The sequence below is a fragment of the Schistocerca piceifrons genome, chromosome X (assembly GCF_021461385.2).
Source record: "Schistocerca piceifrons isolate TAMUIC-IGC-003096 chromosome X, iqSchPice1.1, whole genome shotgun sequence".
Classification (NCBI taxonomy): domain Eukaryota; kingdom Metazoa; phylum Arthropoda; class Insecta; order Orthoptera; family Acrididae; genus Schistocerca; species Schistocerca piceifrons.
In genome coordinates, this window is record NC_060149.1 from 135,807,507 (window position 1) to 136,960,939 (window position 1,153,433).

General features: G+C 42.9%; 3 protein-coding genes, 1 non-coding gene and 1 pseudogene across 5 annotated transcripts; all 5 read left to right on the top strand.

Annotated features, from left to right (window-relative positions):
• Positions 1 to 106,422: 106,422 nt before the first annotated feature.
• Positions 106,423 to 929,780, top strand: LOC124722217 (circadian locomoter output cycles protein kaput). Its single transcript, XM_047247412.1, has 11 exons — positions 106,423 to 106,605; positions 401,488 to 401,678; positions 639,700 to 639,794; positions 765,321 to 765,410; positions 865,058 to 865,267; positions 884,011 to 884,198; positions 896,282 to 896,388; positions 903,399 to 903,540; positions 909,341 to 910,789; positions 924,264 to 924,364; positions 928,459 to 929,780. Exons 1-10 carry the CDS (start codon positions 106,550 to 106,552, stop codon positions 924,334 to 924,336), a joined length of 2,601 nt encoding a protein of 866 aa, XP_047103368.1. The 5' UTR covers positions 106,423 to 106,549; the 3' UTR covers positions 924,337 to 924,364; positions 928,459 to 929,780.
• LOC124723786 lies at positions 403,443 to 403,560 on the top strand (annotated as a pseudogene).
• Positions 469,732 to 469,805, top strand: Trnat-ugu. Its single transcript has one exon. It is a non-coding gene; the product is annotated as a tRNA-Thr (tRNA).
• Positions 929,781 to 968,834: 39,054 nt separating the features above from the next.
• Positions 968,835 to 1,022,809, top strand: LOC124721252 (probable 28S ribosomal protein S6, mitochondrial). 2 transcript variants are annotated; one of them, XM_047246119.1, is made up of 5 exons: positions 968,835 to 968,952; positions 970,869 to 971,008; positions 978,941 to 979,102; positions 987,032 to 987,131; positions 1,020,682 to 1,022,809. In XM_047246119.1, the coding sequence occupies exons 1-4, from the start codon at positions 968,908 to 968,910 to the stop codon at positions 987,126 to 987,128; spliced, it is 444 nt and encodes a 147-aa protein (XP_047102075.1). In that variant the 5' UTR covers positions 968,835 to 968,907; the 3' UTR covers positions 987,129 to 987,131; positions 1,020,682 to 1,022,809. The 2 variants fall into 2 exon arrangements, with proteins under 2 accessions (XP_047102075.1, XP_047102076.1); XM_047246120.1 differs by having other exon boundaries at positions 987,032 to 987,127.
• A 95,733-nt stretch (positions 1,022,810 to 1,118,542) lies between these two features.
• On the top strand, positions 1,118,543 to 1,128,755 carry LOC124722218. The gene is made up of 2 exons (XM_047247413.1): positions 1,118,543 to 1,120,128; positions 1,128,737 to 1,128,755. The coding sequence occupies exons 1-2, from the start codon at positions 1,118,543 to 1,118,545 to the stop codon at positions 1,128,753 to 1,128,755; spliced, it is 1,605 nt and encodes a 534-aa protein (XP_047103369.1).
• The last annotated feature ends 24,678 nt before the right edge of the window (positions 1,128,756 to 1,153,433 follow it).

A 1,153,433-nucleotide genomic window follows, 5' to 3' on the forward strand; every position in this document is an offset into this window, starting at 1 on the left:
TAACTAACCTAAGGACATTACACACATCCATGCCCGAGGCAGGATTCGAACCTGCGACCGTAGCAGTCGCGCGGTTCCGGACTGCGCGCCTAGAACCGCTAGACCACCGCGGCCGGCGGCAGCGTACACCCACAGTATTCTCGTCTATAAGCGCGACTAGAAAAACGAACCACTAAGGAAACGAATTACAGAATTATACAGACAATTTTATTTTGAATTATTCCTTTGAGTGTATGTTTTATTTAATTGATACCTGTGGCAATAGTGACCGGCTTAAAATTATCTGAGCATACTAGATTCTAGGATTATTAATCTGTTTCCTTTCCAGGAAGATTTCTGCAAATTTTATAAACTGTTATGAGTATTTTTTCAGACATGGCTCAACCGAAGATGCAGCCACCACCCTTTCCGTCATATAGTAGCAAAGGTGAAGCCTGGAACAAATATATACAGAGTCTGTAGCAGCATTTCCTAGCGCATCAGATATCAGGTGATATGGAACGGAATCATTTTTACTCACTTATTCAGGCCCCACTGCATTTCAACTACTCCAGAAATTGTCACCTACATGTGAACCTGTGACTCTCTCGTATTCTGTCATTAAAGAAATCCCCAACAAACACACTACAGGCCATTAAAATTGCTACACCACAAAAATGACGTGCTACAGACGCGAAATTTAACCGACGGGAATACGATGCTATGATATGCAAATGATTAGCTTTTCAGAGCATTCACACAAGGTTGGCGCCGGTGGTGACACCTACAACGTGTTGACATGAGGAAAGTTTCCAACCGATTTCTCATACACAAACAGCAGTTGACCTGCGTTGCCTGGTGAAACGTTTTTGTGATGTCTCGTGTAGGGGGGAGAAATGCGTACCATCGCGTTTCCGACTTTGATAAAGGTCGGATTGTAGCCTATCGCGATTGCGGTTTATCGTATCGCGACATTGCTGCTCGCGTTGGTCGAGATCCAATGACTGTTAGCAGAATATGGAATCGGTGGGTTCAGGATGGTAATACGGAACGCCGTGCTGGATCCCAACGGCCTCGTATCGCTATCAGTCGAGATGACAGGCATCTTATCTGCATGGCTGTCACGGATCGTGCAGCCACGTCTCGATCCCTGAGTCAACAGATGGGGACGTTTGCAAGACAACAACCATCTGCACGAAGAGTTCCACGACGTTTGCAGTAGCATGGACTATCAGCTCGGAGACCACGGCTGCGCTTACCCTTGACGCTGCATCACAGACAGGAGCGCCTGAGATGGTTTACTCAACGACGAACCTTGGTGCTCGAATGGCAAAACGTCATTTTTTCGGATGAATCCAGGTTCTGTTTACAGCATCATGATGGTCGCATCCGTGTTTGGCGACATCGCGGTGCACGCACATTGGAAGCGTGTATTTGTCATTGCCATACTGGCGTATCACCCGGTGTGATGGTATGGGGTACCATTAGTTACACGTCTCGGTCACCTGTTGTTCGCATTGACGGCACTTTGAACAGTGGACGTTACATTTCAGATGTGTTACGACCCGTGGCTCTACCCTTCATTCGATCCCTGCGAAACCCTACATTTCAGCAGGATAATGCACGACCGCATGTTGCAGGTCCTGTATGGGCCTTTCTGGATACAGAAAATGTTCGACTGCTGCCCTGGCCAGCACATTCTCCAGATCTCTCACCAACTGAAAACGTCTGGTAAATGGTGGCCGAGCAACTAGCTCGTCACAATACGCCAGTCACTACTCTTGATGAACTGTGAGGTCGTGTTGAAGCTGCATGGGCAGCTGTACCTGTACACGCCATCCAAGCTCTGTTTGACTCAATGCCCAGGCGTATCAAGGCCGTTATTACGACCAGAGATGGTTGTTCTGAGTACTGATTTCTCAGGATCTATGCACCCAATTTGCGTGAAAATGTAATCACATGTCAGTTCTAATATAATATATTTGTCCAATGAATACCCGTTTATCATCTGCATTTCTTCTTGGTGTAGCAATTTTAGTGGCCAGTAGTGTATTACGAGACACAAATGCATGATACTGCTGCCAGACATAGATTTTTTTTATCGTTTCAAGAAGTTAAGTCAAAGCTATAAAGAGTGGATTACTCAAATACGAGGCCTGAACTACGAACGTAAATTTCATTGTGAAAATGACCAGTGTAAGAAATCTTGCAGACCTACCAATTCGCGTTATCCTTATCGTGCACTCCCCTGACAGTAAATTAATGATTGACCTTCTTAATCTAACAAACCCATCTTTACAATATTATCTGCCATTGGATTGGGCATTTGAACAAATTCATGTATCTGCTGAACCAATACATTGTGAGGACGTTGACATATTCACTACTTGGAAACAGCCGAAATGGCCTAGCGACCGGTACAGCCAAACCCGGAAAATACGGCTCGGACACTGTGCTCGACTGAAGCAGTCAGTAAAGAGATTCAGGAATGCTAAATTACAATCTTGTTTACTACGTGGCGTAAATCACAAAAGAGACAATTATGTCTATCGGAACGCACTTTGAAACTATTGTACAAAGACCGGCCATAGGTCTGAGTGATCAGAAAGCTGCACAGCCGACAACAAACCAGACATTCAAACATACTGCAGTGGTTAATAATTAAAGTCAATTAATGTTCATAACGAAGATGTAGAAATTCTAAAACGTTCAAGGCCGAAACGTCACGTCAATGCGATCATTTCTATCAAGAGCAAGTCGTTACTGGTAACTGTTCGACTTAACAATGTGCCGATAAATTTTCAAATTGACACAGAGTCGTCAATTTCAATCGTTAACCTACAAGTGTTCCGAAAATTAGAACCACCCAAGTCAGCAGAGTTTCCGAGTTCGCTGCTCAGTTACAAAAATCTGAAGATTCCAGTAAAAGACAACTTTCAACAGATGTTACTTATTAACAATATGCCAGAGAGACTACAGTTTTGGTGGTAAGTTCAAATAAAGCAACTAATTTACTAGGACTGGACCTCTTAAATGCTTTGGGCTTCACTATTCATGAAGGAGATAGACAAATTCCAACTGACGTTCAGCCGGTCGCTGTGAACGAGCGGTTCTAGGCACTTTAGTCTGGAACCGCGCGACCGCTACGGTCGCAGGTTCGAATCCTTCCTCGGGCATTGATGTGTGTGATGTCCTTAGGTTAGTTAGGTTTAAGTAGTTCTAAGTTCTAGGGGACTGATGACCTCAGATGTTGAGTCCCATAGTGCTCAGAGGCATTTGAACCAACTGACGTTCCAAATGGAAAGTTAAAACAGCTGTTGCAAAATATGGTGATTTTTTTTCGAAGCAACAAGTAAGATCAAAAGTTACGAGGCACACGTTATATTGAAGTCGAGGGCGGCACCGAAATTTTGCAAAGCTCGCAACATTCCTTTTGCGTTCAAGCTAAAGTAAAGCAGGAACTCGACCGTCTTGTTGAGAATGATGTTATGGTAGCAATAACAAGTAACCGACGGGCAACACTAATCATTGTCGCACAGATACTGAACGGCTCACCACGCATCTTCGATGGTTAATGCTCAATCTGTTACTGACTCATATTCTACATATTCTATTGCCAAGCCGAAAGATCTGATGTCAGTGGTGTGTACTTTGTAAACTGGACATTAAAGGAGGATATTTACAAATCCCTCTAAACAACGATACGAGGAGATTTTTGCCGACAAATACTCCATTTTGTCTCTCTTACAAAAGATTACCCTTTGGAATAGCCAGAGCATCGGGTTTGTTCCAGCGGTATTTCCAACAATTAATTCGGAAAACTCTGAACGCTGTCTACTATTTTGATGACGTAACTGTCTCACGTTGAACTCCACAGGAACTCTTACAGAATTTGGAATCTGTTTTCAAAATTCTACAGGTGGCAAATCTGAAATGCAACAAAACAAGTGCTGGCCGGTGTGGCCGAGCGGTTCTAGGCGCTTCAGTCTGGAACCGCGCGACCGCTACGGTCGCAGGTTCGAATCCTGCCTCGGGCATGGGCGTGTGTGATGTCCTTATGTTAGTTAGGTTTAAGTAGTTCTAAGTCCTAGGGGACTGATGAACTCAGATGTTAAGTCCCATGGCGCTCAGAGCCATTTGAACCATTTTGAACAAAACAAGTGCAAATGAAATGACACAATTTCAGAGGCTTTCCTGGTATCATACAGATATGATTTTATGTATATAGTCTGAAGCGGTGAGTGAAAATCAGTATCAAGGCCGAGGATCGAACTCAGGTCTCCTCTTACTGAGGAGGTGCGCTGGCCGCTATGCCACCTTGGCACAGCCGTTCAGACAACTGCACGGATTACCGTGACACGCCTCCCTCCTCGATCCAAGTTCTCACTGCCGCCCCATTCTACATAGATGCTCATGTGCTATTCCAGAACACGGAGAGCCTCGGCAATTCTGTTCGTGACACGCCTCCCTCCTCGATCCAAGTTCTCACTGCCGCCCCATTCTACATAGATGCTCATGTGCTATTCCAGAACACGGAGAGCCTCGGCAATTCTGTTCGTGTGTAAGGGGAAATTTGAAGTAGGTTGGGGCGGCAGTGAGAATTTCGATCGAGGAGGGAGATGTGCCAGGGTAATCCATCCAGCCAATGTGGCTTCTTGGCTTACTCACCTGCCTAGTAAGCAGGAGGCTCGGGTTCGATTCCCGGCCTTGGTACAAATTTTCACTCGCCGCTTCAGTCTATATACATAAAAACAAGTGCATCTTCTTTCAACGCGAAGCGCAATACGTAGGACACTAGAGTCTGCACACAGCATCAAGCCGACACCGTAATATATTGACGCCTTTAAAAACCTTCCGGCTCCCAAGGACGCTAAGCAGTTATATCCCGTATTGGGACAAATAAATTGTTATGAAAGGTTTATCTTTCACACGGCTTCTGTCAGTGAAACACTACAAAAGCTGTTAAGTAAAGGCATCAAATGGGACTGAATCAGTGAATGCCAACAAGTCTTTCTTTCTTTCTTTTGCTTGTGCCTTTTGTGCCGCTGATACACAGGGTCGGCATGGTTCATCGGATGTGGCTATGTTAGTTGAGGGGATGCCCTTCCTGCCGCCACCCTGTACTCCCCAGGAAGGAATTAGTGTACCCCAACTGTCTGCGACTAGTGGAATCCATGGAATAGTGCGAAAGGGTTCAGATGTCTGCGATCCGTGTAACCGAGGCGAGACGTGGGGACCAGCCCGGTATTCACCTAGGGGGATGTGGAAAACCGCCTAAAAACCACATCCAGGCTGGCCGGCATACCGGCCCTCGTCGTTAAGCCGCCGGGCGGATTCAATCCGGGGCCGGCGCGCCTACCCGACTCTAGGAAGCAGCGCGTTAACGCTCTCGGCTAACCTGGCGGGTAGTGAATGCCAACAAGTATTTAACAAATTAAAACAATGTTTCCTTGACGCCAAATGTCTTACGACATATGATCCGAACAAAATGTTCACAGTTGCTGCAGATGCTTCAGACTATGGAATTTCTCTGTTCTGTCGCATCAGCATATGGTTTTGAAATATTAGTTGCGTTAGTTTCTATGATTCTGACAGTGGCACGAAGAAATTATAATCAGATCAAGAAGGGGGCTCTCACGATTATATTTGCAGTCCAAAAATTTCATGATTGCATTCGCGGATGTAAGTTTATCCTCCTCACAGACTACTAACTTTTAGTGGCTATCTTTGGACTGAACAATACTGTTCCGACATGGACAGCTGAACGTTTGCAACGCTGGGCACTACTACTGTCGAATTACGATGATTAAATTGTACTCAAATCCACAGCACAACGTGCGATAGCGGATTTGGTTTCACGTATGCCAATAGTGCAAGACAAATAGTTTGATTCATCAGCTGATGTTTGTTTCTCAATAGATATCATCAGTGAAGATACCATGGAAAATTTCCCAGTAGACTCAGACTTAATTGCCAAACTTGTACCTCAAATTGCTGTTTTGTCTAAGACCAAACATCATACTCAGACAGAATGGCCTACTGATGAGAAGTTAAATTTTACTGGAATGCGAGGAATGGCCTTCGTCTGCACAAAGACGTCATACTGGTACACTCATAATCTGCCATGACACCAGTGGTTATCCCTGCGATGTTTAAATCTACGGTACTACAGACGCTACATCAATGCCATTGGAGCATTGCTCGTACCAAGTGAACTACCAGAGAGCATTATTACTGCAAAAACACTGACAAAGACATTGAAACGATGCTGGATAAATGCCACTTATGTCAAAATACCAGTCCTCTTCGCCTCGACAATATTTTCCATGCCAGCAGGCATTGGAACCCAGGGTCACATCTGCATAATGATTTGGCAGAACCGTTTATGGAAGCTATTGGCTCATCCTCGTTGACGCATTCTCAAAATTTCCATTTGTGATACCGCTGTCGTCGGTATCTTCAACAAAGGTTATACAGGCTTCTCTACTGAAGTATTGCCGAAATATATTATCACTAATAATGGCACACAATTTTCTTCTTAGGAATTTATACTACTGCGTGAAACGATCGGCATTACACACTTCAGAACTCCAACGTTTCATCCTGAGGCCCACGACCTCGCTGAAAGGTTCACACAAACTTTCAAGTCGCACGAAGCTTGTTCAGCTGTAAATAAAGACAGTGTTTTAATGATCTTCTCAGTACAGAGTCACTTCACCTGAGGCACAATCTCCAGCTGATAAACTCCAAGGAAGACTGCAGCGAACATTAATGTCAATTTTAAAGCCGCTCATGCATCCACAAGACGAACTTAGAGAGCAGTAAAACCAAAATTTTGTGGCTTAATCACCCTGCATTTATTTCAGTATAGCCGGCCGTGGTAGCCGAGAGGTTCTAGGCGCTTCAATCTGGAACCGCGCGACCGCTACGGTCGCAGGTTCGAATCCTGCCTCGGGCATGGATGTGTGTGATGTCCTTAGGTTAGTTAGGTTTAAGTAGTTCTAAGTTCTAGGGGACTGATGACCTCAGAAGTTAAGTCCCATAGTGCTCAGAGACATTTCAGCCATTTATTTTAGTGTACAAGGATGGGAAAAAACATGGGTACCAGGTATAGTCACAGAGCAGCTCGGAAATGTCATGTATAAAGTTACATGTTCAAATGGAGTCGCAATGCGCCATAATAATGAAATCAAGCTGCACTGGGCTCACATGATATACACAAAACTCTTAGGCTGTTTTCTTTTACAGAGTCAAAAGATATAACCAGCCGTGTGAGGACCCTCGAACGCAGATGGCAGCCACCCCCGTCATCACATCCAACAGCAGGCCCAGCTGCAGCCAATCAGCAACGAACCGATGGAAGGGGATGTCATGCTTCACACCCCATACTAGCCTACGGACATCGAAATGGCAACTGCTTGACTGACCGCCTCACCGTAGTTTTGTGAGGGATTACCACAGTGCTGCTGGTGAATGACAAGGGGAGCAAGATATGTGCACAAACCAAATACGCACGTCGACAAGCGTGGAAGCAGGAAGCTAATCAAACCAGCTGGCCTCATAACTTGTCCCCCTGCCCGCTCCCCCGCCGGCCGGGGTGGCCGAGGGGTTCTAGGAGCTACAGTCTGGAACAGCGCGACCGCTACGGTCGTAGGTTCGATTCCTGCCTCGGGCATCGATGTTTATGACGTCCTTAGGTTAGTTAGGTTTAAGTAGTTCTAAGTTCTAGGGGACTGATGACCTCAGATGTTAAGTCCCATAGTGCTCAGAGCCATTTGAATCATTTGAACCCGCTCCCCCCCCCCCCTTCCCCTCGACTACCCCCCCCCCCCCTCTCCCCGGGGGGTGATGTTGTGTAAATGGCTCAAGAGGTGCATATCAAAAGCACGAGAGGCCTCCATCGCTCACCAGGTGACCTCTCAGTTCAGAGCAGCCATCTCCAGAGGGCGCTCAATAATCAGAATCACTTTCTGATTCCGTAGGCACATCCACCACCGCGTCCTATTCGTCCGGCGATAGTGCTCCCAGCCTCCAGAAAGAGCAGTGTCAAATGGGGACTATTTTGCTTCCGCCTAGTACTGACGTAAATGAAGTTACTGCCGACAGGTAGAAAACACGACGTGCCGTGGACACACTCTTAGTTCAGTATCTGCAGTCATTTCAATTCCTTGAGCCCACAGTTCCCGCAGATCAGCTGTTCTGACAACTGCCAGCAGTTTCTGCACTAGGCTATGCAGCACAGCTGTTCAGAAGAGAACTTCGACTTAGCATTCGCTGTTTACGGAGTAATACAGACAGTCAAACGAGTGTCTGCATAATACATTTAGTCATAATGACAATAACATAGACTGCCAAGAGGCAGCAGTGTTATTTAGATCTCATCACATTAGTCGTAGGCCGGCCGCTGTGGCTGAGCGGTTCTAGGAGCTTCCGTCCGGAACCGCGCTGCTGGTATGGTCGCAGGTTCGAATTCTGCCTCGGGCATGGATCTGTGTGATGTCCTTCGGTTAGTTAGGTTTAAGTAGTTCTACGTCTGGGGTACTGATGACCTCAGATGTTAACTCCCATAGTGCTTAGAGCCTTTTGAACCATTTGAACCACATTAGTTGTAGGAGGACTACAAGTACGACACATCAAACTGTTACCGGAGTTAAATACTACATAATTAGTGTATTAGTAAATGTTATTTGTTATTTCTTATTGTGTTGCCACATTTCCATCCTAGTGTCGCTATGACAAGCAAGAGTCTAATTTGACAGTACTAGCGTGCAAACTGCCACCCCTTTGAACCACAGTAGGAAATACTTTTCTGCTACCGTTGATGTTTGGGCAGAAATGATGTTAACATTCAGTAAAAACCTTTTAACAGTATTCTTATGACAAATGACAACGGCCACAATGGTTGAAGTAGGACCTCCAGCTTCAACATGAATGAAAACTAGAGTGCGAGCAGAACCGCATTTAGTCTAGAGTGCAGTGTTTCTTTCTTTCATCTATCCACTTATTACTGAGAATAATGCCTAAAATTTCCACTTTTTATATTTAGATTTTATTTTTATTTTATCGGTATTCATCTCAGCCAGAAGCCAAGATGTTGTGGCTTTATTTTAATGACTCAGCGACCTCGTCTGCGGGAACGGTTGCGTAGAAGAGCAGAAATCTACATGTGATGTTTCAGGAGAAGTAGTAAATATTTCAGGAGGTGGTAGCACAGACGTATTCAAATAAAACGTTCTATGTAAAATGTGTTAAATTTTTATTGGGTGTAGAGATACAAATGCTAGCAAGTAACTCAAACAAATACCCACAGAACGCGTTAAGCAAAGGCAAATGATTAAATTCGATGTTAATTTTCATACATTCCACCGGCGACCTCAATTCACTTTCGAACTATCTTGACACCACCACTTGTAGATTTTCTGAGGTCACCTTGGCGATCTTTTATGAGGCAGCACTATTCATAAACTAGCCAACGGCCTTGCCGCAGTGGTAACACCGGTTCCCGTCAAATACAGGAGTTAAGAGCTGTGTGGCTTGGCTAGCACTTGGATGGGTCACCGTCCGCTTCGGACTAGCGCTATTGGCAAACTGGGCGCAATAAGCCCTTGTGAGGCTAATTGAGGAGCTATTTGATTGAGAAGTAGCGGCCCTGGTCACGAAAACTGACAACGGCCGGGAGAGCAGTGAGATGACCACATGGCTCTCCATATCCGCATCGAGTGACGCCTATCGGCAGAGGACGACACGGCGATCAGTCGGTACCCTTGGCCTTCCGAGGTCTGTTACAATTCATAATCTGAATAATCAAAAAATGGCTCTGAGCACTATGTACTTCTTTGGCGACATGTTCGAGTCCCGGTCGGGGCACACATTTTCAACATGTCCCCAATGAAGTACATCAACGCCTGTTTGCAGCTAGGGTGTCCATTTCATTATCATTTCATTTCTAGCAAAGCTGCATGGTCATCCACGGTAACTGTTCTTTCGGGAACAGATACTACCGTCATATATAGTTAAAAAATTCAGTTGTGAGAACTCAAGCACAACTTCAAGACTTGCACTTCAAAATAAAACTGACAATCGATAACTAAACCCACAGCAGTTAGAGAACCAAGACGCGAAACGAAAGGTTATCTTTGTGATATGTGTGTATCTCTGTATCCAATAAAGATTATACACGTGTTATATGCAATGTTTCATTCGAATTGATCTATACTACCACTTCCTAAAATATTTAGTATTCCTTTTGAAATATGATGTATAACATGAAGAGGACAAGCCACTGACTTACAGTAAGATGGCCAATTCCCTAGGGAACTCTATAAGACATTTTTGTCGAATGCTGCATACCTCCTTTAGTTCATCCAGTTCTTATTGGATAGGACAGTGCTACCGTGGCAGGGTTTGTCTAAGGGTCAATGTCTTCAAATTTTTGTACGGTTTGAATAATGTCTAGCTGTGAAAATGTTCAGTACTTATCGCAAGCAAGGGAAAGAGGAATATTACATACGACGAGCCATTAGAGACAGAGCACAAACTCGAATTGGATAAGAATGGAGAAGGAGGAATTCGGCCACGTTCTTTTTAAAGAAACAATCGCTGTATTCACCTTCATGACTTCAGATAAACAACGGACACACTAAATTGTGCTGGCGTACGGTGATTTGAACCCCCATTTTCTCGAATACGTACCACTGGTCTCGGTGTTATTGTCGATTAGTACCAACGCCCATGGTTGAAAACTGAAATGAATAAAATTATTTATGTCGCAGCATATTGTGAGTGAAGACATATACATTAACCCAAACTTCCCAAAATGTCTGTCCCGTCACCTTAACATGCGTTACGAGTTCAAGAGTACGTATCCCATGTCCTCATCTTCTTTCGCTCTTTCGAGTCTAAATTAATACAACAGTAATTTATGTTCGGCGGCTATTCAATGTTCTAACCACAGAACGGGTTCCTTTTTTATTATCACACTCAAAAAAGTTTCTTAATATTATATATAGCTAATATTAAGAATTTTTTTATTTTAGTCAGATAATGAAAAAGGAATCCGTACTGTGGTTAAACATGAAATAGCCGCCATTTCCATGGCGGTCCATTGATGGTGACCGGGCCAAATATCTCACGAAATAAGCATCAAACGAAAAAACTACAAAGAACGAAACTCGTCTAGCTTGAAGGGGGAAATCAGATGGCGCTATGGTTGGCCCCCTAGATGGCGCTGCCATAGTTGTTGTTGTTGTGGTCTTCAGTCCTGAGACTGGTTTGATGCAGCTCTCCATGCTACTCTATCCTGTGCAAGCTTTTTCATCTCCCAGTACCTACTGCAACCTACATCCTTCTGAATCTGCTTAGTGTATTCATCTCTTGGTCTCCCTCTACGATTTTTACCCTCCACGCTGCCCTCCAATACTAAATTGGTGATCCCTTGATGCCTCACGACATATCCTACCAACCGATCCCTTCTTCTGGTCAAGTTGTGCCACAAACTTCTCTTCTCCCCAATCCTATTCAATACTTCCTCATTAGTTATGTGATCTACCCATCTAATCTTCAGCATTCTTATGTAGCACCACATTTCGAAAGCTTCTATTCTCTTCTTGTCCAAACTGTTTATCGTCCATGTTTCACTTTCATACATTATCCTTGTTTTGCTTTTGTTGATGTTCATCTTATATCCTCCTTTCAAGACACTGTCCATTCCATTCAACTGCTCTTCCAAGTCCTTTGCTGTCTCTGACAGAATTACAATGTCATCGGTGAACCTCAAAGTTTTTATTTCTTCTCCATGAATTTTAATATCTACTCCGAATTTTTCTTTTGTTTCCTTTACTGCTTGCTCAGTATACAGATCGAACAACATCGGGGAGAGGCTACAACCCTGTCTTACTCCCTTCCAAACCACTGCTTCCCTTTCATCTCCCTCGACTCTTATAACTGCCATCTGGTTTCTGTACAAATTGTAAATAGCCTTTCGCTCCCTGTATTTTACCCCTGCCACCTTTAGAATTTGAAAGAGAGTATTCCAGTCAACATTGTCAAAAGCTTTCTCTAAGTCTACAAATGCTAGAAACGTAGGTTTGCCTTTCCTTAATCTTTCTTCTAAGATAAGTCGTAAGGTCAGTATTGCCTCACGTGTTCCAGTGTTTCTACGGAATCCAAACTGATCTTCCCCGAGGTTGGCTTCTACTAGTTTTCCATTCGTCTGTAAAGAATTCGTGTTAGTATTTTGGACCTGTGACTTATTAAACTGATAGTTCGGTAATTTTCACATCTGTCAACACGTGCTTGCTTTGGGATTGGAATTATTATATTCTTCTGCCATAGGTCAAACGGATATCAACTGCGTTTTTTTTTAAAATAAGAACCCCCATTTTTAATTACAATTCGTGTAGTACATAAAGAAATATGAATGTTTTAGTTGGATCACTTTTTTTCGCTTTGTGATAGATAGCGCTGTAATAGTCACAAACGTATAAGGACGTGGTATCACGTTACATTCCGCCAGTGCGGACGGTATTTGCTTCGTGGTACATTACCATTGTTAAAATGGACCGTTTACCAATTGCGGAGAAGGTCGATATCGTGTTAATGTACGGCTATTGTGAAAAAAATATGCCCAACGGGCGTGTGCTATGTATGCTGCTCGGTATCCTGGACGACATCATCGAAGTGTCCGGACCGTTCGCCGGATAATTACTTTAACAGGAAGTGTTCGCCGGCAGGGGTGGCCGAGCGGTTCTATGCGCTACTGTCGCAGGTTCGAACGGTGCCTCGGGCATGGATGTGTGTGATGTCCTTAGGTTAGTTAGGTTTGAGTAGTTCTAAGTTCTAGGGGAGTGATGGCCTCAGAAGTTAAGTCCCATAGTGCTCAGAGCCAGGAAGTGTTCAGCCACATGTGAAACGTCAACCACGACATGCAACAAATGATGATACTCAAGTAGGTGTTCTAGCTGCTGTAGCGGCTAATCCGCACATCAGTAGCAGAAAATTGCGCGAGAATCGGGAATCTCAATTACGTCGGTGTTGAAAATGCTACATTAACATCGATTGCACCCGTACCATATTTCAATGCACCAGGAATTGCATGGCGACGACTTTGAACGTCGTGTACTGTTCTGCCACTGGGCACAAGAGAAATTACGGGACGATGACAGATTTTTTGCACGCGTTCTATTATCGACGAAGCGTCATTCACCAACAGCGGTAACGTAAACAGGCATAATATACACTATTGGGCAACGGAAAATCCACGATGGCTGCGACAAGTGGAACATCAGCGACTTTGACGGGTTAATAAATGGTGCGGCATTATTGGAGGAAGGATAATTGGCCCCCATTTTATCGATGGCAATCTAAATGGTGCAATGTATGCTGATTTCCTACGTAATGTTCTAGCGATGTTACTACAAGATGTTTCACTGCATGACAGAATAGCGATGTACTTCCAACATGATGGATGTCCGGCACATAGCTCGCGTGCGGTTGAAGCCTTATTAAATAGCATATTTCATGACAGGTGGATTGGTCGTCGAAGCACCATACCATGGCCCGCATGTTCACCGGTTCTAACGTCCCCGGATTTCTTTCTGTAGGGAAAGTTGAAGGATATTTGCTATCGTGATCCACCGACAACGCCTGACAACATGCGTCAGCGCATTGTCAATGCATGTGCGAACATTACGGGAGGTGAACTACTCGCTGTTGAGAGAAATGTCGTTACACGTATTGCCAAATGCATTGAGGTTGACGGACATCATTTTGAGCATTTATTGCATTAATGTGGTATTTTCAGGTAATCACGCTGTAACAGCATGCGTTTTCAGAAATGATAAGTTCACAAAGGTACATGTATCACATTGGAACAACCGAAATAAAATGTTCAAACATACCTGCGTTCTGTATTTTAATTTAAAAAACCTACCTGTTACCAACTGTTCGTCTAAAATTGTGAGCCATATGTTTGCGACTATTACAGCGCCATCTATCACAAAGCGAAAAAAGTGGTCCAACTAAAACATTCATATATCTTTATGTTCTACACGAATATGTAATAAAAAATGGGAGTTCCTATTTTAAAACACGCATTTGATATCCGTTTGACCTATGGCAATGCCATCTAGCGGTCCAACCATAGCGCCATCTGGTTTCCGCCTTCAAGCTAGGCAAATTTCGTGCTTTGTAGTTTTTTCGTTTGACGCTTATTTCGTGAGATATTTGGCCCGGTCACGATCAATGGACCACCCTGTATAGCTTCCTCTGCTACAGAAACTTAGGAAAAACGGAAGTTTTTGTGCTCCAAACCGCTGAATCGAAAAGTGCTGCGTGTTTAACCCCATAGACTCTCCACTCAGTAGCAGCTGGCAACAGTCGGCAGTCAGCACTATGCGGCGATCAGCTTCACTTCTTATCAAGCTCAGGTAAGGAATGCCGAGGCTGGTAAAGTATACTAGCGGGCTACTGTATACAAGTGCGACCTAAAGATGGTCTCTCCATTCTTTTTTTATTGCGGGCGCCACCTCGCATTATGCTTCTGTGGAGGGCGAAGACATGTCGGTATCCAACATAACTGGAGGAGAAGATGCTAAAGGTTCATGTGGCTTCAGAGCGGCGATGCAGCTCGGTCATTTGAAGTTTATGTTGTATGGCCTGTTTGGGCGCCAGTTCTTCGAATGCGGAACAGTTGGTTTTCCTTAGTGCTGGTGTGCCCTCTAACCATGTTTGAATGTAACAGCTCCAACTTTAAGAAAACTTGCCATCTTGATTGATTTTATATTAACTGAATAGTGAACGGAGAAAATGTTTAGTCCTCTCTACTCGATAGTCCCCCATTCAGGCATGGCATTGGTGGTGTTTTTTGTTCGGAAAAAGTTAGTTTTTATATCTGAACTGATTGATTTAATTACGAAGGTCTTTAATTACACGGTTGATAGGTCTGTGATTAGTACAAATAAACTCTTCATCTCGTTAGCAGCATGAATCTGTAATCAGTTTTTCTGGATTATTTTTATATCACTCTCTCTCTCTCTTTGTTTTCTGGTACAGGAAAGGATACTCTCGTAGGCTTCGCCACATGTTGCGTCTGCCCACGGAAAATCTATGGGCTACAGAATCAGTGGTGCTGCAATAAACTTTCATTCGTGTGGGTTGTCACCATCTGTGTGTTTGAGAGTAGGATGGCAGTGGTTACTGTGAGACCGGAGAAGTGGGATAGCGTCAAGTCATCGCTTAGTCGACAAATGAAGGTGGAGGGTCATTGGTGTATTGGCGGTTGTTCAGACGTAGACCCAGGTGAGCAGGTGGTTAAATTTAGTCCTTGTGTTGTGATTATGTTTCAGCAATGGTTTACTGTTACAGGTTATACATACTGAAGATTCTGCTAACGACAGCTAATGGCTTAAAACTGCACCGTAACCGGTATCTGGCGTTGTACATTCGAAGAAATAAGAACACGAATCGTTATCGATCACCACATACCATCACTGTACGAAATGTAAGGGTGACTTCATCAGTTCTATGGGCAAAAGACTTCATGGGGGTTGTTGTACGAATGCGACGCGACCAGCTGCGTGCATTCCGGACGCCGGCCGTCGTGTCAAAGTTCCGTATTCGTAGTAGGCGTGTACACCGCATTGAATTTCGATGGAGAATTGGTGTCTTCGCATACCGAGCACGTTTATGTACATCTATATGATTGCTCTGCAATTCACAATTAAGTGCCTGGCAGAGGGTTCATCGAAACACCTTAAAGCTGCTTCTCCACCATTCCCCTCTCGAACAGTGCGGGAAAAACGAACACGTAATTCTTTCCGTCGAGCTCTTATTTCTCTTATTTTATAGTAATGACCATTTTTCCTTATGTAGTTGGGCGTCAACAAAATAGTTTTACCCTCTGAGGGGAAAGTTGGCGGTTGAAAGATCATGAGAAGGTCCTGCTGCAGCGAAAAATGCATTTGTTTTAGTCCGCCACCCTAATTCGTGTATCATATCCGTTGCACTCTCTTCGTCATTTCGCGATAACACTCGTAGAAAATGAGCTGCCCTTCTTTGAACTTTTTCGATGTCCTCCGCCAATCCTATCCGATGCGCAGAGCAATACTCCAGAAGAGAGCGGACAAGCGAAGTGTGCGGAGTCTATTTAGTAGACCTATTACCTTTTCTAAGTGTCCTGCCCGTAAATCGCTGTCTTTGATTTGCTTTCTCCACAGCATTACGTATGTGATCGTTCCAATTTAAATTAGCCGGCCATTGTGGCCGAGCGGCTCTAGGCACTTCAGTCCGGAACCGCGCTGCTGCTACGGTCGCAGGTTCGAATCCTGCCTCGGGCATGGATGTGTGTGATGTCCTTAGGTTAGTTAGGTTTAAGTAGTTCTGAGTGTAGGGGACTGATGACCTCAGATGTTAAGTCCCATAGCGCTCAGAACCGTTTGAACCAATTCAAATTATTCGTAATTATAATCTCTAAACATTTAGTTGAGTTTACAGCCTTTAGATTTGTATGATTTATCGTGTAACTGAAATTTAGCGGATTCTTTTTATTGCTCATGTGGATTGGTTCACACTTTTCATGATTTAGACTCAATTTTCATTTTTTGCACCATACAGATATTTGGTCTAAATCGCTTTACAGTTCGTTTTGATCATCTGATGACTTTACATGACGGTAAAAGACAGCATCATCTGCAGACAATCTAAGAGGGCTTCTCAGATTGTCTCCTAAATCTTTTATGTAGATCAGGAACAAGCTGCAACGCAACCTTGGCGAACTCCAGCTATATCTTCTCTTTTACTCGATGGCTTTCCGTCAATTATTACGAACTGTAACCTTTCTAACAGGAAATCACGAATCCAGGCAAAAAGTTTCTGGGAATCAAAAAATTTGGAATCAATTTGACGTCCCCTGTCGACGAAACTCATTACCTCGTGGGAGTAAAGGGCTGATTGTGTTTCACAAGAACGACATTTTCTGCATCCGTGTTCCCTATTTGTCAATAAATCGTTTTCTCCGACGTTATTCATAATGTTAGAGTAAAGTATATGTTCCAAAATCCTACTGCAAATCGACGTTAGTGATTGGGTGTCTAATTGAGCGGCTTACTCCTATTTCCTTTCTTGGATATTGATGTGACTTGCGCAACTTTCCAGCCTTTGGGTACAGTTCTTTCTACGAGTGAGAGGTTGTGTATGATTGCTAAGTATGGAGCTATTGTATCAGCATACTCCGAAAGGAACCTCACTTGTATACAGTCTGGACCAGAAGCCTTGCCTTTCTCAAGTGTTTTAAGCTGCTTCGCTACACCGAGGACATCTACATCTAAATTCTCATGTTGGCAATTGTCCTAGATTCGAATTAGGGAATATTTACTTCGTCTTCTTTTGTGAAGGAACTTCGGAGAACCGTGTTTAGTAAGTCTGCGCCGGCCGGGTGGCCGAGCGGTTCTAGGCGCTACAGTCCGGAACCGCGCGACCGCTACAGAATCCTACCTCGGGCATAGATGTGTGTGACGTCCTTAGGTTAGTTAAGTTTAAGTAGTTCTACGTTCTGGGGGACTGATAATCTCAGATGTTAAGTCCCACAGTGCTCAGAGCCTTTTGAAGTAAATCTGATTTAGTAGTACAATGACAGTAGACAATGTTCTGAAGTTGATAGGAGTCTGAACTCATAATCATCTTCCAAACATTTGCGAAAGTGATGCAATCCTACAAGACAATGTCTGTGTGTGGAGTGGTATCCGTTTAAATGAACTTACTTCCAAGTGGAAGAGTGAATATATGTCTACAGATATGCACATTTTTATTGTTGGACGATAGGTGCTGATTTCAACGTACAAAACGAAAACGCTTGGATGCCTACTACCCGTCTCATTGAGGAATATCTCGACAGCAAAAAACTCATCGGATAGAGTAACCCACTCGATCAGCCCATCTAGATCTACATCTACATTTGTACTCCGCAAGCCATCTAACGGCATGTTATAGTCTTAGGTTGAGATTTCAATTTACCAGATATAAACTGGGACACTCAGATGTTTAGGACGGGTGTTAGGGACAGAGCATCGAGTGACATTATACTGAGTGCACTATCCGAAAATTACCTCGAGCAATTAAACAGGGAACCGACTCGTGGAGATAACATCTTGGGCCAACTGATAACAAACAGACCCGAACTTTTCGACTCTGTAAGCGCAGAACAGGGAATCATTGATCATAAGGCCGTTGCAGCATCCCTGAATATGGAAGTAAATAGGAATATAAAAAAAGGGAGGAAGGTTTATCTGTTTAGCAAGAGTAATAGAAGGCAGATTTCAGACTACCTAACAGATCAAAACGAAAATTTCTATTCCGACACTGACAGTGTTGAGTGTTTATGGCAGGCACAGGGCACAGGACATATTTGGAGCGCTCTCGGAAGGCCTGTAGCTTCTCACTGCCCACATGGTCAGACTATTGTTGCACCGAGGGCACAATTTCAAGGCGTATGGTATTCACTTCCTTAGAGAACCACTTATCTCTGTGTATTTGATATTTCTTCTAGGAACGATATCATTCGATAATCGTGTTAATTGAGCTGTAGCAAACAACCACAGCCATTATTTGGAGCCGTTGTGGTCATGCATGGGGTTGAGTGGCGGCCTCCTGAAACTACCGATTCCACAATCGCAAATACAGCCTTGGGATCCAGACGCAAGCGAGATGTAATATCAGGAACGATAAACCGCAGTCGCAGAAAGCCATGAATTCCGACACGTGTTTGTAGAATTCTCTCCGTGTTACAGGAGCATTACACGATCGTCTCGCAAAGAACCAACATTCAAATGCGATTTCTGAACGAGAAACTGGCTGTGTCTGTTATATACAGAATGTACAAGAGACGGCAATCCTCCGACCTAACTCCTGCGATTGCTCTGAGATGCTAATCCTTTGCATATCCAAGCGTGTACTACACTTCATGCCAATTTGATGTTTGTTACATGCCGCCTTAATGGCGCTGCAGTTTTATTGTCGACCAGTATAGAAAATCGAAAGCAAAAGCTCGACTTGTGCGGACGACATCAGACAGATCGACCAAAGCGTGTGAACTGTATCCCAGAGCACCGAGCCGCGCGCGGTAACGTAGAGGACATTCGAATCCCAAGTGCTTTAGTTTGCTGAGTTTTGTTTTTGTTGAGCCGGCTGGCCGTCGAGCCGGTGAGTTGCTGGCGCGTGTATGGCGGCAGGGGGCGGCGTGGCGCCGTGTTCCTGTCTGTTCACGACTCCCGACTCCTGTTACACCGCATGACAAACGCGACCGGCCGGGAATATACCTCTCCTTTCACCTAGCCCACTGTCGAACTGCCCGCAGCCGGACCGGCATTTTAGGAACGATTTATAAGCTCTCGATTTATGGCCCGACTCGTATGTGGGACTTCCATTACCTTGTCAGAACTCATTGCGGCAGTACATGATAATATGCGGGGGCACTCTTGTGACGTCCGTAATACGAAAAATGTGTTCCCGCAGACTGTATATTCCCGCAAACGGATGGGTGGATGCGATGCACAGAGTGAATGTGTTTATGTGCTTTCCAAGCCAGCAACGGATACTGAGTGTCAAAACAACTCGGAAAGCTCTATGTGAACGTGAGTCCCATTTGCTGAGTTTTTATTGTGATTTTTCTGCTTCAAAGGTACAGTTTCTTACCACGACGTATGATGGTTTAGTTGACACCTATTTCTCGATCATAATTTTGCAATTAGATCTATACAATCTAGATACACATTCCACTATTATGATAGCCGAGCTGATTGCCATTTTGGAAACCCTGGTATTCACACAGACAGTCATCAACAATGATAGTACTTCAGCCCTACAACTGATTAGGAACCATTATACGAGGGCCACTCCAAAAGAAATGCACACTATTTTTGTAAACATACAGTTTTCATTCTGCATGTGTGAAAGTTTTGCAGTGTGTAGATAGATCCTTCCCGCTAGTTTTCAAACTTAGTTCACCCTGTTCCCGTGAGTGGCGCCGTCACAGCATGTCTTCAAGATGCCTGCTACACTTGACGTTCGTCAGAAGCAACGTGCTGTCATAGAATTCCTGTGCTGTGAAAACGAGACAGTGGGAAACATCCACAAGAGGCTGAAAAAGGTGTATGGAGATGCTTCTGTCGATCGCAGTACAGTTAGTCGGTGGGCAAGCATGTTACGTGATGAAAGCGGGCACGGCAATATTGAGGATTGTCCTCGCAGCGGCAGGCCTCGTACTGCACACACTCCAGACAACGTGCAGAGAGTTAACGAATTGGTGACTGATGACAGACGCATCACAGTGAACGAATTGTCACGCTACGTTGGGATAGGGGAAGGAAGTGTTCGCAGAATACTGAAAGTGTTGGCGTTAAAAAAGGTTTGTGCCAGGTGGGTTCCCAGTATGTTGACAGTGGCTCACAAAGAAACAAGAAAAACGGTATGCAGCGAACTTTTGGAACAATACGAGAATGGTGGAGATGAATTTCTTGGAAGAAATGTGACAGGTGATAAAACATGGCTCCATCATTTTTCACCAGAGACGAAGAGGCAATCAATGGAGTGGCATTTTGCAAATTCACCCAAGAAAAAAAAATCACAACCACACCTTCTGCTGGAAAAGTTATGGCTACGGTGTTTTTCGATTCCGAAGGACTCTTGCTTGTGGACATCATGCCAAGTGGAACCGCCATAAATTCTGATGCATATGTGACGACACTGAAGAAACTTCAAGCTCGACTGAGTCGTGTTCGACCACATCGGCAAAAGCAGGATGTTTTGCTGTTGCACGACAATTTACGGTCACATGTCAGTCAAAAAACCATGGAAGCGATCACAAAACTCGGATGCACAACACTGAAACATCCGCCTTACAATCCTGACCTGGCTCTATGTGACTATCAACACTTTGGGAAACTGAAAGACTCTCTTCGTGGAACAAGGTTTGAAGATGATGATGCCCTTGTGCACGCTGCCAAACAGTGGCTCTAACAGGTTTGTCCAGAATTTTACAGTGCGGATATATACAGACGCTGGTTCCAAGATGGCGTAAGGCAGTTGAGAGGGATGGAAATTATGTGGAGAAATGAAAATATTGTTCCTGTAGGATGTATCTACACACTGTAAAATTTTCAAACATGTAAAATAAGAGATGGATTCAAAAAGAAATAGTGTGCATTTCTTTTGGAGTGGCCCTCGTAATAGTTGTACTAACTCCATAATTGCAGCATTGATCAATGTTGTGTATCGGGTGCAGGGGAACTATCGCACCATCGTGACAGTATGGATGAAAGGCTACTCTGGGAAACCTACCAAAAGAAGCATCTCTACATGGGGCTATTAAGTATGATAAACTACCTCTCACAGATATAATACCCATTCTCAGAGAGCGGTTGCGTCGAGCTGGCAAGAGGGATGGTCGAGAACATCTAAAATCAAAAGCAATCACTACGCACCAATACATCACAAGATTCTAGGAGTACCATGGTGCAATAAGCACAAACATCGAGGAGTTTCACGACAGTTATACCACGGCTGAAGTTTAATCACCGGAAGTTCAACAAACATCTCTATCGACTCAACCTAAGCCAAGCCATATGTTTCTACAGCTTCAAATGGCTCTGAGCATTATGGGACTTAACATCTGAGGTCATCAGTCCCCTATAACTTAGAACTACTTATACCTAACTAACGTCACACACATCCATTCCCGAGGTAGAATTCGAACCTACGACTGTAGCGGTCGCGCGGTTCCAGACTGAAGCGCCTAGAACCGCTCGGCCATCTACAGCTTCCTTGGAACAGATATCGCATAAACATACTTGAAAGTAATCTCCGGGATCCTGCTCATCTGTCTCCAAGCAGCCTCAAAGCCTTGTTAACATCCAACGATATAGCGACGTATAAAATACTAAACGAATTCCTCTACAGTGGCAACGCCCCGGCATAGCTCCTACCATGCTCATCTAATGCTCTTGGTAATTATAAAAGCAGGGGACGACTAAAGCACAATTAACTCACTATATTCCCATGTGCTACTCAGCACGATATGCAACACTCAGCCTATAAATGTACGTCACTACGTACCTCCTACACGTATGTGTCTGAATACTAGTGTATCTCTACGTATGGTTGTTGTAACCAACTCTGGTTCTTGTATACTGCTCTCGTGTTCTATCTAGATGGCACTTACTGACCTGCAGAGATATTCAATTCTCCATCCGCAGATTTTGAAACAGTACTTAAAGGATATACAAAGGAACATTTTACTGCTAATTTAGATGCGTAGTCATAAATATGGATTAATATGGATTGCATTGAGAATATACTCAACTTGAACCAACACTGATTTAACATTTCTTATTGTGTTATCAGTAGGAGTATACGACTTAAACGTTTGTCTAAAGAAGCTGTAGTACTGCATAACATTTCCTATTTTGAGAGGACTTTATGAGCACGTTCCGAAAGGCAATAAACTAAACAAAATGTTTGCAATTCAACTACGGTTCTTTCCCCAGTTGGTATGCGAGGAACCCCACACTGCAAGAGCGACGATAGACCGGTGGCCTTTTCAGTCCTCAACAAGAAGAGTTCCTCGAGAACCTATTACTCAACCATGTCTCTCTTCCTGTATCCAGTATCTTCCTTTTAGGCTCATCAGAAGTGTGTAAACACAAAATAATATCAAGGTACTTAATTTTTAGAAACTGGTGTATTTAAGTTGTAAGAGTCTAACGTACGTGATGATTAAATACTTTGTTCCTGTGCACCCAGCTTATATTATACATAAAGAACATTTTGTTATACAGAATAACAAGTTATACTCATTTACGGAGGTTTTTGTGGTGTTCAATACTCTGAAACTGTCACGATTGTCTACAAGAATCGTTTGGCTCTGGATGCTGACTAACTGGTTGGATTAATTTGGTTATCACGTTCTTTATTGCGATTAACGCTTCTAAATTGAGGAGATTTTACATAAAGAGCATTTTATGGATAGTGAATAATTTGTATTCTTAATAGTGATCACTATGTTCTTTACTGTGTTTGATACTCAAAACTTTTACACCAAAAGAGCATTTCGTTATGTGTATTACACAACTGTTTAAGTTAAACCTTAGCCATGCTGTGGGATTTAAGGTTCTCCTTGCAGAGAACAGCGTTCATGGGTCGTATTTTCAAGCTATGTGGCTTTAAGAGGACGTGGATAATACGACTAACGACAGGCGAAAGTTCTCATAAAAAATCTGGTGTCACTAATACATTTATTACGCAGGCAACACTATCTCTAAGATATACTGACACATTCCCACACATTTCTATACAATCCAGAAAGGTTGTTAATATGTCGCAGCTCGCAGCAGAAAAATCTCCGTTGATATCGTATCACTAACAGCATATCCAGACACTCCGGGATGATGATGGCATTGAAACAGAGGATGACACGCGTAAAGCTGACTTTGTATTCTTTTCATGTTTCGCACACTGAGTGGTTAATTGAATTGAAACTCATTGTAATCTTTATTTGCATTGTAGTGCTTTATTGCTGCTTTGGTCTGAAACATCACAAGACTTTTCCTTCTGAGTCCCTCAGCACGTAAGTGCATACTTTTTCTTTCCCAATCGTTACTAAGGTCAAGCTTATTTCAGTATGCAAAATCTTTCTTATATTTCATTGGTTTTTAATCCTACTACATAGCATTGTTGTCCGCTTCTGTAGCTCGGTGGTTCGCGTGTCTGGTTGATGTGCGGATGACCAGGTTTCGACTCCCGGTAGTGCCAGCGACTTTTCCTTGCTGGGAGAAATGGTGCGATGGGCACGCGCCTCGTGAAGCCAATTGAGCAGCCGCTTGAATGAGAAGCATCGGCTCCAAGATCAATACAGTCGACTATGACCGTAGAACAGTGTGCTGAGCCTCGCCCTACGTACCGCATCCAATGACGCCACTGGCAGCGAATGACACGGCGGTCTGTCGGTTCCGATTGACCCAGACGGGCCAGAACGCAAATCTTTGCTGCATAACCCGACTGAAGGAAATAATGTTCTACAATACTACTTCGCGATACAGACCTAAATAACCCTTTACAGACACTGGAATTGGTTTTCAGTCATCCGTACTTCTGTGATTCACACTATGAGTTTGATGCTGAATTATGTGATTACACTTAAATTGATAATGAATCTAAATCTCATGTGCCTTCCGATGGACTTCCTGAAGGGAGTGATGGCAAAACCAAATTTTACATTGTAAAAATCATATTTGAAAATGGTGTAACATACCGTGTGTAAGTCATGTGTCCGAATTCTAGGTGAAAATATTATTGTTCATCTTTCAGGACTCAAAGGTGTTACCAGGAACGTTGAAACTGCAAGTACTTTGAAAGCCTGGCATTTGTTTGTTTCTGATGCCGCAAGCACAGAAACGTTCAGGGGACTACGCCCATGTTAGGCAAAATAGTTGGATTTATTGAGTGAAATGCTTTTACTTGGCTTTTCTGTTTGTGAAGATGTGTGAAGTCAGGTCAAGAAGATGTGGCATTGTTTACTTCGAACGGGCGTGGTGGGGACATATTTTGTGTGAGCGAAGTCAGGTCAAGAAGATGTGGCATTGTTTACTTCGAAGGGGACTGGCAGGTTCAAATGGTGCAAATGGCTCTGAGCACTATAGGACTTAACATCTATGGTCATCAGTCCCCTAGAACTTAGAACTACTTAAACCTAACTAACCTAAGGACATCACACAACACCCAGTCATCACGAGGCAGAGAAAATCCCTGACTCCGCCGGGAATCGAACCCGGGAACCCGGGCGTGGGAAGCGAGAACGCTACCGCACGGCCACGAACTGCGGACGGATTGGCAGGGACATATCTTGTGTGACCATGAGCATTCGCTCATTGCTTCATAGTACCTCCTCTGAGATTAATAATATGATACTCTGTTCAAACGTTCCTAATTTTTTTTTTTTACGATGCATCTGGATCAGGGAATGGAAAGCTTGACATGGTTAACGCAACTCCGGGAAGGTTGGGTTTGACAGCCGGATCACCCACGGAGCTATTATTCAGTACTCAGGTAAATCAGTAAGTGACCAATTGTAATGTTTTCTGCCAGACTGAACATTCTGAGGTCAACAGTGTCATTATTCCGAGGTTCAGAGAGAAGATCTGATTCAGCAACATATCAGAGGCGGAGAGCTGATACGTGCGAGGAATGGTATGCACATTTGTCGAATAAGTAATTCGGAGCACATCTTCATTCAAGACGCACAGAAAATCAAGATCTGAAATGTTCGCAAATCATGCAGACAGCCTTATAACAACCAGAAACCTGTGCGAATAATGCGAGGAACCGATCGCACATTTACGGGGCAAGTAAACTTCAGCATATCCCCAGTCAACACGCATAAGAATCTGAAGCGTGCGCAACACATGCAGACAGATAAACAGAAAAAGGTGCCGAATGTGCCGCATTTTTTATTGTACCCGATATGTTCATTTTGTGGCTGGAAACTGCAGTTAGTTTGGTCCAATCAAAAATTATATTTTACGTTTTTCTCATGTCTTCATATAACAAATAATTTTATTGTATTTGCTAACTATTATTTGATTTTGCATTTTTGAAGTCTGTGAAACCGCATAAGCGGGGTAGCGCAGTGGCTAGCACACTGGACTCACATTCTGGAGGACTACGGCTCAAACCAGAATCCAGGCATCGTGATTTAGGTTTTCGTTAGTTCCCTGAATTACTAAAGGAAAATGGCGAGATGGTTGCTTCGGAACGGCACGGCCGTTTAGCTTCTCCATCCATCCCTAATGCTAGCTTGTGCTCCGTCTCTAATGACCTCGATGTCGGCCGTTGTACACTACTCTTCTCCTCCTCCTCTGTCCTCATCCACAGACCAAAGGACAAAAACAAAACCATAACGTCCTAGTTCCATCGTCTTCTTTACAATTCCGCGAACATCTTAGTTTCGTACGCAGACAGGCATTTCCCACACCAAACCAAATTTATTACTGAAGAAAATAACAAATAACAGCACTCAAACATGTCCTTATTATTCTTATATTGTTTTAGGAGCAGACCTGCAGTCGCCCTTTGCGACGGAGCTGCAACGGCGTTCCCAATGACTATGTGAGATCAGCATATTTTGCCTTCTTCCAAAGCATCATCTCTTATGGAATTTTACTGTGGGGTAGTAGCTGTCATGTAAATGACATTTTACTTTTACAGAAGAAAGTAATAAGAATAATAACGGATTCTAATAAAACAGAACATTGTAAACCTCTGTTTATTAAATTGCAGTGTCTTACAGTAGTAAACATATTCATCTATAATGTTTTAATGTACATTAGAAACAATGTGTCTAATTTTGTGTTGAGAAGTGATATTCATAGCCATAATACTAGAAACAGAACCATATCATAGATTATCAAAATCGCATAACTCTTACCTAGTTCTTGGACTAAGGATGTTTAATAGACTAAGTGCCGACTTTAAAGAACTGCCTGTAAATATCTTTAAAGCTAAATTATACAAGCTACTAGTGAACAATCCGTTTTACTCCATTCATGAATTCTTTGAAGATGAAAATACTGTATTCTAACGTGTACCTATTTTATGTAAACCAATTCACTTCGATATAGTAGTTTATGTAGAAATATATGCTCTTGACTTTGTCTATTGCTGCAATCAGCCGAACGTCAGTAAAATTATTATTATTATTATTATTATTATTATCAGAGAGAAGGTATCACTCAAATGAGAAATCACCTAGACATTGTCCAGCGAGTTTGCGCGGAGGAAAAGATATTCAGTTTGTATTCGGGAGATGTAGTGCTCAAATTCCTGTGTGCCAGTCCTAGCATCCAGGTATTACGTGGTTTCCACAAATCTCTACAGGCGATTGCTTGCAATGTTCTTTTAGATATGCTACGACCGATGTCCTTTCCCTTCTTGTCCATCCCGAGTTAGCACTGTATCTGTACTGGTCTCGATGTTAGAACTTCAACCTCTTATTTTTCATCGTCCTTTCTACACTTTAATTATTCCAATAAGGCAGAAACACGACCACTCCAAATGTGACAGTCCAATAGCAGTATTTACTTCAGCTCTGGCAGAATCAGAGTATTTACTGCTGGATGCTGTTGCAGAATCGGCAACCTTATAAATACAGTCACAGTATGCCAGGACAGCAAAGATTAAGCATCGTGCAGCGCCTTGTCGCCCCACGAACATTCATTCCGGCGAGTCTGCCTCGGATTCCCCTAGAACGACCATTCATTACTGTGAGGTCACATGAATCACTAATCGCCGCCCGCGGCCCCTCTGCTGAAGGAAAGGACAAGAAACATTATAGTTTAACGTTCCGTCAACAGCGAGGTCGTTAGAGAAAGAGCACAAGCTCGGATTACGAGAGGATCGGGTAGAAAATCGGCCAAACCTAAATCGGGAAACCTAAATTAGGATGACCGGTCGCGGATTTGAACAGTCGCCCTCCTGAATCTACGAGGTGCATTCAAGTTCTAAGGCCTCCGATTTTTTTTTTTTTCTAATTAACTACTCACCCGAAATCGATGAAACTGGCGTTACTTCTCGACGTAATCCCCCTGCAGACGTACACATTTTTCACAACACTGACGCCATGATTCCATGGCAGCGGCGAAGGCTTCTTTAGGAGTCTGTTTTGACCACTGGAAAATCGCTGAGGCAATAGCAGCACGGCTGGTGAATGTACGGCCACGGAGAGTGTCTTTCATTGTTGGAAAAAGCCAAAAGTCACTAGGAGCCAGGTCAGGTGAGTAGGGAGCATGAGCAATCACTTCAAAGTTGTTATCACGAAGAAACTGTTGCGTAACGTTAGCTCGATGTGCGGGTGCGTTGTCTTGGTGAAACAGCACACGCGCAGCCCTTCCCGGACGTTTTTGTTGCAGTGCAGGAAGGAATTTGTTCTTCAAAACATTTTCGTAGGATGCACCTGTTACCGTAGTGCCCTTTGGAACGCAATGGGTAAGGATTACGCCCTCGCTGTCCCAGAACATGGACACCATCATTTTTTCAGCACTGGCGGTTACCCGAAATTTTTTTGGTGGCGGTGAATCTGTGTGCTTCCATTGAGCTGACTGGCGCTTTGTTTCTGGATTGAAAAATGGCATCCACGTCTCATCCATTGTCACAACCGACGAAAAGAAAGTCCCATTCGTGCTGTCGTTGCGCGTCAACATTGCTCGGCAACATGCCACACGGGCAGCCATGTGGTCGTCCGTCAGCATTCGTGACACCCACCTGGATGACACTTTTCGCATTTTCAGGTCGTCATGCAGGATTGTGTGCACAGAGTCCACAGAAATGCCAACTCTGGAGGCGATCTGTTCAACAGTCATTCGGCGATCCCCCAAAACAATTCTCTCCTCTTTCTCGATCATGTCGTCAGACCGGCCTGTGCGAGCCCGAGGTTGTTTCGGTTTGTTGTCACACGATGTTCTGCCTCCATTAAACTGTCGCACCCACGAACGCACTTTCGACACAGCCATAACTCCATCACCACATGTCTCCTTCAACTGTCGATGAATTTCAATTGGTTTCACACCACGCAAATTCAGAAAATGAATGATTGCACGCTGTTCAAGTAAGGAAAACGTCGCCATTTTAAGTATTGAAAACAGTTCTCATTCTCGACGCTGGCGGTAAAATTCCATCTGCTGTACGGTGCTGCCATCTCTGGAACGTATTGACAATGAACGCGGCCTCATTTTAAAACAATGCGCATGTTTCTATCTCTTTCCAGTCCAGAGAAAAAAAATCGGAGGCCTTGGAACTTGAATGCACCTCGTACTTCCAGAGTGCAGCCCCTGCAACGTCTCGCTCGTTCCGTTGACTGATTCATGTTCGTAGCTGCTGGCCACCGAAGCTTATTTGCCCCTGGCAGTTCGTTTACGCTCTGTGGTAACAGTTTGTGTCTTGACGTCATTCAGACGTACTTCAATAGACTCCGGAAGACAGTCCTTACAAACGAAAGATCTGACACTCGACTTGCTGTTAGCCGCCGCGCTGGCTTAGCATTCATTACCTATCTTCTGCTAAGCCCCGTGCGTCATGTTACAGCCAAAAAAATTGATCTTTCGTGTCATCGACTTTTATCCTAAAAAATGAAAACTTCGCGCAGCACCTAGATGCTGTACGCCTTGTTCATACTAGGACGGGCTACAGTTTTATTTGTGACATTATTTGAAGCAACATTATTTTTAAGACTTTTTCTGCTTATTCAGTACTTCATCAATGATAAAAGAGAGAGACACAAATTCATCTAACAAAGAACTTGTAGTTTCTGAAACGTGTTGCAAGCAGAGTGATAACTAGGAATTGAGATAAACCGCCAGTGTAGGCTATTTGGTTGTACAGCCTGTTTCAAAACGATACCGGAAATATCGAGCTAGTGAAAATCTAGCCTTAAGAAACAAACTGAGTGGCACTGGTTACCATAGAAAACATGGGAACCGAAACGTACCAGCACGCAACCTGAGCAGTACTTGTCTCCCTCTTCTAGAAATGTACAGGTTTTTATAGATGTATGGGCAGCCATGCGTATTTTCAGGCCCTTGATGAGAAGAATAATGCTGTAAGAATAGTGCAAGACGAGGTTGCAAAAATGACCAATACCTGGATAATAATTTTCTGTAACTCATAATTATCTCTAATCAGTCTCTTTTGTCCTTCTTTCACTGCTTCCCTTGCCGTTCCTTCCGTAATTCCCCTGTATTAAATCTCCTGATCTCTGCTAGACACGCCATCTTTATTGAAGTTAAGTATCTTGTGAAGCTTAGTACTATTGGAAAGCTCACATAGCTTAACTTTCTATACCTGAGAACTGGGGATGGCCACTCGCAGAATTTTCAAGAAGCAAGGTTTCACTGTAAATCCACATATTTTTGATCCTCTAGAAGTCTAGAGTTTATCTCTTGCGAATTTTTGTTAAAAATTCTCTTGAGTCAGTATTTAGCTCAGTTTCGCCATTTACAGTGTCAGCAATTTCTCTTTTTCTCCTTGCAGAGAACAGCGTTCATGGGTCGTATTTTCAAGCTATGTGGCTTTAAGAGGACGTGGATAATACGACTAACGACAGGCGAAAGTTCTCATAAAAAATCTGGTGTCAAATGGCTCTGAGCACTATGGGACTTAATCTGGTGTCACTAATACGTTTATTACGCAGGCAACACTATCTCTAAGCTATACTGACACATTCCCACACATTTCTATACAATCCAGAAAGGTTGTTAATATGTCAAAGCTCGCAGCAGAAAAATCTCCGTTGATATCTTATCACTAGCAGCATATACAGACATTCCGGGATGATGATGGCATTGAAACAGAGGATGACACGCGTAAAGTTGAAATACTAAACACCTTTTTCCAAAGCTGTTTCACAGAGGAAGACCGCACTGCAGTTCCTTCTCTAAATCCTCGCACAAACGAAAAAATGGCTGACATCGAAATAAGTGTCCAAGGAATAGAAAAGCAACTGGAATCACTCAACAGAGGATAGTCCACTGGACCTGACGGGATACCAATTCGATTCTGCACAGAGTACGCGAAAGAACTTGCCCCCCTTCTAGCAGCCGTGTACCGCAAGTCTCTAGAGGAACGGAAGGTTCCAAATAGTTGGAAAAGAGCACAGGTAGTCCCAGTCTTCAAGAAGGGTCGTCGAGCAGATGCGCAAAACTATAGACCTATATCTCTGACGTCGATCTGTTGCAGAATTGTAGAACAAGTTTTTTGCTCGAGTATCATGTCGTTTTTGGAAACTCAGAATCTACTCTGTAGGAATCAACATGGATTCCGGAAACAGCGATCGTGTGAGACCCAACTCGCTTTATTTGTTCATGAGACCCAGAAAATATTAGATACAGGCTCCCAGGTAGATGCTATTTTTCTTGACTTCCAGAAGGCGTTCGATACAGTTCCGCACTGTCGCCTGATAAACAAAGTAAGAGCCTACGGAATATCAGACCAGCTGTGTGGCTGGATTGAAGAGTTTTTAGCAAACAGAACACAGCATGTTGTTCTCAATGAAGAGACGTCTACAGACGTTAAAGCAACTTCTGGCGTGCCACAGGGGAGTGTTATGGGACCATTGCTTTTCACAATATATATAAATGACCTAGTAGATAGTGTCGGAAGTTCCATGCGGCTTTTCGCGGATGATGCTGTAGTATACAGAGAAGTTGCAGCATTAGAAAATTGTAGCGAAATGCAGGAAGATCTGCAGCGGATAGGCACTCGGTGCAGGGAGTGGCAACTGACCCTTAACATAGACAAATGTAATGTATTGCGAATACATAGAAAGAAGGATCCTTTATTGTATGATTATATAATAGCGGAACAAACACTAGTAGCAGTTACTTCTGTAAAATATCTGGGAGTATGCGTGCGGAACGATTTGAAGTGGAATGATCATATAAAATTAATTGTTGGTAAGGCGGGTACCAGGTTGAGATTCATTGGGAGAGTCCTTAGAAAATGTAGTCCATCAACAAAGGTGGTGGCTTACAAAACACTCGTTCGACCTATACTTGAGTATTGCTCATCAGTGTGGGATCCGTACCAGATCGGGTTGACGGAGGAGATAGAGAAGATCCAAAGATGAGCGGCGCGTTTCGTCACAGGGTTATTTGGTAACCGTGATAGCGTTACGGAGATGTTTAACAAACTCAAGTGGCAGACTCTGCAAGAGAGGCGCTGTGCATCGCGGTGTATCTTGCTGTCCAGGTTTCGAGAGGGTGCGTTTCTGGATGAGGTATCGAATATATTGCTTCCCCCTACTTATACCTCCCGAGGAGATCACGAATGTAAAATTAGAGAGATTAGAGCGCGCACGGAGGCTTTCAGACAGTCGTTCTTCCCGCGAACCATACGCGACTGGAACAGGAAAGGGAGGTAATGACAGTGGCACGTAAAGTGCCCTCCGCCACACACCGTTGGGTGGCTTGCGGAGTATAAATGTAGATGTAGAGGAAACTATGCTAATCTTAATTGATTTTGCAGTTTACAACACCTTGCTACCTACTGCCACGCGTAAGTGGTCTTATTGAGAATCGCGGGCCCACTGAAATACCTCATCGCACGGCGTCTTAAAATGATGTAATAGAGTTTGCTCGGCTTCACTTCGACGCCTTGGGACGTTATACATTTGGTCTTCCGTACGACTATAAATACTTTAAGTTATGAGGAATTTAACAAACTACAGCTCTTCTGTTTGGAGGTTCTCCCGTATTTCCCATCAGCAAGCGATTCCGTTTTGCACAAAAATTTTTGATTAAGCTAAAGCGTTCTTTGCGCTTAATTTTAGGTGCCTCCCTTTACATGTATATGATTCACGAATCAGTATATTTCTACTCAACAAGACTACACAAATAATTCTGGAAAAAAACTGATGTGACCAGAAACATTACAAATTTCGATCCTCAGACATTAGATACCGTCTACAATATCACGAAGTTTTTATTTTCATTTTGAAATACTTTGTATACAAGGAGCGCAAGAAGGGTTATACCATACAGTTGCGAGACTGAAAATGTAAAAGTCATGTTATCGTCCAGATAACTGCTTCTTCTGCAATCTTAGACTTAATAACATGGAAGATAAAACTTATGACTTGCTAGACCATGCTATAATGAGTAGGGAACGGATTTTTAGGTAAATAAATATTTTTGGCTTATAGATAAAAAACTGCGGCTAAGCCAGACGTTCCCTTAAGAGCAGACTTTAATCGTACACGAAAGTGTATTTCACATAAAAATACAAATTCTTGTAGTATTTTATGTAAATAAATATTTTAAGTAATTCTGCTAAGACACTTAATTTGTCACTTTTATTTGTTATAATTTTCAAATTTAACAAAAGAATCTCGTATTGTCATATTATGAGAACGCAATTTGAATGAACTCCACTCGTAAATGTACTGCGTAGGGAGTGACCTCCACCATACGCGCTGCTCACTGTCTGAAAGGGGAGTCCCTTATGTATGATGTGGTCTGATGACGCAATGTACATAACAGTCTTCAATCAGCCCTCGTCTTCAGAACGAAATTTTCACTCTGCAGAGGAGTGTGCGCTGATATGAAACTTCCTGGCAGATTAAAACTTTGTGCCGGACCGAGAATCGAACTCGGGACCTTGGACCAGATGGTAGAGCACTAGCCCGTGAAATGCAAAGGTCACGAGTTCAATTCTCGGTGCGGAACACAGTTTTAATCTGCCAGGAAGTTTTTTAACCCTCGTTTTGTTTAAAGCAGAGCGTTTATACAATATGGTATCTTAAGTGAAGTGATTGGCGATATAATGCCGAAAGTAAACTCAAGTGTTCGTTCTCGTTTGCAACAATACGTTACTGAGTTTAGTGGCGCCTTACAAATGATGGAATAATTCTATCGTGTCAAAAATGTGGGAAATCGATAAATGCAGCTCAGCGATCACACATTTTGCAGCATTCGCCAGGTAGTAACCATAGAATGGCCGCTTCACGAACAGCTCCTAGACATTTACATAGGTCTGCAACTAAAAAACTCCGTAGGATTTTTTAACATTTTCTTATAGATTTTGACCTCCCAAAAACAGGAAAAATATTCAAAAAATTTGATCACATAGGTTTTTATGTACATTGCAGTACCTATGTTCATTAGCAATAAACCTATGTGGTTTTTTTTTAATTTAATAACTATTAAAATTATATCAATTATAATTGATAAAATGAACTTAAATTTAAAAAAATTAGAATGTTAACTATTCTTTGTTACCACTTGCAGGTTTTACCGTGAAGTCCTGGGCGCCAGAAGCAAGTGCAAACAATCTTATTGTTCAGCTTTATCGTGTTGCGACAAGTCAAATGACGATTTGTATCTCGCATGAAATGAAGAGAAACTCTCAGTAGACATATTGCTATTCAAGTGAACAGTGCTGTTGTTTCTGTCTAGTCATGGCTACAAGAGGTTGTGTTATTTCTCCAAACAGTTTTTGTTATATCTGTGGTGAATACACCATTAAAAGTCAACAGAGAAACATCAGTGATTTCTTGAGGAAAGTTTATTTTGATTACTTTAAACTAAAACTTGGTGATCAAGATAAACCATGGGCCACGGATAAGGTGTGTAGAAGATGTGAAGAAGATCTTCGTTTGTGGTTTAAGGTTAAGAAAAATGCATTTCGATTTGGAATTCCTATGATATGGCGTGAGCAGAAAAACCATACCACTGATTGCTACTTCTGTTCAGTTGACGTAAAGGGATTCAATTCAAAAAACAAAAGAAGCATCAGTTATCCTAACCTTGACGCAGCTATACGTCCAGTGCCCCATAGCTCTGAAATACCTATCCCACAACCACCTTCCACTTTGGATGAATACCCGAGTGAGTTGGAGGACGGAGTTACGTTACCTCCTCAGGGTGAATCAAGCTCAGATTTTTCTTCAGACGAAGATGAACGGCCTTAACTATTTTCTCAAAGTGAGCTCAATGATCTAGTAAGAGATTTAGGTCTTTCAAAAGATGAATCCGAACTGCTAGGTTCCAGATTAAAAAATAAAAACCTTTTATCATTTGGCACCTCATTTTCATGGTACAGACACCGAGAAAAAGAATTTACCCAGTTTTTCTCAAAAGAAGGAAATTTAGTTTTTTGCAATGATGTGGAAGGACTTCTGGATGGCCCCTATTCATTGAGTCATCCAAAGCTAGTCTTAAAGTAGTAGTATTGCACAATGGAAATAAATTTTCATCGCTTCCGATGAGACATTCTGTGCATATGGACGAAAATTATAATGATTTGGCCACTATCCTGGAAAAAATAAAATATCAGGACCGTCAATGGATGGTTTGAGGGGACTTCAAAACACTCATGATGCTTTTGGGTGAGTAGGCACCCTATACTAAATACCCATGCTTCTTATGCTTGTGGAATAGTAGAGCCAGAGAACAGCACTGGACTAAAAGTGATTGCCCACCCCGAGAAACTTTAAAACCTGTAGAGAAAAATGTTATCAATACTACTTTGGTACCACCAGAAAAGGTTTTGTTGCCCCTCTCCATATCAAATTGGGGTTGATGAAACAATTCGTAAAATCGCTGGAAAAGGATTGGGACTGATTTAAATATCTATGTGCAAAGTCTCGAAGTTGTCAGAAGCAAAGTTGAAAGAGAGAGTTTTCACTGGCCCCGACATAAGAAAACTTTTAACCGACACCCTATTTGTGGAAAGTATGAAGGAGAAGGAAAAAGAAGCTTGGGTATCGTTCAAGGTAGTAGTCCGAAAGTGTTTGGGAAATACTAAGGATCCTGAATACAAAACCATTGTTCAACGGATGCTAGCAGCATACGAAGCTCAAGAGTGCAAGATGAGCTTGAAGGTCCATTTTTTACACTCCCACATAGACAGTTTTCCTGAAAAGTTGGGAGCTTAGGGTGAAGAACAGGGGGAACGGTTTCACCAGAATATCCGTGATGTCGAGAGACTGTACCAAGGAAGATGGGATGTCCTTATGCTTGCTGACTACTGTTGGATGCTTAAGCGGGAAACTAAAGAGGGAAATAGGAAAAGAACTCGGCGAAGTATCAAGGAAAAGAAGAAAAGGTTTCATAAAACCATGAAAAAGTATAATATTGATACTATATGTAAAAAATAAACGAGTGTTTTTACAAATTTTTTGTGTTTGAATTTGCAAAAATGCCTTATGTGATAGAAAAAATGGACATCACTTCTGAAATAAGCGCATTCTAAAACATATAATTCAGTGAAAATATCTCACGCAACTGACAAAAAATTTTTTTTGCAGATCTGTATTATTTTTAGGAGAAGCAGCTTCCTCTTCACATACACTAGTTTCAAAATGTTACGAATATGCAGATTTATGAAACAGTTTTGTTTCCTGTGATGTTCCTTTATACAAACCGAGACGTCCAGCGCTCAGAAATGTTCTTACGAAGTACACAAGTTTTGGAACACCAGTAGAATCAATTGTATGTACCTGCCTATTAAGAAGAAATGCTAAGAGTGATTAGAGCAGAATGTGACAATAAAAAAAATGCGTAAGCATTGACGAATTACCAGATTCGAGCGGTAAGAAAGTGGAAAATGCTGTGGTAGGTGAGTTCGAAACTGTTGAAACAGTTTCCAAGCGGTGTTTTCTAGTAGCATGTAAAGGAGTACCAGCATCGAATCTTGAAACAACGATTCGCTTATTCAATGAATCTCTGCAACTATTATGGCCGAATGGGCTGAAATCTGATAGCGTTTATTCTTAGTTATGGATACTGCTCCATATATGAAGAAGGCATCGAAATGCCTTCCTTCAAGCTTCCCACACACGATATACTTATCTTGTACAGTATGTGGTTCACACAGATTATGTGGACAGATACTTGCATTGTAACCTTAAGAGGACAAATTGATCTCAAAAGGCTAAAAGGTCCTTATGAAAGCGCCAAGAGCTGATTTGCTTAGCGCCAAAAATTCAAATCTTGCACTTACGTCTAGACCCGTAGTTACTAGTTGAGGGACATGAATGGAAACAACAGTGTATTATGCAAACAATTTTGAAAATTTTAAATCGGTGATTGATGAACTAAATAAGAATTACGTTTCTGCTATTCAAATTCTTCAGAACTTACTCAACGTCACTACACTAAAAAGATGAACTGCCTTACATATCAGCAAGTTTGAAATTTTTGTTTCACTCTTTCAAAAAATAAGAAACGTCAACCAGCTTTTTGACAGAGACAGTTAATGAAGTTCATGACGTTGTGGCTGTGCCCTGTTGTAATGTTTTGTAGTCCCAGGCTGGCTGAGGTGAGGGTAGGTGGCCGGTTTCCTCCCACTACAACACAAAATGCACATGTCGTTAAGATACACTTTACTACAGCAACCAATTGAGTACTTAACTTCACTGATGTCCAATCCAAAGATCTGTGGTTAACAGTAATCAAATAAGATGTACTAATTCTGCAATCTTACCCATATCCATATCACAACTACACCGAAGCACCAAAGAAACTGGTGTAGGCATGCGTATTCAAATACAGGGATATGTAAACAGGTAGAATACGGCGCTGCGGTCGGCAACGCCTGTATGCCTGTAAGACAACAAGTATCTGGTGCAGTCGTTAGATCGGTTACTGCTGCTACAATGGGGGGCTATCAATATTTAAATAAGTTTGAACGTGGTCTTATAGTCGGCGCACGAGTGATGGGACACAGCGTCTCCGAGGTAGCGATGAAGTGGGGATTTTGCCGTACGATCATTTCACGAGTGTACCGTGAATTTTTTAGGAATCCGTTGAAATATCAAATCTCTGACATCGCTAGGGCCAGAAAAAGATCCTGCAAGAACGGGACCAACGACGACTGAAGAGAATTGTTCAACGTGATAGTAGTACAACCTTTCCGTAAACTGCTGCAGATTTCAATGTTGGGCCATCAACCAATGTCAGCGTGCGAAGCATTCAACGATACATCATCGATATGGGCTTTCGGAGCCGAAGGCACATGAGTGTACTCTTGATGACTGCACGATACAAAGCATTACGCCTCTCCTGGGCCCATCAACAGCGACATTGACCGGTTGATGACTGGGAACATGTTGTCTCGTTTCAAATTGCAGAGAGCGGATGGACGTGTACGGCTATGAAGACAACTTCATGTATCCATGGAGCCTGCATGTCAGCAGGGTACTGTTCAAGTTGGTGGAGGCTCCATAATGGTGTGGGGCGTGTGCAGTTGGAGTGATATGGGACCGCTGATACGTCTAGATACGGCTCTGACAGGTGAAACGTACGTAAGCATCCTGTGTGGTCATCCGTATCCATTCATGTCCATTGTGCATTCCGACAGACGTGGGCAATTCCAGCAGGACAATGCAACACCCCACACTTCCAGACTTACTACAGAGTGGCTGCAGGAAAACTATTCTGAATTAAAGCACTTCCTCTGGCCACTAAACGCCCCAGCCATGAACATTATTGAGCATATCTGGCATGTCTTGCAACGATCTGTTCTACATATACATAAATACTCTGCAAATCACATTTAAGTGCCTGGTAGAGGCTTCATCGAACCACATTCCCAATAATTCTCTATTATTCCACTCTTTAACAGCGTGCGGAAGAAAACGAACACCTATATCTTTCCGTGCGAGCACTGATTTCCCTTATTTTATTATGATGATCGTGTATCCGTATGTAGGTCGACATCAGCAAAATATTTTCGCGTTAGGAGGAGAAAGCTGGTGATCGAAATCTCATGAGAAGATTCCGTCCAACGAAAAACGCTTTTGTTTTAATAATGTCCACCCCAAAATCTGCATCATTTCAGTGACACTCTCTACCCTATTTCTCTACAATACAAAACGTGCTGCCCTTCTTTGAGCTTCCTCAATGTAATCCCTCAATCCTATCTGGTAAGGATCGCACACCGCGCAACAGTACTCCAAAAGAGGACGGACAAGCGTAGGGTACGCGGTCTTCTTAGTAGGTCTGTTACATTTTCTAAGTGTCCTGCCAATAAAATTTTCTACGCGTTCCTTCCAATTTAAGTTGTTCGTAATTGTAATACCTAGGTATTTATTTGAATTAACGGCTTTTAAATTAGACTGATTCATCGTGTAACCGAAGTTTAACGAGTTTCTTTTAGCACTCATGTGGATGACCTCACACTTTTCGTTATTTAGGGTCAATTGCCACTTTTCACACCATTCAGATATCTTTTCTAAATCGTTTTTCAGTTTGTTTTGATCTTCTGATGACTTTATTAGTCGATAAACGACAGCGTCATCTGCAAACAACCGAAAAAGGCTGTTCAGATTGTCTCCTAAATCGCTTAGATGAATAAGGAACAGCAAAGGGCCTATAACATTACCTAGGGGAACGCCACAAATCACATCCGTTTTACTCGATGAATTTCCGTCAGTTACTACGAACTGTGACCTCTGTGACAGGAAATCACAAATCCAATCACATAGCTGAGGCGATATTCCATAAGCACGCAATTTCACTACTAACCGCTTGTGTGGTACAGTGTCAAAAGCCTTCCGGAAATCCAGAAATACGGAATCGATCTGAAATCCCTTGTCAACAGCACTCAACACTTCATGTGAATAGAGAGTTAGTTGTGTTTCACAGTAACATTGTTTTCTAAACCCATGTTAACTGTGTGTCAATAGACCGTTTTCTTTGAGATAATTCATAATGTTCGAACACAACAGATGTTCTAAAATCCTGCTGCATATCGACGTTAACGAAATGGGCCTGTAGTTTAGTGGATTACCCCTACTACCTTTCTTGAACATTGGTGTGACCTGTGCAACTTTCCAGTCTTTGGGTACGGATCTTTCGTCAAGCGAACGGTTGTATATGATTGTTAAGTATGGAGCTAATGCATGAGCATACTCCGAAAGGAACCTAATTTGTATACAGTCTAGACCAGAAGACTTGCTTTTATTAAGTGATTAATTTGCTTCACTACTCTGAGCATATTTACTTCTACGTTACTCATTTTGGCAGATGTTCTCGATTCGAATTCTGGAATATTTACTTCTTTTCTTTTGTGAAGGCATTTTGGAAGACTGTGTTTAGTAACTTTGCTTTGGCAGCACTGTCTTCGATAGTATCTCCATTGCTATCGCACAGAGAAGGCATTGATTGATTCTTGCCGCTAACATACTTTACATACGACCAGAATCTCTTTGGATTTTCTGCCAGGTTTCGAGACAAGAATTCGTTGTGGAAACTGTTATAGGCATCTCGCATTGAAGTCCGCGTTCAATTTCGAGCTTCTGTAAAAGAACGCCAATCTTGGGGATTTTTGCGTCTGTTTAAATTTGGCATGTTTGTTTCGTTGTTTCTGCAACAGTGTTCTCACCCGTTCTGTGTACCAAGGAGGATCAGCTCCGTCGTTTGTTAATTTGTTTGGTATAAATCTCTCAGTTGCTGCCGATACTATTCTTTGAATTTAAGCCACATCTGGTCTACACTGTATATTATTAATTTGGAATTAGTGGAGATTGTCTCTTAGGAAGGCGTCAAGTGAATTTTTATCTGCTTTTTTGCATAGGCATGTTTTTCGCTTATTTTTCGAGTATTTGGGGATTACAATATTCAATCTCGCTGCGACAACTCTGTGTTCACTAATCCCTGAATCGGTTTTGATGCTGGTTATTAATTCAGGATTATTTGTTGCTAAGAGGTCAAATGTGTTTTCACAACCTTTACTATTCGTGTGGGCTCATGAACTAACTGCTCGAAATAATTTTCAGAGACTGCGTTCAGCACAATTTCGGATGATATTTTATGCGTACCTCCGGAATTAAACATGTATTTTCGCCAACATATCGAGGGTAAATTAAAGTCACCACCAACAATTATCGTATGAGTCGGGCACGTGTTTGAAATCAAACTCAAGATTTCTTTGAACCTTTCAGCAACTGTATCATCTGAATTGGGAGGTCGGTAAAAGGATCCAATTATTATTTTATTCCAGTTGCCAACAATGACCTCTGCCTATACTAACTCACAGGAACTATCTACTTCAATTTCTCGAAAATATAAACTACTTCTAACAGCAACAAACACGCCACCGCCAACCGTGTTTGGCCTATCCTTTCGGAACACCGTTAGGTTCTTCGCAAAAATTTCGGCTGAGCTTATATCCGGCTTTAGCCAGCTTTCAGTGCCTATAACGATTTGAGCATCAGTGCTTTCTATTAACGCTTGGAGCTCTGGTACTTTTCCAACACAGCTTCGACAATTTACAACTATTATACCAATGGTTCCTTTATCTACGTTCTTCCTGTGTTCAGCCTGCACCCTTTATGACTGAAGCCCTTCTTGTCTTTTCCTGAGATCCTCTAACCTAAAAAACCGCCCAGTCCACGCCACACAGCTCCTGCTACCTGTGTAGCCGCCTCCCGCGAATAGTGGACACCTGACGTATTCAGTGGAACCCGAAACCCAATTACCCTTTGGCGCAAGTCGAGGAATCTGCAGCCTACACGGTCGCAGAACCTTCTGAGCCTCTGATCCAAACCCTCCACTCGGCTCTGTACCAGAGGTCCACAATCGGTCCTGTCGACTATGCTGCAAATGGTCAGCTCTGCTTTCATCTTGCAAGCAAGACTGGCAGCCTATACCACCTCTGTTAGCCGCTCGAATCCAGAGAGAATCTCTTCTGATCCAAAGTGACACACATCATTGGTACCGACGTGAGCAACCACCTGCAGTTGGCTGCACCCTGTGCTCTTCATGGCATCCGGGAGGACCCTTTCCACATCTGGAATGACTCCACCCGGGATGCACACGGAGTGCACATTGGTTTTCTTACCCTTCTTGTCAACCAACTTCCTAAGGGGCCCCACAACGCGCCTAACGTTGGAGCTCCCAACTACCAATAATCCCATCGTCTGCGATTGCAGGGATGCTGCAGGCTGAGTGGTTTCCTCTGAAACAGGACAGGCGACAGCATCTGGCTCAGCGACAGTGTCAGCCACAGACAGCACCTGGAACCAGTTTGTCAGACAAACCGGGGAGGCCTTACGTGCGGCCGCCTGGGAAGTCTTCCGCTGCCTGCTTCGCCCCAGGGCGACCTTCCACTCGACCACAGGTGAATGGTCAGCCTCAGTGCGAGTAGTAACTGGGTTAGCCACCTGTGAGGACTCGGACGTGCTGGACGTCCGCTGGATCCCCAAGGCCAGCCCACAACAGTGGTGCCCATCCACTGCAACCTCAAGCTGTGTGACCGAAGCCATCACATCCTGAAGCTGAGAGCGAAGTGTCACCAACTCGGTTCGCATCCGCACACAACAATCGCGGTCCCTGTCCATACTAAAGATCGTGGAAAACTAAACTATGCAGATAAACGGACTATCGGCACGTGCTGCTCAACTCTACTCGAGGCCCTGACGGAAACGCAGGAACTATGTCTAGTATTACGCAGATATTCGGAAACCTAACTACCGAAACACTCAGGTGAAACTAAATAATTTGCCCCTGATAAGGAACTTGTAAAGTGTCACAAAATCGGTTTACTTTCCGACACAAACTAAAACATGACAACTGTGGCTATTAGATATTAAATTTACACGCAGAAACTCAAGAAACTAAACTGTTAAAGCACACAGATGATACAATAAAATTCGCTCCTGGTTAGGAACTCGTAAATGACACAAAAGCGGTTACTTCCTTGTTGCTCCGTCTGTCTCTGTCGGCTACTGCTGCCTGACTGTTCAGAAGAGATCTGCACCCCCTCGTACTCTCACGGATTTATGGACAGCCCTGCAGTATTCGTGGTGTCAGTTCCGCCCAGCACTACTTCAGACATTAGTCGAGTCCATGCCACGTCGTGTTGCAGCACTTCTACGTGCTCGCGGCAATGTTTCCTAGTGCCAACCGGTGTGCTGACGAAGACGTACGCCAGCACGCATGGCACTGAAAAAAAAAATGACTCAAACCTCCAAAACTGGAACCTATTAAACTGAAATTTAAGAGTGTGTTCGAAAACAAATGGTGGATATCATGCTATGTGTAAAAGTGCCATGGTTTTTGAAGGGAAAGCATGTGTGTGCCAGTGATATTCCTCTGAAGAAATGTACAAGACTATCATCATGTGATATTGAAAGTTTCTTGCCACGGTATCGTGCACTTTTTGGAGACAACCGACATCAGTTTGTGTTGGAAAATTTGGAGAAAACTTTCGTGCTTCACTGAAAAAGCGAGTTGTTTCAGTGCACCATTGCGTCAGCATAATTGGTGAATGAATTCTTAACACAAATACTTACGGTTTTGTAACTGAAAAAATATTTTGGCATTTTTTACATAATTTTTTGTGTTTCCTACATAACAAATAAAATATTTTAAAGTTTTATAGCACATAAAAATCCGTTCCCTCATAATGAGGAACCGATGATCATCCCTGGAAAAAGATCTGAAAACATTGGAACGTAATGTAAGTATCTAACGCAGATCAGGTGCAGTTTTGAAGTTTTATTCAAACCCATAGGCTATAATTAAAATTTTAGCTTGGAATCGAATAAAAATAGAACACACATTTATATAGAATTCTGAGTCTATTTTTGTATCAGCTACCAGCTGTTAATGCAAGTTGTACATATTAAGAAATGCGCCGTATACTTTCAGGTCAACAGTGGGATGGTTCCCTAAATCACGCCATGGCTGCAGTCTTCTCGCATCATTCCCTAATTGAGAAAGCCTTTAATAATCTCGACCTTAACTCTAATACGATTTTGTTCACTTTACCTGTATGCAGCATCTACCAGCTTGAAGTCTGGGAAAGTGGGCAGTGTAGGAAACACAAAAAATATGTAAAAAATGCAAAAATATTTTCTTTTCAGAATTACAAAACTGTAAGTATTTCTGTTAAAAATTCACTCACTAATTATGCTGACGAAATGGCGGACGGAAACAACTCGCTGTTCCAGTGAACCACGAAAGTTTTCTCCAAGTTTTCCGAGACAAACCGATGTCGGTTGTCTCGAAAAAATGCACGATAACGGGGTAAGGACCTTTCAGTATCGCCGGCTGAGGTGGCCGAGCGATTCTAGGCGCTACAGACTGGAACCGCACGACCGTACGGTCGCAGGTTCGAATCCTGCCTCGGGCATGGATGTGTGTGATGTCCTTACGTGAGTTAGGTTTAAGTAGTTCTAAGTTCTAGGGGACTGATGACCTCAGATGTTACGTCTCATAGTGCTCAGAGCCATTTGAACCATTTGACCTTTTCAGTATCATATGATGATACAGAATCAAAATGGTTCAAATGGCTCTGAGCACTATGGGACTTAAGATCTGAGGTCATCAGTCCTCTAGAACTTAGGACTACTTAAACCTAACTAACCTAAGGACATCACACACATCCATGCCCGAGGCAGGATTCGAACCTGGGACCGTAGCGGTCGCGCGGTTCCAGACTGAAGCGCCTAGAACCGCTCGGCCACACCGGCCGGCTGATCAACGCAAGCATTCATCTATCCTTAGGGACTATGTCGACACCAACATGAAATTTATTTTTCTTCGGCACCATGGCATCTACCAACAGGACAATACAACATTTCACACAACTCGCAGTGCACGTGGGTGATTCGAAGAACGCCAGAACGAGTTTACTGTAGGCCCATGGCTGCCAAATTCACAGAATTTAAGCCCAATCGAGAATCTGTGGGACCACCTGTATCGGGCTACTCGCGCCATGGATCCTCAATAGTAAAATCTAGCGCAGCTGTTCACGGGACTGTTGTCAGCATGACTCTTTCCCAGTCGCTACCTCCCAGAAAATCCTTCGACTTTCTTCTTCCACGTCGTGTAGCGGTCCGCGCTGCAAAAGATGGTTATTCAGGCTTTTCACAGGTGATCACATTATAGCGGGTGGACAGTGTATGAGAGTTCCTTCGTATGCGTATGGAAATGGAAATGATCGTTTGGCGTCATTGGCCGGGAGGCCCCTTACGGGGCAGGTCCGGCCGCCTTGGTGCAGGTCTTATTACATTCGACGCCACACTGAGCGACCTGCGAACGGAGGGGATGAAATGATGATGAAGACAACACAACACCCAGTCCCTGAGCGGAGAAAATCCCCGACCCAGCCGGGAATTGAACCCGGGCCCCTTAGAACGGCACTCCGCCAGGCTGACCATTTTTTTTTCTTTTTTTTTCTCCATTTTGTTCGATATAGTTCGTTGCGTTTGGTCTGGGTGGACATCACAAGACATCCGTTCAAGTTGATCGTTGATTCCTTGACTCAGTTTTTTTTTATTGCAGAGAACGCACAGCCCTCTGACCGAACACGCTGACCTACCGTGCCGGCACCATTCAGCTATCTGGACGTTTCCGTATCGTGTAGGTGACTGTAATGGATGCGGGTATAGTGTAGCGTCATGTCTGTGTTGTATGATGATGAGAGAAGGGTGGGAGTGCAACCCGGTGCTGGCACATAGCCTCTCGAATAGCACCAGCGGGACCGCCCTGTTTAACGTCATCATCAAGGGTGTCACATACCCTTAGTTCATGAGACATTGCGGAGAGGTTTGAAATTTAGCCCAGGGCAGTGGGGCTAAGAGTTATGATCATGAACGGTACACTACCACCTCTCTCCCCCTTACCAGCTGGATGCTGGCAGTCAAAACGTCATCCACTAGTGTGATTCCAACCGGCTTACCTCCGAATGGAGCGCTACAGCATAAGCAAACACTAGCATCCTCGGCTTCGCAGGCGGGTCCGGTGGGAGTGAACTAATAGCTTACTAATAAATCTTCTTGATTAGAGCGAGAAAATATCACGTACGAGATCTGAGGCAAAACAAACAACTGGTGGTGGAAATCTGTGTAGTTACCAATCGTTTTCCATTTACGTTGTCGCCTTCAAAATGTTACTCCTTTGGGTCCGCACAATTATTCGTTTGTTCCTTCCACTGCTTAAAACCAAGCAGTTTTCCGTGAGACTGCGTGACAGATACCGTTTTTGCCTTGTACTGGAGTGTAAAAACACGCTGTAGTAAACTGTCTATCGATGTTGTTGAAAGATATCGCAATGTAAGGACAGAATTTACTAAAAAAAAAAGTCGGGAACTAATATGCAACGATACATTTTTGTTTAGTATTGCGAGCACATTTTTTCTGCTGTTTAAAAATGTACCTAGCGTTTCAGACAAGCCCACGCCCCAAAATCCAATGAAATCAGGAAGATTTATTTGGCAGACTGTGCAAAGGAACTACACCAGAAACTCTTTTGTGTTATCTGTTACGTATAAATACCCAAACATCTCTTCACGTAGTCAGATTACAACGATAGGTGCACTTGAGAATCGTACACAAGAAATATCGACTGAGAACGTCCATCACAAGATTCAAGGTCAATGACTGGTTAGCCATACCGAACATTCACGGTAATTTTTGGCTGTTACACAGTCATTAACAGGATGCACTGGACAGATAAACTCTACAGAGTATGGATGGAAGATTTCTCCTTGTTATCAAAGTTTTATTTATTTATTTACTTATTTTTAATGCGGCATGACAGTCTATTCCTCTATAGTCAAGTGTGCTACTCATCCGCGTGGAGAGTATCATCCCAAACAAAACTTGTTGATGCAGCTGCCACTTTAGTGCCAGTATATCAACTCCATCGTCTAGGAAGGAAAAAGGTTACCGGGGATACAGCAAAAAGAAAAAGACATAAACGAAAGATTCAAGGTTCCATGTATATGGTGATCCATCAGCTAGAGCTATATCAACTCAGGTCACAGTTTCAGAGCGACATAAACACTCGTAGAAAATCGCGAAGCTAAAATGGAGAAACAGAGAGCCGGGAGTCAACACAATCGTGAAACGAAGGAAAGAACCATCACCGTAACAGCACCTGCCTTGTCTTCATTTACAATCCTGAAGCGACTTTGAACAAACTTTCGAAGTGCTAGGTGAATGTAGAACGATATTAAATTATCACTGAAAGAGAAAATACCGCATGCTACTATGGAGATCCACAGAACGCATAACACTTGCTGATGTGTACAAAAACAGAACAACTCTGCACAAACAAGTATTAGGGGGACCTGAAAGTAATGTCGTTTTGCGCACGTCGATATTCGTTTGTCATGTATTAGCTCCTTGTGCACTTCAAAGTCCTGCCAAAGACATTTTAAGTTTAAAGTGACTTGTTTACTCGCAAATAACTGACTCTTAATTTTTTTTGCAATTCATGGTGATATGAACAGCTAAATACCATAATATCTACATACCCGGCGTCGAATGCTTTTTGAGTTTCTCAAGGGTAGCAACGGAACACTTGTTTCCAAAAATATTTGCGATGTTTATCCAAGTGCATTAGACGTTCGTAAATGCTAAAGGTGGTATTCTCAATTCATATCCGGTAATTTTGATCTTTCCGACTCGTATCGAACGGCAAGACCAGCAAGTTTAGACTATGACACATTAAGGGCGTAAGTCGAAGAAAACCCTTGTCAGACAATGGATGAACTGTCAAACATTCTTAACCAACCTTCTTCGACCATCCAAGAACATTTGCAGCAGATTGGTAAACGAAAACAAAGCTAAAGCATCCACCACATTCAAAGTATTGCTTCAGCAGCACGATACAGAATGGTTTTTTGATCGCTTAATCAGTGGAGATGAAAAATGGGTCCTCTATGATAACCCACAACAAAAAAGGCAGTGACTCTCTCAAGACGATTCGCCATGAAGTACAACTAACAAAGGGAGGCCGCCAATTGTGAAATTCAGATTCGATTCATACTGCGCATAATAAAAGCTCATGGCCAGAGGAGTAATGCGGCAAAGCACCAAGATGCACTTCTCAGCCGTTGTCGAGAAAATCGACAGTTAAAAGAAACCGTTGCGGTGAAATACTCTCTACGATTATTAATTTTCCAGAGCGTCCTGGCGCAGCGGTAAGCGCTCGGGTTCGTAATCTGACGGTCGCCGGATCGAATCCCGTGCCACGCAACTTTTTTTTATTATTAGTTTTTTGTAATTCAAATATATATATATATATATATATATATATATATATATATATATATATATATATATATGAGTTGCTTATGCATGTTGGTGAAGGCGGATCGCTCTCCAATTGTACCGCCTCCATTTTTCCGTTTGTTTAACAGGGTGTACCAAAGCTCTCCCGTCCGCACTGATTTTCGACGATGTTATAAGTTGCACTAGGGACCGCATCTACCTTCTTTCGAAGTTAGCTGGCAACTACGCTGTTATGCGGCGGCTCGTTTCGGCCCATTCAACATCTGTCCTTCAAGTGTAACGAGTGAGTAACGGAGTTTATATTTCATGCCTGCCACCGCAAATTTGACTTACGCTATACGTATTCGTTTCGGAATATCGTTTCTACGTCTTCCGTTAACTATACGTGGTTAACATTATGAAGACAATTAATAACATTTATGAAATACAACTTTGTTTGCGGAAAACATAATGATGTTCGAAGTCGACAGTTTTTCCACGACAAACGACTTTCAACAACTTATTATATGCATAATTGTTGCAACTGATTGCCGGGAATTATATATATATATATGAATTACAAAAAGCAAATACTAAAAAAAAAAATTGCATGGCGCGAGGTTCGAACCCGAGCGCTTACCGCTGCACCACAACGCTGTAGAAAATTATTAATCGTAGAGAGTATTTCATCGCAACGGTTTCTTTTAACTGTCGATTTTCTCGACAACGGCTGAGAAGTGCATCTTACTGCTTTGCCACATTACACCTCTGGCCATGAGCTTTTATTATGCGCAGTATGAATCGAATCTGAATTTCACAATTGGCGGCCTCCCCTTGTAAGCCACACACCAAAACGCGCTTTTGTGAATTTGCTGGAGTATTCGACGGGTCGTTCACTTTGAAGTGCTGAAACCTGGACAAACTCTGAATATAGACCTTTCCCGTGAACAACTCGATCGGTAAATTAGTCTTTCATTGAAAATTGCCTAGTGATTGTTTACAGAAAAGGCGTTATTCTGCAACACGATAATGCAACACTGCACTGTGCAAGACGAGCCATGGGAAAAATTAGCTAGTTGGGGTGGGGAGATACTGCTTCACTCACCACACTCGCCCACTGGCGGGACATCGGATTTAGATTTATTCCAATCGCTACAACATTTTCTTAGTGTCAAAAAATGTGAAAAAGTGAATGATGTCCAAAATGCCATCTCCAGATATTTTGCTCGAAAGCCAGTTGGTCTTTATCGATCCGGCATCGAAAATTTGCACTCTAGATGGCAAAAGGTTTTTGATAACAAAGGTGTTTGCATTGCTGACTAAAAATAAAAACTTGTTAACAATTTATGTGTTTCGATTTAATGTAGAAATACATTACTTTATAGTCTCCCTAATACAATATCGCGACGTCGACGGAGCGATTTAGGCAGAAGCACATTCCCGGATAGGAACGGAAATCACGTGTGGCATCTTCAAAAGCACCATCCTAGTGTGGGGCTTCATTGATTTAGAGAAAACATGGAAAACATTAATATGGATGTCCCGCCGCTCGAACTGTCAACACAACTGGCACTTCTAAGAGTATCCTACGACTTCAACATCGCTGACAACGGATTATACACAATGCTGGTGACTACTTTGAAGGTCAGTAAAATTTTGAAACACGTATCTATTTTGTACGAACTGTAAATATATAGTTGCCACTATTAAAGTTCCAACTGTCGTATAAGGTGCAGTCAAATGAAAATGAGGCAGATGGAAAAAGTAAGTAAACTGTTTATTATTTCAAAACTAATCGCCATAACTGTTGATACTATTATCCCCTTGTGAGCCAAGATGCTCAACGCCTTCATGGAGAAATGTATGTGATTACCCACGGAACCTTGATTCTACCAAAGCGTGTACCTCTTAGACCGAAGCAAATCGAAGATCACGAATGTTTTTCCTCAGGGCTCCAAAAGGGATCCGGACTGTATTGAGAATGTATAAGAGCTAAGAAGACCTTACATATCCTCTGTTAAGTCCTGATCTCTCCCCATGGTATTTACATATTTCTGGAGCACTGAAGAAAAATATTCGTGGACGTCGAATTGCTTCGGACGTAGAGATGTACGGCTGGCTACAATCATCGTCCGTAGGCAACCGCAAACATTTTACCATGAAGGCATTGACCATCTTGTCTCACAATGGGATTAAGGTTACGACAGTTACGGTGACTAACTTTTAAAATAATAAACAGTTTACTCAATTTTTCGAATCTGTCTCTCTTTCATTTGACTGGCCCGTATAAATAACTTCTTTTTACAAGAAAGTTAGGTATTTTGTGTCTTAATAACTTATATGGCTGCCATTACAATGGCATGTTCTCACTTCTACGAACATCTGGAAGTTAAATAGTGGCAACTATTTATTCACAACCGATACAAGAGATTTAAATGTTTTCACTTGTTTCTGTCCTTCAAAGTAGTCACCAGCGTTGTGTTGAACCAGTTTCCAGCAATGTGGAAGGCGTAGTATACCGTTAGCAGAGCCTGTTCTGTTGATGGTGCGAATGGAGCGGTCTACTGCCTGTCGAATCTCTGGAACAGTTCTGAAGCGAATGCCACGAAGCGGTTCCTTCATCTTCGGAATCAAATCAAAGTCACAAGGACTTACGTCCGGGGAGTATGGTGGATGGTACAATATTTCCCAGTCCCATCGACCGAACAGAGCAGCCACATCTCGCGCTGTATGCGCCCGCGCATTGTCGTGCAAAATAATGGGTGGGTTGAGCAGAAAGTGTCACCGCTTCTTTCGCAAAGCTGGTCGCAGGTGATGCTCCATAAACGAACAGTAATTCCGTGCATTGACGGTCTGCCGTGGAGGAACGTAATGCGTTAGGATAACACCAACACAGTCGTACACGAGAATCACTATAACTTTCACCGTTCTCGGGCTCTGACGCACTTTCGACTTCAGCGGCGACCCATACTGACGCCATTCATTGGATTGGCGTTTCAGTTTTGGCTCATACGATGCGGCCCATGTGTCATCCAGTGTTACGATACGGCGTAAGAAAGCCTCTCCTTCGCGCTCATAGCGCTCTAAGTGCGCCTGAGCAGCGTCGTAACGCATCCATTTCTGCATTGCCGTGAAGTCATGCGGAACCCATCGTGATGCAGTTTTTCGCATGCCCAGGGGTTCCTTCAGGATGCGAAGCACAGTCGTATGCGCTAATCCGGTTTCGTGGGCGAGCTCACGAATCGTATGGCGTTGATCACTGTCCACTAACGCGGCAACAGCATGCACTTCTTCTTCAGAGACGCTAGGACGACCAGTCCGATGCATGTCTGCCACAGTTTGCCGACCTTCGTTGAAGACTTTTACCCAACGTGCCACTCTTCCGTACGGCAATGCCGATCCCCTGCACGCCTCTTGAAGACCTTGATGACACTGTCGTGCTGTACGACCTCTGGCACATTCAGTCTTCATCCAGCTCCGTTGTTCCTGTTTTGAAAACATAGTGACACCGTTACGTTAGACCGCTCGCTCCCAATTGACTGTTTTTCCCTCGATTAGGCACACGCCGGTGACGTGGGACGGGCGAGTCGTTTTCCTCGGAGGTAAGGTAGGTATGTCAACAACGTGTGCTATCAGCGACAATAGCAGATTCCATGGCATAGTGTCTCCACAGCAGTGTTGCCACTACTTAAGTTCCAACCTACGTATAACACAAAATTTGAATGAATGATTTCTCTCATGGTTTTTAAGTATGAAGCAACATATACTCTATGGAGTAGAAAAAAAAACAAATCAATAAATAAAGGTCTTTTATTTCACAATAATGTAAAATCTTTACTTCAATTTCAATTTTAAATTTTTATTATCGGTTTTAAAACTAGTAAGTGTGTGACCACAACTTTCCATTTTACTGAAATGCCATTAAAAAGGGGCTGACACACTCAGAGGCAAGAAAATAGTAAACTAGTAATGGATATGAAACGAGAGCGGGCACTAGTAGGGTGGTTGTCAAATGGTGAAATTACCATGAAATTTAAATTTTTTTCGTACGACCACATATGCAAACCAATTACGAGAGAGTTATTTTACTCATTTCTTCCCTGAACTTGTAATGGCAATCTATATTATTTTCCTTTCTGTTAAGTATCCGTTAAAATAATTGATTATGAAAACTGAAAACATTAGCATTTAGCAGTAGTAAGTAATTATTGTCGTTTGAGACGCTATTCATGCAAAGTAGTACTTCGTTATCTGCACTTTAAAATGTGTAGGTTTAGCAGTTTTTTAAACAGAAGGGAAAGCAACAGTCTTCGATAGAATTTGTCAACTTTATCCCCATCTTTGCTGTTGGTCAGATCTTAAAACTTTCCAGGCTGTTTTTCCTAGTAGTGCTTCGCTCCCTTAGTGATCACTACACATGCGTTTAAGGATAGCACATGGTTCCTTCCGAGCTAGGGGAGGTCGTTACGTCCGTTAAGCGTGTCAGAAACTCCCTTCTCCCCATGCACAGCACAAGCAACAAAGTTGGGGTTCCCTCAAGCTATGTCGTTCATGCAGAACCCATGTATATTCCTATACTGCGCCTATACAAACTCTAATTTAAATCCACATGCATTTTATTACGAGACTTCCGAAAAAATCGAGGAACGTAATGCGTCACCTTTTAGATCAACATTTCAGTCATCTAGCCCGCCCGCTCTCTTAACCATGTGAATGAAATTCACCTGTGGTTTGCCACGTGATCCACTCAAAAGGCATTTACAAAGAATGGGGTACAATGGTCGAACAGCTGCTCATATACGACACATATCCGTAGTCGCTGCTAATCGACGTTTGAGGTGATGTAAACAGCGACGCCATTGGATCAAAATGGTTCAAATGACTCTGAGCACTAACGGACTTAACTTCTGAGGTCATCAGTCCCCTAGAACTTAGAACTACATAAAACTAACTAACCTAAGGACATCACACACAACCATGCCCGAGGCAGGGTTCGAACCTGCGACCGTAGCGGTCGCGCGGTTCCACACTGAAGCACCTAGAACCGCTCGGCCACAGCGGTCGGCTGAGGTGGTGTAAAGAGCGTCATGACTGGACGATGGATGACTACAAACGAGTGATTTCGAATGTTGAATCACGCCATAACATGTGGAAATTGGACGGAAGGGCTCACTGTATGGGGGTGTTTCTCGTGGTTAGTGTGTGGTCCTCTTACTGCGCTTAAGAAAACGCCAGATGAGGAACGGTACAGTATTTTATCGTATTCCGTACCGCATGCAGTACAGGAACAGTTAGGAGGCGATAATTGTTTGTATCAGCATTTCAATGCATCCTATCAGAAAACAGCATCTGGGAGGCAATTGTTTGTGAATAATAACATTCCTTCAAATGTTCAAATGTGTGTGAAATCTTACGGGACTTAACTGCTAAGGTCATCAGTCCCCATGCTTACACACTACTTAACCTAAATTATCCTAAGGACAAACACACACACCCATGGCCGGGGGAGGACTCGAACCTCCGCCGGGACCAGCCGCACAGTCCATGACTGCAGCGCCCCCGACCGCTCGGCTAATCCCGCGCGGCTAACATTCCTTAAATGGACTGGCATTCCCAGAATCTCGTGCTGCGACTCTTTAGCTTTCGTCCGCAGTCGTTCAGACACATCACTGGTAGTGTCCCCTGCACATTTCAAGCCGTCTGCATGATGGCTTCAACTTATTTAAGACCTGTTTTTTTTATATGTGGAGTGGATATCTCAGTAGTTGTTCGAAGTCGCTAATCCACACCAGAGGTGTGGCGCTCTAATAAAACGTGGATAAACCCCATATAAATGTCGACAAAAAGGAGTCGGGATACTTTTGATAAGACAGTATACCTTGCCGACGTCACACACCTGCAAGGTAGGATATCAGGGAGAAATGGCTGAGCCATAGTCTGAACTCTGGGTGACAGTCTCCAGAATGGATTTTTCACTCTGCAGAGAAGTGTGTGCTGCGAAAAACAGTTTTCGTGTTCATGCTCCGATCTGACGCATCTTTTTTAATCTGATAGGAAGTTTTAAAACAGCACTGTTTCCGCTAAATGAAAAACAAATGTCATCTTACATCGTCTCGAAAGTCAATTTAGTTTCCCCACTCAGCTTCTGTACTTTGGAAACGATGTGGAATTCTGTAATTTTTGTGGAATCCACGATCGTAGCGTAACTGGATTGCCACTGCCTGCTTACAATCTGCTATGACGTGTGAGTGAGTATCTGTATCGAGTGTATGACTATAACGAGTACTTTTTCAGTGACGTTTGATGCCTATATTGGCATGGATGAATATGTAATGCTAAGAAGGAAGGGGGTCCTCTATGGCACTGACACGTAATCTATTTTCTCGAATACCACCAATAGACCACTACAACTTATTGTTACCGTTCGACGGTGGTATTATGAACAATATTATAGCATTTCCTCAGCGCGTGAGCCCCTTGGTTGTCGTTTATTAATTTGATCTACAGCACTGACTCAAGATCTGTTGATGATAAACTTAACCTCTCCTTTTGCCGGCCAAACAACAGTGATTATAATTTGTTCCGACTCCTGGATTCGATCCCGCTACGTTCTATTAGAGTGCCACGCCTCTGATGTGGATTAGCGACTTCGAACAACTACTGAGGCCTGCACTCCAAATATAAAAACAGATCTTAGATAAATTAAACGCAGATTAGCTCTCTCGCGTCATAAGCGAATTACTACACGCTGGCAATATTGGAAGTTTTGTGTCTGTTACAGCTTTTGTCAGTTCCTCGTTCATTTTTCTGGCCCCGTAATGAATAGACCAGTTTTTGCGGCAGTTTCACTTTTGTTGTGCAGCGTCCCTCGCACAGAGCGGAGATAGCGCCACTGCTGTGTGCTCACATAGCGGAAATCGTGGCTACGCAACCTCGACAATGCCCACTGTCACAAACGTTCTAGAAAAAAAAGTGTTTTCCTCTGGTCTGCTAATAACGAGTTAAATTACTGTGATATATAACTCTGATATTAATGCTATACCTCTACCAATTCATTCACCAACAGGTCTGTTATAAAATTGTTAAACGTAGATGTGAATTAACCAATGTTAACTGACGTTAGGATTGAAACCACGTGGAACTACGTCGTTGACAGGGCCCCTGAATGCATTATTTATTTATTTATTTATTTGAATGGCTCACATCCAGTGTAAATATACAGGTATATAACAAGAATACAGAAAGACAAAACTACATATAGAACTAACTAAATGTCAGCATCTGTATTCCTAATCCATATAAGAGCTGTATTGTCAGCTTTCCTGACGTCGCTCCAACTCCTCTAATAGGAAGACAAAGGGAATTCATCTCTAATGTGCTTGATTGTCTGGTTCGGAGCACCACCATCACAAACCGGAGACTCTGAAGCACGGCATTTGTTAAGTGAGTCCGAGCATAGACTGTGCCCAGTGCGAGCTCTATTCGATTTTACCCATAGTTTTCTGTCGAGTTCTGTGCCAGCAGTATCACAGTTATACTTTCGTAAACATCAGGCTCTTCAGAATTTTCAATAAGTTGACAGTTCTGATCCTGCAGGTCTGTCACTTCGATATTACTGGCATCTAGCTGTACTGCTTGCCATAACTGTGAGTTTCTTGAACTGAATCTATTTCGTCGTAGCCCTGGTATGTTTTCCTGTATGCCGCACGGTCTTGGGCGCCTTGCCACGGCCCGCGGGGCTACCCCCGTCGGAGGTTCGAGTTCCCCCTCGGATATGGTTGTGTGTGTCGTCCTTAGCGGTTCAAATGGCTCTGAGCACTATGGAACTTAACATCTGAGCTCATCAGTCCCCTAGAACTTAGAACTACTTAAACATAGCTAATCTAAGGATATCACACACATCCATGCCCGAGGCAGGATTCGAACCTGCGACCGCAGCGGTCGTGTGGTTCCGGACTGAAACGCCCAGAACCGCTCGGTTACATCGGCCGGCTGCCCTTAGCGTAAGTTAGTTTAAATTAGATTAAGTAGTGTGTAAGCTTAGGGACCGATGACCTCAGCCGTTTGGTCCCATAGAATGTCCCAAAACTTTCCAATTTCCAATTTCTCTTCCTGTATGGGCAATTTCAGGTTCTCCTGTAGCTTGCGATATTCCGTAAGCAAGGTCTCGCTTCTATGGGTTACGGGTGGATAGACGTTGCTCATCAGAGGAAACCAATAAATAGGTGTTGTCGGATTGTCCCAATTATTAACCACATAATGCGGTTCAACTGGACGTCGTTCAAGTTGGTTATGACGAAGAGTGTTTCCGTTAAGTTTCACTCTGAGCTCCGTGTTAGCTTGTTTATTGTCCACTATCGCGGTATCTCTGATTTTTCAGAATCTTCTACACATTCAAGATATTCCGTGAACTTACGCAGGTGGAAAATGGTTACCAATTTGAAGAGTAAACTAAATTTGCTCTCATATTCGTGTCTATTTATGCAGCTGTACTACGTATAGTGTCGTTGATGATGGGACAACACACACCAATAACAACGAATTCAAGGCGGTTTTACGTTGTCGAACTTATCATTTCTCCAGCTGAAAGACTCAGTGAATATTATTTGCACTAACCCATTCTCTAAATATTGCAATTACCGAGTAGTTATTTTTTTACGCTGCACATGTGTTTACAAGCAATAGTTTGATGCTCACCCCATCGTGGAGAGTTTAAGGTTTAATAACTCTCTTCGTTTTACGTCAGAGAGCTTTTTCATCGTGTGTATAGGTGACTGCTGAGCTGATGGAAGCTATATTGAGGAGTGATAAGCAAGTGGACGAAATTCTTTAAGCGTAAGCAAATTATAGTAATGTAATGGGCAAAATAATTGCCTACTGACTGGTTAAGTGAGTCCGTTTATTGCAAGAAGCTCCAAAATGAGAACGAAGGCAAGAAAATAGGATTTTACTTCCCATCAATAAAGAGTTCGATAGCGACGAATCTCAGGCTCTCGTAGATCAGGATGAAGAAGTAAATCAGTAACATCCATCTCAAAATCAACTTGTCTTTCGCCTTAAATTACTTAGGGAAACAACGAGAACTAAATCTACGTGGCTGAATGATATTTTGAATATCGATGCTCCTAAATTCGACATCTCTCTTGGTTTTACTGTAGAATAATTATCAAGCCGATGGAGTCCACTATAGCGTGTTTATATATCGTAATGTGGGACTTTCTCGCAGCCTATGGAAGAGGTTTCAAGTGGCTATGACTAAATACTAGGAAGCAGAGTAGATAAATACTGCTGTTCAAAATGAAGGTAGGATAATAAGGGTGTTGGCAGACGGAAGACAGCTAGTTGCTATGAGCCGGATTTGGTCGCTCCTCCACATTTCTCTACATAATAATTTGTGGGGAGCAGGGTTTCACGAGAACTGTTAAGAAATATCTTTTCAATCTTGCTATAAAGGTCGCATTCACGAAATGAGAGGCACGACAAGATCCCACCAAATACTCAAATATACTACTTCTGAAACGCGGCTATATATGTTCCATCTGTGTACAGCAACGAGCCACTAAGTTCTTTGGAAAGCTGGAAGGCAAAAGACTTAATCTGCAGAAATGCAGGGTCTCAGCCATCACAGATAAACCTATACAGTAAAAATTCACTGGAAACTAACTATTGTTCGTTCCAAAGAATATACAGATGTATCCAATAGCGTGTAAACACTAAGGTCACTTTTTGCTACGACTGCAAGGTTGATATTTGGGAAGGGGTTTTCTCTAGGTTGTAATACACTGAAGGGGGAATATACCGGGTGATCAAAAAGTCAGTATACATTTGAAAACTGAATAAATCACGGAATAATGTGGATAGAGATGTACAAATTCACACACATGCTTGGAATGACATGGGGTTTTATTAGAACCAAAAAAATACAAAAGTTCAAAAAATGTCCGACAGATGGCGCTTCATCTGATCAGAATAGCAATAATTAGCATAACAAAGTAAGACAAAGCAAAGATGATGTTCTTTACAGGAAATGCTCAATATGTCCACCATCATTCCTCAACAATAGCTGTAGTCGAGGAATAATGTTGTGAACAGCACTGTAAAGCATGTCCGGAGTTATGGTGAGGCATTGGCGTCGGATGTTGTCTTTCAGCATCCCTGGAGATGTCCGTCGATCATGATACACTTGCGACTTCAGGTAACCCCAAAGCCAATAATCGCACGGACTGAGGTCTGTGGACATGGGAGGCCAAGCGTAACGAAAGTGGCGGCTGAGCACACGATCATCACCAAACGACGCGCGCAAGAAATCTTTCACGCGTCTAGCAATGTGGGGTGGAGCGCCATCCTGCATTTTGGTCTAATAAAACCCCGAGAAGGAAATTGTATTGTTTTATGTAAAATAATTTAACGTTTATTATGTAACGGATATTGTTGTTACTTTATTTAGAACGTGAAAATTCTCAAACTTTGATTATTTAAATATGTTAAAATGCAAAATAATGTAGAATAAGCTGTAGCCAATCAGATGGACGGCTTAAGGAAAGGGAACAGCACTAGTCAGTTGAGCGAGTATGTTCGGCCCTGCCTCGAGATGACTGGGTGTTTGTGTCATCATCATTCCTGAAAGTGGCTCGATTTGATTGAGCAAAGGTTGGGAATTTGTACGGGCGTTGATAACCGCGCAGTTGAGCGCCACACAAACCAATCATCATCATCATCATCATCATCATCATCATCAGCGTGTTCGGCGCGCGGGAAACGCGGCCAGGAACGGGTAGAGGGACAGCGCTGGTGCAGACGCGGAAGCGGACAGCTCGGCTGGAGACACTAAAGTGCGAGCGCGCACGGAGGCTTTCCGGCAGTCGTTCTTCCCGCGAACCATACGCGAGTGGAACAGGAAAGCGAGGCAATGACAGTGACACGTAAAGTGCCCTCCGCCACACACCGTTGGGTGGCTTGCGGAGTATAAATGTAGATGTAGAATGTCACGGCCAGTAGCCTTGCACTAATGTGCTTTCTGACAAATAAATAAAGAACAAAAGTAACTATTATGCACTAAACTTTACAATAAATATTCTATTACCAAATGGTTCAATAAGGTGTCATGCTGTCATCGTTCAATGTGTTTTGTGTGGAGAAAATGATGATCTGATGTTTAACTGAAAATACTGATAATTTAAATTTACTATATCTTTTCAACAAATGAAGTTACAGAGTTGATATTTACAACATTCCTCATTTTAATGATGTGCTTCTATATGAAATGTCTATCGTTAAGATCGACTAAAGCGTTCAGATTTTAGCATTCAGGTCTTTGTTACAAAACTTGTGAATTTCACTTTAACAGTAAATCCTAAACGTTTATAGATCTGATCGATATTCAAGTTTTATTGGGATCACCATGAAAATATATGAAGAATGGTAGATTAAAATTTCTGTGGCTTCATTCCCTGCATTACTACAGAATTAAATATTTTTCAAAAATGTTTCCCTTTATGGGCGATCTTAGGTGCGCCATATTTAACACTGCTACGTCTCTATGGCCACAAACGCCTTCTACTGGATTTCCCTATGACGTACGCTCTCGTCTGTCTCATTCGCACACTACAGCGCTTTGAGGAACGCGGTCCTGGACGACAGGGTTCGTTTCACAATTCCCGTAGGCTGACTCTTTCGGCCACATATTTAAATGAGAGCGCAATGTTCGTTATCTCACAACGGTAACGCCTTAGTACAGCACGGCAACTGACATGTGAGCTCGCAGCATCCTCTGGACGTGTTTTATCGAGACAAACGGTGTGCAGAAGGCTTCGGCAGAGTGACCTTTATTGTCGGAGACCTGCAGTATGTCTACCTCTCATGCGACTTCAAAGAAGGGAACGTTTAGAGTGGAGTCATCAACATGCCGCCTGGACGGTCGAACAGTGAGCCTATGTTGTTCTCACAGGTGGGTCCCGATTTAATCTAGGGAGTGATTCTCGATGGATTCACATCTGGAGGGAACGTGAACCCGTTTTCGGGACTCGAACATTGTGGAAAGAGACCGATATCGAGAAGGATCCTTAATGGTGTGGGCAGGATTTATGTTTAGCACTTGAACCCCTCTTCATGTTGTACAGGTGAATCGGCAAGGTTTAACCGCTGTCAGGTATCGTGACGAGATCTTGGGACCTAATTTCCAGATGTTGCGAGGTGCTATGGACCCAGACTTCGTATTGACGGACGATAATGCTCGACCTCATAGAGCATGGGTGGTGATGTTTTCCTGGAAACGGAAGATATTGCACGCATGGCGTGCCTACTCTCTCTCCCGTTTTGAATCCCATAGAACATGTCTGGGATGCGCTAGGGAGACGGCTTGCATCACGTAAGCATCCACCAACCACTCTCCAAGACGCGAGCAGCTCTGCAGGAAGAATGGGCGTTAGTGCCTCAACATTTGACTGACGACATCATTCACAACACACCCTGTCGTTGTCAAGCCTGTACTACCGCCAGAGGTGGCACCATCCCGTACTGAGTACACTAACCAGGTGTCGGAATGTTTGTGCAACTCTGTTAATTTAGAAAAAAGGAACAACATTTTTGTCTACCGTTATGCATGTTGAATTTGTTTACGATCTGTATTCTTTACATTGTTTCGACTTTACTATCACCTGTTCATACTGTGGCAAGATAAAATCAACCTTGAAAAATTTCCGTTTGTTGCTTTAATTTTGGACGCCAGTGTATAAACAGTCGCAGCCACGTTTTGTGGCGAATGGTCATGGTTTAGAGCAAACCTTTGCGTCAAAAGCATCTGATTTTCTTCGAATGATGGTGCAACATCCACTGCTTTATGGAAGCGACCATTATCATCCTGAATGAGAAAGTTTAGATTTCACGGCACAGCAGCTATTTGGAAGCATGCTGTAGAGCAAAATGTTTCCATTAACATTAGCGTACATTCTGTCACAAAAAATGGTTCAAATGGCTCTAAGCACCTTGGAACTTAACATCTGAGGTCATCAGTCCCCTAGACTTAGAACTACTTAAAGCTAACTAACCGAAGGACATCAAACACATCCATGCCCGAGGCAGGATTCGAACCTGCGACCGTAACAGCCGCGTGTTTCCGGACTGAAGGGCCTAGAACCGCTCGGCCCATTCTGTCACAGCACAAAAGTAATGTCCAAGAAGAAAACAGAAAATCCAGGCCACAATACGATTATTTGTGCTGGCTGATGTGATTTTTGGAGATTAAAGAATTCTTGTTTATGAATCAGCAACAGCAGTAGCACCAGTTGCACGTCCAGCAACAGCAACAACAGTGGCTACAGCTCCGGCAACAGCGACACCAATAGCAGTGGGTGTGGCTGCACCAGCAGCAGCAGTGGCAGGAGCTGCAGCAGCAGCAGCAGTATCTCCATAAGTAGTATACACGTACATATTTTTCATCGTATATGTAATACGTTGCGACTAAGGTGTCTGAGGTTGTTATTGATGATTTCAGGGGACCAAAATCGATAAATGTTACTTTTTCACTAATAATTTCGTATTGTTTCAGTATATGTTGTGTATCTGCAGTTTCTTTCCTACCCAATATCGTGTAGACCCCCCCCCCCCCCCCACTGGCCCCCACCCCCCACCCCCACTCCCCGCGCACGCAGAAGTGAGAAGTGTCGCAACACGACGTGGCGTGGACTCCACCAATGTCTGAAGTAGTACTGGAGGGAATTTACACCATGAATCCTGCAGGGCTGCCCATAAATCCGTAAGAGTATGAGGGGTTGGAGATCTCTTCTGAACAGGACGTTGCAAGGCACCCCTGATATGCTCAATACTGTTCATGTCTGAGGCGCTTGGTGGCCAACGGAAGTATTTAAACTCAGAAGAGTGTTCCTGGAGCCACACTGTAGCAATTCTGGACGTATCAGGGATCCCATATGACTCCAACTGCACACGCCCCACACCATTACGGAGCCTCCACCAGCTTGAACAGCCCCCTGCTGGCATGCAGGGTCCATGGACCCACTTCCATCCGCTCGATACAATTTGAAACGAGACTCGTTCGATCAGGCAACATGTTTCCAGCCAACAGCAGTCCAATATCGTTGTTGACGGGCCCAGGGAAGGCGTAAGGCTTTGTGTCGTGCAGTCATCAAGGGTACACGAGCGGGCCTTCGGCTCCGAAAGCCCATATCGATGGTGTTTCGTTGAATGGTTCGCACGCTGACATTTGTTGATGGCCCAGCATTAAAATCTGTAGCAATTTGCGGAAGGGTTGCACTTCTGTCACGTTGAACGATTCTCTTGGGTCGTGGTTGGTTCCGTTCTTGCAGGATCTTTTTCCAATCGCAGCGATGTCGGAGATTTGATGTTTTACCGGATTCCTGATATTAGCGCTACACTCGTGAAATGGTCGTACAGGAAAATCCCCACTTCATCGCTGCCTCGGAGACGTTGTGTCCTATCGCTCGTACGCCGACTATAACACCATGTTGAAACTGCCATTGTAGCAGCAGTAACCGATCTAACAACTGCGCCAGACACTTGTCTTATATAGGTGTTGCCGACCGCAGCACTATATTCTACATAACTCTGTATTTGAATACGCATGCCTATACCAGCTTCCTTGGCGCTTCAATGTATTTTATTGTTGCTCAAGCGCCATCATATGAAAATAGGTTTGCTCTGTGCGCTCATGAGATCCAGTAGCCTGTAAATGGGTCCCAGGTTTACGAGACATTTCTTGACTTTCGAGAAGCCTTCGATACTGCCACCCACCGTCGCTAGTAAACAAAATGAGCTTACGAAGTATCAGTTAAAATATATAATTGTGTTACAGACTTCCTGGTAAACAAAACTCAGTCCTTGACGGGCCCTACGTTGAATGCGGAAGGAGAAGTGTTATCTGGGTTTATAAGCAGTTGCAAATACAGCTAACGCCGAGTGCAGGGTGGTGGCAAATAAGCCGACACCCTAGAGGAGCCGATGGCTTAGAGCGATGGAGCTGTTTTAGGTGGGGAGGCGGTGCCTTCCGTGGAGAAAATGCCTCTCTAAAATTCACTATGCAGCGTCAGTTCTCCACATTAAGGACTGCTGAAAACATGTCTGTGACAACTGAAATAAAATCTAGCAGAGAGTTTACTAAATGCATCCCCTCGGTGAACTAAGAGGCAGATACGATATTAAGCCGGGCTTTCAGTTTCTGAAAACCAAAAAAGGTCATAGTTGACAAGGCCAAAATAGACTGATTCAATCATAAGATAATGACCTTTAGGATCACATTTGTGACGGTCTACACTTAAACAAGAAATGAGGACATTGACCTGAAGAACGAGCCTCTATATAAATCGATTAGTGGCATCGCAATGAAAATGATCTTTATACACATTGAGAACAGAAGGGCCGGCCGCTGTGGCCGAGCGGCTCTCGGCGCTCCCGTCCGGAACCGCGCTGCTGTTACGATCGCAGGTTCGAATCCTGCCTCGGGCATGGCTGTGTGTGATGTCCTTAGGTTAGTTAGGTTTAAGTTCTAAGTGTAGGGGACTGATGACCTCAGTTGTTAAGTCCCATAGTGCTTAGAGCTATTTGAAGCATTTCAGAACCGAAGGAAGTTTCTTAGTTTGTTAATTAAGTCCATATTCCATGGATCATAGCTGTGAACTATCGCTACAGGGTGGAAGACGTGAGTTAGATTAGAACTGTAATACTTTTGTCAGCGAAACTTTCACTTTAATCTTCAACTATCTTTAATTCATTTTTTGTTGACATGATGATTTATACCTAACGCTATGTGTCGTTTCTCTCTCTCTCTCTCTCTCTCTCTCTCTCTCTCTCTCTCTCTCTCTCTCTGTTTAGAGTTTCAGAAATTCCTCTGTGAATTAGAAGAAATTATCAAGCCATCAAGCCGATATGATTTCTGTTTGAATTTAATTTTATTATCTATTACATTCTTGACATCATACGGTAAGCAATGAAAGATATTTATTGCTGATTACATCTTTCCTTACCACTTTAAGGCCAAGTGATGGATAGTACAAGTCATTTTTCTTTTATTATTACATTTATGAATCTTGCTGTTGTTTTCGAGCTGTGGCGTTATTGGAGTATCTGAGCCATGAGGAAATGGTGGAGTAATAGCACAACGATGAACTGGAAACGTACTCTGTTCAACAAATTAAAGTCAGGGAGAGAATGGCATTAGATTTCTAGATCACAAGATATGAAGGAACACAGTCAATCAATTGAAAGGTCTCTCGGATTGGTTACCTCTCCTGAGACTAATTTTAAACCATAAAGTTGACTTAACAATCATTCAAGGCAACGAGTAGTAGGACAGTGAAGTAGTTGATTTCTATAGAAAACTGGATTCGTAAATCAATAAGTATAAAATAATTTTTTAAAAGAAATATTTTCCTTCCGTCGGCTGTTCTTCTATTTCATTGCAGGTATTAATTATTTCGCCCTCTTTGGCATTACCGTGCCACATCATAATAAAAATTGTCATTCTTACAGTATGTTACGATTCACACTTCAGTGTGGTGAAGAACATGTGGTAGCCTCCATTCTAAGAGATTCGCATTATTGTATTTACAACTATCAAATATATAATGTCCATGAATAAGATGGATGAGAAAAACGCTTACGCGGGTTTCTTCGCCGTATCAGCATTCACAAGAAAGACTGTAGGATGATGTAGACGACTTCCATTTGTGACTTCAACGCAAGAGGTACCCGTAGGCCTGACAAGGTGTAGATATGTGGAAGGGGGGCTGGTGAAATCCCCAGGGTCCAACCCTCCTGTGGGAGGAGGTAACTCTCCCGAGGCTCGGAACCTCCAGGGACAAGTCGACAAATATCAGACTGCTAGTGTCAAATAAATTTTGTATCATATAATACATAAAAGCACCAGCGTAACCAATCTCTTAATTTCCACTTCATTTCTTTAGTTTTGTGCCATACAGGCCAACTGCTTACAGTTCTATTTCGTGTTTAATGTTGAATAGATACTATTTTGTTTAGACAACATGCGCTAAAATCATCTTGTGATGGAGTGAAAAAGGTGCTTCCTTTAATTGTCATTGGAAATACAACCAAAAAAATTTCCCCAGCAAGTGTACACAGCAACAGCTGTGAAACGTCGTTATAATTTGATAGGTTTGCCAACAACATTCGCACAAGGTGATTGACACCGAAACAGAGTATACAGAAAATATTTTGTATTCAATAGTAAACACAACATAAAATATTTCCATTTGTACATAGCACTCCTGGGAGAATCGTGATGATGATGAAGTCCCATACTCCGTGACGGAGCGTAGGGGAACGACACGGGAGACCCGCACCGCCGTACTAGGCAAGGTCCTGGTGGAGGTGGTTTGCCATTGCCTTCCTCCAACCGTAATGGGGATGAATGATGATGAAGACGACACAACAACACCCAGTCATCTCGAGGCAGGAAAAATCCCTGACCCCGCCGGGAATCGAACCCGGGACCCCGTGCTCGGGAAGCGAGAACGCTACTGCGAGACCACGAGCAGCGGACGGGAGAATCGCAAAAGTGAATAAATGAAACAACATGCAAGAGGTACAATTTTCCAAACTGATGTTCGGAAGTAAAGATGTAATGTTCTCCTTTTGTTCGTCCATAGCCAACTTCCATGTGAACTCTCACGTTACTTGATGTAATGTTATTTCTTGGTCAAAGCGGCTTGGTCTTCAGGGGTTAAGCTCAGAAAATTGGAGATCCAAATAATGGAAACCTTCTCGGAATATTAGAGCTCTTGAGCCACTATGATCCAGTTCTTGCAAAACACACTATCAATGTCAGAGACAGACAAGGAGCTGGAAAGCGTTCACAAGTGCATTATCTGTCAAGATATACTCAGAACGAATTTGTTTCTACTTGTGTCCATCATGTCAGAGGTACCATCTTGGAACCGACATAAAATGAGAAATATTATTGAGTTATTGTTGATGCAACTCCTGATTCAATTCATACTGAAAAAATAACATTCATTCTGCGTTATATTTCCTTCAAGTAGGTAACTCACAAATATGAAATCTATTAATGGCTTTTAGGATTCGTAGACTGTAATCAGAAAAGGCGAATAACTATTGCACATTTAATTCGATGAACACTTGTGAAACAATCAAATCTTATCAGCGAATGCAGCGGATGAGGTTATGATAATAGTAATATTAGAGGGTCTTGTAAAGGAGCTCAGACATATTATCTTTAGTGAAATCCTCTTGCAAAATTTTCTCTGTGTGCTTGTCGTAGCCTTATGTGGAGCACTTGCAGCTGAGGGTTGTCATGAAGTAGATGCTTTTTCCGGAGTGATACGGCTTCTTAGAACTACCTCAATAGCAGTCCGCACCGATGGGAAATTGTGAAATAGTGCGTTGGAAATTCTTTATATTCCATTATGAAACGTCCCCTTAGAAAAATTAATGAATTACTGTGCTGATAAACCTCTTACGTTATTTGATTTTCAAACAGCTGAGCACAACTGAACGTACTCAGACATTTCGCTCTCTACTTATTCTGATCAACACTAAACTGACACACAATATTTTTAGCGCAACGCAATCTGATTTTCAAAAATCCCTACAAAAGATTGGCCCTGACTAACATTAACCGATACCTTTCACAAATCACTTACCTCACAAAAATCTTCGTTACTCGAACTACTGCAATACAGCGAGCGCCACTACTGCCCGCTAAATAAAAGATTCAAACTACTGAAGGCACTAACTACTGATAGGCATAGTTAGCAAATGAAAGATTTTGATAGAGAACAAGCAATGTATTTACCTTAATAGTGTTCAAAAGTCATATATATATATATATATCAGTTCATATATATATATATATATATATATATATATATATATATATATATATATATATATATATATATCAGTTCATGACATCCAGTCTTACAAATTTACTGTCTCTGATGGACACACGTCCAGATCATCCGCTCTCAAAACTCCTCCATCTCTCTCCCCACATCCACCGTTGCTGGCGGCTCACCTCCAACTGCACAACGCTACGCGCTGTTAACAGCCAACTGCCCAACACTACAATAGCAAATTCCAACAATGCAAACCAGCCACAGACTGCACACAGCACAAGTCAGCGATTTTCATACAGAGCGCTACGTGGCGTTACCAACATAAAAAACCTAAACAGTCTACTTACACCATAATCGTTAATCGTTGGAGTGCTCGGGTTGACACTGCAATACCAATTGCAGTTCACTTAGATAAGATCATCATTGCTATTGAAACTCTCGGTAAGTTTAATTTGTCAGCTGAAATACTGTATGCGGTGCGGGGTGTTTTGGATTATGCGATATCATTCAAGTATTTATTCATGGCGTCAGCTCAACTAAAGTTGTTGGTACCGACTGACTACAGAAGTAAATTACTACAAGCTGGAAATACTACCAGTAATGTTGAGGTAAAACACTTTGAGAACTTATTTAATGACTTAAAATGTCTTCGCAAAAATTAGAATGACATCCTCCCTGATTAAAGTTGTTGCCAGTGCAATTAACATCGAGCCTGAATTCCCGGCGGTGTGCACTGAGAAGAGGAGATCATTTCATTAGGACCATCTAGTGTCTAACTTGAAAACCCGATACGAAGCAGTGAAGATTTTAATAGAAAAATTAGGGTTTTATGGAAACACTCGAAGATGATTGAAGATCAGGTTGCTGAGGCATGCAGGTTAAATATCAATGAATACCGTAATGACGTCGCAACAGATTTAGAAGACATTAAATCTTTGAAATTGACATTAAATTCGCGACTGCTACGGTCGCAGGTTCGAATCCCGCCTCGGGCATGGATGTGTGTGATGTCCTTAGGTTAGTTAGGTTTAAGCAGTTCTAAGTTCTAGGGGACTGATGACCACAGATGTTAAGTCCCATAGTGCTCAGAGCCATTTGAACCTTTTTTTTTTTGTTTTTTGACGTTAAATCTTTGAAAACAATTCGTACTTCAAACTTTGAATACATTTCTTTCCAACCATTAGAGCTCTTGAATGAGATTGCGGGCTTTCGAATTAATAATTGAGGTGTTGTGGTGGTGTGGTGGCCCTCAACTACGTACCCTCAGACTCAAAGTTGAAATATTAAAGTTTTGGTTGGTTTCGTTGTCTAGGGGCTGGGATACGTAGTTGCCACATTACAAGCCAAATACTGCTGAGTCTACAGTATACAATATGAATATACACATGAATCGAATGGTCAAAGGTTCCTATCACTCGGCAATTGCGAATGTAATGTAGAAATTTATAAACGAAAAATTGCAATTACATTAAATCTGCAGGTACTATCTTAACGACTTTAAATGATGAGTACGATAGTAGAAGTACTTTTGAGAATGCCGTATATTTCCTTCAAAACACTTATTGGTGTCGATGGTCCAGAAATCAAATAAAATATAAGTTGAATAACAAGGAAACAATAGATTCCTATCGCATGTAATTAGTTATGAACAACAACATAGCTCGCGAGATGTTCACTTCTAAACGCATACTACGTCTTCACTCTAGGAGCCACGGAAATCACACAAGAGCACAAGTCGGCACTACGAAATATTTCTATCACGTGCGACCACGCGCAAACCGCTCCAAGTCCTTCCCGCGACTCTGCGTCCATCTTGCCGTCGCGTCTAGCACTTCCTGTGTCCTGCGCGACTGTCCCTCGCGCCACACTGTTCCAAACCACCACCGTGTCCTCTCTCGAAACGATACTCTTTTCCCACTTCCATTCTGTCTCCCCATTACGAGCGCTGTGATTGGCTAGAGCGCTCGCGCCATGCCTTCAAGCCAACGCATCTTTCACAAACATAATGAAATACATACTGGATTTACATTTAAATAACTAGAAATTAAATAAATATTCCTTCGGATGAGCCATAAACACGCTCTAACACACATTATTAAATACATAAACAATTTAAACAAGCATATATCAAAGGAACAGAACAAATGGTAGGGCCGTAGCCTAATGTCTCTGTGCTTTCTAAAACACAGTAAATATTTAACCAATTTCTTCATGAATAGTATATATCGGGTATAAACAAAGACATAGACGAATAAATATCTTTATAAGCATGCTGCTACCATTTTTTCGTGTCACTGTGGAGTACTTACGGCCTGACGCGATCAATAGTAATCGGCCACTTTGACCTCCAATAACTCATGTACTATTCATGTTACATGCCTGTAATTCATACCAATTTAGCTTTACACTAATAGCTTTATAAAGACACGTCGATCGACAAAATCGGATGAACCGTTTAGATTTTGGAAATTCGTTGCTGGGTGTTACTTGTATGATTTATCGTCAGGTACTAAACTTTAAACTAACAAAGAAATTTAAAATCTGATTACACCATCAGAATCGCCGTGCACATAATAGTAATGTACATGTTTGTTTTTGAGGTATCATGATTCCTCTGGCTACTATTAATTTCTATATGAACTGTGAAATGCCTGCCATTAAGGTTTTTACAAAGTCAGCCATCTTTGACCCTCCCAGTGCCCAAGTTTCTTTCATCAACACAGTGTCGCCAAGTAATTCCCAGCCACTCGGCTGTCCTGGAGCACGCGCTGGGGCTCCCCTCATGCTCAGCTAACGTTGGGCACCACGTGGTTGCTGCCGGGCCGCGGCTTTGACAAACGTCCTGCGCGGCCGCCCCAACTCCGATCATAGAATATTTCCTGGGCGCTACAACTCGCCCGTTACCTCACCAGATGCAACAGCATAAGTCGCGCACCCATCTCGGATGAGAACAAACTCAATCTAACAAGGGAACCTCCCCATCGCACCCCCCTCAGATTTAGTTATAAGTTGGCACAGTGGATAGAGCTTGAAAAACTGAACACATATCAATCTAGAAAACAGGAAGAAGTTGTGTGAAACTACGAAAAAAATTAGTAAAATATACAAACTTAGTAGTCCATGCTAAGACAGGCAACATCAAGGACACTGGTCCCGTGGTTAGCGAGAGCAGCTACGGAACGAGAGGTCCTAGGTTCAAGTCTTCCTTCGAGTGAAAAGTTTATTTTTTATTTTCAGTTTATGTGACAAACTCTTATGTTTTCATCACTATTTTGGGAGTGATTATCACATCTGCAAGAAAACCTAAATCGGGCAAGGTAGAAGAATCTTTTTACCCATTCGCTAAGTGTACAAGTTAGGTGGGTCGACAACATATTCCTGTCATGTGACGCACATGCCGTCACCAGTGTCGTATAGAATATATCAGACGTGTTTTCCCTTGGAGGAATCGGTTGACCTATGACCTTGCGATCAAATGTTTTCGGTTCCCATTGGAGAGGCACGTCCTTTCGTCTACTAATCGCACGGTTTTGCGGTGCGGTCGCAAAACACAGACACTAAACTTATTGCAGTGAACAGAAACGTCAATGAACGAACGGACAGATCATCACTTTGCGAAAATAAAGAAAGTAAAATTTTCAGTCGAGGGAATACTTGAACCAAGGACCTCTCGTTCAGCAGCTACTCACGCTAACCACAGGACCACGGCGCTGCTAAGCTCGCAGGCTCCTTGATGTAGTATATCTTGCTTATGGACTACTCAGTTTGTATATTTTACTAGTTTTTTTTCACGGTTCCACACAACTTCTTCCTGTTTTCTCGATTGATCTGTGTTCAGTTTTTCAAGGCCTATCCACTGTGCCAACTTATAACTAAATCTGAGGGGGGTGCGATGGGGAGGTTCCCTTGTAAGTAGTGATTCTGGACATATCCTCATATAGCAAGAGGTAGGAAAAGGTAAGGCTCCCAAGAACATTGTCGAACATGATCATGTTGGTGGTCCACGTATTATTATGTGGGAAGGCATAATGTTGCTTGGATGTGCTGGTCTCCAAATCTTTAAACATGGTGCACTGGCAAGTCAACGTTATTGTGCCACTGTACTCCTCCTCGTGTTCATCTTTTCAGGGGTGCATTTGGTCCTGACTTAATTTTAAAGATGACCATGCGCAACAGCATAGAAGAGCGCAGGTGGAGGGACTTTTGGAACGAGAGGATATTTGGCGAATGGACTAACTTGCCCGTTCCCCCGACTTAAATCCCATCGTTCACGTGTGGGGTGCGTCGGCTAGACCTTTGCAGCACGCCCACATGAGCCAACGACCATCCAGCAGTTGTCAACCGCACTCGTGGAGGAGTGGAGCGGTCTGCTGCAAGACCTCCTTACTCCAGTTAAATAGCAGGTACACATTGTCAAATGTGGGATAGGAGATTTTCACTTTTTCAACATGTTCATATGGTTGGAAAGATTGGAAAACGAAGTTTTGCCAACAAAATTCATGTTGTACTCAAAAAGTTTTTTTTTCCGAAAATCCCAGTGCCTTGTGCTCTTATCGCTTTGATGTCCATTTAGTTTTTCAAAGAGCATTTCCTACGAATTTGACAATTTTTCTCTGCACCCAGTGCTAAGGACGTTACTGTTCGACAAGAAATATCAATTTTGCAGACTTTGTGCAAAATGGCAAAATACCTAGTTTTTGAGCACTTTTATTTCAGTTTCTCTTTATGTAGTAAGAATATCTTATATATTCTGTTATGCAGGGTGGCCCATTGATCGCGACCGGGCCAAATATTTCACGAAATAAGCGTCAAACGAAAAACTACAAAGAACGAAACTTGTCTAACTTGAAGGGGGAAACCAGATGGCGCTATGGTTGGCCCGCTAGATGGCGCTGCCTTAGGTCAAACGGATATCAACTGCGTTTTTTAAAAAAATAGGAACCCCCATTTTTATTACATATTCGTGTAGTACGTAAAGAAATATGAATGTTTTAGTTGGACCACTTTTTTCGCTTTGTTATAGATGGCGCTGTAATAGTCACAAACATATGGCTCTCAATTTTAGACGAACAGTTGGTAACAGGTAGGTTTTTTAAATTAAAATACAGAACGTAGGTACGTTTGAACATTTAATTTCGGTTGTTCCAATGTGATACATGTACCTTTGTGAACTTATCATTTCTGAGAATTCATGCTGTTGCAGCGTGACTACCTGTAAATACCACATTAATGCAATAAATTCTCAAAATAATGTCCGTCAACCTCAATACATTTGGCAATACGTGTAACGACATTCCTCTCAACAGCGAGTTGTTCGCCTTCCGTAATGTTGGCACATGCATTGACAATGCGCTGACGCATGTTGTCAGGCGTTGTCGGTGGATCACGATAGCAAATATCCTTCAACTTTCCCCACAGTAAGAAATCCGGGGAAGTCAGATCCGGTGAACGTGCGGGCTATGGTATGGTGCTTCGACGACCAATCCACCTGTCATGAAATATGCTATTTAATAAGGCTTCAACCGCACGCGAGCTATGTGCCGGACATCCATCATGTTGAAAATACATCGCCATTCTGTCATGCAGTGAAACATCTTGTAGTAACATCGCTAGAACATTACGTAGAAATCAGCATACATTGGACCATTTAGATTGCCATCGATAAAATGGGGGCCAATTATCCTTCCTCCCATAAAGCCGTACCGTACATTAACCCTCCAAAGTCGCTGATGTTCCACTTGTCGCAGCCATCGTGGATTTTCCGTTGCCCAATGGTGCATATTATGCCGGTTTAAGTTACCGCTGTTGGTGAATGACACTTCGTCGCTAAATAGAACGCGTGCAAAGATCTGTCATCGTCCCGTAATTTTTTCTTGTGCCCAGTGGCAGAACTGTGCACGACGCTCAAAGTCGTCGTCATGCAATTCCTGGTGCATAGAAATATGGTACGGGTGCAATCGATGTTGATGTAGCATTCTCAGCACCGACGTTTTTGAGATTCCCGATTCTCGCGCAATTTGTCTGCTACTGATGCGCGGATTAGCCGCGACGGCAGCTAAAACACCTACTTGGGCATCATCATTTGTTGCAGGTCATGGTTGACGTTTCCTTAAATAACGTAACTATCCGGCGAACGGTCCGGACACTTGGATGATGTCGTCCAGGATATCGAGCAGCATACATAGCACACGCCCGTTGGGCATTTTGATCACAATAGTCATACATCAACACGATATCGACCTTTTCCGCAATTGGTAAACGGTCCATTTTAACACGGGTAATGTATCACGAACCAAATACCGTCCGCACTTGCGGAAAGTTAGGTGATACCACGTAATTATACGTTTGTAACTATCACAGCGCCATCTATCACAAAGCGAAAAAAGTGGACCAACTAAAACATTCACATTTCTTTACGTACTACACGAATATGTAATAAAAAATGGGGATTCCTATTTAAAAAAAAACGCAGATGATATCCGTTTGACCTATGGCAGCGCCATCTAGCGGGCCAACCATAGCGCCATCTGGTTTCCCCTTTCAAGCTAGACGAGTTTCGTTCTTTGTAGTTTTTTCGTTTGATGCTTATTTCGTGAGATATTTGGCCCGGTCACTATCAATGGACCACCCTGTATATCCGAGTCGAACATCTTACTTTGTGATATTCCATTACCCTGTGTGCAATCGTGTCATTCCTGGACATCTGTCTATTGCGATTCGTAATTATTAGTCGAAGTTAACCTTCAGTGCATTTTAGCCATGACTCACGCACATTTTTAAAACTACGTTATTTACTCATTATATACATTAACCAATCTGTGAGAGAAAACTGAACTATCATTAGCTGAAACAGAGAAACCGAAGTAAGTGGCTAATTTTAATTGTACAAAGAAGACATGCAATACTAATGAAACACGGGTAGCTTTATTATAATTAAAAAGGTATTAAAGTTTACTAACACTTATTACTGTCACTTCTGGATGCGTAATACTTCCGGCAGTCTACTTCAACTTTTGCCGTACTTGAGATGGACAAGAGAGTCACTTCCGACGTTTTGATGGATCAAGTTCCTCGCTAGCACCGGAAAGGAATTGAGTAGTAGATGCGGGGTAAGTAGATCGAGTGGGCCCAAATAGGCCTGCTCTTCCAATAGTGAGTCGACCTCTTTCATATCGCTGATTTCGACGTCCATTTCCTCAATAATTTCCGTAAAATCTACTTCTTCACTTCGTATGTAAATTCTGGCACGTTTACACAGTTGAATTCACTGCAGTTCTTGCAACTGGAAGAAAATTTCAAATCTGCTTTTCTGCAGGAGCACATTCCGCCGTAACTCAACTTACACGAGCACGAAACAACGTGTAGAAGTAACTCAGGTGGTGGACCTTGGCTCAGTTCAACAGGCCTCTGACGTTGTTTACTGTAAATCCAGCTCTATTTCTCAGCAGGTTTCGATTCCCATCCAACTATGGACTTGCTAGTAGCTCCGTAACGAATAATGTTGCGCAGCTTCTTTTCTCGGTGACAACATCGTAAAATTCAGTTTGCTTTTTGTGGCAGACTTGACGAATAGCTGGTACCGCGAATCGTCTAGCGTCTCGAATCTGCTGACACATTCATTATACAATGCGATAGTAAACTACTCTCCAGCTGTTATTATTTATTTACGGTAGCGTCTGGTTTCGTGAATGTGCCATGTGCTGAGTTAAGGTGTTCGTGTTTCTTTTAATAATGTGGCAAAACTTCGATTTCCCTTGATCGAAAAAAGCGGATGTTGTAACACATTAATTAACGACGAGAGCTAGCAGAGTCACTGTAGAACTTCTAGGATGCAGTGCAAAACAGCTAGTCTTCTGCACTTCCTCTTTCTGTCTTTAGATAAAATAAGTCCTCTATGTTTTGTCCTAAGCCAGTCATTAGCAGAAGGAGGTCAACATCTAACATGGCTGCCTTAGTAGGTACTGAATGTAATGTCAGTGCCGGTCCTGGTGGCCGCGCGGTTCTAGGCGCTGGAGTCCGGAACCGCGGGACTGCTACGGTCGCAGGTTCGAATCCTGCCTCGGGTGTGGATGTGTGTGATATCCTTAGGTTAGTTAGGTTTAAGTAGTTCTAAGTTCTAGGGGACCGATGACCTAAGATGTTAAGTCCTATAGTGCTCAGAGCCACTTGTAGTGTCAGTGATGCTGTATATGTTATCTCTGCTGCATAATGAGATGTTCAGTTCCAATGTATAACGTATAATATAACATATTTCTAATATACAAACAGACACTGGAATAAAAGTGCTCAAAAACTTGGTATTTTTCCATTTTGCACCAAGTTTCGAAAATTGTTATTTTTTAAGGAACTTCAGCGCCGTAGTTACTGGATGCAGCAAAATGTCGTAATAATCACCTTGCAAAACGTCGTAACAATCACCTTTTTAGAGAATTATGTGCTCTTTTAAAAAGTAAATAGACACCAAAGCGCCAGGAGCATAAGAAACAAATTTTTTGACTACAGAAAGTTTAGACAACATACGTTTTGTTGGGAAAACTTGGTTTCCCTATCTCTCCGGTCATATGAACGAGTTAAAAATATAAAATCTTATATCCCACGCTTTGCGACGTATAGGTTTTTTTCAGACAGTTTTATTGGACTAACCTTATGGTTGGTAAGGGAGCACGTTGCAGAGCGTGCATTCCGACCGTAGTTATCACACACCCTATCAGGAACCATGTCCCGCCTTTTGTAATGTCCAGGGGGCCGTCATATATAGCAGTGATTTTAGTGCAATTATTATCTTTGAATAAGAGTGTTGTTTCTGTTCGCCTCATTCGTTTTTTTGTATTCGGTGCTTTCTTTACTTTATTGTAACAGTTCTTTCCACGTATGGTCCAAGTTTCATTGAACTTCGTTACTTGGCAGCGTAATATCATGCGATAGTGGATAAGTTTTGCACACTGGTGTAATTTACACTGATAATTTCTGGATTCTTCTTTCAGTATCATTTGTCTGTCGTTGCCATCTCATCCTCATACCTACGTCCAGGTGATTTGTCATTCAACGATGCAGGCTTATGAAAGTTCTTCACAATTTTTCCAACAGGGGCTTCGTGTACATCAATTTTTGCTGTGATTTTATCAAATCATAGAAGATGAAATTAACAATGTTGAGACATCCATAATAAAAAAAATTGAATGATGAATAACAGTGATGAAAATATTATGAAACTGTAACGTACAAGGATTTGTCTTCGTCCCTGAAGATCCATCTGGCTTTTAGAGCAGTGGTTACCAATCTGTTTTATACTATTACTCCATTAGATGTCAAACAATACCCTCAACAGAGTTTATCACCAAGCTAGTAATATGCGCATGTTTTGGAACCAATAAATAATTAGTCAATGAGATGATGGGTACTGCATATTAGCTACAAATCGTTTGCAACCTAGTGAAAGTCTCTGGTTGTGAAACAGATGTATACACAACAGCATCTGAAATTCTCAGCACTCACCGATGTCCAGAAGTTTTCTCCGTCAGTCACTGTTCAATTGTTGTTCATTCTTTCATTCTTCAGTTGTTCTCTTAACGATCGAGTCAGAATAATAGATAACAGTAGTATACCTACGCTACTTCTGACGCACTTTGTTTACATTTGTGACGTCATGTGACCCATGTCAGCACCCTACCCATGATGTCACAAACCAGGCCCTCCTTATCAGCGAAGTCATCATTCTTATCAGTGAGTTCATCAGCCTCATAAATGGCGTCATCATGACATGTCACGCCCCCTCCTGTCTCCCTCTCCATTTCCCTCCACTCTGACCTTCTCCAGCCAATCACAGCACAGTGTTATAATGAGACAGTCAATCATAATTTAGCTGTGGAATCACACAAGGTTTATTTTAAATCTCTCCAAGTTCGAAAAAATGCAATTTTTAAAGAATTCTGTGCAGCGAAATGTTTAAACTTTTTTGCTTTAGCGGTTCTGTTGAATCGCATCACAACTGAAGCTTTCAAGGCTGAAAATGAGGAGTAGTGATTAATCTTATGTTTTTCCATTAGCATCCTGAAATGTTTTTCATAAAATTAAATACATAAATCTATTTGTAAACTATTAGAAATTCTATTACGTCTCCTATACATTTTTCTAAAGGCATCTGCAACCTCAGCAACAGTTTCTGTCTTATGGCAGACACCTATGCATATATGGGTTACAGGTCACTTACTGTCAATACATATTTATAACCTGACTTGTATTTGGAATATGCAGTCAGGTCAAGCAAATCGGATTACTGAAGGCCATCAATTCCTTTCATGATACAGACTCTTTTCAAATAAACTTTGCATGTTGAACGAAGCTATTTCAGCCTTCATGCTGATTACAATGAAATCAGTTACAAGAGCAAGATCTCGTGAGAATGAGGTATGAGTAGTGAGGCATTTCTTTGTATAATGTGGTTCTGAAGGGTAACAAACAAAAAATGCTCTAGATATAAAATACATCAATTAACATGTTACATTTCTTTCATTGCTTAAAAAACATAACATTGCAGTTCTTCCAGTGTTCAAAAACAACGTCCATTTCGTTCATTGATACCGTATGGGATAACTCGCATGTGACAGTCACATTATCACTGTCCCGACAACTTCACATTTAACTGTCCAGTCACTGGTTTGTGTTGGTTGACGGCCATTTTCGGTCAGAGGGCAGGAAGTGAGGGGCAACCCATGTTCTCAATATTTTGCACATCATAGTCTGGCAACAAGTCTTCAATTCACTTTCTCAAAATACTTCACATAAACACGCAACTCAAATGGAATAAATATGCTTAAACAATCCAGTGCCATCTCCAAAGATACACCAGCTGAGACCGTACTGTGATGGTGATAATTTCTCATCAATCAACTCATAGTAGGGGGTTGTCCACTGTAGAATAAAACACCTGAAGCAACCACACTGCTCCGAGAACTACGCAACATTCCGAAGAAAACTATTGTATATGGTGCAGAATCCTTGGAAACCAAAGAAGACCATAAATGGTTCTGAAAAAAGGGAACATATCACTGAGTAGTCTCGCGCTATTAAAAAGTCCTAAGCATGGGAGAAGTTTCTCTCTTACTTTGAATAAGACATCTGCCTCCTGCAATAAATACACAACTGGGAACTGTCTCACAACTCATATACAGTTTCCAGATGAGGCCACAATCGAGAAGTGTCTTATCAGCGTACTGAATATATAGCAATGAGAAAACTCACGAAAACTCAGACCCTCTTCCTAAGCATGGGGCAAGTCTTTTTTCCATCTTACCTTCAGTAAGATATCCGACAGATTACTGATAATCTGTGGCTGTCAGGACTTCTTGTATAATCTAAAGACATAAGATGGTCGCACTTCCTGTCCTATGACCATGACGTCACTTCCGGTCGACAAATTTCGAGACTCCTTTTATATTTAAAGGGTTAAATCTCGCACATATGGGTATGTATTGTTACCCAGTTAGTTAAAGGCGCCATATCCATAACAGAATCGTGAATAACCTGACAGTATGCTATTGTATTTTTTGGTAACGGTTTTTGCATTTCAGTTCTCGTATCAAAAACAGACAATTTCAGTGCTACTACATCTTGTCGTGAACAATCGATTAAATGGATGGGGCACATCTGGAACTTTGTACGACTCACTAGCGGATTCTCTGTCCATAATACAGCGACTGAAAGCTGCAGTGCATTTCATGCGCTTGCGCAGTTTATTTATGCTAAAATCGACTGTATAGTTCTCTTCAGGATATTTAGATGAATTTCGATATACCTTCAACTCTATTATGTATTTGACACCGAATATTCTGCAAGCACTAGGAATCGAATTCCTGTTTGTCGGAAACGCTAAAATTACGTATGTTGCTACTTCGAGCTCTGTACTGAATTTAGCGTGCCACGTCCATGTATTAATTTTTGGTGCAACACATTCAATCAAATGATAACGAAGGAATGCTAGAATATGGTATAAATCATTTTTAAGATGTTTCATAATGATACTTTTCTTTCGCAGACACACGTATTCTAAGTCAATATAAGTAAACGCTCTGGTTAGAGGACTGTTTGAGGAGATTTTTTTTTCATTAGATAGAGACCAAGTCCATTTTTCCTATTTGGTCCTAAGTACAAGCTGTTTTTTTCGCGAAGTGCTGTTGCTACCATTGTATGATTATGACTGCATCTCAGTTAATTGTTAGCAGGCAGTCTTTGCATCATTAACTGCCTTAGCAATCCCCGTCGCTCCACCAGGTAAACATCCAAGCTCTGATAATGTAGAAAATTTTGTTTTGTGAATGGGTAAGATTAATTTTGCTTTTGGAGCTACTTGTGAAGGAATTTTAAAACTATTTTCACAGCTATTATGAGATTACCGCCCGGCTTCATACACTTTAGACTACTTCAAAACTGTTTTAATTAATTCGTTTATTACATTCCCTGCATTCATCTCCTTGTTCTTCTTCTCCATCTATTTCAGACGCATGCCCATTTTAACTTTAGCTTTCATTCCACCAGTCACTGCTAAGGCAGTCAATTTTTCACTGAGATTAACAGTCTTTTGTCTTCACTCTACACCATGCTCTTTCAGTCAGAATCCAGCCTGTTCGATGTCTTGTCAGACAAGCTGTGTGGGTGCATTGCATAAGCGATGTTGTGTTCCTTGCTTGCTGCAAATGTTGGATTATCTCCGACCTCACCTGCCTGTTTATCCAGTCCATCAAATTTATTCCCGGCTGACAGTTAGAGTAGCCCCGTATATTAAATTATATGGGTAAGTTGTTACTACCACGATTAAGGAGACGAATTCCGCCTCACGAGTGATATACTAAATTCTGTGCAATGATCAGGTGCTGCAAGGCAGAAGGATCCTTAGTACCTTTGAAGACGCAATTCAGGAAGCATGCACTTCAACTTCCCATCAGTCCTACTACTGATGAAAGTGGGTTATAGCCACACAATCGCAAACACGGTGAACAACTTCCAGATACATCAGATGTATTATACCTGGTCCTTCCTACTGTGCAAAAACGAATGTGATTATTTTCTCCTTCATGAAAATGGTCTAGCGAAAGTTTGAATGAATGGTCATTCACAGGTAGATGTTGATGGAGGTGATTTAGTGTGTCACAATGTAATATACTGGGGAACCAGGGGATTGCATAATCTACTGTTTAAAATTAGACCTTCTACAAGGAGTTACACGGTTTGAGATCTTGAGAATTACGTTAAAATTCTCAGGGATACTACTGCTCCTGTACTACTACTGCTTCGCAGGCCATAAATATATCAGTATCATTAAGTGTACTGTTTTAGAAAAAAGTGGTGGTGAATTATTACTGACAGACGATGAGATGCATACTGATATTACAGAGATGTTACGAGCACATATCAGTTTTGTTCACTGAAATAATCCGAATGAATTGGTGGAACGATTAATATTCTTGCTAACATCGAAAGCAGTGGGCAGTAAGTCACATGATAATGAAATAATATTATTGAAGAGGAGCTTCATGAAACGTTGATTATTGTTTAAAGTTTGCAGTGGCTGAGGAAAACAAGGAGAAAGCCTTAGTTTCGGAATGGGAAGTTGCGTATAAGAGCATTAAGTAAGTTGAAAGACAATCGCAAAAGTCGTGTTTCGTAAATTTGAAAGCTTTGGAAACGATTCACATAATTATTGTGTGGAATGAAACCGAAATATGATGCTGTGTCACCAAGATAGAACATGCTTTCTAGTGCTCAATAATCACATTTTGTGCACATCAGAACTTGCTGATTCTACATGTATGTTTCAGAAAGTCAGAATTTTGCTTCTCCCATTCCTTACTTTTGTTCTAATTGACAAAAAAAGTCTCTGATAAATTTCATCTCAATCCAACAAATTCTAGGCGACCCTCAAACATTTTGAAGATGGAACATAGCTCCGCAACACTTATTTCTGTTAAAACGCATTGTATTCTTCTGTATCTCAACTGTATACTTGTCTTTCGTGATAATAATGTATGTTATACATTCAAGTAAACACAGCAATTGTTTAAAATCATATTGAACAATATTACTGAAAAGTTCATTCGAGGCATTGAAAAACCAAAATGAAAAGTTTGAGAAGTATCTAGTTTATTTTCGGCAATACACACATTTTCAACCTGAGAAGCATTTTTTTTATTTATAATAATCTTACAACATTCATAACTGTAGAATAAAATATAATTTAATTGAATGAACACTGATTATTATTTGATCATAAGAGACGATTTAGTATCAGCTGGGTATTTTTTATGGTCTCCAGCAACAATCTCTAAAACAAAATGTTCCTCACTTTTGTCTTGTGTGTGAATGTTATTGTAGTTCTGAATGAGTTTGTCACCTCTTTCATCATCATTCACAACAACCATCTCCTCAAGCTTTTGATCTGCACTTTAAGAGTCTTTGAGGTGAAAATTAGTACTAACAGAAAACCTCATAAGAAAGTTTTCGATGCAGGTGTAACAAAAGATGAAAATTCAACATTCGTAAAAGAAGACAGATCATTTTCGCGCATAATATACCTTTTCGTGTGATTTTTTTGCTTCTTCTTCATCACCTTTTTCTAATTAGAAGATAAATTGACCTATATTAGCTTTGACCTTCGTTGAAACGTTATCATCAAAGAAAGCTAAAGCCACAGTTTCTGGAAGTAAGTACCAGAGTTGATTTGATTTTTTTTTCAACAGCCTTACTGATCACTGGTTCAGTGTCATGATAATTTATCAGTTGGCTCATAAATAGACAATCACGGTAAGGTGTCTTAACTGCTTCTGTTGACAGAAACGAAACTCGGACGAACACACGTGGAAGAAAAATACAGATTCTTGTTAACGGGTTCCGGTGAAACTGATCTTGAAGCATGTATAGTTTGAATGGATACATGCTCTTTGAAGCCACCTAGAATGAGTTACAGCTCCTAGGATGTGAAACGCCATCACATTCTTTGGAATGTTGCCAAGAAAGATCACCGTTAACCCCAGCAGTTCTCGGTAATCATTTCGTGGTTGCTTCTGCGTAGAGAGCTGGCTTTGAAAAAATCCGAGAATAACAGATCGTACATCATCAGATGTTTCACTGCTGCCGGTTATGCAAGCGTTCTTGTCGAGTTTCGGCCAAGTTACTCTACATTTCTTGAAAAGTTCCAAGTCCGGTCCAGAAGTCGCTCCCCTCAGTTAATCGAAACAGGTCCGCAACACCGCTTCAGAACTGTGATGACAGCAACGGAGGTATGATAGGTCACTAACGAACAATTTTTCTACATTTTTACTGCTCCATTTAGTCGACCTGCTTGCTGTCGTGTAACAGCAAAGTTCTTGCGTTTTGTCAGCTATATCCTACTTCTTTACTGTCTGATAAACAGCCATGACTTGATATTCTCCTGAAGATGTTGGGATTTCAGGGACTCCCAATAATTGTTGCTTGACTTGAAAGGTTACTGATATCGCCCCACTGTATGTACCTTTTTAACACCTTTGAGCGCTGGGAGCAACTTCTCATCGTAGTACAACACTACTGCATGACAATCATTCAGGTTTAATTTCTGCTGAATTTCTGCATGTTTCGCTTCTCTAAATTTTTTCTGAGACATTGAAAAGAAGTTCGATTTTAACCATGTTTTCAGTTTCATGTTCGAAAGCATCTGCAGCAGCCGTTAATATTTAAACCCCATTTCTGTCCCTGATTTTGTACCTAACAAATACTTCAGAGAGACAGGGAGTAAAAAACAGCAATGTACCTTGAGTTTTTGTCTCTGCTAAAACTTTTACTCTTAATGATATTTGTCGATAGACAACAAAGTAATTTTCGCTGTCATTACTACTATCACTTCCTTCCCTTCTTGATGTTAAATGATACTTGTTAAACGAGGGTTGTCGAGAAAGTAAGTTCCGATCGGTAGCGAAATGGAAATCACTGGGAAAATCCGGTAAACCTTTGCACAGATGTGTTGGGTAGTGTCTCAAGTATGTCCGTTGATCGTGTCGCGTCGCTCTTTTAAGTTTTGAGTGAACCGTGATCGCGTAAAGATGCATAGGGAATAGCGTCCCCCACCAATTACCAGGGCCTGGTTAGCGATTTCGCCTGTGTCATGCAGCCCACATAACACAACTGTCGAGCAGTTCCTTCTTCATGCCAATTCTCGGCCGCACACTGCAGGGGCAATGAAGACGCACTTGAAGCATTTCCGATGAGAAATGTTTGATCACACACAATACAGTCCGTAATTGGCTCCCCCTGAGTCTCATCTCTGCTCACAAGAACGGCTGGCGGCGAAGACAAAATTTTTCCACAGACAACGAGATGCAGACCAGTGTAGATAACTGGCCGAAAGCACAGACGGCTGCTTTCTATGACAAGGATATTGGAAAGTTGGTACAACACTACGACAACACTCGAAATTGGAGCGGCGACTATGTAGAGAAGTAGGTGGAAGGTGTACCCAACTGTTGCAAATAAAACATTCGTGGTTTTCACTGTGGTTTCCATTTTGGGACCAATCGGAACTTACTTTCTGGGCAACCCTCGTATATTAGGATTAAATATTATTTTATATTACGAATAGAGTCTTAAAGGAGGCTTATTAAAATAAGTATTTCTTACAAAAACTTTAAGTAATAATAATGAGTGTAAAAAAACTTTAATGAAATTCACACAGTAAAAATTTGAAAAATCTTCGTCGATGAGGGTCGTCATGTAATTGTTCTATTGAGCTAAAATTTAGCACATACTGTTGTGTATTGATTGGAACAAAATAAGGGGTGGGTGCTAAACTTCTAGAAAGCTGCAAAATAGGGGCCACCCTACTCTACGTGGTGGAGTGCTATAAAAGCCGGAAGAGTCACTGCAATAGCTTTGTCATTGTTGCCCCACCATCAGAGTCCACTTCATCATTGTAGTTGCCATCATCATTCATCACTTTTTCCGCAAAATGTAAGTGTACCATGCTCTACATATTACAACTAATAAAATCTATATATTTTGTTTATCAGTTACTTCTTGAAATAAAGGATATTACGGATTCCTATGCTTGCATGTTAAAGAACTCGAAGCATTTGGGTATCAGCGGAAGTGCAGTACGCACCGAAAGACTATCAGCCTTGGAGAAGGGACGGCGCCATCCAGTATTTAGCATGAGACGTGTCAACATCAAATCTGTAGTGGTGATGATGGTTCATCAGAAAGACTGCAGAATATATCCGCCATCAATACTCTTGAGCGTCAGTGCAGGTGAACTTAATTTTCTCAACAGCGGTGCCACGTAATTGATTTATCACTGAAGATTGAACAACATGAACACAGTTGATTCTGAAAATGGTGATATGTAAATTTTTTTAAGGTTCCGCATCTCAACTGGTAAGAACGGAAAGCTTATAGTATCATTTTGTTGTCCGTCCGTCCGTCTTTCTGTCTGACTGTTAAAAATTGTTTTTCTCAGAAACGGGTAGACGTGTCAAGCTGAAATTCGTGCCACATTCTGCGATCTTCTGTCACTTAGTGGCGTAGGAAACTGAAGTTTCTTAATCAATGTAATCAAAAGATATGAGCATTTATGTCATACACTTTGATACTCGTGACCTCACTCATCAAAATCTTCAGGGTACTTCCCTTTGGCCTAGAATCATAAAATTCGGCGGGAAGCAACGTTTCACAGTAAAGTAAAACTCCGAAAAATGTTAGTTCGTAATTATCTCAAAAAAATTTTTTTTTATATTTATTATCCAACTGTCTGTATGTCCAGCTGTCTGTTAAGACCCATGTTCCTCATAAATGGGTAAACGTGTCAAGTTGAAATTTATGTCACTTACTACGGTCTATGGTCCCTAGGTAGTGTAAAATAGTTAAGATTCTAAGTTAGTGCAGTCAAAAGATACTGCCATTTCTCTAGTTATGACACATATTGTAATACTCGCAAACTTATTCATTAAGACCTGTAGGATACTTCCCGTCGACCTAGAATTATGAAATTTGGCAGAAAGGGAGCTTTTACATTAGAAGTATAGGAAAAAAGTCGGGAATTGTTACTCTGTAATTATATTACACAAAAATTTCCTTTTGTCAATTGATATCCTATTCTAAATTTAAAATTAAAATAATCTCGAAAGTCTGCAATTCCCGTGGCCGAAATCTTGCCAGTATCAATGTCGACAACGGAACAAAATCGTCGAGATTCTCGATTCCCAGGATGAATGAAGCGTCTACAGAAATAATTAAGTTTGCAAAGAGACCTAAGCGAGCCCTACTCGCATCTGGCCAGACTTCTGTATGTGGCGAGCAAAAGAAAAATATCATTTCCTATAGACAAAGAATCACTAAGTGGATCTATAAGAGATATTAATATTAAATCTCTAAAAGTCATTTGTTAGGATTGTTATCTAAATGCTTTTTCATAAATATTCCTTTATTCGTATGCAAAGAACAATAAAACACAATACAGGTGTTTATAAATGAGTATCGGAGTTTTAACGCTTTATAATATTTATTACATTAAACTTACAGTTATAAATGATATGTCAAATGAAAGAGCAACTCAAACAATTTTACCAAGAACCTTATAAATGTTCAATGTGAGCACCATTTGTCACACGGCACACATTCACTGTACCCAAGCGCTGGATAGGCCGCAAGGGGCCCAATGACAGGGCTTGCTTTGCATGGCCTCCACGTTCACCCGACCTAACTCCATGCGATTTTTTACCTTTGAGGTTTCATCAAGGATCGTGTGTACGTGCCTCCGCTACCAGCAGACCTCCCTGAATTAATAAACCGGATTGAAGCAGCTGTTGCTACAATCACTGATGATACACTTATCAACATTTGGGAAGAACTCGGCTATAGGCTTGATGTGTGCCGTGTAACAAATGGTGCTCACTTTGAACATTTATAAGGTTCTTGATAAAACTGTTTGAGTTGCTCCTTCATTTGACATATCATTTATAACTGTAAGTTTAATGTAATAAATATTATAAAGCGTTAAAACTCCGATATTCATTTATAAACATCCTGTATAATATAAAACCACAGTGTAATATTAACTACAGAGAATTTCACACTGCATGAGTCCGATGTTCATCAGCCACAATGACACGGTCATTCACTGCAAAAATTCTTCTATGTCACAGTGTTCGTTCAGATTACTGCAAAGCAACAAGCGTTCAGAGTTCTACCTTTCCACACATTCACAAAATTCATACGCCACTTCAGATTAGTCTTGCACCTTATCATCTCTGTTCTCAATCTGTTGAGGGTCTCCCAGGCACCTTATTGGAAATGGCAGCCTGATGGTAGCTTGTCTTTCGCCATCCGTAATCCTTCACGAGACTTTGTTCTCCACAGCTCAGATCGGCGGGCTTCTGTTGAAGTTAGGAATGGTGCTGTTGTAGACAGGAAGCTTTTCCTGGATTTCATTCGTGATATAGAACCACGAGTTCCGAACAATGGATGTCTTGGATCTGTTTCCTGCTTGTTATTTCCATGCTCTGCTGCCACATGTCTTCCTACATCCGGAGGTGCTACTCCCTCGAGTGGAAAGATCTTATTGACTGGAGTTGGTTTTAGGCACACGGTGACAAAGCAGCCTCTCTCTTTGAGAGCCACATCAACATGGTTAGCATGTGCAGAATTCCTCCATACTGGGCTGGATTACTCCGTACTGGAGAAACACTGAGTAAGTGCGGATGTGTGGAGGACACTGGGCTACGTGCCACACATGGTGTTTGTCAGTTTGCGGTTAAGATAGTTCCTGGTGCCTGCATTACGTCTGGCGTCTACACAACGATGCTTGTACGTTAAGACACGATCCATCTTTAACCCTAGGTTGTAAGGTGGCTATGATTTCGCATCTTACAAGCACCCATCCACATACTTTGCCTTGATCTTTTTTTTTTTTTCGTCATCAGTCTACTGACTGGTTTGATGCGGCCCGCCACGAATTCCGTTCCTGTGCTAACCTCTTCATCTCAGAGTAGCACTTACAACCTACGTCCTCAATTATTTGCTTGACGTATTCCAATCTCTGTCTTCCTCTACAGTTTTTGCCGTCTACAGCTCCCTCTAGTACCATGGAAGTCATTCCCTCATGTCTCAGCAGATGTCCTATCATCCTGTCCCTTCTCCTTGTCAGTGTTTTCCACGTATTCCTTTCCTCTCCGATTCTGCGTAGAACCTCCTCATTCCTTACCTTATCGGTCCACCTAATTTTCAACATTCTTCTGTAGCACCACATCTCTAATGCTTCGACTCTCTTCTGTTCCGGTTTTCCCACAGTCCATGTTTCACTACCATACAATGCTGTACTCCAGACGTACAACCTCAGAAATTTCTTCCTTAAATTAAGGCCGGTATTTGATATTAGTAGGCTTCTCTTGGCCAGAAATGCCTTTTTTACCATAGCGAGTCTGCTTTTGATGTCCTCCTTGCTCCGTCCGTCATTGGTTATTTTACTGCCTAGGTAGCAGAATTCCTTAACTTCATTGACTTCGTGACCATCAATCCTGATGTTAAGTTTCTCGCTGTTTTCATTTCTACAACTTCTCATTACCTTCGTCTTTCTCCGATTTACTCTCAAACCATACTGTGTACTCATTAGACTGTTCATTCCGTTCAGCAGGTCATTTAATTCTTCTTCACTTTCACTCAGGATAGCAATGTCATCAGCGAATCGTATCATTGATATCCTTTCACCTTGTATTTTAATTCCACTCCTGAACCTTTCTTTTATTTTCATCATTGCTTCCTCGATGTACAGATTGAAGAGTAGGGGCGAAAGGCTACAGCCTTGTCTTACAACCTTCTTAATACGAGCACTTCGTTCTTGATCGTTCACTCTTATTATTCCCTCTTGGTTGTTGTACATATTGTATATGACCCGTCTCTCCCTATAGCTTACCCCTACTTTTTTTCAGAATCTCGAACAGCTTGCACCATGTTATACTGTCGAACGCTTTTTCCAGGTCGACAAATCCTATGAAAGTGTCTTGATTTTTCTTTAGCCTTGCTTCCATTATTAGCCTAACGTCAGAATTGCCTCTCTCGTCCCTTTACTTTTCCTAAAGCCAAACTGATCGTCGCCTAGCGCATTCTCAATTTTCTTTTCCATTCTTCTGTATATTATTCTTGTAAGCAGCTTCGATGCATGAGCTGTTAAGCTGATTATGCGATAATTCTCGCACTTGTCAGCTCTTGCCGTCTTCGGAATTGTGTGGATGATGCTTTTCCGAAAGTCAGATGGTATATCGCCAGACTCATATATTCTACACACCAACGTGAATAGTCGTTTTGTTGCCACTTTCCCCAGTGATTTTAGAAATTCTGATGGAATGTTATCTATCCCTTCTGCCTTATTTGACCGTAAGTCCTCCAAAGCTCTTTTAAATTCCGATTCTAATACTCTATCCCCTATCTCTTCTAAATCGACTCCTGTTTCTTCTTCTATCACATCAGACAAATCTTCACCCTCATAGAGGCTTTCAATGTATTCTTTCCACCTATCTGCTCTCTCCTCTGCATTTAACAGTGGAATTCCCGTTGCACTCTTAATGTTACCACCGTTGCTTTTAATGTCACCAAAGGTTGTTTTGACTTTCCTGTATGCTGAGTCTGTCCTTCCGACAATCATATCTTTTTCGATGTCTTCACATTTTTCCTGCAGCCATTTCGTCTTAGCTTCCCTGCACTTCCTATTTATTTCATTCCTGAGCGCCTTGTATTTCTGTATTCCTGATTTTCCCGGAACATGTTTGTACTTCCTGCTTTCATCAATCAACTGAAGTATTTCTTCTGTTACCCATGGTTTCTTCGCATCTACCTTCTTTGTACCTATGTTTTCCTTCCCAACTTATGTGATGGCCCTTTTTAGAGATGTCCATTCCTCTTCAACTGTACTGCCTACTGCGCTATTCCTCATTGCTGTATCTATAGCGTTAGAGAACTTCAAACGTATCTAGTCATTCCTTAGTACTTCCGTATTCCACTTCTTTGCGTATTGATTCTTCCTGACTAATGTCTTGAACTTCAGCCTACTCTTCATCACTACTATATTGTGATCTGAGTCTATATCTGCTCCTGGGTACGCCTTACAATCCAGTATCTGATTTCGGAATCTCTGTCTGACCATGATGTAATCTAATTGAAATCTTCCCGTATCTCCCGATCTACAAACACAATTAGGTATCATGTGATAGGTTGTACATCATATATATGAATATATAAAGGAGACTGACATTGTCATGTACGCCTTGTAAAGAATTGTTAACGCTTGCTGCATGAAAGGTGATGGAGTGTCTTTTTTTATCAGAACGGCGTAATGAATGATTGCCTATACTAGTAGAGGTTGGAACGACAGTGGAAATGAAACGGCAAGCGGAAATCAAGACCTGGGTGGAAGGCCCACACAGATGTGTTGGACCCGCTTAAACATAGGAAGTAGCAATACAGACGTTGGGACACCTGAGCGCTGGGGCACAATAGAGTCGCGACCGGCCGGTGTTGTAGCCAGACAGGATGGACTATACTTCGGAAACTACGATAATCTTGGACGCAGCTGAGAGGAACGAGGAACCGTCACCTTGGAAATCACGCAGGCTGGGTTATTTGGTTCAAATGGCTCTGAGCCCTATGCGACTTAACTTCTGAGGTCACCAGTCCCCTAGAACTTAGAACTACTTAAACCTAACTAACCTAAGGACGTCACACACATCCATGCCCGAGGCAGGTTTCGAACCTGCGACTGTAGCGGTCGAGCGGTTCCAGACTGTAGCGCCTAGAACCGCTCGGCCACGCAGGCCGGCGCTGGGTTATTTCTGCGGATTTTTACTCAGAAGCATACCATTGTACGAGTATAGGTTTTTCCTCGCAAACTTTCCGCGCTGGACGATAAAAGACTAAAATATGGTTGATCGGCGTTCGGAAGAACCTGTATGTAGAGAGGGAGAATATCCCGTGATTTAGGGAATATAGTTCTTTTTCGGAATTACGAGGGTAGGGAGCCGAGCCTTGCTGGGAAGCCAGCGGTGGAGAGACGAGGTATTCCGTTGTGAGCGCCCGCGTGTGAAGGTCGCTAGATATCAACTTTGATGGTACAGATAGACTTGCTGTCTTTATCCTCAGGAGAGTTTATAGTTAGAACAGTTAGGCACTGTACTGTTGCGAACCTATACGATTCCTGACTTCACTTCTGGGTTGGAAGTCGTAATTGAGTATGCGGCGTCCATTAATTGAGAGCACTTCCACTGCCTATACTTTCGTTTAGACGTTATCTGAACTCCGTTCTTGTGGCTGGGAGTTCGCGTTTCTCGTCTGTAGAACACAGAGAGGAGAAGACAGTATTAGAGTATATTAGAGGACCGCCTTCTGCCATCCTAGTGTTTGAAAGAGTTTATTTGTGACTGGAGTTCTTCCTTCGTCGCAGACGAGTACGAGAACCATCACTTCGACGCACCGGACGCAGTACATACGGTGATATCGCAAATTGCTTCGGCTTATCAGGGCTATAAAAGCTAAACAGCTGTGATCACGTTAGTTTATTTCTACTGAGATTCCATACAACCGTAGATCATCTTTGAAAATAGTGTCTTCTATTGTTTGGTACGTAGACGATGTCAGTCATTTCGCGTTATTGAAATTAGATCGCGCAGTCATAATAAGGGGCAGAGTTGGGCAATTGATTAGTAATTTTACTTAGGAAATGTAAACTTTGTAATATAAAGGTTTTTTAATCTACAATAAATACATAAGCAGGAACAATGTTTATCATTTAGTAGTATTAGTTGCCTTAATCATTCATTTATGTTTAGGTTGTGTTTTATATGTTTAAAGTCCATTAAGAGACCCTAAGACCTGCTTCAGGGGTAATCAGACAGGGCCAAATCTTCATTTGAGCGTTTATTATTTTCGGTTGCGCACGTTTATTTTTACACCCGCCTGGAGTAGCATCTTGGAAGGTATTGGGTGTGGCACAGTGATTTAGATTGCGTCCTTGCCAGGTGATGTTCAGCTTTCTTCTTGCCCTTTATTGAGTACATGGAGCGCACAACTTGAATTTTGTCCGAATTGGATACCAAGCGGTTGTCGTTATAATTGATAGCAAGAATCTTCGAGATCAGATGTTAGCTTCGATTCAATTACAATTGTCGCTCCCTGAGCAGCGACAGTTTTGTCATCAGCATCGATGAAGGAGGAACACGTTCCAGCTTTGAATGGCTGTTCATTGGTACTTATCTTACACACAGACTGAAAATAAGTCGCAACACCAAGAAGGAGTAGGTGTGTTTCTACGTCTCAAAGACGATTTCTATTAAAAATTTCGCGCCAGTAATATAAGAGTGGCATTAGTGGTGCCACTGTGAAGACACAAATCAGGTTTGCTTTAAATACATGATCTAACGGTCGTGAGCATTAGTTACCTTTGAGATTGGACACGGTGAGTTGATGTTAGTCAAGAACGCTCTTCAGGAGACAAAGACGCCATTATCAGCACCTCACTGAGTTTGAATGGGTTCGTGTAATAGGACTACGAGAAACTGGATGTTACTTCAGTAGGAAGTAGGTTACAGTACACTTGTTCGCCCACTGCTTGAATACTGCTCACCGGTGTGGGATCCGTACCAGATAGGGTTGATAGAAGAGATAGAGAAGATCCAACGGAGGGCAGCGCGCTTCGTTACAGGATCATTTAGTTATCGCGAAAGCGTTACGGAGATGATAGATAAACTCCAGTGGAAGACTCTACAAGAGAGACGCCCAGTAGCTCGTTACGGGCTTTTGTTGAAGTTTCGACAACATACCTTCACCGAGGAGTCAAACAGTATATTGCTCCCTCCTAGGTATATCTCGCGAAGAGATAAAATCAGAGAGATTAGAGCTCACACACAGGCATACCGATAGTCTTAATTTGCACGAACAGTACGAGATTGGAATAGAAGGGAGAACCGATAGAGGTACTCAAGGTACCCTGCGCCACACACCGTCAGGTGGCTTGCGGAGTATGGATGTAGATGTAGATGTAGATATCGCAGGAAGACTTGCAGGAATGTAGCCGCTGTACATGATTGTGGGCTCCTGACGTCTACGTGGTACTACCCTGAGGGAATACTATCGTGTTCGGCGTATGGTTCTGGAGCATTGTACTGCATCTACAGCAGCAATTTGAGCGGCAGTTGGTACCAGAGTGACGCAACGAACTGTTACAAATCGGTTACTTCAAGGACAGCTCCAAACCACAAGCCCTGTAGCGTACATTCTTCAGGCCCAAGACCACGGCCATTTGCGACTTCAGTGGTGTCAAGCGAGAGCTCATTGGACTGCAGGGAGGAAGTCTGTTGTGTTTTCTGATGAAATCTGGTTCTGTATCGGTGCCAGTGATGGCCGTTTGTTGGCTAAGAAGGCCAGTTGGGGGCCTGCTACCAACCTGCTTGAGTACTAGTCACACTGGACCTACACCTGAAGTTATTGTCTGGGGTGCGATTTCATTTGACAGCAGGAGCACTCTCGTGGTTATCCCACGCACCCTGACTGCAAATGTGTACGGCAGTCTGGTGATTCGACCTGCTGAGCTACCATTCATGAATAGCATTCCAGGGGGTGTTGTCCAACAGGATAACGCTCGTCCACATACCGCTGCTGTAACACAACACGCTCTGCAGAGTGTCGACATGTTGCCTTCACCTGCCCGGTCACCAGATCTGTCTCCAATCGAGCACATATGGAACATCAGCGGACGACAACTCCAGCGTCACCGACAAACAGCTTTAACCATTATTGTATTGATCGACAAAGTGCAACAGGCATGGAACTCCATCCCAAAAACTGACATCCGGCACCTGTACATCACAATGCATACATATTTGCTTGCTTGCATTCAATATCCTGGCGGTTACACCAAACCAAACTGCGTGCCGACGGAGTATCGCCTCAGTTGTGCGACTGGATTCGTGATTTCCTGTCACAAAGGTCACAGTTCGTAGTAATAGACGGAAAGTCATCGAGCAAAACAGAAGTAATATCCGGCGTTCCCCAAGGAAGTGTTATAGGCCCTCTATTGTTCCTGATCTATATTAACGACATAGGAGACAATCTGAGTAGCCGTCTTCGACTGTTTGCAGATGATGCTGTCATTTACCGTCTTGTAAAGTCATCAGATGATCAAAACGACTTGCAAAATGATTTAGATAAGATATCTGTATGGTGCGAAAAGTGGCAATTGACCCTGAATAAAGAAAAATGTGAAGTTATTTACATGAGTACTAAAAGAAATCAGCTAAAATTCTATTACGCGACAAGTCACACAAATCTGAGGGCTGTAAATTCAACTAAATGCTTAGGGTTCAAATGGTTCAAATGGCTCTGAGCACTATGGGACTCAACATCTGAGGTCATCAGTCCCCTAGAACTTAGAACTACTTAAACCTAACTAACCTAAGGACATCACACACATCCATGCCCGAGGCAGGATTCGGACCTGCGACCGTAGCAGTCGCGCGGTTTCAAACTGAAGCGCCTAGAACCGCACGGCCACACCGGCCGGCAGTAATTAGGGATTACAATAACAAATAACCTAAATTGGAACGATCACATAGATAATATTGTGGGTAGAGCAAACCAAAGACTGCGATTCATTGGTAGAACACTTAGAGGGTCTCCAAAGAGACTGCTTACACTACTCTTGTCCGCCCTATACTTGAGTACTGCTGTGCAGTGTGGGATTCGCATCAGGTGGGACTGACCGATGACATCGAAAAAGTACAAAGAAGGGCTGCTCGTTTTGTATTATCGCGAAATAGGGGAGATAGTGTTACAGACATGATACGTGAATTCGAGTGGCAATCATTAAAACAAAGGCGTTTCAATCACCAGTTTTCTCCTCCGATTGCGAAAACATTCTGTTGGCACCCACCAACATAGGGATAAATGATCATCACGATAGAATAAGAGAAATCAGGCCTCGCACGGAAAGATTTAAGTGCTCGTTTTTCCCGCGTGCCGTTCGAGAGTGGAACGGTAGACAGACAGCATGAATGTGGTTCATTGAACCCTCTGCTAGGCCATTTATTGTGAATAGCATAGTAATCACGTAGATGTAGATGTAGATGTACACCAGTTATTAATGTACCAGCATTTCACATTTGCAATGGCTTATCTCGCCCTTACGTTAACCTGTGGTCTTGCAACGTTAATTACTTCAATATGTTACCTAAACAAATGTATTCCCCATATTTCACTACTCTAAATTAATTATTTTTTTGTGTTGGATCTTTTTCTGTCAGCGTGTGCTATTGGAACCAGGGTACTTCCCTGGGGAAGGTCATTATGCTGTATACGGCATCGACTCTATCTGTCGTTTAGAATGACAAAAATTCGTCTGTTCTGAGTAAACTGCGTTAATCGGTAGGCCATATTTGTTAGCTTCTTTATTAGTTTCGTATATTTCACTGTATCATGACTAACTGTAAGATTGCTAATGGCAACTCCTGCAGTCTGCTTTTATTCATACCCTTCCTGTATGTGCTGCGTTAAATGAAGTATCTGACTAGTACATGACTTTCAGGGTCGGATCAAAATCATTCTCTCGAGAACTTTAAGCAAACGGTATAGAAACTGATACGGGTCTGAAGTTGTTGGGGTTATTAGGTTCTTTGCCTGGTTTAAGCAGTGCGACGACTTTTGCCTTGCCCCAGATCTTTTCGATTATCATTCTAGCAACACAAGTGCTCGTCAAGTTCAGGATCCACTTGATAGTTACAGGGCTAAAGTTCTTTATTTGCTATGATCTCATGTCATTCAAGCCATCCATTTTCTTACTTTTCATCCGACGATTAGTAGCTCTCGTTTCTCAACTGTGAATGGAGTGCCAAGAAGATCATTCCCTTCCTCACATCGAGTTTTATTACTTTTGCTCTTTTTATGGTTTTGCCATTCAACAGCAGTTGGCGTGCTATTTCGCCAGGGGTGACCTTGCTCATCCCTGACGGCAAAACTGTAGGATCATCGTTAAGTTTTCTCAATAACTTTCAGGCTTGTCGTCTACTGCGTTTCATGTCCAAACTTTCGAGGAGATTACGCCATTTTTCTGTTCGTGATGTTGGCATGGCTTGTATAAATTGTTCTCCTGTTTTTATTATCTCTTCTGAGAACCGATTGTTGTCGAAGAGCTATTTGCAATTCTTAAGAAGCACTTTTGAGTCTTTATCAAGTCCAGATATGCTCTTCACTACCTCCACAAAACCTCCAAAATTTTCTCGATCAGGACTGATTTTTGTGACTTCCTTGACCATGTCCTGACAAAATCATTCCCATCGAGGTTTTTTGAAGTCGATCTGTCTTCTGAATACAACATTTGCTGGTTTAAAAACTATTTCTACAACACATGTAAGAGCTCAGTGTTGTCTTCTTGAAAATAGTTCTGCAGTATGCTTCTTGATTTAGTGAGCAATATGTTCGGATGCAAAAATATTATCCGGGTTTCAGCGAGTTCTTCATCGTCCATTGTGAAAGTAATAGGGCAATTTGGGTCACGTATTAGTTTTTAAGCCTTGCATTCGGCCTAGTCTTCTAGGTGTTTCCCATTTGTGTCTGTCTTCTTATGTCACCAAGAGGTATTATGACGACTAAAGTCACCAATTAAAAGCTTTGTTGCCTAGGAGTTAAAACTGCAAGTTTCTGTCAATTTGGATTCCTTATTTGATGGCTTGTAGACAAATGTAACAGTGCAAGATTGAGTTTCTGCTGTTAGGAATTCGATGTCGTCTACACAGTTCATATCTACCGACAGTTTTGTGAAAATTTCACTCCCATATTGCCCATCAGGTGTCTCTAAGGCAAGTTTCATTCCATTCCTCTGTGAGTTTCTTGGACCAATAATATATAACAGTTATATTTCATGCAAATGTCAAGTACTAGTGCTTCCATCTCTGCTGAAATTTCTTCAGTATTACTGGAGAATGCTACTTGTGCTGGCATTGACAAATGCCGTTTTATGTGTGCCGTCGTAGTGTTTTTGGCGGTGGGGGATTAACCCGTTGAGGTTGCCCTCACCGTTATCCTGGGTACGCCCGATTGTTTTATAATTTTCGAGGAAGCATATTCAGAAGTGAATACCAAGATAATTCACTCACTTATGAGGGAGAGACTAATAGATGCTGAACACTTTATTGCTTCTGAAGTATACAATAGGTGCGAATGTATTTATTACACTGAACTTTTTTGCATCAGTATAAGAAATTTATTGACTGCTACATTAAAGGTATGTTAATTACACTCAATACAGCTTGCTCAAAAAATGCAATTTAGTGTCATTTCGATTTTATTAAGGCTGATTCAGCAATCAAAACTTGGCTGTCTAATGGAAATATCTCAAATATTTGATCAAACAGTAACAACGCACTGTTTGCAACAGACAATATTCTCAAATGTATTGAATATGAAGTAGAATATGTATCAAATTTATATTTTTGTACTGTATGTGACACCATAAAATGTCAAACGATTTGTGCAAGAAGTAAAATTTCACTGTGATTTATTGTATGAAAGTTCTTTATAATAAATTTTATATCCATTGTTTTTTGTGTATTATTTTCCTTTTCATTCTCTCGGTAATATTTTATAATGAAGAAGGAGATGTGTACACATTCCTTTTAAGTTGTGTGGCCGCAAATGAGAGATGAAATTTAATGACAAAGCAGAGGTAGAAAGGAAGAGAGATATAAGAGAAGAAATTTCATGACATGTCGGTGCAGTGTTTACTGATGTGGAATATTATGCAGTGTGTATGTTGGTAGGGGGAGGGAAAGGGAGGGGAGTAAGGGTACTTAGGTATGCAATTGACAGAAAAATATATTTTAATATAACCCAACTTTACATGAATAGACTGCCTCATTTTAATATTATACTGATGAAATACAGAGGTGTGTGTGTGTGTGTGTGTGTGTGTGTGTGTGTGTGTGTGTGTGTGTGTGTGTGTACGACACAGTTCGAAGGTAAATAACTTTGAACATAACGCTGCGTTACGCAAATATCTTTGACTTTGGCGCTTATTCAAGGGAACGTTACACGATCCTTTGCGAATACTGCGTATTTCTTTCGTGAAGGTAAGTAACGTGTGTACCAAGTTTGGTTGAAATCGATCCAGGGGCTTAGAAGGAGATGTTGTGGACAGGTGCATATGTGATATATACTACACACACGTATATCTGACTCTCTGCTGTTTTACACCATCGGACTCCAAGAGGATGTTAAATTTATCCGTAGTGGCTTAATCTTAGGTCTCGAAACATGTTGACGAAATCATTGGCTCACTACAGCGCTCTTTCTTGCGACCTGTTTGAATCATTGAATGACACAAATATGAGAGAGATTGCACTTCGTATGTTTAAAAGTATCCCATGTCAACAAAATGTAGGAAATAAATACCAATATGTCGCTTTCGAACGATTTTACGTCACCCCTTCTCATTCATAACCCCACCCCCACTGATAGCGGGGAATCTTGGTACCACAGTATTTTTTACAAATAATAAACGATGCTCCCAACAAATCTGATTGAAATTGCACCAGGTATTCCTGAGTTATGCATCAGTGTTACCTTGTTTACATTCCCACTTCTATGGGAGTAGGTAGTTTCTAAGCTCAGAGTGCTTCTCTCCAGATAGTAAGCAACAAGTAAACCCACAACTCTTTAAAGAACGGAGCTCCCGTGCATAAACAGCTGCAAAGGTCTGATATTTTACAAATGAGTTAACGCGTTAAATATTTGACGTTAACCATGTAAGCGAGAAAAAGTTTAGAAATGGTTTGAAACTATGGTAAGGTTTGCTGGAAGTCAATAATTGCTCTCACTGTCAAACACTGGATGAGTATAGTCTGCGTAATTTGGGCTTGTTTTAAGAAAACTTAGTTTTTCACGCATCTCAGTGTTTATGATACCTTGTCTTCTGAACTATGTGTCGTACAATCGTATAATTCGGCTGGTACATTCAGTAGTGTATGTGGATACTATCTGCAAAATGTGTTGCGAGTAGAGTTAATAGTAATAAAATTAAACGTCATACCTGATACGGCACTTTTACTGCATGAACAGCGAAAAGGTAGTAAGGAATAAACTTTTTTCCTCTCGTCATTTTACGGGGATGTCAGCAAGAGAAAGTTATTCTCAGATACTGGATAATGAATATACTCTGGGTATTTGAGTACAGTGCGTTAAGTTTCTTTTTCAGATCCACTCTCGTCCCTTTCAGCAATGAGTTCTTACCCCAAAGATGTTTCTGTTCATATAGCAAGTGATATGTTAGCAAGTTTGGTTGAGATCGGTCCAGCAGTTTAGAAGGTGATGGTGAACATACATACAATCATGAATTTTTATAAGATACAGTCCTACAGATAGAGACGTGATTTCCATTCTTACAGTGTCACACACATTACTTCAGTTCATGTCCTTCAGTAATGTCTTAAAATAATCAAGCTTTGGCTGATTGACTATCCTCCTAAACTCAAAATTTTGTGTAGTGATCAACATTAATATTTGACATAAGGATCTGGAAATCATAGTCTGAGAGCCCAATAATTTTGTCCCAATAATTTTGTTCGTTAGATCTGTCTAAAAGGATATCATCCGTCGCTGTTGGAATAATTGTTTAACCTAGTTGGACACTATTCGGTAGGAGTTCACTTGAATGATAATATTACTGACTGCAAAAATTCTTACTGGGAAAGTTTTGAAAAAATTCGTGTTAAAATCTCGAAGAACATATACTGTAAAAATAAACCAACACAGGTTCAAGGTGATTTTTGAGTAGACTGATATTTCCTACAAGTGAGCGTTGCACATATATGGTCTTTAGTGAATAAGAAAGACAGAAATCAGCGGACGAGCGGGAACGACGTTCTTCAGATGAAGAACAACGTCGTTTCCACACAGTCTTCCTTCTTATTTCATTTTCTGAATTAGCGTACAGTATCCCATACATGAAATTGAATAGCTCTGTTATACTGGCAAACTCAACTTCTCTTGGAAAGGTAAGATCTACCGTACAAGATGAAACCATTTATCCTTTCCATTGTGAATTTTCGGTTATTATTAACAATAAATCGTCCTCTTTTAAATGTCATGCTGACTGAGTTGGAGGACAAACGACGAAAATGGAAGCCTCACTAAACTCTATCGCAACCAACCTTTAGCACTGAGTGCAGGCATGTGGGAAAACTGGACTTTGTTCCACATAACACAAATTGGTCGAAATATGTAAAATATGTATACTAGATTTACATAATTTCCTAGTTATAAATTTCGATTTACCTGCATTGTGATTTGATTCTATGATCTAATTTAGTTCGTTACGTGTAAACTGTCCCCCCTTTTTTCTTTATGTTTATTCAGTCCTTAATTTTGGTATTCGCGTCACGACATCACTACTAAAAATGCCATTTACTCCGTAAGATTCGCTCAACATATTTTCCCAAAATTATTCACCAGTTTGCTATTGTCCTTTGCGACGATAATCAATTTTTGTTTGTTGATTGCCTCGTAAGCAAAACCCGGTTCACTAGATAAATAAAAGTTTTAGAACATCCGTAGTTCGTGTTTTCATTGATTAATGAAAATATTCTCCCAAGCTGCAGAATTCGTCAACAAGAAGGACGGGCTGGCAATGATTAATTTTCAGTTGAAACCTAGTTCATTAGCGACGAGCTCTACTGGACAACTGGTGTGGGAAATTGGCCAATCCAATGTCTTATTAGGGAACCATCCCAGCATTGGACGTTAATGAGTTAGACAAACTATGAAAATATAGATCTCTGACTGGGATTAGAATCACGCTTCTCCCTACGGGTGCCCTCAGTCACCTTGCCGGGCCCGATTTCTTTTCCTTTTTTTTCTTTTTTTTTAATGTGTCAAACCCATAGCTTTATCTTTTGTAGCCAAAAAGTACGCCTCATTTAATTTACGAGGCTCTCATGTCAAATTTATTTGCTTACTCACATTAAGAAAATCATTGTGAGGAATGTGAGGAGTGTATCACTCATTGTACCATATGATATGACTCTTTCGTTGTTTATCATTACGTTGACAAATGGAGGACGAAACAAATGACTTACATGCAACTGTGCCAGCAATAGTAAACAGGAACATATTTTTATGAGTGTAAATCCAGATAACTCACAAAAATCTGGTTCTTGAAATGGTGAAACTCAGTTTTCACAGAATGACCCGATTCTTCTGTCGAACACGTGCCAGTTGTGTTTCTTAGCTATTTAGTTGAGCTGATTTGTGATAGTTTTGCCTTTTCTGAGAACCTGTTAGTTTGGCGTCAAATGAATCCTACATACTAGAGCGGTATTCCAAAAGAGGCCGCACATGCAAGAGCAGGCAGTTACATCGCATAAGCGATGCAGTTTATTAACGGTCTGGGAATACCATAAGTGTAACAATTTACTGTAATTAAGCTAATGTAGACATCCCATATCTTGTCTCCACATATCTTTTCTCTGCTCCAAGCATGTGGCAGATTCAAATTGCTTCTCATTACTCAATTAAACACACAAGAGTGATTTTTTTCTATATTTAAAAATCTTTGACGTGCCTTGCATCGGACTGAACCTTTACAAAATCCGTGGACATATTAAGAGATCATATCGGCTTAAGGAAGCAACGAAGGGAAGCAGAGCTATCAGGAGCTATCAGTCTGGCATCGAGTTCGTAGAGACAGAGGTGGACGAGGACAGAGGAAGGAAACAGACCGTAGTGCAGTTCATGGAACCATGCCAGCATTCACCTGCAGAGACTTACAGAAGCCTAGCTCAGGGGTCTGGCACGAATTTTAACCCCTACCCTCTGGAGATGAGTCCAGGCTTCGCACCAGCTTGCTCGTTGGCTGCACTTACTGATACAGGAAAGTCTGTACCATCCAAGAAGTCGATAAAAGATAACCTTAGAAATATATTATGAAGATTAAGGCTAAATGAAGATTCATTATGACGTATTTTTTTGGGTTTCACGCTGGAACACTGGAGCACATTTATAAAATTTCTCTCTGTCAGAACGGGCCGTCAGGGGCTAGCGGTACCGACCACCCGTCATGCCATCCCCAGCCCATAGACGACACTCAATACAAATATGGAGGGGATGTGGTCAGCACACTGCTCTCTCGGCCGTTGTCGATTTCCGTGACCAGAGCCTCTACTTCTCAAGCAAGTAGGTCCTCAATTGGACTCACAAGGGGTGAGTGCACCCCGCTTGCCAATAACTCACGGCCAACCCGATCACCCATCCAAGTGCTAGCCAAGCCCGACAACGCTTAATTTTGGTTCTTTGACAGGAACCGGTGTGACCAATACGGCAAGGCCATTGTCTTTATAAAATTTAGTATACTCAACACTAGCTTGTAATACAGATAAATCTACTGTTGCGCACTTCACGAGCCGCAGAAATGTAATCGTGTTTAAGGAAACAAATAAGGAAGCAGAAAAGATTAGAGTTTAACGTCCTGTGGACTACGAAATAATACAAGCGGAACACCACATCGCGTTAGGAAAGAAGTAACCATCCCGGCAGTCACGTTACGTGATTTTAGGGGAATCATGGAAATCCTAAATCTTGATGGACAGACGACGATTTTCTCAAATACGAATCCACTGCCTTACCTCAGCAAACGAATAACGAATCACACGTTAATTCAGTCACATGTTGTAAATACTGAGACGCAACAGTGCACTGGTACATTGTAATGAACGATCACATAGCTTTATTTGCAGGTCAGTGAAACAGCAGACTCCAGTTAACTGGTAGTGCTCTAAAAACTGCAGTTTGTCTACAAAAGAGATTTGCTTGAAAACACTTGTACCCCTACGTTGGAATGCCGCTGATGTGTGTGGTCGCCACATCAGGTATGACTAAGGCGACTCTTCGAGAGTGGCACTATCCAACATGGTCACAGAGAGACTGCTGTGGGATATAAAGTTCGAAACACTTGGAGAACTAGTAATAGTTCAAGAAAAACGTACTTAGATAATTCCAACAATTCGAATTCGACTATTTTAGGTTAGGTTTTACAGTGCTTTTTATTGGTGTCGATTGAAATTACAAGTTTACTGATATCAGTCACAGTTTATTTTATTTTCACGACGTGATTCAGGGATTTAGATTACCATCACCTGCATTTATGTTAACTGAAATGGCTCTAAGCACTATGGGACTTAAGATCTGAGGTCATCAGTCCCCTAGACATAGAACTACTTAAACCTAACTAAGCTAAGGACATAACATGTATGCATGCCCAAGGCAGGATTCGAACCTGCGACCGTAGCAGGAGTGCGGTTCCGGACTGAAGCGCCTAGAACCGCTCGGTCACAACTGCCGGCTTTACATTAATTAAAACGGCATGTAGATGTTGAAACGTCCCCTTAGAAAAATTATTCATGACTGTGCTTAAACTGACATACAATATTTTTTTTAGCGCAACGCAATCTCACTTTCAAAAATCCCTACAAAAGTATGGCCCTGACTAACATTAACCTATACCTTTCGCAAATCACTTACCTCACCAAAAATCTTCGTTACTCGAACTACCGCAATACAGCGAGCGCTACTACTGCCAGCTAAATAAAAGATTCAAACTACGGAAGGCACTAACTACTGATAGGCATAGTTAGCAAATGAAAGATTTTAATAGAGAACAAACAATGTATTTACCTTAATAGTCATAATATATATAGCAGTTCATGACATCCAGTCTTACAAATGTACTGTTTCTCTCACTTCCCCACATCCACCACTGCTGGCGGCTCGCCTCCAACTGCACAACGCTACGCGCTGTTAACAGCCAACTGCCCAACGCTACAATGGCGAGTATTCCAACAATGCCAACCAGCCACAGACTGCACACAGCACAGCCAGTGATTTTCATACAGAGCGCTACGTGGCGGCGGCGTTACCAATATAAGAACCTAAACAGCCTGCTTACAATGTTGTGTTTACCTCCTGTTCTGTCATGCTATATCACATACACTTCGTATGAAAACTGTTTACGAAGTGTATGTGATATAGCACGACAGAAAACAAGGCTGTGGCCACTGGAGACAATGCCATTGGTTAAACCAAAATGGTACAAATAACACGAACATACCGTATTAATACACAGTAATCTACCTGCCGATGGAGGTTTGAACCTTTGAAACGTGTAGTCGGGATAGAAAAAATTGTGACTGATAATAATAAACTTGTTGTTTCAGTCGATATTCATCACTTCGGCTTTCCGAGGGAGGTTTACGAAAACTCTTTAGTTCTGTACACTCCGCCTCTGTGTGACAAGAAAGCTGAAATAAGACCGATTGCAAGGTGTATAATATGTAAAAATTGTCGATCTGGACTGGGAATAAAGCCACAGTATTCAAAAGATGACCCTTTATTAATTGACAAATTATAACTAGTAACTGTAAGGATAAGTCATTAATCCATAAAAATAATTAATTAAAAATTAACAAACAGAAAGGGCAAGTACCTCCAGTTTGCTAGAACAAATATTAATCTTTCCAAGAAGAATTAGGTATTCACAAAAAAAGACTTGTTCAATTCAAAATAGTGTTTGATCCCAAAATTTCTATCCTTTACTGTATGGCCGGCTCTAGTCTATGAGAACGTCAACGTCTGTATCTGATTGCGATCACATACACTGTTGTCGATCATAAAATAGAGGATAAAAATTTTGCGATCTAACACTGTTCAAAAAATAGTTTAAATGGCTCAGAGCACTATGGGACTTAACTTCATCAGTCCCCTAGAACTTAGAACTACTTAAACCTAACTAACCTAAAGACATCACACACATCCATGCCCGAGGCAGGTTTCGAACCTGCGACCGTAGCGGTCACGCGGTTCCAGACTGTAGAGCCTAGAACCGCTCGGCCACTCCGGCCGGCTTCCAAGACTGTTCTTAATTTTACAAAATTCATTTATTTCATTGCTGTTTACATCATTGTCCTGATGTCAAACTTCAACGTTAATGGGACCATACGATTATATTAGTTGGACATGGCTTAGAAATTAAATAAAAAATAGAACGAGAAAGAACGGTGTGGGCAAATTTTACAAAATTATGGTTATTCCTTTTCTGCTGTACAGAGATAAGTGTGGATATCAATGCGTGAGAAAGAAAGAAATTTGCACATAGCAAGTCTGAAGTTCTTGGGTTGACATGAACAGAAGTGTATCCAAGGCAAAGGAAAATTAATGTCATGTTAGGCATAGAATTAAAACTATGAACTTCAAGAGAATGTATGCGACTTTTAGTCTGTAGAAAAAGTGGATAAATCACTTGCAAGGGGAAGACCTCAGACACGGCCAACCGATTTTGCTCAAATTTGGCAGGTCGCTTGTGTACAACCTAAAACGAAGGACTCTAAGATATTTTGGGTCAACGCCCTCACAATTTTGAGAAAATCACCCCTAAAAGTTATGACGAGCAGTCGACTCAAAATTGGAGTGATCGATAGATAATTGTAAATAGAGCATTTTTCATAATCAGGTACGGGGTCCGCAAACGCAGACTTTTCCAGAAATCGATGAAAGAAACTTTTACAACTTCTGTACCCACATGTTAAACGCTTTTCGCGGACTGCGCCGATACCGTAACGGCCAAGGTAATTGGCTGGGAATGCGAAAATCCGTGTTCGAATCTCGAAGAAACCTAGCGGATGTTATTATTTTCGTTTGTATGTTTCCACACCTCAATTGATAGGGATAGGAGGATTAATAAGGTAAGTAAATCAATAAGGAATGATAATAATAAGGTAGGCAAATAAATTTCTTAAACCTCTTGGGATAGTAAACAACTAAAATGTTACTCCAGGCCACTTTACACTCGCTCTTCCAGTCACTGTTACGTGTCCTCACTTTTCTTCGAACAACTAGACGGATGGTAAATGTCATATAAATATTCGAAACAAATATACTCATGGCACCAAGAACATCTAATGAATGCAATCTTTCGACAGCTGCACTGTTCCTTCCGAAGAGTTGGCGGAAAACAAACTTGGTTTACATTTAAAAATATGTCTGTTTCGGGAATTAATTTTGATGCGTGCCACGCATACGATATCATTGCCTGAAAAATCGGTGCTGAAAGTTGGTTATGAATTATGCTGTGAATAGTTATTGCATCCGTGCGATTGTGCAATTCCCAGCCAGTTACCTTGGCCTGTGTTTGGTCGTTGCGGACGTCACATGACATCCGTTGAAGTTCGTTTGTTGATAGTTCCACTCAGTTTTTTTATTAACCCTTTCGTGGTTGATGGGTCATATATGTCCCACTAACTTGGAGCGCCAGTTCGAGTGTCGGGATATATGTTACCCAGCTCTGCACGGTGCTGCCATATAGGGACGACTGTACTGAACCTAAGAAAAAAATCGGGACTGCACTGTAAAGGCAATAGAGAAGCGGTGGCTACTTTTGTTGACTGGCGTGTATATATGGCTGCTGCAACGCCACTTATTTGTGTCATTCTTCAGTTTTCATCATTTATCACTTTCCAGCGATGTCTGAAGTAAGTAATTCATCTTATTATTAACTTAATAATCATTTTTTAGTACAAATACAGTGTGGAATGTACTTCTCAGCGACTGTACTATCTTATAATCGAAATAAAATTAGTGGGACCCATGTGTCCCAGCAGACATTATTTGTAAAGATTAGCAAGACAATTGATTAATGGGTATTCATCGAGGAAAAAGAGGTGATCAATGCCCACTTTCTTCCCAGCAAAGAGAGGAGTCTCTAGTGTGCCAGATGACGTCCGGCTCGTGAACGTAGGCAAACATGTACCGAAAGACAGTGGCACTAGGAAGCGATGCAGATTCTGCAGCACAAACTCTAAAGAGAAGAGAACAAAAGTTGTTTGCACCGCTTGTGGTGTACCACTCTGTGCCACACCATGTTTTTCCAAGTTTCATGGAATGTAAAGTTTTGTAAGTATTGATCATGTATCATGAAAACTGAAATGTAATGAATATTTTTTACACTGGCTCTACACAAATAAAAAGATTACATGCATGTATAATTTGTAGTTATTTTATTCTCTGCAAAATCCTGTTTATGGCTAAAAAAATAAAATTACAAAATCAGTCAGTCAGCAGAAAAGATATCTTGCGTTGGTTCATGGGACATGTGTGTCCCACTTCCTGTTGTGAAAAAATGGTGAACTTAAAAAATATTTTGGTGGTGAAAATATAATAATGGGTCTGAGAAAAAACTGTTATCACCTTAATATTTTAAAAATTTGTAAAAAATGAATTTTATCCATGAAAGGGTTAAAGAGGCCAACCGGCTCTCTGACCGAACACACGGAGCCGGTCCGTTGCGCTATCGGTGTTGTCAGCGAAAAACGTTTACCATGTGGGTACAGAAGCTGCAGCTGTAAAAGTTTCTTAGCTCGATTTTTGGAAAAGCGTGCGTTTTCGGACTCCATACCTGATGATGAAAAATGCTCTATTTACAATTATCTATCGATCCCGCCAATTTTGGGTCGACTGCTCGTCACAACCTTTAGGGATGATTTTCTCAAAAACGCGGGGGTGTTGACCCAAAATATCTTAGATTCCTTTGTTTTAGGTTCTCCAGAAGCGACCTGCCAAATTTGAGCCGAATCGGTTGGCCGTGTCTGAGGCCTTCCCCTTGTTAGATGATGTTGACAACACTCGTTTTGTCAAAAAGGCGAGAGGACCGGAATGATTAAGGGAAGCATGGAAGGACCGACACAATCAATAAGAAGAAGCTGAAATAGCCTACGTGGCCTAACGCAGACTGTCGTGCCCGTTGGAGAGTACAGACGGGAAGACACATTAGCGAGGAGTCGCCGCGGCCGAGAGCTTGGTGCCGACTGGCGGCCCGGCGCGCGCTGCCGCTGGCGCCATCGCGGCGGCGACGGCGCGGGGGGCGTGTCCCGCGGCGGCGGCCCGCGCATGCGCGTGGCGGCAGGGCGCGGGGTGGGGGGCGGCGTCGCGGCGGCGTGCGCGCCTGCCCAGTAGTGTGCGGGCAGCGCGCCAGGCGGCACGTCGCCAGCCGGCATGTGCTAGGGACGCAGCCACCACGGAGTTCCTCGCGGCACCCACTGCGAGCCAATGCGCCGCCTTCTCGGCTGCGGGCGCTGGCGCTGACCAACACGCCATGAGCCAGCTGGGGACGGTGTACGCCACCAAGCGGCGACGGCGCAACGGCAAGAGGTGCGTGCTGCGTCGTCACGTGCTCGCGCTCGTCAGCTGATAGCCTTCGCGTGACGCCGGCTGGACACTCTTTCCCTTCCCGCAGCTGCCGACGTTGCGTGGACCCGCCGGCTGAGCCTCTAGAACGGCTACTTTGTCGAACGCCTGGGGAATTACACGCGTCTCGCCTCTCTATGCTCCTCTCACGTCTCGTCGGCCACTACAGAGATTATATGACTCTACGTGGGCTGTTATCCGTATCTGATACGACTGAGCCAGAAATAATAACACGTTGTTTGGCGTGAACTGTGTCTGGTTCTCGAATGATATAGGTTAAATATATGCTCGCAGTGAACGAACTGTATATTTTTTGGAAGTATCTGCTGACCTTCTTTTTGTGTTAGAAGTCACTACAACCCCTTCAGGATTGACGCACTCCTGTTCTCAGTGCTTCATCCCAGAATTCCATTCTCCAGAGTGGTACAAATGCTTCGATCTTCCATTCGTACTGATACAATCGATTTGTGCTGGAAGAAAAATTAAAATTCTCTCCAGTGTGACCTACAGCAGGGACATATTTTACCTAGAGTAAGCCATTTACCAAACGCACATTGACAATAGCAGAGTTTTCTAATTTACGTGAGTATACTACGTTGTAATTGGTACCTCTTCTGTATCCCATGGCACGTGCAATGTTTTAGAGGGTGGAAGTTTTTCGCTAGTCACTGGGCACTTACTCTCTTGAGGCTACGCCATTTCTGGATAATGAAATGCCAGAGACCAGAAAAAGCGCCTCCACGATAATGGAACTGCCTGGACTAATTACTTCGACTCTCGGAATATTTATCCATCGTAAAGTTATGAAACAAAATTGCTACAGATCGATTTGAATTCATAAATAAATAATTAGTGTGAAGGACGCAACTTCGTTTTAAATATTAGCACGTATTCGATGGAAACGTCGTTCTATGAAAGCGTTTGTAAAATCGTAATGTATTCAATTACACTGCACTATTGGAACTCATTAGCGGATCAGACATTCTCGTAGCCGCAATAACAATTTCTCGGGTGCTTTCTTTTATTTTATTTTTTTTGTGAGATCAGTTAGTGATATTAGCGCTGTTTGAATAATCATAATACATAAATTGCTTTGAAACGTTTCAGTTATTATTTCGGATTTATACAGAAAAAATATAAAAGATTTTATTACGCCAGGTGTTATTTTAAATTAGAGTCGTCTATCCCAGTGGACGCCAGGGATCTGCTAAGTTTGGTCAAGAAATCTGTAAATTGCAGTTTTACGGAAATATTGTATGTGCATTAATCTTTAACAGAATGCCGATGTATCGATGAGTCGTTACTGTCAAATTATTGTTGCACCAAATTGTGTTCGCACGTACCGTTTCAAGTACTAATGTGCTTATTAATTTTTGAACTGAGGCATCGGCGGTGACACAAGAAGAATCCATCGATTTTAGTAAAAATGTATCTTCGGGAAAAGTAGCTGAGTTGGGATATCGGAGGTGTACTCCCCGGCAGGGAATGGCCAGTCTTTCTCTCACGCCGAGGTCAGTGTTGAGCGGGGAACACTTCTTGCATAATGCCCATTGATTATTAGCCATCTTAGGTTCCCGGGTACCAATAACCATATCTCATCGATTACTGTTTGCCGAGAAGTAATCATAGTAGGGGGCTTTTGTGAGAAGCATGTCTGTCATTAGGTAGCGTGTAACATCTACGCGATGAGGCTGGAAAATGAGGAACTATTATCACGTGAGTCACAGATTCCTGACATTCATCCGAGCGTCTCAATTAATGATTCTTTTTTGAACTGGTCACCTACTGTTCGGGGTCTTAAAGTAGGGTATTTTCCGATGAGTGGAAGTCTCTTCTGCATGCAGATATGGGTGGCGGTGGCGTACCGACTAACTCGCAACATTTCCAACAATGCCCATATTCCACTTCGCTGATGCGGTCGTGAATTAACTGACTAATGTCCTCCGCTACCGGACGAATTTTACATTTAATTAGTTATAAAATTAATTTTGGATCAGTTAGTATATTAACGTTTCAAGAAATATTATATTTTTACATCTTGTACTTCTACCAATAGTCGAAAAGATTATACCCCGCAGTAGGTACTTCATATTAATAACTGTTAATGAGTACTACAATTTATGTTCCACAGAAGCGTTTAAGCCGGCGATTTTCACTCGAGCATTCCTGCAAAACCGCCACTGTACGCAAACAAGATTTCCTGCTTCTTTGGCAAAAAATGAAATACAATCATGTGATACATAAAGCAATTAGCAGTCAGTGATGCGATACAGCAAATATTTGCGGAACATTTCGAAGAGAATCGGTTCTGCACCAATCAGTATTCATCCGTTACTAGTCAAGTAAATAATTCACCCTCGAATCTAATACCAGCTATAAGTTACTAGCGTTCACCACACTATCATTTACGCAGCAGAATATAATCTCTTTTCATTGTTTTCCTGCAATTTAAACGACATTTAGACTACCTCGTTAGAGATCAGAAGTGCAGCAATCATTATTTGCATCACAATTGTGCCGAAAATATCCACATAAAGTAGGCTTATGAAAAACTTTTTGGTGATGCTTTAGCTGAGTCTACGACTTTAATTGGAGTCTAAAGACAATGTGTAATTCATGGTGGTGACTAAAAAAATACGTGACCTGCAGCCAAGAAAAAGCTATTTCGTGGTATTCTGAAAGTGCAGTAGTTCCCGTTATTTTGCTACAGTGCAGTTCCCTGTGTAAGCCAGGGAGTATGTCCGAATCAATGAATAACCTGAGTGAGTAATGGGACCCATTAGTTACGGACCCAGATCTGCCACACGATGTGCTGCGTTGGGTTGGAGAGTTCTGTAATTTAAAAGCGTAAAAGTAAGCAATAACACATAGTGACAGAGTATTGGGCGTATTCTTCAGGACAAAATACTGATGCAGTGATTCGTGACGTCTGAGATGTTCACATGTTTTCAGATCCACGCAAAAGTCGTATGTTAATGACAATCATGTGCCATTGACTGTGTAAGCAGTTGATCACATCGTATGGAAGAATACATATGTCTTGATAATCTTCTGCTCCGGAAGCGCTGTTGATACGAAGTTTATTTGTTGCAATAAAGCACGGACTGTCGTACCTGAGGAACAAAATCGGTTTGGGTCGGCGCCTTTGGCGGCTAGTTGTCTGGCTAGTAATTCAGTTAGCCGCACGTCTTTTCGTAACAGTTGATTTCTGTTTGACAAAATATAGTAGCAGCTTTCTATCTAAGCAGTCGCTCCATCCATATCTGTTTGGGTGAGTGAGATCATGTGCTGGAGAAGACACAGACACACTAGCCCCTATTGAACGATGCCACCTAAATCCCTGTTCTGCACGAACCGACATTCGAGTTGGTTATTGCAATACTTGACGCCACAAATTTAGAATGTCTAAGATATAATCTACCCATCATGACTAATCAGACTATAGATGTGGTACTCGGCTTTTACTGACGAGTGGAAGTGGATAAGCGCACTATATTCGTTACATTAAGTCGTCCCTGAAAGATCAAATACAATCCACACCAATAATGTGTGGGCAGATCTTGGGAATCTTGGGTCACACATTTCGACTAACTGGCACACGTAGAAAATATAAGTGTTTTGAATAGCCTTCCTTAGTGAATAGCTAATAGGCTGTACAGTTGTCTCTGATTTCCATTCGGGATGCGTAATGCGCCACTTACTGTCTCTTGCACTAATGATAACGGATGGGTCTGAACTCTCGCCAACAACGAAGCGTTTAAACTCGCAATCTTGGAAGTAACAACATTACACTATCAAGCATTTTGAAACAATTTCAGTAAAAACACGATGTACGATGCAATCAAGACGACCTCCCAGTACCCCTAAATGTTTATCGCCAAATGCCAGTTACGAGTCATTTAGTAAGAAATGAACCAACTCGTAAAACTGTACCATCCTGCAGCCATGACTTAGCGGAATTTATCTACTGTTAAATCTTTACATATTGAAACAGATTAACTTTTTTATTTGCATTGTGTTAATTAATTGCTTTGGTACAATTACATGAACTCTTTCAAATGTTTATTTAAGTGATTAGTTTCTTTCGGTCAGGTTATGTTTCGATTCCTCATCATTCCTCTATCAGCGGTGTTCATGTTTTTTTCTTTCATTATTTCTCCTGCCTGACTATATCTGAATGTCAAAATACGGAGAAAACTCTTTGTTAGATATGCTTCCCTTTCATTGATGTGAAGCGGGATTGCGGTAGCCATTCTGAGATTATAAACGCATTTCTAACAGGATTTTAATGTGAATGTGCTATGTTGAATTCAGTGGATTAACCTCTGTTACAAAACGATCTGTATGCCACAGACGTTTTATGTTTTGATGTAACAGAAATACGACGTTGCTAATTCCTTCTGGAGCAACTATTGTCACGGTTTCTTTGATTTTCTTTAAAGGTACGATTCTTGGCGAAATTCTACAACGGCACTTCAGAGTAATACTGCATGGCTATACGGGGATCATGCACTAATAACATTTTGCTTCATATTTTCCTGGACATAGATGTCGATGTTTTATGTATTTGTTGTGAACAGAAATGACAGTATACACGTATGGAATTTTCAGGATCGCTTTTTAAACAAATCTAGCCAAGGGGTTCACTTTTTTCTTTGACACACTGTAATTAAAAAACCAACTTACAGCTATAATTTATGTAATTAGTTTATATTTCTGCGTATTATAACGTTAAGGTAGCGTGGTAGGAACAATGCGCGGGTTGCAGGGTTTTTATCCGAAATTACCACCTAACGAGGAAGTGTTGCGAATGAATTATTCGGCCTTTTAGCGCTTCAGACCCTTCCGCTAGCGTAGCCCTCTACGTTTTCTATTTATGATGCGTTGATAATTTTTCCGGAACTACAGACCCACTCATGACGGATGATTGACACCTGCAGCGGCATGGTCCACTGCTTTTCTACATACATATCAATCATCTTTCATTACAAATGACAGTCACTTCATTGTTGTCCTGTAGCATACATTGAATTTAATGTAACTGCTTGAGCAAGCAGAGTAGATAAAATCACTAACTGGCTTATAGACAACAGATTTTTAATAAACGTAAACGTGATCCGTAGTAGGCTGTAATGCGATTCTAATTTAATGGTACGATTAGCTAATTTCGACTACCTGTCATTGTCAAGCACATTTGTAACATGTGTACTTTATGTCATTTTAAAATCACTTCTAGTTACAAATAAAAAATAGCCATATTCTGTCATTTTTACTTGGAATTAAGAATGATTTGAAAATGACTTAAAGTACAGATGTTACAAATGTGCTTGACAATGATACGTAGTTGAAAATAGTTAATCGCACGATTAAATAAAAATCGCATTACAGCCCTAGTATGGACCATGTTTACGTTTATTAAACATCTGGAGGCTGTGGATTCTCACAGATACAAAAATTTTAACGACGGTAGATTGTTTCTTAAATGCATTAAAACAAGGTACGTAAAGTTTATGTCACATAGCTCTAGTAAAGGCAACACTTTATTATTGCTACATGATGAAAGAATCATCCAGTTATTTTAAATTTCTGGGACTGACGATAAAAGGAAAACGTTTTTGGAAGTATCACATTTAGTATCTTATCCAGGAACTAATCATCTGTGCTGTTCAACTACACGGTAATTTGATACGCGGTAGATTGTTCGGTTTTATTATTTTCAAACTATTATGTCCTTTGGCATCGTATTTTCTGGAACTAAGCCAGGACAGTATACATATCCACTGAAGGATTTGTAGGTAATAGTAAGACTCACTCAAAAATAGCTGCCGCATTTACACATTGAAAACTAGATGAAAAACCGAATTGCACAAATGTGTCACTCCGTTATATATTTATAAAAAGATGAGCACTGTTTCGTAGGTATCATTAATGTAGGCACTGAATAGTAATAAAAAGTGATAGTGATAAACATCGGACTTAGGTATCTGAATATAATGATTGAGCTCTTTTCATTCTCTACAGCATTTCCTCCTAGTAGAGCAGATCCCTTTATTGCGTTTCACGTATATGAATACTGTCGCGAATCTCGTGTTTTCTGGTTTTTAATCAGATTTCTGTGAACTGTACGTGAATTTATTCGTTCCATAAACGGGGAGCTTTGACTCAGATGGACCCACGAAGCCTCAGAAAATAGATAAACAAACAAAATCCTGCGGTCGCTTCATGGGATAAATTGTAGATATGTTAAACAGTGTGGGACGTACCACATGAATGTAATTGCCGGAGGTTGCATTTTAATCATTTCTGACACTGGTAATAAAAATGACGCGAAGCAGGGGTTCCGGTTGTCGCATAAGTGAAGAAACGCAAGCGGCGAGGCCATTTTACAAATGGCCCGCGTCCTCTTCCGCAGATACTAAATGTCTCGTTAAGCATTCTGCCTGGGGAGGAGGGTCTCTTACGATATCCTTATCCAACTCTGCTGTGCGCGCGCCGTGAAATAACCTTGGTTTTATTTCGTCAGAAATAATTATGCACTGCTATAGGTACGATGACAAAGATTGGATTCACTGCGTTTGTGAACTCATGCCCTGTCCTAATGACGCTCAACCTTCGTCTTCCTTCCTTCCTTCTAAACCGTTTTGTACTGCGCCTGTGTGTGTGTGCACGTGCGCGCGCGTTTGTGTGTGTGTGTGTGTGTGAGAGAGAGAGAGAGAGAGAGCGTGTGCTTCTCTTATAATTTATTCTTCTGAAATATCAAATGACAGTTTTTTATTTTCGCAAACGTGTTAAATGTTGTCCCCAATACCTTCCGCCAATCATTTTAAGAGCGCCGAAATGATTTCAGTTACATTTAAATCCTGAATAACTAACCGACGAAAACCACACGTCATTCTCATTTGCAGTTACATGCGGTATACACTACATGGACAGCAACAATATTTCTGAAACGTTGTAAGAAGTGGAAACGACGTTTTCTGCAAGTTATACGATAGTACCCAAAGAGGTTAATATTTTTTTGTTTGTTTATACTTTAGTACTCGTATTATGTGCCTAAACACGTAAGCAATTATGTGTCCTTTTTCCCAAACGGGACGATGTAATTTTTACTGCCATTTGATGGTTGAGAAATCAGTGTTTGATGCGAAACTCTTCGCACAATTATCCGGGAAATGTACTAAATATGACGCGGAAATGTGTCGACTCGCTACTCTCTCAACCTGTTAACATGTGTGTATTCGGTAGTAGACATGAAACTGCGCTCTGCCGGCGGGCGGTTCTTTCTTTGGCGTATTTCCAGAGTTTTTTTTAACTACAGACACAAACGAATGGTATATCACAGTACTCCTTTTTTGCAAAGGTTTTTGAATGTCCTTAAAAAATTGCAACATTGCATTTGACAGAATAAGTTGTTGTTTCGTAATCTGAACCGTACAGTAAAATAATCTTTAGCGTCCTATCACTTGCCAAAAACTTTGTTTCTATATCTTTAACTGTCTATGCAATACGAGAGCTGTTGTGTAGGATACGCTTTGAATATGGCTAGAAACAGTTTTTAATTTGCGGGGCTATCATTTGTACATTTCGCTAGTGTACCTAATAGTGAAGACACGTCTTGTTAACGCAAAGTAATATAATTCTTATGAAGCAAAAATGGCACCAATAAAGAAGCAAAAGAACAAATTTCACGGTCTAAAACATAAACATTTCTGTGAAACATTCTCAGGTGATCCTTCGCGGTTCGGAAGCCAGAAGGTAATAAATTTTGTTGAATTTGTTCTGAATATTTGAATATCACATTATCACCGGTCTCTGGGATGCAAAACGGATTTCTTCTGCTGTCATAATACGTATTTTCAAAGCTTACAGAATGCCGTACAGGCATACTATGTTTTAAAAAGTTGTTTTAAGGTGCTGCTTTAACGGTTTCCAGAATTATTTACGTCCGTTGTTACTTGCCTTCCGTTTGGTGTGTGAATTTCTGTGCGCTGACTCACGGGCGGTTCGATACCTGCTCGGCTGGGCTAGCGTCTGTAAGCTGCGTCGTACCAGCCGACGATGTTTTCCCCGGCAGCTCGCATTGCCGATCTTACCATTCCTTCTGCGAGTTCTCAGCGCTAGTACTGGGAAGCTACGCGGAACGAAAAACAAATGGTCTGGCCTTACTGTCACTTCGCTAGTGCCACCTTGTCATCACTTCTGCCAGACATCATCTGCTACCGCATGACATAAATACAAATGAACGTTTATTGAAGAACTCACAAAAATAGTCACGTAGTCCATCGCTGTGGTATGTCGAATGCTTTTATGGGGCTTCTATAAAATTTCTTGCTGTTCCGCTTAAAGTGTGTTAGTAGTGTGCAATTATTGCCGTCTGATATCCATACAACAAACCGACAATAATTGTTTTGAACTTTGCTAAGAGACCTGTGACGAACTTCAACCTTTCATGCATGTCTTCATTTTCTTTTATAGTTCTGTATAACTCACTTGTAGCAATTCAAAACAGTTATGTTTACCTTATCGAACAAAACACGAACAAATACTTTTAAGTCATAACACTCGAAAAGTTTAAAAATGAAAACTTTGATGCAGACTGGTGTTTCTTTTCTAGATCAATAGCTCTTATCAGAATGCAGTTGAGTCAGTACCAGAGAAGCCGAAAGATAAAAGGATTACCGTCATTATCGTTCCAATAACACGTGTCTAAATAAAAGAATTGAATATCAAAATCAAACTATTTATGTACTGATATTCGTTACGTTGTTTCTCCAATTTCCTTTGTTTCATTTGTGGCAAACAATATCAGTAAACAATAGTCTAATATTTAGATGAGTTATAGACGAAATCTGCCTCAAATTATTTCCCACTTTGTAAGTTATAGGGCGATATAGTACAAATATGTATATTAAAATATGTAGTCCCACTTTTCCGTGATATTGTGGAGTTTCACAGTGTTTAGTTTTTCTTCTATGTTTTGTCAGAATCTGTTATAGTCTTAACTATGCCTATCTTGTGTCAATACATAATACGAGACGGATCTCGACTGACGAGAAATCGACACATAAAGTTAATGACTTACTCGTAACATCCAGTAAGGCAGAGGAATAATACTTTTTTCTTACTGCGCTAATCTTTATGACACACCTAACGTGTTAAGCGTGTTATTTTCATGAAATTTAAATAAACCATTAGATCTCTTTGTATCTTTATAATTTTGTTTTCATGCTGCATTTATATTCTTTCACGGTTTCCTGATCAAAGTGTTGAACATTTTAGCATCGCCGATCGTGGATTTCGCGACTTGCTTCGACCATACATCAGAGTGGCTAAAGTTTTTGTGATGATGATGATGAGGTCCCGTACTCCGAGGTAGTACAGTTATATCTGTTTCAAACAACTCTAACTTTAATCATTATCAGATTTCGGACATCCTTCGTGCTTCCGTGACATGTAACTATTAATAACAGATCTGGCCCAGAATTCTTCGTACGTAATGTCAGAATCCATCCAAATGTACCTGGTTTAACCGTCGGTACAGTTATGGTGGCGATTTGTATATCATTTACGACTTGGCACATCGTAAATGTCACCACATGATTATGAGTTCCCAGAGGTGCAAATTTTCTATGCAAAATTAAACAGTGCTAAATATTAATTCTTGATGATTACTTTTTCTGTTAGAGTTATCGGTAATCTGCTTAAAGTACCGTTCTTCCGTATAAAACAAGATCACGCCGTCTAAGTATTATACAATTTCTTCTTACAGTTGTTCGACATACGCAAAGTCTTTGAAGGTGTTATACGAAGCCGTGTCTTCAACTGAAGACGAGAGACGTCTGTTATTTCCACAGTTAAAAAAAAAAAAGAAGGATTCGTCTAGAAATCACGGTAGTCGATAATGGGGCGTGTTAATACTATTAAAGTTTATAAGGAGGTATGAATGGGTTATCAAAATGTAGAACATTTCCAGTGGTATTAATTACTTTAAATTCTGCATGCGTGTGTCTCCTACTTCATTGGTGAACATGGAACTACAATCCGAGTGCTTTTTTCATTATTTCTCCACTTACGTGCTAATCCAGTGGTCCCTCATCATGTTGTGGAATAGGGACATCACCATATTACCTAATAATAAATGATTATTTGATAAATACAAACTGAATACAGCTGCACTTATACTGAAATTTATTTGTTTTGCGACGTCAAACGTCGTCTACAGGTTTGATAGTCATTGTTAATCGTCGTTCTAAGCCGGAAGCACGTTCTCGGTGTAAGTAAGTACAACACTCACAATACTGCGTTTTCCGCTCTTGGATATGATGCTGTTATGACATATAAGTTCTAAATAATCTGTTACATTTTATAATTCTGTCCTCAAATCTTTTTTTCGATTTCTGATCTTTCTGGAACTAGGGCTTTTGAATGAGGTTCCCAATTTGAAAGCAAAAATGCCCAGTGTAAGTTTTGGGGTTAGTAAAAATGGAATTCTTCTTGTCGTATGAGGGAAGAGCCAGTTTAATGCGCTATCGATAACAAGGTAAATAGAGATGTAGGTTTCCTGAATACAAATCCAAACTGTTGATGAACGGACTAAGTTTTAAATTTTCGCACCGTCGTAGGTATGTCTCTGAACGAAGGTAATGCACTGTCTGAAGACCGACATACAGAAAAAGTTCTGAAATATTTTTTGCAATAGAGTAGTTTTTTGTGTCTATTTTGAGTGGTACAGATAACGGCTTTTGCAATGAAAACATTAGTCAGCTTGTGCGACCCGAATAACATACCTGCTCTTTTTTTGGGGTAAAAATCTATGCGGCTGTATTGATTTAGGTTTTACGTGAATTCCCTAAATCACTTCAGGTGAATGCTGGAACGGAGCCACGGTTACTTTCTTCCTCCGTCGTTATTATTACTACAAATGTAATGACCTTGATGTCCACAAGACCTCAAAATCTGACCTTCATGTGCGGTCCAACTGGGACAATCCCATAACCGCACAGCTCAATAGCCATCACCTGGGTCGTTTCTTCACTAAACCTGTACACTGATCTATTTTTATTTTCTTCTTTTATTTTTTATGGTAAATAGATTGTTTGTACTCGATGTTACAACGGATACTGGAAACGTTTCGCTATGTACACACATTTATCTCACATTTTAAACAGCTTCCACTTTTGTTAGCCCATCTCGTCTCCCTCCAAACAAATAAATCAAATATCTTCTGACAGCCGGGAACATTACATGCCATACCTGATAGAGTTCTTCATCCCTTGACAACCGTTTACTCCAGTCTTGACATGCTAGAACAATGCAGAATCAATAATATAGGATAGGAACTCAGTAGCTACAAAGTATTTGGCACAAATTCTTGACATACTTACTGAAATATTGTCACGATCAAATATGTTGTTGCTGATTGTAAGTTAGAACAAACGGCGCGATGGATGATCCAGCTGTCTACTCCCGTTTTCGACGGCTCTTGCAACTGCCTCTGCGACTCAAGGGAGGCATTGTTTCACGTACCATCTCCGAGTGAATTTCGGGCGTCATATGTTTCGACTCTTAAAGCGAAGTAGGTAGCAATCATTCATCCATTTGTATCTCGAGATTTCCGTGCTCGGAAAGAGGTGTCTTCAGCTTGAAAAAACACTTTTTTTTGTAACTTGTTTAGAATACTGTGGGAGAAAGTGAGACTTTGTTGTCTGTAGCAGTGTTCGATAGGATAGCGTCACTTTAGGGTATCTCAGTCATTCCCATGCAACACGGCCGCGCGGTGTAGCCGCGCGATCTTTGGTGCCTTGCGACGGTACGCGCGGCTCCCTCCGTCGGAGGTTCGAGTCCTCCCTCGAGCATGGGTGTGTATGTTGTCCTAAGTATAAGTTACTTTAAGTTAAATTAAGTAGTGTGTAAGCCTAGGGACCGATGAGCTCAGGAGTTTGATCCCATAGGAACTTACCACAAATTTCTAAAAATTTTCCATGCACCACGAACAATAATGTGCAACGTAATCCTCTGCCAAGAAGAACAATGTTTCCTCTACTGAATTAATGTCGCACAGTTATACGATTTGGCGTTGTAAACAGACTGAAAGACTCTCCTGCTCTGAATCCACTAGTCCATTAGTCTCTCTACTTCAGTTGTATTTCCTTAAGTGATGAGTGAAGAATATCTTCCGAAGTGAAAAGTGTCACCCCTGCACCCCTTAATGTCTTGAATGCGTTAGTATGATAGAGGGAGGGGGGCGGCCTTATCGGAGTTTAAGGGAAAATTCCTCAAAGCAGTGATGCACCATCATCTTTCGAAACACACTGTACCTCAGAACATCTCACCACATTGCTTTCCTCCACGCCGACATCCTTGGTCGACAGCTCTACTACAATTAACAGGGGAAATCAAGTTCTTAGCTAAAGTACACGTACGGCTAGTTTTAAACATGCTGCCGTAAACCCCGTATCTTGTTATCCTAAAACTTCGCATCGAAGAACTTTTCTGTCGTTAATATAGCATTATTTAATGAGATCAGTCAGCTGTTCAAGGAATAACCAGGTTACTTCAGTACCAGGCACGTGCTGCATTTAATACAGAACTATCATCAGTGATAGTCTAATTCACTTTCTTGTTTCTGGCCTTCGACAGTTTTAAATTTTTTCTTTGTCGCATTCATCCGTTATAAGCAGTGTTAATATAACTAACTGGTGCCGGTTTCACAATAGAAGAAAAAGGCGTTTGTCACTATATTACTAATATTTATTATTACCTCAGAAGGGATATGCCGTTAAATAATTAAAAAAATGGTTCAAATGGCTCTGAGCACTATGGGACTTAACATCTGAGGTCATCAGTCCCCTAGAACTTAGAACTACTTAAACCTAACTAACCTAAGGACATCACACACAGCCATGCACGAGGCAGGATTCGAACCTGCGACCGTAGTGGTCACGCGGTTCCAGACTGAAGCGCCTGGAACCGCTCGGCCACCCCGGCCGGCCGTTAAATAATTGTCAGAGAAATAAGTAACCTGATGGTTGCGCGGGTGTCGAACCTCCGATGCAAAAGTTCGAGATTCGATTTCGTTCTGATGCTTAAAGCTATTTTTATCCCTTGTAGTGCGTTGTGTTTGGGTTCCACTGTGTACTGTGCTCGGAAGAGCCGTTTCACAGGACGATGGAAAGTACTGCTTACGGCTTCAGAGAGGACAGTGCCCAGCAAAACAATGTCATAATCAAACTAGCCTCCGGGTTGATGGCCACTTTGTTTACACACTGCCAACGTAAGAATTACGAGATCAACTGCTTGACGTAATATGAGTATCCACTTAATACGGTATAAGGCCGCCATCTTATCCAGACATAGTCTGAATTTTGCTGGAGGCGCTACATATAAATCCTGAATGGGTCAATGTACACCAGTTTATGCCAACCCTCGCAAAGCTGGTGATCTAATTCTTTGAGAGCCGTCGAACGGCAGCAAACAGTCCTTAATATGTTTCGCCATAAAGACGGCAATGACTCAGCAGTACTCAAACGCGGTTTACGTGGTATCTAGGGAAGGCGAGTCATCGCATCCTCATGCTCGTAAAACTGTCCTTTAACATTTATGCACGCGGTAAGGTGCAGTCCCCTGTTGGGTACAACGCCCGCGTCGTTGAGCAAACTTTCTCGCCCAAAAGAGTCTTAATAACCTTACTGGTTACCTTTTCTCGCAGTGTTACCTCAACGTTCTCAGAAAACTACGAAATAACAAGACCAAATCAGCACAGAACCTGCACTACACTTCACATTTGGAAGGAGACGTTCGTATAGCACGCTTTCTCTCGTGTAACCACGCCATAAGGTAGACGCGAGACTAAAAACATACTCACATAACGACACGACGTGTTTCATTAGAGTTGTAAAAATACCGAAACCTACCATAAGAAAGCGTAGACTACAGACTGAGTGACTTGGCACAGTGGTTAGCGCCCTGGGCTGGCATTCGGGAGGACGACGGTTCAAACCCGCGACCGGCCATCCAGATTCAGGTTTTACCGTAATTTCCCTAAATCGCTTCTGTCAAATGCCGGGATGATTCCTTTGAAAGGACACGGTCGACTTCCTTCTCCATCCTTCTCTAGTCCGATGGGACCGATGATCTCGCTGTTTGGTCCCCTTCCCTCCATATCAACCAACCATCCGTAGACTACGGTACTTTTCCTAGTTGCCTGGGCAGTAAAGATCGTAACGGCGATACCATCTCGTTACATGTGTTCCATAGCTATCGGGTGTTACCCCATTTCGATCCCTTTGTCTGCGTACACGATCAGTGTCTTACTAGTTTCCACTACAAACCGGATACGGTGAACTACCTAGAAACTGAGTGAAGATATATAACGGGCTGCGTAACATACGGAACATTTTCATTCTGCATCGTAATTATCTTGCCTGTTACTTAAAAGTAAACAATATTTACAGCACAATTGAAATTGTTAATTTTTAGTGCAGGTTTTATTCCAAAATTGTTTATCTGTAACGTGAAACAGAGGGCTGTTCTAGTGAAATGAAAAAAGATACAGATTTATCATATAGCACTAGACAACGCAATTACCTCGAAAAAAGGTGAAATGAAAAGAAAAGGCAAAATAAAAACGTATGAAGCGTTACTTCAATACCTTTCGAGCTTATATAAAAATTTTCTGTTGTTCATGAACAACCTTCGCACTTATCAATAAGAACACGAAAATCTTGCCTTTGATCGTGATGCAGAACGTCCTATTGAGTACAATATAACAGCAATAAATAGATAGATTTTTTTCTCTTTGTGCATGTAAACTGTACTTTCACCAAAAGAAATTGTTTTTGTTACATACAAGCCCATAAATTTTGCGATCAGCTCTTTTGTAGTAGTTATAAAATACATTATATGTTTTGTAAGGATATAAAATACAGAATGGACTAACAAAGAAAAATGTGCGGTGCTAAACGTGTACCCAACAAACAAAATGAGTAGTCGTCAGCTCCTAGTTTCTCTCTGACACAATAATTTATGTTTCTTTCTCTATCAATGCTACCGGTAATCCTACCATTTACTACATCACTTATGTACTGCACCGAAACCACTGAACGGCAGTTTTGGTAGGGCCCAAATCTAGTTCCCATTGGTTAGTAGCCGAGGTTTTGTCTTTCTTTCGAGAATAAGGCATTATATTTTCATAAAGTTGCTTTGCAAGAACATCTTCTACAGTAGTTGTAGGACGAATGTCTTGAACGTGTAGTTACTTTTGCACTGCTTTCTTCGGTACTGTGTTTCTAGACACATTAGAAATCCGCAGTACATATCGTGCCTGTGTTATCCTTATTAGAGGCAAACATCCTCTTTAACGCTCTGTAAGTCCATCTTTATTCAAGATTGTTGCGGGACCTCGACTGTTCAATGTAAAATATCAAATCAGAAGAGCTTCAGTCGTCGAAATTTCCAGCATTATTTTATTTGGTTTGTGCAACCAGTTTCAGTGTTAAATTACACCACTTACAGACTCCATAATCGAGGTGTGGGAAGAATCGCACCTCTTGTAGAGTCTAAATAGGGGCCAGCATACAATCACTGGTCTCTGCAGTTTTATTCTTAATACAGCGATCCCTTCGATCATCACTTGCTCACAACTGATGATCGAAGAGATCGCTGTGTGACGAAGACATCTATCTATTGTATGCTGGCTGCTATTTCGGATGTACAGGAGGTGGGATTCTTCCTACACGTCTGTTAGTGAGCCTGAAGATGGCGTAATGTAACACTGAAACTAGTTAGTTACTTGTCTATTGATCAATCTCACGGTAATCGTTATGATGTATAACGTGTCAAGTGCATAAGAAATTCACACATGAATCAAGGTCTTTTTTTAAGCTTAAATTTTTTGTACCTACCCCATTCCCTTAAATGGCACAAATTGCATATATTGTACTTAAAGATTTATTTATTCCTTTTCAAGAATTCATCTGTGGGAGAGAAGTAGTTGTCAACGAGACATGATTTCAGTTTATTTTTGAAACTATTACTGCTGTCTATCAGAAATTTTATTTAATCTGGTAATTTATCGAAAAGTTTTACAGCAGCGTGTTTTACCCCTTTCTGTGCCAAAAAAAGGTTTAATAGAGGATAGTGTAAGTCTTTCTTTCTTCTGGTATTATAATCATGAATGTCACTGTTGTTTTTAAACTGGTCCATGTTGAGAACAAATTTTGTTACTGAGTAGATATACTGTGAGGCCGTTGTGAGATTTCCTAACCTTTTAAACAGATGCCTACAAGATGTGCGATTATGAGCCCCACACATTATTGTAACCACTTTCTTCTGAGCAGTGAATACTTTTTGTCTAAGTGTTGAGTTACCCTAAGATATTATTCCGTATGACAACAGAGAGTGAAAATATGCAAAGTATGTTAGCTTATTAATATCTGTATCCTCAAACTTGGCAATTATTCTGATTGCAAAAGTTGCTGAACGTAGTCGCTTTCGGAGATCCAAAATATGAATTTTCCAATTAAGATGCCTATCTATATGTACACCCAAAAACTTGGTATGCTCTACCCTGGCTACTGACTTCTGTTCATGTGTTATATTTATTGAAGGAACTGTACTCCTTGCAGTAGAAAATTGGATGTACTGTGGTTTTTTTTTTCAAAGTTCAGGGTAAGCCTATTCGCAGAAAACTAATCAATAACTTTTCCAAGGACATTGTGTCTAACATTTTCTATTGGGGTTTCTTTTACTGGATTAATAATGATGCTTGTATCATCAGCAAACAGTGTCAGTTTAGCATCTTGTTTCAGATAAGAAGGGAAGTCATTCACATATATCGAAAACAGAAGGGGACCCGATATCGAACCCTGTGGAACACCAGTTGCAAAAATAAAATAAGACTGAAAATTTAGTAGGCTCAAGGTGTTTTGATTGGACATTCCCTCTTTAAAGCTCTCCTTTCTTTATCAGTAATTGAAATTGTCTTCCATTATTTCACACAGAAAAAAATTGTTTTCCTATTAACTGCCGTGTGTGTAGCCGAGCGGTCTGAGGGGCCTTGTCACGGTACGTGCGGCTCCCCCCGACCGAGGTTTGAATCCTTCCTCGGGCATGGGTGTGTGTATTGTCCTTAGCGTAAATTAGTCTGAGTTAGATTAAGGGGGGTAGGACGTCAAACGAGCCGACTTGGAGCAGGAGAGGCCTCACAGGACATTTTAATTTCCACTGTGTATACTTTTACAAATAAATTCATAAAACTTTGTCAGCATCACCAGGAAGGATTCAGGATTCACAGTCATTGCAGTGGAAGATCAAAAACATAAAAAAATAAATTTTTTTCCGTGTGAAATTTTATCATTCTTTCACTTACTAATGGCTGCATTTTTTGCTATAGGTACACTTTCCTTATATTTTAAACTTCATGTTTAGAAAAAACACAAATTTTCTAGTTAATTACCTTAATTTTTACCACAGTTTTTAATAGATTTGTAAAATTCTAGAGTTTCATACACCTTTCAGTATGATTTGTATGCCGTGCAAAATTCATCGAAGAATCTCTCTTACTTATGAAGAAAAGTGTACCTATAGCAACAAATGCTGCCATTAGTAAGTGACAAAAATGATGAAATTTCACACTTAAAAAAGTTTATTTTGTTATGTTTTAGAACTTCCACTGCTGTGAGTGTAAATTCTGAATCCTTCCTGGTCATGCTGACAAAGTTTTATGAATTTATTAGTAAAAGTATAGGCAGTGGAAATTAAAATGTCCTGTGATGCCTGCCGGCCGCGGTGGCCGTGCGGTTCTGGCGCTGCAGTCCGGAACCGCGGGACTGCTACGGTCGCAGGTTCGAATCCTGCCTCGGGCATGGGTGTGTGTGATGTCCTTAGGTTAGTTAGGTTTAAGTAGTTCTAAGTTCTAGGGGACTTCTGACCTAAGATGTTGAGTCCCATAGTGCTCAGAGCCATTTTTGAATCCTGTGATGTCTCTCCTGCTCCAAGTCGGCCCGTTTGACATCTACATCTACATGATTACTCTGAAATTCACATTTAAGTGCTTGGCAGAGGGTTCATGGAACCACAATCATACTATCTCTCTACCATTCCACTCCAGAACAGCGCGCGGGTAAAACGAACACATAAACCTTTCTGTTCGAGCTCTGATTTCTCTTATTTTATTTTGATGATCATTCCTACCTATGTAGGTTGGGCTCAACAAAATATTTTCGCATTCGGAAGAGAAAGTTGGTGACTGAAATTTCGTAAATAGATCTCGCCGCGATGTAAAACGTCTTTGCTTTAATGACTTCCATCCCAACTCGCGTGTCATATCTGCCACACTCTCTCCCCTATTACGTGATAATACAAAACGAGCTGCCCTTTTTTGCACCCTTTCGATGTCCTCCGTCAATCCCACCTGGTAAGGATCCCACACTGCGCAGCAATATTCTAACAGAGGACGAACGAGTGTAGTGTAAACTGTCTCTTTAGTGGACTTGTTGCATCTTCTAAGTGTCCTGCCAATGAAACGCAACCTTTGGCTCGCCTTCCCCACAATATTATCCATGTGGTCTTTCCAACTGAAGTTGTTCGTAATTTTAACACCCAGGTACTTAGTTGAATTGACAGCCTTGAGAATTGTATTATTTATCGAGTAATCGAATTCCAACGGATTTCTTTTGGAACTCATGTGGATCACCTCACACTTTTCGTTATTTAGCGTCAACTGCCACCTGCCACACCATAGAGCAATCTTTTCTAAATCGCTTTGCAACTGATACTGGTCTTCGGATGACCTTACTAGACGGTAAATTACAGCATCATCTGCGAACAACCTAAGAGTACTGCTCAGATTGTCACCCAGGACATTTATATAGATCAGGAACAGCAGAGGTCCCAGGACGCTTCCCTGGGGAACACCTGATATCACTTCAGTTTTACTCGATGATTTGCCGTCTATTACTACGTCCTACCCTCCTTAAGCAGTGTGTAAGCCTACGGACCGATGACCTCAGCAGATTGGTGCCACAAATTTCTAGATTTCCCCATTAACTCGGCTTGCTGTCATGACCTTGGCTGGTCCCGGCGGAGGTTCGAGTCCTCCCTCGGGCATGGGTATGTGTGTTTGTCCTTAGGATAATTTATTTTAAGTAGTGTGTAAGTTTAGGGACTGATGACATCAGCAGTTAAGTCCCATAAGATTTCACACACATTTGAACATTTGAACTGTCATGACCTTATGTCCTATTAACCCCGCCAGTATATTTACGTCTGTTACAGCGGACGTGTCAAAAATGTCGATTCAGTCAATTTCCTGTCGTCGGAAGTCAGTAATTTGGGAAACGACAGTACACCGACGTAGTGGTACAACAATCACAGACGTTGTGGACAGTTCCCAGAGGTGTCGTATCGTAAGGGGAAAAGACGACGCCAGCGTGTTAAGAGATAAGTCAGAAAACGAGTTGTCGGTAGGACGGTGGCGGTGTTGCTGTGTCCATCCCCCCGTGGGTGGCGGTGGCGGCGGGCAGCTCGGCCACGAGCGAGCCTCGGTCGATATTGGGCGCCGCTGCAGGCCGGCCGCCGCAGCGAGCAGCGCCAGACGCAGCGCCGCAGTTGTGATTGAGGCGTCGCGTGCCGACTCAGACGCAGCCGCCATCGCACACGCATCTCGCATTCTCCCATCGCCTCTTCCCGCCTCATTTTCCCGCCATTCCTCCCTCATTTCGCCCGCCACTAATGTAAAAACTCTGTCGAAACAGAAGCTTTAACCATTATCAAACACCAACTACTACTCTTTAATGGTTTATCAGATCGTGTTCATTGAAACATTTCCAGAGCATAAGGCATCTTCTTCGTAATAATACATTTTCGGGTTATCCCACTCAGCTGTGTCTTTATAGCGATCGTACTTATTTTACGTTATCGATTTCGAAATTACACGGGATGTGTACCGATGTTGTTTTATGCTGCCTGCGATGTTATATCTGGCCTTCAAAATCCACGCCCGATATTTTCAAATTCTCTCGTTCTCTAGGCGCAAGCTACCAGTCCTACAGAAAAATTTTGTGGAAAATTTAAAATAATTAAGTTTTTTACTGGGATACGTTTTTGCTACAGCCTGTAGTTTTCGATTTATTAAAGACGAACATACAAAAGTGATCTCCAAACGCACCCCCACTCCAACATCCAGCCCCTCCTGTTAGGATGTGTGGTATATTGTTCGTGGCAGTACAAAAATTTGCGACAACACAAATTATTTCCCACATTCGACCTTTTTTGCCTTAATTGGCTGGCCTTATTACGCCACCGGCTTAGTCGAGCACTTAAAAATTGTAAAATTGACGTTTTTGTAAATTTTACGTAACAATTCTGTGAAGATATATATACTAAGATGGTATCTGTTCTTTCGGACATGTCCGAAAGAACAGATACCATCTTAGTATATATATAATTAAGGCTCACCGGCCACTTGACCGAAAGAACAGATACCATCTTAGTATATATATATAATTAAGGCTCACCGGCCACTTGACCATCTTCTTCTGTGCGAAAGAACAGATACCATCTTAGTATATATATATATATATATATATATATATATATATATATATATATAATTAAGGCTCACCGGCCACTTGACCATCTTCTTCTGTGCGATGGCACAAACAGAGCCCGAACTCTTACGGGAATCGGCAACGCGCCGCGAGTAATGAGTGTAATGGGCGGGGGCAGTACGAATGTAGTGCGGGACAATACGTTGAGAATGTGAGTTTCGCGGGAGGCGTGCCAGAGATAAATCCCTGCAGTCGCCCTATCCTCTGTGTCCTCGGTGGCTCAGATGGATGCCGGCACGGTAGCTCAGCGTGTTCGGTCATAGAGCCGGTAGGCCTCTGTAATAAAAAAACTGAATGGAAGGATCAACCACCGAACTTGAACAGGATTTCTTGCGACGTCCGCAACGACCAAACACAACGATCAATAACGAACAAAAAAAAAAAAAAAAAAAAAAAAAGATGGATAGAGCGTCTGCCATGTAAGCAGGAGATCCCGATTTTCATCAGTCCCCGTTGACGTATGTCAATGCCTGTCAGCAGCTAAGGGTGTTCATTTCATTGTAATTTAATTCTGTGAAGTTTAACAGCACAGAATAAACAATTAAGTCGTTCCATTCATCAGGCTTTCTGACTACGAAATTATTGTGCTTGTAAGAGTTCAGTTTAGATCGAATTGTCAACGTGATTTACTTTAGCATACCGTTTACAAAAGTCGTTTTTCTTTTATTGCCCACACGGGCACGTTTAAATTAATACTGTTAACGAAATAGTCGACTACGCTGAAGCGTGTAGTCGGAAATTTTTGTACAGTGGTAGGAGGGAGTGCCACGAATAACATGCTAGAAATCCTGACTGGTGAGGGATGAGTGTGGGGGTGGAGTCGCGTTGGAATGTCACTTCCGTACGTTTTTCTCGGATAATTCGAAAACCGTGGCCTCCAGCGATAACGTATCCCAGTACAAAAGTTAACTACATTAAATTTCCAACAAAAAGGTAGGGTTCATTTCTTCTGTAGTAGTAATAGTTTGCTCGTAGCGAGTGAAAGAATATGAAAATCTCGCACGTGGTTTTTGAAGGTCATATTAACATTGCGGTTTGTGAAAAACGACATTGAGGGGCAGCTGAATCACCATCTACATCTACATCTACATCCATACTCCGCAAGCCACCTGACGGTGTGTGGCGGAGGGTACTTTGACTACCTCTATCGGTTCTCCCTTCTATTCCAGTCTCCTATTGTTCGTGAAATGAAAGATTGTCGGTATACCTCTGTGTGAGCTCTAATCTCTCTGACTTTATCCTCATGGTCTCTTCGCGAGATATACGTAGGAGGGAGCAATATATTACTTGACTCCTCGGTGAAGGTATGTTATCGAAACTTTAACAAAAGCCCGTACCGAGCTACTGAGCGTCTCTCTTGCAGAGTCTTCCACTGGAGTTTACCTATCATATCCGTAACTCTTTCGCGATTACTAAATGATCCTGTAACGAAGCGCGCTGCTCTTCGTTGGATCTTCTCTATATGTATGACTCTATATGTATAAATCCACTCTCAGACGTTCATATGATTGTCCAGATCAGTGTATGCTGGAGTGTATCGTTCAAGTCAAATAGTGCACACGTAGAAGAACCATCGTGCTAGCGAGTTTTATAAACAGATGAGCCAGGAAGACGCTAATGTGCGCATTCGCCTTTGTATGTGCACAGTATTTGAGTTGTTCAATATACTCCAATAGTGACTGACTTGCACCGCCTTATGTAAGTCTAAGAACGGAGTTTGTAAGATGAACATATCTTCGGAAACCTCCTATGCCACCTCATATTTCGTTCAGTGACAAACAATTAAACTTTGTATATGTAAAGTAACATGCAAATGAACTCTGAACTCAAACCACAGAGTAGGACGCTGTTTGATTAGAAGAAAACACCACGTAGGAAACAAAATTGCTGAAACAGTATTGCATTTTCCTTTAAACTCTGGAGAGCGACGCCAAACAAGGCATAGTGGAAACATGCAGTGCAATAGTGTGTGGTAACAGTTAATATCGTAATACAGCAGTGGAAATAAGTCATAATCCAAAGTAAATTACTGCAAGTCTGTTCCATTTCAATACACAATTTACCTACAAATCTACCTCAATAAACGATCGACGGACTGCATCACAGCTCAGCTCATCTTGAGGTTACAAAGAACTAATTTCAAAATTAATAAAGTATTTCAGACTATTATGCCGTGATCGATGGGATTGCGCTTCAAAACCCGACGTTTTCGTACCCATCTGAGTGAAATCTCTTCGACCACGGTATAATAGCCCGAAATATTTTATTAATTGTGACAATTCCGTCCGTGAAAGTTTACATTTTACAAAGAACTGATTTGTATTGCAGGAGCTGTAGCACAGTTCTTGACATAGAAGACTACTTGTGAGTGGCAGTGTTGTTTGCATGTCGTGGAATCTCTAAATAACTTTCCTTCGGGTCAGATTCAATTGATAAACGCAGTCAGATTATCTATTTGTAGTCTTGTGGCAGGATAAGATAGCACGCATATTATATGATACACAGCTCCGAAATCGATAACATAGCACAAATATTAATCTAATCATGTATCATTCGTAAGTACATATGAACGCCCAAGTAGTCAATGTGGTGGGATAGATAGCACAAAAATATCTGTTCGTGTCTTTACTAGTCTTAAGAAATATGAGCAGCTTTGATTCTACAACTCGTCCTTCTACATCGATTGTCTTCGGAAGAGAATTAGCTGTAATCATGGCTCTTACCTGAAGAAAACAGTGTACACATAGAAGAAACATTTTGCAACCTAACTTTGGAAGCAGATGATCTCAGGAGACGCTAGAGTACACAGGCTGTCTTGTATGCGTACACCACTTGAATTGTCCGATTTTCTTCCATGATAGTTCATTCAGACGTCTATATAGACACATTAACATGCGCTTACATAATTCCAAAACCAAGAAAGTAGTATAAAAATCGTAAATTAGAACAGCTGAGTGGAATAATCCGAACATATATTATTAGTTAATACAGCTGAACGCCCAAGACGTCTCTAAAGACCTCGATGTAGACGGCGTGCAACTTTAATTATTCTTCCTTGATTACTTACCTAATTTCTCCTATGAATTACTCATGACTGCTGTTCGACTGCGTAAGATCACCACCAGGAACTCTTACAGAAAATATAAGATAATTTCATAATTTCAGAAAGGATGTTAAGCACCAACCAGACGTTAAAGTTGCTGGTTCGATTATTAGAATCAAATCTAATTCTCCTGAGTAAATTTTGGCAATTAGTAATCCAGAGACAATGTATAAATTTTCAGCACCTACGTCTCGTATATTTCACAAAAGGATCCTCGAAACGAGATAAATGATATAAGAGACTACAAGGAACCACACAAATGGTCAGTTCACCCCTACTACATTCACTAATTCTACAAGGAAGTATGTGATGAACGATGATACAAAACATTCGCTACAACACACTGTTTATACGTAAACAGAGATAAATTTTTATTCGTACCCGGAAGTAGTGCAGTGACGTATATTTTGGGGTCACATTGGCACACTGACGAGCCCGACAGCCGAGAGTGTATCAAATTAATCTCTTATTTCTTACGAACTCGCAGTGCTTTGTCATTTATTTGCTATGTGTTTATGACAAAATTCTGAAAAATACGTTCGCTCAGCCAGTGCCGTTATGTGAACAAACAGTGCATTTTGGCTTAATTATGAATCACTTTAACCTAGTTCATGCACGTCCCTGTCCACGCTATACACGGAAGTTGTAACTAGGCAACAATTTTACTTAGTACTTGTCTTATTCTGTTCCAAAACTGAATGACAGATATGTCAGTGTATGCTGACGTATCCTTCCTAATATTCTACTCTTGCTCTTGTAGTCTTTGAAAAAAATATAGGGCGGCTAAACGAACTGATTTATAGAATTTCTGTTGGCTGTTCACTCTAGAAGATCTCGTAGGACTTCTTGAGGAGACCAACTGAACTTCTTTTCTACAATTTTTCATCTATAATGCTCAGTTTTATGATCTTGTGTTGGGTAATTTAGCCGTTTACACATCCACTAAAGTTTCCATGGATTCTTTTGAGCATATTTCTCATGAGAATAGAGGTTGCGGTGTTTCTGCCCCAATTTTTTTTTTCCTTCTTCAATCCGTCACTGTTGTCTAATAATACCTACTCTTTGAGGGTATTAGACTTCAACTCACCTTATTCATAGTCATTTGACCACTATGAATGCTCCTTGAAATATACGATTATTTTTAAACTGCATTTATCAGTGTTTGTATAAAGATATAAGAGTGTCCATAAGTTGCTCACAATTGTGCTTAAAGAATGCAAAACTCTTAGCAATTAAGTGTTCCATAAGAGGAGGAATACTAATCTCTGTCGCCAATTCAATTTCATGAAGATGTGCCACCACCCATGGAATTGTCTCCTAAGAACGTCTGAGAAAATGCTGCGAAGTTAAATATCATCGTTATGTATTTTTATCAGACTAAAACGAATGCAGTAACAGAAAGGTCAGGATGGAAAGTAACTACGCTTTTTCGTCCAGTCGCTGGAATTGTCTTCAAACCTTGTCCTGAAATGTGAAATTTCTTTGATTCTGGTATTCTGTTTCATAATCGATTGCAACTTTCCTGTTATTTCTGTTCGAAGGACAGAGCCATTGGATAGGGCCTTAGGAGACGAACGTGATCTCTTCTGTAGCGGTTTTCGGATATTTTACGAAGTATATTAACGAATTTAAGTATTCTTTTTTCATGTTAACGCTGTTCTTTCTTTGAGCTTTTGAACACTGAGTCTACGAAGACTACGCGAATGCATGTCGCATGCCCTTGTCATGCCCTTTATTCAACTTACGTGTCTCTACAATCGGCGGAAACCAGATTTACTTGCAGTCAAATGCGAACCTGCATTCTTTTATCTAGGTGAGTCCAAAATTATTCGTAGCACGAAGATTCGTTCCTGACTGAATATCCTGAGATCGAATTTGTGCACCAAAACTTCATGAAAGCACGTCTCCCAAAACTGTGTTTAGTTGGGCACCGAGAATGGTTCCCGTGCCATCTGCAGCACCGTGAAACGGTTATTCTCATAAATTCATTGTAATTGGCATATTAGTATCATAGTCGGATAAATGTATTCTGTCAGTCTGCACCAGCTCAGTGTAGAAAATAGTTTTTTACAGGTCCAGTTTTAGGGTGTGAAGCGACGCATAGACTGCACAATTTATCACATAATATTAATAGGCTAAACAAATGAAATTAACGAAATGACGTCTTGAAGCCCATTCTTATTTGGAATAATACGTTTGTACGTAAATAAGGGTGAATTTGACATGTATGTTATACCGGGAACAGATTTTAGTAATGGAAACTGACACTTTATGAACAGCACTGCTTCTTCTGGGCTACATCGTAATTAATTTTATGACAGTTGTACAGGTGTTAAAGAAATATGAGTAGTTTCATTACAGTCTGTCACTTTTCAACTATTACTTTCACCAAAATTTCAGTCAGTTATACTACCCCATAAAGTAATCAACAGCTTCTACTATCCTGTTTTGGGCAATTAATCTTTAGTCTAACGGAATTTGAATTTCGAACTGTATACGTGTGGTTAGGTTATCCGAACACCTGACCTCATAACAGACCTCTCAAAAGAATACTCCTAGTAAATGGCTGACTGGCTGTGTCTTCAGCTAGCTATACCATATTCTGTCTGTTTATTTGATTGATCCTTTTTCCCTTAAATTTATTGAAATGTATCGTCCCTTCTTCTTTTTGATGAAGCAGTCTCAGATATTCGTTAATGCTTAATAGTTTCACAACAAAATGACTTCATAAATTATTATTTCTGCTGTAAAGCTTTTCTCTAAGTGCATAAAATATTTAATGACCTATTAAAATTTCTGTTTCTGGATATTGTAGTCCTCGATACAACAAATTAAATCCTTTCAGGAAGGAACAGGAACGCAAAAAATGTAGCTTTTTTCTTGTATTAAACACTTTTAATATTTTTATGCAACGTTTGTAAGCACTTTTCTTAACCCCAAAATTTTTCCGTGAATTTATTGATTGGAAAGTCATGTACGTAAGTGTGGCAGTAACTGCCAAAATCTGTGGTGTTATTCTTCCTCCTACTACAATGACATATAATATCCTCAGTAAAATGTTACGTCAGGTGATACTGAAACCTTCTTACTATAGTTGCTTCTCAGTCACTATTGCATTATTATCACTGCAGCATAATCAACAATGACATACATAATTTACGAGATAAAAGAAAAAGGAGGCAGAAGAAGAAGACATACACCATTTCAAAAAAGTGTAATAGTCTGCCGCATCCGTTGTCTGGTTTGTTTCGTCAATGAAACTTGCAAGTAGCTAATTTTTTCTTACTTAGTTCGATGTAGCAAAGGATTGTCCTTAGATAACATAAATAGCGTCCATTCTGAAAACCTAGATGTACACATGAGCAGCCTGCAAAGTAAATTTTTGTCATCACGTACTTTACAGGTCAAAATGGCGGCCCCACTATTACCACAGATTTTTGTCTCCTTTTTCAGAATTTCCAGTGCAATGGTTGAGGCATTCAGAACATTTTATGGTTTTTCCCGTCTTTCGCAGATCTACCACAGTTTCCTGGCGATCGCCTTCGTTACTGTTTAGTAACGCTGGTAGGCGTTAATGCAACACTATAGCAACTGAAGACCTTACCTCAGCATCCTACCGGACAAACAGATTCACAGCGTGATCAGATACCAATGTTCATTATTCATGATTCTTAACATTTAGTTATCGCTTCGGCAAATCAGTGTAAAATATTAAGTACATGCAGGCTTTTATGTCTCGTTAATCTTTCCCCTTGAATACATCAGTTATTTATCTCAAACGAACACAGGTGTCGAAATATAACAAAAGATGTGATTCCATTTGCTACCTTGCTTTCGTAACAGTGAGAGTCAGTACACTACTAGAGAAACTGTTACACGGTGAATTTGTCTTTATGTCAGTGACTGCAGAATTCTATTATTGGAGAGAAACATCCAAGAGAGACAATGTGGTTGCTGTTTTTTCTGTGAGCAGAGTGAAACACTTGTTTAAATGACTGAGTTTCACTTAGTGTTTTTCTTTGTTGGTAAAGAAAGAAGCACCACCAACTGCCCCACAATAACCTACAAGAAATCATCACACATTTCTAAAGCATAAAGGACTTCTGTAAGTACTTACATGGTTAGAAAGTAGACTGCCGTACAATAATCTCATTCACAAGAACGGCTGACGTGAAACATATGTCTTATTGCAACAGTCAATTTTGAATTTTTGCCATTCTCTTTGATGATTTGTGCTTTGCTCTTGTATCAGCTATGCAAACACTTTGAGAATAATCCTTATTTTGTCAAGACTCTCACCACTAACGATGCCGACGCACTTCTTACGCAATGACTCTAAAACTTATTTACCTCTTTCAAGAGTATGAGTGAATGTTTTTCCTCTGTTTGTTACTTTTTTACTTCGTTGTTCGGATACAGAGGTGTGCTTCAGCTTTTCAGTATCACTTAAACCTACTTTCCTGTCATGTCAGGGAGATTTACAGATTTACAGCTTGTTTTTATGGCGTTTCATTTCCCATTTGTAAAATAGTATTGTCAATATGTATTTATGACTTGTTAAAACAGGTCTTTGCTTAAAGCCCCAATGTGTGCAAATAAATACTCATTTCCGTCATTGAAAATCTTTCGTCATAAAATCTGTTCCCTGCTGCCAGGCGAGGTGGTTCGGTGGTTAGCGCACAGGACTCGCATTCGGGAGGACAATGGTTCAAACCCGCATCGGGCTACCCCGATTTAGGTTTTCCGTGATTTCCCTAAATCGCTCCAAGCAAATGACCGGATGGTTCCTTTGAAGGAACACGGCTGATTTCCTTTCCCAACCTTGATACAATCCGACCTTGTGCTCCGTCTGTAATGACCTCGATGTCGAAGGGGATGTTAAACTCAATCTCCCTTCCTTCCTTCTGTTTCCTGCTCAAGATATCGTGGTATTTCTAATCACATGGCATTTTCATCCTCTTTAAGCCTGTTTATAATATCCGTGAAGCAATATTGAAATTTTTATATATTATCCACTATTTCATGTACAGTTATTCTTGAGGTGAAAAAATACTTATCTGGCATGTTCTTCAGATTTGGGGAAGAGTAGTAGCATAATGATAGACGTTAGTGGCATTCTGAAGACGGGAGATTATTTTTTTGGTATGAAACAACCGCGAATGCAGTCAACGCCTGAGAAGACGTGCGAGGAAACAGATATTATTTAGTGAGCAAATTAGTTTGGTTACCTATTCTAGATAGTTAGCAACTTCAGAAATATGTTAAAGCAAAAACGTGGATCTACATCATCCTACAGATATTCCAGGAAAGACTACATACAGATTATTTTGATGGAAGTCGAAGAAATAAGAGCCTCTGCCATTTATGGCAGGGTCCACTGTTGCTTATGAACAGAAAGGAAATAGGAAATTAGATGGGCATTTGCATTTCTGGTGAACAGACTATGTTTTCAGCGACTCATCGGCCCTGTTTCTTAATCCTAACATTCATGCATCACTAAAAAATTTTGTGTCTCTCTATAGCGCAAGATTTATAATAAAGTTTCGCGTCCAGCTTTGTGTGCTTAAATGCATTATAAACAATTACTGTGCATTATCTCACAATAGCTCCTTCTTAATACTTTACTAAGAGCCTATAGTCGTGTTATCGTAATAGTTCAAGCAGCTGCACGTTTTCTAATATGCGAAATAACGCAGTAAGAAGAAATTATACTATTGTTACTGTCCTACCAAATTTTTCTGCAATTTTTTTTTCCAACACGCTTAGCGCCAATATTAGAGTGACTCTTTAATCTATATTACAGACGAAATATTCCCTTACCTTGCTATACTGAATCTATATTTCCAGTTACTTTGTTATCAATTGGACGTAAAATTCTAACACAACAGGAAAGGAACCATTTATTGTTAAGGGGGAACTTCTCTGAAACGACTTCTTTCGATACTTTCGCACTAGTGTTCCGAATTTACTGCATGTTGAAGTCTGAAAACTCCAAGCTGCACATGGTGACGTTTCTGAAAGATAAAGGCACTTGTACAGTGTTGTCATTACTTATATTAAAATTAGAGCGGATCTGCTTTGTAGTAGAGTTTCGTGATTCACATCGGAACGCTGTCTCCGTTTGTAAGGACCTGTTGCTCTGCAGCCACAGTATCTTTCCGTGTTCACATTGCGAGTTCTGAGACTTCTCAATCCGCACGCTCCAATATAAAGAGCCCCGCTCTCATGAAATAATCTCCATCTTTCGTCTTCAGTGCATTTTATGAATTTATTAATTTACGATTATTCCGCTACAATATTATATTGACTGCCACTATCGTTCATAAGCGTTTGTCACTATTCGAGGAAAAATTAAAGGAAGAATACAAATCTAAGCTGATCTACCTATTTAGTGGAATGAACGATTTAACAAACAGTCTAATGTAAAATCTCAAGATTGAGAAATTTTTAAAAAAATGTTTACGTGGAACGTGATTCCAAAGCAAGATGTAAAACTAAAACATTCTTGGAAGGAAAATATATTAGATGTTAACTATAATTTAACAACATACGCTCTGAATAATTTTGTATCGACGTGATATTAGAACATATTACAGAGCATCGCATTATTTCTTCAGTATATGTGTAATAACATTCTATTCCGCTAGTCAGACTTATAGAACATACTGTATCGGCGTAATGGTTTTTGTAGTATATTATGGGGCTCATCACTAGGCTGACGTAGTAATTCATCAAGACATTTGGTCTGCTTCTTAATATCTTAATTCACAAAAGAGAAGACGGTATTTGTTGTAAAACATAATATGCACACACTTAACTAGTTCTATTATGTATTTCTGCAGATCGCACAACAGTTCTCCCCTCGTGTATCAATACGCCAACGCTAAGATAGGAAAACAGTACTTCCCCTGGCATATAGCAAACAGTAACATCAGCTGCAGATGGACTTCTGGAATCTCATAATTTACTGCGTCATATTGCAATCTTCAGTCATCCGTTAAGTTTCGGTTCCTCTGTCTGCGTCAAAATAAACTGCATATCTACAAAATCAGCACCTGCTAATCCCAGCAATGTTTACTCCCAGGTCTTTGGTGATTCACATATTTTCTTTGGACGAAGAGGATCTGTCGGAAAGTTTCCAGTTAAGACATGGTATGAACCGTGTTCTTTGTGATAATACCACTTTTATTATATAGAACAGTATTGTTTAAATGTTATCCTGATACCCATCGGAAATATTTTCTTATTAGATTCACTTTGAAGTTCTCTTGTTCTCCCTACGGGTATAAAGCTAATAACATGAAATTTGTAAGCACAGATCGATACCATTCTATTGAAGGAAATCGGTGAATCACATTTATCATAAATGAGTTATCTACTTTACACTCAGCAGATGTTTTTGGTGGCGTTTGTGTGCAAATGATCAGCCAGAGTGATAAACACTGAAAGGCTCTTATGTATGTACTTATCCACTTCTGTGATTTAATTGGCATTCATAAAATTCGCAATTATACCTAGCGGCAAGAATTATTTCACATGGTTTGTATTAATTGAGAGTATATGGATTTTTTGGTTCATCGCTTCTGAGTCGTTTCAGACAGTCTACGAAACGTTTCGTGAGTATAAAAGACCAAGAACGATTTGGGCCTTTTCAAAAGCTGATGGGGTGTACAAGATTTGAACGATAACGCAATCTTTGTAACAGATTTTAGCGATTTTCTCGTCCATTCAGAGTCGTCATGTGGTAAAAATATAAGAAAATATGAAAATAAATCAGCATTATTCGATTCTGGTATTGGTCATATCTAACTCGGGGTGGACCAATGCAATTAAATCGTGCTAATTAAATGGCCCTGTAAGAATCATCTTACTCAGAATGCTGGTGTTTATAGTTGCGCTGTCTTCCTCGGCAAGGATATGGAATCTTCATCAACAATGTCACTATAGATAGGCGAAGAAAAAACGAAAAAGAAATACGTGCTTAGATAAAGCAGGTCTTCTCGCAGCGGTCGTGTACCATCGACTTCCAGGAACTTCTTACCAAAAGGCAAGCTACTTGCAGACGAATGGTGTTGCTGTAACATGCTGTCTCATGCTACAAAACCGATGGTATGTGATACTGAGGGACGAATTCCTGCCACATTATGAATTCCCAGAGCGTTTCCGGTCTACATTTCCTTCTTCATGTCTTCCTCTAACAACGTTATCGCATTCCATTGCCCTGAGACGATAGATACCATCGCCTTCCTGCACGGTCGGCAGGAAATATGGAGTATGTCGTATGACAGTACAGTGTTTCTAAACTTTGAACAGACAACGTGACTGCAGGAGAGATAAAGTGTGAATTCATCATAATAAGCATGCACTGTTCTACCAAAGAAGAGGAACACCCCTCTGTATGATACATCGCACAAACCCGAAGAAAGTATAATATCTTCTTGCTTGCTCATTTCTGCTCTCCAGTATAATAAAATAAGCTTTGTGTCATCTTGAAATACCTATTGAAGAAACATTTCAGTGATTGCTTTAAGTCCTTTTTCTTAACTGTTATGGTATGGATTTTTCCTATAAAGAAATAGGGAATAAAGATGGAGTTTGACATTCCGTTGACATCGATGTTGCCAGAGACGTGGCACTAGCTCAGCCGGACACGAAGTTGGGCCAGATCCACGTTGACATCAAGCCATTTTGGGAAATCATAGAAAATCTAAACCAGAAGTCTTGTGTGCTACCTCGTTGTAATCATTTCCTAAATAGTAGCTGACACATTTACTTGGATCACTGTGGATCCCTTGCTGTGATGTTTGGCACACCTCTGTTCTACAAAATAATGTGGTTAACAGACGACTGAAATTCGTGACTTTCCAGGAATTATCTTACGCTGTTAATAAATTGAAGTGATTAATCAAAAAAAGACTAAAAAGAGGAAATTAAAAATATTCTAAGTGCCATTATTTTCAGAAAACTCTTTTTCAGTACTGTTTTGTTCTAGGTAGTTTGTTGCAGGTGTCAACATATGGAGAAAGTCTTTCGAACATGAGTTAGTAAATAGCACATGGTTTTGTGCCAAGATGTGCTTCCCTCTGGAGTTCCACAATTTAAAACATACGATAAGTATTTTCTGTTGATTACAGTGCTACCAGAAGTACCGCTAAGTGGTCAGCGCGGCTAACTGCTATGCGGAGGACTCGGGTTCGATTCCCGATACTCTCAGTGATATTTCTTTGGTATGAGGATTGGTACGAGGAACACAGCTTCGTGATGCCAAGAAGTTAATTGACCGAGTAGAAGCGGCTCCAGGTCACGAAAACTGTCACTGGCCCAGAGAGCGGTGTGCTGACCCCACGCCCCTGTATGCCGCATACATTGACAGAGGATGACATGGCGGTTGGTCGGTACTGATGGCCCCACCATGGCATGTGGACGGAGTTTACGTGCGTTTACGTTTGCAGTTCTGCTACTTAAAAACCTAATGCTGTATTTCTGCACTTCTGTTATCACAAATAAAATGTAGTTCATCAGTATTAATGACATTTATTTTGTCATCTCGTGGAATCGGGTGCACTGCCAGTGGTCTGTGTCTTCCCAACACAATATTTCGACGTCGTAACTTGGAGTCGTAGGAAACACCTGATGAAGACGCCGAGTTACGATGTCGAAATATTGAGTTGAGTAGACGCAGACCACTGGCAGTACACCCGACTGCACGAGATGATACCGAAACGCAGAAAAAGTCTAAGAAATGAGACTTATTTTGTCAAAACTGACGTTCTTGAGACTGTGGCTGTGTACAAAAAAAAACAAGCTAATTCTTGCAAAGTTGAAAACAGTGACCGTCCATAAAGTGCTCGTTTACACAAATATCGCTGTTACCAGTTTGGAACCGCCAACTTCATCTTCAGACGGCTGTTCACATTTATATTACATTTGTTTTTGTATACATTATTAGTAGGAAAAAAACGGCTAACAGCTAATGTAAACAACAACAAGCGTAATATACAGGGTGAGTCACTTAACGTTACCGCTGGATATATTTCGTAAACCATATCAAATACTGACGAACCGATTCCACAGACCGAACGTGAGGAGAGGGGCTAGTGCAATTGTTTAATACAAACCATACAAAAATGCATGGAAGTATGTTTTTTAACACAAACCTACGTTTTTAAATGGAACCACGTTAGTTTTGTTAGCACATATGAACATATAAACAAATACGTAATCAGTGCCGTTTGTTGCATTGTAAAATGTTAATTACATCCGGAGATATTGTAACCTAAAGTTGACGCTTGAAACCTCCGACGTTCAGTTGCGTGTTGTAAACACAGCTGCAACATACATCGCGTTTCTACACAACGAGCTGCCAACGTTGATCGTGGAGGACGCATAGATTGGCCAGCCCGTTCTCCTGATCTTACACCTCTGGACTTCTTTCTGTGGGGTACGTTAAAGGATAATGTGTACCGTGATGTGCCTACAACCCCAGAGGATATGAAACAACGTATTGTGGCAGCCTGCGACGACATTACAGCAGATGTACTGCGGCGTGTACGACATTCATTACGCCAGAGATTGCAATTGTGTGCAGCAAATGATGGCCACCACATTGAACATCTATTGGCCTGACATGTCGGGACATACTCTATTCCACTCCGTAATTCAAAACGGAAACCACGTGTGTACGTGTACCTCACCCCTCATGGTAATGTACATGTGCGTCAGTGAAAAAGACCAATAAAAAGGTGTTAGCATGTGGACGTAATGTGCTGTTCCAGTCTCTTCTGTACCTAAGGTCCATCACCGTGCCCTTTGGATCCGTACGTAATTCGGTGCTCTCCGATACACACGATCGAACAGCGGAGGAGTGGTACTCAAGCGTCAAATTTAGGTTACAATATCTCCGGATGTAATTAACATTTTACAATGCAACAAACGGCACTGATTACGTATTTGTTTATATGTTCAGATGTGATAACAAAACTAACGGGGTTCCATTTAAAAAAACGTAGGTTTGTGTTAAAAAACATACTTCCGTGCATTTTTGTATGGTTTGTATTAACCAATTACACTAGCCCCTCTCCTCACGTTCGGTCTGTGGAATCGGTTCGTCAGTATTTGATGTGGTTTACGAAATATATCCAGCGGTAATGTTAGGTGACTCACCCTGTATATACATGAACGGCCATCTGATGATGAACGCGTTCGTTGTAAACTGTTAACGGTGCTATTTGTGTAAATAAACAGCATTGTTATCAGTGATAATATGCTGTTTTGTTCTATTGCGAGTACCCGCATAAAAAATCTCTTATTGGCATTAACAACCAGTCAGTTTCCTGATATGGACTTAGAATATTCTCAATAAAGTATTTCTTTCCTAATTTGCCGCATTATTTTATGCGGTGATGCAATGAACAGCATAATTCAGTGGTATGAGAATAGCTCCTCAATTGTTTGGGTACAAATCAGTTACCTACAAACAAACATACATTTTCTTTTCATTCTGCTGACAAATGTCAGGTCTGACACTTAGAATTTTTTCCATTTCCACTCTTCAACTGTTTCTGTGAGCAAATTCGGGATTAGTATCATGAGAGCAACTGTGAAATTCGTGCACGTCGAATACGAAAATTTTAACAAAAATTCATCTCTGTTAACCTACGAATCGCATAAAACGCATTTCCGTTCCGATGCCTGTGTATTAGTGACTCGGTACTTTGATGTCTAGATAGAGCGTGTCGAAGGGACTGTTCAGAGACTCGGCTGCTGTGTGAGAGTGCAGTAATTTGGTTTAATGAGGAATGCGAAAGCTTGGGAACAAACGCAGCGAGCGCGGCGGGTACTTTGCCATTGGACACGCGCCTAGTGAGGCGAACCCAGTCTTACTCACGCCTTATTACTTCATAAAAATCCCAAGACTGCCCAGTGGCCTACAAAACCGCTTAAAAATCAAACTCATCCGGTGAAGGCGGCAGCTGCCCGTGGGAACACGCGGATCCTGCACTAATACACGCCAAGTTTCCAGACATTCTGTTTCACGAAAGTCATGAGATGAATAAATCTCTGCATTCTTCATAATGTGAAATCAATTATGCTATATAATAAGAAGAGTGTTCTGGTAGAAAAATAAAGCTCTGCAAGAAAATATCACGCGAGGCGGTGCAATAGCTGAGGCCTTGGACACGTACGCGGAAGGATCAGCGATCAAATCCCATTCGATCTTTACTAAATCAGGTTTTCAATTGCTTTTCCAAATCGCTTCAGGCTAATACCAAACAGCTACTTCAACAGGTCAAGGACGATTCTTCCCTCTAATCCTCGGCAACTGAATCTGTACACCGCCTTTAATTACTTCGATGTCAGCAAATGTGAAGTTCTAATCATGACATTATTTTCCTCCGTTTACGTATTTGAAAATCAGACGACTTCCTCAGATCACTAACTTTCTGTAAGTAGTGATAGTGCTGTTTCATGATCATTTACAAACATAGGTTTTAGTAGCTTTCCTTAAGCACAATCAACATGCAGAAACGTATAAAGAGGTTTACACATTGCAAGAACGTCAGTATTTTAGGAATCAACTTCGTATTTTTTAAATAGGAATAATGTTAGGTATGTTGGAAGAGGTTAGTTAACTATCTCTCTATTCGTCCAAAATGTGTGTAATTTTTTGTATAACTGTCTTGGATTTGATATCTAGCAGAGTTGCTGAGATATTAAAAACAATTTTGTATCGAAAGGCGAATGTTACAGCAATGTCTCGTCGACTTTGGGGTGATTAGAAATGTAACCGTAGCTTAATTCGCCAAGCAAGTCACGACAAACATAAACCTTGATGGTGTGTACCGAGACTTCTCACAAATACATATCCTGCCGATATGAATAAATCCAAAGTATGTTTCTCACGAGACAATGTACATTCCGCATACAGATTCACTGTGTATTCATCAGAAGACTGACTGTCAATATTAGTATATTTGTATTGTGACCTACATGGGACGCAGCGAGGATTTAAGCAACTATCCCAACTTTAGATGGCGTACGAGGATTTATTGCGGTAAAACGTACCGCAGTAATTACAGTTCTTAATATTATTGTGTAGGTGAACTACATCGTTTATTTAATATGGTCATAATTACCTGGCTTAACGGTGTTTAATCCGTGGGGGAGTTAGTTACGTATAGAAATGGCTTGCGAAACAGGAAGGAGATCCGCTCCGCGTGTCGGATTAATTAGAGCTGGTACGATACAGCGGTCAGCCTCTGTGCGATTTTTAGAAGGATTCCCTCACCGCAATTGGCAAATATTTGACGAGCTATAACGCCCATAGCAAAAGTTAAAACAAAGGACAAAGCTTACATGTCGTTCACAGACGGGCGTCGTACACGTTACAATCACTAAACCCATATCGCCATTTTTTGACATAAATAGATTGGTTTTAGATGAAAATATGCATTGAGAATGGAAGATGATGATTGTATAGTGATCACAGACTAGTATGTGGAATGTACTGACACCAATTATTGGCTGAAATGAGAATATGACGGAAGAAATAGTCTCTGGCCACAGAAATGTTGATAAATGCATTAGTATCACGTGAGCTGGCTGCAGAGAGTTTTCAACGTTACATACAAAGACGACATTCTGTGTAATCTTTCAAGTAAGTTCACTCAATAGAAATTAAAAACAAAACGTTTGGAACTGAAACAGTACGTCTCCATCACTAATTAATAGTTTATTCTCCAATAGTGAATACTTATTGTGGTATTTTATGGCAACAGAATTTGCGTTTACACTCCTTATAGTGACGTTATTGTAACTGTCTATACAGAGTCATACCGTGATGCTGTTCCAAACTTTCAGGGACGATGGAAAAAGGTAAATGTATCAATCTGAGCTAAGTAACACAGGTCCGGAAACGGGCGAGTCGAATGGCATAAGTAAAAGTCTACTAAAGTTCCGCGGTAGTCTTGCGCAGCGTTCTAAGGGCCCAACTTCCGAATCCTGACTACGACGTACAGAATTCCCGATGAATACACCCCGATATTGTCAGATAATTTCGGCCGTTGATGGACTAGTAACGGCGCAAGTAACTTGATCTCAGAGAGACCGAAAATTCTAAGTCTGCAGCACAGTAATAACGCAATTCATTTACCTGAACAAGTTTCGCAAGCTGCTAAATTTACAACAGTTGTTCAAAATGACGTTCCCTACCGTCACACAAAGCTGTGTCGTTTGAAAAGTGCCGGAGACAGCGAGAATTCTTGCCAACCGATCTCCTTCAGTGTCGACAGGCGTCGACATGGCCTCACAAGAAGAAATCAAGTGCGATGAGATCAGGTGAACGTACCGACCACGACACAGGACGTCCTCTGCCTAACCACTCCTCAGGGAATATCTGATCCAGGTGTTCACGAACACTCTGTCAAAAAGTGAAGCGGGGCTTCATCATACTGGAACCACATCCGTTGATGGATAACAATTGCGGTTTGTTCCTGGATCCTGGGTAGTACAATCTTAGCAACAACAGTGCCGGAACATATATTGCTCTGTCAAAGGCATCAGAACGATTTACACTTAAAACTTTTGGTGGTTTCCGGACTTGGGTCACTTACCTCAGATTCGTACATTTATCCTTCTCCGTCATCTCAGAAAGTTTGTAACATCATCACGGACACACACTGTATAAAGGGAGCGATTTAACATCACATTTGACCGCTATAGACAGGATAAGCGTGTGTTTCGACATTCCAAGAATGTATTACTGCAACTACGTTCAAGTTACCGAGACAAACAGTACGACGACAGTCATAATTCATCAGAATCGCTGCCAGCATTCATAAAAATGTCGTGAAAGTCGATAATTCAATACCTGCTGGTCACGAAAGTGGACTCTCATTGTCGAAGCCCTAGAGGGGCGAGACCGGGTCAGTAATATCTGACGATGATAATGAGTTCTTCCCGGTTCCTTGTACAAAATGTGTTGGTTAAATGTTCCAGTATGCCCATCATGATTTAGTTTTTCACTAAATCACTTGAGTTGTTACGATGGCTCCTTAGACGAGGACTTGGTCGATCTTCCCACAGTCTTGTCCATGTGTTGCGGTGTAATAGTCTCGACGTCCAAGAGACAATAAACTCTAGTATCTCCTACCTCTGCTTACCATTTTTGCTTATAAGTCATATCATATAAAATACACCGATGTATTTCAGATGCGGCACTAAAAATATAGCTTCCAAGTCAAAATGTTTAACCGTTGTCATTTACGTCACTTTTTTGCGTCGCTGAGATAATCGGGCGTTCCTACACGGATGTTCCAGGCAAAACTCTTTTCTTCCCTTTCGACTTCTTTTGCTGTCTATGCCAGGATGATATACCACTGGAGGACGCAGAGTGTTTTTTTCGCGTAATTTGGAGCTGAGAGGTTCCTTATGTTTCTCTACTGTTCTAGTCCTTTGGCGAGATTTTTTTATAGAATTTTTCGTTTCGCATTACATTAATAGCGTATACGCATTTATACTGATATTATTTATGTCTCAACTATTATGACTGATCCAATTTCATTTTTAAGAATACAATAAGCAGGTTCAAAAAGATGTAGGCTGCAGTAGTTATTCCGAAATGAAGAAGCTTGCACAGGGTAGAGTAACGTGGATAGCTGCATCAAACCAGTCTCCGGACTGAAGACCACAACAACAACAACAACAACAACAACAACATATCTTACGAGTGCGCACTGCAACAAATCATTCGTTTCTTTCTAACAACTTGGTAATCTGACACAAGACTCCATTGCATCTTTCGATTTTTTTGTTTGAAAGAAGAAGTCTTAGTGAGAAAGAGTAGGGTAGGTGTGGGTAAAACCCTTTTTTTGGTTTTACTAAATATTTAAAAAACTTGCAGCAATATTATATCAATTACACGTTCAACACCCTGTTTGATATCTTTGTAATATTGTGTAAGAGTTTCATTGTCGCCCAATTATTGTTAGGGGAGTAATCAAAGTTTTCCTAAATAATAACTTTCCGTATTTTGATCAAGTACTGTAGAGTGCCCTTAACATGTAACAAATGTGAAGGACAATAAATATTTGGCCTCAGCTTATTTATAAAAGTAACTGACTCACGGAAATTATGCAGACCAACTGTTTGAATATACACGGTTTTTTTATATATAAAAAGTGCCACATCTTGCTACAGGAGGTACTATTGCTCAAAAGCAGAAGAGAAGTTCCTATAACGATATGTCCGGAAAGCAACCATTGTTGAGATATTCGTAACTGAAGATCCGCAGTTCATAACCTGTATTTTATTTGCAGATGAAGCAGGCTTCACAAAAGATGGTACAGTATATTACCACAATAGGCATGTATAGGCAGACGCAAATACTCCAGCAATCATGGAGGTGAGACATCAGAATAGCTTCAATATCAGTGTATGGGCAGGAACTGTCGGTGACAGATTTGTAGTGCCACACACTTTACCAAGCAGATTAACAGGTGCTGTGTATCACGGATTTCTGCGTGATGAACTACCAGCGCTATTGGAGAACGTTATCCTTGCAGAAAGCTAACAGCTATTTTTTATGCTTGACGGGTATCACCCTATTTTCTACCCAAAGTGCGACAGTACCTCGCTGTAACGTGTCATGGATGATGGACTGGTCTAAGAGGTCCGGTAACGTTGCCTCCCAGTTTACCGGAACTGAATTCGTTCGATTTCTGGCTGTAGGGACATTTAAAGGCATTCGTGTTACGCCCAACCCATCGACAAAATGCAGACGTTACAGGAGCGTGTGCGCAGTGCATGTGAGGCAATCCGAATGGAACTAGATACATGTGAAACAGTGCGTGATTCACTGGCGAAGAAAGGCTCAGTTATGTGTCAGGATGCCTGTTAACCACATGTAACACTGCCTAGTAGTGTCTGCCTCTATGTAACAGACACATGGGAGTGAGAAGACAGATAGGCCGATATCCCAATAGATATTGTTTTCCCGACATGACATTATGGGAACTTTCCTTCCACTTTTGACCGATACTGCTTGCTGTAGGAATATGTGACACTTTTTCAACACTGTGTGTACAAAGTGTCCATGTTTGCTATTAGAACCAATCCTAGGACAGGAACGTTTCAATGGCGTTATGCCAGAATTCAAGTTTATTTCAAATGACGCTGTCTGTATGTCGGGCTCTAATCTCTTTTATCTTATTATAATAATTGCTACGCGAGATATTTTATGGCTACAGTAGTACTATCAATTAGCATTCATCGAATACCCGATCCTCTAAATTTACCCAGTTTCGCGAAAACAATGAGCCGTTCTTTCCAAGATTTCCATTAAAATTTCCAGAAAATCCCTCCTACAGTTTTGTATGAACTACACCGATCTGTTGAGATCATGTAAGTGCGACTCTGAATTCGTTCAGTGTCTGCCGACATGCCTACCTGATAAGGACTGCAAACGCTGGAACTATGTACCAAAGTTGATCGCACTACAATCTTGTATTCACTTTTATTTACCTAATTCTCCGTACTTAAAAACCTTCCAAAAAATCTAAGTCCTCCATTCAGCTTACCTACTAGAGATTTTTCGTGTTCGGCCGAATTCATATCGCTCCTTCTAATATATTTTACTTGATTAAAGTCTTCCGTTCAGTTTCTTTCTTTCTGTGTGTAAAGTCTAATCTCGAGAACTACTCTAGTGATTTTGACGCGGGTTTCATTAATAGACTGATTAAGGAGGAAGGTGTTTGTATACAGGACGTCTCAAGAGGAATGGCCAGTATTCATGGGTGTGATGGGAACGATCATTCGAAGCAAAAATGTCTAGCAAACCTTGGCTGTAAAATGCACACATTAAGAGGTATGAGCACTTCATCTTCGATACTGTGAAACAAATCTCTTCTTCTGTAAGCTCGTTGCTTTCCACAATTTGAGAGGTAGTAGTATGGAGCCAAAAAAGGAAGAAATATCCAGTAAACACCGACTCTTAAGACCTACGAGTACCTATTCATCACAGCTGCTGTCAAAAATTATCTCTTCTACTAAACAAGCGCATTTTAGAGCCCTTGTTTGTTTGACAATTTTTTCATGTTTTTGTCCATACTACCTCCTCTCAAAATATGGGAAGCAAAGAGCTTGCAATCGAAAAGATTCGTATTAGAACAAGTAAGCCCTCGGTCACAAATATTAAGTCAAAATTGACCAGGTTTCGACGGTACTATGAGCGTCGTCTTCAGAATTAGACTAACTGTTCTAAAACATTAGGTATATAATACATTAATAAAATTAAAGTTTGTACTGACTGGAAAAGATGCAGTACTTACAAGTCACATATTAAAAAAGATCTAAGCCCGACTATTCATGACGTCGCCTTTCGGGCTTAGATCGTTTTTAATATGTGACTTGTAAGTACTGCATCTTTTCCAGTCAGTACAAACTTTAATTTTATTAATGTATTATATACCTAATGTTTTAGAACAGTTAGTCTAATTCTGAAGACGACGCTCATAGTAGCGTCGAAACCTGGTCAATTTTGACTTAATATTTGTAACCGAGGGCTTATTTGTTCTAATATAATTCTGACACGGTCATTGAACCTTAGCAGCTATGTTCAAAGAAAAGATTCGTTTCACATAATCGAAGATGACGAAGTGTTCATTAACTATTAAGGTATGCATTTTAGTGCCCATGTCATATCCCTGAATACTGACCATTTTTTCTGGAACTTTCTGATAATTTGTTACCGGTACGCCAGGTAAGTCACCCGGCAGTAGGTAATTAGTACTACCAATGCGGACCCTGGGCAGGTCACTAGTTATCACTAAAAATTTAAACAATGTGACGTTCTCTAGCAGTCTGACACTAATCTTGTGATTGGTAAATATCGGGTTCTTTCTCTTTCTTATAAGTATTACTTTGGATTTTTCAACTTTTAAAGACAAACGGAACTACAGTGAACTCAACCGGCACATATGCACCATTCTATCGCTAGGCAGTACTAGGGAACGAAGATTTCGGGAAATGTTCGCACGACTCATTTACGTTCTAAACGTGTTTTGGAGCGCATCTGAGCATTTAAGACCTAGCATATCTCATAGTAGTGAATTCAAATTTTTACTCGTGTATTGATATTACTACACAGTTCATAATGGCGACAGACTGACAGAGGTGGATATTTATTTAAAAGCTTTGAAAGAGTCTCGGCAGTATTTCGTTGCAGAACTTTTTGTTTCAGCTCACAGAAAGCACTGAGCTAAAAACAGGACATGATAATCCGCAACATACTCAGTATAATGCATTTGGCGATTGAGGCGACATTATTTCGGCGGCGATAAAGCAGCACAAATTCGTGTAGTCTGCTTTCGAGCGAAGCAGTTCCGAACGCAGGTAGGGGTCCCCTATATCCTGTCCCAGATTGCAGGAAGGAGTGGTGGCCGTTATAAAGGACGAGTATCGACCGTGACTTCAAGATACGGTCAGGCGTCGCAGAACTGGCCAGCTAACTACAAGTTCCACGAAATTGTGTCACGGTCTCCACATACCACTGCACTTCCACGTAAAGCCTGCGTAATTCTGACACTGTGCAAGCAAGTGACGTAAATAGAAGCGGCGCTTCGTCCGCTGTTTGTCAAAGGAAAGTTGGGATTCTCAAGAGTGACTGTCATTAACTCGTTGTTCCGCTCCGCAGGAGCTATGTTGTAAACCATTCTCACAGTTCGAAAAGATCCTCGTATTTCATAGGAGTGAGTATTTCCTCTTCCAGAACTAGTTACGAAAAGTTGTGCCCGTTCTTCATTTTTTTCCCAAGAGCATGCTTGTTTCCTGCCGACTGTTTTTGAAGAGCAAATAAATCATCAAAGCTGCCGTATAACGGGACTTTCATTCGGGAGAAGTGTGTTTCAAATTCGCATTTAGGTTTCGAGTAGTTTTCCTAAATCACTCGGGGCGAATGCCGAAATGCTTCCCTAAGGAAGGTTGCCGTCGATTTCGTTCTTCATTCTTCTCCAACGCGAGAATTCCTACTGTAATGACATCGATGTAGACGGATTGTTTGATTCAAATTTTCCGTCCTTTTTCTCCCTGTGGTATAATGGCAACGAAATGCAGGGTGGCCGAAATAAAAATTTCCTAGAAAGTGTTATCGGTATTTCATGACAAAAAAAAAAAACGGCTCTGAGCACTATGGGACTTAACATCTGTGGTCATTAGTCCCCTAGAACTTAGAACTACTTAAACCTAACTAACCTAAGGACATCACACACATCCATGCCCGAGGCAGGATTCGAACCTGCGACCGAAGCTGTCTAGCGGTTCCAGACTGAAGCGCCTAGGACCGCACGGCCACACCGGCCGGATTTGATGACAAGGTAATCCGAAACGATACGAGTCAGACCACTTGAAAATTTTTTTCAAGTGAAATCTAGCCTGTAGAAAATTCCAAGGTATTGCACAGGTTGAAATTAAAAGGTCGTCGTATTCCATCATATAAAAAAAGAAGTCCGTATTATTTTTACTGCGCATGAATTAATTCTACTAGAGCAAGATGTGCGTGTTCATTTCTGACGCTAGTTTTTTAATCAACGGTTATTAGGCCATATGGATCCCCAGTTTCTGATTTCTTCTGATGGACCTTGGTTCAGCCTGTCCAGCAGTGTAAACTCACAGAACAGAACACGGAAAGTTATGCATTGATATATCCTCACCAGTAATTGTAACAGCCGATATAATGGTAAGAACCGCATTATAAACGCAAATTCCGAGTCAGTTTTATTTTGATTAGCCTATCGGTCCATTGAAGTTATGTCGTAAATAGCAGACCATTGTGCCGTGTTGGCACATTAAACTAGATTAACTGAATGTTGAACTGACTAACTGTTGAACAATTAACACAAGTATATAATTTTTCTCAGATGCCAGTTTTATAAAAACTTACACAAAATTGCCAACTCGTTGGTATCTTGTGAGATATGGAGCTGAAGTAGCTGCGCATCGGATCAACGCCATTGGTGTGGTACACCATGCAGTCTTAGTGGGGGTTTTAGCCAGTTATTGCCATCCGTTTAGACGAATACTACGCAGTTTGCCATCATTGCCTCAGAAACACAGCAGCCAAACAGATAAGTACGGAAATACGCAGAACATAATTTATCAGATTTCCAGACAATCAGCACACACAACTTCCCTCCACTTCGATTAAAATGACGCTGGAACACCGAGAAGGGTTTCTGGCCACCCCACAGAAGCAAAGTTTCCTCGTTCGTGGACATTATAATGGCGGGATAAAGTCAGGAAGTGACCTTACTTGGGTTGTGTTGAGTGAAACGCATTGTACTCACTTATTAATAATTCTGACAAAAACTTAAAAGAAAATTCTCAAATGTTAGATGTTGGTAGATGAAATAAGAAATTAACCTTTGAGAACGTGGAGAACTAACAGCGAGTAAGAAATAGGTTATAGACACAAATGTGCAGTTGATAATCATATTTTTGATTTGAATAGTATGCTGTAGCAAGTTATTTTTATAATCTATTGACACTCCTGATACATTTTATAATGTGAAGAGATACTTAAATAACTTAATAAATATTTGGAAAGGTAAATAACTATAAAATGGAACGACGGGAAAAGGAATGTAAAGGATAGCAACGAAGACTAATCATGTTTCTATATCATCACTGAGAAGATGTCTCCCAAGACGAATCCATTTAGGGAAGGTAGTAACTGTCGTCAGATTTAGGACAAGTGCACAGGGAGCGTATTACCTACAGGTGGTACACTAAATTGCATCAACTTTTTCGAAGTATTTAAATGACGCTTATGATCTGCTGTTGTATGTGGAGAAGTTGAGCTAACTACTACTCAGATAACATCAGTAACACTTATTTTCAAAGTTGCTCAGATACGTTGTACGTAACTAATATTTCCTACGTAATTCAGTCTGTTATATATAATTTTACTAGTTTTTATTACCAAAATAGCTTCTTTGATCAGGAATAGTTAATAACTTAAATGTCGCTTGTGATAACTGCGCTCGCTAGAGTACTGCAATGAATATTTTCATCGTCCCTGCTGTTCAAAACATAAAAACAAAATCCAAATATAGAAGGAATGCCTCCATTGAACTAGTGGGGTTACCGTAAAAACATGACTGATTATTTTCGGGCTTTCATCTATCTATATTTATGAAATAATAAATTTCAATAATTTGCCTCTTTCCGTAGACCTAGACAGTTATCACTCAATGACTATCAAAAATATGTACATTTCTCTTACTTGCAAAAACTCTTCTTACGCAGAATATTTGATTTTAAGATCCCGTCGACGACGAGATCTGTGGAGACGGAGCACAGTGTGTACTGGATAAGGATGATGGAAAATCGGCCGTGGCCTTTGAAAAGGAACAACCTTGCACTGAACTTAATTGTTCTAGGGAAACATTGAAAACCTAAATCAGGAACGATGCACACTGATTTGAGTACGAGTTCAGTACCTTAACTTTGTTCGTATCAGTTATAATCATTTCAGGATACTAATTGTCCATGTGGGTCCCTGAATCTTATAGAAACTGCCAAAATTGTTAATAATTACTGTTATTTACAATCGTTTGTTTAATAGTTTACAAAAACACCGCGTGAGCGCGTGACTTAAATTTATATACATTCAATGCTTTCCATTGCAGTATGCTTATTACATAAATTTATTTCAGAAATAGTTGCAAAATTTTTTTTTTCGAAATGGACGAAATGGAGCAAGAAATATGTCGTACCCTGTTCGAAGGAACAAGGATGTAGCCAAGTGTGTGTGTGTGTGTGTGTGTGTGTGGGGAGGGGGGGGGAGGGGGGGATGGGGGGGGGGGCTATCCAGAGGGTCTGGTCCCTCCCATCACTTAAATGAAATTATACATGACGTATTTTTCATGAGTAATAGAAGGATATTTTGACTTTGAAACATACAACGAAAAAGTAATACGCACTATCGATAGACAACAAGGCAATCGATAGATGAAACTACCGCCCATTCCTAATCTAGGCCGATTTTACACTATCAAATTTATTGGACAAAGTTGATTTGTCCGTTACATTGGACGCAATGTTATAGGGAACTTTTGTCAAAGTCACCTTTCGTCCAATTTATTTGATCAAATCTAGCGCCCCGTCTTAGATTTGATCAAAGAAATCGTTCGTCTTCCGTTTACTGCAGTGAGAAACGTAACTACTGGGAGCTCTAACATTGCTGAAGCTGTCTGCCATCTAATGGATATCAATATGGCTTCGAAATTTACATGGTGATTGATTGAAACAGACGTGGCAGATGAAGCACTGTATAACTTGCGACATCCCGAATACAAAACAGAATAAGAACAAAAAAGAAATTGCGGAGGCCATAGACCATTGTCCACTGGCCGCGAAGTATGACCAGAATGTACCCCGGAGGATATGAAGGAGAAAAATCTACAACTTTTGTAGAAGTAAAAATATTTCTTAGTGGCTATAGTACGTACTAAATAGTAATTTGCCTACAGAGATTCCTACTTCAGTGCTTTATAAATACCTTCACACGTTTCTGGTATTATTTTCGTTAATGTCCACTGCGGTATTCGAGTGCTATACTGCAAACTACAGTGTCTTTCACCTGTTGCCAGAAATCTGAGTGTCATGGTAAGTCTGTCTTTTGTGGGTATAGCATTTGTGAGGTGAGTGTTCTGCTTGGTAATATGAGGAGCCAGTTTACTGAGTACGTACTTAAATGTAGTCTCGTCCATTCGCAAGTAATTTTCATACGATTTTACTTCCTCGATTTGCAGCTCCCGTAACAAATTTTGTTCGATGCTTTCATTATTTCGCCAAGAAACTCACGTTTTCACCCCAATACGTTTCCTTTTCCTTTTTTTTCCGTTCGTCTTCCAAATTCAAACACAATGCAGTTGTACGTAGAACACAACTGCACGTCATAGTAACAAGTTGTTGTCCACCATCCTGAAACTTTGACGAAATATTGGATGCCAGTGTAATACCAGTTTCTGTGCCACATCGAAGGTCTTTGTCAAAGATCTTTGTCCAATACTTAACCAAATTTCTTTGTCTAGTAAAGCGGATAGTATAACAACCCCCTTAGACCAACTACTGTACATTGTTGGCCTTTCTTGTGCTCAGTTGTTGTTTCGCTAATCAGTTCAGTTCTTACTTGCAGTTGGATTAATGCAAGTTGTGCCGTTTATTGTTTTTGTGCTGTGTGCTTTTATGACAATTTCTAATTACGGATAAGTCTGTAACAAGAAAGAAGAGGAAAACCGATTTTGATTCCACCTCTAGCGTTATGATGGTTAAAAGTACGTACGCACTACTGTAATAGCCTAATTACCTATCTATAGCTGTTTACTTTTGGCACTAGAGTAGTTATTTGGAGACTGGTAGATCCTTGGGGTTGCAATATTTCAGTATTTGCAAGGCAGCGGATCGGTAAACATCATTACAAAAAAACATTATTTTAAATCCAGCGCATAACATTACGTTTGGTTTTGCCTGAGTCGTCCAAAAATTACGATTATCAGCGAAAACATCGCCCAAACGTCGATAGCTGCATTTCTTTATAAAATTAGCTCCAAATTCTGTCATTGGTAGCCCAAATGGCAACATATCGCCCAATCTAGTCACCCGGGCGGCAGTTTAAATACGGAACGATAGGGCGGGGGAGGGGGAGGGGTGTATGCGGAGAGCGCAAAAGGGTGTGTGATGATCGTTTCTATAAGATTTTTTCGGCGGGCTCTTGAATTCGTCCGAGCTAACAGCGCCCTGCATCCCCATATCTCCCGTTCGTGCAAAATCTATTTACGCTCTTGTAATCCTAAAATAACTGAAGCCAGGAATTCCATGAATAATTAAATCTTAAGAGATGCACGCATTCGTGCGCTATCAGATGACCAGACAAGCACAAGTAAGATAAAAGCATGCAATCTCAGAATTCCTTCTTTTGTTGTGAATCATTTTATTTTGTTTTAAACAATGTACAACAACCAGTTTTTCCACATTCTCGACCGACCGAGTTAGTTCTTCATGTCGAGATGCTGAGCTAGCAATCCCTGGATTCAGGAGGCGAGACAGTTCGATTGCATCCGCCGGCAACCATAAAAATGGGTTTCTGTGGCTGCCCGTTTTCAATGGTGGCGTTGGGCGCCTACTATACGGCACATCCAGTTCTTTCCGAGTTCATTTCTTTATTGACAGATTCCAATCCCCTCACCTGCATCGAAAGTGAGCAGAATATCTCTTCGGAGACTTCCAGCACTAAAAGTCACACGATAAATAAATAATAATCGAAATTCTTCTCATTTAGCGTGATGCGTTTATCTGTAATAATCAGGGGTCCCAAAAAATTCACGTTCGTTCATTTCTGATCACATCCTCAGCTTAAACAGAGATTGAAAGAAGAAAAGTGTAAAATAACCAAGGAGGGTGAAAGGAGATTAAAGTATGAGTGCTTCTCAGTGGTTTGCCAAAATACAGCACTCCTAAGTAACGATATTACTTGCACTATTAAGCATAATAGTGTAATATTGTGCACTAAAGGCAGGAAAAGGTGATTAACGTGCAAGATTGAAGTGTAATGTGTCATATTAAGTACAAAAAAATCAAAATATGCAATATGCAAGAAATTTACTTCCTGTAAGGCAAAGTAAGCAAACACGCGCGATAAAAGCCTTAGGCTGCATGTAGTAATAACATGGTTCTCACTTGTTTAAAATGACTAAAATTTTATCCGACCCGCATCAACAGCCGAGCCCGCTGGCTCGCCACTTCCGGGATGTGACAGTGAACCTTATATTAGATGACTGAGGTGTGTTTTTACGTTCAGGAGGCAATACATTACATCATAATTCGTTTGGCAATACAGTGGAGTTTTCATATTGCTCAATAAGGAAATATTTAATTATGCGTTTAGGTATTTCTTACATATTGTTCAAAATATATGTTACACTTTGTTTAAGAAAAGCTTTTGTTGCTTAATTTTTTGGCCAAATATTATTTGTATTGTGCCTCCCGAAAGCAAATTATGTACGTACAAAAAAATATTTAAAAAATGATTCCAGAACAAATGAAAAACACGAGTCCCTTTAAGATCCTCTTTCACAAATCGGATCCCGCACCCCTCTTTTCACAAAATTCTGGCTACGTCGTTGAAAGGAACCGTCGTGTATTATCCTAAGCGATTTAGGGAGCGAGTCTAGTGCCTTGATCACCGTAGTTACTCGGCTTCGTGTGAAAAATTTTGAGATGTAGGTCTCTTAGCATAGTTCAACGTTTGGAGCACATTCTCTTCGATGTATTTTATGCTGGTGCTGATGCGACAATCAGCTTCGATTTGGTACAAATTGCTGTCTTCCCATACGGTATCTTTACCCCACGATACATATGTATGTGTGTGTGATATGGTGCTTACAGATATGGAGGAACAGTGACATTATTTCCTCACTCAAAACAAACCTTTAGATTATTGATAAGGTGGGCTTTTTGTGAGAGCTAACAGAAAGTTCTCCAAAAGTAACATACGCAGGAAGTAGCTGTATTACATAATGTTACATCCTGCACATCGATTTTCATGAGGGTATCTTTCCAAATTAAAAAACTTTTATTGCCATGGGATCAGGTTTTAAAACATCTTGCGTATTCTGTTGTTCACTGTAATACAATGAAAACTAAATAATGCTTTTTCACCGTTTACGTTGACATTTTTCATTTTTAAAATGGATAACGGAGATGACGGGGCGGCTATTTCGACACGGTAAACTTGCCATCTTTATAAATTAACCCCTATAAAAACTTTAAGGTTCCCGACAGGCGTGTTATCTGTCAATATTTTCTATAGGTTCAAAAAACGCCACGCGAATGCGCAAACGGTTGTCAGACTATTTCATTAAATTTCTGTATATTTCTATACTTTATGTCCAGCCAGACGAAAGTGTTTCGTTCCTCCCTGACACTCACTAGTTGAACCTCGTAGAGCATTGAAAAAAATAATAACTGCTGCTGTTGATTCAGCAACTTCCGGTGTGTGGGAGTGAGTAAATTAGCTAACATCTCACTACGAAAAGTCTTTCGTCAACTTTTACTAGCATCTTGATTATACACTGCAATCAGGTGCTACTATTTTATTAAAATATTTACATACTGCAGTGATACCCGAAAATGCCGTATTGAAATAAACGATCTTACAATTATACTTAATATTTCCTGAGTTTTAGAACAGACAAATGTCATAGTCTTAGTGTAGAACATGAATTCCTTGACAGTAAGCAAGTTACGTACATATGGTTATACACCAAATACAGACGTTACCTCGTGTCTCACACAGCTGTTTATTTTTGATCTGATTGTTTGTATGAAGGCCTCCCGAAAGCAAATTATGTACGTACTATCACTTCAACCATACTTAATTCTTTTCGAACCAATGGATTATATCTCTTCAATTCCTTCAGAAAACACGTCTAAGTCACACAAATACCTATCAGTAATCAAGAAGTTATGCAAGCACTAAAGAACGCGGGACTAACAAAAACATCAGCACACTTCAACACAAATTAGTAAGCAATCGAAACAAGCAAACAAAAATAAAAAAGACGATTATTTACTAAATTACGATAAAATTATTATTCACTCATATAACTTTTTGGGAACCAACACAGGTATATTGCTGCTCAGGTGCTAAAGGCCTCACCAGATTTTTTAGACCAATACCTGTGCTCGATAAGTTTGGCATGTATCATAGAGCCGTACCGATTTTATAACAAATTTACTTTGGTGAAGATAATATCTGCTCTTCAAAATTTTGTTCCAAAAGTGTCCTCTTCCAGTAGCAAATAATTTCGTAATTTTACCGCTGAATATATTAGTGTCGAATTCTAAATATCAGAATGTACCCTACTAGACCTTTAAAAAAACGGTTAAATAACTTAACAAAACCTTGCCTTAAGAGATAGTTTAAATTTAGTTGAAAATTGTGCTTATAATTCCAGATAAAATTAATAGTAAAAATGGTATAACAATGGAGAGAATACGGTTAGTCGCTTACTGTAGTGCACATCACAATTCTTACATATTAAATACAGAAATTTGCTTCTTTTACACATGGCCCCTCTGTATTACATTTTATTAAATGTAAATATCTAACTGTTTCGACTCAGAATTTAATGATTATTAGACTAACATTTTGGTGGGAAAAGGGGCGGAATATCGGCTGAGTTCTGCCTTTCTTAATCTTCTATTCGTTTTTGTAGAAACTTTCCTTTTCGTTCAGAATTTTAAAAGTTGTATTTATTGTAAGATCAGTGATTGGAAATCTTAAATATTTCCAGTGCCCGTTGCCAGTAAGCGCTTACGGACTCTTAGTATATGAACAGACTACCTGAACTTTCTCGCGTGATTCTTCCTTGGCATAGCAAATTGAATCCTTTCTTACTGTGCGAAGTTGCTGTCCAAACTTTGTTAACGTGAATATGCAGTTTTCACATTTAATTCCGTTATAATGCACATCACACTGAAAGAGCAAAGTAAAAAGTTGTTTATGGAAAATTATGAAATGCAAAAAGTGGACAGCTCATAATGTGTGTCGCACTGGATAAAATGCCGTTATTTACACAGATTCTCATGTCCTATGACCATCAATTTTATGTCTGAATATTTAAATTTATAACGTTGCTACCTTCCATGTTTATTCAGTGTAAAATCATATGATAACTTGAAGTTAACTGTCCCGTTCAAGGAATCCATATGTTCGTTTATAGCCGACTGCTTATTACTGTTTAGATATTCCATTATTATATGCGATTTGTAATGGAAAAACAGGCATTTTATTTTCGTTGGTGAATTGTCAAAGCGATTTATAGTTACATTTCACTGCTTTCCATGATGAAGTTTGATTCATTGTAGTATAGTGCAAATTAATTTCCGTCTAGCCTCATACTTATGATTATCGCTGTTACTCCTAAGCCCAAATAAATTGTTGACGATGGTTCTCAGGGAATAAATTTACTGTGATGCTATAGTCACTATTTGCAGCTGCTTAAACATGTACCTACAAAATGTACGTGCATGAATCCCACATGTAATTACAATTACTTCCTTTAGTACAATGAGTATTTTTCGCGTGCGTGAAGAAGCACAACAAAATACTGCCCCTTAGGGCTTCATGAATAAAAAAAGTTAAATATGTTAACTTCTTTTCTATGTCCTAGAAGTTGGAAACGCTTCATATGGCAAATGTATTTGAACTACATTTTAGAACGTTTATTGTATGACTTTCACAGTTTAAGATATCACCCATATGTGCATTAGAACTTTCTCACCCGTTTACAGTATTTTTTCCTTGAAATACTAAATTAATTTAAACAGAATATTAGGACTGGAGCTGTCAGTAAATGATTGAAACGGTTCCAAAATTGCTTAAAATCGGAAAACAGGAAGTTTCGTAAGGCGATTATTTGGAAAATTGAATATTTCCGGAATAGCGCGAGAAATCAAAGATGTGCAACAAAGCCGTGTAAATTATAGCTTCTCTAGCGAGTGAGGAGACCAGTGGTTAGCACACTGGACACGCTTTTTGGCGGACGGTTATTCAAATCACCGTCCGGCCATCCAGATTTAGGTTTTCCGTGAGCTCCCCAAATCACTCGTAGTGAGTACCGGACTGTTCCTTTGAAAGGCTGCGGCCGATTTCCTGTTTTATCTTTCTCTAGCCCGTTATTTTTCTTCATCTCCAGTGACCTCGTCGTCGACGAGACTTAGAACCTGTATCTTCCTTCCTTGTAACGAAACCCTAATTTTCCTGCCTGATAACATCCGTATTAGATTATTACTGGCAAGTGTGCTGGTAAGTTACATTTTCTGAGATGGAAACACAGATTTCGTGAGAAGTATTGCAGTGGTTTTCTTCTGTCCGAAGTATCTAAAACAGCTATGTTTCCAAACGAGACATGAACTAGGGCTTACGCGATGTATCAAGAGTTTTTCATTGCGCTTCCATAGTAAGCGATTACTAATGATAAGAGTTAAATAAATCGAACGTTTTACAACGTTATACAGCGAAACCCTCTTTAAAAAAAATCGTCATTGCCAACAAGTGAATTTCTTCCACCGACCCTTGGCGTAAAGACCATGTGCCACTAAGCCACCAGGCGTTTAAAAGTCGTGAGACACCGCCATATGTAAAGGAAAATCAACGTGTTTCAGTCTGGCCACTAAAGTGACAGGATAAATAAATTATCACAGCTCACACGGAAGTTTGCTTAAGCAGCTGTCAGAGCTATATGCTAACCGATTATCGAATAACCGCGTCGGTCTGTTGCGCGTATGCGGGTCGCTTTATAATACCATGAGTGCGCTTGATTGATGACGTGATAATGGTGCTTCAGACACCGTCGCTGGACAGTGTATGCGGGTTTTAGCGCTCCTGGATTACTAAATGCAAAGAATGTGTGTCATCAGTTCCCTCAACACCTTATAGTCCATTCCTTAGACTGATAAATTGCCTTACAAGCTATTCTTCCGGTATACGGGCGCTTCGGGTGGCGAAGCGACCGAAATCCACGAATGCTCGGCAAGGAAAGGGAAGCGGCGGGCAAATGCCGTTCCCGGCGCAGTTGTAATCGCTGCTGTGAGATGCTTACAACGGAGCCGTCTCGAGAATTATCACTCGCCACACGCAGAACGTAGCTGTCCCTCAAGGGCGAAACACGTAAATCATTGGCACTTACGTAACAGCTGTCAGCCCATTGGCAGCTCTGGAAAGCAGTAATTACGGAGTAAAAACAACCGTGCTTACTGTTACGCCTGTAATTCAGTTGTATCATCTGTTACGCATTCGCTCGTGCGCTCCCAGGGATGCAGTTGCTGTCGGACGCAGACTGGTTTCAAATGGAATGACGCCACGCTGAATAAAGCTGATCGTAGGGCAGTGCCGCTGTCTCCATTAGGACGCGCTCAGCGATCAGCGACCTGTTGTATATTCCTGCCGCTGTACGCATACAGCTTTTGTAATGTAGACGAAATATGAACGTTTAGCTCCCCGTCGATGTCGTAAGGATCAGTCCTGGCTGGGCTAGAGGAGGATGGCGAAGGAATCATTCGCCCGAAGCCACACGGGCAAACTATGTAAATTCGAAATACTGGTGGCCATTCGTCGCTTCTGGATATGAGTCACTGCGCCATTTCACCCGGTTTCTTCTCTGTTTTCATGTATCGTTGCAATTTTCCTTGTACAGGATGATAAGAAACAATTTGAAAAGTTTGTAAGGTTGTTGCAAGGTATTATGCGCTGAGAAATAATTGTTAAGAAAATAATTCGACACGTTGCGCCGTTTCAGATTTAATTAACATTGAAGTTAGCCAATCAGGTGGTTTCGCCCGCCAGATGCAATTAGCGTCAGTTGCTTTCATAGCGTAGCATCGTAGACGATAGCGCACGAAACTGCCCAGCCTTTGGCTCGGGTCCGATCCTTACTACCGAGCCGTGTCCAATTTTTGTATCACTCTGTTGATCGGTTTTAGAAAAGCAAACGAAGATCACGACTGGTGACAACGCCATTGGCGAGCCGCTTGAATTTGCGCGCGCAACGGTCAAATATTGGCTAACTTCAACGCTAACGAACTCGGGGACGGCACAAACCTATCGAATTATTTTCTTAACAATTATTTCTCAGTGAAACCTACCCCACACCTCCCTTAAAAGCTTTTTAGACTGTTTCTGATCGCTTTGCACAAAAATGTATCGAATGAGTGATCCGTTCTGACCATAGTTACTACTTACTGTTGAAGCTGCGCGAGGATTAATTTGGTGGAATTTGTTTTACGAGAAATGGACCCCTCCTGTCGTGTGAACAGACACAAAAAAATTTTCAGCATATTTTATATCCAGTGGGATGATGTTCAGAACCAGTAAGTTAAGTTCCTTTCCTTTTTGTTTTCTTTTCTTAAGGACAGAGATTATCGTCACCTGCAAATAGTCAAATATTAAAGCAATAACTTTGACACGCGTAATGTAATTCTTGGATACCTAATTTTAACATACGACCCGTTATGACACAAAACAACAGAGTTCTTTGAGCAATTAAATACGGCAATAATATTTTAAAAATGAAAATATGTTAAAGTAACTTATTCATTCCGAAAAATTTTCATCGTTTCTAGGAACTGACTACCGATTTATGAACGTACAACTCAAAGTCTAAAGATCTTGCGCTGTACTCAGAAACATGTAATTTTAGTCGGTATGTAGCTTCTGATGTCCTTTTTTTTATTGTATCAACTTGTTAGCAATTTTTTACGATGTGAGTAATTGCAATAATATAGATTCGTATTTCAGTATGTTGGGACGGTAACAGAATCAGTGTATACCTCCGGAGATACATATACTGTTGGTTACATTCGTTATTTGCAAATTTACTTTTCATATTTCATTGCAGTTGTTGCAGTATGTACCAGGAAACTTCTAACTTTAGTGAGACCGGTCATAACGTGTTAATTCAAATTATGATGCATGATGAAAAGTTCTCGGCCAGCACAAAGGTGGCGAGGTTTTGTTTTGGTATGTTGGTACACTCTCAATTTGATCTGGGTTTGTGTTCATAAAATATTATCGCAAACGCAAATTCATCCAAAGTTAACAAAACTCAGAAAGGTAACTGATTATTCAGTTTCAATAGCTGACAAACGAGTATTTGAATTCAAACAAGGCCGTACATATTTTGAAGTCAAAAATATCACAACCCTACAACTAGAGATAGAAGCACTGAGAAAGTATACAATATTCAATTATACGGCAAACGATCAGAGGTACGTGAAATATTTAATACCGTGGGTATATGGGAAAGAACATTAAGGTGCATTATACCTGACAAGTTGTCTATGAGGAAGTTATATACAAGATGGGTGTCGAATTTTTCGAGGTTAACCAAGAAGAAGCGAAAACGAATTTCTCAGCATAATTTGGACCATTTTAAAAAGAATTTAACTCATTTTTATGTGCTAATTTTTTTAATTGTGGATACAGCGTCGGTCAGAAAAGCAACAGTGCGGGTGGACGTTGGTGGTCCTACACCAAGATAGACGATGTCGACCTTATCTGTGGAAGGACTAAAACCAGTGTTCCCCTGGCATGAAAATGAAGTTATTTTTATAATTATTGTGCATGCGAATTAAGCAACAACTGGCGAAGACCAATCACAACTTCTGGCAAATTGACGAATAAATACGTGATAGCATACCTGGATTACAGAAGAAAGTTCTTTCATCAGGACACTGCACCTACACACAAAATGGCTTTGGCGACGGGAAATATAAGGACTTTACGGAGGAATAGTTGGAACATCAACTATTTTCACACGATTTGACACCCTCTGATAACCTCCTATTTGCACCGCTAAAGAAATATATGGCTAGAAAACTGTTTGAGCGCAATGTAGAGGTAATGGAAATCGTAGACGAGTGTTTTGAAGACCTACCAGAACTGCAGTTCAAAGATGGGACTACTCACTGGAAAAACTTAATAGAGAGAGGCTACATCGAAATTAACGTATGCTCTTGATCTGCAAATAACTGTATTTCACTTCCAAGCTGGGGAATTTCCTTAGCCCTTACAGTCATTACTGATGGAAAGTTGGTTGGTTCCCAATCCACCGGAAATGGAAAGCAGTAAAGTTTTATCTCAATTTTAGCTGCTTAAACTGAACGGTTTTACTTTCTTCGAGCACATAAGCCTCTTCCCTTCGCGAATGCAAAGTGTTGCGTACTAGCCTGCCGAAGTGGTCGAGCGATTCTAGGCGCTACAGTCTGGAACCGCGTGACCGCTACGGTCGCAGGTTCGAATCCCGCCTCGGGCATGGATGTGTGTGATGCCCTTAGGTTAGTTAGGTTTAAGTAGCTCTAAGTTCTAGGGGACTGATGACCTCAGAAGTTAAGTCCCATAGCGCTGAGAGTCATTTGAACCTTTTTTTTTTGTTGCGTACTATGTGTAGTTGTCTTGTGTACGTAATTACGATAACCTCGTATAGAGTGTATTCATCATTTTTGTTTCTGTTTTTGTTGTCCATGCAAATGAATGGAAAAAGGGAAAGTAGTTCCAGCCTATGCCTGCTTCTCTAGACTATCATCAATGACGCCGTTAAGCTTAACGTCCTCATCCGATCGACGGATCACCGCTATTACATAATTCCATTGCATGGGACACTATGGAAAGGTATGATATTTATCCTAGGATATTGGCGCATTATTTTAGGATAGGGGCTGTGTGACGCTATCTCGTCTTTCCTTGGCTGTCAAATTCTGAGGGTGAAAAATCTTGCCGGCCGGTGTGGCCGTGTGGTTCTAGGCGCTTCAGTCTGGAACCGCGTGACCGCTACGGTCGCAGGTTCGAGTCCTGCTTCGGGCATGGATGTGTGTGATGTCCTTAGGTTAGTTAGGTTTAAGTAGTTCTAAGTTCTAGGGGACTGATGACCACAGATGTTAAGTCCCATAGTGCTCAGAGCCATTTGAACCATTTTTTTGAAAAATCTTTCTTCACCGGGAAGGAATCGATCACATTCCGATCGCGCACTATAGCGTTTCTTGTTTGTCAACGACGTTGGTTACGTTTCCCTATTTTTCTTAATTCATACTGTTTTCATTCGTAATAATAAGCATATTAAGAATATTTAAGAAGTTAAACCACGTTTTACACACCTTCTAAATTCTCCTGAATAATTACTGGTTAGGCGGGTAGAGAAAGGATTAGAGATTTCTCCGCTCCACAAAAGAAGCAATCGTCAAGTGTCACATGCCTGGAATCTACTAAGTCAGCTGTGAGCACGAACTAGTGCACATCAGTGGGACGAAGCAGTTTGTCAGTACACGCATAACGAAGCTCCATGGATACACATGACCAGGACAAAATAACAAGTCGTTGGAGGTACAAAATAACAATGAGTGTATCTGGCTTATAATGTTCCGGTTAAGCTTGCGTAATAGCTAGGCTTTCACTTGCCTTCAAGAGGGAAAAAGAAAAATGATTTCGATATGAGGTAGCCTGCCATGCAAATAACAGTTATGGTCTTGGCTGCCAGAAGTAGGCGGGCAAAAGGGCGGAGCAGCACATTTAGCGCATAGTCTAGCCTTAGGCGCCGCCGGGTATCGTGGGAGAAGTACCACGTCACGACACTGGCTTGCTCTTCACTCGACAATATTTCCAATTAAAATTCAAATAAAAATCATAAGCTGTCAGCTTCCTCCTCTACACTCCTGTGATTTAGTAATGAGACGAGTTCTGCAGCATTCTTGAAAAGTGGTACCAGTTGAAGAATGGAACATAAGTACGTAAGAGTTAAGTTTATCAAGTCGCAACCAGTATGTTTTATATTTACCGGTTTCGCTATTTCATTTTAATTGTGCATCTGAAACTCTGGAATTTAATACAGCTAAGTGTGACAATATGGTATCTTACGCTGACATTCAAGAAATACTTAATTTACAGTATGGTGACTTATGCTTAAAATACAGTAGTTAGCTCAGTGCATTGGTGGCACCAGAGATTAAGTTGGCTATAAAACAGTACCTGCAACGTCTACGGCCATGTGCATCCTAAGATAATGTACCACTCTTATTGAGAGAGATGAGGGCCTATGTACATGCTCATTGGTTCGAATCTACTTTGCGAAAAACCAGGGCATTTCAACTACTACACTAACATCGAAGTAAAGTAAAGTATTGTCATTTGTCACAAAATTAATACTGCTACGGCAAACAGAAGTTTACTTTTATAACGCCGCTTTTATAGGCGTGTATAGCCTATAGACACGCCATTTCTGCAATGGACAAAATTTAATTGTGCTGCAGTATCTATCAAAATACATATTAATAAATGTACCTTTAAAAATCTATTTACAAATGTATCGCCAAAAACATATATTCAAAAGTACAGTATCTCAAAAATATATCTATTAGGATAATACAGAATGTTGCTGACATACTCTCTTGAGTGATTATCTACAGCACCTGTTCGAATAATTGGAAGAATCCACTCAAGTTAAATTCGTTCTTTTAATTCAACAAATTTTGCGGGATTTCCTTCTTTCCCATGAAAATTTCTACCTCTTCCAAGACGTTTAGTAAAGGGCCTTTATCTGCGATGTGGATAATTGTAAACATAAGTTACAATATTGTAAATCAAATACGTCCTTTAATCTCAATGTAAGATTCCATATTGTCATACTTTGTTGTTTTAACTTCGAGAATCTCTTACGATGCTTTTGTAAAATTATGGTGTCGTACCGGTAAAAATAAAAAGGACTGATTGCGACTTGTGACAATCCTGATAAACTTAATCCCAAGAGTTGCAGTTTGCCCTGCAGGCAATGCCTGCTCTCGGTATGTAAGAGTTGATCTACGCATTAGTAAATACTTGCAACAGTGGCCCAAACATTGGCCGTTATTACAAAATGATAGTGCAGTCTCATACTCCGATAATTTTTATTAATAATGCAACTGCGGTTCCTATACATTACACTAACCAACCTTGGCAACGCGAAAAAGTGGTAGCGCATTCAGTTTCAAACAAATGAGCGTTAGTTAAAATTATAGGAACAGAAGGAAATTCCTTCACTGATAGGTTCTGCAACTTGCTATTGACTTCACGAAGTTAATTGAAAGCTGCAGAAAGGAAGAAGGTTCCAAGAGAATGGTGACAGATTGTTCGTCTAAGATGTCAAAGTATAATAAGACATCCATGTATAAACTTCGAAAAACGAGTTAAGATGCAAGAAAGCCAATATGAAACTGAGCCGACAACTACTCATCAAACACGAATCTTCACGTTGTGCAACGGCCGTTCAACGTGCTGATATGGTGTTTCTGGTACAGTTTCAGATTCTCTGACATGTCGATCTTAAAACTGCCTCTTGCTCAGGTACCTGGTGTTCCAACTTATTTCAGTTAAATTTCTGATTTTCTTTATTTATGTATTCACTCGAGTCACAAGCATACATATGGGATTCTACAAATTTCCAAATTCAGCTATGGAAATGAAAAGAATCTATACGTAAACAGGCATACAAATTTGAAATCAAACACTCTTTGTTCATAAATGAGCAGCTGCTGCACCTCTTTCTTGAGCTTTGAAAAACTCCTCTTTCTTGCAAAAATCAGGACAACATAAACACTGATTCAGATGTTTCGTTGTCCATACCTCCATCCACACAATGTTGCCCCTTGTAATCATCCTCATCTGATTAGGTTGTCCTTAGGTTTGCCACTGCCCGTTAGTAACCTGGTCAGTGCTGTCCAGCCCGGTCCAAGTTGCATCCGGCTGATAAGCATTCTGCTGGGTTTAGCCCTGCTAGTGGGTGATTTATTTTGGCTGTTCACAGTTTTTCTCTGGTTTTCTTAGCTGATGTGTTTAGTGAAGATGTTGACTTTAAACAGCTCTTCCTAGACTTCAACCCAAGTCTTGGTGGATTACATCCATACAGTGGGTGTAACTCTTTTTCTTCGACTCTCTCTCTTTCGGCATTTTCTGCTACTTTCTAATAGTCTCTTTGCTATATAGATTGAGTCGTATCGAAATCATGAAAACATTTTTCGGACCAGTTTTATTTTCGCCTTGCGTCAAAACATGTAAGTAGTTAAGTGTACGATAGTTGTTGGGTGTCACATGTTAAGGTAGATGATGAAACGGAAAATATAGTGTAAGTAAACGTTTTAGTGTATGGTAATTTTTGGGTATCACGTGTTATGGTAGATGATGAAACGGAAAACACAATGTAAGACATCACGTTCACAATATAACATTCATTATTATCATCCGCTACTGAATCGACAGAAGACGGTACAGCGATCCAACGTACGAAGGTTATAGTATCATCATAAAAGTAATTAGCCAAAGTATTTTGAGCAGTATAAACAAATAACTATCCTGGTTGTATTATATTAAAAATATACGGCCCATTTTCCTCCCCACCTTGTGCCATCCGAGACTGTACTCTGCCTCTAATTATGTTGTCGTCGATAGGATGTCAAACCCTAGTTCCTGTTTCCCTTCCTTTGAAATAACAGTAGCCATTAATGATCGGAGGTGAGGCGTGTCGGTCATTCCCAGTTCAATTTTTTCTGTGTCCTCATCGACTAAGTGGAAGATTAGACTGTTTTTCTATTTTTATTTCTAATATACGATACGCAAACCATTAAAACACACGGAACAATATTACGCAATTTATAACTTTTCACCACAGTTAAGATTACACAGACGCTCTCCCCCTAGACTGCATATCTGGTCATAGAACAAAATGTCATATCTGTGGTGAACAAAGTATCATCAACTGCATTTCCATCCGCTCTAAACAGTTTGAAGCAGAGGCTGCGTTTTATGTATTCTCTTCGTACTCCATTTGCGGATGGCCCACGTGAGAAACAACAGCCGGTGCTTCTTGCCTGTTTTTTGTGTCATGCTGACTGTGTAAAAACTACATAGGACATAACGTAATTTTAAGAATAAGTCTTCAGTGATACAATACATATCTCATGTAGAGTCTTCCATGGTTGACTGTTGATGTAGTTGCGACATTTCCACTCACGTTCTGACTAAACGAAACAGTGAAGTTTAGACTTTCTTACTCGGAGCCCGCGGTCAATGCATGGAAAATGGCAGCATATGGAAGAGTACTTAAATAAATTTTCGTATAAATGATTGCTCTGGAATTAACACTGAAGTATTTATACGCTTTTTATCCCAGTTACAGATCACTTTTTTTGTATATCAAGGTATTAAATTCGGTCCGTAATTACCATGTCCTGCTCTACAAAATTCAGAGGCATCTCGTCGTACAAAGTATACCAAAATTACAAAAAAATTATTTAATAAACGAATGCACAAAAGAGTTTCAGTTGGAGTTAATAAAACTTAATATGTTGTATTATTATAATTAAGAGAAGGGTAGCTTCATTTAACACCAATATTAAATAGGCCACAAAACAAATTTAAAATAACATTACTCCATTTAAATTGTGCAATGTTATTTTAAATCTGGTTTTTAATATACTTATTAATAATGTTGTCCACCCCCGGTAGCTGAATTGTGCCGGCACGGTAGCTCAGCGTGTTCGGTCAAAAAAAACTGAGTGAACAGATCAACGAACAACCTGAACGGGTGTCCGCCACGAACAAATTCAACGAACACTATAGAACAAAATGAGATTTAAAAAAATGGTCAGCGTGACAGATTGTAAATCCTCTTGGTCCGGGTTCGATTCCCGGCTGGGTCTGGGAATTTTCTCCGCATAGGGACTGGGTGCTGTGCTGCCTCATCATCATCATATCATTCTCATCGCCTACAGGTCGCCGAAGTGGCGTCAAATTGAAAAGACCGGCACCCGGTGAACGGCCTGCCCGACGTCGTGGAGGGGGGAGGGCTAGCCGTACGATTAAATAAATAAATTAATAATGTTAAACAAAGCCTCCCTTCCCTATAAGCTCTGACGCCACGTTCAGTCACATCCCAAATATGTTCGATCGTGCTCACGTCTGGAGAGTTGGGGGGCCAGCATATCAATCACATGTCACCGTTGTGTTCCTCAAACCACTCCATCACACTCCTGGCCTTGTGACATGGCGCATTATCTTGTTGAAAATTGCCACTGCCACCGGGAAACATAATCGCCATGAAGGGTTTTACGTGTTCTGCAACCAGTGTACGATACTCCTTGGGCGTCAGCTCCACTGACCCGTGGATGCCCTCGCCAATGTTCCCCAGAGGATAATGGAGCCGCCGCCAGCTTATCTACGTCTTGCAGTAGAGGTGTCAAGGCGCTGTCCTCCTGGAAGACGACGGATTCGTGCCCTCCCATTGGCATGATGAAGAAGGTATCGGGATTCATCAGACCATGCAGCGCAGGAGTCTAGTGCCGATGGTCACGTGCCCATTGCGGTCGTAGTTGCCGATGTCGTGGTGTTAACATTGCCATATACATGGGTCGTCGGCTGCTAAGGGCCATCGTTACGAGTGTCCGGTGCACTGTGTGTTCAGACACACTTGTACTCGGCCCAGCATTAAAGTCTGACGTTAGTCCCGCCACAGTTCGCCACCTTTCCTGTTTCACTAGTCTGCTCAGCCTACGACGACCGACTTATATTGTATGTATTGTATTGAATGTTAACCGGGGACCTAGAAACGACGGAGAGGCTCCGTCCCCACCGCAGCCCTAGTGGTCCACAACCCCACGACGACTACCGCAGTCCACTTCACCCCTCGGCCGCCCCACACCGAACACAGGGTTATTGTGCGGTTCGGCCCCCGGTGGACCCCTCCCCACCCCTTCCCCAGGAAACGACTCACACAAGACGAGTGTAACCCCTTATGTTTGCATGGTAGAGTAATGGTGGTGTACGTGGAGAACTTGTTTGCGCAGCAATCGCCGACGTAGTGTAACTGAGGCGGAATAGGGGGAACCAGCCCGCATTCGCCGAGGCAGATGGAAAACCGCCTAAAAACCACCCACAGACTGGCCGGTTCACCGGACCTCGACACAAATCCGCCGGGCGGATTCGTGCTGCGGACTAGGCGCTCCTTCCCGCCCGGAAAGCCGTGCGTTAGACCGCATGGCCAACCGGGCGGGCTACCGACATATATAATGAGGGGTGGCCACCAAGCACCACGACGTCTGGACGTGGTTTCAGCTTGGTTTCGTCACGTGTTGAAAACACTCACCACAGCACTCCTCGAACACTCAACAAGTCGTGCAGTTTCCGAAATGCGCGTGGCGAGCTTCCGGGATATCACAGTCTGCCCTCGGTCAAACTCAAGATAGACCACGCGCCTTCCCCATTCTACACACGGACAGCACGCTCGCTAATGCTGCATGCACCGTGCGTGTGTCTGACTAGCAGTTATTCCTCGCCACGTGACGCTGCTATCGCCTATACGGGTTTATATCGATAGTACGATGCTGGATGTTCAGTGTATCTCAGTAGATATGACTTCATAAACACTGGGAGACGTGGAAAATTGGCTTTTGCATAAAATTGAGCACAAATTATCTACACTACATTCATCCAGTGTTTCATGCACTGTTTCCAATAAACTTTATGCATAGTTTCAAAATTTTTTCGAACTTCTTCTCGCTTATATTCTTAACGTCAAATCTTCAACAAATTATGTCTTTTGTGAAGTAATTAGACAAAAAATGGTTCAAATGGCTCTGAGCACTATGGGACTTAACATTTGAGGTCATCAGTCCCCTAGAACTTAGAAGCACTTAAACCTAACTATCCTAAGGACATCACACACATCTATGCCCGAGGCAGGATTCGAACCTGCGACCGTAGCAGTCATGCGGTTCCGGACTGAAGCGCCTAGAACCTCTCGGCCACCGCGGCCGGCTAAATTAAACGTTTGAAGCTGTTTTATACATGGGAGTTCGTGCCGAGGGTTTACTGGTTGTAGTACAGGGGATGCACAAAAACACATTACTTTCCTTCCCGCTAAATACTGGTAAGTTCGAGCAACAGTGATGAAGGGGGATAGCGATCACGCACGCTTTTCTCAAAAGTAGACCACAAATGCTCAAACAAATTGAGATCTGGAAACTGTGGTGGCCAGTTGATATGCGGTAATTCATCGTCGTTCTCACAAAACTAGCTCTGGACGATGCATGCTGTACGAACATGGACCCTGTCGTCTATTTAACACAGTGTCACCACTAGAGAAGAAATATTGAACCATGGGATGGGCCTGATCAGCCAAAATACTCACCTAATCCTTGGCAGTAATCCAACCTTGCTGAGTAATCATGGGGCTCATGAAATATCACGATATGGCTGTCCAAATTATTAGCCAAGCCCACGACATGTTCAATCTTGGGACGTAAACTCGACCAGAATTTGGAAACAGTGCGAAACAAGACTCATCCGATCGAATTTCTTTCTTCCATTACTCCATAGTCCAGGTTTTATGGCTTCGGCATCACGTTTCCCTATTAAGGACATTTCCATCAGTGATGTTTAGTTTTGGAATGCCAGCTCGCCCTGCAGTTCTCAGCTTTTGGAGCTCCCTTCGTGTTGTTTTGCTGCTGACAGGGTTCGCCAGTGTGACATTCAATTATGCAGTGACTTTTGTAGCTGTCGTCCTCTTATTCTTCGTCACAATCCTCTTCAATGACCGTGTGTCACCTTCACTTAATACACACTTTCGTCTGCTTTATGACTTAGCGGATGATGTTTCTCTGCTTTTCCTGTAGGTGGTATATATCTTCCATGCGGTGCTTCTTGGAATACCAAAAACTTCATCACCTTTGGGTACGGAAGCACCCATCACACGAGCATGTTCGAATTCACTTAGCTTCCACGTAATGCACTCAAATTACACAGAACACTGTACTCACCACGATTGATACTTGCAACGTATGGAGTACATCGCACAGGTGCCGTCCGAGGTCAGATACGGTAGCAAAACCTGAAATTTTAGCTAACATCTGCATTTATGTTCAAGCATGCATTTCTCGCGGTGTATCCATATTTTTGCCCAATCAAAATGGTTCAATTGGCTCTGAGCACTATGGGACTCAACTGCTGTGGTCATCAGTCCCCTAGAACTTAGCACTACTTAAACCTAACTAACCTAAGGACATCACACACACCCATGCCCGAGGCAGGATTCGAACCTGCGACCGTAGCAGCAGCGCGGCTCCGGACTGGAGCGCCTAGAACCGCACGGCCACCGCGGCCGGTTTTTTGCCCAATCCTTGTATAATATGCTAGGAGTCGCACGAGAGCACTTACATCAAGTTTTATTAGGACCAACTGAAACGATTTTATTTATTCATTTATTAAATAAATGATTGATGCAGAAGTCATGTCAGCTGCTATGCAGCAACGACACTTAGCTTGCTGTACTGTACGCATTTTAGTCGTCGCTGCTCGGAATTTATAGAGGCAGCACGACAGTTACAACTGTCCATGTGTTACTTATATTTTGTATGTATACGACGAAGGTTGTTTTGCCCCTTTTTTGTGTCTGTACCATTTTTACACATGCCGACTCGATATGATTAGCAAATTGTGTGCGCTCAGGTGCGTGACTATTTCGTTTATGGTTAAGCTGATTTCTGATGCCTTGTCTTTTGATTTTGGTCTCTTTTGTATTAGAAACCTCTAAATACTAAAAGTCTGAAAATTGACAATACGGATCTAAACTAATGATTTGATGTATAAAAAAATTTCGCTATCTGTAAGTGGAATAATAAATAAATTAATGTCTTTCTGGATCACTGGTAAGATTATGTTGCGACTACGTCGTAGCTTGTCACACTCAACAATTTGCCAGAGAGTTCATAGAACCACTTTCAGCCTATGTCTCGACCGATCCACTCTCTAAGTGCACGTGCAAAGAATGAAAACCTACATGTTTCCATGCTCTGATTTCTCTGATTACGATGATGATTGTTTCTTCCTATGAAAGTAGGAGACAACAAAATATTTTCGCAAATTTGAGGGTGACTGGGTCCACAGCCATCGTAAAATTTTTGCATGAAATCATTCCGCTTTAGGCTATTAAAACATTGTTTATTGCACGCAGTAAATAATAAATTCATTGCAATAAATAATTTTCAACAGCCTAAAGCAGAATGATTACATTAAAAAATATTTTCGAATTCGGAGGAGAAAGTTGGTGATTTAAATTTCTGGAAAAGATTTCGTGACAACGAAAAATGCCTCTGTTTTAATTATTGTCATCCCAACTCGATTATCACATCTGTGACTCTCCTCCGTCACTTTGACCTGGTGAGGATCCCACACCGCGCAGCAGTACTCTAGAAAAGAACGGACAAGCGTGGAGTAGGCAATTCCGTACATATGTGGCGTCACTGAAATGTCCAGCCAATAAAACGCAGTCCTGCTTTCGCCTTCTCCACAACATTTTCGGTGTGATGTTTCCAGTTTAAGCTGTTCATAATTGTAATTCCTACGTATCGATTGCATCGCCAACCTTCCTATCTGTGTGTTTATCGTGCAACTGAAATATAACTTTTTTTTAATCATGAGGAGGATCTACCACTTTCTGTTGTTTTAGGATCATCTGCTACTTTTCTACTTTTCTCACTACACAGATATATTGTCTAAATCATTTTGCAGTTCTTTTTTATCTTTGGGAGACTTTAATAGACGAAAATGACAGAAACACCTGCAAATAATCTAAGAGGGCTCCTCGAATTGTCTTCTAAATCGTTTATGTAGATGAAGAACTGCAGAGAGTTCTTTGAGAACACCAGATATCACGCCAGTTTGACTAGATGAGTTCCTGTTAATTACTACGAGGGCGTGCAGAAAAGTTATGCCTCCGAATTTTTTGTGAAAATTCTTACGGCTCTTTAAATAAAACAAACGTTATTAACATTCTACATCCTTATTCTTCACGTCTACGTATTTATTCCTGAACATAGTCACCCTGGCGACGAACACATTTCTCCCAATGAGAGACTAGTTTGTTGAAACCGTTAGTGTAGAATGTTTGACTTTGTTGAAGGAACCACAACCATACCTCTGCTTGCACCACTTTATCACCATTGAAGTGTAGCCCTCGAAGGTGTTCTTTAAGTTTTGGAAATAGACGAAAATCGGATGGGGCCAACTCGGGACTGTACGGAAGATGATCGTAGACAGTGAATCCAAGGCGTCGAATTGTTGCAGATGTCGCAGCGCTCGTGTGTGGTCTGGAATTGCCATGCTGAAAGAGAGGATGCTCCATACGTGGACGAACTCTTTGAATTCGAAACTCAATTACTGTACGCTGCTACTCACGCACCGACGTAGTTTCGTTAAACACTGCCACACTAAGCGCCACAATTTCGAACCCTCTAGCGTCAGATGGCTGAAAACAAGCAGACATGAAGAATAAAGATGTAGAATACTAACAACGTTTGTGTTATTTAAAAAGCCTTAAGAGTTTACACGTAAGATACTTGGAGGCATTACTTTCCAGCAAGCCCTCGTACGAAAAGCGAACTTTCTGAGAGGAAATCACGAATATAGTCACACAACTGAGATGAAACTCTTTAGGCACACGATTTAATTACAATCCACGTATGAGTAAAGGTGTCGAATACTACGCCTAGTTGTTTCCTTTCGTACCTCAATCCTCGAAAGTTCTTCAGACCGACAATGTTTTGAAAATAATCGGAAAAAAAATGGTTCAAATGGCTCTGAGCACTATGGGACTTAACTTCTGAGGTCGTCAGTCCCCTAGAACTTACTACTACTTAAACCTAACTAACCTACGGACATCACACACATCCATGCCCGAGGCAGGATTCGAACCTGCGATCGTAGCGGTCGCGCGGTTCCAGACTGAAGCGCCTAGAACCGCTCCGCCACTCGGGCCGGCGAAATTAATCAGTATCTTTGTTTCTGTCCAATGTTTGTATTCCGCATTTCCAGCTCGCTCGTCAGATCATTTATTTTATACAGTGTCGACCATTTTAATCCGTAAGGAGGAATAAACTGGCATAGAGATGGGATATAGCAAAATGCTTTAGATAAAAGTTGTAGGTGGCATAAAGGGTCACGCATTGCTACTAATGGCCGTGACATTGAACATAATTTTCAATGTGATTTGGAGGTTAAAGTGATTTTTTTTTAATGGAAACTCTTACATTTAATTCAAGATTTGAAAACAGCGTCAAATTTTAGGTATAAAATGATACATTATTGAAGGTCATGGCGAAATTCAGTGAAGGTCAAATAAGCAGGCACGTATGTTTTTGAAAACAGCCACGAGTCGCACTTTGTATTTTTTATTTATGTATTTTTTTTCGAAAACTTTGTTTTAACAGTCTCTCCCGCTTCAGGCAATGCCTGCTCTTGCTAAGCAAATACGTCTTTTGTTCTAGAAGGGATTAATTCGAATTAGACGAGGAATACAGGAAAATACAATGTTAGATGCAGACTGGAAGGGGTACAAGGGGTCACGTATCACTAGCAATACCCATGATTTTAAAGGTAAGTATGAAAGGTCATTCGAAGGTTGTGTTTTGTTTCATGAAAACCCATATTTGTGAGTTCAGATTTGAAAAGAGCAAACTTGGATTTGAACTTTAAGTTCTAAATAACGTATTCATTGGCGAAAATAAATAAATCACAGCCTTATGTTACTGTGGCATTTGCAAGAGAGAACAAACATAAAAAACGTAGACAATCGATTTACAAAGCGCTGAGTGAGTCCACTCGCGTCTCATTCCGCGGTATGTCACTTCGAATTTGTATCTAACATTGTATTTTTGTGTATCCCTCCTATATTCTAAGTTAATCCCTACCGGAACTAAAAATATGTTTACTTATTCGACCTTCATTGAGATAGCCATGACCTTGAAAAATGTATCATTTTATACGTCAGATTTGGCGCTCCTTTCAAATCTTGAGTCAAATATATGAGTTCCCATTTTAAAAAATCACTATAACCACCAAATCGCCTAGAAAATCACTTTCAAGGTCACAGTCATTAGTAGCAATGCGTGACCCTTTTTGTTACCTACAACTTACAAGGGAACCTCCCCATCGCACCCCCCTCAGATTTAGTTATAAGTTGGCACAGTGGATAGGCCTTGAAAAACTGAACACAGATCAATCGAGAACACAGGAAGAAGTTGTGTGGAACTATGAAAAAAATTAGTAAAATATACAAACTGAGTAGTCCATGCGAAGATAGGCAACATCATGGAGAGTGGGGGTCAAATAGCGCCCTGGTCCCGTTGTTAGCAAGAGTAGCTACAGAACGAGAGCTCCTAGGTTCAAGTCTTCCTTCCAGTGAAAATTTTAATTTTTTATTTTCAGTTTATGTGAAAAACTCTTATGTTTTCATCACTTTTTTGGGAGTGTTATCACATCCACAAGAAAACCTAAATCGGGCAAGGTAGAAGAATCTTTTTACCCATTCGCTAAGTGTACAAGTTAGGTGGGTCGACAACATATTCCTGTCATGTGACGCACATGCCGTCACCAGTGTCGTATAGAATATACGAGACGTGTTTTCCTGTGGAGGAATCGGTTGACCTATGACTTTGCGATCAAATGTTTTCGGTTCCCATTGGAGAGGCACGTCCTTTCGTCTACTAATCGCACGGTTTTGCGGTGCGGTCGCAAAACACAGACACTAAACTTATTACCGTGAACAGAGACGTCAATGAACGAATGGACAGATAAAAACTTTGCGAAAATAAAGAAAGTAAAATTTTCAGTCGAGGGAGGACTTGAACCAAGGACTTCCAGTTCCGCAGCTACTCATGCTAACCACGGGACCACGACGCTCCTGAGGTCACAGTCTCCTTGATGTTGCCTATGTTGCGCATAGACTACTCAATTTGTATATTTTACTAATTTTTTTCATAGTTCCACACGATCTGTGTTCAGTTTTTCAAGGCCTATCCACTTTGCCAACTTATAACTAAATCTGAGGGGGGTGCAATGGGGAGGTTCCCTTGTTAGAGAAAACATTTTGCTGTATGTCATTTCCATCCGAATTATTCCTCAGTGTGGATCAAAATGGTCCACCTTGTATAGCTAGAGAGAAAAGCTCAAAGACGCTATATTCCAGAAGGCAGTATATATGCGTTGTTCTCCCTTTAAAATCGTCAGCGTTGTCTGCGTTCAGCCACCAACGCTTGACTCCAATTCACAGCACAATCTAACGACGAACGCCTCCCCGATTTCGAAATCCTAGTTATCTTTTGATTCCTCCAATTCGGCGAGACCTTCAATGGCGATAAAGAAACGCCGGGTTGTGGGAGGGAGAAGCCAGAGGCGAGAGGCGGGAGCCTTTAATTGCCATCAGTGAGCCGCTGTGCGCGTGCGTGTAACGCCACGCAAGCGCAGCGGCCGCGCTCTCTGACGTCGCGTCGTGTCACACGAAAATGGCGGGCCGCTGCCCCAGGCTACAAACTCCTTGCCAGCAAGCGTACTTGTTTCAAGATACTCATAAATTCACATAAACTCAAATAAATAACAGTAACTTAATAATTTAGGTCTCGAATATTGTAAAATTAGCCAAAATGTTGCACACATGCTCTGTCTGATCGAAAGTATCCAGAAACCTGTTAACAGACATTACAATGAAGTGTGTCTTCCCTTCGCTTTTATGACGGTGTGAACTCTGCTGACGACATTTGCAATGAGGTGTCTGAATGCTTGTGGATGAACAGCGGCCAGTTCTTCCTCAAGAGTCGAAACCTCCCACTTCCCTCTCCCCCCCCCCCCCCCCATACTTACCTGTTGGCACTACAAATGGTTCAAATGGCTCTGAGCACTATGGGACTTAACTACTGTGGTCATCAGTCCCCTAGAACCTAGAATTACTTAAACCTAACTAACCTAAGGACATCACACACATCCATGCCCGAGGCAGGATTCGAACCTGCGACCGTAGCAGTCGCGCGGTTCCGGACTGCGCGCCTAGAACCGCACAGCCACCGCGGCCGGCTGTTGGCACTACATATGATGGCAGGTAACGTTCTCTAGATATTCTCCAAACCTAAACCATTTCATCAGATGCCATATGGTATAGTGTGATTCATCGCTCCAAATATCCGCCCCGATAGCTGAGGGATGCCGGCACGGTAGCTCAGCGTGTTCGGTCAGAAGGTTAGCTACCGTCTGTAATAAAAAAACTGAGTGAACGGCTCAACGAAGAACCTGAACGGGTGTCATCATACGTCCACCCCGAACAAATTCAACGAACAATATAGAACTAAATGAGGTCAACAAAAAAATAAAATAAAAAAGTGGTCAGCGTGACAGACTGCTGTCCTACGGGCCCGGGTTAGATTCCTGGCTGGGTCGGGGATTTTGTCCGCTCAGGGACTGGATGTTGTGCTGTCTCCATCATCATTTCATCTCCATCCGGCGCGCAGGTCGCCCAATGTGGCGTCGAATGTAATAAGACCTGCACCAAGGCCGCCAAACCTGCCCCGCAAGGGACCTCCCGCACAATGACGCCAAATGCTCGTTTCCATTTTTTTTTTCTGTCACTCCAAATCACTCGTTTCCAGTCATATGCTGTCCAGTGGCATCGCTCTTTACACCATCTCAAACGTCAATTAGTACAGACTACGGAAATGCGTGGATTTTGAGGAGCCCCTCTGCCATTGTACCCGCTGTTTAACTCTCTACGCACAGTCGTTATAGTAATTGGACTGATGCCTTTGAAACTCAGGAGTGATTGTTGCCCCTGATCTCATGCGGTATTTTACGAACACTCTTCTCAGTGCCGTCCGTTAATACGTGAGGTGTGCTGGTCTTGTTTTAGCTGTAGCTTTTTCTTCGCACTTGCACGTCACAATCGCATCACCATGAGTCTACTTTGGTAGCTTCAGCAGGGTTAAAACGTCCCTGATGTGTTCGTTACTCAGGTGACATCCTATGACTAGTCCACGTTCGAAGTCACTGAGCTTCTCTGACGGGCCCATTCTGCTGTTAAGGCTTCTCCCCTGTCAACGTAATACTCCCTGCCTCCTTTTACTTTGGCGGGTCCGCCTCTGGTGACCTCTATTCATTACATGAGAGTGTTTGGGAACCTTTGATCAAATGGTGTATGAACGACGTTGATGCAACATTAAACCAGAGTTTCAGAAACAGAATTTACACCTGCAAACAACTGAATTAGATACGTAAAGTGCAGATAGCAACCACCATCATGATGGTGACGGTCTGCGGTGGCATTGGCTCCACGAGGCAACAAAAGCGTTGGGGAGGCATCCCGATATCTGACTGTTCAATTGCCACCACCAACTCACGGAGAATGGACAGAGCTGGGCCCAAATTGGGTATACTCGCTCTAAGCCATCCCAGATGTGCTCAACACGATTGAATTCAGGTGGCCTAGGACAGACGTACAAGCATCCTCATGTCTTTGAACTGTTCCTGAAGCCACTCTGACACTGTTCGGGGGCGATGGTGTGTCGCCGAGTCTTGCTCAACATATAAATCGCTCTTGGGGAGCGGTAGGCTACTAAATAAATACAAACGACCAGACAGCAGGTTTCCATATCGTTCGCTTGTGAGAAATAGCGCAGACGTGTCAGGAGCCTCATTCCGTTCCACTTAAACATACCCTGCCTAACCGGTACTGTGCTGGCAAGCGGAATTATTTGCCTCATTAGTTTTCAAAGCACTCGAACCATGTAATTGGTGTGTACCAACATGTAGCATTGATCCAAGGGAAATGTTCACTCGCTGCATCTGTTCATATGCTAAACTGTGGCCTTTGAAGCAGGCGTGGATCCATGGGACGGAGGGTTGAGAGGGTTGTGGGGGAGGTTCACGGGCCCCTCCACCAAAAAGATAAAGCACTGCTCTGATGTAAGCAAATTATTATGATTGTAGTAAAACATTTAATACAGTATATTTTATCACAATTGTTTATCATTATTTGCGACTACTCCATTACGACCACACAAAATATTTAAGAATTGGGCTTTTGCCATCCCTTGTGTCAATATTTCTTTCATTGCCTTCCTGTGGCTTCCTTTTTCACTTTAGACCATTTCGTTCGAGTCTTTGTCTTTGGTTTCTCCTTTTAGTTAACTTGCCATTTGTGAATTTTGGACATGAAGATTTCGTTCTTTGGACATCTTCCGGTGTGAATCCTGCCACTTTCAGATCAGTCATCATCTCGTTAATGCATTTCATTGTATTACATTAGCGTTATTCTTGTAGTCAAAGAATTCGACTATTTGTAAGTCTGTTTAAGTTCATACTTTCAATGTGCCCACAGAACCTTATCTGCATGTTCTAATGTCACTGTGGATATATGTGTATTATTTTATTTCCTGTTTGCCTGTGATTTGGTACTGTTCGTCTACAAGTTTTGAGCCCAGAATGTCTCTCACGATTTTGCATTTTTCCTCATTGCTTTGAGAGTATGTTTACATGTTAAAAACTATTGTTCAAATGGTTCAAATGGCTCTGAGCGCTATGGGACTTAACATCTGAGGTCATCAGTCCCCTAGAACTACTTAAACCTAACTAACCTAAGGACATTACACACATCCATACCCGAGGCAGGATTCGAACCTGCAACCGTAGCGGTCGCGCGGTTCCAGACTGAAGCGCCTAGGACCTCTCGGCCACATCGGCCTTCAAAAGCTATTGTTACTGATACATAGAGGCACTCTGATTTAAATATTATAAGGTCATAGTTTTGTACACTAAGAGATACAGTTCTCACTCCAGATATTTTGGGTAGGTTCGTATGTAGCTTCCATCTTTTGGCATCTAATTTCGTTTGCTTTTGTTTCGATTCCATTTCCCTGAACAGTTTCACCGACGTGTTTAAACTATGAAACTGGTTTTATTTTTCAATATTTCATCTCAGTGAATTTTGGTTCCTGTGTGTTGCAGGTCACGATTCGGTCTTCTCAAAAATGTCTAGAAACCGACTTGTTCTGCAGTTTCTTTCAAGAGTTAGTCCTGATTTTGGACTGATAAAATATCGCGAATTGCGGCTACTAAACCGTCTTCAAGTGCTACGTAGTCTGTAGATAACTTGTCTCTTATCTGAAGTGTAATGACCAGAGGTCCAAGCCGGAGGGAACCTCTGTACCCGTAAATCAAGCAAGAGGAGGTCCTGGTTGTTATTGTGCAGCGTCCCATTGGCGAATTACATGGTTTGGATAAAAAGTAGTGGCCACACTGCCATAACGTGAAGTACGTGCGTCACATGGCATTTCTACCGTCTGTAGCTGATAGCAGAAGGTCAGTTCAGGTAGTGCAGTGAGCGGCAACGATTATGTTTGAAACAGTTGCTATGTGTACAGTCTGAAATTGTGGGAAGCCAGTTCAAACATCCTAACAGTATGAAACTTCCTAACAGTATGTTTAGGAAGCACGAACAACATGCGAGGATCATGACTGAAGTGGCACATGGTCGAAGGGCATGTTTCCTTCTGTCATTACACCCTACTATCCTTCATGACCATGCACTATGCCATACGGCGCACCCAGTGCAGGAGCTCCTGTGGACATGGGGTGGGAGATACTGAAACATCCACGTATTCACCCGATTTGAGTCAGTGCAACTACGGCCTGTTCGCCAAAATGAGGAAACCTCTTCGTGGCGGGTGCTCCAGCACGACAGAAGACATCGTCTGTGCCATAAGGCGGTCCTTGCGAGACATCGACAGAGATGGATACGCTGGCGGTTTACGACGCCTTCCATCTCTGTGAGGGAAGGTGATCGAGATGCGGAACGATTATATTGATATATTGACACCATTTAATAGGGTGAACGTCTGTCAATGAAGTCTGGTGTGAGTTATAGCCTAGCTGCCATTATTTTTTATCTAACCGATGTATTTACTACAACTTGGCGCATCTATCCGCTGGCAACCCCTAGCATCAATACTGTTTTGTCTACGAAAGTTGTAATGTGGTTGAGGCAGTTTCCCGGAGTGACGTAATCACGGCAGAAGCTTGAAACCATATCTTGTGAGAAGCCCAGAGTCCGCACCACCTTAGAGGCGGTATGTCTCACGCATCTGATACCCACAATCTACCTGTGATCAAATGCTATGATATCTTGCGCCTTCCCCGTACTGCGCTCGGCAGTCACACGTACGACCAGGGTGGAATCTGACATCATCTCATTCACGCCGAACTATTCTATTGCAGATTTAGCGAGCGACAGAGCTCAGTAGTAAGGCACTGGCCTTATGTTTTGGAGGGTGGTGGTTCACATTCCAGATTTATGTTTTCCGTGATTTCCCTAATTCGGCAAATACCATGCTGGCTCCTTTGAAAAGGAGACTGCCAATTTCCTTTACCAATCAGAGATTGTGCTCTGTCTCTAATGAACTTGTGGATGGTGGGACGTTGAACCGTAATCTTCCATTCTTTTTCTCCTACGTAGCAGTTACCTCTAATTCAATGGTTCATGAATGACTTACCGGGCATGTTTGAAATGTAAAAAGTTGGTGTGTTAGTTACAGTACCATCGAAAAAATTTAGGAGGTTGTTCGGGGATATTTTTTTAGTATTTTCGCATAAAAGAGACGTAATAATGTAATTATTACAGAGTAACAATATGTTACAGAATAGTAATGGAATTATGATTTATTCGGTTCGTCACCTTTGTTTCTGTGAAAACACTTTCATAATAGTGATTAAGCCCGTAGCAGCAGAAAAATACACCCAGATGTTCCATGACATCATTTTCCATATACAGAGGCAAGGCAAGGAGGTATCATTTTGCTGTGTACAAGGGCATGTGGGAATTTAACTGTAGTATCAGATGAAGCTGCTACGGATGCCTGCGTGTAAAACACAATTACCCCAGGAGCTGCCCCTGTACATCCATTCACGTCGTTGTTGAGGCACAGAATCATGTAGATGTGGGAGGAGGAGTGATGTGGATAAATAACAACAATCTGTGATCTGTGAACAAACTATACGGCCGTGGCGTACTCCTGGACATGGGTAACCTGCGTATCCCGCATAGGCTATCTCAGAAGATCTGGATGTCTGGAAATTCTCCAAACCAATCGTACCACTCATTCTTCATACCATTGTTCAAAAAGGTTCTCCACTTGACTGCGCGAACTATTGAACGATAGTCCTTATCGCCCATGGAAGTAAAATCGTTCTCACTATATTGAATGACAGGTTGAACACATTCTTATTTCCGCAAATGTATAGGCTTATTGCAGGCAAGAGAACTCCTGAGACCGGCCGTTGTGGCCGAGCGGTTCTAGGCGCTTCAGTCTGGAACCGCGTGACCGCTACGGTCGAAGGTTCGAATCCTGCCTCGGGCATGGATGTGTGTGATGTCCTTAGGTTAGTTAGGTTTAAGTAGTTCTAAGTTCGATGGGACTGATGACCACAGATTTTAAGTCCCATAGTGCTCAGAGCTATTTGAACCATTTTTGAACTCCTGAGCAGATCCAAAGTATCCGGCAGATGATAGAGAAGGCAAATGAATAATATAACATCAAGATGTTCATGTTCTTCGTGGATTACAAGAAAACTTCCGAGTATGTGAAATGGTCAAAGCTGTGGACTATCCTCCTCGAGATAGATACGCCGAGACGTCTGGTATACCTAATCCGGCAACTGTACATTTCGAACACAGCGACAGTAAGAATCAGTAACACCTTCTCAGATACTTTTTCTACTATTGCTGGCGCCAGGCAAGCTGCATTCTCTCTCCACTGTTGTTCAATGCATATAGTGAGCTCATTATGAGGGAGGTTCCTGAAGACGGCATAGTCGTAGGTGGCAGAAAATTTAACAATCTCAGATATGCACATAAAACTCTGATAACTACAACAGAAGTACATCACCTGGAAATCATCAGGCTAATGTTGGCCGAATGAAGCAGAGAATATGGTCTTGAAATCAAGAACACAAAGCCCAAAGTGATGATGCTGATCGTGTTAATAACAGACCTGACATCACAAGAACTGCTGCGTACGAGGTCGTCAGGCGCTTCGAGTATCTAGGATCTGTTGTCATTGATACTTGAGACTGAGAGCCTAAGATCCGCAGGCGCATGTCGACTGCGAGGCATTCTACAGCAAAAGTTGCTCACTTCTGGAAGGATACCTCCACAACTGCCAAGACAAAGCTCACCTTCGTCCGAACTCTAATCTTCGCTATCATGATCTATGCAACAGAGGCCTGGACGATGAAGACGGCGGATCGTCGCAGGATTGATACTCTGGAAATGTGGTGCTATAGAAGATTACTTACAAGGGAACCTCCCCATCGCACCCCCCTCAGATTTAGTTATAAGTTGGCACAGTGGATAGGCCTTGAAAAACTGAACACAGATCAATTGAGAAAACAGGAAGAAGTTGTGTGGAACTGTGAAAAAATAAGCAAAATATACAAACTGAGTAGTTCATGGGAAGATAGGCAACATCAAGGACACTGAGATCGCAGGAGCGCTGTGGTCTCGTGGTAACGTGAGCAGCTGCGGAACGATAGGTCCTTGGTTCAAATCTTCCATCGAGTGAAAACTTTAATTTTTAATTTTCAGTTTATGTGACAAACTCTTATGTTTTCATCACTTTTTTGGGAGTGATTATCACATACACAAGAAAACCTAAATCGGGCAAGGTAGAAGAATCTTTTTACCCATTCGCAAAGTGTACAAGTTGTTGGGTCGACAACATATTCCTGTCATGTGACACACATGCCGTCACCAGTGTCGTATAGAATATATCAGATGTGTTTTCCTGTGGAGGAATCGGTTGACCTATGACCTTGCGATCAAATATTTTCGGTTCCGATTGGACAGGCACGTCCTTTCGTCTACTAATTGCAGGGTTTTGTGATGCGGTCGCAAAACACAGACACTAAACTTATTACAGTGAACAGAGACGTCAATGAACGAACGGACAGATAATAACTATGCAAAAATAAAGAAAGTAAAACTTTCACTCGTGGGAAGACTTGAACCAAGAACCTCTCCTTCTACTGCTGCTCACGCTACCACGGGACCACGGCGCTCCTGAGCTCATGTTCTCCTTGTTATTGCCTATATAGCACATGGACTACTCAGTTTGTATATTTTGCTTATTTTTTCACAGTTCCACACAACTTCTTCCTGTTTTCTCAATTGATCTGTGTTCAGTTTATCAAGGCCTATCCACTGTGCCAACTTATAACTAAATCTGAGGGGGGTGCGATGGGGAGGTTCCCTTGTTAGAATACCATGGACAGCGCAGCGAACTAACGAACGGATTCTGAGGCAGCTCAATATCAGAACAAGACTGTCGACTCTTGTCAGTCAAAATCAGTTTTGCCAGAAGGCAAAAAGAAAACGAAAGAAGGGTCATAAAAGGAAAAGTCTACTGCTGAAGCCTATTGGACGCCACCATTGCGGTGGATAAACTAGATTAAGAACGTGACCAGAATGGGCTTGCAGCAAGCAAGTCACCATGGCCAAACAGAGCTTATTGGAGGGGGTTGTCAAGGGGCTTACCACGTGATGCCACTGTATACTTGCTCTCGGCTAGACAACAGAGAAGAGAGAGAGAGAGAGAGAGACTGACACTCTGTCTATATAGGCAGATTCTTATATCGTTCAGACATATAATTTTGAAAGCAGCTGAACTGAAGCTGTTCTGGTTTTGTCCTGGCTCTCACTCCAATGCGTTTGTTATTTCGTTTAATCCTCCGGTGCCTGAGTTGCATTTTGCACTCGTACTCCGCAATGCACCTCCATCAGCAAGGCGCTCCCACCGACTTGATACGAGGCCACTTCGCTTCAAAGCTCTCTTACACACATCGTTGGAGTAAAGATGAGGTCTTCCAACGTTATACGAACCTCCAAAAAGTTCTGTATCCAATAGAAAATTAGATATCTGTACAGGATCCACAGGGCTGACGTGGCTTAACCATCTAACTCGTCAGTGATTGAGCAAGCTAAACATATTAACGGCACATGTTCGCTTTTGAACATCGCCATTTGGTACTTGGTCTCGCCGAGAGGCCTGAAGGAACTTCGCGAAATGGCAGACTTTCTTTTTACACTCCTGGAAATGGAAAAAAGAACACATTGACACCGGTGTGTCAGACCCACCATACTTGCTCCGGACACTGCGAGAGGGCTGTACAAGCAATGATCACACGCACGGCACAGCGGACACACCAGGAACCGCGGTGTTGGCCGTCGAATGGCGCTAGCTGCGCAGCATTTGTGCACCGCCGCCGTCAGTGTCAGCCAGTTTGCCGTGGCATACGGAGCTCCATCGCAGTCTTTAACACTGGTAGCATGCCGCGACAGCGTGGACGTGAACCGTATGTGCAGTTGACGGACTTTGAGCGAGGGCGTATAGTGGGCATGCGGGAGGCCGGGTGGACGTACCGCCGAATTGCTCAACACGTGGGGCGTGAGGTCTCCACAGTACATCGATGTTGTCGCCAGTGGTCGGCGGAAGGTGCACTTGCCCGTCGACCTGGGACCGGACCGCAGCGACGCACGGATGCACGCCAAGACCGTAGGATCCTACGCAGTGCCGTAGGGGACCGCACCGCCACTTCCCAGCAAATTAGGGACACTGTTGCTCCTGGGGTATCGGCGAGGACCATTCGCAACCGTCTCCATGAAGCTGGGCTACGGTCCCGCACACCGTTAGGCCGTCTTCCGCTCACGCCCCAACATCGTGCAGCCCGCCTCCAGTGGTGTCGCGACAGGCGTGAATGGAGGGACGAATGGAGACGTGTCGTCTTCAGCGATGAGAGTCGCTTCTGCCTTGGTGCCAATGATGGTCGTATGCGTGTTTGGCACCGTGCAGGTGAGCGCCACAATCAGGACTGCATACGACCGAGGCACACAGGGCCAACACCCGGCATCATGGTGTGGGGAGCGATCTCCTACACTGGCCGTACACCACTGGTGATCATCGAGGGGACACTGAATAGTGCACGGTACATCCAAACCGTCATCGAACCCATCGTTCTACCATTCCTAGACCGGCCAGGGAACTTGCTGTTCCAACAGGACAATGCACGTCCGCATGTATCCCGTGCCACCCAACGTGCTCTAGAAGGTGTAAGTCAACTACCCTGGCCAGCAAGATCTCCGGATCTGTCCCCCATTGAGCATGTTTGGGACTGGATGAAGCGTCGTCTCACGCGGTCTGCACGTCCAGCACGAACGCTGGTCCAACTGAGGCGCCAGGTGGAAATGGCATGGCAAGCCGTTCCACAGGACTACATCCAGCATCTCTACGATCGTCTCTATGGGAGAATAGCAGCCTGCATTGCTGCGAAAGGTGGATATACACTGTACTAGTGCCGAAATTGTGCATGCTCTGTTGCCTGTGTCTATGTGCCTGTGGTTCCGTCAGTGTGATCATGTGATGTATCTGACCCCAGGAATGTGTCAATAAAGTTTCCCCTTCCTGGGACAATGAATTCATGGTGTTCTTATTTCAATTTCCAGGAGTGTATTTCGCAAAGTGGTCGTCCAGGCATCTCTGTCACACGCAAACATGCTGAATGTCCAGCAACGATTATTCGAGGTTTGTTATTTTCTGTTTGCAGTGTATTATCGGAAACCATTTTCTTGAGACTGGGCATAACTGCAGTTAATTTACCAATTTTGTAGGTGACAACGTCCAGTGACACCTACAAGTTATGGTGAAGCGTGTGTACGTGGAGCTGTTTACTACCTCCAAAGGACGTGCGATAAGGGTGACGGAGGCGGAGCGCCTGTGTTCTTGCTATAATGTTAGTTTCCTTGAAACTAATGCCTAAGACCAAATTTCCGTAGCCGGCCGCGGAGGTCATGAGGTTCTAGGCGCTGCAGGCCGGAACCGCGGGACTGCTACGGTCGCAGGTTCGAATCCTGCCTCGGGCATGGATGTGTGTGCTGTCCTTAGGTTAGTTAGGTTTAAGTAGTTCTAAGTTCTAGGGGACTGATGACCTAAGATGTTAGGTCCCATAGTGCTCAGAGCCATTTTTGAACCAAACTTCCGTCACACGGCTGATAACCGATCGATGAGGTGCTATAGCTATTGTACGTTACACCTGACCTTTAGACGATTAACGTGTTTGTCTTCGAAGGATGAAAGTTTTACTGAGATGACAACCTTAAGGTATCTGGGTAGTTGTATTATGTTCATGAATGAACACAGCGTTGCCTATGAGGGGACTAGTGCGCCGATCCACTCAAAATGCCTCAAGGGCAGTTTGAAACAGTTTACATTGTTTCTTGATACATTACTGGCCATTAAAAGTGCTACATTAAGAAGAAATGCAGATGATAAGCGGGTATTCATTGGACAAATATATTATACTAGAACTGACATGTGATTACATTTTCACGCAATTTGGGTGCATAGATACAGAGAAATCAGTACCCAGAACAACCACCTCTGGTCGTAATAACGGCCTTGATACGTCTGGGCGTTGAGTCAAACAGAGCTTGGATGGCGTGTACAGGTACAGCTGCACATGCAGCTTCAACACGATACTACAGTTCATCAAGAGTAGTGACTGGCGTAGGCGTATTGTGACGAGCCAGTTGCTCGGCCACCATTGACCAGACGTTTTCAATTGGTGAAAGATCTGGAGAACGTGCTGGCCAGGGCAGCAGTCGAACATTTTCTGTATCCAGAAAGGCCCTTACAGGACCTGCAACATGTGGTCGTGCATTATCCTGCTGAAATGTAGGTTTCGCAGGGATCGAATGAAGGGTGCCGGCCGTAGTGGCCGAGCGGTTAAAGGCGCTACAGTCTGGAACCGCACGACCGCTACGGTCGCAGGTTCGAATCCTGCCTCGGGCATGGATGTGTGTGATGTCCTTAGGTTAGTTAGGTTTAAGTAGTTCTAAGTTCTAGGGGACTTATGACCACAGCAGTTGAGTCCCATAGTGCTCAGAGCCATTTTGAATGAAGGGTAGAGCCACGGGTCGTAACACATCTGAAATGTAACGTCCACTGTTCAAAGTGCCGCCTATGCGAACAAGAGGTGACCGAGACGTGTAACCAATGGCACCCCATACCATCACGCCGGGTGATACGCCAGTATGGCGATGAAGAATACTCGCTTCTAATGTGCGTTCACCGCGATGTCGCCAAACACGGATGCGACCATCATTATGCTGTAAACAGAAGCTGGATTCATCCGAAAAAATGACGTTTTGCCATTCGTGCACCCAGGTTCGTCGTTGAGTACACCATCGCAGGCGCTCCTGTCAGTGTTGCAGCGTCAAGTGTAACCGCAGCCATGGTCTCCGAGCTGATAGTCCATGCTGCTGCAAACGTCGTCGAACTGTTCGCGCAGATGGTTGTTGTCTTGCAAACTTCCCCATCTGTTGACTCAGGGATCGAGACTTGGCTGCACGATCCGTTACAGCCATTTGGATAAGATGCCTGTCATCTCGACTGCTAGTGATACGAGGCCGTTGGGATCCAGCACGGCGTTCCGTATTACCTTCCTGAACCTACCGATTCCATATTCTGCTAACAGTCATTGAATCTCGACCAACGCGAGCAGCAATGTCACGATACGATAAACCGCAATCACGATAGGCTACAATCCGACCTTTATCAAAGTCGGAAACGTGATGGTCCGCATTTCTCCTCCTTACACGAGGTATCACAACAACGTTTCACCAGGCAACGCCGGTCAACTGCTGTTTGTGTATGAGAAATCGGTTGGAAACTTTCCTCATGTCAGATCGTTGAAGGTGTCGCCACGGGCGCCAACCTTGTGTGAATGCTCTAAAAATCTAATAATTTGCGTATCACAGAATCTTCTTCCTGTCGGTTAAATTTCGCGTCTGTAGCACGTCATCTTCGTGGTGAAGCAATTTTAATGGCCAGTAGTGTATAACAGATCGTTAGCTGTGAATTATGATTACATTCATCTATTTCAATTGGGGCAAGCAGTTTTCATGCTATGTACTTACAATATTATACGCTGTCCCGTTACATTAATGTGATCACCTGTCAAACGTCTGAGTAGCCACCTTTCGCAGGGCAGATCGCTGCGATACACGCAGAAAGAAAGTCAGTGATGTTCTGAAAGGTACCGGCAGGGATATGGTGCTATCCCGACTTCAGTCCCCTGGACAACTGCTCTAGTTTTCTTGGTTCAGGATCCGTACCGCGAACAGTCCGATCGAGGTGGATCCACAGATTACCGATTGGATTTAAATCCTGCGAGCTATGTGGCCAGAGGAGTGGGGAAAACTAATCCTGGTGCTCTTAGAACCACCCACGTACCCTGCGAGCTGTGTGATACTTTGCATTGTCTTGCTGATAGATGCCATCGTGTCGAGGAAAAACAGATTTCATGCAGATGTGTACATGGTCCCCAAGGATAGATGCATATTTGTGTGGATCTATTGTGCCTCCATTATGGTGAATTCACCCAGGGAATGCCACGAAAACATTTTCCAGACCATTAATCTCCCTCCTCCAGACTGGATCCCTTTGCTCTCAGAAGTTTCATGCTGTACACGCCAACGGCATCTGCCCGATGGAGCATAAAACGTGAGTCATCTGAAAAGGCCACCTGTCGCTACTCAGTGGACGTTCAGTTCTGATACTGACGTGCAAATTACAGCCTACGTCACAGATGGACAGCAATCAGCATGGGTGCATGATCCAGGCACCTGCTGCGGAGGCCCAAACTCATCAACGTTCGCTGAACGCTCCATGAGGAGACACTGTTCGTAGCTCTTTGATTCATCTGGGCCGCCAGTTGCTCAACAGTAGCGCGTCTATTCGCTAGTACACATTTCCGCAGCCGTCGTTCACACCTGTCATCTATGAAACGTGGTGCACTACAAGTTGCCTCAGAGCCGGTTTTGCATAGCACCATTTTGCCACGCACGGTATAATTTAACCACGCCGGCACACTTTAAGAACTTTTCTGTTTCGGAAATGCTTCCACCGTTGACCCGATAGCCAATATTCGTGCCCTTTTGGACGTCAGATAAATCGTTCCGTTTCCGCATTACGACACTGACTGCATTGTTACGCGCGTCCGTCCTCTCCCCCCAACGCGCTTTATATACCCTTCACTGCTAGTGCTGCCAGCTGCCGCCTGTGAGTAGTTACTGCGATGTAACTAAACCGTGTATATTTTGTGCTTTAACAAGGTTTCCATTTGGAAGACGATTGAAATGTGTGTTTGGCGTAGTCATACTTAGTGTAAAATTCCGCCATATGCTGCAACTGAAGAGTCAAGGAAGTAAGGAAGGAAGATTAGGATCTAACGTCCCGTCGACGACGAGGTTGTTAGAGACGGAGTACAAGCTCCTATTGCGGAAGGATGAAGTAGGTTCAAATGGCTCTGAGCACTATGCGACTTAACTTCTAAGGTCATCAGTCGCCTAGAACTTAGAACTAATTAAACCTAACCAACCTAAGGACATCACACACATCCATGCCCGAGGCAGGATTCGAACCTGCGACCGTTGCGGTCGCTCGGCTCCAGACTGTAGCGCCCAGAACCGCACGGCCACTCGATGGAGAAGGAAACCGGCCATTTTTTTTTTCAGAGGACATATTCTAGCATTTTCCAAAAGCAGTTTCAGGAAACCACGGAAAACTTTAGCCTGAATGGTCAGAGGGGATTTGAATCTTCTGTCCCAGTCCATTCTCTCACCACTGCGTCACCTCCAACATTCTGAAGAATCAAAGCGGCTAGAAATAACAACAGTTATCACAACATGCATCATCTGCAGGAAAACCTACGAAAAGTACTCGAAAATCACAAGTTATTTTACTTTTTGGATATAGTTCCTCTGGCCACTATTCACCTTTTATCATTGGAAATTAATCATCAAATCAAATTTTTTCCCAACATCTCGCGCAATGCGTGCAGTAACTCCTTATCCGCAGGGGGATGCCATTCTTTCAGCCAAGGCCTCGCTTGTCAAAACAAAAGAATACCACGTCTCCTATTATCAGGGCTGCAAATGACCATGTTCGAGACCTACGCCTACTGCAGCTAGTTAGTACACCCTTTGAATTACATCCGTCAAGTTTCAGGCATTCAGCGGCACAAGTTCTACTTCTTATGCTGACTTGTGAGTAGAATGCGTGCCCGAAATTAATAGGTTATTCCTTTTGATGTGGATATGAGAAGAGTCACATATTGGTTACGCCTAACCGAACCGAGCGGGGTGGCGCAGTGGTTAGACACTGGACTCGCATTCGGGAGGACGACGGTTCAATCCTGCGTCCGGCCATCCTGATTTAGGTTATCCGTGATTTCCCTTAATCGCTCCAGGCAAATGCCGGGATGGTTCCTTTGAAAGGGCACGGCCGACTTCCTTCACCGTCCTTCCCTAATCCGATGAGACCGATGACCTCGCTGTCTGGTCTCCTTCCCCAAACCAACCGCCTAACCGTGACTGTCACTATTGTAATACTCGGATACCTGTAACCAGTCACTGTCACTTCCATCTCCACTATCCGTTTCGGCAGATTGTACCTCACTCGTGAGGTGGAGTTGCTTAAATTAACGTTACATTGACAGTCTGTGCATTTCTGGGCTACCTGTGACTATCTTTCATAGACCACCCGCTGCTTTTCCGACTCATATTTGCTGAAAGACGAACAGATTTTTATCTTCAGGGCTACATGCGTACAGACGTAATTTGTGTCCTGTGAGTCACTAGGTTCTCACACTATAAAGCATTCCTTCTACCCTTCATAGCCGATCGCTGTGGTCGAGCGGTTCTAGGCGCTTCAGTCTGGAACCGCGCGCCCGCTACGGTCGCAGGTTCGAATCCTGCCTAGGGCATGGATGTGTGTGATGTACTTAGGTTAGTTAGGTTTAAGTAGTTCTAAGTTCTAGGGGACTGATGACCTCAGATGTTAAGTCCCATGGTGCTCAGAGCTATTTGAACCATTTTTTTACCCTTCATAAAAATCGTGGCAGTATGGGCGAGAGCGTGGCTACGAGCAAGTGAAAGAGGGAAACGAGGAAGAAAGTGTTGTCTGTGGGTAGAAGAGATACAAGGAGAAATGCACTGAAATATCGACGTGTATGCCTTTGATTACGTTGGTCATCTTGGTGTCGTGCAAGCCACAGCTGAGCAAGGTGTGGAGGAAGCCTATATTAAAATCCTGTACCATATAAAAAAATTTTTTACACATTTCGTTAGCGTCGGGAAACCAACTCAAGAGTTTACAATTCACAATGGAGTGAAACAAGATTTTAACTTTAAAAAACAATGGAATGAGGATCAAGACCTAACAGCCTGAGATTTTCGGATTGTACTACTGGCAAATAATTTTGAAAACTACCGACGGTGGAGTACCGGATCTCGCCTTGGGATGTCAGGCAGTGCGACGGAGCACAGACTTTTCCAAGGCAAAAGTACGTTATACGGAAATTTAGAGCTACACAGTGAGGTGTAAAAAGGTCTTTGTTAGGATTTACAAGGAAAGGCAAAAAAAGAGCAGAAGACGTAAATCAGTTACCAACTTCAAGGACGTCTTGGAGAGAACAGTTACTATGACATGGCAATGGACCAGCCACGCTGCCAGAATATATTATGACCGCTGGACAGGGGCGGTGCTGGAATGGAGTCCAAGAGACGGAGGCAGAGCACGAGGAAGACCGCCACACCAATGGGAGAAACACCTGCGGAAGATCGCTGGAGTCAGCTGACCGACGCCGCTCACGCCCGTTCCTCGTGGAAGATGAAGTACCAGTACCTGGACCAACCACGTCATTTAATGATAGACATTGCTAATGATGATGATGCTGTTAATGATGTTGCGTATTTGAGATGACGAATAGGGACTCTCTGGGAGAGATGAACGTACGCTGACAATTGAAAGTCGTCTAAAATGTGTGATATATCTGTTTACATGTCTATGCTGGTGGCAAGACACAGCAATGATTCTATCGTTAACCTTTCTTATCTTTATGTACCACTTACGCGTGAGATACTGAACCATCGCACTACCAATCAGGGCGTTTTCCAACGAGCACAAGGGCACTACAAATAACATAGCCCCAAATTACACGAGTAGTATATTCGGAGGCAAAGTAAGTTCGTGACAAAAGTGACTCACTTTAATTAAAAGCAGAGGACGGGGGATACGAGATGCGTGGCGTAGGTAGCTCAAATCTAGCGTCGGCCAGCTAATTAGAGTGGTAGGGCGACTAGTAATTTCTGAGAGAGTGGCAGCGCCGCGTTTAGGGCCCTGCCGGGACCGCGAAACGCAGCGCCGCTGCCCCTAGGTCGCAGCCGTGCCAATGGCCCGCCTAAGCGCTAATGGCGCTCTGCTCTGGACAACGCAGGGGGACTTTCCGCCTACTGAGGGAGCGACACGGCCGCTTACGGCAGGGGGAACGGGCAAGTTCTACGAGAAATACGCGCGCGAGAGGTAGAAGGGGCGTTCAGTAAGTAATGGAACACTTTTATTTCTTATTCAGGAATCCAATTCGCCATATTATTACTCACTCTCATGGCTACAAAACCCTATTTTTCAACATAATCTCCGTTCAATATGATGGCTTTATTCCATCTTACTGGGAGGCGATGTATGCCCGCATGCTACCACTCCACTGACCGACGTCGGAACCAACATCTTGCTGCTTAAATAACCTCCCCATTAGCCATGTACTGCTCCCCGTGGAGTGCATCCTTCATTGAGTCAAAAAGATGGAAATCGGAAGTTGCGAAATCCGGGCTTTAGGGTAGACGAGGAAGAACAGTGCAATGAAGTTTTGTGAGCTCCTCTCGGGTACGCAGACTTGTGTGACGAGACATTGGCGAGCAGAGCCGGCCGAAGTGGCCGTGCGGTTAAAGGCGCTGCAGTCTGGAACCGCAAGACCGCTACGGTCGCAGGTTCGAATCCTGCCTCGGGCATGGATGTTTGTGATGTCCTTAGGTTAGTTAGGTTTAACTAGTTCTAAGTTCTAGGGGACTAATGACCTCAGCAGTTGAGTCCCATAGTGCTCAGAGCCATTTTTTTTGGCGAGGACAAGGAGTGTTTAATTGTGATCCGTCGATTACCTCGAATGAGTGTGTTCGCATGTTCAAACAACGCAGGAGTCACAGCTGCGTGCGGCCGGCTGGCACGCTCCATATCGGACAGGTTTGATGATCTCGTTGCGATGATGACAGACCCCTGGCCCAACGACTCACCGTGCTTTTGTTTTCTGGAAGGTATCCGTAGACACTCTGCAAGCGCCAGTATATACACACATCAGAAAAAGTCTTGCATCACCCCGGTTCCCAGAACTCCTGAAGATAGACGATGACTGTGGATATTGTATCACACACACAGTCCCTTTGACTGTTCAGAGGTGTCACTAAAGATGTAAACAACCATGCATGAGCAGCGCCTATTAGACGGAGGGGGTCCGACAGTCGATCAGTTCCAGTCATAACACCAGGAAGAAGGTACACGACTCTTGCTGTCTGTAGTTCAACCCTGCCTAGACGGTCAATACCGTGGTTCCATCGCGTCCGCATTGTTACTTTGTGCCAGGAAGGGCTCTCAACAAGGGAAGTGTCCAGGCGTCTCGGAGTGAACCAAAGCGATGTTGCTCGGACATGAAGGATATACAGAGAGACAGGAACTGTCGATTACGTACCTCTCTCTGGCCGCCCAAGGGCTACTATGCAGTGTATGACCGCAACCTACGGATTATGGCTCGGGAGAACCCTGATAGCAACGCCACCATGTCCAATAATGCTTTTCGTGCAACCACAGACGTCGTGTTACGACTCAAACTGTGCGCAATAGACTGCATGATGCGGAACTTCACTCCGACGTCCATGGCGGGGTTCATCTTTGCAACCACGACACCATGCAGAGCGGTACAGATGGGCCCAACAACATGCCGAATGGACCGCTCAGGATTGGCATTCCGTTCTCTTCATCGATGCGTATGCCTTCAGTCAGACAATCGTCGGAGACGTGTTTGCAGGCAACCCTGCGAGGCTGAACGCCTTAAACACACTGTCCAGCGAGTGCAGCAAGGTGGAGGTTCCCTACTGTTTCGGGGTGGCATTATGTGGGGCCGACGTACGTCGCTGGTGGTCATGGAAGGCGCTGTAACGGCTGTACGATACGTGAATTCCATCCTCCGACCGATAGTGCAACCATATCGGTAGCATATTGGCGAGGCATTCGTCTTCATGGACGACAATTCGCGCCCCCATCGTGCACATCTTGTGAATGACTTCCTTCAGGATAACGACATCGCTCGACTAGAGTGGCCAGCATATTCTTCAGACATGAACCCTATCGAACATCCCTGGGATAGACTGAAGAGCGGTGTTTATGGACGACGTGATCCACCAACCACTCTGAGGTATCTACGCCGAATCGCCGTTGAGGAATGGGACAATCTGGACCAACAGTGCCTTGATGAACTTGTGGATAGTATACCACGACGAACACAGGCATGCATCAGTGCAAGAGGACGTGCTACTGGGTACTTAATACTGGTACGGGTGTGTTCAGCAATCTAGACCATCACCTCTGAAAGTCTTGCTGTATGGTGGTACAACATGCAATGTGTGGTTTTCATTAGCAATAAAAAAAGGCGGAAATGATGTTTATGTTCATCTCTATTCCAATTTCCTGTACAGGTTCCGAAACTCTCGGAACCGAGGTGATGCAAAACTTTTTTTGATGTGTGTATATGCAATGCTCTGGTTTTCCGCCAAAAGAAACTCAATGATAGCTCTCCGCTTGGAACGAAGCTACGCTACAGACGCCATTTTGAAGATTACGTATAGCGGTGCCACTTATCGGAACTTCTTTAAACTATATATATATATATATATATATATATATATATATATATATATATATATATATATATATATATATATATAAGGGAATATTCCACGATGTTCCACAACAAATTCTGCATTTTTTCCAACCGAAACTTACATATGTTGCAGTACTTATTGAACGCTCCTCGTATTTTCTAGTGAGAGAGGGCTCGTCTTTGTTCGACGACGCTGTACATGCATTTCCCAACAGTGGTTGAGAATTTTGTGCTGTGCATTTTTTCTCGCAATGAAGCCAGCAGGAACGCCATATGTAAGGCAGAGAGGGCCAGGGCATGAAGTTTTTCAGCAATGGAACATTCGTAAATGAAATCAACACGATCCCGTTCGCGTTCCTGACGGCCTGAATTAATAAAAGATTAATATTAAGTAAAAAATCACTCTCTAATGTTCTACAGCATTATATTTATTTGGTCACGAACCTGTTTTCGGTTTCTTAGACCATCCTCAGGAGATAAATGAATACTACTAACACAAACAAAAATTATGTGCGACTTACACAGATGTCATTTGTAGAGGAGATACAAAAATCACCTACGACACAGGATTCACACTTTGCGCGAAGAAGAACACCTTTCTACTGAGGCAGTTGAGCAACTTCTCGAAAGTCTCCTACTCACCAACGCCATATCTCTTCAGTTTACTGTACTTTGTGGATGACTCGTGTCCTGTTTTGAAATCTACCACAAGGCGGCAATTCAAAATAAGTGATACAGAATTGTTAAAGCCACAGAGTACTTCAAGTTAGTGCACTTGAACTGTGACGAACATAAAATTACATACTTTCATAGTTTACTGTAAGTCAGGGTACAGTTGCAAGGGAAAAAAAACGGGAAATAGGCGAGTAACTTATCCGATTTACTGGTTGCTAAGATCCGAGGCTGCTGTATTTCGCCGGCCGGTGTGGCCGTGCGGTTAAAGGCGCTTCAGTCTGGAACCGCGTGACCGCTACGGTCGCAGGTTCGAATCCTGCCTCGTGCATGGATGTCTGTAATGTCCTTAGGTTAGTTAGGTTTAATTAGTTCTAAGTTCTAGGCGACTGATGACCTCAGCAGTTAAGTCGCATAGTGCTCAGAGCCTTTTTTTTTTTTTTTTTTGCTGTATTTATTAAAAGAAAATACCTGATTCCACTTTCTGGAGTCTCTTTTCTTTTGACCAGTGGTCATGGAGCGGAGTTCAGCTTTCGATAGACTCCACTGCATACAGTCTAGCATCAGTTATGTCGTTACTGTCCGTATTTTCTGTATGCAAGCGGTGCCTTTGTCATTCCCGTATTTGTGTATTAACACATGCCGTTTTGCTTTGAACAACGCTACTGCACTGATACACGGCGAAAACTATGCAACTAAGAAACAGGCACTATGGAAAGATGTAGAACGTGCAAAAAAAAATTACGATTGTGCTGCTAAGTTCGTTGACGTGCATCCTATTTTATTTCAAGAAGTTGACCACGCCATGAGTATTTATGCATCAGTAGTCGAACGATCCTGTTTCAATGTATTACATATGTACGGTGAAAAATCTCGCATAAAGGTTCTCTATTTACGTATGGACTCTATGTCTTCGTTTTTTTGTGCTCTTACGCATTATGATTGTGCGAAACTGTTATTATAGACGCCATCACACCTCGCTTTTTCCCGACTCTGCTGTGTGGGTCATAATAATAATAATGCAAACGCAAACTTGTTTAATGTGCTGTAGTTTGATAATGCTGAAAGGGGCGAAATGACTTAACTGATAATTAATAAAAAAAATTTTACTTCAAAATAAAGACATGCCTAAACAGGGAAATTACTTCCTTTAAGAAACGGTATTGGGCACAGTCCATACCTCCATCTTAAACTGGTGGTCAAAGGGTTGCGTAAGTAATTGGAACGCTATAAACAGTCCAATGAAATTTCAACAACAGGCTCGATGAGCTTTGACGTCTCATAACATACGAATATTTTTTTTTCTCGAAATATGTGTCTAAGTACTGCACTATGGACAAAGTTCAACACTCTAGTTGGCTGGAAATCCTCAAGATATCTAATAGTCAAATGTCAAATGTGTGTGAAATCTTATGGGACTTAACTGCTAAGGTCATCAGTCCCAAGCTTACACACTACTTAACCTAAGTTATCCTAAGGACAAACACACACACCCATGCCCGAGGGAGGACTCGAACCTCCACTGGGACATATCTGATAGTGAAAACAGTATTTCGTTAATGGCTAACATCATGGGACTTCGTGACTATGATAATATGGGAAATCTTATACAGACGCTGTCGTTCTCTATTACTAATTAACGTTCAGATTTATATCTACAACGCCATAATCATTTTCACGCACAGAGAATTCTTAACTAGCTGGTGCAGTACGTGCTTTATTGTCAGATACCTCCATTAATGTTTGTGTTTAATGGCGGTATCGGTTGAAATGCTTGCGTTTCGTCTTAGGTATTCACAACTTATTGGATCAACACGCAAATTTTCAATGAAGCATGTCTTCAGCCTTCTCATGATGAAATTTTGTAAGTTCAAAACCAGTTGTGGATTTTGTAAACCTAATCAGAACACATTTAGAAGCTGGTAACTGATTATGAAGACTAGAGCTACAGGGTAAGGGGGGTGGGGGGGGGGGGGGGGGGGGGAGTCGGGCGGCTGGATCCATAACAAATGGTTCAAATGGCTCTGAGCACTATGGGACTTAACATCTATGGTCATCAGTCCCCTAGAACTTAGAACTACCTAAACCTAACTAACCTAAGAACAGCACACAACACTAAGTCATCACGAGGCAGAGAAAATCCCTGACCCCGCCAGGAATCGAACCCGGGAACCCGGGCGCGGGAAGCGAGAACGCTACCGCACGATCCATAACAAAGCAAATTGTTAGCCACACTAATTTGTCAGTCAGAGATACTGGTGCGGACGTGAGGTTAGTTGCTGCAGTTACCAAATCGTGTGGAAAGCTAATTAGTGACCAAGAAGTACAGGTTTTTTGCAAATAGGTAAACATGAACGTAACTCTTAATGAAGAATATACGTCTTCTTTAAAGTTATAGTTTTGTATATTCCGTTGGCATAGTGGAACACTACCTCACCTACACAGAGTGAAATCGGCTGCGAGTTTCTCAAAGGGATCACCAAAAGAAAATACTGAATTGATCATATGAGAACTGCGATGTACAGTAATCAGAATGGTCGGATGGCGGACAGCAGCGGTTGACGCACTGCTCCACATCACTCTAAATGGTAACTATAGACAAGTTTGTTTGCGTGGCCATCATAAGACTCGATGTTTTCGCTTCCATATTATTACATTAGCTGAACTTGGAGAGTGGTCTTTCGTCACCAGTCGGTAGCGGCACTAGATTCACTGTAGGCAGAGAGATACGACTCGGGAACATTTCGCAAAGAATTAGCAGCGTCCGTCCTTAATAATCGGTCCCGATCAAGAAATATCTGGAAATTAAGAGGTGCTCAAATCACGACAGATGACCTCAAAAGCAAACCGGGCGTTCCAGATAGCAAGAGCACCGTGTTATCGCCTCTCGACCTTGATGTTTCTGTCCTAGGGGGGGTTGGGACTGTACTTGGAAACAGCAATCACTGATGATGTACTTGGCAGCAGCAATTCATATTAATGGTTTGCGTGTATCACACGGCATCTGATGCGATCAGTGAGGGGCACCACAAAGTTATGTGGTGTCACGATAGCAATTCAATTATCACGGTATGGGCACATGCGTGTCCCGTTACTCAGTCACGGACTCCCAATCTAGCAGACAGCTCAATTTAATCACTTCGGGCATGTAGCCTGTATACTTATGATAGCAGCGAAGTTACTCAAGTGCTTTGTACTCTTCTACAGCTCTTCTCCTCGAGCCGATGTAAGGTGCGTGGAGGAGGGTACACCGTAATCCAAAATTATTTTCGTCCCTTCCTGTTCTATTCAGCGGATGTTCCGTGGAAAGAAAGATCGATAGTCTCTGTATAGTCAAGCATTTCTGTAGTTTTACGTCGTAGTCGCGAAGTGAGATATAAATTTGGCGTACTAATTATCGTGTATCTTAACTCGTATTGTCTTCCCCCGTAGCGGAATGGTCAGCGTCGAGGGCTGCCATGCGGAGGGCACAGGTTCGAGTCCCGTTACTGCCAATAATTTTTCCTTGGGGGGGAGGACTGGTGCGGGGTACACTCAACCTCGTGATGCCAATTGAGGATTTATCTGACCGAGGTGTAGCTACTACACGGTCTGGAAAGTCTGCCGAGAGAGCGGTTTGCTGACCATATGACCATCCAGACCACTTCCGTATGACGCCGCCAGAAAGAGGATGACACGGCGGTCAGTAGACATCCCTTGGACATTCACAGCCTGGTAAGAGCTCGCTTGTTTTTTTAATTTTCGAATAAAACCGTAGACTATGGCAGTTTTTGTAGTACCATTGGTCAGTTAAGATTGTAACTCATTGCCTGTACATTAACTGTGTTGAATACCTATCGGACGTAACCTCATTTCAACCCCTTTGTTTGCACTTGTATTGGAACTGGATAAAGGTCTCCAAGATTCTCAACACTCTTTCTATAGCGTCTCCAGTTCGAGTTTATTTAGTATATCTGTGATGCTCTCGAGCTAATATAGGCCTAAACACGTGAGGAAGAGCGCAGCTCTTCTTTGAACCTTTTCTCTGCACATTTCCGTAGGATTCTCTGTCTAGCATCTGCGTTTTTCACTGCTAGATTAAGCGGTCTTTCCGGCTTAAATCCCTCACAACAGATATTACGATGTAGTTAGCAGTTGTCATTGATTGCAGTGCCTGGTCAGGTGTAGCCAGTCGATATAGCTGGTGTTTTAATACCGTAGGTGCAAACGAAACCGACGAGTACATGTCAATGAAACACGCAAATAACCCTATTAAACACAGGTCTGGAAATCAACGGTTTCCCCGAAACGACGCGTGTACAAGCGCAGTAAAGCCAATGTTACTACACTGTTAATGTCTAACGCTGCGTTTATGATGCAACTTTACTGCTGCCTAGAGTTTTAAAACTACCATAGGCCATCACAGACTATCATAAGTAAGCGAAGACTATAGCAGTTTTTCTAGTACCATTCGTCAGTTAAGACTGTAACCGCGTTACCTGTACATGAAGTGTGTTGAATACCTATCGGGCGTTACCTCATTTCGACTGCTTTTTTTGCACTTGCGAACAATGACCTACTACGTTCCGCTAGAAAGCGGAAGCGGTGAACCTTCTATAAACTGGGTGATAGTGTATAAAGAGCTACGTAACCTATGTAACATCATTGATCTACATAGTTATTCTTCTGTTTGATATAAAGTAACAGCCCTTAGTGCAAAAATTAAACTGTCGACGTTTAATTCAGGTTTTATTCGAAAATTGTTGATATGTAACGTGAAACAGAGGGCTATTGCAGTAAAAATGAGGAACAATACATATTTTTCATATAGCGCTGGAAAACGAAATTTCCTGCAAAAAACGTAAAATTAAAAACAAAAAACACAAGAGAAAGAACATATCAAACATCGCTTCAATACTTCGTTGATCTTACATGAAACATGTTTCTGTTAGTCATAAACAACTTTCACACTTATCAGTAACAACAGGGAACTCCTTCCTTCGATTATAGTGAAAAACGTTCACCATAGCCTTGGTAACCAAGGCTATGTATACGCCGTTGCATAGCGAACAACACACGTATTGTAAATAAATCGCTTTGGCACACTTCACAACATTCTGTCAGCTAGAGCGTCACGAGTGTGCTTTACACTCGATGTTTTTGTTTACAATTCAAAGACTACCCATTGCTTAGTGGATATAATGTAAAAGACCTTAGATTCAGTGGTGTTGTGTGGCTAGCTCAAGGCATTCAGCTCGATACCACTTCGTCCCGTTGCATGCCAGGCGTTTTATGTGTAATTGTTTTTGTTGTTTCTTACTGTAAATTGCGTGAGATTGTAGTGCCACTGTTGTGTTGTTATTGACAATAAGAGTGAAGGGAGAGGGTGCCAGCATGTAGCCTACTCCTCTCAAACAACATCAGTGGGACCGCAAAATGCATGACGGACGGACACCATCAACAGTTCAAAATACTCTCACACCATGGGGCACAGCGGAGGGGTGTGGTATTTCTCCCAGAGCATTGACGCCAGGACTAATGACAAGGTATTCTTCTCTTATTTTCGGACAAATGCGTCTAATGAACATTTCTTCTGTGAGCGGCATTCGAACCGGGTAGCTCTAAGTCAAACGCCAGGGCAGGATTATGACTAGAGGGGCAAATTTCTGTGAAAGTGGAAGCATTTCGTATCGTGAAGTGCCTGTCACCCCTTTCCAGGGGTGCAGTTGGTCCCACCTTACTCCTGATGGATGATAACGCATGGCCCCACCGAGCTGTCATCGTGGAGGAGTACCTTGAAACAGAATAAATCAGGTGAATGGAGCGGCCTGCCTGTTTTCCAGACCTAAACCCCATCGAGCACGTCTGGGATGTTCTCGGTCGACGTATCGCTGCACATCAAACCCCTACGACACTTCAGGCACTGGTGCAAGAATGGGAGGCTATACCCCAGCAGCTGTTCGACCACCTGATCCAGAGTATGCCAACCCGTTGTGCGGCCTGTGTACGTGTGTATGGGGATCATATTTCATATTGATGTCGGGGTACACGCGCAGGAAACAGTGGCTACATCGCGAAGAAATATTCAAAGCAGTTATCATCCAAGAGCAATGGTAGTTACGCACATACTAGACATCAGTTCACTGATAGGCTACGGGAAATGCAATTCATCGTTTCAATACACTGATCATGAAACTGTTGGACAAAGTGTACTGGAATATACTTAAGTGTTCGACATTCGTGTTATGTCAATGGATACATAGCTTGTTCAAGGAAAGGGCAGCACTGCATTATCACAGTTTTACTTAATGCTAAAAAATCGGAATTAGGTGAAACTCTAATAATGACGCAGAATATCTTTCTAAAATATTCTTACGTAATTACCAGTATCGTGTTTTTACGAGGAATCATGGATATTCTGTAGCATTTTAACATCATTTACGTAGGAATCGCGAAAATAAGATTGCATCTTGCAGCTCACTCAGAAGCATTTAGGTTGGCGACCTCGCCACAGTCCATCCGTTAATGCAACCGTAGCAACTCTTTGTCCCACCTATAATGTCATTTGCAGATAGAAGTGTAAGGTGATTCGCTTTCTTGAGTCTTCGTAGGGGAACTAGTCGTGTCGAATATTGGGTATGGACTGCCAATCTTTTTTGACATCACAAGAGGACAGTCATATATGATGTGGTGAAATGTGCAGCTTCTCCAGAATTTTTTGTAGCTTTCTGTTCGTGGAATCCATTACTCGTCAGTAATTGTGAGTTGCTGGCCTCGAACATGCAAAATGAGTGTCTCCTTGGACCTAAGCACCGACGAAGGTCGTGTGACGCTTGTAGACCATGACAATGAAAAATCTCAGACTTTTCCGATATCCTTTTCTTACGATTGGTAAACTTTTTTTTTTTCGAAATAAATGTTAGATCGATGTTTCATCCAAGTAGTCTCAACAAGTAATTAGAATTTCAGGTATAATCCCAAAATATTTGGGGACAGTCACAAAATAGTACCGCAGAAACTTTGCAATGCCTACTGAAATATCAGAATTTTTTAATGTATTAGGGCTATCTAGTATTAGGCTACAATAATCCTGCCACACAAACAACCTTTTTTCACAAATACGGGTAGTATGTCAGATATTTATAGAGATTAGCTTACCGAGGACGTCAAAAGTACGTCGAAACATGTTTGGGACACAAATAAAATTATACATTATAAAAATTAAATATTTAAACAGGATTCTAGTAAACTGACAGTGAATATTTCTGTATCATAAAACACTGCGGTTCCAGCCACTGAATGGTCATTCTGGTTAAACTGATCAGCTTTTTGAGCGCATTAAACTCGTTCGTGATGTTATAGTTGCTCCCATAGTATACATAACAAATTCGTGCAATAATAGGTATTTCGCTTCTAGAAAAAATACTGTTAAGCAAGCAAGATCGCTGTCCATATCATCAGCCTTAAAGTTAAAGTTCCGCTTCTCGTTGTAAGTCGGAAATATATGAGTGCATACAAATTGTGTAGTTTTGATGACAGTGATTGCCTCTGTATATGTGTCACTGAGACTTGGCTTATCACCCTAGTGACATCCGAATTGTAAATTATTGGGCCTTTTCACGACAGTGCTCTAAATTTGTTCTACCACTGAATCGACTTTCGCTTGTGCTCGCCTTATATTTCTGTTATCTATTTCCGCCTGGTTGGGATCCACACACTCCCGTAACACGAGATGATACCAAGCCCTATTGCGAAGTTATTTTGGGCTGCTACCGCATGGTAGATAAGAAACTCATTCCTTAGCTTCAAGTAGTAAACACTGACCTTTCAAAGCTATTGTGTTTGCTTAGCTAACATAACAGAAACTAGTTTTCAGTTTTGATATAAGCATTATCTAACCAAAAGATTTGGCTGTAGTCTCCGAATACTGTTTCGAAACTTCCTCCAGTTTAATACTGTGTGCCGTACCGGGACACGAACCCGGACCTCTGCATTCACAGGGGATGACCTCACCGGCGGAGCTACTCAGGCAGGTGCCTGGTCCCGCCTTACAGCTTTAATCTACCAGTATTCCTGTTTCCAATCGCCACAGAATCCCAACCTGTGTAATGAGCAAATGGTCCTACGTGATATTAGGTGCTTGAGTGGCATCTTTGAAGCGATGAATGTTCAGTGTCGGTAGAACAAACAGCGTATTTCCTATTTCTGAAAATGACAAGGGCCATTTTTGACAACTGCGTTTGCTTCGACTGCGTGATTCCGTGTAGCGAAACTCGATCAACATCTGCATGGCTACTCTGCAATTCACACTCAAGTGCCTGGCAGGGGGTTCATCGAACCATTTTCATACTACTTCTCTACCATTTCACTCTCGAATGGCGCGTGTGAAAAAGGAACACCTAAATCTTTCCGTTCGAGCTCTGATTTCACTTATTTTATTATGATGCTCACTTCTCCCTACGTAGGTGGGTGTCAACAAAACATTCGGAAGAGAAAGTTAGTGATTCAAATATCGTAAATACATCTCGCCGCAAAGAAAACCGCCTATGCTTCAGTGACTGCCACCCCAACTCGCGTATCATATCAGTGACACTCTCACCCCTATTGCGCGAAACCACGGAACGAGCTGCCTTTCTTTGAACTTTTTCGATGTCCTCCGTCAATCCTACCTGGTAAGGATCCCACACCATGCAGCAATATTCCAGCAGAGGACGGGCAAGTGTAATGTAGGCTGACTCTTTAGTGGGTTTGTCGCATCTTCTAAGTGTTCTGCCAACAAAGCGCCTTCCCCACAACATTATCTATGTGGTCTTTCCAATTTAAGTTGCTTGTAATTGTCACTCCCAGGTATTTAGTCGAATTGACAGCCCGTCAATTTGTGCGATTTATCGTATACCCAAAACTTATCGGATTTATTTCAGTACCCATGTGGATGACATCGCAGTTTTCTTTGTATAGTACCAAATGCCGCTTTTCGCACCATACAGAAATTTTCTCTAGATCATTTTGTAATTGGAATTGATCGTCTGATGATTTTACAAGGCGGTACATTACAGCGTCATCTGAAAACAATCTAAGGAGGCTGCTCGGATTATCACCTAGATCATTTATGTAAATCAGGAACAGCAGAGGGCCTATGACACTACCTTGCTGAACGCCAGATATCACATCTGTTCAACTCGATGATTTACCGTCTATCACTACGAACTATGACCTCTCTGAGAGGAAATGACGAATACAGTCACACAACTGAGACGATACTCCATATGCACGCAATTTGATTAACAGTCGCTTGTGAGAAACGGTATCAAAAGCCGTCTGTAAATCTAGGAATATAGAATCGATCTGAGATCCCTTGTCGACTGCACTCATTACTTCATGGGAATAAAAAGCTAGCTAGCTGTGTTGCACAAGATCGATATTTTCTGAATCCGTGTTCGTTATGTATCGATAAGCCATTTTGGTTCAAATGGTCTGAGCACTATGGGACTTAACATCTGAGGTCATCAGTCCCCTAGAACTTAGAACTACTTAAACCTAACTAACCTAAGGACATTACACACATCCATGTTCGAGACAGGGTTCGAACCTGCGACCGTAGCGGTCGCGCGGTTCCAGACTGAAGTGCCTAGAATCGCTCGACCACACCGGCCGGCCGATAAGCCATTTTCTTCAAGGTGATTCATAATATTTGAATACAGTATATACTGCAAAATCCTACTGCAAATTGAGATCAGTGATATGGGCCTGTAATTCAATGGGTTACTCCTATTTCCTTTCTTGAATATTGGTGTGACCTGTGCTACTTTCCAGTCTTTAGGAACAGACCTTTCGTCAAGTGAGCGGTTATATATGATTGCTAAGAAAGGCGCTATTGTGTCTGCATACTCTGAAAGGAACCTGATTGGTATATCATCTGGACCGGAAGACTTGCCTTTCAAAAGTGATCTGAATTGTTTCGCAACACCTAAGATATCTAGTAGTAAATGAAGCAGGCAAAAAGGAATACAAACGTCTCAAAAATGAGATCGACAGGAAGTGAAAAATGGCTAAGCAGGTATGGCCAGAGGGCATATGTAAGGCTGTAGAGGCTTATCTCACTAGGGGTAAGATAGATACTGCCAACAGGAAAATTAAAGAGACCTTTGGAGGAAAGAGAACTATTTGTATGAATATGAAGAGCTCAAATGGAAACCCAGTTCTAAGCAAAGAAGGGAAAGCAGAAAGGTGGAAGGAGTATACAGAGGATCTATACAAGGGCGATGTACTTGAGGACAGTATTATAGAAATGGAAGAGGATATAGATGAAGATGAAATTGGACATACGATACTGTAGAAAGAGTTTGAAAGTGCACTGAAAGACCTGAGTCGAAACAAGGCCCCGGGAGTAGATAACATTCCATTAGAACTACTGACGGCCTTGGGAGAGCCAGTCCTGACAAAACTCTACCATCTGGTGAGCAAGATGTATGAGACAGGAGAAATACCCTCAGACTTCAAGAAGAATATAATAATTCCAATCCCAAAGAAAGCAGGTGTTGACAGATGTGAAAATTACCGGACTATCAGTTTAATAAGTCACAGCTGCAAAATACTAACGCGAATTCTTTACAGACGAATGGAAAAACTGGTAGAAGCCGACCTCGGGGAAAATCAGTTTGGATTCCGTAGAAATACTGGAACACGTGAGGCAATACTGACTCTACGACTTATCTTAGAAGAAAGATTAAGGAAAGGCAAACCTACGTTTCTAGCTTTTGTAGACTTAGAGAAAGCTTTTGACAATGTTGACTGGAATACTCTCTTTCAAATTCGTAGCCTCTCCCCGATGTTATTCAATCTGTATATTGAGCAAGCAGTAAAGGAAACAAAAGAAAAATTCGGAGTAGGTATTAAAATCCATGGAGAAGAAATAAAACCTTTGAGGTTCGCCGATGACGTTGTAATCCTGTGAGAGACAGCAAAGGACTTGGAAGAGCAGTTGAACGGAATGAACAGTGTCTTGAAAGGAGGATATAAGATGAACATCAACAAAAGTAAAACGTGGATAATGGAATGTAGTCTAATTAAGTCTGGTGATGCTGAGGGAATTCGATTAGGAAATGAGACACTTAAAGTAGTAAAGGAGTTTTGCTATTTGGGGAGCAAAATAACTGATGATGGTCGAAGTAGAGAGGATATAAAATGTAGACTGGCAGTGGCAAGGAAAGCGTTTCTGAAGAAGAGAAATTTGTTAACATCGAGTATAAATTTAAGTGTCAGAAAGTCGTTTCTGAAAGTATTTGTATGGAGTGTAGCCACGTATGGAAGTGAAACATGGACGATAAACAGTTTGGACAAGAAGAGTATATAAGCTTTCGAAATGTGGTGCTACAGAAGAATGCTGAAGATTAGGTGGGTAGATCACATGACTAATGAGGAGCTATTGAATAGAATTGGGGAGAAGAGGAGTTTGTGGCACAACTAGACGACAAGAAGGGACCGGTTGGTAGGACATGTCCTGAGGCATCAATGGATCACAAATTTAGCATTGGAGGGCAGCGTGGAGGGTAAAAGTCGTAGAGGGAGACCAAGAGATGAATACACCAAGCAGATTCAGGAGCATGTAGGTTGCAGTAAGTAATGGGAGACGAAGAAGCTTCCACAGGATAGAGTAGCATGGAGAGCTGCATCAAACCACTTTCAGGACTTAAGACCGCAACAACTACAAGATATCTACTTTTATGTCACTCATGCTAACAGCTGTTCTGGTTTCTAATTCTGGAATGATTACTTCGTCTTCTTTCGTGATGGAATTACCGTTATGATTCGTCGAAATCGAGGAGTACATAGTACGTTCATTTACTCCTGCCCAGAAATATTAAGCTTCTGCGACCAACAATGAAATGGAAGTGGTGTACGGGCTCGTCCCCGAGGCCGCGTTGTGTCGTGTTGCGTGTGCGAGCTGATGAACTTCCCTCCTGGGACGCTCACCACCATTCGCAAATTGAGCTGCACCCCTAAATGAGCAACCTGCTTATTGTTTTGTTTCCATTTTTTACCCGCTAAATGGATAGTGTATAATTTATCATGCGCGCGTGCGGCGCACGCCACTCGCCCGCATCCACTGCCGCAGTGTTGCCAGTAATAAACATTTCTAGCCGTAATTTCACCAGAGTTTTCTCTCCCTGCTGGGACGCCGTACTGCTTTACTGCTTTGATAGCGATTCCTTTTGTTTTAATTAGCCGGGTTCGCGGCCCGTGTTCGTGATAGTTTGTGCGCGGGTTCCCGTCCGAGTACTGAGGCGGATCACGCTTTGATAAACGGTGCTCCATCCAACGTCCGCCCACACTGGGCGTTATTACAGGTCGCGAAGTTAGCCTCTGATCTGACAGCTGTCAGAGAGGGAATCGTACTAAACGTCCATCGCTTAAGTGTTAGCCTGTAGTCGTACAGGGGAAAGAGGACAGACGCTGGACTTCCAGTCGATTATAGAAATATTATTTTGGTAGGCTGGTTTCACCCTATAAACTCAATTACAACCCACATATCTGTGATATGACTTCTGAAACCACTTGTAGTGGCATTTTCACGGTATTCCAGCACGTGAGAAAGCACTAGTATCAATCAAGCACTCGTTGTAATGCCAGGAACATCAAATTAGCATTCCTGAAAGTCCTAAGCCATAGTTTAAGAAAAAATGGAAGTTATACTTTCTCTTTGCGAGCAAAATATGGCCGGCCGCGGTGGCCGTGCGGTTCTAGGCGCTTCAGTCCGGAACCGTGGGACTGCTACGGTCGCAGGTTCGAATCCTGCCTTGGGCATGGATGTGTGTGATGTCCTTAGGTTACTTAGGTTTAAGTAGTTCTAAGTTCTAGGGGACTGATGACCTAAGATGTTAAGTCCCATAGTGCTCAGAGCCATTTGAACCAAGCAAAATATGTGATGATGGTTCAAATGGCTCTGAGCACTATGGGACTTAACTTCTGAGGTCATCAGTCCCCTAGAACTTAGAACTACTTAAACCTAACTAACATAAGGATGTCACACACATCATGCCCGAGGCAGGATTCGAACCTGCGACCGTAGCGGTCGGGCGGTTTCAGACTGTAGCGCCTAGAACCGCTCGGCCACTTAGGCTGGGAAATATGTGATGATTTTGAGGTCATAACATGAGTCAAACAAAGGGATTCAGCATCCCAGTTTCAATTAATAGTAAAATTCACAACATAATTAGTGAAAAAGTAAAATTATTACAGCCGGCCGGTGTGGCCGTGCGGTTAAAGGCGCTTCAGTCTGCAACCGCGTGACCGCTACGGTCGCAGGTTCGAATCCTGCCTCGGGCATGGATGTGTGTGATGTCCTTAGGTTAGTTAGGTTTAATTAGTTCTAAGTTCTAGGCGACTGATGACCTCAGAAGTTAAGTCGCATAGTGCTCAGAGCCATTTGAACCAAAATTATTACAAAATACAAGACAATTGAAGAGTAAATCTAATATTCATGATAAAAAAGCAAATAAACAACGTGCTTCAGCTTAGCTAGCGATCCAGCAAGTAGTAATGTACTACAAATCATATTACACAACTTTTGCAAAAACCAATGAATTTCATATATTTGTTTTGCTGGCCATCTTCCGCAGCAGCTGTAAAAATCAGTTATTATTGGTATCTCCGTCTTAAGGTAACTGTAAGCATTTCGCCTTTATTTGCAAAGCATCTTCTGTGGTCATTCTGTTGTTACAGATTAAAAATAGTATTTCTTAGGAAGTTGACTGTCCACTTTACTTACGGTGTCTCTGCATCTTGTTCACATATTCTGCAAACAATTGGTTTCTCCTTTGTTATCGGAGGCTGAAATCGGAAGAAACTTCGTTGTACATATACACCTCGCAATTTTCTGCCTGTTTGAACTTTCTCTTACGCTGCATTTGCGTTATTTGCACTTCACTTCACTTTTGTAAACAGAACTGCAGTTCTGCAGTTATGTGTGATCACATTGAGCACAGTATTACAGTGCTGGTTTATTTGTTTTTCACATGTGTCGTGAGCTATATATATATATATATATACCGGGTAATCAAAAAGTCAGTATAAATTTGATAACTTAATAAACCACGGAATAATGTAGATAGAGAAGCAAAAATTGACACACATGCTTGGAATGACATGGGGTTTTATTAGAACCACCGCATATTGCTAGACGCGTGAATGATCTCTTGCGCGCGTCGTTTGGTGATGATCGTGTGCTCAGCCGCCACTTTCGTCATGCTTGGCCTCCCAGGTCCCCAGACCTCAGTCCGTGCGATTATTGGCTTTGGGGTTACCTGAAGTCGCAAGTGTATCGTGATCGACCGACATCTCTAGGGATGCTGAAAGACAACATCCGACGCCAATGCCTCACCATAACTCCGAACATGCTTTACAGTGCTGTTCACAACATTATTCCTCGACTACAGATATTGTTGCGGAATGATGGTGGACATATTGAGCATTTCCTGTGAACAACATCATCTTTGCGTTGTCTTACTTTGTTATGCTAATTATTGCTATTCTGATCTGTCTGACATTTTGTGAACTTTTGTATTTTTTTTTGTTCTAATAAAACCCCATGTCATTCAAAGCATGTGTGTCAATTTGTACCTCTGTATCTACATTATTCCGTGGTTTATTCAGTTTTCAAATTTATACCGACTTTTCGATCACCCGGTATATACAGGGTGAGTCACCTAACGTTACCGCTGGATATATTTCGTAAACCACATCAAATACTGACGAATCGATTCCACAGACCGAACGTGAGGAGAGGGGCTTGTGTAATTGGTTAATACAAACCATAAAAAAATGCACGGAAATACGTTTTTTAACACCAACCTACGTTTTTTTTAATGGAACCCCGTTAGTTTTGTTAGCACATCTGAACATATAATCAAATACGTAATCAGTGCCGTTTGTTGCATTGTAAAATGTTAATTACATCCGGAGATATTGCAACATAAATTTGAAGCTTGGGTACCACTCCTCCGCTGTTCGATCGTGTGTATCGGAGAGCACCGAATTACGTAGGGATCCAAAGGGAACGGTGATGGACCTTAGGTACAGAAGAGACTGGAACAGCACATTACGTCCACATGCTAACACCTTTTTATTGGTCTTTTTCACTGACGCACATGTAGATTACCATGAGGGGTGGGGTACACGTACACACGTGGTTTCCGTTTTCAATTACGGAGTGGAAGAGAGTGTGTCCCGATATCTCAGGCCAATAGATGTTCAATGTGGTGGCCATCATTTGCTGCACACAACTGCAATCTCTGGCCTAATGAATGTCGTACACGCCGCAGTACATCTGGTGTAATGTCGCCGCAGGGTGCCACAATACGTTGTTTCATATCCTCTGGGGTTGTAGGTACATCACGGTACACATTCTCGTTTAACGTACCCCACAGAAAGAAGTCCAGAGGTGTAAGATCAGGAGAACGGGCTGGCCAATATATGCGTCCCCCACGTCCTATGAAACGCCCGTCGAACGTGCACCTCACCCCTCATGGTAACGTACATGTGCGTCAGTGAAAAAGACCAATAAAAAGGTGTTAGCATGTGGACGTAATGTGCTGTTCCAGTCTCTTCTGTACCTAAGGTCCATCACCGTTCCGTTTGGATCCCTCCGTAATTCGGTGCTCTCCGATACACACGATCGAACAGCTGAGGAGTGGTACTCAAGCGTCAACTTTAAGTTACAATATCTCCGGATGTAATTAACATTTTACAATGCAACAAACGGCACTTATTACATATTTGTTTATATGTTCATATGTGCTAACAAAACTAATGGGGTTCCATTTAAAAATACGTAGGTTTGTGTTAAAAAACATACTTCCGTGCATTTTTTTATGGTTTGTATTAACCAATTACACTAGCCCCTCTCCTCACGTTCGGTCTGTGGAATCGATTCGTCAGTATTTGATGTGGTTTACGAAATATATCCAGCGGTAATGTTAGGTGACTCACCCTGTATATGGGGGGGGGGCTGTAAAAATTCTCTTTAACTGCAGCAAGCTTAAGACGGAGAATCAGTAATAACTGACGAATGAATTTAATTATCGTAGCACCCTGCTATCCTCAGGCAGTTCTAGAAATGCCGAAAACGAATTAGGAATTCAAGAGACTTACAAACGTTACTAAGGCCTTGCGACAATTTTCAAAAGCAAATTACCTCCTATGAACATACACACACACAATTTTTCGTATCTGCACAGGGCGTGATTTCGTCGTAGACCATCACTAGCGACAAAAAAGTTACTACGAGTATATTAGCCATCAATGGCTCGACTACAAACCCGGGGAGCCGAGCCGCGCGGCGTAGCCGCGTGGTCTAGGTCGTCTTGCTACGGTTCGTGCTGCTTCCCCCGTCGGAGGTTCGAGTCCTCCCTCGGGCACGGGTGTATGTATGTTGCCCTTAGCGTAAGTTAGTCTAAGTAGTGTGTAAGCCTAGGGACCGATGACCTCAGCAGTTTGGTCTCGTAGGAATTCACACACATTTGAACATTTCGGGGAGCCGAGCCCCGGAAGAGAGAGCAAAATTCGACTTGCGGGTACGTCTACGGGGGAGCAGAGGTTCCGACAGCGCGTAGAGACGAGCACGGAGATAAAGGACAAATGTGACCAGCAGGAGTGATTGAACAACTAAGTACGCGAAACAGAGCACAGGGCGAGGCGTAGGGCAGGTCTGAGGTAGTTGAAACCACCGTAAGAACTGACGGGCGCTGGCCGATCGTCGCCGACAGGTGAACACCTGGGTCAGTGGTTCCGCCCATGCAATGCTTCGTGACAGCTTGCCGTACTACACTGCTGCGAGACGCACGCCAGCTGATCTGCGTCGAGGTCGGCATGCGAGGGTGGGGATGGTAAAAAGGTCTTTTATTGTACCAATTTTAAACAGTAGGTCTGCGGCCTGGACTCTCACAAAAGAAAGAAGTTACATGTAAAAATAGAAAACAGAGTAGGAAAATTATTTATGAGGACAAAGAAATGTGACACAGTGTTGGTCATACTGCAGTGAAGAGCCTTGTAGGAGAAAGCCTGCAGCTTGTAAAACTTAATAACAATGATAATAACACAAATAATAATAATAATAATAATAATAATAATAATACTTGCTGTTTTCCGGATTACTTTATTCGCAATGAAAACAACGGACTTGATTCTGTACCTAACTGCCTCTACAAGCCTGCGGCAAGTTCGTCGTATCTTGCCATGTTCTTATGAGCTGTTGGAACAATTTGATTACGGAAGTGGAACTTCTGCATGCTGAATGAACGATAATAGTAGCGTCTCAAAAATTTCATACAGAGCACTGTGGCGCAGTGGTTATCACACTCCACTCGCATTTGAGTGGACGAGTTCCCGGGTTCGATTCCCGGCGGGGTCAGGGATTTTCTCCGCCTCGTGATGGCTGGGTGTTGTGTGATGTCCTTAGGTTAGTTAGGTTTAAGTAGTTCTAAGTTCTAGGGGACTGATGACCATAGATGTTAAGTTCCATAGTGCTCAGAGCCATTTGAACCATTTTTTTGAGTGGACGACGGTTCAAATCTCCAGTTGACCATCCGGATTCAGGTTTACCTGCTTTCTCTAAATCGCTCCAGGCAAATGCCGGCGTGGTGTCTTCGAGAGGACACTGCCGGTTTATTTCATCATCTATGGAACAAACCGATGTTGTGCTACATCTCTAAAAGACCTCGATGTCGACGGGACGTTAAACTCTAATCCTTTTCCCCTTTTCCTTCAAAATTTTGATGGGTTGTATTGAAGCAGTGTAGCTATATAATTGTAGTCATTGACATATGTTAGCACAATGACTCTCAGCCTGGAGGGAGACGGCTCGAATCTGGCTGCTGTAAAAAATTATTACTGAATTTGACCAGAAAAGGGTCAAGAAGTGGCTGCGTATCGTTCTTGATTACCAGATTGTGTTCCAAGACCGTGTGTTAAATTCTGAACCTTTAAACATTGTCTTCTGGTGTGATGTCATATCAAAATGCTAATGGAACACCACAAGTCTCATCAAAATCGTCTACTAGACACAGTTCCACAACTGACATTACCAATACCTCAGAGAAACGTAATAGCTAAACACCAGTACTAAAATCGGTTGATAGGTCACATTCTGAGGCGTCAAGAAAATTTGGTAACGGAGAGAAGTGCCCGGGGTAAAAATTGTAGGGGGGGGGGAGGGGGCGGACGAAGGCTTTCCAACGGTAAGCAAGCTCAAGTGGAGTAGCTCAAGTTGTAGTACTTATCCATAGGATGAACTAGCTTGGGAGTTGCATCAGACCAGTCTTCGTACTTAAAACCCCAACAACAATACTTCAATCTTTCTTCATTTCATCTGAAGTTACAAATTCATTTTTAGAAGGAATACTAAGCAAGAAATCCATCTTAAAAATATTCTACATCAGTTTGCATAATCCTCACTTGAGAAGTGCGAGAACGGTATTAAATTAATTAGAGCAATACGAAAGCATGGGGGCAGACATCGTTTCTGTATCGATTTCGCCGACGGAACAAGAAGAATGTTCGATAATTTTAAAAGTTGTCCTCTGCTATACATTTCACGTTGATTGGTATTCTGCGGTCGTATGCTTAGACATATGTGTTTTAATGGACTTAAATGGGGGGGATGTACTGAAACTATGACTAGCCGTTAAACTGGAACTTTTCTTTTCCAAGACTACGTCACTATAACCTCTCCAGCCATCGTAATGGATATTTCTTAATTTCGAGTGCTAAGACTCTTTTAATTGAGTCTCTAGCTTAATGCAGAGCTCACTGACTCAGGAAGGATAGGTGACGAAGACCAGAATGGAATCCGTACTCCGTGATAACAGCCACTAGTCCGATATACCGGCCAGTTTTTTATACGTGCATAACGAAATGGCGGATTGAACCCCAGTCTTCGTCTCACAAACAGAACCCAAGAACCATTCAACCATACGAGCGTACACAGAACACTGCTCTGTGGAAGACAATTCACAGATAAATGTGTACATGTCTTTGCTCCTTCAAAGCAACTTTTTTTGTCGTGACACAATTGTAAAGTATGTGACAAATCGTGGGTGCGTGATTCTTCATAATTAGCGTACCCTACCGATTTGAGGAAAATTATGAATAAATAAGTCGTAGCATTGGGTGTAGGAGTCCTACAAACACCCATTTCCCAACTGAAATATGCGTTTGTGGAGATTTAAAGTGGAACGACAACATAAAGACTGTTCTAGAAAAAGCTGGTATCTGACTGAGAAACAAACTCATCCACAAAATGATTCTGGGAAATTTAAAATATTTTTGTCTCCGTTTGTCAGTGACTGCCAAATGTGAAGTAAATGGTTCAAATGGCTCTGAGCACTATGGGACTCAACTGCTGTGGTCATAAGTCCCCTAGAACTTAGAACTACTTAAACCTAACTAACCTAAGGACATCACACAAATCCATGCCCGAGGCAGGATTCGAACCTGCGACGTAGCGGTCGTGCGGTTCCAGACTGTAGCGCCTTTAACCGCTCGGCCACTCCGGCCGGCAAATGTGAAGTAATTTTCAACGTTTACAAATCATGTAAATTGCAGCACAGCGAAAAGTAGTTTCCTGTAATAGCTTTTATTTTTATGTAGTATGTACACAGGGCGGTCAGAAACAGTCTGAAATGCTTGGGAGGTTATTGCAGGATAGGTTGTGCTGAGAAATAATTGTTAAGATAAAATGTGACACTTTGTGCCGTTTCCGAATTAATTAGTATTGAAGTTAGCCTCAGACAGTTGCGCGCAAATCCAAGTGGCCCGCCATATACAACTAGCGTCAGTTGTTCTCATAGCATGCATGACAGCGCACGAGATAGCTCAGCTTTTGGCTCGTGTTCGATCCTTATATCCAAATTTTCTATCGGTCTCTTATTCGGTTTTAGGAAACCAAATGAAGCCACGTTTGACAACACCGTCTCCGGAGGGACCGCTTGAATTTGTCCGCACAACGTCCTGATTGGCTAACTTCAATGTTAATTAACTCAGAAACGGCGCAACGTATCGATTTTTTTCTTAACAATTATTCAATTATTTCTCAGCACAACCCACCGTGCAACGCCCTTAAGAATTCATCAGACTGTTTCTGACCATCCTGTATTTTTAGAGACAAGGCAGAGCTAACGTTCTCCGCATCGGTCTTCGACATACACCAGCAGTCATCACGTAGAGATTTAGATTACGTGGAAAACAGAACGTCAGTCATATTTAACCGTTTGCGTAGCTGAATTTAGCAGCAGCCTGTTTCATAATATCGCCATCATGTTAGCGAACTCAGATTTAGCCGTGTACACGCTTATCCGCAGATACCGATTTTCAAACTACAAATAAACGGAATTAGCAATCTCAAATGCACTCTGAAACAGTGATCACTACATTCCAGAATTTGCTAACGGATTAGCATTAGAAAATACCATAAGATTCGGACTGATTTCTGTACATATATACAGATTGTCCCAAGTAAAGTGTACACTGTTAATTCATGAAAAATTGACCAAGACACTGAAACATTACCTTCAATGAAGTGTGAGGACTTCGCTGCCTGGTCCATGACTTTGTACTTTTTGTACACAAACTATCTCACACTGATGAGCGAAGCTCAAGAATTGATCGAATAGGTGTTTTGCAATCCATTTCTTTTGTAGATGAATTACATTTCCTTAAGCTTCTTTCAACGAATCTGTTTGCCAACTGTTTTTTTATAGTTACATATACAAGGTGGATCACGTAAGACGTAACATCCCTTTATTTCCTGAGCAGTTTCAGATACCGAAACGAGGTTTTCCGCAATTGGATCAATGCTGTAGGGCACATAATGTTTTGTGTCGATAACGCTCTGTACTCTGGCGTCAACCAAGATATTGAAACAAGTATGGCTTTTTTTGGTGGAACCTTATACTTTTCATAACTGCATTCAATAGCTCTTTAAAAAGACAATTACAGTGATTTAGCACTTTTTAATATTGTCTCCGAAACCTTTCGCAAATAATTCGTTAAATGTGCTAAAACTGGAATGCAATGCGGCCAGAGTTTGCTGTTGTGGTGTAAACATTGCCAAGCAAAGCTCTCATGCCAGGATCCGTCGTTATACTGGTATTTAGCAAGAGAAGCCTATGCTACTAAGATAAAATGTCGTTTCCTATACGACAGAGATACAGGGTCAGCTACGTTTTTTGTATTTGCAACTATGTCAGATGAAATCTTCTGGCTCACCACCATTTCAAATTTCTGTACATGTCAGGGTTGTTGTGGAACAACTACAGTTTCGTCAGGCAGTTTTCCACTTAAATCCTCCCCGTTGCTGCTTACTTACCAAAGCCGAAACAGAAACATCGGTCGTTCATATTTCACAATGAAAAATAGCCCTATTCAGGGAGAGAAAGAAACTGTATTAACGTTCCTAGAATTGAAAAAAGAATATCTGATCTGTTTTTTTTTCTGGAGACGCCTAAAAGCTTCTTGAAGGTCAAACACCTGTTGTCGGACAAACGTGTCTATAGATACTACTCGAAATTGTAATCAGACGGAATTTACTTTAAATAAACTTAATATTTTATTCAGAATGACTGACAGCATGTCACCCACAAAATTAATGCTTTTCGTAATGAATCATAGTTTTATAATCCATTAGGTCTACAACTTTACTTCCGCCGTTTTGCAACAGATGGCAGTGGTGGCAAGTAGTGGTGCAGGTCGCGAGTCGTGTCATATAATAAGCTTACACATCTGTAAACATAACGCAATCAAATTATTAGTCAATTTGTGGTTACATCATAAAGTTATTCTCAATTGAATATGTAAACTTACGAGCCCAGTTCTCGTCATTTGCGGGAAGTTTTAATTTTCTGCTTTAACATGAAGATGCCTGCTGCTGAGGCTCATAAAATCTTGGGTAAGACCTATGGTGAAGCAACTACTGGTGAAAAGCTGTGCAGAGAATGGTTTCTACACTTCAAGAACGGTGGTTTAGACGTCAAAGACCGACCTGCCGGTGGAAAAGAGGTTTTTTAAGCTACTGAGGCCAACGGAAATGATCACAGGATATCGTTATATAAAGCAATTGATGCGTTTGAGCCGACCACTGAAAGACAAACGGCCACAATACAGCGATAGATATGGAAAGCTGATTTTGAAGCATGGCAATGTTCGACACCATGTCGCAAAAGCCGTCAAAACATACTTGTAAACGTTGAAATGGGAAGTCCTGCCCCACCCATCATATTGTACAAACATTTCCGTCTCTGACTACCATCTTTTACGATCAACGGCAATGGCATGGCTGACTAGCACTTCCGGCCAAACGAACAACTGCAAAATTGGATCGACGCCCAGTTCTATCGCCGCGGGATTCATATGCTGCGCGAAGGATGGGAGAAAGTAGAGGCCAGCGATGGCCAAAACAGTGAAAGATGAAGTTCTTATAAGTTTTTCACAATAAAGCCTCGAACTTCGAGAAAAATTACGGAAGCAAATTTGTGGACCCAACACTTAAGTATGTGCTCAAATTCCTTACCATTGTTAGCGAGGCTCATTTGCAGTCGCCGTTCGAAAGATGAAAATACGTTGCGTGCTGTGGTGATTCGACATCGTATATTATCTGGCGTATTTGGGGGTGGTGGGAGGGGCGGATTCATGATAGACCCCATCTTTCAGTGCTCCCCATAGAAAGAAAGCAAGAGGAGTCAAATCAGGATTCCTGGCCGACCATTGTAATATAACATTACGTCCTAGCCAACGCTCAGGATACTTTTCATTCGGCGTTTGCGTTTTAGCACGGAAAGAGTGAGCTGGGCACCCATCATATTGGAACCACGTACATTGTCGCCTATCCAGTGATGCCTCTTCTAGAAAAACATGCAAAATGCTCGTAATAAAGCGTGCATACTTATTTCCATTTAAGACCCCTGGGACGAAGTAAGGTCCCACAGTGGAATTTCATATGTCGACACACCACACGTTTCGCTCCATCGTCGTTGGTGTTGTATCTGACGAAACCAGCGCGGATTTTCTGCTGCCCAGTAGTGCATTTTACGAAAATTTACGTGGTTCGTAAACATTGCTTCGTCGGTAAAGAACACACGTTGGAAAAACGTAGTGTCGTCTCCCAGACGCAGCGTAGCAAACCGATGAAATTCTATACGACGTTCGAAACCACTTCTGTGGCCTCCGTGATAGAGTGTCAAGCGTGGAATTTACCGTGTGTCGTCGCTAGATGCGTATGACACTCGTCTGGCTGCTCTCACATTCCTTGGCAATACGTCTCGTGCCATGATGCGTACTCATATGCGTCATGGGCAGAACATCTTCTTCATGTGCTGAGTCAGCTGCAGTCTTCGTCCTCGTCCTCTATTATACAATGATGTGGCCTGTTCGCGATAGTGTGCACAACTGACAGTGACGATCATGATAGTCTACCTTATACCGCCGTACCTTCTTGACGGAATTCCTTTGACATTCGCCGTAGAAAAGGAGCATGTCTAGCTTCTCCTCATTGGTGTACATGTCTGCATGTAAGGAATGTTGAAGCAGAAGTGACCTGCCGATAGACGATATAAATCCTTTTAGTTCTGCAGTTCAGTCAAGCAAACAGTCGAAAGACTTGATACAGTGACGTAGTCTGACATGAGCGTGTTTACAACAAAATACTTGATTCCGACCGATTGGCCTTTCAGTTTTAGTATATTTCTCGAATTCTTTTGCGAAGAGATTCAGCCTCGAAATTAACAACCATTATATCGTCGTACTCGTCTTTTCAAGCGCTTTCGGATGCCGCTAAAACAGTATATTACTCTATTTAAAAAATCATGCTTGCTTCAATATCTCGATCGATATGAGAGTTAAGACTCGTTATCACATAACAATAGTACATGTCCTTTAGCGCACTATCATTTGCCGGAAACCTTGTTTTGATATCTGGAACCATTCACGAAGAAAAAGGGGTGTTACGTCTTACGTGACTCATCCTGTATGTAGTCATTCCCGATTAGGTCACTCGGCACGTTTATTAAAAAATATTTTACGCTTGTCAGTGTTTTCAGTGATTTATCGTGAATATTGTAGTCGAACAGTTGTACCCTCAAGTTTACATGGGTTCACTGTAACAATATTTTATTCTTGGTTAAAGCAAAGCTTTAGAAATATGCAACCCAAATTGTTATTTTTTTTAAAAGAAACAATCTCCGAGTTTTACGAGAATGATGGAAAGTCCGCAGCTCGTGGTCGTGCGGTAGCGTTCTCGCTTCCCACGCCCGGGTTCCCGGGTTCGATTCCCGGCGGAGTCAGGAATTTTCTCTGCCTCGTGATGACTGGGTGTTGTGTGATGTCCTTAGGTTAGTTAGGTTTAAGTAGTTCTAAGTTCTAGGAGACTGATGACCATAGATGTTAAGTCCCATAGTGCTCAGAGCCATTTGAACCAATGATGGAAAAGTGAAGTAGAACAGCGAACATAAGCTTAATTCATTTCATACAGAATATATTCATTGAAATAAAATAGTGAGAAATACGTCCATAACTTATCATATGGGCGTGCTTTGTGGGTGAGTATAGACAGCAGCAGCGGACTGTAGTACTGTATGTTTACTGCGAGATGAGAGAAAGGGCCTGTCTGGCACAGAACAGAGCAGGGATCTGCCGCACTATTGTGCTGAAAATTAGACCGGAAGTCCGTACCAGCAGTATGCGTTCCGCGTCGCGATATGTCGCCAGCCTACCACCCAGATGCAGGAGCGGTTGGCGCTCGCTGCTACAAATAGAACCCGCTGCTCTGTCATGTCTGCGTATTTTTTCAGGTTTCCGCACGAACTCTCTGTATATCATTACATATTGTGGTCGAAATACCATTTTTCAGCAGGCGATCAGTCTCACTTTGAGTCGTAGCTCGTGACATGTGGTGGCTTAATAAGTGATTTGTGTGTCTCATGATAACACAAATCGCTATTGTTCTAGCAGTAATTATTTCGCTACGGACTATTTTTCATCTTATTAGGCGACCTGACAAGTACTAGTAGAACAAGCGGAATTTCTGTAGTCATCATTCATAAAAATTACACTGTTCTACCAGAGACCAACAGACTAATCAATAAAAGTGAGTAATTACTACATTATCTGTGACCCAGTGAGCTTTATAATTTCACTCCGCAGTATAAAATTTCAGAAACGAAGAAGACATGTGTACATGGCATTCTCGAAGGTATCGTCTCATAAACCTAGACCTTCGCCATCTCTTCTACGTGATCACATGTATCTTCATTCTAAGTGGCAGCATTAGTTCGATAATGTAATTCCGCGATATGAAGGTAGCCAGATAGTCTAACCTTCCTCAGTTAGGTGAGTATATTTACGAAAATATTCCAAGAAGGGCAGCCCGTTTCGTGTTATCGCGCAATAGGAGTGAGAATGTCACTGATATGATACGCGAGTTGGGGTGGCAGTCACTGAAACAAAGCGGTTTTCTTTGCGGCGAGATCTATTTACGAAATTTCAGTCACCAACTTTCTCTTCCGAATGCAAAAATATTTTGTTGATACCCACCTACGTAGGGAGAAATGATCACCATAATAAAATAATAGAAATCAGAGCTCGAACGGAAAGATTTCGGTGTTCCTTTTTCCCATGGGCCATTCGAGAGTGGAATGGTAGAGAAGTAGTATGAAAATGGTTCGATGAACCCTCTGCCACGCGCTTTAAGTGTGAACTGCAGAGTTATCATGTAGATGTAGATGTAAGCTTCATTGTTAGTCCGACGATATCTGTTTTTGTCTCCCATTGCTACGCTGCCTCTTTGCATGCATTCTTGGTATCGGCCACAGATACTCCATAACTTTTTCTATCCCCATTTATTAGTACTTTCCTCTCTTATCATAACGACGTTTATGTTCAGCATATTTATGCACTACTTATCAATTACTTTTCATCAGTGGTTAGCATCTCAGGATCATAATTTATATAAATTACAAAACGCGTAGCCATCTGTTGAATTATTCGGCCGCAAAAGTGCTACTTGCTTAAATCATCAGCTGAACTGCAGCATCTGATGCTAGAGCTGTTTTAAAACTACATGAAGAATTCCTATCTGAATTTCTGAGGGAAAAAGCAATAACTTTGTTCACCTATTCTAAACGATAGAAATAAAACTTTCATAGCACTCTAACAACGACCTGAAAGGAGCAAGGCCACATATACATGATATCAGTAATAACATTTTGATATATTCTCAAGATGTGTTCAGAGCACTCCTTTCACCCTGCTGACCCCTCTACGTGTCATAGCATGTGGCCTCGAGGAAACACGGAAAATGGGGAGCACCCTAATCCATGACTCCTCAAATACCGCCCACTACTCAAAGAGACCTTTCAGAGGTGAAACCGAAGCACGATCTGCGCAACTCGCTCCATAGCATAGCGGAAGTGTTCAATACATGCTGTCACGTGACATGGCGAGCTACATAGTATCCTTGAGTATTTCTCATTCGTGAGAGACAATTATGAGGTTAGACGAAGGAGATGCTTAACAAACTCCAATGGCAGGCAGTACAAGATATGCATTGTCCACTACGGAACGTTTTGGAGTGGACATTCCAGTAAGATTAAGGCAACGTATCATTTTCATTACAACGAAAAACCCAAAGAAATAAATGCTCATAATGAGGCATATCGACGGTCACTTCACGCTGCGTTCGCAACTGGCTTGTACAATACTGATATAAAAGGCAGATGTCCACGGGCTCTACCTGAAACTATTCTCGAACAGTTCAGAGGCGAGGACCTGGAGCGTTCCCTTGCTGAAGATACAGAGAAGCTGTGCGATGCTGCAAGAGAATAAACGGGGACACGTTATTGGTCAGTAGGTTTCTGTATCGTTCGCAGATGAAAAATAATGACACACGCGTCATGAACATCATACACTGAAGAGTTAAAGACGCTGATACACCTGCCTAATATCGTGTAGAGTCCCCGTGAGCACGCAGAAGTGTCGCAACATGACGTGGCATGGACTCGACTAATGTCTGAAGTAATACTAGAGGGAACTGATACGATGAATCCTGCAGGGTTGTCCATAATTCCGTTAGAGTACGAGGGGGTGCAGATCTCTTCTGAACAGCTCAATGCAAACCATCCCAGATATATTCAATAATGGTCACGTCTGGGGAGTCTGGTGGTCAGCGGAAGTGTTTAAACTCAGAAGAGTGTTCCTGGAGACACTCTGTAACAATTCTGGAAGTGTGAGGTGTCGCAGTGTCCTGCTGGAATTCTCCAAGTCCGTTGGAATACACAATGGACATGAATGGATGCAGGTGATCAGACAGAATGCTTGCGTACATGTCACCTGTCAGAATCGTATCTAGGCGTATCAGGGATCCCATATCACTCCAACTGCACACCCCCACACCATTACAGAGCTTCCACCAGTCTGAATAGTCCCCTGCTCACATGCAGGGTTCATGGATTCATGAGGTTGTCTCCATACCCGTACACGTCCAGCTGCACGATACAGTTTGAAACGAGACTCGTCCGACCAGGCAACATGTTTCCTGTTGTGACTTAGCAAGACAGCCAAGTCACAACGAGAGGAAACCGAAAGGCACGCGTTAAGCTCACGCAGATTGGCGTGAGGTCTGGAATAGTTAAAAGGAAATGAGAACTTAGAAAATGGACGCAGTTGCTGTAATACTTAACTTTAATCCACATTTGTAGAACATCGCTCTTGATGATACATTAATAGAATCTCAATATCAATTGAATACGGCGCCTTGCTAGGTCGTAGCAAATGTAGCAGAAGGCTATGCTAACTATCGTCTCGGCAAATTAAAGCGTAGTTGTCAGTGAACTGTAGCTAGCTACGTCGGCTGTACAACTGGGGCGAGTGCCAGTACGTCTCTCTAGACCTGCCGTGTGGTGGCGCTCGGTCTGCGATCACTGACAGTGGCGACACGCGGGTCCGGCGTATACTAATGGACCGCGGCCGATTTAAAGGCTACCACCTAGCAAGTGTGGTGTCTGGCGGTAACACCACATTTCCAGTCATCAACAGTCCAGTGCCGGTGTTGACGGGCCCAGGAGAGGCGTAAACCTTTGTGTCGTGGAGTCATCAAGGGTTCACGAGTGTGCCTTCGGCTCCGAAAGGCAGAAGTAAAGCTGTGAGGACGGGGCTTGAGTCTTGCTCGGGTAGCTGAGTGGTAGAGCACTCTCCCGCGAAAGGCAAAGGTCCCGAGTTCGAGTCTCGGTCCGGCACACAGTTTTCATCAGCCAGGAAGTTTCAAAAATATGAAGCACTCTGAAGATATAGTTGGATGTCAATGTAATATCGTAAATCTCGTAGACGTACACAAAACCGGTGGGTTTGTAAGTAAATAGAGTTCCAATTCCTGTGACAGTTAGTACGGCCACTAGAGTGCATTAGTTAGTGTTGATTCGTTACCACGTCTGGTATGGTATATAAGAGGTGTGAACACCACCAGATGTTGAGTGATTGCTCTAAAGGATTCATAGATGCCGCGTATCCGAGTGAGGCAGAGTTATCAGCATTTCACAGAGTGTGAAAGTGGCCTCATTGCTGATCTCCATCGACCAACAGGTCGAATCGAGTAATATCCAGACTGTAACAATGGCCCGATGTTGGACTGCATGAGAACATGAGAGTAGGCATACTCGTCAAGGTTCCAGTCGACCATGACTAACAACCGCTATTGAGGATCGCCGTACTGTGCACCAGGCACGTTGTAACCCGTTCGCATCTGCGCCTGCCGTCTGAGAACATCTAATGGACTCCCTGAAGCATTCTGTGTCATTCTGCACCACTGGTCGGAGATTAGCAGCAGCACTGGTCGAATGAAATTTTTTTCACACTGTTTCCAACTTCTGGCCAAGTTCACATCCCAAGAGTGAAACATGGAGAGGATTCGACAATGATTTGGGCAGCCATACCGTCGTATTCCATGGGTCACACTGTTACTCTGCTAGGGTGCATTATTGCCAAGGATTATATGACCATTTTGGCTGATAAGATCCATCCGATGCTACTGATGATGCTGTGTTTCAAGACAGCAGGGCCTTTGTTCACACAGCTCGCTTCGTCCGGAATTGTTTTTGTAAGCACGAGGAAGAATCGTCGCATCTTCCCTGGCCACCACTGTCACCATATCTCAGTATTATTGAGCCTTTGTGGTCTACTTTGCAGAGAATACTGCGTGATCGCTATCCTCCTCCTTCATCGTTACCTGGACTCGCCAGTATGTTGCAGGAAGAATGATAGAGGATTCCCTTGATCACCATACAGAACCTGTATTTATCTATTCCGAATCGACCGTAAGCTGTTTCGAATGCCAACTGGTTTCCGACACCGTACTGGGCATGTAAATGTGTTGTGCTTTTGGTGTTTCCATATTTTTGTACAACCAATATAGATTTCTGTGAGAGCTGTTGACGAGTCGTCCATGAATACTCTGAAGAAGCAAACCGGAAGAAACTACGTACAATTTAGTCGTAACTATTTAAATGTAGTTCTTGACAACGACATATTGCTATAGCGAGGAACAGGGATTTTAGCAACCCTTGGCATCAGTAGCTAATTAGTCTAAGGAGAACGTGAGATGGCGCCATCGCGATAGACACTTTCAAGAGAGATCGAAATCCTGTGCTAGACACAGAAACATCGCATATGCAGTGAAGAGTCCCGGAGAGGAATTGACTAAGCATTTCCAAAACGGGGAAACTAGATTATCCTGCTACCATCTAGTCCTTCATGAATAAGGGACATTTCCGTTTGCAAAACGCGTCATCCAGTGCTTATAATTTTGGGGCGTTAGACACTAAAGCGAAATGAAACTAGTATAGGCATGCGTATTCAAATATGGACATATGTAAACAGTCAGAATACAGCGCTGCGCTTGGCAACGCCTATACAGGGTTATTACAAATGAATGAAGCGGTTTCACAGCTCTACAATAACTTTATTATTTGAGATATTTTCACAATGCTTTGCACACACATACAAAAACTCAAAAAGTTTTTTTAGGCATTCACAAATGTTCGATATGTGCCCCTTTAGTGATTCGGCAGACATCAAGCCGATAATCAAGTTCCTCCCACACTCGGCGCAGCATGTCCCCATCAATGAGTTCGAAAGCATTGTTGATACGAGCTCGCAGTTCTGGCACGTTTCTTGGTAGAGGAGGTTTAAACACTGAATCTTTCACATCACTATGCGTGAAACTTGCCCGTACGCGTTCAACCGTTCATTCGCTCACTGCAGGCCGACCCGTTGATTTCCCCTTACAGAGGCATCCAGAAGCTTTAAACTGCGCATACCATCGCCGAATGGAGTTAGCAGTTGGTGGATCTTTGTTGAACTTCGTCCTGAAGTGTCGTTGCACGGTTATGACTGACTGATGTGAGTGCATTTCAAGCACGACATACGCTTTCTCGGCTCCTGTCGCCATTTTGTCTCACTGCGCTCTCGAGCGCTCTGGCGGCAGAAACCTGAAGTGCGGCTTCAGCTGAACAAAACTTTATGAGTTTTTCTACGTATCGGTAGTGTGTCGTGACCATATGTCAATGAATGGAGCTACAGTGAATTTATGAAATCGCTTCAATCATTTGTAATAGCCCTGTATAAGACAAGTGTCTGGCGCAGTTGTCAGATCGGTTACTGCTGCTGCAAAGGCAGGTTTTCAGGATGAAAGTGAGTTTGAACGTGGTGTTACAGCTGGCGTACAAGCGATGGGACACAGTATCTCCGAGGTAGCGATGAAGTAGGGATTTTCCTGTACGACCATTTCACGAGGGTACCGTGAATATCAGAAAGCCGGTAAAACATCAAATCTCCGACATCGCTGTGGCTGGAAAAAGATCGTTCAGGTACACGACCAACGACGACTGAAGAGAATCGTTCAACGTAACAGAAGTGCAATCCTTCCGCAAATTGCTGCAGATTTCAATGCTGGACCATCGACATGTGTCAATGTGCGAACCATTCAACGAAACATCATCGACATGGGCTTTCGGAGCCGAAGGCACACTCGTGTATCCTTGATGATTGCACGACACAAAGCTTTACGCCTCGCCTGGACCCATCAACCTCCGATATTGGACTATTGACGACTGGAAACCTGTTGCCTGGTCGGACGAATAACTTTTCAAATCGCATCAAGCGGATGGACGTGTACGGGTATGGAGGCAACCTCATGAATCCATGAACCCTGCATGTTAGCAGGGGACTAATCAAATTGGTGGAGGCTCTGTAATGATGCGGGGCGTGTGTAGTTGAAGTGGTATGGGACTCCTGATACGTCTAGACACGACTCTGAGAGGTGGCACGTAGCTAAGCATCCTGTCTGATCACCTGCATCCATTCGTGTCCATTGTGCATACCGACGGGCTTGGGCAATTCTGGCAGGACAATACGACACCCCACACTCCCAGAATTGCTACAGAATGGTTCAAATGGCTCTGAGCACTATGGGACTTAACTTCTGTGGTCATCAGTCCCCTAGAACTTAGAACTACTTAAACCTAACTAACCTAAGGACATCACACACATCCATGCCCGAGGCAGGATTCGAACCTGCGACCGTAGCTGTCGCGCGGTTCCGAACTGAGTGCCTTAACCGCGAGACCACCGCGGCAGGCAATTGCTACAGAATGGTTCCAGGAACACTCTTCTGAGTTTAAACACTTCCGCTGTCTACCAAACTCCCCAGACGTGAGCATTATTGGGCATATTTCGAATGTCTTGCAACGTGCTGTTCAGACCAGATCTCCGCCCCCTCGTACTCTTACGAATTTATGGACAGCTCTGCTGGATTCATGGTGTCAGTTCCCTCCAGCACTATTTCAGACATTTGGCGACTACATCCACATCATGTTGCGGTACATCCGCTTGCCCGTTGGGGCCCTACACGATGTTAGGCAGGTGCACCCTTTTCTTTGGCTCTTCAGTTTACAAAGCCAAGCAAGAAGTTCGTTTGTTTATTTTAGTGCGGTGTAGACAAGAAGGCCTGTTCTGTAAGACTTCGTTATATCTGTCAATTATTCTGTTACTCTCACCAGCTCTAAGCTATTCCGTATCTATATTCCTTTCGTGATCATAGCAGACGGCATAATGACAAATCCTTAACTTACAAGAAGACTGTTATCCTCGAGGTATATTTTCAGCAAGAAGAATTTTACTTTTTCAAATATTTAGTTTACAAAAAAATCCGTCAGTTTCATCAGTCATGGGAAAAACTTCAAAAGATGAAAATTTCTTTAGTTTTGACTGACATTGAAGAAGACAATCATGTCGAGTTTAAAGTGAAGCTGAAGAGAAAGCAGGAGCCCCTAACCTCTTCCACTCCCTCCCTCACACCCACCCCATCCGCCAAAAACAGAGCTCATTCGGTAAGAGCATTGGTGAGGACGCAAGGTTCAGGGTTCGATTTTCGGTCAATCACACAGAGTTAATCTGGCAGTATGTTTCTCGACAGAGCACAGCGAAATATTCATTGTGGACGGAGTATTAACTTATCACAATGGTTTCATACAGTTATTATCTTTAACTGCCCGAGGGAGTTCATGTAGGTAACGCAGACATTTTCAAATTCTTGTACAAAGAAGAGCTGCAAAGCGTCGGGATTAGACGTGGCCCTTCTTGCGCTGAAATTTTCACCTCCCGCGGCCACGTAGTGTGAGACGGCGCGTCACGAAGCAGCGGCACGCTAGATTAATCAACAGCCCTCGTATCACATGCACAGCCGCGGCGCCGGCAGTAAACGCTGCACCTTGTTAGCTCGGCTAATGTGTGCGCACGGCCGGTTTAATGAACAGCTTTCTGGACGTCACAGTGACCTGTGAATGCAGCTAATTACATCGTCTTGCTGGCGCTACGAAGGAAACACAGCATCGACAGTGTCTGCGCCGTCCAGTAGCCCTTAAAGCCAAATATACTTACAGCAGCAATAACTACAAAGTATGTGCTATTAAAGATACGCATCCCCGTCCGGGACGTATCCCTAGCATTTGTACGAGGCACAGTTTCTTTTTCTTTCTTTCTTTCTTTCTTTCTTCTTCTCTCAGCAGTCTTGGATGTTGCTTCCTGAGTTAAAAAATGTTCAAATGTGTGTGAAATCTTATGGGACTTAACTGCTAAGGTCATCAGTCCCTAAGCTTACACACTACTTAACCTAAATTATCCTAAGGACAAACACACACACCCATGCCCGAGGGAGGACTCGAACCTCCGCCGAGACCAGCCGCACAGTCCGTGACTGCAGCGCCTGAGACCGCTCGGCTGATCCCGCGCGGTCCTGAGTCCCTAACGTGTTTTGGGGGCTACGTATGTCACTCGATAAAAACGGAACCCTTACAGGTTTACTTTGTTGTCTGTCTGTCAGTCCGACTGTTAAGAGCTCTTTTTTCCTCATGAAGAGGTAGACGTATCAATTTGAAATTTATGTCACATACTAAAGTAAATGGTCCCTTGGCGATGCCAAACAATTAAGCTTCTACGCCTATGAAATCAAAAGATAGGCCGCCTATATGACATATTTTGATACTCGCAAACTTACCAAAATCTATAGCGTACTCCCATTGACCTAAAATCATGAAATTTGGCGGGAAGCAAGGTTCCACGATACAAATGAAGGAAAAATCCGAAAAATGTTAATTTATAATTTTTAATTATTTATTTATTTACTTTTTTTGCCGTCCGGAGTGGCCGAGCGGTTCTAGGCGCTACAGTCTGGCACCGCGTGACCGCTACGGTCGCAGGTTCGAATCTTGCCTCGGGCATGGGTGTGTGTGTTGTCCTTAGGTTAGTTAGCTTTAAGTAGTTCTAAGTTCTAGGGGACTGAGGACCACAGCAGTTAAGTCCCATAGTGCTCAGAGCCATTTTTTTTAATTTTTTTGTCATTTGTTTTCGGACTGTCTGGCCGTCCGTCTGTTATGTACAACATTTCATAGCCTCCGAAAACGTCAACGTTTCACCTGCTAATATCTATGCGCTTCTCAGTTGCTAAATCTATCTTTCTTTCATAATTCGTGAACAGAAAAAGTTTTTTATCCTGTGTACATTTTTTATCCGCCTATATAGGTTTGAATACACCCTGAGTAAATTCTTACAGATACTTTTTGGTTTCCATAATCTTTTTCCTTTAAAGAAGAAATGACTTCTTTTCCCATCCCGTGCCAATCCCAGCTGATGCTCTGTCTCAGATTACCTCCTCGTCTGCCGATATTGCGCGCACACACACACACATACACATACACACACACAGAGAGAGAGAGAGAGAGAGAGATAAACAAAAGCTTTGCATCACACCTTTATTTCGAAATACATGTAACGGAAAACAAATAGGCTTTGAGGCATGCCTATATATTCATTTCCGATGTGTCCAACTCTATAAGTCAAAAAACAAACATATGTTTAACGACAATATCGTCTGTTTCCCATAAGGGGTGCTCGAGGGGGGGGGGGGGGGGTGTTTCACAGCACTCCTGGGCAACGTCAATACGTGGTTGAACGTCCCCTTACTCGGATGCAGGCTTCAATCTGTCATGGGACACCATCGATGAAATCGTCAAGCCAGCCCTGGTCCAAATTTTCCCACTGTTCAATGGCAATTCTGTGTAGGTGGCACAGGTTTACGGGGTCGTCGTCGACGTCCAAGAACAGTTCGTTTCAATCGAATCCACTCGTGTTTGATTGGGTTAATGGTCGGGAATCAGGCAGCCCACTCCATTCTAGTGATCTTAGAATGGTGAAGAAACGTGTTCACGACAACAGCACGATAAGAAAGTGAGTATCATTCATCAAGATGAAATTGTCACCAAAATATTGGCGATACGGTCGCACTATTGGTTGCAGAATCTCGTCGCTCTACCGTCGAGAAATGAGATTGCCCTGAATAGCAGTGAGGGGTTTGCGGTGGCCCCATCTAGTGCCATCCCATAACGTAACTCCATCAGTACCTTGTTGCACGTGTGGGACTTATCGATGGAGCCATTCGATATTACCGGTTTGAATCCAAACTCATTGTCTGCGATTGTGGAGGTACAAGTAGATTCGAGTTTCGTCCGTAAACAACATCCGACGTCAATCCTGGAGCATTCGTTCTACATGATTTCTTCCCCATCTGAAATGGAAAACATGGTGTTGTCGTGTACGACATGGTACTCGCTTTGTTCGTATGGAATTAAGATTCTCGTCATGCAATCTTCTCCTTAACAGTTTGATGCAATACATAGTAGGTGAATATGGATTGGGGGGAAGGAATGAAAGAGGAAGCCGCCTTGTAGAATTTTGCACAGAGCATAACTTAATCATAGCTAACACTTGGTTCAAGAATCATAAAAGAAGGTTGTATACCTGGAAGAATCCTGGAGATACTAAAAGGTATCAGATAGATTATATAATGGTAAGACAGAGATTTAGGAACCAGGTTTTAAATTGTAAGACATTTCCTGGGGCAGATGTGGATTCTGACCACAATCTATTGGTTATGAACTGCAGATTGAAACTGAAGAAACTGCAAAAAGGTGGGAATTTAAGCAGATGGGACCTGGATAAACTGAAAGAACTAGAGGTTGTAGTGAGGTTCAGGGAGAGCATAAGGGAACAATTGACAGGAATGGGGGAAAGAAATACAGTGGAAGAAGAATGGGTAGCTCTGAGGGATGAAGTAGTGAAGGCAGCAGACGATCAAGTAGGTAAAAAGACGAGGGCTAGTAGAAATCCTTGGGTAACAGAAGAAATATTGAATTTAATTGATGAAAGGAGAAAATATAAAAATGCAGTAAATGAAGCAGGCAACAAGGAATACAAACGTCTCAAAAATGAGATCGACAGGAAGTGCAAAATGGCTAAGCAGGGATGGCTAGAGGACAAATGTAAGGATGTAGAGGCTTGTCTCACTAGGGGTAAGATAGATACTGCCTACAGGAAAATTAAAGAGACCTTTGGAGAGAAGAGAACCACTTGTATGAATATCAAGAGCTCAGATGGCAACCCAGTTCTAAGCAAAGAAGGGAAGGCAGAAAGGTGGAAGGAGTATATAGAGGGCTTATACAAGGGCGATGTACTTGAGGACAATATTATGGAAATGGAAGAGGATGTAGATGAAGACGAAATGGGAGATAAGATACTGCGTGAAGAGTTTGACAGAGCACTGAAAGACCTGAGTCGAAACAAGGCCCCGGGAGTAGACGACATTCCATTAGAACTACTGATGGCCTCGGGAGAGCCAGTCATGACAAAACTCTACCATCTGGTGAGCAAGATGTATGAGACAGGCGAAATACCCTCAGACTTCAAGAAGAATATAATAATTACAATTCCAAAGAAAGCAGGTGTTGACAGATGTGAAAAGTACCGAACTATCAGTTTAATAAGTCACAGCTGCAAAATACTAACGCGAATTCTTTACAGACGAATGGAAAAACTGGTAGAAGCCGACCTCGGGGAAGATCAGTTTGGATTCCGTAGAAATGTTGGAACACGTGAGGCAATACTGACCTTACGACTTATCTTAGAAGAAAGATCAAGAAAAGGCAAACCTACGTTTCTACCATTTGTAGACCTAGAGAAAGCTTTTGACAATGTTAACTGGAATACTCTCTTTCAAATTCTGAAGGTGGCAGGGGTAAAATACAGGGAGCGAAAGGCTATTTACAATTTGTACAGAAACCAGATGGCAGTTATAAGAGTCGAGGGGCATGAAAGGGAAGCAGTGGTTGGGAAAGGAGTGAGACAGGGTTGTAGCCTCTCCCCGATGTTATTCAATCTGTATATTGAGCAAGCAGTAAAGGAAACAAAAGAAAAATTCGGAGTAGGTATTAAAATTCATGGAGAAGAAATAAAAACTTTGAGGTTCGCCGATGACATTGTAATTCTGTCAGAGACAGTAAAGGACTTGGAAGAGCAGTTGAACGGAATGGACAGTGTCTTCAAAGGAGGATGTAAGATGAACATCAACAAAAGCAAAACGAGGATAATGGAATGTAGTCAAATTAAGTCGGGTGATGCTGAGGGAATTAGATTGGGAAATGAGACACTTAAAGTAGTAAAGGAGTTTTGCTATTTAGGGAGTAAAATAACTGATGATGGTCGAAGTAGAGAGGATATAAAATGTAGACTGGCAATGGCAAGGAAAGCGTTTCTCAAGAAGAGAAATTTGTTAACATCGAGTATAGATTTAAGTGTCAGGAAGTCGTTTCTGAAAGTATTTGTATGGAGTGTAGCCATGTATGGAAGTGAAACATGGACGATAACTAGTTTGGACAAGAAGAGAATAGAAGCTTTCGAAATGTGGTGCTACAGAGGAATGCTGAAGATAAGGTGGGTAGATCACGTAACTAATGAGGAGGTATTGAATAGGATTGGGGAGAAGAGAAGTTTGTGGCACAACTTGACTAGAAGAAGGGATCGGTTGGTAGGACATGTTTTGAGGCATCAAGGGATCACAAATTTAGCATTGGAGGGCACCGTGGAGGGTAAAAATCGTAGAGGGAGACCAAGAGATGAATACACTAAGCAGATTCAGAAGGATGTAGGTTGCAGTAGGTACTGGGAGATGAAGAAGCTTGCACAGGATAGAGTAGCATGGAGAGCTGCATCAAACCAGTCTCAGGACCGAAGACCACAACAACAGCATCCTCTTCTAAGATCTAATTCAGTACTAGAGCACGCAGCCCTCGGTTCCTTCGACTCAGAAGTCGTAGATGCCGATCATCCTATGCATCTGTCCAACATGGGCAACCTGTGCCGTGTAGTCCTAAACACTATCTGTCAATTGGAACCGATTACATGTCCGCACCACATCAATTTGACTACGGTGCACACGTCGAGCAACTGCCCTGGTTGACCAGCCTTCGTGCGTGACGTGATGATACGGACCCAGCCATTGGTCGTGAGTGTGCTTCGTGGCATGGTGGATGTGCGCTCTACTGGTCCACAGACGTGTCTAATGCGTCCCTGCTAGTGCCTTAAGTTCGACTGAAATGCTGTAGTCCATTACTGTGTGGTGTTCTGCCGGAGGTAACCCTCGTGGTAACTGCGTGTATGTTCATAAACAACGTCGGCGGCGACCTTCCCATCGGTACAGAATCAGTTGCAATAGCAACACACCAGCACGACATATCAGGATGATGTAACACTTTTGTTGATGTGTGTCTTACTAGAATGTTTTAGGTGGTTCAGTGACAGCTAAAGAAGAGGAGGAGTATTACATTTTGTTTCATTTCACAAATGTCTCAAGCGTTCGTAACGTCTGTGAATAAATCGCTGTCTTCTATGTGTACTTCCTAACTCGTCGATCTGGGAGAACATTTCGCACATTTCACTAGTGAGCAGATAGTATCTGTTTGCTTTTGAAAAATAAAACTTGTTTGCCATTTATCTTTTTTTTTAACACTATGAGACTTAACATCTGAGGTCATCAGTCCCCTAGACTTAGAATTACTTAAACCTAACTAAATTAAGGACATCACACACATCCATTCCCGAGGCAGGATTCGAACCTGCGATCGCAGCAGCAGCGCAGTTCCGAACTGAAGCGCCTAGAGCCGCTCGGCCACAGCGGCCGGTGCCATTTATCTCTTGAAGCGTAGAAGAATTCATTTTGCCACCAAGAGAAGAATGTTTATAGGCACAAAAAGCGAAGTTCCATAGCACATTTGCAGAGTCTGGCACTTCAGTTAGTCCAGAAGTGCTAGATATTTTTTAGATGCGTTGTGGTTGGCCGTGGATACGCAATATGTACGTGCAAGTATTGAAGTGCGGTACAAAGTCAAAAGAATGACAGAGTTGTTCTCCACCTCTCTCTTGTCACTGATATAAATGCTCAAGCCTGGGCCACCTTGCTGTTATTCAGTTTCTAGGGAAAGAGAAATCTTCGTGATTAAAGCACATAAGTTGTCTATAGAAACTTTTCCATTGGACAATGATATTGCGGTGCATCACATTATATGGTATTCTATGTGCAAGCCTCATTGGGCCCTGAGCTTCGTATTACATATCAGGATAATCTTGCATCATATTTGTACATTATGAGTGTCGTAACTGATATTACTGCAAGTTTAGATAAACGCTGCTGTCTTCTCCCCTCATATCCTACTCCCAGTTTTCTCACGCGCCCAATCCCGGTCAATAGAGAGTGTCTCCAATCTCTTGGCTGAAATGGAAACAGGTGACAGTGGGTCCAAAACCGATTACATTGAGACAGTTAACGAATTATCGGAAACGAATATTTATTGTGTTAAGAACATACACATCGTACAACGCATAATAACAACGTAGCTCGTAGCAATAGTTCAAAGTGACGACCACCAGTGTCAAGGCATGTAACACAACGGCGAACGCAGTTCCGCCGCACTGTCGCAAAGATTCATGGCGTCTGTTGTACTCTGGAACAGACAGTGGGAGGTAAACAGCTTACACGTCTGACCGCGAAACAGATATACTGTACACAAATTAGCTCATAGCATGTGTATCCTGTGATGACCGCATGCATCGCTCCAGCACATTACCAGTGTCAACACAAACCCCTATCCCTGGTGTCAATTGTCCATTGCATCAGACAGCTGACGATGTGTCCATGGTGAGACGTGTTACTGTGCACAGTGCATAACGCGTAGTCAAAGATGGAACGTTACTCGTCACGCAGGTTAGCAGATATGCATTTAAAGTATGGTGCAGCAGGTTGCCTCCCTGTAAAACAGCACGAATGTACAGAGAACGCTTTCCCAACTGGTGTCACCCTAATTGGAAGAAGTCCACAACCGTGAATACCAACTTACGAAAGACGAGTCGTTCGCGCCACCGAGAGCCGGTCAAGGTTCCCGCCAGAGACATGTCTGAACACCAACATTGAGGAGATGGTATTGGATCGTGTGGCCGACGACCCAGCAATAATTACCTGTCAACTTGCTCGTGAAACGCACACAGCAAAGGATACAGTGTGGAGAGTACTGGTGTAACACGTATTACACCCCTGTAATAAAGAATGTGTACAAGACTGGGACCAACGGATTCTCAGCCCCGCGTTTACTTCTTTCAATGGCTTATCCACCGCAATGCTGTAGTGCCAAACTTCACACACTTTGTATTGTTCACGAATGAGGCCTCATTCACCCTTGATGGTAGTTTCAGACAGACACAACAGTCATGTCTGAAGTGAGGACAATCCCCACTTCATCCACATCTGTGGCCACCAACAGAGATTCTCTGTCAACTTACGGGCGGGCATTGTCAAAGATCACCTAATGGAACCTCATTTGCTGCTCCCTGTTTGACTGGTCCACGTTACCTGGTGTTCCTGCGAGATGTGCGGGCATAGTTCTCGGGAACTGTACCCGTTGTTGTACGCGAAAGGATGTGTTTCCAACGCGACGGTGCACCAGCTCACTTTGATGTTAAAGCCTGAGAGCAATTGAACAACATGTACGTTCATCGTTGGATTGGAAGGGGAGGTTCTGTCCCACGGCCAGCGCGATCACTGCATCTCACACTATTGGACATTTTGCGCCGGCGTTGTGTCAAGACGTTGGTGTAAGAAACGACAGAAGACCTGCCTGCTAGGGTCTAAGCTGCCTGTCTACTGGTCCGAGAGACACCAGGCTGGCCGCTGTGGCCGAACACTTCTAGGCGCTTCAGTCCGGAACCACGCTGCTGCTACGGTCGCAGGTTCGAATCCTGCCCCGGGCATGGTTGTGTGTCATGTCCTTAGGTTAGTTAGGTTTAAGTAGTTCTAAGTCTAGGGGACTGATGACCTCAGATGTTAAGCCCAATAGTGCTTAGAGCCATTTGAACAATTTTGACAGACACCAGAGATTTCTGAGAGAGTGCGGCAGAATTTCATGCCCCGTTGCAATGCGTGCATTGAGATTAGCGGTCGTCACTTTGAACAGCTACTATGAGCTATGTTGTTGTTATACGGTGTATGCTGTGCATGTCCAAAACGGCATTTAATATCTATTTCCGACCATTGAGTCTCTATCTCAATATAATCGGTTAAGGACCCACTATCACCTGTTTGACACAAAAGGTTTGACACACCCTGTATAAATAAGCGGTTGTACCCTAGGGCTCATCGGATACACTGATCGCAAATGATAGATATTGTATGGAGCATCTTTCTAGTATGAACTGCATAGGTTTCATTACTCTTAGCAGCAACGCAGTGTTGATGTACAGATTTAGGCAGGCAAATCGCAGTTAGTTTCGCATGTACCAACACATTTGGCAGAACTAAAACTCCAGTTTCATTGTTTACTTCTATGAGAGAAGAGATTTAAGATTGGGATGATTAGTAAAGAGAATCAATAAATAATGTTATTGTAAAACTGACGGGAACTGCTGAGACACCCAAAATAAAAAGTTGTTTGGTATCCTATTTTCTGCAATAAATACGTAAATATTCGTTTACGAATTAAGCAACTTTTTCCTGCTGCAGTGTTGCTACTTAACTTTGCAAACTCATTCCTCATTTTACATGCAGGTCATCGTCAACAGATTTTTCTTGAGTAATACACATACACTACCTAATCAAAAGTATAGACATACCCATATGTAATGCGAAATCGACCACTAGATAACACGAGAGACCGACTCTCCAGTATAAAAGGGGACAGAAAGTATTGTGTTGCCACCAGAAAGGCAGTAACAGTGGGAGCTCAGTGACTTCGAACATGGACTAGTCAGTGGATGTCGCCTGGGTAACAAGCCCATCACTGATATTTCGACTCTTCTGAAGCTGCCCAAGTAGACTGTTGGTGTGATCTAAAGTGGAAACGTGAAGGAACAACTAGGGTTAAACCAAGAGAAGGATGACATATACTGAAGGATTGGGACCTTCGGATTTGCGGAGGGTGGTAGTCAGTGGAAAGAATCACTCATGAAACTTCCTGGCAGATTAAAACTGTGTGCCCGACCGAGACTCGAACTCGGGACCTTTGCCTTTCGCGGGCAAGTGCTTGGTAGAGCACTTGCCCGCGAAAGGCAAAGGTCCCGAGTTCGAGTCTCGGTCGGGCACACAGTTTTAATCTGCCAGGAAGTTTCATATCAGTGCACACTCCGCTGCAGAGTGAAAATCTCATTCAGGAATCACTCATGAGTTTCAAAGTGCTACCAGTAATTCAGCTAGCGGTGGTACAGTGGTCGAGCAGCTCCTCAAAAGCCACACATTTCGGTAGTCAGTGCTAAGCGACGCTTGAGGTGGTGCAAAGAACGACCCCATTAAACAGTACATGGCTGGAACTGAGTGATTTGGAGTGGTGAATCACGCTAAGCCCTACGGTAATCCGGTAGAAGGCTTTGTGTTTTGCGAATGCCTGGGGAATCTTAACCTGCATTCACATGTAGTGCCAACAACGTTGCGTGGAGGAGATGGTGTTACGGTATGAGAGTGTTTTTCGTGGTTGGGGTATGGTCCTTTTATTGCCTCAGGAAAAGCTAAATGCTGAAGGTATGAACACATTACATAGTACTATGTACTTCGTACAGCAGATGAACAGTTTTGTGACGACTATGGTTTGTACCAGCTTCACAATGCACCCTGTCAAAACAGTACGTATGAGGCAGTGTTTTGTGGACAGTAACATTACTAAAATGGACTGTCCTGTCTAGAGTCCCAGACTGAACCGAATGGAACATCTTTGGGATGAGTTACAACACTGACTTAGCTCCAGACCCCAGCACCCAACACCATCACTCTCTCTGGTTTCGGCTCTTGAGGAAGAATGGGCTGCCCGCCCACAGACATTCAGATACCTCACTGAAAGTGTCCTCAGCAGAATTCAAGCCGTCATAAAGGCAGAGTGTGGCTATGCCTCATATTAACGTCCGCTAATAAGTATTCGCATTCTATGAATCAGATAGTGTAGAAATTATTGATTTAAAACATTTCGTGTCCTCCTTCCGCCGTTTAAAGTGCTGTCGATTACGATCTCGGCTTCACCCCCAGTCCGGTGTCTATGGAGGTTGCCGCAGCGATGAAGGGAACTTGTACGCTAGGGGGAGGGGGGGGGGGAGGGGACGAGTGATGAAGCCGTGCGGGAAATCGGGGCTGCAGCGCGCTTTGCTGTGAGATGAGAGCGGCGCCCAGTGGCACCGACTCCACTCGTATTGACCGCGGCGATCGCCGACGCCGCCAATTTGCTGACCTCCGGCTCCAGCCGCGGGCATGCGCACATCGCGCCTCAATTTTAAGTTCCGCCATGCGAACGCTGTGTCTCATTATTGGCAGCAACTTTTCGCCGCAGGTGCCGATGTACTGCGAGCGCACCACTTATACCAAACCACCGCAGAAAAAAATTAAACATTTACGCTACATTTAACAATAACACATTCGTAGTTGTGATGATTTATAAGAATACATCAATTATGAGCATTTGTTCACAGATCCGCACATATATTTGGAGTTATTACTAGACATCGGGTAAAGTAAATTGAATTGGAAGCATTTAGAAAATCCGAAATTTCGGAGATACCACGGATAAAATACAGGGAGAGGAAGGTACCTTCAACTTGTACAGAAACCAGACCTCAGTTACAAAAGTTGAAAGACGTGAAAGGGGAGCAGCAGTTCAGATGGGAGTGAAGCACGGATGTAGACTCTTCCAATATTATTCAGATTTTACATACAGAAAGTTGTGAAGGAAATCATGGACAAATTTTGAAAGGGATTTTAAAGTTCAGGGAGAAGAAATAATAAATTCGAGGTACACCGATGTCATTCAGCCATAGATGGCAAAGGACTTGGACGAGCAGTTGAATGGAATTGATAATGTCTTTAACCGATGCAACACGATGAATACCAACAAAAGTAAAACAAGGGTAATGCATTGCAGTAGTTTCACATTAAGCGATGCTGAGGAAACAAGATTAGGAAATGAGACACTAAAATTAGCGGATGAGTTTATCTACTAGGGCAACAAAATAACTCAACAAAATTTGTTAACACCCAGTACAATTTTAAACGTTAGGGAGTATTTCCCAAAGGTGTTTTTCATGACTGTAACCTTATGTATGTGTGAAACATACAGTTCTGACAAGAATATAAGAGAAATTTTTGAAATATGGTGCTATAAAAGAATGCTGAAGATTAGATGGATACAGAATAGCTAATAAAGACGAACTGAAACGAAAAGTGGAGAAAAGAAAAGTATGGTACAACCTGAATAAAAGAAGGGGATGTTTTGTAGGATTCGTCCTGCGCATCAAGGTGAAATACACTATGTGATCAAAAGTATCCGGACCCCCTCCCCCCCAAAAAAAACATACGTTATTCATATTAGGTGCAGTGTGCTGCCACCTACTGCCAGGTATTCCATATCAGCGACCTCAGTAGTCATTAGACATCGTGAGAAAGCAGAATGGGGCGCTCCGCGGAACTCACGGACTTCGAACGTGGTCAGGTGAGTGGGTGTCACTTGTGTCATACGTCTGCATGCGAGATTTCCACAACCCTAAACATCCTTAAGTCCACTGTTTCCGATTTGATAGTGAAGTGGAAACGTCAAGGGACACGTACAGCACAAAAGCGATCAGGCCGACCTCATCTGTTGACTGACAGAAAGCTTTGAATACTAATTCTCCTGGAATTAAAGATATGCTCTTTAATGATTGCACACTTGACAGAATCCCCTGGTTCATAAAACTAAGGCTATTCTTGGCTCTAAAGTCTAGTTAATGCTTGCTCGATTTTCTGTTGAACAATTTTGACGAAGTCTCGTAGTTATTCGGCAGAAGCTATGAATGATACTTTTCAGAAAACTTTATAAAAGTAATTACTTGCACTTTCGTAAACCGCCCAGAGTCTGCACGTGTGCTAATGCATCAGTGGGTGAGAGGAGGTGACAGTCGTCATGTTGCTGTAGATATGAAAAAGAAAGTTTCCTACAATAGTGTTTGCAGGTTCTAACTATCCGCCACGCGGGATTAACCGAGCGGTCTTGGGCGCTGCAGTCATGGACTGTGCGGCTGGTCCCGGCGGAGGATCGAGTCCTCCCTCGATCATGGGTGTGTGTGTTTGTCCTTAGGATAATTTAGGTTAAGTAGTGTGTAAGCTTAGGGACTGATTACCTTAGCAGTTAAGATTTCACACACATTTTGAACATTTTTTCTAACAATCCACACTTTCTTTATCGATCGCCGAAATATTTAGGGTAAGATTCCGTCAGCCAAATTGAAACTCAGCATACTTTTGTGAATAATTAACAAAAAAATATTGCGGAAAAGGCAGTACACTTTTGCCCTACATCATCGATGTGATTCCTTTCATAGCTAGAGCACATTAATTATCTGTTATTAATATGAATTGAAAATTATGTAATGGCGACTGCCAACAACGCCTAGACTATATAAAAGAATCTAGTCCTAAGACACTGCCCGCCTGTTTCAAGTTCCAGAAGAGAAGTAATTCCACCTCAGTTCCATTTTAATGAATTCTCATTTCACGGAGTAACTGCCGAGCTGTGATGAAAAATGCTCAGGTTTCAATTATCTATCGAACCTGATAATATTTAGTCGACTGCGCGGCATGAAATTTAGTGGGGGTGAATCGTTTAAGGAAAATGGCGGGATGGCTGCTTCAGATAACGACGGTCGATTTCCTTCCACATCCTTCTACATTTTGAGCTGGAGTACTGTCTCTAATCAACTCATCCTCGATGGGGCGTTAAACTTTAACTCTTCTTTTCTGGTGGGGTCAAGGATTTTCACGTGCCTCGAGACGACTAAGTGTTTGTGTTGGCCTCATCATTTCATCATCATTCGTGAAAGTGGCAAGATTGGACCGAGCAATAGTTGGGATTTTGTACGGTCGCTGATAACCACGCAGTTGAGCGCTCCACAAAGCAACATCATCATCAGCAGCATCATTATCAGCATCATCTTTCCTAGTAAAAGGACACTGTCCAGTCGCATTAATTTGACCACTTGTCAAAAGGCTGAACACCCACCTTTTGCAGCGCAGACCGCTGCAAGATGCGCAGGAAGAGTCAGTGATGTTGTGGAAGGTACCAACAGAGATATGGATCCATGCCGACTCCAACGCCGTGGCTCGGTTGAGTATCCCTGGTGCCTACAGCCCGGTTGAGGTGCTCCCACAGATTCTCTATTGGGTTTAAATCTGGGAAGTTCGGTGACCAGGGAAAAACGTTAAACTCATCCTGGTGCTCTTCGAACTTCGCACGTACACTGCCGGCTGTCATGCTCATCATTTTCTAACGAAGTTTCGAAATAAATATACGGACATCCCCAATATCTCGACATTACTTCATACACTGAAGAGACTTAGAAACTGGTACAGATGCCAAATATTGTGTAAGGCCCCCGAGAGCACGCAGAACTGTCGCAACGCGACCTGGCATGGACTCGACAAATGTCTGAAGTAATTCTGGAGGGAATTTACACTATTAATCCTGCAGGGCTGTCCATAAATCCGTAAGAGTACGAGGAGGTGGAGATCTCTTCTGTACAGCACGTTCCAAGAGATCCCAGATATGCTCAATAATTACAGAGCCTCCACCAGCTTGAACAGTCCCCTGACTGACACGCAGGTTCCATGGATTCATGAATTTGTCACCATACCTGTACACCTCCATCCACCCTACACAATTTGAAACGAGACTCGTCTGACCACGCAATATGTTTCCTGTCATCAACAGTCCAATGTCGGTGTTGACGGGCCCAGGGGAGGCGAAAAGCTTTGTGTCGCGCAGTCATCAAGGGTACACGAATGGGCCTTCGGCTCCGAAAGCCCTTGTCGATGATGTTTCGTTGAGTGGTTCGCACACTGACACTTGTTGATGGCCCAGCACTGAAATCTGCAGCAGTTTGCGGAAGGGCTGCACTTCCGTCACGTTGAACGATTCTCTTCAGTCGTCGTTGGTCCCGTTCTTGCGGGATCTTTTCTCGGCCGCAGCGATGTCGGAGATTTGATATTTTACCGGATTTATGAGAATCAGGGTACACTCGTGAAATGGTCGTACTGGAAAATCCCCACTTCATCGCTGTCTCGGAGATACTGCGCACCGTCGCTCGTGCGCCGACTATAACACCACATTCAAACTCAATTAAATCTTGATATCCTGCCATTGTACCAACAGTAACCGATCTAACAACTGCGCCAGGCACTTGTTAACTTACATAGGCGTTGCCGACTGCAGGGTCGTATTCTGCCTGTTTACATATCTCTGTATTTGAATACGCATGCCTATACCAGTTTCTTTGGCGCTTCGGTGTAAGATAATGAGTAAGACCCTTTGCGAAACGTTGTGGAGTCTCAGTGCACGTACCCGCCTCGAAACCCGAAAGCTTTTCATCATCTGTCAGGGTGGTCATATAGTACAATACGAATTTAAATTATAGCAGAAGATGAGATTTTTACGCTTTGTTAAAGTTGCGACATCTAGGAAGTTTCTGATGCAAACAGATCGGGTACACAACAGACACATCTTAACTAGGTCCTCAGTGAAGACATATAGGTACAGCTGTTGGAAAGATATACTTTGTAAAGTGAATTTTACTTGTCCTTTGGCCATTTTCCAGTACTTGGATATATTTGTTAGCTCTTTGAAGGTGTTGTCATATTCCATTAAATTGGCAGTGTTTTTCCTGCATCCATTTTACGAGCTTAGAGGCAACAAACGCATCCGGGTATATTAAACTGGTCTAAAGCTGAAATTATACAGTGGTACGAAATTCAAATTAAAATCAACATTTGCATGAATCATGGAGTCATTCAGATTTTGTGGGTAAACATCATTATGCTAGTGGTTTGAACCTTTTGAAATACAGACCATATTTTTCGTTGCGTGCCAGTCATAATTTTGGCAGACGAAAGAAAATAATTGAAATACTTTCTACGTGAAAGTAAGTGTTCGCTATAATTCTGGTAACAGTTTAAAAGATTTTTACGAGAAAGGTATTTTATCTCTGAAAGCCCGTTGAAAAGTTACGACCAACCGTTTGCGAAAGCTTGTGTTCCTCTCTCTCTCTCTCACTCTGTTCAGTTTTGCTTGTGCAGTTTGGCACGATCCTGTTATAATGCACACAGGATCTTCATTTCTTTCATCGTGCATAATTAGATTTGCTATCAGAATACCGAGGACTTAACAAGCGCTTACACCACATGCAGCAGTTGATGGATATTCGCAACACAGTGATATGAATACTGTTGTTATCATCTGAGGTTGGATTCTGACCGAAAATAGTTACAGTGAAAAAATTAAAGTTTTCCATTACATCTGCAATTTTTTAACCTCCCTGAATGAGATATTAGCCATAGATCTCATAGAGATCTATCATGGATAAAAGACTGCCACGGCCTTCTCGTGTCGCTTTGTACAAAATCTTATTTAACATAAGATATATCCTTTTTCGTTAACAAATTCTCACCAATGTCGCAAACAACTTATTCTGCCTCTCATATTTAAATTTCGATTTGGAATTACGGTTTTTTTTTCAGTGTAAAGATGGAAATAATTTTCAGTAAAGTAATTAAAAAAAGAAGAAAAATGCAAAGAAGTATACAGGCATATAGAATTCGGCTCCACATTTATGCACGATAACTACTCAACGACTGATCATAAATAATGTCCCTTCTTATTAGAACGGTTTCCTCAATAGTTTATACTGCACCAAGGATAAGATATGCGGAGGTTGCTGCCTGATGTTTTATTGCTCTTTGTGCGCTTCAGTGTGTTAGGCACTCGTTGATATTCAAATGTCTTTGCATTAACCCACTCGCAGCTCTTGAAACTGACAGTTTCTACTTTTCAATAGTACGCGAAGTTTAAAGACAGAGTATTATCACTTTACAAAGCGTCCTCTCGTCTGTCTACCTATTTTTAAATTTGAAACTTTGACCATTTGTGGAAAACATGTTGTTTTTATTTTTTTCTATGTTTTACGTCGCTGTCTGAGGGAAGCAGGTAAATAAATGGACGTTTCGCGCCTTGCCGAATTTCCGACCTTAACAAACTGCGCCCGGCTGTTGGGACGTTTAACGGCTGTGCACTGTGTGGGCCGCATTATAATACTAACGAGCCTATGAGTGTCTCCGCTGCTTGCCTATTTTTTCCAGACCTCATTTTCCATTTCCACTCTTGAGAGTCAGTTGTAAAAACGAAATTAACTGCACCTTCTTTTGGTCATTTGTAAAGACGTAAAATAAACGAACTCGTTTTCAGTTTCTTTCAACGGCTGGCCATCAGTTCCTCTGTTTATACTTTCATTGAATATAAGGGACTTTTTGCCAAATAGACTAAATCTCTTAGCACCTGTTTGCCTTTTTTTATAGAAGTCGCTGAAACAATCTTATCTGAATCTGACATCACAGATTTTATACATAGATAAATATTTCAAATTCGTACAGGAATTATAAACGTGTACACATTTGCAAGATTCATAGTAAAAGTATTACGAACATCTATTCTTTAATAATGTAAGTACAAAAAAATTTCAATACTGTTTCTGTATCTATTACTAGTAATCATGTTGATGTCCTTCCGCAGGTCATACGTAACCAAGAGTTGGTAACCATTTAAATACACCACTTAATTCATTCTGAAACCACACACACAAACACACACACACACACACACACACACATACACAGAGAGAGAGAGAGAGAGAAAATTTCATGAATACCATAGTTACTGAATGAGTCAAGGATGACACAGTCTTGCCTCGCTGTCCAGTTCTTTATATAAGTAAACTACGTACGAATGCAGGCCATTTCCACACACAACAACTGACTTTTATAAGAAATGTACTGCTATTTCTAGAAAAGCTTTCACTATTACATTTTTTGAGTAAATTCTACATCTACATCTACATGATTACTCTGCTATTCACAATAAACTGCCTGCCATAGGGTTCAATGAATCACCTTCAAGCTCTCTACCGTTCCACTCTCGAACGGCGCGCGGGAAAAACGAGCACTTCAATTTTTCTGTGCGAGCCTTGTTTTCTCTTATTTTATTGTGAAGATCATTTCTGCCTATGTAGGTGAGTGCCAACAGAATGTTTTCGCAACTGGTGATTGAAATTTCACGAGAAGATCCCGTCGCAACGAAAAACGCCTTTGTTTTAATGATTGCCACTCCAATTCACGTATCATGTCTGTGGCACTATCTCCCCTATTTCGCGATAATACAAAACAAGCCACCCCTCTTTATACTTTTTCGATGTCATCCGTCAGTCCCACCTGATGCGGATTCCACACTGCACAGCAATACTCCAGAATAGGGCGGACAAGCGTGGTGTAAGCAGTCTCTTTAATAGATCTCTTGCACCTTCGAAGTGTTCTGCCAATGAGTCGCAGTCTTTGGTTTGCTCTATTCACAACATTATCTGTGTGATCGTTCCAATTTAGGTTGTTTGTAATTGTAATCCCTAAGTATTTAGTTGAAATTAGTGGGTACATTCCAACATGTGGATGTTATGACTGTTACCGGAACTTTCTCTATTTTTTGCCTCAGATGCGCTGCCTCTTAATTCGATCTGAGAGAAAATGCTTGCAGTCACAATTGTTAATTTTAATGATGTATCATCCCCAAAAAATCAGATAGGTCATAGCAAGCATCTTTAGTGGGAAATGCCTTTACTTTATTGTTGATGGCTATACCTCCTTTATTTCTTATTTGACACTGGTTCGTTGGCTATGGGATAAGCGTCCCACTACAAGAATAAAGTTTAGTGGTCCAATTTTCAGTATTTCACGGGATTTTTGTTACCTACGGCTTTTTCGGCTAAGTATGTTACCTGTTTACGTGAAGAATGCTGAGCTTACTGTTGTGTTAAAATGTAGATTGACCTGTAACTGACTGGGTAACTCAGTTCGAACATGGTAGGAATCACAGAGCGTTCACCGCGAAAAGGACAGCGTCTAGTAACGCAATGTAGGGTTCAGACAATTTTCGGGTTAATAGCAGCTTTACCTTACTGCTCTGCTAAGAATGTCTCCCGACCAGTGGTTTTCTTAGGGGGTGTAGACACAACATGAAGACTGCGGATGCCAATAATACTGGGACTGTGTACGTGAAGATTCATCTGAAAGAAATCTGGTTCACTGCTGTAGACTTAATAAGTGAGTGCTCAGACACACCCGTTATGCCAAAGAAGGTAGTCATGGTACTTTTAAGACACTCTCACAGAACGTCCAGTTACTATATAAGACTTTCATAATGCTTCTCTAGAATAGCACTCAGTTAAAAAATAAAAGAATTCGAAATGAGACGCACCCTTTTAAATGACATGTACATATACAGGCTAGCAATTATTAAACCATATGAACAAAAATGTAAATTAGTTACAAACTACGGCGTGCAAACACTTTATTCGACATGTAAATGTCACTACAGATATTCGGGTTTAGGTAAAGACATGTTCGATATGCCTGCCATCATTGGTGATGATACGGCGCAGACGAATAGTTAATTTCTGCACGACCCGCTGAAGTGTCACAGCATCGATGCTGTCGATGACCTCCTGAATGGTTGTTTTCAGGTCAGCAATGGTTTTGGGGCTACTGCTGCATACCTTGTTTTTAATGTAGCCCCACAAAAGGGAGTCTTATGTGTTCAGACACGGAGAATATGGCGGCCAATCTAGACCCATGACTGTGGCTTCTGGGTACCCCAGAGCCAGAATGCGGTCCCCAAAGTGCTCCTGCAGGATGTCAAACACTCTCCTGCTTCGATGGGATCGAACTCTGTCTTGCGTGAGCCACATCTTGTTGAAATGAGGGTCACTTTTGGTAACAGGGATGAAATCTTCTTCCAATCCTTCACGTACAGTTCGGTAGTGACCGTACCATCAAGGAATATCACACCAATTATTCTGTGACAGGACGTTGCACACCACACAGTCACCCGTTGAGGCTGAAGAGACTTCTCGATCCTGAAACGCGGATTCTCAGTCCTCAAAATGCGCCATTTTTGCTTTTTGACGAACCCATCCAAATGAAAGTGGGCTTCGTCGCTAAACCAAATCATACATACCATACTAATTCCTCTCATGCTCCGAGGCCAACAGTGTGGTTTGAACGTTCTAACGCAAACCGTTCAGAAGTTACGACGATTTTATTTCATATATTTCAATTATTGCCACTCTGTACATTTACTGACAAAAAAGTAAAGCATTCAGAAGACATGGGTCGTATGTCAACGCAACTTCATACATGTACAATCATTGGCGGGTATGTAAATGATTAGATTTGCAGTTCGCTGAGACAGGTAGCATGGGCAGCGGTGTGTATTAGAGTTGTTCAAGTTTGGTGTTGTTACCAGCCGGCCGAAGTGGCCATGAATTGTCTTGACACATTTCATGCCGTTTCCTTCTCACATTTTCACTCAGGCAGATTCGAATCCTGCCTCGGGCATGGATGTGTGTGATGTCCTTAGGTTAGTTAGGTTTAAGTAGTTCTAAGTTCTAGGGGACTGATGACCTCAGAAGATAAGTCCCATAGTGCTCAGAGCCTTTTGAACCATTTTTTGTTGTTACTAAACCTGGTAGGGTATATCAGGGACGTGAACTACGTCAGACGTTGACTGATCGCTGTGAAGGGCACGGAGATGCTGCGTACTCGAGTGAGAGAGCACTATCAGCACCTGGTAGAGTTTGAGAGGGTCTTCATTCTATGTCTCCATTTGGCCTGCTGGTCGAATCGTGCTGTATCCAGATTTGTGGACCATTCAGGTGTGACAGTGGCCCGATAATGCACTGGACGGGAAAGTGAGGGCAGACATGCTCGTCATCAAGGTTCCATTAGACCAAGTCTGACCCTCACTGGGGAGAATCACAGTATTGTGCACCAAGCACTTCGTAACCTCCTCGCCTTTGCGCTTGCCATCTGAAAATAAGTAGTGGACTCCCTCCAACAACAGTCTGTGTTCTCTCTCACCATTGGTTGGAAACTAGCAGCAGCCAGACTAGGGAATTACCGTCCCATGCTTAGACTCCCGTCAACACCACAACACAAACGGTTGTATTTTGAGTGGTGCCGTTTCCAGAAAGCTTAAGCTTGGACTGCTGATGAATGGCGTCACGTTGTGTTGAACGATGAATAGCGGTTCTACACTACCCCAGATGAGCACCGTTGGTGGGTATGGTGGCGACCTGACGAGAGGTCTCACTCTTCCAGTGTTTTGAAAAAACACAGTGGTGTTTACTTCTGGCGTCATGGTGTGGGAAATCATCGGTTACGACTTCAGGTCACAGATGGTAGTGATCGAGGGAACTCTGACGGCACAACGGTACGTCACTAACATCCTGCACACGAGAATTAGCTCACATGTGGCATTACCGTGGTGCCGTTTTTCAACAGGGCAATGCTGGTCCACGTATGGCATGTGTCTGTATGAACCGTCTGCGTGATGTTGAGACACTCTGGTGTCAGGCAAGATCCCCAGATCTGTCCGTGACAGTCTTCGGGTTATCAAGGACCAGTTCCAGCAGTTATGGGTCTGCTTGTCTCAGGAGAGAATAGAATTGCTTTCAGATTCCCTTCCCAAGTGAATCAGCGGATGCAACATCTACTGATAAGTGGGCCCATACTGCCAAGTTGTTTGTAAATTTGACTCGATGTTTAATCAGTTAAATAATATCACATACTCTCTCAAAGTGTGAAGTTTCGTTTCCTCCTTCCTTTCTGGGTGTTTCACTTTTTGTGTCAGGCAGTGCATATTTCTAAGATGAACAGACTCCACGATGACTTTGACTGTGCGTTGTCCGTTCATTTAAAACATTCTTATTTCCGAGTGGAAGATTTTTTTGAGTTTAACTACACGGACACTGTTTGCTTACACCCTATTAATATGATGCTTGAGTGATTGGTATGAAAGTTATAAACAGAAATAGATATGACGCGTCTTCTGTACTAGGTGACTGAGTACTTATATACTGCTCTTCCGAAAAACAAACATATACGAATCGTACCTTCGATCCTTTTCATTATTTCAATTATTTGAAGCCTGTATGTTCCACAAACAGATGTGCAATATGCGAGTATGTGTAGCATAATACTCGCTACGCCGCTTGTGAAGCTCGAACAAGAAAGTTGTCTCCAGCTGAATGGACGCAGTCGTTGCATTTCGTAGTTCACACATCGGTCATACCGAAGTAATTTACACAAGTGTGTGTAGTTACAAACCGATCGCTAATGATTCACTCAAAACAAATAGGGTCTTTCAACAGACTATGCAAATTACTTTACAGCTGTTTATACATATGTAGCAAGTAGTCTCTGGCCATCTCACCGCACGCTGTCTATACCACATCAGGATTCGGAGCTGAATGTACACTACTGGCCATTAAAATTGCTACACCACGAAGATGACGTGCTACAGACGCGAAATTTAACCCACAGGAAGAAGATGCTGTGATATTCAAATGATTAGCTTTTCAGAGCATTCACACAAGGTTGGCGCCGGTGGCGACACCTACAACGTGCTGACATGAGGAAAGTTTCCAACCGATTTCTCATACACAAACAGCAGTTGGCCGGCGTTGACTGGTGAAACGTTGTTGTGATGCCTCGTGTAAGGAGGAGAAATGCGTACCATTACGTTTCCGACTTCGATAAATGTCGTACTGAGGCCTATTGCGATTGCGGTTTATCGTATCGCGACATTGCTGCTCACGTTGGTCGCGAACCAATGACTGTTAGCAGAATATGGAATTGGTGGGTTCAGAAGGGTAATACGGAACGCCGTGCTGGATCCCAACGGCCTCGTATCACTAGCAGTCGAGATGACAGGCATCTTATCCGCATGGCTGTAACGGATTGTGCAGTCACGTCTCGATCCCTGAGTCAACAGATGGGGACGTTTGCAAGACAACAACCATATGCGCGAACAGTTCGATGACGCTTGCAGCAGCATGGACTATCAGCTCGGAGACCACGACTGCGGTTACCCTTGACGCTGCATCACAGACAGGAGCACCTGCGATGGTGTACTCAACGACGAACCTGCGTGCACGAATGGCAAAACGTCATTTTTTCTGATGAATCCAGATTCTGTTTACAGCATCATGATGGTAGCATCCGTGTTTGGCGACATTGCGGTGAACGCACATTGGAAGCCTGTATTCGTCATCGCCATACTGGCGTATCACCTGGCGTCATGGTATGGGGTGCCATTGGTTACACGTCTCGGTCACCTCTTGTTCGCATTGACGGCACTTTGAACAGTCGACGTTACATTTCAGATGTGTTACGACCCGTGGCTCTACCCTCCATTCGATCCTGCGAAACCCTACATTTCAGCAGGATAATGCACGACCGCATGTTGCAGGTCCTGTACGGGCCTTTCTGGATACAGAAAATATTCGACTGCTGCCCTGGCCAACACATTTTCTAGATCTCTCACCAACTGAAAACGTCTAGTCAATGGTGGCCGAGCAACTAGCTCGTCACAATACGCCATTCACTACCCTTGATGAACTGTGGTATCGTGTTGAAGCTGCATGGGCAGCTGTACCTGTACATGACATCCAAGTTCTGTTTGTCTCAATGCCCAGGCGTCGTTATTACGGCCAGAGGTGGTTGTTCTGGGTACTGATTTCTCAGGATCTAAGCACCCAAACTGAGTGAAAATGTAATCACATGTCAGTTCTAGTATAATATATTTGTCCAATGAATATCCGTTTATCATCTACATTTCTTTTTGATGTAGCAATTGTAATGGCCAGTAGTGTATATAGTAGTTACGAGAACAGACTCGTATTCTTAAGTGTGTGATGGTATTCGTAAATGGCTTAATGCAAATTCGGAGAAATTACTCGTACCTTCGAAATAGACCACGACTGCTTTCCTTCGGCTTGCTTCTTCGATCCGTAACGATTTTGTAGTCTACAGAATGTCAAACCTTAGTCTTCGTTTTTCATGTAAATTTTCAGTTATGTTGGTATGTTTTGGTAACGCCAGGCAGTCATTTAATCCAACGATCCCATAGCATACTTAAGAAACTAAGTAACAGGATTGGCTGAACGCGAAAGCGTGCTGCACTAACTAATCACCCTGATTATCTGTTGCAGAGGACTTCCCTTGCGTACCATTTACGGGGACCTTTGAATCTCGACGAGAGGTTGTTTGACACAGCATTCTTGGTCCTGGTGCTACTAAGAAACCACTGACCATAATAACGAGTACACAATATGCTGTAAGCAAGGCCGTGATTGTCTGTGGAGCAATAGATGTGGATTTTATAATGTAATGACACACAGTTCAGGGCATAGCTCTCAGATGATGGGCATGTGGCAATCTATCGAATGCCTGGTGAGTGATATTTACCAGCACGTTTTACGAGAAACGGTGGAGGCTATGATCTGCGTTTGTTCCATGCGGTTTGTGATTGTACCATTAGACTCAGTCGATGGCAAAATTAACGCAGACGTTATGAAAAAATATTTAGACAACTCAACACTTACCATACTCTAGGAACAGTCTGTATTATTTTCTTTGTCAGCATGATAATTTTCCTGCCAAAAATCAAATACTTTTGTCATGGTTCAGAAAAGCTGGGCACAGATTGGCCGTCACATAACCCACGCCTGACACCTACCAAACATCTCTCGATTCAGCATTCTTCAGAAAAAAAGTTCGGTAATCCGTGGATCAGAACTTAGGTAAATGTCTTATCCGAAGACTAAAAACTATAACTGGAACAATTAAAAGTCCCAGACACTATTATTTACACGGCTGTCGTCTTTAGATCGAATATCTAGTAATGTTCCGCGGGTCTGAGGGACGATGTGTACATGCAGATGGTGCACTATGGACTGATTTTCTGCACATCTTGACAAATGCCATTGTTTACCAATGCCATTGTTTACCAATTTCATACAAATAACAGCAGCGTTTGCTAATCGTCACGAAGGTCTACCGACAGTACATACACAGACTGCAGTTCTACAACGCTTCCTAGCGGGACGCGTGATAGGTTTGGTGAGTCCGGCGAGAACGCTTGCTCGAGTCATCGAGGCCTGGGGCGCAGCGTCGGTTTTTATTCCATCGGGAAAGCTTTCTTGAATTCCAAGGAGGCGCGGCACCGTTTATTGATCCCGCAGAGCGGGGGATATCTCAGTCCGACAACGCAGCGCCGCATGACAATCTTAGCGGCCCTCATACTTTAAACACGGAAGAATTCCTAGCTACGTATTCTCATGGTGCATTCTCGCATAATTATCCCTCTACCACGTCTTGCGAAGTGTTTCTTTTTCACTTAATGAATCTAAAATACTTCACTTTTTTGTTTTGTGTATAAGTTACTGTAATTTCAAGACATAATTTAAAGTTGGAAAATTTTAAAAGAAATACGTGTTCATAAGGGCTAATTAATATAATTATTGAAACGCCGAGCCATAAATTTCTACAAGACAAGTGTCCCAACTATGAGAACATGTTTTTCTTTCACTTCGTTTGACTGTACTAGAGTACACTGAAGTTTCCTCGTCGATGTTGTAAGCGTTCTGCTGTATTATCCAACAGACTGACCCGATGATCGCTATAAGTCTGAGCATCAGCAATGATGTTGATTGGAGAGTTTTCTGCTAAATGAAATGAGGGTTAAATTAGATCAAATATCAGCTCACACTGTGACAGTGAACAAAAGAGTTTTACGGTTGCTGCATCTCTGAGGGAATACACTCCTGGAAATTGAAATAAGAACACCGTGAATTCATTGTCCCAGGAAGGGGAAACTTTATTGACACATTCCTGGGGTCAGATACATCACATGATCACACTGACAGAACCACAGGCACATAGACACAGGCAACTGAGCATGCACAATGTCGGCACTAGTACAGTGTATATCCACCTTTCGCAGCAATGCACGCTGCTATTCTCCCATGGAGACGATCGTAGAGATGCTGGATGTAGTCCTGTGGAACGGCTTGCCATGCCATTTCCACCTGGCGCCTCAGTTGGACCAGCGTTCGTGCTGGACGTGCAGACCGCGTGAGACGACGCTTCATCCAGTCCCAAACATGCTCAATGGGGGACAGATCCGGAGATCTTGCTGGCCAGGGTAGTTGACTTACACTTTCTAGAGCACGTTGGGTGGCACGGGATACATGCGGACGTGCATTGTCCTGTTGGAACAGCAAGTTCCCTTGCCGGTCTAGGAATGGTAGAACGATGGGTTCGATGACGGTTTGGATGTACCGTGCACTATTCAGTGTCCCCTCGACGATCACCAGTGGTGTACGGCCAGTGTAGGAGATCGCTCCCCACACCATGATGCCAGGTGTTGGCCCTGTGTGCCTTGGTCGTATGCAGTCCTGATTGTGGCGCTCACCTGCACGGCGCCAAACACGCATACGACCATCATTGGCGCCAAGGCAGAAGCGACTCTCATCGCTGAAGACGACACGTCTCCATTCGTCCCTCCACTCACGCCTGTCGCGACACCACTGGAGGCGGGCTGCACGATGTTGGGGCGTGAGAGGAAGACGGCCTAACGGTGTGCGGGACCGTAGCCCAGCTTCATGGAGACGGTTGCGAATGGTCCTCGCCGATACCCCAGCAGCAACAGTGTCCCTAATTTGCTGGGAAGTGGCGGTGCGGTCCCCTACGGCACTGCGTAGGATCCTACGGTCTTGGCGTGCATCCGTGCGTCGCTGCGGTCCGGTCCCAGGTCGACGGGCACGTGCACCTTCCGCCGACCACTGGCGACAACATCGATGTACTGTGGAGACCTCACGCCCCACGTGTTGAGCAATTCGGCGGTACGTCCACCCGGTCTCCCGCATGCCCACTATACGCCCTCGCTCAAAGTCCGTCAACTGCACATACGGTTCACGTCCACGCTGTCGCGGCATGCTACCAGTGTTAAAGACTGCGATGGAGCTCCGTATGCCACGGCAAACTGGCTGACACTGACGGCGGCGGTGCACAAATGCTGCGCAGCTAGCGCCATTCGACGGCCAACACCGCGGTTCCTGGTGTGTCCGCTGTGCCGTGCGTGTGATCATTGCTTGTACAGCCCTCTCGCAGTGTCCGGAGCAAGTATGGTGGGTCTGACACACCGTTGTCAATGTGTTCTTTTTTCCATTTCCAGGAGTGTATATATGGATTCCGGGTGAATCACTTGTTTGAAACACAGCTCTCTTTATTTCGCAAATTATGTTTGACAAATATAGGTTCAGAGTAACAGGTAGGATACTTTCGCATGACATTTAACACTGAACAACACTATATACTGATGGAAAAGGTAGGATCTTACGGACTATCTTTAAAAACATCCACCGCCTTGAGAAATTTTTGGACCATAGAACCAAGTACGCAAAAACAGACAGCAAATGTTCAACGTATACGAAAGTAATATATGGTGCACCCAATAGAAATCTGATAGGACCGCTTACGTTCTCAATACACTTGAACGATTTAAGAGATAGGATCAACAGCACTGAGTGTTCTTAATGAAACTTTTGTCTATAAGAAACTACAGTCGCTGGGTGATAAAAAGGAGATGCTAAACGACTTCTGGTTATGAACTAAAGACCTCCTGAAATGAATATATAATAGAACTCAAGACAAAAAGAAACAACCTCATACTATTCGATTAAAATAATCGTAGGAAACTTCAGTGTTGTGCCACGTCACTTCGATATGTATGCTTAATAGTAAGAAGCGATATCTACCGGACAACCACGTGAAATAGGGGTCTTAACGGATAATTTAGCTTTGTTGTGAAGGTGCATGGAAATGCTTTGCATCTGTAAAAGAAAGAGCACACAGGATGATAGTCCGACCAATGCTCCAGCGTTGGGAGACGTTTTCAAGTAAGCACAGCAGCGGACATCGAACGAATTACGAGGCGCGGTCCAAGGATTACAGGTCAAAGCAGCACATATGTAAGTCTAACTGAGATGTTAAGGACATTTAAATTGGAATCTTGGGAAGAAAGTAGAAGTTGCCCTCGCTAAACTCTGTGGGCAAATTACATTCGAGGAGAACTGTACAATAATGCCTTTGCTTGCATCGCACATTGCGTGTGGATACCACGGTTAACAGTTAATAAGCTGTGTTTATGTTAGCTAATCGGACGTGATTAATGCTTTATGATGATGGGCTCGTACCCGAACACCGAATTGAAGAACAAAGTTATTATTCTTAGGGACTACAAAAAGTAGGTTACAAATGTAGGGCCCCATTAAGAACATTGCGCAGCAAGACTGGCGCAGTATCAGAAGACAGTACGAGTCTGTTAGTTATTGCTCAGTGCTGTGTTAAGTAGGAAGTTGTGTCGCACAGTTTGCGAATTTCGAGACGGCAGTGTTAGAACAGCAAGGCGTCTGCATTAAATTTTGCCTGAAACTCAAGGAAACCTTTACAGACACACACCAAATGATGCAGGAAGCCTACGGTGATGAGTGCTGAAGCCGTACTGGGTGTTACGCATGGTTCACACGGTTTAAAAATGGCCGGACGTAAGTTAAAGATGACACTCGTTCAGGACCCTTTGGACTGCTGCCGACGACTCTCATGTCAGGAACGTTGACGAAGTTGTGCGTGCAAATCGAAGACTGAATGTCCGAGATATTGTAGAAGAATGTAACATTTCAGTTGGATCATGTTATGAAATCCTGACACAGCGTCTTGGAATGCATGGCGTTGCCGCCAAGTTCGTCCTACGGCTTATGAGTCAAGACCAGAAAGACCTTCGCCTCCTAATCTGTGAATAGCTTTTGGATCGCGCAAATAAGAACGAGATATGCCTTAAGAGAACCGTAATTGGTGATGAGACGTGGGTCTACGGTTACGATGTTGAGACCAAGGTTCGAGCTTCAGAAAAGGTCGGGAAAGGTTTCACCAAGAACAAAAAAATGTCAAAGCCATGCCGATAGTTTCCTTTGACTTTGAAGGATTAGTTCATCATGAATTCGCGCCACAGGGACAAACTGTTAATCGATGATACTATCGGGACGTGTTGCGACGCCTGCGTGAAAATGTGAGAAGGAAACGGCATGAAATGTGTCAAGACAATTCATGGCTCTTACATCGCGATAACCCACCCGCACTTTCATCCCTGTTGGTGCGCGAGTATTGCACAAAAAACGAAATCACTGTGCTCCTTCATCCTCCATACTCTCCAGACCTTGCCCTTGCGTACTCTTTTTTTATTTCCAAAGTTGAAAATCCCGTTGAAATGACGAAGATTTGCAACGATAGAAGAGATAAAAGAAAATTCGCAGACGACGCTTCGCGCGACCCTGTAAGAGGCGTACCGAGACCGCTTCCGGAAGTGGAAACGACGTTGGGACCGGTGTATCAATTGTGGGGGACGGTATTTCGTGGGATACCATGCACAACAAGTAAAAGGTACGGGTAGGAAAATTTTGTTGATCAAGTTCCGGAATTTTCTGAACCAACCTCGTACATGTTCCGGGTATCCTACACAGACAATTCTGCTGCGATACAAATAACAAACGTATCACTGTACCTGAGTGAAATGGCGTGGTTGGCTGAAATACGCGAGGCAGCGCGATTCTTGTGAACAAAATTCCAACAATTCGACTTAGGCGGCACAGACGTGGATGATAATGATCCGCCAAGCAGTCCGGATCAGGCGCCACGCGATTTCCATCTGTCCGACAAACTGAAAGAAAATTTTGAGGAAAGAGGTTTTTCTAGGTTGAGGACGTTCAGACAGAGGTTCTCGAGTGGCTTCGTGGTGGAGGAACGGATTTCTACTGTCGAGAAATGGAACAATCGGTAGACAGTTCCGACCGTCGTTTATAGAGACTTCGCGACTATGTTGAAAAACGGTGTCATGTATGTGTATCACTTTGAAGTGTACTGTAGAATGAGGTGAAAGTTACTTGGCCTGCGATAATAATGTTAAACTTACTTTTTGGAGTCCTCTCGTATATACAGCTTAAACGCGTTTTTTTAACAAAAAATGTTATTTATGAAATAGAACTATTTTTCCCTCGTTTCATACTCGAATGGAATAGGATGGAAAGCCGCTAATTTCGATACGTAATACCCCCCCGCTATGCACCGTTATACTGTCTTTATAGATGTAGATGCAGACGTTGCTGCAAACGACGGTATATGTTCACTGTAAATGAGGTGCAAGACGTCACTGCTAAATTTTAAAAATTAGTGACAGTGGAACGAAATGGTTTAACGAGGATGTTGCATTACAGTTATTCTCGAGAGATACTGTAGATCAGAGCTGTGGAATAATTTCCAGTCCCAAAAGATGACCGTCCACATTGCCTTATGACATTAATATGCTTCAAGATTTTCTGAAGAATGGCTTGACTATCGAAGGTACTCCGCCCTTAATTAAAACTTCTTCAACGAGCACTGTAAAGAGCCTGTTGTGATGTACGGAAGCAGGTTGACTCCTTTCAATTGTCTGCAGCTGTACTTCACACCATTCCTTGGAAACAAACAAAGATGGGAAACTTATATATTTCTGGATGTAAACCTCCATGACAAAGAATTAGATGACACATAATGTCTCGAGATGCAAGGAGATACTTCAAGTTGGAAAGTGGCACAATGATGAACAACGCTGTTACAGGCAATGAAACATATTTTCATTAATACGATGTCCCTACCAAGTAACAAAACAGGAAGTAGGTTTTACAATGAGAGAGTACCTGTCACGGCCTGCAGTCTTCGATCTGTCAATAAGAGGACGGTGACAGTGTACTTTGGTACATGTGGTAGCCGACCCTCAAAAACTATTCATTGGGGTGTAGTTCAAAGTGTGACGCCTGTCGCATATCGAGTAGGCGCTTACAACCATCCGCCAAAGGGCAACACGCGACATTTAGTTCTTTTGTCACAACGCCCGTCACTTGGCTAAGGAAAAATATCTGTAGTCGCATCGAAATTCTCGAGTACCTTCTACACATATTCAATTTTATTCCGCGCGGCTTTATTTAATACTCCTAGCATCCTTTGTACGTTCCGATCACTCGCTGATTTCACTGACAGTACTTGATGTAAATGTAAATGTCGTGTGACTAGGGTCTCCCGTCGGGTAGACCGTTTGCCGGGTGCAAGTCTTTCGATTTGACGCCACTTCGGCGACTTGCGCGTCGATGGGGATGAAATGATGATGATTAGGACAACACAACACCCAGTCCCTGAGGGGAGAAAATCTCCGACCCAGCCGCGAATCGAACCCGGACACTTAGGACTGACATTCTGTAGCGCTGACCACTCAGCTACCGGGGGAGGACACAGTACTTGATGACTACTGATAACACGCACCTTGCACGTTTTCTTATTCGGACTTTTTAAGTAAATTGACCTAACAATTAGTCCCGGAAATATCCGATTACGCCTTGTTAGTTCTTTCGAATATTCTTGGTTCTAATAAACACTGATGAGAAAAAATCGCAGCACCAAAAAGTAATTAACGTGGGTAATGAACATTCGGGAATACATTTGTCTAGGTAACATATTCAAGTGATTAACATTGCAAGATCAAAGGTTAATGTAAGCGCGAGATAAGCTATTGCAAATGTCAAATGCTGTTATCAATGACCGGTGCAACAGTCATAATGTTGAATGCAAGCAAACAAACGTGTATGCATTGTGATGTACAGGCGCCGGATGTCAGTTTGTGGGATGGAGTTCCATGCCTGTTGCACTTTGTCGTCAGTACAGGGACGGTAAATGCTCTTTATGGATGACGCTGGAGTTGTCGGCCGATAATGTCCCGTGATGATCGAGGAGGCCAAGGCAACATGTCGACACTTTGTAGAGCGTGTTGGGTTACAACAGCGGTACGTGAGCGAGCGTTATCCTGTTGGAAAACACCCCGTGTAATTATGTTCATGAACGGCTGTACAACAGGTCGAATCACCAGGTGATGTACAAGTCTGCAGTCAGGGTGCGTGGGATATCCACTAGAGTGCCCCTGCTGTCATGTGAAATCGCACCCCACATCGTAACTCCAGGTGTAGGTCCAGTAGCACGCAGGCATGTTGCTTTCAGGCCTTCTACTGGTCTCCTTCTAACAAACACACGCTCAACACTGGCACTGAGGCAGAACCAGCTTTCACCAGAAAACACAATAGACCTCCACCCTACCCTCCAATGAACTCTAGCTTGACACCACTGACATCGCAAACGTCGGTGATCTGGGATAAGTGAAATGCGCGCTACAGCACTTCTGCCCCGGAGCTTTCCTTGAAGTAGCCGATTTCTAACAGTTCTTTGTGATAATACAGTGCCAACTGCGGTTCAGTTTGTTGCTGCATGTCCACACCGTTTTCAAGTTGTTCTGAGAACTTCCTAATCTGCTGATGTAGTTGGTGACTTTCGTCTGTCTAATTACACTCTTCAACACTTTCCAGTATTGTCTGTGGTGAGTTTCTGTAATTGGGCTGTGAATGTCCTTCATATTAGGACACAGTCTTCGTTTCCTCCTCACTTACTACTACACATTTCTGCTGCAGTAGTTCAATGGAAAAGAAATATCAAAGAAGGTGATGAAGTGTTATAGAAACGTATGATACATGTCATTTAAGATGTCCGAGTAGTGGATTTGTAGCCAGCTGTACTTTCTGAAACTGTCTTTAAATGTCTGAATTGCAAGTGGAGCTATATCTCTCTTTTTTGCAGTGAAACTTTTGCAGTAATGTCACCGCGTTTATGACATGTGGATATGAGCTTGCCTTAATTGCTTGTAGTGTTCTAACAGTCACTAACGTTAATACACACTCCAAACATCTTCTTTTCAACCTGATTTATTTCCTGTTATAAAAAATATATTGAGCGTATCGATTACCACCGCTGCGATGAAACAAATTCCGTGAAGATGAACACCATATGTGCTCTGTTTAACAAAGTGTCGTAATTTTAAATCCATAATACTGTATCAAGCATTTATCCGAATGTCTACGTTAAATTTCCGTGTGCTACACGGAGATGTTTCATCTGAATTTTTGAGGCCACAAAACAAAAACAGTTGTCCGAAGACTGTGTGAGTCTGCGCAAAAAGTGGTATTAGTGAGGAATTATTGTCAAAGTTGCTTGTAAAGACCACGAGAAATTTTTTGTGGGAGTACGTAGGGATGCTTTTCTGAAATTGCTGCTGATTTTCAAACAGGTTCAGTACGCTATTAATTAAAATTAATTAGCCAGAATTTCACCTAATTATAAACGACAGCCTGATAGGCAGGGAAGATTACTGGTGTGCATTTAATCTTGTCGTTAAATAAAACATTTTCTTTTCCCTAAGATAACGCTTAATTATTATATTACTTTGAAATTAATAATGTACTAGAAATAAGACATCTTAATGGGTGATTTAGCTGTCCATTATGTGTCCAATTATAGGAAGCGATTAATTAGGTGATAACAGAATTTGCAACGGACATATGTTTACGCGCAACTGTTGTTTAACGTACGCCAGCGCCGGCACCAGTTCGACCGACCCATCCTCAATCAAGATAGAGAACCAGTCAGCTACGATGCCAGTATGCAGATACGCCAGCTAGCTGCGCTGATAACGTCGCTAACCGTAAGAAACGCACCTCTACTGGAGGAGACCTCTAACGACCAACTTCTGTCCAGTAATTTGTAGGAAAGCAACTAGTGTATTTATAGAGGAACCGATCCAGCATGTAAAGTACGCATAATATTTTGTGTCTCGAAATGAACCTCTTTACGGATCTTTAGTTCCGGATCGTCCTCAAAAGATCGTAAACTGCCACAACTTATCTTCAAGCCGCTATCGACAGGGGATCTCAAGTTGATTCCGTATTTCTAGATTTCTGGAAAGCTTTTGACACCGTTCCTCACAAGTGAACTCTAATCAAGCTGCGGGCCTATGGGGTATCGTCTCAGTCGTGCGACTGGATTCGTGATTTCCTGTCAGGAAAGTCGCAGTTCGTAGTAATAGACGGCAAATCATCGAGTAAAACTGAAGTGGTATCAGGTGTTCCCCAGGGAAGCGTCCTGGGACCTCTGCTGTTCCTGATCTATATAAATGACCTGGGTGACAATCTGAGCCGTTCTCTTAGGTTGTTCGCAGATGATGCTGTAATTTACCGTCTAGTAAGGTCATCCGAAGACCAGTATCAGTTGCAAAGCGGTTTAGAAAAGATTGCTGTATGGTGTGGCAGGTGGCAGTTGACGCTAAATAACGAAAAGTGTGAGGTGATCCACATGAGTTCCAAAAGAAATCCGTTGGAATTCGATTACTCGATAAATAGTACAATTCTCAAGGCTGTCAATTCAACTAAGTACCTGGGTGTTAAAATCACGAACAACTTCAGTTGAAAAGACCACATAGATAATATTGTGGGGAAAGCGAGCCAAAGGTTGCGTTTCATTGGCAGGACACTTAGAAGATTCAACAAGTCCACTAAAGAGACAGCTTACACAACGCTCGTTCGTCTTCTGTTAGAATATTGCTGCGCGGTGTGGGATCCTTACCAAGTGGGATTGACGGAGGACATCGAAAGGGTGCAAGAAAGGGCAGCTCGTTTTGTATTATCACGTAATAGGGGAGAGAGTGTGGCAGATATGATACGCAAGTTGGGATGGAAGTCATTAAAGCAAAGACGTTTTTCGTCGCGGCGAGATCTATTTACGAAATTTCAGTCACCAATTTCTCTTCAGAATGCGAAAATATTTTGTTGAGCCCAGCCTACATAGGTAGGAATGATCATCAAAATAAAATAAGAGAAATCAGAGCTCGAACAGAAAGGTTTAGGTGTTCGTTTTTCCCGCGCGCTGTTCGGGAGTGGAATGGTAGAGAGACAGTGTGATTGTGGTTCGATGAACCCTCTGCCAAGCACTTAAATGTGAATTGCAGAGTAATCATGTAGATGTAGAAGCACTGCATCCCTCATTACATACAGTTGCTTATTACCTGTCCAAAATCCGTCGCTTCTTTCATTATGTCTGCAGATCGCAAGTTGGTGAGTCTTTTCCCATTTATTCCAGTTCCCCTTTCTTTCCGACTAATTTTGAACATAGCCATCTGAAGGTCTGCTATAAATAGTTTCGGTGATATGGTGTCACCTTGCGTTACTCTTCTTCCAGTAGAAAATTTCCTAGTGTGTTTTGCCTATGCTGAGAGAAGCCATCAAATTCAAACGAAACATCTCTCTATAGGACACTTAAATTTAACGTAGACATGCGGATAAATGCTTGATACAGTATTATGGATTTAAAATTACGACACTTTGTTAAACAGACACATACGCTGTTCATCTTCACGTTTCCACACCTTGTTTTGTCAGTACATATACAACAGCAGTGTGGCCTTTTCAAAGTCTGTAAAAGCTACCCATACTGGCATTTCCTATTCATTAGCTCGACTAATTATTTCACACAGGGAATGTACTTGTATATGGTCAGTTGCGCTGTAGCTACTACGGAATCCCGCTTGTTCTGTGGGTTGTGCGTTTTTCGCAACTGCATTGATACGATTTGTTAACACTTTATTGAAAACTTTGTAGATAACACGGAGTAAAGTGCTGGGATGGTAATTGTTCAAACCATGAATACGCAGGTACTCATACACATTTGTGTACATCAACCACTGAATGTTGAACAAATGTTATACGTATATTGCACGAATCCACATCTGATACTTTTAGATTCATTTTGACATTCACTTTTGGTGAATTTAAGTATGCTCTCATTTTGTTTCCGGCCAAAATAGCAAGGAAACCAATTATCCATTTCAAAGAAATGAATGTATGATATATTCTGTAAATGATATACATAACGATTAGAATATGTACTTTAAGTAGTAATATAAACTTTTGGCAGCAGGGGAAAGGGGGAGGGTGGTAGCTGGGGGCTGGAGCTCCCTTATAGCCTTTACTGCATCCTCTTACAGTGAACTCTCAGTCAGATGAAAAAACACAAGGAGATTATATGTTTCATAATTATATTCTGTTCTTGCAGAGAAAGGTTACCTAGCGATAAAGAACTTCTTCTGTAAAGAAATTTCCGAAAATTGTGCACAAAATCTGAAAAAGGTGTTTTTTTAGCTGTTTACCAGCTAGAGTAGCTGAATGTGTGAAATACACGAATGGCTGATGAATAATAACATCTCGCTCAATATTTTCCTGTAAATTGCAGTCAAAGAAACGAGGTACGCCGAAACGGTGGAGAAGAGAAACGTCCGCGAAATTTTTCAAAGAAGCGTGTGACAAAGAGATCGCGCATTTCCAGTGGCAGGCTCGAGCACCGCGCTATTCCGACAGCCGATCTAAATGCATTACCGCAAATAAACACGAAAGAAAGTGTTTAAAAGCAAGATATCACGAAAGCGCCTCAAAGGATGTCGAAACGACGCTTCCATTTACTTCGAAGTGGAAATCAGGGCGAGAGATAATTTAAAAGAGGTTGAGCACCTTTTTATCGGGATGACTCGGTCTCGTTTAAGGCGACACCACAGACCTACGGGCACACACACGCAGTGTGGCTGCGAGTGCGTGTTCGGTGGCCTCTGCAGAGGAACGCTGACGGCTTGCTCACGCGTACCGACAGGCGTGACGGATGGCGACCCCGGTAATGACTTGCGGCTGCGCGCAAGCCCAGCAAGCGCGCCGCCCTCGCCCTCACATCACACCGAGCGACCTACAAGTGTCCCAGCAGTCACAACATTAATGGGGGTAGTCATACAGTTGTAATTCTCACCGCGAGACAATAAAGTTGCGACCACGGAATTTGGTAATGAGGAGTCGTTCTCTAGATAATCACGCTTCAATGGGATACATTTTCCCCATCGATGGATGACTTGGCGGAGAACTTTGTCGCAGAAGTCCGCATTTTGGCTCTTCAGGAGGCGGTCCACCTCGAAAATTACCTTGTCGGAAGTTTTCACTGTGTGCATGCACACTGGAGTGACAAAAGTCATGGAATACCTCCAAATATCGTGTCGGACCTACTTTTCCCCAGCGTAGTGCAGTAACTCGATATGGTGTTGTGTTGGCTGAAGAGCCAACACCGTTTTACGAGGGGAGGCCGAACTGCACGCGTTTTAGCTCACGCAGGCTGGCGTGAGGAGGGAAGAACTATACTGACGTGAGGTCTGGAACATGACAAGGAATTAGAATTTAGAAAGCGGACGAAATTAGTTGATACTTAACTTTAATCTATTAATGATGAACGTCGCTCTTGACGGCACATGATTCACAGTATTATCTGTTCAGATTATAGTAACTGAATATGGCACCTTGCTAGGTCGTAGCAAATGACGTAGCTGAAGGCTATGCTAAACTGTCGTCTCTGAAAATGAGAGCGTATGTAGGCAGTGAACCATCACTAGCAAAGTCGGCTGTACAACTGGAGCGAGTGCTGGGGAGTCTCTCTAGACTAGACCTGCCATGTGGCGGCGCTTGGTCTGCAATCACTGATAATGGCTACACGCGGCTCCGACGTATACTAACGGACCGCGGCCGATTTAAAGGCTACCACCTAGCAAGTGTGGTGTCTGGTGGTGACACCACATATGGTATGGCCTCATTAAGTCGTTGGAAGTCTCCTGCAGAAATACTGAGCCATGCTGCCTCTGTAGCCGTCCATAATTACGAAAATGTTGCTGATGCAGGATTTTGTGCACGAACTGATCTCTCGATTATGTCCCATACATGTCTATGGGATTCATGTAAGGGCGATCTGGGTGAGCAAGTCTTCCGCTCGAATTGTCCAGAATGTTCTTCAAACCAATAGCGAACAATTGTGGCCCACTGACACGGTGCATTGGCTCAAATGGCTCTGAGCACTATGGGACTTAACTTCTGAGGTGATCAGTCCCCTATAACTTAGAACTACTTAAACCTAAGGACATCACACACATCCATGCCCGAGGCTGGATTCGAACCTGCGACCGTAGTGGTCTCGCCATGGCGCATTGTCATTCATCGTTGTTTGGGGACATTAAGTCCTTCAATGGCTGCAAATGGTCTTCAAGTAGCCGGATATAACCATTTCCGGTCAGTGATCCATGTAATCACAACACACACTAACGTGCAGGGTGCCTTGTTGACAACTTGGGTCAATGGCTTGGTGGAGTCTGCGGCACACTCGAACCCTACCATCAGCTCTTACAAGGGAACCTCCCCATCGCACCCCCCTCAGATTTAGTTATAATTTGGCACAGTGGATAGGCCTTGAAAAACTGAACACAGATCAATTGAGAAAACAGGAAGAACTTGTATGGAACTATGAAAAAATAAGCAAAATATAGAAACTGAGTAGTCCATGCGCAAGATAGGCAACATCAAGCAGAGTGTCAGTTCAGGAGCGCCGTGGTCCCGTGGTTAGCGTGAGCAGCTGCAGAAAGAGAGGTCCTTGGTTCGAATCTTCCTTCGAGTAAAATTTTTAATTTTTTATTTTCAGACAATTATCAAAGTTCAGGTACACACACATAATCAACTTCGCTCTCCAAAATTCCAGGACATGTTTAGATTTGCTTGGAGATACGCAGGATTTGACGGTCTACACACGGAAAAAATTGAAAACGTTAAAAATATATGTTTTGACAGAGCACAGGGAAAACTGTGCGACTGTGAAACTGTTGCATTCATTTGTTGCAGTTTATGTGACAAACTCTTATGTTTTCATCACTTTTTTGGGAGTGATTATCATATCCACAAGAAAACCTAAATCGGGCAAGGTAGAAGAATCTTTTTACCCATTCGCCAAGTGTACAAGTTATGTGGGTCGACAACATATTCCTGTCAGGTGACGCACATGCCGTCACCAGTGTCGTATAGAATATATAAGACGTGTTTTCCTGTGGAGGAATCGGTTGACCTATGACCTTGCGATCAAATGTTCCCATTGGAGAGACACATCCTTTCGTCTACTAATCGCAAGGTTTTGCGGTGCGGTCGCAAAACACAGACACTAAACTTATTACAGTGAACAGAGACGTCAATGAACGAACGGACAGATCATAACTGCGAAAATAAAGAAATTAAACTCTTCACTCGAGGAGGACTCGAACCAAGGACCTCTCGTTCCACAGCTGCTCACGCTAACCACGGGACCACGGCGCTCCTGATCTCACAATGTTCTTAAAGTTGCCTATCTTGCACATAGACTACTCAGTTTGTATATTTTGCTTATTTTTTCATAGTTCCACACAACTTCTTCCTGTTTTCTCGACTGATCTGTGTTCAGTTTTTCAAGGCCTATCCACTGTGCCAACTTGTAACTAAATCTGAGGGGGGTGCGATGGGGAGGTTCCCTTGTTAGCAATAGAAATCGGGACTCATCTGGCCAGGCCACGGTTTCCCAGCCTTCTGGGGCCCAACCGATATGGTCAGGAGCCCAGGAGAGGTGCGGCAGGCGATGTCGTGTGTTTGCAGAGGCACTCGCGTCGTTCATCTGCTGTCATAGCTCATTAACACCAAATTTCGCCGCACTGTTCTAACGGGTAAGCTAGTCGTACGTCCCACACTGATTTATGCGGTTGTTTCACGCAGTGTTGCTTGTCTGTTAGCACTGACAACTCTACCCAAACGCGCTTCCCTTGTTCGTTATGTGATGACCGTCGGCCGCTGCGTTGTCCATGGTGAGAGTTAATGCTGGAATTTTGTATTCTCAGCACACTCTTGACACTGTGGATCTCGGAATATTGAATTCCCTAACGATTTCCGAAATGGAATTTCCCATGCGTCTAGCTCCAACTACCATACCGCGCTCAAAGCCTGTTAATTCCTCTCGTGCGGCCATAATAACGTCGGAAACCTTTCCACATGAATCACTTGACTACAAATGACAGCTCCGTCAATGAGCTGCCCTTCTACTCCTTGTGTGTGCGATACTACCGCCATCTGTATGTATATGTACATATCGCTAGCCCATGACTTGTTATCTCGGTGCAGATAATTTTTGACTTGCCCTTATATATACATATACTAGATATATATTACATCTCTCTCTCTCACACACACATACACACACACAGCTTCCACCACTCCCTCCAATCTCCCGCCCAACACCCCACTTTACTCTCACCCTCAACAGCTCCATTGATTCGTCTGTCAGTTCTACAGCAGGGCCAAGTGCAGTGTGGTACAGTAGAGGTTATGTGTGTGTAAATGTTTAAGTGAGACCTATTAATTGGAAATTTGTGCTATGTATATTTAGTATATGCATAGGAACACACGGACACACAAAAAGGACGTAAAAATGAATGTAAATATAAAAAACACAGTCATATATTTGTAAATAATTAGATAATTTAAGTGAACTGCCCAGAATCGCTATAGATATTCTATTAAAATATTTATAAAAATCATTTTCTTTCTGTTGTAGACCAGGGAAGAATCGTATCATGAGTAGGTAAAACATGTTTGGCTTACACAAATAAAACAGTTGTCAAATACGAAATTTTTTGTCTCCATACCACAAAGCATATGCGAAGTAGGAACTAGAGGTAAATAGCTGCAAATATTAACTAAAAAACGTGCTCCTAAAATAGCGTGAACACCTCGAACTAATTTATGAGCATAACATGAAGTCATAGAAGCAACGACGTATATGACATAATCTGTTACCAAAAAATCATCCATAAAATACTTGAAAATGGCATGAGGTCGAAATTGTACAACTGTACAGAAAACAAAGAGAATAGCAGCTGAAGGCTTCCAGAAATCATTCAAAAAATTCATCGCAGCTGCGGACCCTATCGCATTGAAAATTACAGAAAACATTAATTATGTAAATTTGGTTTCTCGAGACGATAATTACAAATTTATCACTACCCCACGTGACGATATTTCTTATTTGCTCAGTTCCTTTCGCTGACATCCAGAGGCGCAAAATGCCTTCCCTGACATTTTTCGCACATAGCAGGCTTTGCATTGTGATGAGAGATCACAGTTTATGTCCATCATTACTACTACTTGGAGTACAGGTTCCCTCAGTGGCTTGAGGGACCCTCCCTGGTTCTCTATGCTACCCGTAAGACCACATTCCTTCTATCGAAGGCGCCTTGTTTTTCAAAAACAGTTCTTATGAAAAAAATATAAACTGAAACAAGAGTAGACTTCACGGAACGAGGAAAATGGCATAGTGATGAAGACAGTGGGCTCGCGTTCTGAAGTAGCAGTGCCTACATCTGGTCATTCTTACTTACGTACTGGGAAATTTCTGCTGCTACTTCCGGTCCCATCTTCGCCCACCCGAGCTTCTGGTCTCCTTCAGTCTCCAGTGATGTCATCATTGTTGACATGTTAAATCTGATCCTTTCTTATTTTCAGAACTCTGGTTAAGAGGTAAGAGGTGACTACAGGAAGGGCAAGGGGCCACTCTGTAATATTAACAATGTCAAATCCGATAGTAACCGTGCCTTCCACGTACAGGTACGGCATACAGGCAAAAGAAAATAGGAAAATGATTCCGTGCGACTTCTGTCTGACTGTGACAGTCGTATTTTGCCAAATGGTGGGTTGTGGGGGCGGAACAACAGCGTGGGCAAGCATCATGAGAGCAGCCAGCCAAATAAACGGTTTAGCGTCTCCATGAAGCAGAAGCCGCGATATTGACCGATCTCCCCTCTTCTCCCCACTTCCTCATTTCCACTTTGTCGACAACGAATTCCAAAGCAATCCCTCTTTCCGACATTGAGTCATTAGTGGAACCGGAAGCAAAAGATGATTTTCCCAGCGGATAAACTTGCTCCTTCGACTCAGTGACAATGGATGAGCTGTTCACACTAGATGTGGTCTTGAGCTCCGCCGCAAAGCAAATACTTCACAGTTCCTGCACAGACTCACAGAAAACGACGCACTGAAAGGTTTTGAGCTGAGGAAGACGGGAATGCCATTCTGTGTGGACTCAAATACGTCATACTTTGACGGCGACCACCTCTACTGAAGATATTTATTCAGTACGTAAATTTGCTACAATAGTCTCGTTTTTCTTTTCTCACATCTTATATTCGACATTTCCCGGTGTTTCAGAAGAACATGTTTGTTATAAACTGCACGACCACTACTATTGACTTGGTCGAGACTTAACACTTGTCACATCGACTAGACACATTTCGTGATAGAAATATAGTCAGGCACTAATACGCTGCAATAAATATTTCCTTAGTTATCAGACGAGTCTTCTATCGTTTTTGTTGACCCTCGTATAGAGAATGTGAGCGAGCATAATAGACAGTTTTCCAACATGCTCCGAGCTGTCTGAAGCGAATTAATAAGTACCTGTCTGGTAATCCTGTATTTAACGTGGGTCTCTTATATACTTCGTGCTTACTAATAGTGGTAAAATACTTGATAAACGCCGGCCGCGGTGGCCGTGCGGTTCTGGCGCTGCAGTCCGGAACCGCGGGACCGCTACGGTCGCAGGTTCGAATCCTGCATCGGGCATGGGTGTGTGTGATGTCCTTAGGTTAGTTAGGTTTAAGTAGTTCTAAGTTCTAGGGGACTTATGACCTAAGATGTTGAGTTCCATAGTGCTCAGAGCCATTTGAACCATCTGAACTTGATAAACAGCTAAGGCCGAAACCGATCGTACTTATAAAATTAAATCATTGACCTTCTACATTTACAAACAGCTTTGCTGTTCATTGTAAATATCACACTTTCGATTTAGGAGGATGAGCGCCTAGGAGACACTCTTCTCAAAAAGACACACGACACTTACAATGTGTAAGCATTATTATTGCATTTTCATGGCAATGATTCTGCCATGTTATTCATTCACAAAGAAGGAAGGCTGTAAATTCTGCAATTAAATAAAAACAGTACTTTATTATTATTATGTTATTATCATTCAAGTTGACGCCTTACTGGAAGAGGAGATACACAACACAGAGCATTTAATTATTTTCCTTCTGCCTTTCTTTATGCTCAGATTACTTCCACTCTCGAAGAAGGGGTCCTTCCTACACTCAGACAAAATGTTTCCGGTCTCCTTGGCTTCCTTCTGTCTGGCCACCTGTCCAATCACGAATTTCCCGCCGAAATATTTTTCTATCTTTTATTTACTTTTGTGTTATCACTGCTTCTATCAGTTAGTATTGTTATTATTACCGTCATTAATATTACTGTAATAAAAATACATCTTATTTACAGATTTAAAATTAATAAGACGGAGTGAATTCTTCTGACTGGTGATATCGTCTATGTAGTTTGTTTTCTTCATAAGAAAGAGTTCTATAATCAAACTACCTGTACGAAACCTCGTAGTGTTTTACATCACACTTCATGAACAAAAATTGCTCGTCCGTGTCTAAAGCGCATGTGGAACCCGAGCTTCCGTCACCATTATTGTCGTAGAGGGAGGGGGGGAGGACAAGTTCTAATTCGATTTTTCAGTTCTAAGTCGATTTTTTTCATGAAATCCCAAGTTCCACAAGTGACTTAAACATCGAAAAGACTTTATTCAAATGAATAAATAAATAAAACGCGATCGAGGAGGAGGAATATTCCTTAGGACTGCTTGAAACCCCTCTGACTTAATACATAACTGGGCAAAGAATCCTTTTCGAAGTCTTCATCGATTTCAACGTGCATCTATAACAAACTGCTTTCTCGCACCCAAATCAAATTAACAATCATTATTCGCTTGTTACTAAATTACACTTCGCGAGTGCTTTCATTTGCAACTCCACTGCCTTCGAGTTTCTTTATATCGATGTTAACGAGGGAATTTCTTTGAAATAAACTATGTTACGCATGTATAGCGTTCGCCGGCACCAATACGTGTTGCGCAGATATCAGGAGCTCGGTGTGGCTGTCTCCGAACCCCGTAACAATGCGTGGTATCTTGAACAAGTCCTTCTATCCTATAATTTTCCATCTTCGACGCACAAACTTTCAGTTTTTTTTTATTTTAGCGCTTGCGTCGTCATTGCTACACACCACTGAACTAAAACACGGCAGGTAACCTTGGAGCGGGAATGGTGATCTGTGAGACGAGATGTGGGACGTGGCGCCAGCGCCAGAACAAGGCTGTGACATTCAGAGCGGCGCGCCCGTGGCTCTTTACTAATTACAACGCGTTTGTCAAAATTACTTAACGCACTTCCGTGCAGCCACGGGAACTTGCTAATTACTCTAACTGGAGCATAATATACAGCACAGGGTCACTCCCTCTTGCTGCTCCCCAACTATGGCAAAAGCACGTTTTCTGCGTAATTACAGAAATAAACTAGCTGAAAGGCGACGTATATTTAACCGCTAACACATATATTTTTTGTGAAAGTCGTTCCACTGCGAGCATGAAATAATGGACGCAAATATTACTCGCTGAAATACGACAAAAATTTGTTGTCATACCTGATATTCGGTTATGAATATTACTTCTCGGTACTCCAACGCAACCAGTTGTGCAGGTGGCGGTCGATTCGGACGTAGTTAGTTCGGATCCTGTTGGTGGATGAAATTTGCACATCTCACGGTGTGCCACTATCGTGGGTAAAATGCAGGTGATCAATTTACACTTTTTCTGGAGAATTCTGCCTTAGCAAAGGACTTTGAAGACATTTGAGTAGAATATATAAAAGAACTGAGAAAAGAATTTGTAAGATGATCGTCAACTAAGACAAAACATGGGTAATGGAACGGAGCCTAACTGAATCAAGCGATGCTGAGGGAATTAGATTGAGAAATAGGAAGGAAGGAAGGAAGATTGGGTTAACGTTCCGATTAGGAACTGAGACGCTGAGGAACTGACCTGCTATATCAAGAAAAACGTTTGTTATGAGAGGGATTTGTTGACAAAGAATATAAACTTAAGAGATAGACAATGTTGGATGGTTGATTTGGGGAAGGGGACCAATCAGCAATGCCATCTGTCCTCTCGGATTGGGAATTATGGGGAAGGAAGTGGGCCGTGCCCTTTCAAAGGAACCATCCCGGCATTCGCCTGAAGCGATTTGGGAAAATCGCAGAAAACCTATATCAGGATGGCCAGACGCGGGTCTGAACCGTCGTTCTCCCGAATGCGAATCCACGGCGCCCAGTGATAGACAACGTTATCTGAAGATATTTGTCTGGTTAGTAGCCTTGTATCGAGGTGAAACGTGAACATTAATCAGTTCACGCTAAAAGAGGAAAAGAAATCCACTAATGCACAACTACACTAATGATAACATATTGCTGGAAACAGTATCCACCGTAAAATAACAGGGAACAACTAGCCAGAGCGACCTTAAGTGGAATGACCATATAGACCAAGTATCAGGAGAAGCACACGCCAGACAGATTCATGGGCAGAATCTTAGGGAAATGTAAGTCATCCATGAAGGTAGGCGCTATTTCCACGGATTCTTGAGTATTGTTCATCTATCTGTGACACCAGGTAGGGCTGATAAAACAGATAGAGAAGATCCAACGATGAGTGTCGCGTTTCGACACGGGATCGTTTGGTCGGTGCGAGAGCGTTACAGAAATTATTAACAAACTCGAATGGGTGACGTTGCAAGAGAGGCGTTGTGTATCACGGAGAGGTTTACTATTGAAATTTCGAGACAACACTTTCCGGACAGAGTCGAACAACATATTACTTCCACGTACATCTCGCGAAATGACCAAGAGGAGAAAATGGACAAATTAGAGTCAATACAGAGGCTTGCGGTCAGTCATTCTTCCCCGCGCCATTCGCGAGTGAAACACGGAAGGGGGATGAGTTAGTGCTACCAGACGTACGCTGCGCCATACACGTTTAGATGGCTTGCGGAGTAGATGTAGATTTTCATGTCAAAGATTTTGAAATTGGATGCTACGGAAGAATACTGAAGATCAGATGTGTATACATAATAACTAATGACGAAGTACTGAATTGAATTGGCAGAAAGGGGATTTTTGGCACAATTTGACTAAAAGAAGGAATCTTCAATTAGAAAATGGAAGAAAGTGGAGGGGATGGGTGAGGGGAGGAGGGAGGATGTAGAGGGAGACCAATGGCTAAACACAGCAAGTAGGTTAAAATGGATGTAGGTTGCAGCAATTATTCGGAGACTAAGAGAGTTGCAAAGGATGTACTAGCGTGGAGAGCTGCATCAAACCTTCCTTCGGACAGAATACCACAACAACAACAACAAGATAAGCAGAATCCTATAATTTTACCATACTGTCAAAATCAAATCTACCTACTGGGATCTTTCAGAGAGGATGAACAACAGTGAAACTTGTTTGCTTCTAGTGCTTTTGTGTTCGTAAAAATGTCGTTGTTAAGTTACTGTGAGGAAATTCAGAATGACTTAGAATGTATATTTAGTGTGACGGTAATTTACTTCAGTTAAGTATAGCTAAATATAAGTTAATGCTGATGGGTATGAGTAGCATTACTGTAGCATTCGAATACAATTTAATGTTACGCTGCTTGATTCAACGTTAATTAAATATCTAGGTGTGACTTTTCGAAGCGACATAAAATGGAACGAGCACTTAGGCTCAGGCGTATGAAAGATTAATCGCTGATTTCGTCTTACTGGCCGATAACGGCAAAGTGTAGGGCACATGGGAAGGAGCTGCCTGCACCTATGTAATCCATTCCTGAATACCGCTCGAGTGTTTGATCATTACCATATCGGATTGAATAAATACACCGAAGAGATGTGTTGTTAGATTCGTTACCGGTCGCTTCGATCAAAACTAGAAAGTGAACTTAATGATAATCTTTACATGGAAATAGGCGTTCTGTAGTTTAGAGAATCAGCATTTGCGACGGATTGCAAAACGATTCTCCTGCCCGTAGCGTCTTGTGCAAGGACTGCAAGGACAAGACAAAAGCGATTATTATTCGTACATGGGAACATAGACAAAAATTGTAACCAGCTCCATTTACGAGTAGCACGGGAAATTAAATGCCTAGTAGCATTGTTACAAAGTACCCTCTGGATTATACAATGACTTACAGCGCACCTATGTAGACGTTGGTGGATGCAGATGCATCCGTCAGTTATGGACTCTGAGTTGAGCCGTCTGTTCAGAGTGGCAGACAACGTGCCAGCACAGGCTTTGGCCCTCTATCTTAACTCTCGTTGTTAACAACAACACAAATACGGCGCAACGTTCTACACTCATGGCTTAGAATCATATTTACGAAACCAGGTTCATCAGATGCATAAGATCAAGTGGCATCAATTGGAAAGGTTTCCGCCGGGCCCTGAGTCACACGTTTCGCTTGTAGTCGTTTAGAGAAGACCTTTGGTCAGGTAGTATTTGGCATTAAACCGTACATTCAGTAGCATACTGCTGTTTAATTGTCTGCTTACGTCCTACCAAAGGGCCAGTTTTACGGCGAGGAAGAAGCCTTAGATTTAATCACACATGCAGTAGTGCGTAAATAAAATTTTATTTTCCTCGTGTGAGTGTGAGATCTGTAGAGTCTTTTCACAAGCGTTCAGATCCGTTTTAGCAACTGCAACTGTAATCAACATTCCACATAGTTTCTCCCGCAGTCAATACTGTACAGGTGTACGATGTTTGTGAGTCACGAAGTATGCGACACGGCAGTTTTCGTGAATGAAAGCCGCGGAAACGAGCTCCGCATTCTTGACCACACACTATAGGGCAGGTGGCAGTACCGGAATCCTGTGAGTTGCCTAAAATTAGCATAACCAGTCGGTCAGCTCTGAGGGTGCTTGCGCATTAACCACCTTAGCAAGGCAGGTGGTGCAAGGACTAGGCGCTGCTCTTACGTTTCAGATGACACACCGGTGTAAACTTAGGCTTATGCACTTGCTCCCTTTCTCTTCCTTTCCTCTCTCTCTCTCTCTCTCTCTCATACACATCCACACAACCACCCACCCACGCATCCACCCACCCACCCACCCACCTACACGCACACACACACACACACACACACACACACACACACACACACACACACGAGAGTAATCACGCGCTCACACACGTTCACTGCACGCTTATACTTCATTTTACATGCTGCAAACTGGCTGTCGTCGTGTTTTCCCCTCAAGTCTATCTCTCGATTTCATTGCAAGGGACGTGGTGCCTGAATTCCATCAGTCTGTTTCATCGGCTGCTACATACCTATGATTTCCATGCCAAAGAAGATTTTTTGTGTCTTCAGTATCGTCCAATAAAGCTCCCCACGTCAGAGAATTCGCTCAATTGTAGTCGGTAGTATCAACGTAACGAAGGTGTCCTATGAACAGAAGAACCGGAGGTTTTACAAGGAAAATAATTCCTAATGGTGCACAAGTTGAAGCATGCTTGTTGTCTCAGTGCTGAAAGATGAATGGGCAGGTTACCTTCTGGGAGCGTCGAATTTGAGCGAGGAACATTGTTTCAAAAGTGACTAATACCAAGGCCATAACGAACTTTCATGTCTTTATTTTTCACTAAACGGTATCCTGTTTTGTTTGTACGAGAATTTCTGTTGTCATTACAGAAGTAACCTTCATAGAGTGAAAAGACTTCTCAACTTCCTCTTCTTCCAAAAGTGCAATAGCTATCTAATATAATCCCAACTCATGTGTTTATTTCTTTTCTTGTTACATTAGAGACTGTGCGTTCCATTTAATGCTTGTAGGGCACAAGAAGAAAGATTAGTGTTTTACGTACTGTCGAATGAGTTTTTCTTAGAGATGGACGACTTGCTCAGTTGGACTAAGATGATGAAAGTTGTCGGTCGTGGCCAAGTTGGAGAAATCATCCTGGAATTTATCATAGCAGGTGTAGGGGAAACCACAGAAAAACTATAACAATAATGAACGTTCGGTGATTTGAGTCTTAGGGCAGGATAGCTACCATGTGAAACACCAGCAACGTACCCACTAAACTTGGTGAAACTGGTATAGCATTCAGTCTTAAAGTTATTGTTGTAGCTTTTAGTATTTTTCAGACATCAGGAATTTTTTGAGGGGCTATCATAATCGTATTACACGTGCTATATTATCGCTGTCAGCCATGCAATTGAAACGGGAGTGTTAATGTGTGACGATTATCCGCAGTTTGAAAATGGGTTTCGGTGGAATTCAGTATCTAAGTGATTACATTTGGTATATGGTGCTTCAGTGCCTACGACCTTTCTTAGTTCCATCAGACGCGAAAAGAGCTCTTCATGATGAAAGTGTGGCTGGGTGCCGAACAACAGCCACTGCCAACAGACTAGCGTTTCATTTACGACGAATGAAAAGAAGAAGTTCTATGCTCATAGCATTATTCCTGGAAGTGGATGGCCAGACTACTTCTAAGATATTGCAGAAGTGTCTTCACATGTGTAAGATTTACAGTCGAAGGACTGTCTAAACCAGAGACACGAGGCGTTCAATTTGCCTTTCCATCGGCTGACTGAGATTCAAAATCGCAATTCGCGATAAAACATTGTAGCCATAACTTGAGCTAGACGAGAGACGGATGTGGTGCTTTGATGATCGTCCATCAAATACCAAAATAACAAGGCAAGTGAGAGAAAGAATTAGACTCAAAGAAAGTAGAACAGTAAGCGTAAAACGGTACTCTGGAACATATCTTCCTAAACTTCTCAAAAAAGTCCAGGAGATGCGAGCAAAGGCTGCACTAAATGGGATTAATACCAACGGTACAGCTTACCAGCTCAACCGGATTACATCAGGTTTTTTTTTTTTTTTTTTTTTTTTTTTTTTTTTTAGACATAATGAATCCAATCATGTCCGATGTCCTTCACACACAAGATGTATGGTGGTTTTTTTGTTCTCCAGACACAAATAGAAGCAACTGACGCACATGATTTAGAATATGCGGAGATGGCTATGTCACCTACAAACTTTCCTAAGGAAGCATATCGTTGATACTTGTAGCAGTATTCAAGGTTACTAAAACTCATAGGAAATAATCTAGAAAAGATTGACCCTCGCATAATCGTGCCCACTAGGTATATCGTAGACTGGTGAGCCAAAACATTATGACCGTTGCCCACAGCAAACACCTGCTTGTGTTGTGAGCATGTGGCGCGGTAAGGAAATTATGTAAACGGAGCAGATACTGAAACGTCCCCTTAGAAAAAATTATGAATTACTGTGTTGATAAACCTCTTACATTACTTGATTTTCAAGCAGCTGAGTAGAACTGAACGTACTCAGACATTTCTCTCTTTACTTATTCTGATCAACAGTAAACTAACACACAATATTTTTAGCGCGACGCAATCTGACTTTCAATAATCCCTACAAAAGAATGGCCCTGACTAACAATAACCTACACTTTTCATGAATCACTCACCTCACAAAAATCTTCGTTACTCGAACTACTGCAATACTGCCAGCTAAATAAAGGATTCTAACTACTGAAGGCACTAACTACTGATAGGCATAGTTAGCAAATGAAAGATTTTGATAGAGAACAAACAATGTATTTACCTTACTAACGTTCAAAAGTCATCATATATATCAGTTCATGATATACAGTATTACAAATTTACTCTTTCTGATGGACACACGTCCAGGTCGTCCGCTCTCAAAATTCTGCCATCTCTCTTCCCACATCCACCGCTGCTGGCGGCTCCCAACTGCGCAACGCTACGCACTGTTCACATCCAACTGCCTAGACTTGGCCACTGTTTCTATGTTTCGATACAGTGTATCGATACGTGGAACTGTTTCAGTGTTTCGGAACGGCTGTGGTTCACTGTTTCGAAACAGTGGTGTTTCATTCCACCCCTGTCTCGGATATTCGGACCAGATTCGATCTTGAACCAGACACAGAAACTGTATCGTTGTTTCAAAATAAGGCTGTTTCAGTCCACCTGTGCTTGGAACGGACTAATTGTATCGAAACAGTGATGTTTCATTCCGCTCTGTGTCGGACGAGATTCGGGCTCGGCACAGGTACTGAAACACAACATACCACTTCGTGAAACACTTTCAAGAGTGTCGAAATCGTTTTGACAAGCAATAGCATGAAGCTTAAGATATCCGAAAATAAAGCTTCGTTTCTAGATGACTGTCCTATTCCGAAATGGTGTAACATTTGCTTTATAAACATTAACCAAACAATAAAACAACGCATACTATTCACATTCAAAATAATAAATATGTGAAAATCATTCAGTTAATTTACACTTTTTTTATAACATACGTTTCTCTGTTCAAGTACAGTAATCATATTAAGAAACGCAAGTAAGCCTAGAACATTTTGAATAAAAAAAGGCGTAGAGTGACAGTTATTATACATATACATAAATTTAACGTAGGTATAATTGCAAGCAATCTGTTTGACATATCACTGATAGTGTAATGGTGAACTGGAAGGGCTGGGAAGCATGGAGAATTTATAGTAACGGTTCGAAACACCTTGAAAGACAAAATTTTTTCTGTTATATTTTGTTATTTATTCAAATTATTTGTGAGTCTATAGTCACTGTCCCTATTATCCACAATGATTCCCTTTGTGTGCATGGGAATTAGCAGGATGGGTATATTCCCATACTAGCGGAATGTGGGAATCCCAGAACCATATCCGTTGTTTCTGCAGTTCGCTCCCACCTCCAGTTCCGTTCGTGGTGGTTCTTCTGTCTTCAGCTATGGCTGTCCTCAGCCAATTGAAAAGTATGAAAGTCACACGACACGAAAGCAGCGCATTTGCTGCATGAAATACGAAACTGCCAAGAGGCCTAAGTGATAGTTTCATACTTTCTGCGATATGATTAGCGCTCTCGCACCTCATTTGTGTTTATATGGACATACCTATACAGTAGACATTCAAGATGATAAAATGTCTAGGTTTATTAGATTACAAAACACAAACTGTTTCACTGTTTCGAAACAGCGTATCGAAACATTACATTGTACTGTTTCATTTGTTTCGAAACAGTTACGTGTTTCAGTTTGCCCATCTCTGCAACTGCCCAACACTACAATAGCGAATATTCCAACAATGCCATCCAGCCACAGACTGCATACAGCACAGCCAGTGATTTTTATACAGAGCGCTACGTGACGTTACCCACATAAAAACCTAAACAGCCTACTTACAATACCAATTGGAAATCATTCTAGAGACGATTTGTGTCGTAAATGGGGAAATTCACTGACATAGGCGACTCTGACAAAGGGCACACTGTCATGACCCGACGCCTGGGAACAAACGTCTCGGAAACGGCGAACCAAGTCAGCTATTTGCTTGACTGTCGTGAATATCTATGGAAAGTGGTTCAAGGTTGGTGATACCACGAATAAGCGCCAAGGTGTTGGCATTCCATCTTTCATCACAGAATGTGAAGCCGGCCTGTGTGGCCGTTCGGTTCTAGGCGCTTCAGTCTGGAACCACGTGACCGCTACGGTCGCAGGTTCGAATCCTGCCTCGGGCATGGATGTGTGTGATGTCCGTAGGTTAGTTAGGTTTAAGTAGTTCTAAGTTCTAGGGGACTGATGACCACAGATGTTAAGTCCTATAGTGCTCAGAGCCATTTGAACCAATTTTGAACAGAATGTGAAGGTCGGAGGCGTGTCCGATGTGTAAAATAGGATAGATGACGATATGTGGCAGATCTGACGACAGAGTACAGTGCTCTTTGTTGAACACGAGGCTTCGCCGCAGACGACTCCCGTATTCCTATGGTGAACCTACGACATCTTCAGTTACGTTGGGCACAGGATCATTGAGACTGGACCATAAGTTAAAGCAACTTGTCGTCTGGACTGATGACACACGTTCCTTTTTACAGCAGGTCTGGGGTCGTGTCCGCAAACAGCGTCACCCAAGCGAACGGCTGCGCGAAACGTACACCGCACTACTGATGCGAACTGCTGAGGGCAGTATAACTCTATGGGGAACATTCACCAGAGTTTCCATCGGACCTGTGTTAGCAATCGAAGGAACCATGACAGCAGTGGAGTACGTGAACATTATTGTAGACCACCTGCAGCCCTTCATAAGCCTGAATCGTGCTAGCATGATAGTGAACTCACGTAGGAGTCTTAGCCGCAGCTGAATCCGATGGAGCGGGTTTGAAGCGCTATAGAGCGCCAGCTCCCCGTCAGCAAACCAACGGCCCGTAGAGCATGAGAATTCTGTGCCTTGCGCATAGAATCGTTTCCATTTGCAAAAAAGTTTCTGTATTGCTTTCTACAGGTGGACGGTACACGCTATTAAGCAGATGATCATAGTCTTTTGGCTCATCACAGACAGAATTATAAAACGGAAGTGAGGCTAGAGTTTAATGTCTCGTGGACAAACAGATCCCTGGAGACCAAGCCTTAGCTCAGTTGGGCAAATATGGAGCAGGAAAACTGTAATCGGCCTCTATCTCGCCCAAGGAACCATCCGAGCACTCATTTGACTATCGAAGTGACTTAGGAAGCTACGGGATAACTATTGGAGGTTGGACGAAAAGTTATTTCAAATCTGATCCCTCCGAAAACGAGGGAATGGCGATCAGAAATGAACACTCCGTCGATGATGAAGTCATTAGAGACCGTGTTATAACGAGCCCAATGTTCTTATCACTGCATCATCCCGCCTAGTGACATGCTTGTTGGTCACAACGGACAATAATCACGAAAGATAAGTGTACGCTGCTGAGGACGTAGTAACTGATAACTGTATGAGCGCTGGTCTGCGCAGTGTGCGTGGAGTGTGGCGGCTGCGGCGGGACCCGCTTGGCCAGACCGCAGATCGCTGGCTCAGGTATTCGCGTACCAAGCGTACACCGTGAAAAGTCATACTCGTTGCAGGCCGCACTTGGCCCTTGACTGAAGCCGTGGTCCTCGAATTACGGTGCAATGGCCAGGCCTGTTCCAGGTTCCCACACTTCGGTTCCAGGATTATTTCGACTCATCTGTTGCAACGATGAAGCAGTTGTTACTAAGATTGTCGGTACCTTGCATACTCTTAAAGCTGCGCTACAAGGGTACGAGCGCGGCGCAGATAGAGTGTTTCCAGGGATCTACAGACTGCAATGTCCTGTTTATATAACAAATCCAGATAATAAACCGGGTGATCAAAAAGTCAGTATAAATTTGAAAACTGAATAAATCACGGAATAATGTAGATAGAGAGGTACAGATTGACACACATACTTGGAGTGACATGAGGTTTTATTAGAACCAAAAAAAATACAAACGTTCAAAATATGTCCGACAGATGGCGCTTCATCTGATCAGAATAGCAATAATTAGCATAACAAAGTAAGATAAAGCAAATATGATGTTCTTTACAGGAAATGCTGAATATGTCCACCATCATTCCTCGATAACAGTTGTAGTCGAGGAATAATGTTGTGAACAGCACTGTAAAGCATGTCCGGAGTTATGGTGAGGCATTGGCGTCGGATGTTGTCTTTCAGCATCCCTAGAGATGTCGGTCGATCACGATACACTTGCGACTTCAGGTAACCCCAAAGCCAATAATCGCACGGACTGAGGTCTGGGGACGTGGGAGGCCAAGCATGAAGAAAGTGGCGGCTGAGCACACCATCATCACCAAACGACGCGCGTAAGAGATCTTTCACGCGTCTAGCAATATGGGGTGGAGCGCCATCGTGCATAAACATCGTACGTTACAGCAGGTGTTTATCAGCCAGGCTGGGGATGATGCGATAGTGTAACACGATTGTCATGCGCAGTCACTTGCGTTTTGCTGTCCAGCGCCGTCTGTCGGACATTTTGTGAACTTTGTTTTTTTTGTGGTTCTAATAAAACCCCATGTCATTCCAAGTATGTGTGTCAATTTTTACCTACATTATTTTTATCTACATTATTCCGTGGTTTATTAAGTTTTCAAATTTATACTGACTTTTTGATCACCCGGTATTTACCAGCGACAGACTTCAATAGGTATATGGCTGTTGACAGGATAGTCGGGCAAAAATTTTTAGTATATATAAGTTTAGGTGTAAGACTATTGCCACAGAGATTCCTTACTACCATATGCAGACATGTGTAGTGCCATTATCATCATCAATAACTCGACATATAACTGTTGGATACTGAACTGCCTCTTGATTTTTCCGTGTATTGCAACCGCCTGCTGTTGTATCCATGCCGTTCTTGGAGTTGTCCTGATGTCATCTATCCACTTTCCATTAGGCCTACGTCTCGATCTTATCCCATGAAATTTATCAAGGATTTTCTTTGCTCCATCTACAATCTATCCTCGGTTACACGTCCCAACCTCCTCCATTCCAATATGAGTTCCGCCATAATTACAGTTTCTACTCCAACCCGTTCCTTGACTTTTTTTTCGTTTTCCTGTCTCCCACCACAGCATGCACCAGTACATTGTTCTCTGAGCATCCTTCAGTTTTTGAATGGTTTCCGCAATGAAAGACAATGTGTTACTGCTGTTAAGTCAAAACTACTGATACCCATTGATAATGAGATTGCCTTTTCAGACACAGCGAGAGCTGGTATCTTTATTTGATTTGCCAAAAGCACTCCATATCACTTTTACTTTCACGTTTTAAATGGCTCTATGCACTATGGGACTTACATCTGAGGCCATCAGTCCCCCAGACTTAGAACTACTTAAACCTAACTAATGTAAGGATGTCACACACATCTATGCCCGAGCAGGATTCGAACCTGCGACCGTAGCAGTCGCACGGTCCTGGAAAAGCGCAAATACCACAACCCATCCACTGCTTCTATGATTTCATGTTAATTAGCAATATTTTGTTTTCAATATGTCGGCAATACATTATTCTAGCCTCGCCGTTAGAGATTTTTCAGGCCTATTTTCAAACTTGCTGTAGTAGGCTAGTGCGTTCGTTGCTGATGTTTTCCCGCACTAGCGGTGTTACTTCCGGTTTGTCACTATCGTCATTAATAACCATCTAGATTTCTAAGTCATTCTTGAACTATACAAATATTTAAATGAATCGTGGGATACGATGTTACAGAGCATCTGTTGTTAAGAAGAACGATGCACTGTTCCTTCTGGCATGCATCCTGTACGGAAATTACAAACATCAAAAAAAGTTTTGCATCACTCCGGCTCCCAGAACTCCTGGAGACAGACGTTGACTGTGGATATTATGTCACAGATACAGTACCTTTGACTGTTCAGAGATGTCACTAAACTCGCCCAAAGATGTAAACAACCATGCATGAGCAGCGCCTATTAGACTGAGGGGGTCCGACAGCTGATCAGTTCCAGTCATTCCACAAGGAAGGAGGTACACGGCTCGTGTTGTCTGCAGTTCAGTCATGCCTAGACCGTCAATACCGCGGTTCGATCGCGTCCGCATTGTTACTTTGAGCCAGGAAGGGCTCTCTACAAGGGAAGTGTCCAGGCGTCTCGGAGTGAACCAAAGCGATACTGTTCGTTCGTGGAGGAGATACAGAGAGACAGGAACTGTCGATGACATGCCTCGCTCTGGTCGCCCAAGGGCTACTACTGCTGTGGATGACCGCTACCTACGAATTATGGCTCGGAGGAACCCTGACAGCAACGCCACCATGTTGAATAATACTTTACGTGCAGCCGCAGGACGTCGTGTTACGACTCAAACTGTGCGCAATAGGCTGCACCCCTGACGTCCATGGCGAGGTCCATCTTTGCAACAACGACAACAAGCAGTGCGGTACAGATAGGCCCAAGAACATGCCGAATGGACCGCTCAGGATTGGCATCACGTTCTCTTTACCGATGAGTTTCGAATATGCCTTGAACCAGACTGCCGTCGGAAATGTGTTTGTAGGCAACCCGGTCAGGCTGAACTCCTTACACACAGTGTCCAGCGAGTGCAGCAAGGTGGAGATTCCTTGCTGTTTTGGGGTGGCATTATATGGGGCCGACGTACGCCACTGGTGGTCATGGAAGGCGCCGTAACGGCTGTAATATACGTGAATTCCATCCTCCGACGGATAGTGCAACCATATCGGCAGCACGTTGGCGAGGCATCCGTCTTCATGAACAACAATTCGCGCCACCATCGTGCACATCTTGTGAATGACTTCCTTCAGGATAAACGACATCGCTCGACTGGAGTGGCCAGAATGTTCTCCAGACATGAACCCTATCGAACATGTCTGGGATAGACTGAAAAGGGCAGTTTATGGACGACGTTACCCACCAGCCACTCTGAGGGATCTACGCCGAATCGTCGTTGAGGTGTGGGACAATCTGGAGCGACAGTGCCTTGATGAACTCGTTGATAGTATGCCACGACGAATACAGGCATGCAATGCAAGACGACGTGCTACTGGATATCAGAGGTACCGGTGTGTACAGCAATCTGGCCCACTACCTCTGAAGGTCTCGCTGTATGGTGGTACAACACGCAATGTGTGTTTTTCATGAGCAGTAAAAATGGCGGAAATGATGTCTATATTGATCTCTATTTCAGTTTTCTGTACAGGTTCCGGAACTCTCGGAACCGAGGTGCTGCAAAACGTTTTTTGATATGTGTACATGATGTGCGTACAAGTACGGGTTGTAACGCAAGAGCGACGAAACATGAAAGTTTGGGTCTGGTCGTGAGTCGGGCACGGATAGCCAAAGAACTTAAGGAGACTGCTTTCGTAAACCGTGAAATACAAGTTCGAGTCCTGGTCCGGAACAAATTTTTATTGTCGTCATTCCGTTGCACAGCTGACGGTTGCTCGTATTCGCAACTGCGAATACATTTCCTGTACTGTCACAATGGTCTCTGCAATTCTTTATCTCAATGTACAGGGTGAACGAAAAATTCACAGACTAACTTTCAGAGGTTGGTCAGGGATACCTTCTCAGTATTTTGGTATAATGGACCTGTGGTCTTCGGCTGCACGGGTGCAGAGGTTTCTATCTGTATTGAACGTTCCTTAGTTACTTCAATTCAACGTAGAAATCAACGAACTAGTTTTATAAAATAGTATCAAATATTGTAAATGTAGTTACTGCAATGGTAAGTGCTAATTGGAGTTGAGTTTTAGAAAATAAAAAGGACGGTAGCCTAATATTCTGTTGCGTCACCGAGGGAGAAAGCTAACAACTACTTTCTGTAATATCCATACAAATAAGGAAAAAATTGAAAGTTTAAGTTCTCGGCACTGAGTTAATTAGTGATGGAACATTAGGTCATATGCACAAAGACAGGAAGGTAAATCAGCCGTGGCATCGTTGCAGGAACCATTTCGACATTCATCTGGAGAGATTTAAGGAAATCAAAGGAAGCCAACTAATGAAGGCAAGGCGAGGATTTTAATTCCACTTCTCCCATTTACAAACGTAATGCCATACCCACTGCGCCGCATGTTTCGGTCATAACCATTCACATTATAAGACAGTAATGTGCAAGGTGTGTCAAAGAAATCGGTGAGTCCTATGTGTAAATGGCAACGCGTGTTAACAATGCACGTGCAAATGCGTACAGGAAAGTATGTTCAGACATCAAACCACGACTTCATATCCATTATACATAAAATAAATCTTAAGAAATTCTATATTGCTGAGCTGTAGTTGAAAAGAACAGGACAAAAAGACAGAGGTTTATTACGCAGAGGGGAACCAAAAATCCACCGATAAACTTTCAGAGGTTCTTTAGTGACACCTGCTAAGTATTTTGGTACAAGGGACCGGCCGACCGGAGTGGCCGAGCGGTTCTAGGCGCTACAGAGTGGAACCGCGCGACCGTTACGGTCGCAGGTTCGAATCCTGCCTCGGGCATGGATGTGTGTGATGTCCTTAGGTTAGTTAGGTTTAAGTAGTTCTAAGTTCTAGGGGACTGATGACCTCAGAAGGTAAGTCCAATAGTGCTCAGAGCCATTTTTGAACAAGGGATCGGCGGCTCGTTATAAAGGAACAATGATAATATGGTTTATTCAATCTGTTACCCCAGTTACCCTCTTTTCTGTGCAAATACCGTCAAAACAATGAAAAAGATTGTAACATGCCGTCATCAGAACATGTAATACATCTTGTTTCTCTCGCATCTTTACACTAGCTTCTAAGTGTTTTCGGTAAATTTGAAGTAACTAAGGAACGATGGTAAACAGAAAAAATGACGACAGTCAAAGAATAATTTAGCGTTCACTAATTATAGAGAAATTTACAACTATGGTATAAATTGCAAATACAAGTAACTTCTATGCGAAATCAGACTATTGCAAGGTTGTCAGTCCAGAAGAAAGATGAAGCCCACATCTTCAAGTTTACGTGCTGCAGTAAAGTTTAAAAGCACTTCGTGCGCGTGTTTCTCACACTGTGCCTGGGATTGCTTGTATGACGTCGGACGATGTGTCATAATGCCGATACCTTCCCAAAGACGAGCGCTCCTATCTTATTAAATGAGATTCTGACCATACTCTTAATGAAGGTCACGGTCAAATTTCACTCTTGACCACAGTCCAGAGAAGCACGTCGTATCTAATGACGTAACGTACTGGGTATAATATGGTTCTTGGGTTGGTTGTTTCGGGGAGAAGAGCAGACAGCGAGGTCATCGGTCTCATCGGATTAGGGAAGGAAGTCGGCCGTGCCCTTCCAAAGGAACCATCCCAGCATTTGCCTAGAGCGATTTAGGGAAATCACGGAAAACCTAAATCAGGATGGCCGGACTCGGGATTGAACCGTCGTCCTTCCGAACGCGAGTCCAGTGTGCTAGGGTATAATATGGAGTGTCTCTTTTAGTACCAGTACTTCGTTAACGCATTGCACAAATAAAGATCATTCGAAAATTATTTTGGCGCTATTTACATAAAGACGTACGTTTTCGATGGTTTACATTACGCTAGAATTTCAACGATATAGGTGAAATGGTGGAAGGCACTTTATTACACTCTATGAGCGCTAAAGGTCGCTCAAGAAACGAACTGGCAGGAAGGAAGATTAGAATTCAACATCTTGTCTACAGTTTTTTAATTACACACGGAAAATGTAACGAACAAAACGACTTAAATTGTCTGTAGTGAAGTTTGGCTGAGTGAATTTCGTATTGGCTTGTTTGGCCGGGAGGTGAGAGGCTATAGCGGTGTACGGGAACAGCTGATCGGCGTTGGGGCGCGACACTGGAAACCCTTTGACAGGAGGGTGGAGGGGCGCATCCACTTGCAGGGCTTCGGCCATCTCAGCCAGATAACTGTCGCTTCAACACGGCGCACGCAAACACTCTTTAACGCTAAGCACTCCCAATAATTCTGCACTTATATCCGCCGCACATCTTTTACGGACATTGTGTGTTACTGTAGTCACCGGGCAGCGGTAAGCATAAAACTGAAATTTAAGTTTCGTTGGAGTTTATAACGATGCTTCCTCTAGGTTTGTCAACCTGGTGTTGACTTAAACTGAAGAACGAAGGTGAATTAGTAATTAACGTCCTGTGGACTTGAGGTCATCAGAGACTATACAGTAGCTCAGCTGCAGGAAGATGATGAGGGAAATCGAAAGTAGCACTGCTGAAGTACTATTCCAGAATTCGCCTACCCTTATTTAGGGAAACCATGGAAAAATATTAATCGATATGTTTGGACTGGGACTCGAGCTCTGATTTTCCAGAACTAGAGGTCGATTTAACCACGATGTCAGCTCGCTCGGTCGTTTGACGTTTACATTTTGATATATCTAGGTTTTGGTATGTAATTTCAAGCTGTCCAGAGACAATGCTATGAGTAAGCCCTTCAGTAAGTACAGCAAGAGATATTTTCATACTTTTTCCTTTCTCCCCCCCCCCTCCTTCCTCTCTCTCTTTCTCTCTCTCTCTCTCTCTCTCTCTCTCTCTCTCTCTCACCCCCTTCCTCCCTCTGCGTCTCTGTATATCTATCTACCTACCTATGTAACTAACTTTTTATAAAAGTTATAGTACCATAGTACTCTTTCAAATTATGAAGATGGCAGGGCTAAAATACAGGGAGCGAAAGGCTGTCTACAATTTGTACAGAAACCAGATGGCAGTTATAAGAGTCAAGGGGTACGAAAGGGAAGCAGTGGTTGAGAAGGCAGTGAGACAGGGTTGTAGCCTATCCCCGATGTTATTCAATTTGTATATTGAGCAAGCAGTAAAGGAGACAAAAGAAAATTTTGAAATAGGAATTAAAATCCAGGGAGAAGAAATAAAAACTTTGAGGTTTTGCGATGACGTTGAAATTCTGTGAGAGACAGCAAAGGACCCAGAAGAGCACCTGAACGGAATGGACAGTGACTTGAAAGGAGGATGTAAGATCAACAAAAGCAAAATGAGGATAATGGAATGTAGTCGAATTAAATCAGGTGGTGTCAGGTGATGCTGAAGGAATTAGAGTAGGAAATGAAACACTTAAAGTAGTCAATGAGTTTTGCAATTTGGGGAGCAAAGTAACTGATGATGGTCGAAGTAGAGAGAATATGAAATGTAGACTGATTACGGCAAGGAGAGCGTTTCTGAAGAAGAGAAATTTGTTAACATCGAGTGTAGATTTAAGTGTCAGGAAGTCTTTCCTTAAGGTATTTGTATGGAGTGTGCCATGTATGGAAGTGAAACATGGGTGATAAATAGTTTAGACAAGAAGAGAATAGAAGCTTTCGAAATATGACGCTACAGAGAATTCTGAAGATCAGATGGGGGGATCACGTAACTAATGAGGAGGTACTGAATAGAATTGGGGAGAAGAGGAAATTGTGTCACGGCTTGAGTAGAAAAAGGGATCTGCTGGTAGAACACGTTCTGAGGCATGAAGGGATCACCAACTTAGTATAGGAGGGAAGTATAGAGGATAAAAATCGTAGAGGGACTCTAAGAGATGAATACATTAAGCAGATTCAGAACAAAGTAGGTTACAGTAGCTATTCAGAGATAAAGAAGCTTGCACAGGACAGAGTGCATGGAGAGCTGCATCAAACCAGTCTCTGGACTTAACACCACAACAACAGTACCATGAGAAACTTGCTAAAAAAGCTAAATAACTATCTCTCCGTCCGAACAGGCCTTGGAAGGCCCAACTGTACCGACCGGCCGCCGTGTCATCCTCAGCCCACAGGCGTCACTGGATGCGAATATGGACGGGCATGTGGTGAGCACACCGCTCTCCTGGCCGTATGTCAGTTTCCGAGACCGTAGCCGCTACTTCTCAATCAAGCAGCTCCTCAGTTTGCCTCACAAGGGCTGAGTGCACCCCGCTTCCCAACAGCGCTCGGCAGACCGGATGGTCATCCATCCAAGTGTTAGCCCAGCCCGACAGCGCTTAACTTCGGTGATCTGACGGAAACCGGTGTGACCACTGCGGCAAGGCCGTTGGCAAAATATCTGTGAGGAGGACTAGTGTGTTGACAGGACGTGATATATTATATGTAGTTAGCTATTGTAAAAATACCATTTAGTTTTTTAACTCATCCTCCACGGCAGAGTACATGATTTTCAATCCTATCAACATTCCTTAATATACAGTAAGCGCTACTCCCTTCATGTCTCTGAAAGAGAAGATCTTATCCGACCCATGACTGAACCTCATGCACATCTTGGTATTATTATAGATTCCAGTCACTTTAACTTTATCTAACTAGGGCTTCATTCGCATTGGCAGATAATACTGAGGCCGTGTAGTTAACCAAGAGATTAACACATTTCAGACGAATAGAATAGCTGGAGCTTGTGATTCAAAAGCAGAAGCGTAGATAAAATGATGCTATGGTGCACGGGAGGGCACAAGATGACTTAGAATTTCTGGATGGTGTGATAAAAGTCAACTTGGTCTAAATGTAGAAAAATGTACGTTAACGCGAATGAGTAGGAATAACAATCCTATAACACTCGAATGCAGCATTAGCAGGACCAGCTTGATTCGGTCACGTCGATTAAATATCTAGACGTTGCTTTGCAAAGCAATATAAAAATGAAATGAGCACGTCAGGTTGGTAATAGGGAAGGCGAATGCTCGGCTTCGCTTTATTGGGAGAATTCTGGGAAAGTGCAGCTCATCCATAAATGAAACGGTGTATAGACCGCTAGTGCGACCCATTCTTGAGTACTGTTCGAGTGTTTTCAGATCCCCACCAGATCGCATTAGAGGCATGCTGCTGAGTTTGTTACCGGCAGGTTCGATCAGTACGCAGATATTACGGAGATGCTTCGCGCACTCCGTTGAGGCAAACGACGCTCTTTTCGCGAGTCACTAATGCGGAAATTTAGAGAGTCGGCATCGGAGGTCAACTGCTAAAAGATTCTACTGCCGACAACGTACATTTCGCGTAAGGACCACGAATATAAGATTCAAGGAATTAGGGCTCGTACTTTTAGAATAAGATCCAAGAAATTAGGGCACGTACTTTTAGACATTTTTCATTTTCATTTAAACACTACAGAGTAGCCCACCACCTGGGTTACTAAGGTGGGCCGTGTGCTACTTAAAACAAGTAACAAGCCAGGCAGTGTTTGGTCTCTTAGCCGTAATGGCTGCTTGCAAGTTATGTTAGCTTGACAAGTCCCCATTCCGTTACCGTCCCTGCCACGTGGAGGCGGACCTTTCTAAAGTTTCTGCCCTGGCTGTTGCTCTGTGTGTTAGTACACTCTTAAATACAGTGAGTCACACGTACTTTTAGACAGTCGTTCTTCCCTCGATCTATTTGCGAGTGGAACAGGAAAGGAAATGACTAGTAGTGGTACGTGGTATTCTCTGCCACGCAACGTGCTGTAGCTTGCGGAGTATGTATATAGGTGTACAAACAGATCCAGAATAAATTATATGAAGAAGAGTACTGAAAAATGCGTGGTTCAAGGACCCACATAAAATAATTCCCATCTATGTTTGGGGAATAATCTTCTTCGTACAGGGTCATTGTTTGAAACATTTCCTCCTCATGCGGAGGACACGGATTCAATTCCCGGTACTACGAATGTTTTTTTCCTTGATCTGAGCACGTTTGTTCTCAAGCAAGATTCACACTGCATGTCGTTAACATTTGTACTGTTCTACAGACAATTTCAGGGCAGTACAGACAGAGACAAATGCGGATAAGAAATCAAACGAAATGCAGTTATACTGTGAGGAGACACTGGAGGTCGCGAGCCCCTTTTGACAAAATACTCAGAAAATATTCCTGAATTATCTCCAAACGTTTTTAGTTGAGTCTGGGTTCACCTTGTACAACTGTGCGCCCGAGAGAGAAATAAAAGAGCAAGCAACCGGCTCTCCAATCCAGCCGCAGTAATCGAACTGTGAACTAGGTCTGGTAAGTCATGGTCAGTATCGAACATTACTTGAAGTAGTGGACAATAAACTTTTGAAGCTTTTCCTCAAAGTCTTACGCCTCTTACATCATTTTTTTTAAATTATATGTTTCTAGATATTGCATTCTATTTTATCTTTCAACCATAGTGAATGTTACATTTTTTTCAGTTGCATACAGGACAAAATGCCTTTATTTACGCCGTGAGAAACGTAATATTATTTTAGAAGCACTCACGGCTAAAGAAGTGAAAGTCCCGCTCTGTTTTTGAAAAACATTTTTGCTGGTCTACCGTAGAGTTCACTTGCAAAAAATTTTGCGTAAGAGGCCAGTGCATTAGGTTATTTTACATTGTCCTTAGATGGCCACAATCAAAAAAAGAGAAAGAAGGAGCAAATTTGATCTAAGATAGAGTTAAGTATATATGTGCAGAAATGGCACTTGGATCAACAGGTGTATCGCGTGTGAAGTCGCGGGCAGCGCCTGTGTGCTATACTATGCCGCGTTGTCTGTTACTCCATCAAGGCCGCTGCCGGCACGTCGCAGTGCATGCTAGCATTTCTACTCAAAGAGGACTTCTTTCTAGGAGACATCATCGCTCCCAGACTTCGTTATTCCCGTATGAATCTGATTCGTGGAAGTACTAACTTGCAAAAAGTAATATGACATCACCGGAAACAGATGGGGAGCATAATAAGTCAATGTAAATAGCTATTCCAATGTGACCAACAACACCAAGAGCTGTAGTTTCTGTGTCTGCCGTGTTAATCGTCGTCAGTATTCATTTTAAAGCGGTATGCTAAGACGCATGGCTTTCCGTTTCAGGGCAGAAGATTTTAAACGGCAGTAAGTGGAATAGAATTTTTGGTTAAGTTACCTCCCATCAAGTCGTAAGAATAATGCAGTTAATTCTTATTTTGTGGGAAAGGGGTTCAAACCCCCATCTGGTCTTCCAGATACAGGTTGACAACGATTTCCCTAAATTTCATTAGGAAAACGACAAGATAAATACATCCAGCAGTTCAAACGGCTCTGAGCACTATGGGACTTAACATCTGAGGTCATCAGTCCCCAAGAACTTAGAACTACTTAAACCTAACTAAACTAAGGACATCACACACGTCCATGCCGGAGGCAGGATGCGAACCTGCGACCGTAGCGGCCGCGCGGTTCCAGACTGTAGCGCCTAGAACCGCTCGGCCACCCCGGCCGGCTGTCTAGCAGTGAGCGGTTGATTTCTTTCCACCTGGAATAGAAATCTACAGTTGTTTAGATATTCGTGTCTGAGTTTCCCAAGTCATCAGTGATGCAACAAGGACACTGGTTCAGTTATATCGAAACGCGTTAAACGGCGAGCCGTATGGGAATCTTTCTGAAGACTTTTGTTATCTTGGCACGTTCTTCATCTGCATCTGCACCTTCTATAAGTTCTGTATGTAACGTCTGCGAATTACTCTACCGTTTACGAACCAGGCTGTGTGCATGCGTATTCCACTCAGCATCTGAACGCTGAAATATATTAATCGTTCCTCCTTTGTTTTGACCTTTAAGAAATCAGCAATTTGCCACTAGGTCATTAAAACATCATATCAGTTTTTGATATCTCAGCTGGTTTTTATACTTAATCATTATATATTAATATTATGTTTACGTGCAATTCCTTTGCTTGTGATAAAACACACATATTTACTTTTTGTTGTTTTCGATTCTACAACAATAAAGGTAACGCACAATAACGGCTTCTATACATCTCTGTCTGTGAGAAAGTGAGGTGTCTTAGTGGTTAAAACACAGGACTCCGATTTGTGAAGACGGGGCGAAAATCCCCATTTGGCCGCTCAAATTTTTTGAAAGCATACATCACACAGACCAAACAGCACCTAACATCATCACAACCCGCCGCGAGAATAATTTTCTCTGCAGAAACCTGAGGACAACACCCACATCATCTGCGGCCAGTCCTGCTGCGATAATTCCCTCCGCAGCTGCTTGAGACAACACATCTCCACCTGAGGCAAATCCAGCAAGTCAGGTAACCGTAACGTCACATCAAGAGATTCAGCAGGAATAACATTTTAATGTTTAACTTACACACATGTCGAGCAAGGAATGATCACCAGATAAGCGTCAGGTGCTACAATAGTCAGAGATTAGAGCAAAGCTGTCAACACGCAACATCAGCTATGACATGTATGTTCACATTCAGCCAGTGATCATAATAATGTGATTATCTGCAGTCTACAAAAATCAGCACTGTCTAACTTTCGGGTGACTACTTGGAAGACCATGGATGATAGCCTACCTCAGTCCATCCCGATATAATTATGTCGTCATCGACGAGACGTTAAACCGTACTGTTCCTTCTTCTTGCCTAGGTTTCGTGTTTCATCGTAGATATGCAGCTGAAAACTTCTACAATACATTAGCTTGCCACAGTGGAACATCCTTGTACAATAGGTACTAATATCACTAGCCAGAATATTTTCAATGCGACATTTACTCGTATTGCATGTCAATGTCGATCACCAGTACAACATTCTTACGTCAAATACATATAATCGATTTACGTCCGTGCTAAACCCCCAAATAAATAATTTGATTTTGCCAGAAACCGGTTTGAAAATTACGACTTGGTGTGAACGCCAAATTTACAAGGGCCGTTCAATATGTAATGCAACACATCTCTTTCTTAAAAGCAAGTTGGTTTTATTCACGATTCCAATACACCATATTATTCCCCTCTCTTTTGGCTAGCCGCGCGGGATTAGCCGAGCGGTCTATGGCGCTGCAGTCATGGACTGTGCGACTGGTCCCGGAGGAGGTTCGAGTCCGAATGGGTGTGTGTGTTTGTCCTTAGGATAATTTAGGTTAAGTAGTGTGTAAGCTTAGGGACTGATGACCTTGGCAGTTAAGTCCCATAAGATTTCACACACATTTGAACATTTTTTCTTTTGGCTATAAAACCCAAATTTTCAACACAATATACGTTCAATGCGACGGCAACGCCCCTTAGTAGGAGGACCTGTATGCCCGCATGGTATCACTCTACTGGTCGACATCGGTGCCAAAGTCTTGATGCATCAATAACCTCCTTATCATCCACGTACTGCTTCCCGCGGAATGCATCCTCCATTAGGCCAGACAGTCGGAAGATGTAAGATCTGGGCTGAAGGGTGGATAAGGACAAGCAATTAAATGAAGTTTTCTGATCTATCGGCTGCGCAGAGTGGAGCAGCGAGGTGTCTGGTTGCGATCTGTCTATCATCTCGAAAGAGTGTGTCCACACGTTCTAACATTGCAGGAGTCACAGCTGTGTGCGGCCTGCCAGCACGGAATAGATCGGACAGGATTTTGCGACCTTGTTGCGATGATAATAGACGCCTAGCCGGGCGACTCATCGTCCTTTTGTGCACTGCCAGGTCTCCATAGACATTCTACAAGCGCATATGAATATCTCCGATGCACTCGTTTTCCACCAAAAGAAACTGCTTGGAGCGCACCTCAATTAGAGACGCGATTTTGAATGCTACGTATGGCGCCGCCACCTATCGGAACCTCATAAAACAATAGGGTCTGAAACGGAAATATTTCACGCAGTCTCAAATCAAATTCCACACTTTTTCAATAGAGATTGGAAGCGAACGTCCGTCGTCAGTTTTCCACGGTTTCCCACAAATCCTTTTCACTCTGGTACAAAAAGAAATGGATTTGCAGCTCTGCTCTTCTCAAAATCGTGCTATAACCTAAGGAACATCCTTGAGCGATCGAGAGAATCAGTTGCGTGCCAAAACAAGTAGCCCATAAGTCCGACAACTGCCAACGAACTGATGCTGAAAATTTGTTTGCTTACCAAACATGTTCAGATAATGGTGGTTGTCTTCAGATTAGGACTCATTTGAGTCTACATAGCATTCGTTCCTTTCATTTCTGCAAGTCGCTTTCCGTGAGGCAGCGAAGGCGCTCTGCCGTTTTTACCTTTCGACTGTGCTCAAGGACGCATCTGTAGTAAACCGATTTTCCACTGCCCCTGAGCTGGTCGATGAAACGTGTCACTTGATATGGGGAGTTAAAACGTCGACAAACAGTCTTGCACGAAAACACTTCACAAATAGTTCGTTGGTAACCGTTAGCAGTCTCTGTTGTTTTGTGTAAAAGTAGTAGTGTTGAGGCTCAGAGGTTGAGAGACGATGTATTCCAAACACATATGTGATTTTTTAGAGGTGCAGTTGTTCAGGACATCCTCTAAGTGGACAATAATACATTCTGCATCGAGAGGCTCTGCTGGATAAATATCTTGGCAAGTGGAAGATAACACTGGGTGGATTGTCCAGCAAGATCTTTACATGTGAAATGAACTATAATTATCAAAGGAATGGTATAGGCTGCCAATAAAGTTCTTCAACCATCACACAGGGACTATGGCACGCCATCTGAATGAATTCGAGGAAGCTAGGGATAACCACATAGCCTGTTAAAAATTTGATTTTGAGGAAGAAAATTTTCGCTTTCGTTACTATTTTTAAAAACTGTGTCTTCGGTCTAAACACATTTTTAACTAAAAGTTATTCCATTCCATTGTGTCAGAGTGCTATAGCAACCAGTTTCGAATTATTTCATAATAAAAACAGTCTTGGTTGCGAAATTATTTAATATCAACGACGCGTTTCACTCTTTTGGGGCATCGTCAGATGTGAAAAAGTAGCTGGATACGTGACCCATCCGTCATAAAGCAATATGAAATGGAAAATGGACGCAACAGCTACTGGATATACATCTCACTAGTTACAAAAGCATATAAAATGCAAGATGGACCTAGTTCCACCCTGCATTTTATATGTTTATATGATGGATGGATTACATATCCAGTTCCTGCTGCGTCTGTTTTCCAGTTTCACTCTCAAATGCAAAGTTTCTTGTTATTAAGGTTTATCTTACTCTGTAGCCCCTCCAACATTCTATTCAACAAATATCCTTATGTTGAAGTTTTATGCGTTAGTTTAGTTTATTTCCAAAGACGTCTTCTGTTACTGACCAGTACCAGTGGGAAAGCTCCCACCGCGTTGGAACTATGCAGTATCCAGACATATCCAATTAAAGTATGAAATCTTTCTACATCAATATCTACATCTACATACACACTCCGCAAGCCACCGCATGGTGCATGGCGGAGAGTACCCTGTACCACCACTAATCATTTTCTTTCCTGTTCCACCCTCGAATAGAATGAGGGGGAAGCGACTGTCTTTATGCCTGCGTACGAGCCTAATTTCTCTTATCTTCGTCGTCCTTACACATTGGTGGCAGCACAATCGTTCTGGAGTCGCGCTGCAAATGCCAGTTATCTAAATTTTTTTCAGCATTGTTTCGCGAAAATAACACCGTCTTCCCTTCAGGGATTCTCATTTGAATTCACAGAGCATCTCCGAAATACTCGCGTTTTGGTCGAAACTAACGCAAACAAATGTAGCCACTCGCTCTAAATTAGTTCGATATGTTCCTTTAATCCGACCTGGTAGGCATCCCAAACACTCGAGCAGTACCCAAGAATGGGCCGCACTAGTGTTTTGTACACGGTCTCCTATATGGATGAGCTACACTTCCCTCAGATTCTCCCAATGAATGCATAGGTTAGTTTAAGTTGTTTTAAGTAGTATGTAAGCCTAGGGACCGATGACCTCTACAGTTTGGTCCCTTAAGAACTCACATACATTTGAACAGACCCCATCTAAATCTCGTGACGCAATGTATACTCCGAAGTCAGTGATGCATGTTATATGAGTAGTCAACATCAATAAAGTGCAGCCTAAGGAAGTCTGTAATCGTTCACATAAAAAAATACATTTCTGCTACATGCTTCCGAGTATGTTTTCAAGAACTTTTCTGTTACGGCATCGCTGCGATCGTCGTGAGATGGCGGCGTGCGGCCGCAGAGTCTTCCGTACGCAAATGCATCGCAACTGATGAAATCATGCTGAATGACACTGTACTTATACGTGTTCGGAGATGTTGCTGAAACATCCTAAATTTGGATAGCAATCTGTTAATTGAGATTTCCGACTATGTAGTTGAGATTGGTACCATCAACGCAAACGTAGACCGTAACATACTGGATCTCTAGCTGCACACATCATGCGTGGCGTTTTGGAATCAGCGTTCGTCATTTTCTGAGTGGCTGTCGTAATAGAGCACAAAACTATATGTGTTGAAATACTATGAAAACAACTTACTTTTTCCGTGCTAATTACGCGGGTGGCCTACCGTAAGATTATCCCTGATTACAACTTGTCGGAATCACAACTGCAGTGAACTAACTTTTATTTAACTTCAAGAAAAACGGCCTTAGCTACATGCCATGAGCACTTTTGAAGATCACTACATGTCGCTCGCAGCGATGTATAATGGTTATCTGTCACAACGGTATTACTTGAACGACAGACGCGATGCAATACATGACTCTACCACCCAGAAAAATAACCAAAACAACATTCCTAAGAATACCAGCTTCATATCGTTTGAGTAAGAATAGCAAAAACTTGGAATTTACTCTTGATAGTGCGTTACATAACGAAACTTTCATTTGACTTAATGAAAAACATTCCGTTAAAATAAATAAGGCAGTGTCTTAATGTGACTACTTTCGAAATAATTCAGCACAGTTGCTGTAAATATATTTTAGTATATATAAACTATCTAGGCGGAAACTGATGTTTACCTATTACGACTCATGCTAGAATATGAGTAAGGCTCAACTAAAGATAATTATTCGTTTGTGTTAGCAGATGTTTAATTTTCTGTTCAGAAGACCTAATGTAGATTTCCGAAGTTTAAACAAAATCATCTTAAGTGAGCTTTAGGTTTATCTATCAAGTAAGTGACGGCCGATTCTTCCACTTTGCTTGTACACTACTGTAAACGCTCCATCTTTTAAGCCTAGGTGTTTATGTGACGTTTGTCTCGAATACTCTTATATAAATCCAATATTGTGCAGTTCTACTCACAAAAATTCTTTAATGTGAAACCACTGTCTACAGTTAATGTGATCTCCAAAAGCAGTCATGTCGCTAGTAGATGGCAATTCGGATCTCTTACAGAGAAACAAAGTTGAATGAAATTTTGCATTCCTTCTTTTATTCAGATCATATGTTATTGAATACGTTTCTATCGAGAGTGATCGATGACGCCATTAGCAGGCCGTTGTGGCCGAGCGGTTCTAGGCGCTACAGTCTGGAACCGCGTGACCGCTACGGTAGCAGGTTCGTATCCTGCCTCGGGCATGGATGTGTGTGATGTCCTTAGGTTAGTTAGGTTCAAGTAGTTCTAAGTTCTAGGGGACTAATGACCACAGCAGTTAAGTGCCATAGTGCTCAGAGCCATTTGAACCATTTGATAACGCAAAGGCTAATGAAAATAAAAGTATGAAAAGGAAATAAGTGAGGCGGTGACAGTGATGGGAATGTGTCTTTCTTAGTTGTCTGTCATTTTAAATTCTGTAGGACAGTGTATGGAATAGCTTGTCGAACGTTTTAAAAGCACAGAATAGCCGTTCCAAAGCTTGGCTGGAAACTGACCGTCTTCACTCCGCCTGCAACCTTGACACAGTGAGTCGATGAGCGGGTGAGGGATTTTTTCGTGGTCGTGTGGAAGGTGTTTTGCATTAATAGATGGTTATAAAACGCACGGGGGCCGGGTACTGTAGTTGTATTGGTTTGAGATATGTGGTTAGAGAAATTACACGGCGCGGCCTGGGAATGCGTGCTGCGATGCCGCCACCGCCGGCAGCGAGTCTGCCCAAGTCTGCCGCAGTCGCCGCCTAAACGTCACAGTCCAGCTAAGAGCTGAGAAATCACTGCCGTCATACGCCCGGCGACAATGACGTAATTACAGACGGAACACAAGCGCGGACGGGACAAGAATGATGAACGAAGCTGGCCGTGTCCTTTTCCTGAAGACTCAGCCGCGGATTCGTCACCGCATTAGTGAGCCCAGCGAAAACCTAAAGCTAAATAGAATTTTATATGTTTAACTTTGACATTGTAATTCTGTCAGAGACAGCAAAGGACCTGGAAGAGCAGTTGAATGGAATGGACAGTGTCTTGAAAGAAGGGTATAGGATGAACATCAGCAAAAGAAAAACGTCGGTAATGGAATGTAGTCGAATTGAATCACGTGATGCTGAGGGAATGAGACTAGGAAATGAGACACTTAAATTACTACATGAGTTTTGCTATATGGGCAGCAAAATATCTGATGATGGTCGAAGCAGATAGGGTATAAAATGTAGACTAATCAATGGCAAGAAAAGCGTTTCTGAGGAAGAGAAATTTGTTAACATCGAGTATAGTTTGAAGTGTCAAAAATGTTGAAATGTGTGTGAAACCTTATGGGACTTAACTGCTAAGGTCATCAGTCCCTAAGCTTACACACTACTTAACGTAAATTACCTAAGGACAAACACACACACCAATGCCTGAGGGAGGACTCGAACCTCCGCCGGGACCAGCCGCACAGTCCATGACTGTAGCACCTAGATTGCTCAGCTAATCCCGCGCGGCTTTGACGTGTCAGGAAGTCTTTTCTGAAAGTATTTGTACGGAGTGTAGCCGTGTATGGATGTGAAACATGGACGATAAACAATTTAAACAAGAAGAGAATAGAAGCTTTTGAAATGTGGTGCTATAGTAGAATGGTGAAGATTAGATGGGTAGATCACGTAACTAATGAGGAGGTACTGAATAGAATTGGGAAAAACAGAAATTTGTGGTACAACCTGACTAGAAGAAGGGATCGGTTGATAGGACACATTCTGAGGCATCAAGGGATCATCAGTTTAGCAATGGAGGGAAGCGTGTGTGGTAAAAATCGTAAAGGGAGACTGTTGTGTACATAGTTCCGCGTAGTCAGTACGTACACAACTTTCCCACTAGAGTGTGCCCCACTAAGCACAACAGCGCAGGCGCAGCGCTCGTCCGTCTCCGCACTACGAGATGGCGCTGCCATAGAGACGGACCAAATTCTGCTTCCGCTGATCCGCGTATTAATATGTAACGCAGCCAATGAGATTCCTGCTAACGTAGAACCTTTTCTCCTCGCGGAACACACTCGTGCAGTGATACATGAACGCGCGAGGTACTATAACGAGTGTACAGGCCTCCGATTAGTCAGTCTGCATTTGTCTGCACCAGTCTGTACGAGTTCTACATTTGTCTGTACCAGTCTATAGTCAAGTTTCAGTCTGCTCCTAATAAGATTACCATATTCCTGTACATAGCCATGAAGATTACCATATTCCTGTACATAGCCATGTATAGACACTTTTGTAAGTATCAGAGATATATGTGAGAATAAGATTAACGTACCAATACCAAAGGAACTGCAGATTGTCAAAAAAAAAATGTTCAAATGTGTGTGAAATCTTATGGGACATAACTGCTAAGGTCATCAGTCCCTAAGCATACACACAACGTAACTTAAATTACCCTAAGGACAAACACACACACCCATGCCCGAGGGAAGACTCGAACCTCCGCTGGGACCAGCCTCAAAGTCCATGACTGCAGCGCCTTAGACCACTCGGATGGAGAGCTACATCAAACCAGTCTTTGGACTGAAGACCACAACAACAACTTTGAAAGGTATCACTGGTGTTTCTTCACAAGCTAGACGTAGCAGCATCTGAAGTGCAGATTGTTGCGCTTGACTCCCCACCATCGCCGTCATCTTTCACAGGACAGCAAAGCCGACACCGACCTGTGTACAAGCGGACGTGCTAATAACACCAAAACCTTTACGCGAAAGTTCGACAGTATCGTCCTCTGCCCGAAAAAAAAAACTCAACTGGTACTGTAGTTAGTAGCAACAGAGATTGATTGCTAGTAAGACAACTGTCAACTTCTCGTAACACAACGCGTGACAATGGTACAATCTTTTATTCAAAAATATGCTGGCATGTCTACCTATCTTCCCTCGCTTCCTCTACGATGAAAGCTGCTGGAAAGTATACGGACGCCATAAGAACGTAAGCTATCAAGTCCATCAGCATATTAGGTAGTCGCGAAGTTTCATCTCCGAAGTGAATTTATCCGTAAATTAGCCGTTGCCTAGGTTGTTCTTGCGATCATCGCTACGGAGTACCTGTCATTTTAAGGAATGTTGCCGGACATTGCCAGAAGAATCTTATTAATATGAGATCCCAATAGAAGAATCCTTTACACTTTTGTCGTATCGAAGATACAAGCACCCGCTCGACAGTAGCCGGATCTTTGTACGATAACTAGCTTCGCACGTTCTTGGATACAGCTACCCATCGACAGCCTTTGCACCTGCTCCGTACTCTACAGTTCAATCGCAACATATAGGCAGCTGATCCATGAAAGACTATCCCTATGGCTACCAAAACCATGAATGTTTCGAAGCCGCAATGTCTGCCAAAGGATTCTGTTGCCCGCTGCATAGCAGCTACTCAGGCTCGCTACATGATAAAAAAAGAATAAGGACTGACGACATGTCATGTTTACCGAGAATTCAGCACCCTAGTTGAGGCTGACGATTCTCCCGTTTCCCACATAGAGGACTTTGCTGTGAATATTCAGTTTCATTTATTTATTTTTAAGTGATTCATGTACCACGTTCCCATAACCACAATAAGATTCAAATGCCGTTTACACATTTCCAGTTTACTCGGTAGAAGGAAAGAAGATTAAAGTTTAACTTCCCGTGGACAATGAGGTCATTAGAGACGGAGGGCAAACTCGTATCAAGGAAGGATTGGAAATGAAACCAGCCGGGCCCTTTCGAAGGATCTATACAGACATTTGCCTTAAGGGGAATCACGCAGAAGATAAAGCAGAATGGCCGGCCGCAGATTTGAACCGTAGTATTCCCGAATGCGAGACCAGTCTGCTAAATATGCTAAATGCTACACTACCTCGCGTAATTAACTCGGATACCAATTGGATTATGCAATGTTACACAGAGATTTCATCGCTTCAACGACAAAATAGCGCTAGTCCAAATGGCTCTGAGCACTATGGGACTTAACTGCTGCGGTCATCAGTCCCCTAGAACTTAGAACTACTTAAACCTAACCAACCTAAGGACATCACACACATCCATGCCCGAGGCAGGATTCGAACCTGCGACAGTAGCGGTCGCGCGGTTCCAGACTGTAGCGCCTAGAACCGCTCGGCCACAACGGCCTGCTAATGGCGTCATCGATCACTCTCGATAGAAACATATTCAATAACGTATGATCTGAATAAAAGAAGGAATGCAAAATTTCATTCAATTTTGTTCCTCTGTAAGAGATCCGAACTGCCATCTACTAGCGACATGACTGCTTTTGGAGATGACATTAACTGTTGACAGTGGTTTCACATTAAAGAATTTTTGTGAGTAGCACTGCACAATATTGGCTTTATATAAGAATATTCCAGACAAACGTCGCATAAACACCTAGGCTTAAAAGATGGAGCGTTTACAGTCGTGTACAAGCAAAGTGGAAGAATCGGCCGTCTCTTCCTTGATAGATAAACTCGGCCACTCCGGCCAGCAAAATAGCACTAGTGGATGATTTATTGAAGAGAAAGATCTTCACAAATTCAGCAAGTCAATAATGTATTGGTCCACCACTGGCATTGATTGACAGAGTTGTTGGATGTCCTTCTGATGAGATATCTTGCCAAAATCTGTCCAATTGGCGCTCTAGATCGTCAAAATGCCGAGGTCGTTGGAGAGCCCTACCCATAATGCACCAAACATTTATAGTTGGGGAGAGACCCGGCGACTTTGCTGGCCAAGATATGGTTTGGCAAGCACGAATGCAAGCAGTAGAAATTCTAGAGGTGTGCGGTAGGGCATTAACTTGCTGAAATGTAAACACAGGATGACTTGCTACGAAGGGCTACAAAACGGGATGCAGAAGATCGTCGACGTACAGTTAGGCTGTAAGGGTGCCGAGGTTGACAACCAAAGAGCTCCTGATATGAGCCGGCCGGGGTAGCCGAGCGGTTCTAGGCGCTACAGTCTGGAACCGCGCGACCGCTACGGTCGCAGGTTCGAATCCTGCCTCGGGCATGGATGTGTGTGATGTCCTTAGGTTGGTTAGGTTTAAGTAGTTCTAAGTTCTAGGGGACTGATGATCTCAGATGTTTAGTCCCATAGTGCTCAGAGCCATTTGAATCAAGCCAAGCCTGATATGAAAACAAATGGCACCCCAGACGATCACTTCTGGTTGTCGAGCCGTATGGCGAGCGAGTGAGGATGGCATCCCACTTTTGCCCAGGGTATCTCCAGATACGTCTTCGCTGGTCGTCGGAGCCCAGTTGGAAGCAGGACACATCACTGAAGCCGATTATACTCCAGTCAACCAGATTCCAGGCCGAATACGTGTGTGGAGACGCGGCGGGATATCAACCTGACAGTCGCTCGCCATACCCCAGTGGCATATATTGTGTAAGCCTGTATCAGATGACGTGTGTGTTAAGTATGAAATCTTTGTTGTTCAAGTTTGTGTGGATCTTTGGGTAGACAGGTTGTAGTGTATACATGCTATAGCTTTGAAACGTTAAACGACCACATTTCTTGGTTGCATTGGACACTCATTTAATACAGATGTACACAATATATGTCACTGATGATGGGATGTATGGCAGAATACCGGTTTTGCAATTAAATATAATTCAGTGCAGCTCATGGTGTACAGCAAGTTGTATTTAAACAAATACTTATAAACCACAGATCACCCAGCATACAAGATTTTCATAATTTGTTTTGTATTGTGTGCGAATTCTTCAATAAATATTGTTATAAGCTCATTTTATAAGGGTCCTGCATTATGAGCATGTTGGTGATTAATTTCTCTGGGCCCGTAACTATGTGAGTTTGTTATGATAATAAGTAAACGCTGATTCATGACAAAGTTTAAACTGTTATCATATGACCGCAAAATTAAATTCACCGTCGTAAACACAGTGTTGCAATAAATGTCGCAAAAAGTAATAAGAAATAAATACTCTTTGAATAAAGAAACGTAGTCTCCCAACACAGAAGACTTTCAGGTGAGCAATCACAACAAAATAAAAATGCACACGTAGTTTTTACGCTCATAATAGAAAAATCAACCAATAGTTCTGTATATCTTTTACAGAAATAAAACGAGACCCACTGTACGAAGTTGTCGAAACACGTTTGGATAAAAAATTAAAAAAAGAAAAAATACTGGGTTCTGCAGACGTTGGAATTTAAATAGAGACGGAGAAATAGCAACAAGAGTTTCCAACCCCAGCAACTTCAAACTTCATATATATATATATCCTACGACAGGCGTAAGCTGCTGTAGATGCTTTTACTAAGAGTCCACAGTAATGGACAAATATTTCTTATTCACCCGATATTAAAAAACAAAAAACCAAGTATTGTTGAGTCAGATACCTGTAAACCTGGGATCAACAGATTCCAACGTTACTTCCGTTTCGGACTGACAGTAAAAAGCTTAGTGTTGATTAATTACATTTCGCAAATAGAGAGCAACAATAAAAATACAGATAGGTTGCATAGCTATAAAATACTGGCCTCGTTATTTAGTCGAACCAGGTTTAAATACTGCACCAGACATATTCCTTGTTTGATGGTACAGGGGTGGACAAAAATATGGAAACACGAAAAACGCAACATATTACCGCCCTCAATACGATGTAGGAAAACCGTAGACATTCAAAACAGCTTGCAGTCGTGTCGGAATGAACAAATACTGGTCCTGTATGGTTTCTCAAGGGTATGTTACACACTATGTGATCAAACGTATCCGGACACCTGGCTGAAAATGACTTACAAGTTAGTGGCGCCTCCATCGGTAATGCTGGAATTCAGTATGGTGTTGACCCACCCTTAGCTTTGATGGCAGTTTCCACTCTCGCAGGCATACGTTCAGTCAGGTGCTGGAAGGTTTCTTGGGGAATGGCAGTTCATTCTTCACGGAGCGCTGCACTGGGGAGAGGTATCAATGCCGGTCGGTGAGGCCGGCACGAAGTTGGCGTTCCAAAACGTCCCAAAGGCGTTCTGTTGTATTCAGGTCAGGACTCTTGTGCAGGCCACTTCATTACAGGGATGTTACTGTCGTGTAACCACTCCACCACAAGTCGTGCAATACGAACAGGTGCTCGATCGTGTTGAAAGATGCAATCGCCATCCGCGAATTGCTCTTCAACAGCGGGAAGCAAGAATATGCTTAAAACATCAATGTAGGCCTGTGCTGTGATAGCATCACGCAAAACAACAAGGGGTGCAAGCTTCCTTCATGAAAAACACGACCACACCATAACTCCACCGCCTCCGAAATTTACCTTTGCAACTACACAGGCTGGCAAATGACGTTCACCGGGCATTCGTCATACCCACACCCTGCCATCAGATCGCCACATTGCGTACCATGATTCGTCACGTCACACAACGTTTTTCCACTGTTGAGTAGTCCAATGTTTACGCTCTTTACACCAAGCGAGGCGTCGTTTGGCATTTACCGGCGTGATATGTGGACGGGCTTATGAGCAGCCGCTCGACCATGAAATCTTAGTTTCCTCACCTCCCACCTAACTATCATAGTACTTGCAGTAGATCCTGATGCAATTTGGAATTCTTGTGCGATGGTATGGATACATGTCTTCCTATTACACATTACGATCCTCTTCAACTGTCGGCGATCTCTGTCAGTCAACACACGAGGTCGGCCTGTACGCTTTTGTGCTGTACGTGTCCCTGCATGTTTCCGCTTCACTATCACATCGGAAACAGTAGACCTAGGGATGTTTAGGAGTGTGGAAATCTCGCGTACAGACGAATGACACAAGTGACGCTCAATCAGCTGATCACGTTCGAAATCCGCTAGTTCCGCGGAGAGCCCCATTCTGCTGTCTCACGATGTCTAATGACTACTGAGGTCGCTGATATGGAGTAGCTGGCAGTAGGTGGCAGCACAATGCACCTAATACGAAAAACGTATGTTTTTGGGTGTGTACGGATACTTTTGATCATATAGTGTACCACTCTTACCGCAAGTGGCAAGTTCTGATGGAGGTGAATAGGGATCGCGCACCCTTCTCTCCAAAGTAGACCACAAAGGGTCAACAATATGGAGATCTGGTGACTCCGGTGGCCAGCAAAGACGCAACAATTAATCCTCGAGCTCACAAAGCCAGACGTGGACGATGCGACATGTGTGAGCTGGGTGCCTGTATTCTTGGAACACAGCATCACCACGGGGGAACAAGCGTTGTACCATGGGGTGGACCTGACCAGCCAAAAGGGTCACATTATCCTTCGAAATAATGTGACCTTGCAGAGTAACCTTGGGACTCATGAAATACCGTGATATGGCTGCCCAAATCACCATTGAACCCACGCCATATAGCGCTATTGGGCTGCAAATTCGGCCAGAATTTGAAAACAGTGTGAAACAAGACTCATCCGACCAATGACTTTCTTCCATTGTACCATTCAGCTCGTCCAGCAATTCCCTGCTTATGAAGCTCCCTTGGTGTTGTTTTAGTGCTGACAGGGTTGGCGAGTGCAACATTCGTTTCTGCATTTTTTGCCACAATCCTCTTCAGTAGCCGTCCTTCACGATCACTCAACACAGACTTTTGTCCCTGTGACATCGTGGATGATGTTTTCCCACTTTCCCTGCAAGCGATATAAATCACCGATACGGGGACTTTTGTAACAGCAAACATTTTGACTGGCTTGGTTACTGAAGCACTCACCACACGAGCACTAAGAACTCGATATAACACTCTCAGAAACGTACAGAAACCTGCTCCGTGCACGACTGGCACTTCCGTTCGTGGTCAAAGACGACAGCGCAACCTACAGGCTTGACTAGCATCTGCATTTACAGGGTGAAAATTACAAAAAAAAAAAAAGGTTGGAATGGCTCTGAGCACTATGGGACTTAACTTCTGAGGTCATCAGTCCCCTAGAACCTAGAACTACTTAAACCTAACTAACCTAAGGACATCACACACATCCATGCCCGAGGCAGGATTCGAACCTCGCGCGGTTCCAGACTGAAGAGCTTAGAACCGCTCGGCTACACCGGCCGGTGGTGACAATTATAGAACTATATAAAAAAACTTAAATTAGTTACAGCGTGCACACACTTTATTCAACATGTAAACGTCACAACAGATATTCGGATTTAGGTTGACACGTTCGATGTGCCTGCCATCAATGGTGCCAATGGCTCTGAGCACTATGGGACTTAACATCTGTGGTCATCAGTCTCCTAGAACTTAGAACTACTTAAACCTAACTAACCTAAGGACATCACACACATCCATGCCCGAGGCAGGATTCGAACCTGCGACCGTAGCAGTCTCGCGGTTCCGGACTGAGCGCCTAGAACCGCTAGACCACCGCTGCCTGCCATCATTGGCGGTGATGTGGCGCAGACGAATAGCAAAATTCTGCATGACCCGCCGAAATGTGGAACATCAATGCTGTCGGTGACCTTCTGAATGGCTGTTTTCAGCTGAGTAATGGTTTTGGGGTTATTGCTGTACACCTTGCCTTTAATACAGTTCCACAAAGATGAGTCGCATGTGTTGAAATCCGTAGAATATGGAGACCAATCGAGGCCCACACCAGTGGCCTCTGTGTGCCCCGGAGTCAGAATGCCGTTCTGGAGAGCTCCTCCAGGACATCAAACACTCTCCTGTTTCGATGGGGCCGAGCTCAGTCTAGCATGAACCACATCTTGTCGAAATCAGGGTCACTTTGGATAATAGAGGTTTAATCATCTTCCAAAACCTTCACGTACCTTTCGTTAGTCACCGTGCCATCAAGGAATATCGCAAGGATAATTCTGTGACTGGACATTGCACACCACACAGTCACCCATTGACGGTGAAGATACTTTTCGATCACAAAATGCTGATTCTCAGTCCCCCAAATGCCCCAGTTTTGCTTATTGACGAACCCATCCAAATGAAAATTGCTTGCAACAAGGCGCGTGCGCATGCTCATACTAATTCCCCGCGGCGAACTGCGCAGTTTGAACGTCCTAGCGCTAACCGTTCGGAAGTTATGACGATTTTATTTTATAGTTCTATAATTTCCACCCCGTATGTTCAAACATGCGTTTTTTTCCTTACTTTCGTCCAACCCCTGGAGCGAACCGTGAGCCCATACACATCTTTACAAACCGTGCTTTGAGAACACATATCATCGACACAATGTATACTATCAAAATGAGTTGAACAATTACCTATTAATTTTCTGCTTTGTTTGTCTGTATCCTCCAAAGCCAATAATGTAGTAATCCCTTATAGATATAACAACGGTAGAAGTGAGAATAGTTACTTTGACAAACCCTGAACTCCTTCTTCAACGTAAGCGTAAGACTTTCGTATGGAGGTGCCCACTTGTCATTTGTGTGTTTCTTCTCGATCTCATCACTGTGTCACGTTTCAGTAAATGAGAATTTTCTTGTAACGAGCGACTGCTTTTCGATACCGTTTCGCTACTATGGCGACTTTTTGATACGAAGTATCCATAAATTATAAATATCATTTAGTCGCTGGGAGCTCACTTTTCGAGTCGAATAGACAAATGAATTAAAAAGAACTAGCATAAAAAAGGTCAAAATTAACAAATAACTTTGCTGAGAATTGTTAACTTCCATCTCCATCTCTGCTGTCTTGTACAAGGCTGTACCAGGAGCGGATTTTTATCTTGCGCGCCTAAATAAGTAAACCAATAAGGTAATGAACACAGATCTTGTGAGGCTTCGGTAATCAGCTTATCTGCTACTAAAGCGTCTGCTAACCAAGCGACCAGGGCCCGTCGTTAAAATAAGGTATCGCGAACGTAATCCCATAAAGCTTTGTACACAGTCGGCATGTGGCACACAGCTAACACTCAACGCCACTAGCGCGAACAAGATTGTATTTTCGTAGAATCTGACACAAGGTCCCATATAACGACTCTGTGGGAGACCAAATACCTCTCTGCAAAGAAAGCACTCACCACTTGTAACCCATCTGGCGTTTTTCCTTCACGACACACAGACAACTTCAGTCGCAGGAAGTGGCGATCCAATTTCTTTCTTCTTTTCAGAGAGGCGTTCCTTATCAAATAAAACTCCTTAATACCTATCTTAATGGAGAGACATAGTAAGAGCCGAAAGGATCGAGTAATAATCGGGCAAGTGTGATAGGACCATTACTGTCCACGATGTGTAGAAATGATCTGATAAATAACGTTGTTAGATTTCTAAATTTGTTTTGTGGAGGCTTAACTGTGAGTGGAAACGTCGTATTACTGGAAGACTGTTGCTAATTGCAGCAACACCTGCCAATGATCAATGTTCATTGCAGATCTTTAACAGCAATAAATGTTACTGACGAAATCTCGTGGGAAAATAGTGATAGTGATTTTCTAATTAAGGAGATTACCGCCTGAATCACAAAAGCTTTTACTGCTAACGGGATGCAGAGCCAGCTATGGAGTATCTGCGGATCTGAAGGGGTAGTGGTGAAAGTCAACGTAGATATCATACAAAATTAACAATTAAATCATTGTGTGATAAAAAATCACAGTGAGTTGCTGCAAAAAATTTTGCCCTGGAGAACTGGTATCTGAACAGCAGTTCAGAAAATATAGTCTATAATTTGAAGGAAGATCACAAACGATGCCATGTGACGAAGTGGGAGTCCTAGAGTGGCCCCATATAATCGACGAAGAATATACAATTGACGTACAATAGTCAGGAAGCATATTACTTCGTTTCATATATATCTCGCAAAATTACCAGAGAAGAAAAATTAGAAAAATTCGAAATCATGCGAAAGTATAACGGCAGTCATCCTTCCCGTTCACCTTTCGCGATCGGCCCGAAAAACGGAGAAATGATAGCGCTACCCTACATACCCTCCACCACACACCTTAAAATTACTTGTTTGATATACATGTAGATGTAGATGTAATAACAGGAAAAAAGGACTTCAGATCCAAATACACAAATATTTTGTACAGGAGCTCATGCTAGGTGATTCCGCGATGATGTTACAAACTATCATGGATGGTGGAGAAGCGTAAATGTATCAATTCGTAACGTTCCACAGTCAAAGGTATAAGGACAATTTCCTCTTATGACTTTCTACCCGTTCGTTTCCGGACCAGGGCCACTTATCTCAGATTGATACTCCATTATCCATGAAAGTTTGTAACAACACGGAATCAACACGTATATGACGAAATACAAGGGGCGATCAAAAAGTTTCCGTTTGGGGGCGTTGCTGCAGCGTATACGACTCCGATGGGACGTGTAGGCAAGGGATTCGTATAGCATTCGTAGCTTTCCGACGTGTATGTGGTAAATGGGAACCGTGAACTTTGGCGATGTTATTAACAAATGCGTCCAAACAGGACCAACATGCTGTCGTTCTTCTCTTGGCTGCCGAAGGACAAAAACCGGTAGACATCCATCTGTGAATAAAGAATGTGTATGGGGCAGCATGTCTGTCGAAAACTACGGTTGTTGTAAGGTGCGCCAATTTCCGTGCTGGACGCAGTTCTATACAAGACGCCGGTCGAACTGGGAGCCAGACTCATATATTCCAGACAAGTGCGAGATCTTCGAGCACCCGCCCTATAGTCCTGATTTCTCCCCATGAGATTATCATGCCTTCTGTTCCTTAAAAAAGGCCTTGAAGAGTCGATAGTTCCTGTCGAACGAGAACGTGCATCACGCAGTTAAGAACTTCTTCACGCAACAGGACACAGTATTTTACCAAACTGGCATTTCCAACATAGTGCGTCGGAGGGATGGTTGCCTCAGAGGTCACGGCGATTTTGCCTGATTGGCACACCGATTCTATAATGTACAGCCTTCGAAAGAAATACACTAAAAAAACTGTTATTAAAATAATCAGACATTAATTCTGACATGGTTCATTGTGATTTGTATGTGAGGTAAACTGCGAAAATGAGAGAAAAGATTCTGTACTTTTTAATTACACTGTTTTACTTGTATTAGTCACAAAGGTCAGCTATCTAGGGATATTTATGTAGAGCGATGTAATTAGAACGAACATAGTTAGCTACTTGTGTGGCAAAAATAAGTCTCACGCAACAGGCACCAAATACGCCCTGACACTGGCCCTAGTTCAGAGTGGATTAAAGTCCACAAGTTTCTTCTGGTACGCCATATACAGCCTGAGGTCACTCACTAATGATAAGATCGCGTAGAGCTCTCATATTGTGAGGATTTGGTTTGCTATTTTTCATACGTTATTCCAAATACTCCTAGACATTTTCAGTGGGATTAAATCAAGTGATTTAGCGAGATTGCCGAAGTCCACGGTTGTTATTTTGGAAGACGAAGCGTCAACAACACACTCATGATGTTAACGTAGAAGAAAAAGGAAGACTTGGTCACAGAGATTATTGACATAATCGTCCTGGTTCATATTCTCGGTAGTCTGAATAAATGGACTCGAGCCACGATACGAAAAACATCGCAGAATCTCCATATTGAACTACACCCTCCACACGCGGTGGGTTAAAGACATCTTTGGGGCGTCGATATACTTTAAGCTTTGCATCATTTGAAAAGAATCAAAACTGCGTCTCATTGGCCCATAGTACAAGCCCCCAGTCACTTGCTGTCTAGTTTACGTGTTGTTAGGCCCACTAAGACGTGCAGGTTTATGTGCCGCTGTGAGCAATGACCTTATGTGACGTACATGACTGCAGATGTCCATTGCACGCAGTTCCCTTCGAATATTCGCTCACACAATGTTTGAGATTTACCTGCATTCACTGCCAATGCCAAATCCTAAAGGGTTTGAAGCTGACTGTCACCGACGAGACGAAAAACTCGGCTCCAGTCCCTGTCGGTTACGATCCTTTTACTGCCATAGGTTTACGCCGCGTTACACGACTGCGAGTGATGCGCTGTTCCTTGCAGACACGTTGGACAATCTGCTTGACGCATCGTCAAATGGGGCAGCTTCATTCTCGGTGTGGGCTTGAATACGTCCAAATACAATAGTTCCTTTTTGCCATTGTCACGTCCCTCACGTTGAACCATTTTATTGCTGATACCAAATAACCGACTGCCACACACACAACACTTCTCTGCCACGCCTTATGTCAACGGTGGAGACCGCCTGATAGCAGTTCACCATCTGCAGTGCTCCGAACCCATTATTGTGTTCTTCTGAGAGAATGACTAATATTTTATCCAATCGGGACGGCGATGGTTCAAATCCCCATCCGGCCGTCAAGATTTAGATTTTCCGTGACGTCCCTACATCGCTTAAGGCGAACCGTTTGACGGTTTCTTTGAAATGGCCTGGCCTGTTTCCTTCCCCATCCTTTCCCAACGAAACTTTCTTCTTTTTTTCGAAACATCTTACCTATCCATGACTCTTAGGACATAATGTCTGAAGGGCACGTTTTCGTCTTACCTGATCGGAGTGGTTAGGATGTGAACGTTTTTGGTTGTAATGATTATTTGTACGAGTTGTTTGTTGTCGGCCTGGGAGGAAGCAGGCAGGGTTAATGAGGCGGGGCCCCGAGCTGAACCCGCGCCACCATTAGGGTATCGATTCGCTGCAGAGCCGCCACCCGCCCACGCCGCCACCTACTGCCACTCTACGTGCTCTCGCTTATTTATTTGCTTAGCTTTTGGACCCACGTACGCTGTTAGACAATGCAGCTTTAAGCAAAATTAAAACAGACTATCTGAATATAAGGGATGTAAACCAGTCACCAACACGACGTTTATTTCGAGCACCACAGTGAGTAAGGAGCCTTGGATCAACTAGGTATAGTAAACCTGTTCTTCCTCTTGCCTGTGAATTGTCTGAACTGGCCAGGACTGACTGTGTGTTTGTGTGGGTTGGAGATGGGGCGGGGGGAGGGGGGGGGGGGATGGTGGGATAACAGATTAACTAGAAATTCAAAAAAATTGTACAAATGGCTCTGAGCACTATGGGACTTAACTTCTGAGTCATCAGTCCCCTAGAACTTAGAACTACTTAAACCTAACTAACCTAAGAACATCACACACATCCATGCCCAAGGCAGGATTCAAACCTGCGACCGCAGCGGTCGCGCGGTTCCAGACTGAAGCGCCTAGAACTGCTCGGCCACAGTGGCCGGCTGGCCCAAGAGAACACCGAGCTTAAAGTCCCGAAACAACCAACAGTGACACATGCCCTCTCACCATGAGACAGTACAGAACTATCTGCGATGCGTATCAGGATGTCCCAATGTCGTCTTATGTTCTACATATTTACGAAATCAATCTTTTTCTCCTTTCTGGTCAATTACAACTATGATTTTTTTCCCTAGCATCAGGACCGAGCGAGGTGGCGCAGTGGTTAGACACTGGACTCGCATTCGGAAGGACGACGGTTCAATCCCGCGTCCGGCCATCCTGATTTAGGTTTTCCGTGATTTCCCTAAATCACTCCAGGCAAATGCCGGGATGGTTCCTCTGAAAGGGCACGGTCGACTTCCTTCCCCATCCTTCCCTAATCCGATGAGACCGATGACCACGCTGTCTGGTCTCCTTCCCCAAACCAACCAACCCTAGCATCAGGATTTGAACTGATTCCACCCAAGGTGTGCATCCGTGAACGGGTGCTTCAGCGACATCGGTTGTTGGTAGTTGTTGGTGGAAGTACTTCACAAAACGTAGAAAGCATCCATATCTTGCTATACACACAAATATACATCGTACAATCACGGAATCATGACCACTTCTTTAATATTGTGAAAGGCACCGGTCGTCTTTCGTAGAGTGCACGAGTCTTGAAATAAGATGTCGGTGAGGGTCTTTTGCCGTGGACAACTATGCTGCGTGGAACGAAGATTATGGGGGAGGAGCAAGTCTCCAGCGATCAAATATATTATTTTATTATTTCCCGAAGTCTCACAATGTTCAATAGGTCTGAATATGAAGAGCACCTAAGAGTGTGATAATCCACCTACTACTCTATGAACCAGTTCTTCATAGAATATTTTATGTTTACAAGTGCGTTGTCGTCTTGAAAGGAATCACAGAACGGTAAACGGGCGTATTATCGGCTACGTGCGAAATAGTACGGTAGCAGAAACAAGACGTGCGCTACTACGCCTACTCGCATAGCGTAATGTTCAGCGCCCTAGTTTGCGAGGTCTAATCAGCCAGAGCCGGAATGAATAGGTGAGGTGAGTCAACAATCGTTGGTCTCGTACACCGGCTAGCCCGAGAGATTAAGCTTAAGGTGGCTGTCACACTCGTATAGACACGTTCCCCATATCCACCTCAGAAGCACAACACATAAACACCAAAATTGACGTGTCGTGTAACTAACTGATTACTCTGCAATTACCATTGATCCAAAGATGTTCTGTAACAGACCGGAATCGGTAATCTTCGTGAAAAAATGTTACAGTAGGCTGTAATAAAAGACACTATAAAATTTACAGCATTCACTGACTGGTGGCGCAGATGTTTTCCCTTCTATCTTAGAGTAAATGACGGTGTATCGACAGGAATGGCAACTGACCACAGAAATAAAATAATTTCCACAATCTTTAGATTCCGTAAAGTAGAATATCATCTGGAAAAACACTAGTGCATTACTCTTCAGGCACTACACATTCAAGATCGTGACTCGTAAGCCTAAACGGTGCCACACTAAAACCACCGCCACTTGCCCGGGCTGCGGCTCCGACACAGATGGATGTCTGGTCTCTAGCGGCTGACATAAGCCTCGCACACGCCCATTTACAAAGTGGAGTAACGCCGTATCAACAGGCAGACAGAGTGACTCCAGCCGTCAAACATAAAGTTAGCATGCACCTCGCGTCCAATGTGTCGTTTTTCCGACTGACCTACTCGATAAGTGCGCGTATGAAGGGCAAACTTGGGGCGCAGAGCTTGTGCTTTGCCACGTAAGCATCGAATAACAGATCCGAATCTTTGCTATCCTGGCAGACTTCGTCTTCAAACACAGAAAGTATCACGTGGCGCTGAAATTAGTCATGCCTCTCGAGCTTTTAAAATACTGAAACAATGTTTTTTATCGGTCAACTGAATGTTAAGAATAGCGTATTTCACTGTAAAATTACTGACCGTACTATTTTGTCTATACTGATTTAAAGCGACTAGCTTTTATGGAACTTGGTGCACTTCTTAATGACACTCAATTCCTCGTGTAAAGACGTCCACAGTGATACTTGTCAACGCTTACACTGAAGGTTTCACGTAAATAGCTATGGGACCAAAGTATATCCGCACAGAGCAACCATACTTGCTTACATATCACAGAAAATAAAAAAATTAAATGTAATAATCAAACTGAAAAATATTTGCTTACTTTCATAATATAATTTGCGCAGTACCTGGGTTCGAGATCCTGAACCGTTTATTAAACGCTGCAGGTGTCCCAGCTACGTAGTCATCCCGCATAGTGAGTACATTTTCCGTCTTTTTTGCAGAATTCTCCAGTGCAAACCATAAACGGAGATAATTCACTCTACTCTTCATTAAGGGGCTCTAGAAAGCCATTAAACAACTGCATAGTTCCATTTAAAACAAACGTATATATACTGCGGTCTCGGTAGATACTATACAGGGTGTTACAAAAAGGTACGGCCAAACTTTCAGGAAACATTCCTCACACACAAAGAAAGAAAATATGTTATGTGGACATATGTCCGGAAAAGCTTACTTTCCATGTTAGAGCTCATTTTATTACTTCTCTTCAAATCACATTAATCATGGAATGGAAAAACACAGCAACAGAATGTACCACCGTGCCTTCAAACCGTTTGTTACAGGAAATGTTTAAAATGTCCTCCGTTAGCGAGGATACATGCATCCACCCTCAGTAGAATGGAATCCCTGATGCGCCGATGCAACCCTGGAGAATGGCTTATTGTAACACAGCCGTCCACAATACGAGCACGAAGAGTCTCTACATTTGGTACCGGGGTTGCGTAGACAAGAGCTTTCAAATGCCCCCATAAATGAAAGTCAAGAGGTTGAGGTCAGGAGAGCGTGGAGGCCATGGAATTGGTCCGCCTCTACCAATCCATCGGTCACCGAATCTGTTGTTGAGAAGCGTACGAACACTTCGACTGAAATGTGCAGGAGCTCCATCGTGCATGAACCACATGTTGTGTCGTACTTGTAAAGGCACATGTTCTAGCAGCACAGGTAGAGTATCCCGTATGAAATCATGATAACGTGCTCCTTTGAGCGTAGGTGGAAGAACATGGGGCCCAATCAAGACATCACCAACAATGACTGCCCAAACGTTCACAGAAAATCTGTGATAATGACGTGATTGCACAATTGCGTGCGGATTCTCGTCAGCCCACACATGTTGATTGTGAAAATTTACAATTTGATCACGTTGGAATGAAGCCTCATCCGCAAAGTGAACATCTGCACTAAAATGAGGATTGACACATTGTTGGATGAATCATTCGCAGAAGTGTACCCGTGGAGGCCAATCAGCTGCTGATAGTGCCTGCACACGCTGTACATGGTACGGAAACTAGTGGTTCTCCCGTAGCACTCTCCATACAGTGACGTGGTCTACGTTACCTTGTACAGCAGCAACTTCTCTGACGCTGACATTAGGGTTATCGTCAACTGCACGAAGAATTGCCTCGTCCATTGCAGGTGTCCTCGTCGTTCTAGGTCTTCCTCAGTCGCGAGTCATAGGTTGAAATGTTCCGTGCTCCCTAAGACGCCGATCAATTGCTTCGAACGTCTTCCTGTCGGGACACCTTCGTTCTGGAAATCTGTCTCGATACAAATGTACCGCGCCACGGCTATTGCCCCGTGCTAATCCATACATCAAATGGGCATCTGCTAACTCCGCATTTGTAAACATTGCACTGACTGCAAAACCACGTTCGTGATGAACACTAACCTGTTGATGCTACGTACTGATGTGCTTGATGCTAGTACTGTAGAGCAATGAGTCGCATGTCAACACAAGCACCGAAGTCAACATTACCTTCCTTCAATTGGGCCAACTGGCGGTGAATCGAGGAAGTACAGTACATACTGACGAAACTGAAATGAGCTCTAACACGGAAATTAAGCGTTTCCGGACACATGTCCACATAACATCTTTTCTTTATTTGTGTGTGAGGAATGTTTCCTGAAAGTTTGGCCGTACGTTTTTGTAACACCATATATATATATATATATATATATATATATATATATATATATATATATATATATATATATATATAATACTTGGCACACAAAAAAATACTAGCTAGCTTTGTGTACTTTCAAAAATATTGGTTTGGTTTCTTCATAATCCTTGAAAACATTTTTATCAGCTTGGATGACTCGCCTGCATAACTGCTGCTGGAGTGACAAGATGGTAGGAACATTTGGAAGCTGTTTAGCAACAATTATTTAAAAAATGCAGGGAAGATTATACTTCAACATTAAATCCACATAGAAGTTCTTATAGATGGCGCAGTAAGTATGTTGAATAACGATATAGGGGAAAAATCGCTACGATCTTATTGCCGACCTATCCTGGCTGTCCCTACAAGATATGTAGGGAAACTGTAGGAAATTTAAACCAGGCTGGCCGCTCAGGATTATAATCCTGGTCCTCCAGAATACGTGTCCACGGGTCTCAGTACTGCAGCCGCTCTCTCGGTCCTTTGTTGGGTATCTCCGAGAGGACGTTGCTTTGAATAAAACTGGCTCTCGTGGTGAGAAACTCCTTTCTTTCTAGACGATACTATTTACATTCCCTATCGAGCTTATGCATATTGAAGGCGTCCTCGCAGAAAATTGTGTTTTGATTTACGATACTCCTCCGCTTTATGATTTACCTGCCTCCGAATTCCAGTAGCGCCGCTGTAGGTACAAGCTGGAGTGAGCGCGGAGCGGGAAGAATTTGGCTGTTTGCGTAGCGGCAAGTGAGGTAACGGTCGCACATATTGGCTGTCCCGGGCGGGCACACCTCCGGCTTGTCTGACACAGTATCCCGGCGCGCAAAAAAACGAGACGGGAGAACCGCGCCCCCCGCCCCCCACCCCCCGCCCCCCGTGCTCCCTGGTGGGAAGCTCCGGCCTGATGAGGAAAAAACGAAAGTGAAAGGCCCGCCTAAACCACTGCTCCGCACCATCCAGCCGACGAGCGACCGCCTAGCGGTAATTGCTTTTCTAGCGCGCGCCTCCAAAATGCGAACTTGTGTTTCCTGCTGGAAACTCCTGTCCGCCAGCGTCCGCAGTGTTTACTCGTCTTTTGGAGAGGTTGTGGGTGCGGAACCTGTTTGGCAGGCACAGCGTCTTCAAGTGACGTTAATTGCGGTGTCGGTTCGCAACTAAGGAGGTTTTCGGGGTTTCGAAATGCATTTTTACTCGCAATCTTAGAGGGTAGCGTTATTCGCAAGTGGACAGCTGGACTTTTCACAAAAAAGATCTTTTTTTATTATGCCGTGTGATGACAACTTATTTGACAGTTTCACAAGGAAATACAGAGTTATTCAAAAGGAGTCGCACAAATTGAAGGACATCATACAGCAGAAGTACTACAAATTAAGGTATTCAAAGTAATCCTCAGCCTGTGAACGCTCTGGAATGTCTGGACCAAGGACAAAAAAATGGCTCTGAGCACTATGGGACTTAACTTCTGAGGTCATCAGTCCCCTAGAACTTAGAACTACTTAAACCTAACTAACCTAAGGACATCACACACACCCATGCCCGAGGCAGGATTCGAACCCGCGACCGTAGCGGTCGCGCGGTTCCAGATTGTAGCGCCTAGAACCGCTCGGCCACCCCGGCCGGACAACAAGGACAGTCAATGCACACTACCTTAAGTTCAGCGAAGATAATATACTGTTTACTCAAAAATATTGTACAACGGGCGATCAAACAATAGCCGTTCTAAGGCTGTACAGTCCAGAATCAGTACGCCAATCGTTAAAATCGTCGTGAGCGTTGAGGCATCATCCCCCAACGCACCAGGCTGAAGATGATCAAAATAAAATAAGAGAAATCAGCGCTCGAACAGAAAGGTTTAGGTGTTCGTTTTTCCCGCGCGCTGTTTGAGAGATAGTATGATTGTGGTTCGATGAACCCTCTGCCAAGCACTTAAATGTGAATTGCAGAGTAATCATGTAGATGCAGATGTAGATGTAGATACCCATGAAGTAATGAGTGCTGTCGACATGGGATCTCAGATCGATTCCATATTCCTAGCTTTCCAATAGGCTTTTGATACTGTTCCTCACAAGCGACTATTAATCAAATAGCGTGCATATCGAGTATCATCTCAGTTGTGTGACTGGATTCGTGATTTCCTCTCAGAGAGGTCACAGTTCGTAGTGATAGACGGTAAATCATCGAGTAGAACAGAAGTGATATCTGGCGTTCCGCAAGGTAGTGTCATAGGCCCTCTGCTGTTCCTGATTTATATAAATGATCTAGGTGATAATCTGAGCAGCCCCCTTAGATTGTTTACAGATGACGCTGCAATTTACCGTGTAGTAAAATCATCAGACGATCAATTCCAATTACAAAATGATATAGAGAGAATTTCTGTATGATGCGAAAAGTGCCAATTAGCACTAAACAAAGACAAGTGCGAGGTCATCCACATGGGTACTAAAAGAAATCCGATAAATTTTGGGTATACGATAAATCGCTAAAATCCAAAGGCTGTCAATTCGACTAAATATCTAGGAATTAAAATTACGAACAACTTAAATTGGAACGACCACATAGATAATATTGTGGGGAAGGCGAAACAAAGACTGCGCTATGTTGGCAGAACACTTAGAAAATGCGATAAACCCACTAAAGAGACAGCCTACATTACACTTGTCCGTCCCCTGCTGGAATACTGCTGCGCGGTGAGGGATCCTTACCAGGTAGAATTGACTTAAGACATCGACATAGTGCAAAGAAGGGCAGCGTGTTATCGCGCAATAGGGGTGAGAGTGTTACTGATATGATACGCGAGTTGGGGTGGCAGTCACTGAAACAAAGGCCGTTTTCTTTGCGGCGAGATCTATTTACGAAGTTTCAATCACCAAATTTCTCTTCCGAATGCGTAAATATTTTGTTGACACCCACCTACGTAGGGAGAAATGATCATCATAATAAAATAAGAGAAATCAGAGCTCGAACGGAAAGATTTTGGTGTTCCTTTTTCCCACGCGCCATTCGAGAGTGGAATGGTAGAGAAGTAGTATGAAAATGGTTCGATGAACCCTCTGCCAGGCAGTTAAGTGTGACTTGCGGAGTAACCATGTAGATGTAGATGTCCTGTAGTTTGTAAAACACCGCGTCCTGCTGCATAAGGAAGTTCGTAACAGACTGCTGCACATCCTCATTGGCCAGGAATCGTCAATCCTCCAAGACCCTTTTTGTAAACGACTGAAGGGAGAGGTCAGGGCTATAGGGCGGATCCCCGAGTGTCTTCTACTTGAGCTTGCGTAACTGCTGCGTTTCGACATTTGCGATATGGGGACGTTTATGTCGGACCGCGGCCAGCACGGAAATTGGCGCTCTGTTGCCCAATGGTGGTTTACGCGAGACGTGCTGCCCCACACACATTTTTCATTCTCCGATGGATGTCTACCGGTGTTTGGCCTTCGGCAGCCGAGAAAAGAATAACAACACGTTGGTGCTGTCTGGATGCATTTGGTAACTACGCCGCCATACTTCACGTTTCCGCATTTACCGCAAGCACGTCGATAAGACATGAATGCGACACTAATCCCTTGGCTATCTGGCGATGCTTATATACCAGCAACTGAGTCGCGATACGTTGCGTATGCGCTGCAGCAACGGCTCCAAACGGAGGTTTCTTTGATCGTCCCTTATGCATTGCAGAAGGTGTCCAAAATGACATTCGATACAGGCATTCGATACAGTCATAACATCTTCGTAGAAAATTATGGGACGCTCTACCAAGTACACGAGGAGTCGCACGAAGCTCATCAGTCGCTGCAAGTATCCTGGGAGAGATGTTCTTCGTCGGGAGCTGGTATTACGTACACTAGGCTTTCAGTATGCCCCACAAAAAATATCAAGAGGCGAAAGATAAGGGAAAAGAGATGTCCATGCAATTGGACCTCCCGTTTCGATCTCAGAGCGCACGAATGAAAAGCAGATGTACGAACACAGCAACTGGTACACAAGGCCTTAGCGGCATGACAACAGACGAAGCGCGCTTGAGTGACAAGCAAATTGTTCGTACGCAGAACTTACGGCGCATGTGCACTGACATTCCAAAGCTTTCACAGGATCAGGATTATTTCCAAGGCGATAGGTTCGCATTCCAAAATTGTTGTGTTTGGATTCCTCTGTTAACTCCTTCAATATGTGTGCAACCTTATGAATCACTCAGTATTTTCTTTAGTATACGCATGATTGTGTGTCTGTCTCAAACAGGGGCGTTCGAAATTCTTACGCCATTCTCAATGTAAGCCGCCTGTGTTATAAAACGGACGTTAATATGGTAGTCACATTCTCTCTTAGGCACCTCAAATAGATCTGGTACCCTTTTCTGGATGACTGTGGTAAATATGCATTCGAAATTCTTGCGATATCGCTGTAAATGGAAAGATGTATACATGGCCCGGGGTGGATCGCCACAGAACGAAATCACTTCCTGGTGCGGGTAACGTCAGCCGTAAACAGAAACTATTGCGAATCGTCCACCACTCCATCACCTTGCCAGGTCTCCATAAGTCAGTCAAATAAGTTCCCGTCTGCTGTACCGATGACCCATACATCTCCATCTTCGCTATCATTTGTTACTAATGGCCCAGTATTCATGTGCTGTGACAGTTCTCCCGGTGAAGAAACAAGGGGACACATACGCACCGTTTAGGAACGGCACAACTCATGTTTACATTCACCTGTAACGTTCAGCCGCACGAGAGTTTCTCGAAACCTCATATCGGGATATTATGTCCGATGAATACAATGTTACTTCATCACATATCATGATTCTTTCCTATAGTTCCTCGTCCCGATCGGCAAATTCTCACCCAACTATTTCCTTTTTCCGAAATCGTGCACCAGTTGCAATTTACGCGAGATTCACTGCAACTCTGTCTGTAGGAGCTTCCTCACAGTTTATGTTGATAATTTCAAATGTTGGTTTGTATTCTGCTGAGTTCTGCGAGCTCCGTAATAAACGTTCCCGCTCTTCATCAACTGCATCGTCTCTTAGATCTACATGTACGCATATACCCCGTAAGCCATTGCACTCTACACCACGGATAGTCTTGCGTACCATTGTTAGCGATTTTATGTAGTACTATTCAATTCACGTGTGCAGCGAAGAAAAATGACAACCAGAACGTCTCGGTACGCTTCGTCTTATGATCTCTAAAGAACATGTAATACGGTGCCAGAAAAACTGTAGCACAGTTTTTTCCGGAACACATGTTCTCTAATTTTCCAAAAAGTGTTTGGAAAGAACAACATCGCCCTCCCGTTAAATCTGCTTGAGTAGCTGTATTAAACATACCTATCAACTTGCTACGATCCTAACAGCTCCTCTCTGAATTCGTTCGATGTCTGTTATCATGATGAATGGCCGGACGAAGATCTGAACCGCCGTTCTCCCGATTACGTGTGTGGCAGGCGATTCCTGCTTCGTTTCGAGCCTGAAGTTGATTGGTACTTAGTACTGGATGTCATTAGCAGTAAGTTATCTAAGTTCTGAAGACTACGTGTCTGATACTTCAACACACCAAAGAACAATAAAGTTTCTGTAAAGCTTAGAAGAAGGAGTAGTATAGTTGGACACTCCCTTGCTGGAACGTACCACTAGGAGTATAATGGAAGAAGAGTATGTCCTTGGCGAATAAGGAAGGTAAGTTAGAGACTGAAGTCTTGTTGGCATCGGAATCATTAAGGACGGAGTACTATCTGAGTTGGGTAAGAATCAGCAAAACAGCTATGACCTGTTCAAATAAACACTTCATTCGAGCGTCACTTGAAGTGATTCTGGGAAACCAATAGACAACTATTCCGAATGTCTGATCAGTGATTTTATCGTTGCTTCTTCCAAAGCTGTCCAAGTGTCTTAAGCACTTCGCCAGTTTTCTCAGTGTAGCAGATTTTCGCATTTTCTCTTTTGTTATTGTCATTCGCGCCACCATGTCTTCTTTTCGCGAAAACATGTGAGTTTACGTAGCGCCCTTTACAATTACGTACCTTGGCTGACCAAATTTGCAATCCTGTGACCGTTTCTCTACAGCATTTTTGCTTCCGCCCTTCTGTTAAAGATGCCGGGTGAAATATTAGATGTAAAGGAATGTAATCGATCAAAAGTACAAGCTATGGGAAAAAATCTGAAGAAATACATACTACAATAAATATCTATCATGACTGGCTGTGTATAAAGAATCAGCACATTGATTAGATTCATTCGTTTTTCCTTACTTTTTAGGGGTATTTCCGAAGAAACCGAAAAAACACGAAAATAATGTTATATAAGTTGGACATTGCGTCAAACGTTGTTGGCGATCTGAAGGTTATATTATTCGTGAAGAATAACGTTTGCCAAGATCGCTAGTAATTCTTTTTTTATTGTTACCGGTTTCGACAGATCTACGCTGTCATCATCGGATCTTGTGACATTATTTGATGTACATGATTTTTACAACACTGGAAGTCACGTAGTGATGTTGCATCAAATTGTGATACTAAGCGGCAGGGAACACCACTATGTCACAAATAAAATACCACACAATTAAAATATACACATTGTGAAGCACAATGGTAAAATTTTAAACATGGCTGCGTAGTTCAATGACAGTTTACAAATTAAAGTTAAGGCAACTACAGCCCTAAGTCACAAAATTTAAGTCTTTTCACCAGATTTCAACACTTCTATGAGTGCCTTCATCAGAAATTAAATATTCAAATTGGCCTATAACATAATGACAAATTTATGGTAAAAACATTTTATATAAAAGAGTAAGTACAAGAGAGAAACAGTACTTACATGTCACGTATAAGATAAATATCAAGCGAGGAAGGCTTCGGTCACAAAAAAAGACTTAAATGTTGTGACCGAGGAATGTAATTGCTTTAACATGTATGTTTCAACTGTGTGGTACTTTATTTGTAACATGCTGGTATTACCTGACAGTTTTTATTACAATTTGAGGCAACATCGCTACGTGACTTTCAGTGTTGTAAAAACACGTACATCATGTAATGTTAAAAGATCCGATGATTACAGCGTAGATCTGTGGAAACTAGTAATAGTAATAATAAGAATTACTAGTGATCGTGGTAAACATGATTCTTCAAGAATGTCAGTGAAATAAGGATCACATAGGTCTGATTACCTAAATGATCAAAGTCTTATTTTTGAATTAGGGTTGTGACATTTCTATTTTAGTGAATAAGCGATCAAAGTTTATAACTTATCACCAACCGTGTCAGTTTTTGCAGCATTTTCGTAAACTGCCACGAGCGTGAAATTTTCGACATTTTGCCTCTGAAGTACGAACACTGGCTCGAGGGCACACTTGCAGTGACAAGCTTTGTACGTAATGGGGTATTGTCTTACGCTCGACACATCAATTTCGAGCTTTTGGCGAGCGTAAAAGACAAGAAGTGGCGTCGGAGCAGTAACCCAATCTTCCGGCTATCGGCTTTCCCTGGCTGCTGTGCGCTCACATGCGAGGAGGCAGCCGGGAAAAGAAAACAAACCAAAAAGACGAGACCGAGAAACGAGGCGCTACAACCGCCCATTGATTTATGGGGCTTATTGTAATTGGCTTCCCATAGCTCGGCCGTTCCACTGTGCAACTCGCCTTCGCACTCACTTACGGCTGCCGTCCGTGGTACTATTGTGTTTCTGTCTTATTGTCCCCGCCTACGAAGGGCTGTGGCCCGGCTGACGCTGTGCAACCATTTAACAGAGCTCACTGTTTTCGGTGATCGTTAAAGGTATTCTCAAACTACACTCCCACAGGTTTCAAAACTATAGCAGATGTCCTTATTTAGTAGTAATTTCTTGAATTACTTCCTTCACTGTATGAAATACGCTGAAGAGCCAAAGAAACTGGTACACCTGCCTAATATCACGTATGCCTCATAGCGAGCACGCAGAGGTGCCGCAAAACGACGTGACATTGACCCAACTAATGTCTAAAGTATTGCTGGAGGGAACTGAAACCATGAATCTTGCAGGCCTATCCATAAATCCGGAAGAGTACGAAGGGTGGAGACCTCTTCGGAACAGCATGTTGCAAGGGATCCCAGATATGCTCATAATGTTCATGTCTGGGGAGTTTGGTGGCCAGCGAAAGTGTTTAAACACAGATGAGTGTTCCTGGAGCCACTCTGTAGCAATTATGGAAGTGTGGGGTGTCACGGTATCCTGCTGGAATTCTCCAAGTCCGTCGGAATGCACAATGAACATGAATGGATGCAGGTGATCAGACAGGATGCTTATGTACGTGTCACCTATCAGAGTCGTATCTAGACATATCAGGGGTCCCATATCACTCCATCTGCACACTCCCACACCACTATAGCGCCTCCACCAGCTTTAACAGTCCTCTGCTGACATGCAGGTTCCATGAATTCATGAGGTTCTCTCCATACCCGTACACGTCCATCAACTCGATACAATATGAAACGAGACTCGTCCGACCAGATAACATGTTTCTAGTCAGCAACAGTCCAATGTTGAGGGGCCCAGGCGAAGCGTAAAACTTTGTGTCGTGCAGTCAGTCATCGATGATGTTTCGTTGAATGGTTCGCACGCTGACACTTGTTGATGGCCTAGCACTAAAATCTGCAGCAGTTTGTGGAAAGGTTGCACTTCTGTCACGTTGAACGATTCTCTTCAGTCGTCGATGGTCCGTTTCCTACAGGATCTTTTCCCGGCCGCAGCGATTTCGAAGATTTGATGTTATACGGGAGTCTTGATACTCACAGTAAACTAGTGAAATGGTCGCACGGGAAAATCACCACTTCACCGCTACCTCGTAGATGCTTTGTACCATCGCTCGTGCGCCAACTATAACACCACATTGAAACTTGATAACCTCTCATTGTAGCAGCAGTAACCGATATAACAATTGCGCCAGACACTTTTTGTGGTATATAGGCGTTGCCGACCGCAGCGCCGTATTCTGACTGTTTACATATCTCTGTATTTGAATACAGTTGCCTATACCAGTTTCTTAGGCGCTTCAGTGTATAGTGTTCATCCACACTCCATCTTTGCCAGCCACTCTTCTACATAATCTACACCACGTCACAACAAAGCCTACAATTTACATCTCAAGCTTCCGCAGCTGGTGGCTTTTCCTTTCAGTAGACCGTGAACAGGAAGTTTGCCTTCTCGAATTGGACGGCGTTTCCTGTGATTCCTAGGCACACATTCTAGAGAAGATTAAGAAAACTGTGGCTGTGGTGACAAGCGTCAAATTATAACTTCAAGGATTCATAGTTGAGCCCCATTTGATGCCTGGATTTATTCTGATGTTTAACACCTTAGGCGGTTCTACCTCCAACTGGAATGTGCCTCGAAAAGCATCTTGGTGTTCAAATGGTTCAAATGGCTCTGAGCACTATGGGACTTAACATCTGAGGTCATCAGTCCCCTAGTCTTAGAACCACTTAAACGTAACTAACCTAAGGACATCACACACATCCATGCTCGAGGCAGGATTCGAACCTGCGACCGTAGCAGCAGCTAGGTTCCGGACTGAAGCGCCTAGAACCACTCGTCCACAACGGCCGGCCATCTTGGTGTTCAGATCAATCTTCCGATTAATGACTTTTTTGGTTATATGTTGTATTAGTCCATCTGAGACTATATAGCAATGTCGAGATGGAGAAGAGACATCACTGTAGTAGCTTATCCCACCATCTTCCACCTGACGACGACGGTGACGAGTCCTGCCACTGATTCCACAAAACAGCAGAAGCGTTGGGAGGCTGTGTCGATCCACGGCTGCTGAAAACTCACTGAGAATGCTTGGGCAGCGTTCGTGGTGTACACATGGCGTTTCGACAGCATCCCAGATGTGCTGACTGCGACTGATGTGATGTGATCTTGGGGACCAGACAAGTGATTTCATAGTCTTCATCGACCCACACTGGTACGTGGTGGGAGCGGTGAGGTCGTGAACTCTCTTACCCAAAATACAACTATCCAGTAGGGCGCTGCATGCGTGCTGATAGGCATGATCGGACAGCTGATCCTTGTTTTGTTCAAATGGTTCAAATGGCTCTGAGCACTATGGGACTCAACATCTGGGGTCATCAGTCCCCTAGAACTTAGAACTACTTAAACCTAACTAAGGACATCACACACATCCATGCCCGAGGCAGGATTCGAACCTGCGACCGTAGCGATTACGCAGTTCCAGACTGAAGCGCCTAGAACCGCTCGGCCACACCGGCCGGCCCTTGTTTTGTTTGCTCTACTTACTAACCACAGTATACGTGCGCCATTTCGGATGAATAATTGCAGCATGAGAGTAACTATTTTGAGAAATGTAGGAAAGTATTCTCGTTGACCAATTCTGAGGAAGTGCAGCAACACTGGACAAAATTTCCAGTTGATTTAATGAATGACAGCTCTCTTTAAATGTGGATAAATGCAAGATAATATCCATAATAAACAGAAAGAACCTGACAGCATTCGATTACAAAATTAGTTTACGGCCTGTCGTGTCATTTACGTACTTAGGATTTGCACGACGTAGCAGTATGGGATGGGACGAACACGTGAAAAACGGAGGAAGGTGAATGGGAGACTTAGAAAACGGTTCTGCGTATGTACAACCTGTAAAGGAAATTGCATACAAGTGCCTAAGTGGATCCGTTCTCTGGATCTCTGCGCCAGCAAGCAGTGATGTCAACCACAAGGACACGGAAAAGGTCTGTTTGCCCGTGAGAAGCGGTAGTAAACATATTGTAATGCTTCACACTAATGAGTGGTACGCAGCCAGTGTAGACACACTTGTGCTTTACCTCTCCACATTGTGTGCTGCAGAAGACATTACTGGATTCCATCCTGGCAACACTGAACTGCCACTACAGATTTATGTGTACTAGTACACAGGGTGATTCACATAAGCTGTTCATCTAAAATACATTCCGCAAACGTTTCAAATATTACAGTTTTTACCAACATGAGTTGTACAAAAGTGCTCACTAAAAGATGTATGGTCTCTTATTATAGAGACATCAAATACAGAAATATTGGCATTAACTTCTTTTTATTCACATACAAATTTAGTAATTTCTGTTGCTAGTACCTTAGGTCTCAACGATACAAATGTACGTTGTTTAGCAATAACATTCTCACAGTTTTCCTGGATGTAAACAGAATTAGGGTATCTTCGCAATTTAGAAAATGGTTGATGTAAACAGCTTAGCTGATTTACCCGGTATAATCATTCAAATATTAATGTGTTTTTCGGTTGTACTATTCCTGGTCGAATTAGAAGTCTTAAATTTTGTGACTATTCATTAAATTTCGTGTTTATCAAAATTATACTGGTTATTAATTGCAACTGGTTTAATTTTCAAATATTCAAAGAAATTTGTTTGGTTGTGCACGGAATTATGATTCTGCATCACCAAACATCACTAAACCTGTTCACCTCTGTCCAATATGTAACTTATGGTGGCTCCACAAAAACGTCAGTAATGACGTTCAGAGCAACACGGATAAAGTCAGTTGCAGTCCACACTTCAAATTTATACGTGGATCTTTCCATTGAGTGAATGTACAAACTTATAAACATCGGACGTTGTCGACGCTTTATTTTAAGCAATGAGTATGGTGTTTCTATTTAGCAGATACACTGCTAATATTAAAATCCGTCTTTTCGCAACGGCCTTGCTGTCGATGCTCATGGATCGCTTATCAGAGTTTGTAATAATTACATTGCAAAAGACATTCTGTTCACCGATGTACGCCAATATAGACTGCGGCACATTCGAGCAGGTGATAGTTCTTTCATTCCAGTACACATGCACGCTGACATATTTTTTTTAGAGTGCTTCATACAGAGAAAATATTTCTGCATTGCTTGGCTTTTTATAGCTTTCCAGAAATGTGATGGTTATACTCCCCAAGGATAGATAGACATTTTTTCACCTGTTATTCCCTTGATAACCCTCTCAGAATTTCTACAAATATTTGTCTGACAGCCTGCATAACGAATAGCCTCAATGAACAACAGGCAGATTTGCTGCGAGATGGCAGTATCTGTTTTGTATTCAATGCATTCAATTTCAGAGAGCGAAATACGCTCTCCGCCGCAGTATCAAATGTCTTAGGGCTACTTGTTCTGTTCTTCTTCAAATCTATTAGTCACCTACTTCATGGATTTTTTTTACATTTCGGTTTCTCTAAAATGGGAGCTACGTAAGGAGGAAATATTAGAATTTAATATTTCCTTCGTATCGAGGTCATTTAAAGGAGGAAGATTAGGGGTTGACGAATCCTGCCTCGGGGATGGATGTGTTATGTCCTTAGGTTAGTTAGGTTTAAGTAGTCCTAAGTTCTAGGGGACTGATGACCTCAGAAGTTAAGTCCCATAGTGCTCAGAGCCATTTTAGGGGTTAACGTCCCGTCGGCAGCTAGATCACTGAAGTTCGACCACAAGCTCGACAGGACAAGGATGAGGAGCGAATCGTTGCATGAGTCATCTTGACATCCACCAGAGATGAATTTGGAAAGGTTACTGAAAAACTAAAACAGAATAACCGAACTGATTTACGAAACCTGCCGATCCGAAAGCGAGTCCAGTTTCTTGACCACGGCGGAAAGAGCGGTAAAGCCTTAATCAAAAAGAGAAAACGCAGATTAGAATCTCGTGAAGACGACTCCGGCGTGTTAGTCTCAGCACCACTGCTCTCGGAATAGAGCTCGTGTATTGCTGTGAGTAATTAACCCGAGTATAGAAGTCGAACGAAGTATTTACATGTGTATAAAATGTAGGATAGGCGAAAACGTCTCGTTCACAAAAGCACAAAGAGGGGACTGCCTACATAGCTAATTTACAATTTAAATCGGGAACTGTGGAAGTTGTGAGACGTGGGAATATAAATGCGGGCGTGGTCGGCGGCGGCACGCCGTCCTTCACGGCGCTGACCCCTTGGTCAAACAGCGTATCTCAAGGCGCGCACGCGCTAACTCGCGTCATACGGGAGCACTGCTTATCGCTCCTCTCACACTGCCTAACAATTACTTTGGCGCTCATGCGCATTAACACTCTCCCAGGTTATTGCAGGAAGTGCCACTTCGAGGACTTAAATTTTCTCACAAAATTTGACCTAAAACAAAGGCTGCGTAAAGCAATCAATACGATGAATATCTTTATTTTAATGAAGCATTTATCGACATGTTACATTTATCGCATACTATAATGGTTTCGTAAAAGCTATTCGATACAGGGCACATAATGGTACTGATGCAGTGCAGTTCCTAAAACAGGTACAAGTCAATCACTTATACTGAGAGGTGATTTTAGTGAGAAGACAATCCTATCTCACTACGGTGTTCTTCACCTCGGTCAGTGTCCTTCCCTACCCTTTTTAGCTCTGCCTCTACTGATATCGTTGTCGTCTGGACGTTAAACCCTTATCGTCCCTCCTAAGTTTACCCGCCTATGGAGAAAAAAGTATAAATTAACTGTTATATCTACACGGTTTCCTTTACTTTATTAATGACTGGCCAAGTGTCTGGCATTTTCCGGGTATGTATTCTCGTATTCCAGTCTTCTGTTCAGCTCCTTCTTCCCCCTCTCTTAGTCCATCTCCTCCTCCCCCCTCTCTCTGTCCATCTCCTCCTCTCCCCTCACAGTCCAACTTCCCCTCTTCCCTATCTCAGTACATTTCATCCTCCTCTCTCTCAGCCCATCCCCTCCCCCTCTCTGTCGTTCTCTTCCTCTTTGATTTCTCTGACCATCTCCTCCTCTCCCCTCTCTGTACAACTCCTCATCACCTCTTTCTCAGTTCATTTCCTTCTCGTCTCTCTCTCAGTCCATCTACTGCCCCCCCCCTCTCTCTGTCCATCTCCTCCTCTTTGATTTCTGTGTCCATCTACCCCTCTCCTCTCTCTGTCCAACTTCCCCTCTCCCCTATCTCAGTACATTTCCTCCTCCCCTCTGTCAGCCCATCCCCTCCCCCTCTCTGTCCATCTCTTCCTCTTTGATTTCTCTGACCATCTCCTCCTCTCCCCTCTCTGTACAACTCCTCATCACCCCTTTCTCAGTTCATTTCCTTCTCGTCTCTCTCTCAGTCCACCTACTGCCCCCCCCTCTCTCTCTATGTCTATCTCCTCCTCTTTCATTTGTCTGTCCATCTCCCCCTCTCCCCTCTCTGTCCAACTTCTCCTCTCCCCTATCTCAGTACATTTCCTCCTCCCCTCTGTCAGCCCATCCCCTCCCCCTCTCTGTCCATCTCTTCCTCTTTGATTTCTCTGACCATCTCCTCCTCTCCCCTCTCTGTACAACTCCTCATCTCCCCTTTCTCAGTTCATTTCCTCCTCCTCTCTCTCTCAGTTCAACTCCTGGCCCTCTCTCTCCCTCTGTCCATCTCCTCCTCTTTTATTTCTCTGTCCACCTCCCCGTCTCCCCTCTCTCTCCGACTCCTCCTCTCCCCTTTCTCAATTCATCTCCTCCTCCCCTCTCTCTGTCCATCTCCTCCCCCATCTGTTTGTATTCATCTCCTCCTTCTCCCACGCTATCAGTCCATCTCCTCCTCCCATCTTCTATTTCCACGTTACCACGCTACCCCAATAGGAGTCTGCTGGTACTTAGCCCCACAGTTTTTCTTTTCAGATCGCAACTAGTATGTGCACCAAATTTGGTTGAAATCATTCCAGGGTTTTAAGATGAGCTTTTTACGCGTGGGTTTGCCTGTGTACGAACATGTCAAGTGTATTTTACATATATTTAAAATATTTCAAACTCATTTGTATACATATTTCATCTGTATATGTAGCAAATTTCACTCTGCAGTTTCATTTGCATTGAGCTGAAAGTTTATGATGTCATATCTCCTGAACTATATGTTCTACCGGATAAATTTATCCGGTATATCCGGTGGTATACGTCGCTAGTGTCTGCGAAATATACTGGGAATAGAGTTAGTAGTAAGGAAGTAATAAATTAAAATGTCATGCGTGATGCGGCAGTTTTTCACATCTCTCAGTGTTCATGTCGTCATATCCACTGAACTATGTGTTGTATCATGATATAATTTTGCTGCTACATTCCGTGGTATATGTGAATACTGTCTGCAAAATGTTTTGTGAATGCAATTAGTAGTAAAGAACTAGAAACTCACGTTTTTTGCGGCACTTTTATTGCATGAACAGCGAAAATGTAGTAAGCGACAAACTTTTTTCCTTTCATCATTTGGTGCGGGTTTTCAGCGACAATAAGTTTCGTATAGGTTTGAAATTGTGTTTGAAGTTTGTTGAAAGCCCCTAAATTATCTCATTCTCAAATACTGAATTAATGAAGTTTGGTTAGTCAAGCGTCACGTGTTATACTGCTTTTTACCACCACCTCCACCCCTCTTTGACAAGTAGGTGGTTCTTATCCCCACAGCGATTCCTTCCAGACAGTAAGTGATATATTTACGAAATTTGGTTGAAATCGGTCCAGTGGTTTAGGAGGAGATCTGTTGCATATATAAATATAAGTATGTCCATTTTTACAATATTTGTGGATTCTAAACTTTGAAATGTAGCGCTTGTAAAATTATATCTCCTATTGCACAATTACTTAACTGAAAACAATTCAGTTTCGTAACACTGAAGGCACGACAAGACTCCTATGAGCAGGGTGCCATTAGTGGTTAAGTTATTTAAAATTTGCAGTATGTTTACGAATGGCATTTTACAGGTTGATGTTAAATTACATTTTTAATTTTCATGCGGTACTCTCGTCCAGTTGACCTCGTCACAGAAAGTGTCCCGTTAGCGCAATCTGGAGTTTGTCGTGAAAAACTTCTCTTCACTGAAGACAACGGACGTTTTATAAAACGTTGTCAGCAATTTTGGCTCGAAATATAGTGGAAGTATAAATCTGCCTTTCCTTCCAGGAAACGACTTTGTGACTTTTATGGACAGACCCAGAAGCGAGTGCTTTATTCCGTGTCTGGAATTTACTCACGCTTTTACTACTGCGTCATCAGAGAGGGAGCTCCTGTACGAATCTGTGGCTTACTGTGCAATATTAGATCACGCAAAAGTCAATTTCTTTCGTTTGAAGTTGCGGAATCTGCTTTGTTTATTCGGTGAGCAAGAGAGGGCAATAACAGAGCAGAGGTTTTGTAGTTACGAAGTGATGACGTCGGTAGTCGATTCATCTTAAATCAGGCGTTGTAATGAGTCCGTCGTAAACACAGCGTGCTACCCCTTCTACGAAAATATCCTTGCTCCCTCTCTTCTTTCCTTAACTTCTAATAGCACTGATTTCTGAGCGAGCACTTTCACTGGCAAAAAACAGTTATTGGTAGTATGTAGTACGTAATGTGCACCCTAAAATAGCGATTCAGGTATTGTTGCCCTCAGCTTGTACCAGATTATTCTGAACCCAGAGTGACACTGACGTGATAGTGAACGTTTAAATAAGACAGGTGCGATGTAAATCACATTTGCAAATCTAGGAATTCTAGACTACAACCGACGACGGAACTCTTATAAATGTCTTTGACATAATATTCTGCTAACAGATACTAAATTTATTAAAGGACAGCTTCTATACACCATGAGCTGCGCAGAAATGCCTATTTGCCAAAATCGGTTTACGGGTTTACAACCCATCATCAGTGGCATCTGATACATAAGAACAAATAATTTCTACAAAATGGTAGCTGTATGCATAGTACCAGTAATTTAAGTGTACTTACATTATGTACCTCTACAATAGTGACATGTGTGTCAGTTAATGCGATAACATTTGAAATCTGTCCTATAAAATAGTATAGGATTGTCATGTACGTTACTGCTGTAACGTCTTAGGCAGTGACAACTCTTGATAGCGTTTGGCGTAACTCTCATAAAGTGTAAACATGGAACTCATCCGTCAAAGAGTCTACATTACCTGTCTTTTGTTATTTCTAAGATCATATTTGTACATATCTGTAACATACATTCATATATATACAGGGTGAGTCACGTAAGACGTAACACCTCTTTTATTTCGTGAATGTTACACACATCGAAACGCGGTTTTCGGCAAATGTTAGAGCGTCGAGAGGCACGTATGTTTTTGTTTGGTTAATGTTTCTTTTCGCACTGGTATCAACGGAGATATTAAAGCAAGTATGTTTCTTTAAATGAAACCGTATACTTTTTATAACTACAGTCTATAGCTCTTGAAATGAGAATTAGAATGATACAGCGTTTGTTAATGCAGACGTTGAAAATTTTCGTAAAAAATTCTAGAAATGTCCTAGAATGTGAGAACAGGTGGCCCGGAAACGGCATTTGCGATGCAAACACTGCCAAACAGGCGTCTCGAACCAGGCTGGGTAGTTATATACCGTAAGGTAGGCCTGCGCTACGGAAATAAAGCTTTAATTTCCCTTGAAACAACTTACGCCTTGATCCAGGTTCACCTACGATCGTTGTATTTGGAAATACGACATACGCCAGAATGTAGCTTATCACAAACGGCTTAGGAAACTGTTTCACATTTGTGTATCCTCCCAGATTTACGTGAGCTGAAACAGAGAAATCAACCGTTCATTCTTCAAAAATAATGAGGTCTTATACGCTGCAAAAAGCAGTTATTATATTAAATATCTAAATGTTAGCAGGCAGATTTGACCTATCTATTCCCTGAAGTGGCTGAGCGCATCTTAGAGATAAAATACATACTATCGGACAACTGTTTCTATCTATACTGTTCTAAATTATATCAAACGGGATACATTCGTTGAACTTAACATTTTATTAAAAATAGTTTGGTGACCACATCTACACCGCAAAATAAATATTCCTAATAACGAAAAGTCGTTTTTTCTGAACTTAAGCGCATAATGGAAGCTACGTGCAGTACGCGTTGTCAAGTTATTTGACATGGGAATGCAATTCCGAACACACGTAAATGAAAAACAATTTAGTAAAAATGATTTGGCAACCACAAAAATCATATAACATAAATTTTGTCTTAAAAAAAAATCCTTTATTTAGGCGTGTGTTCAATCTATTGACCATGGACTGAAAGGCACATTTGCAATCTCCGCTCGAAGGAACGAAGAACAGGTGTAATTGCAAAAGACGATATGATAGAGGATGCAAACGGTTCAAATGGCTCTGAGCACTGTGGGACTTAATTTCTGAGGTCATCAATCCCCTAGAACTTAGAACTACTTAAACTTAACTAACTTAAGGAAATCACACACAGCCATGCCCGAGGCAGGATTCGAACATGCGACAGCAGCCGTCGCGCGGTTCCAGACTATAGCGCCTAGAACCGCTCGGCCTCTCCGGCAGGCATAGAGGATGCACTGGCGATTCAACAACTCATATTGTCCATCGCAGTTGGAGCTTCGTCATAGACTGCATCTTTCAGTGTTCCCCAAAGAAAGAAATGAAGTCATATCGGGGGACATCGCAGGCCATTTCACAGCATAATCTAGTCGTATCCAGGAAAGTTCTCATTCAGTATCTGTGTTGCAATACGCGACGAGTGAGCTGGACAACCGTCGTGTTGCAACCACACACACTGCCGAATATCCAGTAGTACTTCTCTTCTCGAAGAACCGTCAGAATTTTCGTCAGAAAGTGTGCGTACGAATGTCCATGTTGAACGCCTGAGATGAAGTAAGGTCCCAGAATGTAATTTCTTATGATGACGCACCATACGTTTACGCTTCACGGCACTTGAGTCGCACCTGACGAAGCCTGCGTGGATTTTCGGCTAACCAGTAGTGCGTGTTATATGAATTTACATTAGCGTAGTTAGTAAACGTTGCTTCATCGGTAAGGAGCACACGTTAGAAAAACGTTGGGTCGTTTCAGTTGCTGAAGGGCAAACCGACAAAATTCGATACGACATTCGAAATCATGTTAGTCGAGTGTCTCATGTAGTGACAGATGATGGGGATGGAAATTCTGTCGATGCTGATACCATTTCCCTTGGCAATACGTCTCGTACCTCTGTGCGAATTCATTAGCATCGTAGCCAGAACAGCTTCTTTGTGTTCTCTGTCAGTTGAAATCTTCTTTGTTGACCCCTTTTTGACGTTCAAGCACCCTGCCCCCCCCCCCCCCCCCTAGCGTCTTAATAATTTGTGCAATTTCCTAGCGCGCCGAATATTGGCGATCCGGATAGATAGCCCTATATTGCTGTACTGTTTTTACGGCATTTCCTTTACATTCACCACATAAAATTAGAATATCCAACTCCTCCTCATTGGTGTACGCATTTGCACGCAACGAATGTTGAACCAGAAATGAGAGGCCTGCAGTGCAGACAAGTAAACAGGCAAATGAGTTGACATTCTGATACAGCGTAGCACGAAAGCTCTGTTTGGCGGTGTTTGCACCGCTAATGCCGATTCCGGCCACCGTGCTCTCACATTCTAGGATATTTCTCGATTTTATTACGACAGGTTTCAACGTCAACATTTAATAAGCGCTATATCGCTCTAATTGTCTTCTCCGGAGCTATCGAATGTGGTTATAAAAAGTACACGGTTCTATTAAAAAACGTACTTGCTTCAATATCTCCGTAGAAACCACGTTAAAAACATTAACCAAACAAAACACACGTGCCCCTCGAAGCTCTAAAATTTGCCGGAAACAACGTTTCGTTATGTGTACCCGTTCACGAAAAAATGGTTCAAATGGCTCTGAGCACTATGGGACTTAACATCTGTGGTCATCAGTCCCCTAGAACGTAGAACTACTTAAACCTAACTAACCTAAGGACATCACACACATCCATGCCCGAGGCAGGATTCGAACCTGCGACCGTAGCGGTCACGCGGTTCCAGACTGTAGCACCTAGAACCGCACGGCCACAACGGCCGGCCCCCGTTCACGAAATAAAAGGGATATTACACCTTACGTGACTCACCAATGAAAGATAGCTAATGTAGACTCCTTGACGTGTCAGTTCCATGTTTACGCTATGCACAGTCGTGTCAAAAATTATCAAGAATTGTCACTGCCTAAGAAGTGGCAGCAGTAACATAGTTGACAACCTGCATACTACGTTATAGGACAGATTTCGGACGCTATCTATCAACTGACGCACATGTCGTTGCTGCAGAGGTACATGACATAAGTAGACTTACATTACTTATACTATATATCCAGTTATCATTTAGTAGAAATATATGTACATACAGCTCTTTGTTCCTCTGTATCATATGCTACTGATAACGTATTGTAATCCTGAAAAGCGGTTTTGTCAAATAGAAATTTGTAGAGCAGCTCATGGTGTATAGAAGATTAGATTAGATTAGATTTACTTTCATTCCAATTGATCCGTAGTGAGGAGGTCCTCCAGGATGTAGAACATGTCAGAAAAACAACAATACATGAAAAATATTTACAACTCAAACAATACCATTCCACAGGTTCCAAGTGGAATGATCGTCATTTTTTAATGAACACTATATGAAAGAATCATTTTGCAAATACTAATGCACTGAATTTAAAATAAAAAAGTTTTTTATTAATTTATTTATAAGGTAATAAACGTGTAATACAACTACTATAATACTTATTTACAATGAACACATTACTGCACTGAAATTGTGCAGAAGATACACAAATCAATTGGTCCTACTGAGAAATTCATCAATGTAAGAAATTCATCAATGAAAACGTTCTGCTACGGTCGCAGGTTCGAATCCTGCCTCGAGCGTGGATGTGTGTGATGTCCTTAGGTTAGTTAGGTTTAAGTAGTTCTAAGTTCTAGGGGACTGATGACCACAGCAGTTGAGTCCCATAGTGCTCAGAGCCATTTGAACCATTTGAGCCAATGAAAATGTTGTTCAACAAATATCTGAAATCGGCTGAGCGCCGAGCATTCAAGATTTATACACTAAATCACCCAATGTCTTCAGGAATCTGTCTTTGGCAGGAATACGCAATTTTCTCAAGGGACTTTTAACCACAAATCGTAGTTTCGTACTTTAGCAAGTCCATTAAGTGGTAAACCGATTTGCTGTTGTTCCACGACTCCCTTTCTGTCAAAGCCCAATGACACTCGCCTGGCCTCTCAATTATACGTAGGAAACGGAGTGCCTTGATGACGACGCCACTGTATGTACCAGTCGTCAGGCGGAGCTGCGGCAGCGGACGTCCTTAACACCTCGTGTGCGCGCGCCGACTTCCTTATTGCATGTGGAACGCAGGTGACAGGCTGTCCTCACTTTGCAGCTCGATTAATGGCCTCGGCCAGGCGGTCCGTGAGCAGTAGTCTGTTTGTGGCAGGAAGACGCGGCGCGCGGCCGCTGCCCGCTGCGTGCTACACGCATACTGACGTCACTTGCGGCTGGTCAGGTTTCGCGTGACAGAAAGAGAACATCTCTCTCTCTCCCTCTCTCTCTCTTTCTCTACCTCACGTCGAGCATGAGGCACCACTTCATCCTCGACTTTTCTACATAATACTTCAATAGACACCTCCCTCCTTCCCTCCTCCTCTCTCTCTCTCTCTCTCTCTCTCTCGGTAACTACCTATCTTGTTTATATTTACGCTATGTCACGTATGAAAGTATCTTCATTTGCCAATTCATACATTTTTATCATCTATATCTTCTATATACAGCCTTCATTTCATCAAAATTGGATTACAAAAAAATCATAAAAGTCTTGGGAGCTTGCTCAGCTTAGTACTCCGGATGTTTACCTCAGTGAAAGAATAATCACGGCGTAGTACAGCAAAGAACCGATAGATATCGCTGTTAGTTTCATAGTACCCAGAACAACTAGTAGATGGCTCTGTCAGTTTTTTTTTTTTATCTCAGTGACAGAAGTATTTTCAGAAGTTTACGTCCGAGACAGAACTAAGCGCCGCAATATTATCTTTACAAATACAAACTAACAATTAATTTTCTTGGCTAGGATATATTGCGTAATAATTTCGCTTTTGTGTTTTAAAAACTTAACGAAATTGCTTTGCTTCTTTCTATAGGTTTTATTTGTATTTGAATTCTTGGATAGGAGAAAAGTATGGTTTCTGATTTGGGTGCCTACTTATTACATTTTGATTTCGTTTTGTTTACAAATAAGAATGCATAGAAAACGGTCGAGTCTTTCTCAGTACACTAGAACAGCTGGAAGGCCGAGGATTATATGGCGTCAATAATCAAATGAATATCATGAGGTAGGACTTGCTGCAGCACGAGAACATCAAGCTTTAACTCTTTCTTTAGAAAATTCTTCCGAAAGTGCGGTGCGACGCAACTCTGATTGAGAGAGTCATGCATTATATCGCTCCTTACTCCGTGTTATAAGCCGGCCGGTGTGGCCGTGCGGTTCTAAGCGCTTCAGTTTGGAACCGCGTGACCGCTACGGTCGCAGGTTCGAATCCTGCCTCGGGCATGGATGTGTGTGATGTCCTTAGGTTAGTTAGGTTTAAGTAGTTCTAAGTTCTAGGGGACTGATGACCTCAGTAGTTAAGTCCCATAGTGCTCAGAGCCAATCCGTATTATAAACATGTCATCCGGCGACAGAATTTTAGTGGTACTCGTGCGAAGCCAAGGCAGGTCATTAGTAGTAAATACGGTTCAAACAACATCACAAATGAGACGATATTTGCACATGTGTCAGGCACAACTGGTTTGTGGCGTACTATAAAGTACATCTACGGTTACAGTTCTATAAGCAACGAATTCAGTTCCCAATTCACATATTGTTTTCCTGTTAGGATACATTCCTTTGTTATCGGTTAATGTACATCAGAAAGACAATAATGACTGAAACGGTCGCTTAGTATTTAGTACCGCTGTCTTTTGAACCAAAGACTGCTAAGGACGCCTAACGTGAAGTTTCCCGCAACTAGAAATCCTAGCCTGTGTCCACTAATCCACCTGTTAGGAAAAGAGAAACTGCTTCAATAGTTCAGCAGTGACCCAAACAAGTAATCTGCCGAACTGGAGTAAAATCGAAAGGCTTAGCCCCCCGCTGTGAGCCATACAAAGCTTTTTACAACGTCGGAATTTGATAAAAAATGGAATGAAATTTAGAAGTTATCTTTTCGTTGCCATCGACATCAATTAGAGGCTGAACATTTTTGCTTTCGCTGTTGGTCAGGGATAGGTCGAGAGAAGGAGCCATTAGGCCGTTAGAGTGTCATCACAGTATTCGCGTAAAGCATTTCAAGAAAACCACAGGAACCCTAACTGAGAAATGCCGCACTGAGGTCTGAACCCCCCCCCCCCCCCCACCTCTTTCCCATGAGGTGCCTTTATATCGGATACTGAGTGTTCAAATTCAGCACTGTAAATCAGAAAATTGGCCTTCCAGCGGAGGATGGGACTGGAGTATCTTTTTGAAAAGAACCTGGAAACATGTATTTTACCCCATATAAATACTGCGCATTGTATTTCGCTTACGGAAAAATGCCTTTCAGGGATGGATTACTTGTTTGCTTCCTGTGTACACTTGGTTTTTTTCTGCATGCAACTAATTAATGGCAAAAAACTCATCGTAAAGAGTTAATCTGGATTCCACACGATTTGTCCGTATTAAAGCTACACCTTTGTGATTTGATAAAACTAGATGAGGAGAAGTATCCAACAAAAAGAAGTGACGTGAAGAAGTCTTAATATTTTTAAGTAAGAAATCATTTTCCTTCGAATAAGATCTGGTTGTCGAGTGACGACGCTAGTATCACAGATAAAACATCGGTTACTGACACTAACAATAACAACAAATACAGAACGCGAATAAAGAAGTAATTTTGCAGGAAATCCCTACTGTGTTAGATATCGTGTCTCCAGCATTTGATTCTTCCCTGCCAGCAGGGCAATTGTCCGCAGTTCAGGATTACGGCAGTAATCTGCTAGACACCAGTCCGAACACAATTAAGCTAACAGGAGAAGCCAGATAAACAGAGGATTTCATGCTGGCTAGCGGGAGATTAAGTCCCCCTTCCTTCTCACAATTGCTTGTGTATTCCGACACAGACGAGGTGTTTCGGTGGTAAACATACATGTTCCAAGTCATTATTTTTAACTACATAACAAAAAAAAAACAGAAAAATACATTTTGTATTCTTCATTGTTGCAGTACATTGCGATACCAGGTTTACAACGCCACAAGACTGAACAAATGCACTGTTGGTACCTCTACTGTGCAAATGTTTATACATTCTCACATTTTGCGTATGTCACGAAGGTTCTTAACTTCGATTTTAATGGACAGTTAAACATCACCCGGCTAGCACATTGATTCATTCAGGCCCATCCTCAAAGAAACGAATCGTCAACAAGGACTGAAAAAAAAAAAGTTTGTAGCATAGCTCGCAGTCGATTTGGAGGCCATCGTAATGGCTTACCGGTTCCTAAATATCCGAGCGGCTGAATGGGGGAGGGGGGGGGGGGATTTGGAAATTTGTGGTAAGGTCTTACGGGACCAAACTGCTGAAGTCATCGGTCCCTAAGCTTACATACTACTTAAACTAACTTACGCTACGGACAGCACACACACCAATACGCGAGGGGGGCGGGGGGGGGGGGGGGCGAACCGTAATAAGACGCCTGAGCCCGCGGGGCGGGGAGGGCGGTCAGGGAATTTGAAAGGACGCAAAAGGCGTGCTGCATGCATGGATATTTCGGTGAAACGACCAAAGTGCCTATGAGTAACGCTATTTACAAGGGCGTACTCAGAAGTAATGCCTCTTAATTTTTTATTCTGTTCTCAATGTCGGTTGAGGTATTACATGTCATGCATATTATTCGGTCGATTTCCCTCTTCGCTGAAGCACGTTGCAACCCTCTGCCGCTAGGGGCTCCGAATTGTAGCGCGTAACATGGGGTGTGTAACGTAACTATGTTGGTGCATGAGAAATAGCGTGTTGTAATCAAGTTTCTAAGCGCAGAAATCGTACCTTCAATTAAAATCCATAGAAGAACGATAGCTTTGTACGGTGATAATTGTATCGACATTAGTAATGTGCGAAGTTTGGTTGTTTGTGCTCGTAACGGAGGAAACGTTGGTGCTTACCTCAACATGTGTGACAGTGTTCAGAGTGAACTACTGTGTACGGGTTGATGAACTCACCAGAGAAAATTGTCGCATAAAACAGACACAGCTCTCAGGTAAGTGTGGCCTATAACGAGTGTACAGGAAACTGTGTGCACGGCGTGTCGAATACTCATTCCTGACACGAAGCGGAGAGGACTGGTCATGTGTCAATAATTTCTTTTGAGTTTTGAGCATTAGGGTAATGGTTCCTTAATAACATTGAGACAAGTGATGAAAGTTGGGTTCACCACTTTGACCTCGATGAAAACAGAGCATCAATCAAGTTCGGCCACATAGGATCACCCACACCAAAAAGCTTCAAGACCATGAAACTCATGCTTAATGTTCTGAGATGTTCATGGTGTGGTACATTTGGAATTCATGTCTAAAGGTACCAACATACACTTTGAAAGGCACTGCGTAACCCACAGAAAACTAAAAACAGGAATTCGATGAGTTCGTCCGCACATAGAGCACTCTCTCCTTCAGCATAACGATGACAGACCACACACCAGGGCAGCGAAAGCTGCAACAAGTGGTTCAAATGGCTCTAAGCACTATGGGACTTAATATCTGAGGTCATCAGTCCCCTAGACTTAGAACTACTTAAACCTAACTAACCTAACGACATCACATACTGGGCTGGCCGAGCGGTTCTAGGTGCTACAGTCTGGAACCCGCAACCACTACGGTCGCAAGTTCGAATCCTGCCTCGGGCATGGATGTGTGTGATGTCCTTAGGTTAGTTAGGTTTAAGTAGTTCTAAGTTCTAGGGGGCTGAAGACCTCAGAAGTTAAGTCCCATAGTGCTCAGAGCCACTTGAACCATTTTTGAACATCACATACATCCATGCCCGAGGCAACATTCGAACCTGTGACGTTAGCAGCATAGCGGTTTCAGTCTGAAGAGCCTAGAACCGCTCGGCCACAGCAGCATGACGAGAGATCCACACGTCACCCCTCATCACCCACTACTAGAACCGCTCGGCCACAGCAGCCGGCGAATTCTGCAAGAGTTCGACGCTTTTGTCACTGTCATCGGTCAGTCCCGGCTTGGCCCCATCCGATTTTCATCTGCTTCCAAAATCTAAAGAACACCTTCGAGGACTTCACTTTGATAGTGATGAAGCTATGCAAGCAAAGGTAAGGCTGTGGCTCCGTCAAAAAAGTCAAACATTCTACAGTGGCGGTATCAACAAACTGATCTCTCGTTAGGAGAGGTGTGTTCGTCGTCAGGGTGACTACGTTGTGAAATAAGTATCTAGAAATGAATTGGCCGCGCGGGATAGCCGCGCGGTCTGAGGCGCGTTGCCACTGTTCGTGTGGCTCCCTCCGTAGTAGATTCAAGTCCTCCCTCGGGCATGGGTGTGTGTGTTGTCCCTATCGTAAGTCAGTTTAAATTAGGTTCATAAGCCTAGGCACTGATGACCTCAGTAGTTTGATCCCATAGGAACTTACCACAAATAAAAAAATAAATAAAAACATTTACGTGTTGGAATTAGACTACCCTGTCGAGACTGCGGTTTATTGTTCCGCTAGAGTGCTGCTAGATTTTCTCAGCATTCCACGATCGTCGTGCAATTGTGGAGTCAGCGGATCCAGGAGGATCTTAACCGCCCCACCTGATTAGCGCCCGAAAGGACAAACATCCCTTATGCGTGCAGAATCTTATAGCCACGGTACATACGTTGTGGACTTGTTGGCAGCAGTCTTTCTACTGGACGGTGCAACGTCGTCAGGGGCACGACCGGGGCCCACGAGATATACGGGCCGTGCAACGAACTTGTGACGTCACACTAGTCGGCTTGTCTGTTACACTTCGCGAACGCTCGGCTCGGTGCAGGGCCGATGAAGTATGTCGAGAGATCCACACGTCACCCCACATCACCCACTACGAATGCTGAGCTCTCACGTTCAGATGAAGCACAGTGGAATGATGTACCTGTATCTGCATCGAAGTTCAGTTCGACTCGGTACCCAGCTGGGTTAAAGACATTGTTACTGCCAGAAATCACAAATCTGTTTACTAAATTTTGCACCCTCTACATCTCAAAATAACCAACATATCTAATCATGTTTTCTTCCGGGTTTATACGAGGGTTATTCGGAAAGTAAGAAACCATCGGTCGCGAAATGGAAACCACAGTGAAAATCCGATGACATTTTGCGCAGGTGTGTTAGGCAGTGTCTCTAGTATGTCCGTCGATCGCATTACGTCGTTCTTTTTAGTTCTGAGCACACAGGGAGCACATAAAGGTGCCTGGAACAACAGTGTCTCCCACCAAGTACGAGGGCCTGGTGGGAAATTTCGCCTGCAGCTATGCAGTCAACATTACATAACTGTCGTGCGTTTTCTTATTCAAGACCATTCGCAGCCGCATTCTGCAGGGGCAATGAAGATGCTCCTGCATCGTTTTCAATTGGAAATGTTTGATGACCCACAATACAGTCCGTAATTATCTCCCTCTGAATTTCATCTCTGCTCACATGAACCGCTGGCCTGAAGACAACATTTTGGCACAGACGAGCTGTAGGCCAGCGCAGAGAATTGGCGGAAAGCACTGGCGGCTGCCTTGTATAACGAGGGTATTGGAAAATTCCTTACAACGCTGCGACAAACGTCTAAGTTGGATCGACGACTATGAGGTAGCTGGATGTTGTAGCTAACTGTTGCGAATAAAACAGTTTTGATTTTCACTATGGTTTCCATTTCGCGACCTATCGTTCCTTACTTTACGAATAGCCCCCCTAGTAAACGTACAATCATTAAAATGAAGTATTTTTTTATCCTTCCAAGTGTTGAAATTTTAATGGCCGGTAGCGTACAGTCTAAGACATATAAACGGCCTGGAATCTCACTGACTGGAGTAGAATTGTCTACAGTGATGAGTCCCGCTTCGTACTGAGCCTCGTAGACGTGTCAGGAGACGTGGTGGGATACCAACCTATGACCCGGCATACTGCCCGACAACCAGGAGTGATGATTTCGGTGCAATTTCTTTCATAACAGGACCCCTTTGGTTGGCATCTGCGGCACCTTTACAGTACAACGGTGCGTCGACGATATTTTGTATCACATATTGTTGCCCTTCATGACAAGTCATCTTGGACTTACATTTCAGCAAGATAATGCCTACCCGCAAACGGCGAGGATTTGTACTGTTTGTCTTCGCTCTTGCAACCTTAGCTTGGCCATCAAGGCCACTGAATCTCTCCTCATTTTAGGACGTTTGGAGCATTATGGGCAGGGCCCTTCAACCAGACGGTCGAACTCACCTAGTGGACAGAATTTCGACCTCGGGGAAGGTCAGTTTGGATTCCGTAGAAATGTTGGAACACGTGAGGCAATACTGACCTTACGACTTATCTTAGAAGAAAGTTTAAGGAAAGGCAAACCTGCCGGCCGCGGTGGTCTCGCGGTTCTAGGCGCGCAGTCCGGAACCGTGCGACTTCTACGGTCGCAGGTTCGAATCCTGCCTCGGGCTTGGATGTGTGTGATGTCCTTAGGTTAGTTAAGTTTAAGTAGTCCTAAGTTCTAGGGGTCTGATGACCACAGCAGTTGAGTCCCATAGTGCTCAGAGCCATTTGAACCATTTGAAAGGCAAACCTACGTTTCTAGAATTTGTAGATTTAGAGAAAGCTTTTTACAATGTTGACTGGAATATTCTCTTTCAAATTCTAAAGGTGGCAGGGGTAAAATACAGGGAGCGAAAGGCTATTTACAATTTGTACATAAACCAGATGGCAGTTATAAGAGTCGAGGGGCATGAAAGGGGAGCAGTGGTTGGGAAAGGAGTGAGACAGGGTTGTAGCCTCTCCACGATGTTATTCAATCTGTATATTGAGCAAGCAGTAAAGGAAAGAAAAGAAAAATTCGGAGTAGGTATTAGAATCCATGGAGAAGAAATAAAAACTTTGAGGTTCGCCGATGACATTGTAATTCTGTCAGAGACAGCAAAGGAGTTGGAAGAGCAGTTGAACAGAATGGACAGTGTCTTGAAAGGAGGAAATAAGATGAACATCAACAAAAGCAAGACGAGGATAATGGAATGTAGTCGAATTAAGTCGGGTGATGCTGAGGGAATTAGATTAGGAATGAGACACTTAAAGTAGTAAAGAAGTTTTTCTATTTGGGGAACAAAATAACTGATGATGGTCGAAGTAGAGAGGATGTAAAATGTAGACTGGCAATAGCAAGGAAAGCGTTTCTGAAGAAGAGAAATTTGTTAACATTGGGTATAGATTTAAGTGTCAGGAAGTCGTTTCTGAAAGTATTTGTATGGAGTGTAGCCATCTATGGAAGTGAAACATGGACGATAAATAGTTTGGACAAGAAGAGAATAGAAGCTTTCGAAATGAGGTGCTACAGAAGAATGCTGAAGATTAGATAGGTAGATCACGTAACTAATGAGAAGGTATTGAACAGACGTGGAGAGAATAGGAGTTTGTGGCACAACTTGACTAGAAGAAGGGATCGCTTGGTAGGACATGTTCGGAGGCATCAAGGGATCACCAATTTAGTATTGGAGGGCAGCGTGGAGGGTAACAATCGTAGAGGGAGACCAAGAGATGAATACACTAAGTAGATTCAGAGGGATGTAGGTTGCAGTAAGTACTAGGAGATGAAGAAGCTTGCACAGGATAGAGTTGCATGGAGAGCTGCATCAAACCAGTCTCTGGACTGAAGACCACTACAACAACAACAGCAACAACAACACCCCTCAGGAGGACAGCCAACAATTCTACCTGTGAATGCCAAGCCGAATAACTGCTTGCATGCGGGCGAGAGGTGGACCAACGAGTTATTGACGTGCTCAGTTTGTGAAGCTCTTTCTCTTGAATAAATCTTCCTTCTTTTTTAAATTGCAATCATATGTTTTGCTGTACATATACATCTGTTGATTTTCGTCCCATTCCATATTGCGCCATATTGCTCGGCACGAACACTCGTAGATGTGCTGTTGAACTGAAATGTCTTTCTCTCGATAAAAACGAACTCTTACACCACCTTCGTACTGATTTGTTTAGGGAAACGCCCAAAGACAGGACGCTTCGAGAGGAAACTGAATTCCCTTTCTCTCGGGCGTAAATCTAGTCCCTTACGAGCGGCCCTCATAGCTCGTTACGTCTCAGTGTCCTCCCCTAATTAACGATTAAATGTTACGGCTACAGCCGTGCATGCAGTCCGCCGGGTGTCAGCATTCGAAATGAAGACCGCGAGCGAGGCAGTTTTACGCGGGCCGGCCGCGCGCGCTGTGGGAAGGCAGCGCGTGGGCCGGCTCTTGATGCTCATATAGCACCTTGTCCAAAAACAAACGACGACATAATCTCTGGCCGCAGTCGCAGCCAGCGAGCAGCGCCGCGCCGCCGGTAGCGGGCAGCGCAGACAGCGCCGCAGCGCCCGGCCTAATGAATGGCAAGCCGGGCGCTATCAGATGAGACACAGGTTTCACATTAGTTGCGGACGCGCGGGTGTCGGCCGACACGCCTGCTTATCGCGGCCCAAACATTCACCTTCGATTTGAACAGAAATAAATGGTGGTAGCAACCGATATCGGTTCCGGGGAAGTGGGAGGATAGTCGCGCTCGCCACCAAAAAGAAACGAACGCTCTTGAAAGGTGGAAAAAGTAATAAAAACAGGGGCGGAGAGACAACGGAGAGAAAAAAAAAGGTGAGGCGACAAAAGGAAGAGAATCGGAGACGGAGGTGGCGATAAAGCTTTTAATGGGTTTTTAAGTGATGGAGCATTTTAAATCTGTTTTCCAATTAAGGCGAAAGGTTTCGAAATGGGGAACTCTAGTAGCCCGAGGTCAGTATTTATGTACGGGACACTTGTCTCTTTCTGATGGAAATGGCTAATTAATTCCTCGTACGCGGGCGGGAGCCCGCAGGCGTGCTTGGACGCTTGCTCGTGTTATCACGGCGGTGGCGCGGCCCCTGTTCGCGTTTCTCGTGCCCTCTTCACAGCTGCTACATTACGCTGTCGCTAAGCGACGTATTACACGAATCGGCCCTTTACTATCACCCGAGCTTTGAGCCGTGCAAATCGAGCGAGGTGCAACAACGCTTAAGACACTGCTTTTCTGTTCTGGAGGAGCGGGACTCGAAGCCCTTTCTAGTCAGATTAACGCAGATCGTTTCGTGGATTTGCAAAATCACTCTAGCGAAATACCGAGCGCTTTCACAACACCATTTACATGTAAATCTGTATACGTACACTCTGGAGAGGGTGGGATAGTGTACTTGTGTCATTGAATCACATGTTAGGCTTTCTTCCAGTCTCAACTGCGTGCAGGGCGCAAGAAGGATGACTGCTTGAATGGCTGAGTGGGCGCTGTAATTAGCCCAGTCTTGACTTCGTCGCCCATTAGGACATACGTACAGGGCTGAAATATATTTATAGATTCTTAACTTAAAAATGATTCTTGAAAATTTGCAAGTAGCCTTCCGCGGTTAACTAGAGTCTACGTTCAAGTGCCCGCCTACGCAGGTTTTTCAGCATTTTGGTGACGCTCTCCCGTGAGTCTAACAAACCTGTGACTATTCGTGCCGCCCTTCTTTGAACAGGTTCAGAATTCCCTGTTAGACAAAGATTCCACACACTTGAGCACTACGTATCCCATTCATCTTAGGGTCAATTCACACTAATGTAAATGTTACGACAACCTACAGAACGTGACGTTAAGCTACAGAGTGTTACAGTTCAATAGAAATTGTCGTGAAACAATAATTCCACGAACACGCATGTTCTGCGCAATTACGAATGTCGTGGAGCTGTTAAATATTCGTGTAAGTAGCACCAAGGGCTTTCGTGCTATACGCTTGAGGTGTTCATTGGCGACTCCGTGCGGTCCTGGGACAGAGTGTAGGCCCACGTTACGAATAATTTTCGGAATTACTGCAGGAGTCGTTGAGAGCGGTGCAGACTGCTGCTTGCTTGGAAGATCGGCCCCGTAGTACCCACATAAAAAGTAGGAAAAGACTTGAACCAACCATCTAGCTACAGGCCAGTTAGTCTCTTATCTACAATGTAAAAAATTCTCTAACGACTTCTCCTCTACAGAATTCGACCACTCATCTTAGACCAGGACGTGACAAGGCCAGAACAAATGACCTTCTAGCCGAGACTCTCATCGGAACACCAACTACTGCGAATATCGCAATATGTAGCGTATAACATCAATATTTCTAACTACACCGCTGTCATATTTCTGGACGTAGCGAAGGCGGACGACCGCATCTGGCGAGACAAGTTAATTACCAGAGATTACGACCTTAACGTCCTCCCAGACTATTGCGTCAAGATGATACTCAGCTTTCTCCATGATATAACGATAATTGTGAGGACTGGCGGCCAACGCTCAAGTCTGGAACAATTCACAGTAGTCATTTCACAGGTGCCGGTACCGTCACAATTGTCATACATGTCAATAACCTCCCTGTCCTACCACAAGTTGTACTACCCCAATTTTCGGACAATACGACTTTATTGGTAAGCAACAAACGTATCACCACCGTCGTAGGACATTTCCAGCGCCAGCTGACGTTAACGGAACAACAGGCAGCACAAAACTGCATTAAAATAAACGCCGGAAAGGCGAAAGCTATAATATTCAGCCGTCCGCCCCCGGATCTCCGAGACAGCTTCGTTATCAACCGGCCCTTAAACTGGCTGAATCGTGTTAAATATCTCGGAATCATTCTAGACAGCAAGCTGCTCTTCAAACCAAATGTCAGGGACAAGTGGGTGAAACTACTACAACTCTTGCACCAACTCTATGCACTGTTCGCCAGCACGTAACTACACACAGGAACCAGTCTGCGACTGTACTCTACAACTGTCGCACTCCTACTACTATATGGGTGTTCAACAAGGTGCTCTGTAAGCCCCTTAAGCTTGAAACCTCTTCAGACTGTCCAGAACAGGTGTTTCCACATCATTGTCCATGCACCCAGGTGGGCCAGAATCCTAGACCTTCACAGGGAATTCAACATGCCAGCCACAAAGGAACATATCCCAGAAGGCTTCTCGATAAAGTTGAGGAACTTTGCTCCACATCAAGGCACCTCGAATACGCTGGCTCTGTGGCACCTGCACTGCGGCACAGGGTAAAGATACCTCTTGATATCGTGATGGACTCTCAATAAACGGCAGTAAAGTAAAGACAAAGAAACCATAATGATAGTAGGGTCTAAGAAACCCTGCTCCCAAGACGCTTCTCAAGAGAAAATGAAGACGACCCTGAATCATTCACCTAGACACCTCAGAAGTCCAGCTACGCAGATGGTAGAAGTTTGGAGAAAATATATAGCCTTACCGCAGTGGTAACACCGGTTCCCGTCATATCACCGAAGTTAAGCGCTGTCGGGCTTGGCAAATACTTGGATGGGTGACCGTCCGGTCAACCGAGCGCTGTTGCCGTGCGGGCGCACACAGCCCTTGTGAGGCAAACTGAGGAGCAATTTGACTGAGAAGTAGCGGCTCCGGTCACGAAAACAGACAACGGCCGGGAGAGCGGTGTGCTGACCACTCGCCTGTCCATATCCGCGTCCAATGACGCCTATGGGCTGAGGATGACACAGTGGTCAGAAGCGTTAGTGTCTTCCGAGACCTCTGAGCACAAGAAAGGCCTCAGTGCGGTTCTCCATTTGGCCAGCAGATCGAATAGTGCAATATTCAGATCTGTGTAGCATGCAGATGTGACAATAGACCGATGTTGTACTGCATGGGAACACGGGCAAGCACTATCGTGGTCGACCACGTCTGACAACCACAAGAGATGTTCGCGCTACAGCTTATCAAGCGCATCATAACTCCATCAGATCTGCACCTTCCACCCGAGAACAAGTGCAGTAATGGACTCGCTGAAATATTCTGAGTCATACCTCACCAGTGGTCGGAGACTAGCAGCAGCTGGAATTGGGAACTACTGTACCATGCCTGGGCTACGTTAACACCATAACACAAACGGCTGCGCCGGCCGTGGTGGTCTCGCGGTTCTAGGCGGGCAGTCCGGAACCGCGCGACTGCTACGGTCGCAGGTTCGAATCCTGCCTCGGGCATGGATATGTGTGATGTCCTTAGGTTTAAGTAGTTCTAAGTTCTAGGGGACTGATGACCACAGCTGTTAAGTCCCATAGTGCTCAGAGCCATTTGAACCATTTTGAACCACAAACGGCTGCGTTTGGAGTTGTGCAGCGAGCGGGAAGCATGAACTGCTGATGAATGGCGTCGCATTGTATTCGGCGACGGATCGCATTTCGGCACTCTTTCGGATGACCATCATCGGCGAGTATGGCGGCTACCTGGGGAGTGGTCCCATTCTTCCAATGTTTTGGATAGGCACAGCAGTGTTACTCCTGTCGTCATGATGTGTGGAGCCATCGACTATGACTTCGGGTCACGTCTGGTAGTGACTGAGGGAACTCTGACGGACTTCCTGCTTCCTCATGTCTTACCTCTCATACGTCAGTAAAGTGGTGCCATTTTTCAGTAGAACAATGCTCGTCCACAGATGACATTAGTCTCTATGAACTGTTTGTGTGACACTGAGGTACTCCTACGGGCAGCAAGATAACCACATCTGCCTCCGATAGAACATGTGTGGAACCATCTCGGAAGTCAACTCCATCCGAATGCCGGGAACCAGGATATCCAGGACCAGTTACAACATTTGTGGCCCAGCTTGTCTTACGAGAGGATACAACGGCATTATGACACTCTTGTCATCGGGATCAGTGCATGAATACAGAACAGATGCGGTGCAACTTCATTCTGCTAAGTGGGCTCGTAATGCCAAGTTCTTCCAGTATCTGACTCTATTTTGTAATCACTGAAATAACAACCCATACCGTCTCAACCAGCGAAGTTTCATTTCATTTCCTCCTCCCATTCTGGGATGCTCACATTTTTTTCAGTCAGCAACAACAGTCGTGTCACATCACCTTGAGGTACGCCGGACGCTACTTGGCTTCGATGGATGTTTCACCATTTAAAGCTAAGTAGTGAGTCCTGTTAACTGGGAGGTCTCTAGTCAAATAGTGTAACACATATAAAAATTTCGTTTGTTAGGCGAATGTGCACAACTGCATCGAAGGCTTCCTTGAAACCAATAAACACAACACCAACCTAATATTCACTATCTAGTGCCTTCTCGATCTCGTGAACAAACAAAGTCGGGCTTCACACAGTCGATGGTCACGGAAACCCATGTTGATTCCTTCCCAGAAGATGTTCAGCTCCAGGAATGTCATCACACCCAATCAGCTAATGTTCTTCAACATACTTACGTCACTGGCATGAGTTTATAGTTCTAGCCATTCCTATATTTATTATTTTCTGACGACGAACTACATCTCCAGTAATATAGAAGCAACATAAAAGATGACAAATTATTATATTTTATTTAAGGAAGTGCATATGACCATTCATACAGGCTGGAAAGATCTGCGCCTTTTTCCATACTGGTGGCACCCTTCGTTGTTCAAGCGACCCATCACAGACTGCTGTCACAGAAGGAAACAGTTCATCCACATATTCGATATAGAATCTAGTCGATACCCCACCAAGTCCATCGACCTTTTATCTATCTAATGTATTTTTTTATTTTTTTATATCGCGCTCAGTTTTTTCTTCTCCATCTCCCGTTTTTCGCATCTGCTCGACGATCGTACATACGAACTTGCTGGAATAATCTTCTTCGAAATATTGTTCTAAAGATTTCTATCATCAACCCAATTGGACATAATCACGCCAGGACAAGCACTACAATCATACAGCGCTATATGTTGTCAGTGAATTGTAGCGATGATTCCCGTGATATCGGACTTATAGGATTCACTCGCGTGAGAAGCCACTTAATTCCACTTTCGTAAGTCTAGCGGCCAGAAAATAATATAGTATTGCGGGTAAGTACGCATAAACCTCTGTAAGTAATTGCAACACTTCTTTCGATGTTGCAGTAATCTCTAGCTAAAGCTCAAATCTGGTTTCGTTTATAACTGGTTTCTTCCATTCAATATTATTTCTCTCCCATGAAAAAGAAGAAAATTTACAGAAATATCACCCCTTGCTCTGTCGAAAGTGTCCATTCAGTAAGCTGGCTGCACATTTCATGGACATCAACACTTCGTTGTTTTCTTGTATTGTCCTGCAAACTGTATTCAGGAATCCAAACAATATGGCAAACCTGTCGCTTCAAGAAGAAACAAGTATGTAATATCAAAACTGGTCACGATAAAAGTGTTTTTGTCAAGTTCGAAACTGGGACCCCATGAGCGTCGTATCTCAGTTGGTGATCTTAGTTGTAATGGAATGGTTCCACGATTTATTAAAGTTTTCGGATAAATTGGACACTAACAACTTGGAAGCAGATTGTAAGATCTCACAACAAACGATATATTGTCTTCTACCTGATTCAGCAACTCCTTAAGAAAAGTGGGATAGTGACGTGGATGAGGAGTGGAGGGGTGGGGAGGGATGGGGGGAAGGGGGAGAGAAGACCAGGAGACAGATCACCAACACCATTAATTAACGCCGAGCTCACAGACATAGAACCTTTTAGGCAAACCATCCATACACTATTAGTTCAGATATAAGTCAGAAAATCCCTGTGAGAAGGCGTCCACTTCGCTTCACGGACACATGTGTTGTTTAGATACATTATGATCTGACGCTTCAGATAAAATGCCCATTTCCGCCACCACTACACTACATACAAAATTCATACATTTCCGCTAGCGCACTGATGATTAAATAATCAATTTTCGGAACTTAATAAGCTCTGCCAGAAAGAAGATGAGCGTAGTCCAGAGCCGGCTGGAGTGGCCGAGCGGTTCTAGGCGCTACAGTCTGGAACCTCGAGACCGCTACGGTCGCAGGTTCGAATTCTGCTTCGGGCATGGATGTGTGTGATGTCCTTAGGTTAGTTAGGTTTAAGTAGTTCTAAGTTCTAGGGGACTGATGATCTCAGAAGTTATGTCCCACAGTGCTCAGAGCCATTTGAGCCATTTTTCGTAGTCCAGAGGCATTTTTGTCGCATGGCATAAAGCCATTCGAAGGATGAATGATCATGGTTTAACGTCCCCTAAATGATGAGTTCATTAAAGACAGGAAACATGCGAAAGAAATTGTCCAAACCTATTTTACAAGAAGTCATCTCAGCATTCGCCTTAACAGGTTCAGTGAAAGCGCGGAAAATCTAAATTTTGTTGGCGAGGCAGAGATTTGAACGACTTAACTACTGAGCTGTCTCAATCGGTTGTTAGGTGTGAGATATTCGAGACTCCTCAGAAGACCACAAGCAAAATTTATTTACAGCAGACTGTCTGTGGTGCGCGTATTGCTCACCTTTACACTTGCATATGGTGAATGAAAGAGCTGCAACAAAGTAGCGAGAGAAATGAGTAAATATACAAAATGGATATATTTGTAAGAGGAATAAAATATTTAGAAAAATACTCGCAGGCATTAGTAAAAATAAAACACTTCCAAAATGATCATACTGTCATCTCGTATCCACATCACAAGGAGGTTTTAAATGTTCAAATACGTGAATGAGCAAATATTGACACAGACCACTACCTAATCCGAATTAAACTAAATTTAAAGTCCCAGAAATTCCCAAGAAAGAAGTAAGCAATTCATAAATTTGATACTATTAAAGTCCAACCACTGTTCGCAAACGAGCTCGATAAACGCAAAGACAAAATTGGAACAATTCAAATACAAGTTCACCAAAACTGCTGAAAACAAAATTCCTTTACAAAGGTGGAAAAACATCCTTCGTGGTATGAACGTTGTGAAACGGCTGTGAAATTTCCATACGACAAACTACAAAGAACTGAATAGCATGAAATCAGAGAAAGCACATGACATGCTCCTGGCAACTAGAAAAGAAACATAAAAGAGAATAGAAAAACAAAATTGCAATGTGACAATAGTCAGCTCCGCTAAATTGAAAAAGACTCTCAAAAACAACTTGTAAAACAAAGCTAAATGCTTACCAGTTCCTAAATCTCTGCTTCAAGAAGAATAACGGACAACTGGCATTTAACAACCAAGAAAACTGAAGAGAACTTGGCAAATATTTCAAAATGTTTTAAATTTCCCTGAAGTCACAGAAAGATTTCTAACAGAAATTCTCCTAAAAATGAATCTAGATTCGTAAGCACTAAATGAAGAATAATTTGCTAGTCATAAGATTAATCAAACAAAAATCTGATGAATATCGAATTGTTGCAGAAGTCCTGAAATCAACTGGACAATAAAATTTAAAAAAAAGTAACTGGTCATAAAAAACATTTAGAACACTGAGACAATTCCTGATGGCTAGAAAACTACGTTGATACGTCCACTATATAAAAAAGGGAGACCGAACAGAGGTTCGTAATTATGGAGGAATTTAACTTCTTCTTGCTCATACAAAGTTTTATCTCAGTATCTCCTGGACCGAGCACAAGTTGAATGCAAAATTGGTGAATATCATGCAGGTTTCAGACTACATAGCTCTTTCTCAGACCAAATTTTGGTTCTGAAACTAATTTTATGACGCAAAGTATTTTTAATGAGAAATTAGTTTGTAGCTTCGTAGACTAAAAAAAAAAACAAAAAAACCTTATGATCCACTGAGCCTTAAGCCTCTCTTCAAAATTCTGAAAGAAAAGGCCTAGACCTGAAAACCACTGCAGTTATTAACGATGCAGTAAATGGCACATAATCTGATGTAAAATTCAACAAGACAATTCGGAACATTTTGAAATTAAAACAGGAGCGAGACAAAGTGACTTACTCTCTTCATTACTTTTCAACTGTATCTTACAAAAAGAGTCCAAACGCGATGAAAACTGAAATCATAGCTTAAAACTGACGAACCACTCGAATAAGGATAAAAAATCTTGCAACAGACTGCTTAGCTTTTGCAGACGAAATGCCGATTCTTTGTCAGGACACTGAAACAACTTAAACACAAACAGAAATTCTTAAGGAAACACTGGAAAGAATAGGACTCCAAATTCCATTTGAAAAAAAAAACTAATCTCCTGTAACTATCTGACACCCCAAATTCTAAAAACTAAACACGGGAAAATCGAGAGAGTTTCTCAGTTGAAATATTTAGGCGGAACCATCCAGGAAACTGGTCTGGAAAAGACTGGTAACGAAATTCGTTGCCACAAAATGGAAACAGCTTTCAGTGTTACAAAAGATACAAAAATGCATCTCAAAACACACCAGACTCAGACACTACAACACAGTCACAAAACCAGAGTGTCTTAATGGGGCTAAAACGCTCACTTTACGCAGAAAGAGGGACATTGAAGAAGTCTAAAAGAAAGAAGGATAGCAATCAAGAAAATTTGAGGTCTAAATTACACTGAAGAAGAAATATACTGATCCAGAGCAAATAAAGAATTTGTAAGGTATACCAACACGAAATAAAAAAAATGTTTCAAATGGCTCTCAGCACTATGGGGCTTACCATCTGAGGTCATCGGACCCATAGACTTGGAACTATTTAAACCTAACTAACCTAAAGACATCACACACATCCACACACGAGGCAGGATTCCAACCGGCGACCGTAGCACCAGCGCAGTTCCTGACTGAAGCGCCTAGAACCGCTCGGCCACAGCGGCCGGTCCAACATGAAATCGGATATGACAAAACGCGAGATAAGATTCTGTGGGCATATTACAAGGATAGAACCAACCAGGTTATGTAGGCAGGCTATGAAAATTTGTGATACCCATAGTAAAGCTAAAATGAAATAACAAAATTGATCGGTACAGTAAACGAAGCTATGAAGGCAGCAGGAATAATACAACTTGATGTACCAGCCACAAAAGAAAGTTCACGACTAGAAGCTGGTAGAAAGTCCCAAGAAGACTGGAACAGCTTGGTCTGACTAGCGGAAGAAATCCCGTTTTGAGAAAATAAAAGTAATATGGGAACAAAGAATATCGCGTAGTCCATTAGAGTCCAACCATGATTATTAACATCAATAAAACACTTAACAGCGTATGAATACGCCATACTAATGAGATTAGTGTTATTTTGCGGATAACCTGCCGATCTGGCATGGCACAACCTCTTTTAATACAAAACGGTCGTTTATTTACTCCAAAACTTTAGCAAACAAGGATACTTGTTTCCGCACGCTTTCAGACAGATTATACGTGAATCCGACTAATCGCTCTGAAAACGGATTTATAAATCCGCCATTAAAGAGAAATGCGATCTAGAGTTTTAGCCGGTGCTCAGTAAGCACGGCCGGCGCTGTTTCTCTCTGTTTTCACACAATGGCAGTACTATAAAGGCTTCCCCTGTTACTCATCCCATTAGCTGGATTCCCTTACCGGCTCTAAAGCCCGCATTAACTCACCTGATTACTTCGAGGTTTGGCAACCGGAAATAGATAGGCTCGGAAGCGCCGGCTAAGTCCGTAAACAAAGTACGGCATGGTTAAACAAAATAATCCTAAACTGCGATTTTCTTTCAGACAGTGAACAGCAGAAAAAAGACCTGTAGATAAAACCAGACATGGAAGAGAATATTTGGCTCGATACGTGATTCCTACTGGCTTTGGTTCGATTGTCAAAAAAATTGTTTCTTGCTCTCATTACATAATAGTGATGATAATAACCTAATAAATAATACCTTATCTTACTTTGTCTACGTGTCTATTCTAATACTGCGATAATATTCTGTGCCCCGAGAAATATAGAGGCGAATTACCGACTAAAATATTCGTATCTTCCTAGGTTATGAATTCCGCCTTTGCGACTTCCTGAAAGGCTTTAGTGAGCTATAATACGCAGTATATTTCTCACTACCTAATATAAAAACATAGTTAGAAACAAAATACGTACTATAGTACGTATAGTACGACTCTGAAGAAGCTTCGAAAATGGAAAATGACAACCAAACAAATAGCCTTTCATGTAGTCATAGATCTTGAATGTATACCCTAAGAGAACCCTCCATGATCTCGACAATGGAAGACAGAAGATACACAAAAATAATACTAACTAAGAGTAGATGAAATCATTATAACGAATTTTGGGACTAACTTCGTAACAACTAAGACTTAACAAAGGCTGTTGGACAGAGAGAAATATAGATGAGAGTCAGAGGACGCCCAGTAAGCAAGTATAAAAGACACGATACATTTCTTGAATAGTTACTTGTTTCATTTCTGTAAATGCTTGTTCCCAGTGCCATTCAGTAAGGAACTTCGTGTTGTTTTATTTGGCCAGTGGCAGCTGGACTACCTCTTGGTCAACTATCGTAACAGGTTAGGCTGCAAATTCCGAAAAAGACATTAATGATATCTGTTTCTGTGAATGTTGTGTGACTTACCACGGGCATTCGCATTTTGTGTATCAACAACACCACAAACATGACACTACGTTGAACACTCATATGTCACACTAAGCTACGTTTTACACATTCACGCTTGACACTGTCGACATGAAAGACTAAGAAATAGGGTCGAGTCGTAAACGTTTGCACTAGACATATATACCGAACGGGAAATCAGTGTTCCTTTGGGTTAAAGACCACTTAATTTATGCTGTAACAGATTAAATGCTGATGATATGAATTTGAGTCATGAAAAACATTAAAATTCCCTATTAATGTTGATGGCTATCCAATTTACATCAGTGTGAAAGAACAAAGTCTAATGATAGTTTTCATCCAGTTTCAGTTTAATGTTCGGTTGCCCTTTTTGCAGTTGCATGTAGAGCCAAAGAGTGTTTCGCTTCCCTTCTTGCCACTGACAGTCGTATCACACAGATGATTGGCATTTTGCCTCTGCCTAAGCTGTATTTCACAATTTCAGCCAAACTGTTTAAATATCCAACAGATAATAATTAAAAATATCGCAAAACGACGGCGACTTCACAGCGGAAGAGCGCCAAACCATAATACAGTATAATTTACTCACAGAATTAACTCTAATAAATGCAAAACTACTTTTCAATGATGTTACCGTGAATCTCTTATCTCTTCTGTAAGAAATAATTTTCGGCGCCTGTGATAATGCACTGAGCAGTGAGGATCTCAGTGGTTGTCAAAAGTGAACTCAGATCACCATTATAAAAACAGTTCCGTTTGATAGAGGAATAGGTTTAAATTGAGAATAAAACCAATAATAATACATTCAAGAGCAATTGAATTAGAGACACTTTCCTAGTAGGTAGAGCTCCTTCCCGAATGGTGACGGCGGCGGCGCGTCATGATTTGGATTGCACGAGACGGCAAAATCACTGACGAGCCATCCTGATCTTGACCGTTCTTCCACTTCACATTACTCACAGGAACTGGTCAGAGAAAAGTCCAAGCAGTGCACAAGTGTGTTAATGGTGACGCAGGTTTGCCAACATGATGTAGGTCAGGGGTACTGGAAAGAATACAAAGATCATCGTATCCACAGAATTTATCTCAAACTATGTTCTGCAGATATGATTAGTATTTCAGTCACCTCGATGCAGCATGTGTCCTGTTGCCTACTAGGCACAGGATGCCCTATGGACACTGATAACTTGTTCCATGCGTGATGGTGTTGATGCGGATAAGGCGCGAATGGCGTCCTATGGTATAGCCATCCATGCTGCAGTCACCTGGTTCCAAAGTTCCTCTCTGGTGATTGGCATTGGGTTACAGCGCTGCATCCGTCGTTTGACCATATCCCACACATTTTCGATTGGCGTGCTCGTGGAGCAACATGTGGTCGTGTATTGTCTTGCTGAAAAATTGCGTCTGTGGTGGTGCGCAGAAAGGGTATGGCTAGGGGTCGCAGGATGTCATTCATGTAGGTCACACAGGTCACAGTGCCCTGGACACGCACCAACTGCGATTATTGCTTGTACCCCATAGCACCCCACATCTTAAGGCCTTGAGTTCGCGCTGTATGTTTTGTGCGAATGTAGTCACTGTGATGCCTCTCCCCCTGTGTGCGGCAAACCAAAATCGGTCCTCATTTTCATACAAACAGTATGTGGATTAGTCCTAAAAGACTATACGATGCGGTTCCGTACACCATTACCGTCTAGCATGTTTCAGCTCAATCGTCAAATGTAGGCGGACTGACACCCCTAATAGTGTACGATGAGTTACACTGTCCCACTGTTGCGTCAGAGCTGAGTAGGACGCAGATCTGTCCTGTAATGCCATTCGGATGAGGCGTCGATCTTCTCGGAGGTGGTGTGGGTAGTGAGACCTGACCCATCTCGTCATGTTCTTCGGCCTTTCACGAATCGTCCTGCACACACCCGTTGCACTACCGAAACATTTTGTCCCAACCAGCAGAAATTTCCCGACTGGATTCATCACATTATCTTATACCAGTAATAACCCCTCTTTCAAACTCACTGATTTGACAGTTCGCGCAAACGTCTGCGAGGCATCCTGCTCGTCTGATCAAGTCACACTGAGCCATTAACTTCTGTTTATAGCGACGACGTGAACCGCAGGAACATTTTATCTGTAGTAGGTGTTGCGATGTGATATCGATGTTGACCTTGAACTTGTGAGCTGTCATGGTTCAAATGCTTATCATTTCTGCAGAATATACTAATGTACATGTCCTGTGAACATGAACGTCCTATCTCTAATCTTTCAAGCTGTTCTGTATTTTCTGAACATGAGTGTATATTCCCGAACAGGGTATCGGACATACATGCGTGTGCGATGGGAAATTGCATCGTACTTCGGAATAACATAGGCACTGCAATATCGTATTGTCTCGTTACCAGTTATTTGTCGATTACAACACAGTCCAGGAAGCGGTAAGGATATTTTCCTACACACGGTACGTTTCTCATTCTGTTCCTGCTCAGGATCACTGAACGAGAATTCTACATCTACTTGATTACTCTGCTATTCACAATAAAGTGACTGGCAGAGGGTTCAATGAACCACCTTCATGCTGTCTCTCTACCGTTCCACTCTCGAACAGCACGCGGGAAAAACGAGCACTTAAATTTTTATGTGCGAGACCTGATTTCTCTTATTTCATTGTGATGATCATTTCTCCCTATGTAGGTGGGCGCCAATAGAATATTTTCGCAATCAGAGGAGAAAACTGGTGATTGAAATTTCATGAGAAGATCCCGTCGCAACGAAAAACGCCTTTATTTTAATGATTGCCACTCCACTTCACGTATCATGTCTGTGACACTACTCCAGAATAGGGCGGACAAGCGTAGTGTAAGCAGTCTCTTTGGTAGACCTGTTGCACCTTCTAAGTGTTCTGCCAATGAATCGCAGTCTTTGGTTTGCTCTACTCACAATATTATCTATGTGATCGTTCCAATTTAGGTTATTTGTAATTGTAATCCCTAAGTATTTAGTTGAATTTACAGCCCTCACATTTGTGTGTCTTACCGCGTGATCGAAATTTAGCTGATTTCTTTTAGTACTCACGTGAATAACTTCACACTTTTCTTCATTCAGGGTCAATTGCCACTTTTCGCACCATACAGATATCTTATCTAAATCATTCTGGAAGTCGTTTTGATCATCTGATGAGTTTACAAGACGGTAAATGACAGCACCATCTGCAAACAATCTAAGACGGCTACTCAGATTGTCTCCTATGCCGTTAATATAGATCAGGAAAAATAGAGGGCCTATAACACTTCCTTGGGGAACGCCGGATATTGCTTCTGTTCTACTCGATGACCTTCCGTCTATTACTACGAACTGTGACCTTTCTGACAGGAAATCACGATTCCAGTCGCACAACTGAGGCGATACTCCGTAGGCACACAGTTTGGTTAGAAGACGCTTGTGAGGAGCGATGTCGAAAGCCTTCTGGAAACCTAAAAATATGGAATCAATTTGACATCCCCTGTCGATAGCACTTATTACTTCATGAGTATAAAGAGCTAGTTGTGTTTCACAAGAACGATATTTTCTGAATTGGGCAAAGTAGGTCGAAGTTATGTGAAACTGTAAGGTAAATTGGATAATAACATTATTTTAACACCTTACGGTACTTCACAGAACAGTGTAAACACAGAATCTGTTGCTGTATCTGGAGCTATCGGCTAATTTAGTCGGGTCTGTAGAGTGAGTCCTCTGAACGAAGGGTGGCTCATTCCTTACGCTCGTATACCGTATACGTCTCGACAGGATTGCAGCCTTGTTAACATTTACTTTTGGTTGCACTTAGTCTGTCACGACGTGGGTACTTTAGATGTTCTGATGCTCGGAAAGAAAGTCCTTAATTGCACCTTACGAGACGCTGCGTATTGGCGCAGTAGGTAGACAAATCGAGCGTATGTCGGCAGAGCGCGGATGGTCTTAAGGGGAGACAGACGCGGCAGAGGCAAGCAGTGTGGCGATAAATAACTTTGATGTCGCTATAAAGATGAAAGCAGCTCCCGCGGGCGTGCTCCTCAAATCTGCCAGCACGGCCTCGCACTAGCTGTACGCAGCATGCCCTCCTCCCGTCTCTTTTTATGGCTCATTTAACCTCCGAGCGACAGTTACGAGGGCTATTGCGAAAGTGCTGGGATGGGTAGCAGGACCATGCGATCGATCTCGACCTCTGGCGAGCTCGCGCTTAACTCGTAATGATTCTGCCCTCCTGGGCTTTAGGGGCCAATTCGTCTGTCTCTCCCTGCTACCTGCTGCTTCTATCTACTCCTACGCTATCGGGAGGTACTAACGCTACGTTTACATGCTACACAACTTCCAGAAGGCGAAAACCGAATTTCGGAAACTGTTTTCGGCTGTCGTGCTTACATGTTAGGCGTGAAACGATTTTCCTGGCCGAATCCAACATGAACTGACCGATTTCGTCTTCAAGACGAAGTGAAATTATGAGCAGGCCCATCTAATTTATGTTTCTAGCGTCGGCAGAGCACAATTTTCTTATCCACGCCAGTTAATGCGTTTGCAACTGTTTTATTAATACGAGTACATCTGCATTACGTACGTTATGGAAAAAAATGCCAAGCGGTCACAGATGAAAGATTGTTCTGTTCCAGCATGTCGCAGTCTTAGAATAGTCAGGAAGCTTCCGAATGAGTTAAGAAATCCGCAATCCTGCGCACAAAAATAGCAAATGTTTTGTTGCTGGCCATTGATTGTGTATGAGTGTATGTGCCACTAGAATAGGGGGTAGATATAACAGTTTCCAAGTTAGCCAGAACTGCAGAGTATTGTGTTCCCAGAATTAATTTTTATTCTGCAGCGATGTGTGCGCTGGTACGAAGCTTCCTGGCAGATTAAAACTGTGTGAAGGACAGAGACTAGATCTTTACCAGTTTGGAAGATAGAAGACGAGGTACTGTAGTTTGGAAGTTTGCAAGATAGGAATGAGGTACTGGTGGAAGTAAAGCCGTGAGGATGGGTCATGAGTCGTGCTTGGGTAGCTCAGTTGACAGAGCACTTGCCCGCGAGAAGTGTAGGTCCCAAGTTCGAGTGTCGATGTGGTACACATCTTTAATCTGCCAGGAAGTTTCAGAATATTATGTTGTTGCAAATGAGTTCGATTTTCCAATGCAATGAGTATGTTCACATTTATGTATCTCTTTCCATCTAATAAAGATAAAATGTGCTTCACTTCACTTAAATTGTAGAAATGAATAATTCCCTAGTCAGTGAAACACTTCTTTTCCTTCCCTCTACATAAAATCGCTTCGTTCAGAGTAGCCATCATTTTTCAAAGCAAGTCGGAGCTCGACAAACAAAGCAATTTCGAAGACAGTTGTACTTTACGTAGGAGCGAATATCGACAGTCGAAGAGGAAATCAGGAAGCTAGAATCGCATTTCCAGAATAACTATCGAAGTGTTTACATGACGAACCAGAAGTTTGAGAAATCGGTCTATGAAAGCTAGCTCCATGTAAACGTAGTGTGAGAGACATTCCGTTCTCTCTATCTCTCTCTCTCTCTCTCTCTCTCTCTGTGTGTGTGTGTGTGTGTGTGTGTGTGTGTGTGTGTGTGTGTGTGTGTGTGTGTGTGCGTTTGTGCGTGTATTGCTAAGCAAACAGAACTTCTTGCTTTGCCAAAGATCTACTAGTCATGGCGTATTAGTGCAAGACTATTTTTCGATCTCGAATTCTATGCTTCTGCTATAACGCATGTCACCCAAGTCCATAAACTCGTTGGTAGTGAGCTAGCAGTTTACCTCATACGTAGTCTTAGGTTCAGCACTAAAATACAACAGAAACGAGAGTGAAGCAGCACACTTCCATACCTACCAAATAAGCTAAGTTAGTGGTCGTAGCCTACAGAAACTGAGTTCGGACAGATTTGCGTTAATTTCTTCCATTGCGCTGAACATTTCTTCATGTCGTTTTACATGAGGAATCGCGGGATCTCCTCTGAATTAGGCTTCCAGCGAAGCGCAAGATCACGTCCGCCACCTGTGTGTGGATTTGCTTTGGTGAGTCCTTAGTAGCACAGACAATCTCGTTTTGTTTGTCGACGTACTCGTGTGCTCCGGTACTCGTCCCAAACTCTCTTACCTTATTCTCACGATTCCTACGAGAGATATGCGATGGAGGTAGTAGATCTCTAACACACTCTACCTTGAATACCGGTTCTCTAAACAGGATTCCACGAGAACGGCGTCATCTTTCTTTTAACGACTCCCCATTATCTGTATTACACTTTTGTATGGGCTATACTAACCTGCGACTATCCTTGCACCGTGTCTTTGGATTCCTTAGAAATTCTCCATAAGTACTGTAGAATACATGACACTGGTACCTTGTATGCGATTTCCTTACAAGTAACATTGGCCATTCACATTGTTATTGCAACAAATCGGAATCTTCTGTTCGCTCGCACTAGCACAGACTTGACGTGTTTGTACCATTTCAAGCCTCTTCTTAGTATTACTACCAGGTATTTAAACGCTGTGGTAGACCCATTAACGTTACCAAATATCGCATAAAGCAACAAAAACATTACTGCAGTAATTACACTTAAAATGTTTTCGCCAAGGGCTCTCAGGCGTAGCCCATTTTGAAACGACGATCTCGGACTTCAGTTCATCAGCATAACTGCCACGAATACAACGCCGATAGATGTTGTTTATGTTTTGTGCCAGATGCACTGTGCATTTTACAGCAAAACAACCACGGACAGTCAATAACAAGGACAAAAATTTCTTAAGACTAACATGCAATTAGAAAATGCCAGATAAGGTATCGAAGACGTAGATATGACTTCTAAATATTTCGTGGGCCTACTCGATATCTGCAAATATTTTCTAGAACAATTAAAAAATTGATATTTTTTTATCTTAAAATAGTTTCGTACTCCTGTGCTCTTCTTCAGTCCATCCCCTTTCTAATTCGTCTCCAATCCGAGCTTGTGTTTCTCTCTAATAACATTGCTCGATATGATGTTAAACCCTAAGCTTCCTTTCTTCTTTCATTCCAACAGGCGAATCAGCACGAATAGTATACATGTTTTCATGGGAGTCTGGGAGAAATTTTGAATTTAACGCAGGAAAATGGCGCAAAATCTTGTACCTAGGAAGTTAATCCTGCGATCGCACCTTCCCTTATTGGTCAGCTATTGGCGACGAAAATTTCTTCCATGACTAGGATTCGAACTAGCTACCGAGTTTCTCAACTGATGATAGAAAGCAAGCAACTGTTTTTCCCGTGCCGGCCGTAGTGGCCGTGCGGTTCTGGGCGCTACAGTCTGGAGCCGAGCGACCGCTACGGTCGCAGGTTCGAATCCTGCCTCGGGCATGGATGTGTGTGATGTCCTTAGGTTAGCTAGGTTTAATTAGTTCTAGGCGACTGATGACCTCAGACGTTAAGTCGCATAGTGCTCAGAGCCATTTTTTTTTTTTGTTTTTCTCGTAATAGGTTGTGCCCGCAATATACCGCTTGCAGAAGTACGGCAAGTTCTCCTTATTGTAAGAAATAGGACCCATCCAAATACCACCACAGGAGATACGTATTATTTATATACATATTTCTGTAAGGGTGGTATTTGAACTACACATTGCTATATTAGGTATTCTCAGCTCTTCCTAATCCAGCCTCGTATTGGAGGACAATTTAGCCTACGGTCGAAACTACGGTGCAGCTACAGTGCGCTTTTTGAAGGGGAAATCACCTGACGTTTAACTTTCGACTCATATTTGAACATTCATTCGCAGAATTACAAATCCAGGCATTTAAAAAAATTAAATTTCAATAAGACAATAGCGCATATAACATCTGTAAGGAAATTCCATAAAAGTATGAAAAATAATTCACGAGATTAAAATTGCTCTGGTGAGCCTTTTGAGACAGGAAACGTAACAATTGGGAAGCTGCTTTAAGAAAGATATCAGTTTCAGGTATTTGTCATTACTGCCCAACCATCTATCTCTTGATCAAGGTTTTGAATTACTTAGTGAATAGTTTTCGTTTCTAGCATGTGGACTGAAAAATGCCTGCGCCTGAAGACGGTTTCACAGGACCAGAAATCTCAAGGTGTCGAGAAAATAGTGAAGAAATTACGGAGGTCTTAGTAACATGGCTTATAAACTAATATTAATTTTTCTTACTTACGTGTTTTCTTATACAACATCCTCGTATGAATTACGAATGAGCCTTTTGATGTAGTTTGTCACCTGTTAATCACGAGCTAGTTTTGTCAGCCTTATATCTGTATTTATGTTCTGCAAATCGCTGTAAAACGAGAGGCAGAGGGAATTTTTTACAGTATTGTATATTTAGTTATTTTCCTGTTTCATACAGGGATCGATTGTGGAAGGAATTATTATTATTTCCTCTGTGTGAGCTATTGTTAACATAAATTTGTCCTAGCCATATGATTAAATTAAAGAACAACTCGTCCTTAGGTTTTGCACACCAGTGTACTTCTTTGCATTTGCTCGATATTCCCAGTTGTGCCTACTTTAAAAACGTACAGTATTCGGTAAGAAGCATATAAGCGCTTTTCTAAACAAACATCAATTTTCCATTACTGACTGTATACGTGTCAATTGCGTTACCGACAACTGAACCTCTGTGATCGATTCGCTACACTTATCTACAAATTGAGGCTGTTCGCAAAAGGAAGTCTGCGACGTAAGGAGACTGTAGTGAAGTGCTAGAAGACCTATTTAGGACCTATGACTGGATGTAAATAAATGTAACATACTGCGCATAAACAGGCGAAAAGATCCAATATTATTCAGTTATGCTATTGACGGAAAATCACTGGAAACAAGTGCAATAATAATGATGTCGTGCGACTTACGTGTCCTTAAAACCAACGGCACCTGGTTTTTTGCGGATGGTTACCCATCAAAGTCCCAGCCGGAATCAACATTGCTTAATTACAATGAATGGGCAGGAACTGGTGTTACCAACGTGGCAAGGCCTTTTCCTAGTAAAAAGTCTAAAATACACAGGAGTAATAGGCCGGAGCGGCCTAAACTAGAATGAGAACATAAAACTAGTTCTAGGAAAAGAAGATGCCAAGCTAAAACTCTTGGAAAGAATCTTAAGGAAGTGTAATTCGTCCACACAACAAGTGGATTGCAATACACTTGCAAGACCGATTCTTGAGTATTGTTCTTCAGTGTCGAGTCTTCACCACTACAGGTTTATAGAAGAGATAGAAAATATCAAATGAAGAGCGACATGTTCCGTCGCAGGATCGCTTAGTACGCGGAAGTGTGTCGCAGTTATCAATAAACTTCAGTGGCAGACGCTACAAGAGGGGTGTTGAGCATCACGAAAAGGTGTACTAGTGAAATTAGAAGAGCGCACATTCCAAGACGAGTGGAGCAACCTGTTAATCCCTGCCACATATGTCTCGCAAAAAGACCACAAAGAGAATATCAGTGAAACTGGAGTTCATACGGATACTTACCGACACTCGTTCTTCCCACACACCGTTCATCAATGGCACAAGAAAGGAAAAAGGTGATAGCGGTACCAAGAGTACACACACACTGCACTGTAAGATTTTTTTTCCTTTAGTGTAATTTCATTCCCCTGTCCCATAGAGGCTGGGGAGATCTGGCAGTGGCACAGTCCACCACTCTTCAGCCAAATGGCTTTAACAAAAATACAAGGGAAACTCTTACATAAAAAATGGGGGTAAAAAGGGGTACATAAAATACAGTAAATGGAGATGATGGGAGTAAAAATATACACTAATACGGGGACATTGGGGGACATTTAAAAAGTCTACATAAAGTTAAAAGAACACAGCTGGCAATTTGTTGCGTAAGTAAAATCACTTGAGACAAATCCAAGTTAAAAGGTGGCCACATAATAAAAATTACACAGAGTGAGACACTTAAAAAAGAAAACCACTGGAAATGGTGGAACACTCACAAAGAATAAAAACCATTGGTAGGGACCTGCCAAAGGACTGGAGGTCGGAGAGGAGGAAAAAAGTGGGGAGGGGGGATGGGTCTGTGAGGACGAGGAAAAGGGAGGACAGGGGCCGCACCAAGAGGCAGGAGAAGGGCAGGGCGAGAGATGAAGAGGGAAGACAAGGCAAGAGGGAGTGCAGAGACACTGAAGAGAAGCACAGGAGAGGGAGGAGGCATAGGAGGGGGAGAAGGGAGGGGTAGGAGATGGAGCCTAAGGAGGAGGCAGGCAAAAGGTGGGGTCAGAGTCGATAGGAAGGGTAGACATAAGGGCGAAGTTCATCATCTGGGAGGGGTAGATGCTGGAAGTTGCGTTGGGAAAGGAGGTGGAGGGTGTGGAGATGGAGAGAGGGTAGGACACAATGGTAAAGGTATGACAATGGGCTGGGGGTGGAGAGAAAGGGATGCAACATGGGGTGAGGGGGATCGAGTCGGCGGACAGTATACAGGTACCACACTGTAAGATTCTTTTTTTTTCTTTATTGATTTTCAATTCCCCCCGAAGGAGGCGGGCCGGCAGCAGCTTACTACGCTGCTCTACAGCCTACAGACTTTTTTTAAATAAAGGAAGAAGAAAGAAACAAGGAAAAACAGGCGATAAAATGGCGATTTAAAGTGTAAAATGGCGTAAAATTGCGGAAAGTTAAAACAGAAAGCAAAAGGGGTTGGCAATGTAGATAAAAGACACAGGAATCAGACAAGTAACATAGTAGACACACAATTAAAAAAACATGGCGACAGTCTGGTTTCTGTTTGCAAGTGATAAAAAGCACACCCAGCGACAGTATGATGGCTGTTCGCTACACTTCCCAAAAGACACAACACGGAGCACACACTGGTAAAACACACTGTAATACACTGCACGAAAAAGGCGGCACAAAGATGGCGCTCCCGATCCAAGGCAGATGGTGGGGGGGACCTGGAGTAGGGGGAAAAACAAGGAGGGAGGGGAGGAAAAAGCGAAAGGGGGGGGAAACCAAGGAGGGAGAGGACTAATAAAGGGGGAGAAGGGCAGACGCGAGAGGGAATGAGAGGAGGGAGAGGAGGGAAATGTAAAAGGACGCAGGGGAGAGAAGGGGGCAAAGAGAGGGGAGGTGGGGAAGAAAGAGGATGGAAGGGGGGGGAGAGGGAGCCTGGGAACAGGACAGAGGAAAGGAGGGGCAGTGAGGATCAGAGTTGATAGGAGGGATAAATGGAGGGAGAGAGGGCATCATCCGGGAGGGGGAGTTGATGGAAGCCACCTTGGGAAAGGAGATGTAGGGTGTAGAGATGGAGGGTAGGGGGGGCACAACGGTGAAGACAGGGCAGGGGGTGGGGATCAGAGAGGAGAGGAGCAACCAGGGGGTGAGGGGGTTCACTGTAAGGTTGCTTGCGAGGTATACACGTAGATTTTTACAACTATATATGCCGAGAATGATTCCAGTTTTGACTCATCAATCATGTGGTCAAAGGCTATTACATTTATCAAAAAGCGGAGGTACGAGGGGCGTTCAATAAATAGTGCAACACTTTTTTTCTCGGCCAGCTTCAGTTGGAAAAATGCAGAATTTTATGTGAGACATGGTGGAATATTCCCATTTCAGCCCCTATAGTTTCTTGAAGTTCTGATGGGTGGCGGCTCTGTACGTAGCCTTCAAAGTGGTGTCTGTAACGGAGGTGTGTTCCAAGCAGAGAGGTGTCACTGACTTTATGTTGGCGGAAAACCAGAGCATCGCAGATATTCATAGGTGCCCGCATAAAGTCTACAGAGACCTGCCAGACCAAAGCACGGTGAGTCATTAGGCGAAGCGACATTGCTACAACGTCCCACATACATGTCCTACGCGTTGTGACTCCTGCAATGTCGGAACGTAAAATTATGGCGATGGCCTACTGGGACTCTGAATGGGTTACTCTGTTTGATATACTCCCTCAGAGTGCAACGATTATCTCTGAAGTGCATTGCGATGTCCTCTGGAAACTGAAGAGCCGATTTCAGCGTATTCGTCGCCACAAAATTGCAAAGGAATTTCGCCTTCTGCATGACAACGCTAGGCCTCACGCAAGTCTGCACACTCGAGAGGAGCTCATAGAAGCTTATTGGACTGTTCTTCCTCATCTACTCTACAGCCCGGATCTAGCAACTTCGGTTTCCATCACTTAGGCCCAATGAAGGATGCACTCCGCGGGAAGCAGTATGTGGAAGATGGGGAGGTTGTTGATGCAGCAATACGTTGGCTCCATGCGGGGATACAGGCCCTCCCAATAACGCCGTCGCACTGGACAGAGATTGTGTTGAAAAATACGATTTTGTAACCAAAAGGATGGAGAATGTTACAGCGCGTTGGAATCCGGAAGAAAATCAACCTGCTTTCAGAAAAAAAATGTTACATTAGTTATTGTGCATCCCTCGTACTTTTCAGCTGGGAATAAACAGCGATCCTTATTTCTAGAAAATACACTTGTTTTCAATCTGTCGATCGCTGTTTCATTATCTCAAAATTACCGGTTTATGGCGGTGTAATCCACCTTCAGACCTGTTAAAAAAACATAAAAATAAATGAGAAATACTTTTTAATCCTATGCTTACAATGTTCCGAAGCTACAAATTTTCTCTATCTCTTTACACTACAAACATATAACATACCATTCTCGTAGTTACAGAGCAACCAGGCTTAACTGAAAAACTATCGCTTTACTGCCATGAACAAAACCCAAACTTCTATGCTATCATTTCATATTAAAATTTAAAAAATTTGATTCATGTAGTGCTACTTAGTGTCATTTACGTAACACTAGAGGCATTTTGCAACAATAAAATTGTTCAGTAATCCTTTTCTTTTAAAATAAATTGACAGCTTATAAGTTTGGCTTTTGTATACGACAGTGAAGCTGATAGAGTTACCGATAATAATGAAAACTGTAAGCTATCCATTAAAAAATTTAGTTCAGTTACCGTGTACGTGTTATTTGGCGATTAAACTTTTAAAGAAGACAACTTATAAATGACCACGTCCGACATAAAAATTAAATCATGTATCCAGTTGTTCGTGATGTGCCTATAATTGCCATGGACATGGTAATTGCATATGACCATGAGGTGTTATAAAAGATAACGTAATGTATGTAGAATTCGTGCACTGGTTCCTAAGATCGGAAATTCTCAACTGCGCCTTACACAACTACACTTTTTCAATCTGCAATGATAAATGGTTACTCTAGAGAAGTCATTATTTAATTAATTTTAATTATTTCTTCTTTCACTACTGTCTACCATAGGTCGTTACATCAAGTAAATTTAATCGGCCACATTAGTTCTACACGCATTAGAAAGGTTACTCTCGCTACTTCTGCTTAACTTCATTGTGTGTAGTTATTAATGAATAACCGCTTAACTTTTTGATAATAATCTTCCCCACAATACCGACTTTAAACTTTTACCGCGACCGGCGCCATTTCTTACTCTCCGACCATCTCTCCTATCCCCCGACACCAGCCTACCGGCACGTCCGCTCGTTACGTACCAGAACAATGCTGAAAAAAAAAAGGCGCATTGGGTACCGAAGATTCCGGGCTGTCAGACCCGCCCACTAGCATACGCGTATGCTCACATTACTCCGTTAACTATCTGAATCGTGTGTTATACGAACACAGTATTATAAATACACTGAAGTGCCAAAGAAACTGGTATAGACGTGCGTATCTTAAAACAGAGATATGTACACAGGCAGAATACGGCGCTAGAGTCGGCAACACCTACGTAAGACAACAACTGTCCGGCGCAGTTGTTAGCTCGGTTACTGCTGCTACGATTTAAATGAGTTTGAACGTGGTGTTATAGTCGGCTCACGAGCGATGGGACGCAGCATCTCCGAGGTAGCGAAGAAGTGGCGATTTTCCCGTACGTACATTTCATAAGTGTACTGTGAATATCAGAAATCTGTTAAAACATCAAATCTCCGACAACGATGCGGCCGGAAAAAGATCCTGCAACAACTGAAGAGCATCGTTCAACGTGATGGAAGTGCAACCCGTCTGCAAATTACTGCATATTTCAATGCTGGCCCATAAAGAAGTGTCAGCGTGCGGACCATTCAACGAAACATCATCGACATGGGGTTTCGGAGCCGAAGGCCCTCTCGTGTACCCTTGATGACTGCACGACACAAAGCTTTACGCTTCGCCTGGGCTGTTGATGACTGGAAACATGTTGCCTGGTCGGATGAGTCTCGCTTCAAATTGTATCGAGCGGATGGGCGTGTACGGGTATGGAGACAACCTCATGAATCCATGGAATCTGCATGTGAGCAGGGATTGTTCAAGCTGGTGGAGGCTCTGTAATGGTGTGCGGCGTATACAGTTGGAGTGGTATGGGACTTCTGATACGTCTAGATACGTCTCTGACAGCTGACACGTACGTAAGCATCTTGTCTGATCGCCTGCATCCATTCATGTCCATTGTGCATTCCATCGGACTTGAGCAATTCCAGCAGGACAATGCGACACCCACACATCCAAAATTGCTACAGAGTGGCTTTAGGAACACTTTTCTGAGTATAAACACTTCCGCAGGCCACCAAACTCCCCAGACATTCATATTATTGAGCATATCTAGGATGCTTTGCAAAGCGCTGTTCAGCAGAGATCTCCACCCCCTCGTACTCTTACCGATTTATGGGCAGCCCTGCAGGATTCATGGTGTCAGATCCCTCGAGCACTACTTCAGACATTAGTCTACACGATATTAGGCAGGTGTACCAGTTTCTTTGGCTCTTTAGTGTATATAGAACATTTTTTTAACTCTGTAATATCACTATGCAACATCATTTTTGCTGTTTGTGTAATTTTCAATGTTCCTGAAATACTTTTTGCGCTGATTTCAGATCTTTTATTAGTTTTGACTGACACGTACAGTTTTTTTTTTTCACAAATCGAGGAAACTCATTTTTCATTTAAAACTGTTCCACAGAGAGAAATTTTATTGCAAGTAAGGGAAATTTTGTTGTAATAAGATGAAGTAGTTGGGTACACTTACCACACCCATCTGGCTAATAGACGGGAAACTTTCATTCATCTATGTATAGTGTTGTGGGGTTATAGTATGTGCGTTGTTAAATGTAGTTTTGCGGATTCTTAGGAGTGGGTTCCCGCAAGTGATTGAATTTGATGTTTGTGGTAGCTATGTAATTGCTAAGCAAAAATAGGACATTAATAGTTTTGTGAAAAATGTGTACTACGCGTGTTGTGGTAGAAGACTTGGTGATCAAGGTAAAAACTAGGCATCGCATTATGCCGTACATATGTTGAGGGACTGAGGCTGTGGAAAGATAGGAAGAGGAAAGTAATACCTTTTGTAATTCCTATGGGTTGGATGAAGCCGAAAAATCATTTATATGATTGTTGTTTTTGTACGGTTAACGTTGAAATTTATAACGCACAAACTAAGAAGGATACAAAATATCCTAACATTTCTTCTGTCTTACGACCAGTTTCCCATAGTCATTCTCTCCTTATTCCAGTTCCAGCAATCATTCTTGAAGATTTGCAACAGAACAGCAGCGCAGAAAATGAATGCGATGATGGTGATGATTACTATCTGGAAGAAGATTCTGCACCAGACTTATTTAGCAAAACAAATTAAGTAATTTAACTCGTATCTTAAAGCTGATAAAACATGCCCCGGAATTGCTTCAGTCAAGAGTGAGCAAAATGTCTCCTACTATCCGGAGTATTATCCTCTTGGTGCAGGAAGAGAGAAAAGGGACTCATAAAATTCTTTAAAGACGAAGATCATATCGTTTTTTATTGTAATATTGAGGGTTTATTGAATTTCTTTAGCTTCACTTATGATCCAAGTCAGAGGAGGTTGATTGCAGACTCGTCAAAATTAGCCTGAATGGTGTACTTTTACAAAATGCAAATTTATTTGGCTCCATACCTGTTGCCCGCTCAGTACACCACAAGGAGACGTATGAAAATTTCAAAGCTGTGTTTAAATACGAGTACCATGAAAAACATTCTTTGTCGTGGGGATTTGAAAGTAGTTGGCACGCTCCTTGGTCAAGAATCCGGCTTCACAAAAACGCCATGTTTCATTTGTGAATGGGAATTCCAAGCCAAAGAGAAGCATTCGAAAGTATCTAACCGGCCCAAAAGAAGAACCCTACGGTCAGGTTCACAGAATATAACAAATGAACCAATTGTTCAGCCAATCAAGATACTATTACCCCATCGTCACAATAAGTTTGGATTAATAGAGCAGTGCACTAAAGCATTTCCAAAAGATGGTGACTGCTTCCTGTACTTGCTAACAATATTTCCAAACGAATCTTAGGAGAAAATTAAACAAAGGATCTTTGTGGGGTCACAGACCAGAAATTTAATGGAAGACAATTTGTTTCACAGCACAATGAATCCAGAGGGAAAAAAAGGTTCGGGTTTCGTTTAAAGAAGTAGTTTGGGAAACAACAAACATCCAAATTATAAAATCGTGGTTAAAACACTGTTGCAGAGTTTCTTGAAATCAGGATGTAACATGAATGTGGAGCCGCATTTTTTCACATTCACCTATTGATTTTTTCCCTGCGAACCTTGGCGTTGTCATTGAGAAAAAAGGACAACGTTTCTACCAATACATAAAGGAGATGGAAAGGGGTTACAAGGGAAGGTGGAATGCAAACATGATAGCTGACTACTGTCTTACGCTAAAGAGAGATAGTGGTGGTGGAGACAATCATAGAAGAAAAGTGTCGCTCCATGTCAAAGAAAAAAAGTAAAAAAAAAGACCTTGATTCACTGAAATCAACGAAGGGAAATTAAATTGTCATAAATGTTTTGTGCTTCTGTAATAATTATTACCATTTTGAAGTGGTCATATACCACTGTCTACTCTAATCCGGTCTTTAGTCACTCTATACAATGTTGCAAAATGAATAATTTATTTTTAAGGCAATTAAAAATTCCCTGTTAGAAAAAAATGTGATTTCACCCAAAACTTCAGAAGCTATTTGCACAATAATCTAACTTGAAAAATCTACGACATTTAACTATTTATTCATTTAGTTCTTACGTTTCGTAAGATGGAAAACTTATAAACAGAGAACTAGTTGACAGTCTTAGTACACACTGGTATTTTGACAACGTCTGACTGGCTACAGCCAACTTTTTATTTGACAAAATTTTCTGATAGGTAACAGCGTCGTCTAAGAAGTTGTCATGGATATCGCTGGAATATTTAGTGGCCCGGTTAGGAAAAAGGTCGAGGTTCACACTCCGGCCCAAAATTCGCGATGAGCCAATGTGTTGGAGGAAGCGCCGCAGAGGCTGTGTCGGGATGTATGAACACGGGCGCACTAATTCAGCGGCGAGTCCCCGTCATTAGGACTGGGCTCCGGCGGGCACTACAAAAAGAGCCGCCCTGCAGCCTTCCGTAATGTCCTAAATTTCTTTATAATTTGCCTTGCCATGTTGCCGGCACTGAGTAATGACGTGCACGTCCAGGGAGGAAAAAGTGTCTAACTATAAATATGGGGGCGATACTGCGAGATAAAAAACTGACCGGTCTGTACACACATGTTGGCCGTTTCCCATATCAGTAGTATACACTCGTGTGGGAAATAAGAAGATAATTCAGGGTTATGAAGGAGAAAATTACATTTAATACTGCGATGAACTTCGGCGGCAAACGGAAGAACCAAATGAGCGCGCCGTGCTATCACACACTATGGTGGTACCTCAGTTCTAACCGACAGGACCTAATATCTTCGGCGTCACATCTCGCCTTAGTGTATAAGCTGCAGTTGCCTCGGCAAGCCATTAGAGCATTTTTAATCCCTTAGCTTTCAAAAGTGCAAGATTTAATGCCTATTTCGTCACTGGCACTCTAAACGATACAGTACGGCTCGGTGTTAATAGCGATATTTTAGACGGGAAAAGGAATGCCAGGTCGTGATGCTGAAAAGCTGTTTTACTTATTCTATGATTCGTACGTTGCAGTACGAAGAACAATTTCGCTTAAGAAAGGGTGTTTCAGGTGATATGACGTCTTGAAAAGTTCCGCTGTGCCATCAAAATAGAACCACATTTAACAAGGAACCCCTTGTGTGCGAAGACGGAAGTTTCATCGTTAGTACAGCTCATTTTAACGTTTTGTGTTAAAACTAATGACAGTAAAAATACTAGCTGCTAATTATTCACGATGTGCATCTGGAGGGCAACAGAAAATGAGTATCCGGGAGGGTCAGAGGTCAATCTTGTATGCGATGTATGTATTACACTTCACAAAATGGACATCGGCGACATTCAAGAAATCTTCAGAGCAAACCATTAACTTGCACCATGAACACGGAATAAAAAATGGCGTATCACATTGATCACAAAGATTCGCACCATCAAGGTCGAAGGTGAACTCCTTGCAAGTTACGAACCGCGCATGATATTCAGCTAGCTATCCATTCTTGCAGTGCATGTACAATCACATTGGTGTAACGAGGTGATGAGAACTGATGGAATGTGATGGCACGCAAGGTGAAGGTGAAACGCCCTGTGATGAAGTTGATTGTTAAACTGGCTATCCTTTCAGGCGTAGCTGCAGATAGTACCATAATATGTTTTATAAGAACGGAAAAAGCAAACATACAGAGGCTGAATTTGTTCACTACTTCGTCCGCAGCTCGTGGTCGTGCGGTAGCGTTCTGTCTTCCCGCGCCCGGGTTCCCGGGTTCGATTCCCGGCGGGGTCAGGGATTTTCTCTGCCTCGTGATGACTGGGTGTTGTGTGATGTCCTTAGGTTAGTTAGGTTTAAGTAGTTCTAAGTTCTAGAGGACTGATGACCATAGATGTTAAGTCCCATAGTGCTCAGAGCCATTTGAACCATTTGTTCCGTACTTCCAAGTGGTATGAACTACAATGTCACACACTTTTCAAGAGGGATAGTTTCTTATAAATGAGTATGATTTTTATACTCATACCAGGAATCAAGCAAAAGCAAGTTATTGTGACCAGATGTTGGCCAAAGCAATGCTCATATCATTGTTGTAGATCTCTTACAACCATTTTCCCACTCTTTCTTGCTGTGACGTAAATATTCTCTACTGTCCTTACAAGATCACGTAGGCGAGGCAGAATCACAGGGGGCAGAGTACTTCCAGCTTTTCGCAGCACAATAAGTAATTTTCCAGCCAATTTACCATCAAGATTAACAGTTGGCGTAATTGTATTAGAATGCGTTAAGTCATTGATGCTAGTTGAATGTGATACAACTCTCTTGGTACCTCTAATTTCCATTGTTTCATTCATACGCATTTCCTCTTCAAATCCCGATTGGTCGGAGTTGAAAACAAATTCATTATCGAACAATGAGATAAGTTTGTTTATTTCATCTACAAATTTTCTGGCCGATTACGGAGTTTGCTGTGCATCGTCAAGTTGACGCTTTGTTTGAAATTTCGTTATCTTACCTCTTCCAATACTGTAGCAGTGTTTGAAGTTATGCAAATATCCACTGCTTCCCTTGATGATGATGGTTGGTTTGTGGGTCGCTCAACTACGCGGTCATCAGCGCCCGTACAGAGTCTCAATTTTTACAAGTCCAATTTTTTACACAATCCAATCTAGCCACTGTCACGAATGATGATGATGATGATGAAATGATGAGGACAACACAAACACCCAGTCCCCCGGCAGAGAAAATTCCCAACCCGGCCGGGAATCGAACCCGTGACCCCGTGATCCAGAGGCAGCAACGCTAGCCACTAGACCACGAACTGTGGACACTACTTCCTTGGATACACTAATCTATGTCCGAGGGCAATTTGATGACGCTCCTAAGCCTCGTGCTGTTCTCACCATTAGATACCTCCAGTCCTGATCCTGTTGCCATTAGCAGCCAATATTGCGGTTGCATGGTATATAAAATGCGGGGCATCGAAAGCAATAAACATCATTGACCTTTAGCGACTTCGCACTCAAGGGGTTCCTTGTAATCTTTCGACGTGCAGCATAAGACCTTGTTGTTTACTTGGGACGTCCAAGATGGACCATTAATTGATTTGACATGATTGAGGCAAGGTGGCGGGAAGCGGAGGTGATGCTTGTCGTATCTACAAAGGTCGTTATCTTAAAGAATGACATCCACGCTGCTGTACCCTCGTTACACATTATCTTTGATAAACAAAGCATTTTCTTCCTGAGCATGAAGGTGGACGAAGGCGTCATGCGGGCGCACTGGATTTTGAGGCTGCCTCGATTCAGAGATTTAGTAATGCACCATCAGGCAGTGCATTAGCTGTGGCACGTGCTATGGGCACAGGTCACGCAACCATTTGGTGGCTATTACTGTGGTGCTGCCTAGACGTGTGCAAACTTCAAAAGATTCGTGTACTTGGACAACCCGATTTTGCATGTTGTACGCAATTTTTGCGAAGTTTTTCTCCTCAAAATGCTAATGAAGCTGCATTCCACGCGTAAGTTTTATGCTTATCTCAAGTGTGTCTGTTACTTCTGCAGTTTGCTTGTCACATGTGGGACTGTCAGAACTTACTTGCGGATTTCCTTACGTATCATAAAAAAAGGTTTTCTGTAATCATTTATGCTTGAATGGATGGTTATCACCTCCTGGGACCCATACTCCTCGCAATTTGCTTAAATTGAGCATAGAATCATCAGAGTCTGACCGCCACACATGGTTTAGAGTTTGTGGACACAGTGCTGCTTGCTTTGAGCAGCAACTTGGTGTTACAGTATGGAGGGGGTGGAACTGTAGCATGACCGCCACGTTCTCCTTAGTTAACAGCCCCTGATTTTTTCTTTAGCGCCATATCAAGTGTACGGTGTGTATTTACTCTAATTATCACTACAGCTTAAATTAATTCCGGGGTTTGAACTGCTGTTCTTCAGAATACGATGCCAGTGTCTTATCAATGCGCCACCTCGCTCGGTGGGTTAAGATGAATAGCACCCATGTTACAAATAATTCTTCATGTGTGGCCTATCGTTCCACGCAGACTGTGAATAAGATCCCTAAAAGTTATGTGATAGCTTGGAGAAGAATAGTTACCTGACGTGGGCACTTCTGCAGTGCCACCATAGACATTGCACCAAAAGCTAACAAACCGGAGCGAGATAATGAATTGTCTGAAGCTTCATTGGTTACAAAAAGGTGACAGGTTCTTACATTTGTATGTAGATAATGAGCTCTTATTTCGGGAAAATGGTAGTAACAGTTTTTCTGCGTTACTTTGGAATGGAAGCAACGTTCCTTCTGCAAGGTAGTTTATCACAGATAGCTGACGCCTTCAACGACGCTGTTCTGCTAAGTGGTAGATAATCTCTTGATTCACGTAGCTCAGTTATTATTAAACCGCAATGACTGTGCAAGATATTATAATATTCAATTTTGGAATTTATTTGCTGATTGCACTGAATTTCTAATTGACAGTTTTTGTGAATTATTAACGAAATACAAAATTTATGGGGGTTAACCTTCTTGCAAGATTCACTGTGCTCGCGTTCTGCGATTTAGGGAAATCACAGAATCTATCTTTTTATCTTGAAACACTTCCTCTGGTCCATTTTTGCACAAAAACAAGTAATTAGGAATGTGGGTATACCTTGATGCAAAACACTTTAGCTTTTTATTTGTTTATTCCCAAACTAGTTTCAAGGACAAAATCGCCGTCATCAATGAGTTCGTTAATTCTAAAACATACAAAAAACATGATACCTATAAACAATGTTAAACATCACTACATGTGTACTGTTTGGTTCCAAACATTGTGATCTGTCAATAGTTTTACAATACCTCATTTACTTAACGGCACAGCATGGTTTGTTATGTCTCTTGCCTCTGTTTCCGCCATATTTGCTGTTGTTTTTGCTGCCGTTTCTTCGGCATACAGCATGTCGTCTGCAACTGTATGAGTGGCTGTTAGTAAACAAGCCTAAACTGGGGTACGAGAACCCATAATAGATCCCAGATATTCAAGTAAGCGAGACCAATGTTTAAATAGGAGATGCCATAATGATATGATTTTTTTCCTCTGTTTTTGCTTCTTAATCTTCCAAATTCTGTTCGGAATAATGCTGTAATTTTGTAAAACTTAAAATAATACTTCTTCACGCTACTTTTAGTTATCTGACGCTATAGTTTGATGACGCGTACCAAACCGTCAGAAAAAAGTGCATTGGTAAAAATTGTTTATTTGAGATATTACGAATTTTGCGAGCAATATGTAACAATTACCATTCGAAAATTAGGAAAATAGGCTTCAGTACTTCCACTATTAATGACATAGTGGAGAGCACCTTCATTAATGGAGCTGCTTCTAAGACAGCAAACAAATGCCACTTCCGTGTGTTGGAAGACATGAGTCGTGCAGTAGGGGTTGGGTGTAGGTTACTGAAAGGCGAGCAGCCGCCACTGCCAAACCGCAAGCTCTACACTCACTGCGGAAGAGCATTCCTGCTTCTTACGTCGTGTCTGAACATCAAACTGCTCCAGAATGTGGATGACGTGGTTTCACAGCCAGAATGTGAATACCAGTTGGAGGAATAAAGACTGGGAAAACAACAAAAAATGCCGAAATTTCAGTGCTTTCACTAAGCTACTCCAGAAACTCTGTCGCATATGTTTCCGTACGTAATTAGTTTTACGTATATACGTTTAGGAATTTTTGATGCTGTGGCCGAGCAGTTCTAGGCGCTTCAGTCCGGAACCGCGCTGCTGCTACAGTCGCAGATTCGAATCCTGCCTTGGGCATGGCTGTGTGTGATATCCTTAGGTTAGTTAGGTTTAAGTAGTTCTAAGTCTAGGGGACTGATGACCTCAGATGTTAAGTCCAATAGTGCTTAGAGCCATTTGAACCATTTTTTTAAATTTTTGCTTGCTGTATCATTGTTCGAATAGGAAAGTTGCAATCCTTCTTCAGGCATGTCGCTGGCATCCATTGAAATATTGTTATAGGTACACGCTTCGTCTTGAGACAAGTGTGACGACCGTATATCAGAGTCGTGCGTTGCAGTGATGAGTGTATGTTCAGTGTAGTTACATGTCTGTCTTGTTGCGGAAGTTTGTAAAGGGACACTGTGAAGGCGTTCCGCTAGAAGACAGCTAAAATTCAAGGGAGCAGTCACCAAGTCGGGCATGGATGGGGAAAGGAATCAGCCGTAGTCTATTCGAAGGAACCATCTCGCCGTTCTCCTTGAGTAGTTTAGGGGAACATGCAAAAACTAAATCTTCATTGCGAGAAACCCTCTCCTTACGAATACTAGTGCACTGTCTTATTTATTGCTCCATCCGGCCCGAATGGTACTCTGTGATGGCATTAAAGGGAGCGCCAAGCAAAACCTCAGGTTTGATATTTAACCCAATTGCCGAAATTTAGTCTGGTGACCATGAAGTTTAGTGCGCTGCCTCACCTCCTTCTGGCCAAATTCTCCTCTTATGGGTCGAATAATGAAAACGACACTTTCTTATACCAGTAGGATTCGATTTGGCATCAAGTGGTCCACAAGCGGTCTTTACCGGTAGAGCCGACCATCAGTCATTCTGTTGTTGTTGTGGTCCTCAATCCAAAGACTGGTTTGATTCAGCTCTCCATGTTACTGTATCCTGTGCAAGCCTCTTCATCTCCGAATAACTACTGCAACTCACATCCTTCTGAATCTGCTTACTGTATTCAACTCTTGGTCTCCCTCTACGATTTTTACCCTCCACGCTTCCCTTCAATAGTAAGTTGGTGATCCCTTGTTGCCTCAGAAAGTGTCCTACCAACCGATCCGTTCTTCTCGTCAAGTTGTATCACAAATTTTCTCCCCAGTTCTATACAGTACCTCCTCATTAGTTATGTGATCTACCCATCTAATCTTCAGCATTCTTTTGTAGCACCCAGGGAATGTCCTCCGGCCTAGATCCTTGCAGGGTGTCTGTCTGCAGACGTTTCATGCCAATGGCCATCTGTCCGATGCAGCATAAGACGTGGTTCGTCTGAAAAGGCCACTTGTTGTTATTCAATGGACGCCCGCTTGCGGTATTGGCCTGCAAATTCCAGACTCCGTCGTCATTGAACAGGAACAGCAGTCAGCGTGGCTTCATGAACCAGGTGCCTGCAGCGCAAGCCCATAAGCAGCAGCGTTCGCTGAACGTTGAGGAGACACTGTAGGTAGCCCCTTGGCTCATACTTTCTCAACAGCTACAGGTCTGTTCGCCCATACACATCTCCGTAGCCGTCGTTCACCCCTGTCATCTACGGCCCACGATGCTTCACTGGTGCCTCGGCGCCGGTTGTGGATAGCTTCATTTTGCCATCCACGGTATACACTGCCCTCCATAAGTTTGGAAACACCATGCTGCGTATTGAAACGGAGCAAGATGGAAGTGATCTATGTGAGTCATTGGTTAGAATACGGAATAGCAAGCTCAAATAACGGTTAATAATGACACGTACAGTGTTGTACACTTAATTATTGTACATACACATACATATTGGAACATACTAGTATTGCTTCGTTATATGTAAACCAACGTTACCTGTCCAAGTAGTTCTACTAAACACGCCAGGTGGCGCGAGTAGACCGCACGGCTATGTAGAGGTACGATGTTTACATTTCTGTTCACTTGTAGTTGCGTTTGCGTAAAGGTATAACACACCGCGAAAGTAACTGAAAATGGCCCGAAAGTGCCAGATTCCTTATGAATCACGGCTAATGATAATCACTTTGCACCAAAAAGGCAACAGTGTTCGACAAATAGCAAAGAAACTGATGATTTCCATCAGCGGAGTTGTCAAAACCATATCCCAGCATCGAGGAACAGGCTCCTATGGAGATCGTCCTCGCTCAGGAGCACCCAGGAAAATATCAGAACGCTAGGAAAAGTATTTGGTAGTGGCCAGTAAACGTAACAGATTAAAAACTGTCTGTGAAGTGACTGCTGAACTAAACGCAACGAGGGATATACCGGTGAATGTGTCAACAGTGAGACGACGCCTGGCAGACAACAACCTCCGAGGTTATGTAGCAACAAGGAAACCACTGTTGCGCCGTATTAACAAGAACAAAAGGCTTCAGTGGGCTAAGACACACCAATATTGGACAGCGGGGGATTGGGAAAGGGTCTTATTCACTGATGAATCCAAGTTCGAATTATTTGGAAGTAAACGCCGTCAATTTGTACGCCGTTTACCCTATGAATGCTTGAATCCTCAGTGCGTAATTCCAGCTGTAAAGCGTGGAGGGGGTTCTGTGACGAAATGGGGATCAAATAGTTCAAATTTCTCTAAGCACTATGGGACTTAACATCTGAGGTCATCAGTCACCTAGACTTAGAACTACGTAAACCTAACTAACCTAAGGACATCACACACATCCATGCCCGAGGCAGGATTCGAACCTGCGACCGTAGCAGCCACGTGGTTCCAGACTGAAGCGCCTAGAACCGCTCGTCCACCGCGGATGGTGAAATGGGGATCCTTTCGAGGGAATAAAGTCGGAGATTTGGTGAAAATAGATGGAAAACTGCACCAAAAGGATTATCATGCCATTCTCCAGCGACATGCTAACACATCTGGTTTGCGTCTGATTGGGAAAGGGTTTGTCTTGCAGCAAGACAACGACCCGTAACATACGTCTCGCTTGTGTCAGAACTATGTGAAATCTCTAGAGATTCGTAAAATATTGAAAATCATGGAATGGCGCCTCAATCCCCTGGTTGTAACCCAATCGAGCTGCTATGGGATGAATTGAACAGGAGGATCCGAAAACGGGAAATCATGAGTAGGTCACAATTGTGGGATGTCCTGCAGCAAGAATGGAGATTAATTCCAACTGAAACCTTGGCATAACTGACGCAGTGCATGCCGAGAGTGTGCAAGGCAGTGGTGAAAGCAAAGGGTGGTTATATTGAGGAATTGAAAATGTAATTGTTGCATCCTCCTGTGAATTATTTGAGCTTAATAAACACTTGGAAAACAACAAAATGCATTTTTATAGTGCATTTCCTTTCCATTGTCTATAATTACTAGATGTTACTTATGGAGGATAGTGTACTTTAACCACAGCGGCATACAAACAGTTCAGAAACTTAGCCATTTCTGAAATACTTCCACCCTTGACCTTAAAGCCAATGATCATGCCCTCTTGGACGTCAGATGAATCTCTCCGCCTTACGACAACGACTGCACTGTTTTCCGACAAATTTTATATGCTCTCCACTGCTACTGTCGTCTGTGAGTAGTTTCTGCACGTTAATGTCGAAAATACTCGGTGGTAACATTAATGTTAATACACCGTGTATAAACGTGTGAGAGAATCGATGGCAACAGCAGAATGGTCCTTCCGATTACGTGAAGTACAGTCATTTATCGTCCGTGACTGTAGAACTTCGAAAGCTCTAGCATCTGAGCGATCCGGAAAAGCATCACGAACCGAATGAAAGATACTATCTGCCAGCTATTCCTTACAACACTGAGCGGCAAAAGTAATGAGAAGGAAAAGGAACACGAGTCGATCATCGGCAGCTGAAGCGTACACGGTGCACTTGTCTCCGTATTGTCGTGGTAGAAATGGGTTCGTGACGGCCCACATTCAAATCGCCAGCGATCTGAATCATAGTACACCGTCGGTCGCCCCGTATGGCTCTGTGGCGGTAACGTCACGTTTGTTCGTCAAACACTTGTCCTGCGGACGGTTTACAACTCCGCAATACTGTAGGTTCACTCTAGACATTGTGTAACCTCAGAAGACTGAATTCTTGTTTGATCTCCGATATAGTATGACATACGCGTCTTCAGCGGTGATCACGTACGTTCAAAGTCGGTTACCTGGCGATTTTCGGAAAGCATTTGACACGGTTCCCCACTGCAGAATATCGAAGAAGGTCCGAACTTATGATTTAGGTTCCCAGATACGAAAGTGGCTCGAAATATGGTAGAAAATCCAAAGAGCTTCTGGTCGTATGTAAAGTGCACCAGTGGCAAAAACAGTCAATATCGTCACTGCCCGATAGCGATGGAAATGTTTCCATGATGGTGCCACTAAAGCAGAGATACTAAATGCAGTTTTCCGTAATTCCTTCACGAGAGAAACCGAAGTAATATTGCAGAATTCGAAACCAGAACAGCTGTTAGCACGACATAAAAGTAGATATCTTCGGTGTTGCGAAACAACTCAAATCACAACTCAAATCAAAGACAAGTCTTCCGGTCCAGATGGTATACCAATCAGGTTCCTTTCAGAGTATGCAGACACAATAGCGCCTTTCTTAGCAATCATATACAACCGCTCACTTGACGAAAGGTCTGTTCCTAAAGACTGGAAGGTAGCACAGGTCACACCAGTATTCAAGAAAGGAAATAGGAGTAACCCATTGAATTACAGACCCATATCACTGATCTCAATTTGCAGTAGGATTTTGAAGCACATAGTGTACTCGAACATTATATATCACCTTGAAGAAAATGACTTATTTATACATAACCAACACAGATTCAGGAAATATCGTTCTTGTGCAAATCAGCTAGCTCTTTATTCCCATGGAGTAATGAGTGCTGTCGACAAAGGATCTCAGATCGATTCCATATTCCTAGATTTCCAGAAGGCTTTTAATACCGTTCCTCACAAGCGACTATTAATCAAATTACGTGCATATGGACTATCGTCTCATTTGTGTGACTGGATTCGTGATTTCCTCTCAGAGAGGTCACAATTCGTAGTGATAGACGGTAAATCATCGAGTAGAACAGCAGTGATATCTGGCGTTCCGCAAGGTAGTGTCATAGGCCCTCTGCTGTTCCTGGTTTACATAAATTATCTTGGTGATAATTTGAGCAGCCCCCTTAGATTGTTTGCAGATGACGCTGTAATTTACCGTCTAGTAAAATCATCAGATGATTAATTCCAATTACAAAATGATCTAGAGAGAATTTCTGTATGGTGCGAAAAGTGGCAATTGGCACTAAACAAAGAAAAGTGCGAGGTCATCCACATGGGTACTAAAAGAAATCCGATAAATTTTGGGTGTACGATAAATCGCACAAATCTAAGGGCTGTCAATTCGACTACATACCTAGGAATTACAATTACGAGCAACTTAAATTGGAAAGACCAGATACATAATATTGTGGGGAAGGCGAAACAAAGATTGCACTTTGTTGGCAAAACACTTAGAAGATGCGACAAATCCACTAAAGAGACAGCCTACATTACACTTGTCCGTCCTCTGCTGGAATATTGCTGCGCGGTGTGGGATCCTTGCCAGGTAGGATTGACGGAGGACATCAAAAAAGTGCAAAGAAGGGCAGCTCGTTTCGTGTTATCGCGCAATAGGGGTGAGTAACCTAAGGACATCACAAACATCCATGCCCGAGGCAGGATTCGAACCTGCGACCGTAGCGGTCTTGCGGTTCCAGACTGCAGCGCCTTTAACCGCACGGCCACTTCGGCCGGCTTTACTGTTTCAGACACCATAAAGGCTAGCTGGTATATGCCACTGAAATAGCTTCTTTAGAACGAATACGGTACGTTTTCAAACCTGGGTTCCTCTTCAAAATGTTATGTGCTTTCCCCTCTAGAAGTTGCAGACGTTTGGAACGGGAATTTCCGAACGCGCAGTGTACATCGAGCGGCATTTTCTGGAATGGGACAAATGTCAGGTGAGTGTGAAGAGTACTGAGAACTCGATGTCTTCGAGAGACTGATTGTATGTTTTTCAGCTTCACTTTATTGGTTTCCTGTCGCCAAATAGACATTTTAAGTCTCTCTAGCTCGTGTATAATTTTCACTCTAAATGGCCCTGTGTGATGGTTCGTTATTTATTCTCGAACATGATAAATCTTTCTCAAGCATGTATGTCAAATATCACTCATTAATCTTGTTGTGACTTAGCAAGACAGCCAAGTCACAACGAGAGGAAGCCGAAAGGCACGCGTTAAGCTCACGCCGATTGGCGTGATGTCTGGAACAGTTAAAAGGAAATGAGAACTTAGAAAATGGACGCAGTTGCTGTAATACTTAACTTTAATCCACATTTGTAGAACATCTCTCTTGATGATACATGCTTCATAATATTAATTATCAATTGAATACGGCGCCTTGCTAGGTCGTAGCAAATGTAGCTGAAGGCTATGCTAACTATCGTCTCGGCAAATGAGAGCGTATTTGTCAGTGAACCATTGCTATGAACGTCGGCTGTACAACTGGGGCGAGTGCTAGTACGTCTCTCTAGACGTGCCGTGTGGTGGCGCTCGGTCTGCTATCACTGACAGTGGCGACACGTGGGTCCGGCGTATACTAATGGACCGCGGCCGATTTAAAGCTACCACCTAGCAAGTGCGGTGTCTGGCGGTGACACCACCACAACTCTCCATAATTTACGAAAGTTATCAGACCGAGCGACTGTTATCTGTCGTACGCTTTTCGGATATGGTTGGGAGCAATGTAAATATAGAAATACTGGGAGGCATGACGAATAACAACCACTAAATGAATATCTGCGACATGTAGAAAAAGCTTATTCACACTGTTTAGCTATGTGAGGAACTACCAGAGATTGTATACATGTTGATGCGATCTGATATATGAATGCGATTTCCAGACTTCGTCCGTCAGCTAGCCTTCAACAACTAGAGTTCAACGCCTCGGTGTAATCACATTCTAATGGATTTAAGGGTCTCACAAGGGAACCTCCCCATCGCACCCCCCTCAGATTTAGTTATAAGTTGGCACAGTGGATAGGCCTTGAAAAACTGAACACAGATCAATTGAGAAAACAGGAAGAAGTTGTGTAGAACTGTGAAAAAATAAGCAAAATATACAAACTGAGTAGTTCAAGGGAAGATAAGCAACAATAAGGACGGTAGGAACACAGGAGCGCTGTGGTCTCGTGGTAACGTGAGTCGCTGCGGAGCGAAAGGTCCTAGGTTCAAATCTTCCATCGTGTGTAGATTTTAATTTTTTATTTTCAGTTTATGTGACAAACTCTTATGTTTTCATCACTTTTTTGGGAGTGATTATCACATCCACAAGAAAACCTAAATCGGGCAAGGTAGAAGAATCTTTTTACCCATTCGCCAAGTGTACAAGTTAGGTGGGTCGACAACGTATTCCTGTCATGTGACGCACATGCCGTCACCAGTGTCGTATAGAATAAATCAGATGTGTTTTCCTGTGGGGGAATCGGTTGACCTATGACCTTACGATCAAATGTTTTCTGTTCCCATTGGAGAGGCACGTCCTTTCGTCTACTAATCGCACGGTTTTGCAGTGCGGTCGCAAAACACAGACACTAAACTTATTACAGTGAACAGAGATGTCAATGAACGAACGGACAGATAATAACTATGCAAAAATAAAGTAAAATTTTCAGTCGAGGGAAGATCTCTCGTTCAGCAGCTGCTCAGGCTACCACGGGACCACGGCGCTTCTAAGCACACTTCGTCCATGATGTTGCTTATGTGGCCCATGGACTACTCAGTTTGTATATTTTGCTTATTTTTTCACAGTTCCACACAACTTCTTCCTGTTTTCTCAATTGATCTGTGTTCAGTTTATCAAGGCCTATCCACTGTGCCAACTTATAACTAAATCTGAGGGGGGTGCGATGGGGAGATTCCCTTGTCAGTATGCCTGGCTAGAAAGATAAAGTGTTTAGAGAACATATAAACACAGGAACGACACGTCAAAATGTACCTTCATGTCCGCGATGGCACTAAAACCCATGAAGTCTGCTTTACGAGAGAACGGAACTACCTCGAGGCAACTAACAGCAGCAGGCGTTCCTTTTACATGTAACATACCTGTTTACAAACTTCTAGAATTCAGCGAGGCTTCTGCGTCAGCCGACATCCTTGTTCCCTCTAATCGCCACGTCAAATCGAGAGAAGTTGGGTACGAGCTATCGACAGTGTATACACTTTGTTTGGCCAGCAGCGATTATGTCGTATGCGTGTCGCCTATCGGGCAGACAAATTGGAGCGATTTCTGCGGCCGGTAACGGCCCGCCAGCTCTTAGGAATCACTTGTGTCTATTTAATGTAGAATTGATCGAGCATCCCCCATTCGCATCGCCCATGATACGTAGTAGTCACGCACACTGCCCGACGTACAACTTGCGGATTCTAAGCACGTACACGCCCTATCCAAACCACGCTCTCCACCAAGCTTCTTTTGCTCTCGTTATTTAACACGTGGAACGCACCAGCATCTCATTTTCCGAAATTCTGAAAGAAGCGACTGGCTGATCTAGAAAAACGAAAATTAATCGTTTCTATGCCGCATAGGATGGTATTGCCTGGTTTTAAGTATACAGGCTACGACGACGGGCTTCCTTTTGTGCCTGTGGTGTGTAGTCAAATACAAATTAAAAGGGATGAAGAATGGAAGTTTAGGGCTTAACGTCCCTCGATGACGATGTCATTAGAGACGGAGCACAATCTGGGATTGAGACTGTTGTGACTTGCAAGACAGCCAAGCCACTAGGAGGAAGCCGAAAGGCACGCGTTTAAGCTCACGCAGGATGGCGTGAGGTCTGGAACAGGTCAAGGTCTTTTAGTAGCAAAAAGAGTACGTAGCTTCTGGAATACTTAACTTTAATCCATAATTGGTGAACATCGGTCTGACGGTACATGCATCACAAGATAAATAGCAATTGATAATGGCGCCTTGCTAGGTCGTAGCAAATGACGTAGCTGAAGGCTATGCTATCTATCGTCTCGGCAAATGAGAGCGTAATTTGTCAGTGAACCATCGCTAGCAAAGTCGGCTGTACAACTGGGGCGAGTGCTAGGAAGTCTTTCTAGACTTGCCGTGTGGCGGCGCTCGGTCTGCAATCACTGACAGTGGCGACACGCGGGTCCGACGTATACTAACGGACCGCGGCCGATTTAAAGGCTACCACCTAGCAAGTGTGGTGTCTGGCGGTGACACCACAGAGACGATGACGAAGGGAAACAGCCATGTGCTTTCAATCGAATCTCTCCGTCATTCTCCTTAGACAATTAAGTTAGATAAAGAAAAACAGTCTAGAAGTGGATGTCCGTACTGTGATTTGATAACGAATACTAGTGTCTTACCGATGCGATACCGAGGCCGGTTTCGAATGGAAGAACGTACACTCATGTTCAGAAAAAATAGAACACTTTGAACCACTAGTGTCAGGACGTTCATATTCACAGGACATTTACAATAGTGTGTTCTGCAGAAATTATTAGCGTTTGAGCCATGTCGGCCTACAGGTTCGAGGTCAACATCGATATCGCGGCCCAATAGCACCTACCGTTGTCTATATAAACCGAAGGTAATGGATCAGTGTGACTTGCGCAGACGTGCAGGATGCCTCGCAGACGCATGCGCGAACCGTACCGTCAAATCAGTGAGTCTGAAAGGCGCGCATTATTGGCATGACCGAACGTGATGAATCCATGCGGGAAATTGCTGCTCGTGGGGACGAAGTGTTTCGGCCGTGCAACGGGTATGTCTTATACTCCTTCATCTCAAATAGCTATTAAAAGTGCTTATTCACAGACAAGAGAATGGGAAAATGTCGAAGCAATAAACAGACGAAGGACCGTAACTGATGTCTAAAATTCCAGCCATATTTATCAGTTGCAAACAGAAAAGCCTGTTGACGACGTTAACAAAAAAAAATGGCTCTGAGCACTATGGGACTCAACATCTTAGGTCATAAGTCCCCTAGAACTTAGAACTACTTAAACCTAACTAACCTAAGGACATCACACACACCCATGCCGCCGGCCGAAGTGGCCGCGCGGTTCTGGCGCTGCAGTCTGGATCCGCGAGACCGCTACGGTCGCAGGTTCGAATCCTGCCTCGGGCATGGATGTGGGTGATGTCCTTAGGTTAGTTAGGTTTAACTAGTTCTAAGTTCTAGGGGACTAATGACCTCAGCAGTTGAGTCCCATAGTGCTCAGAGCCATTTGAACCACACACCTATGCCCGAGGCAGGATTCGAACCTGCTACCGTAACAGTCCCGCGGTTCAGGACTGCAGCGCCAGAACTGCACGGCCACCGCGGCCGGCGACGTTAATATATCCTCCTCATCGGCAAAGGGAGTTTTACAGTAAATTTTGCAACGTCTGATCCCAATAATGGAACTGTGTAAGAAGCAGAAGTCAGTAGTGAGAAATCTTCCTCCTTCAATATAATTTTATTATTGTGTTGTATGAAATTTAAAAGATATAAGAAATGCTCTTTGTTGTCTACAGTTTTGCTAGTTACAATATTACTGCTCCATTTTTTTACTTGTGCTATGACAAAATAACGTAACGCCTCAATGATCATGGCACATATTAACCCAAACCTTCTTATTGGCACTTAGAACGAGTCAGTTCCCTGGCAAGGCACTTTGAACATCCTTGATAAATTATTTATTTTCTAATTTGTCTCATTATTTTTTGCAGTGATGAGTTGAGCAGCATAAGTTTGTGGTATCAGAATACTTTCTCAATGTTCTGGATAAACATAAGTTGTATACAAATAGAGATAGATTGTTTTTTATTCTCCTGACAAAAAAATGGTTCAAATGGCTCTGAGCACTATGGGACTCAACTGCTGAGGTCATTAGTCCCCTAGAACTTAGAACTAGGTTAACCTAACTAACCTAAGAACATCACAAACATCCATGCCCGAGGCAGGATTCGAACCTGCGACCGTAGCGGTCCTGCGGTTCCAGGCTGCAGCGCCTTTAACCGCACGGCCACTTCGGCCGGCATTCTCCTGACAAATGTGACATTTGGTGCTCAGTGCGTTTGACATTTACACTCTTCATAATATGAACAACTAACTTTGGTCTATTGATTTATTTCATATAGAACCATAGTTGTTATATTTGTTGGACAACTCGGCAAGTGTGATACTTTCATTGAACGCGTCTTACATAGCTGTCCTTGTTTTGACTTTGTTCAGTTTATGCCTGTGAGCCAGGAATCGACTTCGTTTCCATTACTTGGTAAGTTCTCTCTGTTGTTAAGAAACTTTGTAAACCGTTGTTGACCTTTAGTAGGTCGCCCCCATCTGTCACTGTCTTCATGATATAGTTCTCAACTTATTCCGTAACCACCCACACTCTCTTCCCAAGTACTGAATGCTTGCTATTGCCTACTGAGGTAGTTTTGATCATTTTCTCTCTTCGTTAAGTAAGAATGCGTTTCTATCTTGTAGCTCCGCACTGCTGATGAATGATGCTACTGTAGCTTAATGGTTCCTATACCCCAACTCTTCATTTAATGAATCGATAGGTTCAGAGTATAATTGTTACCAGCAGATCAAACACATTTTCAGCACTAGTGGGTTACTAATCAATTTCTGTAGCCAATTTTTGGAAATTTCATGTTGTACAATGACACCAGAATCTATGTCCGTATTAAAATATCGATGGGGATCCTGGTGCACTTTTTTTACGTTTGTGACGTCACATGAGCTGGTCAGTGACCTACCCATGGCGTCAAAAGCCATGCCCATATCTACGACGTCATCATTGTGACGCACGTCACTTTGTAATGACGTCATCAAGATTTCGGATGACGGTAAATTTGAAAATTAAAGATGACAGTAAATCGAAAAATTATAGATGACGGGTGACGGTAAATTTAAAAACAGCCAGATGACATTGGTGGGTAAAATTTTTTACAACCAATCACAGTACAGTATATACATACAATTTTCCCAAAGCCCGCCATTTTCAAAAGTATCCATAGCGAAATTTATAAAAAAAATTGCAACCTCAGGGAAGTGAATGTTTTCTTTATGCGTCATGTTCAAAAGTATTCGGAGTATTGTGCCACGTTGAAAAGTATTCGATTATACGTAAGTGCATACACACACACACACACACACACACACACACACACACACACACACACAGTGAGCAGTTTGATCACTGTGGCCAAAATATTCACTGTTTTCTGTTCGGCAGTAAAAATTTTCCCGCAAGCGCCATCTTGCAATGTGATTAGCTGAAAAATATTTCGCGCGAATGCCACCTCCTTCAATTTTCCATCTCCTGCCATCTGACATCTCGATGGCATTATTGAAAAAGGGGCATATCTTGTAATGTAATAATGATGATGTCATAGATGGGGATGTTTCTTCTGACATCATGTGTAGGTCACTGACTTCCTCATGTCTCGCCACAAATGCTATGTGTGTATCTCCAATCTACACGTGGCAAACCAAAATCTCAATCACTGTCACTTGATCGAGGAATTTTTCTGTGGTATTTTCAAAACTTTCGCCGAAACTTTTCGTCACGTTGTTTCTTGATGGAGGTGTGCAATAGAACATCTGATTACATTTTTTGCCGAACTTTCAATATTATCTCCCTCATTCTTACTGTATTTACCTTACTAGACGTTACTGATTTTTCCCTGTACTTGGAGTTCAGCCTGTAGTTCCAGTAAGCACTCTATTCTGAATTAAATGTTGCTATTTATTACTTGTTTCAGCCACCTTTCTGCTCCAAGTATAGTGTAGCGTTACCACTGTTAATAAGTGAAAATAATTGTGGCACCTTACCCTGAACACTTCTGCAGTTGACTAATATTAGGTTTCGTTTCTCGATTTGCAAGACCATGTATTCTCCTATATAAGAAAGAGAGAGGACTTGCTGTTCGCTCTGCAGTTTACTGCATCTCGCTGCTTACTGATCCTTCAACGTAACCTACTGACTTCAAAAATCAGCATTCGCATGCCACACGTACTCTTCTATTCAAACACTGCTTCAAGTAAAACTTTGAACGTAGCTGCTAAGGTTCAGTGACCGTGTCAGAATTATATTAGAACAAATAAGCCCTCGGTCACAAATATTAAGTCAGAATTGACCAGGTTTCGACGCTACTATGAGCGTCGTCTTCAGAATTAAACTAACTGTTCTAAAACGTATTAGGTATATAATACATTAATAAAATTAAAGTTTGTACTGACTGGAAAGAGATGCAGTACTTACAAGTCACATTTAAAAAAAATCTAAGCCGGAAAGGCGACGTCATGAATAGTTGTAAACAAGATGGCGAGCCGCTAAGGGCTGCTCGTACTTGAGTGAACAAGACTGTTGCAACCCTTGTTACGTACTACATTTACGTTTACGTACTAGGCTACGCACCACACAAATACCTTTATAAAAGACCTCCTAACATTTAAATATTTATTCGATGTTAACATATTACACTTTTACAGAAATGCTTTCCTTACTCTTGCGAGTCTGCATTTCATATCCTCTCCATTCCTGTCATCGTCTGTTTTTTGCGGCGCAAATAACAAAACTAACATGACACATAATACTCTTAGTGCCTCATTTCCTAATTGAAGTCCCTCAGCATCGCCTGATTTCATTCGACTATATTTAATTACTATTTCTTTACTTTTTATTAATATTCACCTTATAAGCTCTTTTCAATATCCTATCCATTCTAATCAACTACTCTTCCAAGTCCTTTGCGGTCTCTGACAGAATTACGATGTCACTGGCAAAACTCAAAGTTTCCTTCTCCCTGAACTTTAACCCCCTTTCAACATTTCCACGTAGTTTCTTTCACAGTTTGTTCTATGTACGGGTGAAATAACGCTGGGTATAGGCTACAATCATGCCTCACTCTCTTTTCACCTACTTACTGCTTCTCGTCCATGCTCTTTGACTTTTATCAGAGCAGTACATACGTTCCTATCGTTCAGATAAAGGATCAGTAAAACTGCACATGCTTCTTTTTACTAGCAATATTAATAAGTTCATACACTAAACTTCAAAACTGAATATTTATATTCTATTCCTGTGCGTGGCTACAGTCGAAATACGCTTGTTTTCCTATATAATCTTGCATATCATTTGAAATTCTTTCATTCTTTTGTTTTCTCACGTGCCTTGTCTGTCTCTCAGGTACATTCATAGGTGCTCTCTCCCTTTTTTTATTTTTATACGTATTATTATTATTATTATTATTATTATTATTATTCACGTTTGGGACCCGCCTGAATAGACATGCGTGTTAAAGTGCTGCTCCTGGGATGGGGAGGTGTGCCGACACCGGATCCAGTCCACCCGGCGGATTAACGATGAGAGCGGTGTGCTGGATGTGGTTTTCAGGCGGTTTCCCAATCCGACTAGGAAAACACCGGGCCGCTACCCAAATCCTGCCTCAGTTACGCGATTCGCAAACATTTAGAACACTTTCGCTCACTATCACATTAATAACGCTTCACTCAGGGCCTCGCTGAAAATATTTTATGATATCAATTCGTCTGTAGTTGTTGTGGTTAAGTGTGAATATACCGCCGTAGTGGAACTTAGAAAGTTCATTGCAAGCTGGTTTTCTTTGTACATTTAATTGGTACAACCGTGACAACAGCAGCAAATCCACTGAGGTTTTCTAGAGCTAGTGGATCTAATGTGAGGAGAAGTTAGGTACACATATACCGAGCCGGAGGGTAGCGGGGTTGCGAAGGGAGGGCATCCGGCAGCCCCTTAAATTAACCGTGCCAAATTCGTTCTTAGCTATGCCGACCCTGGGCTCATGAGGGTCAAAGGTATAAGAAAACGAAGATTATTTACGTTTGAGCCATACTGGACCAGAGGATGCACAACAAGCGGCATTTTCAGAGTTTTGTGTTAGCTTACCATTGTGACCACAATACTTAGATTCTCTCAGGATGGTTGCTTTTCCTCTCGTCAGACCAAATTATTCCTGTCTTCTTGGGTTTTTCTGACAGGTCAACTGTCCACTTGTCAATTTTCTGCCTTTTTTCTCTCTACTTCCTTCTTTTACTGCATCGATTCTTTTTATTGTTTCAGTTTTAGTTTTAGTTTTACTGCCATGTAGTTAATATGTTTGGTTCCATTCTTTTAATATACCCATAGAACGTGTTTCTCTTCAGGGTGGGCCCCACAGCCTCAATAAATAAGAAAAACGACAATTCCACCAGGCTGTGTTTTAAATTACTTAATTTGCACTGTCCATTTTCAAGTACATCTAAAAGACATACAACACACTTATAAAAATTTAAAAAAAATAAAAAATAGCAAACATATAAAACTATAATTACAGTGGATATTATACGATATTCATGTTTTCGCTGTTTTTTACTTTTTCATATTTTTTGTTATGGGGTATTCTGTGTTTTATTGATGCACTTGAAAATGGACAGTGTCCTAAACTAGATGTGCAAATAAAGTAATTTAAAACACGGCCTGGTGGAATCATGTCGTCCACCATACAATTTTAGCCTGCGTTATTTCATGTCTGAATAAATGTTGATGAACTTTTCAAAATTTTTATTTGGTCTTGGTATGTGCGTTCCTTCTTGTGTATGATATGAACTAACCTACTACTCTTCATTCTCTCTTTTGGACTCCTTCCGAGTCCCTCTTCCTGTTAAATAATGTGTGTTTCAGCCCCATAAAGGTACTCTGGTTTGATGGCTGTGTTGTAGAGTATTTTGAGATGCACATTTGTTATGGATGTCTTTTGTAAGCGTGGAAGCTGTTTCCATTTTAAGACAAGAATTTCGTCACAATTTTTCGCCAGGCCAGTTGCCTGAATGGTTTCACCTACATATTAGACCTGAGACACTCTCTCAGGTATCCTGTATTTTACTAAAATGTAGACTTTCACGGCCGGAAATGTCATGTCCATTATAATTATCCGGGCTGTTATGCCGTGGTCGGCTGATGAATTCTTTGTCAATTCCCAACGTTTCGTCCCCGTCTGCGGGGGACATCTTCAAGGTGGTCTGTAGCTCCATGGGAGGTTTCAACACACCCACTGGCTCGCTACTGACTGCCGCTAAATTCCGTGTCCGCGCGCTCACGCGCCGCGGCGTGACGTCACGTGTTTTGAAAACGTCACTGCAATTGGCCGCTGTCCGTCGCCGTCGATCGCCGTTGCCATCACCAAGTGGTGGACGGGTGGTACTCATCTTCTTCAACATCGGCATCCATATACCGTTTAATTTCACGCCCTCCTCCTTTCGAATGAAATTGTTAGGATGTTTGACGATATCGATTGCCTCCCTGTAGAGCCTTTCGTAATATCCGCTTGTGGCCGCTAGTACTTGCGTCTCCTCAAAACGAATATGGTGGTTACCTGGTTGGAAAGCATGTTCCGCAACAGCTGATCGTTCCGTTTCTCCTCGTCTACAATTGCCCTTGTGCTCTTCCAAACGTTTTGAAACAGTTCTTTTTGTGGTACGCCCCTTGAAGATGTCCCCCGCAGACGGTGAGAGAAACAATGGGAATTGACACAGAATTCATCAACCGACCACGGCATAACAGCCCGGATAATTATAATGGACATTCTGAATTTTGTTTTTATAATGTCGGACTCTAGGTTATTGCTAGACATGTTTTATTTTTTTTCAGAAGATATTTGCAGCCATACTCTTTGGGTCTGAGCACTATGGGACTCAACTGCTGTGGTCATAAGTCGCCATACTCTTTCTGGTGTTTCTTTAAGAATTTCCATATCCTTTTGTGATGTTTGAATGTCCTGTCGTAGACTCGCCAGGTTGTCCTTAAAAACTAAGCAGTATATCATAATTTCTTTTTCATTTTTTTTATTTTTAATTATTATTTTAAATGTTCGTGTAAGAGCATCAAAAAGTACTTAAGTTCGCTAGATTCAAACCACCGATGTGCTAAGGAGTGGTGATGTGCGTGTTGCAGCCTGAAGCCCCCGCCGAAGGACGGCGTGACGAAGAGCAACCCCAGCAAGCGGCACCGCGAGCGCCTGAACGCCGAGCTGGACACGCTGGCCAGCCTGCTGCCGTTCGAGCAGAACATCCTGTCCAAGCTGGACCGCCTCTCCATCCTGCGCCTTTCCGTCAGCTACCTGCGCACCAAGAGCTACTTTCAAGGTCAGCCGCTGCGCCGCGCTACGCTGCACTTCTGTGCCGCATCCCCTCCTCTTCTCCGAGGACACGTCTTCTTTCGTGGAACACACCAAGCTGTACAAGTTTTGCAACAAATGGAAGTCACTAGTGAAGCATGCTGGGAGACCACCATAGCAATACAGCTGTTTTTCATTTTTAAAATGTTTTTACTTTCTTTCGTAGTTGCGTTCATCACAAATTTATTCGTATCCACTTTCAAAAACAAGTGACATCTTCTGACCATTGCCTATAGTCAAGAAGTACACTAATGGCCATTAAAATTGCTACACCAACAAGAAATGCAGATGATAAACGGGTATTCATTGGAAAAATATATTATACTAGAAATGACAGGTGATTACATTTTCACGCAATTTGGGTGCATAGATCCTGAGAAATCAGTACCCACAACAACCACCTCTGGCCGTAATAACAGCCTTGATACGCCTGGGCATTGAGTCTAACAGGGCTTGGATGGCGTGTACAGGTACAGCTGCCCAGGCAACTTCAGCACGATACCACAGTTTATCAAGAGTGACTGGCGTCTTGTGACGAGCCAGTTGCTCGGCCACCATTGACCAGACGTTTTCAATTGGTGGAGATCTGGAGAATGTGCTGTCCAGGGCAGCAGTCGAACATTTTCAGTATCCAGAAAGGCCCGTGCAGGACCTGCAATATGCGGTCGTGCATTATCCTGCTGAAATGTAGGGTTTCGCAGGGATCGAATGAAGGGTAGAGCCACGGGGCGTAACACATCTGAAATGTAATGTCCACTGTTCAATGCGAACAAGAGGTGACCGAGAGGTGTCACCAATGGCACCCCATACCATCAAGCCGGGTGGTACGCCAGTATGGCGATGACGAATACACGCTTCCAATATGCGTTCACCGCGATGTTTCCAAACACGGATCCGACGATCAATATGCTGTAAACGGAACCTGGATTCATCCAAAAAATGACGTTTTGCCATTCGTGCACCCAGGTTCGTCGTTGAGTACACCATCGCAGGCGCTCCTGTCTGTGATGCAGCGTCAAGGGTAGCCGCAGCCATGGTCTCCGAGCTGATAGTCCATGCTGCTGCAAACGTCGTCGAACTGTTCGTGCAGATGGTTGTTGTCTTGCAAACGTCCCCATTTGTTGACTCAGGGATCGAGACGTGGCTGCTCGATCCGTTACAGCCATGGGGATAAGATGCCTGTCATCTCGACTGCTAGTGATACGAGGCCGTTGGGATCCAGCACGGCGTTCCGTATTACCCTCCTGAACCCACCGATTCCGTATTCTGCTAACAGTCATTGGATCTCGACCAAAGCGAGCAGCAATGTCGCGATACGATAAACCGCAGTCGTGATAGGCTACAATCCGACCTTTATCAAAGTCGGAAACGTGATGGTACGCATTTCTGCTCCTTACACGAGGCTTCACAAGAACGTATCACCAGGCAACGCCGGTAAACTGGTGTTTGTGTATGAGAAATCGGTTGGAAACTTTCCTCATGTCAGCACGTTGTAGGTGTCGCCACCGGCGCCAACCTTGTGTGAATGCTCTGAAAAGTTAATCATTTGCACATCACAGCATCTTCTTCCTGTCGGTTAAATTTCACGTCTGTAGCACGTCAACTTCGTGGTTTAGCAATTTTAATGGCGAGTAGTGTACATCATTCGATTCGAAGTGTAAAATAAAAACCATTTAAGAAACCTTATTAGCACTATGTGTGGGGGAAATTAAAGTACGGTTCAACACGGTAATTCAACGGCCTTGCCGCAGTGGCAACACCGGTTCCCGTCAGATCACCGAAGTTAAGCGCTGTCGGGCTGGGCTAGCAGTTGGATGGGTGACCACCCGGTATGCCGAGCGCTGTTGGCGAGCAGGGTGTACTCAGCCCTTGTGAGGAAAGCTAAGGAGCCGCGTGATCTAGAAGCAGTAGCTCCGGTCTCGTAAACTGTCGTACTGCCGAAGAGCAGTACACTGACCACATGCCTATAAGCTGAGGATGACACGGCGGCCGGTCGGTACCGTTGAGCCATCTCGGCCTGTTCTGGTGGAGTTTTTAATTGTTTTTCTCTCTTTCAATACGGCAATTACAAACGTATCTGATTTATGAAAGTATGGATCACTGTGAAATAATTCAATATAACAGTTATGGACAGTTCATATTCACACATTTCGTATCTACTTCTGTTTAAACATTTAAAATTTAGTTGAAAGTTATTTGCAGGGTGGTAATATCGACATAGTGTTTAAAACAAAATTCACTATTTTTTTATTCCGTTGGCAAATTCACTGCTTCCGAGACACGCCATTATGACAGTCCAAAGAATTATTACGAGGAAAATATACCGTTTGCGACCACAGCTATTTTTAGTCTACTTTAAAGAAAAAAAATTTGGAAACCGTAATAAACAACTTCGAATAGTAAAGAAAAAATGACATTTTCATCCGTTTTCAGTTTTAGTAGGAAACGATCCGTTGTTAGAGTGAGAGAGAGAGGGAGAGAGAGAGGGGGGAGGGAGGGAGTGAACAGCGGGGATCTTTGTAGCCCTCCTATCTCTTTTATGTGTTAAGTGTGTGGAAAACAGACTACTCTTCTCACATTTTTTGCCTATACGGTTGTGTCAGAACAATCTACTTGAACGTTATCGGTTTATCACTCTTGTGAACATCAGAATTCATGCCCTCTCCTAATGGATAGGATTTACTCTCGCAGCTGCATTTCAAATTTACACAGCCGTTAGAAATTTCAGCTTTGTACGGTATAACTTCCGTTCTTCATTGTGCGAAATGGTTTCTAACGAATATCTTTTGTTTGCCGAAGGATCTCCAGAACAATTTGAAAGAGGTTTCAAATGCCTTAATCAGTGCTTCCTGTTATTTCCAAACAGAAGTTACGTTTTTAATATACTTGCTTTGTGTTAGTACTGGAAAATGGTTCAAATGGCGCTGAGCACTATGGGACTTAACTTCTGTGGTCATCAGTCCCCTAGAATTTATAACTACTTAAACCTAACTAACCTAAGGACATCACACACATCCATGCCCGAAGCAGGATTCGAACCTGCGACCGTAGCGGTCACGCGGTTCCAGACTGAGGCGCCTTTAACCGCACGGCCACACCGGCCGGCGTTAGTACTGGAAACGAAAACTTGTTTTGATATACGGCAGCTGGACAAAATTAATAAACTTAACACCTACAAATTATCACGTAGGGGCTCTCGTGGCGTCCAAAGAACTGCGACTTTCCATGAAGTTCGATAAGGCGGCATCCCTGAGTTTTTTTGCAGTTCCGCAAATAAACAGTTTTAGTCTCTTAAGCGATGCTGGATAAAGGTCACGGAAAAGTATTTTTGTTTTTATATTCATGGACCACGTGAAAATCAATTTTTGATTTAATTTCCCAATTTCCCAACAGTGTCGGTCAGATTGTTGCCGTTTACAATCTTCTTATAAAGTCTCTCCAGTTTTGTGTCTTAGCTTCTAAAACTGGAACTTTTTTCTTCCTAGGCAGTCTACAACCGCTCTACATTAGTCAAATAAGAGAGCTGTGAAGGTCTGTAAAGACCCACGAACGAATATAGTTACCTAAAATTGCTTCATAGACCTTAACAATTACTTTTACTTTCATTGTGGTCACAGGACCCTCTTAGAAATACCACATGACAGCTCAGACCATTACGTAATTCTTCGCAGTTGAAGAAGAAATGCCCGCATCTCGTGGTCGTGCGGTAGCGGTCTCGCTTCCCACGCCCGGGTTCCCGGGTTCGATTCCCGGCGGGGTCAGGGATTTTCTTTGCCTCGTGATGGCTGGGTGTTGTGTGATGTCCTTAGGTTAGTTAGGTTTAAGTAGTTCTAAGTTCTAGGGGAGTGATGACCTAAGATGTTAAGTCCCATAGTGCTCAGAGCCATTTGAACCATTTTTGAAGAAGAAATAAAAAGTAAAGTTTATACGTCCCGTGGACGACGAAGTCATCAGAGTTGGAGTACTAATCTCGTATTATACATAGCTGGGAAAATCAATATGACGTGACACTATAGAAGGGTACAATCTGATGTTCGTCAGGATAATCGGACGGGGACAAAACATGAGAACTCCTTCTTAATAACTGCGCTAACTCACTCGGCTTCGCATTTGGAGAAATATAGTTAAAGATATCAGCTTCTTGTAGGTAAACACTCCCGCTGTAGGGCTCAGGGTAAAATTTGCCGTTTGGGCCACATTACACACGATTATTAAACTGTCCATGAAACATTTAAAAAATCGGTGCAGGTAAACGACCAAGAACAATGTGTCAAATGATACAGTACGTGAAAGATAAGCCCTCATCATTTTATACAATGTTTATAAAATGTCGTCCACCCTGCGTCACCAGTACACTTCAATCGTAATCTAATTCTGCCTATACCCGGCCCAGCGCATTAGGGAGTAATGTTAAGAATAGCTGCTTCGATTCGATGTCGTAAGTCTTCGAGGTTCTGTGACAGAGGTGGAACATAAACGCTATACTTCATGGAGCCGCCGGCCGCGGTGGTCTCGCGGTTCTAGGCGCGCAGTCCGCAACCGCGCGGCTGCTACGGTCGCAGGTTCGAGTCCTGCCTCGGGCATGGATGTGTGTGGTGTCCTTGGGTTAGTTAGGTTTAAGTAGTTCTAAGTTCTAGGGGACTGATGACCACAGCTGTTAAGTCCCATAGTGCTCAGAGCCATTTCATGGAGCCCCAGAAGAAAAAATCGCAAGGCGTCATTTCTGCCGTCCGTGGTGGGCACTCGAGCAGCGCCACGTCAATGTCTGCAACACGGCTTATCCAGTGACGAGGCAATGTCTCATTCACGTAGTCTCGAACACTATTGTGGAAATGTTAAAAGATGCCATCTTGCTGAGAGATGGAAGCCTTGCGATTATGTCAAGTTGTGACACGAGCCACAAGTGCAGCATGTCGAGATTCTACTGACAGTTTTCTCAGCGAAGAGTAAGTGTCCATAGACTTCTTGGACACGGCGCAGAACACGTTAACTTTGTCGGAGTCCTGGACATGTTAGACAACTGCATGTGGATTCTCTGCCACACATTTGGGTGGTTAGTGTCGGTTGACTTTTCCCAAAAGATGAAAAGTGGCTTCGTCACTGAAGATTAATTTGTTTGCGAAGTCATCATTTGCAAGGTGATTCTACATATCGATGCAGAACTGCAGACGGCGCATTTTGTCGTCATGGCTTATGGTTTACAGTAACTGTAATTTGTATGGCTTTACTCTTAATCGCTTATGAATGATTTTCCAAAGTGGTGGCTGAGTTCCGCTCAGCCTCGACAGGTAGACTTCGTGGGAATTCGCAACATCACATCCCTAATATGGTACAATGTCTGTTCTGACATGCTACGCTTTGCATCGCACAAACAACCATCGTCCTCGATTTTTTTGTATTACTTCGCTGTGCTATTGTAAACTGGTGATGTCTTGTGAAGTTTGTCACAGGAAGCTCTTTGCACACTCACTATCGAGTGGCAACCCGCAAATTCTAGCACAGAATATCCTTTCTCTGCCTGCTTCACCCGCATTTTCAGAAACTACGGTTGTTGTTGGCTATGTCGGTTGTTTTCCAAACTAACTTTCCTCACCACGTTCAAATAAAACTTTGAGAGTTTGTCTTTCGCGAAAAATCTTCATGGAGTTTATGACAGCCCTGGATTTTTATATTTGTCGATAGTCACTTGGTATGCAAGAGCAGCCTCAATATGAACGTTTTGTTTATGCAAAATCCACCCCACTGTTTTTGTGTTATCCACACACATGTTAATATCAGTATTGATTTTCGTGGCAGTAGTCACCGTATTAGAGGTAGAAATCCCTTTTAGTGTCTTCCTCTCACTACCAATAAGTTTATTCTCTCTTCCACTATTGTGTGTAGGGAACGAAGTTTCTCACGAACATCGCGTGATATTAGATCCACTACAATCTGCCTGTGTTTAAAGCTTTTAAGTTCCAATACGACGGTATACTCACTCTAAACCGCAACAACAGGTGAATTGACACCATAAAACACTTTCAGTGGAGTTACATAACAGGGGAAAACCAAAGTCAGTGACTGCGTACTATATTTAAATCATAGAACACGCTCCAGAAATGATGTTTCAAGGTTTTTCATTCTATTTTGTCTAATCACTGCATCAACGTAGTCTGTTTTTGAGCTTACATGACGTGTGACCCAAATAACACAAATGAAAACAAAGTTCGCCACTTGAATAATTTGTTCTGGACATGGTTACGCTTTGAAGTAACTATTATTACTCGAAGTTAAACTCTGAATAGAGTTGTACAATTATTTTTATTGCAGTTTCCCGATTCTTACAAAATTTGCGTGCTCATATAACTTATCTGAATAGCACGGGACTCATCGTAATCAGAAAACAGCAGATCTGTATTCTTATAGAATATCGACAACATTATCTACCAGTTTTCGTGTATATTCTACTATGAAATGAAGTATGCTTTTAATGCAACGCATCAGAATTACCGTAAGATTTGTGAAACACGTAGAGCAAGGCGTACGCCATTCTAGTTAACGTATGCCACACGACGACAAATAAATACGTCGTCTGGTGAATGGTGGCTCTTGCGTGAGGTTTAAAACATGTCATACTGCGCTGCATGTGGGAGTTCGCGGAATACAGTTTTCGGTACTGTTCACTTCATTTACGGCCTTTACAATGGTAAATGTTGTAAGGCACACTACATAATCCTAAGGGAATCATGCACTTTCGATGTTTAGAAAACTTTCGTAAACAAACTCTAAAATAATTCTTCCAAACTCTAAAATAATTCTTCCGACTAAGCAAATTAAGTAGGTCGGAATATTTTACACTTGTACATACAGTTGATGTGTGTTGATTGGAATCAACGAAACAGTCGTTTCTTTCCACCTAGCGACAGAGCTTAACTTCCGAAATTTCACAAATTAACTTTCCGTACTTTCTAGCTTCTCGTTTTCAGTTTCACATCAAAAACTGCTTTAAACACGGTTCCCGGCTCACTTGTTAAGGATTTGTTTTGCCTGATTCCTGTTTTTTATTATCCGCGCAACTGTTTGTGGTTGCGAGTGTGCAGTGTAAAAACAGATTCTCATATTTATAGAACTATGAAGAATCTAATAATGTAAAAAAGGCCCCGTCAAATTCATAAAAAATATTGCTTCTTTTTTTGTCAAGAACTTTCTTGTATATTAAAGCAACATTAAATAGGCACAAAGCGTCAAAGTATTGTTGTTCTCAGACTTTGACGGTATCTCCCCTTCGAGCGTTTCATATTAGTGATTTCCGTCATTATCATCGGATTCTTTCCATTCCAATGCGGAAAGTTGAGCTCCATGTCGAAAAACTTGACATTGCCCCATTTAAATCTGTGGCATAGGCTAGGCGCAGAAACGCATACCACCAACCCGATGTGGCTTACAAGTTGTTTGCTCTCATTAGTTACGCAGAGTTTCTTTTCTTAGGTACTTTCCGTTCTGTTCGAGATTGTCACATCGTTAATGTTATGTGTTTCAACAAAAGGCAATGGCATAATTTCGCTCGCTTGTATATAATTTGACTTTACCGCTCCAGTAGCATTGTTAGTAAGAGAGAATTAAAAGCTAATTTGAAAACAAATGTGTTCTCTGGAAGAGATGGCGTCTAACATGGCTCTCCGATCTGTTTGCACGTATGTCTACCCCTGAGCTATCCGAGATCGAAAGCTATGTCTGTTAACTGGTATTTCGTTTTATATTGACTCAACCAGTGAATAGAGCACACACTTCTACGCTGATGGATGACAAAGTACATTGTTTGCTACACCACTGATTATTGTTATAGTGGCAGGACGCTCAAGGTGACATAACATTCTCGTCTTTGACATGTAATCTCCCCGTTCCCTTTCTCTGCTGCCGATAAAACACACTGTGGAATTCTCCCTGGTAGCTTATACGAATAAAGGTTGTATAATACTAAGGCGTGGTCCTAGTGCATAAAGATATACACTGGACGAGAACTTGTGGCCTTTTATACCTCTTAATAAAAGCGAAGGTTAAGACGTAATTAGAGAGCCCTGAAAAATTTCCGATGCTGAAGACGTCGTGGTTACATACGAAAGGCCAATATCAGCCGTTACAAAAATGTTGTTCGAGGAACCAGATCGGCCATTAGCAGGGAAAAGGAGTAATAGAATGCAGAAGTAGTCTAAAATGGTAGCTTGATGCAGCTACCACCCTTCTCGGCGGGCATGCGGCCATCGTGAGGTGATATTTATGATAAAATTAAGAGGTAGGCCCAACACGCCGTGGGCAGTGGCCTATGCTCCCAAATACTGGGCTCCGGCGCAACCCACCGCCCAAAGCATACGCAAACCCATCTCTGCTGCTCACCATATTCACATTGGAATATTCAGTTACAAGCATTATTTACTCTGTCACACTGTTCACAGTTAAGTGCAAAACTGCTCGCAGTTTTACCAAAGCGTAAAATACACAAATTCTTGCACGTACAACACCAAACTTCGTCCTAAATCTAAATGTACACTACTGGCCATTAAAATTGCTACCCCAAGAAGAAATGAAGATGATAAACGGGTATTCACTGGAAAAATATATTATACTAGAACTGACATGTGATTACATTTTCACGCAATCTGGGTGCATAGATCCTGAGAAATCAATACCACCTCTGGCCGTAATAACGGCCTTGATACGCCTGGGCATTGAGTCAAACAGAGCTTGGATGGCGTGTACAGGTACAGCTGCCCATGCAGCTTCAACACGATACCACAGTTTATCAAGAGTAGTGACTGGCGTCTTGTGATGAGCCGGTTGCTCGGCCACCATTGACCAGACGTTTTCAATCGGTGAGAGATCTGGAGAATGTGCTGGCCAGGACAGCAGTCGAACATTTTCTGTGTCCAGAAAGGCCCGTACAGGACCTGCAACATGCGGTCGTGCATTATCCTGCTGAAATGTAGGGTTTCGCAGGGATGTAATGAAGGGTAAAGTCACGGGTCATCACACATCTGAAACGTAACGTCCACTGTTAAAAGTGCCGTCAATGCGAATAAGAGGTGATCGAGACGTGTAACCAATGGCACCCCATACCATCACGCCGCGTGATACGCCAGTATGGCGATGACGAATACATGCTTACAATGTGAGTTCACCGCTATGTCGCCAAACACGGATGCGACCATCATGATGCTGTAAACAGAACCTGGGTTCGTCCGAAAAAATGACGTTTTGCACCCAGGTTCGTCGTTGAGTACACCATCGCAGACGCTCCTGTCTGTGATGCAGCGTCAAGGGTAACCGCAGCCATGGTCTCCGAGCTGATAATCCATGCTGCTGGGAACGTCGTCGAACTGTTCGTGCAGATGGTTGTTGTCTTGCAAACGTCCCCATCTGTTGACTCAGGGATCGAGACGTGGCTGCACGATCCGTTACAGCCATACGGATACGATGCCTGTCATCTCGACTGCTAGTGATACGAGGCCGTTGGGATCCAGCACGGCGTTCCGTTATTACCCTCCTGAACCCACCGATTCCATATTCTGCTAACAGTCATTGGATCTCGACCAACGAGAGCAGCAATGTCGCGATACGATAAACCGCAATTCCGATAGGCTACAATACGACCTTTATCAAAGTCGGAAACGTGATGGTATGCATTTCTCCTCCTTACACGAGGCATCACGACAACGTTTCACCAAGCAACGCCGGTCAACTGCTGTTTGTGTATTAGAAATCGGTTGGAAACTTCCCTTATGTCAGCACGTTGTAGGCGTCGCCACCAGCGCCAACCTTGTGTGAACGCTCTGAAAAGCTAATCATTTGCATGTCACAGCATCTTTTTCCTGTCGGTTAAATTTCGCGTCTGTAGCACGTCATCTTCGTGGTGTAGCAATTTTAGTGGCTAATCGTGTATATTCATACTCTACAAATCGCTGGAAAATACGTGGAAGATCTGTCTGAATTCCACAGCTTTACATTGCTCTATACTAAAAACTAGCTGCCAGTCTTTGTACGAGGCCAATATTTTTGAAGATCTCATGCAGTATTACTAAACTTCAGTCACATAAAACTTATTGTAACTAACTTCATCATTTTAGTAAAATCATTGATTGCAATTAATAATATTCGGCAGCTGACCGACACACCATATGAACTCTTATCATAGTGTCACATTTCTCTGGGATACAGGTGGCCTTAATTCTGCACCTGTCTTTTGCCTGGGGCAAGGCTCTCTAGTTATCCTGTAGATTGCCTTACCAGGATATGGTGTGTTCAAAAAATGGTTCAAATGGCTCTGAGCACTATGGGACTCAACTGCTGAGGTCATGAGTCCCCTAGAACTTAGAACTAGTTAAACCTAACTAACCTAAGGACATCACAAACATCCATGCCCGAGGCAGGATTCGAACCTGCGACCGTAGCGGTCTTCCGGTTCCAGACTGCAGCGCCTTTAACCGCACGGCCACTTCGGCCGGCATATGGTGTGTTTATGAACGTCGAATCCATCAGTTTCCGCTGAGCATGGCTGTTAAGATGTCACAAGTGAAGAATATGATCTGAGTTTCATATGATAGATGTCTTTGGATCTATCCATGCCATGGAAACAGTCGTTTTGTTGAAGGTATGCCATTGTGTTTGAACTCAGGATATGATCGAGAATCCTGTTACATAGCTTAACAGGCCTGCGGATCGTTTGTGCTACTTTTATAATGAATGGATGTAATTTGTACTTAGCTACAGTTGTTGAGGACAGTTCTTTTCTTAAGATGTCTGCAGTTATTCTTGATTAAGACCACAGCTAATCCTTCCTGACCACTATTACTGAAATCCATATGATTCAGTTTCTTCGGTACCTGAATTCACCAATAGCACCAGTCTTTTGTCGTCGGTTGTGAACAAACATTTGAAGAGAGAATTGCGCAGGACGTGCGAGGGACGTGGGCTCAGATGTCAGGATTCGCGGCAGAATCACGAACAAGTGATTGAAAAAGAGCGCAGATCACTTTGTTTACAAAATGAGTAAAAGATACGATGCAAAGAATTGTAGGCCAATGTTAATGACATCGGTATGTTCGAAAATCTTAGAGCATAATATTTTAAGCTTAAACTTTATGACGTTCCTGGAGGAAAACAACCAGCACGGATTCAAAACGAAAAACAAAAACTGAACACTGGTGCCGAAAATAGCTTACACTATTAACACACGACGTCTTGCAAACAAAGATCCTGTGCACACCTGAATTCAATCTCCTTAGATTCGCGAAAGGTATTTTACACCGAGCTGGATCATCGATTACCAACTAATATACAGTCATACGGAGTGTCTTTGCAAAAATGAGATTGGTTCGATGAATATCTTACTAATAGTTCCGAGGATGTTATATTGGACGACGAATGTTCCTCAGAAACAAAAATAACATTAGGTATTAGTTAGTTTCATGCTCTACGCATTATTTGAATGATTCTTCTATCGATATGATGTGAAAATGTTCAGTTTACAGAATATTTATAGCGTTAGCATCAATGAATACATATTTTTTGTAGCCTTATTCATGCTCTTACAATTAAAAACTAAACTAGGGTTCTATTTCTTTTTTGTCTCTTACAGGCTACCAATTTTTAAATAGAAATTTGTCAATGGAATAGGAGCAGCTGTTGGCGAGGAATGATTTTAGGTTAGATTTAAAACTTGATTTGCTACATGTTGGACATTTTATGTTATTGGGAAAATGATCAAAACCTAGTGTTGCTGCATACTGAACTCTTTCTGAACCACTGACAACCTTAATATAGGGTAATAAAAGAAGTTCAGTAGCATCTCTAAAGCTCTTAATACACACGAGCGGTTTATCAGAACATGATTAGCTTCACCGTAAGATCGTTCGCTGACAATGCTGTTGTGTACACGAAAGTATCAGCGCTGTGCGATCGTAAAAAAATACAGGAAGTCATGGACAAAATTTTTACTTGATTAATGAATGGCAGCTCTCATAAAATGTGGATAAATTTACGGTAATGAGGAGGAATCCTATAGTATCCGATTGCAAGATTGCTGATGAACGTCTCGAGCACTGCACATCGTATAAGTACTAAGGGGAACACTGAGAAGTGATGTGGAATGGAAGAATTGTATAAAATCAGTAGTAGGAAAGCTGAATCGAGGACTCAGATGTGTTGGAAGGGTTCTGGGAAAGTACAATGCATCTGCAAAGATAATGGCATAGAAGACGTTAGTGCGACCAATTGTGGAGTATTGTTCAAGTCCTTGGAGTTCTTATCCAGTAGCCTTGACCATAGGCATCGAACTAATTAAGAGACTGGCTGCTAAGATCGTGACAAATCAGTATCATCCATAAATAGTGTAACAAAAATGATCGTTGCCCTTAATTGGGAATCCTTCGAGGAAAAACGACGTAGTTCTCGTGAAGCCCCATTTGGTAAAGTTAGTGAAACTGTATTCTAAGAAAACTATCATTATTCTGTCCTCATCGTATGCTTCGTGTAAGAATCGTGAGAATAAAGCAAGAGAGATTAAGGTGCCTACAGAGGCATATAGGCAGTAATTTTTCCATGCTCAATCCGCGAATTGAATAGGAAAGAAAATTTCCCTGCACCACTAACTGCACAGTGACTTTCGGAGTACACACTGATGAGCTAAAACATTGTGGCCAGCTGCTAAACAACGTGCCGATGCACCTTTGGAACGCAGTGCAGCAGCGATTCTGCCTGGCATGGATCCGACAAGTCTGTAGTAGGTTTGCGTGGGTCTGTGGCACCAGAGTCTATGCATAGGTCACGCGATTCAGGTAAATTACGGGCCAGGTGGTTTACGGGTTCGGAGCTGGCGCCCAATAGCGTCCCAGATGTGTTCATATCGGGCGAATTTTGTGGTGAAGGCATCATGAGTTCATTGTCATGCTCTTCAGACCACTGTAGCACGATTCCTGTCCTGTGATACTGACAGTTATACTGCTGGAAAACGTCGGATATACATCATACACGAATGGATGTAGGTGGCCCAGCAATAATGGTCAGGTAGTCCACAAATGTCACAGTGCCATTGACGCTATGGACGACGAGGTGAATGTCGTCCATAGCATAATACTACCCTCACCATCCTTCGTCCGCGGCATGGTGTACGTTTCGAACAACTGTTCACCGACCGGAGTGGCCGTGCGGTTCTAGGCACTACAGTCTGGAGCCGAGCGACCGCTACGGTCGCAGGTTCGAATCCTGCCTCGGGCATGGATGTGTGTGATGTCCTTAAGTTAGTTAGGTTTAATTAGTTCTAAGTTCTAGGCGACTGATGACCTCAGAAGTTGAGTCCCATAGTGATCAGAGCCATTTGAACCATTTTTGTACAACTGTTCGCCTTACTGACGTCGTATTCGGACACGATTATCGATCAGGTCAACAAGAAACTGGATTCATCCGACCAGACGACATGTTTCCATTGATTCACGGTCAGTCTCCACGATTCTGGTCCCATTGCAGTCGTAATTGATGATGGCGTTTGGGTGAACATGGAAACACGCTGAGGTCGTTTGCTGCGCATCCCAGTGTCCAACAATGTCCGCTGAACGGTGTAATCCGAAACACTTGTGGCTGCGTTAGTATTTTCCTCTGTCGTCAGATGTACCACAGATCGCCACATACTCTGCTTTACAGAGCGGGAAAGCCACGTGTTGTGATTTGGCGTGAATATTCAACACCTTGTCATCCACTCGCGGCTTCATCGGCCTCCAACAACTTCTCATAGATGCTCGCGGCAGTAACACGCGATCAGCCGACCAGCTTCGCCGATTTCAAAATGCTCGTTCCCAGGCGCCGGGCAGTAAGAATCTGCCTATTGCCAAAGTCGCTTTTTTCAGTAGATTTCCCCATTTGCGGCCCGTATCATCGCAAGTGCGATTCCCCAATCATTTCTACTCCGCTTATACAGGGTGTTACAGAAAGGTACAGCCAAACTTTCAGGAAACATTCCTCACACACAAAGAAAGAAAATATGTTATATGGACATGTGTCCGGAAACGCTTACTTTTCATGTTAGAGCTCATTTTATTACTTCTCTTCAAATCACATCAATCATGGAATGGAAACACACAGCAACAGAACGTACCAGCGCGACTTCAAACACTTTGTTACAGGAAATGTTCAAAATGTCCTCCGTTAGCGAGGATACATGCATCCACCCTCCGTCGTATGGAATCCCTGATGCGCTGATGCAGCCCTGGAGAATGGCGTATTGTATTACAGCCGTCCGCAATACGAGCACAAAGAGTCTCTAAATTTGGTACTAGGGTTGCGTAGACAAGAGCTTTCAAATGCCCCCATAAATGAAAGTCAAGAGGGTTGAGGTCAGGAGAGCGTGGAGGCCATGGAATTGGTACGCGTCTACCAATCCATCGGTCACCGAATCTGTTGTTGAGAAGCGTACGAACACTTCGACTGAAATGTGCAGGAGCTCCATCGTGCATGAACCACATGTTGTGTCGTACTTGTAAAGGCACATGTTCTAGCAGCACAGGTAGAGTATCCCGTATGAAATCATGATAACGTGCTCCATTGAGCGTAGGTGGAAGAACATGGGGCCCAATCAAGACATCAGCAACAGTGCCTGCCCAAACGTTCACAGAAAATCTGTGTTGATACGTGATTGCACAATTGCGTGCGGATTCTCGTCAGCCCACACATGTTGATTGTGAAAATTTACAATTTGATCACGTTGGAATGAAGCCTCATCCGTAAAGAGAACATTTGCACTGAAATGAGGATTGACACATTGTTGGATGAACCATTCGCAGAAGTGTACCTGTGGAGGCCAATCAGCTGCTGATAGTGCCTGCACACGCTGTCCATGGTACGGAAACAACTGGTTCTCCCGTAGCACTCTCCATACAGTGACGTGGTCAACGTTACCTTGTACAGCAGCAACTTCTCTGACACTGACATTAGGGTTATCGTCAACTGCACGATGAATTGCCTCGTCCATTGCAGGTGTCGTCGTTCTAGGTCTTCCCCAATCGCGAGTCATAGGCTGGAATGTTCCGTGCTCCCTAAGACGCCGATCAATTGCTTCGAACGTCTTCCTGTCGGGACACCTTCGTTCTGGAAATCTGTCTCGATACAAACGTACCGCGCCACGGCTATCGCCCCGTGCTAATCCATACATCAAATGGGCATCAGCCAACTCCGCATTTGTAAACATTGCACTGACTGCAAAACCACGGTCGTGATGAACACTAACCTGTTGATGCTACGTACTGATGTGCTTGATGCTAGTACTATAGAGCAATGAGTCGCATGTCAACACAAGCACCGAAGTCAACATTACCTTCCTTCAATTGGGCCAACTGGCGGTGAATCGAGGAAGTACAGTACATGCTGACGAAACTAAAATGAGCTGTAACATAGAAATTAAGCGTTTCCGGACACATGTCCACATAACATCTTTTCTTTATTTGTGTGTGAGGAATGTTTCCTGAAAGTTTGGCCGTACCTTTTTGTAACACGCTGTATATTTTCCTATCCGCATCACGTGCGTACAGCGCCACCAGCGGCATTCAATCTCGTGATGGGTAGTGGTCATAATGTTTTGGGTCGTCGATGTGTATGTAAATGTAGATTAAGAGGTAAATGGCATCTCTCAAACTACACGCAAAAATCCTAATTTATTGAGTCCTACGTTATGTAGTACGTCCGCCCAAATGAAACTCCGTTAATAATGCTTAGTTATTTTTCTCAGAAGGAGACTGACAAAGCAGCTACACCGTTCTGGTTTTTTAACTGTCGGGAATAGTTAGTAGTACCATCACCCGCAATGGGTGGAGTGGTTGGTAAAAGCTAAATAGATCGGAGCAGCAGCAACGTGTTCAGACACAAAGAAAGGGCAATGACCATCTGAAGAGAGCACAGCGAGAGAGGCGGAGAAGCAGAACGAAGCCATGCCATCAGTTGCAGATCTGCTCTGCTGGAAGAAGCGCCGTGTGATCATATGACGAGACTTCAACACCATGGCTGGATGTTTAGAAGAGTTAAATGTGTTTGCCTGAGGGTTGTAGCAGTAGCCTCAGTATTTCAGCTTACAAAACGCGAGCCTGCTCTAGAACGCATTGTGAACCGTGAGTAAAACTTTCAAGCAGTAAAATGGATTTATTTCACGTTGTGGTAGGCGAAACGGCTTTCATAGAATAAACTTTTGCTTTATTATTTCAAATAATTTTTTCAACACTCTTTTTTGTAAAAGAGACAGTCAGATCTCATGATTCTGGTCGAGATTCTGAGACAGAGGTTTGCCAGGATGTTTGCTGAAGGGTCCTTGCGTAATCCTACCGGTAGCCAAGCTTGTTTCTGTTACTATCTGCCCATTTACGGTTTTGCTCTTCGCTTTGAACCTATTGTGCAGTAAATGCTGATTATTCGAACGCCTAAAAATTTCTGATAAATACATCCTACACTGAAGAGCCAAAGAAACTGGTACACCTTTCTAATATCGTTTAGGACACCCACGGACACGCAGAAGTGCCGCAACACGACGTGACAATGACTCGACTAATGTCTGAAGTAGTGCTGGAGGGAATTGACACCATGAATCCTGCGGCGCTGTCCAAAAATCAGTAAGAGTGCGAGGGGGTGGAGATCTCTTCTGAACAGCACTTTGCAAGACATCCCAAATATGCTCAATAATGTTCATGTCTGGAGAGTTTGGTGGCCAGCGGAAGTATTTAAACTCAGAAACGTGTTCCTGTAGCCACTCTGTAGCAATTCCGGACGTGCAGGGTGTCGTATTGTCGTGTTGGAATTGTCCAGGTCCGTCGGAATGCACAATGGGTATGAATGGACGCAGGTGATCCAACAGGATGCTTAGATACGCGTTACCTGTCAGAGTCGTATCTAGACGTATCAGGAATCCCATATCACTCGAACTGCACACGCCCACACCATTACAGAGCCTCCACCAGTTTGAACAGTCCCCTGATGACATGCAAAGTCCATGGATTCATGAGATTGTCTCCATACCTGTACACGTCGATACAATTTGAAACGAGACTCGTCCGACCAGGCAACATGTTTCCAGTCATCAGCAGTTCAATCTCAGTGCTGATGGCCACAGGTGAGGCGTAAAGCTTTGTGTCCTGCAGTCATCAAGGGTACACGAGTGGCCTTCTCCGAAAACCCATATCGACGATGTTTCGGTGAATGGTTCGCACGCTGGCACTTGTTGATGGCTCAGCATTGAAATCTGCAGCAATTTGCGGAAGGGTTGCACTTCTTTCACGTCGAACGATTCTCTTTAGTCGCCGTTGGTTCCGTTCTTTTTCCGGCCACAAGGATGTCAGAGATTTGTTTTACCGGATTCCTGATATTCGTGGTACACTCGTGAAATGGTCATATGGGAAAATCCCCACCTCATCGCTACCTCGGAGATGCCGTGATCGATCGCTCGTGCATCGACTATAACACCACTTTTAAACTCACTTAAATCTTGGTAACCTGCCATTGTACCAACGGTAACCGATCTAACAACTGCGCCAGACACTTCTTGTTTTATATAGGCGTTGCCGATAGCAGCGCCGTATTCTGCCTGTTTACATATCTCTGTATTTGAATACGTATGCCTATACCAGTTTCTTTGGCGCTTCAGTGTATATCAAGTAGATGTATTCGAACTAATTCTGCGAACCAACACGCCTTGAGTGAAATGGCAGTCAGAGGACAACTCTAAAAAATTTCACTGTGACTTCCAGTTCCTAAGGTATTGTTTTGTAAACTATGAGATTAGGCAACAGCCTTGCCACCAGGCACAGAATGTTGGAAACCGAGGATCACTTGGAGGGGAAGAAGAGGGATCGTTTGTGGCTTTGTTCACTCAGGCACTCCAACAGTCGCATGACGATATTGATAAAAACATGGAAAATCGAAACCAGTGTCACTGACTTAATGTGGAACACTACACATCGCTGTCTTAGCAAAGCCTTGTGGCGCAGTTACACCTTTGCCTTTTTCTGACCTGTTGATGAAGTGTCGAAATAGTGACTGTTCTGTAGGTTACTGTGGTAACTACCGTAACTGGGCAACGTAGCGTTGCGTTTGCGTTATGTGATACGAGCTACTGTGTAAATGACAGCAAGAGAGACACTGTAATGATTGCCGGCCGCGGTGGTCTAGCGGTTCAGGCGCTCAGTCTGGAACCGCGCGACTACTACGGTCGCAGGTTCGAATCCTGCCTCGGGCATGGATGTGTGTGATGTCCTTAGGTTAGTAATGATTACATCCAAATATTGAGATGGTGCCTGGTCATAGATCCTGTCTGATTTTCGTTCTACCGTCTTAAATGAAAAGTCCCTTCCCTCCCGCCAAATAACATCCGGTAGAAATAAAAAGCATAGCTACAGCACAGAAACGTAATATCTATTATGGCAAATTTCAAAGCGATGTAGGTAGAATAATCGTTATTCGCAGTGGAAGTTCCGCAACAGGATCATAGTATACTTACCGACCATAGTAAGACATTAATAAGATGATGGGACCATATTGCGGGAGATGTTATCGTAGTTACCTATTCGTAAAGGAACAACTGAGTTATTTTGTGTTTTAGAATTCTTTCAGACGTGAGAAGACGAAATCTGTTCCTCGTAATGATGAGATTAATAGGTCGGTACAAAGTCAATGTGCTCAGTGGAATACAGGTGATGGTTTCTGCGAACGTTCAATAGTGACAGGTATCTCTTTAGGTATCTAGCTTCTGGAATCTAACAACTGTAGTTAGACCATTATGTTTAGTGTAATCGGATCAGTAATAGGTGATATGGGGGAAACTGTAACTAAGTACATGAGTTGTGGTTGAGAAACTAACATCGACTTCGTGTTTCTTTCAACAGTTCACAATCTTTATGAGGTGTTGAGCATCCAGATATTCTATCACAAAAGTATATGGTTGCTATTTTCAGTGTTTTTCAGATTATGCTTGGTACGTGAGAAACTTTTATAACGTTGAACTTTCTGGCGTACACGTTCACGAGCACTGTGAATTTAGTTATTGTCAGAGATTATTTTTCTCTGCCGTAATTACGTACAGCGTGGCATCGTAGATTGTAACTGCAGCGGTGGATGTATTTTACATCACTGGTATCAAGTTTAATGTTATCAAAAAGAACGAAGGAGGCTGAAAAATGTTGTGTTTCATCTCATCATTTGCTGCAATCAGACTTGGGTAGTAGCGCCACTACACTTTTTCTCTTAAAAACCGTGTGGCTTTCTAGCGTCCCATTTACGGAAGTAGCTGTAGAAACATTCACTGCGCTGACGATATTTTCCTTCACACTGAAAGTTCCGAGACGAATTCCGTTAGCGGTATGTAGTACAGAAATCCTGCTACGAAGATTACTATTTAATGAACGTCTCTTGGTGACACTGAATCCAGCGAACAGCGAATTGGTGACTACAGCACTCACGAGGGGTCACTGGTGGCCGGCAAGGGAAACGCAGTTTTCCAGTTTTCGTTCCGTTCATATTGATTAGCTGCTCCATTACTGGCATTAACGCCAATTTCGCTCTCCCTCCGCCGTCCGCTAATCACAACGCTCGTCGCGAAGCCCTTAACTACGCAGACCTGTGACCTGGATCCCTCTCGCCGGGAGTAATTTCGTGTCGCGAAAAACTACTGGCGACCTCTGTGGTAAACTTCTCGGCCCCCTCTCGTTCTCACGCTAGGTTCCTGCTCCAGTGTCCGTGTATGAGGCGTACCGAGTAAGTTCAGGGTGCGTCATTTTAATGTTCAGTTCACTGCAGGGAAGTTGAAGGCCTTTCAAAAAACGACGTTAGCAGAAGTTGCTGAGGAGGAAATTAATATATGACAGAATGCCTTTGCTAACGGAATAAAATCGCAAAACTAAGAAGGAGTTGTGCGACATAAACGCAAGTTGGTACCATTGTTTCTGGATCTGAAAGATGATGTCTGTTCACATTTCGCACCATTCTTATATGAGCTGCGCTAGTAGCGTCACTATGAGGATGCAATTCAGGTTTGCTTTAAATACAGGCTGCCACGGTCGTGAGCATTAGTTACCTTTGAGATTGTACGTGGTGAGTTGATGTTTGTCAATGATGTCCATAGGGTGATCAACACTTAGCTGAGTTTGAACGAGGTCGTGCAATAGAGCTACGAGAAGGTCGATGTTCCTTCTACGATACTGCAGAAATACACTACTGGCCATTAAAATGGATACACCAAGAAGAAATGCAGATGATAAAGGGGTATTCATTGGACAAATATATTATACTAAAACTCACATGTGATTACATTTTCACGCAATCTGGGTGCATAGATCCTGAGAAATCAGTACCCAGAACAACCACCTCTGGCCGTAATAACGGCCTTGATACGCCTCGGCATTGAGTCAAACAGAGCTTGGAGGGCGTGTACAGGTACAGCTGCCCATGCAGCTTCAACACGATACCACAGTTCATCAAGAGTAGTGACCGGCGTATTGTAACGAGCCAGTTGCTCGGCCACCATTGACCAGACGTTTTCAGTTGGAGAGTCATCTGGAGAATGTGCTGGCCAGGGCGGCAGTCGAACATTTTCTGTATCCAGAAAGGCCCGTACACAACCTGGAACGTGCGGTCGTGCATTATCCTGCTGAAATGTAGGGTTTCGCAGGGATCGAATGAAGGATAGAGCCACGGTTCGTAACACATCTGAAATGTAACGTCCGCTGTTCAAAGTGCCGTCTGTGCGAACAAGAGGTGACCGAGACTTGTAACCAGTGGCACCCCATACCATCACGCCGGGTGATACGCCAGTATAGCGATGACGAATATACGCTTCCAATGTGCGTTAACCGCGATGTCGCCAAACACGGATGCGACCGTCATGATGCTGTAAACGGAACCTGGATTCATCCGAAAAAATGACGTTTTGTCATTCGTGCACCCAGGTTCGTCGTCGAGTACACCATCGCAGGCGCTCCGGTCTGTGATGCAGCGTCAAGGGTAACCGCAGCCATGGTCTCCGAGCTGATAATCCATGCTGCTGGGAACGTCGTCGAACTGTTCGTGCAGATGGTTGTTGTCTTGCAAACGTCCCCATATGTTGATTCAGGGATCGAGACGTGGCTGCACGATCCGTTACAGCCATACGGATACGATGCCTGTCATCTCGACTGCTAGTGATACGAGGCCGTTGGGATCCAGCACGGCGTTCCGTATTACCCTCCTGAACCCACCGATTCCATATTCTGCTAACAGTCATTGGATCTCGACCAACGAGAGCAGAAACGTCGCGATACGATAAACCGCAATCGCGATAGGCTACAATCCGACCTTTATCAAAGTCGGAAACGTGATGGTAGGCATTTCTCCTCCTTACACGAGGCATCACAACAAAGTTTCACCAGGCAACACCGGTCAACTGCTGTTTGTGCATGAGAAATCGGTTGGAAACTTTCCTCATGTCAGCACGTTGTAGGTGTCGCCACCGGCGCTAAAATTGTGTGAATGCTCTGAAAAGTTAATCATTTGCATATCACAGCATCTTCTTCCTGTCGGTTGAATTTCGCGTCTGTAGCACGTCATATTCGTGGTGTAGCAATTTTAATGACCAGTAGTGTACTTGACAGGCATGTAGCGACTGTGCATGACTTCTCCTGATGGCCATTTGACACTAACCAGTCGGAAGATCCTCGTGCTCAGTGCATAGCTCTGGTACATCGTAACTACATCTGCAGCTGCAACCTGAGCGGCGGATGGCACCACAGTTGATACAACAGACTGTTACAAATCGATTGCTTCAAGGGAAGCTTCGAGCCATACGCCCTATTCCGTGCATTCCACTGACCCCAAACCACCGCCATTTGCGACCTCAGTGGCACCAAGCGAGAGTTCATTTGAGGTCAGGGAGGAGGTCTGTTGTGTTTTCTAATGAAAGCTGCTTCTGCCTCGGTCCCACAGATGGCCATGTGTTGGTTAGGAGGAGGCCAGCTGAGGACCTGCAACCGACCTCTCTGTGAGTTAGACACACTGGACCTACACTTGGAGTTATGGTCCGGGGTTGCGATTTCGTATGTCCGCGGGAGCACTCTCGTGGTTATCCCGCGAACTCCGACTGCAAATTTGTACGTCACTCTGCTAGTTCGACCTGTTGTGCTGCCATTCATGAACAGCAGTCTACGGGATGTTTTCAACAGGATAACACACGCCCAGATACCGCTGTTGTATCCCAAGACGCCCCACAGAGTGTCGACATGTTGCCTTGGTCTGCTCGACCTCCAGATCTGTGTCCATTCGAGTACAAATGGAACATCATCAGACGACAATTCCGGCGGCATCCATAACTAGCAATAACAGTCCAGTATTGACCGACGAAGTGCAAAAGGAGTGGAACCCCATCCCACAAACTGACATCCGGCACCTATACAACACAATGGACTCACATTTCCATGCTTAAATTCAACATTCTGGCGGTTACATCGGTCATGAATGTACCAGCATTTCATATTTTCAATGGATTATCTCGCGCTTACATTAACCTTGTTATCTTGCAATGTTAATCACTTAAATGTGTTAGCTAGATAAACGTATTCCCGAAATATCATTACTCTACATTAATTATTATTTTGTGTTGAGATTTCTCTACTGTCAGTGTATATGTATGTATGTGTGTGTGTGTGTGTGTGTGTGTGTGTGTGTGTGTGTGTGTGTGTGTGTATGTGTGAATGCCTAAGGGACCAAACTGCTTAGGTCATCGGTTCCTAAGCTAGGCGCTACAGTCTGGAACTGCGTGACTGCAACGGTCGCAGGTTCGAATCCTGCCTCGGGCGTGGATGTGTGTGCTGTCCTTAGGTTAGTTAGGTTTAAGTAGTTCTAAGTTTTAGGGGACTGATGACCTCAGAAGTTAAGTCCTATAGTGCTCAGAGCCATTTGAGCCACCGGTCCCTAGTCTTACTCACTACTTAAACTAAACTAATATATGCTAAGAACAACACACACACCCATGCCCAAGGGAAGACTCGAACCTCCGGCGGGAGGGGCCGCGCAGTCCGTGACATGACGCCTCAAACCGCGCGGCCACTCCGCGCGGCAGTGTATACGTAACAAACAGTTTTCGTACAGCCACAGTTGTCCAGACTACAAACATGTTAACACACGATATAAAACTGCTACTAATAGATAGTGCGAGTGATGTGACACATGTTGTTACTTACGCAACGCACATTCGTGGGTAAGTCGCTTACACATGTTCGTGCGCTTGTGGATTCACGTAGACTGCCTTTTCTGCTTACCGGTGTGGAAGAAACTTTCATCGCGAGTATTTGGTGCTCTGGTTCAATGAGGCCTTCACCAAAGGATTAAACAACCTTCGAAATAGTTCCCAGTTGGACAACTGTAGGGGATGCTACAATATAACACACAACACCTGTGAAAGAGTTCGAGGCCGTAAAAAAATTCAGAGGTGCATTTTTTGTCCTATGCTTACCAACATCACCATTAAAAAATAAAAACTGGGTTATTCTTATCGAAACAATGCGTATAGCTTATTTGTCTCAAGTAAAAACAAAGATAAAGATTCGCTTAGTAATTTTATAAAAGATCTTGCCTTCGAAAACGGTGTATATGCATTACGCGCCTTGTAACATGTACGAAGGTTCAAAAATGGCTCTGAGCACTATGGGACTTAACTTCCGAGGTCATCAGTCCCCTAGAACTTAGAACTACTTAAACATAACTAACCTAAGGACATAACACACATCCATGCCCGACGCAGGATTCGAACCTGCGACCGTAGCGGTCGCGCTGTTTCAGACTGTAGCGCCTAGAACCGCTCGGCCATCCCGGCCGGCTGTACGAAGGGCAGACTATGAGTCCAGTAGAGGAGACCTTAAACTAGCACCAGCAACGCTACCGACTATAATAGCCAAGCAAATCAGCTGTCAACGACAGATAGCAGCCGCAGTAGCCTAAGTCACTAAAATAAATTTGTTCTGGGAACACTCGGCTCAAAGGTAGCCAGTTCGACTCTTGATGCTGGATGAAAACAGCGCACTGTGGTGAAATTTCACTGAATTCCTTAAACTTAACAGACTCAAAGTCAGAATAGGCGCAACTGACCGCTCAATGCGTTAGTGATCAACACGATCTCATGTACTTGACAATCGGCTCCACACAATCGCGTGCGTAGCCTAAGCAAGTTATCACCCACTTCACCAATCGCATCTCTCATCACATCGTCGTGGATATGGTTCGCCTGCAGACACGATCCTACCAATACGACGACTGATGACTCAGTTAGGTTGGTCTTCTAGTCTGGCGACTTTTTACTCAACTCTGTAGACAGGCATGTAAGTATTTAGTGTCAGCATAGTGTCCTCAGTATTGGCTATCGGTGGATACTGTACGGTATTATACCAGTTTCCACGATATACACCTTTCTGTCTGCAACACATGGCCAATATAGCGTTCTTCTTACTAAGCAGATGCTTTGTACAGTGTTATACCGTTTTCGAAACAGGGACGATATCTATCAAGAAAACAATACAACATCACATCGCTCATACCCTGTTCTGAAATGTTTAAAAGAACGAAGGACAGACTTCGGTTATACTAAGTGTCCGTCACACTTAGTAACTCTTAATTTCATTAACCACCTGTGGTTCTTCAAGGAATAGCATATTCCGTTGTTCGCTATATTTCTCACTGCCAAATCGGCATTGAAATAAAAAGGTTGCAATGGGGGTTCCTTGTAAACCCTACTAACAGATTAAGTCCGACATCTCAATGTCCGTGGATCGACTCTATACAGAATCCGAACATACATGGTATTACATGTTCCCTGTTCAGTAATCAGACAGTTTAGAAGCCAGGATTTATCATGGTAGCGCTTTGCTAAAGGTAACAGATTGATGTCCAGAAAGAGCCCTACCAAATTCCCATTTTATCCCGATTTTTATATCCTATGGATTTCCAAAATCTCTCAGACGAATGTGTCCTACCCTGCTCTTTGTGGATGGAATTTGGAAAGTACCGTATCCAACATGAACTGGAACACATAATATTTCATAAACGGCTCAAGATATCAGGATATCTAAACAGTGTTTCCGCGGAATGATAATATGTAACGGGACAAATATTATTCTAAATGGTTAATACTCGTAACATTTTGTCTACGTGATATTGGAGCAGCAATAGTTATTTTTTCAGTTGCATGATGTTCTTTATTAATGGAACTCGCTAGTTCGTAAAAAGAGGAGTAGGATGACGTAACAAAGACACTGTTCGCAGTGACACTTTTCACAAAAGCAGGCAAGGAATATGCTACTTATGAAGCTGAAGTGTACAGAAAACTGTTCATTTGTACCTTAACCGCCTCGCAAACAACTGGTAACGAGGCAGAAAGTGTGATGTGTCGACAGGCCTCTCTGTCGCACTTCATAATTTTACAGGCCGGTTTTTGCGAGCATTTGCATGTGCTTCACAAACGTACTTTTCTTCACGTAAGCTCTCGAATGTTTCTATGGAAAGCAGGATGCTGCATCTAAAAATTCTGTTGCTCGCACATCTTGGTAGATAAAACAATTAACAGCCTTAATTATAGAATAAACTACTCGGCCTTTGGAATAATATCATTTCCTAAAGTGTTTGTTTTATTATTTGGAGCCATTTACGAAATTTTAGAAGTGTCCTCTCCCACCCCCCAAAAAATAATTAATAAATAAGGAAGCACTTGATTTCTGTACTCGGACGTACTAGTGGTTTTGTATGACTTATTTTAAAATTTTTCAATTAATTAAGAAGATATTAGAGAATTCCTTTAACGTATTTCTTTGTTACAATTCTTCGGATAATCTCGTTGTTATTGTACGACGTCGAAAATGGTAAATAAAGCGCCACAACTGAAGTTTTAATAATTTAAGCGTAAAGGCAACGTCAGAGAATAAGAAAGGAATGTACACGCAATGGCAAGAAATCCGATAAAACTTGGCCATTGCAAGCAATTCCCAATGTCAGCTAAAAATAAAAGAGAGAGAAATGCTAGGCAGGAAGAGTTGGGCTGCTACGGCCACACAGTAGAATATGCGCCACTTTGTTTGGTGAACGTTTCCCCAGTGATTATCAAATACCATTAAACGAGCCCCCGGTTTACGGGCGACGTTTATCCGTTCAGCGATAATAGCACATTAATTTGTGGGGCCGTCGTCAAGATTAAAACAGGCGCGGTTAATGGTCAGGCTTTAGCGACGCCACCGAATGAGAATCGAATTACGCCTCTAACGCACATGAAATGTGATATTAACAACAACGGAAACCAGGACCTGCTGCCCACCATTATGCACCTACGTCATTTAAGGGCAGCCCAGTCTCGCTGTTGTCAACTTCATGAGTGTATAGGTAATACCACCACAACTGATCAGCCTCACTAGCCAATTTTGTACAAATATGCCAAGTATTATATATTTTTAGAACGTAACAGCTACCAGTAGCTTCCCTTATATGTAAATGCATTTTTAAAAATTGTGTTAATTTGGATAATCGCCCTCACCTAGCAGCTAAACTAATTGTTCAAAACTAATAAAAATCTAACACCCTTCATTGTTGGTATAAAAAACATTGTATTTTTCCATCAAAACCTTTGCCTACTTTAAATTTGTCTATTTTCTCTCACGCAGAATAAAGATTGTGAGAGAATCTTCTACCGTAAAAGAAACAGGTTCAGAAGCAAGCTCCAACTGTTGTGGAGTTCTAAAAAGTTCTGAAATTTATTTCTCAGGCATAATGCGTTTGTGTGTGTGTGTGTGTGTGTGTGTGTGTGTGTGTGTGTGTGTGTGTGTCAGTAAACGCTATTTTGAAAACGTATAACTCTCAAACTCTCCAAGAACGACGCTTAATATTTCACGAAAGTTGCCTTAGAAAATCCCAAGAACTGTTCTTCGTGGTGAAAGCTGTGTATATTTTTGAACATTCTTCGCACAGCTTCACCAGGAACGTGAAGATGAAACACGTCAAACAATCGTTCACACATAGTCAGACAACCGATCGTTCATCTCACGCTTCACCTGTGAATGGGAAGTGAAAAATCTTACTACAGGGTCAATAAACACCTTACAGAAATTCTGCAGTATCGATGTAGGTGCAAAAGCGTAGTTTCTCCGGCGCTTTTTTGAACCGTTAATGCCTGAATAAATAGCTAGATGAAAGATAAAAATAAAAAACTGCGGCGCTTTAGAGGTACCCAAAATGCTCAGCTTGGTAGCTTCATGAAGAATCAGCATCTACTGGCACTGGCTTTCAAAAACATTTAATCTTCCTGTTATTTACTCTGCATTGGTGCGATGCAAATTCGCGACACTCGGCATTAAGTGGTTAAACTGAGGCTATATTCGATGAACGTCGTTACTAATTATCAAAATGCCACTGTAAGAATACAATCTTTACTGTCGAATCATCTAAGTTTAATCAAACTATATATATATATATATATATATATATATATATATATATATATGTGTGTGTGTGTGTGTGTGTGTAAGAAAAAGCCTATATATATATATATATATATATATATATATATATATATATATGTGTGTGTGTGTGTGTGTGTGTGTGTGTGTGTGTAAGAAAAAGCCTGAAAAGCTTGTGAGTTGCTGCGCTGAGAAATAATGATGTAAGTGTGTTGCTGTGCTCAGAAATAACTGTTAAAGAAAAAAATAGATACATTGCGTCTGATACGTTACGACTGATGATAGGATACATACCCGAATACCGGTCTGGCAATTAAATATCTCTAAGTGCTACTTATGGTGTACATCAAGATGTCTTATATATATTGTATTTCCAATTACTATTTTCCTATTAAAGTCTTCTAGAGTTTGTAGAGGACACGTAGTAGATAAAGTTTTGATACATAACCCATACCCTGGAACGTTTCGTTCAGGTGTAAAATAAGTTTGAAGATCGGATCACTTTCAAATCTCTCGCTTCAGGGCATGCACACAGTGGCGACATTGAGCTGTGACGTGAGCTCTAGAGAGGGGCCGCACCACGTGGCGATCCTACTGTACTTTGCACAACATGTTGCGTGTGACCCACGCTTTCATACGCACTCGACCTGGTGTATACTGAATAATTTCTGCTGCCGCCAGAACTCGTGCAAGATCTCCTCCCGACTTCATACGAGTCTCATACACAAGTAATGTTAAGTATCTGGGACCCGTTAGGCAACACAGGAGAACATACAGCCAATAAGACGACCATCAATGACGTTAGCACATGCATTGATACCGAACTGTTTCTGAAATCCACGCGTATGTGTGGCATGAGGATTTTCGTCATCTGATATCTGACTGATCGAAAGTTCAAAACAGTCTCCCAGGTGAAGTGAGCTTCATTCGTAAAAAGAACGCGGCGTAGAAACTCGGGCTTGCCGACACAATTATGTAGAAGCCACGTGCAGAAACTGACACTTCGTGGAAAATCAGCCGGAGGCAAGCGTGGTAAAGGTGGAGTTGCTGGTCATACAGAACACGCTCGACGCTCGTATGGAGCGCATTAATGGCATGGACAACGTTTCGAGTAGTCGTCGTCGGGTTCTCTTCTACGTGACGAAGGACGTCATCTTCAAAGTCGAGACACGACCGTGGGGCAACACAACCGATCCTCCTAGTTGCTAACATCCTAGTTTGTCGGAAATGTAATTGTTGTAGGACGAAAGTGTTATGTGACAGACTGGGGCGATTCGACAGACATTCTCGAGACATACGTTGAGCAGCTCTACGCCGAGCTACACCGCAAATCATCACGAGGCAGAGAAATCCCTGACCCCGCCGGGAATCGAACCCGGGAGCCCGGGCGTGGGAAGCGAGAACGCTACCGCACGACCACGAGCTGCGGACTTGAAATCTTGATCTTACTTCTTTTTGGTAGGTGTTCGTCTTATTCTTTCGGCTCCATGACGCTCATACACATTCTAGTTGTGAGATAATACTTCCGTTAAACATAAAAAATTCTGGTTCGACCACAGAGCTGAGATACATTAACTGTTTGCTAAACATATGATTGCTCTTCTGAAATGGTTTTGCTTTATTAGTTACGTAAATCAAAAAGCAACGTTGACTATCGATCACGCTTGGAGTTACTGACGAGTGTCGTTTAAGAAAGGCAGTTACTTCGTAATTTTACTTTATCTTTGTGAACCAGAGACCACTTTTCTCGGTCCGCTAATTTTCCTGTTCATTCTGCGTGCTATGTGAGCAGCGGCACATACCCTCTTGTAACTCAAAACAAGTTTTCTGACTGCTAATTGGCTAAATATATGAGTTGACGAGAGTTTGTGACTTCCTGCTCATTAGAAACGGAGCAATATTTTTCAGGGGTGTGAGCCCGCAACAGTCTTTGTTAAGCAGCTGTGTAACTGTTGCCTTGGTATTATTTAAAGAAAAATACAGAGACAATGATGAAGATTTATTAACAAGAGAATCGAACCTGGCTTCTCTTATGTAGTGATGTTTAGACTGACTTTGTAAGCTGCTTGTCCCATTAATATGCAGCTTCGCTAGATTCGATGGAATGACACAATATTTGTATGGGAACACTACTCGAATCCTCTGTATACCAGTATTTCTGTAGCGCTGCCTATTGTAAGGAACACTATGTTTAACACTGTGCACGTGATTTTTACGGACGCGTAAGTGATTTCCGTTAATGAAACCTCACGTTTGTTGTGGTTGATATGATGCACTATGGTCTTTGACTCGCGTTTAAAATTAATTATATGAAGTAAGATGTTTTCGTATTTTTTCTTCATACGGATTTAGTGCACTCATTAGGATTAAACGCTCTCGTGACATCAAAGTTGCTAGGAATGCGTTGTGAGTTAATGGGGAACAGCTGACTGTGGCGTTTGCGAAGGAATGGACACAGCTTACCTGTAGCATTTTAGCGTTTTGTGGGAAATTCTGGAACAATAACTCAGGATTTCTGGACCAACTACTGAATATCATCCCAGTGGCCTATTACTGGGGGTTTCTTGGACTATGCTCCATGGTCCTAAAATGCATCCTGATTTTGACAACAGATCGAGTTTGTGTGTGGCGTCTGCCCAAACAAGCTTATAGGGGCGAGCAAAATAAAAGTGACCTGGAAGATATTTACAGTAACACTGACGCGGAAATGAACAGAAGATCTGCCCATCACAGAAAATGTTGGGAACCGTGATTTTGATGCTCCTGTTGGTTTCTGCGTGAAGTGAATCAGGACTTTTGAAGTCTCTGTTTTCAGTTTCGTTCTGACGAGGCGCGATTCAGCTTGTCAAAGTATGTGAACTCCAGAAAATGCGACTTTGTGATTCAGGAAATCCCCTTCAGTCCTTTGAAGAGCCGTTGCATAGTCTCAAGATCAGTTTTTCGTTCGCAATGCCTTGTGTCCGCGTCGTAACACGATCCTTTCACCAAACTGTTAATGCTCAGCGGTATGTCCAGAAACTGTTTAGTACGAATTGAAGCAACACGCAGAAGATGAACGACTGAGTGAATATTTTCAGCAAGACAGAGCAACAGCACACACCAACTTGACACCTTGTGACGTGCGTGAGGTGATCGGCCGAGGAGAGAACAATCTGCAGAGACAGGGCAATCTTCTGGCCACCACTCGACCGCCGTATCTCTCTCCCTGTGGGACAAACTGAAGCGTTCTATGTACTCAAATAATCCTCACAGGGTGGGAGAGCTACAGCAGAACACTGAAAACACTATTGTTGCTATCTCTCAGGTGGAGCTGTTGCATGTGCCACATAGTTTGATAAATTGAGCACAGCGGTGTATCGACGTCAACGTGGGCCATTTCCAGCGTCTTGTGATGTTCATTAACAAAGGTCAATCCTGCATTAGTCTTATTGTACACTGAGTACCGGCGTTGCCCGGGTTATTCCAGTCTTCTATTTATCCATCTCCTCCTTGCCCGTCTCTTTCTATCCATCACCGCCACCGCCTTCCCCCCTCCCCCCCTCTGTCGATCCCATCCTGCTCCTCTTCCTGTCCGTCTCCTTGTACCCCTCTATCTGTCCAGCTGCTACTCCCTCCTCTCTGTGTCCATCTGCTCCTCCCTCTCCCCCCATTGCACCTTTTCCCTCTGTCCATCTCCTCCCCCCGTCCTTTTATTCCATCACTTCATCCCACTCTCTCTGTCGATCTCCTCCTCCACACTCTCTCTGTCCATCTCCTCCTTCTCCCTCTGTCTGTTCATCTCCTCCTACCATCTTCTCTCTCCACATTATCATCTCAACGCATATAAGAGGCTGGTGATTCTAACCCGCTGCGGTCGCAGGTGCGAATCCTGCCTCGGGCATGGATGTGTGTGATGTCCTTAGGTTAGTTAGGTTTAAGTAGTTCTAAGTTCTTGGGGACTGATGACCTCCGATGTTGAGTCCCATAGTGCTCAGAGGTGTTTGAACCATTTTGATTCTAACCCCCACAGTATTTCTTGCCAGATCGTAACTAATATGTGCACCGAATTTGATTAAAATCGTTCCAGAGGTTGAGGATGAGAATTTTATCCTCGGCTTTGCTCACATACGCACATATATTTAACACATTTCATTGATATTTGTACACATATTTCACCTGCATCTCTGGCGAATTCCGCCCTGCAGTTTCATGATATCGTATCTCCTGAACTGTGTGTCACAGAATGATATAATTTTGCTGGTACATCCATTGGTATAATTGGCTACAGTCAACAACATTTTTTGTGAGTAGATATCATAGTATAGATGAAATAAATTAAAACCTATGCTTGATGTGGCAGTTTTTCACGTATCTCAGTTTTATTGAGGTCATACCTTCTGAAATATGTGTCGTTCAATGACGTATATTTCTAGGTACATTCAGCGATATATGCAGATACTGTTTGCGATATATGTTGCGAACAGAGTTAGTAGCAAGGAAGTAATAAATTTAAACGTCATTCATGATGAGGCAGATTTTCACGTATCTCGGTTTTTATGGCGTCATAACTCCTGAACATCGTGCCGCACAATGATATAACTTTGCTAGTACATTCACTGGGGTATGTGGTTACTGTGTGCAAAATGTGTCGCGAATAGAGTTAGCATTAAAGACGTACTAATTTAAAACGTTATACTTCTTGCGGCAGTTTTACTGCATGAATAGCGAAAATAGGGAGGTTGTCGGTGAAAAAAAGTTTCGTAACCTTGGAGGCCAGGAATGTGAGGCTGAAACATATGGTCCAGTGCGACTGATCCATCGTTCAGTAATCTAGTCATTTAAAAATCCCGCGCTTCCAGATACCAGTGTGGCGGTGCCCCGTCCTGTTGGTAAATGAACTCGTTCGAATCAATCTCCAACTGTGGGAAAAGAAAGTTCTCAAGCATATCGATATATGTGCTTCCAGTGTTCTCGGCAAAAACTGGCTCTAAGCACTATGGGATTTAACATCTGAGGTCATCAGTCCCCTAGACTTAGAACTACTTAAACCTAACTAACCTAAGGACATGACACATATCCATGCCCGAGGCAGGATTCGAACCTGCGACCGTAACAGCAGCGTGGTTCCGGACTGAAGCGCCTAGAGCCGCTCGGCCACAGCGGCCGGCCTCGGCAAAGAAAAATAGACCGTACCCTTTCCCTGTGAAACTGCACAAAACAAAACGTATTAAATTTTGAAGAGTACCTATCATGTTGTACAACTACATGTGATTGTTCCGTACCCCATGTTCTCACATTTTGACTATTCACCTTTCCATTTAAATAGAATGTTGCTTCATCAGTAAACACTAAGTGTGGAAGAAAACTTTCATCCTCTAATTTGCCAAGAACGAAATTACGGGACTCCGCACGTTGTTGTTTGTCATCTTCACGAAGAACTTGCAGTAGCTGAATTTTGTACGGTCTCATGTGTAAACGTGGACGTAACACACGCCAGACGCATATAGGGAGCAAGTTGAGCAGTCGAGCTGCACGGCGCACAGGTTTCTGCCGACTCCTGGAACCTTGGCGGATGCGTTCGACGTCTGTGTCAGACACTCGGGAACGGCCCGGCGATTTGCCTTTACACAGACAACCTGTTTCTTGAAATTATTCATGCCATCGTATAATGCTCTGCGCTGCAGGAGGATCCACACTATACCTAGTACGAAAGTCACACTGAACAGTTATTACTGACACGCACTGCGCAAAACGTTAAACATACATCGCTTTCTATTATCCCGACACCATTTTTACTAGAACTTAAGTGGGTGCACACTGCTGCTACCTAGCGGGAACCATGTAAAACTCGAGAGTTTGCTCTTTTCAACAGTACGTTGTTCGCGCACATATTTCAAATAATATAATCGTTATGATTTTTTAAAATCGGATGATTCGTTTTGATATACCCTGTAGGAGGAAGCAAAATATTGCTTGTCTCTTCAATGAACGTACGAACTCGGAATTCGAACAGTAAACCACACCCTGATGGATAACGCCTCTTCTAGCGTCTGCGACTGTGGTTGGAAAGCACTCACGTGACGCATTAGAGCTTACTAATCGAACCCGTGACGAAACGTCCTGCTCTTCTTTTGATCTGTTCTTTTTTTTTCCTTTATCAGTCCTACCTGTTGCTGTAATGGTCGAACGAGGGTATTGTGAGCTACCTCCTTCGTGGGTGGATTACACTTCCCGAGGATTCTTCCAGTCTGGCATCTTCTTTTCCTATAAGTATTTTCATGTGGTTCTTTAACTTTAAACCACTCTGGAGGCATACTCCCAGATACTTGATGGCTGTAGCTGTTTTCCTTGCAGCGAGATCTTTTCACAAAATCATGATGACCAGTACCCCTTGGAACACCAAAGTATTTTGTTGACTCCTGCTTACGTAAGTAGAAATGGCCATCGCGATAAAATAAAATTTTAAGTTTCCGAGTGTTACCCAAGAATGGAACGGTAGAGACATGGTGTGAAAGGTGTTCTTAGAAACTACGATTGCAAAAATAGAAAAAAAAGAATGAAATACGCACCACGAAGGATTTATCCGAATGGGACGGAAATTGCTAGATCTTAATTCAATAAACTTTACCGACAGCCGTATACAGAGTTGTTGGTAAAGTTTATTGAACTGAGAATTACGTACCAGTCGATGTTCCCTGGCCATAATGGACAGACAGAGACTGAAATTGGTAGATGTGATGAACATATAAAAACAAATAAATGATTACCATATCAGAAAAATATTCAAGAGGAACAGCTTCACAAACTGGGCACGTCAGTATCTCGCTGGTCCACCTCTGACCCTTATGCAAGTAGTTATTCGGCTTTGTATGGATTGATAGAGTTGTTGAATGTCCTCCTGAGGAACGTTGTGCCTAATTATGTCCAACTGCCGTGTTGTCGGGCCGTATGGCGGGGGACAGTTAGGTAGGTATCCCGCCGCTGTCCGGGGCCTCTTCGCTGGTCATCGATGCTCATTTCGAAGAAGGACTCACCACTGAAGACTCCAGTCAATGAGATTCCAGGCCGAAGACGTGTCTGGAGCGGTGGTATACCAACCTGAGTGTCGCGCGGCATATTGCCCGACAACCAGGATTCACAACAGGACCTCTTCGGTTGTCATTCGTGACACTCTTACAGCACAGCGGTACGTCGACGATATTCTACGCTCCGTTTTGCTGCCCTTCATGCCAAGCCATCCTGGGCTTACATTTAAGCAAGATAATGCGCGCCCGCACCACACGGCGAGAGTTCTACTGCTTGTCTCGGTGCTCGTCAAACACTACCTCGGCCAGCAAGGTTGCCGAATCTCTCCCCAGTTGAGGACGTTTGGAGCATTATTGGCAGGGCCCTGCATCCAGCTCGGGATTTTGACGATCTAACGCGCCAGTTGGACAGAATCTGGCATATGGACTGTGCGGCTGGTCCCGGCGGAGGTTCGAGTCTTCCCTCAGGCATGGGTGTGTGTTTGTCCTTAGGATAATTTAGGTTAAGTAGTGTGTAAGCTTAGGGACTGATGACCTTAGCAGTTAAGTCCCATAAGATTTCACACACATTTGAACATTTTTTTGAAGAATCTGGCATGACACCCTTCAGGAAGGTATCCGATAACTCTTGAAACGTCACCTTAGAAAAATTTATGAATTACTGTGCTCAAAAAATGGTTCAAATGGCTCTGAGCACTATGAGACTCAACTGCTGTGGTCATAAGTACCCTAGAACTTAGAACTACTTAAACCTAACTAACCTAAGGACATCATACACATCCATGCCCGAGGCAGGATTCGAACCTGCTACCGTATCGGTCGTGCGGTTCCAGACTGTAGCGCCTTTAACCGCTCGGCCACTCCGGCCGGCAATTACTGTGCTGATAAACCCCTTACGTTATTTGATTTTCAAACAGCTGAGCAGAACTGAACGTACTCAGACATTTCTCTCTTTACTTCTTCTGATCAACACTAAACTGACACACAATATTTTTAGCGCAACGCAATCTGACTTTTAATAATCCCTACAAAAGAATGGCCCTGACTAACAATAACCAATACCTTTCATAAATCACTTACCTCACTAAAATCTTCATTACTCGAACTACTGCAATACAGCGAGCGCCAATACTGCCAGCTAAATAAAAGATTCTAACTACTGAAGGCACTAACTACTGATAGCCATAGCTACGAAATGAAAGATTTTGATAGAGAACAAACAATGTATTTACCTTAATAGTGTTCAAAAGTCATAATATATATATATATATATATCAGTTCATGACATCCAGTCTTCCAAATGTGCTGTTTCTGATGGACACACGTCCAGATCATCCAGTCTCAAAATTCCGCCATTTCTCTCCCCACATCCACCACTGCTTGCGGCTCACCTCCAACTGCGCAACACTACGCGCTGTTAACAGCCAACTGCCCAACACTACAATAGCGACTATTGCAACAATGCCGACCACCCTCAGACTGCACACAGCACAGCCAGTGATTTTCATACAGAGCGCTACGTGGCGATGGCGTTACCAATTTAAGAACCTAAACAGCCTACTTACACTCTGTCAATCAATGCCAAGCCGAATAACAGCCTGAATAAGGGCCAGAGAGTTGGACCAACATGTTATTCGCTTGCTCGGTTTGTGAAGCTTTTTCTCTTGAATAAACCATCCATTTTTTTCTGAAAGTGTAATCATTTGTTTATCAGTAGATGAACATCACATCTACCGATTATCGCAGCATTCGGATAATTCCATCGTGATGCGTCCTTCTGTGTTTGATTGTACTTAATCGTGGATTGCCGAGTTATCATATAGGTCTAGATGTAGAATTAATGCTCTGAACTCTTCAACAGAATCACAAAGCTGGTCTGATATGATGATCGTATTTTGTTCAGTAGATGACAGTGCGGAACTGTACCAAATGCTTTTCGGAAGTCAAGGAACACATCGTCAACCCCAAATTCTGGCATTTACCTCCTTCTGGCTCTCGTGCGCGATTGGAGCGATCTGGCTTTCACAAGATCTATGCGGAATCTATGTTGACTTCTACAGGGGAAAGTATTTGGCCTCCAGAAAGACCACAATATTCGAGTGTAACACGTACTATGAGTTTCTACAACACATGTCCCGATCATTTGTAATGCACACACATGACCGATGCGAGATTAGAATATATGGTCTCTACTTCATGGGGCGACGACGATGCGCCGTCCGAGGTCATGGATGTTAATGTGTCAGAATTTTCATATCCGTTGGTCGCTTGTAGCAGCCTGTGCAGAGACGAAAAAAGGCTCATAGCATGTTCTGGAGAAGGAGAGGCTATGGTTACATCTTTGACAGGTAATAATCTAAAGACTCTTGTCACTCATGCTGAAAACGTCTCTAGAACAGTTCATCCGCTCTCACGGAAATGCTCGTCTAACAAGGTTGTAGGAAAGCTGTTGAGGCGTTAGGAAGGTGAGAGAGAGCAATTGAAGGCGAACCGACGTCGCTCAAGGCGTGGACGGCAAAAATCTGTCTCTCGTCCTGGCACGCACAGGAATTTTAGCTTTCAGAATTTTTAGTGTATAGGAATGTAAGAGTTAATGCTATTAGTTCTTTAGAGTAACAATAATTTTCTTCTGCTTTCGTCGTCATGTAAAGGTTTTAATATTAGTTTTTTTTTCTTTTTTTAATTTTGAATATGTTTTCCAGTGGTAGTTTTTTAGCTACTAAAATGCTTATGAAACCATCGGATGTAAATGCATACGACATTAAAGGCAACCCTAGCAAAACACTAGAATCGATGCTATACTGAGATGAATGCTGGACTTATCCCTTCTGTCCACATTTCTGTCTTGTTTCACTGTTTTTATTTACTTACTGCAAACAGAATAGAATTATTAAATCTAATAGGTTCCGATAGTGGCAAATACTAGATCAAAATCATCATGTAACAAGATTCAGTGGAGTTTGGTTGTGCACTTGACGAGTTTTTACATCGCAACAGAGTGCACATGCTGAAGGAAGGAAAACAAGGGCAATTAGTGTTTAACGTCCTGTCAGTAACTAGGTCGTTAGAGACGTAGCACAAGCTCATACTAGGGAATAATGGGGAGGAAAATTTCCCGTGGCCTTTCAAAGGAACCTTCCCGGCATTCCCCTGGAGCGATTTAGTGAAATCACATAGAACCTAACTCTAGATGGCCCGACGGAGATTTGCACCGTCTCCTTCTGAATGCGAGTTTATTGTGTTAACCATTGTGCCACCTCGTCAGTCATGTTGAAGGAACATACACTAAGGTGCTTCATGTATTCTTCGAAAACATAACTGAATTCAGGCTGGCATCGGATGAATGACTGGTGACAGTATTATCATTAAAACACGCATGTATCAGGCGTTTTTTCGTAATTTTCATTCAGAAATGTAACCATATTCCATAATTTGAGACACTTATCGACAGAAAACTGTCATCAACGTTAACAATTACCTCTATAGATTTTTCTTATTGTTATTTTGCTTTATCATCCCAACACTTTATCGATCTTAAGATCGATCATGGTGGACTACCTATCTTTCAAGTAATTTACTCTAGCTTACGTGCGGATCTAGTTGGCTCAGTGTGGTTATAAAAACGTAACACCGTTGAATGCCCTGTGCAGCTACTCTGAGTTTGGAAGTCTGTAGTTTCCCTGAACTACTCCTTCGATAACGCAATCTACCGTTCCCACCTATAGCTATGTACGACTGAACTAGTGTGCTATTCTTAATGATTGTAATGCCAATTGGGTTTTAAAAAGTGAAATTCTTCCCATTTTTCTGCCTGGCATTCGACGAAAAAAATCAAAAGAACAAAACAAAACAAAATCCAGCACGTGCTACCTGCTAGTAATGAGAGTAATTTTACTTGAAAAGTGAAAATAATCCATCACACTGTTTAATTACACATGGTCTTGCTTAATGTGGAATGGCATAGTCTTGCCCCACTATGGGAATAGCTCACTCCTCTTGTAAGTGATGGGCCGACGCCTTGATGCGGGTTCGTAGCCTCAAGACAACTTGGTATTTTTCTCATGCAGGACCTATCGTCGGAAGTGGAAATAACTTTAACGAAACAACAAAGCAGATTAGATTTTGCCATCACGAAAATGTGTGGTCATAATAGATGAAGCACAAGTTGGGACTGGACATAGGTGGAGAAGAAATTATCCATGGCCTTGTTTACAGAACCATCTCTGCAGTCACTTAAAATTATTTAGGGAGCTCAAAGAAAAATTATGTCTGAATAAGCGTACCATGGTCTGAGCATCACTTACCCGCAATTCGAGTCCATCACCGTAAACTTTGTGCTATCTGATTTGGTAATTAACGTTAAACGTCAGAAGAAAGTTCGAAGTCGGGCTAACCTAAGATATAGTAAACATAGTGAACCTAAAAGTCACCAGATTCAGCGGTAAATTACGAGAAATGTTTAAGTGAAAGTAATAAATGATGCAAAACTTAGAGACCAATTTGATTTTCTCGGAGTCGTTACGAAGAAGCAACAGAAAATTGCATTTACTCGTAACTAAGTTTTGTGGTGTGTCAGTATCTGGTGCACTTGTAATCGACGAAATCGTCGCCGTTCTAAGACGGTTTGCTGTCAACCGAGCGACCAAGTATCAAGAAGGAATACGGCACAGGTATTAGTAAATGTTCCTCTCTAACGCTGTAACCGGGAGTGCTGGTGCAGTGGTTGACAAATTGAAATCTAGCTCGGTAGGAACCGCGTCCAAACTATGTCCGTCCATCCAGATGCAGGCTTTTTCTTTCAGTAAGGCGTTTGCCAATTTCAATCTCCCTTACCTTACAGGTTAGTTAGTGCTCCATCTCTGACAGGTCCAATGTCTATGGATCTTACACTTAAACACTACAAAGCGGAGCTCCAAAAACCTAAAGATCTGTTTCAGCCTTCGAAGCTACTTCTGTTTTCTCTCTATACATCGGCAGTGATAATGACGCCAAGTAGGCCTTTTCAAGGCACGTAAACCCAGCGTACAGGATCCAGACTAGAACAGGGATGTCTTTTTCGCTACACGCATTACAGCCTGAGCTGTTACATTGGTGCATCACGGCTCCACAGTTGACTAGCATTTCCCTGAGCAGCGTACAGACTGTTATCTGAATTACGCTACCTGTCTGGCACCGGTCTTCATCTGTCGTGAAATTTATCGTATCAGCAAGTCTTCTCTTATTGTCCGCTCTGTATTCTTCATAGCTGGTGGGTGAACCATCTCCTCGAATTCAGTTTAGCGTAAAATTCTTTGTCGAGTAGCTTGGCCAACTTTCTGCAACATGAAGGACTCTGTTTCTCACTAGTTTCTCTTCACAGTTATAAATTTCTTCCAATCAGGATGACATCTGTTACTAAACATTTCTCTGTACTTTCAATCCCATTTCTGGAAACCTTTCGTTAAATGCACTTCTACGAGTTTCTGTAATAAGTAAATCCTCCATCTTCAACAATCAGCCTATCAACTGTAAACAGTGGGGAACTCACCACGGACACGTCACAGACGACTGTGCGTTGTTTTTCAAGGTAGCGCCACCGGGTGCTTTGTTGTTATGAAACACAAGCACATGCCTCACACGTACTGCTCATTCAAGACCTCGTACTGACTGAAATATTTATTAAGACCATTTACTCCTTATCACAAAACACCTACTTCACGAGCCTGTATCGACTACGTAATTTTGATGATAAAGAAATATAAGTAACAAGCATAAGTAACAATTTTTATGTTCCTATAGCAGTTGCTACACACATGACGCGGAGTGTACGGTGGGCCCGGATTCCTCAGTCCTTTTAACAAGGCAGCGTAAGCAGTACGGGAGGCGCAGGCCATAAAACGCCTCTAGGCAGGCGAGTCCACAGCCCTCAGAGCTCTGCTGTTGGAGAATACCAGTCAGGTTCACCTTTGCCTAACATAATTCGACCACAACCCTATTAGATGCGCGATTCTCTACGAGGTTTTGACTGACTGACTGGTAAGCTTTCATGTGTTTAGTCACATACCGCGAAACGTCACGAATGGTATTCTTATAACTGTCGGTTTTCCATGTGAGAAACTCGTCCACTTTTTTTGCTCCCGGGGCAAGGAGTTCTTTCTAATAAGTGTGATGAATTCCTTAGCTCCCGAACCATTACCCAATGCCTCATACTTACAGCTAGTTGTCTACTGAGTCCCCCATCTTCATTTTTCAACACTCAAATGCCTTGTAAGTATCAGATAAGTGTCAGGCTGCTGGTTGTCTAGGTTGTGGTGTATATGCGTTATTTAATTTTAAAACAACATTTGTTAAAGTCTTGTGATGTGAAGGAGGTGTTTCTATGCTTTATTTTACACAGAATAACTCTTTTAGGCGTCTTTCTATGGAGAAAAATCTTCTAGTATCGAACTTTACGTGTTGCATTCTGATAACATTATTATAGCTTTACTATTACATAATCCTATTAAATGATGAATCTTTTGCCTATATTTATCCAGACAGATCACATGCTGTTCCTCAGAAGAATTCCACCAGCAATGTTCTTGATGTTCAGCCTTACAGTGAATGACACCAGGGTTGTACCATTCCTACTATATTCCTTTTTCCAACACACACATAAATGAGGCAGACGCACCAAATTCGTTCACCTTCTTAGAATAAATATTTCTGTACTGAAACACAACATTCCAAATGCTTGTCACTCATTACACATGTTCTCTCTTCCTGATATTTTTATTCAGTTTTGTAAACACCCTCCACACAGTGTTTCCATGCCATTTTCACAAGTTTTCTCTTGAATATTTGTAGAACATATTTACAAATAGTTATAGAATGCTGGTAAAGTGAGGAGTAGGATGCTGTAATAGATTCAGCTTCTAGAACAACTATAATTCGTCGCGTAATTGATGCACAAAGCTAGCAACTGTTAGCAAAAGAATTTGACACCATTCTCTGTAAAGAACAGCGCTCTGTTCCGTCTAAAGCCAAGCCACATATTGCCGAAAATGTTCTAGCCATGAAAAACTGGCCGAGAGAAACTGCTGAAATGTTTCTCCGTGTTTTAAAATCACACTTACATAGCAATCCAGGGGGACAACGTCCTTGACAGGGAACAAATCGTGTACCGTAGTACGGTCACCTATAGCATTCATGCAACCCTTAGCTGTTATTTGTTCCTGCAAAGTGTCAATACTGTTAACGGAATAGCATTAAAATGCGACTCATTCCTCAATGTTCAGCAATAAACGGTAGGTAGCCCACTGTACAGGGCGGGGAAAATAAAACAGACCCTGATTCCTGATAATATTCCTACATAGTATAAAAATGGATGTAGTTATGTATGGACATATGTATGTATGTATGTATTTTTGTATGTCTACATCTACTCCTAAACCACTGGAGCACTTCAACCAGACGTGGTACACATATCACTTACTGTCTGGAAAGAATCGCTGTAGGGCTAAGAACCTCCTACCTATCAAAGGGGTGGGGGTGGGGATGAAAATGCAGTGTAGTTTATTTCTTGTGGGGGTTTATAACGTACTCTGTTTATGTGCCGCCATTACTAACAACAATGAATGAACTGACACATCGCTTAACAGCAGCTGTGGAAGATGTAACTCAAGAAATGTTCGCTGCAGTGTGGGAACAATCTGAATACCGCATTGACATATGCCGTGCATCTCAAGGGGGGCATATTGAACACCTGTGAAAAGGTGTGAAAACGAACTTTGAGTTTACCGTTCATCAAAATACAAAATTCATTGTATATTTTTAGTAGTTTCAGAAATATAAACGTGCCAAATCGGATGATTCTTTTCGAAGCAACGTGTATTTCTTAAAAAGTCCATGAAGGTAAACTAAGAGAGCTTCATTCTCATATGGAGGCTTGCCAACGGTCGTTATCCCACGCATCACTCACAACTGGAACTAAGGTAACTAGCAGGGTATAGCCGTAGATGTAGGGCGTGCGCGTCTGCGTGTGTGTGTACACTACTGGCCATTAAAATTTCTACACCACTAAGTTGACGTGCTACAGACGCGAAATTTAACCGACACGAAGAAGATGTTGTGATATGCAAATGAATAGCTTTTCAGAGCATTCACACAAGGTTGGCGCCGGTGGCGACACCTACAACGTGCTGACATGAGGAAAGTTTCCAACCGATTTCTCATACGCAAACGGCAGTTTACCGGCGTTGCCTGGTGAAACGTTGTTGTGATGCCTCGTGTAAGGAGCAGAAATGGGTACCATCACGTTTCCGACTTTGATAAATGTCGGATTGAAGCCTATCGCGATTGCGGTTTATCGTATCGCGACGTTTCTGCTCGCGTTGGTCGAGATCCAATGACTGTTAGCAGAATATGGAATCGGTCGGTTCAGGAGGGTAATACAGAACGCCGTGCTGGATCCCGACGGCCTCGTAACTCTAGGAGTCGAGATGACAGGCATCTTATCCGCATCGCTGTAACGGATCGTGCAGCCACGTCTCGATCCCTGAGTCAACAGATGGGGACGTTTGCAAGACAACAACCATCTGCACGAACAGTTCGACGACGTTTGCAGCAGCATGGACTATCAGCTCGGAGACCATGGCTGTGGATACCCTTGACGCTGCATCACAAACAGGAGCGCCTGCGATGGTGTACTCACCGACGAACCTGGCTGCACGAATGGCAAAACGTCATTTTTTCGGAAGAATCCAGGTTCTGTTTACAGCATCATGATGGTCGCATCCGTGTTTGGAAACATCGCGGTGAGCGCACATTGGAAGCGTATATTCGTCATCGCCATACTGGCGTATCACCCGGCGTGATCGTATGGCGTGCCACTGGTTACACGTCTCTGTCACCTCTTGTTCGCACTGACGGTACTTTGAAGAGTGGACGTTACATTTCAGATGTGTTACGACCCGTGGCTCTACGCTTCATTCGATACTTGCGAAACCCTACATTTCAGCAGGATAATGCACGACCGCATGTTGCAGGTCCTGTACGGGCCTTTCTGGATACAGAAAAAATTCGACTGCTACCCTGGCCAGCACATTCTCCAGATCTCTCACCAATTGAAAACGTCTGGTCAACGGTGGCCGAGCAACTGGCTCGTCACAATACGTCAGTCACTACTCTCGATGATCTGTGGTATCGTGTTGAAGCTGCATGGGCAGCTGTACATGTACACGCCATCCAAGCTCTGTTCGACTCAATGTTCAGGCGTATCAAGGCCGTTATTACAGCCAGGGTTGGTTGCTCTGGGTACTGATTTCTCAGGATCTATGCACCGAAATTGCGTGAAAATGTAATCACATGTCAGTCCTAGTATAATATATTTGTCCATTTCTTCTTGGTGTAGCAGTTTTAATGGCCAGTAGTGTAGTTCATAGCAGGCTCTTATCCGAAGATTACAGTTTTCTGCACTGTCGTGGGTCCGGAGCTTGCTCATTTCCACGTTTGTCCGTTAAGACGCGCAGAGGACGTTCCAATAAACGCCAGCTGCTCGGAGGGTGCGTGGCGGCAGCTTCTTGTTGGAGCTACCGGGAGGCGCTGCGGCCGGCGCGAAGCCACGCGAGAACGGATGGCGCGTCACGTTCTGTGGCGGCACGCATCCCTCACGCAGAGGGTGACAACGCGCCGCCTGCTCTGGCGTCGCTGGCCTTCAGACTATCGAGAACTTGCCTCACACTTTGCTGAAGGAAGGAGGCAGTCTGTGTCAGCTAAAAGTTTGACCTACGTCAGCTGATTGTGTGTGCATAGTGCACTGGCAAATGAATGGAATTATTTGTTTATATTTATTTTTTGGTTTAACCTAATCTGAGTAGGGCCATCAGACCCTTTCTTAAATCGGCCTATTGTTCCACACATACAGCATTTATTATATCATAGTTACCTAACCATGTGGTCAGGCGCCTTGCTACGGTCCGCGCGGCTCCCCCTGTCGGAGGTTCGAGTCCTACCTCGGGCATGGGTGTGTGTGTTGTCCTTAGCGTAAGTTAGATTAAGTTGTGTGTAAGCCTAGGGACCGATGACCTCAACAGTGGGGTCCCATAGTAACTTAACTCCATAGTTATCTAAGAAACAGCAATTTTTATGTGACAAGTAGTATTAAAATGACTTGAGTGTCTTAAATGGCAGTGTGATTAAATTATACTGATTATGAACTAACAAAGTTAACACTGACATTACTTGTGCCACTGCAGCTGCTGCCACTAATAGTGATAATACACGACTGGCCATTAAAATTACTACACCAACAAGAAATGCAGATGATAGACGGGTATTCGTTGGACAAATATATTATACTAGAATTGACATGTGATTACATTTTCACGCAATTTCGGTGCATAGATCCTGAGATATCAGTACCCAGAGCAACCACCTCTGGCCGTAATAACGGCCTTGACACGCCTTGTCATTGAGTCAAACAGAGCTTCGATGGCGTGTACAGGTACAGCTGCCCATGCAGCTTCAACACAATACCGCAGATCATCAAGAGTAGTGACTGGCGTATTGTGACGAGCCAGTTGCTCAGCCACCATTGACCAGACGTTTTCAATTGGTGAGAGATCTGGAGAATGTGCTGGCCAGGGCAGCAGTCGAACATTTTTAGTATCCAGAAAGGCCCGTGCAGGACCTGCAACATGCGCTCGTGCATTATCCTGCTGAAATGTAGGGTTTCGCAGGGATCGAATGAAGGGTAGAGCCATGGGTCGTAACACATCTGAAATGCAACGTGCAAGGTTCAAAGTGCCGTCAATGCGAACAAGACGTGACCGAAACGTGTAACCAATGGCACCCCATACCACCACGCCGGGTGATACGCCAGTATGGCGAAGACGAATACACGCTTCCAATGTGCGTTCACCGCGATGTCGCCAAACATGGATGCGATCATCACGATGCTGTAAATAGAACCTGGATTCATCCGAAAAAATGACGTTTCGCCATTCGTGTACCCAGGTTCGTCGTTGAGTACACCATCGCAGGCGCTCCTGTCTGTGATGCAGCGTCAAGGGTAACCACAGCCACGGTGTCCGAGCTAGTAGTCTATGCTGTGGAAAACGTCATCGAACTGTTCGTGCAGAAGGTTGTTGTCTTGCAAGCGTTCCCATCTATTGACTCAGGGATCGAGACGTGGCTGCACGATCCGTTACAGCCATGCGGATAAGATGCCTGTCATCCCGACTGCTAGTGATACGAGGCCGTTGGGATCCAGCACGGCGTTCCGTATTACCCTCCTGAACCGACCGATTCCAAATTCTGCTAAAGCACTGTACTGGGAAACGAAGTCCAGGTTGGAAAGAGGAATGTACAAGGACAACTGTAGTCCTCAGTGTTGCTTTCGTATACACATCATTAACTGTCTTCTGAAGCTGGAGATGTTATTTAGTTCTCTAATACAACGCGGAAGGTTATTCCAATGTAGCTTTCCTGCTATTGAGGAGGACTTAGAGAACATGGCTGAATGATGAAGTGGGACAGAACGGGTTTTGCTCTGTTCGGAACGGGTGTTGCTGCCGTGTTGTTCAGATAAGAGCGTTAAGGTGGAGGAGAGATATGAGGGACAGTGTTCATTGATAAGGCCGTAGGGAAGGCAGATGGTATGGAAATCCGTGCACTTGTCTGCACGCAGTCAGGATACCTGTGCATATGATGGTGAAATATGATCAGAGAATCGAACATCATAGATATAACGAACACAAGTCATAACCAGTTCCATACGCCGTGAGGTTTCCTGAGGTAGGCGTTGCAGGATAACAGCATTGTAATCAATAATTCGAAGTTTAAGTGTTTGTGCAATTTTCTTTTCATATTTATGTTTTCGTAGGGCGTGGAGAAATGTTGATGTCTTCTTGCACATTGCAGTTACGTGCACAGTCCAATTTAGATTTTCTTCTATTATTACTCCACTAGGTAAACCGAACGGGCCTCGTGAGAGAACAGAATGAGGCGCTCCGCGGAACTCACGGACTTCGAACGTGGTCAGGTGATTGGGTGTTACTTGTGTCATACGTCTGTACGCTAGATTTCCATACTCTCAAACATCCCTAGGCCCACTGTTCCCGAAGCGATAGTGAATTGAAAACGTGAAGGGACACGTGTAGCGCAAAAGCGTACAGGCCGACCTCGTCTTTTGACTGACAGAGACCGCCGACAGTTGAGGAGGGTTGTAATGTGTGATAGGCAGACACCTATCCAGACCATCACGCAGGAATTCCATACTGCATCAGGATCTATGGCAGTTACGCGGGAGGTGAGAAAACTTGGATTTCATGGTCAGCCGGTAAATGCCAAACGACTCCTTGGTTGTTGAAGGAGCGTAAACATTGGACGATTGAACGGTGGAAAAACGTTGTATGGAGTGACGAATCACGGTACACAATGTGGCGATCTGACGACAGGGTCTGAGTTTGGCGAATACCCGGTGAACGTCATCTGCCAGCGTGTGTAGTGCCAACAGTAAAATTCGGAGGCGGTGGTGTTATTGAGTGGTCGTGTTTTTCATTGAAGGGACTTGCACCCCTTGTTGTTTTGCGTGGCACTATCACAGCACAGGCCAACATTGATGTTTTAAGCACTTTCGTGCGTCCCGCTGTTGAAGAGCAATCCGGGTTGGGCGATTGCATCTTTTCTAGGCGCGCAGTCCGGAACCGCGCGACTGCTACGGTCGCAGGTTCGAATCCTGCCTCGGGCATGGATGTGTGTGATGTCCTTAGGTTAGTTAGGTTTAAGTAGTTCTAAGTTCTAGGGGACTGATGACCACAGCTGTTAAGTCCCATAGTTCTCAGAGCCATTTGAACCATTTTTTTGATTGCATCTCTCAACATGATCTAGCACCTGTTCATAATGCACGGCCTGTGGCTGAGTGGCTACACGACAATAATATCCCTTTAATGGACTGGCCTGCACAGAGTCCTGACCTGATTCCTATAGAACACCTCTGGGATGTTTTGGAACGCTGACTTCGTGCCACGCCTCACCGACCGACATCGATTCGTCGCCTCAGACCAGCTCTCCGTGAAGAACTCTGCCATTCCCCAAGAAACCTTCCAGCACCTCACTGAACTTATACGTGCGAGAGTGGAAGCTGTCATCAAGGCTAAGTAAGGGTGGACCAACACCATATTGAATTCCAGTATTACTGATGGATGGCGCCACGAATTTGAAAGTCATTTTCAGTCAGGTGTCCGGATACTTTTGATCACATAGTGTATATAAATGGCTGTATGTAAGAGTTTCGTTTCTTCTCCTAAGCCAGTTTTCTTTTGATTCGTCTGCATGTTTGTAGCCAGGAAATCCAATAAATGGTCTGTTTGCCGATTCGTTCTAGCTTATTTAGTGTTACCCAGAGTGCACGTGTAGTATTCTACAACGCACGCGACCTTGTTTACACCCCTTAGCCAATAATAGCATGACAATATTCTTGGTTCAATAAGGTGAAATGGCAATGTTTTGTTGGTTTTGTGATGACAACGCACCCACTGGATGCGAACAATATCGAAGGACGATTAGTAACCACAGAGCACCTGACCGAACGAGGTGGTGCATTGGTTAGCACACTGGTCTCGTATTTGGAGGACGACGGTTCCAACACGCGCCCGGTCATCCTGTTTTAGGTTTTCCATGATTTACCTAAATCCCTTCGGGTAAATGCCGGGATGGTCCCTTTGAAAGGGCACGGCCGACTTCCTTCCCCATCCTTCCCTAATCCGATGGAACCGATGACCTTGTTGTGTGGTCCCCTCCCTCAAATCAATCAACAGATTACAAGATTTAAGGTTGCTTACTATGTTTTCAACAAACTCCATAAATCTGCTATAGTTTCCAATACTTATATTTCTTGGGTTGCTACAACATAAAATGTAGTATAGGATTTTTAAATCTTTAGAACGTAGTCCTTGAACAATTAGTCGAGGATTTTAGAAGAATATCGGTGTTCTACGTTCAGATGAATGACGTACATTAGGTCAAAATGTCTCGAATCTGTTCAGCAGTAGCTGGCGATGAAGGTTGGCAACCGAAATTTCGTCGACGAGTAATTGCCAGTCACCCATTTACTCCATTCATACAGTTCTTCAAATAGACACCATGCAAATCCATACGTAACCCAGGAGACACATTTTTAAAAAGTCGTTTATATCAATGTATCATTCGAAGCCATGGATAATCAGTTAATAGGCCATGTTATCTCCTGAACACTAATATTCTTGCAAAAGTGATCCACAGATGAATAAAACTACTACTGCTATTACTACTACTGCTACTACCACTATTATTACTACTCTCCTACTACTACTACTAGCAGAAATGGCAAATATTTCATGAGACCGTACTATCAACCATTTTAGACACATAATTGCATGTAAACAACTTTCAGTGAGTATAGAGTTACAAATTTCTGAATATTACACACAGAAGAAACTTAAGAAAAGTTATTAGGAGCATAAAAATAGTTTCTGGAACAATTAACACATGCAAAAGTACACGGGTAATTCGTAACGATTTAACTATAATTTCTCCCAAAACCGTGTACAATTTTGCTCTCTCTCTCTCTCTCTCTCTCTCTCTCTCTGCGACAGTACAGGTGTTGTTATTATAGCACTGCACACAATGCGAACGATAATTAGTCCCTTGCGTTATTTTCTATGTAAAAATCAATTTCCTGCATTCCAAAAGTTAAAATAGGATGGAAAAAACACCGGCTGCCATTGTGTCACATGGACTGGACATGACATTCACGGTCGACTCACCATTGTTAGATTTACATGACATGCTACATAACGGGAAGGATGTGCAAGATATCGTTGATGCTGAAAGAAAAAGCTCATTCTTGATGTCAAAGGAGCTTCTTCCAATGACAGCAGCACCAGTTTTTGAAAAAATTCTCCACACTTACGTCGTTATACGCTATTCAGAAAAATAACAAGTTCTGTTAAAGGATAATCGATCACTTCGCCTTACACATGTTACTTATTACTTGTTACATGTGGTGGGCAAAAAAGAGGTGGCCAAGAAAATATTTACAATAAGACTGACACGCGACTGACCCCTGTTAATGAACATCACAACAGATGCTCGAAATGCTCACCGTTGTCGGTGCAGCACTGTGCGTGATTTATAAAACTGTGAGCTCGTGTAGCAGGTCTGCCTGACGGAGAGCAGCAATAGCATTTTCAATGTGCTGCTGTACCTCTTCCGGTGTGTGAGGATTATTTGAGTACACAAAACCCTTCAATTTGTTCCACAGAGAGAGATCAGACGATCGAGATTGCCGTGACGACGTTTGGGGTTGCTCCGTCTTGCTGAAAATATCCATACAGTCGGTCATCCTCTGTGAGCTGATCCACGTAAGGATTGAATAGTTTCTGGACATATCGCTTGGAAGTAACAATTTGGTGAAAGAATCGTGTTCTGATGTCGACACCAGCGCTTGCGCACCAGACACTTATTTTGAGATTATTCAACTAGTCTTCAAAGCACTGACGGAGTTTTCTGTTGCATAACGGCCCATTTTCTGTGAGTTCACATACATTGGGAGGTTGAACCAGGCCTCAAGTGAATAAATTAAAAAGTAAGAATTCAAAAGTGCTGACTCCACCTCACTCACAAACCGATTGGTGCATCGAAATCACGGTTTCCAGCATTTTCTGTAACATGTTGTTCTCCTGTGTATTCACATGGATCAATTCCGGGTCAGTGATAACGTAAATGTGTTCCAGGGCAATTTTATTTTGCGCATGCTGTATATCGATTTTAGTTGCCTTGCGACGCTAGCTCCTAGTATTGTCGATGCCTCCACGCTTGCAATAACTATGCGAATGTAATAAATTGGTGACCAGCAATTACTTATCGATAAAATAGGAATCTTCGTGTTACATTGCCATCGCATGACAGACAGGATGCCTCATGTACGCGATTCTTCTGGATGCTGAACACCAATACGTGTTGAAATCTCTTGTCCAAGAATTACGTCCTCAAAATTGAAAACGACATCTACTATAATCACATTTTTTCACTCGCACCTTCAGAGAAAATTTAGATGCATGAAACTATAATGGTCTCATAAATTTGTTGAAAGCGCAATCAAATAGTCTCAGATAGGATACTCTATTAACAAGTCTAATGCACGAACGAGACATGAATTATTATCACAAAAAAATGCGTCAGTTTATTTAACGCGTATAAAAATGTCTCAAGTTTCTTCAAATACCTTTATCGCCGCAGAGATTCTGGTTTCGGTTGATTCAGACATCACACTCGCTAGTATTAGTCATACCTAAACGTACACACGAAATTATACACGTCAACTTCAAAAAGAAATATATCCATATTCACTGATGACGAGAGATTACATAAACTTTTTACCTCGAATTGACTGTAAAATATTCCTGCAATACACTAACTTTGTAAAAATTGTAGCACCCGGAACGAACGGACCGGATAAATGCAAACTCGGTGCATATGGATGTGTAAGATACATGGTGATTACAGCTTGTTGAAAGTTTTCGTCAGGGTCCCACACACTTGAACAATATTCTAGAATGGATCGCACAAGTGTTTTGTAAGTAATCTCATTTGTAGACTGACTGCATTTTCCCAGTATCCTACCAATGAGGCAATGAGCATTTGTTTTACCTGTGACTGTGCCTGTGTGATCATTTCAGGATTGGAGAGAGATGGTATACAGGCGAGCATTGCAATAAGCTCTCGTGTAAGACTGGAAAGCTTATTCCAAGGGCGCTCAAAGATGAATAGTCAAATGAAGCAGAATTGCGAAAGCAAATACCAATAATTCTCGTAGCAGCAAGGGAGCAACAACAGCGTGTCGGTGAGTTTGAACGGTACGGAAAGGTCGCTCTCTGGGAAATTGGTTTCTCGTGCTAATAAGCGCATGCTACTACGATGAGTGTGGAAACAGTCGATAGAAGAAAGAAGGGAGGGAAATTAGGATTTAAGGACAGTCGACGGTGAAGTAATTGGATAGGGTGCACAAACTCGGATTAGACAAGGGCTATCGCCGTTTTCAAAAGACATATTCCTGCATTCGTCTAAATTAATCCATAGAAATGACGGAAAACCTAAATCTGAAAGGCCCGACGGGGATTTGAACCCCATTCTTCCCTCCACTTCGCTCGGCGGGAGGCAGAAGGGAGGATACAGCGACGAGCGAGCACTGGAAAACGCAGTGACCGCAGCCGCAGCACAGGAAGACCGCCATCTTGTGCACATTTCCGTAACGGATCGTACAGTTTCGTCCACAGTTTCATCTCGTCGCAGTAGTACCGCAACTGTTGTGACCCATTCTGTGTCGATGGTTCAACGCTCTCGGGTGATGCCTGTACCAGAGGCACTCATGTCATTGCGTCAACTTCTGTGCCAACGTGGTCGATGGCGTGCTGGGAAGGAGGTTGTATGTAGCGTTTTCGTAAGAGTCCCGCTTTAACATGATTTACAGTAATGGCCGCGTACGGTCTGGAAGCTACGCATGTGAGCGCAGTCTGGCAGCCTGTATCGTTGAACGGTGTCAAGCGTGACGTTTTGTGTCAACAATTGATGCATCATGTGATCTCGACTCCTTTGTACTGAGAATAATCTGAACACTAGCTGCTAACTTAGGGGAGATTTGGAGAAGAAGGCAGAGCCCCTGCTGGGCAAATACGCATGTTACATTTCAGGAGAACAGTGACTGAATATATCGTTAAGGGAGACGAAAATTTAATACTCATGGGGGACTGGAACTCGACTGTAGGAAAAGGAAGAGAAGGAAAAGTAGTAGGTGAATATGGACTGGGGGTGAAGAATGAAAGAGAAATCCGCCTGGTAGAATTTTGCACATAACATAACTTAATCATAGCTAACACTTGGTTTAAGAATTATGAAAGAATGTTGTATATGTGGAAGAGACCTGAAGACACTGGAAGGTTTCAAACAGATTGTATAATAGTAAGACAGAGATTTAGGAACCAATTTTAAATTGTAAGGCATTTCCAGGGGCAGATGTGGACTCTGATCACAATTTATTGATTATGAATTGCAAATTAAAACTGAAGAAATTGTAAAAAGGTAGGAATTTAAGGAGATGGGACCTGGATAAAATGAAAGTACCAGAGGTTGTAGAGAGTTTCAGAGAGAGCATTAGGGAACGGTTGACAAGAATGGGGGAAAGAAATACAGTAGAAGAAGAATGGGTAGCTTTGAGAGAGGAAAAAGTGAAGGCAGCAGAGGATCAAGTAAGTAAAAAGACGAGGGCTAGTAGAAATCCTTGGGTAACAGAAGAGATATTTAATTTATTGAAGAATGGAGAATTTATAAAAATGCGGTAAATGAAGCAAGCGAAAAGGAATACAAACGTCTCAAAAACGAAACCGACAGGAGGTGCAAAATGGCTAAGCTAGGATGGCTAGAGGACAAATGTAAGAATATAGAAGCATATATCACTAGGGGGAAGACAAATACCACCCGCAGGAAAATTAAAAAGACCTTTGGAGAAAAGAGAATCACCTGTATGAATATCAAGAGCTCAGATGGAAAACCAGGCCTAAGCAAAGAAGGGAAAGGAAAAAGGTGGAAGGAGTATATAGAGGGTCTATACAAGGTTGATGTACTTGTGAACAATATTATGAAAATGGGAGCTGTGATACTGCGTGAAGAATTTGACAGAGCACTGAAGGCCATAAGTTGAAACAAGGCCCCAGGAGTAGACAATATATCATTAGAACTACTGATAGCCTTGGGAGAGCCAGCAATGATAAAACTCTTCCATCTGGTGAGCAAGATGTGTGAGACAGGCGAAATGCCTTCAGACTTAAAGAAGAATGTAACAATTCCAATCTCAAAGAAAGCAGGTGTTGACAGGTGAGAAAATTACCGAACTATCAGTTTAATAAGTCATGGTTGCAAAATACTTACACGAATTCTTTACAAACGAATGGAAAAACTGGTAGAAGCCGAATCCGGGGAGAATCAGTTTGGATTACGGAGAAATGTAGGAACACACGAGGCAATACTGACCCTACGACTTATCTTAGAAGATAGGTTAAGGATAGACAAACCCAGATTCCTAGCATTTGTAGACTTAGAAAAAGCTTTTGACAGTGCTGATTGGAATACTCTCTTTCAAATGAAGGTGGCAGAGGTAAAAAACTGGGAGCGAAAGGCTATTTACAATTTGTACAGAAACCAGGTGGCAGTTATAAGAGTCGAGGGGCATGAGAGGGGAGCAGTGGTTGAGAGGGGAGTGAGACAGGGTTGTAGCCTATCCCTGGTGTTATTCAATCTGTATATTGAGCAAGCAGTAAAGAAAACGAAAGAAAAATTTGGAGTAGGAATTAAAATCCATGGTGAGGAAATAAAAAGTTTGAGGTTTGCCGACGACATTGTATTCCTGTCAGAGACAGCAAAGGACCTGAAAGAAGAATTGAACGGAATGGAAAGTGTCTTTAAAAGAGAATGTATGATGAACATCAACAAAAGGAAAACAAGGATAATGGAATGTAGTCAAATTATATCAGGTGATGTTGAGGGAATTAGATTAGGAAATGAGACACTTTGAGTAGTAGACGAGTTTTGCTATTTGAGGAGCAAAACAACTGATGATGGTCGAAGTAGAGAGGTTATAGACTGGCAATGGGAAGGAAAGCGTTTCAGAAGAAAAGAACATCGAATATAGATTTAAGTGTCAGGAAGTCTTTTCTGAAAGTATCTGTATGGAGTGTAGCCATGTATGGAAGTGAAAAATGGACGATAAATAGTTTGGATGATAAGAGAACAGAAACTTTTGAAACGTTGTGTTACAGAAGAATGCTCAAGATTTGATGGGTAGATCACGTAACTAATGAGGAGGAAGTGAACATAACTGGGGAGAAGAGGAACTTGTGGCACAACTTGACTAGAAGAAGGGATCGCTTGGTAGGCCACATTTTCAGGCATCAAGGCATCACCAGTTTGGTATTGGAGTGAAGCGCGGAGGGTAAAAATCCCAGAGGGAGACCAAGACGTGAATACACTAAGCAGATTCAGAATGATGTAGGTTGCAGTAGTTATTCGGAGATGAAGAGGCTTGCACAGGCTTGGACTGAAGATCACAACAAAACAGGCCGCGTGGGATTAGTCGAGCGGTCTAAGGTGCTGCAGTCATGGACTGTGCGGCTGGTCCCAGCAGAGGTTCGAGTCCTCCTCGGGCATGGGTGTGTGTGTTTGTCCTTAGGATAATTTAGGTTAAGTAGTGTGTAAGCTTAGGGACTGATGACCTTAGCAGTTAAGTCCCATAAGATTTCACACACATTTGAACATTTGAACAACAAAACAGGTGACGAAAAATGTACAGGCCATCTCCATAGTTTACGCGTGCATCTTCGTGTTTTCACGACTTGATGACTGTTAATGGAGATGACTTACACTTTCAACTGACATATCGACCACCCAATATGTCTGCAGTACGATTGGCTGGCAATGTGTCAAGATACAGGAGGTTGACAGAAATTCGGAAACACCATAAGCACTACGCATCACCAGGCTCAATACGGTGCAGGAAAAACGTTCACATCGAAAACATCTTCTAGCCGTCTCAGAATGGATAAATAGAGGCCGATATCACTCTTCCTTCAAAATAGTGGCACGTTCAGGTGCCGACGATGGAGGTGCATAGTGATCACCCAACCTTCTCTCCAAAGCAGACCACAAAGGTTCAATAACATTGAGATCTGGTGACTGCGTTGGCCAGAAGAGATGCGATAAATCGTCCTCGTACTCAAAAAATCAGTCCTTGACTGTGCGAGCTGCCTGAAAAAGAGCCCTGCACGTGTCTCACGTTGAACGATTCTTTTCAGTCGTCGTTGATCCCTTTCTTGCAGGATCTTTTTCCGGCCGCAGCGATGTCGGAGAGTTGATGTTTTACCGGATTCCTGACATTCACGGTACACTCGTGAAATGATCGACGGGAAAATCCCTACTTCATCGCTACCTCGAAGATGCTGTGTCCCATCGCTCGTGCGCCGACTGTAACGCCACGTTCAGACTCATTTAAATCTTGATAATCTGCCATTGTAGCACCAGTAACCGATCTAACAACTGCACCAGACACTTGTCTTATATAGGCGTTGCTGACCGAAGCGCCGTATTCCGCCTGTTTACATATCTCTGTATTTGAATACGCATGCCTATGCTAGTTTCTCAGACGCTTCAATGTAATTTACATCGTCAAGGCGTTTTTCGAGAAGTAGTCAAGTACCCATGTAAATCTCGTTAGAAATAGACGCAAAGTCTGTTCTCCGTAGTCGTATGGCCAGTTTTGCATGCAGTCGCTATGGAAACGCATAGAATTTAAGATCCACTTCGATGCTCACGCAGAAACACTCCTATTACCAGAAACTAGACTTGCCAGTCCCGACGGATTGAGTCGGTCAAGTTTTTTGTTTGTTTCTCGCACATTTTCCTCTTCGATATGCACGTCCTTACTCTGGAAATAACTGTGCTATTTACAACGAAGGATACTTGCTGGTGCATCAGTATCATCACGTTTTCTTCCCGTCGCATCCACGGACAGTACGCAGGGTTGGGGGCCGGTAGCAAGCCTGCTTAAGTACACCAAGAAGACTGCTACGAAATCGTTAACATAACAAACTTTTAGACGAAAAATCTTAAAATATTCGTCCGCATATATGTTCCTAACTTTCAAGGAAAGGATAAAAATTGTAGATAGTACATATTTTGGTTTATTTGCCGCCTATTTACGATCTCAGTGTTGTAACTTGTACAATGCACAGCAAGAAGTAATGGGGGTTACGGCTATTTAATTAATTTTATTGGCTGACACAGTCTCTGATAAGCACATCTAATGAACAGAAAAAACATCCTAATAAAAAGGAATTCGCTTTTAAATGTGGCTTTGGCAGCAACATGACGCATACACTGTACACCAATACAAATTAAGTAATTCCTTCCTGAGTGCATAACTAGGTAAAACATGAAAAATCTACACAGCAGACTCAGAATCAAGCTCAGAGCCATTCCTTAACATCAAAAGATTGGCAGCCCAATTATTGTCATTCTAGGACAGCTCGAAATGTTTTTTTTTTTTCGTAAGTAAACTTTTTTGACAGTCAATGAACTCCACCCTGATTACTGGGTAAATCTTTTCAGAGATCTCAGCAAATGGCTTCAAATGGCTCTGAGCACTATGCGACTTAACTTCTGAGGTCATCAGTCGCCTAGAACTTAGAACTAATTAAACCTAACGAGCCTAAGGACATCATACACATCCATGCCCGTGGCAGGATCCGAACCTGCGCCCATAGCGGCCTCTCGGCTCCAGACTGTAGCGCCTAAATCTCATCATATTAGTCACTTCTCCATAAATCAGTCGCTCTCTATGTAATTTCGGCATCGTCCACTATTTTCTTCCAAAAGATACGAGAAATTCCAGTGATATACCCACGAGTCGACGCCCTTAACTGATCATAAGTAATCATTCAGTTCCACAGTCCCCCATATTTTCTTACGCCTAGATTCTTGTATGTCGTGAAAAGTAATGGTCGAGGCTCAGTCCCCGTAATCGATGGCTGTAATGTCTTCCAAATTTATTGAAGCGTTGTCGCATACATTATTCTACTTTTAACATCATTTCCGCCGGCCGCTGTGGTCAAGCGGTTCTAGGCGCTTCAGTCCGGAGCCGCGCGGCTGCTACTGTCGCAGGTTAGAATCCTGCCTCGGACATGGATGTGTGTGATGTGCTTAGGTTAGTTAGGTGTAAGTAGTTCTAAGTCTAGGGGACTGATGACCTCAGATGTTAAGTCCCATAGTGCTTAGAGCCATTGGAACCATTCTTTCCACTTTAGCAACTTGGTACAATTTATCAAGACCAGACTGGATATCTGTTGCAGTAAGCGGGTCATCTGCGAATGATGAGTTGTTACGGCCGTGATACGCTGATTGAAGAACTTGCCTCCTGCCATAGATATTTACGTGTGCTCATGATTCTTGGTCTAGGAAAAGAATTTTTTTCTGGGTTTCAGAAAGCCTTCGTTACAATAACTAGCAAATGTTCAAAATGTGTTTTAATTCCTATGGAACCAAACTGCTGAGGTCATCGGTCCCTAGACTTACACACTACTTAAACTAACTTACGCAAAGGACAACACACACAGCCATGCCCGAGGGAGGACTCGAACCTCCGGCGCGAGTGGTCGCCCGATTCGTGACATGGCGCCTCGAATCGCGCGCCCACTCACCGCGGCCAATGATTAGCATCAGTGTGGAACAGAATCAATATTTTTCAAAAATTGTGATAATTATTGGACATGTTTGCCTAGATTCATGACATTTAGTATATATGAATAAAAACAAATACAATTTTTTCCATAGCATTAATTTTTACTTAATTTTGTGAAAATTTCATACGTTACAAATAGTGATAGTTCTTTTATGAAAGTTTTCGAAAACAACTGACACCAGTTAAGGACTGTAAGCTGTTTATACATGATGTCTCACCGATGATGATGATGCAAACTTTCAAGGTGATGGAGAACGCCAAATGTTCGACGTGAGGTAATGGGCCCTGATTCAGAAACAACTGAGTCGAAACAAGTAAGCGAAAATGGAAACATTTCAAATTTACCATTGGTATGCTTACGTCGAAAAAAAACACAAGTGCATACTTTATTATGATGATTTTACTTATTTGTAAACTTTCTCAAAGAACTAAAAGTTGTTTAGGAGCCATAATGCAAGGAAAGCAGTTGTTTCTCTGGTGTATATATCCTACTTGCTACTGGTATTAGGCTTAGATAGCATGTATAGCAGGTTTCAAGTGGAGTCGGAGGAAATATGCACAGAAATATTGACCTAAATCAGTGACTTCAGATTGTTGCACAATCATGGTACATGTATTCTGCTCGCAAGACGTGACCGTTGTAGAAAATAAGCAACTCCCCAGTAAAGAATGAACGCAGGCCCCACAAGCGCCAATCATAGTAAACCCAGCTGGCTCTTTTCGTTGAAATAGCCCAGAATCCACAGACGGCAGAGCTCATGTTGATTCAGTGTTTCTTAGTTTTTGGAAACCTTTCAATACAGTTCTACAATGCCACAGGCTAAACAAAATATGGGCTATTGGAGTACCAGACCAGGCAGGTCACAGTGCAGAAAACTCATCAGATATACATTAGTACGTCTTTCCCAATGGATAATGTCGATATCTATATGACGCTGTTGACGAACAACGCTGTTGTTCGCAAGGAGGATCGCATCATTATAAAAATGTTACAAATTGCAGAAAGATCTGATCGCATTTGTAAATGTGCTGTGTAAGGAAAGTTTATATATGTACGCCGGCCGCAGTGGCCGTGCGGTTCTAGGCGCTACAGTCTGGAACCGAGCGACCGCTACGGTCGCAGGTTCGAATCCTGCCTCGGGCATGGATGTTTGTGATGTCCTTAGGTTAGTTAGGTTTAATTAGTTCTAAGTTCTAGGCGACTGATGACCTCAGACGTTAAGTCGCATCGTGCTCAGAGCCATTTTTGTATATATGTACGTAAACACGTTTACTCATAATGTACTTCAAAAAAAATGTATCCACTACTGAAACCAGGCCAGTATTAACCTACATTTGAAAAAAAAATGATGTATAGACTGTCAAATCACGTGAAGATGAAGCCCCAGGGCTCGAAATGCATAGTGCATTGGAATAACCGATTGTTACTGAAGGCCGTTGTTCGTTATTTTACGAAAGTAATACAGTCACGGAATAAACACTGACAGCAATGGATAAAATTAAGAAATATGGAACGTATGTTGAAAAATAAAGAAACATGTAAGGAATAAAAAAAATTTTTTAAGAATTTATGACGATTTCTTTCATAAGGAACCGGACCTTACTTTCCTAATAATCTTCGAAATGAAGACTGCACGCCACTGTGCATAGCGTCCATATAGCGAGTACCGACTCCATTCAGAACCACCCTGTCTTCGCATCAAACAATCCAGAAACGATCCACTGACAGTCTGTTAAGCTTAGTTTAGAAAATATGTCATTATCATTAACTTCTTCCATCCATATTGGACTGTGTTTTGCAAAATTCTACTACTTACGACATAAGGCTATGAAAAATACAAAAATAGAAAAAAATTTCTTTTCATTATTATTAGCCCTGTGTCATGGATCGTAAAGTTAATATCTCCAGATAAAGCGTTTTTTTGACTCAGTGTCATTTAGTGACTTAAATTGGTAACAAGTTCTTTGTAAACGTTATCGGAATTTGAAACCGAGAGAGCATTTCCTTAGAATACCGAAGATTATCCATTCCTATACAGGCACGCTGCGGTATTTCGTACGTAGTAAGCGACTCTATCCTATTACTGTATACGAATTTTTATCAATATTGTTTCCACCCTTGCGCCCTAACCTTCGTGTCTACAAGCCATCTAATCCTATGAGCTGTTATGACGTCTGATCGCGTAAAACAAAAAGGATTGCTACATGTCAGCGACGTGTATGCCGACACAATAAGGTATTATTATAGTTGTTATAAATCTGAATGGCGTGGGTAGAGGAACAGTTGTAGGTTAATTGTGCTTCTCGATTAGAACTGGGTACCGCACATTATACAGCCGCAGCTGTCCCAGCCCTCTGGCGGGATTGCCTTCGCTCTATTATTGCGCGTTATAAAACACCGTAATTGCTTTAAGTTCCAGGCCTGCGAATGCATTTATAATGCCGCTGCCCCCTTTACAATCCCCGTCGCTTGAGTCTCCAGCGGGCGGCGGCTTTTACAAGTTGACCTCGGCGTGCACACGCCGATATTTCTTTCTGCTTCTGTCAGTATTTTAAGCACTGCCGCCCGACTGTTAGCTGTTAACTGTATTTTTAAGCAATTTAAAGCACACGGACATGATCTACTGAATTCATTTTATTGCGAGTATAGTTTTGGCTTGTTAGGTCATCATCAAGTGAAGCAGCAGCTCAGTAAAAGAACCAGAAGGCACAAATAAAGGAGCGCGTAAATCACAGATATAAATTGTGGCATAGAAAATAATATCGGAACAATTGCTGGCAACAGAGTTGCACTGCCATGGCATTAATATAGTTCACGTTGTACTCGTAAGCACTGTAATGTTTTCGGAAGTTACGGTTCATTTGTAACGAAATAGAATCATCAGCGCTTTCCTGGGCATTGGCCTTCACTTTTAGGAGTCCTCATGTCTATCTTTGGCAAAAGTCCCTTTTCGTATATAGATACGCATGAAGTCACACGAGGTGGCGCAGTGGTTAAAGTTAAGACACTGTAGTGCTACTGGTGGGAACGGGGGGGGGGGGGGGGAGGATGGAGGGGGGGGGGGGGGTTGACCCTCAATCAAATCTCCGTCCGGCCTGTAAGATATATATTTTCCATGGATTTCTTAAATCACCTAAGGGAAATGCCGGGATGGTCCATTTAAAAGGACTCAGCCGATTTCTTTCCTCATCCCTCCGCAATCTTAACTTGTGCTTCGCCTCTAATTACCCTGTTGTCCTCTTTGCATGCGCTATCGGATGGCGCAAAAAAAAAAAAAATAAATAAATAAATAAAAATAAAAAAAATCTTACATTGTTCCATCTGAGAAAGTATAACAGCTTAATACCTACACGAGTAAAACGTTCATGAAATATCATGTATATATACGCTACGGAGGACATCTAAACTAATCACTGTGAAGTAAAACTTCCACGTCCATCGTCCATCGCTTACGTCAAAGACATTAACTCCTCATTTCCTCAGCGTCAATAAAGTGACATTGTACCTTACGAAAAACCCATTGTCGTGAAACACGACAAATCGTAGTGGACTGTAATGAGTTTAAACTCAACAACAAACAATTGAGGTAATAATGTTCACGTCTTCACAATACTGATTAGCCAGAAATCTGAGTCGACCTCACTACCGTGGAATTCCTTGATTGTGTGGAAACCAAGTCAAGCGCCAAAGGAGGTATACGTCAAGTGTTGAGAAGACAGAAATAATTCGGTCGACTACATGTCCAAACAATGCTAACTTCCTGGCTTGAATGATTCTAAAAAAGGGCAGATTACGGTGGTGTGACCGTTAGAAATGTCGCGGTTCGTTATACGCTCATGTGCTACGAGGCGTGTTTTCTAAGTAAGTACCGTTTTGAAATTAAAAAAAGACGTGCTAAGATATCTCAATAATTTTATTTTTGCATGAAAGCCTGTACCTTAATCTACGCATTGACGCCATTACAGTCTGATTCTTCCTTGTTTACGTTGTGTACTGAGTGTTTAAGGTGCCTCCGATAATCGTGAGTCCCGCCGACTGTGAAGTACGGGCTGTTATAAGATTTCTTAGTGCTAAAGGCCTAAAAGCGATCGATATTCATCGTGAGATCTGTGCAGTTTACGGAGAAAACATTATGAGTGATGGAATGGTAAGAAAGTGGGTGAGAGCATTTAAAGATGGCCGTTCAAATGTGCATGATGAACAACGGAGTGGGGGTCCTTCGGTCGTTAATGAAAGTTTGGTGAAGGAAGTGGACAATAAGGTGAGAGAAAACAGACGCTTTACGATTTCCTCCTTGCGGGATGACTTTCCTAATGTTTCTCGTAGTGTTTTGTATGGCACTGTGACCGAGCACTTGAATTACCGAAAATTGTGCGCACGTTGGGAACCGAAAATGTTGATGGTTCAAATGGTTCAAAACCAAACGTTTAGACAGTGCATTAACATTCCTTGAGCGGTACCACAACGACGGTGATGATTTCTTAAGCCAAACTGTTAGGGCGATGAAACATAGGTGGCCTACGTCACACCAGAATCAAAGCAACAGTCCATCGAATTTGAGCAAGGGCATCGTTTTGCTGCAAGACAATGTCCGTCCGCATGTGGTGAATCAGACCAAAGATCTCATCACATCTTTTCGATGGGAAACTCTAGCCCCGATCTTGCGCCCAGTGTTCCTGCACTTGAAGAAACACCTGGGCGGTCAGCGTCTTCAAGACGATGACGAAGTCAAAACAGAGGTGGTGCAGTGGTTAACAAGTCAGGCGGCAGACTTCCATGAGGAGGTTATTCAAAAACTGGTACAATGTTATGACAAGTGCCTCAATATTGAAGGAAATTATGTAGAAAAGTAGATTAAAGTACAGGCTTTCAGGTAAAAATAAAATTATTGAGATATCTTAGCACGTCTTTTTTTAATTTCAAAACGGTACTTACTTAAAAAACACGCCTCGTACCATCGTGAGCATACCGTTCCTCTTACGTTGTTACAAGTAGAACTTCGCAACAAATGATCGACATTTGTTCTCTATTGACCCAAACACTGCCAGTTAAGAATGCAGTGGGCACGGGAATACCGCGATTGAACCATAGACAACTGAGACAAATCGATCAATATGTGATACACGCTTTCGTTTAGTGAAACACTTACTCGACATATCCACCACAGAAAGTACCTAGTATTGGTTTGGCAGATAATTAATCTGGCTTCTCCGGTAACTGTGATTATTATAGCTAGCACCCTTGAAAGCCACGGATTCTGTGGTTGTAATTTTAAACAACTAACGTCTCTTCATGGTTGGTTCCTCACACCAGAACATGGAATTAATGTCAGACAAAAATATGTCTGAAAATGCTACGTTCCTGTATTATTAGTAAAATAACATTAAGTCAGTCAAAGTTGATCTAATGACGAGCTCTCCCAATCATTCGTTACAATTTGTCCCAAGCGATTAGAAAAATCATGCGGTTTATGGAGATATGGGTCAATACATTTTAACCACGACGCGTGATCGATGTCTCCCTTGACTGGCGAAGACGTAGGGGATGAATAGTTGCAAAGGCTGCACGTTCACTCGAACCGCTATTCTTATCTTCGCCATTGATTCTAACTAGAAAAATCAGTTTCGCCAACAGACGTTCTAAACGCGGAGAGTCTTTATCAGTGTGTCATGGAAGTCTGCGAGAGCCTTCGACACAATTCGAGAGCACTTGAATAGTTGACACAGATCTTGTTTTGACATCACACGTGCGTAAAATGTAGATATTTGGTATCTTTACTCAGCTGATGGCATTGTGAGCAGCTCCTGTAAGCTGACGATCGGAAATTAGTAATATGTAGCTGTATTAAATGCATTAATGAAAATTCAAAAAAGAAGTATTCCACGGCATACGTTTAATTGTCATTTTATCCTTGTTTTAGTGTGAGAGACCCGCTCATGCGTTCTTTATTCATGTATTTTTTGTTCATCGTCTACATTAGTTTTCTACACTACACATAATAAATATTTTTAAATCTCTCATGAAAAATATGTGAGATAGTCTTCATCACACACTACTGAGTTTTAGTTGAAAGTTGCCTACAAAATGTAAAGTAAGCAGAAATTTTACTCTAGTTTTAAAATTTTATTTCGAATGTGTTTCACTGTTTACATTGCTTGGTCCACGTTGTTGAGGCAGTTTAGCCGGCACACGCTCTTTTAATGGCGATGCTACGGCTGGACCCACATGCCTTTATTGTAGAGACCGGGATACAGTATTCGTGCCTTGCGGAGTTCCTTGTTCAATTGCAAGCGTGTATGTTCGCGTGTTGTCACGTTGTAGAAGGCATTTAGGTGTCTGCCATATGAGTAGCGAAAAGTTGGCGCAAAGGACCGCGACGAGCCAAGTGCTGCGTAATTCTTCGAACTGAGCATCCGACATCATGGAGACCCATCACCCTTCCTATTTCCATTCGCTGACTTCGCACCCTCTCGAAACGTTGCGGCCTATTTCAAGGCAAGAGTCCAAAAGAGGCGGAATTTTCCACAGCTCACTGGATCTAAATTCGGGAGTAGCAGGGTACATATCCTGTCCAAGCCAATTAGATGTAGGTTTTCGTTACTTCCCTAAGTCGAATGAGGCGAATACCGGAATGGGTCCTCTAAAAAGGATGTGGTTCCCCATCCTTATCTTAACCGACCTTCCGCTCCATTTACAATTACATCGTAATCCATTGCGTGCTACACACCAATTAAGGTAGGTGCGATGGCATATGCAGCTGTGTCCTTGATGTCTATCAATTTGGTTTCCTATTCCCATCGGTGTAACAACTAACGCTCGCTACAGCACAAGTGTCAATAACAACATCGAGGAGATAAATAAATATTTTGTAGTTCCAAATACATTTAATCACACACCTCCTTTGCAAGTATCGAAGAAACAGTTGTCTCTCCCTTATTTTCGTTTTCTCTGACCAGCAGTGTATTTCACTTATCTTTTCCGAACACAGGAAGATGGAAAGTCTGGGTTTCAAATGTTTTTTATTCCAGTCTTTGATCACAATATAAAGTCCTTCGACAATGACCGGTTTCAGTCAGTAATGACCATGTTCAGATCTGTTCTACACCATGTCCTAATGTGATAAAGCCGTAATGGCGTCGTAAAAACATATAAATACACTCAGAAAAGAATCGTCATGTAGAACTAAAATACGGTATAAAATAGGCCACGTCGTTCCCACAGTCATTTTGTCACTGGCGTTACGGTACAAAACATACTGAAGTGTGGACGATGTGGCCTGTTTTACACCGTTGTTTAGTTCTACATGATGATGCTTTACTGAGTGTATTTAAACGTTTTGAGGACGCCATTACGGCTTTATCACATTAGGTCATGGTGTAGAACAGATCTGAAGATGGTCATTACTGACTGAAACCGGTCATCATCGAAGGACTTCATATTGTGATCAAAGACTGGAATGAAAAACATTTAACAGTACCTGGATCACTGTTTGTATCCGCTACTATGTCGCAGCTTGTGAAGCCTGGGTTTAACGTCCCACGGCTACGAGGGTATTCGCGACCTTGCACTTAATGAAAATATTTGTAAGGAATATGATTAACAACATTGACAGTATTCTACTCATGTGCGGTACGTTCAAAAAAGCCTTAACCGTCTAATATAACACTGGATTGTGATATCTGGATTGACAAGTAGTGTAGTTAACGGGCTCAGATTTTCCAGATCACTTGTCCAGAGACTTGGCCATTAAGGTCATACTTAAATTTCGCCGATTTAGGCTGGAGAATGAGTTTTTCTCGGTCAGAGTAATGTTTAAATCTACGTCGACCTACTTCATGCTGTGTTCTCGTGAATATTTCGCCACTACTTACTCAGCGAGTAACTTCAGAAATGGTCACGCACAGGCCCGGAATTCCAGCATGAAATATTAATCTACCCTCCGCAGTAACTTTTGAGAGAGCAAACATTTTATCTGCGTCTCAGCTACGTCTGTTTCAGGATGGGTGTATATCTTATAAACCACCGTGTTCCCTCTTTCTCCGACTGAGAAACTGGACGCAGTGCTTTTGTCTGTTGTATTACGTAAAATCTTACATAATGCTGTCTTCCTTACTTTGAATATAACGTTCGTGGCCGTAATGACAAAGAAAAACATTTAACTGGACTAGGAAAACGACGATAGCTTCAGTCTGATAAGGGTAGACGCTTCTACGTTTTCGGGTCTTGCAACCGTTTTAGGGATAGCGGACGACAGCTATAAAGACAAAGTGAGACAATTCAGATTAAATTTCCGGAAATAATTTTTCCACAAGACGGAGAAATCGTTAACCGTTGTTAATTTTAGTATTTTGTGGTTATATTAGACCATGTATAATTACGGAAGAGTTTCCTATAAACCAGTATTTCATATAAACACTTTACCTAAGATCATAACATTTATTTGGATAGTAATTTTATTTTAAATGCAGATATGCCAAGAACATTTGCTGCGGGTGGATTGCTCTGGTGTCTTACAAAATATGTGAACAGGCCTATATCAAAGACCTTCTCTAATACTGATTGCCAATAAAATATTACTGATTATAACTTCATTCGGATACTAATTGGAATGGTGAAGTAAGGATGATTGGAGTTAATGTCCCGTCTTCGACGAGGTCATTTAAAGACAAACTACAAGCTCGGATTAGACAACAATGGGGAAACAAGTTGCCTGTGTACTTTTGGAAAGTATATAGCAAACCCGTTAGTCTGTATCTTCATGAAGCAAAATGATAACGATTTTGGATTAAATAGCAGCACTATTTTAAAAAGCGCGACCGATTACAGCCCCCAAGTAAGTTAGCCAGTGGCGTCTACATACTATCGAACAACAGAGTATAACAGAATTAGCCAAATGGAGAAAAATATAGCAATAGCCATCTTCAGCGACAAATGTAATACATAAGTGTTCAAATCTACTCGCCCCCACTCTTCATAAAACTAACAACTTAAAAAATAATAGTGTGAATTCATCTAATATTAAAATAGACATACAGGGTGAATCACGTAAAACATGCACCGAAAATACTGCGGAAATGGAAAGAGCTACTCATGTGCGGTTTTCACAGAATGGATGGGCACTCAGGTGCTCGTATTTTTAGCCAATAAACAGAATGTAATAAACTTATAAAATGTATTGTTGTGCAGACATACACGTCTTTAAATAGAACGATGCCTGTTCGCATTAACAAACTGAAGATAGGATAAATTAGAATGTCAGTGGTGTTTGTTGCAGGATTCTAGTGCGAGTCGTTTACAAAATACCGTATTTTGAAAAGTTTCCACAGCGATACTTGTGCAATACCTGTGATAGCACACACTAAAGAACAACACAAGTGCACACACCATCTATGTGGATTCTGACCAGTAACGAGACGACTGACCATCACAAGTTTGCTTTCAAAATGTGCAGTGGCAGCGGCAATACATGCTTCCAGCCAGGTATGGAACTACTGCATCATACATGCTAGCATTTCAGTGGAGATGTTCGAGCCGGCTGCAGTAACACGTCACTGCTAAGTCATTGGGTGTAGTTGGTATGTCCTTGTAGATAGCCTATTTCAGCTTACTCTACAGAAAAGAGTCTCCAGGTGGCAAATCCGGGGAACGGAACGGACAAGGTACAGGTCCTCTGTATCCAGTCCAATGATCTGGAAACAATTCGTGAAGATATGCACTTCGTGCACTATAGGCTGGACAGCCGTCATGTCGGTACCACAGGCCCCTCCTAGTCTGCAAAGGAACGTCCTCTAGTAGCCGCGGAAGATGGTCTGTTAGGAGGTCGCGATACTTGGGAGCGTTCTGTGTTCCGTCTATGAAAAACGGACCTATGAGCTGGTGGTTTCGTATCCCACAACACACGTTTACACTCCGTGGACGCTGACGTTCCACATGACGAAGCCAAAGAGGATTAAATGATAATTAATTGAAACCCTCAGCTGCCGACTGGTATTGTTAATGTACCTCGATGGGGACAACTGAAAATGTGTGTCCCGACCGGGACTCGAAACCGGGATCTCCTCATGTATATAGTTAAAGGCTACCCAACCATTGACCTTCGTCTGTGCGAATGCGCACAGGTTGCCCGAACTCTTACGGGAATTGTCACCTTAGTGTGCGCGAGTAATGAGTGGATGGGCAAATATCTAGCGTATGTAGATTGTGGACAGTTGGGAATGTTGGTCCACGTGAAGTGTGCAAGGGGTAAGTCCACGCGGTCGCACTATTCGTCTGTGTCCTCGGTGGCTCATATGGATAGAGCGTCTGCCGTGTAAGCAGAAGATCCCGGGTTCGAGTCCCGGTCGGGGCACACATTTTCAGCTGTCCCGATCGAGGTATATCAACAACACCTGAGGGTTTCAATTAATTATCATTTATTCTAGAGAAGCTGCACGGTCATCAATGGTATCTGTTCTGTCGTGAACAGTTACTATCTTCATATATATACCAAAGAGGACTGTCACCAGACTAATAGCGCACGTTTTGTCGGTTTACCTGGCCATGATTGGTAAATGTGGCTTCATTACTAAACAGGATACATGATACATCTGAAGTATCCTGTCCTGATGCCCATGTAAAGAAGTTAACACGATCCTCATAATCTTTTCCATGCAGCTCTTGATGGAGAGAGATGTGATAAGGATGGAACCTATGTTGATGGAGAATGCGTATGACACTTGCGTGATTCATGCCACTTCGTCATGCGATTGAGCGGGAGCTGACGTGCGGATTAACTGCAACAGCAGCAAAAACATAAATTTCCTCCTCTTTCGTCTTCACTAGTTTGCTTCTGATGCGTTGTCTATGTGTTACACTACCACTTCACGCAACGGGCTGAAGAGGTTGACAATTAATTGCCATGATGGTTGACATCTATTGAGATATCTTACCGCATACACCGTACAAGAATGAACTTCATTCTTACTACACTCTCCATACACCATGAGCATGTCGGCTTTGCTGCATTGGTATATCCCATCGTCTACAAACGACCTACTGCTTAGACTGTCACGTGCTGACTACCAAGTCGCAATGCACACAAGGAACACACAAGAACACTATAAGCAAACATTACAACATCGTACCTAGCAGCTACGCAGGTTGAATGGTACAAACGAGTGTCGGTGTGGGAACTTTTCAAAATACGATATCTCGTAAACGATCCGCTCTAGAATCCTGCAATAAACACCAGTGACATTCTAATTTGCCCCTACTTTTAGTTTGTTAATGTCAATAGGCACTGTTCCACTTAAAAAGTGTGTATTTGCACAAAAAATTCACTTCATAAGTATTATTACAGACTGTTTATTGGCTGACAACACGATTCCGTGACTACCAATGCATTCTGTGAAAACCACACATCAACAGGACTTTCCATTTCTGCAATATTTGCGGTATAAGTTTTAGAGGATTCAACCTGCGTATATTGTTACATGAACTTGAAAAACAGCTTGTCAACAAGCATCATAAGAACATCATAACGACAGAAATATTGTACGAAGTCGTTTAAAATGTAGGATCTCGGTAGGCGTCCTGAGAGAACACAGAACGACTGCTGAAACGTGCCAGGAGGTGCCACTTAAATAGAGGAGCAGCAAGCTGCAGGAAGGCTCTGTAGGAGGCTCAAATGGTTCAAATGGCTCTGAGCACTATGGGACTTGGCTTCTGAGGTCATCAGTCCCCTATAACTTAGAACTACTTAAACCTAACTAACCTAAGGACATCACACACATCCATGCCCGAGGCAAGATTCGAACCTGCGACCGTAGCGGTAATGCGGTTCCAGACTGTAGCGCCTAGAACCGCTCGGCCACCCCGGCCGGCCGCTCTGTAGCAGGCACGCAGGTAAACAGACAGACGAAAGTCGCGAGATAAAAGTTGATAAAATGTTTTAAAAGTAAAATAAAAAACAGAACAAAATTATACTTAAAAGATTAACACAGATGTGTAATAAAAAGATTGGTAAAAGTATTATTACGGAAAGAGAAACGACAACAGACCACGCCGAGATACCCTACGACGAAAGAAAAGTCGATGTAGGAAACCAACGATGGAAAAAAACGATAGCAGCAAATGGTATATCTGCATACAAACACGATGTTAATACGACATGCAGCCACTACCATCTGAGCGTGGTCTGTTGTTTACAATACCTGGGCCTACCGTATTATGTAATGAACTATAGCACCGCTGAAAGTGTAATACATCAAACACACCCTGAAAAACATCCAGGAAATCATTCTTTTCTACGCAATTCTGTCCGTTAAGAAAATCGTTCTGATAGCAGTGCACATGATTAAATTTCAGTTGGCTCCAAGATCCCCATACGGGTACCGCTCTACATCTATATCTACATACATACTCCGCAATCCACCATACGGTGCGTGGCGGAGGGTACCTCGTACCACAACTAGCATCTTCTCTCCCTGTTCCACTCCCAAACAGAACGAGGGCAAAATTACTGCCTATATGCCTCTGTACGAGCGCTAATCTCTCTTATCTTATCTTTGTGGTCTTTCCGCGAAATATAAGTTGACGGCAGTAAAATTGTACTGCAGTCAGCCTCAAATGCTGGTTCTCTAAATTTTCTCAGTAGCGATTCACGAAAAGAACGCCTCCTTTCCTTCAGACTCCCACCTGAGTTCCTGAAGCATTTCCGTAACACTCGCGTGATGATCAAACCTACCAGTAACAAATCTAGCAGCCCGCCTCTGAATTGCTTCTATGTCCTCCCTCAATCCGACCTGATAGGGATCCCAAACGCTCGAGCAGTACTCAAGAATAGGTCGTATTAGTGTTTTAAAAGCGGTCTCCTTTACAGATGAACCACATCTTCCCAAAATTCTACCAATGAACCGAAGACGACTATCTGTCTTCCCCACAACTGCCATTACATGCTTGTCCCACTTCTGCAATGTTACGCCCAAATATTTAATCGACGTGACTGTGTCAAGCGCTACACTACTAATGGAGTATTCAAACATTACGGGATTCTTTTTCCTATTCATCTGCATTAATTTACATTTATCTATATTTAGAGTTAGCTGCCATTCTTTACAACAATCACAAATCCTGTCCAAGTCATCTTGTATCCTCCTACAGTCACTCAACGACGACACCTTCCCGTACACCACAGCATCATCAGCAAACAGCCGCACATTGCTATCCACCTCATTGTATGCAAAATTGTGTGGTTATTCGCAATGTTAGTGACACAGTGTCCTTTCGACATTAAGGAAGAAGCAATGGTAGATTTATCTTCTGCATTTTTCATTCCTACTTCTTTACGCTCTTCGAACCTAGTTTTAAAATCCCTGCCTCATGCCTGTCTGGCCAAAGTAAAAGCCTCTTCAATCAGTGCAGCAGATTTTATAAATGCTTGCAGTCGTAAATTTATTGTTTTTAGTTTTGATATTGAGTACAACTAGCTGATCTAGTGTGATAACGGTTTTGAAGGAAATTATAAGCAGTTAGTCGAGTTCATTAATGTGCGCCCTGTATAACTTATAATGGTCGCCTAGTCGTAGATATTGCTATAATCGCACTATTTCACTCCCATTTACGGAGCTTGTTAGCACTTGATGTTAGGTTGGCGCCATTAAAATGCATTGTGGTAATCGCTGCTGCTTGCTGGATCGCTGCTGTGTCTCGATGCTAATGCTGGCTCTAAATCTGGTTGTCTAGGGGTAAAAAGATGATGTCCCGTGTTTTTGATGTGCTTTTGATGATAAATAATGAGCGAAACCAACAAATATTTAAACTTCAAATATTTATTACTCTGGTGGCCATCTTAATTCCACTGTCCACCAAAGACAATGACACAACACAAAGTAGCACTTCCTTTACATGTTCTTTGCAATGTTTATCCATCTCGAACAATAACACACATACGCTTTATCAAAGTGACATTCAGATTCCGCTGCCGATCCTTCTTGCTGCTTGTATTTATAACCTTGTCAAAGAACTACTAAAAAGATATATAGTTTATAAGTCACATGTACATCTGTTATCGTAATTTGTGCAGAAAAGTTATTAATTTATATCGAGTGACATAATTTAACAGGTTATTAAAATGACAGACAGATTTGTTGACTTGACAGAATAATTCTTTGTTATATAAAGGCCGTTTTTTAGAAGTTTGTCAGTTGACTTCTCTAATTTGCATAAATAAGTAAATAACATGAATTATTAAGCATTACATTGGTTTTCGTCTAAAATAGGAGTGTTTACGTGAATACTGAGTGAAAACGGTCCTAGTGATAAATAGGTTTCACTGGGTGATTTTTATTTAAGGAGATCGAAAATACGTAAGCTGACATTTGCTGTATCAGTGATCAAGTGATATTAACTTTTGTGTGGGTCAGTTATTCAGTATAATTTAATGGGTTGACCGTTTATGGAGACATGTTATGCAATCATTGTTAACATACACAATAACTTTTCTATAATCATAAATACTCGTTAAACTGGTTGAATTTGGAGGGTATCGCATACTTCGGTAAAGTAAAGCCTTTAATAGGTTCCGTTACAAACTGTTGTTTGTGGATGTATTCGGATGACAAAACACGGATAACAGCTATCGGAGCAAACTCGTTGAGTCTCCGTGTGGAGTCGCGCGACGTACTTGTGTTCGTAACGTCGGACAGGGAGAAGAGATTGTGTCGGCGGGGCGAGGCTTTGTGATTACGGCAGGGCGGGGCAGCAGCGCAGGGTGGGGCGAGCGCGCGAATCCTGGCGTCACCGCGGCCGTCGGCACGCCAGTAGCCATTCCAGCCGTACCTAATGTACTACATATACACTGCGCGCACGGCGCCGGAGGCTACTCTTCTACTCCATTCGCGTAATGAGCGAGGGAAAAACGGCCGCCTGTACGCGCCATAACCTCTCACATCTTATTATCTCCACTGAGCGAGGAGGCGCAGTGGTTAGCACACTGGACACGCATTCAGTAGGATGACGGTTCAAACCCGCGTCCTGCCACCCTGATTTACACTACTGGCCATTAAAATTCCTACACCACCAAGATGACGTGCTACAGACGTGAAAGTTAGCCGACAGGAAGAAGATGCTGTGATATGCCAATGATTAGCTTTTCAGAGCATTCACACAAGGTTGGCGCCGGTGACGACACCTACGTGCTGATATGAGGAACGTTTCCAACCGATTTCTCATACACAAACAGCAGTTGACAGTCGTTGTCTGGTGAAACGTTGTTGTGATGCCTCGTGTAAGGAGGAGAAATGCGTACCATCACGTTTCCGACTTTGATTAAGGTCGGATTGTAGCCTATCACGACTGCGGTTTATCGTATCGCGACATTGCTGCTCGAATTGGTCGAGAACCAATGACTGTTAGCAAAATATGGAATCGGTGGGTTCAGGAGGGTAATACGGAACGCCGTGCTGGATCCCAACGGCCTCGTATCACTAGCAGTCGAGATGACAGGCATCTTATCCGCATGGCTGTAACGGACCGTGCGGCCTCGTCTCGATCCCTGAGTCAACAGATGGGGACATTTGCAAGACAACAACCATCTGCACGAACAGTTCGACGACGTTTGCAGCAGTATGGAGTATCAGCTCAGAGACCAAGGTTGCGGTTACCCTCACGCTGCATCACAGACAGGAGCACCTGCGATGGTGTACTCAACGACGATCCCTGAGTCAACAGATGGGGACATTTGCAAGACAACAACCATCTGCACGAACAGTTCGACGACGTTTTCAGCAGTATGGAGTATCAGCTCAGAGACCAAGGTTGCGGTTACCCTCACGCTGCATCACAGACAGGAGCACCTGCGATGGTGTACTCAACGACGAACTTGGGAGCACGAATGGAAAAGCGTCATTTATTCTGATGAATCCAGGTTCTGTTTACAGCCGTGTTTGGCGACATCGCGGTGAACGCACACTGGAAGCGTGTATTCGTCATCGCCATACTGGCGTAGCACCCGGCGTGATGGTATAGTGTACCATTGGTTACACGTCTCGGTCACCTCTTGTTCGCATTGACGGCACTTTGAACAGTGGACGTTACATTTCAGATGTGTTACGATCCGTGGCTCTACCCATCATTCGATCTCTGCGAAACCCTACATTTCAGCAGGATAATGCACGACCGCATGTTGCAGGTCCTGTACGGGATACAGAAAATGTTCGACTGCTGCCCTGGCCAGCACACTCTCCAGATCTCTCACCAATTGAAAACGTCTGGTCAATGGTGGCCGAGCAACTGGCTCGTCACAATACGCCAGTCACAGCTCGTGATGAACTGTGGTATCGTGTTGAAGCTGCATGGGCAGCTGTACCTGTACACGCCATCCAAGCTCTGTCTGACTCAATGCCCAGGCGTATCAAAGCCGTTATGACGGCCAGAGGTGGTTGTCCTGGGTACTGATTTCTCAGGATCTATGCATCCAAATTGCGTGAAAATGTAACCTCATGTCAGTTCTGGTATAATATATCTGTCGAATGAATATTCGTTTATCATTTGCATTTCTTCTTGGTGTAGCAATTTTAATGGCCAGAAGTGTAGGTTTTCCCTGACTTCCCTAAATCGCTTCAGGCAAATATCGGGATGGTTCTTTTCTAAAGACACGGCCGAATTCCTATCCTCATTCGATGGGACTGATGACCTCGTTGTTTGGTGACCCTCTCCCCCCCCCCCCCCAAAAAAAACAATCATCCAAACCAACCAACCTTGTTATCTCTGCTTGAGATACACGATGGCTGCAGCAGAATTGCGGCGCAATTTTCTTCATATATATATTTTTTTATTTACCTGACAGGGTTTAGCGAAAACAAGCTACTGTATCTTTCGAATATTCCTATTTAACCTCCTCAGTTCTTACGTAGCACGTATGCAGCATCCAATTATTATTTTGTTCTAGCTCAAGGTGCTTTCAGTGTTCCGTCTATGAAAAACAGGCCTATGAGCTGATGGTTTCGTACCCCACAACACTCGTTTTCACCCCATAGACGCTGTGTGCCCTATTTTAGTATATACTTCATACCACGAACTTAATGTGCGTCACTTCTTTTCGTTTTTGCATCTTCGCAGATGATGGCAGCATACGCTTGAAGAAAGCTGTTTATGGCATTGTCAAAGTTAATTCCTGTTTGATTTTAGCGATTTTGGACTAGAGAGTGTTTATAATGTGCCGTAATATGCTAATATACCCTACTCCATCCAGTAAGTGGTTGTTTATTTTATCACAACAATAAAGCGATATTTTTCTCATAATAGCACTGGGTTTACATTCGGCAACTACCTGCACTTCCACATTCCACTGGCATTGTCTTCATAATTTTTGAATATTTTACGCTGACTTATATAAATATTGTACACATATCAATTATATTTCAGTTTTAAGTTCGAACATGTACTAAAAGTTTGGTGAATCACACCATTTTTTTTAAATTAAGTATTTTGTCGCATTTTGTCCCAGAACAATGGATTGACCACCAGTATAAACTTTTGAATACACAAAATCTAAGCTTAGAGATGAGGATGTAAGTCCTCTGTGCACATCTGTTACACTGTCATATGGGCTATAACAACATGCTAGAATATTAGCAGCGCATCTTTGAATTCGTGAGATTCTTCATGTTACAAAATAGACATTCGGGCAGTGGTCACATTCTTACAGAGGCATCTGGAGTACGTCTGTTATGATAATCTCGATGGCTGCGTTATACGCAGCTTTTAAATTCTGGCAGCTCCTCTGTAGAAGGAAGGGTATATGCTTGGCACCTGGTGAAACCCCACAGAAATAAATCACAAACTTATCAGGCGATCACCCGATCGACTTATCGGATATCGATTTTAGCACTTCCGGACGTTTGTCTGGCACTGCAGTCGGCTGGTCTCTTGTAGGAGTATAACCAGTATTCCTCGTCTTCCCCTGTCAGTTATGTCATTACAGATTAAAGTACACGTGTCCCGTTATACGTTTCTCGGTGAAAAAACAACAGGTAACGGTCGCAGCTCTGAGACACGGCACAAAACAGATTATTACTTTTCGACTATCACGTGCACTCGCAGTGACTATGAAAGTTTCTCGAAACCCCATATTGGGATATTGCGCCTATCAATTTTTCTAGACAATGAATGTCGCTTCTTCGTCCATCATTATTCGTTCCGGCAAATTCTCATCCCGGTCGTATAACGTCTTACAAAACTATTTGCTATTTCCGGGATCGGTAGGATGAAATTAGTGAGACAGTTTTAATTTGTAGGTGACATATCATATGCCCGTCTGTAAACTCTCCCTAGCGAATTTATTTCAGAACTTCGGCTATTAGATTCCACTCCTGAGTGCTTTCTGCGAGCTCTGTAAGAAACTTTCGGGCACTTCGATAACTGTATCTTCTACATTTACATACGCAAATATACTCAGCATATCATTAAGTAATACAAATATTAGTGGTTTTCTGCCCACTTCCGTTCGCGTACTAGGCGTAGGAACAATTACTGTTCTACGAGGTGGGCAAAATGAAGCTGGCACGGAAAATTTTTCATGCACCTCGAGATAGGCAATCCAGTTAATATCAGGAGTGGATGATATAAGCTGGTTTTTTCCCCACCATGTAAATGCTTTGGTATAGTCCCTAATCTCTCTAATATTATTCCATGACCCCCTCTAAAATATACGCTGGAGGGAGCAGAATTGACACACAGTTCACCTCAACACCTCTAAATTTGCTCCACTTCATTTAGCCACAAAAACTTCGCCTGTCTTCCAAAGATGCCTATTTAATTTCCCTGAGAACATTCATTGGATTTTCGTGTGGTCTACAGCGACCTCCTACAAGTCTCTAGCAGCGAGTCTCGAGACTGTTCGATGTCTGCTGCCATTCTTCCTTAATAAGGGTTCGAAATTCTGGAGGAGTACACTAAAAGGGATCACAGTAGCTTCCTATATGCGGTTTCACTTAAAGATGCATAGTACGTTTCCCTCAAATCTTAGTGTTCCATTCGCCTTCCTTACTACTGTTATTATGTGTTCGTTCGACTCCGTTTCGTTTCTTAATATCACAAATTCCTCGCTTTGTAAATGAGCGCCATACTATGTCAAAGGCGTCAGTTAGACGTGCGGTGGGAAGGGGCATGAGGTCCACACTCCTCTTTCGGCATCACTAGTCTACGTGCACCCCATTCCAGTCCTGCTTTCAAGTAAATAACGCCATGTGTTGCCTAATATGAATTCACTGCGATACACGCATGAACGCGTCGGCATATAAATTTACATTTCATCACGGTTTCTTCTTCTGTCTCAATTATACATCGCCATGAATGTATCACAGTGATCATCATGATTAATATCATTTTTTTCTTTCACATGAAACATGGTTCGTTGTGGCAATCCAGGTACAAAATGGTTCAAATGGCTCTAAGCACTGCCGGCCGGAGTGGCCGAGAGGTTCTAGGCGCTACAGTCTGGAAGCGCGACCGCTACGGTCGCAGGTTCGAATCCTCCCTCGGGCATGGATGTGTGTCGTGTCCTTAGGTGAGTTAGGTTTAAGTAGTTCTAAGTTCTAGGGGACTGATGACCTCAGAAGTGAAGTCCCATAGTGCTCAGAGCCATTTGAACAAGCTCTAAGCACTATGGGACTTAACATCTGAGGTCATCAGTCCCCTAGAACTTACAAGGGAACCTCCCCATCGCACCCCCCTCAGATTTAGTTATAAGTTGGCACAGTGGATAGGCGTTGAAAAACTGAACACAGATCAATCGAGAAAACAGGAATTAGTTGTGTGGAACTATGAAAAAAGTAAGCAAAATATACAAACTGAGTAGTCCATGCGCAAGATAGGCAACATCAAGGATAGTGTAAGGTTAGGAGCGCCGTGATCCCGTGGTTAGCGTGAGCAGCGGCGAAACAAGAGGTCCTGGGTTCAAGCCTTCCCTCGAGTGATAAATTTATTTTCGCAAAGTTATGATCTGTCCGTTCGTTCATTGACGTCTCTGTTCACTGTGATAAGTTTAGTGTCTGTGATTCTATGATTTTGAGAAGCTGCACAGGTACACAGAGCAGTATTGTTTACGTGATCGTGTGTCAATTATCAAAGTTCAGGCACTTACACATAATCAACTTAGCTCTCCAAAATTCCAGAACGTGTTCAGATTTGCTTGGACATATGTAGGATTTGACGGTCTACACACGGAAAAATTTGAAAACGTTAAAAACATGTTTTGACAGAGCAGAGGGAAAACTGTGCGACTGTGAAACTGTTTCATTCATTTGTTGCAGGTTATGTGACAAACTCTTATGTTTTCATCACTTTTTTGGGAGTGATTATCACATCCACTTGAAAACCTAAATGGGGCAAGGTAGAAGAATCTTTTTACCCATTCGCCAAGTGTACAAGTTAGGTGGGTCGACAACATATTCCTGTCATGTGACGCACATGCCGTCACCAGTGTCGTACAGAATATATCAGACGTGTTTTCCTGTGGAGGAATCGGTTGACCTATGACCTTGCGATCAAATGTTTTCGGTTCCCGTTGGAGAGGCACGTCCTTTCCTCTACTAATCGCACGGTTTTGCGGTGCGGTCGCAAAACACAGACACTAAACTTATTATTATTATTTTTTTAAAATCTTATTTTGTTCGTTTTCGTTCGTTGTATCTGCTCGGTGCGGACGTCGAAAGACACCCATTTCAGTTCGTTGTTGATCCATTAACTCAGTTTCTTTATTACAGAGGACAGCTAGCCCTCTGACCAAACACGCTGAGTTACCGTGCCGGCATTACAGTGAACAGAGACGTCAATGAACGAACGGACAGATCATAACTTTGCGAAAATAAACTTTTCACTCGAGTGAAGACTTGAACCAAAGACCTCTTGTTCCCCAGCTACTCACGCTAACCACGGGAGCACGGCGTTCCTGAGCTCTGGTTATCCTTGATGTTGCCCATCTTGCGCATGGACTACTCAGTTTGTACATTTTGATTATTTTTTCATAGTTCCACACAACTTCTTCCTGTTTTCTCGATTGATCTGTGTTCAGTTTTTCAAGGCCTATCCACTGTGCCAATTTATAGCTAAATCTGAGGGGGGGTGCGATGGGGAGGTTCCCTTGTTAGAACTACTTAAACCTAACTAACCTAAGGAGATCACACACATCAATGACCGAGGCAGGATTCGAACCTGCGACTGTAGCAGCAATGCAGTTCCGGGCTGAACTGCCTAGAACCGCTCGGCCACAGCGGCCGGCTGCGATCCAAGTAGACTGCCTAACAAAAAAAGTGAAACACTTACAAGATATGGTCGGATGTCAGTTTAACTTCGCACATGTACACAACATCTGCGGGTACGTAAATGATTAGAACTGCATTTCTCAGTGACAGGTAGAAAAAAATTGTTCAAATGGCTCTAGGCACTATGGGACTTAACATCTGAGGTCATCAGTCCCCTAGAACTTAGAACTACTTAAACCTAACTAAACTAAGGACATCACACACACCCATGCCCGAAGCAGGATTCGAACCTGCGACCGTAGCAGTCGCGCGGTTCCGAACTGAAGCGCCTAGAACCGTTCGGCCAGACAGGTATAACGGCAACCAGAGTTCATTAGCGTTTCCCGTGTTTAGTGTTGTTGCTAGGAGTGGTAGCGTTTATAAAGCGCGAGAATAGCTTCGGAGGTTGAAAGATCACTGTGAAGGACACGTTGATGTCACGTACTCGTGTGAGACAGCGGTATCAGCATCTGACAGAGCTTGTGTGTCTCCATTTGGCAGACTGATCGAATTGTACAATTGCCAGATTTTGGGGCATTCGGATGTGAGAGTGGCCCGATGTTTCAGTGCTTGAGAACGTGAAGACAGACATATTCGTCATCAAGGTTCTGGTCTGCAACGTCTGACCACCACCAGGAAGGATCGCCATATTGTGCACCGAACACATCGTATTCCATTCACGTCTGCACCTGTCATGCGAGTAAAAATAATGGGCTTCCTGCGACATGCTGTGACATCCCGCACCGTTGGTCGGAGACTAGCGGCAACCGTACTGGGAAATTACCGTCCCGTGCGTAAGATAAAGTTTGCACCACAATACAAACGGCTGCGTTTGCGTTTGGAGTTGTGCTGTGACTGGAAAGCTTGGACTGCTGATGGATAGCACTGCATTGTGTTATACGATGAACTGCAGTTCTGCACCACCCCGGATGACAATCGTCGGTGAGAATGCCTGGGGAAATGTCCCATTGTTCCAGTGTTTTGTAGAAGCACCGCGGCGATACTCTTGGCGTCACGGTGTGGGGAGCCATCGAGTGTGAACTCAGGACAAAGCTGGTGGTGACTGAGGGAACTCTGACGGCGCAACAGTACGTAACGCTTATCCAGCGCCCTCATCTGTAACCTATTATTTGACAGAATCGAGGTACCGTTTTCCAGTAGTTCTGGTTTTACTCCAGCGTTTGCGTCCTCGCCAAGTGATCTTAAGGAAGAAAGACACAAAACTCATCGGCCAGTCCACTCAATGTGCTGTGTGAGACGACAGGCTCAACGCCTCATAATCGTAGAGGTATGAGGCGTATTCGGAAAGTAAGGCCCGATTGGCAGCGAAATGGAAACCACTGTGAAAATCCGATGGAACTTTGCACAGATATGTTGGGCAGTGTGTTTAGCGTACCTGTCGATCGCTTCATGTCGCTCTTTTCAGTTCAGAGCGCAAAGTGATCACGTAGAAATGCTTAAAACAACAGTGTCTGTCGCCAAGCTGAGGGATTTCGCCTGAAGCTATGCAGCCCACATGACATAAGTGTTCTTTCGCATTCTGCAGGGGCAATGAAGATACCCCTAAAGCGTTTTCGATGGGAAGTGTTTGATCACACACAATACAGCCCTTAATTGGCTCCCTCCGTTGTTCATCTCTGCTCATATGAACCGCTGGCTACGAAGACTTTTGGCACAAACAACGAAAGGCAAACCAGCGTAGAAAATCGGCGGAAAGCATAGGCGGATGCTTTCTGCGACTAGGGTACTGTAAAGTACGTCAGAGAGGCGACTATCTAGAGATATAGCTGGAAGGTGTGGAAAACTGTTGCGAATAAAAAAAAATTATTTTTGACCGATCGGACCTTATTTTACGAACAGCCTTCGTACTTTCTGTCAGTATGAGTCAACTGGCTGTAAATACAAATCGGACACATTTTTAGGAAGAAAGATCAGCGTTTAACGTCTCGTGGAGGACCAACTCGTTAGAGATGGAGCACATCCTCGGACTGGGAAAGGATAGCGGAAGTGTCCGTTTCAAAGCGCCTTGAGGATTGCACCAGGAAACTAAATCTGGATGTCCGGATGGAGATTTGAAACATCGTTCTCCCGAGCGCAAGTTCAATGTATTAACCAATGCACCACCTGGCTCCGTAAAATTGGAGAAGGCCCAGAAGTTTGTTCATACTCTGTGCCATATATGCTGATGATCTAAAATATTATGATCATCTGCTTAACATCGTGTTGGTACAGCTTTGAAACGCAACGCAGGGGCACTTCATAGTGGCATGGTTTCGACAAGTCGTTTGTAGTTTTATGGTGAATATGGCCCACCTCACGCAGATCCCGTTTGTTTCTTGGCCACGTCTCAGACGTATTTTATTGGGCTGAGACCAGGTGTATTTTATGGCCAAGACAATGTGTGATCAGTAACACGCTCATCAAACCACTGTGGCACAATTCTGGTCTTGCAGTACGACGGACAGCTATCCTGCTGGAAGATGTCATCACCATCGGGGACGACATTTATATCTACATCTACATCTACATGGTTACTCCGCAATTCACACGTAAGTGCCTGGCAGAGGGTTTATCGAACCATTTCCATACTACTTCTCCATCATTCCACTCTCGAATGGCGCGTGGGAAAAAGGAACACCTAAATCTTTCCATTCGAGCTCTGATTTCTCTTATTTTATGATGATGATCATTTCTCCGTATGTAGGGGGGGTGTCAACAAAATATTTATGCAATCGGAAGGGAAAGTTGGTGATTGAAATTTCGTAAATAGATCTCGCCGCAAAGAAAACCGCCTTTGTTTCAGTGATTGCCACCCCAACTCGCGTATCATATCAGCGACACTCTCAACCCTATTGCGCTATAACAAAAAACGAGCTGCCCTTCTTTGCACTTTTTCGATGTCCTCCGCCAATCCTACCTGGTAAGGATCTCATACCGCGCAGCAGTATTCCAGCAGAGGACGGACAAGTGTAATGTAGGCTGTCTCTTTAGTGGGTTTGTCGCATGTTCTAAGTGTTCTGCCAACAAGGCGCAGTCTCTGTTTCGCCTTCCCCACAACATTATCGATGTGGTCTTTCCAATTTAAGTTGCTCGTAATTGTAATTCCTAGGTATTTAGTCGAATTCACAGCCCTTACATTTGTGCGATTTATTGTATACCCAAAATTTGAATGAAGAGATGCCAATGCCCCGTAATAATGTTCTCGTACTCTGCAGCTGTCATAGTGCCTTAAATTACTACCACAGGTCCCATGGTAGCCAAGGTGAATGTCCCCCCATATAATGATACCACCCACACCGGCATGCGTCTGTGGCGTGATGTATTGTTTCGAACAGCTATTCGCCTGTATGACGGGGTTTCCGAACACGACCATCCACCTGATGTAACAAGACACATCCGACCAGGTGACATGCTTCTATTAGTCTACGATCCAATCTCGATGATCCCATACTCACTGCAATCGTAACTGACGATGTCGTTCAGTCAGTATGGGAATACGTCGGGATCGTCTTCTGCGGAGCCTCATGTTCAACAATATGCGCTGAACGGTGTGCTCCGAAACTCTCGTGCCTGCACTAGTAGTGTACTGTGTCGCCTAATCTGCCACATATCGCCGCTTATTTTGCTTTACAGAGCAAGCAAGCCTCAGCCCGCAACGTTCTGTGATTAGGCGTGGGCATACAACCCCTTGTGGGATACTCGTGGTTTCACGGTTCTTCAAACACTTTCCATATTTGCTCACGAAAGTAGGACTTGAACCGCCGAACACCTTCACGGTTGCCAAGAAGCTCGTTTGTTGTGCCAGGCCTTATCAATATCCCCGTCGTCAAAGTTCTTTGTCAGTTGATTTTCCCATTTACTGCGTATATCATCGCTACGCCGATTCCCCATTCGTCTGTTCCGCTTATATACCGGGTGGTTGCAATTACGGTGCAGCAACTCGAGGAGGTGCAGTGTGGACTGTAATTATCGCATGACAGCGAAACTAGGTAGAAACTGTAATGCGTTAATAAGGAACCGGTTTACGCTAGAAAAAATGGTTCCAATTTTGTCCATCAGGTGCAAATCTGGCGCTGTGAATGCAAAAAAGATGTATAGAAACGTTTCCAGGTGTAATGGATTAGGAACAGGGCGCGAGCAGAAAAGGTCACACAAATGTGAAAGGCGTAATGTTAATTTCATTATTAACCACTGATTACACAATTTGTTCAGTATGAGTACTGGATACGTCAACGAGATGATGCACGCGTAAAACGTCGTGAACAACAGTTGGTCGCAGTAGCTCTGATGGAATCCGAGCAAGGTGTTCCTGTATACTGGCCTTCAGATCAGGAGAAGACCGAACGTGTCCCTGGGAAACGCGTTCTTTTAGATACCCCGTAAGCCAAAAGTCACATGGGTTCTGATCAGGTGATGTTGCAGGCCATACATCTAGAAAACCTCTGGAGGTAACACTTTCGCGGAAGGCTGCATTTAGCAGATCTTTCACTTGACCTGCGACATAAAGTGTTGCTCCATCTTGAATGAAAGTAGTGGTTCCAAGACGGTTGCGCTCTACCAAAGTAGGGATCACATGCGGTACAACGAGGTCTCGATAACGTCATGGTATACCTGACAGGCCCTCTGACTGCATTATCTTCAAAGAAGAACGGACCGAGAACAAAGGTGCTTGTGAATCCACAACACACAGCCACATGCAGCAACTGCAGTGCCTCTTTGTGCACAACAGACGGCTTAACAGTACCCCAAATTTGGCAATGCTCTGTATTCACTGCATTCTGTAGTGTAAAATGTGCTTCGCCATTCCATAGAATATTGCCCGGCCACATGTCATCTACCTCGATCTGTGCAGAAACCTAAGAGTAAATTCAGAATTTTGCTTTTTAACATGAGGTTTCAATTGCTGCACCGACTGGATCTTGTACGGGTGCCACTGTGAAATAGACTGCAAAATTTTCCATACTGTTGACCATGGGATGAACGTTTCTCGTTACGCTCCCCGAGCACTAGCAATAGCCGGGGCACGTGCTACATTGTCAATTACAGCTATACCATTGTCGTTAATAACTTCCACCGGGATAGGACGCCTTCCTATTCCAGTTACCACACCAAGCTCAAGCGTATTTTAGAATTTCATGATCATCTTCTTTAAATCATTTAGTGACATTGGGCCTCTCTTTACACCTTTCAGTCGGCGATAATCTCTCAGATCAGCACTGTAATCGCTGGAGTTCTCATAAAACACTTTCATTAACAGCGCGCGGTCTCTTTTCTCGATATCCCTACTGTTCACTCACGTTATGGTTTCTAAAATATCTGAGTAGACGCCATACCGTCATACAAACAGTGTACAGCGCCTGACCTGCACCTTGTGGCCACAATTGGAACTAACTTTTTCCAGCGTAAATAGGTTTCGCATTAACGCATTAGCATATCTACCAAGTTTCACTGCCAAACGTTAATTCCAACTCACGCTGGACCTCCGTGCGTACTTGCACTTTAATTATAACCACCTGGTACTTGTCTTTAACGCGTCACAAGCCTGCAATCCCACCAGACAAATTCAATCTAGCGGTTGGCAGTGGACATCATATTTTGGCTCATCAGTGTAGACTGTATGATGACTGATTTACAATCTCTTCGCTAGGCTATAAACTCAGCCATTGATGAAGAGATCCTTCCAGCTGAATTAGTCAGTGAATAGGTAGCTAGCTTTCAAACATGGTGGCGAATCGAAGGTATTTATCGGTATTTACTAAGGAACGGATAGCTAGGACGTGGTTTCAAAAGTCCGTTGCCTGATTTTGCAAGTCGCTACGTATGAATAGCTTTCGAGGGTTACGATAATTAAAGTTTATAGAGCTTATTATGAATACAAATAAACAGCGAACCATCAGCACAGACAGTGGAAGGTTAATGGTTAAGTAAGTACCAGCTTCAGCGTATTGCACCTACCTAGAACAAACAGTGCGGAGCAACTGACTGCTGGATACAGCGATAGACACGTTATTAATGAGCACCTACGATGCATTCTCACTTACAGGGTACGGATATTCCAACACACGTCTCATGTGTCAACTGTTGTTTAGGTTTATCAGTGGACTCATCTGGCCTCAATCAACGAGCAAACCATCCAAACGACTGACGACTGAAATAGGTCTGTTCAACTGCCGAATCATTTTCCATACTGCTATTTGGGCAGGTGGGTTGTGTGTGGTGTCCACTCTATGAGACCGTGTGTCCAGCTTGATTGAAGCTCTCAGGAAAAGCCAGTAGCGGTGGATGTGAGGGTGGGTCAGGAACTAGGGCTTCTTTTTATCGTAAAGGAGTTCATAACTGCTTTTCTAGGTTATACACTCCTGGAAATGGAAAAAAGAACACATTGACACCGGTGTGTCAGACCCACCATACTTGCTCCGGACACTGCGAGAGGGCTGTACAAGCAATGATCACACGCACGGCACAGCGGACACACCAGGAACCGCGGTGTTGGCCGTCGAATGGCGCTAGCTGCGCAGCATTTGTGCACCGCCGCCGTCAGTGTCAGCCAGTTTGCCGTGGCATACGGAGCTCCATCGCAGTCTTTAACACTGGTAGCATGCCGCGACAGCGTGGACGTGAACCGTATGTGCAGTTGACGGACTTTGAGCGAGGGCGTATAGTGGGCATGCAGGAGGCCGGATGGACGTACCGCCGAATTGCTCAACACGTGGGGCGTGAGGTCTCCACAGTACATTGATGTTGTCGCCAGTGGTCGGCGGAAGGTGCACGTGCCTGTCGACCTGGGACCGGACCGCAGCGACGCACGGATGCACTCCAAGACCGTAGGATCCTACGCAGTGCCGTAGGGGACCGCACCGCCACTTCCCAGCAAATTAGGGACACTGTTGCTCCTGGGGTATCGGCGAGGACCATTCGCAACCGTCTCCATGAAGCTGGGCTACGGTCCCGCACACCGTTAGGCCGTCTTCCGCTCACGCCCCAACATCGTGCAGCCCGCCTCCAGTGGTGTCGCGACAGGCGTGAATGGAGGGACGAATGGAGACGTGTCGTCTTCAGCGATGAGAGTCGCTTCTGCCTTGGTGCCAATGATGGTCGTATGCGTGTTTGGCGCCGTGCAGGTGAGCGCCACAATCAGGACTGCATACGACCGAGGCACACAGGGCCAACACCCGGCATCATGGTGTGGGGAGCGATCTCCTACACTGGCCGTACACCACTGGTGATCGTCGAGGGGACACAGAATAGTGCACGGTACATCCAAACCGTCATCGAACCCATCGTTCTACCATTCCTAGACCGGCAAGGGAACTTGCTGTTCCAACAGGACAATGCACGTCCGCATGTATCCCGTGCCACCCAACGTGCTCTAGAAGGTGTAAGTCAACTACCCTGGCCAGCAAGATCTCCGGATCTGTCCCCCATTGAGCGTGTTTGGGACTGGATGAAGCGTCGTCTCACGCGGTCAGCACGTCCAGCACGAACGCTGGTCCAACTGAGGCGCCGGGTGGAAATGGCATGGCAAGCCGTTCCACAGGACTACATCCAGCATCTCTACGATCGTCTCCATGGGGAATAGCAGCCTGCATTGCTGCGAAAGGTGGATATACACTGTACTAGTGCCGACATTGTGGATGCTCTGTTGCCTGTGTCTATGTGTCTGTGGTTCTGTCAGTGTGATCATGTGATGTATCTGACCCCAGGAATGTGTCAATAAAGTTTCCCCTTCCTGGGACAATGAATTCACGGTGTTCTTATTTCAATTTCCAGGAGTGTAGTCCCGTTATACATTGAAATGATTTGACTATTTAACATTCATTACAACTGGTGATTCCCGTTCAAAACGATAACGCTCTAAGATAAAACTTCTCTCTACGGAGAAGTATACACTGGTATGAAAATTTCTGGTAGAGTTAAACTGCACGTTTGATATTTCGGGGTAAGTGTTCTTACCTACTGAGCTATCGAGGTACGTCTCACGACGAGGCACCGGGTTCGAGTCTTGGTGTGGTATATAGCTTTACTCTATCAGGAAGTTTCAAAGTAATTAGATGTTCGGAACGTCCAATAAGGGATTTGTTCGACCGCGTGGAACGACACACGCCGTCGCTCTATGAGTCCTTTAGCTCCTTTCTGATATGGAAGGCTGTCTTTCACGCAGTATCTCAGACCATACCACAAAAATAAGAACGGTGTCTTTTTACAACAATACCACGTCGTATTTCTGACGTGCGGAAGCCAATGAGAATCCCTATACGGTATTAGTGGGGGAGGGGGGGGGGGAGGGCTCGGAGATTGTGCAAAATAATATGAACATCTACTTAACAGGCATAGGATCCTCCTTTTCATTTGAAAAAGCTGGGTCCTTCAGGAAACCGATTCATATCAATCCTGAATCATGGTCAGCGGAATCTGACACCATACCTTGCACTCCTCCAGTTCTTTGAGAGATGCCGAACGAGAGTAGCCTTTCATTGTTTTTCTAATACGGGTCATACTGGCCATAATACTCAGATTTGGCGGCCGAAACCATCAAATGAATCATTCTTACAGAATTACAGGCGTGCAGCTGGAGGACGCAACGTGACCAAGAAAGATACGATTGTTTACTATGTAAAATAGCTGCACCATGGAAACCAAACGTGCTAGTGCATAGGGTAACCACTGGAATTCCAATTGAGTGGAGCGGGATCAAATCTCCATCCCGTCATCCCCATTTAAATTTTCCTTGAGCTTCCTAACTCAATAAAGATAAACGGTTCCTTTGGAAGGGCACAGCCGATTTCCTTGCAGTATCCGATTTATGTCTCCACTTCTAATGATCTCGTCATACACGGGGCGTTAAACCTCAACTTCCCGCTGAATTAACGTGGTCATCTAAAATGGTTTCTGAGACTTTAACAGTTACATTTCTATTCAGTGGAACCATAGAACTTACTGATCACACTGTACTACAGCACAGATCATTACAGAACCTTCATCGTGTTCACAGTTAGTTTCATATGCGTTTTCCATAATTCATAAAAGGTCGTGCGATACCGAACAGTGTAGAAATGGATTCGTTAAACCACAGTATATGTTTCACGTTGCAACACTGAATTCTGTTATTTGCTTTCATTTGGTTTATAAAAGGCTTTGTTATTACTAGTTTTACTACAAGTGTTGTGTTTCTACTGTTCCCGCATCTCTGGTTTCGCTCACAATGCGGGTAGACACATTTTGCATGGCGGGTATCCCCTTATTAGAGGTAACAGACCTCTGTGATGCCCCTTCTTTTTATCAAATACGTTTAATTTCTATTCCATTATTGTGTTTGACTGACGAAGTTTCCCCACGAACTCTGTATGCTGTCACGATATTACATGTTCCACATCCACGAACATCGCCTCAGCACGGATCTATGGAACGAAAAACTAATCTAATCTAATCTAACTTTTAGTAACACTGGACATGCCCTGTAGATTTTCAACTGTTGTAGCAGAGCGGACAATTTGCCCACGCTGAAAATCTGTTAGATCCGCCACAACAGTAGGTCAACATAACGCTACAAAGTTCATAGGTGTACTAATGGCTCGTAATATTTTCAGAATAAGTTTCAGTCCTCAATTGACACAACAGCTTGACATGTACATATATGTGATTTATGAACTGTAAATTATCAATTTGTGAATCTGTGTTTACAATAATTGTATACAATATGTACAGTTTTGTGCATGTCATGGCGTTATGGTTCTGAGAAGAAGCAATTGGCATCTGCTAAACTAATACTAGTCTTCTGAAGAAGTCAAATTAATTTTTTGAAACCGGTAAAGTGAAATATCTGTGCAACTGACGACTGAATTTTATTCGGAAATTTGTACTAAAGTTGATGGAAAATAACAGCTATGAATAAAATAATTTGTAGAAATATAGAGTAAGGGGAAAGCAAAAATCTTAGGTTATACATGTACAGATTATATCAGGAAACAATTTTTGAAGTGAACTCTTTATACTAGGTTCTTTATGGTTCACAGATAGTAAATCAGCGATCTCACTGAACGTGTATGTAGGTTTTAGTGTCAGATAGGAAAATGGAAATGTAATAGAAGAGAGTGATAGCAATTTTTTTACGCAATGCGTGTCTACACGTATGTCCTTCTCTTCCTTCTTACACACATTTTCTGTCACAGTAGTCACTCTTTTTGACAGTTTTGCTCATCAGTTAAAGGTTTGACAATGATTCGTACTTTCAGAGTAGTCTTCAATGAACTGTGACAGAAGCCCGAGCAATAGGGGACTGATATAATATGACTTGCATTGAAACTATGAAATACTGCTTTGATAATGGCTATGCACTAGCCGAAATCTGGATTTGCTTTAATAAATCCTGAAAGGACGGCTGATTACTGTGCTCCATCAATTTGAAAATCGTTGAGTGCATCCCACGTTTCTACTGGAAGATAACTTGATGAATGATTCGTACAGCTAAATACCTTTCCGAAGTTCAATTTTAACTGTACTTTACTAGATGGAGATCGTACGTACTCTCTGTATACTTGTTGTGGAAGCTGTGTTTTCTGCGCTTTTGTGTCTCTAAGTATCTGTTTACGCTATATCTTCGGCAAAATAAATTGAGACCAACTGAGCATTGGCTGACATCAGTCTGGGAGGAAGAGATAGCACTTTGCTAGCCTGTGTCCCAGATCACTGACGAGAATAGGGCACATACAGGAGTTTTGCAACCATGAAGAAGCAAGCAGCCGTTAATAATAGTACTCCTCGCAAAGAAATCCGCATTTCCAGATGAAACGTAGTAGCGGCTGATGAATTATTGTCTCTAAATCTACATGACGACTTGCTAATGAGGAATACGGTTTTGTGTTTTCTTCACCCACTCACACGTATATTTTGTTTTCCTGTTGCCCCATATGATTTGGAGCAGAAGCAATTCTAATTTAAAATACTCTCCACGCAAGGTGGTTTTAGAGCGCTTGTGTTGCTGCACAGTTGCAATAAAATGTGCACTAGGCCTGCGCAAAAGCAAACTATAATCAGTAGACAGTGCAGGTTGAAATTATGGGTCCATCGGAACGGTAAGATGTTCGTTAAAAATTAAAACTGACACATCACGACTAACCTGTTCCGTATTGGAGGCGATTTTCAAGTGATACACATACACTTAAGAACATGTGTATCAAAAGCAGTTATGTAAGTGGGCAGTCCACAAATTTGCCGATCGTAGCGTGTACATCGATGAAAGTATGATTTTATAAGCCGATGTATTTGATAGCTATTTGGTGCAACAGTGAGAGTTGCAACATAACCATAAGAGCCCAGGAAGCTGTATTATGTAAATAGTCTGTCAAAGAAGCCACCGTAAAAGATAAGAATTTAATGTTGTTACATGCAGAACGGTTTGCTGACGCGTTTCTCTGCAAAAGAACGAGAATGTGAAACTGTATCAGATGTTTGTAATGCAGATGGCTGAGCTTGCATTTTTAATGAAACAGTCTCTTCAGATGTCGCAGAAACAAGGAACAATTTGTTGCAGCAACAACTCAAATATACAGTTATTTGCATGCAAAGATCACAGTCTATCAATGACGCGTGCACAAGACACAAACTTAGCGAGTTCCCCGAAGGAAGACTAACTTAACGATATTGGGCTGATGAGAGGAAACGAAAAGATACTCGGGAGAATAAACAAGAACTGACACGTTTAGTGAAGATCATTGACACCTGAGAAATAAAGAGCTTCAAATGAAACATTTCTCATATATTCAATGTCACGCCGTGTCCTCAACAACTCAGTTTTCGTGTTTCTGTATACACAGTCGTAAACAAAGCTTCCATTCCCGTATCAGCAGCCGCAGGTTGTTAGGCTCGTCTCAATTTGCATTTTGCCATTACTTACCAACTTTATATGTAGATTAATCATTAATTGTGCCAGATATTCCATCGCCAGTGAATCAGACTCAGAGTAGGTTGTTTGTATTACTTGAGTAACTGGAAGCTCTGCACACAGTACGGTCCGTAAATATGCCAGCAGTTCCTACTTGAAATCGAAATTACTCGACGTATATTTATTTACGTACTGATTGCTCTAAGTTATTTCCATTCAGCCAAATGAAACACTCAACTTACGTTCCTTGCTTTTAGTGTGTGGTAAAAAGTCTTGTTTTATTATGAGTTTCACTGCTCGCTCAGAGTCGATTCATTGACTGTACCCTCAAGATTAAGTCGTTCTTTCTGCTGGAGCTCCAGATTAAATTACGGTAGGCAATGCGAATACACCAAATAAAGCATATCTGTAACACTTCTTCCATCCAAAAACCGTCCCCTAACAGTAACGACATTCTTAAAGTACAAATTTAATTCAGAATGAGCGACTCGAGGAATCAAGCGGCAGCGCAAAAGGTCTGTATTCCTTTACTGTAGCATTTCTTTGCCGGCTTTTGACGTTAAGTACACTAATGCAAAAAAATCGCAAAACCAAAAAATAATTAATGTAGAGTAGTGAAATTACGGGAATACATTTCTATAGGTAATGTATGTGTGTGATTACCATAGCAAGATCTCAGGTTAATGTAAGCGCGAGATAAGCCATTGCAAATGCTGGTACATTAATAACCGGTGTAAGCACCAGAATGTTTAATGTAAGCATGCAAACGTGCATGCACTGTGCTGTACAGGTTCTGGGTGTAAGTTTTTGGGATGGAGTTCCATGCCTATTGCAGCTGCTCGGTCAATACACGGACGTTTAATGGTGTTTGTGGATGACGCCGGAGTTGTCGTTCGATGATGTCACATATGTGCTCGACTGGGGACAGATCTGGTGAAGGTAAAATGTCGACACTCTGTAGAGCATGTCGGGTTAAAACGGGGCATGTGGGCGAGTGTTATTCTGTTGGAAAACACCCCCTGGAATGCTGTTCATGAATGGCAGCACAACAGGTTGAATCATCATACTGACGTACAGATTTTCAGTTAGCGTGCGTGGGATAAATGCGAGATTTCTCCTGCTGTCATACTAAATCACACCCTTGACCATAACTCCAGGTGTAGGTCCTGTGTGTCCAGCACGCAGACGGGTTTGGTTGCAGGCCCTCAACTGGTACCGAGGAACAACCAACGTTCCTCAGAAAACACAAGAGACCGACATCCTGCCCTCCAATGAGATTTCGCTTGACACCACTGAAGTCGGGAATGGTTGTAGTTTGGGGTCTGTAGAAAGAAAGCTACAGAGCGTCTGGTTCGGAGCTGTCTTTGAAGTAACTGATTTGTACCACTTCTTTGTGGCAATGTGGTGATAACTGCTGCTGAAACTGGTGCTGCAGAAGCAGTACGATGTGCTAGAGCCGTACGCCGAACACTGTGGTACCCCTCTCGGTAGTGCCACGTGGTCGTCCAGAGAGCGGTCTTCTTGCGACCGTATATTCTCGTGACCATCGTTGCCAGCAATCATGTACAGTGTCTACATTCCTGCAAAGTCATTCTACATTATAGCAGAAGCAACATCCAGCTTCTCGTAGCGATATTACACGACCAAGCACAAACCCAGTGAAGTGTTTGTAATAGAGTCTATGTTGCCTTAGGCTTTCTTGGTTAACATCAGCTCACCACGTCCAATCTCAATGACAACTAATGCTTACAATCGTTACAGTTTGTATTTGCATCCTCATAGTGGCGTAATCCCTTCGTGACTGACGGGAAATAGCCGGCCCCGGCAGCCGAGCGGTTCTAGGCGCTTCAGTCTGGTACCGCGCGTCTGCTACGGTCTCCGGTTCGAATCCTGCCTCGGGCATGTGTGTGTGTGATGTCCTTAGGTTAGTTATGTTTAAGTAGTTCTAAGTTCTAGGGGACAGATGACCTGAGATGTTAAGTCCCATAGTGCTCAGAGCCATTTGAACCATTTGACGCGAAATGTGGTTCAAATGGTTCTAAGCACTACGGGACTTAATATCTGAGGTCATCAGTCCCCTAGACTTAGAACTACTTAAACCTAAGTAACCTAAGGACACCACACAAATCCATGCCCGAGGCAGGATTCGAGCCTGCGACCGTAGCAGTAGCGCGGTTCCGGAGTGAAGCGCCTAGAACCGCTCGACCACAGCGGCCGGCCGCGAAATGTGAATAGACATCATCTCTGAGATGCAGCAATGCGCCTACCAACTTCCGTTGTTGTCGCACAAATCAATCTTGGTGTTGCGACTTTTTTCCCGTGATTGTGATTTGGAAACTGCCATTTTGTTAACTTTTTGTAGGGTCAATTTGTGCTTAGTCAAAAAATAAACCTCGTCTTACGGCGAAGTTGATGAAATCTGGCTCAAAGTGGCTCTGAGCACTATGGGACTTAACATCTGAGGTCATCAGTCCCCTAGACTTAGAACTACTTAAACCTAACTAACCTAAGGACGCCACACACAGCCATGCCCGAAGCAGGATTCGAACCTGGAACCGTAGCAGCAGCGCGGTTTCGGAAGGAAGCGCCTAGAACCGCTCGACCACAACGGCCGGCTGTTGAAATCTGAAGCTGAAAGTTTTACAGATTACTACCCATAAGAATTTTACATTATTTTCAGAGTTTATCATTCAGGCAACAACATAATTCTGTTTGAGGTTTCTTTCTTCACACGTTCTGTTCGTAGTTCGTGATGCACTTTGGAGGATACTATTTGCACAACCAGTCCTACGTTTCATCAAACAGTACAGAATAGATCTGAAATTCAAAGACTGTTAACGGGTAATAAGAGGTCGAAATTTGAAGAAAAATGCAATTTTACGACACTTGAATCACCACGATGGACTAAACGTCGTTATATTTCCACAACTGAATATTATGCGCCAGAAGTTTTGATCTTCAACATGAACAGTTGGATTTTCCGTCTATTTGAGCATAAAACGTATTTATTCACCTTGAGGGTCAGCTCCCTTTCCTTGCATCAAATGGTTGCTCTCTGCAAGTCTTCCTACGTTTCGCTACAGTTTTCCGGCGCTGCGACTTCCTTATACACCACACCATTATAGACGAACAGGCTCACGGAGCTACCGGCGTTATACACTAGATCATATATACACAGGATGTTTCACAATCTTTGTATCAAACGTCCAGGGGTGACAGATGACGTCATGGAGAACAACGGTCGTTAAAGGCAACGTGTTCACTGATCTTTCCCGGCTACACTAGGCGTCCTTTAGCATTCTCCGGCCGTCCAACGACGAGATATCACTGAACTAGCCAGGGTCTACTAAACAGGCGTGCTGCATACTACCTACACCTGTAAATCGGTATAGTGATTTTCAACAATAAAACCTTAATAATAAGTGCCTCTAAGCGGAGGAAGAGATTTTAGAAGGTAATCAGGAATATTAATTTTGCTGGGCGTATCCCCTTTATTACAGGCAACACACGAGGCATGCGCAATCTGCAGAGTGCCTACAAGCTGCCGCCTCTCAGGAACATAACCAATAAAAACGGGCATCAGCATTGCTAGAAAACGTCAGCTAACATTTTGTCTCTAAAAAATGTTTTTCTTCACGACGTGATCTATCATCCCTAGACATTTGATGCAGTGACTTTGAACCAGCCTGTATAACGTGAACAATAACTCTTCTGTAACACACCCTTGTGTTCTTCCGAAGTTTCTTTCACATCAGCCGACCGCTGTGGAAGAGCGGTTGTAGGTGCTTCAGTCCGGAACCGCGCTGCTGCTACGGTCGCAGGTTCGAATCCTGCCTCGGGCGTGGATGTGTGTGATGTCCTTAGGTTAGTTAGGTTTAAGTAGTTCTAAGTCTAGGGGACTGACGACCTCAAATGTTAAGTCCCATAGTGCTTAGAGCCATTTGAACCATTTTTGATTTCACATCTGACAATTTCACCGCATTAAGAATACAGTCTAGTTATTTGATCAAGACGTGCTGAGGACTTGTCTGTAACAGCTGTCAACATTAAACCAAATCGAAAATGTAACTACGTTTTGAAGAAAGTTACTCTCAAACTGCACAAGGAACTGAGCGCGGAAATCGGAAAGGAATTCGGTTAGGCTATCAGAATAAGAACCTTAAACACTAATTGTTCAGATTTCGCAAGTGATCTGGCAGATTTTTTCGAGTTATCTCGACACAACAGGAAAGAAAGATATATGTATTGAGATGGAAACATCATAGGTAGGTCTTCGGATGTTATCCGGGGAAACAGTTCATAACGAAGACCAAGTCAACGCAGAGTCAATGGTAAATCCGTAGATAATAGATAGACAGACTTAGATATCTAGGCACATTATCAATATGAAACAGACATGTACATCAAGTAGCAACAAGATGGGTATGGTTCATTAAGTGTGTCTACTGTGTAATAATCTATGTGTTCATCAGCGCCAAGACCAAACACTTACGTACATCCAGTCGAATGGAAAGCTCTACAGGCAGTAGAATGTCTGGTAATGAATAAGAAAGGTCTGCCAGAACGACTACGAGGAGCGTTCAGTAATTAAGACAACACATTGTTTTTTCTGAAAGCAGGTTGGTTTTATTCAGGATTCCAGTACTCCATATTATTCCCCAATTTTTAGTATAATCTCCATTCAATGCGACCGTCTTACGCTACCTTACTGCGAGGGCTTACATGCCCACATTGAACCGCTTACTGGTCAACGCCGGAGCCAATGTCGTGCTGCACCATTAACCTACCGTCATCCACGTAGTGCTTCCCGGGAGTGCATCATTCCTTGAGCCAGATGAAATTCGGAGGGTATGAGATAATGAGATACGGGCCTTAGGGTGGATTAGGAACAACAGTATAATGAGCGGTGAGCGGACTCGTGTGAGGCCTTGTTTTGTCATGAAGAAGGAGAAGTTAGTTTGCATTTCTGTGATGACTAAGGCGCTGAAGTCGTTTCTTCAATTTCCTGAGGGTAGCTCAGCTGTGGTTCAAAATGGCTCCAAGCACTATGGGACCCAACATCTGAGGTCATCACTCCCCTAGACTTAGAACTACTTAAACCTAACTAACCTACGGACATCACACACATCCATGCCCGAGGCAGGATTCGAACCTGCGACCGTAGCAGTAGCATAGCTGTGAGCGACCGGCCGGCACGCCGGGGATCGGACAGGTTTCCTCGACCTTGCGATGATGACAGAAAGATTCACCGTGTTTTTGTTCACTGCCAGGTCTCCGTAGACATTTTGCAAGTGCCTATGAATATCTGCGACGGTCTGGTTTTCCGCCAAAAGCAACTCAATGACCGCCCTCTGTTTGGAACGCACCTTCGTTACAGAAGCCATTTTGAGGGCACTATAGCGCCGCCACCTATCGGAACTTCATGGAACTATAGGAGCTGAAGCGAGAATATTCCACGATGTCTCACAACAAATTCCAAATTTTTTCAAATGAAATTCGCCGAGCAAACGGTGTGTTAAATGATAATTAATTGAATCGCTCAGCTGCCGACACGTGTTGTTGACATACCTCGATGGGGACAGCTGAAAATGTGTGTCCCGACCGGGACTCGAACCCGGGATCTCCTGCTTACGTGGCAGACGCTCTATCCATTTTTTTTTTTTCATATTGTTCGTTGTTGATCGTTGTGGTTGGTCGCTACCTAACAAATATTTGCCCATCCACTCATTACTCGCGCACACTTTGGCGACTCCTGAAAGAGAGTTCGGGCAACCTGTGCGCATTCGCACAGACGAAGATCTATGGCTGGGTAGCCTTTAGCAAGACAGTAACTGTTCTCGAGTAATGACTGGATGGGCAAATATCTGTTAGGTACATTATATATGTAGAATTGTGGACAGTTGGGAATGTGGGTCTCACGGGAAGGGTGCAAGGGATAAGTCCCTGCAGTCGCGCTATTCGTCTGTGTCCTTGGTGTCTCAGATGGATAGAGCGTGTGCCTGGTAAGCAGGAGATACCGGGTTCGAGTGCCGGTCGGGGCACACATTTTCAGCTGTACCCATCGAGGTAGTCAACAATACGTGTCGGGAGCTGAGGGAGCTGAGATGGATAGAGCGTGTTCCTGGTAAGCAGTAGATACCGGGTTCGAGTCCCGGTCGGGGCACACATTTTCAGCTGTCCCCATCGAGGTATGTCAACAACACGTGTCGGGAGCTGAGGGTTTCAGTTAATCATCATTTATCCTAGGGAAAACTGTACGGTCATCAATGGTATCTCTTCTTTCGCGAACAGTTACTGTCTTCATAAAAAATGTGTTGCATTACTTATTGAACGCCCCTCCTAGAAGCCAAAGATATCAAGAGCCTGAAAAAGATTCCGCGCTCACCAAAACTTAATGGCGGCAAATACAATCAGGAGCTTCTACTTAAGATGAAAATTGATGGAAAACAAATTTTTCGGTCAAAACCTAAAAAGAAATGACGAGCCAGACGTTGACCGTAGATCTGAAGGGACCTCCCCGAAAAAGAAAGCGCGAATACTGCGCTAATAAAACGCAAGGTAAAAAAAATCTGTTGAAATAACAATATCCATAGCAGAAAGAAAGGTAAAAGGGGAAAAAAGTAACTGTAATCATATATCGCACTGTATGCGCTAATGCCGTCGCGAGCTACAAAGTATTGGCGGTGACGACGTTGGTGTCTACGCAAAAAACGGCCAGCCAGCATGATGAGTGGCGCAGTGGGCTACCCAGAAAGAGAGCGATGTTTTGTGTAACCTGTTCTGACGGCGCCGCAAATGAATCATCAGAGCCGCACGCGGACCGCCGCGGCTGGACACGGCCCTTGTAGCCCCGACAGTAATTTAGGGCGGCCCGCTGTCGTTAAGAAACCTGACTTAGGCTGCGCTCCCGACTTACCTCTGCCACCGGCGCTGCTCTCACCTTCCCACTTTCAAAAAATATCTCCAAAAATTACGCGAGTTGCCGCCCAGGTTCATTGCCATCACTGACACCCACATTTCGTTGCGGTATAGCGATCGCCGAAAGTCCAGAGATTTCCGCGAGGGAAGCATTTGCAGCACTTCGGTACTGGTAGGATGAAAATCGGAGCTCATCGCTAGGCGCCTAATTTATGCTTATTAATGATATAATGAACTCTCCAGCGAGCAGAGCAGCCGACAACAAAACCAGTTCGTTATGTGGAATGCGTATTTTATGTGTTGTATTTATAATGACACTAAATAACTTTGAAGTTATTAGTGAAGTGTGAGGAAAGAACATTCACTGAAATGAAACAAGCCCAGAAGTTTGCTGCGTCGCTATTTATAGCCCAGCCAGCATCCAAGTTGTTACACACGCTTTTCACAATAATTTTTCGTGACAGGTTACTCGCTCCTAAGGATTTTAACCACGTTGTAGTAATTAGGGGAATCCGCCTGGTGGTCTAAAGCCGGGCGACCTAGTTGAATATCTGGAGGTCCTGGCTCAACTTTAAATTAGCCTTGATCTGTGCTTGACCTCCAAGAAAGAAAGTACTGCCGAAATCGAAACGTCCAGTAACCTTCGAGCTCAGGTTGACGCTTTCTTTCCTCATATTCAGTACGTCTTCAGTACAATTCTACACCGTCGCGCTGTAATCAGAACACGTGAATACGGAATATTCGGACTAGTATACAGGGTAGTCCATTGATAGTGACCAGGCCAAATATCTCACGAAATAAGCGTCAAACCAAAAAACTACAAGGAACGAAACTTAGCTTGAAGGGGAAAACCAGATGGCGCTATGGTTGGCCCGCTAGATGGCGCTGTCATAGGTCAAACGGATATCAACTGCGTTTTTTTTTTAATTTTTTTAATTACATATTCGTGTAGTACGTAAAGAAATATGAATGTTTTAGTTGGACCACTTTTTTCGCTTTGTGATAGATGGCGCTGTAATAGTCACAAACGTATAAGTACGTGGTATCACGTAACATTCCGCCAGTGCGGACGGTATTTGCTTCGTGGTACATTACCCGTGTTAAAGTGGACCGTTTACCAATTGCGGAAAAGGTCGATATCGTGTTGATGTATGGCTATTGTGATCAAAATGCCCAACGGGCGTGTGCTATGTATGCTACTCGGTATCGTGGACGACATCATCCAAGTGTCCGGACCGTTCGCCGGATAGTTACTTTATTTAAGGAAACAGGGAGTGTTCAGCCACATGTGAAACGTCAACCACGACCTGCAACAAATGATGATGCCCAAGTAGGTGTTTTACGTCCTGTCGCGGCTAATCCGTACCGCAGTAGCAGTAGCAGACAAATTGCACGAGAATCGGGATTCTCAAAAACATCGGTGTTGAGAATGCTACATCAACATTGATTGCGCCGGTACCATATTTCTATGCACCAGGAATTGCATGGCGACAACTTTGAACGTCGTGTACAGTTCTGCCACGGGGCGCAAGAGAAACTACGGGACGAAGACAGATTTTTTGCACGCGTTCTAATTATCGACGAAGCGTCATTCACAAACAGCGGTTACGTAAACCGGCATAATATGCACTATTGGGCAACGGAAAATCCACGATGGCTGCGACAAGTGGAACATCAGCGACCTTGGCGGGTTAATACATGGTGCGGCATTGTAGGAGGAAGCATAATTGGCCCCCATTTTATCGATGGCAATCTAAATGGTGCAATGTATGCTGATTTCCTACGTAATGTTCTATCGATGTTACTACAAGATGTTTCACTGCATGACAGAATGGCGATGTACTTCCAACATGATGGATGTCCGGCACATAACTCGCGTGCGTTTGAAGTGGTACTGAATAGCATATTTCATGACAGGTGGATTGGTCGTCGAAACACCATACCATGGCCCGCACGTTCACCGGATCTGACGTCCCCGGAATTTTTTCTGTGGAGAAGGTTGAAGGATATTTTCCATCGTGATCCACCGACAACGTCTGACAACATGCGTCAGCGCATTGTCAATGCATGTGCGAACATTACGGAAGGCGAACTACTCGCTGTTGAGAGGAATGTCGTTACACGTATTGGCAAATGCATTGAGGTTGACGGACATCATTTTGAGCATTTATTGCATTAATGTGGTATTTACAGGTAATCACGCTATAACAGCATGCGTTCTCAGAAATGGTAAGTTCACAAAGGTACATGCATCACATTGGAACAACAGAAATAAAATTTTCAAACGTACCTACGCTCTGTATTTTAATTTTAAAAACCTACCTGTTACCAACTGTTCGTCTAAAATTGTGAGCCATATGTTCATGACTATTACAGCGCCATCTATCACGAAGCAAAAAAAGTGGTCCAACTAAAACATTCATATTTCTTTATGTACTACACGAAGGTTAATAAAAAATGAGGGCTCCTATTTAAAAAAAAAAGCGCAGTTGATATCCGTTTGGCCTATGGCAGTGCCATCTAGCGGGCCAACCATAGCGCCATCTGGTTTCCCCCTTCAATCTAGACAAGTTTCGTTCTTTGTAGTTTTTTCGTTTGACTCTTATTTCGTGAGATATTCGGCCTGGTCACGATCAATGGACCACCCTGTATAATTTAATACTAATTATTAATGAGAACCACCACAGCTGTATTGCTACAAGTTTAATGTGTCTCGACCGATTTCATTCGTTGAAACATCATCAGGTTACCGAGTTGTACCAGTATTACAAGAGGTATAGTTATGTTATACAGCGTCCCATCCTCTGTTATGCCAGTCCCGCCTGGATATCTGGCCCCCACCCCCCCAAATTCTATAAGCCCCTCCAGATCGTTGAGCGTCATGCACTCCGCCACACCTTCCGTATACGCCTCCCGCCCCCACGCAGATCCTCTATGACCTCATTCCTTTCCCCCATCTGCTCCTATTCCTTGAACATATCCGCATCCTCTACACCTCCCGCCGCCTTGATCCCCCTCACCCCCTGGTTGCTCCTCTCCTCTCCCATCCCCGCCCCCTGCCACGTCTTCACTGTTGTGTCCCCCCTACCCTCCATCTCTACACCCTTCATCTCCTTTCCCAAGGTGGCTTCCATCAACTCCCCCTCCCGAATGATGCCCTCTCTCCCTCCATTTATCCCTCCTATCAACTCTGATCCTCACTCCCCCTCCTTTCCTCTTTTCTTTTCCCGGGCTCCCTCTCCCCCCCTTCCGTCCTCTCTTTTCCCCACCTCCCCTCTCTCTGCCCCCCTCTCTCCCCCAAGTCCTTTTGCATTTCCCTCCTCTGCCTTTTCTCATTCCCTCTTGTGTCTGCCCTGCCCCTCTCCCCCCGTATGAGTCCCCTCCCTCCTTGGTTCCCCCCCTTTTCGTTTTTTCCTCTCCTCCCTCCTTGTTTTTCCCCCTCCTCCAGGTCCCCCCCCCCCCCCAATCTGCCCTTGGCTCGGGAGTGTCATCTTTGTCCCGCCGTTTCCGTGCAGTGTTTTACAGCGAGTCTTTTACAGTGAGTGTTCCGTGTTGTGTGTCTTTTGGGAAGTGTTGCGAACGGCCATCATACTGTCGCTGGGTGTGATTTTTTATCTCTTGCAAACAGAAACCAGACTGTCGCCATGTTTTTTTAATTGTGTGTCTACTATGTTACTTGTCTGATTCCAGTGTATTTTATTAACATTGCCAACCCCTTTGCTTTCTGTTTTAACTTTCCGCATTTTTCCGCCATTTTACACTTTAAGTCACCGTTTTATCGTCTGTCTTTCTTGTTTCTTTTCTTCTTCCGTTTTTTAAAAAAGTCTGTAGGCTGTAGAGCAGCGTACTAAGCTGCTGATAGCCCACCCCCTTCGGGCGGAATTGAAAATCAATAAAGGAAAAAAAAAATGTTATACAGCGTTAGAGGCAAAATTTGAAATGTCGATCATACAAACATTTGGCCGACCTCCTGGCATGGTGAGCAGTAATTGCATGCAATTTGGCGTGCTGTATACATCAGATCGGATTGAATATATATGTACTAGCAGCCAGAACTCATTATGATGTTTCTGATTGTGAAACATCGTTAAAGGCAGCATCGTCGTACCTGAATATTATGCGTTAGAGATGCTGCTAATTATTATATTCATACATATGAGCTGTCGGTTAATATCTGTACTATATGAGGCTGTAGAGATAAAAGAGCTTCAATAGATGTACGAGAGCAGATCTGGGAAACACCAGGAACAGGCAGGAAAGAATTTAGGTCTTTCCTCATTGTGGGAGATAGACTTAAAATGAAACTGAAGGAATTGCACACTTTCTTAACTGTACATGGTCCGTATCCGATGTGCTTCCAGGGAAACGTGTAGCACTGCATATGGCTGTGGAGTCGAAGAGGGGACCCATTCACGTGGCCCTATTACGCACGAGCTGTCTCGGTGGACAGGCACCCTTTAGGTACAACTCCTGCACAGGAAATAGTCCATGACAGAGATAAAGTAAAGATCTTTACAAAAATGTTGAATAAAATATTCAAGCAGCTTCAACAAGAGTATGACGGACAAAATAAAAATTGAAAAGATAGGAGAGAAAAGCCCCATATAATGGTGCAGGCCAACAACGTCAAGGCATCTAACAAAGGAAATCTAACGGCTAGACAAAACATGTGTGGTTGGCACATAAACGTTGGCCGACGTTTGGTCTGGCCGGTCCAGTGGATAGGCGCTGAAGCATGACAACCGCAATGGTGTAAAAAGTGTAGGAGGCTAAGGTTGAGAGAAGACGACACTCATCGCTATCGAAGGACAAACAGGGATAATCAGCGAAGAAGTCAACGTTCAAGGGTGCCTCGTCACCTCCCAAATAAAGGTTATTGTGAGTAGCTCTGCCTGCTTAGCTGGGTGGTAACGTGCTCGCCTCCCATGCAAGCGGGCCCAGGTTCGATTCCCGCCGGGTTGGAGATTTTCTCCGCTCGGGGACTGGGTGTTGTGTTGTCCTCATCATCATTTCATTCTCATCACCGGCGCGCAAGTCGCCCAATGTGGCGTCGACTGCAATAAGTCTTGCACATGGCGGCCAAAGTTCTCCACATGGGGCCTCCCGGCCAACGATGCCATACGCTCATTTCCATTGAAAATATACAGTGATACGTAGAAGGGGGTTTTTAGTTGTTTGTGTGCTGAAAACTAATAGTGCAGGTAGCTTTAGTTAGAAAAGTAGAATGTTAGGACACTGATTTTCTAAATAAGTGGTTTTCGCTAATAGTTAACTGCCTGTCTCCCTATGGTAGTGACGGGTACTTGCCATTTCGAGTATTATTTTCCTTTTACAAAACGTAAGACGTAACAGTGTAACAAAGTAATATAATAAACTACTAAATAACAAATGCGAAAGTAGCTTCGCTTCAGTCAATCAGTGCAAACTCTCACAATCATCACAGACGAGGAGTTAGTAATATAACAATAGATATGTAAAACTATGTTCGCAGACGACGCAGTTATGTGCAGGGAGACGATATCATTAGAAACGTCTTAACGATGTGTGGCTGAGAGTACTTGTGACATCACTATGACTTTCTGCCTTGAATAATACGTGGGAAGAAAGGCTGCAGATAAACTTCCGTACGTGCTCAAATTTTTTCTGATTTTTTCGTCGTGGTCTTTTTGTGAGACATTTGTAGGAGGAAGTAATTTGTTGCCTGACCCTTCTTGGCGTACCTTATCAGAATTTCAACAGCAACCCGTGATACACACGCCACCCTTGCAGCGACTGCGACTAGAGTTTGTTAAGCATCTTCGGCCTAAGCGATCCCGTGACCAAACGTACCAGTCTTCTTTAGATCTTCCCTATTTCGTCCATTAATCTTACTTACTAAGGGTCCCAGAGTGATAAACAGATCTCAAGAATCTCTCGAACAAGTGTTTTCTAAGACACTTATTCCGAGGATGAATTATACTTCCTTAAGATTCTTCCAATGAACTTCATCCTGGCACCTGCTTCTGCTACAATTATTGTCATGTGGTTATTCCACTTTAGGCCACTCTGGAATGTTACTCCTAGGTATTTTACAGTTATTGAAGTTTGCAGTTTTTCGCCGGCCGGAGTGGCCAAGCGGTTCTAGGCGCTACAGCCTGGAACCGCGCGACCGCTACGGTCGCAGGTTCAAATCCTGCCTCGGGCATGGATGTGTGTGATGTCCTTAGGTTAGTTAGGTTTAAGTAGTTCTAAGTTCTAGGGGACTGATGACCTCAGAAGTTAAGTCCCACAGTGCTCAGAGCCATTTGAACCATTTGCAATTTTTCCTGTGATTTTTCACTAATAGTTTAATCTAACAGTAATGGATCTGTTGGCCTATTTAGGAACATGATATTACATTTATTTATATTCAGGGTTAACTGTCAGTCTCTCTATCAATTTTTGATCCTTCGTATGCCTTCCTGCGTTCCGGCACAGACTTCTGGAGTAGCAACTTTCGTGAAGACAACAGTATCGTTTACGAAAAGCCTCATTGAGCTTCCGACGTTACCCACTAGAGCATTTATATATAGGCTGTTTCAGTATAACACAGGTTAATTGCGACATCATATTAAAAACTTTCAGGGATGATGGGAAATGGTAAATGTACCAATCTCAGGTAAGGGACACTGGTCCAGAACGACTGAGTCAAAAGTTATAAGCGAAAATCGTTCCGATACATCTAACAGCGGAATACATGCTAAGGTTGTAGGGTAGACAACTTTCAGAGGTGGTAGTATGGATCAAAACAAGGAGAAAAGTCAGTAAACATCAGCTCTAAAATTGATACTGTAAGAGCTATGCGCTCTTGTTCGCCTTCGCTACTGTGAGAGAGAACTCTTCGACAGTACAAGTTCCCGTAGCTCTTAAGATGTGCGTTTTGGAGCCAGTATTTACTGGACATTCTTTCTTGTTTTGGTCCATACTACCACCTATGAATGTTACCCTACAGTCTTAGCAACAACAACACCGGTACATGTATTACATTCTCAGAGCTATCAGAACGATTTTCGCTTATACCTTTCGACTCTGTCATTTCCGAACCAGGGTCCCTTACCTCAACTGATAAACTTCCCCTCCTCTATCATCCCTGAGAGTTTGTAACATCATCTAGGTATCACTCTGCAGGTACAAACGGAAATGGTGGACAGAGGACAATGAAACAAGCTAATAATCCTAATAAACAAAGGTCCAGAAACCATTGTTTCTCCGATACGACTATTACAACTGAGTATATGAACTGCTTATAACAGAGTTCCCGAGGATGAAACTGCAGATATACCCTTGAGGACGACCACATTACAACAAGTCTTCCAAATGGTCACCGTTCGTGCGAAGGTAGCCTTCAGCACTTCCCTTCGTCGACGCCGATTCACGTTCGAAAACCTCATGGGTGGTCCGAATGCACTGACGACAATCCGCAATGTGTTTCTAGAGTCCATCGACACCGTTAACAGGGCTGAAATACACCAAAGCTTTTAAATATCCCCAGAAAAAACATCCAACCTCTTCAGGTCGGAGGATCTGGGAAGCCACGGCATTGGGGAGTCACGACCGTTACACTTGTTATGAGAATCAAAACTCTCCAACCTTTGAGCAGTAGAAGCAGTACTGCCAGTACTTACAATATCTACAGACAACCAACTGTTACCTGAGTAAAACCATCATTATTACTAATACTAAAATTACGAGGGTTGCCCAGAAAGTAATGCACCGCGTTTTTTTTTTCTTCAACAGTTCTTTATTGAACATAATGAGAATTACACACACGAAAAAATGGCGTTTTATCTACACACCCTATTTTTCCACGTAATCTCCATCCTGTTCTATGGCATTCCTCCAGCGCGAAACAAGAGTGTGTATGCCCTGTCGGTACCAATCCTTGTCCTGGTGGCGAAGCCAGTGCTTTACTGTGTGAATCACCTCCTCATCGTCCTCCAAACGTCTTCTACGAATGGTATCTTTTAATGGCCCAAACAAGTGGAAGTGCGGGGCTAGGTCGGAGCTGTAGGGTGGATGGGGAACACTGTCCAACTCTGTTTTGCGATGTGTTTGGCAGACCTCTGACTTATGTGGGACTGAGCGTATCGTACTGCAGCAAAACATCTCCTGGGTTGCTGTGGCTCCGAAGTCGCCGGAAGCGCGTCTTGAGTTCTGTTAATGTGTTGACATATGGTTGTGAATTAATGGTAACGCCTCTTGACATCACATCAATGAGAACCTCACCTTCATAGTCCCAGAACACGGTGATCATGACCTTACAGGCATGCCGGGATGGTTCCTTTGAAAGGGAACGGCCGATTTCCTTCCCCATCCTTCCCTAACCAGAGCTTGTGCTCCGTCTCTAATGACCTCGTTGTCGACGGGACGTTAAACACCACGAACCTAACCTAACCTTACAGGCAAGAGCAATTGCTTTGAATTTTTCTTCTGTGGGGAGTGGGAATGGCGACAGTCCATAGACTAAATTGTTAAGGCTTTTGTGGCCACTTGTTGACAAACTGCCTATTGGCTTCTGTCTCGGGTTCTTCGGCCGACGTTCATCTAACGATTTTTCTGACGTTTCGTGCTGGCGAAACGTCAGAAAAATCATTAGATGAACGTCGGCCGAAGAACCCGAGACAGAAGCCAATAGGCAGTTTGTCAATCCATAGACTGTCTTTTTTTCGGGTTCAAAATGATGAACCCAGGTTTCATCACCTGTCAGTATCCGGGACAAGAAGGTCTCCACCTCGGCTTCAAAACGTTGCAACAAATCAAGACGAATATTTTTTCTGTACGACTTGTGAGCCACCGTTAGGCACTGCAGGACCCATCTTGTACACACTTTTGAATATTCAAGAATGCGGATAGTTGCATCCAAACTTCCTTTGCTGATTTACAGATGCAGTGTCAACTGCCGAGTCGTAATGCATGTGTCCTCGCAAATGACAACATCAGCTTGCTGGAACATGTCAGGTGTGACAGCCGTGGATGGTCTCCCCGACCTCTGCAAACCGTGGAGCTCCGCCGAACAGCCTTCTCATGACCTCACCCTCCGTGCCCAGCGACTAACTGTACTTCTGTCTTCAGCAGATACTCCGTAGACTTTGCACAAGCGTTTGTGAATATTCCCCACAGTTTCTTTTCCTGCAGCGAGAAATTCAATTCCGGCACGTTGATTGTAACGTACATCATCTACAGACGCTATTTTGAAACTGTCCTGGAGCTACGCTGTCGGAAGTGACGGAAACTTGGCGCGCTTACTCAGGAGATTTCAAATAATACATACAGTACGTAACGTTACGCAATCGTAGCATTGTTTTCGGCTGAGAAAACAATGCGGTGCATTACTTTCTGGGCAACCCTCGCAAAATTACAACCTACAAATACACAAGGGTCATCAAAGGTAGAGGTAGAGGCCATTCCTTTCAGTTTATTCTTTGCGACACCCACTCCAGTGCCACACTTGGCTTCAGTGTTCAGAATACTGTTACAGTAGCACGATGACGTGCGCGTCGACGACAACCGTAGAGCGGCATATTCCAGTTGCTGCGTTCAGTGCAGTTACCTGTACAGTATCCCCAGCCAGAATGGCAGCGCCGCGTGCGTCATCGCGCTGCTGTGTTCAGGAGTATCCTGAACACTGATGCAAAGAGTAGCACTGGAGTAGGTGACTCAAAGAGTAAACGAAAAGGAGTTGCCTCTACCTCTATCCTTGATGGCCCTGTGTATTTGTAGGCTGTAATTTTAATTTTATCATTAGTAGTAATGATACTTTTATTCACCGTAACCGTTGGTTGACTGTGACTATTGTAATGTACTGCGAATGCATAGAAAGAAGGATCCTTTATTGCATGATTATATGACAGCGGAACAAACACTGGTAGCAGTTACTTCTGTAAAATATCTGGGAGTATGCGTACGGTAAGATTTGAAGTGGAATGATCATATAAAATTAATTGCTGGTAAGGCGGGCGCCAGGTTGAGATTCATTGGGAGAGTCCTTAGAAAATGTAGTCCAACAACAAAGGAGGTGGCTTACAAAACTCTCGTACGACCTATACTTGAGTATTGCTCATCAGTGTGGGATCCGTACCAGATCGGGTTGATAGAGAAGATAGAGAAGATCCAAAGAAGAGCGGCGCGTTTCGTCACAGGGTTATTTGGTAAGCGTGATAGCGTTACGGAGATGTTTAGCAAACTCAAGTGACACTCTGCAAGAGAGGCGCTCTGCGTCGTGGTGTAGCGTGCTGTCCAGGTTTCGAGAGGGTGCGTTTCTGGATGAGGTATCGAAAATATTGCTTCCCCCTACTTATACCCCCCTAGGAGATCACGAATGGTAAATTAGAGAGATTCGAGCGTTCACGGAGGCTTTACGGCAGTCGTTCTTCCCGCAAACCATACGAGACTGGAACAGGAAAGAAGGTAATGACAGTGGCACGTAAAGTGCCCTCCGCCACACACCGTTGGGTGGCTTGCGGAGTATAAATGTAGATGTAGATGTAGAAGTACCGGTACTAAGGTGTCCAGAATGACGATAAAATCAAGGGAGGGCAGTTTAACACTTTGTAATTTACACCTCACATGCGGTGTTTCTGAATAAACGTAGCGTTAGACATCAACAGTGTTGTAAAATAGGCACGACTGCATTTCTGCATATGTCTATCGGGGAAAACGTTGGCCTCCGGACCTATGTTTATTACGATTATTTGCTTGTTTAATTGTACTCAACAGGCACCCTTCGTTTGTAGCTTTAATAGTCAGACACCCTGTCTATTGTAAACAGTAATGGAGTTGAACATCTTTATATTTTTCGATTTCGTCCCGTTAAGTTTAACGCACTGTGTTTCCTCTCTGTAAAACGCAGAAGTTATCCGTCGCCCTTTGTATTTCGATGTAATTTGTTAGCTGCTCCGGCAGGCGCGGTGGGTGGAGGCGGTTCCGGGTCGGCCCCGAGACTGTTGGTATCGGCTCGAGGGGCAGGCGCCCCTTCCAAGGAGGATCCCCGGGTGACGTCATTAGGTGCGCCGCGACGAGGAAACAGCATCGACCGCGCCTCGAGCCGGCTCGGCTTGCTACAAAACAGCCACTGCGCTCCCTCTCCGCTCCGCACACCAGGCGGGAGCCAGATCACCGCACTCTACCGACCATTCACTAGTATTTCAAAATATAAATACAAGGAGATACAATTCTCATTTTTTTACATCTACGTATATACTCTGAAAGCCACTGTATAATGCGTGATACAAGGTACTTTGCATCAGTATTAGTAATTTCCTGTTCTGTTCTATTCGCGTGTTAAACGCGAGGGAAGAATGACTATTATGCCTCTCTAAGTGTCTATTTCTCTTATTCTCACTATCCCTGCTCGAGAAGTACAATGGTGACTGCAGAATTGTGACAGTCTTCCTACATCTACATCCACATCTACGTGGTTACTCTGGTATTCACAATTAAGCGTCTGGCAGAGGGTTCAATGAACCACTTTCCAGCTATCTCCCTAACGTTCCACTCTCGAACGGCGCGCGGGAAAAACGAGCACTTAAATTTTTCTGTGCGAGCCGTGATTTCTCTTATTTTATCGTGATGATCATTTCTCCCTATGTAGGTGCGCTCCAACAGAATGTTTTCGTTATCGGAGGAGAAAACTGGTGATTGAAATTTCATGAGAAGATCCCGTCGCAACGAAAAACGCCTTTGTTTTAATAATTGCCACCCCAATTCATGTATCATGTCTGCGGCACTATATCCCCTATTTCGCGATGATACAAAACGAGCTACCCTTCTTTGAACTTTTTTTAATATCATCCGTCAGTCCCACCTGATACGGATCCCACACCGCACAGCAATACTCCAGAATAGGGCGGACAAGTGTAGTGTAAGCAGTCTCTTTAGTAGATCTGTTGCACCTTCCTCGAATATGTTCGACATCTGCTATCATCCTTGTCAGATAGGCGCTTCTAATTCTATAGGAGCACTCTAAAATTCATCACACTGTCTTGTATGTGGTTACGTTCACAGAGGCACTGAACCTTACCAGAATACTCCCAACAAAACCAAGTCTTCCATTAGGTTCACCTACTACTAATTTTACGTGCCTGTCTCATATCACATCGCCTCTTAGTATTACTACTAAATAATTACACTATAACGAACCCCCCCCCCCCCCCCTCACGGATAGCCACGCGCGCTAGCACACCGCTTCCGGGATTCGGGGAGGCTCACTGGCCCCGGATTCAATCGCCCGGCGGATTAACGACGAGAGCCGACGTTTCGGTCAGTCTGGATGTAGTTTTTGGGCGGTTTCCCACATACAATTAGGTGAAGACCGGGCTGGTACCCACGTCCCCATTCAGTTACATTATCAGCAAACATTTAAAATGCGTTCTCACAGTCTGACAGGGGATAACACTAGACGCAGACAAATGCGATACACAAATTCCGTCATTGAGGGAAGAGAGAGTGGCTGAGAGAGAATGGGTGGCAACGGGATGAGCATCCGACCACCCTCTCCACCGAACATTACAAAATACAGACTATCATGCCAGCCCCGTTAAGATACGGGATAAAGGCCAAGAAATTAGAAGAAAATTCATACTTGGGGACCCAATCTTGTAGTCGGATACCATTGGGTTCTTTATCACGACTCTTATCTTGCATTTATCCACATTTAAAAAAACTGCCAATCGTCACACCAAATGGTAATTTTTTCCATATTTCCTATTGACCACCCAACGATGATACTTTCCTGCAGACAATAGCATTGTAATCTAACAGTATGGTAGCGTTGTTGCTGACGCTATCTGACAAATCGTTTATGTGTCCTGAGAACATCAGAGGTTTTCGTTTCTGTTGAGCATTTGTTGTTCAGTATACATAGTAGCTATTAGTCAAAAATTCTTTGAGCTAATCTCATACATGGGAAGGTACTCCGTAAGATCGTGTTTTGGTTATTAGTCTACGATATGGTAACTTGACTAACTCCATTAGGAAATTTTGGAAGGCAGGATCGACCTGGTCACCTGCATCTACGTATACCAACCCTGCATCACGAAAGTTAACCCTCATGGACGGCGCATTTGTAAGACCAGTCTTACGCATCTACCCACCACTGCAGTCAAATCACAGGCGTTTCGTGTCCTATAAAATGTAGCGCATTGTGTACAAGAAACTGTGCTATACACCAGCCGTGCTACGATTAGTGTACAACTTCGTATACTTGGATGAGAACTAATCAGCTGCCAAACCACATGAATGGACACCATCAAACCGTGGTTATCCACATGATCGAGTACTATGTGCTCAACATGTTGCACACCAACAGCTACTTCAGTAACTGAACCATTTCGAAATTCTTCTTAACTTGATGCTATTGTTTCTAATTGGTGACCATCTACGCTACTGCTGCAAGTAAGGTCCTATAGACAAATATTGCTCAAGGGAGATAACTCCGTTTTGTTCCATAAATGTATTTATTAGAAACGAATTTTTGGCATATTAGCCCGCTATCAGGTAACAAATCAAAGAAGTATGAAAAATCTACGTTTTATAATCTTTAATCGATGACGAGGTCATGAGACATAGTCTATATCCGCATTGGATGAGTGTGAGAAAGGAAATCAGTCGAGTCACTTTCAAAAGAATCGATCCAGCGATAACATTAAGCTATTCATGGTAACCGCAAAAACATTAGTCTGGAGGGAGGGACAGAATGGGTCGGTCATGAAAACTCAGTGACTTCGACTGCAGGCTAATCAAAGGATGTCACTCGGGTAACTAATCCATCAGGGAAGTTTCAACCCTTCTAAAGCTGCCCAAGTCGACTATGGTGATGTGAATGTGAAATGGAAACGCGAAGGAATAACCACTGCTACATCAAGTCCAGCCAGACCTCACATACTGACGGACAGGGATCGTCAAGAACTGTGAGGTTTGGGTGTAAAAAATCGCATGAAATCAGCGGAATGTATGGATTCTGAGTTTTAGTCACATCCAAACGACGCTTGATATGGTCTAATAAGCGACGCCAATTGACAGTGGATAAACGAGTGATTTGGACGCTAAACCCCTTGGCTATTCGAAGGAAGGGTTTGGATTTGGCGAATGCCTGAAGAACGTTACTTGTCATCATGCACAGTGCGAACGGCGAAGTACGGAGCAGGTGATGTTATGGTAGAGGTTGTTTCTCATGGTTAGTGTTGCCCCTTATTGCGCTTAATAAAACGCTAAATGAACAGATTTTTATTTTCCGAGATAATTCTTAGTTACAGAAATACGAAGTATAAATTTAAGAAAAAATATTCAAGACTATACAATCCGAGTTTTACGTATTTAAGGAAAGTTTTAAGTTAAAATATAGAAAACGGTTCTAACCGTACTTAAGTTATTACACTGTAGTGTAATGTTTACAGTAGGGAAACAGTTCTGAGACGATGATTGATTGTTCCAACATGACAATGCACCATCATTAAGTAGCATCTGTGAGGCAATGGTTTGCGGACAACAGCATTTCTGAAATGGACTGACCGCCCAGAGTCGCGATCTGAATCCAACGGAACGCTTTTGGGATGAGTTAAACTTCGATTTCGCTTCAGAAACCTGAGTTCAACGCCGCTCGCTACCTTCTCTGTTTTCGGCTCTTGAGACGTAAGCACTTTAGTAAACGCTAAAGGCAGAAGAATACGAACAGATATTACATCGTAATGTAATGCTTACAGTAGGGAAACAGTTCTGAGACGATGGTTGATTGTTTCAACATGACAATGCACTGTCATTAAGTAGCATCTATGATCAATGGTTTGCGGGCAACAGCAATCATTTCTGAAATGGACTGACCGCCCAGAGTCGCGATCTGAGTCCAACGGAACGCTTTTGGGGTGAGTTAGAACTTCGATTTCGCTTCAGAACCATGAGTTCAACACCGCTCACCACCTTCTCTGTTTTCGGCTCTTGAGACGTAATGGACTGAGACTCCTTCACAGATATTCAGATACCTCATTGAAAGTGTCATCACCAGCAGAGTTCAAGCCGTCATAAGGGCGAAGCGTGGGCACGCCCTACACTAATTTCCACTAATATGTGTCCATATACTTTTAGTCAGACAGCGAAATTTTTAAACGTTTGCCAAAACTTTTGTTTCGAGTGTCTTAACATACGGATGTGAAGCGTGGAATCTGGGAAAGGCAGAGGAAAAGAGACTGGAAGCAATGGAAATGTGGATATAGAGAAGAATGACGAAAACAAACTGGGTAGATATAAAAAGTAATGAACAGGTCTTAAGAGAAGTGAATGAGAAAAGAACGCTGCTAAATTATATAGGAAGAAGAAAATCAAAAATGATAATGCACATATGAGACACAACCCGTTCCTAAAGAATGTCATAATTTTTAACATTTTTATGCAGCGACAGCAACTGATATTGTTTATATAAGAATATACAGCCTACAGTTGCAGGTTAACTTTATCGTTTACCTAGGTTTCAACGTCAGTAATAACGTCTTCTTCAGAACAACGACTTTAGTAAAGACAAATACTCAAATCCAAGATCAGACCAAGAAATGATTGTCGGTTCCTTATATAGGTAATGTCTCCTACAAGATAGGGCGCCTGTTGCAAAATTCAGGTTTTAAAACTTCCTTCTCGACGAGTAATAGTTTAAAGCGAAATTTGGTTCATACCCTTGAGAAAGACTGTGATAAGTCAGCGAAATCAGGCGTGTATAAGATTATATGTGATGATTGCCTATGTTATTACATAGGTCAAACAGGCAGAGCTATAGCAGTAAGGTTTAAAGAACATCTTCCAATAAAGGGCGTAGGAACACGGGGGTCAGCCTTTGTGGAACATCTGGTGCAAATGGGTCATACACCTAAACCTTTACGTGACATAGAGCTACTACATCATGAAGTAAAGGGCTATAGACTCGACACGCTTGAGGAACTACAAATTTATGCACACCTAATTACAGATAGAGGCAATTTACTGAACGATCAACTGTACCCAAAAAATAGGGCATACTTCGAAGGCTTCCAGCCTATATTAGGTTTACAATAATTCATAATGCATGTGACCATTACAGTTTCTGTGATAATAGAACCTTTCCTACAGATGTTCATACGAGATTTGTTGGTCAGTTTATAAGGCTCCGTAGCAGAATTTAAAACGTAGTCATGCTGGATACTGTAATTAACTTACAATAGTAAAGTATAAAATTAATTCATAGCAAAAATGTTATCTGACGCGTGCGTAATAAGTGTTTGATTCTATACGTCGCGCGCATGCGCGCCGCTCTCTGTGAGGTAGACCGCGAAGCCCTTGCAGTCCGCAGTCTCTAGTCACACGACGAGGCCCATACAACGGGCTTAAAGTGAATTTGTTACAGCTTGTTTAATAGAAGTGACAAAACCTTGCGGTTATGCATCAAGTTTTATAAAGTTGACTTAGGACATGGCTTGTTTTAGGCAAACATTTAAATAATAATTTATGTAAATACTACATGTTGCATCCTGTAGGATGACCATATCTAATATAATTTACTAACACATTATAATATTAACTTTTTGCAGGTTCTGAAGAAGACGTTATTACTAACGTTGAAACCTAGGTAAACGATAAAGTTAACCTGGAACTGTAGGCTGTATATTCTTATATATCTAAAGAATGTATTTGAAGGAAAAGTTTTAGGGAAAAAACCAAGAGGCAGGCCAAGAGCAACGTATTTTAATAACATCAAACAAGATATGGGGATAAAATCGTATGAAGAGTTGAAGAGGATGACAATGGAGAGAGGGACGTGGCTAAATCGACAAGGCATAGCCTTTAGTTTATGATGTTGATGAGCGAAATTTTTTTGAATGATATTAGCTGTTCGGCGAAAGCTACGCTAGATTCCGCTGGAAGCTGACTGAGACGCGTTCGTTTCCGCGCAAGGCTGTCTCGCGGAATTCGCTGTAATGGTCGCAGCTGCGGTTGGTGCGTGACGGCCTGGCGAGCGCGTGTCGACCACAACAGCGCTACAGCGCCGGCGCCAGACACACCGCTTTCAGCCGCCATCTGCACAGCCAGAAGGCGTATTGTATCTCTGCTTCTGCTCCCATTGTGGCGACCCTTTTTGTTCTCCGTTTTTTATTCCTCGCCGTCATCCTACACTATTTACGTCTTAGAACAGACGGAAAACGTCCTAGAAAGGAAGGACACAGTGATGCTTAGAGGACCCACAGATCGATCAGAGTAAAGCGTGCCCGGTCCGCTGTCCTGGGCAAGGTTCACTTGGAGTTGGCCATTGTGGCTCCTCCGACCTACGTAACTGTTAGAAGAGCGTAGCGTTCCAAAGGATTGGAAAAGGGCACAGGTCATCCCCGGTTTTAAGAAGGGACGTCGAACAGATGTGCAGAACTATAGACCTATATCTCTAACGTCGATCAGTTGTAGAATTTTGGAACACGTATTATGTTAGAGTTCAAATGGTTCAAATGGCTCTGAGCACTATGGGACTCAACTGCTGAGGTCATTAGTCCCCTAGAACTTAGAACTAGTTAAACCTAACTAACCTAAGGACATCACAAACATCCATGCCCGAGGCAGGATTCGAACCTGCGACCGTAGCGGTCTCGCGGTTCCAGACTGCAGCGCCTTTAACCGCACGGCCACTTCGGCCGGCTGTTAGAGTATAATGACTTTTCTGGAGACTAGAAATCTACTCTGTAGGAATCAGCATGGGTTTCGAAAAAGACGATCGTGTGAAACCCAGCTCGCGCTTGACTCAGAGGGCCATAGACACGGGTTCACAGGTAGATGCCGTGTTTCTTGACTTCCGCAAGGCGTTCGATACAGTTCCCCACAGTCGTTTAATGAACAAAGTAAGAGCATATGGACTATCAGACCAATTGTGTGATTGGATTGAAGAGTTCCTAGATAACAGAACGCAGCATGTCATTCTCAATGAAGAGAAGTCTTCCGAAGTAAGAGTGATTTCAGGTGTGCTGCAGGGGAGTGTCGTAGGACCGTTGCTATTCACAATATACATAAATGACCTTGTGGATAACACTGAGGCTTCTTGCGGATGATGCTGTGGTATATCGAGAGGTTGTATCAATGGAAAACTGTACGAAAATGCAGGAGGATCTGCAACGAACTGACGCATGGTGGAGGGAATGGCAATTGAATCTCAATGTAGACAAGTGTAATGTGGTGCGAATACATAGAAAGAAAGATTCTTTATCATTTAGCTACAACATAGCAGGTCAGCAACTGGAAGCAGTTAATTCCATAAATTATCTGGGAGTAGGAATTAGGAGTGATTTAAAATGGAATGATCATATATAGTTGATCGTCGGTAAAGCAGATGCCAGACTGAGATTCATTGGTAGAATCCTAAGGAAATGCAATCCGAAAACAAAGGAAGTAGGTTACAGTACGCTTGTTCGCCCACTGCTTGAATACTGCTCAGCAGTGTGGGATCCGTACCAGATAGGGTTGAAAGAAGAGATAGAGAAGATCCAACGGAGAGCAGCGCGCTTCGTTACAGGATCATTTAGTAATCGCGAAAGCGTTACGGAGATGATAGATAAACTCCAGTGGAAGACTCTACAGGAGAGACGCTCAGTAGCTCGGTACGGGCTTTTGTTGAAGTTTCGAGAACATACCTTCAGCGAGGAGTCAAGCAGTATATTGCTCCCTCCTACGTATATCTCGCGAAGAGGCCATGACGATAAAATTAGAGAGATTAAAGCCCACACAGAGGCATACCGACAATCTTTCCTTCCACGAACAATACGAGACTGGAATAGAAGGGAGAACCGATAGAGGTACTCAAAGTACCCTCCGCCACACAGCGTCAGGTAGCTTGCGGAGTATGGATGTAGATGTAGATGTAGATGTAGGCAGATATCAACTGGTTGTTCGAATCCCTGATATTTCAAGATTTTTCTGTATTGAGTTTAAAAACCTCCCGGCATTCTACTGCGAACAATAGTAGTAAAATGCTGCTGATTACCATCCTTACATTAGCTGCCCCTCTTGGTGATCTGCTATATCGCTAAGCTATGCTCAAATAATAGGTTTCGTAATTTACATTCGGTTCAGTTACTCTCTGTGTGACTTCCGAATCACGACGAACTCCATTATACACAGAAAGTCTGCTTGCTGTACAAGTGAGATCCAAAATATCAGTGGTGGAATGAAAAGGAAGCAAGATTCGAGCTCACTAGAAACTCGACACCTTGGCTTTGGGAAATAAATAGATCACTCCCTTTCGAAGAATCTACAGACCAGCATTCACCTGATGAAATTAAGCGAAATCACAGGAAGCCTAAATCCGGATGGCCAGACAGTATTCGAAGTGATATCCTCCAAAATGCGAGTGCATTCTTTTATGACTGCACATGCTCAGTCGGTTGTTGTAGTGAGATGCTCGTTAAAGGTCTCAGGACACAGGTAACCATGCTGCAGGCAATGACGCCTGAGTGTCTATATAGAGATGCAGAACATTTAAATCAGAAAGAGTGAAATACCATTGTTCTCTGGGAGGCCGGAGAGGAAGTGTATTCAGCTGTGTGACTGGAAAGGGCTTCCTTCTTCGAACACTTTGGAACATTTCCAATTGCGATTTGTGATTTTTGTGCTCTGACAAAGTCAATTTATTGCAGATATTTGAAAATTTCCGCTGATCTTTCTGGATACGATTACTTCTAAGGCTGAATGTTTAAATTGAATTTATGTAATGGTAAAAGAAGACACTAGGAGAGAACAGCAGAGTGGCAAACACTGTCTGTTAACACTTATGAAGAGCGTCCCTTTCAGTTAGTGTCTAAGAAAGGCTAGGGGTTCTGGTAGGCACGTAAGCTGTGACGCCTTAGTCCGTACAGGAATCTCTCTACAGCACAGTTTGGTAGAAAGATTAAAATTTAAACACCAGTAACCATCAAGGTTATTAGTAAGAAGACAAGCTTAACGTCCTGTCGGTGATGACGTCGTTAGAGACGAGGTAAAAGCTTGCGTAAAACAAGAATTTAGCAAGAAGTCGGCCTTGACTTGAGGTTGGGTTGGGTTGTTGTGGGGGAGGAGACCAGATAGCGAGGTCATCGGTCTCATCGGATTTGGGAAGTATGGGGAAAGAAGTCGGCCGTGCCCTTTCAAAGGAACCATCCCGGCATTTGCCTGGAGCGATTTAGGAAAATCACGGAAAACCTAAATCAGGATGGTAGGACGCGGGCCATGACTTCTTCAAACTGTCGCAGCGCTCTCCTGAAAGACGATAGAGAAACCATGGGAACTTTAATTTGGGTGACCAGAAAGGGAAGCGAACCCCACTACTCCAGAATGGAAGTCCATTGCCTCTAAACCACTGAGTTACTTCACTCGGTCAAATTATTACAACAAATTGGACGCAGCCATTATTACAGAAACCTTGGAAAACCAGTACTCCATTTTTTGCCGCGAGTACAGTGTCTGAACCACTGTGCCATCCCGCTCAGTACTAACTTGCATTTTTATTTTTCCATAGAAGGTAGAAGGCCACGGCAGACCTCGTCCTGCCCCCCTGCCTCGCCCCCCCCCCCCCTCCCCCCCCCACCCGTTCCCGCTCCATCTAGCCATACATGCACACACACACACACACACACACACACACACACACATTATCCGAACTAGTGCTCGGTCTCTAATGACTTCGATGTCGGCGATAAGCTGAATTATAGCCTTCTTTTCTTTGGAGTGATAACACATTAACTCTGACTTCAATCTTCGATAAACAAAGAAGTATACAAGTGGCTTGAAGCGATCGATGTGCGTTTCTGCAGACAAAGATATACACCTCGTCCGGAAACATTTTTGCGCCTTCATTCCACCTTGCAGTATCGCAGGTTTCTCTGGAGGATGGTTTCTTTCAAAATTATTTTTCAGTCACGATAATTACATACGGTATTTTGTCTCTGCCTAAGGTATTCTACTGTCATCGCCTGGTTTTGAACCCACTAAACAAATCAAAACTTCAGTTTTGAATTCTCACGGCATTGTAACGGCGGTGGCTAACCCAGAAGAAAACTTCATACTTTCTTTTTGTCCGAGTAATAATGAGACTGAATTCGTGTGACAGAAGCCTTGTTGGAAACAACGTAGCTCTGGAATATCGTCGAAGCTTTTCTGAACTGCTTGCTGCACAAAGTTTTTGCATTAAAGTCAGCTCCCCGTAACATTTCCAAGGCGAGATTATTCTCCCATTATGGCTTATTACGCCTAACGACCCACGGAACAGGCGACAAGAACCCGTTACTGTGCGTATCGCCTAAAACGAGTGTATTCCTATCCGTTAATAACGAACGACGCTCGCGACACATTTTTCAAAAGTGAAACACATCGCTTGTGTACCGTAATAGGCTAAACATAGACTGGGGGCTTCTAATATAGAAAAATAATGGACAATAGTATTTTATTTTTCTGCTGCAAGAAATTTTATCGTCAGAAAATACTTTTATTTCGAAGTTGCAGACAGAAAATGTGGAAAGGGTACTCATCTGAAATCACAAGCGGCCTCAAACTTCGACGCCCTACAAAGCCCAAAGTAGGTATGTCAGGACAGTGGTAACCTCTTGAAAACTTAGCAGTTTGATAGCTGGAAAACGTGCCAAGTATTGTCTGCTTTTGTTTGATAGATCCCGTGCATCTACGTAGTCTGATGAGCCAAAACGTTATCAACGCCTGCTTAATAGCGTTTCGGTACACATTTAGCACTCAATACTGCGGGGCATGGATTCGACAAGTCCTCGGTAGGTTTCCGGAGGTATGCGATACTAGATGTCTACAGTTCACGCATTTCCCATAATTACGAGCCGGTGGTTTCTGGACTCGGGGCTGGCACCCGATAGCTTCCCACATGTGTTCCACCGGATTCAGACCATGCTAGTTTGGTGTTCAAGACATCAACGTGAGTTCACCATCAGGCTTCTCAAGCCACTGTACCCGATTCTGCCATTGCTTCACAGATAGATACCCTGCTGGAAGGGATGCAGGTGGGTGCGTAGTAATGTTCACGTAGTCCATAACTGTCATGGTGCCTTCAATTACTACTACAAGTCCCATTCGAATGGCTCAAATGGTTCAAATGGCTCTGAGCACTATGGGACTTAACATCTGTGGTCATCAGTCCCCTAGAACTTAGAACTACTTAAACCTAACTAACCTAAGGACATCACACACATCCATGCCCGAGGCAGGATTCGAACCTGCGACCGTAGCGGTCGCGCGGTTCCGGACTGAGCGCCTAGAACCGCGAGACCACCGCGGCCGGCCCCATGCGAATGTCTCTCATAGCATAATACTGCACCCGCCAACACGCATCTGCGGCGCGGTGCACATTTCGAACACCCATTTGCCTGGATAACGGCGTAACCAGACACGATCATCGACCTGGTACAACAATAAATGTGATTCATCTGATCACGCGACATGTTTCCATTGATCCACGGTCCGATGTCGATGATACCGTGCCCACTGTAAACATAATTGACGATGTTGGGTCAACATGGCAGCACGTATGAGTCGGCTGCTGCGGAGTTCAACAGTGCGCGCTAAATGGTGTTCTCCAGAACACTTGTACGTAATACCTACACCAATATTGCAGGAGTACTTAGTCGTAGGATCTGCCATACGTCGCCGCCTATCCTGGATTCGCTCCTGAGCTAGAATCGTACCCCATTCCTTTTTTTTCGAATACTGTGTCTTTTTTCTGTTACTGTGACGACTTGACAGTATTTGGAGTGTTATGTTTGATATCACACTTTATTTACATCACTTTGAAGAAAAGTTTAGGTCATTGGATGTCCCTATCAGTTCTTTTTGGTGTAGTGCTTCATTGCATGATGATTCTATTTGTCTATCCAATACCAACTTCATTGGTAAGCTGTCTCGGTTTCGCTTAGTATCGGTATCATATACGAGCTTAAGAGATAACTTTAAGGCATTTTTTCTTATTTGTGTTTCTGTATCTGAAATGTCTCGTGTAAAGTGGTGAGATGTACACATTGATGGGCCTTAAGGATCCATTTTAAGTTTGTGTTTTGAATTGATTGAGCTATCTGTATTTGAGTTACGGACGTGAGCCCTCATGCCATGCTACCATACATCAGCGCTGGAAGAACTATCGATTCGTATAGTCGCATTCTGATTGTGATTTCAAAAATGGTTGAAATGCCTCTGAGTACTATGGTACTTAACATCTGAGGTCATCAGTCCCCTAGAACTTAGAACTACTTAAACCTAACTAACCTAAGGACATCACATACATCCATGCCCGAGGTAGGATTCGAACCTGCGACCATAGCAGTCGCGCGGTTCCGGACTGAAGCGCCTAGAACCGCTCGGCCACTGCGGCCGCCTATTGTAAATTCTAAGTCAATACTGACGGAAAGGGGTCATAATGCTTTCGCCACGCTGAGTCATTTTTTTGTCTTTTCGCTGGTATGTTTATTGAAAAGAGTCCTGTATGTTGAGTTACACCTAGGTATACCCTCTGCGCCCAAGATATTTGTTGTTTATTGATTGTTCTGTATAGTAGTGGTCTTTCGTTTGAGCAGTACACTGCTATGGTCTTGTCCGTACTTAAAAGCATTTTGTTTGCCCTGTACCGTCTCTTAAAAAGGTTTAGTTGTCTTTGGAGTTCCCCAAAAATTGAAAAGTGTCGGCGTCCATTCGTGTATAGGACTGTGTCGTCTGCATACTGTGCCCCTTTCACGCCTTGTTGTAGTAAAAGGTCGTTAATGTGAATATTAAATAGACACGGAGATATTACGAACCCACGTGGAACTTCTGCAGCTATTATCTTGGTGTCTGACATTTTGCCGTTGAAGATGATTGGTTCAAATGGCTCTGAGCACTATGGGACTTAACTTCTGAGGTCATCAGTCCCCTAGGACGTAGAACTACTTAAACCTAACTAACCTAAGGACATCACACACATCCATGCCCGAGGCAGAAATCGAACTTGCGACAGTAGCGGTCGCGCGGTTCCAGACTGTAGCGCCTAGAACCGCTCGGCCACCCCGGCCGGCAAAGATGATTGAAATCTTTCTACTTTGTCAGAAAGTATCAATAATTTCAACGTAGCAGCCTTACATGGTCGTTTATGAAATTAATTTCTTGGTCAGTTTCCATAATCGCATTCCCAGTCTGGGAATATAGCTACTGTGTGAATCAATACATTCATGTTGTTGGTTATCTGTCGCACTAGCCGAAGTATCTGTAGCTAACTTGATTATATATTTTTAATGCAAACTGCCCTGCCCTGATGGTGTTCTCTTCTATTAGAGAAACCTTTTTTTTACCAAAATGAGCCTTTCTAAGGTTTTACTTAACTTACTTGGCAGGCTTATTGGTCTGTTGCCGCCGGGTACCTTGGAGAGTGTCATAATCATCGATTTTTCTCACTAAGCTGGGAAGTAGCCAATTTCTAAGCATGTATTGAATATTGTTGTCGTTAGTACCAGTGGATTCTCCCAGAAGTTGTTTTGGGTGTCCATTAGAGATCCGATCGAGGCTTGCTGCTTCTAGTAATACTCTTAGCTTTATAAGACGCGTCTGAGGAGCCATGTCACGGATTGCTCCCCCCCCCCCCCCTCCCCTCCCCTCTGGAGGTTCGTGTTATCCCTCGGGCATGGATGTATGTGTGTTATTCTTAGCATAAGTTAGTTTACATAGTGTGTAAGTCTACGCACCGATGATCTCAGCAGTTTGATCCTTTAGGAATTCACGCCTTTTCTAATTTGTGGTGTACTGTCTGTCTTCCTCTAAAGTTTTGAATTATTTGGTCTAAGTTTTTCTGTGACAAGGCTTCTCCTCTTATTACGTGAAGGCGAAGATTTCGACACTTGTCAGAGGGTCGTATGTGAGAAGGTTTGCTGCTGTCATAGCTCGACGTGGTGGTCTCGGAGTTTTGAGTGCTCTAACCAAGTACCACTCCTATTCCTCCTGGAGGAGGAAGGTGTCCCCCTTGTCTTCCCATCTCTCTCTTCTCAGCTCAGCCAGTCTCGATCATAATCACAATGTAGTTGTCTGTCTCGTGGGCCTCGAGACGTCTGTCATCTTTTTCTGAATCTAACTTCTTGCAGCTTAAGTGCCATGAGTAGTGGAGGGAGCTCTTCATTTGCATTATTTCTGTCTTCTGCTATTATTATGAATGCTCTTTTTGTTGCTTCGTTGATTGTTTTCGTGAGTTAGGTAACGGCTGATTCGATTTTCTTTCTGCTGAGTTTACCTCCAGTGTAGTTCGAACCGTGTTTTGCAGGATTTTTTTGTACTGATTTCTATCTGTTGTAGTTTCGCTGAAGTTGGCTTTGGGGCTTGTGGCTCCTGTAGGCTACAGGTTGGTTGTCCGATGTTAGGTCGTTGACTGTAGTCAGTTGCAGCTCGGGTCTTACATTCTTTACGATAGTCACGTCGGGAACATGCGGGTTCAGCTGACTATTGAACGGTTCATGTACTTCTGTATTTAATTCTGTCTACAGTTCGTAAATTATCTTCCCTATCTTGGTAGATCGTAGGCTGTTCCAAGAGTGGTGCTCAGCATTCAGATCCGCTCAAACAAATATTGAGTCATTGCTGTAGATGATGTTTCTTCAACTGGTTCAAATGGCTCTGAGCACTATGCGACTTAACTTCTGAGGTCATCAGTCGCCTAAAACTTAGAACTAATTAAACCTAACTAACCTAAGGACATCACACACATCCACGCCCGAGGCAGGATTCGAACCTGCGACCGTAGCGGTCGCGCGGCTCCGGACTGTAGCGCCTAGAACCGCTCGGCCACTCCGGCCGGTGGACGTGTCTCGAAAATAAGTATGGTATCAACATTTTTCTATAACACGAAGTTTTCTGTTTCTTCTTTTTTTCAGTACCATTCGCATTTAATATGCTGATTTTCAGATTTCTTCTAGGTTTCCGTTGTCTCTCCATTAACTGAGAAGTTTCACCATTGCTGGTACTAAGATCTTTTCAGTTTGTCATTTCTCAGCTTTAACCCCTGAGTCGTGTTCACTACTGAAGAAGATGATGCTCCATGTATGGACGAAATCTTCAAATTAGAAACTCGATTATAGCACGCTGTTTCTCACACGCCGTCATAATTACTTTACACATCGCTATGTTACACGCTTCAGTTCGGAGCCCTCTAGCGGCAGAAGTCTGCAAACATGTAAACTTGGAGAATAAAGAAGTATTATGTTAATAATGTTTGTTTTATTTAAAAAACTTTAAGAGTTTTTACATAATAAATTCAGAGGCGTTACTTTCGACCACTCTATCGTATTTAGTCATACTACTTACTATTTTTCTCGTTGGGCAGATGGCAACCTTCTCTTCCTTCCCCTTAAACATCCCGCGAATGTGAGGGTTCTGGTTGTCTCCTTTGTGCTAAATCATTAGGCGGCTGCAGTGAGACAGAGCGAGTAACAAACAAGCGATGCCAGCCAAAGTTCAAAATGTATACTTTCTGAATGTCATAACTGCGTACTATCAGAATTATGGCCCAAAGTTTCGCGCGACATAGATTGCTGGGGCTGATATCCTGCAAGTGTATATTTTCTCTCCCTAAAATGTGAGACGAAGTTGGTGACGTTTCTTACTAAGTAACTTTTTGTGATATATAAGGCGTTTTTCTTTGCGTGCGTGCTAGGTGTACAATGTATTCATACAAACCTTGAACTGAAGGCAGTTGACTGAATGACCGGCGTGCATTTTTCTGGTGTTTCTGTTTGTTTACTGATAAAAATGGTTCAAATGGCTCTGAGCACTATGGGACTTAACTTCTTAGGTCATCAGTCCCCTAGAACTTAGTTCTACTTAAACCTAACTAACCTAAGGACATCACACACATCCATGCCCGAGGCAGGATTCGAACCTGCGACCGAAGTGGTCTCGCGGTTCTGGACTGTAGCGCCTAGAACAGCTCGGCCACTCTGGCCGGGGTTTACTGATAGCTGCAGCAACTAGACGAGTTATGTTACCTCGGACAGAGTGCGGATACTGTATCGTGGAAGTCCCCCTTGGGTAGAGGACCGCTGCGGGTGAACAAGCTCGAACTTCCTTTCACAGGGCCGGCCGGGGTGGCCGAGCGGTTCTGGGCGCTACAGTCTGGAGCCGCTCGACCGCTACGGTCGCAGGTTCAAATCCTGCCTCGGGCATGGATGTGTGTGATGTCCTTAGGTTAGTTAGGTTTAAGTAGTTCTAAGTTCTAGGGGACTGATGACCTCAGATGCTAAGTCCCATAGTGCTCAGAGCCATTTTGAACCTCTCACAGGGCTGGCAGCCTACGCCCGTCTTGTGTGTTCCTCTGAATGCTGTATTGATACGTGGCTCGCCGATCCAGTGCTGGATCAGTATTGGTCTGTTTTCTCTGACGCACAACCGTATTACTGGCCTGGCTCTTGGTAGAAAGCAGCCTTTCATTGATAGGGCACCATGAGACCCATCGTCCCGGCGCCTTTTATCCCCGGGAAAGATCCCCAGTACTCGTTTGATAGCAGCCTGTGTGGACCTGGACACGTCCTGGAGGGACTGGAACGAGGATAAATCTCCGCCCCGGTCCGGGACTGAACCGGGGACCTACAAAGCCAGAGTCTAGTACTCCACCCACTAGACGACCACAGACACATTAGCCTCGTCAGTCACTTCAGAATAAGAAAAGGAAACAACGAACGAAGCATAACACAAAGCAAAGCGAAGTACAGAGAGCAGTTTCCACAGAATACTTTCTCTGTCAGCAAGTACAGGATACTCAAAGTCAGTTTTGTGTTACGTTTTTAATAGCCACGTTTAAGTGAGTGATATACTGTGATACGTTCTGGACAGTGCTTGAGGAGAGGAAGTGAGTTACCACACAAAAATGTACGGAGCTATTTTAAAAAAAACGTACTACTACTCGCATCTTCATAACGAAAAGATTTACAATATAGGAAATCATGCTGATTAATGCCATCCTTATAAGTAACATCATTCACTTGCTATTTTTTTTATTTTTCTTCAGGATATAAAATTATTTGGAGTGGTCAGCGTGAATGGGATACCTGGAACAGGCAAAATAGATTTATTGGTTTTAATGCGCCACAGAATTGTTTGAGCGAAAAATGCCTGAAGTCTTCGGACTTCTGCCGACTGAGAATGGGAAACCGTTGTGCCAAGTAAATACGTACATACTTTACTGACATTTATCACTATAAGGAGTAGCAGTTGAACAAGTCGTTGCACATTTGTGTTGTATACGAACGGTAATCAGGATAATTGAAGCATCTGGAAGTATACAGAGTGTAGCAGGTGTAAGTGCAGATACTTTTATACACCACTGGCCATTAAAAACGTTACACTACGAAGATGACATGCTACAGACGCGAAATTTAACCGACAGGAAGAAGATGCTGTGATATGCAAATGATTAGCTTCTCAGAGCATTCACACAAGGTTGGCGCCGGTGGCGACACCTACAACGTGCTGACATGAGGAAAGTTTCCAGCCGATTTCTCGTACACAAACACCAGTTGACCGGCGTTGCCTGGTGAAACGTTGTTGTGATGCCTCGAGTAAGGAGGAGAAATGCGTACCGTCACGTTTCCGACTTTGATAAAGGTCGGATTGTAGCATATCGCGATTGCGGTTTATCGTATCGCGACATTTCTGCTCGCGTTGGTCGAGATCCAATGGTTGTTAGCAGAATATGGAATCGGTGGGTTCGGGAGGGTAATATGGAACGCCGTGCTGGATGCCAACGGCCTCATATCACTAGCAGTCGAGATGACAGGCATCTTATCTGCATGGCTGTAACGGATCGTGAAGCCACGTCTCGATCCCTGAGTCAACAGATGGGACGTTTTCAAGACAACAACCATCTGCACCAACAGTTCGACGACGTTTGCAGCAGCATGGACTATCAGCTCGGAGACCATGGCTGCGGTTACCCTTGACGCTGCTTCACAGACAGGAGCGCCTGCGATGGTGTACTCAACGACGAACCTGGATGCACGAGTGGCAAACCGTCAGTTTTTCGGATGAATCCAGGTTCTGTTTACAGCATCATGATGGTCACATCAGTGTTTGGCGACATCGCGGTGAACGCACATTGGTAGAGTGTATTCGTCATCGCCATACTGGCGTATCACCCGGCGTGATGGTACGGGGTGCCATTGGTTACACGTATCGGTCACCTCTTGTTCACATTGACGGCGCTTTGAACAGTGGACGTTACATTTCAGATGTGTTACGACCCGATGCTCTACCCATCATTCGATCCCTGCGGAACCCTACATTTCAGCAGGATAATGCACGACCGCATGTTGCAGGTCCTGCACGGGCCTTTCTGGATACATAAAATGTTCGACTGATGCCCTGGCCAGCACATTCTCCAGATCTCTCACCAATTGAAAACGTCTGGTCAATGGCGGCCGAGCAACTGGCTCGTCACAATACGCCAGTCACTACTCTTGATGAACTGTGGTATGGTGTTGAAGCTGCATGGGCAGCTGTACCTGTACACGCCATCCGAGCTCTGTTTGACTCAATAACCAGGCGTACCAAGGCCGTTATTACGGCCAGAGGTGGTTGTTCTGGGTACTGATTTCTCAGGATCTATGCACTCAAATTGCGTGAAAATGTAATCACATATCAGTTCTAGTATAATATACTTGTCCAATGAATACCCGTTTATCATCTACATTTCGTCTTGGTGTAGCAATTTAAATGGCCAGTAGTGTATTTATCGGCCACCAATAAACCTACGTATGCCTATTACCCACATGTGGATTACTGAGAGAGTATGTGTTATAGGAGTGAAGGAGCACTGACTTATAAATTGATATTGGTGTGTCTGACCTTCGCTTTGAAATTCCTAACACTGCTATAATGCTGCTTTACATCGATTTCGGAAGAGCTGCTCTCCACTTTAAGCAATGCGCTATCAAGTATATACGCTTGCGTTTGAAACTGCGGTGAACATAACATATTGCCATTCCTAGTTTACACGTCCCCTGCGCTACATAATGACACCCGACAGCCACAGTTTACAAGCAGCGCTCACTACTCAGGCGGCGAGAGAACGTGAACGCACGTGCCCGCCTAGCCGTCTGCTGACCAGGCCTGTTCTGGAGGACGCAGCGTCCGCATTAGCTTTTTGTGACTGATACCGCGCCTTTGGTACTGACATTTTGACGGAACCCATCATTCCTACGGATGCAGATACGACTTCCGGCGGCATAATGTAGTGTTTCTATTCTCCGGTCTTCCGCCTGTATCCCGTAGCCAGATGTCTATCTCGTGAAATGGTGCTCGCAATGATTAGCGTAGTTCCATTCCACCGAGATACGGCATTTCGAGGCTCCGAGACGGGGAAGCTGGCACAAGTGGCGCTGGGCACGTTATTGTGTTTGCTCCATGTAGGGAGGCAGGCACGTGGCAGCCGCGACCACAAAGCCGGCACCCCGCTGCTGTGACTCCGCGGTCGCCGCGCCTCATTGCTCCTCTAAAGAGGATTCAATTGACCCGTGATACGCTTTATAATGCCATTACAGGCCAATCCATCGGCCGCGGCAGGGGACGCGCTACATTAACTAACAGATGTACGCCATTATAGCCGGTGCCCGGGCCGACACAGGGACGGCGAAACCGATAGCGGAAATGAGTGCGTTCGCCGGCAAGCGCAGCCGTTCTCCTAACTGCCGAGGGCAGTTTCCGGAATCGTCTTATCTACTAGGCGGACTTTTCGTCACGTGAGATTCGTTTCTCATTCGGTTACGTTGCCTAACATTTAGCCGAAGTCACTAGTTCAGTATAGTGTCTGATACATTACTGGCCGTTAAAATCGCTACACCAGGAAGAAATGCAGATGATAAACTGGTATTCATTGGACAAATATATTATACTAGTACTGACATGTGATTACATTTTCACGCAATTTGGGTGCATAGATCCTGAGTACCCAGAACAACCACCTCTGAACGTAATAACGACCTTGATACGCCTAGGCATTGAGTCAAACAGAGCTCGGATGGCGTGTACAGGTACAGCTGCCCATGCAGCTTCAACACGGTACCACAGTTCATCAAGAGTAGTGACTGGCGTCTTGTGACGAGCCAGTTGCTCGACCACCATTGACCAGACGTTTTCAATTGGTGAGAGATCTGGAGAATGTGCTGACCAGGGCAGCAGTCGAACATTTTCTGTATCCAGAAAGGCCCGTGCAGGACCTGCAACATGCGGTCGTGCATTATCCTGCTGAAATGTAGGGTTTCGCAGGGATCGAATGAATGGTAGAGCCACGGGTCGTAGCACATCTGAAATGTAACGTCCACTGTTCAAAGCGCCGTCAATGCGAACAAGAGGTGACCGAGACGTGTAACCAGTGGCATCCCATACCATCACGCCGGGTGATACGCCAGTATGGCGATGACGAATACACGCTTCCATTATGCGTTCACCGCGATTTCGCCAAACACGGATGCGACCATCTAGATGCTGTAAACAGAACCTGGATTCATCCGAAAAAATGACGTTTTGCCATTCGTGCGCCCAGGTTCGTCGTTCAGTACACCGTCGCAAGCTCTCCTGTCTGTGATGCAGCGTCAAGGGTAACCGCAGCTACGGTCTCCGAGGTGACAGTCCATGCTGCTGCAAACGTCGTCGAACTGTTGGTGCAGATGGTTGTTGTCTTGCAAACGTCCCCATCTGTTGACTCAGGGATCGAGACGTGGCTGCACGATCCGTTACAGCTGTGTGGATAAGATGCCTGTCATCTCGACTGCTAGTGATACGAGGCCGTTGGGATCCAGCACGGCATTCCGTATTACCCTCCTGAACCCACCGATTCCATATTCTGCTAACAGTCGAAGCGAATAGTTGGTCACCCAGATCGCCCGAAGTGAATCCCGTCGAACATGTATGGAACGTAATCGAGAGGGCAGTTCGTGCACAAAATCCTGCACTGGCAACACTTTCGCAGTTATGGACGGTTTCTGTAGTAGACTTCCAACGACTTGTTGTGCCCGCGCTACATCGAGTTGCTGCACTACACCGGGAAAAAGGAGTTCCGACACGATATTTGGAGGTAGCCCATGGCTTTTGTCACCCCAGTGTAACGAACACGTATTAATAATTTTTAATCCTGTTTATTTTGAATAGCAACATGGTTGGTTGTCACATACGAGGAGGACTACTGTCTAAACTCTTGAGGCGTTACTACAGCTTGGTATTACAAACGTCACACTCGTAACAGCCGTGTCTTCTTGCCTTATCTATGAAAGAAAGTGATAAAGTTCTCTGCTCTTAGATATTTAGGCCGTCTTGTAGTCCTACTTGAAAAAAAAGAGGGAAGATTAGGGTTTAACGCCCGGTTGACTTCGATGTCGTTAGAGACGAAGGACAAGTTCGGAATGTTCTAAGGATCGGAAAGGAAATCGGCCGTGCCCTTTCAGGGGAACTATTCCGTCATTTATTAGTGCCGAGCGTTTTAGGGAGATCACGGGAAACCTAAATCTGGAGGCCGGACGCGGATCTGAAACGCCGTCCTCTCGACTGCGAGTCTAGCGTGCTAACTACTGGACCACCTCGCTGGGTCTCTCCTACTTGAGATGAGTTTACTTAGGTTTCTGTAGTTCTGAATCTCGCAGAGAGAGGCGCTGCAGTTCTTAGCCGGCCGCGGTGGTCTCGCGGTTCTAGGCGCGCAGTCCGGAACCGTGCGACTGCTACGGTCGCACGTTCGAATCCTGCTTCGGGCATGGATGTGTGTGATGTCCTTAGGTTAGTTAGGTTTAAGTAGTTCTAAGTTCTAGGGGACTGATGACCACAGCTGTTAAGTCCCATAGTGCTCAGAGCCATTTGAACCATTTGCAGTTCTTAAAGAACCGGCCGCGGATTCGAGAGGAGCAGGATTCGAATTCCCGATTGGTCCTGCTTATTTAGCCTTTCTGCGGCCTTCCTCAAATCACTTAAGGCGAATGTCTAGACGTTTGCTTTGAAATGGTTGCAGTCAATTAATTTCTTCATTTGTTGGCAGCTGAGAGAGTCCTCCGTTTGCAATGAATTATCTGTCGAGAAGACACTGAATTCTGAAAATGCTTCTAACGTGGAGGATATCCTGAAGTGGTGTAGAGAAGAGATGTAGCCGTCACAAGGAAGTGCATCTGTGTTAATGGCTTCGGACGTCGGTAAGTTGTTACGACGCTTTCAGACCATAACGTTCATGGTTTGATTCGCGCGCAAATTGCCGTAGTTGCGTGTAATGTCTTCATAACCTGGCGTTGCATGATGTCGTTGACACATAAGCATCGTGTTTATGTTAACGACCTGTGAATGCGGGATGGACAGAAAACGCGTGCTATTACACGCAGTGACCGCGATAGATGGTAAATTAGTTCAATATTGCTCGTAAGATTCTGTCTCATACGAGGACGAACAGGTGACTGTTGTTCAAAATGTTGTTATTTTCACGTCATCGTCACCACTGTGAAAATCTTCTGCATTTCTATTGGTTGTCAGCTTAATAATTCATGACTTGTTCTTCTATGCTTCCTTCACATGTGCAGTCAGTACGTCTGCCCGTTTGAGTGTGCATAATATTTGAATACGTAACGAACATTGTCACCGGTACTGTACTCGTATGTTATATAGCTGTACCGAGAATGGTGGAGCACTAGTTAAATCGGGGTCTTGTTCGGGAGGACTTCATTTTAAATACGCGCTCAGCGGTAGTGATTAATGTTTCTTGTGGTTGCCCCAAATCACTTGAGGAAGAATTTTGAGACAGTTTCCTGAAACCAACGAGGCTCATTTCCTGCATCATTGTTGTCCAATTAAAGATTGTACTCCATCTCTTACGCCCTTTTCATCAACGAGACTCAAAACCCTAGTTTTCCTACCTCCCTTTTCCATCAATGCAGGAAGGTCTCTCGAACACTGAAATTGGAACACGTTGGCTAAGAGATGAAGCCCAGAAGTAAACAAAGGTACTTGTTGCTGCACCTGCCCCACTGCCCGGTTCCGTCAGATATCGTTGGCACACGTCAACGTAGTCTTTGACTGAGGAATGAAATTCATGTGCTACTATGCTGTTTAATTTGTTATTTTCCATTTATTACTTTGTTGGGCAGAGTGTTATTGCGAATATAAAAACGTATGTATGAATTTAGAGACAAGAAAAGTAGTCAGACGTCGTCAGAAACAGAGAATAATTGAATTGCACAACCGAGTTGTGTTAAGTGAAACTTGTGATTATCTTTTAACTGTCGCTCACTGAATTCAGGCCATTTGCCTGGCAGCCAGCAGTCACTTTCACCAACGGTTACTTTAATCCCCTCTCTATTTATGATTTTGCAATACCCTAATTACTGACCAGCTAAGAGCTTAGGATAAAGTCTTGAGGTGATAAATCGACAGAAAGGCCAGGCGGAAGCGGAGATGGAAAACGTACACCAACACCATATATTAGAAGAATGATTTTTCCTTAGAGGGTGTTGGCCTATGACAATAGTTTATCAATTAAGTTTTACAAGAACACTGATCTTTTTATTTTAGCTGCAGAGTTAGGCCCTTTGAGAGTTTTGCTGAGTAAACAGAACGTCACTATTGTAAAGACGAATTTCTCAAGAATGGATTGAATCGAGACATAGCAAATATGCATCGGAATACGAGAAGGAACTATCACATAAGTGAGGGCTATCGATAAAGCGAATGGTAGAGTTCATCTCATGGGAAAGCCAAGACATTTATGGAATGAATTGATTATCAAACGTTTGTACAAACTGCACTTGCAGGATCCATATTAAGTTGAAAATACAGGGTGGCCATAATTAAAGTCACATCAAAACGCTGTAAAAAGAGAACCACTGCTCAGAATGACGTCAAATCTGGACGGCATATTAGTGACGCAGGGATAAACGTCACGGAACAAGAAAACTGAACGAAAATTTTACCAATAGACCACGCTGTAAGCGTCATAACGTAAATGAGGTCGGTTACAAATGAAAAATTAATGGCAGTGCGACGGCTGCGTTTTGAGCCGCACATTGCGCCATCAGTGCTGTTCAATCTGTACGACTGCTCAATTTCGGTAGTCGACAGTTGTGGCACTGTTAATTAGGTAAGCCCATCCACCACGGCAAGGTGGTACGACATCGGAAGGGAAAAATCAGCTTTAATTGTCCAGAGGTAAAAAACCGCATAAAAAGCCAAATGACATAAGTTTCTAACCGTCGTGAGACTGGCGAAAGACATGAAAACATGTTCAGTATGTTGCCTACCGTTTTCTTAGTCAGGCTGAAATCGAGAAACAGCATGTTCCACAGCAGATCGCAGTATCTCTTGGGTCATGTTCAGAATGCGTTGCGCAGTGTATGTCTTCAGTCCAGCTACGTTCGTAATTTGAGCACTGGACACAACATCTTTCTTGTTACATCTGATCGATGGCTGGGTCCTTACACGTTGTCACCCTGGTGAATTGCCGCTTGGAACGTGCACTACGCCACAGATGGAGGCCGGTGAGAACAGAATTATGCTATGGAATACACTGAGTTGGGCTTCTATGGGACCTGTGTTAGTACACGAAGACACTATGACAGCAGTGAACTATGTGAACATTATTGCGGATCACCTGCATCCCTTCTGATGGCGATGAGATCTTCCAACAGGACAATTCTCCGTGACACAAGGCCAGAATCGTGTTCCAGTGGTTTGAGGGAAATTGGAAATTTGTGGTAAGATCTTATGGGACCAAACTGCTGAGGTCATCGGTCCCTAAGCTTACGTACTACTTAACCTAACTTAAACTAAATTACACTAAGGACAACACACACACACACACCTAAGCCCGAGGGAGGACTCGAACCTCTGACAGGGGGAGCCATGCGGAACGTGACAAGACGCCTAGACCGCGCGGGTACCCAGCACGGCTTCGAGGGACTTGATACTGAACTCACACTGATGTCTTAGCCGGCAAATTCCCCTGATCTGTACCCACTGGAACACATATCGGGCACCAGCTGCGTGCTCACAAACCACCGTCCCGTAATTTGCAGGAATCTAGTGATCTGTGCGTAGACATCTGGTGCCACATACTTTTGGAAACGTATCAAAGACTTGTATAATCCACGCCAAGCAGAATCGCTGCTGTACTGAGTTTGAAAAGTGGACCAACACCTTCAGTCCGAAACCGCGCTGCTGCTACGGTCGCAGGTTCGAATCCTGCCTCGGGCATGGATGTGTGTGATGTCTTTAGGTTAGTTAGGTTTGAGTAATTCTAAGTCTTGGCGACTGATGACTTCAGATGTTAAATCCCATAGTGCTTAAGCCATTTGAACAATTTTTTTTGGACCAACACGCCACTAAACAGGTGGCATAACGCTTTGGCTCATCGATGTAGACACTCGTATTCCCATTGCTCCATTTGCCATTTTAGCATGAAAGCGAATGGCCAGTCGTGATACAAGATGCTCTCCGCGACGCACCGTATATGTGTAGATGTAGCTGTAGACCACTCCATTGCCTCGCTCGGCGTGTTCGAATTGATGCAGCGAAGATACTCAGTAACGGAAATTGTTCCAACCACCGGGGTTCAGACACCGCACTCTTTCTGAGGACTTGTGAGGTTCAGTTCCTTATCAGACTCCGCGGAAAGAACAATTGTTGGTACGCCTCCTTGTGAGCTCGAATACACTTAATTTCACCTTCATGGTCTTTTTGCGAGTTATACGTTGGCGAAAGTAATATGTTGGTTGATTCTTCTAGGGACGCACGTTCTCGGAATTTTAACAGCAAACGACACCATGATGCACAACGCCTCTCTTGTAGCCTCTGTCACTGGAATTGGATGGGCATCACAACGACGCTTTCACAGTTACTGAATGAAGCTGTGACGAAATGCGCTGGTCTTCTTTGGATCTTATCTATTTCCTCTATCAGTTCTACCTGGTACGGTCCCCGGACGAACAAGTGATATTGAAGTATTGGTCGAACGAGAACTTTATAAGCTACCTCCTTCGTGTATGGATTACACTTTCTGAGAATACCTCCAATAAATATCAGAGTGGCATCTGTCTGACCAGTGATTAGAGTTACGTGATCGTTACGCTTTAAATCACTCCCTACGCGTATTTTCAATTATATAACGGGCGTGACTACTTCCAATGATAGTTCTGCGATCGTGTTTCCGTACAATAATAGATCTTCCACCTACTTATGCGGAACATGTTACATTTAGTTATATAGAGGGTCAACTGCCAGTCTCTGCACAAAGAGTCGATCCTCTGCAGGTATTCTTGCACTTCAATACAAATTTTTAGCGTTACAGTTCTCTGTATGTAACATCATTACCCGCGAACAGCTTCGTGGAACTTCAGAAGTTATTCACGAGATCATTTATATACTCTGTGAAAAGTAATGGTCCTACAACACTTGTTTATGGTACGTACGAAGTTATTTTTACGTTTTAAGATTTCTTCCCGTTAAGAATCACATATTGTGTTCTGTTTGCTATGAACTCTTCATTCCAATCACAAAGCTGGCCTGATGATCCGTACGCTGCTGTCAGAGTTAGAAACGGTTATCTCTTGAGTGAGGTAAAAAAGTAAGGGAAGAAGTTGAATACCATTTGCGTATTAGAAATAAACGTTTAAATAAACTCAGTTTCACTCTATTCTAGTGCTAGAGAGTTTCTGAGAGTAGTACCTTGAAGGCACTGAATTTAAGGGTTCCAAATCTAGTGACAGACATATCTTGATGACGCTCAGTGACAAGTAGGCAAGCGTGCTTCGTGCGTCCTCAAGTGTATTCCACCGGCAAGCAAAGGAAGAAAAAGACTATGATTTCGTTAGTGATGGAGTACCAGCCCTGATTAGATAAGTATGAAGCAGAAATGTAGCAGTGGAAGCTATCGAAAACATAGATCTAGATGACCAGACGGGGATTTGAGCCCGGCTCCTCCCAAAGGCAAATCTAGAGTCTCAGCCACGCGCTACCCACCTCTGTCCTATGATAAGCGAGAAATTCTTATTTGGGGAAACGCTCGTTGCTACCTACACAGCCTTTGGTACTCATCTTCGAGTAAGTGTTCAACTTCTGAGGTCATCAGTCCCGTAGAACTTAGAACTACTTAAACCTAACAAACCTAAGGACATCACACACATCCATGCCCAAGGCAGGATTCGAACCTGCGACCGTTGCGGTCGCGCGGTTCCAGACTAAAGCGCCTAGAACCGCTCGGTCACTCCGGCGGGCCGAGTAAGTGTCTAGCTCACCATTCGTACCTCTGTTACTCAAATTACAGACATAAAATTATGCCTCAATCTTAACTACTTTCCATTTGATACTTGGTCGCCCTTCTAGACGAAATTTCATGGGGTCCTACAATCTGATCTTTTTTTGGTTCACTGTCATTCAACATTTTACTTTTTTCAGGGCAGTTACGAGGGAGATGCATGTGCGGAGGTGCTGGGGTGAAACCTCCAGCTGTATTTTGGTGTAAGGGAAAGTGGAGAATAGCAAAATTTATGAGCGGCAATAATCGTTGTTTGAATTATCTGCCAGTTTCTGTTAGGAAATTAGAATGCTGAAACGTATTTGAACAGTAGCACAGAATGTGTAGACACTTTCATTTTCACGTTTCAACAATTTTTAGTGTGTTAATCTCTCGGATAAGCAGTCATTACAAAGATAGTCTTCTGCGGTGTCTCTTCTCCTAAACATGCAGCATGATTCCAGGCAGAGCACCCAACACACCTGTACCACAGTTATTTGGATGTACTTCTCCACAGATGCAGCATAACTCATTACTACGTGTAGGCTGTGATTTCAGTGCACCAGGAAACTGGTTATCGTAATCATCGCCACTCCATCACAAATGCTAGAAACACCCGATACCTCCGATGACTCTGGTGCTTCCTACTTACTTAGGTTTCTTTTTTTTTTCCTTTTCTTCTTTCCAAGATCCTCAGTAAAGCATTCAAGTACAGCTTTCCCAAGCTTGTTTTTAAGCACAATCTGTTATTTCTTTTCATTTGTCATTTTCCTGTTCATTCCAGCTTCTGCTGGCTTCTTTTTCATAGGCCTGCGCACCCATTGTCTTTCAGCGCTCCATTACCACAGTCTGCCATTCCATACTAACACTTGCGCCCTAAAACAGAACAAGCAAACATACTAACGCGATTAGATAACGTATGTTACACCGTTATATTTAGAAAGCAAATCCATGCAATGATATAATGAACTGCTGAATTTAATAACATATTCAGATAAAAGTAAGTCAGTAATAACTGGAAGCTTACCTGCTTGTTTTCTGTATGTTGAAAATAGCAAAGAACTGGCCTCTTTCATTTGCCTTACACTCACACATTTCACAGCTCTAATGGCAGCTGTCATCTTGTTCTGTTCGTTATTTATAGGAATAAGAAGAGTACAGCAGTAGCTGGAACTCGACATATTGGAATTGCCCTCTGTGCATAATTACCCAATTCTACCTTATAGGGGTTGTTTACCAGTACCTCCGTAGTGTCAAAAGACGGCTGTATGAAAGTTACAAGACAGAGAGAAAAATAATACACATTAGTGGACAGAGCATCTTTCAAAATTTCGATTCATAACAGCTCCGTGACGTAGTTCCTGAACGGGCCGCTTGGCGGGAGGCATGTCATCCATTTCATTTCGTCGCATAGAATTAATCCCCCCTGCAGCCAGGCAACCCATCGAACAGATTTCCAAAACGGGCTACTATGCTTTCCTTGATCTTTCCTGGCAAGCAGTAGCATGGACTTCAGTTCACACCCAACCGTCAAGAGTGTTGTAAGTGTAAACAGGTCGTAATTTCCCGGCTTGTCACTTTCTGGGAATTTAGAAGGGATTTGATATATCAGTTATACTGAGTTTTCTGCATTAGTACAAACTGTATTCGAGAGTGAGATGGGACAACTCATGCTACAATGGGACGCAAGGAAGAATACGATTACGTTCGAAAATTTCAATCTGCGGCGGAGTGTTCGCCTTAAGAGAAATTTCTGACGTGTAAAACCTGTATGCCGAACCTGGACTTTTCGCAGCAACGCTCTCGGCAGCAATGCCGCCTTACCACATCTCACGGTCCAGTTAATATCACGTTTTTCAGTAACTCTTCCCACCCTCCATACTTCACAGAGACCCTTCGACATTCCTTGCTGCACATACAATCCAGGTTCTGTTTACGGCATCATGATGGTCGCATCCGTGTTTGGCGACATTGCGGTGAACACACATTGGAAGCGCGTATTCGTCATCGCCATACTGGCGTGTCACCGGCGTGATGGTATGGGGTGCCATTGGTTACACGTCTCGGTCACGTCTTGTTCGCACTGACGGCACTTTGAACAGTGGACGTTACATTTCAGATGTCTTACGACCCGTGGCTCTACCCTTCATTCGATCCCTGCCAAACGCTACGTTTCAGCAGGATAATGCACGACCGCTTGTTACAGGTCCTGTACGGGCCTTTCTGGATACAGAAAATGTTCGACTGCTGCCCTGGCCAGCACATTCTCCAGATCTCTCACCAACTGAAAACGTCTGGTCAATGGTAGCCGAGCAACTGGCTCGTTCCAATACGCCAGTCACTACTTTTGATGAACTGTGGTATCGTGTTGAAGCTGCATGGGCAGCTGTACCTGTACACGCCATCCAGGCTCTGACTCAATGCCCAGGCGTATCAAGGCCATTGTTACGGCCAGAGGTACTGATTTCTCGGTATCTATGCACCCAAATTGCGTGAAAAATTAATCACATGTCAGTTCTAGTATAATATATTTGTCCAATGAATACCCTTTTATCATCTGCATTTCTTCTTGGTGTAGCAATTTTAATGGCCAGTAGTGTATTTTTCCTTTTCTTTTATTCACAGCCGGCCGAAGCGGCCGTGCGGTTAAAGGCGCTGCAGTCTGGAACCGCAAGACCGCTATGGTCACAGGTTCGAATCCTGCCTCGGGCATGGATGTTTGTGATGTCCTTAGGTTAGTTAGGTTTAACTAGTTCTAAGTTCTAGGGGACTAATGACCTCAGCAGTTGAGTCCCATTGTGCTCAGAGCCATTTGAACCATTTTATTCACATATACCGTTGTTTTCCAAGGCTGACTTTCCCCGCCTGGCTGAAAAGTCGATGTACCAACTGTCCCCGCCCTTTTACGATTGAACTTCCGAAGCTCTTTAGTCCTGAAAAACTGGGACTCGTCTCATACTTGAATGCAGGCGTTTATGCTTGGGATTTTGTATGAACCTCTGTATAAATTAGGAAATTCACGTCACAGTTGTGAAAAGCGCCAGTGTGCTGTAGTTTGCTGAGGCATTCGTCCCAGGCCGGCGGCAGTGGCCGAAGGACGGGGAAGGGAAGGGGGTGTCGGCGATATCATGGCCACCAGCGCTGCCGTGACGAATTACAGCTAATCTGCGCTTACGCCGCTATCGACCACACGCTCCGTCAAGTTCCACGAGAGCGCGCCCGAATAAGCAGCTAGCTGCGGAGATGTCTGCAGCAACCATGTTTATGGCCACAAACTGTCAGCTGTTTCAGAATTTCTGGTGGAAGTCAGCGAACAGGAAATATACGGGGAGCTAACTGCGTATATCTTCCGAAAAGAAACAAACAAGCAGTCGTATTTAGTACTTTGTGAGGTTCATTAAATGAACTGTTTTGCTACTCTATTTCTTTATTTTTTTATTAGTCTTCTGTCTTATTAAAACACTCGTTATAATGTGCTTTGAATTTTTCTGTTCCGTGATGATAAAAATATGGTGTCCAGCGTACTGAAACATTACACCATCTATCCTTTCTTCTTTTTCTTGTGCCACTGTCCCGCATCGACGTAGTATCGACATGGTTATTAACAGATTTGAGATGATTGGTTTAAGGGGCGGCTGGATGCCCTTCTTGTCACCAGCCTGTAACCCCCCTCCCCATGACGTTATACAGTACTGGCCATTAAAATTGCTATTCCAAGAAGAAATGCAGATGATAAACAAGTATTCATTGGACAAATATATTATACTAGAACTGACATGTCATTACACTTTCACGCAGTTTGGGTGCATAGATCCTGAAAAATCAGTACCCACAACAACCAACTCTGGGCGTAATAACGACCTAGATACGCCTGGGCATTGAGTCAGAGCTTGGATGGGTGTACAGGTACAGCTGCCCATGCAGCTTCAACACGATACCACAGTTCATCAAGAGTAGTGACTGGCATATTGTGACAAACCAGTTGCTCGGCCATCATTGACCAGACGTTTTCAGTTGGGGAGAGATCTGCAGAATGTGCTGGCCACGGCAACAATCGAACATTTTCTGTATCCAGAAAGGCCCGTACAGGACCTGCAACATGCGGTCGTGCATTATCCTGCTGAAATGTAGGGTTTCGCACGGATCGAATGAAGGGTAGAGCCACGGGTCGTAACACATCTGAAAAGTAACATCCACTGTTCAAAGTGCCGTCAATGCCAACAAGAGGTGACCGAGACGTGTAACCAATGGCACCCCATACCATCACGCCGGGTGATACGCCAGTATGGCGATGACAAATACACGCTTTCAATATGCGTTCACTGCGATGTCGCCAAACACGGATGCGAACATCATGATGCTGTAAACAGAACCTGGATTCATCCGAAAAAATGACGTTTTGCCATTCGTGCACACAGGTTCGTCGTTGAGTACACCATCGCAAGCGCTCCTCTCTGTGATGCAGTGTCAAGGGTAACCGCAGCCATGGTCTCCGAGCTGATAGTCCATGCTGCTGCAAACGTCGTCGAACTGTTTGTGCAGATGATTGTTGTCTTGCAAACGTCCCCATTTGTTGACTAAGGGATCGAGACGTGGCTGCACGATCCGTTACAGCCATGCGGATAAGATGCCTGTCATCTCGACTGCTTGTGATACGAGGCCGTTGGGATACAGCACGGCGTTCCGTATTACCCTCCTGAAGCCACCGATTCCATATTCTGCTAACAATCATTGGATCTCGAGCAACGCGAGCAGCAATGTTGCGATACGATAAACAGCAATCGCGATATGCTACAGTCCGACTTTTATCAAAGTCGGAAACGTGATGGTACGCATTTCTCCTCCTTACACGAGGCATCACAACAACGTTTCACCAGGCAACGGCGGTCAACTGCTGTTTGTGTATGCTTTATCGGTTTGGAACTTTCCTCATGTCAGCACGTTGTAGGTGTCGCCACCGGCGCCAACCTTGTGTGAATGCTCTGAAAAGCTAATCATTTGCATATCACAGCATCTTCTTCCTGTCGGTTAAATTTCGCATCTGTAGCACGTCATCTTCGTGGTGTAGCAATTTTAATGGTCGGTAGTGTATGTGTACCTCTAACTGTCTGCCTGTAGTAATATTGATGTGAGAGTCAGTGACAGTGTTCTAAATGTTTCTGAAACGTGTGAGGCGGGACTTCGGGTACCAGCCCGGTATTCACCTACTGGGATGCGGAAAATCGCTTAAAAACCATATCTAGGCTGGTTGCCACACCGACCCTCGTCAATAATTCACTTGGCGTATTCCATCCGGAGCCGGCTCACCTCCCTGTCCCAGAAGTAGCGCTTTAACACGCACGGCTATACTACTATGTGTTTCACCATCTATTCGTCATCTTCCGTTTAGATGTTTCTTCATATTCTTAAACAGGTGAAATTCTGATGGCACCAAGTGCATATACAAATATCTATGCTTTGACCGTTCAGTATTTCCGAAACGAAGTATTCGATACAACGATATTCCGCTGTATGGGTAATGTTTGTAAATTTTTTTCGTTACCGAGTTATTTAATTAACCTCCAGGGTTAGTCATAAAGATTTAATTTTCGCCTCGAAAAAATAAAGTTACGGTATTAATGGTTGTTTGTTTGCAGTTACATGCCGGTAGTCTTGGTACACTTCGAAATCCCTCCGCCACAGTACCGTTGCAAGCCGCTAGAGGAGCCAAAACAAAATGCCAAGGCAATTGTTTTCAGCAGCGGCGGAAATGTCGTAGTAGTTCCATCCAGTCCAGATGACTTCTTTAGCTCACTTCGTGAGACTGCGGAGAGGTATGGAATTTACCCCAGGACACTGGCGCAAGGTCTGGTGATCAGCAACTTTAGACCACCACCTTTCCTACCCTCGCTGGCCAGATAGTGGCGGAGAAAATTTCCAGCATCACCTCGATTCGAACTGGCTACCTCAGAGTAGGAGTTAGCAACCTCGGAAGTCAAGGCGGATTTGTGCGACGAAGTCATGCCTACACAGAAGTCGCTTCCTATAACTGTTATGAATGTAACACCTTGTGCAGATAAATAAAATTAACATAGAAATGTGTCTACTTGTATTTTTATCATAGTCAGCAGATCAACGGTAACTTTGAAATTTTCTTATTTTCCTTACAACTATGGGCTCAGTAATTTCCAAACCGCGATCGCCATCTCAGCTTCATACATTTCTTCTTCCTCATTGTTCCCGAAAGTTCGGGCGATGCTGGTGACAAAAATATTGTCTCTATGGAGGTCGAAGTTGAGTGTGACAGTGAAGCTATCTGGTCGCTTATAACAGTTGTGGGCGAAACCAAGTTAATTGTTGGATGTTTTTACTGGCCACGTGATTCCGGAGTGACAGTTCTACAGTCATTCATAGGAAGTCTACGGTCAGTATCGCCTAAATACCTAGATTATGCAATACTAGTTGCAGGCGTCTTTAACCTACCGAATATAGACTGGGATGTCTCCTTGATTCATTGCGGGGGAGGGAGAAGGGGGGGGGGGGCGGTGCAGACAGACAACAGTGCGAAACACTTGAACACGTTTTTTGAAAACTGCCTTGAGCATCTAGTTCGGATGCCCACACATAATGGATATATCGTAGACCTTGTAACTACAAATAGGCCGGACCCTATCGGCAACATCAGTATAGAAATGGGATTTGTGATCATGATGTCATTATAGCAACTACGGTTAAGAAAGTTATTAAATCAGTCAAGAAGGCTAGGAGAATGTTACTGTTAGACAGAGCAGATAAGCAGTTGTTAACATCTCACATAGACAGTGAACTGACACCCCTTAGTTCCAGTAAGATGTAGAGAAATTATCGGCAATGTTGAAGCAGACTGTAAATCATGGTCTGGAGATTTATGTGCCCAGTAAATGGGTTAAGGATGGAAAACTCCACTATGGTTTAATTACGAAATTCGGAAAAAGATCAGGAAGCAAAGGCTGTTGCAGTCTCGGTTCAGAAGAGAGCGCACAAATGACGACAAGCAAAGGTTAGCAGAGATTCGTGTGGCTGTGAAAAGATCTACGCGCCAAGCATGCAACTTCACCGTCATACTTTAGCAAAAGATCTGGCAGAGAAACCGAGAAATTTCTAGTCCTACGTAAAATCGTTAAGCGGGTCTAAGGCTTCTATGCATCCCTCGTTGACCGTCTGACGTGGCAGTTGAAGATGGGGAAACGAAAGCCGAAGTTTTAAATTTCACGTTCAAGAAATCGTTCACGCTGGAGAATTGTACAAACATACCGTCATTTGACCGTCTGACAGACTCTCGTATGGACGACATAGTACTAAGCATCCCTGGCGTAGGGAAACAAGTGAAAGATTTTAAAGCAAGTAAATCATCAGGTCCGTATGGAATCTCAGTTAGGTTTTACAATGAGTACTTTACGCCATTGGTCCCTTACATAGCTTGTATTTATCGTGAATCTCTCGCACAGCGCTAAGTCCCAAGCGACTGGAAAAAAGCGCAGGTGATTCCTATATACAAGAAGGGTAAAAGGAAGGACCCCCAAAATTATAGACCAATATCCCTAACTTCGGTTTGCTTTAGAATCCTTGAACATATTTTCAGTTCGAGTATCATAAATTTTCTAGAGATTGAGAAGCTTACGTCAGCGAAACAGCATGTTTTTAGCAAGCATAGCTTGTTAGTTTGCCTTTTTCTCACATGGCATACTGCGAACTGCTGATGATGGGCAACAGGCAGATTCCATTTTTCTAGATTTCCGGAAAGCATTTGACAATGTGTCTCATTGCAGAGTGTTAACGAAGGTACGAACATATGGTATAGGTTGACAGATATGTGAGTGTGTCGAAAACTTTTTAAGTTACAGAACCCAGTATGTTGTCCTCGACGGCAAGTATTCATCACAGACAAGGGTATCGTCAGGAGCGCCCCAGGGAAGTGTGATAGGACTGCTATTGTTTTCTGTATACGTAAATGATATGTCGGACAGGGTGAACAGCAATCTGCAGCTGTCTGGTGATGATGCTGCGGTACAATGGAAGATTTCGTTGAGTGACTGTAGGAGGATACAAGGAGATTTAGACAAAATTTCTGGTTGGTGTGATGAATGGCAGCTAGCTCTAAATGTAGAAAAATTTATGTTAATGCAGATGAGTAGGGAAAACAAACCGTAATGTTCAAGTATAGCATTAGTAGCGTGCTGCTTTACCTAGGCACGTCAATTAAATATTTGTGAGTAATGTTGCAAAGCGATGTGAAACTGAATGAGCATTTAGTAGGGAAGGCGAATGATCGACTTCGGTTTATTGGTAGATTTTTAGAAAAGTGTGCTTTATCTGTATGGGAGACCGTATATAGGACACTAGTGCGACTTGTTCTTGAGTACTGCTCGAGTGTTTGAGATTCGTATGAGGTCAGATTGAAGGAATACGACACAATTCAGAGGCGAGCTGCTAGATTCGTTAGCGATAGTTTCTAACAACACATAAGTGTTACGAAGATGCTTCGGGAATCCAAATGGGAATCCCTGGAGGGAAGGCAACGTTTAGAGATCTGTTATGTGAAGCTGACTGCTGAACGATTCTACTACCAATATTTACTATCAAGTGAGAGTAGTGACTCTACATCAGAAGGAGGTCCTTACTCATTGGCCTGTTGGCCTGAAGAACACGACAGTAGTGGTCGAAACCGGTCACCGTAATAAATAAATTGTGATCAAGACTGTTTTTGATAGTAAATATTTGTAACACTTTGATCACTGTTCACTCTCACAATGTATTCAAAAGTAATTGATTCTACTACCGCCGACATACACAGCGCGTACGGACCATGACGATACGATAAATTAGCGCTCGTAAGGAGGCATATAGACAGTGGTTGCTCCCTCGTTCTATTTGCGAGTGGAGCAGAAAAGGAAATGACTGGTAGTGGTATAGGGGACCCTCAGCCATGCGCCGTACCGCTGCTTGCAGAGTGTCTCTGTAGATGTAGATGTGGGTGACCATAACACATTGTTTTATAGCGTTTCTGACACTATTTATACTTACACCTGTGCTCCGCGAGCCACCTTAAAACGTGTGGTAGAGGGTTCTTCTGATATCACTGTATTTGCTTCCCTTCCCTGTTCCATTCGTGAAACCGAGCGAGGTGGCGCAGTGGTTAGCACACTGGACTCGCATTCGGGAGGACGACGGTTCAATCCCGTCTCCAGCCATCCTGATTTAGGTTTTCCGTGATTTCCCTAAATCGTTTCAGGCAAATGCCGGGATGGTTCCTTTGCAAGGGCACGGCCGATTTCCTTCCCAATCCTTCCCTAACTCGAGCTCGCGCTCCGTCTCTAATGACCTCGTTGTCGACGGGACGTTAAACACTAACCACCAACACCACCATTCGTGAATGGCGCGTGGGAAGAATCACTGACCGTACAAATCCATATGAGCTCTAATTTCTTCTAACTGTGATCATTTCGCGAGATGTATGTAAGAGGAAGTAATGTATTTTACGACTCTTCCGGGAACGCACGCTCTCTGAATTTCATCAGTAAACCTCTCCGTGCGGCATAACGCCTCTCTTGTAGCGTGTGCCACTAGAGTTTACTGAGAACCCCCTTACGCTTTCGAGCCGGCTAAACGACTCCGTGGCCAATCACCCAGTTCTTCTTTGTCTCTTCCTCTGTCTCTTCTATTAAACCAGCCAGGTGAGGAGCCACTGCTCAGCAACATTCAACAATTGTCGAAAGAGTGTTTTGTAAGCCACTTCTTTCACGGATGAATTACATTTCCCTAAAATTCTCCCAATGAATCTCAGACTGACATCTGCTTTTCCTAAAAAGATGGCCATTCCACTTTAGGCTCCTCTGAATGGTTACTCCTATGTATTTTACGGTAACTGCTCTTCCCCGTGTCTGCCTCCGTAGTTGAGTGCAGGGCTTCCGGGCTCGATTCCCGGTAGTGGCAGGTACTTTTGCGTGGTGGGAGCATTGGTACGCGGTACATTCAGCCTCTTGAGGCCATCTGAGGAGCTACTCGACTGATTAGTAGGGGCTCCAAGGTCAAGAATCCCGACAATGACCGGGAGTGCGACTGGCTAGCCACATGCCCCACCATATCGCATCCAATGCCGCAGTTGGCACAGGGTGACATGGCAGTCGGTCGGACCCGCTTGATCCGCCTAAGACCAGAGCGCCGAACTCTCTCCAGTGATTCGTCGCCAACAGCGTAATTTCTCGTTTACAATATCAGAGTAAAATTTCGACTGACGCCTGAATAGTTTTTTCTCGATTCAGGAGCAGAAAATTTGTGAGGGAGATTGAGATGAGTGAGGACCGCGGCGGTGAGCTACCGCTGCAAGCGCAGATCCAGGCGACGAACGACAGGCCGGTGTCCTGTTGCGGCGCACCTCGGCCTTCGCATTTTCAGGCTCCACTGCCCCTTTTCCACGGCGCGCTCTTCTTATTGCAGGGCCCGCCGGGGAACACGATACGCCAGAAATGTTAGATTATTTGCCAGGCACCGCGTCACACTTCCTAGCTGCGACGTGCGCCGTCAAACCCCACCTTCCGTGTCTCCCAAATGCGCTCCGAGTTCGTCACAGGCGCTGGAATTTCTTTCATCTAGTTGTGCAGCTCTCGCGTTGTTAAATGAGGAAGACACGCCATTACGCACAAATTAAAATATTGTGGGGAAGACGTTCTATCGGCAGAATACTTAGAGGAGGCAACATACCTTCTGAAACGACTGCCGACACTACGCTTGCCCGCCCCCTTCTGGAGTACTGCTGTGCGGTATACTTTCTTTGCCATATAAAACTATGTAGCACTGACAGAGGACATAGAACAGTTCAAAGAGAAGCAACTTGTTATGTGTTATCGCGAAATGTAAAAAACAGAGTGTCAAGAATATTAAACGCGAGTTGGGATGGCAATAGTTAAAACAAAGGAGTTTTTCATTGGAGTGCGATCTTTTCGCGAAATTTCAATCATCAACTTTCTCCTCCGAATGACAAATTATCTTGATTCCACCTATACAGGCAGAAATGGTCATCGTAAGATATTAAGAGGAATCAGAGGACGCACGGAAAGATTTAGGTGTTCATTTTCACGTACCATTCGAAAGTGGAAAAGTTGAGAAATATCAGAAAAAGGTTGAAATGCCTCTGAGCACTATGCGACTTAACTTCTGAGGTCATCAGTCGCCTAGAACTTAGAACTAATTAAATCTAACTAACCTATGGACATCACACACATCCATGTGCGAGGCAGGATTCAACCTGCGACCGTAGCGGTCGCTCGGCTCCAGACTGTAGCGCCTAGAACCGCACGGCCACTCCGGCCGGCGATAAAGGTTCTATGAACGCTCTGTGAAACACTTAGGCGTGACTTGCAGAGTAGTCATGTAGATGTTCATGCAGATGGCCAGTTTAAGCAAATAACAGCTTGGTAACACATAACGGGCTAGGTATAATTGACTATATTTATGAGACGTCAAAGCAGAAGTTTCCAGTTTAAGCAAATAATACCTCGGTGATACACAACGGGATAGGTATAACTGACTATTTACGAGACGTAAAACAGAAGTTTCCAGTAGCTTAATTTCATCCGTATGGGTTGCAGCAGGTCGTTGCTCAACCGTTTTCCGTCGTCGAGAGTAAATCTGACGTAAAATTCAGTCTAGATACACCGTACCCTCCCATGAATGCTATGCGTCGTTTGATACTTCTACTTTTTACTCAAATAGCTTGTCGGCGCTCCCGCAAGAAGTATCTCTTGTTACGATTATTCATTTCATTCTAGCGTGTGCGCAGTAAGTGTGCTAGTTTGCCATCTCGGCAGCTGAGAACGTTCCCGTTAGTGTGGCAGGTGAGGGCGTTCGCGTTAGTGTGTCAGCTGAAGTATGTTTGCGTTAGTGTAGCGGAGTTAAACCCAAAAGTGGCATCTTTAGATGCTGCTGATGAGGAAAATTTTAATCAGCAGTATTTGTCAGAGAAGAGGGTCTAATGTACAGTCATTTATCACCAGCCGGTCTGTGTGGCCGAGCGGTTCTAGGCGCTTCAGTCTGGAACCGCGTGACCACTACGGTCGCAGGTTGGAATGCTGCCTCGGGCATAGATGTGTGTGATGTCCTTAGATTAGTTAGGTTTAAGTAGGTCTAAGTTCTAGGGGACTGCGACGTCAGAAATTAAGTCCCATAGTGCTCAGAGCCATTTTGAACCATTTATCACCAGACTGCTCTGTATCATATCCCCAAGCTCTCCACACAGCCTGATAAAGTGAAGACATGAGATACTACAGATGATGGTCCATCCACTGGACCGGAACGTTAAGTTGAGCCCCACACTTGGTGCTATTGGAGAAGAGTAGGACATACGCCGTAAGGTATTTCACCTTCCACCTTCCTACCTTCCTTTCTTTTCCAACAACCATGTATAAAAACCTACCTCCTAGAACTGAGTATATACTTCTTAAAGGAGGTATAATATCGGGATGTGGAAGCAGCTTCCACGGCATCGTAAGACATTGTTACAGGACATTTACCTAAACCTGAAAACAGAATTTCAATAAATGGTCACATAATTCCGTTTTTTAACAACCGAGATACTAAACCAAGAGTGTTTTAAAATGGAACGATATACTTTTTTTAGCGCCATTTGACAGCTCTTTGAAAACATGAACACAGTGGCACAAAGGTTATTAATATTCGCATTGAAGCGTTTCGCAAGAATGTCCTAGAAATGTGTCAAAACTAAAAGACAAGAAGGCCGGAACCGATTACGATTATTGCTGTGTAAACACCGACTCTCACGTCAGGTTCCGACGTTCTATCAAGAAATTCGACTGTTTACTTGTTTCCACAAAAGCTTTTCACGTAAACGTGAGTCGTACACACGTTTGAAATAGTTTGCTTATGCCCCTTTTGACACACTAGAAGTTTGCAAATAGGCTAGTTCCATTTACAACAGTCGCAGCTGAACTTGTATCTGTGCCACAGAAAGTAAGGTAGGCTTCTTGCTGGCATTATAGCCCCACTTCACAGAGTTTGCACCGCAATACCCGATTTCACACACAATATTTTTCATTTTTTGCACATTTCTCTATTATTACACCGAAAAGTTTCACCGGCAAAATTAATGGGCGCTATACCAACGTACTCGACTTTTCAAGAGCTTTCAAATGCCGTATGTCGCTCCATTTAAAAAAACCATACTTCCTTCATAATCTACATTGGCACAAGAGTTGACCGTATTGCGGGGTCAGGGATTTTCTCTGCCTCGTGATGGCTGGGTGTTGTGTGCTGTCCTTAGGTTAGTTGGGTTTAAGTAGTTCTAAGTTCTAGGGGACTGATGACCATAGATGTTAAGTCCCATAGTGCTCAGAGCCATTTGAACCATTTAGCTGACCGTATTAAAACAGAATTATACGCCCCTCAGCCAACTATCATTTGCCGAAACTCTCGTTTCGATATCTTGAACCGTTCACGAAATAAGATGGGTGCAAGTTTCAGGTGATTCGCCGAGTAGATACGGTATGGCCAATATAAGACTGGCTCGGAAAATGTTTATAAGGTTGACAGGAGAAGTACTCTTTACAGAAGTGCTGATGGTCACTGCCGATTTCAATGGCACGCTGTGAGCGATTTTTCAAACTGCGAGACACGCACAGCAGCTCTGCGTGATAAATGGCAAGAATATCGTTTTCAGTGTCTTCCTGTACATCATACAGTGTATTAGAATCATTTTAGTAGACTTGATCCTTCATCTTGCTCCACAGGGAGATCAAATGGTCTTGGAGCCCAGGTTTTGTTGTCATTACTGAGTGTCCTTTCCTCACTGAACACTTCATGAACTAGTTTCGAGGTTGAAAATTGCTGCTGAAAATTTGCTGTTGCCCAATTTTGCACGAAATAAACATACAGTGGTTCCTCTTCTGTCAGTATGTGTATAATGCACTGCATTGTAACGAAAGGCAGAGAAAAGATGTCTGGTCAGTTTTATTCTCGCAATAATGTCTATATGACGTGTCAGATAAGAATTTTCGATGAGGCTGTTCTTGGAGCATGCCGTTTGCTATAGGGAAGTCGCAATGCCAGAAATCTGTTTGTAAATACAGAAAGACCAGCAGAAGATCGCCGTTTGGCGCAGTGTCTAGAACTACACCTTCATCTAAAATGAAAATAACATAATGTGTTTAAACAGACGGAAAGACTCTTGCGGCTGCACACCCGAAACTTAATGGAACAGTCTTTGCGCCGCCAAAACCTGAAGATTCAGACTCATCATTATTTGATTACCTATTTGACGGTCTATCATTGGGGCCAGTATCCACCGTAACTAACTCGAAATATGCGTCCGGGATAATTAAAAGTCAAGCGTTAACTTAAAAGACAGACAGCAGTCTGAGATTCGTTGGACGAAGCCTAGATAAATGTGATTCATTCTTGCAAGAGGTAATTTGCAAAACCATCGTTCGCCGGATTCTTCAACACTGCTTGTCAATTTTGGACTCTCACCAGGTCAGATTGATAGAGGAAATTAGAGAAGATGAAGATAAAAAAAATTTCTGCGCCTTTCGTCACAGATCCTTTTAGTAACCTGAGAGCATCACGGAGATTGTCATGCAGATCCGCTGGGATATGCTTCCGGCCAGGCATTGTGCGTCATGGAAATACGTGTTCTATGTGAATATTTGGAGAACCAGAGTGTCAAGATGACTTGGCCACTCACTGTCAGACGAGTATTCATACCTCAACTAATTTTAATGTGTTTCCATCGACATCCGACACGACTTTCAGCTCTAGCAAACTTTTTATTGTGTGAAATGCAAATGGAGACCAAGGGTACACCATTACCAAGATATCAATGGAACTGTGATATTCAGCTACCGTCTCACTCGATAGTTAGCTTGCTTTTTACAAATCTGTACGCTGTAAATTGTGACTGAATCCTTTCCGTGGCATATGGGAAACGCTCTAAAGCTTTATCTACTTACCTTAAAAGTTTATAAGGTTTTAGGGCTTTAAATAGTTGTCTTTTGGCTGCAAATGAGTTACTCCCAAAAGTCTTGCACGTAGTAGCATCGGTAAATCTAGCCAAAAGTGTCCTACTGTATAAACTATCAACTTTTCAATGCAGGTGAGTATTATGAAATACATGTGTTAGGTCACTAAGCTCTGACACTAAATATAGATGCTTAACGAAATACACTATATGAAAAGACGTCGTAATACGTAAGAGATGTAAATGTGAAATCAATTAGCCGTTTGTGGTTCAAATGGCTCTGAGGACTATGGGACTTAACATTTGAGGTCATCAGTCCCCTAGAACTTAGAACTACTTAAACCTAACTAACCTAAGGACATCACACACATTCATGCCCGAGGCAGGATTCGAACCTGCGACCGTGGCGGTCGTTCGGTTCCAGACTGAAGCGCCTAGAACCGCTCGGTCACACCGGCCGGCGACTGTTTGTGACTTTTGCGTCTAATGAACAACGAAATTTGTACTTGCAACGAGAGAGAAAGAGTGATAGTTTTTCAAATTCATGATAATACTCATAGTACTCGTATAACAGTCCTCTGACTGTGTGTTACAGCTCATTTAGAGTATGAGTGACACTAAATTGGAAAGAAGCGTAGTTTAACATCCGGTCGACATCGACTTCATTAGAGACGGGTCATTAGACAAATTGAAGACTGACAATCGAAGAATAGTTTAAGGAAACATTCCGGTATTCATGTGTAATAAAGAAAAGTGTGATTTAAGCGTTAGTCAGATATCGCGTTGTGGCATTCTGTATTGTGAGGAAATGTTTTTCGGTAACTGCAGTTTTATCGTGAGCAGTCTTCCGTTCTCAGTATTACTGACACGGAGTCCACCGGCCGGGGTGGCCGAGCGGTTCTAGGCGCTACAGTCTGGAACTGCGCTACCGCTACGGTCGCAGGTTCGAATCCTGCCTCGGGCATGGGTGTGTGATGTCCTCAGGTTAGTTAGGTTTCAGTAGTTCTAAGTTCTAGGGGACTGATGACCTCAGCAGTTAAGTCCCATGGTGCTCAGAGTCATATGAACCTTTTTTTTTTTTTTTTTTTTTTTTTTTTTTTTTTTTTTTTTTTTTTTTCACGGAGTCCTCTGTTTATAAATGTAAGAGAACGTCTAATTTTTAGAATTCGCCAGCCGCACACCATTCCGGAAATTTGTTTCTCTACTTCCCGGATCGAACTCACCTTCTTTCATAAGAAAAGTCCTGTGACTGACCACTTTATTTTTCTTACTATTGTCTAAATCACATGTCAAGAAACGTGTACTAAACAAAAACAAAGATCAATCCAAATCGAAAGTAGTTTCAGACGTTGGAAGAGCTAATAAAATACCGGTGGGGTTCACGACTTGCGGTGTTAAAGCCTGTTTAGGGTTGGCGACCGGATGTGCCATTTGTTTGGACAGCTCACCATCGGGGATTAGTGTTAAAACATGGGGCGCGATGGCAGTAATGCGTAAAGCGAAGTGCGCGGCTGTTGTTTTAATGAATGGCCAGCGGGCAACGGCAGCGGGCAGCGGGCAGCGGGCAGAGGCGGCGGCAGGAGCCAGCCGCGGTTGACTCATCTGGCAGCTTGGCTCGATAATGGAGGTGAGCCCAGGTGCGTCCTAACATCTGCCGTCCCCTCCGCGCAACTTCCACAAATGTGATATCTGTTTCTGCGCCCATAATTCATCCGCGCCCCCGCTCTCTCGCAGTCATTCGTCTTCCCGAACCCCTTGCGCAGAGCCTGGCCACCTCTAAAAGTTCACTTACTTGTTTACGCTCGCTCCGATCAAAGCGTGATTCACCTCCACACGTATTGCATCGTTTATTCGACTGAATATTTGATGCGCAGCACCGGGTGCTGCATACTCTGCATAACTTGAGAACGTTCCGTTGTCATTGCATTGACAACTCGCGACTCAAATTACTGCAGAAGTTGCTAAATTAGCTAAACGTTTTATTGATAAACGTGTATCTTGATATACGCCATTTATTTTAGCGTTCCGAACTGACTATGCAAATGTAGACGAGATGTGGCTCAAATTCAAAGATATAGTAGCAACAGCAATTGAGAGAATCATACCTCATAAATTGGTAAGAGATGGAACTGATCCCGCATGGTACACAAAACAGGTCCGAACGCTGTTGCAGAGGCAACGGAAAAAGCATGCGAAGTTCAGAAGAACGCGAAATCCCGAAGATTGGCTAAAATTTACAGACGCGCGAAATTTGGCACGGACTTCAATGCGAGATGCCTTTAATAGGTTCCACAACGAAACATTGTCTCGAAATTTGGTAGAAAATTCGAAGACATTCTGGTCGTATGTAAAGTACACACGCGGCAAGTCGCAGTCAATACCTCCGCTGCGCAGTGCCGATGGTACTGTTACCGACGACTGTGCCGCTAAAGCGGAGTTATTGAACGCAGTTTTCCGAAATTCCTCCACCAGGGAAGACGAATGAAGTATTCCAGAATTTGAAACACGAACAGCTGCTAGCATGAGTTTCTTAGAAGTAGATACCTTAGGGGTTGCGAAGCAACTCAAATCGCTTGATATGGGCAAGTCTTCAGGTCCAGATTGTATACCGATTAGGTTCCTTTCAGATTACGCTGATACAATAGCTCCCTACTTAGCAATCATATGCAACCGCTCGCTCACCGATAGATCTGTACCTACAGATTGGAAAATCGCGCAGGTCGCACCAGTGTTTAAGAAGGGTAGTAGGAGTAATCCATCGAACTACAGACCTATATCATTGACGTCAGTTTGCAGTAGGGTTTTGGAGCATATACTGTATTCAAACATTATGAATCACCTCGAAGGGAACGATCTATTGATACGTAATCAGCATGGTTTCAGAAAACATCGTTCTTGTGCAACGCAGCTAGCTCTTTATTCGCACGAAGTAATGGCCGCTATCGACAGGGGATCTCAAGTTGATTCCGCATTTCTAGATTTCCGGAAAGCTTTTGACACCGTTCCTCACAAGCGACTTCTAATCAAGCTGCGGGCCTATGGGGTATCGTCTCAGTTGTGCGACTGGATTCGTGATTTCCTGTCAGGAAGGTCGCAGTTCGTAGTAATAGACGGCAAAACATCGAGTAAAACTGAAGTGATATCAGGTGTTCCCCAGGGAAGCGTCCTGGGACCTCTGCTGTTCCTGATCTACACTCCTGGAAATTGAAATAAGAACACCGTGAATTCATTGTCCCAGGAAGGAGAAACTTTATTGACACATTCCTGGGGTCAGATACATCACATGATCACACTGACAGAACCACAGGCACATAGACACAGGCAACAGAGCATGCACAATGTCGGCACTAGTACAGTGTATATCCACCTTTCGCAGCAATGCAGGCTGCTATTCTCCCATGGAGACGATCGTAGAGATGCTGGATGTAGTCCTGTGGAACGGCTTGCCATGCCATTTCCACCTGGCGCCTCAGTTGGACCAGCGTTCGTGCTGGACGTGCAGACCGCGTGAGACGACGCTTCATCCAGTCCCAAACATGCTCAATGGGGGACAGATCCGGAGATCTTGCTGGCCAGGGTAGTTGACTTACACCTTCTAGAGCTCGTTGGGTGGCACGGGATACATGCGGACGTGCATTGTCCTGTTGGAACAGCAAGTTCCCTTGCCGGTGTAGGAATGGTAGAACGATGGGTTCGATGACGGTTTGGATGTACCGTGCACTATTCAGTGTCCCCTCGACGATCACCAGTGGTCTACGGCCAGTGTAGGAGATCGCTCCCCACACTATGATGCCGGGTGTTGGCCCTGTGTGCCTCGGTCGTATGCAGTCCTGATTGTGGCGCTCACCTGCACGGCGCCAAACACGCATACGACCATCATTGGCACCAAGGCAGAAGCGACTCTCATCGCTGAAGACGACACGTCTCCATTCGTCTCTCCATTCACGCCTGTCGCGACACCACTGGAGGCGGGCTGCACGATGTTGGGGCGTGAGCGGAAGACGGCCTAACGGTGTGCGGGACCGTAGCCCAGCTTCATGGAGACGGTTGCGAATGGTCCTCGCTGATACCCCAGGAGCAACAGTGTCCCTAATTTGCTGGGAAGTGGCGGTGCGGTCCCCTACGGCACTGCGTAGGATCCTACGGTATTGGCGTGCATCCGTGCGTCGCTGCGGTCCGGTCCCAGGTCGACGGGCACGTGCACCTTCCGCCGACCACTGGCGACAACATCGATGTACTGTGGAGACCTCACGCCCCACGTGTTGAGCAATTCGGCGGTACGTCCACCCAGCCTCCCGCATGCCCACTATACGCCCTCGCTCAAAGTCCGTCAACTGCACATACGGTTCACGTCCACGCTGTCGCGGCATGCTACCAGTGTTAAAGACTGCGATGGAGCTCCGTATGCCACGGCAAACTGGCTGACACTGACGGCGGCGGTGCACAAATGCTGCGCAGCTAGCGCCATTCGACGGCCAACACCGCGGTTCCTGGTGTGTCCGCTGTGCCGTGCGTGTGATCATTGCTTGTACAGCCCTCTCGCAGTGTCCGGAGCAAGTATGGTGGGTCTGACACACCGGTGTCAATGTGTTCTTTTTTCCATTTCCAGGAGTGTATATAAATGACCTGGGTGACAATCTGAGCAGTTCTCTTAGGTTGTTCACAGATGATGCTGTAATTTACCGTCTAGTAAGGTCATCCGAAGACCAGTATCAGTTGCAAAGCGATTTAGAAAAGATTGCTGTATGGTGTGGCAGGTGGCAGTTGACGCTAAATAACGAAAAGTGTGAGGTGATCCACATGAGTTCCAAAAGAAATCCGTTGGAATTCGATTACTCGATAAATAGTACAATTCTCAAGGCTGTCAATTCAACTAAGTACCTGGGTGTTAAAATTACGAACAACTCCAGTTGGAAAGACCACATAGATAATATTGTGGCGAAGGCGAGCCAAAGGTTGCGTTTCATTGGCGGGATACTTAGAAGATCTAACAAGTCCACTAAAGAGACAGCTTACACTACACTCGTTCGTCCTCTGTTAGAATATTGCTGCGCGGTGTGGGATCCTTACCAGGTGGGATTGACGGAGGACATCGAAAGGGTGCAAGAAGTGCAGCTCGTTTTGTATTATCACGTAATAGGGGAGAGAGTGTGGCAGATATGATACGCGAATTGGGATGGAAGTCATTAAAGCAAAGACGTTTTACATCGCGGCGAGATCTATTTACGAAATTTTAGTCACCAATTTTCTCTTCCGAATGCGAAAATATTTTGTTGAGCCCAACCTACATAAGTAGGAATGATCATCAAAATAAAATAAGAGAAATCAGAAAGGTTTAGGTGTTCGTTTTCCCGCGCGCTGTTCGGGAGTGGAATGGTAGAGAGATAGTATGATTGTGGTTCGATGAACCCTCTGCCAAGCACTTAAATGTGAATTGCAGAGTAGTCATGTAGATGTAGATGTAGAAACACCCACACTGTCTGTCTAACCGAATATCGGCAGCAAATACGTAAGCAAAGTTCTAGGTTACACTTTGCAATGGTAAAATATGAAGAAAAGAAGGTTCTTCTTTTGTACTTTTGGCAGCCATATTTCTTTCTGTTGTGCCATCAACAGTGATCTCATTTATTTCTGAGAAATTTGCGTTTTGTTAAAATAAGTATGGATGACACCTATTATTTTCCGGTATACTACTTATATATCATATATATTATTTCTCAAATCAACATTCCTTTTTCTCAAGACGTACTAATCGTACAGCGATGAAGGAGGTATTGTTAAAATGCTTTTTTAAGAGGCTTCTGACATTGGATACCGACTTTGAGCTGAAACTTACTATTTGTGGTAAATTTTAACATAAAAGTTATTTTTAACTATTATTGGCAAAAGGGCATCATGGCTCCCCAGCTTCATACCTATATTTTACGAAGCTAACTTATTAATCACGAATGAGAGACTCCCTCTAATTTTATCTTATTACAGATTTAATTTTGTTTTAAAGAACTTATTTACTGGATAATTTGTATACATCATTGTCACAGATAATAATCGTGGCCACTGCCGTACCCCATTATCTCTGCCCGTCGTAAAATTTGACTTTTCTAAACAAATATACTTTCCGAAATGCCTTGAACTATGATTTACAGGGTGACAATTACCGAATTATATGAAATAAAATCGTCATACGTTCTGAACTGTTTGCGTTAGGACGTTCAAACTGCACGGTTGGCCACGGGGCACGATGGAAATTATTATGCGCTATATCGTTTGTTTAGCGACGAAGGCCACTTTCATTTGGATGGGTTCGTCAGGAAGCATAATTGACGCACTTGGGGGACTGAGAATCCGCATTTCGCGATCGAGAAGTCTCTTCACCCTCAGCGGGTGACCGTGAGTTGTGCGATGTCTGGTCACGGAATAATCGGTGCGATATTCCTAAATGGCACGGCGACTATCGAACGGTACATGAACGTTTTGGAAGATGTTATCATCGCCATTATCCAAAGTTACCCTGATTTCGACAAGATGTTGTCATGCGAGACGGAGCTCGACCCCATCGAAGCAGGAGAGTGTTTGATGTCCTGGAGGAGCACTTAGGGTACCGCATTCTGCTCCGGGGTACCCAGAGGTCGCTGGCATGGCTTACGATTGGTCGCCATATTCCCCGGATCTGAACACATGCGACTCCTTTTTGGGGGGCTATACAAGGTGCATTCAAGTTCTAAGGCCTCCGATTTTTTTTCTCCGGACTGGAAAGAGATAGAAACATGCGCATTGTTTTAAAATGAGGCCGCGTTCATTGTCAATACGTCCCAGAGATGGCAGCACCGTACGGCAGATGGAATTTTACCGCCAGCGGCGAGAATGAGAACTGTTTTAAATACTTAAAATGGCGACGTTTTCCTTACTTGAACAGCGTGCAATCATTCGTTTTCTGAATTTGCGTGGTGTGAAACCAATTGAAATTCATCGACAGTTGAAGGAGACATGTGGTGATGGAGTTATGGATGTGTCGAAAGTGCGTTCGTGGGTGTGACAGTTTAATGAAGGCAGAACATCGTGTGACAACAAACCGAAACAACCTCAGGCTCGCACAAGCCGGTCTGACGACATGATCGAGAAAGTGGAGAGAATTGTTTTGGGGGACCGCCGAATGACTGTTGAACAGATCGCCTCCAGAGTTGGCATTTCTGTGGGTTCTGTGCACACAATCCTGCATGACGACCTGAAAATGCGAAAAGTGTCATCCAGGTCGGTGCCACGAATGCTGACGGACGACCACACGGCTGCCCGTGTGGCATGTTGCCGAGCAATGTTGACGCGCAACGACAGCATGAATGGGACTTTCTTTTCGTCGGTTGTGACAATGGATGAGACGTGGATGCCATTTTTCAATCCAGAAACAAAGCGCCAGTCAGCTCAATGGAAGCACACAGATTCACCGCCACCAAAAAAATTTCGGGTAACCGCCAGTGCTGAAAAAATGATGGTGTCCATGTTCTGGGACAGCGAGGGCGTAATCCTTACCCATTGCGTTCCGAAGGGCACTACGGTAACAGGTGCATCCTACGAAAATGTTTTGAAGAACAAATTCCTTCCTGCACTGCAACAAAAACGTCCGGGAAGGGCTGCACGTGTGCTGTTTCACCAAGACAACGCACCCGTACATCGAGCTAACGTTACGCAACAGTTTCTTCGTGATAACAACTTTGAAGTGATTCCTCATGCTCCCTACTCACCTGACCTGGCTCCTAGTGACTTTTGGCTTTTTCCAACAATGGAAGACACTCTCCGTGGCCGCACATTCACCAGCCGTGCTGCTATTCCCTCGGCGATTTTCCAGTGGTCAGAACAGACTCCTAAAGAAGCCTTCGCCGCTGCCATGGAATCATGGCGTCAGCGTTGTGAAAAATGTGTACGCTGCAGGGCGATTACGTCGAGAAGTAACGCCAGTTTCATCGATTTCGGGTGAGTAGTTAATTAGAAAAAAAATCGGAGGCCTTACAACTTGAATGCACCTCGTATTAAAGGCCAGGTGTACAGCAATAACTCCAAAATCATTGATGAGCTGAAAACAGCCATTCAGGAGGTCATCGTCAGCATCAATGTTCCGACACGTGAGCGTATCATGCAGAATTACGCTATTCGTCTGCGCCACATCATCGCCAATGATGGCAGGCATATTGAACATTACATAACCTAGATCTGAATATCTGTAGTGACGTTTACATGTTGAATAAAGTGTGTGCACGCCGTAGCTTGTAACTAATTTACGTTTATTTTCATATAGTTCAATAATTGTCAGTGTGTGCCTTGCCGCTACGGTTTAACGTGCTTGCTGTAACTGAAAATGTCAGTCGAGCTAAAGCTATAGGTTACGTGGCGCTACTGACAGACCCTGGTCTCTGCCCGTCGTCCAAGTGGGGACAATCATTCCGAATGCAAAACATATTTTTGGACATACGGAAATGTGTATGCAAGGATGTATCATAAATTCATGATTATTATTTCACGTCGTTCAGATCCTTTTAAAGATGTTCTCTCTTCATTCCCAGAACTATCTTATACCTTTATCCCAACGATTACACTAATTCCAGATACTGTCACTATTTAAAATTTATAAAAGTGCGCTCCCCTGGTTGCCAGTTGCTTTATCTGCATCGTTTACCGTGCGACCATTCCACTTAGTATTCCTACAAATTGTTACTCCCAGGTATTTTTATCGCATGACTGCCTCCATGGCAGATTTCATTGATAAAATTATTTTCGGTGGCTAAACTGCGTCATATCGGTGGATACCTGAGCTTTTGATGAACGCCATTGTCATTAGGGCCAAGAGTAAACTTTACTTGTCAGTTTTACACCTGTCGATGACGAAGAGAAAGCTCGAGTTTAACATTCGATTTAAGGCATCTTAGCGATAGAGAGCATTTTTTCCACATTTGATTCCTGTTGTGTGTTATTTATAGTGTAGTGAAAGGGTACTAATTTTTTACGTTCCATTGTATGCACAGTATACGATTTTGCTCTTTGAGACATAGCTGCCGATCGTTGCACCAGCCTGACGTTTTGCTAAGCCTCAGCTGCTAAGTGAACTGAACGTGGCAGTGGGCACTGGATACACCAAACTAACGAACAACAAGCCACAGAAAATTCGTTATGATTGTTACGGAATAATTGGCCTGACACGAAGCTAATGATTACTACGTTCTCGAAATTTCCAGAAATCTGCCTACATTGTACATATACGACGCTGAAAATTTGTGGCAATCAGTTCTTAACGCCCGGAAATGTTGCTAGCGAAAGTCATCAAATGGTTAGAATCTTCATCTCAACTGATGTGGCTTGAAAATCAAGAAGCCTTTATTCCAGAAACAGGGAGTGAAGAACTATGTAGACCTACCACAAAATAAATTTTATTCGAAGCAATCATATTCTTTCAAAGTCAACTTAAAAGTCAAAGAAAGAAAGAGAAATAACTAATGTGATGGCGATGAATGGTAGACCATTAACAGTTAATATTTACCCAGAGAAGGGTTTTTTTTGTGCGCTGTGGTTCCTTCCGTAACAGTCCTCAATTTTCTTGGAAATTAAACTTTCACTTGACAGACAGGGTATTTAAAATGAGGAGCGCGATCGCATTATCGATTTTGTTAATCATGAAATCTCGTAACCTTGAAGCTACATGCACGCTTTTCACGAACTATATGAATTCCAGATTTGAGTGGGAGAGTAATTCTTTAGCCTCAACGCTTCAGCATTCTATTCCATCAGTTCACGCTTCTCCACCGAATTGCACCACTTATATGGTAACAGTATCTAATAAAACAGACGTTCAGGTTAGAACGCTATGTTATGACGACCTTTTTCGGATATATTTTGTAAACGTGAGTTACACTTTCACGCAGTGATTATTTTTAAAAAATCATAGGACATATCCCGTAAACTTGATGAAATGACACAAAAGCTACACGCATTTCACATATTTGTCGTTGTAAGTGATTTTATTTTTCTAACAATCAAAGTTTCTTGGGGTGTAGGTGCCCTACACAAAAAACTGAAAAAAGACTTTAGTTTTATTAGACCACACACCCTTATCTCAGATATCACATACAAAGGGCTAGTGCGATCAATTCCGGAGAGTTGTTCCAGTGTTTGGAGACCTTACTAGGCATGCATGACAACAGGCATCGAACGAATTCGTCGAGCGGGGTGGTGCAGTGGAATCACGTTCGGGAAAACGTTGGTTCAAATCTGCGTCTGGCTATCCAGATGTAGGTTTCCCGCGGTTTCCCTAAATCGCTACAGGCAAATGCCAGTATGGTTCCTTCCCCATCCATGAAACAATTCGAGCTAGTGCTCCGTCTCTACTGAATTCGATGTCGACGGGACGTTAAAACCGTTATCTTTCTTCCTTCCATCGAAGGAATTCAGAGACATACTAGGATTGTAACTGATCGGTATACGGAAGTGCAACAGAAAAGTTTGGGGAACTGAATTTGAAATCCTCCGAAGAAGGACCATGTAGTTCATGCGAAACATGGTCGGGTAAATTTAAAGAAACTATATTCGTATAAGGCATTGCGATCATCACGCTGCTACCAAGGTATATCTCGCGTAGTGATCATGAAAACTAGATGAGAGAGCTTAGATCACGTACATAGGTATTTTTTCCCACGCTCAACACGCGAAAGGAGTAGGAAAGAAAATCGATAATATTGGCACAATGCACCCTCCGTCATGCACTGTACAGTGGTTTGCGGATTATGTATGCAAATTTAGATGTCAGATTTCAACAAAATACCACTTAATTATCTTAAGCCAAGTCTTTTAAGATAGATACGACGTGCGACGAGAGCGAGAGGCTTCGTATGCTCAGTGTTTTGAGTATCCATTTTCCTGGCCATGGTCGTTTTGTTTCAGGCAGGTCATTATGTTCGAATTCGGAACATGTTTTACAATTCTGCTACGGGTGCAGGCGAAGGGCACCTGTTCTGTTGATCAGTTCTAAGGATGGGCGAGATGTGTGCGCTCTTCTATTCGCTCAAGAAATGTGTAATAATTTACTATTAGAACTGGAGCTAATACACGGGCGTCCAAAATTAAAGCAACAAACTGCTGTTTCCCAGCCCCGTGTCTAATTCACGATATGACCATACAAACTGTTAACAGGTGTCGTTACGATCGTGTTCTGCGTGGAAGATGGCACTCCGATCAACGGACGTCCACGCCAGCAATGACTTAGGGCACATGTCAAGCGAGGTTGTGTTAGCAGGGTGGTCCCATATCGACAATAGTTGTGTACACAGACGGTGCAGTATGGCACAGACAAGTCGCCTACAGACTCTCTGCTGTGGAGGGCTGTAGGAAGAATGGAAGCAGGAGAGTCGCAAACTGATGTGGCCCTATGGTTAATGTGAAACGTTCTGTTGTTTCTCGGATGAAGCGACAGTTTATAGAGACCGAAACTGTATCCCGGAGACCAGGACAGGGCCGACCACGTGTGACATCAGAAAGAGTGGACCGTTATTTGTCTGTAGGGGCACGACGGTACCGCCTTAGTACTGCACTGCAACTGGCATCTGACCGCGCAGCATCCCCTGGACGTGTTGTATCGAGACAAACGGTGTACAGAAGGCTTCAGTAGAGTGTCGTTTATTGTTGGATACCTGCTGCCTGTTCACCTCTGGCGTGTCTTCACAGAATGGAACGTCTAGAGAGGAGCCGTCAACATGCCACCTGGACGGTCGAATAGTGGGCCAATGTTCTTCTCACAGATGAGTCCCGATTTGGTCTGAATAGTGATTCTCGACGGATTCGCATCTGGAGGGCACGTAGAACACGATTGCGGAAAGAGACCGATATCGAGGAGGATCCCTAATGGTGTGGGCAGGGATTATGTTGACCACTCGAACAACTCTTGATGAAATTGTACGGGTAAATTAGCAAGATGTAACTGCTGTCAGGTACCGTGAGGAGATCTTGGGATCTCATGCGCGGTTGTTGCGGAGGTCTGAGGGCCCAGACTTCGCATAGACTGACGATAATGCTCGATCGCATAGAGCACGGGTGGTTGATGTTTTTTCGGAAGCTGAAGATATTCCACGCTTGGCGTGACCTGCTCGCTCTCCCGATTCGAACCCCATAGAGCCAACTCTAATCATTTACAAACCCGCCGATGGTGTGCACACGTACGAAGTTGCATTGAGATCCTATTACGTATTCTGGATGCTTCACTTTTTTGTGCACGACATTACTGAGCTCTATGCTTCAAAAAATGGTTCAAATGGCTCTGAGCACTATGGGACTCAACTTCTGAGGTCATTAGTCCACTAGAACTTAGAACTAGTTAAACCTAACTAACCTAAGGACATCACACACATCCATGCCCGAGGCAGGATTCGAACCTGCGACCGTAGCGGTCTCGCGGTTCCAGACTGCAGCGCCTAGAACCGCACGTCCACTTCGGCCGGCCTCTATGCTTCATCTACATCTATATCTACATGGTTACTCTGGAATTCACACTTAAGTGCCTGGCAGAGGGTTCATCGAACCATTTTCATACTACTTCTCTATCATTCCACTCTCGAATGGCGCTGAGAAAAAGGAACACCTAAATCTTTCCGTTCTAGCTCTGATTTCTCTTATTTTATTATGATGATCATTTGTCCCTACGTAGGTAGGTGTCAACAAAATATTTTCGCATTCGCAAGAGAAAGTTGGTGATTAAAATTTCGTAAATAGATCTCGCCGCAAAGAAAAACGCCTTTGTTTCAATGACTGCCACCCCAGCTCGCGTATCATATCAGTGACACTCTCACCCCTATTGCGTGATAACACAAAACGAGCTGCCCTTCTTTGCACTTTTTCGATGTCCCCCGTCAATCCTACCTGGTGAGGATTCCACACCGCGCAGCAATATTCCAGCAGAGGACGGACAAGTGTAATGTAGGCTGTCTCTTTAGTGAATTTGTCGCATCTTCTAAGTATTCTGCCAACAAAGCGCAGTCTTTTTTTCGCCTTCCCCACAATATTATCTATGTGGTCATTCCCTCACACTTCTCTCCGCGGCTCTTTACGTTCCTGAAAAATATGTATATCCATACATGTATGAGCTGTAAAGAAAAATACTCGGCTCTTTCCATACTATCATTTGCTAGAAACCTTTTTTCAATACCGCGAACTGTTCGTGAAATATTATAACAGTCCACGTTACGTGGGAAACTCCGCATTTCGTGGTCCCTGTGAAATACTGGTGGATGCTAATCCTTGTTCGTGCTGCTCTAGCCAGCCGGTCGTACAAGTGTGTGACCATTTGCGCTGACCTTCTTAGTATACGCTCGATATTTTCTTTTATTTCCATCTCACATGAATCGCATATACTAGCGCTGTGTTTCAATATAGGCCGTAGAAGCAGAGTGTAAGCATTCTCTTTCGTGAACTGTCGGCTGTTCCATAGTACTCCATCAGTAAATATTAGCTTGGCAGCTGCTTCACCTTCAGCTGCACGTGTGTTATTTTCTACATGATATTCCTAAACATTGTTACTCGCATCTACGTTACGTTGGTGTGTCCGACTGTTTATCATTAATGGTAAAGTCAAAGGCTGCTATATTTTACATTTTACAATAATTTACTAACTGAAATTTTACAAATACATAACTTTAGCATGAAGAGGATGTGTGACAGCTGTACAGTGTTCACTTGCACTGATCCATCCTTAACTCCAGGCCAGTCCAGAGTCCAAAGAACAATAACTACGGTCACTTGTAGGATGTCCAGGCTGGCTCTTCTTGCCTTCAACTGTGAATGAGTCCTGATGGTGTCTTGAAGTACTATCCTGGTACTGTGCAAATGATACTGATAATGCCTGAGTGGATCCGAGTATCTGCTTACACCCGCGTTAGGCGGTCGGATGTCCACTTGCAAACTATGTAAGTGATGTGTGTATAGCTCTTGCCCTGCGTGCCCTCCGTTAGGAGCTAGTCCTATGTCAGTTGCACCTTAGTACTAGGCAGCCCGGTTCTCTTCTATGTATGACCGTGTTCAGTGTCTTTCAAATTCAGGTGGTTCAAATGGCTCTGAGCACTATCGGACTTAACATCCGAGGTCATCAGTCCCCTAGAACTTAGAACTACTTAAACCTAACTAACCCAAGGACGTCACACACATCCATGCCCGAGGCAGGATTCGAACCTGCGATCGTAGCGGTGGCGCGGTTCCAGACTGAAGCGCCTAGAACCGCTCGGCCACACCGGCCGGCCAGTGCCTTTAGGTGGACACAGCAATTATTTTGTTTGAACTCGGAATAGGGTCTAGAATTCTGCTGCACGTAGAGGTGAGTGATGCAAGACAGCACCGAGCTAGACGGTGCTGTGATGAGGCGCTGGACTCCTGTTCAGGAGGACAGCGGTTTCGCGAAACACTATTGAGAAAATTTAGAGAATCGGCATTTGAAGCTGACTGCAAAACGATTCTGCCGCGCCACGTACATATTGCTTCATGACCACAAAGATAAGAGAAGTGAGGACACTTACGGAGAGATATAGACAGTCGTTTTCCTCCCACTATTTGCAAGTGGAACAGGAAAGGAAATGACTAGCAGTGGTAGAAGGTACCCTCCGCCATCCACTATGCGGTAGATTGCGGAGTATGTATGTAGAAGTACATGTAGAAATCACCGTCCTGTGGTCCACATTCAGGTTTTCCGTGATTTCTCTAAAATCAGTTAAAGTGAATGCCGCCGTGGTTCCTTTGAAAGATCGCGGCCGATTCCTTCCCTATCCTTCCCTAATCCGAGCTTGTACCTCGTCCCCATTGAACCCAGCGTCTGTAGGACGTTACACCCTAATCTTTCAATCCTCATAAGTAAATGCGTGGGACGCATTATGTCTTCCAGTAACTGAGAATGATTCCGTGCTTAATCACATTCAACTACTCAGTAATGGAGACTGTATCAAAGAATACCTAAAGTTATTTTATGTGGCACTGGCACGATCCAAAGAATTACATTAATTTCGCTGTAACAATGGAGCTTTCTTGAGTACGACAATGAACGACTCATGCATGGAATAGATGAGAACTGTCTGTCGCTTTAGGTACCCAAAAGAGGAAATATGACGTTAGCAACAGTAGCAAGATGATGATCTACTTTGACTCATTTATGACGATGGAGATGTGTGCTATGATCAGGCTTCTTAGGTGTTAGGTCCAAAAATATATAGACTTTAGTCGAAGTCTGAAGGCAATATGTGAGTATTCTTTCTTGTCATTTCAGCAGATATGTAAATGGCAAAAGAAGTTTAAACAACACTGGCGAACCACGCTCTGATAGCATACGGCAGCTACACCAGACAGACGCTTCTACAAATCGAGCGATACGAGGAATCCGCAGGGCCCACTCGGCAAAAATGCCTCAGATTGTGAGATCCACCATAGTTCTGTGCAGTATGTCGCTCACTATTCGCCTCAGTCCCACAAAGTTTGTGTTATGTAGGTGCCAAAAAATTTACGCACGTAGTGGAGCAGCAGTCTTACGTTGTTTGCAGATGGTATAGTCGCTTACCGTCTGGTAAATTCATCAGAAGATCAAAACGCATCACAAAATGATTTTGACAAAAAATGTTCAAATGTGTGTGAAATCTTATGGGACTTAACTGCTAAGGTCATCAGTCCCTAAGCTTACACAGTACTTAACCTAAATTATCCTAAGGACAAACACACGCACCCATGCCCGAGGGAGGACTCGAACCTCCGCCGGGATCAACCGCACATTCCATGACTGCAGCGCCTGAGACCGTTCAGCTAATCCCGCGCGGCATGATTTTGACAAGTTATCTGCAAGGTGTGACAAGTGGAGGAGGAGATTAGTGTTTAAGGTCCCGTCGACATCTAGGTCATTAGAGACGGAGCAGGAGATCGGATTACGGAAGAATGGAGAAGGAAAGCGGCCATGCTCTTTAAAACGAATCATTCCGGGATTTGCCTTAAGCGATTTAGGAAAATCACGGAAAACCTCAATGAGGATAGCCGAACGCAGGTTTGAACCGTCGTCCTCCCGAATGCGAGTCCCTTGTACTAACCACTGTACTACCTTGCTCGGTACGAAAAGTGGAAATTGACCGTGTATAATAAGATACGTAATATCTTCAAGTGAATAATAAAATTCCAATAAATTTCGGTCACACAATACATAACACAAATTTAACCGTTGTCGATTCAACTAAATACCTACGGACGAGAATTACGAACGACTTAAAGTGAAACCATCACAAAGAAAATATTATGAGGAAGGGACACAAAAAACAACGTTCCACTGTCAGAAAACTTCGAAGTTGCAACAAATATACTAATGAGACTGCCTCTACTACGCTTGTTCGTCTTCATCTGGAGTACTGCTACGCGCTATGGGATCCTCACCAGACACCCATTTTGTATTATCACTAAATAAGGGATCACGGATATGATAAGTGAGGTTGTGTGGCTATCATTAAAACGAATGCTTTTTCTTTGAAGCGAGCAGTTTCCATGACTGTTAAAAACCATTCAAAAGTCAAGATCGCACAAAATATTTTTTATTCAGGACAACCGGTTTCAAGTCTTAGCTGCCATCTTGAGGTCTTAAACATTTTTTGTAGTGAAACATGTTCATTTTACGCCGATCTCATGCATAGGATGTGAAGTGGATAAAACTCGTCTCATTATGAACGTTTGTTAACGCTAAAATATTTAAAAACGCACAGCACCTTGTCCAAATGGCCATGTTCATATATATAATATTTTGTGCGACCTTGGCTTTTGAGTGATTTTTAACAATTAAAACAGATCGCCATTCAATACATTCACAATGAGAAAATTCAACTTTCCATGGCATTTCAAACACCAGCTTTCTCCTCCGAAAACGAAAACATCTTGTTGACTGCCACCTACATAGGGAGAAATGATCATCGTGAAAAAATAGGAGAAATCAGAGCACGTAGTGAAAAAATTTTATGTTAATTTTTCCCACTTGCTCTTCGAGAATAGAACAATAGGGAAATAGTCTGAAAGTGTTTCTATGCAGTCTCCACGAAATACATAAATGTGATATGCAGAATAATCGACAATATGTAAATGTAGTCGCATTGAAATCAGTTTGACAAACTTTGAAGACTGCAGTCAGATCAAAACTTCACGATTTCGTGAGCACTAGCGTAATACTGCAGCATGGTAATGTGAAGGTACAAGTAACTGACTCCACAATTCAAAGAAATTAGGGATATTACTTTCGAATTACTGCTACAACCCAACATAGTCTCCTGAGTTGTCATGGAGCGATTGTCATGTGTCTGGATCCACCATGGAGGCACTAGGTGGAAATACGTCTGGTAGTGGTGTTGGAATTAAAGTGACGGTGCGTAGCTTTTCTTTACTTTCGTTGTGAAACCTACGCATTGGTAAGATGTTGATTACTTGAACTAATAACAATGAGAGCTCTGTTGCAAAGTGATGACTCGTTTTCATAGCTGTTGTATTTCACGAATAAACCTATGGACGAGGTTACTTACTTTCTCTGTCTCGTTTCTTAATAATTTCCGTAATTCCTGATCCCATCTGTCATTTTACAGTAACTTGAGCCTCAGGTTGAAGAGTATTTTTCCGCGCACGGCCATACCGGCAGTGGAGATCTGTGCTCGTAGTTAGGTTTTGTAAAGAGGGGTTCGGCATCGGGGAAGTGGAGAGGCGGCGAGATTCCCTTGTTTTGGGGGAGGGGGGGGGGGGGCAGAGAAGGGGACGGCGCCGCAGCGGCAGCCAGATCGATACGGCGTCTTGAGAATGCACGTCAAATTGCAGATTTTAGTGGCCATAAGCTGGCGCGTGCGCGCGTCGCCGCCGCCCAAGATGGCCGCCGCGCGTCAAATCAGGGCTCGGGTACCAGCAGGCAGCGACACCCTGCTATCCAGCTCCAAACACTACCAGAATACGCCGCCACGAACTGTCTAGTACTGAAATTATGTCAAGCAAGCCAGGAACTACTGTCCGAAAATCACTGCTAGTCCTACTTTGTACTGACAGGAATATCAGGTCCATAAGTTCGTAGCATTTTTCCATAACTTTAATAAACACAACAGATACACGTAACAAAGACTCTAGTCACCAATAACATATTCTCCTTAACTATTCCCAACGCTGGCCTAACTTCTAGATTCCACGAATGTACACTACTGTCCATTAAAATTGCTACACCATGAAGATGGCGTGCTACAGACGCGAAATTTAACCGACAGCAAGAAGATGCTGTTATATGCAAATGATTAGTTTTCAGAGCATTCACACAAGGTTGGCGCCGGTGGCTACACCTACAACGTGCTGGCATGAGGAACGTTTCCAACCGATTTCTCATACACAAACAGCAGGTGACCGGCGTTGCCTGGGGAAACGTTGTTGTGATGCTTCGTGTATGGAGGAGAAATGCGTACCATCACGTTTCCGACTTTGATAAAGGTCGGATTGTAGCCTATTGCGATTGTGGTTTATCGTATCGCGACATTGCTGCTCACGTTGGTCGAAATCCAGTGACCGTTAGCAGAATATGGAATCGGTAGGTTCAGGAGGGTAATACGGAACGCCGTACTGGATCCCAGCGGCCTCGTATCACTAGCAGTCGAGATGACAGGCATCTTATCCGCATGGCTGTAACGGATTGTGCAGCCACGTCTCGATCCCTGAGTCAACAGATGGGGGCGTTTGCAAGACAACAACCATCTGTACGAACAGTTCGACAACGTTTGCAGCAGCATGCTCGGAGACCATGGCTGCGGTTACCCTTGACGATGCATCACAGACACGAGCGCCTGTGATAGTGTACTCAACGACGAACCTGGGTGCACGAATGGCAAAACGTCATTTTTTCGGATGAATCCGGGTTCTGTTTAGAGCATCATGATGGTCGCATCCCCGTTTGGCGACATAGTGGTGAACGTACATTGGAAGCGTGTATTTGCCATCGCTTTACTGGCGCCATAGACGGCGTGATGGTATGGGGTGCCATTGGTTACACGTCTCGGTCACCTCTTGCTCGCATTGACGGCACATTCAACAGTGGACGTTACATTTCAGATGTGTTACGATCCGTGGCTCTACCCTTCATTCGATCCCTGCGAAACCCTACATTTCAGTAGGATAACGCACGACCGCATGTCCGCATGTTGCAGGTCCTGTACGGGCCTTTCTGGATACAGAGAATGTTCGACTGCCGCCCTGGCCAGCACATTCTCCAGATCTCTCACCAATTGAAAACGTCTGGTCAATGGCAGCCTAGCAACTGGCTCGTCACAATACGACAGTCACTACTCTTGATGAACTGTGGTATCGTGTTGAAGCTGCATGGGCAGCTGTACCTGTACACGCCATCAAAACTCTGTTCGACTCAATGCCCAGGCGTATCAAGACTGTTATTACGGCCAGAGGTGGTTGTTCCGGGTACTGATTTCTCAGGATCTATGCACCCAAATTGCGTGAAAACGTAATCACATGTCAGTTCTAGTATAATATATTTGCCCAACGATTACCCGTTTATCATCTGCATTTCTTCTTGGTGTAGCAATTTTAATGACCAGTAGTGTAGAAAGCATGCAGTTTTGAGTGGAAGATCTCGTCGAGCCATGTTCGAAGCGCATTTTCGTTCGGGAAGGAAGTTCCTTGAAGATTGTTCGATACAGAGCGGAGTGGTGAAAATATGAAGGCGCAACAATAGGTGAATGAGACTCCTATGTAGTGTCCTTTTTTCTTTTTTTTAGGCAGTCTAGCAGAACGTGTGAGAGCGTTATCATGGTGTAGAATCACTTCGCGCAGTCCTCCTGATCGTTGTTCTTGGATTATGTCTGCAAGATGTCTCAGTTCTTCACTATAAATGTCAGCAGCGATGGTTACACTCCGGCGAAGCAATTCGTAGTACATCACACCGCCGATGTTCCGCAAGATGTATAACATTATGTTTTGTGGATGCGTGCAGGTCTTTGTGCGAGGGGTTACTGCTTTATTTGGGCCCAAACATTCTTTTCAGTCCCTTATGTTACGAGGGCAGTTCAATAAGTAATGCAACACATTTTCTTTCTCGGCCAATTTTGGTTGAAAAAACCGGAAATTTCTTGTGGAATATTTTCAAACATTCCCGCTTCGTCTCGTATAGTTTCATTGACTTCCGACAGGTGGCAGCGCTGTACGGAGCTATCAAAATGGCGTCTGTAACGGATGTGCGTTGCAAATAACGGGCAGTGATCGAGTTTCTTTTGGCGGAAAACCAGGGCATCTCAGATATTCATAGGCGCTTGCAGAATGTCTACGGTGATCTGGCAGTGGACAAAAGCACGGTGAGTCGTTGGGCAAAGCGTGTGTCATCATCGCCGCAAGGTCAAGCAAGACTGTCTGATCTCCCGCGTGCGGGCCGGCCGTGCACAGCTGTGACTCCTGCAATGGCGGAGCGTGCAAACACACTTGTTCGAGATGATCGACAGATCACCACCAAACAACTCAGTGCTCAACTTGACATCTCTGTTGGTAGTGCTGTCACAATTGTTCACCAGTTGGGATATTCAAAGGTTTGTTCCCGCTGGGTCCCTCGTTGTCTAACCGAACACCATAAAGAGCAAAGGAGAACCATCTGTGTGGAATTGCTTGCTCGTCATGTGGCTGAGGGTGACAATTTCTTGTCAAAGATTGTTACAGGCGATGAAACATGGGTTCATCACTTCGAACCTGAAACAAAACGGCAATCAATGAAGTGGCGCCACACCCACTCCCCTACCAAGAATAAGTTTAAAGCCATACCCTCAGCCGGTAAAGTCATGGTTACAGTCTTCTGGGACGCTGAAGGGGATATTCTGTTCGATGTCCTTCCCCATGGTCAAACGATCAACTCTTAAGTGTATTGTGCTACTCTTCATAAATTGAAGAAACGACTTCAGCTTGTTCGTAGGCACAAAAATCTGAACGAACTTCTCCTTCTTCATGACAACGCAAGACCTCACACAAGTCTTCGCACCCGAGAGGAGCTCACAAAACTTCAGTGGACTGTTCTTCCTCATGCACCCTACAGCCCCGATCTCGCACCGTCGGATTTCCATATGTTTGGCCCAATGAAGGACGCAATCCGTGGGAGGCACTACGCGGATGATGAAGAAGTTATTGATGCAGTACGACGTTGGCTCCGACATCGACCAGTGGAATGGTACCGTGCAGGCATACAGGCCCTCATTGCAAGGTGGCGTAAGGCCGTAGCATTGAATGGAGATTACGTTGAAAAATAGTGTTGTGTAGCTAAAAGATTGGGGAATAACCTGTTGTATTTCAATGCTGAATAAAACAACCCCTGTTTCAGAAAAAAAATGTGTTGCATTACTTATTGAACTGCCCTCGTAGTTCAATGACACTATTTTTCGTCGCCAGTAACGATACAGGATAGGAATGGTCAGTGTTGTTCACAACTTGTGAAGACTAAGCAGAGATGCACATATAGCCATCCGCTGACATGGATAATTATGGAGTAATGCATTTAAACAATCTTTGACAAACCCCGAAGTTCTTCATGAACGTGAAGAGTCACTAATGTCAAAACGATCCCCCTTGAAACGGGAAAACCATTTTTTGCCGTGCTTTGTCCAATGGTATCGTCCCCAAGTACGGTGCATATGTTTCTGTTTGCCTCCGCCGCTGTCGCCCCTGTATTGAACTCAAACAGAAGATATGTCGGAAATGTTCAGATTTCACCACTTGATACCCCATTTTCTAGCGTCCACGGCTCCACTCACTATCTCCAAATGACAAAATGACAATATGTAAGCTCAAATATCAACAGTGAACCACAACTAAAAAAATGGCAATCGATAAAGAAACCCATAGCAACCGGAATACTAACACCCAAAACAAACACGCTATGAACTTAACGCACCAACCTTATACATATATGTGTGAACAGTTCAAGATAACAAAATGAGGTTTTCAACAAATGGCAGTAGGCAGAGGGCCACGTAATTATGTTGTATGCTTTACTATTGCATCAACAGAAGTATTGAGGCAGGTATGGTTTAAGGAGTTATTATTGATTTGTCCATCTTAAGTTTCCTGTCATTGAAAAGTATTTAGCACCAGGTTTTTTTCACTTGTATTTATGTGGTCATTGCCGGCCGAAGTGGCCGTGCGGTTAAAGGCGCTGCAGTCTGGAACCGCAAGACCGCTACGGTCGCAGGTTCGAATCCTGCCTCGGGCATGGATGTTTGTGATGTCCTTAGGTTAGTTAGGTTTAACTAGTTCTAAGTTTTAGGGGACTAATGACCTCAGCAGTTGAGTCCCATAGTGCTCAGAGCCATTTTTTTTATGTGGTCATTCTGGAAATATGAATATGTCATGTAAACAGATAGACAGGATGTAACAAATAGGTATGGTCCAATCTTTAGCATGCATTCCTCACACGTAAAGCAAGAAAATACGTTAATGGATATGGGAAGCGAAATGCTTTATTTCAATATTAGAGCTCAGTTTCCACAGCCCTTCAACACAATGTAAAAGTTTTCATCGTTAAAATAAAGGTAGTTCTTTTTAGTGCACGTACAGCTTTACAAAATTGTTCGTTTCTATATGTGGAGTTTTAACAATATGCAGTAAAACGCGACAGCGATGTAATAAAAACAAAAAGCTAGGCGCTGGTAACTTTTCTGTGGCGGCTGTTTCAGAACTGTGAGCAGAGTACAGGGGGTCGCCTTTAGTACTCAAAGCCGCGAGGGGAAGTTGAGCTACTGAAGAATTCATCGTGGAGGAAAAGCGCGTATCTACCGAAGCGAAGTTTTGGGAGGGGCTTCCGTCTGAACTAGAAGTGATCACAGGGTCAATTTGGTTGTATTTCCTCCTTTCCCTATTTCGTTTCCTAGCTTGTGCATTGTTTTATTTGAAGAAAAAAGGAAGATTAGGCTTTAATCTACCGTTCACGACAATGTCAATCACTAGAGAGCGCAAGACTGTATGAGGGAAAGGGTACACAAGCAGATCAACCGTGTCCCTTTCAAAGGGACAATCCCAGCATTTACCTTAAGCGATTTATGAGACCACAGAGAATCAAACTCTTGCTGGCCGGACGTGTCTTTGAACCGCCATCTTACCGAATAAGAGTCCATTGTCTCAAAACTGCACAACTTCTTTTGGTGTCTTTATCTGAGACTACCCTCTCTGGCGCGGTCACAGTGACAGATTTGTCCAGACCACTCTGCTCCTAGGGTAGGAAAACGAGAGCTTAGTTTCTTTTTCGACGAAGAGGGACCTCTACTCATCGACTGGCTACCACGGGCTGCAATAGCGTTTCAGCCGTTGCTGAGGCTCAAACAGACAGACCATCAAAAACAAGCACACGGACAAGCTCTCGAATAAAATAGCGCTTCTCTAGGAAAATGCTAGGCCACATGTGGCCAATATGACCCTCAATCTCATTCAGAAATTTCGAATGGAAGTACTGGAACATTCTCCTTGCAGCCCGATATCTCTCCATGCGTCTCACATATCTTCAGTCCCAAAAAAATCTCTGAAAGGTCAGAGTTTCACCTGTGACAAGAAAGTGCAGGGCACCGTGGAAAACAGTCCAAGAGTTTCTTCAATGAAGCTATCTAATCCCTTCCTAAGCGCTGGAATCGGTGTATCAATGTCAATGGCAGTTATAGATAGTTGTACTGTTTCACATGAACTGTAATCATAATATTGTTATTAAAATTTCTTTATATATAACTGTAGGCCCCGTTTCACCTGGGCAAACTTTCTAATTTCTTAGCCACGGAATGTGCTAAATATGGGTCAAAGTTCGTCAACGCAGCATATTTTCACTGTGAAACAGCCTAGCAGGAATGTAACTACGCAAAGCCGGTAGATTTTACACATTTCCCGACTATTTAGCCCCAGAGTCTTGCTGTTAGCATTCATATGTGCTATTTAATTGTAATTCCGTAGCAGAACTTGTTTCGTTAAGATACTTATCACCAGACTTTGCGCTAATGTCATGGATTAACTTCAAAACCTCTTCCCAGTCATCACGTGAGGGCATGTGCCATTGTTCCATCTGCTGGATGGAGACATTAACCTCGCGCGGTTCCCTTGATGCTGTGTGTGTTGACACCGAATTTAGCCACCTGTCTTCTCGCTCACCGTCATTACTACCACCGACAACAAAAGCAACAATACTGTAAACGCAGTACATTACACATGGATTCATCACTGGCACCAAATGTAAATATGTTAGACTTAAGACACTTGATAAGCAATCCGCCGAATCTGTATTGATTAAAAAGGACAGAACAGACTGTGATCCACACAGATAAATAAATAGCTAAATAAATGCTATAATTCCCTTTCCATTAGCTATCGAATGCCTTTAAGGAAGTGCATACTTCAATTTACGATCTCCATTGAAAATGGGTCCTTATAAAGTTTATGTTGAGCGCGATGGTACACGGAAATACATGGAATTTTAGAACTGTGACGTGCACCGGTTCTAAAGGTGCTGTTGGCACTGGCTTTATGCCAACTACGACACATGTACTCACAAGCGTAATCACAGTGGACGCCATTCAAATACGAAAGTTATTCGGAAAGTAAGTCGCAAAATAGAAACCACAGTGAAAAGTTTTGCACAGGTGGGTTGGGCAGTGTCTCTAGTACGCCCGTCGATCGCGTAACTCGTTCCTTTTAGTTCTGAGTACACAGGATGCACATAAAGATACCTAGAACAACAGTGTCTCCCGCCATGTACGAGGGCCAGGTGAGAAATTTCGCCTGAAGGCATGCAGCCAACATTACATAACTGTCGTGCGCTTTCTTCTTCAAGACAATCCTCAGCCGCATTCTCCAGGGGCAGTGAAGAAGCTCCTGCATCGTTTTCAATTGGAAATGTTTGATTACCCACAATACAGCCCGTAATTGTCTTCATCTGAGTTTCATGTATGCTCACATTAACCGCTGGCTATGAAGACAACATTTTGGCACAGACAACGAGCTGTATTCCACCGTAGAGATTTGGCGGAATGCACTAGCGGCTGCCTTCTATAACGAAGGTATTGGAAAGTTGGTACAACGCTACGACAAACGTCTAAGTCTGATCGGCGACTATGGAGATAAGTAGCTGGAAGTTGTAGCTAACTGTTGCCAATATAACAGTTTTGATTTTCGCTGTGGTTTCCACTTCGCGACCTATCGTTCCTTACTTTCCGAATAATCTTATATCATGTGCAGAGACTAGTATGGCATAGTGTGCCATAGCAGAAGTTTTGTACAGAAACTTGAAAATGATAAAAAACCTAATACGATTGCTTTGACACCTTTGGTGCCTATAGCGTCGCCTGGGATACCGGAATGTCGCAGCGCCTTCCTATAGGCTCGTCCTCGCTTGACAGTGAATGGCCATCTGTGGCGGGGTTGCGTCTCTCTGTACGGGAAGCTACGCTACTGGCCATTAAAATTGCTACACCAAGAACAAATGCAGATGATAAACGGGTATTCATTGGACAAATATATTATACTAGAACTGACATGTGATTACATTTTCACGCAATTTGGGTGCATACATCCTGAGAAGTCAGTACCCAGAACAACCACCTCTGGCCGCAATAACGGCCTTGATACGACTGGACATTGAGTCAAACAGAGCTTGGATGGCGTGTACAGGTACAGCTGCCCATGCAGCTTCAACACGATACCACAGTTCATCACTAGTAGTAACTGGCGTATTGTGACGAGCCAGTTGCTTGGTCACCATTGACCAGACCTTTTCAATTGTTGAGAGATCTGGAGAATGTGCTGGCCAGGCCAGCAGTCGAACATTCTCTGTATCCAGAAAGACCCGTACAGGACCTGCAACATGCGGTCGTGCATTATCCTGCTGAAATGTAGGGTTTCGCATGGATCGAATGAAGGGTAGTGCCACAAGTCGTAACACATCTGAAATGTAACGTCCACTGTTCAAAGTGTCGTCAGTGCGAACAAGAGGTGACCGAGACGTGTAACCAATGGCACCCCATACCATCATGCCGGGTGATACGCCAGTATGGCAATGACGAATACACGCTTCCAATATGCGTTCTCCGCGATGTCACCAAACGCGGATGCCACCATCACGATGCTGTAAACAGAACCTGGATTCATCCGAAAAAATGACGTTTTGCCATTCGTGCACCCAGGTTCGCCGTTGAGTACACCATCACAGGCCCTCCTGTCTGTGATGAAGCGTCAAGGGTAACCGCAGCCATGGTCTCCGAGCTGATAGTCCATGCTGCTGCAAACGTCGTCGAACTGTTCTTGCAGATGGTTGTTGTCTTGCAAACGTCCCCATCTGTTGACTCAGGGATCGACGTGGCTGCACGATCCGTTACAGTCATGCGGATAAGATGGTTGGTTCAATTGCCTCTGAGCACTATGGGACTTAACATCTATGGTCATCAGTCCCCTACAGCTTAGAACTACTTAAACCTAACTAACCCAAGGACAACACACAACACCCAGTCATCACGAGGCAGAGAAAATCCCTGACCCCGCCGGGAATCGAACCCGGGAACCCGGGCGTGGGGCGGATAAGATGCCTGTCATCTCGACTGCTAGTGATACGATCCATCACGGCGTTCCGTATTACCCTCCTTAACCCACCGATTCCATATTCTGCTAACAGTCATTGGATCTCGACCAACGAGAGCAGCAATGTCGCGATACAATAAACCGCAATTGCGATAAGCTACAATCCGACCTTTATCAAAGTCGTAAACGTGATGGTACGCATTTCTCCTCCTTACACGAGGCATCACAACAACGTTTCACCAGGCAACGCCGCTCAATTGCTGTTTGTGTATGAGAAATCGGTTGAAAACTTTCCTCATGTCAGCGCGCTGTAGGTATCGCCACCAGTGCCAACCTTGTGTGAATGCTCTGAAAAGCTAACTATTTGCATATCACAGCATCTTCTTCTTGTCGGTTAAATTTCGCGTCTCTAGCGCGTCATGTTTGTGGTGTAGCAATTTTAATGGCCAGTAGTGTATATTGAGCGCTGGCCGCCTAGCTGCCCCGTACAACTTAGAAACTGGTTTGTGTTCTTGCACACTGCTGAAAGTACATCTGAGCCACCACGGGGGAATGGGTTTACTGGTCACTGGGAGCGAGTGACTGAGCCCCTTACGGAAACAGCGGTCAGGTCAGGAAGGAAAGTCAGTGTCCACTCTGCTTGTCGGGGATTCACGTCCGAGATATGGAGGAGGCTGTGCCGACAGGACTGAGAGTACTTGGTGCAACCGGCTGCAAATCGCCTGTCTCTTGGGTTAAACACCATCCTCTGCTCCTACAGGCTGGCTGCTTTATTGAAGACAGCTAGTCTCCAGTGTGGGATTGAAGAGGAGTTAGCGTTTTGCAGCAGCGTTCCAAGAAGTGGGCTGCAGTCATCGGGCTCGGAACCGAGTAGAAAGGTCAAACCAGAGGCTTAATCGATTCTGTGAGGATCTTCAATTCGGTTGAACAACTGCTGAAAATCTCTCTGGTTTCCAGCTAGGTAGCAGTGTTAAAATACCGCAACGTTTCGAAGAGTATCATAGACATCGCCTTCTGGCGAAGTCTACACTCACAAAAACTGAACAGTGTGAAAATAAGTGCAAGGAGACCCGTGAGAGAAAAGTTCAACGAATTCAAAACTAAAATTGCAGCTGCCGATATGACAGACAGTGCTAAAATTTTTCGGTCCTGTATTAAATCTATAAATGGATCAAATTCGTCAAAATGACAGATATCGAAATAAATGGTTACAAGACAGAACATCTACTGAAATTCCTCAATGGAGGGAAGGTCATTGGAGCTTCAGTATAAATAAATGTAAAGTAGTGCAGCCGGCCGTTGTGGCCGAGCGGTTCTAGGCGCTTCAGTCCGAAACTGCGCTGCTGCTACGGCCACACGTTCGAATCCTGCCTCGGGCATGGATGTGTGTAATGTCCTTAGGTTATTTAGGTTTGAGTAGTTCTAATTCTAATTCTAATTCTGATGACCTCAGATGTTAAGCCTCATAGTGCATAGAGCCATTTGAATCATTTGATTTGAAAGTAGTGCACATAAACAGGTGGCAAGAGTAACGACCACATAAAACTAATCACACGTTATTCACGTGCCAGACTAATATTGATCGAAAGAATCCTCAGACGTCGTGTCCACTGACAAAGGAGGCAGCTTACAAAATCCTCGTTCGAGCATACTTTAATGTTTCTCGTCAGTCTGGGAAACGTACCAGATAGGACTGATGGAGGAAACAGAAAAGATCCAAAGAAGAGCGGCGCGTTTCGTCATAGGTTCAATCAGTAAGCTTGAAAGTGTCATGGTGGAGCTCATACAATTTAGGTGGCACATGCTAGGCGAGGGAGTCACTACGTCTGACTGTAATGCAGAGAACATGCTTTCGATTTCTGCTATGGGTTCTTCTTTGAAGGAAGGACTGGAACGGGGTGGACTCAGCTTCGTGATGTCAATTGAGGAGCTACGTGGCCTAGTGGCAGCGGCAGCACATCTGCCAGCCCAACGGCCAGAAGAGGACATCCTGACCCCACGCCCCTCCATATCGCATCTCAGTAACGTGTTAGTGATGTCGAAGCTACGTGAGGCACCCGCATACCCTCCGTCGTCACGCTGTGTGCGTCCACCGCATCTATGGTAACTTGGTTGCGTATTGTAGCTACGAAATGATGGGCTACACAAAATAGTCATGGTAGGATTAGCGAATCTAAAGCTACCAAAATATTCCGGGAGACCTCATAACCCAGTACGAATTCACTGCTATACCCCCACGAATCCACAAATAAGTTCCCATTTCACCACAACTTCATCTTCTTTCTCGATTATACCTCGCCACAAATGTGTCACAGTTGTTATCGTTACTATTATTATTGTTTATTTCCCAAGAAACTGATGCGTTGTAGCGATACAAGTACACTGTCTGAAAAAAATGTGGAGCACCCAGAAAACATGGTCGGATATCAATGTGGCTTCGTAGAAGTACACACCATCGGCGGCTGTGTAATTGACCAGAGCCACAATTCTTTGTGACAGGTAGAACGGCCACGACAGTGCATTAGTATTGTTCGTGTTTAGTGGTTTCGGGGCCTGGTAGGGTATACAAACGGCGCTAACAGCGTGAAACATAGCGTGATCACTGCGAAGGACACGGAGATGCTGCATACTCGTGTGAGACGGCGTTATCAGCATTTTTCTGAGTTTGAAAGGGGCCGTATTGTGGGTCTCCATTTGGCCTGCTGGTCGAATTGTAGACTAGCCAGATTTGTGGGCTTTCGGATGCGATAACGGACTTCATAGGAACGTGTGGGTAGGCATACTCGACATCGGAGTTCTACGTCTGACCACCTCAAGGGAGAATCGCCGTCTTGTGCACCAAGCATTTCGTAACCCTTTCAAACCTGCGCCTGTCATCCGAGAACTGCAACGTACCTGTGTCATCCCGCACCATTAACAGCTGAATAGGGAATTACTGTACCATGCGTAGGCTGCCGTCAATACCTCAACACAAACGGCTGCGTTTGGAATGGTGCCACAACTGACAAGCCTGAATTGGTGATGAGTGCCATAGAACTGTCTTCAGCGATGACTTGTTTTGGAAATGCACAATGGTGTTACTCTTAGCGTTATGGTGTGTGGAGCTATCGAGTATGAATTCAGGTCACGGCTAGTAGTGATTGAGGGAACTCTGGCGGCACAACGTTAAATCAAATACATCCTGTATCCTCGAATTTCTATGCGATATATATTGATGGCAATGGGGCAATACCCGCCGCAAGTGGTACGAGTCTCTATGAGCTGTCTGCATGCTTTTCAGGTTCTTCTGTGGCCAGATCTGTCTCCAATGGAACATGTGTCGGACGAGCTTGGGTGTCAACACTGATCGGGTGCCAATATTCACGATATCAAGGTCAAGTTAACAACAGTTGTCGGTCGTTTTCCTCAGAAGAGGACGCAACGACTTCATGACACCCTTCCCAACCGAGTCAGTGCATGCATCCAGTCCAGAATGGAGTGCAACTTCGTACTGGGCTTATACTGCCAAGTTCTTTGTAAATTTGACTCGATTTGGTGGCCACTGAAATAACATCACATACCAGAATGAGTTTTTTCACTCTGCAGCGGAGTGTGCGCTGATATGAAACTTCCTGGCAGATTAAAACTGTGTCCCGGACCGAGACTCGAACTCGGGACCTTTGCCTTTCGCGGGCAAGTGCTCTACCATCTGGGCTACCCAAGCACGACTCACGCCTTGTGGAAAGTAGGAGACGATGTACTGGCGGAAGTAAAGCTGTAGGAAGTTTCATATCAGCGCACACTCCGCTGCAGAGTGAAAAACTCATTCTGGAAGCATCCCCCAGGTTGTGGGCAAGCCATGTCTCCGCAATATCCTTTCTTCCAAGAGTGCTAGTTCTGCAAGGTTCGCAGGAGAGCTTCTGCGAAGATTGGAAAGTAGGAGACGAGGTACTGGCGGAAGTAAAGCTGTGAGGAAAGGCATGAGTCGTGCTTGGCTAGCTCAGTGGTACATCTACATCTACATTTATACTTCGCAAGCCACCCAACGGTGTGTGGCGGAGGGCACTTTACGTGCCACTGTCATTACTTCCCTTTCCTTTTCCAGTCGCGTATGGTTCGCGGGAAGAACGACTGCCGGAAAGCCTCCGTGTGCACTCGAATCTCTCTAATTTTGCATTCGTGATTTCCTCGGGAGGTATAAGTAGAAGCAATATATTCGATACTCATTCAGAAACGCACCCTCTCGAAACCTGGACAGCAAGCTACATCGCGATGCACAGCGCCTCTCTTGCAGAGTCAGCCACTTGAGTTGGCTAAACATCTCCGTAACGCTATCACGCTTACCAAATAACCCTGTGACGAAACGCGCCGCTCTTCTTTGGATCTTCTCTATCTCCTCCGTCAACCCGACCTGTTACGGATCCCACACTGATGAGCACTACTCAAGTATAGGTCGAACGAGTGTTTTGTAAACCACCTCCATTGTTGATGGACTACATTTTCTAAGGACTCTCCCAATGAATCTCAACCTGGCACCCGCCTTACCGACAAATAATTGTATATGATCATTCCACTTCAAATCTTTCCGTAAGCATACTCCAAGATATTATACAGAAGTAACTGCTACCAGTGTTTGTTCCGCTATCATATAATCATACAATAAAGGATCCTTCTTTCTATGTGTTGTGTACATAGTTCCGCATAGTCAGCGCGTACACAACTTTCCCACTAGAGCGCGCCCCGCTAAGCACAACAGCGCAGGCCCAGCGCTCGTCCGTCTCCACACTACGAGATGGCGCTGTCGTAGAGACGGACCAAATCTACTTCCGCCGATCCGCGAATTAATATGTAACGCAGCCAATGAGATTGCTGCTAACGTAGAACCTTTTCTCCTCGCGGATCACACTCACGCAGTGATACATGAACGCACGAGGTATTCAAATGAGAGTACAGACCTCCGATGAGTCAGTCTGCATCAGTCTGTACCAGTCTGCATTAGTCTGTACCAGTCTGTACGACTTCTACATTTGTCTGTACCAGTCTATAGTCAAGTTTCAGTCTGCACCTAATAAGGTTACCATGTTCCTTTACATAGCCATGTATAGACACTTTTCTCAAGTATCAGAGATACATGTGAGAATAAGATTAACGTACCAATACCAAAGAAACTTCAGATTGTCAATTGTAAACAGCATCCAGAACCCAGTTAAGTAATTTTTATGCTTGTTATTGTTTTAATAAACGTATGTGAAAATTAATCAATTTCTGTTTAAAGTTGGTCACCGTCAATCTGCTACTCTAAGCGTGCAAGTGGCATTTCTATCGTCTGACCTAACGACAGAAGATAAACACGCCACAATAAGACCACGAGACATATTGCTGACACTCGCCTACTTCGTTAGAGCGACAAGTCAAATAATCTGATGGTGTGTGTACTGAAGGTCTTACAGTACGCACACCACTTTATGGTAGAGCACTTGCCCGCGAAAGGCAAAAGTCCCGAGTTCGAGTCTCGGTCCGGCACACAATTTTAATCTGCCAGGAAGTTTTAACATCGCATACCGTCTCGACTCGTGAAATTTCATTTTGTTTCCTCTTAGCCTTCAGGGTGCGTGACATTTTTTGTCTGGCAGTGAATACGTGAAGGGCACCGTACTAGGACAACATCTGTTACTTCCAAGTCTCTGCTACAACCGTGCGAAAGACGAGCAAAATCGGTATCCGCTGGCTGTGTACTTCCTTCGTCAGTTACTAAATTTCCCCTTCCTACTCGATCGACCTCGTAGTTCGTTCTCAAAAATTAGACAACACGATGCCGATTCTTTTAAGAAGGCTGATAAAATAAATCAGACGGCTTCGATAGCGCGCTTGTTTAACCGTAAATAGTGAGCAGGGAGAAAAAGGCGGCCGGCAGTAGTTACAAATTTGAATGGCGGGCGCGCTGGGCCGTTTGTCAGCGGCGCAGTAGCCGCCGAGTTCACACAGCGCCTCCCCACTGCGCAGGCGCCGACGTCGCGGCGTGGCATTACCTGCATGCCGCGATTTATGGCCGCGCTCTGTTTAAACGTGTTTCCAATATATCACCCACCGCGTATGCTTTGTTAGCCTCTACTTACGTATTCCCTCCAAAGTAAGATAGAGCTCCGGTGAGAGGCCGAGTGGCCACATCGGACATCCTTCGGGCGCGATCGAGGGGAACTCTGGTGGAAAAAAGAGGGAATAATGAAGCAAAAAGGAAAGGAAAGAACCTTACATACAAAAGTTTCGCCTCAGCAGGCATCTCGAGAGCTGGTCTTGTTAGTCGTGTTGCGGAGTAAATTCACGCAGTAGGATCTACAAGTGGTCATCTTCCGACAGCGAAGCAAACGATCCCAGCAGCTACCATGTGCTTTGAATTTGTTTTTCGGTGTTTCTCTATCTAACTGGAGAGAGAACCTTGCTGTTTGTTGCGCAGTTCGCCGTTTGTGCCGCGATAGTAAACCGAATTGACTTTCGATGCCGAAAAAAATGGCTCTGAGTACTATGGGACTTAACTGCTGAGGTCATCAGTCCGCTAGAACTTAGAACTACTTAAAGCTAACTAACCTAAGAACATCACACACATCCATGCCCGAGGCAGGATTCGGACCTGCGACCGTAGCGGTCGCGCAGTTCCGGACTGAAACGCCTAGAACAGCCCGGCCACAACGGCCGTCTGATGCCGAAAGAGAGCAAATTTTCCATCTCTATTCTTGACAGGCGTTATACAAGTGACGTTGACATGCCTAATGTTTCATAAGCATTTCGGGATATGGAAGTTGCCGAGGGGAAGTGTCCTGCATGTCTCATAGAAATAGATAACCGTACCGTAGGTGAAACCATAACGTAACGTTATCTGTGTAGGGACCACACAAACCTGGTTTTCCTGAAGAGGTGTAGCAGACTTTTCAGTAATTGCAGAGGTAACAGTCTCAGTGACTGATCTGACATTAGCGAACATGATCGTGTTATGTTGGTTCTGCGAATGGCTGAAAGCAAAGGGAAACTGCACCTGTGATTTATCTCTAGGATGTAAAGCTCTACTATATGACTTCGTGATTTTGTTTATTTATTGGTTCTTGCTTTCTTGATCATACATCCAACCATTGTTCATATATATCAGTAAAACTTGTCAGTTTTGACTATTACCTATGTAAAAATTTAAATCCATTTAAAACAGAAAAGTATAATTTATAAAAATGGTATGTATAGAAAATGCATATCTACAGTAGTGCCGGCCGGAGTGGCCGAGCGGTTCTAGGCGCTTCAGTCTGGAACCGCGCGACAGCTACGGTCGCTGTTTCGAATCCTGCCTCGGGCATGGATGTGTGTGATGTCCTTAGGTTAGTTAGGTTTAAGTAGTTCTAAATTCTAGGGGACTGATGACCTCAGAAGTCCCATAGTGCTCAGAGCCATTTGAACCATTACAGTAGTGTCCAAACGTCAGACATATTCACGAAAAGAGGACATATTGCCATACCAGGACTTCGGAAGACCTACTGAACAAGCTACAGCTTAATCACGAAACATTTGGCATACATCGCTGCCCGAAACATAATGTTACAAAAGTTCCGATAACTAAAATACACACTGTTAAGAAAGTAACTCAACTGGGAAATCTGTCGTATAGCAAAAAACACTGTTAGTAGGGTATATGGTTACCCGAAAAGGCCTCACATGCTCCACAGTATCGTAGCATGCTCTCTAGTAGATGGTTCAAGGGCTCTCTTGGCAGTCGATCCCATTCCTCACCTAGAGTGGCGCAGGGTCTGGAAGTGTCCTTGGTGCAGGCTGCCGGGATAAAATTCTCCTTCCTAATGCATCCTAGGCATGTTCTGTAGGGCTCAGATCTGGGGACCTCGCTAGCCAATCTACACGATATCTTCCCCCAAGAAATTCATCCATCAGAGCAGTTCGATGCGGACGTGGGTGAAGAGGAAATCTTGACCAACTGCACCTCTGAAAAGGCGAACATATGGAGCAATGCCTCATCTCTGTCCCTCTGAGCGTTTACAGTACTCCTCCAACCACCAACGATGATATGCGACTCCGTATAGCCATTCGACATACTGCCTCCCCACATCATGACGCCATCACCTCGGACCGGTCTCTTTCCTTGATGTTCCTGGGGTTGCATCGGCCACCAGGTTCTTTCCAGAGTAATATGCGACGGGAATCATTTTGCAGACTGAAGCTGGATTCATCTATGAAGGGCATATTCCAGCCGGCCGCTGTGGCCGAGCAGTTCTAGGCGCTTCAGTCCGGAACCGCGCTGCTGCTGCGGTCGCAGGTTCGAATCCTGCCTCGGGCATGGATGTGTGTGTTGTACTTACGTTAGTTAGGTTTAAGTAGTTCTGAGTCTAGGAGACTGATGACCTCAAATGTTAAGTCCCATAGTGCTTAGAGCCATTTGAAGTGCATATTCCCCAATTCAGGTTCCAGTTTGATGTTGCCGATTCCATAATACACGGGCCCGTCTCTACGCTGGAGTGAGCAGGATGAACACGTCTGGCAAACAGCCCTGCTGTTCTGAGCCTCCGATGCGCAGTTTGTCAGGAAACAGCAACTCCTGAGGCAGCTGCAAGCTCCGCATCCGATTGTCTCGCAGGTGTACTCCGATATCTTTGGGCAGTTATGGCCACGTATTGATCGTGCAGATGGGTGACTTTGTTGGCCTAGTACTGACCTACGACGAACATCTCCTCTGTCTCAAAACCATCGTCAAAGACTCGGAATGATACTCTGTGACACATTCAAGGATGCTGACACCTCGGTCAGCGTCTGGACTGCTTCCAGGCGGCCAACTATTCCACTCTATAAAACAGGGTCCAAACGGCGTCTTCGTGGCGTTACGTTTTCAACTTCACAAAGAGACTACACTTACTATGAACGGACAAACAGGACTAAGGCATGAGTGGTCTCATCCACTGTTTGTGTTTACCTTTCGGTTACATCCCATTCACAGTACGAAGTACTCCTTTCCTATGCAGAGCGAACAAGTAGAGATCGTAAGTAAATATTTACAATGATGTTGCGTGTTGCTCATCTTTTCTCTTTTCGTTTCTCTTTATTGATTATGCCTAACTTTTGGATACCAATGTATGCACAAAATTTAAATTAAAGTCAGTTACAACAAAACACATACACTACTGGCCATTACAATTGCTACACCACGAAGATGACTTGGTACAGAGGCGAAATTTAACCGACAGGAAGAAGATGCTGTGATATGCAAATGATTAATTTTTCAGACCATTCACATGAGGTTGGCGCCGGTGGCGACACATACAACGTGCTGACCTGAGGAAAGTTTCCAACCGATTTCTCATACACAAACAGCAGTTGACCGGCGTTGCCTGGTGAAACGTTGTTGTGATGCCTCGTGTAAGGAGGAGAAATGCGTACCATCACGTTTCCGACTTTGATAAACATCGGATTGTAGCCTATCGCGATTGCGGTTTATCGTATCGCGGCATTGCTGCTCGCGTTGGTCGATATCCAATGCCTGTTAGCAGAATATGGAATCGCTGGGTTCAGGAGGGTAATACGGAACGCCGAGCTGGATCCCAACGGCCTCGAATCACTAGCAGTCGAGATGACAGGCATCTTATCCGCATGGTTGTAACGGATCGTGCAGCCGCGTCTCGATCCCTGAGTCAACAGATGTGGACGTTTGCAAGACAACAACCATCTGCAGCAACAGTTCGACGACGTTTCCAGCAGCATGGACGATCAGCTCGGAGACAATGGCTGCGGTTACCCTTGACGCTGCATCACAGACACGAGCGCCTGCGATGGTGTACTCAACGACGAACCTGGGTGCACGAATGGCAAAACGTCATTTTTTAGGATGAATTCAGGTTCTGTTTACAGCATCATGATGGACGCATCTGTGTTTGGCGACATCGCGGTGAACGCACATTGGAAGCGTGTATTCGTCATCGCCATACTGGCGTATCACCCGGCGTGATGGTATGGGGTCCCATTGGGTACACGCCTCGGTCACCTCTTGTTCGCATTGACGTCATTTTGAACAATGAACATTTCAGATGTGTTATGACCCGTGGCTCTACCCTTCATTCGATCCCTGCGAAACCCTACATTTCAGCAGGATAATGCACGACCGCATGTTGCAGGTCCTGTACCGGCCTTTCTGGATACAGAAAATATTCGACTGATGCCCTGGCCAGCACATTCTCCAGATCTCTCACCAAATGGAAACGTCTGGTCAATGGTGGCCAAGCAACTGGCTCGTCACAATATGCCAGTCACTACTCTTGATGAACTGTGATATCGTGTTGAAGCTGCATGGGCAGCTGTACCTGTACACGCCATCCAATCTCTGTTTGACTCAATGCCAAAGCGTATCAAGGCCGTTATTACGGCCAGAGGTGGTTGTTCTGGCTACTGATTTCTCAGGATCTATGTACCCAAACTGCGTGAAAATGTAATCACATGTCAGTTCTAGTATAATATATTTGTCCAATGAATACCCGTTTATCATCTGCATTTTTCTCGGTGTAGCATTTTTAATGGCCAGTAGTGTATTATTTTTAACTACATAAATATGTACAGACACACTTCACTTTATGTATGCGGTTTGTCTTCTGATGTATTGGGTCATTAGGGTCCGTTCTCCACGCATTGCCATTCTTCATTTCTGTCTTGCTCCCTCGTAGTGCTCGCTCTCGCATATTATATCGTGTTTCCGGTCTCCTACTCCTCCCTGTCGTACTCGGGGGACACACTTTTGGCATGGCTGATTGTATGGACACTCATCATTCCTTGAGGGCGGTATACACCTTAATGTCTGTTGTTCCCAGAGAGTGGGAACTGCAGTGGGGTCCTTTGTATCCCACAGCACTGCCCTGTCTATTCTGTCTGTCTTATGATGATGGCACCCTCTTAGATAATATAGGTCGCCATTCTGATCTCTCAGAAGGATGTCGTTATCTGGTAAACGGAAGAGACTAGAAGCTTTTGAAATGTAGTGCTACAGCATAAACCTGAAGATTAGATGGGTAGACCGAATAACTAATGAGGAAGTACTAAGAAAAGAAATTTGTGACACGACCTGACTTAAAGGAGGGATTACTTGGCAGTAAACATCCTGAGGCATCAAGGAATTGTCAGTTTGGTACTTGAGGGAAATTTGAGGTGTAAAAATTGTAGACGGAGCTCGAGGCCCGAATAAAACAATCAGGTTCTAATGAATGTACGCTGCAGTGGTTATGCAGAGCTGAGGAGACTTGCACAGGATAGACTAGCGTGGACAGCTGTCTCACACCAGGTTTCGGAGTGAAGACCACAACAAGCAAAATTTTCGGTAACTGATAGAACGTAAATATTCAGTACTGCATTCGATCGTTAGGATTCGCGATGTTTTTTGTCCATTGATATACTGGAAGAAATACTTTTTCTTAAAAGAAACATAATGATTACTTTAATGGCTTGGGACATTGCTTGAAAAGAGAAGTGGAATGATACAAGAGCCGTTAATTTTTGAGAACGACGGTTCGGTTCCAGGTTCAGCCATCCAGGTTTAGATTTTCGTGTTTCCTTCCCAAATTGCGTAAGGCAAATGCTGGGATGATATCTTTGAAAAGGACGTGGCCCATTTCCTTCCCAAATTGCGTAAGGCAAATGCTGGGATGTTATCTTTGAGAAGGACGTGGCCCATTTCCTCCCCAATCCGATTTTGTGCTTTGCCTCTATCTCACCGTCGACGGGACACTAAATCCTTATCTTTCTTCCTTCTTTCCTTTCTTCCTTAAGTGTATGGATTAAGTCTGCATGTACTTCCACTCACACCCACAGTACACAGTATAACTGATCTGTGACGCAAAACGTCGGCCTCACATGCCACTCATCTCTTGGGTATTTCTGCGACTTTTCCAGTTCTATATAGTACCAAGCGTTGTACTCTTACTCTTATATTCTCAAGAGCTAACGAATTATGTTAAAATAACACCCGATATTTTTATTTTGTTTAAATAAGAATTCCAGTGTATCGAATAGTTTATGAAATATTCGTTTTCCACTTCATGTAGCACACGTGATATGGACGTCTGCAGGGCATTCGAAAGTATGCGAAAGAGTAAAGAATATAGGATATTTGTAATAGGGTAACAACCTAGAAGTCCACGCAGTGAGAAGGCACTACCTGTACGTAGATATATCCACAAAGAAAGAAAATATTTTTCCTTGGTTTCTAAAATTTACAGAACAGGTGCGGGAACGTAGATCATGGTTTAACGCCCCGTCAGCTAGGAGATCATTGGAAGCAATCAAAGTACATGTTCTGATAGAACGAGGATGGAGCCGGAAATAGGTCGTGTCCTTCTCAAAGAAATCAATCCGGTACTTGCTGTAAACGGTTTAGATAAATTATGGAAAATGTAAATCAGGATGGCCGCACGAAATTTTGAATCCCACCCGGATGTGAGTCCAGCGTCTAAACCAATGCTCCATCTCGTACGGCCGGCCGCTGTGGTCATGCGGTTCTAGGCGCTTCAGTCTGGAGCCGCGCTGCTGCTGCGGTCGCAGGTTCGAATCCTGCCTGGGGCATGGATGTGTGTGATGTCCTTAGGTTAGTTAGGTTTAACTAGTTCTAAGTCTAGGGGGCAGATGACCTCAGATGCTAAGTCCCATAGTGCTCAGAGCCATTTTTTGAACCATCTCGTACGATGAAAAACAGATTTCACATGAATGATTGTTACGTAACTGATATGTATGATGATCACCGTTTGCTTCCTCAAACCGAGGGAGGTGGCGCTGCGGTTAGCACACCGACCTCCTTTCCAAAAGAAGCGATGTGCAGATTCAAGTGCATGGAATCCCCGCCAGGTGGGTTAAAGGGAGATACAGAAGTAATTCAGAGGCTTGTTGTTGGACTTGTAACCGGTAGGTTCAATCATCACGCGAGTACTACGGAGATCCCTGGCGAGAAGTTAACGTTGGCGCTGCAGTCATGGACTGTGCGGCTGGTCTCGGCATGGGTCCCTCGGGCGTGGGTGTGTGTGTTTGTCTTTAGGATATGTTAGGTTAAGTAGTGTGTACCCTTAGGGACTGATGACCTTAGCAGTTATGTCCCATAAGATTTCACACGCGAAGACAAGCTAAGAGAAATTAGGGTTTGCATGGAGGCATATAGACACTCATTTTTCCTTCGCTCCACTTGCGAGTGGAACATGGAAGGGACTGGCTAGTAATGGTACAAGACACTGTCCGTCATGCACCGTATTGTGGCTTGCGAATTATGAATGTAGATGTAGAAGAAAATAATGCTCACAATGTCATCATGCCTTTAAAATCGCAACAGGAGAAAAATTATACCTTCATTTGCTTCTCGTAGCAATTTGCATGAGGCGCTTTAGGAACTTGATTCTAATTTCTAATTTTATAGTAAACTGAAGACTGTACTCGCCCGGGAGATACAGCATGATCGATTGCGTACTCTAGCTGCTTGTACACATATGTTGTCGCTAGAACATCTCTATTACTTTATGTGACGTAGAAAATTTCACGAAACAAGTTCAACCAAGAAATTTCAGTGCCGGCTTACAAGGAAAGTGGACATAAATTTCTGTTTACGCACAGCGTGTGTGTTTGTGACATGAAACATTGTCGTTTATCTGGTTCAGACTATTCGTACCTGTAATTGCCGACATGTCAATACTGCGGAACTGGTGTTATCGACGAGAGGCATGATCATCCAAAACATTCAGCCTAACCGGGTTTGTCGCAATTTTCCTTCAGTTGCCGGACTGCCCTCGAACAAATACTGGCCCGAGTCACGCGTTGTGGGAATAAAAACATGGCTGTGAAGCCTGAGAATAAACAAAGCAGCCTTCCTAATCTCCAACCGGATTTAATGCACGTTTCTAGCACACTATGAAACATTGTTGTGCCTTACGGTTTGGCAGAACAGCTGACGATACCAACATAGTGCACTGACAAAGTATCGTGAACATCTGGTGATTGTTCAGTCTTTCTATTACGAAAGAAAACCTCATACCGCAGTCTGATCTTATTTAGGCTAACAGGACAATGATAGCCCTTATTTTGTTATTTGGCTGGGTGTTGTGTGCTGTCCTTAGGTTAGTTAGGTTTAAGTAGTTCTAAGTTCTAGGGGACTGATGACCATAGATGTTAAGTCCCGTAGTGCTCAGAGCCATTTTGTTATTTCTAAGTTTTATTTTTATTATGAAGCACGATCCTTTTTATTACTGAAAATCGTTTTAATAACGTTTAACATACAATTCAGTCTCTTAACAGGAAAGAACTGAGAGTATCACATACCACGAAGACAATAACGTGCAAATGGTGACTATTCTACCTGAATAATATTTCGCGAAAAGACAGTTTCTTCAAGAAAACATTTTCGTGGGATATTGATGGGGGGGGGGGGAAGGGGGACTTCCATGTCAAACTTCATACAACCATCTTGGTTTACATTTTCCCCAAACGACTTCAAGCGATTCCCGTGTTCGTTCGTTAAACGAAGCCGCATCGACATTTCATTCAGTCTTACCCTTTCCGATCTTCTATTACGTCTCTAATGATCATAGCATCTACACACTTAAATACAAATTTTTCTTCTCGTGTAACTGTTCTCCTAATATCTCCGTATTTTTTGTTCAGTTCTGAAACTGTCCTTTAATGATTCTGAGCGTCTGATTTTGAAATCGTATAGTGTACTATTTAACCACACATAAAGAAATTAAGCCTGTTTTGGTATTAACCGAGAAGCATCAAATTCAAAATGTCAGGTATAGAGATCACTGATCGTGGAATAGAAAATCAACTAAAATCGCTCAGCAAGGGAAATGCGATTGCACCTGATGGATTACCAGTATGATTATACATGGCTTATACGAAATCTTGTACCCCTTCTAGCACAAGGTTATCGTAGGTCTCTGGAGGAAAGAATCATGTGATAGGACAAGGTGCAGGTCATTCCAGTTTTCATGAAGCTTCCCGGACACACGCACATGTCGTTGACGTATATCCGTTGTGGAGTTGTCAAATATTTTACGCCCACGTTTTATGGTCTTTTCGGGAAACGATATATTCCCTGTAGAAACAAAAACGGATTTCACAGACAGCGATCCTATGAAACTTAGCTCGCTCATTTCGTACATGAGATCCAGAAAGCAATAGATAACAGCGCCCAGGTATATACAGTATTCTTTGATTTCTAGAAAGCAAAATACGAACATACGGAATATCAGAGATTCTTTTGTCATTACATTGACTTCCTAACAAATAGAACTCAACATGTCGCTGTTAACGGGTAACAATCGTCTATACGAAAATAATTTCGGCCGTACCGGAAAGGGGATTTATAGAACCTTTGCTGTTGACGATGTGTACACAACGAGGCATAAATGAAGAAAAATGTTCCGTCCATTGTATCACACATCTAGCCACAAGAGCAAAATCCTTTTTCCTAAGTTTCCATTCCAACAAATGGCAGTGTAACTCAACTGCATAACATCGAGAAATGTGACCGAAGATTTTGAGTGTTCCTATGTACCTGTATAAACCAGGACGAGAGAGAGTCAAGACCGCAGAACTTGTGCGATTTGTAGTAGTCTATGTTGCCCACCATTTCTGAATCACTGTCGGCAATCTGTTCTATGATTCACATATTCTAATACGGTTGCTAGTGCAGTACTGTGAGATGAGACTTTTCCCCGTACATTACTACTTAACATACTAATATACTATGTGATCAAAAGTATCCGAGCACCCCCAAAAACATACGTTTTTCATATTAGGTGCATTGTGCTGCCACCTACTGCCAGGCACTCCGTATCAGCGACCTCAATAGTCATTAGATGTCGTGAGAGAGCAGAATGGGGCGCTCCGCGGAACTCACGGACTTCGAACGTGGTCAGGTGATTGGGTGTCACTTGTGTCATACGTCTGTACGCGAGATTTCGACACTCCTAAACATCCTCAGGTACACTGTTTCCGATGTAATAGTGAAGTGGAAACGTGAAAGGACACGTACGACACAAAAGCGTACAGGCCGACCTCGCCTGTTGACTGACAGAGACCACCGACAGTTGAAGGCGGTCGTAATGTGTAATAGGCAGACATCTATCCAGACCATAACACAGGAATTCCAAACTGCATCAGGATCCACTGCAAGTACTGTGACAGTTAGGCAGGAGGTGAGAAAACTTGGATTTCATGGTAGAGTGGCTGCTCATAAGCCACACATCACGCCGGTAAACGCCAAACGACGCCTCGCTTGGTGTAAGGGGCGTAAACATTGGACAACTGAACAGTGGAAAAACGTTTTGCGGAGTGACGAATCACGGTACACAATGTGGCGATCCGATGGCAGTGTGTGGGTATGGCGAATGCCCGGTGAGCGTCATCTGCCAGCATGTGTAGTGCCAACAGTAAAATTCGGAGGCGGTGGTGTTATGATGTGGTAGTGTTTTTCATGGAGGGGGTTTGCACCCCTTGTTGTTTTGCGTGTCACTATCACAGCATAGGCCTACATTGATGTTTTAAGCATCTCATTGCTTCCCACCGTTGAAGAGCAATTCGGGCATGGCGATTGCATCTTTCAACACGATTGAGCGCCTATCCATAATGCACGGCCTGTGGAGGAGTGGTTACAGGACAATAACATCCCTGCAACGGACTGGCCGGCACAGGATCCTGACCTGAATCCTAAGAACACCTTTAGGATGTTTTGGAATGCCGACTTCGTGCCAGGCCTCACCGACCGACATCGATAACTCTCCTCAGTGCAGCATTCCGTGAAGAATGGGCTGCTATTCCCCAAGCAACCTTCCAGCACCCATTGCACGTATGCCTGCGAGAGTGGAAGCTGTCATCATGACTAAGGGTGGGCCAACATCATCTGAATTCCAGCATTACAGATGGAGGGCGCCACGAACATGTGAGTCATTTTCAGCCAGGTGTCCGGATACTTTTGATCACATAGTGTATATCTCGAGGTTCTTCAGTGTTTCGTTAAATAGTTAATATTTTATTACTTTCGTGAACAATACTTAAGGTAGGGAAAATTGAACAATGTTTCTTGACTAGTTGTACGAGCAGCAGGTGCTCTTCAGAGTATTTTTCCCCAATTATGACCATGCTTGCATAAAAGGTAATATGCGGAAGTTAAATGAAGCCGTTCTCGGTTGATGCTGAACAGAAGAAAGTAGCAACACTAGAAAATTATAGTGAAATACAGGACAGACACGGAGGAGATAGACTTTTGGTACAGGAACTGGCTGTTGATTTTAAAAACAGACAAATGTAACGCACTGGACATAAGTTAGTGAAACTTACTTTTATTGCCTGAAAACGATAGGATTGTTCCACATTTTAAATCAAGTAATTTAGGAAAATCAAGCAAAATCTGAACCCGATTCTGGTGATCTGAATACCGAATTCCCATGTCTTACTACTTCTTCTACATGATTACTCTGCAATTCTCAATTAAGTGTCTGGCAGAGGGTTCATCGAACCATCTTTGAGCTACTTCTCTACCGTTCCACTCTCGAACAGCGCGCGGGAATAAACGAAAACTAAAATCTTCCCGTGAGAGCTCTTATTTCTCATATTTTATTATGATGATCATTTCTCCCTATACAGATGGACACCAACAAAATATTTTCACTCTCTGAGGAGAATGTTGGTGATTGAAAATGTTTTCGAAAATATAAGTACCGTTGCAGCGCACGCAACCCTGTGCTCGGAACATTTTCGATGAAAACATTTCGAGGCATAAAGACCTGTATGCCTACTGCAAGAAATCTCCCTCCCTTAAGGTATTGCAATGTTCACTAAAATTTGTTATATTCTTAAAGTTTTGTCGTATAGTTGTCGTCGAATCGCGAAATTCTTGCGGATTCAGCCCGCGATACTACATTTATTTTACACTGTCCCGTCACATTAATGTGACCACCTGTCAAAATCCTGAATAACCGCCGGCCGGAGTGGCCGAGCGGTTCTAGGCGCTTCAGTCTGGAACCGCGCGGCCGCTACGGTCGCAAGTTCGAATCCTGCCTCGGGCATGGATGTGTGGGATGTCCTTAAGTTAGTTAGGTTTCAGTAGTTCTAAGTTCTAGGGGACTCAGATGTTAAGTCCCACAGTGTTTAGAGCCATTTGAACCATTTGAACCTGTATAACCACCCTTTGCAGCGCGGACCACTGCAAGACATGCAGGAAGAGAGTCTATGAGATTCTGGAAGGCACCGATCAGAATGTGGAGCCATGCTGTTGGCAGCTGAGCTGGGTTTCCTGATTGAGGATCCAGAACACGAAAAGCTCAGTCGAGTTGGTCTCACATATTCTAGATGAGGCTTAAATCCGGGGAGTTTGGCGGCCAGGGGAGTACGGTAGACTCATCCTGATGCTCTCCGAACCACACACCAACAGTGCGAGCTGTGTAACACAGTGCATTGTCCTGTTGATAGATGCCATCGTGACGAGGGAAAACAAACTATATGCAGGGATTGACATGGTCGCCAAGAATAGATGCGTACTTGTGTTTTCCGTCATAACTTTGACCTCGATTATTTTCAAAAACTATGGACTCTCTAGAAAAAAGCCTAAACAGGTGTCTCTTTATTTTCAATGCAGAATGTCCTTGCAAAACAATGAAAATCGGTGACCCCCATATCAGACCCACCGATGTGAGGTGTACCACCACACTCCTACAGAAATACGAGCAAAACTTTTAGCACGTGCAGACTCTGCAGAGAACGTCATAAATAACTGTACTGCTATAGGATCTTTGGGTTATCAATACAAAATCAAATAGGGGTAATGCAGGAGTAGGTTTAATAACGAATGAAAAAATAGGAGTACGGGTAAGCTACTATACAAACAGCATAGTGAACGCATTATTCTGGCCAAGATAGACACCAAGCCCACGCCTACTACAGTAGTACAAGTTTGTATGCCAACTAGCTCTGCAGATGATGAAGAAATTGATGAAATGTATGATGAGGTAAAAGAAATTATTAAGGTAGTGAAGGGAGACGAAAATTTAATAGTCATGGGTTACTGGAATTCGAGAGTAGGAAAAGGGAGAGAAGGAAACATAGTAGGTGAATATGGATTGGGGCAGTGAAATGAAAGAGGAAGCCGCCTGGTAGAATTTTGTGCAGAGCATAACTTAATCATAGCTAACACTTGGTTCAAGAATCATGAAAGAAGGTTGTATACATGGAAGAACCCTGGAGATACTAAAAGGTATCAGATAGATTATATAATGGTAAGACAGAGATTTAGGAACCAGGTTTTAAATTGTAAGACATTTCCAGGGGCAGATGTGAACTCTGACCACAATCTATTGGTTATGAACTGTAGATTAAAACTGGAGAAACTACAAAAAGGTGGGAATTTAAGGAGATGGGACCTGGATAAACTGAAAGAACCAGAGGATGTACAGAGTTTCAGGGAGAGCATAAGGGAACAACTGACAGTAATGGGGGAAAGAAATACAGTAGAAGAAGAACGGGTAGCTTTGAGGGATGAAATAGTGAAGGCAGCGGAGGATCAAATAGGTAAAAAGACGAGGGCTGGTAGAAATCCTTGGGTAACAGAAGAAATATGGAATTTAATTGATGAAAGGAGAAAATATAAAAATGCAGTAAATGAAGCAGGCAAAAAGGAATACAAACGTCTCAAAAATGAGATCGACAGGAAGTGCAAAATGGCTAAGCAGGCATGGCTAGAGGACAAATGTAAGGATGTAGAGACTTATCTCACTAAGGGTAAGATAGATATTGCCTACAGGAAAATTAAAGAGACGTTTGGAGAAAAGAGAACCACTTGTATGAATATCAAGAGCTCAGATCGAAACCCAGTTCTAAGCAAAGAAGGGAAAGCAGAAAGGTGGGAGGAGTATATAGAGGGTCTATACAAGGGCGATGTACTTGAGGACAATATTATGGAAATGGAAGAGGATGTAGATGAAGATGAAATGGGGCATACGATACTGCGGAAAGAGTTTGACATAGCACTGAAAGACCTTAGTCGAAACAAGGCCCCCGGAGTAGACAACATTCCATTAGAACTACTGACAGCCTTGGGAGAGCCAGTCCTGACAAAACTGTACCGTCTGGTGAGCAAGATGTATGAGACAGGCGAAATACCCTCAGACTTCAAGAAGAATGTAATAATTCCAATCCCAAAGAAAGCAGGTGTTGACAAATGTGAAAATTACCGAACTATCAGTTTAATAAGTCACAGCTGCAAAATACTAACGCGAATTCTTTACAGACGAATGGAAAAACTGATAGAAGCCAACCTCGGGGAAGATCAATTTGCAATCCGTAGAAATGTTGGAACACGTGAGGGAATACTGACCCTACGACTGATCTTAGAAGGAAGATTAAGGAAAGGCAAACCTACGTTTCTAGCATTTGTAGACTTAGAAAAAGCTTTTGACAAAGTTGATTGGAATACTCTCTTTCAAATTCTGAAGGTGGCAGGGGTAAAATACAGGGAGCGAATGGCTATTTACAATTTGTACAGAAAGCAGATGGCAGTTATAAGAGTCGAGGGGTATGAAAGGGAAGCAGTGGTTGGGAAGGGAGTGAGACAGAGTTGTAGCCTATCCCATATGTTATTCAATCTGTATATTGAGCAAGCTATAAAGGAAACAAAAGAAAAGTTCGGAGTAGGTATTAAAATCCATGGAGAAGAAATAAAAACTTTGAGGTTCGCCGATGGCATTGTAATTCTGTCAGAGTCAGGAAAGGACTTGGAAGAGCAGTTGAACGGAATGGACAGTGTCTTGAAAAGAGGATATAAGATGAACATCAACAAAAGCAAAACGAGGATAATGGAATGTAGTCGAATTAAGTCGGGTGATGCTGAGGGAATTAGATTAGGAAATGAGACACTTAAAATAGTAAAGGAGTTTTGCTATTTGGGGAGCAAAATAACTGATGATGGTCGAAGTAGATAGGATATAAAATGTAGACTGGCAATGGCAAGGAAAGCGTTTCTGAAGAAGAGAAATTTGTTAACATCGAGTATGGATTTAAATGACAGGAAGTTGTTTCTGAAAGTATTTATATGGAGTGTAGCCATGTATGGAAGTGAAACGTGAACGATACATAGTTTAGACAGGAAGAGAATAGAAGCTTTCGAAATGTGGTGCTACAGAAGAATGCTGAAGTTTAAATGGGTAGATCACATAACTAATGAGGAGGTATTGAATAGAATTGGGGAGAAGAGGAGCTTGTGGCACAACGTGACTAGAAGAAGGGATCGGTTGGTAGGACATGTTCTGAGACATCGAGGGGTCATCAATTTAGTACTGGAGGGCAGCGTGGAGGGTAAAAATCTTATAGGGAGACCAAGAGATGAATACACTAAGCAGATTCAGATGGATGTAGGCTGCAGTAGGTACTGGGAGATGAAGAAGCTTGCACAGGATAGAGTAGCATGGAGAGCTGCATCAAACCAGTCTCAGGACTGAAGACCACAACAACAACATAGGTCCTTTAATGCCGTTTTTCTCTTGTTGCCATTTTTTACAAGTGCCATATCACTCATGTTGCAAGTACATTTCCAGTAACTTATAGATCCTCTAGATTGACAGAATCTTTCTACGATGAAACAAGTTTTTTTCTTTATCTTTTTAACAGCAATGAGACGTATCAAAAACTAGTCAATTAGTCTAAGACCAGCCATCAAGCAGTTGTTAAAAGCACCCGTACCAGCCAGAAAGGTTGCTGTTGCGAAGCCCACTCCCAACATACACGTTCATTTTCTCTAGTTCTTCATTTATCTTCTCTATTAAGTTATAGTTTCTTGAAAGTGAAACTATTACTTAAGTAACTCAGTTAAAAGATGTAAAGCTTTCGTTTAAACAATGGCTGAGATGAAACTGTAGCAACGCTGCATGCTGAATGACACACTGATAAAAAGGGTCGTTGAAAAAGTTGAAATAACACATATTATTCGATAAGACTTTCACAATAAATGAGCTGCAAATATTTTACTGTAATAAACTATACACTGCATCGCCTTCTTTCGAAAATAGAAATATAGTGTTGATATCAATAACAGAACTTTAATTCCAGATGTTATATGTAAATATCGAGTAGAACAGTTTGTAATTCCTTCTGAACGTTATAATTATATTTCTTTGTTTTTATGCATCTCTGAATCGTTTCCACTTTTAAAAATAGGCTTCTTGGAGCTGTTCATTAATTTTCATTTTTTATTCGCAAGTACTATAATATGATGAAAAATTGCTTTAATGCCTTGGCTGATTGGCTCTAAGCACTATGGGACTTAACATCTGAGGTCATCAATCCCCTAGACAGAACTACTTAAACCTAACTAACCTAAGGACATCACACACATCCATGCCCGAGGCAGGATTCGAATCTGCGACCGTAGCAGCAGTGCTGTTCCAGACTGAAGCGCCTAGAACCGCTCGGTCACAGAGGCCGGCTTTGGCTGATTATTGGGGCGACCTTTGTGAAACATTCGCAGCCAATTAGCAAACATATGTTCGGAGAAAAAAAATTGTTAGTTGCTTCCGGCTACCCCGATGGTCTTGAAATAGTTCAGATGTATCAGCGTGATCGCAGAACTTATTCTTGTCACTAGTGGAATCGTACCAGAAACTACAACAGAGAAATGAAGTCATGAAGCTACTCGTTATGAACGACGTTTTCTGGGGAAAACTCTTTATCATGTTCGCAAAAAAGTCAGATTGATGAGAGAACAGTGAGAAGTTAAGTTTCACTACATTTTGGCTCAAACCATCATAACGGAAGTGCATTCATTTGGTATACTCATGCACACTTTTGTGATGTTCGTGAAGACTGAGGACGATTTGCTTACTCTATTACTGGTAAACCTGCCATTGCGCTATCTTCGGGGTCAATACGTAATTTACGAAAAACGTATCACCAGACAGCAATTCCAAAGGATCAAAATCATGTTACCTCACAGGAATTCCCCACACCTACAAGTGCAAACAAAGCATAAGTAATTAGTGAACTCCTCTCTTCTCCAATCTGAAAATAAATAACTCAGTCTCACGTGAAGTGACGTCGCAGATTCGCATCAGAATCGAATTGAAGTTGATAGAAGATCTGGTTCATATCCACCTCTGGCCGTCCTCATGTGATCTCTCTCTCATTCTGTCGAATACTGGCTTGATTCCTTTCAAAGGACATCGTTAATTTTTATCAGATGCTACTTGTGTTACGTCTCTGATGACAATGTCGTTGATGGGGCATTAAACCAAAAACTCCGTTCTATTCTTTGTCAGCAGCGACAGTAACTTGTCAGCTCACCCACACAGCTCAAGCGTCTCCCTTCAGTTGACAAAAGATGTTGAGTTGCTTCAGTCTTTCCCAACGCAAAATATAGTGGCATAATCTGTATAACATTCTGTCACTCGAACAATCAGAACACTTCCAGCATTCATTGCCAGGTTATCACAGCAGAATACGAGGTCACGTTCTTCGCCTAATTGATCGAAGCGCCTCACAAATAGGACACTGTCTTATCATAATGTGCGGCAGAAGCTGCTGTATCTCGTTTCGTTAATACTGTATAAGTGTGCTCTGCCTTTAGTGTAAGCCAGGAAGAATGAATGGCAGGGAGAAGGCGGCTGGTCATTTCGTTCCCGCCAAGGATAAATGCGGTTAAGTGCAATTAGGGCAAAAGCGAGACAGTGGTGCGCGGTGCAAGCAAATCGGCTGGCTCGTCGTTATTAAAAAGGCGCAGGTGACGTCATGTTGCGTGAGGGCCAAGTGCGTCATTGCGTGATTGGCGTGCGGGGGCGTGGGGAGGCTGCCACCGCTCCCTGCGTGCGCGTCAGCTGGGCCGCCCGCAACAGCCTAACCTTACCCGTGTACCACCCACACCCTCTCAAGGATTAAAGAGGAAAAAATTCCACCTTTGTTGGGTCGCGATTCTTCGTAACGCAGTGCCGACATGGGTGACGCCGCAGTTAAGGTGCCATTAGGAGCACTGTTGTAATCCCCATCCCACCATCCTACATTAAATTTTCAGTGGTTTCCCTGTGACAGGTGAGGCTAGTCCTGGGACGATTTGTTATGCAACTAGCCCACTTTCCGATTTCTTTCCCACTTATTACACCCAAACCTCCAGATGTCATACACTCAGACGGCTACCAAACGTTGCGTGTCGAAAGAGTATCAACCGAAAGACCGATTTAGTTCGTGCTGTGTGCTGTCGTCCAGTAAAAGATGCGTAAACGGTAATTAGAAATAACACCAAAACTATGGAGTACAGGCAAAAGTTTATCTGTGAGACCTGACTGTGGAGAGAGCTTGTAGGGGAGTCGGTAGGGCGTCAGATCTTCGAACTAAATTTCCCGAGTTTGAAACGCACTGATTGCGATATTTTTCAGTTTATGGGTGAAATTGTTATATAGAAGAACATTTTTCTGGAGTGCAAAAGGACGTTTCGGAGTTTGTAACAATGTTCGTTTGGCTGTCTGCTTTTGCTTCGGTAGCTGAACGTAGCAAACCTACAGAGTACATTTGTATAGATATGTGTGGTGTTATCTACACAAATGTATATACGTAAGCATCCTGTCTGATCACCTGCAACCATTGATGTCCACTGCTTTCCGACAAACTTGGGCAATTCCAGCAGGACAATGCGACACCCCACACGTCCATAATTGCTTCAGAATGATTCCAGGAACAATCTTCTGAGTTTAAACACTTCCCATGGCCACCAAACTCCCCAAACATGAACATTATTGAGCATATCTGGGATGGCTTGCAACGTGCTGTTCAGAACAGATCTCCACCTCCTCGTTCTCTTATGGAATTATGGACAGTCCTGCAGGATTCATGGTGTCAGTTCCCTCCAGCACTACTTCAGACTTTAGTCGAGTCCATGTCACGTCGTGTTGCGACACTTTTGCGTGCTCACGGGGTCCCTACACGATATTAGGCATGTGTACCAGTTTGTTTATCTCTTCAGTGTACATTCATCTCATAGATGGAAGTTTACGGATTCTACGTTGATGACTGATGTGTGTGCGATCTTGGGACTATGTTGTCCCAGGTGCAGGACATGGCTGTGTGCGAAGAAACATTGTTGCTGCCATTCGAGAGACATTCAAAGGAGCATCTAAACATCATGTTTTTAATACGAATGTCGCACGAGTAGTTTCTCGACGTAGGATGCATTTGTTGCGAAAGTAAAGGACTAGCTGGGAGAACAGGTGTAAGTTAAAGCTTCCTCTGGATCTCAGAAGAATCACTCTCAGGTTCAGTAGATACAGTACAAACTGTATCTGGTACACGAACCTTACCTAATTTTTCCATAAAAAGGCAGATTTTCTGCCAGAACTTTTAACGAACCTGAAGAAGCCAATAGTCACAAGGTTCGTTTATAAGGATCCGAGACACAAAATGAAAATCGAGAGTCAAATTAGTGAGTCTACGATGGGAAAAACCGACCGGTTAAACCGAAACCGTTATTTTAGTTGTGATTTACCGGTAGTTTTCCGTATTTGTTGGATTTCGGTTATAACAGTTTTTTTTAAATTCTTTGCTAATAACTGGGTAGGAACCGACACATCTATTTGGCAGCAGCACAGTCTAAAATGTTTGGTTTATAAGTAATGCTTTTGTGAAAACGCTAATGTTTATTCGTAAAATTTCCATTGCTTTTAAATATTGGATTACTATGGAAATTGGGGAAAAAACATCAATACTATCTTAATAAAAAGGCCTACAATCAGAGAGTAGCAACAGGCACCGGACATAAGAATCACTTCAGTGTAGCAGAGACAATAATGTACTTGCTGCCATGTGGCGTGGCCTTCTAGACGGTACAAGTGTACCTGAAGTGTGCAAACTTGCCCTCATATGGTCCATAGGGTAGTTACTCACTGTTGTCCTCGGACTCATTTGTATTGCAGAATGATACCATTCCTAGTTTGAAAGTATTTTACGAAGTGCGGTAACAATGAAGTACAGTGCTTCATTTGCTTTAAAAAATTAGAAACCGGAGGAGTTACAACAAACTTACGACATCATATATGGAGAAAACAATTACAATGTCGCTTGGAGGAGAAGGTCAATTTCATTGATATATCTATAATTTCATTGGCAAGCACTAAATTTGCGAAGATAATTCAACCCTTAATTTTATGGTTGCTTCAGGTTGAAAAATTGATACCATCCAAAAGTAACGATGAAGGAAGTCATCAACTTGTGAACTTTTTTTCTCGCTTGTCACCGCGCCTTCTCCTTCACCTTCGCGTTCTTTGTTGGAGACAATGAGACTGAAATCTGTTGCAGCCTCAGCCCATATCGATAGCCACCTCTTACTTCATCACCCTTATAACAATTTTTCATCCCACTTTTATTACTGGAAAATAACAATAAACCAAAAACCGGTTATTTCAGAAACCAGTTATTTTGAGCGTTTTTAACACCTATGATAAACTGGAGACGGAAATAACTGGTGTAACTGAAAACCGATTATTTCAGCGATAACCACTATCCCTAGTCTAGTCCTGTTTCTTGATGACTTGTGTTTCACCCATTTTTCTTCACTTGTTACCAGACTGATTACAATTCGCTGGGGACATGGAAGAGAGCGACAAAGTTTCCAACATGACCGGCAAAAATGACACTTGCCACCAGCCAGGTTCCTAGGTTTCCTACACTTCCAAAAATCATTTGATACGGTGCCCTACGGTAGACTGTTAACGAAGGTACTAGCATACGGAACAGGTCCCAGATATGTTAATGGCTCGAAGACTTCTTAACTAACAAAACCCAGTACGTTGTATCCGACGGCGAGTGCTCATCAGAAATAAGGGTAGCGTCAGGAGTGCCCCATGGTAGTGTGATAGGACTGCTGTTATTTTCTATAGACATAAATGATATGGCTGACAGGGTGAGCAACAATCTGCGGCTGTTTGCTGATGACGCTGGGGTGTACTGGAAGATGTCGTCATTGAGTGATAGTTGGAGAATACAAGACGGCTTAGACAAAATTTCTAGTTTTTCGGATGAATTGTAGCTAGTTCTAAAGGTGGAAAAATATAAGTTAATGCAGATGAGAAGGAAAACCAAACCAGTAATGTTCGAATACGACACTCGTTGTGCGCTGCTTGACACAGTCACATTGGTTAAATACATGGGCGTAACTTTGCAAAGCGATATGAAATGGGACGAGCATGTAAGGATTGTAGTAGGGAAGCTGAAAGGTCGACATCGGTTCATTGGGAGAATTTTGGAAAAGGGTGGTTCATCTATGAAGGAGACCGCATTAAGGACACTAGTGCGACCCATTCTCGAGTGTTTGGGACCAGAAACAGGTCGGATTGAAGGAAGACGTCGAAGCAGTTCAGAGCCGGACAGCTAGATTTGTTACCAGAAGGTTCGACTAGCAAGCTAGTATTACTGAGGTGCTGTGGTAATTCAAATAGCAATCCCTCGAGCGAAGGCGACATTCTTTTGAGGAATACTAATGAGAAAATGTAGAGAACCAGCATTTGAGGCTGACTGCAGAACGATTCTAATGCCACCGCCGTAAATTTCGCGTAATAACCGCGAAGATAAGAAAAATTAGGGCGTGGAACAGGAAAGGACATGACAAGTAGTGGCAAAGGGAACCCTCTGCCACGCACTACACGGTGGCTTGTGGAGTATGTATGTAGATGTAGATGTACATGTAGACAAATAGGTAGCGCATCTGGGGCAAACGCGCTCTCCACATAGGAATTCGATTCGACGGATCTCTGTGACTTTTCTTCCTATCGGGTTATGCCAAGGACGAAGTTGACATTAACGTTGTCAGAAACGAAACAGTGCGCTATCGTAGCCATCACAACAAACCTATTTGCAGAGGTGAGCAAGAAGGGGACTACGATCGTCTGTAGAGGCCTCACATTAGGTCTATCTAACGTCTTTGTAAACGCTTCACATCCCTTTCATTGTCGTTGCTGAAAAACTATAGCTCTATGAAAAGGCAGTGTTGTGTACATAGTTCCGCATAGTCAGCGCGTACACAACTTTCCCACTAGAGCGCGCCCCGCTAAGCACAACAGCGCAGGCGCAGCGCTCGTCCGTCTCCGCACTACGAGATGGCGCTGCCTTAGAGACGGACCAAATTCTGCTTCCGCCGATCCGCGTATTAATATGTAAAACAGCCAATGAGATTGCTGCTATCGTAGAACCTTTTTTCCTCGCAGATCACATTCGCGTAGTGATACCTGAACGCGCAAGGTATTATAACGAGTGTACAGACCTCCGATTAGTCAGTCTGCATTTGTCTGCACAAGTGTGTACGAGTCTGCATTAGTCTGTACCAGTCTATAGTCAAGTTTCAGTCTGCACCTAAGAAGATTATCATATTCCTGTACATAGCCATGAAGATAAATGTATAGACGCTTTGTCAAGTATCAGAGATATGTGAGAATAAGATTAACGTACCAAGACCAAAGGAACTTCAGATTGTCAATTGTAAATAGCATCCAGAATCAAGTTACGTAAGGTTTATGCTTTTTATTATTTTAATAAATGTGTGTGAAAATTAATCAAGTTCTGTTTAAAGTTGGTCACCGTCAATCTGCTACTCTAAGCGTGCAAGTGGCATTTCTATCTTCTGACCTAACGGCAGAAGATAAACACGCCACAATAAGACCACGAGACATACTGCTGACACTCGCCTACTTCGTTAGAGCGACAAGTCAAATAATCTGATGGTGAGTGTACCGAAGGTCTTACAGTACGTACACCACAGGTAGTAATTTGTGATCCTTCTGAATCACCAGACGACTGTTCACATACGGTGTTACTAGCCAGTTTCACACAAAGTGCCGCATACTGTTCAGGTCCGGCGACAAATTCGTAATACTACAAGAATGGTTCAAATGGCTCTAAGCACTATGGGACTTAACATCTGAGGTCATCAGTACCCTAGACTTAGAACTACTTAAACCTAACTAACCTTAGGACATCGTACACATCCATGCCCGAAGCAGGATTCTAACCTGCGACCGTAGCAGCAGCGCGGTTCTGGACTGAAGAGCCCAGAACCGCTCCGCCACAGCGGCTGGCTACTACAAGAATGACAGAGAAGAAATTGACAATTTCTGCAATTTAAGGGTCGATCAAAAGATTTCCGTTCGATGGCCGTACAGTCCAGAATCGGTATGCAAGTCAGGCAAAATCCCCGTGCGCACTGAAGGCAATTATCCAATTGGCACACCAGGTTGAGGATACATATTTGGCCAAACACCGTGTCCTGCCGCGTGAAGAAGTCCGTAACTACCGACTGCACATCTTCGTCCGACACGAATCGTTGACCCTTCAAGGCCTTTTTGAAAGGACCGAAGGCGTGAAATCGCATGGGGGAAAGACCACAACTTTACGGTGGGTGCTCAAATCCCTGCCACTTGGTTGAGGTTGGCATCCCAGATCGACTGGCGTCTTGTGTCGAATCGACCAACACGGAACTTGTAACGGTGATTTTCGACATGCATACTGCCCCATTTACACTATGTGATCAAAAGTATCCGGACACCCGGAAAAACATATGTTTTTCATATTAGGTGCATTGAACTGCCACCTACTGCGAGGTACTCCATATCAGCGACTTCAGTAGTCATCAACCATCGTGAGACGGCAGAATGGGGCGCTCCGCAGAACTCACTGACTTTGAATGTGGTCAGGTGATTGGGTGTCACTTTTGTCATACGTCTCTACGCGAGATTTCCACTCTCTTGAACATCCCTAGGTCCACTGTTTCCGATGTGGTAGTGAAGTGGAAACGTGAAGGGACACGTGCAGCACAAAAGCGTACAGGCCGACCTCGTCTGTTGACCGACAGAGACAGCCGACAGTTGGAGGAGGCCGTAATGTGTAATAGGCAGACATCTATCCAGACCATCACACAGGAATTTTAAACTTCATCAGGACCGACTGCAAGTACAATGACAATTAGGCCGGAGTTGAGAAAACTTGGATTTCATGGTCGAGCGGCTGCTCATAAGCCACACATCACGCCAGTAAATGCCAAACGACACCTCGCTTGGTGTAAGGAGCGTAAACAACGGACGATGGAACAGTGGAAAAAAGTTGTGCGGAGTGACGAATCACGGTACACAATGTGGCGATCCGATGGCTGGGTGTGGGTATGGCGAATGCCCGGTGAGCGTCATCTGCCAGCATGTGTAGTGCCAACAGTAAAATTCGGAGGCGGTGGTGTTATGATGTGGTAGTGTTTTTCATGGAGGGGGCTTGCACCCCTTGTTGTTTTGCGTGGCACTATCACAGCACAGGCCTACATTGATGTTTTAAGCACCTTCTTGTTTCCCACTGCTGAGGAGCAATTCGGGATGGCGATTGCATCTTTCAAGCTGATCGAGGACCTGTTCATAATGTACGGCCTGTGGCGGAGTGGTTACACAACAACATCCCTGTAATTGACTGGTCTGCACAGAGTCCTGAGTTGAAGCCTATAGAACACCTTTGGGATGTTTTGGAACGCCGACTTCGTGTCAAGCCTCACCGACCGACATCGATACCTCTCCTCAGTGCAGCACTCTGTGAAGAATGGGCTGCCGTTCCCCAAGAAACTTTCCAGTACCTGTTTGAACGTATGCCTGCGAGAGTGGAAGCTGTCATCAAGGCTAAGGGTGGGCGAACACCACACTGAATTCCATCATTACCGATGGAGGGCGCCACGAACTTGTAACTCATTTTCAGCCAGGTGTCCGGATACTTTTGATCACATAGTGTACATTCTTCATTCTCCGATGTCTGGCTACAAGTGTTTTTCCTTCTGAAGCCAAGAAAAGAATAACAGCACGTCGGTCCTGTTTGGACGCATTTGGTAATAACGTCGCGCTATTTCACGTTTCTCCATTTACCGCACGTACGTGAGAAAAACACCAATGTCACACTAATCCCTTGCTTATAGGTCGGTGCCTCGGAGTCGTGCAACGTCCTCAAACGGAAACCTTTTGATTGCCCCTTATACTCTAACATTTTGTTGACTATGGACTGTTTTATTTCATTTAACATTCAGTTCTAATTACTGAGGAAGATCAAGGCTTAACGTACCGGAGACTGCGAAATCGTTAGAGTCTTAGCACAAGTTCGTATTGTCATTAAACCTCCTCACACTGTTTTGACGTTTTTCTCTTCGTAATGGACCCGCCAATTTTCTGTATGCACAGAACAGACCAGAGATGAAGACTCGTCTTCGATCAGTAATACATCGAACATTATTTTCGCTTTGACGTTCGTTGTTTCTCGGTACTAATCATTGTTGACACTTGTCATGACGACTGCATCTAATCCATTAATCTTCCAACTCCAAAACACCAACGTTTAATTAAATACAGTCAGGAACGGGTTTATACAGTACGGCATGATGTTAGGGCAGAAACCAATTAACACCGTCGGTACAAATCATTCTCTCCTCTATAATAAAACCCCGAAAAAAATTCGTTTGAACTTCGACAACAGAGAAAGCCTTACACTTCTAACAAAAGTCTCTTTCAGCGTCTAATGACAAATATTCGTGACTTATAGACACCCTCTATGTATTCGTTTTGTTAAAACAGTATGCATTTATTCGCATATACTATTGTTGGCATGGCTTGAGCTTTGAACCTTAAATGCTTCGTCAACGGGACGTTTAGGCGTAATATTTTTTCCTTTGTGAATATTATTTCTGAAATGTGAATTTGCATTAGATCGAAAACGTTTTACTACAGGTAAATCTGTTTACATTAATAACTATTTCATCTGAAAATTGTTAGTTACTTTTTTAACAACACGCCGTCTACGTGTACATTTGGCCTACTGTGTTAGCTTGCGTACAAGTTATGCTCCTGCCATTTTCAGATCACACGCGCTGCTATTGTGGCACATCTGGTACGGTAATTCCAGCAGGATTGCGAGGTATGATTTATTTTTGAAAGTGCTGTTAATTTTTACTATCCTTCCTGCCATCAGGTGGGAAGTAATCGAACCTGACTAAAGATCTGAAATAGTAGATTGGTTTAGTTAACGAACCTTGTGTAGAAACTGGGAACTTCCATTAAACGAAACATGTCCGACTTTTTAATTTCTATCGAGTAAGTGACACGAGAAATTTAATTTAAGTGATAAACATTAACAGCAATTTTCTGCCGAATAAAAATGCCCTCTTTATTACGGGTTGCTCCGTATCTTATTTAATTTCACGTGCAACACTTAGTCCATTATTTTAATTTCTAATTTTTCTAATTGCTTATTTGCATAATTACTACATATGGCAACCGCCTGCAACGCTAAATGGACTGTGACATAATTAGCGCAATATACTAACAAGAATGGAATGAGGCAGCTAATTAACATTAGTACTTTTTAATGCTCAGAGAACTAGAGTGGAACATAATTACGAATGCCAGTGGCCCTTCGTCCTTTAGCTGATTAACACTTTGTACTCGTGGTATACAACAGAAAATTTGTCTGTTGAGATCCGATGACGACTTGCTTCGATTTCATTCAGATAAGGGTGATTTCAGTACTGTTAGATTAAAATGTATTCAACACTGCTTTATATACGTAAAAAACATTTTTAATGTAAGATGGAAAAATTAAACAAATAGCTGTAGATCAAAATTATTTCACATCTTAAATTGAGTAGACAATATTTAGAATATCAGAATCGAGTTCTGGAATATAGAGCAAGGTGGTGCAGTGTTTGCATTGAACACGAAATCTGGAGGTGTTGAGCTCGTAGCTGGTCCTAGCATTGCAATGAATGTTACCTTTATATAGCCTGAGACGTATTCTGTGACGGTTACTTAAAAACTGACCACAGTCCGTTCTCTCCTATGTTGAAGAAATACAGAGACCAGCTATTTACTTTGCTATTTACTTCTCCAAGACGCGTTTCAAGTTTTGACCCACATTCAGCTGCCTTGATTTAGCTGCACTTCTTGTGTCCACTGACTCTTTAATGCTGCATTCAACCTATCACTTGGTCCACACGATGGTATAACACTGTTAAAAACGAACGCAAAAGTAGGGCAGCATACGACATGCAGTTGATTTACATGCTTGTTTTGGTCGAAATATGCAACCTATTAAAACAAGTGTGTGTAAGTCAAACGCAAAACGAAAACTGTAGTGCAGATGTACTCAGTTTTGACAATATTTATATCAGAGTGTATAGCATGATTTCAATAGTGGAAGGTGAAACACAATTGTAATCCATTTGTTTATTTTGTCTGAAATTTTTTGAAAGCTATCAAGTAATGGCAACGTACTGAGTTCCTATGGTTCTTAACTCCTAGCAACACCGGGTAAGTACGCCAGTCTGACGCCGTACCGTTTCAATTAGAGCTGATGGCTGTAATTTGCAACATTTCCTACGTAGTGTTTGTGTTCTTTATATTTACCACATTGTAAGCTTATGTGGTTGCATTATTGGTAGGGAATGGCTAAAAACTTATTAACTGTACATTCTTAGTTATGCATTCATAGCAAAGTATTTTGTTGAGACAGCAGCATGCATTCTCGATTTTTACGTGTGTGTCAGATCTCTGCAAGCCACCAAACGTTGGGCACGCACTGTGCGAGTATTATTTTACCCACTTAACTTGAGAACAACCACTGGGAAAAATAATTACATGAATCAGCTATCTCACAAATAGTAGAAAGTAAACTGAGTAGTTAGTGTGAATTCGCCAAAATTCTGTTGTACTCATCATATAGTCTTTGATGTCTGGAGAAAAATATTGTTGACATAATGGTACTCTATGAAGCTACAAATCAACAATATTATTAATAATCGTAAATTCGTTATTAAGATCTGTATCTGCTGAGAGAATTTATTTCTGACCTAGTAATAAGACTGTTTCGCAGGAGAACATTTTATTTTTAGCGAATAAGTTGTTTCTCGAACGGGCAGTCACGTCCTTCATCACCTCGAATGTCCGCACGAACACTCCGTGTAATGCACACATAGGACTGATGGTTGTCGGACGTTTGAAAAATACGTTCGGAGTGACACGAGCAGTAAATCTTCCTCGTACGGCTAAAAGCGAAGACTCTACTACTCAACAGATTACACACGGCGAGAATGAATGATAGAGTTGTTCATTCAATCGATTGCGATACACTGAGTGATAAGTGCCACGGACGCATGAACTGTATCCAGTTGCACGAAGTTCGCATTATTTGACTGGCAACAGACACGCAAATCGAACATCATTCAATTGTAAAGTGTATATAATTGACTTTAAACACTGCGTTCCCGTCCGAAGTGCGCAGCAGAAAAATGGAGAAATGTAGACGACGTCAGCTGTTACGTAACAACCTTCTGACCATCTCGTGACTTCTTTGCTGGCCGTTGTTGCAGAAGTACTCCATCTACAATTCTATCTTAAATCGTAAGAGTATTTATGCGCTACTAAATCGCGCAGACGCAATACTCACACACATGAACTCGCGTGCTGTTCGTAATATATCTTCAATGCAGTCAAACCTCTGGAAAGTGAATCGAATCCGTGTACGAGGATTATACGGAAAGCGTTATACGAAGCAATATTGAAAGAAATTACAGATACACACAAAAAGTTATGAAAATTATGTTTATGATAGAGACAAGTACTTTCCTTACACCACTTTATACACAACAGGTTCCACTGTTGAGACACCTGTTGCACGTTAGACCTAGTTTTTATATCCCCTCAACAGATAATGTGATAATGAACAGCTGCTCACAGCAGAGACACGTACGTACACTACTTTGTGCGTAACTGGTCACATTGCTAAGACAGTTTTTGCATGGTAGATCTAGTTTTTATATCTCCTCATCAGATAATGTGGTAACAACCAGTCACTCACAGTTTCAAATGGTTCAAATGGATCTGAGCACTATGGGACTTAACATCGGAGGTAATCAGTCCCGTAGAACTTAGAACTACTTAAACCTAACTAACCTAAGGACATCACACACATCCATGCCCGAGGCAGGATTCGAACCTGCGACCGTAGCGGTAGCGCGGTTCCAGACTGAAGCGCCCAGAACCGCTCGGCCACACCGGCCGGCCACTCACAGTTTCATTTCTAGAATCTGCAGTCTAATTATGTCATTGTGAACATCTTTCCTCTCGTTTTCAAATTTACTGATTTCATCTTTATTTTATAAAAATGGAAAAAGAAAATTTATATTACTTATAACATTTTATCCCAATTTATACATTTCACATACATACTTTAAAGTAAATCTCGTACACTATGAACTACTTCATAGTTAACAAGCTACCAGCTAATTCATTATTATTTATTTTCAGAGGCTTTCAGAACAGTTGTGCATTCGTCTACAGTGTCAAGCAACTGCTTTATGACATCTGGTGGTCCGCGGTATTTCTATACGCGAATTTGTTTGAGAATTTCAGTTACCATAACCAGCCTGTATGATATGAAAGTGTCTGATTCCCATAAATCATGATTATGCATGCATCTGAGTACTATCGAATTTATTTATTTTTCCCGCGAATATGATCTCGAAATAGTACGTACATACAGCCCCCATATTTGGGCATGCTGAAAAGTAATGCCTCCGAATTTTTTATTCTGTTCTCAGGAACGGCTGAGGTATTACATTTCATGCATATTACTCGGTCGACTTTCCCGCTTCGATGACACAAGTTGGTACCCTCTGCAGCTAGAAGGCTCCGAATTGTAGAGAGTAACATGGCGTTGTATCACGTGTAGATGCATGAGGAACAGCTTGCTGTAATCCCTCAGAAGACTGAAAGCACGAACTCGAAGGGTTCGTCAAAAAATGGTTCAAATGGCTCTGAGCACTATGCGACTTAACTTCTGAGGTCATCAGTCGCCTAGAACTTAGAACTAATTAAACCTAACTAACCTAAGGACATCACACACATCCATGCCCGAGGCAGGATTCGAACCTGCGACCGTAGCGGTCGCTCGGCTCCAGACTGTAGCGCCTAGAACCGCATGGCTACTCCGGCCGGCAAGGGTTCGTCCAAGCATAGACCACACTCTCTTTCAGCATGACAATGCGAGACCACACACGAGTGCTGCAACCAAGCGACGCCTTGGATTCTGTCATCGACCATCTTCCATAGAGTTCCTACTTGGCCCCTACGATTTTCATCTGTTTCCAAAACTTAAAGAACATCTTCGAGAACCGCACTTTGATGGTGGTGAAGCGGCGCAAGCAAAGATGAAGCTGTGACTCCATCAACACAGTCAGACATTCTACAGTGACGGTATCAACAAATTGGTCTCTCGTTGGCAGAAATATGTTCGCCGGCAGGAGACTATGTTGAGAAATAAATATGCAGACACGGAGAATAGAGATGTAGAATGTGAGTAAAGCTTGTTTAATTTTAAAACCCTTAAGTATTTTCACATAAAAAATTCGGATGCATTAATTTTCAGCAGGCCCTGTTAGTTACATGATTTTTACATGCTACATTCGCTTCTCAAGAATGCTTCGAAATATGTCAGTACATAAATAATTATAAATGTGACTAATAAAGTAATACTAATGTGTCTATAGTTAAACGCTTTTAATCACTTACTGCAGAAATTGACAACAAATAAACATTTAACACGGTAATGAAGTTTACTGTCATCGAACGATGCTAATTAAACTTATAAATATATTCTTACTGCTCACGCCTGATACTATCACATCGTAGACGTTACGTTTCGTTCGTTTAATCGTTATTGCAGCTTTGAATTCTTTATGGACCTGTAACGATCAGTAAACCTTTCCTCGCTACTCTTGCGTCATTCTTTCAGGTTTCTCGGTCTCTTTTGACGTCAGCCAACTTCACTCTTCATCGCCTACATTCTCCTCTCCCACATACATAGTCTTACCTGATTGTTAGCCTCATCTCCTTAAACTTTAGGTTTCTGGCAGTGTGTGGTTGCTGCAGTGGTGCTTCGCACATTCAAATACCGAAGCACTGTCCCAGTCGTTTAAACCTTTATAACCACCTGCATGCATTGAATACTCGGTTACAGTAAGCAAAATTATTTTTCACGTATTGCAGATGAATATTTTTAGCAAAAAGGGGTGTGTCATTATAACTTTGCCGTTATGAATGCCATTAGAATGTTTTAAGGGAAAAGTAACTCATTCTTATAGAAGATTCATTTTTTAAATAAAAAGCGTCTGGGTTGAAAACACCTGCATTGTAGCAGGCAAAAGACCATTTATCTAATTAATAACAGACATACGGCTGAGTCAAAAGTTTGTCACTTGGCTACAGGTTACAATCAGTTACGAGTGGCGTATATTCCTATATTTTGCTTGACGCGTAAGCAAAGTGACAGACGCACCTCTTTGTTGCTACAATTCATCAACGACCTCACTTTTTGGATTACACCTTGTATACACTGACTGAGTGTCATGATAGGGGTTCTAAATACTAAGACTTTGGTATGTCTGAAAAGGAATCCGCAATGTTGGGAGTATACCGCATACCGTGTACTTGTGGAAAAGTCTATGCTGGAATGATCGGACGGTCCGTCAGTAACAGTATAATCGAACATAAACGGTACTGCATTTTGGAGAAGGTAAAGAAATCGGCCGTGGCTGTGGCTGTGTGGCCGACCGCAGTGGCCGAGTGGTTCTAGGCGCTACAGCACATAGTGCTTCGGGCATGGATGTGTGTGATGTCCTTAGAGTAGTTAGGTTTAAGTAGTTCTGAGTTCTAGGGGACAGATGACCTCAGAAGTTAAGTCCCATAGTGCTCAGAGCCATTTGAACCATTTTTTTGTGGCTGTGTGTGCGACCGACCACATCAGAAAATCCACCGACACGTAGGTTCCCGCTTTAGCGAAGAATTAGCACTCCAGTTTGTTTGGGAAATTTATTGAAAATTATAAAATGACGATAGTTTTAACAAGAAAGAAGGGAAAAGTTAATATAAACGTATCCTGAATTTCCATGCTGCAGTGAACAACCGTTCCATGTAACAAGGGGAGAACCACAATGGTAATGATGAGGAAAAGGTCCTCAGACGTTGGTGCGGTAAGTACACTCTAAGATAAAAAAACGACTCACCACGAAGGAACTGTCCGAATGGAACGGAAATCGGTAGATGCGATTTACATATATTTTTGGTATTGTTGTTGTGGTCTTCAGTCCAGAGACTGGTTTGAGGCAGCTCTCCATGCTACTCTATCCTGTGCAAGCTTCTTCATCTCCCAGTACCTACTGCAACCAACATCCTTCTGAATCTGCTTAGTGTATTCATCTCTTGGTCTCCCTCTACTATTTTTACCCTCCACACTGCCCTCCAATACTAAATTCGTGATTCCTTGATGCCTCAGAACATGTCCTACCAACCGATACCTTCTTCTAGTCAAGTTGTGCCACAAATTTCTCTTCTCCCCAATTCTATTCAATACCTCGTCATTAGTTATGTGATCTACCCATCTGATCTTCAGCATTCTTCTGTAGCACCACATTTCGAAAGCTTCTAGTCTCTTCTTGCCCAAACTATTTATCGTCCATGTTTCACTTCCATACAAATACTTTCAGAAACGACTTCCTGACACTTAAATCTATACCCGATGTTAACACATTTCTCTTCTTCAGAAACGCTTTCTTTGCCATTACCAGTCTACATTTTATATCCTCTCTACTTAGACCAACATCTGATATTTTGCTCCACAAATTGCAAAACTCATTTACTACTTTAAGTGTCTCATTTCCTAATCTAATTCCCTCAGCATCACCTGATTTAATTCGACTACATTCCATTATCCTTGTTTTGCTTTTATTGGTGTTCATCTTATATCGTCCTTTCAAGACACTGTCCATTCCGTTCAACTGCCACTCCAGGGCCTTTGCTGTCTCTGACAGAATTACAGTGTCATCGGCGAACCTCAAAGTTTTTATTTCTTCTCCATGGATTTTAATTTCTGCTCCGAATTTTTCTTTTGTTTCCTTTACTGCTTGCTCAGTATACAGATTGAATAACATCGGAGATAGGTTACAACCCTATCTCACTCCATTCCCAACCACTGCTTCCCTTTCATGGCCCTCGACTCTTATAACTGCCATCTGGTTTCTGTACAAATTGTAAATAGCCTTTCGCTCCCTGTATTTTACCCCTGCCACCTTCAGAATTTGAAAGAGAGTATTCCAGTCAACACTGTCAAAACTTTCTCTAAGTCTACAAATGCTAGAAACGTAGATTTGCCTTTCCTTAATCTATCTTCTAAGGTAAGTTGTAGGGACAGTATTTCTACGGAATCCAAACTGATCTTCCCCGAGGTCAGCTTCTACCAGTTTTTCCATTCGTCTGTAAAGAATTCGCGTTAGTATTTTGCAGCCGTGACTTATTAAACTGATAGTTGGGTAATTTTCAGGTCTGTCTACACCTGCTTTCTTTGGGATTGGAATTATTATATTCTTCTTTAAGTATGAGGGTATTTCGCCTGTCTCATACATCTTGCTAACCAGATGGTAGAGTTTTGTCAGGGCTGGCTCTCCCAAGGCTGTCAGTAGTTCTAATGGAATGTTGCCTACTCCCGGGGCCTTGTTTCGACTTAGGTCTTTCAGTTCTCTGCAAACTCTTCACGCAGTATCATATCTCCCATTCTATCTTCATCTACATCCTCTTCCATTTCTATTACATTGTCCTCAAGTACATCGCCCTTGTATAGACTCTCTATATACTCCTTCCACCTCTCTGCTTTGCCTTCTTTGCTTAGAACTGGGTTCTTGATATTCATACGACATATACAGACATACAAATGATTACAGTTACAGGAAAATTGGGTGATTTGTTCAAGAGAAAGAGCTTCACGATCTGAGCAAGTCAACAACGCGTTGATCCATTTCTGGTCCTTATGCAAGCAGTTACTCGACTTGGCATTGATGGATAGAGCTATTGGATGTCCTCCGGAGCTGGTTAGAGGGCCCTGCTCGTAATGCTCCAAACGTTTTCAATCGGGGAGTTATCCGATCACCTTCCTGGCCAGGGGACAGTTTGGCAACACGAAGACAATCAGTAGAAACTCTCCCTATGTGCGGGTGGGTATTATCTTGCTGAAACGTAAGCCCAGAACTGCTTGCCATGTAGGGCAATAAAAAGGCGTGTAGAATATATTCGATGTACCGCAGTATCGCTGTGTAAGGATGTCTCGGGCGACAACCAAAGAGGTCCTGCTATGAAAGGAAATGGCACACCAGACCATCACTTTTGTTGGTCTTGCCTTATGGCGGGTGACAGTCAAGTTGGTATCCCACTGCTGTCCGAGACCTCTCCAGACATGTCGTCGACCTGGAATATCATTGACTGGAATATAATTGTCTTCGCTGATCAATCCCGCGTCGAAACGAGCCCCGATTACCAGCGAGGATGCGTATGGAGATGCCCCGGATAGTGGTGTGATAACCAGCCTGACGATCATCCTCCATTCGACCCTACAACCGGGAGTGGTGGTCTGGAGTGCCATTTCGTTTCATAACAGGACCTCCTTGGTTATCATCTGCGGCACCCTTACAGTACAGTGGTACAGCGACGATATTCTACACTCTGTTTTATAGCCCTACTTGGCAATCTATCCTCGGTCTACATTTTAGCAAGACAATGCCTTCCCGGAAACGGCGACAGTTTTTACTGCTTATCTTCGTGCATACTAAACACTTACTTGGCCAACAAGGTCGCTGGATCTTTCCCCAATTTAGAACATCTGAAGCATTATGGGCAGGGCCCTCCAGTAATCTCAGGATTTTGACGATCTAACGCTCCAGTTGGACAGAATCTAGCGCTATATACCTTAGGGTCACATCCAATAACCTTCTCAATCAATGACAAGCCGATAACCGCTTGCATAGGGGCCAGAGGCGGAGCAACGCGTAATTGACTTGCTCAATTTGTGAATCTCTTTCTCTTGAATAAATCGTCCCGTTTTTCTGAAATTGTAATCATTTGGCTGCCTGTAGATGTACCGGGTGATCAAAAAGTCAGTATAAATTTGAAAACTGAATAAATCACGGAATAATGTAGATATAGAGGTACAAATTGACACACATGCTTGGAAGGACATGGGGTTTTTATTAGAACCAAAAAATACAAAAGTTCAAAAAATGTCCGACAGATGGCGCTTCATCTGATCAGAATAGCAATAATTAGCATAAAAAAGTAAGACAAAGCAAAGATGATGTTCTTTATAGGAAATGCTCAATACCTCCACCATCATTCCTCAACAATAGCTGTAATAGAGGAATAATGTTGTGAACAGCACTGTAAAGCATGTCCGAAGTTATGGTGAGGCATTGGCGTCGGATGTTGTCTTTCAGCATCCCTAGAGATATCGGTCGATCACGATACACTTGAGACTTCAGGTAACCCCAAAGCCAATAATCGCACGGACTGAGGTCTGGGGACCTGGGAGGCCAGGCATGACGAAAGTGGTGGCTGAGCACACGATCATCAGCAAACGTCGCGCATCTGCCGGACATTTTGTGAACTTTGTTTTTTTTTTTGGTGTTAATAAAACCCCATGTCATTCCAAGCATGTGTGTCAATTTTTACCTCTATCTACATTATTCCTTGGTTTATTAAGTTTTCAAATTCATACTGACTTTTTGATCACCCGGTACATTGCTTCTACCAATTTCCACCCCAATCGCATAATTCCTTCATGGAGCATATGCCACCAGCAGTGGGGGTTGAATCTTTGACGATAAAACTTATTCTTAAGGTCGAAACGCTAGAAAAATTATTAAACAGACTTTGACAGAGAACAATGCAAAAAATGTATGCGTACCTGCTTACGCGCAAGTTAACCATAGCTAAGAGTATTTTTCCCGTTTCGTAAGAGTGAACAGCCTCCGCATTGGAAACAACAGGGTTGTCCAGTGATCCTATTTTCGTAAAGGTATGTCCTTTAGAGACGAAGAAAGATTAGGGAAGCACAACATATTCTCGGAATGGGGAAGAGGAAGGTGGTCGTCTCCTTTTTCCAACACAGCACGCCGGCATTAGTGAAATCACGAAAAACCCAACCCCCATCCAGTCATGCTGGTTTAAATTTTGTTCTTCTTCATGAAAGTCCTCCGTAACGAAAGTGGTTAACACAGACTAGAGAGATAGTGTCCATACCGACGATATTCGGAATTTTCTTTGGCCCACAAAACACTCAAATACAGTAACGAAATGACAACAGTGAACCATTATAGCATCTTGTGCTGAAGTATTCACGTCTGCACACATGGACACACACTTGTGCAAATATTTACGCTGAAAGTCTGCAGATCGAAACAAATCCGTACCTTTGAATACACGTATACATATTGTATACGTCAAACAAGTTTTTAATGTTTAGATAGAAACATCTCTGGCTCACCATTGTAATCATAAGTTGTTATTAATAAAGAACGGAATTGAATATTAATAAAGGAATGTATCGAAATCTTGGAATATTTGGAAATGGTAGAAGTAAAGGTAAATCTGATTAAAGTAACACCTATAATTTTATTATAAATGATGACGAATGCGGGGTATTTTTCAGAAATCAGCGAAAGTTGATAAGGTTCTTATATTGTTGCCACGGTACCATTGGTACCATACTCTGTTCGTTCTCTGGAATGGAGTGGACATACTGTGACCCTAACAGGGTCTGCATATTAATTTGCTCCTACTGACATATTTTTATAGCCTTTCAGAGTAAGGCTTATAAGCGTTTCCCGCGTGGACGCACCCCGCGGCAATAATTACGAAAGCGCCCGTCTTAATGAGCCTGGCCGACAAAACTTATATTTATATACGCTGTGCAGGAGTTGTGGTGCCGCGATTGAGCTGCTTTGCTGTGAAGAGTTATTTATGTTTCATTAAGAGGCAGCGCCAGTACCCGAGAGGGCAGACCGCCGTCGTAATAAATACGCACCGGGTTCCGGTTTCACGGCTAATTTCCACATCTCTATTTCCTACCATCCATAAATATCCCTTTGTTTTGGTTGAATGTCATCTACTCAGTACTTAAGGGACTCGGTTGCACCGCGGACCTGTGTTTACTAAGTGACTCGAGTTATTGTAATGTTTCCGATGCCGTACCGAGTATCCCCACCTTCGTTAGGACGGCACTATGGACTATTCATGTAAAATTGACAATTTAAGTGATAACTGGCCTGGTTTATCTCATTTAAGTGGGTCGTTGTCGGCTGAACGCTCACAAAGTAAACGATTCAATCTCATTCGATCTCCCAGTTGCAAATGAGAGCTTTGGGGAGGTGTGAAAACTGGGTGCCCGTAGTACGTCTTCTGTCAGAGAGCATAAATGCCTGATAGCGCCGCACAGTAAGAGTCATGTTAGGGTCTGAAATGAAAGCTACGTTTTTCACTTTTTGGTGAACGAAATTATTCGGTGTTTTTAGTTTCGACTGTATGGAGCCACCTGAAATAATCCTCAGGCTTTCTAAATTTTACACGAAGTCTTCATCTGAAAGCCACGTAGCTACTTTAACTTAGAGAAGTGCAGAGATAAAAAATAATGAAATCATCATTTATGAGCAATATTTTGCATTGTCCTAAAATAAATATGATTGGTAAGTAAAAAGCCACACTCGGAATTATCATGGGTAGACAAGAAATAGAGAGATTTTTTAGAAAATTGATAACATGTGAAAATTAGTTAGTACCCTGACCTCGCAAGATAAAATGCTTGCTTCATAAATACACTGGTCAAAGGAGAAATAATTATTACAACAAAAAGTTGCTGGTACAACTATGTTATTAATAATTTAAAGTTAGCATATTCTGCAGTCATATAATAATAATAATAATTATTATTATTATTATTTTAGTATATTTCATTAATATTCGTTCAAATTAATGACATCCTCCAGTATAGTCAAATATATAAAAACCGATGGACTAGTTCAGTTTCTATGCTATTTTATGTGCAATACGAAACGTGACTGGAAATTATAATTCTCACAGATTTCTAATCTCACGTTCTTATATTTCAAAAATGTATCTGCATCATCGTTTGCTAGAAATTTTGCTGATAATACAATCCAAAGGAAGCCATTCTAGTCCTAATTCTCCACGTTCATACAAAATCTTATCCTTAATTTCCTCTAGGAGTTCGATATACCATGAACGTCTTAATGAAATATAAGGCTCTATAGCTAACTGCAGTTCAGTCATATTGTAAAGTCCATCAAGATCCTCTTGCGGGAACCTTTTAAAGACTGAGACCGAAAGGGTGTCATGGTTATGACACTGTATTCATTTTCGGTCCAGATCTCCGTCCGGCCATCCACTTTTAAGTATTTCGTTGTTACCTCAAAACCCTTCAATACCGGGACGATTCCTTTGAAAAAGAAACAGCTGATTTTCCCCCCACTATCCTATTCCTTTCTGTAATGACCTCGTCGTTGACGGGCCGCTAAGCATTCACCTCCCTTTCCTGCATATGCTGGAAACATTAACACTAGTTACGAGAGGACCGAAACGAACAAGTGAGTACGCTCAATTCCCAGATATGTTCGACTTCGGACAGGCCAGACGAACGTGCACATTGAAGAACCTGACGAAGAAGGTTTGTACATCCCTAGCAACATGTGTGCGTGCATTGTTATATGTTAATACGACACCTCCCAACAAGCCACAGGCAGTGTTCAACTCACACTGCAGTTTGAGATAAATTACGTTTCTGGATAATGGAAGCAGAAGAACGCAACGGTAGAAAAGCCGTACTGCCTTCCGCTTTGACAGATAGACGGACGCATGCCAATTACAGCGCTCGAAGGTCAGACCAACACTGTGGACGAAAATTCAATGTACGGATGCCCGTGCGAAAGAAAGATAATGATGGGGTCCCATACTCCTTGACAGAGTCCCGCACCGCTGTACTAGGCAAGGTCCTAGCGGAAATGGTTTGCCATTGCCCTCCTCCGACCGTAATGAGGATGAATGATGATGATGATGAAGACGACACAACAATACTCAGTCATCTCGAGCTAGGTGAAAATCCCTGACTCCGCCGGGAATCGAACCCGGGACCCCGTGCTCGGGAGGCGAGAACGCTACCGCCAGACCACGAGCTACGGACCGAAAGAAAGAAGATGGGGTGAATTAGAGACGGTGCACAATCTCGGTTACAGAAAGGATGAGGAAGAAAATGTTCTTTTTGAAGGAACAATCCTGGCGTTTACCTTAATCTGGATGGCCAGGCGACGATCTGAAATCCCGACTTCCGGAGTGCGAGTTTAGTGACTTACCATTGCAACGCCTCGTTCGGTACGGCCACATAGACGAGATAATGATCACCCCGGGCTTCAGTCACGTTTAGTGGCCCAACATCCGCTTGTTGCCGCGTACGACACTCTACTATGCAGTGTCTGGTCAAAAGTATCTGGAGACAACTATGTAAAGCGGAATTGACAACAAGATGTCACGAGAGGGTGACCGGCCGGTATAAAAAGAGGCGAAGAATATTGTGTTGTCAGTAGGGATGACCTGCCGGTATAAAAAGAGGCAAAGAGTATTGTGTTGTCAGTAGGGAAGCAATAGCAGCACAATGGGTTGAGCAGTAGCGATGATGTATGGTTGGTGGGGCGCTCAACTGCGCGGTCACCAGCGCCCGTACAGAGTTCCAATGTTTACACAGTCCAATTTTTTCACAGTCCAACCTAGCCACTGCCACTAATGATGATGATGATGAAATTATGAGGACAACACAAGCACCCAGTCCCCGGGTAGAGAAAATCCCCAACCAGGCCAGGAATCGCACCCAGGACCCCGTGATCCAGAGGCAGCAACGCTAGCCACCAGACCACGAGCCGCGAACACGGTCAGTACCGATCAGTAACTTCGAACGAGGACTAGTTACTGGATGCCACCTGAATAACAAACCCATTAGGGATATATCGGCCGGCCGCTAGTGGCCGAGCAGTTCTAGGCGCTTCAGTCTGGAACCGCACCACCGCTACGGCCGCAAGTTCGAATCCTGCCTCGGGCATGGACGTGTGTGATGTCCTTAGGTTAGTTAGGTTTAAGTAGTTGTAAGTTCTAGGGGACTGATGACCTCAGAAGGCTCAAATGATTCAAATGGCCCTGAGCACTATGGGACTTAACTTCTGAGGTCATCAGTCCCCTAGAACTTACAACTACTTAAACCTAACTAGCCTAAGGATATCACACACATCCATGCCCGAGGCAGGATTCGAACCTGCGACCGTAGCAGTCGCGCGGTTCCAGACTCTAGCGCCTAGAACCGCTCGGCCACCTCGGCCGGCTGATCTCAGAAGTTAAGTCCCATAGTGCTCAGAGCCATTTGAACCCAGTGCAGGTCCTTCAGCTGTCAGTGACTGTATAGCGCTTATTTCTCCCCGTTTCTGCTGTATATCATTTTATTTCTTATTATTACTTTTTAAAAGTAAAAAAAAAAACGTATAAAAAGCTAACATTATTTTTCATACATCATCACTGAATATCATCTTTTTAAATAATTCTAAAAACTAATTTAAATGTTTCACCTTTTTAATAGTGTTGCATCAACTGAAGTATCTTTCAAATAATTAAGCTGAAGAGCCGAAGCTTTTACCCCTGACTGCCTATCCCTGTGGCCAGACTGGGCAACGGGGATGAAAAGAGAGTAAAATGAAAAGAAGAAGGCGCTCTGTAATTCCTTCGCACTTAAATTATAAGACTGTGTCGTGACGCTGGTTAATTTTGTGCTAACAAATGTACATTAATGTTTCTGCTGTCTATAGTGACTGCGCCAAGAGTATTAATGTATTTATTCCATAGCATAGCCGCTACTCGAAATAAGTACTCCTTCTTCAACTTATTTACCAGTGTTGCCTTTCGGTCTCTGGGAGTTCATCTTCAGGCACTATACGCAGTCCTCTTCAAACAATTTCAGTTTTGGTCGGCCTAAATAATAAAATGCTGTTAATATTAAGTTGTTAGTGGGTAGTAGTGATTTTGGATAACATTATTTAGACTGGCAGCGCCAAAGCAGCTCATAACCACTAATTGTCTGAAATTGACAGTTTCATATTACATAGGCAATCTTTACGGGTTTTTATTTAATTCAGTGTGAAGATTGTTTTCTAAAGCTGGAACTGTATCAAAAGTGGTAATTATGTATCTGGCAGCTGGCAGAATGAATTAAAACGTATTTATGAGATTTGGTACGCTCAAAAATCAAGATTCGATTAATTGAGCAGACACAGTCTAAATGTACAGGAAATTGTAACCACCGTTCATAATAATCTTACACTGTTTAAGCTACCTTGTGAATTTATGTTAGTTTGTATATTCTGGTAGATACAAAACGAAATTATTCTGACAAAAAAGAAGCTTACAGTTAACATCTCGTCGATAGTGAGACCATCAGAGACGGAATAGCGGTGGTAATAAGTCGACTATCGTCTTATCAAGGGGACCATCCCAGCATGCTTCCCATGTAATTTAGGGGAATTACAGTAAGTACAAATTGGATGGCCAGAACGGAATTTTAACCTTCAGGATGTATATTAGAGAGCTCGTAAAAGCTGTCGTATTTGTGATGTGAATTCAAGAATTCGAAAAGTGGCCTGATTAAAGAAGTGTATATTTAGTCCTTAATAAAATCTGTTATATTAAAATATCAAACTCTTACTTCACGGAATCATTACCAAACAAGGAGAAGATACATATATGCTTAAATGCATTTGCAGCAATCGAGAATCACATATTTTAATAACTTCCCATGAACCATAAAATGTATGACTGCTCATAAAGTACATTTTGAAACAAGACTGAAGAATTTGTTGGTGACCATCTCATTCAGGCTCACCAATGAACTTTTTACCTGAATTAATTTGTGACTTTATTATTAATAATACTAACAGGATTCTATGTAAATTTTACTCCTTCATTTCTCAAGTGGATATACACTCCTGGAAATTGAAATAAGAACACCGTGAATTTATTGTCCCAGGAAGGGGAAACTTTATTGACACATTCCTGGGGTCAGATACATCACATGATCACACTGACAGAACCACAGGCACATAGACACAGGCAACAGAGCATGCACAATGTCGGCACTAGTACAGTGTATATCCACCTTTCGCAGCAATGCAGGCTGCTATTCTCCCATGGAGACGATCGTAGAGATGCTGGATGTAGTCCTGTGGAACGGCTTGCCATGCCATTTCCACCTGGCGCCTCAGTTGGACCAGCGTTCGTCCTGGACGTGCAGACCGCGTGAGACGACGCTTCATCCAGTCCCAAACATGCTCAATGGGGGACAGATCCGGAGATCTTGCTGGCCAGGGTAGTTGACTTACACCTTCTAGAGCACGTTGGGTGGCACGGGATACATGCGGACGTGCATTGTCCTGTTGAAACAGCAAGTTCCCTTGCCGGTCTAGGAATGGTAGAACGATGGGTTCGATGACGGTTTGGATGTACCGTGCACTATTCAGTGTCCCCTCGACGATCACCAGTGGTGTACGGCCAGTGTAGGAGATCGCTCCCCACACCATGATGCCGGGTGTTGGCCCTGTGTGCCTCGGTCGTATGCAGTCCTGATTGTGGCGCTCACCTGCACGGCGCCAAACACGCATACGACCATCATTGGCACCAAGGCAGAAGCGACTCTCATCGCTGAAGACGACACGTCTCCATTCGTCCCTCCATTCACGCCTGTCGCGACACCACTGGAGGCGGGCTGCACGATGTTGGGGCGTGAGCGGAAGACGGCCTAACGGTGTGCGGGACCGTAGCCCAGCTTCATGGAGACGGTTGCGAATGGTCCTCGCCGATACCCCAGGAGCAACAGTGTCCCTAATTTGCTGGGAAGTGGCGGTGCGGTCCCCTACGGCACTGCGTAGGATCCTACGGTCTTGGCGCGCATCCGTGCGTCGCTGCGGTCCGGTCCCAGGTCGACGGGCACGTACACCTTCCGCCGACCACTGGCGACAACATCGATGTACTGTGGAGACCTCACGCCCCACGTGTTGAGCAATTCGGCGGTACGTCCACCCGGCCTCCCGCATGCCCACTATACGCCCTCGCTCAAAGTCCGTCAACTGCACATACGGTTCACGTCCACGCTGTCGCGGCATGCTACCAGTGTTAAAGACTGCGATGGAGCTCCGTATGCCACGGCAAACTGGCTGACACTGACGGCGGCGGTGCACAAATGCTGCGCAGCTAGCGCCATTCGACGGCCAACACCGCGGTTCCTGGTGTGTCCGCTGTGCCGTGCGTGTGATCATTGCTTGTACAGCCCTCTCGCAGTGTCCGGAGCAAGTATGGTGGGTCTGACACACCAGTGTCAATGTGTTCTTTTTTCCATTTCCAGGAGTGTATATGATAAGTAAAATTACGTAGTTTAACTGTTTTATTCGGATAATTCATGGTTACAATAACCCACGTATTATCGTATGCACTACAGAGCTAAACATGTACACCTCATTGTCAATTATTGTATTTATTTGTAAAGGGTAATATGTTGCATATTTTGCCTTGACTTGTCTCTACAGTTCCTCCTCCCACATCACCTCCCTCCCCCCTGGCCCCTGCCCGCCACAAAAAACACGTACATACTTTCCTCAATTCCCAAATTAACTATTCCTTGGTGCCTCAAAATGTGTACTATCAAACTATACCTTCTCTTAATCAAGTTGTGTGTCTTTCCACTTTAATTCAATTCAGAACCTCTTTAGCTGTTATGCCATCTACCCACCTGTCTTCAGCGTTCTTCTGTAGCATCACACTTCAGAAGTTTCAGGTGAAACAATAGGGATTAGATCTGCATTCAGAAACACGTCAAAATTCACCAATTTGCACACAAACTGAGAACTGAAACCAACAGAACCTGGGCAGACGAACAGACAAGGAACTTCCGCGAGAAGATACAGAGTTTCTGAGGGAGGAAGAAAGCAAACTAAAAAAACAGTTGCGGCGCTTCGAACTCATTTTCCTGGACTATTATCTAGTCACATTAAGCGTTATTCCGGACTAGCCGCTCATTTAGCCATATTATCACAACATTGCTCCGTTGCGTAATCATTAACGACGTCGTACTAAGGCCGGCACGGCGTAAAGGTTAATTTCAATTAACTCGCGCTGTAATGAAATAAGAGACGATCGGAATATTTCATCCAGTATTCGTTGTGCGTAGGAATGCCAGCAGTGAGATCAATTATAAGCGAGCGGAGCGTTGCGCAGGGCGTAATTGCCTGGGCCAGGCTGGGTGCTCGGGGTGACCCGGGAACAACTGAACAGCTGCTCGCCAAGGGCTGGAGACACCGCGCCAGTCATTTATCTTCTGCCGCCATCAATACCAAAATATATACCGTTCGCCGAATAACATTCGGCCGGCAATACGTGATACCTCTCTCCGTTGCCGTAATTACGGCACGAGCCGAGCGGTGAATAATTTCCGAGCTAAACCGCCTAATAAGCATTCCGGTCGCCAAGCATCTCACAGACAATCCTCTCCGTTTAGTTTCACTGTATGTGACCAGAATTAGTTATATCTTTTTGTATAGTTCATCTGTCTTGCTATGTTACTGTGGCTGGTGTAGAGGCAGACGTAGGAACAAAATAGATAAAATAAATCAGAAGTAATATTAGTATTCTTTCCGAGAAGGCAGTTAGTTAAATATTTGTAACGATCAACATACTGATGTTATTAAAATACTCAATACGTACAGTGCACTACTTCTCACAATTCACTAAAAACCATCGGTAGTTATCGAAACAAAGAAATTCAAGGAGTAGATAGCGTTAAGTGTTCGGGATTACAAATGGATAGAGTTGCGTTCTACCAAAAATATTGTTCGATAGTTTTGGTACACTACGTAAACGACGCAGTAAATGGTAGGTTTACCGGCAGTATTGGTAGTATTAGTAGAGAAAGAAACATGAATGTGTAAGAGAGAAACTGGGACTCGAAGATTTTTCTCTGTTTGTTGTTTGTTTAGTTGGTTGTTTTGCATGTAATTAGAACCGGACACCACTCGTTATTAGTTTGTTGTGTATTTTATACCATAGAATATAAATTGCGTTTGATAAGTAATAAAATAAGTTGATCGCGTAACTTCAGGACTTGTATGCAACCAAAGCAATAACTTTTTATGCAAGTACAATTTGCATGCGAGCCGGCCGTAGTGGCCCAGTGGTTCTAGGCGCTACAGTCTGGAACCGCGCGACCGCTACGGTCGCAGGTTCGAATCCTTCCTCGGACATGGATGTGTGTGATGTCCTTAGGATAGTCAGGTCTAAGTAGTTCTAAGTTCTAGCGGACTGATGATCTCAGCAGTTAAGTCCCATAGTGCTCAGAGCCATTTGAACCAGCCAATTTGCATGCATAAACCTACATATATATAATTATTGTTGTTAATTTGCACTCAATAAAACATTCTTCATCATGATAAAAGGCGCCGGCCGAAGTGGCCGTGCAGTTAAAGGCGCTGCAGTCTGGAACCGCAGGACCGCTACGGTCGCAGGTTCGAATCCTGCCTCGGGCATGGATGTTTGTGATGTCCTTAGGTTTAACTAGTTCTAAGTTCTAGGGGACTAATGACCTCAGAAGTTGAGTCCCATAGTGCTCAGAGCCATTTGAACCATTTTTTTGATAAAAGGCAAGAGTTTCCTGTTATTATTGATAAATGCGACAGTTATTTATGAATAAGAGGCACATGTTTTATGAACGTCGGCGAAGTACTGCAGCGATGTTTGATTTATGTTTGGTTTTGAAAAGAAAAAAAAAGGTTCAAATAGCTCTAAGCACTTTGGGAGTTAACATCTGAGGTCAGCAGTCCCCTAGGCTTAGAACTACTTAAACCTAACTAACCTAAGGACATCACACACATCCATGCCCGAGGCAGGATTCGAACCTGTGACCGTAGCAGCAGCGCCGTTCCGGACTGAAGCGTCTAGAACCGCTCGGCCACAGCCGCCGGCTTTGGTTTTGAGGTTGTTTTCCTTTTTGTTGAGGAAATAGCGTTTTATAACGCTGTATGATAAATCAATATGGTTTTCCTCATTGTTACAATAACATCCCACCGTTTCACGTAAAAAGTCAACAATTTTCGAATAAAACCTGAATTAAACACAAACAAGCTGAATTTTGCTATACATACTGTTTATTTTTCATTCATTTCCTACACGGTTTACCACTTACAGTTTGTAGGGGAATCTATTAAGACACTGATCGCATACGTAAGCAAAGCGTTCGTTGTGAGGTAACGCCCAATACGTACGCAAACCACTTAACTTACAGGTAATGCGGGTACTTTAACTGGTCAAGGTACTAGGAAAACTACCGCATTCTACGCTTACTTATGATAATCTATGGCAGCCTACAGTAGTTTTATAGCCCTACACATGGATCATAGCCGTAGGTGGAAAACCAACCATCTTGACTTCATGAAGCACCTCAGCTCAATTACAATCGTAGTACAAATGATTATACCCATGACGATTTTTGGGGGATATGAGGTGGAGGGTGAACAGAGTTTTCGCTGTTTTTATACGGTCCGACACGACTTTCTCTCTTGTGCCATCCTGTTCACTTACACCAGCGTCGTGTATTATTTGGATTGTTTCTGACTCCAAAGCTACCTGCAAAACAACGAGAAGATCACATAATGCCGGACATCTGACGTACAGTCCAACCGTTTCGTTTTGTTCTGAGACGCTCTTCTCGAGAATTTAATGGCTAAATGAATGAACGGTTCGCTAGGTCTCAGAATAATCTTCAGGGACTTTCACAAAAGCAGGGTCGACAATAAACTGTCTCCTGATCCGTACTTTCTCTGTTACCCCCCAAAATGACAGGCTCCTCAATTCTTTTTTATTTACGCGACACATTCTACGATTAGTTTCGCCGACTGTAGAAAACTCCCTGTACAGACAGAGAGCTTGGCAAACGTACGAGAGGGTGCTGAAAAGTAATACTTCCGAATTTTTTACGTGAAAAGTCTTAAAGTTTTTTAAATGAAACAAGTGCTATTAACATTCTACATGTTTATTCTTCATGTCTACAAATTTGCCTCTTTCTACTGCTAGGGGCCTCTGAAGCGTAGTTTGTAAGAGGCGGTGAGTAACGGAATATGTCGGTGGGTGAGAAACAGCTTGCTGTAATCGAGTTAGTAATTCGAAGACTTCGTACGCAGGTAGAACGCCCTCTTCTTCACCATGACAGTGCCAGACCACACACGAGCGCTGCGACATTTGCAACAGTCTGACACCTTGGGTCAACTGTCATTGATCATCCTCCATACAGCCCCGACTTGGCCCCATCAGATTTCCATCTGTTTCCAAAACTTAAATAACACCCTCGAGGACTTCACGTTGATAGTGATGCAGCGGTGCAAACAGAGGTGAGGTTCCGGCTCCGTCAAAAATATCAAACATTCTGCGATAACGGTATCAACAAACTGGCCTCTCGTTAGGAAACATGTGCTCGTCGCCAGAGTGACTACGTTGAGAAATAAATGTGTATACATGAAGAATAAAGATGTAGAATGTTAATAGAGTTTGTTTTATTTCAAAATATTTACGAGTTTTTGTATTAAAAGTCGGAGGCATTACTTCTCAGCAAGCCGCCTGATAAACCACTTTTGTTGGAGACGTTCGTGTTCAGGCATGCATGTGAGTTAAAGAGGGGTGTATAGCTTACAACGTCCGGTTAAACTCTTACGCCAAGTGGCGTTTGTGAGGCCAGCACGCTCGACAGTGTCCCCTTGATTGGCTGTCAACCCGAGTCTCTCGCTGCCAACGGTGTTCTTAAACACACTTGGAAGCGCACGTACGTAACAAATCTCTCGGCGGATCAATATTCCATTAGGGAAGCCAGCAAACTCTGAAAGCTCAATCATGAAGATTAATCTACAGTGACCGACCCTTCCCTACCGCCGCTCTGTCACTCGCCCCGCGTATATTTTTAGGAAACTAACGTATGCGGCAGAGGTGGGCTGTTTTTATGAGTACGCGGCGGGCTTCCCCACCCCGTGAACTCTGTTTTTAAATAATGCGCCGGAGATCAGATAATGAGTGAATCAATGACGCAGTCGGCGAGCAGAAACAATGACGCAGCCGTTCTCATTAAGGGCGCTGCAAACGCGTAAGGGGAGGGGCCAGATGCTTCCGATAGCGGCCGACAACCGCCGACGCTTCCCGAACGGCTCCGCGCCACTCCGCTCAATTCACACGCCGACCACCTTTGTACAAATATAAAAAAAGGTTGCGCTGCCAGTTTCAGCGCTGAGCGTATCATTAAATGAATGCTTCGTTGCAGTAGTGCCCCATTACTGATATTAAAACCCCTTAATGCTTCCAGAAACGTCCGTTCTAGTATAGTAGGAAAAATTTTCCGAGCGACAAACGATAGGTTCTTTTCACCACAGGCAATTCAACCAATGCACTATACACACTTCAGGAAAATGATCGCTGCATCGCATGTTTTGTTGTGTGTAAGTAATATTATCTGTACAAAACTGTAGTTTAACTGCATGTGGACATTGTGTCCTACATGCTGGTTGAATGCACGCCACATTTTCAGTTGGAGCATACCGTCGTAATGGAACATCAGCACGTATTTCTTAAGTCGTACGTGGAACGTTTGCCAAGAGCATATACCTGTAGATGGGACATGCTGGAATCTGAGGATATTACCTGCAGTGACACTATCTCGCATACTTTTAATCCCCAAACTACAAAGTTTCCGACGATCCAGATTCCGTAGTTCTATTCTAATCGTATGCCAAAATATATACAAGCTAAAACTGCTTCGCGGAAGAAAACGAAACCGTGTATTTTCGTAGCATATCAATTTCTTTTTCACAGTCGGTTTTAACAGAAAATCTGTTTATCGTCGCTTAAAAAATATGTAGATTTTATCTGCCAGACTCTTCATTGGACTATCGTGTAAAAATTTGAAGTAAGTCAGTAAAGAATTTTCGAGATTTCTTTTAACAACGTTTCACCTTTGTACGTTAATATATATTTATAGGCTATGTGTAGTAAAAAAAGACATATAGCTTAAGTCTGCTCAAACGTTTAGTAGAGCATCGTGTAAATATTTGATATAATTCAGTCAAGGCTTTGTCGAGATTTTTTGCTACAAAGGAACATTGCATCGCTCTGTCTAACAACACTACAATATCGTATTTATCCGCCGATACCAGACAGTGATTTTCAATTAAAATGTCTCCCCTGTACGGGAATTACATAATGTGTGTACGAGTACAGGTTGTGACGCAGGAACGACCACGTATGGAAGTAAAAGGAATGACCTTGATAAGAACTGGAGAATGTATAAAATTTTATCCAACATCAGAGAGCGTAAGAGAATGAACCAAGTCACACCGGATTATATGATGATTTACTGTCTAAAAGAGCATGGTACTTATGGAAAGCATGCACACAAAATTCGGCAAAGGCAGCCCCCTTGCATATCGTGTAGTATCAGAATGCTGTTAACATGGAGAAAGATAAGTTTAGCTTCCGCGGATGAGTCATATACGATATGATGAGAGAGACCGATCACTGTAAACCTTTAACTATAACTGCAAATAAAATTCATAGTAATCTCCTCATAAATTTACAGACTGATTCAGCTGCCCCTACCGGTGTCTTTTTATGCAGCTCACAATGTCATATCTGATCTCCAAAAACCGCGCCCTAGATTTTCATTTTCTCTCGCTCGCTACACGCGAACTATTAGTCCCCCCAAAAAAAGAACAAGACCTTTTTTTGTAGTAAATGTAATGTAGAAATTTTAACTACATATCGAAATAACCAGCAACCAGTTGCATACAACAAATCTCATTTCCCTAACCGGTTTCAGATACTTAGCGCCCTGCTACAGACGGTTATAACTAGCATTATTTGCGAGAAGGGCACTGAGGGGGCTAAGTCCCAGAAACCGGTTAAGAAAATAAAATTTCCTTTGCGCAACTTATTGCTGATTGTTTTGATGTATACAACTGCTGCTGCTGAAGATTAAATTTGCTGTTCACTTTTTTCTGTAAGACTAATAGTTTGCGCGTAGCGAGAGAGAGAATATGAAAATCTCGCGCGTGATTTTAGAAGGCAGATGTAACATTGCGGGTTGCATAAAACGTCATCGATAGGGGAAGCTGACTCTCATTGTATGCTCGCATGTCGTAGTAAACTCTAAGAGGAGTATAGTGGTTCTGTGTATACGTGTGTGAGTGATAGTAGCTAATGTCCATATTCTCAGTGAGGCATGAGTCACTTCCAGCTACGTAATATACAGGATGTTACAAAAAGGTACGGCCAAACTTTCAGGAAACATTCCTCACACACAAGTAAAGAAAAGATGTTAGGTGGACATGTGTCCGGAAACGCTTAATTTCCATGTTAGAGCTCATTTCAGTTTCGTCAGTATGTTCTGTACTTCCTCGATTCACCGCCAGTTGGCCCAATTGAAGGAAGGTAATGTTGACTACGGTGCTTGTGTTGACATGCGACTCATCGCTCTACAGTACTAGCATCAAGCACATCAGTACGTAGCATCAACAGGTTAGTGTTCATCACGAACGTGGTTTTGCAGTCAGTGCAATGTTTACAAATGCGGAGTTGGCTGATGCCCATTTGATGTATGGATTAGCACGGGGCAATAGCCGTGGCGCGGTACGTTTGTATCGAGACAGATTTCCAGAACGAAGGTGTCCCGACAGGAAGACGTTCGAAGCAATTGATCGGCGTCTTAGGGAGCACGGAACATTCCAGCCTATGACTCGCGATTGGGGAAGACCTAGAACGACGAGGACACCTGCAATGGACGAGGCAATTATTCGTGCAGTTGACGATAACCCTAATGTCAGCGTCAGAGAAGTTGCTGTTGTACAAGGTAACGTTGCCCACGTCACTGTATGGAGAGTGCTACGGGAGAACCAGTTGTTACCGTACCATGTACAGCGTGTGCAGGCACTATCAGCAGCTGATTGGCCTCCACGGGTACACTTCTGCGAATGGTTCATCCAACAATGTGTCAATCCTCATTTGAGTGCAAATGTTCTCTTTACGGATGAGGCTTCATTCCAACGTGATCAAATTGTAAATTTTCACAATCAACATGTGTGAGCTGACGAGAATCCGCACGCAATTGTGCAATCACGTCATCAACACAGATTTTCTGTGAACGTTTGGACAGGCATTGTTGGTGATGTCTTGATTGGGCCCCATGTTCTTCCACCTACGCTCAATGGAGCACGTTATCATGATTTCATACGGGATACTCCACCTGTGCTGCTAGAACATGTGCCTTTACAAGTACGACACTACATGTGGTTCATGCACGATGGAGTTCCTGCACATTTCAGTCGAAGTGTTCGTAGGCTTCTCAACAACAGATTCGTTGATTGATGGATCGGTAGAGGCGGACCAATTCCATGGCCTCCACGCTCTCCTGACCTCAACCCTCTTGACTTTCATTTATGGGGGCATTTGAAAGCTCTTGTCTACGCAACCCCGGTACCAAATGTAGAGGCTCTTCGTGCTCGTATTGTGGACGGCTGTGATACAATACGCCATTCTCCAGCGCTGCATCAGCGCATCAGGGATTCCATGCGACGGAGGGTGGATGCATGTATCCTCGCTAACGGAGGACATTTTGAACATTTCCTGTAACAAAGTGTTTGAAGTCACGCTGGTACGTTCTGTTGCTGTGTGTTTCCATTCCATGATTAATGTGATTTGAAGATAAGTAATAAAATGAGCTGTAACATGGAAAGTAAGCGTTTCCGGACACATGTCCACATAACATATTTTCTTTCTTTGTGTGTGAGGAATGTTTCCTGAAAGTTTGGCCGTACCTTTTTGTAACACCCTGTAGAAAAGTAAAGTAACTCCGTGAGCAGGCCCAGACGACACCGCCATGCTGACCGGCTGCCGTCTGACCCTTCAGCCAACTGACGTCGTGCGGGTTATGTACGGGCACAGGTCAGCACTCCGCTCTCCCGGTCGTTGTCGGCTTTCCAGACGTTGAAGCCGCCACTTCTCACTCAAGTATCTCTTCAATGTGCCTCACAAGACCGAGTGCATCCCCGTTCAAGCCCTCCTACCACGAAAAATTCACTGCGAGTACCAGGAGCTTGCCGAAACCAGAATGAGAGGAAATAAAAAAAAAAAAAAGATGGAAGAAGAACATAGGAGACTGTGTGGAAAATCCGATACGAGCTATGCGACTGAACGGACGATGGATAGTAAAGAGCCATGTGGAGTAGTGCTATTTCGCGGATTTAGTCAGGATTGAGCTAAAGTAAAAAAGTGTTGCGCTCACAACTGTAAAAGTTTGCACCTCTTTCGGCCGGGACGTGGTGACTGGCCGTATCACAGTCGCCAACAAAACGCACGCAGTGGTTAATTCACACGCTGCCCCTGTTGTCACAAGGGCCAAATGCGCGGGTAAAAGCCCGTTTATGGCGCGTTAGTGAGGCATGTTAATTGGTGCGATGACTCAGCACCAGCAGCAGCCACGACTGACGGGCAGCGCCGTGTTTGCCGCCGGTAACCTGCTTCCGATAGAATAATTACGCCGCCCCGCCAAGAACTGCCCCGAACAAATTTACACACGCAATCGTGTGGTTCCATCCCCGTAGACGCCGAGGGGTGTACCGGGAGAGAATATTGTGTCAAGGCGAGAACTGCCCAAGTATAAACTGCGAAGTAACGAGAATAAGAGAACAAACAGAGGAAACTTCATCCCTTTTCACTTACTCTGAGTCACATTTTTCATGGCCTTTTTCTCCTGAATCTCTCCCCGAGAATCCAAAGTGATTCCGTCAACAACCTACCCTTTGTTTCGTAACTCCCCCCCCCCCCCCATATTCCACCATTATTCTAATGAGATTGCGCAGTGGATCAATTAACACTTCAACATTACTCCGTATCGGATAAGACTGATATACGGCGGTACGATGATCGTCGACCCAGGGGTAACCAGTTCGAATCTGGGTAATCGAAGAAATTTACATCACGGAGTTTGATGCCTAGTTTACGGAATGGTTGTAATTAAACTTTCGCTATTTGAGCCAGTGTAAACAGAAAGCCCTTTACCGTACAGATTCCTAGCTTTAGAGGAATGACATGCAGAGTGCGTGCTGCAGGATTGGCATTGTTAGTAGTTTTAGTGTCAAGACTTATCGTTAGGCGACGGTACTGGTACGGCGACATAAGGTGGAAACACAAGCAGCAGTGGACATTACAGTTGCAGACAGTTAACATGGGTCTGGACAAGGTGATGGTTCAAATGGCTCTGAGCACTATGGGATTTAACACCTGATGTCATCAGTCCCCTAGAACTTAGAACTGCTTAAACGTAACGAACCTAAGGACATCACACACATCCATGCCCGAGGCAGAATTCGAACCTGCGACCGTAGCGGTCGCCCGGTTCCAGACTGAAGCGCCTAGAACCGCTGAGCTTTACTTTGCACAGCTGTTTTATCAAAGCAACAGCAATAGTGCTGGTGCTGTTCGCCAGTATCGTCGCATTAAAGGAATGCGGAGAGGTCCTCTTTCCGCACCGGTGTTGATGAACATGATTCGGAAGTTCTAATTAACTGGTGATTTGGGAATTGCTCTTGGGAGTGGCCGACCGTCAGTTGGCTCACAGTTGAAGAAGTTACGGTTGCCGTGGCTGAGAATGCTGGACGCTATGTGGGATCTTCAAGCAGTCCACTTTCTGTGTAACGACAAGCTGATCATTCCATGGTCCACCGTTGTTTCGGGCAGTAGTAGAGCCATCTCTAGCGCGGTTCCATGCTGTGGTGGATGCAGATGGCCGTCAGACTGAGCAACGATTGCAACCTGGAACGTAAATACGGTAAACAGTTAACAAATGTTACCCTCTCATTAAGAAATTACAATGCTTTTCTTTCAAGGCTTTATTCGTTATCTCTCTTCCGCCTGTCCTTACAAATGTTTCCGCGAAGTTTCGGTGTTCTAAGGTCACTCGTTTTTCATGGAGGCCCTCTCAAATAGCGAAAGTTTAGTAATAACCACCCTACACCCTCATGACACCGCAAGGTAGAGGATGACACGGCGGTCGGTGGACATCCCTTGGGCCTTCACGGATTCCTAACGGCAGTGACCCGTGCAGTTATAACATGTGACTGTTTATGATAGTCCATCAGATGTTGACGTTAAATTTGGCATCAAGTTCGCTTATAGTGATAGAGTTTCCCACCACTGTGGCACTTTCCTCTACCTGTAACCTTTAACACCTCAGATACCACTTCTTTGTTCATTAAACTCTTCATTAGCTGGAATTTTTTCAGCATTTCTATGTGCAACTTGGAAGTGAGCTGATAAGACGTATTTTTGTATGTTGCAGTTGTAATGCACAAGGACAAAGAAGACTCTCAGTATCGCAACAGGGACCTGACCGCGTACGACCACTCGCCTTTGGACGGCGACATGTTTCTTCAGGTAAGTCTGTCCAACACTAGTCTACATTCTGGGACGGATCGTAGTTTCTTAATTTCTCCTCCCTCAAAATCCTCGACCGCTCCAACTGTAGCTCCCTGTCACTCCCAATTTTAACGTAACTCAGTTCCGTAGAATTTAATAATTGTAATAAAATATAATTTTTTTAAACATTGCGATAATTTTTTGTATCAATCCTTAGCCTATCGTTTCAGCGCAGCTTACAAGAATAATAATTAACACGGCCTAAAATCGAAGTGTACATTGCACCATTATCAGTATTTTACTCAGCACGACGATGTGAACACAGACCTGCAGATATGGCTATGCGAGCCTGTAAATGAGTGGTGTTTCTTTCAGTCGTTTCCAGCTATGGTGAGGAGAGTCAGTGTTTCTCTTATTACTTCCTTAGAGGAGGGACTTCCCTTTCTGTCACGCCTAACTGCAGACTCAAGTACTGCATCGGCTTTGTTGTTGGCAGCTGGAAGATCAGTCTGTGAATGGCACTTTTACATACCGTCCGAAGCCCGTCGGCGCAAGCACATCCACGTAGGCTAGCTCTCAAGCGAGGATCTGAAAAGTGTCCTGTGTTAGGCAGCGCTAGTAATTTTCTAGACTTTCTTGCCATTTACAGTTTTTATGTTGGTTTATTTTCCGCTAATTATCTAAGAAACTTGGAAACTGTTATATCAAAAATGTAAACATTTGTAAGAAAATGTTCTAGGGGTTCGGGGGAGGGGGGGGGGGGTGCTTTCAGTACCCCATTCCCCTCCCCCTTAGATCCGTACATTGCAGACGTTAAAAATAAAACCTGTGATTTATGTGACAAATTGTTTTCCAAGAACTGAGTTTCTCTTATAAGTTTCTAATTCATCCTGATACGAATAATTTTCCCCGCAAACGGGATAGACGTTAGGGAGCACACTTTGTAAGCAGCCCGGATCTTCGCAAATCTTTTTCATTCTACAAGTTGACGAAATATATTTAAAACATAATGATTCATATAACGCATATACTAGATTTGTAGCTCATTGCTGATAAAATGGAATCTATAGCTATGTCGATGTAACACGTTAAATTTTATCAGAAATTAGCTGCTCGGTAAGCCCATAAAAAAACTATGCGACTTTTCAAACGAAGACAAGAACAGGAATACGCAAAGGTTAACGTCTCATCGATGACGTGGTCGTAAGGCACGGAGAAAATGTTCAGTTTCTTGTCTCCGACTGTTAAAATCGAAAAATCTTTATAGCCGTGTTACTCTTTTCTTGAAGAGAATAAGGCGAATAGTTATCGACCTTTCAGTGAAGAATTGCAATTTGTAGGTAAAAAATGCTCTTCTTTTTCGACGTCGGCCTCGTTTTGGTGAACATACTTTATATAACATCTCTGAAGAGTGATAGCGGAACCACTGCAAAATATACTCTTACGACTCCCACCATCTCTACACCGGACTAAAAAGTTTTCTACTCACATATCCGTTTGGATGTGGGAAGAATTGGAGGCCAGAGAGGTTTCCAAATGTTTTAACGATTCACACTTGTAATTCAGTAGTGCTCCTTCTGCCAAGGCGACTACACGAACCAGACACGTTTATGTGATCACCACCTAGGTTCGACGTCAGCGTGCAGTAACCTCTCACTGACGGCAGGTGGCATCACTAGCAATGTATGGCATATAAAGCGTGTCGTGGTGTTCGTGACTGGACGTACCTGCACCACGAAAATCCCTATCCCTTCACCCCTCCAGCCAGGCCAAAACACTCCTTCCTCGTCAGCCCTACGGCCCAGTTAGCCATAATTCGCCCTTACGTGCTCTGGTCTCGAGGAAGGATTTGAATCTCAACAATAAACACCCCGTCCTCACGCCCTCCGACTGGGAACATATTTTGTGGTCTCATCCGGGTTCGAGTCGGCTGGGGCTTCCTCTCGCGTCGGTGCGAAACTCCTCCGCCCGACCCACCGAAATCTCCTGGTTCCGACCTTCTAACCGAGGGTGTGTATGCATTCCTCCGTCAGTCACCTCTCCTGAACCCAGACGAACTACGTCTATCAAGACCATCGTATGCGTAAGCTTCTCCGACTGTCATATCAGTCAGGACTAGCAGGCAAAGCACAAGAAGTGCTAATACTGCACCCACACCTGCCTGAGGATGGCATGTCATGTTAGCGAGCGAGCGAGCACGTCATGTTAGCGAGCGAGCGGTTAACAGTGCAGTCTTTGTCGTAGTGCGGAAAGGAAGCGATTTATCAGACGCCCACAAGGGCATGATCATTGGCTTTCGGGTCATGCGTGGAAGGAAATACGAAAGGGCTAAGTTTGTAAATAGTTTGCGTGCCGCCGTGGTTAAAGCATACTTCGCATGTCAAAATGGCGCTATCCAAAACTAGTGCCGAGGCAAATATGGCACATCACGGGCCATACATTACAGGGTTGAACGACGGTTGCTGAGATGTGTACTGGCGAACAGACGTGCAACTGTTGAGCAATTGACAACAGCTTTTGTCAATGTAAACAATACTTGTACTAATGGAGTTATGAATTCGCTTTTTATCAAAACAAAACAACATTGTTAAAGCGACTGGTAGCAGGAATTCATTTTCTTATGAGAGATAATATCGCATTCATGCTGTAACAGGCTTTCTCACAGCTGTACTGTATAATGAATAAGGTAAAGTCCATGTATACGTTTCACACGCGAACGGGTTTGCGTTGGCACAGAGACGCACTATGGAAGATTAAAACGGGAAGGGATAAAAGAAGATAAAAAAGACATAATCCCAACAAGCGCAACAGGGGCACTTGCTGAAAGATGCACGGTATGATACGCAGACGTGGAGAAGTGGCGGCGAGGCTGTTAAGTAAGTGTGCGGCCGGTGGGGCGGCTCAGCGTCGATTGTGATGTCTGGGCCGGGTATCGACAGACCGCGTTCCCTGATTGAATCGGAAGCGGCGCGGATGCTGATTAATGACCCGCACTCGCGACGGCCTCTCGGCGGCGCTGAACAACTTGTTGTCGACCTGCCGTGATTTATCGGGTCGGAACGCTCAGCAAATGCCCCTCTCATCCGCCAGGAACAGACGCGTCACGGTGTGGCCACAAAAATCTGCTAATTTCTTCTCAGATCGCATACTTCCCAGTGGACAACTAGGTCGACGCTCCATTTCTATGTACGATGATGGGTCAATACATAAAGTTCGGTTCATACAGAACGTCAACGGAATGGGAGAAACGACAGGTGAAAGTGAGGCTATCAGATACCACCCGCAGTACAAAAAGTCGGGATATAGCACAGAATTAAGGAACTAGCAATGAAAAAGTTTATTAATAGCCAAAGCAAAATTCTTAACTTATATCCTTGACAATTTATGTGGTAAAACTGAAGCACGTACACTGAAGAAACAAAGAAACTGGTACACCTGCATAATATGGCGTAGCGCCCCCGTGCGTACGCAGAAGTGCCGCAACACGACATGGCATGGACTTAACTAATGTCTGAAGTAGTGCTGGAGGGAATTGACACCATGAATCCTTCAAGGCTATCCATAAATCCGTAGAATACGAGGGGGTGGAGATTTCTTCTGAACAGCACGTTGCGAGGCATCCCAGATATGCTCAATAATATGTTTGGGGAATTTGGTAGCCAGCGGAAGTGTTTAAACTCAGAAGAGTGTTCCTGGAGCCACTCTGTAGCAATTCGGGACGTCTGGTGTGTCGCATTTTCTGCTGGAATTGTCCAAGTCTGTCGGAATGCACAATGGACGTGAATGGATGTAGGTGATCAGACAGGACGCTTACGTACGTGTCACTTGTCAGAGTCGTATCCAGCTACACACGCCCCACACCATTACAGAGCCTTCACCAACTTGAACAGCCCCTGCTGACATGCAGGATCCATGGGTTCATGACGTTGTCTCCATACGCGTACAGATCCATCCGCTCTCTACAATGTAAAACGAGACTCGTCCGAGAAGGCAACATGTGTCCAGTCATCAACAGTCCAATGTCGGAGTTGACGGGTCCAGGCGAGAAGTAAAGCTTTGTGTCATGCAATCATCAAGGATACATGAGTGGACCGTCGGCTCCTAAAGTCCTTATCGATGATGTTTCGTTGAATGGTTCGCACGCTGACACTTGTTGACGGCCCAACATCGAAATCTGCAGCAGTTTGCGGAAGGGTTGCACTTCTGTCGCGTTGAACGATTCTCTTCAGCCGTCGTTCGTCCAGTTCTTGCAGGATCTTTTTCCGGCTGCAGCGATGTCGGAGTTTTGATGCTTTAACGGATTCATGATATTCACGGTACACTCATGAAATGGTCGTACGGGAAAATCCCCACTTCATTGCTACCTCGGAGTTGCCGTCACCCGTAGCTAGTGCTCAGACTATAACACCACGTTCAAACTCACTTAAATTTTGATAAGCTGCCATTGTAGCAGCAGTAACCTGTCTAACAACTCCGCCAGACACTTTTTGTCATATATAGGCGTTGTCGACAGCAGAGCCGTATTGTGTCTGTTTACGTATCTCTGAACTTGAATACGCATGCCTATACCAGTTTCTTTGGCGCTTCAGCGTATAGCAATTGCTACGGAAAATCCGACCAATGATATTAAAAGGAAATATAGAGGGCGGGACGCGTTAATTGCAGCGAAGCCTGAGCACGAACTCTCTGTATGCATCCGACAGTTCACGCAATGCAGTGTTTGAAAAAAGTTATTGTGGAACCGATTAGTGTGGCACTTCGTGTGGTACGGCAACGTGTCTGCAAAACATGGTTTGAGTGCTTACGACCGTGGACGAGCAGTTGGACTGCTCGAAGCCGGTCAAAGTGTCTCTACTATGGCCAAGGTAACTGATATTAAAAAAGGCCGCCGAAGGTGTAAATGCTACGCGAAATTGGCCGGTGCTCATAGGCGGACTCCATGCCGCAAGAGGATCGAGACATAGCCCTCGTGGCGAAAAGGAACAGATTTCTCACTCCTAGGCAGATCGGTGCAGACCTTGCAACCGCTACCGGTACACGTGTTTAAGCCAGAACCACTTCGCAGCGATTAAATTAGGCTGGTTTGCATGCTCAGATGCCTGTTAGTTGGATCCTACTTCAATCGCGCCATCGTCAAGAAAGAGTTCCCTGGTATAGGGAGCACACTGGTTGCGGTCAGCAACAGTGATCCACAGTGATGTTCTCCGACCAATCCGGCTGCATTGTGGCAAGTGATTCTGGCCTCTAGTTAGTGGGTAAAGGGGGAGTAGCACGTTACACACTACAGAATATTCATGAACGTCATCGATATTGCATGGGCAAACATATGCACAATGGCCGACCACCACTGCATATCTTTGCACGAGGTACTGTTATAGCACCGCGGCGTTGCCGGGAGATAATTCTGGATCATGTCCATCTGTTCAGGAATGCGGTAGGTCCCAACTTTCTAGTTAGGGACGACAAAGCCCGCCCACACAGGACCGCCGAAGTGTCGGACACACTGGAACGTGGAGATATTGAACGTATGGAATGACCTGCGTACTCCCCAGACCTAAATCCTATAGAGAATACCTGGGATGCTCTTGGCAGACGTGTTTTTCAACGAACATCCACCCTCGAACCGTGCAAGAACTGAAACCTGCCTTGAGAGAAGAGAGAGGCAACATCCCCCAAAGACTCACCAACAGCTTGGTAGGCCACATGAATAACAGGTGCAAAGTGTGCATACGTATCCAAGGAGGGCATATTTCTTACTGAGAGTCCGATAACGACCTTTATGTTGAGAGCCAGACATGTGTCAAACATGAAAGTTATTTTTGTCTTTTACCCTGCTTTCCCATGTGATGAAATCCGCACCATTTTTCGTTATAAATATACCACGCCACCTCTATTACGTATGTAAAAATGTTCAAATGTGTGTGAAATCTTATGGAACTTAACTGCTAAGGTCATCAGTCCCTAAGCTTACACGCTATTGAACCTAAATTATCCTAATGACAAACACACACACCCATTCCCGTTACTGTTAAAAAAGGTTATTTAATGAAAATTGTTTCATCAAATTATTTTCCTATCTATGCATAGACTTTTTATTTTGCCAGGTGTTGCAAAACCTTAATAACTTTTTACTTACAGATATCTGGCTTCTTTTTTAGAAGAACGCTCATAGGAAAAATATGTAAGTGCTCATGACACGATTGCAGTGAGTCATGAATTCGGAAAGAACATCAAAATAAAGATTAAGAATAAACCAAAGCACTTCCGATGTCAGCAGATGATGCCACCGTTTCCCCACCTCCGTCAATGTCAAAACTTTCTTCTCGAGAAACCTTGACGTTGACGTTCTGTACCGTTCCATTCTGTTGAAGACTTGGGTGAATGCCACCACTGAAAATGCATTCCGGAATGGTTCAAATGGCTCTGAGCACTATGGGACTCAACTGCTGAGGTCATTAGTCCCCTAGAACTTAGAACTAGTTAAACCTAACTAACCTAAGGACATCACACACATCCATGCCCGAGGCAGGATTCGAACCTGCGACCGTAGCAGTCGCGCGGTTCCGGACTGCGCGCCTAGAACCGCTAGACCACCGCGGCCGGCATTCCGGAATGTTCTGATGCTCCAATATGCAACTAACTTACAGAAGTGAATGTATTGGTAACAATTTTTCGGGTCTAGGATGATCTGTCTGGGGAATTAAAGAATTGTTTGAGACATTAGCAAAGTGGTAGACGGTGTTTTTTTACGTAGGATATTTTTGATGATCCAGTTTTTTGTACCACATTTCGAGAACTGACATTGTCTTCGTCGGGCACTGTGAGGTATTTATAGCCACACCATATTAGCGTTAGAGACCAGGCTGGAGAATATTTGAGCCCATAGCTCGCGGCTATTGGCACAGATAGCTTTGTCAGATGTCGGAACATTGTACGAGATTGAGTTAGTAAATAAGCCACGAATGTCAGAATAAATTTCAAAACTGTGTCTTTCTAGAAAGTGGCAGAACCTGTCGGTTGGGGATCAACAGTTAGTATTATGCTGCCAGTGGAAGACGATTTTAGTTCCATGACTAGAATAGTGCCTGACTAGAATATCGTGCAGCTGTACAATTTATGTGGACCAAGAGCCACTCCACAGGGAATGTTCATTGTGAAATGCGCCCTGTGTATAGCGGGAACGTACTGAATATAAATTTGTGTCCGGATGCATCCAGGAATTTAACAAAGTACGAAAACGAATCACAAGCAATGAGGGCACTGCTTTCTCTGTGGGTGATAATACAACTTGGGAAAGAAATGATACGAAACTGTGCTTAAAAGTAATGCCTCCGAGTTTTTTGCGAAAACTCTTAAAGTTTCTTAAACAAAACAAATGTTATTAACATTCTATATCTTTATTCTTCATGACCACATATTAATTTCTCAGCGTAGTCACCCTGACGAAGAACACATTTCTCCCAACGAGAGACTAGTTTGTTGATAATGTCAGTGTAAAACGTTTGAGTTTCTTGACAGAGCCACAACCTCATCTCTGCTTACACTGGTTCACCTTTCCACGGTTCGTATGGTTTCCACCGTCGGAGGTTCGAGTCCTCCCTCGGGAAAGGGTGCGTGTTTTGCCCTTAGCGTAAGTTAGTTTAGGTTAGCTTAAGTAGTGCGTAAGTCTAGGGACCGATGACCTCAGCAGTTTGGTCCCGTAGGAACTTACCTCAAATTTCTACCTGTTCATCGCTATCAAAGTGAAGTCATCGAAGTCGGAGCTGTATGGACGATGATCAATGATTGTGAATCGAAGGCATCAGATTGTTTTAGATGTCGCAGCGTTCGTGTGTGGTCTGGAATTGTCATGCTGAAGAAGAGGGCGCTCCATTTGCGGACGAAGTCTTCGAATTCGAAACTCGATTAAAGCACGCGGTTTCTCACGCACCGACGTAGTTACATTACAGATCGCCGTGTTACACGCTACACTTCGGAAGTAGAATATTAATAACGTTTGATTTACTTAAAAAACCTTAAAAGTTTTCACACAAAAAAGTCGGATGCATTACTTTTCAGAACGCCCTTGTAACAAAAATCAGTGTGTGACAATCTATGATTTGGCACGTGCTATATTTTGTTTTCACATAATCATGTAGAGCGTAATCTGTTAGCCACTGAATTTTCTCTGACTCTGTGTGCGTTAACTCGAGGACACAAATGGAACAGAATGGGCATATGTATGCAGCGTCACATGCGCTGTCAGACCTGGTGGTCAGCGCATTTCTGGAGCCTGGAGGTCGCGGAATCGAATCCCGGTCAGACCACGGAAATTTTCAGTCTCCCTTTAATGTAGCCTTCACGTCTCAAAGATGCGATGAGTCGCCAGGAGTGACAAGTGGTTCGGATTTCACATTCAACTTTACGTTCCGTTTTCTTCTTTGGATAACTTGTGTAGATTACGGAAACACACGAAAATCTTGCGCGTTTTAGAAAAAAATAGGTGATTTCCTTACGAGAGTTACTGCAAGAGACAAGTCACGGGTTCACCACTGCCAGTCTAAGTCAAAGTGATTTTCTATGGAAGGAAAGGCTCCTACCTCCACAGTAAAAAAGTTCAAGGTGAGTCCGTCGGCACACAAATTTATAGTGACTGTGTTTTAGGACATGCAAGGTGTAATATTGCTTGCATTCCATACTCATGATGAGAAAGTTAATGCCGCAACCTACTGTCATTTGCTGCAGAAACTGCGACAAGCCATACATCGCAAGCAGCCAGCACTCCTGACTATGGACGTGATTATTCTAAATGGCAATGTTCGCCCTCGCGTATCAAGACAAACGCATGGGTTATTGCAACTACAGTTTGGACAAAATAAAACTGACCCAGAAAATATTTCATGCACCGTAATAGAAGCAACCCAACTGACATCATCCGTACTGAGGACAGCTGACGTAAGTCGGGTTTCCTATATTAAGATGCATGCAATATTTTTCCGGCCACCTGCATTTCATTGAAAACTCTTGGAACATCCACTGTTCAGCCCCAGTTTGACCACCACTGATTTTCATCCTTTTGAGTCTCTTAAAAATCAACGAGTTGGGCAGCACTTTGCAGACAACCTCGCAGCCCACGAGATTGCTCTTTGAGTGCACTACTACTGGAAGTTTTGCTGCAGGCTTTCATGGCCTTATCAAATGACGGGCTATGTGTTTAAATTTACAGGAGTAGTACGTTGAAAAGTAGAATAAATTTCATCGTGGTACTCACAGCGCTGATGCCGCTGCTCGCTTTGTTACTTAGGGTCAATTCATAGTTGATGCGGAGCTAAGCGTCAGAACATTCCGGAATGCATTTACAGTGGCAGCATTCACACACATCAACAGCATGGAACGGAACGGAACGTCAGCGTCAGGGTTTCTCGAGGAGAAAGTTTTGACGTTGACTACACTGCTGGCCACCGTAAATGCAACACCCTGAAGGAAGCATCCGATTCAAGTGAATTTTACACCATGGGTTTGCAGCGATGAGATACGCAACTGATTAGAATTTCAGCGCAGACGCACATCACGCGCGCCTGTGGCGCCACCTCATAGCGCCATTTAAGGCTTGGCGATTTCGACGAGTGTACGTTCGGCACGTGTGTTTACCTTGTGGTTGTTTCACAAGACGATCAGTTATGCCTCGTAGACAACAGCGAACATCTTTTGATCAAGTATCCGAGTTCGACAGAGGAAGGATAGTGGCTTACCGAGATTGTGGATTCTCATACAGAGAAATCGCTAGTCGTGTTGGACGAAACCAAACAACTGTAATGCGGATATGTGACCGTTGGATGTAGGAGGGTACGACGGACCGACGTGGTCGATCGCATTCACCTCGGTGCACCACTGCACGTGCTGATAGGCAACTTGTGCGCATGACAGTGACGGATCGCTCAGTGACATCCCGAACCATAGCACAGCACATTGCGTCTGTAACGCATCATCCAGTGTCTGCGCGTACCATTCGACGCCGTTTACAGCAGAGTGGTCTTTCCGCAAGACGTCCATTGCTTCGTCTACCATTGACGCAGAACCACAGACGTCTCCGTCGCCAATGGTGTGATGACAGACGGATGTGGACGGCAGAATGGAATGACGTTGTCTTTACTAACGAGGCACGCTTCTGTCTGCAGCACCACGATGGTCGGATTCCAGTGTGGAGACACCGTGGAGAGAGGATGCTGGACAGCTGCATTATGCACCGCCACACTGGTCTTGCACCGGGTATTATGGTATGGGGCGGTATTGGATATTACTCTCGCACGCCTCTAGTACGCATTGCCGGTACTTTAAATAGCCGGCGCTACATATCCGAGGTGCTGGAGCCAGTTGTCCTTCCTTACCTTCAGGGTTCGGCCACAGCCATATTTCAACAGGATAATGCGCAACCACACGTGGCACGCATTGTCCAAAGGTTCTTCGTCAATAACCAGATTGAATTGCTTCCCTGGCCGGCTCGCTCTCCAGATCTTTCGCCGATAGAAAACGTGTGGTCCATGGTTGCTCAACGAGTGACCCAGATTACATCCTCAGCTGCCACACCAGATGATCTTTGGCAACGTGTGGAAGCTGCTTGGGCTGCTGTACCCCAGGAACGCATCCAACGTCTCTTTGACTCAATGCCGAGACGTGTGGCAGCGGTGATCTCCAACAATGGCGGCTACTCTGGCTACTGATTCTGGCAGGAACCACATGTCACAGACGTCTGTAAACGTAATCATTTGATACTTAGTCAACATGTTATCTAGAAAATAAATCTTGTTGTGCTACCTCTTGTCTTTCTTAGTGTTGCATTTACGGTGGCCAGCAGTGTAGGTGGGGGATCGGTGACATCATCTGCTGACATCGGTGGTTAAGCTACTCTTGTCGCACTCACTCGTTTTAAGGTAATGGATTTCATGCTGTGGTTTCTTCTTAACCTTATCAGCGCACACTCCGCTGCAGAGTGAAAATCTCATTCTTTATTTTGATGTTTGTTTTCGAATTCGTGACCCACTACAAACGTTTCATAAGGACTTGAATATTTTTCCTATGAGCGTTTTTCCAAACAAGAAGTCAGATATGTGAAAGGAAAAAAATATTTTGGTTTTACAATACCTGGCAAAAGAAATGGTCTGCACTATGCATAAATAGGAAAATAATCTGATGAAACAATTTGCGTTAAATAACCTTCTTTAATAGTGAAAAAGTCAGGTGTGTTGATATTTCCACTCAGTTATTAGTGGAAAACTACGAAACACAAGGACCACACCAGCTCACTTACTTTCTAGCTAACGCTCTGCTGACCGGACACAGGAAGCTTTTGAACATGATTTTTTTTCTTCGCTGGGGTTATCTCGCTTCATTGTGGGGTCCGTAGCTGATGAGCCTTTTGCGCCCGTCCCATGGGTCATTAGAGATCCGAGCACTAGCTCGGGTAGCCAAGGAAGAGAGAAGGAAGGTTAGAATTGAACGTCCGCGTCGGCATCGAATTGTTTCCATGTAGAGAAAAGAAGAAACGCTAAATCGGAACTTGTAAACGTATATTTGAACCCTGCTGCTCCAGAATACGAGTTCAGGCCTTAATTCCTGTGGCTTCTCGGTCTCTGTGTCTTTTTGTATTTCGACTGATTAAATGCTGTGTTGTTGTGCCAGAGAAGGGAAACCAGCAAGGCGTTCGACTAAAACCTGCACCTAAACTGGCTGGTGTACCCGACTAATTTTCGGGGTGTAGCATGCTGAAAATGATTAATTTAAATGAGTTAACAGTCAAGTGAATATTACCAGCGAGAAACAAAGAGCATAGTTTACCAAAGAAAAAGGTAAAATGATGCAATGTGGGTTTAGGCCTCATAGAGGTTGTCAGGACCAGATCTTTAGCTTACGGCAAATAATGGAGAAGTGTTAAGAGTGGAACAGGGAATTGTATCTATGCTTTATAGATCTAGAAAAGGCATATGCCCGGATTCCTATAAGGAAGTTATTGTCTGTTCTACGAGATTATGGAATAGGAGGCAAACTTTTGCAAGCAATTAAAGGTCTTTACATAGATAGTCAAGCAGCAGCTAGAGTTGACGGTAAATTGAGCTCATGGTTCAGAGTAGTTTCAGGGGTAAGACAAGGCTGCAACCTGTCTCCACTGTTGTTCATATCATTTATGGATCATATGTTGAAAACAATAGACTGGCTGGGTGAGATTAAGATATGTAAACACAAAATAAGCAGTCTCGCATATGCGGATGACTTAGTTGTGATGGCAGATTCGGTTGAAAGTTTGCAAAGTAATATTTCAGAGCTAGATCAGAAATGTAAGGACTATGGCATGAAAATTAGCATCTCCAAAACGAAAGTAACGTCAGTGGGAAAGAGATATAAACGGATTGAGTCCCAAATAGGAGGAACAAAGTTAGAACAGGTGGACGGTTTCAAGTACTTAGGATGCATATTCTCACAGGATGGCAACATAGTGAAAGAACTGGAAGCGAGGTCTAGCAAAGCTAATGCAGTGAGCGCTCAGCTACGATCTACTCCCTACTGCAAGTCCGTCAGTACCAAGACTAAGTTATCTGTGCACCGTTCAATCTTTCGACCAACTTTGTTGTATGGGAGCGTGTGGTGTGCGTACTGTAAGACCTTCGGTACACAAACCATCAGATTATTTGACTTGTCGCTCTAACGAAGTAGGCGAGTGTCAGCAATATGTGTCGTGGTCTTATCGTGGCGTATTTATCTTCTGCCGTTAGGTCAGACGATAGAAATGCCACTTGCACGCTTAGAGTAGCAGATTGACAGTGACCAACTTTAAACAGAACTTGATTAATGTTCACACACATTTATTAAAATAATAAAAAGCACAAAAATAACTTAACTTGGTTCTGAATGCTATTTACAATTGACAATCTTAAGTTCCTTTGGTCGTGGTACATTAATCTTATTCTCACATATCTCTGATACTTGACAAAGTGTCTATACATTTCTCTTCATGGCTATGTACAGGAATATGACAATCTTATTAGGCGCAGACTGAAACTTGACTATAGACTGGTACAGACTAATGCAGACTGACTAATCGGAGGTCTGTACACTCGTTATAATACCTCGCGCGTTCAGGTATCACTGCGCGAGTGTGATCCGCGAGGAGAAAAGGTTCTACGTTAGCAGCAATCTCATTGGCTGCGTTACATATTAATACGCGGATCGGCGGAAGCAGAATATGGTCCGTCTCTAAGACAGCGCCATCTCGTAGTGCGGAGACGTACGAGCGCTGCGCCTGCGCTTAGCGGGGCGCGCTCTAGTGGGAAAGTTGTGTACGCGCTGACTACGTGGAACTGTTTACACAACAGAGCGAAAGCTGGGTGGATTCAGGTTACCTTATCAATAAGGTTGAGGTTACGGATATGAAAGTAGCTGGGATGATTGCAGGTACTAGTAGATGGGAACAATGGCAAGAGGGTGTCCACAATGAGGAAATCAAAGAAAAACTGGGAATGAACTCTGTAGATGTAGCAGTCAGGGCGAACAGGCTTAGATGGTGGGGTCATGTTACACGCATGGGAGAAGCAAGGTTACCCAAGAGACTCATGGGTTCAGCAGTAGAGGGTAGGAGGAGTAGGGGTAAACCAAGGAGAAGGTACCTGGATTCGGTTGAGAATGATTTTGAAGTAATAGGCTTAACATCAGAAGAGGCACCAATGTTAGCACTGAATAGGGGATCATGGAGGAATTTTATAAGAGGGGACTATGCTCCAGACTGAACGCTGAAGGCATAATCAGTCTTAAATGATGATGATGATGATGATGATGATGATGATGACTTCTTAATTTAAATGTATCTACTGTTGTCTGTTTCCTAACAGCTTCCTCGCGCTCTTTACTTTTTCCTTATTTCTTCAGTTTCCTTTTATTGAACCTAAAATAAGTATTTCTGACGCGTCTGTTTTTTCTGGCCGAATTATCGCTTTTTAATAGTGAATTTTTGCATTTATAGAGAATAGTTCCGTATTATAAACATCTTTCTATCATTAAAAATTGTTCGACATCCCAAATGCACTCGAGGTTGTGAAACACATACTCACTTAGTGTGGGCGGAAGCATCGTTTCCACAATATTCTCAGCGATTGTTAAGAGAAAGAAGGCCCTCAGCGGCGTTCGCTGAAAACGAGGCGAGTGCCAGAGCCCCGGACGTGGCATCAGATAAAAACGCTGCGCCGTGTCGCCGGCTGCTCGCCTTAGCGATTCATTAAAAACTCGTTTCTGGGGCGCAGCCCGCCCGCCAGCTCCGAGGGTCTCAGCTCGTACCCCCCCACCTCCACTTCTCGCCGTCGCTCAGGCATGAAGACCCACAGTTCATTACTTTGACACTTATGACAGGTTCGCAACACAAGTACCTCGAGGATAATGAGGGGATGGGCCCTCGCCAACTCAAAGGCACAGTCGCCATATTTTCCGTGAAACATGTGAGGAGGCATCGAGCAAGACGGCACAGTAGACTTCACACTATTCTTGTAATCAGGAACAACGACTTAAATTTCGGTCATGTTATTAAGATTTGTGTTGTTACCGTCTTCAGTCCGAGGTCTATATTTTATTCTGGTCTATATAGTGCAAGCCTCTTTATATCTGCATAACGACTGCAGCCTTCATCTATTTGAGCCTGCTTAGTGTAGAGAAAGCCTGATATCACCCTAAAATTTTTATCACTCACAATGCCCTCCATTCCCAAACAGACGGTTTCTTGATGCCTCAGTATGCGTCCTATGAACCGATCCCCTCTCTTGTTGTGATATTTTTCTCCTTCTTTCGATTCAGAATCTCTTCATAAGTTATTCGGTCTGTCCACATAACGTTCAACATTCTTCTGTAGGATCTACACTACTGGCCATTAAAATTGCTACTCCACGAAGATGACGTGCTACAGACGGGAAATTTAACCGACAGGAAGAAGATGCTGTGATATGCAGATGATTAGCTTTTCAGAGCATTCTCACAATGTTGGCACCGGTGGCGTCACCTACAACGTGCTGACATCAGGAAAGTTTACTATCAATTTCTCATACACAAACAGCAGTTGACCGGCGTTGCCTGGTGAGACGTTGTTGTGATGCCTCGTGTCAGGAGGAGAAATGCGTACCATCACGTTTCCGACTTTGATAAAGGTCGGATTGTAGCCTATCGCGATTGCGGTTTATCGAATTGGGACATTGCTGTTCGCGTTGGTCGAGATCCAATGACTGTTAGCAGAATATGGAATCGGTGGGTTCAGAAGGGTAATACGGTACACCGTGCTGGATTCCAACGGGCTCGTATCACTAGCAGTCGAGATGACAGGCATCTTATCTGCATGGGTGTAACGGATCGTGCAGCCACGTCTCGATCCCTGAGTCAACAGATGGGGACGTTTGCAAGACAACAACCATCTGCACGAACAGTTCGACGACGTTTGCATCAGCATGGACTATCAGCTCGGAGACCGTGGCTGCGGTTACCCTTGACGCTGCATCACAGACAGGAGCGCCAGCGATGGTGTACTCAACGACGAACCTGGGTGCATGAATGGCAAAACGTCATTTTTTCGGATGAATCCAGGTTCTGTTTACAGCATCATGATGGTCGCATCCGTGTTTGGCGACATCGCGGTGAACGCACATTGGATGCGTGTATTCGTCATCGCCATACTGGCGTATCACCCGGCGTGATGGTATGGGGTGCCATTGGTTACACGTCTCGGTCGCCTCTTGTTCGCATTGACGGCACTTTGAACAGTGGACGTTACATTTCAGATGTGTTACGACCCGTGGCTCTACCCTACCCTTCATTCGATCCCTGCGAAACCGTGCATTTCAGCAGGATAATGCACGACCGCATGTTGCAGGTCCCGTACGGGCCTTTCTGGATACAGAAAATGTTCCACTGCTGTCCTGACCAGCACATTCTCCAGATCGCTCACTAATTGAAAACGTCTGGTCAATGGTGGCCGAGCAATTGGCTCGTCACAATACGCCAGTCACTACTCTTGATGAACTGTGGTATAGTGTTGAAGCTGCATGGGCGTCTGTACCTGTACGCGCCATCCAAGCTTTATTTGACTCAATGCCCAGGTGTATCAAGGCCGATACTACGGCCAGAGGTGGTTGTTCTGTGTACTGATTTCTCAGGATCTATGCACCCAAATTGCGTGAAAATGTAATCACATGTCAGTTCTAGTATAATATATTCGTCCAATGAATACCCGTATATCATCTGCATTTCTTCTTGGTGTAGCAATTTTAATGGCCAGTAGTGTTTGTCTTTCTTATCTAAACTACTTATCGCCCACGTTTTACTTCCATAGAAGGTTACACTCCAGACAAATACCTCTAGAAAATATTTTCTAGCACTTAAATTTATATTAGATGTTAGAAACTTTCTCTTTTTCAGAAACGCTTTTTTCTGTTGTTTGTTTTCAATTTATATCCTCTCTACTTCTACCATCGTCACTTATTTTGCTTTCCGAATAACGAAACTCATGTATTAGTCTCATTGTCTCTTTTCCTAATCTAATTCTCTCATCGGGACCTGAATTTATACCACTACATTCCGTTATTCTTGTTTTACTTCTGTTGATATTGATGTTATAGGCTTCTTTTAAGATACTGTCCGTTGTAGTCAATTGATCTTCCAAGTCCTTTTCAGTCTCTGACAGCATTACAGTGTCATCAGCAAATCTCAAAATTTCAATTTCTTATCTCTGAACGTTAATTCCCCTTTGAAATTCCTCCTTGGTTTCCTTTATTGCATGCACACTGTACAAAACTGAACAAAATTGGGAATAGGCTATAATACTGTCTCATTCTCTCCTCAGTTACTGCTTCCCTTTCACGTCCTTCGACAGTGATAACTGCAGTCTGGTTTCTGTACAAGCTGTAGTTAGCCATTTGCTCCCTGTATTGTATTCATATTACCTTCGTAATTTCAAATTGTGTATTCCAGTCAACATCGTCAAAAACTTTCAATCTACAAAGGCTATAAACTTAAGTTTGACTGTCTTCAGTCGGTCTTCACTTGTTCTCGTATCTCTCAGAAACCCAAACCAATCTTCTCCATACTCAGTTACTACCAGTCTTTCCATTCATCTTTAACTTATTCGAATTCAAATTTAGGTTCGCCAAAACAATGCATAGCAAGATATCCCCTTCAATATTGTCACTGCCGATACCTCACCATGTTCTGCCTTCAGTGACTTCGCTGTTGACGATTGCATCTTTTGTCTACTACACAGTCACAGTTCCATAGTAGAAGCTATTAAACGACTGGTGTATGCTGTCAAACATTCATTTTAAAGCTTCCTACAACAACATCAAACCTAAGGTCACTGTCATTAATGTGTAAACTTATATAATCGAACTGGTATAATGCTTAAAATTATCTGTGAAGGCTCCAGCTAATTATAGAGATTTTACGGGGCTTATGGTGTAAATCTGTATCTAAACTTGTAGTAGTCGCGGCATAAAAATGAGGAGTTGAAGTAGCATATAAGACAATGAAAAGCAATTTTAATGTGTGCACTGAAGGGAACATATTTATTTGCTGAAGCCGACACAAGAAAAGGACGCCAGAATCTCATTGTCAGTTAGCTGATCAGAAGTACTTCAATTGCGTCGTATTCAGTGTTAACATTACATTTTTACATTATGTCTACTAAAATTTTAGATACGTGTTTACATTCCTCGTAAAAACTCTGTGTCGACGAAGTGGTTTCACCATTAATTTTAAGGATTTTACTAGTTAGATTATGTAACTATGTTTGTTGCAGAGTTTGCACACTTATGTCGTAGCCTTAGGTTGTATCTTGTACTAAGAAATTTGAAAATGGATGTTTGACATCCGAAATCTGACGTGTAACAAATTTTCTGTGCAGGTGAGATTGAACTAAATATAAGAAAAAAAGTCGTCCAAATGCAAATATTTAATAGCTTCCGAAATTCTCTATACATTACATGGATTACTATAAATGAAGCACACCCATAAGCATCTTTAGGATCATCTCTAATACATCTGTCAGTCTTCAGTTGCTAGTGAGACTGCATCATTTCAATTTGTAGCGCAGTTCGTTCAGTGACTTGAAATGTAGACATATTTACATGCAACATTTTTCAGTTACAGATATTCCCAACGTAGTTTTAGGTTTTTAACATTTCTCTTACTCTCTGGCTTAACATGAATTTCGTACATACAAATTATGCTGTTTCTGCGCTGAGTCTGTGTTTGTCTTGCTGTTGATGAAGTTGGTCTGTCATTTGTAACGCTTGATTCGTTTATCAGCGCAGACGCATTTTGTATCTAAGCCTTCCCACCATATTATTGAGTAATAACCAACACAGTATTCTCCAGATTTATTATTCGACGATGCGAAGATATTTGCACATTACACATGTACATGATACAAACTCTTTGATATTACACGTAGCTAAACACTGCTATGACACTTCCCAATCAGAGGTGATATATTAAAACAAACGACTCATAATCCGAAATGCTGGTAGTATGAAAATAAATACTTCCTTGATACAGAGGCATAAGACATGTATTTTTCTTTGTAAAGCAGAAACTGTCGTGATATTAGTATCTTCCAGGGAGTCCTGTCAACTTATAGTGACGCTCCTTAGCGTTGGTATTTGTTTGTTTTATCTACTGAGCGCTAAATGGTTCAAATGGCTCTGAGCACTATGCGACTTAACTTCTGAGGTCATCAGTCGCCTAGAACTTAGAACTAATTAAACCTAACTAACCTAAGGACATCACACACATCCATGCCCGAGGCAGGATTCGAACCTGCGACCGTAGCAGCAGCGCGGTTCCAGACTGTAGCGCCTAGAACCGCTCGACTACTCCATCTGGCTACTGAGCGCTAACCAAAGTCGTAGTAACAGGTATGCTTTTCCTTTTCGTAATGAGTTACTCTCACCTTCACTTTACTTCAGATCATTTATGAAACTGGATTCGTGATTTCCTGTCAGAGACGTCACAGTTCGGAGTAACTGACGTAAAGTCATCGAGAAAAACAGAAGCGATTTCTGGCGTTACACAAGGTAGTGTTATAGGCCCTCTGCTGTTCCTTATCTATATAAACGATTTAGGAGACAATCTGAGCAGCCGTCTTAGGTTGTTGGCAGATGATGCTGTCGTTTATAGTCTAGCAAAGTCATCAGAAGATCAAAACAAATTGTAAAACAATTTAGAAGAGATATCTGTATCGTGCGAAAATTGGTAACTGACACTAAATAATGAAAAGTGCGAGGTCATCTACATGAGTGATGAAAGGAATCCGTTCAACTTCGGTTACACGATAAACCAATCAAATCAAAAGGCCGTAAATTCAACTAAATACCTAGTAATTACAATTACGAACAACTTAAATTGTAAGGAACACATAGAAAAATTGTGGGGAAGGTGAACCAAAGACTGTGTTTTATTGGCAGAACACTTAGAAGATGCAACAGATCTACTAAAGAAACTGTCTGCTCTACGGTTGTCCGTCCTCTTTATGAGTACTGCTGCGCGGTGTGGGATCCTTACCAGATAGAACTAACGGAGTACATCGAGAAAGTTCAAAGAAGGACTGCACGTTTCGTATTATCGAGGGGGAGGCAGTGACACGGACATGAAACAGGATTTGGGGAGGACATCATTAAAACAAAGGCGTTTGTCGTTTCGGCTGGAACTTCTCACGAAATTTCCATAACCAACTTTCTGCTCCGAATGCGAAAATATTTTGTTACGCCGACCTACATAGGGAGGAACGATCTACATAATAAAATAAGGCAAATCAGAACTCGCACGGAAAGATATACGTGTTCGATTTTTCCTCACGCTGTTAGAGATTGGAATGATAGAGAAGTTTTTTGAAGGTGGGTCGATGAACCGTCTGCCAAGCACTTAAGTGTGATTTGCAGAGTATAGATGTAGGTGCAGATGTAGATGAAGACGATGTGATATGACGATAGGGGTAATCTGAGCGGTATTTGGACTCCGGTGCTTCCTAGTATTAATACGCTGCTTTTGCGCTACCACGTTTTATCAAAACTTTTCGTGGTTTCACACATAGCTATGAAAGTTGCTGGCGAATTCTCTGGCAGCGACCACTGACTTCAGTGTTCCCTATCGATTCATGTAGGATGGCACATTTTTAAATAAGGAAACGCCGTGAGCGTATTATACACATTTGGATAAGCAAGTAATGCTCTGTGGACTTGTATTGGGGTAGGTATAGTTGATAAGTTTTGAGATGTTGATAATAAACAAGAAGAAGAATTGAGTGGCTTTGGTTAACATATCTGCATAACTCTAGGACTGTGTAAAGACTGCCTGCAGTTCAATAATGTTGACACTAAATTCTTTTGCTTCCATGTGTGTTGTAACGTAATTGATTCGCGTTTCCTGCCTTCGGCGTTCTTCGCTAGCCAGTTATCTCTGTTCCTCGAATCATGAACATGATTGTAAGTTATAAGTTGTGACCTTCGATACATATCGATGATTAAAGTTAATGCACGAAGGGCAGAAACGCGTTTCATACGGAATATGGCAGCTGATGACTTGGTTAGGGTAGTCCCATTTTTTTAAGCCAGCCAAGATATCCAGTTTGAACCCGCTGAATTACTTCTTACGGGGACTCGGTCCATTATGTTCACCAAAACGTCGAACGAGTTCAAGCAAAGTAATTGGTATAATGCCGAACATGTGGAGAATAGCCCGGCTACTTTCATATCGGTCGGTCTCTTCTCTGGCCTGGCATTGTCCTTATGTTCTATTGCAAATGGGTTAAACTGTAAGCACTGAGCGTGACTTTTATGTATCCATCATATGCCCAGGTCTATTACGAATTTTTGCATTTTATTCTCATTGTTCTTCGATAGCATGTACCTCACAGGATTACACTTTCATGAATCTCGGACATAATTGTTTATAGTGCGCACATGTCTTCATTTCGGGCCAGGGCGCGCAGTCAGAACTTACGCTAACACTTTTGAATTTTGTCACGTCTTTCGTTCACAGTATATTTTGTTTCTCTAATGCGTATTGTTTCAGACAAACTAAAACCTTTAGTGAACTCTTGATTCACAGTTTATTTTTGAAAACTTTTTCAAATATGTCAGACTATTCTTAATTACTAAAACTACTTATGTAACTGGAATACACTACTTTGTTTCCGTGTTAGTGATCATTCCCACAGTGACATGCACATATGTAGTAGAATAATCTCTCTGCCGCATTATTGTTGCTGTGATGCAGCAGAATTGTAGAGAATTGACTTAATGCCATAAGAAAATAATTTGGTATGCATAGCAGCTAGCAAACTTGAGCGTGAAGGATGACATTTACCCAAGGTAACCAAAAGTCTCTTGAGACCCGTAGCAGTTTGTTCCGAAGATGGCTTGTAGTTGCGTATTGACTTTCTTTTGAATCTATTATAACGTTATCGCTCCAGGAACGCTTCCCACTGTGTTATGATATATTGGAGGCAAATGTTTCCGTCTTCCTAAAGCGTTACACATATTTTTTGCTGAGTTTTTGTCCGAACTGAGATTGCATACAACCGACGCCCTACGTCATCCCGAAGTTGTTCGAGGATCTGATCAGATGTAGACTAATTCATCTATACAAATCTAAAATAGTTTATTCAAACCACGATGCAAGACATGACGGCATTAACGTAAACGAGATATGAAACAAAGGACACGTGAGTGCAGTCATCTGTGAGTTGCAACCCATGTCGGAACCAATGACACCAGACGCTAGGGTTCTGAGGCCGTCCTCAGTACGTGTGGGCGGCTGCTGGAAGTGGTGAAGACTGCTATTCTTGTTCGTGGGGTGTAAGCAGAACATGCTATTTGCAGTACCGTAACAAAGTTGATCACGGTCCTTTGATTTGGAATCCAATGGAAGGTCTCAACCAGAGGCTCGATCGACCCTTTGAAGGTCTTGGCTGCAGGTTTCTGGGCCTTAGTTATGCGCTGGAGAACTGTACGATTCTCCTTGACAGGTCACGGATGCGCAACATAGAGGAAGCAGCTACTCGCGTAGCAGAGCTCTTATAGAGTGCAGATGGAGGTTTTTAAGCAGGCGATAGTTTGAGGTGCTTTGGTGAACGCTCATCAATCGATACGCAGACAGCGAACTCAGATCACGAACGAAGTAAAAGAATTTCGAACTTCAAAATTTTAACAGCAAATTTCCTAAACATTGAATTTGCCGACCTCTAGGAAAGTTGTCGTGTACAAATTATATTCGTAACTTAGAGCTGGATGAAACTGGAAGTAGAAATCTCTGAAATGTTTAGCGAGTCATGGAACGTATATCTAAAAGACAGATTAGACATTGCAAACGACAAAAATATTATGTCTGTCGAGATTGAAATTGAGTCTGGGTGCGAAGTTATCTGGACGCGAGTAATCGGCCTAGATGAACTCCAGTTAATCATGGAATGTTTTTAGCGGCCACTCGATTCCGCCGTAACATTTGCAGAATCGTTCAAAGAAAGTTTAAATACAGTAGTGCGGAAGTACCTCGATCATGCAATATTAGCTGGAGGTTATTTTATCCTGCCGAGTATAGACTGTCTCGAGATTTATCGCAGGTGATACAGATGGACACTCTTGTGGAGTAGTTCTGAACACATTTTCCGAAAACTGTCTTGAGCAGCTAGTTAGATAACCATCACGTAAAGGAAATATTTTAGACATTATAACTACAAAAAGATCTGACATTATCGACAGTGTCAATACAGAGACGAAAATTGGTGCTCATGAAGTCATCATAACGACATTGGTTTGATTACTAAAGTTAAAAATCCGTGAAGAAGCCTAAGACATTTTTCATTCTTGAAATTGCAGATAAGCAGTTGTTAGCACCCTACTTAGAGAAAGAACATCAATTAATTCTAATGTAATGGACGTTGAGATAGTATAAAACTAATTTAAAATGATTGTAGATCGCACTCAGGAGAAGTATGTGGCGAGTGAGTGTGTAGAAGACGGAAAATACTCACGTGATATAATAATAAAATTCTGAAAATGTTGAAGAAACAAAGGTTGTTGCACTCTTAAGTCTAAAAAAAGCACAGAAGTGACTACGGACAGAAGTTAACAGACATTCGTACGACTATAAAAAGATCGATGCACGAAGCATGCAACTTCCAACGTCATGTGGTAGCGAAAGATCCTGTCGAAATCCCGAATAAATTCTCATTCAACGTAAAATCGCTAAGCAGATCGAAGGCTTCTATTCGGTCACTCAACTCGCCGGCCAGTCAGCAAAAGGAAAGCTGAAGTTTTAAATTTCGTGTTAAAAAGTCATTCGCACGGGAGAATCGTACAGACCTACCACATCGTTTGATCGTCGCACTCGTTTGATTCGGCCTCTTTAAACTGTGTTTCTGATACACAAAGTAGACATAATATTTTATTTCCTACTCCATGTACTCAGTTACATAACAAAAAGTGTTTATACCAGTAACTAATATAATTTTTGATGATATATGAAAGCAGACTGTAACAAAACGGTAAAATAACAATAGAAAGTGCAAAAATTCTACTACAGCATCGTCGGCCGGAGTGGCCGAGCGGTTCTAGGCACTACAGTCTGGAACCGCGCGACCGCAACGGTCACACACAGGTTCGAATCCTGCCTCGGCCATGGATGTGTGTGATATCCTTAGGTTAGTTAGGTTTCGGTAGTTCTAAGTTCTAGGGGACTGATGACATCAGAAGTTAAGTCCCATAGTGCTCAGAGCCATTTGGTCTTTTTTTTTTTTTTTTTTTTTTTTTTTTTTTTTTTTTTTTTTTTTTTTTTCCTACAGCATCACTGAAAAATTCTGGGAAGACAAAAGCAAATGTGTAGAGAACTTGTGTTATCATCTTTGCTCACATATTTCTTTTCTTAATTTTTTCTGCACAGTCTAGGTTGCAGTCAGTTCGATGTTTTCATGGGAAAGCTAGTGAAACTTCGTTTCGTTGTCAGTCTGGGCATCATGTCTGGTGCGTTCCCCATTTTCTTTGCGAAAAATTTCACTACAAACTATAACAAGAGTCAAATCACTGAACTACTCTTTTTAAGAGCACCCAAATGTCATAGAAAAAGTACATAGTCCAAAGATGGCAGTTTAGTCGTTAGGGAAGTGTTCGCTGCCAGTAACATTTGGAGAGAGAATTGTGCTAGGCACGATGAAGTAGCATGCTAGGCTCCTGCAATTACTCGCGCGAATGACAATTTTAGTATCCGTCTCGCATGCAAATTCATTTTTCCACGAACGTAGAAAGCTCTATTTTCAAAAATCATGATTGCACAATATTTCGGTAGATAAACTATATGCGAGCTTTGACCGGATCGAAAAAAGCTTCGCATACTTGTTTGTCGAATACATTGTATAGCTGTCTTCAACGAATTCGGAAATATTTCAGGTCTGATTCGTAGGTGACGCTCTCCGTTAGAAAATTGCTTCAGGTAATACGTCCCGAATTTTTAAAACTTATAAAATTATGTTCACGTAGCTATTTACGTGAAAATTACGGATTAATCATTATCTACAGCAGTAAGACGGTCATAAAAAGTTTACTAGAAAGACATAGTTTGTCGCGGACAAAAGTAATGAATCTGGTACGGTGTTAGGATGACCATGTTTTGCAAACTTTTCTCCGTGAGCGCCGCTTTTGTTTCGCTCGTTATTGAACGGCACAGAAGCGAAATAAAACGTCCCCGGCAAGTTGCGAGTTGCGGCGCAACCGTATACAGGGAGGCGTCAACGGCGCGTAATGCGGTACCCCGCGCCGAGTACAACTTGTAGCAGATCCCCAGGCGGCGATATGCTCGCTGCTGGACGCTCAGCGCTGAATGCGTAATGAGCCATCAGCCCGCTCGCTGCTCAAGGAGACTGTCCCAGCGCTTTTAATGCATGTACCGAAACCAACGATACATATGTATTAGATTTGTATAAACGGTGGACGTAAACTAAGTTTCTCGGCTCAATATTATTATAAAAAAAGCTATTAAACCGAAAAGAAGCGTTTTCAGTCGTTTTGCAGAAAAGGGATGGAGGCAAGGTTGAACGTTATGTCAACAACGGCATTAGTAGAGCAGTACAAGTTCGAAATTGGAAAGGTTATCCCAATATTCGGTTTAAATGACTGAGGGAAATCACGGAAACCATAAATATGGATGGATAAGGATCTGAATAATAGTCCTCCCGAATTCGAGCCCATCGCCTCTGTCACTGCACCATTTCACTATGTCACTGTGCAAAATACCATCGATTACGTTGTGCTGCATTGCTTAAGCGGCTTTTGCTGAAGGTACAGCTTTTGGCAAACATTCTATGTTTCCAGAATGAGATTTTCACTCTGCAGCGGAGTGTGCGCTGATATGAAACTTCCTGGCAGATTAAAACTGTGTGCCGGAACGAGACTCGAACGGCAAAGGTCCCGAGTTCGAGTCTCGGTCCGGCACACAGTTTTAATCTGCCAGGAAGTTTCAAACATTCTATGTGCTCAAATGTCCCTGGTAACACCAATGAGTGAAGTGGAACTGATTTAAATGCGATTCCACGAAGTGTAGAAGTATGAAACCGGAATTTCCCTATAGATGGTGCTATCCGTCAGTGGTGGGGCCGTGAGACCGCGCCTGTAGCGTCATCTGCTTCCTGTAACGGCTGACGACGAATGTCAACACACAGTAACCTAAGTTCGATACATCGGCATTTGTTTCAAACCTGTAAACATATCGAGTTTTGTGCCTACGAATTACGATTTTCAGACATCATTGGTTTTCTGTTATCATTTGAAGAAAACTGATGCAGAATTGCATCGAATGCTTGTCGAAGTTTTCGGTGAAGATGCTCTTGGGAAAACACAGTGTTTCGGGAGGTTCAAAAAATTCAGAAGTGGTGATTTTGATGTGAGGAACGGCGAGCGCGGGAATCCACCGAAAAAGTTCGAAGACAACGAATTGATGGCCTTATTGGATGAAGATGATACTCAAGCTCAACAGGAACAATTGAATGTGACGTAGAAAGCCGCTTCTCTTCGGTTGAAAGCTATGGGTAAATTGCAGTAAGTGGAAAAGTGGGTTCTGTATGAACTGAATGAAAGACAGCAAGCAAATCGAAAGACCACTTGTTAAATGCTGCCCGAGGAAGGATTTGAACCTGCGACCGTAGCAGTCGCGCGGTTCCGGACTGAAGCGCCTAGAACCGCTCGGCCACCGCGGCCGGCGCCAGATACAAAAGAAAGTCAGTGACAGGTGATGAAAAAAGGATACTAAGCGTCGTGTATCATGGGTGAATCCAGACAAACCATCGACATCCTCTGCAAGACCAAATCGCTTTGGAAAAAAGACAATGCTCTGTCTTAGGTGGGCTCAGAAGGGTGTCATCTATTATGAGCTGCTAACACCTGGTGAAACCGTTAACATTGATCGCTATCAAAAGCAACGGAATATGGAAGAAGGCAACACAAGGTCATACTGCTCCGTGACAACGCCCCGTCAGGGACAGGGAAAGGGTTGAGGCGTTCAGCTGGGAAATACTAGGGCATGCGGCTTATTCTCCAGACTTGGCTCCTTCCGATTATCATCTATTTGCTTCACTGGGGCACACTGTTGCTGAAAAACGCTTCATTTCGTATGAAAATGTACGAAAATCGCTCTTTGATTGGTTCGCTTCAAAAGATGAACTTTTTTTTTTTTTTTTTTTTTGAGTGGCATTCATAGCCTGCCGGAGAGGTGTGAGAAGTATATAAATAGCAATGGAGATTATTTTGAGTAAAATATTGTTTATCAGTTTCAAACACCAGACGTGTAATTATTGCAACCAAATTCCGGTTCATACTTCTACACCTGGTAAATTCTCCCGCAGCCATCCAGATTTAGGTTTTTCGTGATTTTCCTAAGTCGCTTAAAGCAAATGCTATGATTATTCCTTCGAGAACAATACTGCAGGTTACCTTCTCCAGTCTAGTCCAATTCGAGTTTGTGCTACTTCTCTTATAACTTGGGCGTTTACAAGGCGTCAAACATTAACCTTTCTTTCTTCCGTGTGGACTTAAGCTATACATTCGAGGTACAATAGAGGAAGTACAATGCATAAACTTCATAGTCGTGGTTCATGTCGGAATGATTATATGGACCGTGTGTTGCAATGGGGAGTAATTGCAAGCGCTCACACGTGTGAGCGATAGTACAGGGCCCAAAAAGTACACTCACTGACAAACAATGTGAAGCGCCTATAAGGGGAAGCGGAAACCAAATGAAACTTCACGGGTGCGCGATGTTATTTCAGTGCTTACGAAATCGAATCAAATATACATATAACTTGTGAGTGTGAACCCACTTATTGTTGCACACTCTCTGGCCTGGATGCTTGCACTGATTCTCTAAGCTGGTTGTAGGTTGTGTTCCAAAAATGAACAGCAAAGAGACAGAAGTGATGACACTTCCTGCAGGACCTGATCATCATGTTGCAGGACAATGCTCAAGCACGGACAGTGCAAGCCGTTACTGATTTGTTTGACTGATGGGGCTGCTAAGTGCTGTACCACCTACTGCAATACCCTGACTTAAGCCCTCGTGAGTTCAACTCGATTTCTAAACTGAAGGAAACACTTCACGGCATTCGCTTCGAAATTGCTACAAATTCGTCGGGCAATAGACCGCGCCGCTCCAACTGTCAACACAATTGGCACTGCTAAGAGTATCCTACGACTTCCACGTCGCTGGCAACGGATTATACACAATGTTGGTGACTACTCTGAAGGTCAGTAAAACTTTGAAACACGTATCTATTTTGTACGAGCTGTAAAATCGTTGCCACTATTAAAGTTCCAACCCTCGTATAAGCACAACATTTTTGTTCCAGATTGGAACTGAAATAATTGATTCTCCATTATTCTCCATTCATGCATATTACAATGTAATTGGAAGAATGGCAAAAGTTTTATAACCATGGAAATCTTTAAAGAAAATATCTCACGTTTCCAAGCACATAGTACATTAAGCGCTCTGTGGATTTTCTAAGACGTTACAATCTCTAAATTGAACATTTGGCTCGTACACCGCGTTTACAAAACACAGAAACGTCATACCGTTACTATGAGGTAGAGAGAAAGTACGAAAATTATGTAAACTTTGTTATGTTTGTTTCTATGATTTATCTGCTTGTTATGCTGTGTTTCTGAAGCAGAGATAGGAAACTATTCCAATACGTGCCTCAACGAGTGTAGGTTCAAATGGTTCAAATGGCTCTGAGCACTATGCGACTCAACTTCTGAGGTCATCAGTCGCCTAGAACTTAGAACTAATTAAACCTAAATAACCTAAGGACATCACACACATCCATGCCCGAGGCAGGATTCGAACCTGCGACCGTAGCGGTCGCTCGGCTCCAAACTGTAGCGCCTAGAACCGCACGGCCACTCCGGCCGGCCCGACGAGTGTAGGAAACAGTTAAAAATCGAATACGGGCTGGCCCTAGTATCGAACTGACGGTTATTAATCCAGCGTACTCATATGTATTCAGTTCGGATCTGGCTTATCTTACTATCTTGGAAGCTAAATTGCTTCTCATTACGTTATTTTAACGGATAGTGCATACTGTTTGTTGAGTGAAGAATATATAGAATGAACTTTACCAGAAAGTTATCATTAACAAAGCAACAACATTAAATGAAATTGAACATTCAGCAACAGATTACGAATCTCGATTCCTGGCAACCACGGAATGGTCGTTTGTCTAACGCCATTAGTTGTCAAAGCACAGTAACACCCTTTAGAATATCGTGTCGGAAAGTAAGCGCCTTCTTACAAGTTCATTTCATTTTGTTCTTCATCTTCTATACGAAATTCAATCACAGTTGGAATCGTTCTAAAACCTCTACTAAAGATATTATTTTCCTGTCGTATTTTTACCCAAAAAGTTATGTTTACCTCTTTGGAATAGTAACTATGAGGCTTCTTTCCTCGTTCGTTTCTTTTAAAAATTCTCTCACTGTCTTTGCTCTGTGTCCACCTGGCCTTAGTCTTCTTCATAGCAACTTTACTGTTTGTGACACTGACTGACTTTTACTACCATACATTAGCATGCTCCAGATAAACGTATTGACAAAGTGTATCTTCTGTTCCTTACTGAAATATTAGTTTACTAATAACGTCTTCTCTCCCTAATAATTTTTTTTTTCTGTTAACTACAGTTCACGTAGCGTCTGTTATCTTAACATGTTTCGTGTACATGTTGTCTTTAAGTCTGAAAACTTGGATCTCAAGTAGGCTTATTGTTTTTTATTGTCATGCCTTCATGGCGAAAATATTGATATTAAGTTCGTTTACAAAACTGTTGGCAAAGTCAATGTTGGCTGCTTATGTTCTTCACTGTCGGCGATTAGGACAACGTCATTTGCAAAATTTATGTGATAGATCGGCATCCCATTTACTGTTATTTCAGCAGATTTTTCATTAGATCTTCATTGATTGTCATGTGGAAGGGTTAAACACTGATTATATGTTTTTTGTACACTGTCAGTCAAATCTTCAATATCTTGATCAGTTTCTTCCAACAAACATTTCAATGCCTTTTTTTCATACACAACCTGTGCCTTGACAATCTCAGCAGCAGAGGTCATCTCCAGCAACTAGTGGGTATTTTCATGTTTCCATGGTACGGCTTTCCGCTTACTTAGAGCCACAGACGCTTCCAAGGCGCGTTTAATTTAGCGACGACCGCTCGTATCCCCTGGCTCGTTATTGGCTGCCAGGCCTAATGCTTTTATAATAATGCCTTTCCTCCCGCACTCCGTATTCGACAGTTTTTGTGCATCTCTTGACTCTTCGCATTGACCTTGGAGCGGGACACCGTTTGACAGACTTCGCTACGATTAAGGAAAAAAATCCTTACGCTTCAATACAGAAAGTGATCTTCTGCCAACGATGATACCTAAATTCTATAGGCCTGTAATCATTTATTTCGATGTCATAAACACATTATGTAACCAAAAGTTTCCAGACACAAGGCTATGTGTGCTGTGGTATATAAACGCAAGCAAAGTGCGTCACCATCACAGACGTATTTTCTTTTGTAATGAGTCAACAAAAGAATTCGAATAGGACGTGACAACAATGTTGTGTTTCCAAACATCAACTACCAACCGACTCAGTTCGTAGTTAATGGCTGGAGACACAACATCGTAGTTACAGGTAGTCTGCGGAAACCAGCTAATAGATGTTGGCTACTGATAAATAGCGCCGGCCGCGGTGGTCTAGCGGTTCTAGGCGCTCAGTCCGGAACTGCGCGACTGCTACGGTCGCAGGTTCGAATCCTGCCTCGGGCATGGATGTGTGTGATGTCCTTAGGTTAGTTAGGTTTAAGTAGTTCTAAGTTCTAGGGGACTGATGACCACAGATGTTAAGTCCCATAGTGCTCAGAGCCATTTGAATTTTTTTTTTTGATAAATCGCGTATACGTTTGCAGTCAGTTAAGGCCTGAAGATGGTACGCTGAAGCACCGAAACTGGTAGCCATATAATAAATAACATCGCAAGGATGGCTGCAGGTTTCCATTCTCTGATTTCGGCTCCTGAGAAAGACACAGAACCGCGCGACTGCTACTGTCGCAGGTTCGAATCCTGCCACGAGCATGGATGGGTGTGATGTCCTTAGGTTAGTCATGTTTAAGTAGTTCTAAGTTCTAGGTAACTGATGACATCAGATGTTAGGTCCCATAGTGCTCAGAGCCATTTGAACCATATGGAAACACAGACTTTCAGACGGCTCTTTGAAAGCGTCCACAGCAAAGTTCAAGCCGTCATAAAGGCGAAGAGTGGACACATCCAGTAATAATATCCGTTAATAGGTGTCTGTATACTTTTCATTGGTTAGTTATATGAGTGTTACATTTCACAATCCTGTACGTTCTATGTTACAGATACAGGATGAGCAAAATAATATTTATCCTTAAAATGCCTTCGGAATTTCGTGACAATGTGAGCAAAGCAGCAAAGAGATCATTAGAAAACGATACGAAAAAAGTCCGAACTCCAATAAAACATTGTCCTCGTTGAAGATAGCCTGCGTGCGGTTGAAGGCGCTGCAGTCTGGAACCGCAAGACCGCTACGGTCGCAGGTTCGAATCCTGCCTCGGGCATGGATGTGTATGATGTCCATAGGTTTAGGCAGTTCTAAGTCTAGGGGACTGATGACCTCAGATGTTAAGTCCCATAGTGCTCAGAGCCATTTGAACCATCCCTGCCGGAATGCCAGTATGGCCGTTTCTGACGCGGTCGACCGTGTCCTCATGGCCTTTTGGAACTTGCTGGTACACCTTATCTTTTAAATATCCCCACAGAAAGAAATCCGGCGACGTCGAATCCGGTGACCTAGCGGGGTACTTAATAGGGCCTTGCTTAATGCGCCGAAATATGGAACAGGGCAACCGCCTGCAGTAGTACTGGTAGTTCCTGTTCCAAAAACATTCCGTATTTGCGTCCATTCAACGTGCTGTCGATAAAATACGGATCATTAAGTTTTTTCCTCATGGTGCCACACCATTCGTTAACAGACGAAGGACACTGATGATCGACTTGCCGAATGTTATGCAGGTTAACGCTACCATGGTTTGTGAATGTAGACTCAACGGAAAGTAGTACCTCGGCAAAGAACGTGGGGGTCGTTTGCTTTTGTTGATGTGTCCATTCACAAAACACTACCCGATTATGAAAATCGGCGCTATGAAGTTCTTGATATAGTGACACATGGTATCGATGATATTTATGACGGTGCATAATTGTGACAATACTACCTACGGACATACCAGAATCGCGGTGTAATTGCAAGACGCTTATCCATGAGATGTGGTACACTACCGCTTGTGCAGCTATTTCATTAGCTTCTCCTGTAACATTTTGCTTCGTTTCCTTTTGCCCGTCTGTACGCTGCCATCAGATATATAGGCGTTCACAACCTTGTAAAAGAACAAATTAGAGCGAGCTTTCTCTGCAAAACGCTCGGCATGCAAGGCTTTAACATTTCTCCCACATTCTCCGTACATCAGGATCACTTCGATTTTTTTTTCTGTCGGTGCAACATTCATTGTCCACTTGCGAGCCTGTTCTCAAAATGATAGGTAGATGTGCAGCCAATAAACACTGCCCAAGTATTGCAATGTTTAGAGCCGCTATCTGGTCTATCTCTGGACGATACTTGCAGTGTACTGCCTGTTATGATACGTCGTAGTTTGCTAGACGGCCGCAGTGGCTCGTCGAGTAGACCCTTGTTCGATCTGTCGGGGGAATAAAACGTTGCGAATGGGGTTTCCAATTACAAGTTATGCAATACTACCCTCGCAACATAGAAGTGGAGTTCCACGTGCCATTGCTTATCCAAGGGCCTTTGTGTAGCATGTTGTAAATTACTACTGTTGTACCCATTTCTATTCCTCCGATTACGGCGCCATCTGTGGCGAAAACATATGTAGATTTAGCAGAAGAGTTCAAAGTTGCTTCCCGCCACCCACGCACGGGGTGGGGTGGAGGGTCGAGCGTGGTGTCGTTGGATGTCCCCCTCCGTGATAAACAAATTGGAATTATAACTTTTTTTATCCGATGTGTAGCTTTCGAGATATTTCAATGTCTTCAGTTAAAATGAACACCCTGTACACAGAACAATATATGTAGAATATACATGTAGAATATACTTATCTGAGAAAGGCTTCTTAAACAACTCAACACGACAGCTGCCATTGAAGTGGGCACTTACAGAGCGTGTGTGCAGTGATAAAGAGACGTTTCTATCTTATTTCCGACACATACGTCTTTGGAATACCACTTCCTCATATACATTTGAATTTGGTACTAGCAGTGCTATACGTTTTGCTGTTAGTCAAAATGCCTAAATCGAAAAACAAAATAGTTGGGGGGTGGGGGGTGGGAAGGGGGAGAATTTAAAAAATAATGACTTTTTAGAAAAACCTGAGTGCACCGTTGTAGCATACATTAAAAATACCTTGGAACCCTTCTTTGAAGTCTTCTTTACATATGTTCATTCAGAAATATTAAACTCAGTTTTATAAATTATAGAGCGCAGCAATCAGTTGTCGTTTTTTTTGGTAGGTTTTATTTGGCAAATCCAGATTTCGGCTAGTGCCTAACCATTATCAATGCACTATTTTCTAATCTCGACACATGTCAGTTCCCTGTTGTTCGGGCGTCCACAGTCGCTGAGTGCACCAACTTTCCTAATGGAAGGTAACCTGATGAAACTCAGTTTTTTTTTTTTTCAAGGGGGTGTCTCACCCCGTTAAATGCCGTATGGGAACGTATAAAAAAATATGTGTCTCTTATTTTGCTCTATGCTTGCGAAACTGGGTCGGATCTCTAGTTAATTATACACTCCTGGAAATGGAAAAAAGAACACATTGACACCGGTGTGTCAGACCCACCATACTTGCTCCGGACACTGCGAGAGGGCTGTACAAGCAATGATCACACGCACGGCACAGCGGACACACCAGGAACCGCGGTGTTGGCCGTGGAATGGCGCTAGCTGCGCAGCATTTGTGCACTGCCGCCGTCAGTGTCAGCCAGTTTGCCGTGGCATACGGAGCTCCATCGCAGTCTTTAACACTGGTAGCATGCCGCGACAGCGTGGACGTGAACCGTATGTGCAGTTGACGGACTTTGAGCGAGAGCGTATAGTGGGCATGCGGGAGGCCGGGTGGACGTACCGCCGAATTGCTCAACACGTGGGGCGTGAGGTCTCCACAGTACATCGATGTTGTCGCCAGTGGTCGGCGGAAGGTGCACGTGCCCGTCGACCTGGGACCGGACCGCAGCGACGCACGGATGCACGCCAAGACCGTAGGATCCTACGCAGTGCCGTAGGGGACCGCACCGCCACTTCCCAGCAAATTAGGGACACTGTTGCTCCTGGGGTATCGGCGAGGACCATTCGCAACCGTCTCCATGAAGCTGGGCTACGGTCCCGCACACCGTTAGGCCGTCTTCCGCTCACGCCCCAACATCGTGCAGCCCGCCTCCAGTGGTGTCACGACAGGCGTGAATGGAGGGACGAATGGAGACGTGTCGTCTTCAGCGATGAGAGTCGCTTCTGCCTTGGTGCCAATGATGGTCGTATGCGTGTTTGGCGCCGTGCAGGTGAGCGCCACAATCAGGACTGCATACGACCGAGGCACACAGGGCCAACACCCGGCATCATGGTGTGGGGAGCGATCTCCTACACTGGCCGTACACCACTGGTGATCGTCGAGGGGACACTGAATAGTGCACGGTACATCCAAACCGTCATCGAACCCATCGTTCTACCATTCCTAGACCGGCAAGGGAACTTGCTGTTCCAACAGGACAATGCACGTCCGCATGTATCCCGTGCCACCCAACGTGCTCTAGAAGGTGTAAGTCAACTACCCTAGCCAGCAAGATCTCCGGATCTGTCCCCCATTGAGCATGTTTGGGACTGGATGAAGCGTCGTCTCACGCGGTCTGCACGTCCAGCACGAACGCTGGTCCAACTGAGGCGCCAGGTGGAAATGGCATGGCAAGCCGTTCCACAGGACTACATCCAGCATCTCTACGATCGTCTCCATGGGAGAATAGCAGCCTGCATTGCTGTGAAAGGTGGATATACACTGTACTAGTGCCGACATTGTGCATGCTCTGTTGCCTGTGTCTATGTGCCTGTGGTTCTGTCAGTGTGATCATGTGATGTATCTGACCCCAGGAATGTGTCCATAAAGTTTCCCCTTCCTGGGACAATGAATTCACGGTGTTCTTATTTCAATTTCCAGGAGTGTATTTAGTTAGTTAATATCCGTGTCCAGCAGTCCTGTTAGATTCACCATTATTTCGTGTTAAAAACATCCAATATTGAAAACTGCAGCTTGACATAAGCTTGAGTGAACGGCTGTGTGAATAATACATTGATCTAACGATGCTAATGACGGTTTTCGCATTGATCAAGACAGTGCACGTTTAAAACGCTTCTCTAGTAAATAAGAAAGAAGACTATGGTTTAATGTCCGTTGACGACGAGGGCGTTAGAGTGGCACCGCAAGCTCGGATTTCTCGAAGATGGGGGACGAAATCTGCCGTGCTCTTTCGAGGGAACCATCCCGGCAACTGCCTTAAGCCCTTTAGGGAAATCACACAAAACTTAAATCTGGATGTCGGGTGGGGATTTAAACCACTTTCCACCCGAATACATCAGCAAACATCTGTATCACAACTCTGCTAACGCTTTCCCCGTCCCGTAATACGGTGATTTCTCCCAAATACTGTAGTATAATTTATTATTTTACTTTAAACAAAGCTATCTTTCTGCAGCGCTCCAAGTCAAGAGGCTGGAGAACTCTTAACTCAAGCAGCGTACAGTGGAACCTCGTTCATCTGGCTCTCATTATTCCGGATCTTCGCCTCATCCGCATAGTTATTTTTTACTTTTTTAATGATACTGTGACTCTGCAGTATTTAATACTAAGTAGGTAATAGGGGCAGCAGTCGACAACGACAATCATGAAATTTAAATTCAACCACCTGCCATTCGCGGGTCCTGGCACGATGTCAGTTAACAAGTTAGCATTGAGTCATACGCTTCTGCAATGCCCCGTCTGTTGCGCGTACAGAATAACCTGAAAGAAAAAGAAGGTGGCTGTGTCCATGGACAAACTACACACGACGACTAAAGGAGAATGGCTGAAAAACAATTTCTTTGCAGCATTTGCAAACATTGCTCAGACATAGCTGTTAATGATCTAAACGACTGGCTGTAAAATAATAATCATGCTGGCCACAGCAACATTTCTGATTGCGGAATTATCGCCATTTGTTCGTCTGGGGGCAATGATGATAGTGATGATGGATTAGATGACAAAGTTGGCGTTCAGTCTGAAGACATTATTACTCACACAGAGACCACGACGCAGCTGGACAAATTAATGGTTTCTTTGGGACACCAGGTGGCAACAACTTCAGCCGAACTAATTCTGGCGAAAACTCTGCGTGACAGTGCAATACATGCGAGTAAGTGCCATACGAATCTGGCTCACAAGAAACTTATTATTTCAGCATATAAAACTCACCATATTTCTTTTCAACATTTTGTCAAAATTTGTGTTGTTGGAGGGAAGGAGGATGATGTTTAACGTCGCTTTCACATCGAGGTCATTAAAGATGGACCACAAGATCGGATTAGTGAAGGATGGAGAAGGAACCATCCCGGCCTTTGCCTTAAGCAAATTAGGTAAATCACGGAAAATATAAATCTGGATGGCTGGACGCGGGTTTGAACCGTCGTCTTCCCGAATGCGAGTCCAGTGACTAACCACAGCGGCATCTCGATCGGGATTCGGGATTTGTGTTGTTGTCATGGTATTCAGTCTGATGAATGGTTTAATGCAGCTATCTACGTTACTCTATCATGTGCAAACCTCTTCATCTCCGAATATCTAATGCAACCTATATCCATTTGAAACTGGTTGCTCTACCTGTCTCGTCTGCAGTTCTTACAGCCCACAATTCCCTTCAATATTAAACTGTCGATTCCTTGATGTCTCTTAATGTGTCCTCCCAACTGATTCCTCCATTTAGTCAAGTTTGGTTGGTTGGTTGGTTTTGGGGAAGGAGACCAGACAGCGAGGTCATCGGTCTCATCGGATTAGGGAAGGACGGGGAAGGAAGTCGGCCGTGCCCTTTGAAAGGAAGCATCCCGGCATTTGCCTGGAGCGATATAGGGAAATCACGGAAAACCTAAATCAGGATGGCCGGACGCGGGATTGAACCGTCGTCCTCCCGAATGCGAGTCCAGTGTCTAACCACTGCGCCACCTCGCTCGGTAGTCAAGTTTCTCTTCTCTCCAATTCTATTCAGTACCATCTCATTAGTTACATGATCTATCCATCTAATCTTCAGCATTCTTTTGTAGCTTTTAAGTAGAGCCGGCCGCTGTGGTCGAGCGGTTCTAGGCGCTTCAATCCGGAAACACGCGGCTGCTACGGTCGCAGGTTCGAATCCTGCCTTGGGCATGGATGTGTGTTATGTCCTTAGGTTAGTTAGGTTTAAGTACTTCTAAGTCTAGGAGATTGATGACCTCAATTGTTAAATCCCATAGTGCTTAGAGCCATTTGAACCATTTTATTTGAAGTAGAACATTAATCTACCAGACAATACTTGAGGTATTTTATTTTCATTCTCGTTTCAGGAACAACCCATTCTCAGTTGCATCAGTATATCCAAGAGGCGTTCAATAAGTAAAGTAATGTTTTTCTTCTCGGTCAACCTCGGTTGAAAAAATGCGAAATTTGTTGCGAGACATCGTGGAATGTTCCCGCTTCAGTCCTTATAGTTTCAGAAAGTTTCGATAGGTGGCGGCGCTATACGTATCCATCAAAATGGTATCTGTAACGGAGGCATGATCCAAGCAGAGAGCTATCATTGACTTTCTTTTGGCAGAACACAAGAGCATCGCAGATGTACATATGCGCTCGTAGTATGTCTACGGAGACCTGGTAGAGAATAAAAGTCCCATCATTTCGACACCATCATCACCAGACAGAAGGCAGGGATCACGTCAGATCCGATCCTTCGAACATAGGAGTTCAATACCAATCAGACCACCTCCCTAGAGATGTGTCTGTCATCATCGCAACAAGGTCGCGCAAACTTGTCCGACCTCCCGCGTGCCGGCCGGCCGCACACAGCTGTGTGGGACGTGCGGACACTCTCATTCGAAGTGAGTGACGAATCACTATTAAATATCTCATTGCACGACTGGACGATTCTGTTGATAGCGCTGACACGCTCGTCCACCAGTTGGGGTACTCAAAAGTGTGTAGCTGCTGGGTTCCTAGCAGCGGTAAGACAAGACCATAAAGAGCAATGAAGGAACAGTTGTGAGGAATTGCTTTCGTGTTACGAGGCTGATCGTCTCAATCTTTTGTCGAACATCGTCACAGGCGATGAAACATGGGTTTATCACTTCGAACCGGAAACAAAAGGGCAATCCATGGAGTGGTGCCACACCACATCTCCTCCTCAGCCGGCCTCTGTGGCCGAGCGGTTCTAGGCGCTTCACTCCGGAACCGCGCTGCTGCTGTGGTCGCAGGTTCGAATCCTGCCTGGATAGATGTGTGTGATGTCCTTAGGTTAGTTAGTTTTAAGTAGTTCTACGTTTAGGGGACTGATGACCTCAGTCCCATAGTGCTTAGAGCCATTTGAACCGCACCCTCAGCCGCTAAAGTCATATCGACAGTCTTCTGTGGCTTGAAAGGGGTTATTCTGTTTGATGTTCTCCTCAATGAGTAACGATCAACTCTGAGATATACTATGCTACCCTCAAGAAATTGAAGAAACGGCTTCAGCGTGTTCGTCACCACAAAAATGCAAATGAACTTGTCATTTCCCATGACAATGCTAGGTCTCACGGAGACCCGACAGGCACTCACATAATTGGACTGATCCTCATCACCCACCTTACAGCCCGGATCTCGCAGTTTCCGACTGCTATCTACATATTTGGCCCAGTGAAGGATGCATTCCAAGGGAAGGAGTACATGGATGATGGGGAGGTTAGAGATGCAACAGGTCGTTGGCTTCAACGTCGACCAGTAGAGTACCACCAAGCGGGTATATAGGTCTTCCCGTGTGGTGGCGTAAGACCGTCACTTTGAACGGAAATTATACTACTGGCCATTAAAATTGCTACTCCACGAAGATGGTGCTACAGACGCGAAATTTAACCAACAGGAAGAGGATGCTGTGATATGCAAATGATTAGCTTTTCAGAGCAATCACACAAGGTTGGCGCCATTGGCGACACCTACAACGTGCTGACATGAGGAAAGTTTCCAGCCGATTTCTCATACACAATCACTAGTTGACCGGTTTTGCCTGGTGAAACGTTGTTGTGGTGCCTCGTGTAAGGAGAAGAAATGCGTACCCCCACATTTCCGACTTTGATAAAGGTCGGATTGTAGCCTATCGCGATTGCGGTTTATCGTATCGCGACATTGCTGCTCGCGTTGGTCGAGATCCAATGATTGTTAGCAGGATATGGAATCGGTGGGTTCAGGATGGTAATACGGAACGCCGTGCTGGATTCCAACGGCCTCGTATCACTAGCAGTCTAGGTAACAGGCATCTTATCCGCATGGCTGTAACGGATCGTGCAACCACGTCTCGATCCCTGAGTCAACATATGGGGACGTTTGCAAGACAACAACCATCTGCACGAACAGTTCGACGACGTTTGCAGCAGCATGGACTATCAGCTCGGAGACCGTGGCTGCGATTACCCTTGACGCTGCATCACTAACATGAGCGCCTGCGATGGTGTACTCAACGACGAACCTGGGTGCACGAATGGCAAAACGTTATTTTTTCGGATGAATCCAGGTTCTGTTTACAGCATCATGATGGTCGCATCCGTGTTTGGCTACATCGCGGTGAACGCACATTGGAAGCGTGTATTTGTAATCGCCATACTGGCGTATCACCCGGCGTGATGGTATGGGGTGCCTTGGTTACACGTCTCGGTCACCTGTTGTCCGCATTGACGGCACTTTGAACAGTGGACGTTACATTTCAGATGTGTTACGACCCGTGGCTCTACCCTTCATTCGATCCGTGCGAAACCCTACATTTCAGCAGGATAATGCACGACCGCATGTTGCAGGTCCTGTACGGGCCTTTCTGGATACAGAAAATGTGCGACTGCTGCCCTGGCCAGCATATTCTCCAGATCTCTCACCAATTGAAAAGGTCTGGCCAATGGTGGCCGAGCAACTGACTCGTCACAATACGCCAGTCACTGCTCTTGATGAACTGTGGTATCTTGTTGAAGCGGCATGGGCGTCTGTACCTATACACGCCATCCAAGCTCTGTTTGACTCAATGCCTAGGCGTATCAAGGCCGTTATTATGGCCAGAGGTGGTTGTTCTGGGTACTGATTTCTCAGGATTTATGCACCCAAATTGCGTGAAAATGTAATCACATGTCAGTTCTAGTATAATATATTCGTCCAATGAATACCCGTATATCATCTGCATTTCTTCTTGGTGTAGCAATTTTAATGGCCAGTAGTGTATGTTGAAAAATAAATTCTGTATCCAAAAGAGTAAGAAATAATATGGTGTAATTGAATCCTGAATAAAACCAACCTGCTTTCAGAAAAAAATGCCCCTCGTAGTAACAGATGTGGATGCATGTGCCCATATGGCAGTTAGATGAACAAGTGTCTGTAGTGTGGTTTATGGCAGACATTACATTGTTATTTTCCTAGGTGCTTCTCGCCAGATGTGACATTTTAATTGCGGAGTAATGCTATTCTTCCTGAAAGGACTTCCATGTCAAGCACTTTGTACTTCAGATAATGAACGTTGAAGAACGTGCTGTGCACAAATATACATGGTACGCGATTTTTTAACGAAATGATAATGATGTATCCAAATCTGTTACTATAGATGCAATTAAGAATGGGCACATTCCGAAAACAGTACAAATCAAATTTTTAAACACCGCCTGGTGTAATAATGTCCTTCAAATTTATTGAGGCAGTGGGGTCCACCCAGAAGAAAATACTTCTGTAGCGCCACAATTCAAAAGCTTCTATTCTCTGTGAACTGCTTACGGTGCACCTTTCACTTCCGCTCATGGCTACACTCCAAACTAATACCTTCAGAATAGACTTCCTACCACTTAAAGTTACACTCGATATTAACAAATTTTTCTTCTTCAGTAACGCCTTTCTTACCTTTAAAAATTTGTGTTGGTAACCAGTTACAGCTGTGAGGTATTTGTAGAAATGCACTGTTATTTGCCATAAATTGTATATACAATATTTATTTTTGACCGGTTTCGGTTAATTTAACCATCATCATCTGGAAGACAAATCATAACGTCTGTAGGTTTAAAAATGCATGTTCTTCGTAGAAGACACGTCCGTATACCACATGAGATAATGACAAAACGTGGAATGCAACATTGCCAGATTTGACAGTATCTTGAAAATTTAGGTAAGTTACACATACAATCGTGAATTGTCAGGAGTGTACGTGCAGCTTACCTAGATTTTCAAGATATTGTAAAAATCTGGTTATGTTACATCCCACGTTTTGTCATTGTCACATGTGGTATAGCCGCTCGGGGTAGCCGCGCTGTCTGAAGCGCCTTGTCACGGTCCGTGCGGCTTCCCACGTCGGAGGTTCGAGTCCTCCCCCGGGCATGCGTGTGTGTATTATCCATAGCGTAAGTCGGATTAAGTAGTGTGTAGGCTTAAGGACCGATGACCTCAGCAGTTTGGTCCCTTAAGACCTTCCCACAAACTTCCAATTTTCCGTGTGATATACGAAAGTGTCTTCTATGAGAAATATGCATTTTTAAACCAACACGTGTTATAATTTTTCTTCCAGGTGATGATTGTTAAGTTAATCGAACCGCTCAACAGTAAATATTATATATACAGCTGATGGCAAATAGAAATGCGTTCCTACAAAAACTTTTCTTATCTGTGCCAGTCTACATTTTATAGCAACTCTACTTTGGCCATCAGATGTTTTACTGCCCAAATAGCAAAACTTATCTACTACTTTCAGTGTCTCATTTTCTAGTCTGTATCCCTTAGTGTAGCCTGATTTAAATTGACTAGATTAAAAATTTCTCAGAAAGTAATTTATAATTTGTGTGTTTAGTGATTTTCAGCAAACTGCGACACACTATTCCGCTGCAAGCTTTTACCTACGGGCTGTGTCCATAACTGATCACTGCAGTACGCCATCCTGTGTCCGTAATTTCCCTGACCTCTGCCAGGGCGTTAGCTGACTCCCGAAACCGTTCTCGCTTTCTCCACATGTGGTGCGGCAGCACCTCATCCCCTATCTGCTGCTTCATAAATTATTTATAAAGCAGTTATTCATCCCGAGTGCTGTTTGTTTTCCGGGCGTTACTCTACTAACATCTTGGCAAATGTGTTCTGTCCTGAAAATACTTCTCGCCTTACGTAGGTTTGATTTACGCCTAACTGAGAATTACACTGCTCCCAGGGCGGAACCCAGTTTCGATCGTAACAGCTGTGCCCGATGTTACTACGTTATGCCTAGCTTTGATTTACATTTTCTCACGACATAAGCGATTCCCCAGGTAGTAGTCTGTATTATTGGATTCAGACCGCATCGTGGTTTTCACACCACGTCGACTAAAATATCATTTTAGTGGCAAGAACAAATTCGATGAAAACTTAAAACGTATTTGAATACAGGAGTTCTCAGCTGGTTTCATTGATTAAATCTTCATGGCTTGTAAGCCGAGAAGCAGCGATGTGATGAAGCAACGTTTCTACAAGTTTCCTAATCTTTCTTTCCACGCGAAGATTAATATGGCTATGAAACTTCTAAAAAAAATTAGTACCAGACGACGTTCTTATTCGGCTAATAACTGGAGAAGATTTCATCAGTCAAACATATCTTATTTATTCACGAAATCTGTTAATATATTGCAGGATATCCTCACATTCCGCTGGATAAGAACATAGGTTTATCGTACTTCGTGTAATCGAATGAACTGTTCTGTCTTAGAAATGACAAATTTACAGTTCTGAATTCTATTATACCGCCTCATGACAGTACCAAACGCCTATACGTGCTTAACTGACTTTGATCCTCATTTTACGATTGCTTACGTGGCTCTCCAGTTATGTTTTGCATTATGGAATTCCTGCCACATCGTATTATTCTGTAACACACCAACTACTGTTGCTTTTAGTGGCAAAATATAGCGAAAACTATCTACGACAACCAGAAAGTCAGAATATTTTTCTGGAGTAGCACGTACGTTATCGTAGTTACTAAAATATTAACGAATGCTACTGTATCAGGAGTGACTATCACCCAGTTCCAAAGTATGCAATGCATCGACAGATTTATATTAAAGAAGATATAGACGAAAGGCATTACTGGTTGAAATAACTAGTAATTACGCAAAAATCGATAATTTGCGTAATTCGTTAACCAACTCATAAACTACTTACTGAAAAGCTTAAAAAAGTCAAAAATTGAAAGCACTTGATCGGGTTTGAACAAGAGGCTTTAGTAGCGTTAATTACTGCTTGGAGTTACATGCTAATGATTATATGGCGTATCATTTGTGAGAAAACACCTTGAGATTTCGTACCAAGATTCTAAATGTAATAGTGTGAGCGTTACATTAGTAATATGAGTACCAGATCTGTAATTCTGAGTAAAATGCTCAGTCGTATCAGAATCAGGTGAAAATACACTATAATCACGCAACGTACAAACAGTAAAAGATAAATAACTAGCTTTCCTAACGAATTGTGCCATGTTGCATGCTCATGACGCCCAGAGAACTGTGGATAATTATGGAGAAAACCTTTAATATGTCGATAAACAGTAAATATGTAACTGTGTAAAGATTGTCGGTGCCATAGAACGAATTTACAGATTCCGCTTTGTTAGGGTAGTTACATATTCCATAGATCATGCGTAACCAGTCACTTTACAATACATGTATACGTGACTAACGTTAACTTTAATGAATACATTATTTTTTAGTCCTATTCATGCAACAACACATAAAAACAAGTTTTTTTCAGGCTACCGGTTTGTAAATAGAAGTTCGTCCATGCAATAGAAAGAATTGTCCAGGAGAAATGATTTTTGGTAGAACTTGCTTTGCTGCCTGTCAGACATTTTATGTTATCGGGCAAATGATCAAAAATTTTTTGTTGCTGCATATTGAGTTAATTTCTGAGCCACTGAGAGCTTGAATAACGGGTAATAAAGGTACTTTTTTCCTCTAGTGTTGTAGGTATGGACATCAGCGTTCTTCTCAATTTAAGATGGATTATTTATGACGAATTTTAGTAGCGAATATGTGTATTGTGAGAGTGCAGATAAAATGCTTAACTCCTTGAAGAGAAGACGACCGCGGATGAACATCACATATTATTCTTATAGCTAACTTCTTTGTAAGAAGTGAGTTACTCCAGAAAATTATTCCGTAAGACATTATTGATTGGAAATATGTAGAATAAGTCAGGAGGTTCATTCGTTTGTTTTCAAGACTAGGAATTATACGGAGAGCGAAAGTAGCTGGACTTAAATGTTTGAGAAGCTCAGTAATATGGCTCTTCCAGTTCAAGTTTTCATCAGTATTGTTGTTGTAGTTATCAGTATTACGACTGGTTTGATACAGCTCTCCAAGCTACTCAGCCTGTGCAAGCCTCTTCAGCTCCGAATAATTGCTGCAACCTACATCCGTCTGAATCTGCTCACTGTATTCTTCTCTTTGTCTCCTTCCACGATTTTTACCCCCCGCACTTCCCGTCGGCACTAAACTGGTGATCGCTTGATATCTCAGAATGTGTTCTATTAACCTATCCCTTCTCCTAGCCAGGTTGTGCCACAAATTTCTTTCTTCCACAGTTCTTTTTAGTACCTCCTCATTAGTTACATGATCTGTCCATCAATTCTTCAGCATACTTCTGTGGCACCACATTTCAAAAGCTTCTATTCTCTTTTTGTCTAAGCTGCTTATCGTCCATGTTTCGCTTTCATACATGGCTACACTCCATACAAATATTTTCAGGAAAGACTTCTTGAAAATTAAATCTATATTTGATATTGAAAAATTTCTCTTTTTCAGAAATACTTTTTCGCCATTACCCGTCTACATTTTATATCCTCTCTACTTCGGCCATCATTAGTTATTTTACTGCTCAAATAATGAAACTCTTCTACTACTTTCAGTGTCTCGTTTCCAAATCTAATTCCCTCAGCATTACCTGGTTTAATTAGACCACATTCCATTATCCTTGTTTTGCTTTTGTTGATGATCTTATATCCTCCTTTCAAGACGCTGTCCATTCCGTTCAGCTGGTCTTTCTAGTCTTTTGCTGTCTCTGACAGAATTACAATATCATCGGCGAACCTCAAAGTTTTTAGTTCTTCTCCCTTGGCTTAATTCCTTCTCCAAATTTTTCTTTGGTTTCTTTTACTGCTTCTTTCATTTATTGCTGGCTCAGTCGGGGATACGCAAGAACCCTGTCACACTCCCATCTCAACCACTGCCCCCCTTTCATGCCCGTCGACTGCTATAACTGCCATCTGGTTTCTGTACAAATCGTAAACAGCCTTTCACTCCCTGTATTTTATCCCTGGTATCTTCAGAATTTCAAATAAAGTATTCCAGTCAACTTTGTCAATAGCTTTCTCTAAGTCTACAAACGCTATAAACGTAGGTTTGTCTTTCCGTAACCTATTTTCTAAGAGAAGTATTGTCTCGCGTGTTCCTTTATTTCTACGGAATCCAAACTGATCTTCCCCGAGGTCGGCTTCTGCCAGTTTTTCCATTCTTCTGTAAATAATTCGTGTCAGTATTTTGCAATCATGACTTATTAAAGTGATAGTTCGGTAATGTTCACATCTCTCACTACCTGCTTTCTTTGTAATTGGAATTATTACATTCTTCTTGAAATATGAGGGTATTTCTCCTGTCTCAAACATCTTGCACACTAGATGGAAATGTTTTGTCATGCCTGGTTCTCCCAAGGCTATCAGTAGTTCTGATGGAATGTCGTCTACACCCGGGGCCTTGTTTCGACTTAGGTATTTCAGTGCTCTGTCAAATTCTACTCGCTGCATCGTGTTTCCCATCTCATCTTCAGCTACGTCCTCTCCTGTTTGTATAATATTGCCTTCAAGTTCAGCTCCCTTGTATAGCCCCTCTGTATACTCTTTCCACCTTTCAGCTTTCCGGTCTTTCCTAAGGACTGGTTTTCCGTCTAAGCTCTTGATGTTCTTACAGGTGCCTCTCTTTTCTCCACAGGCCTCTATAATTTTCCTGTAGGTGGTCTCCATCTTTCCACTAGTGATATATGCTTTTAAATCCTAACATTTTTCCTCCAGCCATTCCTGTATTAATCAATATGTACACTCAAAAATTTGGAGCGTTCTACCATGTTTACCATTTCCTGCTCATGTGCTACATCTATAGCTGGTATGACTCTACGTGTTGTACAGAATTCAATATTGGTTTTTTTTCCAAAATTTAGGGGAGTCCACTTTTTGAGAACCACCATTATTATTGAAACTTCCTGGCAGATTAAAACTGTGTGCCCGACCGAGACTCGAACTCGGGACCTTTGCCTTTCGCGGGCAAGTGCTCTACCAACTGAGCTACCGAAGCACGACTCACGCCCGGTACTCACAGCTTTACTTCTGCCAGTACCTCGTCTCCTACCTTCCAAACTTTACAGAAGCTCTCCTGCGAACCATTATTATTGTTTTCGCCGTCTTAAGCTTACTGCAATTAATTAAAGAGAGTTTTACACCAAACACCTTCACTTTTATTTACTAAGCATCTTCTATGACTATTTTGATAATATGATACCTATGTTTCTACAGTTTGGTTGTTAGAGATTAAAAACAATATTCCATTATAAAGTTAGCGTGCACTTTACTTACTGTGGTTATGCCATTTTCCACATATCCTGCCTTTTCCTTCCTTCTTAGACGAGGTAGAAATCGAAAGAAACTTTGTTGTACATATACACTTGGTAGTTTTTTGCCTTTTGCACTTCCTCTTGCTGTGCACTGGTGTTACTTGCACTTCGCCTCACTTTTGTAAATAGAACTGCAGTTACATGTGTTAGCACTCAGCTCAATATTACAGTGTTTGTGGTCGTTCATTTGTCTTTCGTGTAGGTTGTGAGCATTGCCATTGCTACTTTTTTATTTTTTATTTTATTTATAAAGAATAGTTCACAGGTTGACAAGGGTCAAAAATGGTTCAAATGGTTCTGAGCACTATGGGAGGTCATCAGTCCCCTATAACGTAGAACTACTTAAATCTAACTAACTTAAGGACATCACGCACATCCATGCCCGAAGCAGGATTCGAACCTGCGACCGTAGCGGTCGCACGGTTCCAGACTGAAGCGCCTAGAACCGCTCGGCCACAACTGCCGGCGACAACGATCACAACCTAAACGAAAAACAAATGAACAGCCGTTAACACTGCAATAATCGATTGTGACCAGAAAGTTGCTCGTGTGAAACGGGCTTAAAGCATGTTTCTGTGTCAACAGTTCTTATTCCAGCCAACATAAATGTTAGAATACGCACTGAGCTTTCTTATTTTTGAAGCAGCTGTCGAGAAGTTAAACCGAAACCCACGAGGAGCGTATGAAGTGATCCAGGCCAGCGCCTCAGAGGGGCGAGCTCCGTGGCAGAATGACGGCGTAATGATGGCCGTTTGTCGCCGCGGCTGGCCAGATAAATGAGGAGTGCTTTCGCTGGCGGAGGCGGCGGTGGCGTCGCCGGTAGCGGTGATAAAGTCGCATGGATGAGCTGGCCGGGCAGCCGATTCCCGCTGACTATGATAGCCAGCAAACCCGTTTGGCGACAACACCGTTCCGGACAACCCAGTCCCAAGCGAAGTCGTAACTCTGCCTGCAAAATTGTTGTCAGTACTTCGCCAAGCTGGAGTTAGCAATTTAGCCGCAACACGGCAGATAACACACTTGCCTTTTATCAAGTGTACTTCATAAAGGGTTCAAAGCAGCTCAAAAAGATTTGCCTAGTATAGGATGTCTGAATATTGGGTTTTGTTTATGAAGTGGTTTTGTATAGTTAGTTAAAGGTGACCAACTGTGTTTTGTTACACTGAAGCAGGAACAATTAGGCGCTGCGGTCGGCAACGCCTATATGGCAAGTGGCTAGCGCAGTTGTTAGATCGGTTACTGTTGCTACAGTGGCAGGTTATCGAGGTTTCAGAGAGTTTGAAATAGCGTTATACTCAGCGCACAGACGATGGGACACAGCATCTTCGAGGTAGCGATGAAGGGGCGATTTTTCCGTACGACCATTTCACGAGTGTACTGTGAATATCAGGAATCCGGTAAAATATCAATCTCGGACATCGCTGTGGCCGGAGAAACATCCTGCAAGAACGGGAGCAACGATGACTGAAGAGAGTCGCTCAACGTGACGGAAGTGCAACCCTTCCGCAAATTGCTGCACATTTTAATGCTGGGCCATCAACAAGTGTCAGCGTGCGAACCGTTCAACGAAACATCATAGATATGGACTTTCGGGGCCGAAAGCCCACTCGTGTACCTTTGATGACTGTACGACACAAAGCTTCACGCTTCGCCTGGGCTCGTCAACACCGACTGTTGATGACTGGAAACATGTTGTCTGTTCGGATGAGTCTTGTTTTACACTGTATCGAGCGGATGGACGTGTACGCGTATGGAGACAACCTCATGAATCAATGGAGCCTGCATGTCAGCAGGGGCTGTTCAAGTTGGTAGAGACTCTGTAATGGTGTGGGGCGTGTGTAGTTGGAGTGATATGAGACTCCTGATACGTTTAGATACGACTCTGACAAGTGACACGTACGTAAGCATCCTGTCTGATCACCTGCATCCATTCATGTCATTGTGCATTCCGACGGACTTGGTCTATTCCAGCAGTACAATGCGACACCCCACGCGTCCAGAATTGCTACGAAGTGGCTCCAGGAACGCTCTTTTGAGTTTAAACACTTCCAATGGTCACCAAACTCCCCAGACATGAACATTACGCTACGGTCGCAGGTTCGAATCCTGCCTCGGGCATGGATGTGTGTGATGTCCTTAGGTTAGTTAGGTTTAAGTAGTGTAAGTTCTAGGGGACTGATGACCTCAGATGTTGAGTCCCATAGTGCTCAGAGCCATTTGAAGCGTTTTGAACCATGAACATTATTTAGCATATCTGGGATGCCATGCAACATGCTGCTCAGAAGAGATCTCCATCCCATCTTACCCTTACGGATTTATGGACAGCCCTGCAGGATTTATGCTGTCCGTTTCCTCCAGCACCACTTCAGACATTAGTCGAGTCCATGCCACGTCGTGTAGCGGCACTTCTGCGTTCTCGAAGGGGCCCTACACGACATTAGGCGCGTGTACAAGTTTTTTTTTCTCTTCAGTGTATATAGTGTTTGTAAGCGTACCGATCACCGTAGCCAGGGCCGGTATACTCTTTCTTCCGCCATTGGTACTCTTTGAACTGCAGTACAGCTATACTGCGTCCATAGAAAGAATAAACAGGACGTAAACATTACACTATGTATTCTTCCGCGTTTGCTGGAACCTCATTGGATTTCGTTTCACGTTGAGCAGAAGCCGCTCTGTCTCAAGAACGGCCAAGAATGATAATAAGGATACGTTCTATACTGCAAGTTACGCGCATACCGACTCAGGGATAAAATAAAATATCGTGTGACTAGGATCTCGCGTCGGGTAGACCATTCGCCGGGTGCAAGTCTTCCAATTTGGCGCCACTTCGGCGACTTGCCCGTCGATGGGGATGAATTGATGATGATTAGGACAACACAATACCCAGTCTCTGAGCGGAGAAAATCTCCGACCCAGCCGGGAATCGAACCCGTGCCCCTAGGTTTGACAGTCTGTCGCGCTGACCACTTTTTTATGTAATTTTGTTCTGTATTGTTCGTTGAGTTTGTTCGGGGCGGGCGTCCGACGACACCCGTTCAGGTTGTTCGTTGATCCGTTCACTCAGTTTTTTTATTACAGAGGGTAGCTAAACCCTCTGACCGAACACGCTGAGATACCGTGCCGGCTATGACGAACACTAACTTCACTTAACGAAGGTTTAATCAGCGCTAGACAATATTCCATTGGAACTACTGACGGCCGTGGGAGAGCCAGTCCTGACAAAACTCTACCATCTGGTGAGCAAGATGTATGAAACAGGCGAAATACCCTCAGACTTCAAGAAGAATATTATAATTCCAATCCCAAAGAAAGCAGGTGTTGACAGATGTGAAAATTACCGAACGATCAGCTTAATAAGTCACAGCTGCAAAATACTAACACGAATTCTTTACAGACGAATGAAAAAACTAGTAGAAGCCAACCTCGGGGAAGATCAGTTTGGATTCCGTAGAAACACTGGAACACGTGAGGCAATACTGACCTTACGACTTATCTTAGAAGAAAGATTAAGGAAAGGCAAACCTACGTTTCTAGCATTTGTAGACTTAGAGAAAGCTTTTGACAATGTTGACTGGAATACTCTCTTTCACATTTTAAAGGTGGCAGGGGTAAAATACAGGGAGCGAAAGGCTATTTACAATTTGTACAGAAACCAGATGGCAGTTATAAGAGTCGAGGGACATGAAAGGGAAGCAGTGGTTGGGAAGGGAGTAAGACAGGGTTGTAGCCTCTCCCCGATGTTGTTCAATCTGTATATTGAGCAAGCAGTAAAGGAAACAAAAGAAAAATTCGGAGTAGGTATTAAAATTCATGGAGAAGAAATAAAAACTTTGAGGTTCGCCGATGACATTGTAATTCTGTCAGAGACAGCAAAGGACTTGGAAGAGCAGTTGAATGGAATGGACAGTGTCTTGAAAGGAGGATATAAGATGAACATCAACAAAAGCAAAACAAGGATAATGGAATGTAGTCTAATTAAGTCGGGTGATGCTGAGGGAATTAGATTAGGAAATGAGGCACTTAAAGTAGTAAAGGAGTTTTGCTATTTGGGGAGCAAAATAACTGATGATGGTCGAAGTAGAGAGGATATAAAATGTAGGCTGGCAATGGCAAGGAAAGCGTTTCTGAAGAAGAGAAATTTGTTAACATCCAGTATTGATTTAAGTGTCAGGAAGTCATTTCTGAAAGTATTCGTATGGAGTGTAGCCATGTATGGAAGTGAAACATGGACGATAAGTAGTTTGGACAAGAAGAGAATAGAAGCTTTCGAAATGTGGTGCTACAGAAGAATGCTGAAGATTAGATGGGTAGATCACATAACTAATGTGGAAGTATTGAATAGGATTGGGGAGAAGAGAAGTTTGTGGCACAACTTGACCAGAAGAAGGGATCGGTTGGTAGGACATGTTCTGAGGCATCAAGGGATCACCAATTTAGTATTGGAGGGCAGCGTGGAGGGTAAAAATCGTAGAGGGAGACCAAGAGATGAATACACTAAGCAGATTCAGAAGGATGTAGGTTGCAGTAGGTACTGGGAGATGAAAAAGCTTGCACAGGATAGAGTAGCATGGAGAGCTGCATCAAACCAGTCTCAGGACTGAAGACCACAACAACAACAACAACCATTCAGCTACCGGGGGCATACGACTCAGGCATGTTACTGGGCAACAGCTTTACTGGCGCGTTTAACTTGCACAGCACTGGCCAACCAAGTAGCCTAATTAACCTGCAGCGTTGTGAACAGTTACAGTCAACGCGTAAAAAGACACGAGCAGAGAAACAACGTAGCTTTGAATGTCATTTAATTTTAAAACGGAGTGAAATAATATATGGTAAAACTCCGGCAGTACACTTCATAGGTCACCTGACGGAAAATACAACGTGCTCTCGTTATTACCTAACATAGTATTGTAGTTAAAAATAGGACTGATGAAAATTCGTAACTTAAACACAGGTTAATTTTTTAGCGTGCTCTAAGTGTAATGTAAAAGTGTCTGCAGGGATTTCATCATACAGTTAAATAATGAAGCTAGTGAAGGTAGCACTTACAATCAGTCGTCTGGTAATCTCCGAATTCCTTCCATATCCGAATCCGATGAATACGTTTCAGTGTTGGAACTGTCACCTGCTACGTTGATAATGAATTGATCAACAACAGAATCCATAAAGACACCCAAAAACCGCATTTTCTCCTCTTCTTTTATGACGCGCTGTTCAGCAATTCACCAAGAGTTCGGCTGTGACGTGTAACAAAACTTCGTAGCCCTGTACGTCTGCTAGTTTGTATGTCTGTTATTTCTCTCTACAGACCTCTTACCTTGGCTTCAGATCAATTCTGCTGGGTTCACGTTGCAGTGGTACGGTGGCTACTGTAAAAATGCCTTTGTACTGTTGTGCTCGATGCCGTGAAAATTATTGTTTTCTTTGTTTCTACGACGCTTAGCAGTCTTGCACGTGTAAGACTACATTTGTGGTATTGTAATGGACGTAGTCCTATTAAAGAGTGTTTGTTTCTTTAAATCACAGAATACTCGCTTAGCAGACTCCAGCGTTACCAACTAAGCCACGCATCTAATATCCAAGAATGTCTTATGTTTGGTACATACAGTTTCTCGAAAAGCCACTTTCCCTGTAATCTTATGAAAAACACTGAGAACAAATTATTGTTTTTTTACGGTGTTCCGTGCGTATTTCACTTAAACACAGGAAGCAGTGTCAGCCATTTTCACAGAACGTATTAAGGGTGTGACAATCAGAGCACAACTAGTGTTTACAGAGACTGTTTTACTGTACACGATTTTTTTAAATAAAGACTACATAGCTGAAGTATGAATAATAAGAGCGTTGATGGCTATTAATATATTAGAACATCTTAAAGTTTCATTTAAAGTGACATAGTAATAAGATATCTTACATAAGTCGGGCCTACTTCCAAGCGCGTAACATCAATGTACGCGTGCTACGGCTGTTGTCCAGTTATCGCGTTTGTATTTGTTTACATTAAGCTTATTCTTACGATAAACGAAGTATAGTGCGGCCACTGGGCATTTTCTGAGTTAACAGTGTGGAGTCTGTCGAGTCTGGGGCCAGAATATGGACGCGAGGATTGTGGTCGCGGTAAAGATATTAAGGTGGATGTGATATAGGTAGTTAACAGGGAAGAGACGAAACAATATTGCGAGTGATCTAAGCAGCATGTATCTTGATTATTTCATATAGCTGGAAGTATTATCGCAGGTAATGGACTTACATATATGAGAGGTAACATTGTGATTTCATCAGTGTGCGTGTAAGAGATAGAAATCGCAGTGACTGATAATAAACTCCAAAAGTATCACGAAACCTGACCTGAACCGTTATTATTCAGCAGTTTTCCGATCATTAATAATTATTTTGACTGTGGTCGTATAGATTAGGGCAAAAGGTCATTGTTAGAAGCTAATACTACCAGTGGATGTGAGATATACTAGAAACTAAACAGCCGAGTCTTCGGTTTCTTCCTCCTCCTTCTTTATCCTGGCCTTTATCTCGTATCGTCACAAGGTCAATATGTCAGTTACTGGATCTGGCAATGTTAAAAGGTAGAGGATGGCCAACCATCCCCCACCGTGATTTTTTGTTAAAATATGCACAAAATACACAGGAACACAAATAGATAGTTACAACTAATTAGTACATGTAAATATCTTGGAGAAACTATACGTCTGAACGGGCTACCACAATTTGCAATAGATTAAGAGTTAATAAAACGGAAAGAGTGTATCGTTTGGCAAAATAAATCTACAGCAAGAAATGCACATCTTGAAAAGCAAAACTAAACACTATACCACAGTGGGAACGCCATTGAATATTTACATGTATGTGAGTGCTTAACGATAAACTATAAGCTGGACGGAACTGAGGTACCTGAAAGACGGCTTATTAGAAAAATAATAGGTGCAATGCAAGCTAGAGATGGTTGGAAAATGATAATTAACGAAAAGGCCTAAAAAATGTAGAGAAAATGTCGGAAATAATGGCAAAGCAAAGATTAATCTTCTTGGGACACCTCTACCAAACAGCCTTTTGAAACAAATGTTTTCGTATTTCTGGAAAAAGGAATCGATTGTAGCGTGGATTATACAGTGTGAAAATATTTAAACCGACAAACTCGGGGAGGTTGTAGGGAACGTCAAAACAAATATTTTTCCCTAATGTCATTTTTTCCTATGAGAAGTATTTAAACTGGTATAGGAAGATTTCTCTGGCGGCAAATTAATTAAACCAACAAACACTTTTCCATTTTTGTATGGCCAAGAGACAACAACTAGGTAGCAGATACGGCCTAATTAAACAGTTTCCAGCAACACCGACCCACACATTAACGAAGAACCGCACTTGATGAGCGCTAGTAACTGTGGCATGTGGGTTATCCTCACTCCAAACATGCGAATTGTGCATGTTGAAGACTCCATCACTCCCGAACGTTGCTTCATCGGTAAACAACACAGAGGATGGAAATCTAGGGTGCATTTCACACTGTTCCAGGTACCACTGCGAAAACTGTGCTCTGGGTGGATAATCAACTGGTTCCAGGTTGTGGACACGCTGTAAGTGAAATGGACGTAACAATTGCTGTCGAAGGACTGTTCTTACAGTCGTCTGAATCGTCCCCGTGTGACGTGCAATTGCACGAGTGGTGATTGAAGGATCCCGCTCCACTTGCTGCAAGACAGCTTCCTCAAATTGCAGCGTTCTTACCGTGCGACGGAATCCCTGTCCAGGTAATCTGCTAAATGACCCGGTCTCACGCAGACGTTGGTACACAGCATCAAATGTCGTATGATGCGGGATACGGCGATTAGGATATTGTTGTTGATAAACCCGCTGTGCAGCTCGTCCGTTGTGATGCGCTATGAAGTACGCACCAACCATATCAGTGTACTCACTCCAGGTGTATCGCTCCATTAGTAAACAGAGACAATGCACTACTACACTGGTGGACAGCAATTGCCTACAACTGAATAGCGTAATATGCCCTCTAACTACTGAAGAGCGTAATACGGCCTCCGACGGTTAAAATAATCCTCGTAGGAAAAAATGACATTAGGGAAAAGTATTTGTTTTGATGTCCCCTACAACCTCCCAGAGTTTGTCGGTTTAAATACTTTTCACCCTGTAGACACCATAAAAAAGTCGAAAATAACAGAAAGAAATCTTTTTAAGAATAAAATATTAAATTTAGAAGTCTTTCATAACATAAGGAATACGAAATATGTAGTAACATGGAGAGAAGAAAGGAAAAGGTAATATGGGGAGAAGATGAAGAAATACTTAAAAAATAGAAAACAAAGATAGAAGAAAAATTGAAATTGCTACGTGATACTAGTTGATCAATACGGAGATTAAACAAATATATTTTATAATAGTGTTGTCGATATTAAGACTAATTTTAAGCGCAGATATTGCGCGGAGCTACACAGTGCTTAAGATAATGGAATCGGAATCAAGAGAATGGCGGTTCAAAAACCCGTCCAGCCGTGCAGATTCGCCCGCAGGAATGGGAATGAAGTACTGCTTCCAGTATGTTGTGCTCTCCGTGTACATGCAGTAGGATGATGACGCTCCGAGATGGTCTTAGCAGACAGTATATAGGGTTCACTGGGCTAAAGAAGCATTTATCTTATGAAGATGAATGCGAGTGTATTCTAAACAAGCAAATGAAAAAAGCTAAATCGTGACTATTTTCCGGTTGCTGTAATCCAATAACATTGCACTAGCGTGGAAGTTATCTAGATTGGTATAGATTTTTGCCATTTGTTGCATTAAACCTAATCTAAAACAGTCACCCCTGAAGAAAAAAAAAATGATAGAGCAGAAAAACTGGCATACGTTTACAGTTTCTTTGACAATGAAGGTAGCTATCGGCTATCAAGCCAAAATTGCGACTAAAGCAGGTACCAACAAAGCTCCATTAATATTAACGTATAATCATCACGAGGCTAATGAGAATTTAAATACGGTTTCACGTTGTAAAGTGTAGCCATTATTTTAAATAATTTTCATCATCTACTGCACCACCAAACAAAGCCTGGCTGTAATCTTATAGTTTTTACCGTAGCAACTGAACAAGAAGGAAATATATCCCGCTTCTGGCAGCCTATTAGTAATTACCAGACAGAAAGATACGTAAGTTATACATGACCTTTCACTGTCGATGTAAACGGTGAAAAATTTAACCGAAATCGATATGACCAATTTAATTTCTTAGTCCACGCGACTAAATGTCATAAGCTTACCTATAAAGTAGCAAGTGTGGACCACGCATTTCAGTTGCAATGCTCATTAGTGACACAGTATTAACATACAGTAAAGTGAGGCAATCTTTCGTTCTGACGAAGTGGTTACGGTGATAAAACAGTAATTGAGATATGGAATTCATTAGGCTAATAATTCCCGCCGCAGAGGCCAAGGGCATAAGATACTATCTCCATTCCATCCATCATTTATAAAGTATGCAAATTCAGTGTGGGCGGATCGCTCTGCCCTAGACAACAGCAAGTAGCCACATCTGATGGATAGCTACAAATACACACACACACACACACACACACACACACACACACACACAGAGAGAGAGAGAGAGAGAGAGAGAGAGAGAGAAAGATAGCGGAGGGGGGGGGAGGGAGGGAGAGGGAGGAGGAGGGGAAAGAGAGGGTAACGTTCGTTGCTTGTTGCATGCTCTCCGGTCCCTTTCCCTACTCTGGCCCTAACTGACAGTGGCCCTTCCTCTTCCGTGACACGCCCTTAAGGGACAGCCATTATTGCGACAGTAGGTTTTATTGGTTTTCCAAAGGCCTAGTTAGAAATGTAATCGCCACCCTTTGCGTGGTGACGTAAATCTGTGACTTGGGACACGACCTAATGCGTTGATTACTCGAGGATGGTGCTTTTCTGTTACGAGTAGCAACACGAGAATCGTATACAGAAGTCTCCACGCGGTTTGTTACGAAAGTGAAATGAAGCCACAGCCATTCAGTATACAACTACCTCTTACGTGCAAAAACTATCCAGTCTCAGATACCTCTAACAGTGGCTGTTTGCAACGTTGTTCCTAACTGACAAAGTTATCAGTTCTTTGTACCCTGGCCCATACGTATAATCAGAACAAAAAAAAAGCCGCGTGGGATTAGCCGAGCGGTCTTAGGCGCTGCAGTCATGGACTGTGCGGCTGGTCCCGGCGGAGGTTCGAGTCCTGCCTCGGGCATGGGTGTGTGTGTTTGTCCTTAGGATAATTTAGGTTAAGTAGAGTGTAAGCTTAGGGACTGATGACCTTAGCAGTTAAGTCCCATAAGATTTCACACACATTTGAACATTTTTTTGAACAAAAAAAAAATTTGGCATAATGTTACGGGGCTGTAAACGGTTCACATGTAAGTGGTTGTCTGTATATCCAATGCATACTAGACGTCTATTATAACAGATTTCATTATACTGTATTTTTCTTCTGATAAAAACAATATTCGATAAAAATGTAATTTACTTCCGAGCGCAGAATATTTGTTTCAGAGGCGTTAGTTAACATCAGACTCAGCGATGTTATATCCCCAGTTCCCAAAATACTGTTGCAGTTTTGGCGTTTTATTGGCAGTCCTGTTGGTAAGGAACTCGTAATTAAAGGTAGTTCGAAGCAAAGTGAAAAGTTTATGGAACAAGTCACGTCTCTAAGACGCGTCGAAGTCATTCTTCACCATAGCTTTCTTTCCACGGTTACCATTTCGGCAGGCAATGATGGAGTCATTTTGTGCAGTTGTTACGATAGGTATAACTTTTTAATGATACAGTGAAGCGTACTGACATGCTTACACACTACAGCGTTATCTGTCGCCGGCCTGGGTGACCGAGCGGTTCTAGGCACTACAGTCTGGAACTGCGAGACCGCTACGGTCGCAGGTTTGAATCCTGCCTCGGGCATGGATGTGTGTGATGTTCTTAAGTTAATCAGGTTTAAGTAGTTCTAATGTCTAGGAGGCTGATGACCTCAGAAGTTAAGTCCCATAGTGCTCAGAGCCATTTGAACCATTTTTTTCGTTATCTGTCAAAAACAAAGATGTGGTGTCTAATCCCGATACCGCAATAGTTTTCAGCTGCTAAGAAGTTTCATTACAAATTAAACCCGTTGCAGATGGAGTTTTTCATTCTAAATACCGTTAGTATCTTTAAAATTATATATTCTAAAATAGACATATGTATTTTTTACGAAAACCAAACCACATAATATTCAGTGATATGTTCGAACGTAAAAATATTCTTTACACAACCAATTTATTTAATTCGTTGGAAAATTGTTGTTCCTTGTCAGCTATGTATCTACAAAACCGAACGAGATGACGCAGTACTTTTCCTTTGAAATAGACACGGTCGATTTCCTTCCCCATCTTTCTGTTATCCGAGCTTGTGCTCCGTCTTTGATGACTTCGTGTAGACGGGACGTTAAACTCTTATCTTCTTCCTTTCTATCTAGAAATCTGTACTAACAATAAAGCTTTTAAACCGTCATGTCTGTTTGAACACGCTGATCTCCAAAACTACTAGACGAATTTTCATGATGTTTATAAATGTAGCTTGGGGTAACGTACTGGTTTCACTTCATCAAAATCGGATCACGAAAAAAAAAGATCTTACGATTTAAAATTTTATCTAAAATCACCGTGTCTGTCTGTTTGAACGCGCTAATCTTCAAACCTAGTAGACGCATTTTCAAGCGATATTCACAGTTAACATGAGCGTAGGTTGGGCAACATATAGTCTTTATTTCAACAAAATCGAATCACGAGAAAAAGCGTATCGAAATTTAAAATTTTAGGAGTCTGCTCAACTTGTTAGTAGTTCGGATGATTACCTTAGTGACGACGTAGTGCACCAAATAACCAATAAGTGGCGCTGTTTCTTTTTTTTTTACCTCTGTGACAAGTATTTTTGGTGGTTTACGTCAGTGACAGAATTAAACACCACAATCTTATCGTTACGGATACAGACTAACATTGAATTTACTTAGCTAGTATATACAGATTTACTGATTTCGCTTCGTGTATAAAAAAAAAACAACGAAACTGCTTTGCTTCTTTCGATGGGCTTCATTTACATTTGACTTCCTGGCTAGAAAAAGCGAATTTATGACTAATTGATTCTATAAGGGTTCTGCTTTTACCGATTGATCCACGGTACCTCGAAGCAGAAAATACACATTTTTAGGGAGAAATTTTCTGTTATTTAATTCTTGAGCAGCAATACGTTTTCATAACGTAAGTACGTTGGCGATGTTGAGGTGTGCACTAGAGAAGCACTTAAATGCGTTGTAATGAGTTTAAAAAATAATGGGAAGATGATTCTACTGTTGCGAGTTCATGAACTTGAGCAACCGCAGATCGATGTTAAAGTGCCGCTGAATTGTCCTGGCTTGACACTGAAAATGGTTCGGTCCAAATGCCGCCCTCTTTGACTGCCTCATTATACCCTTCCTTGTGCGCTCGTCGTTCTGCTCCGTATGATACCTCCAATTTTCTTCCGTCTCTAATGACCCAGCTTCTACAGGATGTTAAACTCTAAACTTTTTTTCTTCAATTCCAGTCTTCCGAGTACGACTGCCCGCGTCACGAAAAAATAGGCGTCTCGATTCATGTTGATGCGGGTAGCTCGTGCGTCTTACACATCCTACAGGATACACTACTTATAGATTTCTGCTCTCCGTATACGGGTCAATGGGTTGTCATAGACGAAAAAATGTAAACCCCTCGTTTATGCCGTTTGAGGAATGTTATAAGGCGTAAGTTACTGCGTAGCACCGCCAATATACAGAGTATGTTTTCGTATGGATCAACAACATCTATGAAAGGACTTCAAAACTAAGTTACACGTTATTATGGCAGACTAAGTAACTTTATTGAATACTGGAATACACTTCAACGAGAGATGCTTATAACAGTTTCCACAACGAAGATTTGTCTCGAAGCCTGGCAGATTCTGCTTGTATGTAAAGTATTCTAGTGGCAAGACAAAATCAATGTCTTTTCTGTGCAATAGCAATGGAAATACTATCGATAACAGTGCTACTAAAGCAGAGTTTTAAACACAGCCTTCCGAAATACCTTCACGAAATAAAACGAAGTAAGTATTCCAGAATTCTAATCAAGAACCGCAGTCAACATAAGTAACTTAGAAGTAGATATCCTAGGAATAGTGAAGCAAGTTAAATCACTTAATAAAAGCAAGTCTTCTGGTGCAGACAGTATACCAGTTAGGTTCCTTTCAGAGTACGCTGATGCATTAGCTCCATACTTAAAAATCATATACAACCGTTCGCTTGAAAGATGATCCGTACCCAGTGACTGGAAAGTTGCACATGTCACACCAATATTTAAGAAAGGCAGTAGGAGTAATGCACTTAATTACAGGCCCATATCATCAACGGCGATATGCAGCACGATTTTGGAACATACATTGTGTTACAACATTACGAATTACCTCGAAGAGAACGGTTTATTGACACACAGTCAACACGGATTTAGAAAACATCGTTCTTGTTAACCACGACTAGCTGTTTACTCACACGAAGTGGTGAGTGCTATTGACAAGGGATTTCAAATTGATTCTATATTTCTACATTTCCAGAAGGATTTCGACACTGACTCACAAGCGGTTTGTAGTGAAATTGCGTGCTTGTGGAATATCGACTCAGTTATGTGACTGGATTTGTGATTTCCTGTCAGAGACGTCACAGTTCGTAATAATTGACGGAAAGTCATCGAGTAAAACAGAAGTGATTTCTGGCGTTCCCCATGGTAGTGTTATAGACCTGCTGCTGTTCCTTATCTATATAAACGACTTAAGAGACAATCTTTGAGCAGCCGTCTTAGGTTGTTTGTAGATTATGCTGTCGTTTATCGACTAGCAAAGTCATCGGAAGATCCTATGAATTGAAAAACGATTTAGAAAAGTTATCTCTCTGGTGCAAAAACGAAAAGTGTGAGGTCATCCACATGAGTGCTAAAAGGTATCCGTTAAACTTCGGTTACACGATAAATCAATCAAATCTAAAGGCCGCAAATTCAACTAAATACCGAGGAATTACAATAACGAACAACTTAAATTGGAATGAACACACAAAAATATTGTGGGGAAGGCGAACGAAAGACTGCCTTGTATTGGTAGAACACTTAGAAAATGTAACAGATCTACTAAAGAGACTACCTACACTACGCTTGTCCGACCTCTTTTTAGAGTACTTCTGAGCGGAATAGGATCCTTTCCGGATAGGATTAACGGAGTCATCGAGAAAGTTCAAAGAAGGGTGGCACGTTTTGTATTATAGAATTAGGGGTGGGAGTGACACTGACATGATACAGTATTTGAGGTGGACATCATTACTACAAAGGCGTTTTTCGTTTCAGCGGAACCTACTCACAAAATTTCGATCACCAACTTCCTCCTCCGAATGCGAAAATATTTTATTCACGCCGACGTACATAAGGAGAAACGATAATCGTAATAAAATAAGGGAAATCAGAGCTCCAACGGGAAGATATAATTGTTCGTTTATTTCGCAAGCAGTTCGAGATTGGAATAACAGATAATTATTGTGAAGGTGGTTCAGTTAACCAAAAAATGTTCAAATGTTGGTGAAATCTTAGGGGACTTAACTGCTAAGGTCATCAGTCCGTAAGTTTACAAACTACTTAACATAAATTATCCTAAGGACAAACACACACCCATGCCCGAAGGAGGACTCGAACCTCCGCCGGGATCAGCCGCACAGTCCATGACTGCAGTGCCTTAGTCCGCTAGGCTAATCCCGCGCGGCTTCAATTAACCCTCTGCCAAGCATTTAAGTGTGATTTGCAAAGTATCCATGTAGATGTAGATATATATGTAACACAGACATTTGACATTATTTTTCAAAGTAGCCACCGAGTCTCTGTAAATAACGGTCGGAACGTTCTATCAATCGTTCAGCTTCTCGACGATAAAAATCTACTCGTTGGTCACGGAGCCATTCGAGAACTACCGCATGAACGTCATCGTCGTTGGAAAATTTCTTTACTCGGAGATGCTATTTCACATTTGCGAAAAGATGAAAATCGCATATGCAGGATCTGGACTTCCCAGTCAACATCACTCACGTCTGTGCGGCCTTGGTTGAATTGCTGACACTTCACTACAGCTGGATACGACACTTGTTATCTATACCGCAGAAGAACTGTCTTTAATGAAAACGTGGAACATGTACTTTCATCTGACAATGAGCCACTCTCGTTGCGCAGTGGGACAACATGTGTAACGTAATTTTTGAAGTCACTGCGTAGGATTCTTTCAGAACATTAACTGGGTACACAGTCTCTCTCTGTGCCGACGGTTAGAATTTTTAGCATTTAGTAACCTTCCCGTTGCCGATGGATTTTCTAGCGCCAACGAATTTACTTTTAACTTCAAATTAGTCATTAAGTGCATAGTTTGCGTCATGCTTTCATAGCGAAGTATTTAGTTAAGACAAAAGGAAAAAATTCTCCATCGACGTCTGTATTCTCCGTAAGTTATTGCACAATGGTTGAATAGCATTAGACCTCCCCCTCCTATCTACTTCACTCATGGCTGTTAAGCTGGAACGACTGTCTGTAATCCGTTAAAACCCAATTTTTTTCTATATTTGACGCCACGGTCATTACGCCAGACGTACGTTGGCGGAATTAATATGTTCCTCGAATCTTTTCCGAACCCACTCTCCCGGAACTGCATCTCTAAGCGTTTCGTAATGCACAACATACTTCAGCTACATCCCCAGTGGAGATAGTTGACCATTTTTGTGAACCTTATGCGCGGATAACACAAACTCGTGACAAATAGCGCAGCTCTTCCTCTAATTTTTCTCATCCCTTCCGATATTATATGTTTTTGAGAGCCCTCGGTAAACAAACAATACGGAAGAAGCACCCAGTCGAGACTTTTGTAAGCGACCTCCTTCGTGGATGAATTACAGATCATTCATCAAAATCTACATCTACATTCACATACATACTCCGCAAGCAGGCATATGGAGCGTTGGGAGAGTGCCTTGTACCACTTTTAGTCATTCCCTTTTATTTTCCATTCGTTAATGGAGCGAGGGAAAATACGACTCTCTATATGCCTTCGTACGAACCCTAATTTCTCTTATCTTCGTCGCCCTCACACGAGATTTACGAAGGGCATTCAATAAGTAAGGCAACACATTTTTTCTGAAAGCGGGTTGGTTTTATTGGCTTTGAGCACTATGGGACTTAACTTCTGAGGTCATCAGTACCCTAGAACTTAGAACTACTTAAACCTTACTAACCTAAGGACATCACACACATCCATGCCCGAGGCAGAATTCGAACCTGCGACCGTAGCGGTCGCGCGGTTTCAGACTGTAGCGCCTACAACCGCTCGGCCACCCCAACCGGCGGTTTTATTCAAGATACTAATTCACCGTAGTATTCATCACAGTTTTTGCTATAAAACCCTATTTTTGGCTACAAAATCCTATTTTCCAACATAATCTCCGGTTAATGCGACGGCCTTACGCCACCTTACTGGCAGGGCGTGTATGCCCGCACGCTGCCACTCCAGTTCTCAACGTGGGAGACACCGTTTGCCGCATCAGTAACCTCCCCATAGTCCGCCTGCGTAGCTGGGCCGGCACGGTAGCTCAGGGTTAGCTGCCCTCTATAATAAAAAAAAGAGTTAATCGATCAAAAACGAACTTAAGCGGGTGTCTTACGACGTCCACACCGAGCAAATGCAACGAACGAAAGCGAACAAAACGAGATTAAAATTTTTTTTAAGAAAGCTGGTTACATTCTCGCCTCCCATGCAAGCGGGCCCGAGTTCGATTCCCGGCCGGGTTGGAGTTTTTCTCCGCCCAATATGGCAGCGACTGAAATGCACTTGGCGGCCGAAATTCCCCAGACGGGGCCTCCCGGCCTACGATGCCATACGCTCATTTCATTTCATTTTTTGCCTCCCAATAGTCCATGTACTCCTTCCCGTGGGCGCATCCCTCATTGGGCCAAACAGATGGAGGTCGGAAGGTGCGTGATGCGGGCTGTAGGATGGATGAGGAAGAACACTCCAATGAATTTTTGTCAGCTACTCTCGGGTGTGCAGACTTGTGTGAGGCACGGCGTTGTCGTGTAGAAGGAGAAATTCGTTCCTATTTTTGTGGCGACGAAGACGCTGAAGTCGTTTCTTCAGTTTACTGAGCGTAGCACAAGACACTTCAGAGTTGATCGTTGCACCACGAGGGAGGACAGCAGACAGAATAACCCCTTCAGAATTCCAGAAGATCGGCACCATGACTTTACCGGCTGGGGTGCGGCTTTGAACTTCTTTTTCGCAGGCGAGGTGTTGTGGCGCTCTACCATGTCTTGTCGTTTTGTTTCCGGTTCGAAGTGATGAACCCATGTCTCATCGTCTGTGACAATGAACGACAAAAATTCATCACGATCAGCCTCGTAACAAGGAAGCAATACCGCACAGATGATCCTTCGCTGCTCTTAATTGTTTTCTGTTAGGCGGCGTGGAGCCCTTCTGGCTCACACCTTTGAGTACCCCAACTGGTGTACGAGTGTGTCAGCACTACCAACAGAGACATTCAGTTGAGCAGCGAGGGGTTTCATTGTGATTCGTCGATTACCTCGAATGAGAGTGTCCGCACGTTCCAACATTGCGAAAGTGACAACAATGTGCAGGCGACCGGCATGCGGAAGATCGAACAGGTTTACGCGACCTTGTTGCGATGATGATAGGCCGGCCGCTGTGGGCGAGCGGTTCTAGGCGCTTCAGTCCGGAACAACGCGGCTACTACGGTCGCAGGTTCGAATCCTGCCTCGGGCATGGATGTATGTGATGTCCATAGGTTAGATGGATTTAAGTAGTTCTAAGTCTAGGGGACTGATGTTAAGTCCCATAGTGCTTAGAGCCATTTTTTGATGATGATAGACGCCTCGCCCAACAACTCGCCGTGCTTTTGTTCTCTGCCAGGTCTCCGTAGACATTCTGAAAATGTCTGTGAATACCTGGGATGCTCTGGTTTACCGCCAAAAGAAGCTCAGTGACAGCTCTGTGCTTGGAACGCACCTCCATTACAGACGTCAGTTTGAAGGCTACCTATAGTGCCGCCACCTATTGGAACTTTCTGAAACTATAGGAGCTGAAGCAGGAATGTTCCACGCTGTCCCACAACAAATTCCGCATTGTTTCAACCGAAATTGGCCGAGAGAAGAGTTGGGTTGCGTCAGTTATTGAACGCCCCTCGTATGCTGACGACAGGAGAACCGTTCGGCAGCGAGCTGCAGATGCATATTCTCTAAAGTTTCACAACAGTGTCTCGCGAAAAGAAAGTCATCTTCCCCCCAGATTTTCCCGCTTGACTTTACGGAACATTTCCGTAATACTCGCATGTTGATCGAACGTACCGGTTACAAATCTAACAGCATGTCTCTGGACTGCGTCGATATCTTCCTTCAACACTGGTGCTATACACACGGTCTCCTTGACAGAGGAGCTACACTTGTAACATCCCCTTAGAAAAATTAGGAATGACAGTCCTAGCAAACCTCTTACGTTATTTGATTTTCAAACAGCTGAGCAAAACTGAACGTACTCAGACATTTCTCTCTTTACTTATTCTGAACAACAGTAAAAACAAACTTTTTTTTTTTTTGGCGTAACGCAAACTGACTTTCAATAATCCCTACAAAAGAACAGCCCTGACTAACAATAACTTATACCTTTCATGAATCACTTACCTCACAAAAATCTTCGTTACTCAAACTACTGCAACACAGCGTGCGCCAATACTGCCAGCTAAATAAAAGATTCTAGCTACTGAAAGCACTAACTACTGATAGGCATAGTTAGCAAATTAAAGATTTTGATGGAGAAAAAATGTATTTACCTTAATAGTGTTCAAAAGTCATAATATATATATACTTATTTACTTATCGCGAATGGACCCAGAAGGATCACGCAAAGCTTTCTGACGTCGTTTCTTCCATACATCTTTCATTCGTTCTCCATGTTTTCTTTTTCTTTCTTCTGTCCATTTTGTTCCTGGTCTCTTTAGTGCTTCCTTCTCCGACAATACAATCCACTTTTCCACCTTATTTCTAAAAGTTTTTCTATCTTTGACATCTTTAAGTTCAATATTTGCTTTTTGTAAATCTAATTTTACTTGGCTAATCCATGGTGTTGTTGATTTGACTTTTTCTATGTAAGTGAGAATTCTGTTGGTGAGTCGTGTGGGGGGAAGTCTAGTGACATGTCCATAAAATTTTAATCTTCGCCTTCTTATGTCTGCTGCCAGGTTTGATATAGTTTCTGTGGTTCTTCTTGATTGTATCCGGTATCCTTCTTCTGTTAATTTTGGACCTAAAATCTTTCTCATAATTTTGCGTTCTTCTTTTAGTATTTTTTCTAAATCACATTTTGTGTGGAGTGTGAGCGTTTCACTAGCATATAGTGCTGCTGGCTTAATTACTGCGCAGTAGTGTCTGATTTTTGTGTTCGAGGAGATGCATTTTTTATTGTATATTTCATGTGTCATACCATATGCTCTCTTCATTTTCTGTTGTCTGATCTTCTGTGCAACTTTCTCTGCTCCGGTTGGCTCCAAAATTTCACCTAGGTATTTAAAATGTTTTACTCTATTTATTTTTCCATATTTTGTGTTCAAACTGTGTATATGGAATTTCGTACAGAAAAATTCTGTCTTTTGAAACGAAATTTGTAAACCTACTTTATCCGCGCATTCCTTAAGGATCTCTATTTGTTTGGTGGCGATTCCTTCATTATCTGCAAGTATGGCCAAGTCGTCCGCGAATGCTAAACAAGATATCTCCACGTTGTCTTTGGTTCTACCAAGATGGATTGGTTTCCAGTAGGATTGATTTTTTAATTCTTTTTCCCATTCCTTAATGACTTTATCCAGGACTATATTAAACAGAAGTGGAGATAGCCCGTCACCTTGACGTACTCCAGTTTTTATGAGAAAAGGTTCAGAGATTTCTCCCCCGAATTTAACCTTAGATACAGTGTCTGTCAGTGATTCTTTAATAAGCCTTAGTGTTTTGGAGTCAAGTCCAAGTTCCTCTAAAATGTTAAACAAAGATTGCCGGTCAATTGAGTCATAGGCTTTCTTAAAATCTACAAATGTACAAATTATGGGGGCATTTCTAACTGCTTTGTGTTTTAATATTGTCTTTAAATATTTGTTCTATGCATGAGCGACCGGGGCAGAAGCCTGCTTGATAATCACCAATTTGGCGTTCCAGCTGCCCTTGTGTTCTTTTCAGCAGGCATGTTGAGAGAATTTTGTAGGTGACTTGTAAAAGTGAGATTCCCCTGTAGTTATTGACATTTCTTCTGTCTCCTTTTTTATGTAACGGGTGAATAAGGGCACATTTCCAATCATCTGGTAATTTTTCTGTTTCCCATATTTTTGTTATTATTTTTGTGAGCTCTTGCAACGTCTTTGGTCCTAGGTTTTTTAATAGTTCTGCAACAATGCCATCTTCGCCAGATGTTCTATTATTTTTTAAGTTTTTAATGTGACATTTGATTTCTTCCTGTGTTGGTGGTAATGAATCCGGTTGAGCGTTGGCACTGATTTCTTTGGGAAACCTTAATCTAGGTTCTGGGCAATTTAGTAGGTTAGAAAAATAGTGAGCCAATATTTGACAGTTTTCCTGGTTTGTTAGGGCTAATTTACCATCTGGTTTTCTGAAACATAAATTTTGAGGGATATATCCTCGTATTTTATCTGCGAAAGTTCTGTAGAAGTCTCTTGTATTATAGTTTTGGAAATTTTCTTCTATGGCACCCAGTTGTGCCTTTGTGTACTTCCTTTTTGCTTGCCTAATAGATTTTGAAACCTGTTTTCTAACCTCGTTAAATAAATGTAGACTTTCTTGTGATTTTTTACTGTTATATTCTTGAAATGCCTTTTTTCTCCTTTCCAATGCATTTTCACAGTCTGAATCCCACCAAGGGTGTTTGAATATCTTTTTCAAGGGAATAGTTTCCTTAGCTATTCGCGTGATTTTAGAATGAAATTCTTCCCATGTGTTTGCCTTTTCCTTCTCCCATTCTTCTTTTACTTTAGATTCTTTAATCTTCTTGGTGTCATATTTCTGTATTTCTGTTTTCTTCTGATGACTTCTTCGTGCTGTAAACTTGATTTTAATTCTAGTTAGGTAATGGTCTGAATCAATGTTTGCTCCTCTGCGTACTTGGACGTCGTAAATTTCTTTTTGTACTGGGTATGAAATCGCCACATGATCTATTTGAAACTCGCCAATTTGTTGTATAGGAGATCTCCATGTCTTTTGTTTTCTTGGACATTTTCTTAGAGATGTTGACATTATCTTCAGGTTATTCTGCTTACATAGTTCGACGAGCCTTGTACCATTTTTATCGGTAAATTTATGTGCAGGATATTTGCCTACGGTTTTTTGGTGGATTTTTCTCTCTACCAATTTGGGCATTAAAATCGCCGAGTAGAACTTTTGTATCATCTTTTGGAATCTTGGCCATTATACTCTCCAAATTTTCCCAGAACTTCTGTTTCTATGGGGTTTTTCTTGTTGTCTCCGTTTGTGGGAGCATGAACATTAACCATTGTGTATGTTTTGTTGGCACATTGTAAGCGCATCGTCATTATCCTATTATTTACGGGAGTAGCTTCCTTGATGGAGCTGAGCACGCTCTTGTGTATGATAAACGCCATCCCGAGATGGGGGGCTCCTCTTCCGATTCGTTTATCCGTCTAGCTCTTAAAGATGCGATAGTTGCCATAATCTGATGTTTCTTCATCTGTAAAACGTGTCTCCTGTAAAGCTAGTATTACTATCTTTTGCTTTTCAAGTTCTGTTGTAAGGTTTAGAAGTTTTCCTGGTTGGATTAATGTATTTATGTTAAAGGTTCCAATGTATGTAGGTGTTTTAAGTGGAAGTTTGCCAGAGAGCTCTGACTTTCTCTGATGTAATCGTGTAAGTCCAGGTTCCCCAGAATCCGAATTCCTGGTTGCCATCTGTTGATGGGTGGATTGGTTACCACCTGGGGTAATGTTGTTATTACTTGCACGAGTCATACTTGCTTGTAATCAAGTTGGTCCAGTGTTTCCACTGGGTGTTTAGAACCAGAGATTGTTAGTTCCTGGCGCATTATGACCAGCCGCACATTGTGTGAACAGACGCTGACCAGGATGCCGATGGTTCCCACTTCAGACGCGTCCTGGATTTGGATGTTGACAGTGCTTATTGTAATGGCGGCACTTACTCGCCATGACACAGCAACGTCTTCGGGTTCTGTGGTTTTTGAATGAGTGTGACCCTTGCCAAAAGTCACCCTCCCACACCCTCGTGATGCTGCCGCCTCGGTCCGGGACTGCTTATTTGGGTTTCCCCTTATTCGCAGCTGTCCGCCATATCTGATGGATCGTTCGCTATCCGCCACCTGCGACCCGCCCTGTACCTGAGGCTCGGCTAGGGTATATATATATATATATATATCTGTGTGTGTGTGTGTGTGTGTGTGTGTGTGTGTATCAGTTCATGACATATATATATATATATGTGTGTGTGTGTGTGTGTGTGTGTGTGTGTGTGTGTGTGTGTGTGTATCAGTTCATGACATCCGGTCTTACAAATTTCGTTTTTCTCACGGACACACGTCCAGATCGTCCGCTCTCAAAACTCTGCCATCTCTCTCCTCACATCCACCACTGCTGGCGGCTCACCTCCAACTGCGCAACGCTACGCGCTGTTCACATCCAATTGCCCAACACTGCAATAGCAAATATTCCAACAATGCAAACCAGCCACAGACTGCACACAGCACAGTCAGTGATTTCCATACAGTGCGCTATGTGACGTTACCAACATAAAAACCTAAACAGCCTACTTACACACTTTCCTAAAATTCTCCCACTAAACCGAAGTCGATCTTTCCTCTCAACTTCTACTGATATTAAATGCTCGTTCCATTACAAATCGCTTTGCAACGTTATGTCTAGACATTTAAAAGTCCTAAATGTGTCAAGCAACAAACTATTAATACTGCATTCGAACATTAGATTTTTGTCTTCCCTAGTCATCTGCGTTAACATACATTTTCCTGCATTGAAAACAAGTTGTCATTCATCAGACCAAATAGAACTCCTTAGTCATCCAGTATCCTCCTACAGACCCTCAATAACGACACTTTCATGAACACGACAGCGTCGTCAGCAAACAGCCGTAGATTGCTGCTCACCATATCCGTTAGATCATTTACATATAGGGAGAGCAAGAGCGACCTTTATAGCGGCACTCCTAACGATACCCATGTCTCTGATGAACATTCGCCGTCCAGAATGTACTCAGTTCCATTACTTAAGAAGTATTAGAGTCATTCAAATACCTGAGAACCAGTTCCGTACACCCGGACCTTCGTTAACATCATTAGTGTACTTTGTGTCAAACGCTTTCCATAAACCCGGGAATATTAAGGAGGAGGAGGTTAGTGTTTAACGTCACGTCTACAACGGGGCCATTAGAGACGGAACATAAGCTCGAATTAGGGAAGGATGGGGAAGGAAAGCGGCCGTGATCTTAAGAAGGAACCGTCCCAGCATTTGCCTTAAGTGATTTAGGGAACTCACGGAAAACCTAAATCAAGATGGCCGGACGCGGGTTTGAACCGTCGTACTCTCGAATGCGAGTCCAGTGTGCTAACCACTGCACAACTCCGCTCGGTGGGAATACTGAATCTGCCTGTAGCCCTTCAGCCATGGTTCGCTGGATGTCGTGCGTTAAAAGTGCCAGCAGAGTTTTGCATGAACAATATTTTTTAAATCGGTTCTAATTTGTGGACAGAAACTTTTCTGTCTCAAGGAAATTTACAATATTAAAACTTAGAATATTCTCAAGAACTCTGCAGAAAAGTGATGTTAAAGATATTGGTCTGTAATTTTCCAGGTCCGTTCATTTACTCTTCTTACGTACACGAGTCACCTGCGCCTTTTTCCAGTAGCTAGGGACTTTCAGCTAGGGCAGAGATTCGCGATAAATGCAAGTGAAGCAAGGGGTCAGTGCCGAAGAAGATTAAATGGATATTTATTTTCAACTGTTTCAGTTACTTCCGAACTCCAGGGATGCCCATTTCTGTGTCTTCCATGAGTGTATGCGACCGTGAGGTGATGGTATGTCCGTCCGATCCTCCTGCGTGGATGACCTTTTAAAAGTGAAATTTACAACTTCAACTTTCCTTTTACTCTCTTCTATTGTCACACCAGACTGGTAGACGAGTGACTGAATCAAGTCTTCGACCAGCTTAGTGATTTCATGTAGGACAAGAATATTCTCGTTTCTCAGAAAGATATTTCGCCTACTATTCTCCCAAGCAATCTGCCTGGAATCTGTCGCCGCGCGGGATTAGCCGAGCGGTCTGAGGCGCTGCAGTCATGGACTGTGCGGCTGGTGCCGGCGGAGGGTCGAGTCCTCCCTCGGGCATGGGTGTATGTGTTTGTCCTTAGGATAATTTAGGTTAAGTAGTGTGTAAGCTTAGGGACTGATGACCTTAGCAGTTAAGTCCCATAAGATTTCACACACATTTGAACTGGAATCTGTCTTCCCGTAAGTTTTAGAATGGCGTCGTGTTTGCTCTTTGTCATCACAGATATGCGTACAACAAGCAAATTACGTCTCCATTACGATTTCCAGTTGTATAGAATGCACTTCTTTCTTCTTGCAGTATAAGATCATTTTGCTGCAGAAGGACATCCGCTCACGCACATCACAGCCACATTGCTACTGACCGATATGCTCAAGTGTATTAGCTGTACCACGCATTTGTCATGTAGTCTTTTCTGTCAAGATCGTACCACTAACGCTGAAAGCGTCTCACACTCTCTATGACACGATTACTTTCGTCGGATGAAACACGTGTATTATTTTCCCTGTACCTTTTTACATCTACATCGACAACTCTTGAAGTCATTGTACAGTGTATAGCAGTAAATATACAGACGGGTCAAAAAAATGTATCCACTTTTTAAAAGTCCATAACTTGCAAACTAATTGACGGAGTTGTCTCGTTTTTGGTGAAAGTGTAGCTTAAAGTCCAACTTACTGCCCAATCAAGCCCCGGTAAGACAACCCGCACCACACATTTACTCCTGGCAAATTCACGGCTTTGTCTACATGGACGTTCGGATTTTCGGCGGCCCAGGAGATGCAATTGTGGCGATTTACTGTACCATTGAATTTGAACTGTGCCTCATCAGACCACACAATCATCTCTGCAAACTCTTCATCGTTGCGCACGATGTTAGTAAACCACTCTCAGTACTCCATTCTACGATCTGGGTCGTCCTCGTTCATTGCGTGTAGCAATCGTGGGATGTAGCACTTCCACTTTTCTGTCTTCAAAATTCACCGAAGACTTGAGCGACTCACTCCAGTTTCACGGGCACACTGTCTCACAGACTTCTGTGGTGAGCGAATGAATTATTGTAACACATGACAGGAGTTAGCTGGACTTGTTACTGTTACAGGTCGTCCAGATCGTTGTTTGTGTACATCTTTAACACAGCCTTCGGCTCAAATTTGTCTCGAATGCGACGAATCGTTAAACATGTCGGTGGCTCTGTTTGATACTCATTTCGCCATTGCCGTTGAACCTCATTAATGTTTTCGTACTTAAAATACTACTTCAAAACTGACTTCCTTTCATCGAATGTAAGCCTTGTTTACTCGAGTAACTAGGCGCAACTAAGAACAAAACACTGACTATCTCGCGACCGTCATCTGACAAAACAAAATAACGCAATACAACTCTTGTGTGACGATTGCCGGAACTACAAGCTATTACGCTACCAAAGATGAGACAACTCCGTCAATTAGTTTGCCAGTTATGGACTTTAAACAGTGGATACATTTTTTTGGAACCCTCTGTATTATATATAATCTTTTGTTATTTTACCCCATTCCTGACCAGGTTTCATTTTACCACTTTTGAATAACTTGTGTATCAAACACGAGACGATTTACAAAATAAATCTGCCTTAAGAGTGTAGGTTTCACATTCGGACAACTGTAGCGAGCAGTGGTTAGCTTGTCACAAGGTATGTCTGGGCTGAACCGCAAAGCAGAAGCTTTTGAATCAGCTTTAGACTTGCATTACGGAGGAGATGTGATGTAAATTAGATGTAAATCCTAAGTACACCATCTCTCGGAATATTCAGCAAAAAGCATCCCTGTATTTCTACGACTTATTTTCCTCGAAGTCCGCTTCCTTCTATTCCAACTTCTGAATATTCATGGATAAGTTGCTGGTAGTTACCTCTGCTGGACGGTTCTTGCTCCCGTGCGATGTACTGTCCCCACACGCCGACTACCATAGGGCGATATGAAGCAACATTAAGGCATTCTGTATTTAAAAGGCTCCTGCACCCATTCCCGATCCAGCTAGTGTGGCTTAGCTTTTGTAACAAATTTCGCATTTTTGCTGACGTTATCGTCGCACACGTACCATCCGAACTTTTCCAAATGAAAGGTGTAAATTTGAAACAAAGGCGATCTCGTGTTCCACATATTGTTTATCAGTAAAAAGAAAACCTAAACACTAAGGGTGAAACGGGAACTTGTCAAGTAACTATTTGAAATTGTTTGAATCACTGTTTAGACTTGTATAGGTAACCTAAAAACAGATGAATGAAACCGAAACTTGTTAGTTAACTATTGAACACTGTTTGATTCATTTTTATGCTTATAATCCCGTCAGTCGAAAAGGTTTCAAGACTGGATTGATAAAAAAACAGAGGAAAGTTAAGATGGTGGTTTTAATGCTTCAGATGTTATACATAGTTCCCCTTCACTTTAGTACAACATACAGAAAGTTCGTATAACAAGGTGAAACTGTCAGAAAATTTGTTCTTTAGGATATTGTTCAACTTTCATGTCACGTGGCGTGAATATAGGTTATGTCTTCAAAGCATTAACCCTTCATCTGAATTTCTGAATTTTTTCGTGTTGTGGTGGATTCGTATTGGTTCTTGTCACACCTGATGATTTTTTCCGGAGAAGAATTGCCCGCATTTTGCGTTTCATTCAGGTAGCGGCAGGCGTCCACGCTTCGTTGTTTTTCTTCAGGAGTCAACAAATTTCGCACACACTTTTCTCTTCTTGAAAACATTCTTGAGAATGTGTTGAACACTTGATTTGGAGATGTTGCTCCAACCCGATTTGTGACACTAGAACACTGACACACGACGGTCGCAGGTCCACTGCATAACACTTCCTGCCCATAACTGACTGGTCGAATGCACATCTGTGGTTTACAATTGTTTGTTCAATCTGCCACCGTAGTTGCTGCTCTGACGTCTCTAATACGCCAGGAATAAAATCAGCCTCAAAACTTTCTGGACGGACGGTGTATAGCTATGATCAGTTAATAATAAACTAACCTCTGAGTAGATTTTACGATAGACTATAAAAATAATACTGTATCGTGTATTTCATTTTTGTGCTCCGTGTTCATTAAAGGCAATAATAGACAGCTACAGGAACAAACACAATTTAAATGTAGATAAATGGAAAAAATTAAACATTGTTAAATTCAATTGTGCGAGATGATTAGCTAAATACTAACAGATTTATTGTAAATATGTCTCTTCACATTTGTGGTGCGTCAAAGTGCACTATAGCATTTACATTACTCATCATCTACAAGTTGCTAACTTTAAATACTCATTTTCACCAACCAAATTGGAGAATATGTTCGGTTGTCATAACCGTGCTACAAGTAAAACTAAATATTAAAATCTCGTTCGTGGAATTCACTACACATAGACAATCACAAAACTAGAATATTGTAACCTTCACTGCTCAAAACACAATTATTACAACCCTAAATGAGTAGAAAAAATTACACTCTCTTCACAAAATCCTCATATCTGAACAAGAAAATGAGAAATATCAGTTTGATATATACCTCACTGGCTGTGTAAGCTAGGATAGAATTGTTAAAACACACACGGAATGTCAAATGCACCTGATTATTTTGTTGCGCAATGTATCATTATTCGCCACGTATGCAGTGACCGAATCACCACATTAGGGCCAGACGGCTTTCTAAAAGAACGAACCGAAGCTCTGCTATCATAAAAACTTGCCAATGAGAAAGAACCCTGATAATGATTGGCAGCACTGTATCTGGCGTCACAGTCAAATTTAGGTGTGGCGGGTAGGATGGGGAAGGAAGGAATGTTGGTGTTTAACGTCCAGTCGACGCTGGTGTCATTATAGAGGGCGCGTTAGCTAACCTGAAAAATGATAGGGAAGGAACTCGACCTTGATAGCTGTAAAGGAACCATTCCGGCAATCGTTATAAGGAAATTAGGGAAACGCAAATACTGATGCCCGAAGGGGATTTTGATCCTCTTTCTTCTGGTTCGGTGGCTAAATGGGTAAATGCCAAATTATACTCGTAAGTCCAGAAGCCCGTAGTTCAATCCATAGTCGTTCCTAAGATTTATTCTGTGGTTTATATCTTCTTTCACCTTTTTCAACGATTTTTATATGTGAAAAATATCAAGTTGCAGAGTATTTCGGATTCAGCATTAAAATATATGGCCTCCTATAACTGGCGGTGTAAGTAAGCTAGTTTAGGGTTTGTAAGGCGGTGGAGCGCAACACCTGCTGTGGGACTAAATCTGGGAAAGCACTGCGGTGTTCAAACCAACCCTTGGGTCTAGAACAGCTTTACCTTCTACGTCCTGAATACGAGTTGACCACACACGGAGGTCCGAATGTAGAACAGTTAGTTCACAGAAGGAAATTTAACGAAGCCAGCCAGCAGATTGAGCGAGAATAATTATGTTTTATGTAATAAAACTATGAGATACCTATAACGGTTGCAATCTACTATCTACATCTGCATCTACATCTACATGGATACTTTGCAAATCACATTTAAGTTCCTGGGAGCGGGTACATCGAACCACCTTCAAAATTCTCTATTATTCCAATTTCGTACAGCGCGGGGAAAGAACGAACATCTATATCTTTCCGTACGAGCTCTGATTTCCCTTATTTTATCGTGGTGATCGTTTCTCCCTATATAGGCCGGTGTCAACAAAATATTTTCACATTCGGAGGAAAAAGTTGGTGATTGGAATTTCGTGAGAAGATTCCGTCGCAACGAAAAACGCCTTTCTTTTAATGATGTCCACCCCAATTCCTATATCATTTGAGTGACACTCTCTCACATATTTCGTGATAATACAAAACGTGCAGCCCTTTTTTGAACTTTTTCGATGTACTCAGTCAGTCCTATCTGGTAAGGATCCCACACCCCACAGCAGTATTCTAAAAGAGGACGGACAAGCGTAGTGTAGGCAGTCTCCTTAGTAGATCTGTTACATTTCTTAAGTGTCCTGCCAATAAAACGCAATCTTTGGTTAGACTCCGCCACAAAATTTTCTGTGTTACTTTCAATTTATGTTGTTCGTAATTGTAATTCCTAGGTACGTAGTTGAAATTACGGCCTTTAGATTTCACTGATTTATCGTGTAATCGAAGTTTAACGAATTCCATTTAACACATATGTGGATGACCTCACACTTTTCGTTATTTAGGGTGAACTGCCAATTTTCGCACCATTCACATACCTTTTCTAAATCGTTTTGCAATTTGCTTTGATCTTCTTATGACTTTATTAATCGATAAACGACAGAGTCATCTGCACACAATCTAAGACGGCTGCTCAAAGATTGTCTCCCATATCGTTTATATAGATAAGGAACAGCCAAGGGCCTATAACACTACCTTGCGGAACGCCAGAAATCACTTCTGTTTTACTCGATGACTTTGCGTCAATTATTACGAACTGTGACAGGCAGCCACACATCCAGTCACAGAACTGAGTCGATATTCCATAAGCATACAATTTCACTACAAGCAGCTAGTTAGTCAGTGTCGAAAACGTTCTGGAAATATAGAAATATGGAATCAATTTGAAATCCCTTGTCAATAGCACTCAACACTTCGTGTGAGTAAACAGCTAGTCGTGGTTCACCAGAACGATGTTTTCTAAATCCGTTTTGACTGTGTGTCAATAAACCGTTCTCTTCGAGGTAATTCATATGTTGTAACACAATATATATTCCAAAATCTTGCTGTATATTGCCGTTGATGATATGGGCCTGTAATTTAGTGCATTACTCCTACTGCCTTTCTTAAATATTGGTGTGACATGTGCAACTTTCCAGTCACTGGGTACGGATCATCTTTCAAGCGAACGGTTGTATATGATTGTTAAGTATGGAGCTAACGCATCAGCATACTCTGAAAGGAACCTAATTGGTATACTATCTGGACCAGGAGACTTGCTTTTATTAAGTGATTTAAGTTGCTTCACTATACCGAGGATATTTCCTTCTACGTTACTCATGTTGGCAGCTGTTCTCGTTTCGAATTCTAAAATATTTACTTCGTCTTCTTTTGTGAAGGCGTTTCGGCAAACTGTGTTTAGTAACTCTGCGTTAGCAACACTGTCTTCGATAGTATCTCCACTGCTATCGCACAGAGGAGGCATTGATTGTTTCTTGCCGCTAACATACTTCACATACGACCAGAATCTCTTTGGATTTTCTGCCGGATTTGGAGACCAAGTATCGATGTGGAAACTGTTATAAGCATCTCGCATTGATGTCCGCCCTAGATTTCGATCTTCTGTAAAAGATCGTCAATCTTGGAGGTTTTGCGTCTGTTTAAATTTGGCATGTTTGTTTCGTTGTTTCCGAAACAGTGTTCAGATCCGTTTTGTGTACCAAGGAGGATCAGCTCCGTCGTTTTTGTAATATATTTGGTATAAATCTCTCAATTGTTGCCGATACTATTTCTTTGAATTCAAGCCACTTCTGGTCAACATTTATATCATTAATTTGGAAGGAGTGGAGATTGTCCCTTAGGAAGGCGTAAGTTGAATTTTTATCTGTTTTTTTTAACAGGTATGTTTTTCGTTTATTTTTGGAGGATTTGGGGGTTACAATATTCAATCTCGCTACGACACCCCTGTGTTCACTAATCCCTGTATCCGCTTTGATGCTCGTTATTGACACAGGATTATTTGTTGCTAAGAGGTCAAGTGTGTTTCCACAACCGTTTACTATTCGCGCGGGCTCATGAACTAACTGCTCGAAATAATTTTCTGAGAATGCGTTTAGCACAATTTCGGATGATGTTTTTTACGTACTTCCGGAATTAAACATGTATTTTCGCCAACATATCGAGGATAAATTAAAGTCACCACCAACCATAATTGTATGAGTCGGATACGTGTGTGAAATCAAACTCAAGTTTTGTTTGAACCTTTCAGCAACTGTGTCATCTGAATTGGGAGGTCGGTAAAAAGATCCAATTATTATTTTATTCCGGTTGCCAAAAATGACCTCTGTCCATACCAACTCACACGAACTATCTACTTTGCCGGCCGGAGTGGCCGAGTGGTTCTAGGCGCTACAGTCTGGAACCGCGCGACCGCTAAGGTCGCAGGTTCGAATCCTGCCTCGGGCAAGGATGTGTGTGATGTCCTTAGGCTAGTTAGGTTTAAGTAGTTCTAAGTTCTACGGGACTGATGACCACAGACGTTAAGTCCCATAGTGCTCAGAGCCATTTGAACCATTTTTTTGCCGTTGGTGGTCAAATACAGTACCGAAACATGCAGGCTTGGCTAGGATCTGAATTTACGTTCAATCAACCATTCCTCGCGGTGTTTCCTTATTTTTGTCGAACCCCTGTACGTCGGCTCCTGGAAAAACATGGGGAAGACCTATTTTCCGACCACCCACGAAGAGAAAGGAGATACTGCGCCAGTTTCAGCGTGGCTAGAATTTATAAGATTCCTTACGAATGCGAAAGCAACTTCACGGGTGTGACTACCTGTACTGTTACCAACCCCTGTGCAGAACACCAAACGCACATTAAAAATCGAGAACTTGAGAAATCAGGATCTGGAGAAAGCAGTCTCGCAAACAAACTTGGACTAATGTCTGATAGAATTAAAATGTTGTCCTACGTTTTTACGTGCTGGGATTCTGTTATTGAAGATGCAGTAGAAATTATAATCTGCGAGAACAAACACAACCGGGACAGCGGTTATTATCTTAATGTGCGTGGAAGTAAGCTCTCGACGTTGAGATGACACGGAGAAATGTTCTGAGATGTTTACGTTCCTGCGAGAGCACAGGAGCCACTAGTAGAGATAAGGACACGATCTCTGGCAGCATGACGTAATAAAGATGTACGCCGACCAATCACAAGCCACGACAGTCTGTTCCTGAAGAAGATGACGAACGGTTTTCCCGAAAGCTCGAGATTTTACCCATAATTGAGACGACAAATAAACTGAGAATGTTTTACGTACCTTTGGTGTTTCTCAGTCAGTTTGTAGTGTAGATGTTGGAGAAAAAAATTACTCTTTGTCAGAGAGTTCCCTGTGATTTTTGGGTATTAGTTTCCACGTAAGTAGTGACAACACGTAAATCGCCATTTTAAGCTTCTGTGGAGCACAGGTGGCACAGACGTAATGAGGCGGGAACTGCAAAATGAGTCATGGGACGAGGAGAGGAAGGCAGCCGTGCGCCGGGCGCAGGAACAGGAATTGGTGCGGTGTGCGCGAGTGCAGTGCGCAGGCCTGGTATTGATCTCCGTAAAGGTCGCCTCGCCGTTTCTGATTGTGGGCTCAGTCAAACGCGCTGTCCCATCCTGCGTCTGCATCCGCCTCCACCTCTGCCAGCGGCAATTTGGCTCGTCCCACAACATGGCGCCCACGCAGCTACAGCCACCCGCTCGTTTTCTCGCTTATTTTGGCAATTTTCCACATCCTTATAGGAAGAAGCGAAGCCCGTAGGGTCGGAGGATCCGGTAAACGTTGTGTGAAATCGTGCGGAAAGATTCTATGGACTGGGATTGAGAATTTCGAATAAGACTTACCATCTCGATTACTTTCTTTGTTTCCTTTGTCTGCTCTGGCGTCCTGATACTGAAAATGGCATGGGCTGACAACAAAATACACATTCTCTCACTAGATTGGTGTTAATTGGCGAAAGATATACTCTCTTTCTAAACAGAAGTTACACCGTCAAGTCACATTAATGTGACCACCTTTCAAAAGCCTGAATAACCACTTTTGCAGCACGGATCGCTGCGAGAAGTACGGGAAGAGAGTCAGTGAGGTTCTGAAAGAGATGTGGAACCATGACGAATCCAGTGCCGTTGCCAGCTGCGCTAGCATCCTCGGTTGAGGATCCATGGCGCGAACACCTTGATCGAACTGTGTGACACGTTGCATTGTCCTGCTGGTAGACGCCTTCGTGTCGAGGAAAAACAAGTTGCCTGTAGGGGTGGACATGGTCCCCAAGGGTAGATGCATACTTGTGTTGATCCATTGAGCCTTCCAGAATGACCAGATCACCCTGGGAATGCCACTAAAACATTACCCAGACCACAACGTTCCCTCAGTTTGGATTCTGTAGAAATGTTGGAAAACGTGAAGCAATTCTGACACCACGCCATATCTTAGAAAATACATTAAGGAAAGGCAAACCTACGTTTCTAGCATTTGTAGACTTACAGAAAGCTTTTGACAATATTGACTGGAATACTCTGTTTCAAATTCTGAAGGTGGCAGGGGTAAAATACAGGGAGCGAAAGGCTATTTACAGTTTGTACAGAAACCAGATGGCAGTTTTAAGAGTCGAAGGGCATGAAAGGGAAGCAGTGGTTGGGAAGAGAGTGAGAAAGGGTTGTAGCCTCTCCCCGATGTTATTCAATCTGCATATTGAGCAAGCAGTGAAGGAAACAAAATAAAAATTCCGAGTAGGAATTAAAATCCATGGAGAAAAAATTTAAACTTTGAGGTTCGCAGATGACATTGTAATTCTGTCAGAGACAGCAAAGGACCTGAAAGAGCAGCTGAACGGAATGGACAGTGTCTTGAAAGGAGGATATAAGATGAACATCAACAAAATCAAAACGAGGATAATGGAATGTAGTCGAATTGAGTCGGGGATGCTGAGGGAATTACATTAGGAAATGAGACCCTTAAAGTAGTGAAGGAGTTTTGATATTTGGGGAGCAACATAACTGATGATGGTCGAAGTAGAGAGGATATAAAATGTAGACTGGAAATAGTAAGGAAAGCGTTTCTGAAGAAGAGAAATTTGTGGACATCGAGTATAGATTTAAGTGTTAGGAATTCGTTTCTGAAAGTATTTGTATGGAGTGTAGCCATGTATGGAAGTGAAACGTGGACGATAAATAGTTTGGGCAAGAAGAGAATACAAGCTTTCGAAATGTGGTGTTACAGCAGAATGCTGAAAGTTAGATGGGTAGATCACATAACTAATGAGGAGGTATTGAATAGAATTGGGGAGAAGAGAAATTTGTGGCACAACTTGACTAGAAGAAGGTATCGGTTGGTAGGACATATTCTGAGGCATCAAGGAATCACCACTTTAGCATTGGAGAGCAGCGCGGAGGGTAAAAATCGTAGAGGGAGACCAAGGGATGAATACACTAAACAGATTCAGAAGGATGTAGGTTGCAGTAGGTACTGGGAGATGAAGAAGCTTGCACAGGATAGAGTAGCATGGAGAGCTGCATCAAACCAGTCTCTGGACTGAAGACCACAACAACAACAACAACAACAACAACAACGTTCCCTCCTGGGGCCTGCACCCTTCCGACGATTGTCGCAGGGTGTTTGCTTGGAGTCCGATGGAGCGTAAAACGTGATTCATCTCGAAAGATCACCTGTCACTACTCAGTGGACGTTCAGTTGCGTATTGGCGTGTAGCCTTCGTTGCCGTCGCCAGTGAACAACAGTCAGCGTGGGTGCATGAGCCAGGCGCTTGCTGCAGAGGCCCATACACAGCAACGTTAGCTGAACAGTCTTTGAGAAGATACGTTGGTAGCCCCTTGGTTCAAGTACGCGGTCTGTTGCCCAGTAGTTGCATGTCTGTTCATCCATAGACATCTTCGCAGCCCTCCTTCACCTCTGTCTTCCATGGGCCATGGTGCACCACAGAAGCGTCAGCGCCAGTTTTGGATAGTGCCATGTTCCCATGCACAGTATTCTTTAATCATGGAGTCCCGCAAACAATTTACAAACTTAGCCGTTTCAGGTATTTTTCCACCCATGGCGCGGAAGCCAATGTCCATTTGGACGTCAGATAAATCTCTCCGTTTCCGCAATACAACGACTGCACTGTTTTCCGCGTCCCCCCTACACGCTTTATATATCCCTCACTGCTAGTGCTGGCACCTGTCGTCTGCCAGTGGTTTTTTACGTTGACGTCGAACATAGGCGGTGCTCACATTAATGTGACTGGATTGTGTAGACTTGCTGGTAATTTTTGTAAATATGAGGGAGCCTCCTTTTAAGAGCAAAGGAAAAAAGAAAGCGTGGGGTTTATCGTGCCACCGATGAACAAGCTTGGATAGGACAAGGGCGGGGAAAGGAATTGGCCTTGTCGCTTCGAAGGGAAATTTTTCCGGAATTTGCCTTCGGTGTGTTATCTGCCATCCTGTCTTAACAAATTACAAGTATTCATGTAGTGTGATGTCTGCCTTTTGAGCCCTGAACTTCGTGTCCAGAAAGAGAATGTGAACCCTTGGATAGTGCGATCAGTCCATTTTATTGACAATAGGAGAAGGCGAGTTCACACAAAGAACAACGAGAGCGGGGAACTTTACACAATAGTAACAAATGAATACTGAACATGTGTGTGAACTGTCAAACACATACAACACAAACTACAAGTGTTGGACATAACATCCTGTAGGACGATTTTTATCAGCTGTTACTTACAAGGACTACACAGAAAGTAAGGTCCTATAGCTCGCGAAATGGAAACGACAATGAAAAACCGATGAAGCTTTGCACAGATGTATTGGGCAGTGTCTCTAATATGTCTGTCGATCGCGTCCCATTCCACGTAGCTCTTTTCAGTTCTGAACACAAAGTTAGCACGTGAAGATGCCTAGAACAATAATGTAAATATATGTAATAATAAAACAGTTTTGATTTTCACTGTAGTTTCCATTTCGCAACCTATCGTTCCTTACTTTCCGAATAGCCCTCGTATGTTTGCTTCTTTCTAACGAACAAGAGCGTTATATTACTTGAAAATTTGGTTTTTATTAATTGTGAAATTTTAAAAATGATAATGAGTTGTGGAAAGTATGCGAAAAGCAGTCCATTAGTGAAAAAGAAACTCGAGAGTTTGTACAGGAGAACACAGAGAAACATTTCCGGTTTCCTGGTGACTGCAGCAATTAGTCGTTATGCAGTAAACTGTTTATGGAAACTTGGCTGAATCCGTCGAATGAAGATGTATTGAGAGCCCCGCTGTGCAGCAGCCGTTGGGCCGCATGCAGCGCTTCTTCGGTCGATTCCCATGGCGATACCGTCGGCACCCATTCGTCGCGGTGGACAGCCTACAAGTTGTAGCTGTGTAAGTTGCGCGGGGCGGTGGTTTTAACAGTCGTCCCAGATCTTATGGCCACTTCGGCAGATTACACTGAGACATGATTACCTGTACAGTTGTGTAGTTGATTACCCCAACGCTAGAATTAATCTGCATGGCCAGTTCCTCATGGTTTCCTGAGTCGGCCTATAGGACTTTGCAGTCGGTAAACCGTGTCTTTATAGCCGTTATAAACAACATATGATTCACGAAGCTCCTACATTTCAGACATTACTATCGCGGGAAATCTGGTCAAAAACCGAAATCCTATAGCATACTTACTGCCAGGCAGGGGGTCTATTCGTTGAAGCCACTACCATCAGCAAACGACTTAGTCGAAAACTATAAGCCTAAAAGCGATATTTTCAAATTTACCACTGGACTGGTGACGATGATGAAATTCCAAGTAGAACAGTTTTTATAACAATTTTAATCATCTGCACAATTTGTGTAAGGTGCTATGTTCACCATAGATGTTGAAAATGACATCAGTTCCTACGTAGGCATGAAATCGTAGCAAAAAGTTCTGTCTTAAACATTCTAACAGCACTGGTTTTGTTCGAACTGTATTACGGGCAGCGAAAACACAAAAAGACATTTTACGTGACTCAACAAGAAAAAATGAAGTTGATTGAGAACAGCTGAACGGGCTGGTCACGAAACAGAACTCTTTCTTCCTTTCCGTTTTTGTGGGAATGTCTGATGCTGATGGTCCTAAGCACGATGTGCAAAATGATGTGACGCTCTACCATATTTGAACCAAATACATGTGCGAAGATCAAGTGAGGTAGTTTGCGGGACCGTTGGGACTATACAGCGTGAATCATCTAAAATTTGCACCGCAAATATTGCGGAAATGGAAACTGCTATTAATGTGCGATTTTCACAGAATGGATTAGTATCAGGGGCTCGTAATGGTAGACTGTAATAACACTTATACAGTGTATTTTTTGTGCGAACATGCACTTTTTTAAATGTAACATTGCCTATCGACATTAAAAGACTGAACGTAGGGTAAATTAGAGCGTCAGTGGTGTTTGTTGCAGGATTCTAGTGCGAGTCGTTTCCGAGATATCGTATTTTGAAAAGTTCCCACACCACCATTTGTACACCATCACAGTTTATGTTCAAAATGACCACCGGCAGCGTCGATACACGCTTCCAGTCTGGTATGAAACGACTGCTCTACACATGCTAACATATCAGCGGAAATTTCCGATCAGGATGCAGTAATATATCGTCGCATACCATCAGGTGTAGTTGGTATGTCCTTGTAGATATTTCTTTCAGCTTTCCCCACAAAAAAGTATATAGACGTAAATCCAGGAAACGGGCCGTCCAAGGTACAGGTTCTATATGTACTGGTCCTATTATTTGGAAATAACTCGTGAAGATATGATGTAGTTCAAAAATGGTTCAAATGGCTCTGAGCACTATGGGACTTAACTTCTGAGGTCATCAATCCCCTAGAACTTAGAACTAGTTAAACCTAACTAACCTAAGGACACCACAAACATCCATGCCCGAGGCAGGATTCGAACCTGCGACCGTAGCGGTCTTGCGGTTCCAGACTGCAGCGCCTTTAACCGCACGGCCACTTCGGCCGGCCTATGATGTAGTACTTCATGCACTATGGGCTGGACAGTCATCATGTTGGTACCACATGTTCCTCATAGTTTGCAGAGAAACTTCTTCTAGCATCCGTGGAATATGGTCTGTTAGGAGGCTGCGACAATTGTGCGCGTTCAGTGTTCCGTCTATGAAAAATGGACCTGTGAGCTGATGTTTCAATAACCAACATCACACGTTTACATTCCATGGACGCTGACGTTCCACATGACGAAGCCAACGGGGACTGTCAGCAGACCAATGTGCATGTTTCGGTCCTTTACCTGGCTACGATTGGTAATTGTGACTTCATCACTAAACAAGACACATGAGACATCTGAAGTATCCTCCCTTAATGCCCAAGTCCAGAAGTTAACACGATTCTTATAATCGTTGCCACGCGACTCTTAATAGAGAGAGATGTGACAGGGATGGAACCTATGTCGACGGAGAGTGCGTAAGACACATGCCTGTCTCATGCTACTTCCTCGTGAGATTGCGCGGGATCTAACGTGCGGATCAACTGCAACAGCAGCAAGAACATTAATTTTCTCCTAATCTTTAGTCACTTGTTTCCTTCCGTTACGCTGTCTAGGGGTTACACTACCACTTTCACGTAACTGCCTGATGAGGTTGATAAGTAATTGCCGAGATGGTTGTAGTGTATTGGGATATTTGTCGCATAGACTATACAAGAACGAACTGTATTCTTCCTACACTCTCCATACACCATGAACATGTCGGCTTCCTCTGCATTGATGAATCTTATCGTCCACTCCACGACCTAATGCTTGGACTGTCACACATTAACTAACTAGCAAGTCGCATTGCACTAAAGAAACACACAAGAACACCCAAAGCAAGCATAACAACATCTTACCTAACAACTAAGCAGGCTGAATGGCACAAACAAGTGTCAGTGGGAACTATGCAAAATACATCTCGTAAGCGACTCGCACTAGAATCCTGAAACAAACGCCACTGACATTCCGATTGACCCTCCTTTTAACATGTTAATGCCAATAGGCATTGTTGCATTTGAAAGAGTGTATGTTTGCAAAAAATGGTTCAAATGGCTCTGAGCACTATGGGACTTAACTTCTAAGGTCATCAGTCCCCTAGAACTTAGAACTACTTAAACCTAACTAACCTAAGGACATCACAAACATCCATGCCCGAGGCAGGATTCGAACCTGCGACCGTAGCGATCGCGCGGTTCCAGACTGTAGCGCCCAGAACCGTTCGGCCACCCTGGCCGGCTGTATGTTTGCACAAATATACATTTTCTAAGTATTATTACAATCTGTTTATTTGTTAAGAATACGAGCTCCTGACTTTCAATCCTTTCTGTGAAAACCGCAGGAAAAAGCGTTCAATAACAAGAAAATTTGGTTTATCTGCGAAAATTCTTGGCGGTTGAAAACTCAACGGGACAATCACGAAACAGGATGTTTCCTTTGGTAGAGAATGCTCAGCTGTCCGAGGTCCTCAAATCTCATAGGTTCAGTCTGTTGGTACCTCTCTTTTACTTTCTTATATCGACTAGAAAGCTTAACCTACGTACGTACAATCGATGCAGTGTGGAAGATCTATTTAGAACTAGATGATTTCGGCGTCTGTGTTATTGTCTGTTTCGTAATCGAATAAAATGTCATATGAATGACTGAGGCACTGAGCTATTCTATCGATGGAAACAAAGAAACTGCCAGGTCACGATGCGATGTAACGAAAATACAACTCATTGGACTAAAATTGTTCATTTAAATACGAGCTTTAAATAAGCACTTTGTGATACCCCCTAAACTGAAATTACATTTCCATTTCTTGTAAATCTCTAGGTTTGAGAGTATGCATTGAAGACAACACAAATGGTCAAAAGTTTGTTCGTTGATCTGGAGAGTAACAAGAGCATACAGATGAATTCCAAGTGACCAGGACTAATAGAAATCTCCCTAATATCTCGTGGAAAGACTATTAGATAACTTCAGAAACTGATCTCTAGTGAGGATCCAAGGAACATTCTGCAATCCATGCATCTCGCTCCCGAAGGGATAGAGCAAATAAAATCAGACAAATTAGAACTAATACAAAAGCGTATATAGTTTTGAGGAACTCTATTAGAGATACTTGCAATGGTGGAGAAAGCTGGTACCTGTCATGCCGCTGAAGGGAATTGTTCGATGTGTCACGTGACTGGAATGTCGGCAGACCCTGTAATGGCCGTCACCGTGAGTGTCTAGCGTAGGTTAGGCAATACATGCGGGCCAGATCGTGGCTGCCCGAGACACCATCTTAAGGGCTTGTATAGGCCACTGGACTTAGCAGGGCACGACTATGTCGAAAAGCACATAGGTGATGCATCCAGATTGTCAACAGGCAGACGGTTGAGGTACTTTCGTCTGATGAAAGTCTGAATGGAGTTAAGTGCCGTAGTTTCTCACAGGAATCGACTATCTGACACGTGCGCCCGTTTGCTCTCCTATAGCACGCCGCAGACGTTTCTTTACCTTCAGCAGAACAATGCAGTCGCGAAACGCTCCAAATTATCTCAGAGCGGTATGAGGATCACTCTGCAGACCTGAGAACGCTTGCGTGTTCCCCAAGGTAACACTGTGCGTGGTGTCGCGGTGGTGAGCACCTTGGACGCGCGGTCGTAAGGACGACGTTTCAAATCCCCCTCTGGCCATCCAGAATTAGGTTTTCCTTGGGTTCAAAAATGCTTGAAATGGCTCTGAGAACTATGGGACTTAACATCTGAGGTCATCAGTCCCCTAGAACTTAGAACTACTTAAACCTAACTAACCCAAGGACATCACACACATCCATGCCCGAGGCAGAATTCGAACCTGCGACCGTAGCGGTCGCGCGGTTCCAGACTGAAGCGCCTAGAACCGCTCCGCTCTAAATCACTTAACGCTAATGCTGAGATGATTCCTTTGAAAAGGGCATCGCCGATTTCCTTCCCCTATCTTTAAAGACCTAGTTGTCTACCGGACGTTAAACTCTAATCTTCCTTCCTATGTTCCCATGCTCACCCGACGTTTTTCCTACTGAGCATATCTAGGGCGAGATCTGAGCACGTTGGATCCAGCAGCATCTAATCTCTGTGAGTTGTAGGCTGCTGTTGCATGGTCACGGGTCAGGACGGCTTTCTAATGCATCTGGTTCTGTGGGAACCCTTTCACGACACGTCACCGCCGTCCCCACGTACTATACACTATAAAGTTGATTTTTCCTAATTCAATTATCCTCGCATGTAAACAATCATTCTACCGTGCTCCATCCGTGAATGTGAATTAAAGCTACCTTAATATGCCGTACAAGAAAAGTATTCTCAACCACGCATTTTACGGTTATTTTTGCACTATAAACTGAGACTACATGAGTCATGCACACAAACAGATGGCGGTAGTATCGTGCACACAAGGTATAAAAGGTCACTGCATTGGTGTTGCTGTCATTTGTTCAAATGGTTCAAATGGCTCTAAGTACCATGGGACTTAACATCTGAGGTCATCAGTCCCCTAGACATAGAACTACTTAAACCTAACTAACCTAAGGACATCACACACATCCATGCCCGATGCAGGATTCGAGCCTGCAACCGTAGCAGCAGCGCGGTTCCGACTGAAGCACCTAGAACCGCTCGGCTACAACGGCCGGCCTATCATTTGTACTTAGGTGATTCATGTGGAAATGTTTCCGACGTGATTATGGCCGCACGGTAGGATTTAACAGAACTTGAACGCGCAATGGCGGTTGGAGCTACACTCATGGGACATTCAATTTCGGAAACCGTTAGAGAATTCAATATTGCAAGGCTCACAGTGTCAAAAGTGTGCCAAGAATATTAAATTTCAGGCAGTACCTCTCACGATGGACAACGCAGCGATCGATGCCATCACTTAACGACCGAGAGCCGATGCATCTGCATAGAGTTGTCAGTGCTAACAGACAAGCAACACTGCGCGAAATAACCGCAGAAATCAATGTGGGACGTACGACGAAAGTATCCGTTAGGACAGTGCGGCGAAATTTGGCGCATCAGTCCGGAACCTCGCTGCTGCTACGGTTGCAGGTTCGAATCCTGCCTCGGGCATGGATGTGTGTGCTGTCCTTAGGTTAGTTAGGTTTAAGTAGTTCTATGTCTAGGGGACTGATGACCTCAGATGTTAAGTCCCATAGTGCTTAGAGCCATTGTTGAAATTTGCCGTTAACGATCTATGGCAGCAGACGACCGATACGAGTGCCTCGACCATACCGTTGGACCCTAGACAACTGAAAAACCGTGGCCTGGTTAGACGGTTCCCGATTTCAGTTGGTAAGAGCTGATGGCAGGGTTCGAGTGTGGTGCAGACCCCACGAAACCGTGGACCTAAATTGTCAACAAGGCACTGTGCAAGCTGGTGATGGCTCCATAATGGTGTGGGCTGTGTATACGTGGAATGGACTGGGTCTTCTGGCCCAAATGAACCGATCCTGACTGGAAATGGTTACGTCCGCTTATTCATGGACTTTATTTTCCAAAGCAACGATGTCACATCACCGGGCCACAGTTGTTCGCAATTGATTTGGAGAATATTCTGGACAATTCGAGCGAATGATTTGGCCACCCAGATCGCCCGTATGAATCCCATCGAACATTTATGGGACACAATCGAGAGGTCAGTTGGTGCACTACATCCTGCACCGGCAACGCTTTCGCAGTTATGGACGGCTGTAGAGGCTTCGTGGCTCAATATTTCTGCAGGGGACTTCCAATGACCAGTCAAGTCCATGCCACGTCAATTCACTGCACTTCGCCGGTCAAAAGGGAGTCCAGCATGATATTAGGAGGTATCCCCTTACTTCTGTCGCCTCAGTGTATTTAAACATCGAGTTAGATATTAACAGAAATGTAGTTTATGCTCTAGCCCAGCAGGAGAGCGTGAAAAGCTATATCACTAGAGACGTCGCCGCACATCACTAATCTGTGTGCCCGAACAAGCTGCGTACATCGTGAACGAACCGTGGGACCGCTGCGGCTGAGCGAATCGCTCTCTAGGAATTTGTTGGAGAGTCGCTTTGAATAATACAGCGCAGCGCTGCGAGGAACTGCTATATAAATTTTATTTATGCTGAATTAGAAGACGGCGGGAAGCACGTTTGGTTGATTAGAGCGGGCGCCGTGTGTGCGGCGCGCTGGCGCTTGCGGCGGCCCCCAGCTGTGAGCGGCGGACCGGCTAGCCTTCGTCCGCTGCATCTCATCTGCCCTCTGCTGCAGCGATCCATACCTCTCGCTCCCACCATCTGCGCGTCACGCTTTTGCCAGCAAGTGACGTTCTTTTAATGATAACATAGTATTTACACGGCTGCCCACTGAAATTACAACACCATGGAGACGCTATGCGACGAGCTTCAATTTGCCACGAAGCGTATTATACGTTCGGATATGCAAATGATCAGCATTTCAGGACAACCACACAAGTTACGGAAGAGTACCGGAATCTAAAGAGTGGGCCATAACTCAATTGTCAAAAATGCATTTCGCACAATACAACTAAACGAAGGAGAATAAAAATTTAATGTCAATACAGTAATACGAGGGTGAGTCAAATGAAAACCTTAAATATTTTTTTAAATATTATTTATTGCGCAGAAGTGGTACAAAGCTGTATCACTTTTCATCATAATCTCCCCCACGCTCAATGCAAGTCCTCCAGTGCTTACAAAGTGCATAAATTCCTTTAGAAAAAAATTCTTTTGGTAGTCCGCGCAACCACTCATGCACCGCGTGGCGTACCTCTTCATCAGAATGGAACTTCTTTCACATCTACATTTATACTCCGCAAGCCATCCAACAGTGTGTGGTGGAGGGCACTTTACGTGCCACCGTCATTACCTCCCTTTCCTGTTCCAGTCGCGTATGGTTCGCGGGAAGAACGACTGCCGGAAAGCTTCCGTGCGCACTCCAATCTAATTTTACATTCATGGTCTCCTCGGGAGGTACAAGTAGGGGGATGCAATATATTCGGTACTTCATCCAGAAACGCACCTCTCGAAACCTGGACAGCAAGCTACACCGCGATGCACAGCGCCTCTCTTGCACAGTCTGCCACTTTAGTTTGCCAAACATCTCCGTAACACTATCACGCTTACCAAATAACCCTGTGACGAAACGTGCTGTTCTTCTTTGGATCTTCTCTATATCCTCTGTCAACCCGACCTGGTACAGATCTCACACTGATGAGAAATACTCAAGTATAGGTCGAACGAGTGTATTGTAAGCCACCTCCTTTGTTGATGGACTACATTTTCTAAGGACTCTCCCAATGAATCACAACCTGGCACCCGCCATACCAACAATTAATTTTATATGGTCATTCCACTTCAAATCGTTCCGTAAGCATACTCCCAGCTATTTTACAGAAGTAACTGCTACCAGTGTTTGTTCTGCTATCATATAATCATACAATAAGGAACCTTGTTTCTATGTATTCGCAATACATTACATTTGTCTATGTTAATGGTCAGTTGCCATTCCCTGCACCAAGTGCCTATCCGCTTCAGATCTTCCTGCATTTCGCTGCCAATTTTCTAATGCTGCAACTTCTCTGTATACTGCAGTGTCATCCGCGAAAAGCCGCATGGAACTTCCGACACTATCTACTAAGTCCTACCATTGCGTCTCTGAGTGCTCCAAACATATGGGAATCACTTGGGGCAAGGGCTGGTGAGTATGGTGGATGAGGAAGACACTCAAAATGCAGGTCTGTGATTGTTGCAGTGTAGGGCTTTGCATTGTCATGTTGCAAAAGGACACCTGCTGACAGCAATCCACGTCACTTTGATTTGATTGCAGGCCGCAGATGATTTTTTGGAGATCTGTGTATGATGCACTGGTGACAGTGGTCCCTCTAGGCATGTAATGCTCAAAAATGACGCCTTTTCCGTTCCAAAAGAGAGTATAACCTTCCCTGCTGATGGTTCTGTTCGAAACTTCTTTGGTTTTGGTGATGGAGGAATAGCGCCATTCCTTGCTCGCTCTCCTCGTTTCCAGTTGGTGGAAGTGAACCCAGGTTTCGTCCCGAGTAACGATTCTTGCAAGGGAGCCATCACCTACTCGTTAAAAGCGGCAAAGAAGTTCTTCACAAGCATCAACACGTCGTTCTCTCATTTCAGGAGTCAGCTGCCGTGGCACCCATCTTGCAGACACTCTGTGAAACTGGAGCACATCATGCACAATGTGGTGTGCTGACCCATGACTAATCTGTAAACATGCTGCAATGTCATTCGGTGTCACTCGGCGGTTTTCCTTCACTATGGCTTCAACTGCTGCAATGTTGTGTGGAGTCACAATTCGTTGTGCCTGACCTCGACGAGGAGCATCTTCCACTGATGTCACACCATTTGCGATCTTCTTCCCCATTCGTAGACTTGCTGCTGTGACAAACATTCATTTGTCGATGACTTTCAATAGGTTTCACACCTTCACTACGTAAAAACCGAATAACAGAACGCTGTTCTTCCCTGGTGCAAGTCGCAAGTGGGGCGGCCATCTTTATACTGCTACGGCGACGGTATGTGTGCATCTGCACTATGCTGCCACCTACAGTCCATTCTGCACGCTGTTTGTAGCACGCTTACCAACTTACAGCATAGCGGCGCGAAATTTCGATTTGTTATTACAAATTTAAGGTTTTCATTTGGCTCACCCTCGTACATGTAGATTTCAATAAACCTACGAAAGGTGCTCGAAGTAGTTTCTAATTTGATCTAAGCAAACACTGCACCTTTTCAACACTGATGTACAAATTTTGTAGCAAATCTTCCGAGATTGTAGGTTTTCATATTCTGTTTGGATGCGTTCCTTCAAATGCTCAATATCGCGGCTGTTGACGGAATAAACATCATTTTTTAGCGTACCACACACTGAAAAATCCATTGGTACGATATATAGGGACCTTGGAGGCCATTCAATAGAGCCCCCTCTGCCATTCATTAATCAAAGTTTTTATTTAGTAAGTCTCTCACAATAACTCCATAATGTGGGTTACTCCTTTTTTTGCCATAACAGCTGCTCCTCAAGCGGCTGCAGATGTTCATAAAGTGGACTATTTTCCAGTTGTTACAACACATCTTGAAGCATATCTATGGAATATATAGAACTGACAGCACCGTTAATAAAATAAGACCCAGGTAGCCCATACACTCACGACAGCCACATTGGCATTCGTAGAATCCAGTAAACACAGTTGTCTCTCTTCACTCTACCATTCACTTTAGAAGTCGCTTCACCGCTCCAAAGAATGCCTTTATAAAACTTTGGATCGACTTATTGTCGGACTGTGTATGGCTTGCAGAAATCCATACGCCTGTAAGGATTATCTTCGTTTAGGCCTTGAACTAAAGCAGGACAATATGGTCTCAATTTCAGCTTTTTCGCAACCCTTCGTAGCCTTGTTCTTGCTATTCCATACTCCTTGGACTGTTTTCTTTGAGATTTAATCGGCGATTGCACAAAACAACGATGGAAGCACTGCTACCTACCCAGTCTCTTCAAATCTTAAACCTAATCTGTGAATACCTTGTCGGGAATGAGACTGGATGTTTGGCAAACCATTCGCAAACTAATCACAAAAATCACTGTAACTTTTGTCGTGTCTCCATCATGCCTGCAAAACAAATACATGCTGCTCTGTAGTTAACACTCTCTTCATTGTTTCTCAGCTAACATAAAACGTAACCTCAAACTGCTAGTGTCAGTTGACTTATGGGCCACACTTACCAGTCAGGTTCACAACTGATTACCACTACACTAAGCAAGACAAAGTCTAAAGATTGCTAGTGACAACTGGCTTATGGTCTACCTACTACGATATAAAGACAAGTTCTTGTTTATCAATAATCTCGAAAGCTTCTTAACGGATTCACTTCAGATTTTTACCCGATACTCTAACAAACGATCGGAAGGCCATCGGCTACATATTTTTTAAAAATATGTGTCGCATATACACACATATACAACGTGCAAAGAGAAAACGTTGTTAGCAAAGTTATCGACCGAGTTACTTCAGATATTTATACAATGCTCTAATAAACGTTCAGACGAACATCATATATATACGAAGGGGAAACGTAGAAAATACCACGGAATGTCCTTAACCTACATACTGGAAATTTTTACATGGTACTTTAATAAATATTCAGACAGATCTAAGTTAAATATATTTTAAACAACAATGTACAGGTTTTTTTGTTAAAACAGAACGAGGGAAAGAAATTGCTGTGCTGTGCCGTGCTGTTAAAATGTGCAGATTCGTTTTCTTCCTTGCAGTCAGTTTTAACTACAATAGCGGGGCAATTAAACTATCAGAAAAATTGTTTCCCCCACAATATTCTTTCTCCTTGTATATAATTTTATACAATAATTGTATACACAGGTATGTGCTGTTTGTTTTCTTCGTTGCGGTCGGTTTTCACATACGACAGGGAAGTTATATTTATGGCTTATCAGCTTACGATTAGAACGCTAATATGCAATCTGAATCATCCGAACTTCATAGTCCAACCCATCTGGGATTGAAACTATGCGAGATTCTGTCAATGAAGCTACTGTCCTCACAGATCGAGCAGCAAGAGAGGTCTCTCTTACCCTTTATAACAATGACCACGACCGATTAGCCATTCATTTTAAACGATTTTATATCGCAATCAAGGATTCGTTGGCAATGTCAATAAACAAGGCTTAAGAGCAGATAGAGGCGGAAGAGGATACGGATAGAAAGGGGCGAGAAAATTCATATAGAGGGGGGGAAGGAGGAGAATGACAGAGAGAGGCGAGAGGTGGAGGTGGAGCGAGATATGTGGAGGAGGTGAGGAGGTGGTGGACGGAGGGAGGGGAGGAAGAAGAGATGGACAAAGAGAGTGGGGAAGAGGAGGTGGAGAAAGAGGGTAGGGAAGAGGAGATGAAGAGAGGTGGGGGAGAAGGAGGCTAGGGCGTATATCCAATTCCCATACATATTTAGCAATTGCGAAGCATAGCCGGGATCTTTATATAAGGAAATAATACTCAAGGGATTTATCTTTCAGAAATTGCACTTTATTGTTGACTGTTCGTGAGAAGACGCCTCGTGTACTAAGGTGAAAAAGTCTGGGGCTGTACGCCACGGTTGATAGTCTCAAAACTCCATAACTGTATTTCCGTTTCCAAAGTCGGAATGACATACAGGGTGGCGCACGAAATGTGTTTCCATTTTGTTTTTGAATATAAACTTTATTGTCAATACCATCTGAAAGGAACATATACTACAATGAAGAGCTGTGCATGGAGATTTGTTCTAACTCAGCACATGCTCAATATGTCTACCATTTCGTTTCCTAACTTCCTTCAAACGAACACTGAAGTTAGTGATTACCCTACGACACATGCCTTCCGTAATTTCACTGCAAGCTTGTAGAATAAGTCTTCTGAGCTCTATTAAATTACACAGCTTCTTGCTGCTGCCTTGCCCTTCAACACGCAGTGGTTCATGCAAGATGGAGCAAGGCCACATACTGCAAACACTGTGCTGGAGTTTTTACACGAGCATTTCGACATGCGAATCATTTCCAGGTCGCTTCAATGACGGACAAAATTGGCACCCCAATAGTCCAGACCTCAATCAAATGGTTCAAATGGCTCTGAGCACTATGGGACTTAACTACTGTGGTCATCAGTCCCCTAGAACTTAGAACTACTTAAACCTAACTAACCTAAGGACATCACACACATCCATGCCCGAGGCAGGATTCGAACCTGTGACCGTAGCAGTCGCGCGGTTCCGGACTGCGCGCCTAGAACCGCTAGACCACCGCGGCCGGCAGACCTCAATCCATGAGACTTTTTTCTTTGGGGGTACCTAAAGGAAAAAATTTTACCGAAACGTCCACGTGATTTAATGGAGCTCAGAAGACTTATTCTTCAAGCTTGCAGTGAAATTACGGAAGACATGTGCCGTAGGGTAATCACTAACTTCAGTGTTCGTTTGAAGGAAGCTAGGAAACGCAATGGAGGACATATTAAGCATGTGCTGAGTTAGAACAAATCTCCATGGACGGCTCTTCATTGTAGTATATGTTCCTTTCAGATTGTATTGACAATAAAGTTTCAAAATGGTTCAAATGGCTCTGAGCACGATGGGACTCAACTGCTGAGGTCATTAGTCCCCTAGAACTTATAACTAGTTAAACCTAACTAACCTAAGGACATCACAAACATCCATGCCCGAGGCAGGATTCGAACCTGCGACCGTAGCGGTCTTGCGGTTCCAGACTGCAGCGCCTTTAACCGCACGGCCACTTCGGCCGGCACAATAAAGTTTATTTTCAAAAACAAAATGGTAACACATTTCGTGCGGCACCCTGTATATGGACATTTATATGTTAGTGAAACTAGTATTAAACCATATTTGTCTTTCAGAACCAAATACTTCTGAATTTTAAGTTCAGTTCGAGCTACACTAAACTGAATGAGAAGTGCTGTGCGCACACGTACCAAAAAAACGCCACCCTGACATATAGCACCGAGATAATGAAACCAAAACCTTTGTTGAATATTCTGCATAAATCTCAGATTAATTTTAAACAGTTCCCCGGAAAAGGGCACCCTTCTTCCGGAATAGGCCTCAGTAGCAATCCCTAGGTACTTAGTTAAATTGTCCGCAGCTAGTGGTCGCGCGGTAGCATTCTCGCTTCCCGGGTTCCCGGGTTCGATTCCCGGCGGGGTCAGGGATTTTCTCTGCCTCGTGATGACTGGGTGTTGTGTGATGTCCTTAGGTTAGTTGGGTTTAAGTAGTTCTAAGTTCTAGGGGACTGATGACCATAGATGTTAAGTCCCATACTGTTCAGAGCCATTTGAACCATTTTTGAATTTAGTTAAATTGACAGCCTTACGATTTGTGTGATTTATTGTGTAAACGAAATTTAACAGATTCCTTTAAGTACTTATTGGATGACCTCACACTTATCGTTATTTAGAGTTTATAGCTTGAACACAATATTCAAGAACAACAATAGCACATTCTGGAATGTTAAGTTACTAAAGAGCGACCGGCGTTACAGGTAGCGCAGGAGCTGCTTTCAAATGAGTATGAATGTTGCGTGTTCATAGGATCACATTTCCTAATTTAAGAAATAAGTTGTAAGAAATAAGTTGGGAAAGTGCTGAGCTACCTGGCCGTAATAGCGATTATTTGGCTGCTTTGCGAGGGAATGAGCGGAACGCGGGCCGGCAGCCGCGGCGCACAGATTGCGTGATCGATAGCTGGCTGGCCCGTTTGTTTCTTCCATTTGCGGCTTCGTCCGCCGGCGCCCGCTGTCGCGCCATTACCAGACCCGCCTTGATGATCGTTTTTACTCACCATTTCGCTTCTTACCTCACCCGACTATTTCTGAAAATATTTCTCGACACTGCAGAATAATTTTGAAATTAAGAACAGCTCAGACGCAAAGGAAATGTTATTTGGTTTCGTTATATAACTCCGGAAAAAAATCTGTAACAGCCGCTCATGAAAAGGAAGATATGACGCAAACATTCCTTTGAGATTGTTGAAACGGATTGTAAGTTCAGTTGGTTTAGGATGGGGAAAGAAGTCGGCAGTGAATATTGTTATTATTATTTACCTTTGGGCCCTACGGGGCCACACAATGTACAACATGGGGGCATTTCCAGAATTTTATTTTAGATTATCTTTGTGCCCATATTACTTTCATTCTTTGAGTATGGGCTCTTTTTCCGTTCGTCAGACCAAGTTTCTTCGTTCCTCTTGGGTTTTTCTGTCGCGGCAAATCCCCAGTCGAGTATTTTCTGACAAAATATTCTCCCGTCTTGTACATCAAGTTGTATTTCAGGTCTTCTTTGACTGCACCTATCCATTTCTATTGTTTCAGTTTTTGCTTTACTGCGAATTTCGTAGAAGTCTGCAGCCTGTCTAGTAAATCTTGTTCGTTCCACTCTTTTAATATGCCCGCAGAATTTTAGTCTGCTTATTTATACTTTACAGTTTCTTTACTTTTTATTTACCTTACAATTTCTTTATTTCTTTTTAGTCTGTACGTTCCTTCTTCAGTACAATTGACTTAAAATTTTCCTGCTTACTTGTCGTCCTCTCTTTTAGATTTCTTCGATGTTTCTCTTTCTGTTTAAAATGATTGTCTTGGCTCCATAAAAACACTCCGGTTTGATCACTATGTTGTGTGTTTTGAGATTTGTTATAGATGCCCTTTGTAAGCCGGAAAGCTGCATCCATTTTGTGTCAACGACTTTCGTTACTAATGCGACGAGTCAGAATGTGTTCCAAATTGACCTTGCCGTACTCAACGGACCACCCTCTCGGACAAATTACATCAAATGGTTGTAGTGTCAGCTGTTGCTGCTGAAAAAAATTCATCCGCCGTATTTTTTTTATCACACCTCGTATATTCCAGACATGTTTCCTGAATGGTTTCGTCTAAATACTTGAACTGGGAAACTCTCTCGATTTCCGCATTTTTTTTTTTTTTTTTAGAATTTCGGGTGCTAGGTTGTTGCTATACAGATATTTTGTGTTTTCAAACGATAATAATGATAATAATAATAATAATGGCGTGTGCCTAGGGGCTCCCGTCGGGTAGACTGGTATTCGGAGCCCTACGATAAACGGTTTAAACAAAAAGACAGTAGAAGCTTCCGAAATGTGGTGCTACAGAAGAATGTTGAAGATTAGGTGGATAGATCACGTAACTAATGAGGAGGTATGGAACAGAACTGAGAAGACAAAAATTTTGTGGCACAACTTGACCAAAACAAGGGATCGGTTGATGGGATACATTCTGAGACATCAGGGGATCACTAATTTTAGTATTGGAGTGAAGTGTGTGGGAGTGGGGGAGGAGTAAAAATCGTAGAGGGATACCAAGACATGAATACAGTAAGCAGATTCAGAAGGATGTAGATTGCAGTAGTTACTCGGAGATGGAGACGGTCGCACAGGATAGGGTAGCATGGAGAGCTGCATCAAACCAGTCTTCGGACTGAAGCACGCACAACAGCTCTTTCTCTTGTTTCTTAAAGAATTTCTCTTTGTTTTTGAGCTGTTTGAATGTCCTGATATAGGATTTCTTGGTCATCTACAAAAAACTGTCCTTATACTAGTTCTTCCTAATTTGATTGCTTCGTCAAATTTCAAGCTCGAATCTTTCCGTCACCCTTGGATAACCCTTTATAAGACACAGCTGAAAAGCAATGGAGAGAGTCCATCATCTTGTCTCACTCCTCTTATAATTTCAAAGCTTTCCGGATTTTCTCCTCTAAATTTTAACTGAGATATTGTAGCATGTAGATTTTCACTAATAAATGCAGAGGTTTTGGGTGCCAGATCATGTTTTTCAGAATTTAGGAAAGAGACTTCCAGAACACTGATTCATAAGCTTTTCTAAAATCTAAAAAGGTACAAATTGATTTCTTGATGCAAATTTTTTGAAGCCTCAGAATTAGTGTCAGAACTAAGTTTTTTCTGGAAAAGATCTGTTTGGTCTGAAACCTGCTTGATACTCCCCAGTCTTGCATTCAATATATATATATATATATATATATATATATATATATATATATATATATATATTTCGCTCAGTCCAGGAGACACTGAAGTAGAATTTTATATGGAGAAGGAGGAAGAGATGGCCCTCTAAAATTATTAATGTCCATTCTCAACCCATTTTTGTGTATTGGATGTGTCAATGGAGTTTCCCAGTCATCAGGACTTTTCATAGTTTGCCAAATGTTTTGCATGATCAATGTAATTTCTTTCATGGCTTTTGGGCCAGCTGATTTCTGGGGTCGGCAACAGTGCCGTCTTCGCCAGATTCTTTGTTAACCTTACAATCTGTTTGGCGATTTCCTCTTCATTTGGTTTTCAGCAGAATTTTTGGTGGAACTTTTTACACGGGCTCAGCGCAGTTTAGAAGTATTTTTAAAATATTTGCAAAGTTCTCTGTAGTTTTCTTGGTTGTTAAGTGTCAGCTTTCCATTCTCCTTCTTGAAGGAGCGTGTCTAGGGTGGGTATCCATTGTTTTAAATGTTTTATAAACTGTCCTTCTGTTTTTTAAGTCTTATTTAATTTCAAGGAGTTTACTGTCCTCATATTGTCTTTCCGACTGTCTCATTAATCTTGAAGCTTCTTTTCTAGCTGTCAACAACATATCATGTGCAGTTTCTGACTCATTACTATTCCGTGTTCTGAATGCCTCGTGTCGAGATTTTACTGCTTGTTCACAATCTTCGTTCAATGAAGGATGTTTTTTCCGCCCTTGTAAAGGAATTTGATCTTGGGTAGTTCGATGAGTTTGCATTTGAGTTGTTCCTAATGTTGTGCTCGTATTTTGTCGAGTTCGTTTGCTAATAGCAGTACTTACATTTTATTCGTATCAAATTTACGAATTACTGCAATCCTTCTGTTGAATTTTGGGGGCTAAGAGTTTGTTTCACTCGGATTAGGTGGTGGTCTCTGTCAATATTTTTTCATTTGCATACTTGAACATTTAAAATCTGCTTTTGATATGGATTCAAGATTGCGATATGAGCAATTTGGAATTCACTTGTATTCTTGCTGCATAGCTGCCATGTTTTCCGTTTTGAGGCTTTTTTCTTGAAATGGGTTCACATATCTTTGAGGCTGATATTTCTATACAGTTCTACCAGTCTGTTTCCATTTTGTTTGTCCATCAATGTTGATTGTGCCAAACAAATTTTTTGTTTGGCTTTAAGTTGGCCAGAAAACACCGATTTCCTTAGATTTGGGATATAACGTCTCAGCCAAGTGTCCCCAGAACCCGATAGACTAGTTCTGTCGCTCATAGCTGAGGATTTTTTTTCTCCTGGGACAATTTTGTGTTTACTTAAACGCTCCATTGTTGTACTTAATATTACAGAATTACAGGTTTTTTTTTAAAAAAAACACTGTTGTTAAAACTGGAGGGGTTGGTTCGAGAATTTTAAGTTACGGTCGTATGTCTGGTGAACAAACGTTCACCACATTGCCGTTTAGTGAAAATCAGACGTAAAATGGATTTTTTTAAGCGCAATGCCTCTTCTGCTAATTTCGCCATACCGAGATCTAATTTTGCGGCCTTCACTACCGTTGAGGTCTTCTCTGTCTCCCTACGGAGGGGTCCTCAAACGGTTCTATCACCCGGGCCTGGTGAACCATAGTTTTTAGTAAGGCTGTTACTTCTTTCCCTCCTGCTTCATCACCTGCACGATGACGCCACGGGCATGGGACCTTTTAAGTGGAGTTATTATTATTATTATTATTACTAGCAATAGTAGTATTGTCATGTTGAGACTTTTCCCAATACTAATTGTCATTAACATTAGCATACCTCAGCCTTCGCCTTACGCTTCAATCTAAGTACATAAAAATTGTAAAGATATAACTGCACAATCATATTTCAGTGAAATAGCTAAAATACTAACAAATGTTATATTTAAGTAAAACGTTTGAAACTTTAGAGACTGGTATGAGAAAGCAGACTCTCCACAGATGAAATCTTCTCGTGTTATCAACGTAGTAACAGCGTCGTTTTGGAGAAACTTCGCCTGATGATTACGACTAGAAAGCGTGTCGAAACGTTGCTTCAAGAGACAACATTACTCGGCTTGTACCACGAGGAAATTTCACCCTGAAAGGATTGCACTCTACAAAGAACAAATTGACATACACACTAGTTCATATAATCAAATTATTTTTCGATATTAACACAGTAACTAATGTAATAGATTTCATATTGTACTGGTTGAGAACTGAGCGTCTCGCTTGTTGGATAACCGTTTCGTTCCAACTACATGCTTGCTACATGAGAACGACAGAAGATTTAAATTTCCCACTACTACATTATAACAGTCAAAGAATGTCATTTCCTTCCTGTTAATTCTATAGAGGTGTGATAGGAAGCACCTATAACCAAATGTCATTATGCAAATCGTAGAGATGGTTCGTATTGAAGAGTTACAATCTTTAAAACAAATAGTACATCTCTCCAGTAATGCCTTCCCCTAATGTGTTTTCAAGTGTTCCTTTCTTCTTGTTAACTAAGTGCAAATACTGGCAATTACTGATGTTTTGCAGGTACAAGATTCATTACATGAAATGTAAAAATTAAAGCATAACCCATTTATAAATGTCTTATTTGCCAAGTGTTCAACCTCCTCATTATCAATTATTCATCAGCGAATTCCATCCGAAACAAAGTCTAGTTCAAATGGTTCAAATGGCTCTGAGCACTATGGGACTTAACATCTGTGGTCATCAGTCCCCTAGAACTTAGAACTACTTAAACCTAACTAACCTAAGGACATCACACACATCCATGCCCGAGGCAGGATTCGAACCTGCGACCGTAGCAGTCGCGCGGTTCCGGACTGAGTGCCTAGAACCGCTAGACAAAGTCTAGAATTTTAGTGCAGCTGCTACCTCCTATAACCTCATGCATTATTATTTTTTTGTAATTAATTAGGTCTTTTTCTTGCTCCAGCTTTCGTGGCCTCAAAAGCTTTAACTACAGACATCGAGTATGACTCGAAAAAAATATTTTTAAGAATAAATTTAATGAAACAAAAGAAAAGAAAATTAAGATTTAATGCCCCGTCAACTAAAGGTCATTAGACACGGATCTCAAGCTCAGACCGGACAAGGATGGCACTGAAGGTCAACTGTGACTTGTTCAGAGGAACCATCTCGGCAATTGTCTTAAACGATTTAGGAAAACCATGAAAAATCTGAATCACGACTGGCAGACGAGGATAAGAACTCAATTTCTAACGAATGCGAATCTGGTACCTTATATGGCACTAGTGACTCAGACGGTACTACGTAGCACTCCGTATTCCCAGCCTCGCATTTCGCAAAAGTAAACAACAACTGCAAACAATAGTTACTCCTGTGTAGAAACTTCTCCGAGTTTAACGAGTTATTATGGAATCAGTAATGTGTTATGCTGGTAAGAAGCTCGGGGTAACAGTGCACTCCCCTTTTTTATCTCCTTAATATTATCTTGACAACGTGGTCGCTAGGAACAGAAACAGTCGCTGTGGGTACGAACGCCTTGGGGAAAAAGAGAAACGCTATTACTTGTTCATCAATCGTTTAACCTGTGTTGTAAGTACATTAGAAGTAGAGTGTGAATTCAGGATCACGTCGACCTCAGGAAGCGATATGAACCGTCTCCATTTGTAAGGGCTGTGACGTCTTTGTTGTCATCACTCGTATGTGGGGAGAAAATTAACAGATCTGATAATTTTACTGTGTGGGTTATATATGACATTGAACTATTTATCTACCTTCAATCTGGAGGCTCCATCTTTCAGTTCTAGAACACTTCTTTCTCAAAACCTCTAGACGAACAGGGTGTTGATTAATGAATCTACATTCTGCTACGTTATTTTGGATGCTGTATAAGCAGTTTCCAGTTGATAACGCTGCCACGTCGCTAAAAGAGCAGCTGATGTTGGATGTACAGCGAAATACGTTCAACACATAACTGAAGGGACGGAAATATTTTTTCGTGTTAAAAAGTATTTCGTGTAATACGATGCATGCGAGACAAATAACAAAAATTCTGTATTTTTCATCTCATCATGATTTGATTATCTGTCACAATTAACCGTTGGAAATATAGACTCTACAGTGTACGTATGTATACGGCATACTATTGTTTTTTGGCGAAATATCTGATATTGTTTTTCGTAGTGCATTTTCCAGCACCAAATTTTAGACAAATTTCTCGATGTCTTCCATCGTTTTATTCATTTTACTGTTTAAATATGCGTCTAAGTAAGTACGTAAACATCTCATAACGTTCTGAGTGTATGTATAGCGCAGTCAGCAATTGCCGTGTTGAAGTCATTGAGAAATTCGTCCTCGGCGTGTTCGTCGATACGGTCTTTTCAGATCTGAAGGACTTCCAAACGTTTTCATCTGTCATAGTCGGTGCTATACACAGAACATCATCGCCGAATGCAGAAAATTCATCCAGTGATAGTGTAGGGCAGTCTACAGATGTAGCTACTTTCCCAACTTTTCTGTCAATGCTAGAAAAAAATAAATTTGCAGTGCTTATATTTAAAAACAAAAAGTACCAATGGTTTTGACACAAAATTATTGATTTCGACACTTCACAGACTTCAACAGAATCGTCGCCCAAATTGAAGCGTTTTGACGATGTCACTACTCAAAGATGAGGGCTGACATAGCAAGTGTATCAACCATTGTCCACCCTTCGCCTTTATGACGGCTTGAAGTCTACTGGGGACACGTTGGATATGGTGTCTGAATGTATATGGAGGATGGCAGCCCATTCTTCCTCATGAGCCGAACCCAGAGTAGGTAGTGATGTTGGATGCTGGGGCTGGAGCAAAGTCAACATTCTAACTCATCCCAAAGGTGTTCCATTGGGTTCAGACTGAGACTCTGGGCAGGTCACTCCATTTGAGAAATGTTATTGTCCACAGAGCATTCCCACTCACATGCTGCTTTGTGACAGGGTGCATTGTCCTGTTGATAGAAACAAGCTTCGTCTCCGAATAGTTCTACTGTACGCAGTAAACAATACTGTAAAATGTGTTCATATTCTTCCCCTTTGAGCGTTTTCTGAAGTGCAAAAAGGGGACAACACCCTAACCACAGAAACATCCCAATTCTGTAACACCACCTACTCCGTACTTCACAGTTGGCACAACACATGAAGACAGGTAAAGTTATACAGGCCCTCGACAAACCGAAATCCTTCCATCGGAATTCCACAGGGTATAGAGCGATCCATCACACTAAATCACTCGTTTCTAGTCACCCACTGTCCATTGTCGTCGCTCTTTACACCGCCTCAAGCATCGCTTACCACTGACTTCAGAAACGTGTGGTTTATGGTGAGCTGCTCGAAACTGTACCCCGTTTTTTAAACTCCAGACGCACAGTCATTGTGCTAGCTGGACTTCTGGTAGCACTTTGGAGGAACTTACGAGTGATTCCTTTTTTTTGCAACCACCTTCCGCAATGCTCAATGGTCCCTGTCCGTCAATGCACGAGTTCTTCCGGGTGTTGTTTTAGCAGTGTTCCAATCTCCGCCTTTCGACCATACAATCACATCAGCAACAACCGGCTTGGGCATCCTTAGAAGGGTTCAAATGTCCCTGAAAGATCTGTTACTCACGTGACATCCAATGAGTAGTCCACGATCGATGTCACTGAGCTCTTCCTACCGACCCATCCTGACAACACAGTACTCTCCGCCTCCTTTTATTTGGTCAAGACAGCAGAATTATTTCGTACTAACCAGTTCTAGACTTGAAAATTTTCCACTGTATTTGCGAGCGGTACAGGAGAAAAGAAAAGATATCTGTATGGTGCGAAAATCGGAAATTGTCCCTCAATAACGAAAAGTGTGACGTCATCCACATGACTGCTGAAAGGTATCCGTTAAACTTCGGTTACACGATAAATCAGTCAAATCTAAAAGCCGTAAATTCAACTAAATACCTAGGAATTACAATTACGAACTACTTAAATTGGAAAGAACGGCCTTGCCGCAGTGGATACACCGGTTCCTGTCAGATCACCGAAGTTAAGCGATGTCGGGCGTGGTCGGCACTTGCATGGTTGACCATCCGGGCCGCCATGCCCTGCTGGAATTTTTCGGGGTGCACTCAGCCTCGTGATGCCAATTGAGGAGCTACTCGACCGAATAGTAGCGGCTCCGGTCAACGAAAACCGTCATAACGGCCGGTAGAACGGTGTGCTGATCCCACGCCCCTCCTAACCGCATCCTCGGCTGAGGATGACACGGCGGTCTGATGGTACCGATGGGCCACTTGTGGTCTGTAGACGGCATGAGTTAAGTTAAATTGGAAAGAACATATAGAAAATGTTGCGGGGAAGGCAAACCAAAGAGTGCGTTTTATTGGCAGGACACTTAGAAAATGTAACAGATCTACTAAAGAGACTGCGTACACTAAACTTGTCCGTCCTCTTTTAGAATACTGCTGCGCGGTGTGGGATGCATACGAGATAGGATTGACGGAGTACATCGAAAAAGTTCAAAGAAGGGCAGCACGTTTTGTATTATCGCGAAATAGAGGAGGGAGTGTCACTGAAATGATACAGGATTAGGGGTGAACAACATTAAAACAAAGGCATTTTTCGTTGCGGTTGAATCTTTTCACGAAATTTCAATCACCAAATTTCTCCTCCGAACGCGAAAATATTTTATTGTCGCTGACCTGCATGGGTAGAAACGATCACCATAATAAAACAAATGCAATCAGAGCTCGCACGGAAGGATATAGATGTTCGTTTTTTTCCACGAGGTATACGAGATTGGAATACTAGAGAATTATTATGAGAGTAGTTCGATGAACCCTCTGCCAGGCGCTTAAATATGATTTGCAAAGTATCCATGTAGATGTAGATGTAGACCATGAGGCGGAGGGACAAACTCTGATGGAACTTATAATTTTGCTCTGTTACTGCGTACCTTTTCAAACCTTCTGACTAGTAAAACCCTCTCCTTCCCGTAGTAGTGTCTGACGTGAAATGTGAAACTTTCCCGGAGTACTGAATACATAATGATAATGTCAAGATTCAGAGTAGAGAGTAGATTTAATGTCACGTCGACGAAGACTTTATTATACAAGGAGTACAAGTTCAGAATACGCACAGATGGGGAAGGAATTTGGCTGCGTCCGTTTTTAAAGGAACCACTCTGGCATTCGTTTTAATCAATTTAAATAAAACTGGAAAGCCTAAATATGGATTGACAGCTGAGGATTTGAATCCCTCTTCTCCCGAATGCGATTCAGTGTCGTATCAACTCAAGCGATGTAAGTGAAATTTAGGAGCAGGAACTTGCAGTTAATATCTTTTAGTAAATGTCGTCAAGAAAAGCTTGAAATGTTAAATAGAGTGTGTAATTACAAGAATGCTACAAGTTGTCTGTTAGTTGTCCTGACGTATCTGAGTTACCCGAGCAATGAAATGTGGTGCAAACTGCTGACTCAAAAGTGGTAATTATCTCAAATAACCTATACTTATTGTTGAAGCCCGTATGCGCACGGCTGCATATTTCTGTTTGTATGTGAAGGCCAATCTCAGGAACTACTGTAGGGATTTTGATACGGTTTTCACTGACAGACACACCGATTCTCGAGGAAGCTTTGTGTATGTAATTTATTACTACTATGCCAGACAAGTCATACAATGAAGGACTGTACAACGGAAATGTACTTGAAGGCAATTTTGTAGAAAGAGAGGAAGACGTTAGATAAAGATGAGGTAAGTGATATCATAGCGCAAGAAGAACGTAACGGAGCACTGAAAAACCTAAGTCGAAACACGGCCCCCGGAGTAGACGATATTCCCTCAGAACTACTGATAGCCTTAGGAGAGCCAACCAGAACAAAACTATTTCACTTAGTACACAAGATGTATGAGGCATGCGAAATACCCTCACACTTCAAGAAGAATGTACTAACTCCAATTCCAAAGCAAGCAGCTGCTGACCGATATGAATATTATCGAACTATAAGTTTAATGAGTCATGGTTGCAAAATACTAAGGCGAATTCCCTACAGAAGAATGGAAAAACTGGTAGAAGCCGACCTCGGGGAAGATCAATTTGGGTTCCGGAGAAATGTAGGAACACGTAAGGCAACACCCACCGTGCGACTCAACTTAGAAAACAGATACAGGAAAGGAAAAGAGACGTTTATAGCTTTTGCACATTTAGATAAAACTTTTGACAATGTCGCCCGGAATTCTCTTTAAATCCGGAAGATAGTGGGGTAAAATACAGGTAGCGGAAGATTATACACAACTTGTACAGATTCCAGACGGCAGTCATAAGAGTCGAAGGGCATGAAAGGGAAGCAGTGGTTGAGAAGAGAGTGAGACAAAGTTGTAACCTATCACAAATGTTACTCAGCCGTAAAGGAAACCAAAGAAAAATTTGGAAAATGAATTATAGTTTAGGGAGAAGAAGTAAAACCTTTGAGGTTTGCCGATGACGTTGTATTTATGTCAGAGACAGCAAAGGCATGGGATGAGCAGTTGAGCGGATGGACAGTGAGTTGAAAGGAGGATGTAAGATCAACATCAAAAAAAGCAAAACAAGGATAATGGAATGTAGTCGAATTAAATCAGGCAATACTAAGAGAATTAAATTAGGAAACGAGACACTAAAGGTAGTAGATAAGTTTTGGAATTAGGCAGTAAAACAACTACTGATGGCTGAAGTAGCAAAGATATAACATGCAGAGCGCTAACGACAAGAAAAACGTTTCTGAAGAAGAGATGTTTGTTAACACTGAGTATAGATTTAAATTTTAGGAAGTCTTTTTTGAGGGTATTTGTATGGAGTGTAGCCTTGTATGGAAGTGAAGCGTGGGCGATAAACAGTTTAGAAAAAAAGAGAATAGAAGCTTTCGAAATGCGGTGCTACAGAAGAATGTTCGATATAAGACGGGTAGATCATGTAACCAATGAGGAGACACTGAACAGAATTGAGGAGAAAAGATATTGGTGGCATAGTTTGACTAAAAGAAGGGATCGGTTGACAGGACGCGTTCTGGGATATCAAGGCATCGCCAATTCAGAACTGAAGGGAAGTGTAGACGGGTAAAAATTGTAGAGGGAGACCAAAAGATGAATACAGTAAGCAGGTTCAAAACTGCGTAGGTTGTAGTAGCTATTAAGAGATGAAGAGGCATGCACGGGATAGAGTAGCATAAAGAGCTGGATCAAACCGGTCTGAGCACCACAACAACATCTTCAGCCGGCCGCGGTGGCAGTGCGGTTCTAGGCACTTCAGTCCGGAACCGCGTGACTGCTACGGTCGCAGGTTTGAATTCTGCCTCGGGCATGGATGTGTGTGATGTCGTTAGGTTAGTTAGGTTTAAGTAGTTCTAAGTTCTAGGGGACAGATGACCTCAGATGCTAAGTCCCATAGTGCTCAGAGCCATTTTTTTGTTGAAACGTGGAAGAAACTGTGTCCTTCAACGAAGGACATTTTAGAAATCTGAAAATAAATGTAAATTCCTGCATAAAATTTTGATTACGACAAAATAACATTCGCTGTGGTACACTCCTTCTCCTTAAAAAATTCATTATAATTCTATTTTAACTTAAAAGTCTTACTCGGGAATATAAACCTTCACACGAAGCGTGAGTGGCTGCATTCACAACTCTAGACACTTAGTCACGTGATTTCAAACAACCGTCCGGTTTCCTGATTTAGGTTTACTATGCCTTCCTTAAACGATTTCAGGTATTCCTGAGTTCTTCGATAAACAAGACCAAACTTAGTTCCGTTTCCCTTCCTTATCAAAACGTAACTTGTGCTCCATCTATCTATCCTTGCTATCGACGGGAAGTTAAAACTGTGAGCTTCCTTCCTTTATGATTCTTTATCAGACATTACGTTTGATTATTATTTTCAAATAAAAGAATATTATAAGTAGTAGATATATTTGACCTCGTGACGTTGGTTGCCCACGTAACAAGCCAGTATTCACAGCTTGCCTCTGTTATGTATTTATGTATGAAATTCACTAGAGCTGCTGCGCCCAACTACGTAAAAAATTCTGAAGAGTGGTGAAACATACAACGTTCCCCTCTAAAAGGCTGTCCTTTGTCACACGTGTGCTGCGTGAATACGACCTTATCGTCAGCCGGCTGTCTGCCCGAAAGGTAATTTACATGAATTTACATGCAGTAACACTGCATTTATCATTGTGTCGGTAGCAAGAAAGTGAGCTTTTGTTGAACTCTGGCGCTGTAATATGTTGTCTATGGTCGTCGTCAAGCACAACTCGTGTGTTTTAATCTCTGTGGGCTAATTTGTGAAGTTTGTTTCTGACTTACAGATGCACTGCGTGATCTTATTCGTTTTCGTTCAATTGCAGATTTATTGCAACAATTTGACCAGAAGAAAAGTTGAAATTATTGAACCGACAGTGGAATGGCAGATAGCGATACTGATGACAAGAAACGCACCTAAGTGGTTTCCATAATACCTATGCCACATAAAGAATTCCGCATTTTGTCGATACATCACGTTAACTGTTATTTCTTTGTGATACGTTTAAAAGACCAGTAAGTTTGTTTAATTAGAATAAATATGTTTCGGTAAAGCTAAAGCGAAACAAATTCCTTAGCATTCTCTGCGGTTGCCATTACAATTATTATTTCGCTTATAAATTGGATAAGCGTAAATTAAAAAATAATTTTGCATAATTTGTAGTTTTGTTATACTTGTAGTTGTCTCTCTATCCTGCGTAGTTGCAATCTCTCCGACGCTGGCGTCATTTTTCCATCGATTTTTACGTCGTACGTATGTGTGGCGCTGCTTGTACTGAATAAGCTTGCATATCACACGAACCAAATGAGATATCATTTGTGCAATGTAAGACAATACTTTATGTGATAGAAAAGCAGAACTTGAGCGTAGGACCAATTTTTTCTTAGATTTAATTTAAGCAAACTGTAAGTGGAATCGTAATTAATACAACTGTCTAGTTACACTCCATGACGAAGGGCAGTACCTCTGACTAAATTAAATAAACTTATTGCATTTTTATAAATTTTATCTAACGTGAACAGTGCTTCTTTTACCCTGCAGCCGTGTCAATAATGATTTAAATAATGGAGTACAGCACCAATTACGATTTTTTATACGTAGCACGACGTGTTTCAGAAATTTATTCCCCTTTTTATTATGGAAACTTATGTAGTAGATGCTGAATGTGACATCTGTCTGTCTGTTATTCTGTCTCTATCCCTGCAGTCATCTTCTTATGTTCTTACTGCAGTCACAAAATTCGAAAATATTAATCTTGAAATTGTAGATGCTAATGTTACAGGATAACATTTTTGATGTAACTACTTACAGGTGCACACTCAGATATTCACACACATGTAACACATCTTTCGCAGGTTTTATTTAATTTAAATAATAATATAGCACAAAGATAATGTGACAACATTACTTATAAAACAGTTCGGATACGAGTCGGCCGCTGTGGCCGAGCGGTTCTAGGCGCTTCAGTCTGGAACCGCGCGACCGCTACGGTCGCAGGTTCGAATCCTGCCTTGGGCATGGATGTGCGTGATGTCCTGAGGTTAGTTAGGTTTAAGTAATTCTAATGTCTAGGGGACTGATGACCTCAGATGTTAAGTCCCATAGTACTCAGAGCCATTTTTGAAGTTCGGATACGGAACACCTTCGATCACATGTCGATGCAGCATAAGGTACTGAGAATATCCCCATAAAGAGTGTTCGCATTTTGTCGCTCATCAGAATCCAGAAAACACGCTCACTCATATAGTGTTTTTGTTACATTATGCATAGGGGATGGCACGTACCAAATATGTTAGATATTGCTTTTAAGAAATAGGAGCGTAGTACACACAATAAAGACACACGACTAATAAAAATAGAGTCTATGTTATTTTGTCACAGCTGATTACGCATTAGTCTCTGGTACTGACTTCGTCATATGCTACAGAGCGGCTCTGTAACGAGGTCAAAATCTCCCTGTCGTGTCCAGATCGCGCCAATTTCAAACCTCATGCTGGGAAATGGAGACGATTTCCAGGTCATTATTGTGACGACTGGTAAATTATGATTTCTCACCACACATTTGAGAATAAGCTATAGTCACTACAACGATCACATACAGGCACACAATCGAATAAAACGTGGTGATAGATTTCAGTTTCTGAAAAATATTGTGGCTCAGGAAACGACCATTATTCGTTGAATATTTACCCCGATGACACCGAATCAATGCTGATTTGTCTTTTAGCCGTTACAAAACTCTGGTGAACCATTTCAAACAAACGGCAATGAATGTTGTCGTGTTGAATGAACGATAGCGCCAGTACGCATACTGCGCGAGCTACTCGTGAATTGTTGCATTGCCTCGAGTGTTAATTTTTGAACCTCCACCGTCGAGTCCAGATGTTCTACTTAGCGAATTTTACTTGCTTTCGAAGTTTAAAGAATAAATGACTGGAAAGGCTTTTGCAAAAACGACGTTATTAAAGGAGTCACATTGTCAGAAGAGGCTCTAGCGTCTGGGCTGCCACAAAGTAATGTGATAGGGGGCCCTCAACGTAAACAAATGTCATGTAGTGTCGGTAAATACACGAAAAGATCCGATATCATATGACGACGCGGTTTGTTTAGCAGCCACAGGGCCGCGCGGGATTAGCAGAGCGGTCTAAGGCGCTGCAGTCATGGACTGAGTGGCTGATCCCGGCGGAGGTTCGAATCCTCCCTCGGGCATGGATGTGTGTGTTTGTCCTTAGGATAATTTAGGTTAAGTAGTGTGTAAGCTTAGGGACTGATGAGCTTAGCAGTTAAGTCCCATAAGATTCCACACACATTTGAACATTTTTGAACATCAGCCACTGGAATCGTTCACAGCATTCAAGTATCTAGCAGTTTCTGTTCGGAGTGATGTAAAGTAGAATGACCAGACAGATATAACCGCGTGGAAGCTAGACGCCAGACTCAGGTGAAATGGAAGAAAAAATTAATGAAATATTTTCGGTCTGTTGGCGTCTGTTGTCGCAACGTTTCTATGAGTTTTCTAGTAGTCATCTTAAGGCGAAGACTTCCCCTGAAGAATATGAGCAAAAAACTCGTCGAATCAAGGCGACAACACGTTGCCAAGATTCGGCTGAGAACTCGACAAGATTTCATCGACAAAATTCACAGAGAAAGCCTGCAGTCTCCTGAGAAATTATAATACTTCAGCGAAACATATCGCTTACGGAATCCTCTGCGACCAGTTTTTGAGTAGCGTTTCATTTGCCGGTCTGAACCCTTACCATGTTATACTTCCAGAGAGATAGAAAATATTAAAAAAAAGAGCAGCATGGTTTGTCAATAATTTGTCTAGACAACATGAGTGGCACAGAACTGCAACGGGAGACTACGAGAAAGACTTCGTGCATTATAAAGTGCCTTTCTCACAAAATTAATATATATATTAAAAAGTAACTATACAATGTGCGTGCCACTAAAACTCAGAATTGAGTTCCGGTACAGTCAAAGGTGTGGTAGCCCTCTATCCACCATCCATGAATAAGGTTTCTGATTTTACCAGAATGCGTGCTTTTGAAGATAGAAGGGCTGGGAAGTTTCGCCCTCTTGAAATTTCTAGAACATTCCAGAACATCCGAGAGTATTCGAGACCATTCCACAACATTTCAGAATGTTCCGGAATGTTCCACAATGATCCGGGATGTTCTGGAATGTTCGTGAATAGTCTCGAACATTCGGGAAGATTCAAGAATGTTCTGGAACATACCGGAACATCCCAGATCATTGTGGAACATTCCAGAACACCCTCGAATATTGTGGAATGTTCTGGAACATTGTGGACTATTTGAAGCCTTTTTGGTATGTTGTGGAATTCGCCCCAGGTGTGGCTATCCATTGGTAGTGCTATATAAAGCAAGATCCGTCGTGGGTTCGAACGTCAGTTTCTTTTCAGTGTCGAACGGGGTAACGGGAAAAGTAATTCAGCGAGTGAATACAACAAACTGCGAAAATTTCAAACCTTTACAAAATATTTTCTCTCTGACAGTCCTTACAAAACAACGAAAGGAGAAATGTTCATCACTTACTACTTTTCCGCTGTTCATGCAGTAAAAGTTCCGCATCGTGTATGACGTTTAAATTTATTAATTCTTTGTTACTAAATTTTTTCGCAATATGCTATACCGTTTACGACACTAAGTTTAGGAGATAATAACATCATAAACAGTGAGATTACAGAAAAACTGCGGCATTGTGCATGACGTTTAAATTTATTAGCCGGCCGGAGTGGCCGAGCGGTTCTAGGCGCCACAGTCTGGAGCCGCGAGACCGCTACGGTCGCAGGTTCGAATCCTGCCTCGGGCATGGATGTGTGTGATGTCCTTAGGTTAGTTAGGTTTAAGCAGTTCTAAGTTCTAGGGGACTGATGACCTCAGAAGTTAAGTCCAATAGTGCTCAGAGCCATTTGAACCATTTAAATTTATTACTTTGCTGCTACTAACTCCATTCGCAGCATATTTTGCAGCTGAATGTTCCTATAAAATTATATGATTGTACGACACATAGTTCGGAACATATGACATCATAAACATGAAGTACTAGGCCAGACACTGCGTGATATGAGCGCGGATGCAACGCTGTGTTTCTCCGCTAGTTTAAAAAAAAAATGGCTCTGAGCACTATGGGACTTAACTTCTGAGGTCATCAGTCCCCTAGAACTTAGAACTACTTAAAACTAACTAACCTAAGGACATCACACACATCCATGCCCGAGGCAGGATTCGAACCTGCGACCGTAGCGGTCGTGCGGTTCCAGACTGAAGCGCCTAGAACCGCTCGGCCTCTCCGGCCGGCCGCTAGTTCCAGAATAAGTGAAGAAACATATTACTCCTTTCAACATAAATCTAACGTAATTTCCAAGACGGCAAAATTAGATAATCACACAGGGGTGTCTTTCTTCCCACTTACCATCGACGCTTGGAACACGAAGAGGACAACATGAAACTCACACGCTTTGTACCCTCGCCACACTCCGTGCATTGCTTTGCGGAGTATGTATCAAGTTAACACGGAAATAAGTGCATCTGTTTAAACTTCCCTCTTAAAACTTTCCAAGGGAAGAAGGCGAAGGTCTGATCAAACCTTAGCGTTACTGATTTTTCTACAGAGTGGGAAAAATAAAAATGGCCCGGAGAATATTTACGACACCACCGACACGGGATTGAGTCTTTTTAATGAATATCACAGGAGGTGTTGGAGATGGCCACCGTTGATGCTGTTGCAGCGGCGTGCGGGGCTTACCAAACTGAGACACGCGTAGCAACCCTGCCTGAGGGATACCCGTAATAGCGTTGTAGTGTTCTGCTGTAGCTCTTACAGTGTATTGCCCTCCAGTAACAATCATAGGGAGAGATATCAGGCGATCGAGGTGGCCAGGAAATAGCATTGCCTTTGCTGGTTGTCCTCTCCTGACCGAACACCATATGCACTCGTAACGAGGTTGTCAAGGCGATGTGTGCTGCTGCTCCAACTTGCCAAAAATATTCATACAGTCGTACATTTTCTGGGACTCGAGTCACATCTGGATTGAATAGTTTCTGGGCATACCGGCTAGCATTAATAAAGCATGTTGAAGAAATCGTGTTACTTTGCGGCCAACGGTGATTGGGCAACAAACACCAATCTTGAGACAATTTAACGGCTCTTCAAAGTACTGACGAGGATTTTCTGATAAATAATTGCGTGTTTTCTGTGATAGGCAGTTCTCCTGTTCATTAACTAGGGTCAGTTCCGCCTCAATCTTACAGTGAAGACCCAAAGAAACTGGTACACCTGCCTAATTTCGTGGAGGGCCCCCGCGACCACTCAGAAGTACTGCAGCACGACGTGTCATGGACTCGACTAATGTTTGAAGTAGTGCTAGAGGGAACTGACACCATAAATCCTGCAGGGCTGTCCATAAATCTGTAAGAGTACGACGGGGTGGAGATCTCTTCTGAACAGCACGTTGCAAGCCACCCCAGATATGCTCAATATTGTTCGTGTCTGGGGCGTTTGGTGGCCAGCGGAAGTGTTTAAACTCAGATGAGTGTTCTGGAGGCACTCTTTAGCAATTCTGGATGTGTGGGGTGTCGCATTGTCCTGCTGGAATTGCCCAAGTCCGTGGGATTTCACAATGGACATGAATGGATGCACGTGATCAGACAGGATGCTTACGTACATATCGCCTGTCAGAGTTGTATTTAGATATATCACAGTTCCCATATCACTCCAACTGCACACGCCTCACTCCATTACAGAGCCTCCACCAGGTTGAGCAGTCCCTTGCTGACGTGCAGGGTCCATGGATTCAGGAGATTGTCTCCATACCCGTACACGTCCATCCGCTAGATACAATTTGAAACGAGACTCATCCGGCCAGGCAACATGTGTCCAGTCATCAACAGTCCAATGTCGGTGTTGACGGGCCCAGGCGGGGCATAAAGGTTTGTGTCGTGCAGTCTTCAAGGGTACATGAGCGGGCCTTCGGCTCTGAAAGCTCATATCGATGACGTTTCGTTGAATGGTTCGCACGTTGACACTTTTTGATAGCCCAGCATTGAAATCTGTAGCAATTTGCGGAAAGGTTGCACTTCTGTCACGTTGAACGATTCTCTTCAGTCGTCGTTGGTCACGTTCTTGCAGGATCTTTTTTCCGGCTGCAGCGATGTCGGAGATTTGAAGTTTCACTGGATTCCTGATATTCACCAGATACTCACGAAATAGTCGTAGGGGAAATTCCCCGGTTCATTGCTACCTCGGAGATGATGTGTCCCATTCCTCGTGCCCCGACTATAGACCTCGCTCAGACTCACTTAAATCTTGATAACCTGCCATTGTAGCAGCAGTAACCGATCTAACAACTGCGCCAGGCGTTGCCAATCGCAGCACTGTATTCTGCCTGTTCGCATGCCTCTGTATTTGAATACGTATGCCTATACCAGTTTCTTTCGTACTTCAGTGTATAAACATTTTCCGGGCCCCACTGTACTTCAGTTCTACAAAATGTGGATTTCGCTAGTAATATATAATTTATAGAAATGTCGGTATATTCTGCGATAGCACCGTTGTGTGTCGTATTGAACTCTAAGCTGTGTCTCCATTATATCATAACATAGAATGTCAGACTGCCCTACACATGGAGAATTGCTGCGGGACCATTATTGCTGGCACAACCACCTGTATTCCCACTATTATCAGAGCTCAAAGTTTAAACTTCCTTCCCACGTGCGGGCTGTTTACTCGTTACACAGGCAAAAAGCAGTAAGGCGTGCAAGCAAACTTCACCCACGAACTTCTGGACATTATTTACAGACGTAAGTTGCCAGTTTTTATGTTATGAAGCTGTAGTCTTGGTGACTCTGCAGCGAGCAAACCTTTTCTGCCATTATTTACGCTAGTACTGAGTGAGGCAGCACAGTTGTTAGCACACTGAACTTCCAGCTAGGAGGACGACGGTTCAAATCCCCGTCCGACCATCCATATTTAGATTTTCTGTGATTTCCCTAAATAGTTCCGGTGAAATAAATGCTGGAATGGTTCCTTTGAAAGGGCACGGCCGATTTCCTTCCCCATCCTTGAAACAATCCGGGGTTCTGCATCGTCTGTAATGGCCTGGATGAAGACAACGTTGAACTATACTCGTCCCTCCTACTTCTTTACACTCGTTTAACATTAAAAATATCATTACTCTCACGAAGTAATGAATCGACAGGGGACGTCAAATTGATTCGTTACTTCCAGAAAGTTTTGACACCGCTCCTCACAAGCGGCTTCTAATGAAACCGCTTCCCTATGGAGACTCGTCTCAATCGTGCGACTGTATTCGTGATTTCCTGTCAGAGAGGTCACAGTTCGCAGTAATAGTTGATGGAAAGCCATCGAACAGAACAGAAGTAATGTCTAGCGTTCCCTAAGGAAATGTTAAAGGCCTTCTGCTGTTCCTAAACTATATAAACGAAATAGGAGACAATCTGAACATCCCTCTTAGGTTATTTTCAGATTATGCTGTCATTTGTCGAATTTTAAAGTCATCAGATAATCAAAACCAACTGCAAAATAATTTAGCAAGATATCTGTATGGTATTAAAAGTGGCAAATGACTCTAAATAATGAAAAGCGTGAAGTCATCCACACGAGTTTTAAAGGAATTCGCTAAATTTCGGTTACACGGTAAATCACACATACGAGTATCTAAATGCTGTGAATTCAACTAAATATTAAGGGATTACAATTACAAATAACTTAAATTGGAACGGTCACATGGATACCGTTGTGGGAAAAGCGAAGCTAAGACTGTGATTAACTGGCAGAACACTTAGAAAATGCTACAGATCTACTAAAGAGACTGCCTACGTTACACTTTTTCGTCTTCTTCTGGAGTATTGCTGCGCGACGTGGGATCCACATCAGATAGTATTGATGAACTGCATCGAAAAATTTCGAAGAAGGGCATCACGGTTTGTATTCTCGCAAAATATGGGAGAGAATGTCACGGATATGATAAGTGAATTTGCGTGGCAATCATTAAAACAAAGGCGCTTTTCGTTGTGGCAGGAGCTTCTCATTATATTTCAGTCACCAACTTAGACCGCGCGGAGTGGCCGCGTGGTTAGAGGCGCCATGTCACGGATTGCACGGCCCCTCCCGTGGAAGGTTCATAAGTTAGTTTAAGTTGTGTGTAAGTGTTGTACCTTAAAAATTCATACACATCATCACCAACTTTATTTCCAGAGTGTGAAAGAATTTTTTGTTGGCGGCCGCCTATATAGGGAGAAATGATCATCATAGTAAAGTACGAGAAATCCGAGCCTGCACGGAAAGATTTATGTCTTCGTCTTTACCGTGTTCTGCTCGAGAGCGGATCGTTAGAGAAATAGCTTGAAGGTGGTTCGATGAACACACTGGCACACACTTAAAAGTGAACTGTAGAGTATTCATGTAGCTAACCGCGTTGCAGCAGCTATAACACTGCTTCCCGTCAGATCATTGCAGTTAAGCGCGGTCGGGCTTGGCTATCGCTTGGATGGGTGACTGTTGGCTAGTGCGGTACACTCAGCCCTTGTGAGACCAATTGAGGAACTACTTGACTGAGAAGTAGCGGCTCCGGTCACTATGAACTAACAACGGCCGCGAGAGCGGTGCGCTGATCACATGCCTCCCCATATACGCAACCATTGACGCCTATCGACTGAGCGTGACACGGCGGTCGGTCAGTACTGTTGGGCCTTTCCGAGGCCTGAGGACAGAGAGAGAGAGAGAGAGCTACCATGTAGGTGTAGATGTAGATGCAGATGTATGTTCTACATCTACACCTACATGGATACTCTGTAAATCACACTTAAGTGCCTGGCAGAGGGTTCATCGAACCACCTCTACAATAATTCTCTATTACTCCAATCACGATCAGCGCACGGAAAAAACAAACACCTACATCTTTTCGTAAGAACTCTGATTTCACTTATTTTATTATGATGTAGGTCGGCGTCGACAAAATATATTCGCATTGGGGGGGGGGGGGGGGGGGGGCGGAAGCTGGTGACTGAAATTTCGTGAGAAGTTTCCGCTGCAAGAAAGACGCCTTTGTTTTAATGATGTCCACCCCAAATCCTGTATCATGTCCGTGACACTCTCTCCCTTATTTCAGGATAATACAAAGCGTGCTTCTCTTCTTTGAACTTTGTCGATATACTCCGTTAATCCTATCTGGTAAGGATCCCAGACGGCGCAGCAGTACACAACATTTTCTATGCATTCTTTCCAATTTAAGTTGTTTATAATTGTAATTCCTAGGTATTTAGTTGAATTTACGGTCTTCAGATTTGACTGATTTATCGTCTAGCCGAAGTTTAACGGATGCCATTTAGCATTAATATGGATGGCCTCACACTTCTCATTACTTAGGGTCCCTATGGGAGTTAACATCTGAGGTCATCAGTCCCCTAGAACTTAGAACTACTTAAACCTAACTAACCTAAGGACATCACACACATCCATCCCTGAGGCAGGATTCGAACCTGCGACCGTAGCAGTCGCGCGGTTCCGGACTGAAGCGCCTAGAACCGCTCGGCCACCAAGGCCGGCACTTAGGGTCAATTGTTAATTTTTGTACCATACGTATATCTTTTCTAAATCGAATTATAATTTGTTTTGATCCGCTGATAGCTTTACTAGACGATAAAGAACAGCAGTATCTGCAAACAACTCAAGACGACCGCTCATACTGTCTCCTAAATCGTTTATACAGGGTGTTACAAAAAGGTACGGCCAAACTTACAGGAAACATTCAAATGGTTCAAATGGCTCTGAGCACTATGGGACTCAACTGCTGAGGTCATTAGTCCCCTAGAACTTAGAACTAGTTAAACCTAACTAACCTAAGGACATCACAATCATCCATGCCCGAGGCAGGATTAGAACCTGCGACCGTAGCGGTCTTGCGGTTCCAGACTGCAGCGCCTTTAACCGCACGGCCACTTCGGCCGGCTCAGGAAACATTCCTCACGCACAAATAAAGAAAAGATGTTATGTGGACATGTGTCCGGAAACGCTTAATTTCCACGTTAGATCTCATTTTAGTTTCGTCAGTATGTACTGTACGTCCTCGATTCACCGCCAGTTGGCCCAATTGAAGGAAGGTAATGTTGACATCGGTGCTTGTGTTGACATGTGACTCATTGCTCTACAGTACTAGCATCAAGCACATCAGTACGTAGCATCAACAGGTTAGTGTTCATCACGAACGTGGTTTTCCAGTCAGTGCAATGTTTACAAATGCGGAGTTGGCAGATGCCCATTTGATGTATGGACTAGCACGAGCAATAGCCGTGGCACGGTACGTTTGTATCGAGACAGATTTCCAGAACGAAAGTGTTTCGTTTCGCAAGAATGATGGCCGGTCGCTGTGGCGGTTCTAGGCGCTGCAGTCCGGAACCACGCGGCTGCTACGGTCGCAGCTTCGAATCCTGCCTCGGGCGTGGATGTGTGTGATGTCCTTAGGTTAGTTAGGTTTACGTAGTTCCAAGTCTAGGGGGCTGATGATCTCAGATGTTAAGTCCCATAGTGCTCAGAGTCATTTGAACCATCTCAACAAGAATGATGCTTTCTAAATTCGTGTTGACTGTATGTCAACAGACCCTTCTCTTTGAGGTAATTCATATTGTCTGAACGCAGTATATGTTCCAAAATCCTGCTGCATAATGACATTAACGATATGAGACTACTTCGTTTCTTGAATATTGGTGTGACCTGTGCAACTTTCCAGTCTTTGGGTACGGATCTTTTGCCTAACGAGCGATTGTGTATGATTGTTAAGTATGGAGCTGCTGCATCAGCACACTCTGAAAGAAACTTCATTGGCATACAACGGAAGACGTCCGGCACCAATGGTTTTCCCGATACGACGTGTGCAAAAGTGCAGTCATGCCATGTTACAACACTGTGAATGTCTAAGACGGTGTTTATTTCGAAACACCGCAAGTGAAGCGTAAATCACAAAATGCCCTCGTTTGATTTTATCGTCATTCCGGATACCTATGCACCGGTAAATAGCGTTCCGACAGCACGTATGTCGGTCGTGGCTCGACAATACCATTGGATTTTTTTTAATAATATATAAAAGCTTTGGTGTATTCCAGCTCTGTTGGTAATGTCGACGAAGTCCGGGGACGCATTGTGGATATTTGTTAATACATTCGGAAACCACCTGGGATTTTTGGACGGAACAGGTATCGATCAGGAGCCTGCCTTCACGTGAGCAGTGACCATAGTGTGTGTTAGCAACATTTCTGTGACCGAGACGCTCTCACCACTGCCAAACAAACAAAAGACGAACGCATCCCGCAATAGCAAAACAAGACACACGAAATGGCGAGGCGAGATGACACAGAAACGTGTATATATTTAGTGCAGAGAAAGTTCAAAAATGGCTCTGAGCACTATGGGACTGAACATCTTAGGTCATCAGTCCCCTAGAACTTAGAACTACTTAAACCTAACTAACCTAAGGACGACACACACATCCATGCCCGAGGCAGGATTCGAACCTGCGACCGTAGCAGAGAAAGTGCTCTGAGCTAATATCTAACACATGCATATGAAAGAACAGGAAGAATGACATAAAGAACAAAAACCGTGAGTAACGACACTGTTTATATTAATAAGTAAAGCATGCGAACTGTTCATGAACCTAGTAAACAAAATTGTAAGGCAAAAAAACCATATTGTTAGAGTGACCGCTGAAGATGTTTCAGAATAAAGCGAAACGCGTTTAGTCTTAATAAGACTTCAATTACAGTTGCAAAAGACTGTATTTAACCTGTACAATTTGCATAAAAATTATTCCTGAGTGGTGCCTGGGCAGCTCAGTCGGTGAAATCAAGGCAAGCGTTCACTCCGGCAAACTGTTTACCTTTGCCAAAATAGCGCACAGTCCCACAGAATGAAAGATTCGTTCTGGATATACATGCAGGACATCTTTGCCTTCATTTGGTCAGAGGAAGTAATCCTCTAAAGTTTGCCCAGATATTTTTGATGTACAAGGTGCAAATGGTTCAAATGGCTCTAAGCACTGTGGGACTTAGAACTACTTAAACCTAACTAACCTAAGGACATCACACACATCCACACCCGAGGCAGGACTCGAACCTGCGACCGTAGCAGCCGCGTGGTGCTGGACTGAAGCGCCTACAACCGCTCGGCCACAGCGGCTGGCCTGTACAATGTATACTTTGATAAAAATAATGGCTTGTCTGTAAATAATTACTCGTGCGTAAAGTGCTGCTACTCGCTTCAGCCGCTTTTCAGTGACTCAAATGATAGCTGCAAGGTTTCCAATTCACATAAAAATAATCCAGCTAACCTTCACCTATCTACGCGCGTATCAGCAGTAAGCGTGAGAAGCAGTAAGTTTGGTGGATGTCTCGTAATTGATATCGCGTTACGACTCTTGAAAATTGCGCAGTAAATCGTATCGGCGCACGTTGCCCGTATTTAAGCATCAGTGGCGCGGGCAGTTGCACTCGAAGAGCGGGCCGTGCGGCCTCGGCCTCCATTTTATCGCGCTTTTGTTGCGCTCCCTGAGGGATTGCAGTATCGATGCCGGAGTAATGGACCAATAAAGAGGCTCCGTGGCCACTGCACACCGGCTGCCGCCATCGCGTGTCCTGCCAACTGCCTCCATAAATATTTTCAAGTGAAAGGAACTGCTTCCTGTAACCCTCGTGTTGTGGGTGCTCCCTGTTTCCGTCATTGTAGTTACTGCGTAGCACTCGACGCGTTTCTTCGCGTCGCATTATATAGTCCGACTACTAGTATGTGTGTGTGCATTAGTAAAGGTCCCTGCAACCATCTTTATTCAAAATCCTCTAAGAGTACGAATTTAGTTTGTCCCTGTGAAGTTGCAGGATGGACACAGATTTCCAGCGACTGTTCTGGGTGTTTGAGTCAGTACGTGGAGATTTCACGCCACATCAACTTCTTACACCCTTTATTTTTCTCTTCCACCAAAAACAAAATATTACTGGTCCTTTACTTTTGTACGCACAGTGAATGCCGCTAACATTCGTCCAACTCTCTTTCTCTCCAGTTATTTCAATATCACACACATTGGATTTCGTATTAAACTGGCTCATACTCAATTTCGTAATAAGCAGTAAGTAAGAAGACAGAATGATTTAGTCGAAGAATGCAAATATACATTGCGAATACCCTTAGCTGTTGACTTCGAATGCATTCGAAACTTCTGAAAATAGCGAAATTATGTTTTCGGCGTTGATAGTAAGCAAAGAAATGAGTGTCCATCGAGATTCAGAGGCAACTATTATTTCTCAATAGCTTTCATTTTCAATAGCATTCGATGCCTAATGAAACTAGGCATACAATGATATGAGATACGTCGGGATCGTCGCAAAAATAGCCGAGGGATGCGGTAAACGTGATTAAAATTAGCAGTTCTATATCTGTTGTCCTAATTGTCTTATGGATTGTAGTATCCTGCAACGGGAGACTTCGGCTTTACGTTTAGCACATTCTCGCCTGTTTTTATGAAAAATTACGATAGGAACATTGGCATGTTCTATGTCAGTAGACCACTATTTTCGCAACATATCAAACGAAATTAAATAAATATATCGTTCGATAAGAAAATATTCCATAGTTACCTCCATACCTCGATAGATAAAAGAGTGAGCAGCACGAATCATAGCCGGCCGCGGTGGCCGAACGGTTCTAGGCGCTTCAGTCCGGAACCGCGCTACTGCTACGGTCGGTCGCAGGTTCAAATCCTGCCTCGGGCATGGGTGTGTGTGATGTCCTTAGATCAGTTAGGTTTAAGTAGTTCTAAGTTCTAGAGAATCGAAGCATTTGAGATGTGGTACTATAGACGAATGTTGAAAATTAGGTGGACTGATAAGGTAAGGAATGAGGAGGTTCTACGCAGAATCGGAGAGGAAAGGAATATGTGGAAAACACTGATAAGGAGAAGGGACAGGATGATAGGACATCTGCTAAGACATGAGGAATTGACTTCCATGGTACTAGAGGGAGCTGTAGAGGGCAAAAACTGTAGAGGGAGACAGAGATTGGAATACGTCAAGCAAATAATTGAGGATGTAGGTTGCAAGTGCTACTCTGAGATGAAGAGGTTAGCACAGGAAAGGAATTCGTGGCGGGCCGCATCAAACCAGTCAGTAGACTGATGACCAAAAAAAAAAAAAAAAAAAAGTTCTAGGGGACTGATGACCTCCGATGTTAAGTCCCATAGTGTTCAGAGCCATTTGAACGAATCATACAGTAAAATACCAGCCCTTCTCGCGTTGTCGCTATACAGCAAACTTACTTTCATAACTTCAATGTTTCGCTCTACATTGAGGTTAGCAGCTAGCGGTGTGCAAAATCTGAATTTTCAAATTTTGATGCTGGTGAAATTAGGACCATATTCCGTTAGAGTAACTATAATTGCTTGGCATTTAAATCTTTGGCCGCGCCATTTGTTCGCAGATTAAAACAAACGTTATTCGTTGCGATAATGTCTCTGCACATACGGAAAAATATGAAAGATGTTACTTTTGAACAACGACAACTAATTGTATTTCGTTGCGAAAAGGAAAGGTATAAGATGAAAATTAGCGACAATTATAGTATTTCAAAGAGCACAGAAATAATATAATATGAAGGTTTGAGAAGGGAGAGAATGGAGTGATATACCAAAGAGCAGTCCTGAAAAAGTTCAGATGGAAAGTCATTTTAAGTGTAGCGAAAAATAGATTTCGCGCTTCTGAAAAAGAAGCTAAAATGTTGTAGGAGCGTACGAGCGTCAATCCCAAAACAATCCACAGAATACCGAGAGTTGAACACCAGAAATACATAAATCAATTTCAACCGTGATACTGTTTATTGTCCGGATCATTCGAAGAAATGGTGCTGATTAAAGGCTGTATGAGAAAGGTAGACGAAAACCAGACTTTAAAAGAGCATCTGTCTGGGGTAATGATCAGAATCCTAGATAATTCGTTGGGCAAAATTGGCTGCTTTGTAACCGTGAGAAACTGGTCGAGATATCGATGGAAATCCCATTATCAATCCAAATGAAACTGTATGACAGGAGCTAAAAATGAGAATTAAAAAAAATCATTAACTTTAAACTTGCTTTCGGAAGAAGAGTATAGTAGGAACGGCATAATCAGTCTAATGACACGGAAAAGCTATAGGATTAAACGCCTGAAAGAGAACGTGTGACGAAGCGATTATGCCAGATATTAAAAGTTGATTGATTTGTTTTCGCTTCCAGTGAGGTGTATTTCTCTTTAGCAATGCTGAATGTTAGAGTGCTGGGCCTTAAGTTTTTCTTTGTGACAGAAAAAGTACGTCACGTGTTTTAGTTGCGAAGAGAGAATTTATTTTTATTATTGTAGTTCTGAAAAGAAAGTAGTTTCTTTTAAAAACCTATTTCTTTGTATTTGAACCAAGTATGATTAATACGAATTGTAACTCATGTTTAACCACGCACATGGCTTGGTCACTGCATTTCCTTTCTACATGATCACTGTCTGAGCGATCAGCTTGTATGTTACAATTTGTCTACTACAGTTGAATCTGTAGGCAATCCGTCTACTTCCAGAAACTCTCTGATGACGCCTAAACATTTACTAGGATGAAGTGACGGGAATAAGAGAAACCTACAAATGAATTTTATTTGTTCCAGGCGCTGAACGGCTTTCTCCTAATTCTCACTTGTGAGGGGGAAGTGTTCTTCGCCACCCATAGCATCGAGAGTTACCTCGGATTCCACCAGGTGAGTGTCGTTACCACAGATACTCGTTTAATCGGACAATGTACACTTCTTCTGGCTGCTGCTTTGGCGAAAACATTAACTCCACACTGCTTCACTTTAAGTTAATTTATGATCTTGGTCATGTTGAGCATAATATTCAGAGTTGTCCGCAAGTGTATAAATAAGAAATAAGAACATTGGCTTCAGTGGCAAAATAGGCGTTATAAAGTACAACAAATTTCGACTCCTTATATCATTATCAAGTGCACATTCGTTTCATTCACTTGAAAAGTACGTAAAAACTTGTGACTGAAACAGACTTTTACAACTAGAATTGACATTTCGTTTTATCTTTAGTTGAGTTCCGTCAATTTTTTATATGCAGAACTCACGTTTACAATCATGCAGTGGCTAGAATTTGTAAGCGCAAGTCATAAGTTTCTATACGCTGTTTTCATATACCAAGAAATTAGAAAGTTTTCGTTGATAATCCAGGCCTTAAACATTCATTAATTCATCATCATTAATGCTATTCCCCCACTAAAAGAATACAAGATTTGTAATGCAAAGCTCTTTCATTTAGTGATGCCTGCCTGCAAGTTTCAGAAGCTGCTGCTGATATTCGCTTGTGCATTCTGTCCTCTTTCACGATGAGAGCAAACATTAAAATATTTATTGGAGAACGAAATACGATACCTTTTTTATCTCCAACTTTGAGCGACCTCTGAAAAAATAAGCAAGTAGGAAGCTTATTGTTTGTTTATGCAGAAGACTGTCTAATGCGATATGTATAGTACGTCCAAAAAAAGGAATAATAAATGAAATCAATAGACCGTTCGACAGGGGAATCTTCACAGCGGAGAAGCACCCCTTTCACTTAACTGAGTGTAATATTGTATTCCGCAATGTTTCCTGAACTCATATATATCTAATTCGTCAGGTATTCTGCATATTGTTCTACAAATTGACTCAGTTGCGTTATGACGATTGTTACATTTTTTTATGCTTTGAATTGAATGGTGTAATATAGTATTCCGCAATGTTTCCTGAACTCATATATATCTAATTCGTCAGGTATTCTGCGTATTGTTCTACAAATTGACTCAGTTGCGTTATGACGATTGTTACATTTTTTTATGCTTTGAGTTGAATGGTATCGGCAACAAGATCAAAACCGACAGAAAAAAGAATAACGAAAGAAGAGTCTAGCAGGGAGCATCCGCTGACAAAACGAATACAGCTTTACCAGAATGTGAAGAAGACATTGGCTAAATATTGTACTTTACTCCAAGATTTCATTTTGAAAATAAAATGCAAAATATAGTGAGAAACGCTAACACACCATTACTGTCGCTGACACTGCGCTAGACATTTCGGCCAAAGTTGCTGAAGAAAGAGTAATGCCCATCATTTAATGACACATCATCTGAAATGAAATGGACGGCATTCTTCTAAATTATCTATACTCTGAGCGTTTCAAAAAGTAGGAACAGATTAATTTCTTTATGGCAGAGAAACTAGATGTTGTAGAAACACATAATTAGGCGGCGTAAATTCTGGTGTTTTATTGGACTTCTTAGAAGTTCGAATATCTCAGCGAGGGCGCTCTTCCTTTTGTTTACGTTTACTTCACTGCTTCACCGTCATTGCAAGAGAAATGGTTTTACGCGCTTTAACGTGGGAAAAAATAACTTTAAATTGCAATCTGACTTCCGTCATCATTCTACAAAGAGCCCTTCAGTCACAAACTTATAAATGGAGCAAAAATTAATTTAAAGACTACTGAAGTTGTAAACACACGAACGCTGGATCTTTGGGGGCAACATATGAAAAGTCGAACGAATAGAGGATTCGAGTGTAGACATCACGAATCCACTATTTGGACAAGTTTGGCACTTGCATTTCTCAAGATAGCCGCGTCGCATGTTCTTCGGAAACTACATATGAAGCGTCACATCTTGAAGTTACTGCAAGTACTGTTAGACGATGATGGCAACCTCTGTGCCGAAATGCTGTCAGATGTGAAACATTTTCCAATTCCCTCTTTTTTTCGTATTTATCGGGTACGAGCTACCAACATAGCGTAAGCATTTCTGGGTCCAAACAACCTGCCTTAGTCGTTGACTACGAAAGATGTTCACCAAGACTGAATAAATTTCGTACAAAAAGATTCATATGACTTCCATACACTATAGTGCCCAACTGCAAATTCATCTGGAATTACGGCTCTGCCGTAGCAAAATTATGGCTAGACGCAAGGTGGTCAGAGGTCACTCAAACTTACCGCATGAGATATACTGAGAAAGTATGAAAGACAATTATTCTTTATAGGTATTGCGGCAATGGGCTGCCTAAAGTTGGGCTTTGCTGGATAACCGTAAGGAAACGCGCAATGACTGGGACGGTATTTCCTCTTGGTTTAATCTATGGAAGCTCTCTTTATATGTGGATAAACTCACGAAAATTCGCACAGAAAAGAGAAAGAACCAGAGAGTATACGATTACAAGATTAGTTTACACTCGGTCACGTCGTTTAGATACTTAAGGCTAATACTGCGCAGCTATGTGGAATGAGACGAATACGTGACAGCAGAAGCCAAGGTGAATACAAGTCCTCTGGGAAAATGCGGTTCATTTGTCTACAAGATGACAGCGTGGGTAATTTTAGAACAAATTTCCATATTTGAAATCCTTGTCGAGTACGCCTGACAGTAAACATCAAAATAATTTCGAGACCAATGTGTTGTGCATCGTAACACGCCGACTATTATAGGGGAAGGCGGGGCAAGATGGGGAAGCTAACTTTAAACCCTTACAAAAGGGACAAAAACAAACAAATTCAAGTAGGTTTGATTGTCATTTGTTTATTTACCATTGAATTACAATAGCATGCAAAGAAACCTGCAAACTTGTTACATTTAGTTAGAAATATCTCGATTTGAAACATAAACTACCAATTCCCCATCTTGCCCCATATGCGGCGTAAGATGGGGAACTAGCATGAGTTCACCTCTAAAGCTTAAATAAGGACTGGAATAACGAAATCTTGTGAAGATAAGGTTTCGAAACATGGTTCTGCGAATTGTAGGATCAGGTATTACGTTTTATTTAGGCCTCTTACTTTCACATACTACACAAGTGTGGAGAGCCTCGTCATCACTTCTTTCTGTGCCTGCACAAGTGTCGTGGGCACCCCGACGCTGAAACACATATTTCTGTGCCACGTTGAACTGTCGAGCAGCCCTGAAAGAACCCATATGACCTTCCATAACAGCATTTACAACGCCTTCCATTGACTCCAATGACCAATCTTGCCCAGAAGTTTGTCGCCGATACTTGCGAACCATCTGAAATAAAACACGTGGAACGTACTATTGAGTCAGATCATTCCTGGTAATCTACACTCCTGGAAATTGAAATAAGAACACCGTGAATTCATTGTCCCAGGAAGGGGAAACTTTATTGACACATTCCTGGGGTCAGATACATCACATGATCACACTGACAGAACCACAGGCACATAGACACAGGCAACAGAGCATGCACAATGTCGGCACTAGTACAGTGTATATCCACCTTTCGCAGCAATGCAGGCTGCTATTCTCCCATGGAGACGATCGTAGAGATGCTGGATGTAGTCCTGTGGAACGGCTTGCCATGCCATTTCCACCTGGCGCCTCAGTTGGACCAGCGTTCGTGCTGGACGTGCAGACTGCGTGAGACGACGCTTCATCCAGTCCCAAACATGCTCAATGGGGGACAGATCCGGAGATCTTACTGGCCAGGGTAGTTGACTTACACCTTCTAGAGCACGTTGGGTGGCACGGGATACATGCGGACGTGCATTGTCCTGTTGGAACAGCAAGTTCCCTTGCCGGTCTAGGAATGGTAGAACGATGGGTTCGATGACGGTTTGGATGTACCGTGCACTATTCAGTGTCCCCTCGACGATCACCAGTGGTGTACGGCCAGTGTAGGAGATCGCTCCCCACACCATGATGCCGGGTGTTGGCCCTGTGTGCCTCGGTCGTATGCAGTCCTGATTGTGGCGCTCACCTGCACGGCGCCAAACACGCATACGACCATCATTGGCACCAAGGCAGAAGCGACTCTCATCGCTGAAGACGACACGTCTCCATTCGTCCCTCCATTCACGCCTGTCGCGACACCACTGGAGGCGGGCTGCACGATGTTGGGGCGTGAGCGGAAGACGGCCTAACGGTGTGCGGGACCGTAGCCCAGCTTCATGGAGACGGTTGCGAATGGTCCTCGCCGATACCCCAGGAGCAACAGTGTCCCTAATTTGCTGGGAAGAGGCGGTGCGGTCCCCTACGGCACTGCGTAGGATCCTACGGTCTTGGCGTGCATCCGTGCGTCGCTGCGGTCCGGTCCCAGGTCGACGGGCACGTGCACCTTCCGGCGACCACTGGCGACAACATCGATGTACTGTGGAGACCTCACGCCCCACGTGTTGAGCAATTCGGCGGTACGTCCACCCGGCCTCCCGCATGCCCACTATACGCCCTCGCTCAAAGTCCGTCAACTGCACATACAGTTCACGTCCACGCTGTCGCGGCATGCTACCAGTGTTAAAGACTGCGATGGAGCTCCGTATGCCACGGCAAACTGGCTGACACTGACGGCGGCGGTGCACAAATGCTGCGCAGCTAGCGCCATTCGACGGCCAACACCGCGGTTCCTGGTGTGTCCGCTGTGCCGTGCGTGTGATCATTGCTTGTACAGCCCTCTCGCAGTGTCCGGAGCAAGTATGGTGGGTCTGACACACCGGTGTCAATGTGTTCTTTTTTTCATTTCCAGGAGTGTATATTATACAGTAAATACCATATTGCCAAATGTCAGTCGTTAAGGCATGGCAAGAATACTGACTTTGCACGTTTTGTGTATTTTTATTCACCATATAGCCTAAGGCATACTTTGTAATTAATTAGGAAAGTGTTGGAATAACGAATACCATTCTATTTACAATTGTATTCAACGTATAATGTACGTGTTCTAAACCCGCAGCGAGGTAAACACATGAAACGATAAGAACGTAATGGTTGGACAAATAGTAATGGCAGGACGGGGAAGGTCCCCATCTTGCCCCACCCCGTCTTGCCCCCTACCATTCTGTCAGGTTATATTACGCCTACATGAACACTATCTAGTGAACATTGACTACTGACGCAGCAGTTTACTGTTAATAAGACGTACTATTCAGTGCTATATATACAGTCTGGACAAATGTTCACGAAACACATGTTTTAGGATCTCGGAAGGTGTAAAACATTGCAAATCCGTATAGCAATTGTACGTACCTTGAAAAGCTCACAGAACCACCGCCACGAAACTAAGGTTCAGCAATGTCAACACTCTGGGACCTGTGTATTGATGATGTTGACGTAGCTATCCACAGATGGCAATATTGTAACTGTAGCTTATAGCCCTTCCCCGTCTTACCCCACCTCCCCGTCTTGCCACGCCTTCCCCTACTCCACACAGAAGTGTAACAGAGACGTTCACGAAACGTTTGTGGGAAACTCAGAAGGTAAGGCAACGCTGTTGTCGCGAAAAACTGTTTCTTATTACGCAAAACTGTATTATGCAAAAAAACTGTAGATTTAGAGAACCAATACTCATGCAGATTGTGCAATAATTTTAATTTCTTCGTAGCATTTCTCATGCAGGGATCATGAACGTTAGCCCCGTGGAACGTTCATATTGTGTTCGTCCTCAAGTGCACATCTGCAGTTTAAATCCTACTGGACTCTGTTATAAGGTGTTCTTGTACTCACAAGGGTACTACTCCTACTCGTCATCGCCGAATTAGACCAAATTTATGGTATGTGCAGGGCTTGGCCAGAAATGAATGTGACGGAAGTGGGGGCTCCAGATGGCAAACCATTTAGAAAAAAAAATCATTTTTGGCGCGGGTATCAGCATGTGGAGTAAGTTCACAGAAATGTGAGTGGCCCAGTATGTTGGCCTCGACGGTGAGTGTTCATCAGAGACAAAGGTATCGTCAGGACTGCGTCAGAGAAGTGTAATAGGACCACTGTTGTTCTCTATATACAGAAATGATTTGGTGAATGGGGTGGGCAGAAAGCTACGATTGTTTGCGGATGATGCTGTGGTGTTCGGTAAGGTATCGAAGTCGATTGACTGTAGGAAGATACAAGACGACTTACACAAAATTTCTAGTTGGTGTAATGAATGGCAGCTAGCTCTAAAAGTGGAAAAATGTAAGTTAATGCGGACGGGTAGGAAAAACAAACCTCTAATGTTCGGATACAGTATTAGCAGTGTTGTGCTTGACACAGTGAAGTCGTTTAAATATCTGGGCGTAAAGTTGCAAAGCGATACGAAATGAAACGGACATCTGAGAACTGTGGTAGGGATGGCGAATGGTCAACTTCGGTTTATTGGGAGAGTTTTAGGAATGTGTGGTTCACATTTAAAGGAGACAGCATATAGTACGCTGGTGCGACCTATTCCTGAGTACTGTTCGAGTGTTTTGGATGAGGGACGACATCGATGCAGTTGGGAATTCCTGGAGGGAAGGTGACCTTCGAGGAACACCATTGACAAAAATTAGAGAACCGGCTTTTGAAGCTGCCGCCAACATACATTGCGCGTAAGGACCGCGAAGATGTTGTTGTGGTCGTCAGTCCTGAGACTGGTTTGATGCAGCTCTCCATGCTATTCCATCCTGTGCAAGCTTCTTCATCTCCCAGTACCTACTGCAGCCTACATCCTTCTGAATATGCTTAGTGTATTCATCTCTCGATCTCCCTCTACGATTTTTACCCTCCACGCTGCCCTCCAATGCTAAATTGGTGATCCCTCGATGTCTCAGAACATGTCCTACCAACCGATCCCTTCTTCTAGTCAAGTTGCGCCACAAGCTCCTCTTCTCCCCAATTCTATTCAATATCTCCTCATTAGTTATGTGGTCTACCCATCTAATCTTCAGCATTCTTCTGTAGCACCACATTTCGAAAGCTTCTATTCTCTTCTTCTCTAAACTATTTATCGTCCACGTTTCACTTCCATACCGTTTTTCTCTCGCTCCATTTGCGAGTGGAACAGGGGAGGAAATGACTAGTAGTGGTACCTGGTACCCCCCGCGACGCACCATACGGTGGTTTGCGGAGTATTTATGTCGATATAGATGTAGGTCAACCGCGGAATGAGCCATTTACGTTGCGTAGTGTCCAGGCAGCAGTTGACACACCGGGAAGAGTACAGAACGGTAGCTAACCGTGGGGTCGAGTCGTTATGCGGAGATATGTTTAAGTTTTTTATTTTTTATTTTATTTACTAACACTGCAAATTTTTTTTAATTAAACTCAATTATTGTATTAATTAATATTTTCATAAATGGTATGAAAAGGAAAGGCAAAGGAAAAATTGTGACAGCAAATAAATTTCCAGGAAGGGGTTGTAAAATGTGGGTGAGAACGTCGTGGATAAAATTACACACTTTTATTATTCTGCGGTTGGTGCTTAACGCGAGCTGAGGTGATATTCATCATTAAAAAAGGGACAGCAGTAATTCTCTCGGCATCTCGCACACGGTATATACGCTACATTTTTTACAATTACAGTGTTGTTTTAAAATTTATATAGAAAAACGAACTCGGTTTATATTCATAAGAGGTTCTCTCTCAATGCAGTCTGGCAGTAAACCACGCGTAACGCACCATTCTCGTGATGTGATGTCTCGGAAATTTATTTCCATTCCGAAAATTTCCTTTGCCATTCTTTTTCAAGGGTTTTATGAAAATATTAACAAAAAAAAACATTATTTGCAGTACAAGTCACATAACAACTGAAAATAAAAAATAATTAAAATTTTCCCCTTGGCGACTCGACCCAACGACCCTCAGATTAGTTACTTTTTCTTACACTTCCCGCTGCGCCAACCGCTGCCTGGAAACTACGGTAACATGCCTCTCCCGACCAGCCCCAAAAATACTACTTTTTCTAAACGCTTCGCCATTTGGAGCTGCCACTTCTTCCATTTTCATTTCTGGCAAACCCCTGTATTTACCACAAATTTGGACGAAATCGGCAATGACGAGTAAGCGTTGCCCTCTTGTCAGTCGTAATATGTGGTACCGGGTAAACCATTAGTTTCTTGACCTATGTTTATTAGGATTATTTCCTTGTTTCATTGTCCTCTACTCATGCCTTTAGCTTGTTCCTATAATTTTCAAAGACCCTGCATGATGTGTTATGCTAGAAATTTTTTGATGTTATTGCCATTGTAGCATATTAACAGCATCAATGATGAGCGTGAATCTGTTAAAATAATGATTTTTTTCTTGAACCGTACATAACATTTTAAAATCTCTCTCTCTCTCTCTCTCTCTCTCTCTCTCTCTCTCTCTCTCTCTCTCTCACCTTCCTCTCCGTCCGACAGTCTGGAAGCCCGCGACCGCTACGGTCGCAGGTTCGAATCCTGCCTCAGGTATGGGTGTGTTGATGTCCCTAGGTTAGTTAGGTTTAAGTAGTTCTAAGTTCTAGGGGACTGATGACCTCAGAAGTCAAGTCCCATAGTGCTCAGAGTCATTTGAACCATTTGAACCTCTCTGTCCGAACAAGCCTCGAAAGACCCAACGGTACAGATCGGCCACCGTATCATCCTCAACCGATAACTGTCACTTTATCTAGATGGGGTGAGGCATGTGGTCAGCACAATGCTCTACCAGCCGTTGTGGTTTTCGAGGGCGAAGCCGCTTCTTATCAGTCAGGTAGCTTCTCAATTGGCATCACAAGGACTGATAGCACCCCGCTTGCCAGTAGCTGTCGACAGTGCTTAACTTCGGTAATCTGATGGGAGTAGGTGCTGCCGCTGCGTCAAGGCCTTTGGCACTTAAATATCTGTTCTTCCTTTTTAAAACACACTATTCCGTGCGATTGTGTCTGCAGTGGAAGGCTGTTTTCTGGACGCAGTTTGGATATAAACTCCGGATACGTTTTTGTAGGTCTCCAGTGCCTTTGCGGCTGCGGACTAGTACCGGAGCACCGGGAGCTCTTCGAATAATGGGCAGACTTGGACGTATCGATGGGCTCCTCTGCACTGTCACGAAAAAACCAAGAAGTATCCTACTTACTGTCATGTGAGCCAAACCCAGGATCTTTGGAGACAGCAGTCGCGTGTGGAACAAACGCATTTGTGAGGAGTTAGCGCGCCTCGCGCTGTTTGCGGCTCGACTTGTTGAGCGGCGCATTTCACACTCGCCGCGTCCGGCTGTGATTTGTGGGGCCGTCCGCACGCGACGCAGCCGAGCCGAGCCGCGCGGCCCCACTAGTCTGTCCGGCAGGCGATCGCCCGTCTCCTCTGTATGCGCGCTGATTTACTCCGGTGGAAACAGAAGCAAATAAGTACGAGGGGCGTTCAGTAACTAAAGCAACACATTTTCTTCCTCAGTCAGTTTCGGTTGCAAAAATGCGGAATTCGTTATAGAACATCGTGGAAGATTCCCGCTTCAGCCACTATAGTTTCATGAAGTACCGATAGGTGGCAGCGCTACACGTAGCCTTCGAAATGGCGTCTGTAACGGAGACTCGTTTCAGGCAGTGAGCCGTCATTGAGTTTCTTTTGGTGGAAAACTAGAGCATCGCAGACACTATAGGCGCTTGTAGAATGTCTACAGAGACCTGGCAGTGAATAAAAGCACGGTGAGTCGTTGGGCGAGGCGTCCGTCAGCATCGCAACAAGGTTCCGCAAACATGTCAGACCTCCCGTGTGCCGGCGGGCACACACCTGTGACTCCTGCATTGTTGGAAAGCGCGGACACTCTTTTTCGAAGTGACCGACGGATCGCAATCAAACACCTTGCTGCTCAACTGGATGTCTCTGTTGGTAATGCTGACGCACTCGTCCACTATTTACTCAAAGGCGTGTGCCCGCTGGGTTCTTCGCCACCTAACAGAAGACCGAAAAGAGCAGCGAAGGACCATCTGTGCGGAACTGGTCCACGGGAAACAGTGCACAGATGATGCGGAGGTTATTGACGCAGCAACATGTTGGCTCCGACGTCGATCAGTGGAGTGGTATCATGCGGTCGTTCCCAGCAGCGTAATACCGTCGTGTTTACGGAGTTTATGTAGAAAATGCGGTTCTGTAGCCAATAGAATGGGGAATAATATGTTATATTGAAATCCTGAATTAAACCAACCTGCTTTAAAAATAAAAAAAGTGTAGCATTACTTATTGAACCCCCTCCCACCCCCCCCCCACCCCCCACGTATACTAAAAATTTTGAAGTTTGTCGATGACATAGTATTTTCTGTGACAGATGGCAAAGGACCTGAGAGATCAGTTGAATGGAATAGATAGTGTTTTGAATAGGATGATCATCAACAAAGGTAAAAGAAGAGTAATGGACTGCAATCCATTTAAATCAGCCGATGCTTAGAGCATTTAATTGGGTGAATGAGACACTAATGCTAGTGGAAGAGTTTTGCTGTTGGGGCAGCAAAATAACTGACGACAGCCACAGCAGAGGTGGTGTAAATTGCAGACTGGCAATAGCAGGAAAAGCGTTCCTGAAGAAGAGAAGTTTGTTAATATCGAAAATAAATTTAAGTGTTAGGAAATCTTTTCTGAAGGTATTTTTCTTAAGTGTACCCATGTACGGAAGTGAAAGGTAGATAATAAATAAGCAGTTTAGTTACAACAAAGTGAAGCTCGCAGAGAACATGGTAGAATGTCAGTTAGCTTCGTACGCATAGGTACAATCGATGAGTGTGTTAATGAGTAGAGATACAATTTTCTGTGACAGATAGAACGGCCACCAGAGTGCATTAGCACTGTTGGTGTTTAGTGTTGTTACAAGATACGATACATCTACATCTACACGGTTACTCTGCAATTCAAATTTAAATGCCTGGCAGAGGGTTCATCGAACCATTTTCATACTAATTCTCTATTATTGCACTCTCGAATGGTGTAAGGGAAAAAGGAACACCTAAATCTTTCCGTTCGAGCTCTGATTTCTCTTATTTTAGTATGATGATTATTTCTCCCTACGCAGGTGGGTGTCAACAAAGTATTTTCGCATTCGGAAGAGAAAGTTGGTGATTGGACTTTCGTAAATAGATCTCGCTGCGAAGAAAACCGCCTTTGTTTCAGTGACTGCCACCCCAACTCGCGTATCATATCAGTGACACTCTCACCCCTATTGCGCGATAACACGAAACGAGCTGCCCTTCTTTGCACTTTTTCGATGTCCCCCGTCAATCCTACCTGGTGAGGACCCCACACCACGCAGCAATATTCCAGCAGAGAACGGACAAGTGTAATGTAGGCTGTCTCTTTAGTGTGTTCGTCGCATCTTCTAAGTGTTCTGCCAACGAAGCGCAGTCTTTGTTTCGCCCTCCTCACAATATTAATTATGCGATCTATCCAATTTAAGTTGTTCGTAACTGTAATTCCTAGGTATTTAGTCCAATTGACAGCCCTTAGATTTGTGCGATTTATCGTATACTACCCAAAATCTATCGGATTTCTTTTAGTACCCATGTGGTGTGTCCAGGACACGAAATGCCGTGTACTCGTATGAGACAATGTCATCAGTTTGAAATGGGCCTTATTGTGAGTCTCCATTTAGCCAGCTGGTCGAGTAGTGCAATATCCAGGTTCATGCGGCATTCGGGTATGACTGTGGCCCTTTGTTGGACTCCATGGGAACGTGAGCGCAGGCATACTCGCAGTCAAGATTGCGGTCGATTGCATCTGACCACCACAAAGGAAGACAACCTGATTGTGCAGCAATCGGATCTTAACCTCGTCACATCTGTGCCTGCCTTCCGAGAACAAGTAATGGACTCCCTGAAAATTCCTGTCTCATCTGGGAGGAGATAAGCAGCAGCTGGGGTAGGGAATTACCGTCCTAAACGTAGGCCGCTGTCAACACCACAAAACAAACGTCTGCGTTTGGAGTTGTGGCGTAACCGAGAAACATTGGCTGCTGATAAATAGTGCTGCACTGTGATCAGCGGTGCATCGTAGTTCTGCACTGCCCCGGACGACTATCGTCGGCGAGTACTGCAGTAACCTGGGGAGAGGTATCATTCTTCCAGTGTTTTGAGGAGGTTGGGGAGCCAATGGGTATGATTTTAGGTCATGGCTGGTAGTTCAAATGGTTCAAATGGCTCTGAGCACTATGGGACTTAACATCTGAAGTCATCAGTCCCCTAGAACTTAGAACTACTTAAACCTAACTAACCTAAAGACATCATACATATCCATGCCCGAGGCAGAATTCGAACCTGCGACCGTAGCGGTGGCATGGCTCCAGACTGAAGCGCCTATAGCCGCTCGGCCACAACGGCCGGCTGGCTGGTAGTGATTGAGGGAAATCTGACGATACTTCAGTGCATCACGGGTAACCTGCCTTCTCATGTGTTACCTTCCTTGTGACAGCAGTGTGGTGGCACTTTTCATTAGGACAACGCTCGTCCCAACACGGCACGTTTCTCTATGAACTGTCTGCGAAATATTGAGGTGCTCCCGTGGCCAGTAACATACCCATATCTCTCCCCGATAGAACGTGTGTGATACCGAGCGGTTCTAGGTGCTTCAGTCCAGAACCACGCGGCTGCTACGGTCGCAGGTTCTAACGCTGTCTCGGGCATGGATGTGTGTGATGTCCTTAGGTTGTTGGTTGTTTTTGGGGAAGGAGACCAGACAGCGAGGTCATCGGTCTCATCGGAATAGGGAAGGACGGGGAAGGAAGTCGGCCGTGCCCTTGGAAAGGAACCATCCCGGCATTTGCCTGGAGCGATTTAGGGAAATCACGGAAAACCTAAATCAGGATGGCCGGACGCGGGATTGAACCGTCGTCCTCCCGAATGCGAGTCCAGTGTCTAACCACTGATGTCCTTAGGTTTAAGTAGTTCAAAGTCTAGGGAATTGATGACCTCAGATGCTAAGTCCTATAGTGCTTAAAGCCATTTGAACCATTTTGAACCACTCAAACGTCAAATTTGTCCCAGTGCCAGTATTCAGGATATCAAGGACCAGTTAGGAATGTTGTGGGCCAGTTTGCCTTAGGAGAGGGTACAATTGCTTTTGGCACATTCCCAGCTGACTCACTACATACATCTAGGCCAGAGGGAGGGAGGGGTGGGGGCATATGAGTTGGCTCACACTGCCGAGTTCATTGTAAATTTGACACGATTCACTCGAATAACGTCACATATCCCTTCAACCCGTGAAATTTCATTTCATTTCCTCCTCCCCTTCTGGGCGCTGCACTTTTTTGTCAGTGTAGATGGATAAATCGAATAACAAACGTGGTGGTGCTGAATCGAACCGGGGAAGAAGGAAATTTATGCCAAAATCGACTAAAAGAAAGAATGTATTAATAGGACACACCCTGAGGCGTGAAGAAACCGTCAGTTTGGTAATGGAAGTAAGTGTGAGGGGAAAAAAACTGTAGAGAGATGCCAAGACCAGTAAACAGGCTCAAATGGATATACGGTACAGTAAATATGCAGAGATGAAGAGGCTTGCACAGTACAGAGTAGCTTTCAAACTTACATCAAACCTGTCTTCGGGATGAATACCACAACAACAACAAGTAAACGACCAGTTATAGAATACAGGAAGGTGTAACGAGGCCTAATCAACGACTCTCGATGGCCAGGCAGTATATCTAGTAACACGTTGCTGTCAGGACGCGAATAAGTGTGGGGCTACATGTGGCAGGGGTAACGTTGGGGAGCGCGGGAGTTGTCCTCCGCGACACGTCGCTGTCGTCTGTTTCTCGATCAGTCAGGGCAGCACAAGAAATGTATGGGGCGCTAACCGCGGATCAGTGAATGTCCTGAAAGCTGCAGCACACACGGCAGCAGAAATTGTAAATATGAAAACGCCGAAAGAGTCTGAAGTTATTGTGCATGAGTGCAGCTGCTGAAGCAAATATATGAAACAAAAAGGCTGAGACACGTCGCTCTGGTAAGAGTCCTCTCGATTGCAAAAAATGTTACAGTCTCGAGTTCCGGTGGACGGAAAAGAGGCGTGAAACGATAGTCATAATTATCTATTTCCGACCAAACAGTGGAAATGAACAGAGCCGTTACGAACTCAGAACTTTGAAAATGTGTGATTCTTTCTTTTGTGATTGTGCATTGATATTAAGTTAACCTCAACTAGAAGGTTGCGCACAACATTTTAGTGGTTTACTAGTCGTGGCACGTCCTTGTTTTTCTGATATAAATCATTTCCACAGGTGAAAGAAAAGATAAGTAACAGAAAAAAGTCCTAGGGTCCACTGAGGATGGAATTCCGAATCTTTGGTTTCGTAGTCTGCCACATACACATAGTCGCCGAGACACCCCATGTGAAGGCCACTCTTAATTATGAAGGAAAAATATATTGAAAGTTATTACTATTATTATTTCTTTACTTTCTCAGACGTTAAGTCTGGTTAAAAATGGAAAGTGACGCGGACCTTGATCAAGCGTGACTTCCTTTTAACTGTACGGTATATGTTATATTGCATTTAGGAACTTCCGGGTAATTGAACATGTATCAATAACTACGGATTTCTGTAGTTGTATATATAAGTTTGGATATAGCTGTATTGCATTGATGTACTGGTGGATATTGTGTGGTATGACTCCTGTAGTTGATAGCATAATTGGTATAATGTCAACATTATCCTGATGCCACATGTCCTTGACTTCTTCAGCCAGTTGGATGTATTTTTCAATTTTTTCTTCTGTTTTCTTTTGTATATTTGTTGTATTGGGTACGGATATTTCGATTAGTTGTGTTAATTTCTTCTTTTTATTGGTGAGTATGATGTCAGGTTTGATATCTGGTGTTGTTTTATCTGTTATAATGGTTCTGTTCCAGTATAATTTGTATTCATCATTCTCCAGTACATTTTGTGGTGCATACTTGTATGTGGGAACGTGTTGTTTTATTAGTTTATATTGTATGGCAAGTTGTTGGTGAATTATTTTTGCTACATTCTCATGTCTTCTGGGGTATTCTGTATTTGCTAATATTGTACATCCGCTTGTGATGTGATCTACTGTTTCTATTTGTTGTTTGCAAAGTCTGCATTTATCTGTTGTGGTACTGGGATCTTTAATAATATGCTTGCTGTAATATCTGGTGTTTATTGTTTGATCCTGTATTGCAATCATGAATCCTTCCGTCTCACTGTATATATTGCCTTTTCTTAGCCATGTGTTGGATGCGTCTTGATCGATGTGTGGCTGTGTTAGATGATACGGGTGCTTGCCATGTAGTGTTTTCTTTTTCCAATTTACTTTCATCGTATCTGTTGATGTTATGTGATCTAAAGGGTTGTACAAGTGGTTATGAAGTTGCAGTGGTGTAACCGATGTATTTATATGAGTGATTGCTTTGTGTATTTTGCTAGTTTCTGCTCGTTCTAGAAAGAATTTTCTTAAATTGTCTACCTGTCCATAATGTAGGCTTTTTACGTCGAAGAATCCCCTTCCTCCTTCCTTTCTGCTTAATGTGAATCTTTCTGTTGCTGAATGTATGTGATGTATTCTATATTTGTGGCATTGTGATCGTGTAAGTGTATTGAGTGCTTCTAGGTCTGTGTTACTCCATTTCACTACTCCAAATGAGTAGCTCAATATTGGTATAGCATAAGTATTTATAGCTTTTGTCTTGTTTCTTGCTGTCAATTCTGTTTTCAGTATTTTTGCTAGTCTTTGTCTGTATTTTTCTTTTAGTTCTTCTTTAATATTTGTATTATCTATTCCTATTTTTTGTCTGTATCCTAGATATTTATAGGTATCTGTTTTTTCCATCGCTTCTATGCAGTCGCTGTGGTTATCCAATATGTAATCTTCTTGTTTAGTGGGTTTTCCCTTGACTATGCTATTTTTCTTACATTTGTCTGTCCCAAAAGCCATTTTATATCATTGCTGAATACTCTGTTATCTTTAGTAATTGGTTGAGTTGTTGATTTGTTGCTGCCAGTAGTTTTAGATCATCCATGTATAGCAAATGTGTGATTTTGTGTGGGTATGTTCCACTAATATTGTATCCATAATTTGTACTATTTAGCATGTTGGATAGTAGGTTCAGAGCAAGGCAGAACCAGAAAGGACTTAATGAGTCTCCTTGGTATTCCACGCTTAATCTGTATTGGCTGTGATGTGATATTATTTGAATTTGTTTGAATATTAAGTGTCGTTTTCCAATTTTTCATTGCTATGTTTAGGAACTGTATCAATTTAGGATCTACTTTGTATATTTCCAATATTTGTAGTAACCATGAGTGGGGTACACTATCAAAAGCTTTTTGGTAATCAACGTATGCGTAGTGTAGTGACCTTTGTTTAGTTTTAGCTTGATATGTCACCTCTGCATCTATTATCAGTTGCTCTTTACACCCTCGTGCTCCTTTGCAACAGTCTTTTTGTTCTTCATTTATAATTTTGTTCTGTGTTGTATGTGTCATTAATTTCTGTGTAATGACTGAAGTTAATATTTTGTATATTGTTGGTAGGCATGTTATGGGGCGATATTTAGCTGGGTTTGCTGTGTCTGCTCGATCTTTAGGTTTCAGATAAGTTATTCCATGTGTAAGTGTATCAGGTAATGTGTATGGGTCTGCAATGTAACTGTTAAATAATTTAGTTAGATGTGAATGTGTTGAGGTGAACTTCTTTAGCCAGAAATTTGCTATTTGCTATTTTATCATTTCCAGGGGCTTTCCAATTGTGAGTAGAATTAATTGCTCGGGTGGCTTCATGTTGCAAAATTATCACTTCAGGCATTTGTGGTATCATCTTGTATGAGTCTGTTTCTGCTTGTATCCACCGTGCATGCCTGTTATGTTGTACCGGGTTTGACCATATGTTGCTCCAGAAGTGTTCCATGTCTGTTATGTTTGGTGGATTGCCTATTTTAATGTGTGTGTTATCTATTGTCTGGTAAAATCTCTTTTGGTTTGTGTTAAATGTTTTGTTTTGTTTCCTTCTATTTTCATTTTTTTGTACCTTCTAAGTCGTTTGGCCAATGCTTGTAATTTCTGCTTCTTTTCATCTAATTGCTCTATCGCTTCTTGTTGTGAGATTTTGCCTAACCTTTTTCTTTTTTTTCTGACATTTCATTTCTTATAAATTGTGTTAGCTGTCCGATATCTTTTCTCAGTTTTTCTATTCTGATCTGTAGCCTGTGTTGCCATGCTGGTTTTGTGGGTTTCTTCTGTGTGTTGGTTGGTTCTGATCTCTGCCTAGTGTGTATATTTAGTGTAGTGAGTGCTCCTATATAAACAAGTAGTTGTAACTCTTCCATAGTTGTGTTTTCATTTATTTTGTTGTGTATGATTGTATTGATATTTTTTATTGTTGTTTCGACTTGTGGCTTATTTGGTGGTCTATGCAAGAATGGTCTAATGTCTGTATTTGTGTCTTTGTATTCTATATATGTCAGCTGAAATTTTTCTTCTATATCTAACACGTGTGTCACTTCGTGTTCTATTTGTGCTTGTTCTGGTGGCTGTCTTAAGATTTCTTTTTCCTCTGATTGTTTAATTGATGCGTGTTGTTCTTTGTTTGTTTGCTCTGGGATGTTAGAGTCCATTACTGTATTTTTTCTTCTTCTTCTTCTTCTTCTTCTTCTGATTGCACATTATTTTGTTCCAGTATCTGTTGTACTTGTTGTTTGATGTTTTCTAATTCTGACTGGGGTATCCTGTTATTTTTGATTATTACACGAATCTGAACAGCTAGTCGTTGTTCTGTTAAAAATTTTAATTCTGGGTATCTGGTAATAAATGTTGTGTATACTTGTGATCGGTATCCAGTTGTGTTGGTTCCTAGGTTTGTTGCTTGGTAATAACATAACATGAGGTGTCGATTAACTTCATCTGACCATCTCATCCTCTCTCTTTGTTTTCCTTATAGGGTGGTCGCAGGAAGCATATCCTGCAAAACACCTCTATTTGAATTTAAATCATTTTCCAGTTGTCTAGCAGTGTCGTTACCATTGTGGGCGGGCATAGGGTTCAAGTGTCGTCCCCGACCATGACGGCGCTTGTCCGAGGCTTCTTTAGTTCTGTCCTGACCCAACTAATCACACTAAAAGAGGGGTTAGCCCTATTAGTGGTTTGTTCTTTTCGTCGCCTTTTACGACTGGCAGAACATACCGGAGGCCTATTCTTTTCCCGGACCTCCACGGGGTCTATTATCATTATTATTATTATTATTATATTTGTGTATGTCCGATTCCGACGACCGTGAGTGATTGCAAGGCCTGCTTGTATAGCATAAAGCGCAGCGTGCTGGTTTGTAAGACAGGGATGTAACCCAGACCCATATCGAATCAACGCGGTGGATCATCGAACGTTGGACTGGTTCACTGGCCATCCTCAACGCAGTTTTTAGGCAGTTTTCCTCGCCCGCTTAGGCAATAGCTAGGCTGATTCTCAGTATCCGCCTCAGAAAAAACGCCACTCAGATGTTTAAAATACGATTACACAAAACAAAGTCTACGTAACGCACAGACAGATGGCACGCAGGACTTCTCTGACTTAGGTTAACTGACGACTGGGAGTGCATCCGGGTACAGAGTTAAAGAAAATAAAATAGCCAAATCATGAAAACAGTGGTGTACGACGAGATATACGCTAGGAGAAAGAGAGACAGAGTCCTACATATTGACTCGCAGACTGCTGGTCAACAGCAGTAAACAGTAGGCCGAAGTTCTCCATCCTTGACTCCTAAATGAGATGGAAAATCTATGCGTCCGGCCAGGACGTGAGGAAAAATAGTTAAGGATGGAATTTAAAGTTCTGTTGCCGTCTGGCGCGATACAGAGGCAGCACAAAATAGCTGCGAGGGAATGGCCACGGACGTTTCAAAGGTAATATATCCGCAGTTTCCTTAAGCGAGTTAGGGAAATCCCAGTAAACCTAGGTTCGGTTGGTGGGACTGGAATTTAAGCACTGTTATCCCTAATTACGAATCCATTATCTTGAAGGCGTAAGGAAGACCCACACAACCATATCATCTACAGGCCGTAGAGTCACATTTAGATGAGATCATATTGCATGCTAGCTCATGTAGGTCAACCAAAAGGTAACTGGTCCAAATCCCCCGAGATGTTGTGATACATATTTCTTGTCCACCACGTTGTGTACCACTGTCGTGGATTATTTAGCACATAATTTGTGGATTGACAGAGGTACAAGAAGAGAATTAAGACATACGACACTCAACTTTTACGGCTTCTTCTTTTTCTTGCGCAATTTTCCAGCATCGACGCAGGGTCTGCATGGTTATTAACAGATTTGGTACGGTTAATTTAAGGAGTTCCCGGATGCCCTTCCTGGTGCCATCCCTGACTCCCTGGGATGGAATACGTACACCTCAACTGTCTGCGCGAAGTGTTATTCATGTGAAAGCGATTGAAAGTTCTCTAAATGTTCGCGAATTGTGTAACTCAAGTGGAACTTGTGTGCCAGTCCGGTATTCACCTAATGGGATGTGGAAAACCGCCTAAAAGCCTCATCCAAACTGGCTAGCGCACGGCCCCTCGTCGTTAATCCGCCGGGTGGATTAGGTGGCCAGCACATCTCCTCGATCCAGAAGCGGCGCTTTAATACGCTCGGCTATCCGGGTGGGCCCTCAACTGCTATAGCGTGAACGACAAAATCTTACAACATCGCCAAAATTGGAGAACTCATAGAGAACGAATGAGAAACGGACGTCTGCCCAAATCGTTAGGAGAGGCGTTCTATAAGTAATGCAACACATTTTTTTTCTGAAAGCAGGTTGATTTTATACAGGATTTCAACATATCATATTACTCCCCACTCTTTTGGCTACAAAATTCTGTTTTTCAACGCAATCTCCGTTCAGTGCGACGGCTTTACAGGGAGTGACCGTATGCCCACATGGTGGCACCTACTGGTGCCAAAGTCTTGCTGCATCAATAACCTCCCCATCATACACGTACTGCTTCCTGCGGAGTGCATTCCTGCATTGAGAGAAACGGATGAACGTCGGAAGTTGCGAGGTCCGGGCTGTAGGGTGGATAGGTACGAACAGTCTAATAAGTTTTGTGAGCGCCTCTCGGGTGCGCAGACTTGTGTAAGGCCTTGCGTTGTCATAAAGGAGAAGAACAAATTCGTTTGCACTTTTGTGGAGATGAACACGCGGAAGCTGTTTCAAAAAATTGTTGAAATGGCTCTGAGCCCTATGGTACTTAACATCTGAGGTCATCAGTCCCCTGGACTTAGAACTACTTAAACCTAACTAACCTAAGGACATAACACACATCCGTGCCCGAGGCGGGATTCGAACCTGCGACCGTAGCAGCAGCGCGGTTCCGGACGGAAGCCCCTAGAATCGCTCGGTCACAGCGCGAAAGCTGTTTCTTAAGTTTCCTGAGGCTAGTACAATACACATCAGAGTTGATCGTTGCGCCATGAGGGAGGACATAAAACAGAATAATCTCTTCAGAATCCCATAACACCGTCGCCATCACCCTATCGACTGAGGGTGCGGCTTTGAATTTTTTCTTCAGAGGAGAGGCGGTGTGATCCCACTTCGTAGATTGCCGTTCTGTTTCCGGCTCGAAGTGATGAACCCATATTTCATCATCCGTGAGGATCTTCCACAAATAATTTTCACTATGAGCCTCGTAACGCATAAGTAACTTCGCACAGATGGTCTCACGTTGCTCTCTGTGGTCTCCTGTTAGGCGGCAAGAAAGCCAGTAGACACACACCTTTGAGTTCAAAATGGTTCAAATGGCTCTGAGCACTATGGGACTTAACATCTCTGGTCATCAGTCCCCTAGAACTTAGAACTACTTAAACCTAACTAACCTAAGGACATCACACACATCCATGCCCGAGGCAAGATTCGAACCTGCGACCGTAGCAGTCGCGCAGTTCCGGACTGAGCGCCTGAACCGCTAGACCACCGCGGCCGGCACACCTTTGAGTACCACAATTGGTCAGCACTACCAACGAAGACGTCCAGTGGTGCAGTGAGGTGTTTGTGAGTTATCAATCACCTCGAATAAGAGTGTCCGCACGTTATAATAATGCAGGAGTCACAGCTGTGTACCGAGCGAGGTGGCGTAGTGGTTAGCACACTGGACTCGCATTCGGGAGGACGACGGTTCAACCCCGTCTCCGGCCATCCTGATTTAGGTTTTCCGTGATTTCCCCAAATCGTTTCAGGCAAATGCCGGGATGGTTCCTTTGAAAGGGCACGGCCGATTTCCTTCCCAATCCTTCCCTAACCCGAGCTTGCGCTCCGTCTCTAATGACCTCGTTGTCGACGGGACGTTAAACACTAACTACCACCACCACAGCTGTGTGGGGCGAGCCGGCAGGCGAGAGATCGGACATGTTTGCGCGACCTTTCTGCGATAATGACAGACGCCTCGCTCAACGACTTACCGTGCCTTTGTTCACTGCCAGGTCTCTGTAGAAATTCTGCAAGCGCCTATAAACATCTGCGATGCTCTGGTTTCCCGCCAGAAACGAACACAACGACAGCTCTCTGATTGGAATGCACCTCCGTTACAGACGCCATTTTGAAGGCTACGTATAGCGTTGCCATCTATCGGAAGTTCATGAAACTAAAGGGTTGAAGCGGGAATATTCCACGATGTTCCACAGCAAACTCTGCATTTTTTCAACTGAAACTGGCTGAGAAAAAAATCTGTTGCTTTATTTATTGAACGCCACTCGTACAAGCCTCGGTGGTTCCGCAAACCAAAGGAAAGGAGGACACATTGAATTTGAAGAACACAAGATATCGGAGGACCTGTTGCATTAACATGATGGTGATGATCTCTCCGCAGTATAGTATGGAGTGACAGCATGTCATATTATTGATGTTGATATGCCCGGCAGTAATATCATCATGCGTTATTCGCGGACTGCACGCTTTGTGTCGGCATGGCGTTTTCCACCTTATCCGTCATCAACATCACAAACACAACAAAAAACGCTCCACGCACTTTATTACAATCATCCACAAAAATCAATTTCACGTACAACACAATGACTACCCCTTCGAGTGAAGCAGCCAGTGTGCGCAAAGGAAGGTGAATGAAAACCGCTCACAGTCAAAAATGTCCTACGACTCTTCATCGTCACTTACTCTAGAATACGAAAGCCTGGCAACAGACAAAAAATTGTTGCCGGGCAGTTGGTCAGTCGTCTCAGGTAGCAATCGAGCCGCGATGGTCAGCATGCAAAGCGCTAACGCTCCCACTTTGCTAGAGTGGGTGTAACTCGAGTTCATTCCCGCGCGGTAAGCATCACGTGGCCTAAAGAAAAGAAGAAGAGAAACAAAGCTGGAGCAGAGGCAGAAGCAGGTGAGATGTGGGAGCGCGAGTATCGCAGGTGGGATCGCCGGCAGCTAACACTCTCGCTGCGTACACCTCGTGACTCCGCTATGTCCCGAGAACTGTCACGCTTAATTACATTCATCACACCTAGATCTTACTTACATAACTATCGTCCTGAGTCAGTCACGACCTCTGGGAATAACTCGGACAGACGATACACCTCGCAGATTGCTTATAATTTTTTTTCAAATGAATGTGTCTTCAACTCGTGTTTTGCAGCTTCGCACCCGGGTGTGAAATGTATCCCACAGGTTAGGTTAGCTTAAGTTAGGCTAGAATCTTATTATTATTATTTCTTTAACTGATCATACGCTGAACAGCCAAAGAAACTTGCACACCTGCCTAATATCGTGTAGGGCCCCCGCTAGCACGCAGAAATGCCGCAGCACGACGTGGCAGGGATTCGACTAATGTCTGAGGTAGTGCTGGAGGAAACTGACATCATAAATCCTGCAGGGCTGTCCATAAATCCGTAAGAGTACGAAGGGGTGGATATCTCTTCTGAACAGCACGTTGCAAGGCATCCCAGATGTGCTCAAAAATGTTTTAACTCAGAAGAGTGTTCCTGGATCCACTCTGTAGCAATTCTGATCGTGTGAGATGTCGCATCGTCCTGCTGGAATTTCCCAAGTCCGTCGGAATGCACAATGAACATGGATGGATGCAGGTGATCAAAAAATATGTGTGAAATCTTATGGGACTTAACTGCTAAGGTCATCAGTCCCTAAGTTTAGACACTACTTAACTTTAATTATCCTAAGGACAAACACACCCACCCATAATGAGATTTTCGCTCTGCAGCGGAGTGTGCGCTGATATGAAACTTCTTGGCAGATTAAAACTGTGTGCCCGACCGAGACTCGAACTCGGGATCTTTGCCTTTCGCGGGCAAGCACTCCTGAAAGAAAGGATACTGCGGAGACATGGCTTAGCCATCTGCCAGGAAGTTTCATATCAGCACACACTCCGCTGCAGAGTGAAAATCTCATTCTGGAAACATCCCCCAGGCTGTGGCTAAGCCATGTCTCCGCAGTATCCTTTCTTTCAGGAGTGCTAGTTCTGCAAGGTTCGCAGGAGAGCTTCTGTAAATCTTGGAAGGTAGGAGACGAGATAACTGGCAGAAGTGAAGCTGTGAGGACCGGGCGTGAGTCGTGCTTCGGTAGCTCAGATGGTAGAGCACTTGCCCGCGAAAGGCAAAGGTCCCGAGTTCGAGTCTCAGTCGGACACACAGTCTTAATCTGCCAGGAAGTTTCACACACACCCATGCCCGAGGGAGGACTCGAACCTCCACCGGGACCAGCCGCACAGTCCATGACTGCAGCGCCTAAGACCGCTCGGCTAATCCCGCGCGGCTGCGGGTGCTCATGCTTACGTACGTGTCACCTGTCAGAGTCGTACCTAGGGTCCCATATCACTCCAACTGTACACGCCCCACACCATTACAGAGCCTCCACCAAACTTGAACAGTCCCCTGCAGACATGCAGGGTCCATGGATTCATGAGATTGTCTCCAAACCCGTACACGACCACCCGCTCGATACAGTTTGAAACGAGACTTGTCCGACGAGGCTACACGTTTCCAGTCAACAGTCCAACGTCGGTGTTGACGGGCCCAGGCGACGCGAGAATTCACGAGTGGGCCTTAGACTCCGAAAGCCCATATCGATGATGTTTCGTTGAACGGTTCGCATGCTGACCCTTCTTGGTGGCCCAGCACTGAAATCTGCAGTAATTTGCGGAAGGGTTGCACTTCTGCCAGGTCGAGATCTGAACCCTGTCCGGTTTACAATTTTAATTTGCCAAGAAGTTTCAATATATTATAATTTACTCGCCTACTCCAGAAATAGCGAGTAGGAAAAAAGGCATTCTACGATATTTTCCTACTCTACCTTAAACCATACCGTAGTTAAATTAGTCATATTTCATATCATTGTGTTGATCTATAAGGTTTATACGGCTTTGTTTTTCACTACAACACTTCTCCACTCAAGTGCAAACCAGCAGCAGTCGCCACAACGACGACGTAACGGAAGATTCCAAGGCCAGATAGCCAGCAGTATATTAGCACCTTTTTTAAGATGCGGGCTGAGTGAGACATTAGTTACGCAGTTTTAGAGTAGACAGGCGGAACCCCACTGACTTCTCTATTTCCCTAGCGAAACAAGATAAGATAAGGGTCTCCCATTTGTGCAGCCGGCAGTGAATCGAGGCCTAGGGTTTTCCTGACGCGAGCAGCTCTCCCGCGGGCTGTAATCTCAGCAACATTCATTCAGCTTACGTAGCGGACAGGCGCGACGCTGGAGCCTCAAGGCGGACAACGCAACCTGTAGCGACTGCCTAGAATCAGCCTCAATATCAAGAATGAAATACCAGTTTTCTTAGCGTCTCTGAGTGCACTCATCCACCAAATTTGCAGATAGATATACTTGTAAAACTTTTTCAGTTTATTGCTATCACATTATAGAAAAAAGGGCAAATAAGACGTTGTAGCTGTAATTAGAGCATGATCGACGAACGTTCAGAAAATAAAGAAGCCCCAAAGGCGCCTATCTTGCTGCAAGAATACTACCTGAAAAATCATTTAAACGAAATATCTCAGCTTTATATTGTTAGATGGAAAGCAGTAAAAGGACAACATACATAGGAAAAAGAAATCGAAAAACCATTGTATTCTATAAGAAATCCTTGGCTGTGTACAAATAAATATCTTTGAAAAAGAGTAAAAAAGTTGTTTACATCCTTTTCAAACGTTGAAAATTAACTAACTACATCGTCTTAGTCTCTAAGGATGGCTCCAGTATTATAAGATGAACTGTTGGGCACGGAAACTTCTTAGAACTCGGCCTGACGCTCATAAAACCAATGTCACCAAGAACATATACCGTGAAAGACCACATTGTATAAAAAAATAACTCAGCAAAACAGCGCTCTCTTTGCATTGCTCCTCATTATTGTGTCAAATAATATATAGACAAATGGAAATATGAAACACGTAATGCTCTTAATGTTCTAGTCATCTTAGATGACATAAATATAAAAGTAGAACTTTTACAAAATACAATCCAAGAAACGCCAAATAGAGATTATATGATGCACGTTCTCAGAGTAACGGGCCCGAAAATGTTGTTACCCTCGACAAACAGACAAAGAAACAAAAACAGTGAACTAAACTACGTGATTGGGAAAATTTTCAGAACCCAAATACGTAAAAATGGCGTCTGTATATGGGTACTGAAAATTTTTGCACTTCTTATGCCCAAACGTGTGAGACTGTTTTCGCAAAAGTGAGACTGTTTGGTTCCTAAACCTTTGACTTAATATTCAGAGTCATATAATGTAGGTTCTGCGTTATACAACAGTTAATCGGCTATAGAACGTTAACGGAGAAGATTGGTCGCAAATGCATGAAAATCTCCGAAGCAAAATGTTTGGAACATGCAACAGTGATCACAAATTCAATTGCGAGGGTAATGCCTCTGAATTTTTTATTCTGTTCTCAATATCGTTTGAGGTATTACATGGCGTGCATATTACTCTAACGACATGCCCGCTTCGCTGAAGCAAGTTACAATCCTCTGCCGCTAGACGGCTACGAATTGTAGCGTGTAACATGGTGCTGTGTAACGTAGCTATGTCGGTGTGTGTGAAACAGCGTGCTGTAATCGAGGATCTAGCCGTACAAAAAGGGTGTTTTGAGCTTGAGGGTGATGGGTTCCCTAACATCATTGTGACAGGTGTTGAAAGCTGGGTTCGCTATTTTGACCCCGAGAACAAGAGAGCATCAATGGAGATTTACCACAAAGGATGTCCGCCTCCGGTAGCTGGGTACTCAGCGCTACAGAGTGCCAATCCTAAGGGCCCGGGTTTGATTCCCGGCTGGGTCGGAGATTTTCTCCGTTCAGGGACTGGGTGTTGTGTTGTCCTAATCATCATCATTTCATCCCCATCGACGACGCGCAAGTCGCCGAAGTGGCGTCAAATCGAAGGACTTGCACTCGATGAACGGTCTACCCGGCGGGAGATAATAGTCACATGACATTTACATTTACCACAAAGGATCACCGAAGCCAAAAAATTTCAAGACCATCCAATTAGCAGGCAAAGTCATTCCTACAGTATTCTGTGATATTCAAGGTGTGGTGCATTTGGAATTCGTGCCTAAAGACACAACTATAATCTCTGTAAGGTACTGCGAGACCCTCAGAAAACTGCAAGCACGAATTCAAAGAATTCGTTCATACATGGAACATCCTCTCCTTTAACATGGTAATGCCAGACCACACAGGAGCGCTGAGACATCTGCAACGATTCGACGCCTTGGGTTCACTGTTATCGATCATGCTACATACAGTCCCGATTTGTCCCCATCCGATTTTCGTCTGTTTCCAAATCTTAAAGAATGCCTCGAGGACTTCACTTTGATAGTGATAAAGAGGTGCGAGTAGAGGTCAGGTTGTTGCTTCGTCAACAAAGTCAAACATTCTACAGTGACGGTATCAACAAAGTGGTCTCTCGTTGGAAGAAACGTGTTTTCACCAGGGTGACTATGCTGAGAAATAAATATGTGGACATGAAGAGTAAAGGTGTAGAATGTTAATAAAGTTTGTTTTATTTAAGAAGTTTTAAGAGTTTTCACTTAAAAAATTCAGAGGTATCGCTTTTCAGCACGCCCTAGTAATAAATAGGGCGAACACAAGAGTGTTCGATTGCAGGTCATGTGGTAGGGGCTTACAATACTTGGGAATATCATTAGAATTATTTGCAAAAACAGACATAATGTCTTATGGGATAACAGCAATCAGTGATTTTATAATGTTACTTTAAATCCGTCTTGATTGCAAACTTTTTTATTATTCATATGACCGGTTTCGGTTCATTCAGAACCATCTTCAGATCTGATATAAGTTACAGGAGTAACCCGTCCAATTCAGCAACTCGGGTTAGGGACGGATTGGGAAGGAAATCGGCCGTGCCCTTTCAAAGGAACGTAGCATGTGAAAGTTGCTGAATTGGACGGGTTACTCCTGTAACTTATATCAGATCTGAAGATGGTTCTGAATGAACCGAAACCGGTCATATGAATAATAAAAAAGTTTGCAATCAAGACGGATTTAAAGTAACATTATTAGAATTATTGTTATGATAACCTACGGGAATGCAAACGGGTGACATCGTCGACAACCGCCGATATTTCGACACGTGACCACACAGTTTGCACAGCGCTTACTTGCTGCAGAGCGGTCACCTGTCGAATTATTGACGGTCATCCGGCTGCATTCCCGTAAGTTATCTGAACATTGCATACGCCGCGAGAAACTCAGGTCTGCCAGTGGCAACGTGCTCGACAGACGATCCGCACTACGAGCTGACGCCAAAGTTGTCCGCAACTGGTTGTCATTGGTGGAGGAGGAGGATATTAGTGTTTAACGTCCCGTCGACAACGAGGTCATTAGAGACGGAGCGCAAGCTCGGGTTAGGGACGGATTGGGAAGGAAATCGGCCGTGCCCTTTCAAAGGAACCATCTCGGCATTTGCCTGAAGCGATTTAGGGAAATCACGGAAAACCTAAATCAGGATGGCCGGAGACGGGATTGAACCGTCGTCCTCCCGAATGCGAGTCCAGTGTGCTAACCACTGCGCCACCTCGCTCGGTGTCATTGGTGCCCAAAGAGGAGGCGTCCTTTAGGTTCACAGCTCTTATCATTCCCGTAATTTATTTTTGACATCATGTCTATCGTCAGAATATTTATATATTTACAAGGTGATAATTGTTTAACTATATGGGATAAAACGTAAATTAGTTACAAACTACGGGGTGCAGACATTTTATTCAACACGTAAACGTCACTACAGATATTCGAATTTAAGTTACGACATGTTCGATATGCCTGCCATCATTGGCGATGACGTGACGCAGACGAATAGCGAAATTCTGCATGACCCCTTGAAGCGTCAGAACATCGATGCTGTCTATGACCTCTTGAATGGCTGTTTTCAGCTCAGCAATGGTTTTGGGGTTATTGCTGTGAACCTTGTCTTTAATATAGCCCCACGAAAAGGAATCACGTGTCTTCAGGTCCGGAGAATATGGCGGCCAATCGAGGCCCATGCCAGTGGCCCCTGTGTACCCCAGAGCCAGAATGCGGAACCCAAAGTGCTCCTCCAGGACATCAAACTTTCTCCTGCTTCGATGGGGTCGAGCTCCATCTTGCATGAACCACATCATGTCGAAATCAGGGTCACTTTGGATAATGGGGATGAAATCATATTCCAAAACCTTCGTGTACCGTTTGGTAGTCACTGTGCCATCAAGGAATATCGCACCGGTTATTCCGTGACTGGACATTGCATACCCCACAGTCACCCGTTGGGGTGAAGAGACTTCTCGATCGCAAAATGCGGATTCCCAGCCCCCCAAATGCGACAATTTTGCTTAATGACGAACCCATCCAAATGAAAGTGGATTTCGTCGCTAAACCAAACCATACCATGCACATAATAATTCCCAACGTGCCCCGCGGCCAACCGTGTAGTTTGAACGTCCTAACGCAAACCGTTCAGAAGTTATGACGATTTTATTTCGTATAGTTCAATAATTGCCACCCTGCACAATGGAACATAGGTAAGATGCGTCCATACCAGAAGACAATCTTGTCAGAAGCTAACAACGTCAAAAAAATTAGAGATCAGAACAAATTTTGTGTCAGTTTTAATGTCATGTTAAGTCGTATCTGTGAGACTAAAAATGACAAAAAGAAGATTACTTGTAACACAATCATTCTAACTGAAGAACTGCAAGAACGCAAGCTAAAGTCGGAAGAAATAACTAAACTTCTAAGCCACAGAAATGCACGTCACTTGATACCCACTCGGAATTGTTATACTAAAGACACAAAGCTGACTTCGCACAGGGAAGACATGTTAGAATAAAGAACCGCTGTGCTACAACCCAGCCAACAGTGCCATACGCCATATACGTTCACAATAACTTGAAGTAGAAAAAGATGAAGAATAATTAGCCAAATATACCATATTATATGGCGTTCCTTCATTTCTACGTTCGTCATTACTCCATTATTTATAAATGTTTCTCTGGAAATACCTGACGTAAGACTGTGCAATTACGATACTGTTAGTAGCTGTATTAAACGCCGTCTTCGTCACTAATCAGTAATAAACCGTTAAACGCAGGCCAGCAGATCACGCAACGGATTATTGTAGCGCAACTAGTGTTCCCTAAGTAATCATTTCACAGTAAGCGACAGCAAAGTAAGATCTGTACCTTGTATGGTTCTCGCAAATTAGGTGAGCAGGACTATTAACGGAACAGTCTGTGTGGGAAACATCGCATTTGCAAACTAAAGTAAGCAAAAAGAATTAGGTGAGTGTTGTTCCTCCATTGTTTCGAAAATGACGACAAAGTTCTTCTATTGATGTATATAAGTTACGTGTGATTACTTTTTTTAAGACAGTGCGCATTTGACATGTTTCCAAATCACGTGATGTGATAGTTCCTTCAAAAATATTTCGGCCGATTTCCTACGCGTTCTTGTAAAATCAGAGCTCATGCTTCGTCTCTAAACACCTTCACGACCTCTTTCTCGTTCGAAATGCATTGTATTATTTTCTGTAAGATGTAATGTAGAGTACAATTGTTCTAATAGCAACTGAAATAGGTTGTCGATAAATGAACTATACAATGTACAGTAGGGTCTTCCAACAAAACCATTTACGTCGCTCAGGCCGAAGAATAGGACTACCGAGATTCGTTAAGTTTTAATATCACTTCCAGTCGAGCTGCGATCGATCGACAAATTTGATGGATGGACGGGTAACTGAACCACGACCTATCGAATGCAAAGCCAGCCCCTTCCCTATGGGCCAGTTCTCTTTGCAAATTCATGACGTAGCTGAAATCTTTCAAATAATTTCTCACAAACTAGTGATGATCACACAAAATACGAGGAACCGTGTTAATCAATATCATCTGCCCCAAGTAAGAGGAATTTCAGTTGTAATGAACGATTTATTATTTATCGACCGACAAACAGTTGTAAATCTCGTACGACGTAATACGTGTTTAACCGTGTACCTTCGATGTAACATCTTGTATGTGACACAACAAAGGAGATGCCACCAGAGATTTATGAATTAGCATACAGAGTTCAGAGGCGTGAAGACGTAGCTGATGCAATTAAGAGCAGTTCTCATGTCGGTTAAAGGTTTCTCATGCACTCATCAGTCATCGCCGTGACGACCGTTCGATACACACTCCACACCCGGACATTAACCTCTGTTTCTACTCTATATTAACCTTGACTTTATAACTCTGTTCCCCCCTCTCCGTCTCTCTCTTTCATGGTCCATTGTGATCATATGAGCGCAATAAAAAATTTCTTCTTCCAGTCTCTGTATGAGAAAAATAATTAACTTTGACCTCGTGATGATATCCAGCGCGTAAAAGCTAGAGATTTTCTGAAAAATTAAATAACATGTCAGACATTATTTTGAGATCTAAATTTTTTTCATTCTTTTAAGGTGGCCCGACATTTGTGCTTCGTTTACAGCCTGTCTATTTTTCCGTAAAACACGTTATTAGATTCTCTTGATTCAATAGCAACTTTTGTGATGACTACAATAATGGTTAGGTCGATGGTAAAAATACGTTGCTAACTATTAACATTTCACCTATCGTACTAGCTGCCTTATGTAACAAAATTCTTGTGAATAAACCTACAGTTAGCTTCATAAACAAATGCAACCTTACCTCCGGATATCAATTTATGAATGCGTATTATGTACCATTGTCTTGACACGCTCTTAAAGCCTTTCTTTTTTTAATAATAACAGAAGAAGAATTGTATGCTTTGTCAGTCAAACAAGACGCTACCAATGATTTCTTTTTGTCTTCCTTACGATTATAAGCCGTTCAGGTAGCTGATTCTTCCATATCTTGTGAAGGTAGAGAAGTTAAACAACTCCGCCACTCTTATTTGTAGTGCCGGAGACATATTAGTCAAAATGCTTATAGAACTCAGCATACGGCTGAAATTATTTCAGAAAATTGCGCAAGGGCAAAACTCACAGTTTGACCTGTTTCCCTTGTGTGGTAGATTCAAATGTGTTGCCTTGATACGTACTACAGAATGTGCCTAATTTCTTGTGTGAAGATGACATCCGTGGTTTACGGATTTTTACTGCGTATTTATGTATAGAAAACAAAATGTCGGACTCGTCTGGTTCTAATACAGAATAGTGAGGAGCGAGAAACACTGTGGCGGGATTATCACACCGATCGTAAGAAAATGCATCATATTATTTTTCATTGCATATGGAAACACTATTGGCTATTACATAACTGACAAGTGGAGTACTTCATTTTACAAAGAAGAACCTGGTATCATTTCGTGCACAGTACGTATCGCTCATCAGCAAAAGTGTTCCAGGATGTATTCATGCACTATGTGATCAAATGTATCCGGACACCTGGCTGAAAATGACCTACAAGTTCGTGGCGCCCTCCATCGGTAGTGCAAGAATTCAACATGGTCTTGGTCCACCCTTAGCCTTGATGATAGCTTCCACTCTTGCAGGCATACGTTCAATCAGGTGCTGGAAGGTTTCTTGGGGAATGGCAGCTCATTCTTCGCGGAGAGCTGCACTGAGGAGAGGTGTCGATGCCAGTCGGTGAGGACTGGCACGAAGTCGGCGTTCCAAAACGTCCCAAAGGTGTTCTGTCGGATTCAGGTCAGGACTCTGTGTAGGCCAGTCCATTACAGGGATGTTATTGTCGTGTAATCACTCCGCCAAAGGTCGTGCATTATGATCAGGTGCAAGAAGGTGCTTAAAACATCCATGTAGGCCTGTGCTGTGACAGTGCCACGCAAAACAACAAGGTGTTCAAGGCCCCTCCATGAAAACATGACCACCCATAACACCACCTCCTCCTAATTTTACTGTTGGCACTACACACGCTGGCAGATGACGTTCAAAAGGCAGTCACCATACCCACACCCTGCCATCGGATTGCCACATTGTGTGCCGTGATTCGTCACTGCACACAACGTTTTTCCACTGTTCAATCGTCCAATGTTTACGCTCCTTACACCAAGCGAGGCTTCGTTTGGAATTTACCGGGGTGATGTGTGCCTTATGAGCAGCAGCTCGACCATGAAATCCAAGTTTTCTCACCTCCCGCCTAACTGTCATAGTACTTGCAGTGGATCCTGATGCAGCTTGGAATTCCTGTGTTATGGTCTGGATATATGTCTGCCTATTACACATTAAGACCCTCTTCAACTTCGGCGGTCTGTGTCAGTCAAAAGACGAGGTCGGTGTGTACGTGTCCCTTCACGTTTTCAGTTCATAATGACATCGGAGACAATGGAACTAGGGATGTTTACGAGTGTGGAAATCTCGCGTACAGACGTATGACGCAAGTGTCGCTCAATCGTCTGACCACGTTCGAAGTCAGTGAGTTCCGCGGAGCGTCGCATTCTGCTCTCTCACACGATGTCTAATGACTGCTGAGGTCGCTGATATGAATTACCTGGCAGTAGGTGGCAGCACACTGCATCTAATATGAAAAACATATGTTTTTGGGGGTGTCCGGATACTTTTGATCACATAGGGTGCCTACAAAAAACATTAAGCTTAGAGTACCCATTTAAAGTGTAATCAATAATTATTCGCACAGTACTAATAACAGAAGACATGTTGCGTTCCAAAAAAATCACTGGTAGGTATTCTCGCAACTACACTCCTGGAAATTGAAATAAGAACACCGTGAATTCATTGTCCCAGGAAGGGGAAACTTTATTGACACATTCCTGGGTCAGATACATCACATGATCACACTGACAGAACCACAGGCACATAGACACAGGCAACAGAGCATGCACAATGTCGGCACTAGTACAGTGTATATCCACCTTTCGCAGCAATGCAGGCTGCTATTCTTCCATGGAGACGATCGTAGAGATGCTGGATGTAGTCCTGTGGAACGGCTTGCCATGCCATTTCCACCTGGCGCCTCAGTTGGACTAGCGTTCGTGCTGGACGTGCAGACCGCGTGAGACGACGCTTCATCCAGTCCCAAACATGCTCAATGGGGGACAGATCCGGAGATCTTGCTGGCCAGGGTAGTTGACTTACACCTTCTAGAGCACGTTGGGTGGCACGGGATACATGCGGACGTGCATTGTCCTGTTGGAACAGCAAGTTCCCTTGCCGGTCTAGGAATGGTAGAACGATGGGTTCGATGACGGTTTGGATGTACCGTGCACTATTCAGTGTCCCCTCGACGATCACCAGTGGTGTACGGCCAGTGTAGGAGATCGATCCCCACACCATGATGCCGGGTGTTGGCCCTGTGTGCCTCGGTCGTATGCAGTCCTGATTGTGGCGCTCACCTGCACGGCGCCAAACACGCATACGACCATCATTGGCACCACGGCAGAAGCGACTCTCATCGCTGAAGACGACACGTCTCCATTCGTCCCTCCATTCACGCCTGTCGCGACACCACTGGAGGCGGGCTGCACGATGTTGGGGCGTGAGCGGAAGACGGCCTAACGGTGTGCGGGACCGTAGCCCAGCTTCATGGAGACGGTTGCGAATGGTCCTCGCCGATACCCCAGGAGCAACAGTGGCCCTAATTTGCTGGGAAGTGGCGGTGCGGTCCCCTACGGCACTGCGTAGGATCCTACGGTCTTGGCGTGCATCCGTGCGTCGCTGCGGTCCGGTCCCAGGTCGACGGGCACGTGCACCTTCCGCCGACCACTGGCGACAACATCGATGTACTGTGGAGACCTCACGCCCCACGTGTTGAGCAATTCGGCGGTACGTCCACCCGGCCTCCCGCATGCCCACTATACGCCCTCGCTCAAAGTCCGTCAACTGCACATACGGTTCACGTCCACGCTGTCGCGGCATGCTACCAGTGTTAAAGACTGCGATGGAGCTCCGTATGCCACGGCAAACTGGCTGACACTGACGGTGGCGGTGCACAAATGCTGCGCAGCTAGCGCCATTCGACGGCCAACACCGAGGTTCCTGGTGTGTCCGCTGTGCCGTGCGTGTGATCATTGCTTGTACAGCCCTCTCGCAGTGTCCGGAGCAAGTATGGTGGGTCTGACACACCGGTGTCAATGTGTTCTTTTTTCCATTTCCAGGAGTGTATTTGCCCATTGTGTTACGCTTGAGCGAGGTGTCTGAGACTCCCGTTTTCCTGTCTCAAAGTACTTAGTTTAGTTTCCTCTATCACATGTTTTTTTGTGTTTTTTTTTACACTCAATATGTCACGCTTCCTTGACACATTGACAAAGCGGCTCTGCACGAAGAATATCCATCGTATAAACTAATTATTTTAGATCTCTCCATATATAAAAATCAAGCGAGTTGAATCTTGATGGACGCGTAGAATACGGATCTGGCTCTCCGCTTGCTACCTATCTATAATTGTAATTAAAAGCCAGTACATCTCTGACAATGTAATTTAAATGTGCTGTTTCCTGATCATGCATAAATAAGTTCTTTGTTATTATTACAAGGAGACGTGTTAGAATATTCTCAACGAATTCCATGTGCACATTGTTCCTCACAATGGCAGCATTTTCCGTTCTTTTATCTTCATTTTAGTTTTGGTTGATAACAAATTTGTCCTAATTTCTTCTAATAGCTTGAATCTGCTCTGGTCTTTGGTCTGGTCAATTCTTTCCAAAATGTCTTGTCGAATGTCCTTACCAAGTCCTTCTCCTGCACTTGATTGTTTTTACTAACGGTCTTTTGTTCATTCGCCGGCCGATGTGGCTGAGCGGTTCTAGGCGCTTCAGTCTGGAACCACGCGACCGCTACGGTCGCAGGTTCGAATCCTGCCTCGGGCATGGATGTGTGTAATGTCCTTAGGTTAGTTAGGTTTAAGTAGTTCTAAGTTCTAGGGGATTGATGACGACAAATGTTAAGTCCCATAGCACTCAGAGCCATTTGAACCATTTTTTGTTCATTTTATTCCTTACTTAGTTTATCTAGCTCTCACCTGTCTTGCGACACATCCTTATTTCAAGTGGTTATAAAAACTGCTCTTCGCATTTTAGCATCGTTTATGTCTTAACAACACATTCTGTGTCACACACTTCACTGAACTTTTTCTTAGCTCATTATCCATAAACCACATAAAATAGTTAGTTACAGTCTAAATTGATTCTATATCATGAACGAGACTGGGACGACTTAATTTATGACAACATGCAGCAAGAATAGCAGAGGAAAACAAGAAACCAAATAATCAGAAATAGAATATATGTTCAAAGTTCAGTTATTGCTTTTTTTAACACAAACAGATAGAATGATATGGATATTTTAAAAGATTCGAGACGAAAGATTTCCAAAATGTATACTGAACTGATACTATATGCAATAAAAACAAGGGGGCGACCACCTAATCCTTGGATAAAGAGCTTCTGTTCGTAAAATGGGTGAGTAATGTTCCTGAAAAGTTATAGGAGGATTTAGAAGAATGTAGAAAAACAGAGACACTCTGCAATTGTATGTCCTGGTAAAATGTATAGTTATTGTAAGCAGTGTCGATTCCAAACAGATCTCGGACTCCTCGTTCATAGAGCGGAAATCTAACGGAGTTTAAAGTGGTTATGTCTAGCAGAAACCTTCCCCTAAATATTGCTTAAATAGCTTCTTCGATAAACATTACCAGTTGTTCAACAGTAATCTAAGTCGTCGGTCGGAAGTAGACACTTCCCCATAGATATAAGTAGTTCTTTTTCCATAGAAAGTAGAAAACATAAAGTGCAAAAATTTCTGTGAGCCCTCTGATAACAAATTAAGAAAGATTACTGAAGTAGTGGATGTGAAATTTGTTGCTGCAACATGAACTCTGCGGAGACGAGAAGAGCAACATTTAGAACCTTTCGAAATAAGTATCAGTCGTAAGATAGAATTGGTAACTTGGAAAGACTGAATAAGGAATAAGTAGGTCTTAGGAGAGTGAATGAAAAAAGACTGTTACTAAAGACAGTTAAGAAATTGCCATAATCATTAACTTCTTTACAAATTCATGTATCTCTGAGACAATATGCCGAAGGCTTAGACACACATGAAATGTACGAGGGTTGGAACTTAAATAGTGGCAACTATTTATTCACAACCGATACAGAAGAGTTACATGATCGCACCTGTTACTGTCCTTCAAAGTAGTCACCAGCGCTGTGTAGAACTCGTTGCTAGCGATGTGGAAGGCGTAGTACACCGTTAGCATAGCCTGTTCTGTTGATAGTGCGAATGGAACGGTCTAAAATTATGGTGATTCTCGTGTACGACTGTCATGGTGTTAACCTAAGGCATTACGTTCCTCCACGGCAGACCGTCAATGCACAGTATTGCTGTTCGTTAGTGGAGCATCACCTGCGACCAGCTTTGCGAAAGAAGCGGCGACACTTTCTGCGCAACCCACCCATCATTTTGTACGACAATGCGCGGAAGCATACAGCGCAAGCTGTGGCTGCTCTGTTCGGTCTATGGGACTTAGTCCTTGTGACTTCGATTTGATTCCGAAGATGAAGGAACCACTTCGTGGCATTCGCTTCAGAACTGTTCCAGAGATTCGACAGACAGTAGACCTCTCCGGTCGCACCGTCAACAGAACAGTCTCTGGTAACGGTATACTACGCCTTCCACATCGCTGGCAACGGGTTCTACACAACGCTGGTGACTACTTTGAAGGACAGTACCAGGTGCAAACACGTAACTCTTTTGTATCGGTTGTGAATACATAGTTGCCACTTTTTAAGTTCCAACCCTCGTAGATTCGGAAGAAATCTATGTTATGTCATGTAACAACCTCTCGACATGTAGTAGTATATTTTTCGCTCTGAAAAGTTAGTAGTTTTAACTGAAACGTCAGTTTTGAAATTATCTACTGTCGGACACCTTAAAGTGAATCTGACGCCTGCTTTACATAAAAATATTTTTCAGCGGGTCTCTCTACCTCTGTTATATCGGATGTCTCCTGATTTCGCATTATGATTCTTAACAACCTGTTGTAACACCAAATTTCAAATGTTTCCTGTCTGTTCTTCTCAGCCCTATCTAGTGAGCATATTTCAGTTTCATGTAGTGCTCTGTTTTAAGAATATGGTTTTCAACATTTTTTTTCTCAATCGATGTCTGAGTTTTGTCTAGCATTTTCTTTTTTCTCAAGCAAGCCTTCTCTGTCTCGCCTTTGTGGCAGTTTCTGTCTCTCTTGCTTTTCCATTTTATGTCACTTTCTTCTTTGTGCCATATCATTCCTTGTTCCGAAGCTTAGAATAGTCTTATTCTCGTTTCTGCGGGCTGTCATTCCTTTTAATTTATTTGTTTTCGAACCTGATTCTACGGTAATTGCTATTAACAGTTTTTGTAAGTCGTCTTTATTATCAGCCAGGGCTATAATGTCATCTGTGAATGCTTTTTTTGATATTATTTCACTTTGCACATTTACTCATGCCTCTGAATATTTCCTCCTGTTTTCTTGGTGCTTGTTCTGCATACTTGTCAAACAGTAATGGTTATCATCTACAGCCCTCTCGACAGCTTTTTTAAATACGTGGGTTAGCCTTTACAGTTTTTCATTTTTATCATTGCCGGCCGCGGTGGTCTAGCGGTTCTGGCGCTGCAGTCCGGAACCGCGGGACTGCTACGGTCGCAGGTTCGAATCCTGCCTTGGGCATGGGTGTGTGTGATGTCCTTAGTTTAGTTAGGTTTAAGTAGTTCTAAGTTCTAGGGGACTTATGACCTAAGATGTTGAGTCCCATAGTGCTCAGAGCCATGTGAACCATTTTTATCATTAACAATTACGTTACGCAGATCTTATCATTTCTTCAGTCTTACTTTCCACATGGGCTAAATATCTAACACCACGAAAAGCGAGGCTTAATTTTTAATACTTCGTAAAACTGAAACTTACTGGTGGATTAGCAGTTTTTGTTGAAGCGAGAGTCGATCCTGGACCCCTGACTTTCACAGGTAAATGCTCTTACGATTTTTTCCACTTCTTATTGTAAAAAGTGCTGGAAACTGAAAAGCTCCCGTGCATCAAACTTTTCAGCATTTTTCGCGAAATGGAGATGCAGGCAGATGAGAAAGCGGAACGCGATACGGGGGTCAGGTCACATATCTATCCGAGCCCAGTCTGTCAGCTTCAGTTGTGCCAGAACTCTGTGTATTCGTCGCAGTTTTAATCTCTCAGGAATATTCATAATGGCGCATACTCTACTGCAGAGCGAAACATTCATTCTGAAATGGTTAAAGTGACTATAATTTTTAAACAGAAAGTCTTAGTTCCTTAAATATATTAAACAGCTTAAGCCATTTCTTGCAGTGTTGTATCCGAACTAACTTTTATACACAGATCTTTGCCAATTACAAAATACGTTAAGAACAGATATTTTACTGAACAGAAAAGGTAGTTATACGTTCTGTATTTACACACTATATTTGAACGACTTTTTGTTTCGGTATTTCTTAAGATGATTCTCCCACAGGAATCCATTACTAAATCTTCTCATATGCAAGCATTACGAAAGTAAATGATTTAAGACTGCTGTTAAACGAGAAATTCATTCATCATTTCTTCGTTAGTGGTATTCACTTATTAAAATACCTTCTAAAAATATCAAAGATGAATCATACACTCGAGCGGATACATTTTCATTTGTCTACCTTCGAATTACCTACAAGGTTGATTTATTTTCCTTTGTTTTATGTACCATTTCTTTGTCATTGCATACAGCAGATTCGGGTGTTTCCGCCAACATGCCAGTAATTACAAATCCGTCTTGTCCGTTGAAAATAACGTCCTGTATGCAAATGGTTACCGTCAACAGAATAACAGTGTGCTTTCGGAGGAGAAGGAACAATATTAATCAGTTTAATGAACGAACTAGCAGAAAGCTTCAAAGATAGTCTCGTAACTAATTAAGATATTTCTGTGTCGGCAGGATCTGTTGTGTAGGTGTACGTGAACAATCGAGGTAATAGCCAGCAGTGAGAAAGGGTCTTTTCGAGAAAGCAAATCAGCAATTATTCAAATCTGCGCGAACAATACGGAGCCATGAATAGGGCGGCTTGTGAAAGCTTCCCGCTGTTCGCGGGTTGACTGCCCCTGCCCAACCCAGCTCGCTGACATTACCCCCTGACGTCTGTGGAACCTGCTCTCAAGTTTACTGCGCGACCCCACTGTGCAGGGACAATAGCAGTTCAAAAAATCGAAATTTTAAACTACACGCAGCCACTGTACAGCGCATCAGACTTTGACTAATGCACCAGTGACCTCTACGCGAAGTTAGCGGGTTCGAATCCTAGTAGTGGGAAAACTTTCATCAAAGGCAAACCGGAGAGAGTTGATACCTACATACACTATCTGATGAAAAGTATCCGTATACCCCCAAAAACATACGTTTTTACTATGACAGTTAGGCGGGAGGTGAGAAAACGTGGATTTTTTATGGTCGAGCCGCTGCTCATAGGCCACACATCACGCCGGTAAATACCAAACGAAGCCTCGCCTGGTGTAAGAAGCGTAAACATTGGACGATTGAACAGTGGAAAAACGTTGGGTGGAGTGACAAATCACGGTGCACAATGTGGCGATCCGATGGCAGGGTGTGGGTATGGCGAATACCCGGTGAACGTCATCTGCCAGCGTGTGTAGTGTTAACAGTAAAATTCGGAGGCGGTGGTGTTATGGTGTGGTCATGTTTTTCATGGAGGGGATTTGCACCCGTTGTTGCTTTGCGTGGCATTATCACAGCACAGGCCTACATTGATGTTTTAAGCACCTTCTTGCTTCCCACTGTTGAAGAGCAATTCGCTGGATGGCGGTTGCATCTTTCAACACGATCGAGCACCTGTTCATAATGCACGGCCTGTGGCGGAATGATTACACGACAATAACATCCCTGTAATGGACTGACCTACACAGAATCCTGACCTGAATGTAATAGAACAGCTTTGGGATATTTCGGAACGCCGACTTCGTGCCAGGCCTCACCGACTGACATCGATACCTCTCCTCAGAGCAGCACTCCGTGAAGAATGGGCTGCCATTCCCCGAGAAACCTTCCTGCACCTGATTGAACGTATGCCTGCAAGAGTGGAAGCTGTCATCAAGGCTAAGGGTGGACCAACATCACACTGAATTCCTGCATTACCGATGGAGGGCGCCACGGACTTGTAAGTCATTTTCAGCCAGGTGTCCGGATACTTTTAATCACATAGTGTATACAATAGCTGATCAAAATTATTCCGACACATATTAGTGGTCACTAATGTAGGATGTGTTCATCCTTTGCCGTTGTGACGGCTTGAAGTCTACTGGGGAACAGTTTCAATAAGATGTTTGAATAGCAACTCATTCTTCCTCAAGAGCTTAAACCAGAGAAGGTAGTGATGTAGGACGCATGCATCTGGAACGAAGACGTGTTTCTAACTCTTCGCAAAGGCGTTCCTCTGGATTCAGGTCGAGACTCTGGGCAGAGCATTCCATTTCAGGAATGTTAATCTCCATAAACCATTGTCTCACAGATGCTACGTTATGAGAGGATGCATTGTCATGCTGATACAAATGGTTCAAATGGCTCTGAGCACTATGGGACCTAACAGCTATGGTCATGAGTCCCCTAGAACTTAGAACTACTTAAACCTAAGTAACCTAAGGACAGCACACAACACCCAGTCATCACGAGGCAGAGAAAATCCTTGACCCCGCCGGGAATCGAACCCGGGAACCTGGGCGTGGGAAGCGAGAACGCTACGGCACGACCACGAGCTGCGGACATGCTGATACAATCAGTCGTCGTTCCCGAACTGTTTCTCTACTCTAATCAGTATACAGTGCTGCAAAATGGGTTCATGTCCTTCTGCATTTAGCGTTTTCTTAAGCTCAATAAGAGGGTCACACCCTAACCACCCAAAATACTCCATACCGCAACACTACCTCCACCGAACTTCACTGTTGGCACAGCAGATAATGGTAAGTAACGCTCTGGAGGCACTCGTCAATCCAAATTCTTCCATCAGATTACCACAGCGTATAACGTCATTCATCACTCCAAATCACTTTGTGGTTTTTTTTTTTTTTGTAATTTCTTGTTTGGTTTATTCTGGAGGAATTCGTGTGCGTTATTTTCCGATTATGTGTTGTCTTGGAATGATGCCAGGTTCATATCGTATTTTTAGTTTCTCCCTGCCCAAAACCACCTAAGTCCCGCGATTGTTCTGTTAGTTTCATTTAATTAGGTGAGTGACGTATTTCAGCCATTCATCGTGCAGTTTCTGTATCTTAGTCACCGGACAAGCTCAATAAAGAAATGAACTGTGGCAATTAATAGCGGCTATGATCCTTCGATAGCTGACAAGATGTTCAAAGTTAAAACTGACGCTAAAGTGACCACTTTAGGCATCGGTGCTGTTTCGGACAGTAACGAGCAAAAAAATGTTATCTCGATTCCATTTCTAGGCCCCTTTTCTTATAAAATTCGCCGTCTTCTTATTAAAAAATACGGATGCGAAGTTACCTTTCCCTCTAACACTAATTTGCATAAAAATGTTATTCACAATCTCAAGGTCACAGTTACTCCTACTATACACAATTGAGAAGTGTATAAAATCACTTGAGAGACGGATCCTGTTTATTATGTAAGACAAACTGGAAGATCTTTTAGAGTCACGTACGAAGAACATTTATTGGGGAAAAAAGGCACTAACGTACATAATAACACTTTTGCTGATCATCTATCAATTTCCAGTCACAAACCGAAAAGCGTTGAATAAATTTCCATCTTACATAGAGAAAAGGAAGGTCGTTGACTGAACGTACTCGAAGAGCTAGAGATTTTCAAGCATATTTCTAAAGACGATGGCCTCATCTTCAATGAACGGTTACAATCACGTAACAAAATTTTTTTCAATGGTTTTAATCCACTACTCACAGAATTTTTTATATTATATTTTCTGTCTCTAGTTCCTAAACATTTTCTTAGAATCTCACAGATGTATACTACTATAGTTACCTTCATGTAGATATTTTTTTTTGGACTGTACAGCTGTTTCTTGCGTAATAGTTACTTCTCCAAAGTCTAATAGATGGCTCTTATAATTCATCTGCTTTACTACTGTTTAATCATCCAGCGTCTAATGGCGTCGCACTTAACACCACCTCCAACGTCTCTTAGCGCTGACAACAGAAACGTGTGGCGTATGAGGTGCTGCTCGACCATTGTACCCCATTCTTCGTAACTCGCAGCACTTTGTAACTTACAAGTAATTCCTTCCGTTTTTTTTTTTCTTTATTGTTATTTTGAAACCTGTGTACAGGCAGGCCAGCAGCAGCATACTACGCCGCTCTTGGGCCTCAGAGAAACACAAAAGATACAAATGAAGACATTTAGAGAAAAAAATACGGTGGACATATAAACGGAGACAAACACTACTTAAAATACATGGAGCCGTTCACGGGCGTAGAGTCCAAGATAAAATTTGTTCAGACACTTCGACACAGACTTTCTTCCGGTGATTCCCTGCGATTTATACAACCACCCTTCGCAATGCTCGACGGTCCCCGTCCATCAGTACATAACATCCGTCTGGTCTTGGTTTAGCTGTGGAGGCTCCTTTTCGTTTTACTTCGCTCTCACATCACAACAGTCGACTTGGGCTGAGCTCTCCCGCGCGACCCATCCTACTGTTACTGCTTCTCTACTGACAAAAAAATACTCCCCGCCTCCTTCTATATTGGGGGATGCGCCTCTCCTGACATCTAGCGGTCGTTTCCGCACTACATAGTTTTGTGTGGACACATTGAACCAGTGTGTACAGTTTGCTGTCATTACTAAGAACTGTTGAAGTACTGGATTACCATTCGAGCTTCTGAAGTAGTGTGCTCCTCGTCTTTCTCTGGATCACCTCTACCTAATATATTAATCGTATTTGTTAACGGCACATTTAAAACACACACTCGTAAATGAGGCAGAATTCGGGCCTGCAGCTCAACTTACAAGGCAGCGACGCCGAGAACACAAAGGTCATCTATGCTAGAGTTAATTGCTGTATTTCGTAAACGGCTTCGCAGCATAGCTGGATGTGACGGATACAGATAGATACTGTTGGCATTGCACATCTGGCGATTTCGGCACGCGTCTGGCCACTCATGGCAGTGAACAGTTACTGTGTGGACATCAACAGTTCATCCAAATTGATGTTCGTCTTCAGTATAAGCTTAATCAACGAAACACGCCTGAAAAGAGTCTATTGTTGAGAAACTGTCGTAAGAATTTCAGATTAAAAATACAGTATGAAGCTCACGAGCGTACGCTTTCTTCATATTACCGAAACATTGTTGGTATTACTAAATACGATCCTTTGTTAACTCTCGGTACAGAATTTTCGACACCTGGAATATCAACCAGACAACAACTAAATTTTCAATATTTCACTATCTCTAAAACGTTTACAAACGTGATATTTCTTGATTTGCGGAAAACAGTAGTAGTAAGGAAAAACGGAAGACTAGGGTTCCGCACCGCATAGGCGAAATGGTCATTACAGAATGAGCTTGAGCTCATACTGGAGACGGAAATAGACCGCACTCTTTTAAAAGTAAACAACTCGACATTCGCCTTAAACGATTTAGGGAGACAACTGAAAACCTAAATCCGGATGGCCAGACGGTGATTTGACCCTCAATCCTCCTCAATACGAGCCCAGTGTCTTAACCGCTGTGCTACGCCAGTCGGTAAAATATAGGGATAGTCACTAGTTCCTGGATCAAGATTATAAGAGGGCTCGAAAAATTCATATTCACATGCAACTTCTCATAATCCCTATTCACAGTTTCTAACGTCTGAACAGTGCATGTGCAGTGTCTGGATCCGCATTGTCCTGTACCAAAACAATGCCAGATCTCAGTTTTCTACGTCAAAGCTTCTAAATGGAGCCTCCGTTTCGAAATTACTTGGAAGCATATCTCAGACGTTGTAGACGTTCTCGTCTATATTACACCCAGTAAGAGCATAAATTTTTATCTCACAATAATATTTCCATTGAAGTTACATTTCTGTGAAGCTTCTTCTCCATTGGTGCATTTTGAATGAATTACTGTTTCGACTACAAACTGACGTAAGATCCACATATCTTGTTACCAGTTACCGTATGAAGAAAACCTTTGTCATCCCAGCAGCATCAGCCCAAAACTATGTGGTCACAAATCTTCTTTGTATTTCGTGAGAATATCTCAGCATTCTTTTTAATCTCATATTTTCGTTCGTAGGCTCAGATATTTAGTTTTTCGTCAACAATTCCATGTAAGTTTGTCCGAACATCTGCTTAAACTCCTTAGCAATTAAGAAACGACGAATTTTATCACTGCTTCATTCACACGCTTGATACAGGCCGCTGCCTGAATGATCGGCCTTCTACTTCTCTCCTCATCGAGCACGTTCCGACGGCCTTCCCTAAAGCGTCACTTTCCCTTCACTCATTGCTGATGGCCCATAAATGTCTCATGGCGAATTTCTATCGCCTAATTCCCACATACAATGCGATATCGAATCATCGTTAAAACTAACCCAAATGAGGTGAGAATGTTTATTTTCCCATTCATTTTAACTCGCCACCTCACGATGTGAAAATAACAATAGAATAAGGATACTGGATTTCTCTTTCACAGAGCTTCTTTGCGCGTTATACTGTCATCGAATGTTCAATCTGACCACCGTAGGCATTCATATTTTCTAGCCATTGGCCCTTACTTTTGGGAGGTGTCTCGTATATTATGTTGTTGTTGTGGTCTTCAGTCCTGAGACTGGTTTGATGCAGCTCTCCATGCTACTCTATCCTGTGCAAGCTTTTTCGTCTCCCAGTACCTACTGCAACCTACATCCTTCTGAATCTGTTTAGTGTATTCATCTCTTGGTCTCATTCTACGATTTTTACCCTCCACGCTGCCCTCCAATACTAAATTGGTGATCCCTTGATGCCTCAGAACATGTCCTACCAACCGATCCCTTCTTCTGGTCAAGTTGTGCCACAAACTTCTCTTCTCCCCAATCCTATTCAATACTTCCTCATTAGTTATGTGATCTACCCATCTAATCTTCAGCATTCTTCTGTAGCACCACATTTCGAAAGCTTCTATTCTCTTCTTGTCCAAACTATTTATCGTCCATGTTTCACTTCCATACATGGCTACACTCCATACAAATACTTTCAGAAATGACTTCCTGACACTTAAATCAATACTGGATGTTAACAAATTTCTCTTCTTCAGAAACGCTTTCCTTGCCATTGCCAGCCTACATTTTATATCCTCTCTACTTCGACCATCATCAGTTATTTTGCTCCCCAAATAGCAAAACTCCTTTACTACTTTAAGTGCCTCATTTCCTAATCTAATTCCCTCAGCATCACCCGACTTAATTAGACTACATTCCATTATCCTTGTTTTGCTTTTGTTGATGTTCATCTTATATCCTCCTTTCAAGACACTGTCCATTCCATTCAACTGCTCTTCCAAGTCTTTTGCTGTCTCTGACAGAATTACAATGTCATCGGCGAACCTCAAAGTTTTTATTTCTCCTCCATGAATTTTAATACCTACTCCGAATTTTTCTTTTGTTTCCTTTACTGCTTGCTCAATATACAGATTGAACAACATCGGGGAGAGGCTACAACCCTGTCTTACTCCCTTCCCAACCACTGCTTCCCTTTCATGTCCCTCGACTCTTATAACTGCCATCTGGTTTCTGTACAAATTGTAAATAGCCTTTCGCTCCCTGTATTTTACCCCTGCCAACTTTGGAATTATTATGAAGGTCACATAATCCATATAATTCCGGCATCAGCAGTCACCTCTACGGCGATCTCTTCATAATTGGAAAAATGACTTTTTGTTACCAGGAGAGATCGTTTCTGTCTATGAATAACCTAGAAAATTTCCGTTTGGTTCGTCCGAGATTGACGGGGTACCAAATCTGATGGGAACACGAAGTTGGCCCACATCTTGTTGACAGCCTTTTCATTATTTCTACTCAATCGTCTGGCATTGTACATGTCTTGTAGCTGTAGATAACAACGCTCGCGCCTTCGAGTGAAACTAATTTCTCTACGTGGCCACTTAATGAACATTATCTGGTTCTATGTGTCTTCAGCAAGCGGACCGACCTAATGAGGTCACTGCGGATACCATTGCTGCAACGGCGCGGAAAGCGGAACACTACGCGTCGTCTGCCCTACTATGATGTCTACCAAAGTTACGCTTTCAATGGCCTCACATAATGCATTTAATACATTTTGCGCCTTCAATTTCGTGCTTTGTCGTACACGGATTTGGGACCACTGAGTCGGGTGGCATCTTAATGCAGAGACCGACATGAATGACACAGTCGCCTTAGCAACGATACAGGAGATCCTAATCTAGGTTTTCCATCATTTCTCGTGAATATCGAAGCAGTTTCTATTAGGGCACAAGTTATCAGAATGTGGGTAACTAATCGCAAAGGAACAACGAAGCAAAGAAAAGTAAAATCAGATCACATCTCAAATTTTTTGCTGGCGTCTCTATACACCGCATCCTGTTGAGTACGTTTATCGAACGTACTGTGAGTAATCTATAGCCTGTGGAATTATTTCACAATGTTCTTAAAGGTATCAAGAACAGTTTCGGTAGATTAATTTTCTGAAAAAGACTTCCTGTTGTTAACCACCTCCAAGTTTCACGTAAGAGACTTGACGTTCAAGAGACTTTGTTATAAAATGCTATGAATTATTCTGTTATGAAATTATTACATCTATTAGTAATGTCCATTATAATTATCCGGGCTGTTATGCCGTGGTCGGTTGATGAATTCTGAGGTGATTCCCAACGTTTCGTCTCCGACTGCGGGAGACATCTTCAAGGGGGTCCATAGCTTGATGGAAGGTCCAACACACACACTGGCTCGCTACTGACTGCCGCTAAATTCCGTGTCCGCGCGCCCCCGCGCCGCGGCGTAACGTCACGTGTTTTGAAAACGTCAGTGCAATTGGCCGCTGTCCGTCGCCGTCGATCGCCGTTGCCATCACCCAGTAGTGGACGGGTGGTACACATCTTCTTCAACACCGGCATCCATATACCGTTTAATTTGACGCCCTCCTCCTTTCGGTTGAAATTATTTGGATGTTTAGCGATTTCGATTGCCTCCCTGTAGAGCCTTTCGTAGTATCCGCTCGTGGCCGCTAGTACTTGCGTCTCCTCGAAACGAATATTGTGGTTCCCTGGCTGGAAAGCATGCTCCGCAACAGCTGATCGTTCCGTTTCTCCTCTTCTACAATTTCCCTTGTGCTCTTCCAAACGTTTAGAAACAGTTCTTTTGGTGGTACCCACATAAATATCACCACAGCTGCATGGGATCCTATACACTCCAGATTTTTCCAATGGTTTGCGAGCGTCCTTGGCAGGCCTAAGGTATTCCTGTATCTTCCTGGTGGCTTGTAAATTACGGTAATAAACGTTGGGAATCACCTCAGAATTCATCAACCGACCACGGCATAACAGCCCGGATAATTATAATGGACATGATATTTCCGGCCCTGAAAGTTTACATTTTAGTATCTATTAGTCAATTATATAAGATAGATCAGCCAGTAGCAGAATTACTTTAAGGAAGACACATACAGCTGATTCTGCTTCAGACGTAAAATTCAAACTAGTAACGATGTACAAATGGTACAAACACATAGATAATACACTTACGTGCCAAAGAAACTGAAATAAGCATGCGTATTCAAATCCAGAGATATGTAAAGAGGCAGAATACGGCGCTGCGGTCCGCAATGCCTATATAGGACATGTGTCTGGCGCTGTTGTTATATCGGTTACTGCTGCTACAATGACAGGTTATCAAGATTTAAATGAGGTCAGCGCACTAGCGATGGGAAACAGCATTTACGAGGTAGCGATGAAGTGGGTATTTTCCCGCACGATCATTTCACAAGTGTACCGCGAATATCCAAAATCCGGTAAAACATCAAATCTCCGACATCGCTGCACCTGAAAAACGTCCTGGAAGAACGGGACCGACTACAACTGGAGAGAATCGTTCAACGTGGCAGAAGTGCAACCCTTCCGCAAACTGCTGCAGATTTCGATGGTGGGCCATCAACAAGTGCCAGAGTCCGAACTATTCGACGAAACGTCGTCGATATGGGCTTTCGGCGACGAAGGTCCACTCGTGAATTCTTGATGACTGCACGACACAAAGCTTTACGTCTCGCCTGGGTCCGTCAAAACCGACATTTGACTGTTGATGACTGGAAATATGTTGCCTGGTCAGACGAGTCTCGTTTCAAATTGTATCGAGTGGACGGACACGTACGGGTATGGAGACAACCTCATGAACGCATGGACCCTGCATGTCAGCAGGGGAATTTTCAAGCTGGCGGAGTCTCTGTAATGGTTTGGGACGTGTGCAGTTGGAGTGGTATGGGACCCCTGATACGTCTAAATACGACTCTGACAGGTGACATGTACGTAAGCATCCTGTCTGATCACGTGCATCCATTCATTTCCGTTGTGCATTCCGACGGACTTGGGCAATTCCAGCAGGACAATGCCACACCCCTCACGTCCGTAATTGCTGCAGAGCGGCTCCATGAACATTCTTCTGAGCTTAAACTCTTCCACTGGACACCAAACTCCCCTGAAATGAACATTATGGAGCATATCTGTCATGCCTTGTAACGTGCTGGTCAGCAGAGATTTCCACCCCCTCGTACTCTTACGGATTGATGGACAGCCCTGCAGGATTCATGATGTCAGTTCCCTCCAGCACTACTTCAGACATTAGTCGAATCCATGCCATGTTGTGTTCCGGCACTTCTGCGTACTCGTGGGGGCCCTACACGATATTAGGCAAGTGTACCAGTTTCTTTGGCTCTTCAGTCAGCGATATTTTGACATAGGCTGGCAAGTATTTTGTAATCAAACTTCGAAGGCAAACGGCAGTTTTCTTATGCGCTAGCGAGAAGCTGAAACCTAGTTTTGCCAACAGCTGAGCCAAAGAGATTTTTCCACTTTCTTATTCGCACACATTGTCTCTTCCAGATACTTGGTGGACACGACTTCGAACGCAGCACAAACCTCTGGATATGACGACATTTCAGCTGTTTCCGTACCACATCGCCTATTTAGCTACTCAGGCAGTTTCACATTTGGCCTCACAAGGTCGAATGCACCTTATTCAAGACCGTCCCATCCTGTAACAATTCTATCTGAGCACTAGAAATTAAACCAGGGATTTGCGCCTCAGTAACTAACGACGCTAACCACTTAGCGAATGAGATGGAACTACGGTTACAATACTATATTCACATGCATGAGGAGAGCATCCAGAGTAAGGTTTCCAGATGTGCCATTGCCAATTTACTGCCCGTTTCCTGCCCGTTTCCTGCCCATTTCCAGACTGGTGGTTTGTCACTTATGACTTTATCGTCGACTAGACGTTGGGCTCTTATCTACCTTCCTTATTTATGCTTATCACTGAACCACTATGTCAACTGTCAAGTATTTATGGTTCGCGAAGTATTCCTCAATGTTCACCATATTAAATTTTCCAACCTTCTCAACGGGCTGATGTTCTGTCAAAGTTAAACTGTCGTTAGTCCAGTCGTTATCGTTTAACACTTTCGCGTTGATAACTGAACCCCCACCATGTTTCACTACTAGGACGTAAACTTGACCAGAAGTTGGAAACGGTGTAAAACAGGACTCATACGACCAAATTACTTTCCTCCTTTGCGCCATGCTCTACATTACATCTACATGGATACGCTGCAAATCACATTCAAGTGCCCGGCAGAGGGTTCGTCGAACCATCGTCACAGGCCGGCCGGTGTGGCCGTGCGGTTCTAGGCGCTTCAGTCTGGAACCGCGTGACCGCTACGGTAGCAGGTTCGAATCCTGCCTCGGAGCCGGCCGCGGTGGTCTAGCGGTTCTCGGCGCTCAGTCCGGAACCGCGGGACTGCTACGGTCGCAGGTTCGAATCCTGCCTCTGGCATGGATGTGTGTGATGTCCTTAGGCTAGTTAGGTTTAAGTAGTTCTAAGTTCTAGGGAACTGATGACCACAGCTGTTAAGTCCCATAGTGCTCAGAGCCATTTGAACCATTTGAACCTGCCTCGGGCATGGATGTGTGTGATGTCCTTAGGTTAGTTAGGTTTAAGTAGTTCTAAGTTCTAGGGGACTAATGACCACAGATGTTAAGTCCCATAGCGCTCAGAGCCATTTTTTGAACCAATGTCACAATTCTCTATTATTCCAATCCCGTATAGCGGGCGGAAAGAACCAACACCTATATATTTTCGTACGAGCTCTGATTTCCCTTATTTTATCATTGTGATCGTTTCTCCCTATGTAGGTCGGCTCAACAAAATATTTTCGCATTCGGAGGAGAAAGTTGGTGATTGGAATTTCGTGAAAAGATTGCTCCGCAACTGAAAACGCCTTTGTTTTAATGATATCCAACCCAAATCCTGTACCATTTCAGTGACACCCTCTCCCATATTTCGCGATAACACAAAACGTGCTGCCCTTCTCTGAACTTCTTCGATGTACTCCGTCAGTCCTATATGGTAAGGATCCCACACCGCGCAGCAGTATTCTAAAAGAGGACGGACAAGCGTAGTGTAGGCAGTCTCCTTAGTAGATCTGTTACATTTTCTAAGTGTCCTGCCAGTAAAACGCAGTCTCTGGTTAGCCTTCCCCACAACATTTTCTATGTGTTCTTTCCAATTTAAGTTGCTCGTAGTTGTAATTCATAGGTTTGTAGTTGAATTTAAGGCTTTCAGATATGACTGATTTATCGTGTAACCGCACTCATGCAGCTGACGTCACACTTCTCATTATTTAGGGTCAATTGCTAATTTTTGCACCATACCCACAGATGTCTCTTATAAATCGTTTTGCAATTTGTTTTGATCTTCTAATGACTTTATTAGTCGATAAATAACAGCGTCACCTGCAAATAATCTTAGCCGGCTGCTCAGATTTTCTCCCAAATCGTTTAAATAGATAAGGAACAGCAAAGGTCCTATACCACTAACTTGGGGAACGCCAGAAATCACTTCTGTGGTCCACGTTTTATGGCGTCGGCACCACGTTTTCCTTTTACATGTACATGTATCACCGTGTGTGGTTTTGGAATTACAGTTCGCCCTGCAGTTCCCTGCTTACGGAGCCCCCTTCGTGTTGTTTTGGTGCTGACACGGTTCCCGAGTGTGACATCAGTTCCGCAATGACTTTTGCAACTGACGTCCTCTTATTTTGTATCACAATCCTCTCCAATGAGCGTCTGTAACAGTCACTTAACACAAATTTTCGTCCCACTTGTGGCTTAGCGGATGATTTTTACCGCTTGCCCTGTGGTACAAATCTTCGATACGATGCCTCTTGAAACACCAAACTCTTCGGCTACCTTAGTTGCTTAAGCACCCGACGTAAGAGCACCAACAATTTGCCCAGATTCGAATGCACTTAGCCCCGACGGAGTGCACTCACGCCGGCCTCTGTGGCCGAGCGATTCTAGGCGCTTCAGTCCTGAGCCGCGCGACTGCTACGGTCGCAGGTTCGAATCCTGCCTCCGGCATGGATGTGTGTGATGTCCTTAGGTTAGATAGGTTTAAGTATTTCTAAGTTCTAGGGGACTGATGACCTCAGATGTTAAGTCCCATAGTGCTCAGAGCCATTTGAACCATTTTTTTAGTGCACTCACAACAACACAGAACACTGTTCTGATCATGACTAACGCTTGCAACGTATGGAGGACATTGCACATGTGCCGTTCGTGCTCAAATACAACAGCACAACGTGCAGACTTTGCTAGCGTCTGCATTTGTGTTCAGGTTGGCAGAGCACTCAAAGACCTGAGTCGAAACAAGGTCCCCCGGGAGTAGACAACATTCCATTAGAACTACTGACGGCCTTGGGAGAGCCAGTCATGACAAAACTCTACCATCTGGTGAGCAAGATGTATGAGACAGGCGAAATACCCTCAGACTTCAAGAAGAATATAACAATTCCAATCCCAAAGAAAACAGGTGTTGACAGATGTGAAAATTACCGAACTATCAGTTTAATAAGTCGCAGCTGCAAAAATACTAACGCGAATTCTTTACAGACGACTGGAAAAACTGGTAGAAGTCGACCTGGGGGAAGATCAGTTTGGATTCCGTAGAAATGTTGGAACACGTGAGGCAATACTGACCTTACGCCTTATCTTAGAAGAAAGATTAAGGAAAGGCAAACCTACGTTTATAGCATTTGCAGACATAGAGAAATCTTTTGACAATGTTGACTGGAATACTCTCTTTTAAATTCTAAAGGTGGCAGGGGTAAAATACAGGGAGCGAAATTTACAATTTGTACAGAAACCAGATGGCAGTTATAAGAGTCGAGGGGCATGAAAGGGAAGCAGTGGTTGGGAAGGGAGTGAGACAGGGTTGTAGCCTCTCCCCGATGTTATTCAATCTGCATATTGAGCAAGCAGTAAAGGAAACAAAAGAAAAATTCGGAGTAGGTATTAAAATCCATGGAGAAGAAATAAAAACTCTGAGGTTCGCCGATGACATTGTAATTCTGTCAGAGACAGCAAAGGACTTGCAAGAGCAGTTGAACGGAATGGACAGTGTCTTGAAAGGAGGATATAAGATGAACATCAACAAAAGCAAAACGAGGATAATGGAATGTAGTTCTGCAGTGGAATGCAGTCGAATTAAGTCGTGCGATGCTGAGGGAATTAGATTAGGAATGAGACACTTAAAGTAGTAAAGGAGTTTTGCTATTTGGGGAGCAAAATAACTGATGATGGTCGAAGTAGAGAGGATATAAAATGTAGACTGGCAATGGCAAGGAAAGCGTTTCTGAAGAAGAGAAATTTGTTAACATCGAGTATAGATTTAAGTGTCAGGAAGTCGTTTCTGAAAGTATTTGTATGGAGTGTAGCCATGTATGGAAGTGAAACATGGACGATAAATAGTTTTGACAAGAATAGAATAGAAGCTTTCGAAATGTGGTGCTACAGAAGAATGCTGAAGATTAGATGAGCAGATCGCGTAACTAATGAGGAGGTATTGAATAGAATAGGGGAGAAGAGGAGTTTGTGTCACAACTTGACTAGAAGAAGGGACCGGTTGGCAGGGCATGTTCTGAGGCATCAAGGGATCACAAATTTAGCATTGGAGGGCAGCGTGGAGGGTAAAAATCGTAGAGTGAGACCAAGAGATGAATACACTAAACAGATTCAGAAGGATGTAGCTTGCAGTAAGTACTGGGAGATGAAGAAGCTTGCACAGGATATGTAGCATGGAGAGCTGCATCAAACCAGTCTCAGGACTGAAGACCACAACAACAACAACATGCAGCTCTCGAGGTGTTTCCATATTTTTGTCCAACTGCCGTACGTAATCTCCTTCAGGGGCCACGGTTGAGAATAACAGTTTCGTAGAGCCTAGAAACTCCGAAACTAGATGACTTTGAGAATCAAATGTGCAAAGAGGTGTTGGGTACTGTGGGGAAAGTCTGTTGGCGACTGAACATTTTCTTCGGTGCTTAAGGCTCAGCCAGAGAGCTCACAGCGTGGGAGTGTGATGGGCTACCGGCTCGAACACATTTCAGCCCACTAAGAGCCCATTTCTCGGTTAATGGCGAGCTTAAATCATTGCCAGCTGTTTTAAGTTAGCTGTCTAATGAGAGCTGCGAGGCGGGCAGTGGCACGGCCGCAATTAACCGGAATTGTGGCCGAGGGAGGGCGGCTGGCGTCGCCCGGAAGTACGATTGCAGATTGGCTGTGTTCGGTAACAGCTGCTTCCTGTCACCCACGTGCGCTATGCCGGTAATTACGCAGATGCTATCGGGCCTCGGACAAGACTCAAAACGCGGACACCTGGCAGCGCCGTTACACAGCGCGGGATCATTCAGCGCCACTACTGCTGCACTTCGCCAGTAATTAATGACACTCTCAAGCAGGATCGGCGTTTCCAATCGTGCGAAAACTGAAGGGTGAGACTCTGCAGTGTTTCACAAAACAATAATACTCGCCTGGCCTAATTCCAATGTGGATCGATGCTTGTTGTTGTCGTGGTCTTCGTGCCGAAGGATGGCTTCATACAGCTCTCCACGCTTGTCTACCCTATTCAAGTCTCTTAATCTTTACATAAATGCTGTACTATGTATCCATCTGAAACTGCTAACTGCATTCAAGCCTTGGTTTTACTGTACAATTCGCCCCTTTCCCTTCACTACTTAATTAACTCCTGTGAATCTATTGCTTCTTGTAGTCAGGTTGTGTCATAAAGCTTTTTAGGGTTCTATACGATAATGGAATGTAGTCGAAATAAATCAGGTGCTGCTGAAGGAATTGGATTAGGAAATGAGACACTTAAAGTAGTACATGAGTTTTGATATTTGGGAAGCAAAAGAACTGATGACGGCCGAAGTAGGGAGGATATAAATGTAGACCGGCCATGTCAAGGAGAGCGTTTCTGAAGAAGAGAAATTTGTTAACATCGAGTTTAGATTTTAGTGTCAGGAAGTCTTTTCTGAAAGTATTTATGTGGAGTGTAGCCATCTATAAAAGTGAAGCATGGATGATAACTAGTATGTGTAGACCACGTAACGAATAAGGAAGTACCGAACAGAATTGGGGAGAAGAGGAATTGAAGTTAAAATATTCTGGGTTATTAGGCCGCGTCATGGTTCTTCTAAAATGTTCGACGCTTCGACCCCTCTACTGGGATCTTCCTCAGGTTCTTTTGGTGTTCACTACTGCTAGAACACTGTAATGCCATGCAACAAACGTACCAAAATTTATAAAATGCTCTATTACAGATAACTTGATGATGGCTGTACAGCTGAAATAGGCCTATAGTTCAAATAAAAATAATGATACCCATAGCAGTGTAACTTGTTATACAAAATTTACTAATCCATTGTTGAGTTGATACAGTGCGAAGAAGTACCAACTGCGTTAATCCGAGACAGGGAGACTGGTATTGTAAACTTGTCCTTTTCTCAGTTTGTTTAAAAAAAAATACGTACATCATACACTGTAGTAGTAAATGTACGGTGCAAATCTTTCGAGTGGACGTCACTCCAGACGACTGGATGTTAATTTAGCAGCTTATGTGTACAAGAAGCTTCTCATTAGGTGTCCTGAGGCTGAATGGAACCTGTTCTAGATCTTTCCACGACATGAAAATCTAAGGCGGCCACCAGGATTCTGACCACATCATTTCTTGTCAGCAGCCAGCCTCATTGCACTCCCACTGTGAAGGGGTACTTAGCAGATTGAACATATTGCTTTGTTCTTCCTCCTTTCTTTTAAAAAAAAACTGTAAGCTGTTTCTTTCTTCTTTAACGGAAATGTGCTTAGTTGTGGTGTAGTGAATTCTCGCCTACCCACCTGCATGGGGTCTGGAAGCGAGATAGCTGGTTCGAATTGCAATGGATGAGAAATCTCCAGTATATGTCCGACAGGAGGCATACCATTTCTGAGCACGAACTCTGCGCTCACATCCCGGGTTAGAACTGGCACCTCTCCCTGAATGCATAATTAATTAACTGTGTTATTGACACATGGGAACGTTAAGACCGAACGTCCATTTTGTCACTTATTGATTGCACAAATGGGAAGAGTATGCACCGACAAAATTTCTCTCTCTCTTTACTTATCCATAGCCGGTCGGAGTGGCCGAGCGGTTAAAGGCGCTACAGTCTGGAACCGCGCGACCGCTACGGTCGCAGGTTCGAATCCTGCCTCGGGCATGGATGTGAATGATGTCCTTAGGTTGGTTAGATTTAAGTAGTTCTAAGTTCTAGGGGACTGATGACCACAGCAGTTAAGTCCCATAGTGCTCAGAGCCATTTGAACCATTTGAACTTATCCATAACAACACATACACAAACTCAAACTGACTCGTATCTATCCACGTTATGACATCCGTCCTTAGATTGCACAAAGGTAAGGACAATTGTTTTAACCCTTCCTGGCAGTACTCGTTGTATGAGTCACACTTGTTTCTGTGGCAGGATGCTGTTCCTGACGTCACACTGTCACGCTAGGTAAAGTGGACATTGGACACACATCCATTAGGAATGGAGTTCAGTTCCCTGTCCCGTCAGCAATATTTACGTTTTCCATAGATTTTTAATTCCCTTGATGTGGTTTCATATATAGTTACGCTCGAATAATTACGATCGTTTCTATAATCTGAGCTCTTGTGTTGTCTATAACTAGCACATCATCAGTGCTTCGTTAAGTCGTAATCTTCCTTCTTCAACAGAACATGATAATAACATGCTGCGACAGTTGTTGCATGTGACACCTGTTTGCAACTCGTGTTTCTGTGCTTCGGCTGTTTGTGCGTTGCATTTATGAGATGGAGATTAGGAACTTGTCCGGTATTCTTCCAAGATATTGGAAATTAGAAGGCAACGATAACTCTACTTTGCTAATACGTTACCAAGAATGGCAACGACAGATTTCCGCATTGTACATAGCGCTCGTTGTGTTTCGTGCTATTACAACTTCTTAGTTAAAGAGGTTAAGCACGTCGTTCATTCCATAGAATAATAGTGAGAACATCCTCTTGTATGTGAACATTCATGTAAACAAGATACGTAATGTATCTTTTACATAAGTACTGTTATTCTTAGATTTAATATCATCCCATACATACTTAGCGTAGTGGTCTTCAACAATATGGAACAAGTCACAAAATTCGAACACCATCTTATTTACAAAGCAACACAATACAGGGCTATTACAAATGATTGAAGCGATTTCATAAATTCACTGTAGCTCCATTCATTGACATATGGTCACGACACACTACAGATACGTAGAAAAACTCATAAAGTTTTGTTCGGCTGAAGCCGCACTTCAGGTTTCTGCCGCCAGAGCGCGAAGCCGAGAAAGCGTATGTTGTGCTTGAAATGCACTCACATCAGTCAGTCATAACAATGCAACGACACTTCAGGGCGAAGTTCAACAAAGATCCACCAACTGCTAACTCCATTCGGCGATGGTATGCGCAGTTTAAAGCTTCTGGATGCCTCTGTAAGGAGAAATCAACGGGTCGGCCTGCAGTGAGCGAAGAAACGGTTGAACGCGTGTGGGCAAGTTTCACGCGTAGCCCGCGGATTTCTTTCTGTGGGGTTATGTGAAAGATTCAGTGTTTAAACCGCCTCTACCAAGAAACGTGCCAGAACTGCGAGCTCGCATCAACGATGCTTTCGAACTCATTGATGGGGACATGCTGCGCCGAGTGTGAGAGGAACTTGATTATCGGCTTGATGTCTGCCGAATCACTAAAGGGGCACATATCGAACATTTGTGAATGCCTAAAAAAACTTTTTGAGTTTTTGTATGTGTGCGCAAAGCATTGTGAAAATATCTCAAATAATAAAATTATTGTAGAGCTGTGAAATCGCTTCAATCATTTGTAATAGCCCTGTATATGTCATAAACACGAACATAAAGTGTATGAAATAATTCCTAATCTATTGTGGCTGAACGTCACCGAAGAGAAAGCATTTGAAGTATTTATCACTAATACTCAAAGTACTGCACTTAATATGCGGAAGTCGTTACTGCGTAGACCTGCCAGTGCTTGATATTATTAATAATATATACGTTACTCATTTCTTCTAAGAGAAGTAGGGAAAGGTGAAAACCAATGGATACGTCAGAGTTCTTTAAAAATGAATTTTATTAGTAGCTAACCTTTCAATGGCCACTGTCTTTCTTTCTTCCTTTTTTTATATTAGGCGTTTATAACATTTTCTTAAAATTGCGTGTTCGCGAATAACGTCTGCCTGAACCAAAGTAACCAAGTTTACATTTCTATGATAACGTGAACTGACCTGTTGGTACACTTTAGCACCAATTACACTAAATAACAAATTTGATGAGAATAAACAGTTAATAAATCCTGAACTTGAACAAGAATTTTCTTAAGGTATGAAAATTACCGAACTATCAGTTTAATAAGTCATGGTTGCAAAATACTAAGAAGAATTCTTTACAAAATAATGGAAAAACTGATAGAAGCCCATCTCGAGGAAGATCGATTTGGATTCCGTAGAAATGTTGGAACGCATGAGGCAATATTGACCATACGACATATCTTAGAAGATAGGTTAAGGAAAGGCAACCCTACGTTTCTAACATTTGTAAACTTACGAAAAGCTTTTCACAATGTTGACTGGAATACTCTCTTTGAAATTCTGCAGGTAGCAAGTGTAACATACAGGGATCGAAAGGCTATTTACAATTTGTACAGAAAACAAGATGGCAGTTATAAGAGTCGAGGGGCATGAAATGGAAGCAGTGATTGAGAAGGGAGTGAGACAGGGCTGTAGCCTATCCCCGATGTTGTTCAATCTGTACATTGAGCAAGCAGTAAAGGAAACAAAAGAAAAATTCTGAGTAGGAATTAAAATCCATGGATAAGAAATAAAAAATTTGAGATTTGCCGACGACGTTGTAATTCTGTCAGAGACAGCAAAGGACCGGGGAGAGCAGCTGAAGGGAATGGACAGTGTCTTGAAAGCAGGATATAAGATGAACATCAACAAAAGCAAAACGAGAATAATGGAATGTAGTCGAATTAAATCAGGTGATTCTGAGGGAATTAGATTAGGAAGTAAGACACTTAAAGTAGTTGATGAGTTTTGCTGTTTGGGCAGCAAAATAACTGATGATGGTCGAAGTAGAGAGGATATAAAATGTAGACTGGCTAATGCAAGGAAAGCGCTTCTGACGAAGAGAAATTTGTTAACATCGAGTATAAATTTAAGTGTCAAGCAGTCTTTTCTGAAAGTATTTGTGTGGAGTGTAGCCATCCGTGGAAGCGAAACATGGACGATAAATAGTTTAGACAGGAAGAGAATAGAGGCTTTTGGAATGTAGTGCTACAGAAGAAAGCTGAAGATTACATGGGAAGATCATGTAACTAACGAGGAGGCTGGACCACAAGAACAACATGGGAGATATCTCTGACAGCATGGCTATTGCAAAACAAAAAAAAAAAAAAAAAAAAAAAAAAATGGCTCTGAGCACTATGGGACTTAACATCTGAGGTCATCAGTCCCCTAGACTTAGAACTACTTAAACCTAACTAACCTAAGGACATCACACACATCCATGCCCGAGGCAGGATTCGAACCTGCGACCGTAGCGGTCGCGCGGTTCCAGACTGAAGCGCCTAGAGCCGCTTGGCCACCTCGGCCGGCGGCTATTGCAAATAAATATATATTTAAGAAGCAAAGAAGATCAGGGCTTAACGTCCCGTCTACATCGAGGTCATTAGAGACAGAATACGTGTTTAGGTGCGTTATCAGTACTACGCTGGTATGCAGAACTTACGGACGAAAGTAACTTTCGCATGATATGTCACTGCCAAACTTGGAACATTCGTAGAAAGACCTGCTACAGTATGGTACAGAAAGTAAATGTAAAAAAAAAAAAAAAAAAAAAAAAAAAAAATACGCCATGAAACGAACACAAGTGACACTTTTATTCAAAGCCAATAATTATACGGAAGTCAGCACGATTCGTGATGATCCCGTGGACATTAGAGCAGGCAGGGTATGTTTCTTAATAGGGCGCGTCATCATTACGGACGGTAATGCATTCTCTGCAGCGTGCTCCCATGCTGGCCACAAGGTTGGTGATCTTGTGGCAAGGCCTTCCATTCCTTGACCGGCGCGGCTGAAAACTGCTCAGTGGTCGTTGGTGCATAAGGACGGGCTGCAATAAGTCTCCCCAACGCATCCCACACGCTCTTGACGGGATTTAAGTCGAGGGAACTGACAGGCCAGTCCATTCGCAGAATATCCCGTCGTTCCTTGGGCCCTTCCACCTGCGTTGTTCTACATCTATAATCTGGAACTGTTCTACATCTATAATCTGGAAACCGCTGTGAGGAGCACAGCAGAGGGTACTTAACGTTGTGGCCGAGCGAGGTGGCGCAGTGGTTAGACACTGGACTCGCATTCGGGAGGACGACGGTTCAATCCCGCGTCCGGCCATCCTGATTTAGGCTTTCCGTGATTTCCCTAAAACGCTCCAGGCAAAAGCCGGGATGGTTCCCTTCAAAGGGCACGGCCGACTTCCTTCCCCGTCCTTCCCTAATCCGATGAGACCGATGACCTCGCTGTCTGGTCTCCTTCCCCAAAACAACTAACCGACTTAACGTTGTGCTATGTATTCAGACGTAGAAGTACATCTACATCTACATTTATACTCCGCAAGCCACCCAACAGTGTGTGGCGGATGGCACTTAACGTGCCACTGTCATTACCTCCCTTTCCTGTTCCAGTCTCGTATGGTTCGCGGGAAGAACGACTGCCGGAAAGCCTCCGTGCGCGCTCGAATCTCTCTAATTTTACATTAGTGATCTCCTCGGGAGGTATAAGTAGGGGGAAGCAATATATTTGATACCTCATCCAGAAACGCACCCTCTCGAAACCTGGACAACAAGCTACACCGCGATGCACAGCGCCTCTCTTGCAGAGTCTGCCACTTGAGTTTGCTAAACATCTCCGTAACGCTATCACGGTTACCAAATAACCCTGTGACGAAACACGCCGCTCTTCTTTGGATCTTCTCTATCTCCTCTGTCAACCCGACCTGGTACGGATCCCACACTGATGATCAATACTCAAGTGTAGGTCAAACGAGTGTTTTGTAAGCCACCTCCTTTATTGATGGACTACATTTTCTAAGGACTCTCCCAATGAATCTCAACTTGGTACCCGCCTTACCAACAATTAATTTTATATGATCATTCCACTTCAAATCGTTCCCCACGCATACTCCAAGATATTTTACAGAAGTAACTGCTACCAGTGTTTGTTCCGCTATCATATAATCATACAATAAAGGATCCTTCTTTCTATGTATTCGCAATATATTACATTTGTCTATGTTAAGGGTCAGTTGCCACTCCCTGCACCAAGTGCCTATCTGCTGCAGATCTTCCTGCATTTCGCTACAATTTTCCAATGCTGTAACTTCTCTGTATACTATAGCATCATCCGCGAAAAGCCGCATGGAACTTCCGACACTATCTATTAGGTCATTTATATATATTGTGAAAAGCAATGATCCCATAACACTCCCCTGTGGCACGCCAGAGGTTACTTTAACTCCTGTAGACGTCTCTCCATTGAGAGCAACATGCTGTGTTCCGTTTGCTAAAAACTCTTCAATCCAGCCACACTGCTGGTCTGATATTCCGTAGGCTCTTACTTTGTTTATCAGGCGACAGTGCGGAATTGTATCGAACGCCTTCCGGAAGTCAAGGAAAATAGCATCTACCTGGGAGTCTATATCTAATATTTTCTGGGTCTCATGAACAAATAAAGCGAGTTGGGTCTCATACGATCGCTGTTTCTGGAATCCATGTTGATTCCTACAGAGTAGATTCTGGGTTTCCAGAAACGACATGATACGCGAGCAAAAAACATGTTCTAAAATTCTACAACAGATCGACGTCAGAGATATAGGTCTATAGTTTTGCGCATCTGCTCGACGACCCTTCTTGAAGACTGGGACTACCTGTGTTCTTTTCCAATCATTTGGAACCTTCCGTTCCTCTAGAGACTTGTGGTACACGGCAACTTCTGGCATAGCCCAAGGGAGTGTCACAGGACCATTACTTTTCTCAGTATTTCTGAATGACCTTGTAGATAACGTCGGGAGTTTCACGAGGCTTTTTGCGAATGATGTTGTTGTATACAGAGAAGTTTCAAAGCTAGAAAATTGTGGCTAAATGCAGAAAAACCTGCACAGGATCGACGCTTGGTGCAGGGTGTGCCAACTGGCCCTCAACATAAACAGACGTAACGTATAAACAGAAAGACCCATTAGTGTAAGATTATACGCTTACAGAACAATCACTGGAAGCAGTAATTTCCATAAAATATCTAAGTGCACACGTACGGAGAGGTCTGAAGTGGAAAGACCACATAAAATTAATCTCGGCTAAGGCAGATGTCAAACTATTCGTTGGAAGTATCCTAAGGACATGTAGTACACCAAAACAGGATGTAGTTTACAAAGCACTCGTTCTACTAATACCTGAGTATTGTTCGTCAATACTCACATAGGATTGTCTAACAGTCTGCGTGGTGTCTGTTTGTTCTAAGTCGTGTCTCCCTACCACTTTCGCGCAACGACGCTCTGAACGTGTTTTTTAGGGAATTGACTAGTTTGAACCTGGGACCTGTTGCTGGTAAGGAGACGCCAGACCACACATGACATGTAGAGTTCAGAAGAGTTCAGTGAGACTAGCGATGATATAACCAAACACTTAATGATTTCAGCGTCAGCTCCACTGCACTCCCTGTAAAAGAATCTTAATACTAACTAAATTTAGTGGAAGGGGTTCAAGGCTTTCCTATTTTAGTTAGCTGGTAAAATAACGTCGAAAAAGCAGTTAAGTTTACCATTGGAAATTTTATTCTACTCACAAAACATTGTTTATAAACTGCACTATTGATAAAAGGAAATATTTTAATACAGGATGATAAAAACCAACTGCGTTCAACAAAAATGTGAACGAATATTCCCTGAGTGGGTTTCCAAGTTCTACAATGGACCGAAGGATGACCTATGCCATATCACATCTATAATCTAGGTTTAAATTAAGTTTCACAAAAGAGAAAACTATCAAAATGGTCTACAGTGACCCTCAATTATCTTTAATTACTTATCTAACTTGTCGTAAATTACAGTGGCTGATGTGGCTTCTCAATAATTATATAACAGAAAAATCATAGCGTTTCCGATTTTAACTTATGTAGCAAATGTGAATACCATGAGCTTTAATTGACGATCGACAATAGTATTACGCAAAAATGGGGTGTAACAGATGGGACGTCTGCAGTTCTGAGTGAAGCTTTATGCGCTGTTATGCGGCATTGCTTGCGTTCATTACCTTGTCGTTGGTTAGGCAGTGTCAGGGGGCGACGGGCGGCGCAGCTCCATACAGTTCGCCGTCTCGTAAGCAACTCTCTCCTAACTTCTCCTTACTACAATTTACCGAAGTTGGTTTAAAAAAGCTATCTGGCTCTGTTTTCAACTGACCAGTCAGGGTCTCAATGTTAACCTTAAGCTCTGCCTACAAAAATTCTGTCTATCCAATGAGAAACGTTATACTTTTCGTGGTGGGGCAATGTTTTTAACGTTTGCAACGTAACAGAGACGTGAAAAAGTCTCACGCTAAAACTTGCAGCTGGTGTGGGCCTTTTAGTGTTATCGTAAGATCTATACTGTTCTTCTGGAGGGCTCTATCTTTTAACACGGGCTGGGGGGTGGTCCTGGCGGTTGGCTGGCAACGTGGGTGACCGTCCCTTATCGCAGGGCCTTCTAGCTTAACACGGTTCTGCTCTCGGCTTCTGTTCTCGTTTCTCCCCTCAGAACTGCGTGTCTCACGGTGGGAAGGTATGACATGCATTGAGGCATTCTTGTGTTAGTCTGTGGTACTCCATTTGCTCACTCGTTACTCATATTACTTTGGTTAATTTAATGTCACGATTTATTCGGAGCTATGTGACATACTGCTGGATTTGCTTATCATGTCACGGTTTTCATGGAAGGTGTTGGATTTGTCTGACACCTTACAATTGGTAAAGGAAATAGGGAAGATCCAAAGAAGAGCAGCACGTTTCGTTACAAGTTCATTTAGTAAGCGCCAAAGCGTCACGGAGATGCTCTGCCATTTCCAGTGGCAGACTGTGCAAGACAGGGGTTCTACATCACGATGTGGTTTACTGTTAACGTTCCGAGAGCTTATGTTCCTCGAAGAGTCAACCAGTGCATTGCTCCCTCGTACGTGTATCTCGCGAAAAGTCCACGAAAGTAAAAGCACAGAGATTGGAGCCCATTCTCAGACTTACCAGCAATCGTTCTTCCAGCGAACCGTTCGTGACTGGGACACGGGTAAACGAAGTACCTAAGCCACACTCCATGAGGTGGCTTGCGAAGTATAGATTTAGATGTATTGGAGTTTCTTCCCGTCCCATTACGTACTGCACGCTGGAAGAATGATTTCTTGATTGCCTTTCTGTACACTGCAATTAGTCTATTATAGTCTTCGTAGACCCTGCGGGAGCGATACGTACAGTGTTGTAGTATATTCCTGTTTTTCTCTCTTGACACTGGTTCTTGAAAATTTGTAAGTAGGCTTTCGCAGCATAGTTGGCGTCTGTCTTCGAGCGTTCGAGTCGATCACTATCTCAGTGACGCAATCCCGTGGGTCAAACAAACCTGTGGCCATTAATGCTGCCCCTTTTTTTTTGTATGGATTCAATAACCCATTTCAGTCCAGTTTGGTTTGGGTACGACACACTTGAGTAATATTCTGCATCTAATGCCTACTCCGCAATTCATATTTAAGTGCCTTGCAGAGGGTTCATCCAACCACTTTCACACCGTTTCTCGACCGTCCCATTCACGAATATCGCGCGCGAGAAACGAACACTTAAAACTTTCCGCGCGAGGTCTGATTTTTCGTATGTTATTTCAATGATGATTTCCCCCTATGTCGGTTGCCATCAACAAAACATTTTCACGTTCGGAGGTGAAGAAAGTTGGTGATTGAAATTTTGTGAAAAGATCTCCCCGCAACGAAAACCGCACTTGTTTTAATAATTGCCACCGAGATCCGTGACACTCTCTCCCCTATTTCGCGATGATACAAAACGAGATGGTCTTCTTTGAATTTTTATGATGTCCTCCTACAATCCTGACTGGTACGGATCCCGTACCGCGCAGCAGTATTCCAGATTAGGATGGACAAGCGTACTGTAGGCAATCCCCTTAATGGACCCGTTTCATCTTCTAAGAGTTATGTAAATAAAACTCAGTCTTTGGTTCGCCTTCCACACAACATTTTCTACGTGATCGTTCCAATTTAAGTTGTTCGTAATAGTAATACCTAAGTATTTCGTTGAATTGATAGCCTTCAGATTTGTTTGATTTATCGTGTAATCGAAATTCAACGGGTTCCTTTCAGTACGCGTGTGGATTAAATTACACTTTCCTTTATTTAGGGTCAATAGCCACTTTTCGTACCATACAGAGATGTATAAATTACACTACTGGCCATTAAAATTGCTACACCAAGAAGGAATGCACATGATAAACGGGTATTCATTGGACAAATATATTATACTAGAACTGACATGTGATTGCATTTGCACGCAATTTGGGTGCATAGATCCTGAGAAATCATTACCCGGAACAACCACCTCTGGCCGTAATAACGGCCTTGATACGCCTCGGCATTGAGTCAAACAGAGCTTGGATGGCATGTACAGGTACAGCTGTCCATGCAGCTTCAACACGATACCACAGTTCATCAAGAGTAGTTACTGGCGTATTGTGACGAGCCAGTTGCTCGGCCACCATTGACCAGACGTTTTCAGTTGGTGAGAGATCTGGAGAATGTGCTGGCCAGGGCAGCAGTCGAACATTTTCTGTATCCAGAAAGGCCCGTACAGGACCTGCAACATGCGGTCGTGCATTATCCTGCTGAAATGTAAGGTTTTGCAGGGATCAAATGAAGGGTAGAGCCACGGGTCGTGACACATCTGAAATGTAACGTCCACTGTTCAAAGTGGGGTCAATGCGAACAACAGGTGGCCGAGACGTGTAATCAATGGCACCCCATACCATCACGCTGGGTGATACGCCAGTATAGCGATGATGAATACACGCTTCCAATGTGCGTTCACCGCGATGTCGCCAAACACGGATGCGACCATCATGATGCTGTAAACAGAACCTGGATTCACCCCAAAAAAAGACGTTTTGTCATTCGTGCACCCAGTTTCGTCGTTGAGTACACCGTCGCAGGTGCTCCTGTCTGTGATGCAGCGTCAAGGGTAACCGGAACCATGGTCTCCGAGCTGATAGTCCATGCTGCTGCAAACGTCGTCGAACTGTTCGTGCAGATGGTTCTTGTCTTGCAAACATCCCCATTTGTTGACTCAGGGATCGAGACGTGGCTGCACTATCCGTTACAGCCGTGCAGATAAGATGCCTGTCATCTCGACTGATAGTGATACGAGGCCATTGGGATCCAGTACGGCGTGTCGTATTACCCTCCTGAACCCACCGATTCCATATTCTGCTAACAGTCATTGGATCTCGACCAACGCGAGCAGCAGTGTCGCGATACAATTAACCGCAATCGCGGTTATCAAAGTCGGAAACGTGATGGTAAGCATTTCTCCTCCTTACACGATGCATCACAACAACGTTTCACCAGACAACGCCGGTCAACTGCTGTTTGTGTATGAGCAATCGGTTGGAAACTTTCCTCATGTAAGCACGTTGTAGGTGGCGCCACCGGTGCCAACCTTGTTTGAATGCTTTGAAAAGCTAATCATTCGCATATCATAGCATCTTCTTCCTGTCGGTTAAATTACGCGTCTGTAGCACGTCATCTTCGTGGTGTAGCAATTTTAATGTCCAGTAGTGTATTTTGCAATTTGTTTTCATCTTCTGATGGTTTCACTAGACGGGAAATGACAGCATCATCTGGAAACAAACTAAGAGGGCTGCTCAGATTGTCTCCCAAAATGTTTATATAGATCAGGAACAGAAGAGGATCTGTAACACTTCTTTGGGGAGCACCAGGTATCATTTCTATTTTACTCGATGATTTTCCGCCGATTACTACAACTGTGACCTTTGTGACAGGAATTCACTAATCCAGTCGCACAACAGAGACGATACTCCATAGACACCCATCTGATTAGAAGTCGCTTTTGAGAAAGGGAGTTAAAAGCCTTTTGGAAATCTGAAAATATGGGATCAATTTGAAATGTCCTGTCGATGGTACTCATTACTTAACGGGAATAAAGAGCTGGTTGTGTTTTACAGGAACAATATTTTCCAATATGGGTCCCACAAATGTTTTGTAACCAATCCCCTTTGTAGACTGATAGCATTTCTCCAATATTCTGCCAGTGAACCGAAGTCTTGTCACTTTACCTATAACTGAGCCTATTTGATCACCCCATTTCGTATCACTACAAGCTGTTACACTCAAATATCTGTATGAGTCGACTGATTCCAGTTGCACTTCGTTCATACCGTGGTCATAGATATTAGAATTGATTTCGCTAAGTACAGTTCGGACGCTCGCTGCAGAAACGTGCCCGCGAAGATTCGTGAGCAGCATAACCACTCTGTTGAGCTCCTGTGGTAGTTCGCGTGTCCTCGCTTGGTACTACCCTCTCGGTTCCGTATAAAGGACACAGCTTGGCAACCGAAATGGAAATCTAAGACAGTATGGGCAAAGCATTTTCGTTTCGATCTGACAATTGGAATCGCAGTCGTGGCCGGGGGTATGGTGCAGAAGACGCAGACGCCGCGGTAGTAATATGAATGGAACGTGCGGCCGGCTGGACTTCCGGGCAGCTGCGGGGGCGGATAGCGTGACGCCCCCGCTACACCCCCGCCTCGCGGCTCCATAACGGCCGCCGGCCCTATCTCGATCGCGCGCTTAATTAGGATACTTTTCACTGCAGATACGCTTACTTTTCAAGAAACACAACTCCGGTCAGCGTTTTGTGTTACGCCGCAGGATAGCCACTCGAGCGATAGTATACGAGCAGAAAACCACGTGCTCGTACAGTGTGACCAAAACGGAAGGCTACCCCAGAACGTTGATCTGGTTCGCCAGGCAGGCTTTAGCGTGATTGTGTGCGGAGTTCGACACCTGTGCTGTTCGCTGCTTCCACCCAGATTATCACCCAGTAAAGTGATCTGAACTTTTGACCAGCATTGCTGCACCGTCTTGTTTACGCCAGAGAAACAGGAATAAGCGGCAAAAACTGCGTATACTCTAGTATTCGCACAACTGGAGCGCCCTCACGTTACGCTTCTTTGTACAGATCGCCTAGTCAGTCTAGGGGATATCACGATTTTTTATTATTATTTCTAATTCTATGTATACACGACTAGTCTGTAATTCACACTTAAATGCCTGGCAGAAATTTCATCTAACCACTTTCACGCTATTTCTCTACCGCTCCACTCTGTAACAGCACTGTGATAATTTCTCCCTACGTACGTGGGCGTCAATAAAATATTTTTGCGTTCAGAGAAGCAAGCTGGAGATTAAAATTTCTTGAAAATCTCGCCGCAACTAAAAACAACTTTGTTTTAATTATTGCCACCCCAGCTCGAGTATCAAGTCCGTGACTCTCCCTTCTCTTTTTCGCGATAATACAAACGAGGTGCCTTCTTTGAAATTTTTCGATATCCCACGTCATTTCTCGCTGGTAAGGGTCCCATACCGCACAGAGATACCCTAGCGGAGGACAGACAAGCGTAGTGTAGGCAGTCTATTGCATTTGTTGGATCTTCTAAATGTTCTGCCCACAAAACGCAGTCTTTGGTTCGCCTTTCCAACCACATTATCTATGTTATCGTTTCAATTTAAGTTATTCGTAATTGTTATTCCTTGATATTTAGGTAAATTACAGCTTTAAATTTTTGTTTGAGCACAATTTATTACGCTCTACGTACAGGGCAGGATCGTCACCTCAGCAGAGGGTGTTTGTTTCCGAAAAATGCGCTTACCAGCAATTCCTTACGAGTACACGCCATTTTTTGAACAGCCAATAAGGACCGCGGGGGAGAAATTACGTACTGCCTGCAGTACACAACACGAGCGTCGGTCGGAGTCTCCCGTTACACATGACTCTTCTCCCTCTCCTTGTTGTTCCGACACCAAAACGACATCTTACCATGACCACTTCGATTGGCTTATGGTTTGGCACTCTGCCCTGTACGCTCCCACTTGTATTCCGTACAGCACAATACACATGATGTTGTTCGAAGGAAATATTTTATTTTAGCGATAACCAGGGCCGGTTTAAGGCTTAAGCGGCACAAGCAGCTGCTTGGGGCAGCAAGCCGAGGTACGCGGGGTGTTCCATAATTAACATAAAAAACACACATTTTCCACAGACACTAGATTTAGATTTATTTTTGAAGATCTTACCAAGATCCAACGAAACAGCGACTAATGTGTGATGGAGGAAGGAAAATGGAGGGGGTGGATGGGGGGGTGGCGCCAGATGATACGTCGTTTGTCTGCAAAATTGAAGGGGGAGGGGAGGCGGCATCAAATTGTATGTCGCTTGTGAAGGAAAATGCTCTCTCACCAGCCCTTCCAATATCTCTCTTTAAGTGCCCACAACCTTAAGCATTCTGATTAGGACCACAGACACCACCTGTACATCTCTACGCCAATGGTCTGCATAGTATAACAGTTACACACTGACACGTACTTTTGTTTGACAATATTTCTAGCACACCAACACCATGACAATGGTGTAATGCCTATGAATCTAATTTTAGTCTGAATAAATCACCGGCCTCTGTAATTGTTATGCTTCATGTTTAATAAACATCTAACGCAGAACTCTTACCTTTGATCATGATCACGAACATTCTATTGAGTACAGAATAACAATAATAATAATTATGTATACATTTTTTTTTATTTTTGTGCTTGTAAACTGTGCTTACCTCAAAAGTAATTGCTTTCGTTACATATGAGCGCAGAAGTTACGCGATCAACTAATTTTTATTACATATGAAATGCAATTCATATTCTGTAAGAATATAAAATACACAGTGGACTAACTCTGAATGATGTGCGGTTCCAATTATGAGCAAAAGAAAAAACCAAGCAAAAAAGAAAGAGAGAGAGAGAGAGAAAGAGAAAGAAAAAGAAAGAGAAGTCGTCGGCTCCCAGTTTCTCACATACGCATTCATTTATGCTTCTTTCCCCACCAACGCTACCAGTGCTACCGGTAATCCTGCTGTTTACTACTACGACATTTATGTACTGTATCAAAACTACCGAACTGTAATTTTGGTAGAGCACAACTCTATTCATTGATATGAAACGTCCTAACTTCTCGGCCGACGAATTGAGGAGCCTACTACGTCATTATGGACGATTCTGTGCTACGTGCTACGCGAGAAGACATGGCATTTGACACTAGTCCATTTCATTTACAGCATGACAGTCTCTCTTTCATTAAGCTAAAGTCATAACCGAGTGGTTTGTCAAAATAAAAGCGACTGATATGCACTGACTGTCCCATGACGCTACCAGCTTAGCACCTTTGCGATGAGTTGCTGCGACGAGTGGCAGTCAGACCAGGTCGTCACAGTACGGGTACAAAACTGATCCATATTTTACTCGCTGAATGGCAGAAAATACTTGCAAAAATTATTGCCGGTTAATGGGAAATCTGCATCTTCATCTACTTTTGTACTCTGCAAGTGACGGAACGTACGTGATGTAAGAGAGTCATTCCCTTACTCGCCTTGCTTGTTACATTCGCAAATGGCACGAGGGAAGAAAACGCCTCTATTAATGCCCGAGTTTATATAATTTTACCCTCCTATACAGTGCGTGACGTATACATTGAAAGAAATAAAGCGTCTCTTGACGCGTCCTGAGACGTGGAATTTTTTAGATTGAGGCTGTTCCCGATGTATTGCTTGTATCACCTGAAACTGGAGTTTTTTCACAATTTCTATGACTCTCTCGAACTGGCTAAGCAAAGACGTGACTAATTGTGTGCCGGCCGGAGTGGCCGTGCGGTTCTAAACGCTACAGTCTGGAACCGCGAGACCGCTACGGTCGCAGGTTCGAATCCTGCCTCGGGCATGGATGTGTGTGATGTCCTTAGATTAGTTACGTTTAAGTAGTTCTAAGTTCTATGGGACTGATGACCTCAGATGTTGAGTCCCATAGTGCTCAGAGCCATTTGAACCATTTGACTAATCGTGCAGCTCTTCTTTGAATCTTCTATACCTCTTCCGTTAATCCAACTTGGTGACAGGCACCGACCGACGAAAGAAACCCAAACGTGGTCGAACAAGGGTTTTATAAGCGACGTAACTCACGGGTGAGTTACACTTGCTCAGGATTCTTCCGATAAATCTCACTCTGGCATCTGCCTTCCCCACAGTTAGATTTATGTGGCCGTTCCGCCTTCAATCGATATGAATGGCTACTGCTAGATACTTGAGGGCTGTATCTTATTCCCGTGACTAATCACCGATAGTATAGTCAAATACTGACGTGTCTTTTCGTCTACTTATCCGAATTACCTTACGTTTATTTTCGTTGAGGGACAGGCGAAAATGACTGCACCGAGCACCGAGCATCTTCATGTCTTTTTCTCACAATGTGACTTCTTTGTATACAATAGCGTTGCCTGTGAAGGGCGTGACAGAACTGAGAACCACTCTGCCTGAAAAACGTTGTGAAGCACCCAGAAGATGTGGCTGGATGTCAATGTAACGTCGTACACGTACCCATAGTGGGCGGGTATGTAAACGATCGAGTTGTAATTCTCTGTGATAAGTATAACGGCCACTGGAATGCATTAGTATTGTTCGTGTTTAGTTTTGTTACCGCGCCTGTTAGAACAGATAAGGGACGTAAACTGCGTCAGTTATTGAGTAATCTTATGAAGGAGACGGACCTGACGCTTACTGTGAGAAACAATGTTATCACCATCTCACACATAATGCTGGAAGATGAAATAAATTAAAATTTGTGCCACGGCCGGGACTCAAACCCGGGTCTTCATGTTTACTAGGGAGAAATGCTCGCCGGCCGGTGTGGCCGAGCGGTTCCAGGCGTCCAGTCCGGAACCGCGTTGCTGCTACGGTCGCAGGTTCGAATACTGCCTCGGGCATGGATGTATGTGATGTCCTTAGGTTAATTAGGTTTAAGTAGTTCTAAGTCTAGGGGACTGACGACCTCAGATGTTAAGTCCCATAGTGCTTAGAGCCATTTTGAGAAATGCTCACCATTACACCACCGCGTCACCATGTTCAACATTGCTGCACGAACTACCCATGTCGAATACACTCCCCAACACAAACTTCATATCTTCAGCTTATTTTCCCCCTAAACTGTCACTATTTCCAGGGCTTTCCGGCATTCGAATAGCAATTGGAGAGCCCTGGCAATAGTGAAAATTTAGGGAGAAAATAAGCTGAAGATATGAATTGAAGTTTGTAGTGGGGAGGGTACTCGAATGTACAGTTCGTGCAGCTCTGTTGACAGTAATGATGCGGTGGTGTAATGGTCAGCGTTTCTGTTTAATAAGCAAGAAAACCTGGGGTTCATTTCTTCAGATTATCGTAGATAAAGAAGAGACTTAAATGTCTCTAGGAATATTTAATTATAAGATCTGTACGATCACCATCTGACACAGTTTGAAAGGGTTCTCGCTGTGATTCTTCATTTGGGCGGCTGGTCGAATCACGCAATATTCAGATTTTTGGGGCATTCCGATGTAACTGTGGACCTACGTTGGACCGCGTTGGAACGTATGGGCTAGCATACTTGTCGTCAAGATTCCGGTCAACCATATCTGACCGTCAGAAGAGAGGAATGCAGTACGAGGGCTGTCCAGAAAGTAAGTTCCGACTGATTGCGAAATGGGAACCACAGTGGAAATCAAAACTGTTTTATTTTCAACAGTTAGCTACACCTTCCAGCCACTTATTTCCATAGTCGCCGTTCTGACTTAGACATTTGTCGTAGCGTTGTACCAACTTTCCAATGCCTTCATCATAGAAGACAGCCGCCAGTGATTTCCGCCAATCCTCTACGCTGACCTGCAGCGCGTTTTCTGTGCCAAAATGTCTTCATAGCCAGCGGTTCGTGTAAGCAGAGATGAAACTCAGAGGGAGTCAATTACGGGCTGTATTGTGGGTAATCAAACATTTCCAATTGAAAACGATGCAGGAGCATCTTCATTGCCCCTGCAGAATGCGGCTGAGAATTGTCTTGAAGATGAAACCGCACGACAGTTATGTAATGTTGGCTGCATAGCTTCAGGCGAAATTTCTCACCAGGTCCTTCTCCTTGGCGGGAGACACTATTTTCTAGACATCTTTAAGCGCTCACTCTGAGCTCAGAAATGAGAAGAGCGACGTGATGCTATCTAGGGTCATACTAGAGACACTGCCCAACACATCTGTCCAAAGCTTTATCGGATTATCATAGTCGTTTCCATTTCGCGACCGATCAGAACTTACTTTCTGGACACCCCTCGTATTTTGCATCAAGCACATCATAGCCCCTGCATATCTCCGCCTGTCATCTGGGAACAAGTAATATACTCCCTGCAACATCCTCTGTGATTCTGCACCATTGGTCGGAGACTAGCAACAGCCGAACTGGGGCAGTACCGTCCCACGCTTGGACTTCCGTAAACACCACAACACAAACGGCTGCGTTTAGCGTGGTGTCGTGACTGAAAATCATGGACTGCTGGTGAATGACGTCGAATCACGTCCAGCGATGAATCGCGGTTCTGCATTACCCTCGATGTCCATCGTCAACGAGTATGGAGGAGACCTGAGGAGAGGTAACATTCTTCCAAGACTTTGGAGGGGCACAGTCGCGTTACTCCTAGCGTCATGGTGTGGGAAGCCATCAGCTATGGCTTCAGGTCAAGGTTGGTAGTGATTGAGAGAACTCTAATGACACAACGGTACGTAAAGGGCATCTTGCATCCCCAGATACTAAGTTCTCTTCCACTTATGGTACGTGTACTTCTGAACTATCTGTGTGATGTTGAGGTATTACCGTGGCCAGGAATATCCACCGATCTGTCACGAACAGAACATGTGTGATACCAGTTCGGACATCAGCTCCGCCCCAGTGCCAGTATCAGTATCCATGAGGTCAAGGACCAGTTACAACAGCTGAGGACCAGCATGCCTCAGGAGAGGAAACAAAGACCTTATGATGTCCTTTCAAAACGAATCAGTGCATGTATCCATATCACAGTGGGCGCAACGTCAGACTAATCAGTGGACTTCATACTGCCAAGTTCTTTGTAATTTGACTCGATTTTGAAATCACTGAAATAACATCAAATCCCCACCCCCCTCAACGCCAGATGTTTCGTTTCCTCCTCTGCTTCTGTATACTTCACTTTTTTTTGTTAGGCTGTGTAAAACACTTGTTTATTTGTTCGTTTGTATATATCGTGAACAGTAACGCTCCTGCCATACTATCTTTAGCTACACGAGACGTCGCACCAATCCTGACGATATCTCTCATTAAAAACGACGTACAGAGTTTTCTTCGCAGGGAAGTATTCATTTCAAACGTGTGCCTATATGTTTTGTAGGCAAGCATTTTATTTAGTATCCCACCGTTCGGATCCGTATCGAAGGCCTTCCGTAAGCCAAAAACCACGTCAGCCTGGACTCTACATACCGTTTTCTAAGTCTTGTGAAGGAACAGAGCAAAATCGCTGCTGCCGGAATCCATGTTCATCATTACAGAGGAGATGCTCTTCTGCAGTTCTGCGCAACTTTCCTATGAGCTTCTCAAAAACTAGAACGAGCTGTGACGTCTACAAATCTCTTGGAACCTTGCGATATTCCAGCCATCTATGATAGGCTATCGTTAGAAGAGGTGGTCAGTTCTTCCACATATTCGATATAGAATATAATGAATACAACTTAATTTCCAGGGGTGCTTTCTCCATCGGTCGTATTCATTTATTTTTGTTTTGTTAAACGCTCACTGATTTTAGCAGCTGTCAATTTCACATCCACGTTTCCGCCGAAAGTAGGAACTATGTTGGAATCATCTTCGGTGAAGCCATTTCGGAATGTGTTTCAGCCTTCACTTCATCAGCTTCCGTTTTGTGCCATTATCATCGGTGAGCATCTGGCCAGATGATTTATTCCACTGTCTGACATCATGTAGAACCAAAACGTGTTGTTTTCTAATCAACTCTGCTGGTAAGGGCCTGTTTTCAGATTCATTAAACGGCTCTCTCATGGTTGTCTTTACACTTGGTTTGACTTCATTCAGCTTTTGTTGACTGCTAAGGATTTGGATTCGTATGACTGAGCTATGGCGCTTTATCTTTTATATTAGCTTTCTAATATTTTTATTACATCACTGCGGGTCCAGCCTATCCCTTTTTCTCTTCGACAGCTAAAACGTATCTACCAGTTGACTTACAACGTTTCTGAACTTGAGGCACATATCGTCTCGTTTTTCCTCCCGCGATCTGTGTGTTTGCTGTTGACTAGTCAGATAATTTGTATTCATTTTCTTCTCGGCCTTGTTAAACTGTAATGTTCTTCTACCTTCCTTAATTTCTCATTCAACACTATTTACAAATATTGCTATAATATCCCTGAGACTGCTCATTCCTATCTCTGCTTTTACTGTCTCGAAGAGCTTGGACCTGTTTGTTACCAGTAGGTGCAATACGCTTTCCTCACGAGATAGTCGTCTAACAAACTCTTCTAGGTAATTGTCGACGGAAACGTAGTGTACAGTGTAGCAAGAATCCTCGCCTCCCATTCTAAACGTGTGTGTCTGCTAATACACCTGTCAAACAACAACCTCCGCTTATCATTGTGACGTGATCGCTGAATTGACATGTGATATTTTAAAAACTTTCTCTGAAGCATCCACCACTACCGTACCTAATACGGAAGGGTGATAGACACCGGGTGTTTATAATTAAAGTGTCGCTACTCACAGAAGTCCAGAGTAGGCTGTAATTATCATATGACAGCGAAACGTGGTAGATATGCTAATGCGTTAATGCAAGACCAGTTTAAGCTAGAAAGAAAAATTAGTTCCAGTTTTGGCTGCAAACTGCAAATCGGGCGCTGTGGATGCAAGAAAGACGTATAGAAATGTTTCAATATGTAATGGCTTAGGAACGGGATATGGACAAAAAAGGTCAAACAAATGAAATAGGTATAATGATGATATTATTATTAACCACTGCTTACACAATTTGTTCCACATGATCCCCGAAGACGTCGACGAGTTGCTACATTCGTAAAATGACGTGATCAACAGTTACTCGCAGCAATTCTGGTGGGATCTGAGCAACGTATTCATGTATACTGGCCTTCATATCAGGTACAGACCGAAAGCGTCCCTGTTAATAGCTTTCTTTTAGATATCATTAGAGCCAAAAGTCACATGGATTCAGATTAGGTGATCTTGCAGGTTGTGTGATGTCCTTAGGTTAGTTAGGTTTAAGTAGTTCTAAGTCTAGGGGACTGATGACCTCAGATGTTAAGTCCCATAGTGTTTAGAGCCATTTGAACCATTTGCACTTAGAAGGACAAGTTATATCACCCGAAGTTTGTAAAATTCTAATGTACACTCCAATAAACTTCAAATAATTTTTGTATCCCCATAACTGTTAAACTGACACTAAATTATGTCGTGATGTCGTATCATTCGAATACCTTTGATTAAGAATACATGAAGGGGATGAAAATGGTCACAGCATTTGTGACTCAAAGGAAAGCGCTACGGGAATGCTGAAGTATGTGAACTGGATGAGCCCACAAAAAGACGCAGTACCACGTAGGATTCGTACAAATAGAGAAGATCCGACGAAGAGCGGCACGTTTCGTCACGGGATCGTTTACTCGGTGGGAGTGTGTTACGGAGATGCTCAAAAACTCCGAAGGTAGATGCTACAAGAGATGCGTCGTGCATCACAGAGAGATTAACTGTTGTAATTTCGAGAGCTTACGTTCCAAGGAGAGTACGGCAACGTATTACTTCCTCTGACATACACCTCGCGAAATGATCACACGAGAAAATTAGAGAAATTAGATGTCATACGGAGCTTTACCGACAATCATTTTTCCCATGTGCCATTCGGGAACGGTAGAGGACGGAGGGAGGGGGGAGGGAGGAGGGGGAGGAGCTAGTGGTGCCAGAAGTACCCTCCGCCACACACTGTAAGGTGGCTTGCGGAATATTGATATAGATACAAATGGTTCAAATGGAACTCTACATAGAATCTTTCAAGAATCGGTTTTGTCCGCCTCGGTAGCTGCCGGGTCAGTGTGTTAGATTGCTAACTGAAGGGGCCCTGGGTTCGATTCTTGCCCGAGTCGGAGATTTTCTCCACTCGGGGACTGTGTGTTGAGTTGTCCTTACACTCGTATCACCATTACTGGCCCGAAAATAGTCTGAAATACACTGTAGTGTAGTCTTTACACAACTGAGATGGCTGCATGGGCACCAACCGAAAGTCAATAATTTAAAAAAAAATCAGTTTTCACGGATGAATCTAGGGAAGTCCTGTGCCCTTCCACAACTACTCCCTGCTTCCATGTAGTGAATATAAGCTCAGGCTAATAACAGCTCACACATATAAAGTCATTTTTCTACACCCTATCTGTTAGTGGAAGGAAAGGCAGCCCAAACGTAAAAACTACATTCTGCCACGCTGTTATTAACTTTTTCTCGAGGTATTATGCTCGAGTGGAAATATCGTTGTTGGTAACTAGGCGTCAGCTTGAAGGACTGTCTCGGCGTTCGTCCAGGCGAACACAGAAAGCAGCGGAAAAGCACTGGCCATTATCATCGGTATAGTCTCGACTCTCCCAGCACAGACTTGAAATAGTCTAGCGCACACTTTCGGAGCTGTGTTCTGAGCCGGCGCTGGCGCTTCGGGTCCGCCAGGCAGTAGGTGGTGTCTCCTGGTAGCGAGAACTCATTGTATCGATTCCGCCTCCACCCACACCTTTATTATTTACGACTGCGGGGAAGATACGTGCCCCTGCCTGGAGGCGGGCCACAGTGCTTCAAAGCAGACGCTGGAAATACACAGGTCTGCAGGAGCTGCCTTAACAAGACTACAACTACATTTTACCTCGATCTTTGAAAAAATAATATGATTTTAACGCAAGACGAGAAGGCAGAGCAACTATTATGTCATTCACACGGAGGCGTTGAGATTTTTGAACGTACTAAAGGCTCCTGATCAGCTAAATTGTGCAAGAATCTGAACACTTCCAGAACTACCAACATAAAAAAGAATAAAAAAGAAAAGGTAGTGAAGATTAGAGTATGATGTCCCATAGTCAATAGGATTAGTGAATAAGTAAAATATATGATTGTATTATTATAGGGAGGGCAATCGAACATATCCTCTGCAAGGAACTATCATCATATCCAACTGATTTAATTTAGAGAAACCAAGGAAAACCTGAATCTGGATTGTCACACGAGGATCTTAACCTTGATCATCGAGAAATGGAGTCCACTGCCTTAGTCACTATGACACCTCGTTCACCGAGTGAAAAAATCCCTCGATGTCTCTGTCTGTATAAATACAGTTTTTTTTCCAACCAAGGGCCGTAAGGATAATTGTTCCACGTTAGTCCTAATTGACTCTTCAGGAGTACCTTCACTACACGCCATTAATCATCGGACACTCGTAGGAAAGTGCTCGTCTATACGCCACTATACACGGCAAGCAGCTTTTCGAGTAGCCGGGCAAATTTAGAGTGCGCATGACGGCATTTAGGTTAGAAAAACCCTCTGTAAGATCGATGAGCCGTTAGGCATCATACAGCACAGTGTCAAGAGTGTGTAACCTATATTTGTTTCAGAGAGGAATACACGTCATTGCAACCCAGAAAAAGAGATCGAAAGCCTTATATTAGTCAAATACAAAAGTGTTCAGACTGAATTACTCTTACTTATTGAGGGTCATTCCGCGCACGCAACACTTGGCAGACAAAGCTAGCTGAAACCATAAATAAACAGCAACGAAATCTCATATGCTAAAGGAATACATACGCTAAAAATAGCTTTGGGCATCATTTATGGTGACTTTTTTTTAATTTGTAGAGAGACAGATAGAAGGTTAAAATGTGAGAGAAAAAAATGGTTCAAATGGCTCTGAGCATTATGGGACTTAACATCTGAGGTCATCAGTCCCCTAGAACTTAGAACTACTTAAACCTAACTAACCTAAGGACATCACACACATCCATGCCTAGGCAGGAGTCGAACCTGCGACCGTAGCAACAGTGCGGTTCCGGACTGAAGCGCCTAGAACCTCTCGGCTACAACGGCCGGCGTATGTCAGAGGAAGTAATACGTTTCCGTACTCTCCTTGGAACGTAAGCACTCGACATTTCAACAGAAAATCTCTCCGTGATGCACGACGCATCTCTTGTAGCATGTACCATCGGAGTTTTTGAGGCAGGATTCGAACCTGCGACGGTTGCGGTCGCGCGGTTCCAGACTGAAGCGCCTAGAACCGCTCGGTCACAGCGGCCGGCTGAGCAGCATTCCAGAAGGTGTTTTCCAACAGGATAACGCTCGCTCCTTGGTTAGGTTTAAGTAGTTCTAAGTCTAAGGGACTGATGACCTCAGATGTTAAGACCCATAGTGCTTAGAACCATTTGAACCATCTTTTGCAGGTCACGGACGCGAATTGTTTAGCGCCGTTGCAACTACTAGATTCCAAACCTGTTTTCTGTGTACCCTCCCCCAATGCCCCCATCGAAACTGTTTGCAAACCACGTTGCTAGCCCTACTGGTGACGTAAGGCCCTAATGGGTTGTAATGGAGCTGGACGTGACAAAAATAATAGTTGGTATTAATCGATGGAACCATTGGGGGAGGTTACACACAAAACGAGTTTGGAATCTAGTAGATGCAGTGGTGCGAAACAATTCGCGTCCACGACATGCAAAAGGTTTCTTTAAAGGCTGACCAATGAAAATGACTGTATTTCCATTTCTGTGTTCATAGTACGTAACTGTAAATGTATTTTGGAAGACCGACCGTAATCACAGTATGACGATTAAGACACCTGATACTGTAAACGCAGACTACACTTAGCAAATAACGACAAATAATCCACGACACAGAATCGAACCCTCGACGTCCTGTATGCTAACCCAAAACGCTATTCGTTGTACCAACTGGACAGCACTACCGGCATGTCGTGACAGAGGTAGTTACCGTACACATAATTACAGTGTTGCCAGATTGCCGATCTTTAACGTCCATTTACTGCCCGAAATACGCGCAGGCTGAAATTTTGTAAGAGACACTTTTGTTTTTCCAATGCGTGTGAAATCGCACTGCGAAGTCCGAGTGCGCGAATTTTTCTTCATCCTGTAGATTATATATATTAAAAGATATACAGCCTGTTTTCGTCCAAATGTTCATTAGAGTATACTGTAAAAATTTCAAGTACATCGGTCAAGAACTTTTCCAGAGTTTTCGTAAACACGTTTCCCGTTTATATATTACGTAAAAAATTTTATATCATATACATTAAAAAAATATATATCCTATATCCTTCCAAGTGTTCCTTAAAGTATAGTATAAATATCTGAAGTAAATCGGTCAAGAACTTTTCGAGATTTTTTGCAACAACGTTAAACAACGAATTGTTTTTATATAGTAGTATAGATAACGCTCCACTGCAGATTGAATAGTTCATTCCGGACTGTTTGGTAAGTCGAAATTCTTCTCTTTAAAGAGACAGAATCGATTCGGAAGGTACCTACCATTCGCAAAGTGTCTGCACAGAATTCTGATTCAGAGCTTGACATATAGCTTGCCTGGATCCTTAAACAGTCGTATTACTGCTGGTTTGCGAAGCCTAATATTGTCCCGGCGGCACCCTTGCATGACCGCTATTGCTCACTGGGGTTAACGTTGAGATATTACCACTGCCCGCTATAACGGTTTCTTCGTGTCGATTCTGAGCTCCCTGCTATATCGTCGCAATATACAGAACAGACTGGTCAGTCGGTGATATCCTAAGGTTCTGTTCCCCCGCACAATATTGTCGCCCTTGGTTAATCCAGAGCTCAAAGGGGTGGCTGATCTTTTAACGTCCCAGTCTGTCGCTTGGGGGAAAATGCAATTATGTTCACGGGATATTTGCTCCCATTTTCAGCAGAATACGTAACATATAACTCAAATAGGTTGTGTTAATTACTTGTCTGCTACAGTGGGGAGCTAACTCCCGCTCAGTTTTAGGAGGTTTCGTAAATCCATCGAGGCAAATACTAACCACGAACTCCGTTTACGCAGTAAACATTGCAAGACTGCGTTTACAACCCATTTGCAGAGAAATATCGCGTACTTTCTTACCTTTCGTAGGGACTCAACGTATGTATCAACACAGTACCTTGAATGTTGCCTAAACGAAGATTGAGACTATGGTCAATATGTGAAAATAAGGGCTGAAAGTAATCGAAGCAGTTTAAATAAAACGACGAATTTGAATACTAAGCAATATCATAAGCTATGTTTAAGAACTTGGAAGCTTCCATAAAGTGGCGGCAGCGTTTGTCATGGAGAGAGAGTACATCAGTAACGCTGAACTATTATAAAGGTAGCACAAGGATACAGAAGTTGTGCTCTCCACTAAGAATCAAAAATTATTTTAATCATATGTTGCATTACGAAAAATACAGGCTCTTTCAAACGGGAATACACGGGAAGAGAGAAAGAGACGACGAGGACCCTGTGTAAAAAGAACATCATGACTGAAGGGTAACTATGTCTTTGACTAGGGATGTGACTAGGTATGTGACTATGTATGTGGCTAGATATGTGTGTGAGTGATCAGATATGTAACTAGACAAGTTACTCCGATTAGGTACGTCAAGATTACTACATGGTGCTTACAACTAAACTTTCGCTGCTTGAGAAGGCCGTAATTCAAAACGAGGGATCTCAGGTCAATGAAACTTTGTGGAAGCATTAGTAAAGACGTGCGGAAGAGAAATAACGAATGACCATGGAAAGAAACATTTTAATTTCCACATGAGAGGGTGACATTTGTTAATTGCTACAATGTTTACGTCAGGTTACAAACGTTGCTCAGTGTTACGACCATATGTATGCACGTTAGTATGGAACCACACCAGAGATACTGTTTCACAATTAACGGCTGCGGTGGCCAAGCGGCTCTATGCGCTTCAGTCCAGAACCGCGTGACTGCTGCGGTCGCAGGTTCGAACCCTGCTTCGGGCATGGATGTGTGTGATGTCCTTCGGTTAGTTAGGTTTAAGTAGTTCTAAGTTCTAGGGGACTGATGACCTCAGATGTTAAGTCCCATAGTGCTCAGAGCCATTTGAACCGTTTTTTGTTTCACAATTTTTTGCAGCACTTTTCGAACGGTGAACCATGGAATGTTCAGCTGTCGTGACACAGTTCGTGCATTGCTTCAAGATCGCACATTGCGTCCAGCATACTCATCCATGGCAACAGTAGCTTTTTTTTTTTTCTTTATTGTATTTCAATTCCCCATCGGGGCGGGCTGGCAGCAGCATATGCGCTGCTCTTCAGCCGAAAGACATAGAACAAAACAATAGAAGACATTTAAAAACAGCAAAGGAGAGAATAAGGTGAACATAGATAAAAAAAAGGGGGAACAACATGGAAGGCAATAGACAAAAAAATGGGGTGACTAAAATGGAGATAAAAAACTGTTTAAAAGTAGCACACACAAAAAGCCACACACTGCGACGATTAAAAGAACACAAGGCACAATATAAAGGTATCGACGGATGGCATAGCACATAACATAACACTGACGGCGAACCTCAAGGCAGTACACAATTAAAATCACACCTCTTGACGCACAGGAGAAACAGCACTAGACAACACTGATGTGGCACACTGATGATGATCAATGCTAGGAGATGAGGGGGACCTGAAGAAGGGAGGGAGGGGAAGGGATGGAGGAGATGAGCGGGGGGCGCACTGAAGAAGGCCAGGTAGGGAGGGATGTGGGAAGGAAAGAGGCAAGTATAGGATGCAGGGTCTCAGGGGAGGGGGGGGATGGAGGAAAATCCGCTCTGGGAGAAGGAGGGAAGAGGAAAAAGGGGGCCCTGGGGAGGGGGGGGGGAACAAGGTCAGGTTATAGTTGGAAGGAAGGGTAGATGTCACGGCGAAGTTCGTCATCCGGGAGGGGGAGGCGTTGGAAATTGCCCTGATGAAGGAGATGGAGGGTGTGGAGGTGGAGAGAGGGAGGGATACAGCGATAGAGGCGCGGCAATGCAACAATAGCTTCGGCAACAATTCGTGAAGCAACTGGCCGTCGGCCTCTCCCAGGAGCAAGTTAATCATGTTCTTCAACCCCGCTGCGGAAAGAGGTTCTCTCCGTATTCCTTTAATGCGGCGATACTCGCGAAGAGCAGCAACACTAGTGCTGTTGAAACATAAAACAGCTTTGAGATTAAAGCGCTGCTCGCCTTGCCCAGACGAGTCTTGACTGTCGGTAACTGGAATTCCCACTGATGCTCGTGTTTCAGCCGTCCGTCGCCCTACCAGTACCGGCGCCTAGCGGCAAGTCATGACACTAACACTACTAACAACGCAAATCCTGCAAAATGCTGTCTGAACACCATCCGTATAAAGTTTGACGTAGAAGCCAGACAACCATCCTATATGCAAAGACAGGAAGGAATCCACAGGGTGGAAAACAGCACTGATTCCTACATGGAATCAGGTGAGGATACTGATCCCGACACGACCGTAAATGTATTAAGAAGTGCCCTAAATAAACACAAGAACAGTCTTTAAAAAAAAGAACGTTAATCTCAAGAACTCTGTATCCAAGCACAAAGAGAACATACTGACAACATATTGTAGACAGTTATTAGAAGTTACGGTTTAGTTATTAGGACGTCTAGAGTATATGCTAGATTTATATAAAGAGCTGTGATTGGCGGTCGGCGGCTTGATGGACAGTTCCAAGGCACTCGCCATCATGTACTGTTGGTAAAGGGACATTCTTCCACCATCATCTTTCCGATCTTCACTTTTTATTCTTTCTAAAAATTTAGATATGGTTTATATTTCAATTTTCCAAAATTTTGTTAATTTCATAAATGTTAATTATCTTTTATTTATCCATCTTAAATGAAAGAATCTTGTCTATTTTAGAGAAAATTTTCCTAATTTATACCATGTCTTAAAATTATAATATGTCTTAACCTCTGTCTTCATAAATTCCTGTCTTCTATTCATAAATCGTTAATTTTAAGATTTTCGTTTCTTAATTGCTTTTAAGTCTGTAATTATTTAAAGCTGCAATATTATTAATCCTTATTAAAAATGAGAAATAACAAATAAGTTTCACACTCTGTACATGTACAATTTCGTATTGTGAAAGTACGACCTGTCTTAGTAACAAGATCATTTGTAAATGGCAGCAAATAAATAATTAAAAAAAAATCCCATACGGTAAATAGTTTGCCGTATACACTGGCTCAAATAGCGAAAGTTTAATTATAGCCACCCTGTACATGAATGCAGAACTCTTTGTTCCGCATGTCATCTTCAGAGATATGCTCTATGATAGCCACAATGACCACCAAACTTCGGTGTAAGAAATAGAACAAGAAGTGCAGGAGAGTGACTTAGAGTGAGCGTCTGTAATAATTCTCACCATTAATGGCCTCAAAGTGAATGGGACGTTAGGCTGTATCTTTGTGTCCTCTTCTTAAAATCTGTACAAACCTTCAATCTACCGAACATTTTCAGATAGGGAACCTATGATTTGCAAAGCCGACTTAGGAAATATGGGTATTACTTACTGTTCATATTATTGTCATATACATATTACTATAAATTTAATTCCCCCGCCACATTTTTCTGTCTGCATGTGAATGCTAACCTCAGGAACTAATTTAGGTATTTTAACACGGTTTTCTCTAATAGATCCACTTATTTACGAGAAAGATTTGTTTGTATGATTACCGCTACACCAGATAAATCGTATGGCTGTAGATACCAAGTGCTACGAGCGCGAACCCGGAATGGCTTGCTGGTTTCATATAATTTCATTTCACGCAGTCATTTATTAGTTACGTTGACTTGCATGTATGTAATCATAATTCAATTTCAGCGAACATGTAAGCGCTGGCATTCAGTGTAACATCAGTCATAATGTACCTTTTCTCACGTCAGAACAGTTGCCCAATATGGACGCCAGCGCGTAGAACAAATCGCTGGCGAGTTTCGAATGTCACCTTGGGTACCATCAGGGCAACTAATTTCGTGTTCGTGACCATTAAGATCTCATAAACAAGAAATTTCAGATTTACACATAAGAAGTAATATAGCGGTTTGTTGTCGGCTGTTGCTGTGAAAGCTGCCTTCCGCGAGACAGATCAAGATAAAAACCTAAATGGAATACCTAGTAGGACACCGGCGGCAGCGATTTTCAGTTATGTTTCCTGCCTCAGAATGTTTCAAAAAACAAATACCTATTTTGTTACTGAATGGAAGCAAATATCTTCGGTTTCGTTTAGCTCACCATCTTACATTTAGCCACGTATATAACAAACTGTGCACGCGATAATAACGTGTTAATTGCAGTCGCAGCATAACCTTTAATAGAAATGATTTCATAGCTAAGCCTAAAAAACAGTTTCTGACTTTGGAAATCGTAATAAGATATGTAATGCTGCATGCCTGCTCCATATCTGACATGTTATTCCTCACATATACAAATACACCCCCACCCCCCTCTCTAAGGCAAGACAACGTGAATTAATGCACCTTGCTGTGATAAATATGATAATACAAAATAACAAAAAATGAAACTCACTTCATAAGAGACTCGCTCTATATCCGAGAGCTCTCACCTGATTCAGTCAACTACAAAATTTCAAAGTTACCGTGTTTGAAGTCCACAACAACAACTAGCGCAAAAGCCTAACATTCCTTCTTTTATCACTTCACTAATTTTAGGAACCACATTGAAACGCATATATTTAGCCATGTAGCCGTGCATGTATATAACAGACATAAGCGTAATAGACATTAAATATGTTGTTCCATGGTCAGTCCTTTAAGGGTTATCTTGGTCATATACAATAGCTGACATGCTATGTTTCTTCCTAATATTTGTTTGGGTACATGGTTTTGTGCCAAAATTCCTGACGTAACAATTATAGCAAACCCTGTACCTCAGAAGGGGGTATGGATTCTCGCGTGAGAGTTCTAAATAAATAAATAAAATCTTTAATTCTTAATTTATTGGTGCATCTGCCAGAGAATCTCAGTTTACCATGAAAAAGATGGAGAAACAAGTAGAATTTCTAGAACACAGAAAGTGTAGCTTTCCATGCTTTTATAATTTTTATCTTTTGAGTTATGATTTCTGAAAGGTAAAACACGAAATCCACAAGTGACACCGAAACACAGAACACGATAATATTAGTGATTTTTTGTTGAAAGTATGTGTTAGTGGGTTCAACGACGACTCTACTAATTACACTGAACAATATACACAAACAATTTTTCTTTCCTTATACTTCATTTTATAGCTTGTCTTTCAACGTCTTATTGGAAGTGCAATCACTGCAGACAGATGAAGCGCACACAACAATGGGTAGCGTGGTGTCAGGTTGCGGAGGAACTAATTGATGTCTTGAGTACGGAAACACTTTCGATCACAGCTGTTTGGCTAGCAGCGACGAGCTGTCTATGGCATGCAGATTCTAATTATGGTATTGTGTAACGGCTGCATATGGTGTATTTCCAAATTGTTATCACGTAATTCTTAGAGTAAGAGCATATCACATTACTGATAGTCACTTCGTCCAAATTTTCCGGCAATAGGCTACCACTGGAATATTATCATGCGTTTACACAAAATTTTCCATCACAAATTCTTGTCACATTTGTGTAGCCTACTACTGTTTAAAATAGTAACATAATACACTGAAGCGCCAAAAAAACTGTTACAGGCATGTGTTTTCAAATACAGAGATATGTAAACAGGGAGAATACGGCGCTGCGGTCGGCAACGCCTATTTACGACAACAAGTGTCTGCCGCAGTTGTTCAAGCTGGTGGAGACTCTGTAGTGGTGTGGGACGTGTGCAGTTGGACTGATATGGGACCCCTGATACCTCTAGATACGACTCTCATCACCTGCACCCATTCATGTCCATTATGCATTCCGACGAACTTGGGCAATTCCAGCAGGACAATGAAACACCCCACACGTCCTTAATTGCTACAGAGTGGCTCCAGGAACACTCTTCTGAGCTTAAACACTTCCGCTGGCCACCAAACTCCCAAGACATGAACATTACTGAGCTTATCTGGGATGCCTTGCACCATGCTGTTCGGAAGAGATCTCCACCCCCTCGTACTCTTACGGGTTTATGGACAGCCCTGCAGCATTCGTGGTGTCAATTCCGTCCAGCACTACTTCAGACATTAGTCAAGTCCATACTACGTCGTGTTGCGGCACTTCTGCGTACTAGCGGAGGCCCTACACGATATTAGGCAGGTATACCAGTTTCTTTGGCTCTTCAATGTAACCAACGATCATTTTGCTGTGGGCCCAACTATAATGTCCGTATTGAAACCAGGGAGAACGGTCCACGCTACCACATCAGCTTCACCCAACGCTACAGCATACGCAGACAAATACCATACAGCACATATCCGTCATCTCCACACTCGCCTATTGACAGCTGACAGCTGCTTCAACTAATGTTACTCGTCACTCAATTAGATCGTCTTTCATTGCTCCAAAGACTAATTACAGAGGTCTGATTTCTGACAATGTTTCGGCATTATTAATTGATGGTGTTGTCTCGTGTTTCCAACAAATTGCCGATTTCAGTTCTGAGCACAATATTTAGACGTCTGCGAGTAGTGATTTTATGTGTACTCGCCAGCTGGATCTCAACCATAACTTGGTGTGACACACTCATTTCTTTCGGCAGCGCTTATCTCACTGATGCAGAAATCACATCAGTTCGCTTTACTTATCAGAGATTTTACGCTACATACGGAATATGGAGAAGAGTCTCTGATAGTGCTATACAGTGGTAAAGATAAATGTCATTGTTTCTTGTTATTTCATTTTGCGCACAGACACGAATGCCGGAAAATCACAAGCACCAAACACCATTCCTTTGCTAACCGTGAATGTGGTGACAGTTTTAGCTAAGTGGTTGTGTTTAATGCGTTTGTCTTGCTGTTGTTGCAGCTGCTACTTATGATGATGATGATGATATGATGATGATGTTTACATGTTCTATGTAAACGAACTAGCTGCTGCGCCTCTCCAACAACAACGAAGAGGCTACAAAGCTAAACGTCCCCTTCAAACCAAGAGACACCGAGAGAAGGTTGGAATTTAAACCAGAGCTTGGTGATCAGGAACTTCACACCATCAAATCTCCTCCACTTACCGCCGTTATATTGGAGACGAGGAATTCAGTCACCATCCAGTTTCGAACTGGCTACCTCCTCCGACTCGAGTGACATCTGAGAGACGTGCGTTAGAGTGCTCGGTTACGAAGGCGTGGTTAATGATTATGATCGTGAATGGAGTCAGCAGAAAGAGGAGCACAGTGTTCATATCGCTACTCATCTACCAAAGCTTCGAGGACAAAGTCAGGCTTAATCTTCCCATCGGTTTGATACATAGACTGACGGTACATCTCGGAAGATAATTCGGTACTGTGATCGTCTTCCCCCTTTCAAGCTCGAAGGAATGGAGGAAGATTAAGGTTTAACGTCTCCTCTACATCGAAGTCATTAGCGACGGAGCACAAGCTCTAAATGTTTCAAGACTGGGAAAGAAAATTGACCTTGCCCTATAAAAGGAACCACCCCGGCATTTACCCGGAACGATTTAGGAAAACCACAGAAAATCTCAATCTGGATGGACAGACGTGGATCTGAACCGTCGTCATCCTCACTGTGAGTCCAGTGTCTGTAGGTCTGCGTTAACACGAATGGAACACAGCAAGACTGTCGGAAGGCCCTGTATGCGCTCTACATTCTCTGATTTCCCTGTCGGCGTCGTTTCGCGAGATACACTGCCTGACGAAAAACGGTAAGCACTCAGACGACAAAGTCGGATACTAATGTAACCTCGTACACGTACATAACATCGACGGGTATGTAATTTATTAGAATTTCGATTCTCTGCGTCAGGTACGTTAGCTTCAGATGTTGAATGATCACTGTGAAAGTCACTGACAAAGGAACCTCCCCATCGCACCCCCCTCAGATTTAGTTATAAGTTGGCACAGTGGATAGGGCTTGAAAAACTGAACACAGATCAATCGAGAAAACAGGAAGAAATTGTGTGCAACTATGAAAAAAATAAGCAAAATATGCAAACTGAGTAGTCTATGCTGAAGATAGGCAACATTAAGGAAAATATGAATTCAGTAGCGCCGTGGTCCTATGGTTACCGTGAGCAGCTGTGGAACGATAGATCCTTGGTTCAAATCTTCTCTCGAGTAAAAAATTTTAATTTTTTTATTTTCAGACAATTATCAAAGTTCAGGCACTCACACACAGTCAACTTCGCTCTCCAAAATTCCAGGACATGTTCAGATTTGCTTGGACATATGCAGAATTTGACGGTCTACACACGGAAAAATTTGAAAAAATTAAAAACATATGTTTTGACAGAACACAGGGAAAACTGTGCGACTGTGAAACTGTTGCATTCATTTGTTGCAGTTTATGTGACAAACTCTTATGTTTTCATCACTTTTTTGGGAGTGATTATCACATCCACAAGAAAACCTAAATCGGGGAAGGTAGAAGAATCTTTTTACCCATTCGTCAAGTGTACAAGTTAGGTGGATCGACAACATATTCCTGTCATGTGACGCACATGCCGTCACCAGTGTCGTATAGAATATATCAGACGTGTTTTCCTGTGGAGGAATCGGTTGACCTATGACCTTGCGATCAAATGTTTTCGGTTCCCATTGGAGAGGCACGTCCTTTCGTCTTCTAATCGCACGGTTTTGCGGTGCGGTCGCAAAACACAGACACTAAACTTATTACAGTGAACAGAGACGTCAATGAACGAACGGACAGATCATAACTGCGAAAATAAAGAAATTAAACTTTACACTTGAGGGAAGAGTTGAACCAAGGACCTCTCGTTCCACAGCTGCTCACGCTAACCACGGGACCACGGCGCTCCTGATCTCACATTCTCCTTGTGTTGCCTATCTTGCACATAGACTACTCAGTTTGTATATTTTGCTTATTTTTTTCACAGTTCCACACAACTTCTTCCTGTTTTCTTGATTGATCTGTGTTCAGTTTTTCAAGGCCTATCCACTGTAACAACTTAAAACTTAATCTGAGGAGGGCGCGATGGGGAGGTTCCCTTGTGAGATGCCGCGTACTCATGTGAGACAGCGTTATCAGCTCCTGACACACTTTGCAGGGGGCCTGATTGCGTGGCCCCATTTGGGGGTGCAATATTCAGATTTTTTAAGCATTCAGATGTTGCAGTGACCCAATGTTGGAACGCATACTCGTCGTCAAGGTTCCTGTCCACCATGTCTGACAACCACAAGGGAGGATCGCCGTGTTGTGGGCCGAGCACAACGTAACCCCACCACATCTCCGACTGCCATCATAGAAAAAGTAGTGGACTCCGTGCAACACTTCGTGTCGTCGTACACCATTGATCGGAAGCTATCAGTACCTGGAGTAGTGAATCACCGTCCCGTGCCTAGGCTGCCGTTAAACCACAACACAAACGGCTGAGTTTGGAGGGGTGCCGTGACCGAAATGCACGGACAGCTGATGAATGGCGTCGCATTGTGTTCAGCGATGAATCGTGGTTCTGCACTGCCCTGGATCACCATCGTCAGGGGGAATGGCGGCGACCTATAGAGAGGGCCCATCCTTCCAATGTTTGGAGACACACAACGGTATTAGTCCTGCCGTCATGTTGTGGGGAGCCATCTGGTATGACATCAGGTCACGGCTGGTAGTGACTGAGGGAACTCTGACGGGTTCAACGTACGTCACGGACGTTCTGTGTCCTCACGTGTTTCATCTCAGGCGACGGTATCGTGTTTCCACTTTTGAACAGGAAAATAATCGTCCATATAGTAAATGGCTCTGAGCACTATGGGACTTAACATCTGAGGTCATCAGTCCCCTAGAACTTAGAACTACTTAAACCTAACTAGCCTAAAGACATCACACACATCCATGCCCGAGGCAGGATTCGAACCTGCGACCGTAGCAGTCCCGCGGTTCCGAACTGCAGCGCCTAGAACCGCTAGACCACCGCGGCCGGCTCCATATAGTAGTAGTAGTAGTAGTAGTAGTAGCTTTATTCATCCGTAGATCTCTTTTTGCAAGGATATAGAACACGTCAAAGTATTTACAAGTTTAGATAAATTTAAAATAAGATAATTCTTATACATTTATATTCGCAGACTTCTAGTTAGACATAATCACTAGATTTACTCTTGGTATACAATACCTTTTTTTACAAATAACTTATTAAGATAATGTAATGCCACACCGTTCACTCATATCTCACTATCAGTCACTGCACACATTGTTTCACAACACTTCACTCACTACACACACACACACACACACACACACACAAACACACACTGGTGATATTTGGGCCATTTCCTGTACCGCAACTTCCCATTTGCTATCCTGAAAAACTGAGTCAGCATCCCTCCATAATGAGTGAGATGTTGAGCTCAGAAAGAGGAAGAGGTGATAGTATTGTGCTATGCATAGCTTGGGGTTACGTATTTCTAGAAAGGAAAAAAGAAGGAAAAAAACATAAAGTGAAGGTATTATTTGGAATGTTGGATGTTTTAAAATCATTATTATTAGTATTATTACTATTTTTACAACATTTTTTTATCAAACCCTTACTCTGTTATATCTAAGTAATCCTTCAATGTATAAAAGGTATTGCATAACAGGTACTTTTTAGCTACCTCTTTAAATAAGTGTATTTTTGCAATTTCTTTAATCTCTTTTGGTAATTTATTTTATAGTTTTATTCCTTAGTAGAAAATGCTGTTTTGAGTTTTATGTTTATTTTTTCTTGGTGAACGTAAGTTGAGTCTATCTCTTGTTGCATGGTCATGGACAGCTGTTTGTGTAGTAATTACCAATGCTATTTTTGATGTGTATAACTGACTGGTAAATGTATTCACATGGAGCAGTTACAATCGCCAGTGTTTTGAACAGATCTTTACAACGAACTCGACTTGTATTTTTAGTTATTATTCTTATGGCTCTTTTCTGGAGTGCACGTGTCTCTATGGACTGTGTGCGCGATGTTGAGCTATTTCCGTGGCCAGCAAGATCCACAGATCTGACCCGATAGAACATGTGTGGGACCAGATCGGACATCAGCTTCGTCGCAGTGTTGGTATTCGCAGTATAAAGGACCAGTTACAACAGTTACGGGTCAGACTGCTTCAGAAGATACAACTGCTTAGTAATACCTTTCCGTCCGAACTAGCCCATGCGACCAGGCCAGAGGGGTGCAAAGTCTTACTGATAAGCGGGCTCATACAGCTAACTTCTTTGTCAGTGTGACTCGAATTTGTAATCACTGAAATAACATCAGACACCCACTGAACCCGTAAAGTTTCATTTCGTTTCCCCCTAGCCTTCTGGATGCTTCAAACTTTTTTCGCAAGTAGTATGTGTGTGGGAGATAGAAATATATTGTTTAATTCTTCCTGGAATGTACCTTCTCTGAATTTTAGATACACATCTGTCAACATCTACATATATTTAGTCTGAAAGCTGGTGCGTGGAGGTTCCCCTTTCCTATTCAAGCTGTGCGCGGGGAAGAACGGTTGTTGATAACATTGCGAGTGGGCTCCAGTCGCTCTAACTTTAGCGTCTTGGTCACGTTGCGAGACATACGTAGGAGGAAGCAATGTATTGGCTGACTCGTCTAGGAATTTTAACAGCGAAACCATACCGTAATGCACACTGCATCTTTTGTAGCGTCTGCCACCGTAGTTTGATGAGTATCTCCATGACGCTTTCGCACTTATGAAACGAACCCGTGACGAAACGCGTAGCTCTTCTTTGGATCTTCTGCATTACATCTATCAATTATATCTCCTAAGAGTACAAGACTGACGAGAAATACTCTAGTATCCGTTTAAGGAGGATTTTGTAAGCCACTTCCTTCGTGGGTGGTCAACATTCCTTGATGATTCTTGCAATTAATCTCAGTCTCACATCAGCCTCTCCTACGATTACTTTTACGCGGCCGTCTCACTTTCTCTCATTCTACACCGAGATGACAAAAATCATGGATAGCAATATGCGCATATAGAGATGACGGTAGTACCGCGTACACAAGGTATAAAAGAGCAGGGTATTGGCGGAACCGCCATTTGTACTCAGGTGATTCGTGTGAAAAGGTTTCCGACGTGATTATGGCAGCTCGACGGGAATCAACAGATTTTGAACGCGGAAAGGTAGTTCATGCTAGACGCTTGGGACATTCCATTTCAGAAATCGTTAGGGAATTCAATACTCCGAGATTCACAGTGTCAGGAGTGCGCCGAGGATACCGAAAAATGGTTCTGAGCAAAAAATGGTTCAAATGGCTCTGAGCACTATGGGACTCAACTGCTGTGGTCATAAGTCCCCTAGAACTTAGAACTACTTAAACCTAACTAACCTAAGGACAGCACACAACACCCAGCCATCACGAGGCAGAGAAAATCCCTGACCCCGCCGGGAATCGAACCCGGGAACCCGGACGTGGGAAGCGAGAACGCTACCGCACGACCACGAGATGCGGGCGGTTCTGAGCACTATGGGACTTAACATCTATGGTCATCAGTCCCCTAAAACTTATAACTACTTAAACCTAACTAACCTAAGGACATCACACACATCCATGCCCGAGGCAGGATTCGAACCTGCGACCGTAGGAGGATACCGAACTTCATGCGTTATCGCTCATCACGGACAATGAAGTGGCCGATGGCCTTCATTTATCGACCGAGAGCAGCGGCGTTTGCGTAGGGTTGTGCTAACAGACATGCAACAGTGAGTGAAACAACCGCAGAAATCAATGTGAGACCTACGACGAACGTACCCGTTAGGATAGTGCGGTGGAGATTGGTGTTAATAGGTCATGGCAGCAGACGACCGACGCGAGTGCCTTTGTTGACAGCGCGACATCGCCTGCAGCGTCTCTCCTGGACTCGTGATCATATCGGTTGGATCCCAGAAGACTACAAATCCGTGGCCTGGTCAGATGAGTCCCGATTTCAGTTGGTAGGAGCTGAGGGCACGGTTCGAGTGTGGCGCAGACCTCGCAATGACATAGGCCCAAGCTGTCAATATGGCACTGTGGAAGCTGATGGTGACTCCATAATGGCTTGGGCTGTGTTGACATGTAATGGACTGGGTCCTCTGGTCCAAATGGACCGATTATTGAGTGGAAACGGTTTTGTTTGGCTACTTGGAGACGATTTGCAGCCATTGATGGACTTCGTGTTCCCAAACAATAATCTCATCTACCCGGGCCACATTTGTTCGCTATTGGTTTGAGAAACATTCCGAACAATTCGAGCAAACAATTTGGCCACCCAGATCGCACGACATGAATCCCATCTAACATTTATGGGGTATAATCGAGATGTCAGTTTATGCTCAACATACTGCACCGACAACACTTTCGTAATTATGGACAGTATAGAGGCAGCATTTCTTCAGGGAATTTCTAACGACTTGTTGAGTCCATGCCACGCCGAGCTGCTGCACTATGCCGGGTGAAAGGAGGTCCGACACCGTATTAGAAAGTATACAATGACTTTTTTCAGATCAGTTTATACCAATACTCACTGATATTCAATGGATGTGACTGCTTCCAAAAATGTACAAATGTTCAAATGCGTGTGAAAATCTTATGGGACTTAGCTGCTAAGGTCATCAGTCCCTAAGCCTACACACTACTTAACCTAAATTATCCTAAGGGCAAACACACACACACTCATGCCCGAGGGAGGTTCAAAATGGTTCAAATGGCTCTGAGCACTATGGGACTCAACATCTTAGGTCATAAGTCCCCTAGAACTTAGAACTACTTAAACCTAACTAACCTAAGGATATCACACACACCCATGCCCGAGGCAGGATTCGAACCTGCGACCGTAGCAGTCCCGCGGTTCCGGACTGCATCGCCAGAACCGCACGGCCACCTCGGCCGGCCCGAGGGAGGACTCGAACCTCCGGCGGGACCAGCCGCACAGTCCATGACTGCACCGCCTTATAAGGTTAGAGGTTCGAGTCCTCCCTCGGGCATGGGTGTGTGTGTTTGTCCTTAGGATAATTTAGGTTAAGTAATGTGTAAGCTTAGGGACTGATGACCGTAGCAGTTAAGTCCCATAAGATTTCACACACATTTGAACATTTTTGCAGCGCCTCAGACCGCTCGGCTACTCCCGCGCGGCCGACTGCTTCCAATGTTCGTTCGACAATCGTGTAATCTTACAATAATGGGTCTTTCCACCCATATATTCGCAATACATAACATTTGATTATGCCGAGGGTCAGTTTCCGTTCACTGCATCAATAGCCGATTCTCTGCACATCTTCCTGAATTTAGCTAAAACTTTCTAGTGTTGCGACTTCTGTGTATACAGGAGATCAGCCTCATGGTGCATCCAGTATTATGTACTAGGTATTTGTATACATAGCGATTAGACAGAAACATGGAAAAACAAAAAAACACAATACATTGCCATGCCTAACAGGATGTTAGAAATCTTGGCGATCAAATCAGCTTTCATCATCTCTGAATGGATAAATACAGGTCCTGTATGGTTTTCAGAGGAATCTTGTAACATTTTTCCTGCAAAACAGTGGCAAGTTCGGGTATCGATAATGGAGGTGGACAGCGACCACGCACCTTTCTCTCCAAACTAGATCTCAAAGGCTCAGTAACATTGATATCTGCTCACTGGCGGCCAGTGAAGTTGCGACAATTCATCCTCTTGCTTTCAAAACCCGTTCTGGGCTGTGCGAGCTGTATGAACAGGAGGACTTGCGGTCTTGGAACACAGCATCACCATTGAGGAACGAACAATGTAACATGGGATGGACCTAATCATGGGATGGACCTAATCAATCTTACGATCATATAATTCTTGACACTCTACTGGCCATTAAAATTGCTACACCAAGAAGAAATGCAGATGTTAAACGGGTATTCATTGGACAAATATATTATACTAGAATTGACATGTGATCAAATTTTCACGCAATTTGGGTGCATAGATCCTGAGAAATCAGTACCCATAACAACCACCTCTGTCCGTAATAACGGTCTTGATACGCCTGGGCATTGAGTCAAACACAGCTCGGATGGCGTGTACAGGTACAGCTGCACATGCAGCTTCAACACGATACCACAGTTCATCAAGAGTAGTGACTGGCGTATTGTGACGAGCCAGTTGCTCGGCCAAAATTGACCAGACGTTTTCAGTTGGTGAGACATCTGGAGAACGTGCTGGCCAGGGCAGCAGTCCAACATTTCCTGCATCCGGAAAGGCCCGTACAGGACCGGCAACATGCGGTCGTGCATTATCCTGCTGAAATGTAGGGTTTCGCAGGGATCGAATGAAGGGTAGAGCCATGGGTCGTAACACATCTGAAATGTAACGTCCACTGTTCAAAGTGCCGTCAATGCGAACAAGAGGTGACCGAGACGTGTCACCAATGGCACCCCGTACCATCACGCCGGGTGATACGCCAGTATGGCAATGACGAATACACGCTTCCAATGTGCGTTCACCGCGATGTCGCCAAACACGGATGCGACCATCATGATGCTGTAAACAGAACCTGGATTCATGCGAAAAAATGACGTTTTGCCTTTCGTGCACCCAGGTTCGTCATTGAGTACACCATCGCAGGCGCTCCTGTCTGTGATGCAGCGTCAAAGGTAACCGCAGCCATGGTCTCCGAGCTGATAGTCCATGCTGCTGCAAACGTCGTCGAATTGTTCGTGCAGATTGTTGTTGTCTTGCAAATGTCCCCATCTGTTGACTCAAGGATCGAGACGTGGCTGCACGATCCGTTGCAGCCATGCGGATAAGATCCCGGTCATGTCGACTGTTAGTGATACGAGGCCGTTGGGATCCAGCACGGCGTTCCGTATTACCCTCCTGAACCCACCGATTTCATATTCTGCTAACAGTCATTGGATCTCGACCAACGCGAGCAGCAATGTCGCGATACGATAATCCGCAATCGCGATAGGCTACAGTCCGACCTTTATCTAAGTCGTAAACGTTATGGTACGCATTTCTCCTCCTTACACGGGGCGTCACAACAACGTCTCACCAGGCAACGCCGGTCAACTGGTGTTTGTGTATGAGAAATCGGTTGGAAACTTTCCTCATGTCAGCACGTTGTAGGTGTCGCCACCGGCGCCAACCTTGTTTGAATGCTCTGAAAAGCTAATTATTTGAATAACACAGCATCTTCTTTCTGTCGGTTAAATTTCGCGTCTGTAGCACGTCATCTTCGTGGTGTAGCAATTTTAATGGCCAGTAGTGTAGTAATGCCACGATGCAAAATAACCATGTACCCCATGGCATACTCTTGGGACGCTCAGCCAGACGTTTGAAACAGTGTGAAATAATATTGATCAGACCAAATGAATTTCTTCCATTGCTCCATAGTCCAGGTCTTATGGTTTCGGTACCAAGTTTCCCTTTTACCGTCATTTGCATCTGTGATGAATGGTTTTGGAATTGTAGCTCGTCTTGCACTTCCCTGTTTATGGAGCTCCCTTCGTGAAGTTTTGGTGCTGACAGGGTTTGTGAGTGCGACATTCAGTTCTACAGTGACTTCTGCAGCTTTCGTCCTCTTACTTTTCGTCACAATCCTTTTCAATGTCCGTCTGTCACACACTTTCGTCCGCATTGGGGCTTAGTGGATGATGATTTTCCGCCTTGCCTGTATGCCATATAAATCTTCGGTTAGGTGCCTCTTGAAACAAAATCTCTACTCCCTTAGTCCAGGAAGTACCCACCAGTTTCCTCACGTCGGAATTCACTTAGGCTGCGCGGGTTTAGCCGAGCGGTGTGAGGCGCTGCAGTCATGGACTGTGCGGCTGGTCCCGGCGGAAGTTAGAGTCCTCCCTCGGGCATGGGTGTGTGTGTTTGTCCTTAGGATAATGTAGGTTAAGTAGTGTGTAAGCTTAGGGACTGATGACCTTAGGAGTTAAGTCCCGTAAGATTTCACACACATTAAAAAAAAAAATTCACTTAGCTCCGACATAATGAACTCACAACTACACAGAACACTGTTATGACCACGCCTGAGCCTTCAATGTATTGAGGACATTGCACAGGTGACGTTAGTGGTCAAATACAACAGCGCAACCTAAAGGCTTGGGTAGGATCTACACTTATAATCAAGCATGCTTCTCTCGCATAGTTTCCATATTTTTGTCCAACCCCTGTTATTAACGCTTTCTTTCTCCGATGTGCCATTAAGGATGTTACTTATTGTAATTATTAGGTCTGAAATTCTTACCTCTCTGACGTCAGAACGTAATGTGGTTCAAATGGCTCTGAGCACTATGGGATTTAACTTCGGAGGTCATCAGTTCCCTAGAACTTAGAACTACTTAAGCCTAACTAGCGTAAGGACATCACACACAACCATGCCCGAGGCAGGATTCGAACCTGCGACCGTTGCAATCGCGCTTTTCCAGTCTGTAGCTCGTAGAACCGCTCGGCCACCCCTGCCGGCAGGACGTAATTTATTTTGCCTTTGAAGGGATTTCTCTATCCTAAAGAACCCGCAGGTGCGCCCCGGATGTACCTGTTGTTAGGTCGTTCTTGCATCGTGCGCTCTCTGAATTTTAATGGTAAACCTCTGTGTGTCGCTAAACGCTTTAGCTGCAGTGTCTGCGAGTGAAGAAGGATGAGCGTCGCCGGCCGCTGTGGCCGAGTGGTTCTAGGTGCTTCAGTCCGGAACCGCGCGACTGCTACGGTCGCAGGTTCGAATCCTGCCTCGGGCATGGATGTGTGTGATGTCCTTAGGTTAGTCAGGTTTAAGTAGTTCTAAGTTCTAGGGGTCTGATGACCTCAGATGTTAAGTCCCATAGTGCTCAGAGCCATTTGAATCATCTTTTGGATGAGCGTCCCAGTGACGCTGTCACCCGCACAACTCTGCTTTGAATTTTATCTATCTCCTCTATGAATATTGATTCCCAGACTGACAATCAAACGATTCGCCTGTTGGCTTTTATCCCGAGATCTGTGGCCGATGTTTGTTTAACGATTTTCTGATGTTGTGTCACCACGAATGGCTGGTGTTGTCAAATATTCATCCTCAATTGCTGGCGGCAGACTCTGGAGAACGCGTCTTTGATAATGTCGACCACTAATGCTGGTGAAACGTTAAAAATACTTAACAAACATCGACCGTAGATCCTGAGACGAGAACCAAAGGCAGTACGTCAACAAGTGGACACGAAAGTCTCAACGATTTTGTAATGTCTGTATGTTGCAGTCGGACATCGTGCACCAGTCGGTGTACGAGTTGGTGCACTCGGAGGACCGGGAGGAGCTGCAGCGGCAGCTGATGTGGAACTCGTTCCTGCCGCCAGAGTCGGCCAGCATGGCGCTGCAGGACGCGCTGGTCGCCGACAACTGCCACCTGCTCGAGCGCAGCTTCACCGTCCGCTTCCGCTGCCTGCTCGACAACACCTCCGGCTTCCTGGTGAGCCTGCGGCCACACACCGCTACTGCTCTCTTCAACCTGCTCTATTTTACGCTTACAGGACAACGTTGCATGCATTTTAAAACTTTCTCATGACGCGGACCTGGTGTACCATCAGAACCAGACTTTTCATGTGAAGGCAGACTTCAGCACGTATCTTGATTGATGCCCAAACTCTTAAATACCCCCACAAAAAAGTCCAACTTGTTCATGATCACAGGACAAGTCATTCATTAAACATGCTGTCCGACTAACCAAGGAAAATTGGCGTTTAACGTCGCTTGGTGCTCGACTATTGCAGGTACAAACGAATTGGGCGAATAGAGGACAATGAAACAAGCAAATAGTCCTAACAAACATAGGTCCGGGCCGCGCGTAGTGGCCGCGTGGTCTGAGGCTCCATGTCACGGATTGCGCTGCCCCTCCCGCCGGAGGTTCGAATCCCCCCTCGGGCATGGATGTGTGTGTTGTTCTTACCATAAGTTAGTTTAAGGGGGATAGGACGTCAAATGGGTCGACTTGGAGCAGGAGAGGCATGACAGAACATTTTAATTTCCACTGTCTATACTTTTACAAGTAAATTCATAAAACTTTGTCAGCATGACCAGGAAGGATTCAGGATTCACACTCGTAGCCGCGGAAGTTCAAAGACATAACAAAATAATTTTTTTACGTGTGAAATTTCATCATTTTTTCACTTACTATTGGCTGCATTTGTTGCTATAGGTACACTTTTCTTCATAAGTAAGAGAGAATGATGAATTTTGCACAGCATACAAACCATACTACAGGTGTCTGAAACTCTAGAATCTATTTAATTTATGAAAAAATTAATGAGCTGTTACATTTTAAACTTTATGTTCAGAAAAAAATGAAATTTTGTAGTTAATTATCTCAATTTTTACCACAGTTTTTAATAGATTTGGAAAATTCTAGAGTTTCACACACCTGTAAGTATGGTTTGTATGCTGTGCAAAATCCATCAAAGAATCTCTCTTACTTGTGAAGAAAAATGTACCTATAGTCACAAATGCAGCCAACAGTAAGTGAAAAAAATGATGAAATTTTGTATCTAAAAAAAATTTTTTGTTATGTTTTTGCACTCCCACTGCTATGAGTGTGAATCCTGAATCCTTCCTGCTCATTTTGACAAAGTTTTGTGAATTTATTTGTAAAAGTATAGACAGTAGAAAATAAAATGTTATGTGGTGCCTCTCCTGCTCCAAGTCGGCCCCTTTGACGTCCTACCCCCTTAAGTAGTGTGTAAGTTTAGGGACCGATGACATCAGCAGCTTGGTCCCTTAGGAATTCACATACACATACACACACACATAGGTCCGAAAACCAATTATTTCGCTGGTACGACGTACTACAACTGAGAACGTGAACACCTTGAAACAGTTCCAGAGGACTGAGTCTGGAGATATGCACTTGAGGACAAGCACACTACAATAAGTGTTGCACATGGCCACCTTTCACGTGACTTCAGCACGTCTCTTGATTGATGCCCATACATGATCAAAACTCCGGGCGTGCTCTGAATGCACTGATAACCACTCACAATGAGATCCAGAAATTCATCGATTCAATCAGCAGAACTGGAATAGACCAAAGCTCTTAAAAAAATGGAAACGAGCGTATGGCATCGCTGGCCGGGAGGACCCTATTTGGGGAAGCTCGGCCGCCAAGTGCGAGTCTTACTTCATTCGACGGCACATTGGGTGACTTTCGCGCCGGTGATGAGGATGAAATGATGATGAGAACAACACAACACCCAGTCCCTGAGCAGAGAAAAACTCCAACCCAGCCGGGACTCAAACCCGGGCCCGCTTGCATGGGAGGCGAGCACATTACCACCCAGCCAAGCAGGCGGACACCAAAGCTCTTAAATAACCCACACAAAAATATCCAACGTGTTCAACTCGGAGGCCAAGGCCACGATATTGGAAAGCAACGATTGATGCACTTGTTGTCGAAACGCTATTTACCAGTTCTTAAGCATCTGAAATGTTACGCTTCACTTCTGCTGTTTCAAAGTAAACGTAACCTTACACAATGACAGTTTTGTAACATTGGCATTTGCGCATACGTCGTATTGACGAAATAATTAGTTTCCAGATCCTTATTTACCAGTGCTATTTGCCTATTTTATTCTTATCTTTTCCTAAACTGTATACAGGGTGTCCCAGATACGTAGCGACAGTCTTCGAAGGGCTATAGAGGGAGTCTTAAGGAACAAATCGAAGATAGGAACCCGCGTCCGGAAACGTTATCCAACGACGCTACAGAGTATCGAGGTTATCGCCGGCGCCCACCCATTCGGCAGCAAAAGTGACTTTATACGCTGACGGATCTTAGGTGGAACATCCCGCAATTTAGTTTGTTATCCAGTGATCGCCATTGATTGCCACGATCGCCAGTGAAGAAGATGGAGCTAGCTGCTGCATAGAAATGACTTGTCTCCTATGACTGCAATGCTCGCTTGCTTCGGTGGATGACAATTCCGGACACTGGTACTTACCCTCGATTTGTTGCTTTAGTGTCCACCTGCTTAGCTGGGTGGTAACGTGCTCGCCTCCCATGCAGGCTGGCCCGGGTTTGAGTCCCGGTTGGGTTGGAGTTTTTCTCTGCTCAGGGACTGGGTGTTGTGTTATTCTCATCATCATTTCATCCTCGAAGTTTGTCGCAACATTTATGGGACACCCTGTGTACGAACATACAAATGCTGATCGCTACTGAATACTTTTCTGCGTACTGCAGTGAAACACAGTTTTTTAAAATAATTATCCGATTTGAGATGATTGTAGCTTCTAAATGAGTGAAGAAGGGAACTTGCATCAAATTTTAACTTGCACACAGGACTAAAAAGTTTTAATTTTCGTAAAACCAGCCGATTTTATAAGAGTATAGCTTTCACATACAACCTCCTTCTCCTTAAAAATACGTTTAGGATCAATGTCTTCATTACTTTTCACAAACAAATCTTGTGAAAATCTACTGAGCGTGTGTTTTAAAGCACTGTAATTCCTGCATTTATTGTCCGTATAAGGTTGAGAATGTGGACCTTCCTCGAGATCTCAACGTCTACCTACCATTTTATACAAGAGATGAAAGTTAGCACAAGTATTCTTGTGAAAAGGGTATTGTATTTTATTGTATTTGAGTGTCACCCTTCTACCTGTAAATTAAGAATTGCTCTGCTCCGAAACATTATTTGTTATATTATTCCATTCCTGACCCGAATCTGTAACAACTGTGAGTGCATCAACTTCAAGTAAAAAAGCTTCGGAATTATATGCTATAGTTAACGGCAAGTCATCATTGAATACCAGGAAATAAAGCGGCACGAGTATGAAACCTTGAGAATCACTCACCCGCTACAGTAACCCAGACGGATGTAGGCTCATTTCCTGTTACATGGTATTGTAAGGCAACATTCTGTTCCCTACTGCTGACATAGACTGAAACCACCGGAGTGCTTCAGCGCTAATTCTAATACAATGATACTGTAGTTTGTTTGACAGTATATAATAATCCGAATGATCGTAAAACTTTTCATAAGTCACAACGGGTAACCGATGGAACCCGGTTTTCGTCAATGCTAACTGATTAGCCATTCCTGAAGCCAAACTGCGCTTCTGCCAATACGTTCTGTGGGAAAAGGTCTTAAGTTTTGATAGAGGACTGCAGCACCATTTCCCCTTTCAATTATCGAACAAACGAAAGGATGGCTGACATAGTGTTTAGTGTATCTGGGACTGTAAGACAGTTAAGATCCTTAGACGCCAGAAAGGCATCTGGCCCAGACGGTACCCCCGTAAGATTTTATGTTGACTATGCTACAAATATAGCACCATTCTTATCCGTCATCTATCAGAGATCATTGGAACGGCGGAAAGTTCCACGGGACTGGAAGAAGGCCCAGGTCATAGCAATCTATAAAAAGGGGAGAAAATCGAATGCACATAATTACCGGCCAATTTCACTGACATCGATTTGTTGTAGAATCATGGAACATATTTTGTGTTCAGATATAATGACCTTTCTAGACTCTGAGAAGCTCATCTGCAAAACCAGCACGGTTTTAGGAAACAGCGGTCATGCGAGACACAGCTGACCCTCTTTCTGCACGATATACAACAGGCTCTAGATACCGGCTCCCAGGTTGATGCCATATTTCTCGACTTTCGAAAGGCGTTCGACTCAGTTTTGCACTGTCGCTTGCTACAAAAAGTGCGCGCTTACGGTCTATCCAATGACATATGTGGTTGGATAGAAAGTTTTCTAACAGACAGGGAGCAGTATGTCGTCCTGAACGGGGTAACTTCAACAGAAACAAGAGTAACTTCAGGTGTGCCCCAGGGCAGCGTAATAGGTCCTCTGCTTTATACGATTTACATAAACGATCTGGTTGATGGTATTGACAGCGGCCTTAGACTGTTTGCCGATGATACTGTAGTCTACAGGAAAGTAGTATCACACGAAAGTTGTGAACAAATCAATGAGGATTAGCAGAAAATAAATGCGTGGTGTAATGACTGACAGTTATCTCTCAATATTAGTAAGTGTAACCTACTGCGTATAACGAGGCGAAAATCCCCATTAATGTACGAGTACAAAATAAATAATCAGTCTTTGGAAGCGGTAACATCAGTGAAGTATCTGGGTGTGACTATTCGAAATGATCTCATATGGAATGATCAGATTACACAAGTAACGGGTAAGTCGAACTCTAGATTGCGGTTTATTGGTAGAATCCTGAAGCGATGCAGTTCTTCAACAAAGGAAATAGTTTACAATACGTTAGTTCGTCCGGTCTTAGAGTATTGTTCGTCTGTATGGGACCCTTACCAGTTGGGTCTGATTCAAGAGATTGAGAAGGTCCAAAGAAGAGCGGCAAGATTCGTGACTGGTACATTTAGCCATCGCGAGAGCGTTGCAAATCTCATAGAAAGTTTGAAGTGGGATACACTTGCAGATAGACGACGCGCTAAATTCCGAAATCCAATCTTCACCGAGGATGTAGAGCATATATTATTACCACCAACTTTTAAATCGCGTAATGATCATCATTCAAAGATAGGGGAAATAAGAGATCGTACTGAGGCGTTCAGACAGTCGTTTTTCCCTCGCGCGATCCGCGAGTGGAACAGGGGGGGGGGGGGGGGAGGGAGGAATATGACTTTGGCGCGAATTGTGCCCTCCGCGACACAGCGCTTGGTGGCTAGCGGAGTATATATGTAGATGTAGAAGTTTTGGTGTGAGCAGATCTAACTTTTCTAAGTGTGTCCTTCGTCTATACTAAAGTACACTGCTGTACAAACTTAAGGACGAAAGTAGATTTTGCATGATGTGTCACTGTCAAATACCATAGCTCGATGGAACTTGGACCATATATAGAAAGACCTGCTACAATATAGTACAGAATGTAACTGGAAGAAGTACGTGTGGAGACGAACAAAAATGATACTTTTGTTCAGTGACAATAAAACAATGAAGTCATCACGATTCATTGTGGTCCCCTGGGCATTACAAAAGGCGAGATGTAGTATTCATTGGGTATGTGATCATCACAGACGGCAATGCATGGTCTGCAGTGTGCTTCCCTGCTGGCCACCAGCTTCGTAAGGCTTCGTTTTGGTAGGGCGTTCCGTCCCTGCACCAGAGCTGTTGAGAACTGCTGGATGACTGATTGTGCATGTGTATGTACTGCAGTGCGTCTACCCAACCCATCCCACACGTACTCGATGGGATTTAATTCGGGGGAACGGGCACGCCAGTCCAATCGGCAAATATCCTCTCATTCCAAGAGCTCCTCCCCTGCGCTGGTGGATACTGTCGCGCATTTTCATCCATAAAAATGAAGTAAGGGGTGAGTGCACCCACGGGCAGATGCACTTAGGGAAGGAGTACAGTGTCACAATAACACTGACCGGTGAGAGTACCATGATCAAAGATCTGGAGGTCACTACACCCATGCAACACTGAGCCTCTCAGACCATAACACCTTGATCAACAAAGCATTTAAGTTCGACAAAGTTTCAGGGTGCATTCCCACCCCTCGCCATACGAGGGTAGATCCCGCTCTCATCCGAGAAGGTCACGTGATCCCACTCCTGGTTTGTCCAGTCCCTACGCTCCTGGCACCATCGCAAACCGTGCTGCTGATGTGCGGGTGTCAACGGAACACTACGTACTGGTCGTCGGGCGAAGGAACCGCCCACACGCAGTCGCCTGATTACACAGATAAGTGAAACCATTGTTTATTATAGGAGAGCTAATTGAAATTGTCAACCATCACTTAATGCTGCTCCTGGTGACCATTTACGGGAATTGAAAAGTAGCAATCTTTGCGATCTATTTCGGTGCTTCACACTTCATTGAGAAGACTGTCATTAGACACGGTGACATAGCTGAATAAGGACTGGGGAAGCCCGTTGAAGGAGACATCCCCATCACCAATTGGACGACTGAGGATGTAAATCAGAATGCTCTCTGTAAGTCCATCTTTATACAAGATACTCCGGCTGTTCAGTATAAAATGTCAAATCTAAACGCCTCCATCCGTCAAAATTTCCAGTTTTATTTTAATTGTGCAACCAGTTTAAAAGCTTACCGAAGTTAAGCGTTGTCGGGCTGGGCTAGCACTTGGGTGGGTGACCATCCGGTCTGCCGAGCGCTGTTGTCAAGCAGTGTGCACTCAGCCCATGTGAGCCAAAGTGAGGAGCTATTTGACTGAGAAGCAGTGGCTCTGGTCTCGTAAACTGACACACGGCCGGGAGAGCGGTGTGCTAACCACATGCCCCTCCATATCCGCATCCAGTGACACCTGTGGGCTGAGGATGACACGGCGGCCGGTCGGTACTGTTGAGCCTTCATGGCCTGTACGGGCGGAGTTTTATTTATTTATTTTATTTGTTTACTCGTCAAGTTCCGTAGGATCAAATTGAGGAGCAAATCTCCAAGGTCATGGAACGTGTCAGTACATGAAATTCAACATAAACTGAAACGTCCCCTTTGAATTCGGCGGTACGTCCACCCGGCCTCCCGCATGCCCACTATACGCCCTCGCTCAAAGTCCGTCAACTGCACATACGGTTCACGTCCACGCTGTCGCGGCATGCTACCAGTGTTAAAGACTGCAATGGAGCTCCGTATGCCACGGCAAACTGGCTGACACTGACGGCGGTGGTGCACAAATGCTGCGCAGCTAGCGCCATTCGACGACCAACACCGCGGTTCCTGGTGTGTCCGCTGTGCCGTGCGTGTGATCATAGCTTGTACAGCCCTCTCGCAGTGTCCGGAGCAAGTATGGTGGGTCTGACACACCGGTGTCAATGTGTTCTTTTTTCCATTTCCAGGAGTGTATATCACTTTTGAAGCTTTTGCTGTGTTTGTCTCTGATTTTGTTCCATTGTGTCTAACTGTTGATGTGTTTGTCTCTGATGTTGTTCCATTGTGTCTAACTTTTCAAGCTTTTGTCCCATTTGTTGCATTAATTGTAATAACAATGCACTGGTGTCTGAAACATGTTCCTCAGTGCTTTTCGGCAGTGAAGTTGCACCGGCAACATTCACATTTTGACAAGCAGAAAATGTGTCTTGACTTATTTGAGAAAACGGTGAGGATCCAAAACCTGAATCTACAGTATTTGCGAGATCGTGTCGTGTCATTTCGGCTTCCTGAGGCGAGCTATTGCCGACCGATCGATCGATAATGCTTCCCTCTTCACTAATTGTTTCACTGTCCACGCCATTGTTTGACGCTCGCTCCATTTCCCTGTGCACAGTTACCAAATTACTACTTTGAACATTAGTAAATTCATTACTCGGCGGCGCTGATAAGCTACGTTCGTCGTCACTATTATTTCTCAGTTTACTTTGGAGCCTAGTATTACGTTTTTCACACGCCATTATTGTCACAGTATTTCACACGATAACACAGAAAAGCGCAATTTGACGAGCAAAATAAAATAACATAGCAATGGAAATAATGTCTACTTAATTGCCAGCGCAGCTGCGAAATACTTGGTGCAAATCTACATGCATGCCACAACTGTTTTACTGTACGACAATGAAAAACTACAACTACAAAGGAAATTCTCTCTATAATTACGCGCTAGCAATAAACAATAGCTACACTAATTACACAAACTACAAGAAAAAAATCAGAAGATTCCAGCGAGGTATCCTAGGCCAAGGGTCGCCATATGAAACGTCCCCTTTGAACAATTTATACATGACTGTGCTTAACCTGACACACAATATTTTGTTAGCGCAACGCAATCTGACTTTCAAAATTCCCTACAAAAGAATGGCCCTGACTAACATTAAACTATACCTTTCACAAATCACTTACCTCACAAAAATCTTCGCTGCTCAAGCTACTGCAATACAGCGAGCGCCACTACTGCCAGCTAAATAAAAGATTCAAACTATGGAAGGCACTAACTACTGATAGGGATAGTTAGAAAATGAAAGATATTAATAGAGAACAAACAATGTATTTACCCTAATATCATCACAAGTCATAATATATATATCAGTCCATGACAAATTACAAACCTCCGCCATCTCTCTCCCCACATCCACCACTGCTGGCGGCTCACCTCCAACTGCGCAACGCTACGCGCTGTTCGCATCCAGCTGCCGCTGCCCAACACTACAATGGCAGACAACAATGCAAACCAGCCACAGACTGCACACAGCACAGCCAGTGATTTTCAGAGCGCTACGTGGCATTACCAATATAAGAACCTAAACAGCCTACTTACATAGCCCCCATGCTCCCCACAAAAAATTTAACAAATTGGTTTGGGCAGTGGCCAATACAGATTTGAAAAAATTTTTCATAATTACAATAACAAATAAATCAAATGCACACACTTATTGATACAATGTTGGTCAAAAGCTAAAATTTTCTCACAGTCTATAAAGACAGTCCTGATTCATCACAGTAAAATTACAGTGTTTTTCTTTTTTTTTTTTTTTTCAAAGTCTAAACAGTAAAAGAGAATGCACCCAGAAGTAGTGGATTTCCATGCAGTCTTGAAGAAGTAGTGTCCTTCCAACGGAAAGACAGTGCTGACTCTTGACATGCAGACAAGTAATGGGCCACAACAGAGCAAACCCACAGCAGAGTCATTCGATGTTTTGAAGAGTATTGGTAGGTAGGTCATCACAGAGCAGACCCACTGGAGTCCTGGTAGAGATTGTGGTATTGGTGGGCCACCAGAGGTGCAGACCCACTGTAGTCCTTGTAGAGATGGCCAGCAGCCATCTGTTGCGATTGTGCAGGTGCACATTCACCATCGAAGAGTCTTGCGGAGAATATAGCAAGTCCATAACCACCACTTGTGCACTCACAAAGTTTTTGGAATTGTCCTTAGAACCAGCAATGCTGTTATCCAGTCCCTTGCTGAATTATTAACACACGTGCAAACACTAACAGTCCCTACTTCTCACATATTGTCCATATACTATGACCAACAGAAACGTGTGCAGTGAAATGTAACTTACAAGTTAATAATATGATGAATGGTGACAATTACAATTTTATAACATGAGAATATAATTACAAAGACACAGAAAACATCATTAAAAACATAATAATACAGATAACATTTGTAGTAATGCAGGCTTTACAGAAGAATCGAAATAACATATACATCAATGTTACAGGAATTATGAGATAAGTACATACATAAAAGATCAGAATAGTTATTGAAACATCAACTTCACACATGAGCATTAAAACAAAACAGAATAAATAATGTCTAAGCATATTTACAAGGTACATAACATATTATTAATGCCAATTATATTTGAGGATAACAGTATTCCTCATCATAGTGAATGTAGCTTAGTATTAGAAGAGAAAAAAGTTCTATGAAACAGTACACAGAGACAGTAAAAAAACAAATACACAAGAGTACACAAACATATAGTGGGTAACACAAAAGGGAAAGGACAGGGTTTGTTTTACTGCAGTATTTTGCATGGAGATCTCCCTTTGTTCATCATTATTCCCAAAAAGTCCTATCTGTACCTCTTTTCTGTATTCTAACCATATTTCTTTCAAAATAAATATGGCTCATTGTACAATACTCATTTAGGCCCAAATCGTTTTCATATAACTTTCAAAGCATTATTTCCCTATTCTCCATAGTTAGGTTCTTATATAGTCTACCCCCTCATAAGCTAACTTAAATCTACTGAGCTCAGATATTAAACTAAGGGACGAGGCAATGCAGCAGCACATAAAACAATTAATATAAACAGCAATAAAAAAAATGGAAAATCGCAAAGCAAGCTACAGTAAATCTAAATTACCAAGCAATTCAACATTACAACTAATATGAGGCAATGCGCAGCAAACAAAAAAATAACTCTGGCTTAGCAGAGTAACACAAATTAAAGTTCAGTAGCACTATGCCTGGCAAACAGCAGCTTATATCTAAACATGACATAGCTCAAGCAAAAAAAATAGTATACTAAAGATAACAATGCAGATTAAGGGAAATGTATAATCACATCTTAATGTCTAAGTAATTAAAGTGGTGCACCACAAATTATTCTACAAAAGAAATTACCAAGTACTTGAAAAGAAAATTATGTGTTACTGTTACTAGTTCCTTCTTATTGTTCTTTCCTTTCCAAGTGCTCCTTTTTTAAAGAATGTGGATCATAAAATAATTATTTAATAGATCTGTTGACAGAAATTGTTCACATTAGCAAATGCATTTCATTTTATAAAAGCAATGCTGCAACACAGCTGGAAATCAGATATCAAATGAAATAAGCAATTACGCAAACCAAAGCATACAAATATCATTCAATAGTCATGTCATGTGACATTTCATAAGTCAGTAGCTCTCAACTCTCGTAGAAAGACACTTGTCATAATCAGGTGTGCAGATGTACGAATATTTCTCATCAATTCATAAGCATTTCAGTAATTAGCACAAAGTACGAGTAATCATATGTTTTCAGGTAATGAGCGTGTAATATTTGCGATGCTTTCTACAAAGGAATGTCAATAGCAAGGTTAATGGAAGTAATGAGGGTGTCGCATTTGCAATATTTTCTCTAAAGGAATGTCAATGGCGAGGATAAAGGCCTGCCTTTTTTCTTTTTTTTCTACCTGTGCTTCCAGAAAGGCACACCCTAATGGCTTGTTCTCCAGGTGTTTGACACAGCTGTGTGCCCACGACGCATTACGTGCAGGTGGTCACTTAACTTTCTTACGGAAATATTTACGACAGCAGTTTCAGCTACAGTGACAGTCTCACATAAAAATATTTCACAGGTCAAGAATTAGCGTTGCAAATCTGTAGAAAGAAAATCCTATAAATATAAGTGTCCAAATAAAATATTCGTCAGCATTGTGATACAGTCACGAATTTACGCACATTTCATAACTCTTAAAGTACGATTCTTGGTTTCCAACATACTTCTTATTCCTCATATACGGTAGCATCATCTTATTGATCATAAACATATCTCAACAGCATAGTACACATCATTCAAAGCTCTCATAGTATCACAATGATTCCGAAAAAATATGAACAGTTTACAAAGTATAGACAAAATACAGTTTCATAAGTGTGAAGTTACCCAACTGTGTATTGCGTAAACATGTGTCACTGATGTAGTAAAAAAAATGTTTATCTCTCAGTTAAATGATCAGATAGCTGGGTAATTTGTGTGTTAGAGAAATATGGTACCGATGTGTAAAGTTGTATAAGCAAATACCATATTAGCTAGGGTTCCTTGTGGTTGCCAAACACATGGTACACAAAGTAAGTGTGTAACCCCCTGAGGATAAATGTAATTATCCTCCCAGGTGTTACAAATTACAGCAATGGAATGAAATGTATCACGGAAAACTTTCTTTGTAATTAAAAAAATCTTTAAAAATAAATGTTTTAAGTACAAAATTAATCACTCAAATACTGTAGCGCTAAATGTGCGTCTTGCCGTAAGATAATTCTGTGGAACTGTCGTAGTTATCGTCCTCTGTAAGCAAAGTTCTGCTAAAGTCAATGTACTTACCTCATGATAAACAAAAGTGAAATGCTTTGCGTATAGATATCGTAGTTATTATGCTTATTGCCATGATGAAGAAAGTACTGTGCTGTAACGTATTGTTGTGCTACGGAAAAGGCAATCTCATTGTAGCTATACCACAAAAGTTACTACTAAAACATGTTTTACTTTGCAGAATAAAACAGAAAAACTGTGCAGAAATAAAACAGAAACACTACAAAAGCAACATTGTAAATTGTCACTCATTAGAAGCGTCGTGATAAAACCGTGTAATTGTCACTTAAACTAACCACTGTGTCGTTTGGTATCTCACAGAAAGTACATTAAACCCAGAATGTATTTTCAAGTAAACCAAAATGTTGCATTAAAATCCCATTAGCAGTACCAGTATGTGTCCTAAGTATGTAAGCCTGATAGTCATTACGTAGTCGTGCAACTAACAAGCAAGAATGTACAAATAACAACACTGTGTCGTCTGTTCACTATAACAATGCATTCGTAATTTCTGTTTAAATACGTTCTCTTGGTTCTTGACTGGATATTTCACTTCAAACATTGTTGCATGGTAACAGATTCTAAAGCATACTAGTAACGTGAAGTGAAACGTTTTATGGCAAAGACAAAGTTAAAAAGCAGATTATCTTTCAATAAACGGTTTTACATGTGAAATGTGGTGTAAACCTTTACTCTTCCTAGTACGCAGAGTTTCAACTTCAACCCAGTTATCGTGCGGTATACGTCGGTAAAGAATACTGGAATTTTTATCAAGGTTAGCGTCTATGTAATTTTTTCCTCAGCCAGCCGGCGCAGGTGGTTGCCTGCGGCGCGAGTCATTGTCTGCCTCTTTGTTGGCGCGCGTCGTTATTGGGATTTGGAGACCTAACTTCTAAAAATTCACCTTGCCGAGAAGGCTCTGCTCTGTTTGAATCCCGCCAGTTCTGATGCAATTCAGGTCTGTCGTTACAATCATATCGTCTGTCGTCATGTCGGTAGATTCCATAGTTTCTTTCTTGTCGGTCACGTGGTGGAGAATTTCTCCCGGAATCGTAACTGCGCGCTGAACTATTGCGTCTGAAGTAATTCTGTCTCCCTTGATAATAATTATTTTGGTTCCCATATTGTCTGTTTCTCTGATTGTCTCTGTGATAGTCACTACCGCGGAGAGGTGATCTTTCCCTGTAATTATTACTACTCTGCCAACGGTTGTCGCACGGGTGGTGTCTATTTTGGTCACGATTTGCGTTGTAAGAATAGACCAGTCGTGTCCGGTTATTGTTTCTGTCGTCACGGAATTGTGACGGATGTGACCTGTAATTGTTGTGTCCTTGTTTTCGCGTTCCGCGATTATCAGTGTCAATTTCTAGTTCTTGTAACAGTCCCTGAAAAGCTTCAATGTCGTCTTTGCAACGTCCTGCTAAAATAATATGCCGTAAATGTTCAGGTAATTTGATTAAGCAAATGCGGATGAGTTCTGAGGGGCTGTATGGGTTTGACAGGTACTGATTCTTGTGCAACATGTCTTCAAAATATTTCACAAGACTGGAGAATTCAGATTGTTCGAAATGTTTCATCATTATGATACCATGTTTTACTCGGTCTTGTGTGGCTTGAGACCAATATGCTGAGAGGAAGGCATCGTAAAATTCTCCTTCACTGTGGCAATCGTGAATGACCGATCGCATTCTTACAGCTGGTTCATTCTCTAAGTAGCCACACATAAATTCTAATCTGTGTTCTAAAGACCAGTTGGGAGGAAAACAATGCGAGAATTGATGGAGCCATGCTTGTGGATGAATGTCGTTGCCAGAATTCTTAAATGTTTTGAATTTATGTGTAGTAATGAACAGCTTATAGTCAAAATCGTCATGTCGGCGAGTCGCATGTCGGTCATTGTTACTTCGTTTCGGCGGTTCCATCTCAAAATCCAATGCGCCTTGCCAATTTCTTTCATAATTTCCGAAGTGTCCTGTGTTATTATTTTGTGGTTGTTCCGTATTTCTATGTCCCTCTTCCCGTATTGGGGCGCGAGTGTCCTCTGAAATACGTAATTCTTGTATTACCTGCGTCAACTGATCTTGTACTTCCCGGATTCCTCTTTTGTACTGTGTATTGATTTGATTTTGATTTTGTTTGAATTTTCTTATTTGTTCATACTCTTCTGTGTCAGTGAAGGCTACGGGTCTTGTGTCATTCAGATCATCATCTACCTTTGTAGATAAGTTAGTGACCTGATCCGAAAGTTCGGCTACTTTCTCCGATAGTGTCCTTATTTCTTCAGTGTGTTTTTCTGAACCAAGTTTCAGAGTATCTACTGTGTCCTTAAAGTTTTCCTGAGTTTTTGCAAGTTGCGTAACCGAATCGGTAGATGCAACTGAGTCAAATTTAGCTTGCAAGGTCTCATGATTTTCATGAACAATAATTTGCAGTTCTTTTATGGCTGCTTCGTGATTCTGTAATGCATTTTCATGCCGCGAAAAAATAGGTTGAAAATGCTCACAAATTTGTGTTTTTACGTCATTACAGACTTTTTGACATTTCGATTCAATGTTATGTAACTCAGTAGTTAAATCTTCACGTGTTTGTTCAAGTGTTTGTTCCAATGAGTAACTTTTTAAGATTTTGTTCCACTGTGTCTAACTTTTGAAGCTTTTGCTGTGTTTGTCTCTGATTTTGTTCCATTGTGTCTAACTGTTGCTGTGTTTGTCTCTGATGTTGTTCCATTGTGTCTAACTTTTCAAGCTTTTGTCCCATTTGTTGCATTAATTGTAATAACAATGCACTGGTGTCTGAAACATGTTCCTCAGTGCTTTTCGGCAGTGAAGTTGCACCGGCAACATTCACATTTTGACAAGCAGAAAATGTGTCTTGACTTATTTGAGAAAACGGTGAGGATCCAAAACCTGAATCTACAGTATTTGCGAGATCGTGTCGTGTCATTTCGGCTTCCTGAGGCGAGCTATTGCCGACCGATCGATCGATAATGCTTCCCTTTTCACTAATTGTTTCACTGTCCACGCCATTGTTTGACGCTCGCTCCATTTCCCTGTGCACAGTTACCAAATTACTACTTTGAACATTAGTAAATTCATTACTCGGCGGCGCTGATAAGCTACGTTCGTCGTCACTATTATTTCTCAGTTTACTTTGGAGCCTAGTATTACGTTTTTCACACGCCATTATTGTCACAGTATTTCACACGATAACACAGAAAAGCGCAATTTGAAGAGCAAAATAAAATAACATAGCAATGGAAATAATGTCTACTTAATTGCCAGCGCAGCTGCGAAATACTTGGTGCAAATCTACATGCATGCCACAACTGTTTTACTGTACGACAATGAAAAACTACAACTACAAAGGAAATTCTCTCTATAATTACGCGCTAGCAATAAACAATAGCTACACTAATTACACAAACTACAAGAAAAAAATCAGAAGATTCCAGCGAGGTATCCTAGGCCAAGGGTCGCCATATGAAACGTCCCCTTTGAACAATTTATACATGACTGTGCTTAACCTGACACACAATATTTTGTTAGCGCAACGCAATCTGACTTTCAAAATTCCCTACAAAAGAATGGCCCTGACTAACATTAAACTATACCTTTCACAAATCACTTACCTCACAAAAATCTTCGCTGCTCAAGCTACTGCAATACAGCGAGCGCCACTACTGCCAGCTAAATAAAAGATTCAAACTATGGAAGGCACTAACTACTGATAGGGATAGTTAGAAAATGAAAGATATTAATAGAGAACAAACAATGTATTTACCCTAATATCATCACAAGTCATAATATATATATCAGTCCATGACAAATTACAAACCTCCGCCATCTCTCTCCCCACATCCACCACTGCTGGCGGCTCACCTCCAACTGCGCAACGCTACGCGCTGTTCGCATCCAGCTGCCGCTGCCCAACACTACAATGGCAGACAACAATGCAAACCAGCCACAGACTGCACACAGCACAGCCAGTGATTTTCAGAGCGCTACGTGGCGTTACCAATATAAGAACCTAAACAGCCTACTTACAAAACGTAAAAACAGATAAAAATAAATGTTCATGAACCTTAAAAAAGTCAGTCTATAAGTTTAAGTAAACGCTATCAGCAATACAATAAAAATCAGCTTAATTTTTCAAGGAACTCCTCGACAGAATAGAAGGAGCGACCCATGAGGAAACTTCAGTTTCGATTTGAAAGCGCGTGGATTACTGCTAAGATTTTTGAATTCGAGTGACAGCTTATTGAAAATGGATGCAGCAGTATACTGCACACCTTTTTGCACAAGAGTTAAGGAAGTCCGATCCAAATGAAGGTTTGATTTCTGCCGAGTATTAACCGAGTGAAAGTTGCTTATTCTTGGGAATAAACTGATATTGGTAACAATAACCGACAATAAGGAATATACGTATTGAGAAGCCAACATCAAAATACTCAGAGTCGTGAACAGAGGTCGACAAGAGTTTCGTGAACTAACACCACTTATTGCCCGAACCGCCCGTTTCTGAGCCAAAAATATTCTTTTCGAATGGGAAGAGTTACCCCAAAATATAATACCATACGACAATAGCGAATGAAAATAAGCAAAGTAGACTAATTTTCGTGTCGAACGATCACTCACTTCTGATACCGTTCGAACAGCAAAAATGGCAGTATTAAGTCTTTGAACAAGATCCTCAACGTGGGCTTTCCACGACAGCTTACTATCTATCTGAACATCTAGAAATTTGAATCGTTCAGTTCCACTAATCATAAGCCCGTTCTGTGAAATTAAAATGTCAGGTTTTGTTGAATTGTGTGTTGGAAACTGTAAAAACTGAGTCTTACTGTGATTTAGCGTTGGTTTATTTTCTACAAGCCATGAAATGAGGTCATGTACTGCACTTCTTGAAACCGAGCCAATGTTGCACACAACATCCTTTACTACCAAGCTAGTGTCATCAGCAAGCAGCAATATTTTAGAGTTATCCGTAACACTAGAGGGCATATCATTTATATAAATAAGGAACAGGAGTGGCCCCTGAGTTTAGTTTAGTTTCAAAGCTACACTACGCGATCTTCACCGACGTGTAGAAGGAATCCCACCATTGGTCCAGTCAAGATGGGGCCAGCATGTTGGGCAGGGGCCCTGAAGATGGCGTAATTCATCGCTGAAACTGGTTCACAAATGAAATAAAACTACACTACTGGCCATTAAAATTGCGACACCAAGAAGAAATGCACATGATAAACGGGTATTCACTGGACAAATATATTATACTAGAACTGACATGTGATCACATTTTCACGCAGTTTGGGTGCATAGATCCTGAGAAATTAGTACCCAGAACAACCACCTCTGGCCATAATAACGGCCTTGATACGCCTGGGCATTGAGTCAAACAGAGCTTGGATGGCGTGTATAGGTACAGCTGCCCATGCAGCTTCAACATGATACCACAGTTCATCAAGAGTAGTGACCGGCGTATTGTGACGAGCCAGTTGCTCGGCCACAATTGACCAGACGTTTTCAATTGGTAAGAGATCTGGAGAATGTGCTGGCCAGGACAGGAGTCGAATATTTTCTGTATCCAGAAAGGCCCGTACAGGACCTGTAACATGCGGTCGTGCATTATCCTGCCGAAATGTAGGGTTTCACAGGGATCGAATGAAGGGTAGAGCCACGGGTCGTAACACATCTGAAATGTAACGTCCACTGTTCAAAGTGCCGTCAATGCGAACAAGAGCTGACTGAGACGTGTAACCAATGGCACCCCATACCATCACGCCGGGTGATACGCCAGTATGGTGATGACGAATACACGCTTCCAATGTGCGTTCACCGCGATGTCGCCAAACACGGATGCGACCATCATGATGTTGTAAACAGAACCTGGATTCATCCGAAAAAAGACGTTTTGGTATTCGTGCACCCAGGTTCGTCGTTGAGTACACCATCGCAGGCGCTCCCGTCTGTGATGCAGCGTCAAAGGTAACCGCAGCTATGGTCTCCGAGCTGATAGTCCATGCTGCTGCAAACGCCGTCGTACTGTTCGTGCAGCTGGTTGTTGTCTTGCAAATGTCACCATCTGTTGACTCAGGGATCAAGACGTGGCTGCACGATCCGTTACAGCCATGCGGATAAGATGCCTGTCATCTCGACTGCTAGTGATACGAGGCCGTTGGGATCCAGCACGGCGTTCCGTATTACCTTCCACAACCCACCGATTTCATATTCTGCCAACAGTCATTGGATCTCGACCAACGCGAGCAGCAATGTAGCGATACGATAAACCGCAATCGCGATAGGCTTCAATCCGACCTTTATCAAAGTCGGAAACGTGATGGTACGCATTTCTCCTCCTTACACTAGGCATCATAACAAACGTTTCACCAGGCAACGCCGTCAGCTGCTGTCTGTGCCTGAGAAATCGGTTGGAAACTTCCCTCATGTCAGCAGGTTGTAGGTGTCGCCACCGGCGCCAACCTTGTGTGAAGGCTCTGAAAAGCTAATCATTTGCATATCACAGCTTCTTCTTCTTGTCGGTTAAGTTTCGCATCTGTAGCACGTCATCTTCGTGGTGTAGCAATTTTAATGGCCAGTAGTGTAGAAATTTAGACTGCCGAAGGTATTTTGGTTTGAAATTTTAAATCAGAATGGGTCCTGTTTGAGAAGTTAGCGGTGCGAGATGTGGGATGCGGTGTTGCAGCGGCTGGACATCCGCGGCCGCGTGAAGGTGCTGCACGGCCAGAACCGCAAGACGGAGGAGCCGCCGCTCGCGCTGTTCGCCATCTGCACGCCTTTCGGGCCGCCGTCGCTGCTCGAGATCCCGCACAAGGAGGTCATGTTCAAGAGCAAGCACAAACTCGACCTCGCCCTCGTCTCCATGGACCAAAGGTACGTACACCGCTTCTCTCTTCTTGCTTCTACCACAGGCGAATTTTGATATTACTGCGAATATTTTTTTTTATGTTGCTGACCCCTTCACATGAACCGTAGTAAGACAGATACAAATAATTTACGACCAGTCTCACTACTTACCTTCTACTCAAAGATGCGGAAAAAAACTATGCAAGAATCTTAACATACATCTCTCAAAACAAAGAAATTGAAACAAAATGGTAAAATGCTTTGTGTCTTGATTTGTTTAAAAGTTTTAATCCGCCAGGAAGTTTCATATCAGCGCATACTCCGCTGCAGAGTGAAAATCTCATTCTGGAAACATCCCCCGGATGTGGCTAAGCCATGTCTCCGCAATATCCTTTCTTTGAGGAGTGCTAGTTCTGCAAAGTTCGCAGAAGAGCTTCTGTTAAGTTTGGAAGGTAGGAGACGAGATACTGGCAGAAGTAAAGCTGTGAGGACGGTGTGTGAGTCGTGCTTGGGTAGCTCAGTTGGTAGTGTTCGGTCAGAGGGTTAGCAGCTCTCTGTAATAAAAAAACTGAGCTAATCGATCAACAACGAACTTAAAAACGGCTGTCTTACGACGTCCGCCCCGAGCAAATGCAACGAACGAAAACGAACAAAATGAGATTAAGAAAAAAAAAAAATTGGTAGAGCACTTGCCCGCGAAAGGCAAAGGTCCCGAGTTCGAGTCTCGGCCCGGCACACAGTTTTAATCTGCCAGGAAGTTTCATATCAGCGCACACTCCGCTGCAGAGTGAAAATCTCATTCAAGAAGTAAAATATATTAGAGAAACATTTAAAGCACCTTTGAATGATGCTCAGAATCATGTACAACAAATGAGATGCCGACTGAGAATGTAAAGTTGAACGTTTAACTTAGAATTTTAAAGAGTACTGGAGGATATTTGTCTTGTGTACTATGTAGACCGTGTAGTCTGCTATTGTGGCGTCTTGAGATATTATCGTTATCTGTAGCCACGCAGTAGCATATTTTACTAATTGAGATACTATTGCTGCACATGATTTCGAGCATCATTGAAAGGTGCGTAAAATGTTTCTCTAATACATTTTCTTACTTTTAAACAGACATTTCACAAAATATTTTTAATTTTTTGAAATTTTTTAAATTTCCAGTTTTTGCTCAGAAACCATGAAATATCATACCAATGTAACTTTTTATGTGCTAAATAGCTAGACCTTGAGGAGATACTTCTTTTACATAGCTAACAGTGACGGTTCGTGAAATATTTCAGTTTTCCCTCAAATCACTAATTAAATTTTTTATTAATCACCCTGATTACTTTCAAGCTGTTCAATCCATTTTTTTAACTAGACCACTTGCTGGCCAATTTGATGTCCCATTTGTCCATTTCCCACACTATGTTTGGCTATGAACATGTGTACAATCTTTTCTCTCACCTTACTGCATGACTTTTTTAAATTAACCTGATTACTTCCAAGCAATTAAACCTTTTCTTTGGCAAACTAGACCTCACTCTGATCAGTTTGATACCTCATTTGTCCATTTTCACTTTCCGTCTGGCAATGAAAATTCGGACAAAAATTCACTGTGTAATTTTCACTCAAATCACTAAGTTTTTTCAATTACACTGATTACCTTCAAGCAATGCAAAGTTTTTTCTCAAAACTAGACCCCACTCTGGTCTTTTGATACCCAGTTTCCCCATTTCCTACTCTTCGTTTGGCTACGAAAATTCTGGCAAAATTCACCGTGTAATTTCTAGGGAGCTTTGTTTTCGCTCCTCTCAAAAATTTCACCGGTAAGATACTTAGCGAGTCTCAGTTTGCCAGTGTCGGTTGGTCACAGTCAGTGTGCTCCCTGCCGCCGTTGGATAAGCAGCTGAGCAGCAAGTCGTATACTCCTAGCTCACTCGTTTGTTACATAGTTTAATTCTTAATTTCTTTGCGTGTTTTTGGTACTTGCATTGTTTAATTCATAAATTTCGGGCGTATTATAGTATTTGAGAATGTAGCATCGCGTTTTAGTACCTGAATTGTGTAATTTCGCTTAGTCTCCTTCCGCCGCCGAGCAGTGTCAGCAGTGCGCAAGTAGCAGCATTACTGCATTTACTAGGCAATCTTGTATTTTAATAACCGTTTAAATTTTGTCGATTTGTTTGCGCACTCTGTAAATTAGTTCAGACGTTCTTTGCAAAACAGTTTTTAGCATGGATAGGGACTGCAACTGCTGTGTTCGGATGCAGGCTGAGTTGACATCCCTTCGCTCCCAGCTTCAGGCAGTGTTGGCTTCGGTCACACAGCTTGAGGCTGTTGCCAATGGGCATCACTGTGGGGGTCCGGATGGGGGTTTGTCGGGGACGGCCAGCTCGTCCCACGCATCCCCTGATCGGACTACGACTGTGGTTGCCCGGGATACTGCCCGCATTGAGGCTGATCCCTCACCTGTGGTAGAGTGGGAGGTCGTTTCAAGGTGTGGCAGGGGGCGAAAGACATTCCGGAGGGCTGAACGGAAAGCCTCTCCAGTTTGTCTGACGAACCGGTTTCAGGCTCTGTCTCAGGCTGATACTGATCTTCGGCCTGACACGGCTGCTTGTCCTGTTCCAGAGGTTGCCCCTCAGTCTGCAAGATCCGGGCAGTTGCAGAGGGTGGGCTTACTGGTAGTTGGGAGCTCCAACGTCAGGCGCGTAATGGGGCCCCTTAGGGAAATGGCAGCAAGAGAGGGGAAGAAAACCAATGTGCACTCCGTGTGCATACCGGGGGGAGTCATTCCAGATGTGGAAAGGGTCCTTCCGGATGCCATGAAGGGTACAGGGTGCACCCATCTCCAGGTGGTCGCTCATGTCGGCACCAATGATGTGTGTCGCTATGGATCGGAGGAAATCCTCTCTGGCTTCCTGCGGCTATCTGATTTGGTGAAGACTGCCAGTCTCGCTAGCGGGATGAAAGCAGAGCTCACCATCTGCAGCATCGTCGACAGGACTGACTGCGGACCTTTGGTACAGAGCCGAGTTGAGGGTCTGAATCAGAGGCTGAGACGGTTCTGCGACCGTGTGGGCTGCAGATTCCTCGACTTGCGCCATAGGGTGGTGGGGTTTCGGGTTACGCTGGATAGATCAGGAGTCCACTAGACGCAACAAGCGGCTACACGGGTAGCAGGGGTTGTGTGGCGTGGGCTGGGCGGTTTTTTAGGTTAGATGGCCTTGGGCAAGTACAGAAAGGGCAACAGCCTCAACGGGTGCGGGGCAAAGTCAGGACATGTGGGAACCAAGCAGCAATCGGTATTGTAATTGTCAACTGTCGAAGCTGCGTTGGTAAAGTACCGGAACTTCAAGCGCTGATAGAAAGCACCGAAGCTGAAATCGTTATAGGTACAGAAAGCTGGCTTAAGCCAGAGATAAATTCTGCCGAAATTTTTACAAAGGTACAGACGGTGTTTAGAAAGGATAGATTGCATGCAACCGGTGGTGGAGTGTTTGTCGCTGTTAGTAGTAGTTTATCCTGTAGTGAAGCAGAAGTGGATAGTTCCTGTGAATTATTATGGGTGGAGGTTACACTAAACAACCGAACTAGGTTAATAATTGGCTCCTTTTACCGACCTCCCGACTCAGCAGCATTAGTGGCAGAACAACTGAGAGAAAATTTGGAATACATTTCACATAAATTTTCTCAGCATGTTATAGTCTTAGGTGGAGATTTCAATTTACCGGATATAGACTGGGACACTCAGATGTTTAGGACGGGTGGTAGGGACAGAGCATCGAGTGACATTATACTGAGTGCACTATCCGAAAATTACCTCGAGCAATTAAACAGAGAACCGACTCGTGGAAATAACATCTTGGACCTACTGATAACAAACAGACCCGAACTTTTCGACTCTGTATGTACAGAACAGGGAATCAGTGATCATAAGGCCGTTGCAGCATGCCTGAATATGGAAGTTAATAGGAATATAAAAAAAGGGAGGAAGGTTTATCTGTTTAGCAAGAGTAATAGAAGGCAGATTTCAGACTACCTAACAGATCAAAACGAAAATTTCTGTTCCGACACTGACAATGCTGAGTGTTTATGGAAAAAGTTCAAGGCAATCGTAAAATGCGTTTTAGACAGGTACGTGCCGAGTAAAACTGTGAGGGACGGGAAAAACCCACCGTGGTACAACAACAAAGTTAGGAAACTACTGCGAAAGCAAAGAGAGTTCCACTCCAAGTTTAAACGCAGCCAAAACCTCTCAGACAAACAGAAGCTAAACGATGTCAAAGTTAGCGTATGGAGGGCTATGCGTGAAGCGTTCATTGAATTCGAAAGTAAAATTCTATGTACCGACTTGACAGAAAATCCTAGGAAGTTCTGGTCTTACGTTAAATCAGTAAGTGGCTCGAAACAGCATATCCAGACACTACGGGATGATGATGGCATTGAAACAGAGGATGACTCGCGTAAAGCTGAAATACTAAACACCTTTTTCCAAAGCTGTTTCGCAGAGGAAGACCGCACTGCAGTTCCTTCTCTAAATCCTCGCGCAAACGAAAAAATGGCTGACATCGTAATAAGTGTCCAAGGAATAGAAAAGCAACTGGAATCACTCAATAGAGGAAAGTCCACTGGACCTGACGGGATACCAATTCGATTCTACACAGAGTACGCGAAAGAACTTGCCCCCCTTCTAACAGCCGTGTTCCGCAAGTCTCTAGAGGAACGGAGGGTTCCAAATGATTGGAAAAGAGCGCAGATAGTCCCAGTCTTCAAGAAGGGTCGTCGAGCAGATGCGCAAAACTATAGACCTATATCTCTTACGTCGATCTGTTGTAGAATTTTAGAACATGTTTTTTGCTCGCGTATCATGTCATTTCTGGAAACCCAGAATCTACTATGTAGGAATCAACATGGATTCCGGAAACAGCAATCGTGTGAGACCCAACTCGCCTTATTTGTTCATGAGACCCAGAAAATATTAGATACAGGCTCCCAGGTAGATGCTATTTTTCTTGACTTTCGGAAGGCGTTCGATACAGTTCCGCACTGTCGCCTGATAAACAAAGTAAGAGCCTACGGAATATCAGACCAGCTGTGTGGCTGGATTGAAGAGTTTTTAGCAAACAGAACACAGCATGTTGTTATCAATGGAGAGACGTCTACAGACGTTAAAGTAACCTCTGGCGTGCCACAGGGGAGTGTTATGGGACCATTGCTTTTCACAATATATATAAATGACTTAGTAGATAGTGTCGGAAGTTCCATGCGGCTTTTCGCGGATGATGCTGTAGTATACAGAGAAGTTGCAGCATTAGAAAATTGTAGCGAAATGCAGGAAGATCTGCAGCGGATAGGCACTTGGTGCAGGGAGTGGCAATTGACCCTTAACATAGACAAATGTAATGTATTGCGAATACATAGAAAGAAGGATCCTTTATTGTATGATTATATGATAGCAGAACAAACACTGGTAGCAGTTACTTCTGTAAAATATCTGGGAGTATGCGTGCGGAACGATTTGAAGTGGAATGACCATATAAAATTAATTGTTGGTAAGGCGGGTACCAGGTTGAGATTCATTGGGAGAGTGCTTAGAAAATGTAGTCCATCAACAAAGGAGGTGGCTTACAAAACACTCGTTCGACCTACACTTGAGTATTGCTCATCAGTGTGGGATCCGTACCAGATCGGTCTGACGGAGGAGATAGAGAAGATCCAAAGAAGAGCGGCGCGTTTCGTCACAGGGTTATTTGGTAACCGTGATAGCGTTACGGAGATGTTTAATAAACTCAAGTGGCAGACTCTGCAAGAGAGGCGCTCTGCATCGCGGTGTAGCTTGCTCGCCAGGTTTCGAGAGGGTGCGTTTCTGGATGAGGTATCGAATATATTGCTTCCCCCTACTTATACCTCCCGAGGAGATCACGAATGTAAAATTAGTGAGATTAGGGCGCGCACGGAGGCTTTCAGACAGTCGTTCTTCCCGCGAACCATACGCGACTGGAACAGGAAAGGGAGGTAATGACAGTGGCATGTAAAGTGCCCTCCGCCACACACCGTTGGGTGGCTTGCGGAGTATCAATGTAGATGTAGATGTAGATGTACGAAACGGTCTTTCCCGATTATACAAAATTCAAGTGATAAAATATTGCCAACTGGGGTTTTCTGTAACTTTCCAAAAGCATTTGATTCTACAGTTCAGAGTAATATTATGAATATTATGATATCAGAATCCTTGTCAGATCAATACTTTGTCCGCTCTTTTTCGTGTTATATATAAATAATCTTCCATCACGTATCCAGGAAACAGAAGTTGTTCTCGTTGCTGACGTTCCAAACTGTATAATGAAGCATAATAAAGTAACTTCAACACTTCACATCTACATCTACGTGATTGCTCTGCAATTTACAATAAAGTGCCTGGCAGACGGTTCAATGAACCACCTTCAAGCTGTCTCTCTACCGTTCCACTCTCGAACGGCGCGCGGGAAAAATGAGCACTTAAATTTTTCTGTGCGCGCCCTGATTTCTCTTATTTTATCGTGATGATTATTTCTTCCTATGTAGGTGGGTGCCAACGGAATGTTTTCGCAATCTGAGGAGAAAACTGGTGACTGAAATATCATGAGAAGATCCCGTCGCAACGAAAAGCGCCTTTGTTCTAATGATTGCCACTCCAATTCACGTATCATATGTGTGGCGCTATCTCCCCTATTTCGAAATAATACAAAACAAGCTGCCCTTCTTTGTACTTTTTCAATGTCATCTGTCCGTCCCATCTGATGCGGATCCCACACCGCACAGCAATACTCCAGAATAGGGCGGACAATTGTGGTGTAAGCAGTCTCTTTAGTAGACCTGTTGCAGCTCCTAAGTGTTCTGCCAATAAATCGCAGTCTTTGGTTGGCTCTACCCACAACATTATCTATGTGATCGTTCCAGTTTAGGTTATTTGTAATTATAATCCCTAAGTATTTAGTTGAATTTACAGCCTTCAGATTTGTGTGACTTATCGCTTAATCGAAATTTAGCAGATTTCTTTTAGTACTCATGTGAATAACTTCGAACTTTTCTTTATTCAGGGTCAGTTGCCCCTTTCTGCACCACACAGATATCCTATCTAAATCATTTTGCAATTAGTTTTGGTCATCTGATGAATTAAGAAGACGGTAAATGACAGCATCATCAGCAAATAATCTAAGAGGGCTACTCAGATTGTCTCCTATGTCGTTAATATAGATCAGGAACAATAGAGAGCCTATAAAACTTCCTTGTGGAACGCCGGATATTACTTCTGTTTTACTCGATGACTTTCCGTCTAGTACTACGAACAGTGTCCTTCCTGACAGGGAATTACGAATCCAGTCGTACAACTGAGACGATATTCCATAGGCATTCAGTTTGGTTAGAAGACGCTTGTGAGGAACGGTGCCGAAAGCCTTCTGGAAATCTAAAAATATGGAATCAATTTTACATCCTCTGTCAATAGCACTCATTAATTCATGAGTGTAAAGAGCTAGTTGTGCTCCGCAAGAACGATATTTTCTGAATCCGTGCTGACTATGTTTCAATAAATCGTTTTCTTCGAGGTACTTCATAATGTTCGGATACAGTATATTCTCCAAACCCCTACTGCAAATCGACGTTAGTGATATGGACCTGTAATTCAGCGGATTACTCCTACTTCCTTTTTTGGGTATTGGTGTGACTTGAACAATTTTCCAGTCTTTAGGTACGGATCTTTCTGTGAGCGAGTGGTTGTATATAATTGCTAAATATGGGGCTATTGTATTAGCATACTCTGAGAGAAACCTGGCCGGTATACAATCTGGACCGAAGGCCTTGCCTTTACTAAGTGATTTAAGGTGCTTTGTTACACCGAGGATATCTACTTCTATGTTTCTCATCTTGGCAGTTGTTCTTGATTGGAATTCAGGAATATTTACTTCGTCTTCTTTGGTGAAGGAGTTTTGGAAAACCGTGTTTAATAACTCTGCTTTAGTGGCACTGTCATCAGTGACTTCACCGTAGTTATCGCGCAGTGAATGTATTGATTGCGTCTTGCCACTGGTGTGCTTTATGTACGACCAGAATCTCTTTGGGTTTTCTGCCAGATTTCGAGACAGAATTTCATTGTAGAAATTATTAAATGCATCTCCATTTGAAGTACGAGCTATATTTCGAACTTCTGCAAAACTTTGCCAGTCTTGGGGATTTTGCGTTCTTTTAAATTTGGTATGCTTTTTTCCCTGCTTCAGTCTTTGGACTGAAGACAACAGCAACAACAACATGTTTAACATACATCGCTGGATTTAGGTCTGAATGTATGTTACAGTCATCTGAACATCCACACCCTTTAGTGATTTATGTACTATTCAATACCCTTTATTATATTACACGTTTTAATCATTAGTTCAGTAATTTTACAGAACTTCTCTGATTACAGATGTCTTCCCTCTTTTTGACAATGTCTTCTGTAACTTCGAGACCTCTGGAAGTCCATCTTGTCGCCTCTAGCTAGTCTATGCTTTTTTTTCTCTTAAATAATTAAGTCAAAACGTTTCTTGTTTAACCTACCGCTGTGCAGTCTGTAGAAGTGGCCATTAAAATGTTAGTCTTCTTTTCTTTATTAAGTCTGTGGCTACGTTTCTGTATAAAGCTTTGTTCTTCCTCTTCATCAAGTTGTTATATTTGTTATCTCATGATCCCAAAATTTTCTCGAGCACTGTCGTTCCTTTCATTCTTTTGTTCTACTGTTCACCTCTTTCGTTCAACGTAAGGTAGCCTCATTCGTGTAGTATCTCTCTCTTAATTACTATGGCATCACGCTAGATTTCTAATGAATTTCTGTTACACAATTTTTTGTGTCAGTTCGTACCCCTACACTGTCTTCTGCTTCCCTAAGTGGCTGCGTTATGCAGTCCGGTTGATTGGTTTCACAAGTTAGGTACTTGTCGACGCTGTCAGTCTTTATATGCTGTATAGGTGTATTCGCCGTTATGGCTCTGTCAGTTTTTTTTTTTTTTTCTCTCAGCATATTAGCTGTGGAGATATAACTGCAATTTCACGAAGATTTTCTTTTATTCTTGCTTCTGTTTTGGTGATGACTTTAATATCGTCGGCAAACAACGGCATTTCAGTTCTATTTGGTGCAAAATGGATTTCTCTCGTGTTGCTCTCTCGTGATGCTTCTTCTCATTCTGTTATGATTTTGTCCAGTGCCAACCTGAAATGCAATGCTGAGAGACTCTCAGATGTCTAAAGCTACTCGTTTTATTGCCGAAAAGAAAATTAAATCAGTTTCACACACTTACTGAAACTTCTACTATGCTTGAACATAACGCTATCAACGTCCAACCTGACGACTCCCGACTGTAAATACAGACTTTCCAGCTTACACTGCTGAAGAGCAGCCCACGAAATTACTCCAAAAGACGATGAGTGTTACACTCGTCGAAGCTTCGCGGGATTTATTGTCTTCTGGTCTATACCGCTAACGTCCACGTTTCAGTTTGGTGTATAGCAGCACTGCAGACAAATACTTTCGAAAAAGACGTCCTAACAAAATATTTCTCTTTTAGGAACACATTTCTTCTTGTTGCCAGTCGGTATTTTATATTACCCAATTTTCTCCACAGCGCCTCATTTAACCCTTCCAGACCCTCTGGTTACAATGGTGTATATTAACTTTTACTGTGCCTTAGAGGCAACAGAAATATTTTTTACCAATGGATATCTGAGGCACACATTTGTGAATGTTCAACCGTTTTATCATGCGCGAGTACTGCCAAGTGTTCGGTATCTCTATGAATATGTCAGCAAGTAAACGTAGCAGTGCGCAGCAGTTCGTGATCACTAGAATACACAGATGTGGTTCGTTCGCTGTATTCCAGTGTATAATAAATTGAACATTGTTATTCTGCATGGTAATTATTGAATGATGATTTTCGTATTGATAACAATAGAGAATTTTTCGTAATTAGTTATTTTAGTCTATAAAATGAAGCCAAGTGTACAGCGTATGTTTTGAAAACTGGTACATAATTTGTATAAATCTCGCATCTAAAATCATTAAACAATCACCTAAGAGCTTAACTTCTTTTCAAATCACCATCCATTCCATTCAACTGATCTTCCAAGTTCTTTGCCGTCTCTGAGAAAAATACAATGACATCGACAAACCTTAAAGTTTCAAATTTCTCTTTCTGTATTTCTCTTTGGTTTCCTTTACTGTCTGGTCAAGTTACAGTTTGAATGATATCGGGGATAGGCTACAGCACTATCTCACTCCGCTCTCAGTGGACTGCCTCCTTTCCATCTCCTTCTATTGTTATAACTGCCGTTTGGTTTCTATACAAGTAGCAGATAACATTATTCCATCTGTATTTTATCGCAGCAACCTTAAGAATTTCAAGCAGTATGTACCTTGGTGTGTATTACTCTTTTAATATGATCATATATTTAGAATGTAGTTAACTACTATAATGAGCTTATTTTATTAATTGTTGCGTTTTACAAATGACGCGCAGAACTGAGAGACTACCATAGATCGTAGATTTACAAAATATTATCTAGAATCTTACACGATACATTATTTTCGAATCGAATCTAGTATAAAAATCTACCTTTCATATTCTATTATTGTATGAAAGAACTGACATTGAAGAAAATACGTAAATAAATTATGTATTTCTTGAGGGTAATTTTGTTCTGTCGTTGCAACTACAAAAATGCATGATTTTTTTCACCAAACGCGTTTCGCTTTATTGAAGTAAAGCATCATCAGTGGTCTGTAATTAAGTTATTTACATTTTGATTTGCTTTTAGATCGGAAAACAGTTCGTTAAAAATAACTTGGTTTCGTACTTATGGCGATTTTCGGTTGACTTCTCGCTTACATCGAGAAATGCCGTCTGCTAGCACATCGTTGTTTTTCTGTTTTAGACACTGATAATTTGGTCTAATTTTTAGTTGTTCTGCAGCACTAAAAGCAAATCAAAATATAAATAAATTAATTACAGACCACTGATGATGCTTTACTTCAGTAAAACGAAACGCGTCTGGTGAGAAAGAGAAAAAAATCACGCATTTTTGTAGTTGCAACGACAGAACAAAAATACCCTCAAGAATTATAAAGCAACTACGGACACTATGGCCACACAAACGAAAAATTATGTATTACTTTACAGCTGCATGAAAATAGTGATAGTAGTTTTTTTATTCATCTGTGGATCACTTTTACAAGGATATTGTGCAAGTGATGGTATTACAGATTAAGAGCAAAAACTTAATTCATATGTACGAGTACAAGCATTTAGATACTTTGAAGTCTAGTTTGACAAGGATGAGACAGAGAGAAATAACAAAAGCATTATCAATTCCTAATATCACTACATATAGTTTACCTACATCCTTTGTACTTTATTGTGTACTAATTTGTATATGTTTACAATTTGATGTACCCTGGCATCGAATTAAAACCAGTGCCATGAACAACAGTTATAAATATTATTAAATATTAATTATTTTTAACATTTATTAATGCTCATATTACTTTCAGTATTAATAAAACATTATCAATTCCATATATTTATCAAGATAAATTTCAAATAACAACTGCTTTAAAAACAAATTTTACCAAGCTGATGTCCAAGACAGTTTTTGGTACCGGTATAGGTCCAGTATTTCTCTGTCGAAACTAGGATTGTTCCATGGTGACGGTTGATCAGCCCAGACGTCTCTCATGGGTCTAAAGTCCGTCTGGACTTGCTAGTGCTTCCGCAAATCTCTCCTGAGCCCTTCCTCGGAGGAAGATCCGTAGCTTTTTTATCTATGTGACTTATTGCATATTCTGTGATTCGACATTACATAATATTTTCATGCATTGCACTATAACAATATATTCATTTGTATGGGTAGCCTATTAGCAAGCGCTAATCATCTGCAAGTCCTTCTACACAGTGCAGGACTTTTCTCCTACTGTCAGTGTACTGCACGAATCAGCACTCTTTGAACTGAAATGTATCAACTGTCCTCTTGACAACAGAACAAAATATTCACCAGTATAGCAGTAACAGTAATGATGGTAAGATGCACTAAAACTGCACCTTTGGTTCCGGCAGGGGTAAGATGTTGCTGGGCTACTCGGACGCTGAGTTGGCCAACCTGGGCGGCTACGACCTGGTGCACTACGATGACCTGGCGTACGTGGCGAGTGCGCATCAGGAACGTGAGTATAACCGCTCTCACTTTCCCTCTTCTTCTTCTTACTTTGTCATTTCTCGTTTCTTCTACAGGGTCGGCACTATTATATAGGTCGAAGCATTGTTAGTGGCAGCTGGTGGCCAGGTGTCCCTGACGACACCACTCACCCCCCCCCCCCCCACCCGCCCCCCTCACGGTACGGAATGGAATCTGTGTGCCTCATCTGTCTCCTCTAGACAAAATCTTCGTTCAAATGTGAGAACGTTTTCTAAATGCTTACACAGCGTGTATCTGGAGCAGGACGTGGGTACCATCCCAGTATTTACCTGGTCCGATGTTGTAAACTGCCTGAAAACCATATCAAGGATGGCTGGCTCACCAGCAGTCCTCGATAATCCAATTCGATCCGGAACAGGCTCAACCCCCCCCCCCCCCTCCCCGTACCCCGGAAGCGGCAATTTTCGTACTCGGTTATCCGGTCGGGTCGCTCTCACATTGTCTCTACCGCTCAAAAAATCATATATTCATAAACATCAGCTTGCAACCTTTCTGGAAAGAAAGCAAATTGCTAAAAAGGACGAGCTCGGAAACTGTCTTTCGTAATCACACTGAAGAGCCAAAGAAACTGGTACACCTGCCTAATATCGTGTAGGGCCCCTGCGAGCACGCAAATGTGCCGAAACACGACGTGGCTTGGCCTCGACTAATGTCTGAAGTAGTACTGGACGGAATTGACACCATGAATCCTATAAGGCTGTCCATAAATCTGTAAGTGTACGAGGGGTGGAGATCTCTTCTGAACAGCACGTTGTAAAGCAACCCAGATATCCTCAATAATGTTGATGTCTGGGGAATTTGGTGGCCAGTGGAAGTGTTTAAACTCAGAAGAGTATTCCTAGAGCCACTCTGTAGCAATTCTGTACATGTGGGGTGTCGCATGGTCCTACTGGAATTGCCAAGTCCGTGCAAATGCACAGTGGACATGAATGGATGCAGGTGATCAGGCGGCATGCTTACGTGCGTGTCACCTGTCAGAGTCATATCTAGACGTATCAGGGGTACCATATCACTTCAACTGCACTCGCCCCATACCATTACAGAGTCTCCACCAGCTTGAACAGTCCCCTGCTGACATGCAGGGTCCATGGATTCATGAGGCTGTCTCTATACCCATACACGTCCATCCACTCGATACAATTTGAAACGAGACTCTTCCGACAAGGCAACATGTTTCCAATCATCAACAGTCCAATGTCTGTGCTGACGGGCCCAGGCAATGCGTAATGTAGTCATCAACAGTACTGGGCCTTCGGCTCCGAAAGACCATATCGATGATGTTTCGTTGAATTAGCCGGCTTCTGTCTCGGGTTCTTCGGCCGACGTTCATCTAATGATTTTTCTGACGTTTCGCCAGCACGAGTGGCTGGCATTGTCAAAGCTTCACCCTCCATTGCCGGTGGTGAACAATGCCAGCCACTCGTGCTGGCGAAACGTCAGAAAAATCATTAGATGAACGTCGGCCGAAGAACCCGAGACAGAAGCCAGTAGGCAGTTTGTCAACAAGTGGCCACGAAAGCCTCAACAATTTTGTGTTTCGTTGAATTGTTCCCACGCTGACACTTGTTGATGGCCCAGCATTGAAATCTGCACCAATTTAGTGAAGAGTGCACTTGGGTCACGTTGAACGATTCTCTTCAGCCGTCATTGGTCCCGTTCTTGCAGGATCTTTTTCCGGCCGCAGAGATGTTACACTAGTGAAATGGTCGTACGGGAAAATCCCCACTACGTCGCTACCTCGGAGATGCTGCGTTCCATTGCTCGTGCGCCGGCTATAACACCACGTTCAGACTCAATTAAATCTTAATAACTTTCTATTATAGCAGCAGTAACAGATCCAACTGCGCCAGATACTTATTGTCTTATATAGGTGTTTGCCGACCGAAGCGCTGTATTCTGCCTGTTTACATATCTTTATATTTCAATACGCACTCCTATGCCAATTTCTTTGGCGCTTCAGTGTATTAACAAGAGTACATGTTAGTTAAATTGTTTTACACCACCTGCGGCATAAACATAGATAAATCTAGCGTTTGCAGTGCGAATACGTATCTTTAACTGAAATCTGGTTTCATTAAGAGCGTACCGAACCTACAGGCCCAAAATTATACATCTGGAAAAGGATCCTAAACTGAGTATTTAGCGATAATGTACCAACAATCAGAAATTACCATTTCAGTGGTGCGGAGTTTTGAATGCCGACTGCAAATGACACGTATTTACACGAGTAAACTGCTTTTGTTTCATACCAAATAGCTGCGTGTCATGTCGACATTGGTGATGCACCATGAAAAGCAATACACGGTGGAGTTTGCACTGCTTGCATCTCACCACTGGTTGTCGAAAATTCATCATAACTCATTACAGGGACTTGTACATATATTACATATGCAGAAGTTTGTAGTACCCGGATTCTGCAATAGTAACATGTCAACTTGACCTTGAAATGAACACTTCGAAGATTAGAATGTGGAGAATACTGGCGAAACTGCAAACTGATTTTGGACCGAGTACTGGCGGGAATGCAACTGTATCCCTATTATTAACAAGCGTGCAAGCAGGGGGCCAAATGATTTTGAACTCAGAGTTCTGGTCTGTCACTGGATTGTACAGCAACGCCTGAACTGAGAATGGCGATGATCCCCCTTTTTCAGTTGCCTTAAGTTGATTTTATTAAGTGGGAGTTGCTTGTGATGATTAAAAAGGTTAAATACTCATCTCCGAGCATTAGTCTCTTATCTCGAAGTACTTAGTTTGGGGTTTGTGATCCAGAAGGTTTCGGGCACCCCATTTAAGCTCGCTGATTTTTTTATGTTAAAAATGATTTCCCCGAAAAATATCCATAGGAATCTTCCCGTATTTATAAAGACTATTGGCATATTTCCAAAAGTTAGATCTTAATTTTCAGAATAATTCTATTTGATCTCATATTGAGATTATTCAAGAACCACTGCGCAATGCTTTGCGACGTACAATATGTTCAATGCCCATATTTCTATCGGTATACATACCATTTATTGTCTTAGCCAATATTTTCCGTAGAGATCGCTTTCAGATTAAAAAAATGTGTTTGTTTATGTCTTTACTGCATCTGAATTTTATTTTTCCAAATGTGTATGATGCCGTCTGTAGCACTCAATTGTATACTATAGTAGGTTCAGTTCATCAGAGTCCGCCAACGGGCTCGCAAGCTGCGCGTCTACCGAGTGGATGGTGCACTCGAAATCGTCCCTTTCCCACGCAAGCCCGCAGCCGACACTAATTATGTCATCGGCCTTGGCGTCGATTCTACTGCAATGAGGATACGTTACCCGGCTACACAATTATCCACGTAACTTTTTTTCTTTGCGTACAGATTGTACTTAGTATTTAAAATTTTCCACTCATTCGTAACACAAGTCTTTTCGAGTATGGCCCTGTACCGGAAATGGATTTTAAACAGTGGCAGCTCGTGAGTATACATTCTGGGTGTTCACAAATTTTTAGAGTCAGATAAATTGAAGAGTGTGAAATTAATAGCATGCTGTAGAACAGCTATGCTTATCAAGTTTATACAACTACAGCCACTGCCAATAATAATAACAGTAATAATAATAACAATAATAAAAATAATGATAAATGCGTAACTTATCTGACAAAGGAAAGAATTTTGTTGTGGAATTTTATTTTTTTTTGTACATATTTAAGTACAGTTTAGGGTAATAATGATATAATGTGTAAGCTTTCGCAACTCTCTTTTTCATATTTTAGTGTAAGTGGGAGTTCTCGTGCTTTTTCACTTTTTCAGACAAATGTACAAGTTCCCTAACAGATGTATTAGTTCACGAATTTACTTCTGAACTGAAAATCAGATAATCTTACGGTACACCTAAACAAGAACTTGTGCTAACTGTACACTTACTTGTTATATGTTCGTTGTAGATATGCTTATTTGATTTCGTCACTCTCTCAGTCAAAGATTCTGTTCAGGGAGGCCGTAGGTCCTTTACGGCTAACTTTTCCTGGTAATTTACTTTTCTGTTCCCAGAATGAGATTTTCACTCTGCGTCGGAGTGTGTGCTGACATGAAACTACCTGGCAGATGAGAACTGTGTGCCAGACCGAGACTCGAACTCGAGACCTTTGCCTTTCGCGAGCAAGTGGTCTACCGACTGTGCTACCCAAGCACGACTCACGACCCGTCCTCGTAGCTTTACTTTTCTGTTAGCATTTAAAATAGATTCAATATAGTTCATGTTCACATTGCACACGAAAGCCGATTCCCGCACAGTAAACAACCAACTCTAAACACAAACTGCCGTTTGTGGAAATGATTAAACTCAAGTAGTAATTACCAGCATGGTCACTTGACTAGAATACAAATGAGGCGCTGAGTTCCATAAGGATCTAAAGCACACCGCCGTCGACCCAGCATTGAAGTGAATATCAGAGAAACCAGTGATACAACTTTTCGTGAATTTTCATATATACAATGTTAGCCTACAGCATAGATAAACCTGACTCACCATAAGATAAACAGATTTCAGAAGCATGAACAAGTGCTACACTCTCACAATCGACGATGATGCGCTTTAGGCCCTCATGATTCTCAGCGCCTCAAATGGATCACTGTATGATAAAATTCATAACTTAGTATACTATAGCTCATTCAGAAACCCACAAAATAGGTTTACTGTCAGTACAACTTTAATACATACTGACAACCGATCTAATTTTACTATATAGTGAGTGAATTAGCATATCTGAGGAGCGTACTATCCCATTCAGCAGGATTTATGCCGAGCGAACAGGGAATAAAGTCGGTCGCAGTGTGCTACCATCTGGTGGCACTGACGCAAACTTCTAGTTGAATGCCAAGAGCTGCGCGCAACGTGAATCATTGTTTATCAAATCCGTACGTATTTGGCCCGTAAGGCACTTACATCACGCGGGTTGCTCATGCGCAAAAGCTCCTTAAAACGTGCACGACTGAAGGTGTGCTCGCGAACCTGATGCCAAGTTTCATGCGGTCTAGAGGAGCAGTAGTGCAGTAGATTTAATTGCCGTATCTTTCAGATTGCAGCATCTATGTTACATTTCACAGCATTCAAAGAAAAATAACCAGTAAATCCGCAAGGTGTAGAAAGTTATGGTGTTCACCTGCTCTTGCGCTCTAATACCACAGCCGCCATTGATTTTAAATGCTTGTCCACGTCAAAATTCGTTACATTTTCCTCCTTTCTCCTCTCAAGATCTATCATTCTTTCAAAGCGCGGTCGTTTCAGATAGACCACTTATCCAGACCACTTAGTGTGCTTCATGATGGATTGCCTCGGAAACGATCTGAGAAACACATAAATGACAGATAAGGAGGAACAGGTAGTGAATGAAGTTCACGAAGTACAGCTGCTCCAAGAGAAGTATTTCAGTCTATATTAGTTTCTGTCCGTACCGAGAGAATTACCATTCACTCTGTAGGCGTCTTAGGCTGTTTCGCACGATATACTCCGCTGTTTGGTGTAGCGCACTAGCAAATTAAATACGGAGAGGGGCCATCACTTAGCAGCTAAACGCTTCATTTCGCACTAGTTACATAAACAACTATATTTAAATCTTCCAATTGATACTTCTGGTGGCAGTTACATCAGTTCATCAGTAACCTACATGTAAAGATATTTTTCCCATGCATATTTCTAAATCGTTACTAAAAACTCTGTGCACTTATCTCCAGTAAATCTTGGAGTGCGTGTGATGTTCGGTAATTTTTGTGGAGACGGAGGACCGTGATTATTTTCGTTTCCACTACGCGAGTATATCCGATTACGGACCAGTTCCGTAACACAATCATAGCTTTAGATTATTTCATGCATTTACCTGGGAAATTATTAACGCAAATTTTACAAAAAAATTAGAGCTCCAAGTTTTATCTGGCTCTTAAAATCAGGCTCCAGCATGGATACCATTCTTGTTTCTACTGCTAGCTATTATCGTAATTTGCAAGCTTTTCATTTATGTACTTTATTTCTATTTAATCTTCTGGGATATATCCTACAAATCGTCTAAAGTCAACGAAAAAGTATGTGTCCAAAAGCTTTGGCTTCCCCACTAAATGAGTTATGTGTGACATCAGGCTATGTATGCTGGTTCAAGAAGCCAAGGTGTTTTCTGCTACAATTTTTAAACACAAAGAAATGAGTGTGTACAAACGGTGCTTGATTGAGTCCACGAGTTCGGACATACTGTAAGAAAGCTTGCATAGGAGTTACACAACTCAGAGCGATGTAATTGTGGATTGGCAAAATAAGGTAAGCTTTAATCCCAAACTACGCTCTGATAAACCTGAAGCTTATTATACGAACCAGTCGTTAGACACCCTCGTCGCCTACCGCAGATCAGTTCATGTTTATCTGTTCCACAGTGAATATATTTCTGCATTGATTGCTTGTCATAGAAATGTACTGGAATACCCACCAACATCAGCTCCTTATATTTCAGGAAGAATGGAAACAAATGTCTCTTTCTATTAGAACGTAGTGGAAAGCCTTTCTCAAATATTACACAGCTTAACAGTGACCAAAGGAGGTCCCAGATGATATCAGTACACGCTTTGATCTCTGGAGCGCATAGCAATCGTTATCCGAGTGTGTGCTCTTAATTTTCTTCTATGTTGTAAAATATTTACTTCGACAGCATTTATTCTAAAGTTTATGAAAAATACGTAGAATATCAAAACACTATAACACAAAACAATTAAGAAACAGTTTTCCTCTTTAGTGAGTATTACTTTGATCTGTAGCCAATGATCTCGCCATCAACAGGGGGTCAGATACCAAACAAACAGCAAATAACGTCCAAATACAGTGCAACATGGGCCAAAATTCTGAATCTCCGAGGAGGCATTTTATAGGTTTGATCTTTACACATTAACGACGTTTTTAACCCTTTTCTTTTCGTGTGTACTAACAACTCAACTTTTTTTCCTCTGATCTACAAATACAGTTCTGAAGACTGGCGCATCCGGAATGATTGCGTACCGCTTCCAGACGAAGGAAGGTCAGTGGCAATGGTTGCAGACGAGCTCCAGGCTCGTGTACAAGAATTCCAAGCCAGACTTCGTCATCAGCACGCACCGGCCACTCATGTAAGTACCTTAAGACCTTCAATAAAATGTCGGTACGCTTTATTAAATATTTAAACACCTACACGCCCCCATCACGAACGCATTTGTTGTACAAAGCCGTTAACTGCGCACATCAAAAAAAGTTTTGCATCACCCCAGTTCACAGAACTTCTGAAGATAGACGTTGACTGTGGATATTGTATCACAGACACAGTCCCCTTGACTGTTCAGAGATGCCTCTAAACCCGCCCGAAGATGTAAAAAACCATGCCTGAGCAGCGCCTATTAGACGGATGGGGTCCGACAGCCCATCAGTTCCAGTCATTCCACCACGGAGGAGGTACACGGCTCGTGTTGTCTGTTGTTCAACCATGCCTAGACGGTCAATACCGCGGTTCGAACGCGTCCGCTTTGTTACTTTGTGCCAGGAAAGGTTCTCAACAAGGAAAGTGTCCAGGCGTCTCGGAGTGAACCAAAGCGATATTGTTCGGACATGGAGGAGATACAGAGAGACAGGAGATGTCGATGACATGTCTCCCTCAGGCCGCCCAAGGGCTACTACAGCAGTGGATGACGGCTACCTACGGATTATGGCTCCGAGGAACCCTAACAGCAACGCCACCTTTTCGTGCAGCCACAGGACGTCTTTTTACGACTCAAACTGTGCGCAATAGGCTGCATGATTCGCAACTTCACTCCCAAAGTACATGGCGAGGTACATCTTGGAAACCAAGACACCATGCGGCGCGGTACAGATGGGTCCAACAACATGCCGAATGGACCGCTCAGGATTGGCATCACGTTCTCTTCACCGATGACTTTCGCATATGCCTTCAACCGGACAATCGTCAGAGACGTGTTTGGAGGCAACCCGGTCAGGCTGAACGCCTTAGACACACTGTCCAGCGAGTGCGGCAATGTGGTGGTTACCTGCTGTTTTGGGGTGGCATTCTGTGCGGCCGACGTACGCCGCTGGTGGTCGTGGAAGGCGCCGTAACGGCTGTATGATACGTGAATGCCATCCTCCGATCGATAGTGCAACCACATCGGCAGCATATTGGCGAGGCATTCGTCTTCTTGGACGTCAGTTCGCGCTTCCATCGTGCTCATCTTGTGAATGACTTCTTTCAGGATGACGACATCTCTCGACTAGAATGGCCAGCATGTTCTCCAAACATGAACCCTATTGAACATGCTTGGGATAGATTGAAAAGGGCTGTTTACGGACGATGTGATCCACCAACCACTCTGAGGGATCTACACCGAATCGTCGTTGAAGAGTGGGACAATCTGGACCAATAGTGCCTTGATGAACTTGTGGATAGTATATCACGATGAATACAGGCATGCATCAATGCAAGAGGACGTGCTACTGGGTATTAGAGGTACCGGTGTGTACAGTAATCTGGACCACCACCTCTGATGGTCTCACTGTATGGTGGTACAAAATGCAATGTGTGGTTTTCAGGAGCAATAAAGAGGGCGGAAATGATGTTTATATTGATCTCTATTCCAATTTTCTGTATAGGTTCCAGAACTCTCGGAACCGAGGTGATGCAAAACTTTTTTTGATGTGTGTATAATACTAAAAGTAATAACATTGATTCAATTCTCTCACATGCATTTTCTCGCTTACCTTCTTAACACAGCGTACACCGTACTCTCATTGTTGGTTGTAACAATGCCAGAGCAGCTATAATAGTGAATGTGTAACGCTAGAGTGACTAATGGATGTTAATGTACGTCGCGCGCCCGCGCGCGCGCTCTTGTGTGTGTGTGGGTTGTCTATGTCTGTTTTCGCGTCCATATGCATTTGGTGTTAAATTCGCATTATTTAATACAGTTAGCATACTTCCCAAGTGAAGGTCTCATGGAAGTCTAATAGCGACGAGTCATCTGTAGTGTTTCCTTTTACTATAACTCGTAAAAGCGAGGTCGACATACAATAACAGTATGCATGTCATGTTTGCCTGTAATAGCAATTAAATAAATATCCATTAAATGGTTCACTCTGCACCAGCTGCTAAACGACAGAACAGGTAAGCCAAAAATATTGAAAATTTGCATTATCCTACTTCCTGGAGAAAAAGGAAATAGTAGAAGTGGCTCTTGTAGAGTCAAACAATTTGATAATGCACGTTGAATGATTTGGCCAAGATTAACTAAAAGCTACAGGCTGAAAATTGTAATGGACCCTTCTGCTGAATGCCAAACCCATATGCAAAAGTAACTGAAAGCAGCAGAAAAAGTTTCATCTCGATAGTGTGATATTTTCTCATTCTTTATCTTGAATAAAGTTAAAAAGTTACATAAGAGACTACATATACAGATCTTAATGAGAATTCCTTCAAAAATATTCCTCTGGAATCAATAATTTATTGACGCCAAATACGAAAGTATGTTCTTAGCATGTAAATCGATGTTTGTTGAACGCAATGAGAATTACACACATGAAACAATGGTGTTTTATCTACACACCCTGTTTTTCCACGTAATCTCCTTCCCGTTCTATGGCGTTCCTACAGTGCGAAATAAAGGCGTGTATGCTCTGTCGGTACCAATCCTTGTCCTGGTGGTGGAGCCAGTGCTTCACTGTGTGAATCACCTCCTCATCGTCCTCAAAATGTCTTCCACGAATGGCCCAAACAAGTAGAAGTCCGAGGGGACTAGGTCAGGGCTGTAAGGTGGGTGGGGTAAGACGGTCCAACCCTGTTTTGAGATGTGTTTAGCAGTCCTCAGACTTGCGTGGAGCCGAGCATCATCGTGTTGCAGCAAAACATCTGCTGGAATGCTGTGCGCCAAAGTCGCCGGAAGCGCGTCTTAAGTTTTGTTAATGTGTCGACATATGCTTCTGAATTAATGGTACCGCCTCTTGACATGACATCAACGAGAATCACACCTTCACAGTCGAAAAACACGGTGATGATGACCTTACCCGCGGAACCAGTTGCTTTGAATTTTTTCTTCTGTGGGGAGTGGGAATGGCGCCATTCCATCGACTGTCGTTTTGTTTCGGGCTCAAAATGGTGAACCCAGTTGTCATCATCCGTCACTGTTCGGTACAAGAAGGCCTCCCCCTCGGCTTCAAAACGTTGCAACAAATCAAGACAAATGTTTTTTCTGTGCGATTTGTGATCTACCGTTAGATACTGCGGAACCCATCTTGCACATACTTTTGAATATCGAAGAGCGCGGATAATTACATCCACACTTCCTTTGCTGACTGACAGATGCAGCGCCAATTGCCGAATCGTAATGCGTGTGTCCTCGCGAAAGGCATCAACTCGCTGCAACATGTCAGGATTGACAGCCGTGGATGATCTCCCCGACCGTCACAAATAGTGGAGCTGCGGCGAACCGCCTTCTGATGACCTCACTCTCCGAGCCCAGCAACTAACTATACTTTTGTCTACAGCAGATGCTCCATAGACTTTGCACAAGCGTTTGTGAATATTCCCCACAGTTTCTTTCTCTCCAGTAAGAAATTCAATGACGGCACGTTACTTGTAATGTACATCACCCACGGACGTCACTTTGAAACTGTCCTGCTCCTATGCTACCTATCGGAAGTGACGGAAACCTGGCGCGCTCCCTCACGAGACTTCAAATAATACATACGTAATGTTTCGCATTCGTAGTATTCTTTACGGCTGAAAAAAAAATTGCGGTGCATTAGTTTGTGGGCAACTTTCGTATCTAATGTGTATTTCCGGCATCTGCGATCTGCGTGAGAGTGAGTATGTGTGTGTGTGTATGTGTGTGTGTGCGTCTGTGTGTGTGTGTGTAGGTTGGAGGTTCCTTCCATAAAGCTGAGGTTTGACAACCCTGGATGTACACTACTGGCCGTTAAAATTGCTACACCACGAAGATGACGTGCTACAGACGCGAAATTTAACCGACAGGAAGAAGATACTGTGATATGCAAATGATTAGCTTTTCAGAGCATTCATATGAGGTTGGCGCCGGTGACGACACCTACAACTTGCTGACATGAGGAAAGTTTCCAACCGATTTCTCATACACAAACAGCAGTTGACCAGCGTTGCCTGCTGAAACGTTGTTGTGATGGCTCGTGTAAGGAGGAGAAATGCGTACCATCACGTTTCCGACTTTAATAAAGGTCGGATTGTAGCCTAACGCCATTGCGGTTTATCGTGTCGCGACATTGCTGCTCGCGTTGGTCGAGATCCAACGACTATTAGCAGAAAATGGAATCGGTGGGTTCAGGAGGGTAATACGGAACGCCGTGCTGGATCCCAACGGCCTCGTATCACTAGCAGTCGAGATGACAGACATCTTATCCGCATGGCTGTAACGGATCGTGCAGCCACGTCTCAATCCCTGAGTAAACAGATGGGGACGTTTGCAACACAACAACAATCTGCACGAACAGTTCGACGACGTTTTGCAGCAGCACGGACTATCAGCTCGGAGTCCATAGCTGCGGTTACGCTTGACGCTGCATCACAGACAGGAGCGACTGCGATGGTGTACTCAACGACGAACCTGGGTGCACGAATGGCAAAACGACCTTTTTTCGGATGAATCCAGGTTCTGTTTACAGCATCATGATGGTCGCATCCGTGTTTGGCGTGTTTGACGCTGCATCACAGACAGGAGCGCCTGCGATGGTGTACTCAACGACGAAGCTGGTTGCACGAATGGCAAAACGTAATTTTTTCGGATGAATCCAGGTTCTGTTTACAGCATCATGATGGTCGTATCCGTGTTTGGTGACATCGCGGTGAACGCACATTGGAAGTGTGTATTCTTCATCGCCATACTGGCGTATCACCCGGCGTGATGCTATGGGGTGCCATTGGTTACACGTCTCAGTCAGCTCTTGTACGCATTGACGGCACTTTGAACAGTGGACGGTACATTTCAGATGTGTTACGACCAGTGGCTCTACCCTTCATTCGATCCCTACGAAACCGTACAGTTCAGCGGGATAATGGACGACCGCATGTTGCAGGTCCTGTACGGGCCTTTCTGGATACAGAAAATGTTCGACTGCTGCCCTGGTCAGCACATTCTCCAGATGTCTCAGCAATTGAAAACGTCTGGTCAATGGTGGCCGAGCAACTGGCTCGTTACAATACGCCAGTCACTGCTCTTGATGAACTGTGGTATCGTGTTGAAGCTGCATGGGCAGCTGTACCTGTACACGCCATCCAAGCTCTGACTCAATGCCCAGGAGTATCAAGCCCGATATTATGGCTAGAGGTGGTTGTTCTGGGTACTGATATCTCAGGATGTATGCACCCAAATTGCGTGAAAATGTAATCACATGTCAATTGTCCAATGAATACCCGTTTATCATCTGGATTTCTTCTTGGTGTAGCAATTTTAATGGCCAGTTGTGTACATACGTAACGTTTCGCATTCATAGCATTGTTTCCGATCGAGAAAAAGAAATGCGGTGCATTAGTTTGTGGGCAACTCTAGTATCTAATGTTTATTTGCGATATCTGTGATCTGCGCCGGCCGGAGTGGCCAAGCGGTTCTAGGCCCTACACTCTGGAACCGCGCGACCGCTACGGTCGCAGGTTCGAATCCTGCCTCGGGCATGGATGTGTGTGATGTCCTTAGGTTAGTTAGGTTTAAGTAGTTCTAAGTTCTATGGGACTGATGACCTGAGAAGTTAAGTCGCATAGTGCTCAGAGCCATTTGAACCATTTGATCTGCGTGTGTGTGTGTGTGTGTGTGTGTGTGTGTGTGTGTGTAGGTTGGAGATTCGTTCATAAAGTTGAGATTTGACACCCGTGTATGTATATTTATTTAAGGAACCCTTGATCTGAGACTTTCCTTCCGCACACAGGGAAGAAGAGGGTCGCGATTTGCTCGGCAAGCGCACCATGGACTTCAAGGTGAGCTACTTGGACGCGGGGCTGACGAACAGCTACTTCGCGGACGCGGACCAGCTGGTGGTGACGTCGGGCGTGTCGACGCCGCAGCACGCGGGGTCGCCGTCGGCGACGTCGACGACGCCGCAGCGCGTGAACCGGCGCTACAAGACGCAGCTGCGCGACTTCCTGTCGACGTGCCGCAGCAAGCGCAAGCTGTCTGCGGCGGCGGCGGCGGCCGCGGTGTCCACGTCTGCCGCGCAGCTGCCGGCCGCCGCCCCCGCCATCGAGTACGTCGACACGTCGAGCGCCGCCGCCGCCGCCGTCGCCGCCGCCTACTCCAACCTCAACAACATGTACGCCGCGCCGTACCAGGCGGCATCGGGCGGCGACGCCAGCCTCGGGCCCTACATGGGGCACTCCAACTCCAACTTCCACCAGAGCCTGTACTCGAGCACCGCGCTCGACAACCGCTTCCTCGCCACGGACAACCTTTTCCACCAGTACCGGCCGCTGGGGACCTACTACCCCGAGTACCACCCGGCGGCGACCACGCCGTACGTCGGCAACGGCTTCCTGGAAATGTCGACGCGGCCCGCCGCGTGCAGCCTGCCCGCGTACGACCACCACCACCACCACCACCACCACCTCGCCAAAGACGACAAGCTGTACGCGTGCCAGCAGCTGGCGGACCGCGGCGGCGGCGGCGGCGGGGGCGGCGCCGCCTACACCAAGTGCCTGGACGCGGCGTCGTACGCCGCCTCGCCCCTCGCCGTCGAGCTGCAGACGGGCAAGCCGCCCGCCAACTCGGCCGGCGCGCAGCCCACCCCCGCCGGCGACGCCAAGGCTTCCCCCGTGTCGTCGTCCAACTCGGCGGGGTCTTCGCCCGCGACGGACGGCGCGGTCCTCGTCACGCCCAAGATGGAGGAGCTGAAGGCGGACGTGCTGGCGCACCAGCAGCACCACCAGGCGGCGCCGCCGCCCCCGCCGCCCCCGCAGCCGCCCGCGCAGCAGCAGCCGCAGCACTACGGGGAGCGGCAGACGGTGCTCATGTGGGGCAGTGCCGCCACCTCCGCGCCGTCGACGCCCTCGCCGCCCACGCCGGCGCCGCAAGCGGCGGGCAACGGCGCGACGCCGTACCGCACCGCGGCGCCGCCTCCGCCTCCGCCCGCGCAGTCGGACAAGGCGGCCCACCCGCTCAAGTCGCTAGCCGAGATGAACTCGGTCGGTGGTGGGGGTGGGAGCTCGTGCAAGTGGGGCACCGTGGCCAAGCCCGAGCCCGTTTCGCCCCCGAATAAGTACCCCTCCCAGCATCCCCAGCACCAAGCCTACTCGGAGGCGGGCGCAGCCACTGAGGTATGGCCCGCGCACCAGTACCACCAGTACTATCCTTACACCACTCCGTACCACCACCACGCACCCCAGTGAGTGAACATTACACTTTTATTTTAGCCTTTAAGTGGCTGCTAGCTTACTGTACGGCAACTGCGCGCAGCTTTACACTCGGATATGCGCCGGTCGAATTGCGCAATCGCAACCTCGGCGTCACATCCGCGGGCGCATTTTCTGTGCGTTCCTCAATTTAATCCGCTGATGCTGGTAATACGACTGCGTATAATATGGAAAAGAGCCTGTCGTTACCATTCGTGAATGGTTCAAATGGCTCTGAGCACTATGCGACTTAACTTCTGAGGTCATCAGTCGCCTAGAACTTAGAACTAACTAAACCTAACTAACCTAAGGACATCACATACGTCCATGCCCGATGCAGGATTCGAACCTGCGACCGTAGCGGTACCATTCGTGAACACTGTACTTATTACCTGCAGATGAGCCTCCGAGGCACGACTTGCGTCGGCTTCTTGAGTAATTAACGTTCGCTAACAAAAGGTAGGCTTTCCTTCAAAAATAGTTCAAATGGCTCTGAGCACTATGGGACTCAACTTCTGAGGTCATTAGTCCCCTAGAACTTAGAACTAGTTAAACCTAACTAACCTAAGGACACCACACACATCCATGCCCGAGGCAGGATTCGAACCTGCGACCGTAGCGGTCTCGCGGTTCCAGACTGCAGCGCCTAGAACCGCACGGCCACTTCGGCCGGCAGACTTTTCTTCCTTATTTTACCTTCCAAATATTCATTTTTGCAATCGGCATCAAGGAATATTTATATGACGGAAATAAAACGTAAACTATGTCACGTACACGTGCGCACGTGTGATATACAGCCCCGTAGTACTACTATAGCTGTCATAGTACTGCCGGTTTCTACGGTCTGCGACCATCGCTTGTTTAACACAATACCACACTCAGTGACAAGAAAATCCCATCAAATCATTTCAACAAATTATGTTCAGCGTGGCCTACATATAGAGAAGTCTAAAAGTTGCAGAAAATGCGAAATACCAAAACATCAAAAAGTATTCCTACTGTCACACTGCGCTTGTCACATAAAAGCACAGAAAAAAACAGCTTTCAATTCTTCGAAGACGTCTGCTAAAAGTTTTTGTTTTTCTCATGAAGCAAACACTTTCCATCACACTGCATTGGTTTCGTGCGTCTCGTTCAACCCGTTATAATAGAGCAGGTGCTACACACAGCATATATAATGTTAGTCGGAGCAGTGGACGTTATTGTATGTTAGTGCTAACTGCAGTCAGTTCTTCCTCTCTCGAAATTATAAGCTGTTCAGCATGTACAAGATACTTACAAGTAGTAGACAATAATTTAGAGCCACACCAACGTTCTAATACAGCTCTGTACGCACATTTTTATGTTTCACGAAATTTAAAATATTCAGCGCCGTGTGAGAATAGAAATTGATTCGTAATCAGTGACGTTATGCGACGTAGTAATTCAGTCATCTGTTATGCATACGTAATTTGTCAAAGGCAGTTTTATCAACCGGCTTGTCGACTGCAGGCACTTCTTATTACGTTGTTTGTTTACTCACTCGTTTGATTTACAAATAATGTTGTTATCTAAATACAGCGAGTGCTGAGGAACACTGCGACACAAAAGACAGAAATAGAGCACCATTGACTCAATGTATCTAATCCGTCATTTTTCGGCAATATACCACATATACCACACCAACCTTTTTTTTTTTTTTTTTTTTCCTACACGGGAACTGATAGTTCAGCGAGCGGATTTTTTTCATGCAGCATGTAATCTCGTGTTTCAGTACGTTGCCTTACAATAATTCTCTGCATTTAGTGTCGCGGCACATGATAAGATCATTTGACAACAACCAATGACAGCAGCTCATAAAGCAGATGTTTATAACTGCGTGCAGTTGTTGTAGAAGTATTTCAGTAAATTACTGCAGTACATGCATGACAAACTTTAACTGCTTGTGCTTCACTAATTACAGTAACTGCAATATAAATTTTAAGTTTTTTAACACTTTCTGGGTATGCAGACATAACACTCAGTTATAAGAGATGATTATTGGTTCGTAACCTAATTTCTTTACTTTACCTAACAATATCCTTAGTTGCATTATGTTATTTGTACGTATTGTAGTAGGTGATATAGCACTACATATAGTATTCAGTGCAGAATAACCATAATTTTAGAAAACTTTTTCAACATAATGTTTTGTGCATTTACAGTCAGAGAAATTAAAACGCACACTGTTGATATTAATATTGTTTATACTGCACAACATCACTACAGCTTTAGCATGAGGCAATCACATAGGATCGTTGTCATTTCATGTACAGTTAATTCCATTATCTGATCAAAAGTACCTCGACAGCCACTGCTCGACATCAATGACACCAATATGTGCTGTGTACACCCTTCGCCATCATGGCGGCTTAAACTCTGCATAGGGAACTTTCAGTAAGGTGTCTGAACGTCTGTGGAGGAATAGCAGCCCATTCTTTCCTCGAGAGTCGGAACCAGAGAAGGTAGTGACGTTAGACGCTGTAGTCTGAAGTGAAGTCTGACGCTTCCCAGTGGTGTTCCATTCGGTTCAGGAAGAGACTCGGGGGCAGGCCAGGGTATTTCACAAATTTTATTGTCCACAAATCATTTCCGCGCAGATGCTGCTTTATGATAGGATGCCTTGTCATACTGATACAAATAATAATCTCCGAACTGTTCCTCTACTGTACTCAGTACACAATGCTGTAAAGCGCTTTCATATCCTTCCGCATTTAGCGTATTCTTAAGTTCAGTGAGGAGACAACACCTTAACCAAGAAAAACACCCCCATACCCCAACACTACCTCCTCCGCACTTCATTGTTGCCACTGCACATGATGGCACATAACGTCCTCCACGCATTCGTCAAACCCGATCGGATTACCACAGGGTATAGCGTTATTCATCACACCAAATCACTCGTATCCAGTCATACAGTATCCCACGGCGTCGCCCTTTACACCTCTGCATGCACCGCTTAGCACTGATTATACACTGAAGAGCCAAAGAAACTGGTACACCTGCCTAATATCGTGTAGGTCCCACGCCAGCAAGCAGAAGTGCCGCAACACGACGTGGCATGGACCCGAATAATTCTTGAAGTAGTGCTGGAGGGAAATTACAGCACGAATCCTATAGAGCTGTCCATAAATCCGTAATAGTACGACGGGGTGGAGATCTCTTCTGAACAGCACGTTGCAAGGTATCCCAGATATGCTCAATAATGTTCATGTCTGGGGAGTTTGGCGGCCAGTGGAAGTGTTTAAACTCAGAAAAGTGTTCCTGGAGCCACTCTGCAGCAATTCTGGACATGTGGAGTGTCGCTTTGTCCTGCTGGAATTGCCGAAGTACGTCGGAATGCACAATGGTCATGAATGGATGCAGGTGATCAGACAGGATGCTTAGGTACATGTCACCTATCAGAGTAGTATCTACACGTATCTACACGTATCTATACGTATCAGGGTTCCAACTGCACACGACCCATACCATTACAGAGCCTCCACCAGCTTGTACAGTCCCCTACTGACAATCAGGGTCCATGGATTCATGAGGATGTCTTCATACTCGTACATGTCCATCCGCTGGATACAATCACAAACGAGGCTCGTCCGACCAGGCAACATGTTTCCAGTCATCAACAGTCCAATGTCGGTGTTGACGGGCCCAGTTGAGGCGTAAAGCTCTGTGTTGTGCAGTCATCAAGGGTACGCGAGTGAGCCTTCGGCTCCAAAAGCCTATATCGATGATGTTTCACTGAATGGTTCACACACTGACACCTTTTGATGGCCCAGAATTGAAATCTGCACCAATTTAGGGAAGAGTTACACTTCTGTCACGCTGAATGATTCTCTTCAGTCGTCGCTGGTCCCATTCTTGAATGATCTTTTTCCGGCCGCAGCGATGTCGGAGATTTGATGTTTTACCGGATTCCTGATATTCACGGTACACTCGTGAACTGGTCGTACGGGAAAATCCCAACTTCATCGCTACCTCGGAGATGGTGCTTCCCATCGCTCGTGCGCCGACTATAACACCACGTTCGAACTCACTTAAATCTTGATAACCTGTCATTGTAGCAGCAGTAACCCATCTAACTGCGCCAGACACTTGTTGTCTTATATAGACGTTGCCGGCCTCAGCGCCGTATTCTGCCTGTCTGCATATCCCTGTATTTGAATACACATGCCTATACCAGCTTCTTTGGCGCTTCAGTGAGGAATTGTATGGCTTCTGAGGAACTGCTCTACCATTGGGACTCGCTACTCACACTCATTGTGCTACCTGGGCTGCTGGTGGCGCTTTGAAATTCACAAATGATTCCCTCCGCAGATTTCGTGTGACTTCCTACAATCACCCTCTGAAAGGGTCGACGGGCCCCTCCGACAGTAGATGATACGAGGTCTGCCTGTTCTTGGTTCACATGTGTTGTTTCTTCGCGTAATCTCTTCACGGTCACGTCGTCAACAGTCGACTTGGGCAGCTTTGATAGGATTGAAATTTTACTAATTGATTTGTTACTCCGATGACATCTAGTGACTAGTCCACGTTCGAAGTCACTGACCTCTCCGGACCGACCCATTTTGCGGTTACTGCTTCTCTCCTGACAACACGATACTCCCCGCCTCCTTTTATGTTGGCGAGTCCATCTCTCGGGCCATCTAGTGGTCAATTTCGTATTACAATGGGTGTTCGCATGCTTTTGATCAGATAGAGTACATTGGGGAACACTGCCGTCAGTTTCTATGGTGAAAATAGGCTTAGCCCAGGGAATGATTGTCATAAATGTGAAACGATGCGGCTCATAAAAATATACCCTTTGTTCAACACAAGAAACATTTCACGAAATAAAGTAGTTGAACACATAAAAGCACCCATAATATAGGATTATAGCTACGATGTCATGATTTTCTGTTTGTGGGTGTGTTGATGAAAGAACTACTCAGAAGGGGAGGGCGCGACGTTGGGATGACAGATTTACTTCAAACATTGTGCACCTTTAGTAGGCGATTAAAACAACATAATTTGCAAGTAGTAATGTGTGCTACTCTGTGTAATCTTACCCTACCGCATATCACCATTAAACTTCTCGTTCTTTGTACAATTTTTTGAAAATTACGAGAGGAGTAAGATTACAAAGGAGGAACTTTTTACTTATCTTGATTATCTCGTTGTTGTTGTCGATGGCTCAAAGTTTTGTCTAGGAGTACTTTCATGCAGCTGAAAATTTCGATTTCTTAGGTTCTTGATGGCAAAATAACTGTTGAAGAGTTGCCTGTTGCTATCAATATCTTTTCGTTTTATCCCATTCTTCTAAATCACACTGACTTTACAATTCACACGTTCAAAAAACCAATAATTACATTCTTGTTGTCAGCTTTAGCAAAATACGTGCGTTTCCATCAGAGGCCACCACTAATTATATTTTGCAGTACTCACAATTTTCAAGGAGTTCATAAGGCAAAAGAGTTTACAAACTTTCTCGACAGGAGAAATATCTTTACCAAAGTATATCATTATTTCACAAATAAATCCAGAAACAAATTTAATAATTAGCGTTAATAATATGAATGTTAAGTATACCACAAATTTTGTAATTTCAAATATTTTCAAAATAAGAGTAATTTTAACTGTTAGTACATGTCGATTGTAACACATTAATTTTTTTTATACATTTTAGCCTGAAATATAATACATCGTATACAAAATCATATGAATTCTTGTAATGAAACAGCTGAAATAATTTTAACCTATGCGAGATTCGAGATTATACATGGTATCGGCTACCTCTATAAAAAAAAAGAAATTAACAAGGTAATGCTAGAGGAGGATGATCCATTACATCTGACAATTCCGAGAAAATCGCAAGATAAGTTTTACGCGTCTATTATGTACCTGATGTATCTGCGCGTAGGTGCTGAACGTTAGAGTTCATCGTGGTCAAGAGGTTAGTCTTCGAGCTTTGTTAGATGAACGTGTATGAGGCGACGATTCGACTCCCTTTCAAACATAATTTTTAACCTATGTTTCTTGCGTAACTGGTAGTGTTATTTAATTTATACGACATTTGAGAGATAATGTAATTTAAAAAACCACGTGTATTTGCATCAAGTTTCAGTGAATTTCGTGTTGTTTGATTACTTTCTATCTTTAATTAAATTTAATTGTTAGAACAAATATACACTCCTGGAAATGGAAAAAAGAACACATTGACACCGGTGTGTCAGACCCACCATACTTGCTCCGGACACTGCGAGAGGGCTGTACAAGCAATGATCACACGCACGGCACAGCGGACACACCAGGAACCGCGGTGTTGGCCGTCGAATGGCGCTAGCTGCGCAGCATTTGTGCACCGCCGCCGTCAGTGTCAGCCAGTTTGCCGTGGCATACGGAGCTCCATCGCAGTCTTTAACACTGGTAGCATGCAGCGACGCACGGATGCACGCCAAGACCGTAGGATCCTACGCAGTGCCGTAGGGGACCGCACCGCCACTTCCCAGCAAATTAGGGACACTGTTGCTCCTGGGGTATCGGCGAGGACCATTCGCAACCGTCTCCATGAAGCTGGGCTACGGTCCCGCACACCGTTAGGCCGTCTTCCGCTCACGCCCCAACATCGTGCAGCCCGCCTCCAGTGGCGTCGCGACAGGCGTGAATGGAGGGACGAATGGAGACGTGTCGTCTTCAGCGATGAGAGTCGCTTCTGCCTTGGTGCCAATGATGGTCTTATGCGTGTTTGGCGCCGTGCAGGTGAGCGCCACAATCAGGACTGCATACAACCGAGGCACACAGGGCCAACACCCGGCATCATGGTGTGGGGAGCGATCTCCTACACTGGCCGTACACCACTGGTGATCGTCGAGGGGTCACTGAATAGTGCACGGTACATCCAAACCGTCATCGAACCCATCGTTCTACCATTCCTAGACCGGCAAGGGAACTTGCTGTTCCAACAGGACAATGCACGTCCACATGTATCCCGTGCCACCCAACGTGCTCTAGAAGGTGTAAGTCAACTACCCTGGCCAGCAAGATCTCCGGATCTGTCCCCCATTGAGCATGTTTGGGACTGGATGAAGCGTCGTCTCACGCGGTCTGCACGTCCAGCACGAACGCTGGTCCAACTGAGACGCCAGGTGGAAATGGCATGGCAAGCCGTTCCACAGGACTACATCCAGCATCTCTACGATCGTCTCCATGGGAGAATAGCATCCTGCATTGCTGCGAAAGGTGGATATACACTGTACTAGTGCCGACATTGTGCATGCTCTGTTGCCTGTGTCTATGTGCCTGTGGCTCTGTCAGTGTGATCATGTGATGTATCTGACCCCAGGAATGTGTCAATAAAGTTTCCCCTTCCTGGGACAATGAATTCACGGTGTTCTTATTTCAATTTCCAGGAGTGTATTTATTACTACCGACAAGAAAATGAAGAAACGCATACAGTTCCTGAAAATGTATGTCTGTCGGGTTTTGCGAACTCCCTTATGCAGTCTGATACGGTACCCGGAGCTACTTTGCACCTCGAAGCTTTGAGCTGCAGACACAGAGGCAGGTCCCATTCGACAGTTAGCCTGCGAAGCGGTGAGACGTTGCTAATGTAGCAAGAACTAAAGGTTCCATCGGGAGTCGAGCCGTCGGTTCACACGCGTTCGTCTTTCAGAGCTCCAAGTCTAACCACTTTCTCTCTCTCTCTCTCTCTCTCTCTCTCTTCCGTGATGGTTCGTTCCATTAGTTCGGGGCGGACGTCCCACGATACCGGTTCAAGTTCATCGTTGAACCATTTATTCAGTTTTTTGCTATCGAAGACGACTATCCCTCTGACTGAAAACGCTGAGCTACAGTGCCGGCACCACTTGACCACCAAGAACCCTAACGTCTAGCATCTACGCACAGACACATCAGGTACACAACAGACGAGTAAAATTTCTCTTGCGAATTTCTCGGAATTGCCAGAGTAGTGCACCTTATTCATAGCACATTATGTTGTTTTAATGGCCTACTAAAAGTGTACAAAGTTTGAAGTAAATCCGTGATCCCAAACCAGTGGACTTCCCTTGTCAGATTAGATTTTACTATTGACGTCACAGTATTAGCTACGTTAGTTACAGTGGCTTGATTTTAATGGAAGTGATGATGATTTGTGTGATAGAAACTGGTACTCAATAACAGGTTTTTACTCATTCTCGTGCACATGGCGCTCTTTAAGTGTAAACTTCAGATGCATGAACAAACATAAATATGGGGGAAGACAGGCCGAGAAAAGTCAATAGTTCTTTTGTTAAAGGATAAAAAACTTAAAATATAAAAATGTGAATGTCTGGCAACAAAGTCGAAACTTCAGGTTTACATATCACATCTCCTTAGAATTTTTTATGATAGTGAATACCATTTTCCTTTCTGGTAATACTTTGTGTATACAAAGCAGAGTCACGTTGCGTCTTGATTCCGATTCTACATGAGATTGTAAATTGTAAAAATTCGCTGACTGCTTCATCAAGATGATTTTAGCGCGTGAGGTACTGTGTACTAATCTTCCATTAAGTATTCTCACATACAGTATTTCAGCAGTATAGTGGCTAGAATGTGCAAGCCTTCGTCGAAAAACGATGGCTACCATGATCCCTGGCCTGCTCGTTTGCTCCAGATATGGCTGATCGCCAACTTTTTCGTTGCTGTTCTACAGTAAATACTGTTGCTGCTTTGTGGACTAGTATACAAACCACGTAGAGGAACTTTGTCAAGGAATATATCCAGACCCTCCTCGACGTCTGCCACAATGCAGAGACGCTCTGATTGTAGCTTTTTGGGCTTCACACCAAACTGAATTCTCAGAATCAGAGGCCATGTGTAGTTCTGTAACCCTACTCATTTGTGTATTGTCATGTACCGAATCTGTGGTATGGTACAAAGTTTCGTTTCTGTGGTATTTATCCTCGTTTTGGCTGCAATTTATAATATTTCACAGGGGAAAATCTCTTATCAGTTTCCACACATGGAATTTCACTTCATCATCATTTTTGGTTTTTTTTTCTTTTTCACAATTACGACATTTTAGGGGTTTCATAATCTCATATTCACCGAACGCACTTACCAGATATTTTCTTAAATATTGATTCCTTTATTCGCATTAAATAATGAAAAATTATTATCTAACAGTGATTTTTGTTTGTTTCCTGGATTCTTGACCTTTTTTACGTCATAGTAGCACGCAATAATCACTTTCACGTATACTAATCCTGTACGAGTAGCTGTATATTTGGAGTGTGTACTAATTATTTTGTATTCCGTGTTATTTTGCTTGTCCATATAATTTCGTTGTATATTCACTGTCATATAACAGAAACAACGAATTTTTTGATGTTTTATTGTGTTTTTTTATTCCTTTTGCACGTTTAGTATCAGGTCTTACGTCGTTAAAGTGTTGTTTCCCTATAGTCTAAAGATTTGTTCACTATATTTTTTGCACTCAGATAAGGAAAATGTAATTTACCAAAAGAGAAATACAGACAAATATTCGAAGAGTAGCAACTCCAGCACAAGTCAGGAAAATATGGAATTATGTGAACACTAGTCTCAAATTAAAATCATTTCAACAGTAAGAGTTGTCTGGTGCCACTGATCAGATGGCGCATGACCACTCACTTCAGCAGGTTGTGCTGGTATGTAACGTCCAAATCTTCACAATCTATTGCCGTCTACTGTCTTGTAACAGCGCGACGTGAGAAGCGAAACAGTCATCAACACACTGATTGATTTGTTACCACAGTGCTTTACTAAACATAATATTTTTAGGTATGGAGGGTTTCTGCCTTCCTTTTACCTGAAAACCGAATGATCCGTAGAAACTTGGCATTGTCACATATACAAAATATTGCCGGAGGTGAAAGTGAGGTTAGGCGCCAGAGCAGTCATAGCGTTAGCCGTGGATAAATCCAAAAACTTTCGGATTACTAACCTGAAACCTAGGGAGCCATCACACATAAGGTGAAGTTGCATACTAGGTGTATAGCATTCATGTATCACTAACGGTCTTAGACTTCTCGAAGTATGTTTTCGCTGAAATCCACGAATATTCTGAAGGTCAACCATATCACTTCCGTAGAGTCTGTGCAGATATCAGAGGCACAAGTGTGCATTCTGCTCACGCTTCGTCCATGAATAGAATCGGGAGAAATTTTAACGTCTGCTGCAATAAAAAGTATTCGTCAGTTTCCCAACAGCTGACAGTGATTCGTAGATTACAAATGTAAGGTCCCGGTAGGCCGTGCTGCTGAGCCGTCGTATTATCTCGACGCTTACCGATGCAGACGTCAGCACTAAACACCTTGACTACTGGAGCACCTATACCTCTACAGTCACACGTGCAGCTGATATTTCTAGAAGTTCTGAGCAACACATTTTCTTTTCCTGTACCATTGATCCGTATTAGCCCTGACGTCGATTGGACATTAAATTGTAATCTTCCTTCCTTCTTACCTTCTTTTTATAGTAACACTGATTGGTTGACCCCAATTGTCACAGAAAAGTACACTACCCACTATCCAGGTACCCTAACCGACTCTTTTAAAGCTCTGCTCAGCATATTTGTCTCCCGCGAGTATACAGGGTGATTCAAAAAGAATACCACAACTTCAAAAATGTGTATTTAATGAAAGAAACATAATATAACCTTCTGTTATACATCATTACAAAGAGTATTTAAAAAGGTTTTTTTTCACTCAAAAACAAGTTCAGAGATGTTCAATACGGCCCCCTCCAGACACTCGAGCAATATCAACCCGATACTCCAACTCGTTCCACACTCTCTGTAGCATATCAGGCGTAACAGCTTGGATAGCTGCTGTTATTTCTCGTTTCAAATCATCAATGGTGGCTGGGAGAGGTGGCCGAAACACCATATCCTTAACATACCCCCATAAGAAAAAATCGCAGGGGTAAGATCAGGGCTTCTTGGAGGCCAGTGATGAAGTGCTCTGTCACGGGCTGCCTGGCGGCCGATCCATCGCCTTGGGTAGTTGACGTTCAGGTAGTTACGGACAGATAAGTGCCAATGTGGTGGCGCTCCATCCTGCTGAAATATGAATTGTTGTGCTTCTTGTTCGAGCTGAGGGAACAGCCAATTCTCTAACATCTCCAGATACTGTAGTCCAGTTACAGTAGCACCTTCGAAGAAAAAGGGACCAAAAACTTTATTGGCTGAAATGGCACAGAAAACGTTCACCTTAGGCGAGTCACGTTCATACTGAGTTGTTTCCCGCGGATTCTCAGTTCCCCATATACAGACATTGTGACGGTTGACTTTCCCGTTAGTGTGGGAAATTGCTTCATCACTAAACACAATCTTTGAAACGAAAGATTCATCTGTTTCCATCTGAGCAAGGATAAAATCACAGAAATCGATTCTTTTAATCTTATCAGCTGCAGACAGTGCTTGAACCAATTTCAGACGATAAGGTTTCATAACTAACCTTTTTCGTAGGACTCTCCATACAGTTGATTGTGGAATTTGTTGCTCTCTGCTAGCTCTGCGAGTCGATTTTCCTGGGCTGCGAACAAATGCTTGCTGGATGCGTGCTACATTTTTATCACTCGTTCTCGGCCGTCCAGAACTTTTCCCTTTGCACAAACACCCATTCTCTGTAAACTGATTATACCAACGTTTAATACACCACCTATCAGGAGGTTTAACACCATACTTCGTTCGAAATGCACGCTGAACAACTGTCGTCGATTCACTTCTGCCTTACTCAATAACACAAAAAGCTTTCTGTTGAGCGGTCGCCATCTTAGCATCAACTGACGCTGACGCCTAGTCAACAGCGCCTCAAGCGAACAAATGTACAACTAAATGAAACTTTATAGCTCCCTTGATTCGCCGACAGATAGTGCTTAGCTCTGCCTTTTGTCGTTGCAGAGTTTTAAATTCTTAAAGTTGTGGTATTCTTTTTGAATCACCCTGTATTTTCTACTTATTAAGTTATGCACAATTTCACGATTTACGTCCATAATTTAAAACAGTGATTGGGCTGCGATTAATAATTATGCATTGATCTTAAATGAAACAAATTTTTGCGTCAGTCAACAAATTACGTATTTTACACACAGTGACTTTCACATGAAACTGTCTCATTAATAATTGCTGCAAGGATCTCTTATTGACTTCAAACAGACTTCAGTTCTTTGTTTAAAGCAATCTGTGCCTAAAATATGTAATTTAAGTGGAAATGTTTGTTATATATCTCAAAGTAGATCCCACAATTTCGGTAAGCTGATCAGCCCCACATAAAAAACCGCGGACTTCTTCGGTAATATCTTCGTATATTAACTTAAACATTATTTCAATGACCCGCTTTTAACCAGTATATCACACAGTTCCACTCTATAGTGAGCTTGTTTCGTTCCCAATTTTTATTTTTTATACGTCATTTCAGTTTTCAATTGGATTACGATTTTTTTAACTGAACTAAGTAAAAACACTAGGCAAAAAACAAGAATGGGTACACTTTGCTGCTTCTTGGAATCAGAGACCTTTCTATGAGATGCATAATCCCTTTTCTTTCAAACAGCAAATATTTGTCACTTATAGTATACATAGATGTAATACTAAACATGCAAGAAAATTAACAAAGAAATACAACAATTCGCGTCAGTTTATCAAGTTTCTCAATGGCCCACACAACCATCTTTTTAGTTTCCGAATGTCGTCGAAAGAGATAATTGTAGACCTAGATCAATCAGCAGGAAATTTCTTTTCAAACGTTTGTGAGAAAAGCGAAAAAAGGGAAGTTATATTTTACCCTCCCGTTTTACTTAGAGAGAGAATGCGTACGATTTTGTAGAAAAATAATCTCATCATTCACCGACGTCACTTAGGGAAATGTTTAATGCCCATCGTGAATCGTTTTTGTTGCACTGGAACATGATGCTTGCTCCAACTGGAAAAAGAGACATAAAGCATGTAGTGTGACTACTGAGTAAGGTGCTCTTAGCTTGCCCTTAGCTTTGGTGGTTATTATCATCACAGTTTATTACAAAACTAAAGAATTAGCAGTGGAATAGGAACTTACGACCGCTGTTTCGCGTAACAAATGCAGTTTGAGAACACATGGTTTTACACATTTTTTCATACAATATAGGTACAGTACGTCTCTGGAAATTCATTTCTGTTCAAATCACTATCCACCCAATGCAAGTTTTCAAGGGAAATTTCCGCACATCATTTAGAAACTTGTATTAACAGCTTACGGTAAACGCCCCAAAATAGATTTGCAAGGAAAGTAACTTGCTAGCGTAACTTTGCTCCGCGCTCTTAGCAGCTATCAACCAGAAGTCTAGGTGTCATCTACAGTAATTTCGTAATAGGCAATTAACTGTTAGTTGATCGTATGGCCATTTAGTTATACTATGCTCCAAAAAACATCGACAGTGTTCTAAAGTTGTTCGTTGCTGTACTGGTTTCAGCACCTCAGTCAACGACAGCGGCTATCCACAGATAAACCGGACGGGAGTCCTTTGCTGTCAATCTCTGAGGTGACCAACACTCTACTCAACCACGATTGAAGGTTAGTACATGTATATTCAGTAATGTAACAGATGATTACCAGGCCCTGCTTCCAAGTTTTGGGCCTTTTTTTTTTTTTTTTTTTTTGGTACTTCCCTTGTTGCCATGTAAAGAATTCTTCCTTTTCCTTGTCTAACATCTACATCTACACCCATACTCCGCAAGCCACCTGACGGTGTGTGGCGGAGGGTCATTGAGTACCTCTATCGGTTCTCCCTTCTATTCCAGTCTCGTATTGTTCGTGGAAAGAAGGATTGTCGGTATGCCTCTGTGTGAGCTCTATCTCTCTGATTTTATCCTCATTGTCTCTTCGCGAGATATACGTAGGAGGGAGCAATATACTGCTTGACTCTTCGGTGAAGGTATGTTCTCGAAACTTCAACAAAAGCCCGTACCGAGCTACAGAGCGTCTCTCCTGGAGTTTATCTATCATCTCCGTAACGCTTTCGCGATTACTAAATGATCCTGTAACAAAGCGCGCTGCTCTCCGTTGGATCTTCTCTATCTCTTCTATCAATCCTATCTGGTACGGATCCCACACTGGTGAGCAGTATTCAAGCAGCGGGCGAACAAGCGTACTGTAACCGACTTCCTTTGTTTTCGGATTGCATTTCCTTAGGATTCTTCCAATGAATCTCAGTCTGGCATCTGCTTTACCGACGATCAACTTTATATGATCATTCCATTTTAAATCACTGCTAATGCGTACTCCCAGATAATTTATGGCATTAACTGCTTCCATTTGCTAATCTGCTATATTGTAGCTAAATGATAAGGGATCTTTCTTTCTATGTATTCGCAGCACATTACACTTGTCTACATTGAGATTCAATTGCCATTCCCTGCACCATGCGTCAATTCCCTGCAGATCCTCCTGCATTTCAGTACAATTTTCCATTGTTACAACCCCTCGATATACCACAGCATCATCCGCAAAAAGCCTCAGTGTTATCCACAAGGTCAATTATGTATATTGTGAATAGCAACGGTCCTACGACACTCCTTTGCGGCACACCTGAAATCACTCTTGCTTCCGAAGACTTCTCTCCATTGAGAATGACATGCTGCGTTCTGCTATCTAGGAACTCTTCAATCCAATCACACAATTGGTCTGATAGTCCATATGCCCTTACTTTGTTCATTAAACGACTGTGGGGAACTGTATCGAACGCCTTGCGGAAGTCAAGAAACACGGCATCTACCTGTGAACCCGTGTCTATGGCCCTATGAGTCTCGTGGACAAATGGCGCGAGCTGGGTTTCACACGATCGTCTTTTTCGAAACCCATGCTGATTCCTGCAGAGTAGATTTCTAGTCTCCAGAAAAGTCTTATACTCGAACATAATACGTGTTCCAAAATTCTACAACTGATCGACGTTAGAGATATAGGTCTATAGTTCTGCACATCTGTTCGACGTCCCTTCTTGAAAACGGGGATGACCTGTGCCCTTTTCCAATCCTTTAGAACGCTACGCTCTTCTAGAGACCTACGGTACAGCGCTGCAAGAAGGTGGGCGAGTTCCTTCGCGTACTCTGTGTAAAATCGAACTGGTATCCCATCAGGTCCAGCGGCCTTTCCTCTTTTGAGCGATTTTAATTGTTTCTCTATCCCTCTGTCGTCTATTTCGATATCTACCATTTTGTCATCTGTGCGACAATCTAGAGAAGGAACTACAGTGCAGTCTTCCTCTGTGAAACAGCTTTGGAAAAAGACATTTAGTATTTCGGCCTTTAGTCTGTCATCCTCTGTTCCAGTACCATTTTGGTCACAGAGTGTCTGGGCATTTTGTTTTGATCCACCTACCGCTTTGACATAAGACCAAAATTTCTTAGGATTTTCTGCCAAGTCAGTACATAGAACTTTACTTTCGAATTCATTGAACGCCTCTCGCATAGCCCTCCTTACACTACATTTCGCTTCGCGTAAATTTTGTTTGTCTGCAAGGCTTTGGCTATGTTTATGTTTGCTGTGAAGTTCCCTTTGCTACCGCAGCAGTTTTCTAACTCGTTTGTTGTACCACGGTGGCTCTTTTCCATCTCTTACGATCTTGTTTGGCACATACTCATCTAACGCATATTGTACTATGGTTCTGAACTTTGTCCACTGATCCTCAACACTATCTGTACTTGAGACAAAACTTTTGTGTTGAGCCGTCAGGTACTCTGAAATCTGCTTTTTGTCACTCTTGCTAAACAGAAAAATCTTCCTACCTTTTAAAACATAAAATATTTTTTGTATACTGCCATTGATTTTTGACGCATAAGTACCAACTAGTCAAATTAATATTAGTTTCACCCTTTTAGAATTATTTTGCGCCTTAAAATAATTAAATGTGAGTTGTGTGCCTTGTGTCGAGCTTGAAGTAGTCCTTTATTTACGTTTTTCGTATTATTTTTATTAAAATAATGTTTAAATGGATTTAAATGTTTAAATTCATTATTAAGAATTAATAGGTTAGCTATACCTGTCTTATGTGTTCTTGGCGTTTTGATCGTGTTTTCTGTGTTGTTCTCGTTTATATTTTACAACTAATTTGTCAGCCTCTCTTGTGCAATCTATGCTTTCTGTCAACATTGTTTTGTTCTTACTGCTATGGCTATCAGTGATAAGGTCGATGAACCATTTAAGATGAGCATGTTTATCAGATGACACAGTTTATTTTCCCAGTAGCAGACTGCATGTTCCAAGAAAATAATACCCACGCTCCCTTTATGGAAATGTTCTATGAAGGTAAAATAACAAGTATTTCTTCTTCTTCACAACTGCTGGATTTGTACATTATCGAGGTGTTGTGGATTGTATCGGAAAATGTCAGCCGTTACCATTATTCCTACACCTCAACGAAATGAAGTGGTCTCATTACAAGGAATGGTCTGAAATAGGATGAAAACCATTTAGAGTTTATATATATTGATTCTTTGAAGTATTCAGGCATTCTTTGTGCTTCGCGTATTGTACTAAGTATGAGAGTTACATAGGAGCAACTAAATAATGTAATACACGTCTAATGCAATGAAAAAATGCAGTTTCCTTATTTCCCTTTAAATAGTGATTGCAACATACAGAAGACCCAATTGTTTAATTTGTAATGAAGCTGAAGCACAATAGATGTTTGGTTGCACATCTTTGCGGCACAAATGCAGTGTAAAAGTCTTTCTAAATAATTAAAATATTTAAAGAATTATAATTCGTTGCACAAACTGAGAGCGAATCTGACATAAATGACAATATAATATTCTGCGACATTGCTCTCTGTTTTAACAACAATAATGTACGAAATTGTTATTGATGGCAGTGACAGGCTAGTCCAGGGAACAACAACGCTAAATCAAATTCCCCAATCATATTCCGGCCACTGGCGACGAACCACTTATCTGCGGTTAATAGTAACAGCCAAGGGATAGGCACGTCAGTCTTGCATAATCGTAGCTTTTGCGTGATGTGATTCAATTAAATCACAGAAAATTCAAATTAGAACAGCCGGACAGAAGTTTAGACCACGGTCATCCCGAATTAAAGTGCAATATCTTATCACAGTACCACATCGTTCACTGAGAATGTGCTGTATCACTCAAAACGGTAATTCAGTTACATTAATATATTATATTATATTAGGCTGTACATAACTATAATGGGAATGGGGAAGACCTCACCGAGCGAGGTGATACTGTGATGAAGGTAATCGATCAATATTTGGGAGGGACAGATTTAAAATCGCTGCCGCGCCACCATCGTGTAGTATTTCAGTGGTATCTCTAAATCACTTCAGGTGGATACAGAGATGATTCGTCCAAAAGGCCGCGGTCGATTTCCTCCTCCCCCGTCCCCCATCCCTCGTTTGTCCAGATAGGCATTTGATTCATTCCTAATGGCTTCTTTGTGGAGGGACATTAAGCTGTCACCTCACTTCCTTCAAATAGAGCCTATCTGGCAATGAGCCCGATAGTTGGTCGACAGATCTGCACTTCCAAAAAAGTAAAAATATTGTGACCCTATTTAGTTGCCAGACCATGAACAAGCGACACTGATAAACTAAAAAAAAATCGTTAAAGGAAAGCAGTAACAGTTGTTTTATTTTTTATTTTTTTTTTCAGGTTGTCAGCGGAACGCAGTGGGCGAAATTTAACAGCGTTATCGCTGCTGGCCTTACCAATTCCTCTCGCCATTTTAGTATAGAGAAGTAAAATAATTTAATCAAGTCTGTATTCTTAATTGATATTCGCTTTATTCTTTACGTATTTCTTATTACATTAATTACAGCTATGTGTGTACTGTGGTACGTTTCCTTTTATCGCAAACTTTGTAAATTATTCTCATATACATAAGTGTTTTCTGTGATACGTGTCGATTATTGTTGTAAGAGTAAGAAAACGTGTAATATACAATGTAGATGATTTAATAAGTACTGTAAAGTTGTGTACTATTGTGTAAAGCTTTATACCGGATGTGAGACCCTTGTGTCACCTGATATACAAGATTTTGAAGATGGAGGATCAGTAGAATACTGTCATCTGCAGAAACTCATCTTCCTAATGTCCAGGAATCTTACAGCACCTGTCAAACAAAAGTGACTATACCGCAACAGAAAAGTGATGTTTCTGTACGTCATTAACGGGCTATAAAAGAAATATGTTGGTTCACTACACCTGAAACACAAATTTACTTAACCGTGTTATTCACGTGTTTCATTTACAATAATAAACTCTTCGTATTCTATTGCGGAAATAGAATTTGAATCAAGTCAGAATAATGGTATTATGATCTGAACCCTCGATTCCGCTGACAGTTCTGAAGAACACTGCACTGCTGAAGAATTCGTGAAAACTGTTACGTATTGACTTTTACAGTACATCACGAAATTTTGAATTGTATCTCTGGTGCAGCTAAATACAAATGTTAAATCACGAATAAAATTAGGTTGTACCCAATATACCAGTAATCTAGTCTCTTAGAATGCTTATTTATACATTTTTTTCGAAATTTTAATTCCTTGGCTGTAGTCTTCTACTATAAACGTAAGTAACAACACACATTCAATTGCTTAAAATTCAAGTGTTACACATAAATATGAAACGATTGTTTTTCATATATTTATTTATTTATCGTCTTTAACTTTGAATATGGTAGTACTATGGAATGAATGATGCAAAGAATGATTTCTCTCTTAAAAGAAGAAATATGAATCATGTTATTAAAATTGTACGCTTTGGTCAAAAATAAGCTTTCAATTTTTTAATGAAACAATTCTCTTTCCACTGCTTTTCAATATTTCGAATGTCCATTAGATTTCTTTGTAAACGTAATAGTTTCTCAAAAATTACGAAAGTGGCGGTGACAAACTGTGCCCGTGAAAGGAAAATTGTCCATTGTTAGTTTACAGACGTATGAGTATGTACGGCATGTTTATAATAAAATAACTTCTGATACCATGCTGGCCAGTCTCCTTAATTCCTCAAGAGATTTCCAGTTTTTTCCAAGTTGTGCAACATTCCTGCCGATAATTTCAAGATCTGCTGCCTTCAGAGGTACAAAGACGGTAAGAAAAGTGTTACTTGAAGTTCAGTGTGTGTTACAGCCTTTCAGGTTTTATTACTTCTCATACGTTCATATATCACCACTGTTGTTTGACCGTATGGTGAGTTCTAAGTTCTAGTACTAGTACCAACACTCATCCACACATTTAGAAATAATGACTACTGCCAATTCAATACAAATATTGAGAGGAAAAAACCATTACAACTGAGTTTTATACCAATTTTTACCAAAATCCAGGCGTTCAGGTGTTTGTGATGAATAAATTGTGATAGTTTACAGCATACAGTAGTTGCGAATGTAAGTAAATACACATTCTGACGCAGTAACAGCATATTAACAAAAACGAATCTCAGGAACAGAGAGGAGAAAAAAGATAAGAATAATTAGTTAAAAATCATTTTACACTCACATTACACATTCTTATGTAAATACGTCTACATGTTGACCATTTACTAGGTTTTTTTTTTCTTTAAATACAGATGTGAGTTCGTAATTCTTACCCATCATCTTTTACACGTTACAGTAACAGAGTAGAAAGAGTTGTCAAGGAGAAACTTTTTCAGTGCGTTTTGAAATTAAACTTTGCTACCTGTTAGTCATTTTATATCATTAGGTAAATGATAAGATATTGCAGCACTGTCCACCACTTTTTGTGCTAAAGACAACCCTAATGTGCAGTAATGAACGTCATTTTTTCTTCCGATGTTGTAATGATGTACATCATTGTTCCATTTGAACTGCAGTGGATTACTTACAACGAACTTCATGAGGGAATAAATACACTGTGAGGTAGTAGCCAGACTGCTTAAACGGATGCCTACAAGATGATCATGGATGAGCGCCACATATTATTCTTACAGCACGTTTTTGAGCAACGAATACTTTTTCATTATATGTGGAGTTACTCCAGAATATTATTCCGTATGATTTTATTGAATGAAAAAATGCAAAATATGTCAAATTATTGATTTGCATCTCCCAAAGATGTGCAATGATTTGAAGCGCAAATTTGGCTGAACTAAGTTGTTCTAGGAGGTCCAAAATGTGTTTTTTCCGGTTAAAATTCTCATCAATATCTCTCCGTCCGAACAAGCGTCGGAAGGCCAAACGGTACCGATCGACCGCCGGGTCATCCTCAGCAATAGGCGTCACTAGATGCAGATATGGTGTGGCATGTGGTCAGCACACCAATCTATGGTGCCAATTTTCGTGACCAAAGCCACTACTTCTCAGTCATGTAGCTCCTCAATTGGCCTCACAAGGGGTGACTGCACCCCACTTGCCAACAGTGCTCGGCAGACAGAGACGGTGACCCTTCCAGGTGCTTGTCAAGCCCAACAGAGCTTATCTTCGGTTATCTGACGGGAACCAGGGGTACGACTGCGCCATGCCATTGGTCCCTCAGCAATATGCGCACCTAAACATTCTTAAGCTAACGCCCCAGTCATTGTTTCCTAACCATGTGTTACACTTATCACTGGTCTAGTACATTTAGCTGAAGAGAACTGAATATACTGCGTCTTTTTGAAATTGAGAATGAGACCGTTCGCAGAATACAGCTCGATAACATTTTTACGAGCAATTTACAATTTCTTCTGTCACTGTATATATGTTTGTTTTGATTGAATACTACTGTTGACCGCAAAAAGAACTAATTCTGCTTCTTGGATATTAATGGAAGGACATTTACATATATGAGAAGCAATAGTGGACCTAATATTGAGTTTTAGGGAATCTATTAAGCTAACCAGTGTTAAGAATCTCCCCCCATAACATTGGCGGAATTATTCAATATATCTTACTGCATTCCTTTGGTTAGATACGACATTGTCCATTGGTTGGCTATACCATCAGTTCCATAAAATCCTAGTTTACCCAGGACAGCACTGTGCTTCACACACTGAAATGCCATAGATAACGCGACAAAAATACCAACTTGTGCTATTTTGTTATTTAATGCTTGTAAAACTACGTGAGTGAACGTGCAAATGGCATTCACAGTTGAGCAACTTGTTTGAAATGCAACCTGTGATTTATGTGGACATTATTGTCGCTCATGTGGGATACAACTTTAGTACATGACCTCTAAATTTCGGAAATGATGTCACTAGTGAAATGAGTCGTTAGTTATTGGCAACCCTCCTACCCCTTTCAACAATGCCATATTTCACTCTCTCTGGAAAAATGCCCTGAGTTAATGATGCATTAAATATTTCAGAAACGATTGTGCTTATTTTATTGGAGTACTTTGTTGGAAACACCATCAGTCTTTATTTGTGAGAGAATACGTAATTTCTTCAGTTGCAGAAGGAGAAGTACGTGAGACATCCATATGATTTAATTTTATGTAAGTTTCTTGTGAACAAACACCTTTGATTTTTGCTTAGAACTGTTCGTCCCTATGTTTCTACTACAGTTAAGGAATGATTAATTATTAAACATATCTGCTACCTGTGACTGATCACTTATAACCAGTTCATTAAAATCCATAGTAATTTTATCGTTTTCTGTGGCTTATTGCCTTGGCCCTCATTTTACTACATTCCATATTCTGTTGTCTGGATAACTGATTTATGACATAACGTGCATGTTCCTTGGCTTTTAATAACTTTTTTAGCAATTTTTAGTAATTATTTTAGTGTACATCTACTCCAGGATCTTTACTTGTTCTTCCCAATATCTTTCACAAGATACTTCAATCCCTCTAACGATTCATGGTTTTTTACATGCCTGTTTAATTTACTTTCTGAGTAGCATATATGGAAGCTATTTTCAAATTATGATAGTAATTTGTCATGGAATAAATTAAATTTTGTGTCGAATTTGGTTCATTATAAATTTCATCCCAGGTGATCTCTTGTAAACTCTTCTTAAAAATGTTTGCCCTGGAATCATTAATTATTCTGATTTCCACTGAGGAGTATCTTCACTGTAAGGCATTATCCTCTTTATGCTAACTAATGATCAGAGAGAGTATTTGTTACACTTGCAGTGTGTTCAGTCATTTTCTTGCTCTGAGCTTCATCAAAGAAAATATTATCAATTAGGGCTCTACCATCATTATCCACCTGCGTTGGAAAGTTAATTACTGATATCAAATAGAAGGGCCCAAATAAGGTTTCCAGAGCATTTTTTTCTATTAAAATTCTATAGAGAAGCTACATTTAAAGCGACACAAATTATTTAACTGCCTGCTGCTGTCTTACAGCGTAGAAAGGAATCCATACACTTCGTGAAAAGTTCAACATGCCCCATGGAGATCTATATACAACTCCAATCAAAAGTTAACTGGTTTTCAGTATTAATTCACAAGCACACACTTCTACTTGCTGATCACTACAGAATCTACTTGTTTCAAGGTTTTTGAATTTGTACGAGTATTCTGTCTCAATACATGTATTAGTCCTATATCAGTAATATTCTAGAGAGTAATCTTTTATATTTCAGTTCTCTAATCCTATGGTTATGTGGCGTTCAGATAGGCACAGATTGTCTGTCTTTTCATAGCAACCTAACATTTCCAAACAGACAACAAGCTCATCTACCTTGTTACTCATCCCTCTAATATTCTGATTAAATAATGTTACCTTACTTTTTTGTGCCTTCTTAACAATTTTGTGAGGATCTTCTGTTGTTTATAATTTCTTTCACAAATAGGTGAGTCAAGCACAAATTTCGTTGAGTGAAATGTGAAAAGCGACAAAACCACAAATAACGGAAGGTATAATCATCAGAACCAGCACTGATCTTTGTTTGTCCCGAAAAGACTGTCTTTATGGACACAGACGTACAGTTGACTGGTTCACTATACCGTCAGCCATTATTGTTCTGGCGCCATGCCAACCTCTCGCCCGTATTTCACACTATGTATCTAATAACCAAGCGTTCGTACAAGTTTATATACTCAAGTCAGCTAATAGGTTAATAATTTTCAAAAAGCATCTAACATAATACCATGAACATTATCTATTTCCTAAGTACAGCTATTGAACTACTGCCCATTAAATAATGATCTCCTTTTTATTATTGAGCATAGGATAGTACTTTTCCTTCATGTTTCAATGTGAAGTATGGATTTATAATGCTCTGGAACATATAATATGACTTTGTGTATCTAGAAGACCACATACTGTAGTCAAGTATCACAGCAGCCAGGGACTTCATAATGCTATAAAGAACGTAGAATGGTTTCATCGATTTTTAAATTTGCTTCAGTGACTATCTTACAATGAACTGGATCAGGGCTACCATATTCGTTGGCAAAAGATATTGTTTTGCTTGCCCATTAGGACTACATGCGCTATGCACTTAAATTGTAGATGTTTTAACTGAAAAACTAACGACACAAAATCGGATCCTGTCACTTTTTGCATCTGGGACAACCAGCGGGTCAGGATATGAACTGAAACTCATACTTTAACGAATTATGTCTCAAATGAAAAACAGCCCACAGTTGCACTAAATTATGTTTATTTTAAACCTTGACCATGGTTTCTGCTATAATAACATAGCCTCCTTCAGAAGTCATGTACACTAACTAATAAATGAAAAATGTCTTAACCCAGCGGCTGCTTAAAGACCAATAAAATAATTTCAACAGACATAAGCCTGTTTCGAACATAAGTAAAATTACATATGGCACCGTGTGTCCTCCGCCGCAACCTCGGTTATTTCATTTGAAACAATTTCGTAAAGGTTGCTGTTGTCGCTGCCATGATGAAAACAAGGAATTAAATATTTTTTTAACATTTCTTCTATACTCTGTCGCCAGTCGAGGAGCATGTGGCCAATCATACCCAACTACTTTGCATATCCTCGATGCCCTCTGTTAGTCCGACCTACGGTGGGTCTCTTAAACTTCAGCAGTATTCAGTTATGGATCGCACTTGTGTTTTAAATTCAGTCTCTTTTGGCTACGAACTGCAGTTTCCCAGTATTGTACAAACGACTCGCGGCCTAGTATTTACCTAATCTACAACTGAGCCTATATGATCATTCTGTTTCATACCTGTGCGTAGTTGTACTTGTATGACAAGATTGTAGTCAAAGCATATCACGTTTTTATGTTTTGTGAAATGCGCAACTTAATATTTCTCCATATTGATAGTAAGTTAACAGTTTTTACACTAGCGTGATATTTTATAAGGTCTAATAGAATGTTACTGTAATTTTTGCAAGACGAATTTCCTTACAGATGACTGCATCATCCGAGAAAATATTGAGACTGCATCTAATACCATCTGCTATATCACTGATATACAGTATGAACGGTTCTATTACACCATAATTACTTCAGCGCCTGTAGATGACACTCCAACCACGATAACGTGTTGTGTTCTGACTTGCTACATATTTTCGATCCAGTCCCAAACCTCATTAGAACGTGCTTCCTTAGAAGGCATTGAGGCGGTACTGAATCCAAATCTTTTTAAAATCTAGAAACATCAAACCAACCTGGTTACCTCCATATACGGCACTAAAGACATTATGTGGAAAGAGTGCAAACTGAGTTTCGCATGTTCGGTGTTTTCGCAGCATGATTTACCTGGAGAAGATCAGTGTATTCCAGGTAGGTCGTAATGTTTGAATTCAGAATATGTTACAGCATTCTGCTAGTAATAGATATGGGTCATTTAGGATGGTAGCTCTGTGCAACAGTCCTGCTTCCTTTTTTGGGAGGATATGTTTGAGGTGTGCTCTTTTCCAATCACAACCTAGTTCACTCTCAAGTTCTACATTTCTAGCCATGGGCCTTATTGAGTTTTAGTAATTTAAGTTGCATTTTAATACCACTAGTACTTATTACTACGTACACATTTAAGTAACGATATGGTTGTTGAATGACGATAACTTTTCTTCATCTTTTTAGCGAAGGAACATTTTAAGATAGAAATCAACATCTTTCTTTTGTTTTGCTCCTTCCTGTTTCGGTTTCTCTCTCGTTCACGAGTGTATGGACACTGATTTTTGTGCTAATAGCAGCCTTAGCAGATGACCAAAATGTCATGTTAGTTTGGGACTGGTCCTGTAATAGCATTATTATATTCATGTTCTGGTAACTGACCGCATTTCAGTTACCGTCTACCGATCTGCAGGTAGTAGGTACTGTTTCTTAAGAAGCTTCCTAACTTTCCCTGTGTACCAAGTGGGTTATCTGATGTCTTTAGTTTTACTGACGGGTATACATTTCTCTGTATGTTGGTCGACTATTCGTTGGATCTTAAACCATAATTTCTCCACGTCTTCACTGTCTGAATCAAACGACTCTGGCTCCAGTCTGAGAAATGAGACAATCTCTTCCTTATCCAACTTATCGACATTTTAACGTTCTGCTTACTTTTCTAGCCATTTGTACATTGGTGTTCGTTGTTTCTACAACTACATCGTAATCGCTCATTGGTCTCTCTGTGAACATCCTCAGAAGGTCGAGTCTGTTTCATGCTCTCATAGGTAGCAGCCCGAATCATCTTTTATGAGTTGTTTTCAGATAAATGTTTTGTAACAGTTTCGCAGGAAGTTTTCCCTCACCACCACTTATGAAGACATATTTTTTCCAGTCAGTTGTGGGATAGTTAATACTTTCTTCAATTATTATAGCATGAAACTTTGTGATAGATTAAAACTCTGTAGCAGACTGGGATTAGAGCCCGGAGCGTCACCTTTTGTAGGTAATGCTCTTATCCACTGACCTATCCAGCCATGGCTCACAGACCACCTCCACAGCATCGCTTCTGTCAGTATCTCACTCCTACCTTCCAAATTTCACAGAAGCTCTCCAGAGTACCTTGCGCGACTAGCACTCCAGGAAGAATGGATATTCCTGAGAAATGATTTAGTTACAGCCCAGGAATTACCTCCAGAATAAATCTTTCGCTCTGCATCGGAGTAAACGCTGTTCTATAATAACCTGACAGTAAAACTGTGTGTTTGACTGGCTCTCGAACCTTGTACCTTACTTTTCGGGAGCAATGCTTTTAGCCATTGAATTATCCAGTCATCTCTCACAAACAACCTTTCAAGAACGAAAGATTCATTCTGGAAACTACTACTAGGTATAACGGCCATTCTTTCGCAATCTTCTGCATTGTCCACCGAAGGTAAGGATCCTATTTCGAGTCCCAGTGTAGCACATTTTTGAATCCATAAACAAGTTTCAAAAAACGCTCTCTCCGTTATAGTTCTGTTACAACATCCTTTGGATACATACGCACTAGGTAACGGAGGTTTTCTTTGAAGTTATTTGTGGTATACAGCCGAAATATTAGAAGAAGAAATTGAATTTACGCTGCTGCACGCCCGAAACGCGATGAATCAGCGACAGCCCCTCGAAAACGTGAAGATGCACAACTTTTCTCCAGTTCGTTACTGTTATTCGTTTCCAAACCATTTCGCGTGCAGAGTCGATCCCTACTTAATTTGATTTAAGATTCTGGTTTACTGTTACAAATACCTATTTTCCGTCTCATGAAGTGAAACATATCTTTGCTCCGAAAACCTTGCTACTATCCATTTCTGGTCTTTCCGGATTTTGAGTGCAATGTGGACCCACAAACTTTTAATGGTGATTCAAGCTCTGTCACAGTTTTGTAAATGCTTTTACAATTTATCCCCTATACCTTGATATTCTCATCTGTTTGGGCTATTTCTTGAGGTCTGACATGGGAATTTTCATGCACCCTTCAGCAACGTGGTTCCTGATTGGATGGAGAGTCGTCTAATCATTAAAAAAACGGCTTGCATGTATTCCACATAAATTCACTTCGTCTACACAATATAGTGGCTTGTTATCTACCAATGAGAATCTCCGTGAAACGTCCTTACTTCGTATCCAGGAAATTTCCTTTAATGAACCTTATTTGTCTGAAAGGGGATTAACGAAGGCTATCAGAATGATGATGATAGTTCAAAGAAAATTACCACAGAAAAGTGTAACACCAGGAATGGTGCACTAACGACAAATGAGTCACTCGGGAGAATTTACTTATTCAAGAGAAATTTAAAAACATAATGTGTCCCTCTACGTAACACTGATTATATTAAATTAACTACAACACGTACGCAGGAATTTAATCAGTCGTTTCTTATACTCATCATCCGCTGTTACGTTGTTCTGTAGGTTGAAATCAAATTTCACAGTGAATTTCAACGTGTAGCTGTAGACGGTCGTGTAAATGGAGCTTAAAAATACGTCTTACACAAAACTTCTTGCTTACCACAACATAACACATTACTTGCCGTAAGAAATTCTTCCCTGGAAAAAGTTAAAAATCTTGTTATGCATCTCCAGGGTTACTCCTAGTCCTTACAAGTGATATGACATGGAAACAGAGCATCACTCAATAGTTTTGTCAAAGATGTCATGTGACCATCTAAAACAAACTATTTTTATAGCCGTACCATAGGTTTAATACATACAATACTTATATGTTGTACACAAAATCAAATACTGTCAGTTTACGTGAAAGTAAATATTGGAAAGAGCTCATATTGCAGAGCAGTTATGTATTTACAGTTGTTTGGCCCATTTTTTGTTCCATGTTACCAATTCACTATCTCTGCGTACGTAAGTCTGTTTTACTATCTTTAATGTTGTACGAACATATCTCTTTTCCAAAGCAAATAGCGACTTACAAAATTGTGTCAGGGGTAAATTTTCATCCCGTGCTTCAAACAGCAGCCAAGATGTACACTTTAAGAACTTTTCACTTAGTTCGAGAAATTTCCGATATAATTCACTAGGTTACATTTACAAATATTATTTTGATATTGAGTTTTCGTATGGTGAAGTATACTTGTAGTCTTCTTCATCACGTGTCCACAAGGAGTAATATTTCAGTCTTGAGAATTCTTTTATTGACAGTCTACGAACCATCTTAATACGCGTTCTTCACTAAGTAAAAGAATAATAAGAGAAAAGAGATGTGGTATTCTTATTGATAGTCAGGGACAGTCTGAGGACGCATGGGACTCGTAATACTGATAAACCGCAGGGCGCCAATTCACAAATACGAACTCGTATTTAGGCACAAAGCAACTACAGACATTGGCTGCAGGTGGGCATTGATTTAAATCAACAGAGGAAGTTGAAAATTTGTACCGGACGGGGTGTCTAACTCAGCTCTTCTGCTTAGGAGGCAGATGCTCTGACCACAACGCCATCCGAAGACAGTGATCATCGCAGGTGCTCGGACTACCCTAGCACGTCTCCCGTCAGACCCAAATCCTTATCTTAGCTACACACTACTAATGTAGTGTCCCTTGCCCATTATCCTCATTATTCGCGACATTACGCTGATTCCCATAAGAGCTGGGCCTGGTATGCATCTGCAGTGAAGAGATCATTGGACGTCCTCTCCCTAATTATATGTATGTGGTGTCTGTCCTTTCGCACATGTACGAAAGAAGCGACGCCAAGTATATAGAACTCATATTGTTTTAACGTATTGTTTTGAGGCCTACTTACTTGAAAGAAACGTCTAATGAGATTTTATTTAACCAACTTACTTGCCTTTTACGAATAATAAGGCTCTCGACCATCAAACTTAAATAAAATGTTTAGACCACCACTCACATCAACTGTCTATACTCTGAAACTGAGGATGTGATCTGGGGGTTCTTACTCTTGATTTCACACCGTGGGAAGAGTAAGGTAAGCACTGTTCTATGTTTCTACTATCACTCGAATTGTCGGCAAGAGGAAGTAACAGTGGCCAACCGTTTCATGTGATGACTTATACAAACTGCCCGCCGCGGTAGCTGAGTGGCCAGCGCGGCTGACTGCCATGCGGGGTACCCGGCTTCGATTCCCGGTTTTACCTCAGATTTTTCATCGGTGGAAGGGCTAGTACGGGGTGCACCCAGCCTCGTGAGGACAACTGAGGAGTTACTCGACCGATCAGTAACGCTTCCAAGGTCGAGAAACCCGACTGCGACCAGTAAAGAGATGTGCTGACCACATTCCCCTCCATGCCGCCTCCAATAACATCATTGGCAGAGGACGACACGGCGGTCGGTCGTTGCCGATTGACTCGTCCATCGCCAGTACGCGGAACTACTACTTTTACTTACTTTATTTGTACAGGCTGTACTGAAATTAACTGCTGTTCACATTAAAAAGCAAAACGCTTCATATTATAAACATATAAAGTTTTAACCTCTGAAAGGAACAAAATTTCACGACAGTTCATATGACTACGGTACACAGTAAAATGTTTCGAACCATCGATTCGGAGGGCCTAATATGTGCGCTTACCAGTGGAATCTGGAAGAGGGAATGAACGCACTGGTGTATCTAAATGTTGGACATTAACATTAAAGTACGCATGTGCACTTTAAAGAAATGCGTTGAAACATGTTACACAAAGCTACTGTAATGGCACACTGCGGATGAATATGAGATTAGGGAAAAGAACGTGAAGCAGGAACCCAAAATCAGTACTGAGTAACCTAGATTATCACTAACTTCAATTCAAACCGGTTATGAATTTTCTTGTTTCGCATAAGGATCTACGTCGCTTGGTGCGAGGGTATATCAACGAATGATTTTTATACGAGCTTTTTTAACAATGTTAAGTAAATAATCTCTGTCGCTAATATTATGTTGCAAGTTCTTCGTATCTGAATAAAACTATTGTGGCATTTTGTAATGTGTAAAATGCAGTGAAGTAAGCTAAAATTACGTCCAATATATTCCACAAACGTTCCAAAATACATACAGTATTATGTCAATGACCTATTATTAGCGCTGCTGTACAATCATGTGCACGTAATCCTACACGATAGTAATTTTCAGTTTAGTATTTGTAACGGTTAATTTTCCCCTGAAAAACTGGTCACAGCTCCGGCGGGGCCTGTAACAGCGAGGGGATAGTAACATGTGCTACATGGTTAGCCTCTGTTAGTGATATGTTATCATATTCACTAAGGCCACCTATTTAGAATGTAGCCTAAGTCATTGTAGCATTTACAAACAGAGTAATTTGTTTATAAACTACCAGTGCTTTATTTTTATTCTTCATGTCTACGTATTTATTTCTTAACATAGTCATTCTGGCGACGAACACATTTCTCTCAAAAGTTTTTGACACCGTCACTGTGTAATGTTTGACTTCATTGAAGGAGTACAACCTCACCTCTGGTTGCACCACTCGGCCACCTTCAAATTAAAGTCCTCGGAGATGTTCTTTAAGCGTTGGAAGTAGATGCACGTTGGATGCTGCCAAGTCGGGACTGTATGGAGGATGATCGATGACGGTGAACCCAAGGCGTCGGATTGATGCAGACGTCGCAGCGTTCGTGTGTGGTATGGCATTGTCATGCTGAAGAACGGGGTGCTTCACTTGTGGACGAACTCAGCGAATTCAATATTCGATTACAGCACGCTGTTTCTCACACACCGGCATAGTTACTTTAAACACCGTGAAGTTACACGCTACAGTTCTGAGCTTCTAGCGGCGGAGGCCTGTAAACATGTAGAAGAGAGGACTAAAGATGTAGAATGTTATTAACGTTTGTTTTATTTAAAAAGAGTGAGAGTTCTCACATTAAAAAGTTGGAGGCGTTACTTCTCAGCATGGTTTTGTACACAGCCGAACAGATTTTACCGGAACCTCAAATCGTTTTATTTTAAATCGAGCTTATGGTAATTGCATTTACGTTCCCACTATTGACACAAATATCTATTTCCTTCTTCGATAGCCCTATCTTCGTTATGTGATTGAAACATGTCTGTGTTTTACAGAGAACTGTAAAATTACGCTCATAGTGATGGGTTGCAGTGCTAAAATATAGGATTTATTTCGAGAGAACGACGAGTCAAATCGCTCTCCGACCATCCAAATATAGGTTTCTCGTAGTTTAAGTTAAACACTGGGATAGTTCCTTTGAAAAGGACACAGTCAATATCCTTCACCATCTTTCCCCAATCCGAATTTAGGCTCTGTCTGTAATGATCTCATCGTCGACTAAACGTTAAACCCTTTCCTTTTTCTAACATTATAAGGGTATTCGGCACTCCTTTAGCTCATCGCATGAAAACAACTCTAAAGTCACTTTATGGAAGCCTCATTCGGTGTTTTGCATACGTGTTTAGCGATCATATCATTACATTGTTGAAACCTGGTTGCTTATAACACTACAGAAATATCTAGTGGACGATTTACTCAAAGTAAACGGCACCGTCAACAACTTCTCAGCCTCACAGAATAACAACCCTATGTTTCTGATGTTCTTGCCGTTCTTCCCGCCTACTGGACACTCAGTACTAACAAAAGGTAACAAGGATTCCTACGTTACCTGGTGTAAGAGAGGGTCAGACTCAAATCCCCGTTCAGCCAGACTGCTATGAGATGTTCACATCGGAGCTCTGGAATCGATAATACTTAAACCGTATCGTCTTCTATATCTTGCTCATTATGGAGGAATTTGGACTCAGTCTGTGAGGCGTGTGCGAACGGGAAGATTCAGTACAAGACATGTAAACAAAACACATATAACCTGGCATGAGGAAACACTTTTATTTCGATTATATGTAACTGTTGGAGCACCAGATCACAAGGTCCCATTCACACTTACTGTTTACTCTTACATTAGTCGAGAGAAAAGGCATTCACTTACGAATCTCATACACACAAGGATGGCTTGTTACTCAAACTCACTCATACTCCAAGTCGATAGAACATTTACTTATTAGAAAATCTCATTTACTACTTTATAATGGCAAATCATTCATACTTTTAGATATTTTCCCTATCAACATTATTCATAATATAAAATACATCTAAACACGTTGAAGTAGTATCAATTTAACATAAATGAATATCAAATATGACGTTGATTCCAAGACATTATAAAATTCGTCTTTAATATCATTTGTGTGTTTGAATGAGAAAATTTAAGTACAAGTTTACAAAACATTGTCATTGGTGTGACATTTTAACTACATAAAACAAACATTGACATAATAAACATAGAAAACAATTTTTTCCGCATAAAACAAACACAAAATAAAATAATATGAGGTTACAGAACTGTACAACTTGGAACACCACTGGGGGTGCCATTTATAACATCTCCTCCTTTAGCTATTTTCTCATATTAAAACTGCAGCCTTACTGCAACTCTAGTATAGAAGACTGTTGTTGTTGTTGTGGTCTTCAGTCCAGAGACTGGTTTGATGCAGCTCTCCATGCTACTCTGTCCTGTGCAAGGTCCTTCATCTCCCAGTACCTACTGCAACCTACATCCTTCTGAATCTGTTTAGTGTATTCATCTCTTGGTCTCCCTCTGCCATTTTTACCCTCCACGCTGCCCTCCAATACCAAATTGGTGATCCCTTGATGCCTCAGAATATGCCCTGCCAACCGATCACTTCTTCTAGTTGAGTTGTGCCACAAATTTCTCTTCTCTCCAATTCTATTCAGTACCTCCTCATTAGTTATGTGATCTACAAATCTAATCTTCAGCATTCTTCTGTAGCACCTCATTTCGAAAGCTTCTATTCCCTTCTTGTCTAAACTATTTATCGTCCATATTTCACTGCCATACATGGCAACACTCCATACAAATACTTTCAGAAACGACTTCCTGACACTTAAATCTATACTCGATGTTAACAAATTTCTCTTCTTCAGAAATGCATTCCTTGCCATTGCCAGTCTACATTTTATATCCTCTCTACTTCGACCATCATCAGTTATTTTGCTCCCCAAATAGCAAAACTCCTTTACTACTTTAAGTGTCTCATTTCCTAATCTAATTCCCTCTGCATCACCCGACTTCATTCGACTACATTCCATTATCCTCATTTTGCTTTTGTTGATGTTCATCTTATATCCTCCTTTCAAGACACTGTCCATTCCGTTCAACTGCTCTTCCAAGTCCTTTGCTGTCTCTGACAGAATTACAATGTCATCGGCGAACCTCAAAGTTTTTATTTCTCCTCCATGGATTTGAATTCCTACTCCGAATTTTTCTTTTGTTTCCTTTACTGCCTGCTCAATATACAGATTGAATAACACCGGGGAGAGGCTACAACCCTGTCTCACTCCCTTCCCAACCACTGCTTCCCTCTCATGCCCCTCGATTCTTATAACTACCATCTGGTTTCTGTACAAATTGTAAATAGCCTTTCGCTCCCTGTATTTTACCCCTGCCACCTTCAGAATTTGAAAGAGAGTATTCCAGTCAACATTGTCAAAAGCTTACTCTAAGTCTACAAATGCTATAAACGTAGGTTTGCCTTTCCTGAATCTATTTTCTAAGATAAGTCGTAGGGTCAGTATTGCCTCATGTGTTCCCACATTTCTACGGAATCCAAACTGATCTTCCCCGAGGTCGGCTTCTACCAGTATTTCCATTCGTCTGTAAAGAATTCATGTTACTATTTTGCAGCCGTGACTTATTAAACTGATAGTTCGGTAATTTTCACATCTGTTAACACCTGCTTTCTTTGGGATTGGAATTACTATATTCTTCTTGAAGTCTGAAGGTATTTCTCCTGTTTCATACATCTTGCTCACCAGATGGTAGAGTTTTGTCAGGAGTGGCTCTCCCAAGGCTGTCAGTACATCTAGTGGAATGTTGTCTACTCCCGTGGCCTCGTTTCGACTTAGGTCTTTCAGTGCTCTGTCAAACTCTTCACGCAGTATCATATCTCCCATTTCATCTTCATCTACATTCTCTTCCATTTCTATAATATTCTCCTTAAGAACATCGCCCTTGTATAGACTCTCTATATACTCCTTCCACCTTTCTACTTTCCCTTCTTTGCTTAGAACTGGGTTTCCATCTGGGCTCTTGATATTCATACAAGTGGTTCTCTTTTCTCCAAAGACCTCTTTAATTTTCCTGTAGGCAGTATCTATCTTACCCCTAGTGAGATAAGCCTCTACATCCTTACATTTGTCCCTGCTTAGCCATTTCGCACTTCCTGTCGATCTCATTTTTGAGACGTTTGTATTCCTTTTTGCCTGCTTCATTTACTGCATTTTTATATTTTCTCCTTTCATCAATTAAATTCAATATGTCTTCTGTTACCCAAGGATTTCTATTAGCCCTCGTCTTTTTACCTACTTGACCCTCTGCTACCTTCACTATTTCGTCTCTCAAAGCTACCCATTCTCCTTCTACTGTATTTCTTTCCCCCATTCTTGTCAATCGTTCCCTAATGCTCTCCCTGAAGCTCTCTACAACCTCTGGTTCTTTCGGTTTATCCAGGTCCCATCTGCTTAAATTCCCACCTTTTTGCAGTTTCTTCAGTTTTAATCTACAGTTCATAACCAATAGATTGTGGTCAGAGTCCACATCTGCCCCTGGAAAAGTCTTACAATTTAAAACCTGGTTCCTGAATCTCTGTCATACCATTATATAATCTATCTGAAACCTGTCAGTATCTCCAGGCTTCTTCCATGTATACAACCTTCTTTTATGATTCTTGAACCAAGTGTTAGTTATGATTAAGTTACGCTCTGTGCAAATTTCTACCAGGCGGCTTCCTCTTTCATTTCTTCCCCCCAATCCATATTCACCTACTACGTTTCCTTCTCTCCCTTTTCCTACTGTCGAATTCCAGTCACCCAATACTATTAAATTTTCGTCTCCCTTCGCTATCTGAATAATTTCTTTTATCTCATCATACATTTCATCAATCGCTTCGTCATCTGCGGAGCTAGTTGGCATATAAACTTGTACTACTGTGGTAGGCGTGGGCCTCGTATCCATCTTGGCCACAATAATGCGTTCACTATGCTGTTTTTAGTAGCTTACCCCCATTCCTATTTTCATATTCATTATTAAACCTACTCCTGCATTACCCCTATTTGATTTTGTACACTCCTGGAAATTGAAATAAGAACACCGTGAATTCATTGTCCCAGGAAGGGGAAACTTTATTGACACATTCCTGGGGTCAGATACATCACATGATCACACTGACAGAACCACAGGCACATAGACACAGGCAACAGAGCATGCACAATGTCGGCACTAGTACAGTGTATATCCACCTTTCGCAGCAATGCAGGCTGCTATTCTCCCATGGAGACGATCGTAGAGATGCTGGATGTAGTCCTGTGGAACGGCTTGCCATGCCATTTCCACCTGGCGCCTCAGTTGGACCAGCGTTCGTGCTGGACGTACAGACCGCGTGAGACGACGCTTCATCCAGTCCCAAACATGCTCAATGGGGGACAGATCCGGAGATCTTGCTGGCCAGGGTAGTTGACTTACACCTTCTAGAGCACGTTGGGTGGCACGGGATACATGCGGACGTGCATTGTCCTGTTGGAACAGCAAGTTCCCTTGCCGGTCTAGGAATGGTAGAACGATGGGTTCGATGACGGTTTGGATGTACCGTGCACTATTCAGTGTCCCCTCGACGATCTCCAGTGGTGTACGGCCAGTGTAGGAGATCGCTCCCCACACCATGATGCCGGGTGTTGGCCCTGTGTGCCTCGGTCGTATGCAGTCCTGATTGTGGCGCTCACCTGCACGGCGCCAAACACGCATAAGACCATCATTGGCACCAAGGCAGAAGCGACTCTCATCGCTGAAGACGACACGTCTCCATTCGTCCCTCCATTCACGCCTGTCGCGACACCACTGGAGGCGGGCTACACGATGTTGGGGCGTGAGCGGAAGACGGCCTAACGGTGTGCGGTACCGTAGCCCAGCTTCATGGAGACGGTTGCGAATGGTCCTCGCCGATACCCCAGGAGCAACAGTGTCACTAATTTGCTGGGAAGTGGCGGTGCGGTCCCCTACGGCACTGCGTAGGATCCTACGGTCTTGGCGTGCATCCGTGCGTCGCTGCGGTCCTGTCCCAGGTCGACGGGCACGTGCACCTTCCGCCGACCACTGGCGACAACATCGATGTACTGTGGAGACCTCACGCCCCACGTGTTGAGCAATTCGGCGGTACGTCCACCCGGCCTCCCGCATGCCCACTATACGCCCTCGCTCAAAGTCCGTCAACTGCACATACGGTTCACGTCCACGCTGTCGCGGCGTGCTACCAGTGTTAAAGACTGCGATGGAGCTCCGTATGCCACGGCAAACTGGCTGACACTGACGGCGGCGGTGCACAAATGCTGCGCAGCTAGCGCCATTCGACGGCCAACACCGCGGTTCCTGGTGTGTCCGCTGTGCCGTGCGTGTGATCATTGCTTGTACAGCCCTCTCGCAGTGTCCGGAGCAAGTATGGTGGGTCTGACACACCGGTATCAATGTGTTCTTTTTTCCATTTCCAGGAGTGTATTTATAACCCTGTATTCACCTGACCAGAAGTCTTGTTCCCCCGGCCACCGAACTTCACTAAGTCCCACTATATCTAACTTTAACCTATCCATTTTCCTTTTTAAATTTTCTAACGTACCTGCTCGATTAAGGGATCTGGCATTCCACGCTCCGAACCGTAGAACGCCAGTTTTCTTTCTCCTGATAATGACGTCCTCTTGAGTAGTCCCCGCCTGGAGATCCGAATGGGGGACTATTTTACCTCCGGAATATTTTACCGAAGAGGACGCCTTCATCATTGAACCATACAGTAAAGCTGGATGCCCTCGGGAAAAATTACGGCTGTAGTTTCCCCTTGCTTTTAGCAGTTCGCAGTACCAGCACAGCAAGGCCGTTTTGGTTAGTTTTACAAGGCCTGATCAGTCAGTCATCCAGACTGTTGCCCCTGCAACTACTGAAAAGGCTGCTGCCCCTCTTTAGGAACCACTCGTTTGTCTGGCCTCTCAACAAATACCCCTCCGTTGTGGTTGCACCTACGGTACGGCTGTCTGTATCGCTGGGGCACGCAAGCCTCCCCACCAGCGGCAAGGTCCATGGTTCATGGGGGGAAATATAGAAGGCTATCACCGCAATATTTCTAGTATAGTTCTGATGGACAGATGACATTGCTTAACTTGAAGTTGGCTTTAGCGTCCAGGCGTAGCTTCCGCTACATTGTGTATTGAACCGGGGACCTAGAAAAGATGGAGAGCCTTCGTCCCCGCCATAGCCCTCAGTGGTTCACAACCCCACAACAGGCTACAGCAGTGCACTTCGCCCATCCGCCGCCCCACACCGAATCACTCTTTCAGGGTTATTGTGCGGTTCGACACCCAGTGGACCCCGCCACCAGGAACGTCTCGCACCAGACGAGTGTAACTCCGAATGTTTGTGTGGTAGAGTAATTATGATTTACGGGTACGTGGAGATAGTGTTTGCACAGCAATCGCCAACATAGTGTAACAGACGGAATAAGGGGAACCAGCCGGCATTCGCCGAGACAGATGGAAAACCACCTTAAAAACCATGCACAGGCTGGCCGGCACACCAGACCTCGACACTAATACGCCGGGCGGATTCGTGCCGGGCCCCGGCACGCCTTCCCGCTCGGGAAGCAGCGCGTTAAACCGCGCGGCTAGCCGGGCGGGCTTCCAATACATAGTCTTGTTGAAAATAGATGTGGCCGTAGGTGTTATTTCATTCAAGACTGATCTTGATGTAGGCACTTTTTATCTACTCTTTTCGCAGTTGCAGAAACAGAAACTCGGAAACATTTTCATACACATTATGTTAGAGTATTCACACAAAGACTTAATGTACAGTTTTTCAATGTTTTAGAGCTTCATAGCAAACAGTGTCATGAAGCGAAACTGGACGCAATTTAACAGTATATATGTATTACATTTTATACTTGACACGTCCATAACATTTGGTGAATCGAATTAGCGGTGTGAATATTTCTGCTTTCAGAAATATTCTGGAAATAAAAGATATTCCTGTGAGCATGAGAATAAATCAGACGTTTTTCAAAAAATATGCTACGTCACACATAATGTAAATTAGCATATTAACCAAATGTAAGTGGAATCTCGCATAAATGATATTAGATTGATTTAATGAAAACAAAATAAAAGAAGGATATATTTTGTATTTTGTTGTGACATTTATAGCAAGACTAATTTTCGTAGCATAACCCGGAAGCACGTAAAATTTAACGATACGAAATGGACTAACTTTAAGCATGACAGAACTTTGTCAGAGTGCTAATATATTGTGTAACAATTGAAAAACATAACTCAGGTACTACAGATCTGAAAATAGGTTCAACACTATGTGAAAATATAGTGGTATCGTTAGTTCACATAATGTGAAAATTTACTTGGCTTTGTTATAACCTCAAGATTATTCCATTAAATAGGCAGCTCACACGAACCTGTTTTTGAATGTCTTATAATGGGCGTATAGGCCACTTGTTCCAATACATTTGTACTGAAACAAACAAGCACTTGCGCACAAAGATTTAAATATGGTCCCTGAAAATACATCAAATAGAAACACAAAAATAATACCATACTCTGTTTTAGAGCAAACACACACTGTCCAACACACAAATAGTCTTGACTGAAAGTTCGGCTCTAGAAATGACACGATTTTGTAAGAGTTAACACTCGCAGAGTTTTATAGTGCAATTCTTGGTAGCACAACACGATTTGCAAGCTCAGATTAGGATTTCGTTCGGCTCATTTGTCGCACATCTCTATTTTGGTCAAAGAGCTGGGTAGTATCATTGTTCTTATCCGTGTCTGCTTGTAATAAACAATTTGATCACTCTTATCTCCACTCTTCTCAGTCTATATCCTTGTACTGTTCATGACTACAGTGATCAGTGTTCTAATTGGATTAGCGAGCCATCGAGAATAGGCTTCATGATACTGAGGTGAATTGCCTAACAATGTGCAGCCTCACCCACAAGCAACAGAAGTAAAATTCTTATTATCTGCTAAATCGACGTGACCACACTTGCGTCAGTTATTAAATGTGTTAGGTGTACACCAAGGTAAAAGTTCAAGGTAAGTGTTACAAATGATATTCATTGTTTATTGATGTGGTATATCTTTGCTTGGACGACACTATGACGAGTTCCATTATACATTAGTGCAGACCCCACACAGGAACGCTGGTGTTCCAGATCGTCTCAAAGTATCTACATCTACATCTACATCTACATTTATACTCCGCAAGCCACCCAACGGTGTGTGGCGGAGGGCACTTTACGTGCCACTGTCATTACCTCCCTTTCCTGTTCCAGTCGCGTATGGTTCGGGGGAAGAACGACTGTCTGAAAGCCTCCGTGCGCGCTCTAATCTCTCTAATTTTACATTCGTGATCTCCTCGGAAGGTATAAGTAGGGGGAAGCAATATATTCGATACCTCATCCAGAAACGCACCCTCTCGAAACCTGGACAGCAAGCTACACCGCGATGCAGAGCGCCTCTCTTGCAGAGTCTGCCACTTGAGTTTATTAAACATCTCCGTAACGCTATCACGGTTACCAAATAACCCTGTGACGAAACGCGCCGCTCTTCTTTGGATCTTCTCTATCTCCTCCGTCAGACCGAGCTGGTACGGATCCCACACTGATGAGCAATACTCAAGTATAGGTCGAACGAGTGTTTTGTAAGCCACCTCCTTTGTTGATGGACTACATTTTCTAAGCACTCTCCCAATGAATATCAACCTGGTACCCGCCTTACCAACAATTAATTTTGTATGATAATTCCACTTCAAATCGTTCCGCACGCATACTCCCAGATATTTTACAGAAGTAACTGCTACCAGTGTTTGTTCCGCTATCATATACTCATACAATAAAGGATCCTTCTTTCTATGTATTCGCAATACATTACATTTGTCTATGTTAAGGGTCAGTTGCCACTCCCTGCACCAAGTGCCTATCCGCTGCAGATCTTCCTGCATTTCGCTACAATTTTCTAATGCTGCAACTTCTCTGTATACTACAGCATCATCCGCGAAAAGCCGCATGGAACTTCCGACACTATCTACTAGGTCATTTATATATATTGTGAAAAGCAATGGTCCCATAACACTCCCCTGGGACACGCCAGAGGTTACTTTAACGTCTGTAGACGTCTCTCCATTGATAACAACATGCTGTGTTCTGTTTGCTAAAAACTCTTCAATCCAGCCACACAGCTGGTCTGATATTCCGTAGGCTCTTAATTTGTTTATCAGGCGACAGTGCGGAACTGTATCGAACGCCTTCCGGAAGTCAAGAAAAATAGCATCTACCTGGGAGCCTGTATCTAATATTTTCTGGGTCTCATGAACAAATAAAGCGAGTTGGGTCTCACAGGATCGCTGTTTCCGGAATCCATGTTGATTCCTACATAGTAGATTCTGGGTTTCCAAAAACGACATGATACTCGAGCAAAAAACATGTTCTAAAATTCTACAACAGATCGACGTCAGAGATATAGGTCTATAGTTTTGCGCATCTGCTCGACGACCCTTCTTGAAGACTGGGACTATCTGTGCTCTTTTCCAATCATTTGGAACCCTCCGTTCCTCTAGAGACTTGCGGTACACGGCTGTTAGAAGGGGGGCAAGTTCTTTCGCGTACTCTGTGTAGAATCGAATTGGTATCCCGTCAGGTCCAGTGGATTTTCCTCTATTGAGTGATTCCAGTTGCTTTTCTATTCCTTGGACACTTATTTCGATGTCAGCCATTTTTTCCTTTGTGCGAGGATTTAGAGAAGGAATTGCAGTGCGGTCTTCCTCTGTGAAACAGCTTTGGAAAAAGGTGTTTAGTATTTCAGCTTTACGCGTGTCATCCTCTGTTTCAATGCCATCATCATCCCGGAGTGTCTGGATATGCTGTTTCGAGCCACTTACTGATTTAACGTAAGACCAGAACTTCCTAGGATTTTCTGTCAAGTCGGTACATAGAATTTTACTTTCGAATTCACTGAACGCTTCACGCATAGCCCTCCTTACGCTAACTTTGACATCGTTTAGCTTCTGTTTGTCTGAGAGGTTTTGGCTGCGTTTAAACTTGGAGTGGAGCTCTCTTTGCTTTCGCAGTAGTTTCCTAACTTTGTTGTTGTACCACGGTGGGTTTTTCCCGTCCCTCACAGTTTTACACGGCACGTACCTGTCTAAAACGCATTTTACGAGTGCCTTGAACTTTTTCCATAAACACTCAACATTGTCAGTGTCGGAACAGAAATTTTCGTTTTGATCTGTTAGGTAGTCTGAAATCTGCCTTCTATTACTCTTGCTAAACAGATAAACCTTCCTCCCTTTTTTTATATTCCTATTAACTTCCATATTCAGGGATGCTGCAACGGCGTTATGATCACTGATTCCCTGTTCTGTACACACAGAGTCGAAAAGTTCGGGTCTGTTTGCTATCAGTAGGTCCAAGATGTTATCTCCACGAGTCGGTTCTCTGTTTAATTGCTCGAGGTAATTTTCGGATAGTGCACTCAGTATAATGTCACTCGATGCTCTGTCCCTACCACCCGTCCTAAACATCTGAGTGTCCCAGTCTATATCTGGTAAATTGAAATCTCCACCTAAGACTATAACATGCTGAGAAAATTTATGTGAAATGTATTCCAAATTTTCTCTCAGTTGTTCTGCCACTAATGCTGCTGAGTCGGGAGGTCGATAAAAGGAGCCAATTATTAACCTAGTTCGGTTGTTGAGTGTAACCTCCACCCATAATAATTCACAGGAACTATCCACTTCTACTTCACTACAGGATAAACTACTACTAACAGCGACGAACACTCCACCACCGGTTGCATGCAATCTATCCTTTCTAAACACCGTCTGTACCTTTGTAAAAATTTCGGCAGAATTTATCTCTGGCTTAAGCCAGCTTTCTGTACCTATAACGATTTCAGCTTCGGTGCTTTCTATCAGCGCTTGAAGTTCTGGTACTTTACCAACGCAGCTTCGACAGTTGACAATTACAATACCGATTGCTGCTTGGTCCCCGCATGTCCTGACTTTGCCCCGCACCCGTATTTGCTGGTATTTGCTGTTGTTGCAGCGGATAAGTTGACATGTCAAGCATTTTCATGACTACAGTGATCAGTGATCTAATTGCATAAGCGGACCAACCAGAATAGACTGTATGATGTTATTGTGAGCTGCCTAGCAATGTTCATCTTCACCTACAAGCAGCAGGAGTAAAATTGTTATTATCTGCTAAATCGATGTGATCACACCCGTGTCGTATGTTCACGTGTTATGTGTGCACTAAGGTAAGAGGACAAGGTAATAAGTGTTATAGATGACATTCATTGTTTATTGATGTAGTGTGTCCATGTGTGGACAACAATGACGAGTTCCATTATAGGTTAGTGCAGACTCCACACAAGTCGCTGGTGTCCCAGATCGACTCAAAGACTCTCTGGTATTAACTGTTTTGGCAGTGGATAAGTTTACCAAGATACTGTTGATGATGCTCTTGTTCATTTGAAGAGCGAAACCGGTCACAATCAAAATTACGAGGGTCACTCCAAAAGAAATGCACATTATTTTTGTAAAAATACAGTTTTCATTCTGCATGTGTGAAAGTTTTACAGTGTGTAGATACGTCCTTCCCGCTTGTTTTCAAACATAGTTCAACCTGTTCTCGTGAGTAGCGCCGTCGCAGCATGTCTTCAAGGTGGCTGCTACACTTGACGCTCGTCAGAAGCAACGTGCTGTCATAGAATTCCTGTGCTGTGAAAACGAAACAGTGGGAAACATCTACAAGAGGTTGAAAAAGGTATATGGAGATGTTGCTGTCGATAGCAGTACAGTTAGTCGGTGGGCAAGCAGGTTACGTGATGAAAGCGGACACGGCAATATTGAGGATTGTCCTCGCAGTGCCAGGCCTCGTACTGCACACACTGCAGAAAATATGCAGAGAGTTAACGAATTGGTGACAGCTGACAGACGCATCACAGTGAACGAATTGTCGCGCTACGTTGGAATAGGGGAAGGAAGTGTTTGCAGAATACTGAAAGTGTTGGCGTTAAAAAAGGTTTGTGCCAGGTGGGTTCCCAGGAGGTTGACAGTGGCTCACAAAGAAACAAGAAAAACGGCATGCAGTGAACTTTTGGAACAGTACGAGAGTGGTGGAGATGAATTTCTTGGAAGAATTGTGACAGGTGATGAAACATGGCTCCATCATTTTTCACCAGAGACGAAGAGACTATCAATGGAGTGGCATCATGCAAATTCACCCAAGAAAAAAATTCAAAACCCCACCTTCTGCTGGAAAAGTTATGGCTACGGTGTTTTTCGATTCGGAAGGACTCTTACTTGTGGACATCATGCCAAGTGGAACCACCATAAATTCTGATGCATATGTGACGACACTGAAGAAACTTCAAGCTCGACTGAGTCGTGTTTGACCACATCGGAAAAAGCAGGATGTTTTGCTGTTGCACGACAATGCACGGCCACATGTCAGTTAAAAACCTTGGAAGCTCTCACAAAACTCGGATGGACAACACTGAAACACCTGCCTTACAGTCCTGACCTGGCTCCATGCGACTATCATCTCTTTGGGAATCTGAAAGACTCTCTTTGTGGAACAAGGTTTGAATATGATGACTCCCTTGTGCACGCTGCCAAACAGTGGCTCCAACAGGTTTGTCCAGAATTTTACCGTGCGGGTATACAGGCGCTGGTTCCAAGATGGCGTAAGGCAGTTGAGAGGGATGGAAATTATGTGGAGAAATGAAAATAATGTTCCTAAAGGATGTATCTACACACTGTAAAACTTTCAAACATGTAGAATAAAAGATGGATTTTTTTAAAAAAAATTCTTTTGGAGTGACCCTTGTACAAAGAGCGAGTTGTGGCTGTTTTCGAAAACTTAGTGAATAAGTTGACTCCTCAAGCACTGTGTCTTGATATTGCCTTCAGCTGTCAACATGGATGGTCCAAAAAAGGTTACCAGAGGTGATAGTTGTATTGGAGGTGCAGGCAGTTGACTACTGGGCAGTGTCGGCAGGTAAAATTCCCAATTGCACGCATCTGTGACGCCAAATATCGGTTCTGTGTGGCCAGCCACAAAAAGGCGGTCTGCCACATGCCGTCAAGGGTAAACATCTTTGACAGCTGTATCCCACGGCCGGTGATTAAAAGAGCACTTCCAGGTAAAACAGAGCTCGGACCCTTCGCGTGCCCGGAACTGACAGTAGACCAAGGTCACCTACACTCATCAGCTGGTCCATCATCTCGCTCGTGCCCTGCTTCCCGTGTCGTATGTTTGTCCTTGAACAGCATTACATAATAACATATTAGGAATAAAAGATATAAATGTCACTAAATAACCATAAGAATATATGTTGCTTCTTCGACCAACTGAAATTCGTAAAATCTAACGCGAATTCAACATTTAATGGTACTTTAAACTACACAAAACATTAAACTTTGGTTCTTTGACCAAATGAAATGAATACAATCTACAACGAGGTGACAGAAGTGATGGGATAGCGACATTGGCATATACAGATGGTGGCAATATCGCGTACACGTGATATAAAGAGGCAGTAAAATGGCAGAGTTGTCATTTGTACTCAGATGACTAATGTGAAGACGTTTCCGAAGAGATCATGGCGGCAAGACGGGAATTAACAGACTTTGAACGACGAATGGTAGTTGGGCCTAGACACATGGGACATTCCATTTCGGAAATCGTTGGGGAATTCAGTATCCCGAGACTCACGGTGTCAAGAGTGTGCCGAGAATACGAAATCTGAGGCACTACCTCTGACCATGTACAACGCAATGGCCGACAGCCTTCACATAACGCCCGAGAGCAGTGGCGTTTGCGTAAAGTTGTCAATGCTAACAGACAAGAAACACTGTGTCAAATAACAGCTGAAATAAATGTGAGACGTACGACTAACGTATCCGTTAGGACAGTGCGACGTAATTTGGTGTTAATGAGCTATGGCAGCAGACGATCGACGCGAGTGCCTTTTCAAACAGCACGACATCGCCTGCAGCGTCTCTCCTGGACCCTAGACGACTGGAAAACCGTGGCCAGGTCAGATGAGTCTCAATTTCAGTTGGTAAGAGCTAATGGTAGGATTCGAGTGTAGCGCAGACCCACGAAGCCATAGACCCAAGTTGTCAACATGGCACTGTGCGAGCTGGTGGTTGCTCCATAATGGTATAGGCTGTGTTACATAGAATATACGGTGTGCTCTGGTCCAATTGAACCTATCATTGACTGGAAATGGTTATGTTCATCTAATTGGAGACCATTTGCAGCCATTGATAGACTTCATGTTGCCGAATAATGATGGAATTTTTGTGGATAACAATACACCGTGTCATCAGACCACATGTTCACGATTGGTTTGAAGAACATTCTGGATAGTTCGAGCGAATGATTTGATCAACTAGATCTACTGACATGGCTCCCATCAAAAATTTATGGGACTTAACCGATAGGTCAGTTTGTGCTCAAAATCCTGCACTGGCAACACTTGCGCAATTATGGACAGCAATAGAAGGGGACTTCCAACGACTTGTTGAGTCCATGCCACGTTGACTTGCTGCACTACTCTAGGCCAAAGGACGCCTGACACGATGTTAGCATGTATCCCATGACTTTTTTCATCTCAACGTAATATGAGATAGCCACCACACGAAGTTAGACATTTGTTCCTCGATCAGCTGAATTGAATACTAACATTTTTCCTAAATTTACCCTCAAACACCAACAGAGTGGTGCATATTACACATTATAATTTATTTTTCTACTGGAAGTGTTTCATCTACATGAGATATATACACTGAAGAGCCAAAGAAACTGGTACACCTACCTAATATCGTGTAGGGTCCCTGGGAGCACGCAGAAGTGTCGCGACACGACGTGGCATTGGCTCGATTAATGTTGGAAGTAGTGTTGGAGGGAAATGACCCCATGAATCCTGCAGGGCCGCCCATAAATCAGTAAGATTTCGAAGGGTGGAGATCTCTTCTAAACAGATCGTTGCAAGGCATCCCAGGTATGCTCAATAATGTTCATGTCTGGGGAGTTTGGTGGCCAATGGAAGTGTTTAAACTCAGAAGAGTATTCCTGGAGCCACTCCGTTGCTATTCTGGACCTGTGGGTTGTCGCATTGTCCTTCTGGTATTGTCCAAGTTCGTCGGAATGCGCAATGGACATGAATGGACGCAAGTGGTCAGACAGGATGCTTTCCTACGTGTCATCTGTCAGAGTCGTATCTACACGTATCAGGGAACCAATATCACTCCGACTACACACGCCCCACACCATTACAGAGCCTCCACCAGCTTGCACAATCCCCTGATTGACACGCAGGGTCCACGGATTCATGAGGTTGTCTTCACACCCGTACATGTCCATCCGCCCAATACAATTTGAAACGTTGTTGTTGTTTATAAAACATCCACATAGTCAAATCGTTAGTAATACACGAACCATTTTCAGGAGTACTATTTAATTTACTAACGAAAATAGCCGATATGCTCTTAATTTATGACGAGTGTCACCAAAATGCATAAAGACCAACAAAATTCTATGCAGAAGGACACCCTGCTCAAGTCGACCCAGTTTCATCAATACCATTAAAAGATTTCTTAAGACTGGAAGTTTTGCCCCAAGAAAACCTATACAAAGGCAGATTGATATCAACAAAGCTGCTGAAGTTGCGGAAGCTGCTCCAATAAACCCATGTGCCAGTTTTCGTCAAATACAAAGAGAGATTGGGATCAGCCAAAAAAGTGTTCTGCGCGCTCTTCATGGACATGAACAACACTCATTCCTTATTTCTGTACATCAAGAGCTACATGGCAATGATTTTCAACATCGTTTTGAATACTGTCAGTGCGTTCTCCAGCATGATAATGATTCTACATCTGCATCCATACTCTATAAACGACGGTGAAATGGATGGTAAAAGGTACTTTCCATTGTACCAGTTACTAGAGATTCTTTCAGTTCCATTCACGAATGGGATGCAGGAAGAATGATGGTTTAAATGCCTCTGTGTGAGCCCTAATTAGTGTAATTTTATCCTCAAGATCCCTATGGGAGCGACACGTAATGGATTGTAGTATTCCAAGATCATTTAAAGTTAGTTCTTGAAACTATCTAAATATGTCTTCCCAGGATAGACTTGCACTAGGCGACCAGTCTACCAGACAGGAGGCCGTAGCCACACGACATTTACATTTTTCTTTTTGTGTCTATCTTCAAGTGTCTGCCAGTTCAGTTTCTTCAAAATCTCTGTGACACTCTCCCATGGGTCAAACGAACGTGTGGCCATTCGTGATACCCGTCACTGTGTAGTAGAACTGTTGATAAAAACCGATAAAGCGATATTTTCCCAAAGATATCTATATACAGGGTGGTCCATTGATAATGACCGGGCCAAATATCTCACGAAATAAGCATCAAACGAAAAAACTACAAAGAACGAAACTCGTCTAGCATGAAGGTGGAAACCAGATGGCGTTATTGTTGGCCCGCTAGATGGCGCTGCCATAGGTCAAACCGCAGCTGATATCCGTTTGACCTATGGCAGCGCCATCTAGCGGGCCAACCATAGCGCCATCTGGTTTCCCCCTTCAAGCTAGACAAGTTTCGTTCTTTGTAGCTTTTTCGTTTGACGCTTATTTCGAGAGATATTTGGCCCGGTCACGATCAATGGACCACCCTGTATATTGAAGTCGTTCTCTCTTCCGATATATTGATACATCGATGTAAAAGTGGCAATATCGAGTGCCGATATTTTTATTTTTCATTATATTCCTTTCATAATTTTCGGAATATATTTGAAGTTATCTTTTGAAATTGCAGTAGGACACTACTTTTTGAGCTTTCATCACATCCAATCTTTCTCCTTGACTGGCTGAAGCAAGTATATATGGCACATAAGGAGAACACTGATTACACAGAGGGGGCGGCGGTGTGAGTGGAAAAATAGTGTTTCAGATGTGAAGAAACAGTACACCAGTTGCGTTAAAAAAGATTGATCGTTGCGTTGGGCGGAATCGTGTGAGTGGAAAAGCTGACGGAGTCTGCGCTCGGCGCTACCAGTAGAAACTGCAACGTTTGGTTTCACCACACAGTTTCGACACTACAATTCTAGGTCGCTGGCGTTTGCAGAAATGAAAAAAAAAAAAAAAAAACGGGGAAGTCAACATGAAGTGTTCCAGACAAATCTGATTTGTGACGAAACAAAACGATGAAGCCATTGGACAACTTTTTGTGTCACTTACATGCAGTTACCATTCTTAGCAAAGTGGCTATCGCCAAGTGTGAACACGCATCGTTTTCCTTTCAGTTCTTGCTCTAAGGGGGATAGGCAGACTGCTACCTTCTTGATTTACAGAATATCTAAAATAAATCAATACTTAAATATACAGATCTAAAACTGCCAGTATATTTATAATGTGCAGCCGATATTTTTATTGGCAGGCACGTTGATACTTTTTTTGCCGATATATCGATACTTTTTTCGATATAGCGACAGCCTAATGATTTTTTTAAATATATAAATATTGGATTCCCAATATTTTTAAAAATATCAACACTCCTACAGTGTACATTCAATGTCCCACGTTTGTCCTATCCTCTAAGGGGTCCTGCACACTTGAGCAATGTACTGGGATGTATTGTAAGAGTGATCTGTAAGCTATCTTCGTTGTAGACTGATTGCATTTCCATAGTATTCCACCAGTAAATCGATGCGTGCCGTATGCGTTAACTGCCACTGAGCCTATGTGATCTTTCCATCTCACACTCCTTTAGAGTGTCATACCCAAGAATTTGTACGATTTGACCAATTTCAGCTGTGACTCGTTAATAATATAGTCCCAGGACACAACTTTTTTGTTTTCTGAAATGCACAATTTTACTTTTTTGAACGTTTAAAGCAAGTTGTCAATATTTGCACCATTTTGAAATATTATCAAGATCTCACTGAATATTTTTTCTGACAGTACTTCACTATAGGTGAACCATTCATCTGTGAGAAGTCTGAGGTTGCTAGTAACATTGTCTGCAAGGTCAAAAATATACAATGCGAACAGTAAAGGTCCCAACACATTTCCCTGGGACACACCCAGAGTTACTTCTACACCTGTCGATGACTCTCCATCAAAGTTAACTTACTGCATCCTCCCTATCAAGAAATCCATATCCAATAAAAAATGTCACTTGTTGTCTCGTACAGTCTACTTTCGGTAGTAGGGTGGGTGTGGTACTGAGTCGCAGGCGGAAATAGAGGAATACTCCATCTACCTGACTGCCTTGAACCATGGCTTTCTGGATTTTGGGATCTCATGTCAGAAAAGTGCGAGTTGGGTTTCACACGATCTGAGTTGTCGGAATCTCTGCTGGTTGGAATGGAGGAGGTAATTCTGTTCTAGATACCTCATTATGTTTGAGTTAAGAATATGTCGTAAGATTCTACAATAAATGGCTGTCAAGCATACTGCACAGAAGTTTTCTACATCACTTCTGCTACCCTTCTTGTAGACGGGTGTAAACTTTACTTTCATCGAAATACTGGACCAAGTTTTTGGTTCGAGGGATCTAGATTAGAAAATAATTAAAGGAGAGGCTAACCTAGCCATGAATTCATCATAGAATCTGATACTGATTCCATCAGACCCTGCCGCTTTCTTCAATTTTATCAATTTCAGCTGTTTCTCAACACCACCGACACATCTACATCATACTCCGCTAGCCACCTTATGGTGTGTCCTAGGGTACTTCTGGTACCACTAACAGACCCCTAGTACCATGTTCCACCCGCAAATGGCGCCTGGGAAAAATGGTTATCGGTAAGCCTCTGTATCTGCTCTAATTTATGGAATTTTCTCGTCGTGGTCATTCCGCAGAATATATGTGAGAGGAAGCAATATGTTTTCCGGCTCTTCAAGGAAAGCACTCTCTCGAAATTTCAATAGTAAATTTCTCTGTGATGCACAACGCCTCTCTTGTAGAGTCTTCTCCTGGAGTTTGTTGAGCATCTCTGTAATGCTTTCGAGACTAAATGAACCAGTGACGAAACGCTCCACTCACGGTTCGATCTTCTCTATCTCTTCTATCAGTCCTACATGGTAAGCGTCCCAGACTGATGAACAATACTCAAGAATGGGTCTAACATGCGCCTCGTAGGCCATCCTCCTCGTAGATGAGTTACATTTCCTTAAGATACTTCCTGTGAATCTCAGTATGTCATATGCTTTTCCCTACTATTTGTTTTATGTGGCCATTTCACTCCGGATTGTCGTCCCTAGATAGTTTACAGCAAATACTGTTTCCAGCAATTTGTCAGCAATAGTGTAGTTGCACAATAATGCATTCTTTTTCTGTGTATGCACAATATGTTACACATATTTACGCTCGAAGCCGACTACCAGAGCCTACACCATTCATCAGTCCCATGCAGATCGTTCTGCAAATCGATACTGTCTTCTTGCGTTGCTACTTCCTCATAGTCAACACCATCATCTGCAAACGGTCTTAAAGAGCTTCCATCGCATTCTACTAGATCAGTTATGTACATTGTAAACAGTAATGGCCCTATCACACTTCCTTGGGGTACTCCGGAAATTACCTTTACATCTGACGATTTTGTTCCATTCAGAGCGACGTTTTGAATTCTATTTGCAAAGAAGTCTTGAATAGAGTCGTGAATCTGGTCGGATAGTCGGTAACTTTGTATTTTTGTCACTAAACGGCAGTACGGGAAGGTGTCAAATGCCTTCCTGGAGTCAAGGAACATGGCAGCAACCTGAGCGCCATCGTCTAAAGCTCTATTGATTTCACAGAGGAGCAGGGCGAGCGCAGTCTCGCAAGATCTCTGTTTACAGAAATCATGTTGATTTCTATAGAAGAGGTTTCCGTTCTCCAAAAATGTTATATTTCTTGATCTTAAAATATGTTCCAAATTTCTACTACAGATTGACGTCAACGGTATAGGCCTATAATTATGTGCATCTGCCCTGCGATCCTTCTTGAAAACGGGAATGACCTGTTCTTTTTTCCAGTTGACAGGTAGCCTTCGTTCTTCCAGAGAACTACTATAATCTGCTGCTACAAGGAGAGCAAGTTCTTTCACATAATCTCTGGAGAATCTTGTAAGGATCTCATCTGGTCCTGATGGCTTTCCACTACTAATCGAATATAGCTAATTATCTATTCCGCTATCGGCTATCTCAATGTGTGCCATTTCGACGTTCGTACAATGACTGAAAGGAGGAACTCTGTTACGATCTTCTGCGTTGAAACAATTTCGAAAGACGGAATTCAGTGTCCTCTTTGTTATCATCCGTTTCGGTGCCAGTATGGTGCTTGAGTGAATGATTAGATGTTTTCTCTGATTTTACATAAGACCAAAACCTCTTTGGGTTTCTAGTCAGGTCGGTTGACAAAATTTTACTTTCAAAGTCATTGAGCGCTTCTCTCATTGAGCTCCTTACATTTATTAATATCTATATCACTTCTCTTTGCAGCGATCCGAGAGTTAAATTGAACCAATACCCCTCGAGTTTCGGTAGTAATGGAACATCTGAAAATCGAGTTCAGCAAACCTGTTTTTGCGATGCCGCCCTCAATTTTAGTCCGTGTCTCGTCCATGAGTGTCTGAACACTAAATTTTGTGTCACTAATAGCCTTTACATATGACCAGAATTTCTTTGGTTTTGTGAGAGATCCTTTGATAATATTCTGCTAAAGCAGTCGAAGGCTTCACGTATTGCCCTCTTGATAAGCAAACTAGTTTCATTCAGCTCTCCTTTCTCTAGCCCTACACTTTGTTTTATATCTACTATGCTGTCCTTTGTTTCTTTAGAAGTTTCTGCACAGAGACTGAATATCATAAAGGCTCCCTCCCATCATGAACGGTTCTACTAGTTAAATGTCTAACAAGTGCATGGTCAACTATTTTTCTAAACTTGAGCCGCGTTCTTCTACTTGTTCCTCTCCAGAGTTAAATGTTTCGAGTTCCTTACTGACATGCGACACTACTTCCCCTTTACCTAGGTTGTAGGAAACATAAACTACTCTACGTGTTTTAGTTACCATTTGTTCTTTTTTAATAATTGTTGCTAAAACTGTCTCATAGCCAATGATACCAGTATCTATCTCGATGTCCTCAAAGTGATCATGTCTGCCATGTGCTGTTAGTTCCATCACGGATGGGCTTCTGAACAATCTGTTGTAGGTAGTTTTCAGAGAACACATTTAGTAATGTTTCGCCAAACGGCTTGTCACGCCAACTACCTACGAAACTGTAATTTTCCCAGTTGATAGTTGGATCATCAAAGTCTACTCCAATGATGACAGTGTTATATGCGATTTCAGTCTTTCTCGGCGAATGCCACTGATGAATTCTTCTCGGGTTATCAGCCGAGTGGTGGGTACGAAACTCATTGAAATGTTGCGACAAGACGACGCCACCACTCGGCTGATAACCCGAGAAGAATTCATCGCCGATGACGGTGTTGTTGTAGTCTTCAATTCAAAGACTTGTTTGATGCAGCTCTCCATGCTGCTTTGTCCAGTGCAAGCCTCTTTAACTCTGCAACCTACATCCTGTCGGCCTCCGTAGCACAGCGGTTGCGTTATCGCCTACCAAGCAAGGGGGGCTGGGTTCGATTCCCGGCAGGGGACTGAGTGTTGTGTGTCCTTCATCATCATTGTCATCAGCATCGACACGTAAGTTGCAGAAGTGGCGTCAACTAAAAAGACTTGCAATATGGCGGCCAAACCCTGAAAGGCGATATTCCGGCCAATAAATGCCATACGATCATTTCATTTCAACCTACATCCTTCTGAATCTGCTTACTGTATTCATCTCTTGGTCTCCCCCTACGATTCCCCCCCCCCCCCCCCCCCACACACACACACTTTCTTCCAATACTACATTGTTGATCCCTTGATGTCTCAGAATGTGTCTCATCAACCGATCCATTCTTCTAGTCAGGTTGTGTCACATATTTCTTTTTTCCTCAGTTCTACTTAGTGCATCCTCATTAGTTACATGATCTACTCCCCTACTCTTCAGAATTCTTCTGTACCAACACATATCAACGGCTTCTATTCTCTTCTTGACTAAACTGTTTATCATCCATTTTTCATTTCCATGCATGCCTCACTTCATACAAATACTTTCAGAAAGTCTGCCTAACACTTGAATCTACATCTGATGTTAACAAATTTCTCTTCTTCAGGAACACTTTTCTTGCAATCGTCAGTCTACATTTTATATCCTCTCTACTTTGACTATCATAATTTATTCTGTTGCCCAAATAACGAAACTCATCTACTACTTTTAGTGTCTCGTTTCCTAATCTAATTCCCTCAGCATCACGTGATTTAATTCGACTACATTCCATTATCCTTGTTTTGCTTCTGTTGATGTTCATCTTCTATCTGTCTATGAAGATTGTCCGTTCCATTCTCCCACTCTTCCAAGACCTTTGCTGCCTCTGACAGAATTACATTATCACAGGTAAATCTCAAAGTTTTTTTTGTTCTCCATGAATTCCTGCTCTCAATATTTGTTGCTCAGTGCTCAATGTGCAGACTTAATAACATTGGTGATAAGCTACAGTTCTGTCTCACTACCTTTTCAACTGGCTTTCATGCCTCTTGACTCTTATAACTTCCGCCTGGTTACTGTACAAACTGTAAATAGCCTTTCGCTCCCTGTTTTTTTTCCCCCGCTACCTTCAGAATTTCGAAGCAAGTATTCAAGTCAACATTTTCAAAAGCTATAAACGAAGGTTTGCCTTTCCTTAACCTATCTTCCAAGGTAGGTTTTAGTGCCGATATTGCCTTGCGTGTTCCTACCTTTCTCCAGAAAACAAACGATTTCCTAAAGGTTGGCTTCTACCAGTTTTTCCATTCTGCTATAAGGCGTTTGTGTTAGTATTTTGCAGCCATGACTTACTGAACCGATAGGTTGGCAGTGATGACAGTATTATTTGGGAGTTTACGTACCAGTGAACTGAGTTTTTCATTAACATCTGGAGCTGAATCTGGTAGCCAGTAGAGGGATCTGATTATAGGTTTGTCCCTATCTTTGCTCCCGAGTCTCGCCCAGACAGTATCACATAAATTTTCGGATTCTGTTTCAGTGCATTTGAGTCTCCTGAGTTTCTTGTGTACTTTCACACATACACCATCTCCATTTACCATTAGCCTAACGTTAAGACATTCGCTTAAATTGGTTTTAACCAGCTTTCTGTACCTAGTTTAATGTGAGCCCCAGAGCTATTTAGGAGCACTGGGGCATTATTGTGAATGGTTCAGCAGTTAATCATTGGGATTTTGGTACTCTCGCCCATAGTGGTATTTATTTGGATCTTATACTGACGTAGAGGGGCACCTACTGTAAAAAAAATAATTGTGTGCACCTTACACATACTTAGCTACCTGGATGGCAGCCTCTGATTTGTGGTTGTGAATGAAGAATTTTTTATTGATGAGGCGATGTTCACAAACTAATGTAAATTTGAGAAATATGCACCATTTGTGAATGGAAAACCTATGTTGGCTTCGTCGGGTGTTCAATCAACATCACTGAGGCATAGTCAGACAGCACGTGACTGGCCCTTATTTTGTGGATGACACGTTGTACAGGGAAAACCACACACATGTTTTTAGATAACTAATTTATCTCACTTTTTAGAAAATCTGACCCTGAGAACTCATCAGATGATATGGTTCCAGCATGATTGATAACCTGCCCATAATTCTTCAGTAGTAAGAGATGAATAGACTGCTTTCTTCCCAACCAGTGTGTGGGAAGAAACAGTCCTATTCAGAGGCATCCACCATGATCACAGAACCTGTCACTGATAGATTTCTTCCTCTCAGGCCACATATAAGGCATTTGAACTACAAGGAGGCTCCAACAACTACAGAGGACATGGGAGAGCGAGTTACTGCTGCATGTAAAGCGATTACTCCAGATATGTTAATAGAAGTAAGTTCATCAGTGATTTAGCGTGCAAGAATGAATAGTGATGCAAATGGTTCTCACTTTGAATACACTACTGGCATTTAGAAATAAACGCCTACAGAAATGTGACAGCAAATATTGTTATTGCAGTTGTTTGGTCATCATCTTTGACTCATCCATTTAATGAATTATTTTAAAGTAAGAGTTTTACTGGTGCACTAATGACACAGCATATGAAAAAAAACAGAAACATAATTTTAATTTATTTTGAAATTATAAATTTCACACTGCAGATTCTAATAACTTCGTTACTAACAAACATTCCTTTGTGAACATCATCTCACATATGTTTGATTATTTTTTCAACACTGTATAAGGCAAAAAAGTTAACTGACTTGTATTTATGTCATTGGAGTGACCTTTCAGCAGTATAAAAATTTCTTTGGTACAAAACACGTTTAAACCTTTGTAAAATTCAATCCACAGGCATAAAATTGTGTCTTAAAACAGCAGGGCAACTTTCCTTGCAGAGCGATGTACACTTCCAGCTGACAGGCCATTCAGCAGCTGCAACAACAGCACAAAAATCTTTGTATTCAGTATATTTTTACTCTATGACTTTCTGCTAGCTCTATAAAAAAGTTATATCACTGAATGCGTCTCATCGAAGTATGCTATTCTGGCAGCAAAAAATGGCATATTTCTATTAAAAAATGATGCTTGTATCACATTTATTAATGGAGTTGTGAGAATGCAAATCTGTTTGTTCCATGGGTCCCTGGTCCCACTGTTAACCTAAATGAAAACAGATTACAGATATCTTTAATATGTCAAAAGCAATTTGAAGTGAAAACGATAAGCTGTATTCTTTTAGGTCTTTTCACATTTTTGTTCTCCAATGAATGGGGGCTTTGGCTCAGAATAACATGTTGGCTTCAGAGCAGGAAGATTAACTATAGACCATGTATTTTGTTTTTAATAAATACCTGAAGAAAACATTCGAAATCAGCCTCTTTACTAAGTATTTATAGATGCAGAATAATCGTATGATAATACACCTTTGTGTGGTTTGTGGAAAGTTATCATATAAAATTAATCTTATGATAAATAAAGCAGCTCAAGATTTAAAGCTACAAAGAGATAATGTGAGAGCTGCAACCTGTCACTGACTTTATAAAACGTACGTTGTAGTCAAAACCAGTTCTTAGTTGGACTACATTTTCTCTAATTAAAACTATTTTATACTGAATGCCTTCATTACAATTAGAATTTCCTAGTTATAATCAGAATTTACTGTTATACATTTTTGAATTTTTGATAAAATTAGTTTTAACTCTGAAGATTGGATAAAACTAGTTTTAGCCAGAGAAGCTTGTTTGGAGGAAATAATTCAAGAAAAAACAATAAAGTTTTGACTGGGATTAAAAAAACATTTGGGTTGTTTAGTATGGTATAATCATGCACTAAACGAATATTTTCAAAGAACTCCATGGATATGTTGACAGTATTAATTAAAAAGGCCACACAAATATTAATAACCTTGAATCCATTTAATACTCTATACTGTTTCTGTGAGGTTTTTTTAACTGATTGTGCTTCTTCAGTTTCATCCACAAATTTACCATAAGTTTTTAATGTCGTCACATTGTAGTGGTTTTCTTTTTTATGTTCACCAATTTGTAATGTTCTTTTTTAAAATTCTTCTTTCCATTGCATTTCTTGATTTAGATCTATCATGAGAAATGCATATGAGTTAATCTATATGTGCTTAGTTGAATACTAACTGTGTGCACAGGTGAGTATCATGTGACTGACTCAACCAGCCAGAGTCAGAAAATGCTGCTCAGTTGATAAGACTGAGCCTTGTTTAAGCTAAATGAACCTTGACCTGGGTCAAAACAAATCTGAGTAATTTTGTCAAAACACATTTTGTTTAGTTAAAACCAGTTTTGACTGGCATTTATTTTGCACCACCAGTAAATTATAGTTGCAACGATGGTATTTAGTATACTCTAGTTTTAACTAGTAAGTACATGTTCTAACTGAAAACGGGTTTTCACAGTAACGCATATACAGGCAAATCGTTGGAAAATTAGAAGGAATCCCAATAAATGACAATACTGCATATTCACTACTGTTTGTGCTTAATGATACACAGTGTAGGCTCAGCTCTATTCAGTTATTATAAAACCTAAATCATTTTTCGTTTTGAGATATCTTTCATCTCTTGTGGAAAAACACCCAATGTAAAAATTGTCCATGTCCTCATGGAACATTTACAGTGTGTCACGAAAACAAGGCCAAATATTGAAGACTCTACAAAGGCAGAAGCACAAGATTCAGTACGCCTGCATTGAGAGCCTGTTGAAAATAGGTTGATTTCCAATGTTAGCAGACGACGACATAACTCTTCCCACTACTTTCAACGTCAGAACTTTCCTCTGGAGAAAGCTTGACCTTGACATCCTGTTCCATCGCTTCCCATTCCGTTGATAGCCTATGTAAACGCCACTGTTTGAAATTCATTGACGAAAGTTCCGATTTACCGTTATATCTCATTCTGTTTCGTTCCGTCCCGTCAAGTATGAATCGACGTTTTTTCACAATGTGTCCTTACCCTGAGGTCGGAAGAAGCAAATCACACAGTAATAACTGAAATTTAAAGCTTTTCTAAAAGTAAGTGGTATTACAACTCTCCCATTACATTTAGTCAGTGTGTTGCCTTATATTTAGAATACAAATGTAATATTTGTGTAAATCTATTGACACATGTGAAACACATAAATAACTAACAATGGACAATAGCAAAAATGACAGTAGTGCACCCCGTCCTTCGTAACACAATGGGTTTTCTTCATATTATTAATATCAGACTCTTTAGCCCATTGACGTGCACTAAATTATCTCGATTTTTAGCTTTATTTTATGATTATTTTTTTAAAATTAGTATTACATTTTCGTACTTCAACTCTCTGTTGCATTTTACCTACATTTTCCTGCCTACTTTCTGAGAAATAAAACAGATGACATTTTATTAAATAAGTGACGTCATAATTTAAGTTCTTTTCCACGCTGTCTCACACACACATGCTAAAGAATTCAGCCCCCCTTTGGATCACCCAACGATACGTGTTTACGATCTTTGCTGTCGAAACAGGTTCTGCATGTTTCGTCTTGTACTGCGAAGTTCTTTGGTGTGTACTTGGGAAGTTTTGTTTGTTTACAACCGAAGAAAACATTCTCTCAAACATGCCGACTTATGAAATGCCATTATTAATTAAAACACTTAGTCGGGTAAGAACTTTATTGCTCAGATAAGGAAACGTAAAACTGTTGAATTGACAGTGTTAATCTGCAAATCACGGAACTACTGTAATTTGTAGTATAATGCAATTTGTGTAAGCCAGTCTTTTTCATGGTAGAAATGCCTCTGTAAAGTATAATCAACCGCATCAAACAACAGCCATTCTTTCTGATCGTTATAATTGCTCTGGTTGTCGCTCTAGCCACTTTTTCAGGGTATGATTAAGAGAGATGTGAGAAAAAAACTAGACACCGGTAACATTCTGGCTTTTGCCTATGTTGTTTAGAAGTTTGATATTAATGTCAAATATGAATGGATCGTAATGCAATAGATACAATACAGAATGTGGACAACCATTAAGTGTAAATGATTGAATCCTCTGGTGTATTTTAAAATTAGCAGTTCAGTATGCTTCTGAGTGACAGTAATCTCATTCAGACCACATTCGTTTTGCCCTCACCTGCATTTCTCGCCCATAGACATTACCAGATCACTCTGAAATGATAAATATCCGTAACATCAATAGCGTATCATAAAATTACTGTAGAACTACTAAGGAGGAAGTGTTGTGACACAGAAGCTGAGCCATTTTGCTGTAATACATTTCACAATATGAGCTGACAAAAGGATCAATAGTAATTTGATTTTAGTTTCTGCCTGCAATATAATCCTTTGTGTCTCAAGTGTGTAACTTGTCTTTGTGTGTGCACGAATCACAGAGATTGTTGCTGAGCCTTACAGACAAGCCTTGGAACAACGACAGTGCAAAATCTCTTGGAAACTTTCAATTGGAAGGTTAGTCAGCATGTTGAGAAAGAGAAGGTGAACAGTGTTAAAAAAATGTCTTCATGAAGGTGAAGGAGACATCAAAATGTGAAAAAGAAAGTCAGATGTATGAGATTTGTTTATAGTATGGCATTATTGGCTCAAATTGAAATGACATTTAGTAGAAATTGGAGAAGAAATTTGTCTGAAGGCAAGTTTTTAAAAAGATTAATGTGGTGGGAAAAAGATAAGTGTGAGAATTTGTTTGTAATGCAGAATAATCAGTAACAAACATGCAAAGAAGTAATAAAGGCACTGTAATTGCAGAGACCTTTTAATCTAGAAAATAAAATATTCTGTGGAGCAATGAATAAGCAGACAAGATAAAGTAGCTTGTATCATAATGTGGTGCTAAAATGTAACAACTGTAAAGATATCAAGAGCAATTGTTTTGAGGCCTTTGCAGTATGGACCCAGAGGAGAAGTAGCTGGAAATACAAATTAAGATATAAGTGTAAATGTGGAAAGGAATTTACTAAGGACCACCAAGGCTGAGAAAATAAATTATTCAATTAAAGCAGACTGCATAATGATCAGTGCTCATGAAGAATTTGTGAATTAATGAAAAAAATAATGATCTGATTGTGTGTGCTGTCTGTGTGACGAAACACTAAAAGATTTATACAAGGAATAGGATAGACTGCTACTCACCATAAAGGTGACCTGTTGAGTTGCAAACAGACACCAAAAAAAGACTGATACACATGCAGCTTTCATCCGTGTGTGTGTGTGTGTGTGTGTGTGTGTGTGTGTGTGTGTGTGTGTGTGTGTGTATATCAGTGTTTTCATTGCACCTGTCTACAACTCAACTCATCATCTTTACACTGAGTAGCAATTTGTCCTGTTCCGTATATTGTTATTCCAACCTGGAGTTTCCATTGTTTGACACTCTAAGATTTGAAAGTCTTCAGAAATTGTTACAGCCTATTATTTTTTCTCAGCACAGCTATTGTCACTGACAAATATCAAATAATTTGTATTAAATATTTGGATAGTTATGGTAGACTGCTTTGTTCTTGTGCTGTGCTTCTCACTCTGAGGCACTACATTTGGATATTAAATGTATTGTTCTTCATTTCAGCCAGAAACATTTGTTGTACTGAAACGTGCAAGTCAAACAATATTTGATAAAGGTGGTGTCATACGAAAGATTGAAAATCTTGGGACACGCCAGTTGCCTTTCAAAATTAGAAAGCATGGTCTTGTTGAGAAAAAAGCCAGGTAATGTTATTTTTCCATTTTTCATCCTGACTGTTACTGTAAACTAAATGCTTTATATTGAGAATTTCTGTGCTGCCTCATACTTCTACACGAGGTGTATTTTAAAATTTTTGCATGTGGTTCATAACAGAGTCTGTCATATGATAACTGACAAATGTACTTTTGGCATAAACAATTTGTAGGAAGCAAAATTTGTAACTAAACTTTATGTCCAAACACTTTCCACTCTGACTTTTTTGCTGTAAAATCTCAGTAGTATCCAAAGAAGCTGTGAACTTCGCTGTCGCATGTTTCATACACATTTCTCTCTGTACTTAAAAGCTTCATTGGCATTTTATTTTATATAAACTTTCTCCAGTAGCATAACATGCCACATTAATGATTTTGTCTAGACTGAGCTGTAGCAGAAACCAGTGTCTAGGTTAGGTTGGCATGTGACAGTTTTGTTAATGTCAGAAGGCAACAGCTTGCTTCCGAGTTCGTGAACCTACAGTTGTCGATGTGAAATCTTGATTGTGGTGACAGATTAATCTGTAGTGCAGCCAGTGCCCCATATTAGCTTGAAAGCAGGTAATTTGGTTTACATTATTCACTGTGGTGTTGTGTGCAGAGTCCTGCGATGTTATATCAAAAGACCTAGGTTGTTATGTTAAGTAGTTAATATGTCTCCTCTCGTGATCAAAATGAAAATAAATTGTTACATCATTGGTTACACGAATCAGCTGTTACAACATTGTTACTCGCAACAGACATTACCAACATACACTTCAAACTGAGCACATGGATGGCACCATATAAAGTATTACAATTTTCTCTTTACCACACAGATAATCGGTGCAGAGAAGTTGATGTTGAGCTTCTTTCTTCTCAAGGCAACCAGTAATAATGGCTGTGATGATCCATGCACTGTTATGCAATTGCCCTTACTCTGGGAGTGTTTTATAGTACTCACATGATGACAGAATTTGGTGATTATTTGGTTCTTAGGTCAGGAATATGATTCATACCATTTGAGTGTTGCTTTACAGTATTAACCAAAGTGTAAATACTTTTGAATTAAAGGGCTTGTAGAGTGTAAATACTTTTGGATTAAAGGACATGCAACATTCTTGTTTGCCCTGTCATAGTTTTTATGTTGTTTCTCACATCCAATTAGGTGAGAGCTTCCTGGTTCCACTTTTCAGCATTAAGCAGGTATCGCACTACCAGAGAACAAATAAATGAAATTCATAACTTTCACCTATTAGTGTGTGTAAGCTTTCCTCCTCCTCCTCCTCCTCCTCTCAGAAGATGTAGAAATCAATAATGACTAAGTTTGGGGAAAATGCTGTCAGCGTCTCTAGCACTCAAATGTTGAAACAACATGTGATGGCAACAATTTACCTAAAGTTTTACCTACCTGGTATTCACCTGCCTGGTATTCACCAATTTTGTGTTCCAACTGTTCTCTCAAGTAAGCACACTGAGAAAATTTTGATTGCCCTATACCATTTCTGGGGCAGTGGATAGATAAGTGCACATTTCCTGTTGTCAGGAAGTTTTTCTGTTTGTCAGATGGTTGTGGTTGTTATGTAAGTACCTGTAACGATTTTCTTCCAAAGTTTTATAGTAGTTCTGCAATGATACTGTCTTCACCAGATATCCTATTGTTTCTTCATTTAGTTATATGTTTGTGGATCTCATTGTGTGTTAGTTGGGTCGACAGAAGCGTCTGATCCCACGCGTCGGCTTTGACCTCTGACGTAAGGGTGTTGTCGTGTGTGACGTCATGACGGCGCGGAGTTTGGTTTGTGAGTGTGACGTGTTTGTAGATGTCGTCGTGTTGTGGTTTGTTGTGCTCTCTGGTGGTATGTTCAGGGTCTTCGTTTGTGTGGTGTTATGGGCTCAGTTTGCTTTTGCTCATTATCCAGAATTATTCAAGTGTCGGCTGTGTTTGTAGTGGAATTCGTTTCAGTGAGATAACGATTTTGTGTGAAGGTTAATTTAGTGTTGTTCGCTGTATATTGTGTGGTAATTTTAGTAAAATTAATTGGCTGTTGTTTTTGTTCAGGAATGGATATGACTGATAAAATTAACAGTGCGCAGGTCAAGGGAAGTGTTCGATCTCAATGTGTGGCTATGTATGATGATATTGGTATCGGGAGATGTGTTTGAGCTATATAGGCCAAGGGAAGTGTTTGATCCTAATTTATGGGATCGGGAGCTGCTGTTGAGCTATATAGGTCAAGGGAAGTGTCCGATTCCACATATTGTATTTAGTGGTATTTGGGGAGTTTTATGATGTTGGTTTTTTTCGTCATTTTGTGTGGTTTTGTATTGGGGATGGATGTCTAAATTTGTTTATATTTAGTTTGCCCCCACCTAAAAACACCCCATTTCCCGCACTTGTCCCGTTAGTCTCATTAGGCTTTTTGTGGAAAGTGTGTGTGTGTGTGTTTTTTTCGATGTATTTTCGTCCTCATAATGTGTACGTACTGACTTTATATGTGCCATATTGGAATGGTGGTTTATGGTCATTTCCACCATATTTGTGACGTCATGGGTCAAAGCAGATGGGTGGGATCGGACACTTCCGTATTTCCTGTTAGTGGGAGTGATTCTGGGTGAGTGGAGATGCGGTCCTGCATTGTGAATATTGTTTCAGGTTCAGGAGAGTTAAGGACATCAGAGAAATGATGTACCTGCTCCTGACAGTACTCTTGATTAGTTAATGCGAGGTTTCCATCTTGTTTTCTGAAGCATGAGTTTTGAGATGTATACCCTCAGACCTCCCTTGTTAAAGTTGTGTAGAATTTTCTCACATTGTGTTTGCAGAAGTTTTCTTCAATAGCATCCAGTTGTTCCTTCATATACTTTCTCTTGGTTTGCCTAATGAGTTTTGCAGCCTGTTTTCTGTACTTGTTAAAATGATATACGCTTTCAGGAGATTTTTTATTGTTGTATTCTGGGAAGGCTTGTTTGCATCTTTCTAGTGCATTTTCACATTCTGAGTACCATCATGGATATTTAGTGTTCTTTTTCCATGGTGTCTGTTGTTTTGCATTTTGTGTGATCTTTCTATAGAATTCTTCCCATGTGTGGTTGTTGTATTTTCCATTCCTGCTTTATGTTGGATTTTATGATCTTTTTTTGTGTCTAACTTCATTATGTGTGTTCATTTCTGAAGGATTTTCTTTGGTTTGAATTTGATTTTGATTCAAGTTAGGTAGTGGTTTGAATCAACATTCACACCTCTGTGAATTTGAATGTCATGGCTCTCTTTCTTGACTGGGTATGAAATTGTTACATGGTCTATTGGGAATCCTCACAAACACAGTGTGTCTCTCCTAAGAGTCACCTGACACATCTCCTCTGGTGTCTCACAGATATTCAAAATTTTGTTTTTATGACATGTAGCTGCAGTCAGCCCAAACAAGTATTCTCATCATGTCTTTCATGCACCACCCAGCATTGATGGAAAGTGTCAGTTTGTTCCTCATTGCAAACAAAATGATATTTACTCATAAAGTGGAATTTTATATGCCCATTCAACAGAGCAGTCTCAAAGTAGTCTAGTGTGATATCCGTTTTACTGGTATGAATTAACAGGACAGTAAAATGCAGAATGACGAGTACTCCTGCAGTGACAAGCACAGACCTGACCCACACTCACTGCTACCACCATGTAGAAATGCGCTACTCAATCTCTGTAGGAGTACTGATTATTCTTTGTGTTTTACTGTTCCTATTAATACACATCAGTAGAACAGTTATTGCACTAGACTAACCTGGTAGTGCTCTGTTGAATGAGCATGTAAAATGCTGATTTAGAAATCATTTTGTTTGAAACGGGGAACACACACACACATTCTGTCAACTTTGAGTGTCGTATGAAAGACATGATGAGTAGAATTTGTCTGTGCTGACACCAGCTACATGTTGCAAAAATGAAATTGTAGTATCTGACAAAACACCAGAGAAAATACACCAAAAAACTCATAGGAGAAACACCCGGTATATATAGAAAAGTCATGCACCAATGATGTACTGGTGTAATACATAAAAGAATTGTAATTGTGAATGAAAAGTACAATGTCGTGTGTGTTTTACAGTATTAATTTATTTTGTTAATTGCTTCTCAGATTACAGAGGCCATCATCAAATTTTAACTGACTGATGTTGTGAGAAATAGGACAATATTCATGACCAACATTGAAAAAGATGTTACACATGAAGAGTGAGGTACATAACGCAGAGTAAATTTAATCTTTGTCAGTGCAGTTGTAATACAGTTAAAAATATAAAAGTTAAAGGGAACAAATCAGAAAAACATTAACATTAAACTCAAAAACTAATATAAAAAATATCACTTGACCTACACTGCTATAACATACTCCATGATGTCAAGAAACCACAGCTCATTTCAGAAACCAGTGTTGAAGACTTAGCTTGACCTGTGTGCACAGAGCATACTGCACAGTACAGAAAAACCTATTATTCGCTGCATTGACCGCTATAAAAAATCTGACTTAACTAAAATGTCTAGGACAAATTCCACGATACCAAAAAACTAAAATTGCAGATCAAAGTATTTTCTTAAAGCTAACTTGACTGCTAGAATAAAATCCACTATACCCTCCAGTCCTAATTTAACATTATTAACTGCAATTAATAATAGAACTCACAAATTCACAAAAATTCCATGTACATCCAGTTCGATATACACTGAAAACACAATCATGCACATAAATGAAACACACATACCATACCTCATTTAAAAAAATTACACTGGACAAATTTTTTCATTGGTGGCCATAAATCACCCACTGTGGCGTGCGATGATCTAGTAGTGAATTTCCTCACTACATCCATAACTAATAACAGATTCTAAGCAAAAATTAGATCTCTGACCATTAACAACATGCTAAACTAACAGTTCCAAAGCCAAAACCAAATCTGTGCCTAGTAACTACCCACACTTCAGTAAGTCGTTAACAAAGCTCAAAAATTACAATTTCAGTATGAAGCAGAGAAATAGTATACAATGCTTGGCAAACAACTTGCCACCTCTCCAACACACTGGTAGCACTCGAAAGCAACTTCGATAAATCGGCATTCTACACTAGAAGTTGCCACAACATACAGCAAAATGTTCTCTTCAAACCATCCATTTCAAATATGCTGGATGACCATGATTTCACATAACACAGCACATTTATAAATCAAAGCCAGTGACCAGTGCTGCATATTTCAGTTGACTCAATAAAATTAGTACTTCACAAGAACACTGAAGGATAGTTCGAAGAGGTATTACATATAGAAGGTGATACAGAAACAGAGCAAAATATAGAATTGACAATTGTAACAACAGAATATGTATGTACAATCACAATAAAATAAATTTAGTACTTGACAAGATTATTAAAGAGTAGCTTGAACATGTATTACACGTGGGAAGTGCTACAGAACCTGGAATCATTAGTTATAAAAACACAATATATGGAGCACATAGGCATTCATAATAACATAAATAAAAAATACAGGGAAATGGAAGGATGGAAAGGAACAGACAGCATGGGAAACATTGGAAAATTGTGAGAGTTAAGTTTAGAAGAGGGGGATGTATTGGAGCTGTGTTTGGTCATCTGATATTAAATCAGGACTGTGGACAAGATATTTTTGATTTCCAGGAATTCAGACATACTCAGTATTTGTCCATTGCTAAGTGGAGGACATGGGACTGTGGCTGTTAGCTGTGGCCCTCAGTCAGTACGTGCTTAGAAAATATAGAATCATAATTCTGCAATATCCAGCTCTGTCCATGATCTACCAACCTTATTACTATGACTCTGCCTCATTGACCAATAAAAAACTTACCACAATCAATTGTATATACACCACTCTTGGCTAGTAGTTGGGTCTTATCTTCACTACTGAAAATAAACTGTGATGTGGTGTCCTATATTTGCTGAATTTCAGTGTATTGGCTAGACTGTGTGACCCCCTTCCCAGATATGGGATTGTATATCATTTCTTGCAAAAGTGGAAGAAACAGCATTGGGCACATAGAGGAGGAGTATAATTTTTGTAAGAAAAAGTACCATTACAGTTGTATCTTGAGAATGTCTTTATTCTATCATACGACTAGTTTTGGCAGCACATTGCAGCCATCCTCAGGCCCCACCACTACCAAAAAAGTATCTGATTTCCTTGGCACGTTTACTGTGGAATCCTTTTTGATTTTTGTTTCCTATACAAGATGTGGTGAGGTATGGGATTGTACTCCACACCCTGCAGGCATTGGGAGGAACAACAGACGGTGCATAGAGGAGGGGTATAATTATCAGTGTTTATTTCCTATGCAAAGCTTGGTCAATCAGGGCAGGTTTACAGCCTTCGGTTGAGGCAATAAATTTTATTGTGTCTAATTCTGCTTTGAAATCTTCTTTGGACAGGGAAGGATAAGAGACAGTGCGCTGTTGAATAGAAAGTGCATGTTTGAGTGTAACTGGGTGTTGCGAGCAAGAAGATATTGCCATGTCTGTAGCTGTAGTGTTTCCAAAGATTTTGAAACAATGTGTTTTTGTACAGATGGCAGTAGTTAGATCTAGGAAGTTTTTATGCTAAGCGTGTCTGTGTGTCAGTCTCAAGTCATCCACTTCCACAGGCTTAACATCAGACCAGTACATCATCTCTGTCAGAATATCAACACAGTCTTTTACTGGTATGTTGGAAAATAAACGGTAGGCATTAAATGATACTAATTTAGTACTGTGTGAGATGTATGAATGTTTTATTTTATTTACAAGATCCACAAAGTTTGAAAAACTATGCTTTGATTTGAATTTGATGTTATGTTTTATCATAGTGTGCAATTTACTTGCCAGTTTCTGAAGTGGATCTGTGTATGAGGATACAATTGGATGAATGGGTACACCCTGCTTATGCAGTTTCAGATGCCCATATAGTCTACAAGGCACTCAGTTCATGTAGTTAATAGCTTTGCTTCAAAATCAGAAAATACACTTCTATAAGAATCCCGGTAATCCATCAAATGGGACTGCAGCTGGACACGTAGTACTTGAATAATGATGAGAAAACCAACGGCTGCATTTAGATCTAATGTTATTTATTCTTTTTAAAGCATGCTACCAGTTTCGACACCACATGGTGTCATCTTCAGGCCCCGAACGTAACCTACCATCCACAACCGTTTTCATGTACAATGAACAGAGGCGTATGCCAAAAGTAACTGGATTTCATATCTTCTGTGGCAACAACAGTCTCAACATGGTCAGGCAACAATACTTCTGTAGGAAGGACTATGATCTGTTATTTCCCCAGTTTTGTCATTCAGCTGTTAAGAACTACATTTGGCACACTTTTTCTTACATGTAACAAAACCATATCATTGGGATGGTTAATTTAAGAACAGTCATGTGTTCTGAAGCTTCATGGCATGTTAAAACTGTGTGCCAGACTGAGGCTCAAACCTAGAACTTTGTCTTTTTGGAGCATTGCTGCTGAAAGACAAGGTTCTGTGTTCAGGTCCTAGTCCACCACAGTTTTAATCTGCCAGAAAGTTTCAAAATAATGCACATTCCACTGCAGGGTGAAAGATTCATCCTCAAACCATATATGCCTTGCATCTCTCACATAAAAGTACATGTGTTTTGTATTATTATCAATTGTAGTCATGTAGTCAGTAAGTAATTAACTGCAGATTTTTTTATGTGTTGTGTTGATTATGTTGAAACATCATATCTAAAAGTTTTCTTGATTGCTTTTAGAGGTAATTATAGAGTGAGTACAGTGCCAGCTATCCTGTTGTAATTTATTGATTGTTCCTTTGAAATCACTATGTGTTTTATGGACAAAAAATTTCTTTCAGTTTGATTGGAAGACCACGCTTTTCCATGTAGCTTTATGATGTTTACTTTGTCATTTTTTCAGTTACTTTTTGATTGAGTTTGACACTTCACCAAAAACAATAGACTACTTGATTGACGAATTTCACAGAGATGTAGACGTCCTGCGTTCCAGGATTTACAGGTCACATGAAAAAGAAGAGTTTGAGTGCACATTTGAAGAGGAGTGCCTGCCTGCAGCATACAGGTAATCATGTTTTATAAATAATTCCTCTGAAATTATTTGTGATAAATATTATACATAAGCCTATCTCCTCGTGTTGGGCAGATCATTGTCTCCAATAAGAACAGAACAAATAAACAATGTTAATGGTGGTGCAATGTGATTTAAATTTTGTGTGTATTCCCTATATCATTTGAAGCATATGCTGAGACATTTCTGTAGAAAAGACTATGATCTGTTATTTCCCCAGTTTTGTCATACAGCTGTTAAGATGCATTGCACACCTTTGCAAATACATTACTATAGTAACCAGAATTTGACACAACCAGAAGGCACTGGCCGACTGACCAAGGGAGTCAAGGGTGATTCGCTAAAAACCACGGAAAGACAACAGTGATGGAGGAACAACGAAGACAACACAATAGAATGACAAGTCTGGAGAGCGAACTGAATTGAGAGCCTAGACATAGCAATATCAAGAACCAACCAATGCTGAGCACAGTGAACAATACAAGAGTGCAGTTGGAACCCGACAGTTCTGGGCCCTTGCACTGCTAGTTTTATAGCATGGCCACAGGTGCCAATAGGTTGGGTTGTGGGACATGGCCTGTGCCTAGCACTGAGGTGGTGACAGCAGCACTCACAAATATAAGAAGCAGTGCCTGCGGCTGTCATCTGTGTCCATCCATTCCAGGGAGGAGGGCCGAGGCTTTTGAACTCATTGGGACTGGATACCAGGATTCCCCCCTCCCCCCCTCCCCCAAAAATTGATGCATTTGAAGCGTCGTGGACAAAGTTTTGGAAGGTGAACCACTGGCACGGTTGGCGTCCTGATGGAGGAGCCTGCCAGCTGCAAGAAGGAACACAGGATGTCAGACAATGTGCTTGGGAATGGCGATGTGGGAGATGACTGTTGCATGGATGAGTGCTACAGTGAGGTCTCAACCTCCATACCCGCATCCACGGGAACCACTGATGGTGGCCTGGAGCACAAATTGCACCCGTGTGCTTGAGGGATTGGCAAAAGGGTGTTCCAATTCTGAGTGACCCACCGATGGTGGCACAGTCAGTTGGTAGGGAAGGAGTTGATTGGTGTGCCAACAGTCCAAACCCCTCAGAGTATCAACTGTCATAAGGCACCGCCATGGATGGCCACCACTGTAACTGGCATCCACAAAGGTTTTGTTCCATGTGAACGCACCCAAACAGCTGAACCTGGGTGGTATCATTCAGCTTGTCAGATCTGGGATTCTGAGGGCTGTCGTGCCAGGAGTTGGAGGAAAATTGTGTGGCTGTTTAACCATGGAGGAGCTCTTCTGTGTTACAGTCAAGCACAGGAGTGGTCCTGTAGGTGCTGAGAAACATTGTTAGTGCTGCTGTGGTGCTGGGTGTGCCCAATGCTGTCAACTTTTGTTGTTTAAATGTACACACCACCCTCTCCACTTCACCATTGAAGAATGGGTGAAAAGGTGGGCTAAACAAGTATTTAATTTCATTGACATTACAGAACTGTTCAAGGCCATCACCATGAATTGGGGTCCGTTCTCAGACAAAAGAGTGTGGGGAAGCCCTTTGATGATGAGAATCCAAGTAACTGCATTGAGTGTGGTGGTCCTAGTGATGGATGCCATGCTAACCACATAAGGGTAGATGGAATAAGCATCCACGGCAATGAGCCGTGTAGAGAGAATGGGATCAGCTAAGCCCAGGTGAATGCGGCCCCAGGGTCAATGGGGAGTGGGGCAGGGCGAAAAAGACTGAAGTGGAGTAATGTAGTTGGCATGACAACACGGTGAATATCTGCTTCCTCATCCAGCTGCATAATATCGAAGACAGCGGACAAACAATGACAAAGGTGATCCCAGACCCCGAGTTCTGGCTCAGTAGATTTGGAAAAATAAGTGGGCCGCCCATGTAACACATAGTGCACAACAGACCACAGGATAGGGTCACAGAGCATGTCTGCAGCAATGTGAGTAGCAGTAATGGAAATCCCATCCAAGGTGCATTGTCATTTTGTATCAATGTGGAAACAGAAGATTCCCTGTTGGTCAAACACCGGCTCTGGTCCTGAGGGTAGTTGAGACAGCACATCTGCATTTGCATGTTGCACAGTTGGCTTGTACTTAAAGGTGTAATTTTAAGAACTAAGGAAAAAAGCCCAGCACTGGAGCCTTTGAGCTATCTGCTCTGCAGGCTGGGAGTGTGGCCCAAAGAGCGCTACCAATGGTTTGTGACCAGTAATGGGGATAAACTTTGTCCCAAAGAGGTACACATGGAGTTTCTTAATGGCATAGATGATTGCCAAAGCCTCTGCCTCGATCTGTGAGTAGTTTCTGGCGTCAATGTCTTCGATGCGTAGGTGATGGGTTGCTCAGTACCATCTCCATTACAATGCCCCAGCACCGCTAATGCCATATGGGGAATCATCAACAGCCAAAACAAGGGGATGTGATGGAGAAAAAGGTGTAAGGAAAGGTGCCAAGTGTATCTTGTGCTTCAGCTTGAAAAAGCATGTTCATAGACAGTTGAACTCTGTATCTGAATGCGCTTCTTCTGCAGATGCTTGAGAGGGTGTGCAATGTGTGGTGCTTGCAGGAGGAACTTAGAATAATAATTCACTTTACCCAGAAAAGCCTGCAGCTCCTGTAGATTTTGAGGATGTGGGAGAGAGTCAACAGCCCTAATGTTTCAGCCAGTGGGCTGATTCCCATTTTTGTTGAGCATGTGTCCAAGGTATTCCACCTGCTACTAAAAAAATTGACATTTTTGTAGGCATCACTTTAGCTCTGCATTAACAACATAGGAAATAGATCATCTAGGTAATTGGTACAAGCTGGAATGAATATATTTAACTTTACCAGATATCTCTTCAAGATTACGATAATGGAAGAGAATGTGACGGACAAACATTTGTATTTGTACAAACCAAAGAGTGTATTGATGACCATAAAACATAGTGATTCCTCATCCAGTGGGATCTGTAAATAAGCACTGACAAGCTTCATGAGGAGATTCTCCGGATAAGATATGAAGTAGGTTTCAACGTGTACTTGTTTGTTGTCCCGAAATCTCCACAGAGCTGGAAGGATTCATTCTGTTTCGTAACCACTACCAGTGGTGTGGACCAAGCACTAGTCTAGACAGGTTCAGTTACCCTAGCTTTATGAAGCCGATCGAATTTGAGCTTAACGGCTGGCCGTAGGGAGACTGGAAGTGCACATGCCTGACATAAACAGTGCATTTTATCTGGACATATAGAAATATATGCCTCAAAATGGTGGTGCTCCCCAGGCCAGGGCCAAACAGAGACAAGTTCCTGAAAGAGAACCGTGTCTGGAATGTGAACTTTGTCCGTGATGAAGAACACAAACAGTGAGAAGGCATCCAGGCTGAAAACATTTCCAACTGAATGACTGTTGGCAACAAACAGTGTTATCAGCCATGTAACCTCCTTGTTTGCTGCTGTAGTTGTGAACTAACCTCTGAGGAGAGTTGATCTGTCACCATATACAGACAACTTGCAGGAGGTCGGGGACAATGCTGAGTAACCCAGGTGAGCATACGTTGGGAGGTTCACAAGGGAAACCATCACTCCCATGTTTACAAACAAACATCCTGATGTGCAGTTGTGAGATCAGTAGACAGCTTGGTGATGGGAGGATTGCCCTGGGGAACAATGTTGTGTAGTTCACGCATTGTCACTTGACACAAATGTGGAGTGGAGTTTGACTGTCCCGATGCTTGACAGCAGACAGTTCAGAGATGCTCAGCCCTTTCAACAATGGGTGCAGTGTGCCCAATGATCTGTCAGTCTGCATGTTAGTGCAGTGTGAAACACTCAGGACAACATGGAAGACCCTACTGCTTACACTGATGCGGTGTGCTTGGCTGCTCACAGGCCACTAACCCATTCAAAGTGATGAATCATGACAATGCCGTCGGGAAAAGGACTTGCGAGAATTTCGACACCTTGGTTGTGGTTGAACTCTTGCCATAAGATATTCATTTGCCACCTGGGTGATCTCAAAAGAGTGCACAATTTTCAAAATATCATTCAAGAAAAGATTGTCCTGCCTGAGGGCTGCAGTATGTACTTCTAGATTGGGGACCAATTGAACCAACGTGTCTCGAATCACGGAATCTGCTTATGTGGTTTTACAAGATGGGTTTGCGCCAGTGAAATCACAACGGCGACTCAGTCCTTACAAATCCATCACTCATGAGTAATATGACTGCCTCAGCTGCTTGCAGCATTGATGAAACTCAATGTGTGATGCAACCACATGGAAACATTGTCAATAATAGTTCAACAGCAATAAACATGCCTACTAGATTGCTAGTGCAACCAGATTTAAGAGGGGAGCCAAGTTATTTAGTATTAAAAATGTCTCTGAGGAATTCCAAGAAAGGAAGATTGACCAGTTTACCGCTTAAACTGCTGTTGCAATTCTGCAGGAGCATCTGTTGCTGTAGCTGTTCCACAAGTTGCACAAGTTTCGCGCCCATAAGACACTGTTAACCATTTTCCCTATCGCCAATTACAGTAACCAAAATCGGGCACGACCAGAAGACACGGGCCAACTGTCCAAGGGAGTCAGTTGTCACAGTCACAGAAAGACAGCAACAGTGATGGAGGAACAATGAAGATAACATGATAGAATGACAAGCCTGGATAGCAGACCGAATTGAGAGCCTCGACTTTGAGTACAATGAACAATACGAGAGTGCAGTCGGAACATGACTGAGGTCTGGCCCCTTGTGCTGCTACCTTTACAGTGTGGCCACAGGTGCCAATAGGCCGGCACCTGGGTGTGAAATGCACCTAGCACTAGGGCGGCAGCAGCAACACCCGCAAATATCAGAAGCACTGAGTAGCAGCTGTCGTCTAGGTCCATGCATTCTGACAAGCTTTCAAACTTGTCAGGCAGGGATACCAGAGTTACTTTCAAAATCTGTACCGAACTGTAGCTCTCCTCCTCAGTTTTCAGTAAATGCATTATATGCTTGTCTGTCTATGTAATCTGGAATGTAAAACATAACCAAATGAAAAGCTGTTTCTCCACCCTGTGTAAATCATTTTGTATATTGCTTTGGCCCCCCATAAATAAGCTAAGTTCAGCCAAAAATACAGTTCAGGAAATGATGCTTATTCACAGAGTATAGATTTAGCTATACGTATGATGAAGCATCAATGTTTATATTGTTGGTAATGAAACAAGTCTTTTGTGTGTATGGATCCACAGCTGCTGTGAATTTCGCAGTCAGTCGTTGAGTTGTTTGTTTTCAATACTGCCTAACAACTGAGATATTTCAGCATTGCTGATCACTTTGACTGAAAAATATGTATAATTTGAACCTTATATTCTTATTAGGGTGCATTATCTTTAGTCACTTATTTACTTTTATGTATTTATTTTTTCCACTACTATATTTATTGTGGTCAATTTGCTCCTATGTCTTGGAACAGGGTGAGCTGGCCCAATGAGAATACACTGGACTCATATTTGGTATTATGATGGCTCAAATCGCCATTCAGTCATCTAAATTTAGTTTTTCTGTGATTTCCCAAAATCTCATTAGGTGAATGCCAGGATGGCTCCTTTGAAAACACATGACCATTTCATTCCCAATCCTTTCTCAGTCTGAGATTGTGCTCCATTGCTAATGATCTTTTTATTGATGGGACATTGAACCCTAATATTCCCTGTTTTTCTTTCTTTGCCTTGCACATTCATATTTCTTTTATGCTTGTCTCTGATTTCTTAAAACAAAATTTTGTACAGCTGTACCTATTTATGTAAACCTGTTGTAACATCTTATCACTGTCACTAATACTCTGACATTTGGAATACACTCTCTGATCACTGACCCACCAGTATAAACGGAGACTGGGGGTATTGTGCTGTCAGTAGAGAAGCAGTAACAGAGAATTGACAGGTCAAAGGAGTTCAGTAACTCCAAACATGGATTATCCATTAGCTGTCACCTGAGTAACAAATCTGTCAGTGACATTTCCGATTGCCAAGTTGATTGGTGGTAATGTGATTGTGAAGTGGAAATGCGAAGGAACAACCACAGCTAAACAAAGACCAGGCAGACCTAATGTACTGATGGACAGGAACCTGATGAGTGTTGTTTTATAGGGTGGTTGTAAAAAAATTGCATGAAATCAGCAGAAGGAATCGCTCATGAGTTCCAAAGTGCTACCAGTAGTCCATCTAGCATAATGAGTGAAAAAGAATGGGATACAATGGTCAAGCAGTTGCCCACAAGCCACATATTTCTTTAGTCAGTGCTAAGCGATGCATGAGGTGGTGTAAAGAGTGACACTATCGGACAGTGGATGGTGAAACGAGTGATTTGGAGTGATGAATCGTGCTATACCCTGTGCCAACCTATTGAAAGAGTTTGAGTTTGGCGAATGCTTGGAGAACTTTACTTGCCGTCATGTGTAGTGCCAGTAGTGAATTGTAGAGGAGGTGGTGTTATTGTATTATTTTTTTCCGTGTTTAGGGTGTGCCATCCTTGTTTTTTACACATATATGAACACATTTTACAGCATTGTGTACTGTATACAGCAGAGGACCAGTTCAGAGGGGATGACTGATTGTACCATCATGACAATGCAGTCTGTCATAAAGCAGCATCTGTGAGGCACTGGTTTGTGGAAAATAACATTCCTTAAATGTACTGTCATGCACAGGGTCATGATCTGAACCAAATGGAACACCTTTGGGATGAATTAGTGATTTTCATAAATCACTCCAGACAAATGCTGAAATGATTTGTTTGAAGAGGGCACGACAAATTTCCTTTCCCATCCTTTCGTAATTTGAGTTTGTGCTCCCTCTCTAAGGACCTTGTTGTTGACAGGAGGTTACACTCTAATTTTCCTTCCTTTGGTGATGAGTGAGAATGTCGACTTTGCTCCAGGCCCCAGCATCCAGTACCACTACTTTCTCTGGTTTTGGTTCTTGAGGAAGAGTAGGCTGCCATTTCCCCACAGACATTCAGACACCTTATTGAAACTGTCCTCAGCAGAGTTCAAACTGTTACAAAGGTGAAGGGTAACCACACCCATATCCACTTTTAGGTGTCCAGATTCTTTTGATCAGACACTGAATTCCAGATGTTAAGTATTAAAATAGTAACTGAAATACTTTAAATTGTAGGGCATTTTTCTCTCACAGGCAGCTTTGGCAGTGAAAGATGCCAAATCTCAGTGAGGTTCATATCCCACTTTAAACTCATGCCTGCTCCCTTTTTCTGATCATTTTCCCATTAAAAAAAACTGCGTGAACTGCATGCTATCATGACTGATAAAACACAGTGGCATTCAAACCATCATTTACTTTCTTTAGAAGTATGGAAATAAATCCATGTTGTCAGAGACAGAAGAAATAACTGTTTGAAGTAATGTAAATGGAGATGTCCTTATAATTTGTGAAGAGCTAGTCATTAGGATGGAATCCTAGCATTTGTTTCATTACAATTAGATACAATCTAAGAGGTTAAGGGTGTTACTGAAACCATGATTTATTTTTTAAAATATTGGAGATGTAGTAGGGATTATCAGTTTTCATATCTTAAATCCATGGCTGATTAAAGAACTTGTGCTTAATATATTATAATTGAGGTCATCTGGCTCACTACATAAGTTGACACATGTTATTTTGCCTCACTTATTGTCTGTGTCATTATATCCCTCATCACATGCTTCTTTTTTTCCCAGTTCTGCAGAAATAAATGCCTAACCTTTATCCGCAGTGTGTTTCTGGCTGCTATTTTAATAAGCCTTTTTTCTGTAGTAATATTTGATTGTGATTTCAGTGATGTACCACATTGAATTTCTGGGACATTAAGGACTCTCTTTGTGTTCCACTTGTGTATGTTAAAACTAGAGATTCAATTTTTTCACTAATTGCATCATATACTTTCTCATTTTTGCAGGAAAGATGTTCAGAAGTTGTTAGAAATAGCAAAAAAAGATGCAAAACCAAAGTTCAAACCAAATACGTCTCTGGATTACTATCCATTCAACAAGTAGTGAGTAAGTCTTTTTGTTTATGTTTCTTGCATGTTATTTATGGCAGTTATGTTCTGAAGTTATTAATAAATGAAAATTTGTACTGGACTCGGACTTGAACCTGAATTTCTCACTTTATGCGAGTGGTCACTGTAACCGATTCGACCATCCAAGCACCTCCCATTCAGCCCAAATTTCCAACTTGTCACACACTACTTCCATAACGCCCCCCTATCCGTCTTCCTAGGACGTGTGTGAAAGAACAGACACCACACATATAATAGTAATATCTACACCCTGATGGCATTTCATGATATCTTCAGTGTGGATGCACCCGAGGTCTCACCTCTTGCAGGAAGGTGCTGTGAGCAATAAGGGAAGGTGCTGTGAGCAATAAGGAAAATGAACTGTGGGGAAGGGGATCGGGGGGGGGGGGGGGGGCTATGGCTATGGAAATAGTGTGAGAAAAGTTGGGAGTTTGTGTTGAACAGGAAGTGTGCTCAGATTGCTGAAGCAGTTAAGGCAGAAAGTCTGGATTCAAGTCCCAGTGTGGCACAACTTTTCACTTGTCATCATTGAATTGTTTTAATTCCGTCATGTGACTGAAGTCATTATTTCTCTTCATGTATATATATGGCCACACACACATGACTATTGTAGTGTAAAAGAACAGACACCATTATTTCTTGAAAGTTATGTGTTTTGAAATAATGTAAATTCCTTGCTTCTTGCTATCGTACTGTACACCTTCCTCCTCCTCCTCCTCCTCCTCTTTGCCTCTTTCCCATTTCTGTATGGGGTCTGCGTTGTTATACGGGTTTTCACAATTCAGTGGCAGTTGGTGACTGGCTGCCCTTCCTGATCCCATAACTCTCCTGGGGTTAGAATGTGTGTGCCTCCATCTGTCTGCTTCTAGAGTAAGTCATATATTCAAGTGTTAGAACATTTTCTAAATGTTTGTGTAGCAAATCTGAGGTGGGACATGGGTACCAGCTGTCATTTACCCAATTGAATGTGGGAAATCACCTAAAAACTACATCCAGGCTGGCCAGTTCACCAGCCCTCGTCATTAATTCGTGAGTTCCATTCAATCCGGGCCAGGCTCGCCTCTCCTAATCCTGAAAGCAGCACATTAACATGCTTGGCTATCCTGATGGTTTCCTAATGTACACAATGTCTACTATATAAACCCCACTTTTACGTTCCCAGATTTAATGTTTTTCACTCTATTTACAACGCTTTTTTTATTGCTCGTATCAGCTTTCTTATGTTCACAAAGCTAATCCACACCCTTTTTGCAGTAACATACTTATAATTTTCCCACAATTTAAGCTTTAAGAAACAGTATTCGTGGACATACGAATGATGTAATTGACATAAAATGACATTGACTTTCAAATAGTGTTTACAGACATTATACAGTTAACTTTCTTGTGCCCTGGGTGCTCTACTCAGTGTATCTGAATTGGTATAAGTCAGAACAAGTTGTGACACTTGTGCTTCATCTCCTGCTGGACATTATTGTATCTATATTGTTTAGTGTTAACTACACCCTATGATTACGGTCGTATGCAGAGGACGTTCCCTTCCCAGTATTTGTTAGTAATATTATAGTTACATCTATGGTTTGTATATGCACTAATGCAGTGTCATCTGCTAGCTAAGACTGACTACATTCGCTGTAGCAACAAAGCCCAGTTGACGTAGTTACTCCTGTCAACCACCATACCAAGAGTTGACTGTGTGTACCGTGTGATGTTTAAAGTCTTGCATAAGTAATCAAAGTATTGTGTTGTTAGTTGTTCCTCTCAAGTAGAAATTTAATGCTTTCCAGTTTTAAAATGGAAAATATTACCAAAAGAGATAAGAAAACACTGTCATTGGAAGAGGAAGTAAAAATTCTCAAAAGAGTTAAAATTCATCACAGAACGTGTGTGGCATTACCCCAGATTTTAGCGGTACCTATGTCTGTGGTGCAGATCATCTTCAAAAACAAAGACTCTGTTTAGGAAAGTGCAAGTAACCATGGTCCAAATTCAAAAAGGATTGAATATGCCAGTTATTCTAAATATGCTGAGCTCAAAGAAATTATGAATTGGTTTCAGGAGGTGTGTGTCTCCAACATCCTGATGAACAGTGTGATGTTTTGCTAAATGGTACTCAAGGTGGCTAATGCACTTGGAATTGAGGACTTCTCTACATGTAACAAGGTGCACTGATATGTTCAGAAAGTGGTATAATGTGGAGTACAAAAAATGCAGATGGTGAAGGAAACAGCGTAACCAGAAAAACTTTTAGTCAATGGCAGAGTGGTAGATTATAAGAACTTACAAAGCAGTATAAACTGAGGGAATGTGACGCTGATCTCTTTTTCAATGTCTTTCCAAACTAAACACTGCCTTTAAAGGGGAAAATTGTCACAGAGGGGAAAATAGTGAAGTTGGCCTTACAGTAATGCTAGGCACAGAAACTGATGGCTCTGAAAAAAATTAAACCATTTGTGACTGGAAAATAAAAAAAAAAAATCATATTGTTTTAAAAATGGAAAAACATTTCCCACAAATTAAATTTTCAGTAACAAAGCATGGATGATGTTGGAACTAGACAAGAAGCAGTTGCATAGCTCTGATGCAAGAATGGGAACCTATAACAGGAAAATTCTCCTGTTTTTTGCACTATCACCCTTCACTACCAAAAAATATAAATTTATACAAATGGCAGCTCTTGGATTTTGCCATTACCCATGCCTTCAAAACTTATCACTAGAAAGCCAGTGTGCAAGAGGCATTAAGTTTGGTGAGAGCTGGAAAAGACCCAGCCTCATTTAAAGTGCCAATTTTAGATGTTTCACACTATAATGCCAAGTCATGGACAGAGGTTAAGTAGTCTACCATCTCTAACGGCTTTCGATAAGCAGGTTTCATCCAAGGAGATGAAGGAAATGGATATGACATACCAGATGTGAGTAATAAATGTGACACTGAAACTCTACGTGCTTCATCATGGGAAAGCTGCAGTTGGAGCATCCAGTGCAAGATTTCCAACACATTGATGACAATCTTGTCACTGTTGAAAGTATGTCTGTTTAACATATTATGGACTTTCATATAGAGGAAAAGGATGATAGTGCAAAAAGTGACAGTGACAGCGATTGTGATAGGGATCCTTCTATCAGAAATGTAAATGCGGCAGTGAGGACAATAAAAAATTGATTTTTGCTGCAGATGTAGATGTCAGAGCTGTTCATTGTGTTTATGAACTGAAAATTGTAACAATTCACCAAAAAATTAAAGCAATCTACAATTTCAGATTTTTTTCCTTAAAAAGTAGGGACTGCTGAACCTGTTTTTTCATTATGCCACATTTATGTAAGACCATTCAAATTAAAAGTCAGTGTGATAAACAAAATGGCTTATTTATCTTTTATAAAGCATCAACGTAAGAGGGTAAAGAGAGATTTGGTAACCCACCCACCCACAGCCCCCAGAATCTTGGTAGTGGTGGCAGACTGATCTGTAATGTAGCCCAAGGTGTATCTTAGTTTTGAACGTGACAATTTGGTTGTGAGTTTGTGAAGCCAATGAATGTGAATATGAATTAAAGGCTGTGGTGACAGACTGATCAGTAGTGCAGCCTAATCTCTATGTTTGCACACCATATTTAATGCTCTTTGCAATATTTCACACTTTCCATTATAAAATTTAAAACAGCCAGTGGTGTCACTTTCCTCAACATTGTAGCAGGACAAATGGATGCATTTTAGAGAGATCTTTAATCCAATGTAACACTTGCAGTGCATATTTTTGTAGTATGAAAATATAAATATGAAAATTGCCAAATACAGTGCTTTAGCTTTGCAAACACTTAAATATGGTGGTTTCATGGTTTACTGCCATCTGCCTCTCACCAAAATGAGTCACTCTTAGTACAGCTTGTTGTGTTGAAGTGGTGGGAAATGTCACATCAGCAGCTGAACATAGTACCAAATTCAGAATACATTTATTAGATATTAAACAAATCTGCAATGAATATTTTCATGCATATTATGTACATATAATATACATAAACTACGGAAATGTAATGTGGATGGGGGGGGGGGGGGGTCCTATATGTGACTTTTACCACTTAAAATATTATTTCCGTTTTTTACATTTTCCCACAATTCACACAATTTTTTTGCAAGTTCCTGGAATTGTGTAAAAGAGGGGTTTCACTTAGTCAAAGTCTCGAGGTTGTTGCATTTCTTTCTTTTTTTTTATCATCTTTCTTATTATCCTCTGGAGCACGTGGATTATTCACTGTGGCTGTTATGTGAGTGACTTGTCATAGACTGTTGTGTCTCCATCCATTTTTCAGTTTGTTCGTATATATCAACTTTTCTTGACGTTGCGAAGGTGTTACATGGTTTCATTGTCAAACTGGTACACACATCTAGTTGAACACGCGTAAATTTGACGTTAATCATTTTGAGACTTTTCCAACTTGCCTAGGCAAATGCGTAGCTAGATTTCATTTTGCTTTCTTTTATTAACAAGCATAAAACATGAATCACTGACATCAAGCTACTTCTTTTTTAAAGAGGTAGAGACACACATTTTGCTGTTTTCGAGATTCAAGCACTGGATTATTTCTCTTATTACCACAGTATATTTGTTTCATTAATGCTTTTATTGGTAATTGTTCATGTAAGTGTTCAAGTTTTTCCTTTTATACTAAAAATGGACTGGTATGCTCTCTTTGAAATTCTGAAGGTAACAGGAATAAAATACAGGGAGCAAAAGGCTGTTTACAGCTTGTCCAGAAACCAGACTGCAGTTATAATAGTCAAGGGGCATGAAAGGGAACCAGTAGTTGAGAAGACAATGAGACAGGGTGTAACAAAGCAAGCTGGGATAATTTTAATTACCCTCTTTTTTTGCCATCTGCCTACTTAAATTCATTTTTCCACTTTTAACTAGTTACCATTAACATAAGCGAATAAAATTGCATTTTCATAAAAGAGAAATGTTGGCCCTTAGTCTTAAAGAATATAACACCAGATCTAATTTTGACTATTCCTAGTTAGTATCTTTCATTATAGGGAAAAATCAGTAATTGTTTTGTGACTTAAATTCTATTGTTGACGTATAAACAAATATCAATTATGTAATGTAACATTTGGAAGACAAAATGCAAGTAATCTTAAAGTATCTATTTGGCTCTCTTCAAAAACATATTAGCAAATCCAGCCCTGAATTAATTCCAAAGTAATTAACAGTTTTATCAAAAGTATTGTTTGTGTAACTATATTTGTTGTCTTCATGATTTAAACAGTTCGGCTTAACCCCTGTATTAGGAGAAACTGTTAAAATAAATGAATCTTTTGATATATTCAGTTAATTTAATGAGTTAAGTTTTAATTGCAATTTCTGTAAATTTAACTTTAAACAATGTGTAGTTTCAGTACCTATTATTATGATGATATATAAGGGCCTCATTTTTGGTCACGAGACAGTCAGTCCACAGCTGAGTTTCAGATGAGAAACCTGTGTTGGTTAGAATGACAACAATGCTTCAACTTAACTGTAGAATAAGTGTTAAACAGTTAGACTGTGTGTAAAAACAATGATAGTGTCTGCTTTCCATATGAACCTATTTATTCTTCAAGAACTGTGTGAATTATGTGGTTATGTTTTTACTGCTCGTAGATGTTCAACAGTAAACTATTGTAGCAGTATGTGGAGGTTCGCCTGCAAACTATTAATGAGGCTTATGGAAAGTTTAAACAGTAGTTGCTGCTATCTCATTTAAATCCTGCCTGCCTAATAAACTACGAAACTAGAGCGAGACAACAGCACTGGCTATACATATATAACTGTGTGTTATTGGGGGATAGTGCAAAGTGAAAGTAAAAGTCAGTGAAAAGGAACTGTGCATCTGTCAGCTACATTATTTACCGTAGTCAGCATCCAAATTGCAGATCCCATTTTTCAGCCAGTGTAACAACACAGTACGTCAACACCAAGGACAATCAACAAACAAAGAAAAAAAAGCAGGTGGAACCGCTACAAGGGTTTTAGCCTATCCTCAGTGTTTTCAATCTGTACATTGAACAAACAGTAAAAGAAACCAAAGAAAAATGTGGAGTAGCAGTTAAATTTTAGGGAGAAGAAATAAAAACTTTGAGGTTTCCTGCTGACTTTATAATTCTCTCAGGGAGAGCAAAGGACTTGGGAAAGCAGTTAAATGGAATGGATAGTGCCGTGAAAGGAGGATGTAATACGTATTTACTCGAATCTAATCCGCACTTTTTTTCTGGTTTTTGTAATGCAGAAAACCGCCTGTGGCTTAGAATCGAGTGCAAAGTAAGCGGAAGTTCTGAAAAATGTTGGTAGGTGCCGCTACAACTAACTTCTGCCATCGAATATATGTAGCACTATACAGGCATGCTTTCCAGGCACAAAGATAAGTACTGACACACCAAACCTCTGTGTCAGTAAATAAATTAAAAGAAAGGGTAGAAGAATGTAAACATTATGCCATGTATTCTTTCGTGTTTGCTGCTATCTCATTTAAATCCTGCCTGCCTAATAAACTACGAAACTAGAGCGAGACAACAGCAAAAGCAGAAGAATATACATATCAAGTCATGTTTATATTATTCTTATGCTGTATAGTGATACAGTCAGAAATGAAGCATGGCAATTGACTAGATTTTTAAATCTAAGATGAATCTGATTTCTGTGAAGAATGTAATGTACTAAAGAGGCGTCTCCAAAGATTTTCAAATGGAGAAAAATTTTCTCTAAACTCTCGTTCAGAACATCATCTATAATACGCAGTTTATTATTTGGTGCTTGTTGCTCATTATCAAAGAAAGCTAGCCGTGCCACGAGCAGCGACAGGTCGTAAACAAACAATGCATGACACAGTACAATAATGCATTTTCCGCTTAGAGTGATGTAAAAACCTATAACAAAGAAAACGGCACTTATCAAATCAAAATAAGCAACCGATTCTAACCAGACAAAGCACGTCAAAAAGGAAGGGTACCCGTATAAATACGGACGGAGCGCCTGACACATAGCAATGGCTGCTTGGTAAAGCTTAACTGTTAAACTTATGACTCGAGCCAAACTACTGTAGCTGTATCTTCATCCCTCCGACTTCAGTTGTGTATCATGTTACAATGGACCAACTTTGTTTCAATTTGGAGGTGCGGTCTAAAACATTTCTCTCCCCTTGAATTTCGAGTCTCAAATTTCAAGTGCAGCTTAGTTTCTGGAAATTATTTTTCCCTTGATTTCGAGTCTCATTTTTCAGGTGCGTCTTAGATTCGAGTGCGGCTTTGATTTGAGTAAATACGGTAAACATCAACAAAAGCAAAATGGATAAAGGAGAGTAGTTGAATTAAATCAGATGATGCTAATAGGATTAGATTAGGAAATGGGACGCTTAAAGTAGTAGATGAGTTTTGCTACCTGTGCAGCAAAGTAACTGATGATGTCAGAAGTAGAGAGGATATAAAAGATAGACTGGCAGTGGTGAGAAAAGCATTCCTGAAGAAGAGAAATGTGTTAACATTGAATATAGATTTAAGTGTTAGAAAGACTTTTCCAAAGGTATTTGTCTGGAGTGCATCCATGTATGGAAATGAAACATGTTCGATAAACACTTTAGACAAAAAGAGATAGAAGCTTTTGAAATGTGGTGCTGCAGAAGAATGTTGAAGATTAGATGGGTCAATCATGTAACTAAGGAGGTACTGAATGGAGTTGATGAGAAAAGAAATTTGTAGCACAACTTGACCAAAGGATGGGATTGGTTGATAGGACACATTCTGTGACATCAAGGGATCACCAGTTTAGTATTGGACAAAAGTTTGGGGAGTAAAAATCATAGAGGGAGACCCAGTAAGCAGTTTAAGAAGGATGTATGTTGCAGTAGTTATTGGGGATGAAGAACCTCGGACAGGATAGGGTAGCATGGAGAGCTGCATCAAACCAGTATTCAGATTGAAGACAACAACAACAACAACAACAACAACAACTAAAAGATGGCAATAAAATCATAATCCAACATAACCTTTATAGATGGACTATCTGTGGTTGAGTGACCATGTACACTTAACAACACCAAAACTGGCCACAGGAAATTATGGCCAGAGGTGAAGTCTTGTATGATACTGCCACAACAAAATGAAGCATGTCACTTTTTCACTTTATAAATTATAGAACTGATCATATTTTAGAAGCATATCTTATAAGGTGAGGACATCAAGGATGTGCAAGTTGCTGGAATTCCAAAACTTGTCATCTGTTCAAATATAGTAAAATTAAAATGTTTCCAAGACTGTGAATTGCACAATTTATTTTGATATCAAGGTCACTAGTCATCTCCAAAGGTTAAAGTCACCTCATTTCATTTTCAGTTTACTCTGAGGCCACTCTAAAGAGGAAAAATTACTTGGAATATTATGGAAAACTGGTCCTGTCACTATTCTAGACCTGTATATTCTTTTTAAAAAAAACTGTAAACAGAATATAGTGTCACTGTCGAAAAATACTCTGCATAGCTTCTGATGGTGGTCTTTTCAGTTAAATGGATAACATCATTAATTTCTGCTGATTGGGCTGCAGGTTCAACTCTCATTTTGATTCCCTGATTTTTCCTTATGACACACATTCCTTTCTTTTGACAGTCCAGTGTCTCTGACATCTTCCACAATAATCTTCATCTCCTCTGCATAGAAGTTCTTTGCCTGGAAATTGAACCAGTTGACAATATCCATCTTGAGATCCTCATCATCTTCAAACAATTGTTCCAAGTGCAAGAAGAGCTAGTAATTGCTGGATGTGGGTCAGAACTGTAGAGTGGTTGTTTGAAAAGTCCCCAACATAAATGCCGGATCTTTACCGTTATATGGACAGTGTGTGCACACTCATCAAGGAGAAGGCCTATCTCAGATGGCAGTTTCCCACACCATCAATCTTTGATGGCACATCTCAACTTTGTGAGCACTTCGCAATACGTGTCAACAACTATTAACCCATGTTATATGAAATCAACCAAAGAAGTGTCCTTTTCATCCCAAAAACACTATCCATAATTTCTTGAGTAAGCGGATTACTTTAAGTGTTTTGGCTTTGGTGAAGCTGAATGGCACCACTCCATTGCCTGTTGTTTCAACTATGCAATGGTTTAGGATATCCATATATTGTTACCCACAACTGTGTGGAAAACAAATCATCTGCATCTTGTCAGTAGTGTTCCAAAAACACCTGCCCTCGTGATATGCTTTGACCTTTGTGTCGGTTAAACATTTTTGGTACTAATCCTGCACGCAATTTGCAATATCTGAGCCAGTCCCTTGACAGTCTCGTAAACAGGAGTGTGTGCAACACAAGGATACTCATCAGGCAGAGCACCAATTGTGACCCATCAATCAAACTGCAGTATTTGGCTCACGTGTTGAATGATTTCATCGGTCTAGATACTGAACCTGTCAATCTGCTATTCATGATCCACATTTTTACCACCACTTTTTAAGTCTTAGTTCCATTGTCTTATCTTTTCTTCATTCATTATTGTAGACCTATAAAGTAGTCAGAACTTCGGATGAATTTGGTCTGTAGTTTCTTTTGCATGCAAAAATCAGATTACCACCCGTATTTCACAACTTGTTTGAACAACAATTTTTGAAGCCATTGTTTTTTACTTTCACCCTGTGTCAAATAACCATTGAATCTAAACAATGACTTCTGTGACATTGTAAACAGTTGGTAGAGAGCACTGCATTCATTCTACTTTGTTCCGGGGTGGCAGTATTTAAATATAAGCAGATAGCCCCTGCTTCTCAAATATGTCTCATTATGTGGAACACATTCCTTTTATACCATAATGTACACTTAATTTCCAACACTAGAGGCAATGGTAAGTTGGCTACAAATTGAGGAGGCTCATTTCTGTTGACAGCTTTTTGTAAAACTGGCAACAGTCTAGCAGTTCACTGGCAGCTATTTCTGCTGTTAGGCAACCAATGTGAGGTGGCTCCAGCATATGGAAAAAATAATGAAATTATAATAAGAATAATATACTAACAATATATGAATTTCATTACAGTTAAGCAAAATGTTGATGGTTTCCAAAAGATGATATTCAGTTTATGCAACAGCAGCAATAATAACACAAAAGATTTTTTCTATGATTTCGTTACTGAATTCCATTCGGTCGTTTTGCAGCTTGATTACAGAAAGAGAAAATATCTGACTTAAGTATATTGCTTCTGCAGCAATATTTGAAGTGACTATTACAGTACCCATCATATGTGGAGAAAACATTGTACCACATGGCTAACAGGATACTGCTGTTGCAGATACTCATTTTACTGCAATGGTGGTTAAGGCAGATAGCTCATAAACTGAGATTTAAAGTCAGTTGAAATGTGCATATGTGACCATCTTCCTTGAGTCAGAAATTTAAAATTTATAGGCTCAGTTTCAAATCTTATTTGTGAACTAGCTGAGAAATCCAGTGTTGTCCAGGTATTTATTTATAGTTGTGCTCAAGACTTCAAATGCATGGAATTTGTTTTTGATTTGTAAAGCTTCTTTGTATATGAAATTTGGAGTAGTATGAGTGGGGCCACGAACAAAGAAATTGTTTGCTTCACTGACAGAGGAGAGAGCTATGTAGAGCTGACCATGCGAACAGCAACTGGCTGACCCTAAGACCTGTGCCCACACCACACAGCATCTGGCCATTTGCTTTGTTTAGGGTCATGGCATCATATAAGCTCACTGAGTGAAGGGTTTTGAGGAGCGAAAAATGCCTTATGCTCTCAACCAGAGTTATGCTGTGCCTCAATTTCAGAAGGAGTTTCCAAAGCAGTTTAAAGCCTGATGTTCTCGAGCCGCAGAAAGTCATGCCTCAGGGTCTTCATTGAGTTCTTGAGACCAAATAGTCCTCAGTCTTTTAGCTGTTCTGAGGCATTCAGAGAGACTTGACTGTTTTCTAGGCATTTTTTCGTAGCAATGAAAATGTAATGAGTAGGCACCCAAATCACAGAGCAAAGTTAATAAATTCATTTTTTTCTAGCAAAAAATATAAATAAAACCTATCAAACAAAACAAAGCAGTGTCATCAAGTTTTTAATATATAAAGTGAAATCAGTAAATCCGTACATCCTAGACAAGTAAATTCAATATTTGTTTGTATTCATAAAGATAAGACTGCAGTGCTTAATTCTGCCACTGACGTAAACTTCGGAAAATACTTCTACCACTGTGGTAAATGTAAATGTCATGTGACTAGGGCCTCCCGTTGGGTAGACCGTTCGCCAGGTGCAAGTCTTTCGATTTGATGCCACTTTGGTGACTTGCGCATCAATGGGGATAAAATGATGATGATTAGGACAACACAACACCCAGTCCCTGAGCGGAGAAAATCTCCAACCCATCCGGGAATCGAACCCGGGCCCTGAGGATTGACAGTCTGTCACACTGACCACTCAGCTAACCGGGGCAGTAAAAAACCCTCTCTAAGAAAGATGTCAAATACAAATAAAGCTACCAAAGAAAATAAGGCAATATCATTGAGTTTTTAATTCACAAAGCCAAATCAGTAAATCTATGTATCCTAACAGAGTAAATTCTCTGTTAGCTTTTATTCATAAAGATCAGATTGCAGTGCTTAAGTCTGTCACTGACATAAACTTCCAACAATGCGTCTGTCACTAAGTTTAAAAAAAACTAACAATGCCATCTATGATGTACTACTAAGCTGAGTCAACAATTTTATGTAAAATGTTAAATTATGATATCTTTTGTTTTTCTGTGATCTGATTTTGATGAAAGAAAGCCTATATGTTGCCCAAGCTATGCTCAAGTCACCTGTGAAAAACTCATGAAAATTTGTCCAGTACTTTCAGAAATTGGCATGTTCAAATGGACAGATGTGATGGTTTTGGATAAAATTTTAAATTACAATATCTTTTTTTTTTCTGTGATCTGATTTTGATAGAACTAAAGCCCAAGTGCCCGAAGCTACATTCAAGTTACCCCATGAAAATTTGTGTAGTTAATAGTTTTGGAAACAAGTGTGTTCAGACAGTTAGACATGACTGTTTTACTGTTTTACAGTTTTATTATTAGTACAGATTGTTAACAAACAAAATTTCAAATGAATTTGTCTGGGTAAATCAGGTTCGCTACAGGAAATGACAATTGGGTTTCTAAATTTTTGTGGGATGTTGCCATATCTTGACTACATTGACAGCAGGGAGAATGTCTTCCCATAGCCAACCTATTTTAATTGAGCAGATCCAGAAGTCTTGTGCTGCTAAGTATAGCCCATTGTTGTCCAGTCCTCAGAGATGAGGGATAGTCAAACATAAAAAAGAAAGAGTGTCAAAATAACAAAAGAGGCTAAAGCTGGCTAGACATAATGTTCAGATGCATTGATGGCAACCTACATCATAAATTAAGAGGTAGTGGTTTACCAAACTGAACAAGGCCTGTGGTTTCTATACAGCAACCCACAGCAGGCTCAGTTTATTCTTAATTTAGTTTCTGATAGTTTCACATTAATAATGTCTTGTAGATTATCAGAACATTTACATAGAATTATCAAGGAGGTGTAATTCTTAGAACTGACTGCTAACATACTCCATCTACAAGTGAAATTTCTGGGAACCAAAGTCTCCTCTATAGGAACCAACATGGGTTCCAAAAATGATCGAGTGAAACCCAAGTTGCTTTGTTCATCCAAGAGACCCAGAAAACAGTAGACACAGATGTCCAGGTAGATGCCGTGTTCCTCAACTTCTGGAAGGCATTTAATACTGTTCCACACTGTTGCCAAATGAATAAAATACTAACTAATAGAACACATCATGTCATTCCGAATGGGAGAAGTCTTCAGACCTAAAAGCACTTTGGATGTGCCCTAAAGCAGTGTTATAGGACCACTGCTTTTCACAATATATATAAATGACATAGTATATAATGTTGGAAGTTCCATGAGGCTTTTCACAGATGACACTCTTGTGTAAAAAGTCACGATGGTAGAAAATTGGTCCTCGACATCAACAAATGTAACATATTGTGAATACATAGACAGAAAGATCCTTTATTGTGTGATTACAAAACTGGAGAACAGTCACTGGAAGCAGTCACTTCCATTGAAAGCCTAGGAGAGTGCTACAGAGCAATTTGAAGTGGAAGTGACGATAAAATTAATCACACATAAGGTAGATGTCAGAATGAGAGTCACTGGAAAAAATCCTCAGGAAATGTCCATCAACAAAGGAAGTAGCTTACATAACTCTGGTTTGACCAATACTGCAATACTGCTCATCAGTATGCAACCCGTACCAGATTGGACTGATAGAGGAAACAGAGGAGACCCAAAGAAGGGCACCTGCAGTTTGTGGTCTAGCGGCTAGCGTTGCTGCCTCTGAATGACGGGGTCCCGGGTTCGATTCCCAGCTGGGTTGGGGATTTTCTCTGCCCAGGAACTGGGTCCTTGTGTTGTCCTCATCATTTCATCATCATCATCATCATCTTTCATGACAGTGGCTAGATCAGACTGTGTAAAAATTGGGACTTTGTACGGGGTCTGATGACCGCGCAGTTGAGCGCCCCAAAAACCATTCATCATCATCATCATCATCATCATCATGACCATTACCACAATCAAAGAAGAGCAGTATGTTTCATTACATATTCATTTAGCAAGTGTGGAAACATCATGGAGATGCTCAGCCAACTTCAGTGGCAGATGCTGCAAGTGAGGCTTTCTGCATCACAGTATTGTCTGCTGTTAAAGTACTGAGAGCATACATTCTTAGAAGAGTCAGTCAGCATATTGCTGTCTCCTATGTATATATCGCGAAAAATCCATCAAGATAAAACTGGAGAGATTCAAGTCCACACGGAGGCATACCACCAATTTATCTTCCCACAAACTGTACGCAACAGGAACAGGAAAAGGGGGAAGTGACACTGGTACACAAAGTACCCTCAGCCACGCCACACATCTTAAGGAGGCTTGTGGAGTTTAGATGTAGATTTAGATTGGGAATGCTAATATTAATTTCAGTTAGTCCACTAATGACATACTGAATAAATTCCTAACTACTGTGAATGTTGAGTGTCCTGTGGATTTCATCAACTGTTGTGTCAATTTAACTGTTGAAATAATGCAGATAGATGAAAAGTTCTTCGTTTTTATAGTTTGAGGACTCTTCTTAGCTGCATGTTACTGGGTACAGTAACTAGTAGAATAGCTAAGTGCTATACTAAGTATTTTCCTACTGTAACATTCAATTTCCAGTATGATTCATAAGTCTTCTGGCTACCTCAATTCAGTATCTGCTAGGCATAGTCATAGGTATCTGCTTTTGGCAAAACCAAGTGTGTTTCTTTAATCTAAAATACGTATTTTTATCTGATTGTACATTGCTATACCTTGTGTCAACTCATTTGACTGCGAAGAGTGTGTAACACAATTGTTGAAAAATCATAACTGACAAACGCTTGAAAAAGAAAGGTCTCTTACAAACCATGCATAGAAAACTTCACCTACCATCTTTCAGAGTAGAAATTATGAATGTTCTGAAACTCCCCTAAGATATTATGCAGATGAAATTAAATAACTATCAGCTCGTACAGAAGTTTACAAGCAGGCATTCCTCCCATGCTCTATCTACGAATGAAACAGGAAGAAACTTTAATGTACGATACAATGAAAAGTACCTACTGCCATGTGCTTCAAAGCGATTGTGTGGAGTATAGATGAAGATTCATGTGTAAAAACTAGTTTGCTAAAATAAAGTCTTACGATAACATCAGTGACAAGAATTTTGATTTCCTTTGACAGTTACAAACAAGGTGTGATAAAAATTACAAAAGCAATTAATAGGCTGATTTATATCACTTCTTTTCAGTAGATTAAGCAGTAAAAAATGTGGAAATTAGCTCATATCTGCAACAACTGATGTAATTACCTGTCTCTTTGTTTGTTTTTTTTTTAATGTGCATTTTGATTGATTACTGTGTGGCATCAGATAATTTTTAATTAGGTTGAAATATACATTTTCTCCTGCCACCATGTTTCCTCACTGGCACAGATGATCTAAACTGGTACTCATATATGATGCAAAATTGCACTTGAACACAGTCTGTTTCAACATAAAAATTGCACAATATCTCACTGCATTGTGACATTTGCGGTAAGCTTCTTTCGCAGTTATTTACAATATAAGCTAATAATGGTTAATCTGTAATTCATTAGAATTTCAGGTAAAGTTGAATCTGACAACTGATTTTATACTTTAAGATCTCTCCTGCCATGCCCTGTATAGGAAGTTGTCACATTGGTGGTATTAGCAGCCACTAAGTTCTTGGATATTTCCACATGAGGTAACTTCCAGTTCTGGGAAAATACTGGTATACCACTTTTGAAATACTGGTATACCACTTCTTTAAGAACTCAATCATGCACCTCAAACGTTAATGATGTATTATCATTTCTATTGCATGTGTTCCACTCCACAGTCTTCATTCTGTTTATAGTATAGATTTTCCATAGACAATCACTCAACAAAAAAGCAGGAATGAGAGGCATTTACTGTGATGCAAAGAGCATGACATTGTCGATGGATGTCCCAAACAGCTCTGGTGCATAACTTGTCTCAAGATGGATAGCTAGTAATTTCCTTTGTTGCAAAAATGTTTTTGGACAGAAGTGTTAGCATTCTGAAAAGTTAAGTAAATTATATCATTGCTTTAGTGAGATACTCCAAACAGATCTACTGCATCACAAAAACATTAAAGAATGAACAGTCTCAAAAACTGGGTTTGAAAGTTTAATACTACACTCCATTTACTGCTAGATCACTGACATACACAATAGCATACACTGAGGTGATAAAAGTCATGGGGTACACCCAAATATTGTGTTGGTCGTCCTTTTGCCCAATGTAGTGCAGCAACTCAACATGGCATGGACTCACAAAGTTACTGGAAATCCCCTGCAGTAATATTGAGCCATCCTGCCTTTGTAGCCAAAGTGCAGCTAGTGCAGGATTTTGTGCACAGAACTGATCCCTCGATGATGTCCCATAAATGTTTGATGGGATTTAAATCAGGTGATCTGGGTGGCCAAACCATTTTCTCAGATTGTTCAGAATTTTCTTCAAACCAATCGCAAACAGTTGTGGGCCGGTGACATGGCGCATTGTCATCCATAAAAATTCCATCGTTGTTTGGGAACATGAAGTCTCTGAATGGCTGCAAATGGTCTCCAAGTAGATGAAAATAACCATTTCCAGTCAATGTTTGGTTCGTTCCATGTAAACATAGCCAATTATGGAGCCACCACCAGCTTGCACAGTGTCTTGCTGACAAATTGGGTCCATAGCTTCATGGGGTCTGCACCACACTTGAACCCTGCCATCAGCTCGTACCAACTGCACTCGGGACTCATCTGACCAGGCTATGGCTTTCCAGTCATCTTGGGTCCAACAAATATGGTAATGAGCCCAGGAGAGGCACTGCAGGCGATGTGCTGTTAGCAAAGGCACTTGCATCAGTCTGCTGCCTTAGCGAAGGCAGTCTGCTGCCGTAGCCCATTAACGCCAAATTTGGCCGTGCTGCCCTAACGGATACATTCTTCGCGCATCCCACATTGATTTCTGTGTTTATTTCACACAGTGTGGCTCATCTGTTAACACTGACAGCTCTACACATATCTTTCTGCTCATGGTCGTGAAGTGAAGCCCATCGGCCACTGCGTTGTCTGTGGTGATAGGTAATGCATGAAATTTGGAAGTCTTGACACAGTCTTGATTCTGTGGATTTCAGACTATTGAAGTCTCTAACGATTTCCAAAATGGTATGTCCCATGAACCCAACTCCAACTACCATTCCACGTTCAGCGTCTGTTAAGTCTTGTCGCGTGGCTATAATCACATCGGAACCTTTTCATATGAATCACCTGAGTGCAAATGACTACTTCACCCTTTCATACCTTGTGTACGCGATACTACTGCCATCTGTATATGTGCACATCACTATCCCATGACTTTTGTCATGTCAGTGCACTGTTCAGATGGTAGAGAACTGTACAGACTGCTGCTGTCTGCAGCTTATGTGGAAGCAGGACTTAATTGTGAAAGTTAATTGTTGAATTAAGTGATCATCTCTAGCAGCCGGTGGCCAGGATTTTGGATAAAACCTGTGTACATGGTTTCTGAGGCTAGTTGCAATGATGCTGTTTGATAGAAACCATTGAGGTTCACTTCCATTGGCTGTCATAATAAAATTGATTGGAACCTGGAAACTCAGTGTCAGTGTTTTCTGTCCTTAGCCCACTGATAAGGAATGGCTCTGGCTTCTGAAACATTTAAGAATAATAAAATGTTGGTGATCTGAGAATTCTTCATTACTGTTCACATGCCACTGTTTAATAATAATAATAATAATAATAATAATGGAGCAAAATTAACTTTAATAAAAAAAACTAGTAGTTTTAATTGAATATTTCAACCAGTCACAAGACACACCTTCAGAAGTAACGGATAACTTGAAGGAAAACCTCAGTACAATAATGTATAGTTTCCACAGGCGAGATATTACTATCAGAAGAGATTTTAACCATGTCAGTAATGTAAAGGAACTTGGGATGAAGTAAAAATTGACGAGACTCTACAGAAACATACACCTAGCAAAACAGTTAAGTAGATCCCCCATCCCACAGGTATACAAACAGTATTATGAAGATATACCATAAAATAATGCCTTTTGCACAAGCCATGTAAAGTAAAATGTAGAACTGCAGACAGATCTAAAAATGGCTACCAGAAGGGCAATGTCTAGTCTTCAGACTTCTATTGTCAAATCTCTCACAAAACCATAAAGCATTTTTAAGTCTGGCTATATTATAAAATCTAATGTTTTAACACTTGTCCAAAACTGACACCAGATAAATATTAGTTGAAAACAGAATTCTGCTTCTGGTTAAACTTGACAGGGTCTTCAAGTCAGACAAATCCAAGTCAAATACTGTGTGTAATTTTCATTGACTGATAGAGAGGACGTGTTACCCTGACTGAAAGAAGTAATAATAATAATAATAATTCCTGTGGAGGCCCTGGAAAAGAATAGGCCTCCGGTATGTTCTGCCAGTCGTAAAAGGCGACGAAAAGAACAAACCACTAATAGGGCTAACCCCCCTTTTGGTGTGATTACTTGGTTCAGGACAGAACTAAAGAAGCCTCGGACAAGCATCGTCATGGTCGGGGACGACGCTTGAACCCTATGCCCGCCCACAATGGTAACGACACTGCTAGCCAACTGAAAAATGATTTAAATCCAAATAGAGGTGTTTTGCAGGATATGCTTCCTGCAACCACCCTAGAAGGAAAACAAAGACAGAGGATGAGATGGTCAGATGAAGTTAATCGACACCTCATGTTCTGTTATTACCAAGCAACAAACCTAGGAACCAACACAACTGGATACAGATCACAAGTATACACAACATTTATTACCAGATACCCGGAATTAAAATTTTTAACAGAACAACGACTAGCTGATCAGATCCGTGTAATAATAAAAAGTAACGGGATACCCCAGTCAGAATTAGAAAACATCAAACAAACAGTACAACAAATAGTGGAACAAAATAATGTGCAATTAGAAGAAGAAGAAAATACAGTAGTGGACTCAAACATCCCAGAGAAAACAAACACAGAACAAAATGCGTCAATTAAACAACCAGAGGAAAACAAAATCTTAAGACAGCCACCAGAACAAGCACAAATAGAACACGAAGTGACACTCATGTTTGATATAGAAGAAAAAATTTCAGCTGACATATATAGAATACAAAGTCACAAATACAGACATTAGACCATTCTTGCATAGACCATCAAATAACCCACAAGTCGAAACAACAATAAAAACTATCAACACAATCATACACAACAAAATAAATGAAAAAAACAACTATGGAAGAGTTACAACTACAGGTTTATATAGGAGCACTCACTACACACTACACACTAGGCAGAGATCAGAACCAACCAACACACAGAAGAAACCCACAAAACCAGCACGGCAACACAGGCTACAGATCAGAATAGAAAAACTGAGAAAAGACATCGGACAGCTAACACAATTTATAAGAAATGAAATGTCAGAAAAAAAACGAAAAAGGTTAGGTAAAACCTCACAACAAGAAGCGATTGAGCAATTAGATGAAAAGAAGCAGAAATTACAAGCATTGGCCAAACGACTTAGAAGATACAAAAAAAGTGAAAATAGAAGGAAACAAAACCAAACATTCAACACAAACCAAAAGAGATTTTACCAAACAATAGATAACACACACATTAAAATAGACAATCCATCAAACATAACAGACATGGAACACTTCTGGAGCAACATATGGTCAAACCCGGCACAACATAACAGGCATGCACGGTGGATACAACCAGAAAGAGACTCATACAAGATGATACCACAAATGCCTGAAGTGATAATTTTGCAACATGAAGTCACCCGAGCAATTCATTCTACGCACAATTGGAAAGCCCCTGGAAATGATAAAATAGCAAATTTCTGGCTAAAGAAGTTCACCTCAACACATTCACATCGAACTAAATTATTTAACAGTTATGTTGCAGACCCATACACATTCCCTGATACACTTACACATGGAATAACCTATCTGAAACCTAAAGATCAAGCAAACACAGCAAACCCAGCTAAATATCGCCCCATAACATGCCTACCAACAATCTACAAAATATTAACTTCAGTCATTACACAGAAATTAATGACACATACAACACACAACAAAATTATAAATGAAGAACAAAAAGGCTGCTGCAAAGGAGCACGAGGATGTAAAGAGCAACTGATAATAGATACAGAGGTGACATATCAAGCTAAAACTAAACAAAGGTCGCTACACTACGCATACATTGATTACCAAAAAGCTTCTGATAGTGTACCCCACTCATGGTTACTACAGATATTGGAAATATACAAAGTAGATCCTAAATTGATACAGTTCCTAAACATAGTAATGAAAAACTGGAAAACCACACTTAATATCCAAACAAATTCAGATAATATCACGTCACAGCCAATACAGATTAAGCGTGGAATATACCAAGGAGACTCATTAAGGCCTTTCTGGTTCTGTCTTGTCTGAACCCACTATCCAACATGCTAAATAATACAAATTATGGCTATAATATTACTGGAACATACCCACACAAAATCACACATTTGCTATACATGGATGATCTAAAACTACTGGCAGCAACAAATCAACAACTCAACCAATTACTAAAGATAACAGAAGTATTCAGCAATGATATAAATATGGCTTTTGGAACAGACAAATGTAAGAAAAATAGCATAATCAAGGGAAAACACACTAAAGAAGAAGATTACATATTGAATAACCACAGTGGCTCCATAGAAGTGATGGAAAAAACAGATGCCTATAAATAACTAGGATACAGACAAAAAATAGGAATAGATAATACAAATATTAAAGAAGAACTAAAAGAAAAATATAGACAAAGACTAACAAAAATACTGAAAACAGAATTGACAGCAAGAAACAAGACAAAAACTATAAATATTTATGCTATACCAATATTGACCTACTCATTTGGAGTAGTGAAATGGAGTAACACAGACCTAGAAGCACTCAATACACTTACACGTTCACAATGCCACAAATATAGAATACATCACATACATTCAGCAACAGAAAGATTCCCATTAAGCAGAAAGGAAGGAGGAAGGGGATTCATCGACATAAAAAACCTACATTATGGACAGGTAGACAATTTAAGAAAATTCTTTCTAGAACGAGCAGAAACTAGCAAAATACACAAAGCAATCACTCATATAAATACATCAGCTACACCACTGCAATTTCATAACCACTTCTACAACCCTTTAGATCACATAACATCAACAGATACGAAGAAAGTAAATTGGAAAAAGAAAACACTACATGGCAAGCACCCGTATCATCTAACACAGCCACACAGCGATCAAGACGCATCCAGCACATGGCTAAGAAAAGGCAATATATACAGTGAGATGGAAGGATTCATGATTGCAATACAGGATCAAACAATAAACACCAGATATTACAGCAAGCATATTATTAAAGATCCCAATACCACAACAGATAAATGCAGACTTTGCAAACAACAAATAGAAACAGTAGATCACATCACAAGTGGATGTACAATACTAGCAAATACAGAATACCCCAGAAGACATGACAATGTAGCAAAAATAATACATCAACAACTTGCCATAAAACATAAACTAATAAAACAACACGTTCCCACATACAAGTATGCACCACAAAATGTACTGGAGAATGATGAATACAAATTATACTGGAACAGAACCATTATAACAGATAAAACAACACCACATAACAAACCTGACATCATACTCACCAATAAAAAGAAGAAATTAACACAACTAATCAAAATATCCAAATCCGATATAACAAACATACAGAAGAAAACAGTAGAAAAAATTGAAAAATACATCCAACTGGCTGAGGAAGTCAAGGACATGTGGCATCAGGATAAAGTTGACATTATACCGATTATACTATCAACTACAGGAGTCACACCACACAGTATCCACCAGTACATCAACGCAATACAGCTACATCCAAACGTATACATACAACTACAGAAATCCGTAATTATTGATATGTGTTCAATAACCCGAAAGTTCCTAAATACAATGTAACATATACCGTGCAGTTAAAAGGAAGTCACACTTGATCAAGGTCCGCGTCACTTTCCATTTTTAACCAGACATAACGTCTGAGACAGGAAAAAGAAATAATAATAATTGTATAGAGACAACAGAACAAATCCACAGAACCAGCAGCCTGTTATCACTCACAACTATCTGTAAGTTCATACTGTACCAGATTTGTATGTGTTCTTAGCAGTTCGTACTGTACCAAATTTGTGTGTGTTATTAGCTTTGCCCTTAACTATGATTACCCACAAATCCATTGGGCAGAGACTGGAAACACTAAATACCACTCCCGTGGAACTACACGCTATATTGCTCAGTATTGTAATTGTACATGATGAACCCAACTTTACTAACAAAATTTTGTAAGTTCTTAAGGGATATTTTCTGAGCATTTTTTCATAAGGGATCCACAATGTTTGATAGCTCATTACTGAGTAATAATGTAATTATGATGTATTTTGTTTGTCACCCCATTTACTTTTGTTTCTGCAGAAATAACTTCATAACATTAAAAAAGCCTACAGTATGAATTCACTAAAATATACAATACAAAACTCAAGTTTCTCATAGGCATCTACATGAAGATGCAAAAACTTTAAAATTTGGTTGCCATCACTGTAGGAACAGCTGAGCATAGTATCTGCGTGCACTCTTTTATTTTGTTCAGTGAACCCATTCACAAAATTCAGTAAACATATCCCTACTGCTGTGAATCACTGTTCATGTATAACTAACACTGCCAGAAAAACAAACCTGAGACAGAACCAGACAGAGCCAAATGCAGACTGAGAGTAAAGAGTAAAGTGGGCATTAGTGTCATCATGGAGGTCTCCAGTGCCATATTTTAGATGGCCATCTTTCCTTGGGCATCCTTCTAAGATGTCCATACCATGTTAACCATTTATTTTCACTTGTCTCTACAATATCCGTTGTAACTCTGATCTGTTCTGGTAACACTTCATTTCTTATTTTGCCACTTCTTGTTACACTATGTGAGCAGAAGTATCCGGACACCTGTCTGAAAATGACTTAAAAGTTCATGGTGCCCTCCATCGGTAATTCTGGATCTCAATATGCTGTTGACCCACCATTAGCCTTGATGACAGCTTCCACTGTCACAGGCATACATTCAATCAGGTGCTGGAAGGTTTCTTGGGGAATGACAGCCCATTCTTCATGGAATTCTGCACTGAGGAGAGGGTGTCAATGTTGGTCAGTGAGGCTTGGCACAAAGTCGGCATTCCAAAACATCCCAAAGGTGTTCAATAGGATTCAGGTCTGGACTCTTTGCAGGCCAGTCCATTACAGGGATGTTATGGTCGTGTAACCACTCCCCCACAGGCCGTGCATTATGAACAGGTACTCGATCGTGTTGAAAGGTGCAATTGCCATCCTCGAATTGCTCTTCAACAGTGGGAAGCAAGAAGGTACTTACAACATCAATGTAGGCCTGTGCTGTGATAGTGCCACACAAAACAACAAGGGGTGGAAGCCCCCTCCATGGAAAATGCAACTACATCATAACACCACTGCCTCCAAATTTTACTGTTGGCACTACACACACTGGCAGATGACATTCGCCGAGCATTCGCCAAACCCACACCCTGCTGTCAGATCGCCACATTGTGTACTGTCATTTGTCACTCCACACAATGCTTTTCCACTGTTCAGTCATCCAATGTTTACGCTCCTTACGCCAAGTGAGGTGTTGTTTGGCACTTGCCAGCATGATGTGTGCCTTATGAGCAGCCACTCAACCATGAAATCCAAGTTTTCTCATCTCCTGCCTAACTGTCATAGGATCCTGATGCAGTTCGAAATTCCTGTGTGAATGGTCTGGATAGATGTCTGCCTATTACACATTGTGACCGCCTTCAACTGTCGGCGGTCTCTGTCAGTCGACAGATGATGTCAGCCTGTACGCTTTTGTGCTGTACATGTCCCTTCTCATTTCCACTTCACTATCACATTGGAAACGACCTAGGGATGCTTAGGGGTGTGGAAATCTCACATACAGATGTATGACACAAGTGACACCCAATCACGCGTGACGACGTTCGAAGTCTGTGAGTTCCGCGGAGTGCCCCATTCTGCTCTCTCATTAAGTCTAATGACTACTGACATCACTGATATGGAGTACCTGGCAGTAGGTGGCAGCACAATGCACCTAATATGAAAAACGTATGTTTTTGTGTGTGTCCGGATACTTTTGATCACATAGTGTACTTCACAACTTCATCACCAAAACTCCACTTCCATTTCTTGTAATTTCTTCTCATTTATCCTGGAAACTTTCCACAGTTGAGCACCATAGAAAGCAATGTTCTCAACTATAGTTTTGTATATCCCTCTTTTCAAATTATTTGGTGGTGTTTGATTCCAAATAATAGAGTTTAGCAGCTTAATTCACACCTTTCCCTTTCCTATTCTATGCTTTATTTCTTTATTGATTCCACCTTTATCCAAAATGATTGTCCATAATTATTTATATGATTGACTACACTTTACTGTGGATCCATCATCCATAACAAGATCCCTTCCTGTGCCTCCGACAATGAAGTATTCTGTCTTTGTAAAGTTAATTTTCATGCCCCACTGCTCATATTCTTCTTTAAGCTTTCTTAACACGTATGACACATCCTCATCTTCCTTAGCAAAAGTGACATGATTGTCGGCAAAATATGGGGAGAAAAGGATGTCATCACCTACTCAATTCCCTTGTTTTTGCACTTTCTTATCCAATTTTCAAAAATACAGGGAGTACATAAAGACCGGGAACGCTTTCAATTATTTATTGCACAAGAACCAAACATTATACATATAGCATACATATGTCATTTTGAAAAGAAACCCTGAAAGGTTTTTTTTTTCATGTATACTGCCACACACTAGTTTGGTAATTTGCCAATAATGAGCGACTACACCATAACACCACTGCCTCCAAATTTTACTGTTGGCGGAAACATGGCGAGTTCAGGTGTGGATCGAGCTTTCTGTGTGTTGGAGTTCGACAAAAAAAAGTATACTACAGCTGTTCATCAGATATTGAGAACCAAGTACGGTAAGAAGCCACCAACAAGGAAGGCCATTTACCACTGGCACAACAAATTCATTACGTCAGGTTGCTTGTGCCCGGCAAAGAGAAGCGGACGTCCCAGTGTGAGTGAAGTGAATGTGGAGGGACATTCATAAGGAGTCCAAAGAAATCGGTGTGTTGTGCATCCTGTGAACTCGAAATGGTTCCAATGACAGTGTGAAAGTCCTGCATGTGAAGTTCGTGGGTACCTGAACACGGAGCTGCCGCATCGATGGATCGGCCGTGCTACAGAAGGGGACAGCTGTTACACGAAATGGCCTCCCCGATCACCAGATCTCACTCTGTGTGACTTTTTTCTGTGGGGACACATTAAAGATCTGGTGTATGTACTGCCTCTACCACATGATGTAGCAGAGCTCCAGGAGAGAATACAGGAAGCGACTGTCACTTGTCGACGATGCCATGCCGGCATGGCTATGGCAAGAATTCGGTTACCTTATTGACATGTGCCGAATCACTCATGGTTTGCATATCGAATGTTTGTAAAAAAAAACTTTCAGAGTTTCTTTTCAAAATGCAATATGTATGACATCTGTACAATGTTTAATTCTTGTGCAAAAAATAATTGAAAGTGTTCCTGGACTTTATGTACACCCTGTATTTTAAAGAGGATAGGCACTAAGCAGCATCTCTTGCTAACCTTAAGTTTCTGTGAGAGTAACTTCCCAACTTTAACACAACAAGTAAGCGTTCTAAAGCATTGTACATAAGATTTATGAATGTTCTGGTTGTTCCTTGCTTCCCACATTCTACAAAGTGGTACATTGTTGTAGGCCTTCTGCAAGTCTGTAAAAACCATCTCTCTCCAAGTCACGGGCCAGTTGCTCGCCAGTCACCTGTCTAATGGCGCAGATATTATTGATACAAAACCTTCATGCCTGAAAGCCACTCTTTTCTTCTACTTCCTCAGTTTCTTTCTTACTTTTAGTTTAAAGGGTATTACCATATAGAGTCTGTATAGAATTGAGAACTGTGATGCCTCAGTAAAGCAATCATTGATGCTTCCCTTTTTAAATACATTTGTGATGAACCCTTCTTTAAACTTGATAGGGATTTCCTCTCCACTAAGACAGAGATTAAATGTTCAAACAACATGTTTGGCCTAGTCTTCAATAACTCCATATATACAGCTCCAGAACCTGGTGCTTTGTCATTTTTGAATTGTTTAACTGTATCCTGTACTTCCAGTGTTGTTATCTCCTGGATTTCTGTATCATGTACATTGCCTGCAAAGGGGCATATATCATGAAATTTGGATCAATCTTCTTAAACAGTTCTTTGTAGTGTGTCTTCCCTCTATCTATACTCATCAGCTGTAAGTTTATACTACTTCTGTCCTTTATTCATAGCTGTCTTATCATCTTCTTTACTTATTTGTACTTTTAACTTCCTGTGCAGTTATTAATTTCTATACATTTAAAGTCCCACACAGCATTTTTTTTGTCTGATTACTGCTTTCTTTGCCCCTCATGTCAGTGTTACATACCTGCTTCTATAATCAGTCTTATTGCTTGTAAGCCATCTGTTATAGGCCTCCATATACTCCTTCACTTTTGCAGCGGTATAATCATCCCACCAATCATTTCAAATTTGCCAGACATGTTCTCAGGTAATCCAAGACTTTCAAAGGCAGCATCATGAGTAGCTCTCACAATTGTCTTACACACTACTTCCACTGTTGTATCATCAGTCTGATGTAGCTTCTCATTCAATCTCAGCTTCTATAAGAAGACAATTGAAGGATCCTGCAGTAAATTTAAATTATACTGTGGTTGGTCCAGTTTCTCTGTATTCTCGTTCGTTATTTGATTTACCAGTTATTCTTCAGCATCTTTCTGTAGCACCACATTTCAAAAGCTTCTGTTCTCTTGTCTGAAATGTTGATTGTCCATAATTCTCTTCAGTGCAAGGCTATCCTCCAGACAAATACTTTCAGAAAAGACTGAGTGAAGTGGCACAATGGTTAGCACACACAACTTGCATTTGGGAGGATGATGGTTCAAATCTGTTTCCAGCCATTCAGATTTAGGTTTTCGGTGATTTCCCCAAATTGCCCCAAGTAAATGCCAACATGGTTCCTTTGAAATGGCATGGCCAATTTCTTTCCCAGTGACCTTGACCTTGACAGTGTGTTAAACTCTAATCTTTCCTCCTTTCTTCCTTCAGAAAAGACTTCCAAACACTTAGATTTAAGACCTGAGTTTCTCCTGGCGTATACAACTTTCAAATAACTTCCGGGAATTCAGCCAGGTAACACTTTCAGCGACTGAAAGTGTTACCTGGCTGAATTCCCGGAAGTTATTTGAAACTTAGATTTAAGTTCGATGGTAGCAAATTTCATGAAACATGTTTTTAGGAAATGTCAGTGGTCATAAAAATGATTAAAAACATAACACAGTCTATACTACATAAAACATTTTATTTTATAAAAAGGGTGACCAGTTTCAACTAATATCTGACCATACTCAGACCGTTACATACTCCATACTGACTGCTGGAGCTGGTGGTGTGGAACACTAACTGCTCTTGTCTAGTGTGAAGAACAACTGCTCTGTTTTTAAAATAAAATATTTTATGAGTCTAGACTGTTTCTATTTTATTTTTAATAACAGATTTCTCTTTCTCAGAAATGCTCTTCTTGCTATTGCCAGTCTGCATTTTATATTCTCCCTACCTTGGCCATCATCAGTTATGTTGCTGCCCATAGTAGAATCTAGAACATTTTCTGAAGTAATATCTTAGGGACTGTATTGTGTCCGATGACCTCTTTTATTGCACATGAATAGATTCCAAGAGCTCTTATTAATTATTTTGATTAGATGCTGTGGTGAGTCAGTCTATTGTGACTGCTGCGCAACGGGAGAGTGAATGCCACCTGTTGGTGTTTCGAGCACATAATGTGGTAAGAAAATTATGTAAGTGGAGCAGAGATGAATGGGCAATCTTTGTTGTGATGATATGGTGACAAATGGTGAAATCCTCTGACATAAGCGACTTTGACAAAGACTACATTTTTATGGCCCAACAGCTTGGAATGAGCATCTCGGTAATGGCAAAGCTTGTCAGCTGTTAGTTTGCTACTGTTGTGAACGTGCACAGGAAGTTGTTGATAGTGAAACTACAATTACGTAACGAGATGTTGGTCGTCCACACCTCATCACAGGATGTGCAGGCCTCTGACCACCTCGTTCTGTGCTGAGGCATGGAGATCAGGGGCTTGCCCACTCTGTAAAACAGGGTATATGGTGCTCTGTTGCAAATCTGAAGACAGAATACAATGCTGGTGCAAGCGCAAATGTTTTAGAGCACACGAGCACACCATTCAGTGCACATTCTTGAACATGGGGCTCCACAGCAGATGACCCCCCTACATTTTCCCATGTTGACCCATTGGTATTGCCAGTTAGGGTTACAGTAGGCATGAGAGCATCAAGATGAGACCATGAATCAGTGGAAATGTGTCGCTTGATAAGATGAATTACATTATTGTTTCTCCAGGTTGACAGTTGTGTATGGATACACTGTCATCTGTGTGAATGAGTGCTCGCAATATACAGAGCCATGTATAGAGGCCAAAGGTGGCAATATTACACTATGGGGGACATTCATTTGGGCTCCCATGGAACCTGCAGTACTAATTGGTTTCATCATGAAGGCTGTAGACTATGTAGACATTATTGTGGACCATCTACACCCCTTCATGCATGATGTCTTCTCCAATGGCAATGACGTCTTCCATCAGTATAATTGTTGACATCACAAGGCCAGAATTATGCTACATTGGTTTGAGGAGCAAGATAGTGAACACGCATTGAGGTTTTGTCCACCAATTTCACCTGACTTGAACCCTATGGAACATATCCCGGATACTATCAAGTGCCAGATCCTTGTCCACAAACCACTGGTCTGTAATTTACTGGAATTGCATGATGTGTGTAGACATCAAGTGCTGCATACCTCCAAAAACCTACCAAGGACTTTTCAAATCCATACCATGCATAATCACTGCTGTATTGCATCCAAAAGTAGATCAACATGCTATTAAGCAAGTGGTCAGAATGTTTTGGCTCATCGTTGCATTTGGAAGTGCCATCTAAACATCCCCCCTACAAAACCCCTTCCCCCACCCCACCCCCACCCCACCCCGAAAAGATCAATCTATTGCAGAAATTGACTCTAGCTCTAAATGGCAAAGAATGTAAATTTATCTTTATCATAGAACATGAAACAACATTATTTATGAGTTGCAAGTGCTCATGTACCTGCATGTGCAAATTATGTGACACTGGTACTCATGACAGTATACTTTTAATGATCTGATGATGTCAGCAAGCTGAAACTGGTCATTGTAGACTCTATAATAATGTGCAATCAAGATGAACATTTATGAATAATTCATATTACGCCATGATGGCAGGTGGTGCACGTAGCAGGTATTGTGAATCCATGATACCTGCTCCATTCACCAACGCAGGCCATAATGGTGTAACATGGTCTGAAGATGGTCACATTTGGATCAAAACCAGTTACCATCGCCAGTAAATAATTTATGAATAAAGTGCCAAACATGATTGTGGCCTCATTTATAAACTTCATGTCTTCAATTGATAAATTTCATGTGTGTGCTAATAATCTGTGCTGGTCAACACTTAGAAGGAGCATACCAAAACCTGTTTAAGATGTGTTAATATCATTCTGCCCTCTTATGTTTCTGTCATGTAGAGACTGGTTTACAAAAAGTCAGTCTTTCCATCCCCCACTTAGGAATGGGACAAAAAGAAACCTGAATACACATACAATAAAAAGTACTCTATGGTATGCATAGTACAGTGATTTTCAAGCTTTATATGTTGAGCAATGCAGTAATGTGGTGCATACTTCATATGCATATGTGCATTGCCGGGTCTGTATGTATCAGTTTAGGGATTTGCATAAAATCTCTACATGTTTTCAAACCAGATTTCCAAAGACTTTGTGTTTATAAAACTAACTAAAATTGTGGAAGTGATACTGTTCTTTGTGTCACTAAACTTTTCCTCTCACTGTTCATTTTGTTCACTCCAACTTAAATTCATAAAAAGGATTTATTAAAAAATCCTTCTCCTCTAGATTGTATTATTAATCTCTTACAATAATATATTATTATCTGCAACAGACTGTAATATTTGCACTATAATCCTCATAGACAATTTTCATTTTCAGAATTTGATACTTTAGTATACGGTGTGATTCAGATACCCCACCTGGCCTGAGTATCGATAGGAAGAACATGTCAGATATACTTGGGCTCCAGAAAGCAGCCATGAATTTCACCTACGTGAATGGCAAGCATGCAAGATGCTGCCACCCTCTGACAAGTGTTAACCAGCACACACTGCAGCCTGGCTATTGCTGACCTGTCTCTCACTTAGTCACTGAAACCTATAGTCATGTGCCATGGAATAGTAGACTTTTGACCTTGGCTGATATACATTCATGATTTGGATTGCTCTCTGGATTGTTGTATACACTTAAGAGAACTTTGCTACACTCTGGACGTACTTCGCGATCTCTGCTGTCATTTGTTTCTGGAACAGTCATTTTTGTTGTGACGACCTCCATGTTACCATCAGTGTGTTATCTTAAACTGTGTTGTACTTGCAGAGAGTAGGACAGAAGAGATACCTGATTTTGTTTTGTTACGTTTGGTAATCGTTAGCTACCTGATTCGTTGTGAACTTATCTTTTCTTTGAATATTGACAAGTGATTTCCAGATGTACTAAACAGTTCAGTGGTCAAGGAACCTACTGGGATATTTGATTTGGACATGTGTAAAGTTTCCCCCTCCGCCCCTCCCCCGTACAGCTGATTAGCCACATGATATGTTTGGTGAAAGAGCTCAGTTTGTGCGCCAGTGTTAGGGTTTTTTCTTTGACTTTGTCTTGCAGTGTTCCGTAGTACGATCTTGGTGTAATGGTTAATAAATTGTTGTTGTAATAATGAATACTTTGAGGATGTATTAATAATTTTCTCTTTCAGCATAATATTTACTTGACTTACTAGCAAATTTTCACTAGTTATCACCCAGTTTGTTTCTGTGTCTATTCACTGCTGTTTGGGCAGTTGGTGAGTGTGATGCCAACCGCACACACAGCTGTTTTTTTACTGTGGGAATAGTGCTCTTATTCATTTGAAGTACTTGTAATTGACAGTGCCATACACTTTTCCTCATTGGTCTTTCACAAAAGCATGAAGAGTTTTTCAGTAACATCCAGCATTATTGGTGAGTAGGACAATTGAGGTGCACTGCATCAGCCATCACTGACAAGGGTCCTTTTCTGCGTAATAAATTGCTAGATAAATTGCTTAAATTTTTTATGCAAAAGTCATTTTGTTTGCTTACCAGATGTTGCCTGAACAAGTCTTGTTTTGAGACTTCCTGGCAGATTAAAACTGTGTGCCGGACCGAGACTCGAACTCGGGACCTTTGCCTTACGCGGGCAAGTGCTCTACTGACTGAGCTACCCAAGCATGACTTACACCCCGTCCTCACAGCTTTAATTCTGCCAGTACCTCATCTCCTACCTTCCAAACTTGACAGAAGCTCTCCTGCGAACCTTGCAGAACTAGCACTCCTGGAAGAAAGGATATTGCGGAGACATGGCTTAGCCACAGCCTGGGGATGTTTCTAGAATGAAATTTTCACTCTACAGTGCAGTGTGCGCTGATATGAAACTTCCTGGCAGATTAAAACTGTGTGCCAGACCGAGACTCGAACTCGGGACCTTTGCCTTTCGCGGGCAAGTGCTCTACCGACTGAGCTACCCAAGCACGACTCACGCCCCATCCTCACAGCTTTAGTTACACCAGTACCTCGTCTCCTAACTTCCAAACTTCACAGAAGCTTTTCTGGGAAGAGGAGAGTTTCTGTGAAGTTTGGAAGGTAGGAGACGAGGTACTGGTGGAATTAAAGCTGTGAGGACGGGGCCTGAGTCGTGCTTGGGTAGCTCAGTCGGTAGAGCACTTGCCCGCGAAAGGCAAGGTTCCGAGTTTGAGTCTTGGTCCAGCACACAGTTTTAATGTGCCAGGAAGTTTCATATCAGCGCACACTCTGCTGTAGAGTGAAAATTTCATTCTAAGTCTTGTTTTCCTGACAGTGTTCCTCATACCTAAATTTCTGGCACTGTATGATGAAATTCTGTGAGTATGACTTAATTTACTGTCAGTGGCACAAAATTTGAAATAAATGGCTGTTTTGAGCCTCTAAGTCCAACAAGAGACATGAACAAGCCCAGTTCTGCATCATATAAATGCAGAGATAATGAAATATGGAATAAGAGTCATAATTATGTTCAGGAATTTACATGGTCATGTAATTGTGGAATTCTGTAATGTCATAAAGCTGGTAACCATAATCCAAAATAGGATTGATGGTACTGAAAGTTGTCATTTATGTATTCTCTGTTTTTTTAATTAAAGCTCTTATAAGTGCTATTCCAAATATTCTTATACGGTATATTATGTCTCTAAATGCTTCTATATCAGCACATCTCCCCATGTTTTTCTCATCTATGTTATTATCTTGCCTAGAGGAAAAAATACCCCTTGTGAGCCAAGAAAAACTACACATATCAGAAGTTCATTATTTGTCTATTTCTGCTGTTATTTTTATTTTTCAGCCTTTCCTTTCCTTTCCTTTCCTTTCTGCAAAACAAACCAGAATTTTCAATAGTTCCTTATCCAAATAAATTTTTCCCTCTCATGTCAAATGTGTTTGATTTTGGTGTTGCTGTGTCATTATATTTCAAAAAATGTGCATGCTGGTGTAGCTGGCAAAGTATACCAGGCGTTAAGTTTACTTAAGGTGGACCTCTTTAGTCTTTTAGGAAAACTGTACTTATGTAAATACATAAAGCAGAATATTTTATGGTCTTTATTTACATTTTTATTTTAGCATATGTTGTGTTTTAAGTGTTGGGCAAGGAAATTTTATACATTAGTTAGTTAAATATCATAAGTGGGTAAATGATTTATGTGACCTCATCTCTGTTTTTATAGCACATAGTAAATACTAGCAAATAATCCTTCTACAACCACACAATAATACTAGCAGATTCCCTACTATTTTTCTATGTTGTATGTAGCTTTAGACAGCAACTCAAAGTAAAATAGGCATGAAGTGAATTGTTGCTCTTAATGCCACATTGTATTAGCCGTCATATTGTTGGGAGGTGTTTCTAGAAATGACCAGAGATCAAACTTTAAAGTTCTGTGGACAGGCATTTACCCTCTGGATCCCCAAGTGAGACAGCAAGTAGGATTGTGTACCGTATGTGAGTTTATCACTATTTGAGATAAACTGAAATAGTAGCTCTTGCACAGTGAACATGGTTTTATAAATACAAGTGTGTGTGGGGCCATGTTTATTATTTTCAGTATTACATTATATAGTCTTCCTAGTTCCATGAATGTTTTATGTTCTCTGTAGCTTTTCAATGTTTAAACTATTATTTGACATATTTGTCTTCTGTTTCATTGTTATATTTTACAAATGATAAGAGAAACATTTATGCCTCTCAACATCTCAGGTTTTTGATAGTTGACCTGTTTTGCTGCATTGCATTTAGAATTTTTAGTACTTTGTATGCTTTTTACGTAAATTTTTTTAATCTTTATGGTTCATTTCTGTTGTAGGGAAGAAACATGAGAATTTAGCAGCAGTTCTGTGATATATTTCCACTGTTTTGTCATTGGACATCAGCTTTTAAGAAAAAGAAAGAAATCTAATTCCAAAAATATTAGTGGTTTTGGACAATGCTCACATTGTAAAGTGTCACATTTAGAAGTCATCAACTGATAATTTTTGTCAAAACTGATGTGCTTTCAGGCAATGAAATGACATATTGTCCAGTACATTATTTTGTTTTATTTTCATTTGTTAATTAGGTATAACTGTAATTTGAACTTGAGTTTGTTTGGTAGAGCCACCATCACTTGAAAGTCATGTAATTTATGTAACATGCAGAAATAGTGAGAAATTTAAAATTAAGTGTACACTCAAAATATTCCAAAGAAAAATGGTGTCGTACTTGTAGCAGGAAGTACAAGAAAAGCTCTAATTAAAACTTGTTTATTAATTGTTGGATTCTACTTAAATTTAATGTGCACTGTTTGGTTGTAATTACCTAAATACTTCTGGAAACAGTTTACCTTACTTAATTTGTTGTGTCACACTGATTAAATTTCAATAATAAGTTGTACAAGTGACTTAGGAGTCTATATGATGAAATATGTTGAGTGATACTATTTTCAATTATTCAGAAATTTATATGAATATCACTGCTTGTGAACAAGATATTAAATTAATCAAGAAGAGTCAGTTGAAAATAATGTTTAGTGTAAGTACAAGAGGTGGTCATACCACCATACTGTAAGTTAATTTGCTTTTTGTTTCAGTAAATATTTGAATGATCATAGCATATCTTTTCTGAACATGTTAGGATGAAGGTTCAGAGGAATAGTTATGAGATTCACATTTTAGTAGGGGCAGGAGTTTTATTTGCTTTTTGAGTCTTACCTGATAGACAGTCCTGCAATGCAAAATCCGGCATTTGAGTTTCCCAGAGCCTTGTCAGATAGAGTTGCTTACTTTGAGTCTTGCACCTGATGTGTTGGGATTTCCTAATCTGCATAAAGTGGTATGTAGGGGAGTTACACAGGACATACTTAAGTTGTGCCTACTACATTCATTTGGGGTTACGGAATTTCCCTTGACTCTCTATTTGCTTTAGATAGTCTCCAAGGCCAGGTACCATGCTACAAGAAGTCATGGCACCAGGCAGCTCTTTCAGAGAAGTACTATTGGGGGGATGACCAATATGAGTGTTTGCATTCTCCTCCAGATGTTGTGTTTGATGGAAAAGGTGGACTAGGCAGGATTAATTAAAGCTAAAAAATGTCCTTTGTCAATCTTGGTTCCACTGCATGTAATAAGTGCATTCAAAATATTAAAAAGATACAAGGGGAAACCAATCAAAAGTGATCATAGAAGTTTAATCAATGGTACACACCTGACCTCCAAAAAAATTAAGAACACGTCATTAATCTTTATAACAGATCAAAGAACAGTGAAGAAGATGTACTTCAGTACTTTCAACTATAGAAGAGGTACAGATCAGAAATTATAAAACAGAGACAGATGGAAAATGATAATTGTATGCAGCAATCACAAAACAAATGCAAGGCTGCTTGGAACATTATCAAATCATCTTGGTAATACTAACAGAACTGCATATGATATGACCAGTATCACACCCGATGAAATGAATAACTTCTTTATTAATTCTGGTAACAAAGAACACCCAGCTCTTAATAAACATCTCGGGGGGGGGGGGGGGGGGGGCGAGATATTCGTATTGCACAACAAACCTGCAATATCTACATACCTAGATTCACTGCCTGCGGACAGTACTGTGCCCATTACAACTCCATCCAACACCCCCAGCATCATATGTTCATTTCTTTGTTTAACCTTTGCAGAGAAACAACAGCCTTTCTTCCATATACTGGTGTCCTGTTAGGATCGACTGTATTAAGGAAAATGATACAGTGAACTCATATTCTGCTTTAGATTGTTTGAGGGCAATGTAAAAACTGATTTGGGCTTCTGCAAGTCAGAATTTTACTACATCTCTTGCCAATGCAGTCTGTCATACACATGGTAAACTGTCTGAATTGTGGAAAAACATTGCACTGGACATGAGCAGCACGTAAGTTTAGGATTTACAGACAGTGTCAGTAAAGATTGTGATGCTGACCACGGTCTCCTTAAAAAAAAATTAAAAATAAACTTAATACCAGAATATGAGAGTAAAAAAAGCAAATTTCAACCAACAATACATATATAGAAGCAGTTAGGATCCAAGAGCTGACCGAGCGAGGTGGCGCAGTGGTTAGCACACTGGACTCGCATTCGGGAGGACGACGGTTCAATCCCGTCTCCGGCCATCCTGATTTAGGTTTTCCGTGATTTCCCTAAATCGCTACAGGCAAATGCCGGGATGGTTCCTTTGAAAGGGCACGGCCGACTTCCTTCCCCATCCTTTCCTCACTCGAGCTTGCGCTCCGTCTCTAATGACCTCGTTGTCGACGGGACGTTAAACACTAATCTCCTCCTCCTCCTCCAAGAGCTGGAATATGAACCTTCGACAGAATGCTGGTTCATAACTTCGCTAGCCTCCTGGCATCAGTCCACAACTTACCTGATGATAACAAATCGGTCTGAAGTCCAAATATTTTAAAAGTTTGCCGCAATGATTCACCTGAGAATGTTTCAATCTGCTCTGTTGTAACTTGGAAGTATAAGTGACCTAGTCATAACATTACAGGTATTTCGCTGCACTCATTGTACACTTCTTTCTGTTTAACATAGTGGTGATGTGACTACATTTCTTTTGGAAGAGACTTTTTTTCAAATCGTAGACTGAGAGTATTGGCATCTGGAAAACAGCAGTGCATTTAACTGTATTGACGTAGATACTGTGTACATTTTTTATCATTGTTGGAGATTGTTATACACGCAAATTCCAAGACATACTGTTAATGAGTAAATGGTAGCAGAAGGCAAGATCATTATATTAATGATTCACTTGGGGTAGATTATGAAGAAGTTAATAACACAGTCATTCAGTTTTCATTCAGGTATGTACTGCCATTGTTAACAATGATATTGACGTGAAAATCTGCTGACAAGGAGTGTAGGTGCCCTCATACCAGCTTCGGTCAGAAGAGTGGATGTGGATCCGTATTACATTTAGGAAGTGTGAAAGATTGGAGAGAGTGATGGTATGAAGGGGAACACTGCTACTAGACATACACGTGTATCTAACTAACGAAAGCAGTCTGATGGTAAGACTAGACCTGTAACTTCCAGGACTGATGACCTCAGAAGTTAAGTCCCATAGTGCTCAGAGCCATTTGTAACTTCCAGGCAGATTCAAGTCCTGTACCAGACTGGAACTCAATCCAAAAACTCTCCTTTTACAGGCAGTGTTCTTACCAGTCGAGTTATCTGAGCATGACTCACAGTCTGTCCTTCAAAGCTTCACTACTTCCAGTCCCTCCCCCCAACTTTTGAAACTCTTACTTCCTTAAGTGCTCATTCAAAATGGTATGCAGGAGAGCTTCTGTGAAGTTTGGGAAGTAGAGGAGAGGTACTGGCAGAGGTAAAGCTGAAGCTGTACGATCAGAGTTTGTAAAGAACCAAGATTTCGACCAGTTAGAAAAAGTGGACTGTTTGATCTCACTTTTACTAGTGTAGTATTTGTTGCCATCTTAATTTTACAATATGCAATGTATGGGTTTTGTGGAAGAATTTGATACACTGGAGCATTTTCAGCTATTATATTTTTCTTATTTGAAACTAATGAGAACATTTTTGTAAGCTACAACTTGTGAACATAAAATCCCAGAAAAATAGTCATCCTATCAGTTTCACTTTAAAAATAGAGAATGGTAAATGGGAACATAGTTTTGAAGAGAAATTGTTGCCAAAAATAATGTAAGCTTGATAATTTAAGTTGCTCAATTAACAACAAATACCATGTATACTTACAAAATCTTGAAATTCTATTTGCATTGTTGCAAACTGTAATTTTTTATTCATTAGGTAAATCATCTTTCTTTTATGAAAATGTTAACTTCACCAAAAACATTTTTATTTGATACAAAATCATAATATGTTAATAAAATTACATAGATATAACATACTGGAAATTCAATTTTTGATTCATTGTTGTTTTATACACTTTTTGTAACTATTTTTGCTCTAAGTTTTTTCTGCTAATAAAAACACATAGTTTTGTCTACATTTTCACTGATAAGGAAACCAGATCTTAACATAATAATTAGTATATAAAGCTCAGTCTGCATTGCCAATGAACTCTTGAATGCCTGTGCCTTAGAGGCTAAAAGACATGCCTAAAGTGTGTGTGTTTATTTTTGTGTATTTTGTAAAGAAAAAATTTTTGTAATACTTTCCTTAAACAGTTATCATTGACTGTTCAGGTTCACTTTTACTACTAATTATAAAGTTTCTGTTTAATTTTCATACTTCCAATAGCAATATAATTCATCATTTCACAATTACTTCACTTTTCTGACAGGGCTCTAACTCAGCTGATTAATTTTACTGTCTTATTTCTGTTCTATTTAGCAGCTTATTATCATATCACTGTTGTTACTCATCACTCGAACCATTCAAAGTGTACACTTTGTTTTTATTTTGTTTATTGTCTTTACCATACTGTTGCATACAGATCATTCTAGCTCTGTTTAGTGAGGTTCTGTTCCTGATACCAGTCAGCTGTTAAATGACCACTGCCAAAGTCTACTGGCCTTGGCCTCCCCTCTCCCTTAATAGACATGCTCCTTTCACTTCTGGGAACCTTTGTTCCCCTTTGCAGAGTGCCCCGCAATGCAGTGTCCCCCCACCCTCACTAGCCCAGCCCAGCCCTACAGTGGCATCCTTGCAAGCTTTGCAAGTGAGCACACTAAGCTCCATATTACACACCCAAATGTCCAGTCTCTGGCAAATCATCTCGACAAGTTCCATTACATATTTCAAGACATAGACAGCCATCTAATACTTCTGTCGGACACCTGGCTCAAACCAAGTATTCCCACAAGTTCAATAAATCTAGACGGTTACATCTTTGTTAGGCACGAAAGATGAGGAGGTGGTGTAGGGGTTTACATATGCCTTGATTTATCACGTACTGTGTTACACATCCAACAATAATGAAAATAAGCAAGTGGAATATATGTTCATAGAGATCAAATCCCTTAATAGGAAGTGCCTAATGCGTGTCCTCTACAAACTTCCTAAAGTTCAAAACTGGTCTTTCAAGTCTCAAACTGAAGCATGAGCATAGAATTATACCTGTTGACACTAACAAATTTTCTATACAATAGTCCTTTCAGTATGAAATTTAAGCCAATGCTTTCTTCTTAAAATGTGTCGCTACTTCAGCCTGTTCCTATCCATCATACGAACAGTAGTCATCCTCTCATAGATACATTTGCAATGAAATCCCCAGGCTGAGTAATTTATATGTCTCAAATATCTGCACCTGACATGTCCAGCCATGACATACTCTCTAGAATGTCCAGAAAGAGACTGCAATTTACTACTTACCAAGATTTCAGACTGTGAGGCAAACAGAGGAGCTACTTGATTGAGAAGTAGCGGTTCCAGTCTCTCAAACTGACATACAGCTGGGAGAGCGGTGTGGGTCTCGGGTTCAATTCTCGGCGGAGTCAGGGATTTTCACCTGCCTCGAGATGACTGGACGTTTGTGTTGTCCTTATCATTCATGAAAGTGGTAAGATTGGACTGAGCAAAGGTTGGGAATTTGTATGGGCGCTGATAACTTAGCAGTTGAGTGCCTTACAAACCAATCATCATCATCATCCATATCCGCATCCAGTGATGCCAATGAGCTGAGGATGACTTGGCGGCTGGTCAGTACCTTGGGCCTTCATGGCCTGTTTGGGAGGAATTTAGTTTTAGAGTTTTCAGACTCATTAATTCGTCTGTTCTTGCAAGTAAGGTACAATAAATAGTTTGGGGGACATCCTCTATTCCTTTCTCAGTCATAAACAAAAAACTCCATGGGTCTACTTACAAACTTACTCAACTATATGACAAGTAGGCTCCCCTGACGAGCAGAAAAATAAGAAAGAAAGATGCACCTTGGTTAACTGAATAACTAAACCAGCTTTTGATTCTCAGAGGTCCTGCATATTGGACATACAAACTAAGTCCTGCATCTGAAAATCATATTGCTTACAAGCAATAGTGTATTCCCATACATTAATCAAGAACAGAAATAGCCCAGCTGTCCTGTGGAAAAACCTGCATGGTCTTGGTACAGGCAAAGTAAAAGCTGCAGCTGATCCCATTGTCGCAGTTGAACTGAAGCAGTACTTCATGTTACCTACAGTCACAATTGAACCACATACGAAATAGACACATGTTGATTACTTGTGGTTTTGTGGGATTTAAGGGACCAGACTGCTACAGTCATCAGTCCATTGATTACTTCATGAGGTTAAATGACTGTAGCAACAAAAAATTCTATCTGAAGCATGTTTCTTGCAATACTGTCATGCATGTCAGACCAGCATCTACAGGACGTGATGGCATCACAGTACAAATGATGAATATTATTATTGTCCCATGACTGTCCACTATAACAGATATCTTCAAACACTCCTTGACCACAAGTGTTTTTCCTGAGTTCTGGAAACAGCCCCTTAATACCTGAATAAATTGCTACCAGAAAGAAAAATCAAAAATCATATTTTGTAACCAGTAATGAAATATTACAGAGTACATAAGGTCAAATGTAAGATGTGTTGTACCTCTCAGATATAATCAGGTATATCACATATTTGCGACAACAGGCATTTGAGAAATTGAATACTCACAGGAAATCACTTAGTAAAAGATATTTATTTAACAGTTTGATGTTACATTGATAGAATTTCTGGTGGCATACATTTCAAATAACAACATAGTCTTATTTGTGAAATTCTGGGATGAATATTAAACGTACTACATACAAAAACTAGTTGCCCTGTAGAATTTGATATTTTATCTCTTTGCCTTGTGTCAGTAACCTGAGGCTAATGACCTAGGTAGACTTACTGGGACCAGTGTTCGTGGACCTTGATGATGCTGTGGTAGTTCTGCCTTTATACAGGCTGAAGCCTACCTTCTTTTCCTTCAGTTCTAGCATATCATATATTGTGTATTATGGGGAAATCTGAAACTGTCACAGCCCAGGGTGCATACGACCCAGGACAACCGGGAATTGTTTCATCCGGGAAAAACCCGGGAATTTTTCGGAATTCCGGGAATTTTTCATTGTTTTAGCTTTCAGTTAAATGTTTGTAATTTTGACTGCAGAATTGATTCTCTAGCAAAGAATGTTATTGTATTCTGCTAGTGGAGAATGATACTGCAGCAATAAAACATACATAAGAGGGAAAAAAAATAAAACTTTAGTGGCAAAGGAAATATGCAATTTACAACAAAAAACCGTGCACGCACAAGCGTCTGCAAATAGCAAAAATATGTCAAAGGTCTTAGGGCGCAGACTGTAATTCTTTGTAACAATAAACTGCTTGCTATGAGCATGACGTCACAACTGTCCACATAAGGTTCGTTTGACCAATTGCCAGCGGTCTGTTGTGCATGCGCATTTGACTCGCGTATGAGCAGTACCTTCTCCCGCTATTTGAAGTTTGGCTGTTAGCTGTATCGGTAGTAGCAGCAAGCAGCCAGATGCAAACGAGAAAATTTTTTCTCGCGCGCTAGCTGGCGGATTCACGCTTGCACAGAGTTGTAGTGGGGAGGGGGTAAACCTCCACGTGACCCGTGTTTACGTTCAGTGATTTCGCTGCTTCTCTTCGTGTGCAGCTCCCACGTCAAATGAAAACAAAACGGATTTCTGTGGCCGGGAGCTGTCAAGTGAATTAAAATACATCCACATAATTACGGAGGGCAAAAATATATTATTAATTTCAGTTTTCTGATTTTATTTTATTTCCAAGTTAGTAGCAGTCAAGCATTAATCGCGTTGCAGAACAGTGAAGTTATTTTTGCAAGTTTGCTAAAGAAATTTGGCTTTATTAATCTTTCCGCCGAGGCAATCATTTTATTTGAAACGAAGTGTTTCATTCAGCAGCATTGGCTAGTTCCAACTGTTCGCTGAATTTCAAGTGCACGTTATCATCTTCTGCCATATATGGCATTATGCCATAATAAAGAACCAAAAATGAGATCCTAGAGTACTGGTACTCCAAGAAAATGTCCATCCCAAAAACCACACTGAAAAGCTTAATATCAGATGGGACCGACTTCATTGTGAATCTGGAAAAAGCCAATTTGCACTTCAAGCCGAATTATGCATTTTAGTATGGTTTACGAAATTCCGATCCTCTTTGGAGTATCCTCTGATGCACTGTTCCTTTTATTGTGTAATATAAGCTTTCTTAGTGCTTTATACACACGAACATATGGGCTTCATACGCCACTGCAGTTGCACACGCACAATAATGCCTGTTTTCTGGCTCTCTCTGGCAACCGGTAAATTGAACCTATTTCTAACAGTCTCCGGATAGTATTGCGAACGGTGGTTAGAAAAGCGTTACTTTCAAAGTAAATTTCTTTTTACGCAACATGAGTTATGTTACGAGTGAGAAAGTGGGATGGATATCTAAATCACAGAGCGTTCGAAACTGAACAGTTTGAGGACCAGCCACTTACAAGAATTTCGAGCCGAGACATTTATGTCATAATTTTAAATTTACTGGCACATTTGTGTGATGTGTCTTAAAGTATAACACACGCAAAAAAAGATAAATATTACATGTGAAAGCGTAGCGTCTGTTGTAGCATGTTAATCTTAGAGCTTAGCTTTTCTTGTAGATATACGGTACTGTGTACATTAATGTAAACCGATAACTTTTCCTCTTGCGTGTTCGTGCTATGTAACCAGTGATCTTGCTATTGGCTGACTATAACACGTGTCCTATGCTCTGAATAGCTGCTGTCATCGGCTGACGAGATCTCGTGGCTTGAGATATGACTCGCTTACAAAAGGACATCGCAACCTCGGTTTCAACGCTCCGGAAACTAACGCGCAGTGTTTGGTGCAATTCGAATTTATAGTTTCGTAATACGAAAATATGCAGCGTATATGTTGCTGCAAATCAAAGGTCTTTCCAAAATTTCTCTCCCTTTTTTTTTTTTTTTTTTTTTTTTTTTTTTTTTTTTTTTTTTTTTTTAAAGTCTCTCCGAAACTTCTTTGCCCCGTCTTTTCCTTTTTTTCCGGGAAGTTCTAAGCTATTCTATAAAACGTTAACCATTCAAAGGATTGATAAGTTTTACAGTTCCGAGGGAAAATCTACGGAAAACTTACTGTCACTTAGGACAGAAAAAGTGTATTTTCGCCCGCGAAAAAGCATATTTTTTAAACGGGATATCCGGGAGAAATCCGGGAATTTTTTTTCCTTGTCCCCGTATACACCCTGCAGCCACTCTCTGCAAGTGGTAACAAGCTTTGAAATATCAATGTGCATTTCATGGAGCATAAAACCTTGGGGGTCCTTCGATAAGAAAATAAAAGCCTCAGGGTATTAGCAATTCATTAGAATTTCCACATCACCTTAAAAGTGAAATGTTACGAGTCAAAACAGTGTTTATTTTTTTTTTTTAAAGTCTCAGTCCTTCACAAAAGCTGGGAACAAGACAAGAACGTTCACCTGATTAGACTGAATCAGATTCCATATCAAGATTCACTTTATCAAAAAAGTTTCATATATTGAATACAAATGTCTGTTTCAATCAGAAAATAAATAAATAAAACATACACTTTATGTGGTTAGGGTGTACAAAATCCATTTTCATGAATAAAATTTAATGCTGCGACCACTCCATTGCTAAAATTCTCTTAACACTGATATGATCCCTGTGTGCAAGCTGAATGCCAGGACAGTATAAATCACCCAGTCCCTGTGTCTGCTTTGAGCCAGAACTGATAGAGTGGTATGATGCACTATGGCTTGGCAGAATAGCACGTAAGACCTGCTCATGAGGTCACCAAATATGATTGTGACATCATTCAATTTGTTTACATCTGCAATGTTCAGGTGTGAAACTTATGTATCTGCCCCACAACAGTATGCAGGGTAATGTAGTCATGGAGTCTTAGTTGTACTGAACTGTAAACCTGAGGATGAGAGACATCATTTTTAATATTTTTGTAGCTCAAAGGTTTGGTTGTATTGAATATTAAAATTGCCATTAACCTCATACACAGCTGCTACCACTAATAATGGATAAAGCTAAAAAGAACTGCATATGTTATCACTAATGAAAATTTGTGTCAGAAGAGACTCAGAGCCAGATTCGCTGCTTTTCAAATTTTCATTGATACTGTTGATTCCACTCTTAGTTTCAGAACACTACTACCGTAGGTTCTCTCTCGCAGTATGTGGGAGTAGCGGTAATGAGGGAACAAAGTTGATGGAGGAATATGACTTACACTGGTACATAGGATATATGTCAGTTCACAGAAATGATATTAATGGAAAAACTGCCTGTAATAACTGTAATTATTCGTGGAAATCTGCTTTCCAGGTGAGTAATATAGGTAACTATCGACAGTCACATGGTAAACATCGCCAAGATAAAAAAGAAGCAATGAAAAAACAAGAAACCTAAAAACTCATCTTGCAAGAGGCCTACTACAAAAAGAGTGCCATGTTGCATTAATAATAGATATGTGGCTGCAGTGGGTAGATAGCCAAAGACAAAGAAGTGTAATTTTGACAATGACTGTAATTCTTTTCCCAGACAATAAATAATTTCAAAAACATACTTTTGACCATAGAAACAGTACGGAAAGGATCTGATGATTTGTTTACACTCAAGTGGGCATAAACTCATAATTGGATCCTTCTAATGACCTCCAGATGCACCTCCAAATGTATCCAAAAACTTTAGAAAAAAAAAAACAAATTTCAGTAGTACATAAGTTTCCCAATCACATTGTTATTGAGGAGACTTCAATTGTGGCTGTGACAAGACATCCTGCAAAACACTATAAAATGGATTCTCTGAGAACTACCTAGAACAGATTTCTCGGAAGTCCACTTATGATGGAAATATCTAACAGCAACCAATAGACCTGAACACTTTGAGGATGTCTACACAGAAACTGGTACCCGTGGCCATGAGGCAACTGTAGCTACAATGATTACTAAAGTTCACAGGGCAACTAACACAAGTAGAAGGGTTATATTTTCAACAAACTAGGTAAAAGGGGCATGCAGTAATGTAGTACCTCAGTAATAACTTGAAACATTTAGCTCCAGAGAGGAGCATGTAAGAGGAACATGGTACAGCTTTACAAGAGTAGTTCACTGTACATTTGATAGATATGCACCCAGCAGAATAGTTCATGATGTGAGAGACCCTCCATGGCATACAGTCTCTGTAAAGAAACAGACTACTATACAATAGATATAAAACAGACCATAGGGTTAGAGATAAGGAGATGCTGAATGATACATGTTTGGCACTCTAGAGGCAATGTGTGAAACCTTGAACAACTACTGTAGCTTATTATTATCTGTCACAAAACCCCACGAAATTTTGGTCATGTGTAAAGGCTGTTAGTAGTATGAAAGTTAATGTCTAGATACTCATGGATGAAACGGGGATTGAAATAGAGGTTAGCAAAGCAAAAGCAGAAACTCGCATTTCAAATACTCCTTCGCAAATGAAAATCAATAGGTACTGCCCTAATTTAGTTCTCGCTCATCTGCAAAGATTAATGATATAGATGTTAGTATCAGTAGTGTTGATAAACAGCTGAAATCGCTAAAATTGAACAAAGCTCCAGGCCCCAATGGAATCCCTAGCGGATCCTCTATCAAATTTGTGCCTGATCTAGCTCCTCTTTTAACTATAATCTAGTATAGGTCCCTCGAACAAAAAAACTCTGCCCAGTAGTTGGAAGATAGCGCAGGTCACACCTGCTTACAAGAGTAGTAGTTAAAGTGATGGTACCATCTAGTATCCTTATCATCCATTTGCTGTAGATTCTTAGAACATAATGAGGTACCTCAAACAGAATGGCTGCCTCCATGCCAACCAGCATAGATTCCGAAAACATCAATCATGTGAAACCCAACTCGCACTTTTCCAACATGACATGCTGAAACCCACTTATCAACGCAGTCAAGTAAATGCAGTATATTTCAGAAACGTATTTGACTCCATAGCACATCTACATTATACTCCAGCACAAAACAGTGTGTGGTGGAGGGTACTTGTGATGCCTTCTTCCCTATTTCACTTGCAAATGGCATGTGGGAAGAATGATTGTCAGTAAGCCCCTGTACTATTAGCTCTAGTTTTTCAAATTTTCTCCTCGTGGTCATTTGTGACATGTATGTGAGTGGAAGTAATACTCTGAGGTGACTAAAGTCATGGGACAGCTGCATGGAGATGGCAGTAGTATCGTGTACAGGAAGCATTAAAGGGTAGTGCATTGACAGAGCTGTCATTTGTACTCAAGTGCTTCAGGTGAATTGTTATCGACATGACTATGACCACACGACAGGGACAAATAGACTCTGAACGTGAAATGGTAGTTGGAGCTAGACACATGGGACATTCATTAACAAATTCAATATTCTGAGATACACAGTTTCAAGAATGAATCAAGAATACCAAATTTCAGGTATTACCCTTCACCACAGACAACGCAGTGGCCGACAGCCTTCACTTAATGACAGAGTAGCGGCATTTGCCTAGAGTTGTCAGTGTAAACAGACAATCAACACTGCGCCAATAACAGCAAAAATCAACATGGGGCACATGACGATCGCATCCTTTAGGACAGTGCAGCGAAATTTGGCGTTAATGGGGTATGGCAGCAGGTGATTGATGTGAGTGCCTTTGGTAATAGCACGACATCGGCTGTAGCGCCTCTCCTAGGCTTGTGACTATATATATATGTTGGACCCTAGGCGACTGGAAAACCCTGGCCTGGTCAGATAAGTCCTGATTTCAGTTGGTAAGAACTCATTGTAGAGTTCGAGTGTGGCGCAGACCCCACAAAGCCATGGACCCAAGTTGTCAGCAAGGCACTGCGCAAGGTGGTAGTGGCTCCATAATGGTGTGGGCTGTGTTTACATGGAATCGACTGCGTCCTCTGATCCAGATGAACTGACTGTTGACTGGAAATGGTTCTGTTCAACTACTTGGATACCATTTGCAGCCATTCATGGACGTCGTGTTCCCAAACAATGGTGGGAATTTTTATGGATGACAATCCACCATGTCACCAGCTCACAGTTGTTTGCAATTGGTTTGAACAACATGCTGGACAATTTTAAGTGAATGGTTTGGCCACCCAGATCGCCTGACATGAATGCCATCGAACATTTTTGTGACATAATCGAGAGATCAATTTGTGCACTAAATCTCTCACCGGCAACGCTATCCCATTGTGGATGACAATAGAGGCAGGATGGCTCAGTATTTCTACAGGGGACTATCAATGACGTGTTGAGTCCATGCCATGTCGAGTTGCTGTCCTACGCTGGGCAAAGGGAGGCCCAACACGATATTAGGAGGTGTCCATGACTTTCGTCACCTCATTGTATGTTGTCCGACTCTTCTCAGAGAGTATTGTCTCGAAATTTCACTCGTAAACCTCTCCATGATGCACACCACCTCTCTTTTAATGTCTGCACTGAGCAATGCCATGATAAACCCACCAGTCTTCGTTGGATCTTCTCTATCTCTTCTATCATTCCTATCAGAAAAGTATCCCAAACTGATAAACAGTACTCTACAATCAGTCAAACTAGCGCATTGTTAGCCACTCCCTTCGTGGATGAGTTACATAGATTCTTCCTATGAATCTCACTCTAGCATCAGGATCCTACTATTTGTTTTATGTGGTCATTCCACTTAAAGTCGCCCTGGATATTTACCCCTAGATATGTTACTGTAGATACTTTATCCAGCAAGTTGTCATCAATAGTGTAGTTTTACAGCAGTGGATTTATTTTCCTATATATGCAAAATATGTTACATTTATTTACATTCAGAGTCATTTGTCAATCATCTATAGGTCATTCTACAAATCGGTACTGTCTACTGGCGTTGCTAAATTCTTGTTGACAACCGCATCACCTGTGAACGGTCTTAAAAAGCTTCAAACACTTTTTAATAGATCATTTACATGCATCGTAAATAGTAACGGTCCTATCACACGTCCTTGGGGTACTACCAAAAATGCTTGTACATCTGTCGATTTTTTCCGTTAAGAGTGACGTGTCGAGATCTATCTGCAAGGAAGTCTTGAAACCAGTCGCAAATGTCGCAGCACTATGTATCTCGTGGAGGAACAGAGCGAACTGAGTTTCACAAAATCTTTGTTTGCACAATTCTCTTGATTCCTATATAGGATATTTTTGTTCTGCAAAAACTTCATAATTCTTGGGCATAAAACATGTTCCATAATTCAACCAAAGACTGACGTCAGCAATATAGGCCTTAGTATGATGGCCCGTATTACAATCTCCCACTGTGAAAATTTTGAAAGACCAAATTAAGTATTTCAGCCTTCTGTCTGTTATATTACGTTTCGTCGCCAATATTGTCACTAAGTGACTGAATAAATGGTTTTGAACCGCTTACTGTTTTTACATAAGACCAAAACCGTTGGGCCTTGCCCACTCATCTCGTATCGGGTGCCTAAGGGATGCTGCATTCTCGGAATGCTATACCACAATTCAAGCAAATACCATTAGTAGTTTTTTTTCTAAACAGCAGATTTGACAATACTTAACTTGAATGTACTACATGTTGTCACAAGCGATGGGCGACAGGCAATATAATTCAGAGTCCCTGGCTATATGCAATGTTCCTGCAAGTTTGACACACAGTTTGTGGATCACTGATAACTGTTCTCATAGCACTCTCTGCGAGGCGAAGCTAATACTCCACTAATGTCAGCCTGAGGCTGGCAGGAGCAGCGCTTATATTTACTTCTTGCAGAGGTCGGCCCTGGCGCAGCCGGTCTTTGTGAGTGGGCAATTGGCTGACGTCGCCTCACCGCCTTCTATGGTCTTGCATTCTTCCTCTTCGTTCCGGCGCTTGTGGTTACGCCAGAACATTCTTTCCCCCCAAAGCGATGGCCCATCGTTGTGTAGGGAGTGCGACCACGGTGGAGGAGGCAGGAGTGTGGACACATCGTTGGGCCAGAAGCTGTGGCTCAGGGGTCAAGCTTCCGGCCATACCCCGCCATCTGTCCTGCGCTCTGGCGGAAATGTCCCCCGGAAAACGACCAGAAGGGTACGCGTCCACCTTCTGCTGCCATGAAGCAGATGAAGATGGCGGCGACTGCTGCGGTGTGGGTGGGTCCGGCTCCATTGGTAGGACGAGAGGACGCAGAGGAGGAGAATACCCCATCTCAATGTGGTCGTCCCTCGGTGTCGTGATGACATCCTCTGGCACCTGCTGTGGCCGCGCTGTCCTCTGGACCTGTGAATCTGGAGGAAGATGGACTGAAAGACCATCATGTACACGACAGAGGCGAAGTTGATTTTGATGGTAGCACTGCAAGCGATCGGGACCTGAAAGAAGATACATGCAAGCGCCAAGTCGACGGGCGATATCGCCTCGCGCCCACCGTCTGCTACCGCTAAAAACCCTGTGAAAGACAATATCATGCGGCGCGAAGCAATACTTGCGACCTTCCTTCAGATGCTGAGGAGGGTGGAGCAGTATCCGATGGTGGCGGCCGTGAAGCAATTCCACTGGCGATGGTCCATCTCGTGGGTACGAACGATATGAGGCAAGAAACAGTTGCAATGCTTGATCCCTAGTGTGAGCGGAGCGAAGTTTGGTCATCTGCTGCTTGAAGGTTCTAACAAAACGTTCCGCATCACCGTTTCACTGTGGATGGAATAGTGCATTAGTGAGATGCTGTATGCCATTGCGTTCACAGGATGTTTCAACAAATTCATTGCACCTGAACTGAGGGCCGTTGCCTGTCACTATTACTTCAGGTAAACCTTCTAGGCAAGGAAAAAAAAAAAATCGATGACAACACCTGAACTGTGCTACGTGACGTTGTCGAGTTCGTTGAGACAGAAAAAGGAAACTTGCTATATGAGTCAACCACAGTCAACCAGCGAGTGTTCCAAAAAGGTCCCACAAAGTCTGTGTGCACATCTTACCATGGCGATTGCCACTTAGGTGAAGCAGAGAATTTTTGTGGCAGAGCGGACTGATTTTCCGCACATGCGTGACACTGTGACGTAATCTGTTCTATTTGGACGTCCATACCCTGCCAAGTACAGTGTCGACGCACCAACTGTTTCGTACAAACAATCCCCCAGTGTCCTTGGTGGAGTAACTGCAACACTTCTTTTTGCAAAGCTTTAGGGATCAACACACATGACTGTCCACTATCATTTTGAACAAGATTCACACCTTTCTGTTCAGCGAGGCTGTGCTGACGTACAAAGTATAGTCGCACTACAGAGCTTTTTATGCTATTCAACGAGTGAGGCCAAGATGTGCGATTATAATTGAGCAAAATGTTCAAATCTGAATCAGCGTCCGTGGCCTGTGCAATTTTCTTATAGTTCAGCGGAAACGACCGAAGCAATTCAGAATCCTGAGCATCGATGTGACATCAAGATGCAGCAGAAGCGTCAAAGACAGGGCCAATCAAAAGATGTGAAAGTGCGCCCGCATTAGTATGTTGAGCTGTCGGACGATACACAATATCACACTGGTATTGAGACAAGAAGAAAGCCCGTCTTTGCACTTTTTGGACAGTTTGTACAGGAACCGGTTTCGTTGGATGAAACAAGGACTGCAAAGCCTTGTGATCCGTTACTAACTAGAATTTTCTGCCGTACAAATAGTGGTGGAATTTGATGACACCATACACAATAGCCAAAGCCTCTTTTTCAATTTGTGAATAGTTACATCGAGCTTTGGACAACACTTTTGATGGGAAAGCAATAGGCATGTTTTTATCACCAATTCTGTGCGAAAGCACTGCACCGATTCCCTAAGAGGAAGCGTCAGCTTGCAATACAACGGGTTTGTCAGGATCAAAGTGAACTAAGCATCGATCACTGAACAATGTATCTTTAAGTTTTTGAAAAGCTACTTGGCACTCATCTGTCCAAACAAAGGGGACATTCTTGTCACGCAAGCGAGGAGCTATGATTTGTGCAGCATTCGGTATGAACCGAATATAATTGTTCATTTTCCCTAAGACTGACTGCAATTCTGTGACATTGCAAGGAACTGGCAAGTCTTGTATGGCTAACAATGCAACTGAAAAGGATGTATACTTTGACTGTTTATGACATGAACAAGATACTGCAACTTAGGTTTACAAAAATCGCACTTGTCCAGTCTACACTTCAGTCAGGCATCAGATAACACACGAAACAAAGCACATAAATTTGCAATATGTTCTTCAGGTGTCCGACCTGCTACTACAATGTCGTCCAAGTTTGAACAGTTTGGCACTTGTGCAGTCAGATGTTCCAAATATCATTGGGAAAATGGCGGGTGTGCAAGCACTGCCAAAAGGCAAATGCAAATATTTAAACAAGTCCAAATGAGTATTTACTAGACACACTTTTTGAGATTCTTCATCGAGTGGTATCTGAAGATATGCGTCTCGCAAATCAGTTTTTGAAAAGTAGCGTCCAACGCCTAATTTGTCCATGAGATCTTCTGGGTGTGGCAATGAATAAGTATCAATAACAGTTTGTGGGTTGACTGTAGACTTGAAGTCAACACAGAGGTGAATGCGACCTGCTATTCTTTTCAGTTCAGCAGCGACTTCGTCCCGTAATGCGATGGGAACAGTTCTGGCCCGGCAAAATTTCGGCTGATCATTGTGTTTCATAGTAATATGGACAACAAAATTGTTAGCTCTGCCTAAACCTTCAGAAAAGAGTTCTGGGAATCCTTTTAGCAAGCTAGCTACACTGTCTTTTGCACTGCATGTGGATACTGACAAAACATTGTCCTGAATGTTAAAGTCAAACAAATTAAATGAATCAAGACCAAATATGTTCTCACACTTGCGTGATTTTAGCTCTGTAAAAGTCACTGTTTGCGTATGCGAGCGATACATAGCAGGCAAATTACATGTTCTGAGAACGGGAAGGTTTTGTCCATTACAAGCTGTCAGTTGCGTGCTGGTTTTAGACAGGCCTGGGGAGCGTAACAGTTCATATGTGTGACGATTTAGCAATGTGACAGAGGCACCCATGTCCAATTGAAATTTGCCACAAATGAGTAAATGAACAAAAAGTTCGTTTGACTGGCGTATCACGGTCGCAGGTTCGAATCCTGCCTCGGGCATGGATGTGTGTGATGTCCTTAGGTTAGTTAGGTTTAAGTAGTTCTAAGTTCTAGGGGACTGATGACCTCAGAAGTTAAGTCCCATAGTGCTCAGAGCCATTTGAACCATTTTTTGACTGGCGTATCACTAACGAAATGCATGCTTGCTAGTTGCAGTCTTGGAGTATACTGCATTAATGACATAGGCCTTGTGGCAAGAGTTTTGTGAGTAGTCTGAATTCTTATGTTTGTTCCATTGCAAATACGGATTGTACATGTCCTTTCTTACCACAAGCGTAACACTAAGCTTGTCAGGAGGGGCAGTCTTGGCGTTTGTGCCGTAACACCTAGGGCAAGACTTAATTTTGTTACCCCGTATAGCTGTCTGTTTAGCAAACTCCTTATGCGGCGTGGAACGTTGTTTAGTTGGCAGGGCTAACGCACGCTGTCGGTGCGTAATGGGGCGATCACAAGCAAGGAACTCAACCTGACAAGTAGCTGGCCGCTCAAATATATGAGCTGACAAGGCACCAGAATCGTACTGATCTAGTACTTGCAATACCTGCCGAAATGATGGACCTGACTGTTTCAAAATCCGTTCTCTGATTTTGACGTCAGGCACATTGTACATGATCGCATCACGCAACATAACGTCTGAATATATATCACCGCAAGCACATTTGAATTTGCATTTCCTTTTCATACCCTGCAAATCAGTTACCCACTCCTGATAAATTTGTTCTGACCATTTTTTGCACACACACTTAACGAATGCCATCCTGACACACCAACACTTCCCTGACTTTTGGAAGGCGGCCAAGGTCCTGATGTTCAGGAAGCCAGGGAAAGACCACTCCCTCCCACAAAATTACCGACCCATCAGTCTGCTGTGTTCGCTCAGCAAGATTGTTGAGAAGGTAATACTGAAATGTATCACTAGGCATTGCATCGCCAACGACACCCTAAGACCGGAGCAATTCGGCTTTAGGAATCACCACTCGACAACACAACAACTCCTCCGCGTAGTCGAACATATAACACACGGCTACGACATGAGCAAAGCCACAGGGGCCGTGTTCCTAGACATCGAAAAGGCTTTCGATCGTCTCTGGCACAACGGACTCATACGCAAACTAAGCGAAGCTGGATTCCCAGACGGACTCGTACGTATCATACACTCATATCTCACGAACAGATGTTTCAACACTAACGTGCAGGATAAACAATCAACACAACACGGTATCCAAGCTGGAGTACCCCAAGGGAGCATCCTAGGGCCCATCTTGTTTAACCTGACTTCCCAGCGACACAAAACACGACGTTAGCCGTCTACGCGGATGACACAGCCATCCTCGCGCAAGACTGGAAAGCGTCGAACATCAATTCACGAATACAGACAGCACTCAGAACAGCTGAGCCTTGGTTGGAGAGATGGCGTATTAAAGTAAACGTCGACAAGTGCGAAGCAGTTCTGTTCACACGCAGACCGAAACTACTGCGCAAACACCAACACTGTAGACCAATAACACTACATACACGCCCAATACGTTTCCGAGAGAAAGTCAGGTACCTTGGTGTCTGGCTGGACCGGAAACTTACATGGGGGGACCACATCGAATACGTTGCCAACCGAGCGCACGCGAGGCTCAAACAGCTCTACCCAATGCTCAACAGGGAAAGCACACTGAATAGGAGGGTGTCGAGGTCCTTATACATGACACTGATTAGACCTCTGATGACGTACGCAGCTCCCGTCTGGGGATATGCAGCTCCCACACGACTGCGCCGCCTGCAGATCATACAGAACAAGGTGCTACGAATCATTAGCAATGCTCCACGCTACACACGCACCGTGGATCTTCACCGTGAATACCGCCTTGATACCCTCAAGGAAGTATTCAAAAAACACGCCACACGACTATACAGGAACTCGAGACACTCGAACAATCCTTTCATCCTCACTCTGGGAAACTACGATCACAACCACAGGTGGAAACACAAGCGGCCAAAGACACTGCTAGCTAGGGCATAGCCACCTATGGTTAACTAACATACGCAAACAGCGACAAACGTCGGCAAGCCCCTGCATATCAGCAACACTGACTGGCAACTACCAGCTGCTATTAGTGCCGACCAACAGGCCACAGCAGGGACACCGACGAGCTCGCCCACAGACGCACAAACAATCTGCCAACATTCCCTCACACTGTGCCTCCGGTATATGACCTATCGGACACAAGATCGATAACAAACCTAACTGTTGCAGGATGCTGACGCTGAACGAGGACTTTGTGCCAGCACCCAGCGCCATCCGCCGAGCAGCACAAACGCACAACGTCAAGGTATCGACATGCATGATACCCACTACTAACAAAGCCTATCGTTACAAACCTATCGCAGGCAGCAAGACAACTGCTACTGCTCTTGCCGCCCGACCTAACTTTCGCAGAGGTTTTTTTCCCTTGGCCCTTGCCTTGGCACTTTTTTTCCTCTGCCCTTCAAACCACTACCCTTCGTCAGATTTCGACCAATCTATCTCCCGATGAGCGCATATTAATGGTTAATCCTAACCAGACGTACGCAAACATCGCAGTACCCACATCCTGCGACACCTCACTTTAGTGAATACTAACCCTTATGCAGAGATGGCAGTAGACATTTTGTGTTGGCCATCATGCCGGTGTGGGCGTGGAAGGGCTCCACCTCTATAAAAAAAAAAAAATTTTTGCAATTAAAGAATTGATACCTAGCTGCTACCACATTCAGTTGTTGGTCATAATAGCTAGTCAGTGAAGTGATAACAATGTCATACGCAAGTATCTGCGACTGGGCAGGCCTATTTAGGATGACCACTGCCCACCCTGAATGGGGAAGGCCCTAGAAAATGTGGGCTAAACATCGGAAGTCACACTTGAACCGGGCTGGGAATCCGCACCCAGTAGGTCACTCCTTATACTGCGGACGTAAACAAAAGAAGAATGAAATGATTATGACAATAGGGACATGGAATGTCAGGACCCTCCTGGACGTGAACAATTACAGACCAGAGAGAAGAACCGCTCTTATCACCCAAGAACTAGCCCGTCTAGATATAGACATAGCTGCCTTGAGTGAGACAAGACTCTCAGGTGAGGGACACATTAGTGAGGTACGTTCAGGGTACACCATCTTCCGGAAGGGAAAGGATGTAGGAGAACCAAGCATCCATGGTGCAGGATTTGCCGTAAAAACGAAAATAGTGAAAGATCTTCGACTTACACCTGTCTCAATTAATGAAAGACTGATGACTCTTAGAGTACCCATTGGTTCAGACAGATTCATCACCTTCGTCTCTGCATATGCTCCTACTTTAGACAGTGATGAAGACACATAGAATCAGTTCTACCACCAACTGAACAGTACTCTCTCTAAAATACCCATTCAAGATAAATTAATTTTACTTGGTGATTTCAATGCCAGAGTGGGAAGGGACAACTGTTTTTGGAGAGATGTCATGGGTAAACAAGGGGTGGGAAACTGCAATGCAAATGGGTTGCTACTTCTTGGTCTATGTGCTGAGCACGAGCTTTTCATCTCCAATACCCAATTCCGTTTGCGTAACCGCTATAAGACCACATGGATGCACCCACGTTCCAAACATTGGCATCTTATAGACTACGTTATTACGCGACAGCGTGACAAGAAAGACATTCTCATCACAAAAGCAGCACTAAACATCGATGAGTGCTGGACGGACCATAGACTTTTAGTCAGCCGTTTGAGAGTACCAAAGTATCGCAAGCCACGATCCCACTTTTCAAACCCACCACACAGAAAATTCAACATAAGCAACCTGAACAACAAAAATGTTCGCTCACACTTCCAAGACATACTGTCCGAACAACTTAACAAAGCTCCAGCAACCACAGATGACGTCGAACAAGAATGGACCACATTAAAGAACATCATCAAAGAAACTGCTGAGAATGTTGTTGGTTGTAGTGCACGGAAAAGAAGTGACTGGTTTGATGACAACCACGGAGAAATCCAAGCCATCATCAATGCAAAGCGGGATGCTTACCTATCCCTTGCTCAAGATCCATCCTGAGCAGAAAAGAAAGCACACTTTCTAGAACTCAAGCAGAAATGTCAAAGTGAAATACGAGTAATCAAGAACAAATGGTGGCAACAGAAAGCCACAGAACTCCAAAATCTTTCTGATGCAAGGAACCTGCGTGGCTTTTACGCTGGTATTAAAGAGCTGTATGGACCTATCCGCTCATCATCAGGAGCACTTAAAGCTGCTGACAACTCCACCATTCTTACTGAAAGTCAGGACATCTTAAATCGTTGGAAAGAGCACTTCAGCTCACTGTTAAACAGCCCTTCTACTGCCGCTGGAGATTTTCTCAAAAATGTCCCACAGCACCCTCCAAAACCCTGGCTGGCTGGTCCTCCAACTTTTCAAGAATTTTGCAAGGCACTCAAGAGTGTGAAACCTGGGAAGGCTCCTGGACCTGACAGCATCCCGATGGAGCTTATTGAGGGTGGCGCCTTGCCTCTAAAAACTAGACTCTTCTCACTTATTATATTAATGTGGGAAACCCGCAAGGTACCAGCTGACTTGAAGAACTCCACAATTGTCACCATCTTCAAAAAGGGCGACAGAAGCGTCTGTGGTAACTACCGGGGAATATCTCTACTCTCTGTCACTGGAAAATTTTTTGCAAGAATCCTTTTAAATCGCCTCCAGACACTTTCAGAGACTATACTACCTGAGTCTCAATACGGGTTTCGACCTTCAAGAGGGACAATTGACATGATCTTCTGTGCACGACAACTACAGGAGAAGTGCAGAGAACAGCAAAAGCCTTTACTACTTGTTTTCTACGATCTAGAAAAGGCCTTTGATACAGTTCCCAGAGAAGCCATGTGGATGGTCTTAAAACGCTTCGGCTGCCCTGAACAGTTTGTTGACCTGATTGAAGCTCTCCACGTTGATATGACTGGACAGGTCATCTGCCAGAATGAAATGACTGGTGAATTCCCAATAACAAGTGGGCTTAAACAAGGATGCGTTCTTGCACCCACATTATTTGCATTGTATCTGGCAGCTATGCTTTACGAGACAACCGTAAACAATGCAGGAATAGAACTAAAGTACAGGTTTGATGGAGGATTATTCAACCAGTCCAGACTCCATTCAAAAAGGTTCACCAGTACCACTCGTGTGACAGAGCTGCAGTATGCTGATGACAATGCCTCTCCAGCTCATTCACCTGCAGAGTTGCAGCTGTCAGTTGATTCCTTCAGCAGGGCGTACGAACGATTTGGTCTCTTCATCAATATTTCAAAGACAAAGGTGATGGCGCAGCCAACTCCTGGCTCCTCCGTTCCTGACTTCAGCATATCCATCTATGATACACTCCTGGAACAAGTGGACCATTTCCTCTACCTGGGAAGCATACTGTCATCCAACTGCTCATCTGGAAAAGAAGTGGAGAATAGAGTACGTGCTGCACATGTAGCATTTGGTCGTCTTACAAAGCGTGTCTTCCTGAATAAAGACCTAACACTGTACACCAAACTGATGGTGTACAAAGCTGTAGTCATTTCCACCCTGCTATATGGTTGCGAAACCTGGACGTTGTATCGCTGCGATCTGAAGAAACTAGAACGCTTCAACCAACAAAAGCTAAGATATATCATGAACCTGAAATGGGATGACTTCATATCCAACACGGCTGTTCTAGAGAAAGCAAAAATGCATAGCATGGAAGCTCTTATCATTGGGCATCAACTCAGATGGGTCGGACATGTCCAGCGGATGAAAAATGACAGACTTCCACGCCAAATGCTGTACAGCGAAGTGAGCACAGGTAAAAGGCCACGAGGTGCCCCTCTCAAACGTTATAAGGATCAGTACAAGAAAAATCTGAAAAACTTGAACATCGATCCGAGTAACTGGTCCACAATAGCAGAAGACCGAAGTCGCTGGCGCTCAGTTACCTCAAATGCTCTTCAAAACTTTGAGCTGGAACGTCGAAGAATGGAGAATGACAAACGCCAGAGACGTAAACTCCTCCAGGCTCAGCCACATCCTCCACCTTCCATCAGCTGTAATGTCTGTGGCCGCCTGTTCCACGCTAGGATTGGATTGCTAAGCCATCAACGCCACTTCCACGCCTGAACCGTGACAAAGGAAATCTCAGGAGAGAAATGAAAACTCGGATACGAGTATCAGCCGACGACGACGACGCAAGTTAACGTAGAGTGGCGTTAGGAAAGAGATTTTGAATTAATCTGAACACTACACTTCCTACCGTGGATAATAGATATGGAAGTTTTACAGTACCTGGGATGTTTTGGGCTAGCATATGGGCGTCGAACTGGCGCAGCTACTCGGGCCATTCCTCGTCTTGGTCACTAAACTGTCGAAAAGGTGATATAGCAGCGTCCCGGCGGAGGTTCCAGTCCTACTTCGGGCATGGGTGTATGTGTCTTTGTCCTTACGATAATTTAGGTTAAGTAGTGTGTAAGCTTAGGGACTGATGACCTTAGCAGTCCCATAAGATTTCACACGCATTTGAACATTTGATATAGCAGCTGTAGTAGGTGGTGCTTGTTCCATCGGGCGCGCAGAGTTGGTGAGTAGTTGGTGCACCGTGTTGAGTAGTGCTCAGAGCTGCTGCGTCTGAAACTGAAACATCTGCGTTAGCTATGTGGCATCTAATGCTTGCAGCTATGGCGCGTGAGTAGCAAAAACGACAAGAAACTGTGAAAGAAATTAAGCGCCCCTGCAATGTAAAGACAAGAGGGAATTAAGGCGTCAGCACATACACTGTTGGCCATTAAAATAGCTACACCACGAAGATGACGTGCTACAGACGCGAAGCTTGACCGACAGGAAGAAGATGCTGTGATATGCAAATGATTAGCTTTTCAGAGCATTCACACAAGGTTGGCGCCGGTGGCGACACCTACAACGTGCTGACATGAGGAAAGTTTGCAACCGATTTCTCGTACACAAACAGCAGTTGACCGACGTTGCCTGGTGAAACGTAGTTGTGATGCCTCGTGTAAGGAGGAGAAATGCGTACCATCACGTTTCCGACTTTGATAAAGGTCGGATTGTAGCCTATCGCGATTGCGGTTTATCGTATCGCGACATTGCTGCTCGCGTTCGTCGAGATCCAGTGACTGTTAGCATAATATGGAATCGGTGGGTTCAGGAGGGTAATACGGAACGCCTTGCTGGATCCCAACGGCCTCGCATCACTAGCAGTCGAGATGACAGGCATCTTATCCGCATGGCTGTAACGGATCGAGCAGCCACGTCTCGATCCCTGAGTCAACAGGTGGGGACGTTTCCAAGACAACAACCATCTGCACGAACAGTTCGACGACGTTTGCAACAGCATGGACTATCAGCTCGGAGACCATGGCTGCGGTTACCCTGGACGCTGCATCACAGACAGGAGCGCCTGCGATGGTGTACTCAACGACGAACCTGGGTGCACGAATAGCAAAACGTCATTTTTTCGGATGAATCCAGGTTCTGTTGACAGCATCATGATTGTCGCATCCGTGTTTGGCGACATCACGGTGAACGCACATTGTAAGCGTGTATTCGTCACCCGGCGTGATGGTATGGGGTGCCATTGGTTACACGTCTCGGTCACCTCTTGTTCGCATTGACGGCACTCTGAACAGTGGACGTTACATTTCAGATGTGTTACGACCCGTGGCTCTACCCTTCATTCGATACTTGCAAAACCCTACATTTCTGCAGGATAATGCACGACCACATGTTGCAGGTCCTGTACGGGCCTTTCTGGATACAGAAAATGTTCGACTGCTGCCCTGGCCAGCACATTCTCCAGATCTCTCACCAATTGAAAACGTCTAGTCAATGGTTGCTAAGCAACTGGCTCGTCACAATCCGCCACTCACTTCTCTTGATGACTGTGGTATCGTGTTGAAGCTGCATGGGCAGCTGTATCTGTACATGCCATCCAAGCTCTGTTTGACTCAATGCCCAGGCGTATCAAGGCCGTTATTACGGCCAGAGGTGGCTGTTCTGGGTACTGATTTCTCAGGATCTATGCACCCAAATTGCGTGAAAATGTAATCACATGTCAGTTCTAGTATAATATATTTGGCCAAAGAACACCCGTTTATCATCTGCATTTCTTCTTGGTGTAGCAATTTTAATGACCAGTAGTGTAAAAAAAAAAAAAAAAAAAAAGTGCCGTGGGCGTTGGGCACTGGGTTTGGAGGATACTCGTCGCCAGTTGTTGGGTTTGCCCTTTCGTCTCATATAGGGTGCCTAAGGGATGCTGCATTCTTGAAAAGCTATACAACATTTCAAGCAAATAACATTAGTAGCTTTATTTCTATAAAGCAGATTTGACACTACTTAACTTGAATGTACTACATGTTGTCGCAAGCGATGGGCGACAGGCAATATAGTTCAGAGTCCTTGGCTATATGCAGTGTTCCTGCAAGTTTGACACACTGTTTGTGGAGCACTGATAACTGTTCTCATGGCACTCTCGGCTAAGCCGAGCTAATACTCCACTAACGTCCGACCGAGCCTGGCACGAGCGGCACTTAAATTCCAGGTCGCTCATAGTGCGGCACGGTCCTTATCAGCAGGCTATTGGCTGACATCGCCTCACCGCCTTGTCTGGTCTTGCGTTCCTCCTCTTCGTTCTCGCACTTGTGGTTATGGCAGAACAAAAACCTCTTAGGGCCGGTCAGAGTGGCCGCGCGGTTCTAGGCGCTACAGTCTGGAACCGAGCGACCGCTACGGTCGCAGGTTCGAATCCTGCCTTGGGCATGGATGTGTGTGATGTGATTAGGTTTAATTAGTTCTAAGTTCTAGGCGACTGATGACCTCAGAAGTTAAGTCGCATAGTGCTCAGAGCCATTTGAACCATTTTTTGACTGGCGTATCACTAACGAAATGCATGCTTGCTAGTTGCAGTCTTGGAGTATACTGCATTAATGACATAGGCCTTGTGGCAAGAGTTTTGTGAGTAGTCTGAATTCTTATGTTTGTTCCATTGCAAATACGGATTGTACATGTCCTTTCTTACCACAAGCGTAACACTAAGCTTGTCAGGAGGGGCAGTCTTGGCGTTTGTGCCGTAACACCTAGGGCAAGACTTAATTTTGTTACCCCGTATAGCTGTCTGTTTAGCAAACTCCTTATGCGGCGTGGAACGTTGTTTAGTTGGCAGGGCTAACGCACGCTGTCGGTGCGTAATGGGGCGATCACAAGCAAGGAACTCAACCTGACAAGTAGCTGGCCGCTCAAATATATGAGCTGACAAGGCACCAGAATCGTACTGATCTAGTACTTGCAATACCTGCCGAAATGATGGACCTGACTGTTTCAAAATCCGTTCTCTGATTTTGACGTCAGGCACATTGTACATGATCGCATCACGCAACATAACGTCTGAATATATATCACCGCAAGCACATTTGAATTTGCATTTCCTTTTCATACCCTGCAAATCAGTTACCCACTCCTGATAAATTTGTTCTGACCATTTTTTGCACACACACTTAACGAATGCCATCCTGACACACCAACACTTCCCTGACTTTTGGAAGGCGGCCAAGGTCCTGATGTTCAGGAAGCCAGGGAAAGACCACTCCCTCCCACAAAATTACCGACCCATCAGTCTGCTGTGTTCGCTCAGCAAGATTGTTGAGAAGGTAATACTGAAATGTATCACTAGGCATTGCATCGCCAACGACACCCTAAGACCGGAGCAATTCGGCTTTAGGAATCACCACTCGACAACACAACAACTCCTCCGCGTAGTCGAACATATAACACACGGCTACGACATGAGCAAAGCCACAGGGGCCGTGTTCCTAGACATCGAAAAGGCTTTCGATCGTCTCTGGCACAACGGACTCATACGCAAACTAAGCGAAGCTGGATTCCCAGACGGACTCGTACGTATCATACACTCATATCTCACGAACAGATGTTTCAACACTAACGTGCAGGATAAACAATCAACACAACACGGTATCCAAGCTGGAGTACCCCAAGGGAGCATCCTAGGGCCCATCTTGTTTAACCTGACTTCCCAGCGACACAAAACACGACGTTAGCCGTCTACGCGGATGACACAGCCATCCTCGCGCAAGACTGGAAAGCGTCGAACATCAATTCACGAATACAGACAGCACTCAGAACAGCTGAGCCTTGGTTGGAGAGATGGCGTATTAAAGTAAACGTCGACAAGTGCGAAGCAGTTCTGTTCACACGCAGACCGAAACTACTGCGCAAACACCAACACTGTAGACCAATAACACTACATACACGCCCAATACGTTTCCGAGAGAAAGTCAGGTACCTTGGTGTCTGGCTGGACCGGAAACTTACATGGGGGGACCACATCGAATACGTTGCCAACCGAGCGCACGCGAGGCTCAAACAGCTCTACCCAATGCTCAACAGGGAAAGCACACTGAATAGGAGGGTGTCGAGGTCCTTATACATGACACTGATTAGACCTCTGATGACGTACGCAGCTCCCGTCTGGGGATATGCAGCTCCCACACGACTGCGCCGCCTGCAGATCATACAGAACAAGGTGCTACGAATCATTAGCAATGCTCCACGCTACACACGCACCGTGGATCTTCACCGTGAATACCGCCTTGATACCCTCAAGGAAGTATTCAAAAAACACGCCACACGACTATACAGGAACTCGAGACACTCGAACAATCCTTTCATCCTCACTCTGGGAAACTACGATCACAACCACAGGTGGAAACACAAGCGGCCAAAGACACTGCTAGCTAGGGCATAGCCACCTATGGTTAACTAACATACGCAAACAGCGACAAACGTCGGCAAGCCCCTGCATATCAGCAACACTTACTGGCAACTACCAGCTGCTATTAGTGCCGACCAACAGGCCACAGCAGGGACACCGACGAGCTCGCCCACAGACGCACAAACAATCTGCCAACATTCCCTCACACTGTGCCTCCGGTATATGACCTATCGGACACAAGATCGATAACAAACCTAACTGTTGCAGGATGCTGACGCTGAACGAGGACTTTGTGCCAGCACCCAGCGCCATCCGCCGAGCAGCACAAACGCACAACGTCAAGGTATCGACATGCATGATACCCACTACTAACAAAGCCTATCGTTACAAACCTATCGCAGGCAGCAAGACAACTGCTACTGCTCTTGCCGCCCGACCTAACTTTCGCAGAGGTTTTTTTCCCTTGGCCCTTGCCTTGGCACTTTTTTTCCTCTGCCCTTCAAACCACTACCCTTCGTCAGATTTCGACCAATCTATCTCCCGATGAGCGCATATTAATGGTTAATCCTAACCAGACGTACGCAAACATCGCAGTACCCACATCCTGCGACACCTCACTTTAGTGAATACTAACCCTTATGCAGAGATGGCAGTAGACATTTTGTGTTGGCCATCATGCCGGTGTGGGCGTGGAAGGGCTCCACCTCTATAAAAAAAAAAAAATTTTTGCAATTAAAGAATTGATACCTAGCTGCTACCACATTCAGTTGTTGGTCATAATAGCTAGTCAGTGAAGTGATAACAATGTCATACGCAAGTATCTGCGACTGGGCAGGCCTATTTAGGATGACCACTGCCCACCCTGAATGGGGAAGGCCCTAGAAAATGTGGGCTAAACATCGGAAGTCACACTTGAACCGGGCTGGGAATCCGCACCCAGTAGGTCACTCCTTATACTGCGGACGTAAACAAAAGAAGAATGAAATGATTATGACAATAGGGACATGGAATGTCAGGACCCTCCTGGACGTGAACAATTACAGACCAGAGAGAAGAACCGCTCTTATCACCCAAGAACTAGCCCGTCTAGATATAGACATAGCTGCCTTGAGTGAGACAAGACTCTCAGGTGAGGGACACATTAGTGAGGTACGTTCAGGGTACACCATCTTCCGGAAGGGAAAGGATGTAGGAGAACCAAGCATCCATGGTGCAGGATTTGCCGTAAAAACGAAAATAGTGAAAGATCTTCGACTTACACCTGTCTCAATTAATGAAAGACTGATGACTCTTAGAGTACCCATTGGTTCAGACAGATTCATCACCTTCGTCTCTGCATATGCTCCTACTTTAGACAGTGATGAAGACACATAGAATCAGTTCTACCACCAACTGAACAGTACTCTCTCTAAAATACCCATTCAAGATAAATTAATTTTACTTGGTGATTTCAATGCCAGAGTGGGAAGGGACAACTGTTTTTGGAGAGATGTCATGGGTAAACAAGGGGTGGGAAACTGCAATGCAAATGGGTTGCTACTTCTTGGTCTATGTGCTGAGCACGAGCTTTTCATCTCCAATACCCAATTCCGTTTGCGTAACCGCTATAAGACCACATGGATGCACCCACGTTCCAAACATTGGCATCTTATAGACTACGTTATTACGCGACAGCGTGACAAGAAAGACATTCTCATCACAAAAGCAGCACTAAACATCGATGAGTGCTGGACGGACCATAGACTTTTAGTCAGCCGTTTGAGAGTACCAAAGTATCGCAAGCCACGATCCCACTTTTCAAACCCACCACACAGAAAATTCAACATAAGCAACCTGAACAACAAAAATGTTCGCTCACACTTCCAAGACATACTGTCCGAACAACTTAACAAAGCTCCAGCAACCACAGATGACGTCGAACAAGAATGGACCACATTAAAGAACATCATCAAAGAAACTGCTGAGAATGTTGTTGGTTGTAGTGCACGGAAAAGAAGTGACTGGTTTGATGACAACCACGGAGAAATCCAAGCCATCATCAATGCAAAGCGGGATGCTTACCTATCCCTTGCTCAAGATCCATCCTGAGCAGAAAAGAAAGCACACTTTCTAGAACTCAAGCAGAAATGTCAAAGTGAAATACGAGTAATCAAGAACAAATGGTGGCAACAGAAAGCCACAGAACTCCAAAATCTTTCTGATGCAAGGAACCTGCGTGGCTTTTACGCTGGTATTAAAGAGCTGTATGGACCTATCCGCTCATCATCAGGAGCACTTAAAGCTGCTGACAACTCCACCATTCTTACTGAAAGTCAGGACATCTTAAATCGTTGGAAAGAGCACTTCAGCTCACTGTTAAACAGCCCTTCTACTGCCGCTGGAGATTTTCTCAAAAATGTCCCACAGCACCCTCCAAAACCCTGGCTGGCTGGTCCTCCAACTTTTCAAGAATTTTGCAAGGCACTCAAGAGTGTGAAACCTGGGAAGGCTCCTGGACCTGACAGCATCCCGATGGAGCTTATTGAGGGTGGCGCCTTGCCTCTAAAAACTAGACTCTTCTCACTTATTATATTAATGTGGGAAACCCGCAAGGTACCAGCTGACTTGAAGAACTCCACAATTGTCACCATCTTCAAAAAGGGCGACAGAAGCGTCTGTGGTAACTACCGGGGAATATCTCTACTCTCTGTCACTGGAAAATTTTTTGCAAGAATCCTTTTAAATCGCCTCCAGACACTTTCAGAGACTATACTACCTGAGTCTCAATACGGGTTTCGACCTTCAAGAGGGACAATTGACATGATCTTCTGTGCACGACAACTACAGGAGAAGTGCAGAGAACAGCAAAAGCCTTTACTACTTGTTTTCTACGATCTAGAAAAGGCCTTTGATACAGTTCCCAGAGAAGCCATGTGGATGGTCTTAAAACGCTTCGGCTGCCCTGAACAGTTTGTTGACCTGATTGAAGCTCTCCACGTTGATATGACTGGACAGGTCATCTGCCAGAATGAAATGACTGGTGAATTCCCAATAACAAGTGGGCTTAAACAAGGATGCGTTCTTGCACCCACATTATTTGCATTGTATCTGGCAGCTATGCTTTACGAGACAACCGTAAACAATGCAGGAATAGAACTAAAGTACAGGTTTGATGGAGGATTATTCAACCAGTCCAGACTCCATTCAAAAAGGTTCACCAGTACCACTCGTGTGACAGAGCTGCAGTATGCTGATGACAATGCCTCTCCAGCTCATTCACCTGCAGAGTTGCAGCTGTCAGTTGATTCCTTCAGCAGGGCGTACGAACGATTTGGTCTCTTCATCAATATTTCAAAGACAAAGGTGATGGCGCAGCCAACTCCTGGCTCCTCCGTTCCTGACTTCAGCATATCCATCTATGATACACTCCTGGAACAAGTGGACCATTTCCTCTACCTGGGAAGCATACTGTCATCCAACTGCTCATCTGGAAAAGAAGTGGAGAATAGAGTACGTGCTGCACATGTAGCATTTGGTCGTCTTACAAAGCGTGTCTTCCTGAATAAAGACCTAACACTGTACACCAAACTGATGGTGTACAAAGCTGTAGTCATTTCCACCCTGCTATATGGTTGCGAAACCTGGACGTTGTATCGCTGCGATCTGAAGAAACTAGAACGCTTCAACCAACAAAAGCTAAGATATATCATGAACCTGAAATGGGATGACTTCATATCCAACACGGCTGTTCTAGAGAAAGCAAAAATGCATAGCATGGAAGCTCTTATCATTGGGCATCAACTCAGATGGGTCGGACATGTCCAGCGGATGAAAAATGACAGACTTCCACGCCAAATGCTGTACAGCGAAGTGAGCACAGGTAAAAGGCCACGAGGTGCCCCTCTCAAACGTTATAAGGATCAGTACAAGAAAAATCTGAAAAACTTGAACATCGATCCGAGTAACTGGTCCACAATAGCAGAAGACCGAAGTCGCTGGCGCTCAGTTACCTCAAATGCTCTTCAAAACTTTGAGCTGGAACGTCGAAGAATGGAGAATGACAAACGCCAGAGACGTAAACTCCTCCAGGCTCAGCCACATCCTCCACCTTCCATCAGCTGTAATGTCTGTGGCCGCCTGTTCCACGCTAGGATTGGATTGCTAAGCCATCAACGCCACTTCCACGCCTGAACCGTGACAAAGGAAATCTCAGGAGAGAAATGAAAACTCGGATACGAGTATCAGCCGACGACGACGACGCAAGTTAACGTAGAGTGGCGTTAGGAAAGAGATTTTGAATTAATCTGAACACTACACTTCCTACCGTGGATAATAGATATGGAAGTTTTACAGTACCTGGGATGTTTTGGGCTAGCATATGGGCGTCGAACTGGCGCAGCTACTCGGGCCATTCCTCGTCTTGGTCACTAAACTGTCGAAAAGGTGATATAGCAGCGTCCCGGCGGAGGTTCCAGTCCTACTTCGGGCATGGGTGTATGTGTCTTTGTCCTTACGATAATTTAGGTTAAGTAGTGTGTAAGCTTAGGGACTGATGACCTTAGCAGTCCCATAAGATTTCACACGCATTTGAACATTTGATATAGCAGCTGTAGTAGGTGGTGCTTGTTCCATCGGGCGCGCAGAGTTGGTGAGTAGTTGGTGCACCGTGTTGAGTAGTGCTCAGAGCTGCTGCGTCTGAAACTGAAACATCTGCGTTAGCTATGTGGCATCTAATGCTTGCAGCTATGGCGCGTGAGTAGCAAAAACGACAAGAAACTGTGAAAGAAATTAAGCGCCCCTGCAATGTAAAGACAAGAGGGAATTAAGGCGTCAGCACATACACTGTTGGCCATTAAAATAGCTACACCACGAAGATGACGTGCTACAGACGCGAAGCTTGACCGACAGGAAGAAGATGCTGTGATATGCAAATGATTAGCTTTTCAGAGCATTCACACAAGGTTGGCGCCGGTGGCGACACCTACAACGTGCTGACATGAGGAAAGTTTGCAACCGATTTCTCGTACACAAACAGCAGTTGACCGACGTTGCCTGGTGAAACGTAGTTGTGATGCCTCGTGTAAGGAGGAGAAATGCGTACCATCACGTTTCCGACTTTGATAAAGGTCGGATTGTAGCCTATCGCGATTGCGGTTTATCGTATCGCGACATTGCTGCTCGCGTTCGTCGAGATCCAGTGACTGTTAGCATAATATGGAATCGGTGGGTTCAGGAGGGTAATACGGAACGCCTTGCTGGATCCCAACGGCCTCGCATCACTAGCAGTCGAGATGACAGGCATCTTATCCGCATGGCTGTAACGGATCGAGCAGCCACGTCTCGATCCCTGAGTCAACAGGTGGGGACGTTTCCAAGACAACAACCATCTGCACGAACAGTTCGACGACGTTTGCAACAGCATGGACTATCAGCTCGGAGACCATGGCTGCGGTTACCCTGGACGCTGCATCACAGACAGGAGCGCCTGCGATGGTGTACTCAACGACGAACCTGGGTGCACGAATAGCAAAACGTCATTTTTTCGGATGAATCCAGGTTCTGTTGACAGCATCATGATTGTCGCATCCGTGTTTGGCGACATCACGGTGAACGCACATTGTAAGCGTGTATTCGTCACCCGGCGTGATGGTATGGGGTGCCATTGGTTACTCGTCTCGGTCACCTCTTGTTCGCATTGACGGCACTCTGAACAGTGGACGTTACATTTCAGATGTGTTACGACCCGTGGCTCTACCCTTCATTCGATACTTGCAAAACCCTACATTTCTGCAGGATAATGCACGACCACATGTTGCAGGTCCTGTACGGGCCTTTCTGGATACAGAAAATGTTCGACTGCTGCCCTGGCCAGCACATTCTCCAGATCTCTCACCAATTGAAAACGTCTAGTCAATGGTTGCTAAGCAACTGGCTCGTCACAATCCGCCACTCACTTCTCTTGATGACTGTGGTATCGTGTTGAAGCTGCATGGGCAGCTGTATCTGTACATGCCATCCAAGCTCTGTTTGACTCAATGCCCAGGCGTATCAAGGCCGTTATTACGGCCAGAGGTGGCTGTTCTGGGTACTGATTTCTCAGGATCTATGCACCCAAATTGCGTGAAAATGTAATCACATGTCAGTTCTAGTATAATATATTTGGCCAAAGAACACCCGTTTATCATCTGCATTTCTTCTTGGTGTAGCAATTTTAATGACCAGTAGTGTAAAAAAAAAAAAAAAAAAAAGTGCCGTGGGCGTTGGGCACTGGGTTTGGAGGATACTCGTCGCCAGTTGTTGGGTTTGCCCTTTCGTCTCATATAGGGTGCCTAAGGGATGCTGCATTCTTGAAAAGCTATACAACATTTCAAGCAAATAACATTAGTAGCTTTATTTCTATAAAGCAGATTTGACACTACTTAACTTGAATGTACTACATGTTGTCGCAAGCGATGGGCGACAGGCAATATAGTTCAGAGTCCTTGGCTATATGCAGTGTTCCTGCAAGTTTGACACACTGTTTGTGGAGCACTGATAACTGTTCTCATGGCACTCTCGGCTAAGCCGAGCTAATACTCCACTAACGTCCGACCGAGCCTGGCACGAGCGGCACTTAAATTCCAGGTCGCTCATAGTGCGGCACGGTCCTTATCAGCAGGCTATTGGCTGACATCGCCTCACCGCCTTGTCTGGTCTTGCGTTCCTCCTCTTCGTTCTCGCACTTGTGGTTATGGCAGAACAAAAACCTCTTAGGGCCGGTCAGAGTGGCCGCGCGGTTCTAGGCGCTACAGTCTGGAACCGAGCGACCGCTACGGTCGCAGGTTCGAATCCTGCCTTGGGCATGGATGTGTGTGATGTGATTAGGTTTAATTAGTTCTAAGTTCTAGGCGACTGATGACCTCAGAAGTTAAGTCGCATAGTGCTCAGAGCCATTTGAACCATTTTTGAAAACCTCTTAGGGTTTTTAGTCAGATTGGTTGACAATATTTTACAATAAGAGTCATCGAATGCTTCTCTCATTGCCCTCATTATGCTCATTTTCATTTCGTTCAGCTTTTGTTTGTCAGCTAGGTTTTGAATTCTCTTGAATCTGTTTGTTTACGTAGCAGTTTTGTAACATGGATATTAAAGCATTGTGGGTCTTTCGCATCCATTAAGACCTTGCTTGAAACGTGCTTGTCTAAGGCATATTGAACGATGTTTCTGAATTTTTTCTGTTTATGCTTATTTATCAAATGTAAGATTGTGAGGGGATATCAAGCGAAATTTGTGACTGGTTTGAGGGTTTCTTGTTTGTTGTTGTTGTTGTGGTCTTCAGTCCTGAGATTGGTTTGATGCAGCTCTCCATGCTACCCTATCCTCTGCAAGCTTCTTCATCTCCCAGTACTTACTGCAAACTGCATCCTTCTGAATCTGCTTACGAGGGAACCTCCCCATCGCACCCCCCTCAGATTTAGTTATAAGTTGGCACATTGGATAGGCCATGAAAAACTGAACACAGATCAATTGAGAAAACAGGAAGAAGTTGTGTGGAACTGTGAAAAAATAAGCAAAATATACAAACTGAGTAGTTTATGGGAAGATAGGCAACATCAAGGACACAGGGATTGCAGGAGCGCCGTGGTCTTGTGGTAACGTGAGCAGCTGCGGAACGAAAGGTCTTTGGTTCAAATTTTCCATCGAGTGAGAACTTTAATTTTTTATTTTCAGTTTATGTGACAAACTCTTACGTTTTCATTACTTTTTTGGGAGTGATTATCACATCCACAAGAAAACCTAAATCGGGCAAGGTAGAAGAATTTTCAGTTTATGTGACAAACTCTTACGTTTTCATTACTTTTTTGGGAGTGATTATCACATCCACAAGAAAACCTAAATCGGGCAAGGTAGAAGAATCTTTTTTACCCATTCGCCAAGTGTACAAGTTAGGTGGGTCGACAACATATTCATGTCATGTGACGCACATGCCGTCACCAGTGTCGTATAGAATATATCAGATGTGTTTTCCTGTGGAGGAATCGGTTGACCTTTGACCTTTCGATCAAATGTTTTCGGTTCCGATTGGAGAAGCACGTCCTTTCGTCTACTAATCGCACGGTTTTGCGATGCGGTCGCAAAACACAGGCACTAAACTTATTACAGTGAACAGAGACGTCAATGAACGAACGGACAGATATAACTATGCAAAAATAATGAAAGTAAAATTTCTGCTTGTGCGAAGACTTGAACCAAGGACTTCTCCTTCTGCAGCTGCTCCGCTACCACAAGACCACGACATACCTGAACGCACGTACTCCTTGATGTTGCCTATGTAACCCATGGACTACTCAGTTTGTATATTTTGCTTATTTTTTCACAGTTTCACACAACTTCTTCCTGTTTTCTTAATTGATCTGTGTTCGGTTTATCAAGGCCTATCCACTGTGCCAAGTTATAACTAAATCTGAGGGGGGTGCGATGGGGAGGTTCCCTTGTTAGAGTATTGGTTTCTTGGTAGGGAGCATGTTATGTTGGATGGAGAGTCAACGACGGATGTAACAATAACTTCGAATGCGCCCCAGGGGATTGCATTGGGGCCATTGCTTTTCATGTTGTGTATTAACGATCTTACAGACAATATATGGTAGGTCTTTCCCATCCCTTAAGACCGTGCTTGGAACGTGCTTGTTTAAAGCATATTGTACCACGCTTCTCATTTTTTCTATTCATGCTTATTTATCAAATGTAAGATTGTAAGGGGTATCAAGCGAAATTTGTGACTGGCTTGATGATTTATTTGTAGGGAGGGCACAGTGCGTCATGTTGGGTGGAGAGTCAACAACAGATGTAGCAGTAACTTCGTAATAACGATCTTGCAGACAATATTACTACTAACCTCACTCTTTTCACAGATGATGCAGTTATCTATAATGAAGTACCGTCTGAAAAAAAACTGCACAAATAGTCAGTCAGATTATAATGATATTCCAAAGTGATGCAAATACTAACAACTTGCTTTAAGTATTCAAAAATGTAAAATTGTGCTCTTCACAAAATGAAAAGACATAGTATTCTATGACTGCGGTATCAACAAGTTATGGTTGGATCAGTCAACTCATACAAATACCTTGACGTAATAATTTGAAGCAATATAAAACGAAATCATCAAATATAGCTCACCCGCAGATAAAGCAAGTGGCAGACTTTGCTTTAATTGTAGAATACCTGGGAAATGCAATCAGTCTACAAAGGATATACCTTACAAATCACTCATGCGACCCAGTCCAGAATATTGCTCAAAAGAATGGGACCTGTAACAAACGGGACTAACAGTGGATACTGAATTTATACAGAAAAGGGCAGCATCAATGGTCACAGGTTTATTTGACTCTTGGGAGAGTGTCACAGAAACTCTGAAGTAACTGACCTGGCAGACACTTGAAAACAGATGCAAACTATTCCGCGAAAGCCTACTTACAAAGTTTCAAGAACAGGCTATAAAATATTTCTCTGGGAATATATCACAAGCCCCTACCTATTGCTCCCATAGGGATCGTGATGAAAAGACTAGATTAATTGCGTCACGCACGGACGCATTCAGTCAGTCATTCTTCCATGCTGCATACATAAATGGAACAGATAGAAGCCCTTATAACTGTTACCTGAATCTTCTCAGGAAGGAATTACAACAATTCCTTTCTTGTTATTCTCTCGGTAAAGGATTTTGTGGATGGCTTGTGGTCCGCCGGTGAAAGCGATAGTACAATATTCCATATTTACGAACTTCCAGCATGCTGGAATAATTGCAGGTCAGCAACTTCCATTAATCAGTACAACTGAAACCAGCCAAAGTCGTAAATTTCACTTTTTTTATTTATTTACTTGATGACTAGTTTCGAGATGAGATCCATTTTCAAAGTGGGGTCAACGGAGGCGTCCGATACTACCCGTCGGCTTTGGGCCGTGACGTAAGGGTGTTGTGTTGTGTGACGTCATGACGGTGCGGAGTTTAGTTTATGAGTGTGCTATGTTTGTAGATGTCGTCTTCTTGCGGTTGATGGTGTCCTCTGGTGGTGTATTTTGTTCATTTGGGTGTAGCAGCTTACAGTGTACATTTATCGGTCGTGACTGTTATAGAAGAACGGAAATTAGTTTCAGTGAGTTAAGAATTAAGTTTCTGTTGCGTTTATGTTATTGCGGTGTCGTTTGATGTTACTGGTTTGCTGTTTGTCACGCGGTAAGTCGTTTAATTGAATTTGTGGCTTCTTTTGTTAGATATGGATATGGCTTCTAAGTTTAATAGTGTGCGTCTGCGGGCTGAAATGGGGCACGACATGTTGTCCGACATTAAGATTCTGTAACTTTTTGAGCTTGTGACGGAGATAGTGAAATGCGGCGTATGCAAGCAGAATATGCGAGTTGGGGGTAGTGTGTGGCGCCGGAACTTTTTTATGGTAAGTAGTCGTTTTTTGGGTCTATTGTTCGCGTGCTATGATGTTCGATGGGGTTTTTATGTGTTGTTGGGTCGGTGTTATTTACTGCATGTGTTGGTGGTTGATGTTTTGGTATCGGCACTTGTGTTTGATTTATGTATCTTAAAGGGAAGTACTGGATTCCAATTTTTTTGGTATCGTCAGTTGGATTTGAGCTGCATACGTCATGGGAAGTGACCGACTGCAATTTGTTGTCGTAGCTATGTGTGTTTTGGTATTGTGAGCTGTTGTTGACCTATATAGATCAAGGAAAGTGTTCGATTCCAATGTGTGGTCGTAGCCTTGTGTGTTTTGGTATCGTGAGTTGCTGTTGACGTGTTTTGGTATCGTCAGTTGCTGTTGACCTATATAGGTTGCTTTAGGTGTTGGTTTTTATTTTGTGGTATCGACAATTGCGGTTGAGCTATGTAGGTGAAGGGAAGTGACCGATTCCTGTCGATATTGTAAGTGTAGCAGACCTTGGGAATGTTGTGGTGTTTTTATGTCGTCGTTTTGTGTGGTTTGTGATCGTGGTGTGTCTGTATGTGTTTATATTTAGTTTGTCGCCACCCAAAAACCCCCAATTTCCCGCGCTGGTCTCGTTAGTCTGATTGTATTTTTGGAGAGAGATGATTGTCTTGGTTTTATATGCATTTTCGTGTTTGTTGTCGTTTATGTAATGACGTCATAGGTGCCATTTTGCAAACGTTGAGAATGGTAGTTTCCGCCATATTGGTGACGTCAAGGGGCAAAGCAGACGCGTGGAATCGGACGCTTCCTTATTGCCACGAAGTGCATATGAACAGTCACAGTGCATACAGATAACTGTTATCTGCATGCATTGTATTTTTGGAAAATCAAGTTTGACTACCTGGATGATTTGAAAATGGGTCCCGCCCCGGAACTCATCATCAAGTAAATAAAAAAGTAACATTTGCAACATTGGCTGGTTTCTGTTGTACTAATATTCCATACGTTTTGAGATGGTTAAAACTGAAATCGGCGAAGTCTCGCGATTGTCTCTTTAAGAAGGCTCAGGCGGGACTCCAAATAACTCACTTAACCCTGAAGCGATATCATGTCACCAATTAATCTGTTCACAAAGCTAATTCACATTTACGCGCGTAACGTGAGCACCTTCCACCTACCCTGCAGGCTTACTCAGGCTCGACTGACTGCCTCACTACTTTAGCGCCAAACCGGACGGTGGGCGCCAAGCTGTACTCTTCTAATAAGATGGTGCTTCCTGTCAGTGACTCTAACTCGCTGGCTCAAAGATGCATAAAGGTAGATACCATTAGTTCAGGATAGTATCGATATCTGCACCCTTACATCTTCTCACTACATGTTTCCGAAATCTGCAAGAATTAAGGATTTTCGGAAATATAAGGAGAATCCTCCACCTTAATGAAAAGAAGAAGAAAACAACAGAATTGTCCGGCAACGTAATGCAAATATTCCAGAAATAGAAATATAATAATGGATTGCAACGGCCACCTCGTTTTCATATCAGTCGTTTGAATTACAGACAATATCTTGCAAGATCACACACATCGCATCAACCCCTACCAACTGATAATTCTTACACTGTTTGTTTATACATGACATAAACTACATAAACTCTTTAAGAAATACCATAAATTTTACAATCGTATTTAGATTCAGTCCATTTCCAAATCTCTTGGAATATTGTTTTAAAAACACATTAAACACATATATAAAAATTCAAAAGCAGATACTGATGAAATTAGCAAACATCAGAAACAGTTCACACTAGCAGTAAAGTATTTCTGTTTATGTGCAAAGGCATTAGTCTGGTGCTTTCCAAGCACCCTTACTTAGTGTAATAGTTGCATATTAAGCAAACATTTAAGACAAGATTTGACAACATGAAAGGATTTGAAAAACTCAGTATTGCTGGAAGGATATTCAAGAAAGAAACACCAGCCATTTCGTGCATTTAGCAGCACATCTTTTCACTGAAAACTTTATGCGCAGGGAGACACTACCGGTTACTATGGGAGCCACACACACGGAACACGCCACCATTGCTGCACTGTCAATTTGGCAATTTACTTACCTTCTCGCGCTGATGAGTCTTATTCCACGCGAAGTCACGCGTGACGTCGTTATGACGTGTACACCCAATATCGAAGACGACAATGGCGGCGAATCGACTTTTGTAATCGTTCGAAACGCTAAACTGCAGTAGTCGTTTTTGCAGATGAATTAAAGGAACAGCTCATTATATCCTCAATTGGTATGTTCACTGCTATTTTGGAAGCTATTGATGTCTTTATTTTCTTTGAAAATGCGAACCTGCCAACATTTAGAAAAAAAGAGCTCACAATCTGCACTGTCAACAGTATATTTCTTTTTAAATGCGAAAATTGACGCCTAGTAGCAACGTCGTACGGAGTCCACGTTAAACTCGACGTAAGTAGGGAATTACCTTCAGAAATTCAGTTGTTAAAATTAATGATTGAATAAATAGTATCCACCATGTTCTCAACCAATCACAAATATAATTGAAGAACTGCATCAGTGTGTCTGAAGTTGTCCCAATACCTTTAGTTTATTAGTAAGGATTATTGAATCTGACCTATAAACACAGTTTCGAGGCCGGCCAGAGTGGCTGTGCGGTTCTAGGCGCTGCAGTCTGGAACCGCGTGACCGCTACGGTCGCAGGTTCGAATCCTGCCTCGGGCATGGATGTGTGTGATGTCCTTAGGTTAGTTAGGTTTAATTAGTTCTAAGTTCTAGGCGACTGATGACCTCAGAAGTTAAGTCGCATAGTGCTCAGAGCCATTTGAACCATTTGAACAGTTTCGAGATTTCCTTTCTGTGTGCCAGGTGCAGAATTTCTACTAAAAATACGCGACCAAACAGCTTTTTTCTCAAATGCCAGTTTCAAGTGACTATACTGAGCTGACAATTTGTGCAAATGGTCCTTTACATCAGTAAAACGCAAAGTTTTGTTAACATTACTCGGTTGACATTTACTTTCGACACATTTAAAAATTTGCAGGAGTACTTTCATTGCAGTTTCCAAATGATGATAAATACTGGATTGAACAATTCTATTTTCGAGTGAAATGTGATGAAGATATTAAGCTACCTGGAAAAATAATCTGTGGCATGCTATGCCCTTCTGGATCTATGCTTCCTATGCCCCTCTTCGCACGCCACTAGGTATGGCGCTATACTGCGCAACTGCAGCGCCGAGGCTGTTCGCTGCTCCGCTCAACTGATCCACGTCGTCCTCCCAAGGCGTCCGGCTGGTTCGACTTCTCCTCTTTCCACTACTTTCCTCCAGGGCTGCCGGAGCTCGGAACACTGCCAACGATTGCCAACCGCTTCCTTGGGCGAGATTTGCTTACAAGGAAAACTGCCCATTGTACCCGCTCAGATTTAATGGTCAAATGGCTCAGAGGATAGCCCGTCAAAAACTGAACAAACATCAAGCATGAAAACAGGAAGAAGGTCTACCGACCTGTGAAAAAGAAGCAAAATCGAAACAATGATCGATCCAAGCTCAAGATGTGCAGCATCAAGCGAATAGCAAGTATCATGGCGTCGTGGTTGTCGGTCACCGTTGGACTGTGATACTGGAGATCTGTGCTCAAATCTCCCTTGTGTCCCATTTTTTTCCACAAAATTATCAACTTTCCTCCCAGTCAGGCTCTGTTCTCCTTCTGTAGTTTTGTCAGTTATCATACTATACATTGGTTATACAATATGATTCATGTGGTAAGAATATACACTGAAAGGCCAAAGAAACTGGTATAGCCATGCGTATTCAAGTACAGAGATGTGTAAACAGACAGAATACGGCGCTGCGGTCGGCAACGCCTATATAAGACAAGTGTCTGGCGCAATTGTTAGATCGGTTACCGCTGCTACAATGGCAGGTTATCAAGATTTAAGTGAGTTTCAACGTTGTGCTATAGTTGGAGCACGAGCGATGAGACACAGCATCTCCGAGGTAGCGATGAAGTGGAGATTTTCCCGTACGACCTTTTCAAATGCGTACCGTGAATATCAGGAATCCCAGTAAAATATCAAATCTCTGACATTGCTGCAGCCGGATAAAGATTCTGCAAGAACAGGACCAACGACGACTGAAGAGAATCGTTCAATGTGACAGAAGTGCAACCCTTCCGCAAATTGCTGCAGATTTCAATGCTGAGCCATCAGCAAGTGTCAGTGTGCGAACCATTTACGGAACATCGCCGATATGGGCTTTCGGAGCCGAATGCCCACTTGCATACTCTTGATGACTGCATGACACAAAGCCTGACGTCTCGACTGGGCCCGTCATCTCCGACGTTGGACTGTTGACGACTGGAATCATGTTGCCTGGTCGGACTAGTCTCGTTTCAAATTGTATCGAGCGAATGGACGTATACGGGTGTGGAGACAACCTCACGAATCCATGAACTCTGCATGTCAGCAGGGGACTGTTCAAGCTGGTGAAGGCTCTGTAATGGCGAGGGGCGTGTGCAGATGGAGTGATATGGGACCTCTGATACGTCTGGATACGACTCTGGCAGGCGACACGTACGTAAGCACCCTGTCTGATCACCCGCTTCCATTCATGTCCATTGTGCATTCTGACGGACTTGGACAATTCCAGCAGGACAATGCGACACCCCACACGTCCAGAATTGCTACAGCATGTCTCCAGGAACACTCTTCTGAGTTTAAACTCTTCCGCTGGCCACCAAACTCCCCAGACATGAACATTGTTGACCATATCTGGGTCGCTTTGCAACGCGCTGTTCAGAAGATATCTCCACCCCTCGTACTCTTACGGATTGATGGGCAGGCCTGCAGGATTCATGGTGTCAGTTCCCTCCAGCACTTCTTCAGATGTTAGTGGAGTCTATGCCACGTCGTGTTGCGGCACTTCTGCGTGCTCGCGGGGGCCCTACACGATATTAGGCAGGTGTACCAGTTAGGCTCTTCAGTGTAGAATATAAGTCATGTAGTAAGAATACATTACCATCGCAAGTAAATGCGATGAATAATGAGAGCAGGCGATACGCCGCATAGATCTCTCTCAGGAATGGAAACAACAAATAAACGGGTGTGAACTATGTAGCAAAAAAGGAGTTCAAGACCAAAAACTTCCAAAACGGAACGCAAGAGTCATAACGCATGGTACTTCTGTAGAACAAATAGGAGGTACGTACATTTGGAGGTAACTTCCTTACATCCCGCGGTTGCAAACGGACGTTACACCACGACACAGATTTGGATACAGAGAACAGACACATCAGTGGCCAGACGCACATTTCATAATTTTGTGAAAAAAAGGGCACGAGGTAGATTGGAACATGGCTCTCCACCTTCGCAATCCAACACCGTGTCCATATGCCATGGCTATAAAATATAATATGTTCAATGCTACACATTTTTATGGAAAATGCTTGGGCCGTTCAGTGTTTCGATTTTGCTTCTTTTTTCACAGTTCAGTATGCCTTCTACTTGTTTTCGTGCTTGATCTGTGTTTAGTTTTTGACGGGTTATCCGCTGGTCATGTTACCACTAAATCTGAGATAAGTGTGATGGAGAGTTTCCCTAGTTAGTGCGTACGGGCGGCAAATTGGAGCCGCTGTTGGCCTTGTTTGCGTTTCGATCTAATGGCGGTAACATCAATGCGTTGACGGTTGGTTGCCGTTGGGACTCCTTCCTGGTGTGGACGCCCGGTCGAATGTTCGTAGGCGATTAGTCGTGTCTTTGCAACAGGTGTGTACTTAAATTTTTCAGGGCACACACAAGTCGCACTTAGTATGTTTTATTGACCGATTTCGTTCTTTAATTTAACACGAGCATCACCAGAAATTCTGGAATTTACTGATTAAATTACACTAATTAAATCAAAGAGCGCAACCATTCAATAAAACATACTGAGCGCGACTTGTGGCTATCCAGAAAAACTGAATTTCAACAGTCGCTGTCTCCCCTGCAAGCAATGCGTGCTCTCGCTAAGGGTGTGCATGTATTGTGTATATTGGAGTTTTTTTTTTCTTTATTGATTTTCAATTCCCCCCAAAGGGGGCGGGCTGGCAGCAGCTTACTACGCTGCTCTACAGCCTACAGACTTTTGTTTAAAAAAAGGAAGAAGAAAGAAACAAGTTAAAACAGGCGATAAAATGGTGATTTAAAGTGTAAAATGGCGTAAAAATGCGGAAAATTAAAACAGAAAGCAAAAGGGGTAGGCAATGTTGATAAAATACACATGAATTAGACAAGTAACATAGTAGACACACAATTAAAAAAAACATGGCGACAGTCTGGTTTCTGTTCGCAAGAGATAAAAAATCACACCCAGTGACAGTATGATGGCTGTTCGCTACACATCCCAAAAGACACAACATGGAACACTCACTGGAAAAACACACTGTAAAACACTGCACAAATATGGTACTCCCAATCAAAAGGCAGATGGGGGGGGGGACTCGGAGAAGGGGGAAAAACAAGGAGGGAGGAGAGGAAAAAACGAAGAGGGGGGGGGGAACCAAGGAGGGAGAGGACTAATAAAGGGGGAGAAGGGCAGACGCGAGAGGGAATGAGAGGAGGCAGAGGAGGGAAATGTAAAAGGACTCGAGGGAGAGAAGGGGGCAGAGAGAGGGGAGGGGGGGAAGAAAGAGGATGGAAGGGGGGGAGAGGGAGCCTGGGAAAAGGACAGAGGAAAGGAGGGGGAGTGAGGATCAGAGTTGATAGGAGGGATAAATGGAGGGAGAGAGGGCATCATCCGGGAGGGGGAGTTGATGGAAGCCACCTTGGGAAAGGAGATGTAGGGTGTAGAGATGGAGGGTAGGGGGGACACAACGGTGAAGACATGACAGGGGGTGGGGATCGGAGAGGAGAGGAGCAACCAGGGGGTGAGGGGGTTCAAGTCGGCAGGAGGTGTAGAGGATGCTGATATGTTCGAGGAATAGGAGCAGATGGGGGAAAGGAATGAGATCATAGAGGATCTGCGTGGGGGACGGGAGGCATATACGGAAGGCGAGGTGGAGTGCATGACGCTCAAGGATCTGGAGGGACTTATAGAATTTGGGGAGGGGGGCAGATATCCAGGCAGGTCTAGCATAACATAGGATGGGACAGATTAAGGATTTGTAGGTGTGGAGTATGGTAGAGGGGTGCAACCCCCATGTCCGGCCAGAGAGGAGTTTGAGGAGTCGGAGGCGGTTGTGGGCTTTGGATTGGATGGAGAGGAGATGAGGAATCCAGGTGAGGTGACGGTCAATGGTGAGGCCAAGGTAGGTGAGGGTGGGGGTAAGGTGGACAGGACGGGCGCAGACAGTAAGGGAGAAATCCAGGAGCCGGAAGGAGCGAGTGGTACGACCTACGATGATGGCCTGGGTCTTGGAAGGGTTGAGTTTCAGGAGCCACTGGTTACACCATGCAGCAAAAAGGTCAAGGTGATTCTGGAGAAGGCGTTGGGACCAGTGGAGGGTAGAAGCGAGGGCGAGGAATGCGGTGTCATCAGCATATTGCAAGAGGTGTACTGGAGGAGGGGGGGTTGGGGCATATCTGCCGTGTACAGGAGGTAGAGGAGAGGGGAGAGGACAGAGCCCTGGGGCACACCTGCAGAGGGGTAGAAGGTGTGGGAATTGGCATTATGGATGGTAACATAGGAGGGGCAGTGGGAGAGGAAGGAGGCCACCAGATGGATGTAGTTGATAGGAAGGGCGTAGGTTTGGAGTTTAAACAGGAGACCGGGATGCCAGACACGGTCGTAGGCCTTTTCGAGGTCAAGGGAGACAAAAATGGCGGAGCGACGGGAGTTAAGCTGGAGGGAGAGGAGATGAGTGAGGGGGAGGAGTTGGTCATCAGCAGAGAAGGAAGGTCGAAAGCCTCATTGGGTGTTTGGGACGAAGTGGTTGCGGTGGAGGTGGTGATGGATGCGCTGGGAAAGGATGGATTCCAAGAGCTTGCTGAACACAGATGTGAGACAGATAGGACGATAGGAAGAGGCATCAGATGGAGGCTTGTTGGGTTTGGAGAACATCAGGATACGGGAGGTTTTCCACAGGTCGGGATAGAAGCCTGTGGCAATGATGACATTGTAGAGGGTGGCAAGGATTGAAAGGAATATACTGGAGCATAGAGTGGAATATGTAGAGAGCATTAAAGCTAAAGTTTTATCGTGAACGGGAATGTTTATGGCCCCCTACGAACTGCGATTATAAGAACAAACTGAAAAGGCGAGACGCTTGGACGGACATAACACAGCTATTAGAAAGTGAAAAAGAAAGAGCTGTCTTTATTGACGATAAGCAGAAATAAACACAGTCTAACATAACAGTCGCGACACTTCGCCTCGATTTTGTTGCCTACCGCGCCAGCAGCGCGCCGGACGGCCAGTAAATTAAACTGTGAGTTCGGTGCGTTCGTGAAAGTGAATAGTGGTTGTTTATTTTGCTTTCTACAATGGTTTTTACAAGCGGGACAGTTTGTAGCACAATAAATTGCAGCAACAACAGGAAGAAGACACCATAACTGTCTTTTTTTACGTTTCCTAAGGATCCTGAAAGGTACGAGGGCAGTTCAATAAGTAATGCAACACATTTTTTTTCTGAAACAGGGGTTGTTTTATTCAGCATTGAAATACACCAGGTTATTCCCCAATCTTTTAGCTACACAACACTATTTTTCAACGTAATCTCCATTCAATGCTATGGCCTTACGCCACCTTGAAATGAGGGCCTGTATGCCTGCACGGTACCATTCCACTGGTCGATGTCGGAGCCAACGTCGTACTGCATCAATAACTTCTTCATCATCCGCGTAGTGCCTCCCACGGATTGCGTCCTTCATTGGGCCAAACATATGGAAATCTGACGGTGCAAGATCGGGGCTGTAGGGTGCATGAGGAAGAACAATCCACTGAAGTTTTGTGAGCTCCTCTCGGGTGCGAAGACTTGTGTGAGGTCTTGCGTTGTCATGAAGAAGGAGAAGTTCGTTCAGATTTTTGTGCCTACGAACACGCTGAAGTCGTTTCTTCAATTTCTGAAGAGTAGCACAAAACACTTCAGAGTTGATCGTTTGACCATGGGGAAGGACATCGAACAGAATAACCCCTTCAGCGTCCCAGAAGACTGTAACAATGACTTTACCGGCTGAGGGTATGGCTTTAAACTTTTTCTTGGTAGGGGAGTGGGTGTGGCGCCACTCCATTGATTGCCGTTTTGTTTCAGGTTCGAAGTGATGAACCCATGTTTCATCGCCTGTAACAATCTTTGACAAGAAATTGTCACCCTCAGCCACATGACGAGCAAGCAGTTCCGCACAGATGGTTCTCCTTTGCTCTATATGGTGTTCGGTTAGACAACGAGGGACCCAGCGGGAACAAACCTTTGAATATCCCAACTGGTGAACAATTGTAAGAGCACTACCAACAGAGATGTCAAGTTGAGCACTGAGTTGTTTGATGGTGATCCGTCGATCATCTCGAACGAGTGTGTTTGCGCGCTCCGCCATTGCAGGAGTCACAGCTGTGCACGGCCGGCCCGCACGCGGGAGATCAGACAGTCTTGCTTGACCTTGCGGCGATGATGACACACGCTTTGCCCAACGACTCACCGTGCTTTTGTCCACTGCCAGATCACCGTAGACATTCTGCAAGCGCCTATGAATATCTGAGATGCCCTGGTTTTCCGCCAAAAGAAACTCGATCACTGCCCGTTGTTTGCAACGCACATCCGTTACAGACGCCATTTTAACAGCTCCGTACAGCGCTTCCACCTGTCGGAAGTCAATGAAACTATACGAGACGAAGCGGGAATGTTTGAAAATATTCCACAAGAAATTGGCCGAGAAAAAACATGTGTTGCATTACTTATTGAACTGCCCTCGTATATACCATCATGTTACTAAACTGTATCGCCAGGATTCACTTGCAAACTACATATGTATTAATGACTAATGTTTCGTTTTAGGAGCAGAAAATGGATAGTTAATAGCAGACGAGAAGACCTTATGAAAAAAGACCCAGTTTACCTGTATAATAATATTAGGTTCTGTTCGTTACATTTCGAACAAAACCAGTTCATGAACGCAGACAATAATAAACTCGTGTGGAATGCAGTGCCCACACCGTTTGACATCCCCAATAAGCCGCCTCAGCTGACGATGAAGAGGAAACTGCCACAAAGATTCGACAATCCATCTCTAAAGCTGTAAAACAGTCCTTTGACACAGAAGCAGCCAGTTCAGCTCTCCGTGTATCAGTGCTAGATTCGTGTGAATCGTCAACACGGACCTGCTTTGACGATGAAGTGGTTAGATTAAGTGCAGTTATTAGTGTATTACAAAAGTGTAATGTTTGGTATGTATTTCATTCACTTCTGTTGTTAGTCACTTAATTTTCTTTGCTTCCTTCGTGTGATGACATTATTTTGTTAGCACCTTGTTCACTGACAGATTGTTTGAAAATTATTCAAATATTTGGTTTTGCGTGAAATGTAATGTAATCACCTCATTATAATGTTTTCAACATATTTCATCCGCTATTTGGTAGTTGCTAGTCCCCAAGATGAAGGTCGTACTTGTGGTAACAGGCGACAATGACAAACACAGTAGGCCTACCGAACGATAAATGAGTTGTCAATCGCTTTTGCATGTAGAGGTACATGTCTGTGCTTCTTACGTGTGAATATGTGTTTTTATATTCTTTTGATATCAACGAGGTAAGCTGCAATTCTATCCAACATCACAAGTGTTTCTTCACGAATGTGTTGTAGCTAGCCAAACGATTCATGGTTTTTCTCCATACTTGCGCTTATTTTAAAATCATTTTTAGAAATACATATGCCTTCTGATACTACTAATTTCGTCAGTTACGTAGGAAATGGAAGCAAAACAAACATTATTCTTAAGACGCGTCTGATGTTCATCTTATTCGCCGCTTGGAGCGCTAGTGTCGCCTCATCTGTCAAACGGTAACAACTTTTACAACTTTTACAGCAATGAGTATCGCGACTGTTACGTTAGACTGTGGAAATAAGCAACATTGGGAGTGACTATTATCTTTCTGCTGCAGGTAGAGCTTCCCTAAAGGAAGCCTTATCTCTGGGAATTTCAGGGCATACACAATTCAATAACAACTAGAAATCTATAGCCTTCATTTGGAAAAATATATATATATATATGAAGTAGTCCATATTCCAATTCAGCTTTAAGGTAGACATTACTCTGTCCCACCACACTGCTCCCTACTTTTTAAAAGAGAGGTCGTCCATCGGCGTCATTTCTTCTTCTTTTCTGATGACCAGCTTTTTGTAGTAAAATAAATGCTGCATATGCGACGACTGTTAAATCTTCTACTTCCCTTGTACTATCGACGGGTAAAATTGTAATTAAAACGCTACTTTGTAACAATAACAAAGCAGGAGCATTTCGGCAAGTGTGGAGTGTGCTATCTGTGAAGAGTTTGAAGTACCAGTTCATTGAAATTGAGTGGTTAATTCACACTTCACTGGAGTGAAGCGTTCATTTGAACGACTCATTCACGAGCTCCCCATCGCTAGTCGATGGTGTAGAACACCGTGAATCAGTAAAACGAAGTAACAGAAACGTATTGTAGTTTCAATGCCGAAGCAACATTTTATTGCACTTGCGAACTCGAGGGTTGCATCAGTATTAAAACACACAACGGTTTCTCTCCAACACACTCTTCTCCCCCTGCTCTGTAATGCAATTTATAATAATTTGATGAGTACATATTAAAATAAGTCTGAATGTGATACTTTGTCCGGCACTGATCGCAATGGAACACGTTTAAAGCAGCAGACATCATGCAACAAGTGTTCACACTGCCATCTGCTGATTATGCGGTAAAACAGGTTGGCGGTACACTTAGCTGCCGACAGATGTCAGCTTCAAACGTCTGCCGATCATGTGGTAGAGTAGGTTGGCGGTTAACTTACCTGCCGACAGCTGTCACCCTGAACTGCGCTATTTGACTTCTGGATATAAATTTCAGAAACGAAGGATTGTTATACTGTTAAAAACAAATTAAATTTACTTAAAGTTACACCCGTAACACGTAAAAGTAGATGATTTTCCTCAAAATTGGCAAAAATATGAGTGTTCTCACAATGGGTACGTACAAATACGCCTATCAAGTACCACTTTCGTCAAATAGGGTTCAGCGGCTGAATGGGACGTAGAAGTGGCATTCAGCTAAACCCGAACGATTTGTTTGGGAAAGCTCTTTGGAAAAGAATTTTTGGAGAGAGGATGAAAGATCCTCTCATATATTGAATTCAAACGATAGTGAATTGCCGTCTTTACGCTCTTACAGTGTCTGAGAGTTAAATAGAGCATGGTCGAAGGGGACAAAGGAAAGATAAACAGAGAAATCTGTCACATATAAAGAAGGGATTACATTTAATCTTGCTCGACATTTTCTCATGAAGCGCCCAAAAAAGCCTTTATCCGCCAAGTGAAACCTTATTTGTTGTATTCATGGACTGAAAACTAGGGCTACCAACGAAATGCAGTCCAATTTTGTTCCTTTTAAAATTTAAACCAAAATAGAATGAGTATGTTTACCACTGTTACAAAGTCTATATACCTACGTTAAGTAATTATTCAGAAGTTTTCCTGTAGATTTTATTTTTGTTGAGAATAATAACCCTCCAAATTCAAAACGTAAACTGTCACCTGTAGTCATTGGTACGATTTCAGGTAAAATCCCTCTTTATTTTCTTTGGAAAGCAGTTTTTGTGTCTGTTCACTCTTATACAATGGCTAGCAACTCGCGATCGCGTAAGAGTAGTGAAATTTGGGGTTTCTTCGCCGATTTAGGTGATGGGAAAGCAAAGTGCAATTATTGTTCTAAGTGTATTTCATATAAAGGAGGAAATACATTTAATCTAGCGCGTCATGTTCGAGTGCTGCATCCAACAGTGCCATTGTCAGTCAGACGCTTAGCGCCCCCTGCTCTTGCATTTTCCGATATTTCTTGGATAAAAAACCCGCACAATCCAGAACTAACATCAGCAAATGCCAGAAGCGAACAGCAGTTGGTGCCAGAAAATAACAGTACCACTTCAGTATCAGAAAGCAGACCTCCATATCACGGAACATTACCCATGTATTTTCCGAAACCTCTTTCTAACAAAAGAAATCAGGAGATAGATTTCGCACTTCTGCAGAATGTTGTAAAGGATTATTTGCCATTCAACATAGTGGAAAGTAAACATTTTCAAAGTTTTTAGGCAAACTGAATGGTGCTTATAGAATGCCATCTCGGAAGACCATTTCCAATATGCTGCTACAGCAAAAGTACGCCATGATGAAAGAAATTGTGAGAGCCAAAATTAATTCTGCGGAAGCGGTTGTGCTGACAATGAATGGGTGGACCTCAACTACAAATGAGAGTTATTTGTCGGTGACAGCACACTACGTTAAAGACCTGGAGCTGGCGTCTTCCCTCCTAGAGTGCTTTAAATACGACGAAAGGCACACGTCAGAAAAACTCTCGGAAGAACTGCTACGTGTCACAAGGGAATGGGGCATTCAAAAAAAAGTCGTCTGTGTTGTCAGCAACAATGCTGCTAACATTGTGGCAGCTATAAGACTCACAGCCTGGAAACACATCCCCTGCTTTGCGCACACACTCAATTTAATTGTTCAGAATGGGCTTCCGCACATTCAACCCATTCTGAATAAAGTAGAAAAAAATTTTGAATTTTTTAAAAGAAGTTCGCATGCCTGCACGAAACTGAAAAAGATGCAGGAACAGTTAAAAGAGCCAGTTCTGACACTAAAACAGGACACTGTTACAAGATGGAATTCAACCTATGATATCCTGCGAAGAATAATCGAGGTTAAGAATTCCCTAATGACAGTTATCACTCTGAATTATCCAGATCTTCCAAATCTGACTGCAGAGGACATTGCAAGTGTAACACAAGCCTGTGACCTGTTGAAAGTTTTCAAAGACTGCACTGAGGAAATGTCAAGTGAAAATGTTGTCACTGCTTCTAAAGTTATGCTACTTAGTCGCTCGTTAAAAAAATGGTGTTGCAGGTTTGTTAATAACACTGAAATTCATGTAGACGTGCAACAGATGGCCGAAAAGTTAGCTGAAGACCTAAAACGACGATTTAGAAATATAGAGGAAAATTCCATTTTCGCGGAAGCAACTGCATTGGATCCCCGGTTCAAATTACATGGTTTTTCTGATAAAAATTCTGCTGAGAAGGTGAAATTAAACCTGATCAGGCACTGTGAGAAATTTGTGACGAACACATCCACTGCTACTGCAACAATCTCAGTTCCAACCACTGAATCAACTTCCAGTCTCTGGCTCGAATTTGATGAAGTGTTTTCCAGGCTGCAGAGTAATCCACACCCGAGAGCTGCTGCAATAGTGTAAGTGGACAAATATTTACAAGAGCCCCTGCTACAGAGACAAGGCAATCCACTTCAGTGGTGGTCTGAACGACTGTCAGTATACCCCTCGCTCTTTGAACTTGCAAAAATACGACTGTGTATTGTCGCAACCTCCACGCCATGTGAAAGAGTGTTCTCGAAGGCAGGACACCTTATAACTGACAGAAGAAATCGCCTGACAGGCAAAAAGGTGGAACAAATTATGTTTTTAAACGGAAATCTCTGAAGATTCACCAAATCCGTTGATGTTTATTCATAAATATATATGTGTATTTTTTAAAAAATTTAATTAGGACAATCCTCAAATTGACATTTAGTGTAATTTTTTCAATAATGTGTACGAGATAAACATTCCTACATGAACGATTATCTTTCAAGCGTGGATTCCACGCATGCTTCAGTTCCAGACTCAGAATGTAAGCATTTTATTTTCATGTTGGCTGTGCGTGCTCACACAGCCAGCCTCTTCGTTTGTATTTTAATATTCATTTGTCTGCAAGCGCTGCCAACGGTAGCTTACCCATAGACGCGAAGTATAACTCCACAAATAGTCGCTGGTAATGATGTCAGCACTGCAGGAAGCAGCTGACGCTACCTTCCCCTCGCCCCTCACCGACTGTGACCCATCCACATTTAAAGTGTCAATTTTAGATGTTTCACACTATAATGCCAAGTCATGGACAGAGGTTAAGTAGTCCACCATCTCTAATGGCTTTCGATAAGCAGGTTTCATCCAAGGAGATGAAGGAAATGGATGTGACATACCAAATGTGAGTAATAAATGTGACACTGAAACTCTACTTGCTTCATCATGGGAAAGCTGCAGTTGGAGCATCCAGTGCAAGATTTCCAACACATTGATGACAATATTGTCACTGTTGAATGTATGTCTGTTTAACATATTATGGACTTTCATATAGAGGAAAAGGATGACAGTGCAAAAAGTGACAGTGACAGCGATTGTGATAGGGATCCTTCTATCAGAAATGTAAATGCGGCAGTGAGGACAATAAAAAATTGATTTTTGCTGCACATGTAGATGTCAGAGCTGTTCATTGTGTTTATGAACTGAAAATTGTAACAATTTGCCAAAAAATTAAAGCAATCTACAATTTCAGATTTTTTTCCTTAAAAAGTAGGGACTGCTGAACCTGTTTTTTCATTATGCCACATTTATGTAAGACCATTCAAATTAAAAGTCACTGTGATAAACAAAATGGCTTATTTATCTTTTATAAAGCATCAACGTAAGAGGGTAAAGAGAGATTTGGTAACCCACCCACCCACAGCCCCCAGAATCTTGGTAGTGGTGGCAGACTGATCTGTAATGTAGCCCAAGGTGTATCTTAGTTTTGAACATGATAATTTGGTTGTGAGTTTGTGAAGCCAATGAATGTGAATATGAATTAAAGGCTGTGGTGACAGACTGATCAGTAGTGCAGCCTAATCTCTATGTTTGCACACCATATTTAAAGCTCTTTGCAATATTTCACACTTTCCATTATAAAATTTAAAACAGCCGGTGGTGTCACTTTCCTCAACATTGTAGCAGGACAAATGGATGCATTTTAGAGAGATCTTTAATCCAATGTAACCCTTGCAGTGCATATTTTTGTAGTATGAAAATATAAATATGAAAATTGCCGAATACAGTGCTTTAGCTTTGCAAACACTTAAATATGGTGGTTTCATGGTTTACTGCCATCTGCTTCTCACCAAAATGAGTCACTCTTAGTACAGCTTGTTGTGTTGAAGTGGTGGGAAATGTCACATCAGCAGCTGAACATAGTACCAAATTCAGAATACATTTATTAGATATTAAACAAATCTGCAATGAATATTTTCATGCATATTATGTACATATAATATACATAAACTACGGAAATGTACTGCGGATGGGGGGGGGGGGGGGGGGTCCTATATGTGACTTTTACCGCTTAAAATATTATTTCCGTCTTTTACATTTTCCCACAATTCACACAATTTTTTTGCAAGTTCCTGGAATTGTGTAAAAGAGGGGTTTCACTTAGTCAAAGTCTCGAGGTTGTTGCATTTCTTTCTTTCTTTTATCATCTTTCTTATTATCCTCTGGAGCACGTGGACTATTCACTGTGGCTGTTATGTGAGTGACCTGTCATAGACTGTTGTGTCTCCATCCATTTTTCAGTTTGTTCGTATATATCAACTTTTCTTGACGTTGCGAAGGTGTTACATGGTTTCATTGTCAAACTGGTACGCACATCTAGTTGAACACATGTAAATTTGACATTAATCATTTTGAGATTTTTCCAACTTGCCTAGGCAAATGCTAAGCTAGATTTCATTTTGCTTTCTTTTGTTAACAAGCATAAAACATGAATCACTGACATCACGCTACTTCTTTTTTAAAGAGGTAGAGACACACATTTTGCTGTTTTCGAGATTCAAGCACTGGATTATTTCTCTTATTGCCACAGTATATTTGTTTCATTAATGCTTTTATTGGTAATTGTTCATGTAAGTGTTCAAGTTTTTCCTTTTATACTAAAAATGGACTGGAATGCTCTCTTTGAAATTCTGAAGGTAACAGTAATAAAGTACAGGGAGCAAAAGGCTGTTTACAGCTTGTCCAGAAACCAGACTGCAGTTATAATAGTCAAGGGGCATGAAAGGGAAGCAGTAGTTGAGAAGACAATAAGTCAGGTTGTGACAAAGCAAGCTGGGATAATTTTAATTACCCTCTTTTTTTGCCATCTGCCTACTTAAATTCATTTTTCCACTTTTAACTAGTTACCATTAACATAAGCGAATAAAATTGCATTTTCATAAAAGAGAAATGTTGGCCCTTAGTCTTAAAGAATATAACCCCAGATCTAATTTTGACTATTCCTAGTTAGTATCTTTCATTATAGGAAAAATCAGTAATTGTTTTGTGACTTAAATTCTATTGTTGACGTATAAACAAATATCAATTATGTAATGTAACATTTGGAAGACAAAATATGAGTAAACTTAAAGTATCTATTTGGCTCTCTTCAAAAACATATTAGCAAATCCAGCCCTGAATTACTTCCAAAGTAATTAACAGTCTTATCAAAAGTATTGTTTGTGTAACTATATTTGTTGTCGTCATGATTTAAACAGTTCAGCTTAACCCCTGTAGTAGGAGAAACTGTTAAAAGAAATGAATCTTTTGATGTATTCAGTTAATTTAATGAGTTAAGTTATAATTGCAATTTCTGTAAATTTAACTTTAAACAATGTGTAGTTACAGTATCTATTATTGTGATGATATATAAGGGCCTCATTTTTGGTCATGAGACAGTCCACAGCTGAGTTTCAGATGAGAAACCTGTGTTGGTTAGAATGACAACAATGCTTCAAGTTAACTGTAGAATAAGTGTTAAACAATTAGACTGTGTGTAAAAACAATGACAGTGTCTGCTTTCCATATGAACCTATTTATTCTTCAAGAACTGTGTGAATTATGTGGTTATGTTTTTACTGCTTGTAGATGTTCAACAGTAAACTATTGTAGCAGTATGTGGAGGTTCGCCTGCAAACTATTAATGAGGCTTATGGAAAGTTTAAACAGTAATGCACTGGCTATACATATATAACTGTGTGTTACTGGAGGATAGTGCAAAGTGAAAGTAAAAGTCAGTGAAAAGGAACTGTGCATCTGTCAGCTACATTATTTACCGTAGTCAGCATCCAAATTGCAGATCCCATTTTTCAGCCAGTGTAACAACACAGTACATCAACACCATGGACAATCAACAAACAAAGAAAAAAAAGCAGGTGGAACCGCTACAAGGGTTTTAGCCTATCCTCAGTGTTTTCAATCTGTACATTGAACAAACAGTAAAAGAAACCAAAGAAAAATGTGGAGTAGCAATTAAATTTTAGGGAGAAGAAATAAAAACTTTGAGGTTTCCTGCTGACTTTATAATTCTCTCAGGGAGAGCAAAGGACTTTGGAAAGCAGTTAAATGGAATGGATAGTGCCGTGAAAGGAGGATGTAATACGTATTTACTCGAATCTAAGCCGCACTTTTTTTCTGGTTTTTGTAATGCAGAAAACCGCCTGTGGCTTAGAATCGAGTGCAAAGTAAGCGGAAGTTCTGAAAAATGTTGGTAGGTGCCACTACAACTAACTTCTGCCTTCGAATATATGTAGCACTATACAGGCATGCTTTCCAGGCACAAAGATAAGTACTGACACACCAAACCTCTGTGTCAGTAAATAAATTAAAAGAAAGGGTAGAAGAATGTAAACATTATGCCATGTATTCTTTTGTGTTTGCTGCTATCTCATTTAAATCCTGCCTGCCTAATAAACTACGAAACTAGAGCGAGACAACAGCAAAAGCAGAAGAATATACATATCAAGTCATGTTTATATTTATATTATTCTTATGCTGAATAGTGATACAGTCAGAAATGAAGCATGGCAATTGACTAGATTTTTAAATCTAAGATGAATCTGATTTCTGTGCAGAATGTAATGTACTAAAGAGGCGTCTCCAAAGATTTTCAAATGGAGAAAAATTTTCTCTAAACTCTCGTTCAGAACATCATCTATAATATGCAGTCTATTAATCAGTGCTTGTTGCTCATTATCAAAGAAAGCAGCAGTGTTGGTATGAACAAATAGCAGTCTCTTGCCATTGTTTCGCTTATTAGACAAGTCCTCTTTTTTTTAATTGTAAGCCGCAGTAGCACGCACAAAAGCAAGCCGTGCCGCGAGCAGTGACAGGTCGTAAACAAACAATGCATGACACAGTACAATAATGCATTTTCTGCTTAGAGTGATGTAAAAACCTATAACAAAGAAAACGGCACTTATCAGATCAAAATAAGCAACCGATTCTAACGAGACGAAGCACGTCAAAAAGGAAGGGTACCCGTATAAATATGGACGGAGCGCCTGACACATAGCAATGGCTGCTTGGTAAAGCTTAACTGTTAAACTTATGACTCGAGCCAAACTACTGTAGCTGTATCTTCATCCCTCCGACTTCAGTTGTGTATCATGTTACAATGGACCAACTTTGTTTCAATTTGGAGATGCGGTCTAAAACATTTCTCTCCCCTTGAATTTCGAGTCTCAAATTTCAGGTGCAGCTTAGTTTCTGGAAATTATTTTTCCCTTGATTTCGAGTCTCATTTTTCAGGTGCGTCTTAGATTCGAGTGCGGCTTTGATTCGAGTAAATACGGTAAACATCAACAAAAGCGAAATGGATAAAGGAGAGTAGTTGAATTAAATCAGATGATGCTAATAGGATTAGATTAGGAAATGGGACGCTTAAAGTAGTAGATGAGTTTTGCTACCTGTGCAGCAAAGTAACAGATGATGTCTGAAGTAGAGAGGATATAAAAGATAGACTGGCAGTGGTGAGAAAAGCATTCCTGAAGAAGAGAAATGTGTTAACATTGAATATAGATTTAAGTGTTAGAAAGACTTTTCCAAAGGTATTTGTCTGGAGTGCATCCATGTATGGAAATGAAACATGTTCGATAAACACTTTAGACAAAAAGAGATAGAAGCTTTTGAAATGTGGTGCTGCAGAAGAATGTTGAAGATTAGATGGGTCAATCATGTAACTAAGGAGGTACTGAATGGAGTTGATGAGAAAAGAAATTTGTAGCACAACTTGACCAAAGGATAGGATTGGTTGATAGGACACATTCTGTGACATCAAGGGATCACCAGTTTAGAACTGGACAAAAGTTTGGGGAGTAAAAATCGTAGAGAGAGACCCAGTAAGCAGTTTAAAAAGGATGTATGTTGCAGTAGTTACTGGGGATGAAGAACCTCGGACAGTATAGGGTAGCATGGAGAGCTGCAACAAACCAGTATTCAGACTGAAGACAACAACAACAACTAAAAGATGGCAATAAAATCATAATCCAACATAACCTTTATAGATGGACTATCTGTGGTTGAGTGACCATGTACACTTAACAACACCAAAACTGGCCACAGGAAATTATGGCCAGAGGTGAAGTCCTGTACGATACTGCCACAACAAAATGAAGCATGTCACATTTTCACTTTATAAATTATAGAACTGATCATATTTTAGAAGCATATCTTATAAGGTGAGGACATCAAGGATGTGCAAGTTGCTGGAATTCCAAAACTTGTCATCTGTTCAAATATAGTAAAATTAAAATGTTTCCAAGACTGTGAATTGCACAATTTATTTTGATATCAAGGTCACTAGTCATCTCCAAAGGTTAAAGTCACCTCATTTCATTTTCAGTTTATTCTGAGGCCACTCTAAAGAGGAAAAATTACTTGGAATATTATGGAAAACTGGTCCTGTCACTATTCTAGACCTGTATACTCTTTAAAAAAAAACTGTAAACAGAATATAGTGTCACTGTCGAAAAATACTCTGCATAGCTACTGATGGTGGTCTTTTCAGTTAAATGGATAACATCATTAATTTCTGCTGATTGGAGTGCAGGTTCAACTCCCATTTTGATTCCCTGATTTTTCCTTATGACACACATTCCTTTCTTTTGACAGTCCACTGTGTCTGACATCTTCCACAATAATATGAGGCAAATTCAGAAGTAAGGGCTGTTTGCTCATAAAAATATGTGTATTCATTAGAAAAAGTGTTTGGTGTTTGTTGCTTGCTTTAATTTCCCACAAATCTTCTCTACTTCTCCATGTAAACACTGTCCACTTCTAAGCACTTTTTGTAATGCTCTACTAGCTTCTTCATCTCCTCTGCATAGAAGTTCTTTGCCTGGAAATTGAACCAGTTGACAATATCCATCTTGAGATCCTTATCATCTTCAAACAATTGTTCCAAGTGCAAGAAGAGCTAGTAATTGCTGGATGTAGATCAGAACTGTAGAGTGGTTGTTTGAAAAGTCCCCAACATAAATGCCAGATCTTTACCATTATATGGACAGTGTGTGCACACACATCATGGAGAAGGCCTATCTCAGATGGCAGTTTCCCACACCATCAATCTTTGATGGCACATCTCAACTTTGTGAGCACTTCGCAATACGTGTCAACAACTATTAACCGATGTTATATGAAATCAACCAAAGAAGTGTCCTTTTCATCCCAAAAACACTATCCATAATTTCTAGAGTATGCAGATTACTTTAAGTTTTTTGGCTTTGGTGAAGCTTAATGGCACCACTCCATTGCCTGTTGTTTCAACTATGCAATGGTTTAGGATATCCATATATTGTTACCCACAACTGTGTGGAAAACAAATCATCTCCATCTTGTCAATAGTGTTCCAAAAACACCTGCCCTCATGATATGCTTTGACCTTCGTGTCAGTTAAACATTTTTGGTACTAATCCTGCACACAATTTGCAATATCTGAGGCAGTCCCTTGACAGTCTCATAAACAGGAGTGTGTGCAACACAAGGATACTCATCAGGCAGAGCACCAATTGTGACTCATCAATCAAACTGCAGTATTTGGCTCACGTGTTGAATGATTTCATCGGTCTAGATACTGAACCTGTCACTCTGCTATTCATGATCCACATTTTTACCACCACTTTTTAAGTCTTAGTTCCTTTGTCTTATCTTTTCTCCATTCATTATTGTAGACCTATAAAGTAGTCGGAACTTCAGATGAATTTGGTCTGTAGTTTCTTTTGCATGCAAAAATCAGATTGCCACCCGTATTTCACAACTTGTTTGAACAACAATTTTTGAAGCCATTGTTTTTTGCTTTCACCCTGTGTCAAATAACCATTGAATCTAAACAATGACTTCTGTGACATTGTAAACAGTTGGTAGAGAGCACTGCATTCATTCTACTTTGTTCCGGGGTGGCAGTATTTAAATATAAGCAGATAGCCCCTGCTTCTCAAATATGTCTCATTATGTGGAACACATTCCTTTTATACCATAATGTACACTTAATTTCCAACACTAGAGGCAATGGTAAGTTGGCTACAAATTGAGGAGGCTCATTTCTGTTGACAGCTTTTTGTAAAACTGGCAACAGTCTAGCAGGTCACTGGCAGCTATTTCTGCTGTTAGACAACCAATGTGAGGTGGCTCCAGCATATGGAAAAAATAATGAAATTATAATAAGAACAATATACTAACAATATATGAATTTCATTACAGTTAAGTGAAAGGTTGATGGTTTCCAAAAGATGATATTCAGTTTATGCAACAGCAGCAATAATAACACAAAAGATTTTTTTCTATGATTTCGTTACTGAATTCCATTCGGTTGTTTTGCAGCTTGATTACAGAAAGAGAAAATATCTGACTTAAATACACTCCTGGAAATGGAAAAAAGAACACATTGACACCGGTGTGTCAGGCCCACCATACTTGCTCCGGACACTGCGAGAGGGCTGTACAAGCAATGATCACACGCACGGCACAGCGGACACACCAGGAACCGCGGTGTTGGCCGTCGAATGGCGCTAGCTGCGCAGCATTTGTGCACCGCCGCCGTCAGTGTCAGCCAGTTTGCCGTGGCATACGGAGCTCCATCGCAGTCTTTAACACTGGTAGCATGCCGCGACAGCGTGGACGTGAACCGTATGTGCAGTTGACGGACTTTGAGCGAGGGCGTATAGTGGGCATGCGGGAGGCCGGGTGGACGTACCGCCGAATTGCTCAACACGTGGGGCGTGAGGTCTCCACAGTACATCGATGTTGTCGCCAGTGGTCGGCGGAAGGTGCACGTGCCCGTCGACCTGGGACCGGACCGCAGCGACGCACGGATGCACGCCAAGACCGTAGGATCCTACGCAGTGCCGTAGGGGACCGCACCGCCACTTCCCAGCAAATTAGGGACACTGTTGCTCCTGGGGTATCGGCGAGGACCATTCGCAACCGTCTCCATGAAGCTGGGCTACGGTCCCGCACACCGTTAGGCCGTCTTCCGCTCACGCCCCAACATCGTGCAGCCCGCCTCCAGTGGTGTCGCGACAGGCGTGAATGGAGGGACGAATGGTGACGTGTCGTCTTCAGCGATGAGAGTCGCTTCTGCCTTGGTGCCAATGATGGTCGTATGCGTGTTTGGCGCCGTGCAGGTGAGCGCCACAATCAGGACTGCATACGACCGAGGCACACAGGGCCAACACCCGGCATCATGGTGTGGGGAGCGATCTCCTACACTGGCCGTACACCACTGGTGATCGTCGAGGGGACACTGAATAGTGCACGGTACATCCAAACCGTCATCGAACCCATCGTTCTACCATTCCTAGACCGGCAAGGGAACTTGCTGTTCCAACAGGACAATGCACGTCCGCATGTATCCCGTGCCACCCAACGTGCTCTAGAAGGTGTAAGTCAACTACCCTGGCCAGCAAGATCTCCGGATCTGTCCCCCATTGAGCATGTTTGGGACTGGATGAAGCGTCGTCTCACGCGGTCTGCACGTCCAGCACGAACGCTGGTCCAACTGAGGCGACAGGTGGAAATGGCATGGCAAGCCGTTCCACAGGACTACATCCAGCATCTCTACGATCGTCTCCATGGGAGAATAGCAGCCTGCATTGCTGCGAAAGGTGGATATACACTGTACTAGTGCCGACATTGTGCATGCTCTGTTGCCTGTGTCTATGTGCCTGTGGTTCTGTCAGTGTGATCATGTGATGTATCTGACCCCAGGAATGTGTCAATAAAGTTTCCCCTTCCTGGGACAATGAATTCACGGTGTTCTTATTTCAATTTCCAGGAGTGTATATTGGTTCTGCAGCAATATTTGAAGTGACTATTACAGTACCCACCATATGTGGAGAAAACATTGTACCACATGGCTAACAGGATACTGCTGTTGCAATACTCATTTTACTGTAATGGTGGTTAAGGCATATAGCTCATAAACTGAGATTTAAAGTCAGTTGAAATGTGCATATGTGACCATCTTCCTTGAGTCAGAAATTTAAAATTTATAGGCTCAGTTTCAAATCTTATTTGTGAACTAGCTGAGAAACCCAGTGTTGTCCAGGTATTTATTTATAGCTGTGCTCAAGACTTCAAATGCATGGAATTTATTTTTGATTTGTAAAGCTTCTTTGTATATGAAATTTGGAGTAGTATGAGTGGGGCCACGAACAAAGAAATTGTTTGCTTCACTGACAGAGGAGAGAGCTATGTAGAGCTGACCATGCGAACAGCAACTGGCTGACCCTAAGACCTGTGCCCACACCACACAGCATCTGGCCGTTTGCTTTGTTTATGGTCATGGCATCACATAAGCTCACTGAGTGAAGGGTTTTGAGGAGCGAAAAATGCCTTATGCTCTCAACCAGAGTTATGTTGTGCCTCAATTTCAGAAGGAGTTTCCAAAGCAGTTTAAAGCCTGATGTTCTCGAGCCGCAGAAAGTCATGCCTTAGGGTCTTCATTGAGTTCTTGAGACCAAATAGTCCTCAGTCTTTTAGCTGTTCTGAGGCATTCAGAGAGACTTGACTGTTTTCTAGGCATTTTTTTGTAGTAATGAAAATGTAATGAGTAGGCACCCAAATCACAGAGCAAAGTTAATAAATTCATTTTTTTCTAGCAAAAAATATAAATAAAACCTATCAAACAAAACAAAGCAGTGTCATCAAGTTTTTAATATATAAAGTGAAATCAGTAAATCCGTACATCCTAGACAAGTAAATTCAATATTTGTTTGTATTCATAAAGATAAGACTGCAGTGCTTAATTCTGCCACTGACGTAAACTTCGGAAAATGCTTCTACCACTGTGGTAAATGTAAATGTCATGTGACTAGGGCCTCCCGTTGGGTAGACCGTTCGCCAGGTGCTAGTCTTTCGATTTGATGCCACTTTGGCGACTTGCGCATCGATGGGGTTAAAATGATGATGATTAGGACAACACAACACCCAGTCCCTGAGCAGAGAAAATCTCCAACCCAGCCGGGAATTGAACCCGGGCCCTGAAGATTGACAGTCTGTCACACTGACCACTCAGCTACCCGGGGCAGTAAAAAACCCTCCCTAAGAAAGATGTTAAATACAAATAAAACTACCAAAGAAAATAAGGCAATATCATTGAGTTTTTAATTCACAAAGCCAAATCAGTAAATCTATATATCCTAACAGAGTAAATTCTCTGTTAGTTTTTATTCATAAAAATCAGATTGCAGTGCTTAAGTCTATCACTGACATAAACTTCCAACAATGTGTCTGTCACTAAGTTTAAAAAAAACTAACAGTGCCATCAATGATGATTAAACATCTGTACTACTAAGCTGAGTCAACAATTGTATGTAAAATGTTAAATTATGATATCTTTTGTTTTTCTGTGATCTGATTTTGATGAAAGAAAGCCTATATGTTGCCCAAGCTATGCTCAAGTCACCTGTGAAAAACTCATGAAAATTTGTCCAGTAGTTTCAGAAATTGGCATGTTCAAATGGACAGATGTGATGGTTTTGGATAAAATTTTAAATTACAATATCTTTTTTTTCTGTTATCTGATTTTGATAGAACTAAAGCCTAAGTGCCCGAAGCTACATTCAAGTTACCCCATGAAAATTTGTATAGTTAATAGTTTTGGAAACAAGTGTGTTCAGACAGTTAGACATGACTGTTTTACAGTTTTATTATTAGTATAGGTTGTTAACAAACAAAATTTCAAATGAATTTGTCTGGGTAAATCAGGTTCGCTACAGGAAATGACAATTGCATTTCTAAATTTTTTTGGGATGTTGCCATATCTTGACTACATTGACAACAGGGAGAATGTCTTCCCATAGCCAACCTATTTTAATTGAGCAGATCCAGAAGTCTTGTGCTGCTAAGAATAGCCCATTGTTGTCCAGTCCTCAGAGATAAGGGATAGTCAAACATAAAAAAGAAAGAGTGTCAAAATAACAAAAGAGGCTAAAGCTGGCTAGACATAATGTTCAGATGCATTGATGGCAACCTACATCATAAACTAAGAGGTGGTGGTTTACCAAACTGAACAAGGCCTGTGGTTTCTATTCAGCAACCCACAGCAGGCTCAGTTTATTCTTAATTTAGTTTCTGATAGTTTCACATTAATAATGTCTTGTAGATTATCAGAACATTTACATAGAATTATCAAGGAGGTGTAATTCTTAGAACTGACTGCTAACATACTCCATCTACAAGTGAAATTTCTGGGAACCAAAGTCTCCTCTATAGGAACCAACATGGGTTCCAAAAATGATCGAGTGAAACCCAAGTTGCTTTGTTCATCCAAGAGACCCAGAAAACAGTAGACACAGATGTCCAGGTAGATGCCATGTTCCTCAACTTCTGGAAGGCATTTAATACTGTTCCACACTGTTGCCAAATGAACAAAATACGAGCATATGGAATATCAGACCTGGTGTGTTATTGGGTTGAAGGGGTTTTAACTAACAGAACACATCACGTCATTCCGAATGAGAGAAGTCTTCAGACCTAAAAGCACTTTGGATGTGCCCTAAAGCAGTGTTATAGGACCACTGCTTTTCACAATATATATAAATGACCTAGTATATAATTGGAAGTTCCATGAGGCTTTTCACAGATGACACTCTTGTGTAAAAAGTCACGATGGTAGAAAATTGGTCCTTGACATCGACAAATGTAACATATTGTGAATACATAGACAGAAAGATCCTTTATTGTGTGATTAAAAAACTGGAGAACAGTCACTGGAAGCAGTTACTTCCATTAAAAGCCTAGGAGAGTGCTACAGAGCAATTTGAAGTGGAAGTGATGATAAAATTAATCACACATAAGGTAGATGCCAGAATGAGAGTCACTGGAAAAATCCTCAGGAAATGTCCATCAACAAAGGAAGTAGCATCAATATGCAACCCGTACCAGATTGGACTGATAGAGGAAACAGAGGAGACCCAAAGAAGGGCACCTGCAGTTTGTGGTCTAGCGGCTAGCGTTGCTGCCTCTGAATCACGGGGTCCCGGGTTCGATTCCCAGCTGGGTTGGGGATTTTCTCTGCCCAGGAACTGGGTCCTTGTGTTGTCCTCATCATTTCATCATCATCATCATCTTTCATGACAGTGGCTAGATCAGACTGTGTAAAAATTGGGACTTTGTACGGGGTCTGATGACCGCGCAGTTGAGCGCCCCAAAAATCATTCATCATCATCATCATCATCATCATCATCATGACCATTACCACAATCAAAGAAGAGCAGTATGTTTCATTACATATTCATTTAGCAAGTGTGGAAACATCATGGAGATGCTCAGCCAACTTCAGTGGCAGATGCTGCAAGTGAGGCTTTCTGCATCACAGTATTGTCTGCTGTTAAAGTACTGAGAGCATACATTCTTAGAAGAGTCAGTCAGCATATTGCTGTCTCCTATGTATATATCGCGAAAAATCCATCAAGATTAAATTGGAGAGATTCAAGTCCACACGGAGGCATACCACCAATTTATCTTCCCACAAACTGTACGCAACAGGAACAGGAAAAGGGGGAAGTGACACTGGTACACAAAGTACCCTCAGCCACGCCACACATCTTAAGGAGGCTTGTGGAGTGTAGATGTAGATTTAGATTGGGAATGCTAATATTAATTTCAGTTAGTCCACTAATGACATACTGAATAAATTCCTAACTACTGTGAATGTTGAGTGTCCTGTGGATTTCATCAACTGTTGTGTCAATTTAACTGTTGAAATAATGCAGACAGATGAAAAGTTCTTCGTTTTTATAGTTTGAGGACTCTTCTTAGCTGCATGTTACTGGGTACAGTAACTAGTAGAATAGCTAAGTGCTATACTAAGTATTTTCCTACTGTAACATTCAATTTCCAGTATGATTCATAAGTCTTCTGGCTACCTCAATTCAGTATCTGCTAGGCATAGTCATAGGTATCTGCTTTGCCAAAACCAAGTGTGTTTCTTTAATCTAAAATACGTATTTTTATCTGATTGCACATTGCTATACCTTGTGTCAACTCATTTGACTGGGAAGAGTGTGTAACACAATTGTTGAAAAATCATAACTGACAAACGCTTGAAAAAGAAAGGTCTCTTACAAACCATGCATAGAAAACTTCACGTACCATCTTTCAGAGTAGAAATTATGAATGTTCTGAAACTTCCCTAAGATATTATGCAGACGAAATTAAATAACTATCAGCTCGTACAGAAGTTTACAAGCAGGCAGTCCTCCCATGCTCTATCTACGAATGAAACAGGAAGAAACCTTAATGTACGATACAATGAAAAGTACCTACTGCCATGTGCTTCAAAGTGATTGTGTGGAGTATAGATGAAGATTCATGTGTAAAAACTAGTTTGCTAAAATAAAGTCTTACGATAACATCAGTGACAAGAATTTTGATTTCCTTTGACAATTACAAACAAGGTGTGATAAAAAATTACAAAAGCAATTAATAGGCTGATTTATATCACTTCTTTTCAGTAGATTAAGCAGTAAAAAATGTGGAAATTAGCTCATATCTGCAACAATTGATGTAATTACCTGTCTCTTTGTTTGTTTCTTTTTTAATGTGCATTTTGATTGATTACGGTGTGGCATCAGATAATTTTTAATTAGGTTGAAATATACATTTTCTCCTGCCACCATGTTTCCTCACTGGCACAGATGATCTAAACTGGTACTCATATATGATGCAAAATTGCACTTGAACACAGTCTGTTTCAACATAAAAATTGCACAATATCTCACTGCATTGTGACATTTGCGGTAAGCTTCTTTCGCAGTTATTTACAATATAAGCTAATAATGGTTAATCTGTAATTCATTAGAATTTCAGGTAAAGTTGAATCTGACAACTGATTTTATACTTTAAGATCTCTCCTGCCATGCCCTGTATAGGAAGTTGTCACATTGGTGGTATTAGCAGCCACTAAGTTCTTGGATAATTCCACATGAGGTAACTTCCAGTTCTGGGAAAATACTGGTATACCACTTTTGAAACACTGGTATACCACTTCTTTAAGAACTCAATCATACACCTCAAACGTTAATGATGTATTATCATTTCTATTGCATGTGTTCCACTCCACACAGTCTTCATTCTGTTTATAGTATAGATTTTCCATAGACAATCACTCAACAAAAAAGCAGGAATCAGAGGCATTTACTGTGATGCAAAGAGCATGACATTGTCGATGGATGTCCCAAACAGCTCTGGTGCATAACTTGTCTCAAGATGGATAGCTAGTTATTTCCTTTGTTGCAAAAATGTTTTTGGACAGAAGTGTTAGCATGCCGAAAAGTTAAGTAAATTATATCCTTGCTTTATAGAGATACTCCAAACAGATCTACTGCATCACAAAAACATTAAAGAATGAACAGTCTCGAAAACTGGGTTTGAAAGTTTAATACTACACTCCATTTACTGCTAGATCACTGACATACACAATAGCATACACTGAGGTGATAAAAGTCATGGGGTACACCCAAATATTGTGTTGGTCGTCCTTTTGCCCAATGTAGTGCAGCAACTCAACATCGCATGGACTCACAAAGTTACTGGAAGTCCCCTGCAGTAATATTGAGCCATCCTGCCTTTGTAGCCAAAGTGCAGCTAGTGCAGGATTTTGTGCACAGAACTGATCCCTCGATGATGTCCCATAAATGTTTGATGGGATTTAAATCGGGTGATCTGGGTGGCCAAACCATTTTCTCAGATTGTTCAGAATTTTCTTCAAACCAATCGCAAACAGTTGTGGGCCGGTGACATGGCGCATTGTCATCCATAAAAATTCCATCATTGTTTGGGATCATGAAGTCTCTGAATGGCTGCAAATGGTCTCCAAGTAGATGAAAATAACCATTTCCAGTCAATGATTGGTTCATTCCATGTAAACATAGCCAATTATGGAGCCACCACCAGCTTGCACAGTGTCTTGCTGACAAATTGGGTCCATAGCTTCAAGTATAGATTTAAGTGTGAGGAAGTCGTTTCTGAAAGTATTTGTATGGAGTGTAGCCATGTATGGAAGTGAAACATGGACGATAAATAGTTTAGACAAGAAGAGAATAGAAGCTTTCGAAATGTGGTGCTACAGAAGAATGCTGAAGATAAGGTGGGTAGATCACGTAACTAATGAGGAGGTATTGAATAGGATTGGGGAGAAGAGAAGTTTGTGGCACAACTTGACTAGAAGAAGGGATTGGTTGGTAGGACAGGTTTTGAGGCATCAGGGGATCACAAATTTAGCATTGGAGGGCAGCGTGGAGGGTAAAAATCGTAGAGGGAGACCAAGAGATCAATACACTAAGCAGATTCAGAAGGATGTAGGTTGCAGTAGGTACTGGGAGATGAAGAAGCTTGCACAGGATAGAGTAGCATGGAGAGCTGCATCAAACCAGTCTCAGGACTGAAGACCACAACAACAACAACAACAGCTTCATGGGGTCTGCACCACACTTGAACCCTGCCATCAGCTCGTACCAACTGCACTCGGGACTCATCTGACCAGGCTATGGCTTACCAGTCATCTTGGGTCCAACCAATATGGTAATGAGCCCAGGAGAGGCACTGCAGGCGATGTGCTGTTAGCAAAGGCACTTGCATCAGTCTGCTGCCTTAGCAAAGGCAGTCTGCTGCCGTAGCCCATTAACGCCAAATTTGGCCATGCTGCCGTAACGGATACATTCTTCGTGCATCCCACATTGATTTCTGTGTTTATTTCACACAGTGTGGCTCATCTGTTAACACTGACAGCTCTACACAGATCTTGCTGCTCATGGTCGGGAAGTGAAGCCCATCGGCCACTGCGTTGTCTGTGGTGATAGGTAATGCATGAAATTTGGAAGTCTTGACACAGTCTTGATTCTGTGGATTTCAGACTATTGAAGTCTCTAACGATTTCCAAAATGGAATGTCCCATGCACCTAACTCCAACTACCATTCCACGTTCAGCGTCTGTTAAGTCTTGTCATGTGGCTATAATCACATCGGAACCTTTTCATATGAATCACATGCCACTGTTTAATAATAATAATAATAATAATAATAATAATAATAATAATGGAGCAAAATTAACTTTAATAAAAAAACTAGTAGTTTTAATTGAATATTTCAACCAGTCACAAGACACACCTTCAGAAGTAATGGATAACTTGAAGGAAAACCTCAGTACAATAATGTATAGTTTCCACAGGCGAGATATTACTATCAAAAGAGATTTTTAACCATGTCAGTAATGTAAAGGAACTTGGGATGAAGTAAAAATTGATGAGACTCTACAGAAATATACACCTAGCAAAACAGTTAAGTAGATCCCCCATCCCACAGGTATACAAACAGTATTATGAAGATATACCATAAAATAATGCCTTTTGCACAAGCCATGTAAAGTAAAATGTAGAACTGCAGACAGATCTAAAAATGGCTACCAGAAGGGCAATGTCTAGTCTTCAGACTTCTATTGTCAAATCTCTCACAAAACCATAAAGCATTTTTAAGTCTGACTATATTATAAAATCTAATATTTTAACACTTGTCCAAAACTGACACCAGATAAATATTAGTTGAAAACAGAATTCTGCTTCTAGTTAAACTTGACAGGGTCTTCAAGTCAGACAAATCCAAGTCAAATACTGTGTGTAATTTTCATTGACTGATAGAAAGGACGTGTTACCCTGACTGAAAGAAGTAATAATAATAATAATAATTCCCGTGGAGGCCCGGGAAAAGAATAGGCCTCCGGTATGTTCTGCCAGTTGTAAAAGGCGACGAAAAGAACAAACCACTAATAGGGCTAACCCCCCTTTTAGTGTGATTACTTGGTTCAGGACAGAACTAAAGAAGCCTCGGACAAGCGCCGTCATGGTCGGGGACGACGCTTGAACCCTATGCCAGCCCACAATGGTAACGACACTGCTAGCCAACTGGAAAATGATTTAAATCCAAATAGAGGTGTTTTGCAGGATATGCTTCCTGCAACCACCCTAGAAGGAAAACAAAGACAGAGGATGAGATTGTCAGATGAAGTTAATCGACACCTCATGTTCTGTTATTACCAAGCAACAAACCTAGGAACCAACACAACTGGATACAGATCACAAGTACACACAACATTTATTACCAGATACCCGGAATAAAAATTTTTAACAGAACAACGACTAGCTGATCAGATCCGTGTAATAATAAAAAATAACAGGATACCCCAGTCAGAATTAGAAAACATCAAATAACAAGAACAACAAATACTGGAACAAAATAATGTGCAATTAGAAGAAGAAGAAAATACAGTAGTGGACTCAAACATCCCAGAGAAAATAAACAAAGAACAAAACGCGTCAATTAAACAACCAGAGGAAAACAAAATCTTAAGACAGCCACCAGAACAAGCACAAATAGAACACGAACTGACACTCATGTTAGATATAGAAGAAAAAATTTCAGCTGACATATATAGAATATAAAGACACAAATACAGACATTAGACCATTCTTGCATAGACCACCCAATAACCCACAAGTCGAAACAACAATAAAAACTATCAACACAATCATACACAACAAAATAAATGAAAAAACAACTATGGAAGAGTTACAACTACTGGTTTATATAGGAGCACTCACTACACTAAATATACACACTAGGCAGAGATCAGAACCAACCAACACACAGAAGAAACCCACAAAACCAGCATGGCAACACAGTCTACAGATCAGAATAGAAAAACTGAGAAAAGACATCGGACAGCTAACACAATTTATAAGAAATGAAATGTCAGAAAAAAATCGAAAAAGGTTAGGTTAAACCTCACAACAAGAAGCGATTGAGCAATTAGATGAAAAGAAGCAGAAATTACAAGCATTGGCCAAACGACTTAGAAGATACAAAAAAGTGAAAATAGAAGGAAACAAAACCAAACATTCAACACAAACCAAAAGAGATTTTACGAAACAATAGATAACACACACATTAAAATAGACAATCCATCAAACATAACAGACATGGAACACCTCTGGAGCAACATATGGTCAAACCCGGTACAACATAACAGACATGCACGGTGGATACAAGCAGAAACAGACTCATACAAGATGATACCACAAATGCCTGAAGTGATAATTTTGCAACATGAAGTCACCCGAGCAATTAATTCTACGCACAATTGGAAAGCCCCTGGAAATGATAAAATAGCAAATTTCTGGCTAAAGAAGTTCACCTCAACACATTCACATCTAACTAAATTATTTCACAGTTACATTGCAGACCCATACACATTCCCTGATACACTTACACATGGAATAACCTATCTGAAACCAAAAGATCAAGCAGACACAGCAAACCCAGCTAAATATCGCCCCATAACATGCCTACCAACAATCTACAAAATATTAACTTCAGTCATTACACAGAAATTAATGACACATACAACACAGAACAAAATTATAAATGAAGAACAAAAAGGCTGCTGCAAAGGAGCACGAGGATGTAAAGAGCTACTGATAATAGATACAGAGGTGACATATCAAGCTAAAACTAAACAAAGGTCGCTACACTATGCATACATTGATTACCAAAAAGCTTTTGATAGTGTACCCCACTCATGGTTACTACAGATATTGGAAATATACAAAGTAGATCCTAAATTGATACAGTTCCTAAACTTAGTAATGAAATACTGGAAAACCATACTTAATATCCAAACAAATTCAGAAAATATCACATCACAGCCAATACAGATTAAGCGTGGAATATACCAAGGAGACTCATTAAGGCCTTTCTCTTTCTGTCTTGTCTGAACCCACTATCCAACATGCTAAATAATACAAATTATGGCTATAATATTACTGGAACATACCCACACAAAATCACACATTTGCTATACATGGATGATCTAAAACTACTGGCAGCAACAAATCAACAACTCAACCAATTACTAAAGATAACAGAAGTATTCAGCAATGATATAAATATGGCTTTTGGAACAGACAAATGTAAGAAAAATAGCAAAGTCAAGGGAAAACACATTAAACAAGAAGATTACATATGCCTATAAATATATAGGATACAGACAAAAAATAGGAATAGATAATAGAAATATTAAAGAAGAACTAAAAGAAAAATATAGACAAAGACTAACAAAAATACTGAAAACAGAATTGACAGCAAGAAACAAGACAAAAACTATAAATACCTATGCTGTACCAATATTGACCTACTCATTTGGAGTAGTGAAATGGAGTAACACAGACCTAGAAGCACTCAATACACTTGCACGTTCACAATGCCACAAATATAGAATACATCACATACATTCAGCAACAGAAAGATTCCCATTAAGCAGAAAGGAAGGAGGAAGGGGATTCATCGACATAAAAAACCTACATTATAGACAGGTAGACAATTTAAGAAAATTCTTTATAGAACGAGCAGAAACTAGCAAAATACACAAAGCAATCACTCATATAAATACATCAGCTACACCACTGCAATTTCATAACCACTTCTACAACCCTTAAGATCACATAACATCAACAGATACGAAGAAAGTAAATTGGAAAAAGAAAACACTACATGACAAGCACCAGTATCATCTAACACACCCACACATTGATCAAGATGCATCCAACACATGGCTAAGAAAAGGCAATATATACAGTGAGACGGAAGGATTCATGATTGCAATACAGGATCAAACAATAAACACCAGATATTACAGCAAGCATATTATTAAAGATCCCAATACCACAACAGATAAATGCAGACTTTGCAAACAACAAATAGAAACAGTAGATCACATCACAAGTGGATGTACAATACTAGCAAATACAGAATACCTCAGAAGACATGACAATGTAGCAAAAATAATACATCAACAACTTGCCATAAAACATAAACTAATAAAACAACACGTTCCCACATACAAGTATGCACCACAAAATGTACTGGAGAATGATGAATACAAATTATACTGAGAATGATGAATACAAATTATACTGGAACAGAACCATTATAACAGATAAAACAACACCACACAACAAACCTGACATCATACTCACCAATAAAAAGAAGAAATTAACACAACTAATCGAAATATCCATATCCAATACAACAAACATACAGAAGAAAACAGGAGAAAAAATTGAAAAATACATCCAACTGGCTGAGGGAGTCAAGGACATGTGGCATCAGGATAAAGTTGACATTATACCGATTATACTATCAACTACAGGAGTCATACCACACAGTATCCACCAGTACATCAACGCAATACAGCTACATCCAAACGTATACATACAACTACAGAAATCCGTAATTATTGATACGTGTTCAATAACCCGAAAGTTCCTAAATACAATGTAACATATACCGTACAGTTAAAAGGAAGTCACACTTGATCAAAGTCTGCGTCACTTTCCATTTTTAACCAGACATAACGTCTGAGACAGGAAAAAGAAATAATAATAATTGTATAGAGACAACAGAACAAATCCACAGAACCAGCAGCCTGTTATCACTCACAACTATCTGTAAGTTTGTACTGTACCAGATTTGCATGTGTTCTTAGCAGTTCGTACTATACCAAATTTGTGTGTGTTATTAGCTTTGCCCTTAACCATGATTACCCACAATTCCATTGGGCAGAGACTGGAAACACTAAATACCACTCCCGTGGAACTACACCCTATATTGCTCAGCATTGTAATTGTACATGATGAACCCAACTTTACTAACAAAATTTTGTAAGTTCTTAAGGGATATTTTCTGAGCATTTTTTCATAAGGGACCCACAATGTTTGATAGCTCATTACTGAGTAATAATGTAATTATGATGTATTTTGTTTGTCACCCCATTTACTTTTGTTTCTGCAGAAATAACTTCATAACATTAAAAAAGCCTACAGTATGAATTCACTAAAATATACAATACAAAACTCAAGTTTCTCATAGGCATCTACATGAAGATGCAAAAACTTTAAAATTTGGTTACCATCACTGCAGGAACAGCTGAGCACAGTATCTGCGTGCACTCTTTTATTTTGTTCAGTGAACCCATTCACAAAGTTCAGTAACCATATCCCTACTGCTCTGAATCACTGTTCACGTATAACTAACACTGCCAGAAAAACAAACCTGAGACAGAACCAGACAGAGCCAAATGCAGACTGAGAGTAAAGAGTAAAGTGGGCATTACTTTTGTCATGGAGGTCTCCAGTGCCATATTTTAGATGGCCATCTTTCCTTGGGCATCCTTCTAAGATGTCCATACCATGTTAACCATTTATTTTCACTTGTCTCTACAATATCCGTTGTAACTCTGATCTGTTCTGGTAACACTTCATTTCTTATTTTGCCACTTCTTGTTACACTATGTGAGCAGAAGTATCCGGACACCTGTCTGAAAATGACTTAAAAGTTCATGGCACCCTTCATCGGTAATTCTGGAATTCAATATGCTGTTGGCCCACCCTTAGCCTTGATGACAGCTTCCACTGTCGCAGGCATACATTCAATCAGGTGCTGGAAGGTTTCTTGGGGAATGACAGCCCATTCTTCATGGAATTCTGCACTGAGGAGAGGGTGTCAATGTTGGTCAGTGAGGCTTGGCACAAAGTCGGCATTCCAAAACATCCCAAAGGTGTTCAATAGGATTCAGGTCTGGACTCTGTGCAGGCCAGTCCATTACAGGGATGTTATGGTCGTGTAACCACTCCCCCACAGGCCGTGCATTATGAACAGGTACTCGATCGTGTTGAAAGGTGCAATTGCCATCCTCGAATTGCTCTTCAACAGTGGGAAGCAAGAAGGTACTTACAACATCAATGTAGGCCTGTGCTGTGATAGTGCCACACAAAACAACAAGGGGTGGAAGCCCCCTCCATGGAAAATGCAACTACATCATAACACCACTGCCTCCAAATTTTACTGTTGGCACTACACACACTGGCAGATGACATTCACCGAGCATTCGCCAACCCACACCCTACTGTCAGATCGCCACATTGTGTACTGTCATTTGTCACTCCACACAATGCTTTTCCACTGTACAGTCATCCAATGTTTATGCTCCTTACGCCAAGTGAGGCGTTGTTTGGCATTTGCCAGCATGATGTGTGCCTTATGAGCAGCCACTCAACCGTGAAATCCAAGTTTTCTCATCTCCTGCCTAACTGTCATAGGATCCTGATGCAGTTAGAAATTCCTGTGTGAATGGTCTGGATAGATGTCTGCCTATTACACATTGTGACCGCCTTCAACTGTCGGTGGTCTCTGTCAGTCAACAGATGATGTCAGCCTGTACGCTTTTGTGCTGTACATGTCCCTTCTCATTTCCACTTCACTATCACATTGGAAACGACCTAGGGATGCTTAGGGGTGTGGAAATCTCACATACAGATGTATGACACAAGTGACACCCAATCACGCGTGACGACGTTCGAATTCTGTGAGTTCCACGGAGTGCCCCATTCAGCTCTCTCATTAAGTCTAATGACTACTGACATCACTGATATGGAGTACCTGGCAGTAGGTGGCAGCACAATGCACCTAATATGAAAAACTTATGTTTTTGTGGGTGTCCGGATACTTTTGATCACATAGTGTACTTCACAACTTCATCACCAAAACTCCACTTCCATTTCTTGTAATTTCTTCTCATTTATCCTGGAAACTTTCCACAGTTGAGCACCATAGAAAGCAATGTTCTCAACTATAGTTTTGTATATCCCGCTTTTCAAATTATTTGGTGGTGTTTGATTCCAATCCTCTGTTATGCCAGCGTCGCCTGGATCTCCGCCCCCACCCGCTTTTACAAGGCTCTCCAAATCCTTGAACGCCATGCGCTCCGCCTTGCCTCCCGTATCCGCCTTCCTTCCCCCACACGGCTCCTGTATGAATTGATCCCCTTCCCCCACCTCCTCTTGTTCCTCCAACATCTCCGCATCCTTTACATTGTTCGCAGGGTTGATCCCCCCCACCCTCTGGTTTCCTCCTTCCTCTCCACCCCTCGCCCGTTGCCGCGCCTCTATCGCTGTATCCCTCCCTCTCTCCACCTCCACACCCTCCATCTCCTTCATCAGGGCAATTTCCAACACCTCCCCCTCCTGGATGACGAACTTCGCCGTGACATATACCCTTCCTTCCAACTATAACCCGGCCTTGTTCCCCCCCCCCTCCCCAGGGCCCCCTTCTCCTCTTTCCTCCTTCTCCCAGAGCGGATTTTCCTCCATCCCCCCCTCCCCTGAGACCCTGCATCCCATACTTGCCTCTCTCCTTCCCACATCCCTCCCTACCTGGCCCTGTTCCGGGCGCCCCCCATTCCCCTCCCCCATCTCTTCCCCTCCCTCCCTTCTTCAGGTCTCCCTCATCTCCTTGAACCTGGCAGATCCTCTGTATTGATCATCATCAGTGTGCCACGTCAGTGTTGTGTTTAGTGCTGTTTCTCGTGTGCGTCAAGAGGTGTGATTTTAATTGTGTACTGCCTTGAGGTTCGCCGTCAGTGTTACGTTGTGTGCTATGCCATCCGTCAACACCTTTATGCTCCAGTCATACTGTGCCTTGTGTTCTTTTAATCGTCGCAGTGTGTGGCTTTTTGTGTGTGCTACTTTTAAACAGTTTTTTATCTCCATTTTACAGTCACCCCGTTTTTTGTATATTGCCTTCCATGATGTTCTCCCTTTTTTATATCTATGTTCGCCTTCTTCTCTCCTTTGCTGTTTTTAAATGTCTTCTATTGTTTTGTTCTATGTCTTTCTGCTGAAGAGCAGCGCATATGCTGCTGCCAGCCCGCCCCGATGGGGAATTGAAATACAATAAAGAAAAAGAAAAAAAAAATTGATTCCAAATAATAGAGTTTAGCAGCTTAATTTACACCTTTCCCTTTCCTTTTCTATGCTTTATTTCTTTATTGATTCCACCTTTATCCAAAATGATTGTCCATAATTATTTATATGATTGACTACACTTTACTGTGGATCCATCATCCATAGCAAGATCCCTTCCTGTACCTCCGACAACGAAGTATTCTGTCTTTGTAAATTTAATTTTCATGCCCCACTGCTCATATTCATCTTTAAGCTTTCTTAACATGTATGACACATCCTCATCTTCCTTAGCAAAAGTGACATGATTGTCGGCGAAATATGGGGAGAAAAGGATGTCATCACCTACTCAATTCCCATGTTTTGCACTTTCTTATCCAATTTTCAAAAATACAGGGAGTACATAAAGACCGGGAACACTTTCAATTATCTATTGCACAAGAACCAAACATTGTACGTATAGCATACATATGTCATTTTGAAAAGAAACCCTGAAAGGTTTTTTTTTTCATGTATACTGCCACAGACTAGTTTGGTAATTTGCCAATAATGAGCGACTACACCATAACACCACTGCCTCCAAATTTTACTGTTTGCGGAAACATGGCGAGTTCAGGTGTGGATCGAGCTTTCTGTGTGTTGGAGTTCGACAAAAAAAAGTATGCTACAGCTGTTCATCAGATATTGAGAACCAAGTATGGTAAGAAGCCACCAACAAGGAAGGCCATTTACCACTGGCACAACAAATTCATTACGTCAGGTTGCTTGTGCCCGGCAAAGAGAAGTGGACGTCCCAGTGTGAGTGAAGTGAATGTGGAGGGACATTCATAAGGAGTCCAAAGAAATCGGTGTGTTGTGCATCCTGTGAACTCGAAATGGTTCCAGTGACACTGTGAAAGTCCTGCATGTGAAGTTCATGGGAACCTGAACACGGAGCTGCCGCATCGATGGATCGGCCATGCTACAGAAGGGGACAGCTGTTTCATGAAATGGCCTCCCCGATCACCAGATCTCACTCTGTGTGACTTTTTTCTGTGGGGACACATTAAAGATCTGGTGTATGTACTGCCTCTACCACGTGATGTAGCAGAGCTCCAGGAGAGAATACAGGAAACGACTGTCACAGTCGACGATGCCATGCCGGCATGGCTATGGCAAGAATTCGGTTATCTTATTGACGTGTGCCGAATCACTCATGGTTTGCATATCGAATGTTTGTAAAAAAAACTTTCAGAGTTTCTTTTCAAAATGCAATCTGTATGACATCTGTACAATGTTTATTTCTTGTGCAAAAAATAATTGAAAGTGTTCCTGGACTTTATGTACACCCTGTATTTTAAAGAGGTTAGGCACTAAGCAGCATCTCTTGCTAACCTTAAGTTTCTGTGAGAGTAACTTCCCAACCTTAACACAACAAGTAAGCTTTCTAAAGCATTGTACATAACATTTATGAATGTTCTGGTTGTTCCTTGCTTCCCACATTCTACAAAATGGTACATTGTTGTAGGCCTTCTGCAAGTCTGTAAAAACCATCTCTCTCCAAGTCACGGGCCAGTTGCTCGCCAGTCACCTGTCTAATGGCGCAGATATTATTGATACAAAACCTTCATGCCTGAAAGCCACTCTTTTCTTCTACTTCCACAGTTTCTTTCTTACTTCTAGGTTTAAGGGTATTACCATATAGAGTCTGTATAGAATTGAGAACTGTGATGCCTCAGTAAAGCAATCATTGATGCTTTCCTTTTTAAATACATTTGTGATGAACCCTTCTTTAAACTTGATAGGGATTTCCTCTCCACTAAGACAGAGATTAAATAACTTTGCAAGATGTTCAAACAACATGTTCGGCCTAGTCTTCAATAACTCCATATATACAGCTCCAGAACCTGGTGCTTTGTCATTTTTGAATTGTTTAACTGTATCCTGTACTTCCAGTGCTGTTATCTCCTGGATTTCTGTGTCATGTACATTGCCTGCAAAGGCACATATATCATGAAATTTGGATCAATCTTCTTAAACAGTTCTTTGTAGTATGTCTTCCCTCTATCTATACTCATCAGCTGTAAGTTTATGCTACTTCTGTCCTTTATTCATAGCTGTCTTATCATCTTCTTTACTTATTTGTACTTTTAACTTCCTGTGCAGTTATTAATTTCTATACATTTAAAGTCCCACACAGCATTTTTTTGTCTGATTACTGCTTTCTTTGCCCCTCATGTCAGTGTTACATACCTGCTTCTATAATCAGTCTTATTGCTTGTAAGCCATCTGTTATAGGCCTCCATATACTCCTTCACTTTTGCAGCGGTATAATCATCCCACCAATCATTTCAAATTTGCCAGACATGTTCTCAGGTACTCCAAGACTTTCAAAGGCAGCATCATGAGTAGCTCTCACAATTGTCTTATACACTACTTCCACTGTTGTATCATCAGTCTGATGTAGCTTCTCATTCAATCTCAGCTTCTATAAGAAGACAATTGAAGGATCCTGCAGTAAATTTAAATTATACTGTGGTTGGTCCAGTTTCTCTCTATTCTCGTTCGTTATTTGATTCACCAGTTATTCTTCAGCATCTTTCTGTAGCATCACATTTCAAAACCTTCTGTTCTCTTGTCTGAAATGTTGATTGTCCATAATTCTCTTCAGTGCAAGGCTATCCTCCAGACAAATACTTTCAGAAAAGACTGAGTGAAGTGGCACAATGGTTAGCACACACAACTTGCATTTGGGAGGATGATGGTTCAAATCTGTTTCCAGCCATTCAGATTTAGGTTTTCGGTGATTTCCCCAAATTGCCCCAAGTAAATGCCAACATGGTTCCTTTGAAATGGCATGGCCAATTTCTTTCCCAGTGACCTTGACCTTGACAGCGTGTTAAACTCTAATCTTTCCTCCGTTCTTCCTTCAGAAAAGACTTCCAAACACTTAGATTTAAGTTCGATGGTAGCAAATTTCATGAAACATGTTTTTAGGAAATGTCGGTGGTCATAAAAATGATTAAAAACATAACGCAGTCTATACTACATAAAACATTTTATTTTAAAAAAAGGGTGACCAGTTTCAACTAATATCTGACCATACTCAGACCATTACATACTCCATACTGACTGCTGGAGCTGGTGGCGTGGAACACTAACTGCTCTTGTCTAGTGTGAAGAACAACTGCTCTGTTTTTAAAATAAAATATTTTATGAGTCTAGACTGTTTCTATTTTATTTTTAATAACAGATTTCTCTTTCTCAGAAATGCTCTTCTTGCTATTGCCAGTCTGCATTTTATATTCTCCCTACCTTGGCCATCATCAGTTATGTTGCTGCCCATTGTAGAATCTAGAACATTTTCTGAAGTGATATCTTAGGAACTGTATTGTGCCCGATGACCTCTTTTATTGCACATGAATAGATTCCAAGAGCTCTTATTACTTATTTTGATTAGATGCTGTGGTGAGTCAGTCTATTGTGACCGCTGCGCAACGGGAGAGTGAATGCCACCTGTTGGTGTTTCGAGCACATAATGTGGTAAGAAAATTATGTAAGTGGAGCAGAGATGAATGGGCAATCTTTGTTGTGATGATATGGTGACAAATGATGAAATCCTCTGACATACGCGACTTTGACAAAGACTAAATTTTTATGGCCCAACAGCTTGGAATGAGCATCTCGGTAATGGCAAAGCTTGTCAGCTGTTAGTTTGCTACTGTTGCGAACATGCACAGGAAGTTGTTGATAGTGAAACTACAATTATGTAACGAGATGTTGGTCGTCCACACCTCATCACAGGATGTGCAGACCTCTGACCACCTCGTTCTGTGCTGAGGCATGGAGATCAGGGGCTTGCCCACTCTGTAAAACAGGGTATATGGTGCTCTGTTGCAAATCTGAAGACAGAATACAATGCTGGTGCAAGCGCAAATGTTTTAGAGTACACGAGCACACCATTCAGTGCACATTCTTGAACATGGGGCTCCACAGCAGATGACCCCCCTACATTTTCCCATGTTGACCCATTGGTATTGCCAGTTAAGATTACAGTAGGCATGAGAGCATCAAGATGAGACCATGAATCAGTGGAAATGTGTCGCTTGATAAGATGAATTACATTATTGTTTCTCCAGGTTGACAGTTGTGTATGGATACACTGTCATCTGTGTGAATGAGTGCTCGCAATATACAGAGCCATGTATAGAGGCCAAAGGTGGCAATATTACACTATGGGGGACATTCATTTGGGCTCCCATGGAACCTGCAGTACTAATTGGTTTCATCATGAAGGCTGTAGACTATGTAGACATTATTGTGGACCATCTACACCCCTTCATGCATGATGTCTTCTCCAATGGCAATGACGTCTTCCATCAGTATAATTGTTGATATCACAAGGCCAGAATTATGCTACATTGGTTTGAGGAGCAAGATAGTGAACACGCATTGAGGTTTTGTCCACCAATTTCACCTGACTTGAACCCTATGGAACATATCCCGGATACTATCGAGTGCCAGATCCTTGTACACAAACCACTAGTCTGTAATTTACTGGAATTGCATGATGTGTGTAGACATCAAGTGCTGCATACCTCCAAAAACCTACCAAGGACTTTTCAAATCCATACCATGCATAATCACTGCTGTATTGCATCCAAAAGTAGATCAACATGCTATTAAGCAAGTGGTCAGAATGTTTTGGCTCATCGTTGCATTTGGAAGTGCCATCTAAACATCCCGCTTACAAAACCCCTTCCCCCACCCCACCCCCACCCCACCCCGAAAAGATCACTCTATTGCAGAAATTGACTCTAGCTCTAAATGTCAAAGAATGTAAATTTATCTTTATCATAGAACATGAAACAACATTATTTATGAGTTGCAAGTGCTCATGTACCTGCATGTGCAAATTATGTGACACTGATACTCATGACAGTATACTTTTAATGATCTGATGATGTCAGCAAGCTGAAACTGGTCATTGTAGGCTCTATAATAATGTGCAATCAAGATAAACATTTATGAATAATTCATATTACGCCATGATGGCAGGTGGTGCACGTAGCAGGTATTGTGGATCCACGATACCTGCTCCATTCACCAACGCAGGCCATAATGGTGTAACATGGTCTGAAGATGGTCACATTTGGACCAAAACCAGTTACCATCACCAGTAAATAATTTATGAATAAAGTGCCAAACATGATTGTGGCCTCATTTATAAACTTCATGTCTTCAATTGATAAATTTCATGTGTGTGCTAATAATCTGTGCTGGTCAACACTTAGAAGGAGCATACCAAAACCTGTTTAAGATGTGTTAATATCATTCTGCCCTCTTATGTTTCTGTCATGTAGAGACTGGTTTACAAAAAGTCAGTCTTTCCATCCCCCACTTAGGAATGGGACAAAAAGAAACCTGAATACACATACAATAAAAAGTACTCTATGGTATGCATAGTACAGTGATTTTCAAGCTTTATATGTTGAGCAATGCAGTAATGTGGTGCCTACTTCATATGCATATGTGCATTGCCGGGTCTGTATGTATCAGTTTAGGGATTTGCATAAAATATCTACATGTTTTCAAAATGGATTTCCAAAGACTTTGTGTTTATAAAACTAACTAAAATTGTGGAATTGATACTGTTCTTTGTGTCACTAAACTTTTCCTCTCACTGTTCATTTTGTTCACTCCAACTTAAATTCATAAAAAGGATTTATTAAAAAATCCTTCTCCTCTGGATTGTATTATTAATTTCTTACAATAATATATTATTATCTGCAACAGACTGTAATATTTGCACTATAATCCTCATAGACAATTTTAATTTTCAGAATTTGATACTTTAGTATCCGGTGTGATTCAGATACCCAACCTGGCCTGAGTATCGATAGGAAGAACATGTCAGATATACTTGGGCTCCAGAAAGCAGCCATGAATTTCACCCACATGAATGGCAAGCATGTAAGATGCTGCCACCCTCTGACAAGTGTTAACCAGCACACACTGCAGCCTGGCTATTGCTGACCTGTCTGTCACTTAGTCACTGAAACCTATAGTCATGTGCCATGGAATAGTAGACTTTTGACCTTGGCTGATATACATTCATGATTTGGATTGCTCTCTGGATTGTTGTATACACTTAAGAGGACTTTGCTACACTCTGGATGTACTTCGCGATCTCTGCTGTCATTTGTTTCTGGAACAGTCATTTTTGTTGTGACGACCTCCATGTTACCATCAGTGTGTTATCTTAAACTGTGTTGCACTTTCAGAGAGTAGGACAGAAGAGATACCTGATTTTGTTTTGTTACGTTTGGTAATCGTTAGCTATCTGATTCATTGTGAACTTATCTTTTCTTTGAATATTGACAAGTGATTTCCAGTTGTACTAAACAGTTCAGTGGTCAAGGAACCTACTGGGATATTTGATTTGGACATGTGTAAAGCTTCCCCCTCCGCCCCTCCCCCCTACAGCTGATTAGCCATATGATATGTTTGGTGAAAGAGCTCAGTTTGTGCTCCAGTGTTAGGGTTTTTTCTTTGACTTTGTCTTGCAGTGTTCCATAGTACGACCTTGCTGTAATGGATAGTAAATTGTTGTTGTAATAAAGAATACTTTGAGGATGTATTAATAATTTTCTCTTTCAGCATAATATTTACTTGACTTACTAGCAAATTTTCACTACTTATCACTCAGTTTGTTTCTGTGTCTATTCACTGCTGTTTGGGCAGTTGGTGAGTGTGATGCCAACTGCACACACAGCTGTTTTTTTACTCTGGGAGTAGTGCTCTTATTCATTTGAAGTACTTGTAATTGACAGTGCTATACACTTTTTCTCATTGGTCTTTCACAAAAGCATGAAGAGTTTTTCAGTAACATCCAGCATTATTGGTGAGTAGGACAATTGAGGTGCACTGCATCAGCCATTACTGACAAGGGTCCTGTTTCTGCATAATAAATTGCTGGATAAATTGCTTAAATTTTTTATGCAAAAGTCATTTTGTTTGCTTACCAGATGTTGCCTGAACAAGTCTTGTTTTGAAGCTTCCTGGCAGATTAAAACTGTGTGCCGGACCGAGACTCGAACTCGGGACCTTTGCCTTACGCGGGCAAGTGCTCTACTGACTGAGCTACCCAAGCATGACTTACACCCCGTCCTCACAGCTTTAATTCTGCCAGTACCTCATCTCCTACCTTCCAAACTTGACAGAAGCTCTCCTGCGAACCTTGCAGAACTAGCACTCCTGGAAGAAAGGATATTGCGGAGACATGGCTTAGCCACAGCCTGGGGATGTTTCTAGAATGAAATTTTCACTCTACAGTGCAGTGTGCGCTGATATGAAACTTCCTGGCAGATTAAAACTGTGTGCCGGACCGAGACTCGAACTCGGGACCTTTGCCTTTCGCGGGCAAGTGCTCTACCGACTGAGCTACCCAAGCACGACTCACGCCCCATCCTCACAGCTTTAATTCCACCAGTACCTCGTCTCCTAACTTCCAAACTTCACAGAAGCTTTCCTGCGACTGTATGATGAAATTCTGTGAGTATGACTTAATTTACAGTCAGTGGCACAAAATTTGAAATAAATGGCTGTTTTGAGCCTCTTAAGTCCAACAAGAGACATGAACAAGCCCAGTTCTGCATCGTATAAATGCAGAGATAATGAAATATGGAATAAGAGTCATAATTATGTTCAGGAATTTACATGGTCATGTAATTGTGGAATTCTGTAATGTCATAAAGCTGGTAACCATAATCCAAAATAGGGTTGATTGTACTGAAATTTGTCATTTATGTATACTCTGTTTTTTAAATTAAAGCTCTTATAAGTGCTATTCCAAATATTCTTATACGGTATATTATGTCTCTAAATGCTTCTATATCAGCACATCTCCCCATGTTTTTCTCATCTATGTTATTATTGTGCCTAGAGGAAAAAATACCCCTTGTGAGCCGAGAAAAACTACACATAATGAGATTTTTCACTCTGCAGCGGAGTGTGCGCTGATATGAAACTTCCTGGCAGATTAAAACTGTGTGCCCGACCGAGACTCGAACTCGGGACCTTTGCCTTTCGCGGGCAAGTGCTCTACCATCTGAGCTACCGAAGCACGACTCACGCCCGGTACTCACAGCTTTACTTCTGCCAGTACCTCGTCTCCTACCTTCCAAACTTTACAGAAGCTCTCCTGCGAAACTTGCAGAACTAGCACTCCTGAAAGAAAGGATATTGCAGAGACATGGCTTAGCCACAGCGTGGGGGATGTTTCCAGAATGAGATTTTTCACTCTGCAGCGGAGTGTGCGCTGATATGAAACTTCCTGGCAGATTAAAACTGTGTGCCCGACCGAGACTCGAACTCGGGACCTTTGCCTTTCGCGGGCAAGTGCTCTACCATCTGAGCTACCGAAGCACGACTCACGCCCGGTACTCACAGCTTTACTTCTGCCAGTACCTCGTCTCCTACCTTCCAAACTTTACAGAAGCTCTCCTGCGAAACTTGCAGAACTAGCACTCCTGAAAGAAAGGATATTGCGGAGACATGGCTTAGCCACAGCCTGGGGGATGTTTCCAGAATGAGATTTTTCACTCTGCAGCGGAGTGTGCGCTGATATGAAACTTCCTGGCAGATTAAAACTGTGTGCCCGACCGAGACTCGAACTCGGGACCTTTGCCTTTCGCGGGCAAGTGCTCTACCATCTGAGCTACCGAAGCACGACTCACGCCCGGTACTCACAGCTTTACTTCTGCCAGTACCTCGTCTCCTACCTTCCAAACTTTACAGAAGCTCTCCTGCGAAACTTGCAGAACTAGCACTCCTGAAAGAAAGGATATTGCGGAGACATGGCTTAGCCACAGCCTGGGGGATGTTTCCAGAATGAGATTTTTCACTCTGCAGCGGAGTGTGCGCTGATATGAAACTTCCTGGCAGATTAAAACTGTGTGCCCGACCGAGACTCGAACTCGGGACCTTTGCCTTTCGCGGGCAAGTGCTCTACCATCTGAGCTACCGAAGCACGACTCACGCCCGGTACTCACAGCTTTACTTCTGCCAGTACCTCGTCTCCTACCTTCCAAACTTTACAGAAGCTCTCCTGTGAAACTTGCAGAACTAGCACTCCTGAAAGAAAGGATATTGCGGAGACATGGCTTAGCCACAGCCTGGGGGATGTTTCCAGAATGAGATTTTTCACTCTGCAGCGGAGTGTGCGCTGATATGAAACTTCCTGGCAGATTAAAACTGTGTGCCCGACCGAGACTCGAACTCGGGACCTTTGCCTTTCGCGGGCAAGTGCTCTACCATCTGAGCTACCGAAGCACGACTCACGCCCGGTACTCACAGCTTTACTTCTGCCAGTACCTCGTCTCCTACCTTCCAAACTTTACAGAAGCTCTCCTGCGAAACTTGCAGAACTAGCACTCCTGAAAGAAAGGATATTGCGGAGACATGGCTTAGCCACAGCCTGGGGGATGTTTCCAGAATGAGATTTTTCACTCTGCAGCGGAGTGTGCGCTGATATGAAACTTCCTGGCAGATTAAAACTGTGTGCCCGACCGAGACTCGAACTCGGGACCTTTGCCTTTCGCGGGCAAGTGCTCTACCATCTGAGCTACCGAAGCACGACTCACGCCCGGTACTCACAGCTTTACTTCTGCCAGTACCTCGTCTCCTACCTTCCAAACTTTACAGAAGCTCTCCTGCGAAACTTGCAGAACTAGCACTCCTGAAAGAAAGGATATTGCGGAGACATGGCTTAGCCACAGCCTGGGGGATGTTTCCAGAATGAGATTTTTCACTCTGCAGCGGAGTGTGCGCTGATATGAAACTTCCTGGCAGATTAAAACTGTGTGCCCGACTGAGACTCGAACTCGGGACCTTTGCCTTTCGCGGGCAAGTGCTCTACCATCTGAGCTACCGAAGCACGACTCACGCCCGGTACTCACAGCTTTACTTCTGCCAGTACCCCGTCTCCTACCTTCCAAACTTTACAGAAGCTCTCCTGCGAAACTTGCAGAACTAGCACTCCTGAAAGAAAGGATATTGCGGAGACATGGCTTAGCCACAGCCTGGGGGATGTTTCCAGAATGAGATTTTTCACTCTGCAGCGGAGTGTGCGCTGATATGAAACTTCCTGGCAGATTAAAACTGTGTGCCCGACCGAGACTCGAACTCGGGACCTTTGCCTTTCGCGGGCAAGTGCTCTACCATCTGAGCTACCGAAGCACGACTCACGCCCGGTACTCACAGCTTTACTTCTGCCAGTACCTCGTCTCCTACCTTCCAAACTTTACAGAAGCTCTCCTGCGAAACTTGCAGAACTAGCACTCCTGAAAGAAAGGATATTGCGGAGACATGGCTTAGCCACAGCCTGGGGGATGTTTCCAGAATGAGATTTTTCACTCTGCAGCGGAGTGTGCGCTGATATGAAACTTCCTGGCAGATTAAAACTGTGTGCCCGACCGAGACTCGAACTCGGGACCTTTGCCTTTCGCGGGCAATTGTTGGATTCTACTTAAATTTAATGTGCACTGTTTGGTTGTAATTACCTAAATACTTCTGTAAACAGTTTACCTTACTTAATTTGTTGTGTCAAACTGATTAAATTTCAATAATAAGTTGTACAAGTGACTTAGGAGTCTGTATGATGAAATATGTTGAGTGATACTGTTTTCAATTATTCAGAAATTTATATGAATATCACTGCTTGTGAACAAGATATTAAATTAATCAAGAAGAGTCAGTTGAAAATAATGTTTAGTGTTAAGTGCAAGAGGTGGTCATACCACCATACTGTAAGTTAATTTGCTTTTTGTTTCAGTAAATATTTGAATGTTCATAGCATATCTTTTCTGAACATGTTAGGATGAAGGTTCAGAGGAATAGTTATGAGATTCACATTTTAGTAGGGGCAGGAGTTTTATTTGCTTTTTGAGTCTTACCAGATAGACAGTCCTGCAATGCAAAATCCGGCATTTGAGTTTCCCAGAGCCTCGTCAGATAGAGTTGCTTACTTTGAGTCTTGCTCCTGATGTGTTGGGATTTCCTAATCTTCATAAAGAGGACTGTAGGGGAGTTACACAGGACATACTTAAGTTGTGCCTACTACATTCATTTGGGGTTACAGAATTTCCCTTGACTCTCTATTTGCTTTAGGTAGTCTCCCAGGCCAGGTACCATGCTACAAGAAGTCATGGCACCAGGCAGCTCTTTCAGAGAAGTACTATTGGGGGGATGACCAATATGAGTGTTTGCATTCTCCTCCAGATGTTGTGTTTGATGGAAAAGGTGGACTAGGCAGGATTAATTAAAGCTAAAAAATGTCCTTTGTCAATCTTGTTTCCACTACATGTAATAAGTGCATTCAAAATATTAAAAAGATACAAGGGGAAACCAATCAAAAGTGATCATAGAAGTTTACATCAATGGTACACACCTGACCTCAAAAAATTAAGAACACGTCACTAATCTTTATAACAGATCAAAGAACAGTGAAGAAGATGTACTTCAGTACTTTCAACTATAGAAGAGGTACAGATCAGAAATTATAAAACAGAGACAGATGGAAAATGATAATTGTATGCAGCAATCACAAAACAAATGCAAGGCTGCTTGGAACATTATCAAATCATCTTGGTAATACTAACAGAACTGCATATGATATGACCAGTATCACACCCGCTGAAGTGAATAACTTCTTTATTAATTCTGGTAACAAAGAACACCCAGCTCTTAATAAACATCTCGGGGGGGGGGGGGGGGGGGAGATATTCGTATTGCACAACAAACCTGCAATATCTACATACCTAGATTCACTGCCTGCGGACAATACTGTGCCCATTACAACTCCATCCAACACCCCCAGCATCATATGTTCATTTCTTTGTTTAACCTTTGCAGAGAAACAACAGCCTTTCTTCCATATACTGGTGTCCTGTTAGGATCGACTGTATTAAGGAAAATGATACAGTGAACTCATATTCTGCTTTAGATTGTTTGAGGGCAATGTAAAAACTGATTTGGGCTTCTGCAAGTCAGAATTTTACTACATCTCTTGCCAATGCAGTCTGTCATACACATGGTAAACTGTCTGAATTGTGGAAAAACATTGCACTGGACATGAGCAGCACGTCATTCTACAAATCGGTACTGTCTACTGGCGTTGCTAAATTCTTGTCGACAACCGCATCACCTGTGAACGGTCTTAAAAAGCTTCAAACACTTCTTAATAGATCATTTACACGCATCTTAAATAATAACGGTCCTATCACACGTCCTTGGGGTACTACCAAAAATGCTTGTACATCTGTCGATTTTTTCCGTTAAGAGTGACGTGTCGAGATCTATCTGCAAGGAAGTCTTGAAACCAGTCGCAAATGTCGCAGCACTATGTATCTCGTGGAGGAACAGAGCGAACTGAGTTTCACAAAATCTTTGTTTGCACAATTCTCTTGATTCCTATATAGAAGATTTTTGTTCTGCAAAAACTTCATAATTCTTGGGCATAAAACATGTTCCATAATTCAACCAAAGACTGACGTCAGCAATATAGGCCTTAGTATGATGGCCCGTATTACAATCTCCCACTGTGAAAATTTTGAAAGACCAAATTAAGTATTTCAGCCTTCTGTCTGTTATATTACGTTTCGTCGCCAGTATTGTCACTAAGTGACTGAATAGATGGTTTTGAACCGCTTACTGTTTTTACATAAGACCAAAACCGTTGGGTCTTGCCCACTCATCTCGTATCGGGTGCCTAAGGGATGCTGCATTCTCGGAATGCTATACCACAATTCAAGCAAATAACATTAGTAGTTTTTTTTCTAAACAGCAGATTTGACAATACTTAACTTGAATGTTCTACATGTTGTCACAAGCGATGGGCGACAGGCAATATAATTCAGAGTCCCTGGCTATATGCAATGTTCCTGCAAGTTTGACACACAGTTTGTGGATCACTGATAACTGTTCTCATAGCACTCTCTGCGAGGCGAAGCTAATACTCCACTAATGTCAGCCTGAGGCTGGCAGGAGCAGCGCTTATATTTACTTCTTGCAGAGGTCGGCCCTGGCACGGCCGGTCTTTGTGGGTGGGCAATTGGCTGACGTCGCCTCACCGCCTTCTATGGTCTTGCATTCTTCCTCTTCATTCCAGCGCTTGTGGTTACGCCAGAACATTCTTTCCCCCCAAAGCGATGGCCCATCGTTGTGTAGGGAGTGCGACCACGGTGGGGGAGGCAGGAGTGTGGACACATCGTTGGGCCAGAAGCTGTGGCTCAGGGGTCAAGCTTCCGGCCATACCCCGCCATCTGTCCTGTGCTCTGGCGGAAATGTCCCCCGGAAAACGACCAGAAGGGTACGCGTCTACCTTCTGCTGCCATGAAGCAGATGAAGATGGCAGCGACTGCTGCGGTGTGGGTGGGTCCGGCTCCATTGGTAGGACGAGAGAACGCAGAGGAGGAGAATACCCCATCTCAATGTGGTCGTCCCTCGGTGTCGTGATGACACCCTCTGGCACCTGCTGTGGCCGCGCTGTCCTCTGGACCTGTGAATCTGGAGGAAGATGGACTGAAAGACCATCATGTATACGACAGAGGCGAAGTTGATTTTGATGGAAGCACTGCAAGCCATCGGGACCTGAAAGAAGATACATGCAAGCGCCAAGTCGACGGACGATATCGCCTCGCGCCCACCATCTGCTGCCGCTAAAAACCCTGTAAAAGACAATATCAAGCGGCGTGAAGCAATACTTGCGACCTTCCTTCAGTGACAGATGTTGAGGAGGGTGGAACAGTATCCGATGGTGGCGGCCGTGAAGCAATTCCACTGGCGATGGTCCATCTCGTGGATACGAACGATATGAGGCAAGAAACAGTTGCAATGCTTGATCCCTAGCGTGAGCGGAGCGAAGTTTGGTCATCTGCTACTTGAAGGTTCTAACAAAACGTTCCGCATCACCGTTTCACTGTGGATGGAATGGTGCATTAGTGAGATGCTGTATGCCATTGCGTTCACAGGATGTTTCAAATTCATTGCACCTGAACTGAGGGCCGTTGCCTGTCACTATTACTTCAGGTAAACGTTCTAGGCAAGGAAAAAAAAAAAAAATCGATGACAACACCTGAACTGTGCTACGTGACGTTGTCGAGTTCGTTGAGACAGAAAAAGGAAACTTGCTATATGAGTCAACCACAGTCAACCAGCGAGTGTTCCAAAAAGGTCCCACAAAGTCTGTGTGCACATGTTACCATGGCGATTGCCACTTAGGTGAAGCAGAGAATTTTTGTGGCAGAGCGGACTGATTTTCCGCACATGCGTGACACTGTGACGTAATCTGTTCTATTTGGACGTCCATACCCTGCCAAGTACAGTGTCGACGCACCAACTGTTTCGTACAAACAATCCCCCAGTGTCCTTGGTGGAGTAACTGCAACACTTCTTTTTGCAAATCTTTAGGGATCAACACACATGACTGTCCACTATCATTTTGAACAAGATTCACACCTTTCTGTTCAGCGAGTCTGTGCTGACGTACAAAGTATCGTCGCACTACAGAGCTTTTTATGCTATTCAACGAGTGAGGCCAAGATGTGCGATTATAATTGAGCAAAATGTTCAAATCTGAATCAGCGTCCGTGGCCTGTGCAATTTTCTTATAGTTCAGCGGAAACGACCGAAGCAATTCAGAATCCTCGGCATCGATGTGACATCAAGATGCAGCAGAAGCGTCAAAGACAGGGCCAATCAAAAGATGTGAAAGTGCGCCCGCATTAGTATGTTGAGCTGTCGGACGATACAAAATATCACACTGCTATTGAGACAAGAAGAAAGCCCGTCTTTGCACTTTTTGGACAGTTTGTACAGGAACCGGTTTCGTTGGATGAAACAAGGACTGCAAAGCCTTGTGATCCGTTACTAACTAGAATTTTCTGCCGTACAAATAGTGGTGGAATTTGATGACACCATACACAATAGCCAAAGCCTATTTTTCAATTTGTGAATAGTTACCTCGAACTTTGGACAACACTTTTGATGGGAAAGCAATAAGCATGTTTTTATCACCAATTCTGTGCGAAAGCACTGCACCGATTCCTTAAGAGGAAGCGTCAGCTTGCAATACAACGGGTTTGTCAGGATCAAAGTGAACTAAGCATCGATCATTGAACAATGTATCTTTAAGTTTTTGAAAAGCTACTTGGCACTCATCTGTCCAAACAAAGGGGACATTCTTGTCGCGCAAGGGAGGAGCTATGATTTGTGCAGCATTCGGTATGAACCGAATATAATTGTTCATTTTCCCTAAGACTGACTGCAATTCTGTGACATTGCAAGGAACTGGCAAGTCTTGTATGGCTAACAATGCAACTGAAAAGGATGTATACTTTGACTGTTTATGACATGAGCAAGATACTGCAACTTAGGTTTACAAAAATTGCACTTGTCCAGTCTACACTTCAGTCAGGCACCAGATAACACACGAAACAAAGCACATAAATCTGCAATATGTTCTTCAGGTGTCCGACCTGCTACTACAATATCGTCCAAGTTTGAACAGTTTGGCACTTGTGCAGTCAGCTGTTCCAAATATCATTGGGAGAATGGCAGGTGTGCAAGCACTGCCAAAAGGCAAATGCAAATATTTAAACAAGTCCAAATGAGTATTTACTAGACACACTTTTTGAGATTCTTCATCGAGTGGTATCTGAAGATATGCGTCACGCAAATCAGTTTTTGAAAAGTAGCGTCCAGCGCCTAATTTGTCCATGAGATCTTCTGGGTGTGGCAATGGATAAGTATCAATAACAGTTTGTGGGTTGACTGTAGACTTGAAGTCAACACAGAGGTGAATGCGACCTGAAGGTTTGGGGAGCAAACCCAGTGGACTTGCCCATTGACTAGCTTGTATGAGCGCAATAACCCCACAATCTTGCTATTCTTTTCAGTTCAGCAGCGACTTTGTCCCGTAATGCGATGGGAACAGTTCTGGCCCGGAAAAATTTCGGCTGATCATTGTGTTTCATAGCAATATGGGCAACAAAATTGTTAGCTCTGCCTAAACCTTCAGAAAAGAGTTCTGGGAATCCTTTTAGCAAGCTAGCTACACTGTCTTTTGCACTGCATGTGGATACTGACAAAACATTGTCCTGAATGTTAAAGCCAAACAAATTAAATGAATCAAGACCAAATATGTTCTCACACTTGCGTGATTTTAGCTCTGTAAAAGTCACTGTTTGCGTATGCGAGCGATACATAGCAGGCAAATTACATGTTCTGAGAACGGGAAGGTTTTGTCCATTACAAGCCGTCAGTTGCGTGCTGGTTTTAGACAGGCCTGGGGAGCCTAACAGTTCATATGTGTGACGATTTAGCAATGTGACAGAGGCACCCATGTCCAATTTAAATTTGCCACAAATGAGTAAATGAACAAAAAGTTCGTTTGACTAGCGTATCACGGTCGCAGGTTCGAATCCTGCCTCGGGCATGGATGTGTGTGATGTCCTTAGGTTAGTTAGGTCTAAGTAGTTCTAAGTTCTAGGGGGCTGATGACCTCAGAAGTTAAGTCCCATAGTGCTCAGAGCCATTTGAACCATTTTTTGACTGGCGTATCACTAACGAAATGCATGCTTGCTAGCTGTCTGTTTAGCAAACGCCTTATGCGGCGTGGAACGTTGTTTAGTTGGCACGGCTAACGCACGCTGTCGGTGCGTAATGGGGCGATCACAAGCAAGGAACTCAACCTGACAAGTAGCTGGCCGCTCAAATGTATGAGCTGACAAGGTACCAGAATCGTACTGATCTAGTACTTGCACTACCTGCTGAAATGATGGACCTGACTGTTTCAAAATCCGTTCTCTGATTCTGACGTCAGGCACATTGTACATGATCGCATCACGCAACGTAACGTCTGAATATATATCACCGCAAGCACATTTGAATTTGCATTTCCTTTTCATACCCTGCAAATCAGTTACCCACTCGTGATAAATTTGTTCTGACCATTTTTTGCACACACACTTAACGAATGCCATCCTGACACACCAACACTTCCCTGACTTTTGGAAGGCGGCCAAGGTCCTGATGTTCAGGAAGCCAGGGAAAGACCACTCCCTCCCACAAAATTACCGACCCATCAGTCTGCTGTGTTCGCTCAGCAAGATTGTTGAGAAGGTAATACTGAAACGTATCACTAGGCATTGCATCGCCAACGACACCCTAAGACCGGAGCAATTCGGCTTTAGGAATCACCACTCGACAACACAACTCCTCCGCGTAGTCGAACATATAACACACGGCTACGACATGAGCAAAGCCACAGGGGCCGTGTTCCTAGACATCGAAAAGGCTTTCGATCGTCTCTGGCACAACGGACTCATACGCAAACTAAGCGAAGCTGGATTCCCAGACGGACTCGTACGTATCATACACTCACATCTCACGAACAGATGTTTCAACACTAACGTGCAGGATAAACAATCAACACAACACGGTATCCAAGCTGGAATACCCCAAGGGAGCATCCTAGGGCCCATCTTGTTTAACCTGTACATTAATGACTTCCCAGCGACACAAAACACGACGTTAGCCGTCTACGCGGATGACACAGCCATCCTCGCGCAAGACTGGAAAGCGTCGAACATCAATTCACGAATACAGACAGCACTCAGAACAGCTGAGCCTTGGTTGGAGCGATGGCGTATTAAAGTAAACGTCGACAAGTGCGAAGCAGTTCTGTTCACACGCAGACCGGAACTACTGCACAAACACCAACACTGTAGACCAATAACACTACATACACGCCCAATACGTTTCTGAGAGAAAGTCAGGTACCTTGGTGTCTGGCTGGACCGGAAACTTACATGGGGGGACCATATCGAATACGTTGCCAACCGAGCGCACGCGAGGCTCAAACAGCTCTACCCAATGCTCAACAGGGAAAGCACACTGAATAGGAGGGTGTCGTGTCCTTATACATGACACTGATTAGACCTCTGATGACGTACGCAGCTCCCGTCTGGGGATATGCAGCTCCCACACGACTGCGCCGCCTGCAGATCATACAGAACAAGGTGCTACGAATCATTAGCAATGCTCCACGCTACACACGCACCGTGGATCTTCACCATGAATACCGCCTTGATACCCTCAAGGAAGTATTCAAAAAACACGCCACACGACTATACAGGAACTCGAGACACTCGAACAATCCTTTCATCCTCACTCTGGGAAACTACGATCACAACCACAGGTGGAAACACAAGCGGCCAAAGACACTGCTAGCTAGGGCATAGCCACATATGGTTAACTAACATACGCAAACAGCGACAAACGTCGGCAAGCCCCTGCATATCAGCAACACTGACTGGCAACTACCAGCTGCTATTAGTGCCGACCAACAGGCCACAGCAGGGACACCGACGAGCTCGCCCACAGACGCACAAACAATCTGCCAACATTCCCTCACACTGTGCCTCCGGTATATGACCTATCGGACACAAGATCGATAACAAACCTAACTGTTGCAGGATGCTGACGCTGAACGAGGACTCTGTACCAGCACCCAGCGCCATCCGCCGAGCAGCACAAACGCACAACGTCAAGGTATCGACATGCATGATACCCACTACTAACAAAGCCTATCGTTACAAACCTATCGCAGGCAGCAAGACAACTGCTACTGCTCTTGCCGCCCGACCTAACTTTCGCAGAGAATTTTTTCCCTTGGCCCTTGCCTTGGCACTTTTTTTCCTCTGCCCTTCAAACCACTACCCTTCGTCAGATTTCGACCAATCTATCTCCCGACGAGCGCGTATTAATGGTTAATCCTAACCAGACGTACGCAAACATCGCAGTACCCACATCCTGCGACACCTCACTTTAGTGAATACTAACCCTTGGCCATCATGCCGGTGTGGGCGTGGAAGGGCTCCACCTCTATTTTTAAAAAAAAAAAAAAAAAAAAAAAAAAAAAAAAAAAAAAAAAAAAAAAAAAAAATTTGCAATTAAAGAATTGATACCTAGCTGCTACCACATTCAGTTGTTGGTCATAATAGCTAGTCAGTGAAGTGATAACAATGTCATACGCAAGTATCTGCGACTGGGCAGGCCTATTTAGGATAACCTCTGCCCACCCTGAATGGGGAAGGCCCTAGAAAATGTGGGCTAAACATCGGAAGTCACACTTGAACCGGGCTGGGAATCCGCACCCAGTAGGTCACTCCTTATACTGCGGACGTAAACAAAAGAAGAATGAAATGATTATGACAATAGGGACATGGAATGTCAGGACCCTCCTGGACGTGAACAATTACAGACCAGAGAGAAGAACCGCTCTTATCTCCCAAGAACTAGCCCGTCTAGATATAGACATAGCTGCCTTGAGTGAGACAAGACTCTCAGGTGAGGGAGACATTAGTGAGGTACGTTCAGGGTACATCATCTTCTGGAAGGGAAAGGATGCAGGAGAACCACGCATCCATGGTGCAGGATTTGCCGTAAAAACGAAAATAGTGAAAGATCTTCGACTTTCACCTGTCTCAATTAATGAAAGACTGATGACTCTTAGAGTACCCATTAGTTCAGACAGATTCATCACCTTCGTCTCTGCATATGCTCCTACTTTAGACAGTGATGAAGACACAAAGAATCAGTTCTACCACCAACTGAACAGTACTCTCTCTAAAATACCCATTCAAGATAAATTAATTTTACTTGGTGATTTCAATGCCAGAGTGGGAAGGGACAACCGTTTTTGGAGAGATGTCATGGGTAAACAAGGGGTGGGAAACTGCAATGCAAATGGGTTGCTACTTCTTGGTCTATGTGCTGAGCACGAGCTTTTCATCTCCAATACCCAATTCCGTTTGCGTAACCGCTATAAGACCACATGGATGCACCCACGCTCCAAACATTGGCATCTTATAGACTACGTTATTACGCGACAGCGTGACAAGAAAGACATTCTCATCACAAAAGCAGCACTAAACATCGATGAGTGCTGGACGGACCATAGACTTTTAGTCAGCCGTTTGAGAGTACCAAAGTATCGCAAGCCACGATCCCACTTTTCAAACCCACCACGTAGAAAATTCAACATAAGCAACCTGAACAACAAAAATGTTCGCTCACACTTCCAAGACATACTATCCGAACAACTTAACAAAGCTCCAGCAACCACAGATGACGTCGAACAAGAATGGACCACATTAAAGAACATCATCAAAGAAACTACTGAGAATGTTGTTGGTTGTAGTGCACGGAAAAGAAGTGACTGGTTTGATGACAACCACGGAGAAATCCAAGCCATCATCAATGCAAAGCGGGATGCTTACCTATCCCTTGCTCAAGATCCATCCTGCGCAGAAAAGAAAGCACACTTTCTAGAACTCAAGCAGAAATGTCAAAGTGAAATACGAGTAATCAAGAACAAATGGTGGCAACAGAAAGCCACAGAACTCCAAAATCTTTCTGATGCAAGGAACCTGCGTGGCTTTTACGCTGGTATTAAAGAGCTGTATGGACCTATCCGCTCATCATCAGGAGCACTTAAAGCTGCTGACAACTCCACCATTCTTACTGAAAGTCAGGACATCTTAAATCGTTGGAAAGAGCACTTCAGCTCACTGTTAAACAGCCCTTCTACTGCCGCTGGAGATTTTCTCAAAAATGTCCCACAGCACCCTCCAAAACCCTGGCTGGCTGATCCTCCAACTTTTCAAGAATTTTGCAAGGCACTCAAGAGTGTGAAACCTGGGAAGGCTCCTGGACCTGACAGCATCCCGATGGAGCTTATTGAGGGTGGCGGCTTGCCTCTAAAAACTAGACTCTTCTCACTTATTATATTAATGTGGGAAACCTGCAAGGTACCAGCTGACTTGAAGAACTCCACAATTGTCACCATCTTCAAAAAGGGCGACAGAAGCGTCTGTGGTAACTACTGGGGAATATCTCTACTCTCTGTCACTGGAAAATTTTTTGCAAGAATCCTTTTAAATCGCCTCCAGACACTTTCAGAGACTATACTACCTGAGTCTCAATACGGGTTTCGACCTTCAAGAGGGACAATTGACATGATCTTCTGTGCACGACAACTACAGGAGAAGTGCAGAGAACAGCAAAAGCCTTTACTACTTGTTTTCTACGATCTAGAAAAGGCCTTTGATACAGTTCCCAGAGAAGCCATGTGGATGGTCTTAAAACGCTTCGGCTGCCCTGAACATTTTGTTGACCTGATTGAAGCTCTCCACGTTGATATGACTGGACAGGTCATCTGCCAGAATGAAATGACTGGTGAATTCCCAATAACAAGTGGGCTTAAACAAGGATGCGTTCTTGCACCCACATTATTTGCATTGTATCTGGCAGCTATGCTTTACGAGACAACCGTAAACAATGCAGGAATAGAACTAAAGTACAGGTTTCATGGAGGATTATTCAACCAGTCCAGACTCCATTCAAAAAGGTTCACCAGTACCACTCGTGTGACAGAGCTGCAGTATGCTGATGACAATGCCTCTCCAGCTCATTCACCTGCAGAGTTGCAGCTGTCAGTTGATTCCTTCAGCAGGGCGTACGAACGATTTGGTCTCTCCATCAATATTTCAAAAACAAAGGTGATGGCGCAGCCAACTCCTGGCTCCTCCGTTCCTGACTTCAGCATATCCATCTATGATACACTCCTGGAACAAGTGGACCATTTCCTCTACCTGGGAAGCATACTGTCATCCAACTGCTCATCTGGAAAAGAAGTGGAGAATAGAGTACGTGCTGCACATGTAGCATTTGGTCGTCTTACAAAGCGTGTCTTCCTGAATAAAGACCTAACACTGTACACCAAACTGATGGTGTACAAAGCTGTAGTCATTTCCACCCTGCTATATGGTTGCGAAACCTGGACGTTGTATCGCTGCGATCTGAAGAAACTAGAACGCTTCAACCAACAGAAGCTAAGATATATCATGAACCTGAAATGGGATGACTTCATATCCAACACGGCTGTTCTAGAGAAAGCAAAAATGCATAGCATGGAAGCTCTTATCATTGGGCATCAACTCAGATGGGTCGGACATGTCCAGCGGATGAAAAATGACAGACTTCCACGCCAAATGCTGTACAGCGAAGTGAGCACAGGTAAAAGGCCACGAGGTGCCCCTCTCAAACGTTATAAGGATCAGTACAAGAAAAATCTGAAAAACTTGAACATCGATCCGAGTAACTGGTCCACAACAGCAGAAGACCGAAGTCGCTGGCGCTCAGTTACCTCAAATGCTCTTCAAAACTTTGAGCTGGAACGTCGAAGAATGGAGAATGACAAACGCCAGAGACGTAAACTCCTCCACGCTCAGCCACGTCCTCCACCTTCCATCAGCTGTAATGTCTGTGGCCGCCTGTTCCACGCTAGGATTGGATTGCTAAGCCATCAACGACACTTCCACGCCTGAACCGTGACAAAGGAAATCTCAGGAGAGAAATGAAAACTCGGATACGAGTATCAGCCGACGACGACGACGCAAGTTAACGTAGAGTGGCGTTAGGAAAGAGATTTTGAATTAATCTGAACACTACACTTCCTACCGTGGATAATAGATATGGAAGTTTTACAGTACCTGGGATGTTTTGGGCTAGCATATGGGCGTCGAACTGGCGCAGCTACTCGGGCCATTCCTCGTCTTGGTCACTAAACTGTCGAAAAGGTGATATAGCAGCGTCCTGGCGGAGGTTCCAGTCCTACTTCGGGCATGGGTGTGTGTGTCTTTGTCCTTACGATAATTTAGGTTAAGTAGTGTGTATGCTTAGGGACTGATGACCTTAGCAGTCCCATAAGATTTCACACGCATTTGAACATTTGATATAGCAGCTGTAGTAGGTGGTGCATCGGGCGCGCAGAGTTGGTGAGTAGTTGGTGCACCGTGTTGAGTAGTGCTCAGAGCTGCTGCGTCTGAAACTGAAACATCTGCGTTAGCTATGTGGCATCTAATGCTTGCAGCTATGGCGCGTGAGTAGCAAAAACGACAAGAAACTGTGAAAGAAATTAAGCGCCACTGCAAAGTAAAGACAAGAGGTAATTAAGGCGTCAGCACATACACTGTTGGCCATTAAAATAGCTACACCACGAAGATGACGTGCTACAGACGCGAAGTTAGACCGACAGGAAGAAGATGCTGTGATATGCAAATGATTAGCTTTTCAGAGCATTCACACAAGGTTGGCGCCGGTGGCGACACCTACAACGTGCTGACATGAGGAAAGTTTCCGACCGATTTCTCATACACAAACAGCAGTTGACCGACGTTGCCTGGTGAAACGTAGTTGTGATGCCTCGTGTAAGGAGGAGAAATGCGTACCATCACGTTTCCGACATTGATAAAGGTCGGATTGTAGCCTATCGCGATTGCGGTTTATCGTATCGCGACATTGCTGCTTGCGTTGGTCGAGATCCAGTGACTGTTAGCAGAATATGGAATCGGTGGGTTCAGGAGGGTAATACGGAACGCCTTGCTGGATCCCAACGGCCTCGCATCACTAGCAGTCGAGATGACAGGCATCTTATCCGCATGGCTGTAACGGATCGTGCAGCCACGTCTCGATCCCTGAGTCAACAGGTGGGGACGTTTCCAAGACAACAACCATCTGCACGAACAGTTCGACGACGTTTGCAACAGCATGGACTACCAGCTCGGAGACCATGGCTGCGGTTACCCTGGACGCTGCATCACGGACAGGAGTGCCTGCGATGGTGTACTCAACGACGAACCTGGGTGCACGAATAGCAAAACGTCATTTTTTCGGATGAATCCAGGTTCTGTTGACAGCATCATGATTGTCGCATCCGTGTTTGGCGACATCACGGTGAACGCACATTGTAAGCGTGTATTCGTCACCCGGCGTGATGGTATGGGGTGCCATTGGTTACACGTCTCGGTCACCTCTTGTTCGCATTGACGGCACTCTGAACAGTGGACGTTACATTTCAGATGTGTTACGACCCGTGGCTCTACCCTTCATTCGATACTTGCAAAACCCTACATTTCTGCAGGATAATGCACGACCGCATGTTGCAGGTCCTGTACGGGCCTTTCTGGATACAGAAAATGTTCGACTGCTGCCCTGGCCAGCACATTCTCCAAATCTCTCACCAATTGAAAACGTCTGCTCAATGGTTGCCAAGCAACTGGCTCGTCACAATCCGCCACTCACTTCTCTTGATGAACTGTGGTATCGTGTTGAAGCTGCATGGGCAGCTGTACCTGTACATGCCATCCAAGCTCTGTTTGACTCAATGCCCAGGCGTATCAAGGCCGTTATTACGGCCAGAGGTGGCTGTTCTGGGTACTGATTTCTCAGGATCTATGCACCCAAATTGCGTGAAAATGTAATCACATGTCAGTTCTAGTATAATATATTTGGCCAATGAATACCCGTTTATCATCTGCATTTCTTCTTGGTGTAGCAATTTTAATGGCCGGTAGTGTAAAAAAAAAAAAAAAAAAAAAGTGCCGTGGGCGTTGGGCACTGGGTTTGGAGGATACTCGTCGCCAGTTGTTGGGTTTGCCCTTTCGTCTCATGTAGGGTGCCTAAGGGATGCTGCATTCTTGAAAAGTTATACAACATTTCAAGCAAATAACATTAGTAGCTTTATTTCTATAAAGCAGATTTGACACTACTTAACTTGAATGTACTACATGTTGTCGCAAACGATGGGCGACAGGTAATATAGTTCAGAGTCCTTGACTATATGCAGTGTTCCTGCAAGTTTGACACACTGTTTGTGGAGCACTGATAACTGTTCTCATAGCACTCTCGGCTAAGCCGAGCTAATACTCCACTAATGTCCGGCCGAGCCTGGCACGAGCGGCACTTAAATTCCAGGTCGCTCATAGTGCAGCACGGTCCTTATCAGCAGGCTATTGGCTGACATCGCCTCACCGCCTTCTCTGGTCTTGCGTTCCTCCTCTTCGTTCTCGCACTTGTGGTTATGGCAGAACAAAAACCTCTTAGGGCCGGCCAGAGTGGCCGTGCGGTTCTAGGCGCTACAGTCTGGAACCGAGCGACCGCTACGGTCGCAGGTTCGAATCCTGCCTTGGGCATGGATGTGTGTGATGCCCTTAGGTTCATTAGGTTTAATTAGTTCCAAGTTCTAGGCGACTGATGACCTCAGAAGTTAAGTCGCATAGTGCTCAGAGCCATTCGAACCATTTTTGAAAACCTCTTAGGGTTTTTAGTCAGATTGGTTGACAATATTTTACAATAAGAGTCGTCGAATGCTTCTCTCATTGCCCTCATTATGCTCATTTTCACTTCGTTCAGCTTTTGTTTGTCAGCTAGGTTTTGAATTCTCTTGAATCTGTTTGTTTACGTAGCAGTTTTGTAACATGCATATTAAAGCATTGTGGGTCTTTCGCATCCATTAAGACCTTGCTTGAAACGTGCTTGTCTAAGGCATATTGAACGATGTTTCTGAATTTTTTCTGTTTATGGTTATTTATAAAACGTAAGATTGTGAGGGGGTATCAAGCGAAATTTGTGACTGGTTTGAGGGTTTCTTGGTTGTTGTTGTTGTTGTGGTCTTCAGTCCTGAGACTGGTTTGATGCAGCTCTCCATGCTACCCTATCCTCTGCAAGCTTCTTCATCTCCCAGTACTTACTGCAAACTGCATCCTTCTGAATTTGCTTACAAAGGAACCTCCCCATCGCACCCACCTCAGATTTAGTTATAAGTTGGCACATTGGATAGGCCTTGAAAAACTGAACACAGATCAATTGAGAAAACAGGAAGAAGTTGTGTGGAACTGTGAAAAAATAAGGAAAACATTCAAACTAAGTAGTTTAAGGGATGATAGGCAACATCAAGGACCCTGGGCTTGCAGGAGCGCCGTGGTCTCGTGGTAACGTGAGCAGCTGCGGGACGAAAGATCCTTGGTTCAAATCATCCATCGAGTGAAAACTTTAATTTTTTATTTCCAGTTTATGTGACACACTCTTACGTTTTCATTACTTTTTTGGGAGTGATTATCACATCCACAAGAAAACCTAAATCGGGCAAGGTAGAAGAATCTTTTTTACCCATTCGCCAAGTGTACAAGTTAGGTGGGTCGACAACATATTCCTGTCATGTGACGCACATGCCGTCACCAGTGTCCTATAGAATATATCAGATGTGTTTTCCTGTGGAGGAATCGGTTGACCTATGACCTTTCGATCAAATGTTTTCGGTTCCGATTGGAGAAGCACGTCCTTTCGTCTACTAATCGCACGGTTTTGCGATGCGGTCGCAAAACACAGACACTAAACTTATTACAGTGAACAGAGACGTCAATGAACGAACGGACAGATATAACTATGCAAAAATAATGAAAGTAAAATGTTTGCTTGTGCGAAGACTTGAACCAAGGACTTCTCCTTTCGCAGCTGCTCCGCTACCACGAGACCACGACATACCTGAACGCACGTACTCCTTGATGTTGCCTATGTAACCCATGGACTACTCAGTTTGTATATTTTGCTTATTTTTTCACAGTTTCACACAACTTCTGCCTCTTTTCTCAATTGATCTGTGTTCGGTTTATCAAGGCCTATCCACTGTGCCAAGTTATAACTAAATCTGAGGGGGGTGCGATGGGGAGGTTCCCTTGTTAGTGTATTGGTTTCTTGGTAGGGAGCATGTTATGTTGGATGGAGAGTCAACGACGGATGTAACAATAACTTCGAATGCGCCCCAGGGGATTGCATTGGGGCCATTGCTTTTCATGTTGTGTATTAACGATCTTACAGACAATATATGGTAGGTCTTTCCCATCCCTTAAGACCGTGCTTGGAATGTGCTTGTTTAAAGCATAATGTACCATAAATGATGACTAATTGACAACCTCAGCTGCCGACAGGTGTTATTGTTATACGTCGATGTGGACAGCTGAAAATGTGTGCCCCGACCGGGACTCGAACCCGGGATCTCCTGCTTACATGGCAGACGCTCTATCCATCTGGGCCACCGAGGACACAGACGAATAGTGCGACTGCAGGGACTTATCCGTTGCACGCTTCCCGTGAGACTCACATTCACAACTGTCCACAATTCTACATATGTATTGTACCTTATAGACATTTGCCCACCCAATCATTACTCGCGCTCGCTTTGGCGATTCCCGTAAGAGTTTGGGCAACCTGTGCGCATTCGCACAGACGAAGGTCAATGGCTGGGTAGCCTTTAACTATATATTTGAAGACAGTAACTTGTTCTCGAAAGAACAGTTACTGCTGATGACCGTGCAGCTTTTCCCTGGAATGAATGATGACTAATTGACAACCTTAGCTGCCGACAGGTGTTATTGTTATACGTCGATGTGGACAGCTGAAAATGTGTGCCCCGACTGGGACTCGAACCCGGGATCTCCTGCTTACATGGCAGACGCTCTATCCATCTGGGCCACCGAGGACACAGATGAATAGCGCGACTGCAGGGACTTATCCCTTGCACGCTTCCCGTGAGACTCACATTCACAACTGTCCACAATTCTACATATGTATTGTAACTTATAGACATTTGCCCACCGTGAGTCTCACGGGAAGCGTGCAAGGGATAAGTCGCTGCAGTCGCGCTATTCATCTGTGTCCTCGGTGGCCCAGATGGATAGAGCGTCTGCCATGTAAGCAGGAGATCCCGGGTTCGAGTCCCGGTCGGGGCACACATTTTCAGCTGTCCCCATCGACGTATAACAATAACACCTGTCGGCAGCTGAGGTTGTCAATTAGTCATCATTTATTCCAGGGAAAAGCTGCACGGTCATCAGCAGTAACTGTTCTTTCGAGAACAAGTTACTGTCTTCAAATATATATTGTACCATGCTTCTCATTTTTTCTATTTATGCTTATTTATCAAATGTAAGATTGTAAGGAGTATCAAGCGAAATTTGTGACTGGCTTGATGATTTATTTGTAGGGAGGGCACAGTGCGTCATGTTGGGTGGAGAATCAACAACAGATGTAGCAGTAACTTCGAGCGTCGTCCAGGAAATTGCATTGGGGCCCTTTCCATTCATGTCGTGTAATAACGATCTTGCAGACAATATTACTACTAACCTCACTCTTTTCACAGATGATGCAGTTATCTATAATGAAGTACCGTCTGAAAAAAAAACTGCACAAATAGTCAGTCAGATTATAATGATATTCCAAAGTGATGCAAATACTAACAACTTGCTTTAAGTATTCAAAAATGTAAAATTGTGCTCTTCACAAAATGAAAAGACATAGTATTCTATGTTGCGGTATCAACAAGTTATGGTTGGATCAGTCAACTCATACAAATACCTTGACGTAATAATTTTAAGCAATATAAAACGAAATCATCAAATATAGCTCACCCGCAGATAAAGCAAGTGGCAGACTTCGCTTTAATTGTAGAATACCAGGGAAATGCAATCAGTCTACAAAGGATATACCTTACAAATCACTCATGCGACCCAGTCCAGAATATTGCTCAAAAGAATGGGACCTGTAACAAACGGGACTAACAGTGGATACTGAATTTATACAGAAAAGGGCAGCATCAATGGTCACAGGTTTATTTGACTCTTGGGAGAGTGTCACAGAAACTCTGAAGTAACTGACCTGGCAGACACTTGAAAACAGATGCAAACTATTCCGCGAAAGCCTACTTACAAAGTTTCAAGAACAGGCTATAAAATATTTCTCTGGGAATATATCACAAGACCCTACCTATTGCTCTCATAGGGATCGTGATGAAAAGACTAGATTAATTGCGTCACGCACGGACGCATTCAGTCAGTCATTCTTCCATGCTGCATACATAAATGGAACAGATAGAAGCCCTTATAACTGTTACCTGAATCTTCTCAGGAAGGAATTACAACAATTCCTTTCTTGTTATTCTCTCGGTAAAGGATTTTGTGGATGGCTTGTGGTCCGCCGGTGAAAGCGATAGTACAATATTCCATATTTACGAACTTCCAGCATGCTGGAATAATTGCAGGTCAGCAACTTCCATTAATCAGTACAACTGAAACCAGCCAAAGTCGTAAATTTCACTTTTTTTATTTATTTACTTGATGACTAGTTTCGAGATGAGATCCATTTTCAAAGTGGGGTCAACGGAGGCGTCCGATACTACCCGTCGGCTTTGGGCCGTGACGTAAGGGTGTTGTGTTGTGTGACGTCATGACGGTGCGGAGTTTAGTTTATGAGTGTGCTATATTTGTAGATGTCGTCTTCTTGCGGTTGGTGGTGTCCTCTGGTGGTGTATTTTGTTCATTTGGGTGTAGCAGCTTGCAGTGTACATTTATCGGTCGTGACTGTTATAGAAGAACGGAAATTAGTTTCAGTGAGTTAAGAATTAAGTTTCCGTTGCGTTTATGTTATTGCGGTGTCGTTTGATGTTACTGGTTTGCTGTTTGTCACGCGGTAAGTCGTTTAATTCAATTTGTGGCTTCTTTTGTTAGATATGGATATGGCTTCTAAGTTTAATAGTGCGCGTTTGCGGGCTGAAATGGGGCACGACATGTTGTCCGACATTAAGTTTCTGTAACTTTTTGAGCTTGTGGCGGAGATAGTGAAATGCAGCGTATGCAAGCAGAATATGCGAGTTGGGGGTAGTGTGTGGCGCCGGAACTTTTTTATGGTAAGTAGTCGTTTTTTGGGTCTATTGTTCGCGTGCTATGATGTTCGATGGGGTTTTTATGTGTTGTTGGGTCGGTGTTATTTACTGCATGTGTTGGTGGTTGATGTTTTGGTATCGGCACTTGTGTTTGATTTATGTATCTTAAAGGGAAGTACTGGATTCCAATTTTTTTGGTATCGTCAGTTGGATTTGAGCTGCATACGTCATGGGAAGTGACCGACTGCAATTTGTTGTCGTAGCTATGTGTGTTTTGGTATTGTGAGCTGTTGTTGACCTATATAGATCAAGGAAAGTGTTCGATTCCAATGTGTGGTCGTAGCCTTGTGTGTTTTGGTATCGTGAGTTGCTGTTGACGTGTTTTGGTATCGTCAGTTGCTGTTGACCTATATAGGTTGCTTTAGGTGTTGGTTTTTGTTTTGTGGTATCGACAATTGCGGTTGAGCTATGTAGGTGAAGGGAAGTGACCGATTCCTGTCGATATTGTAAGTGTAGCAGACCTTGGGAATGTTGTGGTGTTTTTATGTCGTCGTTTTGTGTGATTTGTGATCGTGGTGTGTCTGTATGTGTTTATATTTAGTTTGTCGCCACCCAAAAAGCCCCAATTTCCCGCGCTGGTCTCGTTAGTCTGATTGTATTTTTGGAGAGAGATGATTGTCTTGGTTTTATATGCATTTTCGTGTTTGTTGTCGTTTATGTAATGACGTCATAGGCGCCATTTTGCAAACGTTGAGAATGGTAGTTTCCGCCATATTGGTGACGTCATGGGTCAAAGCAGACGCGTGGAATCGGACGCTTCCTTATTGCCACGAAGTGCATATGAACAGTCACAGTGCATACAGATAACTGTTATCTGCATGCATTGTATTTTTGGAAAATCAAGTTTGACTACCTGGATGATTTGAAAATGGGTCCCGCCCCGGAACTCATCATCAAGTAAATAAAAAAGTAACATTTGCAACATTGGCTGGTTTCTGTTGTACTAATATTCCATACGTTTTGAGATGGTTAAAACTGAAATCGGCGAAGTCTCGCGATTGTCTCTTTAAGAATGCTCAGGCGGGACTCCAAATAACTCACTTAACCCTGAAGCGATATCATGTCACCAATTAATCTGTTCACAAAGCTAATTCACATTTACGCGCGTAACGTGAGCACCTTCCACCTACCCTGCAGGCTTACTCAGGCTCGACTGACTGCCTCACTACTTTAGCGCCAAACCGGACGGTGGGCGCCAAGCTGTACTCTTCTAATAAGATGGTGCTTCCTGTCAGTGACTCTAACTCGCTGGCTCAAAGATGCATAAAGGTAGATACCATTAGTTCAGGATAGTATCGATATCTGCACCCTTACATCTTCTCACTACATGTTTCCGAAATCTGCAAGAATTAAGGATTTTCGGAAATGTAAGGAGAATCCTCCACCTTAATGAAAAGAAGAAGAAAACAACAGAATTGTCCGGCAACGTAATGGAAATATTCCAGAAATAGAAATATAATAATGGATTGCAACGGCCACCTCGTTTTCATATCAGTCGTTTGAATTACAGACAATATCTTGCAAGATCACACACATCGCATCAACCCCTACCAACTGATAATTCTTACACTGTTTGTTTATACATGACATAAACTACATAAACTCTTTAAGAAATACCATAAATTTTACAATCGTATTTAGATTCAGTCCATTTCCAAATCTCTTGGAATATTGTTTTAAAAACACATTAAACACATATATAAAAATTCAAAAGCAGATACTGATGAAATTAGCAAACATCAGAAACAGTTCACACTAGCAGTAAAGTATTTCTGTTTATGTGCAAAGGCATTAGTCTGGTGCTTTCCAAGCACCCTTACTTAGTGTAATAGTTGCATATTAAGCAAACATTTAAGACAAGATTTGACAACATGAAAGTATTTGAAAAACTCAGTATTGCTGGAAGGATATTCAAGAAAGAAACACCAGCCATTTCGTGCATTTAGTAGCACGTCTTTTCACTGAAAACTTTATGCGCAGGGAGACACTACCGGTTACTATGGGAGCCACACACACGGAACACGCCACCATTGCTGCACTGTCAATTTGGCAATTTACTTACCTTCTCGCGCTGATGAGTCTTATTCCACGCGAAGTCACGCGTGACGTCGTTATGACGTGTACACCCTATATCGAAGACGACATGGCGGTGAATCGACTTTAGTAATCGTTCGAAACGCTAAACTGCAGTAGTCGTTTTTGCAGATGAATTAAAGGAACAGCTCATTATATCCTCAATTGGTATATTCACTGCTATTTTGGAAGCTATTGATGTCTTTATTTTCTTTGAAAATGCGAACCTGCCAACTTTTAGAAAAAAAGAGCTCACAATCTGCACTGTCAACAGTATATTTCTTTTTAAATGCGAAAATTGACGCCTAGTAGCAACGTCGTACGGAGTCCACGTTAAACTCGACGTAAGTAGGTAATTACCTTCAGAAATTCAGTTGTTAAAATTAATGATTGAATACATAGTATCCACCATGTTCTTAACCAATCACAAATATAATTGAAGAACTGCATCAGTGTGTCTGAAGTTGTCCCAATACCTTTAGTTTATTAGTAAGGATTATTGAATCTGACCTATAAACACAGTTTCGAGGCCGGCCAGAGTGGTCGTGCGGTTCTAGGCGCTGCAGTCTGGAACCGCGTGACCGCTACGGTCGCAGGTTCGAATCCTGCCTCGGGCATGGATGTGTGTGATGTCCTTAGGTTAGTTAGGTTTAATTAGTTCTAAGTTCTAGGCGACTGATGACCTCAGAAGTTAAGTCGCATAGTGCTCAGAGCCATTTGAACCATTTGAACAGTTTCGAGATTTCCTTTCTGTGTGCCAGGTGCAGAATTTCTACTAAAAATACGCGACCAAACAGCTTTTTTCTCAAATGCCAGTTTCAAGTGACTATACCGAGCTGACAATTTGTGCAAATGGTCCTTTACATCAGTAAAACGCAAAGTTTTGTTAACATTACTCGGTTGACATTTACTTTCGACAAATTTAAAAATTTGCAGGAGTACTTTCATTGCAGTTTCCAAATGATGATAAATACTGGATTGAACAATTCTATTTTCGAGTGAAATGTGATGAAGATATTAAGCTACCTGGAAAAATAATCTGTGGCATGCTATGCCCTTCTGGATCTATGCTTCCTATGCCCCTCTTCGCACGCCACTAGGTATGGCGCTATACTGCGCAACTGCAGCGCCGAGGCTGTTTGCTGCTCCGCTCAACTGATCCACGTCGTCCTCCCAAGGCGTCCGGCTGGTTCGATTTCTCCTCTTTCCACTACTTTCCTCCAGGGCTACCGAAGCTCGGAACACTGCCAACGATTGCCAACCGCTTCCTTGCGCGAGATTTGCTTACAAGGAAAACTGCCCATTGTACCCGCTCAGATTTAATGGTCAAATGGCTCAGAGGATAGCCCGTCACAAACTGAACAAACATCAAGCATGAAAACAGGAAGAAGGTCTACCGACCTGTGAAAAAGAAGCAAAATCGAAACAATGATCGATCCAAGCTCAAGATGTGCAGCATCAAGCGAATAGCAAGTATCATGGCGTCGTGGTTATCGGTCACCGTTGGACTGTGGTACTGGAGATCTGTGCTCAAATCTCCCTTGTGTCCCATTTTTTTCCACAAAATTATCAACTTTCCTCCCAGTCAGGCTCTGTTCTCCTTCTGTAGTTTTGTCAGTTATCATACTATACATTGGTTATACAATATGATTCATGTGGTAAGAATATACACTGAAAGGCCAAAGAAACTGGTATAGCCATGCGTATTCAAGTACAGAGATGTGTAAACAGACAGAATACGGCGCTGCGGTCGGCAACGCCTATATAAGACAAGTGTCTGGCGCAATTGTTAGATCGGTTACCGCTGCTACAATGGCAGGTTATCAAGATTTAAGTGAGTTTCAACGTTGTGCTATAGTTGGAGCACGAGCGATGAGACACAGCATCTCCGAGGTAGCGATGAAGTGGAGATTTTCCTGTACGACCTTTTCAAATGCATACCGGGAATGTCAGGAATCCCAGTAAAATATCAAATCTCTGACATTGCTGCAGCCGGATAAAGATTCTGCAAGAACAGGACCAACGACGACTGAAGAGAATCGTTCAATGTGACAGAAGTGCAACCCTTCCGCAAATTGCTGCAGATTTCAATGCTGAGCCATCAGCAAGTGTCAGTGTGCGAACCATTTACGGAACATCGCCGATATGGGCTTTCGGAGCCGAATGCCCACTTGCATACTCTTGATGACTGCATAACACAAAGCCTGACGTCTCGACTGGGCCCATCATCTCCGACGTTGGACTGTTGACGACTGGAATCATGTTGCCTGGTCGGACTAGTCTCGTTTCAAATTGTATCGAGCGAATGGACGTATACGGGTGTGGAGACAACCTCACGAATCCATGAACTCTGCATGTCAGCAGGGGACTGTTCAAGCTGGTGGAGGCTCTGTAATGGCGAGGGGTGTGTGCAGATGGAGTGATATGGGACCTCTGATACGTCTGGATACGACTCTGGCAGGCGACACGTACGTAAGCACCCTGTCTGATCACCCGCTTCCATTCATGTCCATTGTGCATTCCGACGGACTTGGACAATTCCAGCAGGACAATGCGACACCCCACACGTCCAGAATTGCTACAGCATGTCTCCAGGAACACTCTTCTGAGTTTAAACTCTTCTGCTGGCCACCAAACTCCCCAGACATGAACATTGTTGACCATATCTGGGTCGCCTTGCAACGCGCTGTTCAGAAGATATCTCCACCCCTCGTACTCTTACGGATTGATGGGCAGTCCTGCAGGATTCATGGTGTCAGTTCCCTCCAGCACTTCTTCAGATGTTAGTGGAGTCTATGCCACGTCGTGTTGCGGCACTTCTGCGTGCTCGCGGGGGCCCTACACGATATTAGGCAGGTGTACCAGTTAGGCTCTTCAGTGTAGAATATAAGTCATGTAGTAAGAATACATTACCATCGCAAGTAAATGCGATGAATAATGAGAGCAGGCGATACGCCGCATAGATCTCTCTCAGGAATGGAAACAACAAATAAACGGGTGTGAACTATGTAGCAAAAAAGGAGTTCAAGACCAAAAACTTCCAAAACGGAACGCAATAGTCATAACGCATGGTACTTCTGTAGAACAAATAGGAGGTACGTACATTTGGAGGTAACTTCCTTACATCCCGCTGTTGCAAACGGACGTTACACCACGACACAGATTTGGATACAGAGAACAGACACATCAGTGGCCAGACGCACATTTCATAATTTTGTGAAAAAAAGGGCACGAGGTAGATTGGAACATGGCTCTCCACCTTCGCAATCCAACACCGTGTCCACATGCCATGGCTATAAAATATAATATGTTCAATGCTACGCATTTTTATGGAAAATGCTTGGGCCGTTCAGTGTTTCGATTTTGCTTCTTTTTTCACAGTTCAGTATGCCTTCTACTTGTTTTCGTGCTTGATCTGTGTTTAGTTTTTGACGGGTTATCCGCTGGGTCATGTTACCACTAAATCTGAGATAAGTGTGATGGAGAGTTTCCCTAGTTAGTGCGTACGGGCGGCAAATTGGAGCCGCTGTTGGCCTTGTTTGCGTTTCGATCTAATGGCGGTAACATCAATGCGTTGACGGTTGGTTGCCGTTGGGACTCCTTCCTGGTGTGGACGTCCGGTCGAATGTTCGTAGGCGATTAGTCGTGTCTTTGCAACAGGTGTGTACTTAAATTTTTCAGGGCACACACAAGTCGCACTTAATATGTTTTATTGACCGATTTCGTTCTTTAATTTAACACGAGCATCACCAGAAATTCTGGAAATTACTGATTAAGTTACACTAATTAAATCAAAGAGCGCAACCATTCAATAAAACATATTGAGCGCGACTTGTGGCTATCCAGAAAAACTGAATTTCAACAGTCGCTGCCTCCCCTGCAGGCAATGCGTGCTCTCGCTAAGGGTGTGCATGTATTGTGTATATTGGAGTTTTTTTTTCCTTTATTGATTTTCAATTCCCCCCAAAGGGGGCGGGCTGGCAGCAGCTTACTACGCTGCTCTACAGCCTACAGACTTTTGTTTAAAAAAAGGAAGAAGAAAGAAACAAGGAAAAACAAGCGATAAAATGGTGATTTAAAGTGTAAAATGGCGTAAAAATGCGGAAAATTAAAACAGAAAACAAAAGGGGTAGGCAATGTTGATAAAATACACAGGAATTAGACAAGTAACATAGTAGACACACAATTAAAAAAAACATGGCGACAGTCTGGTTTCTGTTCGCAAGAGATAAAAAATCACACCCAGCGACAGTATGATGGCTGTTCGCTACACTTCCCAAAAGACACAACACGGAACACTCACTGGAAAAACACACCGTAAAACACTGCACAAATATGGCACTCCCAATCAAAAGGCAGATGGGGGGGGGGGACTCGGAGAAGGCGGAAAAACAAGGAGGGAGGAGAGGAAAAAACGAAAAGGGGGGGGGGGGAACCAAGGAGGGAGAAGACTAATAAACGGGGAGAAGGGCAGACGCGAGAGGGAATGAGAGGAGGCAGAGGAGGGAAATGTAAAAGGACTCGAGGGGGGAAAGGGGGCAGAGAGAGGGGAGGGGGGGAAGAAAGAGGATGGAAGGGGGGGAGAGGGAGCCTGGGAAAAGGACAGAGGAAAGGAGCGGGAGTGAGGATCAGAGTTGAAAGGAGGGATAAATGGAGGGAGAGAGGGCATCATCCGGGAGGGGGAGTTGATGGAAGCCACCTTGGGAAAGGAGATGTAGGGTGTAGAGATGGAGGGTAGGGGGGACACAACGGTGAAGACGTGACAGGGGGCAGGGATCGGAGAGGAGAGGAGCAACCAGGGAGTGAGGGGGTTCAAGTCGGCAGGAGGTGTAGAGGATGCTGATATGTTCGAGGAATAGGAGCAGATGGGGGAAAGGAATGAGATCATAGAGGATCAGCGTGGGGGACAGGAGGCATATACGGAAGGCGAGGCGGAGTGCATGACGCTCAAGGATCTGGAGGGACTTATAGAATTTGGGGAGGGGGGCAGATATCCAGGCAGGACTGGCATAACATAGGATGGGACAGATTAAGGATTTGTAGGTGTGGAGGATGGTAGAGGGGTGCAACCCCCATGTCCGGCCAGAGAGGAGTTTGAGGAGTCGGAGGCGGTTGTGGGCTTTGGATTGTATGGAGCGGAGATGAGGAATCCAGGTGAGGTGACGGTCAATGGTGAGGCCAAGGTAGGTGAGGGTGGGGGTAAGGTGGACAGGATGGGCGCAGACAGTAAGGGAGAAATCCAGGAGCCGGAAGGAGCGAGTGGTACGACCTACGATGATGGCCTGGGTCTTGGAAGGGTTGAGTTTCAGGAGCCACTGGTTACACCATGCAGCAAAAAGGTCAAGGTGATTCTGGAGAAGGCGTTGGGACCGGTGGAGGGTAGGAGCAAGGGCGAGGAATGCGGTGTCATCAGCATATTGCAAGAGGTGTGCTGGAGGAGGGGGGGTTGGGGCATATCTGCCGTGTACAGGAGGTAGAGGAGAGGGGAGAGGACAGAGCCCTGGGGCACACCTGCAGAGGGGTAGAAGGTGTGGGAATTGGCATTATGGATGGTAACATAGGAGGGGCAGTGGGAGAGGAAGGAGGCCATCAGACGGATGTAGTTGATAGGAAGGGCGTAGGTTTGGAGTTTAAACGGGAGACCGGGATGCCAGACACGGTCGTAGGCCTTTTCGAGGTCAAGGGAGACAAAAATGGCGGAGCGACGGGAGTTAAGCTGGAGGGAGAGGAGATGAGTGAGGGGGAGGAGTTGGTCATCAGTAGAGAAGGAAGGTCGAAAGCCTCATTAGGTGTTTGGGAGGAAGTGGTTGCGGTGGAGGTGGTGATGGATGCGCCGGGAAAGAATGGATTCCAAGAGCTTGCTGAACACAGATGTGAGACAGATAGGACGATAGGAAGAGGCATCAGATGGAGGCTTGTTGGGTTTGGAGAACATCAGGATACGGGAGGTTTTCCACAGGTCGGGATAGAAGCCAGTGGCAAGGATGACATTGTAGAGGGTGGCAAGGATTGAAAGGAATATACTGAAGCATAGAGTGGAATATGTAGAGAGCATTAAAGCTAAAGTTTTATCGTGAACGGGAATGTTTATGGCCCCCTACGAACTGCGATTATAAGAACAAACTGAAAAGGCGAGACGCTTGGACGGACATAACACAGCTATTAGAAAGTGAAAAAGAAAGAGCTGTCTTTATTGACGATAAGCAGAAATAAACACAGTCTAACATAACAGTCGCGACACTTCGCCTCGATTTTGTTGCCTACCGCGCCAGCAGCGCGCCAGACGGCCAGTAAATTAAACTGTGAGTTCGGTGTGTTCGTGAAAGCGAATAGTGGTTGTTTATTTTGCTTTCTACAATGGTTTTTACAAGCGGGACAGTTTGTAGCACAATAAATTGCAGCAACAACAGGAAGAAGACACCATAACTGTCTTTTTTTACGTTTCCTAAGGATCCTGAAAGGTACGAGGGCAGTTCAATAAGTAATGCAACACATTTTTTTTCTGAAACAGGGGTTGTTTTATTCAGCATTGAAATACACCAGGTTATTCCCCAATCTTTTAGCTACACAACACTATTTTTCAACGTAATCTCCATTCAATGCTACGGCCTTACGCCACCTTGAAATGAGGGCCTGTATGCCTGCACGGTACCATTCCACTGGTCGATGTCGGAGCCAACGTCGTACTGCATCAATAACTTCTTCATCATCCGCGTAGTGCCTCCCACGGATTGCGTCCTTCATTGGGCCAAACATATGGAAATCTGACGGTGCGAGATCGGGGCTGTAGGGTGCATGAGGAAGAACAATCCACTGAAGTTTTGTGAGCTCCTCTCGGGTGCGAAGACTTGTGTGAGGTCTTGCGTTGTCATGAAGAAGGAGAAGTTCGTTCAGATTTTTGTGCCTACGAACACGCTGAAGTCGTTTCTTCAATTTCTGAAGAGTAGCACAAAACACTTCAGAGTTGATCGTTTGACCATGGGGAAGGACATCGAACAGAATAACCCCTTCAGCGTCCCAGAAGACTGTAACCATGACTTTACCGGCTGAGGGTATGGCTTTAAACTTTTTCTTGGTAGGGGAGTGGGTGTGGCGCCACTCCATTGATTGCCGTTTTGTTTCAGGTTCGAAGTGATGAACCCATGTTTCATCGCCTGTAACAATCTTTGACAAGAAATTGTCACCCTCAGCCACATGACGAGCAAGCAGTTCCGCACAGATGGTTCTCCTTTGCTCTTTATGGTGTTCGGTTAGACAACGAGGGACCCAGCGGGAACAAACCTTTGAATATTCCAACTGGTGAACAATTGTGAGAGCACTACCAACAGAGATGTCAAGTTGAGCACAGAGTTGTTTGATGGTGATCCGTTGATCATCTCGAACGAGTGTGTTCGCACGCTCCGCCATTGCAGGAGTCACAGCTGTGCACGGCCAGCCCGCGCGCGGGAGATCAGACAGTCTTGCTTGACCTTGATGACACACGCTTTGCCCAACGACTCACCGTGCTTTTGTCCACTGCCAGATCACCGTAGACATTCTGCAAGCGCCTATGAATATCTGAGATGCCCTGGTTTTCCGCCAAAAGAAACTCGATCACTGCCCGTTGTTTGCAACGCACATCCGTTACAGACGCCATTTTAACAGCTCCGTACAGCGCTGCCACCTGTCGGAAGTCAATGAAACTACACGAGACGAAGCGGGAATGTTTGAAAATATTCCACAAGAAATTTCCGGTTTTTCAACCAAAATTGGCTGAGAAAATAAATGTGTTGCATTACTTATTGAACTGCCCTCGTATATACCATCATGTTACTAAACTGTATCGCCAGGATTCACTTGCAAACTACATGTGTATTAATGATTAATGTTTCGTTTTAGGAGCAGAAAATGGATAGTTAATAGCAGACGAGAAGACCTTATGAAAAAAGACCCAGTTTACCTGTATAATAATATTAGGTTCTGTTCGTTACATTTCGAACAAAACCAGTTCATGAACGCAGACAATAATAAACTCGTGTGGAATGCAGTGCCCACACCGTTTGACATCCCCAATAAGCCGCCTCAGCTGACGATGAAGAGGAAACTGCTACAAAGATTCGACAATCCATCTCTAAAGCTGTAAAACAGTCCTTTGACACAGAAGCAGCCAGTCCAGCTCTCCGTGTATCAGTGCTAGATTCGTGTGAATCGTCAACACGGACCTGCTTTGACGATGAAGTGGTTAGATTAAGTGCAGTTATTCGTGTATTACAAAAGTGTAATGTTTGGTATGTATTTCATTCACTTCTGTTGTTAGTCACTTAATTTTCTTTGCTTCCTTCGTGTGATGACATTATTTTGTTAGCACCTTGTTCACTGACAGATTGTTTGAAAATTATTCAAATATTTGGTTTTGCGTGAAATGTAATGTAATCACCTCATTATAATGTTTTCAACATATTTCATCCGCTATTTGGTAGTTGCTAGTCCCCAAGATGAAGGTCGTACTTGTGGTAACAGGCGACAATGACAAACACAGTAGGCTACCGAACGATAAATGAGTTGTCAATCGCTTTTGCATGTAGAGGTACATGTCTGTGCTTCTTACGTGTTTTTTTTTTTCTTTTCTTTATTGTGATTTTAACACCTTATACAAAGGCGGGCTGGCAGCAGCACAATACGCCGCTCTTCAGCCTTGAGTGTTACAACAAGTAGTACATAAAGGTGGCACAGAGTAGACAGTAATAACGGTGGGCAAAAAAAAATGTAGACACTAAAAATCGAAAAAACATGTAGCCGTTCACGCTGGACGAGAAACATCACTAACACTGGGCGACACGATGCACAGAACATGGATGATGGCGACGGCACGGGGAACGGTGGGGGCGTGACGGCGAACAACACTACACACAAACGAAGGCACACACACCAAACACTGACGGCGATGATCTCCGGCGCGCGAATGTTCACTGAGCGTGTACGAGTCCGGGGACCCGCCAAGAGAGGAGGTGGAGGAGGAGGAATGGGAAGGGGAATGGGAGAGGGGGGGAGCAGAGATGCCATGGGCAAAGGAGAGAGGGGGAGGGAGGAAGGGGGAGGGGAAGCCCGGTGGAGAGGGGAGGAGGGAGGGTGGAAAGGAAAGAGGAGGGAAGGGAAGGGAGGGAGGGAGGGTGCCTAAAGGAGAGGGACACAGGAGGTGGGGGGGAGGATCAAATTTGATAAGAGGGGTAGATGGAGGGTACAAGGACATCATCAGGGAGGGGGAGCTGGCGGAAGCCACCTTGGGAGAGGGTAAGGAGGGTGGAGAGATGGAGACACGGGTGGGACGTGGGAATACAGGCGCGGCAGCGGGCGGGGGTGGGGAGAGGATCAGGGACACAAGCGGGTGAGGAGGATCAAGTTTACGGGAGGTGTACAGGATCCGTATTCTTTCAAGGAAAAGGAGGAGGTGGGGGAAGGGGATGAGATCATACAGGATCCGCGTGGGGGGAGGGGAGAACGGATGCGATAGGCAAGGCGGAGAGCATGGCGTTCAAGGATTTGGAGGGATTTATAGAAGGTAGGGGGGGCGGAGATCCAGGCTGGATGGGCGTAACAAAGGATAGGGCGGATGAGGGATGTATAGGTGTGGAGGATTGTGGAGGGGTCCAGACCCCACGTGCGGCCGGAAAGGAGCTTGAGGAGACGGAGTCGGGAACGTGCCTTGGCTTGGACTTCTTACGTGTGAATATGTGTGTTTATATTCTTTTGATATCAACGAGGTAAGCTGCAATTCTATCCAACATCACAAGTGTTTCTTCACGAATGTGTTGTAGCTAGCCACATCGATTCATGGTTTTTCTCCATACTTGCGCTTATTTTAAAATCATTTTTAGAAATACATATGCCTTCTGATACTACTAATTTCGTCAATTACGTAGGAAATGGAAGCAAAACAAACATTATTCTTAAGACGCGTCTGATGTTCACCTTATTCGCCGCTTGGAGCGCTAGTGTCGCCTCATCTGTCAAACAGTAACAACTTTTACAACTTTTACAGCAATGAGTATCGCGACTGTTACGTTAGACTGTGGAAATAAGCAACACTGGGAGTGACTATTATCTTTCTGCTGCAGGTAGAGCTTCCCTAAAGGAAGCGTTATCTCTGGGAATTTCAGGGCATACACAATTCAATAACAACTAGAAATCTATAGCCTTCATTTGGAAAATATATATATATATATATATATATATATAATATATATATATATATATATATATATATAGTATTGAAGTAGTCCATATTCCAATTCAGCTTTAAGGTAGACATTACTCTGTCCCACCAGACTGCTCGCTACTTTTTTAAAAGAGAGGTCGTCCATCGGCGTCATTTCTTCTTCTTTTCTGATGATCAGCTTTTTGTAGTAAAATAAATGCTGCACATGCGACGACTGTTAAATCTTCTACTTCCCTTGTACTATCGACGGGTAAAATTGTAATTAAAACGCTACTTTGTAACAATAACAAAGCAGGAGCAACGTCGGCAAGTGTGGAGTGTGCTAACTGTGAAGAGTTTGAAGTACCAGTTCATTGAAATTGAGTGGTTAATTCACACTTCACTGGAGTGAAGCGTTCATTTGAACGACTCGTTCACGAGCTCCCCATCACTAGTCGATGGTGTAGAACACCGTGAATCAGTAAAACGAAGTAACAGAAACGTATTGTAGTTTCAATGCCGAAGCAACATTTTACTGCACTTGCGAACTCGAGGGGTTGCATCAGTATTAAAACACACAACGGTTTCTCTCCGACACACTCTTCTCCCCCTGCTCTGTAATGCAGTTTATAATAATTTGATGAGTACATATTAAAATAAGTCTGAGTGTGATACTTTGTCCGGCACTGATCGCAATGGAACACGTTTAAAGCAGCAGCCATCATGCAACAAGTGTTCACACTGCCATCTGCTGATTATGCGGTAAAACAGATTGGCGGTACACTTAGCTGCCGACAGATGTCAGCTTCAAACGTCTGCCGATCATGTGGTAGAGTAGGTTGGCGGTTAACTTACCTGCCGACAGCTGTCACCCTGAACTGCGCTATTTGACTTCTGGATATAAATTTCAGAAACGAAGGATTGTTATACTGTTAAAAACAAATTAAATTTACTTAAAGTTACACCCGTAACACGTAAAAGTAGATGATTTTCCCTCAAAATTGCAAAAATATGAGTGTTCTCACAATGGGTACATACAAATACGCCTATCAAGTACCACTTTCGTCAAATCGGATTCAGCGGAAGGGACCTAAATGTGGCTCTCTGCTAAACCCGAACGTTTTGTTTGGGAAAGCTATTTGGATGACAATTTTTGGAGAGAGGATGAAAGATCCTCTCATACATTAAATTTAAACGATAGTGAATTGCCGTCTTTACGCTCTTGCAGTGTCTGAGAGTTAAATAGAGCATGGTCGAAGGGGACAAAGGAAAGATAAACAGAGAAATCTGTCACATATAAAGAAGGGATTACATTTAATCTTGCTCGACATTTTCTCATGAAGCGCCCAAAAAAGTCTTTATCCGCCAAGTGAAACCTTATTTGTTGTATTCATGGACTGAAAACTAGGGCTACCAACGAAATGCAGTCCAATTTTGTTCCTTTTAAAATTTAAACCAAAATAGAATGAGTATGTTTACCACTGTTACAAAGTCTATATACCTACGTTAAGTAATTATTCAGAAGTTTTCCTGTAGATTTTATTTTTGTTGAGAATAATAACCCTCCAAATTCAAAACGTAAACTGTCACCTGTAGTCATTGGTACGATTTCAGGTAAAATCCCTCTTTATTTTCTTTGGAAAGCAGTTTTTGTGTCTGTTCACTCTTATACAATGGCTAGCAACTCGCGATCGCGTAAAAGTAGTGAAATTTGGGGTTTCTTCGCCGATTTAGGTGATGGGAAAGCAAAGTGCAATTATTGTTCTAAGTGTATTTCATATAAAGGAGGAAATACATTTAATCTAGCGCGTCATGTTCGAGTGCTGCATCCAACAGTGCCATTGTCAGTCAGACGCTTAGCGCCCCCTGCTCCTGCATCTTCCGATATTTCTTGGATAAAAAACCCGCACAATCCGGAACTAACATCAGCAAATGCCAGAAACGAACAGCAGTTGGTGCCAGAAAATAACAGTACCACTTCAGTATCAGAAAGCAGACCTCCATATCACGGAACATTACCCACGTATTTTCCGGAACCTCTTTCTAACAAAAGAAATCAGGAGATAGATTTCGCACTTCTGCAGACTGTTGTAAAGGATTATTTGCCCTTCAACATAGTGGAAAGTAAACATTTCCAAAGTTTTTTAGGCAAACTGAATGGTGCTTACAGAATGCCATCTCGGAAGACCATTTCCAATACGCTGCTACAGCAACAGTACGCCATGATGAAAGAAATTGTGAGAGCCAAAATTAATTCTGCGGAAGCGGTTGTGCTGACAATGGATGGGTGGACCTCAGCTACAAATGAGAGTTATTTGTCGGTGACAGCACACTACGTTAAAGACCTGGAGCTGGCGTCTTCCCTCCTAGAGTGCTTTAAATACGGCGAAAGGCACACGTCAGAAAAACTCTCGGAAGAACTGCTACGTGTCACAAGGGAATGGGGCATTCAAGAAAAAGTCGTCTGTGTTGTCAGCAACAATGCTGCTAACATTGTGGCAGCTATAAGACTCACAGCCTGGAAACACATCCCCTGCTTTGCGCACACACTCAATGTAATTGTTCAGAATGGGCTTCCGCACATTCAACCCATTCTGAATAAAGTAGAAAAAAATGTTGAATTTTTTAAAAGAAGTTCGCATGCCTGCACGAAACTGAAATAGATGCAGGAACAGTTAAAAGAGCCAGTTCTGACACTAAAGCAGGACACTGTTACAAGATGGAATTCAACCTATGATATCCTGTGAAGAATAATCGAGGTTAAGAATTCCCTAATGACAGTTATCACTCTGAATTATCCAGATCTTCCAAATCTGACTGCAGAGGACATTGCAAGTGTAACACAAGCCTGTGACCTGTTGAAAGTTTTCAAAGACTGCACTGAGGAAATGTCAAGTGAAAATGTTGTCACTGCTTCTAAAGTTATGCTACTTAGTCGCTCGTTGAAAAAATGGTGTTGCAGGTTTGTTAATAACACTGAAATTCATGTAGACGTGCAACAGATGGCCGAAAAGTTAGCTGAAGACCTAAAACGACGATTTAGAAATATAGAGGAAAATTCCATTTTCACGGAAGCAACTGCATTGGATTCCCGGTTCAAATTACATGGTTTTTCTGATAAAAATTCTGCTGAGAAGGTGAAATTAAACCTGATCAGGCACTGTGAGAAATTTGTGACGAACACATCCACTGTTACTGCAACAATCTCAGTTGCAACCACTGAATCAACTTCCAGTCTCTGGCTCGAATTTGATGAAGTGTTTTCCAGGCTGCAGAGTAATCCACACCCGAGAGCTGCTGCAATAGTGGAAGTGGACAAATATTTACAAGAGCCCCTGCTACAGAGACAAGGTAATCCACTTCAGTGGTGGTCTGAACGACTGTCAGTATACCCCTCGCTCTTTGAACTCGCAAAAATACGACTGTGTATTGTCGCAACCTCCACGCCGTGTGAAAGAGTGTTCTCGAAGGCAGGACACCTTATAACTGACAGAAGAAATCGCCTGACAGGGAAAAAAGTGGAACAAATTATGTTTTTAAACGGAAATCTCTGAAGATTCACCAAATCCGTTGATGTTTATTCATAAATATATATGTGTATTTTTTAAAAAATTTAATTAGGACAATCCTCAAATTTACATTTAGTGTAATTTTTTTCAATAATGTGTACGAGATAAACATTCACACATGAACGATTATCTTTCAAGCGTGGATTCCACGCTTGCTTCAGTTCCAGACTCACAAGGTAAGCATTTTATTTTCATGTTGGCTGTGCGTGCTCACACAGCCAGCCTCTTCGTTTGTATTTTAATATTCATTTGTCTGCAAGTGCTGCCAACGGTAGCTTACCCGTAGACGCGAAGTATAACTCCACAAATAGTCGCTGGTAATGATGTCAGCACTGCAGGAAGCAGCTGACGCTACCTTCCCCTCGCCCCTCATCGACTGTACCCCTCCTAACCCTATCGTTCCCCAGAAACACCGCGAGATTCGTCGAACTCGACAGTAGAGGGAGGACTGATGTGAAGGGACCAAGGGAGAATGAGTGACGTAGCGCCGATGTACTGGGGGAGGGAGAGGGGAAGAGAGTGAGTGAACTAGAAAAAAGTGTGGAGTGTGCTATCTGTGAAGAGTTTGAAGTACCAGTTCATTGAAATTGAGTGGTTAATTCAGACTTCACTGGAGTGAAGCGTTCATTTGAATGACTCATTCACGAGCTCCCCATCACTAGTCGATGGTGTAGAACACCGTGAATCAGTAAAATGAAGTAACAGAAACGTATCGTAGTTTCAATTTTTTTTTTTTCTTTTTTGTGATTTTAACACCTTATACAAAGGCGGGCTGGCAGCAGCACAATACGCCGCTCTTCAGCCTTGAGTGTTACAACAAGTAGTACATAAAGGTGGCACAGAGTAGACAGTAATAACGGTGGGCAAAAAAAATGTAGACACTAAAAATCGAAAAAACATGTAGCCGTTCACGCTGGACGAGAAACATCACTAACACTGGGCGACACGATGCACAGAACATGGATGATGGCGACGGCACAGGAACGGTGGGGGCGTGACGGCGAACAACACTACACACAAACGAAGGCACACACACCAAACACTGACGGCGATGATCTCCGGCGCGCGAATGTTCACTGAGCGTGTACGAGTCCGGGGACCTGCCAAGAGAGGAGGTGGAGGAGGAGGAATGGGAAGGGGAATGGGAGAGGGGGAGCAGAGATGCCATGGGCAAAGGAGAGAGGGGGAGGGAGGAAGGGGGAGGGGAAGCCCGGTGGAGAGGGGAGGAGGGAGGGGGGAAAGGAAAGAGGAGGGAAGGGAAGGGAGGGAGGGAGGGTGCCTAAAGGAGTGGACACAGGAGGTGGGGGGGAGTATCAAATTTGATAAGAGGGGTAGATGGAGGGTACAAGGACATCATCAGGGAGGGGGAGCTGGCGGAAGCCACCTTGGGAGAGGGTAAGGAGGGTGGAGAGATGGAGACCGGGTGGGACGTGGGAATACAGGCGCGGCAGCGGGCGGGGGTGGGAGAGAATCGGAGACACGAGCGGGTGAGGAGGATCAAGTTTACGAGAGGTGTACAGGATCCGTATCCTTTCAAGGAAAAGGAGGAGGTGGGGGAAGGGGATGAGATCATACAGGATCCGCATGGGGGAGGGGAGACGGATGCGATAGGCAAGGCGGAGAGCATGGCGTTCAAGGATTTGGAGGGATTTATAGAAGGTAGGGGGGGCGGAGATCCAGGCTGGATGGGCGTAACAAAGGATAGGGCGGATGAGGGATTTATAGGTGTGGAGGATTGTGGAGGGGTCCAGACCCCACGTGCGGCCGGAAAGGAGCTTGAGGAGACGGAGTCGGGAACGTGCCTTGGCTTGGATTGTCTGGAGATGGGGAGTCCAGGAGAGGCGACAGTCGAGGGTGACGCCAAGGTACTTGAGGGTGGGAGTGAGGGCGATAGGACGGCCATAGACGGTGAGATAGACATCAAGGAGGCGGAAGGAAGGGGTGGTTTTGCCTACAATGATCACCTGGGTTTTGGAGGGATTGACCTTGAGCAACCACTGGTTGCACCAAGCGGTGAACCGGTCAAGATGGGATTGGAGAAGGCGTTGGGAGCGTTGCAGGGTGGGGGCAAGGGCGAGGAACGCGGTGTCATCGGCAAACTGGAGGAGGTGGATGGGGGGCGACGGCGGCGGCATGTCCGCCGTGTACAAAAGGTACAGAAGGGGGGAGAGGACAGAGCCTTGGGGCACACCGGCGGAGAGGAAAAAGGTGTAGAAATCGGTGTTGTAGTTTCAATGCCGAAGCAACATTTTATTGCACTTGCAAACTCAAGGGTTGCAACAGTATTAAAACACATATTAAAACACACAACGGTTTCTCTCCGACACACTCTTCTCCCCCTGCTCTGTAATGCAGTTTATAATAATTTGATGAGTACATATTAAAGTAAGTCTGAGTGTGATACTTTGTCTGGCACTGATCGCAATGGAACACGTTTAAAGCAGCAGACACCATGCAACAAGTGTTCACACTGCCATCTGCTGATTATGTGGTAAAACAGGTTGGCGGTACACTTAGCTGCCGACAGATGTCAGCTTCAAACGTCTGCCAATCATGTGGTAGAGTAGGTTGGCGGTTGACTTACCTGCCGACAGCTGTCACCCTGAACTGCGCTACTTGACTTCTGGATATAAATTTCAGAAACGAAGGATTGTTATACTGTTAAAAACAAATTAAATTTACTTAAAGTTACACCCGTAACACGTAAAAGTAGATGATTTTCCTCAAAATTGGCAAAAATATGAGTGTTCTCACAATGGGTACGTACAAATACGCCTATCAAGTGCCACTTTCGTCAAATCGGATTCAGCACCTCACTCATCTCCTTTCTGAACAGCTTAATTCCCGTCGCTCCGCAATCTTCCTCCCCCTTGACCTCGAACGCGCTTATGACCGCGTCTGGCATTCCGGTCTCCTCTTCAAGCTCCAAACCTTTGCCCTTCCCATTAACTACGTCCGTCTGATCGGTTCCTTTCTCTCCCGCCGTCCTTCCTATGTCACCATCCATAACACAGATTCCTACACCTTTTTCCCCTCCGCCGGTGTGCCCCAAGGCTCCGTCCTCTCCCCCCTTCTGTACCTTTTGTACACAGCGGACATGCCGCCGCCGTCGCCCCCCCCCCCGTCCACCTCCTCCAGTTTGCCGATGACACCGCGTTCCTCGCCCTTGCCCCCACCCTGCAACGCTCCCAACGCCTTCTCCAATCCCATCTTGACCGGTTCACTGCTTGGTGCAACCAGTGGTTGCTCAAGGTCAATCCCTCCAAAACCCAGGCGATCATTGTAGGCAAAACCACCCCTTCCTTCCGCCTCCTTGATTTCTATCTCACCGTCTATGGCCGTCCTATCGCCCTCGCTCCCACTCTTAAGTACCTTGGCGTCACCCTCGACCGTCGCCTCTCCTGGACTCCCCATCTCCATACAATCCAAGCCAAGGCACGTTCCCGACTCCGTCTCCTCAAGCTCCTTTCCGGCCGTACGTGGGGTCTGGACCCTTACACAATCCTCCACGCCTATAAATCCCTCATCCGCCCTATCCTTTGTTATGCCCATCCAGCCTGGATCTCCGCCCCCCCTACCTTTTATAAATCCCTCCAAATTCTTGAACGCCATGCTCTCCGCCTCGCCTATCACATCCGTCTCCCCTCCCCCACGCGGATCCTGTATGATCTCATCCCCTTCCCCCACCTCCTCCTTTTCCTTGAAAGGATACGGATCCTGTACACCTCCCGTAAACTCGATCCTCCTCACCCGCTCGTCTCCCCAATCCTCTCCCATCCCCGCCCGCTGCCGCGCCTGTATTCCCACGTCCCGCCCGGTCTCCATCTCTCCACCCTCCTTACTCTCTCCCAAGGTGGCTTCCGCCAGCTCCCCCTCCCTGATGATGTCCTCCTCCCTTCCATCTACCCCTCCTATCAACTTTGACCCTGCCCCACCACCCACTTCCGGTGTCCTTTCCTTTAGGCACCCTCCCTCCCTCCCTTCTCTTCCCTTCCCTCCCCTTCTCTTTCCTTTTCCCCCCTCCCCTCCCTCCACCACTCTTCCCCCCCCGGGCTTCCCCTCCCCCTTCTCCCTCCCCCCCTTTCTCCGCTGCCCGTGGCATCTCTGCTCTCCCCTCTCCCTCTCCCACTCCCCTTCCTCCTCCTCCTCTCTTGGCAGGTCCCCGGACTCGCACACGCATAGTGAACATTCGCGCGCCGGAGATCATCGCCGTCAGTGTCTAGTGTGTGTGCTCCGATTTGTGTTTCGTGCAGTTACAACTCAACTGTTCACATGTGCCGTCGCAGTTCTCCATGTTTTCTGCGCCGTGTCACCGAGTGTTAGTGATTTTATCGTCCAACGTGAACGGCTTCTTGTTTTTTGTTTTTTTGTAACTACTTTCTTTTCCCGCCATTTTTTGTATTTTCTGTGTCACCTATCTCATATTATTGTACCCCATAAGGCTGAAGAGCAGTGTATTAGGGTGCTGCCAGCCCGCCTTGTATGAGGTGCTGAAAATCACAATAAAGGAAAAAAAAAAAATCGGATTCATCTAGAGGGTTGGATCCCCTCAGTCGACGACGTCAGGTTGCTACGCCTGGGCTGCTCTCAGGTTGTGATCTCCGTCTTCGGCGGTTGTGTCTGTCTGTCTGTCTGTCTGCCTGCCCACGCTTCCTGCTGTCGCTGTCCGTCCGTCCGTCCGTCCGTCTGCCTGTTCGCTGCCGTCTGCTGTCCGTCCGTCCGTCAGTCTGTTCGCCGCCGCCGCCGGTGCCCGCCGCCACCGCCGCCATCCGGTGCCGCCTGGTCGCCGCCATCGCCGCCGTCCTGACCCTGGTCTACGGCCGTCTTCGTCTTCATCCGTCTTCGTCTTTGTCTGTCCCCAGTTTCTGTCCTTTCCTCTTCGTTCTGTTCGTTATTGCTTCTCTCTACCGTCATGTCCGCCCCCACCACCACCGTCACTACTACCACCACCGCCATAGTTTATACTTCCCCTTCCGCCGCCTCCACCACTATAACTTGGTGTGCCCAGTCCCACCTCCCTTCTTCCATCCCACCTCTCCTCACTCTCCCTTCACCCTCTATCTTTGTCGCCCCCTCTCCCATTTCTTCCTCTCGCTCCTCTCGTTCTGATCCTTTCCCCCCACTTCCCCTGCCTGTCACTGCAGCTCCGGCACGGGTGGCGGCCCGTCGGGCCACTGTCCACGCCCAGCTCTCCCCGTCACCTTCACCATCACCGCCGCCACTGCCACCGTCATCGTCATCGTCGCCGTCGCCTTCGCCTTCGCCGTCACCGTCACCATCTCCGGCGCCGACTCCGGCCACGGGACCTGCCCCTCCCCGCCACATTCCCGTTGTTCCCATCCCCCACACCTCCTCCACCGCCGTCAAGCGCCCCAGTGGCACCCCTTCTCCCTCTGCTTCCAAAAAGGCTTCGCCTCGTCCTCCTTCCCCCACCCATGATGCCATGGATGTCTTCCCGCCTGTCCCTGCCCCCTCATCCTCCTCCTCTACCCCCTCCTCCTACCGCTACCTCCTCTCCCGTCCTGATCCCTCTCTCCTTGAAGCCCGGAACCTCACCCTCTTCCTTCGCCAGCATTGTCCTGGTGCCCCCATCTCCCTCCTCACTCCTCGCCGTGATTCGGTCCTCATCTCCTCCCCCAGCCCCACCCTCCACACATACCTCCTTTCCCGCATCCCTGTCACCCGCTTTGGCCCTCATGCCTCTCCCACTCCTGCTCCTTCACCACCTCCCTCCCGCCAACCCCAACCTCCGCGTCGCCCACCCACTCTCACCGCCGTGATCACTCGGCTTAGTCCAGTGATCACGGAGGAGGAGGTGTTGGCGGAGCTCAAGGCGCATCCCCATTTGGAGGTGCGTGCGGTTCGCCGCATACATAACGCTGCCGGCCCCACCCGCCTTATGCGGGTTTTTTCTGAGCACGCCCCTCCATTGACCATCTCCTGAAGGAGGGTGCCCTCCTTTTTAACCAGCGGTACAAGGTCGACCCCTCCCGTTCCCCTCCTCAATCCCTGCGCTGCCAGAGGTGTCTGCGCTATAACGCGCACCCCACAGCTGAGTGCCGCGAGGCCCCCACCTGCCCGCATTGTCGGCAAGCGCACTTCCTCCGGCAGTGCCCTAACCTCCAATCCCCTCCTTCCTGCAATACCTGCAATCTCCCCCATCCCACCTACTCCCAAAAGTGTAAAGCCCGACCGCCTCCAACCACTCCTGAACTCACAGTCCCTGTCCGTCCCCTGGACGCCCCCACCCCTCCTGGAAATTCCCTTCGTCCCCCCCCCCCCCACCGCTGAGGACGTCATCAGGTTCCTTACCATCGTCCTCCAGAATGTTCATCCCTTTCAGCGCCCTCACACCCTCCAGCAGATCTCCTTTGCTGCCCGTTCCATCTTCCAACTCAAGATGTACGCCACCTACTCCAACAACCAGGCCCATTTCACCTTCTCCCGTCTTGACACCCTCGTTTAAATCCCAGTCATGGCGCGACAGCAACGTATCCTTTTCAACAACATACGCTCCCTTCCCGCCAACAAAAACCTCTTCCTGCACACCCTTGCCACCCACCGCGTGGATGCCTTCCTCCTCAATGAAACCTTCCTGCAACCCCACCACACAGTCCACACTTCGCCCTACCTCCTCCACCGCTCCAATAATCCCCTCCCGATTGCGCGTGGCAGAGTTGCCATTGGGCACCACCGCCAGATCCCCGTTCGGCTCTAACCTCTCCTTCCCGACCCCACCGAACACCTGATCCTTAGTGTCTTCTTCCCCGGCCTTACCATTACCTGCGCCACCATCTATGTTCGCCCCAACGCTCCTCTTCCCTTCGACTTCCTCTCCCACATTGACCGTACCTTCTCCTCCTACGTGATCGCCGCCGACCTCAACATCCATAGTCGTTCCGCCGCCCAGTTACGGCGGTGGCATCGGTTCCTCTCCTCCCTTCAAGGCGACCTCATTCCCATCCCCCAGCACACCCGTCCCGAATCCAACTCCACTCCTGATGTTGTCCTATCCTCCCCCAACCTCCTTGGCCTCATAATGGTGGATGTCCTGGAGCCTATTGGTAGCGACCATCTCCCTGTCCTCCTCACCATTTCAGACGGTCGTCGCCCTCGCCCCGACCCTCGTACTGATCCTCCCCCTAAGTATGTCCACGACTATTCCCGAGCCGACTGGAATGCCTACCGGGATACCCTTTCCACCCAGGTCGATAGCCACCCTCTCACCTACCACCACCCTGACGATGTCACCCATGCCGCCTCCTTTCTCCAGCAGACCTTGTCTGAGGCCGTGGAGGCCCACGTTCCTACTGTCGCCATCCACCCCCACCGTCCTACCTTACCCCCACAGGCCGTTCTCCTCCTCCGTGAATGCCGTCGTCTCTACCGTGCCTTCCTCCACACGCGTGACCCGGACACACTACGACGCCACCGGCAACTCCAGCGACACGTTCGTAATTTGCTCGCGGCTAAAAAACGCCGGGACTGGCGACAGACATGCACCCGTTTAAATGTAACCATACCAATCAACTCGTCCAAGTTCTGGTCGGCCTTCCGTCGCCTTACCGGAACTAAACCCTCCCCCTACTACCCTCTTCTCCACGATGATCACCCCTTCCCTGACACCCTTAGTAAGGCCAATCACTTTGCCTCCTACCTCTCCGATGTTTTCTCCATCCCCGACGATCCCCAGTTCGATTACTCCCCCTTCCTGGATATCCGCGATCGAACTGACACCTCTGTCCCTCCCCTCGCTCCTGGTTTCCAGTACTTGGACAACATTACACACACGGAACTCAATGCCCCTATCACTACACAGGATCTCATTGTTACACTCCGCACCAAACACAACACCGCTCCTGGTCACGATCGTGCCACCTACCGTCACCTTTGTGAAGCTCCTGTCTCTTTCCTCTCCACCCTGGCCAGGCTCTACAATGTAGTCCTGTCCATCGGTTACTACCCCGACCTGTGGAAGACCTCACGTATCCTCATGTTCCTTAAACCTGGCAAACCGCCGTCCGCCGTCTCCTCCTACCGTCCCATCAGCCTTACCTCGGTCTTCAGCAAGGTCCTAGAATCTATCCTCACCCGCCGCATCCACCAGCATCTCCGCCAGCACCGCCTCCTTCCCGTCACCCAGTGTGGCTTTCGGCCATCCTTCTCTTCCGACGATCTTCTCCTTCACCTCACTCATCTCCTTTCCGAACATCTTAATTCCCGTCGCTCCGCCATCTTCCTCTCACTTGACCTCGAACGCGCTTATGACCGCGTCTGGCATTTGGGTCTCCTCTTCAAGCTCCAAACCTTTGCCCTTCCCATTAACTACGTCCGTCTGATCGGTTCCTTTCTCTCCCACCGTCCTTCCTATGTCACCATCCATAACACCGATTCCTACACCTTTTTCCCCTCCGCCGGTGTGCCCCAAGGCTCCGTCCTCTCCCCCTTCTGTACCTTTTGTACACGGCGGACATGCCGCCGCCGTCGCCCCCCATCCAGCTCCTCCAGTTTCCCGATGACACCGCGTTCCTCGCCCTTGCCCCCACCCTGCAACGCTCCCAACGCCTTCTCCAATCCCATCTTGACTGGTTCACCGCTTGGTGCAACCAGTGGTTGCTCAAGGTCAATCCCTCCAAAACCCAGGCGATCATTGTAGGCAAAACCAC

Bases quoted from the DNA above. Each gene is read 5' to 3' on its own strand.
- LOC124722218 (XM_047247413.1), top strand. From the start codon at position 1,118,543: ATGACAATAGGGACATGGAATGTCAGGACCCTCCTGGACGTGAACAAT.
- LOC124721252 (XM_047246119.1), top strand. From the start codon at position 968,908: ATGCCGACTTATGAAATGCCATTATTAATTAAAACACTTAGTCGG. The intron at 968,953-970,868 runs GTAAGAACTTTA...TCTTCATTTCAG, and splicing joins TAATTAAAACACTTAGTCGG to CCAGAAACATTTGTTGTACT. The intron at 979,103-987,031 runs GTAATCATGTTT...TCATTTTTGCAG, and splicing joins TGCCTGCCTGCAGCATACAG to GAAAGATGTTCAGAAGTTGT.
- LOC124722217 (XM_047247412.1), top strand. From the start codon at position 106,550: ATGAGCCAGCTGGGGACGGTGTACGCCACCAAGCGGCGACGGCGCAAC. The intron at 896,389-903,398 runs GTGAGTATAACC...CTACAAATACAG, and splicing joins GGCGAGTGCGCATCAGGAAC to TTCTGAAGACTGGCGCATCC. The intron at 903,541-909,340 runs GTAAGTACCTTA...TTCCGCACACAG, and splicing joins AGCACGCACCGGCCACTCAT to GGAAGAAGAGGGTCGCGATT.